General features: G+C 38.2%; 3 protein-coding genes and 2 pseudogenes across 7 annotated transcripts; 3 read left to right on the top strand and 2 right to left on the bottom strand.

Moving 5' to 3' along the window:
* The first annotated feature begins 177,338 nt into the window (after positions 1 to 177,338).
* On the top strand, positions 177,339 to 178,298 carry LOC121437360 (putative MAGE domain-containing protein MAGEA13P). Its single transcript, XM_041637238.1, has one exon. The coding sequence runs from the start codon at positions 177,339 to 177,341 to the stop codon at positions 178,296 to 178,298; it is 960 nt and encodes a 319-aa protein (XP_041493172.1).
* A 128,065-nt stretch (positions 178,299 to 306,363) lies between these two features.
* LOC121437363 (exosome complex component CSL4-like) lies at positions 306,364 to 314,134 on the bottom strand. 4 transcript variants are annotated; one of them, XM_041637242.1, is made up of 3 exons: positions 313,842 to 314,134; positions 306,660 to 306,711; positions 306,364 to 306,537 (listed from the first exon to the last, which is right to left on the bottom strand). In XM_041637242.1, exons 1-3 carry the CDS (start codon positions 314,132 to 314,134, stop codon positions 306,364 to 306,366), a joined length of 519 nt encoding a protein of 172 aa, XP_041493176.1. The 4 variants fall into 4 exon arrangements, with proteins under 4 accessions (XP_041493176.1, XP_041493175.1, XP_041493178.1 ...); XM_041637241.1 differs by having other exon boundaries at positions 306,382 to 306,609; positions 306,644 to 306,711; XM_041637244.1 differs by lacking the exon at positions 306,660 to 306,711 and having other exon boundaries at positions 306,382 to 306,642; positions 313,872 to 313,881; positions 313,979 to 314,134.
* Positions 314,135 to 367,344: 53,210 nt separating this feature from the next.
* Positions 367,345 to 871,710, bottom strand: Fgf13 (fibroblast growth factor 13). Of its 2 annotated transcripts, XM_041637239.1 has the most exons (7): positions 871,593 to 871,710; positions 870,750 to 870,956; positions 588,936 to 589,103; positions 451,439 to 451,549; positions 444,963 to 445,066; positions 372,414 to 372,612; positions 367,345 to 368,766 (listed from the first exon to the last, which is right to left on the bottom strand). In XM_041637239.1, exons 2-7 carry the CDS (start codon positions 870,796 to 870,798, stop codon positions 368,630 to 368,632), a joined length of 768 nt encoding a protein of 255 aa, XP_041493173.1. In that variant the 5' UTR covers positions 870,799 to 870,956; positions 871,593 to 871,710; the 3' UTR covers positions 367,345 to 368,629. The 2 variants fall into 2 exon arrangements, with proteins under 2 accessions (XP_041493173.1, XP_041493174.1); XM_041637240.1 differs by lacking the exons at positions 588,936 to 589,103; positions 870,750 to 870,956; positions 871,593 to 871,710 and adding an exon at positions 453,412 to 454,362.
* Positions 434,607 to 434,696, top strand: LOC121437364 (annotated as a pseudogene).
* Positions 516,450 to 516,543, top strand: LOC121437365 (annotated as a pseudogene).
* Positions 871,711 to 1,153,433: the final 281,723 nt, after the last annotated feature.

Raw genomic sequence — 1,153,433 nt, 5'->3', positions numbered from 1 at the left:
CATCTTCCTCCTAAGCACTGACATTTTATTCCACTGTTCAAGTCCTTTACTCTTCTCCTACACTCACTCACAGGAAAAGATAAGTGCCACTGGGTCTGTCCAGCTAGGCAAGTTGCCTGTCTTATTGACTTTACCTCCTACCACCTTTCTCCTTTCTCCATTCTCATTATGCTCCAGACACACTGTCTGACTTGCTCTTTTTTTTTTAATTATGCCAAGCAAACTTCTACTTTGCATGCATTGTACTTATTTTCCTGTTGCCTGGGGTACCATCTCCCTGACTCATGCAGCGTTCACTTCTACCCTACTTTCAAGTCTCTGCTTAGAAGTCCTACCTTCAGAAAGAATTCCTATGCTTTGTACAATAATAATAATACCACTATCAGTTTTGTTATAATTTTAATTGATTTACTGTCATTGCCAGGCATTCTATCTTAGATCAGTTTGTTTCTATATTCTCCTCACTGGAATATGTGGAAACAAAGATTTTTTTTGGCTTTGTCCATAGCTACATCATCTCCTAGAGGTGTGTCTAGCAAATAATAGAGGCTCAGCATGTGTTTATTATTGGTTAAATGAACGAGTCTATGTTTCCTTCTTGCTAGGCTCTGAGTATACAGGGACAGCCAGAGGGAATTCCTGGGCTATGAAGGTGCATATTCAGCACAAGGCTGAATAGAATTTGTGTATAAAATCCAATCACTGGCTTGCATTAATTAATTGCAAGCCTATTTTTAAAACATTATTTAATCATCATATCCATATGGTTTTTGGGTTAATGTCCGCAGGATGGATCCTAAGACATTTCAAGCCTGTTGATATATTACCTGATAGCTATTGCAAGATGTTATCTAGAATCTTAGAGTGGAAAGATTTCTGAGCTCAGCTCTGAAACCCTAACAGATGGTATGCAAATGTGATATTACTATCAGATATCACATTTGCATAAGTACTGTAGTTTCAAAGCAATTTATTGCTTCACAAAAGGCTGGACTAGAAATGGTACATTATGTGTTTCCCATTAGTTCTTTAATGTGATTGCAGTACAGGTAACATAATGGGTAGCTGTGCTTTGCTCAGCTTTGGGTGGTAAAACGTTGTGAAGCCACTAGGTGGATTCAGGTATATTGTGATGTAGAATGATGCCCCTAGAAACCAGTTTTGTCCTGGTTTTCTTTGCTGGGGAGTGAAACAATTGGCCTTCATTGCTACTTTTCTGCCTTATTTCCATCTTAGCCAGCCTGGCTCTGCTGTATGATTCGCTGTTATTGAAACAATCCCATCGTCAACATTGTTGTGTCTACAGCTGTACATTTGGAAACTTCCTGAATAGAAATTTCTTTGATTTTTTTTCTTTGCCTCTTTGAATTCTAGCCATTCACTAGGGCTAGAATTCATACATAATGACCAGCAAGATGTCTTTAACCACTGGAGATTAAACTAGTGGTACCTATGTTATCAAGTTTGTTAGTAGCTTTCTCTATAAGGAACATATTGAGTTGGGACACAGGCTCTAAAGAGATACCCAACATTCAATCTTGGATCTATATTTTCTGGTTGTCTGACTTTAAGAAGGTGACTTCATTTGTAAGCAGATTTTTCATCACGACTATTGGCTCGCCAATAATGATACAGAGATTTATTATTAATTATGAAAGCTCAGCTGATAGCTTAAGTTTGTTCTTAATTAGCTTATATGACTTAAATTAACTCATTTTAAAATTAATCTATGATTTCCCATGTGGATTTGACCTCTATCTTATTTTATGTGTCTGACTTGTTCCACATCTGTCTGGCTTCTCTGCCCTTCTTCTTTCCAGCATTCTCTCTGTTCCAAAATTCCTACTTAGCTATTGGCCTTTTAGCTTTTTATTAAACCAATCCCAGTGACATATCTTCACACAGTGTAAAGGAATATTCCAAAACATTCATTTCTAAGATAAATCACTTCTTTTTTTTCCAAGACAGGGTTTCTTTGTGTACCTCTGGATATCCTGGAACTGGCTTTGTATTGACCTTGAACTCAGAGATCCACCTGTCTCTGCCTTTGAAGTGCTGGGAATAAAGGAGAGTCCTGTCAAGTCCAACTAGTAAAATATATCAAAATTGAAGTGGTCTTAAAATTAAAAGCTTAAAACTCAAATGCTTCAATTATAAATCATAAGAAGACAAAAATAACTTTGTGAAATTATTATCTTATCAGTAAATTACCCCAAATTGACAATACCTATTATATGAATCTTAAACATTACATCATATGTCATAAACATATAGAATTCTTGCCTATTAATTTAAAGCAAGTAAGCTAAAATAAACATTAGATATGACAAAATGAAAACCAAAAACTATATAGTGTTCATGCTTGAACACAGGTCAAATAATTGATCAGCAAAAGAAATCCTAGTTTAAAGAAGAAAACAATAAAACATAAATGCTCAAAAACTGGAGAAATGATGTTCATTCATAAGTTCAGAAAAATTAATGGGAGTTAATCAAACATTAGACAGAACTTGGAAAACCCAACAGAAGAGGGGCAGGAAGTATTATAGGATCCAGAGGGATTGAGAACACCAGGAGACCATGACCCACATAATCAACTAGGCAGGGATCACAGGGGCCCACAGAGACTGAAGTGACAACCAAGGAGCCTGCATGAGTTTGTGCTAGGTCCTCTCCATATACATTGTGATTCTTTAGCTTGGGGTTTTTTGTTTAACTTTAAACAGTGGGAATTGGGGTGTCTTTGACTCTTTTGCCTGTTTATGGGTCCCTTTCCCTCCTACTAGGTTGCCTTGTCCAGCCTTGATATAAGGGTTTATGCCTAGTCTTATTGCATTTTGTTATGCCATATTCAGTTGATATCAGTGCGAGGCCTGCTCTTTTGAATGGAAACAGAGAAACAGTGGGTCCAGGAGAGAAGAGGCAGGAAGCACTGGGAGGAGGGTATGGAGGAGAAAAAAATAATAAGGAAACCAGGAAAATGTAAGTCATAACTAGATGACAAGTTAGTAGAAAAATCAGACATGGAAATAACAGACAAAATTCTCATGAAATGGTTTTGTAATATATGATAATTATATCAAGGAATTTAAAGAAAAATGTACATAATAAAAGAAATATCATAGATAAAAATATGAATAGAACTTTTAGAGCTGAAAAATACAATATTTGCCATGAAATATTTACTGGATAATCATAGTAGTGTATTAAAATATTCTCCAGAAAAGACTGTTGAATTTATGTACTTGGCAGTAGAAAAAGATACAAATTGATGTACAAAAAGAAAAACAACCAAAAAATAAGCAGAACTTTAATGACCTGTGGAACAATGTCAATAGATGAAGCAATATATGATCATTATCTCAGAAGTGGTCATGAGTTCGGAAAGTTCTTCATTTAAACTGTATATTTATTTTTTTAATTTACATTACATATATACTAAATATACACACAAATTAAAATAACATAAAATATACCAGTTATGCATCAGAAGTAATGCTAAAGTAGGAAAATGTACACACTTACCAATCTTGACATTGTTTTCAAACATAAACTGTCAGAATTTATGACAAATATGCTGAAGAAAGCTAGTACCTGTGAAAATTTGAATCTCCAGCAAAGAAGAAAGAGACCTAAGAATTTTTCTCATTACAAAACAATCAAATTCTTAAAGACTTAAAAGCAAAGCCAAAATTATGGGGTAAATAGCATGTGCAAAAATAAAATGAATGGAAAAAATAACTTAAAATGTGATAATAGTTTGTCTCCTATACTATACATGAAATGCTATTCAAAGTAAACTCTCTTGACTTATATTATATATTGACAATATTATATATTGTTTTTGGGTACAGGTCATGAAACTAGAAAGGACATCAGAAAAGGGGAGAAGATCTTAAAAGGGGAGAGCAAAAAGTAATAACAGAATACATGTGCCCTAACGCAGAGGAACATTACTGGGGGGAGGGGAACTGTTGAAAATAGCTACAGGGGATGGACACTAGCGGAGAGGGGGAAGGGGATCAAGAAGAAAGCATTTATGAACGTCCTGTAAGACAGCAATCTCTAAGAAGCCCATACCCGTGCTTAAGCTAGAGAGCCTCTCCTCTAAGCCTTCTGTATAATGTCTATATTAAATCTCCTTTTAGGCACTCTGATTCTGCTTTATGAAAAAAGAAAATGTTATAATGAAACTCAATACTTTGTATACTAATTTGGAAAAAAACCCAGAGCAACAGTTAAAAAAAGAAATAGAAATAAAATTAATAAGCCAACAAGGGGAAAATGTGTCTTAAAACAAAGCAAAATAATGCTAAACAGTGAACAGAAAATGAAGCTCCCAACTAAATAAGGGAAGATAAAGAAGGAAAAAATGGAAAAATGAACAGATGGAACAAATAGAAGTTATATGGTTAATTTAAATTCAACCACATATACAGATAGTTGCATCAAATGTAAATCATCTAAACACGCCAATTAAATTGCAAAGTCTGAGGAACTAATAAAAAAGGCAGACAACCATATGTTCTCTGTAAGAGATGCATTTAAAATATACCAACAAAGAAGAACAGTAAAAAGATGAGCCAAGCATAGTGGTCCAGCTAATCTAGCTATTTGGCAGGCTGAGGCAGGAAAAGGGAAAATTCAAGGGAGTTCAAGGCCAGACTAAACAGTTTGCGGGAGGTCCTTCCGCTCCAGCCTATAGCTGCTGAGATACCAGCCCATTGGGGCGTGGTCTCTCTCCCTTCAAAAAAGCGGCCACTTCCCTCTCCTCTCTCTCTTCACTTCCTGCTTTGCAGGCAACTAGACTCCCTTCCTGGTTGCGCAGAGGGCTGTTGTCTGGGACGGTGATCTGTAAGTTTTTTCCCCTTTAAATAAATACCACCCTATTAATCATAATTCCAAACTGGTGTGGGATTGTTAGTGACTTACGCCTTCAGCTATCTGAATATGCTAAGTGAAAAGAGGGTCGAGAATGTAATTCAGTGGTAGGGTTTGCGTATAGACCTTTTAGTTGTATGGGGCTTGTTCACAGCCAGCTTAGCAACAGGTGTGGAAAGACCAGAAAGAAACTTTACCTGCAGGGAATAAGGCAGTGGTTCTCAACCAGTGAGCTGCAACCCCCTTGGAGGTCGATTGACCCTTTCACAGGGGTCACATATCCAATATCCTACATATCAGATATCTACATTACAATTCATAATAGTAGCAAAGTTACAGTTATGAAGTAACAATGAAAATAATGTTATGGTTGGGGTCACCACATGAGGAGCTACAGTAAAGTGTTGCAGCAATAGGAAGGTTGAGGACCACTGGGATAAGATGAAGACTTACAGGCAGAAGATTTAATGTGTGCCTCTGGCTTACCCACCCCACCCCACCACACATACAAGTACACAAACAGATATACACATACAAGGACACACACACACAGACACATAGGCCTACACAGAGAGAGAGAGAGATATTCACAAACACACACACACACACAAACTTTTTATTAGTTCTTTTGAGAATTTCATAGAATAACTTTTGCTTATATTTACCCCTCCATTTTTTCCAAGGCCTACTCAAACACACGTTTTTAAAAAGGTACGAGGCCAGTCTTAGCTTCAAGCTGAGTTTGAGACCAGCCTGAAATACATAAGACCATGTCTCAAAATAAAAACAAATGAGAAAAATGCTCATTTTGACTCGTGGTTTGAGGGGGCACAGTCCATAATTGGAAGAAAAGCATGATCTGGGAGCTTGAGACTTCTGGTCTCATTGCACCTATAGTTAGTACATACAGAAAGATGTACTGAGTCTCTTTTTGCTGTTTTTATGTCTTTCACCTATAGTCTAAGGCCTCAGTCCATGAAACGATTTTACTTACATGCAGGGCAGGTCTACTGCACTCAGTTAAACCTCTCTGGGAACACCCTCACAGACACACCCAAAGGTTTGTCTAAATCTAGTCCAAATTGATTATGGAGATTACCCATGCCAGAACCTTGGCCATGCAAGGGGAATGTTTTACAGTGCGGCAGAATCATCTGATCTCGGTTCAGTTGGGAAGTGCACCTTTGTTCACTTGAAATGTTGACTTGGATTTGGTTTCTTAACAAGTTTCTTTTTGCTAAATTCCTGTACATATGAGTAATCCCTTTGTCATAATTTAATCGTGGGTTCACAAATGGAGTTGGAATTACGACTCAGGACACTATGTTCTTAAATATGACATGTAGTAAATTTTAAACTCTCTCATACAATCATGCAAATTATGTTATTAAACTAAAACTTCTTTTCTGTTTGTATCTGCTAATTGCAATAGGGCTATTGTTTCCTTTCTTTGTATAAACTCTAAGAAAATAAGCATTCTCCATTTTTCATAACTTACTAATGGCTGTGACAAAAGCTGGCTCCAAAACTTCTTTAAACTGTAACAACTAATTGTCAGGCTGGTACAGTTAGTTCCACATGTTCTGATGATATAACTGAGCAAATATTTTTCTGTAATGGACTGAGTACGTATTTATGTCATTAGTTATTAAAATATATACACAGAATGTACCTGTGTGTCTATATAAGATTTCAGCTGACCTCTTCATCAAAATGTGATATATCTGAATATTAAAGTGTTCACTACCAAATAGGATAAATGTTAAAATCCTTTAGCCAACTCTAGCAAGCATGTTACATTCTAATATAATTCATTCATTATGTAGTTTCAAGTTGCAATGAAATTGGCCTCACCCCCTAAACAATATCTTCTGTCCCCCTTGTCACCTTCATTCAGAATCTGTTTCTTCATTTTGGTGGACAGACTGCTACAGAAACTAGTTCCTTATGTTCCTTCTGAGTTCAAAAGAAGAGAGTCATTACACAAATGTTCCTACCAGAGCAAGGAAGAAAGAGACTGCCTTTTAGAGAACATGCTCCACAGAAGAACAAATGTTCAAAACTATTATTGATTTGAGAATTAGGTCACTCTAATAAATCTAAGAACCCTGTCCATCTAGATGACGTTAGCATTTTAAGATAATTAGCTAGATGTCTGTTGTTAACAAGAAATAATTGGGTTTCAAGAAATAGTGGTATTTGATCATTTTTAAGCCCCAGGCTAGGGATATAGTTCAGTGGCTGAGCTCTTACCTAGATATTAATGTTTGGAGTTTGAGTTGCAGTGCTACAAAAAAAAAACCATGAATTTTAACTGGCTGTGGCTATTCTTCTGCTCATGAGGCTACCAAAAGAGGATCATGGGCTCCAGACGGTACATCATGACCTATAAAAGACCCATCTCAAAAACAAAATTTAAGAAATTCACTCATCAAGAATGAAATAATTGGATGGAGGGCTTCATCCACTGTCAGGAAATCAGCCTCATGATAGGGAAGGAAGGGGACCTTTGTTATCACCTATTAAGGGCACGTATGGTGAACATATGATGAGCTTTCATTTACCTGTTTCATTTTATCAACATGGGTATGAAGGAACTGTTTAATACTACTGATTTTCTATTTAAAAGTGGCATTATTTTCTGGATACTATTTAGTTCATAATTTTTCTTACTCATTGTTTGGCACGTCTACAGTGAATCAATTTTTAAGCATTTGTTTATTTTTATTTTATGTGGCTTAATGTTTTAACTGCATGTCTGTGCACCATATGCATGTACTGCTCTCAGAGTCCAGAAAGGGCTACTTGTAATATGAGGCTGCTTGTTCATTTCCTGGCTGCCCAGACTCACGAAATAACCACACAGAAGCTGGATTAACTAAATCACTCCTTGGCCTATTAGCTCTAGCTTCTTATTGGCTAGGTCTTACATCCTAAACTAGCCCATCTCCCTTAATCTGTGTATTGCCATGTGACTGTGGCTTACCAGTTAAAGTTCCATCCCCAGCATCTGTCTCCGTCAGGGCTACATAGCATCTTACTGACTCCACCTTCTTTTTCCTAGCATTGAATTTAGTTTTCCCTGCCTACCTCTATTCTGCTCTCCACAGTCCCAAGACAGCTTCTTTATTTATTAACCAATAAAAGCAACACATATACAGGAGGATCCTACATCAGATACTGGATCCCCTGCAACTTATAGTTACAGACAGTTGTGAGCTACCATGTGGGCACTAAGAACCAAACCTGGGTACTTGGAAAGAGGAGCAGAAGCCCGTAACCTTTTAGCAATCTCTCTGACCCCTAGAGTAAATTCTTAATATGTTATATGTTACAAAAAACATCAACTGAAAATGAAACCCAGAGATCATCAATGTTGGGTTAGATAGTTTTTTTTAAAGAGGTTTGTACATCAAAAAGAGCAAATTGCAAACAGAACATGGACATCTTGTCTAGAAGATAAATGGAACTTGCAACAGGACAACCAGGTAATGTACAGAACAGTACATAGAAGCATTATTGTGCTTGATTGTCATCGGCCTCACTCCTAATATTATTTGACCCAACAACACTAATAATGCATTCTGGGTTCATTCCAGGTAATGAACGGCCTGAGGAGCAAATCTGGCTATGAGATGTGAGATGACTCACTCCATGGCAACTGCCTAGTGAGATATTTGTCTTCGGAGTGATGAGCAAGAAAACTTTTATTAGGGAGATGTCCATCAGCCTGGTTGGCCTTTGATATTCTGTATATTTGGTACCTAATAAATTACAATGAATAACTTTAAATTAGCTTCCAAATATTTTACCGGTTACCTTTTCTACTGCTTTTTCCAGTACTCCATGATGATCATCCTCCTGACTTATTCTCTCTGATGTAATTAAGTCCAGAATAGATGAACAGCCCATGTTTAAACTGGCTAATGAAGCTTTCTTTGATTAGGCCTGCCAGGGTCCCAGTAGGACATTACCACGGTTTTGGATATGGTTTGAGTATATATTCACAGGGGCTCATGTCTTGAAATGCGTTTTCCATTGTGAAGTGGCAGTTATTTTCAAAAAATAATGATATAAGGACAGAATTATGAAGATGATGGTAAAAGTCTGCAAAGGCAGCCCTGAGGTCAAAACATCCTTCTGACCACAGGACCAAACCTCTTGCAGGGTAGAAACAGTTTGTGGGTATGGAAATGCCCATGACAGTGTCTAAAGACTCACTGCCAAGAACCACCTCAAGATTCTAGTATCTGTACTACGGCACAGCTATCTTCAGCTGCTTGACTGTGGTGGAAGGGGGCACTATGTCTGAAGTATCACAGACTGGAACTATTAATGATGCCAACATGCTGATGATCCTGCCGGCATGTAGAATGCAACATCCAGAGAAGCCCATCCGCTTCCATTGAGAAACCTGCGAGGTCAGGAAGAAACTTAATTCAGGGAGGCAGCTAATAGTGAGCACCCCTGCTGGAATAAAGGCTATTGAAGCCATGGGACAAGAAACACCACCGATAATGCAGGCATGTGGAATGACTAGTGTCTGCTTAGGAAAATTATAGTCATGAGACTTCCCTCAAGCCTTGGGAGTTGAAGCATGCGCTGAGTAGAGCAAAACTGTTGAGAAGAGGTTCTCGGGTCCTAACGCCTTCTCCAGCATTCACAGGATGACAGCTTGGGAGCATTAAGTTTGAAGATCAGCCTTATCCCTATGGGATTTCAGACAGGCCTTAGGCTTCCTTCTTGCCTATTTCTCTGTCTTGCAATGGAAGTGTATACCCTGTGCTTGTCTCGCCATTATACTTTGAAAGCAGATAACTTATTTTGATGTTATGAGCTCACAGCTGGAAGGAGTTTACCTCAAGTCTCAGATGAGACTTTCAACTTAGAAAATTGAGATAATGCAGAATGAGTTAACATTTTGAGGTTATTGGGGATGGAACAATTGCATTTGGGATTTTGAGAAGGCTTTAGTCCATGGGAAGACTGCTAAGGTTTGGGTATGCTTTGTCTGTTTCTTGAAAGGATCCATTTGATATTGTCATTATCATTTTATTTATAACTTACCTTTTATTTTTGATGATGAGGACATTTTAAAGTATTTATTGGCCATTCATGTATTTTATTTGGTTAAATATCCAATCATGTCTTTTGACCATTTATATTGGATTATTTAATTATATTTTATTGAAGTGTAGGGACTCTATATATTTCAGGTGTAAATCTTTTTTTCTAATATATGCATTACTCATATACTCTCCCCTTCTGAAATTTACGTTTTCTTAATTGTATTGATTTTATTAATGGTGCTTTTGATGGATCAAAATATTGCTAACTCAACATTATGAACTTTTCTAAAAATGTCTGTATTTTAATATACAGACTCATTCACCTGACATAGGCAGCTCCTTTATTCAACTAACAGCCCACTTTCTGTCTATGAAGGCTGACTGACCCTCTTTGGAGTGAGTATTCTCTATTGATCCCATACAAAAAGTCAAGTCAATGCACACTGCTCAAGTCACTCTTTACCCTCCTTTTTACCTTTGGTGGATTACTCCACTGTTGCTAACACTAAGATCTGATGTCACATGTGAACAGATAGATTTTCACATTCATTGTTGTTAACCATCAATAATTAGTTTGATTCTAGATTCTCTACTGTAGCCAGGGAGCCTTGGGAAAGCAGCTATATAGTTTTGAATATATACATACATATATATGTATACATATATGTATGTATATATTCAAAAACCTGTTTCCTGGTCTCTCCTGAGACATGGATGCATCAAGCAATGCCTTTTCCCTGTCATCTGGCTAGCTCCTGTTCAAATTCAATGTGCCCCTGCCCTATAAGCAGCTCTATTTAAAACTCATAATCTAGTTGAACAATTACTTTCTTCCCTTCTGTGTTCTTGCTTATTGCTACAGGGCTTTGTAGTAATTGGAGCAGCGGGGCTGTTGTAGTGGGAGAGGCAGGCTACGTTCCTGGCGCCCGGCTGCCTGCACGGCTAGCTTTATCCGAAATAATTACATGGAAACTGTATTCTTTTAAACACTGCCTGGCCCATTAGTTCCAGCCTCTTATTGGCTAGCTCTTACATATTGATCTAACCCATTTCTAATAATCTGTGTAGCACACGAAGTGGCTTGCCAGGGAAGATCTTAACCTGCATCTGTCTGGAGTGGGAGAATCATGACCACTCATTGACTTGGCTTTCTTTCTCCCAGCATTCTGTTCTGTTTACTCCACCTACCTAAGGGTTTGTCTATCAAATGGGCCAAGGCAGTTTCTTTATTAATTAACCAATGAAAGCAACAGATTAGAAAGAAATCACTCCCACATCAGGGCTTTAGTAGAAAATATTCCTGTTCCCCATTACTTTTCTCAGCTCGCTGGGCAGTGGTGGTTCATACCTTTAATTCCAGCAATTGAGAAGCAGAGGCACACAGATCTGTGAGTTTGTGGCCAGCCTGGTTGTCTACAGAGGGAGTTCCAGGATAAGCTCCAAAAAGTTACACAGAGAAACCTTGTCTCAAAAACAAACAAACAAAAAGAAAAATAAAATTTCTCAGCTCTCTTTAAGAAATGTTCCTGCTGGAAAACAACTAATTTATGCAACACCATAGATTGTATAGAAAATAATTGTAATTGTATTACATTGACATCTGATCTTAATGGCATTTGATAGGCTAGAGCTATGGCAGGCAGCTGTTCTAATACAGTGTTTGCCAATCACTGCATTAGACCTGCATTTATAAGAATTCTTCTTTTGTACCACCAAAATGAGTGCTCAAATGTTCTTTCAAGTTCTGAGTTGAGCTCTTTTATTCTCTCACTGAAAAGAAATAATTGACTAAGTACTGTAATCAGTAGGTCAAGAAAACCTACGCCATGTGTAAAATTCTCCCACTTTCTAGCTGTATGAATTTGAATGTCAATTTCCTTCACTTACGTAACAAAATACCATATGAAGATCAAATTCAAAACCTGTAGAATACTTTGGTGGATTACTTGGTTCATAGTAACTGGTCAATAAAGTACACCATGATCTATAATTATTTTACATTGTATCCTAGCCTAATTCCTAGACCCCATAACTTTGTATATCCTAAAACTGAAAGTTAGTTTCTATACATGAATACTTCTGTCTTAGTTTAAGTTTTATTGTTGTGAAGGGACACCATGCCATGGAAACCTATAAAAGAAAATATTTAATTGGGTGTGGCTTACAATTCATCATGACAAGAAACATGGCATTGTGCAAACAGACATGATGTTGGAGTAGGTGCTTAGAGTTCTACATCTTGGTTTGCAGGTGGTAAAAAGAGACTATATGCTACACTGGGCATAGCTTGAGCATATAAGACCTCAAAACCTACTTCTACAGTGATGAATTTCCTCCAACAAGGCCACACCTCCTAATAGTGCCACTCCCTGCGGACCAAGCATTCAAATACACAAACAAGTCTATAGGTGCTATTCCTATTCAAACCACCACAATGTATATGTATGCATACATGCATAATATTTGGAATTTGGGCATAGAAAGTGGCCTTGGAATCTGAACAGAGTGTGCAAAAGAAGAAACAAACATAGTTAAGAAATATATCAAAAATGTTAATTGTCCCTTGAAATTCTGGAATGCAAATCAAAATGACTTTGAGATTTCATCTTGGCCCAGTCAGAATGCCAAAAATCAACAAAAAAGCAGGCAGGAAGTGCTGTAGGAGTTCTGGGGAAAATTCATTGTTGGTGGGATTGCAAACTGGTGTGGCCATACTTGAAATTAGGTTAAAAAACCCTCAAAAAGCTAAAAATAAGTCTACCCTATGACCCATCTCCTTGACATTGGCCCAAAGAACTCAGCATCCTACTCCACAGATACTTGCTCATCAATGCTCCTTGCTGCTCGATTCACAATAACTATGAAACATAAACAGCCTTAATATCCTTCAACTGACAGATAGATAATGAAAATGTGATGCATTATACACAGTGAAATACCATTCAATTGTAGAGAAATACGAGATCATGAACTTTGCAGGTAAATGAATGGAGCTAGAAAAAGATCATGTTGAGTGACAAAACCCAGACCCAGAAGGACAAATGTCTCATTTTTTCTCTCATCTGAGGCTCCTTTCTACAAATCTTCAGATGTGACTACATAAAATGGAGTAAACTACAGAAACCAAGAAAGTAAAAAGGGCCCATTGAGAGAGTGTGTGCGGGAGCAATAGAAAGGTTGGAATAGCAGGGTACAGGTGATCTAAGGGGAAAAGAGAAAAATGGGGAGGCTTTAATTAGGGAAGAGGATGTGAAATCAATACAAAAGGTGGGAAGTCGATAAAAATAATAATAAAAATACTTGCAAAATCATAAGAAATCATACTATTAACCTTTTATGGAAAAATAATTATAATTTATTTAAGCCTGTGCATGTGCGTGCATACACACACACAATACACAGTTAAATGAAAATTTCAGATTCATATTGATAATCTTTCCCATATAATCCTAAGGAAAAAAAAACCAATACAGGGCATGGCAGGCCTTCTGGTGTGTTGTTTGTTTGGGAAGTCTAAGAGACTCATAAAACATTATAGGCTATTGCTGTCTCCCTTACTTTTATGCCCTCAGAGGTGAAAAGTAAGTTTTCTATTGCTAAAGACCTCATGCAATTCAGAAACCAGACCCAGAGGCCCTGAAGGAGAATTTACCTGAAAGCTTCCTCCTAATGATTACCTTTAATGGTACCAAAAGGCACCATGTAAGCTTCCAAAGGAAATAAGCCATCAATAGACCTATCCAGCTGTGATGCCTATGAACCCCAACAACTATTAGCATGGCATGACAGTCCTACGGTACAGTAGTGGCCTGCATACCTTGCTGGTAACCAATAGGTCTCTAGTTGGAATCAAGACCCTCTTAGAATGAGGGAACTTGTGTCAGGTCCTGGAAGCGAGTCAACAACTCAGGGCTAGTGAAGTCATGGGTCTTGGAGGAGAAGCAAAACCACCACTTTACTAAACCAGCATAATCCCTAAATATGTTCTAAATATCTATCCTTATGCCCACAGGTAAGTGTAGCTCATAAGGAAACTTCTCTTTACAGTAGACAAAGACTACAAGAAAGCACCAATAATCCTAACTGATGCATCTGTAACACAACTTCTGCACTTCAGAAGGCTGAAGGATTGTTACAGAAGAGGGGGCAGAAAGATGAATGAGGCAGAGGAACAGCAAATATGCTATGAGACTGTGTCTTCTAGAAATGTCAGAGAAGCTATACCCATGAAATCTCACTACCTAAATACCAATAAACATGGTAATGTGGAAGGCAAAAAACTTATGAGGCCTCAGCCCTAGAAAAAGAACCAAAGGCAACTAAAGAATGCTGAAAGTGAGGGAAATGGTCTTCCTTAGGGAAGAAGACATCAATTGTCTAACCAACATCAAATGGTCAGCCTCAAGAGCACATACATATGAGTAATGTTATACAGATTGAGCAAGTTAAATTTATATACTTAGTAATATATATATTTATCATATATACATATATACTCATCATATGTGCAAATGTGTATATATGTGATAACAGTTTACTTGAGAACAAGGGAAGGTGCATGGGAAGGGTTGAAGGGAGGAAAAATAAGAAGGAAAAGAGGGAAATGATGTAATTATACTTTAACCTCAAAAACTAACAAATGAACAAAAGACTAGAACAACCACAGATAATTGGTGTGGATAAACACAGGCTGCAAACTGCTTCTTAACCAATGCTCATTTAATTTTTTGTTTTGTTTTGTTTTGTTTTGTGTGTCTGAGACTTGAGAGATGTGCTTAGAGATCAGAAAGCTGCTTCAAATACGTTTGCTCATTAAGTCAGCTGATGGTCTAAGGACACTTTGAGAACTTGTCACCTCTGCCTACAGAAAGAAAACAATGTCAATTTTTAAAATGTACCCTGTCAGAAATCTTGAAGGATCTCTGGACATAAGGCTAGATGACGATAATTAAGCTTGTGAAGGATGTTCCCCCTTGTTAGGAAGAGATTTCGGGGGGATGAGAGTGTCTAGTGGGTCAGATCATGTAATCATCTGGCAAGCACATCAATGTAGGCACTCAGAAGGGCAGCTGACTTTTTAACTGTGGTTTAATTAGGACAACAAAAAAGTCAGATACTCAAGTTCTTTGTGGCGTCTTTTTTAAGAAGCTGCAAACCTTCCCTATCTATCCCCTGGCAGCCTGTTTAGGGTGGATTGCACAATATACCTGACTGTTGGGATTTTATTGGAGTATAAATTAGTGAGCCTTTACTGTGAAGGCAACTACTTGGTAGGAAATCAGCTTAATAGCTAAAGGTTACTCTTAAATATTACATTGCACAATCATTTTATGTCTACCTTGGAAAAGTGCTTATGAGGGAGGGGTGTGCCAGCAAACACTATTGATTGGAGAACCCTTTGCTGCATTTTGGTACATACTCTCATTAGACCGGCACTTGAGATGTGAAGAACTCTCTCTTTCAGCAGCAGGAAATTTGAGAAACTATGATGTCATGATCTCACTTCTGATTCTCCACTGTCAAATACAAAGTCTTTTTGGCATCTTCTTGGGTTTTTACTTGGAATCCTCATTTCACTGTAAAGTGAGGAGATGGTTGTCAGTCTGAATTCTCCCAAGATTCTGAAGTTACAAGGATACTGCTCCATTCATGAAAGACCTTTCCTAGTGACCCAAACCAATCATGTCCCAATTCTTCCTCTTCTTATGGTTCTGGGAAGGTAGGCATACAAATTGTAATCCTGACTTACTAGCTATGAGCCCTTTGACTAGTGACTTCATATCTGAATTGATTTTTCTCTGACTTAAATAATTAGAATACAAAAAGTTCACTCATAGAGTTGACAGAAAAATTAAAAGAAAGAATATGTCCAAAATAAAGGAATGGTCTCTGTTAAAGAAAACATAAATGAACAAGAATGTGTCTTATATTCAGCATAATGCCAAGAATCTAGTGGCCACTTTACAAATACTGAACTATAGTTGTTATTTTTCCATCTGTGAAGCAAAGCAATCTCTATCCCACTCCAGAGTCTCTCAAATCCTTTCTGCCTCCTAACTCACTCAAGGGCAGTAGTAACTGTACAAGCTTTCCTTGTCCTTGCTCAGAAACCTCTTCACAGTGCCCTTTACTCCTATTCATCCCTCCTTATCAGTACCGCCAAGTAGAGAAAGAGAAAGCAAGCCTTGTTTTCATAATCAGTAAGTACCCTTGTCCTGAAGCATCCTTGTTTAATGTCTTTAACACTGAGAAGATTGCTCAGTGGCACTGCTGCTTTTGGTATCTTGGCAACTGTTTTAAGTCTTGAGTTCTCACATTCATAGACACGTGGCTCAAGATGTACTGGGAAAGGGAGGAGAGGCACTGGGACTTAGACACTGAACCAACAAAACCACGAGAAGAACAGGCTATGGCCAAGACCCAGCTGCAAAGTACATAGGACATTGGTTTTGATTTCCCTCACCACACAGATTCATGAGTTTGAGTTTGGTTAAGTGGCTCTGCTAAGGTAGCTTGATTACGACAACCCCATGGGGCCCTCTGAAAGGAAAAGCAGACTTCTGAGCTGCAGTCGCTCAATTTTTCTGCTTCAACTCATAGGCTTCTTATGCACAAGCAGCTAAAATCCTTCCCTTTACAGAGCTCAGAGAGTGCAAAACCCACTTCACTTCACCAAATTCCTTAGTTGCATGTATATAAATTTAAAGTGGTAGAAAGGGGAAAAAAGGCAAAAAAAAAAATACCCAAAAATTCAACAGTCAAACCATCCCCTCTTAAGGCCTACTAGATTGTTTATGCAGGGACTGGAAGAAATTCTTTAGAGGCACATTTGCAAAAACAATAGGTTCATATATCATATAGCTTCATAAAGCAGAAGACTACATTAGAAAACACATGGGTCTTCCCTGTGTGGAGTATGAAACCCAATGCAGTGGTGGGTCCGTAAATCTGAGATCCTTTATTTTTAATTCAGTATTTTAATAGAATGCCCTTCTTGCAATCATTTGTTTTATTTTGCATTACTATGTTTTCTTATCAATCTTAGGAGATAGGAAATAAAGCTGCTTTTACCCGTTTTGTCATCAGTGAGCTATTTTATAATCACATCTCAGGAGAATGGGGCAAATAAGACAGGCACTAGCTTTGTTATGTGCCCTTCCCCCAAGAAGTCTTACTACCGCTTGGGTTCAGTATGCATGCCAGAGAAGCTTTGCAATGGTAGGTGTTAACTGAATGCAGCATGGTCACAGGACTCACACTCAGCTTAAAGCAGATGTGTAGAGATCACAAGAGAAGATACAGCTCTTTACCACTGTGCCTGACCCACAGCAGAAAGGCTATCAATAAATGTGAACTCCCTGTGTCTTTTCTGCTCTTTTCCCTGCATCCACACAGCTCTACCCTCTCCCAGGGAGTCCTGTTCAAAATGCTGTAGCAAATACTTCATTTCAGGCTGTCTTCCCTCAGCACCTCTAGAGACTTCCTCCCACACAGCTGGTGCGCATTCAGATGGCAAGTGACTCAGGGACAGTGTCAATGTGGTGATGGAAATCACCACAGAAGAGAAGGGGAGTCTGAAGGCAGAACTGACTACTGAGTGCCCATTGATCAACAGGAAAAGGTGCAGCTCAAGAGCTGGGAGGCCTCACTGAATCTGAATTTGTTAGACCAATTTAAGGTTTTTTACACATTTAAGTACTTTGGTAAATGAGGGAAAGCTCAACAGAAAGCAAGCCCAGTCATTTATTCACCATAGGTCACAACCTAGGTTGCTGGTACATGCTCTGTGACCTAAGAAAACAAGGGAGATGTTGAACAGTTGTTGTTGACACTGAGACTTGATAGTGCAACTTACGCTATTGAAATGGGGTATCATTTTCGGTCTGATCCTATGGGCCTTCACAGTTTCAGTAACATGCTTCTTCCTCATGTTGCTCTTGCCTCTGTGGACGTCATAGCTCATATTTTTGCCTTCATTGTCCTTGTTTTTCCCCTTAATTTTCCTGCCTGCTGTCTTCCAAGGTGGTTGATTTCTTCCTGTCTACTGCACAGTTTGATGTTAGGCTACTACAGTCATCCAATTGAAAAGGTTTACAGGAAGAAAGGACTTCACTTGAAAATAAATGAAATATTTTAAGATGTATAACTGTATAAAAAGACAATAGGCTCTCTGATAGGTCTTCAGTTTCCAGTCACAGGAGGTATAAAAGCAAAAGTTCAAATTCAATGGGCCTCTGATTAAGATGTTGGAGAGAGTGTTTTCAGTGTTTAGCGGGGGTCCCTGAGGAGTTCTGAGATCCTCTGATCTTAGCAGTATATGGTGCAGGAGAATTGTCTGTATTCTGTCAATCATGTTTTAAATAAATGCTGATTGGCCAGGCAGGAAGAAGAGGCAGGGCGATGCGAACAGGAGAATTCTAGGAAGGAGGAAGGCCATTCCTCCCAGTCCTGCCCGGATCTTGGAAGAAGCAAGATGTGACCTGCCTCACTGAAAAAGGTACCAAGCCATGTGGCTAACAAAGATAAGAATAATGGGTTAATATAAGTTATAAGAGCTAATACAAGGCTGAGCAAATGGGCCAATCATTTTATAACCTAATGTAGACTCTCTGTGTGATTTTCTTTGGGAGCTTACCGGCTGTGGGAACTGGGCAGGACATAAACCCCAACAAGCCGGCCCTCACGTTATACCAACCCTTGAATCTTACCTATGGAAAAACCAAGGCTAGGAATTTGAGGACATAGTACCATGACAGAGTTCCTGATTCCTCGGCCAGGGCTTTCTTCACTATTCATATAGGCTCTCTGAACACACCTTCAAACCCACTGTCTCTGGAAAATTCTCCTTGAATAAGTGGATTTCTGACTGTGACCTGCTTTGCTCCCAATATAACACTGCTCTTCTACAAATCCAAAGTACCACTCATACCCTATAAGGAGGAACATTGCAATTTTTAGGACGAAATGTGTTTCTGCTAGCCTGAATGCAAATGAAACTGACAAAAGTTAGGAGGAACTATCTCAAGGATTTTGCTAACAGCCTCTCCCTTTCATCAGTGCCATTTATGCCCACTTTCTTTTAATTTTAAAAATTATAATATTTGTTTATTTATATAGAGTTTGTATATGTGCACATGTATGCATGCCACACGCACATGGCATGGCATGCTTGTGTAGTTCAGAGAACAATTTGGAAGTGTTCTGATTTTTCCTTCTGGGAATCAAAATCAGGCCATCAGGCTTGGTGACAAGCACTTTTATAGGCTGAGTCATCTCACTGGCCAGATCTACCATTTGTTTTATTACACTTGTTCTTTCATCATTATTACTGGTAAAAGAACACTGCTGAGCAATGTTCTTGTCTGGCTGATAAAAGGCATGTAAGGGTACCAATTGAGATGGTGGATCAGGCAGTGAGGATTAGGGACCAAGAATTCTCAGATGTGTTTTTGTGTGTAAAAGGAGGCAAAAGAGATTCCTATGCCTAAAGGAAGAGCCCCAACATGTTCTATGAGGAATAGCTATAGTAGGAAGCAGAGAAAGCAAAGTATATCAGACTACAGAAACAATAGAGAAAGAAAGTTCAGTTTACTGGGAGGCTATATGAGAATAACATTGAAGAAAGAAGGACCTAGCTGTAGAAGACAACAGATGGTATAAGGGGTTTGTACTTCATCCTACAGCTGCCGGGTGCTACTGAGAATTTCTCAAAAGCAAAGGAGAGGGATAAACTTGATAAGGAGCATTTATTTTTAGCAGTATTCACTTAACATCCATGTGTAAATTTTTGGTAGTAGTGATTGTAGAAGAATGGTTATATGTATGTGTTTATGTATGGAGCCAGTGCCTAGAGATGTGAGAAGAAATGGATAAAACTGGAGCCCTTCTTTGTGACATGGTTATTTAGGGAAAACAATGCACTACATTTTAAAAGCAGAAACCAGAGGGTGTTATTGATGTAAAATCAATTGACCGGTCTTTAGAGATTTGAAGTATTTGGTCAGTTTCACATTTGAAAGGAACTACAAGAACAAGGTGAACATTGATTCCATCTTTTAATTATGCATGAGTATAAAGATCTTATATGCCAGTGACCATCTTTCCTTCTTTCAACATAAATAAAGTAAAATAGTACTAACTGTCGAATGAGCAATTCTGCAAGTTAACAATTCTGAAATGAATTCAGAATCCTGTTTGTGTGAATGTTTGTGTCTCTGTATGAATGTGTGTTTCTTGTGCTTTTTCTTTGGTTCTTTTCCTTCTGTTTGTTTTGCCTTAGCTGTTTTTGTTTTAGCTTATTTTGCTTTGTTATCATTCCTTAGATGCCTATTTATTTTCTAAGGAAAGATAAAAAGGGTGTGGATCTGAATGGGAAGGGAACTGGGGGGAGTTGGGGAAAGGAAAACCATAGTCTAAATGTATTGTATGAGATATCAGACTGGAAGCTTTCACCTAAGAACAACAACAAACAAACAAACAAACAAATAATCACATAAAGCACTGTCCCTAGTTTGTTCCTTTTCACGCCCCCTTCCAGACTGAATTCTTACATAAAATTTGTTGTACACTGCTGCATAGCCATTTGTGCAACTGTCATTAAACTTATGTGTGAAATAAATATGCTTTAGCAGAAAACCAAGGCACATAAAATGAAACAAAGGTGTTGAAATATGCAGTTAAAAATAAAAATATTCCCAAGCTGAGCAGAGTTTGTACCTTCTTACCAGCCGTCTTCCACCCACTCCTTCCTAGGTCATTTTCTACCCAGGCTGAACTTGCTTCCTTTTACAGGAAGTAGATGGAGGCAGGGATCTGAACCCAGAGCCATGAGCTTTCATCTCCCTCTGATGCAAATATGACATGAGGACCCAATGTCCTATTTGTAAATGCTAGATTCTTCTGAAGATTATTTCATTTTGGAAACGTGGAGTGAGGCTAGAGTTTTGATACAGGAGTGTCTAATTCAGATGAATGAACCAGTTTTGCCTACCTGATTCCTCTCCTTCCTAATGAAATGTAGTGCTATACTTTGAGTCTTCAATGGCAACCACAGATCCAAGACTAAGATTTGGCATGAAGTGCTCCTGGGGAAGTGTTCCTGGACCTTTAGAAGGGAGGGGTTAAAGATAGAACGTTAGGCCCCAGGCAAATTTCCCTTGAGAGGGAATATTGCAGCTCTGATCCCATTTTTTTCTTTCGTGACTTCCTGGCTACCTGAAAGTAGTCATGCCATCCGTCCCCCCCCCCCCCCCCCGCCCCATAACATACTATATCACTAAAGTCTTTCTAAAAGAAATAAATAACTATATACAAATAAAAAAATCTTAATTAGTAAAACATGCAGGCTGAGGTTGCTGCTTACTCAGCTGTCCTTGTTAGTGCTTAGTGTCTTAGTCGATTGCTGTGAAGAGACACTGTGATCACGACAACTCTCAGAAAAGAAAACATGTTCCATACTTTCTTCATCCATTCTTCCGTTGAAGGGCATCTAGGTTGTTTCCAGGTTCTGGGATGTTCTATTGGGATCTCACCAAGGCCAGCTGGCCTAGGTCTGAAAAAGCATGGGATAAATCCGGACTAGCTGAACATAGCGGACAATGAGGAATACTGAGAATTCAAGAACAATTGCAGTGGGTTTTTGATCCTACTGCACGTACTGGCTTTGTGGGAGCCTAGGCAGTTTGGATGCTCACCTTACGAGACCTGGATAGAGGTGGGCAGTCCTTGGGCTTCCCACAGGTCAGGGAACCCTGATTGCTCTTCGAGCAGATGGGGGGGGGACTTGATCGGGGGAGGGGGAGGGAAATGGGAAGCGGTTGTGGGGACGAGGCAGAAATCCTTAATAAATAAATAAATAAATAAAAAAGAAAAGAAAACATGTAACTGGGGCTGGATTACAGTTTAAGAGGTTTAGTTCATTGTCGTCATGGAGAGAAACATTGCAGGACATAGGCAGACATGGTGCTTTTGAAATAATTGGGAGTTCTATATCTGGGATGTGCATGCAGCAGGGAGAGAGAGAGAGAGAGAGAGAGAGAGAGAGAGAGAGAGAGAGAGAGAGAGAGCGAGCCCCTGGACCTGGCTTGAGGCTTTAAAACCTCACCCCCCCAAGTGACATACTTCTTTGAACAAGGATATACTTGTCCAGCAAGACCACATCTCCTAATACCTCCCAAGTAGTGTCACTACGTGATAACTAAGCATTCAAACATATGAACTATGGGGGCCACTCTTATTCAAATCACCACACTAGCCATGTCTAAAGCTAACCAGAGCTCCATACAATGAAAAAAATTACTCCCAGCACCCAGAGCAGACAGTGAACATGGTAAATGCAGGGACTCCTTGCTGCTGAAGATACTAAGGCTATATTACAGTTGAATGATTGCTCAGCTCTAGTCAGGACATTTATACCAACCCTTATAAGACTTAGAGAATATTGCAGAAAAGGGAGTGAAAATGATGTAAGAGCCAGGATCTAAGGAGGAAAGATGTGAAATGTTATCCTCAGGGCACGACAAAGCTGCTACAAATTTCACAGCAGCTGCAGTTAGGTGCACTGGGCCTGCCTTGCCAGCAGCTCATCATGGAGTGGGGAGGAGCTCAGAAGAATCCAGCCTTCCCTAGGGAGGGATGGTGTTTGTCTTCAGTTGTATCACAGTGAGCCCACCAGGTTCTAGTGCGTCATCCAAAGCCTTCAAACCAGTGACCACACAGATTGTCCTGGAAAATCTGTAGAACACAGAACAAAACAAGGCACAGATATGGGAAAGGGACCTGATGATATGAGTCATCACCTGATGACTAGGGTGAGAGGGAGGAGTAAACAAAATCACCGAGTCCACCTAGGAATTTATCAAGCAACAAATTTCATCAATAAAAAAGGAAGCTATTGTAACAATTTGCTCTTACTTCTTCAACTTTCCTTAGACATGTCTGAAGTCATGCAAGCATTCTTCATGCCCTCGTGTATTAAAAGCCTGTGATTTGACATCCTGTGAGTATATACTGTTAAGCATGTTAGTAACAATGCACTTATCATAAGTATATAAAATGGGCTTTATAGTCTGTTCCTTAAATGTTGTAATACTTATTTAATCTTTACTAGTAACCACTGTTGCTTTTATTCTGTGATTACTAAATATCAGGTACCATGCTAAGCAATTTACATGCAGTAAGATTTCAATGTAGCATGCAGATGGAATAGGGATGGTCCTCACTTTTCACTTTAGAAATTGTTGGAAAAGATTATTAATTAAGTAATTAAGATCATAAAATTGGGGCTGGAGAAATGACTCCACAGTTAAGGGCACTGGATGCTTTCCCAGAGGATCTGGGTTTTATTCCCAGCATCACATCTTAGAACCACCTGTAACTCCAGTTCTTGGGGAACCACACCCCATTCTGGCCTTTGTGAGCACCAAACATACATCTGGTATATATTCATATATGCGGTAAAACACCAATACATAAAAAGTAAAGTTAAATAAAGCTTTAAATGAAGATCATAAAGTTTCAAACTGTGATCTGGAATTAAGATCAACCTCATTCTTGTGCCTGAACCAATAACCGATGCTCTGCTTGCTATTTTAATATTGCTCCTTTCAACTCCCATATACATTTTGTTTTAGCAGTGGTATTAGAACTTCAGAATTCTTAATGGGAGGAATCAATGGGGGGACAAACAAGCCCATGGTTGACACTAAATGTATGACTCCTAAGGGAATAAGTTCCACTGGGAAACTCCTGTGGCCAAACCTTTGGAAGAGTCTATAAAATAAGAAATTACTTATTCCTCCTCTGATATGCACCGTAGGCTCCCAGTGTGTAGAAAATGCTTGCATAATGCATGTTTCCCCCCTTTTTTTCAGTGTTATAATAGCTTTTGGGGTAGAACATGGAGGTGGGTAATCAGTCACACACAACGCCTGACTTTAGGAGGTATCTATCACGTTCTTAGATGTTCTTCAGTTTCTCTCTTCAAATTCTTATTTTAGAAATTTATTAATTATGCATACAGTATTCTGTCTTCATGTATGCCTTCATGCTAGGAGAGGACACCAGATCTCATTATACATGTTAGTGAGTCACCTTGTGTGGTGCTGGGAATTGAACTCAGGACCTCCATAAGAGTAGCCAATGCTAGCCGGGCGGTGGTGGCGCACGCCTTTAATCCCAGCACTCGGGAGGCAGAGGCAGGCGGATCTCTGTGAGTTCGAGACCAGCCTGGTCTACAAGAGCTAGTGCCAGGACAGGCTCCAAAACCACAGAGAAACCCTGTCTCGAAAAACCAAAAAAAAAAAAAAAAAGAGTAGCCAATGCTCTTAACCTTTGAGCCATCTCTGAAGCCTCTCTTCAAATTTTTAATGATTGTTGAACAATATACCCATATTTTCTTTCTTTTTCTTTTTTTCTTTTTATTTTTTCAAAGTAGGGTTTCTCTGTCTTGAAAATTTCCTGATATATGAGCTGGGATTTAGATCTATTTCTTTCAACTCTAGAATTTACGCCATAAGTAAAAACTTCATATATGTAATTTAATAGATATCTAGATGGATTATATACTGTTTCACAAGTTTAGAGGTAAGAAATTTCTCAAAATCCTGGCTAGGGCTATCTTATCTCCATGATGCCCACTTTGAGGTTAGCAACTTGGCCTAATCCCCACACGGATGATCCCAGCATTGAAGGAATCCCATGCGGTTTGATCATGAATGTGCTTAGAAACAGTGCTCCACCATTGATGGTTGTATTTCATTCACCATGTGCATATGGTTATGGAGCGTAAAATTTAAAGCTAAAAATTTATTTATCAGTTCCTTATACTTCATTTCATTTCATCATATCACAAACGTCTTTCATATCTTCACATTCCTGTGGCTTAACCTCTGCTCTCATCCCAGACCCTGCCTGAGCAGTTTGGCAATTTTTTAAAAGGCAATAGTCCACCTGGATTAATGTCCTCTGAAAGGTTTCACTAGATTTGTCAAACTGCTCTAAGGCTAATTTATCCAGGCACTCTAAGGCTAATAGATGGAAGCATTTTAAAAGGTACGTGTGTGCATAGCCTTCAGTAACATCATATACCTCCTTCACAATATTAGTGACAAATAGGAAATAAATTGGAATTATTCCATTTATTTTCCAACTACTCTATTCTTGACTAGCTATTCCTAATGTACGTGAATGAAGGCTGCTAATGGCAACAAGGTCAGAAGTCTGCAAGGCTCTTGATACAGGAGCATCACAGGGAGGTGGTTCCTTAAGAGCAAGAAAAGCGCAGAGTATATCTGAATGTAAGGATCTACCAATGATGATATGGTGAGAAGGCAAGTTTCTATTTCCCGATCTGCAAAGAAAGATGCTGTGGGATGATCTTTCTGTATGGGATGAATATGTGTTGCTTTCATTGTGCATAAAGAAAACTACTTTGTCCTAAGGCAAAGCAGGATAGACCCAGGCAGTCAATCCCAGCAGAAATACAGGAGAAGAAAGGCAGAGTCTGGGAGATGCCCACCAGCCTCCAAGGAAGCAAGACAGGTAAAAAAATGAGTTAACAACCCACAAACCTTGTAGCAAAGCATAGAGAAGCTATGGTTTAATTTAAATATAAGAGCTAGTTAATAATAAGCATAAGCCATTGGCCAAACACTTATAAGTGATATTAAGCAACTGAGTGGTTATTCTGGAAATGGCAGGTGGGAGAGAAACCTCTGATTACAGAAAAAGAATTGGCTTCCTCATCGAAAAGTAAATAGGCTTTGGAGTGGGGATGACAGACATAGCACTAGAAAGAATAGTGGTAGTGTATAGACTGTATACACAGATATCCTGGGATGACATTCTGACTTATTTTTTTTGGTTGGTTGTCCTTGAAAAAGTTCCTTAAATATTTTGCTTTGATTTTCTCATTTGTGGAAAAGGGCCAGTGTTAGTACCAACATCACAGCATTATAAAAGTAAAATGAACACATACAATACAAATTTTAGTAGTGTGTGTCACTAGACATGCTTAATTCGTTACAGTTACTGTTCATATTGTGGTACATAAGTGAGAAAAAGTCAAGTCCAGCATTTGCAATTAGGGCACTACTCAGTCCTGAGGCTCTGCAGAAAACCCCACGTATTATTAGTCCCTTAACCATTTCACTACTGAGTCACTATCTGCTTTATCTGACTGGACCGCTAATGAACGGACTATTCCCTCCTTGCTCCTCATCTTATACCCCACCCCTTCCTCAGCTCCTATCTTTTTCACAGTATTTTACCTAATCCACAAGATATAGCCACAGCTGCACAGCACTACATAGCAGAGCTATTCATCATTTAAACTGCACCCTCTATCCCCAGCTCCCACAGGTGCACAAGTACTTTTCCTCTTGCTTGTTCCAGGAGCACTGAACATAATAATGGCATTGGCAATATATAGGATTAGAGCAGCTTCTCAGGTCCACTTTGTGTCCAAACAGGCCACCTTTTCCATATTTCTATGTGCCTTTTTTTCCCCACAATAGAATATTGTGCTCTGGCTGGTCTTGCATGTCCCTCTCCTACTAGCTGCCGAACAGTGAGTATGGTTGGCTTTCACTGACTGAGTGAGACATCCATTACCAGCAATTCAAAGCCCTTCTCTTTCTGCTCTGTATGGGTGCCAAATCACAGAAAGAGTCCCTTTCCTACATGACAGCCACTGCAATAATTTCTGCCTCAGAGGTCAGTGTAATATTCCAGTATTGCAACATGAGTGATAGGAATGCATCTGCCTGAGCTGCTCAGTTCATTTGGGTGCCTGTGTAAAAATGTGAGTTATCCTAACAAATGGAAATTTTTCCACATAGTTTGAGTCTGGGTACTGATTCACTGTACAGAGAACGAGACTATATTAAGAGCTCAAATTTATCTGAATATCTTAAATTCACTGTAACGTTGGTGCAGGGCTCTGGGCATTGACTGAAAACAATAGAAAACAGGCCTATTACTCGCTGGAAATTCAGTTGAAGAACATGAGTACCATCTCTTCATTTTCATTTACCAGTTCACATAATGGCTATACTTTGAAGGTCGTTGAGCATCTTTTAATCTTGAATATTCCTTCACATTTTGAAAACTCTTCCTCCTTAGGATCACCCTTGACTTAGCTAAAATCCTATTGTGAATCCTGATGCAAGTCAGCCCTTCTTTCCTGTCTGAACATTAGTTTCTCTTAGAAATGTACAATGATAGACCACTTTTGAATGTCTTCTTCAATAGAGTAGCTGAGATAATCATTTATTATATACTCACTTACTGATAAAACACAAGATGCTATCTTTTAGGTCTAAAAAGACATCCATGACATGGGAAAAATCTCTGTCCCTAAAACGAACAGGATTTCATGGACCAGCGCATTAAGTAGAGGACAAGATGCACTCATGAAATCAGATGTAACCTTCTGCAACTGAAGACAACTGAAGTGAAGTCATGGCTGTGATCCCTAAGATGGCATGGCAAACTATAGAGGACAATGACCTTGCAGTTGGAGAATCTGCTCTCTAGGCCTGCTCTGCTATTGATTGTCTAGATGGCCAAACCATATCTCCTCTCAGGATCTTCCTTTTTACCATGTTTTAAAAGCAAATGTTTGACTAAGTATCTTCCAAGGTCTTCTAGTTTGGGTATTTTGTTGTTGTCCATGGGGACTTCAGATACAATGTAACTCATTAGAGACACACACTGTTTTCTTAGACCAGTGTGTGCTTACTAGAGGGAACAGGTAAATAGAAGGATGTGGCAGTCTTCTCTGCTCTTACCAGTCACTTAGAGATTATTATTGTCAGCAGGGTCGCCTTTGTGTCTAGATGATAGCATAGTTGTAATATTGCTCTATTTGAATAAGAATACCATTGACAATCTTAAAAATCTAAAAAGATGTGGGTTCTTCATGGCTGCATTGTATGCTACCACTCTAAAGGGAGTAGTGTGATCTCATGAGCTCATAGGTATAGAGGGCTAGGTAAAATAGAAGGCACGATAGAAACAAGAACAGTTGTTAAAATAGCAAAACACTTATCAGGCCACAGTCCTAATGAAGCACTGTGCTTGGTTCTTGTGATTTTCTCTTGAAATAGTAATCGATCATAGCAATCATCTAACCATAGGATGATTACCCAGCACATTGTATTTATAATCTCCTTCCTGCCTAAGAGAAAATAATTGGTTATCTAGCCTTTTATTCCAGGAACATTTAATTTGGTTTCATTCTTTTTTAGACTTTCCTTTTTAAAAATGGTATTTTTAAAAACTGTAATCTGGTTACCTAGTGCCTTGCTAAAGTGATTAAAATTGATTAAAATGAAGAAGCAATGCTTTTTAAAGGAAGAGGAAAATTATTGGATTTGTAGGTTTTAGATTATCTTTCAACAAAGAATAAATTCACTTGATCTTGATTGGTTAAAGGAAAGGACACTCTAAACAATTTTAAACTTATTCAAAGTCTAAACTGTGTTTTCTGGGATACCATAGCACGAAGTCATCACTGTCACTTTTGTTTTATAAGCACAGATATTTTGCAACACATAGATAATGTGCTTTATAGAGGCTTTTAAAGTATAAGCACTTACATATTTATTTTCTAGTGTCTTTGATAAACACAAATAAAAAAGGTTTAGTAGATTCTGAAGCACTGGCATTTTCCAATTTGAATACAGAGGTTTATGATCTCAAAGCCTTTTGTTTACATAACCAAGAAGTAGCAGTAATACATTCATTATATGTTCTCCGTGCCATGTATCACACAAGATTAAAAATAAAAAGTGTGTATAAAATAGATGAAATATATTTCTCTTACTTCAAAATGGTGACCACAATGGTAGCCAACCAAAAGAATCCACTGAGTTATGATTCCTCCTTGTAAACAATAGCCACTCCCCCCCCCCAAAAAAAAACCTCGTAAAGCTAAGAGTCATGATTTGTTACAACTACTGAGCTGATTATTGGAATTCACAAATATCTACTTTGGTTATCACTTGCTTTCTGAGAAAATATTCTCAACTTTTCAAAATATATGTGAAAATAAATTCTAAAATTCACCAGATGTCTCTGAGGAAGACACTTTTTCAATGCAAAAAACAAACAAACAGACAGACAAAAAACCCAAAACCAACCAAACAAGCAATCAAAAATAACACACAGCTCTCTTTCCCCTTAAAGGGAATATGAAATTTATTCTGAAACCAAATATGAGTGACCATGGCCTAGGAACACAGATAGAGGTTCCTTCAAATGCTAAGTTCCAATGTAGTAAGAGTTTCATAAAGATTTTTCAAATAGTAATAGAATAAAGAAAGTCATAAATCAAGATATTTTTTAAATGCATTAATGCAATTTCAACAGCAAAGTGGAGAAATCTTTTCTATAAGACCCATGTGCCATTAATGACATTTTAAGCTTTTGGGTTGTTGAAAGCTAGGACTCTTTTTGTGCATTCTAAAACTATTTACCTAATAACCAGGATATTATATCATACACAGAACTGGACAAAAATGGTGATGTAGGGAAGTAAGATAGCACATGATAATTTGGCTTGGAACCTGAAGCATCCCAGCTCTTCACAGTCTTTGAAATTTTAATCAGTCAATTAGCCTTTTAGATGCTTAATATAGCTGTAGCTTTTCTTCTTTTCTCGGAACTTCAGTTAACAATTTTCTTTCTAGATTCTCAGAATTTAGAAAACAGCTAAGAATTTAACATCAGTGATTGTAAGAACTGTTTAAGGCCATTGGGACAATTATTTTAAATCAAGACCATTGTGGTTACCTCCCATCTGGTAGCTATAGCATGTAATCCGTGAGTTGAGATATGGTCCAATTATAGTATACCTAAGCTACCTGAATCTCCTTTGTTTTATTTCTGTTTTTCTGTCTATAACCAGACTTAGATATGAAAATATAGTAGTAGAAGTAAAAAGCCAGCTAAAAATGAAATGTGTTGGATTACCTGTGTCCTATAAAACTACTCTTAGTATAAAATTAATATCATAAGTGCACGTGAGCAGTCAGGGATGTATTCAAATAGAAATGATTTAAAATGCAGTTTAAATAAAAATTGAGTACATGTGACTCTGTATCTTAAATGTTGATCAAAATTTCTTTCTTATTTGGAAAATGCCATGTAATACTAAGCCATGAACTGCACTATACACTTTTCTAAAGAATCACTGTGCCCCAAACTCAGCCACGTGAATGTTTGGAAATAATTTATCGTCATGTAGATGCTGATGCTATTTATAGAATCATTGCACACTATATAAGTGTGTCTTGTATAAGTTTTAAGGTTATCCAAAACATTGTTAAAGCACTTAGATCTTACACAAACCAAATATTTCCATTTATCAATATATATATATATATATATATATGATAAAGGCAAGTTATAGAAGAAAGAGTTTATTTGGGGCTTTCAGTTTCGGAGGGTTAGAGTCTATGAGCATCAAGATGACAGGGAGCATGGCAGTAGGCAGGCAGGCATGGCACTGAAGCAGTACCTGTGAGATATGACTTGATCCACAGGCAGAGATGAGAGAGAGAGAGAGAGAGAGAGAGAGAGAGAGAGAGAGAGAGAGAGAGAGAGAGAGAGAGAGAGAGAGAGAGAGAGAGACTGGACCTGCTGTGGCCTTTTGAAAGCTCTAAGCCCACCCCTAGTGACACACCTCCTCCAATAAGGCCATATCTCCCAATCCTTCCTTAATAGTTCATCAACTAGGGACAAAGCATTCAGAAATATGGTACTATGATGACCATTCTTCTTCAACCCACCACAATGCTTTACTCTCCTATGTACTTTCACAATGATAATTGCTTCATCATGGGCTCCTGAACAACAAAGTTAGCCAACTATGGACTGAAACTTCTCAACTGATGTGTCAAAATAAATCCTGCACCATTTTAAAACTGATTACTTCAGGTATTTTGTTACAGGAATAGAATTCTTTTGACTGAAACAAAGTCTCTTTTTCCTCTAAATCCCTTAAATTTTTTTCATTAAAATAGAATATATAAATGCAAATAAGTTCTAAGGATGACTCAATATGTAAAAGCACACTCAACAAATAATCCTGGGGTTGTCTAAAGGTATAAAATTTAATTTTATCCTTCTGGCTGATATTTCCTTTAAAAATATAATGGTCAAGACTCTCCAGTGTTTCTACTCTATTAAATAAAAAAATAGCTCCGTATTATAAATCATGGCTAATCCAGAAGGAAATACACAAATGCCAATCTTCTGATTTAGAAATTTGTTAACTAACCTCTTTTAATCAGAGAATTAAAGGTTTTGCCTACATAGTTCCCCCTGACACATATAAATGATTCCATGCTCTCACCCACAGTGCCAAGGTATGCCAAATGCACCAATGTCTTTAGGTTTCTGAGACACTTCAAAGAGTGATTTTTGTTCCAGGACTAGAAAATCCTGACTTTGTGTATTTGAAACCAATGGAGAAAGTTGTTAAAGTCTAAGAAGATAAAACAGTCAGAAATAGCAGCAGTCTATAGAGATGGAGAGAGAAGTAAATTATTTGCAGATGTTTTTCATTTCATGAACTCTCCTACTGTCTCCAGGGTGACAGAGCATTATTCTCATAAGAAAAAGGAATGAGCCACTCCTGTAAGGCAGAGCTGTCTATGAAAGATGACAATTAAAACAACCTTCTTTTTACCTTGTACCAAAGATATGATTTATAACCTAGTCCCCAAAGACTGAGAGACCCATGTGCAACTATAAAGACATCTATGCCTTGAGTAATTAATGTTGTCAGTCCCTATTTTTAAAAAGTCAGCTTAGTGTGCTGTGCTGGATATCTGAGCCTTATTTCCATTCGGAGAAGGAAGCAAGGGTGACGACTTCGTTTCACTGCTCCTTTGTTAAGTAATGAGCAATCTGAAGAGATGAGTTGCAGACAATCCATCTGTAAATAGAAACCCCCTTGTTTCTAAGGAGAAAAGTCTGTCATTAGCAGCTCAAGCTTGAGATCAGCATCATGTTTTCTTTGGAAAGCAAAATATTAACTTTCATCTATCAGTAATATGATAGAAATTTATTACAAACTGCTCTACTGGGCTTTGCCTTGTGCTATATAGTGCTGGTGGATATAATAAAATAAACTGGTGCCTCTACCTCAGAGATTTCTGTTCAGATGATGAATGTAAGTATCGGCAGTTTCAGCCAGAGTAAATGAATTTAAAAACTGACTTCAGTTTACAGCTTTGTCTTTGACTTTGGACACATTAATTAACTTTGGCCTCTCCCACTTTCCACTATGTAAAACAGATGCTTATCATTCATCCTGTTTGTATTTATCACATACCTGCTAAATGCTAAGTATCAAAGTAGTCGCATTGCATGAGAAAAAGTCCTTTACTTCATGGAACTTATAGTCTAAATGAAGTGACTGATCACAGTACATATGCAAACAAGTCATAAACTATAATTTGAGAAGCCTATATTGTATGGGCAAAGGGGACAATAGAGACAAATAAAGAGGATGGCCATGTAAAGTTTTGTTAGAAGGTCCTATGAAGACTTTGTTGAGGAGGAAGATTTTAGTTTAAACTCACAAAAAAAAAAAGAGAAGGAATGCCGATATCTAAGGGTTCAGAGGGACAGCATTCTTAGGCAGAAGGGGACAGAAAATACAGAGTCTAAAGCAAATACCCTTCATCTATTGTAGGTAGAGTGAGAATAGAAGTATAAATAGAGAAAATTAAGAGCAATTAGAGGTACAATAAAAAATTAGAAGACATTGTAAACCATGATAAGTTTCAGTTTTATTCTAAATATGATGTGAAAGTGTTCTCATTAGTTTTGTGTCAACTTGACACAAACTAGTCAGGCTTATCTGGAAAGAGAAAACTTCATTTGAGAGAATGTCTCCATCTGATTGGCCTGTAGATAAATCTGCGGAATATTTTATTTATTAATTATTTGTGTGTGAGGGTCCAGTCCACTGTGGATTTTGCCACCTTTGCACAGATGGTTCTGAGTTGTATAAGCAAGTAGGCCAAGCAAGTCTGGAAGAGCAAGCCAGTAAACAGCATTCCTCCATGGAATCTGCTTTAGTCCCTGGTCTGACTTCCCCAACGATGAACTGTGATTGGAATGTGTAAACCAAATAAACTATTTCCTGCCCAAATTGCTTTTGGGGTCTTTATCAAACTTAGAGGGAAGATATTGGTGTTTTAAGTGAGGTGGTGGTAAAGGGCATATATGTGTGTGTGTGTGTGTGTGTGTGCTTTAAATACATTTACATATATATTTAATGTTTAAATATAATTTCAATGTATATTTAAAGCATCTGTTCGTTGTACAGAGAATTGGTAGGAAGGTGGACAACAGTAGAAACACAACAGTTATGAAGCATTTACACTTATTCTGTCATGAAATGATGTTGCCTTAGACCATGGTTGCTATCAGAATGGTGGTGAGATGTGCTCAGATTTGATAAAGAAGTTTGAGGTAAAGCTTAAGTGGTTTCTGGATGAATTGAATACACTGTGCACTTAGGGAGTTGAAAGGGATTTTACAGTTTTTATGAGGAGGCAGCATAAGGTTTGATGTGGCACCGATTGAGTCAGGGTAGTTGTCAAGAATTCTAAATTCGGTTTTGCTTACCTGTTTGTTTTTGATACTTTTTAAAACTAGGGTTATCATTGTAGTCCAGGATACCCTGGAACTAACAAATGTAGCCAAGTTGGCTTCAAATTTGTGGTTTTCCCAGTTTCTGCCTGCAGAGTAATTAAGCTACAGGTGTGCACTTTCCAGACTGGGAGGGTTGTGAGCTCTTCCAGGTATGCAAAGGCTGGCATTCTTGTTAGGTATTTAAGTTAAAATGTTGAAGCAGCAGTTGAAAATATATACTTAGAATTTAAATAGAACACGATAAACTATAAAAAGATAAGTTTGGGGATTTTCTGTGAAGAGATGATTTTTAAGCCATAGAGATGGAAAAGATCCATTTTTATTATTGATTTTTACTGAGCTCTACATTTTTCTCTGCTCTCCTCCCTGTCTCTGCCCTCCTTTTCAACCCTCTCCCAAGGTCCCCATGCTCGCAATTTACTCAGGAGATCTTGTCTTTTTCTACTTCGCATGTAGATTAGATTTATGCATGTCTCTCTTAGGGTACTCATTGTTATCTAGGTTCTCTGGGTTTGTGATTTGTGGGCTGGTTTTCTTTGCTTTATATTTAAAACCCACTTATGAGAGAATACATGTGATAATTATCTTTCTGGGTCTGGGTTACCTCACTCAAAATAATGTTTTCTAGCTCCATCCATTTTCCTGCAAAATTCAAGATGTCATTTTTTTCTGCTGTATAGTACTCCACTGTGTAAATGTATCACATTTTCCTTATCTATTCTTCAGTCAAGGGATATTTAAGTTGTTTCTATGCTCTGGCTATGACAAACAATGCTGCTATGAACATAGCTGAGCACATGTCCTTGTGGCACGACTGAGCATCCTTTGGATATATACCCAAAAGTGGTATTACTGGGTTTTGAGGAAGGTTGTTTTCTAAGATCCATTCTTAAAGGGGGAGGTGTAGATAAAGAGAAGGTCAAAGACTGAACCTGAGTACCTGCAAGACTAAGATGTTAAACAGATTTCAATGATATAAGAAAAAAACAGTTAGTGAGAGAGGAGACAAGAGATATAGCAGAAAATCATGTTTGTGAAGGAAGTGTAAGATGAGGTTAGAGAGGCCATAAGTCACATACAACTTGAGAATTGGTTTACCAAATTAGCTACATAAAAGTTTCTGAGAAAGTAAAAGAGAAAGCCAGTTGAGAAAAGCTGTTTAAGAAGACAACAGAAACCATGGGTGGAGAGACTATGAGGTAGTTCTAGGAGTTTTATTATAAATATGAAATGAGAAATTATGTAATAACAATGCTGATTACTGGAATGCAATGAAAGCATTTTACAAATTATTAAGTTTATAAACAAATAATTAGATTGTTATAAAAATTAATGACTTTCTATTTCTCAAAGTTGATAAACTCACTTTATGCTTTTTCTATATATTCATACTGTCTAAAGTTTATTAATATTCTTTGTTGAGCACTATTCATCTGTGCTTTAAGCCTATTATAATTTTTAGTCCTCAGGGACTTCTTTATACAGAACACAAGGATTTTTCCACAAGCTTTTTGTCATTGCCCACACCATTTTCTCAATCAGCATCAAAGAGATTACACTTCTCTCTCAGCCTATATTCCACGACACATATACAAACCAGAGGGATAATACCTTGACATGAGTCTTTAGTAGAATGCGAAAATATAAAATAGGATGAGTCAAAGTTTTAGAGAGGTAGCTCGAGGTCAGCTTCATGATTAAGAAAAGTGCTGCAGATTAGAAGACAAAACATATTGATTTCTGTTTCTTGTTTTGTGAGATACTCATTGAAGCAGAGGAAAATCAAAATTGCTTTGGAATACAACTCTCAAACAAGCATTGAGAAGTTGACCTGAAGTTGTCAATTTTTTTTCACTATAAGGTGTCTATGGCATATTTTTTGATGAGTTGATCCTATTCATTTGAAGATGAAGGCTGTTAGAGGGGATTCTGCTAACATTGACTTCTAGCATCCACCTGCTATGGAGCTTCTGCCTATCACCAGCTGTCTCTATATTCACATATGGCACTCACAGCAAAAATGAAACTGATTTTGACTTAAAGGAAATTCAATGCTGAATGACATATGAAGTTTACCTGACAGTCTTGATAAAAGTAAAGAATTCTCAGTGTGCCAAAGACAGAAAGATGACCTGTCTCAAGGGAGAGCTCCTGTAATCATCACCCCTAGTTCCTTAGAGCTAAAAATGAAACTCCTAAGTTAGCAAAGAGCAAGCATTTACAATGTGTATTGTAGCGATACATATGTTTATTCATGTCTATACACACATAATACATACATTGTACCACTTAATAACTAAACACTAACTCTGCACAATATTCTTCATGGAGAATAAAGTCAATAGACACATACACTCTGTTGACATATTTATTCCTAGAGCTTATTGTGCTAATTTCCCCAGCTTTTTGCCATGATAAGAGCTTGTGGGGAGAAAAAGAAACATACTTCATGATATTGTATAATTACACAAAATCAAATGATTCTTTTGTGTATTATCAAGATGCAGGACTTATCAGATATCACTGTGTTCTGACAGCTCCAATAAAAGAAAAAAAATAAAGCAAACAAACAGCCTTGGGGAAAAGATATTAACTAATGCAAAATTCATGAATCTGTTGCTCATTCATACCTGCTGTGAATCTAGCAGAGTGCGTGAAACACAATAGTGAGTGATGTTGAACAATTTTGTTTAATCTTCTTAAAAATACTTGGCATCAAGATTATTTAAAATATGGCTTCTTTGTATGGCATATCTTCAGAACAGTTTACCCTTTCACAGAGATTTAAATTTGAGGATATAATTTGGTTCAAACTTCAAATGAGAATCACAGAAGTATTATTACATTCAAATGAACACTCTACTATCAATTGAATCCTTAATTCCCAATAAGAGAGTATTCTGAATTGGTGTCTTGGTTAGGCATGCCTGCCACTCAGCTCACCTGCCTAAGAAAGAAGCTGGATCGGGTCTGCTAGTCATGTGCAAGCGGGAAAGCATGGTGGAGTTTTGCTGCCATACATGGTGACAATTCCAGGCCACATAGCATTCTGTATTGTAGATTTAGCATTTAATCAGACAAAATGTGTTTATGGGCTGCACAGTGCATCCCAGAGTTGAGATTGTGAGCACGGCTCCCAACCAACAGTCCCAGAGCCTTCTGTAAATGTAACTCCACTTCACTGAAAGGCCAAGAGAGTTGGAGCCAGCATCCAGGGATGCTGTCACCACACTGCTTACCATTTTAAAATGTTTTTTTGTCAAAAAAGTATTCCAGATACAGATAGAACAGATTCAGACATAAACCACATCAAACAAGACACAATGTGTTTAAAAATGTACAAAGGCTTTGGAGAGAGAGGAAAAAATATAAACAGTTATAGAACCATAAAAGTAATAAAGAGGAGTATAGATAGTCATAGATTAAAAGAGTAAAGATAATAAATATTAAAATGAAATATCATAAAGATGTAAAATACACAGAGAGTATGGATTATGTATACTATTGTGCTTTCTTTGAATTTTTTGACTGCAGAGAGATATTTAATTTGGGGGGTTGCTAAGCTAAACCAACATATATATTTTAAATGTATCTGGACTTCAAAATTTGGGTCTAAGTATATGTTGCTTTGGAAAAGTGGTTCAGCTTTTGTTTCCACAGAATATGAGAACCTGTAGATTATTTCCAGACTAATGTGGTTTGCTGAAATAATGTCCCCTGAAAGATCTTCCTAAACCCTAAAAATATTTCACCCAACAAACAGCATGAAGCATTTTGGAGAAAACTATGCCCAAATTCTCCAAATGATTGTCTATAAATGTTTGTTTTCATTTAAAAAGGGATATGATATAAAAATGAATACTTTGCATTGATATGAATCTTGGTCTATTGATACAAATTTAAGGTCAATTTTGTTACATTGTATATGTATTTCTGCTCTTTTTAAGAAATTATGTTTATACATCTCATTTAAAATTTAAGGTATAAAAAATGTAAGGTATAATAAAAATACAGATTAATAGATAGTCATCTATAATAATCAAACTTTTAGTCATGTTAGTTAAGTTTTCTAGATGTATAGAGATATATTTCAGATAGATAGGTATTCTTCAAACCTTCCAAATATCTCCAGAATCCTAAACAGTGAGACATGTTCTTTATATGGTACCAAATAATTCAGAGAGGTTGATGAGCATTGAAGAAACTCATTTTGGAACTTGCCTTCAATGTAAAAAGGCTGGTCATTTGGGCAAGAAACTGCTCTTGCCTGGATTGTTTTATGGTTGTAAGAACTGGTCATGCAGGAGCTACAGGAAAGTGATTGCTGAACTTTCCAAAAATAGATGGTTCTTCAGTGTTCCTGTTTCACAGAAGAAACTGCCAAACATTCTGCAGGACTCAGAAGAAAGCAACTGATGAACTTTTCCATTATAAGGCAAAACAGATCCTCAAATTTCCTGCTTCATGGAAGAGTCTGCTGGATAGTATGGGCCTGTAGGCTGAAGATGGATGTCCCAATGTTAAAGAAGAATTTTGGGTGACTGTCCAAGCAGTTTCCCTGTCAATTCTAGAACTTTGGAAGTTGCTTACAATGGACTTCCTATTTACTTAGGTAATACTATGCCTTCTGGAATCTTTGAAGAGTTGAAGACAGATAGTTATAGTTACAGTTTTACTCTATGATAAAAGATAAATTAGATATAAAACTTTAGACTCACAAACATAGGATAGATGATAGAGTGTTCTATTGTTGTCAAGTGTAAGTGGACTAAATATTGTAACTATAATTCTTGCTTGATAACTGTTTTGTATATGTAATTTTACTATGTTAAATTTAAAACCTTCCTTTTTTCATAATATAGAAAAGGGAAGATGATGTGGGGTGTTTTCTGTATATGTGCTGCTTTTATTGGTTGATGAATGAAGCTGTTTTGGCCAATGGCTTTGCAGAATAAAGCCAGGTGGGCAATCTGAACATACATACATACATACATACACACACATATATACATATGTGTATATATATATATATATATATATATATATATATATATAGAGAGAGAGAGAGAGAGAGAGAGAGTAGGAGGAGTAAAAGAGACAACATGTAGCTCCAAAAGGAGAAAGATGCCAGAACAGAACACAGAACATTACCCAGTAAGCCAAAGCCTCATGGCAATACACAGATCAATAAAAATGTTTTAATTTAAAATGTAAGAATTACTTAATAAGAAACCTGAGCTAATAGACCAAGCAGTATTGTAATTAATATAGTTTCTGTGTGATTATTCAGGTCTGGGTGGCTGGGAACAAATGAAAAGTCTCTATCTACAGGTTCATATTGCCAAAAGTAAAAGGAGTCTCCTGGTAATTGACAATGACTGGAATAGAGAATTTAACTACTCCCTGAACAGAACATACTTTCCTAATTGCCAGTCTGCCTCTAAATATCTGTCAAGTTTATTCTTCAAGATTTGATTTTAAAATACTAGGGTGAAGATCTTTATGTTTCACTTTGAATTAGCCTCCTCTCATTTAGATAAACAGATGATCCTTGAATAGTAAGACTCCCTATGCCCTATGTAAAGATTACCTATATCCTGGAGAAGTAATTTCTATTTGTATAGCAGCCACATGTTGTGGCCTGGAGTCAGCGTAAGAGAGGTAGTTACTGCATACCTCTCATTTCCAAACTGAGGGTTTCATATTAGTTCCCCGTAAGTATACATTAGGAACAGGAGAGCTACATTGTAAAAAAAAAGTATGTATATAGACTAGGCAGTTATTCATCTAAGCACTTGGAAGTTACAGGGACAGAAATAGAGACTCCTAGTCTTACCTATAGAAAGCTGGCTCCAACCCATCTGTAAAAACCCTGTAGGAAAGCAGGGGTTGAAAAAAGTGCTTTCAAAATCAAGAAAGTGAGAAAGAGATGTATGCATGTACCTAGTGACACCTTGCTGTATCTTACCCATCAGATAAGTCATGCTTTTCCCTAGGAGAGGGAAAGCAAGAAATAAAGGCAGGACCTTTAAATGTCTTTCTGATGCCACTTTCTCTTGGGGATAAAACAAACGCTCTCTCCTGGAAAAAGAGGACAGAGAAACAGAATGCATTCTCCTGCAAAATTTATTTCTCATATCCAGGATTATAGCATTTTTTCTTTCTTACTCTATGCATTTCAGTTTGTGGCATATTTTCTGCCCCATTTACATCATCTTCCAAATTCAAATATAATGAGTGTATAATATCTCATCATTAAATCACTGATACCTTAGTAGTTAATTTTTCCTTATTAAATATTTAGGTGGCTTAATTTTCTATTCTACACAATATTTAAATGGTCTTTGTATGATTTTAGTTTATTTTCCTATTCTTTTGTATTGTTTCCTGAGAGTGAATTCTTAGAAGCAGGGTTACTATGCCAAAGGCTACCATATACCTAAGTATCAATATTTACTCTGCCATGAGTCAAGGGAAATGTGAAAATGTACTATATTTTTGTTAGCATTGTCTTTAATAAGATTTTGGCTATAATGACTGTGAGAAGCATCACATTCATCTATCACTATTTATCTCGCACTGAGACAGGAGTTCATCATTTTCTGTACATTCTCTGTCCAGCATGCTTTCAGAAGCTGCATGTTTCTGCCCCTCACTTCCACCCCCAGTGCTGGGGCTACAGGCATGTGGAGCCATGTCTGGCTTTTTTTTTTTTTTTGAGATAGGGTTTTGCTGTAGCTTTGGAGCCTCTCCTTTAACTAGCTCTTGTAGACCAGGCTGGCCTTGAACTCACAGAGTCTCTGCCTCCTGAGTTCTGGGATTAAAGGCCTGCACCACCACTGCCCGGCTCTCATGCTGTTTGCAGTTTAGACTCAGGTCCCCATGCTTGCAGACCAAGCAATCTCACCCATCGAGCCATCTACCCCACCAGCATTTTCTTTTGATATATTGTCCAATTCCATTTTTACTTATCTATTGAATATGTTAATATTGTCTCTTAAATGTGGTCTCTTTTCCTCTTCTTTATTATTGGCATATAATCTTTGTACATCTAATGGACTTCATGAACCCATTTTCATACAAATAAACAATGCACTTTGACCATGCTCCTTTTATGGCTACCTTTTCCTTTGCCTCCGCTCCTGATTTTGTCAGTCCCCATTGTGCATCTAGACAATTTCACTTCTACTTTTATGTCATGTATTTGCATGATTTTTTGTAGTTATAAAAATATATAACCCACAAATGAGAGAAAACATGTACTGTTTGTCTTCCTGAATCTAATTTAATTCACTTAATATGATAATCTGTAGTCGTATTTTTGTTGAAGAGGGTATAGTTTCATTCTTCATAGCTGAATAAAATTCATATGTGTATATATATATATACATATGTGTGTTATATATCACACACATGTCACATTTTTCTTTATTTATTTCCATAAAAATCTTTGATACATTTATATTTTTTCATGTGTTATTATTTTGTGTATTTTTGTGCTGATAGGAATTTAGTTTGCTTTATCTTTTTTTCTGTTTTAAATTTTTGAATAGAATCAAAATTAAAAATGCTTTCAAACACTTATTACAATATTATTGGGAAAATAGAGTTATTTTTGAAAATCTTGTCACATGTTCAAAATGGTTTCATGAGAATCAGAGCAGTCTTGAGCTAACCCATAGTTTGTAAGCAGATTAGTTAAGCTCCAATTTGATCTTTCCCTTCCTTATTCATACTGAAAAATTCTCTTTAAGCAAGTAAATATGGATCACAGTGGGAAGTACTAACTTCTAACACTTTCCAAAGAGCACAAACCTTCTGTTATTCCATTCACATAAAATACCAGTTGACAGATGGCACTTGCCAGAAAATAGGGAAGAAAGGCATTCATGTAGAGAATTCTAAAGTGAAATTCTCTCAAGAGAAGTACCTGTATATGTGGTTGGATATTTAAGAGATAAGAAGTCCAACAGTAGTGTAAAAAAACCCAGAAAATCCAACAGGAGAAAGAAATTTCGTTCTTTTCTTTCTTTTTTATTATAACTTAAAAAATACCAATCCAAATTCCCACATCCTCCCCTCCCTCCAGTCCCCTCCCTATCCCTGCACAGACCCTTCCTCCACCCTTCCAACCCTAAGGGAGTGCCATGCACCCTGCCCTGGCTGTGTGGAAATTCCAAGGCCCTCCCTACTACATCTAGGTTGAGCAAGGGTTACATACAAAGAGAATAGGATCCCATGAAGCTGGTATATGCAGTAGAGACACATCCCAGTGTCACTATCAGTGGCCCCTCAGTCTGTCCCTGCTGTCAACCCCCATTAGAGGGGCTTGGCTGTTCCCACACTTTTTCACTCCCAGTCCAGTTGGAATTGGTGAGCTCCCATTAGCTCAATCAAACTCTCTCAGAGGATGAACCCCTCATGGTGTTGAATTCCTTGCTCATACTCTAACTCCTTCCACTCTTCAACTGGATCTTGGGAGCTCAGTCCAGTGCTCTGATGTGGGTCATTGCCTCCATTCCCATCTGTTGTTGGAATTTTGCATGCAAATGTATGGAATTAGAAAACATTTTCATGAGTGAGGTAACCCAGACCTCAAAAAAATGAATATAGTATATACTCACTCATAAGTAGATACTAATCATAAACAAAGGGCAACAAGCCTATAGTTCAGAATCCTAGAGATACTAAGTAATAAGGTGAACCCAAAGAAAAACATATATAGACCCACCTGGAAACTAGAATCAGACAAAAATTGAGAGCAGGAGGACAGGGAGTAGGAAGGAGGGGAGAAGGGGGTGTTGAAGAGAACTTGAGGGAACTGGATAGTCAAGATGGAGCAAGGACAGATATGAGAGCAAGGAAAGAGATATCTTGATTGAGGGAGCCATTATGGAGTTAGCAAGAAACCAGGCTCTAGAAAAATGCCCAAGAACACACAGGGATGAACCCAGCTAAGACTCTAAGCAATAGAGGAGAGGGTGTCTGAACTGACCTTACCCTGTAGTCAGACTGATGATTATCTTAAATATCACCATAGACCTTTCATCCAACAACAGATGGGAACATAGAAATTTTGTTCTTAAACCTGTATCAATTTTTAAGTTAACCATGTTACTTTCATTTCATTGATTATTTGTAACTTTGGGCCTAAATTTCCTTAACATTTTAATAACATAACTGTGTAAGACAGTTTATGAAGTACGCTTTGACACTACTATTCTGATTTTCCATCTGTCCATTCTACTCATTCATTTATTCATTAATTATTTCTTGATATACTAATCCATGGCAGACACACTGTTAGATCTGCAAATGTACTGCTAAATATATACTATTTTATTTATATTTATTAATGAATATGTTTGTAATATGATGCATTATATAATATGTAACACATTGAAATTGTCATATTATGAGTTAGGCACTGGTGACGCATGCCTTTAATCCCAGCACTCGGGAGGCAGAGGCAGACAGATCTCTGTGAGTGTGAGGCCAGCCTGGTCTGCAAGAGCTAGTTCCAGGACAGGCTCCAAAGTTACAGAGAAACGCTGTCGTGAAAAACAAACAAAACAAAAATTTCAGACGATGAATCATATTGTAGTAATTGGGGTGGCGGGGCTGCATTCCCAGCACCCCGGCCACCTGCTCGGCTAGCTTATGCCCCAAAATAATTACACGGACACTGTATTCTTTTAATCACTGCTTGGCCCATTCTCTTCTACGCTAATTCTCACATATTAATTCAGCCCATTTCTAATCATCTGTGTGTAGCACCCCAAGGTGCGCTTACCAGGGAGATTCTAGCCTATGTCCGTCATGGGTCGGAGCTTCATCCCGGGAGCGGGGCATGGCGTCTCTCTCAGGCGTCTGCTCCCCAGAGGAGAGCTGTCGAGTCTCTGAGCTCACTTCCTCTTCCTCCCAGCGTTCTGTTCTGTTTACTCCTCCCACCTATCCTCTAACCAATAAAATGGGCCAGGGCAGTGCCTTTATTAGCCAATGACCTTCCTCCATCATTTCCCCTTTTTCAGTCTAAACAAAAAAAAAGGCTTTAACTTTAACATAGCAAAATTACATATAACAAAACAGTTATCAAGTAAAAGTTACAATAATCTTTATCATAACTAAGGAAAACTATAACTAACTATTCTTAACTCCATCAAAGACTCCAGAAAGATATAATATTACCTAAGTAAACAAGAACTAAGAAACTTCAAACTCTAGAAATGACAAAGACATCTCGCTGCCTGGACAATCACCCAAAGTTCCTCTGTACCGTTGGGGCATCCATCTTCAGCCTTCAGGCCCATGGTATCCAGCAGACATTTCCATAAGGCAGGAAAATTCAAAGTCAGTTCAGTCACTATCTGTTGTGTCCTGCAGAATGTCTCGCAGACTCTTTCAAAATGAATCAGGAACCCCGAAAGATCATCTCACCTTAGGCAAGTTCAGTAGTCCTCTCTCTGCGGGTTCTCTGTGTCCAGTTTATGCAATAGTCCAGGCAAGAGCAGTTTCTTGCCCAAATGGCTATCAAACTCCATAAGGATCCTCTTCGATGCCCATCTTCCTCTTGAAGTAGATTGGTGCTGCCAGGAGCAGAGTGTCTCATTGTCATGAAAAGTCCTCAGTTATTAAAACATTAAATGTCCTATTTTGTAATCTTTGAAAGACATGAAGAATGTCTATCTAAAATGTATATCTAGAAAATATTAACTAACATGACTACAAACTTGACTATTATGATTATCTATCAACAACCTATATTTCCTAATTATACATTACATTTTAATAATGAACTACACAATCACAATACCTTAATAAAAATCAGAAACACTTATATATATAACAAAATTGACCTTAAATCTCTATCAATAAAGCAAAATCTATACTAATGTAAATTATTCATACCTATATCATATCCCCCTTTAAATGTAAAAGAACGTTTATAAACCATATTTGGGAACATGGGCGCAGTTTTTTCTCTCCAAACTGCTTCCTGCTGAATGGGGGCGTCGTTAATTAGGTCTTTCATGGTATAACCTGTGTGCTCAGTTGGCAGTTGAGTGAAGCAATTTTCTGAAGATGTTCACTGCAACCCTTCAGGAGGGCGTGGTCCATCATACCAAATCGGAATAGAAGAAATGAACAGCGTCTCATCCTCTGTGAAAACAAAATAAGAAACTCCTTTCCAAAGCATCATGTCCTTAGATCCAAATTTCAAATTCAAGGCATTTTCAAAATATCTATGTTGGATTAGTTCAGCAGCATTTATAAATAAATATCTTTTAGCATCTGTTGCTCCTTCCTCAGCGTTTAAATAATTTAAAAAGAGCATAATAGCATACAGTATCAAGATTCTCTGTGTATTTTCCATCTTTGTACAGCTTTGTTTTAACCTCTATTTCGTTTATTTTTACTTTTAACTTTTTGCTTTTTGAGACAGGTTCTCTGTATCTTTGACCTGAAGTAACTCTGTAGACCAGGCTGTCTTTGAACTCTCAGAGATCCGCCTGTCTCTGCCTCCCAGGCATTGGGATTAAAGGTGTAAGCTACTACACCTTGAACTCACAGAGATCTGTTTGCCTCTGCCTTCTAGGCACTGGGATTAAAGGCGTGTGCTACCACACACAACAACTCTCTTCCTTTTTTTGTTTTTTACTTTAAGAACTTCAACTTTTAGTCTGCATATATTTTTAACACACTTCAAACCATTTAGAAATTTTCTTTGTCTTTGAATCTCTCTTTACTCTATATCTCTCTTTTTCTGACCACAGGAGTCTTTAATTTACCAAGCAATATCAGTAGGATTAAAGGCATGGCTTTGTCGGCTGAGCCCATTTCTTAGCTTTCCAGCCTCATGGCTGAGGTACTGGCTGTAGCCAGCAAGCGAGCTTCAGCAGCCTGTGCTTACAAACCGCACAAACGGCCTGCGTAAAAGAGTCAGAGTTTGCCCTGGCAGGACAGCCCAGAAAGCTGGTGTTTTTAAAAGGTGGAGCTTTTTTCCTGCTACGGCTGAAAACCAAAAAGCATGCGTTCAGCTTTTCGTCAACACCGTTTAAGTGTTTCGTGGCAGGACCTCTTAATGAGCTGCAGGCTTTGCAGCTAAAGCTGAGTCAGGAAGCTTCTCTTAGAAGAAAGCGCATGCTTGCCTCTAACAAGCAGAGCAGACCCGAGAACACAGCCAGTCTAGTTGCCATCAAACAAATCGTAGCACTTTACTCCAAATGCTCTATTCAAAAGCTCTGTCTCCCGCAGGAGCCAGACAGAGATCACAATGGCGGCACAGCCCCAGGCTTTAAAATGACACAGCGTTTTTTCTGCTACTGTTGCCGAATCAGGAAATCTCTCTACAGCACGCCACCAACAAACAGCAAAAATCTGTGTTAAACTCTCACTCCCTTATTTTTAAGCCTTCTCAGGTTTTTTAAGTGGGTTTAGTTGTCCACACGTCTGGGCGCCAACTGTAGTAATAGGAGCGGTGGGGCTGCATCCCCAGCACCCCGGCCGCCTGACCGGCTAGCTTATGCCCCAAAATAATTACACGGACACTGTATTCTTTTAATCACTGCTTGGCCCATTCTCTTCTAGGCTAATTCTCACATATTAATTCAGCCCATTTCTAATCATCTGTGTGTAGCACCCCAAGGTGCGCTTACCAGGGAGATTCTAGCCTATGTCCATCATGGGTCAGAGCTTCATCCCGGGAGCGGGGCATGGCGTCTCTCTCAGGCGTCTGCTCCCCAGAGGAGAGCTGTCGAGTCTCTGAGCTCACTTCCTCTTCCTCCCAGCGTTCTGTTCTGTTTACTCCTCCCACCTATCCTCTAACCAATAAAATGGGCCAGGGCAGTGCCTTTATTAGCCAATGACCTTCCTCCATCATCATATCAGTAGTGAGAATCAAAAGACAAATGGCAACAAATTGAAGCTTAGCAATAAATAGGATATAGATAAAGGAGAAAGGAAGTAGAAGTCACGCAGAGGACTCAGCAGGAGAAAAGGCTACAACAGGAAGCATATGAAACACCATACTTAATTCATTGGCTTTAGTGTGAAAAAGAATAAAGAAATTTGTATAAAGTAAAGAGATAGGGGCTCAGCTCATTGGGGCCCCCTTGTTTTGGCCTACTGAATCTGGGAATTACCCTTGAAGAAACTATAAACCGCACTAAGATTTTAGATATGACAGTACCATGGCCGCATTTATATTTTGGCAGAATGCAAGAGAAGGTAAGATGAGTTAATGTGCTGAAAATATGCTGTCCTGAACTATTTGCAGTTCCAAAGGCTTAAATCAGCAATGATCATGGATGCATGTGGTCAAGCATTACAAACCTGAAAGGTCTGGAATGAAATTGAAATCCACTCCTTGATTCAACCACTATGTCTATTAGTAAGAGTTGTTATCCTGGAAAGAGACACTGTGTCTTAAGAGGTCACAGGGCTGGTTCTAGTCCTGAAGATATGAATGGACATGCATGGAGAAATAAACAATAATTTGTGTTGAAAAATTATTGGTTTCTAGCAGTCTTGTGTGTATGTTATGGTTGTTAGCTTGGTGTTTCTGTGGGACTCCTAAGAGTGAGAGTGCATGTTTCTCTGACTCCTTTGTCTGCTCTTGGGATTCTTTTCCTGCTATTGACTTGCCTTATCCAGCCTCAATATGAAGGATTTTCCTTTGCGTTATTGTATCTTGTTTTGTCCTATTTGGCTTTTGTCACTTGCAGTCCTCTTATTTTCTGAAGACAAAAGGGAGCGGAATAGATCTGGGAAAGAGTGGAGGTAGGGGCTGGATTTGGGGGAGTGGAGGAAGGGGAATGTGTGGTCAGGATATATTATATAAGAGAAGAATTTATTTTCTCTCTTTTTAAATTTTATTTTATTTTTTAATTTTTATTTTTTTTATTTTTTTAAATTTATTTATTTATTAAGGATTTCTGCCTCGTCCCCGCAACCGCTTCCCATTTCCCTCCCCCTCTCCCGATCAAGTCCCCCTCCCTCATCTGCTCGAAGAGCAATCAGGGTTCCCTGACCTGTGGGAAGCCCAAGGACTGCCCACCTTTATCCAGGTCTCGTAAGGTGAGCATAAAAAGAAATCAGTCTTTTTCATTATACATACCAATCCAAATTCTCATTCCCTCCCCTCATCCCATTCCCTCCACTTACCCCACCCCACCCCCATCCAATCCTCTGAGAGGGTAAGGCACTTTGCTTTGGGGAAGGTCCAAGGTCCTCCTTACTATATCTAGGCTGAGCAAGGCATTAATCCAACGAAAATAGGATCCCAAAAAGCCAGTACAAGCAGTAGGGATAAAACTGGTGCCACTGACAGTGGCCCCTTAGTCTGCCCCAGCCATGCAACTGTCAATCACATTTAGAGAGACTAGTTTGGTCCTATGCTTGTTCCTTCCCAGTCCAGCTGGAGTTGGTGAGCTCCCATTAGCCCAGGTAGACTGTTTCAGTGGGTGAACCCATCATGGTCTTGACCTCTTTGCTCCTTTTCTCACTCCTCCCACTCTTTAAGTGGACTTTGAGAGCTCAGTCCAGTGCTCTGATGTGGGTCTCTGCTTCTGTTACCATCAGTTGCTGGATGAAGGTTCTATGGTGATATTTAAGATATTCATCAGTCTGACTATACAGCAAGGCCAATTTAGGCACCCTCTCCTCTGTTGCTTATTGTCTTAGCTGGGGTCATCCTTGTGGATTCCTGGGAATTTTTCTAGAGCCAGGTCTCTTGTTAGCCCATAATAGCTTCCTCAATCAAGATATCTCTTTCCTTGCTCTCATCTCTGTCCGTCCCTATCTCAACTATCCAGAACCCTCAAGTTTTCTTCACCCCTCCTCTTCTCCACTCCTCTTCCTCTTCCAGCCTCCCTTCTTGCCCCCACCCCTATGTTCCCAGTTTTGTCAGGCAATCTTGTCTATTTCTCCTTCCCAGAGGATCTATATATGTTTTTCTTAGGCTTCACCTTGTTACTTAGCTTCTCCTGGATCATGAACTATGGGCTCCATATCCTTTGTTTATCGTTAGTATTCACTTATGAGTGAGTACATACCATATTCATCTATTTGGGTCTCATTCAGGATGGTGTTTTCTAGTTCCATTCATTTGCATTCATATTTAAAGATGTCATTGCTTTTTACCGCTGAGTAGTACTCTAATATGTAAATGTGCCACATTTTCTTTATCCATTCTTTGTTTGAGGGGCATCTAGGTTGTTTTCAGGTTCTGGCTATTACAAATAATGCTACTATGAACATAGTTGAACAAATGTCTTTGTAGTATGATTTAGCATCTTTTGGATATATTGCCCAAGAGTTACGGTATTGCTGGATCCTGAGGTAGGTTGGAAGAATCTATTTTCAAGAAAAAAATCAAACTATATGGTATTTACAAAATATCTATATTGTGTGGTACTAATTTTTTTATCTCAGCGAATTTTCATATGCATAATTCTGAATTTTATAAAAATTAAGCTTATTTTTAAAAAGAAAAACAATATAGTTAACAGCAATTTCTAATTTGAGCATTTCATACACTGTGTGTGGTATATAACTGCCTTGGTGTGGAGTGAGCTATGAAAGACAGCAAAGAGGTACTAGGGCCTTTATGCTCATGGCCTCTAATACATTCAATTTCTTTGTTTCTTCTCATTTACACGCAAACCTATTCAGAAAGGAAGATGCAATGCCCTGATTCTCTATCTATAAGTAAAGAGAGTACTTGTTAGAAAGCATAAGGGCCTAACATCATTTACAAACATAGACAGAAGGTGAGTCTCCAGATTCCCATCCTTCCAGGCCAATGATCACTTTTTTAAAAAACATCTATTGACTTCTGTGATGAGCTTGCCGAATATGCTCTCATTACCAGGTGAGAGTAGAGATACTGCAAATAAAAATGTCTCTTAATCTTCATTAATTATTTTGCAAATGTTACATTGAATCTTAGAGTTCACTACTAAACCCAGTTGGATTAACCAAAAGAGATTCTGTGAATCCTTTTGGAGCAATGAAGCTATCTGAATTGAGTGGCTTCACTTTCAGTCCCCATGTTAGTGGCCAAAGCTATGTAACTAACTAACTAACTAACTAACTAACTAACTAACTAACTAACTAACCAACCAACCAACTAACTAACCAACCCAAAACCTTAGTGGAAAAGTAGATACAGATTACCCTCACTGAGATTGGCAAAAGTGGAGGAAAAGGAAGCTTGAAAGAAATTATGAGTGTTGTCTTTATGCATATTGAAAGTGAGGTAAAACATACCACCACTCATCTGGTTTTGTGTTATTTTTTTGGCTCATAGCCAAAACTATAAGGGTTTTGTGTTATTTTATATTATGTCCATGCTTATAAAAGTTTTAGGATACCTCCAAGTCTAGTACACTATAGCATGATAGGAATGGGGCTGTGTAGATGTAGCCTAGTTCCACCAAAATCCCCTACCCAAATCCAATGCTATTGGCTTTTTCTAACACTACAATACTGACACTTTCTGACCGCTCTTTCTCATGTTAAAATGCTATGCTTCAATTTATGCCCCTAGCTCCAAGTTTTCTCTTCCAGTTATCAGTTGGAAGAGAAGTTGTGATTTGGCCTTGTGAACTAGAAATCATTATCACTTACATGGGCCCAATCCTACAATGCCTTATTATCTATGTTCCTTTACTTCCAGACCTAAAGTTTTCCCATTATCCGTTGGAAGAGGAGTTGTGATTGGCCTTGTGGACTAGAAATCATTATCAGCGACATGGGCCCAATCCTACAATGCCTTATTTTCTATGTTCCTTTACTTACAGGCCTAACATTTTATCCTCTCACTGTGATGATCATGTTTTTCTTCATTTTCAACTCTTTTATGGAGAGTAAGACAATGACTACTCTTTATAGAGAGGATAAAAATCTGCAGAGTGATGGGTAGTGTCCTGGCTCAGAAGCCATTTCAGGGTGCGCAAAAGGCAGCATCTCAGCTCTCCATCCCGGGAGACTATGTTGTATTTCCTGCGTGCCTCCTTGGAGGTAAATGTTCTATGCTCAACTGCTATAGAATGTGATTCTTTTGTTTATATGATGCTTATGTTACTTGCCAACAGCTCATATAGTTGTCCACGGAAAAGAAAAAGGATCTAAGCAAGGATAGGAGACTGGAGGGTGCAGGCCAAGGGACAAGCGATCAGATCGTAGGACATGTTATTTTCTTTAGGCTTCATGTTTTTATGGTCTCTGTATCCATCGTATCCCCAACGCTGCAATTGCCCCAGAAATGTCAGTCCAGCAAACACACTGAGGAGTGCTTTATCATTTGAAGGCCTTAGGAGCTAAGCTTAATAACTTGGCTATGATACCCAGCAGACTATTCACATTGTAACTAAAGCTTCATCACAAGCTCTTTCTGTTTTAATTTGCCACAAATGTAAAGTATCTTGCTTGCCAGATGATAGCTTCTTCTCCATGAGCAAACACAGGTAGAAAGGAAAACACTCCACAGAGAAATAGGAACTAGATGAGAAAGTCAATATACCTCCCCTGAGGATGAAACTTAGTTTGGAAGAAAAACCACAATCAGTATTACAAATCCAGGAAAAGGATTCCAGCAGACAGAAATTTCAAATCCTGCACACAGTTTGTTGGTTCCACACTGTCTAGTTATTCTGTCTCCCTAGAGTTTCCCCCAAGGGGATCACTGTAACTGAAGTCCTCTCTCGAGTGGTTTCCCTCTCCTAGTTCCCCTGATTGATCTGCTTTGTTTTTCAGACTCCACACATGTCTACCCCCTTTGAAAAGTTCTCCAGGAACAGACAAAGACTGTTTTTATTTTCCACAAGTCTATAACATTTTAGAACTTTAAATTTGACTTTATTGCTAGAAATGTGGAGTTAGGTCTTTGTGTATGCTAAGCCTGTCCTCTTCCATTGGACCACACCCTTGACAACTTTAAATTCCTCATTTAAAAGATTTATTGATCCATTTATTTCTGAGTGTTTGTGCATGTATGTTCACGTGTATGTGTGTGTGCATGCACTTCCATGTGCACCTATGGAGGGGCAAGAAGTCAGCTCTTGTGTTCCTAAGAAAAGATTTCTACGTTGTTTTTGAAAGAGGATCCCTCACAGGGATCCGGCACTTATAGAGGAGGCAAGGTTGGGTGACGGTCATTCTAAGGGATCTTCCTGCCCTCACCTCTCCAGCATGGTCATTACAAGCATGCAGCACCATGCCTGGCTTTCCCATGGATTCTGGGGATTACAAAAGGCACTTATCTACTCAGCGATCTCTGCAGTTCCCACTTAGGCATCTTTAAACATGCACACTACTTTTATCATTTATAGAAGGGTTGCAAGGGCAATAACAGATATCATTTAAGAACAATGCTTCATCAAATGTTATTTTTAAATCGCTGGAAGTTTCTAAAGATGAAGAATGTACCAAAAGTCTGAATCCTAGAACATGAGCACCAGACTTGTTTGGATTTCTCCAGTTTTTTCACTGATATCCTCTTTTGTTCTTGGCCCTAATCCAAGACACTCCATCATCTCATTTGGCTGGCATGTCTCCTCCAATTTGCAGCAGTTTTTGATTTTCCCTTGGCCATTTAACTTTGATGTTTTTGAGGAATATTGGTCAGGTGTTTCTAAGAACGCCGTAATTTTTCTACTGAAAGGTTATTGCTTTTCCTCTTCAATATCGTATTTTAGGAGATACTACATCCAGCCCACACTGAAGAAAAGAATGATGTTCTACTTCTTTCTAAGGTGGAATAAACAAGAATTCCTAGGTGTTTGCTAAGCCACCAGGGGAACTAATAAATGTCTGGGTGAATCTTAGGCTACATTCAATCCCTCCTTCAAATCTTATATGAAACATTTATCATCTTAGTGTTTCAGTAGTGATTTTCTATCTCCCCCATGGATTCCTTATTTATAATGAAGATAATTTGTCTTTTCTCCTCATTTTTTACTTGATTGCTTATATCATTATGGGCCCACATGTTTTTATTTTATACTTCAAATTATATTCCAATACTGTTTCAATTTATTTTCTTACCTTCATTTCCAAATGTTACTCATAAGAAGCTACTCATAAGTTTGGCTACCGTGGCCTTTTGGTTTCACTCATGACATTTTATTAGGTTCTTGGGCATGTGCCTATCTTTTTTTTTTTATTATTAAATTTTCAGTCCTCGGGCTGGGGAGAAGGATCAATGGCTTATGTGCTTGCCATGCAAGAAGTGTGAAGAACAGATTTTGTGTTCCCCAGAACTCATGTAAATTCTGGGTGGCTGTGGTGTCTTGCCTGTAATTCCAGCCCTGGAAATCAGAGAAAGGGGATCCCTGGAACAAGCTGGCCTAGGAAAACTAGACATATCAGTGAGTTCTGGGGTTGACTAGAAACACTGCCTCAATGATTAAAAGCGGAAGAATAATCGAGGGTGACTTCTAACACCATCCTTGAGCCTTGACAAGCATGGGCACACATGTATATGGGCACCTGTAGGCATGCATTCACCCATATACCCACACACACAACACAATGCATACTCACATGAAAATGGGAAAAAAATAATTCTTGAAGAAATGATATATTACATTTGTGTAGCCAGTGTTGAATGCAGTGCCAAAATCAAACACATACTAGGTCCTAGATTAATGTCTGGCGAAGTAATTAGATGAGCAGGAATATGGCCGTGGAAGATTCACATCACTGGTAAACGAAGAGCCTAATAGGTCCAGGTGAGCCTTCGAAAGCCAGAGGAATTTGGATCCAGTGGACTGTTTTCACCATCTTCACTGGGGTACCAGTTAAAACAGTTGCAGCCAAATTTATGAGCAGAACTGCTACAGCTAATGAAGGGTGTTGTTGAATGGACAAGCAGAAACAAAGCATCTAACTAGGTCTCCAGAAGCATGGCCTTGAAGGTGGAAAACAGGCTTCAAGCAGAGCACCAGAAAGCAGCGGCTACACCGTCATGGAACATAAGGGTCGTAGGGTCTCCTCTGAGATGAGAAGTTTGCAATTATACCATAGTCAGCAAGGATCAAAAGAGTAGCAGAAACTAGGGTCAGGCTATTCCTCTAGTGGGAATGCTTCAATAAGCCATTTCATGCTTTAAGGAAGGATTGTCTTTATCTCAGGGTTTCTGACATGTATTTTCATTCTGTTTGGCACCACTTCGAGAGGAGAAGCCAAAGTTTTAGAATATCTCTAATTCTCACTTATTGTTTTTGGTAGGAACCATCAATTTCAGTTTCTGGCTAAAAAGATTAAAGTTTCTAAAGGCGAAGCTGTATGAAACTCCATACTTGTGTGTGAGTGTGTGTGTGTATGTTTGTCTATGCCCAAGTAATAAACAGCTAGAAAAAATGTACACTTAAAATAACTTAGTCTTAGAACATCCAGAATAAAAGAGACTCCTCCATCTGGGGAGCAATGTGAAGGTTCTCTGGACATGTAGCAGAGGAGGCTGTGGAGCTCCTCAGACTTCCATCGGGCTCCTTCCTTTCTACATCACACTTTTTTTGTCAAGAAATAACTTGTATAACCTTGCCTAGCTTTAGTTTGTTCATCCACGAAATGGTGATCAACGTGTTAACCTAACAGGTGGTTTTGATGAAATTATAAACATCGTGCCCCTAATGTGGTACCTGGTCCACTGGGGCTGCTCAAGAATGACACCTGTTCTGACGGTTCCCGACACACACACACACACACACACACACACACACACACACACACACACACACACACACACATACACACACATTCCATATTCAGCTTCCTCCCTCTGTGCGTTCAAGTTCTTGTCTAGTTTGCAGTCAATACCTGCTGCTGCCCTACTCCCTCTGAAATGTGAAAGTAATTCATATCTGATTTCACCCAGCCCCCATGCCCTCTGGCTTGCAACTTTTTCTCCTTTTATTTTTTCAAGTCATGTTTACTGCTCGGCTCCAATTGGATCAAAAAAGTTTGAACATGTGACCATATGTAAAAGGCCAACCAAATCAACTTCTTTCTTGTATTTACTTCGCTCTCTTCAAACCATCCTGTAGCTTTCTTGCCACTACATCCGCCCATGTTCCCACAGCACACTTGAGTGAAGTGGGTGAAGTCCCTTGTATTTGATTCCTGGGGAGCCACACTGCTTTCTGGCACAGGCGACACAAGTTTTCGTGTCTGTTTATTGAATGCAGAGAGAGTAAAACTTTACTACTCATCAGGCAGAATCCCAATAAGGAAAAGTCCCTGCACATGGGAATTGATCATTACCTGAAAGGCCTGACTGAAATGTAATCATTAGTTCTGCCTGTTCCTTGACTTCCGGGGAGCTGCAATCTAAAAGCACAGAGCTTTGGGAGCTGCTTGGCTTTGTCTGCATCCAGCCCTCTGCCTGCTCTGGCTGCTACAAATAAATCAGAACATAAGCCTTCAGGTCAGGCTCTGGCAGAATAGCCTATAAGCTGACATCACATAACAAGAACATATCGTGGCAATCTATAAAAGTGATATGGCCTGACCTCATGCAGTCAAGCTAGAGGTCCTGTAATCAGGACTAATTGAGCATTTCTAGCAAACCAGTCCCCCCCACCACCAGGACTTCGATTTAAACTGTGCAGCTGAGAAGACAGTTGGTAAGTGACCAAGGTATTTGTTTGTGAATATTTGAAGATAAATCAAAAGAGAAAGAGCTAGAAATTATTCATTGCGGTCAGTGGGGCAGGAAAAAAGATTAGAGAGCTTAAATTGTTCTTGTTGGGTCACCAGGAGGGCTACATTGTTAAAGAAAGCAACATGTGACAGAAAAGGTAAAACGGGGTCACTCTCCGGCCTCTTCATTAAAATAATTTCACTACCTTATATTTGTTGGCAAGTTAGTTAGGAATAGAAGGCTACCAGCTTCCTTACAGGGTGTCTCAAAAGGCAGGGGACAAGGAGAGGCAGTGTCATTCTGATTGGGATAAGAATTGAAAATAAAATAGATGGGGTTAGCCATCTGTGGAAATCTTTTCAGAAGCAGCCAGCCCTAAGAGATGACGGAGAAATGTGTTGCTAATGAAATGAAATGAAAGCAAGCCTCTAAAGTTTCCTCAAGAAGATGCCAATCAAAATGCCATGTGTTTAGGATCTGCTGCAGTCTCAGGCTTGGGTATTTTAAGAGATGGAATACCACTTTTGAAATTGGTTGACCTTTATGGGACTTGCATATTTTGTGTGCTGCACAGAAGAGGTTTATACACACCGGATTCAGTGGATGTGTTATCTGAGAACATTCTTTGTGAGGTGTTATGTAAATTATAAAGTCCTTAAAATGATGGTTTGATGATGTTGATATTGATAACAGTGTTGATGATGATGGGGATAGTGAGAAAAAATATGGATGGACATTGGCGATTTTAAAAAATGGAGAATTGCAGTATATTTTCCTCTTAAGTGTGGCTGTTACTGGATCTCTGTTCTTTGTCTAAGGAAAAGTTAGAGTGTTATCTTGTCTACCTGCCACTATACTCCAAAACCAGTGCTATTTCATGTAAAAGCACCAGTCATTTCAGGGTCATTCTCTCCACCTGAACACAATAACTTTCCTTCCCCTGCCAAGCCTCTGCTTTTCTACTCTAAAGCACCACCCACTTCTGCAAGCAGGAGTTTGTCATTGTAGAAGAAATAATTGTGGATCCATGCCTTAATATCTTTCTCTTTTCCCCATCTTTTGTTTAATGTTTTCCTATGTACACCTGCATGTAAACTATATCCTGTCTAAAGTGTGTGTCTTTGGTTGAGTCAGTAACCTCAACCTTTTATCTAAGATTTTTGGGAGCAGGAAGCACATTGGTTGTAGGTCTATTCTCGAGTATCACTGAGCATGCTTAATTCTTTTCAGCCAGTCATGCTACAGTCACCTAAGACAACCAAATCTCTACCCAGTGTAATGTTTTATTATGGGATTTTTGCGATTTATTTCAATATATGCACAGCTTCTCCTCAGGCTTTCAACATTACCAGCTCTTTTGTAAACCCTGCACTAGAATTATTGACTGTTTAAGAATGTGTTTGACATTGACAACATATTGCCAAGATATATTATTCATTTTGATTGCCTTGGAGAGCCCTTGAGACAAGGTTCTGAATTGGAAAGGATATTAAATCAAGGCATCAGGGCATCGGGGGAATTGTGTTTTAAGTTCTCAGATTACCATCAACTAGCTGTGGGACCTTGAAAAAGTTACTTTATGAACTGAACTTTATTTCCCTTATGTATGACATTGAGGTGATCATTGCTTCTCTCTCAACCTTGTTGAGACTTTGTAAAGATTTCACAGTATTCTATACTTGAGACACCCGTAATACTTACTACAGTGTGCTTTTAACGGTTTGATTTCTGGTGTGCCTCTTACACGCGAGCCACAGTTTTGTGATGGTAGGCATGCCAGCATCCTCAGAACCTTCCAGAAATCCAGGCACATGCTAGGTAGTTGAAAGAATGAAGATATGATTTGTGGGGGTAGGGATTGTAAAATTGCTCTGCAACTAACTACAAATGACTATTAAAAGGGATTAGAAAATTTCCCAGTGGGGCAGACACTACATTTGCATACTCAGGCAAGGGAGTAATAGATTCAGCGTAGTACAGCATGTTGTCCTCAGGGACACAACAAGCTAGTGGTGGGGAAAGGGGGTGCTCTTACTATGCACTGACTTCTTGTGTTCTTAATTCCTTATTGTAATAGCCTTCATGGAGTTCTCTTGTCAACATTGCTAATTCTATTTGTAGGAGTTTTAGAATTTCTTACCCTGGAGCATGTGTGATGGTGAACTAATGAGCCTTGTGACCCAAGACTTCTTTTTGCTTGCTTGCTTGCTCGTTGTTGAAGGAATATTATACAGTGTGAAAAGTGGCTGATAGTTTCTAAGTCTCACTACTGAGCCTTTTATCAGCTTGACTCTAACACAGTCTATTAGGGCAGCAAAGTCAGAGCAAAAAGACAAGATTTTGAGCAAGACTCAATTCAGCAAAAAATTGATACAAAAAAATTGAAGTTAAAAATATTTACAGGATTGACTGCAATTTGAGGATAATTAGCCAATTGACCGAAAGGTCCTAAAACATCCAAAACAACTTTCTTCTTGGAAATGAAGTATGTTCCTTCTATTTTCTTAAGGAAATTTTTTTCTAGGATCCTTTATAGCTAGAATGAATGGTAAAAGAGCAGTAATCACCTTTAGGAAGCAAGTATAGGACAGATTTCAAACACCCTGCAATTACAATGCTATGTCTCAACCAATTACTTTGAAATAGCAGCAGCTGCAGAGGTGTTGTCACCATAGAAACACAATAAGCACAGCTTATAGAAGTGGACAACAGGACCTGAGCATCCCACTTACTTCTATGTGAAAATGGTTCACAGGAGATTATGCCAAGTCATGCCACACACAGCTATCCATTTTAATACACAGAGGACCTTCTCTGAAATCTTCCCTGGGGTTGCCTTCTGGGACTGTGCAATGGCAAGCACACTGAGGAATGAAACTTTAATGGGTTCCAAAATCCCTGTATTGGACTAAATTCCAGAATTTACCATTTTACTCCTGCCCCAAGAAGGACCTTGTATTTCTCAACTAGAGTTTTGCAGTAACCACGTTAGGAGTCTCCCTTCCTGTTTATGTGCCTAAACTACCTACACCTTTCTAAAAAGTGGTTTAGTGGAATATCAGCAGTTGGACTATTTCTTAGACCCATGTTCTTTTTAAGGTACAAGTTGTCTATAACATGTTAACCATTTTGTTTGTTTGAGAACACTGGCTTGAACTGTTTTTTTTTATTGATTTTTATTGAGCTCTACATTTTTCTCTGCTTCCCTCTCTACCACTCTCCTCCAACCTTCAGCCCTCCCACAAGGTCCCCATGCTCCCAATTTACTCAGGAGATCTTGTCTTTTTCTACTTTCTATTTTCCATGTACATTAGATCTATGTAAGTCTCTCTTGGTGTCCTCATTGTTGTCTAAGTTCTCTGGGATTGTGGTTTGTAGGCTGGTTTTCTTTGCTTTGTGTTTAAAAACCACCTATGAGTGAGTACATGTGATAATTGTCTTTCTGGGTCTGGGTTACCTCACTCAAAATAATGTTTTCTAGCTCCATCCATTTTCCTGCAAAATTCAAGATGTCATTATTTTTTTCTGCTGTATAGTACTCCATTGTGTAAATGTACATTTTTCTAATCTATTATTCAGTCAAGGGGCATTTAGGTTGTTTCTGGGTTCTGGCTATGACAAACAAAGCTGTTATGAACATAGTTGAGAACTGTTTTTTTGAATTAATTAAAAAAATTTTTTAACAAAGAAAGCTCAAACAACAATGAATGACAAGTATGGAGTTCTCACATAACCTGTTTCCCCAGGATATTACCCATATACCCCCTGCTCTCTACATCCCTCACCAAAATGGTAGGTACATTTATTATAATCAATAAGCCTATGTTGACATATAATTATCACTCTAAGTCCATAGTTTATATTTGGGTCATTTCTTGGGAAAAGCTTAAATCTTTACTGTGAAATAAAGCTCCTTGCCAATTTCTAAGCTCTATTTGTATTATATTTTTAAATTAAATTTAAGGATACCAAATTGTTTTTTTAAGAATTAGCTCTTCAATACTCAGTAAAGTTCTTGCTAATGAACTTTGCCATGCCATAGATTTGTTTATATATCAACTCATTAGGGAATAATAGTTCTCATTAGCAGCATCTCCCACAGAGCTGAAGTCTAATTCTTTCCTACTCTCAAGGGCATGATGCCAACATCTAGTACAGAAAGAGAGGAGATAGGGAAGTCTACATTTTGAAAAGAGAATAGAAAAGAGCCAAATTGAGGAGTAAAGGGATGACATCTGTGAAATATTGTTTCATCTCTTCCCCAATTTATCTGCCTTAGCCCTAATCCCTATATATTCATGTTTAGATATTGAGCAAAGGATTACGTGGAATGAACTCATAAAGATGGAGCTATAATCTAGCAGAACTGGCAACTCTCCAAGAGGAAGAGTAAGGATCAGCATTTTTTCACCTGGAATTAATACACAGGGAGAAAATGTCTATCTACAAAGCCCGAAGCCCAATCATGCTGGTACCCTGATCTTGAACTTTTATTCTCTACAGCTGTTAAAAAATAAGTATCTATTATTAAACCCTCCAGCTTATAACATTTTTGTTTTGGCAGCCTGACCTGAGTAACCTGGCCTCTAAGCAGAGGCAGTAGCCTATATAAAGGTTAAGTGCCATAAACAAAGGTTTGCAGTCCTAGGTGGTAAGAGTAGATTGCAGACGATGTACATGTCATCCTACAGTTCTTTGCACAGTTGGCAGGCAGGATGAGGTCTGGTTTGTGTTCTCTTCAGTGATAATTATTATGTTTTATGAGAAATTTACAAGAGAAGCTAGTTAGAAAACGAGGCTAGAGTCAGTAGGAGTTACGGGGACTGATAAAACTGATATTAGTGAAAAGGATTACCTGATTTGATTTTTCAAGTGTGGCTTCTCAAGTGTTCACATCATCTCTCAACTGAACCTTCCCAAGAGTTTAATTGTTCCGACCGAGACAAGCTGTATTTACTTCTATCTTCCCCAATCCCTTTTTTCCTTCTTCTTTGTGTCAGTCAATCCTAGGTCAATGAGTCTCAACGTTTAGAGGACATTTGAGTTGCCAGGAGCAGTTATCAAATCTCCCAACGTTCTGAATTAGCAAGGCACTTGTACACCTGCCAGCTCTCAGATGATGCTTTTGTTCTTGGGTTCCATTTTGAGGATCGCTGGTTAAAAGGCAAATCTGTTCAGTCTTCTGGTAAAAACATAGTATTCCCTTAGCACCACATGGAGAAACCTTTAATTTGTATGGCATCATTGTACACTTTATAGCTCTTTATCTTCCCTTTTGCATCCTTTATCTCTTCTTGTTGACCTGATTGAAGATACCATTATTCTAGATTTTTAAAAAATACTTTCATGGCAATATAAACTTGTCTGCCTTGACTTCCCAAAAGAGCCCTTTCTGTACTGAATATGGGCAGCATTATTTTATAAACTGGTCTACTAACAGTGCAAGGCAGGAGAAAGCCAGTGAGAACAAGGAACAAGGAACAAGGCAGCCTGGGTGCATTCCTTTCTCTCTGTCACTAACTTTAGATAGGATAGGGCCAGCTATTCCAAATTCCTTGCTTTCCAGTTTCCCTATACTGATGGACTATAACCAGGAAGTTTAAGACTATTGATCCTAAAGGGACCTTCAGAAGAGTTCCTTCTTCACTGTGCTGAGGGGAAAGTATAACAAAGTCTTTTCTCCAGTGGAAGGGTCCTAGCACACTTTTGACATCTGGACATGAAAAGTTATGCTGATTGAAAAACAATGAATCTTTTAGGATTTATCTTATGCCTCTTATCCAGTAACTTTCTGTTACTCATGTGGCCCAATTTATGCGAAGTCATTGATTTAAAGCATCAAACTTGACAATATACTATTCTGCAGGATGTGCAGACCATTTAGGTCTTTTCAGACTGCTTTAAAGCAAAGGATGAGAAATTTGATATAGACACAGAAGCCAGAAAATAACCTGTAAATGTATGTTGTTTATCCTTGAGAACTGTTTTATTTAATTCATTTTCATTATAATAGAAATGAAAGAATTTGCCCAATCATGGCCACATTTCTTGTGATCATATTATTCTCAAATGAGCTTATGCTATTTGGCACTATCAACTGGGCATTAAGGTAAACACCATCTAATTCAATCTCTTCAGGGAACAGATCATTAATTAAATGGAGACAACTTGGTGTCTTAGTTACTTTTCTGTGACTGTGATAAAATACCCTGACAAAACAATTTATGGGAGGAAGGATTTATTTTGGCTTGCAATTTCTGAATAATACAGTCAATCATGGTGCAGAAAACATGGCACCAGGCAGAGATGGCATGGTGACAGGAGCAAGGGCTTGGCTGCTCATCTTGCCTCCTTGCACCATACTCAGGAAACAGAAAGCAAACAGCTACCCTTGCCTCCTGGCTTCTGTAATTAAAGGTGTGTGCCACTATCCTCAGTTCATGGGTCTGATGCTTATACTGGAGGCTAAAGACTTAAAATGTGAAGTATGTTAGCTGAACATCTTGGAGAAGAGAAAGGACTGTAGCGTAGGTTCAGGAATTTCTTAAACCAGAACATATCTTGACTAGGTCTCTATTTGCTCTTTGCCTACACATATTTATCTATCTGAAATGAGTAGTTAGGAGATTTACTTAAATTCCATAACCCAGAACCAGTTCACATAGCAGCATGTAGCTAGAAAAGACTCTAGGAAAATGTTTTAATAGTATGTGCATCTGAACAAAGTCCAACTTTGCAATCTGAATTCTGTAAGGAGACCGTAGAAAGTACAGGATGAATAGATAATTGCTCAGTTTTGCAATAGCAAGCCTGCCAGAACCGTGGTGTTTAATTTTTGTTTGATATGTAACCTTAAAAATACTTTATGTATATGGTTATTTTCCATGTGCACCACATGTGCATAGAGGCCAGATGAGGACATTAGATCCTATATGATGCTCATAATTTAACCTGGGCCCTCTGGATGAGAAGCCAGTGCTCTTAAAAACTGAGCCAGCTCTCCAGCCACATATGCCATATAACCAGTGAGAAAAATCACAGCAACAGTCAACATTATTTCATTTGAAGTAATGTTTGCAAATAGTAAAGTCTCTTGTCCAAATCCTTAAAATCAACACCCATGTGATGCTGAATATTCTGTCTCAAATTCTCTAACATTCCAGAAAAAATCATTTGAATAAATGTGAATGTTTTATGCTGTAACACATGTTGTGTTAGTTAGGGTTTCTGTTGCTGTGAAGAGACACCACGACCACAAAACTCTTAGAAAGGAAAATACTTGATTGGGGTGGCTTACCATTTCAGAAGTTCAGTCCATTATCATCATGATTCACCATGGTGGGAGGCATGGCAGCATGCAGGCAAACATGGTGCTAGAGAAGGAGCTGAGAGTTCTACATCTTGATCTACAGGAAATAGGAAGTGGTCTGTGACACTAGGCATAACTTGAGCTCAAGTGATCTTAAAGCTCTCCCCCACAGTAAGAAACTTCTTCCATCAAGGTAACACCTACTCCAATTAGGCCACATCTCTTAAAAGTTCCATTCCCATTGGGGGCCATTTTCTTTCAGATCATTACACATGCCTGTGATATCAGCATTCAAAAGATAGAAGTAGGAGAATTGTGAGTTGGAGGAAGTGCATTGAAAGTTGCGAGAAGACCTAGAAATAGACTTGCTTGGCTATAGTCATTGAACTTTGTAAAAAAGTTGTGTCAAAAAATGTACATTGGAAAAAAGTACATTCAAAAATGGTGCTAGGAAAACTGGATATCCAGATCTAGAGGAATGATGTTAGATTCATATTTCTCACCCCACATGTAAAATCAAGTCAAAATGGACCAAAGACCTTAATATAAGATCTGAACCTTTGAAGGTGCTGTAGGAGAAACATAGTAAGAAGTTTCCAGGTATAGGCATAGATGAGAACTTTTTAAAAGGGTTCCAACAGCACAGGAAATAACCCAACAGTGACAAATGAGATTCCATGAATTTTAAAAGCTTCTTCAGAGCAAAGGAAAGCATAAATCAAATGAAGAGACAGCCTACAGAATGGAAGGAAACCTTTGTCACTCATCCATCGGGCACAGGGTTAATATCTAAAAAATATATAAAGAACTGAAAAATTAAACACCTCATAGAACAAATTAGCCAATCAATCAATAAAGGGGCTAATGAACTGAAGGAACAGTTCTCAACAGAATAAATACTAATGACCAATACATATGCGAGGAAGTGTTCAACATCTTTAACCTTCTGCAACATAGAAGTCAAAACTCTCTTGAAATTCCATCATCCTAGTTAGAATGACTGTCGTATGAAAATAAATGACAACAAATGCTTGGGAAAGAGAATGCTTATCCACTGCTGGTGAAAGTATAAGCAGGTACAGACACTAGGAAAATCAGTGTGTCTGTTCCTTAATCACTAAAAATAGAATGTTCATAAAATCCAGCTGTACCACTCTTGGTTATATGCCCAAAGGTCTCTGTATTAGTTACCCTTTTATTGCTTACATATACTTAAAGGAGGAAAGGTTTGTATTAGCTCACAGGTTGAAGATACCGTCGGTGGTGGTAGGGAAGTAACAGTCTATTGTGGTAGGAAAAGCATAGTCTGATTGAATCCATAGTCAGGAAGCAAAAAAAAAAAAAGTGAGTGCCAGCTCTCAACTCACGTTCTCCTTTTTATTTGGTCTAAGACATCAACCACAGGAATAATATAGCCCACTTTTAGGAGGTATCACAGGAAGATGGGCTTGGGGGTTCATTGAGTCTCTTTGCCCTTTTTACCAATGTGTCTGCCCTAGATAAATCTCCTCTTCCTGCTTTTTTACCTTTTCTTAAATAAAGATAGTCTCTTACAGATACATCCAGAGTTTTTTTTTCTTCTAGGTGATCTTAGATTCTGTCAAATCTACAGTCAGTTTTAACTATCAGAGAATCTATGGCAGCCGAGAGTATACTGTTCTTGCAGAGGACCTGAGTTCCATTTCTAACCCATATTAGATAGCTCACAACTGTCTGCGACTTCATCTCCAACTGCTGACCTCCGCAGGCAGCGGCATTCACATACACATACCCACAAAGAGACACACGTGTATGCATACATGAAATCATTTGAAAATCACTCTTAAGGCCATTGCTTTGTATAATGTAGGCATACTCTCTTTGTGTATATAGGTTGCCTGTGTCTGTGCACATGTGCACACATGCGTATGTGCAAATGTAAGTCAATATGTGTATAGTATATATGGAGTTCAGAGATTATCATCAGGTACCTTTCCTTTATAAATCTCTACTTGTATTTGTTATTATTTAAATGTGTATGAATTTTTTGCTGTATGTCTCTGCTCCATGTGCGTATGTACCTGATGATCTCAAAGGCCAGAAGAGAGCATTGGATCCTTGAAACTGGAGGCATAGATAGTTGGGAACCTAAATATTTGTCCTGGGTATAGAAACCCTGTCTTCTGGAAGAGCAGACAGCACTCTTAACCACTATCCCGACTTTAGTTCCTCTATCTTGGTTTTTAAGACAGACTTCCTCACTGAGCCTGGAGCTGAAAGATTGGATTGACTGAGCCATCAGTGATCTCCAGGACCCTACCTCATCCGCCTGTCCTGCCTCCCAGTGCAGGTGTGTGCTACCCCTACTATCTGTTTTATTTTTAAAAAAATGACTTTTTTATTTCTTGTTTTTTTATTGAGAAAAGGAAAAAAAAACAAGTTTCTGCCTCCTCCCAGCCTCCCATTTCCCTCCCCCTCCTCCCACCCTTCTCCCCCTCCTCCCACCCTTCCCCCCCTCCCCCCACTCCTCTCCCCCTCCTTCTCCAGTCCAAAGAGCAGTCAGGGTTCCCTGCCCTGTGGTAAGTCCTAGGTCCTCCCCCCTCCGTCCATATCTAGGAAGGTGAACATCCAAACTGGCTAGGCTCCCACAAAGCCAGCACATTAAGTAGGATCAAAACCCCGTGCCATTGTCCTTGGGTTCTCATCAGCCCTCATTGTTCGCCATGTTCAGAGAGTCTGGTTTTATCCCATGCTTTTTCAGTCACAGTCCAGCTGGCCTTGGTGAGCTCCCAATAGATCAGCTCCACTGTCTCAGTGGGTGGGTGCACCCCTCGTGGTCCAGACTTCTTTGCTCACATTCTCCCTCCTTCTGCTCCTCATTGGGACCTTGGGAGCTCAGTCCAGTGCTCCAGTGTGGGTCTCTGTCTCTATCTCCATCCATCATCAGATGAAGGTTCTATGGTGATATGCAAGATATTCGTCAGTCTTGCTATAGGATAGGGTCATTTCAAGTTCCCTATCCTCAGCTGCCCAAGGCACTAACTGGGGACATCACCTTGGGCTCCTGGGAGCCACTCTAGGGTCAAGTCTCTTGCCAACACTAAGGTGGCTCCCTTAACTAAGAATTGTGCTTCCGTGCTCCCCTATCCACCCTTCCTTTATCCCAATCCTCCTTTTTCCCCAAGTTCCCCCCATCCTCCCCTTCTCCCTTTTCTTTCCCCATCTCCCCTTACCCCCATCTCACCCCACCCCCAAGATCCCAATTTTCTCCCCGGCAATTTTGTCTACTTCCCATAGCCAAGAGGATAACTATATGTTTTTCCTTGGGTTCACCTTCTTACTTAGCTTCTTTAGGTTCACCAATTGTAGACTCCGTGACCCCTATTTATGGCTAGAAACCAATTATGAGTGAGTACATCCCATGCCCTTCAATGGAAGAATAGATGAAGAAAGTGTGGAATATATACACATTAGAGTACTACGCTGCGGTAAAAAACAATGACTTCTCGAATTTTGCATGCAAATGGATCGAAATAGAAAATACTATCCTGATTGAGGTAACCCAGACCCAAAGAGATGAACATGGGATGTACTCACTTCTTTTATTTCTTGAGATTATATTTCCTCCTTTCATCTCGTCCATCCATATCCTCCCACACACTCCTCATTGCTGCTCCCTTTCAAATTCATGGGTTCTTTTATTTTTATTGTTACTTCTGCATGTTTGCATGTTCCTAAATACATAAGTACAACCTGTCAGATCTGTGTAATATTACTCGGATGAGTATGTGTTCTGGTCTGTCCATTTTGTGTTGGAAAGGAGTGGTGAGCTCTTCTCTAGGGAAGTCTTCATTTCTCCCGTTCTTAGCATGCTTTGTTGCCTGTAGCTCTTTGTGCAGTGTTAGGCTTTGTGTGCTTTCTGCCATCAACATTGTCATGTCCACTGTTTTTGTCCTTGATCAGCTCACGTATAGGCAGTCATGTAGTTGAGACAATGAGTGTAGATCCTGACATTACTAGGAGACTCAGTCTCAGAGCAAATGACCTGATCCTCTGTCCTAACAATCTGCCTGCCTCCTTTTCTGTGATGTTCCCTGAGCTTTAGGGGTGGAAGTGTTTTGTAAATGTATCCACTGGACTGTGCTCCACAACTCTGCATTATGACTGGTTGTGTTTTTCTGTAATGGTCTCTGTCTAGTACAAAGAGAAATTTAAGTGCTAGAAATAAATCCTGGTCCCACTGCTAGTGGTCACAAAGACTGTCCCAGCCACACATCTGTCACCTACATTCAGAGGGCCTAGTTTAGTCCTATGCAGGTTCCCTCACTGACAGTCAAGAGTCAGTGAGCTCCCACTAGCTCAGTTCAGCTGTTCCTGTGGGCATCCCCATCATGGTCTTGGCCCCTTTGCTCATATGATTGCTCCCACCTCTCTTCTACTGGTGTCCAGGAGCTCAGCCCAGTGCTCAGCTGTGTATCTCTGCATCTACTTCCATCAGTTGCTGGATGAAACTTCTGTGATGACAAATAAGGTATCTTTGGTGCTTGAACTGGCCTTTTAGAGCCAGTTCTTTTTGGAGTGATGCCTTTTCAGCCTAAATATGGGGGGGGGGGGTCTCAGTCCTGCCTCAAACTGATGTGTCAGACTTCATTCCCCCATGGGAAGCCTCACCCTCTCTGAGGAGTGGATGGGGGTTGGGGGATCGCAAGAAGAGGGGTGGAGTGTGAACTGGGATAGGTATGTAAAATGAGAAATATTGTTTTAAAAATAAATTATTTTTTTAAAAAAAATTAAAAAAAAAACAAAGAGAAGTTTCCTTGATGAGGGGTGAGGACTCCACTTATCTGTATGTATAACAGCAAACATTTAGAGTCTAATAAAGGATTACATTTCACACACAACTTTTACTTGAGTGCTGGTTACCCAAACTCAAGTCCTCAAGCTCATGTGGCAGGTAGGTACTTCATGAACTGTGCAATCTTCATGCCCCCAAAGACCTTTTATTAAAAGAAGAAACAACACCAAGCTGTGGCGGCATATGCCTTTATCCTAGGACTTGGGAGATAGAGGCAGGTGAATCTCTGTGGCTTCAAAGCCAGCCTGGTCTACAGAGCTAGGTCCAGGCTGCCAGAAATATGCACAGAGAAACATGTCTCAATAAACCAAGAAGAGAAGGAGGAGGAAGAAGAAGGAAGAAGAAGAATGAAGTAGAAGAAGGAAAACAAAGAGGAAGACAAAGAAGGAAAACAAAGAGAAAGTAGAATAAAGAGGAAGTGGAAGAAGGAAGAGGAAGAGGAGGAAAGAAGAGTAAGTAGAAGGAGGAAGAAGAAGAGGAAAAGGAAGAAGAGAAGTAGGAAGAAGAGGAGAAGCAAGAAGAAAGAGTTACAACAAAACTTTAATTTTTTGTGTTCTCTTTAAGGGAGCAAGAAAGCTGTATACCGTCAGTCTAAGACTATGCCTTTCTTTTTGTGATAAAATAATCTGTTTTATAATATGAAGATAATAGTAATGTAATAGACATTTAGTGTGACAGAAGAGTCTTTCTTAACCCTTGATCTTATTATCTCAGATGATTCTGGTCTTGGAAGTAAGCAGCCTCTTAAGTCACCCCAAGCCAAAGACTTTTGACTTTGTTGCCTCATAATCACACAAATAAAAATAATGACTGAGAACAGTAGATGAGGGCAAGCAAGCAAAGTTTTATCAAGACAGAGTAACAGCTCATTAGAGACCTCAAATTACTCCTAAAAATTTCACTCAGCACTAGTATGGAAAGAAAAGCTTTAGTTCTTTTTCAGAGTGAAAATACAGAACCAAGGAACAGCTTACATATTTTACCTTGGGTGGACTTTTTTTTTTCAGGAACAATGAAAATTTATGTATCCAATTAGTTCTATATCACTGTCTCAAATTGACATTTGAAGTTTGCTAATTATGATGAACTCTAGTCATATGTTAGGCTGTGATGGACATATTCTATGTATTTAAGACATCCTGTGCTCCTTTCAAAGTTATGAAGTTCTGCTGTTATTCATTGCCTCTTTTGATATGTCCTACTCTCTTGTGAAGGGACATGAGCATGACAGTTGTTAAACCTGATCTCCAATGGTCAAATTCTATCTCCATGGCATGTGAAAAAATGTTCTTCTCTGCTATTGTGAGTTAGGTGTTGTCATAAATCTTGTTTGCACCCATAAAAATATGAGCATATGTTTCATTTTTCAGTGAAATATTAGAGCTAGTCTATGCTTGCTATATTACTTTCTCTAAATCAGTGTAACTAGCCAGGTCTAAAGCATAGTGCCAGAGGGAAATGAATACTCAAAATCCAAAGAATATCCAGATTGAATACATACTACAACTGAGAAAGAAATCTGTGTTGTTCGATGTCACTAGCCTTTTTATTTTAAAAATTGACTTCTTTTCTTTTGGCAGATCAATGAGATTAAGGTTATTTATAGGAGCATCTTTGCACTAAGAGTTTGAATCTGCCTATTATAGCCTCATATCTAGCTTACATTGGAGAATATAATGAGGTATAAAAATTGAATCTTAGCAAGACCTCAGAGCAATCAATTCAAACCAATTTGTGAAAAGTTGGTTACAAAGATATCCTACAAAAAAACTAGTCTACCAAATAGACCAATGAAAGAGAATAGAAGACACAGAAGTATACCCATCCAACTGCACATGTCTAATCTTTGACAAAGTTATCAAAAACTACATCAGAAAAATACAACCAGTTCAGCAAATAGTTCTGTGAAATCTATCCATACATAGAAATATTGAAATTGATTTGTATCTCCACACTTTTTACAAAATTCAATTAAAAGTGCATCAAAAGAATTTAATCTAAGATATGAAACACTAAAATGCTAGTAGAATATGGATATACCTCTCCAAGATATAGGCATACGCATGAATTTTCTGATAAAAACTTTATCTAATAGCACAAGCAATAATTCCCAAAATGAACAAATAGACTTACATGAAATTAAAAGACTTGGGCACAGCAAAGGAAGCAATCAGCAGAGTGAGAAGAAAAAGAACAGAACGTGGAAAAATTAACAACTATATGTGTTACTGGGAATTGATAGCTAGAATAAGCAAAAAAAATATTTAGAGTATTAAACATCATATCACCAAAATACCTGTTCAATAAATGAGCAAAATAAGTGAATAGATAATTCTCTAAGGAACAAACAATTATGGCCAAAAATATTTTGAACATTGTAAGGCATTAGAGAAGTGACATTAAACTATCTTGAGATTTCATCCCACCCTAGTGAGAATGACTCTCATCAAGAAAACAAATGACTACAAATGCCATTGTGGGTGTGCTGATAGAAGAACATTCCTGGTGAAAATTATACTGCTGTAACCACTATTAACATCCCTATGGCTTTTCACAACAAACTGAAAATAGAATTGCCATGTGATCTAACTTTACCACTTCTGGCAGTATAGCCAAAGGCATCACAGTCAACATAGGCAGACATAATTACCTATTTGTCTTTATAGTTGACCTATTCAAAATAGCCAACATATGGAACCACTGTGGATGCACAATAGATGTGTGGATAAGGAAAATATGGTAGAAATGCATAGTAGAGTTTTATTCAGCCACAAATAAGAATAAAATTATGCCATTATTGGACTGAAGATAGTTGTGTTAAGAAAAACAACTGAAACTCAGAAAAACAAATATAGTTAATCCAAATTTTTTCTGTCATTGTAAACATAATTGTAACGTTTAGACAAATTAGGTTCACAATTCGAAAGAGAAAAGAAGTATTTAATAAATACTTTAAAATAATAAATTTATTTTGTAAATAAGATAGGACCTAAGGATAGATTCATAGTATTCCCATACTAGCAGTCATATCTAAATTTTAAATTTCCTATGCCTCCCTCTTAAGTTTTATGTGCAAAAAATGCAACTACTTATGTTTCTTCTTTGAAAATAAAACATCACTCACTGGAGCTACTGCTCAGCCAGCACAGCATTTGTACACATGAAATCCGGGACTTGTTCCCCAGCACCCCATCAAGCAGACCATGAAGCATACCTGAAATGCCAGCATTTGGGAGGTCGAGACAAGAGAATCAGTAGTTCAAGGCATCCTTGTCTATAGAATAGAAACATGTTTACACAGAAATCTTGTTTTTAGAAGAGCAAACTTTCGCAAAGTGATCCACAGAAGCCAACTCACTCTACAGGTGCTAATAGTTGCACATGCTGTCCCAATATCTCTACAAACACCATTAATGTTTTTGGAAATGCCTTATGATGTGAATACTTGTTTCCCTCCACCTGGTGATCATTACAAGCATATTTTGGTGCAAACTACTTACAAATCCAGCTTCTTTGATATAACATTTTTCTCTAATGAATTCTACTTAATTAAGGACTTTCCTGTGGTCTACAAGTCAGTAAATCCTTTACTCCTCCTTTGTCCTCTAGTCTATTCATGAGCGGATCGTCTTCTATCTACTCATCAGAAATACATCAGAATTACATTCCTGTAGGCAGAGGCTGCTTGTTTGTTCTTGGCCACCCAGACCAGAAATAATCACACAGAAACTATATTAATTAAAACACTGCTTGACCTATTAGCTCGGGATTCTTACTAACTATCACATCTTAAATTAACCCATTCCTATTATTTTGCATTCATCACAAGGCTCATGGTTTACTGGTAAGTTTCTGGGCTTTTTGTTTCCTTTGGCAGCTACATGGCATCTCCCAGGCTCTTCCTTCTTTTCTACTCTATCTCTGCTTGGAATCCTGCCTTGCTCTATTTTGCCCTGCCATATGCCTAAATAGTTTGCTTATTCATTTTCCAATAAAAGCAACACATATACATAACCACATTCCCACTTTTTCTTTTGTCTAATTATTATTACTGAGGACAATGAAATGAAGACCTTTTGAATTTTTCAGTGTTTTTCTCTTCTGTGACTTGTTTTAATTTTAAATTTTAATTGAAAAATAATAATTGCATATATTTACAGGCTATGGTGTCATGTTTACATTTATGTTTGTGTTTTAGAATGATTAAACTAATTAAACCTGCCATAAGTCAGGCTCAGAGAAAAAAGAAAAAGACGATCATCTTTTATACATACGGAATCTAAAACTGTTAAACTCATTGAAGAATTCTGTCTATCAGAGTCTGGGGAGAATGGGGAAAGGAACATGGTGAAATGGTACAATGTTCAGTTTGACATATTGTTTGCTTTGCATATATGATAGCAACTTTATGTGGGCTTGATATGTATACAGGTACATAATTACAAGATAAACTATGAATATGAACAATTTAAACACAGTTCTGAAGGACACTTTTTCTAGGGAAATGAAAGTAGGGGCAATGGAAGCCGAGTACAATGGGAATTTCTCAAGTACTTGTAGTGGTCACTGTTCATTTTATTAGTAGTCTTCTTTCTTTCTTTCTTTCTTTCTTTCTTTCTTTCTTTCTTTCTTTCTTTCTTTCTTTCTTTCTTTCTTTCTTTCTTCTTAATATATATTAGTTATACACAGTACTGTGATTAATAAGGGAATTTTCATAAAGGTATATATTGTTCTTTGACCACATTCCCACATTCCCTCCCTTTCTTCTTTCTATTCCCAATGTTCTTTGTCAATTTTGTTTTTGATTTTATGTCATGTGCTCACACATGATTTTCTATGTCCTGTACAATCAAGGATACACAAATGAACATAAATGTGGGTAGTTCTCTTTTTGAAGCTGACTTGATTTACATGAGAGGATAATTGGGGTTGGATCCATTTTCCTTCAAATGACAAAATTTTATGGTTCTTTCTTGCTGAATAAAATGCCATTGTGAATTACATTTTCCTTACATATCCATCTGTTTGTAGACAAATAGTTTGATTCCGTAATTCAGATGTTGTGAATAGTGCTTCAATGGATTTCTAAGTATCTTTGTTTCATGTTCACTCAGATGATTCTGGTTAAATACCACAATTAAAACTATATTGAAATTTTATCTCATCCAAATCAGAATGAAAATACTAATGAGGAACAAAGAAAAAAGAACTCATATTTTACTGTTAGTGTAAATTCTATGGGACTATAAATTAATCTGACAACTATGAAATTTAGTATTGAGCCACCTCCAAACACAAAATCAAAGAAGAAAAACAAATTATAAGTTTCTCGACTCATTACTCTTTAGTAAAGTTCTACCTTATTTTTATTTGACCAATTACATATATACACAGACACACACACTTGGGGTAGATTGTGATGTTTAAATACATGTACACCTTCTGAAATGATTAGTAAACTATCATTATATAATCATATATCATAATTTTTATTACTTAAGGAAATATTTAAAAAATGCCTCCTAGGCATTAGTTGCTGGAAATTCAGTAGTTAATACAATAGAAACATTTCCGTTCTTGTGGTGCTTGCAGTATTAGTCAATTATGTCATTATATAAAGAACTTAAAGGAGTAAGGGCTTGTTTAAGGTTATAGTTCCAGGGGTATATCTTGATGGAGAGGACAGGAGAGCAAGCAGACTAGCAGGTGTCTGACTAGTCATGGTGGATACATACCCAGGAAACAAAGAGTAAGCAGAAATGGGGCCAGGTTATAAAACCCTTAGGCCTGCTACCAGTGACACATGTCTTTCCGCAACTTTCTACTTCTTGGAGGTTCTACAATCTTCTTGAATAGAATTTCCAGCTGGAGACCAACTTTTCCAATACCCGAGTCTCTGAGAGTTCACATTCAAACTATGCCTAATATTAGCAAAGCCTTGATTTCAACCCCCAACACTGAATAAATTGGGTGTGTTGCTACACACCTGTGATCTTAGGTCTTAGGAAGCAGAGACAGGAGGATCAGAAGTTCAGAGGCATCCTTGGTTGCAATGTGAATTCAGGTGCAACCTGGGCTACATGAAACCCTGTCTCAAACAATTATTATCAGTTAATGCCATATCATTTAAATAAGATGAGTGGCATAATTGGTCCCCTGGAACATTTCTGCAAGGATGAGAAGTAGAGTGTTAAGTATATCGTGGCACAAATCCTAGAAAATGTCAACTATTGAATATTGATAAGGGAAACAACAAAATATGTAAGAAAAAGACATGCTGGTGAGGGGCTAAAGTCACCTGAACCTGGGTTTGCAACTGTCATGATCAAGTGCTGTGCTCAGGGCCCAGTGAGCAGTGTTGCTGTAAAGCTTCAGAGCATTTCCTGTCTGAACACGTCTCCAGTACTCACGCAGTTTCGCAGGCCCCACTCTCTAGAGCACATTCCTTTCACCTTGAAATCTTTTCCAAAAGGAAATAACTGTCAGGCATCTAGGTAGGTTCTCCTTATTGTCATGTAGAGATCATACTTTCTAAAGTGATGCTATATGACAAAGCACACTGCCAGTCATTATTCAGAGCCCGGGAAAATATTCTATAGCTGAGAGCTAGAAAAAAAAAAAGAATGGCCCCGAAATGTGTGCAGCAAACAAAGATGTCCTTGTAGAGAAGTTTGAAAACTAAGTGGAAAAGTAATGGTATGATTGTCTGCCCCATATTTCCGTCACTATCTTGTCACTTTCACAGGGCCCTGAAAGAAGTGTGTCTACAGGCAGATACTGAGATTTATATGCAGAACTCCTTGTCAACTTTCATTTTCCAAGATATCAATAAGTGAAAGTTTATATGTGAGAAAGTGTTAGATAAAATAAAATGTTAGAATAGTGAGTTCGTAATATGTAACAGATCACATTAGTGAGTGCATACTTGCTGTGCATAATAGCTATACCAGTAGCTCCATTTATTTTCTTTTAGAAGATCTTATAAACTAGATCATTAGCATAGACAACATGGTAAATTAGTATGTTCCATCTATTCTGATTCAGATAAATGATAAGGGACAAAGAGAACATAAGGGAAATGTCAAGTATGTGGAGGGAAATTTAAAGAGTTCTTTTCATTGATTTATTTTCTTCAGAGAGAAATGAGATATCAGACTTGCAAAGCATAAAGAAGGTACTGATATTATTTTGACACTGAGCTATTAGGACAAAACAAATATAAATGAGACATCTATTAATGTCACAGGTATTGTTGATAATATAAAAGACATTTTCAGCAAAGTGGTAGTGTCACAGGACTGTATGTAATCTCCTAACTCTAGACTGTGCAAACAGGATTATGAGTCTGAGGACAACATGGGGTACATAGCACATTCTAGGCTCATCTGAGCTACACACTGAGATCCTGTCCTTACAAGCCTTCACTTAATTAATTAAACACAGCCATAAAAAATAAAGGGTCCTCACCATTGGTTAAGATTTATAGTCAGCGCTCTTGTACAAGCATCTAATTGAGCTTAAAGTACATAAACCAGAATCTGGACTCGGCACCCTTGGTTACACTAACATTTGTATCAGGTATGTGTGTAGGTTGTGGTAAAAGTAAATAGTTCATGTGTGCTGACTATTTTGCACTTTAGATTTTTTCCCAAAACAATAAGTATTAAACACTGTAAGGAAGATAACCCTTCAGTACAAAAATGAATGGCCACAAAATCGGCTACTAAAAGGCCAGTCTTCCTTCATAGGGGAAATTACCTCCAAAAACATGAAGCTATACTTCTACCAGTGATAGAAAAGAGACATTTTATAATGTATGAGCAATGAATACAGTAAGCCCTCAACATTGAGCCCTGCAGAGAGATTACATCAATTGATGCAGAATCTGCCTGGGGAGGTGTCAAAACCAATTTATGTCAAGTAAGTTAGAAAAGATTAACATTACTTACTTGTATTGAAATTGGCTCTTGACTTGAGTATGCTGTTATTTGAAATACATAATATTGTGCTGAGGATTTTTTCATTTATTCTATACCCACACATATATACACATACCTATTTGTAACTATATTGACATACATAGCCTATGTTAATAAATATTGCCCAGTGTAGCCCTAAAGATCTTGCCCCTGGACTCATCAGTATAACATTTTAGTAAGGATATGCAAATATTAAACAAATTAATAAATATATGTATTATTGATTATATACAGACATATTGAGATAAATACTCAGAAAGAAAATATTATGCATGGAGGAAAAGTAGGAACACTTAAAGTTGATTATGTGTTAGGGAAGATTTCCCAGAAAAAGTAACTTGATTTATTGGAAACTCAAAATGATAGATTTGGCCTGTAGCTCAGTGTGTGTAAAGTTCCCCATTTGATCCCTGGCACACACTACAAGTGCACAAGTATGTATAGATGCATATACACACATCTGTATATTTCTATTTGCACAGCTGTAGGTAGAGGTACTTCTTTTACACTTCACAAAGTTTGGAAATTTTCAAGTGACTGCCAGCAGTTAAGTCATGTAGTCATACAAAAAAGTAGACTCCACCCAAGTATGCTTGAATGTTGAGTGTGGTGCTGGACTCTATAATCTAAGCTCCCAGGAGACTAAGGCAGGAAGAATATAGCCATATTTTAATTGTAATTAATAAATAAAGCTTTCCTAAAGATCAGAGTACAAAGCTAGCCACACCTAGTCAGCCATACAGATCAGACAGTGGTGGCACACATCTTTAACCCTAGCAGCCACACTAGGTAGCCATGGAGGCCAGGCAGAAGTGGTACATGCCTTTAATACCAGCACAAGAGAGGAATATAAGGTGGGATGAGACAGGAACTCCCTTTTCGGTCTGAAGTTTTCATAGAGGTAAGAGCTTTCTAGAGGCTCGCCTGTTTTGCTTCTCTCATTTTTCAGCTTGAACCCCAATGTCTGTCTCTGGGTTTTTATAGTTGTGCAACAGAAGAATACTCAGGAGTTTTAGGCCACCCTGAGCTTCATATTTCTTAGTCACCCTGAACTGCAGAATACCCTGTCTGAGAAAGTGATACAAGTCTCCTTGTTAATAGTGCCCTATGATTTTGCCTGCTTCTCTATACTGAATATCAGTGTGAGGAGCAGACATGTATGATATTCTCTGAGCTTCTTGCTAAGGCTTATTTTTGTTGCAGGCAATCTCTATTTCTCTAACAACCAGGAACACTTTGCCACCTGACAGTGATCAGGCAGCACAACGTGGTTCCAAGAAACAAAGAGATAATAAGACTTAGCATGAAGGCTGTAGGAGGTCATTGATTCACAGAACAGTGTGTCTCAACGGCTTTGATTTGGATGAAAAATGTAATCATATTTTGAGTTGAGTTGGAAACTTAAATGATGTAACCATAGCTATAGAACTCTACATTCTTTTCAGAAAAAGGAAAGTGTCAGAGTCGGCAATGTTTAGAGCTAATCTTATTCAGAAGGTACCAACTTGTGTATACAGCAAAATTTTGATGTAAATATTAAGAACAAGAGAACACAATGAAAATAAAAGAAAAAAATTAATAGAAAGGAGAAAAACAAACTAATAAAATAATACACAGATGATAGAAATATTAACAATGGAAAATAATTGTAGAGAGAATCAAGAAGGAACAGAAGGAGAGAGAACATGAGCAAGAAAGTAAGGACCAGGAGGGGTGCACCCACCCACTGAGACGGTGGGGCTGATCTATTGGGAGCTCACCAAGGCCAGCTGGACTGGGACTGAAAAAGCATGGGATAAAACCGGACTCTCTGAACATTGCGGACAATGAGGGCTGATGAGAAGCCAAGGACAATGGCACTGGGTTTTGATCCTACTGCATGTACTGGCTTTGTGGGAGGCTAGCCTGTTTGGATGCTCACCTTCCTATACCTGGGTGGAATGGGGAGGACCTTGGACTTCCCACAGAGCAGGAAACCCTGACTGCTCTTTGGACTGGAGAGGGAGAAGGAGGGGAGTGGGGGGTGCGGAGTGGGGGGAGGGGGAGGGAAAGGGGAGGTGGGGAGGAAGCAGAAATTTTTAATAAAAAGAAAGAAAAACTGGTAACAAGATGAACTGTTAAATCTATGAAATATTTTGTTATACTTCTCATGCTCATTTATAGCATACTGGGCTAGAATCCTGTTGATCACAGAGAGACAACGATGCTACTATTTAACACAATGACATGGCGTTTTAGAATTGAAACAGCATTTCTTCGGCATGCAGTACCTTTCTAATGGAATTTATTTATAGCTAGCTGCATCATTATTTTTTTCTTTTTTTATTGAGAAAAGGAGAAAAAAAAACAAGTTTCCACCTCCTCCCAGCCTCCCATTTCCCTCCCCCTCCTCCCACCCTTCTCTCCCTCCTCCCACTCTTCTCCCCCTCCCCCCACTCCTCTCCCCCTCCCTCTCCAGTCCAAAGAGCAGTCAGGGTTCCCTGCCCTGTGGTAAGTCCTAGGTCCTCCCCCCTCCGTCCATTTCTAAGAAGGTGAACATCCAAACTGGCTAGGCTCCCACAAAGCCAGCACATTATGTAGGAACAAAACCCCGTGCCATTGTCCTTGGCTTCTCATCAGCCCTCATTGTTCGCCATGCTCAGAGAGTCCAGTTTTTTCCCATGCTTTTTCAGTCACAGTCCAGCTTGCCTTGGTGAGCTCCCAATAGATCAGCTCCACTGTCTCAGTGGGTGGGTGCACCCCTCGTGGTCCCGACTTCTTTGCTCATGTTCTCCCTCCTTCTGCTCCTCATTGGGACCTTGGGAGCTCATTCTGGGGAGAGAAAAGGGAGAAGGGGAGGATGGGGGAAACTTGGGGAAAAAGGAGGATTGGGATAAAGGAAGGTTGGATAGGGGAGCATGGAAGCACAATTCTTAGTTAAGGGAGCCACCTTAGGATTGGCAAGAGACTTGAACCTAGAGTGGCTCCCAGGTGCCCAAGCCAAGGTCCCCAGTTAGTTCCTTGGGCAGCTGAGGATAGGGAACCTGAAATGACCCTATCCTATAGCAATACTGACGAATATCTTGCATATCATCATAGAACCTTCATCTGGTGATGGATGGAGATAGAGACAGAGACCCACGCTGCTGCATCATTATTTAAGACTGTGATGTATGGTTAGGAATCTTTTCTGCCATAATAGAATAGTAGGACAAATCCATCAGCTAAGATTCCAAGTCCCTGCCTGCTTCATATCTCATTAGCCCACATTCACTACGACTTCACTTTTTAGACACAAACTCATGAATAAATTTAGACTTCCAACAAAATTTAGGAAACATATCCTGAACCCCAAAGTTTAAGGTCTTGTGTGACTACACTGTCAATTTGGACACACACACATACATAAACACATACACACACTAACACATACACACATTCTTTCTCTGTTTTTCTTTTTCTTTATTTTTTTGTTTTTGTTTGTTTGTTTGATTGTTTTTCTCTGTAGCTTTGGAGCCTGTCCTGGAACTAGCTCTTGTAGACCAGGCTGGCCTTGAACTCACAGAGATCCACCTGCTTCTGCCTCTCCAGTGCTGGGACTAAAGGCGTGTGCCACCACTGCCTGGCTCTCTTGATTTTCAAGACAGGTTTTCTCTGTAGGTTTGGAGCCTGTCATGGAACTAGCTCTTGTAGATCAGGCTGGCCTCAGACTCACAGAAATCCTCCTGCCTCTGCCTCCCAAATGATGGGATTAAAGGCATGCACCAGCACCATCTGGCTGAGAAGTATTTCTCATCTACATTAGCACAGCATGTCTCTTCTGACTTCACTCCTGTGTGAACAATATATTATTTCATTGGTGAAGGGTCAGATAGCCTGCGTAAATCCATTTCCCATCTCTGATATTTGACATGTAGTTAGCATGAGTGACTGGGCTCACAGGAATACAGAATGTATCCTACATTGTGGTGACATTCATTTACATGGTGGCCATCCCAAGGAAAAGAGATGGCTCAAAACAATGTACTTCTGCAAATCTGTTGGGATCATATTCGCTAATGTCATATTGGTAATTTAAGTTGTGTGGTCAACCTAGATTAAAGGCCTAGAAAAAATGCATCTATTTATTTATTTATATTTTTTATTGAGCTATATATTTTTCCACTACCCTCCCTTACTCCTCTCTCCCTTTCTACCCTCTCATGTGTCCTGCATGTTCCCAATTTACTTGGAAGACCTTGTCTTTTTCTCCTTACTATGTAGATCTATTTCTTTGTTTTAAAGAATTGCATCTTAATGGAGAAAAATGTTATCCTTTTTACCATTAATTTTGACGTTACATAGTCTCACTCTACAAGCACACACCACACTCACAGCCAACACACAAAGGGGTGGAACAGTAACACATTTAGTATTGCTCATAGGTGTGTATTTTAGGACTGGCAATTTGGTATTTTGTAGCCAATCTACTTTGTTGAATTTTTAATGAGTACAATTAGGATTTTTGGTTCACCATTGTTATATTGCCTTCTATCTTTCTTTTGTTTCCAATAATATATTTATGAAATTGGTATACCAATTTTCAGTGTATATTTACAATTGCTGTATCATTTAATTTATTTTTTCCTTTATTAATATGCAATGATTTTCTTTGTCTTTTGAAACTAATTTCATCTTGAATTGTGCCTTGCCTGCTACAATTAGAGCTATTTTAGCTTACTTTTGGATACTGTTTGCTTGGAATGTAGTTTCTATCCTCTCTTTTTGTGGTTGAGGGTGTGAATATGTGTGCCTGCGGTATCCTGCCCTGTTACAAGCTGTCTTGTTTCCCTGACACAGTGTCTCTCACTGAACCAAGAGCTAAGCTGATGATTGGCAATCTCCAGATTCCCATTCCACTTGTTAACTTGTCAGAGTTACAGGCATGTTTGATCATGCCCATCCATCTTTTCATGTCTGTTCTGGGGATTTGACTTTGTGTTTTCATGCTGGTGTAGTGGGTTCCCTTGTTTTTAAAGTGACTCAGAGCCGAAAATGTGTTATTAAAAATACATATAAGTTTGTCTTTCTTTTATGGTCTCCCAACTTGATATGACTCTCAAATACTTTAACTTTTATACAAAATCACTGAAGTTATAAAATTAATAGTTTCTGAATTATCCCAGGAATATGCCTATAGTTGGAAAAATGAATTTAAAAAAGTACAATCCAGATTTGGGAAAATTGAAAGAATGAGAACGTGACACTATCTGAGGTCTGCTCTTTGACCCCAGGACACTAGCAAGGTAATTGCATACAGTCTCATCCTAGACACATGGTTTTAGACCCATGTACTGTCATGTCATTTTTACCATTATCCATTTGTCCTATGCAATGGATACTTAAGAATGAAGGATCCTGGTAATGTACATCTTATACACCCAAGGCATGCAAATAACTCCCAAAGATTTAAAAATCTCTGAACTGGAATGTGTGTGGTACTTAGTATTGAAGTGGGCAAGCAAGAGAATCACTTTCACCAAGACACCGGCTAATGTTGAGATATTTTATGGTGCTGAAAGGTTGTGAATGGCTGCTACCATGCCCTACCATGAGGTGTCATTGGTATTTTCACCAGAATTCAGTTCTCCATATTTCAACATGACTCTTGCCTGGTACAGAGCATCAGCACAAGGGGAGAAAAGGACAGCAGGGATGTTGATTGATAAGCGGATTAATGACTAAGAATCTCATCCTGGTAACCTGACAGGATTTAAGACTGCATAGGGGCCAAGACTCACAGACTTCATTGCATGCCACCTGCTCCTTCTGACATTAACAGTGTCACAATTTTGAAGACAAAATGAATGAAACATCTCAAGCTTGAAATGCCAAGCCTTTCCAAGTGTGTGAGCTTTTGCAACTGTACCAATCACATGACTGTGAAACTGGTCCTTATTGTAGCATCTTGGAAGATTGGGGTAAAACATTGGTGCAATTAGGAAGTGGTCCTTATTGCGGGGCTATCGTCATAGTCTAAGCACTTGAGCAATGCTGATGTGGATGAGTAAGAAAGAACCATTGATAGGCTGTTCACAAAAAATTGTTTAGAGACTCAAAGATGAGTCTATACCAATGCCTAGTTGAAGAATAAATCAGAAACAAAAGCTTAGGAAGTCCAAAGACAGCATTCACTTCAACTAGGAACTGGGCTCCCAGACCTTGTTCAGGATACTAATTTGTCAGTGCTCCACAATGTCATTTCAAAACCAAAACTAAAGTAAAATTGACGCTATAAAACAGAAGCAGAGAGAATTTTCTCCAAAGCTATTCATTCCCCACATTTTAACCTTCCTTTCTTTTTACTGGATCATAATGGTTCTTCTATCTGTCTGTCTGTCTCCGATATACATTCATAGTTTGTGGCCCCTTGTTTTCTTCTCACATTTTGGTGCTTAGCTATGGGAGATATATAATCTAGCTACTTGCACTGTGGGCATGACATTCTTGGAGTATTTGTATCCATGTTTGATGATCACTATTTCTCATCTACATTGTGAATTCTTTCAAGGATTTATTTTAAAAGAGAGTCTTTGACCTTTTCTATGTATCACAAGTTCCCGCTTTCTCTGCCATGTCTGTGACATTCACTATAAGGAAAAGTGTAGCCACAATATTTACCATGGTTTCTTTTTCTCCCCTTATTTTCTTTCCTCCTCTGCAATCACCTAACATTATACAGAAACTTTTCTGTTATACTTGTCAATGTATAATTCATTTGGAATCATAAATGTGTGGTTTGTTAAGTCTAGACAAGTGTACTACCACATAGAAGACAAAAGTCTAGTTAGAGCATTTCCCTTACTCCATTTCCCTTATGCACTTTTCTGTCAATTACCGAGCTCAGCCCTATTATTTAAGTACTAGTTTCTTTTCCTTCCTCCTTCCTTCCCTCCCTCCCACCCTCCCTTTCTTCTTCCATTCCTTTTGTTTTTTTCAAGACAGTGTTTCACTATGTAGCCCTTGTTGTCCTGCAACTTTCTCTGTAGATCAGACTGGCTTCAAACTCACAGAGATCAGCCTGCAGAGGGTTCTTCAGTGCTGGGATTAAAGGCATGTGCCACTACTACACGTGACTACTTTCTACCAAAATGTATATTAGGTTTTGAGTTTTAAAGAGTATAAAATTAGGACAAACTACTATATTGCTTATGTTGCTTCTTATCACCAAATAATATTATATCATATATAATAACATTATATCATAAAATTGTGCAACTAGTTCATTCATTCACTCTCTGACAGACATTCAGCTTCCAAGTACAAAACTGTTTTATAAACATTCATATAAAAAATTATTGTGTGGATATACAATTTATTTCCTTCAGATTTATTCATAGGAGCAAACTACTGAAAACATCCAAATTAATATGATTATAACAAACTGTCCCATGTTTTTGCTGTGCAGTGTATATGTATGATACAGTACAATATATGTCATTGTTAATAATTAGCTTCCAATTTGCCAATTTATTGAGTAAGAAGTGGCATCCCAAAGGCATATATTCCTGATTTGCTTCTTCTGGGTGACATATAATGCTTAGAGTATTTTCAACAGCTTATTTGACCTTAATAAAATGTGCGCTCAAATACTTGCCCATTATTAATTGGATTATTTGTTTTCTCAGCTGCAGAACTTGCTTGGGTATTCTGAATAGAAGTTTATAGCCAGATGTATACAATTTGATATTTCTAATATATGGCTTCTCTGCTTATTTTTTCCAGTTGTGTCTTTTGAGAAGCATATTTTTTTTAACTTTTTGAAAACAAGATTATTATTCTTACTTTTGTATGCTTGTTCTAGAAATAGCAAACTGCATCCTTAATTTATGAAAGTTCATTTCTAGTCAACATTGCATCTCTCCATACCTGCCTCTTCATAATACTGCCTCATATTTCCCAGTTAGCGCATGATACACCTCACTCTCCACTCCATAGTACTCTCCAGAGTTCACCTCTTATCATCTGTGTCATTGTGGGAATATTTATATCTCCCACACACATTTAACAGCTTTGTTGTTTTTACTAAATTGTCTGTTAATTTCATGAATATAAAATACAACGTAGTGTCTTATATGCATCCATTTACTTATTCTTTTTGAACTTCTTTTTGTAGATCTTGTTTCCCATATAACAAACATAATTTCCTTCTATTGTCTTGAGAGTGCTTTAGCATTTATTTTATTTCAATTCTGTTAATAACAGTGTCAGTTTCATTTATTTGGAAGATAACTTTTATCATTTGTCTTGAAAAAATATTTTTGTGGGATATATACAGACTGGGAGTCTTTCTTTTCTTTTCATTAAAATATCATAGTTTTCTGTACTATACTCTGCCTGATGAAAAGCCAGCATCCATTCTTAACACCTGTTTCATGAGTATAATTTTGTTTGGTAGTGTAGTTGTCTTCAATATTTTGTCTTTATTTTCAGTCCCACAATGGGATTGTAAACATGACCTAGTTTAACTTACTTTAAGTTTTGGCTTGAGTTTCTATTTTTTAGCAAATTGCAGTCATAATTCAATAATTTCTATCATGTTTGGGAAATTTTCATTATCACTTTCCAATTTTCTTACTCTCCCAACAGCGCCTTCTATTTTTATAGTAGTTCATTTAATCTCTTTATCTGCTACATCCAAAACATGAGTCATCAGTGGATCAATTTTTATTGACTTTTTTTTTAACCTTTGACTAGTTATCACATTTTCTTATTTCTTTGTATGTCTTTACACTTACTTCTGGACTGGATACTGTTTGTGGCACATATTAATCACATTAAATTTGAAACGTGTTTAATTTTAAGTATTCGTCTATTCTCTTGTGGCATCGTATGTTGGTAAGTAACCACTCTCAAAATAGCATAGTATTTCCAAGTTTCTCCAAATTTCTGGGCCTTGAGTTTCAAATTTAATATCCCCCCAAAAGAGTGCAGTTATGTCGTTTGTAGGGAAATGGATGCAACTGGAGACAACCATATTAAACAAACTGGACCTTAACCAAACTATGCATCTAAGCTCATAAAGAAAGCTATGATTTATTTTCTCTCATTTGTGATTCTTAGATTTTATAGACACATAAACTCAAGTATGTATATATGGCATAAAAGTGGCAGTGGGGCTGTCTAATAGAACAAAGAGGACTACCAAGAGAGGGAGGGAAGGGAAGAAGAAGGGAAGGTAGCATGGGAAGCCTATGCTAGACTTCCAGCATATTCACATAAGACAGTATCCTTAAGTAACACAGTACGTTATACAATGAATATGTCCAGTGAAAAATTTTAAATGTGCACCGTGTCTTTTTTCTTCTTTATTGCGGATAGATCTAGAGTCAGCCTCACAGTAGTTCTTACTCTTTGGGGAAAGCCTTTCTCATGTCTCATATACTAAGGATGATACAGAAGAGTTAGGGAGAAATATACTCTGGCTAGATCATGTTTGCTAGCACTGGTTGACCACAGCAGCTGACAAGCTTATCATTGCTTCTGTCTAGAACATATACACTGTATACTCCCCAACCCTCAGTGCCTGCAGACTATTCTTGAAGTCATGCAACAGCCTTCGTCAGATCCCAAAGCTTCCATCTGTTCAGCTCCTTCCTTTTCAGTTTTGTTCTGTTCAGGTCCCAGCCATTTCCGCTTCCTAGAACATTCATTGTAGTTTAACTTGTGCTTGAATTCACTGTGTTTACTTTCCAGATCTCTGTATTGTGTTTAGGGAGTTGCCTTCAAACAGAAACCTCTCTGTTGTCCAAAGTCTGAAAACTATTGCCATAGATGCCTTGTCCCGTAGTACGGCTGCTTCTAATGGGAAGGCAAACCAACTGTCTATTTTGATTAGAAACCTTATTAGCTTTTAAAAATCCTCCCTAATTGTTGTTTGCAATTATCATGCAATTACCAGTATCTAGTGATGGAAGCACACAGGAAACATTATGGACAATATATCTATGTTTTTAAACTACAAGATATGGGGAGTTGATATAGAGGGAAGTATTGCTACCTCTCTCACTGGCCTGTTATAAATTCTGTATTATCTTGATTATTCCTTAATATTTTTCTTTTAATCTATATACTCAAACTTTTGTCTCCTAAAAACATCCTTGATATTTCTTTAACACCCACACAGACAGTCCCTTTAATTCTTGCCACATCATCTACTAAAACAAGCTTTTTCAGAAAGCATGTTGGTCACAAACACAAATTCAGAGAATTTTTGATAGGTTGTTTTGATCACAGCTTATAAACATGTACTGACATTAGTGGGAAAATATAGTTTTTCTGTTTCTTTATCTGTGTAGAGAATAGAATAAAAATACTTCTTCAGTAGGCACCAATTTTCTGATTAATCTGCAGTTAGGTATGCTCTGTCTTCTTTAAATGTCTGGTGCCATAGGGATGGAGGAAAAGTGCATAAACACCCATTCTTCCTTCCATGGCAGGCAAGGGGTCAGAATGTCTCCATTTGATAGGTTAAGTATTGACCTACAAAAGCAGAGAAAATAGGTCACGGCAGAAGAGGTAAGCCTGCTGGAAAGAACTTGACGTGTAATTGCTTTAGAATTATACAACTCCTAGGTTGATCACAGAGAAGAAGGCCAACAGGGTTCTTTCATGTGCTAGAAAAAGAAGCTTCAGAACCTTCTCATAAAAACTATGCAGTGATGTCGCTTAACTGGTGACTGGGTTTCCTGGAGACCGTTCCTGGATTTTTATTTCAGCATCAGGAGCTTTATTGGTTTCGTGAAGAGAAGGCAGAGCTTGTTAAAAAAAACTCTGCCTCGGCTTTTCTCTGTGCTGCTCTCTCACACACCCTTCCAAATCAACCAGTAAATGACAACCCTACATGATAATGTCTTAGCTCATTAATGTGAAAGGAAGTGGGAGGCATGCGGAATAACAAGTAACGGGCTTAAAAATAACTGCACATTGATGAAGTATTAAGCAGTTCAGGTGATGGACCTTTCAGGGTGCTATATTTAGTACCATTGGGATTCATCCATCAAAAACTTTCTTTCAGAGGAAATAGAAAAATTGAGTGTTAGATGAGTAAAATGTGGGATTTTAAAAATGAATAGAAAATGTGTGTAAGATATCCAAATGCTTAAGAAGGTTATAAGACTAAAATCTGAGATACAATACATATTTAGTTTCTCTGAACTTCCAGCTGGAGTTATTTAGACTCCAAATGCATTAAAGAGAAAAAATGTGTTAGATCGGAAGCAAGTATTTACCATCAGTGAAAGAAAAGAATAATTCATGTTTTCTCGGTCTTTGGTGGGAACCAAAAAGCAAGGAATTTAATGTCCTTCATATGATGATTACTAAATTTCAATATAAAAAGACTAATATTGCTAATATATTTATCACAAAGCTATAAACAATTTTAGACATGTTTGAATGACAGTTTAAGCCAATGTTCCAGTGGTTTTGTTTTATGTTTGATTCAATATGAGAAATTGTAATCTGTAGCACTATTATCCTTGGATTCACACCTCTGTTTACTGATTGAATCTCTAGCTGCCTTATTTTACTGAAATTTTAGTTGGATAAATAATATATATTCCTTTTGGTGTTATGAGAATTTAGTAAAATTAAGTATTTAAAATATATATATATATATATATATATATATATATATATATAAGAACATTATACATTAGAAAATGTTCAATAGATGGAAGTAATGTCATTCCCCACATGGAAACTCAATACAATATAATGTGCCCCACTTAAAATTACACATTAAGTACATTTTTAGTGCCAGACACACAATATACATATGATAAATAAATGAACACCAGATACCCCTTTATACAAATTATTCAGATAAAGTCATAAAAAGATAAAAAAAGAGCATTGTTGGAAGATTCTTATAGAAAACAATCCAAGGAGTCAAACAACAAATTCCCAGGTCCGAAAACAGAAATTTAGGCTCTGCTCTTTTGTGACGAAAATAGTCAAATTACTTTACCTTACCACTAGAGGGCAGAAAGACTGTCTTTCTAGCAAGAGGGCTGAGTAAGTGAAGAACATACAGTTTTGATTTGGGTATTCTGGTATTTCTTCTTTTAACTATTCCATCGTATCAGTGATATACAATAACGACCCCAAACAATATGCATTTCTAGGAAGATTCTTCCACAATATCATGATTTAATTAGTATTGTTCAAAACTATTTGGTACAACATGAATGCTGAGGTTATTTTCAGTTCATTCTCATTGGTTCAACTACAAAGAACCAGCAAATGCAGCCATCGAAGTTTATCAAGTTTCATTTTCAAGATGCTTTTATTGGTGTCTTTCATAATACATAATAATCAGTTTCATTGTGACATTTTGTGCATGTTCTTTTTTTTAATATGGTTCATCTTTATTGATAAATCTCTTAATATTTGAAGGAAAATCTTATTACATGGAAAATGGCACTACAAATCATGCTTTAATACATTGCGGTTTACTTATTGTAAGACGGTATCAGGAAATTACTATATTTTTGCTGCTGTTCCTTAGAAGCCATCTCCCTTGGTTTTTGAGGGTTTTCCTGTTCCTGAAGGCTTTCTGATTAGGTTAGGTTGGATGGCCAGCATGCCTCAGCAATCCACCTGTGTACCGGGCCAGCCCTGGGGTTATGGGCATGTGTCCACCGTGCCCAGCTTCTTACATCGTGCTGGGGAAGCTCTTGCTCCCATGTTTGCAATTCCAGTAACCACTTTACCGATTGGGTTACAACATACCCTTTCCGATTTGTGGGTTTTGAGCAACTAGTTTATTCTGAGTTGTGAAATTTCTTACAGTAAGGTTGCTCGTAATACATCCTTGTTATTCTTTAAATGACTGCAAAATCTGTCACAGGCAGTCCTGAGATTAATGGATGGTTGAAATCTTTAAAAAAGGAACCACACAGAAAAGAATTTGAAGCAGAGGGAAGATAAAACAACATTATAGATCATATCTAATTATTGAAATAAAAGCAATAACATCACCTGACGGTCAAGACAATATAGCCAGAAGTTTAGAAAATAAGCCATCTCAGAAATGAATTCAGTGCTTCACTCAAGGTGGCAAAAGAGTGAAGACGGCCAGTGACAAGAGATCAATGGGATTGAGAAATCCATGAAATTGAGACCAAATCGGGAAGGAAATCGGCTGTCACTACAGATTTTGTGCATGTTCTTAATCTATTTTGGTCATATACTCTCTATTTTCCTTAACCCACTTCCTTTGATCTCTTTTCTGCTTTGTTTTACTTTCTAGCCTCTACCTTTGTTGAAATAACTCATCTGTAAGAATACTAATGAGAATAAAAATTCATAATTTATGAGAAGTCAAAGAAACAACAAAATTAAAGGAAAAGGGGGTTCAATGTGAGGTGGCAGTAAATTCCCATTGTGTAAAACTGTAGCTAAAAGCGTCACACCGCCCCCCACCCCCGAGAAGATCAACAACCTTCCAACATATGCACATTAAATTAAAAAGTGAATTTCATCCTTGCAATAGCTCGGAGAGCCAGCCATCCCTGAACATTGATGATTACCTTGGAGATAGCATGTGGATATTTTATTTTTCTGGCATTCTAACTAGAGTTATGAAAGGGGTTCCTTTTCCAGTATGATCATACCCTACAACAATAAAATAGTTATGCTATTATTTTTTACTACCTGTAAATTACTAGTGGCAATTCGTAGTTAGTTTTCATATTATGAAATGAACTCCAGTCTATTAAGAGGATAATATCATAGTGGATAGAAGATGAGTGTTCAAACAAGAAAGATATAGAATTCAAATCCATATTGCTTACATTATACCTGCTGCGCTAGCCATCACCCCTCTGTGTGTGTGTGTGTGTCTTATTTCTTCATCTGGAAATTGGAATAAAATAATGCAACTTTAAGGTGTGGTCTTAAGTGGTAACTCTTCTTTTTATAGTTCAATCTATTAATAACCTAAGAGACAGGCTTCAGATCAAAAGGTATCAGATATTCTTGAGCTTTGGATACATATATTTTTTTATTCATTGCTAGGTGATATAATTAATCACATATCAGTATGTAATTGAGGTGCTTAGAGAATAGTGGAGAATGTCCAGAACACTGTCTCCGTATTTCAGAAAATGATCAACAGTTATACTGCATACAAAAAATTGCCCACACGATGAGATTTTTTTTCCAAGTCCGATATAAGTAATATGCTCAAGTAACTTTCAGTGAGCTAAAGAAGCCAGCTGTGTCACTTGGTTTGAATAATGACTACTGTCTTATTTTACATTAGAATTTGGGTGGCTCCGACTTTGCCCTGTCTTTGAGAGCTGTGCAGTCTTGCATAAAGGAACTGGAATGACTAAGCTCATTTAGATAGGCACACAGATACCTATCAATCAGTAATCCAAGCCTCCTGGCACAGCTAATACAATAGAAGAAGCTGGAAAATATGAAACTATTATGTATAAATGAGTTTAAACTAAATTGAGAAAAAGGCAGAAACTGACAAGGTTTTTTTAATGACTAGAAGATGTACTACTATCCACTTGTAGATGTACAAGTGGTACAAATCATTCAATATTTTAGAAGTACAATTATTTGAAGATATTATATTTTGAATCAGTTTTACTGAGGTATAATATTCATAGCAAATATTTGCCAATGTAAGGTGAGAACTCCAATGACTTTTGTATATTCAGAGTTAGGCAGCCCTCTTCCAATCAACATTTTGACACGACAAGTAAAACCCTATACTTAATGTGTACTTAATTACTCTCTCCTAGGAATGCTGAAGATCATAAACTGCTTTCTGTCTCTATGAATTTGCTCCTTTCGGATATTTCATATAAATGGAATCATATATATGTAGCTTTTATGTGTGTTTTCTTTAGGTTGGCACAATGATTTCAGGGGTCATTCATGCTTAGTCATACATCTGTACACTATTCTTTTCTATTGCGAAATAGTATTGTACAAATATACTGGGATTGAGTTATTCATTTGTATTTTTATGTATAGCTGGTACCTTTTGGAACATAATTATGCAATTTTTGATAAAGTCTGATTTATCTACTCTTTTGTTACTGTGATCTTTGGTGTTATATCTAAGATTGTTACAGAGCCAAGGTCACATGATTTACTCCTCTGTTTTCTAGTAATTATTATACAATTTTCACTCTTATGTTTAGATTAATGATTCATTTTGAGAATACTTATGGTGTAAGATAGGTATATAATTACATTATTTTATACAGATATCTTGACACTATTTGTTCTAAAAGACTGCTGGGGCTAGAGAGATGGCCCAGTGGTTAAGAGGACCTGCTCTTCTTGAACGGGACTAAGGCTCAGGTTGAAGAACACACAGCAGTTTCCAGCTATCAATAGTTCTTCAGTTTCAGAGGAATCCAGTGTCTTCTTATTTTTATGGGCATCAGGCATGCATGCAATGAATACATATATGCAAGCAAAACACTCATGCATATGAAATAAAAATAGCTTCTAAAAAACTTTTTTTCTTATTGAGTGTTTTGGTACCTTTACGAAAACTTATAGCTATAACAGATAAAGTTTGACAGTAGGCTGTCAATTCTGTTGTATCAATGTTTATGCATACCATGAGACCAATACCATACTATGTTTTGAAATTATACATTGTAGTAAGTTGTTCAAATTTACATTCAAGATTACATTTTTTTCTGTATCTTTTGAATTCCCATAATGAATTTATCATAAACTCGTTAATCACTACAAATGCACGGAGACAACTAGCATTGAATCTGAAGAGAATGTGGGAGCTCTTATGATTTACTTCCATTATCAGCTTGACTGGATTTAGAATAACCTAGAAGACGCCCTTCTGGGTATGTCTCTGAAGGTGTTTCCATAGAGAAGTATGTGAGAAGGGAAGACACTCTGAATGTGAGCAGCACCGTTTCATGGGCTGGGGAACCAGGCAAAATGAAAAGGCAAAGGGAGCTGAGCACCAGCATCCATCTCTGTCTGCTTCCTCACTACTGACGCAATGTGACCAGCCATATCATGGACCCACCAGTCTGTATTTCCGCCATGATGGGCTGCTTTGCTTTTAAGCCACAAAACCAAATGAATTCTTCCTCATAACTGCTTCTGTTAGCTAATTTGTCATGGAAACCAGATATGTCATTAACTCAGAGAACTACAATCTATTTTCATGGGTTAAGCATGGATAGTAGTTTTAGGGTCCAGGGTTATTGCCACCTAGTATACCACTGGACTCTGTTACATGGGGGCTTTGTTATCTCCCACCCCGAAGCTTTTCCCATTCCAAGAATTCCAGAAGTCTGGATCTTAGGGTATCATCTACCCATGAAGGTAGAATTAGCTTTGCACTGGTCCCTCTCTCCCAAACTTAGACTGTCATGATTGGGGAAGGACTTACACTTCACTGATCTGTTGCATCCTTTGTTGCTTTACCCACTGCTCTGACATGATACAAAGCACACACAACTTCGAAGATGAAAGCATTGTTTTGACTCATAATTTCTGTGGGATTTCAGTTTAGCCTGATAATGGGGACATACACCGGAAATGGTTCCATTTATGGAAGGATCATACGACAATGTTGCTTTATATGGTAGCCAACCAGGAAACATAGATGGCCGAAGAGAATCAAGAATTAGTATAAGCTTTAGAAGCCATCTTTAATGACTGACTTCTACCAATCAAGTGCCACTTTCCTTCTAAGTTAGTGTTCTATTGCTGTGAAGAGACACCATGCCCATAGCAGCTCTTATAAAGGAACACATTTAACTGGGGCTGGCTTATAGTTTCAGAGATTTGGTCTATTATCAGCAGCATGGCTGAAAGCATGGCAGCATACAGGCAGACTAATCCATAGGGAGAAGAAAGAGAGAGACATTGGTCCTGGATTGAACTTTGCGGACAATGATGAATACTGAGAATTCAAGAACAATCGCAGTGGGCTTTTGATCCTACTGCACGTACTGGCTTTGTGGGAGCCTAGGCAGTTTGGATGCTCACCTTACGAGACCTGGATAGAGGTGGGCAGTCCTTGGGCTTCCCACAGGTCAGGGAACCCTGATTGCTCTTGGAGCAGATGAGGGAGGGGGACTTGATCGGGGGAGGGGGAGGGAAATGGGAAGCGGTTGCGGGGATGAGGCAGAAATCCTTAATAAATAAATAAATTTAAAAAAAAACCCCAAAGCTCACCCCTAATAACACACTTCCTTTAACAAGACCACATGAACTCCAACAATGCAACACCCCCTAATCCCTTTAAGTAGTGCCAATCCCTAATAACCACACTATTAAATATATGAGCCTATGCAGGTCATTTCTAATCAAACCACCATACTTTCTGAAGACTCCAGAGCCCTCAAAATGGCACTCAAAGCTGGATCTCAAGTATTTGAAGCATGAGCCTTTTGGGAAAATTTCAAGTTCAAATCATAATTTCTCCCAGCCACTGAATGCTCATGACTATTTCATCATAAAAAAGGTGCATACAGTACAACTTCAAAAATCATGATCACGTTGAAAGTCTTCATACTGTTGAGAAGTCCAAACTCTGTTCTGAGACTCGTGTCAATTTCTTAGCCCCAGATACTTACAAAATCAAAAAGAAAGTTATGTGTTTCCAATATACAATGGCACAGAGTTAACATTCCCATTACAAAAAGGAGGAAAATTTTAGCGTGGAAAGAATTGATCAAAGGAAGATGAAACCCAGAGGGAAAACATTAGATCCTGTAGCTCTATGCCCAGAATCTGCGGCACATGTTGACAGGATGTGAGTTTCATTGTGTTCGGGTGTCCCTCTCCCTATTGATCTTATTGTATATAGCACATGAGCCTTCTCTCTTGGGCCAGCTGTATTGGTGCTTATAGCTTTTCTAGTGTTCTCTCACATTTCTGGAATATCCAGCATGCTGGACTCTACAGCATGCAAGGACTCTGACCCTGGGACACACTGCCTAGCTTCCGGGTGTTTTCTCTAACCTTGGTGCAAGCACCCCCATCCCTGTAACTCTCTCATTTTGTATAATTGCAAAACCAACACCAGGTAGATACCCGGAGTTCTGCTGCCACCACAAGAAGCCACAGGGCCCTCTTTTACCACAACCATAGAAACTCTGAGCGCTTAGGTGTCTGAACTTGGGAAAATGCTGCTGTACCTGAATCTTCTAGCTGGGGACCCTGGGAGCTCTCCCTGTTCACGCTCTGGCTTCTTAAGTCAAAGTCTCTAAATTAATTTGCATTTTGCACCCTGAAGCCTTCAATGGAAGAGTTGTTTTGCTCAGGAAACCTTTCCCTCTGTTCTAGTGCAAACAAAGGCAGCTTCTTTTTAATGGCATTTCTCTTTAGTAACTTAGCCTCTTTATCCATACTTGGCATCTCAAGCAACATTAAATGCCCTTGTATTCTCAAGATGCATAAGTTTTCAAATGTTTCTGTGTTTTTTGCTTCCTATTTGGACTATAACCCTGCCTAAAAGCAGCAAACAGTAACTATACAACAACCTGGATACTTATGCTGTCTTAAGTTTTCCTATCACCCAAGAAACTATCCCGTTTATTTTCAATTCAGTTCTACTAAGTACAGATCAAATAGAATTCCCTTTTTTTTTTTTGCCAGAATGTAGTGATCACTAGACAAATTCCCAGGAGAATCTTTGTGACCAACTGAAACTACATGAGCACAGTCTTTATGCTTACATTCATATGGAAACTTAGGTCTTCCAAACTCCCTACCCAGTTTGGCCATTAAACGAAGCCCACAGCATTAGCCCCTCTCCCAAATTCTCTCTTAAACGCAGTAAGTGTACAAATCATATGATCAGGTTTAAGCTCAGCAACAAGCCCATGTCTCTGATACTAATTTTGTATTAGTATTTTTTCTCATTGTTGTGCTAAAATACCTCACAGGCATAGCATAAGGGCTCAAAGAACGGTTTGGCCTCCTGTTCCATCAGCGTTTCTATCCACCATGTGAGGGGAGGCATGCCAGTAGAAGGAATTCCGTGTATGGTCTTGGGAAAATGAATCAAGAGCCTTATTTATGTGATGACAGACCACAAGGCAGAGAGTTTAGTACGGAAACAGTGGCCAATATCACATTGTAAGGCCTAGCCAGTCTTTGTGAACTGCTTCATCCAACCAGGCTCCAACTCATGGACTCTACAGCCTTCACAATAGTGCCAAACGCTGGCTACTGAGCCCTCAGAACATAAGCCCTTGAAGGACATTTCATATTCAAATCATAATATTTCTATTGTATGGCAAAATAGAGGTAAATGTAACACTATTGATTTAGCTGCATTAACTTCATTATGAAGAAAAAACCCTCTTCAAACAGTTCTCCAACTTAGATATGCTGACTTGTGCAAAGTTTCTTTTGATTCTTGATATATTCTGCAAGGGAAAAAAAATACTAGTTAAATTCTGAACACCAGAAAAATTAGGACTCAGCATTTCTTTTTATATTATAGGCCCAGAATTTGAATTCCAGTTAACTGAGCCTCCACAAAGTCCTAGACCCTTTGCTGTCTGGTGAGGAATAGCAGCATAGATCGGAAACACTTTTACACAATATGACTTTCCAGTCTAGTGGAAGATAAAGAGATGAAAACCAATAATTCTAATGCAATGTGGTATGATGCCTACACTAATAGCAAAACATAGGATGCACTAGAGAAAGGAAGGCCATCTTAGATGAGAGTCCAGACAGGTTTCTTAGGGTAGGGGTATTTACTCTGAATCTTGAGAAATTCCCAGGAGCCATTCTGATGAGGCAGGTGGGTGGACACCACATGAGAAAGATTAAAAACCCATATGAAATTGCGATGACTCCTATATTAACAAATATGAGGAAAAGCAAAAAAAATTCAAAGAAGCCCACTGACTTTTTCTATTGATTTACAGCTTAATAATATGAGCTCAATGAATATTTAGAGACTGTATGATATAAAAAGAACAATCAGAATAAGCTATTATGTCTTCTTGAATCTCATTTAAAACCTAATTAAGTCTGGTGGGAAGCTGGCAGAGGCCTGTCTGAGTGGAAGGAGACAGATATATCTCTGAAAAGAAACAGTAGAAAGTCAGCTTATTCTTCCCCGAATCTAGCACTTCTACTTCAACTCTATCTTCCAATACTGGAAGAAGACACATATCCATAGAAAGAGACATTCCCATTTATAAAATTTTTTCAGACATGTTTTCATTTGACCCTTAAACAACCTTTTGAGTAGGGACAAACATGGGATGAGTTATTGTCCATCTTGCCCATGTATAAGCTCAGAGAAGTACAGTAACTTGTCCAATGCCACTAAGCACAGTTAGAGTAAAAACAAAGACCCTTTGATACTCAATCCTTAGTTCTTTTTTTTTTAGAAGAAATAATTAAAATGTATTTGTTAATTTTTGGGAATGTCACATAATATATTTTGATAACAGTTATCTCCTACTCTTCCCTGATTCCTCCTGAAGCACTACCACCATCCATTCCCCAATTCTTTGTTCTTAAAAAATGACCTATGAAATCCAATTTGTGATGTTTGCACACTGACTAAAGGGATATTCACTGAAGCGTGGCCATCCAACAGGAGCTGTGCTCTTTTTATTTATTTATTTATTAAGGATTTCTGCCTCGTCCCCACAACCGCTTCCCATTTCCCTCCCACTCCCCCGATCAAGTCCCCCTCCCTCATCTGCTCGAAGAGCAATCAGGGTTCCCTGACCTGTGGGAAGCCCAAGGACTGCCCACCTCTATCCAGGTCTCGTAAGGTGTGCATTCAAACTGCCTAGGCTCCCACAAAGCCAGTACGTGCAGTAGGGTCAAAAACCCACTGCAATTGTTCTTGAATTCTCAGTATTCCTCATTGTCTGCTATGTTCAGCTAGTCCGGATTTATCCCATGCTTTTTCAGACCTAGGCCAGCTGGCCTTGGTGAGATCCCAATAGAACATCCCCATTGTCTTAGTGTGTGGGTGCACCCCTCGTGGTCCTGAGTTCCTTGCTCGTGCTCCGTCTCCTTCTGCTCCTGATTTGGACCTTGATATTTCTGTCCGGTGCTCCCGTGTGGGTCTCTGTCTCTGTCTCCTTTCATCGCCTGATGAAGGTTAATATTCCTGAGGATGCCTATGTGTTTGTCTTTGGATTCACCTTATTTAGCTTCTCTAGGAACATGAATTATAAGCTCAATGTCCTTTATTTATGGCTAGAAACCAAATATGAGTGAGTACATCCCATGTTCCTCTTTTTGGGTCTGGCTTACCTCACTCAGGATAGTGTTTTCTATTTCCATCCATTTGTATGCAAAATTCAAGAAGTCCTTGTTTTTTACTGCTGAGTAATACTCTAATATGTATATATTCCATACTTTCTTCATCCATTCTTCCGTTGAAGGGCATCTAGGTTGTTTCCAGGTTCTGGCTATTACAAACAATGCTGCCATGAACATAGTTGAGCATATACTTTTGTTGTATGATAGGGCCTCTCTTGGGTATATTCCCAAGAGTGGTATTGCTGGATCAAGGGGTAGGTTGATCCCGAATTTCCTGAGAAACCGAAACACTGCTTTCCAGAGTGGTTGCACAAGTTTGCATTCCCACCAGCAATGACACCAGAAAATGGAAAGACCTCCCTTGCTCTTGAATTGGGAGGATCAACATAGTAAAAATGGCAATTCTACCAAAAGCAATCTATAGATTCAATGCAATCCCCATCAAAATCCCATCAAAATTCTTCACAGATCTGGAGAAGACAATAATCAACTTTATATGGAAAAGCAAAAACCCCAGGATAGCCAAAACAATCTTATACAATAAGGGATTGTCTGGAGGCATTACCATCCCTGACTTCAAACTCTATTACAGAGCTACAGTATTGAAAACAGCTTGGTATTGGCATAAAAACAGAGAAGTCGACCAATGGAATCGAATAGAAGACCCTGACATTAACCCACAAACCTATGAACACCTGATCTTCGATAAAGGAGCTAAAAGTATACAATGGAAAAAAGAGAGCATCTTCAACAAATGGTGCTGGCAAAACTGGATGTCAATCTGTAGAAGAATGAAAATAGATCCATATCTATCACCATGCACAAAACTCAAATCCAAATGGATTAAAGACCTCCATATCAGTCCGAACACACTGAACCTGATAGAAGAGAAAGTGGGAAGTACTCTACAGCACATGGGCACAGGAGACCACTTCCTATGTATAACCCCAGCAGCACAGACACTAAGGGCGTCATTGAATAAATGGGACTTCCTGAGGCTGAGAAGCTTCTGTAAAGCAAAGGACACTGTCACTAAGACAAAAAGACAACCCACTGACTGGGAGAAGATCTTCACCAACCCTGCAACTGACAAAGGTTTGATCTCCAAAATATATAAAGAACTCAAGAAACTAGACCGTAAAAGGCTAATCAACCCAATTATAAAATGGGGCACTGAGCTGAACAGAGAATTCTCAACAGAAGAACTTCAAATGGCCAAAAGACACTTAAGGTCATGCTCAACTTCCTTAGCGATCAGGGAAATGCAAATCAAGACAACTTTAAGATACCACCTTACACCTGTCAGAATGGCTAAAATAAAAAACACCAATGATAGCCTTTGCTGGAGAGGTTGTGGAGAAAGGGGTACAATCCTTAGTTCTTTAATAAACTACACATTTTATTTACTAAAGTCTGTAATATATTTACAAAGAAAATTATACCACGAAATTGTGAGTTTTGTTAAGTTGATCAAAGGTAATCTTCATTTCTGTTCAATTGAATTAATTCACTTCTTATTAAACCCAACTAGCAATTCTATCCATTGTGGGACAGAGTTAGGCATGTGGGAAGGTTTTACCCACGGATCTGTACAGCATCAAATATTGTATCCTTCTCCACTTTGCTCTTTATTCCATGTTGCTAATTTGTAGGACCTCACCTGCCTTCAACTTCTTGGTCAGTATGTACCACTGTCAAATGAGAGAAGAAAGGAGAAAGTTAGCTTAGAGTGTATATTCCATGACATCTCTCATATTAACCTTCAGTGACATATCAATATCTCTTTACTTAAAATGGTATCTTATGTCATATGTCTCTTCCCAGCTATCTAGCTTGCCTGGGTTCTAAGAATCATTCCTTTTTTGTTTCAAGCTTTGCAGTAGTAATCCTACACTGCTGTTTTCAGTCATGGGTTTCATCATCATTGCTTACGACTATTCCTAAATTCTGTCCTATGTCTTAAATTCTCCTCAAGTTCAAAGACATCTGTTTTTGGCTCAGATTCTGGTGAAAGCCTTCATACTTCCACTGTTTTTTTATATCCATTTCTAATAATATTCTCGCATAAATACCTGGCTCACTAAAGATTGCCGTATTGAGTTGGGTATACTCATTCATACTCTTTTCCAAATCTTCATGTTCCGTTGCTGGGTTTTGGTCTTAAAAGTTGTCAATGACTTTGTTGCATGAGTATAGTAGTTAAAGATACAACACTGAAGAGCCACAGACCTTATCCTTAAAGTCTAAGTATAGTAAATGAATAAAAATCATATCATAAACACAGGATACACACAAATACCACAGTTTGATTAGATGGGTAGGATTTGTTTGAAATGTTTAGGGTTTGACATGCAGTCAAGAGTGTACCAGTAAATCTGAGACCCAGTCTTCAATTAATAATAATGCAGGCAGTAGAACTTTAGTACAGTGACTTCCTTAACACTATTTTACTATAAATAAAAGAAGTAAATTTTTATGGAAAGAATATTTTCAATGTTCTAGGAGCTATTTCTTTATATGCAAATATTTTAAACACAAATTGATTCATCTATGGCTATATTTTTCCTCTCAAAATAGAGATCTCCTGAAAATGGGTTATTGTGTTGGCAGTTAGGTCCTGCACCTCAGTCTCATCAAGCAGCTCCAATTAGCACAAACATTTGAAGACGAAGGTTTTGCAGTACCACGTTGACACTGAAAATGTTTTTCAAATCCCCACCCTAGCAGCTTTGGGAAAGCCTGAGATACACACACACACACACACACACACACTAATTTGGCATTAGAAGAAAATGTCATCAGGCTAATTTGTTGGATTTGTTGATACTTTAAATGCTACGAACTTTTAGTTGATTCACGTCACTTGTATGTTTTACAGTTATTGGTGACTAATTTGACCAAATTCTTCATTGGTGTGCTTTCCTGCAGAAGAGGTGGATAGATAGAAGAGGTGGAATTCTGACAAACAGTGGATTGCAGACAGAAAAGTAGTGAACTTTATGATGAACATTCACAGTTGTTTACGAGTATAGCATATGTGGTAGAGAATGCAACATTAGTCATAACTCACTATCACCTGGCTCTTGATACAAATGATTTAGTGGGGACTTCCATAATTATATGAGAACCGAGACAACATCTACAGCAGAAACAAGAAGATGTTACTGCTGGGATGATTTTAGTGTCTGTGAGTTTTAAAATAAGTCCCAGTATTATTCCTAATTTGGAACATCTCATTACCATCATCAAAAGAAATATCTGCTTCTGATGTCTTCTATATTTACTATCTATAAAATATAACCAGAGGATTTTAGTCCTTGACATTTACATTTATCTAATTTATTGTCCACGGGCTTTGAATGCTTTGAATTACTTATTTAATTTAAATTAATGGCCCATGTACAAGTCAAAGAAAGCTAAACTAATTAAGGCAGAAAAGTCTAATCTGGCACATTAAATTCTAAGATTTATTGCAGACATTCAAGATTTGATTTTGATTGCATTTATTGAATCAGGCCAGGAAGCTATTTTACATTTATGTTTGGGCTAGGTTAATCTACAATAAAGCCTATCCTAAGAATAGGGAGACGAGTTCAATTCAGTTCAACATTTCAATGCAGTGTGCCATAAAAATAAATTCAAGATCCTGAGATAAACTGGTGACTAGATCTACCTTTAAAGAACCCCCAGTCTTCTAAAGGAAAGAAGACATAATGTGATCATGGCTGCATCTCATTATCTTTTGTCACTGTAAGTTTGGCTATAACTTCCAAAGCTATGCTCTTCAAACTCTTAAGATATATCCATATGTCAAAGGTTTCAAAGGAGTTAGTTATCCTACCGTGGGGCAGCAATGCCTTACTACGCACTGTATGTTAACAGCTGAAAACCCCAGTGCTAGGAAAGGCTTATTTTTTGCAGATATTGGCTAGTGGGAGTCTCATATACCCTCAAAGCATTACAGGATGTTGCTGGTGTTCTTGGCTCTCCTCCAGAAGTTGATGGGAAGACCTGGTTGCTGAAAGCACCACATACTTCAGTCATAGAGGAAACAAATCCAGTTAGTATTTAACTGGAGGCTTCAGCCATACTGGCTAGCTTTCCTAGTTCTGGAAAGTGCTATACAAAGTACTGGAGGATAAAAGCAACCACCAATCTTACCCAGCTGTGAACCCGGCATGCTACAATAACAAGTGGCCTAGCAAGACATGTTCACTGATATAATAGTGGAATGAGTGTTATAGGAATAGCTCACAATTCAGGTTGGATTTAAGGCCTGCTCTATAAAATGAAATCCATACCTGGCACCATTATTTGGGCCAAATACCTATATCTAGATTGCTCATAGGTCCAAAGAGAAAACCTGTTAATGTTAATCTGCTAAATGGGCATACTATTAAAATTACTCCTATTGACTTAGAGCTATATCTAAAGGTTAGAGCATCTCTCAACCCAACTACTTATTGCTGTAAATAGAAATTAACAGATACCTATAAGTGGTCAAAGTAAAGAGAATAAAACCTGGAGGGATTCAGTTCTAAGTGGGAAACCCATTTTACACTTATCTCCCAAAGCATGGATTATCAGGGAAGGAGTAGAAAGACCATAAGAGCCACAGATAGGAGAAAATTGTAACAAGAGTGTTTCCAAATGGAGCAAGCGATCTAATAGCAGTTGTGACAGCATGCACAAGACCTTCACAAACTCAAAGCAGACAAAATTGCAACATGGAGCAGGGTTATTGGCATGAAGTCCCACCCCTAATTTAGAAACTCATTATTGATAGCTCTTGGGAAAGGGAGAGCCCATTTGAAGAGGCAAGCCCCTTGTAGGTTGACACACATCCAAGAGTATGCCCAGCAGTTATTAGACTAGATTAATTCAAATAAGTGGGCCAGTAGGGAAGGGTGATGGAATTGGGGGAGGTTGGGGGATGGTGGTTAATATGATCAAGATACAGTGCATGAAATAATTTTTTACTTTATTATTTTTTAAAAAGAAAACAAACTATATTTTTCATTTTACACATGAATCCTAGCTCCCACTCCCTCCCCTCGACCCATCCCCTCCACCTATCCCTCTTACCCTACCCACATCCACTCCTCAGAGAGGGCAAGGCACATTGCTCTGGGGAAGGTCCAAGGCCCTCCCTACTATGTCCATGCTGAGCAAAGTATCTATCCAAAGAGAATCGGTTCCGAAAAAGCCAGTACAAGCAGTAGGAATAAATCCTGATGCCACTGCCAGTGTCTCTGCAGTCTGCCTCAGCCATGCAACTGTCACCCACATTCAGAGTATCTAGCTTGATCCTATTCTGATTCCTTCCTTGTCTGGCTGGATTTAGTGAGCTCCCATTAGCTCAGGTAGACTGTTTCAGTGGGCATCTCCATGATGGTCTGGACCCCTCTGCTCATATTTTCACTCCTCCTACTCTTCAGCTGGACTCTGAGAGCTCAATCCAATGCTCTGATGCAGATCTCTGCTTCTGCTCCCAACAGTTGCTGGATGAAGGTTCTATGGTGATATTTAAAATATTCATCAGTCTGACTACAGGGCAAGGCAAGTTCAGGCACCCTCTCCTCTGTTGCTTAGGGTCTATTGCTTGTGGATTCCCTGGGAATTTCCCTCATGACAGGTTTCTCGCTAGCCCCACAACGGCTCACTCAATCAAAATATCTCTTTCCTTACTCTCATCTCTGTCCTTCCTCCATCTCAACTATCCCATTTCCTCAAGTTCTCCTTGCGCCTCCCCTTCTCCCCTTCTCTTCCTCTTCTGCCCTCTCTACTCCCCCCACTTGTGTGCTCCCAATGTTGTCAGGTGGTCTTATTTCCCCTTTCCAGGTGGATATATATGTATGTTTTTCTTAGGGTTCATCTTGTTAGTTAGCTTCTCTAGGATCATATACTATAAGATTCAATATCTTTTGATTTACTGCTAGTAAATTTACCTATGAGTGAGTACATACCATGTTCATCTATCTGGGTCTGGGTTACCTCACTGAGGATGACTTTTTTTTTCTATTTCTATCCATTTGCATGCAAATCTCAAGATGTCATTGTTTTTTGCCACTGAGTAGTACTCTAATGTGTAAATGTGCCACATTTTCTTTATCCATTCTTCAGTTGAGGGGCATCTAGGTTGTTTCCAGGTTCTGGCTATTACAAATAATGCTACTATGAACATAGTTGAACAAGTGTCCTTGTAGTATGATTGAGCATTTTTGGGTATATGCCCAAGAGTGGTATTGCTGGGTACTGAAGTAGGTTGATTCCCAATTTTCTGAGAAACCATCATACTGATTTTCAAAGTAGTTGTACAAGTTTTCATTCCCACCAGCAATGGAGGAGTGTTCCCCTTACTATTTTCATCCTTTCTAGCATAAGCTATCATTGATGTTTTTGATCTTAGCCATTCTGACTGATGTAAGATGGTATATTAGAGTTGTTTTGATTTGCATCTGCCTGATGGCTAAGGATGTTGATGATTTACTTAAGTGTCTTGGCCATTTGAGATTCTTCTGTTGAGAATTCTGTTTAGTTCTCTACCACATTTTTTAATTGAGTTATTTGGAATTTTGATGTCTAATTTCTTTAGTTCTTTATATATTTTGGAGAACAGTTCTCTGTCTTATGTGAGGTTGGTGAAGATCTTTTGCCATCCAGTAGGCTGCCTTATTGTCTTATTGACTGTGCCATTTGCTTTACAGATACTTCTCAGTTTCAGGACATCTCATTGATTTATTGTTGTTTTCAGTGTCTGCACTCCTGGGGTTATATATAGGAAGTGGTCTCCTGTGCCCATGCATTGAAGGCTGCTTCCTACTTTCTCTTTTATCAGGTTTAGTGTGATCAGACTTATTTTGAGGTTTTTAATCTATTTGGACTTGAGTTTTGTTCATGGGGATAAATATGGATCTATTTTCACTCTTCTACATGTTGACATCCAGTTATTCCAGCACCATTTGTTGAAGAAGTTTTCCTTTTTTTTCCGTTGTATAATTTTAGCTTCTTTGCCCCAAATCAGGTGTTCATATGGTATAGGAGGCTTTCTGCCTATGTGTTGCTTTTATTGGTTAATGAATAAAGAACTGGCTTGGACTATAGCATGGGAGGAGGAAGGCAGAGTTAGAGAGAAGCCATGGAGCCACCGGAGATAGACATTGTGAACTTTATCTGGTAAGCCACAACCATGTCGTGATATACAGATTAATAGAAATGGGTTAAATTAATATAAGAGTTAGCCAATAAGAAGCTAAGGGGCAAAACAGTGTTTTAATTAATATTGTTTCTGTGTGGTTATTTTGGTTTTGGGTGACTGAGATGAACAAATGGCAACTTTTCCAACATTCATAGGTTGTGGATTAGTAACTGGGTCTTAATATTTGCCAATTCCAAACTTTTTTCATTACTGTAGCTCTATAATAGAGCTTGAAGTCAGGGATAGTGATGCCTCCAGTAGTTCCTTTATTTTACAGGATTATTTTGGTTATCCTGTTCTTTTTGTTTTGATTTTTCCATATGAAGTTGATTATTGTTATTTTAAGGTCTGCAAAGAACTGTGTTGGGATTTTGTTGGGGATTGCATTGAATCTATAGATTGGTTTTTGGTAGGATTGCCATTTTTATTATGCTGATCCTAACTATCCAAGAGCATGGGAGACCTTTCCGTTTTCTGATATCTTCTTCAATTTCTTTCTTTAAAGACTTAAAGTTCTTGTTGAACAGGTCTCTCACTTTGATTAGTGTTATCCTAATATATTTTATGTTATTTGTGACTATTGTGATGGTTGATGTTTCTCTGATATCTTTCTCAACTTCTTTATCATTTGTATATAGGAAGGCTACTGTTTTTTTGAGTTTATTTTGTATCCTGCCATGTTACTAAAGAGATTTATCAGCTTCAGAAATTTCCTTTGTAAAGTTTTTGGGGTCACTTATATTTACTATCACATCATCTGCAAATAGTTTAAGCTTGACTTCTTCTTTTCCAATGTGAATCCCTTTGATCTACTTTTGTTGTCTTAGTGCTATATCCAGAACTTCAAGAACTATGTTGAATACATATGGAGAAACAGACAGCCTTGTTTTATTCCTGATTTTAGTGGAATCTCTTTGAATTTCTCTCCATTTAATTTGATGTTGGCTATTAGCTTGTTTTATATTGTTTTATTATGTTTAGATATGTTTCTTTTTATCCCTTGTCTCTCCAAGACCTTTATTATGAAGGGCTGTTGGATTTTGTTGAATGCATTTTCAACATCTAATGAGATAATCATATGTGTTTTTTTTTCCTTTCAGTTTATTTATATGTTGGATTGCATTGATAGGTTTTCGTAAGATAAACAACCTTGCATTTCCAGGTTGAAGCCAACTTAATTATGGTGAATAATTTTTTTGATGTGTTCTTGGATTTGGTTTGCCAGTATTTTATTGAGTATTTTTACATCTACATTCATGAGGGAGATTGGTCTGTAATTCTCATTCTTGGTTGAGTCTTTGTGTGGTTTCAGTATCAGAGTAACTATAACCTCATAAAAAGAGTTTGATGATGTTCCTTCTGTTTCTAATATGTGGAACACTTTGAGGAGCATAGGTATTAGTTCTTCTTTGAAATTCTGGTAAAACTCTGCACTAAAACTATCTGTCCTTTTTTTTTTTTTTTTTTTTTTTTTTTTTTTTTTTTTTTTTTTTTTTTTTTTTTTTTTTTTTTTGTCCGTAAGCTTCTATTTCCTTGCAGGTTGTAGGTCATTTAAGCTATCCATCTGATTTTGATTTAATTTTGGTATGTGGTACCTATCCAGAAAAATATCCATTTCTTTTACATTTTCCAATTTTGTGGAATACAGGTTTTTGTAATATGGCCTAATGATTCTCTGGACTTACTCAGTGTCTGTTGTTATGCCCCCCTTTTCATTACTGATTTTCATAATTTGGATGTTCTCTCCTTTCCTTTTGATTAGTTTGGATAAGGGTTTGTCTATCTTATTGATTTTCTCAAAGTACCAGATCTTTGTTTCATTGATTCTGTTTATTCTTTGTTTCTGTTTTATTGATTTCAGTTCTCAGTTTGATTATTTCCTGTCTTCTACTCCTCCTGGGTGAGTCTGCTTCTTTTTTTTTTCTAGAGCTTTCAAGTGTGCCGTTAAGTCATTACTGTGAGCTCTCTCTACTTTCTTTATGTAGGCACTTAGTGCTATGAACTTTCCTCTTAGCACTGCTTTCATAGGTTTGGGTACATTGTGTCATTTTCATTGAATTCTAGGAAATTTTAATTCCTTTCTTTATTTTGTCCTTGACCCAGGAGTGGTTCAACAGAGCAATGTTTAATTTCCATGTGCTTGTGGACTTTCTGAAATTAGTCTTGCTGTTGCATTTCAATTTTAAACCATGGTGATCTGATAAGATACAGGGGGCTACACCAATTTTTTTTGTATATGTTGAGCCTTGCTTTGTTCCCGAGTATATGGTCAATCTTAGAGAAGGTTCCATGATGTGCTGAGAAGAAGGTATATTCTTTTGTGTTTGGGTGGAATGTTCTGTAGATGTCTGTTAAGTCCATTTGAGTCATGTTAGTTTTCTTATTTCTCTGTTAAGTTTCTGTCTAGTTGTGTCCATTGGGGAGAGTGGGGTTTGATGTGTGATTTAAACTTTAGTAAAGTTCCTTTTATATATGGGTGATCTTGTATTTGGAGCATAGATATTCAGGATTGAGACTGCATCTTGATGCATTGTTCCTGTTATGAGTATAAAGTGTTCTCTATCTCCTTGGATTGATTTTAGTTTGAAGTCTATTTTGTTAGATATTTGGATAGCTGCACCCACTTTTTTCTTAGGTCCATTTAATTGGAAAATCTTTTCCCAATACTTTACTCTGAGGTAATGTCTGTTTTTGAGGTTGAACTGTTTTTTGTATACAGCAGAACGCTGGATCCTGCTTTCATATCCATTCCCTTAGCCTGTGTCTTTTTATGGGTGAATTAAGTCCATTGATATTAAGAGATATTAGGAGATATTAATGACCAGTGATTGTTATGCTTTGCCTATGTTTTTGTGGGTGTGGTCAGCTTCCTTGGGTTGGAGTTTTTCTTCTAGTACTTTCTGTAGGGCTAGATTTGTGGCTAGGTATTGTTTAAATCTGGTTTTGTCATGGAATATCTTGCTTTTTCCATCAATGGTGAATGAAAGTTTTGTTGTGTATAGTATTCTGGACTTGCATCCATGGTCTCTTAGTGTCTGCAGCACATCTACCCAGGACCTTTTGACTATCATAGTTTTCATTTAGAATTTGGCTGTAATCCTCATGGGTCTACATTTATATGTTACTTGACCTTTTTCCTTTGCAACTCTTATTATTCTTTCTTTATTCTTTGTGTTTTGCGTTTTGACTATTATTTGGTGAGGGTAATTTTTTTTTGATCCAGTCTCTTTGGTGTTCTGTAAGCTTCTTGTACCTTCACAGGGATATCCTTTAGGTTGGAAAAGTTTTTTTTTCCTATGATTTCGTTGAATATATTTTCTGTGCCTTTGAGCTGGAATTCATCTCTTTCTTCTATCTCTATTACCCTTAGTTTTGGAATTTTCATGATTTTCCAGATTTGCTGGATGTTTTGTGTTAAGAATTTGTTGGATTTAATGTTTTCTTTGACCAATGAATCTATTTCATCTATAGCATCTTCAACACGTGAGATTCTGTCTTCCATTTCTTGTTGGTTATCCTTACCTCTATAGTTCCTGTTTGTTTATCCAGATTTTCCATATCCATAATTCTCTCGGTTTGTGATTTCCTTATTGCCTCTATTTCTGTCTTCAGGTCTTGAGCTGTTTACTTCACCTGTTTGATTTTTTTTTTTTTTGGTTTTCTCAACTTTCTTTAAGATATTTATTGATTTCTTCCATATTTTTTTTGTTTGTATTTCCCCCCACTTCTTTAAGGGAATTTTTCATTTCCTCTTTAAAAGTCTCCATCATCCTCATAAAGTTACATCTAAAATCGTTTCTCTTCTGCTTCATCTGGGTTAGGGTGATCAAGTCTGTTGTATGATCACTGGCTTCTGGTGTTACCATGTCTTTTTTTAATAGGTTGCTGGATGAATTTTTGCATTGGTACCTACCCATCTTTTCCTTCAATTAATACAGGCAGTGTCTTTCCATCTTGGTCTAATCCTTGCAGTGGCTGTCTGTGTCTTGGAAACTGTTCTTGGTCTGCTCTGTACTGTCAATGCCTGTGTCTCAGGGAACCACTGATGTCTTTCTTGGCCTTCTTGCACTGCTCACTTGGTCCACTCTCTTTGGTTTGCTCTCTTTCGTTTGCTCTGTTGGCTCACTCTGTGTAGTCACAGCCTGTACTTCAGAGTTCCTCTCTTAGTCCTCTCTCTGTAGTTGCAGCTTGTGTTTCAGTATTCCTCTGAGGTTGTCGTAGGGTGTTGGAGGGTTTAGGGATGAAGTGGGACTTGGAACTTTCCAGGTCCAATGGATGGGATGTGTTTTTTGGAACAGCCTACCTGCAGGAAGCTCACCTACTGTCTGGCTATCGGTGCCCAGACAGGTGGAGGAGCGGCCTAGGGTTGTGCCCCAGTATGGAAGGGCCTAGAGAGCGGGGTGTCCTACCAGGTGGCTAGTCACTCAGCTCTTGATCCTATCTGTGTAGTAGCAGGCTATTTCAGAGTTCTTCTGAGGTTGTGGGGGATAGGCAAGATTGGAGGTAGGGTGAGACTTGTAGCTTGCAGGATACAACTGATGGAATGGGGGTATTAGAGCAGCCTACCTGCAGGGAACTCTCCTGCTGGCTTTAGTGCTTGAAATCCTTAAAGAGGAAAAAAAATTATTTTAAAATAGTTTTAAAGATGAAATTTGAATACTGTTCCCAATGCAGTTTGGCTTCTGTAAATTAAAGTATGTTACCTCAAATGTTTTTCTTGGATTAACTTGTTATCTATATAGCAATTTTTTTATAAAGCAAAAATAACTGATAGAAAGAAGTGTCACATTTGACAAGTTAGACTTTATCTACTTAATCCTAAATGATTTGCATTGTAAGAAAAACAATTTTTTACAAAATAGCTCTGTGACAGTGCATGCATAGAATCCCAACACCTGAGAGGTGGAGTGGAATGATCATCAGATCAGGGCCATCCTTAGCTGCATAATAATTTTGAGGCCAGCTTGGGGAACCTGGACCCTATTTCAAATAAGCCCATACAGATTTTTCTTTCTATAAGTTGAAACAGTAGTCTATAAATATGCTGCCTTAGTTAATTCCTGTATAGTTGGGAGTCGGTGAAGTGGTAACTTTTAACAGTTATGTAGAAGTTGTTTGTATCTAAACAGGAATGTGCTCTTAAATTTCAAAGCTCATATATATTAAAAATATATATATAGATTGTTCCATAAAACTTCTGGTCTATGTTTTGTAATTGTTATTTTCTTGGATTCTGTTTTCACATGCATCACCTGTAATTGACTGTTATGGGTGCTAGTCTTTCTCACATAAGGTTTTATCACTTAGAATTACATAGGGCTGACTGGAGAACAATCATGCCACTTGCAGAGGAAAATGCTTTCCAGTTCACTGGATTCATCTACTGGCTCCATCCAAGTGAATACTGAAAGCTGCCAAGGGTGTGAAAAAGAGGCTTATCATGGCATCATCACACTAAAAGTCACTTGAATATAATTTCAACTTTCAGTATTAAATCCAAGACAGTTTTTCTATATGCAAGATCATACCTTTATTTTTTTAACATATCTAATATCTCTAACCTATGGGGCGTTTCAAGGATCTTAGCTATAACTCCATTTGTCCATCTTATTTATTTTGTTATTTTCATTTAGTTTTATTGTTCTACTTCAGTTTTGTCATATCATATCCAAATATTAAACATGAAAAAAATTGTATGCTTTCTCTCTTATGTGGAATCCACACACATATATGCATGTATACAAACACACATATGTATGCAATCACACACATATACACATATGTATGCACACACGTATGTGCTCACATACACACACACAAACATACATGTATACACATGCACACAAAACACATGCATGCATACGTACATATAAGCACATGTGCACACATATGCGCATATGTACATATATGTATGCACACATGTGCAAACACGCACATATGTGTGGATGCACAATACTATATTTATGTATGCACATATATGCATATGTACACGGTGAATAAAAACATATTTATGTATGTACACATATATGTATGTAAACACACAGAAACACACACACATATATATACATATTTATATATACTTACACTTGTGTATCTATCAATGGATACATACACATGCATGAAAAAAGAAGCAGTCAAAGGAAAAAGGGGTAGGAAAATGGGAGAGTAATTTATTGGAAAAAATAAGCAAATTCAAATAATATGTATCTATAACATACCATTAAAATCCATCCTTTGAAATTGCTAAAAATTTCCTGCCAAACAAAAAACATGTTTTTACGTCAGGAATTAGCCAATTTCTTCTGTAAATATTATCAAAAATTGTAAGACCCCCTTTTAACTAAGCTCTGCTAATGTACTGTGACATGGCCAAAGAGGAATGGCAGTGCCCCAGCCAAACTGTCCTCACGAAGCAGCTGTGCAGTCTCCAGTTGGTGGGGCACACTGTCAGCTTCTGCTTTACACTCTCAGATTTTTATTTAGTGTTTACATCCTCCTGCATTTCAGAGAAACAAAACTACACTCGTGCATCCTGTTTCTTGGATATTCAATTTCCTTTATGTGAAATTCATAATCTTTTTTGACTTTCAGAGAAAAGCATAAATATTCTTTGTGTAGTTATGTCTGAAATGTAAGTGTTCTTTGGTAGCAAAGAATTCTAGAAGTTCTTCAATCTGGAGTTAATAATCAAATTTCTTGGTAAGAATTTCAAGCTTTATATAGGAAATGGAAAGTTCTAGTCGTTTTCTTCAAAAATCCTTACTCTAATATATAATTTAGTCTATCCTACATTTAAAACTGATTAATTATTATATAAATATAGATAAATACTAGAAAAGTGGGGAGGAAATCATTGATTCATTAGCTGGAAAAATTAGAGCTGATTGTATTTTTTTGTTTATGATTGCTCAACAAATAAAACTCTTAAAACTGGTTCATCATTTTCTTTGAGAAAAGAAGTATCTCAAGTTTAAAAAAGATTGGCGTAACAGCACTATTTAAACAAAATGATTCAGTTTGCCTTTTGTATTATTGCAGTTTATCAAAGGATCCTCTAGGATAAGATCTTGACAATTCTCTGTACTTATGTTGTCCTGATGACACAAATATGTTGAACACTGATTCCGTGTTTCTTCCTTAGAGGTCTGTTTGCTCATGTGCTGAAAATCAGTGGTCCCTTGATGTAAGAGCTATTGTGTATGGTGTCAGAACAACTTCCCCTGGTCTCATTGGGGGTGTTACTATGATTTCAGATATGGGCTGATCTTAGCATCCTTGCTATGGTTGTTTGAAGAAAATAGTTACTAAAAATTGTTACTATGAATAAATTGTTACTTTGAAAAAAATGTTACTTTGAAAAAGCTGTTACTTGTTACTGGGCTGAAACTAGACTACCTCAATCTTATATGCTTAACTTTTGACAGACACTGACATACTGTAGTATTCTTTGTTAGTCATCTATGACAGCAGAACAAATAGCCTTCAAATTGAGTGGCTTAAACTTGAAACTGTACCTTTTTTGTTACATTTGCATGGGCTCGTGTGTATGTCTGCATGTGTTTGTGCAGTGTGTGTGTATGCACAGGCATGTGAATATGTGTATATGCTAACAACAGCATATATGTGGAAGTCAGAGGACAGTTTGTTAGAATTTGCTCCCCTCCTTTCACTGTGTGGGTCCTGTTTATTAAACTCATGTTGCTAGGCTACCTACTGAGCTATCTTGCTAGTCCTCAGTTGGTAGTTTTTCCAAACCGGAATAGTCATGCTATTTGAATGATTTCATTTTGGAGAATTTTATCATTGCAAAGTTCTTATGTTCATGAAAATGTCATTAATTTAAGAATTTTCTTTGCTAATCTGGACTTATGTGAAGTATATATAGCGCCACCACCACAGGGGCCTCACTTATTCTCTTCCTTATTTGGAGTCTACCAGTGCTGTAGCCTTCGGTGTTCTTGTGCTCATGAAACTCTATTAGCGTTTATTCACTAAGGGATTCTCATGCAGCTAGAGCTTCAGGTGCAAAATTAGTCTGATGTTGTTAAATTTCCTGTTGTGCAGCAGAGCGGACATTTTAAGCACCCAGCCAGCTCATATTTGAATCGAGGTGGATTTAGTTACTGATCCCTTCTATTTATACTGCCTGCCATTTATTTTAGTGATTGTTTTCCTCCAACCTCCCTTGATCATCAGAAACTATTTTTGTGACTACTCAGATATTGTAGAGGAAAACATGGGTAAAACATAAAACCTTATACAACTGAGAACTAACTATGCTCTCACCCGTCTCCATTAAATGCAGAAAGCATTTCCTTAAGGAAGATAGGCTGACGTTGTAATGCCTTCACCCAAGGGAGGGAAAGAATGGATGTTTGATGTGTTTTAGAAATGGCTTTTTTTCTCTCGTCACCATTCACAGATGCAAGCAGGGTGCAGGCTACTCTTTAACCCTGAGAATATAAGGTGCTATCATTCCATGCTAGATGTTTTTGAAACAACCTTCTGGAAAGCATAAATGAGATTAAACCCTAACAATTAATAGATATAACTTTGTAGATTTTCATCCTGAAGCTCCAAACCCTTCCTGTCCTTTGTACTCATCATGTAGGTAATTTTAATGGAAACACATGCACCCTTTTTTCCTTAGTATCATCTAAGGGAACGTGCTGCCAAAGGACAACACTGTTTAATATTCCTTAAAATCAGCTGGATGATAAATTATTAGGAAAATCTGGTCTGAGAGGTGAAGAAACAATTTGCCTATTAGTTCTATATTATTGTCGTTATCTTATAAAAACGATAATAGCTATGATCCAGAGGCAGTTAATAAAAAGACAAATGAAGGCTGATTGAAAACCAATAAGGTTTGAAAAGTTCTCCAGTGAACAGCTGTGAGCCAAATCAGAATGAATTTTGATTTTATTGTATTTACAACATGTGAACTATATTAAATTAGCAAACATCATTTGGACTTCCTGACCTTACTATTATTATTGCTATTACTCATGGAATGACATTTCAATACAGGGAAATTATTTTGATGAATTTATTAGTGGACTACAAAGAGATTTTTATCTCCTTTCTTTGTCTAAGTTTGCTGCTCCATTTACTTCAGTTGACAATAGAAAAGTCATTCTCTATATCCACTAGGCCATTGCTGTATTATACGTTTTTATCTAATTCTATAAGTAGGCTAAAACCATAAACTTGGTAACAGAGTTCCTTACCTTGTCTAGCTGATTGTCTTTACTGCTGGGTAATACGTCTATGTGATTCTGGGAAATGTATCTCATGAAATAAATCCTAACTATCCAAATAGGGCCAAGTGGAGAGAAAACTGTCTTTTCCACCAAGGAAACAAGCTAAACACTTTCGGTGAGTGATTTATTAGAACTAAAGTAAAAATCTCTAGAACCTCCCATTTTTCCAACTGAGCCTCTCTATGCAATTGAAATATCAAATAAGACACAGGGAGATTAGTATGATTTTATTTATTTATTTATTTATTTATTTATTTATTTATTTATTTATTTATTTAAGATTTCTGTCTCTTCCCCGCCCCCGCCTCCCATATCCCTCCCCCTCCCCCAATAAAGTCCCCCTCCCTCGTCAGCCCAAAGGGCAGTCATGGTTCCCTGCCATGTGGGAAGTCCAAGGACCATCCACCTCCATCCAGGTCTAGTAAGGTGAACATCCAAACTGCCTAGGCTCCCACAAAGCCAGTACGTGCAGTAGGATCAAATCCAAAGACAAACACATAGGAATCCTCAGGAATATTAACCTTCATCAGGCGATGAAAGGAGACAGAGACAGAGACCCACACGGGAGCACCGGACAGAAATCTCAAGGTCCAAATCAGGAGCAGAAGGAGACGGAGCACAAGCAAGGAACTCAGGACCACGAGGGGTGCACCCACACACTAAGACAATGGGGATGTTCTATTGGGATCTCACCAAGGCCAGCTGGCCTAGGTCTGAAAAAGCATGGGATAAATCCGGACTAGCTGAACATAGCAGACAATGAGGAATACTGAGAATTCAAGAACAATTGCAGTGGGTTTTTGACCCTACTGCACGTACTGGCTTTGTGGGAGCCTAGGCAGTTTGCATGCACACCTTAGGAGACCTGGATAGAGGTGGGCAGTCCTTGGGCTTCCCACAGGTCAGGGAACCCTGATTGCTCTTCGAGCATATGAGGGAGGGGGACTTGATCGGGGGAGGGGGAGGGAAATGGGAAGCGGTTGTGGGGACAAGGCAGAAATCCTTAATAAATAATTAAATTAAAAAAAAAGACATTCAGATAACCAGTGACAATACCTATGGAAACCTTGAATTTTTTCCAAATATAATTTTTCTTGACATATTTTCATAAAAAAAAAAAACCCCAGTGCCATTGTTCTTGACTTCTCAGCAGCCTTCACTGTCCGCTATGTTCAGCGAGTCCGGTTTTATCCCATGCTTTTTCAGACCCAGTCCATCTGGCCTTGGTGAGTTCCCGATAGAACATCCCCATTGTCTCAGTGTGTGGGTGCACCCCTCACGGTCCTCAGCAGTAAAAAACAATGACTTCTTGAATTTTGCATGCAAATGGACGAAAATAGAAAACACTATCCTGAGTGAGGTAAGCCAGACCCAAAAAGAGGAACATGGAATGTACTCACTCATAATTGGTTTCTAGCCATACATAAAGGACATTGAGCCTATAATTCATGATCCTAGAGAAGCTAAATAAGGTGAACCCAAAGACAAACATATAGTCATCCTCCTGGATATTAACCTTCATCAGGCGATGAAAGGAGACAGAGGCAGAGTTCCACATTGGAGCACTGGACTACAACCCCAAGGTCCAAATCAGGAACAGAAGGATTAGTATGATTTTTAAATTCTGCAAAATGAGCAAATAAAGGCCTTAAGGGAGTTTGTTTTTTCTCTTCTGGTTTCTAATTCTAATGATGATATCCTATTGCAAGAGAATTAAAATCCAATCATCAGACAATTATATCCATACTATAATTCTTTTTTTCACTGTTTGAAATGGTCTTCCTTTTAGTTCTTCATTTCTTATTAAGTGTGCTTATGATACATGCTAGAAGTCGCTAAGTTTCCACAGATGGTCCTGCCTTGATCACATTTTCCTAAACCAGTCTTTTCATAATGCATAGCTAGAAGCTATCTTTCCATTTGATTTGACTGATAATTCAAAGACTAGAAATGCAAATATTTTTATAGCATAATCTCACCAGATATTATTTTTCCATATCATAATTCCTTTGTGAATCATTATTAATATTGACTTAATATGTATGTATCTCAAACCCTGTGCCATGTGAATGGTGTTTCTGAGATATGTGTGAACTGATTTGGTATTCACAGACTTCTGCAGGTGTTTTATTAACATCATTAGCATAAAGACATATTTATCTATTCAGCTGTCTTGATTTCTCAGATGCATGTTTTAGAATTAACCTTTGAAGCCACTTTCCCTAGCTTTCCACTTTGTTATGTCATTGTAAACATAAATGCCATACTAATAGCCATTTGCCCAGATTTACCGAGAATGGAGATTTTTCAAATGCCAATATTAAAATTGGTAACCAGTTTTTGCCAGGTCATGTGCAAATTTTTTATTTATTTCATGTGCTAGATAGCTAGTAGAGTTTACTCCCAATTATCCGATGACAAAGAGATACCTCCTGACTTAAACTGTGAATTTCTCAGAGATGGCAACTTCATTAACCTTGATTATGGGCCTTCAAGATCCAGCATGGTGCCTGTGGACCATGGTCTTTCTAAATTATAGACTGATTACCTGAAAAACATAGGTTGTGAAGAGGAAGTTAAGTAGCAATTACATTAAGCAATTTCTTTTATAGAATTTATTATTAAGTGTACTAAACAACCAGCATGAGTCACACATTTATTGGAGGTAAACATGAGCACAGACTGTCCAGAAAAATGCTGCAAAGCATTGTGACCATTAAAAACCTTGAATTCCTCGTAATGAGCATATGCCCCTTAATTTTGAAGAATCTAATTATTTTAAAAAAGCACACAGGTAAAAAAAAAAAGCACACAGGTAATTCTGTGCAGTCTTTATCCTTTATTTTTATATTTCTTGCTCATTTTTTAACTATGCTACTACATGAATATATATATATTCATATATATGTATATATATATACATACATATATATGAAGCAAATATTGGTAGAAGCAATGAACTCATCCCATAAAAGACATACTTAGAATTTTCTCATCACTGTGAGCCAAGGCATTTGTACCACTATTGTGCCCATGAGCATATATTGACATGCTGTTTATTACTGTAGGTTGGTAACTTGAATGGTTCGCAGCTTGGTAAGGATGTTGATGACTCTCTCTCCCCAGCAGCTTACATAACCCTAGAGAGGTAGTCTGCAGGAGAATGCTTCCAGGTCAGTACCAACTTGATTCCTCTATGTCCTGTGACCAAAGCATGTGGTGTCTTCAGCGATGTGTGCACACAGGGTTGGAGGTCTTTATGCCTTTCTCTATCCAAATGATAAGCATACTGAAAAGGAAGTAATACCTTTCATTCATAAGTAGCCTCAAAAATGTATCTTGGAATAACTGACCAAGATAGTGAAACAGTGTTTGGTAAAATAGCCATTTTTCACAGTATTAAAACTAGCAATCCATGTACCTGGGAAGTCTCTCCATGTTTTGGTGTCTTCTTTGATTTCTTCCGTTGGTGTTTTTAAGTGTTTGTTTTATAGATTTTTCACTTTGAAAAAGACTTTCTCAAAAAGTCTCAAACAAGAAAATAAATAATCCCACAAATTGACAGATGAGGTTATAAGGAAGTTTAATGTTTCTCTGCTGCAAAAGTATCACCAGAATAAAGACAGCCTATAGAAAGGGAAAGAAATCTCTCCCACCTATACTTTAGAGAGGAGATTCATATATAGAAAAGACAAAGAACTGCAAAATTCAAGTCTTAAAAAAATCCACCAATAATTGATGCAATGTACTAAATAGAGAGTTCTGGAAGGAGAGAATACCGACTATATAGAATATAGAATACTAAATATTTTTAAGAAGATTCACGTCTGTAGATGTTAAGGAATTTCAAAACTGCTCTGACATTCTCTCATGCCAGTCAGAAAGACTGCCATCAAAAATGATGACAAATGCTGGTGAGGATGTGGGGAAAGAGGAGCCCTTATTCAGTGATTGTGGGGTATCAACTGCTCCGTCCATTATGGAAATACATATTGAGGGTCCTTGAGATAGAGATAAGACTACCAACCACATGGCTCTGCTATATTACTCCTGGGTAAGGAACAAATCACAAAGATGTTAGCACTGCACTATTTAAAATAGCCAGGAAATGGAAACAGCAGCGTCAGCAAACATTTCTTTCAGACTTCACATTTATGTATGAATCTATTGCCAGTTGCTTCAGACCATGACAGTCTATGGATTCCAACATTCAAAATATTAAGAAAATCACTAATGAATAAATCAAAAAGACTGTGCCTTCTCTTTCAGATATGGTCCCATGGCAAAATGAGTGCATAAATTTGAAAAAGAAAATGATAGCATGGAACAGCCAACCTCCTTTTGTGTTCCCAGTGTCTCTCAAATGTGGTTAGGTGCGAGCAGTCAAACAGTGTATTATGTTTCCATCATATACAACAGGTGTTCTTTACTATGAAAAATGGTAGCAAACATGATTCCAAAATTACAGCTCTTTCTGCACTAGTTTTCCCCTTAGAATATATTCATAAATCATCCTTTGTGAAAGAACACTGAAGGGAAGACTACTGTTTTGAGTCATTTTTAAACACTTAAACATCTGTAGTCAATTAGAATTCCTCTGTAGTAATAAGAGTGGCGGGGCTGCGTTCTCAGCACCCCCGGCCGCCTGCCCGGCTAGCTTATGCCCAAAATAATTACACAGACACTGTATTCTTTTAAGCACTGCTTGGCCCTTTAGCTCTAGCACTTACAGGCTAATTCTCACATCCCGATCAACCCATCTCTAATAATCTGTGAGCACCGGTCTTACCGGGAAGATTCTAGTCTAGTCCATCCTGGGTCGGAGCTTCATCCCGGGAGCCGGGCATGGCATCTCTCTCTCAGGCGTCTGCTCCCGAGAGAGCTGTGGAGTCTCTGCCTCTCAGGCAGTGGGATTAAAGGTGTTTGCTACTACACCTTGAACTCACAGAGATCTGTTTATCTCTGCCTTTTAGGCACTGGGATTAAAGGCGTGTGCTACCACACACAACTCTCTTCCTTTCTTTTTTGTTTTTTACTTTAAGAACTTCAAATTTTAGTCTGCATATATTTTTAACACACTTCAAACCATTTAGAAATTTTCTTTGTCTTTGAATCTCTCTCTACTGTATATCTCTCTTTTTCTGACCACATGAATCTTTAATTTACCAAGCAATCTCAGTAGGACTAAAGGCGTGGCTTTGCCGGCTAGATCCAGTCCATTCCTTAGCTTTCCAGCCTCATGGCGGATATACAGGCTGTAGCTATGTTTACTGCAACAACTGTATGGCATTTCAAGGTCTCTGCCAGCCAGCAAGCTACAACAGACAACACTCAAGTCCTCTCTTGGTAGCCGGCCCTCCTGCCTCAAACAGTCAGAGTTTGCCCTGGCAGGATGGCCCAGAAAGCCGGCATTTTTAAACGGCGCAGCTTTTTTCCTGCTACGGCTGAAAACCGAAAAGCATGCGTTCAGCTTTTCGTCAACACCGTTTAAGTGTTTCGTGGCAGGACCTCTTAATGAGCTGCAGGCTTTGCAGCTAAAGCTGAGTCAGGAAGCCTCTCTTAGATGAGGTGCTTGCTTGCCTCTAGCAAGCAGAGTAGAACCGAGAAATTGCTGCTACCAAGAAACCAGGCACAATGCTTTCATTTTGTTCTATAATTACTTCCCAAGCTGTCTCAGGCTTTATGTGGAAGCAGTTGTCCACGTGGGTGCCATATGTAGTAATAAGAGTGGCGGGGCTGCGTTCTCAGCACCCCCGGCCGCCTGCCCGGCTAGCTTATGCCCAAAATAATTACACAGACACTGTATTCTTTTAAGCACTGCTTGGCCCTTTAGCTCTAGCACTTACAGGCTAATTCTCACATCCCGATCAACCCATCTCTAATAATCTGTGAGCACCGGTCTTACCGGGAAGATTCTAGTCTAGTCCATCCTGGGTCGGAGCTTCATCCCGGGAGCCGGGCATGGCATCTCTCTCTCAGGCGTCTGCTCCCGAGAGAGCTGTGGAGTCTCTGCCTCTCAGGCAGTGGGATTAAAGGTGTTTGCTACTACACCTTGAACTCACAGAGATCTGTTTATCTCTGCCTTTTAGGCACTGGGATTAAAGGCGTGTGCTACCACACACAACTCAACCAATAGGTTTTTTATAAGTAACAGTGCAACAATCCTCTTTGATGTAACAATCAGAAAACTGTGTTCTCACACCATGCTAACCTATGTCTGTAAACAACAGAACCATGGAATTAAATGTTTTTTAATCACAAATAATACTAAAAACCACTATTAAGATGTCTTAAACCAAATTTCATATAGTTTATTATTCAAGCACTTTCTGTTAAAATTGTTTCATATATTCATGACTGCACTGGTATGGATTTTTAGTTGGAAATGAAAAATGCATCAACATCAAAAAGTATCCTTTGATTACACATATATCATTAATGGTATAGAAACCCAAGGTAAGCACTTCTTCCCAGAAACATTTCTGCCTTATTATCTTTTATCTGACTGGATTGATAATCTCTCTGTTTTGTTTGTTCCTGAGGTAGAGTCTCATCCCATAGTCAATTAGTTTATAACCAGTCTCGGCTGTCCATGTCCTGAGATTACAGTTCATGCATCAGCACATTGGACCCAGATTAGCAACTGCTGGGGATAAAAGGGAGAGCAAAGATAAGAATTATCACATTGATTTATAGTGGATCCAAATAAAAGTGTCTAACCCATGTACAACATTTTGTATTTTATAAATTCTAAGTATGCCCTGGGAAGTTAATTTTTACATTTCTCTAACTTCTTTGGTCTGTATCAGGACCTTATCACTTGGTGGTTCCAGGAGCAGTAGTGATAGCAGTAGGAGGAATTTCTGCAGGCGTGATGATTGAACACCCGCTTAACACATACTGTGTGTTAGGCACAATTTTAAGAATATGAATTAATTTGACTACACCATCATCATAAAGTGTATCTTATTTATTACTGTTCTGAAAGTAATGAATCTTAGGCAGAGGATGATTATGATTGAGCACCTTGCCCAAGACTGGTAATTAGGGGGTCAAAATTCAGATTCTGGCAGTCTGCTTCTTATGGTCTATACTCTTTACCATTTGCCCTAGATTGTCTATTAGTCCGCTTACTTATAATTTACTGTGTACACATCACATGCCAGATATTCCTCCAAGCTTTGCAAATAGAGCAGTGCTTATATTTTCTTCTCTCCTAAAACTTACCTTTTATTCTAGAAGGGAAAAAAACCACAATATGTAGAAAGGGAAACTTTAGTTAGACGTTTTAGAGAAAGAAAATAAAATACATTATATAAAAGGAGGTAAATAGTTTAGAGTAATCTATTTCTAGTTGTATTATAATATAATTGACAGTTGAAAGATGCATATAGTTAACATATAAAAGAGGATGTTGGTGATGATGGTGATGACGATGATGATGATGATAATATGTGTGTGTTTAATGCTGATGATATATTCCAAGTCTTTTACAGGCTAGATAAATATCCTACCACTGAGCTACAGTCCCAGTCCTTGGTGTTCTGCTATGTGTATACATTCTGAGACAAGCATGTAGTCTAAGATATCCCTCGCCTCTCATAGTTACTGATTTCTTCTCCATCTTTTTTGTTGTTGGCGATGGGGAAGCTTTCTGTCTACTTTCTAATTTATTTCAGATACATAACTCAGAGTTAAATATTGTCACATTTTTATTCTTGTTCTAGAACGTCTTCATTAGTCATAATTTAAACTTTGTACCAACTGTCCAAACATTGTGTCAGATTCTCCTCTCATCCTTCCATTATTCCCAATAGTCACAGTATGGGAGCAATATACGTATGGGCACAATATAAGCCTAACAAATAGAATGTGTTGTTTATGAGTAATGGCCTATCACTCTGCCACAAATGGAAATCCTGCCGCTTGTGATAACATGGATCAACCTAAAGAAAATTGTGGTAACTTAAGGAAACCAGACACAGGAAAAATAATCACTGCAACATCGGACATGCATGAGACTAGGCTACTTTGATTTAGGATGTGGTAACAACATTCTGGGGAGAAGATGTTGAAGGTAAGATGCAAAAAAGTGAAATGTTCTCTAGCTTATAGAGAAGCATGTATCATGATGAAGAACAGCTGCTCTGTGATGGAATGACTAAAAAAATGGGGACGAGGTTAACGTGTGCACAGCATAGAGAGTGAAGGGTGAGTAGGGGAATAGCAAGCCGGGAAAGTCAGGGAGATCTGGTATCATGAGATTTGGATTATTTTCAAAGTGATATGGAAAATCTTGGACTTCTTATTTTTTTCATGGTCTACTTTAATTTTAAAATGGATGTTTCTGGCTGGCTTGTTTTTAAGAAAATACAGGCTTAACGCTGAAAGCAGGTAGGCCCATTAGCCCCATTAGCGAGAACTGAATGAACTAGGTACATGAAATGTGGCTGAGAGATAAGGTTCTCTGCTGGGGAAAAACTCGTTTCAACTGTAAACCAAAAGAAATGGATATTTTTAACTGTCAAGTATACGGTGAGAGGAAATGTGCAAGAAGGGTCAAATGGTGACGGAAGGAGAGGAAGAACATTGGTTAGCTCTCTGACCATTCAAGTTCATTGCCACATATGGAAGTCTTGGACATGTCAAAGACCTCTAGATTTGGAGGAGCATATATTTAATGTTTCAGAATACTAAGAGACCAATGAAGCCATCCTGCTTATTACAGTCAAAGGATCGAAAGACTAGGAAGCGTGAAGATGAAAATCCAAGAACCAACTTTTATGATCATAAAGTTCTCTCCCTCTTTTATCCTTCAAAACCTTCTACAAACCTACTCCCCAAACCACTGAATTCTGAATTACCACGTGTACTTTTCCCTTGACTTCTTTAAAAAGCAAGTGGCTCCATTTTCCTTTCAAATAAAGCTGTATATAAGCAGAGCATGCCTATTGTGAGTCCTAGCCAGGCTAGTATGCTCTGAAAACATGATAAATATTCGATCTCTAATGATCTAAGACTTTCCCCTGGATATCATTATGCTTTTCTCAGGGGTGCAAAGACTATAGCATTCTGGGAAGTAAGCAGCAGTAATGGTTTTCTCAATTAGTGTAAGTATTTACTGTGACTAGGTCCAAATGATGAAATTGTTTCTTTTTTAAAAGTTTCAGATGTAAGGAACGGAACATCTGAAACCATTTCTGCAGACTAAGTTATAGCCAATAGTTAATTAAATTCTATTTTAAAAAGCTTCCCTCAAATCATGCCATCTCAATCTTTCACTCAATCTTTCTCTCTTCCTCCTTCTCCCTTTTATCTTTCATCTCCCACCTCCATTTCTCCTTCCCTCCATCCTCTTTCTCTTCTCATCTCTTAGAAAAACCTACTCTAAGGCTTAAATAGGAAAACAAGAATTCCTGACAAAATGGATGAAAGTAGTCATAAAAGTGTCATAAGGACTTTGCACTTGCATTTATGAAAACTGGCAAGTCCAAACAGTGAATGCCAGCAAGATAGAGACCTATAAAGTACTGTGTTGCAAAAGGTTAGGAAAGAGGAAAATTTCAGTTCCCAATGCTTGCATCAAGATGTAACCACACTCTAATTTGAGGAGCATCTGTCTATGTATTTATGTAGTTTTATATTAATTTGACTCAGATGATTCTAAATACATTGTGACATTTTATTTAATTGTTTATATGTCTTTCCCCCTTTGCACAATGAGTGATTCAAGACATTATAAAATATCTGCTGGTGTTAGCCTCCTCTCTTGGAAACTGTGAAGAAAGGGGATGGGTAGGCACAGAACATTCAGAAAATATATTTTGGAGGAACATGCTTTTTCCTCAAAGACAGTTATCATTTTTATAATGAAATTTGTATAAATAGCATATTTTCCATGCCCCTACATGTGCCACTCAGCCATTTGTCTGATGCCTATACCAGTTTATATGTCAGGGTTATTAATAATATGTCGTTATGATAGACTCTATTCTAGTTAAATCTAAGATTTACCAAGGGTTGCTTGGTAAATATCTCAGCACGTGTGTGAGAGTATGAAGGACCTTAGGTTGGCCATTCTAAGCCAGCAGTGTGGAATTCCCAACCAAGCCATAGGGCTTATGTAGTAAAACTTTCACGAATATAAGTTCCCACCACTCCATGTGGTTTCTAACAACAAAGAATAAAATCTCTGCTCTGGCTTCTCCTGAAGATTCTGACTCTTATTCCCAGTCATTTTCCTCTAAAATTTAGTAGGCAAAGACTTCTGACTTGGTGACGTGGACACCATATTCAGAAGCTTAGATGTAAGTTATCTTGGGATGTAGGAAGTATGACTGCAAGATTCTGAGTAAGGGAGGTATGGTAGAGAAGAATTAAAAGGGTATTTTGTGAAGCAGTTCACAGTGCTTGTCATCTTTTCTCTCTAAGATTATTTAGCTAAACATACGTACATAAATACATACATACATACATACATACATACATACATACATACATACATACAATTGTTTGGTTCCAAATTATTTACATATAGGATACCAAGAAAGATATTGTAAAATGCCCTGCAGAAAGGTAGTTTCACCATTTTTTAAAGAATTCCTTTTATCATCTGTCAATCTGCAAAAATTCTTGATACTTGCATTTATCTCCCTATAATAAAACAGCTGCCTCCTGATTTCCCTATTACTTATACAAATATTGCACAATTACTTTGTCACAGCACCTCAGCTGGAACCCATCCAATGGTTTCATTATTAAATGTAAGTATGTCATGTTTTCATAGCACTTATCTGAAGACAGATATATGCACATTTTGTCTCAAGTGCGACAAACTACATCAAATTCATTGGAACAGCCTTGTGATGAAAAGTATAGGCTGCTACTTCAAGTGGAAATCTATTTGCAGACAAGGTGCACCGAGTTCAGTGCTTCTCTTCCAGTGTTAGACTGAATCACATTTGGCAGAAAACTGCATCTGGAAACCTCTAGGGATTCATTAAAACCAGATAACACTGAAGCATAGCAAAATGTTTTCTATTTGGACCACAGCGCTCATTTAATAGATTCATGGAGAACAAAATGATTAAGTGGCTTCTTGTGTGGACAGACATCCAGCCAGACAGTTCCTACAACGAGCTAATATTTATAGTTGACCTAACTTCTTTGACCGTAAGACTTAGACACAAGTGACAAGAGATGGCCTAATGTCATAATATAAATGCACTAGAATAGTGGAGATTAAATTCCATCCCTTTCAATATGAAGTAATAGTGAACAAATATACCTCATTTATTTGACATAAAAAGTAAGAATAGTTACTCTATAGGAGTAACACTTGCTAATGGGGACTTTGGTTTGATTATGTGTATGAAATATGAGAATCTCATCTCTCAAAAGAGAAATAACTGTTAGTCAATAGACTAATCCACCATCATTTTAGAGATTTGGAAAAACACAGAAGTAAAATGAAATTCATCAGGAATCTGATGGGTTGGCTATTACCAATGTTACCATTTGATGAAATTATATATTTTAAAAATGCATATGTTATTAGTAAGCATTTTAGTATGCATAATTTGAAAAAAGTATTTTCTACAGTAAAGATTACTTTACTCCATCACTGGAACTACTTGATGGATATCCACATATCTATTCCTCTTTATAATATTTTTACATGAATACAATGTATTTTGGTATATCTATGCTCTACTTCCCCCTGCACCTCCCCCAAAGCCTCCCCAATATGTACCCTCCCAACTTTGTGTCCTCTTTTATTTCTTTGTAACCCACTAAATTCAATTAGAGTTGCCCATATGCACACACGAGTGAAGGAGCAACCACTGGAGCATGGGCAACGTCATGGTGGCTGACTTCTCCCCTTCAAATGATTATTCTCCCTCCAGCAGTAGCCACCAATTGCCAATAAACTCAACTTGGCCCTCCTTCATCTAAGCTGGAAAGGTGACTGGCAGGTCTTATGCAGGTAGTGCCAGTTACTATGGTATCATATCATATTTAGAAGACGGTTTCACAGAAATTCTCCCTATACTCTTGTTCTTAGGTTCTTTCAGCTTTCTTCTTTTGTGACATTCCCTGAGCTCTGGGAGGAGGAGGCTGATATAGATGCCCCATTTAGAGCCAGTCTTTCACAGTCCCTTATGCTCAGTACATTGGCCAGTTATGAGGCTTGGTGTTAACCACTACCCTCTGCTGTAAGTGTTTCTCTGAGCGACACTGAGAACAACACAGATATGTCAATATAAACACAAATATTTAGATAACAGTCTGACAACATGACCATTTAGCAAAATAGCAATAATAGTAGACTACCACTATGGTCTCTGACATTCTCAACCAAAAGTATTAAAACCCTCAACTTTAATCATTGTTACATTTTTAACCAGTATTATACGAACATATATATAACCGAAATGGGTGTCTGATGCTTATGTAAGCAATTTTGATAGCTGTTCGAAAATGCTTTCAAAAGGCCTAATTGAAGTTATAATGATGCCCATTGAAATGTGGACCACTCTAGTGGATGTTAAAGTGGCCCTTTCCAGGGACAGCTAATGTGTTCCTTTTAGAGAACACTCTGGTAGGAACTATTGGCCATTGTCAAGACTGCTTCTTTAGAAATCACAATACCTAAGTTCTCATTCTGGCCTCCCACTAAGTTGATACTCAACTTTGTTTATTTCACTACATATGGAATTTGAAGGGAGCTTGCAGAGGGTATGTTTTAAGTGCTCTGAAAGCATACCTGGTCTAAACAGAAGATGCAGATGATTGCTCTATGAGCCATAAGATATTGAATGGTTGGACAGCACCTGGAATTCAGAAAAGGTAAGCTGTCAAAACAGTGAGATTACATTAATGAGAGCTGGGAAGACAGCAAAGAGCAAACAGGAAACTGCCTAAAATGATTTTCCCCCAAAATACAATGAAATGTCTCCTTTATATAAGAGTTGAAAACAGCATTATAATAATGCTAAGACATTTACTTGCTGAGTTTGGAATCTGGGCATCCACATCCCTTTTCTTCCTTCATATCATAAAAATTTCTTTGCTGTGTCCATATTTTATTAATTATATTTATTAGAGCATTTGAATGGCATGGATATGAGGTAAACACCAGGCTGAGTAGTTTATTACACTAATGTTTGGAAATAAATTACCAGGAAGAATAATAGACTCTTATTAAAACAGAGTTAATCTTTCCTTAAATTCTTCTGCCTGTACTTCCCCTTCAAATGTACAAGGAAAACAATTGCACACACGTATTTGTAAATTTTACTAATGAGATTTTGTTTTCATTCTCTTGGCTCAGTCCTGCTCAACCTCTTACATGACTCAGTGTAAGAGAATCTTCTTATCTATGTGACATTTGAAGACCTTACAGCTGACAGAGCAGTTAATGAATGAGACAAAGAGCAAAGCTTTGACAGGTGACAAAGTGCCAGGGCCTGAGACAGGCAAAAACTATGAATCTCAAAATCGGTCATGAAGTTGGTATGGTTCTACTAATCATAACCACCCTTCATGAAGCTGGAAAAGAAACCTCACTTTTCAAACCACCTACTATTTTCTGTATAACTTCCATTCTGGCTTTCATTATAGATTATTCATTTTCTATTCATTCAAAGTCAGCAAAATACCGCTAAGGATGGAGGGAGACTGTAAAACTCTGGGAAAGCTTCAATATTTTGCCTTGTCACTGCCTGTTTCCAGACACAGAAAACAGGGAAAGTGGGTATTGAAGAACAAAGGAAAAAAGTGAAGGATAAGAAACATCAAGTAAGCAGGGCGATGGTGGCGCACGCCTTTAATCCCCGCACTTGGGAGGCAGAGGCAGGCGGATCTCTGTGAGTTCGAGACCAGCCTCGTCTACAGAGCTAGTTCCAGGACAGGCTCAAAAGCCACAGAGAAACCCGGTCTTGAAAAAAACAAAAAAAAAAAAAGAAAGAAAGAAAGAAAGAAAGAAAGAAAGAAAGATCAAATATTCCCTTTTCCCTTGCAGTTATCTATGGGGTCTGCTCTCTGAAATATATGGGGAAATATTAAAAAAACAACAAATCGCTATCATATGCAAACTAAAGTGTGAAAGCAACACTACCTCACCCCAAGGAAACAAATTTAATAATGCATAAACTTTCCCCACTGATGCTTGGATCAACTGATTTCCAGCAGCTTAGCCATAATTCCTCGATGAGGACATTATGAAAATTAACATGGGACTGAGAACTTTGCATATGATAAGTGGCCAGATAATAGCATCTGGAAATGAAAGAATAATAAGAAAGAAAGGCATCTAGAGAAGCAGCCAGAAGTCGCAACATTTATGAACCATTATGCAGACAGCTGTGAAGGAGTCCTCAATATAGCTCTTTGTAGATCCTGGGAGACAGAAAAACTCAAATGTCTTCTTAATAGCAGAAAGGAAAGGCTTAACTCTACTGTTAAGTCAACATAACTGATATGCAACTAGTATGCTAATATGCTGTTTGTATACATTATAAGTGGTTAGTGATCAATTAAACTATGCGTTTCCTGACAGGATTCTGGACACGAAATTTAACCTTGAGCTTTCTTGACGTGATCCATAGGGATCTGGGGATTGCACATGAAGCAAAATTTCCAAATTCTTACATTTGACAGTGGGGTTCTATTTAACAGGCCAATGATGTCAATAAACCGGAGAAGACTTGATTAAGGAGTGCATACAAGTTAAAATAACAGAGAGGTAGCTTATAGCTTAGGGACCCCAGGAAGAGCCAATTAGGCAGTCCCTTATCAGCTCTGTTTTCTTCTTTTGCTGCCTGCAGGGGATTCTCTTGACTGCCCCACTTACTCAAGCGGGAACATACAGAATCTATATTTTCTATTCTAAAAGTCATGGAGCTAACAGGACGTGAGCACACTTTGAGACACTGCAGGATCATTCTTCTAGGAGTTCTCCCAAATGGCACCTGAAATATGTAAAAGAGCTGAATCCACAGAAGAACATGGTTTAAATATGGCATGAGATTAACAGATTCCAGAATATGATCCCAAGACTAAGTGGTTCTTGAGATTTGGAAGCCTGAGTGTCTTTGGCCTCATGGCTCTAGTTTCCTGCTGTCTTTTCAGTCTAGCTCTTGGTTATTGAGTGGGGAGGGAAAACAACAGAACAATGCCAACAGCAGGCCTATCTGAGGTGTAGATTTGAGTGAGGCTTTGAATGTGAGAAAAGGAGCATTAGAAACTAATTATTCATATATTTTTATTTTTTGTTTTCAATACATCCATTTTTCCATCCTGACCCTCTCTACCCCATGTCCCCTCTCCCCAGCAAGCAGATTCATTCCTCCTCACCAGTTTCCCTTCAGAAACGAGCAGGGCCCCAGGAATATCCACCAAACATAGCCTAACAAAACTAAGCTCATCTGTTCTCTAAACACAAGAACACTCAAGTTTGTAAAAGAAATAATACTACAGCTTAAATCACACATTGAACCCCACACATTGATAGTGGGAGACTTCAATACCCCACTCTCACCAACAGACTTGGCAGCCAGACAAAAATAAGCAGGAAAATACTAGAGCTAAAAGATGCTATAAAGGAAATGGTCCTAACAGATACCTACAGGGCATTTCACACAAACACAAAAGTACATAACTTCACAGCACCTCATGGAGCCTTCTCCAAAACTAGCCACATACTTGGTCGCTTGGTCGCAAAACAAGTCTCAACAGGTACAAGAAAAATTGGAATAACCCCCTGCATCCTAGTACATCACTATGGATTAAAGCTAGATTTTAATAGCAACAGAAATAATAGAAAGCCTACAAACTCATGGAAACTGAACAACTCTCTAATGAGTGAATCCTGGGTCAAGGTAGACATAAAGAAATGAAAGGCTTTGAAGAATTCAATGAAAATGAATACACATCATACTCAAACTTAGGGACACAAAGAAAGCCATGCCAAGAGGAAAGTCTATAGCACTAAGTGCCTACATAAAGAAATTGGGAAGATCTCATACTAGCAACTTAAGAGCATACCTGACAGCTCCAGAACAATTATTCCTATATAGAAGATTAACACTCCCTCATAAGCAGCACATGGGGGTCTTAGAAATGACTTAAGGTTCAAGATGCCTACTTGTCATTTTGGAGTGTGTGTATAGTCTACCCAAGAGACAGAAGAATTAGCTGAAATGGTAAGTAATCTTTCATAGTTTTATAAAATTCTATCAAACATATTCTTCATCCATGAGAACCCAAAGCAAAATATATAGAGAACCCAGAGAGCTGTTTGCTTTACAAAGTAGGAGTTATCTTGGTCTAAGAAGTAAACAGATTTGCAGGCCAAAGAAACCAGTTTCAATCCCAGATGTTTCATTAAATGTACATTTTGTGCATTCAATCACCTTGATTTAAGTGTTCTAATTTCTCAAATGGACCTACTAATGGCACCAATTTATCAATATTTAATGCAAATTTACTTAATGGTATATAGTATACATTGTATACCATAGGCATATTATACATAATTCTCACTTTTGCCCCATTTTGTCCCTTGTTTCATCCTCATGGATTACAGGAGCTCGAGACCCAGACACAGGTTAGGAAAGCTAAGAAGTGAAAGATGACTAAACACAGTACTTCTCCAGACTAGAGCTAATGACAAACTACTTCTGCCGTCTGGGCTCTGAAAGGCTTCTCTATAGCAATCTGGGGCACGAAGAGAGGCAACTAAAATAAACAGTTCATGAAGTTTTAACATTTAATGGGTATGACAAGAGGCAGGAGGAAAATAGCTGTATTCTAAGGCCTCTTTGGTCTGCTTTGTGCATCTTCGCTCTGAAGATTTTCAGCTGCAAGATGAGCTTGCTAGGGGACAGGCTTGGAAAGGTTCAGCTTGCTCACTTGGAAGACTGGGATTTTCACTGCAAATACCTGATAATGGTCCCCATTCATTAAACCCCACATAGATTCATCAGAGAAGTCTTGAATTTGAAGGGATAAGCTAAAATTCATTAACATTGTGGGCAGCATTTTGTGAGATTGCCGACCAAGAAAACCATCTTTTTTGCTGGAAAGGATATAAACAAGAGCGAGTGCCAAACAAGCTGCCATAGTAACCTCACCTAGGATAAGCCTTCATGGAGTAGTGGCCCAAAGCCCAGAAATACAAAGAGCTAAAAATCATAAAATAGCAGAAAGATGCAAGTAGTTAGGAGTCAAATTATTTCCATTGCTAAACTCTGCAGGTGCTTTAAGAATGGCCGAGAAAAATCAAATGCATTAACAAATCCACCACAAATTGTATACAGAAAATTAGAACTCCGTTTGCTCAATTTGCTTGAAAATTAGCATTAGAAACCATTTTTTAAGTCCAGATTTTCTTTCAATAGGGTCTTTTTTGGCCATAAAGGAAAGAAGTTATGATTCATTATGAAGCAAGCACAAAGGAACACAACTGCCAGCATTTGGGCAACTGCTTTCTCATTGGTTATACTGTGCTGATGACCAATTAGCAGAATCAGCTGAAAACGTCATCAAACAGCAGAAGTTATGTTTGGCTTCTCAATTGTGTATCTGGGGTCAAAACACTGACACCAAGTTCGTGTCTCCATTAGCTATAGCTAAAATCTATTAAGTTCTGATTCTGAGCACCCAGGCAATCCATGTGTGTCTGCTATAGTTCTTTTTCGTGATGAAGGAGATATTGTAATTTAGAAAGGCAAAGAAAGAAATAAAATTAGTTTCCATTAAAATTAAAGGGAAGCATTAGCTGACTTCATTAAGCCAAGTCAGAGCCATTAGGAAATGAAATTACATATCCCAAATAATGAAGCTCACAGATAGAGCAGTAAGTATGGACTCTATTTCTGTTCTAAATTTATCCAGTATTACTTCAAAATCCTGCCAGTAACATAATTCATTCTCTCATTTCCCTTTCCTAGAGTTTTAGAACTTTACATAAGAGGCTAAAATTAACCTATATTGTAAGATACTTACTAGAAGGTTATTCATGTTTTTAGTCCTTGGCAAACCAGTCTGTGTTATCCCGTTAAATTTCAAAGGAAGTAATCACTTACATTTCTTAAACACTGCTGTATCAGAGTCCCAGTAAGACAAAGATGACGTGCCCATGTAGGATACATGACTGTGGGTTAACATACAGACCACTTTGACAAAGACATAGACAGGGCAGGAAAAGCTAACACACAAGAAAAAGAACCAAGCAAAAACCATAAGAAACACATATAGGCAGAGACACATTCACAGACAAAGAAATCCCATAAAAGACACAAAAACGGAAGTCAAATACACAACAAGCTGTAAGTTAACAAAAATGCCCCAACTTAATATTATGAGACATGGAACCTCAAAGATGCTATTAAGTTTGTTTGATGTTGGGCATCTACTGATGGACATGTAGTCTAGCCTCAAGAGTAGCTTGTTTCTCCAATGAGATTACCTTGGAGAAAAGTAATTTTCCATTTGCAAGTGGTCTATCAATTGGAGATAGCTTCTGCCTTAGGGATGGGAGTCTATGTCTGCTTCCTCTCTTGGCTTTAGAATCCTATGTGTCGCAGACCCATGCAGGACTTGTGCATGTTGTCTCGGTCTCCAGGAGTTCATATGTGTGCCAGCCCTTCTGGGTCTAGACGGCCTTGATTCTTTGGTGTCCTTCCCACCCTCTAGCTCTGATACTCCTTTTGCCTCTTCTTCCACAGAGTTCTCTGAGCCCCAAGGGGGAAGACTTGATGGAGATCTCTCTTTAAGCCTGAGTGATCCGAAGTCTTTCACTTTCTGCATATTGTCTAGCTGTGGATCCCTGTATTCCCATATAGTGCAGGAGAAAATGTCTCTGATGATGGCCAAGCAAGGCACAAATATAAGAGTACGCCAGAATGTGGGAGTCATTTTATTGCTAAATTCATTTAGTAGAACTGCACTATTTGCTTTTATTTTATGTCCCTGGTCTGTATAGTCTCAGGTCTTCACCCACTTAAGCTGTGCTGGGTATGCACTACATCTCATAGAATGGGCCTTAACTTAAATAAGATATTGGTGGTTACTCCCGCAAGCTTTATGCCACTATTGCACCCGTGTATCTTGCAGGCAGGACAGCATTGTAAATTAAAGAGTTATACCTGGGTTGGTGTTTGCCATTCTCCTTTGATTTTGTGCAGAGAACCTTCCAATACTATGGATATTTATTTGTTCATAAAAGTTCAAAGGCTATAGGTAGGCACCAGTTTGACTTCTCCATGTTCAATGAGTTGTATAGGTATTTCCTTTGGAAAATAGAGCCTGGCTGTCAGTTTATAGCATAAGTTTATAGAGTCTTGGAAATATCCTGGGTTGTTTGAGGGTTCCCATGGAATCCTTCAGACAAGAACTTGTTTAGATATAACCCATTCCCAGCACTTGTGGCTAGCCTTATTTAGTTAGTAGAGATGTCCAGTTGGAGCTCTGTCTCCATCATTTGCCAATTTCATTTAGATCCACTTCATATATGGTAAATCATGATAAAATAAAACTTCAAGAGTATGTTTGGTGAGGTGGAGATCATCTTCCAGGGTAGAGTATTGTATCTTCTGAAGTAATTCAGTCAATAAATAAACAAATGCTATAGTTTAAATGGACTCTAAAGCTTTGCTGTTAGAAACTTGATCCTTGGTGAAGCCGTGACTAAGTATATCTGGTTTCACCTGCACAGAAGCATCTTGAAACCCTAACTAAAAGCACACAAACCCATTTTACAAAAGTCAGGACTCAAGTAAGAGAAGAGGTAGATTTTGTTGAAATTTGGCCAAGCCTAACTGCTAATCCTAGTATATCAGGGTCAAAAATCACAGTTGAAACCTTTAGTCAAATACTTTTATGAACTAGTTGTGGTTCATCCCTTCTAAAACTTTAACAACATATTTCTCAATATTGACCCTTGGTGGTTCATTAGAAGGTGTTTGAATCTGGTCAGGCTCTAATGTCACAAAGGGATTAATGAAGATATTACAGGACTCAATTGGTTTCAGGAGGTAAGTAAGAAAGCAAAGAAGATGGAATTCGCTTTGGGGGCTTCCTCTCTCACTATGTGATGATACAACATGAAGCCCTCGCCAAAAGATAAACAGATTATCGTACCATGCTTTTATATTTCCAAGTCTCAGAAACTATGGAACCAAAGCTAAACACTGTTAAAAAGAAAACTTTATTAACAATTTACAGCAACACTTGAGACTCAAACCATCACATAAGGCATGTGGGCAGAGGAACTCTTTGTGCGTGTGGGTGGGTGGGGGGTTATAAGTAGCAATGGATACAGGTAATTTAGGGAGTCATATGCATATGCATTGCCAGACATTATGTTTGAAAAAGGGCCGAGATGTTCTTAAGCTGTTACCTTAGACTTAATCCTGTTTTCACCAAAAGCTTAGGTTCGGCTGCAGATCTAATCTGCAAAAGCAAGGAGAGGAGTCTTGTGTTCCTGAAGGTCAAGAAATTCCATGTTAAAATACTGAGCGTAACCTACTTCAAAAGCTAATTCTTATTGTATGTGACAAATAACAGCTAGTTCTTTTTTTTTTCCATTTTTTTATTGAGAAAAGGAGAAAAAAAAAACAAGTTTCCACCTCCTCCCAGCCTCCCATTTCCCTCCCCCTCCTCCCACCCTTCTCCCCCTCCTCCCACCCTTCTCCCCCTCCCCCCACTCCTCTCCCCATCCCTCTCCAGTCCAAAGAGCAGTCAGGGTTCCCTGCCCTGTGGTAAGTCCTAGGTCCTCTCCTCTCCATCCATTTCTAGGAAGGTGAACATCCAAACTGGCTAGGCTCCCACAAAGCCAGCACATTACATAGGTTCAAAACCCTGTGCCATTGTCCTTGGCTTCTCATCAGCCCTCATTGTTCGCCATGCTCAGAGCTAGTTCTTTTTTCTAAATTTTTTATTAATTATTTATTAAAGATTTCTGCCTCCTCCCTGCCACCTCCTCCCATTTCCCTCCCCCTCCCCCGGTCAAGTCCATCTCCCTCGTCCCCCTTATACATGACAAATAACAGTCTTTAAAAGAACAATGTTGTTTAGTTGCTAAGCAAGTGGTTGACTGGGATTTCTCCCCCACCCCCAAGTTTTTAGAGACCAGCATATATTGCAGAAAGGAGGGACTCTTGGAGAGAAGGATAGTACTTGAGGTAGCCTTAAAGGGTTAAGATGCCTTATGTTTAGCAAAGGAGTGGCAAGTAGGGAGAGGAATGGTTTTGGCCATGCTATAGGAAATCCATACTATAGAAAACAGCATCTAACACTCACTTTAAAATACCTCATCCTCTGCAATAGAAGGCACAGACTGTCTTCTAGGAAGGACAAGGAAAAAGTCGCTACTCAATATTTCCTATGAAAGTTCAGGAAAGTTACTTTCTCCATTGGGAAGATTATCATTTTCATTAGGTTGGCAAGAATTGGAACTAATCTTATTAGCTCTTATGAGGGGGATAGAGAGAAATAGTGGGAGTTGAAAGTTAGTAACTATTTAGTGGTGGAAGTAAAAGGAACTTTGTATACAACCTCGTTTTTGCACATGAGAAAAAGAGATCAAGTGATAGAATATGACTTTTCCAACAACAAACTGAGGATCTATACTTTGAACTACTTCTGGCTCTTTTATAAGTATATTGTAGCATTTTTTGGAAGCAGAAAAGCAAGTTAATAGAATATTTAAAATAACTTGTAATTATTTTCTTTTCAATTTTCTCACAAAAGAAATACAGATATTAATTGATGTTGTGAATTGACATGTATACAAATATCCCCTTAAAATATAGTATTTTAGTAAATTGTATCATCTATAATTTATAGTTCTTGAGTTGTTAAAACTTCATTATATGTTCAACTTAATCAACATCTTCCCTCATCTTCAGTATAGTCTCCCTAAAAAATGTTAACAAGAACAGATGCAACAGACAATGTGCCATTTAAATATAACTCAGGATTGAACATATACATTTGTTACAATGGATATCACGGAAATTTTACTTCCATACTTTCAAATAATGTCAAAAATAACTAAATTCTTGTGGTTTATTTTTTAAACTTTTAAAAATTATTAGGGTGTAACTTCAAAGTGACATGTTTTTTGATGACATTTTGGTATGTGTGTATCACATACTTGGCTCCTGTTTATCCGTATTACCTTTCCTTGTCATCTTTTCCCCTTTCACTGGCCTTCTCATTTCTCTTTCAAAATATAGTTAAAAAGTGAATATAGTTCTAATTGTAATAATTATATATAAAATCTACATTTTACATATGAGAGAAAAATATAGTTTGTTTTCCTATGTCTGTATTCCTTTACTCAGATTGATTATGTGCATTACTTTATATTGAAATTTAAAGGTATGTAGAAGTAACTTATCAACAATACTTTAGTTCACTAGAGAATCCAGTATTATGTGTGAGCTTCAACCATGCAATATCATGTAGTATATCTCTGCATGTGTGTTTTTAATAGTCAAAGGTTTACTGGGGAGACTGAATTAACATTGTCAACATACATGCCCCTAAAGAAAATTAAACATAATAGAAACTGATAGACTGATTATAAAACATGACCAGGATTCATCATAAGATGTTCCATAGGACTTATTTTCTTTCTTTCAGGACAATGCTTTGACAAAACTTTTTCTGTCAAAACTCAGTAATTGGAATACCTGCAGAGTATTCACATCATTTATTTTTTGTTTTTAATACTTAGGAATGTGTAAACATTCATACATACGTAATGGTGTACAATACCATTAAGATCTGATGCTCATTACCTGGAAGGATACCTCTGATGGGAACAGCGATTGCTTTCTACTAACACATCCATACTGATTGACACTATATCTATTCTATCAGCCCAAATGGCTTTTTCCAGTTGCTGTAGGGAGTTTTCCCTCATCATCAGTGTGAAATGCCAGCCTTATAATAGCCACCGCCTGGAGTTAGAAGCTAACAATTTATTACACCAAACCCTGAGAATCAATTAAACTGCTTTATTGAATCAATGACTCAAACTTTCATCATGCATCGTCTCCAAGGCCCTAAAGGACAACCATTCCTCCTTTATATATCCATTATCTCAGTATTTTTCCTTCTTTTGAATTCTTTCATCTATCTGTTCATTTTCTATTTTGGCAAAAAAAAATGCGTGCTATACGTAGTAGGCTGAAGAAATTAATGTTACTGTAACACTACCTAATAGCAATTATAATGAAGATGGTAAAAGTATGAAGAAGAATAAATATTAGTTTTTATTATTGCTACAAGCCACAACATTATACAGCAAATACGCAGCCATCTTTTCACAAGCAACTTATCAGAACAAAGGGATCTGGTAAAGGCTAAACCAAAAGGCATGGCTTTGGGTCATTATTGCTTGTGAATGTCCTCTGCTGTAAATTTTTGCTATAGCTAAATCCCTTTCTGTCACATATTTGGGAATTAATTCCCACAGTATAGAACTGTTTCGTGAGGACAGTTTCTCACTGCCAGGCCTCCATTCCTCTCTCCTAAGTAAGCCAAACATCTGCCTTCCTGCAATATCTTTATCAGAAGGCATTTGGTCAATGCTTAGGGTCCAGGCAGAGAGCAGCCCATCTAAGATATTCACAGATCCCCAAGGACATAGAATTACTGCCTGCCCAAAGCTGCTGTTGTGGTTTTACCCCCACTCAAAAGATTCTTAACTCCTTACACTCACTTTCAACCTCAGTTTGTGGATGATTTTAGATCAGGACTCTCCAGGACAGCAGAAGGGATAATTAACTGCAGCCCAGAGAAAGACCAACAACACCCATGATCAGAGCAGCTGATAACAGCATAGCCCAGAACTGATAATTTAGAGGCCTGGGTCTTTCCTTTGTTTAGAGCGGTAAGTCTAACTCCAGACTTAGGCCCATAGAAACTACAGCATCTGGTGTATGTGGGATCTGATGAAGAGCCATCAGCTTTTTCCTGGTTGTTTACATAGGTTGCCTAGTTACCTGAAATCCTCTATGTATACTGGAAGAAAAGAAATGGTGTGCTGATTTAAACAATTCATGCCCTCTTCATAATTTTACTGAAAATAAACCTTTTTAGCTCTTACTAACCACCTAAAAATGTAGCATAGCACACTAACCTTGCCCTCTAGAATTTCCTGGTGATTTAGTCCCTTCTTAACTAACTTTCTCCATTAAGGAGTTGACCAGATGTGTACTAGCTTCTCTCTCTCTCTCTCTCTCTCTCTCTCTCTCTCTCTCTCTCTCTCTCTCTCTCTCTCTCTGTGTGTGTGTGTGTGTGTGTGTGTGTGTGTGTGTGTGTGTGTGTGTGTGAAAACTCTTATTTGATTTTCTATGAAGCACAACAACCTGCTAGGGCTGGGGAATTAGTGGTTTTAAGGGCATACATGACTGGGAACATCTGTAATGAGGAGGACAAGGAAGAACGATGTAGAATTAAGAAACAATGTAGAATTAAGAACAATGTAGAACTAGGAGAACGGAAAACAGGTTGAACAATGAGAAATGATGGATTGGAGAGGGAAAAATAAAGAAACATGGACAGATAATTCCTGTTGTGAGTAGATTTCTTACCCCTCACATCTTTACCCTCACATCTTTAGCCCCCCCCCCCTTAGCTATCCATGGCCTCTTAAATTAAGCCTTGAGAGAGTATTAAAGGAAAAAACTTTTAAGGCTCTCTCTCTTATCATAATAATAACTTTTTAAAGAATTAAAACTATCAAAAATATCTCAAAAGCCCATAGCACACAAATGTTCCTTTTTTCCAAATTACTATATATACTATAGACACACACATGCTTATTTTACAAACTAAAATTTATTATTGAAGTTAAATTAATCTTATATTTAAAAAGAGGAAGAAGTGTATACAATATATTAAGAAAATTTTGTAAAAGAAGAAATAAGGCAGTTCTATAACAAAACAATTTTGAAAGAATAAAAATATTATAATACTAAACTAAATGAAACAGAAAAAAGTCTTTTGATAAACATCACATACAGAGCATATATAAATACATAATTAAAATTCTGTGTTAATTTGATGGGAAAAGAGATATATCACATATGATGAAACCAAATCCAGTTTAACCATATAAAAGAAAAAACTACCATAGAAAAGCTGAACTCAAATGATTTATTTTAGTCATAGTTACCACCTAATATTTTATTATCAATTCAAAATGAGAAACAATTGTCATAAGTTGTCATTTATATGAATTTAAGAAATAAATAAAAGGAGATGATAATAAATACAAAATAAGATAAAATATGGGAAAATTCAGCATCAAAAACAGAGATGACTTTTTACTTATTATACTGGCAAATTCATGTAAAATTCTAAAAGCTGGCATTGGCAATAGAATATAGACTAGGAATGCTGGTGGGTTGCAACTGAGAGAGCAATCTAGTGAATTTCTGATGGCAATCTAGCAACATGAGCCAAAAACTCTGAAAACACTCAGCCGCTGCGAGACAACGTTTCTGCTTCTAGGAATTGATCTGGAGGAAATATCATGGAAATCCGAGTTTGAGATGAAGGAATGCCCCTTTAATATGATACATTATGCTCCAAGTTATTCCTTAATTTCCCCCTACATTTCTACAATATAGAATTTTGTTGTAAGAAAGAAGGTATAAATTGCTTATCATTAAAGTTAAATGAAGAAGCCATCAACTTAGAAGAAAATATATTAGAGATGAGATCTCAAACCTAGGAGTACCCTATAACATAACATACAGAATAGCTTTTTTAAATGGTAATTTTTGGAGACTATGTCATTTCTGGCCTCTAATGCTGTATCATTTTCTCATATTAACAAGCCAAAGACTATGAACATCTCTCTTACCATCATTCCTGGCCCACAGAAGAAAGTTACCACTTAAATTCTTACTGGTTCTCCTTAGCACATTCCTGAGGATCCAAAAGAATGTGATTTCTTTGGATTCCACCATGGAACCTAATTGTCTAATGGGTTTTACAGAATATATCAAATTTTGTATACAGAATATATCCAATTCTGTACATTCACTTCCCTGACACTTTCTTTTGCTTCTTTTACCATTGACTAGAACAATTCTGGTATTTCCATGTCCCACAGCATGAGGTATGTTTCGTGTTCTCTAGGCTTTCAAGACACATGTGTGCAGTGAGTTTTTCCCATCAGAGTCCTTGCCAGAGTATTAAATACTGTGCCCTTACGAAGTGTCCTAAGTCAATGGATTCTTGATAACTCATCATTGAACTCCAGCTACCCTGTAGAGACATGCCTAGAATTTATTCCAATGGGAAACTATGCCATCTATAGAAATACTCCAAAATGATTACAATTGAGCTGGATATGTAGTACAGTTAATACAGTGCTTACCCAACATGCACAAAACCTCGACTTCAGTCCACAGAAACACATAAAAGCAGGCATGGTGGTATACATCTGCAAAGCCAGCACTAGGGAGGTAGAGGCAGGAAGGTTAGGGGTTCAAAGGGTTGCACTCATTTGATGTATAATGTTGATCCTCTCCTCAGAATCATGACCTACAATGTCAGGTCCTACAGGAACTTACTCTTAGCTATTGGTTTAGATACCAGGAAACAGGATACGACATCTCAGCAGATAGAAGGCACCAGTTGTCTCGCACTGGGTAGGCCTCTACAGTTTCTTCCATCATTGAAGAGCCATTGATTTTTAAATCCACAATGGTGTTCAGCTTCTGGACAAAATAACAAAAACAAAAACAAAATCCCTAAATTCCTATAGAGCCTTCATCCTCTTTAGCGCTGCCTGTTCTGTTACTTTGATGTCCCTTGGTACGCTATCAAAATACATTAGAGGGTATCATTGCAACTTAGTCAACAACTGGCAGTTGTAGTTCCTAGACTACATCAAAATTTTAAACATTTGTTTTTCACAAGGTATCTTAGTTAGGTGTCTACTACTGTAAAGAGACACTATGACAATGGCAACTCTTCTAAGGAAAAAATTAATTGAATGGCTTACAGTTTCAGAGGTTTAGTTTATGATCTTCATGTCGGGACATGACAGTGTGTAGACTGACATGGTACTGAAGAAGGAAGCCACGATTTCACCCATAGGCCACAGGAAGTGATCTAAGACACTGGGCATGGCTTAAGCATATGTGATAACTCAAAGCCTGCCTCCACAGTGATACTCTTCTTCCAGCAAGACCATACCTCCTTCAACAAAGCCACTCCTCCCAATATTGCTATTCCTTTTGAGGGTCATTTTTTTTCAAACCATCACAGTCCACTTCTTGACCCCCAAAGGCTTACAGCCATAGAATGCAAAAATACATTCAGTACAACTTCAAAAACACCCATAGTCTACAACAGTCTCAAGCTTATTTAAAAGTTCAAAGTATTTTCTGAGATTCATGTAATCTCTTAACTGCAATCCCCTATGAAAATCAAAATACAAAAGCAGATAATATATATAAGACACACACACACACACACATATATATATATATATATGTAAACACAGGATATACATTATTATTTCAAAATGTAGAAAAGAGAGCATAGTGAGGAAATACTGGACCAAAGAAAGACTGAAAACCAGGTGGGTAAACTCCAAAATCTGCATCTCCATCTCTGACATTAAAAGGATCTTCAGATCCTTTCAGTTTTGTTGAGTGCAATACACTTGTCTCTCTTGGGCTGGTCCCACCCATTAGCACTTTTCCTGGGCAGATGTCCATGGATCTGGCATCTCCAACATCTTGGGGTCTCCAAGGCAGTCCAGGCTTCAACTTCACAGTTTCATGTAATGGGCTTTCTGGGCCTCCATTCAAGAGCACCCCTGACACTTACCTAGCCTCGGTGGTTTTCTTTAGTCATGGAGACAATTTCTGTAGCCCCTTTCTCTATCCTTAAAACCTGAACCATGTGGCCAAAGCTGCCAAGTTCTCCTTACTGGATCTAGAACATAACTGCCTAGTTCAATTACATCTTCATCAACTTTCTGTTTTCCATGGTTTCCTTCATTGCTTGGCTGTCCTGAAACTGGATCTATAGACTGGCTGGCCTCAAGCTCAGAGATCCACCAGTCTCTGCCCTTGGAGTGCTAAGATCAATGGGGTGCACCACTACACCTGGCTCTAACTTTTCTTAATTCTTTTTCACAAGTTGGAAACTTAGCTGGGTAGAATCTTACCCTGAGGTCACCACTCCCTTTATTCCATTTTTTAATCTGTTTACCTCCTTGAATATAGAAATTAGCTCCATCATACTTTCTGGTGCTCCCTTTCTCCTCAAATAGTTTTCCTTGCTCTGCTTGCTCCTTTTCATTATATATCTGCATTAAAGGTAACACTAGTAACCACAAAACAGAGTCTATTCTAGGCTGTTTTGAGATTTTCTATGCCAACGAAATTAATCCAAAACTCTTTAGACTTAGGTGAACTCTTCTGAATGTGGCAAAAAATCAGCCACATTCTTCACCAAAATATCACAAGACAGTATCTAGCCCATATACTAACATTATTCTTCTCTGAAACCTCTTGGTCCAGGCATGCACAGTTAAAATGATACTCAGCACCAACATTTTCCATGTTCTGATAGGATGGCTCATTACATAGCACTTAAAGCATTCAAGTGCTTTTATAATCCATGGTACCAAGGACCATATTCCTTTAAATAAAAGCATGGTCAGGCTTATCACAGCAATACCCAAGTCCCTGGTACCAACTTCTGACTTAGTTATGATTTCTATTGCTGTGAAGAGACAACATTCAACTTTTATAAAGGAAAATATTTAATTAGGGTGGTTTACATTTTCAGAGGTTCAGTCCATTTTCTTCATGGAACAACAGGCTGGTGTGCAGGTAGACATGGTGCTGGAGAAATAGCTGGGAGTCCTACATCGTGACTTGCATGCAGGAGGAAGTAGTCTGAGATCCCGGCCTCTCAGTACTTATGAGACCACAAAGCCTGCCTTTACAGTGACATGTGTTCTCCACTAAGGAGGTCATACCCACTCCAACAAAGTTGCACCTCAATAGTGCTACTCTATTTGGGGGACATTTTCTTTCAAACAACCACACAAGACATTCTAAACAAAAGCCTACAACTGTCACCAAGACCAAACATGTTCAAGGCTAGAGAGCAAATATTAATATGCTTAAAATAAGTTAGATTATACAGATTGTGTTCTGACTACAATAAAATTAAGCTTGGCAAAAAAATGTAGAAATAAATCAAAATAAATTAACAAGGGAAATTTGACAACATTTTGAATATGTAACAAAAACGTAACATATCAGAAATTCTATGAATTACAACTAAAGTAACACTAGGGAAAATTGACATTGAATTCTAGACTATAAAAGAAAGAAATAGCACCCAGTCTCTAATATTTAACAAACAAAACTAGGCAAAGTAAAGAACACCTAACAATGAAGAGAGAAAATGTAAAGATAAGAGCAGTGGGGTTGGAAAGATGGCTTCTCGGTTAAAAGCACATTTTTCTCTGTAAAGGACCTGTGTTTGGTTCCTAGTGCCTACAACGTGGTTCAAAAATATCTTTAATTTAAGTCCCAGAGGTTCTGATGCCTCCTCTGACCTCCATATGCTCCTGCTCACATGTGGTGCGCATGCATGCTTGGGCAAGCACACCACACCCCCCACACACACATATTTATTTAAAAGATAAAAGCTCTGAACTTGAGAAACAAAGAGAAAACAGATTTCTTCCAAAGTCATCAAATTTTCTGGGTGGTGGTGGTGTACGCCTTTAATCCCAGCACTTGGGAGGCAGAGGCAGGCGGAGCTCCAAGTTTAAGACCAGCCTAGTCTACAGAGTGAGTAGCAGGACAACTAGGGCTACAAAGAGAAACCATATCTTGGAAAAAATTGAAAAAAAAAAAAGCATTGTAGAGAAAAGCTTCTTGTTTGTCCAGGCTGCCCAGCTAGGTTAGCATCAAAATTACCACACGGAAACTGTGTTCATTAAATCACTGCTCTAACTTCTTATTGGCTAACTCTTACATCTTGATTTAGTCCATTTCTATTAATCTATGTATTGCCACGTGACAGCAGCTTACCAGAAAAGATTCAGCATGTCTGATTCTGGCAGCTCCATTGTGTCTCCCTCTCTGCTTTTTTTCTCCCAGAATTCAGTTCTTTCTTCCCCGCCTACCTAAGTTCTGCCCCTATCAGGCCAAGGCAGTTTCTTTATTCATTAACCAATACAAACAACACATAGAAAGAAGGACCTCTTACACCAAAAAAGTCTAAAAATTTGAACAGAATGCCACCAGACTAGCCAAGACAAAGGGATCCTCAAGCATAGATCCAAGAGTGAAGAGTTTATCTGTGTATGGTGGTGTGCCCATTTAAATCCCAGCACTAAAGAAATGGAGACCAGAAATTTAGTCAACCTGGTCTGCATGCAGATTCTCAGGCCATATTATACAACTAGAGCCTGTCTCAAAAGAATAAATTGAGAAAGAGGGCAGGGAGACACTATAAGCAATGCTAGTATTAGAATCATAATAACCAACTATTAAAGACAGCACAATGGCAAATTGTATAATTTAAACGAAGCATGTGGATTCCTTAAAAGATTTCAAAGCTCATGGGATGACACTGAATTGTGTTGTGTAACTCTAAGAAATTGAATTTTGAGTTGAAGTATTTCCAACTAGAAAGAATCATTCTGCAGAAAGTTTCACTGATAGATTTTTATCAAGTGCTTAAGGAAGAAATAATGGCAATTCTGCAAAAATTCTTCCACTATACATAATAAAAAGGACTATTTCATAACACAACTTATGAGACCAGCATTATATTCCTAAGGAAATCAGATAAAGACATTCTAACAAAGAAAACCGCACATTAAAGTCCTTCATAAAATTGATTCAAAAATCTCCAATAAAATACTTCCAAATATAAGCTCACAGTGCATAAAAAAGGAGAATGCATTTAGAATAAGTAGGGTTTCATGTCAGTTAGAGTAGGTCAACATAATCATGTGTGAGAGAAGAAAACCATACAATCATTTCAATAGATATGGAAGATGCTTTTCAGAAAATTTAGTATTATGATAAAAGGAAAAAGTTCAAGAAATCTAATAGAAAATAATTTCCTCAATCGATTAAAGGCTATATATCCTAAAAACCCCAGCTTCCTGAGTACCTGAAATTTATACGCCTATGCTACCAGGCTTGGTTTGTTGTTTCTTTAGTAATGGAGGGAAAGTTTGCATTAAAAGTGACTTTTCATAACATTTTAACAACTTAACTATGTTTTTAAAATGTAGGTTAATGGAAAGCATTCTAATATTATTAATGAGAAGGTATCCATCAGCTACCCTTGAGCTTCTTTTTTTTTCAGAATGTAAATCTCACCTCACTTCTCTCTGATCGGCATTCAAAATAAGTTTCAGCACAGGATTGTCATACATACGTATTTTGTTGTCGATGCTGTTCCCACATCCCCTCTCTAATTAATTAACTGCCACCTCGTGCTACTGTCATTGCCCCTGCTGGTCCTGGTGTGTTTCTTTACTGACTTAAACGTGTGACCACATGAGGTGGTGTGGAGAATCACCAAATCTAATCTAATAGCATTTTATTGAGATTTCAAAATTATTCTTGTATGTTGTGGTCAATCTTATCTTGGTTGTCAAACTTGAATGCATCTTGAATCTTAAAACTTAAAACATAAGCTGCTGGGGGCTCTTTTTGGAGATTTCCTTGTCAGACAAAGCAGGAAGATGCAGCCTACATGTGGAAGGAGCCTACTGGTGGTAGCCCAAATAAAATGACATGAAAAAACTTTGCCTTACTGCCTGCTTGTCCACACTTTCACTGGCAAGTCCATCTATGCTGTTGCTGTGGAATCCCTTCAGGGATATTAGAATGAACCTCTTCAGGCTACCAACATAGACCAAAGAGCAACAGTTCTCCAGGACTCCTCCAAGCCTTCGCCACCAGGTTGGGATTGCTGAGACATCTAGCCCTGTGGCCTGACCAACTATTGTATTCTTGACCTCCCCATTGTGAGATGTCCATGGTTAGGCCATTTTATGTAGGCTACTCTAATAAAAACTCCTTAAATGTTTATCAATATCTATATATGTGTTATCAACATATATGGTGATAACTCATTCTATCAGTTCTGTTCCTTTAGAGAACCCTAATACATATTGTGGTACCAGGAGTGGTTCTGAACAAGCAGAATAATAGGAATGAATTTCTCTAGTTAATTTGGCATTACCTGGTGCTGATTTTCCAACTAGACAAACTACAGTTACTAAAGCCTCCTCTGATAGCATGGACAGGACTGAAAACCTGTGGTGACCATTTAAAGAACTTGTCAAAATAAGTGATTTGCCTCTGTGACAGCAAGGAGTGCAGTGATAATATTAACCTGCTCTAGATTAGCATAAACATGGTTTCTAAGTTTTCTCTAGAAGGGAATTTTTTTCTCCTGCAGCTACAGAGAGCAAATTGCCAAAATCAACCTTGAATCTTCATTATACAACTGGCTAACTTACAGTGTAGTTTCAAATCCTAGTCTTGAAGAATATCAGATGTTCAAACAAAGAGACTTATTGAAAAATTGTAGGATCCTAACACTTCAGGGTAAAACTATATAACAGGACCTTAATAAGGCTTAGTATTTGAACCCTAAGATTTTGAAGTTTTTCACCTAAAAATAGTCTACCTATCCTTATCATAGGATACATTATCTCCTTCAGTCTGTGCAGTATTGCCCTATTCACTTTTTTGCTGGGAGACTTGATACTCCATTGTCTGTAGAATCAATCCACAGTTACCTTCCCTGAAAGGTACCAGGCAAGACAATGCTGATGTCCCCCAGGAACCACCCATCATTGCTTCTGAACCTAGAACCAAACTCTACACTAAGCAGGCCCTTAGAGATGATATAGAAAGTGTGTCCCAGAAGAAGGTGTTATGTAACCATGAAAAGCTTAGTGAGTTTGTTAATTTATTCAGTAGAAGTCTGGGGAACATGTGTGGGAGTGGGCTTTAAAGTTGTGGGATAATGGTGGAAAGAAGATAAAACTGGATCAGGCTGAGTTTATTACTATGGACACACTGAGTGGAGATTCTAGGTTTAGTGATAAAGCTCGCATGGTTTAAAAAGATGTCAAGAGTTTATTTGATTGGCTGGCTAAAGTGTTTGTCAAAAAAATGGCCTACTAAGAAGAAGCTGGAGATACCTGGTATCCTCTAGTTTAGGGTTCGTAGAGGGATTTCAGGCTCAGAGAAATGAGAAGACTCAAGTGAATTCACTTTTTAAAATCTAATCCACTACAATGTGAATGGCCGTAAAACATCTGCATCATTAATGCTGTAAGATGAGAAATGGTGAGAGGGCACTCGAACATTTGAAGAACCGCTGCCGGTGCTGGGGTGGGCAGCCTCCAGCAGTGCAGGACTCAAAGGGAATTCCAGAGTCAATGTACTGCAGCGTATTTTCTGTGGGAGTTAGGAAAAAATACTTACACTTTCTTTATAATTTCCTTCTTTAGTTGTCTCCTGTTGAAGTAATAAGGGTGGTGGCGGGGCTGCGTCCCCAACACCCCAGCCGCCTGCCCAGCTAGCTTATGCCCCGAAATAATTACACGGACACTGTATTCTTTTAAACACCGCTTGGCCCATTTCTCTCTAACCTCTTCTAGGCTAATTCTCACATATTAATTTAGCCCATTTCTAATCATCTGTGTTGCGCCCCTAGGTGCGCTTACCGGGAAGATTCTAGCCTATGTCCATCCTGGGTCGGAGCTTCTTAGCGTGCGTCTGCCCAGGAGCCAGGAGCATGGCGTCTCTCTCAGGCGTCTGCTCCCTAGAGGAAAGTGGTCGAGTCTCTGAGCTCACTTCCTCTTCCTCCCAGCATTTTGTTCTGTTTACTCCTCCCACCTATCCTCTAACCAATAAAATGTGCCAGGGCAGTGCCTTTATTAGCCAATGACCTTCCTCCATCATTTCCCCTTTTTCGGTTTAAACAAAAAAAAAAAAAGGCTTTAACTTTAACATAGCAAAATTACATATAACAAAACAGTTATCAAGTAAAAGTTACAATAATCTTTATCATAACTAAGGAAAACTATAACTATAACTAACTATTCTTAACTCCATCAAAGACTCCAGAAAGATACAATACTACCTAAGCAAACAAGAAAAAAAACAACTTTTAAAACTCTAGAAATGACAGAGACATCTCGCTGCCTGGACAGTCACCCAAAGTTCCTCTGTACTGTTGGGGCATCCATCTTCAGCCTTCAGGCCCATGGTATCCAGCAGACATTTCCATAAAGCAGGAAAATTCAAAGTCAGTTCAGTCACTATCTGTTGTGTCCTGCAGAATGTCTCGCAGACTCTTTCATGAATCAGGAACCCCGAAAGATCATCTCACCTTAGGCAAGTTCAGTAGTCCTCTCTCTGCGGGTTCTCTGCGTCCAGTTTATGCAATAGTCCAGGCAAGAGCAGTTTCTTGCCCAAATGGCTATCAATCTCCATAAGGTGTCTCTTCGATGCCCATCTTCCTCTTGAAGTACATTGGTGCTGCCAGGAGCAGAGTGTCTCATTGTCATGAAAAGTCCTCAGTTATTAAAACATTAAATGTCCTATTCTGTAATCCTTGAAAGACATGAAGAATGTCTATCTAAAATATATCTCTATATATCTAGAAAATCTAACTAACATGACTACAAGCTTTACTATTATCGATGATTATACATTAACGACCTATATTTCTTAATTATACAGTACATATTTAAATGAACTACACAATCACAATACCTTAATCAAAATCAGAAACACTTATACATATAACAAAATTGACCTTAAATCTCTATCAATAAAGCAAAATCTATACTAATGCAAATTATTCATATCTATATCATATCCCCCTTTAAATGTAAAAGAACGTTTATAAACCATATTTGGGAACATGGGCGCAGTTATTTCTCTCCAAACTGCTTCCTGCTGAATGGGGGCGTCGTTAATTAGGTCTTTCACGGTATAACCTGTGTGCTAGTTTCATCTCAGTTGGCAGTTGAGCGAAGCAATTTTTTGAAGGCGTGCACAGGAACCATTCAGGAGGACGTGGTCCATCATACCAAATCGGAATAGAAGAAATGAACAGCGTCTCATCCTCTGTGAAAACAAAATAAGAAACTCCTTTCCAAAGCATCATGTCCTTAGATCCCAATTTCAAAGTCAAGGCATCATAATATCTATGTTGGATTAGTTCAGCAGCATTTATAAATAAATATCTTTTAGTAGCTTTTGCTCTTTCCTCAGCATTCAAACAATTCAAAGAGAGCATAATAGCATACAGTATCAAAATTCTCTGTGTATTTTCCATCTTTGTGCAGCTTTGTTTTAACCTCTATTTTGTTTATTTTTACTTTTAACTCTTTGCTTTTTGAGACAGGTTCTCTGTATCTTTGACCTGAAGTAACTCTGTAGACCAGGCTGTCTTTGAACTCTCAGAGATCCGCCTGTCTCTACCTCCCAGGCATTCGGGATTAAAGGTGTACACTAGTACACCTTGAACTCACAGAGATCTGTTTGTCTCTGTCTTCTAGGCACTGGGATTAAAGGCGTGTGCTACCACACACAACAACTCTCTTCCTTTTTTTGTTTTTTACTTTAAGAACTTCAACTTTTAGTCTTCATATATTTTTAACACACAGTAAACCATTTAAAAATTTTCTTTGTCTTTGAATCTCTCTTTACTGTATATCTCTCTTTTTCTGACCACATGAGTCTTTAATTTACCAAGCAATATCAGTAGGAATAAAGGCGTGGCTTTGCCAGCTGGATCCAGCCCATTCCTTAGCTTTCCAGCCTCATGGCTGAGGTACTGGCTGTAGCCAGCAAGCGAGCTTCAGCAGCCTGTGCTTGCAAACCGCACAAACCGCCTGCGTAAAAGAGTCAGAGTTTGTCCTGGCAGGACAGCCCAGAAAGCCGGCATTTTTAAACTGCGCAGCTTTTTTCCTGCTAAGGCTGAAAATCGAAAAGCATACGTTCAGCTTTTTGTCAGCACCATTTAAGTGTTTCGTGGCAGGACCTCTTAATGAGCTGCAGGGTTTTGCAGCTAAAGCTGAGTCAGGAAGCCTCTCTTAGATGAGGCGCTTGCTTGCCTCTAGCAAGCAGAGTAGACCCGAGAACACAGCGAGTCTAGTTGCCATCAAACAAATCATAGCACTTTACTCCAAATGGTCTATTCAAAAGCTCTGTCTCCCGCAGGAGCCAGACAGAGATCGCAATGGCGGCACAGCCCCAGGAAGTCGCGCTTTAAATTGACACAGCCTTTTTTCTGCTACTGTTGCTGAATCAGGAAATCTCTCTACAGCACGCCACCAACAAACAGCAAAAATCTGTGTTAAACTCTCTTTCCCTTATTTTTAAGCCTTCTCAGGTTTTTTAAGTGGGTTTAGTTGTTCACACGTCTGGGCGCCAAATGTAGTAATAGGGGCGGCAGGGCTGAGTTCTCAGCACCCCTGGCCGCCTGCCCGGCTAGCTTATGCCCAAAATAATTACACAGACACTGTATTCTTTTAATCACTGCTTGGCCCATTCTCTTCTAGGCTAATTCTCACATATTAATTTAGCCCATTCCTAATCATCTGTGTGTAGCACCCCAAGGTGCGCTTACCGGGGAGATTCTAGCCTAGTCCATCCTGGGTCCGAGCTTCATCACGTGTGTCTGCCAGGGAGCAGGGCATGGCGTCTCCGCTGAGGCGTCTGCTCCGGAGAGCAGAGCTTTCGAGACCCTGACCTCACTTCCTCTTCCTCCCAGCATTTTGTTCTGTTTACTCCTCCCACCTATCCTCTAACCAATAAAATGGGCCAGGGCAGTGCCTTTATTAGCCAATGACCTTCCTCCATCATCCTGTATTCTTTTCTTGGTTTTCTATTTTCCCCCTACAGCTTATATACCCCAACAAATAAATAACAACCAATTATTTCTTTCTGTATTTGCCTAGGCTTCAGCGTTATTTTGTTTGGTAAATCGTTTACTACCTCTCTCTGCTGTTTATCTTTCAATTTTGTGTTTATTTTCTCTTCTGCTATCATCTCTCTTTTCCTTTGCAGTTTGACTTTAGATGTGTGATATTTCTTTGTGAACCTTTAATGGAATTTAGAATGGTACCACAAGGAAGTATATGTTTTCATGTGACATTTCATAGCTTCCTTGTTGTGTGATGTATATTACATATAATTTATTCAGTCTAATTATACATTTCTATGAATTTTAATATTTTTAGTGTTGTTCATCTGCCTCCACAGTACAGTTTTAGAACATTTATATCATTTCAGAAAGGTTTTATGGACATGTGTTGGCAACACACACACCCAGGCCCAGGGGACCAGTGATATTTTCTGTAATCATAAATTTCTCCATTAAATGTACTTATATAAAGAAAATAAAACAATATACAATATTTTACTTCTTTATTTCTTCCCTTAGCATTATATTTTTGAAATTCATTCCTGTTGAATCTGTTGAATCTATTACTAGTCTTTCTCTTTTAAAAAAATGAGTAATATTCCATTGGATGGATAAGCATATTGCTTATTCTTTCGCCAGTTGATGAACTGCAGATTAACCCCCATTATTTAAAAAAAATATTTTTATTTTATGTATGTGGGTTATGTGTACCACATGTATGTAGTGCCTGTACAGGCCAGAAGAGGGCGTTGGATCCCCTGGGTCTGGAGTTGCAGATAATTGTGAGCCATCATACAGGTGCTGGGAATTGAACCCTGGTTCTCTGCCAAGAACAACAAAGCACTTTACTGAGACATCTCTCCAGCTTCTGTAGCTTTTTTTTTTCACATAAAAAAGTTTTGAGGAACATTACTTCACAAGTCTTTGAGAGAACATCTTCTTCAGCCATTTGGACAGATAACTGTCATGTGGTATGTTTGTGCTTAATTAAAGAAATTGTCAAAAATTTTTATGAAAGTATAAGGAGAATAAATGTGTAATTCAGGAGAGTAATGAGAGGAAGAATGGAATAAAGAGGGAGGGTGCAGGTTAAAGTTAACGGTCTCCAGATTATATGGTATATCATATATTATGGCTTGAGACATTTTGCATTTTCATCATTAATGTACAAGAGTTCTTTTTTTCCATATTCCTTTTTAACACTTGCTATATTCTCTTTCATTGTAGTCATTCTATTGGTTGTATGCTATTATGTGCTTATGTTTTGTCTTTCTCTGTGTGTATGTATGTAATTGTTCATGCATGCACACATACGTACATGTGGAGTCCAGAGGTCTATGTTGGAAATCTTCCTCAGTTGTTGTACACCTTATATTTTGAGTTAGTTTCTCAATGAACCCAGAGATCACCAGCTCAGCTGGTGGAGACAAAAGTCCCAGGGATCCTCTTGTCTCCACAGTCACAGCACTGAGATTACAGGTGTATGCTGCCCGTACTTTGCTTTTCCGTGTGTACTTGAAATATGAACTCTGGTCATTATGTGTGTGCTTACATAGTCCTTTCCCCAGATCTTGTAATTTCCATTTATGTTTTCATAATAACAAATGTTGAACCTTTTTATGTGCTTACTTACTACACCAATGCATTTCTGATGAAGTCTTTATTTGAATCTCATGCCTATTGTTCTTATTGACTTTTAAAGTTAATATACACATAATTATTTGCATATGTATGATATATAGATATAGATATAAAATTCTGTTGATCCTTCTTACCTTGTCACTCGTTCTATTGTTGTTCCCCATATATCCCCCAATACTGCTGCCTAATAATTTCAAGTTAAATGTATCCCATTAGCTTCTCTTCTCTCTTTTAAGATCTTTTTTCTTTTCACGGTTCCATTTTTATGATCTACAAACATGCACTACTTGTATAGGAATACACAGGTTTACATATAAATTCTATATATAACAGAAAACATGTGATATTTTTCCTTCATAGTCTGACTTATTTCACTTATTGTGATGATTTCTATTTCTACCCACTTTCCTTAAAATGCCATGGTTTAATTTTATGACACCTGAATGAAATTCCCTTGTATATATATTGATAGCTACCTAGCCTGGGTGCATCTCCTAATGATGGTAAATACGGAACAATAAATATAGCGTGCAGCTGTCTTTGCAGTAGAACTTAGAGTCTTTTGGGTGTATACTCAAAAGTGTTATGGCTGATCCATATGATAGATCTAATTTTAGCTTTTTTCACACTTAATCTAAGGGGTTTCAATAAAGAATTTTCATACATATTGTGCCATCATATTTTATTCTGATTAGTTCCCTTCTTTGTCTTCCCTAAGCTCCACTGTCTACACCATTGATTGGTTCACTCTTTCTCCAATAGGTCTCCCTCCAGCTTTCATACCCTATAGTTTTTATTACTCTCTCAATTCCCCCTCCATTAGGATCTCTTCCTTTCTACTCATGATCCTCTTTCCAGTTTCATGACCTACATACACACACATATTAAATCTGGATTTCACATATGAGAGAAAACATGCAATTGTCTTTGTGCATACATTTATCTTTGTGCTTCTCGCTTATTTTACTTAACATCAAGATTTATCTTCTACAACTCAAGAACTTTATATTTACTTAAAATTTTATTTGTCAATATCTTCTTTTATCAACCATACCTTTGATATTGCACTTAATAATTTACCTAATCCCAAAGTCAAAGTTTTTGATTCTTAAAGTTTTAAATTTTACCTCTGACATGTGGAGAGGATAAATTTTAATTTTAGAATTAATTTTGATGTTGCTGAGTATGTTCTCAGTAGTGTAAATTCATTGTTTGCATATGCTATTAAAATACCACAGAACCGAAGCTGGGCAGTGGTGCTGTACGCCTTTTAATCCCAGCACTCAGGAGGCAAAGGCAAACAGATCTCTGTGAGTTTGTGACCAGCCTGGTCTACAAAAGCTAGTTCTAGGAGACACTCAAAAACTACAGAGAAACCCTGTCTTGAAAAACCAAAAGTAAAAAATTAAAATTAAAACCACAAAACCATTTGTTAAAAGGAATTATCACTCTACTATACTCATCGTACAACTGTGATAAATTCCAGTTAGTTGATCATAAATATAAGGATGCATTTTGAGGATTTTAGCTCATTTCTACTAAGACATATGCCAATCTGCTTCCTAATATTATACTATCTTTAGTTTTTAATTTTTAGTGTATGTTGAAATTAGAAAATAATTTTTTTGTGAATTCGTTCTCTTTCATTATTGTTTTTTACTATTTTGGATCCTTTTTCTTCCACATAGATATTGGGAAGAACATGTCAATTTGTGCAAAAGTAAATCCACTTTTCAATACAATATCTACTCATATTGCCATGTTTTATCCACAACTATAAAATCTCTCTGTTTATTTAGATTTTTGTCTTCTCAGCTATAATGTGTGATCTTCAAAATAACCCTATAATGGTCACTGTAACTTTTTCATTTAAAATATTAATTACATGATTATATATGAAAACTTTCATAAATGTGATTTCTAAGATGATTTGAAAAAAATCACCCTTTCTAAGAATGCCAAAATTGTCAAAGTTTAAGAATTATTTGTATGCTATTAAAAATAGCTAGGGAAAAAAAAGAAAGATAAAAGAAAAAATAGCTAGGTACCCATAAATGTGATTTAAAGTGTGAACAAATACTGCTTTGTCAATTTAGAGGAAAATACTTATGATAAAACTGCAAACAAACAGTTTATAAAAGCAAATAATATATTAATTAATTAATAATATACTTAATTATATGTTATTAATTATATTAATTGTATATGGTATATTATATAATATATAAAGATATAAAATATATAATATATAAATATATAATACATATAAATAAAATATACAATATTTGAATTAAACCATCACTAATTATAATAATCATATATTTTATATTTATATAATTATATATACAAAATTTAATTATATGATTATTAATTATGATAATATATTAATTATTAATATATAACTATTTATATATTTATTTATTTATCATCTAAGTTGTGTTATTTCTCTGGAAATTGTAAAGGTCCATGAGCACATAGAAACAGAAAAGCCCCTTTGAGATCTAAAGCCAAAACTAGTACACTTTTACTTCTGTATTTCTCTTTGATGTATGGCAAACCACCCAGTCCTATTCAAATGTGAACCTGGGACAACATGGAGGCAGCAATATGGCTCAGAGAGAGAATGAGCAATCTGAAACAAAAGTATGTATCTAAGCCTCAGAATAGCTAAATATTAAAATTCTGAAGACAGAGTGCATTCAGTTATGATTATTCAACCCCACATTTGAGAGTCTCTTCCTTTTTTTAATGACTTTCAATAATGGCTATTTATCTTGGTATGGGAGCACTTTGTAAATAGGAAGATCATAACTGCTAGGCTACATAGTGAGACATTGTCTGGAAAACGAAGCCAATCCATTGTCAGAGTGAGGCAATAATGAAACTGTTTTATATGAGTCTTTCTTCCACAGTCTGGGACTTAAGTACATGAATGCACATCTAAAAAAAGCTTATACTGGGTGTGTGAGCCTACACACTATACCAAAGCTAAAGACAGCTCAACACTGCTCTGAAATATCACAGCTAATGTATTTAATTTGATAAAAAAAAAACAACAGACTTTGTACTAAACACATTAAAAAGCCTCATACCATCCAGATGGTACTGTGTCCTCAGAATTCCCTGAAACTTAAATGAATCATACATTATGGTTATAGGTAAATATATGTCTGAAACAATTCATTGGTTCAGTACAAGCCCTCAGTTACTTGCTATTCCATTGTTCCATTAGGAAACTTGTAATAACTCCTTTGGAATCTATTCATTTTAACAGCTGATTCCTGCATCCTCATTATTTATAAACCCTGAGGCAAATGCTGTATATTTCTAGACATTGTTCAAGAAGATTTCAGTCTAAGAAAGGAGACTGATACTAATGGCCACAAGAAATGTTTCTGAGTGATTTTTCCATGCTAGTCATCATGTTAAGAGTTGGATGGTCATTATGCTATATAATCTCAGAATTCTAGTCTTAAGTATCATCAGTATGCTCATTTGACAAATAAGATAATGAAGTCCTAGAATGGCCAGATAATAGGTGCATGGCTCCATAGCTAGTGAAACTCACAGCCTGATGTAAAGACAGTTCTTTTGGTCTTGGCATTTCATTGTTCAATTAGAGGTAAGTGACCTTAGTAGAAAAGGAGTGCAATAATCTCCATGAGAAGAGATTTATTAGCTCTTAAGGATGTGAATCTGAAATATGTATCTACAGTGAGAAAGAGAGTTTTAGTAAATGGGATTGACAAGCAAAGTGCAAACCCGACAGAATATGTTCAGGTAAGGACAAAGAAGTTGGTGATAGCTGATGCATCTGGCTCACCTCCTGTCTGTCCTGAATTCGCTCCTAATAATCACATGACACTTCACTTGGGCCTCATCACCTTCTCCAAAGCTATCTTAGCATACATTTCTGTGTACATCTTAATTCATTGTGTACTTGGTGTCCTATATCTGCTTCTTGCTTCTCATACTGTTGGTTGTTCTTATACTGCATTGCAGTATCCAGTTTGTTTAAATAATTTTATTGAAAGCCAATTCTTTTCATACAATATATTCTAATCAGTCTCTTTTTTCCCAACTCTTCCTAGATCTTCCCCACCCACCAACTCTACCCCTTCTTTCAATCTATAGAAGCAAACAGACAAAATAACTCAGAGGTCTATGAGTTCAAGGACAGGCTTATTCATATGTGAGCCCTCAGATTTTGCACCATTTATGTGCAAAGGCACATTTGCTGACTCAATGAACCCACATGTAATCGGGTAGCTAATATATTTGCAAAGTGATTTAATTTCTTAAGATTCATGATGTTAATCCTAAATGCTGTAAAATGAGATGAAATAGATTATCCTTACAATCAATGCTTACTTTTAACTTAATGGGTTATTTACTTTCAAAGAGTAACAAATGTTTGAACTAAATAGCTACACAAAACCGAACTAGTTCAACTATCCTTGCTCAAGAATAAATACCACGACCCACAAAAGTACACATGAAATAATTGACTTTAAGACCAATATGAAGTACTGTGTCCTCATCACATCATATTTCAGACACAGTTGACTCTGCTTGTCTTTTCCCTTTTTCTCTTCAGATGGTTCCAATTTTCTTTATTATTAAACTTTGTATATCCTCCGTGTTTATAGTAAGATATAGGATCCATTTCCTAATTTCAAATGATTGACAGAAGTCCTCGGTAAATGTTTGAATTGCTCTTTTCATATTAATATCAAAGTGATGTCATGAAATCAGAAGAGATATCATATAAGTGCAAATGGGTACTTGGCTCCTTTTCTAATATGAACACTTAGGTCTACTGAATTTCAATACTATGAATCCAAATAAATCCCAGTTCTTTCTTTTTCACAATATGAAGGAAGATTCAGTAACTTTTCCTGAATTCATATACAGATGTCTACTGATAAACTTATTTTTCTAGTACCCTTTGGACCTACCTAGTATGCAAAGAATATATCCAATACAGAGTTCTTTTTGTGGCACGTTATTTCTTACCTGCAGCATAAATTACTTATTATAAGTGTAATTTTCTCTCATGGAGGAATCTGAGACTCAAGATTCCCATCCAGCAAATGGGTAATGCCTTCATTTACAGTGCTGAATTGTAGGACATTCTTGGAAGGTATAGACTTTAAGAGGTCTCCCTGCATACACAAAACTATGTATATATGTATGTGTATATATGTAGAGTGTGTGTGTGTGTGTGTGTGTGTGTGTGTGTGTGTTGTATGTGTACACTGGCTGCAGGGGTAGATAACCTGGTAGTTATTTATTCCAAGAAGCCCAGCACCATCATCATTATTGAATTGACAGTCTGGCTTAATATGTTTTATTTTCCAAATGTGTCTATCACACATTTGTACGATTACTTCTCAGGGAAATCAGAATTCAGATAGCCATTCAAACTTTATTACAATCATTATCACTGATTGAGTCAGCCATCACTTAAAACAGTTCAGAATTTTATCCATGTGTATGATTTGGGAGCCCTATTTAATATATTTTCTACTATGAACCTCTCTGCACATTTGACTGCATTCTGCAAGGGTTGAAATTCTCAATAGAACAGCTACAGGCATAGTTATTATTGTTAGACTTATGCCTCTATGTATGTGGGGAAAATTGCAAAAGGAGCTTCCTAATTTTTCAGCATTTTGAACCCCTTTCTCATCTCAATTCAGTAGATTTGAACGGGCTATGAAGGTTTTTTATTTCTCGCTCAAGAACTTACACATTATGTGTAACAGATGAGCATGGCAAACAAGTGAAAACAAGATCAAAGGCTCTTTTTACACATATTAAAACTTTAATGATGAGAAACTGAATTTTCATATATATATATATATATATATATATATATATATATATATATATATATATACAGATTTGAGTTACTTCAAGTCACATTGTAAAAATGTCTTGAATTTGAAATCTCTCCAGGAATACATTATCAACACAGCTTCTTTTCACATTTTATTAGTGTTATCTTAAAATTTAAGCATTTCTTTTAAAAATATCAGCAAGAAAGTACATGATTTAATTACACGGAAAGAAACCAAAAGAAATAGTTTTGGCACAGAAGTTTGCACGCTGTCAGAGTATAGTTTATTTTTGTGCACTTAAGAATATACAGAGAAGAAAGAATATATTTTCATCTCAGAGCTTATTGTTTACTATATTCTCTTTGAGATGACTGGGATAAAATTAAATAGCACAAAAAGCCCATGATTTTTACCCTTTTCAGCCAAAATCGGATGAGCATTCATCTAACTAAACTTTGTTTATTCCAAATCTCCTAATTGTTAGTTATATTACCCAGGAAGTCCTCCTATTGGTTATATTACCCAGAAAGTCCTTCTGAGATGGATTCACGGTGGCATATATTTTCTAATAAGTATCCTTGAGATAGAAAGCAATGGAGAGGAAAAGGAAATAAGCATAAATATCCTGTGAGACAAGTTAATTTGTGAAGCAGTCCAATCGCAGGCACAGGGATCTCTAACTATTGTTGCAATTCAGAGGTGGCCCACTCCACAGAGTGTGGATATGGCCAGTCTTACGTATGCCTCAATCAATTATTTATTGTGTCTAGGCCATTTTGGCATGAGTTATGGTATTTAGTAAGGCATCTCTCTGCAGAGAAAATGATCTCTGTTCTAATTACTGCAGATGGTCCGCTGTCAATATTCCCCATAGCTAGGGCAATGACTGAAGAACATCTGAATACCATATCACGGTGTTCATGCATTGTGCTAAGCCCTAGAAGCACAGAGGTAGAAACAATTTCTGTTCTCGATAACAGTGGTAAAGGCCTGGAAGAACTCCAGGGAAATGCTGATATGTCTATATTGAAAGGCTGAAGGATCAGGAGTTTAATATCCACAGAAGACAGTAACAATAAACACACTTGGTCAGGAAGAACACAGCCTGTGCATACTGACTAGCTTTGTTTTCTTTCATTTTCATTCTACAGATGCTCTCGGCTTACAGGAAGGTGATGTGGCCATTGTCAGAGTAGGTCTTTTTCTTTCAGCTCCTCTCCCATATGTCACTCTTCTCTGGAAATTCTCTCACAGACACATCCAAAACCATGTTCTATGAATCCCCAGCTATCTCTCAGTGTAAAAAAAGTCAACAACCATTTAAGCATCACCATGCATCTTAATGCAAACGTGTAAGTAAACCACGCGGGACTTGTAACTTTGTGTCATCCTTCACAACAAGAGTGGACGTGTGGCATAACTCCGGGAAGGGAGTCTGTCTCTTCGAGGTTCTTTATACTTGCAGCCGAAACTAGATTAATGTCTCATCATTTCATAGCTACATTGTGTCAACAGCCTTCTGGGTGATTTCCTTCCTACTTTTAATCATTCTCTCTCCTCTTCCTGTATTGAGAATCTTCTATATATGGCAGGCAGAATGATGTGTCAGAAATTTAAATGGGATTATGCCAATATCATTGCTAACTCCTTACCGTAGTTCCCAAAGACACACAAGAGAAACTTTATATTTTGCATTGCATATGTAACCTGATAGTTATTTGTCCCCTGGTGATATCCTTTGCCTTGTATCTCATTACTTCTCCACATTCAGAGTCAAAATTTACAAAAGTGATGTTCCCAGGATGCCGAATAATTTGATACCTCTCAAGTCAATGTTCTTTAAATACTTCTTCAGCCAATTTTAATTGTGTGTATAAGAAATGGATTGCCTGATGATACAATATTGTTCCTCTTTATGTCCCAGGTGACGGATTTCTGACATTAATTTATCCTATACAGTTTCTAATTTCTGACAATTTCTTAGGAAACATAGTAAAACATTTAAAATTTAGCCACTAGATTAAATTTCTAATATCAAACAGATAGCTGTTGACTTCACTGCTGAATTTACATGACTGCTCTTTGACTAGCTTTAGATTTGGTTGAGACAACTGTAGCTGGAACATGCAACAAGCCTATATGTTACAAGAACCATTCACGAATGAGACTATGACACCATTAGGAACATATTTTTAAAATCTCTTTATGATATTGAGTACTTCAGAGAAACAACATGTACTTTCTATATTGCCTATTATGTGATGAGTCATAACTAGAAATATGGAAATTAGGATCATTTAATATAAAACAAAAGAATGTACATAAAATTATAGATTGACAAACTATGTAGCTATTGGTAATAGAATTTCCTGAACTGGGTTCTGGCCCAAACTATTTTATCTGGTTAGTATTATATTTGTAAGCTTTCAATATGCTATAGATTATTTTTCTTTTTTGAAGAAAGGCTTTTATTAGGGATGGGTGGAGAAACACACACATAGAGCAAGCACACAGATAAAAAGCAAAGAAGAGTGGGAAAGGCTCAGGAAGCTGAAGCCCCATGCCATAGATTCTTTTTCTCCATTAATTGAAAATAGATTATTTTCTCATACAATATATCCTTGTTATAGTTTTCTCTCCATCTATGCTTCCTAGTTCCTGGCCACCTCCCCTTGCCTCCAGATATGCTCCCTTTCTGTCATTTGAAAAGAGCAGGCTTCTAAGAAATGGCAAAATATAACAAAATAAAATACAAGATAAAACAAACAAAACACCACATTCAAGTTAAACAAGGCAAACAAATTGAAGAAAAACAGCTCCAAGAGAAGACATAAGAATCAGAGACCACTGCTTCACACACTCAGGAATTCTATAAAAACACTAAACTGAAATCCAATATACATACATACACACAGACACACACACACAGACACACACACACAGACACACACACACACAAACACACACATATATATGCAGAAAACCTGGTATAGACCCATTTAGGCCTTGTGCTTGCTATTTCAGTCTCTGTGAGTTCGTATGAGCTTAGCTAGGCTGATGTAGGCAGCCTTGTTCTCCTGGTTTCCTCTATCCCTTCTGACCCTTACACTCTTTCCGTCTCCCCTTCAGTGAGGTTCCCTGAGCTCTCAAGGGAGGGAGTTTATGGAGACACAACACTTAGAGTTTTATATTCCACAGTCTTTCTAATTCTATGTAATGTCTGGCTGTGGATCTCTGTATTGGTTCCCATCTGCTGCAGGAGAAAACACCTCTGATGAGGGCTGAATATGAATAAGGCACTTACATGTGTGTATCAGAATGTCATTAAGAATAATTTCATCACTGCCTTTAAAAAATACCAATAGTACTTGATTTTACCCAAGGTATCTGGGTTATTGAATCTCTTGTTCTTCATCACCCAAGTCCTATCATATTTTGCACACAAGGCAGTATTACAGATCAAAGGTTTTGTGGCTGGGTTTGTATAAATATTCCCTTTTGGTACCCTGCAGATACTTTCTCTTATGAAAGACAGCATGGGGGTGAAAGTTCTACGTAGGCACCATATAGTCCTCTCTATGTTCAGTGAGCTGTATGGGTGTTATTGTTAGCATGGGGGCTTTGCAGTCAGTTTGTGAAGAGCAAGCTATTATTTTGCCAACATCCTGAGTTGTTTGGGTATTTCCATGAGACCCTCTTAGACAACAACTCATTTGGATATAATATAGTCCTAAAGTTCATTTGGTGACAAGAGATGGGTACTTAGAACTCCTCTGTCTTCTCCATCATTTAGAGGCTTTCTTAGGATTGCCTTTATATTTTGGGGGAGTTCCCACTACACTAGGTCTCCAAGCCACCACTCAAATGCCCCCCTCCAGTTTTAGCTCTTTCTCCCTATGTTCCCTCCCCTCGCCACATGATCTTCCCATCCCCTTCTCCCCTCAGTTCACCAATAAAATATATTCTATTTCTTTCTCACAGGAAGAACCCTGTGTCTCCCTCACGGAACCCTCCTAGTTACCTGATTTTTCTGGGTTTGTGGATTCTAGCTTGGTTATCTTCTACATAACAGCTATTACTGACTTACTAATAAGTACATACCATATTTATCTTTGTGGGTCTGAATCACCTCACTCAGGGTAATTTTTTCTAGTTCTATCTATTTGCTTACACATTTCATGAGGTCATTTTTAATAGTCAAGTATAATAATCCACCCTGCAAGTGTACCCCATTCTCTTTGTTTGTTCTTCTGTTAAGGGGCATTTAAGTTGTTTCCAATTCCTGGCTATTGTGAATAGAGCAGCAATGTCCTACATTTTTAAACACATAATGTTTGCCTACCTTGTTTTATCTACCTTATGGATCCTTCCTTTTTGACAAATTATAATTATATGTAATTTGAGGTACTTAGCAATGATTTAAATAGTGTTAATGACTATATATAAAGAAAATTAATGGATTTATCACCTTAATTACTTACCATTTATTACTTCAGTACAACTGAAAGCATTCTACCTTTTGATTTAGCATCATCTCATATTGCCATTCCTAGTCGCTAATAACAACTGTTTTCACTTTCAACTGCTAGGACTTTGACTGTTTGAGATTTCACACACAAATAAGAGTATGTGGTATGTGCTTTTCTGTGCTGACTGATTTCACTTAGCACAATGTCTTTGAGGTCCATCCATATTGTTGGGAATGAAAAAAATTTAAGGTTAAAAACATTCCACAATAGATAAAGACTACATTTCTATATCCACTCATCCATTGATGAGCACTTAGCTTGAATATATATACATATCTTATCTATTATATATAGAAGGAGCATATGTCTTAATAGCATGCTGGTCATAGAAGGTTTTTTCTAGTATTACTTATTCTGTGGAATTTTTTTGTAAAGCTTTCCTCATCACGTTTAAGCCACCAGAAGCAGAGTTAGCAAATTCATCATTTCTATTCGGCTATCTGCGTGACCCCTAGGTCTGACTTCAATAATTGGGCTAGATTTTGGAAACCTTTGTGGTGAAAAGATAGTTCATAAACAAAAAACAAGTTTCCACCTCCTCCCAGCCTCCCAATTCCCTTCCCATCCTCCCACCCTTCTCCCCCTCCTCCCACCCTTCTCCCCCTCCTCCCACCCTTCTCCCCCTCCTCCCACCCTTCTCCCCCTCCCCCCACTACTCTCCCCCTCCCTCTCCAGTCCACAGAGCAGTCCGGGTTCCCTGCCCTGTGTTAAGTCCTAGGTCCTCCCCCCTCCGTCCATATCTAGAAAGGTGAACATCCAAACTGGCTAGGCTCCCACAAAGCCAGCACATTAAGTAGGATCAAAACCCCCTGCCATTGTCCTTGGTGTCTCATCAGCCCTCATTGTTCGCCATGTTCAGAGAGTCCGGTTTTATCCCATGCTTTTTCGGTCACAGTCCAGCTGGCCTTGGTGAGCTCCCCGTAGATCAGCTCCACTGTCTCAGTGGGTGGATGCACGCCTCGTGGTCCCGAATTCTTTGCTCATGTTCTCCCTCCTTCTGCTCCTCCTTGGGACCTTGGGAGCTCAGTCCAGTGCTCCTGTGTGGGTCTCTGTCTCTATCTCTATCCATCACCAGATGAAGATTCTATGATGATATGCAAGATATTCGTCAGTATTGCTCTAGGATAGGGTCATTTCAGGTTCCCAATCCTCAGCTGCCCAAGGAACTAACTGGGAACCTCATCTTGGGCACTAGGGAGCCCCTCTAGGGTCAAGTCTCTTGCCCACCCTAAAGTGGCTCCCTTAACTAAGAATTGTGGTTCCGTGCTCCCCTATCCACCTTTCCTTTATCCCAATTCTCCTGTTTCCCCAGGTCCCCCCTCCTTCCCTTCTACCTTTTCTCTCCCCATCTCCCCTTACCCCCATCCCACCCCACCCCCAAGATCCCATTTTCTCCCCGGAAATTTGGTCTACTTCCCTTAGCCAAGAGGATAACTATATGTTTTTCCTTGGGTTCACCTTCTTACTTCGCTATAAGTAAGGACTCCGTGGTCCTTATTTATGGCTAGAAACCAATTATGAGTGAGTGCATCCCATATTCATCTTTTTGGGTCTGGGACACCTCACTCAGGATAGTGTTTTCTATTTATATCCGTTTGCATGCAAAATTTGAGAAGTCATTGTTTTTTACCGCAGCGTAGTACTCTAGCGTGTATATATTCCATACTTTCTTCATCCATTCTTCCATTGAAGGGCATCTAGGTTGTTTCCATGTTCTGGCTATTACAAATAATACTGCTATGAACATAGTTGAACAAATGCTTTTGTCATTTGATAGAGCATCTCTTGGGTATATTCCCAAGAGTGGTATTGCTGGGTCCAGGGGTAAGTTGATCCCGAATTTCCTGAGAAACCGAAACACTGACTTCCACAGTGTTTGCATAAGATAGCATTCCCACCAGCAATGGATGAGGGTACCCATTCCTCCACAGCCTCTCCAGCAAAGGTTTTCCTTGGTGTTTTTGACTTTAGCCATTCTGACAGGTGTAAGATGATATCTCAAAGTTGTTTTGATTTGCATTTCCCTGATTGCTAAGGAAGTTGAGCACGACCTTAAGAGTCTTTTGGCCATTTGAACTTCTTCTGTTGAGAATTCTCTGTTCAGTTCAGTGCCCCATTTTTTAATTGGGTTAATTAGCATTGTAAAGTCTAGTTTCTTGAGTTCTCTATATATTTTGGAGATCAGACCTTTGTCTGTTGCGGGGTTGGTGAAGATCTTCTCCCAGTCAGTAGGTTGCCTTTGTGTCTTAATGACCATGTCCTTTGCTTTACAGAAACTTCTCAGTTTAAGTAGGTCCCATTTATTCAATGTTGCCCTTAATGTCTGTGCTTCTGGGGTTATACATAGGAAGCGATCTCCTGTGCCCATCTGTTGTAGGGTATTTCCCACTTTCTCTTCTATCAGATTCAGTGTGTTCGGGCTGATATTGAGGTCTTTAATCCATTTGGACTTGAGTTTTGTGCACGGTGAGAGATATGGGTCTATTTTCATTCTTCTACAGGTTGACATCCAGTTGTGCCAGCACCATTTGTTGAAGATGCTTTCTTTCTTCCATTGTATACTTTTAGCTCCTTTATCGAAAATGAGGTGTTCATAGGTTTGTGGGATAAAATCCGGGTCTTCTATACGATTCCATTGGTCGACTTCTCTGATTTTATGCCAGTACCACACTGTTTTCATTACTGTAGCTCTGTAATAGAGTTTGAAGTCAGGGATGGTAATGCCTCCAGAAGATCCTTTATTGTATAGGATTGTTTTGGCTATCCTGGGTTTTTTGTTTTTCCATATAAAGTTGATTATTGTCTTCTCCAGATCTGTGAAGAATTTTGATGGGATCTTGATGGGGATTGCATTGAATCTATAAATTGCCTTTGGTAGAATTGCCATTTTTACTATGTTGATCCTCCCAATCCAAGAGCAAGGGAGGTCCATCCATTTTTTGGTATCCTCTTCAATTTCTTTCTTCAATGCCTTAAAGTTCTTGTCCAATAGATCTTTCACTTCCTTGGTTAGATTTACCCCAAGATATTTTATGCTGTTTGTGGCTATCGTGAATGGTGAAGCTTCTCTGATTTCCCTCTCTGCTTCCATATCCTTTGTGTATAAGAGGGCGACTGATTTTTTGGAGTTGAGCTTGTATCCTGCCACATTACTAAATCTGTTTATCAGCTGTATAAGTTCTTTGGTGGAGTTTTGGGGGTCGCTTATGTACACTATCATATCATCTGCAAATAACGAAAGTTTAACTTCTTCCTTTCCAATTCGAATCCCCTTGAACCCATTATGTTGTCTTATTGCTATTGCTAGAACTTCAAGCACTATATTGAAGAGGTATGGCAAGAGTGGACAGCCTTACCGTGTTCCTGAGTTAAGTGGGATGGCTTTGAGTTTCTCTCCGTTTTAATTTGATGTTAGCTGTCGGCTTGCTGTATATAGCTTTTATTATATTTAGGTATGACCCTTGTATCCCTAATCTCTCCAAGACTTTTAACATAATTGGATGTTGAATTTTGTCAAATGCTTTTTCAGCATCTAATGAAATGATCATATGGTTTTTTCTTTCAGTTTATTTATATGCTGGATTACATTGATAGATTTTCGTATGTTGAACCAGCCCTGCATCTCAGGAATGAAGCCTACTTGATCGTAATGGATGATTTTTCGGATGTGTTCTTGGATTCGATTTGCCAGTATTTTGTTGAGGATTTTTGCGTCAATATTCATGAGTGAGATTGGCCTGTAGTTCTCTTTCCTGGTTGAGTCTTTGAGTGGTTTTGGTATCAGAGTAATTGTGGCTTCATAAAAGGAATTTGGTAATGACCCTTCTGTTTCTATATTGTGGAATACATTAAGGAGTATAGGTATTAGTCTTCTTGGAAGTTCTGGTAGAATTCTGCATTGAAACCATCTGGTCCTGGGCTTTTTTTGGTAGGGAGGTTTTTGATAACAGCTTCTAATTCTTCGCGACTTACAGGTCTGTTTAGATTGTTCACCTGGTCCTGGTTTAGTTTTGGTAAATGGTATTTATCTAAAAAAGCGTCCATTTCTTTTACATTTTCCAGTTTTGTGGCATACAGGCTTTTGTAGTACGATCTAATGACTCTCTGAATTTCCTCTGTGTCTGTGGTTATGTCCCCCTTTTCATTTCTGATCTTATTAATTTGCGTGTTCTCTCTCTGTCGTTTGATTAGTTTGGATAGGGGTTTATCAATCTTGTTGATTTTCTCCAGGAACCAGCTTTTTGTTTCATTGATTCTTTGGATTGTTTTCTGTGTTTCTATTTTTTTGATTTCAGCCCTCAATTTGATTATTTCCAGTCTTCTACTCCTCCTAGGTGAGTCTGCTTCTTTTTTTTTCTAGAGCTTTCAAGTGGGCTGTTAAGTCTCCAATATGTGCTATCTCTGTTTTCTTTAGGTGGGCACTTAGTGCTATGAACTTTCCTCTCAGGACTGCTTTCATAGTGTCCCATAAGTTCGAGTATGTTGTTTCTTTATTTTCATTGAATTCAAGGAAGACTTTAATTTCTTTCTTTATTTCTTCCTTAATCCAGGTATGGTTCAGTAGTTGACTGTTCAGTTTCCATGAGTTTGTAGGCTTTCTGGGGGTAGCATTTTTGTTGAATTCTAACTTTAATCCATGGTGATCTGATAAGACACAGGTGGTTACTAATATTTTTTTGTAACTGTGTAATTTAGCTTTGTTACCAAGTATGTGGTCAATTTTCGAGAAGGTTCCATGAGCTGCAGAGAAGAAGGTATATTCTTTCCTCTTTGGGTGGAATAATCTATAGATGTCTGTTAAGTCCATTTGCTTCATTACCTCCATTAATTCTCTAATTTCTCTGTTAGGTTTCTGTCTGATTGACCTGTCCATTGGTGAGAGAGGAGTGTTGAAGTCTCCTACTATTAGTGTGTGCGGTTTGATGGCTGCCTTGAGTTTTAGTAATGTTTCTTTTACGTACGTGGGTGCTCTTATATTAGGGGCATAGATATTCAGGATTGAGACTTCTTCCTGATGAATTGTTCCTGTTATGAGTATAAAATGTCCCTCTCCATCTCTATTGATTGATTTAAGTTTGAAGTCAACTTTGTTAGAAATTAGTATGGCCACACCTGCTTGTTTCTTAGGTCCATTTGCTTGATAAGCCTTTTCCCAGCCCTTTACTCTGAGTAGGTGCCTGTCTTTGTGGTTGAGGTGTGTTTCTTGTAGACAGCAGAATGTTGGATCCTGTTTTCTTATCCAATCTCTTAGCCTGTGCCTTTTTATAGGTGAGTTGAGCCCATTGATATTAAGTGATATTAATGACCAGTGGTTGTTAACTCCGGTCACTTTTTTAGTAGTAGGGTTTGTGTGTTTTCCTTCTTTGATTTGCGCTGGTGAAGAGTCTCTAGATGTCTGAGTTATTGTGGTCATTGTTGGACTCCTTGGTTAGTGATTTTCCTTCTATTATTTTCTGTAAGGCTGGATTTGTGGCTATGTATTGTTTAAATTTGTTTTTATCCTGGAAAATTTTGTTTTCTCCATTTATAGTGAATGAAAGTTTGGCTGGATATAGTAGTCTGGGCTTGCATCCGTGGTCTCTTAGTTTTTGGAGAACATCTATCCAGGACCTTCTGGCTTTCATGGTTTCCATAGAGAAGTCAGGTGTAAGTCTGATAGGTTTACCTTTATAAGTAACTTGGCCTTTTTCCTTTGCGGCTCTTAATATTCTTTCTTTATGCTGTATATTTTGTGTTTTGATTATTATATGGCGAGGGGATGTTTTCTTTTGATCCAGCCTATTTGGTGTTCTGTATGCTTCTTGAACCTTCATAGGTACATCTGTCTTCAGGTTGGGAAAGTTTTCTTCTATAATTTTATTAAGTATATTTTCTGTACCGTTGAGCTGCACTTCTTCTCCTTCTTCTACTCCAATTATTCTTAGGTTTGGTCTTTTTATTGTGTCCCATATTTCCTGAATGTTTTGTGATGAGAGTTTGTTGGACTTGCTGTTTTCTTTGATCAGAGTGTTTATTTTCTCTATGTTATCCTCAGAATCTGAGATTCTTTCTTCTATCTCTTGTATTCTGCTGGTTATACTTGATTCTGTAGTCTCTATTCGTTTACCTAGATTTTCCATGTCCAGTCGGCCCTCTGTTTGTGTTTTCTTCTTTGCCTCCATTTCAGTTTTCAAGTCATGAACTGTTTCCTTTATCTGCTTGATTGTTTTTCCTTGGTTTCCTAGGGTATCATTCACTGATTTACTCAATTCCTCGAACTTTCTATTATACTTCTCATCCATTTCTATAAGGGCGTTTTTTTATATGCTGTTTAAGGGTGTCAATCACTTTCATGAAGTCAGTTTTTTCTACTTCTTCTTGATTAAGGTGTTCATGTCCTCCTGTTGTGGGGTCACTGGCTTCTGGTGGTTTCGTGTTGTTTTTCAGATTGTTGGGAGAATTCCTGCATTGGCGTCTGCCCATCTCTTCCTCCCAATACCCCCCTTTGGATCTTCTTTTACAGGATCAGGTCTTCTTGCCCACTGATGTACCTTCCCAGTGATGTCACTCCCCAGAGATGTTTCTCCACAATGATGTTTCACTGGGTGCCCAGATCGAAACTCCGTGCTGCTTGGTTAGCTCGCGAACAAAGGGCCCACCTGATCGTTGCGGGCAGGCTATGGGAACAAAGGAGCTACCGGCCACCCCTTTGTCCTCCTGGTTCGGATTTGGTCCCAGCGCCCTAGCAGGCTGGGCAGGGAGGCGCTATGCCCCAAAGGAGGGAGGGAGGGAGGGAGACAGGGGGTGTGGGGATCTGGATGTAAGCTGAACGGGATAGGAAGAGAGAGGCGGTTCGGGCAGTATAGCCCCTGTAGGATGGCCAGGAAGTGTGGGCGGGCTGAGGTATGTTCCCAGCTGCCGCAGCACTCACTCACCACAATGATGTTTCCAAGATAGTTCAATTTTGAATATGTCTAGTTTGGAATTTTTTAGGACATCCAAGTACTGAGACCCAATATTTTGTTATATATATATATATATATATATATATATATATATATATATATATATATATATTTAAATTTTACATAATAAAATTTGGAAATAGTTTCACATCCTTTCTAGTATCTCTGTGTCTTGATAAAAGAATATTCTGTGTAAAAGTTCTAGATTTAGGAGAATTTTAACCAGGAAATAAGGCTTCCCAAAATTAAAGAAAACAGGCCAGAAAAGAAGTCAGTAGAAGATTTAATATAAAGCACCAAAGGCTGGGCTCCATCTTCTAATTTTTCACATTGTTATCTGTGGAGCTCTAAAAACATGACTCAGTGGTTAAGCGCACTTTTGATCTTTTAGAGGATCCGCCTTCAGTTCAATTCCCAGTACCCACTTGGTTGCTCACAACCTCTGTAACTCTAGTTCTACAATAGCCAATGCCTTCTTCTGGCCTTTACAGGCACCAGACATGCACATGATACACAAATATACATGCAGACAAAACACTTGCTCTTACCCATAAAAATAAAAAACAGATACATACTTTAATGAAATAATGAAAAGCAGTTAATGGTCATTACCTAATTACCCTTGCATGTGCCCTTAACCTAATAACCAGCATGACTTCTAAGAATTGTCAAATTTTCAAGTAGAATTAGATTCCCCTTTCCTAAGACATAGTTACACCATTCCTTATTTCCATCTATCACTTATTATACAGTATTATTTGTGGTAATATTTTATTTTTGCTTTAACAAATAAAGCTTGCCTGAAGATCAGAGAAGCAAAGCAGCCAGCCAATAGTTCTTACCTCAATGAAATCCTCAGACTGGATGGGATATCCTTTTTCTACATTTTTTTCAGACTGAATGTATCTACAAAACCTCAGACTGAATCCTGAGCTCCTGTCTCCTCCCACCTTAGATTTCTCCCTCTGCCCAGCCATATCACTTCCCATCTCTACCTCTCTAGTGCTGTGATTAAAGTTATGAGCCAGCATGGTCCTGTTTCTCTTTTAGACTGAGTCAATCTTGTGGAGCCCAAGGTGGCCTTGAACTCACAGAGATCTGTCTGCCTGTCTCCGAAGTGCTGGAATTAAAGGTGTGTGCCACTACTGCCTGGCTTCTATGGCTAACTACTAGCTAGATTCACGCTCTGATCTTCAGCGAAGCTTTGTGTGTTATAGCACAAACAAAATATCACCACAACTATTAGTCTATATGTTGTATTCTTTTTCTTCTAGAGCAAAAAATAAATAAATAAAATACACATAGCATGGTTCTTTGCTTTATATTTCTGTGACTTAGAATTTATTATAAGTGTATTTGATACAAAATGAGAAGTGTCTGAAATTGGTCTCATAATAGGGCAATTGTGAGCAGATTCATACCCAGAGCAGTTTCATGCAGAGGGAAATGTATGACAAAATTGTGGTATAATCTAGAGGAGCAAAGGAGCATTCTTGTATGCCTTGTGATACAATTTTGAAGCATTCGGAGAGGATACACAGAGGTTGATGGAGACAAGACGCTTTAGGTGAGTGAGCAAAAATGGCTACATATAGTGCTGTGCATCTATATGAGGCATTTGTTGTTTATTGTTTCATTTAATGTTAAAGAGTGACTGCAAAATAGATATTATTGTAAGAATAAGAATTAGAGACATGAGTTAATATGATTACATACACAATGATAATAAAAAGGGATAGTGGAATAGTATCTGAAGCCTGCATGTTTTCTAATGCTTTTTCTGATACACCAGAAAACAAGTCTATGCCTAATATATAGTTAGTAAGGGTATGACAGACAATGATGCATTAAATTAGTATGCCACAATAAAATGTTTTATAGTCAAATAAATTGAGAACACTGAAATAAGTTGATCATGTATATGTATCGCAGAATTGTTTAGATCTCTAAATATTCTGTTTTCTCATTAATCAATAGCAAGAAAAGCATAGTATAAGCATTTTTTAAATTAATTTTATTATAGAATCATTTCATTCATAGGTTATCCACTGCTATAGCTCATGAGATTAGCATTAGGTCAGAGCTGAGAAATACTGCCTTCTACCCTGATAGCAAATATTACTTCTCGCAAAGTTTCATTTTGTTTACAAAGGGAGAGTAACCAAAACAAAACTGGAATGATTTCCACCCATTTATTCATTCAGAAGTTATAAGCAAATGAATCATATGGCTCAGATTTCTGCTAATCCAGTTTGATTGTATGTTGATTTTGGAAGTTCCAGCATGAGTCTTCTTGAAGTAAAAAAGGCTTTGTGTGACAAGTTCTGATTATAAACTTTTTAATGAGTCATTATGGTATAAGGCCAGGTAGTTTATTGGTGTTTGATCACTGCTTTACTTTAGGTATTCAGTTGGATTTTAATTGTTTATTTTGTTGAAGAACATGATCCACATTTTCTCTGTGTGATCATAAAAGATAAGAGAAATTACAAAGTAGCTACTGGAATGTCTCTTTATATTTCCATTTAGTTATGAATTCAGGTGGCTTTCACTCCCATTATAACTTCAAAATAACTAATATATACTGTCTGTCATATATGTGTCAGTATGATTTCATTTCATATCATTTATTTATACATATGAGAGAGTGTCTGTGTAGTATGCACATGCATGTATGTGAGTTGCACAGAGGCCAAAGAGGGTAATCAGGTGTCCTGCATCACTCTCCACCTTATTCTTCTAAGGAAGTATCTCTTGCTGGAACTGGAGCTTCTTTTATTTTCCCTAGGATAGCAGCCAGCAAGCTTCAAGAATCTTCTAGCCTCTGACATCCTCAGTGCTTGAGCTATAGCCATTCACAAGAACATACATAGCTTATTTTGTGGGTGCTGAGATCCACACCCCAATCCTCATACATATACGGGAAACAGTCTTAATGGCTTAATAACCTCTCTAGCCATGAGATGTTATTTTAAATATGCATATCATAATAAAATTATATTTAAATTTGACATAGTAGGTAGAAATATAGACTCTGGATACACTCCTTAAGAACTCTGCCCCATACTAATGATGTGAGTGACATGGAACAAGTAACACATTCTATCTGATATTTATTTACCTCTACTATAGTGTAAAATAAAGAGCCAGTGAGATAGCTCAGTGGATAAGAGCAATTACTATCAAGTCTGGAGACATGCTCTTTTCTGATATCTTCATGTGTACTATGATGCATGTGCTAATGGACACTCACAATAAATATAAATAAATAAATAAATGCAATAAAACATTTAGTGCTGAGGCTATAACTTGGTAGCTCAGTGGTATAGTGCTTACTTTGTAACTATGAGGCCCTAAATTCAATTCCCAGTGCCATAAAATATTAAATAATACTAATCTTTATCTAAAGAAATATTGAGTTTAATGAGTTTAATTAATACACACACACACACACACACACAGAGAGAGAGAGAGAGAGAGAGAGAGAGAGAGAGAGAGAGAATGAGAGAGAGCGTGAGAGAGAGAATACCACCTCATGTACACCTCTGAAATAAAGTAGTATTATGTGGTTATTGGCAGATTAACTTCAGGATATATCAAGCCTATATTGTTATGTTTGTGAATCTCTTAGAATCTAGCTAAGAGATGGACTTTCCACCAATACTATTGAGTATTGTACCAGAATTCTTACCTAGTTGTAAAGCAAGAAAAAAGTTTGCTTTAGAAATGAACAGTACTAGTTTGAATGCTCACCTTACGAGACCTCGATAGAGGTGGGCAGTCCTTGGGCTTCCCACAGGTCAGGGAAACCTGATTGCTCTTCGAGCAGATGAGGTGGGGGGGACTTGATCGGGGGAGGGGGAGGGAAATGGGAAGCGGTTGTGGGGACGAGGCAGAAATCCTTAATAAATAAATAAATTTAAAAAAAAAGAAATGAACAGTACTGATATTAATTGCAGAAGTTTATCTCCATAGAAACCAAGGGAATATACAGGCACATTTTTCAAGAGGATAGCAACATTATTGCAAACCATATCTTTAAACAACAATCAACTGTTCTTCTGAATGTCACCAACAAAAATATTGAATAAAGACTCACATTGACATCAGTAACTGGATGCCAGATATATAAGAGTTTTTTTTTTTTTTGTTCTCAGGGAAGTGAGAGTCTGATTACAAAGAATAAGACTCAGTCTGTACAGAGGCACTCTGGCCCATGAACCAAGGTAAGAGAATCCCTTGAGAGGGTCTCACATAGAAACATCACCTTCTTTGTCTGTGAATGTTAGGGCAGGGGTTTCTGGGACAGGTATTTCCATCACCACACTCCATAGTCTTGTGGAAAGTGTTTCAGGGAAATAGAAGACCTTGTGGAAGCAAGGAATACAGACTATAGTAAGAAGAATACAAATGCTTTGAGTCTCCAATCTGAATGATAGAAAAATCCCACCCAAACCTATATAGCTATTCCTGAATCTCCTATAAATTTGTCAAACAAGGGCTGCCCCCTCCAACCCATATTGCTATTGCTATTGTATATTGGTATAGTAAAGATATTAGTTTGAGGGGTTGTGGCCTCTGGAAGAGGAAGAGATAAAAAGGTGCCGGGAATTGTAGACACAGACTAAGAATAAAGCCTATTTTTAAAAAATAGTCACTATGTTTATTAAAAATGACATATTAATGAAGGATTAAAGGCTTGCTCTAAGGAGATAGTTAACAGTTTTGATTTATTTTTTTGCATTTATTTATTTATTAAAGATTTCTGTCTGTTCCCCGCCGCCGCCTCCCATTTCCCTCCCCCTTCCCCAATCAAGTCCCCCTCCCTCGTCAGCCCAAAGAGCTATCAGGGTTCCCTGCCTTGTGGGAAGTCCAAGGACCATCCACCTCCATCCAGGTCTAGTAAGGTGAGCATCCAAACTGCCTAGGCTCCCACAAAGCCAGTACGTGCATTAGGATCAAAAACACATTGCCATTGTTCTTGAGTTCTCAGTAGTCCTCATTGTCCGCTATGTTCAAAATCAGGAGCAGAAGGAGAGAGAGAGCACGAGCAAGGAACTCAGGACCCTGAGGGGTGCACCCACACACTGAGACAATGGGGATGTTCTATCGGGAACTCACCAAGGCCAGCTGGCCTAGGTCTGAAAAAGCCTGGGATAAAACCAGTTTTAGTAGCCTGGCGGTGGTGGCGCACGCCTTTAATCCCAGCACTCGGGAGGCAGAGGCAGGCGGATCTCTGTGAGTTCGAGACCAGCCTGGTCTACAAGAGCTAGTTCCAGGACAGGAACCAAAACCACAGAGAAACCCTGTCTCGAAAAACCAAAAAAAAAAAAAAAAAAGAGTTTTGGTGCCTGTCCTGGAACTAGCTCTTGTAGACCAGGCTGGCCTCGAACTCCCAGAGATCCGCCTGCCTCTGCCAGGGACAGGCACCAAAGCTACAGAGAAACCCTGTCTCGAAAAACCAAAAAAAAAAAAAAAAGTTTTGATTTATAAAAGTGCTATTTCATAAAAAAAATTAAGATACAAAATAATGTGGTTCCTTTAATGCTTTCACATTTTATGTTGAAGGACTTGCTGCACTTTGCCTCTTTGCCACTGGCAGGCTTCCATGCTTTGCTCCCAGTATTTTCCTTTGTATGAACTTATTGCTATCACAAGTTCTAGTTCTGTTTCCTAAAACCTTTCCTGCGCCTTTAGCTTGTTCTATAGCCCATCCTACCCCTAGTGAAAATGGATGTGAGGTAAGAGGTCTTTGTTTTACAGCTTCCGGTAACGAGTGTAGGTGACGTACACTGACTTCCACTTCCCCTTCGGCTATCAGAAGTGGCGAAGACGGGCAGGCGAAGGACGCGCAGCCATTGCTCTTCAGCTGCCGGAGGGATTGCAGGCCCTGTGGTGGTTTTGGAGGTAAGGATATGCGAAAAGTTTTAGGTACATTGGTGTATAAACCTTTCCTCACAAATAGAATGGCCTCTGCTCCTTACCATGCCTCTACTGCCGGCGCTGGTGGGGAAGGCCTGTTACACGGATCTGGTTTATGGTGGTGTCCTCCATTTTGGAATCCTGAGGGGTGATTTCTCTGACAGAGTTTAACTCTAGTCCGTAGAGGGAAGCTTCCAGACAATTCCGGACGGACACCAAGGTACGGGAATATATTGTAGAGTCTTGGGGACCTTTTTCAAACAGAACATAGCTTACGGAAACACGCCCAGCCATGAGCCCACAGAAACTGCTGTGTCATGGCCCTCAAACTGCTAGAGTTACATGGCCGTGTCTCATGGAAGGTGCGTATCAATTCCAATGCCTATACAATTCCAAACCAAACTGGGTCCCACTGTGAGATGGGGAAGTAGGCACGAGCTCCTGTCTCCAACAACAAGTACTTTTTCTAAATTAACAGCTTCTTGCAAATGAAAAATTAGTTTCTCCAAGGGAATTTTCCTGGATATCCAAACCACGCTTACGGGCGGGTCCCATGGCACCACCCTGCAGTAAATAGCCAACACAAAATAAACTCAGAGGTATTGTGGAGGTTTTTCCCTCCTAATGTTTTATTTGGACCCCTTCCTGCCCCTCCCCCATCCTCTGTTCTGCCAACCCATATCCCCTGCCCCCATGCATGCCCCGACTGACTGCCCAGACCCCTCCTCCAACCCATCCCGCTCCTCCCCATTTCCCTTTTCTCCCCACCCCCACCCCCTGTTCCGCCCCTCCCCCCACTAGTCTTTTGTTTCTATATTATTTATGGTTTCCAACTTTGAGGGTTTTCTTTTCAAAGGCAAGGTTTCTCTGTGTAACTTTGGCTGCCCTCAAACTCACTCTGTAGACCAGGCTGGCCTCAAATAAATGCAGAGATCTGCCTGCCTCTGCCTCCTAAGTGCTGAGATTAAAGGCTTATACCACTACTGGCCCAGCCAGATTTTTAAGTTTTTATGGGTTTTGCTTATGTGTGTTTGCTTTTGTACATGCCTGTAAGTGTGCGTGCATACACATGCATACTGCGTATGTGTACATGCTGGGTAAGTGTGTGTGCACACACTTGTGTGTCCATGAATGTGTGTGCACATACACCTGTGTGTCAGTTTATTTCCCATTTTGTTTCTTTTTGCTCTTTGTTCATTTTGTTTTATCCTTGTTTGTCTTATTGCCTGTTTGTTTTCTTAAAAGAGAGAGAAAGAAAGCTTGGGATTAGAAGGTAGGATCTAGGAAGAAATAGGGAGGGGAAACAATGGTCATAATATATTCTATGAAAATAATTTCAATAAAAAATAAAAATAGGAAACTTCTCTTCTAATATTAGCCCAAGAAGGCCCCAGACAAACATGTCTGTATGAGACCCCTCTCATTTCCAGGCAGTCCACCATTTTACAAAGGTGGGGCTGTTTATATGTTGACTATTTTGTTTTAGATATTTTTAACGTGGGTGGAATCTGAGATGGGGAAATTCAGGTTGCCAGAGGGGAGGACTCTGAGGGAAGACTAATGGACCTCCTTTTAAGTACATACTAGATTCTTCTGCCACTGCCAAGGTCTAAAGGATAGTGAGCAGAGGTCACTATCCTTAGTCTTATTGGTCTTAGTTAGGGGAAGGCACTGTTCTAAGTGAGCAGAGTTGGCTCTATCTGCCCAACCAAAGAATGAGACAAGTTCTGTTAGCAAACAGTATGTGGACCCTGAACAAAGATGGAGGGAATGCTTGAGCCCTTAGAGATTTGCTGTTCTTACCCTGAGAGACCCTACTTTCTGGTATATTGATTTGTTGTGCCAGTATCCCCCTGCCCCCGTAGTGTCAAGAGACTAGAATCAGTTTATCAGAGAGAGGTGTCTCAGGCCTTGCCATAGTCAGTTGGAGGGTGGAAAGAAGACACTTTCACTAGGTGAACCTAGTCTCATATACTGCTATTAAGAGGACCCATTCACTCCATAACTGTGTGGACCTGGCAGAGTGTACTTCTATATAGCAGTTAGTCCCAGTCTGTGCTTGTTGTCTGGGACCTGAGCCCCTCTCCTAAATTGCTCATATGGAGGTTCCAGGAACAAAGGACATAGTTACTGTACTGAGTCATAGCCAGAGACCATAGAGTAGAATGGAGTTGGTAGGAGGCAGGCCCATGAGACCCAAGAGAACTACCTAAGATAAATACTGAGAAAACCTTCGTCACTGCTGACAGCTTAGCAAACCCTCACATTTTTTCTCTCACCCTCAGGCCACTCTTCATCAACTTTCTCCTGCCACTTACCTGCAAAACAAATTATAATGTCCCACAGGCATGAGCAAGGCCGTGAGGCCCAAGAAGAGAATGAGGGTCAGGTCAGCGAGGAGGTGCCTGTAGCTAAGGAGGTGGGCACCTCAGAGGGAGAATCTGCTGCTCAGGTTCCCTGTTCCTCCTCTGCTCCTGCCCAAGCCACTCTACCAAATGAAGGTTCTGCTCGTCAAGCAGGGAGACGTCAGAGCGTCTCAAAGGCCTACCTCTTCTCCAGGTTCTTGCTCAACAGTCAGCTACAGTATAAGGTGACCGAATTGGTGAAGTTTCTGAGTTTCAAGTATACAACAAAGCAGCCCGTCACTGAGGCAGAAATTCTGAGTATTGTCAAAGAGTACAAGCACTACTATCAAGTGATCTTCAAGCATGCCTGTGAATGCATGGAAATGGTTTTTGGCATAGAAGTGAAGGAAGTGGATGCTATCAACCACTCCTATGAGCTCCTTAAAGTTCTTGATCTCACCTATGATGGGCGCTCGAGTGGTGATGACGAGGAGGGCATCCCCAAGTTAGGCCTCCTGGTGCTCATCCTTGGTGCCATCTTCATGGAGGGCAACCGTGCTCCTGAGAAGAAGATCTGGGACATGCTGAATACGGTTGGCGTATTTCCTGACCAGCATGATTTCATCTGTGGGAATCCCAGAAAGTTCATCACTGAAGAATTGGTTGCTGAGAAGTACCTGGAATACCAGCTGGTACCCGACAGTGATCCTCCATGCTATGAGTTCCTGTGGGGCCCAAGGGCCCGTGCTGAAACCAGCAAGATGAAAGTCCTGCAGTTTTTCTCCAAGGTTGTCCGGAGCAGCCCCACGGCCTTCACAGCTCTGTATAGGGAAGCCTTGAAGGATGAAGAGGAGAGAGCCCAGGCCGCCCTTGCCTCCGTGGCCTTTCCTGTTGCCCCGGAAGACTCAGGTTCCGCGGACAAGCCCAGCAGCTTCTCCCGCCCTGAGTAAATTGAGGCTGCTTCTTCACACTGATTAAAGACAGCAGTCAGATTTTCGAGTAGAAGAGAGTTTGGGTTCTTTTTCTTTTTGTTCCGTCTTAAAGGGTTTATTAGCTTTAGAGTCTCCATTCATTAACTGTGGCTCCCACGTTTGTTTCAGAAGAAGAAGTTTGCTGCTGTGAAAAGCGTGTTGAGAACATTCTCAGCTTTGAGGTCTAGAGGAAGATCAAATAGCAGTGCAACAGAGCTTTCCTTGGACACGTGAAAGATCTAAAAAAAATGACAGATTCTATTGTTCTTGTAGTCTGTTTTGTGAAGCTAAACATATGCACCTCTTACTTGGTTGACTTAGTGAACAATGCATGTGCAGTTAAAGGTTAATAAAGTGCACTGCCCTGTTTTCCCAGCAAACAGTGTCTGTTCTTTGCAAGACATGTTTATATCAGGGGAAATTCATATGTCAATGAGGAAGATGATGAAATAGTGTGAAAAACAAAGACTTAAGTTAAAGGCCTGAGGAGGTGGGATACCAAATAACAGCTATAAAGTATCAGTGCTTTGAGCTAAGGCATTTGGGGGCTTTGGGAAATCACAAATCCTCTGTTAAGGTAGATGGTGGTAGGGACCAGATTCTCAGGCAATGTGTCTAATACATGAGAGAAAAACTTAGAAGGAAAAAAAGTGCTCAGAGAACTTCTCTTTGAAGTATGCTAAACAAGAAATAAATCTCCACTGGGGACAGGGGCCATTATAGAAGGTGACGTGAACTCTTTCTGAGTGCTATCAAACATACTGTCTTACCTAAGCCTTGTGTACAAAACATTTCTGGGAACTCTGACAATACCGCCTTCACGTGGTGGATAGAATTCTCTAGGTCTTAACCCTGGTTTCAGAGAACCCACTCCTCTGTAAGGTCATTTTTTTTTAATTTTTTAACTTCCTTTTTATATTCTTTGAGTCTTACACATCATACATCTCGATCCCATTCATTTCCCATCCCTTTGTATCCAACCTCTGCCATTACAAAGCCTCCCCAAAATAAAACGAAATTTAAGAGAAGGGAAAAGGAAGCAGTAGCATGACACAGTGAGTCACGCAGTAGACCCTTTTATCCACATTATCTTTACTTGCAAGTGTTCATTGCAGAGAGTCATTGATCTGGTCCAAGGCCTCTGGTTTCTACTACACTATTGGTGCTGGGCCCTCACTGGGACTCCTCTTGGTTATCCTGCAGTTGCCCTGGGTCATGGAGATCCTGCAGCTTTGGGTCTGCAGGGCTGGCCTTCCTGTGCTCCAGCAGATCACAGATGGGGTGGATGTTGGGGTGGGCTAACACATAGCCCTGGTTCTGGGCCTGGGTAGTTGCAGGGCTGGTCAGCCCACCAGCTCTCCCCTGTCTTCACCTCTAGGGCAAGCTCTCCAGCATTGCCCAGCTAGTTTTCCCCTTGCAAGAGGTGGGGCCGATTCTGCTTTCACATTCTCAGAGATGGCTCTCCTGCTCCTACACCTTCAAAGCCAGCTCTACTGTGTTGCCCAGGCGTGTGCAGGGGACACTCTCCTGAATGCTTCAGCTGGTGAGGGGCAGGGACAGCTCTCCCACCTACCACAGGCAGTGAGGGGCAAGGGCCTCTCTCCCCCACCCACACCACCATATGGCAGATGAGGGGTGAGGCCAGATCTCCCATGCTCATGTTCTCAGATGGGCCTGCACCTAGTCAATAGGGTCAGCTCTACTGTGCTGTCCAGGCAAGGTGCAGGGCCCACTTTCCCAAGTGCTGCAGCTGGTTAGGAGGCGAGTCATCACTCTTGTCTGTTGCAGTAGGTGAGGGCTGTGGGGGGACATCTCTCCCCCACCCACACCACTGCATGACAGATAGTAGTGGGGACAGCTGTCCCACATTTTCAGCTTTAGGGCTAGCTGCCCTCCCCCCAGGGTCAGCTCTACTATGCTGCCCAGGAAGGTGCATGGCCTCTCTCCTGAGTGCCGCAGCTGGTGCCAGGCAGGAACAGCTCTCCCGCAGTTAGACTGTGAGATCGTTAATAATTAGGTGAGTCTGACATTTGTTTTGTCAACTTTAAGCGATGGTTAGAAAATTAGTGGCAGTTAAATGAATGAAAAAAATGATTTAGATAAAAGAGAAACTATAAATGACAAACATACTGTGAACTGTATACAGCATGGGGAAATTGCAACCTAAATAGGTTTAAATAATATGTATATTATTAATAAGGAAATTTTAGCGAGTTTTGTTTGAAAACTTGACATATATTAGAAATACAATATACATCACACAAATGTGTCTAGTACTTTGTATATATCCCATAAACACCCCAAATCCTACTTAAATCTTTTACAGCGAAGAACTCTGAGACTAATAGCACCTGGCACTTTGCCTGAAATATATGACTAGAAAATGGCATGTCTGAGAATTAATTCCTCATCTGAGTTCACCAAGGCCTATACTATTCCTGTTCTCATAGTTCATTTCTCAATAATGTTTTTGGCAAAATAAAACAGAACTTTTAAGCAAATCATGGAAAACAGAATTGAATAAGGAAGATGAAATAAAAAAAAAGAACACAATCTGAGATTCATTGCTGACATTTACTGGGGTCCTCTAACCTGGGCTCCAGAATTCAAAAGATCTACCCCATCCACGTGCTACCATTTTGTTTCACCCCAGTACTTTGTCAAATTACAGCACCCTTCTTGCAAGCCCCTGTCCCTCAGGTCTAACTCTGGAAACTGGTCTGCTGAAACTAGCAGAACCTCTTTTGAAGGCTATATCCTGCTCCCAATGGGACAATCCCATATCAGTTCCCTGACAGAGCAGTTCTATTCTCTGCAGAGAAGTTCCGGATGTCCCAGCCCTCGTTGGGAATCCCTCGGATCCAATCATCATTGCTTCAATATGCGATAGACTGTGAAAAATGCTTTGATTCCTGGTCATACCCACTGAACCCCTTTAATATACTCTCAAATTGCTTTGTAAATGAGATGTGACCAAAGTTTAATGTGGAGGAAAGAAGGGGAAAATGAGAGATTTTGAAATTAACAAGCAGCATTAGGGTTTTATTAATATATATTATTTGCCCTCCCCTCAGAGCTCAGGTGAGCCCTGTAGAGGAAGGGGCAACAGTAGTGTAAGATCCAGAGGGGATGAAGAATAGGGCCATCTGAATAAATTAAACAAGGCACAGATGAACTCACAGAGACTAAAGCTGCAAATACAGAGTCTATGTAAGTTTGCAGCAGGTCCTTTGCATGTAATAGAGCTGTTATTTTAGAATTTTTACGGCACTCCTGAGTGTGAGAACAAGCAGATCTCTGACCGTTGTGCCTGCTCTTGCGACTCCTCTTCCTATTGAGTTGCTGTGTCCAACTTGAAAATGATAATTTTTGTTTCATCTTAGTTTTTATTTTGTCATGTATGATTGTTATCTACTAGAAACCTATTCTTTTCTAATAAGAGAAAGGGAGTAAATCTGGAAGGGAAGGGAAGTGGGGAAGGACTGGGAGAAGTTGAGGGAGGGGAAACTATAATCAAGATATATTTTTGAGAAAAGAATCTAAGTTTTATAAAAGGGGGAAGATATATGATTTGAAACAGGCCATTGAACAAATATATAGATGAATGAGCTTACTTGGATGGGTAAAAACTAAAGTCTCCTGCACAAGAGACAGATGAGAAACGCATATAGGAAGCTAAATTCCTAAAACCCTGGAAGATAAATAGTTGTTCCTTAGCGGACATTCTATCTCTAATGGGAAAAGAAAACGAAGTTTAGTAATCTATCCACAGTATCTTGTCTGTTTCTGGAGGTGCAGCTTAGTGATATGCAAGCCCAAGGCTTAAGGGTCAATGTCCCATAAGTACTACAAAAGAAGACGATAGGAAAAATCTTGGCTCCCAGTTTACCCAAAGGTACCGACCTATACAGGTAGGAGTGTAGCATATGTGGATTTCCTGAGTATAAAGACAGACTGCTTAGTGTTTGTTTTATTGGGATAGATTCTGGCATTTGGGACTTATTACTGTTAATATAGATGAACAACAGAGTGGAAAACCCCAAGAACATAAAGAATTAAAAGCTTCCCTTTGGCTCTGTGGGTATTTTTTACATATACCCTATAAATCCCAAAAGAATGCCCTAAGGATAGAAAAACTTCCTTCCATTCCAAAGGAAAAAGATCCATGTTCTTGCAGCATTTATCTGTTTTGAAAATGTTGACAAGGGTCTGATGTTTGTTTATAAACTATGTCTATGGTTTATATTACTTGATTTATTGTTCCTTCATTTCATTTATCTCGGGGACATGTCTGTCTCCTTGTTAAGAAAGTGTTTATTTTTAGTCAAACCAGGATAGGCCAAAAGATCAGCAAAGGGCTCTTGGTCTCTGATGTAGGAGGTCAAGAGAGGGAGGTGAGGGACAGAGAGAACAGGAGAGTGAGAGGGATCAAGAGCAAGAGAGAATGAGACAGAGCTTAGGGTGAATGAGAACATCACAGTAAGCAAGCAGCTGCTATTTGAAGTTTGGTTACAACTGTTCTGGGTTCAGACCCCTCCTTTGATTTGGTTAAATGAGCCATTAATTTCTCCTTTTTTATATGAGGTTAGACTTGCTTTTTTTTTAAAAAAAAAATTACCTATCCTTAAAAGGTCTAAGGAAAACTCTTGTTAATTCATCTACTCATCCATTCCTACAACAGTTACCTTCTTTGATATTCTTCCTTGTGTTCGCTATTAGTTTTGTAACATGCTACTCACTTGCTGAGAAGTTGAACTTATTGTAGGACTAGATCAATATAAATTTAACCTGAACAGATATATGTGACTTACTGTTTTCTTTTCTTTGTTTTTTAACTAAATGTTTCTATTTTACATCCCCACCACAGTTTTCCCTCCCTCCTATCCCCCTATTCCCTCCCCCACTACCCTCCCGTCTTGATGTACACCTCCTCTGTTTCTGTTTAGAAAGGAGCAGGCTGCCCAAGAGTAGGAACGAACTTCTAGTTGTGGTAAGACTAAGCTCCTCCCCGTGCATTGAGGCTGGGCAAGGCAATTCAGTATGAAGAATGGGTTCCCAAAAGCCAGGCAAAATGTTACAGTAAGCCCCTGCTCCCATTGTTAGGAGTCACATGAGTACACCAAGCTATTTAACTGTCACAAACAGGTAGGGGGCCTAAGTCAGTTCCTCGCAGCCTCCCTAGTTGTCAGTTAAGACTCCATGAGCTCCTATGAGCTCAGGTTAGTTGTTTCTGTGGGTTTTGTTATGATGCCCTTGAACTCTCTCACTCCTACAATCCTTTCTCCTTCTCTTCAGCAGGATTCCCCAAACTTGGACTAATGTTGGCTGTGTTTCTTCACATATTTTTATTACTAGACAAAGACTTGCTGATGACAATTAGTGTAGTCACCAGTCTATGAATAAAGCAGAATATTGTCAGTAATGATAACATTGACATTTTTTTCTCCAAACATTTTCAGTTCGACCCTAAGTCTCTGGACCATCTAGTCTCTAGGTCCTGGCACCACAGAAAGTGTAAAGAGTGGGATCACTCCTGTGGCATGGGTCTGAGACTGGACTAGTCATTGGTTGACCACTCCCACAATTTCTGTGCCACCATTACCACCTTTCACAGGCAGGACAGACTGTACGTCACAAAGTGTGACTGAGCTGGCGTCCCATATTCCTCTGCTAGAAGATCTTTATCAACTCCACATATGGCAGAGGACTGAGCTCCAAAATACATAAAAAACACAAGAAACTAGACATCAAAAACCAAATAATCCAACTTAAAAAATGAGGTACAGATCTTAATAGAGAATTCTCAACAGAAGAATTTTAGATGGTAGAGAAACGAAATGCTCAACATCCTTAGCCATCAAGGAAATGCAAATTAAAACAATTCTGAGATTTAATTTTACACCTGAAAGCTAAGCTCAAAAACACAAATAACAGCTTATGCCAGAGAGGATGCATGGCAAGGGGAACACTTCTGGTGGGTGTGCAAAATTGTACAGCCACTTTGGAAATTAATATGGCAGTTTCTCAGAAAATTGGGAATCAATCTACCCCAAGACCCCAGCAATACCACTCTTGGGCATATACCCAAAGGATGTTCAGTCATATCACAAGGACACTGATTGAACTATGGTCATAGCAGCTTTATTCACACTAACCAGAATCTGAAAACAAACCAGGTGTCCTTCTACCAAAGAATGGATAAAGAAAATGAAAATGTGTGCCGGGCGATGGTGGCGCACACCTTTAATCCCAGCACTCGGGAGGCAGAGGTAGGCGGATCTCTGTGAGTTCGAGACCAGCCTGGTCTACAGAGCTAGTTCCAGGACAGGCTCCAAAGCCACAGAGAAACCCTGTCTCGAAAAACCAAAAAAAAAAAAAAAATGAAAATGAGGTACATCTGCACAATAGAGTATTGCTTAGTGCTAAAAGCAGTGAAATCAGGAAATTTGCAGACCAATGAATGGATCTAGAAAAAAATCAATCTGCGTGAACTAACCCAGACCTAGAAAGACAAACATGGTATGTACTAATTTATGAGTGAATATGTGCTGTAAAGTAAAAGGTAACCATGTTATAACCCATAGCACCAGAGAGGCTAGATAACAAGGAGGGCCCAAGGGGGCATATATGGATCTCTCTGGGAAGGGGAAATAGAAGAGGTCTCCTGAGTGGACCAGGGACAGGTGAGGATGGGCACATGAGGATGAGATTTGTATGTGGGTGGAGACGAAGAGTACTGAAAGAGATGTCTTGATATGGGGGGGGGGGACATTTAGGGGTCAGATAGAAACATGGCGCAAGGGAAACTCCCAGAATCTACAAGGATACCATCAGCTAAAACTCCTAACAATAGTGATTAGGTAGCCTGAATTGGCCATCTCCTGTGACCAGGCCAGATTTCCAGTGGGGGGTGTGGCCCTGTTTTTTTAAAAATTTTTTATTACTTTATAAATAATAACAATCAAAATTTCCACTTCCTCCTCTCCTCCCACTTCCCTCCCGCTCCCCCACAATCCTCATCCCCTCTCCCTCCAGTCCTAGGAGAGGGCAAGGTACCCTGCCCTGTGGGAAGTCCAAGGTCCTCCAGCTACATCCAGGCTTAGGAAGGTATGCATCCAAATAGAATAGGATCCCAAAAAGCCATCCGACCACACTGAACCTCATAAAAGAGAAAGTGGGAAGTAGCCTGCAATACATGGGCATGGGAGACCACTTCCTACATATAACCCCAGTAGCACAGACAATAAGAGCAACAATGAATAAATGGGACCTCCTGAAACTGAGATGCTTCTATAAAGCAAAGGACGCAGTCATTAAGACAAAAAGGCAGCCTACTGAATGGGAGAAGATCTTTACCAACCCCACATCAGACAAAATATATAAAGAACTCAAGAAACTAGACATTAAAATTCCAAATAACCCAATTAAAAAATGGGGTAGTGAACTGAACAGAGAATTCTCAACAGGAGAATTTCAAATGGTGGCTCTGCTTTTAAAAGGGCCGAGTGATTGTTTAATGCTTTGTTCTTGCCAAATTGAATTTCCTTCTCTGACTCTGTCTTCTACAGGTTGCGTCTGATGGAGCCATGAAGCATAAAGAGGGGAGATGTGCTAGGCATTGAATGAGGGCTGCAGGTGCTGTGCATGCTGAGTAGATTGTGTGACCATCCAGGGCACATATACTGATGTAGAACATTCTGTGTTGACATGAGTCCCCAGAGGTCTAGAGCACTGAGGGACAGCAAGAGACCCCGGTGTAGTATCAAGGCTAGTACCTGGATCCATATCAGGGGATGTGGTGATGTAGCTGTGGTTTGTAGATGCAGGCTACTGGACTAGAAAACAAAGAAGTTTACATGTCTGTTTGTTCCCAGAGTCTGATGCTGCAGCCTTTTCAAAAATATTAAACTGTGTGTTTAATGTCAGGATAGAATCTGCCTGTATTCAAGGAAAAAAACATTTTAGTAAATTACTGTCTAATAAAAGAAGGGGGGAGACAGGAAGGGAAAGATTAGGAGAGAATGAATATCATAGTAATATGTGATATGTATCTCAAAGTTTTTAGAATATTTCAGACTGTAGAATCTGTGGTTTTGGACTCTGCGACAACACTGCAAAACAAGCATCTCAGGCCTAGAATCAGGAATCGAATTTCTAGATGATCGTATTGCACAGGACACCTGGCTTCTTATATGAAGCCTTGGGAGCGAGTGCTTTAACTTCTCTGCTTGAAATAGACATTATCATCTCTAACAAAATTTCAAAGAAAAACACTCTGTTCAGAGTGGCTTCGTTCACTTAGCAGTATACAATTAAAGATTTTTCCTATCTTTCTGTTGCTTGATAATTCATTTCCTTTTATTGCTGAATAACATTTAAATATACGATTGTGTCTTATTTATCCATTTGCCTGTGGAATAGCATCTTAGTTGTTCCTAGCTCTGAGAAATAATGAAAAATGCTGCTATAACATTCCCGTGAATATTTTTTTGTTTAGAAGCAAACTTTTCAAAACTTTTAATTGTAATTATGTGTATATGTGCATGGATGGATGGGTGTGTGTGTACGTGTGTGCATACTGGTTTGTGCATGAGCCTATAGTGCCTGAAGAGGTCAGAAGAGGGTATCAGATCCTCTTGGAGCTGGGGCTTGACACCTCCAGAAAGGCAGTATCTGTTCTTAGTAGCTAAGCCACCCCTCCAGCCCCTAGACACAGTTTTCAATGCATTTGGATAAATACATGTAGGACAGTTGCCGAACTCTATGGTGAGATGACCACCACATTTCTTTCAGAGTGGCCCTACCATTCGCAGTTTTACCAGCAAGGAATGGAGTTCCTGTTGCTCCAATCTCATGTTAGCTTTTAGTGTTGTCTGTTTCTCGGAGTTTTTTTTTTTTTTAACCATTCTTTATAACCATTCTTTTTAAACCATTGTTTATACAGGGAAAGACCAGAATGAAGAAAGGTCTAGACCAGCATTGGCCAATAGCACATTTTTGCAATAATTAAGTATTCACTACCAGAGGCTATTGGGACATCAAATTATGCTAGTTTAACCAAAGAGGAGAATATTTGCTTTTAATATAAATAGTTGCATGAGGCAAGTGACTAATATAATGGAGAGCAAAGATTTAGAAACTGATTTTTGAAGAAAACCTTAAAAGATTCTGATATTTATTTTGGTTGAGAAAAATTTGAGAATAATGTGGCAGATTATTTGTGAAAGTCACAAATCAAGGGTTGGGGCTTGAGAGATGGTTCAGTGGATAGAGGCACTTGTTATCAAGACTGTTGATCTGAATTTGATCCCTGGGACTCACGTCGTAGAGACAGAGGACCCACTTTAACAGGTTGTGTTCCGGTTTCTGCATGTATGCTTTGTGTGTGTGTGTGTGTGTGTTTGTGTGTGTGTGCATGTGTGTGTATATTACCTTACAAGTAAACCAATAAAGAAGATGTGGGGGCTGGAGAGATATCTTAGCAGTTAAGAGCACCCACTCCCCTACCAGAGGATCTGGAATTGCTCCCTAGTCTGTAAAACGGACCTTTCACAACTGTCCGTATCTCCAGCTTCAGGGGCCTCAAGAGCCTCTTTTGGCCTCTCTGAGTGCCTTTACATCAGTGACATAGATATACATATATACTATTTTTAATATTAAAAATAAAGGATTTACAGACAGTTGTTTGATAAACTCATTGTGGTCCCATGACAGAAATAAAACAGAGTAAATAGCTTCATGGGGAAACATTGTACGTTCTATGAAGAATTTTATAAGATATAGCACGTCTACGGTGGGACAGGTGACAAGACAAGATGAATTTTCAAGCTTTTTCATGTACTGTAGATCTGTGGTTGTATAATCTGGTGTTGGAAATGCTAGACTATCAAGAGAATTTGTTTCCAGCTAGACAGCTGTGCAATACTGAAGTCATGTGGGCATCTAGGCTATGTGGTCATGTCTGTTTCTATTAAGTCCTGAATAGAAATATACCCTATCAGTCTTTGAGATTTAGAGTTCTATTTTCTACTCACATTCTTAAAAATTTTACTACTAAAGTAATTTATGGGAAACAAGAAAACTAAATGTAAGGGTTTTTATTTCCTTCAGGCTATCAACAGTTTTCACTCATATGCTCTTCATCCCACAGCTTTACTGGGTTTGTAAAGTTATTTCCCTATGTACTTCTAGATAAATATAGTGAAAAATGGGATTCCTGGGTCAGATAATAGTTGATGCTAATTATTCCTAGTAAAAATATTATATGACTTGATGGAAGAGGTTGCCATAATTACTTTCTGTGTTTATAACACTGAAATCATTATGTTTTATGTGACCTTTGAATTCAGAAAAATATGGTTAAAATAATTATGTCATTTATTTAACAATTCAAAGGCAACAAGATGTCAAGTGATTTAGCGGCCAAATATTGACAGTGCACACTATGCTGCGAGTACCTTGCAGAAACTGTGGCTATCATGGGAGACACAGCATGGCCTTTGCATCCACAAACCCCATAGTTAAATGGAATAGATGAACAGGTAAATTCTCAGTGACAGCTCAGAGATGAAAAGCATGCTGAGAAGAGAACTCATGAGGTTCATGGAAGCACAGAGAATGGTGCATAAAGCACCTGGGTTGAGAGGGGAAGAAAGTGGATTATTAAACACAGTTATGTATCAACTTAGATAAGAACTTTATACTAAATATATAAACATCTGTATACATTCCTTGGAAATTCTTCTTTGTCCTTAGAGCCATCCCCTTTACACTGCTTCATCTGATAACACATGCAGCTTGAATGTATCAATTTCTAGCCTTGCCAGTATTTTATGGCCATGTTGGTTCAGGGAACAGGAAGATAAACAGAAGACTAAAAACCAGAAGGGTGAAATTAGCAGATTCTATTTTTAGTGTACCAGAATGCATCTATTTAAAGGACTGCATGTTTTCCATGCTCTTAGCCCCCCAATTACTCCTTTCCCTGTCTGTGAAAGGATAGAATTTTGCAGACCCCTGTCCTTCTAGCAAGATGTGACCCTTAACCTCTGTCTTGAAATCAGAGCCATTAGAATGAAGGGGATGAGGTTCTCAAAAGATTGGATCCAGTAGCATTCCATGACAAAGGGGAAGGGGCTCACAAATACTTTATGACATAATTTGTAAGTGATTCAAGAGAGTGTGTAGGGCCGTCTCCTCTTCAAAGATATAGAATTGGGTAGTTGTTGTCTAAGGGCAGATTTTTCTTTAATGTTATAGTGTTCCCTAAGTTGTCCACATTCTTGTAGGTAAACCCTTACCTATGCTCTTATAAATAATATAAGTTGGATACACTGATCATCCAAGAATCCATTGTTTTCAGGTCTAGGAAGAGAAAGTTCAGGAAGTGCCAGGAACAAAGCCAGGGTTATAAACTGAGATTGTTTCTATGCCACACAAAAAGGGAAAATTCCTAGCTATGCTTTTTCCTAACAGGCAATCTTTTAAGGTTTCAAGAAGAGACTTGAATATTGTATATCCTGCCTTTCATGTTGGGGGTCTTAGTGAGGTGACATTTCATATGAGAAGGCTGAGCTTTTGCTGGCAGAAGGGTGACTCTTAGGCATCGTGTAATTAAATAGAAGGAAGAGTAAAGCATCGTCTCACATGAGAAGAAATACCATACCTGAAATACAAGTTCTGGTTGCCAGGCCCTAGAAGTTTCACTGTGTCAGATTTGATTTACTCAGACTTCTAACTGAATATTGTGAGGGATGTGGTTTCAGATCAACAGATAAAAGTCCCCTTAGCCTAGATAAACATCAAGAAGGAACTCATGATTGAGAGACCATACCATTGCAGATAAACCATTCTTTCTGGGCAGTTTTTTTCTTTGAAGCTCCAAACCTGGTACCCCATCTCTGTAATTTGCTAAGCTTTATCTTAGGGAACTAAGACTTTCAGTTCCTGTCATCAAAGAAGCAGTCTCAGTCTTGGAAAACATAAGCAGGAGTTCAACGGAGGCTGATTGGAATCTCTCCCTCTACACACGACCATATGGCTGGTAGTATAGCCACTCCAGTGGGTTCTCCCCAGTAGGTTCCAGGCAGAATCATAGCTCTCACTATTTCCTAAGTTCGTCGTGCAGAGTTTGAGAGAGAGGAGGCTTTTGTGAACCAACTAGAATAAGATAGGTAGGAGATGAGGAGTCTCATCCTTGGAAAATAGCAGGAGAAATTCCAGGTGGAGCAATGGTAACTTTCCTATACAGAAATAGGTACCACAATTCCTCCTGACTCTGCAATAGCAGACGGGAAGTTATAGAGTTTCCCGCTTGTGCCTTGTCTTCTATGTTAAGGGGTGATGTTTGTTTTGAGGTGGATAGCCTTGGATATAGAATGGATGAGTGGCAGACTTGTATCTGCGGAAATAACTCTGAAGGAAGAGCAAAAAGTGTCCTTTCACCCAGAGAAATACAGTGTACTAGCATATTTCCAAGACAGAATTCTTTACACCCCAGGATATATTGCCTATCGTTTGTTTTCCAATTGCCATGTGGAGAGTCCTATGGAACAGAGGCATTTTGTGAAGTGACTGGGATCACTGAAGAGGGAATCACAGCCTGTGTTAGTGTTAGGAGTAAGGAAAAGTCCCGAGAAAGGATTGGGAAAATATTGAGGGAAAGATGAGGGGTTTCTCTATGAAGAGAGTGGTTCTGGTCTGGACACCGGTAGCTGCTGGCACTGGGAGGCACTTGTTGCAAGAAATGTACTGTTTATTTCTCTAGTTTCAATCTCATGAGGCTTTTCCAAAGAAGAGACTTGTCTCAGCATTGAGAAATATGAAACTGAGTTCTATGTATCCATAGACACAGGAAGCTCTCATTCCATCTGCCCTAGTAGTAGTGAACCAAAGATCCAAGACTCTGGGACTTCTGTCATTGCTTGAGTATCATGTCAAGGCTTTTAGTGAGAAGCTGGACTTGCACAAGCAGTGGAGGAGTCTTAGTCTTTACTAAGAAGACTTAGAAGGAGGAATGGGAGGGTCCCGCTCACACATAGAAATAGGGGTAGTCCAGGTTGCCCCAGAAGAGACACAGGTAGACTTCAGACCAAATCTTTACTCCCAATTTTTGTTTCCTTCCATTTTGTATTGTGTCAGAAGAATAAGGGAGGCTTTCTGTTCAAGAGTTACTTTGGTATTGGGGTGGTGTTGGTATACCCAGTCTTGAGGGCAACAATTTGGAAAAGAAGTTGGAAGTTTCCTTACCACACAGTAATATGGGGCCCTATTCCAGCATGTCCATGGAGATGCTGTGCGAGGCCCCAAGTTAGGCCCAACTTTGTACCATTTCCCCTTCTATATGGTGTCTAAAACCCATTGTAATGGAAGCTTTTTGTGAGGGAGGTGGACTGGGTCAGCATGGAGTATTTCTAGTCTAGAGATATATGGAAGCAAGGCCAGTATGCCAGAAAGGAATTGAAGAAAGAGGGAAGATTGAGATGTTTCCATTCCCACACAGTCATCCATAGGAAGCTCCGGATAGCATGAGTGGTATGCTGTTTCAAGGCTTCCTTTGGAGAGGTTGATTGTTGATGGGGTGAGGACACAGGTCAAATAATCCCAGGCTAACAGGCTAACTCCAAAATATTTTAATTATATTTTTGTTATTATTATTCTTGCTCATGAAACAGGAGTAAGAAGTCCAACCTCAGCTTTGTAGTGTGGGAACGAGAGAGAGAGAGAGAGAGAGAGAGAGAGAGAGAGAGAGAGAGAGAGAGAGAGAGAGAGAGAGAGAGCGCCCTGGACAGGTTGGCGGTTTTCTCTGGGTAATGAAAAGGTTATGCCATAACCTGATCCAGCCTCTTAAAGATTATTGGCTGACAGAGGTTCCCCATCAGTTGAGTGAAGTGAAGCTTTTGGGGTAGAGGCTGGACTCGAGTCAGTAGTGGAGGACACATAGTTTGGTAACTGTCAAAGATAGCAGTTCAGGGGAGTACTCCCACCGTTCCCCGGATTGCACTGAAGTGCTCTCTGCTTTGGCAGTTACCCCTGATAGACTTACACTGACTTTTCAGTGTTGTGAGAGCACTGTGTCAGTTACAGTGGTGGAGAAATTTGTGCCTCCTCAACATGTCTGAATTTATTGAACCACAGTTAATACACAAGATAGGTCAGATTTGTTGGCTGCAAATCAGTAAATATTCCTGTTTTGATGTAACAAAAGTGACCACAATTACAGGTTCTTTTATTCCAATCTCAATTACCATATGAACTTCAAAGTCACAGTTTTCACATTACATATCATGCTGTAACGATTCTGTGTGCATGTGTGTAGTAGAATGGCTAAGAAAAGAATTCCTAAGAAAAGGTTAAAGGGGCTGCAGAGTTCAGAGAGGCTGTCATAAAAACAGAGGCAGAAAGTCTCTGTAGGGAACCTGCTCCATTCTGCTAACTTCTGCTCCAGAGTTAGTCAAAGTTCAGAGTTTAAATGCAGGACTTCTTAGCAGGAATTTTTGAGTGTCAGTTTCAAGAGGATTGTGTCCCACAGGTAGGTCCTGCTGTGGACCTGGAGCTTAGCGACAGAGGCAAAGGATGTTGCCTGTGGCAATTTTTCTGAATGCCACTTGGGATGAGGTGATAGTTCCATGAGCCTATAGCATCTCAGTCTTAAGGTTACCCTTCATGTATAGTCCCAGGTGAAAGGGTTCAATCTGGTGTACCAGATGAGCTCATGTGCTTATGAGATTTGTATATTTACAGGTGTTTTATTCATGTTTTATCAATGTGTGCCTCCCAGTGTGCTGACAGATAGTAGCTGTTTACTCGTGTGAGTACAAAGTAGGGTCATTGTGTCTGCAGTTATCTTCTAAAAGGAGCAACTCAGGTCTAACTGTTGCTTTTAAATTAAATAATTCAAAGATAGGCACAGCCTGATACCTGGAGTTTTGTACTACATGGAATAACTCAGAGCAGGCCCAGTCTTTCTCACTCCACCCACTTCAGGATTCCTGAGAGCAGGAAACAGCTCTGTAGCTGTTTTTTTTTAAGGCTCATTATTTGTGTTTGGGCATGTTTGTGTACCTGTATGCCCATGCGACATGTGGGTGTAGCTGTGTGTGTGTACATGTGTACGTGTGCATATGTAGGATTTTCGGGTTCTGTTGAGCCATCTCACTGTTCCTATAGTTCAATATCTTTGCTCAATGCAAATGAGCTTGTATTTAGTATCACAGCTATATTCTTTATGTTTTCAACTGAATGATTTATTTTTAGCATTTGCCTATGTAAATGCATCAAATGCAGCTTTGAGTTCCTCCAAGTTGGTTTCAATAACAGTGTCCATAAGTCACATTTAACCTCAGGATTTCTTAGATTCTAATATACTCATGTCTCCACATCATAGTTTTTTACTTTTGATTTTAATGTTCGGCCCCTTGGAAATTTCGTCCATTTTAGTATTATAGGTGGAAGTAGATCTCTGCAGTAATCAGACACTTCAGATTTCTTTTAACTTGTGTGTTTTGTTTTCTAAGTTTATGCTTCTTGTTGCTGTGTCTAACTGGTCATCATACATAGTTGCCTGAGAATCATCCTTTTTACATGCTGAATATCTGTGTGACCCAGATTCTAGCTTTTTTGGTGAGGCTTCTTATGCTTATTTGCACAATTGGCATATTCACAGGTGTTTGGCACATATTTTATGCTCATTCTGTGGCCATTTGTATGAATATAGGGCTATGTCATTTGTGATTGTCTATGACTAGAAATACAGAACTTGCCTATTAACTGTAGTGCAGATGGTAAGGCACTTTGATAAATACCATGTTTTCCCAGAATCTGAGGGCTGCTACCTTCCATTTCACCTTCCCTAGAGATATGAGGCCTGTTCATCTATAATGCAACCATAAAATGCAGGTTATTTGATCACATCGGACCCCATTTCTAAATGTTGGAATGGTATGTTCTCTTCTCTGAAAAAGTTATGGTTAGTCTGTCTCCACCTTGCATGTCTCCTCTGTAAAGACACCTCGTTGGCCCTTGAAGAGCATTTTATATGCCATTTCCGGGTAACATTGTTTTTCAGTCTTCACATATCTGTTATTAGAAAGCCATGCAACCACCTTCATTTATTGTATTTGAAATCTCTATACAGTTACTTTTGTGAAAACACTGTCTGCATTTTCTAGTATAAAAAATTTAAACAAACCAGATAATTGTTTGTTTGTTTTCTTGTTTCTTGAGACAGGGTTTCCCTGCTGTGGGAAATGATCTTGTACACTGTATAAACATTTGCCATTCCTATTGTTTTAATAAATGCTGACTGGCCAGTAGCCAGGCAAAAAGTATAGACAGGACAACCAGATGAAGAGAATTCTGGGAAGAGGAAAGGCAAAGTCAGTTGTCAACCAGATGCAGGGGAAGTAAGATAAGAATGCTTCACTGAGAAAAAGTACAAAACCACGTGGCTAATAGAGACAAGAATTATGGGTTATTTTAAGTTGTAAGAACTAGTGAATAATAAACCTGAGATAATAGGCCAAACAGTTTATAAATGTGGTAAGGCTCTGTGAGTTTCTTTGGGACTAAATGGCTGAGGAGCCAAGTGGGACATAAACTTCCATGTACAAATGACACCAAAACGTTTGGCAATGATTTTTATGTAAAGACTGAGAGCTTAAAAAAGGGATTCTGGATATATAAGAACAGAATTGAGTGCAGCTTCATGGTAACCTTCTTTACTCCAGTAGGCTCTGTTTGTTGGTGGCAAGCAGAGGCATGGATTCTTCAAGAGCAGCTTCTTGACTCAGTGTTAGCACCAAAAAAAAAAAAAAAACCCTGCATGGCAACACTTTTAAGAGGCCTGCCCCCAAACACATAAATGGTGTTAATAAGCAGCCAGCAGCATGCTTCTTGGTGATGGCATGGACCTTGAAACTACAGAGTTGAGACAATAAATGCGACTCCCACCAATACCTTCACCATTAGAAGCTAGACTCCCAGGAAACAAAGGAGTGGGGAAATTCCAGTCTCCAAAGCAGCAGCTTTAATCCTAGCCATATCAATTAGCAAACTAAAGGCTTATGTAGTCAAAAAAAGATAAAGAGACACAATAAAGATAGATTCAGACAAAAAAAACCCTCTAGATGATTTACAGTGTGTTTAAAAATATACGTAGGCTTGGGAGAGAAAAGAAAAATGATAAAGTCCTTAAAAAGAAATATAGTCAGGTGTGGTGGTACATGCCTTTAATTCCACCTCTTGGGAGGCAGAGACAGGCAGATTTCTATGAGTTCAAGGCCAGTCTGGTCTATAGAGTGAGTTCCTGAATAGCCAAAGAAACACAGAGAAACCCTGTATTAAAAAACCAAAAAATAAAAATAAAAGAACTATAGTTTTAAAAATGCCATGTAAAGATGGAAAATACACAGAGAATCTGGATACTGTATGTTATTGTGTTGTCTCTGCATGGTTGTCCATTGAGGAAGGAGCAATGGCTGCTAAAAGAATTTGATTATAAATGCTGCTAGACTAATCCAATATATTTATTTTGAAAATGCCTTGACTTCAAAATTTAAGTAAAATACATGTTACTTTGGAGAAAAGGTTTTGCTTTTGATTTCATAGGACATGAGAGGATAGGCATTCATTCTGGCTTAAGAAAAATAAGGTTTAATAGCCAGGTCTTCAATTTGATTCCATTGATCAACATCTCTGTTTTTATGCCAATACCAAGCTGTTTTGATTACTGTATCTCTGTAATAGAGCTTGATGTCAGGGATGGTAATGCCTCCTGAAGTTCCTTTATTATATAGGATTATTTTGGCTATTCTGGGTTTTTTCTCAGATAATTGGGAATCAACCTACCTCAGGATCCAGCAATATCACTCTTGGGAATATACCTAAAAGATGCTCAATCATACTACAAAAGCATTTGTTCAACTATGTTCATATCAGCATTATTTATAATAGCCAGAACCTGGAAACAACCTAGATGCCCCTCAACTGAAGAATGGATAAAGAAAGTGTGGCTCATTTACACATTAGAGTACTATGCAGCAGTTTAAAAACAAACAAACAAAACAAAACAACAACAACAAAAAACCCAATGACATCTTGAATTTTGCATGCAAATGGATGGAATTAGAAAACACTATCCTGAGTGAGGTAACCTAAACCCCCCCCAGAATGAATATAGTATGTACTCATTCATATGTGGACACTAGCCATAAACAGAGGGCATTGAGCCTATAGTTCATGATCCTAGTGAAGCTAAGTAATAAGATGAAGGTTGGATAGGGGAGCACGGAAGCACAATTCTTAGTTAAGGGAGCCACCTTAGGGTTGGCAAGAGACTTGAACCTAGAGTGGCTCCCAGAGCCCAAGGCAATGTCCCCAGTTAGTTCCTTGGGCAGCTGAGGATAGGGAACTTGAAATGACCCTATCCTATAGCAAGACTGACGAATAACTTGCATATCACCACAGAACCTTAATCTGGTGATGGATGGAGATAGAAACAGAGACCCACACTGGAGCACTGGACTGAGCTCCCAAGGTCCCAATGAGGAGCAGAAGGAGGGAGAATATGAGCAAAGAAGTCGGGACCACGAGGGGTGCACCCATCCACTGAGAGAGTGGAGCTGATCTATTAGGAGCTCACCAAGGCCAGCTGGACTGTGACTGAAAAAGCATGGGATAAAACCGGAATCTCTGAACATGCCGAACAATGAGGGCTGATGAGAAGCCAAGGACGATGGCACGGGGTTTTGATCCTACTTAATGTTCTGGCTTTGTGGGAGCCTAGCCAGTTTGGATGTTCACCTTCCTAGATATGGACGGAGGAGGGAGGACCTTGGACTTACCACAGGGCAGGGAACCCTGACTGCTTTTTGGACTGGAGAGGGAGGGGGAGAGGAGTAGGGGGAGGGGGGAAGGGTGGGAGGAGGGGGAGAAGGATGGGAGGAGGGGGAGGGAAATGGGAGGCTGGGAGGAAGCGGAAACTTGTTTTTTTCCTTTTCTCAATAAAAATAAAAGAAAGAAAATTCTGTAAAAAGATTAAAAAGGTGAAACATTTCTACTACTTTAATATATAATAATTTAATTTGGACCTAAAAAAAAGATGAACCCAAAGAAAAACATATATAGACCCACCTGGATATTGGAAACAGACAAGATCACCTGACGAAATTGGGAGCATGGGGGCAGGGGATAGAAGGAAGGGGAGAAGGGGAGGGTTGAGGAGAACTTGTGAAAATGGGGTAATCGAGAGGAAGGAAGAACAGATATGAGAACAAGGAAAGAGATATCTTGATTGAGGGAGACATATGAGGTTAGCAAAAAACCAGGCTCTAGAAAAATTCCCAGGATTCCACAAGGATGACCCCAGCTAAGACCCTAACCAACATAGGTGAAGGTGCCTGAACTGGCCTTGCCCTGTAGTCAGACTGATGATTATCTTAAATATCTCCATAGAACCTTTGTCCAACAAAAGATGGAAACAGAGGCAGAAACCCACATGAGAACACTGGACTGAGCTCCCAAGGTTCAGTTAAAGAGTGGAAGGAGTGAGATTATGAGCATAGTGATCAAAACCATGATGGGTTCACTCACTAAGACAGTTTGCCTGAGCTAATGGGAGCTCATTAACTCCAACTGGACTGGGTGTGAACAAGTATGGGATCAAACTAGTTCCTCTGAATGTGGTTGACAGTTGGGGCAGACTGAGGGGCAATTAACAGTGGCACTGGGATTTGTCTCTACTGCAGGTACTGGCTTTTTGTGATCCTATTCTCTTTGGATGTATACCTTGCTCAACCTAGATGTTGTAGGGAGGGCATTGGACTTTCCACAGAGCAGGGTGCCTTGCCCTCTCTTAGGATTGGAGGGGGTAGAGTGGGAGGGTGTGTGGAGGTAGTGGGAGGAGAGGAGGGAGTGGGAATTTAGATTGGTATTTTAAAAAGTAATAATAATAATGATGATGGAAAAATAATGTTTGACACTCTGATAAATCCTTAACGGGAACAGATAGCCCAGATGATCCAACATTTCAGAGCACCTTTGTTGCAGTTTCCTCTGAGTTCTATATCTAGAACAGCTTCAAGACTGCTGACTGAGATGATCCTTTTATATATAGATATTATATTACAAAGAACATATCTGAGGTTTATCTTGTTATATTTCCTCTTACTACATGTTAGTCATATATAATATACGGTATTAGAGTTGGCTAGTGCAATCATTAATCTTATAAATCCCCTCCACACGTCTGATAATGCACTTATCAAGTATATCTGTTTCAAGTTCCTGTAATCTATTAACCTATAACTCATTAGATTATAAAGCTGGCCATGGTCAGGTATTAAAGTCATTAAGCAAGGCAGGTATTTATTATTTTTTTGAATAATTAATAATCTTTCCTATAATTTACTTATGACTGATGGTTAACAGTTAATATTTGGTATGTGCAATGTAGGTAGAATGAACAGTTATTTTTCTGTATCTTTACTAATCTACATCTCATAGTTTGAAAGCTTTGTATCGTTCAGCAGTTTTTATGAATGACAGGTGTCACATCCATGACTTGCTTTCTGACTCATGTGAGTAGTGATTTGCCACCCAGTCCTTCCATTTTATGGAATTGGTGTATTTATTGATTAGTCAGGTGAGTAGTTTGTGTCAGGCATATTGCTCTGTTCCTTATTCCATGTGAATAGGTTTCTGTTGTGTGTGGCATCCTGACTGAGAAGTGCTTTACTTGATCCTGAATGCTATCTAGTATGATCCAAATAAAACATATGACAGTTGAATGCTGAGAGAAAGAAGGTGGAGTCATGAGACACCATGTAGCTGCCAGAGGGGAAAGATGTGAAGTGCAGCTGAAACCTTACCGATAGGCCATGAGCCTCGTGGTAAAATATAAAATAATAGAATGGGTTAATTTAGTATGTAAGAGCTTGCTAGGAATTTTATATAGTGATTGGCCAAGCAGTGATTTAATTAATACAGTTTCTGTGTGGTTATTTCAGGAGTCTTGGTGGCCAGGAAAAGAACAAGCAGCCTCCTACATCATGACAGTTTAAAAGTTGGTCATATAGACTTCCTGGCCATCCTACAGGGGCTATACTGCCCAAACCGCCTCTCTCGTCCTATCCCATTCAGCCCACATCCAGATCCCCACACCCCCTGTCTCCCTCCCTCCCTCCCTCCTTTGGGGCATAGCGCCTCCCTGCCCAGCCTGCTAGGACACTGGGACCGAATCTGAACCAGGAGGACAAAGGGGTGGCCGGTAGCTCCTTTGTTCCCATAGCCTGCCCGCAGTGAGCGGGGTGGGCCCTTTGTTCGCGAGCTAACCAAGCAGCACGGAGTTTCGATCTGGGCACCCAGTGAAACATCATTGTGGAGAAACATCTCTGGGGAGTGACATCACTGGGAAGGTACATCAGTGGGCAAGAAGACCTGATCCTGTAAAAGAAGATCCAAAGGGGAGTATTGGGAGGAAGAGATGGGCAGACGCCAATGCAGGAATTCTCCCAACAATCTGAAAAACAACACGAAACCACCAGAAGCCAGTGACCCCACAACAGGAGGACATGAACACCTTAATCAAGAAGAAGTAGAAAAAACTGACTTCATGAAAGTGATTGACACCCTTAAACAGCATATAAAAAACGCCCTTATAGAAATGGATGAGAAGTATAATAGAAAGTTCGAGGAATTGAGTAAATCAGTGAATGATACCCTAGGAAACCAAGGAAAAACAATCAAGCAGATAAAGGAAACAGTTCATGACTTGAAAACTGAAATGGAGGCAAAGAAGAAAACACAAACAGAGGGCCGACTGGACATGGAAAATCTAGGTAAACGAATAGAGACTACAGAATCAAGTATAACCAGCAGAATACAAGAGATAGAAGAAAGAATCTCAGATTCTGAGGATAACATAGAGAAAATAAACACTCTGATCAAAGAAAACAGCAAGTCCAACAAACTCTCATCACAAAACATTCAGGAAATATGGGACACAATAAAAAGACCAAACCTAAGAATAATTGGAGTAGAAGAAGGAGAAGAAGTGCAGCTCAACGGTACAGAAAATATACTTAATAAAATTATAGAAGAAAACTTTCCCAACCTGAAGACAGATGTACCTATGAAGGTTCAAGAAGCATACAGAACACCAAATAGGCTGGATCAAAAGAAAACATCCCCTCGCCATATAATAATCAAAACACAAAATATACAGAATAAAGAAAGAATATTAAGAGCTGCAAAGGAAAAAGGCCAAGTTACTTATAAAGGTAAACCTAGCAGAATTACACCTGACTTCTCTATGGAAACCATGAAAGCCAGAAGGTCCTGGATAGATGTTCTCCAAAAACTAAGAGACCACGGATGCAAGCCCAGACTACTATATCCAGCCAAACTTTCATTCACTATAAATGGAGAAAACAAAATTTTCCAGGATAAAAACAAATTTAAACAATACGTAGCCACAAATCCAGCCTTACAGAAAATAATAGAAGGAAAATCACTAACCAAGGAGTCCAACAATGACCACAATAACTCAGACATCTAGAGAATCTTCACCAGCGCAAATCAAAGAAGGAAAACACACAAACCCTACTACTAAAAAAGTGACCGGAGTTAACAACCACTGGTCATTAATATCACTTAATATCAATGGGCTCAACTCACCTATAAAAAGGCACAGGCTAAGAGATTGGATAAGAAAACAGGATCCAACATTCTGCTGTCTACAAGAAACACACCTCAACCACAAAGACAGGCACCTACTCAGAGTAAAGGGCTGGGAAAAGGCTTATCAAGCAAATGGACCAAAGAAACAAGCAGGTGTGGCCATACTAATTTCTAACAAAGTTGACTTCAAACTTAAATCAATCAGAAGAGATGGAGAGGGACATTTTATACTCATAACAGGAACAATTCATCAGGAAGAAGTCTCAATCCTGAATATCTATGCCCCTAATATAAAAGCACCCACATACGTAAAAGAAACATTACTAAAACTCAAGGCTGCCATCAAAACGCACACACTAATAGTAGGAGACTTCAACACTCCTCTCTCACCAATGGACAGGTCAATCAGACAGAAACCTAACAGAGAAATTAGAGAATTAATGGAGGTAATGAAGCAAATGGACTTAACAGACATCTATAGATTATTCCACCCAAAGAGGAAAGAATATACCTTCTTCTCCACAGCTCATGGAACCTTCTCGAAAATTGACCACATACTTGGTAACAAAGCTAACTTACACAGTTATAAAAAAATATTAGTAACCACCTGTGTCTTATCAGATCACCATGGATTAAAGTTAGAATTCAACAACAATGCTACCCCCAAAAAGCCGACAAACTCATGGAAACTGAACAGTCAACTACTGAACCATACCTGGATTAAGGAAGAAATAAAGAAAGAAATTAAAGTCTTCCTTGAATTCAATGAAAATAAAGAAACAACATACTCGAACTTATGGGACACTATGAAAGCAGTCCTGAGAGGAAAGTTCATAGCACTAAGTGCCCACCTAAAGAAAACAGAGAAAGCACATATTGGAGACTTAACAGCCCACCTGAAAGCTCTAGAACAAAAAGAAGCAGACTCACCTAGGAGGAGTAGAAGACTGGAAATAAACAAATTGAGGGCTGAAATCAACAAAATAGAAACACAGAAAACAATCCAAAGAATCAATGAAACAAAAAGCTGGTTCCTGGAGAAAATCAACAAGATTGATAAACCCCTATCCAAACTAATCAAACGACAGAGAGAGAACACGCAAATTAATAAGATCAGAAATGAAAAGGGGGACATAACCACAGACACAGAGGAAATTCAGAGAGTCATTAGATCTTACTACAAAAGCCTGTATGCCACAAAACTGGAAAATGTAAAAGAAATGGACGCTTTTTTAGGTAAATACCATGTACCAAAACTAAACCAGGACCAGGTGAACAATCTAAACAGACCTGTAAGTCACGAAGAATTAGAAGCTGTTATCAAAAACCTCCCTACCAAAAAAAGCCCAGGACCAGATGGTTTCAATGCAGAATTCTACCAGAACTTCCAAGAAGACTAATACCTATACTCCTTAATGTATTCCACAATATAGAAACAGAAGGGTCATTACCAAATTCCTTTTATGAAGCCACAATTACTCTGATACCAAAACCACTCAAAGACTCAACCAGGAAAGAGAACTACAGGCCAATCTCACTCATGAATATCGATGCAAAAATCCTCAACAAAATACTGGCAAATCGAATCCAAGAACACATTAGAAAAATTATCCATTATGATCAAGTAGGCTTCATTCCTGAGATGCAGGGCTGGTTCAACATACGAAAATCTATCAATGTAATCCAGCATATAAATAAACTGAAAGAAAAAAACCATATGATCATTTCATTAGATGCTGAAAAAGCATTTGACAAAATTCAAGATCCATTTATGTTAAAAGTCTTGGAGAGATTAGGGATACAAGGGTCATACCTAAATATAATAAAAGCTATATAGAGCAAGCCGACAGCTAACATCAAATTAAAACGGAGAGAAACTCAAAGCCATCCCACTTAACTCAGGAACACGGTAAGGCTGTCCACTCTTGCCATACCTCTTCAATATAGTGCTTGAAGTTCTAGCAATAGCAATAAGACAACATAATGGGATCAAGGGGATTCGAATTGGAAAGGAAGAAGTTAAACTTTCGTTATTTGCAGATGATATGATAGTGTACATAAGCGACCCCCAAAACTCCACCAAAGAACTTATATAGCTGATAAACAGCTTTAGTAATGTGGCAGGATACAAGATCAACTCCAAAAAATCAGTCGCCCTCTTATACACAAAGGATATGGAAGCAGAGAGGGAAATCAGAGAAGCTTCACCATTCACGATAGCCACAAACAGCATAAAATATCTTGGGGTAAATCTAACCAAGGAAGTGAAAGATCTATTGGACAAGAACTTTAAGGCATTGAAGAAAGAAATTGAAGAGGATACCAAAAAATGGATGGACCTCCCTTGCTCTTGGATTGGGAGGATCAACATAGTAAAAATGGCAATTCTACCAAAGGCAATTTATAGATTCAATGCAATCCCCATCAAGATCCCATCAAAATTCTTCACAGATCTTGAGAAGACAATAATCAACTTTATATGGAAAAACAAAAAACCCAGGATAGCCAAAACAATCCTATACAATAAAGGATCTTCTGGAGGCATTACCATCCCTGACTTCAAACTCTATTACAGAGCTACAGTAATGAAAACAGTGTGGTACTGGCATAAAAACAGAGAAGTCGACCAATGGAATCGTATAGAAGACCCGGATTTTATCCCACAAACCTATGAACACCTCATTTTCGATAAAGGAGCTAAAAGTATACAATGGAAGAAAGAAAGCATCTTCAACAAATGGTGCTGGCACAACTGGATGTCAACCTGTAGAAGAATGAAAATAGACCCATATCTCTCACCGTGCCCAAAACTCAAGTCCAAATGGATTAAAGACCTCAATATCAGCCCGAACACACTGAACCTGATAGAAGAGAAAGTGGGAAATACCCTACAACAGATGGGCACAGGAGATCGCTTCCTATGTATAGTCCCAGAAGCACAGACATTAAGGGCAACATTGAATAAATGGGACCTACTTAAACTGAGAAGCTTCTGTAAAGCAAAGGACATGGTCACTAAGACACAAAGGCAACCTACTGACTTGGAGAAGATCTTCACCAACCCCGCAACAGACAAAGGTCTGATCTCCAAAATATATAGAGAACTCAAGAAACTAGACTTTAAAATGCTAATTAACCCAATTAAAAAATGGGGCACTGAACTGAACAGAGAATTCTCAACAGAAGAAGTTCAAATGGCCAAAAGACACTTAAGGTCGTGCTCAACTTCCTTAGCAATCAGGGAAATGCAAATCAAAACAACTTTGAGATATCATCTTACACCTGTCAGAATGGCTAAACTCAAAAACACCAAGGATAACCTTTGCTGGAGAGGCTGTGGAGGAATGGGTACCCTCATCCATTGCTGGTGGGAATGCAATCTTGTGCAACCACTGTGGAAGTCAGTGTTTCGGTTTCTCAGGAAATTCGGGATCAACTTACCCCTGGACCCAGCAATACCACTCTTGGGAATATACCCAAGAGATGCTCTATCAAATGACAAAAGCATTTGTCAAAAGCATTTGTCATTGTTCAACTATGTTCATAGCAGTATTATTTGTAATAGCCAGAACCTGGAAACAATCTAGATGCCCTTCAATGGAAGAATGGATGAAGAAAGTATGGAATATATACACGCTAGAGTACTACGCTGCGGTAAAAAACAATGACTTCTCAAATTTTGCATGCAAATGGATGGAAATAGAAAGCACTATCCTGAGTGAGGTGTCCCAGACCCAAAAAGATGAATATGGGATGTACTCACTCATAATTGGTTTCTAGCCATAAATAAGGACCACGGAGTCTACAATAGGTGAACCTAAAGAAGCTAAGTAAGAAGGTGAACCCAAGGAAAAACATATAGTTATCCTCTTGGCTAAGGGAAATAGACCAAATTTCCGGGGAGAAAATGGGATCTTGGGGGTGGGGTGGGATGGGGGTAAGGGGAGATGGGGAGAGAAAAGGTAGAAGGGAAGGAGGGGGGACCTGGGAAACAGGAGAATTGGGATAAAGGAAAGGTGGATAAGGGAGCACGGAACCACAATTCTTAGTTAAGGGAGCCACTTTAGGGTGGGCAAGAGACTTGACCCTAGAGGGGCTCCCTAGTGCCCAAGATGAGGTTCCCAGTTAGTTCCTTGGGCAGCTGAGGATTGGGAACCTGAAATGACCCTATCCTAGAGCAATACTGACGAATATCTTGCATATCATGATAGAATCTTCATCTGGTGATGGATAGAGATAGAGACAGAGACCCACACAGGAGCACTGGACTGAGCTCCCAAGGTCCCAAGGAGGAGCAGAAGGAGGGAGAACATGAGCAAAGAATTCGGGACCATGAGGCGTGCATCCACCCACTGAGACAGTGGAGCTGATCTACGGGGAGCTCACCAAGGCCAGCTGGACTGTGACCAAAAAAGCATGGGATAAAACCGGACTCTCTGAACATGGCGAACAATGAGGGCTGATGAGACACCAAGGACAATGGCAGGGGGTTTTGATCCTACTTAATGTGCTGGCTTTGTGGGAGCCTAGCCAGTTTGGATGTTCACCTTCCTAGATATGGACGGAGGGGGGAGGACCTAGGACTTAACACAGGGCAGGGAACCTGGACTGCTCTGTGGACTGGAGAGGGAGGGGGAGAGGAGTGGGGGGAGGGGGAGAAGTGTGGGAGGAGGGGGAGAAGGGTGGGAGGAGGGGGAGAAGGGTGGGAGGAGGGGAAGGGAAATGGGAGGCTGGGAGGAGGTGGAAACTTGTTTTTTGTTTATGTTTTTTTTTCTTCTTTTCGCAATAAAAAAATTAAAAAAAAGTTGGTCATATATAATATATGGTATTGGAGTTGGCTAGTGCAATCATTAATAAACCTTTTAAGTATTCTAGTGTATTTCTTAGTAACATTTTCTCTCCTTTTTGGTTTTCCTCTTCCCTAACCTTTTAATTCTTTCCTCTCCTCACAGAGTCCAATTTCTAATTTTCTCTTTCTCTGTATGTCTCTGCCTCCTGAAACATGTGTGTGTGTGTATGTGTGTGTGTGTGTGTGTAAAACAATTAAAGTTGCCATCCCATGTTTGTCTTGTTTTTCTTGATATATCTTTCTCTAATTACATCCATTTTCCATTTTCTTTCAAATAACATAATTTCACTCATCTTTAAGTAGGGTTGAATAAAAGATTATTGTGTATATTCTGAACTTTTCTTTCCCTATCCATTTGTTGCTGAGCATCTAGAGTGGTTTCAGTATTGGCTCTTGTAGATAGTACTGTGATAAAAATTGCTCTGCAAGTATCTTTGTAACATATTGACTTAAATTTCTTGAAATATATACCAAGGAGTTTTTAATAGCTGGGTCATATTACAATACCATTATTTTGAAGAAGGTCCATAGTTCCTTCCATTGTAGTTGGACTAATTTACATTCCCATCAAAAAGTATATATGGTCTCCTTGTTGCTTTCACCAGAATTTATTATTATTTGTTTTTTGATAATTGCCATTCAGAAAAGTGTGGGATGGGACATCACTACAATCTTGCTTTTATTTCTAGATGTCTAAAAGAATAAACATGCTTTTTTTAATTTTGCTATTTGTATTTGTTCAATGGAGATTATATGTTCAAGTAATTTGCCTATTTAGTGATTACATCTTTTACTATTTTGGTGTTTAATTTTCTTATTTCTTTATGTAGTATAGATATTAATTCTTCATCAAATATAAAAAATATGAAAATTCTTTCATATTCTGAAAGCTATTTTTTTATTCTATTAGTTCTTTCCGTCACTGTATATATCTTTTAATACCATGCAATCCCAATTCTTGACTCTTGGTCTTACTACTAACTGTTATCGTAGTCCTTGACAGGATGTTCATGTCTATGCCTATATCTTGGAGTGTTTCGGCTATTTTTCTCCAGTAGTTTCAACCTATTGGGTCTTATATTAAAGTTTTTGATCCATTTGAATGAATCTTTTACAGAGTGAAATCTATGGTTGTATATCATTCTTCTATATATGGGTCTCACAGTTGTCAAAAGTTACAAGTCTGTAGCCTCATGCATTTATTTCTGAGGCCTCTATTACATCCTATTTAAGTATCTATGTGCTTGTGCCATGTTGATTTTGTTATTGTGGCTTTATAATCTCCAATCAGGTACTAAAGTGCTTCCAGCATTACTCATTCTGCTTAGATTTCTTTGGAAATTTAATGTCTTTTAAATCTTTCTGTATGAATTATTGTTTATTCAAAAGTATGATTTAGATGTATGTGTAGTTTCTGTATTGTTTTCTTGCTATCAATCTCCAGTTTCATTACATCATAACCTGGTAAGACACACATACACACGGAGTTTCACTGAATGACTAAGAAAGAGCTACAAGCTCAGAGAGTCCCGTTTTTATCCCATGCTTTTTCAGTCACAGTCCAGCTGGCCTTGGTGAGCTCCCAATAGATCAGCTCCACTGTCTCAGTGGGTGGGTGCACCCCTCGTGGTCCCGACTTCTTTGCTCATGTTCTCCCTCCATCTGCTCCTCATTGGGACCTTGGGAGCTCAGTCCAGTGCTCCAGTATGGGTCTCTGTCTCTATCTCCATCCATCACCAGATGAAGGTTCTATGATGATATGCAAAATATTCATCAGTATTGCTATAGGATAGGGTCATTTCAGGTTCCCTATCCTTAGCTGCCCAAGGAACTAACTGGGGACCGGGGTTTTGAACCTACGTAATGTGCTGGCTTTGTGGGAGCCTAGCCAGTTTGGATGTTCACCTTCCTAGAAATGGATGGAGAGGGGAGGACCTAGGATTTACCACAAGGCAGGGAACCCTGACTGCTCTTTGGACTGGAGAGGGATGGGGAGAGGAGTGGGGGGAGGGGGAGAAGGGTGGGAGGAGGGGGAGAAGGGTGGGAGGAGGGGGAGGGAAATGGGAGGCTGGGAGGAGGTGGAAACTTGTTTTTTTTTTTCCTTTTCTCAATAAAAAAAATGGAAAAAAAAAAAAGAGCTACAAATTCAGAGAGGCAGTCCTGAAGACAAAACTGAAACAGATACAAGAAAAAAAGTTCTCAAAAGGGGACCAGGCAAGGAAGTTTTCCATAGGTGCAAAATTCTCAAAGGCAAACCCAGTTGGCAGACAGTTTCAAAGATCAGTTTGAAGTGATATGAATGTCACAGGCAAGAAACAGTGCCTTTAAGTTGGAGCCTGGTGACAGAGTAAGAGGCCCTTCACTGTGGCAGTTTGCCTGGACAAAACTCAGAATGGGTAACTGGATAACAGTTTGGTATGCATTCTGCATTTTAGTCTCAGGGTGGTCCTTTAATAGTCTCAGAGTCCCAGGTAAAAAGATTCCATCTGTTTACTGAGAAACTCATGTATCATGTTTTTTATATGATTTTTGTATATTCACAGGTATCATTAATTATAAACGCAAGTCAATTATTTATCAATTTATGCTTTCTGGTGTGCTGACAGATGGTGATTGTAAACAAATTCCTGTGTAAACATTGTGTAAAGTCGTCCTTGTCTGGTACTTAAGACTCCAAATTAAATAACTTAGTTGCTCCAAACTGTTGCTTTATAAAATGCAGTCATTCAATGTTAGGCACACCTAAAATCTGTACACACCATAGACCAGTCTGAGGCCCAGGGCAGACCCAGTATTTCCCTCATTATGTCCCTTCTCAGGACTAGAAAGTAAATGACATATTTTCAAAAAGACTAGACTTCAGTCACCAGAGAAGAGTCCTATTCTTGGAATCCATCAAGGCAGAACTGTGTAGGAAGACTTGATGCCTTCTCCTCCCTGTCTACCCTGTAGGTAGAGGGAGTGCCAACCTACCTGCCTTTGAAGTCCTTCTCAGGAAGACTTCAGCCTAGGGCATGGCTTATGCAGTTTCCAAAGTTCCATCTTGGGAATTTGAAGAATATGAGGCCATTTGTGAGAGGGCTACACTCAGACCCAGAGAAGGAAGAGTCATAATAATGAAGGGAGAATGCTGAGGGAGGACTGAAACCCCCACTTGTCAGTTCTAAGAGGCCAGGTCTGTGTTTGTAGGCTTCAGCTTGTGATGTCCCTCAGTTCCTTTTGCACAGAGGTAGTAGAAACAGAGTAAGCACTTTGGTCTCAGTTACATACCCTCAGATCACATAATAGAAGAGGCCCATGAATCAGGAATTATCATCGTATGCATGTCCCGACTGCCAAGTAAACCCCCTTATATAACAGATAATTCCAAGACATCAGTGTTCACACATTCCAGTATGGGCCCTGAATTCTCCTGCTTTGCCAGTTGGCGGTATCATGAAACTCTTTCTCATGTCCTTCTACATGCTTCCCAGAGGACAGGCATTATACTAGACCTGTGAGGCTCTAGGGCTCACCAACATAGACAAAAACAGTTTTGTCCTAGGCATCAGGATTGAATTCTTCAGCTGCAGTCACATACACTGTCTATTCAATCACTGACAGATAGTCCTGCTCACACTTTTTGCTTCTTGCCACCACCAATAAGAGTCACCATGCCTTGCTAGCAAAGGTGTCTGCACCTTAACCTCGAGCAAGACTTATGGAAACTAACTAGACCACAACACTTGGTGACTGTACAGGTCCCCACAGTTAACAAGGAAGAGGAAGAACATGATGGGAAGAGAGAGGAGGAAGAGAGCTATAATGATAAGATCTTGTTGTCATCTGTCTCTTAAAATTTTGTTACAGTGGTCATCTGAATAAGAACGGCCCCCATAGGCTCATATATATGGATGCTTAGTCATCAGGGAGTGGCACTACTTGGAAAGGATTAGGCAGTGTCACCTTGTTGGAGTAGGCGTGGTCTTGTTGGAGGAAGTGTGCATCTAGGGATGGGCCTTGGGGTTTCAAAAGCCCAAAGTAGGCCTGTATCTTTCTTTTCCTGCTGCCTATGGATCCAGGTATAGAACTCTGAACTTCTTCTCCAGTTCCACGTCTACTTCCACACTGCTGTGCTTCTTGCTGTGGTGGTAATACACTAAACTTCTGAAACTATAAGCCAGCCCCTTTTAAATGCTTTCTTTCATAAGATTTTTCAGGGTGTTTCTTCACAGTAGATACCGCCTAAACCTGTTACCTTCTTTCTACCTTCCTCTTCCTCCTCTTTTGTGATTCTGGGTGCTCAGAACTCTTGCTAACTCTCCTGTTCATGGTGTAAGTTAGACAAATAATATCCATGAATCAAAAAGGAGTAAGCACAGGCATCATGGAATCTTCAGTAGATGATGAATCTTTGCTCCTATCCCAAGAATACTAGATGAAAGGATTCCTGAGTTGGTGTTTCTCTTGATTATCACATAGCCTGTGAGGAAGCCCATCATGAGAGCAGAAGTACTCAAAGCTGTCACAGAAGAGTATGAGAATCAATTCTCTGTTATCTTCTTGGGTGCCTCTAAGTGTTTAGAGATGGCTTTTAGTATTGATGAAAAGAAAAAGGTATCAGCAAACAACTCACTGGCCCTTAGTTATGAAGACATACTGAGTGGTGACCAAAGATTGCCTAAAAATGCTTTCCTGAAATGTATGCTGGATTTGATGGCATGCAAGGGACCATGCCTCTGAAAAAGCATCTAAAAATTCCTGTGGATAGTAAAAGCATATGAAGAGGAGAGCACTTCATCTATAGGGAGCCTAGCAAGCTCCTAATCAGATATTTTTAAGCATAATTCTTTATTGGTTCTTTGGGAATTACACATCATGCACCTCAATCCCATTCATTGCTGAGTCCTTCCATATTCACCCTCCACCCTTATAACTCCCCCAAAGAAAATTAAAAAAAAAAACATGTTGTCAAGCTTTCTGGGCAAACACCCTGCTACTCTATCAATCACAGCCTTCTCTCACATCTGTCACAGCTGTCTCCAGTTCTACTGTTTTTGCACCACTTCACTCCTCTGTCTTTCCCACCTCTGAATCACATATTCAGTTGCTGTAGTGGCACTGGGAGCTCCGGTGCATCATGCTGGAGACCCTTTTGTCCAAACACCTTTACTTGCAAAATGTTCATTTCAATGAGTTGTTGGTCAGGGTCAAGGCATCTGACGTCTGCCACACCAATGATACTGGACCCTCACCAAGACTCTTGGATATCCTGCTGTTACCAAAGTCATGGGGATCCTGTGTCTTTGGTTCTGTAGGACCAGCTCCTACAGGTACTCTTGCAGGTCATAGATGGTGTAAATGTTGGGGTGGGCCAACTCAAGGCTCTGGAATTGGGCCTGAGTGGTAGCTGAGTTGGTCAACCTGGGCCAACTTTCCCTCCCTCACGCCACTGGGGCTAACTCTCCCACCATCGCGTGTATCAAGGGATAGGGTCAGCCACCAGAGGTGGGATCATCTTTCCTGTACCCACATAAATGTTGGTGCTGCAGGTCAGCAAGGCATGGGACGAGCTCTCCTCAACAAGGTGGCCAGTGAGGGGAGAGGCCAGCTCTCTCGTGGTCATATAGGGGTGGGCTGGGTCAGCATGGTACTTGAACATCAACATGGCTTCAGGTAGCAGCCCAGATTGCTGCTATCCACGTGGACTTTGATGGTAAATTACCTTTGGTGGTAACATGGGCTTCCAAAATCAACACAGACCCAGGACATCAACACAGATCCCAGTTGCTCCCACTTGCAGTAAGACCATGGACCCAGACATGGGCCCTGAAAATAGCACAAATGTCACCATGGCCTCAGGTGGCAGCACAGAACACTCAAATCACCCTTAGACATCATCATTGCTTTGGGTGGCATCCTATACCACAAAGATCCACCTGACATTTAGTGGTAGCACAGGCCACAGATCCCTGCTGTGGTAGGGTCACGGACCTGGACATGGCTCTTGGTGGCAGTCTGGGCCCAGATAACTCCCTCAGTGGCAAGGCAATCCAGGCCTGGACATCACCATGGCTTCAGGTGGCTGCACAAGCACCTCATACCAGCCTGTTCCTCATCGCTATTGTTACTTCAGTTTCCCCTCTCTCCACAGCTGGAACTTCTCTTCTCTCTCTCTCGGTCTTCTCTCCACTCTACCTTTTCGTGGCACATATTTGTTCATCATAATGGAGTCATGGGGCTGGGGTGAGTGCTTGGGTGTCTCTCGGCAGCCCCGGGCTGCAGGGCCAGGGGGAGAGGGGGCTTTTTCAGAGCTTTTGTTGAGCAGAATTACTTGAAGTTGGGGCGGTGGAAGTGGGTCAGTGGGCGAAGTGCCTGCTGTTGAGGAGTGAGAATCTGAGTGTGGACTGTCAACAGCTGGATAACATCTGGGCTTAGGGAGGCATGCCTGTAACTTCCCCCGAGGAACTGGAGACAGATGAATCCTAAGAACTCATCAATATCCAGTCAGGTTGAAACTGAGTTCTATGTTCAGTGAGAGACCTTATATCAGAAAATTGAGAGAGGAATAGGAAGATGTCGGACATCAACTTCTGACCTTCACACGTGCATACACAGGCCAGCACAGCTGCATACATGTGTATATGCATATATACATATACACCTTTACCTCTGCCCACACACATGCAGGTTACTTAGAGACGTAACGATGCCTAACAGTCATCCTCAGTACTCGGCGTGACTTTGGGGTTCAAGAGCCCAGGCTGAAACTACTGAAATAAACGTTCTAGAATTCTTGGCGAAGGTCAAGGCAATTAGCTCTTCTTTTTTCTTATTCTGGTATGAGGAGGGTTTGAGAAGTGAGAAGAAAGGGCTTGGCATAATGAGTTCCACAGGTAGGAGGGCAGTTGTATTAATTTCAGAGTGTGTATCAGCTGCTTCTGTCAAAAATAAAAACATCTCTGTACTCTGAATCAGGTTTCCAAAACCCATGTAAGAGAGAGTAAGATTAGTCAGGGTAGATAACTATGTAGGACAATTTTCTGGTCCTGTGCTTAATAGTGATTGGTGGTTTGATCTTTGTCTTTTGGGGAGATTTCCATACCCTAGTTCTTGCAATAGAAGGTAGATATATACTAGAGATTTATAAATTGTGGCTGGGGGGCTGGAGAGATGGCTCAGTGGTTAAGAGCATTGCCTGCTCTTCCAAAGGTCCTGAGTTCAATTCCCAGCAACCACATGGTGGCTCACAACCATCTGTAATGAGGTCTGGTGCCCTCTTCTGGCCTGCACATATACACACAGACAGAATATTGTATACATAATAAATAAATATTTAAAAAAAATAAATAAATTGTGGCTGATGTTGGCAATACATTGCTGTTTATAAAGTTTTCAGACTATATGGAGGAAAATATCCCATAGTTAATGTTGGAGTTCTTTAAACCCCTTTTGGCTAGTCTGTTATGTTAAATGCCCATATTTTCCAGGATCATTAAAGAAAACAACAAAATATTAATAAATCTTACTTAATATGCTCACTGATTCACCAAATGTGGGCTGACTATTTTCTCTTTGGAAAACGCTATGACACTGGGGTGGGTACATGGAAAAGGAAGACACGTCCTTGCTGAGACAATGGAAGGGAGTGGTGAGGTGTGTGTCAAGACACAAAGAACAAGTGGAAAGAAGGAACAAATGAGGAGGGGTTCTAGTTATCAGAAGTTGTGTGAGAAACTCCCAGAGCCAATGCATTTTGAGGCCTTAGAAACCCGTAAAACTTTGGGGTTAAATTTTACATTAAGCCATGAAAAGTGTCATGGGGGTGAACTTTCCATTCAGCCATAAAAGGTATCACAGGTCACAATTTTGGTATTAGAGGAAAGAGAAAAGTCATAAATGAAAATTGCTCTTAGAAGTTCCCTTGAGATTCTGGCAAAACCAGGGAGGAATCCCTAGCTCCTTCCTGTGTGGAGTGTGAGCTTGAGCCTTGTCCTGGCCCACCTGGACCCAGTGCGTGCTCTGGATTTTCCACTCAGAAGAGCACAGATCCTTTGGGTTGCTGCCTAAACCTTCCATTGCATCATTCTTTCCCCTGCCCTGTGAGTCAGAGCCTTCTCTCTTACAATTCATTAAAGTAGGTGTTCTTGACTGCCAGCTGTTCAAATCCAAGCAAGGTCAAGAAACTAATGACAGTGAAGTTACTGTACACAGTGTACACAGAGAATGAGCAGAAAGAGAAGCGAAGAGCTAATTTACTCACCACTAGGATAATTTTCAACTTTATCATCTAAGCATAACAGACTTAGCCCCAAAATAATACATCATCTATGAGGGAAAATGTTATAGTTGTTATTTGAAAAGCATAGCTTGTTTTTGTTTCTTTAGTGTGTGTCTCTGTGTGTGCAAGCACACACACGCACACATGTGTGCATATTTTCGGATTCAGTGTTTTATTTCTCATTGAGTTGCATCTTCTGGTATACTCTGGATAAGAGCAACAAAATTAAGAAAAGTGGATGGCAGGATCTGGGTCACATTAATGATATTCAAACTAACTTCCATTCATGTCCAATATCTTTGGGCATGGTACCAGGTGTTTACTATCAATACATTCTCACTCGGCTGCCAGTTTGTCTCCTGCTTCTAAGAGAACAATCAAAGATTTCTAGTCCTTGGGAATTAGTCTAGAATCACATAGCTGAAACATTTCAAGACTGGACAAGTGTTTATCTAGCGTACATATTGTTCCCTTCCTCCCATCTGAAGTCAGGCTTTTGTTTCTGATTTTATTTCTGACTATTAGAAAATATCTCAGCTGACAAAAGGACACTGTCCAATACTCAAAGCAGAAATGCACTTAGGACAATGTGTGATTTGTTTTTACTTACTGCTTGGGTACTCTTGCTCTTATAACGAGGAATTTTCATCCCTGGCTATGTTCTCGTTGTGGCATCTCAGTCCTGTCCCAGCATTTTCCTGCATCATCGTGCCCTCCCCTGCTGTTAGTCCTCATACATTCTCATCCAACTCAATAACCCGCCTTTCTTACAAGCTAATCACTGTAGTTGCCTTCAAAGGCAACTTTCTATATCTCATAAAAAGGCCCAGATTCATCTAACCTTACATAACATAACATAACATGCCTCCTTCTGAATCTCCTGTGTTGGTTTAATGATGGTATCATGTATATAATTCATGGTAAAATGCAAACCTTAACCCTCAGTACAATAAAAGGAAGAGGTATGGTCCCTTGGATTATGGTTCGGTCGTGCAAGTCAAGCACTCATGAATAAGTTTAGCACTCTTATAAAAGGTGTGGAGTTTGCAGAGGGAGATCATTTTTCTTTTATCCCTTCTGCCATGCAATGAAGCATCAAGCCTTCTGACTGGGAGATGCCCCCACAGAATGCCGCCTTAGAAGCAGACAGCAACTTTCATCAGATATCTATATACTTGACACTTAATCTTGAATTTATTGGCCCCAGAGGTGTGTTTTTATTTTTTTTCATTTATTTTACATTTATTTCCCTTCCCCCTCTCCTCCCGCTCCTGCTTCCCACTTAACTTCCTCCAATCCACTCCTCCCCCATCTCTGATCAGGCCTTCCATGGACTTCTCCTAGAGGTGTTTTATCACTTGCACATTCAGAAAAATACTCCTCACCAATAAGTGTTAGATTTAGGCAATGATATCAAGACGAATGGACTTCCTGTGGGTGGGTTTTATAAATCCAATATGCCGACAGAACTCTTCTCCTTTACAAGAAGAGACCTACAGACTTGTTCAAATGGTTATGAGCCAGTGTAGGGCAACATCTCTTCCTTAGCCTCTCATCTAGTAATGGAAGCAGAGGAAAAACTTCTTATGTATGTAACACTGTATGTAAACTCAATCCAGAGACCAGGAATAATTGCTGCTATTCAGCCCTGAATCCAGAGTTCAGTATAGCCTGGAGAAGGGTCTAGGAGGAGAGAAGGTGGGAATCTGCTAATCAATCTGGTTGTAATACAGGATACTGTACATGAATAGACTTGGAAAATGTTTGAATCAGTACCAGTCAGATATTTCAAGGCTATGTAAGGAGGCAGATCTAAGAAATGGTCAAGTGGAGGGCTGAGCTCTCAAAGTCCAGATGAAGCGTGGGAGGAGTAAGAATATGAGCAAAGAGGTCAAGACCATGATGGGGACACCCACTGAAACAGTTTACCTGAGCTAATGGGAGCCCACCACCTCTAGCTGGACAAGGAAGGAACCAGTATGGATTCCGACTAGATCCTCTGAATGTGGGTGACAGTTGCATGGTTGAGGCAGATTGCAGGAACACTGGCAGTGGCACCAAGGTTTATCTCTATTGTTTGAACTGGCTTTTTGGGAACCAAGTCTCTTTGGATGGATACCTTGCTCAGTGGCATTGCAGACACCACTTCCTGTCTCAGTGGATCATTGGTGAAATGCACTGTGGCTGATGTGCAGGAACCAAGAGCTGTCTTGATTCCTACAGGAGGGCATATGTTTCTCCTCCTTCATGTGATTCATCCTTAAAAGCTGGGGCTGTGTAATTGAGTAGCATGAGTGATAGATGCTGCAGATGGGACAGGCAGGAAATCCAATAAGAAGTAAAAGAAGTAAGCTGTCCAAGAAGGGGAACTGAAGTGAAAATTTAGTAACTGAAGAAATGACTCGGTTGAACATGCCTTGAAAATATGTTTCAGATAGTATCTTCAGCTTTTACTTTCTTCCTTGAATTCTGAGACCACAAGACTCTGGAGGATAGCTGTCCTAGGGCTCTTATTATTGGCCTTCACTGCCACCATATATTATTGGGAGTAGAAGAGGGCTCCAAGGTACAGGCATTTTCAAGATAAGTGGGATATGAGTGGGAATGTGTAGTAGGAGGCCACTTGTTTGTTCCCGGCTGCTCAGCAATGAAATAATCACACAGAAACCATATTATTTACAATACTCTTTGGCCGATAGCTTAAGTGTATTTCTGGCTAACTCATATCTTAAATTAACTCAGCTCCATTAATCTGTGTATCACCACGAGGATGTGACTTACCTGTTAAAATTCTGGAGTCTGTCTCTGGTGAGGCTACATGGCTTTTCCTGACTCTGCCTTATTTCTCTCACCATTCAGTTTAGTTTTCCCTGCCTAGCCAAGTTCTGCCTTGCTATAGGCCAAAGCAGCTTCTTTATTCATTAACCAGTAAAAACAACACATAGACAGAATGACCTTCTACACCAGGAATGGACTAGTTAGTCATTGTGTCAGCAGAAATCTACGTGTTTCAAGGCAGAAAGTACGAGAAGGCATCCTGTTGAAAATATCTCCAAGTTTAGAATTGTGGTTTAGGACTGAGGATGACACACCCATATTGACATCCTGTAGTACTTTCCCATAGAAATTCTGAAGTTATTTGACCAATGGTGGCACTTTTGATTCACTCCCTAAAGTTAGAAAACTTGCATGGTGTTGATATGTTCAGTATTTTGGACCTGTAAATGTGACCCTCTGATACTTTGCTTGGTTCATTCATCTGGCAAACATTTATTGAATGCATATTGGTTGAGAAAATTAATTTAACCTACAGATTAGGTTGTTCTGCATCAACAGAGGTCATTTTGATAATAAAGATCTAGGGGAAAAGAAAATACATATGCATATAACAGTCTCTCTTCTGAAAGCATGGCAGTTTTCAAACACAGCCACATGAAGCCTAATAAATCCAGGGAGCAATGGAAAGTGAGAAAATACACAGAGAAATCTTCTTCCTTTCCTCGTTCCTTCCCCATCTCTCTCAATACACATTTACATGTTTGTGCATGTGTATGTGTATTTGTGGATGGACCCTAATGTGTGGATTGTTAACATTCAATAAGTCTCTGTTCCTGTAAATGCTAACACCCAGATATCTAGCAGCCCTGCAATAACTACAGTTCCTTTTAGCAAACAAAATCGTTGCAAATAATATTTTATCCAAGTACCTAGAGGCCAGGATTCCCTCATGTATCCTAGGTAATTGTTGGGCAGTGATTGTCCAAGTTTTGTGTGAGGGACTCATCATTTAAAATGAAGTTTCCCATAGAAATCCAGTGAGGTAAGCCAGACCCAAAAAGAGGAACATGGGATGTACTCACTCATATTTGGTTTCTAGCCTTAAATAAAGGACATTGAGCTTATAATTCATGTTCCTAGAGAAGCTAAATAAGAAGGTGAATACAAAGACAAACACATAGGCATCCTCATGAATATTAACCTTCATCAGGCGATGAAAGGAGACAGAGACAGAGACCCACATGGGAGCACCGGACAGAAATCTCAAGGTCCAAATCAGGAGCAGAAGGAGACGGAGCACGAGCAAGGAACTCAGGACCACGAGGGGTGCACCCACACACTAAGACAATGGGGATGTTCTATTGGGAACTCACCAAGGCCAGCTGGCCTAGGTCTGAAAAAGCATGGGATAAATCCAGACTAGCTGAACATAGCGGACAATGAGGAATACTGAGAATTCAAGAACAATTGCAGTGGGTTTTTGATCCTACTGCACGTACTGGCTTTGTGGGAGCCTAGGAAGTTTGGATGCTCACCTTAAGAGACCTGGATAGAGGTGGGCAGTCCTTGGGCTTCCCACAGGTCAGGGAACCCTGATTGCTCTTCGAGCAGATGAGGGAGGGGGACTTGATCGGGGGAGGGGGAGGGAAATGGGAAGCGGTTGCGGGGACGAGGCAGAAATCCTTAATAAATAAATAAATTTAAAAAAAAAAGAAATCCAGTTAATGAACATGAGAAAGCCAAAGCAACTCTATCATATTATTGTGAGAATAATACAATTAGAGTTCTGCCCACTCTCTAAAGTTTCTTCTTGCTTGGGTCCAGTGGGTTCTGACATTCACTGAAAAACTCCAGGCTTCCTTTAAGTACAACTAAGGAATCAGAAAGAACCTGTGAATCAGAAAGACCCTTTATCAGACCCAGACTTTATCACAATCTTCCATGTGCAGTTCATTTTACCCAATATTTAGAATTCCAATTTTGTTGTCAGAATTTCTGGTACTGTCAGCATCCTGTGGCACATCAATCTCTGTATCTCCAGCACTCTATTTTTTCCAACTCCTTTGCCCTAAAAGCTAGTCGTACATACATACACCCTAACCCCCAGATACTCATCTGTGTCATTCGCAACAACCTCACTGAATTCCTTCTGATGCATCATCTTCCCTTATGATTTTACAGGAACTCTTCTTATCCTCTCCCCACTTTCTATCTGACCTTTCAGTTCTTGTACAGGTCAAAGGTCCCTGCTATTTCTTTTGCCGAGCAATAAAGACATCTCTCTGACTTCCACAGTAAGTTTTCTTATTTTTAACTTACTGTCAGGTCATATTCTACCTCTATTAACAAGAGTAGAAAGCTATAGTAATATTTTATTTATGTTTTGTTGAATAAAGCTTGCCTGAATATTAGAAGGGCAAAGCTAAGCCCCTGGAGGTCAAACAGTGGTGGCACACACCTTTCATCCCAGAATTTGGGAGACAGAGGCAGATGGATCCCTGCGACTTCAAGGCCACGCTGGCTACACAAGATCAGTGCTGGAACAATTCCAGGTGGTGGTAGTTGACACCTCTAATCCAAGCACTAGGAAGTCATGCCTTTCATTCCAGCCCTAGAGGGAATACAGAATGTAAGGAGAAAGAAGCTTGTGCTACTTAGTCTGCGTTCACCAGCCATGGTAGAGGTAAGATTTCTCAAGTAGCTTGGCTGCTTTGCTTTTCTTGTTTTCAAGTTGAACCCCAATATCTGACTCTGGGTTTTTATTATTCATCCTACAGAGAACATAGATCATTTTACTTCAATCTGATAGCCTACCTCTTTCACATGCTTCCTATTCACCTGGATTGATGTTCAAATTGCCTAATCTCAACTCAAATCTCTTAATATATGTGTCTTAACTCCTTTCCAGAACATAAGGCAAATTTATTCTTACAAGCATTCCATATGGGGAGCTGAGAAAACTAATTTGGGTTTTATGGCACATACTCTAATAACCATGTTCTCCAAACTTAAATGATATTTTTATTTAAAATCTATTTCATTTATTCGTTGAGAATTTTGTACATCTATACAATGTGTTTGGATCATATACACCTTTCACTAGCCATTCTTATACCACCAACCCTGCCTCCCAACTTTATGTTCTGTTTTTATTTTTACTCAGGGAGTCCACTTAGTACTACCTGTATATGCACGGGTGTGGCGACGTCCAGTGGAGCATGAGCAGCCTAGTTTTAGATTCCCTAGCATGTATAAGATTATCTGTTCACTGCGGTGAAAAGGCCTTGCTTATAAAAATGTAAACATCTCAACTTACTCATTGGAGCACACTCTAGTCAGAAACAAACAAACAACAAAACTAGACAAGCATACTCCTCTGTGTGTGTGTGTGTGTGTGTGTGTGTGTGTGTGTGTGTGTGTGTGTGTGTGTCTTTCACTCTCTCTCCTCTATGGCCTTTGATATGTGGTCATTAGCTATTTTATGCCCACACATGTTATATTTCCCTCTGTATAGTGGTGATATTTCTATTTTTAACTACAAATTATCTCTTAAAGGCATGTATTTAACAAAGTAAACATATGTTTTATTTATTTCATAGTTGCAGTTTCTCTTGTTCTCTGTCACTTTTGTGAAGTATACATATTTCTACCTGGTACCATATTCCTTTTATCTGAACAATTTCTTGAACACTTATTATATCACAAAGTTGTTTTGGTGAACTCTTTTGTGTATTCTTGTTTGTATTCTATCTGAAACGTATACATGTTTCATTCCTTTTTAATAATGTTTTTTCTTGTGGTTTAGAAACACTGGTTGCCATTTTACCTTTAAATATTTTAAAGATGCTATCCTATTCTCCTTTGTTTTCATTATTTTTGATTTGAAAGCTTTCATTGTATTTATCATTCTCTAGTTTATCCTTTCTATATAGTATCTATTTTTTCTTCTTAAAAGGAAATATTTAGCTTTTATAAAGACGTTCTCTTAGCACAGTTTTATATGATATGCATATACATAGTTTGGTTCATGTTTGTTGTTTCTGAAATTGTTGACTGTCCTTAAAATAATTTTTATACTACCCTCTTCTCCCTCAAATAATAACTCGCACCACACATCCATTTAATTCTTGGAGCATCTCTCCAATTCTCAAATGACATTCTAAAATTCTGGAGAAGCTGTTTATCTCACTGTTCCCAACCTCTGTCATAATCCCCCTCTCCCCCTTCTCCTCCCTCTTTCCCCTTTCTTCTTCTCTCCCATCTCTTCCATTTGGTCATTTCTATTGAGACAGAGTCTTACTCTGTAGCTCATGTTAACCTCAGATTCTTGACTATCCTTCTGCCTTAGTCTCTCCACTGCTGGGATTACAGGTGTGTGAGCCACTTCTCATGGCAAGACCATCCCTTGGTATGATTTTCATGACACATAGTATTGCTGCATTTGGAGGGATTAAATCCTCATCCATTATCCTTAAGTAGGGAGAAGCAACTATAGGGCCTCACATGTAGAAAGTAGAGTTTAGAATCCAAAAAAAGGAATATATGTCCAAATAACTCATGTCCATGAAGGTGTATTGTAGTGATGAGGCGAGCAGGCCTGCTTTTTGTCCTGCCCAGCTCCCGTATGGCTAGCTTAGCCACAGAAATAATAACACACAAACTGTATTTATTTAAACACTGCCTGGCCCATTAGTTCTAGCCCCTTATTGGCTAACTCTCACATCTTGATTAACCCATTTCTAATCATCTGTGTACCACCACGAAGTGGTGGCTTACCAGGAAAGATCCTAACCTGTGTCAGTCTTAGGATGGAGAATTATGGTGTCTGCCTGACTCTGCTTCTTTCTCCCAGCACTCTGTTCTGTCTACTCTACCTATCTAAGCTGCTGTCCTATCAAAGGCCAAGGCAGTCTCTTTATTTGACCAATGAAAGTAACACATACACAGAAAACCCACCTACATCAGTGCATGAAACTTATCTCAAGTGGCAATGAGATTGCTTAATAAAAGCCAGATTACTGTAACTTGGTGTGGGCTATTTATACACTGTGTGAAGATGTATTGCTGTGATTGCTGTAATAGAAAGCTGAATGGCCAATAGCTACAGAGGAGGGATAGGCAAGACTTCCAGGCCAAGCGAGAACTCTGGGAATACAAAAGGCAGAGTTGCTAGCCAGACACAGAGAGGAAACAGGAGGAGCAAGATGGAAGAGAGGTAACCAAGACACGTGGTAGAACACAGACTAATATAAATTTGTTCATTTATGTTTTAAGAGCTAGTTGGGGACAAACCTAAGTTAAGGCTAAACATTCATAGTTAATAATAAGCCTCCTTGTTATTATTTTTATACTGGCAGTACAAAGATAGTCTGACAAGAAGCTTGCTATACTAACTCTGTATTCTAACTGCTAGAAACCAAATCTTTAAGTTTTGGCGAGGAATGGTGGAATAATGTGTTATATGTCACATCAAATTGGTACAATTTTCATTTATCATTTCTTCAAAATAAATTTTCAGTTTCTCCTTGAGTCTTTTTCTTGAGGTCTCCAACTGAATATGATTTGGTTTCAAGTTGCCCCATAGATTATTACAACTCTATCATTTTTAGTTTTTTAATAATTTGACCATTTTTCTTATTTAATTTGAAAAGCACACACTCCTGTATCTTCAAGTTCATTTATGATTTTATTGTGCCTTCCATGTCTGTATTCAACATGTTTGACTTCTTTTTAATTTACATATGAAATAGTTATAGTAACTGTTTCAAAAACTTGGCCTATTAACTCTATTATTTAGGTCAGTTTTAATCAATTGATTTTTCCTCCTCAGTATCAGTCTTAATTTCATGCTTCTTAACATGCCTGATAAGTTTTGAGTGGTTGTCACATATTGAATTGTGAATTTACCTTGTTAGGTTCTAGATATTTGTAATTCTATAAATAAATATCCTTGACCTTTATGTTGGGACATAGTTAAGCTATTTGGAAACAGTATGATTTTTTGGGTATTGCTTTGAATTTTTTGGGGGGAAAGCAGTGCTTAGTGTTGGCTAATATTGCCTCATTACTAAAGCAGAACTCCTCAGAACACTCTACCTTCTGCCTCATAAATCATGAGGATGTTTACTCTGACTCATAGGAAAAAGTATGCCTAGCTTCGTGTGGGCTCTGGAGTTCCTATGGAACTCTTTACTTCTAATATTCCATGCTACAGATTCCAGCTTACATATGCCCGTCTGTACTCCCAAATCTATATACTCAATTCAAGGGGATTGTGCCTAGCCATGCATTATAGCCTGCATTATTTCCCGGGTAATAAGCAGCAGCGATTAAAGGCTTCATGTTATTTGCTTTCTATTTCTGTAAAACCACTGCCTTCCATGTCCTAATGTCCAATAAATTGAAAGTTGTTGTTCAACAGAATTCATACAGATTTTTTCTTATAGTAGAGTAGAAATTCAGTTCCTATTGTTGTGCTGTGACATAGAATAGAAGTTCTATAACCCAAAATATAAGATCAAAGTTGCCTAGGCAAGACAAATGTCCCCAAATTTCAATCTTATTCAAGTTAGAATCAAGACTAAAGGACTGCAGGACATACATTTATGTTTATATAGACTACTTCAGTACACCTGAGAGTACTGAGCAAAATTCCAAAAAATAATTTCTTCTTGTTAGTTAATATATAAGAAATTTCCTTGTTTCTTTCTTTATAGTTTGGAATTTTTCTATCATTTATGAAACACATATGCCTTGCATTGTTTTTATAATTAGAAAATGTTACAAATACTTAAAAATATGCTTTGGAATACCAAAAATAAACACATGTTCTCTAGATTGTTTGTTTACAGTTCTGACCAACCTCTTGCTGGATTCTACCCAGCTTTTGGCAAGCCTCCTGCTTGTTTAACTACTAAGAAAAAGATGCAATCCAATTAGTAAGCCATGATTAGTCATCCATCTTCCCCCACAGCTTCAAATGCAATGCCGCACAGAGAAGAAACTGCCTGGTTTTTAATGCCCTCAATTAAAAATAATTGTCAAGTTCCATTTCAAAATGGATATTATGTTTACTCCTTGACTGTACTCTCAAAGACATGGTTGCATCTTTTTATTTATTTGAAGGACAATATAGAGTCCATACTGAAAAAAGGATTTAAAGGCTCACTTTTGTAATTACATATGTTGCTATACATGTTTTGTAAAATCTCATAACACATAAGTTACATTACAAATATATTTTTATCAGTGAGTGATACCATTAATTCCAAATTGTGCTAAAAATATATTTATTACTCCTTAATTTTCTATAAACAATATAACATTTACATAATGTTACATTGGCATTTTCTTTCATAAACTATCACTCAACCCATATTTTCTTTTTGATAACTTGAATATTTTATTTTAATTTTTCAGTTATCATACAAATTAATATGTCTCAATGTGACATTTTTCATCCATATATATTCTATTACTTTGTTCTTACTCATTCTCTGTTGTCTCTTCTGTAGTAGTATGGGGCGGCAGGGCTGCGTCCCCCACACCCGGCCGCCCACATGGCTAGCTTATGCTCCGAAATAACAACACACAAACTGTATTCTTTTAATCACTGCTTGGCCCATTCTCTTCTAGGCTAATTCTCACATATTAATTTAACCCATTTCTAATCATCTGTGTATGGCACCCCAAGGTGCGCTTACCGGGGAGATTCCAGCCTAGTCCATCCTGGGTTGGAGCTTCATCCCGGGAGCGGGGCATGGCGTCTCTCTCTGAGGCGTCTGCTCCCGAGAGAGCTGTGGAGTCTCTGAGCTCACTTCCTCTTCCTCCCAGCATTTTGTTCTGTTTACTCCTCCCACCTATCCTCTAACCAATAAAATGGGCCAGGGCAGTTCCTTTATTAGCCAATGACCTTCCTCCATCATTTCCCCTTTTTCGGTTTAAACAAAAAAAAAAAAAGGCTTTAACATAGCAAAATTACATATAACAAAACAGTTATCAAGTAAAAGTTACAATAATCTTTATCATAACTAAGGAAAACTATAACTATAACCAACTATTCTTAACTCCATCAAAGACTCCAGAAAGATACAATACTACCTAAGCAAACAAGAAAAAAGCAACTTTTAAAACTCTAGAAATGACAGAGACATCTCGCTGCCTGGACAGTCACACAAAGTTCCTCTGTACCATTGGGGCATCCATCTTCAGCCTTCAGGCCCATGGTATCCAGCAGACATTTCCATAAAGCAGGAAAATTCAAAGTCAGTTCAGTCACTATCTGTTGTGTCCTGCAGAATGTCTCACAGACTCTTTCATGAATCAGGAACCCCGAAAGATCATCTCACCTTAGGCAAGTTCAGTAGTCCTCTCTCTGTGGGTTCTCTGTGTCCAGTTTATGCAATAGTCCAGGCAAGAGCAGTTTCTTGCCCAAATGACTATCAAACTTCATAAGGATCCTCTCCGATGCCCATCTTCCTCTTGAAGTAGATTGGTGCTGCCAGGAGCAGAGTGTCTCATTGTCATGAAAAGTCCTAAGTTATTAAAATATTTTAAATGCCATATTCTGTAGCCTTTGAGAGATATGAAGAATGCCTATCTGAAATATATCTCTATATGTCTAGAAAAATCTAACTAACATGACTACAAACTTTACTATTATCGATGATTATCCATTAACAACCTATATTTCTTAATTATACAGTACATATTTAAATGAACTACACAATCACAATACCTTAATCAAAATCAGAAACACTTATACATATAACAAAATTGACCTTAAATCTCTATCAATAAAGCAAAATCTATACTAATGTAAATTATTCATATCTATATCATATCCCCCTTTAAATGTAAAAGAACGTTTATAAACCATATTTGGGAACATGGGCGCAGTTTTTTCTCTCCAAACTGCTTCCTGCTGAATGGGGGCGTCGTTAATTAGGTCTTTCATGGTATAACCTGTGTGCTAGCTTCATCTCAGTTGGCAGTTGAGCGAAGCAATTTTCTGAAGATGTTCATAACAATCCTTCAGGAGGGCGTGGTCCATCATACCAAATCGGAATAGAAGAAGTGAACAGCATCTCATCCTCTGTGAAAACAAAATAAGAAACTCCTTTCCAAAGTATCATATCCTTAGATCCAAATTTACAATATCTATGTTGGATTAGTTCAGAAGCATTTATAAATAAATATCTTTTAGCAGCTGTTGCTCCTTCCTCAGCATTCAAATAATTCAAAGAGAGCATAATAGCATACAGTATCAAAATTCTCTGTTTATTTTCCATCTTTGTACAGCTTTGTTTTAACCTCTATTTCGTTTATTTTTACTTTTAACTCTTTACTTTTTGAGATAAGTTCTCTGTATCTTTGACCTGAAGTAACTCTGTAGACCAGGCTGTCTTTGAACTCTCAGAGATCCACCTGTCTCTGCCTCCCAGGCATTCGGGATTAAAGGTGTAAACTAGTACACCTTGAACTCACAGAGATCTGTTTGCCTCTGCCTTCTAGGCACTGGGATTAAAGGCGTGTGCTACCACACACAACAACTCTCTTCCTTTTTTTTTATGTTTTTTACTTTAAGAACTTCAACTTTTAGTCTGCATATATTTTTAACACACTGTAAACCATTTAAAAATTTTCTTTGTCTTTGAATCTCTCTTTACTTATATCTCTCTTTTTCTGACCACACGAGTCTTTAATTTACCAAGCAATATCAGTAGGATTAAAGGCGTGGCTTTGTCAGCTAGATCCAGTCCATTCCTTAGCTTTCCAGCCTCATGGCTGAGGTACTGGCTGTAGCCATGTTTACTGGATGGCATTTCAAGGTCCCTGCCAGCAAGTGAGCTACAACAGACAACACTCAAGTCCTCTCTCAGTAGCCGGCCCTCCTGCCTCAAACAGTCAGAGTTTGCCCTGGCAGGACAGCCCAGAAAGCCGGCATTTTTAAACGGCGCAGCTTTTTTCCTGCTACGGCTGAAAACCGAAAAGCATGCGCTCAGCTTTTCGTCAACACCGTTTAAGTGTTTCGTGGCAGGACCTCTTAATGAGCTGCAGGCTTTGCAGCTAAAGCTGAGTCAGGAAGCCTCTCTTAGAAGAAAGCGCATTCTTGCCTCTAGCAAGCAGAGCAGACCCGAGAACACAGCGAGTCTAGTTGCCATCAAACAAATCGTAGCACTTTACTCCAAATGGTCTATTCAAAAGCTCTGTCTCCTGCAGGAGTCAGACAGAGATCGCAATGGTGGCACAGCCCCAGGAAGTCGCGCTTTAAAATGACACAGCGTTTTTTCTGCTACTGTTGCCGAATCAGGAAATCTCTCTACAGCACGCCACCAACAAACAGCAAAAATCTGTGTTAAACTCTCTCTCCCTTATTTTTAAGCCTTCTCAGGTTTTTTAAGTGGGTTTCGGCTGTCCACACGTCTGGGCGCCAACCTGTAGTTGTATGGGGCGGCAGGGCTGCGTCCCCCACACCCGGCCGCCCACATGGCTAGCTTATGCTCCGAAATAACAACACACAAACTGTATTCTTTTAATCACTGCTTGGCCCATTCTCTTCTAGGCTAATTCTCACATATTAATTTAACCCATTTCTAATCATCTGTGTATGGCACCCCAAGGTGCGCTTACCGGGGAGATTCCAGCCTAGTCCATCCTGGGTTGGAGCTTCATCCCGGGAGCGGGGCATGGCGTCTCTCTCTGAGGCGTCTGCTCCCGAGAGAGCTGTGGAGTCTCTGAGCTCACTTCCTCTTCCTCCCAGCATTTTGTTCTGTTTACTCCTCCCACCTATCCTCTAACCAATAAAATGGGCCAGGGCAGTTCCTTTATTAGCCAATGACCTTCCTCCATCACTCTTCTCCACATCTTTGTAGTTCAATTCCTTACATTAAATGAGCATTCTTTCTGCTTTCAGGTTGCTGTATTCCATTGTCCTCTCTAACCTCTTTATATTGTTCTTCACCTCTCATTGCTATCCCTTCCTACTTTGATAACTTCCATACACTCATGCATACATAAATCTAGCTTTATTGCATAAGAGTAAGCATGGTTTCTTAAGTTGATGCATTATTATTGTTCACAAGGAAATATAAAAAGGCTGTGATTCATATGACTTTATTAGTGCTTTTCAGCCGCACATATTTGTGCCACACACTTATTTTCTACACTTAGTGCTGCACAATTTTAATATTTTCATTCAAACATTGTACTGATGAAGCTACAAATGCTCACTTAAATGATTCCCGATGATTTAACATGCTTCCACCACAGCATGATTTATTCCTTTATTCTTCCTTTTAGAAGAAACAGACAATCTATTGATCCAGGTGAACATTTTGTCTTTCTTCTTTGGATAAGGCCTCTTGTGCTGGAACATATCAATACCCACGTTTCAGCAAATTATTTTGACTTCAAGATATTGCTACTGCTTTTCAGATATAAACTAGGTACACATTATTTGCAATAGAATTTCATTAAAATATTTAGATTTTTTTCTTGTGGTTGCTTTTATTTGGGGGTTTTGGTTTTATCAGATGGGACTCACTGTGCAGATGAGACCATCTTGGAAGTCAATACGTAAACAAAGCTGGACTTTAATGGCTCCTACGTGCTGGGATTATGGGCATGTGCCACTCTACTTGGTTTAGATCTTGCTGTTTTGAAATACAAGTTCATTGTTTTTCAAAAAAAAACAATTAAGTGAATTTATAACCACAAATATCTTTCCCAATACAATTTTTGCCACCAATATTTTGCATTTCACAGCAATATTTCCTTGCTGTTATGTGGTGCTCCCTTCTGTATCTTGTTTCATTTTGTATTCATTTCCTGTACATATAACTTTTAGCTACTTTTCCATTTTCTTAAATAATTGCAAACTAAGAATAATCCTAAGGTATTTGATCATTTCTGTGATAACTTTAAATTCTCATCAATTTTTGCCCTTTTTGCATATTTCTGTTGTCTTTTATATATGCACATTTTGTATAGTTTTTAAAATTTTCAACAACTTTAGATTTTTCATATTTGCTTATTTATTTGTATATTTATTAGTGGTATTGTATATTGCTAGGGCCTTGTGTATGACCCAAAGAGGTTTATTGTTTTTTTAAAAAAACATTTTTGTTCAATTGATATTATTTATTCTATTTCTAATTTCAATTACATTAATTCATACTTTTATCTCTGTTATTACTATGTTTCTTCTTTCTTTAAGTTTAATTTACTTATGGGTAAAGTTTCTAACCGGGCGGTGGTGGCACACGCCTTTAATCCCAGCACTCAGGAGGCAGAGGCAGGCGGATCTCTGTGAGTTCGAGGCCAGCCTGGTCAACAAGAGCTAGTTCCAGGACAGGAACCAAAAGCTATGGAAAAACCCTGCCTCGAAAAATCCAAAAAAAAAAAAAGTTTCTTAGGATTAAAGCTGATATCATTAAAATAAGATATTTCTTCCATCTTAATATGCACACTTAGTGACATAAATTTCTTGTTAAATAGTCTTATTTGAGTCCCACTAATTCTGACAGAGTGCCATTCAATACAAAATAGTATATAATTTTCCGCATTGTATTTTAAGTATGAGTTAGTATGACTATATATATAATGTACTTTTCAGATGTCTGAGTGTGGACCTTCTATGATAAAAACTAATACTGATGAGGGAGGCATTCACACCTAATATGTTGAACAATGAAAGTCACTGATAATTCCTGAGAAATATATTGACATGATAACAGCTATTTTGAAGAATGAAGGGGTGAATCTGGAGGGATAGAATAGATTGGAGGCAGGAAATGATGGGACCCTGTTCCTTCTTCTAGCCTATCCTTATAAGGGTAAACTATGAAAGGGGGATCATTTTTCTAAGCATTGGGGTCAGTTCGATTTAAAGTCCAGTGTGAATGTATTAGCAAAGTTACTGGTGATAGTGTCATCTGTAATGCAATTAGCATACAGATTAGCTATATGAATCAAGTAGCTTACCTAGTATGCTTGTCAAGCCACTTAAATCACTCAAATTGAGTAAAACTGCTAGTAGCAGAGATAAATTTATATTTATTATCTGCTTCCAAATAGTAAGTAATTTGTTTCTCAACTGTATATAAGTGAAGTGAAAAGGAAATTATGTAAGGCTTAAAATTCGTCTTACAGGTTTATGAACCATTGATCCCTAATCAAGATATATAAATATATAATAGATGAGTAAGTAGGTAGATAGATAGATAGATAGATAGATAGATAGATAGATAGATAGATAGATAGATAGACAGATAATAGTTAAATGGTTTCATGTTCAATCGAATTAAAAATTTTAACAAATCTCTTAGAGCACATAAATAGTATGGAAGTAACCCAGTTGTTATCAGATGTGTGATTTAAAATGTAAGTAAAATTAACTTGGAGGGTTCACACAATAATTTTATATTCAATTCAGAAATGATTCTGCAATTCTAAAGTGGTTTTCTCTATGTCTGTTTTCCAAAAGAACTAGCACAAAAGTCATGTTACATAATTATGGAGTTAGGACAGTCTCATAATTTGGTATATCAAAACAAAGGAATAATTTCTTGCTGTGGATAGAAGACAGGACAAGCCATAGTTACCCATATAATTAAAGTATGCAATGGAATTTTCACTTTCTATTTCTTGGGGTTTTGCTTTGCTTTGTTTTCTGAATTATGACTTGATATATAACACTGTCATCGGGAAATCACAAGGTAGCTGTCAAGAGACACTTGAGAACTTTTTCAGTGGCACCTCTTAATATTTTTCCTTGTAATCTCTTTTCATAATGTGAAGAAAGGTTCAGAAATGATAATATGTCAAGATAATCCTCCTAATATGTGCACACAACTCATATGTTTGGCTATAACTTCAAAGTGTTAGTAGATTTTTGTCTGTTATAGACTGAACTGTATCCCCATAAAAGTGATTACATCCTAACCCTTAGCACCTGTGATTGTGCTTTTTGAAAATATATGGAAGGCACTAAAGGAAACCCTATTTCAGCATTACTGGCACCTTTATAAAAAGAGGTTAATAAAACTGGGCAATGGTGGCATATACCTTTAATCCCAGTACTCATGGAGATAGAGCCAGGCAGATCTTTGGGAGTTCAAGGCCAGTCTGGTCTATAGAATGAGTTTCAGGAGATCCAGAGATAAACATAGAATCCTGTATAAAAAACAAACAAACAAAAAACAAAAACAAAAAAGAAGTAAACATTTGAAACAGAGACAAAAGAAGATTGCTACATGAAGATGAAGGCAAAGAGTGTAGTATCCATATGGCATATTCCTCCAATGTTTCCCTACTTGGAGGCACAGAATTTATCTTATTCTGTTGTGTATTTGCTTTAGACTAGCAATCTTCTTACTGCCTTCTGATTTCTATGTTGTGAAATAGCCTATGTGTGTCCTAACACTGACAGTGTCTCCTAGGCTTCACAGTTCCATAGATGGACTTTTTGATCATACCAAAAGTCTTACCAGTAACTTACTTAAATATTTTTGATGATGAGATCTGAGGTTTTATTTATAAATTATCTAGTTGATATTTTAATTTAAAGCTGCTGCTAGAATAAGATGAGACTTTTGGAGATATTAGGGCAGAGTTAATATATTTGGGTCATGAAAGAGACCTGGATTTTGGGAAGTCAGAAAGTGAACTATTCGTAGATAAATTGTATCCCTCTAAAAGATATGGTTACATTCTATCTCCTAGTACCTATGAAAGGGAGCCTATTTAGAAATACATTCTTTTCAGATAAATTCAGAATTTTAGGTTAAGCTCTCATTCACTATTGCAGGTGTCCTTAGGAAGACATTGACCGTGTCATGTGCAGATGGCATCAGGTAATGGAATAATGCAGTTACAAAACAAGCAATGGTCACCAAGAAGAAAGGAGGGAATGAGGTAGGGAGGGTGGAAGGGAGAAAAACAGAGAGAGAGAAAGAGAAGTTTATTCTAAGAGAACTCAAATGGAACAAACACTGGAGATATCATGGGTTTGAACTTCTATATAGAACTGCAAAAATAAATTTCTATTTCTATTGTTCTATGTTGCCCATTCTATGGTCCTTTGTTTCATTATCCATTAAAATACCCAATGAATTTGCCTTTAAGATTCCACCTGCATTTTTTATTGATTTTTATTGAGCTCTACATTTTTCTCGGCTCCCCTCCCTGCCCCTCCCTTCCCCCTTCAACTCTCCCCCAAAATCCCCATGCTCCCAATTTGCTCAGGAGATCTTGTCTTTTTCTACTTCCCTTGTAGATTAGATCTATGTAAGTCTCTCTTAGTATCTATGAAATCTAGAATCTTTTCAATGGCTAGACGCAAGGTGCCTTGAATATAATATAAACTGTATTTTGCTCCAACTTGTGCAACTAAAGGTGAGTGATAGTATATCTTTTAGGATCCTCACATAGTTTAGTGAATTACAGAAGAACGTGATTTGAAAATGGGAAAACCTGGGAGCAGACACTTCATTCTGATTTTCCATCTCACTAACCTTTGCTTACTCATTGAAAAATGTGTTTGTGCTTTCCATGAGCATAGGGTTGAATATCAAATTTGCAGCTGACTCACTATATAATGGATAGTTCAATACACCCTTTTCAAAAATGCCAGGTTGAAAAAACTTGGTAACATAAACTGTAGGAAATGATCCGAAATAAATTTTTACCTATGGAACTGCTTGAAGGATGTCCTAGCTTGCTTACTATTGCTGTAATAAACACCATAACCAAAGGCAACTTGGGGACAAAAGGGATCATTTGGCTTACACTTCCAAGTACCAATCCATCACTGAAAGAAGTCAGGACAGTAACTCAAGAGAGAACCTAGCAAAGACACTACAGAGGAACACTGCTTACTGGTTTGCTTCTCTGGCTTATTCAGCTGCTTTTGTTACACAGTCCAGATCCAGCTGGCTAGGGATGGCACTGGCCACTGGGCCCTTCCACACCAAATAGAAATTAAGAAAATGTCTTAGATTCAATTTTTCAGTTGAAGTTCCCTCTTGCCACATGGCCCTAGTTTGTTTCAAGTTGACAAATATGAATTAGAAAGAATAAATATTTTCCGTGTGTGTTAATCAGGATATATACCTGGTCTCCTCTACATGTAAATCTTTTAAATTTGAAAAACACATGAGTTTGAAGATGTATGATTTAATAAGTCCAAATTCAAACATTATAGAGCAGTAAATCAAGTTGTTTTGAGGTCAAAAGAGTTGCTTTAAATTCATTATAGAACAGATTTCACAAAGTTGCCTAAAGGAGGAGGGGGAGGAGGAATAGAGAGCAAATATATAAGAACGCAGCATATGGAAGATTGGGGAATGAAGATAACCAGTTTGAGACCAGTATGACCTACATAGTGAGACTGTCAAAGAAGGAAAGAAAGAAAGAAAGAAAGAAAGAAAGAAAGAAAGAAAGAAAGAAAGAAAGAAAGAAAGAAAGAAAGAAAGAAAGACAGGAAGGAAGGAAGGAAGGAAGGAAGGAAGGAAGGAAGGAAGAAAGAAAGACAGGAAGGAAGGAAGGAAGGAAGGAAGGAAGAAAGAAAGAAAGAAAGAAAGAAAGAAAGAAAGAAAGAAAGAAAGAAAGAAAGAAAGAAAGGTAAAAGAAGCAATCATAGCTTTCCTGCAATCCCAGATCTCAGAGGCTCAGGCAGGAAGGTTGTTATGTGTTCAAAAGCAGCTGTAGCTATATAGTGAGTTGTAAGTCAGCCTGGACTTAATAGTAAGACCTCCATGGCAACTTTTCCTACCTAAAAGATAAATAGTTGCTTCCATTAAATGTGTTTTCCTTTTCATTCTACGTGGAAATATTGTGAGATTGGCGATCTCTTCTAGAAGATTCCCCACCCCTCTTGCTTTTGTGAAACATTCGCTTATATCTTTATCTGGAGCAATGATGAACATGGCCTTTTTATTTTGAAAGAGAAAGAAAAATGAATATGGATATCAGGGAATAATTCACTCATCAAAGTTTTAATGAGGGACTGTAGAGCTGAATCAGCCATTAAAACGGCTTGCTGCTCTGGCAGGTATCTAGAGTTTGGTTCCTGGAGCCAGTGTTGGACAGCAGCTCATAACCCTCCAGGGGATCTCTCTGGCCCTCTTCTGGCCTTCATAGATACACACACAATGACGATGAGAGACAAATTGTGTATGGTTCCAATTCTCAAGGAATTTTGCTGCTATAAGAAGATACACAGCCTAGTCTGTTTCAGGGACCCTGGCATTGGGACAAGGATTTATCCCTAGTGCTCCAGCTGGCTTTTTGAAGCCCATTCCATTTGGTGGGATTCCTTGCTCAGCTTTGAATTGGGGGTGGGGGATGGCTAGGTCCTGCCTCAATTAAAGGTGTCAGGCTTTGTTGACTCCCCATGGGAGATCTTACCCTTTCTGAGGAGTGGATTGGGGGAAGTGGGGGAGGGAGAAGAGAGAAGGTAGGGGGAACTGTGGTTGGTATGTAAAATAAATATAAAAATAAAGTATGAAAAAGAAAAGGCACGAAATGAACATTTTGGTACATAATGACAATAAAAGTTATCTGAATCATTCAGGATGGAGGATTGTTGTCCTATAGGAACAAAGCTCAATCTTTAAAATGGTAATTAAATTCTAAGGACATAATTTGGATGAACTAACTACATATAAGAAGTATATATTATATGTACAGTTAAAAAGTGTTTACTGTTAATCTGAAATTAAAATCTAACTCAATGTCTTATATTTTCTAAACTTGTCAATTTTATATGTGGATAATGGAATGTATTTCTACATTGTGGGAAACATCAAGTGTAAGAAATACTCTGTGTGTGTGTTTTGCTTCTTAATTTGTTGATTTTTTTTCCTGTTTGTTTTCCAAAAAGAAAGAAAGAAAGAATGGGGGAGGTTGTATGAGTGAAGAGGTGGAAAGGATCTGGGAGGTGATGTGAGAGGAGAAAATCACGATTAGAATATATTGTGTCTAAAATAGTTTCAATAAATAATGCAAGAAAAAAGACATACATTGTGAGATAGTACTGGGTATTTATCAGATCATGAAAATGTAGTTTTGCCCAATGAGACTCTTATACTCACTTCTAACATGTTCTTAGTAGAGCAGTAGCTTAAGTAGATTTTTTTTTTAACAACCCAGGGTAAATTCACTAAAATGGGTAAAAGGGAGACAGAGAAAATATTAAAATTGTCTAAGGTTGGATGAATCTAGCAGAGCTAATGGTAGTAGAAAATGACTGGTAGGAATAAAAAAAAAGGGGGTAGAAGAAACTTTTAGAAGCAAAATCTAGAAGTTTTAGTGACTAAATAATTGGTGTAATTAAAAAGAAGAGGTTTAGGATTATCCTAACAAGCTTATTCTTATGACTAGTTGGAGGTGACTGTTGTTTATTTGTTATGGTGTTATATTTGGACATGTTAAATTGCTACTGGTTTTTATTTTGATATTGAAAATTTGTTTCTCTATAAATATGTAATAAATTCTCTTGAGTTTCATTTTTCTCAGTGACAAAATGGAAATGTTTATATACCTAATTCTTGAATTTTCTTTGAAAAAATATATTAAGTAATAAATAAACCGTTTAGTTCTCATGGGCCAGCCATCTGGAAATTGCCAGTTTATGTTGACAATATATTCTGGGACTCATTAGGATAATGTTAAAATTATAAAATCTAGAAAGCCAATAACACTTAAACTGGAGTTGGAAGAATTAAAATCATTCTAAAGGGAAACTGTCCGTCAAGATTCTTCTAATATTGACACATCAATACAGTAAAAACAAGATTTTGTAAGATTAATGTACTGTTCTGGTCAAAGACCCAGTGATAAATTTCTAGCTTACCTTATTTGTTGAATTATTTCATATTTAATACACTTGAATATAATGTAAGGGTTTATAACTAAGAGGCCAAAATGCAGGGAAAAAAACTAAGAAATAGTATCTATTTAAAAATTCACATGCCACTTTCATCACAGAGCATAGTCTATGTAAACACTAAGATGACTGATGTGCACTTGTGTGAGCATCTGTAAAAGGGACTTATTTCATTGTAACTTAAAATTTCTATTCTCTAATATTGATTGTAGCTTTAGATAGAAATGAGTTTTTCTAGATAAATATCAAAGAATGGAATGATGTGGGTGAGAAGTTGGACTTCAGATGAACAAATTAACTTGGAAAGATAGACATTTATATAATAAAACAGAGTCATGACTTATGAAGTCCTCACCTATGTACATTCATAAACCATTGTGGGTGGATGGAACTAAACAATTTGTTACTTAATAAATATCTTCAAAGAAAACTCATGAACAGATATATGGGTTTTTCCATTTCTTTTTCACTGAGAAAATTGAAAATCAGAGAATGTATTTTATATTTACTGAGAAACAGTAATTTCAAAAGCATTCTTAAAGGATAATATGCTATGTATTACAAAATATCACACATACTAAGAATGTAACAATATGTATGAATATGTGCCATCATATATGTAAAGATAGTTATATACAAAATTAGGGATATATGTGCAATTATACATACAAGAAATGCAGATTCTGATACATAGCTTAATTACATTTTATCATTGTCAAAATAACTATTGCTGATTTTATTGCTTAGTTTTTGATTCATATAATTTGTCAGAGGACTAGCAGAGCATAAATCATTCCTTTTCTGAACAACTATGCACTTAAGTACCCAACATTTTGTTTTGCCATATGTCAATTTATCTTCCTAGATTTGAGACGTAGAATGCAGAGTTGAAAACTGTTTCAAGGATAAGCTAACCTTGTCTATGTAAGAATTCCTCCAATAGTCCTGAAATCTACTTTTTGGTGTCTGCCAAAATCTCTGTAGCAAATATCAGGACAAAGAACATTTATTTATTCTGTTGCTGGCGAGATAGAATATGTCTATACTGAACCAAAGTTTGTATAGTATTTTGCTTGTTCCAGTATTTTATTTTAAAAATATTTTTGTTACTTTTATTTTTTAAATATATTCCTGAAATTTTCCTACATATATCTTAATCACAATATAGCTTTATCTTATCCTCCCCTCACTGCCTCCTTTAACTTCCCACTCTGACCCACCACCATCACCTCTCCTTTCATGATTTTTTCATTTGTAATTGTTTCTTTAAAAAAAAAAACCTACTGAACCCAAGTAGTGCTGCTGATATGTTCATGGCATGAAGCCATCCACTGGGATATAGGCAACTTTCCAGTAGTGACATTCATAAAGAAAAGTGCCTCCTTCCTCCAGCAACCATCAATTGCTAATAGGATTGAGGCCTCTGGAAGGTCTCCTCCAATACTAGATCTGTAACTGGCTAGGTCTTATACAGATAACCACTGCTGCTTATCAGTCTGTACATGCAGCAGCTATGCTGTGTGGTGTCCAGAATCTGACTCTTACGTTTTTACCATCTCCATTTTTGAGATATTTCCTAACCCTTTCGGAGGGCGGAATGGGGTGAAGGGCATATTGGTATCCATATTCATTCTGTCTTTGACTGAGCACTGACCGTTACCTGTTCTCAACACTTTGCACAGAAATGTGTCTCTTAATTTATCACTACCCAATGCAATAAGAAGCATCTCTGACCAAGTTGGGAGCGGCACAAATCTGTGGATAGAAACGTAAATATCTAGAACAGTATTTTTCAACCTTTCTAACACTGATCCTTTCATAAAGTTCCTTATGTTATGGTGATACCCAACCATAAAATTATGTTGTTGCTACTTTATAATTAATTTTGCTACTGTTATGAATTGTAATCTAAGTATCTAATATTCAGGATATCTGAAATATGACCCCTGTGAAAAGGTCCTTTCACCCACAAAAGAGTCTTGATCCACACATTGAGAACCACTAACCAAGAAGGCAGTTTGATAATGTGACCATTTAGAAAAACATCAATAGTTCCTTCTCTAGGACCAATGACTTCCCTGGCCATGAATTTTGACCATGTTTACAGTATCAGGCATAAATTTTCTCCTGATTGAAGATAGTAGTTGATTATCTGCATAAACACTCTGGCCTCTATTGGACTAGTAGCCATGTCTTGCCTGGTTGGCTAGTACTGTAACATTCAGGATCCAGTGCTGTGTAAGCCCACTGATGCCTTTTCTCCCTCAGCATCTTGCATAGCACCCTCCAGCACTATGAAAACTAGCTAGCAGGGAAAGAATTTTTCTAGCCAGTTCAAGACTGACATCTTTATGTCCTGTAACCAATGGCTGTGATGTCTTCAGCAATAATGTCTAACCATCAAGTTACAATGAACAAACAAGAGGAATGACAATATCCTCTATTGTTTTAGTTTCCCCGGGACCTCTCTGATCAATAACTCATAGGGTGGCAACTTGTGCTTACCGCTGAGATTTTTATTTGACAGCATGTGTCTTCTGAGAACAGAACCAAACATTTTGCTTTTCAAAGACCATTTTGAGATAATTCCTTTATTTTTACCAAGCATTCCTCTTCATGAAATTCCTTCAGTTTTTTTTTTGCAAGATTTGGGTGGAAGTTTTTAAATATCTTCACATACGTGTTCATTGATATGATTCTTTCAAGATGCAAGATGTAGTGCTCGTTTTCTCCTTTGTGTGTGTGTGTGTGTGTGTGTGTGTGTGTGTGTGTGTGTGGTTGCTCAGGCACACTGTTTATCGCCCCTCTTGTTCTTCTAGTTCTTTTGTTTATTTCTTTATTTTCATTTTTTTTTTATTTTAATAATTTTTTTTATTAAGAAAAGAAGAAAAAAAAACATAAACAAAAAACAAGTTTCCACCTCCTCCCAGCCTCCCATTTCCCTCCCCCTCCTCCCACCCTTCTCCCCCTCCTCCCACCCTTCTACCCCTCCCCCCACTCCTCTCCCCCTCCCTCTCCAGTCCACAGAGCAGTCCAGGTTCCCTGCCCTGTGGTAAGTCCTAGGTCCTCCCCCCTCCGTCCATATCTAGGAAGGTGAACATCCAAACTGGCTAGGCTTCCACAAAGCCAGCACATTAAGTAGGATCAAAACCCCGTGCCATTGTCCTTGGCGTCTCATCAGCCCTCATTGTTCGCCATGTTCAGAGAGTCCGGTTTTATCCCATGCTTTTTCGGTCACAGTCCAGCTGGCCTTGGTGAGCTCCCAGTAGATCAGCTCCACTGTCTCAGTGGGTGGGTGCACGCCTCGTGGTCCCGACTTCTTTGCTCATGTTCTCCCTCCTTCTGCTCCTCATTGGGACCTTGGGAGCTCAGTCCAGTGCTCCAGTGTGGGTCTCTGTCTCTGTCTCCATCCATCACCAGATGAAGGTTCTATGATGATATGCAAGATATTCGTCAGTATTGCTCTCGGATAGGGTCATTTCATTTTATATACCAACTCCAGTCCATGCTCCCTCCCCTTCTCCTGCCCCACCTACCTCCCCTCACATCACCCCACCTCACCCTTCATCTTCTCCTTAGAAGGGACAAGCCCTCCCTTGAGGAGTCAACAAAGTCTTGTATACCAAGTTGAGGCAGGACCAGGCCCCTCCCTGCTGCATCAAAGCTGAGAAAGGTATCCCACCATAGGGAATAGACTCCAAAAAGCCAGTTCATGTTCCTGGTATAAGTCTTGGTCCTACTACCAGGGCCCCTACAAACAGATCAAGCCACACAACTGTCATCCACATTGGAGGGCCTAATTAGGTCCCATGCAGGCTCCCCAGCTCTCAGTCCAGAGTAGTTTGGCTTAACAAATAGTTATGGCAGAAGTGCTCATGTATAACTATGTCACTAAAATCACTAAAATATATTGCTTCTACTTATTCTGAATATTATTTACTCTAGGGAATGGTTGTTGTCATGTTTTAAAGCCATGTAATCAACCCTAAAGATTTACTGCCTAAAGTGAGGCAGTAAAGCTATATGCCACATCCATCAAGGAACTTTCTTATACCAAGAACCATATGAAAAAGTCACCTTGAAAATGGATTTTTGGTGCTCCTGTCAAATGACCTATGGGTTGTGGCATCTTGATTGCAGCCTTAGAAACAATATGGGGTGTGATGCCTCACACCCATCATAGTCACAGAACTTGGGAAGCTGAGGCAAGAGGATTGCCACAAGATTCAGATCAACCTGGGTTACATAGCAAGTTCAACGTCAGCGTGAGTTACACAGTCTCACCAAAAAATGGACACTGAATCAAAACCAATCTGATAAACTTCTCTTAATTTAATGTCCAATGGAAACTCTGAGAAGAAAAATGTATATTATTATGATTTCCTTAAATTTTGAAGTTTACTTTTTCATAACAACTGATATGGTTTCTAGATGTTTTCACATACTGACCTCTTCTGGACACATTATAGTTTATTAATCAGCTTGACATAATACGTAATGCAATCATTAATCAAATTCAAGCTGATTATGGCCACTCTACTCATTGTAAGATACACTGACTAATGGAGTGTGGTGAAATTAACCACTTTTTAAAAAAAAATCTTACCTTAAAAACATGATAGTCTGAATTTATTACGAAACTCTTGGATATTAAAAACACGTGGATCCATGTGGCTTGACCAACTTGGTGAGCTCCATGTCCCCATGAGAAAACTTCTGTAAAAAAAATTCACCATGGAGTTCTCTGGAAGAATTACATATAAGATTGATTTCTGGCCTTCATACACATGTGCACATATACTCCCACATAAATTTGTAGTGGTACACACATAGACACACACACATGTGTCTGTACAATGGCATATCTAAATGAAATCAGGTGCTCATGGAAACAAAAAAGAAGGTACTGGATCCTCTGAAACTGAGTTGAAGGTATTGTAAACCATACAACATGGGTTCTGGGCCTCAAACTCAGATCCTCTGCAAGAGTAGTGCATGCTTCAACACTCGGGTGTATTTCTCAAACTGCACTATTTTAAAAAGTAAAAATATATTCAATTGTGAACTGAATCCTCATTTACATTAAAATTGGTGCCCAACTTCTTCCTCTATGTTTAAGCTTTCAGCAAATATAAATGTTTATATCTATGATGATAGTGAGATACTGAATAGGTAGAAAACATAGAAACTCCTTGCACTGAACTTTTCTAATCATATCAAACCATGCCATCTCTGCTTCTTGGTAATCACTGATCCTTCCGCTGATAAGAACTGACATGTTAACTAACTAAAAGAGGTCATTTCTATGCATAAACATCAACTTTATATTAACTCTAGAATATGAATGTTCACAGAAATCAAATCAACCAAGAAATCAAGGAATAAAGAAAACACTTCAAACTAGTAGGAAAGGTTCAACCTGTCTTTACTTCTCTATCATTGTTATCTTCATCTCCCTCGGTCCACCTTGCTGGCCTCAACGTTGTTTAGAAGATTGCAGCTTACATTATCCGTATGGAGGTCTGCTTTCTCATTCTGAAGGTGCTGCTGGAGCTCCTTCTGCTCCTTTAGCCAACAGCCTCTGAGATACCAGCCCACGGGGGCGTGGTCTCTTTCTCTTTAAAAAGCAGCAGCAGCCCTCTGCTCTCTCTCTTGCTCCAGCGACTAGACTCCTTTCCTGGCTGTCATGTAGGATGGTGTTCTGTAAGTTTTTTCCCCTCAAATAAATAACCCTTAGAATCCAAACTAATGTGGGATTGTTTTGTGCTTTATGAAGGGAATAGGAGAGATCTAATACTCAAAGCATCATTTTTAATTAATTTTGTCTCAATTTTCATTAATTTTAATTATTTTGTTTTGATTTTCACCATGTATATTCATTGTCCCTGGTAATATGTTATATAAAGATGTTTTCAAATAAGGCTGTATTACACTTGGAGCATTTTACTTTCATCCTCATGCTACCCTCAGCTTCTGTCCCTATTTCTCCAATTAGTGTTATTTGTTCCCCCCGACTTTCACTTTCAGGTCACTTAAACATACAGGATTTTATCTAGCTGTAAAAAAATCTAGTAACCATAGTGAGTCAATTCACAACAAAATAAAATTAAGCATGATATCTGCCCTTCTAAGAGTGGTTTATTTTACTTAATATTATTATCTCCATTTATACCATCTTGAATATGATGCAATTTCATTGTTTGTGGCTGAAAAAAAACCTTTATCCATTCCTTAAGTGCTGTTTTTACCTATCGTGACTAGTGCTGGCAATAAGCACTGATGTCAAAACATATATGATATATAACTTTGAGTCCTTTGATTAAATACCAAAATGTAAATACTACAAAAGTGTCACATGGTAGATCAATTTTCAATTTTGAGAATCTCCCATACTGATTTCCATAGTGGCTGGACTAGTCTTTCAAATTTTTAATATATATATATATATATATATATATGTGTGTGTGTGTGTGTGTGTGTTTTGCCTACATGGATGTTCCTTTACCCCATGTGTGTGTAGTGTCCATGGAGACAGACCATACAAGTGTGCCAGATCCCTAATCTTTAAACTGGAGTCACAAATCACTTCAGTGAACTACCATGCGGGTGCTTGGAATCAAACCTAAGTATACAAGTGTTTTTAACCACTATTCATCTCTCCATCCCCTAGGCTACTCTTTGGCAGTTTTAGAAAAGACTGATGCAAAGTCTTTTGTTTTGCCTAGTTCACATTTCTGAAGTCTGGACAAGTGACTATGTGGAGGTCACTCCTTAAATGATGTTGGGTACCTCATAGAAAATGCCAGTAGTTAGAAGGGATGAAGGACACCATGAGAACACTGCCCACAGAATCAAATAACCAGAGCTCATAGAGGATCACAAAGACTGAACTGACAATCAGGAAGCATGTATAGGTTGACTTAGGTCCTCTGCATTTATATTATGGCTGTTAGCTTGGTGTTTTGTGAGACTCCTATCCGTGGGAGCAGGAACTGTCTCTGACTCTGTTGCCTGCTCTTGGGACTCTCTTCTTCCTATTGTGTTACCTTGTCCAGCCTCAATATGAGGGTGGTTGCCTTTTATTAGTACATCTTGTTTTGCCCTGTCTGGCTATCATTTATTGATGCCCTGCTCCTTTCTGAAGAGTAAATGGTGGAGTAGATCTGGGGGAGAGGGGATGTGTGTGAATTGAGAAGGAGCGGAGGAAGGAAAACTGTGCTGGGGATGTATTGTATGAGACAAGAATCTATTTTTTATAAAAGGGAAAAACAGAAATAGAAAAGATGTTCTTTATGGTGAGACTTAGTTACTGCTTTGTGCTATTTGCTGTGGCCCTGATTAATCATTTATATTTTATTAATAGAATTTAAATTAAAACATATCTCTTTATTTACTGTGGGGGGAGGAGTGTAGTTCAAAGAACATGGGTGAGAGATTCTCACAAGGCCCCACCCCTAGATCAACAACCACAGGCAATTAATATCCATTGAGAGGGAAAATCAGTCTTCTTCAGAAGATAAACTCCCTAATCTGTGATCTAATTTCAGCCAGTCAGTCCAAAGCACATACATATGTGAATAACACTAAATGGACTCATAGATGATAATAATAATTAAAGAATAAAGTTCATAAATTTGAGAGGGAGTATGTGAGGCACTGGGAGGAAGAGGAAGGAGGGGACATAATGAGAAAATGATGTAAATACAATAGTCACATAAGAAATTCTCAGGAAAATATTAAATGAATGCCACTCACCTGTCTTGCCATTCTGTCTGCTTTTTCCCTCTTGTATTTAAGGCTGTAGTAAAATTATTTATTAAATTGTTAAATTACTTCTATAATAAATTACCATACATTTAAAAACTTAAAGATCACAGGAATTTATTGTCTTTCAGTTCTGAAACTCATAAATGTAAAACAGGCTTTTTCTCAGATGAAGGTGTCAGCAGGGCTGTGCTCCTCTTAGAGATTCCAAAGAAAAATATTTGTCCTTGACACTGCCAGGTTTTAGTGCCATTAGCTCCCCTTGTCTAGTGGCCCTCCATCTTCCATTACTATCACTACAAGCATCCCTTCCCTCAGGTTAGCGCTCTCTCTGGAAATTATTCTTCTCCTGTCACCTTTTATAAGATTGAATGCATTAAAATCAGGTCGATTTTTCAGAAGAGTATTCCAATTTCAAGGCACATGTTTAAGGCACATCTGAAAATTATCTTTGGCCATGAAAATTAACATGTTTGTAGGTGCTGAGAATTATGATGTGAACATACTTGAGGGGGCATTAGTTAATCTATCATGATGGTTTTACTTTTCACTGAAATCCAGACATTTCCATTTAAAAGCAACTCCTTGATTTAGCAGTTTACTAATCAATTCAATTGTTTTTTAGATTATCAAGGATATCTGTTAATTTAATTTCAGTATATTGAATTAAAGAGGACGAAATAACTGCAGTTAAGTCAATCTGCCAGCTGTACAAAGTCTGAATATGTATAGATTGACTTCTCTAGATGTGTCTTTACAAAGCAATGTGTGGTGAAATTTTGTTTGTGCTGTAACAAATAAAACTTATCTGAAGATCAGAATGATGAGCTAAGTCATTAGTTAGCCATAGAGGCCAGGCAGAGGTGGCACGCACCTTTAATCCCAGCACTCAGAGGCAGAGGCAAACAGACCTCTGTGAGTTCAAGACAAATCTGGGCTACACGAAATTGATCCAGTCTAAAAGAGAAACAGAAATAAGTGGTGGTGGCTCACACCTTTAATCCAAACACTAGGGACGTGGAGACAGGAAGGGATATGGCTGTGTGGAGAGAGAAATATAAAGCGTGAAGACAGGAGCTCAAGGCATTCAGTCTGAAGACTTGTAGGGACAGGATATCCTATTCGTTCTGAGGATTTTTATACAAGTAAGAACTAGTGGCTGACTGCTCTGCCTCTCTGACCTTTCAGCATTTATCCCGATACCTGACTTTGGATTTTTCTTACTTAGACCAGTTGTACCCAGGTACCCTGGAAGAAAAACCAGTGTTCTTAACCGTTGAGTCATTTCTCCAGTCCCATTAATTAAATTTGTGCTAGAGGCATAATTCTTCCTTATGGTCATTCACATTTCCTGCTATTTGGAGCCAATATTGTGATATTTGGCAAGTTTAATATATACAGATTAATTTTTGTATGATTGTTCACAAAATATTGCTTTGGTGCTTATAATACTGATTTTCACTTTTAAATATTAAAAGCACAATGATGATTTGTGTTCTAAATAGAACAAACCCATACTTATGTATTCAATCAACTTCTATTGCTAAATATTCTCAAGAAACAGAAGAAAATAGAAACAATCTAATCTGAAAACAGCCTGTTCTTTTGTAATTATTTGAAAATTTCATGCATATGTAATGAATTTTGGTCATTTTCAGCCCCTATGAGCCTTCTTTCTGATCTCTCCCTCTCTTGATAAAACTCTTCTTCCAAAGAATCTTTCTCCTACTTTGACATTAATTTATCATTTCTCATACATAGCATCCTTACTGCAGTTTCCCTCACTCTTCTCTTTCCAATATTCCATCCTTCTTCTCCCCCAGATCCACTCCTTCACTGTTTTCCTTCAGAAAAGAGCAAGCCTTCCAGGGATATCAACCAAACACAGCATATCAAGTAACAACAAGACTAGGCACAATCTCTCATATCAAGGATGGACAAGGCAAGCCAATAGGAGGAAAACCATCTTAAAACTGAAAAAAATGTAGAGCTCATCATGTAGCTAGTGGGGTCTACAACTGGGTAGGTCTCTTCTTCACCAGCATGTAGGATACAAAAGGCATCAATGTGTATATCTACATGTATATGAAATATACATTCTCACTTAAAATGGGAAAGCACATGGAAATAGGAGGATTTTTCTATTCCTTATCATGCTGGGGCTCAAAACTGGGTTATTGTTGAACTAAAATGGATTTTTAATAAATAAAAAGAAATATAATTTATGAGGAGTTCAATGTCAATATTCCATTGGAATCTGTGGCAATTATTAAATTAATAATATTTAAAAAGTGTGAAAATTCTATTATAACTTCTGGACTAACCAATGACAACAAGAGCTGGAGTATTTATCCCTTCAGTCTGAAACTAGTACACGTGGGCATTATTAGCAGTATCTACTTGGTTTCTGGAATCTTCCCCTTTAACAAACATGTCTTCAAACTATTCATCAAATACATTGGCTGAGTGGTGCTAAGGAAAGAGATTAAAGTAGGAAGGCCCCTCTAGGACATTCTTAGAAGGTAGGCTTTCAATATTTGAACACATCCTAAGACTGCTTTGGGGTTTTCTAAATTGCCTGCAGACATCACTTCTTTTTCTGCCTCTCTTAGTTCATGCACACTGCTTTGATGAGCAGGGACTGCTTTAACATGGCAGAGTTCCTGAGAATCTCCCCTTAAGCTTCCATTATATTCTGTGTCACTAGGTCCAAAGGAGAGAAATCTTTCTTAGAGGCTGCGAACTCGGCTGATGTTTCCGTATCTTTTGTTGCCGCTGGAGTCTGTAGCAGCTGAGGATTTGCCTTACCTCAAACTTCCCCCTATATGCGGCATTGCATTTATTTTTAATCAAGCAGTATGTATTGATATTTCATTGTTCCCGTGTTTTTCTTTGTTTCCGTTTATCACTCTAAGCTGTGAGCAGAGAGGGTTGAGAGCTGACTTTGAAATGTGTCAGCCATGTAGAGCCCAGATACTAAGGAGGTTTCCGTAGCAACGGGAGATGTGTGGGAAAGCCTTGTGCACACTATAGCTTAGGAAACAGGATTTATTTTGTTCAGGCACAAAGCTTCTCCTCAGACCTGGAAATATTTCGTAAGTACAGGGATACTAGGTTTCTGTTAGTTTCAGTTACTGAATGTGCTAAACCTTCTTTTCTATGCAAACTCTGCACTATGCGTAAGTAAATTAAATACTGGCATTTAACACATACTGTTTCAAAACCGGTTGGAAAAATCAACATATGAAGCTATTAAAATAAGGAGTCAAGTTTTATCACTGCAAATATCCAAGGAGTTTCATGCTTTTATCATAAATACAATCACTGAATTAGTGGATGCATTCTGGAATTTTCTGCTCCCATCCTTACCTATAAAATGTCTTCAATATATAGAAAATATTTGCTTCCTACAAGGTTTTGAGAAAGGACTTAATCTTTACTTAGCAATAAGCACACCTAAAATAAACCCCATTGCCTACAATATGGCCACAGTGCTAACCTAGGAACTTCATCTTGGAGACAACCAATCTTTATGCCATCTGTGTACAGTTCAGTTAACTTAATTGTTTTAAATGGAACTCAGTAAACTAAAACTTCTAATCTGCTTTTTTGACTTCTGGAATCTCAGTTAGGTGGATTATGACACAGACATTGGACAGATGTACTTCCACACCTACTGTGATCAATCAACCCCAAGGACATACTCAACCACTATTCCACAGTAACAGAAGTCCACGGAATCTAAAGACAGTTACAATTAGGCTATGAATTTAGTTGTAAAAAAATTTGCAATGCAAAAACTTTCATAAATTACTCAGACAAGCATGGCAATTTGCTAGGTCAAAACTGTACTTCCTTAATGTTGACCTTTGTGATTATACCCTGGCTTATTATATTCCTATTATCATACTGCCACAAGAATTAATAAGCTTTATCCCTGCTACACAATCATTTTGTCAATGTCTAAAGAGACTTCATATTTCAACTAGAACCTACCTCAAATTTGTAATCAGGACACTGAAACTGTAACTCTTATTTTCAAGAATGCATTTTAACTGATGCATTCTATTGTGGCTTCAGGTGTCACTTGTTTCCAGTTTGAAGCCTTGATTTGAGTGTCAGGACTAATAGCTGGTGCTGGATACTGGACGCATCTTTCTAAACTGTGGGCACTTTCCCCAAATGCAATTTTGTCCACAAGTGAACTCCCTTTTCTACAGCTACTATTCACATCACAGTCACTTCACTTCAAAATAACTTTGTTCCTGATAATAACACTTTTATTCTCTTAGGATAGTCATCCGTAAAACTTGGGGTCATGCCTAGAAATCTCTATTTGGGTAGTATCTCTCACTTTAGTTTATCAGAGACTATTTCCTTTTAATAAGACAGATTTCTTTCAAAGTCTTCCTTCTTTCTCTGTCTATTCCCACGTATTTACTTTTTGTCCTTTATTACTGAAGAGGCTCCTTGTCAAGCTCTCAGGTTCCCCATTCCTCCTAACCTAATATAACCTCTTGTGTCTTTCTTTTTCATAGATGACACCAAACACTTGTAAGAAGTAATATTAAACATGAAAGCTCATGGCTTTAGAGGGTATGGTGGAGTAGCTCCCATTAGGGCATTCAGCAAGCAAAGAGATAGGACTCATCTGGGCATATCCTACCATTTTCTCTCTTTAGCCCATTTATTCCATACAAGTTCCTAGCCTGTAGAATGGTAATACACACATTCAAGGGCAGGCTTTCCCTCTTAGTTAATCCTCTGTGGAAAAGTTTTCCTAGATATTCTTAGAAGTATACTTTATAAATCTCTTGGGAATCTCTCATTCTAATCAAGTTGCCAATCAAGATTACCATTGTACTGCCTATACTTTTTCATCTCTGTTGTATACTACAGCATTTATCATTCGTGTCTCTTAAGGGTAAATTGCACAGTTTTGCACTAATCCCTGTTGGTGTGTATACAATCCACAAAGGCCCAGGTAAATAGTAACTTAAACCACTCTAAATTTCTTACATCCATTAAAGAATAATATGCACTAAAAATTAAGGAGCTATGAATAGAATAAAAAGAGGAATGCAATGGGAAACCAAAAAGTAGAAAATAATTAGAAAAAAACAGGTACTTATGTATTCACAGAGGTTTGGAAGCATGAATTTAGCTTTTAGCCTTAATATCAAAATGTGGTTTGCAGTAGAGCTGATGACTTGGCTACAGCATTGAATTTTGAGATGTTTTTGGAGATCATTTCAAGGAAAAATGGAAGCTGCTCCAAAGGGGGAAAATATCTAATCTCTTACAAAGACTGCCACCAAAGGCATTTTAGGCTCCTAGCTCTCTCATTTTCTACTTTTCTGAATTTTACAGAAGGTTAAAAAAAAGCAAGCCTTATGTTTATGCATTGGTCTGAATGTTTGTGTTCTCTTAGATTCATGTGTTGATGTCCAATGCTCAATTGCATAGCTGTACCATCTGCTGCAGATTGAACAACTTTCTCCGAAATTCATGTTCTGAAGTCTCAACCCAAAGTGATGATATTAGGAAATGGGTCGTTAGGGTAGGTGATTATGTGATGAGGGGAAGATCAATAATTAATGGGCCTAGTACCTTTATGCACGTGACCCAAAAGATCTCATTGACCTTTCATGTCGTGTAAGGATGCATAGACGGTTTTATTTGGTAGTCATTTCTTCTCCTCCTTATCACGAAGCAGGATCAGTTAACAACCAAATCTTGTTCAATCTACTTCATCAAACTTCCTTTTAATTCATAGAATTTCTCTCTCTGCTTACACTACACTAATCATGACATTCTCATGTCCTACTGTATTATTTTGATATTTCCATTTCCTGCATTTTTCATATTTTAGAGTTATATATCTAAAATACTTGTAATTGCCATACTAAAGCATCAACAATTTGCCATTAGAGAAAAGAAGTAAATAATTTGTATTTTTAAGGATCTTGAATGGAGATGGAGAACAAAGATTGTGTATAATTAGCTATGTGTTTTAAATATGAACACAGTATCTGATTGTAAGTAACTAAAGCAAAATAAAATTATTGACAAAATATCGGATAGTTTATAAAGCAGTAAGATGTCTAGAAAAATAAGTTCAGAAGATGATAAAATACTAAAGTTAGCTAAGTAACAAGAAATGTATCCCCCTTAATTCTTCAGGGACAGTTAATAATGGTATCACTGACTCTGGCCACATAACTATCAAATCGAGAAATAATCACTATCTATTTTTCCTTACATTACTCCCTCATAACTTAAATACCAAGGTTCTGGGCATGTATTTTAGTGATAGATGGTTTTCTTAGAATGTTTGAAATCCACTTTTCCATTCACAGTATCACAAAATTTAAAATACCTGAGCAGTTCATTTAAGTAGTTATGTCTAGAATGAATCCTTGAGAAAGTGCCTAGATACTTCATGATTTGTAACATAGCCTTAGCATGACTAAAACAGAGTAGAAGAGTTTAGAAGTTAGGTGTCCTCTCAAAAGACAAAATAGTATAAAAATATAGCATGCTTATACTTCTTTAATTTCAAAATGGAAGAACCAGCTTTACTTCTTATTACAGTTTTTTTTTTTTTATATTTGGAAGAGTAATATGTCCAGTTGAAGAGAGAGAAGAGGGATTATATGAGCAATGAGGGTCAAGATCATGATGGGGAAATTCAAAAAGAAAGCTGACCTGAGCTTGTGGGGGCTCACGGACTTTAGACCAGCAACTAGGGAGTCTGTATGGGACCAAGCTAGACCCTCTGCAAGTGGGTGACAGTTGTGTAGCTAGGTCTATTTGTCAGACCTCTGGCAGTGGGAACCAGACTTGTCCCTGGTACATGAGCTGGCCTTTTGGAACCCATTCCCTGCGATTGGATTCCTTGCTTAGACTTTATGTAGGAGGGGAGGGGAGGAGCTTGGTCTTGCCTCAACTTGATATACCAAGCTTTGTTGACTCCCGTGGGAGGCCTTACTTTTACTGGATGGAGATGGAAGAGGACTGGACAGGGGATAAGAAAGAAGGTTGGGAGGTTGGTGGAAGTAGTGGGAGGAGAATAGGGAGAAGAAACTGTGGTTTGTATGTAAAATAAAAAATAATAATAAACCAGCAAAAAAGAGTAATGTTGAGACAAATTGAAATTGATGCATTCATATGTCTGAACTGAAACATGATTGTTAACACTAAATGAAGGATAAATAATAAAATCAGAGTCCCACATCACTTCTTGGTTAATATTTAGTAGCAATAAATGTGGGTCAGGGCAGTTATTTTAAGAAACTGTTAATGTTTTTCTATTTCCATGGCATTGAGATTTTAAGAGTGTAAGAAAGATATGGTCAGTTTATGGATGCTAAGCACAATAAGTGCAAATATTTTTCAGTAATTAACTACAAAATTATTCTGAAGGAATGAAAGGCAACTTAATGAAGAAGGTAAAACTTTGAACCCAGTCTACTTTAAATGATGATGAGGATGTGAATGAACTTGAATGTGAGGATGGACACACCTGCTGGAAGGCACAGCATGAGGACAGTACACTGGATATAGAAACAGGGAAACATCAAGAACAATTGGGATCAACTTTTAGGGTCAGAAAAGGGAAGGAGCATGCTTTGACCTTTAAAGATAGAGCCGGTTTAAGAGGTCAATTTTATTCTGGAGTCTATAGAGATCCATCTTAAAAGATGTGTGTGTGTGTGTGTGTGTGTGTGTGTGTGTGTGTGTGTGTGTGGAGTCAGAAGATTAACACTATGATATGGGAAGATTAATCTTGCCCTATGGTCAGTTTCAAACAATCCATGTACACAAATTCTATGTGATGTCATAGGAGGTGTTTAATTTATACAATGGAAATCCATTCCCTCTTGTCCTTGTCTCAGCAAGAGTAAATTGCTGCTTAAAGCAAACAGGTCAATATCCCTCTAGTTACAGAATATTCCTACTCAATTGTCACTAAGAAGTATTGAAAAATTGTCAGAAGTGTTGTGAGGAACTGGACTATTGGTATAAATAAACCACAAGCATACAATATAGAGCTAAACACTTGAATCAAATGTCAATACCTAAACTCTTTCAGGCTCTGTTTATGACATAATATCAGCATGCAGGGTTGATTAGGATGAGTTAACTACAATTATTCCATGGTGAAGGAAATAAACAGAAGACCACCTCAGATATTTATTGAGCATTCTTCCATGCTACCCATTATCTTAGGCAATTTCTCTGTGTGTTAATACTGAACTTTTTTTAGCTGTGATTTGTAAACAAAATTTTTCCTCTCCCACTTTACCCCAAATCCCACCCTCCGTTTTGGAAGCAATACAAAACATCTATATTTGGAGCTTTTCTCTCCTTTGGAACAGGAATAATTAGTCTTTTTCATTAAAAAGTATCTCTACTATCAACTATTATGGAAAAAGAGTGGATTTTAATAAAAAAAACTATGGTTGTGCAAGTAATTAGCTGCCAAAATCACAAGAGGAATGACCTCAGTATGTTTAGTAATAGTACCTCATTAGTGGCCATTGAGAATGATCTACAAATGTATCTTCATTGTCTCCAGTGTTCCCACTTTTTTTTGGTTGAATATTAATGTCGTCTCAGTATGCTGTTGCCATCAGACCTGTCATGACATATATTAACCGGCCACGGATGGTATTAAACTCTAGAATAATTATGCTTCATGGGTCAGACTATTTCAATTATTTAAAAATTTTATGAATTTGAGTGTCACAGTAAAACTCAGACTAGTGTTTTAAATTTTACACATAATACCAAACAACTCAATAGAATTATATCTGTTTAACTTGAATAAAAGGTTTCCAGTATATGAGCGATTGTCTTAGAAGATTGAGTTAAACAGATCTTATAAAACACTTAATATTTAGTTGGCTACTATAACTTAACAGACATCACGACCCAGTGTTGCAATTCTAAAATGGTTGCCCAATGGCATATGGCATGGAAACTGCAGACATTTAATCTACTCATCTGAAAAAGTCCCATTACAGTACTCATGAAACCTTTTAACCTTAATAAATAAGTCAACCGAACAGCAAGAGCCTCTTTTTTCTTTAATCACATTAGCTGTTTTTTGTTGGTCCTTTTTTGACGCCACTTCGAAACAGGGCAACCTTGTAAGTAATTCAATCCTGGGGATATTTCTTCTCTTTTGATATGGATACCCTAGGTAGCTAAAGATAGATTTAATATCTATATGATATGCCCATGAGTCTAAAAATTATTTTCAAAGCAAAGTTCGTTTTTTTTCTCCAGAAATGCACCTGTTTCACTGTCTACTTGATAGGGTTTTTTTGATTTTTGATTTTAAGAGCATTTCAAACTAAGCTTTTCTGTGTGTAGTCTTACCAGGAGATCTCACACCTTAGTGAATAGTTTTACATTTACTCTAGTTTGTAGCTTGTAATTCTGGACATCACTACAAACTCACGAAGTTTTCTATATCTGTAGCTAACAATATCTGTTTCACAAAGTCCTACTCAAATATCCAGCTAAATATGATTCGCTTCTCTCTGAATTTCTCCCTTTCTTCAACAATCACAACATCCCCCTCAGCGCCACCGTTATTCTACTTTGCCTTGTTTGCACTGTAGGCTTGCAGCATATTGCAAACTGCTCTGAGAAGACAGAAAGGCTCAGCTCAACAGTTCTTGTGCCACTGAAGAGAAGCCACAACAGGTGATTGGGATAGTATGTTAATTTCTAGATTTACAGAAGAATGGATACGAATCAGTAAGCAGAGTAATATGAAAGATACATCTTCGTCTGTGGAGTATTCTAGAATTGTGGGTGGTGAGAAAATATCCACATAGTGTAATAGTATGCAGGAGCTCAGAACTTTGTACTTATTTCACAGGGAGAAGTTAGCTTGTTCATGGTCATGATGATCTTAAACCTGCTACTAAGGATGATACTTAGTATCAATGCAATAAAATGGCACCTGATGTTAGTTTGTTTTCTACCGAGTCTGCATTGGCTCCTGGTTTGATTGACAAGCACAAAACAGGCAACAAAAAGAGGTGTATGAAGACAGACAATAAGGGATAGGAATGCTATTCTTGAAAAAGACATAAATAAATTTGCACTAAACGGTGAAGACATTTTCACCAGATGCTACCACTTATCCTTTTGCCTAAATCACAAAATCAGTCTCAGCAGCATATAGGTCTAATTTCCAGGGAAACTATAGTGTGCTTCATCTTTTACCAACTTCATATCCATTCTACCCTTTTTTCCATCCCATCCCTGTACTGAGCTGGTGTTTTGTTTTTCCCCCACATGCCACTGAGCTGTGCCTCAGTACTACCTTTTACTAGTACTGCAATTTACCAGACTTTAAAAAAAAATACGTACACTTGTCTCTGCCTTATCCCATCTTCTCCCAGATGTTCTCACTGCCTTCTTCCTCACTTTCTCCAGGTCACAACTCACATAATATTTCATCATGTAGGTCCTTCCTTGACTTCCCCTTCTGATTACCAACCACATTATGAACCCCTTAAAATGTTAGCCACACCAGAATAAATTCTTAATCTTTTATTTGTTTTTCTATGACAGCCACATGATTTTGAAAACAATAATAGTCATTTAAAAAATGTTCAATAAATACTGATTTGTGAAAACTCAACACATATTCTGATGAAACCTTCCTATTAAAATTCCAATGAGAATTCTGGAATGCTATACTTAAAAGCAATAAACTTTATGAAACCCAATACTATTTGTGGTGGATATATGCCAATAAAAATAAATAAATTGAAATGGCAATTCTTCCTAATAATTACTAACAAATGCTAACAACAACCATGCTTGCTTAAGCAATATCAATCTGGCATAAGAGAATCCAAGAACTATGACAATTTCTGCCAACACCCACTTAGATTCCCCTTTACCCCATCCATCTGTTAACTGTTTCTAATCATGTATTTGGCTGGCAGCTTTGTTTTCAGTCCCATCTAAACATTTTTCTTGCCCAAAGGAAAATGCATAATCTCAATGTGTAGTACATATTTAGCCTTTTCTTTTTCAAGATTTAGTGCTATGTCTTTGCTTAGGTATTCTGACCCTACAGACTCATCTCCTTAATGGTTACCATACAGCCTAACTACCAACCGTGTTCACCATATTGCTGATGCAAATACAAGTTCAGCTATTTAATGGACTGAGTTAAGCAATTGTTTCATAATTGGAGTATACAGACATGCTGACTAAGTTGTGTGTGGACGGTACAATTGTAGACACTAGTTTTCAAGCTGCTTGAGTAGCTGTGCCCATGACAAAAAGAAGAATAATGTTGTTTGCATGGTCACAAAATTGTAGGGAGGCAAAGCTAAAAACTGAGTTTTTCAGTATTTAAAAATATTAGTATGCCCGATCATATGACAGGGGCATTTGTTCAACTATGTTCATAGCAGCATTATTTGTAATAGCCAGAACCTGGAAACAATCTAGATGTCCTTCAATGGAAGAATGGATGAAGAAAGTGTGGAATATCTACACATTAGAGTACTATGCTGCGGTAAAAAACAATGACTTCTCAAATTTTGCATGCAAATGGATGGAAATAGAAAATACTATCTTGAGTGAGGTAACCCAGACCCAAAAAGATGATGAACATGGGATGTACTCACTCATAATTGGTTTCTAGCCATAAATAAAGGTCCGTGAGTCTATAATTTGATATCCTAAAGAAGCTAAATAAGAAGGTGAACCCAAAGAAAAACATATAGCTATCCACCTGGGTAGGGGAAGTAGACAAGATTGCCAGGCAAAAAAATTGGGATCTTAAGGGTGGGGTGGGAGGGGGGTAAGGGGAGATGGGGAGAGAAAAGTGAGAAGGGTAGGATGGGGAGAACTTGGGGCAACGGGATGATTGGGATAAAGGAAGGTTGGATAGGGGAGCAGGAAAGCACATATCTTAATTAAGGGAGCCATCTTAGGGTTGGGAAGAGACTTGGACCTAGAGGGGCTTCCAGGTGCCCAAGGCAAGGTCCCCAGTTAGTTCCTGGGGCAGCTGAAGATAGGGAACCTGAAATGATCCTATCCTATAGCCATACTGATGAATATTTTGCATATCACCATAGAACCTTCATCTGGTGATGGATGGAGATAGAGACAGAGATCCACACTGGAGCACTGGACTGAGCTCCCAAAGTCCCAATGAGGAACAGAAGGAGGGAGAACATGAGCAAGGAAGTCAGGACCACGAGGGGTGCACCCACCCACGGAGACAGTGGGGCTGATCTATTGGGAGCTCACCAAGGCCAGCTGGACTGTGACTGAAAAAGCATGGGATAAAACCGGACTCTCTGAATATGGCGAACAATGAGGGCTGATGAGAAGCCAAGGACAATGGCACTGGGTCTTGATCCTACTACATGTTCTGACTTTGTGGGAGCCTAGCCAGTTTGGATGTTCACCTTCCTAGACCAGGACGGAGGAGGGAGGACTTTGGACTTTCCACAGGGCAGGGAACCCTGACTGCTCTTCAGACTTGAGAGGGAGGGGGAGAGGAGTGGGGGGAGGGGGAGAAGAGTGGGGGAACGGGGAGAGGAGTGGGGGGAGGGGGGAGGAGTGGGAGGATGGGAGGAGGCGGAAATTTTTTTCTCAATAAAAAAATTAAAAAAAATAAAAAATAATAAAATAGACATCTTTTTCTATGTATCAGCAAAAAATAAAAATATTAGTATATTTTAGTCTTTAAAGAAGAAATGAAATAAAATACTAATTATTCTGCAGTAATTATATGGGCTTTTCTATGAAGGTTTTGTATGGAACATTAAAAAAAATCTAATTATATCAGTTCTGCAAGGAGAATAATAGTAAATGCAAGTATCTCACAGTAGTTAAATGGCTAGGGGAGGTCCATGACACTTAGAATAAAATTGTGTTCAAAACCCCATGCTGTTAGCTTCTTTAGAATTACTTTTTTTCAGCCATATTACATTAACTTAGGAGATAAAAATTAAAATTATTTTCTAGTTTAGCTTATGCTTTGGTTATAGGTGAAATAATTTCATAACTAAGATGGAGCATGACACATTTGTAAGAGAACTAGAATAAGGACCAAGGCTACTTGGTGTTATACAATAAGAATTTTGTTATTTATACCTTACCTGCATGTTCTGGGTCTTAGACTCTTTCTTTCTGTAATGACAAGAATGGATTCCAATGCTTATAACGCTTGACCCTGAGGGAAGATTTTCAAAACATGCTGGTATTTGGCATTTAGCAGGTAGACAAGAATGATACTACTAAAATGGTCTTGCCAGTTCTATAAAAAAAAATTGTCTTCTTTATAAGCCAGTCAAATTTCTTTGACTAAACACTAGCCTGGGTGATTTTTATGATTTCTCCAATCTCTGATGTCTGTTACTTCCCTTGGAGTCACTATATTAATGTATAAACCACTAAAAGTTGGAACCAATAAGAGCATCTTCCTCAAATAATTGCATTTGAATATGATGAGAAATTTCAACTTTTCTTGAAGCCAACAAATATTTTTGGTTCTAAGTGTACACTGAATGTGACAAAGATAACATTAAGGAATGGAATGGAAGTGGACTTATACAGTTCCAAGACTTTTTTCTGTATTTTATAGAAAGTAACAAAATTTTAAACCTAATAAAAATATTTACTTTAAAGAAGCATAATATAACCTCTAGAGTAAATACCAAATACTAAATACATACAAAAATAAGAGCAAAAACCATGTCCCCAAAACAGTCCCAAAAGAAAAATAAAATTTGTAAGAAGAAATATCAATTAACCCAGGGAGAATTAGTAGAATAAATAATATAGAGGCCTGTAGGTAAATTCATGAGAACCAAATCAAATGGGTATTAAGGATTTATTTTAAAACATGCAGAGTAAGGTAGAATAGCTACTGTGGTCTTCAATTCTGTCTGGGGGTGAATGGAAGCAGAAGTCCAATCTCTGACCATCACATGAAAAAGTCCCTTCCTTTAAAGAGGTCATGTAGACAGACAAAAACTATCAGACCAGATAGCCCCATGTCATGGGCAGAGTGAATATCCACTGCACATCCCCTTTTGTCTAAATAATAGGGTTCTATACCAAATACAAAACTATGTAAAATAACAACAATTATCAAGTTCTTCTAGGAGAAAGAAATGGTAATAACATATACAAAATCAGAACTACAACAGACAAAAATAATGTCAAGCAAGAAATAAATACTAAATGTCCAGGCTATAGGTAATTGGTCAAGAACAGAGATTATTCCAATAGCTGTCCCATCCTGAAGAGTCTAAGTTTTCTACCTAAAATGCTTTAGCTAAGATATGAGAGGTTAGTAACTGATATCAAGCCTTCAACCCCATCAAAGACCTACAAAATAAAATAAGAAATGACAGAAACAACTGGCTACTCAGACAGTCACCCAAAGTCCCTCTACAACATTGGGGCAACCAACTTTGGCTGTAGGGCTAGAATATCTGACAGACCATTTTAAGCAGCAGAAAAATTTGAAAGACTGTACTACTCTGTCTTGGCAAGATGCAGCAGTCACTTTCCCTTGCATCTTGGTTGTCCAGATTGGACAGTGTATTGACTGTCAGCAGTCAAGGCAAGGACAGTTTTTTGTTTGACCAGCTATTTTGCCAAGAAGAAAACAAGTTCCATACCGAGTATCTTCAGTGCCCTCATTTTCTCAGGAGTCGATTGTTGCTTCCAGGAGAGAGAGAGAGAGAGAGAGAGAGAGAGAGAGAGAGAGAGAGAGAGAGAGAGAGAGAGAGAGAGAGAGACAGAGACAGAGAGAGAGAGAGAGACAGAGAGAGACAGAGACAGAGAGAGAAACAGAGACAGAGACAGAGACAGAGAGCGACACAGTACTTTATTTTAAGGATTACTGTAAATCTAAAACTGTAGACTTTGTGGTAATTGTCAGAAGAATTGAAAAATAGTTCAGAAAACACTCTTCATACTTAAATGTTTTTCAGGCATTCTTTTGATGAAAGAAATGTATTTTAAACAAACTGCAACCGAAGATTTGGCTATCCATCTTGGAGAATGATGAAGCTCAGTCACTGACATCATAACCAAAGATTAACAATGTGTCATTGGCATGGATATAAAGTACACATTTGTTCAATTAAAAAGAACTTGGTAATATAAAGAACAAACTCTGGATTCATGAGACAATATGGAAAATATGAAACTCATGCCCAATGAAAGAAACCTTACACAAAAGATTACATACTTCTAAATTCATGTACGAACTAAAGTCAGACGGTATGATTCCACCGACATGAAATTCTGTAACAAGCAAAACTAATCTGCTGTAGAAAACAATCAGTGCATTGCCTCTGTGAGGATGTGGGTGGGATGTGACTGAGAATGAGGCATTAAGGAGCTTCAGGAAGTCATGGTAATGTTCCCATATTTTGATAGAGATTTGAGTTACATGCTGTAATCATTAGTCAGCGTTCGCTGAATGTTACACTTGAGATTTCTCATGCCTTGTTATATAAATTTCACCTTGAAGTATTTTCAACAAAATTAAATGGATGTCTACTATTTGTTTTGAAATTCTTTAAAGAAAATGAGATAAATTAGGGAAGAGAAGGATAGATAGATGACAAAGTAGGAATTGTAACAGTTAATTCTAAAATTAAATTAGCATGTGCTCTGCTGCTCACTGGTAACTTTTCTAACTCGAATGCTTTAAGTATTTCATTGTCTGTTTGTTTGCCCTACTCTACTATTGTTATTGTTTTAAGTGCCTCTTTGTAGTCTAAAGGGAGAGAGAGAGAAAAAAAAACATGTGCTGATTTGGGTGGGTGGAGGAATAGGCAGAATCTGGGCGGAGTTGGGAGACAGAAAACTGTAATAAAAATGTATCTTATTAAAAACATGTATTTCCAATAAAATGAGATAAATTCAAATAGCCAAAAGGAATACATTTATATATTTATATGCAGTTTTTCTTAATTAATTTCATAAAATATTTTAGAAAAGCAACACTTTGTTAATGGTGGCTATTTGTTGGGGACTAGGAACACTTGTTTCTCTTTCAGAAGACCCAGATTTGCTTCCCAGAAACACACGCCAATTATCAAGCTTCTGTAACAGGATACACATATATACACATAGGTAAATGCTCATATACATGAAAAACTAAAATAATCAAGTCTTTTATATCAAGGAAAGATGTAGACTTGTAATGCAGTCAGGTCTTGGCTGTGCAAGTAATACAAGTAAACAAGCAATTCCTTTCTGGAAGTACTTTTACCCGTGCTTTCATGTGAACATTAGGCAAGTTTCTTGTTTTCTGAGCCTTTGTTATTCATCTGTAAGGTAAAAATAACAATAAAAGATTGCAACTTTTTATTATATGTATATATGTATATATTCATGTATGTACATATATAAATATATGTATATATACATACATAGATACATACAGATATATATCATATGTAGACATTTGAGTAGAATGAGTTTTCCTTGATGATCTTAATTCCCATGATACTGAACCTAAAAATAGAACAGAAAATAACACTGATTGTAGAACACTTGACTTTCTGGCATTTTATTAAATAACGTACCTTCTTCAAAAGAGTGACTATAGAATTCAAATGTTCAGGAAACCATTGTTAAACTAACAGAATAAATTTGTGTACTTGAAGGACTGTTACATCTTACACATTCTGATAAAGGAAGGGGCTTCAGGCAATCCTGAATGATTCCCTGATGTCTGAATACATGGACATTTTTGCTCAGGAGAACATAAGTCATCTTCTTGTGCTTAATTATTTATAATCCAAAGAAATACAAAATAAATTATGAAAGCAATTCCATCAAATTGTTAACATAGGTTTTCACTTAAGGATTAATCTTTATTGTTGTAACCCTTGTTTATCCTTTTTTCATAACAATTGCAGATTTATAAAGTTTATTCCAGTTTTGGGAGGCTGTGGATACATGGCACACCTGAGTGAGGCTAAAACATGTTTCTGTAGAGGAGCCCTGGCAATCCTTTGGGTCATGTGTGAGCTGAGGCTGGAGTAATCCTATGAATCCAAAGCAGTGGTTCTCAACCTTTCTAACATTTCAACACTTTTATACAGTTTCTCATGTTGTTGAGACTCCCAGCCATAAAATTATTTTATTTATTTATTTAATTAATTAATTTATTTATTATTGAAAAAAAGGAAAAAAAAGTTTCCGCCTCCTCCCAGCCTCCCATTTCCCTCCCCCTCCTCCCACCCTTCTCCCCCTCCCCCACTCCTCTCCCCCTTCTTCTCCAATCCAAAAAGCAGTCAGGGTTCCCTGCCCTGTGGAAAGTCCAAGGTACTCCCCCCTCCGTCCATATCTACGAAGGTGAGCATCCAAACTGGCTAGGCTCCCACAAAGCCAGTATATGAAGTAGGATCAAAACCCCGTGCCATCATCCTTGGCGTCTCATCAGCCCTCATTGTTCGCCATGTTCAGAGAGTCCGGTTTTATCCCATGTTTTTTCAGTCACAGTCCAGCTGGCCTTGGTGAGCTCCCAATAGATCAGCCCCACTGTCTCAGTGGGTGGGTGCACCCCTTGTGGCCCTGACTTCCTTGCTCATGTTCTCCCTCCTTCTGCTCCTCATTGGGACCTTGGAAGCTCAGTCCAGTACTCCAGTGTGGGTCTCTGTCTCTATCTACATCCATCACCAGATGAAGGTTCTATGGTGATATGCAAGATATTCATCAGTATTGTTATAGGATAGGGTCATTTCAGGTTCCCTATCCTCAGCTGCCCAGGGAACTAACTGGGGACATCGTCTTGGGCTCCTAGGAGCCACTCTAGGTTCAAGTCTCTTGCCAACCCTAAGGTGGCTCCCTTTACTAAAAATTGTGCTTCTGTGCTCCCCTATCCAACCTTCCTTTATCCCAATCATCCTTTTTCCCCAAGTTCCCCCTATCCTCCCCTTCTCCCTTTTCTCTCCCCCTCTCCCCTTATCCTCATCCCACCCCACCCCCAAGATCACAATTTTCTCCCTGGCAATTTTGTCTATTTCCCATAGCCAAGAGGATAACTATATGTTTTTCCTTGGGTTCATCTTCTTACTTAGCTTCTTTAGGTTCACCAATTGTAGACTCTGTGACCCTTATTTATGGCTAGAAACCAATTATGAGTGAGTACATCCCATGTTCATCTTTTTGGGTCTGGGTTACCTCACTCAGGATAGTGTTTTCTATTTCCATCCATTTGCATGCAAAATTCGAGAAGTCATTGTTTTTTACCGCAGCGTAGTACTCTAATGTGTATATATTCCACACTTTCTTCATCCATTCTTCCATTGAAGGGCATCTAGGTTGTTTCCAGGTTCTGGTTATTACAAATAATACTGCTAGGAACATAACTACTTCATAACTTTGATTTTACAACTATCATGATGTATAATGTAAATATTGGTGTTTTCCACTGGCATTAGGCAACCCCTGACAAAGGGTTGTTCAACAGCCAAAGAGGTTGTGTCCTACAAGTTGAGAATCACTAAAGGAAAACACAAGTGAAGGAACATGAAGGATGTGAAAAATAAGCAACAGTTCTTAAATATTCATTATTAGTGCAAAAACATGAAATTCAGTTCAAAAGGAATAAGAGATAATTTAGAGATAAATTTGAGTAACTGTAGTCCAAGAACCTCCATTTCACATTTCAGGAATACCATGTTCCAATATGGCAATATTTTCATGAAAGTTTTACAGGAATGATAAAGAAAATCAGGAATAATGCTACTTTTTAAAACATGCTGATGAGAAGTTTCTTGGGTTGCAATAATGCCTGGATCTTCTTTAGATGCTATCAAAATGGCATCCTTAGCTTTGGGGTTGTTGAAAACTAGGGATCTTTCTGTACATTTCATAGGCAAAGAATTTTTACCTGATAGTTACAAAAAATTAGAACTCACACAGAGGTGTGCAATGGGATAAAGATTACCAAGATAGCTTAGTTCTGAACCTGCAGATTTCCAGCTCTCCAAAACCCACACAAGTTCTAATCTGTCAATCAGTCTTACAGAAGCTTTAACATAGATATGTTTTTATTTTTCTAAAAATTTGGATTTACACTATGTAATGAATTAAATTACAATTTCTGGGATCCAACTCCAGCTGTTCTCATTCGGTTGATATGCATTTGAAGACCCACATATGGATTTGAACATGCATCGTGCCCAATCAGACTTAGGTTTCATCTCAGGGAAAGTGAATTTTCAAACAGTGGTGCCAAAGACTAGCTGGGGAAGCCAATCATTCGGTGTAGGACAAGGGCTTTAAGAAATCTCCAAGCTTAGAGGCATGTGTGACAATGGAGTAGGCAGGTCAATTGGAAGTAATGCCAATCAAGGTTGAAGGAGTGCAGGGTGGATATAGAGATCAAATAAGGTAAGGAAGTGTAAGTCACAGGTTTAGTCAGACAACTTCCCAATTAGGAGAAATCAGTGAGTTCTGTAAATGTTGATGGTTTCAAATACAGTCAGCTATCTCTGCTTTTCTTCCTACTCTCTGCTGTGTGCGGGTGGAGCTGAGCTCATAGGTTATGATTGGCAAAAGGATTTCAAAAGCCTGTAGATGTGCTGTGTCTTTACAGAAAGGGAGGTTGTCAATGTTAAGTTTTACCTTATCAATTGCTCCAACCGATCAATAGAAGAACCTACATATTGTTGGCTGAGGAAACAGGTAGCAAAGTGATACAATCCGCTTCTATTTCCAACTCAGATGATGGTAATGAGCTTCACTACATTCTAATTACTGATTTCTGCCTGGAGGAACGTCTTGACTTTTCCAATTAACATTAATTGAATATGTTATTGTTTATTCTTTGTTCTTTTTTTGAGAGCTCATCCAATTACTGCGCACTGATTTCATTTTCTTGGCCCTGAAAATTGCTTCCATTTTTTTCTTTAGGATCTTAGATCTCATCCTATTATAAAGAATTTCCGGTTGTGTTTCTAAATCGTGCCTAAAAGCTTTGTTTTGTGGCACTTATTAAAAGCGCAGTTAAAGCATTGTCTACTATTTGCAAAATAATAGAAGTTGCAAAATAGTGTTTTTAATTTTTTAAACAAATCATTTTTATCTCTTTAAACTATTATCAGTACAGGGTACAACATGCAATTTAAACTAGATTGTATCTTCTTTGCAAACAAATAGCTTTGAAACTAATCTCCTTTGCTGATTAATCAATCCAAGAGCTATTTTGCCCTTCCTGACTTTTATACTATATGACTCAATCTACCTAAGCAACTTGGTGATTTCACCTTGTTTGTGAAATATTTTATAAAGAAACCAATCACAGCTATATTTTCCCAGGATATCACCTTTTATTAAGTAACAAGTAATTGATATTATTGTAATTAGTGTATTTCACATTGCACTTACAATCTATACCCCATAGTTTGCTCTATTGTAAGCTTTTATAGTTCATAATTTGCAACTATTAAGTATAAATAACTTATTTTTCTTTTTCGTTCTCTTCCCTCTCCCTCCTTTCTTTCTTTGCTATCTCTTCCTCCCTATATTCTTTCTCCCCCTCTTTCTCTTCCCCTTCTTTGTCATCTTTGTATCATTATTCCAAAGTTATTGTATGTATCTCAAGCTGTCCTTGAACTCATGATCCTACGGCCTTCTCCTCCAATGTGTTGGCATTATATGACTGAACCACAATACCTTGCTAACCATAAACTAACCGCTTGATGGAAGAAAACTTACACCATTAATTACCTCATAATATGAAACAAAAATCTAGGGTAAGAGTAGTATTCCAGTGTCAAAGGACTAGTATATTCCAGTACCATTCTCTCCTCAATGCACTGGCTACTTTTGTGCTATTTGAACAGCCTTGAGTACAAAATTAATTTAAAAAGGAAACTTAAAATTTAATAGTTAATCTAAAACTTCACAGAAACCATTCTTTTGCTACAATGTGGGCTCTCCAATGGGCTGATGAATTGTCTGATAGTAGGAATGTAGAACAGACATATTTGTAGCCATTTTCCTAGGCTCGCTTAAAAGTTCCATACCCTAATGGTCAAAGTGCAATTATTAAGACCACTTTATTAATAGAACTCATCAGCAGTTTATTACAAGTAATTTTTGTTGCCAGGCACATAACTTTCATCCCAGGATTTGGCAAGCAAGGGGCAGGTGGTTCTCTAATATTCAGGCCAGTCTGGTCTACAAAGAGATGTCCAGTATAGTCGGGGATACATAGAGAAACACTGTCTCAAGAAGCAATTCTTATTAAATTTGTTCTTGATAATACTATACAATATACTTGTATATTCTAATTGTCCTCACTCTCCCATTCCCTCTTATCCCCTTTCTACCCCTGTGAGTGCCCTGCTCCTCCATCCAATTTCCTTTTCCACACCCATGTTCATTTTACAACAGGCTGAGTTTAACCAGGGCATTGAAACCTGATTGTTTCATCAGTATCTACGCAAATGTAGATGAGGACTGCCTCTTCCCTAGAATCAATTGGTAGTCAATAAATAGTTCAGTATTGAAGGGTAGGGACCTGTGAGTCTCTTACTGATCCATGATTGACCATTGAAACATCCGGTCATACACAGGCAGCCACAGCTTCTATGAGATCATGCTTGCAATGAGTGCATCTTCCTCAGAAGATAGAATTTTACAGCCCTCTTCCCAGTCTTCTAGTCTTACACTCTTTCTGCACCCTCCGTAGAGAGGATGGTTTAAATGCTTAAATGTCCATTTTAGGGATGAATGCTCACCTATCATTTATTGTCCTTACTTTTGCCAGCTATGAGTCTCTGCATTTACTGCTGTACATGGAAAAGAGACATTTCTATCTAAGGTGGAGAGTAACATTTGTCTATAGGTATAAATTGAAATATTTAGAATACAGTTTAATTCTATATTAATTTACCTATAAAAGAGTAGTGATCTCCCTACTCCAGGCACAACCCTCCTTAGCCATGTGTTTTTAACTAGGTTTACAGTGTAGACAGAACTTTAAGCTGAGGCCTATCAGGAGTAATGCTCCCCTCTCCCCTGGGAACCAAGGACCTAACAACTATACATGCACGTACTGAAATGTTGGGAACTTTCCATCTCCCTGAGTCCTTGTGAATGTTCTCCAAATAGAACTCAGTTATTGAATAGGGGTAAGATAACCCTTAAGATGTTGACTCAGTTCCTGATGTTTTGACTCAGTCCCTGGGAAAAGAGCAAAGTAACCCTCAGATGTTTCCTCTTACCTCACCTGATCTGGCAACTGCTCTTCAGACAATTATTAGTAATATCCCTTTGAATAAGCCAATCATAATAGTTAAATAACAACCCCGCAGACTCCCCACTTGTTTCTGTGGCTTTTTGCTTTAAAAGTAGCCTGTACCAGCCATTCGGGGTCTTTCTGGCTTCTTGAATGCTGAAAGACCCTGTCGCGACAGAATTAATAAAATCCTCATGCTTTTATATCATCTGTGGTGTGAGAGATAGTCTCCTGGGGCGACTCCTCCTGGTAGTTGGACTTCAGGGTCTAACAACAGAACTAGGCATGAATTCTCTTCTCTGGACAGGGTTTAAAATTCAAACAGAATGCAGTTGATTACCCATCTAACAGATATGCCATTATTGCACTAGTGTGCACATCTTTCCTAGAAGGTTAGTATCATAGTTCGTAAAGTTCATAGGTGAATTAAACGATGAAATGGCTTTTCTCCTTGAGCAGCCTGCAAAGCATCTTCTGGCACTATGAAAGCAAACAGTAAGGAGGAAACTATAATCTCAGTTGCAGCTCAATTTATCTTGCAACAAAAGTATCTGATGTTAGTCAGGCAGTGGTGGCACACAACTTTAATCCCAGCACTCAGGAGGCAGAGGCAGGCAGATCTCTGTGAGTGTGAGGCCAGCGTGGTCTAAAAGAGTTAGTTCCAGGACAGGCACCAAAGCTACAGAGAAATCTTGTCTCAAAAAAAAAACCATCAATAAAAAAAAAAATATCTGATGTGGTAAGCAGTGGAATCTTATCAAGTAGTTCTGGTGGGAACCCAAGAGGAATGGCAAGACCCTCATTGTTTTGAGAGTCTCAGGGTTCTCGCTGATGAACAACTAGTAAAAGGTGTCCTATATCTGGCACTGGAATTTTAATAACCTGTGGACGTTAGGAACAACTTGATTTACACATGAAGGATATCTCTACTGAGACCCATTTTTATCAGCTTTTATTTCATTGATTCATTATTGAATTTCTTGCCTAATGAAATAAATGTAACCTTTGAATGATTTATTTCATAAGAAAAATGCTTTTAATTAGGTGGTATACTTTGTTAGAGGTTATGCATATTGAGATGTCTCAATTTCTAGCCACACACCATTCTGAAGAGATTAAACAGTTTAATCTACTACAGTAAATCATTGCCTTGTACAAATAAGCTATTTGTAATGTTCCTATGAACATTCCTATTTCATTCAAATATTATTTGTAGCTCTTCAGTTAATTTGTGCTTTTGTAAGAATAGTATGAGTGTTGACCTGACTTTAATGTAAAATCATATAATTTTAGGGTAAAAATAATAGAACAAATTGTCCTTTAAAAGGTCTCTTCCCCTTTCCTTTCTTTTATCTTTTTGTTTTACATTTATTTTTATTTATTTATTTGTGTGCATCCATACATGCATGCCTCTCATTTTACCATTCGGATCTTGGAAATCAAACATGAGTCATTCGATTTGGCAAGTGCTTTCCTCATAGAGCCATCTTACTGGGTTTGAAATGAATTCAGAACTTACAATTTGAAGAATTATTTCTTCACGTAGTTATACTGATTATTATCCGGGCGACCTTGACACAATCATTGCACCTATTTCTAAGCCTTTGACTTCCTTCCTATAATGTTGTCTATGCACCTTTCTATCAGGTCTGTGAGGATGTACATGATGTATAAGTGACAGAGCATGACACACAGTTAACGAGTGATGGCCATAAGTTAACCAAGGAAATTCATATCTTGAACAAGATACACATTTATTATTTGAGTGTGAATTCTTCCAGAAAGGAACTGTAGAATCAAAATTATAAAGTTAAAATAGTAATGGATACAACATACTTCCATTACATAAACATGTCCGGATTTCTTTAGAATATATACCAAACCTCTAGGATGTGGCTACTTTGTAACACTCTCCTTACAGGATTACTCCTTGTTCTTCTTAGGTGTTGAAAGTATAGTTCCTTGTTGATATAGCTAGAATATACTGATTTCTTGTTGTTCTTCTGACAGGGTCTTTATCGGTAGCCCCAGCCAGCCTGATACTCACTGTATTGAATAGGCTGGCCAGGAGTTTACAGTGATCTTTCTATCCTTCTCTCCTGAGTGTTACTTTGAATATAAACATAAGACAATACACCTGACCATATTAATTTCTCCTATTCCTCTATCCCAAGAGTATTTCATATATCTCCATTATCATCATGTAAAATAAAATTATTGTCTCATTCTGTTATAGGCTTTTCTGTACATGTGTGCCTTTAAACAATTCCTTCCTAACTTGTTATTGTTAAAATGAGAAGACACAGATGCAGATCTCAGAATTCCTCTTCAGGTTCTCATGCCTATGATCTATTATAATGTACATAGATGTATCACTTTAATTGATGGAACCAATTTTCTTAAATGTCTTCGCCATCCAATATCTATTTACATGTATAAAAACTCTACTTCAAAAGACAAAATAGGAGCAGGAAGAAAGCTTTCTTTTTGTTAGTGTTCGATAATATTATTCACTGGCAAAAATTGTGATGTCTGCGTATTTTCTCAAGTAAGTGAAGAGTAACCATGGCAACATAGGTTGACTTGACTATTGCTCTATAGTAAAGTGTCAAGTCTTTACAAATTTCTTTACTGTAGCAATGATATTGAAGTAAGAAAGCTATGATTGATTTCTCAGTTAAAATAAATACAGTAAGTTAGGTAATTTGAATGGACTAGTCAAAAATTCTGTTACAGATTGTATAAGGGTTGCAGCTGAATGTAACTCTCAGCAAAACCAGATTTCAATTTCTATGTGCCACTTTGTCTACATTACTTAAATTAAATGGTTTGAGATTCTGCAAAATGTGATTGATATTCAAGAATGGATTTGTATTGTAAAAGTTTATTATAACTAAAAGTGAAATCTGGCCAATTTCTCAGGTGATTAAAGTCAAGACATATTTTCTTAAATTCTAACATTAACATTATTAAAAGTTTTGGGTGGAATGATGCACAGTATGTGGGAAAAATGACGAATAGCCAGTATAAAAATAATTTAAATAAACTACTTCTAAGAGGTGAGCAACTGGTCTCCCAGCTGGAAAGCCCTGTGTTCTAGGCCCTAGACATTCAGGCATATCAGGCTCCTCTCCCCCACCCATTGCAGCTCCAGCCACAGGTCAGCAGAGGCCCCACAGTCACAGGCCTACAATGATTGAAGGAATAATCAACACCTGTACCTATAGATATCCCAAACACAGATGGGTAGAAAGCAATGTAAGAGTACATTAAACAACAAAAAGAGCAATATAGCACCACCAGAACCTACGATTCTACAACAGCAAGATCTGAACACGCCAATGTAGATGAAGCAGGGAAAAATGACCTTAAAATAACTTTAAGAAAATGATAGAGACTCTTTAGGAGGAAATATAAAATCCCCTTAAAGAAATGAAGGAAAAGACAAGAAATGGAAAGAGATCATTAACTTCTTTAAGAAAGTCAAGAGAAAAAAAAATCAGACAAGTGAATGAAACACTTCAAGACTTGAAAATTGAAATAGAGGCAATAAAAAACCCCACAAACCCAGAGAATACCAGAAAATTTGAGTAAATGAACATAGATAGAGAAAATAAGATATTCCACAACAAAACAAGGTTTAAAAAATATCTATCCACAAATCCAGCCCTACACAAAGTACTAGAAGGAAAACTCTAACTCAAGGGAAGTTAGTTGCAGCAACAAAAATACAGGCAATTGATAATCTCACACCAGCAAAACCAAAGAAGTAAAACACACACACTTTACCAACACCACCACCAAACCCGAAATGTAACAGGCTATTAATATCACTTAATATCAATTGACTTAATTCACCTATAAAAAGGTACAGGTTAACAGAATGGATACAAAAATAGGATCAGTCCTTCTGCCGTAAAGAGAAATACACTTCAAATTTGAAGAGGGACAGCACTCTAGGATAAAGGGGGAGGAAAAGGTTTTCCAACCAAATGAGCTCAAGAAACAAGCTAGTATAGCTAGCCTATTATCTAACAAAATAGACTTCAAACTAAAATTAATCAAAATAGATGGAGAAGACATTTCATATTCATTACAGGAAAAATCCATCAAGATGAAGTCTCAATTCTTAAAATTTATGCCCCAAATACAAGGGTGGCCAAATTTATAAAAAAAAAATTACTAAAGCTTAAATCACATGTCAAACCACACACGCTAATAGTAGAAGACATCATCACCCCACTCTCCCCAATAGACAGGTCTGCCAGACAGAAATTTAACAGAGACATAAAGGGACTAACAGATGTTAATGACTCAAACAGTTTTAACAAACATCTATAGAACATTTCAATCAAATACAAAAGAATATACTTTCTTTTCAGCACTTCATGGAACCATTCCCTTGCTCAGCCTTGATGCAGGGGGTTGGGACTCTATCCTGACTCAACTTGATATGCCAGGCTTCATTGACTGGGAGGCCTTATTATTTCTGAGGAATGGATAGGAGTAAGGGAAAGTGGAGGGAAGTTGGAGGAGGGTAAGGAGGTGGAACTATGGTTGGGATGTAAGATGAATAATAAATAAAAACATGGAACCACTTATAGAAACTGAATAATGCTCAACAGAATTACCACTGGATCAAGGAAGAAATAGAAAAAGAAATTAAATACTTCCTAGAATTCAATGAAAATGAATATAGATCATACCCAAACTTATGGAACACTATGAAAGCAGTGCTCAGAAGAAAGTTCATAGGACTAAATTTCTACATAAAGAATCGAGAGAAATCTCACACTAACTACTTAATAAGCACAACCACCTGAAAGCTCTAGAAGAAAAAGAAGCAGACTCACCAAGGAGTAGAGGGCAGGATATAACAAACTCAGAGCTAAATTAGATAAAATTCAAACAAAGAGAATAATACAAAGAATGAAACAATGAGTTGGTTCTTTGAGAAATTCAACAAGATAGTCAAACCCTTACTAAATCTAACCAAAAGCCAGAGAAAGAATATCCACATTAACAAAATCAGAATACAGACACTGAGAAAATTCAGAGAATCGTTAGATCATACTGTACTCCACAAAACTGGAAAATTTAAAGAAATGTAAAACTTTCTGGATAGGTAGCACATACCAAAATTAAATCGAGATCAGATAGACAATTTAAATAGACCTATAACCCCTAAGAAATAGAAACAGTCATTACCACAAGGACACTTGCTCGACTATGTGCATAGCAGCATTATTCAGAACCTGGAAACAGCCTAGATGCCACTCAACCAAAGAATGGATAAAGAAAATGTGGTACATCTTTACATTGGAGTATTTAAAAAATAGATTCAGCTTTTTTTTTTTTGGGCGTGGAAGCTCAACTTTGATGTCCTTTGCCTTTTTCCTTTTTTTTTTAAATTTATTTATTTATTAAGGATTTCTGCCTCGTCCCCACAACCGCTTCCCATTTCCCTCCCCCTCCCCCGATCAAGTCCCCCCCCCTCATCTGCTCGAAGAGCAATCAGGGTTCCCTGACCTGTGGGAAGCCCAAGGACTGCCCACCTCTATCCAGGTCTCGTAAGGTGAGCATTCAAACTGCCTAGGCTCCCACAAAGCCAGTACGTGCAGTAGGATCAAAAACCCACTGCAATTGTTCTTGAATTCTCAGTATTCCTCATTGTCCGCTATGTTCAGCTAGTCCGGATTTATCCCATGCTTTTTCAGACCTAGGCCAGCTGGCCTTGGTGAGATCCCAATAGAACATCCCCATTGTCTTAGTGTGTGGGTGCACCCCTCGTGGTCCTGAGTTCCTTGCTCGTGCTCTGTCTCCTTCTGCTCCTGATTTGGACCTTGAGATTTCTGTCCGGTGCTCCCATGTGGGTCTCTGTCTCTGTCTCCTTTCATCGCCTGATGAAGGTTAATATTCCTGAGGATGCCTATGTGTTTGTCTTTGGATTCACCTTATTTAGCTTCTCTAGGAACATGAATTATAGGCTCAATGTCCTTTATTTATGGCTAGAAACCAAATATGAGTGAGTACATCCCATGTTCCTCTTTTTGGGTCTGGCTTACCTCACTCAGGATAGTGTTTTCTATTTCCATCCATTTGTATGCAAAATTCAAGAAGTCCTTGTTTTTTACTGCTGAGTAATACTCTAATATGTATATATTCCATGCTTTCTTCATCCATTCTTCCGTTGAAGGGCATCTAGGTTGTTTCCAGGTTCTGGCTATTACAAACAATGCTGCCATGAACATAGTTGAGCATATACTTTTGTTGTATGATAGGACCTCTCTTGGGTATATTCCCAAGAGTGGTATTGCTGGATCCAGGGGTAGGTTGATCCCGAATTTCCTGAGAAACCGAAACACTGCTTTCCAGAGTGGTTGCACAAGTTTGCATTCCCACCAGCAATGGGTGAGTGTACCCCTTTCTCCACAACCTCTCCAGCAAAGGCTATCATTGGTGTTTTTTATTTTAGCCATTCTGACAGGTGTAAGGTGGTATCTTAAAGTTGTCTTGATTTGCATTTCCCTGATCGCTAAGGAAGTTGAGCATGACCTTAAGTGTCTTTTGGCCATTTGAAGTTCTTCTGTTGAGAATTCTCTGTTCAGATCAGTGCCCCATTTTATAATTGGGTTGATTAGCCTTTTACGGTCTAGTTTCTTGAGTTCTTTATATATTTTGGAGATCAAACCTTTGTCAGTTGCAGGGTTGGTGAAGATCTTCTCCCAGTCAGTGGGTTGTCTTTTTGTCTTAGTGACAGTGTCCTTTGCTTTACAGAAGCTTCTCAGCCTCAGGAAGTCCCATTTATTCAATGATGCCCTTAGTGTCTGTGCTGCTGGGGTTATACATAGGAAGTGGTCTCCTGTGCCCATGTGCTGTAGAGTACTTCCCACTTTCTCTTCTATCAGGTTCAGTGTGTTCGGACTGATATTGAGGTCTTTAATCCATTTGGATTTGAGTTTTGTGCATGGTGATAGATATGGATCTATTTTCATTCTTCTACAGATTGACATCCAGTTTTGCCAGCACCATTTGTTGAAGATGCTCTCTTTTTTCCATTGTATACTTTTAGCTCCTTTATCGAAGATCAGGTGTTCATAGGTTTGTGGGTTAATGTCAGGGTCTTCTATTCGATTCCATTGGTCGACTTCTCTGTTTTTATGCCAATACCAAGCTGTTTTCAATACTGTAGCTCTGTAATAGAGTTTGAAGTCAGGGATGGTAATGCCTCCAGACAAACCTTTATTGTATAAGATTGTTTCGGCTATCCTGGGTTTTTTGCTTTTCCATATAAAGTTGATTATTGTCTTCTCCAGATCTGTGAAGAATTTTGATGGGATTTTGATGGGGATTGCATTGAATCTATAGATTGCTTTTGGTAGAATTGCCATTTTTACTATGTTGGTCCTCCCAATCCAAGAGCAAGGGAGGTCTTTCCATTTTCTGGTGTCTTCTTCAATTTCTTTCTTCAAAGACTTATAGTTCTTGTCAAGTGGATCTTTCACTTCCTTGGTCAGGGTTACCCCAAGGTATTTTATGCTATTTGTGGCTATCGTGAAAGGTGATGCTTCTCTGATTTCCCTCTCTGCTTCCTTATCCTTGGTGTATAGGAAGGCAACTGATTTTTTGGAGTTGATCTTGTATCCTGCCACGTTACTAAAGCTGTTTATCAGCTGTAGGAGTTCTTTGGTAGAATTTTTGGGGTCGCTTATGTACACTATCATATCATCTGCAAATAACGAAAGCTTAACTTCTTCCTTTCCAATACGAATCCCCTTGATCTCCTTATGTTGTCTTATTGCTATTGCTAGAATTTCAAGCACTATATTGAAGAGGTATGGCGAGAGTGGACATCCTTGTCGTGTTCCTGATTTTAGTGGGATGGCTTTGAGTTTTTCTCCGTTTAATTTAATGTTAGCTGTTGGCTTGCTGTAAATAGCTTTTATTATATTTAGGTAGGACCCTTGTATCCCTATTCTCTCCAAGACCTTTATCATAAAGGGGTGTTGAATTTTGTCGAATGCTTTTTCCGCATCTAGTGAAATGATCATATGGTTTTTTTCTTTCAGTTTATTTATATGGTGGATTACATTGATAGATTTGCGTATGTTGAACCAGCCCTGCATCTCTGGGATGAAGCCTACTTGATCATAATGGATAATTTTTCTTATGTGTTCTTGGATTCGGTTTGCCAGTATTTTATTGAAGATTTTTGCGTCGATGTTCATGAGTGAGATCGGTCTGTAATTCTCTTTCTTGGTTGGGTCTTTTTGTGGTTTTGGTATCAGGGTAACTGTAGCTTCATAAAAGGAATTTGGCAATGACTCTTCTGATTCTATATTGTGAAATACCTTAAGGAGTATAGGTATTAATTCTTCTTGGAAGTTCTGGTAGAATTCTGCATTGAAACCATCTGGTCCTGGGCTTTTTTTCGAAGGGAGATTTTTGATAACCATTTCTAATTCTTCGCGAGAAACCGGTCTATTTAGATCATTCACCTGGTCTTGGTTTAGCTTTGGTATATGATACTGATTTAAAAAAATGTCCATTTCTTTTGTATTTTCCAGTTTTGTGGCATACAGGCTTTTGTAGTAAGATCTAATGATTCTCTGAATTTCCTCTGTGTCTGTGGTTATGTCCCCCTTTTCATTTCTGATCTTATTTATTTGCGTGTTCTCTCTCTGTCGTTTAATTAGTTTGGATAGGGGTTTGTCGATCTTGTTGATTTTCTCCAAGAACCAGCTTTTTGTTTCATTGATTCTTTGGACTGTTTTCTGTGTTTCTATTTTGTTGATTTCAGCCCTCAGTTTTATTATTTCCAGTCTTCTACTTCTCCTGGGCGCGTCTGCTTCTTTTTTTTCTAGAGCTTTCAGGTGTGTTTTTAAGTCCCCAATGTATGCATTCTCCGTTTTCTTTAAGTGGGCACTTAGTGCTATGAACTTTCCTCTTAGCACTGCTTTCATTGTGTCCCATAGGTTTGAGTATGTTGTCCCTTTATTTTCATTAAATTCAAGGAAGACTTTAATTTCTTTCTTGATTTCTTCCTTGACCCAGGTGTGGTTCAGTAGTTGACTCTTCAGTTTCCATGAGTTTGTCGGTTTTTTGGGGGCAGCGTGGTTGTTGCCTTCTAACTTTAATCCGTGATGATCTGATAAGACACAGGTGGACACTGATATTTTTTTGTATCTGTGGAGGTTTCCTTTGTTTCCGAGTATGTGGTCAATTTTTGAGAAGGTTCCATGAGCTGCAGAGAAGAAGGTATATTCTTTCCTATTTGGGTGGAATGTTCTATAGATGTCTGTTAAGTCCATTTGCTTCATTACCTCCAATAATTCTCTTAATTCTCTATTAGGTTTCTGTCTGATTGACCTGTCCCTTGGAGAGAGAGGTGTGTTGAAGTCTCCTACTACTAGTGTGTGTGGTTTGATGTCTGCCTTGAGTTCTAGTAATATTTCTTTTACATAAGTAGGTGCTTTTATATTCGGGGCGTATATATTCAGGATTGAGACATCCTCCTGATGAATTGTTCCTGTTATGAGTATAAAGTGACCGTCTCGGTCTCTTCTGATTGATTTTAGTTTGAAGTCAGTTTTGTTAGAAATTAGTATGGCCACACCTTCTTTTTTCTTAGGACCATTTGCTTGAAACACCTTTTCCCAACCCTTTACTCTGAGTAGGTGCCTGTCTTTGTGGTTGAGATGTGTTTCTTGCAAACAGCAGAATGTTGGATCCTGTTTTCGTATCCAATCTTTTAGCCTGTGCCTTTTTATAGGTGAATTGAGCCCATTAATATTAAGTGATATTAATGACCAGTGGTTGTTTACTCCGGTTATTCTAATTGCTTTTGGTAGTAGAGATTGTGTGTCTCCTTTCTTTGAGATGTGCTCGTGAAGGGTCATTAGATGCCTGGGTTATTGTAGGCAGTGTTGGCAGTGTTGGATTCCTTGGGTTGCGATTTTCCTTCTATTACTTTCTGTAGGGCTGGATTTGTGGCTACGTATTGTTTAAATTTGTTCTTATCCTGGAATGTCTTGTTTTCTCCGTTGATAGTGAACGATAGCTTGGCTGGGTATAGTAGTTTGGGTTTGCATCCATGGTCTCTTAGCTTCTGCAGAACCTCTATCCAGGACCTTCTGGCTTTCATAGTTTCCATCGAGAAGTCAGGTGTAAGTCTGATCGGTTTACCTTTATAAGTTACTTGCCCTTTTTCTTTTGCAGCTCTTAATATTCTTTCTTTAACCTGTATATTTTGTGTTTTGATTATTATATGGCGAGGAGATGTTTTTCTTTGATCCAGTCTGTTTGGTGTTCTGTATGCTTCTTGAATATTTAAATGAATATCTTTCTTTAAGTTGGGAAAGTTTTCTTCCATAATTTTGTTGAAAATATTTTCTGAGCCTTTGAGCTGTGACTCTTCTCCTTCTTCTATTCCTATTATTCTTAGGTTTGGTTTTTTTATTGTGTCCCATAGTTCCTGAATGTTTTTGTGTTGAGAATTTGTTGGCTTTGCTGTTTTCTTTGATCTGTTCGTTTATTTTCTCTATGGTGTCCTCAGCATCTGAGAGTCTTTCTTCTAGCTCTTGTATTCTATTGATTATGCTTGTTTCTGTAGACTCTGCTCGTTGGCCTAGATTTTCCATATCCAGCTGGTCCTCAGTTTGTATTTTCTTCTTTGCCTTCATTTCAGTTTTCAATTCTTGAACTGTTTCCATTACCTGTTTGATGGTTTTTTCTTGGTTTCCCAGGGTATCATGTACGTATTTACTCATTTCTTCAAACTTTTTGTTATACTTCTCATCCATTTCTATAAGGGCATTTTTTACATGTTGTTTAAGGGACTCTATTATCTCCATAAAGTCGATTTTTTCCACTTCTTCTGTGTTAGGTTGTTCAAATACTTCTGTTGTAAGATCATTGGGTTCTGATGTTTTCATGTTGTTTTTCGGATTATTGGGTGAGTTCTTGCCTTGGCGCCTGCCCATCTCCTCCTATTGATCCTATCCAATGGATCCTTTAGAAACCGGATCAGGTTTCCCTGCTGGCCAAGGGCTCCGCTTACAAAATGCCCTCACTCTCTTTCGTGGTTCCTGCTGCAGGCCAAGAACCCTCTCACCCCTCCGAAGGATCTTCAGGACAGGACCAGGCTCCCCTTGTGCCAGTGACCTGGCCAACCAAAGGCCTACCTCTTTGATTCAATTGTAGTAGGGCGATCTGCTCTCCTTATTGCACGCCTGTCCCAGCCTCTTGGGTCTGGCCGCCGCTCTGCCGAGTCTGGCGCCGAGTCTGGCGCCACCGCCTCCGCTGTGCCTCTGTGCGTCTGGCGCCGCCGCCGCTGCGCCTCTGTGCGTCTGGCGCCCTAGATTCAGCTTTTAAAAATAATGACATCATGAAATTTGCAGGCAAATGAATGGAATTAGAAAAAAATCCACTCTGAGTGACGTAATCAGACCCAGAAAGACAAACACAATATGCAATCACATGTAAGTGGATATTAGATATAAATAAAGTAAAGGATAATCAGGCTACAATCCACAGCCCCAAAGAAACGACAACAAAGAGAACCTAAGAGTATCATGTATGGATCATCCTAGGAATGGGGAAATAGATAAAGTCTCCTAAGTAAACTGGGGGTTGGGGAGAAAGAGGGGAGGTGATGGGGGATGAGAACAGGAGGGAGTAAGATGGCCGAGCTGGGGGATGGAAAGAGCAGGAGAGCAATGAGATATCTTGATAGAGGGAGCCATTATGGGGTTAGGGAGAAGTGTGGTGCTAGTGAAATTCCAAGGAATCCACAAGAATGACCCCAGATAAGACTCCTAGCAATAGTGGAGACAGCCCCGGAACCAGCCTTCTACTGTAATCAGATTGGTGACTAGCCTAATTGTCATCATGGAACCTTCATCCAGAAACTGATTGAAGTAGATCCACAGCCAAGCACCGGGATGAGCTCTTGAAGTTCGGTTGAGGAGAGGAAGGAGGAATCATATGAGAAACTGGAGTCAAGATCATGATGGAGAAACCCACAAAGGCAGTGGACCCTAGCTGACCACAGTGGGAGATCATGGACACTTTGCTGACAGCTAGGGAGCCTGCATGAGGTCAAACTAGTCCCTCTGAATGTGGGAGACAGTTGTGTGGCTTGGTATGTTTGTGAGGCCCTGAACAGTGGTAACAGGATTTATCCCCAGTGCATGAACTGGCTTTTTGGAGCCCATTTCCTTTACTCAGCTTTGATGCAGGGGGGCACTACTTGGTTCTACCTCAACTTGGCATGCCAGGCTTAGTTGACTTCCCATGGGAGGCCTTACCTAACTCTCTGAGGAATGGATGAGGGGTGAGTGGAGGTGAGGGGAAGTTGGGGGAGAGGGAGATGGTATGTAAAATGATTCTCTGATTTCTTTCTCAGCTTCTTTAATGTTTTTATATAGTAGGACTACTGACATTTTGAGTTGATTGTGTTTTCTGCCATATTACTGAAGGTATTTGTCAGCTGTAGGAGTTCCCTGGTAGTTTTGGGGGTCACTTATGTATACTATCATATCATCTGCAAATAGCAAAAAATTGACTTCTTCCTTGCCAATTTGAATTCCCTTGATCTCCTTTTGTTGTCTTATTGCTCTAGCCAGAATTTCAAGAACTATGTTGCATAGATATGGAGAGAGCCTTGTGTTGTTCCTGGCTTTAGTGGAATCACTTTGAATTTTAAAAAATAGAACCACTTCTAGAAATCACTGTGGTTTTAAAACAGAGTGATTTACATTTGAACTGGTCCATTTTTAAATTTTAACTTATACTTGCATTATAGCAACTTGTATTACACTACAATTTTGTTCTGACAATGTGTGTAAGTGTATTAGATTGCTTCCCAGGCTAAGTTAGTGTTGAACACTTTTGTTTGCTTCCTCAGTATGACAAATTATGAACAATAGAAATAAAAGTCAAGTTACTAACTGTCCTTAGCTACTCTCACTTTCAACTCCACTTTTACCATGAAGACTTAAGATTAAAACCATTTTTTAATGGGTTGTATTACCACAAAGTCCTCCTGTTTTACTTCTGGTCAGTCCCTCATTGTTTTTATTTCTAGGAAAGAATTATTCTCCTATAATATTGAATCTAATTCACCCCAATGTAACTTTGATGAAGAAATTCTCTTCAGTATCTTTCTTTCAAGCATTGTTTAATCCAATTTTATATTTTAATTTAAGCTCCAGATCATGCTTTAACAACTACTGCATGGATATTTAGAGGTAAATGTTTCAGATTCTTTAAACTCAAAGTGTTTTCCAGTGGGAATCATTAAGGAATTTTAAAATTCATATCTAAAATTTAATGTGTCCCAATTCCTGCATTGCATTTGGTAGAACTATTTACTACTTTTAAAAATCAGTTTTCACTAGCTGTTGAACCATTATTGCCAGCACAGTTTGAATCATTCCCCTCCTATATTGATATAATAGTGGTATATGCCCTCTGTTTGTGTTCACATTATTTTAATCCAGGCCTGCATTCTTCCTTTGCTAATATTGGAGCAAAAGCCGCATAACTCATCTCATTTCATTCCATTCTCTTTATCTCCAGTTCATTCTTCATACTACCACTTAGGTGATATTATTAAAAATTATATTTATTTACTTTTGTGTGTCTGCTTGTGCATGTTTCTATGACAACACACATAGAGGTCAGAGTAAAATTCGTGGGAGTCAATTCTATCCTTCCATCAAGTGGAACCCTAAGGGCATTGTCAAACTTGGGTCATCAGACTTGGCAGAAAGAACCCTTAACTGCTGAGAAATCTTGCTAGTCCCAAGGTGATCTCCCTCTGTATTTCTCTGTCTCCTGTGTATGTCTGTGTATTTCTGTTTATCTATCTGTTACCTACTTTTTATGTTTCCATTTTTAGTTATTTGAATAATATGTAAGTCATTCTTTGAAAATTACATGTGTGTATACAATACATCTTTATTATATTTGCTCTGACATTCAGTTACAACACATCATTCTCCCCACTTCATGGCCTTTCTTCAATATCTCACCGAGTCAAATTAGTGCTTCCTGTATGAACATAGCAGTGATGCCATCCACCGGGGCATGGGCCAGTTATCAGTGGCTATATTTAAAGTGATCTCTGAGTTTAGGATTCTAATATCAAGCACCAGCTTCAACACTTTTTCTTAATCCACAGAACAAAACTGTATCTTCTCATCTTTGTAATACTTATCTCAATTAACTACAGTCTTCTTTTCATTTCTATCAAAATTTAATGACCTTATGAGTTTTTAAATTTCAGTTCCTCCATGAATACCTTTAAATCGATTTAGTTGTCAAACAAAACAATAGATTTTATTGTGGCATTTTCAGACTTATATTTTATTATAGGTTGTATTCCTCCTTCTACCCTATTGTTATATTTATTTTTCTGGCAATTTAACATATGAAATACTGTAAGCTAAGTAGAATGATTATTTAAACATTGAGGGTAATTAACAAATAATTCTATGCGAATGTTCAGTGTTTGGTAAGTAATAATTTACTAAAACATTGTGAAGTTTTCTTTTGATAACAGATCTTTTGACAAGTTCACAATTCAGCATCCATTCATTTCTACTTTATATCTTGAAAACAAATAAATGGATTCATGGAGAGCTCGCATTCTAAACTTGTGTTTATGCTCAAACTATGTATCTGAGTGCATGTGAAATGGCTTAAAATCTTTGTTTCTACACAAATTGCCAAAGATGAATTGAGGCCCCAAAGAAGCTCAGTAAGTTTTCTTCAGATCTGCCTTCATCATTCATCTAACTCTTTATATATATTGTAAGTAGAAGTTTCTATCCCACCAACAACTCCCAAATAAACACACTGAGACTTAATATTACTTATAAATGCTCAGTCAACAATGCATACTTGTAGTGATGAGGTGAGCAGGCCTGCTTTTCGTCCTGTCTGGCTCCTTCATGGCTAGTTTTACATCCGAAATAACAACACACAAATTGTATTCATTTAAACACTGCCTGTCCCATTAGCTCTACCCTCTTACTGGCTAACTCTTACATCTTGATTAATCCATTTCTACTAATGTGTATCACCACTTGACTATGGCTTAATGGCATGAGTCTAACCACTGTCTGTCTTGGGTAGGAGAAGCATGGCATCTACCTGACTCTGTTTTCTTCTTCCCAGAATTCTGCTCTGTCTTCCTCACCTACCTATATTCTGACCTATCAGGCCAAGCAGTTTTCTTTATTAATTAACCACTGAAAGCAACAGATAGATAGAAGACCCTCCTACGTCACATACTTATTACTAACTAGCTCTTACATTTGAGTTAACCTATATTCCTTATTTATGCTCTGCCACATGACAGTACCTTTATTAGCACTGCACATTCATTTCCTACTCCCTGATCACCTTCTGGCAACTTCTGACCCCACCCTGATCCTTCCCATCATCCTTAATTTAGTCACCCCACCTATACTTTATGCCTGGCTACTGGCCAGTCAGAGTTTTATTAAACCAATTTGAGTGGCAAATCTTTACAGTGTACAAGAGGATTCTTTTACAGAATTTACCCCTTTATGTCTAATTTAAAGGAAGGTTTTAACTTCAATATAGTAAGTATATATACAACAAAAACAATTACCAATAAGAATTATAGTTACAATATCTAATCTACTTGTATTTGACAAAATTATGAAAAATATTCTATTATCAATTTTATCTTTGCAACTATCAAGTTTTACATCTAATTTACCAGTTTATCATAATTAAGGGAAAATATAATTATAACTATCTAGTCTTCAACTCAATGAAAAACTCCAGAAGGGAGAAATGTTACCTAATGATAGGGGCATCAAGCTTGTGAGAAAGAAGAAAAATGGTTGGGCAACAAAGAGACTCTGAATGGAATTTGTTCTGTTTATAGCAAAAGCTAGCCATCTGGGTAATGAAAATGCCTTTGCCTCAGTTGCTGCTAGTATACTGCCCAAACTTGACCAACAGGACACAAAAAAGGTAACTGCTGAGCTTTGCCAAGAGAAGGTAGAAAATTCTTCCAAAATTCTATGTTTTACTGGAAAATCTGTCAGATAGTCTAGTGAAATGCTGCACCATTACAGAGAAATCTTGGGTGGTTGTCTAGACAGGAAGCTGTTTTTGCCATTTCTCATATCTTTTGGAAACCCGTTGCTTGTACTGACTGCTTACTCAGGTATAATAATACTTCCTTCTTGGGTATTTGATGGAGTTGAAGACTAGATATAATTATAGTTATTTTAGTTTTGATAAAAAGGTAAATTAGATATAAAACTTTAAGCTCACCAAGATAGAATAGGAAATTAAATATTTTCTTTAATTTTGTCAAATACAAATAGACTAGATATTGTAATTGTAATTCCTACTTGATAACTGTTTTCTATTGTCTGTAATTTTACTATGTTTAAGCTAAAACCTTTCTTTTTGATTAGACAGAAAGAGGAAAATGCTTTGGGATAACCCTTCCGTATGCTGTGAATATTTGTTGCTTTCACTGGTTAACAACAAAAGCTGTTTTGGCCTATAGCAAGGCAGAATATCGCTAAGCAGGAAAGTCAAACTGAATACAGGAAGAAAGAAGGGCATAATCAAGACAGACACAAACAACTGCCCAAGAAACAAGATGCTACCAGACAAGTAAAAGCCATGGCCATGTGACAATACATAGATTAATAGAAATGGGTTCATTTAAATGTAAGACTAGTAATTAGTATGCCTGAACATTCTGTAAACAATATTAAGGCCAAACATTCTGTAATCAATATTAGGCCTCTGAGTGATTATTTAGAAGTGGCTGCCTGTATTACTTGATGAGAGAGAGAAACCTCTGCTTACAATCCATCTTGCTCTAGTCTTATATTTCAGATCATGGTTCTACTTTGACAATGGTAAATTCTACCCATCACCCTAACTCCTATACAGAATGCTTAGTTGAATTTGTATATTTATGTTTTCCATCATGTTGTCACTCCCCTGCCCCGGATGGTGTTATTCAGTACCATGAAGAGCAAAGTCCAGATCCATGTATTCTTGGAATTACAGGTCAGGTACAACACCTTCAACTTGATGAAGGACAGAGTTCTAATAGTCAGACTGATTGAATGAATATTTTGTAGCCTCAAAACCAAATTCCAGTGCCAAAATTTTTCAAAAATCAGAAACCAATACAAGAAATTGTAATAATTATATTAATGATGTGTTAAGCAAAAGTTTCACAAAGAGAAGTTTAACAAGATGGGGATGATGACAGTGGGGGAAGTTATATCGCTTATATTTATGATTTTTTGTCAAATTATTAGGGATGTTGTAAGGAGTAAATATAAAGAAATAAAAGCACCTGTCAAGCAAGGAAAATTATCTTCATTGACATCATGAAGGTAAATAATAAGATTTTTTTTAAAAAAAAATAAATCTGACAATTTACAGAATGACTAATTTCTTAATTTCCTGCAGGACTTGGAATGGCTCATCACAGCTCGTTGCCTATGCTGACTGTTGCCATTTTTCACTTACAATCTTGCCTATCACACCATCATTCTGATTTCTTACAAATGCAAAAATAGCTGCCTTTATATTTCATGTCTTCTTTCCAATATCCAGACTAATACAGCATAGTGACATGAATAATAGCCAATCTGGCATAGCATGCACTGCACCTCATAGCATGATTCATTGATACAGTTTTGGGTAGTGCAATGCCTCTTGATTTGAAGTTTGGAGGTCTATGGTTTTCTTCAATATTGACTTTAAACATGCTCTGTCAGTATTCTAATGTACAGTGCCTTTGGACTGAAGAATGATCTTATTCTGAAGAACAAGAACTCGATAATTCAACATAGAGCTTTGGTTTTCCCTCTAATTTAATCCTTCTTTGTGTTCCTGCCCTTATATACATCAGGAATAATGGACATCCTACAATTTACACAGAATTTGTTTTACAAAGTATTCTATTACATTTTCTTCCTTCCTTTTTTTCTTTTCTTTTTTTAAAGAGCTACTGTTTTAAGTAAATTAAAAGACTATCATCAATGGTGTTGCTGAGGGCAATCCTAATCACAGCTTTTCTACTTCTAATTTTAAACTCCCTCCCCGAGAATTTCCTGGGAGAGTCTTTCTTCGGAGCTGAAAGACATACTCTTTGTTCTGCAAAACTAATACTTTTTATATCCTTATACATTAAGTCACAAATCTATGGAAGAATCAGGACTATTTTACCTGTTCTAACAAGTAGTTTTCTCACAATAGAGCAACCTGACCAAACATTGACCTAAACCAGCATGTTAAGACTGATGGCATGCAGACCTGCCACCGCAGTTCAAAATGTTGGAATTTAGGTTATGTGAGATGCCAGGGAGATCTGAGGCTGGTTGAAGGTGGTACCCAGAGCACAACTTTAGGAAAATTGTCTTTATCTCAGTTTCAAATAGATGTTGAATTTATGCTCTGGGACATTGAATCAAGCACGTATAAGTGCTACTGTTGACATTTCAACTGATTGACACATATTTCTCCAGTTTCGCTAGGTGTCTAAGGCTGTGAAAGTGACTAAATTGTTTGATGGAGGTAGAAGGCAAAAACAGAGTTTTAAGGTAGAGATCAAAATTGTGAAGTTAAAACTGTACTGGAGTCTGTGGTTAAAATTTCTGTGGTGATTCTGAAAGGCAACAAGAGTCAGAAAGAGCCCCAGTATATAAGGCCTAGGAAGAAAACCGGCAAAGGAGAACAGACCTCAAATATCATTGTTGCCTCTCTCAGCCTCTGTTTAATTTTGGAAGGACAACCACATGCCTGGATTTTGTTGTTGCTTGTCTTTGTTTTTGTTTTTCTGTTTTTTTTTTAAATGCAGGCAAATTGGTGAATTAATCAAAAGTAACTTTCTCTGTGTACTCTCCTTTTAGATGCTGTGAGAGAAAAAGATGTAAAAATGAGAAATCTCCCCAATTCTTTCCAGTCTGTTTGGGGAGTGGCAAGAGCTGTGCGTATCCATCCTATGCTGTGTGTGCTGGATGCCAAGCCAGAGGGAGAGCTTATAAATGAAAAGTATGAGAATTTGTAGTTAGTTACCTCTGCACCAGTCTCCATCTTCCTTCCCTAACCTCACAAGGTGGAGCACATTCTTTATTTTATGCCTTATAGAACCTCCAGGAACTTCCACTCTTCTTCCTAACTCTTTTGTTTTCCTAATTGGAGACTCGTGATTATTCTATTTCTGGTCACACTTCCCCATATGACCTGTAATCAAAGGAAAAATGAAAGTTAATTTTATTATTGTGATTACAAAACCTCTAGCACAAAGCCTAGGGCCAGTTTCCTTTTTTTTGTACTCAATTTAATGTTTTTCGTAGTAGTTACATTATACTATTTTGATATTATTCATGTAAAATGAAGAAGATCTCAAGATTTAATAGATGTAACAGCCATAACATAAATACCACATACAAAAACTAGGATATTTTCTTTTATTTATTTTTTTAATTAATTAATTTATTTATTAAAGATTTCTGCCTCCTCCCCGCCACCGCCTCCCATTTCCCTCCCCCTCCCCCAATCAAGTCCCCCTCCCTCGTCAGCCCAAAGAGCAATCAGGGTTCCCTGCCCTGTGGGAAGTCCAAGGACGTCCCACCTCCTTCCAGGTCTAGTAAGGTGAGCATCCAAACTGCCTAGGCTCCCACAAAGCCAGTACATGCAGTAGGATGAAAACCCAGTGCCATTGGTCTTGACTTCTCAGCAGTCCTCATTGTCCGCTATGTTCAGCGAGTCCGGTTTGATCCCATGCTTATTCAGGCCCAGTCCATCTGGCCTTGGTGAGTTCCCGATAGAACATCCCCATTGTCTCAGTGTGTGGGTGCACCCCTCGCGGTCCTGAGTTCCTTCCTTGTGCTCTCTCTCCTTCTGCTCCTGATTTGGACATTGGGATTTCGGTCCGGTGCTCCAATGTGGGTCTCACCTTCAGTAGGCTACTCCAGTCCCTCTCCCATCTGTCCTTACCCTGATCCTAGACCAAAAAACTGCTACTACTTTTGTTACTATACTTTAACCTGATTTTTCTAAAATTTAGTATACATGGAATAAAATTATGTATGCTTATGTCTATATTTTTTCACTTGCTGATTTGGAGAATCCTTCATATTATCATATCATATAACCACAATAATTTTTATATATCTCTCAATGAAATTTTCAATTGATTATAATATTTTTCCATATATTATTTAATCATTTTATCATGATAAATGAATAAGTAGTGACAAAGTGTGATCACCTGTAATGTGTTGCTTGGCAATAAACCTCAAGAGAAACCTCAAGCCCTTGATCATTGTGAAATGAACTTGAATAAATTATCCAAATATTATATTACTTAGAAATTATAATTATGGAGTAAATTTTCTTTTTCTTTTACCTTTTGGCTTTTTCGTTGTCAACTCTACTAGACAGTCATTGCTTTTATCTTACAATATCGATGACTAAGAAGAAGACACAGTAGAAGGCAGGAGATGTGTCATAGTCATTTCCTTGTCGTTGATTTGGGGTTCTGTTATTTATATTAGTATCAACAGAGCGTGTCTTTTAATGAACATTTCAAGTCACCCATCAAATATGTAAAAGTTTATTTCAAACTAAGGCTTAAAAATAAAAATAGTTGCCGGGCAGTGATGGCACACACCTTTAATGCCAGCACTCAGGAGGCAGAAGCAGGCAGATTTCCGTGTGTTCGAGGCCAACCTGGTCTACAAGAGCTAGTTCCAGGGCATGCTCCAAAGCTACAGAGAGATCCTGTCTCAAAAAAATCAAAACAATAAAAAATAAAAATAGGTAAATAAAAATAATCAACTTAAATTAACTGGGTTCACAGCCACTCTAAGTAGTGCAGCCAATGGCAAGTGAGTGACTGAACAAGACTACTTCAGTAAATCCCTCCTCAGGATAACTCACATAACTTCTCCTCTATTAGTATATTACAGGCACCAGGTAGAAGTAAAACACATACCAACATATTCACTATTACACGAAGTGGATTTTCTTGACATTTTTTTTTAACCCAAATATATAAATAGAACCTATCCAATTTTGGAAACCTTTGCTAGAGAGTAAAATTGTTGGATGTCATGAGCAGAGAATTGACCCAAATAAAAATGTGTTGTAATTACATTAACCTGGTGATACATACAGATTGCTTTGCAGCAAGGAGAAAACTGGAGGCAGAGAGAGCAGTTAAAGGTTATGTTTGTTTTTATTTCCATATTTTAATTGACATTTAAAGTGCTATGCACTCACTCACAGAAAGCCTTGTAAATAATAATGTGCATAAATTCCTCCTCCCTTCCTCAACTTTCAAATGAATTTCTTACAGCTAACAAATGTTGACAATTTATTGTCCATCCTTCTGAATAGTATTGTATATGTATATATTTTTCTCTAGTCAAATTAAGTCTTTTATTTTTTTATTTTATTAAAATACAATTAAAAACATGTATTTTATTTTTTGAGAAGTTTATATATGAATACCATATTCACATCATTCTATTACTATCTTGTCCCTCCTCATAGTCTTCTTGTTTCCTGCCCAACTCCCACTCAAATTCATTATTATTATCTCTATCTAAATATAGAAAGTATATATGTATATATGTGCTTTATTGGAACAGCAAGATGCCCCAGTCTCTCCGAGGGATGAAGGTTGAACACATTTAGTGAGGTTGATACACACACACACACACACACACACACACACACACCTATATACGTGCAAATATCCCCAAGCCAAAAAGAACATAAAGAACTGCTCCATCTGGCTCCAGTTTTCTCCTCTCTTCAGAGCGATCGGTATGGTAACAGCAGGTTATGTAATATATAATAATATAATCCATATTATATATTACAATATATATTGCATTACTATATATATATATATAATTACCCAACCATATAACTATATAACTATAATGTATGCTAAGTCCACTTAGTGTTGTGTCTAGGGCAGATCACTTGGGATTGGACAACCTATTGGGGACTTGTTGCCAGAGAAGACTGATTCTCCCTCTTTTAGCAGTTCTTAATGTTCCATAGAACTTCATTTAGGAGCTAGGCCTTGTGAGATTCCCTCTGTGCATGTGAGAATGTTAACAGGTGGGGTCATTGTGCAGGTCTTGTTTAGGCAGCCGTATAGTTAAGATTTTACACGTGCAGCTCTCTGGCATATGTAGAAGATACTATCTTACAGCAAAAGTCCTTTTACAATCCTTTTGTCCCTTTTCTAGGATGTTCCCTGAACCTTAGATGTTGTGTTGCAGATGGAGATGAAGCCCCATCATCATTCTCTGTATTGTGACCAGTTCTGGACTCTTTGGTAGTCTCTGTTTACTACAAAAAGAAACTCGTTTGATGAGAGATAAGAATTACTCTTATCTGCGGCTCTAAGAATAGATACTTAGAATGCAGTTGGAAATTATGTTGGCTTGACAAAGTAGCTATAGTTGGTACTTCTCTAGAGTCCAGGGTCTAACCAGATACAGGCAGTTGGCTACATTTCCAATACCAGACATGAACTCCCTCCTACTGAGACATATTTAAGAAAAATTAGATGGTTCTGGGAACACACTCCCAAGATGTTAGCGCTGTTGTTGCATCCTTGTGTGTCTTTTGCCATGCTGGTCATTGTTATAGTTCCTAGACATTGAGGCTGAGTAGAAATTTTAATTGCTTTGCTTCCTTGGCAGCTTACATCACATTTTCAGATGCACAGAGATATTTTGCAGAGAGGATACTGTCAGGTCAGATCCAGCTTGACTCTTTTGAGTCTTGCATCTGAAGTGTGGTGTCTTCATCAATATGCTCTTACCTCCAAGTCCTGGGAGTCAACCAAGAATAATGGCAGTAGCCTATATTCTCTTGGATTCACCTAATGAACAATTTGAAGGAGAGATTATCTTGCCTTGCACTGAGGTTTTTGTTAGAAAGTCTATGGCTCATGGTGGAGCATTAGCATCCCAACTAGCCTAACTTCAATTAAATTACTTATATATGTATACACACATACTTATGAATATTATATATGCATTTTAAGTAAGCACAAATTGTCTCCCTATGGATTTTTCAATCATCTATAATGCATATAATTTTCTATCCTTGTTAGGAATACTGTAATATACAGTGTGTATATACATCCCACAGCATTCATTTAGTTTTCAAAAGCAAAATTTTCTAGGTGAAAGTATATGTCAGATTACAATATTGCAGAATGAACTCCATATAGAACACTCATTTACTTATGCATAATTTGTAGATTGGCAATTTGGACAGGGCTCATGTAGCTTGGCTTATCTCTGTTGCACCAGATGCTGCTTGGAAGTATTTATGCATTTTGCGGTTTTTTTGGATTGGCTGGGGCTGAACTGGTCTCAGATAACCTTTCTCACCACGTGAGGCCTTGGTGTGAATGTTTCCATAAAATGACCTTTTCTTTCTACGTGGTCCTTTTCCTTTGTTTTCTCATTGCCAAAGACGTTAGGTCACATTTGCTCACAAAGCTCTTCAGACCCAAGTGAGTGAAGTCCAGAGGCTGCAAAACCTCTTAAGACATAGATGAGATACAGTGCCAATTCAAGTAAGCCACTCTTTGATGGAAGGTGGCACAAAGTGGCATTGCAAAGATATGCACAGAATGAGAGAATATTACAGAAATTATTATCTTTCAAAACAAATTTTCACCAAATATGTGACCCTCTTTTATTTTGGTAGATTGTTCCTACTGTGAGAATATTGCAACACTCAGAACAATACATGCAAGAATACATAAGAATGTATTTGTATAAAGTACAAATAAGAATGATGGGAGATATGTAAAGGTAGAGCCTAAGGAATGTGTTAAATGACTCACAACAGAGCAATAGACAATACATAAATATTCTTTCAGTGTTCACAATTAGTCCCCATTGCCCGTATTTAGACTTGTGCATAGGAGAAGCTTCTTTGCCTGAAGCCCTCCCGATCCACATGTTCCCTTTATTAACAGGCCTAAGAGGTTTGATCACCACTAATAATATGATTATCTTTTCCCCTATGGTTGTCCATTTCATTTTTGGAGAGGACAGCTACATGGATGTTCCTTAGCAGAGCAACACTTTTTATCCCTAAAACATCACCTCTGCAGGCAGTCATAATTCAATGTGTAGAATGGTCCAAGCCTTTGCGATAAGACACTGAACCATTAAAGTTGATTGCCATGTTCTTCCTTAGCCTTTCTTCAGTAGATGAAACATTCCAGGACCTTCACCATTTTTCCCTTTTCACAACCCTTTCATCGCATCTATCATCTCTATAAAGAACTAGAAATAGAAATGCGCTTGTTGGACAATTTTCCCTTCAAAATATACTATGTGAAAATATAGAATGTAACACAGTACACAACGCTGGTATGATTGGTATATAGCAAAGAGAATCTGTTCTGTTATTGCTTTATCTTAGTCGTTTAGTTTTGAGTAATGCCAACCAAGAGTATATCGGCTTTTTGAGAAACTAGTTTTGTAGTTTATCTATTTCTATTTAACCCCCAATCAAATATTAAACATAATACATTGTCTCAACTTATTTTCTTAGCTTGTTTATTGTGTTTTGAGGCAGTGTGTGATGACTATGTAGTCCTAGTATGCCTGAAACTCTTTATGTAGATTGGGCTGCTCTCAAACTTGTAGCATTCTTCTCCTGCTGCCTCACAATGCTGGAATTAAAGGTATTTGCCACTGCGTCCAAACAATACTTTCATGTGCCTCTCCTAATGCCGTGCTGGTAGTGCTCTAAAAATTCTGACCTTCCAAACCAAGATCTTTATATCACTCTCATTGTGTAATTGTTCATCTGTAAAATTGAGCTTAGTGGACTGTTGTTCATCCTCTTAGAGAGTATTATCATAAATATTGGGCTATTGGATTACTAAATAATAATTTATGCACTGTAATAGAACAGAATAAAATACAAGATGCCCTCCAAAATTGCTGCACCTTGTTTTATATCCTGATACATCTTTGATTACTTCATAATTTTAGGACGAATAGTTTCCCGACTCTATACTAAGAGACCAATGGGCCAGGCAGAAACTGAAGTGTTGCTTGCATCTTAGCTTTTCTAAATGTAGAGGACGCCCAATTTTCAGTGCCCTAAATATGAAAGTAAAACTTGAAATTAGGCATTAAGACTACCATATTAGTATAATAGTATAAGAAGATAATATTTAAGAAATCATATATACTTACAGTGCCAAGAGAAGTAATAAGGGAGTTTGATTCTCCTGAGAAAGTTGTGACTTGCAAATGTTTAAAACATAAGACAAAATTCATATGTATTAAAAAACTATTGTGAGTGAAATGTAATTGCACCTTAATATTGTCTTTAGTGGAAACTATCTTTGTTCAAAGTATTTGCCAGTCTTTTCTATTTTGGAGAGCAGCTACTGTACCAAGTACTGTACTGCTTTATCATTTTTATCATGCCAACAGTGTCAGTATTACTAATCACATTGACACAGGGGAAAATAGAAGCTTGAAATGTTAAATAACTTCCTTTGTGTCAGAGAGCAAAAATTAACAGAGCAATAGATACCGAAGGCAAGTTGTGCAAAATGAAAAAAAAAACCTGTGCTCCATCTAATGCTTACCTCCATCATCATTTCTATCATCATCCAAATGACATCATTTCACTACTTTTATAGTTAATGGCAGAGCTCTTATGAAGTATTTTTCCTTAAAGTGCTAGAATAATATAACACAAAGTTATTTGCTTGAGCAGAAAAAAAAATGTAAGTAGCAAAACTCAGACAAATCCCAGACAAAATTATCCACATGTATGCCCTTTCTGGAAATTTCCTTCAATAGTAATCTATTATGATAAAGATGGCTTGTAGGAAATTTATCTGTTTTTTTTCCATTTTCTTTTATTTCTGAGTATATAATATAATAACATCATTTCCCCTTTCTTTTTGTCTCTCTAAAGCAATGGTTCTCAACCTGTGGGTCACAACTCCTTCCACAAACTTCTGTCTCTAAAAATACTTACATTATGGTTCATAACAGTAGCAAAATTACAGTTATAAACTAGCAACAAAAATAATTTTATGGTTGGAGGTCATGACAATATGAAGAACTGTATTAAAGTGTCACAGCATTAGAAAACTTGAGAACCGATGCTCTAAACACTTCTGTTTTAGGGTCCTATTGTTGTAAAGAGACACCTGACCATGGCAACTCTTATAAAATAAAACATTTAACTGGCTTACAGTTTCAGAGGTTTAATTCATTATTGTTGTGGCAGGACGCGTGGTGTCATGCAGGCAGTCATGGTGCTGGAGAAGGAGCTACTGGATCAGTAGGCTTCAGGAAGAGACTGTAAATTGCTAACTCTGGCTTGAAATTTTGAGACCTCAAAGCCTGCATTCAGTGACACACCTCCTCCAACAAAGCTTCACCTACTTCAACAAGGCCACTCTTCCCGATAGTGTCAGTTCCTATAAGCCTTTGGGGTCATTTTCATTCAATCATTCAAACATTTCATTCATACCACACTTCCCACATATCCTTCCTTCCTCTCTTTCAAATTCATCGTCTCTCTTTTATTAATTGTTGGTATGTATATCCACATATTTCTAAACATAACTTATTTAATCTGTATAATGTCACTCGTATACAACTTTCAGGGTTGACCATTTGATATTGGATAATCAGTTTGTATGCTGTTCCCTGAAAAAGATGATTTTCTACCTCCCAGCATTCCTTATTTGGTAGTAGTTCATTGAGTTGTTTGCTAGGTTCTAGTACCAGGGATGGTTTACTTATATTGAGTCTATTAGAGAGTTTTTGGTTACCACAAAGGTATGATGCCACCAGTGCATCCTTAGGGTTAACATGCCCTGATGGTCATTGTTGTGCTTCATACGCATCATGACTGGGTAGGACTGCTGTTTGCTTCCTTCCATTGGAATCTTGCATGGTACCATGTGATTTACTCCTTAGGGATGAGGCATTTGGCTCAATTCCAATTCAGAGGCTTCTAAGCTCTGTTTCTGGAGTGTAAAGTATCTTTGACAGTAGAGACTTACTTTGTCCTCTGGAATTGCTAAACAATCTTATGAAATAATCAGCTAATCAATTTAGTGCCTGGAAAGAAAGTATGTCCCCTGATCTTTTGCTAACAGCTATTCTAATATAAGCTAAAAATTTCCCAAAAGGCCACTTGCAGATTAGGTCTTATTCAACACAATGATATTACCTATGTCCCTCAATTTTGATAATTTTAGATTCAGAACAAGTGTCTTGCTTAGAGACATTTCTAAGGCTCCTGATTATGCTTATTAATGCATTCATTGTCTCTACTGTTAAATTCTTGTCAGGCGCAAAATTTTTATACATGTTATAAATGTCCTTATCCAAGTTATTAAAAACTTACAGAACAGGGCAGCCCACATGCTACAGTGTGCTGCTAGCCAGTTTGCTCTATAATTGCAGTGAAGAATATTCAGAAACTTTCTAGTTGTAGTGAGTGGGAAAAAAGCTGAATACAGCAAGCTCTACTGGGCTGTCCACCTGTACTTCTCCTCCAAAAGAGTATTTTGAGAAATACTCAGCTCTGTGTTCTCAATTTATCATTTCAAACTCTATACTGGTAAGGTGATTCCTCAGACACGTGTTCATCTCAATTCCACAAGAAAAGGCATTGCTAATGGAGACACATATTTTGGTGTCCATACAATTCTTTAATTTAAAATACAAAATTATTTATGTGACGAAGTGAAACAGTCAATATACACTATTCTTAGCTCAGTCTGTCAGAGCATTTGCATAATATTACAGTGTACTAATTTCAGCTGTTTGCAATAGCAGAACCAGAAGGAGCAAGGCCAGACAACAGTGGAAGGAGCTGAAGATGCTACAATACTGCTTTTCATTAATGAAAAATCTTCAAGAATGGCCTCCAAAAAAGAACACTTGTCACAGCATAAAATGGGTGCCGTCTAAAGAGTATTGATTGATCTCCATTACCCAGGAAATTAGAAAGAGAGCCATAGTACAAAAATGCATCTTTGTCAATAAAAGAAATTTGTGTTTCTATTGGAAACTATCTTTTTTCCTGACTCTTAGGATGTGGTCATTACAAATGGTATAATTTTGTAGTAATTTTTATGTGTTATCTTAGGAAGTTATTCAATTGCAATAATGACATGTGCTTACAATAGTCATTTCAAACCACTTTTAATCACAGTCACTTACAAAAGCAAAGTACCATGGGAGTAAAATATCCCCCAGTGTACTGAGGACTTTCTTTTTGAAACTTAGTATCAGTGAAAATTCAAAGTTTCGTTCAGTTATGCTGCCTGGATAGCAATCTTTTCATTAGAATAGAAGTGTCTTGATAACAACTATGTCCCCAGCAATGACATAAGTCCTACAACAAAGCACATGCTTAATATTCATAATATCAATAAATTAATAGAGAATTAAGATTTAGCCACAAAATTCCTATATGTAAGGATTCATATTCATATAGCCAATTTTTTTTATTCTGAATTTATATTGAGGACCTAGTATACATTAGGTTTTGAACAAGTGGTAATTATACAGAAAATAGACTATGCCTTCTTATAATTTATAGTTCAGTAAGTGGTCAAATGTAAAAGATAGATTCTCTATTCATGATAATTAGTTACTTTAGAATCTAGTTGGGAACAAGGCATGAACACATAAAAATCTAAATGAGGCCTTATTTTATTATATCTTGTTTATTTACTTATTAGTTTGAGACAGGCTCTCATGACAGAACCCTGGATGGCCTCCAGCACACTCTGTAGCCAAGGCTGCTCTCCCTCATTACTTTCCTACCTTCACCTCCCAAGCATTAGGGTTACAGATGTATTTCATCATCACAGCAGAAATTATCCTATAAGATATAAAGTGTACCTTTCCTTCTTGTATGCATAGTTCATATGAGCTATAGAGTCTACTTAAAATTTCATCAAGTTGATTTTTCAGTTTAGTTTTGTGAAAGCTTTGCAGCTGTCCTTAACTGCAACATTTAAGCATTGAATTCCGTTCTCCCTCGGCTATTTTATTATCACTTTTCAGGATTTTCTTTCCTGTATATTATAAATCCAAAAGCAAACAGGAAACAAAACAAAGTGTGATCCATGTTATTTGTTGCGGGAGCTCCTTAAGCCAATAGCCGCTGAGATACCAGCCCATTGGGGCGTGGTCTCTCTTTAAAAAAGCTGCCACTTCCCTCCAGTCTCTCGCTCTGGCTTCCGGCTCCATCTCTCAAGCTAACTTTAAAGCATCCCCAAACTTTTTGACCAAGAGCACCAAAAACAGTGCTACGTACTTCTGAGTCTGTCCACTGTGCCCTCTCAGCACTTTTAATTTAGATGGAGTTACATTTGCATAACAGTTTAGCTGTGAATTTGGCAGGAAATTCCTGAAGCGTTATTTTGTTTCTGCCAAGCGTGGGTTTAATATCTAATAAGCAGATCTCCTGTGCAGGATTGCCTTTTTTTATCTTTAAGGAGGAAAAAAGCTGCTGTGAGCACTCATAGGTTGACAAAAACTTCTCTTACTCCCATCTTTATCAGCAGTAGCATCATTTTACTGGGAGTGGGATATGTCCTTATTTAATGTTCCAAGTTTTCTTTACCACACAATGCTTATCGCAACTATTTAAAGAACTTTGATTAAAAAAGTTATCTTGATACAAGGTTGTAATTTGTTGAAGAGAGCATTAAGCCTTTCTAACATTAGTCAAGCAGAACTTAAACCTTTTGATGGAATTGTTGGAGAACTTACCTAGTCAATCAGCAGTGAAGAACTGCTTTTTGCCAATGACAATATAACATATAAAATGCCATCATCACATAATGCCCCAAATAAGCTTATATAAGACATTAACTTTAATATTCTAGTATCTGTTAGCCTATAGCTGATGAATAATTATAGTCAGACAAGATATGTTTGTTAAATGGGTTCATTTTGGCTAATAGCTACCTCTTATAGTACAGAATATAGCATCATGAATATTTCACTTGTACAGCACAGAAAATCATTAAGGCTAGAATGAAGCCATATTTGGATGGGGAAAAATAATGTAAGGTTAGCATGTGTTTGGGGTCACAAACTCAAGAATTACCCAAAAATTAATGGCCACTTTTAAAGTTTGGAAGGAGAGTGAATCTCCAGCATTTTCAAATATTCCACTTGATATCTGAGATGATATCTAGAAACCAAGACTGAGGAATCCATATTGTCAAGTCCCATTTACAGAAACACCTGGGAGTTGGGGAATGAAGCAGAGCAGGGGTACCATGCTATGATAGAAGTATGATTTAAACTGTGCTTATGGAATTTTTATGACATGTAGGTGCCATGATAATCACTACATTTTCATCTTTTTGAGGGCTTTCCAAAAAGGAGAAATATCAATTTTTATCAAGTTTAATTTTTAGTACATAATATTTTCTGTTATATTACAGATGATATAGAAAGATTTTGTCTTACATGACTGAAATAAATCTACTTGGTTCTCTACTTGTGTTCTCTGTTTTAACATATTAATGAGTACAATTTCATGATTGTTGGAATGATCATTTTAGAGTTGTGTGTTCCAGACATGGCACTCTTTTTGCTCTTCTTTGAATTACCTGCAAAACCATCCTATTGAAGTTGGACAAGGCAAACACACAGAAGGCAACGAGCCCCAAGAGAAAGCAGAAAGTTTTATTTTCAGTTTTCTTCTAGACCATAAAATTATTTTCTCTTTTTTCTAAGTTGGTATAACATGATTTGTTACTGAAATGTTTGTCAGAACTCACCAATGAAATCATCTGAGCTTCAGGTTTTATTTATATAGATATTTCTACTTCTGACTTCAATTATCTTGACAGATACAAGACAGTTAATTTTTTTTCTTTCATCTAGTGTCTATTTTGATAAGTTGTGTTTTTAATTTTTTTCTAATTTGTTGCCATTATATAAGTCATGTAAAATTATAAAATGTGAAGGAACATGTTCATTCATTCTTGAAAGCAAATATTTGTGATTTTTATCCATTATTTTCTTCATCTTTCATGCTTTTATGAATTGTACTATCATCTCTAAAGAGAAACATTTTGTCTACTTTATTTTTACAGTGCATGTATTGTTTATGGATTATATATTCTCTATCACTTTCTTTAATTATGCTGCCCTGGGTTCAATTTTGTTGGTAGAGGTTTCTGTCCTGCCTGGTCCTGCAGCCATTCAGTCACAAAAGAAATACACAGAGGTCTACGTTAATCATAAACTCATTGGCCTATTAGCTCAGGATTCTTATTAACTCTTTCTTACATCTTTTATTAGTCCATTATTCTTGTCTATGTTAGCCACGTGGCTTGGTACCTTTTTCAAGGAGGCATTTTCATCTTGCTTCCTCTGCATCTGGGTGACGACTGCAAACTGACTCTTTCCTCTTTCCAGAAATCTCCTGTTCTAGTTGCCCCACTTATAATTCCTGCCTGGCTACTGGTCAATCAGCATTTTATTAAAAGTAATGACAAGTGACAGGATAAAAAACCATTGTCCCACAGCACAGTTTGTTATAGAGAATAAATTATCCCTAGCTGAGAATCTCTATGAAATTGGTAATTCACTTTCTAAGGAAAGCTTGTTTTCTATAGTGGGATCTCATTGGGTATACTACTCATACTTCATGGTAAGACCAATACCCAGGAATAGTTGTCCAACACAAAATGAATTGAACAGTATTTTTGTACAACTTTTGCCTCATAGTTTTGTTTGTATATATTTTGTCTCATTGGTCTTTTGCTTGCATATTTTGTTTTCTGATTACGTTTTTATAGGGTTTGTGTGGGGAATGGCTCTTGTCTTTTGTATGTATGTGTGTTTTTTCAAGTGTGTTTTTTAAGAGAGAAAAAGGAAGTTCATGGTGTTGACTGGTTAGGGATGTGGGGAGGTTATGGGAGGGGTTGAGAAAGGAAAAAGCATTATCTAGGGTTCATAGATTCACCAGCCCTGGGTGGGTAATTATGTTTAAAGTAGCAGGCATGAGTTCTTTTCTATTGAGTGAGCCTTAAGTCTAATTGGGTGGCCACTTGTTACCATCAAGATATAAATGCTACTATTACACCTTCAGAGATACCTTGTATCTTTATATTTAATGCAAGTATTAATATAGTTACACTTGGAATTACCCATTTATTATTAATTTCCTTATAAAATTGTGTCTTTCCTTTTTGTTTCTTTTTTCAAATTTATTTATTTATTTTTATTTAAACTATTATTTATTTACTTAATTATTACTTGTTTTATTTCTTATCCACAGTTTTCCCTCCTTCCTCTCTTCCCAGTCCCTTCCCCATACCCCACTATGTTCTCACTTCTCAATCCATTCCTCCACTGTTTCTGTTTAGGAAAAGGGAGGTTTCCCATGGTTATAAACAAAACATGGTATATCAAGTTGCAGTAAGACTAAGTAAGCATCTACTCATTTATAAGGTTGGGCAAGGCGAACTAGTATGGGGAGTAGACTCCCAAATGCCAGTAAAAGAGTTGAAGACATTTCCTGTTCCCACTCCTAACAATAGTGGATATGTAGCCTGAACTGGCTATCTTCTATGACCAGATTGGTATATAATCCAAGTGTCATCAGAGAGCTTCACCCAGCAACTGATGGAAGCAGATACAGAGCCAGGGCCTTTTTTAAAATTCTTTTTTATCTTATATGAATAAATAAAATATTTTAATATTTAGCCTATACCTAGTTGATGAAAATTAATATAAAAGTTTTATGAGTGTTAGGATCTTCATGTGTAAATATATAAAAATGATACCCATTATTTTATTTTATATGATAACTTAAAATTAATAGAAAATAAAATTTCTTATATCTCGATATATCTTCCTAAAATGACATATGAGCAAAAGATTCTAAAAGTTTCATTAGGGAGGAATGACAGCTTATCTACAAACAGATAGTAGAGTAGCATCTATCTACGAACAGATAGTAGAGTAGCATCTATCTACGAACAGATAGTAGAGTAACATCTATTTACAAACAGATAGTAGAGTAGCGTCAGGCTTCTTATATAAAAATCTGAATGGTAGAAAACAATGCCAGTGACCCTTCAAAATTCTATTTTTTTTTTTTTTTGATTTTTCGAGACAGGATTTCTCCATAGCTTTTGGTTCCTGTCCTGGAACTAGCTCTTGTAGACCAGGCTGGCCTCGAACTCACAGAGATCCGCCTGCCTCTGCCTCCCGAGTGCTGGGATTAAAGGCGTGCGCCACCACCGCCCAGCCCCTTCAAAATTATAAAGGAAGAAATCTTTTGACTCACAACTCCAAAACAGATTTAAATATATAAAATGTATATAATATTTGCATAAAATCTTTGATAATTTTATTCACACATACAATGTACTTTGATATTAACCCCCACTCTTCTTCCTAAATCCTCTAAAATCTACTCCCAACTCTCCATGCCCTCCAGTCCTTCTTTCTTTTAAAAAAATCATCCATTGAGCCCAATTTATGCTCTCTATATAGTCTTGCATAGAAGCTATCTCCTCCAAGCTGTAAGCCAGAGGTGTCTCAGAGATGGTTAAAATAATATAGGCTATTACTATTGTTATTGCTTGCCCACCAAACTTGATAGTGTAGCCCTATTACTAAAGACAATACAAACACTAAATACAATACATGGAGAAATAAGGTTCATAGTGACTTTTTCCTTCTGGGTAGCATTCATAGGCCCAGAAAGTACTTTGAAGGCTTCTTACAGTTGTGAACCCTGTGAACAACAAATATGACCAGCATGGCAAGAAGTATCAGTAGGTACAAAAGTGGCACAAATGTTATGGAGATAACCTACTATTTTCTGGTTGGATTTAAGGCCTGCTCCATAGGAGGAAACAGATGTTTGCTACTTTGGGGAACTCATCTCTTCTAGAACTAAACCTACTACCATTTTGCTAAGTAGACGTAGTAGAGAACTTTCCTCTAAATTCCTACTTTTATGCCCATAGGAGTGCCACTGTCAGACCAGGTCAGAGAGGTTTCTGTGGGAGTGGAGGGTGGTTAGTGCAGAAACTCGCAGCTGCTCAATGTGCAGAGAGGAAGAGCCTATGGAACGCTCTTCCACAAAGGGCACATCTACAAGACACTGACCCTCAACGCTCAAGGACCACTGCAGAAGAGGAAGCTGAAACGCATTGTTAAAAAGAAAACAGTATTTTCCTGGTTTGTTTTTATTGTTGTTGTTGTTTTGTTTTTTGCTTTTCAATGGGTGCATTGTGGAGGTTAGCTAATAAACACTGCATTTTTATACTTGAAGTCTTTACTTGTTTTATCCCTTTAATTAAATGTGGACCTAGTTACTTCATAAAGTTAAATTAGTTGGGATAAATTTGGTATACTTTTCTCCTTGCTATTTTCTTAAATTGTGTGAGTCACAGCCTAATATATTTATTTCTTCAACTATGATACTGCCCTTTGCTGAGCTCTACCCTATGGCTTATATTACAGAGTGTGGTTTTCGTTTTGTTTCTCAATTCTAGCTGGTGGCAACACAATGGTCTCAGTCCTTTGCGAACTTATCAGCCTGGTGCTTTACAGTGAATATGATTTTTAGGTGATAAATTGGAACATTTCAAGGAAATATCTCACATGTTTCCCTACTCTTTGTGAAAATGGTTTTGTGCTGCCTGTCGTTCAGTCGGAAAACTGCTGATTCATGGGTGCTATCCAACTTACTAGTGGTTTAAACTAAGGAAGTAATAGACTACTATAGGAAGTATATACTCAGGAAACAATAGACCACTCCTTTTCATTTTTCTTCAGCTTTAGTGAGATACAATTGACAAGTAAGAAATATATATGTATTCAGATTATACAGTTGTGGTGTTTTGATGTTTGTGATGTTTTGTGTGAAATCTACATTACTATAGCATAGATGGATGCAGACAGTTGTGAGAAATTTCCCTTTTACTTCTGACATCATAAAGCTTGCCTTTTATTTATTCTGTGTAAACTTAGTTGTTTGTTTAAAAATTGCTCCAAATTCTCTGGCCTCTGTTGGTTGTCATTGTTCTGTTTTTTTTTTTTCATACATTATTACAAATTTATTTGCAACCAATATCTGCAACCAGTATTATAGTAGCTCACAGTAATGCTCCCTGGAGTTTCAGGTGGAGTTCTCTGCTAGAGCCAAGGGCTTTCACCAGGCTGAAGTTTCGTCTGCAATTTCGTATTCTTTCAAGTGCAAACTTTTGCAGGTGTGGCCTGAATGCTCTGCTGCCTAGGTGATCATCAGCTGGGCTGCAAGGGTGGGTGTGCATTCGGGTCCCAGATTTCTGCTTCCTTTACCAATTGACCTCACCCATCTTCAAAGCCATCCACAAAAACCTATGTGTCAAACACTTCTCAGTTAAAAATTTCTCTTAAAAAGAAGCCTAATGTTTTGACTGTTTAATTTTTAAAAACCTTCATTGTACACAGGGCTGTGTTACATGAAGGTATTTCTAATTCCATAAAAGTATATATTGTATTTGGGGTATATTCCCTCCAAGCCCCCCTCATCATGATGCTGGGAACACAATTTCTCCCTTTCCCCTTCTCTTAGTTGCCTTTGTTCCCATGGATAATTTTGCCTTATTATACATACATGATTTCATGTGTTTATGCAACAGCTAGGAACCACATAGTTCTGTTATAGAGGACCCAAGTTCTGTTCCCACTACCCCAGTTGGGTGGCTCACAACCTCCTGTAACTCAAGATTGAGGAGTTCTGATTCTTTTTTCTGGAATTCCCAAGTATTTGCATTCATGTATACACATAACCACAGGCAGAAACACACTACACACATGAAAACAAATCTTTGAAAAACAAAAGAAAATGACCCTCTCTCCCCTGTCAACCATTAATTGGGTTTAAATCCTCAGTGGGAAGTGGGGCCCTGTGAGACTTTCCACATTCTAGGACATGGTGTTGAGAAACCCAATCTTGTGACGAAACTCTGTAGGTAATCTCAGGTATTATACATTCAAGAATCTGGCAGCCATGCCATTCTCAGGAGTTAGTATTACATACACCACACAGATCCACCAGTTTCTCTGTCTTTTACATTCTTCCTGTCTTTCACAGTGTTCCCTGAGCCTTGGAAAGTGTAATACAATGATTCTTGAAGAGCCGACATTTAATAGTCATTTATTCTCAGTTCTTGGATTAGTTATAAGTTTTTCATTACTTAAGCAAACTGACTTAAATGCATCCTGAAAATCCTTTTAAAGCATCCTTGCTTCAGTCACTGTAAAGAGAATTATAGGGCTGCAAGGGATTACATACTACCGTGTTTTAATTGACTTGGGTCTCTGTTGCTCATTTCTTTTTGTGCAAAGTTATAGCTGCCTGTTTCCTTGGTGTTGTATTTGAAATTTTACTAATTGAAATGATATGAGACCTATAATAGGATTTTCCTTCCCCAGAAAGAACCTTCTGTTTATAATAAGTACCTGTGGGTAGACTATTTCAAGAGCAGCTTTAAATGTTGCATTTGTCTAGACACCCAAGACTACTTGTGGCTTGTTTACCCTTGGTGCCATTTATACTGAGGATATAGCCCTTTGGAGTCCATCCTTAGAGTAGGTAGTAATTGATCCAATCTATTCATCCTGTTAAGGCTCTGAGATGTGACCTTTTCCCCTATTACCTCAAGATATTGACAAAAATATAAGCTATTTCAGGAGCTGTTTCTTTCATATTACGAGAGAAAATGTCAATGATGCCTTAGGAAAAAAAAAGACAAGCTAATTTTCATGGAATGTGCACTGAATGACAGAATTAAAGGAAGACATGGAAATAAAAAGGAAACCTCAAGATTTTTGAGGGTGCTTGGGATGATGATAAACAGGGCTGACACATAACGGCTTAGTGAGTTACCTATGATACTAGTGGTATTTTCATTAGCCATTCTCAGAAAGAAACAAAATGAGCATTAAAAAGGAGAACATTTTCAAGAAGAAATTAATGCCTTTGATCTACAGTGCAATCATTTTGACAAGTGTTAGAAGATTTGAAATTTATTTGCTTATAAAATTAAGAACAATATAAACTTTACAGTTGATGACTTAAATGAAATATATTTTATACTTTTTTAAATTAGATTTTGTGAAAATATTATGGGTGTGGATATTTTTCCCTGCATATAATTATGTGGCTGGTGTTCAGGGAGATCAGAAGAGGGCATCAAATCCTTTGGAACTAGAGTTATGGATGGCTGTGAGCTGCTACAATGTAAGTGCTGGGAATTAATCTGTCTAGGAAATTAAAGTCATGAAATTGTCAGGTAAATGGATAGAGCTAGAAACAATATCTTGAGTGGGTTTATCCAGATCCAGACACACATTCCCTGTTTTCGCACAGATGTGAATGTTAGCTGTTAAGCTTTAAATATGTTTATTTCAAACTGAATAAGTACAGAGATTAGATCATGTTGTGTGTGTGTGTGTGTGTGTGTGTATGTGTGTGTGTGTGTGTGTGTGTGTGTGTGTATGTACAGGCAAGCAGGTATGTATGTGTTTGTGTATGTGTGTGTATGTTTTTTGTTTGTTTTTTTCCTCTCTTGGAGTGTTTTATTTGTTTTAATTTGGGTTGTTTTTCTGGAAGAAAGAAAGAACATTAAGTTGGATGGGAAAGACTTGGGAAGAATTGGGAGCAGGAGGGAAGAGCATATGATCAAAATATTGTTTGGAATTTTTAAAGCAAAAAAATTAAAATTAAAAATGAATATAAATAAAAATGCACAGTAATTCAATAGAGCGTTATTAACAACAGAAAGCTGAGAAAGTAATCTGTTTTTAATATTTATTTTTATTTTTGTTTATGTGTATGTATGTATATTTCTGTTAGTGTCCATGAACTTGAACACAGGTAGTTGACAGTGGAAGGCAGAAGAAGGCATTGGTTCTCCTGGAGTTGGCATTACAGATGGCTGTGAGGCTTCCTCCATGTGTGCTGGAAACCCAGCGTGGGTCCTCTCTAAGAACAGCAGCCACTCTTTTTTTTATTGATATTTATTGAGCTTTACATTTTTCTCTACTCCCCTCCCTGTCTCTCCCCTCCCCCTTCAATCCTCCCTCAAGGTTCCCATGCTTCCAATTTACTCACGAGATCTTGTCCTTTTATACTTTCTACTTCCCATGTAGATTATATCTATGTAAGTATCTCTTGGTGTCCACATTGTTGTCTAAATTCTCTGGGATTGTGGTTTGTAGGCTGGCTTTTTTGCTTTATGTTTAAAAACCACCTATGAGTGAGTACATGTGATAATTGTCTTTCCGTGTCTGGGTTACCTCACTCAAAATAATATTTTCTAGTTTCATCCATTTTCCTGCAAAATTTAAGCTGTCATTATTTTTTTCTGTTGTGTAGTACTCTATTGTGTACCACATTTTTCTTATCCATTCTTCAATCGAGGGACATTTAGGTTGTTTCCAGGTTCTGGCAATGACAAACAAAGCTGTTATGAACATAGTTGGACACCAAAAGATCACATAATCCAATAAAAAATGGAGTACAGGCTTAAACAGAGAACTCTCAACAGAGAAATCTAATATGGCTGAAAGACACTTAAGGAAATGTTCAACATCCTTAGTCATCAGAGAAATGCAAATCAAAACAACTCTGAGATTAAATCTTATACCTGTAAGAATGGCCAAGATCAAAAACACTGATGACAATTTATGCTGGAGAGGTTGTGGGGAAAAGGGAACACTTCTGCAATTGCTGGTGGGAATGCAAGCTGGTACAACCCCTTTGGATGTCAGCGTGGCGATTTGTCTGAAAATTAGGAAACAACCTTCCTCAAGACTCAATAATACCATTTTTGTGTATATATCCAAAGGATGTTCAATTGTGCCAGAAGGACATGCACTCTCTTTTTTTTAAAAAAAATATTGATTTTATTAATCTATAAATATTTCTCTTCTCCCCTCCCTTCCTCTCCCCTCGCCTTCTACCCTCTCCCATGGTCCCCATGCTCCAAATTTACTCAGGAGATCTTGTCTTTTTTTATTTCCCATGTAGATTAGATCCATGTATATCTCTCTTAGGGTCTTTTTTGTTGTCTAGGTTCTCTGGGATTGTTAATTGTAGGCTGATTTTTCTCTGATTTATGTCCAAAAACCACTTATGAATGAGTACATGCAATATTTGTCTTTCTGAGTCCGTGTTACCTCATTCAATATGATGTTTTCTAGCTCTATCTATTTGCCTGCAAATTTCATTATTTTTTTCTGCTGTTTAGTATTCCATTGTGCAAATATACCACATTTCCCTTTTCCATTCTTTGGTGAAGGGTCATTTATGTTGTTTCCAGCCTCTAGCTATGACAAACAATTCTGCTATGAACATAGTTGAGCACATGTCCTTGTGGTATACATGAACATCCTTTGGGTATATACCCCAAAGTGGTATTGCTGGGTCTTGAGGAAGGTTGTTTCTTAATTTTCTGAGAAATCGACATACTGATATCCAAAGTTGCTGTACCAGTTTGCACTCCTACCAGCAATGCAGGAGTGTTCCCTTTACCCCAATCCTCTCCTGCATAAGCTGTCATCCGTGTTTTTGATCTTGGCCATTCTTACAGGTGTAAGATGGAATCTCAGAGTTGTTTTGATTTGCACTTCTTTGATGAATAAGGATGTTGAGCATTTCCTTAAGTTTGGATTCCTCTGTTGAGAGTTCTCTGTTTAGGTCTGTACTCCATCTTTTTTATTGGATTATTTGTTCTTTTGATGACCAATTTCTTGAGTTCTTTGTATATTTTGGAGATCAGCCCTCAGTTTGATATAAGGTTGGTGAAGATCTTTTCTCATTCTGTAAGGCAAAGAGCAACCACTCTTAAATATTGCACCATCTCTCTAACCCCAGGAAGCAATCATCTTTTATTTATTTTTTGAAATTCAATTTGTTTTGTATAAAAATTGTGTGCAATCAGTTACATATAAATACACATTCCAGTTTTATAGTCAGGAGCATATAAATTCAAGATGGCCAACTGACATTTTACTGTTAAAAAGAAACACAACAACCCAACATTCATATTCAAGTTTCATTGAATATATATATATATATATATTTAAAATGTGAAAAGCATTTTTTCACCAGTCATAGCAAAATACATATATACATATTTATAAAGAAGGCATAAGCTATTTCCAATATTACATGGTTTTGTTTGCTGAATGCAAACACCAGCCAAGAGAATAAAAATCAGTTTCCCAAGAACAGTGTTTTATATTTTGGTTGAAAGAGTCTTACTATGTAGCCTAGGCCACACTCACGCGTGGGAACTAAAAATCTTCCTGTCTCAGCTGCATAGGCCTTGGGTGCTCATTACAACACAAACTTATTTCTGGCAGATTTTTCAAGAGGTGGTTGCTAGGTAACTGTAGACCCCTTAATAAAGACTGTGGCATCTTGATGTTCTTTTCATACTGGTACTCTTGGAAAAAGGTGGCTCCGTCTTTGAGGGGAAGTGTATTTAGGTTTGTAAGAACTCAGGCTATACCCTGGCCACTTTCCGGAATTCTTTTGTGTGGGTCTTGGGGCACTGCATCTCACACCAGCTGATGGGAACCATCTGGACACCCGATTCACTGTGGGCTACCACTAACCCTAACTCATTTTCAGCAGTGCTCAGCAAGTAATTGGACTGTGTGTCACCTAGGGAGATAACTTTGGCCAAAACTATGTCACCTGGGCAGGAAACTCTTGTAAATTTCAACCTTGTCTTTTTCAGTTGCTCGGATATCTTCCTTGCGGATAGTTCCTCGAAAAACATTTTTTTTATTTTTATTTTTTTATTGAGAAAAGGAAAAAAAAATCCGCCTCCTCCCAACCTCCCATTTCACTCCCCCTCCTACCACCCTTCTCCCACTCTCCCAAAACTCCTCTCCCCCTCCCTCTCCAGTCCAAAGAGCAGTCATGGTTCCCTGCCTGTGGAAAGTCCTAGGTCCGCCCCCCTCCGTCCATGTCTAGGAAGGCGAACATCCAAACTGGCTAGGCTCCCACAAAGCCAGTACATGAAGTAGGATCAAAACCCCGTGCCATTGTCCCTGGTTTCTCATCAGTCCTCATTGTTCGCCATGTTCAGAGAGTCCGGTTTTATCCCATGCTTTTTCAGTCACAGTCCAGCTGGCCTTGGTGAGCTCCCATTAGATCAGCCCCAATGTCTCAGTGGGTGGGTGCACCCCTCGTGGTCCTGACTTCCTTGCTCATCTTCTCCCTCCTTCCGCTCCTCATTGGGACCTTGGGAGCTCAGTCCAGTGCTCCAGTGTGGGTCTCTGTCTCTATCTCCATCCATCACCAGGTGAAGGTTCTATGGTGATATGCAAGATATTCATCAGTATTGCTATAGGATAGGGTCATTTCAAGTTCCCTATCCTCAGCTGCCCAAGGGACTATCTGGGGACATCACCCTGGCCTCCTGGGAGCCACTCTACGGTCAAGACTCTTGCCAACCCAAAGGTGGATCCCTTAACTAAGAATTGTGTTTCTGTGCTCCCCTGTCCAACCTTCCTTTATCCCAATCCTCCTGTTTCCCCAAGTTCCCCCTCCTTCCCTTCTCACTTTTCTCTCCCCATCTCCCCTTACCCTCATCCCAACCCACCCCCAAGATCCCAATTTTCTCCCCTGCTATTTTGTCTACTTCCCACAGACAAGAGGATAACTATATGTTTTTCCTTGGGTTCACCTTCATACTTAGCTTCTTTAGGTTCACCAATTGTAGTCTCCGTGACCCATATTTATGGCTAGGAAGCAATTATGAGTGAGTACATCCCATGTTCAACTTTTTGGGTCTGGGTTACCTCACTCAGGATAGTGTTTTCTATTTCCATCCATTTGCATGAAAATTCGAGAAGTCATTGTTTTTTTACAGCAGCGTAGTACTCTAATGTGTATATATTTCATACTTTCTTCATCCATTCTTCCATTGAAGGACATCTAGGTTGTTTCCATGTTCTTTCTATTACAAATAATACTGCTGCGAACATAGATGAACAAATGCTTTTGTCATATGATCGGGCAACTCTTGGGTATATTCCCAAGAGTGGTATTGCTGGGTCCAGGGGTAGGTTGATCCCGAATTTCCTGAGAAACCGAAACACTGATTTCCACAGTGGTTGCACAAGATTTCATTCCCACCAGCAATGGATGAGGGTACCCCTTCCTCCACAGCCTCTCCAGCAAAGGCTATCGTTGGTGTTTTTGACTTTAGCCATTCTGACAGTTGTATGATGATATCTCAAAGTTGTTTTGATTTGCATTTCCCTGATTGCTAAGGAGGTTGAGCATGACCTTAAGTGTCTTTTGGCCATTTGAACTTCTTCTGTTGAAAATTCTCTGTTCAGTTCAGTGCCCCATTTTTTAATTGGGTTAATTAGCATTTTAATGTCTAGTTTCTTGAGTTCTCTATATATTTTGGAGATCAGACCTTTGTCTGTTGCGGGGTTGGTGAAGATCTTCTCCCAGTCAGTAGGTTGCCTTTTTGTCTTAGTGACAGTGTCCTTTGCTTTACAGAAGCTTCTCAGTTTTAGAAGGTCCTATTTGTTCAATGTTGCCCTTAATGTCTGTGCTGCTGCGGTTATACCTAGGAAGTGATCGCCTGTGCCCATATGTTGTAGGGTATTTCCCACTTTCTCTTCTATCAGGTTCAGAGTGTTCGGGCTGATATTGAGGTCTTTAATCCATTTGGACTTGAGTTTTGTGCATGGTGATAGATATGGGTCTATTTTCATTCTTCTACAGGTTGACATCCAGTTGTGCCAGCACCATTTGTTGAAGATGCTTTCTTTCTTCCATTGTATACTTTTAGCTCCTTTATCGATAATGAGGTGTTCATAGGTTTGTGGGTTAAAATCCGGGTCTTCTATACGATTCCATTGGTCGACTTCTCTGTTTTTATGCCAGTACCACACTGTTTTCATTACTGTAGCTCTGTAATAGAGTTTGAAGTCAGGGATGGTAATGCCTCCAGAAGATCCTTTATTGTATAGGATTGTTTTGGCTATTCTGGGTTTTTTATTTTTCCATATAAAGTTGATTATTGTCCTCTCAAGATCTGTGAAGAATTTTGATGGGATCTTGATGGGGATTGCATTGAATCTATAAACTGCCTTTGGTAGTATTGCCCATTTTTACTATGTTGATCCTCCCAATCCAAGAGCAAGGGAGGTCCATCCATTTTCTGGTATCCTCTTCAATTTCTTTCTTCAATGCCTTATAGTTCTTGTCAAATAGATCTTTCACTTCCTTGGTTAGATTTACCCCAAGATATTGTATGCTGTTTGTGGCTATCGTGAAAGGTGAACCTTCTCTGATTTCCCTCTCTGCTTCCATATCCTTTGTCTATAAGAGGGCGACTGTTTTTTTGGAGTTGATCTTGTATCCTGCCACATTACTAAAGGTGTTTATCAGCTGTAAAAGTTCTTTGGTGGAGTTTTGGGGGTCGCTTATGTACACTATCATATCATCTGCAAATAACGAAATTTTAACTTCTTCCTTTCCAATCCGAATCCCCTTGATCCCATTATGTTGTCTTATTGCTATTGCTAGAACTTCAAGCACTATATTGAAGAGGTATGGCGAGAGTGGACAGCCTTGTCGTGTTCCTGAGTTTAGCGGGATGGCTTTGAGTTTCTCTCCATTTAATTTGATGTTAGCTGTCGGCTTGCTGTATATAGCTTTTATTATATTTATGTATGACCCTTGTATCCCTAATCGCTTCCATCTTTTATCATAAAGGGATGTTGAATTTTGTCAAATGCTTTTTCAGCATCTAATGAAATGATCATATGTTTTTTTTTCTTTCAGTTTATTTATATGCTGGATTACATTGATAGATTTAAGTATGTTGAACCAGCCCTGCATCTCTGGGATGAAGCCTACTTGATCATAATGGATAATTTTTCTAATGTGTTCTTGGATTCGGTTTGCCAGTATTTTGTTGAGGATTTTTGCGTCGATGTTCATGAGTGAGATTGGCCTGTAATTCTCTTTCCTGGTTGAGTCTTTGTGTGGTTTTGGTATCAGAGTAACTGTAGCTTCATAAAAGGTATTTGGTAATGACCCTTCTGTTTCTATATTGTGGAATACATTAAGGAGTATAGGTATTAGGTCTTCTTGGAAGTTCTGGTAGAATTCCACATTGAAACCATCTGGTCCTGGGCTTTTTTTTTGGTAGGGAGGTTTTTGATAACAGCTTCTAATTCTTTGCGACTGACAGGTCTGTTTAGATTGCTCACCTGGTCCTGGTTTAATTTTGGTATATGGTATTTTTCTAAAAAAGTGTCCATTTCTTTAACATTTTCCAGTTTTGTGGCATACAGGCTTTTGTAGTAAGATCTAATGACTCTCTGAATTTCCTCTGTGTCTGTGGTTATGTCCCCCTTTTCATTTCTGATCTTATTAATTTGCGTATTCTCTCTCTGCCGTTTGATTAGTTTTGATAGGGGTTTATCAATCTTGTTGATTTTCTCCAGGAACCAGCTATTTGTTTCATTGATTCTTTGGATTGTTTTCTGTGTTCCTATTTCGTTGATTTCAGCCCTCAGTTTGCTTATTTCCAGTCTTCTACTCCTCCTTGGTGAGTCTTCTTCTTTTTTTTCTAGAGCTTTCAGGTGGGCTGTTAAGTCTCCAATATGTGCTTTCTCTGTTTTCTTTAAGTGGGCACTTAGTGCTATGAACTTTCCTCTCAGGACTGCTTTCATAGTGTCCCATAAGTTCGAGTATGTTGTTTCTTTATTTTCATTGAATTCAAGGAAGACTTTAATTTCTTTCTTTATTTCTTCCTTAATCCAGGTATGGTTCAGTAGTTGACTGTTCAGTTTCCATGAGTTTGTAGGCTTTCTGGGGGTAGCATTGTTGTTGAATTCTAACTTTAATCCATGGTGATCTGATAAGACACAGGTGGTTACTAATATTTTTTTTTGTAACTGTGTAAGTTAGTTTGTTACCGAGTATGTGGTCAATTTTCGAGAAGGTTCCATGAGCTGCAGAGAAGAAGGTATATTCTTTCCACTTTGGGTGGAATAATCTATAGATGTCTGTTAAATCCATTTGCTTCATTACCTCCATTAATTCTCTAATTTCTCTGTTAGGTTTCTGTCTGATTGACCTGTCCATTGGTGAGAGAGGAGTGTTGAAGTCTCCTACTATTAGTGTGTGCGGTTTGATGGCTGCCTTGAGTTTTAGTAATGTTTCTTTTATGTACGTGGGTGTTTTTATATTAGGGGCATAGATATTCAGGATTGACACTTCATCCTGATGAATTGTTCCTGTTATGAGTATAAAATGTCCCTCTCCATCTCTTCTGATTGATTTAAGTTTGAAGTCAACTTTGTTAGAAATTAGTATGGCCACACCTGCTTGTTTCTTAGGTCCATTTGCTTGATAATCCTTTTCCCTGCCCTTTACTCTGAGTAGGTGCCTGTCTTTGTGGTTGAGGTGTGTTTCTTGTAAACAGCAGAATGTTGGATCCTGTTTTCGTATCCAATCTCTTAGCCTGTGCCTTTTTATAGGTGAGTTGAGCCCATTGACATTAAGTGATGTTAATGACCAGTGGTTGTTAACTCAGGTCACTTTTTTAAAAAATTTATTTATTAAGGATTTCTGCCTCCTCCTCACAACCGCTTCCCATTTCCCTCCCCCTCCCCCGACCAAGTCCCCCACCCTCATCTGCTCGAAGTGTAATCAGGGTTCCCTGACCTGTGGGAAGCCCAAGGACTCCCCACCTCTATCCAGGTCTCATAAGGTGAGCATCCAAACTGCCTAGGCTCCCACAAAGCCAGTATGTGCAGTAGGATCAAAAACCCACTGCGATTGTTCTTGAGTTCTCAGTATTCCTCATTGTCCGCTATGTTCAGCTAGTCCGGATTTATCCCACACTTTTTTAGACGTAGGCCAGCTGGCCTTGGTGAGTTCTTGATAGAACATCCCCATTGTCTCAGTGTGTGGGTGCATCCCTCGTGTTCCTGAGTTCCTTGCTCGTGCTCCGTCTCCTTCTGCTCCTGATTTGGACTTTGAGATTTCTGTCAGGTGCTCCCATGTGGGTCTCTGTCTCTGTCTCCTTTCATCGCCTGATGAAGGTTAATACTCATGAGGATGCCTATGTGTTTGTCTTTGGATTCACCTTCTTATTTAGCTTCTCTTTTAGTAGTAGGGTTTGTGTGTTTCCCTTCTTTGAGTTGCGCTGGTGAAGGGTCTCTAGATGTCTGAGTTATTGTGGTCATTGTTGGACTCCTTGGTTAGTGATTTTCCTTCTATTATTTTCTGTAAGGCTGGATTTGTGGCTACATATTGTTTAAATTTGTTTTTATCCTGGAAAATTTTGTTTTCTCCATTTATAGTGAATGAAAGCTTGCCTGGGTATAGTAGTCTGGGCTTGCATCCATGGTCTCTTAGTTTTTGCAGTACATCTATCCAGGACCTTCTGGCTTTCATGGTTTCCATAGAGAAGTCAGGTGTAATTCTGATAGGTTTACCTTTATAAGTAATTTGGCCTTTTTCCTTTGTGGCTCTTAATATTAATTCTTTATTCTGTATGCTTTGTGTTTTGATTATTATATGGCGAGGGGATTTTTTTTTTTTTTTGATCCAGCCTATTCGGTGTTCTGTAAGCTTCTTGAACCTTCATAGGTACATCTTTCTTCAGGTTGGGAAAGTTTTCTTCTATAATTTTATTAAGTATATTTTCTGTACCGTTGAGCTGCACTTCTTCTCCTTCTTCTACTCCAATTATTCTTAGGTTTGGTCTTTTTATTTTGTCCCATATTTCCTGAATGTTTTTTGATGAGAGTTTGTTAGACTTGCTGTTTTCTTTGATCAGTGTGTTTATTTTCTCTATGTTATCTTCAGAATCTGAGATTCTTTCTTCTATCTCTTGTATTCTGCTGGTTATACTTGTTTCTGTAGTCTCTATTCGTTTACCTAGATTTTCCATGTCCAGCCGGCCCTCTGTTTGTGTTTTCTTCTTTGCCTCCATTTCAGTTTTCAGGTCTTGAACAGTTTCCATTATCTGCTTGATTGTTTTTCCTTGGTTTCCTAGGGTATCATTCACTGATTTATTCAATTCCTCGAACTTTCTGTTATACTTCTCATCCATTTCTATAAGGGCATTTTTTACATGCTGTTTAAGGGTGTCAATCACTTTCATGAAGTCAATTTTTTCTACTTCTTCTTGATTAAGGTGTTCATGTCCTCCTGTTGTGATGTCGCTGGCTTCTGGTGGTTTCATGTTGTTTTTCAGATTGTTGGGTGAATTCTAGCATTGGTGTCTGCCCATCTCTTCCTCCCAATACTCCCCTATGGATCTTCTTTTACAGGGTCAGGTCTTCTTGCACACTGATGTACCTTCCCAGTGATGTCACTCCCCAGTGATGGTTCTCCTGGTGTCCTGATCGGATCTCCTTGCTGCTTGGTTAGCTTGCACACAAAGGGCCCACCCTGCTTGCTGCAGGCAGGCTATGGAGACAAAGGAACTACCGCCCTCCCTTTTGCCCTCCTGATTTGGGTTCGGTCCCAGCGCCCTAGCAGGCTGAGCTGGGAGGTGCTATGCCACCAAAGAGGGGAGGGAGGGAGTGAGGGAGAAAGACAGGGGGTAGGGGCTTCTGGATGTAAGCTGGGTCTTATAGGAAGAGAGAGGAGGTATTGGGCAGTATAGCCCCTTCAGGATGAACAGGAAGTTGAGGGGGGATGAGGAACGTCTGAGTTCCCTGATCCCCACTGTCGCCACACTCACTCACCGCAATGATGTCTCTTGCGGTGCCCAGATCGAAACTCCGTGCTGCTTGGGTACCTCGCACACAAAGGGCCCACCCTGCTTGCTGCAGGCAGGCTATGGAGACAAAGGAACTACCACCCTCCCTTTTGCCCTTCCGATTCGGGTTCGGTCCCAGTGCCCTTGAAAAGCATTTTTTAGTGGTGTGGAACCCACATACAAGATGTGTACTTTGGCAAAATGTGAGTTGATGCTAAAGACCTTACAGGTGATAACAGCTCCTACATCTGGAAGTAGCTGGGACTCTGTTTCTCTCATCACAGACACCACAGGAAGCACGCCATTCTCACTGGTCTTTGTCAGGCAGCCCGCCAGTGACGAAAAGATGTAGCCATGCTGGGTGTAGGTGCTGCTCCTGGGGCTGCCTTCCTCCAAGTTACACAGGCGTTCACTAGGGATGCAGTACCTCACAGGTGGTGCCATGCTTGTCCCTGTCCAAAACCCGGATGAAAAACTATATATGGGTTTTTATTTAAGTATTTTAGAGTTTAGAGTTTCACACATGAATATCTTGTATTTACAACATTTACATCCTTCCATCTTCCCTACAACTCCTTCAATATTCCATAAACCCCTTAGAATTCCTGACCATTTCTCTAATAATTGTATTTTTTGAGTGTGTGTGTTTGTGTGTGTGTGTGTGTGTGTGTGAGAGAGAGAGAGAGAGAGAGAGAGAGAGAGAGAGAGAGAGAGAGAGAGAGAGAGAGACATTCTGATTCCATCTAGTGTTTAGTGTTGCTCATATGTTTATGTGTCTTCAACTGAGGACTTGGAAATAGATACCTGGAAATAATGGATTCTCCCTTCTTCAGTAGCCATTGACTTGTGACACTTTCTCCATCCATGCTCGCTTGTTGACTGAATGATGGTTAGGCAGATCTAGTTTAGACCACCATGCTATTTAGATTTTTCGAGTGCACTGTTTGTCATGTCTAGAAGACACTATATCACAGCAAGCATCCAGGTTTTCTGCCTCTTAAACACTCCACTTTCTCTGCAGTGATGTTTTCTGAACCTTTTGTGTAGCTGTTAAATTGTAGATGCACTGGTTGCAGGTAGAGATCTCAACTATCACATATTTTCTGCATTTTGACCAGATCAGATGTAAATCTCTGTAGAAGCCTTTTTCCACTTCAAAAGGAAGCCTCTATGATGAGGGATGAGAGATAATCTTATTTGAGGGTATAAGGAAAAATAACTACATAGAAGACATTAAGACATTTAGAAATCATTCTGGTTTAGAAAAATGGCAATCACCAGTCCTCTAGATTCCATGGTGTCACTACCCAGGTTTGCAGTACCAGGAATGAGAACCTCACTACTGAAAGGGCCGTCTGTCCAAGAAGCATCTGTTGATTACCCTCAAAATCTAAGTGCCACTATTGGAGCCTTGGGAATATTTTGTCAGGCCCCCAGTCATTTTGAGTTGCAGTCTTTACAGCTGGGTAGGACTATTTATTACTCTTCTCTGTTGGGTACTTGCATAACACCTTCAGGTAGCAATCTTAAAGCTGAACAAATTTGTATGACGCATGTGCAAATGGAAGAGTAGAACACATGTATTTGTTTCTATATATGTGAATATTTACACACAAGATACGTTAAATGGCATAGATTATGTCATTATAATATATAGTATAATATATACTCTATACAATATAATATAATAAGATAAAACAAAATTAGCACAATGGATTTGTACAAAGCAAAAAATGGATCATTTAAAATTTAAAACTAAATATAAATTTACATAGGCATATATAACATGTTCTTGTTTTGAAATATTAGAATACTCCATGAAAAAGGATATATGATTTCATGTTAATAGTGAGTATATATGGAAATATTTTGTTGATAAATTTTGTAAAGTTCTACAGTAAACATATATCCATTTTATAAATATGAAAAGTAGATAATTTGCTGAATAAAGATATGTGGTGTTGTGGGATAATGCATAGTTTACTTCAAAGTACAAGGCCCTTGAAATAGAGAAAAGCATTCCTAATTTTCAGGCCTATATTAGTTCTTGGATTTCTGTGTTGTGGGGCAGATACTAAATGAAAGATTCCCTATTTTGTTGTCACTTAATTTCATATTGTGGGTCATTCAAATAGAACCAATCATTCTTCCAGAGTCAATTAATTGGAAATTAGTCCCAGCATCACGTTCTCTGTCAGTCCTTGTCAGCACCGTCATTTTGTTTGCATTTTCTGTACCCTAATTGATGTTTTAGGGGAAGATGTACAATGTTGCATAGCCTGTATTACCCTGAAGTTGTAAAGGAAAAATTATTTTTGTTGATACTTGACTCAGTTGACAACCATTTTTGTGATTGTATTGAGAACAGGAATTTTTATTTTGTATTGTGGCCTAACAGACTAGTTATTTCTCTTGCTCTGTGGGCACTCGAATCATTTGAGCATGGTTCCTGACATATGGGGAAAACTTTGGTTTGCTGGCTTTTGTTTGTTTACTGAAGTTCTCCGAGGCAGAGTATATGTGATTCTCTCTGAGACGAAAAAGGAAAGAATATGTCAGGTTTTGATGGGGCTCTGGGAAGAACAATGGCTTTTGTTTCCAAACATTACTCTGGAGCCAGAGGCTGTTTTGGTTTTTGGTTTTCTGAGTTGTGTTTTTGAGACTTTTGCTAAAGAGAATTTTATTAGGATGCTAAATGGCAGGAATGTAACCAGTTGCCACATCTATACATACATTAAATACTTTGCAGTTGCTAAAACTTATGAAATCACCCCACAACTTTGATGGCACTTACATAATTTTAAAGGCTAACATGAGGAAAATAGCACTCACAGATCCCACTTTTATAACTTTGAGATTTTTGCATGAGGATGTGTATGCATGTTGTAAGTGTATGTGTGTTGAGGCCAGAGTAAAACTTCAGATAAAATCTGCACTTTTTAATTTTTTATTGTTTGAGAATTTCATGCATGAATATAATGTGTTTTGAACAAATCTATTACCCATTCCCTTCTCTCCTCTTTACCAACCACTTCTCCTTTAAAATTTCATGTCCTCCTTAAAAATATGTTTTTTCCGCTACCTATATATATACATGAGTGTAGGACCATCCACTGGAATATGGATGATCTCTCAGTGGCTACATCCCTAAATAAAATTGACTTTCCCTCCCCTAGCAACAATTAATTGCCAGTAGCTTTTCAGCTAGGTGTGAGACTTCATAGGCTCTCCCATATCTGTGCTAGAATTTTGGCTGGTTTGATATTTTTTAGTACTTGTTCATACAATAATAGCTGCTATGACTTCATTTATGCAATATCCTGGTTATGTCCAGCAAACACTGTGTCTTTGCAAATTACCACTACCCCTGATTTTTACACTCTTTCTGCACCTTCTTCCATGATGATACCCAAGACTTGGAGTCAAAGAATTGTGATATACTCTATTCTCTGTATGCTGACCATTTGTGAATCTCTGTATTATTCACCATATACTCAAACAACAATATCAATGATAAAAGTTTCTCTGAGGACCGAGAGGCAATGACCTATCCAGGAATGAATTTCTGGCCCAATTAATTGTTTCAGATGTGAGTTCTATCTGGTGGAGCAGTTTTTAAATACAATTAGAATATAGTTGGTTGGCCGGGCGGTGGTGGCGCATGCCTTTAATCCCAGCACTCAGGAGGCAGAGGCAGGCGGATCTCTGTGAGTTCGAGACCAGCCTGGTCTACAAGAGCTAGTTCCAGGACAGGCTCCAAAACCACAGAGAAACCCTGTCTCGAAAAACCAACAAAAAAAAAAAAAGGAATATAGTTGGTTACTGCTACAACATCCATGGCACTATTGCAAGCAATAGTAAATACATTTAGTTAGACAAAACATTATTATAATTCTAAGGTTTCACAGATGAATAAGACAGTTCATCACATTTCTCCTCTGATACGACGCATAACACATTCCTGTCCTCTGAAAGTTATCCAGGAGGGATGAAGCTTTCAGGTCAATTCCAGCTTGATTTTTTCAAGAGTCTTCAGCAACAGAGCCCTAACATCAATTTTTGTAGAACAACTAAGAAACAAGGATAATAATTGTAATTTTTGAGATGTCTATGGAAACTTACTGTGCAATAACTCTAAAATAGGTAACCCACATCTGCCATGGGATTTTATATGCTGGCTTATGGTATCTGAGAGAGATTTTTGTCTTCTTGTTATAGGATAATTCAGTTTACATTCATTTTAAATATTCATTTGTATATCTTTTAGAAAGCTGATATATTAGTAGGCTTTCATATGGAATGTCAAAGGTATTAAGCATTAGTCATATGTCCCATAATCCCTGCTTTCCCATGCCTAACCCCACTTAACTCTTCCTAATCTAGTATTCCACCTTTCTAATTTACACTGTCTATGTTCTATACCTTTCCCTTAATATCTCCCACAATGGACCCTTACAGTTTCCTGATTTATATGACATATATATTTAAACACATATATCTAAAGATTTAAATATAGCATTTCTTTCACATATTTAAATATATGTGAGAGAGAACACATAGCATTGTTTTTCTGTGCATGGTTTACCTCACTTTTAAAGATTATTTCCAACTCCATCTCTTATCTTCAAATTTTATTTTTGATTACAGTTGAATAATATTCTATTATGTATATGTGCATATATAGAATATAATTTTTATTATCTAGGCAACATGTGTTGGCATGGATGTGGAAAAAGGATAATATTTATTCACTAATGGTGGTAGTGCAAACTGTGCAGTCACTATGAAAATCAGTATGGAGAGTCTTCAAAAGGCTAGAGATAAATCTACTATATGTCCAGGTATACCACTCCTGGGCATATTCCCAAAGGAATATTCTAGTGCAAATGTACTTGCTCATCCACTTTAATTGCTGCTTTATTCACAATAGTTAGAAAATTGAAGTACTTTTTTGAGAAAGAGTCTTTTACTGGGACCTGGGGCTCACCTAAGTCGGCTCAGCTGGCAATCCAGCAATCCCAAAAGATCAGCCTATCTTCACTTCCCTAGTGGAGAGATTCCAAGCATGTTTCAATGTTACTACATTTAGCTATTGAGAGTGAGTTGTAGGAATCAACCCTAGATTCTTGTGCCATTGTTGTAGCCCACTTCTAATATGTGTGCAGGTAAAATGGTTTTCTACACTTTTTTACTAAGGTGGTATTCAACTGAATGAGCAGACACAGAGGGGACTTATTTGAGTTTTTCACTATCTTAAGAAAGTTTTATTAGTAGTAGTATTTGAATTATTCTCAGTAAAATGAATTAATCTGAAAAATCCTGAATGTTAGTATTTACTTTCACCTTGAAGAAAAAAGCAGCTAAACATAAATATTAATTATATATAAAATAAATGATATCATACACCATAAATAAGAATAAAGGTTATATAGCAATTAAAATAAATATATAACCTGGAGTCATATAAGTGAGAATTCAAACCCACATTTGCTGTATTCTGTATGAGTTAGTCACCTATATAATATGTATTCTATAGAAGGCACAAATGCAGATGTCCTACACTAACAAAGTCCTGCAATTATTCCGAGTAATTCCTTCCTTTCAGTTTCAGTCTTCTCTTCAGCTCCTTAAATGCAGGTCAGCCTTTTCTGTGAAAAATCACATTTTATATTTTACTTAAAATCACAGTTACATTCAAGTAACATTTTTATTGAAATTAACTGATGCTACTCAAGGGAAATGGGCTGGACCATGAGTGATGGTATCAGATAATTTAAAGATATGAGGATGAGTTCTAAGAATGAGGTGTTCTTTGGAATCAGCCAGTTTGTAATGAACAGACCTCTTCCACCCCTGAGATGCAGATATAGACCTGTCAATCCATCACAATCCCTAAGGCCTATACTTGCTACAGTTTGACAGTAGCTAGCCAAAACCAAAAATGAATTCAGGATTCTTTCACAAAAACTCTTCCTGGCATTTAGTGTCTTTTCAGGCACCTAAGCTGCAGATAAATTCCAGCTTCATGAAATCTGACTATTTGTCTCTGCCTGTAATGGAGATAAAACTAGGGGAAAAAGTCCATCAATCTCTGACACCGTCATGATACGCTGCAAATTGATGTGAATATATTATTGTCATCCAAGTACAGACCCCTCTAGCGGTTACTTTGTGGTCTTTGCAAGAACAGCTACTAATAGATTTCTTTGGGAATGTGATGGCTGCTTAATCATTCAGTTTACCATATAATCTCTGCTTTGCAGAATGTGGGTTGTGTTAGTGTTCCCTAATTCTTTGAGTATTGCCAGAAGTTATGTTATACCTGGAGGTACTGTGAGTCAAAGGTATTGGATTATTTCCCTTAGGTTACTCATGAAGCATTGGGGATTGGTACCTACACGCCAAGACTCCTCGCTAGACAATTTTTGCCTATACAAAAGAGAGATGGTTTACTGTTTAAGCTGCTATCATGAGCGCTATTTTTAAATTGCTATTCACTTATATTAAATGTAGAAATATGCAAGTTTAATGTAACAATTCCACATGTGCATACACTATACTTTGAGTATAACACTGCACTACTCCTTTCTGCTATCTCTCCCTACCTCTCTTCTGTAGCTTTCTCCTTCCCTAAAAGTGCAATCATTATTTTTAGGCCATTATTTTATTTTAAGTTTTCTCACATGAGAGAAAAATACACTACTTTTATTTCTCTGTCAGCCCAGTTTCTGTAATCTTCCAACTCCATTCTTGTTACTGAAAATAGCATGATTTTCCCGTATAGATACATAAAAGTCTATATTTTAAATTCATTCATCTGTTGATGGACACTCTAGGATGATCCTTGACTACTAAGAATAGTCTTACAATAAAAAGGCCCTGAAACTATTTTTTCATATGCTGACTTCATTTCCTTTGACTATTATAATCGTCAAGGTTCTCTAGAGGAACAGAACTAATAGGATGAATGCATGGTAAAGAGGTGGATATTAAAATAGCTTAAGCAATATGAATTGGGCAGTCTAAAAATGACTGTCTTCCCATTAAAAAGGCTGAAAACCCAGTAGCTGCTCAGTTCATGATTCTGGATACCCAGCACTTAAAACCTGTAAATGAAGGCTTGGAGGATCCCTGGGAGCCACTGGTCTTTGTTCCATATGGGAAGCCTGAAGAAGCTGAGTTCCAATAAGAGTGAAAGAATGTAACAATGGTGAGAACAGCGGCAACAACAGGATAGATGAATTTCCCAGTGACACATGAAAGCAATGAGGCAAAAACCAAAGGTTTCCCTTTGGACCCCCTTCATCTGGCTGCCAGTGGTAAGTGCTACTCACATTTAAGTTATGTCTTTCAACTTCATTAAATCACAGACCTGTCCAGAAACATTTCTGATAGTTGATTCCTGATTCAATCAATTGGACAATCCATCAAAGTATGTATACAAGTGCTCTGGATAGATTCTATGGTCCTACTTCTTTACATAGTGGACGCACTAATTTCCATCCTCTGCATTCTTGACATATTTTCTTATATAGTCATTCTCATTACTAAGTTCAGATGTTGTTCCTAAAATTCTTTAGCAGGGGAGACAAAAAGCAACATCTACCTCTTTTCCCAAGGTCCCAACAACAAATGGAGGCACAATTCCTCCAAGGTTCACTTGGAAACCAATGAGTTTATTTGATTTCCATAGAGAGAATGCATGAAGGGTTACTTATAGGAGTGTGGGCACTCCAAGGTCAACACCCGAAAATATTTACGCACCAGGAATGAAAGTTTCTCTGTAGTTGTATATATGGAGCCCCACTCCAGTCTTCTCAGCGTTCTATATACTCCAGCCTGACCCCTAGGTCATATGAAGAGTTACCCGGTGGTATGGAGCAGCTGAAAAAATCCCATGCCCTACTATGCGTGTGGAGTGGGGAATGGAGGAACATAAACCATCAACAAGCACAGCTGATATTATCTTTTGCAAGTGCACCTGAACTTTCTAAGATGGCAGTTCTTGGCTCCAGGGACAGTCTTTCAAGACAGATATAATCCTAATAGATTCTTGATTCGTATTCCCCTGAAGACTATGGATGTGGAAGACTTTTTGAAATAACACAGCTGCAAAGATATGGTGTTTTAATACCCAGTTCTTTTACTTACCAGGCATGCCCGCTCATTTCCTTGATATTCTTCAGCTAGTCTTTGAGCTACAAGTCTTAAAAAGGAAGTGGCTAGGAGTGGTGGTGCCCACCTTTAACTCCAGTAAACAAGAAGCAAAAGAAGACAGTCTCTGTGACCTCAAGTATAGCCTGATCTCCACAGTGACTTTCAGTACAGTAGGGCTACATGGTGAGACCCCGTCTCAAAAGAGTATGTGTGGTGTGTAAATTACACAGCTTTTCATGTCACCGCTTAGTTACCCTCTACATACAGTTTCCACAGCACTTCTCTCAAAGACTCTGGAGGGACACACAAAGGGACTCAACCCCTGAAACAATGTAACGTTTGTTGAGGGATACCAGAGATAGGAATGCGGGGAGGGTTTTGTTTCCCAAAGCATTAATCTCAGACATGACCTACATCATTTGCTTCCCATTGAAGCACCATGGCTTTATGTTGGGAAGCGGGATTTCACTAGAGGCAGTCCATTTTGCGGATCTTCAAATAGCTGTGCAGATTTCTGTATTAGCTGTATTTGCTAGGTCTTTCCATTTTACTTTGCTATTACTTTGTTCAGTTCTCTTTGTTCAGATAGTCCTCTTCTGTTTTTGTAAGTATGCACGTATGCACATTCTCTGTGTGTGCACGCGTGTGTTCATGTATGTGTTTAAATCTAGAACCTGCAAATGAAAGAAAATGTGACATTTATCTCCTCCCATTCCCTGCCACACACACACACACACACACACACACACACACACACACACACACACACACACACTATTTACCTTCCCTCACTCCCCATAAGAAGCTTTTCTTTTTGACTTTGAACTCCAAGAAAACAAATCTTGTGCACTGCTGCTGGCACTCAGCTTCTATAACCTCTTAGTAATCAGAGAGTCTCTTACTTGTCCAAGTATTATATTATCTTTCAATATAGGGAGTAGTACAATGTCCTTACACATGTCAGATTGCAGTTTGATCTTATTGCATGATCCTTTAGGCCCCTTCTTGATGGTTGAACTTGTAGTCTAGACTGTTGGTTTGAGGAACATATGACACTTAAATAGATACTTAAAATTATATGTATATATAATATATGTGGTAGATAATCATATGCATATAAAAATGATAAATTTGGATTCTGCAATGGTATGAAGAGGTATGGATCCCATAGACTCTTGTGTTTGAGTGTTTGGCCTATAGGGAGTGGGACTATTAGGAGGTATGACCTTGTGTGAATAGGTGTGGTCCATTTGGAGAAAGTGTATCACTGTGGAGGCAGGCGTTAAGGTCTCATATATGCTCTAGATACTCCCAGTATGGCATACAGCTCACTTCCTCCTGTTACTTACAGATCAAGATGTAGAATTCTCAGCTCCTTCTGCAGCACCATGTCTGACTGCATGTTGCTAAGCTTCTCGCCATGATGATAATGGACTAAACCTCTGAAACTGTAAGACAACCCCAATTAAATATTTTTCTTTATAAAAGTTGTTATGGTCATAGTGTCTTTTCACAACAATAGAAGCTCTGAGACTGATTTCTACAGACCTAGTTAGTTATTCTATAACTCAATTATGCAAGTATGTAACCTGTATGTTACATAATGACTGTAATGCAGGCAACCTAAATACTTCTGAGATACTTTTTGCTCGAGTACTGAGTGCCTGGTAACAGAATAAACAGCTAAAAGATATCAACGTTATAGGGATTTATTGTTCATTTATTTATTTATTATGGTTATTTATTTACCTGACTTTGATAAAAATAAACTTTATAGTTAGACATTCCTGGGGCCTATAATGGCAGGACTCTGAGTTGGTGTCTTTATAATAGCCTTTTTTCCCCTTAATGATTTCAAGATATCTGCGATAATTCAGTAAATAAATTGTCAAGGAGAAGAAAGAACTTTATTCTACTCATCCTCTGCCCCTTAACAAAAGGGAATAAATCCTGGAACCTGTGCCATTGACCTCCTATGAATGAATTTATTTCATAACTTTGTAGATGAGAGCTTACTTCATCCTTTCTCATAAATAAAGAGCTTTCAAGACATCCATGACTGGAAAGCTAACCATCTTCACTGAACTCCTTAGTGTTTGGGCCAAAGTAGTACTGTTAACAAGGTAACAAGAGGGTCTGTTCTGCCTGTAGAAGAAGAAGAATCTAGCAGTGATCACCATGGGGCTGCACGAAGATGGCACAGCAATTCTTTTGGTGATGTAAGCCAATATAAAGAAAGACCACCCTTTCACTTGATCTCAAACTTTAAAAGAATACGGATATTGCTAAAGAATACGGATTATGGGAAATTTGTTTTTTTCTTTTGTTTATATAGATGTAAAAAATAATTGTAAGCAGCAGACATCTATTCCTTCTGAAGACTGAAAGTCTAAGGTCAGGGTGAGGGCATAGTGAGTTTTGGTGAAGGCTTCCATCTTTCATTATGAACACTTAGCATCTCATTATTTGCTCACATCACCTCTTCCTCCTATGAATGGAGAAAAAAAATAAAAGAGCTCCCTCTTCAGATTGTCTCCTAAAGACAATAGTCTCATCATCTCAGAATCTCGCCTAATTTGATCTTAATTACCACTGGATAACCACTATTGCTAGCTATAATCATCTTGGGGATTAGGCCTCACATGAGGTCAGGAGCAGAAGGAGACGGAGCACGAGCAAGGAACTCAGGACCACGAGGGGCGCACCCACACACTGAGAGAATGGGGATGTTCTATCAAGAACTCACCAAGGCCAGCTGGCCTAGGTCTGTAAAAGCATGGGATAAATCCGGACTAGCTGAACATAGCGGACAATGAGGAATACTGAGAACTCAAGAACAATCGCAGTGGGTTTTTGATCCTACTGCACGTACTGGCTTTGTGGGAGCCTAGGCAGTTTGGATGCTCACCTTATGAGACCTGGATAGAGGTGGGCAGTCCTTGGGCTTCCCACAGGTCAGGGAACCCTGATTGCTCTTGGAGCAGATGAGGGAGGGGGACTTGATCGGGGAAGGGGAGGGAAGTGGGAAGCGGTTGCGGGGAGGAGGCAGAAATCCTTAATAAATAAATAAATAAATAATAAAAAAAAGAGTGTGAGAACATGAGTCAATCCAAAGCAGATGATGAGAGTTCAGTAAAAGCAGAAGTAAAGGGACTAAAGGGGAATTCTCTAAACTCCGTGGCAGAACAAATAATAAAGTAACAAGAGATCATCTCAGAAAACTAATCTGAACCAAAGTTTCAGACTGCACGTTACCTCAGAAGTGCAATTTTATGTCCAGATCCATTTACATAGGATTGAACTGAAGTTGAGGGCAGTGTTATACAGCTGTTTCCTTGAAATGAACACACTCTGTAAAAGTCTCAGAAATTTCCTGAAACGCACCAAAATCATCTGTTCCTACTTTATCAATCTGGCTCTTTTAATTCACTTATTGAGGACACTGTAACTTAGCTTGGGACATTTGGTATCAATGTGCTCAATAAAGTCATTCAATAGAGGGTAATTGAGACTGTTAATGATTTGAAGTTATTAGAGTTTGGAAAGAATATTAGGAAGTATCTACATTCTCTTTGCAGAATCTTCTATCTATTATTTAGTTTGTAATACAACAGTCATGTAAAAAAACACTACTTCTCCAATACTTCAGTAGCTCAAAGAACAGGGCCCTGCTTCTTTGAGTATCTCTACTAGGAATTTCAACGTCTGCTGACCTCATCTATTTGCATCTGTTAGTGACAGTTTTGGCTCACACAGATGCATAAGTACTTGCTATTTGGGGACTAAAGAGACCACTCCCAAATTATAATTAGGCTCTGGACCTGCAACAGTCTAAACATTCCACAGAATAACTCAACTTCTGATGAGTCAGCCTTGCAAAATGTTCTGTTGTTGCTTCTTTCTGGGCATATTCGTTCACAGGTTGCACAGTGTATAAACCATCATAAAATAGTTGAGTGTCTGGGCTCCCAGCCACACATTTCTGCTCTCTAGGTCCTAGCCTCCAGTGGCACATTCCAAGCCCCTTCCCTACCTCCCTGAAGCCCCAGAAACCTGGCAGCAGCCTCTCCACACCCCTAACCATCCACCCCCACCCCGAGCCACATCAGCAAATACTGGAGCCATGGCTGCACCTGGAGGAGGTGGGTGTCTGGGCTCCCAGCAGGACAGCCCTGCTCTCTAAACCCAAGACTGCCTGGAGCATATCCCATGCACTGAAGCCCCTGAGATCAGGCAGCAACATCAAACAACCCCAACCACCCCCCACCGCATCAGCAAACCCTGGAATATTTATCTCTAGTGCATAAACTGGCTTTTTGGAGCCCATTGCCTATGGAGGGATACCTTGCTCAGCCTAGATACAGAGGAGAGTACCTTGGTCCTGCCTCAGTGTGATGTGACAATGCTTCTACAACTCATACTGAGTTTGTACGTGAGTCCATGTAAGTCTTTTTGTTTTGCATATGCTGACATTGAGCTCTCAGCCAGATTCTAGAAGTACTTTTTCTCTGTGGGATCAGTAGGGAAATGTTCACGTTTGAGAAAAGGATCGTAACTTGATTTTTTTAATTTACAACATTAAATTAAAATGAATATATTATGTTTTAACTAGGGTTTGATTTTTTTAAAGATGAGTATAGAAATTAATGAATTTCACCATGGGATTCTCATGCAGACTTTGTTCTTGTTATCTCTCTTCCAACCACTAGTTCTGCCCCCACCTCAGGACCTGGCTGCCTCTCCTGCTGGTCCCCTTCAGCTTAGCTCCCACCAGCTCCTACTTCCTTTTATATGTCACATGTCTTCTATGCTGGGAAGAGAAAATGACTTCATTGAATATGTTACACCCTTGACTTTTAAGCAATGTACCTGATGAGTTTCTGTAGGGAAGAGGAATTCCAAATTTCTTTACATGAGAACCTCTATAGGTTAACCTTGACCATGATTAGTGTTTTCGAATTCTCCAGCCTATTCTTACAGGTACCCAAGATTGAAGATAAACACTCTGTATCAACAAAAGGCTGGAAGCTCTGGGTATTTTAAATATTCCTGTTACTTTAAAATGACTTTCTGCTATCATAGAAGACAGAAGTTTCTCTCACGTTCAAATGTCTTTTTCAATTTCACATCTATTTTGGATATAAATTTATGTAAAATTAATAAAACTTGTCAATAATTTTATATTTTACATTATTCTACTTATTTGTTCTCTCTTTAAATTGTCTGATTATATTTATTTTGAGTCAAAATTCTTATTCCTAAAAATATGGGGGTTCCCCCCGCCCGGCGGGCTCACGGAGCAGCAGCAAGCTCTGGCGGGTCCCCAGCTGTGCTGGGCGCCGGCTCCAGAGTCCGGCACCAGAGCAGTGGCAAAGTTCCCATCAGCGGGAAGCTATGCAGCAGAATTCCCAATGCGCGGCGGGGGGGTGGGGGGTGGGGGTGGGGGAGGCAAAGCCATGTGTACACCGGGAGAGAACAAAGAAGAGAGTGATGGCGAGCGGAGGTCAGAGGTAAAAAAGGAGTGGGCGTGGCTAGGGCAGGGACCGAAAGAATAACAAAAATATTTCTGTAATTTCTATTTATTATAACTATCATTTTAATTAATGTGTATGGCATTTCAATTAAAGATGTAACATACTTTTTAAAACAATTCCTCTTTCATTAGGAATTTAAGATAGTTTTTTAAAGTAATACTGCATTGAATATTTTCATCTATATTACATTTACTATATTTTGAATAATTTCCCAAGCATAAGTCCCAGAAGTGGAATTAATTAGTGAGACACCATGAATATTTTACTGCATATTTTAGATTACTTTCCAAGAGGTCTGTAAAATTTTCAATAAAATATTCTACATTTGAGGATACTGATCCAGCCAGAATGAAACAATATGGTTATGATTTAACATTTACAACATAATAGGTAAAAATGACTTTATGCTGCCTTCTATCGAAGGTCTTTCCTTGATTATCAGCAAGGTTAAATATGGATCTAATTGTAAATATTTTTGTGGCTACTATTTTACATACATTTAAAGTAAATTGGGGGCGGTGACTGGAGAGATGGTTCAGCAGTTAAGAGCACTGTCTTCTCTTCCAGAGAACTGGAGTTCAATTCCCGATACCCACATGGCAGCTCACAACTGTCTGTCATTCCAGTAACTGATCTGATGTCCTCTTTAGGCCTTTATGGGCACCAGACATGTACACTTGTGGTGTACAGGCATACTTGCAAGCAAAACACCCATATGCATTAAATAATTTAAAAAAATACAAAAATTAAAGTGGATAGGATCTGGGAAAGTAAAAGTAAAAATAATTTCTTTTAAGAGTTCATGAATGATCGAATGATAATGTGATATGATTTAAATATTCTCGTTATATAATCCTCTGCACATAAAACTTTACATCGACATCCACAAAGTAAAATTCATGATCTCTCAATGATTAACATGCGCCAGGAAAAAAAAAAACAGATGAACCGGACAAAAAGCTCTGGTTACCTTGTGAACATGTGAAGAAGGAAGGTAAAAAGAAGATAAATGGAAACTTATTACTTATCTTCTTATTTTAAAATTATAGGCAGTATTAAAGAAAACATGGCATGATCATTTTACATCTGGGTTATACTATACAGAAAAAGAGCTTTTGGAAATAATATAACATACAAGGAACTAAAATGATCTACATTGTGAGGATCACGCCGATCAACTTTAAAGATATTTAACTATCCATAATATTTATTTTGTATTTTATATTGAGAAAAAAATGTAGTATTCTATATTTTTCTCTTTATGTATAAAATAAATGTGGCCGAACTGTATTCTAATAAATTTTGTTTTACTACTATAAAATATTTTATCATTAAATATCCAATATTGTATTTATATAGTTCTCTATTTGCAAATGTTTAGGCTGTTTCTCTTACTTTCTTAATAGTGCTTCTGTGTGTATTTGAGTGGATATGTAATAATTTCACTAGACTTATTACTAAGAAATGGTTTCAGGAAGATGCCTATTTCTATTTATTTTAATACTTTTCAAATGGCTTTGCAAAATGACTCCATTACTTTACATACTCTGTAAATATAAATGAGGATTCCATATTTTGCATATTCTTTATAGCACTATATAACATTCAGGTTTCAAGGTTTGGGTTATTTGATATATATAATGAAACAATTTTGTGCTGTTCCACCAACCAGATTTCTAATTACTAATACAGTTGATCATTTTTGCTTATATATATTATCCATTCAGGTTGTTCCTTTCAGAACTTTTCTTTTAATTTCTTTTATTTTTGAGATTAAAATCTCACTTCCTTCTGTTTTTTAACCTCTAAATTTACTCTTATAGCCTTTTTGTGCCTTTTCAAGTTTATAGCCTCTGTTTCAATGTCATTTCATATATGTGTATATTTTCCTAATTACGTACATACAACCTGTTTAGTCTTATACCGTTATTTGTATATGTATCTTTAGTCTTTTCATGTGTATATAGTTCTTTTTTTATTAAGGACATCCTGTTTTTCTCTTCCTGATTTGAATGAATTTCATGTACATCTAAACTAATTATTCTCAATGAAGTTAGAACTCTTCACAAGGGAAAATTGGGGAGCTTAGTTCTCTGGTTGATTGGAGTATATTAATAGACTTGAGTGGTAAAAGCCAAAAATGTTATATATCCTACATATACAAATATTTTATGACTCCTAACTTCCAGTGCTGGTTCAGATATTTATGAAAACAATGAATGTTTCTGTAAAAATATCATATTTTATGAGTTCACTAGTGCATTTTCAAGAATCTACCCACTTTTATATATGAGTTAACCACAAGAGATATAGAAAAATATATTCATCACTTAATCCAGAGGCTATGATTTTACACAAAAAACCTGAATTTTTCTTTTTCCCATTCTTTGTAGGTGGTGGTGAATACTTTCATACGCTTCTTTTTGTTTCCTTTGTCTTATGATGAGTGCAATCAGCTCTAATATTAGCATTCTGAACACATGCATTATTTTCAGCATTGTACACTAATTCCTTCCCATTTTTCTTGCTATAACAGGGGATTGAAGTTATTACTGTTTATATGTTTTGTTATAGTGTGGTGCATATATATTGTCAGCAGATAAAGTAGGATGATTACATTTTAATAACAAGAGGTAACATTTTGTGTACTACACTCGAGACTTGATGCTCAGTACCTTAACCAATAAGTTCTTTTGTCTATGGTATCTTCCAACAAATAGAACTTTGACTTCTTACATAACTTTACTAATATTGATGACATCCATAGATTTTCTTCTCCTGTGGAAACAAGAGTGAAACCCCTTCCCCAGCATAGCATATCTCCTGGTGTCCATTGTGAGGTCAAAACATCCTTGAAATATACCAGCTGATTTAATTCAGAAGTTATTTTTCTTTATTATCCAATGTTTCTCCACTGCCATTGTTCCATTCTGATTAGCGTTAAGAAAATTCAAGGTTAATAAAGCATAATGCAATCTATATCTGGAGGTAGTTTTCCATCCCTTTTTGTTTATTTAGCACATCCTTATTAGTTTAATTACATTTCTCTATAACTGCCTAACCTGTAGGATTGTTTGATATACCTGTAATATGCTTTAAATTATAATAAGCAAAAAACCAGTTTTATTTTCTTAGACACATATGCTGGACCATTATCTGTCTTTATTTGTGCAGGAATACCCATGATGGCCATAACTTCTAATAAATGTGTGATTACTGAACCAGACTTTTCTGAGCTCAAGGCAGTTGACCTTTGCTATTGACATAGTGGTTCTTAAGAAATTCTGAGGCCTTCAGCACACTTCCAATCAGTAATCAGTCAATTTCTGCATTACCTTGAGCTAGAGGACCTGGCAGACCCTATGGGATCAGATGTGTGATATGTATATAGGACAAAGCCTATTCCTGATTATTTCTTGAACCTGAATGAATAATGAAGTCAATTCTGTATCATCTGGTATAAATTCAGTGTTTTCAAATATGCATTTGGATTCACTCTATTTACATGTGCCTCCTATAATTTCTCTTCAATGACTGTCCATTCTTTTTCTGCTTCAACTGTTAATTCTCTGGTAACAGTACCCATATTCTCAAATATTGTTCATAAATGTTCTTTTACATTTAAAGCTGAATATGATATAGATATGAATAATTTATATTGGTATAAATCTTGTTTTATTTATATAAATTTAATATCAATCTTGTTTTATATACACACACATATTTATATACTCTTGATTAAGGTATTGTGAAGTTCATTTAAAAATGTAATATATAATTAGAAAATATAGGTTGTTAATGGATAATCATTGATAATAGTCAAGCTTGTAGTCATGTTAGTTAGATTTTCTAGATATATAGAGCCATATTTCAGTTAGATAGAAATTCTTCATATCTTTCAAAGAGTACAGAAAATGGCATTTAAAATGTTTTAATAACTTAGGGCTTTTAATGACAATGAGACATGTCTGCTCCTGGCAATATCAATCTACTTCATGAGGAAGATGGGCATTGAAGAGGCTCCTTATGGAATTTGATAGTCATTTGGGGAAGAAACTGCTCTTGCCTGGACTGATGCATAAACTGGACATGCAGGACACACAGAGAGATGACTGTTGAGCTTGCCTAAAGGTGAGATGGTCCTTCGGCATTCCTGCTTCATGAAAGGATCTGTGAGACATTCTACAGGATACAAAAAAGGTGACTAAACTGTCTTTAAAATTTCCTACTTCGTAAAACTGTCTACTGGATACTATGGGTCTGTAGGCTGAAGATGGATACCCCAACGATACAAAATAACTTTGGGTGACTGTCTGGGCAGCCAAATGTCTCTGTCAGTTCTAGAGTTTTTGAAGTTGATTACTTCTTGTTTACTTAGGTAATATTATATTGAAAGTCATTAAGAGTCCACAATCAGTCTTTCTTAATTTGTGCCTTTTGTGTTCTAATTTTCTGTAAACCTATTTTGTAACCTAAGTAATGGACAGAATCTCTTTGTAATTTTTCAAGAGCAATGTGTAATCCCCATTTAGGAAAAACTTTCTTTACCATTTCAAGCATTCTTTCAAAGCCAAAGATGCAATAAGTACACCTCTAGCTTTAGGGTCTCTCACTCCTACTTGTACAGCCTTAGTTAATCTTTGTAAGAAGTAAGTAAAGAGTTCTCTTTTGCCGTGTTTAACACTTGACCCTATCCTATAGCCATACTGACGAATATCTTGCATATCACCATAGAACCTTCATCTGGAGATGGATGGGGATAGAGACAGAGACCCACACTGGAGCACTGGACTGAGCTCCCAAGGTCCAAATGAGGAGCAGAAGGAGGGAGAACATGAGCAAGGAAGTCAGGACCACGAGGGGTGCACCCACCCACTAGGACAGTGGGGCTGATCTATTGGGAGTTCACCAAGGCCAGCTGGACTGGGACTCAATAAGCATGGGATAAAACTGGACTCTCTGAACATGGCGGACAATGAGGGCTGATGAGAAGCCAAGGACAATGGCACTAGGTTTCGATGTTATACATGAACTGGCTTTGTGGGAGCCTAGCCTGTTTGGATGTTTACCTTCCTAGACCTGGATGGAGGGGGGGCTTGGACTTCCCACAGGGCAGGGAATCTGGACTGCTCTTCAGACTCGAGGAAAGTGAATGGAGTGGGGGGAGGGGGAGAGGAGTGTAGAGAGGGGGAGAAGAGTGGGAGGAGGGGGAGGGAAATGGGAGGCAGTGAGGAGGCGGAAATATTTTCAACAACAACAAAAAAGAAAGAATGTATGATTCAAATATATTTCCTATTCCTGAATCCTGTCCCAAGCATTAAAAGCTGACATGCTACATAGGGGCATGATGTGTTCAGCAAAGTGAGCCTGTTCCTGAGCATCCGAGTAATGACCCTTACCAAGAATTTGATCTTGGGAAGTCTCAAATCTTTTTGCTTTTCCCTGTTCTAAAAATTTTCCTTCTTCTCTCTAATAGTACTGCTGAGCAGTCATGTGGGGTTGCGTTATTGCTTGAAGCCCAAGTTTTCACCATTTCCTGACAAAATGAGAATATAGTCCATAAAAAACTCTTGCTTGTTTAATTTCTTTTAGATCACTCATATGTATTGGTTCCCATGTATATTCTTTGACTACCTTAGGTTACTTTATGCCAGATGGTCTTTTCAAGGAAATTACTGGATATGCAGTTAAGACTGTGTAAGTCATCCCAGGCTCTGGCACATAGTGATGAGACTAAATCCTGTCCTTGTACTTTCTGTCCCTGCTCATCAACTTCAATAAATTCCTCAATCTTTGCAATTCTTTTTACTGCTGCCTTTTGTAAAGTCTGAATCTCCTGTCCAGTGTTCTGTTCTAATGCTCACACTGGGATTCCAAGGTATGAAACTTTTCTAGTAAAGATAAAGTCTCATCCTTGGACATAATTTTGATGGTGTTCATATTACCTTCCTGGAGAGATACCTTACCTGTTAATCTATAATAACTTTTCAACAGATTCCAATTGTTAAATTTAACAGCATAAATTCTTTCAGATAATCCTGTCAAATTGATGCTATCCCTTTTCATATTGATCTTCTCAACTAGCTGTCATTATTGTTTATAAAGACTGTATTATTTCTATAAGTGCCTTATTATTGGCCCTGTTATCAAACCATTTTAATGAGTTAATATGAAAACAACTCTAATTCCTAGAATCAAATAAAGTGATGTAAAAGGAAAATCATATAAGCCTTGTAGAATACCATACATAATATAAGCAAAATAATTATCAGACTCCTGGATAGTTATGCTATCAATAATTTCTGTAGTTTTTCAGATCTTACCTGTCATAAGGCAATTACAATGAATTGAAGTAGGTATAATAATCATTATCGGCCAGCAGGTGTTGCTGTTGCGGCCACATTACCAAGACACACTAGCAGCAGTAAACAAAACATTTTGCTTACTTAGGTATTGAAAAATATGCTTTGTTTAACAAATTAAGAGCAGTTATTAAGGCAATGAAACAATTTCAAGAGTTGGGGCCCAAGATAAACAGAAAACCCAAAGTTTTCTGTCAGTGTGAGTTGTGGACGGTGTGTGCCCCAGGGACTACAGTCAGCAGCCTGTGGGCAGTCATGTAACACCGAGCTGAGGAGTGCTGAGCAGCAGTCTGTGGCCTCTGAGTGCTGGGAGAACCGTGGGTGGCAAATTCAGTGTCCAATGTGCCACACTAGTTCAGAATTACATATAATAAAGGGTTATTCATTTAGGGTTAGACTCACAGATCACAGTCCTCTGCACAAATGGGGAAATGAAACTGAATCTAGCAGTCAGAAGAGAGAGAGCTAGCACATGCTTTATAATTGCATTTATAGTATAAGAGGCTATGCCCAAATGGGCTGGTATCTTAAAGGCTATTGGCTGAAGAAGCTCCCATAGCAATTTCTTAGTCATTTTTCTTCTTTTGAGGAATCTCTGTTCATCTCAGAGACATTTTGAATGGGTTATTTTCTTTTATTTTTTGGCTTTTGGATTCTTTAAATATTCTGGATATTAATCCTTTGTCAGATGTACTTTGATGATGATTCTCTCTGATACTGTGGGTTTCCTCTTAATTTGGTTGTTTACTTTTACCTGGGCAGAAATTTTTGTAGTTGATGTTTATTTGTTTTATGAATCCCACATGTTAATTGTTGGCCTCAATTCTTGGGCAAATAAAATCCTATTCGGGACTGCATCATGTATAGTACTACCAGTGTTTTCTTCTAACAGTTTTAGTGTTTCAAGTTTCATATTTAGGTCTTTGATCCATTTGGAGTTCATTTTTGTGCCAGGTGATAAACTTGGATCTAATTTCATTCTTCTAAATGTGGAAATCCTGTTTCTTATCATCATTTGTTGAAGATGCTTTCTTTTCTCCACTATGTTCCTGGCATCTTTGTTACCATATGGCATTTTCTTATATCCTTTATTTTAATATTATAATAATTTTTACTTCATTGTTACCACCTCAAATTGCATAGCAAACCACATAAAAATGTCAAAGGTAAATTAATATTTTCTCAGTATATTTATCATGTTGTAACAAATTGCATTTTCAAAATTAGCATTATGTCAGAACCAAAGTTATGGTAGCAGTCAGTATGTGTATTTAGTTTCTGAGTTTATAAAAATCATGCACATATTTTCTCCATTAAGATGTATTTGCTTTAATTTTTTGTAGATAATCTTTATGAAGTTAAAGAAGTTTCATTCCATTCTCAGTTTCACAAATACCTTTACAACAAAAGTACCCATTTTATGCTTATTTAATTAGAAAATATAGGATATTTTCTTTATTCCTTATGGTACACTGTATTTTATGACGTATTATTTTTTCCTGGGCTTGTCTTAATTTGAATTCAAATAACTAATATTGTGTTGTATATCTAAATGAATATTTTTTGAAATTTTCGGATCTTTTTCTTGGAATATACTTAATTTTGATGTCAAGTCTTTAGAATCACTATAATATAAATATTCTGTCAAAACTTTATGTAAGGAATGGAGAGATACTTCATAAATTAAGAAAACTTAACTATTCAGATTGCAGCATGCCCACTTGCATACAACTGCCTGTAACTCCTGCTTCACGATATAGAAAATATTCTTCTTGCAACTACTGCCCTACCCCCTCATACACAAAGGTAGAATACACATGAGTAAATAATAAGGAAAATTATTTATTAAAAATTATGATTAGCCATGTGATGGTGGTACACAACTTTAATCCCAGCACTTGGAAAACAAAAGCAGGCAGATCTCTGTGAGTTCAAGACCACCCTGGTCTATCAAGTGAGTTCCAAGTGGTCAAGGATAAACAGAGAAGCCGTGTCTCAAAAAGCCAAAAGAAATTTGTATAAAATAGGAGTTAATTATTCTTTCAACTTGATAAAATAAATCACGAAAATTGGGTCTGTTTTTTTCAAGTCCCATGTGTTTTTCTGTCAACCCTCCATCCTTCCAAAAAAAGAAAAAAGAAAAAGAAAAAGAAAAGGTGGGAGGTGATGTGGTGTCAAGGGATGGGACAATGGGAAATAAGAATAATCAATCTACCATGCTTTGTTTGAAAATGTAAAAATGATATCTAACTCATTATATGGTAATGAATAATAAAAATTAAGATAATTTAGTCTAATAAATATTGAAGTGAAGCTGTTTGATTTTTGTTTTTATTTTTTTGCTTTGCTCTTTTGTTTTATATGTTTTTTTTCTTTGTATTCTGCAAACTAAGAAGCAGCAAGTTATTGTGCCAATTTAGACGTTCTATATCTTTTACAGATTGACTCAATTTGTGTAGTTTTAAAATTCGTTAGTGTTTCTTCTATTCTATTATCCAGTGAACAATATTGATTTTTTTCAAGTAATTTTTCCACTGCAGGTTTAAGAATGCCATGCTTTAACTTTTATTGTTCTCAAATAGCTAATGTTTTACACGGGTTCAATAATAGAGTGATAAAGACACATTTTCAGAGTTGCATGCCGCAGTAATAAAAAGATGGAAATGAGCTTCATGCATTTTGAGACTATTACCTTCTTACATAAAAGATTAGGTATTGACAGGATTTTTCAGAGGGATATTTTGTGGGCCTGATCTCTAAATATCATAGCTTTCATATCCTGTTGGCCAAATAATCCTATTCACTTGTTTTTATTATGAGTACACTGGAGCATCAAGCCATTAAGACTTCTTTATGAATGTGTGGCGTCATATCAGAAATGTTTCCTGTAAATACTGGCAAAGTGAGAGAGAACCTTACAGTAAAGTGCTTTAGAATAGTAGCTAGACATCAGGCATCAAGGGATTACACAGTGAAGTTGTCCATGCGGTACACTGTTCACTGAACGACTGTTCAAAGCTTTTTAATCATGCTTTGAGAACTCAATGGATTTGAATTTAAAGCACATTTTATTTGTTCATTTTGAAATGATGGGGCTATTAGAATGTTAATTCCAAGCCTCAGTATAGATCTAGCTTCTTAGATCATTTTCCTTTATTCTTGGCTTTCTAATTCTCTTGTTATTTTAAAGCATTTTCTGCTTAGATAAGATTTCAGTCAATACTATTCTCTGGTTGCCAGCTTTTGACACTTGTGTTAGCTCGTCTTCTCGCTGATGTGACCAAACACCTAGCCAAAGTGATTTAATGAAGAAAGGCTTTATTTCCGCTCACAGTACAAGAACATATACTTTATCCTGGCAGAAAAAGCATAGTGGCAGGAACATGGGGCATCTGGTCACAATTGTATCCATGATGAAAAAGCATGGAGAGAGAAAATCTTGTGCTCAGCTCACTTTCTCGTTTTTATTTAGTCTGTGACTCCAGCCAATGGGATTGCCCAACCCTTTTAGATTATGCCTTCCAACCTCTATTAACCTCTCTTATACCCAAACCTAGAAGTTTGTTTCCGTGGTGAGTTGAAATGTCATCAAGGTGACAATTTTAACCATCACCATGCCTAAGATTCAATAACCCTGAGTGAAAATGATTTGAGCCAGGTTTCAATAGCTTGTGGAATCTCAATCCTACTCTTGGCATTTACTTAGATTATTATGAGCTTTTACAATGGAAGTTCCTATATGCTGTTCTCCATAATACATGGTCTCCTTGACACTATTCACCTGTGAATATGTTTCTTATAGATACTTGCTGCAAAGAAAATTGTCCAGGAATTTTTGTGGATATTCTACTTGACTGGGACAAAGTTTATATTTATCAGATCATTCATAATTTAGGAACAGGGATATTTAAATGCTGAAATGAGTATTTTGTTACATTTGGCACACATCACAGATTTCACTTTCAAAATCTATAAACTGTCTTTAAGTTAATTTTTACTAAAAATACATATTAATGTAACTTGGGAAACAGAGCCTAAGGTTTCCAATATACAGAAATAATCATTTTTAAGGCATTAAAAATGGCCCGAATAGATTATTCTACATTATAATACATCCTGATTATACCATTCCATAATATATGCAAATATCAAGTCACTCTGTATCTTATTTATATGAATAAATATTGTTTTTTCCAAAATTACATATTACTAATGCATTTTCACTGTTTATCCTCATTCTTAGGTCATATTGTCTCTCTTCTTTCACTAAGGAAATGAAAGCAATTAGAGAATTGCAGTATTCTTCTGCCACTGCATTTGCTCAGCAGACTACATTGTGTGCAGAACTATTGAAGCAATAGTATTAATGCCAGATCTTCCTTCCCTACACAAGCATTAAAACTGCCACTATTTTCCACTGAATTCTTATATGCTGATGTGAAATGTGAATGACCTGAAAAGATCCTTCAATTTTAAAAGTAAAATAAATTTGTTTTCAAGTCTGTACTTATTCCTCTCATTTTATAGGCTCGTTTTAATTATTTAATACTGGGTAACAATCCCCCAAAAACTTTCAGCTAAAAGCAGTGTGATTATCTTTCAGTTTCTGTGGATCCAGATGTAGCTGTAGCATAGAAGTTTGAGAAAGCTCAGATTTTCTTTTTTTTTAATTTTTATTGCTTTATAAATAATACCATTCACAATTTCTACTTCCTCCCCTCCTCCCATTTCCCTCCCACTTTCCCACTCACCCTCCCTTCTTCCCCTCCAGTCCTAAGAGATGGCAGGGTACCCTGCCCTGTGGGAAGTCCAAGGCCCTCCCCCCTCCATCCAAGCCTAAGAATGGGTGCATCCGAACAGACAAGGATCCCAAAAAGCCAGTAAATGCAGTAGAAACAAATCCCAGTGGCATTATCATTGGCTTCTCAGTCGGCCCCAGCTGTCAGCCACATGAGGCCATCATCAGGCTAGAAGCCGGCACTCTGATTCTTCGATTAGAACTACATTCCCATCCACAGTCATTCATTTCACTGGCAGGTTTTGGTTATTGGATGGAGGAACTTAGTCTTTTACTTGAGCCTCTACAAAGTTGCTCACTAGATGGCAGCTTTCTTCTCCCATGCCAGTGTATGAAGACAGAAAAGAGAGAGAGAGAGGTTACGAAAGAAGATACACAGTTTTGGGTTTTTGTAAATTCAAATCATAAATGACTCATGCTTCCAGTTTGCCAAATTCTAAGATTAGGAGTGTTACTAAATACATCCATAGAGGAAGAAGAAAAGATTACACAGGTTTGTGACTACTAGGGAATGGAGACTCACTCTACAGTCATTTACCCTGCCAACCATACTCTCCTAGTGAAAATCACAGCCATCAGCCTGTCTTTCTATACAACTCCATACCATTGGGATGGTATCATAAACTGTCTACGCTGACACAACAAAATTTCATAGAATGAGTGCATTATACCTGAAGACCTGTGTTGGATTTTCAAGATCCACATGTTGGAAAGACAGAGCTAACTCCTGCAAGTTGTGTTCAACCTCCACACAAACACTGTGACATGGATATTCCCCAGATAGATAGATAGATGATAGATAGGTAGATAGATAGATAGATAGATAGATAGATAGATAGATAGATAGATAGATAGATGAAAAGTTAAGACCATACTAACTGAAATTTATTTTCACATTTCTGGAGGCTGGGAAATCTAAGATTAGGCACCATCAGGCGTAATGAGATTTAAGGGCTCATTATTGGTTTCTAAGATTTTTATTTGTTGTATGTGGAGGAACTAATGGCATGTGTTCACATAGCAGAATGGTGGAATAACAAAAAGGAACTCTGATCTCATAGGAACTTCGTTTACAGGGCACTAATTCATAACATTCATGTGATCAAAGTCCTCTGGACTGAATCACATTCGCAGCAGCCCACCTCTCAATGCCCTTATGGTGAGGAGTATGCGTCAGCCTGAATTTTGAAGGCGAGGTACAAACACTCGAACACAGGGTCTGGCTATGGTGAGAAACAACACACGAAGTAGGTATTGATAAAGGTGAGGCAGCATAGAACCCTTGTTTGCTCTTGATGCATCAAAACCTGTGAGTTAATAACTGATAGAAATAACTATGAAAATTCTCCAGGCAGTTTCCAGGTAACTGAATTCAGCAGCATATTGTTAGAACTATACAACATAGCTGAGAATAATTTATCTATGAGATGCAAACTTGGTTTAGTGTGTTCTATATTACTGTGAGCTACGTACTTTAAATGTATACTATGTAGACACAAGTTTCTGTCCCACCCAGTTCCACAGTCATCCAGTCCCAAAGAAACACACAAAGGCTTATATTAATTATAAACTGTTTGGCCTACTAGCCCAGGCTTATTATTAACTAGTTCCTACAACTTAAGTTAACCCACAATTCTTGTCTATGTTTAGCCATGTGGTTTGGTACCTATTTTCAGTGCAGAATTTTTATCTTGCTTCCTCTGTGTCTGAGTGGTGGTGACTGCAGATTGAGCCTTACCTCTTCCCAGACTTCTCCCAGTCTGTTTGCCCTGCCTATGCTTCCCGTCTGGCTACTGGTCAATCAGGGTTTTTTTTTTTTTTTATTAAACCAATATGAGTGACAAATCTTTTTGTTTGTTTTTGGTTTTTTTCGAGACATGGTTTCTCTGTGGATTTGGAGCCTGTCCTGGAACTAGCTCTTGTAGACCAGGCTGGTCTCGAACTCACAGAGATCCGCCTGCCTCTGCCTCCCTAGTGCTGGGATTAAAGGCGTGCGCCACCACCGCCTGGCCCCCTGAGTGACAAATCTTTACAGTGCACAAGAACATTATCCCACAGCAATAGTATATACTTATGTCATTTTTTCATCTTACACATTGATAAGTTTCAATTGCTTCTTTGTTTTCCTTTTTTTTAAAGAAAGGGTTTCACATACTCCAGATGAGCTCCTAATCTTAATGCTTTCACTTCTCAAATGCTAGGATTGAAAATGTGTGCCACCATTCCCAGTTTATGTGGTTGTAGGGACTTAACCCAGGACCCCAGGCATGCTGGACAAGCATTCTACCAAGCAACATGCCAAAAATCATTAATGTTTCCTCTCTTTATCTGAGACAATTTCATCTAACCAAATCAAATAATCTATTTTTTAAGAGACATTTGCCTTGAGAAATTCGATCCACCTTAAAGTATTCCCTTTGCCTTGTTTTGATAATTGCCTAGCCACTTGGGGTTTCTGGTATCCAACTGGGTGGTTTTCCACATCTACCTCATGTTTTGCTTTTCCCACCTCTTCTAGAAAATATCTACACATTGGAGTCCATAAGATTTTACTACTTGGTTTTATTTTCTTCCTTTGATTATATTGTATGTATTCACATCACATAATTTTGTAAATATTAAAGTAACCTAAATAAAATCCTTGATTTCAACACACACAATTGATTTCCTATATGCCCAATTACATGCTCAATTGCCTAGACAACTTTCCAGAAAATTCAATATGTTACACTTTCTTCTTTTTTCTATTGTTCATTTTATTCTTATTAATCAAATTTTCCTTTGACAATTTCATATATATATGCACATGTGTGTATAAATGTAATTCACTCTGATTATTTTATTTTTAATACCCATCCTACTTTATCTACCTCTCATCGCTGTCCACCCTTCCTCCTCTCCTATACAAATCACTTTTCCATATCCATGTCTTTTTTTTGTTTTGTTTTGTGACCCCTCATCTAATAGTTGATAAGTAAGTCTCAGTCTTGTGCCCACCCAGTGCAGGCAACCACAGCTGCTGTGATCTTTATGCTTACAAACACTATTTAATAGGCAGAACATGACATTCTGCCACCCTTCTCCCTCTCTCAGAGTTCCTACATTTTTCTTATCCTTTTTTCCATAATGTTCCTTGGGTCTTAGAGGGTGTGGTGGTCTGAATAAGAATGGCCCCATAGGTTCCTATGTTTGAGTAGTTAATACCCAGCTAGTAGAATTATTTGGGAAAAACTAGAAAATGTGACTTTGTTGAAGGAAGTGTGTCAGTGAGGGTGAACTCTGAGGTTTTTGGGTCAGTTTCTCTATCTCTGTCTCTCTCTGTGTTTGTGTGTCTCTGAGTTTTCTGCTTGTGGATCAAGATCTAAGCTAGCAGCTGCTCCAGCACCATGCCTGCCTGCCTGCCTGCCTGCCTGCCTGCCTGCTCTCCAGCTCCCCACCATGATGATCATGAACTCCAACACTCTGAAACAAGAAGCCCCAAATAAACTATTTCTTCAATAAGTTGCCTTGTCACAACAATAGAAAAGCAAGTAAGATGGGGGAATGGCATAAATATCTGATTTCAGGCTGAGCATTCAACTATCACTTATTCATTCTCTACACATTAAGAAGTTGTCATTCAGTACAGAAAGAGACTTCTCTGATTTTGGCTGACAGTAACATTTGTCCATGTCATTACATTACTAACTACTTAAAAATTATTTTATTTATTTATTATAAAATTCCACCTCCTCCCATTTCCCTCCCACTCCCCCCCACTCCCACTCCCCCTTACTCTCCAGTCCTAAGAGAAGTCAGGGTTCCCTGCCTTGTGTGAAGTCCAAGGTCCTCCCCCCTCCATTCAGGTCTAGGAAGGTGAGCATCCAAACAGACTAGTCTCCCACAAGGCCAGTCCATACAGTAGAATCAAAACTCATTGCCATTGTCCTTGGCTTCTCAATCAGCATTCATTGTCAGCCACATTCAGAGATTCCAGTTTGATCACATGCTCCATTAGTCCCAGTCCAGCTGACCTTGGTGAGCTCCCATTAGATCAACACCACTGTCTCAGTGGGTGGACGCACCCCTCGTGGTCCTGACTTTCTTGCTCATGTTCTCTGTCCTTCTGCTCCTCAATTGGACCTGGGGAACTTAGTCCAGTGCTCCAATGTAAGTCTCTGTCTCTATCTCTATCCATTGCCGGATGAAGGTACTGAACTGAACAGAGAATTCTCAACAGAAGTTCAAATGGCCAAAAGACACTTAAAGTCATGCTCAACCTCCTTAGCAATCAGGAAAATGTGAATCAAAACAACTTTGAGATACTATCTTACACCTGTCAGAATGGCTAAATTCAAAAACACCAATGAAAGCCTATGCTGGAGAGGTTGTGGAGTAAGGGGAACACTCATCCATTGTTGATGGGAATGCAAACTTGTGCAACCACTTTGGAAATCAGTGTGGTGGTTTCTCAGGAAACTGGGAGTCAACCTACCTCAGAATCCAAAAATTATTTTATTTATGTATGTATGTCGGTGCTCAGGCATGTGAATACCACAGTGTTCTTAAAACAGTCAGAGGACAACTTTCAGGAGTAGGCTCTCTTTTTCCACCCTGTGTGTTCTGGGAGTAAAATGCAGTTTGTCAGGCTGATGGCATATGCCTTTTCCCACTGAGCTGTCTTAATAGCTCCACTTCATTTTCTTAGCTGTATGCTTTAAACAGCAATACTTGATACAGTAAAATTCACCAATTTCCTCATTTTTCCTTTCTTTTGTCTACATTTTTCCCATTTTGCAGAATGTTCTGAGTAGCACGCTCATATTTCTTGAGGTACTGAGATGGAGAGAGGGTGAGGGGAGAATTCTTTATTTTGACATTAGGACACATTTAGTAGAAGGCAGCAAAGCAGGTGCGAAGGTGCATACCTCTTATGCAGGTGTTGGGAGACAGAGGTAGAACCACAGGGTTCCAGGCCAGTTTAGGTTATAGGACAGATCCTTGCTCAGAAACAAAACAAAAAGACACTGTACGCAATTGGAACGTGAGCTGATAAAATGAAAAGTTATTCAATACAGGACATTTCCAACTCTGTTGATATGTGTTAAAATCAATAAAATCAGACAGGAAGGGGAATTCTGTATTATATAGAAGAAAAATAAGAGCAATTCAATGCTTTGTGTAGTCTGCGACCCAGAAACATTTCAGCTGTCTGGTGCTACCTGAATGTTCTTGAGTGTCTGGAGTCTTAACTCACTTCCATGATGCCCAAGGTCACAGAAAGTTGTTTCTAGGTGCAATCACACTTGGAAGCACTTGGAAGTCTGTGACCTATAAACTTCATATACTGAATTTACATATAAATAAACAGCTATAAAAATTAAAAAGAAATTCTACAAAATATTCAATACAGATTTACAAGTTATGAAAGAGAACGCCAATGCCTAACAATAAGAAAACAGTTAAAATTGTACAGATGAAAAAAATTTTCTTGATTACAAATTCATGTGGGAGGTCTCACTGCCTCCAGATCCCTGCCTTAAATTCCTATGCTAACAACCTTTTAAAAAGACTGTAGGATGTAAGGTGAAGTAAACATCTTCCTCTCCAGATCTGTTTGTCCATGATGCTTTACCACAACACTAAAGACCTAACTAACACAGTAATGATCTTATCAATGTTATATTGCTGTCTCTTAGGTCTGCTTCATTTTCTATTCATTCATCTTAGATAGATTTCCTGTTTCTTTTGGGAGTTAAGATGGTAAAGTACCTGTTTAAACCCATCTTCAGCCAAAGTTTCTGACAGGACTGTAATAGGCCCAGATTGGGACATGTGCTATTTCTGAACCAACTATATTGAGTTAGCAAATGATATGTGTGATCAGTCCAGGCCAGATGGTCACTCAGTTAAGTACTCCAAAGGAGGTTCCTATTAGAAGCGCATCAAACAGGTTCCCAAGGAAACTGAATTTGGAAACAGATAAGATGGAAATGGGAACGATATTAGGCAATCAGCATCTGGGTCAATTGCACACTACAAGTACAGTCACACTGCTTATCCCTTTAGTCCATGGAAATTTAGATCAAACTGATTGCTCTTATATTTTTGTGCATCTTTTCCAAGGATGTCTTACAATTTAAAGTATGTCTTATGACTTATGTAACTTGTTTATTAAGTGAACTGGACACAGAAGGGCACTGGGGACATCTGACTATTTCAGTGCACACCTTCTGCTGCTTAAAGAAAATACTCAGCATGTTGCACAGCTCTCTTAGCCATTCTCAAGTAAGAAACAAATCCCCAGTGACTTTTAGTTAATGAAAAGTTCAGTTCAGTGTAAAATTAAGGCCTCAAACCTTATTCAAATTATCATGTGTTTCCTTAACTACAAGTAACCACAGCCTGGTAAATCTCTTGAGGAGGAAGGAAGGGGATGCTGGTGCTGGTTTCAATTTCTTTCTTTCTCCTAGGTGCTATTGGGTGGAACTATTGTGATAATGACAACGAAGGTAAGAGGTAAAAAAAAGTATAAAATAATTCTACTTGACAAATAACATTTCCTGAAACATATAATGAAGAACCATAGAACAATCTTTTATCCAATTCATCAAAGTTTAAATGCAAAGCCACTTCTCAACATACTGTCAACAGATCAGTTGGCTAGCCATAGCCTTTCACTTTTATAATTTTCAGGAAAGAGAAAAACATCACCCTGTGTCATACAGACCTTAGTGGACACATGTCAAGCTCACCAAATCATTCTCGTGAAGGACCCTCACTTCTGTAAGGTGGAGGGAAATGATTTTTTAATCCATATAGCTCTACTTTCAGATGTTCATTGTAAAGAATCAATGATCTGTATTGAGGTCTCTGGGTTCTACTACACTATTGATGTTGGGCCTTCACTGGCATTCCTCTTGGTTAACCTGCTGTTGAGATTCTGCAGCTTTGAGTCTGAAGAACCAGTCCCTTCACATGCTCCAGAAGATCACAGATGGAATAGATGTTGGAGTGGTCCTGGGTACAATTGGCCAGCTTGCCAATTCTCCCTTGTCCTCACCATCAGGGTGAGCTCTCCTACATTGCCCTGGTGAGATCACCCCCAGCAGCCATGAACAAGGGGCAGAGCCAGTTCTCCTGCTTTCATGTCCTCAGGGTTGGATCTCTAACACCCACACCTTCGGGACAAGCTCTGTTGTGTTGCCCAGCTGTGGTGTAGGGACTACTCTCCCGAATGCTGCAACTGATGAGGGGCTGGGATAGCTCTCCTGCACTTAGGACCACAGTGCACTTAAGACCTTAGTGTCAGCTCTCCTACCTGCCTGAGGCATTGATGAGCAGGGACTGGGGAAGAAGAGGGTAGGAGAAAAGCTCTCCACCATCTCTGCTACTACACGACACATTAATAATGGAAACAGTTCTCCCATGCTCACAAGTTCAGCGCTGCCTCACCCACACCTCCATCAATGGGGTTAGCTCTATTGTACTGCTCATGTGAGGTGCAGGGCTTTCTCTCCCGAGTGTTGCATCTGGTGGCATGCAGAGGCAGATCTCCCGCCCTTATGACCACAGGGCCAAAGGAAAATAATTTAGGCTTGACACTTATCAGTGATTTTGAAGAACAGTATATAAACTGTTTCTAAGTTTCTCAGTCGTCAACCTTTCAAAGTTATACTACTTACAGATGAGTGGTGAGAATCATGATGGCAGTTTCTTTGAAAATCATACACAGGAGTACTTCGCATCTACATTAAAATGACATGTTTTCATAATTTTTATTCTACAGATGCTCATATGCACGAGGAAATAGCTCATTAAATGATAAGCTACATAAAATTCCAGCTTTTTAGAATTAAATCTGTGCTTAACCTATTTCAGAAATCCCCACTGCTGTAAACATGATTTTAATATAACATTTTGGAATTGTTTGTTCTGCTGCATGTTATTTTTGCCTGATATATAGCGTAGCGTATACACAGAGAAACATACATATATATGCAGAGATACATACACACAGCCAAAGCTGCTGACAGAGATATGAATGATTTGCATTGGTATGGATCTTGGTTTATTGATACAAATTTTTTTTTAATTTAAATTTATTTATTTATTAAGGATTTCTGCCTCGTCCCCGCAACCGCTTCCCATTTCCCTCCCCCTCCCCCGATCAAGTCCCCCTCCCTCATCTGCTCGAAGAGCAATCAGGGTTCCCTGACCTGTTGGAAGCCCAAGTACTGCCCACCTCTATCCAGGTCTAGTAAGGTGAGCATCCAAACTGCCTAGGCTCCCACAAAGCCAGTACGTGCAGTAGGATCAAAAACCCACTGCAATTGTTCTTGAATTCTCAGTATTCCTCATTGTCCGCTATGTTCAGCTAGTCCGGATTTATCCCATGCTTTTTCAGACCTAGGCCAGCTGGCCTTGGTAAGATCCCAATAGAATATCCCCATTGTCTTAGTGTGTGGGTGCCACCCCTCGTGGTCCTGAGTTCCTTGCTCGTGCTCCGTCTCCTTCTGCTCCTGATTTGGACCTTGAGATTTCTGTCCGGTGCTCCCGTGTGGGTCTCTGTCTCTGTCTCCTTTCATCACCTGATGAAGGTTAATATTCCTGAGGATGCCTATGTGTTTGTCTTTGGATTCACCTTCTTATTTAGCTTCTCTAGGAACATGAATTATAAGCTATTGATACAAATTTAAAGTCAATTTTGTTGTATGTATATGTATTTCTGATCTTGATTAAGGTATTATGCTTGTGTGGCTCATTTAAAAATGTAATATATAATTAAGAAATATAAGTTAATAGATACTCATCTATAATAATCAAGCTAGTACTCATGTTAGTTAGATTTACTAGATGTATAGAGATATGTTTCAATTAGATATGTGTTCTTCAAATCTTTCAGAGACATTCAGAATATATTTAAAATGTTTTTTAATAACTTAGGACTTTTCATGACAATGAGACACATCTGCTCCTGGCAGCACAAGCTACTTCAAGAAAAAAAAATGGGCATTGAAGAGGCTCCTTATGTAGTTGATTAGCCATCTGGGCAAGAAACTACTCTTGCCTGGGCTGTTTGATAAACTGGACATGCAGGACCCACAGAAAAATGACTGCTAAACTTGCCTAAATGTGAGATGGTCTTTCAGGGTTCCTGCTACATGAAAGAGTCTGCCAGACATTCTGCAGGACACAGAAGAAAGTGACTGACAACCTGCCAATATAGGCGACACTGTCTTTTAAATTTCCTGTCATGAAAAAGTCTGCTGGATACTATAGACCTGTGGGCTAAAGAGGAAATGCTCCAATGGTATAGAAGAACTTTGGGTGACTGTCCAGGCAGGGAGATGTCTCTATTAATTATAGAGTTTTGGAAGTTGCTTATAATGCACCTACTATTTGCTTAGGTAATATATCCTTCTGGAGTCTTTGATGGAGTTAAAGGGTAAATAGTAACAATATAGTTTTCCTTAGTTATAAGAGATAAAGTAGATATAAATATTGTAACTCTAATTTTTGGTTGATATATGTTTTGTTATATGTAATTTTACTATGTTAAAGTTAAAACCTTCCTTTTATTTAAACAGAAAAGGGAAGTGATGTGGGATTTCCGTCTGTGTGCTGAGATTACCATTAATGAATAAAGAAATGCTTTGAGCCTATAGCAGAGCAGGGCAGAGCAGAGCTAGGTGGGGAAGACTGCTCTGAATCCTGGGAAAAAGAAGAGTGGAGTCAGAGAGATGGCATGGAGCAGCCGCCAGAGTCAGACATACTAAAACTTTGCTGGTAAGATACTGTCAAGAGGTGATTCACAGATTAATGGGTTAAATTAATATGTAAATAAGCCAATAAGAAGCTAGAGCTAATAGGCCAAGCAGTGATTTAAATAATACAGTTTCTGTGTGATTATTTTGGGGTTAAGCAGCTGAAAACCAACAAGTGGCCCGCTGCTACAGGCTGCAATATGTTCTTATGCTCATATTTAATCTTTATGATGGCTATCTGAAAGATTTAATCATTAAAAACAGACTATGGAAAAGATCATTTTTATTTTCTTAAAATCATTTTTAAAAGTAAGTTCTTTTTTAAAATAGTTGAAATTATGTATGTTGTTATTTTGCTTATTTTAACATATGGATTTGATACTCTTAAAACCTTCAGAATATTCTTTACCTTTGCTTTCCTTCATTAAGAAACCAGGCTGTCTAAACTACCTTGCTATACATTCTTACAGCTCATGGGGACTATGTTAAACTATCTTGGGTGTACTCACAAATGATCATATGTCAGTCTTTCTACAAATTTTTTTATTAAACATACTAACAATGTATGTAATTTTGTGAGCAAAATAAGTTAGTATGTCTTTTTGACATGGTTTTGCAGTCCTGTGTAAAATGCAAATGCAAACATAAAATTTATGGATAAAATAGGTAATCATGAAATGAAAAGCCATAAAAAATAGGCTAGCAGCAGAAGTGTTTTATAAATTCATCTCTGTTGCCATCTTGAATACTTGCACCAGCTCTGGATTGTCCACCTCTGCTCTGCTCATTAGTCACCTTCTTAGTCTCTGTCAATCAGGTTTTCTCATCCATGCGCAGCAGTGTAAAGACTTTTCCTTGTATACATTCTATACTAAGTGACTGTTGATGTTATCATAGCAGATTGTAAACTAGACAGCAGGTTGATAGCTATTCAAAAGAACCATTAGTGATAATATAGCTCCTCAGCTATTACTGGGTTCTCTGGGGCCCTGCCCTCATTTGTGTTGTGAATTTTTATTGACTTGATCTTGTACAAATCCTTTGTAGGTATCCACAGCTGCTGTGAGTTGATATTTGAATCAACTATGTCATGTCCAGAATACAATATTTCACAGTTTTGCTCTTCTCTGTTTTTCGCATTCTTTCCACCCACCTTTCTGCAATGTTCTCTAAGCCTTGGATGGGGGAGATTGATATGAATGAACCCTCTATGGCTGAAAGTTAACAGTTATTTATTTTTAGCGTTTAGGGCAGTTAACGACCACTAGAGGAATGAAAAATTTTCTCTGACAAATGTTGAGAGCAGCACAAATCTATGAATAGAAGCATTAATAAGGTAGTTTAACAACACAACTATTTGCTGAAATAACATCAGCAAGTTTTCCTTAAGGGTCTATGATGTCCTCCAGCAGTGGGGTTTTGACTAGGTTTAAGGTATCAGACATGGAACCCCTCTTTTTGATCAGGCCTCATATCCAAAGAAAAAGTAGTTGGTTATTCCTCACCAAATAAAACACTATTGCATCAATAAGCACATGTTACCAATACAACGATAAAACCTTCCCAAACCAAGAAAACAAAATAAAAATGCCTCCCAATCCAAACCACGAAACTATAACCAAATAAAAATACACAAAAAATTGTGAGGTTCATTTTGTGCTGATCAACTACTTCTGAACACAAGACCTGCCCTGAAGTGGTTGATATACCCAGTGTTGTTATATCAGAGAAGCAATTTTCCCTCTCTCAATAGATTTAAACTCAGTTCTTAGCCTTTACTGTAGTGACCAGGTATTCATTTACTCATTCATTTTTAAATAAACAAAATAGAATATATCGAGATAAAACAAAACCATCACACTGAAGTTAGACAAGACAAATCAGAAAAGAGTGCAAGAGAAGGCACAAGAATCAGAGACCCCCTGGTTTGTTGAAGTAGGGAGCTGCGGGCTGCGTCCCTGGCACCTGGCTGCCCGCACGGCTAGCTTTTCCCGAAATAATTACACGGAAACTGTATTCTTTTAAACACCGCTTGGCCCATTAGTTCCAGCCTTTTCTCGGCTAACTCTCGCACCTGGACTAGCCCATTTCTAATAATCTGTGTACCCCACGAGCTGACTTACCAGGAGTGATCTTAACCTGTGTCTGCCTGGAGTGGGAGAATCATGGTGACTCCATGACTCAGCTTCTTTCTCCCAGCATTCTGTTCTGTTTACTCCTCCCACCTATGTTTTAACCTATGAGGGCCAAGCAGTTTCTTTATTGCTTAACCAATGAAATCAACAGATTGATATATGACACTCCCACATCGCTGGTTTGCACACTCAGGGGTCCCATAAGAACATTAAACTGGAAGGCATAGTATATACATTGAGGCCATAGTGCAGATCCATGTAGGCCCTGTGCATGCTTCTTTAGTTTCTATGAGTTTATATAAACTTTGCTAATGTTTATTTAGGGGACCTGGTGTTCTAGGTGTGTCTTTTCTTTAATATGCTGACATGAAAAATTTACAAGAAAGACTCCAAAGTACCTAGTGTATGGGTACCTTAATCTGATTTCTAGAAATGAAACATATTCTTTGTTGGTTTTTTACTTGCTTTGCTTGGGCTAAGCATAGTGGCACACTAGAGGCAGGGCAGACAAATCTTTGTGTGTTTCAGGTCAGCCTATTCTACATACTGAGTTCCAGGTAAATCATAATTACTTTGTTTGTTTTTCATATTTGTGAAGAAAAAACTACTTCTATTTAAGTATGGTCTTATACAGATTTCTTGAAGTTTGTGTTAAACATGAAGATGCATGGACATTCAGAAGGAAAATTAAGCATGCCTGTGTGTGATGCAAATGTCTTGCTGCATTGCTGCATGTCATATGTCATTGAATGTAGTATACTTAAGTCCAAATATTATGGTACAGTTTAATGTGACAAGCTCAAAAAATTAATTTCTTCATCTTTTAATATAATATTTATTTTCATTTTATGTGTTTGTTAAGCACAATTAATAAAAACTCAGAGACAGAAACTGGGGTTCAAACTGAATGTCAGAAAAACAAAACAGTCACTGTCTCTTGCCTCTATCTCAGTCTGAAATAATGATTCTGCCTCCACAAATATCAGAAAGAGACTATGTCTGAGAGCTGTCTCATCTCATTTTATAATCATGTCTAGTTCTTGTATTAAGGGTGTGCAACACTACTACCTGGTTTCTATGGCAACGAGTGTGGCTACTGGGATTAAAAATGTGCATCATTGCTGCTTGGTCTGTAAGGCTGGCCAGTGTGGCTGTATTACTTTTCTGATCCTCAGGCAAGCTTTATTATTAAAATACAAATGAAATGCCACTACACGTATGAATGTATAAATGAATGTTTACCTGCATGTCTAAATGCTTGTGTACCTGGTGCCCATGGAGGCCAAAAGAGAGCACCATGATCCTGGAACTGGAGTTATGGGTAATTGTGGACCATCATGTGAACGCTGGGAAAAAAACCTGGGTCCTTGGAAGAGTAGCAAGTACTCTTATTCACTGAGATATCTCTCTAGCCTCTATTTTCACATCTTGAAAAATATTTAGATTATATTTTTCATGCAAAATTGTACTGAAGAATACTTAACTATCTAGTATTTATGATGTGAACATCAGGAATAAATGAAACTAGCAGAGAGTATATGTTTGCATAGCAGGAATGGAATATTAGCCAATGTACTAAGAGTTCTTCTAGCCCTAATAGTATACTATATAATCTGTTTACATGTGGGATAAGACATTTATTGTAAATACCACACTGTCCTATCAAAGGGTCTCACATTGTAATGACTATATGGACAAATGATATGCACATAGATGAGTGAAAGGAAAAGATATACAGATTTATATGCATTTGAACAGGGTAGTTAGGTTTGATCTTATTATTTTACATTTTAAAATCATTGCCTTCCTGCAGTTTATAAATTTCTACAGTCATATATTGTATGCTTAATTCATATAAAAATTATTTTCTTCACCCCATAACGAAATACTCATTTCAGGTAAAGGTTTGCCTAACAAAGATCAATGATTTGCGTAATATACTGATATCACTTTCCAGTTGATATTATGTAATAATAGAAGAGAAATAGTAGTAGCAACAATAGCAAGGAGAAAATATTAAGTGTCTTTTGAGTCTCATTTTTGTCCTTATACCTTTATTTTACACTGTGAAATATAACTCATAGATCTCATTCACCACGATACAGGCCCTACTATAACCTCTTTAATTCAATCTTATGGAACTTAGAAGAAAGCTACTATGTGGCAATATCTTATTTGTACAAATGAAACTTACCTGAAGATCAGAGGGTGGAGCTAGACACTAGCTAACCACAGAGGTCTGGAGGTCTGTACAGACAATCATGAAATGATATGACTGGATGGAGAGAGGAAGTGGTAAAATGGGAGGAGAAAGAATCTCAGTCTCTTTTTGGTTGGAAAGTTGAGTAGGTAAGGTTGCTATGGTTTTACTACTTCATCTCTCTGATCTCTTAGCATTTTCCCCTATGTCTGAATCCAGGCTTTTATTATTAAAACCTATTAGAACCTGTGAAATATACATCTACATAAATCCTGAGAGAACTTGGGAAAGGATTTTAGACACAAAAGAACAGCTTCTTAGTAGTAGCATCTTCTCAGGTGGGCTTTGTTTGCTAGACACAAGCACAGGTGTGGCTCCTTTAAGAGAGGCTTCCTGACCCAGAATAAGCAGCAAAAAGCATGTGGCTCTTTTAAGAGACTCTGCCATCAAAAACTTCAATGTGGTTTATGAGCAGCCAGCAGCATGCTCCTTGATGGCAGCATGAACCTAGAAATTCTGCAGAGTTGTAGAAATAAATGTGACTTCCACCAGTACCTCTGCCATGATGTTAGACTCTCAGAAAGTTAAGAAATGGGGCAGAGTCAACCACCAAAGCCACTTCTTTAATCCTAGTCATTCTGTTTAGCATATTAAAGACTCATGTGGTCAGAGAAAAGATAGATATATATAGTAAAGTGAGATTCAGTCAAATAAACCTCTAAATTGCTTACAGTGTTTTTAAATATATATATGCACGCTTGGAGAAAAAAGGAAAATGTTAGATAAAGTCCTTAAAAAGGAAATAGAGTAATAAAAAAGCCATATAAGAATGGAAAATGTACAGAGTATGGATATTGTATGTTACTATGTTGTCTTTGAATTGTTTTACTTCTGAGGAAAGAGCAACAGCTGCTAAAAGACAGTTGATTATAAATGCTGCTAGATTAATCCAACATATATATTTAAAAATATCTTGACTTCAAAATTTAAGTCAAAAAATATGTTAATTTGTGAAAGAGGTTCTGCTTTTATTTCCACAGAAAATGAGAGGCTTGAATTCATTCTGGGTCAAGAAAAATCAGGTTTGATTGAGGAAGACAACTGAAACTATTCAATAGGAGCATTGGTCCAGATGATCCAATGTCTCAGAGCACCTTTGTTGCAGTTTCCTCTGAGTTCTACATCCAGAACAGCTTCAAAATGACTGGTTGCGTTGATTCAGCCTCACAGGGTATTCCAGTTAGGATTTGACCATAATCCTAAATTTTCTTTTGGTCCCCATAAGATTACCAGTACCCCCAATCATCAAGAAGTAACCTAGAAAACTGTACCCACATTCCCAAAAAAATAGATTATGGATGTCTTTCTTTGTTTACAATGTTGATTACAAGTTTTTATGGATAGTGGTCAGGAAAAAGCTAAACAAAGAGATTAGATTCAGGGTTTCTTTTTGAAAAGAAAAAAGGGGAAATGCTGTGGAATTATGTTTTTGTGTACTGTAAAGATTTGTCATTTGAATTGGTTTAATAAAACACTGATTGGCCAGTAGACAGACAGGAAATATAGGTGAGGCAACCAGACTTGGTGAATTCTGAGAAGAGGAAAGGCAGAGAGGCAGTTGCCATTCAGAAGCAGAGGAAGCAAGATGAGAATGCTTTACTGAGAAAAGGTACTGACTCATGTGGCTAACCATAGATAAGAATTACAGGTTAATTTAAGTTGTAAGAGCTACTCAGTAATAAGACTTGGACAAATTTTCTTAGTGGGATTGGTGGTATTTTTGGCTGGCTTTCCAACTCAATGAAAGCTACAGCTACTAAAGACTTCTCTGGTAGCATGAAGATCACTGAAAGTCCAGGGTATGAACTATTAAAAAAAACTTATCTAGCTAATCAATTGCATTTGATGATGCTGATTCACATTTTGTGAGAAAAAAAGGAATCTTAATTTTACAAAAATTAAGAAAAGAAAAACAATGATGCTGGCTGGTTGTGTGTATCATCTCTGGATAAAATGACAAAGGAAAGGAAAGTGTTCAGTGTTAAAATTAACTGGCCTCAGAAGCACAAGACAATCTAAAGGGTTTTAACTGGGTCCTTGAAGAGAATCTTCTCTCCAGTATTAATAGAGTTCCAGTAGATAAAACTCAAACGTAAACCATCATCATGCAACTGGCTGACGTACAATTAAAATTAATGTCCCATTACTGAAGGGTATCAGTACCATGACTTTGCTATACTCCTAATGATTGTTTGATTTTGGATTTTTGTTGTTGTTACTGTTATTTGTTTCTGAGACAGGGTATTGTTATGAATAATAATATTATGCAGGGTGACCTGTAACTTCCATCTACTTCGTTCATACTCCTAAATGCTGGGATTACAAGTATGTGTAATCATACTAAGCTCATTGTACAAGTTTTAATTTTAGATTTTAATAATGTGTTTATGTGTGAATATGTACATGAGTGTTTGCAGAGGCCAAAAGCGTCAGATCCCTTTTGAGCTGAAGTTACACATATTTGAGAGCCACCTTATGTGAGGACTGGACCTAAACTTGGGTCCTCTGCAACAGTAGAGCACTGAGTTAAGTCTCTAGCCACCTCAAAGTATAAATTTTTAAGAGCCAATGTTTTTTGTTTCTCTTTCCTACATAGGCAATAGTGAAATAACTATATCATAATTTCACATTTAACTTTTTGAGAAACCAAGCCTATTTTTCAAGGGAGGTACAATAGTTTACATTCCCACCAGCAGTGTACAAGGATTTTGTAGTTTTCATATCCTTGGAAATATAAGATTTTTTTTAATCTAGTCATTTCAGGGAATGTGTTCATGAATGTCTGATTGTGATTGTTATTTGCTTTATTCAAATGATTATTGATGCTGGATATCTTTTCTTGAGCTTATTGACTATTCTTCTATAGACCAGGGAGAAGTGTCTATTCAAATAATTTGATTGCATCTATATGGGTCATTGACTTTTTTTGTTGAGTAGTAACTAATAATTATTAATTCTGGATACAAGTTTGGTACCATATACATATGGTTTGCAAACATTTTCTTTTATTGTGTAGGTTTTTTCCATTTCCCTTTTATTAATTTTGGAGCATAAAAGCAATTTTTTTTTCAATTTTGATGCAGTCAACTTTATTCACTTTCATATTTAAGCTCTATTTCAGAAGGCTCAGGATAGAATTTTAAAGATTCTGTGGGAAAACAGGCAATATACTGGACTTGACAGGGCAGTTACATACTTTAATGCACAGTAGTTTTGACAGCAACTCAAGACTTGTTCATGATCCAGTCACAAAATCCCAGCATGGATGGAGAGGGAAAAATAGGCACTATTGGTAAATTATGGCTGCTGCAGGAGGAAAAGTCAGTTTCTTTCTGTGCTATAGATCCAGAGAGGCTGCTCATGGTCCCTTAGTTGTCCTATATCCATGCCACACTTACAATATTAAGTGGACTCAGTAACTTTCTTTTTTCCTTCCCTTCTTCCTTCTCTCCTTCTTTCCTTTCTTTCTTTTTAGGTACAGGAAGTTGGGAGGGAAAGGTGGCAGGGGTTATGGAAAAAGTCAGCGGTGAGGAAATAAGTTTATTGGGTCAAAACAATGTATTATGTTCTCAAATAAATAGATAATACATAGTTTATACCTAGGTTTCTTTCAAGAATTTTAGAGTTTTGGAGTTTGATATTTAAGTGCATGCATAAATAATATGCATTTGAGGTCATTTCTATGTGTGATACAAACAAATTTCCTGGCATTTTGTATTCATTTTGGCAATGCTCATGTATTTTCTTTCCAAATGATTATCAGGATAAACTTTTGCATTTTAATACAAAATCAACAGTTGGATTTTCATAGACATTGCATCAGGTTATGGGCCAATTTGAAGTATGTGATAGCTGGTATTATTCTTATTCAGTCAAGCATGAATATCTCTGTTAGTATTGTACATGGGATTAACATCCACAATTATGTTAAGTAAAAGTTGCCTTTGACAATGTGGGTGGGACTTATGGGATGAGGTGGTGGACCTCTAGAGTAAGGCAAGTTTTCAGGGATTTGGTGTGAATCCCTGGAGTTTGAGTTTCTAGCCTGCTTTCATAGCCAAGGGAGCTGATTACATGTAATAAATAAGGAAATAAAATAGTCTTCCTAACAAAAATTCTATCTTTTTTCCTTCTTCCTCTTATGCTCCCTATTGGTTCTGTAAAATCCCCACTCATAAAGGGGATGTGTTGGAGGAGGGATGCTTGTTGGTTCCTGGCCACCTGGCTAGCTTAGACCTGAATAATAACACAAAAACTGTATTAATTAAATCACTGCTTTGCCAATTAGTTCTGACTTCTTATTGGCTAACTCTTACATATTAATTTAACCCATTTCTATTTATCTCTATATCACCATGTGGCTGTGGCTTACTGGGTAAAATTTTCAACATTTGTCTCTGGCAGGGCTCCTTGATTTCTCTCTGACTCTCCCTTCATCCTCCCAGTATTCTGTTTAGTTTTCCCTACCTAGCTCTGTTCCCTGAACAGGCCCAAGACAGTTTCTTTATTAACTAATGGTAATCACAGCATACAAAGGGAGATCCCACATCACATCCCCTTTTCCGTTCAAATAAAAAAGAATGTTTTTAACTTTAAAATAGTGAAATTACATATAACAATCAGGTATCAAGCAAGAATTACAGTTAAAGTATTTATATCTATGTTATTTCTTATCATAACTAAGGAAAACTATAACCATAAATTCTTCAACACCATCAAAGGCTCCAGAAATATATAATATTACCTAAGTAAACAATGAGTTCATTGTAAGGAACATTCAAAACTCTATAATTGACAAAGACATCTTGCTACCTGGACAGTCAACCAAAGTTCTTCAGTACTGTTGGGGCATCCATCTTCAGCCTATATGCCCATAATACCCAGCAGACTTTTCCAAAAAGCAGAAAAAATTAAAGACAGTTCCACCTATATTGGCAGTTTGTCAGTCACTTTCTTCTGTGTCCTAGAGTATGTCTAGCAGATTCTTTCATGAAGCAGAAACCCCTAAGGATCATCTCAGCTTTAGGCAAGTTCAGCAGTCAAGACAAGAGCAGTTTCTTGCCCAAATGACTAACCAACTCTATAAGAAGCCTCTTCAATCCCCATCTTCCTCTCGAAGTAGATTGGTCCTGCCAGGAGCAAATGTGTCTCATTGTCGTGAAAAAGTCTTAAGCTCTTAAAACATTTTTAAAAGCCATATTCTGAAGGTCTCTGAAAGATTTGAAGAATGCTTATCTATCTGAAATACATCTCTATACATCTAGAAAACCAAACTAACATGACTACAAGCTTTATTATCATAGATAATTATCTATTAACCTATATTTCTTAATTATACATTAATTTTTAAAAGTGCTGCACAAAAACAATACTGTAATCAAGATCAGAAATATATATAGCAGACTTGACTTTAAATTTGTATCAACAAACCAAGCTCCATGCCAATGCAAATCTCTATAGCATATCCCCCTTTAAATGTAAATAAACATTTATAAAAAATGCTTAGAAAAATGGACATAGTTCTCTCCAAACTGTTTCTTGCTGTTTATTGGGTGAAGTATTTTTTTGAGAGTGTTCAAGGCAACCTTTCAGGGGTATTGGTCCCTAAAACCACATAAGTCTGGAATGATTCCATAGGTTCTCATCCTTTGTGGAAACAAAAGAAGAACCTCTTTTCCAAAGCAACATATCCTTAGATCTGTCTTTTGAAATCAAGATACCTTTAAGATATATATGTTGGTTTAGCTTAGCAGCCAATACAATAAAGTGCCTCTCTGTATTTAGCTCCTTCACAATCAAAAAATTCAAAAGAAAATATAATATACATATTCCAGACTCTTTGTCAATTTTCCATCTTTACATGGTTTATTTCTCTTTACTCCTTTTAATCTATGGCTGTCTGTACTCTGTCTCTTTAAAGACTTTACCATTTTTTAATCATTTACTTCTTTTATAACTGTCTATATTCTTTTTCTTCTCTCTCCCAAGCATATGTAAATTTATCTAATACTGTGTCCCATTCATAGATCTTTTTTTTTAAAATCTGGATTTGTCTTTATTATATATCTGTAATCATGTTTTGACCAGAAGCACTTTTTAAAATGCTTAGCACTTAAGAATCTAAGCTGCACTATTGTTCACGAAAATATGGTACTATCTGCTTGCCTTGCACATTCTAACATGGCAGAGCTGCTTGCCACTTCCAAGAGCCATGCATACCACCCCACTTATAGGCACAAAGCCAGTCCATATTGCCATCAAGCAAGCCACAGCATGATGCTCACAAACCCCATCCAAATTCTCCAACTCCCGAAAGAGCCAAAAGGTCACACTGGAAGCATGGTCCGGAAAGTTGGCATTTCAAAATGGTGCAGCTTTTCTGCTACTGCTGAGTCAGGAAAATATCTCTTAATGGAGCCATGCCTCTTTTTGCTTCTAGCAAACAGAGCCCATCCAAGAAAACACCACTAGCAAACCATTCTTAACTCTGTTCTTTTATGTCTAGAATTAATTTTTAAGCATTCTCAGGCGTTTATGTGGATGTAGTTACCCATGTTAGCATGTCAATCTGTTGGAAGAGGATCTCTTGTTGATTCCTGGTTGCCCGGCTATCTTAGACCCAAAATAATCACATGGAAATTGTATTAATAAAATTATTGCTTAGCCCATTAGTTCTAGCTCTTTCTTAGCTAACTCTTATATTAATTTTACCCATTTCTATTAATTTGTATATCACCACTTGGCTGTCACTTACTGGGTAAAGTTCTCCAGCATCTGTTTCCAGTGTCTCCCTGGCTTCTCTCTGACTTTGTCTTCTTCCAGCTTTCTGTTTAGTTTTTCTCACCTAGCTCTGTTCCCTACATAGGCCCATGATAGTTTCTTTATTAACCAATGGTAATCACAGCATACAGAGGGAAATCCCACATCAGGAATGCATGTTAACTTTAAAGAATATGAGGCCTTCTAATAAAGAAGCATGGACTAACTTAATATTTTATTATATTTTTCATTTTTTCAAAAGTGATTTACAGTTTTCAGTCTGTAACTCTTTTACTTCTTTAATTTTAAGACTTTAATTTTTTTTTTTGATCATTGATTCCCAACATTCCTAAAGCTGTGACTTTTAAAACAGTTCTTCATGCTATGGTGACCACAACCCTGAAATTATTATCATTGTTACTTTATAACTGCATTTTTACTACTGTTATATATTGTAATATAAATATCTGATATACAGGATATCTGATATATGATCCCTATTAAAAGGTCATTTGACTTCCAAAGGGGTCGCGACCACAAGTAGAAAACCTGTTTTTGAAGGGACTGTGAGTGAAATCATCTTAAAAGAAACTTGATTAGTGTATGATGATTATGCAAAATAGAATATAAATAGGTTATATCATGGCATTTTCATACATATATGCAGTGTATTATTTTAGCATAGTCACACCAATTATACTCTCCTGTTACCCTTCTGCTCTAAAACTTGTTAGGTAATAAAGAGTGAGTGAGTTAATATATGTAGACTATGAATGGCAAAATTAATTAGATCATATAAATAAGTATAAAAGAAATGAGTGGAATTGTTTTTAATTTTCTTTTGAATTATCCATTAATAGAATGTGAAATAGTGTCCAGTGAATTAGATCAAATAATTTATTGTTATGAATTCAACAAAGCTGCTTTTTACCTGTGAATTTTGTGCCATGGAAAATCCAGTAAATTTTTCAGTTAATAAAATTATGAAGCTTGTGAATTTTATGGGAACAGTGTGAAAATTCAATTCAATATGTAATTACCAAATAAAATAAATTAACATTGTAATATCATTCAATTATTATTTCTTTCTATGGGGAAGCTTCAAACTTATAACTTCTAATTACTTATCAAACATGTAATAAATTGTCTTGAATTCTTTTCACACTATTTCTTTTTCTATAGAAAAAAATTAATTTCTCCTGTTGTATTTTGACATTTTCTTCTCTCTATAACAACCTTTCTTTTCCATGTTTGCCGACATGTGCATGCGTGGAATGTGTATGGAGGTCATAGGACAAACTTGGAGAGTCAGTTTTCCCCACCATATAAGATTTAGGAATCAAACTCAGAATGGCAATCTCAGTGGCAAATATCTTTATTAAAACATGGAACCGTATTATTAATCCTTAAATTTATTTTCTATTTGTTTTAAATTCTATGTTGTTTATCTTCACCTTTTCACTTTCTCTTTTTGGGGATTCTGAACAAGCTATTTTATATTGTTTTACCATAATTTAATTGTAATCTCTTGGTATACAACTTTCCACAAAGGTCGTTGTCTTCAGATTCCCAATGTATGTTAAATTTATAATAGTGCATTTCATATTAATAAATCATAAACATAGTTGCACAGAAAATTGTTTATATTTCCAACTTCCTTTATAATATTCACATACATATGGACTCTCTAATGTGTACTACAGTCACACAGAATTCATCACACTCTTAAATTTGGTAGCTGTATGCCTGTCTATCATTTTAGAAATCTAGAGTTTATAGAAAACTAAACCTCTGCACAGTTTATTCATATGATATGCTATTTACTATGACTTAAAGAACATTGAGTTCTCTCTAGCTAAACCTTCCTGAAAGATTTATTTAGTCTTCTGATCCAACACACACACACACACACACACACACACACACACACACACACAAAACAGTGTCTTGAATGCTAGTATGTTGGTGAATTTAATGGCCATATATTTGGAAAGCCCTTAAATATGTGAAGCTCAACCAGGTGGTGGTGGCGAATGCCTTAATCCCAGCACACAGTAGGCAGAGGCAGGCTGATGTCTGTGAGTTCCAGGCCAGTCTGGTCTACAGAGCTAGTTCCAGGATAGGCTCCAAAGCTACAGAGAAACCCTGTCTCAAAAAACCAAAAACCGAACCAAAACAAAATATTTAAAGCTCAAATATTGGTCAAAGTGTTCTGGTCACTATTTTACATTAAAAGGGAGGACAGAGCTTGCATACTGTTCCTTTGAGGACTAGTCCATTCCTGTTTTCAAATTTTCAAAGAATGAAAGACAGTATTGCCTGTAAATATCAATTCTGTACAAAGGTGACTATGACAGAGTTTTCTATATATGAAGTGCTGGAGTTCTACTTTATTAATTCCAGAAAAGAAAAACATTTCCTTGTCACTAAACTTCAGAAAGTCTTTTTATCTATGACTGATTCTGTTTTCATCCATTTTTCTTTGTGTGGATGATTTATCCAAGCCACAGTAACATGCTGTGCAGCAGTGACAGTTTATAAGTTAATAAATATCCACAGCACAACAAGCTGAGCAATTGACTCAAAGATGCTGGATTTTCATTCACTCATTAGCCAATGTTTTTACTCCAATGGTTAGTCTCATGTAGAAGTAGAAACAAAGCCTTTTAAGAATATACATAATTATTTAGAATCCAAAGTGTATGCAACCATGCTAACACATTGTAGGGAAAACCTGGGTAAATCCTTAGTTTAAGGAAGTTCAGGACTGCTTCTGAAGACAGAAAATCATGGATTTCTAAGTTTGGTTGTTTTAGTCTCCCTATGAGCAATCTCCAACCTAAGGGTTTGTGCTTATGCATTTGTGACATTTATACACAGGGGGAAAATATTTGAAACAAAAAAACACTGAGAAATCAGGCTGATGTAGGGTTAATTTAGAATTCTAAAGCTGAACATCATTAATATTACATGCTCTAGAAAGACTTGTGCAGAATTACAGCAGTTGTAAACCTCTTCAAGAATGTCCACATAAAGCTTTTACCTGGTTGGCTAGTTTTCATAAAACTGGAAAGTACTACGCAGGCTACTGGTGAAAAGTAAATTAGTTTCTTGTGTAACTGTGATTTGTTGTAGGAGGAGACTGCTTGTTTGTTCCAGGCTGCTAAGCCCCTAAATACTCACACAGAAACTGTATTAATTAAATCACTGCTTGGCCCATTAGCTCTAGCTTCTTATTGGCTAGTTCTTACATATTAATTTAACCCATTTCTATTAATATGTGTATCACCACATGGCTGTGGCTTACCGGCTAAAGTTCCAGTATCTGTCTCTGGTAGGGCTACATGGCTTCAACTTGATTCTGCCTTTCTTTCAGCATTCAGTTTAGTTTTCCCCACCTAGCTCTATTCCCTACACAGGCCCAGGACAACTTTATTAACCAATGGTATTCACAACATGCAGAGGGGAATCTCACATCAACTTGTAGTGATATTTTGTTTGTAATCTAACAAATAAAGCTTGCCTGAAGATCAGAGTGCAGAGCTAAGCCAAGAGTGAGCCATAGAGGTCAGGTAGTGGTGGCACACACCTTTAATCCCAGTACTTGGGAAACAGGCAGACAGATGTCTGTAAATTCAAGGCCACCTTGAGATACACGAGATTGAACTGGTCTAAAATAGAAATAGAGCTCATACGAAGTTGATCCCAGCACTTGATATCACATATCTTTAATCCCAGCACTAGGGAGGTAGAGACAGGAGTGATATGGTTGGGCAGAGAGTGGAATATAAGGCAGGAAGAGGCAGGAGCTCAGATGCAGTCTGAAGAATCATAGAGACAGATGCCGTCTGGTAGTTAGTTTGAGGTTTTATAGAGTGGATTCACAGAAACAGGATTGCTCTGTTGGTCTAAGCATTGATAGACCTAAGAACTCTAGTGGCTAGCCACTCTGCTTCTCTGATCTTTAGCATTAACCCCTATATCTGACTCTGGGTTTTTATTATTAAACCAATTAGAATTTGTGCTACAGTGACTATCATGGCAAGATTTACCCATGGATGCAATAGTCGTATGAATGTTTTGGGTATAACCAATCTCTATACGATTGGATTGAAGGTCGACAACATCAGCAGAAGTTCAAAGTACTGTGAATCTGGTCAAAAATCTATGGTGAGGAAGTTCATACATCTCATTAATGAACCTACTCTGATTGTTCAGTTGAATAGACATGGTATCAGACAGATTTATAAATTCATCTTTAGACACATAGTTTAGCACAGCTTTTAGTTTGTTTGTGCATTTGACAGCAATTAATTCTGCAACTCACAACTGGTGAGTGTGCAGAGAATAAAGCGTCAGTGATAACGTGTCAACCGTAAATGGGGCATCTATATCATACATCTTCATCCTAAGGTTCAGGGAGCATTATGGTAGAGTTGATGGAAAGATAGTAAGGTCAGGGAGAATCATACTGAAACAATGCCTTTTGAATATGACAATAGCTCCACACTTATTAAGTCTCAGCAGCTGGGGTTACCTGTGTTATACTTGTACAAGATAAAGCCAGTCAATATTCTAGCATGGTTAGAAAAGTGCTCACATGGCTGGCCCCTCACTTATGAGCTTTTGAGTAGTATAGACTGGACTGCATGGGTTAAAAAATAGACAGAAAATTGAGAAGGATGAGGTTGTATCAGAGAAGAGCTACAGTTAATCTGATGAAAATACAGTGTATGAAAATCGCAATAAAAGCAAAACAACAACAAAAAACAACTGAATGTTTCTATACAGAGGACTGTGGATTCAGCTCGGTAGTAGAGTATTTGCCTAGAATTGAGATCTAATCCTCAGCATAGCAAAATAATGCCCTTGTAGAAAACAAATACCGTGGCATATGCTTTTAGTCATAGCTACTAGGTGGCAAGGGGCTGATGGACCATTTGACCCAGTAGTACTATGTAATCTTTCTCTGTCATCAATATACAGGCAACTCTTTGAGTGCATTACTGTCTATAGGATTCTTAACAATTAAGAAGTGAAGTACACCTGAGGCAATAGAGAAATCTTGAATAGTAACCAGGTAATTTCATGGCAGGATACCTAGACATCATTCATTCCAGAATAGCTAATGTTGCAGGCCATGCCATGGTACAATATTTCATGTATAGAGTCATGACAAATTATACTTATAAATATGATTATGAATTTGGGGTTATAGTGCCCTGTCTTGGCTACAAATCAACAATTCTTTTTGTAACTATAAATCATTTTATCCTATGGCACTACGATGACCCAGTCTAGGTTTTGATACTAGCTAGTGAGATTCTGCTGTAATCAATACTTAAAAGATGGAGCTGACATTGAATAGAGGTTGAAAAAATTTTGAAAATATGATAGACAATGTATTAATTTCTTGATGAGATTGTTGGTAGAAAGCTGGATATTTCTGAAACATCCTAATGAGAGCACCTATCAATTTAACCAACAAATAGTGCACTTCAACTTATGAGGCTTTTAAGGCACTTTAGGATGAAATTTATTCGAAGTGATTATCTGTTCTGAGTCTACCACCACTCATGCACAGAATGATTATAATCAGCCTCCATAGATGGAAAGATGCTCTCATTAAATATTCACCCTCTCCACATATTCACTTGAGAAATGAATGCTTGAAAACATGTACCTGAGCCCTCTTGAGGTACACGGTTGGAAGAGAACTTGTTTTGCTTTCACAGAATTGCATTTATCATGAAGAAACTAAGATTTTCCACATTTGATTCTAGGCTCTACACAGTGTACGGGTTAGCTATACATACTCCCTGTGGTAATGTGAGGTCAGTTGCTATGCCATAGAACATTGTTTTTCCAAACTACAGCCACCACCCACTTCAGGACATTTCTCAGAGCCAGTTTAAAACCAAGCAAGTGTATACTACAGTGGGATTCTAGAACTGACAAAAAGTTTGAGGGCCACTTCTCCACTGTGGTTCTTAAGGTGCTCTGTGAAAATAAGGCTTGATTGTCTGCCTTGAATATTCTAAATTTTTAAAGTTACACAGAACTCCTTATATTGGTGATTCTGCAGCATGCAATGGACACAAACATACCTTTAATTCAAAGAAAAGGAAGAGTGCAGCAGCTTCAGTACAACAAAAGGACTAGATAGAATTTCAAACTCTTGGCCCCACTATAAATTAGGACCACTGGAAGTAAGCCCCAGCAATCTAGTACTTCTGATCCTCCCAGATGAACCTGATTAGTGTGAAAATCCTAGAAGCAACAGTATTTTCAGTCTTTTGTTTCATGATAGAGTCATTTTATGTTTTTACTTTCATAAAGCATGTGGTAGGACCAACATTTTTGCCATAAAGAATATGTACATAAACACACACACACATGCAGTAAAGCATGGACAATCGCAGCTACTTATAGAGGGTTCTGAATTCTTTGAATTCTTTGCTGACTTGTTTTAATAAATGAAAACTGTTCAAAGAATTTCAAGCAGACACAGGTGAATTACAGTGAATTCCTGGCCATCCTGGTCTATGCCAGATATGGCTACGTAGTGAGACTTTGCTCGAACAAAACAAAATAAAATGAAAAGCAAGGTAGCTTAAAGAGAACTCTTCTTTGTTACTGACCATTTTGACTCTTTTTGTACTTGAAGGGCTTCCCTGACACAAAAAAGTGCTGATATGTTCACGACCAGTGACTTACCATTTTCCTGAACAATAGAAAATTAAGATCAGCAACCCAAACAGCCAAAAAACCAAATTAAGTTGCATGGCCAAAGGGAGATCAGCATAGGGAGTAAAGTGAATGTACTGGTGCTTATACAAGAGTCTTTGAATTCAAGACAGACAGGCGCCTTACCCCCTGCAGGTATGCTTCTGAGCTTTGACAGGATGAAGCAAGAGGAGCAGGCCTTAAAATGAAGCCACAAAGTAACTGGGCTATGTGTTGTGGGATAATGCTCTTGTAACTGTAAAGATTTGTCACTAATATTGGTTTAATAAAACACTGATTGACCAGTAGCCAGGCAGGAAGTATAGGCCGGGCAAACAGACTAAGAGAATATTGGGAAGAGAAAAGGCAGAGATGCAGTCACCAGCCAGATGCAGAGGAAGCAAGATGAGAACGCCACTGACAAAATGTACCAAGCCACATGACTAAACATAAATAAGAATTTTGGGTCAAATTAAGTTGTAAGAGCTAGTTAATAATAAGCCTGAGATAATAGGCCAAACAGATTATAATTAATATATGTTTTTGTGTCTTTACTGGGGATTAAATGTCTATGGGACTGGGATGGACAGAAACTTCTGTCTACAGATGAGATTGGTGAGGAGCTTCTGCTGAATCCGGCCCAAACATCTTGGGAATCATCACCTTTATTTCTCTGTAAAAACTCTTGGTGCCATGGTAACTATGTTATATATGCTTTGAAACACACCCCTTTGTTTGTTTTATGCCACCATTCTTTCCATGTTGACAACTCCCAAAGCCTTTATTGTCAGACATCAGCAGCTCTAGAGAGCTAGATAGAAAGGCATCCACAGAAAGGAAGGCTTGTATTTTCCTTCTACTCTCCCAGGTAGAGAAGAAGTTAGCTATCCAGTCTTGTGAAGAAAGGAGTGAGGCAAAGGGACAGTGATGACGCTGTGAATGCAAAAGGGATGGCAAACCATAGATCCTTGTACACTTTGATTTCTGAATGCCCAATCTGAAAGTTTAAGATTAAGAGACACACTGTAAAGAGTGTTCATGTGAAAACAGATGCTTATATTGTAGCTTATCTGAAGCTAGTGGCCTTATCTATGAAATTTAGTTTTTAAATCCAGCTTCTAATATACTTGATAGCATTAAATGGATAATAAACACACACTGATTTTTTTTCTTTGAATGAATATAAAGAGTTTATTCGGTGCGTATTTGGGTATACAACAACAAATATTAAACAACTTTTTAAACTTTTTGTGCACAGGGCAGAAAACTGCCTGTACATGCTATGTCCACTTTTGGAACACAGATTTTAAACAATTATCAATGCACAAATCTTACATATCATGCAACTCTATGCCAAGATTCCAACTTTCTTCCATGCAACAGATATGAAGATCTAAATGGAAACCTAGCTACGTCTTAAACACTTTTCCAGTAGCAAGTATAATATATGTTGTTTAGGGGGAACCAGTCTCAACATTACCTTGTACATAATACAATGGTCACGTGCCAAGTACGAGAACAGAAGGACTTGTACCTGTACAGATGATACAGTTCTTATTTGAACAACACAAGAGACAACACCACTGTTCCACAGTTCCTGTCTTTACACAAGAAGCCACAACGATAGATAAACATGATACACGAATGGAATTAAGAGTAATCTACACTTGAGGATAATCCCGTTTCAATTTATCTATACTGACTGGGATTGACGATACAACTCAATTTCTACGCACAAACTACAGCACAAGAACTTGACCAGAATACTACAGTTCTAATTAACAGCAAAAATAGAGAAAAAGAGAGATAAAGGGAGAAGGGGGTAGGGATAAAGGTGGAGAGGGAGAGAGAAAACAACCCATGATAATACTGCTACCTTGAGCCTGCTATGCCAATTCAGATTTAACCTTGAATTTGGTTGTTTTGGATTAAGTGAAAGAGTGGATAGAACCACAGAATTTCAGAAATCATACAGTTTCACTATATTAAAGAGTACACTTGAATCAAGCATAGATAGAAAACATGAAGCCAAGAAAACAACACAGTTCACAGAATTCGTTTGCTCCTACAAAACATTTAAGCAGTTAATTTTATTTTTTTTTTAAAGAATAGTTGTGGTCTTTCAAATTTTCTTAGTTGGGAAGCAAATTGACCGGCACTGGTGCTGTGAAATATTTTTGCTGTTATCTCCAAAGTATAGGTGAGATCATATTTGGCAGTCCTTCTTCCAGATTTAGTTCATTGATAATGCTTGGCATTCTTTTGCACAAGCTGACTCTAAATTATGGGGCTTTAGTATGGATGATAACAAGGTCTAATGGCAGATAGAATAGGGAACTCTGCCTGTGTGTTTGTTAAACCTCAATGAGAAGATTGAACTTTTGGATGAAGGACTGCTAGATGAATTCAACAGCACCTGGACATAAGGTTCTGTTATGGAGCCCTCGTTTTACCCTCACTGACTACGTTGATTCATTGTGGCTCATGGATTTGCCTCCATTCAGCACACCGGAGACGCTTCTGCTCTTGGTTGGGGTCCCACTTCCAGATCGGGAGAACTCCGTGAGATCGTGCAGAGACGGCTCCTTATACATGGCCACTGAAAAGCACAGAGATGGTGGAAAAGGCCTTTTATGTATTTCACTGTTCCAAATTTCTAAAATAGATCTGTAGTTTACATTTTAAAACTTCTAAGTCCAGGGGCAAAGCTCATGTTCATCATCTCAACTTAGTCATTCTGCAATATATATATTCTGCAATATGTATATGTATATATATATATATATATATATATCAAAAACAATAAACAACTTTGTATTATCAAAAGATTTAATTTTGATCATCGAAAAGGAACAAACTCAAATATTTTATTTTGTTACTAAGTTTCTATGTCTTAACTTAAACATACAAGTACTTAGCAGTGTGGATGAGATTAAATTAAATGAATTCTAATCCGCATATAGTCATACATAAAGGATTTTAATACCTAATTTCTATCACTTACAGTTTTATATGCAGGGAATAATGAAAACACATTTAATAAAGCTCTCAGATATTTAAATATAATCTATAACACACTGAGAAAGTGTAATAGTAAAATTTTACGATTTTAAAACATTGATTTCTATTATACTTTAAATGAAACTCTCTAAGATTAAAAGTATTAGTATAATTCTTAGAAAAATAAATGATAACAATTATTATTGCTGGGCTATACATCACAGTACTAGTGTATACCTGTGAAGTACATGCATCACCTTGTAAGAATACTATGATATAGAAACTCATATTTTTATTAGAGATAGATTCTGATTGTAGCCTAGGATGCTCTGGTATCACTAAGTAGCCCAGTGAATTCTCTTACTTACATTTTACCGATAATCATGAGGCACATGTAGAAAAGGACTATTTCAAAATCATTCAGTTAATATTGGGGCATAGTTACAAATGCTGATATTTTTGCACTTTGGAGGTTTAGGAAGGAAGATCATGAATTTGAGGCCAATTGGGAGGAGAAAGAAAGGCCAGTTATATAGTTGAGACTTCATTTCAAACAAACAAACACAAATACAGTCCCATCTCCCTGATATTGAAAATGAAGCTAGAACCTGAACTTGGATATTCTGGCCCAGCATATGAGTTGTAAAACACAATGTAATACTTATTTCAATAAGTGTGAATATGTGTGGGGGTAAGGGGATCACTACTACTTTAAGCCTCTACTGTAATCTCATGTGGGTAATTTCTTCTATTTTGTTTGTATTTTCTGTCTCGTGTCTATGACTTCCCCTCTGATATTGCTATTACCAATTTTATCTTTATATCTGTTTTGGCTAGGTTTGTCTTATCCTGACACAAGCTAGAGTTATTTGGGAAGAGAGAACCTTAATTAAGAAAATGCCCCCAGGAGACTGAACAATAAGCTTGCTTATGACATTCTTGATTGATGCAAGAGGGCCTATGTGTGGGTGGTTCCACCACTGAGCTGACAATACTGGGTGCTGTAAGGAAGCAGGCTGAACAAGTCACGAAACAGCATTTCTCTATGACCTTCGCTTTAGTCCTTGCCTCTATGTTCCCGCCTTTTATGATGTCCTGTGGTGTGGAGTGGAAGTGAAATAAACCCTTTCTTGCCCAAGTTGCTTTTGGTAATAGTGTTTTATCTCAGCAAATAGTAACCCTAGCTAAAAAAGAAATTGATATCAGATCATGAGGTATTGCTGTGACAGACCCGAGCATGTGTTAGGGAAGACCGTGAACTTTGGGATGTTGGACTGGAAAAGCCATTGATTGTTCAAAATGTAGGGAGCTGTTGTGAAAACAAAGAATATAGAACAGTGCAGATAATGGAAGCCTGGCTTATTAAGTTTCAGAGGGATTTTTGAGTGTACGTTAAAGACTCTATGTACCTACTTGATATGTTAAATGAAGACCCACCAATGTAAAACTTTTGCTTTGTTGGGGCAATTGATACCTGTCAGATGGGTTAACGAATATGAAGTAATTAAGAAGATACCAGCATCTGGGAAGTGTTGGCTTAGGGGCAGCACACAGAGCCACAGTTCAAAGGTGGCCAAGGCTGTACTTTTGCTGGTAGCCAAAATAGATGATGTGTGTTTACCAGGTGTTACTAGTTTTGAAGGGTTAATAGAGAGCAGATAAGATTTTGCACTTTGAGAGGTCAGGAGAGGCCATTGGTAAATTTCAGTTGATGTAGAAGTTCCAGGATTGAAGGGGTAAGTTGAGAAACATTGAGGACTGACCCCATGTGCAGGGTAAGAGTCCCTGATGAGAAGAGCTCAAAAGAACCTATTGGTGAAGGTACAGCCCAGATGGAGTAGAAATGTGAACATTTTGGAGATGCTAGTAACATGGCATAACCATCAAGGAGAGCACCAGCTGTGGAGCAGAGCTGGCTTGAATCTAGAAGAGAAATTGTGTATGCTGTGAATAGCAAAGCTTCAAGAAGGGCTGCTCCCAAGGCAGTTTTTGAACAAAGAGCATCATAAATTGGTCCCAAACATCAAACACTAAACTTTTTACATTGTTGAATATTTGTTTTGCTTTGATTTGATTGTGACTGTCCTATGTTTATTACTTCTTATAGTAAGAAAGTACGTAATTTGTTTTTGATTTTACAGAAGCTCACCGTTAAATGACTTTAGGTATTTTAGAAAGAGTTTGGGAATTTACAGAGACTTTAGATAGTTCAGAAATACTTTGAACTTGAAAGAGATGGTGGATGTTTTGAAGAGACTGAACTTTTAAAATGTTTGAAAATTTAAAGGCCATAGGACTTTAAAAAATACCCTGTAATACTAATATTGACATGCCATCATGGGGACAAATAAACAAGGGAAGGTTCTAGTTTTTGTGTATTTGTGTATCAAATTGATAAGTAGTCAATTGTGCTGGCTAATTTTATGTCAATTTGATACAAGTTAGAACTATTTAGGAAGAAAAGACCTCAGGGAAGAAAATTCTCCCACCAGACTGGACCGGTAAGCCTGTGGGGGCGTTTCATTGATTGACCATTGACAAGGGAGGGTCTAGACCACTTTTGACAGTACCACACTTGGCTGACGGTCTAAGTGGTATAAGAAATCAGGCCGAGCTGGAGGACCTTGGCGTTATAAGAAAGCAGGCTGGGCAAGACATGAGGAGCAAGTCAGTAAACAACATCTTTTCATGTCCTCTGCATCAGGTTCTGCCTCCAGGTCCTGTCCTGTGTGAGTTCCTGTCTTTGTCTTGACTTCCATATGTTTTCCCAAGTTGTCTTAGGTTATATTGTTTTACCATTGCAATAGAAACCCTGAGATCACTCTTTTATTTCTCTTAATCTGAAAAAAAAAACTGTGAAAGAAAATTCTTAAGACTATATTGACCAAGGGCTTTTCCTAGAAAGTTTAAATATGTATACATTTTAAACTCCATGGTTAATCTCTACAAGCCATTTTGGTATAATATAGGGTTCTTAGTTGCCTTTAGTTTGTAATTTAGGTACTTACTTCTAATAAAGGTGTTACTATGGTTAAGGTAAAATGAGAGTAGATGCCACTGTCAATGTCTGAATGTTGGCATGGCTTTTACATTTTGGACTTGATGGTTTTTAGTGCTGTAAAATGCTTGAAAATGTATGTATAGATGTCCTAATATGGAAGAATTATGTGTCACGTACAAAAGGATGAAAAGGAATTATTTAAACTAGTAATATTCATAGCAGAATCCATAGATGATCAAACTTACCTTTCAGTGGCTTGGGCAGAAAATGTGCTGCGGGCTTGTTCTTCTTCACGTGGTTGCCTTTCATGATCTCTCCTTCTTTGTTCAGGCCCAGATACCACCCTCGGCCCGACTGCTGCTGACGGTACATCATCGATGAGTATGTCACATAATAATTTTCAAACACTGATTCTTTGAATTTGCATTCAGGTGTGAAATGTTCCTGCAACAAAAGTAAATAAACAAAAAAGTCAGTATTTATAAGGGTGTGAATTTCAGGTAGAATAGATAGAAAAATACATTTTAGGAATTTAGATAATACTTTGTTAAAACTTGTATGAAGGGTATTCTATTAGAATAGGACAAATTATTACCACTGGAAAACACAAGACAACATGTAGCAATTTATGTTATCTTCTAAGAGAGCACCCAAAGTGAAAATGTGGCTGATCAGTGATTGGCACCCTGTAGTAAGCAATTTGAAGATTTGGACAAGCCACAAAAATGTATGCTGGACTAATTCAAGAGTAAAGGGATTGGAAGACAAGCATAAAGCTGTTATAGGAGTCTTGTTTCCCTTAACAATAAGTAAAAGGAAAATAAGATTTAGCTTGCATTTATTTTTATGTTATTACTCTTGTGTATGTGAGTGGTGTGTGTGATGTGTATGGCTCACATGTGGCGGTCAGAAAACAAATATGTTCATTCCTTTCACTTTCATTTACAATTTGGGGATTGAACTTAGGCTTTGTGTGCCAAGTGTCTTTGCCTGCTGAGCCATCCCACCCGAGTAATGATTTTCATAAATTCTCAGGTTATCATATAGTATGGTTATCAGTTGCCTGAATATTAAAGCAATATTAGGATGCTGGTTGCCTAGTTTTCTAAAATAGTTGTACAAAAAAAGCTTAATTTTCACCATAAGGTAAATAGAATTGATATTTTTTAGTTTATTGGATCTTAATTCAAAATAGAATTTACCTCTAACCTCATTATTTTCATAAATTAACAGTCACAAGCAAATCAATATGGTAGTAAATACTTTACAGAAATTCTGTAAATAAACGCAAGCAAATAACGCAGAGGACTTTAACCCTGGAGTTCTGGTTTTCTGTATTGGACTGTGCCATATTTTCTTTAGAATGGGTTTCTAACCATAGTAGATTGTTTGAAGGACAAAAATCAGCCTTCTTTTTAGATTTGGTGTATATATGCACATATACATGGAATACACACACACACACACACACACATATATATATATATATATATATTTCTAAGCTAAATAAAACAGTATATTTTAACCTATAAGAAAATTTATAGAGTAGCAGAATGGTCATTGGAGTGGAAAATAACAAGGAAAATAAAGTAGATACCAACGATGATGTTATCAGATCTTTCCCCTAATTTGCTGAGATGTTAGCAGGAACAACAGTTGATAATTTTGTCCAGTGTTTACAAAGCCTTGTTGTGCATGCCTTCTAGGATACTGGTCTTTTTAAAGCAATGTCTCTGTGTTTCTTCTTTCCTTCATTTTCACATTTAATATCATGCTCAGTATATACACCAGCTGAGCAACAAGATTTGAAATGTTCTAAAAATTACTTTAGTGAAGGGGAACACATTTCTCAGCATTTTTCTGAAAGGGAAGCTTGCAACCAATTTTCTTTTCTTTTTTATTAAACCCTACCTCATTCAGTACTATGTCTGATGTCCCTATTTGCTCTGCACAATGTACTTGGTCAAGTATATTTGGGGGTTATTTCATTCAGTCTAGGAATACACCATAGATCTTCCAGGATTCACACAAATTCAACCTACTAAAGCAGAAATGTACTTCTGGGGCAACTGTCACATGGGAGAAACTTAAAGGAGTTCTATTTGTGGGTTCTGAAAATTTCTGTTTTGTGGGATTTTTCAACACAGAGAAAGTCGAAGTTTCTCTAGTGATGAGGAAAATATCTGGAGTTCTTGGGAATTAAATCATCACTTGGATAAAATATTCTTCCTTGGAAAGTAGATTTTCCTTTCATAAAATGTCAGAAATAATTTGCTGGTAAATCTGTTGAGTGCTACAGATGATCAAGTTAGTTGACACTCTTCAACCACTGGCCCAGAGGATCCCACTACTCAGAGGAAACTCCAACAGAGGCCCTCTGAAATGCCCACCCAGTCCTGCAGTTATTCAGTCCCAAAGAAACACACAGAAGCCTACATTGATTATAAACTGGTTGACCTATTAGCTCAAGCTTCTTATTAACTAATTCTTACATCTTAAATAATTCTTGTCTGTGTTTGTCACGTGGCTTGGTAGCTTTCATCAGTGAAGCCTTCTCATCTTGCTTCCTCTGTATCTGGGTTACAACTGAAGACTGAACCTTTCCTCTTCCTAGAATTCTATTCTGGTTGCCTCTACTTCCTGCCTGGTCACCCCACCTATACTTCCTGCCTGGCTACTGGACAATAAGTATTTTATTAGAACAATATAAGTGACAGGGTACAAGACCATTGTCCCACAGCAAACCACATGGGAAAATATTCCTGACTACAGAATGAGTAGATGGGACCAAAATGTGTCCTAAGTCTCCCAAACATACCGTGCCGTGCAATTATGTGTGATATCAGTAATTATTCATTAATTTTATATACATTTTCAGATGGTCTATTACATATCTGAATGACACTAAAAAATTCAGTGATAATTAATACATACTCTTCTCCATATCTGAAGAGATCAGGCAAATGACTAGCACACAAGATGTATGTACTGCCAGAAATACAGAAAGAATGTTCAGAAAAAATATATATTGTCTGAGAAGAGAGGAAAAAGTAAGACCTAATTCTGACAGGGACACTAAGGACAGTTTCATAGACAGAAGAGATCATTATATCTGAGTCTTGAAGCATGGGAAAGAATTTAACTCAGAAATAAAGAATAATGGTTGAAGCACAGGTCAACACTTATCCCATCCTCAACTTACCCTTCCACTCTTCTTTTATTATCTGGAATCTACCAAGTTGCAGCTTCTCACACTTAAATCCAGGGAATATGTGCATTCATATGCTTTCTACTTCATGTTCCCATAGCCATCAGCTTGCATACTTATGGCAAGTAGATGACTTTAGGACCTCTTCAACAGGATCTCATAATTGGTCTACCTTATTCTCCTTATGTATTTGTTTACTTAAAGTAAGGTCCCCTTCCTCATAAACTCTGGATGATTTCACCTCGCATATAATAAAAGCAACAAATGACTGGTTGTTTCCTATTCAGTCGCCACCATTCTTGGTCCTCCATGGCTTTCCAAATGCCATTTACTTTTTTAGTAATTCATCCTTCTTTTTCTCTGTCTCCTAGTTTTCTCCTCATCCCTCAAGATCTTCTTTAAATATAATTCCTCTTTGGATCACATGTGATTTCTTCTAATCAGAACTGATTAAATCTATATCGACACACAGAGGCTCTACCTAGATCACTGGCATGGTACCCATGCATGGGAGATAAGCACTTGTATTTCAGAATCTATCCTGCTGTATCCCCCAAGCTCAGGGTAGACCAGTTGATTAGTATGAATGTTGGATTGCAGTGATGGAGACTAAATACTGAAAATTACATGACTTATTAGAGTATCAGCTTCCAAAACGTCTCCAGGGAATTTCCTTTATATCATAGAATAAATTCAGTTATATTTATAAGGACGTTGTCATTGCATGGACAGATCTTGCATGAGTGATTTAACAGCTGTTAAGAATAATGTGGCACCTACAACGCTAAGAGGAAGTCTTGGCAATTGTTACAACTATCGGAAAATGGCAAGGAAGGACTCAATGAACTGAATGCTCTGTCACATCCTGACAATTTCTTAGTCATCCCTACTAAATTTGGACTCAAAAGCTCAGCAGAGAAGAAAATGAGGCCAAAAACGAGAAGGAAAAAAAAAAAAAAAACCACGTTGAAGCAACCAAAGGAGTGTTCTGTTCTCTGTGTGTGACACTGTCATTTTTATCTTGTGTTAGAATGAGTAGGCAGAAGAGGCTTGATTCTATTAAAATGTGGAAACATTTAGCATCCCATTTTATGCAGAAGAGTCCAACAAAGAAGCTATGGGTGCAATTGCATCTCTTCAGTACATATAAGCAATATCAATAATGGAAATTGTATTTGGCCCAAGCCAAGAAAGTCCTATTTTGAAAAGGACATCAAGGAACAAATTTACTTTGATTGGTTGTAGATGCCTCCACACTGGTTCCCTGAAAGAAGGTACCAAAGTGAACACAAAAGAGGCACTGAATGAAGGCAGCAATAGCTGTGCCCTATATTTAAAAGGCAGTAGATAAATAAATATCTCCTATCAGAAGGGGCATATGAGTCACAAATTCCTTGCATAGTTCCTATGAAATTACTTAATAAACTTATAACTTTTTTTTTCAAGACATGGTTTCTCTGTAGTTTTGGGGTCCATCCTGGAACTAGCTCTTAAGACCAAATTGGCCTTGAACTCACGGAGATCTGCCTGCCTCTATCTTCTGAGTGCTGGGATTAAAGGTGTGCACCATGATTGCCCACTAATAACTTTTAATGCATTAATTTCTCTTAAATGTTGTTCACCTCTCATGGCTCATACACATTTTCCAGAAAATAATATTTAGTTCATGAAATAATCTGTCTCAAAGACCTTCTCTGTTGTTGATTTGTATTTTATTCCTTTACAAGTTCAAGATTTGTTTCTTTTTGGTGACTATTAAACTTCTTATCTATATGTAGCTCATACTAGCTAGTTATTATCATATTTTGGCCAACAAATGAGGGATTGAAGTTTAGAGAATACACAGATCCAAGAGTAATATCTAACAGTTCTTTTTCCAAACCCACTTTACTCATATTATTCAGAAGTAAATAATTATTTGGAGGTTAAAATAGCAAATATGAATAAATCATTTTAAAACCCTAATACATCAATAGAACATACTAGAGAATTCTTTCAGCCAAGGATACTAAGGGTCAGTTGCTCCTATCATGGCAGATAAGGTCTCAATATAGACATTTTAAGTCACAATGGGTAATACTGGATTCATATACAAATAAGCACAAGATTTAATGGTGTGCCAGAAACATTGTCCCAAAACACAGAACTTGAGACTAGTATAAATTGTTATTCTCTTTTAGAGTCTACAGATGTAGCTCTGCCCTGTGTTGCTTCAATCACAGTGGTAAAGTGTGGAGACAGCTTAGTCTTTTTGGCTTGCTGGAGCTAAGGCTTGGTTAAAGGAGACTTGGGTTAGAAGAGCAGCTGATCTAGAATGATGCCAGTAGGGCTATGGTTTATTGCTGTGCAACCAGGAACCATGACCTCAAACAACAGAGCTTAAGGTTTCTGTGTATATTTGTCAGTCAGGCTCTATAAGCACATCTCCAGCATTAGAACAGATGCACCAAGATTAAATACCCTCATAATTAAAAACAGTAATTTAGCAAACAGAGGCCATAATAACAGGGCTCTCATCCACCCACCCCACCCCCATTCTCTTGTAGGTTAAGCTATGATGTCACTACAAGGTGACAGTGTTACATTTGTATTTGTATCTAGGCAGGATGAGAAACTTTCAGGACTACCATGTAGACTGTAAATGTCCTTTTTACACATTTAGCCCCCACAACATATTTTTAGGTAGGCAGCATAGATTCTTTTGGATCTAGGGAGAGCAAAATTGTCTACTGAAGTGGTTCCTACAAAAACTGGTAATGTTAAACCTGGGTAGCAAGGACTGTCATCACAGATCCTGGTATAAGCTATTGTTCTCAATAGATTTTGCTTACGGCACCTATGACATTTTTAAAGTAGGAAATAAAAAATAAAAAGCAGAAAATAAAAACAGTTTATAGATTTATATGTGAACAAGAACAAAAGCATCACTAACAGTCCTGAACCATGATTTTTCAGCAAGTTCAATAATCATATTTTAACAGGTTTCCTTTCTCTTCAGTGCTCTCAGTGACCTCTTTTCCCCTTCTATCTTCCAGCACATTTTCAGCAGAGTAATCCTCCAATTAGTTTAGCAATTACTGTCACTAGCAAGGGTCATTCATCTCATCTTGAGCCATGTTCTAATGAGAATTAATTTTATGGATTTAAAATGTGCAGGTTATTTAAGCAGGTCTGATTTGTGTATGTCAATTATTCTCCTGCGTATTGAAAATCGTGACTAGATTAAAATCAGAGTCTCAGCTCTTTTATAAGATAAGTAAATGAAATTTTAAAATATAAATTATACTCATGGGGTGACAAGGTAACTACGTATATTCCCCAGATTGGCTTCTCTTACATCAGTGATCTCAAAATCTAGGACTAATTATTATATTCAGAGCTTTGATATTCTTTCCAAGGGTATATTTGAGGCAAATAAACTTCATTATTCCTGAGTTCAAAGAATGGTAAGGAAGAAGCTGAGGAAAAGGGAATCAACAAATTGTGCTCTGTAGCCAAGCAAATGTGTTAATTCATGATAAGGGGAATATTTTATACAAAAAAAATCCCATTGGACTAAGATAATTAAGGACAGTTCGTGGTCTAAGGCATGGGTTACAGGATTGACCTATACATATATGATGAAAATATCTGTGAAGTGCAATGTCATATGATGAGACCTTTGAAACTGCCTTGTACAAATTCAAATAAAGAGTTAATTCTGGCACTGCATCTACCTAATAAATAGAAGGCTCTTCCAGAGGAGAGACATAAGCGGTCAGCACTTGCCTCCTAGGGGAGAAACGGTAAGTGATAAAATGAGGAAAGGAGCCTAGAGATAACTCCAGTGTATATGTGTGAGTGTGTGTATTATATTGCATGTTCATGTGGGTGTGTGCACATGTGCCTTTGGGTGCATGTGCAGGTGATTCTGGTGGAAGGTAGAAATTGATGTTACGTGTCTTCCATGCTCGTTTTCTATGCAATTATTTTGAAACAGGTTCTCGTATTGTACCTGTAGCTAATCAGGCTGCTGACCACTGAGCTCCAGGGATCTACTTATCTCTGACAATCAAATTCCAGTGCTAGGGTTTTACATGGGGGCCTCATGCTTATATAGCAGGCAGTTTACCAAGTAAGCCATCTCGCTAGCGTGATAAACCCAATCTTCAAGACATGGAAGAGAAGGGGGGGGGGGGGGGAAGAAGACAAAAGAGGGTTTAAAAAAAAAGACAAAATAGTGTAGCTGGGGAGATGGTTCTTCAGTTAAAAGCTCTGGCTGCCTCTGCAGATGGTCCATGCTCAGTTCCCAGCACTCACATGGTAGTTTACAACTATATGTAACTTCAGTTCCACGAGATCCAATACATTCTTCTGACCTTTGTGGGCACCACACATAAATGTGGTATACATACATTAACAAAGGAAAAATACACACACATAAAATTTTAAAAATCTTAAAAAAATCAATTTAAGGAAGACAATTGGGAGCATGGGGGAGGAAGGAGAAGGGAAGGTAAAAGTGGAAGAGGAGAGAAGGGGAGGGGGAGGAGAACTTGAGGGAACAGGATAGTCAAGATGGAGGAAGGACAGAGATGAGAGCAAGGAAAGAGATATTTTGATTGAGGGAGCCATTATGGGGTAAGGGAGAAATCTGGTTCTAAGGAAACTCCTAGGAATCCACAAGGATGACCCCAGCTAAGACCCTAAGCAATAGAGGAGAGGGTGCTCAAACTGGCCTTGCCCTGTAATCAGATTGATAAATATCTTAAATAATACCATAGAACCTTCATCCAGCAACTGATGGAAATAGAGGCAGAGACACACAGCAGAGCTTGGGGGCTGAGCGAGCTCCCAAAGACCAGTTGAAGAATGGAAGGAGTGAGAATATGAGCACAGAGGTCAAGGCCATGATGGGCACACCACTGAAACAGTCTACCTGAGCTAATGAGAGCTTACCAACTCCAGCTGGACTGGGAAGGACCCAGCATAGGAAGGACCAAACTAGACCAGCTGGATGTGGGTGACAGTTGTGTGGCTCGACCAGACTGAGGGGCCTCACTGACAGTGAGACCAGGATTCATCCCTACTATATGTACTGACTTTTTGAGAACCCTTTCTCTTTGGATGGATACCTTGCCCAGCCTAAATGTAGTAGGGAGGGCCTTGACCTTCCTCCAAAACAATATGCCTTACAATCTCTGATTGGATAGGGGGTGGTGGTGGAGTAAGGTGGAGGGGATGTGAGGAAGGGAGGGGTTGCAACTCGGATTGGTATGTAAAATAAAAAAAATATAGTTTGTTTTCTTTTTTGAAAAAAATTAAATAAAATAAAAAATCTGGGAAAAAAGAAATACAAAACAGTTCTTAAGCTGAAGTAAGACTAAAGAGAGATCCTTATAAGAAAGACATAGGCACATAATTATGTCCTGATCTTTGTGTGTCCAAATAACTAAACATTTCAATTGAATCCTTTGGCTTTATTTTTGTAAAATGATGTAATAGTCTACCAGTTCTGTTAACTTAATTATGCTCTTGCTTGAAGATCCAATGAGAAACTGTATATGACTGAAGCTTCACTGAAGGCTTTCTTCTGATAATAAGTAACCAGAAAATCAGGTCAAAATACATTCTTTCATTTTCAGAGTTCTTTTTCATCTGGAATCAATTTCTAAGAATAAGATTAGCCTATGTGTATTTTACTTATATAGAAGAATATAAATTGTACCCCAAATTGTACCTACAGATGAATTTTAATGTTCTCCTCAAAGTTTGGTTATTAGGAAACCTTTTTTTTTCTTCTTTCCTTTTTTATTTCTGTCGGCAGCAGGATGAAATGGCTGCAGTGCTGTAAACCATGGCAGTAAAAATAAAAAAAGAGAGATAGAGGAATATTTAAAATAGATCTTGTAAAATTCCATGACACAAAATTACTTAAAAATACATAGGGCTAGACATGGTGATGCATGCCTTTAATGCCAGCACTTGGGGGGGGCAGAAGCAGGCAGATCTCTGAGTTTTGAGTCCAGCCTGGTCTTACAGTGTGAGTTCGAAGACAACCATGGATACATAGAGAAACCTTGTCTTGAAAAATTAAAAAAATACACATGGTAATTATCAACCATTTGAAAATAAATGCAAATTATGCTTAACTGTGTCTATTTTTTATTGCCTCATATTGTTAAAAATTCTTGATGTCATTTTTATAGTCCAGGATAGTTTATGGCATTTTAATTTACCTTAGGTTAATGTCACAAACATGGCAACATATTGCCCTTTCCCCACAGTTAATCATCAATAAGAATTAGAACAATACTAGGCCTCTCAGTGAGGGACCAGGTACTATGTTTTAGTTCCATAGTTCTCTTACAGCTTTGTACTGGTCATCCTGTATCTTCCAGTACCATGAAGATGTGCCATACAATGGATTATTCACTCTATTCAAATTTACAAACAAAGCTGAGTATTGGAGGTTTGTTGGATGGCTGTTGGCTCTAAAGCATTGGCAATCTATATAATGTAAAATAAAAAATGATAAAAAACTATTGAGAATTTCTAAAAAACAAAAAACGAAACAAAACCCACAGCTGGGCCTGTTGGTGCACACCTTTAATCCCAGCACTCAGGAGGAAGAGGCCTCTGAATTTGAGGCCAGCATGTTCAATATAGTAAGTTCCTGGACAGTCAGGGCTATTTCGAGAGATGTCATCTCAACAAAACAAAACAAAACAAAGAATTAAGGCAAAGTATATTAAAAATAAGCTAGAAATAAAGGAAAACAAACACCCCCCCTTTACAGAGGCTAATGGGTTATTTTTGTCAGTATATAAAAATAACTGATTCAAAGGTCTCATGCCTCACTAACATTGGTCAACAAAGTTTAAAATGAAAGCAAATTGTTAAGATTTGTGACAAAGCAAGATAAATATATATGCATGAATGCATACTAGATCAATAGAATAAGGAGCTAGTTTTCTAAATGAAACAGAAGTGACTAACCTTTCACTAAAATAAGAGGAAAGAAGAAAATCAATGAACTCAGATGAAAAGGGAAATACTGTTATAGACATTCTAGAAATGTAAATATCTTTGAAATGTATTGTGAATAATTATATATTCTAATAGAGTTGAAGAACTAGAAAGGAGGATGAATTCCTGGGGACATGTAAGTTACCAAAACAGAATTGTGAAGAAGAAATAGTAAACCTGCAAACACATGTAAGGAACAAATCTCAACAAACTGAATAAATGTAGCAGTATATTAAACAAGGTCATTGATCATTGACCATGATCAAATGGGACTCTTCACAAAGATACAACCAGGAATCACAACCACCATGGAATGAAAGACAAAACAATACAAAGCATAGGATCATCCCAATGATTGCAGAAAAGACATGTGAGAAAAGTTACCATTCCTCCATAATAACAACACTGACTATTAGGCAAAGGAAGAACAGGTTCAACAACATAAAGACCATATATTATAGGCAAGAGCTAACATTATCTTGAATTGGAAAACTCCTACAGCTTCTAAAAATATAAGGAGACCCATTTTCATTAGCCCCCTTCAATACTAGAAAACAAATAGGCAAGAGACTGGAAAGAGGAAATCAAAAGTTTCACTATCTGTAGATACACTCTTACATAAAAAATCCCCAGAGGCTGTGTCAAAAAATATCTATTAGAAGTGACAATGTGGTAGGTTGAGGCAGGTATTCAAATCCAGTCTATGCTATATAATGAGTTTGAGATCAGCCTCAGCTACATAGTAGAATCTTATCTAAAAAAATGAAGGCAATCCAATTAACCAAAAAGGATGTGATTTCATTTTATTTATTTTTTGTCAACTTGTTATAAGCTATATTCATCTGAGAGGAAGAAACCCCAATTTAAAAAATGCCTCATAAGATCAGGCTATAGGAGGTTTGTAGGGTATTTCTTAATTAGTGACTGATATGGGATGCCCCAGCCAATGTTTGGTAGTGCTATCTCTGGGCTGCTGGTCCTGGCTTCTATAAGAAAGAAGGCTGAGCAAGCCATGGTGAGCAAGTCAGTAATCAGTACCCCTTCATAGTTTCAGCATCAGCTCCTGCCTATGGATTCCTACTCTATTTAAGCTCATGTCCTGACTTATTGATGATAAACGGTGCTGTGGAAATATAAGACAAACTCCTTCCCTCCTTCATTTCTTCCTTCCCAAGTTGTTTTGGTCATGGTGTTTCATCACAGCAATACACTAACCAAGACAATGGTAACTCATCTACAATTAGAAGTAGAAGACATGGATGAAAAAATCAAAGCGATCTATCTATATAAAAATGGAATGGCCTCCTATATTCACAGATTGAAAGAACAAATATTGTTAAATGTCCAATTTGGGGGCTGGAGCAATGGCTCAGTAGTTAAGAACGCTTACTACTCCGGTAGAGGATCTGAGTTTGACTTATAACATGTGCCATAGTGACTGACAGCTGAAATATTGAGCCCTCTTCTAAATGTCATGGGCATCAGACATATACATGGTACAGATACATATGAAAAGATGAAACACACATACATAATTTAAAAAAATATTTTGTAGTACCAAAAATGATCTGTCCTTTGAGTGAAATATCCCTCAAATATCAATAATATTCTTTCCAGAACTAGAAAAAAAGTGGTAGAATTTTGTATTGAACCATACAAACATGCCTGTCCCTCTCCATAATCCAAAGCAAATGAGAAAAAAATAGTTAAAGGTACTATTTTGTCAGACCTTAAAATAAAGCTAAGTATGAAAAGAGACACAAGGTCCATCAAACACAAGAGAAAACCTAGAAGTAAATCTATATACCAAAAGATAATTTCTTTCTACAGAAATTTTATAAACTAACATTGGAGAACAGTGTTTTCAATAAATAGTGCTGAGAAAATTTTGTATGCATATGTAGAAGAAAGAAACCAGACCTCTATCACTCATTACTTTCATAAACAAAAGAAACACAAATAACTAAAACCCGATTAATGACTAAGTATAATATCTGGAATTGTGAAATGACTATAGTCACCCATAGGGGTAATGTTCAGGATACTGGCGTAAACACAGAATTTTAGCTTTATGGATAACAGCCGAAAAGTAGAAGAAACAAAAGCAGAAACAGACAAAGGAGATTCTATTCAGCGAAGAAGCTTCTGTACAATGAATGGGGAAATGAAAATGAGACAACCTGCAGAATAGGATAAAATTTGTAAAAACTATGTATCTGAAAAGGGATTGATGATTTTCATATTACATATATTGCTACCAGCACAAACTCTGGCTATGGAGCATTTGAATGGCATTTGTGAGCCCAGGTGTTTGTGTCCCCACTCAGAGTTCAGAGGAAAGTTGCTGAGACCATCTCAGCACTCCTCCCACCTGGGGAGGCAGCTAGGATCAGGACTGCTAGGCATGCACAAGCAGGAGAGCATGGCAGATTCCTGCCACCATACACAGAGATATTTCGAGGCCAAGCAGTGCGCTGCAAGGCATATTTAGCCATTATTCAGATAAAAAGGGTTTTTATGCTGCACGGTCACTTTCAGAGTTAAAGTGCTGATCATGGCTCTTACCTGGCAGCCCCAGAGCTGGCAGTAATGGTAATTACACCATTTTGAAAGGGGAGACAGGTGGAGCCAGCATCCAGAGCAGTTTCACCCAAGCTGCTTACCATTTTAAAAGCTCTTCAAGACAGTAAAGAATTACAGATAATGTAATAAGGACAGATTCAGACATAGAAACTCTAAATGAGTCACAGTGTTGGGAAAATGTACATAGGCTTGGGAGAGAGAAGAAAAAGAATATAAAGAGTTAAAATAAATAAATTGTTTAAAAAACAAAGTCTTTAAAGAGACAGCACACAGACAGTCATAGATTAAATGGAGTAAAGAAAAATAATTCCACATAGATATGGAAAATTCAAAAATTCTGGATTATGTATTTTATTGTGTTATCTTTGAAATTTTTGACTGTGAAGGAGCTAAGTAAAGAGAGACATTTCATTGCATGGGCTGCTAAGCTAAACCAGCATGTATATTATAAAGGTATCTTGACTTCAGAATTTGGGTCTAAGGATATGTTGCTTTGGAAAAGAGGTTATTCTTTTGTTTCCACAGAAGATGAGAACCTTTGGATTCATTCTAGGCTAATATGATTTGATAGATCATGACCCTCCTGAGAGGTTGCTGTGAACACCCTCAAAAATTACTTTGCCCAATAAACAGCAGGAAGAACTATACCCATATTGTTGTAAATGTTTCTTTACATTTAAAGGGGAGATATGCTATAGGGATAGATACTTTGCGTTGGTATGGATCTTGGTTTATTTATACAAGTTTTAGGTCAATTTTGTTATATGTATTTTTCTTTCATGGCAGTGAGACACATCTGCTCTTGGCATCACAAAGCTACTCTAAGAGGAAGATGGGCATCAATGAGGCTCCTTATGGAGTTGGTTAGCCATTTGGGCAAGAAACTGCTCTTGTATAGGCTGCTTGATGAACTGTATATTCAGTATCCACAGAGAAATCACTGATGAACTTGTCTAAAGGTGAGATGATCCTTCGGGCTTCCTGCTTCATGAAAGAGTCTGCCAGACATTCTGCAGGACACAGAAGAAAGTGACTGACAAACTGCCAACATAGGTGAAATTGCCTTTGAAATTTCCTGCTTCATGGAAAAGTCTCCCGGGTACTATGGGCCTATAGGCTGAAGATAGATGTCCCAACAGTACAGAAGAACTATGGATTACTGTCCAGGCATCAAGATGTCTTTGTAATTTCTAGAGTTTAGAAGTTGCTTACAATGCACTTCCTATTTACTTAGGTAATATTATATCCTTCTGGAGTCTTTGATGGAGTTCAAAAATAGATAGTAATAATACAGTTTTCCTTCATTATGATAAGAGATAAAGTAGATATAAATAGTGTAACTGTAATTCTTGCTTGATACCTGTTTTGTTACATGTAATTTTACTATGTTAAATTTCCTTTTCATTTAAACAGAAAAAGGGAGGTGAGTGGATTCCCCTCTGTATGCTATGAATATCACTGATTAATAAAAGAACTGCTTTGGGCCTATAGCAGAGCTATAGGGGAACAGAGCTAGGCAAGGAAAACTAAATGGAATTTTGAAGAAAGGAGGTGGAGTCAGAGAGATGCCATTGAGCCACCGCCGGAGTCAGATATGTCAAAATTTGCTGATAAATCACTGCCACATGGCAATACACAGATTAATGGAGATGGGTTAAATTAATATGTAAGATTTATCCAATAAGAAGCTAGAACTAATGGGCCAAGCAGTGATTTAATCAATACAGTTTCCGTGTGATTATTTCAGGTCTAAGCTAGCTGGGCAGTCGGGAACCAACAAGCAATGCACACACACACACACACACACACACACACACACACACACACACACACACACACACACAGAGAGAGAGAGAGAGAGAGAGAGAGAGAGAGAGAGAGAGAGAGACAGAGAGAGAGAGACAGAGAGAGAGAGAGAAAGGAAACTATATAATTGCCAATTGCTACACCCAAATACTCAATCTGTAACTAAAGGCATTCCTCAGAAGACAAAGAACTGTTAAATAAGTATATTAAAATGCTTAACATCACTAGTTACAAGGCACATGAAGATTTAAAGCACATTGAGATATCCCTTTTAGTAAGAATGATTATCACAAAGATATAAGATAAGAAGAAACACTGAGGATGTGAAGAATGGAGAACTCCAACACACAATTGGTAAATATAAATCAATACAGTTATTACAGAAAGCACCATGGATGTTCCTCAATTTTTTTAAAGAGGCCATCAAGATGGTTCTCCTAGCAGAAGTTCTGGAAGTGAAAACTTGATGACAAAAATTTCCATTCTTGGGACTTGTGCTGGAAGGCAAGAACTGCCTCCTGAAAGTTGTTCTCTGACCTTCAAATATGCACCTTAGCAACTCCCCCATGTCATAAACACACACATTATACACATAATAATAACTACAACTTTAACATAGAATTATAATTATGGTCTAGCAATTTCACTACCAAATGCTCATCAAAAGGAAATGAAACCTGCAATGTAATTTAAGTAACATCTGCATTACAATGTTTATTGCAACTTAGTTCACAATTGTGAAGACAGAGGTATAACTTTAGTGTTTATCAGCTGAAGACTAGATGAAGAAATTGTGGAAAATACTCACTATGGAATAGTATTCAGTGATCAAAAAGATAAAATTCAGCCCTTTGTGAAACCATGAGTGGAAATGGAGATCATTATGTTAAGTTAAATTAGCCAGGCACAGAAAGAGAGGTATTGCACAGTCTCACAGAAGATGAGGAGAATGGGAAGAGAACTCTGAAGTGCTCCCACATAGCAGGATAGCTGCAGAGAGCAATAATGTACTGTACATTTTGAAAGGTCTGAAGAAAGAGTCACTGTTTTGATTTGTGCTGGATAGGAATTGCATTAAATCAAATAGCATGGATCCTGAATGCTACCATAAACGAATGAAATCTGAGGTGAGAGCTGTTTAACTGAATTTTCACAATGAACAGATTACTGTTCAGAAAGATTTGAGATAAGCAAAGTATAGTTTAATCCTAATAAGGGACATCATTATTGCAGAGAAATCAGCAGAGAGATTGGTTTTTTTTCCTAAGTAAATTGCATTCATCTATTAGAGCCATGGTTCTCAACTTGTAGGTTCTGATTTCTTTGAGGGTCGAGTGACCCTTTCATGGGGGTCACCGAAGTCCATCTGCATATCAGATATTTATGTTCCATAACAGCAGCGAAATTAGAGTTATTTAGAAGCAATAAAAATAGTTTTATGATTGGGGTTAGCACAACATGAGGAGCTATATTAAAGGGTTACAGCATTATGAAGGTTTAGAACCACTGGATTAGAGAAATAAAGCCCTAAATATCTCCTTTCTGTGTATTTTTACTTCATGCACTGGGTTTTTAAAGGCAGTGTTGACTTGCATGATTTTGTGAAAGATATATTTTATTTTAAAGTGTGTGTGTGTGTGTGTTTCTGTGGGTATTTGTTCATAAGTGCAGTACCCTGGGAGTCAAAAGAGGGCATTGGGTTCCCTGGAGCTGAAGTTGGAGGCAGTTTGAGCTGTCTTTCACAGGTGCTGGTAAACAAACTTGGGTCCTCTGAAAGAGCAGTACACCCACTAACAGCTGAGCCATCTGTTCAGTCTCTAACTTACATGTTTGCAAGGTGAATAACAAGTACCAGGGATGCATTGGGTATACTGGAATATGCTTGTAGATTGAACACTTGGAAGACTGAAGAAGGAAGGTTGTCATGGCTTCAAAGCCACCTTGGGCTGCATAGTGAGTATTAAGTCAGCAAAGGCTGAATAGCAAGACACTGTCTTTAAAAAAAAAAAAGACAAAAAACTATCAGATATGCTCTCTAAAAGTACAGTGTTGTCTAAGCACTCCATTACTCTGGTGCTTTCTTATTTGTGGAGTGCTCCTCTTTGTAATAACTTCATAATGTCATCTAAATCCATTTGCAAAATAATGACCTCCGAGGGACCTGTAGTCAGCAGGAGAGCAAGCTTAGTAGGTCGAATCTTTTAAAATAGTTCCTGTAAGCTCCTGGCTAAAAATGAAAGCCTAGGAGTTCTGAAAATTTTCCCAAAGATCCCACAACCCTGCAGGGAAATGAGGAAGGCTCTTTGTTCCAATATGAACTGAAACGGATGAGTAATGACAATAGTCTATTAAATAAAAAGCAAACCGAGGTGGGTCACAGAATGTTTGAATGCTTCAGGAACTTTTGGAGTCACTGTTTTGATTTGTGCTGGATAGGAATTGCATTAAATCAAATAGCATGGAGTCTGTCTCTGCGGAAGAGTATAGCTTAGAATAACCAGGAATCAGCTTCTTCAACGTTTTACCAAGATTTCTTTCAGTCCCACTTGCACATGTACAAAAGTGGTGTTAACTAAGAACACCAGACGGCTGGAATGTAAATTCCTACAATATGTAGACTATTGCAAACACTGAATCTGCTATGGGAGGGCAGAGCACAAAGACCTCTCCTGTAAATGAGGGAGAAAGCACACTTGCAAAGAGATACTGGACTACTGCTACTTTGCATAACATCTCCATTTATTTCTTTTACTTATTTATTGTGTGTGCACAGGTGTGTATACATTGGGAAGTCATAGGACAGCTTGTGCAATTCAGGTCTATCCTTTTATTATGTGTTTCTGGAGATCAAACTCAGGTTATTAGACTGGTGGCAAATTCCTTCACTTGCTGTACTTTGATTTAATCTTAATACCATATAAATTTGATGCTCATTTCTCTAATCTAAGAAAATTTCCCACTTTAAAGGTGTGGAAAAGAACAATAAAAGAAACAGGAACGCAGGCTTTAATGAGCAATTTTCTTTTTTAAATTATTATTATTGTTAGAAGAAAGTATAGATGTCATGGTGCATCTGTGGAGGTCAGAGGACAACTTCTCAGGAGTCCGTTCTTTCTTGCGATTTTAAAGTGGGTTCTAGGGATTGACCCACAGGTCATCAGGCTTGTTTAGTGATCACCTTTATTCACTGAGAGATCTTGTCAGTTCAAATAATTTCTTCGTCAACTTATTTCTAAAAACACTTCATCCAAGTTGTAGTTACTGGCAGCACATACATGTGTACACACACACACGATAAGTAAATAAAATGTAAAAAAAAAGTCAAACAATGATAGTGTTGCATTCAGGGGACAGAGACATGCAGATCTCTGTGAGTTTGAAGCCAACCTGGTTAACAGTGTGAGTTTCAGGACAGCCAAGACTACATAGGGAGACACTGCCTCAGAAAAATTAAACTAAATCAAATCAGATGATTAATATATGAGTTTAACAATTGCTGAAAGTTTACCTTCCTTTCTAAGTGTTTTATGTCCTTTCAACACAGAAAATAAAATCTTACCAAATCACTCATTTTGTTTGAGTAATTAATGTGATTGCCTAGCATCTACAAGATGGGAACTAAACCACGTGTCTCACCATGAGGATGGAAAGGGCATGGCAGTTGGTTAGCACACACACAAAGGCTCAGTGACCACAGAATCCCTTTCCTGCCTTCATTTTTAGCTTGCAGAATAAGTCACAAAAGGCACCATCCAGTCCATCCCACTGTCCACCTTAAATGGCTGAAAAAAGTAATGGCAATCAATAAAGACAAATGCATTAGAGGAGTCATTTTTCCATTCCACTAAGGGGTTAATAACATACAGACAAGACAAGCAGTTTCTCAGTGCTGATTCCATGGCAAAGGTAACAATATGAAAGGCTGTCATTTAGGTCTTAAAAAACCTTAAAATTATAAAACAAGAATTACTATAATGTGAATCAGTAAGCACATATGATACTAAAGGTATTTCTGAAATAATGCAGTACTAATGGGCCAATGACATTTTCATGTGTTGTGCTAATTATGCTCAAAGAAGTACAACATCATCATCTTACTTGTTTTGCTCTAAGCCACCATTTCATTAGTTCTGCTTTCATAAAGTAGCCAGATAATAAAAATAATAAGGAAAAAGTCTAACAATACCTATCTTTAATCGGTGCCTACATTTAAAGTTTCCTACAACTGAACAGTTCCGGCATTTTGGCGACAGGTATGGACAGTTTAATAATGATAATGATAACAAAGGTAATGATTACAATGAATTTTGGGGAGATCTGCAAAAGAAAATTATTCTCTCAAGAGCTCTTTACCTCCCCTCACCCCACAGTGTGTGTTGAAGAAATGAAACGAGAAATGCTCACACATTAGAATGTAGCTTTGGCACTGAAACATTCAGCTGTGCCAGGAATTCAGAGCAAGGAAACAGCTCCTGCTAGAGAAAGCTGGACTCAGTGTAAGGCAGCTGGAGCTGACCAGCGACAGGTCCACATGCTAAGGCAACTTCAGCTGTAAACTTGGACCTGAGTCCCAAAGGAAAGAGCAGTTTTCATACAGATTTGCAAACAAGGAAAATTGCCTTTTAGCCTGCTGCTTCTCTCTCCACAAAAGGAAGCAGCTTTGCATTTTCCTCATGCAAATCTGTCCACTTAACATTCTCCTAACCCAAGCAAGCTACTATTGCTTGGATTCTTCTTTTGAAAAATACTAACCAAGTATTTCAGCTGATTTGGGGTTTTTCTTCTCCAGTGACTTCTCCCATACCCTAGAAATTTTAAAGAGCGACTCCACAGGAGCATTACCAAATAAAACTTGGCTTTTAATTTGTATAGGTTCAGATGTAGATGACAAAGGGAAATTGAATGTAGGCAAATCCATATGGGCATGTCTAAGGAACTCAGCAAGCAAAACAGCACCCAGAAAAAGTTGAATGAAAAAGTCAAGAGTGTATTGATTTGTTTCTCTCAATTCATGATCCCGTGAGACAAAGATTTTAAAGAAAAGGTAGAAAAATAAGTTTTCTCCTCTCTGTTGCCAAAGATGTCTAATTCTTGTACAAAAATTAGGTGTGCTCAGAGATCAGATCTGGTTATCTGCAGATCAACCAGACACAAAAGAAACTCCATTTCTTCTGGGAGATATCCCTATACGTAAGTTCCATCCCTCTCTAAAACGGAACAAAAAAGCCAGGTCATTTAAAGAGTATGTATTTGTGTAAAGTCTTGTGAAATTAAAACAAGGCATGTTGAAATATGAATGTCACTATCACAAAATGAATCATACTTTCACAAGGTCCATATAAATGTGTCACTATGTTGCAGTAAGCAAGATGACAGCTCTCTATTTATGTGCAAACTGCCATCACCACAATGCTCTTGGTTCTTAGAACACCTAATACCATGGTTATGTAGAAACTACTACAGCGAAACCTCAGTTTTCTCTCTGTTTGTAGAGATTAAGTATGCAATATTCATGCTAGAATTCCTAGTTGCTCAGTTTTAAAAATTTTATTTCCTGAAATACTGCAAAATTTTACTTAATATGAATTCTTTAAAATGTGCTTGGTGAATATTATTCTTTCGAGTTCTGTGAAGGACTGTGATGGAATTTTGATGGGAATTGCATTGAATATGTAGATTGATTTTTGGTAGGATTGTAATTTTTATATTATGTTGATCCTACCTATTCAAGAGCTTGGGGAATCTTTCCATTTTATGATATTTTCTTAAATTTCTTTCTTCAGAGAATTAAAGTTCTTGTCATATAGGTTTTTTTTACCTGTTATAATACTCAACTTTATATGGAAAAATAAAAAAACCCAGGATAGCCAAAACAATCCTGTAAAATAAAGGAAACCTCTGCAGGGATCCCTATTCCTGACTTCAAGCTATACTACAGAGCTATAGTAATAAAAAGTTCGGTATTGGTATACAAACATACATGTGGATCAATTGAATTGAATCAAAGACCCTGACATTAATCCACACACCTATAAATACATGATTTTTGACAATGAAGCCAAAATTGTATAATGGAAAAAAGAAAGCATCTCCAATAAATGGTGCTGGCATAACTGGATGCCAACATGTAGAAGAATGAAAATAATCCATATGTATCACCACACACAAAACTCAAGTCTAAGTGCATCAAAAACCTCAACATAAATCCAGTTAAGCTGAACCTGACAGAAGAGAAAGTGAGAAGCAGCCTTGAATATGTTGGCACAGGAAACCACTTCCTAAATATAGCACCAGTAGCACAGACACTAAGACCAACAATTAATATATGGTACCTCTGAAAGTGAGAAGCTTTTGTAAGTCAAAGAACACAGGAAATAAGACAAAATGGAAGCCTATATAATGGGAAAAGAACTTCACTAACCCTACATCTGACAGAGGGCTGACCTCCAAAATATACAACGAACTCAAGAATTGGACACATACATGGATCTAATTAGGAAGGAGAAAAACAAAAGATCTTTTGAGTAAATTGGGAGCATGGGGGTCACTGGAGAGGATAGAAGAAAAAAATATAGCACAATAAAAAACAAAAAATGTGATAAAAAACAAAAGAACTCAAGAAACTAGGCATCAAACTACCAAATAATCCAATTAAAAAATGGGGGTACAGATCTAAATAGAGAATTCTCAACAACAACAAGAACAACAAAATCAAATGGCCGAATTGATATTTAAGGAATTGCTCAACATCCTCACCCCTCAGGGAAATGCAAATCAAAACAACCCTGAAATAACATCTTATACCTGTCAAAATGGCAAAAATCAAAACATCTTGAAATTTGAAGACAAATGAATGAAACTAGAAAAAAAAAACCACACCCAGGAAGACAAACACAGTATGTACTCATTCATAAGTGGATATTAGATGTAAAGAAAAGGATAACCAGGCTACAGTCTGCAACTCCAGAAAAGCTAGGTAATAAGGATAACCTTATGAGAGACATACATAGATCCCTTGGGAAGGGGAAATAGAAAATATCTCCTGAGAAAATTGAGAACCTTCAGGGATAGGGGGGCAGAAGGGGAGGAGGAAGAGCTGAAGGGGTTAGGGAAGAAAACATGACATAACTGGATGGATGATTTTGGGGACAGACAGAGGAGATCAAGGAAAGAGATATCTTGATAGAGGGAGCCATTATAGGGTTAGGGAGAAAAAGTGGAGCTAGAGAAACTCCCAGGAATGCACAAGGATGACCACAGCTAAGAATCTAAGCAATAGTGGAGAGGGTGCCTGAACTGCACATCCCCTGTAATCAGATTGATGACTACCCTAATCATCATAATAGAACCTTCATCCAGTAACTGATGGAAACAGATTCAGAGCTCCACAGCTAAGCAATGGGCGGAGTTCCCAAAGTACAGTAAAAGAGAGGGAAAAGCGTTATTATGAGCAAAGAGGTAAAGGTCATGACGGGGAACCCACAGAAACAGCTGAACTGAGCTAGTGGGAGCTCATTGACTCTATACTGACAACTAGGGAACCTACATAGGACCAAACTAGGCCCTCAGAATGTGGGTGACAATTGTGTGGCTGGGGAAGTCTGTGGTCCCACTGCCAGTGGAACCAAGATTTATCCCTAGCGCACACATGAACTGGCTTTTTGCAGCCCATTCCCTATAATGGAGGGATACCTTTTTCAGCCCTGATGCAGCAGGGAGGGACTTGGTCCTGCCCCAACTGCATAAGCCAGATTTTGTTGACTCAATATGGGAGGCCTGACCCTTTCTGAGGAGTGGATGGGGGGTGGGTAGGAGGAAGTGGGAGAGGTGGGAGAAGGAGGAGGGGGGAAGGAGCAAGGAATACTGTGGTTTATATGTAAAACGAAAAAAAAAACTTTAAATAAAAATGTAAAAAATGTGCTTGGTGACATTAAATTTTCAAAGTAGGCAAATGATGTTCTTTATCAAAACATGCAAGTCAAATTTCAAATATTTGTTAGCTAAGTAAAACTGTAGTTGAATCGAATAAAATAATAGGCACTTTGAGAATATATAAAAATAATTAGTGCTTTACAAGCTTTGGACAATTATTACTTATTTGGAGTAATTTTAGCATTCATTTCCAACAGTATAGGCTGTTAAAGCATTTGCATGTGAATTCAAGATGCATAAATTATCTTTTGCGAGGAGCACTTAAACCTTAAGGCAATTATATAACAGAAATGGTTTCACAAAGCTCCAAATAACAAATAATTTTACAGACACCCTTTAAAATGATTTCCTGGGCCACCAGTATTCTGATCTTCATCATGAAAATGCCTTTTCTTCGTAATTACACCCATGTGATCAGTTCTTACTTTGTTCTTTTACTGTGGAACTCTTACAGCTGGCTCTGAAAAGCTGCATGCTAGAAAGGCTGAACAAGACAGCCAGGGGAGATGAATCTTCCAGTAATATTCATGCTGAGAACAGAACTGCTACACTCCCTTAATATAGCTTATCATTGTACTTTTATACCAAACATGTACCAAATCAAGTTCTATTTTTTTTTTTACATCTCTCTTGCTCAAAATCTTTATGGCTCCCTGCTGCCCACAAGATAAAATCTCAACTCCCTGGCCTGGCATACAGGACCCTGGTCAATATGGTATCTGCTCTCTGACAGCTCTAGCAAGACAAGCCAGAGCAAAAAGTAGCAGAGATATTTTTTTCTTTTTATGAATGGAAAGAAATTCTCCTATTGACCAAGTCTGGGATAGTCACTGTGATTGCAGACTCACTGGGTCACAAGGAACATGTAGTTAATCACTACTAAATTTATTTTTATGATCTGAATTATTATTTTAACTCCCCAAAATGATTTGCAGCTCTTGAACAACTATGCTGTCTTGTGTCATGGTTCTCCATTCTGTGGATTTTTTTTCAGGCAGTGTGCTTGTGCTGAGACTGCCAACAGGCATGTGATTTTTTTGGAGGCCCCTTGCTAATAATTGGCATCTCTTCTTTTCACAGAGCATAGAGAAAAAAAAAAGAGTCAGACGTCAGCATGTCAGAAACTTTCAGGCTCAACTTTGGCTGCGATGCAAAAGCACTTTACAATTGATTATTTCTGAAGACTTTTCACAGCATCAAGGAAGAGGGTAGTGAAACTGTATCTGAACAGAAGGAAGATAAATTATTCATCTAAGGCTAATTTTTACCAGCTGTCTGGTGATGAAAAACCTTTCCCAGCAAGTACACTATACATATATAGTATACCTTAAAGATCATCAGGGAGACTAAAACATTAAGTGCTCACAATACATTTGTATTTAATCTTTTGGCTCTCAAAAAATTGAGACAGGGTTTTACTGTGAAACACTGACTGGCTTTGGTTTCATGAACATTAAAGCCAATATTGGTTATTTCAGGAATGTGACACTATGTCTGGGCTTATTGTTCACACTAATTCCACACCAAGTTTCTTCTAAGTGTCTATGTCTAATATATGAGAGAACATAGCCTCAAGCATGGGTGTGCCACCTCCACTCCTCAATCATACCAGCATTTGGATTGCTTATCTTGTTTTAATTTTGCAGAAACCCTAAATCAGTGAGGTTGTTGGACTATCATCTTTATGACATTTCTCAATATCAGGAGGAGACAGAGAATACTTTTCCCAAAGAATAAGTGAAAGATGTGACCTTTTCAAGAACAGTTTCTTCCCACTTAGTTTCTGGCAGACCTTGCTAAAGTTTGTCTTCCAATGAAAATAAATAGGGTTGATGAGAAGAAAAGTAAACATCATAAAGGAAATAAGCATCATAAAGGAAATCGTTAATGTTGAGCCTGTTCCTTTCCTGACCAAGTTAGAACTGCAGCAGCAGCAGCGGAGCAGAGTGGGATTAGCACCAAGATTTCTCCACCCTGTCCTATCACTCTGCATCTCCTCATCCTCTGAAGTCTACTAGAAGGGAAAAGAAACACAGAGTTTTTCCTCTACACTCGAATGCCAATGGTGTATAAAAGTGTACATGTATGTGCTCATTCCAATCGAAGCAAAGATTTTCAGATGATCTTACCCTTCCCATTTCCATGAACAACAGCTAAAGGTTCTTGACTCCAAAAGGAATTGTTATGAAGAATTGCAGTGTGTAATTTGTGTAGAGGGCCAGGGCTTCTATGAACACCTGTAGTGTATCATGTGTATTGTTTTAGAATGTACGACATCACCAGTCTGTCTTATGGAGTTTGGCAATTATATATACCATTTTATGAGGGAGTTATTTCGTCAAAATAATAAAGCGCCAAATATATGCATTGGCTTTCCTAAACCACATTCTGACAATCATGGCACTTAGTACTTTGAAGATAAGCATGTGGCTTCTCAGCATTAGTTCCATGATGTACAAAACAGACACTATGATAACACTGAAGCTACAATTCTGCAATTGCAAGAATACTTATTAGAAACTGCATATCTGTAAAAAATTAACAAAGCAAAGAAAGAAGTAACAGAGGGACTATAAACCAAGTGAGCTAAATAAGGGCTGAATGAAGACTTCAAGGAAACACTGACAGACCTTCAGACTTCACAGTTTTGTGGGAGATCTACATGTTATGTCCAGTGAAGACTTACTCATTTTGAAAACTGAAAATAGACCCTATAAATCAAACACCTATCAAGCTATTAGAGTTAGGATATTTAGTTCCAAAGAAGCATGTATGACTCAAATGAAAAGACAAAGAGATAGATGTCAAAGGAGCAGCTGCTTGAGGACAGACGTCTACACACATGGGGTATTATCAGGGTTGCATGATATATATATCTTAGTGACATTAACTCCATTTTTTTTTTGTTTTTGGTTTTTTCGAGGCAAGGTTTCTCTGTGGCTTTGGTGCCTGTCCTGGAACTAGCTCTTTTAGACCAGGCTCCAGGCTGGCCTTGAACTCACAGAGACCTGCCTGCCTCTGCCTCCCAAGTGCTGGGATTAAAGGTGTCCACCACCACTGCCCGGCTCATTAACTCCATTTAGAAAAGTGTCAATATTTAGCCACAGTCACTTGTTATGTTTTGAATAAGCAATGATAGGTTCGATTTTCTTCAAGTCTGAGTCATAGCCTAGTAGTAAATTAGATGCTTAGAAGGTGCTCTACTTCCTTCAGGCCACTGTACCATCATTTAAGGCATAAGATGCTTACGGTAGTTTCTGAATATGTTTCTGACTCACTTCAGTGGGAGTTGGTTTTTCTGTACTGCTGAGTTAAATGAATGTATTTGTTTTTTTGTCCTTCTAGCAATATGGATGGGATGGTCTTGCCAATTCCACTGTGACCTATAGAAAAAAAAAGGTCTGTGGTACTTGGTTAAAGATACAAGTACACTCTGCCGCTATGGAACAAGGCAACACCAATGAAGCTACATGGTGGGGGTGGGGGTGTGTGGGGATTTCCAGGCTCTTTGAAAGCACCTGTTTTCACTATCCTAGTTGGGCATTAACATCAGATAAGCTATGACTGAAGTAAAATACCACAGTATAATATACATAGATGATAGCAATTTACTTGATACTGTTCAACAGATTTCGGTCTTACCTAGAGTCAAAGATGAGTTCTTGCCTTCATCGATTTAATAAGATGGGATGTAACCACTAGGACTTCTCTACTCTCAGACACTACTTGCCTTTTTTCATGTTACAGTAATCTTACTGGTTTCCTAGCTTTTCCCCTGAACATGTTAAGTATATGCCCATCTCAGGGTCTTTGAACTTGCTGCCTCTGTTTGGAAGATTCTTTATGGTTTAGATACCCATATGACCTTTTCACCCTGATCTGTCTAATGGCATTTTAACACAGTGACATTCTCAAACTATGCTAGATCTCTCAGTACAAACTACTCACCTAATCCTGCTGATACATTTTTCTATGGTAAATGATACAAGCAGTCATTTGCTCAATATCTGTTTATTCCTTTATAATATGGGTTCCATACACACCTGGGCATTATTTTGTAAATTATTGCTGTTTAGTATGCAGAATAGTGACTGGTACTTTGTATTTCTGTCAATTTTTTTTTTACTGGAGAAAAAGATGGGTGAATACTTATTGGTAGATGCAAAGGTCTGATCATTATAATATTATTAAGATCTCTGGATGTTTTAAAATTATATTTCTCATAAAATATTTATTCCATTTAGGTACTTTTGGGTCCCTTATTTTTAGTGTGCTTTCTGACTGGATTACCATTATAAATAACTAATTCCATCTCCAAATAAACTTAGTAATATTCTTTTGAGCTAAGCATGAAAGAGTTTTCATAAAAATAGCAGAAGATGAAGGCAAATAGCTAAACCCCTTTGAAAAGAGTGTCAGCAAGTAATTAATCACTAAGAGCAGTGAAGGATAACCAACTTCAATTAATTATCTCAGTAATATATGAAAGTAAATCATCCCCAGAAGACACTGGAAATGTCCATTTATTGTGTTGGACAAAAGACTATATATTTCCAATGAAATGCTAGAGTTCTCATGAGCTAATTAAGATTTGTTAAAGATTAAGGCATTAAGCATTTGAGAAGAGGTGAGCTATGGATTTAGCATCAAATTTTGATGGGTGTATCACTGGACTGGGAAGCTAAGAGCATTAGGGCTTAAATAGCTCACAATTGTTCTGTGGACAATTGGGTGAGATATTATAGAAGGACTTACAGCACATTTTCATTTGCCACAAATCACACTTTACCAAAACAAAAATATTAGAAGGAATGATGTCAAATAAGTGATAAATATCCTAACTTACTAATTAAATAGAACAGAATATTAAAGCAATCACTCCATGACCACAATCACCCTCTTCTTCAGAGAGAGTACTAATTTGAGATGAGAATGGAGAACAAAGGAGAAAAGGTATTTTAGCTGGAAGTGTACTGCTACCTATGGTGGAGCATTTAGGTAGAAGTCGTGAGGCCCTAGAGTTCAGCTCACAGCATCAGACTGACTCAGTTTGATTTGGAAATTAAGCCTTATAGAAAAATAAATATTTCAGCAAGCGATGAAAGGAGACAGAGACAGAAACCCACATTGGAGCACAGGACTGAAATCTCAAGGTCCAAATCAGGAGCAGAAGGAGAGAGAGCACGAGCAAGGAACTCAGGACCGCGAGGGGTGCACCCACACACTGAGACAATGGGGATGTTCTACTGGGAACTCACCAAGACCAGCTGGCCTGGGTCTGGAAAAGCCTGGGATAAAACCGGACTCTCTGAACATAGCGGACAATGAGGACTACTGAGAACTCAAGAACAATGGCAATGGGTTTTTGATCCTACTGCACGCACTGACTTTTGTGGGAGCCTAGGCAGTTTGGATGCTCAACTTACTAGACCTGGATGGAGGTGGGGGTTCCTTGGACTTTCCACAGGACAGGGAACCCTGATTGTTTTTCGGGCTGAGGGGGGGGGACTTAATTGGGGGAGGGGGAGGGAATTGGGAGGCGGTGGCGGGGAAGAGACAGAAATCTTTAATAAATAAATAAATTAAAAAAATAGAATGTAAAAAAAAAGAAAAATAAATATTTGTCCCTTTTGTACTGTTTAGGTTCGTTGTTTTCAACTAGACACAAGCTGGAGTCACCGGGGAAGAGAGAACCTCAGTTAAGAAAATGGCCTCACCTGACTGTCCTGTTTGCCAGATTGTGGGGAATTTTCTTGACTGACATTCATGTGGGAGGGCCCCAATCACTATAGGTGGTGTCACTTCTGGGATGGCGGTCCTGGGGTGTATAATAAATGAGCTGAGCAAGCCCTGGAGCAAACCAGTAGGCAGCACCCCTTTGTGGCCTCTGCTTCAGTTTCTTCCATTAAATTCTTGCCTTGAATTCCATCAACGATGGAGTGTAGTTGTGATGTGTAGGACAAATCAACTCTTTCCTCTCCAAGTTGCTTTCATCATGACTTTTATCACAGCAATGGGAAGTCAACTAGGACATGTCCCAAAAATGGGTGACAGGATATGTTATTGCAATCACTGACAGGCATGGTGAGGTCAGTGGATATGAGAACGAAATCCCTGTCTTGTTGATAACTGGACTCAGAAGGAATCAAATGAACCAAATGTTTTCCATGCCTCTGACAAAAGTAGAGATTCATTATGATGGAACGTAATGAAGGTTGGCTGTGTTCCTTATGTGATGTAATGTAATTCTTCTAGGAAAGAAGTGATGGACTGGATACTGGACTTGTAGCAGGGGAAGGCAGAAAGCGTTTTGGGCTCTGTGCTTGTTCTTTCCACAGCCAGGTTATTTTGATGGCAGACCTCTTACGTTCTTTGTCTTTCCTTGTTGATTCTCACATTCTGAGAAAAGGCACACAAGATAATTCCCTTCTAGCATTCCTAATGAAGTAGCGATGGCAAATGCCACCCCAAACTGTTGTACTTTACACTCCTATGTTATTCATTTTATGGTTTGGATTACAGTGTTTGGGAACAGGTTGTAGATTAAATAAGCAGAAAAGCGGCAATAATAATCTAAATCTCCTTGTGTTTGGGCAAGGGCTATATATAGACTGTGCCTCTGTTCCCTATCTTTTAATGGGGAGAAAAGAAAAGTGTTCTCACTATACAGTTGTTGAGGAGATAAAGTAGGTTAAAATTTACAAAAAGTCAGATAGTTCACAATAAGATAGGTTTCTTCTTCTTCTTCTTCCCTAACCCTCTTTTTTTGAGACAAGGTCTCACTATGTAGTTCTAGAACTGCCTTTGTAGACCAGGCTGGCATCAAACTTACACAGATCTGTCTCTTTTTCTCAAATGCCAGCAGTAAAGGGCAGAGTCACACCATGTCCAGCAAATTTGAGTTTCTTAATTAAATGCTTGTATATTAAAAACAGAGGGCAGTATTGTACCATGTTCACTGCCACATAAAATATAATTACTTTACAACTGAATATAATAGCAACATATTCTCATTGCATATAAACCCAGATTATTCAGTCACATGGATTGTATGGTAGACATATTTGCAGTTTAATAAAGAACCTGCATGCTGTTTTCTACAATGGTTGCACTAATATACACTTCTACTAAGACTTAGTGATAACTGGAGGTTGGGAGGGCAGTAGATAATAGAGAACAGGACACACACATGTACAAAAGGACCATTAGTCCCATTAACAAGAACTATATATTGAAATTAAATTGTCAGCACAGTTAATGCTGCTAACAGAATCATTTCATCCCTGTGTATAAACCATGGCAAGAGTGGCCTTTGCATGCTGCATCAAGTCTACTTCAGTACAGATTTAAGCTTCTGGGGTTCCCAGAGTGGGGTGGTAGCAGGCATTAAAATTGTGTGAACCTTTTGAGGAGGGAATAGTATATTTTTCTTTGTGTCCTTAATCAGTCATTCTCAGAGCACAGGGTAAGGTCCTTTGTTTTTAAGAATCAAAACATTTTCATTCCACTGTGAATAGAGTTGAGCGCATGATTGAATATCCTTTGGGTACATGCCCAAGAGTGGTGTAGCTGTGGCTATTAGTTGCTGGAGAAGGAAAGTAAGTTTTAGACGCTGTTGCCATAAGCAGATTTTAGAAATAACGTTGCCGAAATCATAACTATTTCTTTTGATAATGAAAATATTCTTTCTTTTATTTTCATGTGCATCAGTATTTTGTCTGCACGTATGTCTGTGTGCCACGGGCCTGCCTGGTATACATGGAAGCCAGAAGCAAGTATCAGATTCTTAGGGACAGAAGATATAGACACTTATGTGCTACTATGTGAGTGCTGGAAATTGAGTTTGGATCTTTTGGGAGAGTAGCTGAGCCATCTCCCTTCAGCCCCAGTCACTTCTTAACTGAGAATGTATGTTGCTCATCAGGACTTCTCTGTGGGGGTCATTCAGTCACTGTGACAGCAGAATAGTGCATTCATTCACTAAACACTGAGCACATACTGCATGCATAAAATGCTGAGTTGTGTTGAGCAATAGGGATCCAGCAATGGTCCTGCAGTGTCTGGGGAAGATAGTAGGCTGATGTCAGGGCACCATGAAGCATCTTAATAATGAGAGAAGTGAAAAGAGCCAACCGCCAGCTACATCCATTGCTCAGGTAACATCCTCAATTAGAACAAGCAATGAATGCAATAATCTTGTATTTAGTAATCATGTTTTTAATTTCTTGCATTTAATAATCCCACTGGAGCTTTTCAAAAATGACCGCAAGACCTGCATAGCTTACTCCTGCGCACTCTAAATTCAATTCCTACACTATGCTTCTCGAATGAAGCCTAGTTCTTTAAGAATTATGGCCTTTTGAGAGCCTAGTCTGTTTAGATGCTCACCTTCCTAGACCTGGATGGGGGGGGCTTGGACTTCCCACAGGGCAGAGCACCCTGACTTCTCTTAGCACTAGAGAGCAAGGAGGAGGGAAATTGGGGGAAGTGGGAGGGAAATGAGAAGATGGGAGGAGGTGGAAATTTTTAATTATTAAATAAATAAAATAATAAAAAATGAAATGAAACCAGAAAAAAAAAAAAAAAAAAAAAAAAAGAATTATGGGGAATCAATTTTAACAAGAACAAAGCTAATTAGCTGTCATGTACCTACATGTTGCCTGTAGGCACAGTACTATGATACCAGATTCTTAGTAATAGATGAAAACATTTAGTTGGATCCTTTTAAGTTTTATCATCTGAGGTCTCATGCATCATGAATAAACAAAACACAAACTGGGCACAAGTGACTGAATCTACTATTAAAATAACACCCATCATTTCATGTTTAATTATCTCATTAGAATCACCAACATTGACCTCATATAAGCATGAGAAGGTCAAGAGGGATATTTGCCTCTTTGCTCCAAAGAGCAAGTACCTTCTTTTGAATCAGCTTTATAAAGAGGTATTCTGTAGTAACCAACACCTAAATTCAGTTTATTTCTTAGAATTGTGCCTGATAGAAAACAAAACAGCATAATAACAACAAAAGCCCTCATCTGATTACTCTATACATTGCAGAAATCACAACCAGAAACATCACATTAAAGCAGCTCTTTGATAATTCTGCTTTTTTCTCAATTACTAGTATGCATTTCTTTTCTTTCCTTGAGAAACAATCATGAAATGTGGAAATGTATCTAGGCTCCAATTTTCAACAGAAAAACTGTAAGGAAAGCGAAGTCAACGAGCAGAACAGTTAGATTTCAATAGGACAATATCTGTGCTCAGATGAGAGACATATTTTTTAAGGAAGAAGGAAAAATAAGTTTTCTACACTCAAGTAATTTTTCAAGCGATTTTCTGAAGAAGCAAAAATGTGAACTCGTCAAAACAAACAAGGTTCCTTTAAAGGAAGGTGTTAGCAAACACAATGAGCAATTACAGCCAGAAACTGCGTTCACTACAACAGTTATCAGCTAGGCTGCGCAGCACATATAAGAAACTAATCCTTAAAACCTCATTTCCTCTTGTATAGATACTTAAATGAAACTGAGAAGCTAATCTAATTGTTCTAATTAGACTTTTTAAATTAAACCTTTTTTGTTTTACTTAGGCTAGGGCAGATAACTAGAAAATTTTAATTATGACAAATATGAATTCAGTTTATGAACACAGAAGAATAATCGCTCATATGGCAATGCAGGACATAAGGTTTTCAGTTAGTCTGAAACTGAGTATTCATCTGTTTGGAGTCCATTAGATTCAGGAGTTCTAGGAAGAGGCCCTTGGATATATCACTGGTTTAACAAACACCATTGCATCTCACATAATATGTTGAGCATTGGGCTTCCTAGCTTATATAATGGAATAATGACATTGACCTTTCTCATTTACAAGTTGAGTCATGGTGAGCATTATTTTTATAAGGCTACATGATCACAGCTTGACTTATTTTTCAAAATTGTGGTTAAAAGAGAAGTTATTTTTTAACGTGTGCGTAAACCCTCATCTTCTGCATATTCTGACAGATACTTTAAGTTGAACGAAAACCACCCACATCACACCTCAATGATATAAGTCAAAATATAGGATCTTAACTCAAGCTGATGGGGGGAATACCGGTTTGAATTTCCTAGCAACCTTATGTAATTTGGAAAGTTGGTCTTCTTATGGCTCTAATCCTCTGAAAAATGAAGGCCATGAGTAACAACTTGAAATTTTGAATGACATATATTTACTAGCACATTATTTTCCAAAGAAGTGAGCCAAAAACTTTCTGTAAAGAGATTTTAAAAACTTGGTGTAAAATGGCCATTATGAACTTACCCATATTCTCATTTTCATAAGTCATGCATTTTTATTAATTTTATACATGTGTTGAATGTTTATATCTAAATCAAGGTACCAGAAACTGGTCACCAGAACTGACAACTAACTGCATCTCTAACTAGGATTTTTAAGACCGACTCATTATACAGCCCTACTGAGTATGTGGACCAAGCTGGCCTTAGACTCACAGAAGCCCACCTGCCTGTGCCTTCTGAGAACTTGAGTTAAAGGCCAGGCACCACAACAAGTTTGTTTCCAGCAACATTTGTAAAAGGAACTCACTTATTTAAAAGTGAAATTCTATAGCCTTCCTTGACAACCTTACAAACTAATAAGGGTGACACCAATCATTTTACTTCATTTGTTTAAATAATTTGTACCTTGTCTATGCAAGAGAGATCAATAATTTGGCCAGGACTTTCTAGAGGTACTTGGTAATACATTTTATTTGAAATATACTATATGTGGGAGATTGCACAGGTAGTGAATATCCTGTTGTTTCCTGGTCACCTTATAAGAATATAAAGGTATGTTTGTAATCCCAGCACTTGGAGAAGCGTAGGCAAGAGGATCAGGAATTTAAGGTCAACTTCAGCTATATAGGAAATTGGTTGGAGAAAAGCCTGAACTACTTTAGATGGTCTCTTGTAAACCTCAGAAGAACAATCTAAGAAAGTAAGGAGAATCACTTCTTCTCCAAACACCAGTCTTCATTGTTCATATTCTGCAGCAACATTAACTCTGCTGCTTTAATGTTAAATACATGGCCTTATTTTTTCAGAAGTTTGCTGCTGTTGTAAATAATTTACTAGAACAATCTTGTCTAATAATCAGAAATTCGGTGACCTGATAGTGGTTACTGGCCTAATGTTCATGCTGTCCCTTGCCATGCACGATCACAGGTCTCCTTTCATTGAACACTAAATAAGAACTGGGTAAATTTACTAGAAACATGTAACATTCAAATTACATCCTTTCAAACGCTTGAAATTTTTTATCATTGGTATTCACAGATACAGGGTAATGGAATGTTTTCTCTTTTTGAGTCCTTTCTATAGCTGTGAAATGTGTTTCTATTTGTTTATAGAGAAAGCTGTAACTAAGGAAGGACCTCATTTTCCAAGCTGTGACACTGGGTCCGCTCCTGGCTTTTGCAGTTCCAGTGGAAATGGCAATCCTCCATTGTGAACTCTGAAGGTGCTATTGATGTCATATCACTTCATTTCTACTTAACATCGATTTCTCTGTCTTTATTTATTTATGTGGCTTAAAGACACATGCTGGGTATGCATGTGAAAGCCAAAGGCCAACTTGTAGCAATTGGTTCTCGATTTCTACCACGGGAATTTCAGAGATTTCCCTCAGGGTGTCAGGCTTGAAGGCCAGCTTCTTTAACTACTGAGACATCTTGATGGACCTGTGTTAAAAGTTTGGATTATGTGCATACGATATTAGGAAGTCCAACAGGTATCTGCAGCTATTTGGAGCTTTCCTTACTTATAGTCGTTTGTCCTGATGAATAATTTTAGATAGTCATTTAACTTATATTTCTCATATTACTTTGGTTAAAAAATCATAGTGTGAGTTCCTACATCATGCAAAAATGTGAAACTATAGGAGTACTTTCATATCAGCATTTCTTTGTTCCTTTGCCAAGGAAGTTGGTCATTTTCATGTGCTTCATTTTGTTAGAATGTTTCTGTTTTATTTGATTCAATAATTGGATTATAATGAGAAGCAGCATCAAGCTGTGAAAATGCTCATGGAGGAAAATTCCCTGAGACTATTTATTTAAATGTGATGCGAAGTTTACCAGTGGAGTCTAACCTTTATCACCTTAGTCCCTGGGAAGAATAAAGCACAATTCTCAATGAAATTCTCATTTGCATATTTACCAAACTTTGCTTCTCTTTAGAGGAGCTGGCATGAGACTGCAGAAAAACCAATCAAATGTCTTAATATAATAAATAATTAAATTTTCATTTTCATGAAGCCTTATCTAAGTGTAGATGAGAAACAGAATAGGAAAACTCGTTGGAACTCATGAACTCTTAGACAGAGAGCTGTGGAACATGTATGGGACCCAACTAGGTCATCTGCAGGTGGATGAGAGTTTTGTAGCTTGATCTGTTTGAGAGGCCTCTGGCAGTGGGATCAGGATCTATTCCTGGTGCATGAGCTACCTTGTTGAAGCCCATTCCCTGTGGTGGGATGCCTTGCTCAGCCTTAATGCAGGGGTTATGGGCTTGGTCCTGCCTCAATTGAATGTACCAGACTTTGTAGATTCCCCATGGCAGGAAAGCCTTAAGCTTTTGGAGGAGTGGATGGTGGGGGCATGGAAAGGCAAGCGGGGATTGTGAGGAGGGATGGGAAGGGGAATTGTGGCTGGTATATAAAATGAATAAAAAATAAATAAATCTCTCTCCATATTAGGAAAGTTGAAACGAATGAATTCCTAATGGCATTTCCCTGTATTTTATGGGCCTAGCATTGAATGAATCACCCTGATCATTTAGAAAATTAGCTCCATTGGTCCTTTAATTTTTTCTATAAAATGGATCCTTTTCGGACACGAATACGAATAGGTAATGACAGGCAGATTAAAACGTCCGTAGTTAACAATAGATGACTACTGTTTCAGGAGCAGTCAATATAATTCCATATTCTTACTGAGTGAGTGAAAAGATGAGTATGGACCACGCTTCCACCATCATTTTAATACACGTAGTTCAGCATGAGAAAATTAGCTCACTAAACATGCATTTTAAAAAGCATCTTAAATTAAACACAGACATTAACGATACATATATATATATATATATATATATATATATATATATATATATATATATTGAATCATTATCCACAAGAGAGGAATAGCATGAAATTCAGGTGCAATGACACATCTGAATTGGGGAGGGGCATTTTGATTCTGTTCAAAAGATGCATGTACACACTAAAAGCATCAAGAGCCTCTCCATTGTTAACTGTTTCTCATCTGTTCTGCAATAAAAATCTTGGTGTGCTAATGGAGCATCATTAAGAAGTACGGAAAGGCTTTCAGCGAGCTTTCATCCTCTCTAGGTCCAAAGAGGCATCAGCTGTGGTTCGAAGATGGATTTGTACTGGGTAGCTGTTGGGTACTATTCACCAGCAAGCAGAAAACATAAGAGTTGGAATGGGCCTGTGCTCTAGAAGGCTGTGAACTTTGGTATTTCCATTTTTATTATCTAGCCTAAAGCTTTATTCAGAGTTTGTAAATTACCTGTGCTTTGAAAGGAGTAGCAGCTTGGATAAGATGAGTCTCCTTCCATCCCCAAAGTCTAGACTCTGGGCTAACGGAGAGGAAAACAGCAGCATAAGCTGTTCAAGAAAACAAACTACCTCAATTGGATTGCTCTTGGAGTTTTGTGTTGTGCAACATGGTATTTTGGGCAGGAATTAATCTTACAAATTATATTTGGTTTAGGTAAATATTAAGATGATCAAATACTTTCTGATTTCCTCAGCCAGGGAAGAGTAATTTGGAGATGTGGTAAGGCTAAGCCAGGCTGGAATTAAAATTTTCTACAGATACAAATTGCATTTTCCCACCAATTGCCTCTAATCAATCCTGAGCTCAATGGTTCAACAAAATTCATAAAGCAGGTAACATTATCTAGTTTATTTCTGCACATATCATTATAATGTGTATACTAAATTTCAAGGAATGAAAAATCTACAAGACAGCCAAACCATAATAAAGTGCACATTATGTCTTCACCACAAACTTAGAATGACTATTTCTAAATTCAAATTTTGCATACAGATATCCACTCAAGTTTTGAGAATGGAAATATAATAAATACCAAATGAGTCATCTCCAATGACTCTCCCTCACTCTTTCCTACGAAAGCACATAATAAATATATAGACACGTGGGGCAGAGAATCTCACCAGTGGACATTCCAATGAACAGGGAGATATTTCTTTAATTACAATGTAAACAATTACTTTTAGTCACCTATACAAAGTCCAAATCCAATTTTTATAATAAACTGTGGTCAATGCGGTCTGTCCTTTGCAGTCTTCACTTAATGTCATTCCAGAGTCACAGTGGGAAACCCCTCTAGAAAGTCCCACAGCACCTTACTCTTAGGATACTTTTGTCTCATTTGTTCATCTCCTGGTCTAATTAAGGTTTTACTTAGCACAACCCCCAAGACTATAGCATCTTCTCAAATAGCTCTATTGAAATAAATGAAATGGTATGGCTGCTCAGTAGTCCATTTTGGCTCAAGAGTACAATCTTTCAGTTGGTAAATACTCCAGGAACTAGCAATTAGAAAAATCGTGGAATTTATGCACAGAAATACGGAGACTGCTGTGGCATGAAGACCTCTGGAGAGAATGAGACAGAACATTAGTGAGCACGGATCCTTTAAGACAGTAATGCCAAAGCCTGTTTTAACTTTTTTTGTTGCTCAGTGCCCTCAAAAGCTCACTGATATTCCAAATTACTTGTAAGACCAGAAAGGTTATATATTTGACATCTGCACGTCTCCCAAAGCCACATCATTTGCTCCACTGCAATTAAGTTCCTTATGTGATTCTAAGAGAAACTGTTGAGAAAAGAAAACAACAAAGTTCAGCTGAAGAACAGGAAGTTTTTAAGAGAGACCAGTAGGTCATTGATCTTCAAATACTAGTGTTTGTGTGTGTGTGGGGGGGGGGGGGGGAGGAACTGATAAAAAATAACTTGAAATAAAAGTATCCGCAGATGGCAAGTTATAGAATATTTGGCACTAATGCCAGTAGGGTTTCCCACATTGGGCCAAGAAACATTACCTTCTTTTAAAAGAAATAGTGGCAGAAAGTCCAAGACTATGAAGAGAGACAGAGAGAGAAAGAAACAGACATAGAGATAGCCAATAATGTTCTGCTTCTTATGATCCCAAGCTATTCTTGATCTACTATGTAATTAAGCTCGTTACATCCTATGCACTCTCCCTCAACCTTTGTAAATTCCTGCAATCATTCCTCTGTGGTTTGTAGGGATAACCAGAGAGAGGACACCTGCATCTTTTCAACAGAAACGGGGAAAACTAATTAGGAAGACATCATCAACACTTCAAAGCCATGTAGTCTCTTAGTTTGCTATTGCAAATATATAAACACAGAACATACTGTAGTAAATTCCCAAACAGATTCTAAACAGAGGGACTGGTTAAGCTTCCTATTTATGAAGAATCTGCAGCAGACACTTTGCACTGGATTGTGCTTCAGTATTCCCTGAATGTTCAGTAAATGAAGGCAGTTCAGCTGGGTTGGAGTATGAAAACAGAAGGCCTTGTTTATACCCTCATATAAGATAACAGAAAAAAAATATGCCTGGGTACATTCTAAATAGACAACGAGATAAGAGAGGATGGACGTGGCACTCTAAAACTCTTAAGGAACAGCACTCTGCTGTGAAATCAAGAGCTTTCACAATAATACTATGAACTGAATTTGTGCTGGTGCAGGGGCAGAAGTTACATGAGCATCTGTTTCTCAGGAAATTGGGATAAAGGGGTCCACATGCCTAGGTTCTTATTTTTACATGCGTCCCTATTTTTCAGTTGCTGCAATAGAATTTTGGTCCGATGATATGGATGTAATTATTTTCTTTCTTAACTATTCACATTTTGAAATTATGATGTTTTTCATAACTGGTCAACCAAACAGTGGATTCCCTTGTCCATAAGAGAAGCCTGGATTGCTCTATTACCATAGAAGTGTAATTAATAAGGATCCAACATCTAAGAGTGCTTTCCCATAGAATTAGTGGCTGCCACATCTACATTCCTGAAAGGAAAGATGTATTTTTTGTTAAAATCTAGACATATTCAGTTTTCTGTTAATAGAGAAATTATGAAAACCATACATTCTCCCAAAGTATGATTTGAAAAACGTGTAATAAGAAAATATCTGAACAAGGGTTTTAAAAAGGAAACACTGAAATAAAGTGAAGTAGGTAGAATACAGGGAAATATGCCAAAAATACTGCTGGCATCAGAAGATTTGGTTCCAAATTCCAAAATCTAACTTTTCATCCTCCAATCTATTCCTTTTATCCTCTAGGAAACAATGTTGAGAATATGAGTTTACACTCTGGTAAGGACACAGTAATAATCACTTCTCTCTTTAATATCACAAGGTAGTTCCAGCAATCAAATACGGAAATCAATATGGAAATATTATGACTCTTAGCCATATATGTTTCTATTGTACATGGACAAGATACAGAAGCATACATAGCTTGCAAGAAAAGATGATTGTTAACAAATCGGTTTTCTAAAAGTTTACTAGATGATTCAAGTGCTTGATCTAGACAAGGATAGCATTCACATTTTGACATTAACATTTGCTTTTTCACAAAACCAAAATGAAATCAATGAAAACTTACATAAACTCTAACTACTCAGCCATTAAAATGATAACTTAAAACATTTTACAATGTGAGCAATATAATTTGAATACTGTTTTTAAACATGATACGTATAGAGTAATCACAAATCTACATGCAAATATAAAACTATGCATACTATACAATACTGGTGAGGGAGTGTGTATAGGTAGGAGAGAAAGAGCAAACAGGGAGGGAGACTCGTTCAAAATAATTTTTTCAACATCAACAACAAGGACATTTCAAATAACTAGAGAGAATTATCGAGAATGAGTGTCTTCTTCACAGCAAATCACTTGAAGTTCCTGAAGCACTGGATTGCTGGTGTAGATCCCAGCTTTGAAACTTAGTATTCATCAACCTTCTGGCCATGCGATGGTAGCCTGTGCCCTCTGTATGGGAAACCCTGCCCTGCTCTCCCTTCAGTAAGCTTACAGAAAGAGTGCAGACCAGGGTCTCCCAACAGCAGCAGTTTCAACATTCCAATCCAGATTTTCTGTCTTCGGCTGTGATTTTATGTGGGAAAGCGATGACACTTGTGTCCTTTTCCTTTCAAATCATTCTGTCTCAGTGAGGGACTCTGGCAGATGGGAGGACACTGGGGCAATATGGATCACGTTGTGTCTGTAAATAACTTGACTGTGAGACTTTATATAAATCTACCTAATTCAGCCTTGAAACAAACTGGAACTATTTACCAGATGTGTTTCCCATAGTTTTCTCAGATTATACATACATACATATAATTGCTACACAGTGGCCTGAGGTCAACATGCTTTCCTATGGACTGCAAGAGTAAAGAGTAACTTCAAACATTTACTAACTTGATGTGTATAATGTTGCAAAATGCTGTGTTTGTATTAGCTCCTTGGATCCTCTTAACAATCCAATAAGATATGCACTATGATTATATTACATATATAAAGAAAGGAAAGGAAGGTCAACTCCTTGCCAGAAATCATGAAGTTTATAAGCATTTCAGTGAGGTTTCAAACTCATATAATCTAGAAGAATACTCTTACCTACTGCAGGCATTTTGAAAGTAAATAGTATGTATCATTTATTAATGATGCTGGTACCCACTAAACCTCAGAGCATCAAAAGATTATTGCCCTAGGGTAAGCTAAAAGGATACTGTATTCTGTTGCAAACATAAAGACAGTGGCTTCACTGGTGACTATTTTTATTTTGGTAGGCAAATGTGCAGTACCAAGTTGTCTATACATATCTGGCTTTCAGAAAGGAAGTTGCCTGTATGTTTATAGGCAGTAATTTAAGTCACAGGAGTAAGTAGATTTACTAATGGAGATAGGACACAGAAAAGAAAAAAAAACAAATACTGAAACAGGAAACTTGGGGTGGAGAAAACATCAAATGTTTTTAAAATCTATAAAAGAATGACTAGTAAGTAAAGAAAAAAACTGGTAAGGATCTAAAGGAGCTGGATTTTAACTGGCAATCACTGAAGCCCTTAGCAAGAGGAAAGTAAGTTTGTTTATAAGGGCAGAGGATATAATAAAAAAGTAAAGGTAGAAGAATTAAGAAATGGATGAAAACTGAAGGAAGTAAAGGCAACATTGGTTTGTCTGTCAAAGGAAAACAGACAGGTAAACAGTTGGGAGGGAGAAGAGAATCCCAGGTGGGTTGTTTTCGAACAGAGTCCTGAAATGATCCACATACAAGCGGTTAGTGCAAGTGCAGTAAGAAGGGCAATGTAGCTATGTTCACAGAACGCTGAAGAGAACCAGAATCGGTGGAGATACAGAAGGTTTCCCCAGAAAAGATGCAGGCTCTTTTACTTGAAAGAGACGGTTGCCAATAAGGCTTCTCACAGTACTAATATTCATCAATAAAGGATGAAAAAAATTAGGAGCTACTGTAAAAGGCTTCAAAATCAAGTAACGGAGTGCACTGCTGTGGGCTTGAGCTGATTTGATGTACAAAACAAACAAAGGAATGGAATAGAACACTAGTCCGTTACCTACAAATACTAAGCTCTTTGCCTCAAGTAAACTCTATTTCTCTCTGTCTCCTGTCTCTGTTCTCTATTCTCTCTCTCTCTCTCTCTCTCTCTCTCTCTCTCTCTCTCTCTCTCTCTCTCTCTCTCCCTCCCTCCCTCCCTCCCTCCCTCCCTCTCTCTCTCTCTCCCTCTCTTATTCTTTCTGTATATAGGCTGGCCTGGAACTTAATGTGTATCCCAAGCTTGCATCAAACTCCTGGTAACACTCCAGCCATTATAATACTAATCCACTCTATCTGACTATCCTTTTGTTTGCTTGAGGCTGGGTTGCCTGTAGCTCAGGCTGTCCTTGAATTTATAATGTAGACCAAACTGGTCTTGAAACTCTGCCTCCTGTCTCCACGTGACTTCTGAGTGCTGTGATTATAACCATACAGTACTATCACACCATTTTCCTTTTATAAATTTATTTATTTATAGTGTGTGTGTGTGTGTGTGTGTGTGTTTATGTGTGCACCCAGGCCACAATCACAGATGTTCCTTAGGACCCAAGGACCCATCTGCCATGTGTTTTGGGGTCTCTCACTGGCCTGGAACTCATCAGATAGGCTAGACTAGCTATGCAGCAATCGCCAGGGATCCACTTGTCTCTACATTCCCAGTGCTAGGACTTTAAATGCCCACCCCCAACCCCAGTGCCTGGCCTTTTGAAGGTAAGTTCTAGGGATTCAACTTGGTTCTCATGCTTACAAGGCAAGTACTTCACTGACTGAGCTATCGCCCCAGCCCACACATGCTTCTTATTCAACAAACATTTCCTTCCCTCGTTTGCCTGTCCACTTGCAAAGACGAGGAATAAAGCATAAAACCTTTTGCATGAAAATGGCATGCAATTTGCCTGCTAACTTGGTAAGCGCACAGTGGAAACCGGCCTTTTTAGCAATATGAATTTGAGCTTCCTCCCTCACTCCTGTCCTTATTATCTCTAAATTCCCCTCTTTCTTCCTAAAATACTTTAGGATTTCTCCTGTATGTAGAAAAAATAACAGCACCATTTGCATTTCGGCACATTTTCAAGGAGGTTTCCAGGTGCTAGATATAAGCCGAAGAGCTTGTGTTTTTCCTTCAGATCTGAATAGTCTGAATCTCAGTGTTGCTCATGGGAACTGTTTCAAAGGCTGAAGTGTCAGAATCAGAAAGGAAAGAAATGTGTGGGTGGGAAGCTCTACATGCAAAGTTGTCATACCCTTCTTTCATTTTCAGACCTGAATATGCATGGATGCAGAAATTATAGCTTATTCCCAAGTTTTTATTGTCAGCATCAAATCTAACAAAAATGTCAAGAAGATAAGGTTGGTATTTGTAGGTGAAAATGTTCAAGTGATTTTGATAGTTCACTTAAATAGCTCTCTCTGTCTCTCTCTGTCTCTCTTATTTTCTCCCCCTCTCTCTCATCGGTCTACCTGTCTCTCTGTCTCTGTTAATGAGCTATTTTATTATTTCATTGCCTCTGAGCATATTTTTTTTTCTCCTGGGTATAAAGTACAGAGTAAAATCTCATTTATTCAATTTCATTACTTTAAATTTTATAATCATTTAAAAATAGTATAGGGAGAAACTTCTTTAGTGATTCCTTTATATACAGGAGCACAACATAATGATAGTAAGGAAGAAATCTTGAAATGGTTTTCATATCAAATGTAAAAGATACATGCATAAAGATATTGGCTTCAGACTGGTTTATAGTAACAAATACAAAGGCAACCATTCATCAACAGAGGACTGGATTAGCAAATTTCAGTCTAAACAGACTACAGAATACTTTTAAGCTTTAAAAACATTACAACATAACTGTAAACTTGTTGACATATAAAATATATATAAGATGTAGAGGAAAAGAGCAAGTACCTGAACATTACTTTGTACCATGAATGCTTAGGTTCCATTATATATTGTTTTGTCTCTATATGTACATTACTATGATAAATTTTAATTTATAAATCAAGCACAAATTATTAACAATAATGAACAATTAAAATCATAACCCCCAATAACTGTTACTTCAAAACTATGGATTTTTTTTTCAGAAACTCTCTTTTAAATTTAGACTTCAGTTGAATATAAATGAAATTAAAGAAAATAAAAACTTAAGCAAGGGGGCCCTATAGAGAATTATCATAGTAGTGCAGAGGTACATATGTATACAAATCCATATCCATATATGCTCATACGGATAGCAGCAACTAAAATCTCTGGATGGCAGATTTGGAGCAGTGTTTGCCTTCATTCTACTATAAACTAAAAGCCGGGGTGTAAAGGGGAAAAAGTACCTCTGTACACAACTGTAACCTTAGCATGAGGGAATCTGAGACAGCACTAGGGGTTACAGGGCAACCTGTAATTATCACAAGAAAAATAATCAAACAAACCAACACAGAAACAAAAAAGACATATGCAAGCGAACAAAGTACCGGTACACAAAGGTTCCTAGAATCCTCAAATAACCTAACTTTCCTTATTAACACTATAGCCAATTACCTCCAAGACCTGTACAAAGCAAGGACTAACATAGATTGAACTTCTCTGGGAAACAGATGTGATTGCATATTTAAAAATACTTTATACGACAGCCATTTCAACATTCTTATTTTAGTGATAGGTAGGCTGTGTGTGGTACATATACACAAACTGAATCCAAATTTCCAGTTAACTAGTTATGACACATGTAATATCAATAACACCATCAGACAGAGTATTAGACAGGTATACCTGACTTATAATGAATAACTTACTTATAAATGTATACTTTATACTTAGAGGGCTCCCTAGCAGTATATCTGATGAATAGTTGACTGTGCTTTAGATGTTTAAGATAAATTAGATAACAGGTTTAATTCACATAGAGCCTCCAGTTTTTGTTTATATAAAATTATCTTTGAAAAATTATTATCACCACAGGAAAAGATGAAATAAGATCATGAATTTAGAAAACACAAATAATATTAACAATAGACTGTCCTCATCTAAATATTTGGTTATTTATTCATCATTATGATTGAATGTAATTATTACCCTTAGAAGTTGTTTCAATCTTCAAACTAACTAATTAATGAAATACTTCAAAGAACATTTTTAAGCACCCACTATATGCCAGATGCTGTTTCAGGCACTGGGATAGATCCTGAAATAAAAAAAGCCTGCCTTAAAGAAGCTGTCATTCTTTTGGGGGCGGCAATATGTAGATATAAACATATTCATTCAATAAAACCAAAAGTTCACCTACAAAGAATTTATATTCTAGAGTACAGACACAAGCAGCACAGTTGTCTCACGGTATCTGTTTCTTCGTGCCGTCCTTCCATATTGAACTTTACATATGCTCAAGTCTCCTATGCAGAATGACATGGTATTCACATATGAATGATGTACAGCCCCTCCCCACATTTTCTTCTACCACTGTATTTTTATGATAATTGATGCAGTGCCAATGCTGTGTAAACAGTTGTCATACACTATGCAAGGAATATTGAGGACAAAATGTTTCTACAGGTTCAGAACAGGTACAATTTTAGTGTTTTCAATTTATATTTAGTTGAATCCAAGAATGCAGAACCCACACAGATACAGGTTGACTGTATATACATAAACATTTGATTTAACAGATATATTCAACAAATTCAACAAGCCTTGACCCACTTTAATACATAATTTGTGTAAATATAATATAGATACAAAAAAAAAATCAATCTTAAAAAAAGAAAGAAAAATGACAGTGCCAAAGTGCTATTTTGAATTAATCCATCAGGGAAACCTTTCTGATAAATGGATGCGTGACCAGAGACAAGAAGGCAATGAGGAAGTCTATCAACTGTGCGACTACACCCTCCTAACACCTACTATCTTCCACTTCCTCCACACTATGCTCTGGCCATATAGGACATCTTGATGTCTTTCATTACACCCTGATGATCCTGCCCCTGCCTTGGAGCCTTTGTTCTCACTTTGTCTTTGGCCTTGACTCCTCCTACCATGACTTACCTCCCCAAAGGGGGTCGTGAGCCATAGGTTGAGAACCACTGGAGTAGACTAAAATGGCAGGAGATGAGAACTTGTTTGCTTCTGGACTGTATGTATTTTAAAAGAAAATCAAGATATGTTGGTGGTTGGCGTATTAAAAGAGAAAGAAAAATTGATAACATCTAAGATACTGGGAGGGTATTGACTACTTAGGGACAGGCTAAAAACAGTGATCTTTTAGATGTATTAACTGAAGAACACTACTTAAACCTCCAAGTGGAGATGTTAGGGAAGCAGCTAGAAATATAATTGCATATTACACAAAAGGTCTATTAGGCTGGGGTCACCAATATTTGAAAGCATGAGAGTGATAGATTTAGAGTACAGATGTAGCAAGAAGAAAGTTAAAGAACTGGGACTCACCAAAGGCTAAAGCTGAAAGAGATCAGACGAAGAGGAAAAGGGAGACTTGCAAGGAGCAGCCTGTGTGGTGGGAGGAAAAGCAGGAGAATGTGGTGTTCTGGACGCCAAGTGAGAACAGAGATTTTAGGAGAAAGGAGTGGTGGACTGTCAGGTTGTCGATGAGAACAGGACTGAGGGCCAGATACTCAGTTTAGAAAAGTGGAGCTCATATGTGACATTCAAAACAGCACCTGACAAGGGCAGACATAAAACCCTAAATGGAAGAGAGTGGCATGAGATGAGGTGAAGACAAGGGGTATATAAGTCTCTGAAAGGTTTTCCTAGATAAATGGAGGACAGCTGGTGAAGTATGCAATAAAAAGGATGATTTTTCTTTTGTAAACAGGAATGATTAATATTTGTGTTTGCTAATGGGGATGGCATGACAGAATGAGAAATTGGATGAGAGAGACAAAGACAATCTGAACAGTTTCGGAACTGGTAAGACAGAGCTGAATTCTGGGCAGCAATGTATAGGATGCCCTTATGTAGGAAGAAGGACACTGAAGAATAATGCAAACAAGACAGAGAATGAAGAGAGATATAAGTGGGCAAGTAGGTATGGAGATGAGAGTATAAAGAAATTTTGCTGTGGCCTAGGTTACTCTATACCTTATGGTAACCACTCTCTCATGCATAGTTGATTTCACTTTCTGTATCTCCCGCCATTATGACCCAACAGGCAACTTCTCCAGGCCTTCCTTAAATCCACATCTGGGTGAACTCAACATCTATAAGGCTGCCTCCGGAAAACACAATTACCCATAAGAAAAGCAAGGAAATGCTCAGTACTTCAAGAGAAATCAAGCATGAAATAAGCAACAATAATTTACCTAGAGAATTTAGCACAATAATAGCAAAAGGAGCAGGAAAAAGGAGAAATTAGAGTCGAAAAGAAAAGTTTACACTGAATTTACTAGGTGCCAGGCACTGTTCTAAGGTTCTTTCCATACGATACCATGTATAAATCTCTCAAATCTACAGTTTCCTCTATGTCCCCCATAGATGGTCATCAACAGTCATGAATTTGGAGTAAAACAGCACTGCACATTGTCTTACAGCAACAACAGCATAGATTCAGAGTTGACACAAATGTGGAGTAAACAGGCAAAATGGAATCAACGATGTTGGAAAGAGTGATATTCTGAGTTCTGGGCCATCTAAGATATAGAAGAACAGTGAGGATATGGAACTAATAGAGACATGAAAATAAGAATGCCTTATGATCCACCCCTATGAAGATAACTATTATTAATAATTTTGCAGTATGTCTGACTTTTATAGAAAATGAGAGCCTAAAGATGAGTCCTGAGTGCCACCTACAAGAGGTTGTGCCTCACCTTCATTTTTTGTTTTTTTTGTTTTTTTTGTTTTTTCGAGACAGGGTTTCTCTGTGGCTTTTGGAGCCTGTCCTGGAACTAGCTCTGTAGATCAGGCTGGTCTCGAACTCACAGAGATCCGCCTGCCTCTGCCTCCCGAGTGCTGGGATTAAAGGCGTGCGCCACCACTGCCCGGCATTTTTGCAATTCATGTTTCTCCAGGCTCATACAGAAAAGAGATGATATCTGCTAAAAGGCACCAGTACTATTAATTAAGGTGTTTATTCCAGATGAAAAATAACTATTCTGGATTAATAGAAACCTTTTCATTCAGCAGTTAAATGACTGAGTGTAGACGGACAGGGGTTTGACTAAACATTGGACAGCAGACCAAAACATAAAGAAGGAAAGGCTAAACAACACTTTCTTATTTGAACCTTTTTATGATACCTTAAATTCTCACCTACCTAATCCTTCTATTACCAATTCCACACAATCTGTTAGCCTAGAATCCTAAGACTGACGGGATTGGGACTAAGGTATAGGGTAAGTTTATGAGATCATTCAAGGTTCAGAGGTATTTTTTAAAAAAACTGGGTGATATTAGTTTTCTTAGAAAGCCCATTGCGATGTCTAGTGAAGGCCCTTAATTAGGTGTCCAGTCTTCCAATTTATAAAGAAAGGAGGCTACAAAGAGTACGTGACAGCACTTTCTAAATACAAAAATAGATCACCATTGTGGAGAGTGTCATCATTTATTTATAAAGAATTCCCAAGATTGTGAGTTCTCAAAAATAAATCAATCATAAATTTAAATAAGTATTTAAATACTCTGATAGTTTGAACGTAATTGGCCCCTATAATCTCATAGGGAGTAGCACTACTAGAAGGTGAGGCTTTGTTGGAGTAGGTGTGGCCTTGGTGGAGGAAATGTGCCACTGTAGGGGTGGGATTTGAGGTTTCCTATGCTGAGGATACTGCCCAGTGTCTTAGTCAACTTCCTGTGGCTTACAAGATGTAGGACTCTCAGCTACTACTCCAGCACTTCTGCTTGCACACAGCCATGCTCCCTGCCATAATGATAATAGACTGAATCTCTGAAACTGTAAAGAAAGCATTTAATTTTTTTTTTTTTGCCTTGGTCACGGTGTCTCTTCACAGCAATAAAAATCCTAAATAGAATAATGGACTACTGATGAAAATATGCAACAATGTTTAGAATTCCAAATGAATTATCTCTTGATGTGTATAGCAATCTGTTGGTAGGTTTTGTGCATTCTTAATCACCTGCAGATACCTATCAAATACCATTTACAGTGCTCTTAGGTCCATGCAAAAAGAGAAAAAGAAGACTAAAATTCTGGGCATATCATAATGCTCTATTTTATATATTTTCACAGGATTACACTTTTTATTTTTTAATATTTTATTAGTTCTTCGAGAATTTTGCACATGTTTGATAATATCCACCCTAGTTTCCCAGCCTTTCCTGGTGGCTCCTTTCATTCTCAACCTATTGTGTGTGAGTGTGTATGTACGTATATGTTTTCCCACCAGTGCCAATTTGTGCTGCCCAAACATTTTCTGATAAGTGTCCTTCCACTGGAGTATGGCTGACTTATAAGGGGTTATACTCTTAGGAAATCCTGACTATTCCATTCCCAGCAACTAGCAATTGCCAATGGCTCCTTAGCTAGAGGTGGAAGTTCATGTCCAACTCCCCTCTCCGTGCTAAGATTTTGGATCATGTTTTTAATGTTAAGCAGGTGAACCATGGAAATTCTGAGCTCTGAAAGGATCTCAGATTTATACTACAAAACTTGAACTTAAATAAGTACAGTACTTCGATTTTCATAATGGTATTTTCAGCTTATATAAGAAGAGTTTTCAGTCAATAATGAACAGAGAAATACTCTCAACCAAATACAACTAGGGAACAAAGCACCTACAAGAGATGCATCTCATTTTAAAATGTTTCACTTCAAAAGGTCTACAAATAGTACCTTTCCATAAGTCATACTTCTTAGTTAATAGTAAAGTTTATAAATGTATTTAGAACATTTGTTATCTAAAAAATATCCTTAGTTCAATGTTCATTTGAATGATGGGGACGCAGGTATTATTGAACATATACATTTGACAGATAATTCAAAAAAGTAATCTCAGTGAATTTTAGAACTAAATAATGCCATTCTCTTTTTTAAAGATTTTATTTATTATGTATACAATACAGTGGGCTGCCTCCATGTATGACTGCATGCCAGAAGAGGGCACCAGATCTCATTGTAGATGGTTGTGAGCCACCATGTAGTTGCTGGGAATTGAACTCAGGACCTCTGGAAGACAGTCAGTATCCTAAACCTCTGAGCCATCTCTCCAGCCCCCAATAATGTCATTCTTATTGAAGTTCAAAAGTTAAGGTGGTTTGTTCAAGGGCAAAATTGGCATGTCATAGGCTATTGAAGCTTATGAAGCTTGTGTTTGGTTTCAGGTCTGGATGGCTCTATATTTCTATTTTCTGTAAACCTAAATATTTGAAAATCAAGGCTGTAAGTGGCTACCACGGGAATTATTTCCTCTAAGCACCTCTAGATTATGAGATGGAAAATTTCATGCACAGTCAAGCAACCAGTACAAATGGTTGAGAGTACCATTGCTGAATCCCTACACATCATTCTATAATTAAATGGATACAAAATTCTCATAGTTACTGGAAGAATTACACAAATCCCACATCTTCATTTTACAGGATGAACCTGGGAATATTAATCTCAACTTTACTATTTCTCTAAGATACATTTATGCATAAATAGAAATTTCATGAAAGATTTTGTTGTTTAAAAGTGTTCTTTAAGTTCATTGCCTTTAAGAGACTTATAAAATAAATGCATGCATTCTGATATGATTTTTTTTTCTAGCTCATCTGTAAGAGAACAGCATGGAACTATTTGAGTTTAGCTTTGTAAAAATTGCAAAGATCAGCATTTTTGATACCCAATGAAATAAAATGTAAAGAAATAATAAGCAAAACTAAGGCAAATCCAGTGCTTTCACACTTCTTCTCATCTTAGGTGACCAAAGCTTAGTGTTTCAGCTGCTAACAATTCCTCCGAAGAACTCCCAAGCAGACTTTCTTGGCAACAAAAGTAACAGAAATTCTCAGCAATTACAACTTGACAAATTCATAGAAGAGACAAGATTCCCATGAATATACCAGAGGATTCCTGACATTTGGTAGGTGTGTTCCTAAAACCTCCTAACACAGAACTACAGCACGTTTGGGGGTAAATTTATTTTAATCCTATCAATGCCTACATATCACATGTAGTCAATTATACCAAGATTTCTTCTGAGAAGTCTCAACTTCCCTATTTCCGTTGCACTAAGTTTGGCATGAAAACTATAGATTGGATAATTACTAACTGGGAGAGAAAACCCTCTAACTACCACAATCACCCACATTAATTCAAATTGCATGAAAGGAAAAATAACAAATGTTTGGAAGACTGCACTACGGGGGCAACTAAACAAACAGGCTCAAAGAAACAAAAACCTGATATTAACACAGGGGGAAAGCATGCATTTTTCTCTTATGTGGGATAATGATAGCTCAGATTGGAGGTCACTTGGTCTGCTTCCTGGACCATTATTCTGGGTCAAGAATACAGATTTAGTGCTCATTACATGTTGGTAAAAACTTAGGGCCCAGAAAGGGTATTTATAAGCCCACATGAGCAAATATTTTCAGTTTAACAATATCTGGTTATGTATCATATCATTTGCATACAGCGAGTTGCTGTGTTTTGACACCATTCACACACATTCATTTCTTGTATGAGTCATAGAAAACTCAAATGTGACATTTTCCACATTATTCTGTGGGATGAGGAGCAGGACCATTAACTGCAGGCAATTAGAAGGCACAATAATCTTTTATTGGCTTAAAATAATTATGTCTCTAGTAGAACCCTAATGCTACTTTTATATAAATAAACTAGATAATTGCAGGCAGAAAAGTAAAGAATACTATTGTGAAAGATTTCACAGAAATCTACCCCACTGTTCTGATTGAGAGTAGATAAAAATGGAAGTTCATTTCTTCTAGGTTTACCTCATCTATTTTTAAGATGAAAACCTGGCTCCCAGGTATAAAAAGCACATCACATCTCTGCTCTCCTTATCCTCAGTGTGTGGATCTTATTTAAAAATCCATCATGAATGCACAGTTGAGTCATTATGACCTTAAGAAAAACGAGACAAGGAACTACAGGAAACAAACCAACAGCATTGTTTAATATTCAAGGCAAAAGTGATGGCGACAAAGGAAGAAAGCTGCTCGAATTCCTATACACATTCGCACATTGAAAGCTGCATTCCTGGATCTCATTGTACCCACTTTGTAACTGCCAATACAACTGCATTCAGCTAGTGATTCTCGTGTACAAAAAAAAGACTTGCTTAATGAAACAGCATTGTATTCATCAGTATTTTGGAACAGGTGATAAAGTCTTGGTGTACGCAGCACTCATAATGAAAAGGGAGAGAGGCATAAGTACATGAAGGCACGCTGAAACGGATCTCATTTGAACTTCCAAATAGCTCTTTACTAAACAGTCACATCTTCAGTCAACCTTTTCTTACTACATTAGAGAAATCATTCATTTCCTCTCAATTATTGACCTATTACACACTCAAGTTTTGTTCTCTTATTTGTTATACATTTATAGATTGTGTACTGGCCATTTGAAAGTGAAATTGATGCAGAAGAAAATAAAAAAGGAGCCATTCTTACCTTCAAATATCTTAAAGTATAGCTTATGAAATGATAGTTCTACATACAAGAAACATTTGGAAATAAGAGATGTGTGCAAATGGGATATACATAGTACTCCAAGAGCCTCAACAAGATAAGGTGTCACGAGACATTCTGAAGGCTTTTCTGAACACACAGCACAATGGGAGGCTAGTCTGATCATTACCTGGTAGCTTCTTCCAATTTCTAAATTCATAAAGAATTAATTAAATACAAATAAATTAGAAATTTAAGGACACACAATCCAACCTCACTGAATAAACTCGGCAGTCAAGTTCTCCAATTAGCAGTTTAGAAACACACAAAATGAATGCAGAAGCAAACAATTAATAAAGAAAAACCCAAAAGAAGTCCTATCTCATTGGAATTCAGAATGCCATGTTTCTTTGAAGGGAAAATGATTTTAGAGGTATTCATATCGAAGAAAGTGCTGGTTAAAAGCAAGACTTTCAGTTGAGTTAGTATGTATGGAAACCCATTTAGCGTGCACACATATAAAAACTGTCTATAGTTAATCATGAAGGTAAACACCTGCAATTCTAGCAGCTGGGAGGCAGAGGGGGAAGGATCGCCATGCGTTTGGAGCCTGTCATAGAGAAACCCTGTCTTAGAAAACTAATTCAAACCAACCAAACCTGTATAACAGGACCTTTCCCTTGAATTCTGTGAGATGACAAAGAATGTATCTAATTGTCTTGGTGTTCCTGTTCTGAAGACCTATGGAAATTATACAAACTCTTTTAATAGCCTACGGAATGTGTACATGATTGAGAGTTAGCAACAACTAAAGGTAAGCTCATGTATCTTTCAAGAATACTACCTAGAAATGTTTTTCTAGCCAGAAGAGACTAAAACAGTTAAGGCTCTTTACTCACGACATCTCTAACAGCACAATGATGAAAGTGCCAAACAAGAATGCAAAATTAACTTCAAACTATCCTTTTTCTTTGTTCCCACAACATTTAGACATTTTTTGAACTGCGCATTTAACTCAACAATACAATGTTTCATATAAAAATGCAGCAGCATTTTGTGATCACATGACATGCAAATGGGGATACTGCCATGTGATATAGTGTAAGCAAGATTCCTTTCAGTGAATAAACTATTAAGCCAAATATTGCATCTTCATACAGCAACACTGGACTGTGTCTAAAATCCTTTACTAATTCTTAAGGCAGGACAAAGTTAGAAAGGGAGCTGTTTATAGTCATAAAATTTCTGTGTCATACCACAAACTAACTCTGAAATGAGATCTTCCCATATAAGAAAACATTTATATCAAGGGTCTGCAGTGAACTTTTAACCCACCATGAATTCTGCTTATAGCAGTTCTGCATGGGGCTTCTCAAAAGAGCAATTTCCTCAATTATACAGAGTTAGACACTCCTCCCTGATGAGATGGTAATAGGTTAGGTGGCCACAATAACAGCAAATAAAGGTTCCCTAAAATCTCATAAAAATGCAAACTCGGCACTCTATTTGTACTCAGAAAAACTTCCTATAAAAAAGTTATTTTATGTTTTACTGCTACTGTTTAGTAGCAAAGATTAGCTGTAGCATCTAAGAGAGGAAAATGGGTAATGCAAAAGTGACTATAATTGGTTTCAATTTTTTTTCTGAGGTGCCAACAAATGTTTGAGAACACAATGTAGTTATTTGGTTGGACACACTCATATTCTAATTTATAGCATGTGTAATTTAGTCACAGATTCACTGAGAACCTAAATATTAGTAACATTTAAGAAGTGTGATTGTCGTTATAAAATGATAAAGGAACATAATGAACAAATTTGGGAAGTAATTAACTACCATGCCAGAAATGAGCAGATTCTTTGTTGATACTTTCCAGGTCTGTCAGTGGGCTCTATTTTCATTGCCTCTGACATAAAAAACACACTAAGAATTTTGGGGGCTGTCAAAATGAAAGCAGCTATGACATTTTGAAAAATTTATGGTTAACTGTCAATTGGTATGTATTAAAAATATACCAGTACACTGGGCAGTGGTGGTGCATGCCTTTAATCCCAGCACTTGGGAGGCAGAGGCAGGCAGATCTCTGTGAGTTCAAAGCCAGCCCTGATCTACAGGAGCTAGTTCCAGGACAGGCTCCAAAGCTACAGAGAAACCCTGTTTTGAAATACAAATATATAGGGATATACATGCATATATATGTATATTTATACACATATATATCAATGCTTTAAAATTGCATCTTCTCATTACACCTCACATATAGAAAGCATTTAATGTAGTTTTACCATTATACCTATGACTTTGCATATTGGTAGAGTTTTTCAGAATAATGAATTTTGGATTTTAATCAATATATACTATTAGCAAAGAAAATTATATCATGTTAAAGAATGACAATCTGTGTAAACTATAACTATGCTAGAATTAGCTATGCTTAGAAAAAGACTAGAATGTGTTCTAAGTGAGGCTTAAATCATTACTCACTGATGCACAGCAACATTTCAGGGGATATTAATAAAAATAATCACACATGAGCATGGCAAGCAAAGGAGAAATGCAAACTGGCCGTCCACCTTCTCTCTGAGTGCTTTTATGGTCAGTGCTCCTGTCCAATAACCTACAACCTACCACAGCAACGACCAGATCCCATTTCATTTCCAATTTTTTTAAAAAAGGAGTTTATAATAACTCTGACAAAGATCACAAGTGCTTATTTTTCCAAATGGAAAATTGACCCGATAAAAAGACTGTGTACAAATGTTTCTATAGTCTCCATTCAGCAAACATGCCACATAAACAGGACAGTTTGATCTTATGTACGTAACCAAATCATTTAAAACATGTTTTCGCAGGCATGGACATAATTATTATCACAGTTTTGAGAAATACACTGAGCATATTTGAAAATTCCTGCCACCATATTATTTCCTATGCATACTTACTAACTTCCTGTAGTTTGAATTTCAAAAGTGAACAGAAACAACAGTGCAACTGGACCGGAATCTCATAGACTACTGAAAACTTATGGAAGAAACTGTTTCACTTTTATCTTGGCGTCCTGAAACTGTTAGGATTAAAGGGTCCTGATTGTCAATAACATCAACTAGGTCTAAAACTAAACACATCTAGAATTGTCTCAGCACATCTGAGATTCCTCTTATTCTCCATTTGTTTGCTTGCATTTTTCCATGTATTGATTTTATACATATTATAACCAGCAATATACTATATAGGCAGTATGTTGTCAAGTGACTACTTTCTGGATCCATACCCATATGCAAGCTCTGAAAAACAGAATGGTAGCTTCCCTGACAGCAATAATCATGAGTAGCTCATGCAAACACAGGAACATCAGAAGAATGTTTACGAAAGACAGACTAAACAATACATCCCTGAAGCACATGGAAGCTTTACTAACAAAGTTGACAGTTCAGACATTTGGGACTGGAAAGATGGTTAATAACAGTGTTTGCTGATTCTGCAGAAGACCCAGCTTTGGTTCCCATCACCCACATGGTGTAATTCCAGTTCTAGGGAATCTAATAATTTCTTTTGACCTCAGTTGGCACTGCATGTATATGGTGCACATACATACACTCGAGCACATACATATATACATAAAATAAATAAATAGAAAGAAAGAAAGAAAGAAAGAAAGAAAGAAAGAAAGAAAGAAAGAAAGAAAGAAAGAAAGAAAGAAAGAAAGTTCAGAGGTTAAAGACAGGTGTTACTTGGTAGGAATGGTGAATTGAAGTATAAATTATGGAGAGGAAAAATGCCTGGCTTCATATCAAAGTGCTCTGTGTCAACAGAAGTACCACCTAGGACTGTGGCAAAGCAAGAGGCTGAACGAAACCATGCGTCATGGTTCTGCACTTCCATATTCTTACAACTATTCATCTGTTTGAAAAGTTGCATGTCTGTATCAGAAATACTAGCCGTGTTGGCTGAGCCTGTTACATACACTTTAAATCTGTTAGACTGAACCCCTGGTGACATTTAAATGCTTTAATGATAGCCAAATTGGAAGCAGAACTTTTTATGAGTTAATACTTAGATCTGGCAATGGAAAAGTATAAAAGAAACATGAAGTAACTGGTGATTTTCCCTGCTGAGAAGAATTTTAGGACCATAAATGTAATAAATAGCTTTAATAATTATGGTTTGCATCTACCTACTCTAGAACTAGCCACTCATCTACTGAAAGGGCAGTGGCAAATTAGTCTTAGAGCTCTGCAAAAGTCAAATATGCATCAGAATTCTAAAGAAGCAAGAGAAAATGGAACGGGCAAAATTCTGCTGTGTTGTCTAATCACCCATCAGTCAATGGTAACTCTGCTATGACAAAAAAAAATGCACTGTGTTAATGCACCTTGATTATTGTAGCTTCATAAAGTTGTACCTGTGGGTCCACACTGTTCTCTTTGCCTACTTCTGAAGCAAACAATTCACAGAAAAATAGTGGGAATGCTAGCTCAATGTCACTGTCCGAAGGTGAAGTGGACTCTGCTATACCTAATAGATACAGTCACTAGAAACTACTATAATCTACTTGTGTTGTTCAGGTGGGACATGATTTTATTTTTTATAAAGAAAAACATTTAATTGCAACTTGCTTACAGTTCAGAGCTTCAGTCCATTGATACCATAGCAGGAAGTAAGGCAACCTGAAGACGGACGTGGTACTGGAAGGATAGCTGAGAGTTCTACATCCAGATTGGCAGGTAGCAGGAAGAGAGAGGGCCTCTGGGCCTGGCTTGATCTTCTGAAACCCCAAAGCCCACCACCAGTGATATATTTTCTCCAACAGGCCTCACCTCCAAAAGCCACGCACTAAGCATTCAAATATATGAGCCTACGGGGACATTCCTATTCAAGCTACCACACCCACCATCAACAAGAACCTGAAAGCCACTGGTTGGGAGGGGCTTTTGTGGCTGTGGGGTTTTCCAGGACTCAAAGCCCCCAAGAAGTTGCCATTGTTATCGAAGACACCTCAATATCCCTGCATCATCATGACCAGAAATTATATAGCATTTTAGATCAAGGAGTGAAAACCAAGGACAAAACCAACACTTGTGATTTTTCTCGTTGTTATTTGTTGATTATAGATGTAGTGTGTGAATGGTCACATATGAGAGATTCAAGGATACTGAGTCAGAGCATTGGAGGTAAGAAGTTTAATTAGAGCAGTCTGCCATGGACAGGTACATAAAGAAAACAGTCAATGGAGTGTCAGGTCTTCTCTTTTAGTTCTCAAAGGAGTGGGGTTTCCCAGCAAGAGGCTGTAATTTCTTTGATTCCAAACAGGAGTCAGGGAAGCAGGTGTATAGGAATCACAGATTTACAGAGATTTTCAAACTTCAAGCAACGCCATTTCTTGATTTATCTGAAGAACGTGTCTCTGTCATATTCAACCATACTGCCCCATAACATACGGATGTGGAATTAATGTGATCTACTGGAGAGTGTTGTTTGGTGTGACTGGTAAATTTCCATAATCAGACACACTTAGCTATTCCCAAACTCAAGGGTATTCAAACTTTTTCCCTTCAAGGAATCTTTTTTCATTTTTTTACATTGAGTGTTATACTACAAATAGCATTGCCAGTGTTATAAGTCAGGTTGGGAATGAAATACTTCATGTCAATTCTTCCCACAGCAGATTATCTATTAGCAATTAGAGCTCAGAACTTAGCATAAACCTCATTATGTACATTATAAACTCCAGATATTATCGGCATGGACCAATCTCATAGCATTTTGGGGTACTAAATACTTATAGAGTCTTAATTGGTATTTACTAATTGATCATAAAAACTTCTAGGAAGACCAAGTCCCAGCATGGGGAGGGGAATGGGGCATATAACCCCATCCCTTAGCTAAGAAGCATCAGTTTTCTCTAAGAGTATTGCCAGTAGTTGTTAGGCACACATCCAAGAGTATTTGGGCAGTACATACTAGCTTTGATGGGGTAAAACAACACCAAACATGAAGGTGATGAGCTGGAAAGGGAGGGGGACTCTAGGGAGGGTTGGGATGGGAGGGTGAATGTGATTAAAACAATGTCCGAAATCCTTCAAACATTAATGAAATGTTCCATGAAAAATACAAAAAAAAAAAAAATAGCAACAGAAAACTCCTGAACCTTTGTTCCATGCTTTAGGTCCCCTGGGATCTTAGATATGTGACTTGAGTTCTCTGAAAGTAGGGAAATGAAAATCCTTTTTAGGAATCTCTGTTTCAAAGGTTATGACAGAACACAGAAGAGCTAAGCTTCTAGACTCCCCTAGGCTCTATTTTCTTCAGTGCAAATCACCTGAAAAGAGGGTTTTGCATGGAAACTTTCATTACAGCGATCTACACTATTATATGGGCAGGAAAAAGGGAATACTTTATATAGAACTTTAAAAGAAATCTTTTATGAGACTACCTACCAATCGCCTAAGAAGGACTGCTGCACTACTCCTGATTCTATGAGCGGGTTAGACCTTCTTGTACACAGAGTTTTTGCTTGTTTGTTATGGGTTATAGTATTTGCCATAAATAATGTAGTTCTACCTGTTTGAATTTCTTCCTAAGTTATCATTTTCATTGTCTAGTGTTTCATTGCCAATTATAAAAGTTTTGTGGAACAGTTCATAAACTCTGCCAAACGTTTTTAATCCTCTCTACTTTTGCAGTATAAATAGTAATATTTAGAATTGCTATGTGCACTTGACTTTTCCAAATCTTTATGAAAATATTTTCCTGAGTAAAATTGAATGCCATTTCTAATTTTGACTCTTCATGCTATGTGCTATGCCAGAATTCCTATGAATATCTGATGCCCTATGAAAGGAGGCATTATGTATTATTGCTACTGGCTATATGCAAAAATCCATCCAAGAAATCAATTGAGGTTTTCCCTGTAGTTCTACTTCCAGGGTTGTCAAAAGTAGTTAGCATCAGACTAGCTGATGAATAACTTAATCATAATTTTTGCACAGACATGCCATCTCTAGACATACTCAACTCAAGCAAAACATATTTAATGTATTAGTCAGGGGATTGCCAGTTATTAAACTTGGTTACAGCTATTATAATAATCAGAGAAATATTTTCATTTAAAGTTTCTTCAGAACTCAAAATTCCCTTGAAGACTGGTGGTCATTGAAACCCTTCAGTTTTTTTCCTGTGTCTTAGCAGTGTACTGACTTACATAATTCTGAAATGTTAACCCTTAATAGATCAGCAATTGGCAATCATTGAGTCTTTTAACATATTTTAAATATTTGAATAGGACTGACAGAAATCGTGATTGGCCTTTATATTTTATTATGCACATATATTAATTATGCCAATGAATAAATATAAAAATGTACTTTTGCTAGACACTTACATAAGGCTAAGGGTAGAATGGGGGAAATGGGTTATTAATTAATGATCCTGGAATTTAGAAATGAACTATTTCAAAGCACAAGTTTCATAGAAATAAGAACAACATGGAAAAACATATTAGTGAACAACTTTTTCTTCCCAATCTCACTGTGGATTAAAATAAACAAGAAGGTAAGGACTAAAATTAGCACCTTCATTGAATAATGTCTTCATGCTATTCATGGTATACTAACATAAAATAATGCTAAAAGGCCATTGGTTCTCTTCCATATATCTACTAAATTTTACTGAGTATACTGTTAGAGCAATCTTCTGATGGCCAGGGTAGGTTATATATTAGAAGCTTAGCATTATTTTAGGAATTCCAAAATAAACTAGTGTCATCATAGCAACAGAGTATGAGTTTGGTTTCTCCATTTGTCTTTGTGTGTGAGAGAGACAGAGAAGTAGGGGGAAAAGAGAGGAGAAAAAGCAATCTCTTCACATGTTACTTTAACTGTTAAAATTCTTCTTTGTCTGTCTTGACCATTATTTTATATTTTTGTTCAAATATAAATTATGTTTTTCTATAAACATGACTTTAACTCCCAGTTAAAGCATGAGACACTCTGCTAAATATGGACCCCATGACTTCTAATTTAGATTAATTTTCCAACTTGGCCTCGGAAGTCGATCACTGAGTCGGTATCTGTCTTTAGCTACCACCACTATTGTCTTTCTGATTTCTGAGAAAGTAAAATCCTCAGTCATATATATATATATATATATATATATATATATATATATATATATCCTCAGTCATATGATATATCACCCTGAATAACTTACTAGCTTCGGCTAATTTTTAATAGAGACTATGAAAAGAGGATATTTAAATACCAAGCTGTATTGTCTATATTTTCATGAAAATCTTAGTAGTACAGAAAATAGTAAACCGGTGAAACAAATGTGGTCTGGGAAATTATCTTGGTCTTGAAAATGAAGCTTTGCTTCCTCTCAAATCTCAGGTTTTACAATTTCAATTCCAAAAGATATGACTCCGAAATGTGTCTATATAATAACCCTTAGAATGTTATAATCCTTTTGTCTGAACAAAAAGCACCATCACAATGTATGAGTGCATATATAGATTATATGATTATAGTTTTCAAAAAAAACATATGCAATGAAACTGGAAATTTGGACAGTTAGAACTTCTGCAATTTTATACTATATAAAAATGCAACAACTGTTCATTAAAGTATACCAATGAGAAAAAGTTCTAGATTTTTATATTTACTTGTAATTGTGCGAAGAGGAAGGGCCATGAACCGCAGTGCACATACGGAGGTCAGAGAACAACTTGAAGTGGTTTGTTCTCTCTTTTCACCATGTGGGTTCAGGCGGTCAGATTCAGGTCATTAGGCTCGGCAACAAGCACCTTTCCCCACCACACTACCTCAATGACCCACGAAAAACTTACAGACAGAAGTTAATATTTCTTTGCACCCACTCTCTTTGGTTTAGCACTTTAGCTTGATGAAAACTTCTTCTACTTTGGATATGATACTGCTCACGTTAATTTTCAATTTCCTTTCTTTTATGATTGAGATAACACCAGTTCCTCAACGAGTTCTAATGACTAAAACATTGTTCTACATTGCATTTTTATTAAATTTGTAATCCTCTATGATAATAACTCTAGACCTTAAGTTATGTCTAGTTGGTGTTACACAGATTTGACATAACCCAAACATTTTCCATGTTACATAAAACTTCTTGGAGTGCATTAATTGCTCTGAAGTGGTCAATAAATTTGTGCAGATTTTAATACTTCTACATTAGCATTTGCACTAGAGATGTCAATTTCTATAAAAAATTAGGTCAGAGGCTACATGATGACACTCTACCTCAGAAAAAAATCTGCCAATATTGTAAAATAAAAGTACAAGAAATGATCTAGTTCAGAGGATATTACAGGAATATGACTATGTAGCTTCATATACTCTCTTACTCTAGACTTGATCCTATACTGTAGAGAAAATGTTATAACAAACATATCTGTCAACTCACAAAACGAGAAAATGGACAGTAGATGAGCTAAAATTTTTCAATATATTTATGTTAAGTCTACTGAACTTGAAGAACATACTTTGTTGTGGCAATCTAAGAATTGCACCTATTGCTAGTAAATAAAGGATAAGATATGAAGCATTTTTATGTATCTACTCTGTCCGTCTAGTGAAGATATCTGTAAATGGAGTGGGGTCTGCCTGCCCATAAGTATACATGTAGAAGCCAAAGGTTGACTTTGAGCAGTTTTTTTTTCTATCACTCTCCACTTTATTTTTTGAGACAGGCTCTCTCACTGAAGCTGGAGTTTGGCGTTGCAACTCGACTGCCTGGCCAGTGACTAAACAGGAGGCTCCTCCTTGGCCTGCCCTCCATCCCAATCCTGTGCTTGTTTACACTGAGATTTAAGTGGGTGCTGGGTCTCTAAACAAGTCCTCACCACAGCAACTACTTTACTCACCGAGCAATCTCCTCAGCCACCTTATGCTCAAAATTTAATGTATTCTTAAGTGGCTCCCACGCAGAAAACAATGATTGTTTGATACAGATACATGATAGATAGCTACATAAATAGAATGAATGCCAAAGCAATTAGGGTAAGTTGAATCTGAGCAAAAGGCATGTGTTGTTCTTTGCACATGTGCTAATCTCCAATTTTCTTAGAGTCAGTCAATTATGTATTGAGAAGTAAGTCAGATACTTTAATCAAAGCCCTTTATTCTAAGTGATAAGATACCAACCACAAAGGATTATATGGTGTATAATACCATTTATATGAATTACCTAAAATAGGTAAATGCACTGAGAAAAAAATAGGTTAGCAGTTACCAAGAAGTGAGAGGAGGGATGGGGTATGCCTGCTAGTTGGTATAATTTTATCATTCATGGTAATAATAAGTTCTAGAACTTAATAGCAATGATGTTGGCGAAAATGTGTTAATATGTGAAAACTATTGAATTACATACACAATAATGAATAATTTTATGGTCTAGAAGTTGTATCTCAACAACACAGCTTTTTTTTTTTTTCCTTTTTCTCAATACAGGCTCTCTCTATATAGCTTTGGTGCCTGTCCTGGAACTATCTTCTGTAGATCAGGCTGGCTTTGAACTCACAGAGACCTGCCTAATTCTGCCTTCTGAGTGCTGGAATTAAAGGTGTGTGCCACCACTGCCTGGCTATGCTCTCTTTCGCAGCACATATACTAAAACTGGAACTACACAGAGAAGATTAGCATGGCCCCTGAACAAGGATAACAAGGCAGCTTTTTATGAAGAAAAGGGAAGGAAGAAGGCTGAGGATGAGGGCATTGATTAGTTGGTAAATTGTTTGCTGTGAAAGCATGAGAACTTGAGTTCAAATATTCACCACCCATGTCAAAAGACAGGCTCCCAGTAGACATCTGTCACCCCAGCTCTAGGATGCAGGGACAAGTTGGTAGATCCCTGGACCAGTGATCAACCACTCTAGCTGAGTCAGTGCATGTAATGTTCAGTTAGAAACTCTGTCTCCAAAATGACTGACAAAGATACGCAATGTTCACCTTTGATCTCTGTGTGAACATGCATCTTCACACACATGAACACACACATATATACATACAAAAAATAAAGAACAAAAGAGAAAAAGGAGGAAATAATACAGTTAATATAGTCAATGGCTTGAAATATTAAAAAAAAAAATCCAATGGTGTAGCCAAAAGATTAGGAAGGCCAAGGAATAGAGAATACCTATATCTAAAAGGGCCAAAGAGCTCAGAGTCAGAATTGTTCAGTGTATAATCTGCAAGGATTCTAAGTTGTCAAGATTATAAACTACTCTCGCCACCACAGGAATTAGTGTGGAATTTCTTTACAAAGCTAAAAATAAAACTATAGTTATACTATTATATCACTCCTGGGAATGTTGCCAATGACATATATGACATGAATGTAGAAGGGAGACTATTTGGGGAAAGGAAAAAGGGAAGTCGACTAGTGGGAACAGGGGGAACAGGAGAGGGTGATGGGGCTAGAGAATGCAAAGCACATGATATACTGCAACATTCATACCCATGTATACACTTGAGTAAGCAAATGAACATGGAAAGGTAATGTTTGGGGGGAACATACTCCACTTGACATTTATATTTATTTTCTTCATGTTAGTTCTACCAAGTCAGTGTGACAGTTGATGTACATTGATCACATTGTACTAGTTAGCATTTCTATCACCTTAAATATTTTGGGACACTTGCATTGTTTTAAATAGCAAGGTTTAACAATTTCACAATGGCTAAAATCTTGTGAAAGATGATACAAAATCATAAACAACTAATGCATCTGGACTTAAACTAAAGATTCTATTGATCCATATGACATTCTTATAAAAAAAACCCTAAAATTTATCATTTTGCCCTTTCCTTTCTTCCCGCCAACCCTTCCCAGGCATTCCGTCTTGCTCCTCCAAAACCATGGGCATATTTTCTTTAGTTGTTACATATTTGAATGTCATATGCATACATCGCTATATATGCCTAAATACATAAAAACAATCTACTCAATCCATTTATCCCTGAGGAAGACTATTTATCTTTGTCTCATTATTCCTTAGTTTCTTTGCCAAAGGTTGGGGCCTTATGAAATTTCCCCTTTTGATATCAATAAGTTTATTGGTACTGTATTTGTCCAGGTCTTTTCTAAGCAGCCATGTTGGTGAGATTTCATGAGTACAGTTCCCCTATCATTTCTAGTATACATACTTTCATAGCAGATTTCCTGTTCCACTGGTTCTTCAATCTCCAACTATCCTGCACCCTTCTTCCACAATTTTCCCTGAGCCTTACATACAGTAATTAAGAACAATTACTGTATGTAATTACTGCTTAATTAGAAGCAAATCTAGGTTATCAAAAAAGGAAAAATGTTTCTGTGTTATAGCTACTAGAGGACTGTTATGACCTGAATTCTCTGTATTTCTGATAGTGATTCCCCTGAATGGAAAACACATCATAGGATGTTGAGAATAATATATTAGTCTATCTGCATGTGATGTGAGAAAAAAAGTGATAAATTTAAAGTATGTATAAACTATCTATTAGAGAAAGAAAAAAAGAAAACCTATACCCTTAATTTAGAACAACTGAGTGGAGCTCCTGAGTCAGTAACAAAGGCTGCCTTATGGTTAAGGTATGAAACTAGATAATTTGTAGAAACTTGTTTCCTTCATATGGCTTGCTTTGGCAGTTCCAAAACCACAAATCATGTTGGTTATATTATTCTCACAAATTATTGGTGATGTATGCATTGGAAAGCCTTTCTTCTTTCAAAATCTCTATTATCTACACATTTTTGCTAGAACTGACACTGTGTAACCCAGAAATAGTCAACTGCTTTTGACAAAATATAAGAAATTAGATAAACATGGTGCCATGAGTTCTAGAATATTCTAAAAGAAAAAAGAAATACTTTTTGTTTATCTATGCATTGTTATCATCTGTGCCTAGTATATATTACTATTCTATTAAATAAATACTAAAACATTACCAATATTTCCATATTTAAAACTCTTGAGAGTTTATAGCTAATATATATTTGAAGAACACTTAAAAATTTATTACAAAAGCTTCATGTTATAAAATATTTACGCTATGAAGTTTTGAGAACTCTCAAACCCTTATATGGAACTCCTTATTATTAGTTTAAAAAAACTCAAAGGTAAGAAATTTTTTATGCACAGTGAACGGTAATTTCTTGTTGTTCGAGAAAGATAGTTATAGCATGGTTAAAAGTAAACACGTTATGAAATAATGGTTAGTTACGATCATCGGTGCCACACATGGTTTGTCACTGCCACTTGAGCCGACACCAAGTCTGTCCCCTGTGGCAACAAGAGAACTATAAGTCTTTGAAGAAAGAAATTGAAGAAGATACCAGAAAATGGAAAGACCTCCCTTGCTCTTGGATTGGGAGGATCAACATAGTAAAAATGGCAATTCTACCAAAAGCAATCTATAGATTCAATGCAATCCCCATCAAAATCCCATCAAAATTCTTCACAGATCTGGAGAAGACAATAATCAACTTTATATGGAAAAACAAAAAACCCAGGATAGCCAAAACAATCTTATACAATAAAGGATTGTCTGGAGGCATTACCATCCCTGACTTCAAACTCTATTACAGAGCTACAGTATTGAAAACAGCTTGGTATTGGCATAAAAACAGAGAAGTCGACCAATGGAATCGAATAGAAGACCCTGACTTTAACCCACAAACCTATGAACACCTGATTTTCGATAAAGGAGCTAAAAGTATACAATGGAAAAAAGAGTGCATCTTCAACAAATTGTGCTGGCAAAACTGGATGTCAATCTGTAGAAGAATGAAAGTAGATCCATATCTATCACCATGCACAAAACTCAAGTCCAAATGGATTAAAGACCTCAATATCAGTCCGAACACACTGAACCTGATAGAAGAGAAAGTGGGAAGTACTCTACAGCACATGGGCACAGGAGACCACTTCCTACGTATAACCCCAGCAGCACAGACACTAAGGGCATCATTGAATAAATGGGACCTCCTGAGGCTGAGAAGCTTCTGTAAAGCAAAGGACACTGTCACTAAGACAAAAAGGCAACCTACTGACTGGGAGAAGATCTTCACCAACCCCGCAACTGACAAAGGTCTGATCTCCAAAATATATAAAGAACTCAAGAAACTAGACCGCAAAAGGCTAATCAACCCAATTATAAAATGGGGCACTGAGCTGAACAGAGAATTCTCAACAGAAGAAGTTCAAATGGCCAAAAGACACTTAAGGTCATGCTCAACTTCCTTAGCGATCAGGGAAATGCAAATCAAGACAACTTTAAGATACCACCTTACACCTGTCAGAATGGCTAAAATAAAAAACACCAATGATAGCCTTTGCTGAAGAGGTTGTGGAGAAAGGGGTACACTCACCCATTGCTGGTGGGAATGCAAACTTGTGCAACCACTCTGGAAAGCAGTGTTTCGGTTTCTCAGGAAATTCGGGATCAACCTACCCCTGGATCCAGCAATACCACTCTTGGGAATATACCCAAGAGAGGCCCTATCATACAACAAAAGTATATGCTCAACTATGTTCATGGCAGCATTGTTTGTAATAGCCAGAACCTGGAAACAACCTAGATGCCCTTCAATGGAAGAATGGATGAAGAAAGTATGGAATATATACATATTAGAGTATTACTCAGCAGTAAAAAACAAGGACTTCTTGAATTTTGCATACAAATGGATGGAAATAGAAAACACTATCCTGAGTGAGGTAAGCCAGACCCAAAAAGAGGAACATGGGATGTACTCACTCATATTTGGTTTCTAGCCATAAATAAAGGACATTGAGCTTATAATTCATGTTCCTAGAGAAGCTAAATAAGAAGGTGAATCCAAAGACAAACACATAGGCATCCTCAGGAATATTAACCTTCATCAGGCGATGAAAGGAGACAGAGACAGAGACCCACACGGGAGCACCGGACAGAAATCTCAAGGTCCAAATCAGGAGCAGAAGGAGACGGAGCATGAGCAAGGAACTCAGGACCACGAGGGGTGCACCCACAAACTAAGTCAATGGGGATGTTCTATTGGGAACTCACCAAGGCCAGCTGGCCTAGGTCTGAAAAAGCATGGGATAAATCCGGAGTAGCTGAACATAGCGGACAATGAGGAATACTGAGAATTCAAGAACTATCGCAGTGGGTTTTTGATCCTACTGCATGTACTGGCTTTGTGGGAGCCTAGGCAGTTTGGATGCTCACCTTACGAGACCTGGATAGAGGTGGGCAGTCCTTGGGCTTCCACAGGTCAGGGAACCCTGATTGCTCTTCGAGCAGATGAGGGAGGGGGACTTGATCGGGGGAGGGGGAGGGAAATGGGAAGCGGTTGCGGGGACGAGGCAGAAATCCTTAATAAATAAATAAAAAAAATAAATAAATAAATTTAAAAAAAAAAGAAATAAAAATGGGGAAACAGAGTACAGTACAAGTATCCTAAGATTAACCATGAGACATAAATTGTTATCTATGACAATAACAACATGTAGGTGATTTTATTTGATGGATAAAGGTAAGAAAGAAAACTGAACTGAAATGGAATTATCAAGCAGAAATCAAAAGAAGAAAATAGATTATATTAAAAAGGTGTCCCAAGAATCAGCAGTTTTCATTGCCTCAGAACATTCCTTCAGAAATGTAAAGACAACCTGTAGAAATAGAAAACCTGCACCCTGGTATATCAATCATAAAATCTGCCTATTTTCTTTTATTTACATTTGGATAATGGTTTTTCCATCAACTGAAATACCAAAGGTCAAATTCTTGTTTTCATTCATGACCTGTCAAGGCCCTCCTCTGAGCATTATTGCACACATTCGTTAAAATGCACTATATGCAGACACATCATTTCTATCTGTTCAGTGACTATGAATGGTACTTATTACTATGACAAGCATAGAAGAAATATGTAGCATGCAAAGGGGAAGGAGTTTTCCAAATATTATTTGGAAGTGGCTAGCAAAGAAAAAAGAAATTTTAGCGTATCTAATGGCATGGCCAACACTAGAGAGGGAGAGAGTTTTAAGCAGGGTCAAAAACATCAACAGCTTGAAAAAAAACAAGGTAAAGTAAGAACTGTGGTCTTGCTAAAGCCTTCCAGTGGAGTTGAAGCTACACGACAGTGGATAGAAGAGGGATAGGAAAGTTCAGTTCTCTGAATACCCTGAAGACACCAGTGACTATCTGGGGTGGGGGAGGTGAGGTAGAGCTTAATGATGCCTTTCAGGTGGGCCTCTTTGCTTGTTTGTTTGGTCTGGTTTCTTTCCTTTTCCTTTTCCTTTTTTTTTTTTTTTTTTTTTTTTTTTTTTTTTTTTTTTTGGTGAACGTTAACTAAATAACAGGAGCTAGTAGACAGGGAGTAAAGATAAATGAGGGGAAGTCCCAAGGTAAAAGGGCAGGTGATTGAAATGGAAGATAAGGGGTAGGAGAGGAAGAAACCCTCTACAAGGAGGCCAGGATAATGAGATGACAGGGGCAGATGTTAGTGCAGCATGTTTGCATGTGATAGAGTAAAATGGATATTCTGCCAGATTACTTCTTTATCCCATTAACATACAATGAAAGGTCATCAGTGAAAATCCCAAACACAGGGATGGAGGAGGCAAAGAGCAACTATTTGTGGAAAACTGTAGCCATAAGCCAAATGCACATCACTATCTGTTTTAGTGAATAAACTGTTACTGGAATATAGTGATTCATTCATTTATTTTATTGCCTGTGATTGCTTTTGTGCTATAAGAGCAAAGCTGAATGGGTATGACAGACACTTTATGGCCAACTTATAGAGCCTAAATTGATTACCAAGTAAGTTGACTATGAAGTCATTAGGATAGAATTCTATCCTATTAGGGTCCAGAGATAACATTTTAAATGAGATGAAAATAAAATAGGGCTCCAGAGGGAATGGTGATAAATTTGTCATAATGGATACAGACTAATGGAAAGAATTGGAACATTTATCTGGAGAGGACTCAGTTTTCAGTGCTAGAACAAGACAGTTTGAATATTTTACACCTACATTTTGCTTTGGTATATCTGAAATATTTCAATAAGAATGTAATTACTTTCCATAGTTTTCAATTGCTTATTTAAGGTTATTTTCCCTTAATAGGAAATACATATTTGTAGGGTTTTGAATAAGAAAAGCAGTCATTGGCTTATATATTTGAATATTGTTCCCAGTTGGTGGATCTGTTTGGGAAGGATTAAGAGGTATGGCCTTGTGGGAGGAGGTGTGTCACTGGGGGCAGCTTTGAGGTTTCAAAAGATTCACTTTATCCCCAGTGTGGCTCTCTGCACCTTACTTGTGGCTTGAAATATGAGTTCTCAGCGGCTGCTCCAACTGCAATGTCTTCCCTCTACCATCATGGACTGACTTTAACTGTTGGGAACTCTATGTCCAATTCAATGCTTTCTTTCCTAAGTTGCCTTCTTCATGGTGTTTTATCATGGCACTAGAAAAGTAACTAAGAGAAGTTAGTGCTGAAATGGTGCTATGGTTTGACAGAACTGACTGTACTGATTCTTGAAGGAATGTGGCAGAGTTTGGGATTTTGGACAAGAAAAGGGATTGAATGCAGTAAGCAGAAATGAATGGGTCATCTTAGTAGGACACTGGGAGATAGTAATGCTGACAGTTACACAGACAATGGGCACCCGACTCAAAAGATTTCAGAGGAGAACAATATTTGCAACTAGGTTAGAAATCATTTTAGGATGTTTTGGCGAAGGCTATTGTTGATTTCTTCCCTTGTCTTAAGAATTTTCTGAGGCTAAATTTAAAATAAACCAATTTCTTCGGTAGAAGAGATTTCAAGGTAGCCCGATATCGACCTGTCACGGGGTTATCAGTAACCACTATTATGCAGCTCTACAATGATAAAAAAAAAAAAAAAAAAAAAAAACCCAAGTGCGGCAAAAAGAAATAAAAAAATGCCATCTGAAAAGAGAAAAAATTAATATTGGAGTCAAGGCTTGTGCTGAAAGAGCTAAGGAGATTGAGGAGAAGCTTGATCCACAAAAGAATAAAGGAAGATTGCCTTTAGGGCAAGGCCTTACCCATCTAGGTTTCCAACTTGTGAGGAAAATGCCTAAGTAACTTTCTGCTTTTCAAAAGAGAAACCAAGGAAAGCCACAGCAAATGTGATCAATGGGGCCAGGCTGCATTCCAAACAGACAGCCAAACTTAGCAGCACCTTCCATTTGATTCTGGTTCAAGAATCATAGGTAAAATGGTTGTGAAATCTTTCATGGTTAAAGAGAGCCACTGAGGCCAGGCAATGTATGACAGGGCAGCTCCTGAATGAAGGCCCTGAGAAGCAATTGTGTAGAGTGAAATCTGGTTGTGTTGGAAACCCCAAGATGCTGGACATGCTAGAGATAAGGGATATCTGCCAAGGCGAGCTGTGCATGGGCAGTTGAATCATCCTAAGAGCAAGATTTATCTTGAGGGCAGCAAAGTTAGAAGGGTAGAGTCATATGATCCTTCAACAACGGATGTGAAGTGATGGGATTCTCGGTTTTTACCTGCTAGGTTTTGGTTCAATATTCCTTCCCTATGCCTGATTTGTTCCTTTTATAATATATATTCTATGACATTGCATGTTAGAATTTTTTTTAATCTTACAGGGGTTTACAAGTAAGATTAAAGCCTTGAGTCTCAGAAGAAACTTTGGGCTTTTAAAAGTGTTTAGACTGAAAGACTATAGGGAATTTTGATATTGGAATAAGTACATTTCACATTATGATATGGGCATGAGCTCATGGGGACCAGGGAATGAAATGTGGTGTTTAGAATGCAAATGACCTCTGTAGGCTCATGTTTGGATACTTGGTCTCCCAGTAGTAGAATTGTTTGAGAAAGATTAGGAGGTGTAGCCTTGTTGGAGGATATGTGTCACTAGGGTAAGCTTTGAGGTTTCAGAAGATTCATGCCATTCCCAATGTGTCTCAGTTTCCTGCTTGGGGAATGAGATGTAAGCTCTCAGATGCTACTCTGTGCACATGTCGCCTTGCCTTGACTCCACCATCATAGACTCTAAACCTCTGGAACCAAAAGCCTAAATAACCTCTTCCTTTTCTAAGTTGCCTTGGTCATGGTGTCTTATCACAGCAATAGAAACCCTATCTAAAACAATATAGAATTTTCTACATTTATCTTCTTAAGTATATTCATTATTTTATTTCCTTTTCATGTCTGCATATTAGTTCAAGGAGTCATTTTTCAGATTAAACGCTTACTTTTGCATTTGACCCTGCTGATCTAAAAAAAGTTACCTGAAATGAAATTGTGCTATAGTACTAACAAACCTAAAAGTATTCCGTTGCTTTTCCTATAATACTAGCACTGTATTGATAGATAATAGATTTCATAAAGCTTGCAATGAATTCAAAGTTTTAGTTTATCAAACAAGGTAAATCTGTATGTCATGACCAACAAGACAAAATGCTGACAGGTGCTCAGAGTTTGAGGTGCCTAGCTGTGAGTGAGCCTTTGTGGGCTTGTTTGTCTCTCACATCTCTTTCCCTCTTGGTCACTTAAAACCAAGGTGAATGCAGGATTTTTACAGTGTATGTAAAGTCTTTAGATATCTGACTTTGAATGAAATTCAGCTAACAAGAGAGACCAAGAGCAAAAACAGATTAATTTTTTAATTTGCAGTTTGAAGAATGGGTTTTGATAGTCGGTAATCACCTCATTCTTAAGGCTAGTAGGCAGTTTGATAAGCAATGTTTTCCTTTTTTGAAAGCCTAAAGATTGTCTACATCGATTGAATGACGAACGGTTGGAGGATTAAACTAAGACAATCAAAGTTGATAGCAAACGCCTTTTAACACAAAGCAATTTTACCAATCTAATTTCTTCATTTTAAATATCCTGTACCTTTCCTAAAATTCAGGAATTCAAAATAAACAATAAAAATAGCAAGGATCTTTTATAACTGGTAGGTAGATCTATTTATAGAAATAAAATCCTAACTCTAGTACTGTGGCACTTTAAAGTTATATATAAATTTAAAACATTTGCTTAACCAAGTACACTTGGTCCCAAATTACTCAGTAATCTGTAGCCTATATTATTTATCAATAATACACAAACAAACTTATAGATATGACTGTCCTCATTCTTCTTAGACACCAGCAAAATTTGTGTGTAGGAAGAGGTTAAGTTGTACTTGACAAAAATGGCATTAGTAGTATAATAAAATATGATATAACACGTTCATTTTTATATTATAATTCATATAACAATGCAATATGAATGAATAGAGATGACCTTTATTTTTCTACATACAAAATTATGATAAAGAGTGAATCATAATGATCCTGATTGGGAAATATTTTACAACTGTAATAAAATAGCACACTGTGCACCAGAAATATGACTGATAATCAAAAAATTTTGTAAGTGTTTTAAAGGATGGAAATGTTTATTTCCCAGGTTTGGCCATTATAATACTGTATGCAATTATTAAATTATCACACTGTAACCATAAATTTCTGACAAAAAATTAAAAATGGAAACAGATGGCAATTGTACTAACTCAACAAATTGGCAATGACAACTGTGGAGCACTTTACAAACCAGTTTTTGTGTCCTGGACTTGATCTAAGAGAAAGATCTCATTAATTTTTCAGGAATAAATGGGGCAGATATGGTTATGTAGTTAAGTAACAACTTTGCTTCCCACAGCTGCAAAGCCCAATTCCCTATTTAATGGTACATAATAGTCCAATAGCACTATATAGAAAATTTTTAGGAATACTATTAATTTTATATTGACCATGCTGGTTTTCAATTAGGAAGAGCTATCATTTTCACCAGAAAATAATTTGCCCTTACAACTGATATATTCCAATCCAAACCAAAATTTATGACAAAAGAATATACATCATACATTTTTTTTCCTGTCAGATGAAAACAAGATGCATGAACACATGGACACAAAGACTCACCGAGGTGTACAGGTATCCCTCGCTGTTCATTGCCAAGTACAGCTTGGTTTGGACTCCTTGAATAGCCACCACCCGAAGACCCACAGGGATAAGGTTGAACAGAGCTGAAATTTCAAAGAATATAAAAATGTTACAATTCCAATTTGATAGCTCTTCAATGTAATCAACAGGAACACCTGGCTTCCTCAAATCAGTGGAGACTCAGTGAGTCTAGAAATATACAATTGTAGTCTTGTTCTACTTTCTCGTGTATCTGACTACTGATTGTATTTGCTTAATTGGATCTATAACAACATATTCTCAAATACTCCAGGAAGAAGAGAAGACTTTGGTTCAAACATCCTGATTTTTAGAGTACTGGAGGAGGGGAATATTTACTTGGGGGGGGGGCGGCAAAGTATTAGGAATCACTCTGCCCACCATAATATCATCCTTCTCAATCTAAGTTCTTAGCCTGCTCTTCTAGACAGCTTCTGAACTTTTCATAAGCACTGTTAGATGAGACTGTTAGCTGAGGACAAATTCCTGTACTCTCCCCAGACATACTACACCAACATTTTCATCTAAATTATCTGTATTATTTCCAATGCAAAAACCTCTAAAATAAATCTGGGCCTTGCAAAAAAAAAACCCGGTTATTTTGTATTCTTATATTCCATAAAGAAGTGGCATTTCACAGGATGATAGAGTTGAGCAGGCTCTTGGCATTTAGTCTCAAAGACAATAGCTATAGTAATAAAATAAGGCATGGAAGAAAAGCACTATTTGTTATTCTAATGTTTTCTGCAAAATCGTTGCAAGTGGGCTAATGAGGTCTTCATCTTTCCATCTGAAGGTCTTACAGCATCAAACTTACACCCAAGGGCTCCTCACAAGCACACACCACTCACTGGAGACAACCAGTGGGTGTTCTCCCACTGCCAGCTGTCTCCGCCCTCCCACACCACGAACAAAAATAAAACAGTACATTTTTAAAATGTAGAGTTTGCCACACACATCTTTTGAAAATAGCCTGTGCACCTTGCTCCTGAGAGCCACAAACCAATGTTGATGATTTTTGCCCTGTTTCATAAGTTTGTTGGGGATGATAAACTGGCCTGTTACTTCCATGAACAATAATTTGAAGGTGTCACTCCCATATATAAGATTTTTTTTTCTAGAATCACTTATCTTTGAGCACTCTGTTGCACTAGATAGGGTAATATGGGTAAAAATATTAATAAGGAACAAAATATTCCTTGTGAAGCCTACAATACATCTTTCCCTTAAAATTTGGGTGCTATAAAAGAGGAGCTAGGACATATTGTACAGTTCAAAATACAAGTGTTTCTACCACATGCCACTGATGGCACTTCATTCAATACTCACCATATAAAAAGCTGCGCCCTTCTGTTATGTGAAGAAAAGAAAACTAATTGCACAGTTTGAAAGTCAGGATCATGTGCTATAACTGACAATGTAATATACAGAAAATGAGCCTCAGATCTTTGAGCATATCATATATAAGTCATGTTTCTTTTTGTTGAGGATACCCTGCTAACAGCAGGTACTCACAGCACATTTGTAGACTGATACCAAACTGCATCATGAAAACATGACCATGTGTTTGGGGGATATAATAATAGTTGACAATCATGTTATATAAGACTTCATACTTAAAAAAATCTCAAGCCTATGATAAACTAAACAAAAAGCTCCGTATGAGTTTGTTTAAAGTCAATATAAAAACGTGCCTGAAACCTAATTGGGTGATAGTAACATATAAGAGAGAAAAATGTAAATGAAATTGAAAATGATTTCTAGAATCTTTATTTATAAACCAACATTCTGAACATTATTAGTTTTATGACTATAGCTTTTCATGTCAGGGATGAGCATGGAGGGAGGTAGAGAATGAAGAGATTGATAATGGCTTGAGTTTTCTATTGCTTTTCATTGCTCTTATCTTTGTGTTTTAGTGTGAGATGAAATGTTTAAATTTCAAACAGTAGACAGTTAAAGGAGAAAGAGCAGCAAAGAACATCAATCTATATTACCTATTCCTGAATAATGGCATTGCATTTGTAGGAGGCCATTCATTATGTAATCTAAGTATTTATTAAGTTAGAAACAGAGACAGACAGATAGATGTATGCCAAAACTGAAGAGAGTAGAAAAATGTGAAGTAGTTGATCATATATATCACATACCAGTCCAATATTTTCTTTAGATATTCAAGGTGAAGTACACACTGAGTTGTCTTTGAATTTTTCCAAAGAGGCAGTCTTCCCAGATTAAAATGCAAAAAGCTAAACCAGAAGTATGCTTGGATAGAATCACTGTGCTCTTGCTCTCTTTCCTGTTTCTAAGACAGAATCTTGCTTCCTCTAGCAGTTCTGATGCTTGCTATGCAATGCAGACTGATCAGGACCTGTGAGCAATTCTCCTGCCTCAGCCTCCTTAGTATTAGGATTGCAGGCATGCACTACCACTCATAGCTTTGCACTGTCTTCTCTAAACTTGGAGTAATTCTTTATGGACTTAAGATATGGCAAGAAGAATTTAAATTCAGGCTTATTTTAGTCAGAGGCTAGACTTCAGAACGTAAACAATGATAAATGAAACCTAGGGTAACACCAATTTTAGGAGCAATGGATTTTGTCATGAATAATCTCAATAGTAACCCAAAACTTCCTCTACAATACACCTTTGAGTCATGTGCACTGCATTTGTTATGGCTTGCTACTTTTTGCCAGAAAACTATACTCACAGTTAATAGAGCTAGACAACAGTAACAAAAGAAAAAGAATATTTTGATCAAGCTGAAAAATTTCTCAATATTATAAGTAATAGATTTCATTTGTGTTTCTAAAACATATTCAATTAAATACCTAAAATCTTTTATTCTCTTTTAGCTTGATTTTAAGAGATCTGTTTGTTTGTTTTTCTTTGTTTGGTATGGCTTTTTGAGCCAGGGTTTCTCAGTGGAGCCCTGACTGCCCAGGACTTCACTTTGTAGAACAGGCTGGCCTCAAACTCACAGAGATCTGCCTGCCTCTGCTTACCAAGTACTGGAATTAATATGTACACTACCGTTCCTGCCCATTTTATTTACCTACTTACTTACTTTCTTACTTATATATATGCTAGACCTATAGGACAAAGGCAGATGCTCCAACGTTGCAGAGGGTCTTTGGGTGACTGTCCAAGTAGCCAGCTGTTTCTGTCATTTCTCACATATTTTTTAATTCGCTTGCTTGCACTTCCTGTTTACTCAGCTAATGTTATTTCCTTCTCAGGTCTCTGAGGAAGTTGAAGACTAGATAGTTATAGTCTCCCTTATTTATGAGACTCAGAGAAGAAAAGCACTAAAGAAATGTAAAGTATATAAGGCTGAGATATCAAAAGATAGTTTTGGAAGGTAATGAAAGTTATGACTTTGGATTCACCAAGATTGGATAGATAAGGAGTAAATTCTCTGAATTTGTCAAATGCAAATGGACTAGACATTGTCAACATATTTATTGCCTGTATATAGTATATAGTCATTGTACTTATTATACATAGTTTTCCTTATATTAGTTATAGCCTTCTTTTTTATTTTAGACAAAAAGGGGAAATGTAGTGGCATTATTTATTTATATTATTTATTTATTCATTCATTCACTCATTCATTCATTTTGTGCATTTAAAAAAATTCTAATTAATAACCTCCATGCTGCTTCTTATTTGTTTGCTAGTGTTCCTATATAAAAACAAAAACTTATACCTTAAAGGGGTCACTTTCTCAAGGCTATGCTCCCTCCTTGGCATTCACAGTTGAGCTCTCCACCGACCTCTATACTGAAGCCCTGCTTCACAGTGCTCAAGGTAATGTCAATTTCTCTAAGAGACTAATAATTAACAAAGGTATTATTTTAATGTACTTGGAGAACCATGATACACTGAAGTGGCAAAACCATTGTAGGTTTGAAGAAAAGGGGGGAGCTATCTTTTAAAAATCCATTCTTTATACCCAAGGCTGATAATAAAACTGCCTTCATGAAATGTCTATCATCTTTGCTTTTCAAGAAAAAATACATAATTTATAATGTCTTACTTGCCCATAACGAGATTTCATTGGATTGACATTTACCATTATAATAAATTTACATAAGATAACCTTAAATACATAGTATCAAACTCGGTTTTAGAAATAGACATGCATAAAGCATGAAATTATTTGCTTTATCATATGATCTTGTTTACCATATCAAAGCTAAAATAACATAAAATCAATTAAGTTGAACTATATGAAAAACTATGATAAAAAGAAAAATATAAACATAATACTGGGAATACATGCTAAGGAAATACTGTTACAATGAGTCACAGGTAGAAAAAAACTTGTATCGTAGTTCCATTCATTTAAATAATTACTTTAACTTAATATCAAAAAATTGTTTGGTTTTGGGTGAGTATCAAACTTAATGGCCACACTTGCAATTTGATAGACCAGTATAATCCACAGGCATCTGTGTTTTATGATGGCTTATATGGCATAATAGCAACAGGGAAGTGAAGTTAGTTCCCTAGACTTCTGGTTGCTCTTCAACCCAGTGTAGACAAGCTTGCTTTTACTTTTGGGATACTTTCCATTTGCAGGGTGCATATTAGGGTAATACTTTCCTTTGATTGACTTAAGGCTATATGTTTTAATCAGAGTAGACATGGATTCTTGTTATCTGGCTACGTTCTTTAAAGGTCTCCAAATGCCATTAGTATTTAGAAATGGCATGTCAGACAGAGTTTTAAGGCAACCAAAGAAACAATGGAATTGTAGGAATGGAGGAGAATAACCTAATATACAATATAAAGATCCATAATAAGAAATGGATCTCTTTGTGTATGTGTGTGCACGCGCGCATGCATGCATGCACTGTTTATTTCCTAAAATGAATATGTACAGCATTATCTTTATGAGTTTGACATATCACTAAGACACAGCACACTGAATCATCTATTTAAAACAAAACAAAATAAAACTGTTCCTTTTGAGTAACTGCATAAACACTGGAAACAAATATTTCTCCTCGATTTGAACCTGGATATTTAAAGCATGTGAGAGCAATCCTGACTCGGAGCTCATCACAAACTTCCCTTTAACAATGTTTATTTTCTTGAGACACTATAGAATAGAGTAGCATGCAAACCTTAATTCCTTTCCCAAACATCAATCTGTATACATAATTTGGTGGAAATTGTATTACGGATCACTATGTATTAATGTGTGTTACTTGATGGCAGGAAAGTGCTCTGCTTCATTTGGGTAGTTGTTTTAAATAGAATAGTATGCATGAAGGAGTAACTAGGATTTGTTATAAAACTTTAATGTCATCACTGTAACAGAGCATTTGGCACAATACTGAAGAGCCTTTCAGTATACAGGGCCTCATCCTAGGAGCCAAGAGATGTTTCTTCAAGGGTAATTGAAGGTAACTTTCTATTGAGGTAAAATTTCAACCCCCAGTCCAGGAAGCATTCTTTAAAGGTGTGAAATTCTTTAATCCTTAATACTGGGACACTTATCCATGGCTTTACTGTCTTCAGTAATGCAGTTCCAAAAGAACGAACTACAGAGAACTCCTTAGCAGCCAGACCTACTTTTCTCAGCTGTTTTCTCAGCCAACAATGGGAATATTTCTAGGAATTAACAAATCTGAGAGAAACGAATCCAAATTTTAGAAAACAAAGAATGAATTATGAGAACCAGGAACTTTAGGTCTCAGAAACAAATGAGTAAGTCTGCAGACATCGGTAAATTGCAAGAAGACCGCAATTAATATTGAAGGGGGCATTCTTTGTGTCTTTGTTTTAATTACTCGAAATAAATATTTTAGGCAAAGGTTACGTAACAAATCCCTTCAGATCACTGGGTTTTGGTAATTAGAAATAAAACTCCCATTTGATGCCTTTCCTTCTCGATTCAGCATTACAGTCTCCAGGTTAGTCTAAGAGAAATCCCCTTGCAGATCCGTGTAAGTAACTCAGTGTTAAAGTATCAATTAGCCTTAGAGTTACTGGTATATGTGACAAGGGTAGGGCAGGAGCAAAAGCTTGTAACAAGAAAATACCATGGTGTGAAACCACTTCTGCCTCTTGGGATGAGACTCATTTTTAAGAGTGGAGATAGCATGCTATTTCAGGATTGTTGTGTGGGTGAGAAATTTTTCTGGGGGAAAAAGTAATAAAATCCAAAGGACAGCCATAAATCTATCGAGATTACCATGGAGATGACATTTGGATCAACCTTCAGATGGTGTCAACATTATTTGCTCTACTTTTTATTTTAGACGTGTCTGTGTTCAGCTTCCTGTAGGGGAGCCTGTGTAAACAGGGTTATGTCACATGACCAGATTTTGCATTCACCTAAGGATTTAGCAAGGTTTGTTTGGATGAAAAACTAAATAAAAAGAACCTAGTGTCAACAACATGCTCTTTATCGAGCAGTCACTTACTGTAAGTGCTGTCCTCGTCTTTGGTGCCATCGATGGTGCCATCTGCCTGCAGCTGCAAGTGGTAGCCTTGGCGGCTGTATAGTTTGGTAACGATACCCTTAAGCTGAGGTTCTGCAAAGAGAACAATGGTTTAGGTCAATTCATGAGACTCAGGTTCAAAATTCTAAGTTCGTCTACAAGTTTTAGTGGGAAAAAAATCAAACTATATTTTCAAAGAGTCCTCTGGAAGAAAAAAAAAGAAGCAAACAAATAAAAAGTTTCAGAATAAACCTTATAGTATCTGAAGAAACATTTGGTTTCTATTTCAAAACACTGGCCATGCACTAGAGCTTTGGACAAAGCCCATTATTTGCGATAGCTGGTCCTTCGGCTTAGTCCTACCCACCTCATTAGACACTCTGAATGGGTTGGTAAACGGCACCGTCTATCATCTTAATGATGTGTTACTTTCCATAAGGAAGAAAATACATAGAAAAATAATTTAGAGTAACCTACCAACCAGGTGCCAAAACCTACCAGCAAAGATTTCCTTAAAAAATCAGCACAATTTGTATAAATAATCCCCACCACTCTAAGAAGGTTATGTATCTAACCTAGAATCTCATCAAAGGACCAGTATCTATAAAACTGAGGCTTCCAATACAAGACAATGAGAAGGGGGCAGAAGAAACAGCCATTGCCATCCCTATCAGATCGGTTTTTGCTTATGGAAAATGGACGTGAAAAGAACAGTTTCTGTTGATAAGGAGAAAGGAAAATTAAATTATACTTATTTTCAAATTTAATATCAAAAACATGATTACCCGAAACATAGGTTCTTGATTAAAATGATCTTCAATTATGAATCACTGTAGATTAATCAAGCACTTAATTTATTTGTAACAGCCATGATATCCACAATTTGCTTTTATTGAATACAGACACCTGCGCTGAAATAATATTTATTGGAGTCACATAAGCACCCATTTTGACTGCTTACGTCTTTTTAAAACAAGCCTGCTTGACAGCTAATGCATTACAAACTTCGTGCAAACTGAAGACGTATGCCTGCTTTTCCCTTCCAGGGTGTGTAGAGCACACAGAGAAATAACTGATCTATGAGTAGGTCTGCATTGCTGTAATACTTGTCAAGTAAAAGATAAGAAAATGGTGCGAACAATTCCTTTGGTTAAGAATGAGAAATAAGCTGCGTGCTCCCGCTGAAGGTCTACCTTGACGCAACCTGACAGACACCTAAGGCTCTGAATTTCTCCTGCCTTGGGAATGTCTTGCCACTCTTTGCACTGAAATCATTAAAAAGGACCCGCAACCTAGAGATGATTTAAGTCCCTTCTTTCCTCTTGCATTTAATGTCAAGTAATCAGTTTTAGTAGTCTGACCAGATTACTAAGATCTTTGGAGCAAGGTCCTAGAAATATTTCTCCCCTCGTCCCATCCCCCAGCAAACGTTTCAAAGCTCCCCCACAAGTCAAGTTTGTCCCGAAAAGAAATGAAATGCCTAAACAGTGGAAAACTCATGTCCCTTGGGGGTGGTATGAAAAGGGGAAGGGTCTGGGAGGCAGAGGTGAAAGCCAGACAGGGAGGGATTCCCTGCGTTTTCCAGGAGGGGTGGGCAATGCCACTCTCTTGTAATTTCCATACCACAGGACAGCTTGTCTGAGTTATGCCTTCCCTGAGCCCAGGGGCATGCACACTCATGCACGCATGTGACATGTCTGAAGCTGAGGGCGCCCCTCCAGGGCAAGCTATGCTCCTGGGCTCTGTGCCTGTCCCAGGGCAGTTGCAATGCAGCAAGCCTGTTAACTGTTACGGAGGCAAAAAAGCAATCTCCTCCTCACGCACGCACACCAGCTAGGGGGCCTCTTTGCACAAGCTGGGCTCCCAACTCACCTACGCTGCCATGCTACCCCCAACCCCCTCCACAGTCGTAAAGTAAGAGAGGGGAAAAGAGAAAGGCGAAAGCCCCTTCCGACCTGGTCTCCTTCTGCGCCTCTTCTTGGAGCCAAAGAGTTTGACCCGGGAAAAGACATTTAACTTGTTTTTGTCGCAGCTGGTCTTGCCTTTGCTGGGGCTGCTGACACACTTGCAGGCGTTGGATTTCTCGCGCTCACGGGCTTGTCTCTTTTGCCGGATGAGCGAGCTGGCGATAGCCGCCGCCATGGCCACGACGCCCACCACCACCACTTCTTTGGGGGCCCCTCTCTGCCTTTGCCTCCTCTTGCTCCTCCGCTGCTGCGCTGCCGCCGGCTCGCGCCTTCGCCTCCTGGGTCTCCTTAGCCTGCACTTGCTTGGCCCGGGCTTCTAGGCACTCGGGCTTTAGTCGAGGAGGGGGCTCAGCATGCCGTCCGAGCTCCTCTGACGGTGGTCCGGCTCCCGCGCGGGCTCTGGCTGCCTGGGTCCGAACCGACGCCACAGCCCCGGGCCGGGATCGCAGGCGAGACTGGCAGGAGGAGGCAGAGAGCTGCGCTTGTGACTGCGTGCGCTCGGCCACTGAGCCCTGAGGACACTGTGCAAGTCCAAGCGTTCGGGTCGGAGTTTCGCGGCACCCCCCGCCCTATGCCGCGTGGAGGGGGCCGGAGGAGGGAGGCGGGCGGAGGGAGAGCGCGCGGGCGGGAGAGAGGCCGCGCGGGCGCGGGTGGCTGGCGAGAGGAGGGAGGAGGCAGTGCACGGGGGAGCGCGCCCTTGCCCTGGCCCCTCCGGCGCTTCCACTAGTCCTTGCAACTTCTCGGCCCAAGGATTGGCAAAAGTTGGCCCGTGCCAGCTTTCCCGCAGGGATCAAACAGGTAATGGCCTGGCATCGTCGCTGTGGCTGCTGCTCTGGGCGCGGCACAGTCGCAGCACAGGAATTCAGTCGCTGCAGGCACCCTCCAGAAGAGCGCGACAGCCTGGCGGCGGCCCCCTCCCTGCCTCGGCGGCCCCTCCCTCCTGGAACCCAGCTACTGGCTCCTGCCCGCCTGCCTCCCCCAAACGCCCCACCCTCCACCCCCCAGGTGCAGAGTCCCAGTTCCCACTAACACCTGTAGGGGATCTAGACACTGCCCCAGTGCCCAAACCCCTCTTTTCCCTAAAAGAATCTCAGGGAGAAAGAGTGATGGAGGAAGTACTGAAATATGAGATAGTTGACTTGCAGGAGCAGAGCTTTACTGGGTTTTGGGGTTGGGAGAAGAGGGACAGGAGTGTAACTTGAGTGCAGATCTCAGAGTTAGCCTGAGCTTCGGGAAGTTGGCCAAACTTCTGCACCTGGCTCAGGTATAGCCCGCATCCAAACAGAGACCTGCGGAGGTATTTTGCATGGCGACACTTGTAGCCCTTCGGGAGAGGCCAGGGCTCCCAGAGGGGTTCAGCCCCCACCACTGTGGCAGCAGCAGGCACTGCAGAGCTGCTCCCGCACACCACGCTGCCACCCAGTGGTTTTTGCTGACTTTTCATTCCATGCCAATGTGTGCTCTTCAAAACCCGGTTTTCCTCGTTGCCCCCTCATCTGGCCATTTGCGAGACACGCAGCGAGCCTGGACATGTACCATATAGGCAGTACTGGAAAAAGAAAGCTCCGTTTTATCTTCTGTGTCCTGATTTCTTCTCTTAACTGAGCCTCAAAACCAAGAAGGTTCATCTATCCCCCGCCCCCAAATCTGGAATTAACTTTGCCTTTTGCTGGCTGTATTCGTATTCACAAATTCTTTCCTTAATCCTTGGAAATGCAGGAACAAAACTAATAGTCTATCCACCTCTATACCTTCAGACATTGTTATCTTATTATTTTATTTGATCTCTGAGAATAAATAGAAAGCTCCTAATAGGAGGGCTGCTTTGCACTTTTGGCACTAGACTTTCCTATATCTTTTCAGAATTTACTTTACCGCAAAACCAATGCTCAGCTTGTACCCAAGGCTCCAAGAAAGGAAAGGACACATGAGACTAACTCACAGGTGGGAAGAAACCCTGTTTTGCACCATTGTGCCTGAAATGCCTCCACAATTGGTACTTCTCTTGTTCACTATAATCCCATTTCCTGACTCAAACCCCATGAATAGTCTACAGTAAGTAAAACTTCATTGAAAATAATTGATGAGTGCCTGGTTGGTATTGATTCCAAGAGGAAAGAAAGGGGTCTCAGCTCAAAAAGAGGTACTGGCTTAATTTCAGGAACTATGAAGGGGAATAATTTCACCAAATCTAGATCAGAAGAAACCTTGACAAGGTTGAGATAGTTGGGATTTGGGATGGACTCTCTCTAGTACCATATCCAAGGACCCCTGTTTTGCAACTTATATCTCTTTGGGGATCCTTTTTCCAGTGTATAAAAAGGCTAAACAAGGACAAAGTTCTTATTTAGGAAAGTGATAGAATTAGGAAATGTTAAAATGGAAAGAATTGAAGGATATTACAGGGAAATGAGAAAAGCTTTCCTACACTCCTCCCCCCCCCTCATTTCTCCAGGAAAATTATTACCATTTGCTCAAATATCCACAAAATATCTTCAAAGTGCCTGTAGATTTATTGGCCGGTCTATGCTGGATATTGGCAGTAAACAGACCCCATGGTAGACTTCAGCATATATAACCAGGAGGCACAATTATTGTTATAAAGGAGTGAGCACAAACATGCAAACATCATCTGCTTCCTTTCTAGTCCCTATCTACCACCAACTTCATTTTTTGATTGATAGTTGAACTCTAGGACATGCGTACTCGGGTCCACTAGGCCAAAGCTGACAAGTTGAGCCCATAGGTATGTGCAAATGCTTTTTCTGCCCCAATCATTTTCTTCTCAACTATTTCTATAAATTTTATTTAATTATTGATTGGTTGGTTGGTTGGTTGGTTGGTTGGTTGGTTGGTTGGTTGGTTGGTTGGTTTTCTAACACAGGGTTTCTCGGTGTAGCCACAACTGTTTTGGAACTCATTCTGTAGACCAGGCAAGTTTTGAGCTCAGAGATACACCTGCCTCTGCCCCCTGAGTGCTGGGATAAAAGTGTGTACCACCACCACCTAGCTTATAAACTTTATTTTTAACCATTGTATAAAATATAAAAATTAAAACCATTACTGGAGTATCACAATGTTTTAATACATATATGCACTGTGGAATGTTTAAATCAAGTCAAGATATGCAAAATTGTTTCTTCTAGCTTTCTGAAATATATAGCACATTATTGTGTATAGTCGTCCTACTGTGCAGCGGCACAACAGAAATCTTTTCTCCCACCTAACTGCTACTTAATGCATTGAACAACTCCCCCCCCCCGCTTAATCTTGCTAATTCCCACACAAGAGGAGTATGAATGAATAAGACATATTTCTTGTCGGCTCCCAAAAGTTACTTCTACTTCTTTATATCCTCTACCTCATTCTTTCATTTCCACAGGAAAATATCTGATGTGTTGGTGATAAGACTGGAATAGGGTGTCTCTAATTTTCTGTATTCTGTCTTCCTCCTGACCATATGCAATCCCCTCTCTCTTCCACTAAGATGTCTGTGACTGGATGGTCGGTTCAATTTGGAACATAAAGAAAAATATAAATAGCCTTGGAGATGGACAGTTGGCTTAGTGGGTAATAGTATTTACTGTTATTGCATAGGACTCAAGTTTGGTTCCAGGTACTCATGCCAAACTGCTCATGGAGGTCTCACCCAGTCTTCTTTTCTCTATGGGAACCATCACCAACATGTGGTAGACACACAGACAAGCACGCACACACACACACACACACACACACACACACACATGCACACGCACTGTGTGCATGTGCACATGTGCATATACACATAAAAACTGGGTCCACCTAACTCATATTATCCAATTAACTATAAATAAAGCAGGCTTTCTTTATGCTCTCTTAACATGCATTTCTATTTCCCGGGTGCTTAATAACTCAAAGAAGAGCATTAATATCAGCTTCAAATTCTCAAAGAGGAATTTTACAAAAGTCCTATCCATCTCAGAAGGGCAAAATGAAAGACAGAATTGCAGCCCGTCCTAGAAAAGTCCATTTGTCTTTTCTTTGCTCTCCACTGCCATCGTAGATGGCATTTGAGTGGGAGGCAGAACAAGAACTCTCTTTTGACACCTGCCTTCTGAACCACCCTTTCTCCTGACTTGCTTTATCCGCAGCAGCTCTCCTCTGGGATTCTTGGATTCCCTCCAGATTCAAAGTTTGAACTCTTCTAGGCTATGTGGGTCTACTTTCCTTTGTTCCCCAACCAGTCTCCTATTCCCTGTTGCAGCCACCAAGCTCACTCCTTGACCATGTACAGACAAATGTGTTCTTAGCACTTTTCTCCGTTTCCAACCCCACAGAATTCTTTTCTGCACCCTGCTAGTCAGGAGACTATCTGGCCATGTGCCTTTGGTGGCTGTGCTGTTCTTCTCATGGTGAGGAGTATACTCAGCATCAGTCACTTTCAAGTTGTATTCTTCAGCTCCCTCAAAGTACATGATCATAAAATGAGTTCCCTTGACAATGTTTTAAACATAGCACTTCTACTTTTCATCTATTCTGTGCACGGTGGCTCATTGTGTGATTTCTTTTAAAAATAAACATAAAAATTCAGCTACTAAAAACAGAATGTTGGAAAATGCCTGGGTGAGCTGCTCCTTAAAAGGCTTTTTAGGTCTGTGAGTCTGTGTATACCGCTGCTCCTCCAACTGCCTCATCTTTTTTCCCTTCCCTTCTTTACCTTACCAAAATACAAAGTATCATTGGAATTCCAAAGAAAATGTTTTAAGCCCTTTGGTTCCTCTCTCTGTAAGTTTATTTGAGAAGCAGGTTTGTGGTACTGTTTTTCAAAATTTATGGGAGTTATCAGAGCGTAGAACACTGATGGTTCTCTGCCAGTGTTTTTGGCAGGCCTCGGATGAGCGGTAAGAAGCTGCGGGGACCTGCTCTCCAGAGGCTTCTCCAAGAAACAGACAGAAACCCAAACAGATGTGACTGTGATGAACAAAAACGGGAGAGTTGAGACAGCCTAATCAGGAACAGTCTCAGAACCTTTTGAGCAGGAAGGAATTGGCTGTCTTTCTTCAACTCTGAAAATGAGAGATTTCAAACACCCTTCCTTTGTAAAGATAAACACGATGACAGCCACTTGCCAGTTCCCTCTCCGTCTCGTGCTCGCCCTCTTTTCCTCTCTCCCTCCCTTAACAGTTCATCCAAACCACTGCTTAGTCAGCTACAGGTCAAGAACTGCTAATGAGCTCTACAGGAGGGAAGGGGGTCAGATTTAAGTGTATTAGGGTCAAGCAAAACTGGGATCGCCTCATTCATCAAATAAGGTATGGGTGGTAGTTAGAAGACACAACGGCAAGAAACACATTGTATGTTCTCTCTAATTTTGTCAAAAAGCCTCCCCCCAAACCAACTGGATAGAAATACAGGTAAGAAGTGGAGAAGAGCCTTTAGCATAGGTTCTTGCCACTTAACACTAAGCAGGAAAAAAAAAAAACACAATTTAAGAAGATATTATCAATGTCATGCTGGAAATCTAGGTACAAAAAAGTGACAATTATATTCTATAACATGACTTGACAATTTACTAGCTACCAAAGAGTCTCTCCTACTCATATCACTTGGACGACTTCTACTTCAGGCACAAAAGAATCCAGAACGAATTTTTAAAGAAATCAATTGGCTGTCTTTATTTGCATGCAGAATGAAAAGTCATAGGACCCTCTGCCTGCACCACACTGGGAAGTTGGCTTGGTTTTCATTATATCCTTTCTCTGAGAGCGTTCTCTTAATACTTAAGCCATAGAATTTATTCAGGCCACCTCTGATTTATTCTTAAAATCAATTGAGAAAACACTGATTAATTCTGATCCTTAAAAAAGAAAAATCCTATAACCCTCATAAAATTTCATTGTTCAGTCACAATTTATGAACACTAAGACCATAAAAACCCTGATGGTATTAATCATAGCTATGAATCCAGCACCTTGCCATTTAATTAACCATGCAAGCTGAAAAGCTGAAAGTTCAAGGCCTCTAGTTACCTGCTTGGCCATTTAATCAAGAGAATATGAAGATAAATAGCAGATTGCTGAGATGCAGATTCCTCCTTGATCATCCAAAGAGACCATAGGGAATGAGCCTTAGGTGTCAGTATGTATAGATTTACATTTTCTAGGAGGCCAGTATACTTTTCAGCAGTCAGATAGTGTAATTGATGACTGATTTTCCTTCTATGGAGGCTTGTATGACATAATAAACTCTTCTTCCATTGAGGTGGGCATAAAATATTCATAACACTACATTCATTCCTGGCTCAAGGAGCTAGGTTATCCAATGAAAAGTTATAGAAAAATAGTGGGAAGGTTTGAAGAAAAAGAAGACCATCTAATTTATCTTCATCTAAGCTATTTCTGTAACTAAGGTTACTGGTAGAAGAAGACCTAAACCCATGACTTGAGGAAGGCAGGGTAGAAATTGTAAATTGTCAAATGTAAATTAATATTTAGCATATGGGAGAGGGCTCAAAAATCAGTGTAAAGAACATTGGTTTGATTTCCCACATTCTAATGGCACCGTGACCGGTTTCTATCAAGAATATTCTTTTCGCAAGGGAAGGAGCAGAGAAAATGGAAGGATTCTTCAGTGCTTCCTCACTGCTTTATAGCACCAGACTAGTATTCTAGAAGAACCTGCTGAACTCATTAGAACTTAAGGAAAAGATGAAAGATACAGTGATAGCCCAATGAGAGCTGTGTAAATGCCCTAAGTGGGCATGGCACTTTCTGCTTTAAATTATTTTACTGAAGGTCTCAGATATGCTAGAAATTGGTAGATTCAGTGGATATAAATGAACAAAGCAGGTGCACTTTGAAAAAAAACTATATAGTCGATATTATGATTGCCATTTTGCTGGTGAAGAAAGTGAAGTCTAGCGAGACTAAGTGTTGTATCAGTGGTTCCCTGGCAAGTACCCAAGTGGCAGTGCCAGTATTTAAACTAGGAATTCTCAGCCAATAAGATATATGTGTACAAGGCTTTCCTCCTTGGCACTGGGTCTGGAATTTGGGTTGCTGAAGTAGTGCCTGGATATGGCTCTGTCTTGGCTTGGTTAAGTGAAGAAGAATATATCATATTCTCAATTGAATTGTGTTTCTTCCTTTGTTTGAAAAGAGTGAATTTTAAAATAAATAGAAATAAAAATAACACAGGCAGGCTATAACCATAGTTCATAATACTTTTACAATAATTTCTTTGAGTGGTACTTGAAGAAAACATCACTTTTTCATGAAAATTTGGTTATTATAAATCACTGCTTAATGTCATTCTGGGGATTAGCAGTCCAGGAAATAATAAGATATTAGGATGGATCTGTCCCTGGTAATCCAGGGCTTTTGAACACTATAAGACCCAAAGGAAATTTCTCAGTCTTTATCTCCATCACCACTTAGCAGAGACAAGAAGTTAAAGCACTCCCAATTCTCTCAGTGCTTTTCATACAGGGAAAGCTGGCTTTCCACAGTGTAAGCTTTTCTGTGCCATCTGCTTTCAGCTACAGGAAGCTTGGGTTCAGCCAAAAGAGAGAAAAATATTACACACAGACTATTTACTTCCATGGTTGGAAGCCCATGACTATCTTTTTGCAATCAGGGGTTTCTCCAGTATCCATTTTCACTAATTTGCTCTCACTTTTTCCTTCTGACAAACAGCAAAAAGCACAATCAACTGATTGAATTTAATTAGTTAGTTAGTTAGTTAGTTAGTTAGTTAGTTAGTTAGTTATCTTGCAACCACTAAAGACCTCAAACAAGTTTTAAACCAGCTTTAATAACAGAGGATGGATGCTCACAATGGATTCCATTTTTAGAGAAGAGATCAAGGGCAAGATATCGCTTTAAAAAATTTGATCAGGGAACCCTGATTGCTTTTTGGGCTGACGAGGGAGGGGGACTTGGTTGGGGGAGTGGGAGGGAAATGGGAGGCGGTGGCTGGGAAGAGACAGAAATCTGAAAGAAAGAAAGAAAGAAAGAAAGAAAGAAAGAAAGAAAGAAAGAAAGAAAGAAAGAAAGAAAGAAAGAAAGAAAGATTGATCCGAACCATTTGTTCACTCTTTCATTTATTTATCCATTCAATATTTACTTATAATTCTTTGCCAAGTACCTAAGGAATGTTAAGATACTAATATCTATAACCCATTGAGTATTAACTTTACCGTAGTTACTAGTCTAAGTACTTTATTTGCTCATATAATGTATACAATAATATTAAGGGTTTAAACCCATTCTCCAAATGAAGAAATTGAAGCAAAGACAGTAACTACTTTGGTCACTTCGGAAGTGACAAAGCCAGGATTTGAATTCATGCATTTTGACGTCAGGTCCCTCATGCTCTTTGCCTCATCCATGACAGTTCCTGGCATCAAGTGAAGGCCAAATAGAAGTTCAAAAGTAATTAAAATGCAAACATAAGAAGCACGAGCGTCATAGATACTAATAGTTACAAGCAAAACTATACTTAATGACCAGTGTGTTGCGGGAAGAAACTCCTCCCAAAAATGCACAGTGAACACTGGGTAAGAGGGCAGAAAATGTGTTCAGCTTCAGAAAACACAGCTCAGGACAAATGATGTTTTTAGAGAATGAGAAAACTACCTAGCTAAGTAATTTTAATTCTGTTCCCAAACTGTCTGGATTCTGTTTTCCAGGTCATACATATTCCTCTCTGCTGAAGCAACGTAAGAAACTTTGGGTTTTTATGTTCTTATAATTGAAACACATGACAGTAAGCTGAGATTATTGTGTAACCTTCTCCAGTAGTGTACTTCTCTGAAATGTTGATTATGATTATGGCCAGGAAGCAGCCTAAGGATTGTGGGAAATTGATTTGTTATGTGGACATTCTAGTGTCCATTTGTGAATTTTCTTTATCTTTCTTGTAAACCCATTGTTTTTTCTACAGAGCTCAGCTCAGTTCATATTCTCAACAGTTATCCTTTCTGAGGACTGGAGGGGGTTGGGTGGGAGGAAGGTGGGAGGCAGAAGGAGGAGGGGAAGGAGGCGGAACTGTGATTGGTGTGTAAAATGAAAAAACCTTTTAAATAATAATAGAGAATATCAGCAAATAAAAAATATATGCTTGTTATCAATTTGTTACTGTCATCAATATACGGTTTAGTATCAATAATCTCTTTAGAAAGATGCTAATCAAAAATAAAATTACACTGTCTTGTATACCACGGTAACTAAGCCTTCCTTAAGAAACAGTTGACCATGGTGACCGATATTTGCACAGGAGCATCATCAAATATTTTTATTATAATAAAAATTTAACCTAATGATTAAATTGAAATTGTCATAAAATAATTGTCTAAGTCTGGCGATGTCTCTATGAAGATTCACTACTCTTATTGCAGAAAGACAACTTGGATTTGATTGGTATTTAAGCATTGAGGAGCTTGATAAATGGCTCATTAGTCAGGAGGATTGACTGTTTTGCCAGAGGACCTGGGTTTCATTCTTAGCAGCCATATGGCAGCTCATTGTAGCTCTAGTCCCTTGAGACTGAACACCATCTTCTGGCCTCCTTGGAAAAAGGCATGCACATGGTGCATAGACATACATGCAGGGAAGCAGCCAAACACATAAAAATAAGCATAACTTACAAAATAAAAATATTGAAAACATTAAAATCTCCATATTCATTGCATTTCTCTTCTTTACGATATTACCTACTTTCATTTACAGAATACTGTTGTTATTTGATTTGAAAAAGAATCCTTAAAGTAAGCAGTAATGTCCCATTTGATTGAATAAAGAAAATATAGTATTGGGATGTGTGTGTATGTGTCTATGTGTGTTTATCTGTTGCATGTATGCACATTCCCTGCAAGTCTCAGGCAACTGTCAAGCCAACACCTTAGTTCAGATACCCACTATCCTTGAGGCCCTTATTTTGTATTTAGTATTTAGTGTAATTTTATTTTATATGTTGAGCAATTCTTCCTTGAAAATTTAAAAGTTACTAGAGAGAGGACAACTAGGATATAGTTGATATTAGAATATCTTGACAACAGTTTTTATTTTTTTCCTATATGTCTTGGGACATTCAATCATTTCTTTTTTCATTTTTGGAAAGTTACCCATGAATTGTTGCCTTTCTATTTACTTTTTAACCTCATGTTATTCTTCCACAACTTCTATTTTATGTATATTAAACTTCCTCTGTCCTTCATGCTCTCTTACTCCTCTTCCTTCATTACATCTCTTCATCTTTTTATGAATAAAAGAATGCATCACTAATTCTTTTAAGAGAGTTGAGTCTATCAGTCAAGTTTTATTTCAGTAGAATACACACATACATATACTATACTGAATATTATACACTAAAATTGTATATGACTTAAAAGTATATTTGTTTATATTTTACAATTTATAGTTTGTCTTGGCTAATATATCTTAAACACATTTAAGACTACTTTTCCTTCCACATAGCTGTGGTAGTTTGAATGAGAATGGTCTCCGTAGGCTCATATATTTGAATGCTTGGTCCACAGTTGGTGGAACTATTAGGATATGTGACCTTGTTAGAGGAGGTGTGTCAGTGGGGGGGGGGGTTGAGATTTCAAACGTCCATTCTATTCCCAGTTAGCTCTCTGTCTGCTATTTGTGGACTAGCTGTAAGTTCTAAGCTACTGATCCAGCCTGCCTGCTGCCATGCTCCCTGCCTTGATGGTCATGAACCAACTCTCTGAAACTATAAGCAAGCTCCCAATTAAATGTTTTCTTTTATAAGTTGCTTTGGTTATGGTGTATGCAATAGGACAGTTTTAAAACAGTACATCTTGCTTGTGCTTTCAAAGTGGTGGACTTCTAGGCATGCACATCCACATCCAGTTACTTCTCTTTCAATATATTTTGTGTTGCCTTATTTCCAGAATACTACTAACTCACCTAGATAGGCTTTTATTTTTCTTCTTGCTGCATAAATTTGAGCATGGGTTTGGCTGGAGAAAGGTCTTTATCTGCAAGACTCCCAAGTAAACACTGGTTAGCCATTGATCTCTGTAATTTAGAGGTTTTATCTCTCAGTGCTCTGTATACATTTTTAGTATAATTTCTAAACGTGATAATTTAAATTCAAGTGTGGGGTCTAATTTCTTAAACGCTCAGTCCACCTATATTTTGTATCCCTGGACCTCGAATGTTGATTTTTTCATTAACCAGATACTTCTTATTTCATCCTGCTCATATGGTGAAAGCTCAGAGTTCCAAAGTAAGGTGATGGCTTCAGCGGAAATAAACACAGGTTTCATTTATTTATCTGTCTGTCTGTCTACCCATGCTTCTTTTAGTTTCTGCTACTCTTGGCACATCCATTAGTTTCCAATTCCTTCTTTCTGTCACCCACAGCTTCTGATTTTGGCTTTTGAATTCTCTTTGTATTGTTAAAGTCCTAAGATCTAATGTTTCTGTGATGTTTAGAAATAGGTAAGCAAAAGTTGAACTTACTGACTAGATGTCACTATTCATTCTTTACTGCTTCTGTGGCACTAAATATGCTCTAATTATGATCGCATATAACTTTTATGTGATTAAATCTTATAACTGATCTGGAGACATTGCTCAGTCATTAAGAAAACTTGTTGCTCTCGCAGAGGGACCTGCATTCATTTCTAGCACCCATGGGCACCAGACTCTCACATAATAAAATTACGTACATGCAAGCCAACATTCATATCTATAAAACTAAAATAGATCCTTTAATCCTGTGATTGGTTCTCCAATAATTCACAAATTATTATCAACACTTGTTGGTATTAAACAGTTTTTTCTTAAAATAGACAGGTATATCACTTCAATTGTTATCCAATATCAAACGGTCAGTCCTGAAAACATATCCATGAAAGTAACATTATATGGATTTAGCAGGTTGTGTTGTGGTTGTGTGGGTATGCACGTGCATGCATATGTTCATGCACACAGATTTTTTTTTTAAAATAAGAGGTACTGAATTTAAAATAGAGTGAGACAGCATATTTGGAGGACTTTTGAGGTAGGAAAGAACAAGAGGAAGTAATGTAATTATATTATAATTTCAAAACACAAAACAGTTTTAAAAAGTAAAAAACACATGTTATTTTAAAGCATATAATTACATATTCTTGATTATGAGTTCTTTTTCTGGTTTTTCTACCATTGTATAACATTGTTTTCCCTTATAGTTGTATTTAATGACTGCATCTTTTACATAGTCCTTTGCATAATCTATGTCCTTTATGATTATGCCCTAACATTTCTGATTTTCTTGATTTCATGTGTCTATTCATTAAACATCTCCCCTGTGTAAGGCTGAGTTTTTGATATTTAGGAACGATATAGTCAGAAGTGATCCTGTTTATATGGAAATTGAAGTTTAATTATTTTATACAATAAAATACATTGTGTCCTCCTGTAGCTATAAAATGTGATCATTATTGTAAAACAGAAGGATGAAACTATACTCAGGAGTAGTTCAGGGATTGGAGTGTCTAACAGAAGCCTCAAAAAGGAAGGAATATTTTTTCTGACTCAAATTTTGATAATGACACAGATATATAAATAATTCAGGAAAGAACTACAAATACATGGTACAACCAAAATTCTCCAGTTTTTTTCATTAGGTCATTTGGCTCCTCTGAGTGCCATATATGGATATTTCTACTCAGCTCCTAGGGTAGAAAACTAAGTAAATTCAAAACTGAAGTAATGTCTCTACACTGATGCATTTCATTTGTATAGTACTTTCAGGATGCATCTGCTATCTCAACTCAGCAAAAATTAGCCTGAACTCCCATGAGCCTTTCCCTTTCCTTGTAATCAAGGAGTAACCAAGGACTGCAGATTTTTACCTTCTTAATATCTCTTCAAAATTCCAATTTTTAAGACTTTCCTGTCCTTGTATGAAATTTATCATAACCTCATAAAGGCCTCTTATGGCTCTTCTTTTGTCAGTGATCAAAGAGTTTCAAATATTCCCTTCAAATCTGATCAAGCCTTACACTAAAATGTCTTGAGTGGCTCTCCATTGTGTATAGTCATTCATTATCTGGCCCTAGATTTGTTGTTATGCCTGTTTCCTGACCTTTCTCCTCAGAGGAAGTATTCTATACCAGGGTACTTCCTTTCCCTAAAGTATAGCCATCCAATCCTTCAGCAACCCAATTGCAGTCTTCTTGTAAATTATTTTTCCCCCATCCATAAAATATAAAAGTCCACATAATTTTCTTTAGACATTGTGTCCTCTGGGAAACCTTCCGCAACAACACATATGCAAAGTTCCAGCTTCTTCTTGTTTTTCCAAAGTGCCCTGTTTTTACAATACTGGCTATGATACTCATAAAATGCATTAATCTATTTCTTTGGGTGTTCCCACTAAGCAATGATTCGAAAAACAAGCCCTGAAACCTCCTTCCTGTGTCTCCATTTCTAGAGTAGGAACTCAGTAAATAATATTGCCATGTGTAAGTTAATTAGCTAACTGATCCTTTGGAAAGCAGACAGAAGCCACTGGAACAAAAGAATGCAATACAGGTACATTTTAAAGAAGTGGGCTCATGTATAATACAAATAAGACCATATAAGACTTTTTACCATGGTATAATTACAAGTGGATGAAAGTAGTGTTCAGGTATTGAACTATAGAACTAGGACAGCCAGCTCCATGTAAAAGGGAATATGGAACAAGGTTATCACTGGTCCATATTATAGCTCTGTTATGTTGAAAATAATCATTTGGAAGTACACAACTTGTTAAGCTTTGATTAAACCCTTTAACAATCCTGTCCTTGTTTTATAAGCGTGGGAACTGGTGATAAAGCCAGAGTAGATTTGAAGTGGCTTCATTTTAGATACCAGAAAACTCTCAACAACTTGTTTAACATATCATACAGTGCATTTATTTATGAACTGATATAGGGCTCATCTCAATCCAAAGAAGTAAACTGACTTACAAAATGGGAAACAAGAAACTTAATCTGAAATAAAAAGTGATACTGAAGTGAAAGTTAAGAGCTAAGAGTCAATACAGGAATCTGAGCAGTTCCAAACTAAGGTTTGTGACTCCTCCAATCACACCCACTTTCCATCTCCTAAGACTGTCACCAGAACTCAGTGATGCTAAGAATGATAACTGGCAATTTTGTTGGCATTCACAAAAAATAAATAATAAAATAAGCCGCACTAACAAGTTTACTTCAGAAAACCTATTGCCCAGCATCCATTTGAAAAGAAAAATCTCCCATCAGATGTACACACCAAAAACCTAATTCAACCGTGAATTACTGTAATTACACTATTTTGACTACATACCTAACAAGCTCAAAGAGGCAAGGTGAAAGAAGCAGTTATTACAGAGAAAATTGCTCTGGCGGGGGCCTGGTTTTTCTTTGCAGATATATACGTATATATGAGGCAACTCTGTTTTTGAGGTAAACTTATGACCCCATAACATTTTACAGATATTCACATCTTCCTATATTTTGATGAGAAATTAAACAATAATGTGCTTTACTTAGATCCTCTGCCTCTAGAATTACAGTTACCATTTTCTTAAGGGCAGCACTGAAATTGAAAATTATAATACCTATAAAACCTCTCTAGTGCTGACATTTCCAAATCTTTTTTCTATCACAAACAAAATTAGAAATTGGAAAATATAACCTTTCTAGCCCTGTAGCTCTTTCACATGGCCTAAAAAAGAAAAGACAGTATCTGTTTGAGAATCATGACAATAATGCAGCAATGATGATAATGATAATGACTATAATGGTGATGATGATAATGGCAAAAGTGACAGTTATAACGTTAGCAGCTGACGTTGTTCAAGTATTTACATTAAATCAAAGACTGTTTTAGATACACACTAACTTATTCAAGGCTTATACCAACCCTATGAAATAGGAACTATTATTACCTCCATGCCATAGATGAAGAAAATAAGGCCAAGTGAGTTCTAAAACTTTCCATCATCTTTGACAGTTTTGAAATTTGTTCTTCATATGGAAATAGTTAATCTTATTATTGATATGCAATTTAGATCAATATTCTGAACCAGGGTCTACTTTTTACTTTTTTTATTGTAAAAAGAATTTCTTAATCCCTGCCAAACCCTTCCATTGGCTGTCATGACTAATCCCTTCAATAAATCATATGCTAGATTCAGGAAAGTAAGCAAGCAAGAAACCCTCTCAAGTTATGGAATACTTCAGTTCTGCTCAGTAAAAACTTAATTAAAACCTGAAGGAGAAAGGTCAACACAAATATAAAATGTGATCTCAAAAGGAAGTAAATAAAAAGAATAGGAAGATAAAAATCACCCATGACAGACAGAAGAAAGAATAATAAAATGCAACAGAATTGGTAATTGGTGTATTTAACCCTTGGTTTTCATGAGTTGATTATTCTGGAAAACACACACACACACACACACAATATATATATATATATATATATATATATATATGTTATATATATCATCACTTATCAAGCATCTTCTCTATACCTGTTCCCATTACTAGGCTAAGTGCTTCTACTTGTGTTAGCTCATCTATTTTTTGTAATAATCTTATAAATATTTTTTTTACAGAATAAGGAATTTAAGGCCTAAAGACTGAATCATATATTCAAACTGAGATATTTAACAAACAGTCCTAGTGAGGAAATCTAGAACCAATTGAATGTACCTAAAACCCAGTATCTCTGGGAAATCCAATATGTCTGGGTTGGGATTATATTATACTAGATTATACTATATTCTAGTATCTTGATTCTCTACAGGAAATGAATAAGATAAAGAAGACTTGGGAAGTACCAGGTTAATGTTCATTTTAATAAAGCCTTTTATAAACAGTACAAACTATTCAAAAGTAGATGACACAGTCTTATCTTGAGAGGTAATCAGTGCATTTGTGCAGAGAGGCAGGTGGAAGGTGTTACACAAACTTGTGCCAGTGCTTACTAGGTGTCATAGAAGGGATTATTACATTTATTGAATGACCAAATCATGTAATTGTGTCAGCAGAAGCTCAAAAGAGAGGAATTAGCAGGGTACTTACAGGATTTTAGAGACTGAATTTGGTCAAATGATACTTTCAGTACAGCATTTGTAAGTAAGCTCTCACCAATTCTTTGCCAAATTTGTGAATAAGGTTAAGTTGTTGGAAGTCAGTGATACTGTCATTAAGATACTTCACCCATGTGGACTGACTGTTAAAATACTATAAGGTTACAAAAATGAAGTTTAAAATATTTTCAGAGATCAGAGAAAAGAGTACAAAGACAAGATGACTAAATTTATTGTGTTATCCTATATAGACCCCGGGATAGCACCAAAGCAATAGTTGCAAAACTGAGAAGTCTGAACAAAGTATGGCTTAACTTATAGCAATATTAATTTCTTTTTTTGAGACAGGGTTTCTCTGTGTAACAGTCCTGGCTATCCTGTTACTAGCTTTTTAGACCAGGCTGGCCCTGAACTCACAGAGATATATCCATCTATGCCTCCTGAGTGTTGGGATTAAAGGCATGTATCACCATGCCTGGTATATTAATACCACCATGCCTGGTATATTAATATTAATATATTAGTATTGCTATATGTATTGTAGTATACAAGATATTAACTTTGGGAGTAAACTAATGAAGGGTGTGTTTGGAACATGCTGTATGATTTATACAACTTTTAAATATTAAATTATTAAACATACTCAGTTTAATAAAAATCATTTTATTACACCATTGTTCCTGTACTTCATGGCTTGCTTCACATCTATTATGTGATAGATCAATATGCTTTGTGATTTCTTATTTGTTTAATCTCTCTGACGTGTGTATTATAAATGTGTATATTTGCATGTATGTGTATAGCTACATGTGGAGGTCATATGACAATCTCTGGTGCCAGTCTGTGACCTCTACCTTTTTATTCCAATTAATATGTCAGGCTAGCTGGGCCATATGCTTCCCAGAAGTCTCTGGTCTCTACCTCTTCTATTGTTGTAGGGGCACTTAGGTTACAGACAACTGGTACAGCGCCCGGTCTTATGTGGGTCCTGGGAATCAAACTTCCAGGTCCTACGCTTGCCTGCCAGCACTCTACCACTGGATCATCTTCACAGACTGACTTTTTTGTTGTTCTGCCTTTGTTTTGTTTTAATCTTCACATGGAAGCCACCTCACAGGTTACCTAGTATAAAGTGTTTCCACTTAACACTATCTACAAAGAAATAACTAATACTATTTTATGGTATTGCAGCAGATGGCCTAAGATAAGACCATTTTTGGCTACTTTTATGATTTTTCAAGGTGAAGGGACTCCTTTCAGCATACAAATAATATAGTCCCATCATGACTATAGGAAGAAGAAGACTTACCATTTGATCACTTACTTCCTATAGTCCCATCATGATTATAGGGAGAAGACTTACCTGCTTTGGTCACTTACTTCTTAAAGCAGCAAGTCAAGATTGGTATCTGTCTTTTAAGCAGTCATGGCCATTAGCATCTTGAAATCAGAACAGATATGATTACCCTCAAGAAACCTTCACAAGTTTACAGGGCACATTCTAGAGCAAAATATAGAGTCTTCTCAAGGGCATGAAATGAGTTAGCAATTGCTCAGAGTTGGCCTGGGGTGATGGACTTGTTACAGTGGAGGTACAAGTTGTCCATATTTCTGTAAGAAATCCTACTTAACTTCATTTGTTTAACTAAGGTAGATGCAGGTGGAATAGTTTCTTTGGCCACTCATAGATGCCCCTACCTATGAGTTGAATCACCGTTTGCTCACATCTTCTTTCTAGAGGATGGTACACTATACTCATGATACCGTTATGTACTAGGGGCCACAACTATCTGGAGATGACAGTCAGTGCACAAGAAGTCAAACAAAGCTAAGAATAGCTTCTTCATGTCGCCAGGGGAAACATCACTCTTATTTTTTCTAAGCAATGCCATGAGATTTCTCAACATTAAGACTGACAGCACACATTATGAATTTCAAATCAACACATCTTCAGAGGAGCCAGACACAGATGATGTTCACGATTTTAGTAGATAAATTACTTTTTTAGGGCAAACAGTATTGATAGCAGAATGGCTTCTTTCCTAACTGAGAGTAATTGGCATGTCCTTTTGTGCTCAGGAAACTTGACTTTCCTAAACTGCATGCAAAAAATCCATATGATAATGAAAAATAATAATTGAATTGGCACAAAGCTTGTGGACAGGCATGGCCTAAATTGACAAAAGTACACAGATGACTTCCAAAACGTATAGATCTGTAACTTCTTTGAATTGAATAAACCTGCCACTAATCAGTAAGATAGTAGTTGTGGGATGTGATTATATAGTCACAAATTATTTATAAATCATAATAGCTATTCCATCCTATTGGAAAAGATCATGAATTGTGATGTCCCAGGTCAAGGACACAACTTAATGAAGAAGGTGACAGAGGGTTATGAATATAGATATTGGAATGAAGAAACATGAAATGGAATCATTAATAACATATTAGATATATGACCACAGAGTGCTTTTTAATTTATATTTCTCAACTTATTGTATTGTAAAATTGTATTGATAATAATAATAGTGTATACCTCCCAGAGTATTCATAGCAAATAGCTTTTAATATATGTAAAGACCAAAGTATCATTTGGCATGTAGCAAATAACCTTTAATATATGTAAAGATCTAAGTATTATTTTCAACTCAGTGAGGAAATACTCAGATGAGGTCCTCCAGTGGTCTCCTACCTACCCAGCTTGCCCTAGTCTTGGCTTTCTGAAATGGAAAAGTTAAGTAAGAAATACATAAAATACACTTGCTAAATGTGGATGCTGGTTAATTTTTGTCAACTTGACATAAACTAGAGTCATGTGGGAAGAAGAAACTTCTACTAAGGAATGCCCTCCACCAGATTGGCCTGTGTGAACATAGTGAGGGCAAAAATTACTGATGTGGGAAGGCCCAACCCACTGTGGGAGGTTCCATGCCTGGATACCTGGTCCTGCCTTGAATATACGTAGCTGACCTCCTGTGTCAACGCAAACAGAATGGGAAAATATCTTCACTAAGCCCACATTGGACAGAGGATTGATCTCCAAAATATACAAAGAACTCAAGAAACTTAACATCAAAAGATAAAATTATCCAATAATAATGGAGTACAAACCTAAACAGAGAACTCTCAACAGAGGAATCTAAAATGGCTGAAAGACACTCAAGGAAATGCTCAACAGCCTTAGCCAACAGAGAAATGCAATTCAAAACAACTCTGAGATTTCATCTTACACCTATCAGAATTGCCAAGATCAAAAACACTAATGACAGTTTATGCTGGAAAGGATGTGGGATAAGGAAAATATTCCTCCATTGTTGGTGGGAGGGCAATCTTGTACAGCCACGTTGGAAATAAGTATGGCAATTTCTCAGATAGTAAGGAAACAATCTACCTCAAGATCCAGTAGTGCCATTTTTGGGTATATACCCAAAAGATGTTCAATCATACAACAAGTACATATGCTCAACTACGTTCATAGCAGCATTATTCATAATAGCCAGAACCTAGAAACAACCTAGATGCCCCTCAACTGAAGAATGGGTAAAGGAAATGGTACACTTACATAATGGAGTACTACTCAGAGGTAAAAAAATCATGGCATCTTGAAATTTGCAGGAAAATTGATGAATCTAGAAAGACACTATATAGAATGAGGTAACCCAGGCCTTGAAAGACAAGTATAGTATGTATTCACTTATAAGTCACTTTTAAACATAACGCAAAGAAAAACAAGCCTACAGTCAATAACCCCAGAGTTCCTCGAAAACAAAGAGGACCATAAAAGAGACATACATGGATCTACATAGGAAGAAGAAAGAAACAAGATCTGAGTAAATTTGGAGCAAGGGGGTCATGGGAGAGGGTAGAAAGGAAAGAGGGGGGGAAGGAAAGACTGCTGTAGGACAATGGTCTAATGGAGGAAGGTCATTGGTTAAGTAATAAATAAACTGTTTGGCCCTCATAGGTTAAAATATAGGTGGGAGGAGTAAACAGAACAGAATGCTGGGAGGAAGAGGAAGTGAGCTCAGACTCGACAGCTCTGCTCTCTGGAGCAGAGACGCCATGCTCCCCTCTCCCAGGCAGATGCACGCAATGAAACTCCGACCCAGGATGGACGTAGGCTAGAATCTTCCCTGTAAGACCGGTGCTACACAGATGATTAGAAATGGGCTAAATTAATATGTGAGAATTAGCATAGAAGAGGCTAGATAGAAATGGGCCAAGCAGTGATTAAAAGAATACAGTTTGTGTGTTGTTATTTCGGAGCATAAGCTAGCCAGGCGGCCGGGGTGCTGGGGACGCAGCCCCGCCGCTCCTATTACTACAGACATTATGTTAAAATGTGTAACTCAGGCATGGGAAGGCAAGTACTATATGTTCTCACTCATTTGTGAAAGCTGAGAAAATAAATTTCAGAGGAGTAAGCAGAAGAAAATTCACTAGAGCCTAGGGAAGGGAGATAGTAGAAGAGAGAGGACAACAGTTACAAACAGCTATTAGAATATGGGAAAATATTAATAGTTCTGAAGATCTATATTGCAGAAAGATATTGATTACAATGTACAAGATGTAACCATATACCTCAATGTCGTGAGACAAGTTTCCTAACATAAAAATGATAGTTTGAGCAGTGATAAATGCTAATTAGTTCATCTTTTTTATATTGTATAACATTTTTAAATTAAAATATTTCCACATAAATAAGTATAGATATTATACGTTAAATAAAACTAAAAAGAGTAATTAGGGCTGGAGAGATGGCTGAGAGGTAAAGAGCACTTGCTGCTATTGCAGAAGACCTGGGTTCAGTTCCCAGTACCCATTGCTATTCATATTTCCAGTTCCATACCACCTTCTGTGGGTACTAGGCATGCATATGCTACACATACATGTATATGGGTAGAATACCCATAAAGTAAAATGAATAAATATATCTTTTTAAAAAGATTAAGTAGCTTGTTGAACATCAAAGACCTAGGGAGTCTTAGATTCTGTTTCAATAACCCATGTCCTGTCTACTCTATTACATGGTCTCTTAGCAAGAATGAGATCCATTCCTTTTCTTGTGTGTAAGTGTCCATGGGGCTTCTTTGGCCAATGACTTCACTGGACATAACCCATTCCTGGTGCTGGAGGTTTCACTTGGTGGTGAAAGATACCTAATGGGGCATTGTTACTACTACTGAAGATCCATTTATTTGTAAAACTCTTTTTTTTTACCTGTACAATCAAGGCAAATATTATCAGTGTCAAATGTATAAATGGGATAGATAATTACAATGTCAATAGTGTTTCTGAGAAATATGCAATCACCTGTATTAAAGGAGCATAGAAAATGATAGTGGAAACTTCCACAGTCAAGGCTTGTGGCCCTGTGGAAATCCACAGATCTTCAACAGAACTGAGAAAATAACTGAAGCACCTAAAGAAATCTATCACAGGATATTCAAGTTAGTTCAAGCTTCCTGAGAATGTGTCGTAAATGCTCAAAGTAACATTGCCAAAGATCCATGATCACATCACCTTTGAACATGATGAAGTACTATGAGAGAAAACGGGGAAAAAACTGTGGAATGAATACACCCTATTTCTTCTAGAGAATGACTTTCTTAGACCTGCTTTAGAAATGCTTAAGACACCGATGAGATGAATAAATTCTTATGATCTATTTTAAATGTCCAACAAAATGTAGAATTAGGATAATGATTACTCTTTCCTTATCTTCAAATTAGATAGCAAAGTATAGCCCACTAATATAAAAGACTGCTCCAAAATATACTATAATGAACAATAAGGCGCTTAAATACATATGAATACTGGTATTGATTTTAGAAGTTTTTTTCTCATTGGGTATTACTTTCATAAGAGTCCTTATTCAATTTTCTGTAAAAATGTCTTCTAAGTTCAACAAGGTCATAATTCTAAATATGAAAATGAAGACAGATGGGAAAACTTGTGCTTTAACAGTGACTTTTCCTTCCCCAGTATTCTAATATTATATGAGCCTTTTGAAGCTACAGTTAGCAAAAGCTGAAAAATGTGTGAATTCTTTCTTTGCTCGGTATTCTTATAGGAATTAAAATATGAACAAATTTAGATGAAATCAAAGCATTTTATCAAAAATCTATCATAGAATGGATTATTTACTTACATTCCACTCTAGCCTTATACATTCTTCACAGCTTTCCTATGCTGGCTAAATGGGTTATACATAACTCCTGGTTCACTAAAGTTTCAGATTACAGTTTATCTCCAATTAGTATTTAATCATAGACAGACAAAGGCCAAGTTTTCTCTTTATCTTATTTCCAAATACTCTTATCTGATGATGCACAGGCCCTAGAATTATCAGTAGTATTTCATTCAAAATATACTATAACCAAATTTTGACATTTGGACTCGGGTCTGAGATGAATGACCCTGATATGTAGTTATTCCGTAGTCAAACATGCACATAATTGAGGGATATGATTGGTGTATATTATTCTAATATTAAAAAGGTTTTATTTTAATATTAAGAAATTATGAAACAAAATGCTTCTACATTCTAGACTTTGGATGAGTGGGAATTAGTGGTTGTCTAACTTGGAGAACTGGAAAGAGAGCTGGATAAAATTCTAAGTACACAGTATGAGAAGAGCTAAGATAATACCACAGGGAAAATGCACTAGCACACTAAAAAACTGTCCAGTGACCCTTTATTTCCTGGAGGGACAGGTGATACAACAAAGAAAAGCCACTTTTGTCAACATTCTGGTACAAATAGTCTGCAGAAGAAAGAGGTTAAAGGAAGAAGAGAATAGAAAGAAACCTACCAAGCTGCCAGATATAAAAGCCTGGGAAAATCAGGTTTGTTGATATTGCTGGTAAGTGATGCAAAGCCTGTGGTGAATTGAAAATAACTAAAGCAACAACAAAGCTCAACTCCATCTTGCTTTAAGGTAAAGAAAAAATGTATTCACATTTAGAGACACTGACACCATTTACTTGCTAGGGGCTTTTTCCATATGGTACCATCCAGAAAAGATAAATAACAATAACCAGGGGGAAAGTTGCTAAAAGATAAGAAAATACAACACATTTTAAAAGATAGAGTCTATAGAATTGGTATCAGAAGAAATAAAATAGCATAATAACTATTTTAACAGGTTTGGTTGGAAAGAAATAATTCCAGCAATGAGAAGAAAGCTATAAATAGAAAAAAAGTGAAAAAGCAAGAAAAGAAACAAAGACCACCAGAGATATTGAGTGCTTTTAAGGAGTAGTCAGATGACTGAATATGGCAGGAAAAGAAATGTTTTACTTTTTGTGTGCAGTCTAAAAGTATCCAAAAAGCAACAAAATGAAACAAAATATTTAAGTCCATAATACTGTATATCTCTGAGGCAACAGCAAAACATTTAGCAAGGTCAAAATACAGTCCTGGGAAGAGACAAGCAAGAGAATAAAATAGCAGAAAATATCCTACAATGCGTCAAAGATTAAAGAAGGGCAATCCCTTACGTATCTAAGGATCTCAGGGAATACCAAGAAGGATGAAGAAAACAAGCAACAATGTGCAAGAAGTAGGTATTTATAACCAAACTGCTACACTACAAAATTGAAGTCTAGAGACAACACAAAATACCATGTACAGTACAATAGCTATCAGAGAGGTGTATAACTTCCTATACATATAATATATACATTATATATATATATATAATGAATAACAGAAGATAATGGAAAACGTATTGTCTTTAAAATTCTGGAAGAAAGTCAAAATCTGTCAAACATCTATTACATAGCTAGCAAAAAATAATTCTTCAAAAAAGAGATATAAAATACATTTTCAGGACAAAAGAAGCTAAACAAAACACCTCAAAAATGCAAATGGAATGTTTAGTAAGTAAACCATACACTGAAATATGACATAAATATAAACATGTTTCCATGGCTTAAGACAAATAAAATATGTGACTTAACTATAAAAATACTAAGCATAGCGTCTCAATCAGGGATAAAATATAGGCTTCAAAATTGGAAATCAAGCAATCTATATGTAAATAAATCAGGAGTAAAAGAAATATTCAAAGAGTAAGTTGATAAATGCTTTAATTATAATGATATTTAATCTACAATATATTGTAAAAATGAAATAAATTTAAAGCAACCCTTAAAAAGAAATTTGTAGCTATAAATATCTTTTATAAAAACAAAAGCAAAGTAATAGAAGAAGTGACATAGGTTACAACCTCAAAAATTTAGAAAAAGAAGAATAAATTGAACTCTGAATAAGTAAGAGAAAGTAATAAGATTTAGAAAAGAATTCAATGATAAGGGAATGGAATAGAAATGATTACCCATGTAATCATGTGGTTGTTTGAAAATATCAGTAAAATTTTAAACCACTAGTAGAATAAGGCAAGAAAACACTAATAAAATTTTAAATCACTATAAAGAAACCAAAATCTATTAATACAAATTCCCACTGCACCATTATTATGAAAAATAAAAGTGATACCAAAGACATCTAAAAGATAATGAGGAGTGCTGAAGCAATTAAATAACAAAAATAGAAAAAAATCTTAAACAGATAATTCTCTTAAAAGATGTACAATTAGACATGGAAGTCTCAATAGCATTAGTTACTGGAAAGATGCAAATTTAAACCACAATGCAAGACCACAATACACCCACAAGAGAAGAACAATGAAAATAACTGAAAGCCATAAAATGTGTTGATGATTATGTGAGCAACAAGTTCTCTTCTGCACTTCTGGTGGGGGTGAAAAATTGTGCAACCATTTGTAGAAGATGTTGGGCAGCAGCTTAAGTTTAATTTATAGCAACATTCTGAACCGATGATTTCACTGGAGGTGTCTGTCGGTCCAAAACAATGAAAAGATTTGTTCAAAGAAACTTCACTCTAAAGGTATTTGCAGAAGATTTGCTCATTAAAGTCCAGTCTGCAAAATAATCTAGACGGTCCTGACTGCATAAATATGCAAACTGTCATGATCCTGCAATAAATTAGTACTCTGCAATAAAATGTTATGTTACCTTAAAGACATTTTCTACTGCAAGGTGTAGAATGGGAAACCATCATCTCAGTAGCTCATTGTTCATTTACATATGAGGCAATGTGTATTATTTTCAATTAAGTGTATCTTGGAAATGGTAGCTGGTTATATGTCTACATTAGATTACTTAGTTTTTCATATATTTTGCCTTGTATATAAACCTTTTAGGAACCCTTGGATGGATTAGTTGCGTTATACTTTAGTCAGTGTTCCAAGTTAGGTACACTAAATAAATATGTTTGTAATTTTCATTAAAAAATGTTGTGTTACAACTAACATACATAAAAACATGAATGAACTTCAAAAGTATCATGAATAGACAAGTTCAGACAGAAGCAAATAGCATATAGTGTAACGTTTCCATGATGTAGCATGAGTTCTAATTGATCTTAATAATAAAAACCTGAGTCAGATATAATGAGATGAAAGCTGAAAGATCAGATAAGCAGTGGTATAGGAGGTCTTTCTGTTTATATGTTGCTTTCATTGGTTAATCAATGAAGAAACTGCTTGGCCTGATAGGGCAGAACTTAGGTAGGCAGAGAAGACAGAACTGAATTCTGGAAGGAAGAAAGAAGAGTCAGGGAGATGCCATGGATCTGTGGTAGATGTACTGAAACTGTTCTGGCAGGCCATGACCTCGTGGTGATACACAGATTGATAGAAATGGATTAAACTAAGATGTAAGAGTTATCCAATAAGAAATTAGAGCAAATGGGCCAGACAGTGTTTAAATTAATACAGTTTCTGTGTGATTATTTCAGTGTAAGCTAGCTGGGCTGCAGGGACAAACAAAGGGCCACCATCTCCCTTGCAACAAAGCAGAGCAGCCAGCCACTAGTTCTTACCTCTGAAATCTTCATGGAATCCTGTCCCTGCAAGTCCTCATACTGAATGCCCCATGCACATAAATTTCTGTAATAGGGAAAAGTAACCTATCTGATAGAAATAAGTTCAGTAGTTATTTCTGGTTGTAGTGGTTGTTGACTGAAAGAGGTGCTTTACTACAAAAGTAACCTTTCTAGAGTGATAGAAATCTTCTACCTCTTGAAAATGGAAGAGGTTACTTGCGTGCACTTTTTAAACAGATAAAATGCACACTACATCTAAGTAAATCTATTATGCACAAATAGCAAAACAACTTTAAAGAGTATTTCATGCTTCACTTTTGTGGGCCAAGTGAGTTGGTATGGAAGAACGATAAGCACCAATAAGCAAGACATTAGTGGAGAGGACTATTTACAGGAAGATACAAAACTAAATGGATTTGGCCCTTCCTGTGTTAGTGGCCAATGGAGCATTATCAAACATAGATCATTGTGTTCCAAAAATTCAGTTTGAAGTCTCCAGCTTTAACCAGTTTGACAGAAGATGACAATGGTACATACTATAGTTTGGCAACAGATGTGGTGTAGCATTTTCAGGCCAGAATATAGATGTTTGTCCTATAGAAATCCTGTACTTAGACAACATTGAATGTCATCAAATACTATGAACATCCTACAGTGAAATTTTGAATATGCAAAGATCTGTCCATCAGAATTGCAACAATTAATCAATAAATCAACATGTTCCAAATCTACTGTATCTGAAAGACTGATTTTAGGGTTCATTTATAAACAGCTTTGTCCATGTATTAAACCTCTCTGAGTCCCAGCTCTCTATATATGGATTATTCACCTACACTGTAGATGTTCTGGGAGAATTAGTTACATCTGTGGAATATTTAAGGTGGACACAGAGTTGAAGATTAATTAATAGTAGCTGTCATTCTTGGTCATCCAGTCAAACCATTAGGGTACTTATTCATGCTTCTTTTTTTTTTTTTAAAGAAGAAAAGCAAAGAAAATGCTACGGCTAAGAGAAAGTGACTCACATACTAAGAAAAGGAAATGTCGTAGAGAGGAGAAAAATCAGAAAGTGACTTCCTGTTCTTACATCTACTTTTCTTCGTGTTTGTAGCAGGTTATGGTGCAACCTGGAGAATGAGGCCAAAAGCCTTCTTTTGTCACTTCTGGTCTATAAAACCTATATTTTCTTCTGTATTTTATCCCTAGGCATGAACTCTCTGCCTGGAACATAATAAGTTCTTAGTAAATAATTGGTGAGTTTATCAAAGAGGGCAAAAGAATTCTTCACAACTTTTGTGTATTTTGCTAAGCTTGTTAGGCCATCCTGTTAAGTTTTGTATTGTTCTTGTGACTAGTAATAGTAACCGCAACAAGATTTCTCTCCTGATTATGTTAGTAAACCTCTATACATCAGTGTTTACTTCAGAAGGCAAGCAATTATCAGGACCCAATCAATGTTAGCTGACATGTAATATTTCCAGCTATTATCATCATTAGTCTAGTGCTATTTATTAGTGAGATAACAAGAAGCACTGGTCAAGCAAGGTGACTCGGAGAATAAAGGTGCTTGCCATCAAACCTAATGACATGAGTTCAGTCCCCAGAAGTGACATGGCAGAAGGAAAGGGCCAACCCCTAAAAGCTGCCCTCTGATCTCCACAGGCTTGCTATCGCATGTGTGCCCTCACATATGCACTCACAAACATACACAGAAATAAATATATATAATAAAATATTTTAAAGATGTTGACTCTAGGCCCTGATTCCCTAGACCTTATAATCCAGTGGGGAAAGCAAACATACAAATAACACAATACAGGTGAGTTTAGGACTAATGGCATATGAGTGGCTCGATCAGAAAGTATTGTGGAAGTTCTAGGCAGGGAAGAAACCCCACTTAGTTGTGAAGAAGAGACCAGCATCTAAAAGGACATGTACTGAAGTCACAAGTATTTAAGTTCTTTACTCAAATATACTTTTTTTTAACATAGTAACACTCTGTCTCAAAATGAAAATGTAACACATAAATAATTAGTATCTCAGTGAAGCTACCCCAAATCTAGCTAACAAAAGGCATGTGCCTTAATCTTGATTTCTAGTGGGGTTTTTATTGTCATTACAACCCTTCTCAAGGTGTATTTGATGTAAGATAGCCTGGCAACCAGACTGTGGCTTTCTAGAAATTGGGGTTATGGCCCTTTCGTTGTGGTTATCTTCTTTAGTATTTCTGGTATACTACAAGATACTACATGGAGTACACAGTAATGAAATGGAAAGCTTCCTCTGGATTCAATCAACAAGACTAAGCGGCTGAAACAGTAATTCATGAAAAGGAAGAAGGTAACACTAGATTGTGTTGTCACAGTGCTCTGGGATTTGCTTACCAAAAAGGAAGTCAGTTCTCTCTGACTCTAACTTGGCATTCAATATGAAAACAGAAAGGGTTTTTCTATGAGAAAGGGTGTGGGGAACATGACATTTAAAGATCGTATTTGATTTACATTAGGGGGTGATTGGGAATTGTTCTTCCTCATCAATGTACTTGTTGATATGGGATTCCCCTCTGTATGCTATGAATCTGTTTTGTTACCATTGTTTATTAAAGAAGCTGTTTTGGCCAGTGGCTTAGTAGAGTAAAGCCAGGCAGGAAATCCAAACAGAGAAAGTAGGCAAAGTCAGAGAGATGCCATGTAGCTGCTGAAGGAGAAAGGCATCAGCTGCCAGTCAGAAACTTACCGGTAGGGCACAGCCTCATGGTGATTCACAGATAAATAGAAATGGATTAATTTAAGATATAAAAGTTAGCTAGAAATATGCCTAAGCTATTGACCAGTGTTGTAATTAATATAGTTTTTGTGTGATGATTTGCAGCATGGTGGCAGGGAAATGAACAGGCAGTCTCCATCTATAAGTTTGCTTCAATAGAACTAAAAACCTGATTTTAAGTATTTATTTCATTTTTAAATTATATATACATATGTCTGTATATTGATATGAGCATATTAGTTCAGATATTCATGGAGGCCAAAAGAGGACTTCAGATCCACTGGAGCAAGAGTCCAATATGGTTACTGGGAATCAAAATCGGGTTTTCTAGAAGAGCAGTACGCACTCTTTACCACTGAACCATCTCTTCAGATCCCAAATGACAAATGTTTTTAAGTATATTAAATTGTGCTTCTTATAAAGAGTATTACTATATTTAGTTTTTACAATGAAAATGTATGCTCATGACCAAAGAAAGAATCTCAGTATGCTTTCTCAGCTCTGGGTCCTCTAGAGGATTTGTATATGTCTAAGTAACAGTCACTCTCTCATGCAATGAGAAAGTCCTGAATGCTAACTCATGCCCATACTTGCTAAAATGATAAGCAGTTTTAAATATAAATATTTTTAACATCCATTCCACAAAATGAAGCATTATTATGTTAAAATATAGTATTTATGACCTTGACAAGCACTGGTCAATTGTGTCCTTTTGAACAGGATATAGATACCATGTTTTCATTCTAGTATTAAAAACATACTTTTAATGGATATATTAAAGAGTGATCCATCAAATATGTCCATTAAACAAGGTATCTCAACTTTAGACAAATTCATAAAGCAATTTCATATTCTTACTACAAACCCCAGGTTAATTTCAAATGCAACTCAATTTGCACATAACTTTTGGGAAACTATTCTATTATATGCAACACTTGTCAAGCAATAGCACAGCTGGTAGGAAAAAGTATAGCATATTCATCTTTCTTTCCTAAAACCAGAATCCCTGGAGACTTCTCAGCACTTTCCACACAGTAGGCTACCTTTCTTATGAATGACAAATACAGGCTATCACTGTGTGTTCTAAAGATAGGAAGTAAGGGGAGTATTTGGGTTTTTCCTGAATATGATCAACACACATTACTTAATAATTTCAGAGAGAAATATATTGATGTCTTCAGTGCTCTTTGTAGCCATTTTTGTTATATAATAACTCAAAAATAAGCAATAAACAAACACTGACTATCTATTCAAGTTGACTATCTACAAACCAGGCAATAAGAACTGCAATATTACAAGATGGCATTTTCAAGTAGTGCCCAGGCAGCAATGCTTTAATGTTTGGAGTGAGTGAATATCTTACAGTTCACTTTTGCATCCCATGTAAAATATACTAAAGAATTGTTGCCTAAAACATTATAACTTAGGTCAGTAAGAGAGCTTGGCAGGTAAATGTAAAAAGGTTTTTTTTTTTTTTTTGGAAGCTTCTTGTAAAAGTTTGATGACTTGAATTCAACTCCAGAACTCATGTAAAGGTGGAAAAAGAGAATCTACTCTACAAAGTTGTTCTCTGGCCTCTGTGCAAGTTCTGTGGCACATACATGTACATATCATATAAATACACTCACACAATAATAATCAAAGCAACAAACAACTCAATAACGTCATTATTTCACAAGTAACTATAGCAAGACGATTTTTATGTGATGTTTCTTAAAGTTACCCAAGAGAATAAAATCTGTCTTCATCTGCTCTGTAATTTGAAAACTCTAAGTCTATATATTTGAATTAATGGGTAGGTATAAGAATGGTCAGTGAATAGAGTACCAAATAGAGAACAACATGAAGGACCCTTGAGAAACTGAGACCAGATAGAGAAGCAAATGGCAGCAGGGCCAGGAGAACAGCCCCGAGAGTAGAAAATGGCTCTGATGAAATATAGTATGCTAGAAATAAGGGTAAGACTAAGGGCTCTGTGTGGTGGCATGTGCCTGTAATCCCAGAGTCTGGTGGCACATGCCTGTAATCCCAGAGTCTGGTGGCACATGCCTGTAATCTCAGAGTGTGGTGGCACACGCCTGTAATCCCAGTGTGTGGTGGCACACGCCTGTAATCCCAGTGTGTGGTGGCACACGCCTGTAATCCCAGTGTGTGGTGGCACACGCCTGTAATCCCAGTGTGTGGTGGAACATGCCTGTAATCCCAGAGTCTGGTGGCACATGCCTGTAATTGCAGCACTTCGGAGGTAAGGAAAGGGGGATAAGGCATCAAAAGCCAGCAGCTGCCAGTGGCCAGTGTTATAAAAGAGCCTATCTATAAACCATAAACAAACAAACCTCAAGGAGTAAGCTAACAAAACTCGGGTTCCTTATATAAGATCATGCAGGCTTTCAGACTGTGAAAGGTTACTCAAAGAACATCTAAGATCTTTTCTTTAGCATCCATAAGGGCCTACCAACAGGCATCGGAGTGAACTAAAAGGGAGTTCAGGGATTTAAGCTGAATGTTCATGCATTGAGAGCTGTTCAAGTGAGTTCCTTAGAGAGCTTGTAGATCTGCCGGCTGAGCCAGTCTTCCCTGTACATGAGGAGTGAAATGTTTTCCTACCTGAAGGCAACAAAACAAACTGCCTCGCCGGGCGGTGGTGGCGCACGCCTTTAATCCCAGCACTTGGGAGGCAGAGGCAGGCGGATCTTTGTGAGTTCGAGACCAGCCTGGTCTACAAGAGCTAGTTCCAGGACAGGCTCCAAAACCACAGAGAAACCCTGTCTCGAAAAACCAAAAAAAAAAAAAAAACAAACTGCCTCACCTTTCTTGGGATTTGCTATTCTTTCATTGCATAATTCTTTCTCATGCTCCCATTTGCACTGTTCTACCAGGAACTCAGCAACATTTTTTTTTTTTTTGGTCACATCAGGTACTTTTCATATTCGTTTCTAAAAAGAACAACTGAAGCAACTGCCCCATGGCTGATGTGAATGCTGGCTTGTGGTCCTTTCTGCATAGGATCTAGGTTTCCCATGTATATACACCTATTAAAATGAGCACGCCTACTTGTAACATTCTGTCAGTCAATCTCAAAGTCCTTTGTAAGCATAAAATCGGTTTGGGCAACATGGCCATTTCCAATGAATAGATGAACATGTCAGTGCAATAATTGATTAGTAAGGATTACCTGTGTCACAGATCTTACTCAGCAGAGACTATATTTTACAAACAGAGTGATAAACAGAAACTCTTCAGCCACGTATGCTCTGTTCTAAATCAGGGGAAATAGAGTCTGCAGTCCTTTAGGAATCATGGTCTGTCCCTATCCATCAGGTGTAAACTCTCATGCATCTATCAGAGGCATAGACTGTAAAAACATAAACTTTTAAACACTAAACAAATTTCACAAATTATTTGATGATCTATTGTTTTGGCTGATGTAACCTTTCATGTAAGTCCTTTTTCTCTTTTGCATGGGAAGCTCAACTCAAAATAATCAAACAAATGATGCCCACGTAACATGGCAAATCAATCCAAATTTTCATTTGGGGTTGCTATAGAATCACCCCAAGTAATGTAGTCGACCATAAAAGACATTTGAAAAGAAACTATGCCAATCCCAATTACTCACATGAACACAGGATTTCTACCCAGAAGTTTGGGACAGGGACTTATTTTGAAGAAACAAAAATATCACAATGAGCCATCACTCATCTGGAGAAAATGTTCTAGCAAAATAAAACATTTAGAGAGCTTTACACTTGCTGGAATCCTTTCAAGTTTAGTGATAAAGAAAGTGAAAAGGTTTCAATGAAAATCTTTGTTTGATGAGGTTGATTTATTTAAATTATAAGAAGACTGGGAAAAAAGTATTCCGAGAAATGATGTCATGTTTTTCATTTAGTTACGTGTTATAATTTCCCAGCAAAAAGTCGCCACTGGAGCAATTTCAACCCTCTAAAAGCATCACTCTTTTGCTGTTTTCAGAGGCTTGAAAGTGGCCACTGGCTCTGGCGACCTTCTCTCCCGCACTTGTTTTTCCGCAAGCTGGAGGTTCTTGGGCGTTGGTTCCATTGGCTGCCTGCAGCATGTCTCTGGCCGCCATGGAGGAGAACATCCTCTCCCACTTTCCTTGTGGCATTATGGACTGCCTATCATCTGTGATTTCCCTGAAGATACACCTAATAGGATTCACAGAACTAGAGCATGCTCACCTTTCCCTAGCCGTGTGTCACCTTCTCTTAATTTCCTGTCACTAAGACAAGAGAAAAATACCATTAAAGCTAATGATGACTTGTTCTCTTTCTTCCTACATCAAATCAAGTTAACGGTTGTGATATGTGAGTAGAGCTGATGCAAGTTTACAAGTAGGAACTCTTTTGAATCAGCGCAGCAGCTTTTTCTAATTATAAACGGCTCTCAACCGTCAAAGGTACACACTCGTTTTTAATAACAGAAACTTAAATTCTTCCTAGAAAAAACAAAACAGAGGTTTCATTTTTCTCTGAGTCAAGCTAAACAACCAAACAGCATGGAATGCAGAATCCCTATCCCATCCAGAAAAAAAGGAAAAAAAAAAGACCTAGACAGAAAGATTTCCCCCAGCATTAATTTGTTATTTTCTACAAAGACATCAATTCCCAGGATTATCTTTCAAATCTACATTCTTCAAAAACATTGTTTAAATCAATCTTACCTGAATACGACTTCCTTAACAAAGCCATGCTTCTTTATAAGATGGTGCTACCCAGACAATTGCTGTCTACATTTGGATCAGACACGCGCAGGGAAAGAGAGAGAGAGATCAGAGAAAGTTTAAGGCATATCTAAAGTATTCTCCAAGGTACTGGCCAGAAACATCAAGCTCGTACTCGCGGTATAGAGAGATCATTAATGGGCATTAGTGACAGACCATTATGACTCTCACAGATCATTAATGATTCATCGTGTAGCAGTATCATTCTGGCAGTAATCAGACCATTGCTTGGATGCAAATATAAGCTTGGCCCATACTATTTGCTTAAACTTATTATTTCCAAGCATAAAATGTTTTTTTTTTTTTTTTTTTTTTTGCCTTCTAGAATTACGAAAAAATGATCTGTAACAGGATCCTTTAGCATAGCAGAGGAGCTTTTGGAGCTAAGCTGCCTCATTTGGTAGCTGCTTTCTCCTAGGGTCAGAAATATTGTAGTCTGAAAGGCTCCCCAATAGCTTTTGGGACATAGAAATGGGTCTTTTATTTTGAAATTGAATTATTGATGAATAGAAAATGCTGCAAGCAAAACAGACATTTGCAAGAATTACAGTTGCTCAGGCTTTTGAACATTATGTGGAAAAGATTGAAATTCCATTTCAACTTTAAGATTTTTGCCCTCAAAATACATTTTCTATCAAAATCCTTTGTGAAATATTTACAGAAACAATTAGCAGCCAAGAGAAAACTTTCAATGAAGTGCAACAAAAGCAGCGAGCAGACAGCATTGTATCATAGAAAGTACGGAAGCTCGTAATAAAAAAATCAAAATTTTAAGGAAAAGCAAAACCATAAACTAAGTCTCCATCCTTTTTGAAATTTTTGCTTGATGGAAAATCCACTATTTTGGTTAAAAATGCAAATGTGAATGGAAATTGAAGTTATTCTGGGAGCAAATGAGTCTTTTCTACTGAGCAGATTGGATTCTCCTTCTGTGTGGCTCTGGGAAAACTTCCCTTGAGTCAGAAAGAAAGGAAATCTGTCTCAAGTTCTGAATATTGTCACTATCAATGAATATTGAAGAATTACTGACACCCACAGGGAGCTATATTTATGGAACGCCATCACCCATATTCACAGCTTTATGGAAAGATGATGTATATTCAAAAGCATTCCATGAACTTACAGATTTTTCCTTAAGCTTCACTGCTTAATCAAAATTGCCTTGAGCACTCGCTCCCTCCACTCTCCATCCAACACTAAGAGTGCAGCAGCAACAACTGCAAACAGGAGCCCCTCCCAGAGGGAGCCAGCCTGGAGCAGAATTGGGTTAGCTGTATGGATGGGATTTCAGCAGGAGGCAAAGGATGGAGCCAATTCGTTCTGCTCTGACATCAAACATCCTCCCCCACCCCCAGTAACTATCCATAGCATGAGGACCTGAGCATCAGGATCTCTTAGAATCTAAATGGGCAGGAGACCTATTCTTTGGGAGGCAGCATTAATTTCCTGGATGCCTGACCTATGTGGCTACATAGGGCACTGATCTAGAAAGGATCCCACACTTAGTTTCCTCCTTTACTGCCATTGTTTGGAAATCCACTAATAGTTTTTGAACAAGGAACCCTATATTTTTGTTTTACAGCAGATTCTACATGGTTTGCAGGCAACTGTATTCCTTATGAGAAGTGGTTGTTAAATAAGCAGTTGTGCTTGAAAGGATAGAGAGACGATGAGCCTCAGAAGGGGCCATGGGATCTTACCCATTGATTGCTCTTTCTCTGGGCAGCTGAGCTCATGCTCAGACCACCAGGAGCATAGTCCTATGTCCTCGGATCTCTGTTTGCAAAGCAAATGGGCTAATGGAAGAATTTAGTCTTCAGTGAACTCTTTACACAGGAGAGATGCCAACTTCCTTCAAATAAAAATAGAAAATCCTAATATGGAGGCAGCGTCTCTTGGCCAATTTGAGAGCTCTTTTAAAAAGGCACTTCCCATGGGAGAAGATTGAGTCATCTCCAGCTGAGTGGTTGTATCAGGTCTAAACAAGAGGTCCAGTCTTTGAGCTGTACTCCTTTGAGTGGCCCTGGGGGGGCAGTATAGGTCAGTGCAGTAGGAAGGGGTCCTCGGGGATGGGAGCAGATCAGTCATTTGATGTCTAGACAACACTGAAATGAAGAAAATGAGGGCTGACCCAGAGCCAAGTGGCAAGGAAGGGGAAATTGGTTTCTTCATTGCCTGCTATTGTTCCTTCCCCATGAACCAATTCCTAGTCACCAGTGCACTTTTGTCCTCTCTAGACACCTCCAACCCAATGCCAAGGCTCACTCCTGGTTGCTTCACATGTGCTTTTGCCTTTCACTTGCCTTCTGCATCAACATGTTCTTCTAACTGTTTGTATAGCTACTCTCTGTGAGTATTATGGAGGAAAGTAATGAGGTCACAAAGATTTACAAAACTTGTCAATTTTTGCAAAGTTTATTTTGTCACGGACACACCGTTCTTGCTCTCCGATAGGCACACACTCGGGTACCATGAGAAATGGAAGGGATTCTAAACAACAAAGGGCCCACTTAGTATTCTTTATCTTTGTAAGGGTGTCTTTTTTATTCTTCCCACATTTCTTTATTAATTTTATTTTATAAACTTACCCTTTAGAAAGTTCCTGGAAAGCAGGTTGAAGTTGAACTAGCTCCTGGTGCAGGAGACCACCGTCAATGCTACTATACCTGCCTGTTTGCTGCTTTTGTACCTTCTGCCATACATCCACTAGTTCAAGCAAATTTTTCTCTTTTCTGTATATGAATATCTCAGCCTTCTCTAGGAAGACTTTTCTGGGAGCCTCTTTGCACTTTTGATTGTTGATTATGGCCTCTTTACCACAGTGTACCCAACATAAGGTTCAATCCCTCCTCCCTGAAACTTGGTTCCATTCAGCTGCTTTCATGATCCCTCATTTTAGTGGAGGGATCAGTCAGAGGGCAAGGATAATGTACAATAAGATAAGCACCCTGAATACATCAAATCAACAGAGAATAGTGGTATTCTCAATGGTGAGGGTACTGGAATTTGGGAACTGTGTGGCTATTATACCCAAGGGATATACACACTTATAGGCTACCCAGTTGAATGCATATGACAATTTTAATTCCAACAGTCACTGATAGGGTCAGGACTCAATGCTATGTCACTCCTCCTGTTCTAATGGATATTCTCTCCCTCCCTCCATCTTGCCCTCCCTATCTGTTCCCATTCCTCTCCTCAGTTTCTCCTCCCAATCAACCAATAAAACCCCTCCAAATTCACAATCCATCATCAGTCCCTTCAGGCACAGTCCAACTAAACAGAAGCTGGCAAATCTAGTTATCTCTCTGGCAAGTGGCCTTTAATCTAAATCCAAAAGGTTGCAGATCTCCAGGCTTTCATTGGTCTGTGGTCAGGCGGCCTAAGTAAGCTTCCTGCCTTCCTGGAGGCCCCAATCAATACTCTGCCCTCTTCTTCCAGCCCAGACACATCAAAGGCAATATTGCCTGAGATTTAATCATTTGGCATTAAAGTGTAAAGCTGTGTCTCCAGGTCCCCCTGATTGTTTAATTGTTTGGAAATGTCTTCAGAAGCGGGCGTAAATAAATTTGTAGAACAATGTTTACTTGCCTTGCCTCCGCCATTTCTAAGCTGATTAATAAGAACATCTTGCTGCAAACTGAGCATCCTGGTTGCACAGATCCTTCACAGGAGAAAGAGTTAACTGCAGGGGGAGTTTTATGAGTATGCTCAGATGCAGTTTTCAATTAGAAGTGCTGGGTATCAAGAAACTGAAACCTAATATCTACATAACCACACTCACGGATGTTTACACTATTCTTATAATTGCTACCTTTGGTGGTGAACCGGATGTCCTTCAAGAGGTGAACATATAAACAAACTGTGGCCTACCAGAAAATGAAACACTATCCAATGTTAACAAGGAATGAGCTAACAAGAAGAAACAGACACTTTCAACTAGGTAAAGAAGTGCCAGTCTTTCCAGACTGCATGCTGTGTGATTCTAGAAAAGGCAATACTATGAAGAGAATTTGAAGAAGTGAGTGGCTGCCAGAGCTAGGAATGGGCAAGGATGATGAGGTGGAGCACAGAGGACTGTTTGAAGACAGCAGAACCATTCTGTATAATGCTATAAAGGTAGCTACACTCATATGCATCTGTTAAAGCCCTCAGAACACATAGCCAAGAGTGAAAGCCTAACATCATGTGGGACTTTGAATGATAGTGCAGTATCCATGTAGGCTCATTATTATAAGAAAAAGCTGTCACTCAACATGATATACTGTTTGGGGGTGTACGTGCATGACACAGAGTGTCTATGTGACCTCTGTGAACTTTTTGCTGTGTGCCCAAAATCACTTGAGAAAGAAGTCAATTTAAAAATACAAGTGTAGTGGCATTCGGCTGATCTCCTTTCGAATGACCCTGGTCTCTCTGTGTCTTCTTTTCAATCTCCAGGCCCTTGCCCGACTCGCGTTCGGTACAGTGGCGCACTAACTGTACCGAGGGTGTAACACCAAATCGGGTGTTACAATTGGAGGCCCCGCTGGGATGATCACCGGCAACTAGACCCATCTACGAGATCGGGAAGTAGGGATCCCTGAGAGGTCGCCCTCGGGAAGGCTGGCCAGCAGGATGCTGACAATCCAATATGGGTACCTGAGCGGCTGGTGCGTGCTGTGGATTTTCCTGTCTAGAAACCTGAAGACAGGACAGAGCCGAGAGATCAAAGAGATTCTGGCTTGTCAACTGAAGAGTTGCAGGATTCCTGAGGAGCTGGCTGCGGTGGTCCGAGTGCCAAGGATTGTTCCTCGCCTGTCTACCCATCTACCCATCCCATGATATCTGCAGCCACAGCTGTTGCTGCCACAGCAGCTAAAGCTGCTGGATTTTTCATTAGTCAGTCAGTTGCTTCCTGCTAGCTAGCACAAAGGATACCTTCTCAGGGCAGGTTGCAAATGCCGTAGCCATTCAAATTGAGCTAAATTTACAAATGAATATTGCAGTTAATTTTGCTCTTGGTTGTGGTTAAAGACCACTGCTAGATGTTACAGTAATAAGCTTATTGCTGTTATTCACGGACAATTTACAAATTGGCTCTTAAAATTATTCTAGTTAGCTATACCAGGGTTATTTTCACCAGCGCTGAGACCTTACTTATAGGGCTCCAATTTGGGCAGAATTATTAAGGATTGAGCAAGCACAGTCTCCTTAAGGGATGCTTACATGTGCTAGAGCATCATCTTCATGGTTATGATGCCAGAGCCAAAGGCAAGCTCAGGTCAATATTGCCACGTGGCAAGTCCTCTTAGCTATTGCCCCAGAGAATCTTTCAGTACGAATCTGGCTGAACTCGGTGATGGATGACTAGTGAGCCAAAGATGGGAAAGGCTTTTGGGGGGCTGCCTCAACCTAAGACAGGAAATATGTTTTGACCTGGATACTTTCCCATGATGGGTAAGGTGTATTGCCTGACATCCAATGCCACCCAAGACAGGCCTAGTCATAATTTATACAAAAGGGGACCTGTAGGGCCCTGGTCTCCCTTATTCCTGTGGTGCATTCACGGGGACAGTTTATGATCAACTAACTAAGCTTCCTGTGTGTTTCTGTGCTATGCCTGCCCCACCTGGTGGTTAGCTGCAGGGCATTTACTCCATTGTTAATATGGTAATTTCCCACCTGCCTGGGTGGAGATCCTTGTGCTGCAGTCAGGTAGATAAGGACTCCCCCAATGCTGAATAGAGTGGCTTTCTGCTGATCTCCTTTCGAATGACCCTGTCTCTCTGTGTCTTCTTTTCAATCTCCAGGCCCTTGCCCGACTCGCATTTGGTACAGTGGCACGCGAACTGTACCGAGGGTGTAACACCCTCGGTACAGTGGCACGCGAACTGTACCGAGGGTGTAACACCAAATCGGGTGTTACACCTTAGGACAGAGAGAATTAAACTTGGGATCTCAGTCCTGGTGGATAGCCAAAGCCATCCACCCTTTTAAGTTGTTATAATTTGAAAAACAAGGTCCAAATGAGGAGCAGAAGGAGGGAGAACATTAGCAAGGAAGTCAGGTCCACAAGGGGTGCACCCACCCACTGTGACAGTGGAACTGATCTATTGGGAGCTCACCAAGGCCAGCTGGACTGTGACTCAATAAGCATGGGATGAAACCGGACTCTCAGAACATGGCAGACAATGAAGGCTGATGAGAAGCCAAGGACAATAGCACTAGGTTTCGATCCTAATACATGAACTGGCTTTGTGGGAGCCTAGCCTGTTTGGATGCTCACCTTCCTGGACTTGGATAGAAGTTGTAAGACCTTGGACTTCCTGCAGGGCAGGGAATTTGGACTGCTCTTCAGTCTCAGAGGGAGAGGGATTGGAGTGAGGGGAGGGGGAGAAGCATAGGGAGAGGGGAAGGGAAGTAGAGGGAGGGGGCAATGTGTGGGAGGAGGGGGAGGGAAATGGGAAACGGGGAGGAGGAGGAAATTTTTTTCAACAACTAAAAAAAATAAACAAAAAAAATGAAAGAAAAAAAATACAAGGGTAGTTGTGGTGTTTTTTTGTTTTGTTTTGTTATTTATTTATTTATTTTTTGAAACAGAGTTTCTCTGTGGCTTTGGAGCCTGTCCTGGAACTAGCTCTTATAGATTAGGGTGGCCTCAAACTCACAGAGATCCACCTGCTTCTGTCTCCCGAGTGCTGGGATTAAAGGCTTGTGCCCAGCTATAATACAAGTATAGTGTTTTGGTTTTTTTTAAAAGTGCAGCTTATTTTTAAAAAAATACAAAGTCTAGCACATTTCAGGAGTACATGTTTTCTCATTTTGGCCTCATAATAATTAAATAAGATTTCAGTTAAAATTGTTCTTTGCGAGCCGGGCGATGGTGGCGCACACCTTTAATCCCAGCACTCGGGAGGCAGAGGCAGGCGGATCTCTGTGAGTTCTGTGAGACCAGCCTGGTCTCCAAAGCTAGTTCCAGGACAGGCTCCAAAGCCACAGAGAAACCCTGTCTCGAAAAACCAAAAAAAAAAAAAATTGTTTTTTGCTTGCTTGCTTGCCTCCTTTCTTTTCAGGTGAGAAAGATTTAGCTAAGAGCTGACAAATGTGAAGATCATGTCCTGGGCCACAGGCTAGCAAGTGAGTGCAAAGCAGACAAGGGGTTGGAAGCTTGCTTTGTAGTGAAGCTTCTTCCAGGCCAGTGCTTCAATGACTTTTTCTCCTCTTCCATAAAGCATTCCCCAGGGTGTTGAATTTGAAGTCCACCAGGACTGAACAAGACCCTTATTTTCCACATTGCAAAGGTGTCCTGGGGAAAAGAGTCATGAAGTTCAGAACCCCTGCCTGGTCACATCAGACACTCTCTTGCTCCCAGGAGCTGCAACTCCCTCCAATTTTGCTCATGATAGTAAGACAGTAAGCAGGTAGATACCCTCTTCTCGGTGAACACAGGGGCTGGCTTCGACAACATCCCACTGGCTTTTCTGCCCTCCACCCGAGGTCCAGTTAGCACCACTGACATTCAGAGATAAAGAAGCCACAGGTGCTGTCTTGGACATATCTAAGAACAGCATATATTACACACACAGAGTTACATACACGGGGACACACACACACACACAACCCAACAATTTGGTTTAAAGAAAAAGTGGTAAAATTTGTGTAACAATCATATCTTCATTGAACACTTATGCAATTAAGTCAGATATTCATATAAAGTCTTTAGTGCAGTACCTGCACCTTGTGAGCAGTCAATGAAGGGTAGCCCTTGCCCCTACCCTTAGTCAGGCGTTGCACATTCTCTTGTCTCCTGTGCACTGTCGCCACTATCCTTTCTGACATTTTGGCAACATTCTTTTTTTTTTGAAAACAGATCAATAAGCAAGTAATCCACAGATATTAGCAGTCTTTATACTAGGACTTTTTTCATGCTGCAAGAATTATAGATATGGAAAATATATAATCTTACAGAGCCTGTGGTCTCCATATGGAAAGATAGACATGAATATAGTTTTAAAATACCTAGAACCCAAGAAAACAAGGGATTTATGCTGAGGAAAGAAACAGGATCAAAGATGTTGCAGACATGACTGGATTTTATCTAAATCTGTGCTTTCACCAACTTCAGCATCCATAAACACTGGTTTGGTTGACTGCTCCTGCTTCAGCTTTAAGAAACCAGTAGGAGGTAGTGTCTAGAGAACTGGTACCATTGCCTCTATGTGAAAAGAGCTGACTAGTGTCTCACCCCTGGTGCCCCGCACAGTCTTCTCATATTCTCCCAGAGAAAGCAGCAATATAGTGAATGCTTTTATCCCTCTTGATGCTTTTATCCCTCTTGATTCTTCCTGTGACAGAATATAATGCCAAAATTTGTAATAAGATCAATTCAAGACACATCCCAATAATATGCCTTTGTCCCTGATGCCTAGACCTTTTAAAGGTGCTACGTGTGTGTGTGTGTGTGTGTGTGTGTGTGTGTGTGTGTGTGTACTAGCCTTAGCAGTAAGGATTGTTCTGAAATATATGTATTTTGCAAGCAGGATGAAAGAGTTCATTCCTTCCACAGTAGCATGCAATTCAGGAAAGACAGAAGAGTTTACTTGGTTTCTTCAGTTCCTCATTCTTCTGGAAAGAACCAATTCTTTCTGTGTTTATAGCATCCCCTAGTGGACGAAAACTATATTTCAATTGGAGGCTGAATCCCTTCCAACAATGTTTAAGAATTCCACACAAGCAAACTATTGATGACAATTGCCCAGTGAAATAATTGTCTCTATAGTTTAAATTTGTAAACATAAGAAGCATGCCCTGAATACGGCAATATAAAAAAGATTTGTCGTTTGGCCAAGTGCCTCTTTCTGTGTGAGAATGCACTAGGCAGTCTCTGAACCTCTAATCATATATATATAGTCATATATAAACTGACCCTGTAATACTATAGCAGTAAGAGTGAGCACAGAAGATAAGATTATGTTGGTGAACACTGAAGAACTAGATGGTATGGAATTTAGCAAGATAGATCAATGAGTTTGGACTTTCTACTAAAGACAATTGAATTTTACTCTGTAAAAGGATCAACTGTTTCCAGAAAGGTCACTTGGACAGCAGTACAGAGAATATGCTAAGGTAAAGGTAAGAAGGGAGAAAGGAAACTCTATAAGAGATCCAGGGTTATGACTTGGCCCGTCCCAACATCCACCCCATCTCTGAACTGCTGGACCACGTGAAGGACCTGACCCTCAGACACAAAGCTGCAGGAACTCCACAACCCAGGACAACAACAGGATAAGCAAGAAGAGTCGCACTGAGAACTCAGCATCTACTGATGTGTAGCAGAAACCAGAGACCTAGAACCAGACCAATGGCTCTTTGCAACGAACATTTGCAAATGGGTTTACAATGAGACTCACTATGTCCCACTGCAGCTTCCATGATGAGATGTTTAAATTTTCCTTTTTTCTCTCAAATTTTGTTTTATTGCATGGGTGAAGGGGCAGAGAGTGGATGCAAAGGGACAAGGAAATGAATAGGACCAAGATACATGATGTAAAAGACACATAGAACAAATGAAAGGAAAGAGAGAGAGAGATACAGATAGGGCAGGTGTGGTGCACACACCTTTAATTCCAGAACTCTGGAGGCAGAGGCAGGTGATCTTTGTGAGTTCAAGGCTGGTCTGGTTCACATAGTAAGTTTTAGGACAGCTAGAGCTACACAGTAAAACCCTGTCTCTAAAAGAAAGGACCCTACCAAAACCTGGAACACAGCCTAGGTACCTAGTTCTGCTACCTATAAAGAAATTTCCATGCATGTTTGGCTCTGGAGTTAGGGAAAGGGCAAGCAGTAAGTATTTTTTATTGATATATATGGCAGTTTGTGTGGAAACATAATGAAGGTGGGATTCACCATTTAGGTTGACCAAGAAGCAAGAGGCAAAGTAATAAAAAGTGTGGTCTCTGCAACTACACAGAAAAGCTCTGGAGTCTGCTTCTCGTTAGAAGCTGTGCTCTCCATGAACCTATTTCCTCATCTATTTCTACTTCAGTTTCCTCCCCTGTGAAATGAGTATAGAGATCCCATCTCCCAGTGTAGTTGTAAAAGTGTTGTTGCATAACTACTATAGTGTTTTACATATAAGCACTTGACAAGGGCTAGTTCCTTCCATTTTCCTCTTCTTGGCCAGCGTACCCAAGTAAAGCAGTTTTGTGAGATGGCTAGCACACTCCCTCAGGGTCTCCCCCAGACTCCTGTAGCCTGGGCAGAGGCAGCAGCTTCTATCTCAAAGGATCTGGTGGTTTCACCTGTGTGCTTTCCTCTTAATAACAGCAGAGACCATGCCATTGGCAATAAACCAGGTTCTCAAGGCCTAGTCTGGGAAACTGCCAGCACTCACCAGAAAGCAAGGAACCTGGGAACAAGGTGGGCAATAAAAGGACAAGCGAATAGGTGAAGGTGGCCCAGTCAAGATGAAAGGCAAATGCTTTTGGCGTTATGGGAAACCACTGTGCAGGTGGTGCAGGGAGTGGAACTGCGGGGCTAGCGAAGGAGCAAGTTCCTGAGTCAATCTGCAGCTCACAATGGCAGGGATTTGGATACTTGGTATTTAAAAATTGACAAAACTCAAGTCTTTTTCTTCTTTTTCATATTAAGAAAAATTTTAGCCGGGCGATGGTGGCGCACGCCTTTAATCCCAGCACTCGGGAGGCAGAGGCAGGCGGATCTCTGTGAGTTCGAGACCAGCCTGGTCTACAGAGCTAGTTCCAGGACAGGCTCCAAAGCCACAGAGAAACCCTGTCTCGAAAAAAAAATTAACATAATTTTTTCTCATTTTATATAGCTATCCCCATTCCCACCCCTTCCCCTCCTCCTGCTTCTTCTACCTTTCCGCACCCCACCTCCCCATCCACACCTCAAAAAGGGTAAGTCTTCCCATGAGGAGTCAACAAAGTCTGACACTTCACTTCCAGGCAAGACCAAGGCCCTCCCTCCTATAAAGAAGTCTTTTGACCCAGAAATGGAGATTCAGGGCCTTCATTGTAGTTCTGGGCTTTGGGAAATGTGGAAAGAAAAGAAAGGAGAGGAGAAGAGAGGGAAGGAAAGGGGGTGTGAGGGGAGGGGAGGAAAAGAAACCCAAATATACGAAGGAGATCTCTGTTACATGGATGGGCATCTAACTCATTAACTGAGTTGGGAAGCTGGAGTTAGAGAAAGTGTTCCAGAGGCTGAGACATGACAGAAGAGCAGGAGGTAGTCATGGAGGAAAGTAATTGTTCTATAAACATGCAGAATCTAAAGGAATCATAAAGAGCCTCTGCCCCAATGGGCTCTTAGCTCCCAGGAGACAGAGATCAACACACATGCCTGTGTATACAAGGTAGTAAGTGTAGTGACAGAAATGAACCACAAGGCATTAGTTACAGATGAAGGCTATCAAACGTAGCCCCAGGGTGATCAGAGAAGCCATTTTTAGAGCAGGGGTTGGGAGATTAATTTTGAAAGCTTGTTTTCCTTAGACTATAAAATCTTAGAGATTGAAGGTATGGGGACCAAGTTCAAAGACATAAGACAAAGCTGTTAGGGATGGCTGGAACACAGAATGCTAGGGATGACATGTATGATTAAGCTGTGGAAGTTGTTAGTGGTCATCTCTTCTTTGAATTCCTGGTCAACAAAGACACTTGAGAGTACCAAATGCCAGAGTGGAATGAAGCTATGGCTTGGAGCAAGGGATACATCTGATTTGATGAACAGTTTAGAAAGATCTCACTGGCTGCAGCATGAAGTCTGATGTAGTGAGTGGTAACAGATCTTAAAACTAGAGGAAGAAAGACTTTTGAAACTGTCATCTGATCAAAGAACAATGACGAGAACCTTAATGAAGACATACATACAGTGACTAAGAAAATATAAGGGGCAACATATCCAAAGTGGATGTAGAATCTGAAGAAGTTAGTTAAGAACTTGGGATGGAGTCATGAGACAGAAGGAGGTGTCAGAAAGTAGTCTAAGATGCGTGCTGGTGTTATCATCCATTGCAACAGTGAACCGCGGTGTTCATTCCCCCACTTTTTTTTTTCATTAGTACAGGTAAGGAAAATACACTTGCTGAACATTATTTTAAAAGTGAGTAGCAAGTAACCACTATAGGCCAAAGCTTTTTGAATGTTTGGATACAGTCTCACTATGCAGCCCTGGTTGTCTGAAAACTCACTATGTAGATCAGGCCGTCCTCACACTCACACAGATCTGACTGCCTCTGCCTCTCTGACATTAAAGGTGTGTACCACTACACAAAGCTCTGATACTAAAAACTAATTACTTTGGGCCAGGGTGTCTACCAGGCACACACACACCCACACAGATGTATACACACAATTTAGCACCAGATATAAGGCATGGCAGTGCCCAGCATATTACTGATCACCTATGATGGTCTATATTAGATAAGAGATTTGTCCACTCTTCCATGAGCCATGGGACAATTAGATGTAAGGAGAGCATATTGCAAGGTAATGTATATTTAGTTCCATCACTCAATTTAAATATGATGTGTGTGTATACTGACAAATAATTCAAATGTAAGACATTAGATACAGATGTTTGTAATTTGTACATAAGCATGCATGGGCAGGTAGAGGAGTTCAAGTGTGAACAAGCAGTCTGAAGATGGCACACCCAGAACCAATGAAACAAGACCACCCATCTGTGACCTTTTTATCAGTGAGATCATACATAGGGCTGTCTAACCCCCAAACCCCTGCAGCTGAGCTCTTCCACCTAACACTGCATTGAAGTGCACAAATCCTTCGCATTGTTGTGGTCAAAGCATGGACCACGGATTTAATCCCAAGTGTATTTTTGTGAGCAATTTATTTTACAGACATTTATCCTCTGAGGCTATTTCTCACTGTCAGGAAAGTCAAAGGTATCTATGTTTGAATCAGCACCTCCCATAACTCATCCTTATTAATGATTGTTTTATAGCTGCAACATGAAAATAATCTTGAAATGTGGAATATGTACCTAGGTAACTGACTGTATTACAGGATTTTCATTTTCATATTGTGTTTATGTGTTTAATCCTGTTACTCATACATTGGATATTTACTGAGAGCGCAGTGGATCCCAGGCATAGTTCTAGGCACTAAGAAATTGAAATAGTTATTCAATTTTTACATTGTCTTGAAATTTTTTCATTTTCAAAGACTGAATGCTAGAAGGTTTTCTCTTTTTTTTTTTTTTCCCTTACTGTGACTTAGTCCCTATGATGGTTTATCTTGATTACTAACTTGATTGGATTGGAAAAAGCAAGCCTCTGTATGTGTTGCTGAGGGCATTTCTAGCTGTGATTGGGTAAGGGGGCCTCTGAACTGACGGATTAATAATAGGAAGTGAAAGGCAGTGGTTGAAGGCTACTTAAAAGAAGGAGGTAACAGGGAGGTAGCCTGGAAAAAATCCATTGTTGTAGTCCCCTCCCTGCCTCACCATTCCTGCCTTCTGATTAGCATGGGGTGAGCAGTATTGCCCTACCATGCCCTCTCTGCCTCACCTCAGGCTGAGAGGAATAAAAGCAGCCAAGCATGCCCCACAACCTCTGAAATCAGGAGTCTAAATTCCTCCTCCTCTAAGTGTGTTCTTTCAGGCATTTGTCAGACCCATGAAAGCTGCAGCGCCACTTGCAGAGGAGGGGAGGCACTGTCAATGACTTAGTTTCAATTATCAGATAAGAATATAGCTGTAGTAAATACGTGAGGAATTATTTTGTTGTGGAAATGATGGCGCAGTTGTGGGAGCCCTTTTCCATTTTGATACTTTGGATTTGTAGAGTGCAGCCATCAGGACATAGCTGATTTATCAAGACTCTGCCTACTTGGAATGCATGAGTTTTAAGAACTGAATTCGGCTGAAAATAAACAATACCAAACCGTAAGACTCCTGGAGCGTTTGAGTTGAGCATATGAATTCTACAATCATCTCAACCTTTCTATTTCCGTGGCCAAATCTGGGCGATGTTGGAATTTAGGTCTAACATCTGTAAGTACAAATTTTTCCTTCATGAAATGACTCGAATTAAGCTGATGATAGCCAGTCGAGGTGATGTATATGGAGCTAGCCTTGAGATGTGACCTGGCTGCCAACACTACCAAGTTATCAAGACTAGTTTAGTCTATTGAATAACAGCAGCCAGGGCTGGAAAGATGGCTCAGTGCATAAGAGCATGTGCTGTTCTTTGTAGAAGATCAGACTTTTGTTCCTTGCTCCCAATTCAGGGGGCTCACAAGTGCCAGTAGCTCCAGCTCCAAGGGTGGATCTGACTCCTCTGGCCTCCACATGGCACGCACATGCGCACACACATAAAACCAATGAAAATACAACCAAACCTACAGTAGCAGTCTTACACACATAGACTCTCTCGTATTCTACTCATCCCAGATGGTGCTTTAGTGTTGGAATAGGCTGCTTAATCTGTTTTCTGGACTTCTCATGTCTTCCTGCCCTCTAAGGAGCACGAAGGCTGCCACATCCTTCCTTCATCTTCTCCTCGGCTTTTGCATTCTTCTAATGTTGATATTTGGATTGATTATTTGCAGTGTATATAGGAATGCCTCCTGCTATAGCTCTACCATGATAACTGACCTCAGACTGCTGTCATAGAAAAATGTGATGGCACAGATTGCCTTTCACTAGTAAAACCCTTCCTACACTGATTAAAATGAAGTTTCTGCTAGATGGTTTATGTAGAATCTAGTCAATAGTGTATAGAAATATATATATATATATATATATATATATATATATATATATATATGAAATATCTGAACAAGTGTATATGTAGGCACAGTATAACATGAAGAAAAGAGGAGAAGAAAGACTAAGTATATGGGGATAAGAAGTACTCAATGCAGGTAAAGGGAAGGAGTTATGAAAGAGGACATAAAGCTAATTGCTTTTCTAGTTTTAATTCTGTAATAGATATTTTTTTGTGTCTGATAAGTGCACAAAATAAATTTAGTGCTGAAAGTTTACAATTCAATGTAAAGCCGCACAGCTTTGGTTCCAAATGCCTGTTCCAACTGTATATAAGTTCACCGAGTTGTATAGTCATTTATTTTGCTGTGTGATGTTTTTGTTTATTTGCAAGCTTTTTAAATAATAAATTCTGTGAAATTAAAGAAAAATAAATGAAGCATTGTCTCAACATTAAATTGGCTCACTGTATTTCAAGTTTTGCACAATTTCTTTGTGCTAAACACCTATGAGTTTTTCTTCTGGGCAGCTAGACTTTTTGCTATACCAGGTCCACCATATCTATATGATCAACTCTAGTTTCTTCTGGGAACAATGCTGAAACAAATCTCCAGACAAAGAAAGAATAAGAGTATTCAGTTAGCACTATGGAAGTTTGTGCTTAATTGTGCTACCCCTATTTACATGTTGATGAAGCCCTAACAGCTCAGAATGTCATTGTGTTTGAAAACAGGTATTTTTCAGGTGACTGGACTAAAATGGGGTCACTCGGGTGGGCCTAAAGCCAATCTGACTGCAGTTCTAAGAAGAGATCAGCACATGCCAAGACTGGGGATGTATGCACATAAAGGAAAACTCATCAAACTTTACAACTGAGTTCGATAAACCCTGGAACTCCCAGAGGAATCCAACCTGACATTCTGATCTTCAATGTTTAGCCTCTAGAAGTGCTAAAGACATCTAGTATTATATTATGGTAGCACCAGCAAACAATCACAAGGGCCTTTTGGTCCTTTATGTAACTTTTGACTTTTGCTACACATTCCTGGCAGACCAGAGAAAAGAGAAGGCAGCTGAAAGTCGCAGACGTTAGAAGCCCTGGGCAGCTTCTCCTCTCCTCCAGCTGTGCAGTCAAATTTCAAGCTGGATAAGCCAATTGAGCCAGAGCTGCTGTGTGGAAAGCAGAAGCAAGCGTTACTGGGCAGCCTGTTTGAGGCTGGCCTAGTGCAGTCTGCCCGGTATTAACAGGCAGCTTCCTGGAGATGGCAGCATTTGCTAATGATTATTCCTCCAAGCAGTCTAACAGCCATTTTCACTTCTTTCTAAACAATTTGCAGCAAAGAGAATTCGCAGGCTACAAAAACAAAAGAAAAAGAAAAGAAAAAGAAAAAGAAAAGCAGGAAGCCAGGGTCATACGCTTCTAACAAGGACGAGGAAAGCTTTGAAAAAGAATCACTTTCTCTTAGTTAATCGTAATCCTCTTGCTTCTGCGTTTTGGCAAGTGAAGCCTTCCTGCAAGCCAGGCTGCCTGGGGTACAGTTACATCATTGCACTGCTCAGTCTGGCTTGCAAGTTCCTCCTTTCTGCTGCACTGCGGAAGTCCCTCTTGCCCTCTTCCCTATGTGCCTTGTTCCCTTTGTGCCCCCCTGCTCTAATGACCAACCATGCCTATTTCTAGCTCTAGCCTTGTGATCTGGTTGTCTACTCCACATAGCCCTTTGTAATCGCCTCCTTTTCTTTGTCTCATTCATCTTCTTTGCCCACTTCCAGGCTGGACTATGTCCCTTGAAGTCTTTCTTGAGGACTATAATATACAATAAGGTCTTTTCCGGAGTGTATCCCCGAGACATAGTAGAGCTGTAGGCAAACTGCTGCTGCAGAGACACAGAAGGAGGTACAGGCAATGGGTGCAATGCTTTCTGCATGCCTATTGTGACACTGACTGCACAAACCTGGCATCTAACCACATGTTGCTGGAGGACAACATCTGGAGTCTTTGCCTCTTGGGTTGTAGCACATATGTTATTATGTTGGTCACTGCTTTCTCAGCGCTCCTTCTGCCAACTTTATCCCATTTCCATCCCTCCCTCATCACTTGCACTTTCTGTGCAATGTCTGCCACTAAGTTTCCTTGAAAGATGCTTACAAGGCTTTGAATTTAGTAGATATTGAATATACATCCTCCAGGGGAATTAAATCCAGTGTGATACCTCAGTAAATTTACTCTCTCTCCCTCTCTCCCTCTCTCCCCCTCTCTCCCTCTGTCCCCCTCTCTCTCTGTCTCTCTCCCTCCCTTCCTCCTTCCTTTTTTCTACTTCCCTCCTCCTTTTTTTAATGGTTTATTTATGTTATGTATGCATGCTCTGTCTGTATTTGCACCTTTACGCCAGAAGAGGGCATCAGATCCCACTGTAGATAATTGTGAGCCACCAGGTGGTTGCTGGGAATTGAGCTCAGGATCTCAGGAAGAGCAGCCAGCACTCTTAACTGCTGAGCCATCTCTCCATCCCTGTCCTTCTTCATCTTTTAAAGGCAAGTTATTACTCTGTAGTCCAGGTTGACCTGTAATTCACTTTGTACTCAGGCTGACTCAAATTCACAGCAATACTCCTACCTACTGAGTGCTGAATTACAATATAAACCACCATACCTGGTTTACCTTAGTACATTTCTGAGAAAACCTATAAATCAGTATTTTCTCATTTTCAATTATTAGCAAAATGTCATTTGGAGGCTTAAAAGAAAGGCTAGAACTTTTCTGGGAGTTGTACTCACTGTGCCTAGAAATAGGTATAAGGTAGAAGAAGACTTAGCAATGAGTATACCAGACTTGGCTCAAGTGCAGGAAGAAATACAGCAAAATAAAAATGTCTCACACAGGACTTTCAGCATGGAAGCATTTAGATTAATAAGGGGCACGGCAGACTGAAGATTACAGTGAGAAGTGGACAAGGACATGGGGAGTAGGATGAAAACACCAAGTGAGTGGGGCGGGGGAGGATCATTTGCTGAGTTTCTACCATATATACCGTGTGACAAGGGGGACGTCATGGAGTGCCCAATTCAGTTCCTTTCGCACCGTCGAGACAGAAGGACTGTTGCTACACTCATTCCTAAAGGGATTGAAGCAAAGATACTTGACTTGCTCCACGACAAAGAAAACAGAGATCTGAGAACCCAGGTCAGGTGTTCTGCAGAGGTCCGACTGCTGTTAGCAGCTGTGCTAAACTGGCAGGGTCTCATGTGCCCGATCAGCTAGGATCTCATGGTGACTAGACTTTTCCTTAGTAGGAACTAAGTAACAGAGTCAGTGAGCAATTCCTAAACCCCATAGACGTCACCTAGTACCCTTCTGCCATCACACCTCCAGGGCTTAGTGTCCCTCCCTCCATATACCCCACAGAAGAGAAAGGAGCCTGGCATGTATTGCCGTGTTACAAGGCACATCCACTGACTCAAGATACTTCCCCTGTATGTGGAAGTTATACTTTCTCCTAGTGACCATCAACCTTTGTACACAGTCTTTCCAGGCACGGTCTAAATAGGGGAGGATGTAAACACTGAAAACTCAAGTTCGGCCTGACTTGACACGTGATACAAAAACTCTTAGTCTTAGGGACCAGCGTTTATTCACTCACATTTTCTCCTCTCCTGGCCTTGACTGTCTGGCCCCGCCCTGCCCCGCCCCTCCCCCCTCCTTTTCAGTCTACACTCCTCTTTCCTCTTCTCTTTTCCTTTCTCTGCCCCCTCCCAGCCCCCTCAACAGTCTATTCTCCGAGAACAAGCAATGACAGAAAAGAATCTTAAATTCCTCCTCTCATCCAGAAGGTACCAGCCAGGTCATTTGTCTCTTCTTGATGTTCTATTCCTGATACTCTTCCGGAAACATCTTAGTCCCACAGCCCTCTGTTCTTTTTGCTTCTGTCCCCTTTTCTTTTGTTTCTTTATTTTCATTTCTTTTCATTCACTGTTATATTTTTGAAATAGAGGACTATATTCTAGCCTAGACTGGCCTGGAATTCAATGTGTACCCCAGGCTGGTCTTGACCTTCGACAAAGTTTTCTTGCCTCAGGTATCTTAGTGTGAGAGACAGCACAACAGACCCTTAATTCTTGGTTGCTTTTCAGCAAAAAATAATCATTTTTATTATAAGGCTCTCATAAATAAAAATATTCATCTTTGTTAAGAGAATTCAGCCAGAATCAATATATATGTTCTATCTCATATAATGGTCATATCACTTATGCTAATGAAATGATAGATCCACAATCAATGTTTTGTCTATTTGCTAATGGAAAATACGGATATGGGGTTGTGTGAATGAATTCATGCCCATCCATTTCCTTTATTAGTCACTTCAGGAAAGTATGCATATACCTTAATGTAAATGCATCTGACTAGCAGGCAGGCCCAAAGAGCAGGCAGGTTCCTTCATTACACATGTACTCTTCAGGATTGACATGGCAGTAACAGGCAGGCTACAGTGCTTTTGGAATCAGTGCAAGCTGGAAGGGTTAACATTTTATTTGCATACAGCCTGCGCTCAGTTTCAATACAAGTTGGTCTGAGTCACTGGCTCCTTTGTTCATAAATAAAGCAGCAACTTTCTGATTAATTGTACATCCTCTGGTCATGGGCTATAGATGACATCATGAAACCAATAATAAACCCACTTCTGTTTCACGATATCTGCATCCCTAACCTTCTACAGTAGGAGCACTGTGTTCACCAAGAAGCTATTGTATCCTAACATCTCCTTAGGCATCATTTCCAACTGGTTACCTTCCCTATAAAATGCCATTTATGGCAACTGCCTGAGAGAGGGAGATATTTATAGCAAGCAAAGCAGGGTACTGCTCCGGCAGACACCTCCTGTGTGCTTTTCTCATCACCTGTTTCCTTGGACAAGCAAACAAGAGAAGAATGGCGTGTGAATATAGGCTGAGAAGAAAGAAAATATGGAGAATCAGCTCCAAGGGTCCAGCTCACTGTTAAGAGACATGGGGACAGAAAAGAGGGATATCTTTAGCCCTGTCTGGCAGTGCCGCTGCTTGTCTCTCTCCAAGGTCAAGTTCTGGAGACTATATTATTACTATTGCCACCTTCTTTTTAAAAATATATATACTTTGGGGGCCTGGTGAGATGGATCAGTGGGTAAACGAACTTACTACCAAACCTGAGGACCTGAGTTAGATCCCTAAGACCCCCACAGTTGAAAGAGGAAACCAGCTTCTGCAAGTTGTCCACTGACGTCCACATGTGTTCCAGGCCCCACAAAACAAATAAATAAGTACAATGCAAGTTTTGATAATCTAATATGCATAATATGTTTTGATCATATTTACCACCATTACCCTTTCTTGTTTCCTGTTGATCCTCTGGAGCGCTTCTTCCCCAAACACCTTATCCGACTTTCATATTTCCTCTCTCTTTCTCTCTCTCTCTCTAGCTCAATAAGTTGCTTACTTGCATGTGCATAGATACAGGGTTATTTTCTGGATCATGGGCAACTTTCTAATGACTACACCACTGGGGAAAATTTTATCCCTCTCACAACAACTGTTGATTGCTTATAGCTACTGGCTTAGGGGTCAGACATCCTGCTATTTTACTTCCCAATCCCAGTATGAATAAATAGAAAGTACACAAACTTATAAGTCAGACCCATATTAACTCTGCTACTCAGAAGCCTGGTGAATTTGAGGAATTATGTCACTGCTTAGAGTATTAATTCTTCACCTATAATTTAGGGCTGTGTGGTAGGTCTAAGAGTGAAAAAGATCTGAGACATTCAATAATTTTCAATTTTCTTGCTACTTCTGAAGTCCAAAATCTTATCATCCCTTCTGTTCTGAATAATGTCTAACCAGGTGACTGTATAAATGAAAGGTTTTGACAGACTCTTGCTATGTACTGAAAACTCTACAAAGTGTCATGCATGTCAGTGGGTTGTGTGAGGGTGCAGTCAGGGTATATGGGCAGATGACTGCTAAAGCTAAATAAGTTTTCTGGCTCTTGAACTTGTTGCCCTTAGCAACTATTATTAATTTTAGAGATGTTCATATGAGAGTCTCTGAATTAGGCACAGTCAATGCATCCAGATACAAAGTCATTTCACTGAAGATTACTAAGCACATTTATCCTGTCTTCCATCAATCCATTGCATTCCCTATAAATGGAATAAGCAAACATGTGACACCAGGCACTTAGAATGTCTTTGTGTGCCTACGTACTCATATGTACACTACTTCTAAAGGGAAAGATGGGAAATCAAAGCTCTTTGCAAGCGTGTAAAAAGCTGTTTCTCTACATCAAGCCCTTCCTTCCAGTGTTGATCCATGGACAAAGCAGCAGGCAGCTAAGGCAAATCCCTAGGTGTTGACCTCCCATACTGAACTGCAGTTCTGAAACTCAATGTGGTGGCACATGCTTGGAATCTTGGAACTTGGAAGACCGAGACAGAAGAATCTCAGATCTCATGGAAGTCTCTATCTCAAAACCAACCAAAAGGAAAACCAAGCTTCTGGAGCTTTCCCATATGGATGGAGCAGAGTGATAGAGATTAAAGAAAAAAAAAAAACTCCCAGCATTCATCGGAGGCTAGAAGACAGAGAGGGCTAGCGGGTTTGCCCTCACAGCACCTTGAGGCTGAGAGTGCTCAGCTACCTTGTCCAAGACCACAGAGCTAGTAGGATGTCTCAGTGTGGGCTGCCAAGTATCCTTCTAGATCACAGTGCTCCACAGGGACTTTATCCGCAAGTTACTGAGTCAATGGCAGAGTTGAACGAGGATGCCTGTTTAAATTTACACAGACTTTCTAACACTCTATCATAAGAGAAGTACTTAGAAAAGAAAGAAAGAAAGAAAGAAAGAAAGGGGAGGGAGGGAGGGAGGGAGGGCAGAAGAAGCCCCAGAACAATCAAGTGAGGGCCAATCTAAACAAAAATGAAAGCTTCTCCCAACTTCTAAAAACATCTGTCAGTCAGGACTCTCACTTTCCTGTCAACTGCCTGTATTCAGAAACCTTCTCCACACCACTCTGAGCATCAAGTAAGTGATCTTCACTCTCCTTCCTGTCCTCTCTCACAGTTTCTCCAATCTCATGCCCAGCCCTGTAGCTGATCACTTGCAGAGGCTGGCTACTCAGCCTACCTCCATTCCCTGGGGACTTTACCAAATACTTTAGGAACCCCAGTTTTCCTCTCTTCACTAACCCTTGACTCTGACTCCTGAATACACAGATTTAAATATCTCTCTGGCCTGATCTAGCAGAAGCAGCAGGTTAAGTGTGCCTAGGAGGAACCCAGGGAGCAAATTTCAGTCAATTAAAAAGGCGTGCGCCAATACTGCTGACAGCGCTTGAGATTTAGAAGTCTCCACAGTACTGTCTGGTCTCTCACATGTGTGACTCAAAACTTAATGGTTATTCATGAAGGATTTTGACAAAGGTCACAATTTTTAATTTTATGAGACTAGATTTTTCTGTGTAGACTAAGCCAATCTCTTAAACACACAGTTATCTTCTTGCCTTGGCTTGCTACCACACCAAGCTGGGGAATTTTTAAAAGGTCTCATTACCAAACTCAATCACCATCATTCCATCATTGAATAGGTTAGTACTTCCCTTCTAGGGCTCTGAGCACTTTCCCACTTCCGAATTGTTCTGGAAATGGCTAAGACCAAAAGCCTTAAGTAGGACATAGAGTTGCAGGCAAATTAGGAGGCGTGCTCTACACAGCCATCCATAGTATTATAACTATTGGCACAATCAAATTCTCAAAGACCAAATTGAAGGATGTGTCTATGTACCACATCTGCACACAGGCTTTGAGAACACTGGCTGAGCCTTGGGATTAGCCCTATCTAGTGCTGTACCAGGGAGAAATTAGCTCCATCAACAGTGCCCTCCAAGGTGGCACCAAATGACCACTTATTTACCAAAATCAAGAATACATTTTTCAATACTGAACTTCAAGTCTTCTTGGTGGCACTTGACATTGAGATCCACACTTCATTCTTTATCTTTGTCACACTTCTGTCATTGACTTTCCCAACTATATATTCTCCTAGCAATCTTGCTAGCTATCATCATTATCATCTCTGTTATCCCAACATTTTCCATTCTCTCACTTCTTTTGGTAAATGGTATCCAAGGTCTGTCAGTATCTCTCTTTTTGTCCTTTCCATTCTTTTTTCTCCAGGTCAGTAATCAGTGCTGTCCAGTAGAGCTATCTGGGATTCCAGGAATGTTCTACTTTTGCTATATAATATGCTAACTACTTGTTATACGTGGCAATCGAGTAATTAAGCGTGGGTAGTGCAGCTGAAGAACTGCATTTTCAAATTGATTTAATTATACTTAATTTAAATTTCATTAGCCGTATTGAGCAGGTTCCTATCATTTTGGATAGTACAGCCTTTGGATAGATATCTGTAGCATGATTAATAAAGACCCAGAGACATATATTGGGGTTCATCCTGAAGGTCAGAAAAGCCAAACAGCCAGCCACAGGTTCTTAACTCTACCTCAGTCTGAAATGACAATCTTGCCCCCTCCAGGAATCTCAGAATGAGACTGGGACTGGGACCTATCACCTCCTGTTTTACATTCTTTTCCAGGGTTGGGATTAAAGACATGCACCACTACTGCTTGGTTTCTATGGCTACTGGGATTAAAGTTGTGTGTCATTGTTGTCTGCTCTGTAAGGCTGACAAGTGGGACTGTTTTACTCTCTGAACTTCAGGTAAGCTTTATTCATTAACATAAAAATGAAATATCACTACAGATATCTGCATGTGGCAGTCTTACCTCACCCTAGAGATTTGAACATCTCCTCCATCAATATGACTCCTCAGTATCTTTGGTTTGGTACTAAATCCCCAAGGGTTTTTTTTATTAACTGATATTCAATACATGTGGAAGGAGTGTATAATTCCATACTTTATAATATCTCTATTTAGAATCCTAATCTACAGAAGAAAAAGTTGTTAAAATAAATACTCATCAAAAGACAGATGAGTTTTAATTTCATTATTTTTGTGTGTGAGAGAGAGAGAATTTGTTGGATAAGGAAAAAAAATGTCTAAGCAATTGACTAGCAGTTGAGAGTAAAATCTATGCTTTTCTCAACACTGATTCTATCCCATTACTAAACTTAGGATGTAGAGAGATTGGATTCTGGCCTTTGGAAAGGCTACAGAGTGTTTGGGCTTAGATATTTGTATCAGTGGTCAAACACCTTAGATCTCAATCTTAGCTCTACCATTTGATAAGCTATTCAACATGGACATGTGCAGACTCTCCTTATGTCTTGGTTTCCCCCACTATAAAATGAGGATGATGGTACTATTTACCTGACAGGCTTTTGTGCAGATGAAATGAAAGCATGCCTTAAAATGTTCAACATCTGGCATATAATAATAACTACAGCTAAGTTGATCCAAGTTCGATAAATCTGGTTTGGACATGTCACCTGATGTAAAGTCTAGGGACTTTGGGGGTTGAGATTTTAAATGAGGAATTCTTAAAGAAGTCCGCAGCTCCAGAGCCATTAGGTAGCGGAACTCGAGAAAGGACTAGTCCTGAAGCTATGCTTCCAGCATAGGGAGTGGCGGTGAGTGGCGACATGGCACCGACAAGCAAAGGGGAAAGACTGTTAGTGCTACAGCTGAGTTGTTCCAAATGACCTTCTCTTCTCTCCGTATAAAGACCCCTTGTTGACTCTGTCTGGTTTCTGTTGAGCACTTAAGAAACTCTTTCTATCAGTGGAGAGTCCTGGATCAGGGCCCAGGATAACAGAGTAGCAGCCTAGACAACATACTAGCTCTAAGACAGGGTCAATGAACTCTTTGCAGCTCTTCCTGATGAAAACATGTGTAATTAACCCTCAGAAACACTGGCTGAATAAAATCAAGTTCAGTTATTCCACTTGAAAGTAAAGTTGATGATGAGCAAATTTCTAATTACACATGAAACTTTTACAAACAACAGGGCAGTTAACAGGAATGAATCTGCTTCTGGCAGGAGCTGTTAAATTCCAGGGGTTGTACTCTTCAAACCTGGTCCACTGACTTCTGCTGTAGAACAGCCACACGAATTACTTTCATTTATTTATCTATCTGTATGTGTGTGGTATATGCACGTTGTTGTTGTTGCATGTATGGTGTATGTGTGTGGTCTCTGTGTGTGTGGTGGTGGTGTATGTGGTGTGTGTGTGTGTGTGTGTGTGTGCACGTTTCAGTGTGCTTGATCATGTGTACATGTGGAGACTAGAAGTTAACATCAAAATAATCTTCCTCAATAACTTTTCCATCCTATATTTTTGCAATAGAATCTTGCTGAGCTTGGAGCTTGCCATTGCAGCTACATGAGCTGTCCAGTGAGGCGTTGGCATTCATCTGCCCCTACATCCAAACACAGGAGTGAAAAGACATGTGCCGCTGCAATTGGCTTTTGGGTAGGCGCTGACATATTGAACTTAATGCTGACATATTGAACTTAGGTCTTCATGTTCGCACAAGAAGCACTTCACGTACCAAGCCAACTCTTACATTTTTAAATGGCCGAAAACAGCTCAAAGATACCTATTTCATGGCGTATGGAAATCAGATGAACTTCAAACGTCAGAGTACCTAACTACAGTTTTATGATAACACAGACTTATCCCTTTGTTTTTGGATGACTGTTTTCTAAGTACAGTAGTAAACTTGGCAGCTAAAACTAAAATGCAGAGCCAAAAAATGTATTATCTAGATGTTCACTGAAATGATGTATGAATCTCTTTCAATGTTCTTTTATGAAATACAGTTATTAACCAAATCTGTGTGTTTAGAGTTCTATAGAAATTTGAATTAGAATATCTATCTATCTATCTATCTATCTATCTATCTATCTATCTATCTATCTATCTATCTATCATGTATCTCACCTGTACTTCTTAGGGTACTTGAAAGGCAACAAAGATGCACATTTTAGAGCACCCAAGGTCCATTTGAAGAGAAGAAGGAGGGAGAATATGAGCAAGCAAGTCAGGACCGCGAGGGGTTGGTCAACCCACTGAGACAGTGTGCCTGATCTAAGGGGAGCTCACCAAAGCCCGCTGGCCTGGGACTGAGTGAGCATGGGATCAAACTGGAACCTCTGAATGTGGCTGACAATTGGGGCCAGACTGGGAAGCCAATGATAATGGCACTGGGATTTGTCTCTACTGCATGTACTGACTTTTTGGGATCCTATTCCTAAGCCTGAATGGAGGGGGGAGGGCCTTGGACTTCCCACATGGCAGGGTACCCTGTCCTCTCTTTGAACTGGAGAGGAAGTGGGGAGGGTGAGTGGGGGAGTGGAAGGGAAATGGGAGGAAGGGAGAAGGTGGAAATTTTGAACGGTATTATTTATAAAGCAATTAAAAAAACTCCCTTTCCACAATTATTGTAACATGTTGATTGCTTATAAATTAATGTGATCAAAAAATATGCGCATTTTACATTTAGCTGAGAGTCCCAGCTACACAGCTTTGCCATCGTGTAATAGCCTTACCTACCATGATGGACTGTATCAATTCAAACTGAAAACCAAGATAAACTCTTCCATGAGTTTCATCCTGTCACTTCTTTGGACACAGCAACATGAAAGGTAACTACCACACTATTGCAGAGAGCCCAGAGGCTGAGAATTTCAGCGCTGTCACTTCCCTGTTGAGAAAACACCTTGGAGAGCAAGAGGGAACCTTCTGAGGAGCAGTTGCCATTTCCCTGATAACACAGTTCCAATGCAGTTTCCCGTTGCTGTTGCTAATCACACTGCTATTACAAGCCAGATAATGCAGCGCATATTTAGGGTGTTTAAATATCTTTTTGAAATTGCACATAATTTGTAATGTCTACAAAGGCATAGCTGAGATGGCTGATGTTTCCTTACACTCTAGCAAATTAAGGTGTCTATTTTCTTCAGCAGGTGTGTGAATATTGTAAATCCAGTTCATGCTAATGATGCAAGTGTGTACAAAAAAAGCAAAGTGAATGAGGGAGGTTGTTTCTATTATCATCTCCTCACAGGTTCTCATTGCCTCAGTAAGCCTGCAGCAGTGGCTTCTTTTCCTTCTTAAAATGAGCAAAACAATAATTTCACTATTCCTATCTTCCAATATATAACCCTATGTCAGCATTTAATGGTTTTTTTAAGTTTAATGTGAACACAAAGCCCAATGGCTACTTGTTAAATTCAGATTTTCTCTCAGGAATTCTGCGATAAGGCCTGAGATCGTTCATTTAGGGCTATTGGTCCATGGACCACACTTTGAGAAGCAAGGTCCTATGCAATATGTCAGTCTTTCACTAACATGATCAGTAATAATTGATGTGATAATGATCATTTGGGGACCTGAAAATTTCTTCTCAAAAATCTGCAAGAAGCAGAAATCCAAACCACCACAATAAATTTCTGAAAGTCACAGCTTAGGTTTCTCTAAAGAAATAACTCCTTGGGAAGCTTTGCAATATTTCAGGCTTAACTTACAATGATGACAACGGGAGCTGTGGTCAACCAGATGTGGTTTTAGGTTCTGACACAACAATTTACTAACCATAGGAGCTATAATGTGGAATTCACCCATTCTGAAATACCAGTTTTCACTTCTGTAAAAATGAAGTGACTTTAGTTGATTGAAGTCTGTGGCCCAGCACTTTAGAGGCAGAAGAATGAGGAGCAGGAGTATAAGGGCAGCCTCAACTATATAACAAGTTTAAGTCCAGCCTGGTCCACACGAGGCCATGTCTTAACCCAAAAGCAACAACAGCAACATCAAATCCTAAAAAGTCATTAATGATTCCAGTACTCATTTGGTCCTTTGTAAGATACTTTGTCATGACACAACTATTAAGGATTCTTGTCTATCCCTCATCACATTGTGTAGAAGCAAGGGGCTTATCCATTCTTCATTCTCAGAAAAAATGACAGTCGTGTCTTTGCTAATGTGTGCTAATGTTTGTGTGTGTCTAAGCAAATAGCTTAGTGCCTTTATGGAAATTATAAGAGACTATCTGCTATAAGCAGGCACACTGTGGGAGAGAACGAACTGACACGAATAAGGCACATGCATGAAAAGTGTAGACACTGGGAAGTTGGGGTTCCCTTTCCTTGATCCTCGAATGTGAGGCTGCAAAACATGAAGCCAACTGACCTTTCTGCTTGGCAGTTAGCTCTGTGTCTGCAGTTCTGGAAGGAAGCAGGTCCTGGACTGGAGTAGGATATTTTAAGACACAAATTGATCTCAGTTGCTCCTTTTGTCTGAATTAAGTAAGTATAAAATAAGTAAACACAAGCATACTTTATGCAAATCAACAGAGTTAGCAACTTTCCTTTCTGTTACTGAAATTGTTCTATACGTTGGTTACACTCAGCTGATAGCCATTCACCAAATGCCACATCTGCTGCTCCTTTGTCTCAAAGAAAGCGGTGATCAGTAGGCAGGATTCCCATCCTATAGATAAAAATTGGTCTTATTGCTGTCTCTTGTTTATGTAATCTGGACATTATTTATAAATCACATTAAGGGTTGCCAGATAAAATAAAGATGCCCAGTTAAATTTGAATTTTAAATGTACTATGGATCTTAATACTTGTCTGTCCTATTCAATGTTTAGAACAAATCATGCTAATTATTATTTCATGGTGGTTTTTCTGAAATTCAAATTTAAGTGAGAAGCCTTGAATTTTGTTTGCTAAATCTGGAAATCTTACATGTGATGCTTTTGCATATGACCAGTTAAATTAGCATAGATATTGCTGCTACCCTTCCAGATAAAAGGCACGTTTGGGTCAGGAATTAGGGAGTCAATTGAGAATAATCCGTTTCACCTTTGATTGCCAGATGATATAAACAAAAAGGCACATGGAGTGTCATATATCAATCTGTTGATTTCATTGGTTAAGCAATAAAGAAACTGCTTGGCCCTCATAGGTTAAAACATAGGTGGGAGGAGTAAACAGAACGGAAGGCTGGGAGAAAGAAGCTGAGTCAGAGAGTCGCCATGATTCTTCCTCTCCAGGCAGACGCAGGTTAAGATCATTCCTGGCAAGCCAGCTCGTGGGCTACACAGATTATTAGAAATGGGCTAGTCCAGGTGTGAGAGTTAGCCGAGAAAAGGCTGGGATTAATGGGCCGAGCAGTGTTTAAAAGAATACAGTTTCTGTGTAATTATTCCGGGGCATAAGCTAGAGCTGGCCATGTGGGCGGCCGGGTGCTGGGGACACAGTCCCGCCGCTCCTATTACAACATTCTTTCTCTTATTTTTAAAAGATTTACATATTTTTAGTTTGTATGTGTGAGTGTTTGTCTGTGTAAATGAGTGTGTATCACCAGTGAAGCATAGGTGGAAGTCAAAAGAGGGTGTCAGAGTCCCTGGAACTGGAGTTACAGATGGTTACGAACCACTACTTGGGTACTGGGAACAAAGGCTGGGTCTGGTGCATGAGTAATGAGGACTTTTAACTGCTTAACCTTCCCTCCAGTCTCCAGAAAGCAGTCTTTTTGTCCCCAAAGGAGGGGATGAAAATAACTCTGGAAAGGTTTATAATAGAACATCAAGGTTGTGTTGCCTCTGCGGAGGCTGTTGTAACACATGCATTTCATTGTTAATGTGAGAAGTAGACAATGCTTTTGTGTTTGCTGCTGACTGGTTAGGTTTCTCTGTGCAAGCATCCATATAGCAAAGGCATTTTATGCATCCTTTAAAATGAAGTGTTTAAAATACTACCCTGAGGAACATATAACTATCTGTGCATGAGGGTTTTATCAAAGCAAGAATTGGTGCTTGTTTTGGCAGCATGTATACTAAAACTGGAATGATACAGGAAAGATTAGCATGGCCCCTGTGTAAATTCTTTATGCATTCCATATTTTATAAAAGCAAGAATTGATGTAATACCATCAAAAGAATAAATACTGTAGACATGAATATTGATTATATGATCTTGTCTATTGTTATTTTTACATCTGGAGCAATTTACCTAACACAAGTTTCTTTATGTCATGCACAAAAAGGAGAAAGCATCTGCTGTAAAAGAAAATTCAGACATTGAACTTCACCTTCAAGACTGGATTTTTGCTCTCTTCTTTAGACACCCTCAACTCCAGCTAGTCTTTTAGGCAAACAGACTTTCTGCTGTTTCCCTTCCTTCCTTATATTGTATTATCAGCCTCCTAACATTAGGCTCACCCTTATTTTTCTTCTTCATTTTTCTATTTCCTCTCTTTCCCCTTTTATACTCTTCTTCCCCCCTTGTCATACTTGTTCCTTTTTCTCATTTTTCCTTTACCTTCATTTCCTTTCTTTCTGTTTTCTTTTATCTCCTTCTATCTTATGTCTTATCCTGATGTCAAACTTGGAATCCTCCTGAATCAGCTTCCCTAATAAGTATTTTACCAGTTATGTCACCATTAACTATTCTTTAAAAATTAACATTCGGGGCCAGAAGATAATGCAGAGACTCAAATCTAACATCCTGGGCTAAACCCCAAGATTCCATGTAACTTCAAAGAAAGGAAGTCACTCTATAGCTGTCTTTTGGCCTCCCCGTGTCTGCCCTGACACATTGATTGCTGATGCCTAGATATTATGCACGTGCATGCACACACAATAACAGTACAATAGACCAGAAAGAATTCTTTAAAATGACATTGGACAGACTTGGCCAAGTTCAGTTATAAATAAGTTGAGTTATAAATGAGAGCAGAATTTTTCTTTTACTTGCTGTTTAAAAGCAGATCCCAATTACTACATTGTGAGTCAGAAACTTGATGCCTCACACCAATTGACTAACTACAATTTTAGCCAAGCCACGTGTAGTCTCTGTGACCTATTTAATGGATCATTACTTTGAAATACTTTAGAATGCATAAACTACTCCAGCTTCACATATATTTTACGCTAAGCTGGTGTAACCACTCCAATTATTAGTTCCCAAGTGAATCTAGAAACACATTATTCTTTGGGGCTTTGTGGCAAAACTAAATGTAAAAGTATCTTTAGTGGGTCCCAGTCATAGCGGCAGAGAAGAATATTTCCACATCACCACCTCAGATAACTGCTACGCTGTTTTAATTTCAAGCTGATGACTTGTCTATATTTTGGTAAAGAAAAAAACCCAAACAAACAAGTTTCTGAAAAATAATGAAAGAAATCATTTGAGGCACCGACACTGTGACACAGAGCCATGAAATAACTAAGGTCATCATACAGCCTGTTATCCAGTGTATAGTGGGCCTAAAATCTGTCCTGATGCACAGTGGTGCTCTTCCCACTTGGCCACATGCAGGCCTTGCTGAGAAACCCGCTCTCACTTGATCCCTAAAAGCCAAGAAAGCAAGTGTGGTCTTGATCGTGCATGAAATTGCTATGTTTCCTACAGTTCAATCAAGCACATATTCTAAAACATCACCCACCAATAATAAGAGCCCTGTAGCTCCAGACCTCTGAAACACTGAAGTTGGATCTCAAGACTCAGATGGTGAATATTAACCACATTTCATGAAGCTGGGGTAGAGAAGATTGTTAGGAGAGTTGGGCATTGCAGCCAAAATGAATTTTATCTGCACTTCTTTGAGAGCAGTTAACTTTTATGGTCTCAGTTCTTTGCTCTAAACACATTGGAAATGGCAAAGCAATTAAATCTGATTAAGCAATTTATTGGAAAATATATGTCACAGAGGGGTGATATCACAGCTTGAACACACATAGCATTTAGCAATGACCAAATACTTAACACAGCACGCTGAAAGTACTCCATGCCCGCAACTGCACGTTGGTGACCATAGTTCTTTTGGCTTCTGCTTGGTTCCCTCAGCTTTACACAAGCATGCACACTAACAGATTGGGATTATCCAGGCTTTGCCTTACTCTTACACAGAGCTGGCATGCAAGCCCCTTATATCCCAGAGACATCAGTCTCCATATCTTCTAGCGTTTCATTTCCCCATGCCTCTGGTCCTGACTTTCCAGAGGAGAGAATCTAGTGGAAAGAAGTAGATAAGGGTGGTCCTACACATTCCACACAGTAACTGAGAAAAGCAGAAACTTAACTAAGTTGGCCAAAATGTTGAAAAGACAGAATAGAGCATGCGATTTGATTTACACTGCAAAGCCAAGTCAAGTCCTTCCTTTGTAGTGTCAGAGATGATGATGGCAGGTGAGGATGGTCATGCTAATGAAGATGCAGAACTTGTACAGTATTGCTAATGGAGGAGGAGCGCTTCTGACTCTTCTGTACACACTACCTCATTTAATCTTCATGTGGCACCCACAGGATATGATTCCCATGTACAGATGAGGGAAGTGGGGCACAGAATGTCAGAGCTCTGTGCCCAAAGCCATGCAGCTGGCAAGTGACAAAATTCACAGTCAGACAAAACAGTTTGGTGTCAGACTCCTTGCCGCTAGCCATCCAAACAAACTCTTCATGCCTTCCTAAAGCCCCCACAAGTACCTCCACAAAATGTGGCATACTCTAGAAACCCAACAGCATTGAGCAGAACAGAACACATGTTAAGTGTCCACATTTTAAGTTGAAAGGCAAGAAAATGAATACTGAAATCCTGGAAGTCAGGGACTTTCTTAATTGTCTCCTTGGCTACACAAGGAATGAGGAGAATTGGTCTTGGGTGCTGGGGATCAAACGTGGACTGTGAACTTGCTGGCCAAGCACTCTATGACTGAGCCACACTTCATCCCTTCACTTTTTGACACTGCATCTCACTATGTAACTCCACGTAGTCAGGAAGTTTCTGTGGAGCGCAGGTTCATTTGACCTCAGGGCCATTCCACTTTTACTCCCTGAGTGCTAGGGCTAGAAAGCAATTATCGTATTTGGCTCTGGAGTCATAGTTTTAAGTTAAGTGAGATGAAATACACACACATTATTTTAATTTAAAATAAGAAATTTCATTTAATCTAGTTTAATAGAAAATAGACAACTCCCACTAGCTCTGGAGCTGCCAATGTTCTTTATGATCTTTAAATGATTTATTAATTTTTAATAATCTAATAATTGGATAAACTAAAAAATTCCACCTGATATACTCATTACAGCTGACAAGACCCACCCAAACAGGAAGGAACTAGGCAATCTTGAACATTTTCACTATTTTATTCTTTATTTTCCAATTAACAATGGGCAATGAATCAGATGTACTATGAAGGTGACATTTACCTTAACTAAATTTTCTTCTGAAGAGTATCCAACCTTTAATTCATTACTTCTACAGGTGACTATCAGGAATTCCTTTCAGATTGGGTCTTAATGCACAGAAAACTTCCAGTTTCTACTAGAGTTTCATTTTGGTTTTGACTCCTGAGTGGCAATGACAGATCATTCCACAAGATGGCACTCCTAATTCTTTGCATTTGTTTCACCATCGTGATAAAAGCATCTATCTCTACTCTTTATAATAGCTGCCGAAAAACTAGAACCATAATTGGTACTCCTAAATTCATTTCGCTGAGTGATCATATTGACATGTATCAGCCACTTGAAAACATCTGGTTTTCTTTCAGGTTTCCAAGTGTTTTTTTTTTTTTTTTTTAGATACAGGTATGTGTTTGAGCATGGATACATGCCGTGCTGTCAGTGAGTTGGACTACTTCTTTTCTACTGTGAGCCACTATGCTAGAAAAACACTCAAGTTTTAAGTTGCAAAAAGTAAAAATCTGCCCAGAACACTGCAGGCAAGCAGAGTTCCAGTAGCATGTATACTAGGTTGGTGCAGGGTAGGAGGTCTAGACATATCTATCACCTTATTCTTCCCAGGGATATTTTAACTGCGTTTTGAGATCCTCATACCCATATAAGTTATACCCACCTTGCCTACCCACACTGGTTCTGTGTGCCTATGTCAACCTTCACACTAAACCATGCATGTCAAACATAAAGGATCAAGCTGAATTTATCAAGCATCTTGAGGAAGAACAGAATAACCATGAAATTATAGTGACATTTACTGTATGCTATACACCGTGAAGATTGCTAAGCGGTTTGGAAAGTTTATTTTCATTTAACATTTTGAAAGCAGCTAGCCAATACAAGTGGACCCTGTTCTTTTTTGAGTTTTTGTTTTGTGATGATATTTTTTGTCTTATTGTTTTCAGTTTAGATGTTTTCTGTTTGAGAAATAAAAAGACATTGGGAGGGGGTCAAGAGGTTGGAAGTGTCTGGGAGGAATTGGGAGAGGGAAAAGAATAAGATTAAAATATATTGCATGAAAATCACTTTTAAATACAAAATAAATTATAAGAAGACTCTTATGAGATAGTCTATGTATATAACAGGTACTTATTAATCATCTAGGCAATTCTCAAATATTAAATAATTTCACTTAATCACCATGAAGCTATTTTGAAGCTATATGTACACAGAGAAGAGGATTTGTAAAAATTCTCTTTACCGGAAAATAATACAAGTACAGTTCATCATACACATGGATATAGAACTCTAGGGTCTAAAATCCAATACTCCAACTCCATTTAATAAACGCAAAATAAATTAGGGACAGAAGACAAGAACGTTCCCTAAGTTTCTACTACTAAGCCTGGAAATGTTCCTGAGTTGACATCTTTTTTTCCTCCCTGCCTCATGCTTATATTCACTTCTCTGTTTTAGGCTGTTTTCTTTTGGCCACATTTAAAACCTTACTCATCTGTCATCCCACTTTCAGCTTTGTCTTTTGCATTTAAAACATAATTGAGATAGAGACAGGGGAATTTGGAGCTCAGAGACACTCAGCAATTGTACTTCCAACTAATAATTTGAAATAAATCACCAAGCATGTGGCTGGAGAAAGGGATGAGTTTTTTAAAAAGACAATAATGAATAACAATAAGCAGTGGGCAGAAACCACAAGAAATTCTGAAATAGTACATTTTATACTAAAAATTGTGCAGAGAGCAAAATGATGGCAAAATGGGAGAAACCTCTGTCACAATGGAGCTGGAGTAAAAGAGAACAGGAAAGACATATTCTGGGGATAATGAGTAAAGAATAGTCAACCAATATTACTAAATAGAGAATTTATACTTTATAATTAATAGAAGAATAAAGACCCTTCAAGATGAGCACTAACTACAGCATTGTAGAAGACACTAGAAGAAATCTTACACAGATAAGGGAGAGTCACAAACATGAATAGTCAGGATGAATTAACATTTTTAAAAATTATACTTGTGATGTGTGTGTGTGTGGGTCTATTTTGTGGGTCCCCAGAGGTTGAACTCAGGTTGGCAGGTTTGGAGGCAAGTGCTTTTTCACACTGAGGAGCCATCTCACTGGCTCTGGATATTTTAATGGTTGACAAACAATTAATTTGCTAATAAAATTAAATTTCATTTGCAAAAAAGAATATATGAAATAGATTACCAAATAAAAACCTGGAAAGAATCAAGCATGTTCAACTAATAAACTAGGAAGGTTAGAGATGAAAAAGGGGGAAGGAAGATAATGAACAATGCTTGAGACCGTCTGGCAAAAGTCTAAGATTCAGCAGCTTCTTCTTGTCAATAATCTGAAACGTAAACAGTCTCCAATGTCTAATTAAATGCTGCAGACTGGCAAGATGCGCTGAAAACAAGATCCAACCAGTTTTATTTTGTTGATGTTTGAAAGAAACAAGGGTCACAAAGGAATCCATCCCAAATGTAAAAGAATATACCAAGTAATGGAAACTCAAGGTAAGCAGGTGTGGGGGCACTCATCACTGATAAAGTAGACTCCCACACAAAATTAGTCCAGAGAGGGGCTGGAGAGATGGCTCAGCGGTTAAGAGCATTGCCTGCCCTTCCAAAGGTCCTGAGTTCAATTCCCGGCAACCACATGGTGGCTCACAACCATCTGTAATGAGGTCTGGTGCCCTGTTCTGGCCTGCAGGCATACACGCAGACAGAATATTGTATACAAAATTAGTTGAGATAAAGTCGATCACCTGAGGGGCTGGAGAGACCACCCAGAGATTAAGAGCAGGTACTTCTCTTCCAGAGGTCCTGCATTATTCGTTCAGTTCCCAGTACCTAAATCAGGATGCTCACAATCACTTGTAATTCCAGAGGTATCCAATAACTGGCCTCCATGAGTCTCTGAACACACAATCACATATGCGCTCACAGGAACACAACTATATAGCCCAAAATAAAAGAAATCTTTTATTTCAAAAGGTCAGCATGTCTTAATAAAAGAAACCCATAATATTATATAAGGATTAAGGCTGGAAAGATGGCTCCATTGGAAAGTGCTTTTCTGGCAAACATGAGTACTTGGGTTTACTCTCAGAACCCAAACATAAAGCTGGATGTGATGGCTGTGACCACCTGACAAACTAACCTAGTCTGCAATAATGAGTTCCAGCGTAGTGACAGAAGCCATCACACACACACACACACACACACACACACACACACACACACACACACCAGACAGCACCTAAATAGACTAATATAGATGATTGCATCCAACCCCTGCAGAATGTGTTTTCTTCTTAGCAGCCAAAGCAAATGTAAGCTCTACAAAAATAGACCACATTTTAGGCCATAAATTAAGTGTTACTGACTAGAAAAAAACACAAATAACTTTTTGTGTATTATCAAATCATAATAGAATAAAGTTAGACATAAATAGCAAAAAAACCTATACAAACATATGGAGAATGGAAAATCTGCTTTTGAATGATCAGTACACCATTGAAGAAACCAGGAAGAAAATATAAACATCCCTGGAATCAAATGAAAACCAAAACACACCTTATTAGAAACATTGAGGTACAGCAATGACAATTGTAATATCATATTTCATAGCTGGGAGGATTTAGATTAAAAATATCTGACAGAATGCAAATAAATAACTCACAGAGGTATTTCAGTGTCATAAAAGCAAGAATAAGTCAAATCCTAAATCCACAGGAAAAAAGAAATATTCAGGCCAAAAACATTAAAAATCAATTAACAATAATCCTGGCTAGAATTAGGGGAAAAGGAATTCTCAAACTATACCGGTGGGAATATAAATTATTATAGCTTCTATAAAATAGACTAAAACTAGAATCACCATTAAACCCAGTTATATCACTTTGGGGTATATCCAAATTTATCCATGTTAGTATACATTAATGATGCCCACATTCACTGATATAATGCAATAGCTAAGGCACAGAATCAACTTAGTTGTCCGTCAATATATGAAGTATAATTAAAATGAAGTACACCCAACAAATCATTCTGCCATAATAAAGACTGAAATTATATCATGTGCAGGAAAACAGGCAGAACTGGGAATCATCATGATAAACTAAATGAGCCAGACTTAGAAAGTCAAATGATGCAAGTGTCCTCTCAAATACAGAATCAAGATAAAATAAAAATGCATGGAAATACAAATGTGGCTATTTGGGGAGATAATAGGGACTAGAATCAGGAAGAAAGGGACAAGAAGGGGTAGGACAGTGAATAGAACTAATCCATATTGTGTAAATATATGAAAATGTCACAATGAAAACATTGTTTCTGTACAATTAATATATGCCAGGCCTCCATTGCAGATAAGAAAGTACAGATGCATCTCTATTTGCTCCTTTGCACAAGATACCACCATATACCACGGGAATAAGTCAAGCAACAACCTAAAGAGCTGCTCACTGCTGTAGTTATAAAGGAGTCGAGAAGAGGCATGGTATCTTATGACCTCTTGTTACCAACAAATAAGGAATGTAGGCTCAACAGTTCCTGATCCCTTCCTGAACAACTGACAGGCTAATTTGTTGCAGGATATGATAAACCCCTTGACAATATCAGGTGATCATGACACCAATAGCAAAGGAAGGGAGATTGGTTACGAGTCTTGGTCACAATAAGCAGTCTAAGGATACACTCTGTCCATCCTACCAGCACTCCGATCCCTTAGAAACTCCAAGTGCTCTCATAGCACTGGCAAGGACCATCCACTCTAAAACGCAGATCTACAATATTCATCTCCATAGTTCTCATATACTTCTTATTTAAGAGACATCAGAAACCCAGGATAAACCAAACAAGAAGATCCTACCCTCTGCCTAATAAAGATTTGTTCCCACAAAGGGGACAAAGAGACCTGAGGTTGCATTCTTCTTCTTGCCAGGTAATGATAGAGTAAGTGGGAAGAAATGATGAGAAGGACCTCCCCAAGAAAGTTCTTGTTTCCTATTGTTTTCACAAGTTTCTCCTTCTTTCACAGATACTACTAGGAGAGCCTGAAATATCTCATGTTCCAGGCTGATAAAAACAGCTCTAATTCAAAAACTAAGTTTTGATTTTTCAGGTCTTATTTAGGCAGCCATGGGGAACGATTCATCGAGTTCCAGCCATAGACAAAGAACTAAAGGCAACTAATGAGTGAAGAGAAAGGGATAATTAGCCTAGATTAGGGATAAGCCCCTGATTCATTATTCAATACAATGTAATCAACCCTAAAATCTTATATACACAAACATCAAAAATGGACTCGGCAGACTGTTTGCATATATTTGTGCATCTCAATACAGATGTGTAACAAAAAGAATCAAATACAAGATGGTCATTCATTTGAGGAGATGGGAGAGCATGGGAGGGGCTGGAGGGGGGAAAGAAAATGGGGGAAATGATATGGTTATGTTTAGTATATTTTAAAGATGGAAGCAAGGAAGGGCAAATAAGGTGTTATTAACATTGCAATCCACTAACTAGGGCATGGCCATCACACTAAATCTTTGTGTAGTAAATGCCTACTCAAAAAAGAACATAATTAGAACCATACCCTCTGAACACGTTAACAAAAATATAAAGAGCATTTTTTTTTCAAAATGCTCAGGCTCATACAAAGAACTAGAAAAATTTTTAAGATGAGGTAATGGGTATTTAGGTCAAGTTGAAACTGAGTTAATTTAGCGTTATCTATAAGATTTTTAAAGCACCCATTATGAAAACAATTAGCAGCATTTATTTATCCTTTTGACACAATGAAAATAAAGCAAATTTTTAGGGAAGAATTAGAAGCTAAAAGACAGAACCCAAAGGGAAATATAGAAATGCAAAATGCAATATTGTAAATAGAATTTTAATAGTACACAGGAGATTACGTTGGATAGCAGCAATAATCATGAGAAAAGATTAATAAAATGCAAGAACCTGAACAGAAAGTAGGAAAATGAATAAGCAACAATGTAAGCACCGACTTGCACATCATAAGAGTCCTAAGAAGATAAAGAATACAGGGCTGAAAGAATGCGAATGGAAATAAGTGCACACTCTTCAAATTTGGTTAAAATTATATACCTCCTCAGGGTTCTGGAAGCTAACTCTGAATGGGATAAGCCCAAAGAAATCACTGGTGACACATACAATAATTAAAATTCTGAAAAAAATAAACAAGTACTAAATTTTACAAGGAGCTAGAGAGATACCACACATTACTCATAAAGGAGCATCAATTTGAATGACAGTAGATTACTCATCCGAAACCATGGAGACGAGGAGGAAGCAAAAAAATATTTCCCAAATACAGAATTTTAAAAGGTGTTCTTTTGTTTGTTTCTTGTGAAAGACCGTATGCAGAGAATGACTACAGACTTGAAAAAAACTCTTGCAAACCAGGCATCTGTCATTTTTTCCCCAGGAATTTTAAACCCTTTAGAGAAGCTGATTTAATAGTGGGTTTCCATATAAAATGGAAAGAGTTAGAACATTGCTCTTGGTTATACTAGAGAACCGGGCAGTTAGAACACTGCAGGTGATTGCCATTGCTCCTGGTTATACTAGAAAACTGGGCAGTTAGGCCTGATTGCTGAGAACAACACATACTAGAGTCTAGAGCATGGAGAGATCAGGCTGGTGTTCAACTACACTTGACCCCTACTGGTTAGCTTGCATAGTGCTGGCATGTGGTGCCTTGTGAGAGAATTTCCTTCTTGCAGTTGACAGTAATTAACACAGCGAACTACAATGGGCTACATTGCAAGCAGTAAGACACTGCAGAATACTCAGCCTTAAATCGGACATCTTTAGCAACCCCCTCAGTCCTTCTTAAGCTCGGGGATCTTTGTCAAAGAAGTCATGGAAAGATTGTAAGAGCCAGAAACTATAGGTAAATTCAAGGAGACAGTGCTTTCCAGATGCAATGGGGCTGCACACATGAGCTCACAGGGATTGTGACAACATGCAGAGGAAATGCACAGGCTCAAGCCAGACAAAATCTCAGCATGGAGAAGGGGGAGCTGGGCACATATTTACAACCATAGCTGAGGATCTAAGGCCATTAGCTGCTGGAAGGAGGGAAAGTTTTCTTCACTGGTGTGACCCCGGGCGTGTTGACCACATTGCAGGGCAAGTTCTACATACATGGGTATTTGATGAATTCAAACTGCACTGGGTGGATTTAAAAAACAGAAAAGGATGTCATGATTTTGGATGGGTATAGATGTGGGAGGGGATCTGAGAGGAGCTGGGGAGAGTGGATATGACCAAAATACCTTGTACAGAAATTTTGAGGAATTGACAAAGAACATTTAAAAAGAGAACAAGAGCAAATAACTGGTAGAGAATTGTTAAAGCTCAGATACAAAAAATCACATTGTCCAGCTCAAAAAATACACAAAAATATTATGTCTAAGAGGCTATATGGATGGCAAATAAAAATTTGAAAAAAGTTACATTAACTATCATGGGAAGAATAATAACAATAAAAAAGAATCACAATAAGATAGCACCACAAAACTATCAAGACAGCTAACATATGCGATAACCAAGGGTGGCAGGCATATTTATAACAGGGCATCAGAGTAGAGCCCTGAGGCATAGAAGTTGTGCTGCGCCTTATCAATGGGGTAAAACAAGGAGACCCCACTGAAATGAACACATACTCACAGGCAAGTGCAGGTGAGGCTGCAGAACTCCAGGTAGAATTGCTCTTTTCTGTAAGTGTCAATATCCAAACTGTGTCATATAATTGTAGGATGTTCCAACTGAGAAAATCTAGGGATGCTGTTCAGTGGGACTCTGGGTACTCTTTCAGATAATTATTTTAATATCAACTGCAATTTAGAAACATCCTTGTCACTCAACTAAAATAAAGTAAAAGCCCTCCATGTGGAGCCTCGTGTTCCTATATAGCTACCACCATCGCCTTTTAAAAATTCCCAATGCAGCCAAACCACTTAAAAAGTCTTCAAACTTTCCCATCTTGATTTTGTCATGATATAATCATTTCTCCAACTTGCAAACATCAGTAGTGAGCTTATATACTCCATCCAATATTGCATTTACTACCATTATTTTACTTAGGGCAACCTCTCTTTCCTATGTCACTCGACATTCTTTAATTCCATGCTTGGGCCTTTATTGCTCTACTTGTCTACTTTTCCCCCCTTCCTACCACAACATCATTTTAGCTATTGTCCCACGTCATCTGACCATATCTAACCATCCAGAACTTAGGCTTGATAATGCTGGATATTCATTTTCTTCCAAACAAGCTTAACTTATCAGCTTCTTCAACCCTCCATTACATTGGCAGGATCCATTTTGAGGTCATGGCAAGAGTTATTAAAGTTATTAGTGAATATTCATTTTAACCATAATAGCTTTGCTATTATGATACTTTGTACTGTTATTTTTATCCTTTAATATATACATAGTTTATTGCTCTTAATTAATCCATCCATTTTATCTCTTGTTCTTCTTTGTGTTTATCATTCTCCTCTCATATTATCCCCCTTATTCATGTCATAAATCATAAATACATGAACACACATATATATTTCTATCTAGATCCATGTGTGAGTAAACATTATTCTCATTCTGAGTCTATTTTGCTTAACTCAGTTCCATCATTTTTACTGGAAATAGAGTAAATTTACTCTTCTTTATGGCTAAATAAAACCCCACTGTATATCATATTTTTTATGCATTCACCTGTAGATGGGCATCTAGTCTGGTCCCATATCTTGACTATTGTAAGTAGTGCTTCAATAAATATGTAAGCACAAATATCTCTGTGGTATGATGAAGCACACTCCTTCAGGTATATATCCACAAGTGGCAAAGCTGGAAAATACTATGGTTCCCAGCCTTTTTAAAAAAGGAGCTTTCGCTGGCAGTGGTGGTGCATGCCTTTAATCCCAATATTAGGTGGAAGCAAGCAGATCCCTGGGAGTTTGAGGTCAGCCTGGTCTACAAAGTGAGTTCCAGGATAGTCAGGGCTGTTACACAGAGAAGCTCTGTCTTAAACAAACAAACAAACACAAAAAGGGACTTTCATACGGATTTCCATAGTGAGTGCATCAGTTTGTCCCCAACATACTCACCACTACTTCTTTCTTTGATGATAACAATAAATTTTAAGTGATGCTTCTATTATCTCTGCGCTTCCTACTACTATGACTTTTTTATCCACCTTGACACTAAATGTTTTGCATATTTACAAACCTAAAAACCCACCCAACAATCAGCCATTCACTTGCAGATGTTGTCTTTGCTTTAATGGATCAAGTACCAACACTGGTAACATGTCTCTGAATCTGTTTTTACCCTTTCCTTTCCTCCATATGCATTGCATTCCATCCAGCTTTCTCAAGTATCCTTTTGTTCTTGGGTCTTACATCATTTTCTTCTCTGTAGAATCATCCTCACCCACAAATAGGAATGGGCAGTGTATAAACAATCTTGTGCCTCCTCTGTTTTCCAGCTGCTACCCCTGCTTAGCATCCTCTTATATGCCAACATCTCTTATTAGTCAGTAGTCACTATTTTCCATCTCCCTGTTTCTAAGTTGAACTTACTCTGGTTTAGTTTCTGTCTCTATGCTCTAGGGATGCAAACACTGTCAAAATCATTAACAATCCTCATACAGTCAAATAACTACATACTTATTTCTCTAAACTTCATTTCCTTGAGTTCACAGTAGAACATACTATGAAAAATTAGCTCATCTTTGATAAGATACACTCTTCCCTCAGTTTCTGAAAAAGTTTACAGATTTACATCTATTTCTATCTTCTTGACTTTTTTGTTTCAGTGTTTTCCAGGACCTCTTTCTTCATCTTATATAACCTCATTCAAGCCAATAATTTCCAAATTCTATGTTTGTTCTTTCTCAAGTTCAAACTTCCATTTACAGGTTCTGTTGACTACCTGACAGCGCCACATAGATAGCCAATTGACAATTCAAATGCTATACGAAAAGAACAAAATCCATAAATTCCTCACCATTTCTCACTTGCTCTTATAAAAATAAAGCCTTATTTGTAGGGAATGAGAAGGTCACTGAATCTGTGGGTGGTGGTACACAATTCCAGAACTCAGAATATATGGCAAGAGGATGTTGTCAAGTTTGAGGTTAGCTTGGTCTACAAAGAAAGTTCCAGACTAGCATGGAATGTGTAATAATATATTCTATTTCAAAAAGTAAAGAATAAATGAGGCACAGTTGCTCTCTCCAAGAGTTACTCAGCCCGATACTTCCAGGACTCTCCCTCAGAGTTGAATTTCCAGACTTATCTAATCTACAGTACCTGCTTCAACGATGATTGAAAGAAAATGTGCCTCTAAGACTTTGGTAAGATTCTGCTACCTATCCCTGCTGTTGACCTCTTGATGTCTTACACTTACCCAAAGCCAAACGTCACTGTCCACCAAGGCCAGGGAACAGCACTGACCAAACAGAACACATCTGAAATCTTTCAAGGATTTAGTCCAGCTAAATCCAACTAAATCTATCTCTTAGGAACTGTGTGAACTAATGCAAGCCATATAACTCCTCTGTTAAAATGGCCAAAATAGTCTCTATCAACACTAACGTTACACAATCTACTTCTAGTTTTTAACGGTAAAACATGAGTTCTACAGGCACTACATCGAGGACACAAAATATGATAGTTAATTTTCTTTTCTTCCCTTGCAAAGTCTGTCTAGTTAGCCAATGCTTTCATCTGTCTCTTGAGAAGCAGAGAAATCTTAAGCTTCCAAATGAAATTGTCAATATAGGCCCACTTAATAGTTTACACTTGCAACCGTTTTAGATAATTTCTCTACCATGGTTGTTGCTGCCTGGCTTTTCAAAGGAGATTTCTCCTCGTTATTTACACTGTAAAACTGTTTGAAAAGAAATAAATGAGGAACAATTAATTGATATTAGAATTATCCCTTAATCAGTCAGATGGGGCTGTGAAACTTTCATGGAGGCATTGGCTTTTGTGGCCAGATCTTATTGTACAGAGAAAGGATACAGATTCACAAAAGAGACACAGAGCATCTTAGTCTGTTAGGAATTCTACTACAGCTTAGCATAGGTTGGCTGGATAAAGCAATAGAAATTTATTTTTCATAGTCTAGATGCTAGAAGTTCAAGACCACGGTGTCTACATGCTTAAGTTCTTTCAGGTTGCAGAAGGCCAACTTTATTTATATATTTTCACAGGGAAGAAAGAGAACTACTTGAGAGGCTGCCCGTGGACCTTTTCCAATATGTCTGTTTTCTCGGGAGCAAACCCTCAGGGTCACCGCTAACACTGCAACAGAATCCTAGCTGCAGTCTCCCGAAGCATGCCTTCTGTGGATCTCACAGATCAGTTCTCACTGACCTCTCCTTCCCCCAATGCCAGCAACAAATCCCCCACGAATACATCTGCCAAGCAGGCAAGTAAAACAGGAATCACACTGTCAACCCACTCTGAAAATCCAGAGAGGAAACAGAAACCAAGGAACAAAACATCCAACCAACAAAGACAAACCCAGAAATCAGAACCTAGACCTATAATCACTACAAACCCAGATGCCTAGACACCAGCATAAGAATACAATCAGTAACAGTCAGGGAAATATGACTCCACCAGAGCACATCTATCTTTCCACAGCAGATTATGAATATTACAATATAGCTGAAGCACAGAAAAAAGACCTTGAAACCAATTATATAAAGATGATAGAGGTCCTTAAGGAGGAAATGAATAAATTCCTTACAGAAATCAAGGAAAACACAAACAGTTGGAGAAAATGAATAAATCTTTTAAAGAAATTCAAGAAAAACAAACAGTTGAAGAAAAAGAATAACACTGTTCAAGACCTGAAAATGGAAACAGAAGCAATAAAGAAATCACAAACTGAGGACATCTGGGAAATAAAAAATTTTGGAATGTGAATAGGAATAACAGAGGCAAGCTTCACTAAGAGAATATAAGAGATGGAAAACAGAATCTCAGAAACTGAAGATATGGTAGAAGAAATAGATACATCAGCCAAAGAAATGTTAAAATATATAAAATGATAAAATAAAAATATCCTGACACAAAACATTCAGACAATCTGAAAAGGCAAAACTATGAATGAACACTATGAAATGACCAAACCTAAGACTAATAGCAATACAGGGAAAAGAAGAATCCCTACTCAATGGGCAAGAAATAATTTTCAATAAAATCATAGAATAAAATTTTCCTAACATAAAGAAGGAGGTGCCTTTAGAGTTACAAGAAACATACAGAACACCAAATAAATTGGACAAGAAAAAGAAGTTCCCTCACCATTTACTAATCAAAACACTAACCATACAGAAAAAATAAAGAATATTTAAAAGCTTCAAAGGAAAAAGACTAACATATAAAGGCAGACCTAAAACACATGACTTCTCAATGGAGACTCTAAAAGCCAACGTGTTGTAGAATATTATTTTAATAAGTGTTACATTTTTTAAATGTATGGAACATTTGTTTAATGATGCAAAGATGTGTTGCATTCTTTTAGGTTGCATTTGTTTAACTCTGTGAAGCTGTGTTATTTTGCCTGTCTAAAACACCCGATTGGCCTAATAAAGAGCTGAATGGTCAATAGCAGGGCAGGAGAAAGGATAGGCAGGACTGGCAGGAAGAGAGAATACATAGGAGGAAAGATCTGGGAGGGAAAATTGGAGGGGCAAGGAAAAAGGGACTCATATCATTAAATTTGCAGGCAGGTAAATGCAACTATGAAGAGTCATCTTGAGTGAGGTAACCAAGATCCACAAAGACAAACAGGGTATGTATTCATTTGTGAGTGGATATTAGCTGTTAAGTTACAATCTACAGACGCAGAAAGGCTAGGTAAAGAGGAGGACTTACATAGGATTCATGGATCTTCCTGGAAGGGGGAAATAGAATAGATTTTATGGGTGTTTTGGGGGAAGGTGCGGATGAGAGTGGAAGGGATCAGGTATCAGGGGAAGGAAGGATGGAGAGAATGAGGGGAGAGATCGGTGGAATTTGGGACCATTCATATGGGGATTTGGTGTAGAAACCTAGTGCAGTGGCAAGTTTCTCAAATTTATGAGAATGACCTTAGCGGGGAATCCTAGTAATGGAGTCTGTGCAGGTCAGGTCATCTTTTGTAGCCAGGCAATCTGGTGGTGGGATTGAGTTGCATTCAGTTGAGTTGTTGCCCAAGGGTCTCCTGGGGAGATCCTTAAACCACTCAGGTTTATTTTAGGGCAGAGGTCCATTCTCTGAAACCTGTCAATAGGAATCCATTGATTAGGAAAGCATCCAGCTATCTCATGGGACATAGAGAGGTTGAACGAGTGCCTGCATGTTACTTTCACCCCGGCATTCTATTCTCTGTGGCCCAGGAAGGTACTCTGCAGGCTACGGAAAGAGAAACTTGGGACACCAGTCCAGTCACAGAACCCCTAACCTACAATGTTTCCTGCCTGCAAGATGTGCAGAGGCAATGGTGCCAGAGAACCTGTGGGAGTGGCCAACCCATGCCTGGTTTAACTTGAGGTACCTGCCACAGCAGGGAGCCCATGCCCTACACTGCCTGGATGTTCAGGAACAGGACACTAGATAGCTCAGAGACCTAGGGTAGAACAAAACACAACTGGCAAAAAAAAAAAAAGAGTCAATGAAATAATTCCTCTTGCAGCAGATGGGAGCAGGTGCAGAGTCTCACAGCCAGACATTATGCAGAGAGAGAGAGAGAGAGAGAGAGAGAGAGAGAGAGAGAGAGAGAGAGAGAGAGAGAGAGAGAGAGAGAGAGAGAGAGCGCATTGGGTCATTCACCTCAGGGAGCCTAACATAAGAGGAGGAAAGATTTTATGAGTAAAGGGGTTGGATTGGAGCACACTGGAAGAACACAGCCCACTGAATCAACTAAGCAGAGCTCACGTGGGCTCACAGAGACTGAAGTGGCAAGCATGGGGCCTACACGGGTCTATACCAGGTCCTCTGCGTATATGTTATGCAGCTTGGTGTTTTGTGGGACTCTGTCTGACTCTCAGACCTGCTCTTAGGATTCTTTCCCTCTTACTGGATCGTCTTGTCCAGCCTCGATATGAGGTGATTTTGCCTTGTATTATTGCATCTTTTTTTGTTGTGTTTTGTTGTTGTCTCTTGGAGGGCTACTCTTTTCTCAAGGGAAACATGAGGGTGGGGTAGACCTGGAGAAAATAGGAGGTAGGGGACTGGGGAGCTGGGAGGACTGGAGGGAGGGAAACTAGTAATACAACTGCATCGAGACTGGGATTTCAAGATGTGATTTGTAGAGTATGAAAATTTTACATCCAGGGCTCTAGGGGAAACTTGAATTGTTTGATTAGTGACTAACTGAAGAAAAGGCTTCACAACCCTAAGGCCAGAATGCTCTGTTGTTCCACAATGATATCTATGGCCTTAGAGCCAATACCCAAAAAGGTCCAGAACTTAATTATAAAACATTTTTATCCTCAGTTTGTATTTTTGATGTTTGTCTATTTTATGACTTTGTTCTCTGACATTAGTAAAATCTACACGTATATATAACCCCATGATTATTTCTCATCCTTTAAAATGTAACCAAGGGACTGGCAAGATGGCTCAGTGAGTAAAATGAGCTGTGGACTATTATTATAACATTATCAGTTTTTCCTACGAAAGCAGACTCTTCTCCATCTCTTTATCGTGGGACTATGGGGTGCGACTGATGTATTCAAAGTGCAGCTATTCTTCAGAATTTGCAGGGTTTTAGTTCCAAGGCGACTCATAACTGTGAGACTTTTTAGTTCAAATATCATGGATAAGTTGTGGTGTTTGTACATGATCTAAAAACATTTACTCACCTACTTTAAGTCCTTTATAGAGTACTTATAATTTTTAATAAATGGCGAAAGCTATACAAGAAAAAAAAATCTCTATGTTTAACATAGATGTATAAATGGTCAAAATGGTTCATATATATGTAGGGAAAGACGTTCCTAAGCATTTGGTCAGAAATATGAAAAGCAAATAAAAGGCTAATTTGTTAGCCATCTAAGAGCACTTGTTGTCTCCAAGACATATTTAAGACTTGTGAATTTTGGGCTGGGCGGTGGTGGCGCACGCCTTTAATCCCAGCACTCGGGAGGCAGAGGCAGGTGGATCTCTGTGAGTTCGAGGCCAGCCTGGTCTACAAGATCTAGTTCCAGGACAGGAATCAAAAAGCTACGGAGAAACCCTGTCTCGAAAATCAAAAAAAAAAAAAAAAAAAAAGAGTTGTGAATTTTGAAAGAGAAGGCATTAGCTTTGACATGTGGCTGTGATGTTGAAATGTTTACCATGTTTAACATGTTGGTTCTTTAAAATTTAACTCAGCACCAGCTTCTTTATATCTCAAAATTCCTACATCTTATACAGTCTTTTCCCAAACTGCAGATGACTTAACTTTTATCCCATGGAAACAGTTTGAAAGGTGTGTTAAGTGGGCATTATTTGAATGGTGTTATATGTGGCGTTATCGCACCAGTGCTTCTAGTTTCTCAGAATAATATTCTTTCACCTTTAGAGGCCAAACTTAATTATAGGAGAACTAAGGTACATTTCTGCATTGTGCCATCATACATAAAAGTATATCCACCTCAGGTTAAACACTCCATAAATTGTGCCTAGCAACAATAAATTTAATAAGTACTACATTACTACCATATATATATGCATATATATATATATATTAAATTTTAACATGCTTATGAGTTACAGTGTTACAAGCTGTTGTGTATATTCCTCTGCTCACAAAACAGGATTTGAGTTTTTCTCGCCTTGTTGCAAATTATCATGGTTAGCATGTGACAAAACTAGACACTAAACCCATGTCTTTTGGAGGTCTTTCTCCCCATATCCAAAAACCTTCCAATAAAACTGGATTCTCCCTCATTTCAACATGAGATTCAGGTAACTTGCCTATGGTCAAATCGCCAGTACATACAAAAGAAACATTTAACCCAGTTCTGTCACATTCCTGAATCTCTACTCTGCTTAGTACTACACTGCTTCAGTGAGCAAATGGATCTAGGATGGTTTGAGGCTAATTCCATCAAGTAGTAGGAGAGCCTGGGGGCTAAGGAGCATTCTAGAAGAGGGATGCCATTTTAAAATGAGAGAAACCGTGATCCTATCTTCGTATTCCTATTGTCCCAATTTGTCCCTGAACAACTAGATTTCCTGTCAGTCAGAGTAAAGTTGTAGAATGTTGAGCTCCCTGTAATGTGTGAAATGATGAGCTCCACAAATATATATTCCCAGAACAGTCCACAGAACCTTTGAGTATTCTGATGTTTGGAAAATCAGGCTTTGTAGATAATACTAAGGGTTTTAAAATGAGATTATCATAGGTTATCTGAGTGTCATTAAATTTACTGGTAAATGGCCTTTAAAAAGAAAGACAGAGAAACTTTTAAGACAGGATGGAAGAGAATGAAGATGAAAAGATTTGAAGACAGAAAGAGAGACTAGTATATCATACCTAATAGCCAAGGAGCATCCAGAATCTTTTAGCCCTAGGAGAAACAAGGTTTCACCTCCGGATGCTACAGGCAGAGTTTGGACTTGTAGCTCTCAAAGGGATAAGAAAATAAAATGGTGTTGTCCTAAACTATCAAGTATGTGGGAATTTCTTGGAACAACCACAGATAATTAACCTATGCTCCGAGCTTGACTTGAGGTACTTCCATTTCTACTCATACAAGAGGACAGTTCAATCTATGTCCCAATTTAAGTATTTAATTCCGTTCAATCCCCATGTGGGGAACTGTTTATTTCACATACAGAACAAAGGTTCACCTTCATACATTAAAAGTCAATTTATGGTGACAGTCGGGACTCCTTAATGGCCTTGTGACTTCAGCAACCTCCAGGTATAACAAGCATTGCCGAAAGTTTTTGATGCATACAAAAGCTAGGATATTAGCAAGGAGGAATCAATACCACATTAAATGTATTAGTCTCAAACCATGAACAATTCTCTTAGATTTTAGACAGAGCAACTTACCGTAAACTTCACTTAAAATTTCATGACATGTTGAAATGAACCATAGGCTTTGGCTTGAGAACCGGGATTAGAATTCTGGCCCTGTGTAAGGTTACACTTCATGGAGCTGACATGGCAAGAAATTTCCTTTTATGTAAAATAGGATAAATATTGTAACTATTGGCCGGGCGGTGGTGGCACACGCCTGTAATCCCAGCACTTGGGAGGCAGAGGCAGGCGGATCTCTGTGAGTTCGAGACCAGCCTGGTCTACAGAGCTAGTTCCAGGACAGGCTCCAAAACCACAGAGAAACCTTGTCTCGAAAAAAACCCAAAAAAAAAAAGATTAAAAATATTGTAACTATTGCCTTACTCTGCTGATATGAAATATTTCACATAAATATGCAATTGACACAAGTACTTACTAAATTGTAGTTGTAGTCTAACCATCATGAAACCTCAGATGAGGACTGTATCATTTTCTTCTTCTGAATTCACCCAGTAATGAGGTGCAGGGGCCCAATTCTCAAACCTAATGTTGCAACCTATGTGAAAGATGACTTTGCATTCTGCAGGTTTTAAAACAGAGAGGTGGTGAAGTACAGTATGTTATGGATTTTTGAAAAGAGATGATGACTTCTCTCTTTATTGGTAACTGGTTCTAAGGTCATGAGTAAATTAACTTTGCTGTTTTTATAATGATTGCAACCAATCATTTTTTGAAATTAAGATAAAATTTGGTCACATGTGGGAAACTAATGGTTAAAAAAGATAGATTTTTTTTAAGGGTGTAGCTATGGCTCACCAATGAAGAACACTGAATGCTCTTCCAGAGGAGCTGGGTTCAATTCCTGTCACCCAGATGGTGGTCCAAAACCATCTGTAACTCCTACTCCAGGGATGTACAATGTCTTCTGGCCTCTGAGGGCATTGTACTCTTGTGATACACAGACATATATGCAAGTAAGCAAAACACACATACATACACATAAAACTAAATACATGATGTAGGACTTCCCTCTGTATGCTGTGATTACCATTGGTTAATAAAGAAACTGTCTTGGACCTGCATAGGGAAAAGCCATGGCAGAGAGAAGCCATGTAGCCCTGCTGGAGACAGATGCTTGAACCTTGCTGGTAGGCTAGGAACCTTCTGATAAAATATAAAATAATAGAGATGGGTTAATTCTAGATTTAAAAGCTAGCTAGCAATGCGCTTAAGTAATTGGCTAACCAATGTTTTAAATAATACAGTTTCTGTGTGATTATTTCGGGACTAAGCAGCTGGGAACCAACAAGTGACTCTTTCCTCCAACAAATATAAAAAGATCAACAGAGCCAAGTGCGGTTGCACACACCCACTCACCAGTACCTAGGAGTTTAAGAGTATCCTTTACAACATAGCAAGCTCCTGTCTCACAATATGATGAAGCCTACAAAAGTACATAATTCGCAAGGACAGCTATTGGGCTGAGCTCTGGTATGCTACTGGGTGATGGTATGTACTTGAGCTAGGGTGATTGAACGATTCAGGGGACATAGCATTAGGAAAGACTGCTTTCTATGAAGTCACACTTGACTTGCATTTTGACATCAAATGACTCAATTAATTTTCATCTGTTATGCTGGGTTCACAGCTCTTACCTGTGGTCTGGATTGTCAGATCCAGTTAAGGGTGTTACAGGGAAGATCTGTCAACATGAAAACTGGTCTTTTTAATTTTATTGTTCCTTGTCCCTGCGTGTTGGGAATCTGACAACTGAGAAAACTCATGTAACTTCTTATTTAATCACTGGCAACCTCAGAGGAGAAGAAATTGACCTTATGTCCCAAAGGCAATATTTTTATTTTAAATATCTTCTCAGGAAAGAGGAGGTCAGGATGGAGTAAGAGTCTATGTGCTTTTAGCAGTCTCCTTTACTCTCCTCATGTCATTGGTTAACTGTTCTGAATGGAAGTTTAGGAGAAGGAAGGGAGTATGCGGGGAAGGGGAGGGAGGAAAGGAAAAGAAGGAAAAACAAAGAGGGAAAGCAACTGAGCGAGAAGACAGCCCTAAATACGGAAAACGAGGAATAGTGCAGTGTGTGTTTGTCCTTAACTAGAGAGGTATTTTGACATTCTGCACTATGCCTGATATCACAGAGCTTGTCCCTGGAAGTACACAAGTCAAATGCAGACAATATGAAGGAGTTTTTCTGTATTCTATTGGGAGTTCTCCTTACAACTACAAACAGAGTATGTGAAGGGTCAAGTTATTCTCTCAAGAAGCTAAACTATGGGTGGAATAGAGCCAAATTAATTAACTCCTACGTAGGTTTCAGTTATTTATAAACCTGAGAAATAAGCACAGACTGGATTTTCAAATGCCTGAAGCTAAAACACTTAACTCTTTAACAACCTGCTTAAATTGTTTAGGGCTCATTTCTGGACTGAAGAAATTTGGGGTTAGCCACACAATTGTGCTTGTCACATGTATTGTTCATGTGATGTATAGTTCATGGAACCAAAAGGAGTACCCAGACTTCAGAGGGCTATTTGCTTCATGTTTGGTGGGGTCCATTCTGTGCCATACAGCTCGACTTTGGATGGTCATTCTGTATTATCATCATTGAATCTTGATAGTTGAGACAGGACCATTTGAATTTCCACGCCAACATCTTGCCTCAGTGGGACTTAAGTGAGTGTGACCTACAGGAACTATTTTAGAGAACAAGCTATGCATGGCATCTGAGTCCCAGATAAGTAAGACAGTGCCCGAGTTCCTGACGAATGTCACTGTAAAGGATCTCTTGGTTACCAGAGTCATCTATTTATGTGTTCTTCCTTACAGGCTGCTGCTGTTTGGGCCCAGAGATATGGTTGAGCCTTCTTCTCATTCACAAAACTTCAGATTCAGAAATCAGCAAAGGCATAGCTTTTGCAAAAGGAGACCTTTGCAGCTACATTTGCTTCCTATGACACAGAGATGGCTCTTGATACAATGCTTGATGAGACATCATTTGTGGTCTGAGACTGAAAAGAAAATTCAAAGCACTAAGATTGATTAGTGTCTGTCAGAGAATCAGTTCACCTTCAGTCTTACTTTGTATCATGTTTTAAATTTTTAAACAATTTTGCACAATTATAACTTACATAATGAATTGTTTATAACATTCAGTATAACTTCACGATTTATTTTTGAATGTAGATCCTAATACTAGCTTAAGAACAAGGCAATTATTATTTAGTATTTGGCAATATTATGGCTTATTTGATATTTTTAAGAAATCACAATAATTATTTGGTTTTTACCAAGGAAAGTGAAAGAGCCTGCACTTCAACCAGTTGTGAAGTTAATGTGTGATGTTAAATTGACATTATTTTAAGCATGCTACAAAGCAGAAGTGTGTAGATGTATACTTCTTTCATATTTAAGCTTATGAAAAGAATCTGAAATATAGATTTACAGGCCATCAACATGCAATAGATATGAGGCAGATAAATATACAAAGAAATGTCATATGCTTTGTTTTTTTCAGATAAGTTATCTAAGAAAACATCATTGTTTATTGCCCTTAAACCCTTTTTGAATATTTTGTCATATGTTTAGATTTATTTCCAATATTGAAATTAATATCATCATTTTTCAAAAATCTAGAAATAGAATGATCAAGTGTCCCAGCACAGCCATGTTTCTTTTGAATTGTTAATTATAATGGTCAAGTCATGGAATTAGTTTAGGTGTCCATGAATAGATGAATGGATGGAAAGTATATATACACAGAATAGTGTTTAATTAAATCATAAATGCATCAAATTATACTGTTTGCTGGAATCTGGATGTAGCTGGAGATCATTATATTGAGTGAAATAAGACACAGAAAGACAAATCCCATTACCTCTTGCTCTCACAATCTTTCTTCACCTTCTACAATAATCTCTGAGCTTTAGAGAAAGGGGTGTGATACTAATGTTCCATTTATGGCTGAGCATTCCACAGGTTCTTTCTGGAAATAGACTAGTTGTATGATTCTGTGTCAATCATAACCCACTGCAAAAAGTAGACCCTTTGTTGAGGGTTGGAATATAAACTAAATTATGGGTATACAGAAAAGTATTTAGAGGCAGTTTAATACTCTGTACATTAGCAAAATATAGTGGTTTCTCTGCCATTGGACCTTTGACATAACAAATGACTGGTTCTTGACCCAGTTATCAGTACTAGGCACAAATTCCAGCTTGTGGAGGAGGCTTTAAATCAAATAAGAAAGAAGTTGGTTACAGAAAAGTATTTCTGCCACAATTACATCAATGAGCATATCTTTCCAGGCTGGTAATTATTGTATTTCACAGGATTAAAAGTTGCATAAGACTACTAATTAGTTTTCTACCCAAGTTACTCTGAAAGCTAGTCAGTAACGGATCAAGTTTCAAGATCAATGTAAGTTTAACTTTTAAACTTTTTTATCATCCATTCATCCTTTGCTGGATATCTAGAGTTTCCATTTCAATAGTGTAGCAATGAACATGAATAAGTATTATTTTTGTTATGGGACATATAAAGTCATTTGGAGTGCCCAGGAATGATATAGCTGGGCCATACTATAAATGTATTTCTAGTTTTTTGAGGAACTGCCATATTGATTCCCATAATGGTTGCACTAGTTTGCATCCCTAACAATAGTGAATGAATTCTCTTTTCCTTTCCACATGTGTAGTATCATTTGATGTCAATTGACAATGTAGATATATGCCATGTTCCCACAGCTACCTGTTGACAAGACAACAGATATACATATTGGAGAAAAGAGAGCATCTTCAATAAAGGTACTTGTCAAACTGAATAGCTACTCCTTGAGGAATGAAACTAGATTTTTATCTCTCGCCCTGAACAAGACTCAACTACAAATAAATGAAGGGTTTCAACTTAAGACCTGATAACTGAATGTTCTAGAGAAGAAAATAGAAATCAAGCTTCAACTTGCAGACACAGAGAAGAACTTTCTAAATGGCTACTTTGGTGGAGTGGACATTCAAGACCAACAACTGACACATGGGACTCATAAAACCAAAGAGCTTCTTAAGAGAAAAGTATACTCTCAATTAAATGAAGTGTTAGAATAAGGAAAATGATATTCACTAGCTGTTATGGGAATAAGAATAAGAATGGCCTCCAGAGGCACATTGTTTTAGATATTTGGTCCCCAGTTGATGCACTCTTTAGGAAGGGTTAGTAGATAGATGGTGGCTTTTTTGGAGTAGGTATAGCCTTGTTGGAAGAGGTGTACCATTGGGGATGGAATTTGAGGGTTCAAAAGCTCATGCCATGCTCCAAACTTCTTTCTTTCTTTCTCTCTCTCTCTCTCTCTCTCTCTCTCTCTCTCTCTCTCTCTCTCTCTCTCTCTCTCTCTCTCTCTCTCTCTCTCTCTCCTGAGAATCAAGGTATAAAAAACTCTCAGCTACTTCTCCAGCAACATACCTGCCTGCATGCCTCTATGCTCCCAGTCATGATGGTAACTGACTAATCACCTGAAACTATAAACTAGCCCAGAGATTGTTTTCTTTTATAAGTTACTTTGGTCATGGTGTTTCTTCACAGTAACTAAGAATAGAACAGTAACTAAGACACGAACTTTACATAAGATTAATATCTACAATAATATTTTTTAGAAAACTAAAGATCAAGAAAACAAACAGTCCAATGAAAACTGGACTCTGGAAATGAACACAATTATCAAAATAATAAATAGAAATGTCTAAAAGATATGCTTTTTATATATTCACCAAATTTGCCAATAAGAAAAATGCATGTTAAAACTATTCAGCTTTCATTTTATCCAGTCACAATTACTAACATCAAGAAAACAGATGATAAAAAATACTGGCATGTACTCATCTAGCTTAACTAAAAGTTTATGCCTTTTCATTTCAAAATATCCATTACTCCTTCCCGTTTTTAATCTTAGAGAAAGAGAAAAAATAATTGAGCACTTCTAAAAGCCTGTGTTGCCTATTTACTGAAAGACGATTGGCTCCAAATGTTGAGTGAATGTCAGTCCATGGCACCTGGATGAAGTATGATTTTGTTCCACAAATAGATGTTAATAGACAAGAAGATAGAGGAATACTACTTAATTTAGTGATGAATATGGCATACGCAGCTTTAGATATCCAACTTTTTGTAATCATTTTATTGTTAATTTTAAAGGGTTACTTTGTCACAAAATACCATATTTTTTTTACTGTTATATAATGTCCTAAATCAAAATAATAAAAATGTTCTGATATTTTACTGGCAGCCATAAACAGAAAAATTCTGATAGAAATTATTCCAATTTAACAAAAGGTAGAAGGTTAGTAGCATTAGGATTTTGAACCTATTAGGTGTAGTTTTTAGAACAGTGTATTTCAAATACTACACAGCAGGAACTATGCACAAAGTGTAAAACAATCAAATATAGTGTCAGTATGCATAGGGCAGTGGCATTTCACCATGTTTTAAATACCTGTTCCTGACCCTCATACTCTCCCCCGACATCATCTCTCCTGTCAGAACTTTGAAGCCTAGAGATCTAAAGGACTCTCAAAGGTAAAGTGAAAATGGTGGATCTTGAATACATCTTCAGCAAGGATAGATAGATGCCAAGTTCTATCGCATAATCAGGCTCTAAGGACATATGTTTGGAGCTAAACCACACTGTGTAACTTGAAAGACTATATCACAAAGTAAAACAGGCAAAAGAGACAACTAGATTATGGGAATTTCCTAGAATAGCACAGACTGGGCTCTTGGTGGCAGCTGCTTCGCAGACCCACAGAAGTTGCTGATGACAGCCAGGGTACATTGGCAACTGCATCTGTCAACACTTCCAAGTGTGCCATGAACTTTTCTCTCCATGTAGTTTGCCATTGATGTATCTGTATCATTCTCCTACGACGTCTCTCTTTGGGAATCTGAGTAGACGTGACTCTAAGGCCTTGTATCCTGGTTCGGGCACAGCATATCATTCCAGGAGGCAGCGATTATCTCTGGTGCTAGAGACAGGCCACACAGGTCATAAATTCTCAACATTCTTTGAAAGTCATTTTGCCACCCATATCCTTCAACCCTGAGTTTACACAGCAGCGAAACTAGGACATTTCCATTTGAAAGCAAAGTAGAGGGAAGTGCAATTTGCACTTTTGGGAAATGTCGAAGTCGAGATTGGCCCCAATAAAGCGCATTCTCACAGAGAACTTAGTATGGTTATTCCTCAGCTCTAATTACTTAGAACCTTCCTCTTTCCCTGAGCACAGCAATAGCCTTCAAGCCCCAAAAGTGATCTTTACATTGCAGGACTTTAATTTCCAGTGTAGCATAGCACTTTGAAACCACTCAGTTATGTTTCCTGAATTCTTTTTATATTGTTTTATTGCCTGCCAAACAAATGTAAAGACACATGCCATGTAACATATTGGAATGAGGTGCTCAACTCTTGGTCAAATTTCTGAAAATAGCTAAATATGAGAAGGTTGCAAATAATCAACAGCTTCATTAGTGACCTTTTCCTCTATTTCTACATTCAGAAGTCTTTGTTTATATGAAGTACTTCTGTTTCAGTGTTTCACAGACCTTCTAAAATCTCACTAATCAAAGAGTGCTTGATTTTTCATTCTACCTCTACTCTATCCTGGTTTTGTTCTCAAATTCTCCATCTCCATAAATATTATTTAGCAGCCAGATGGCCAATACCTAAACCATAAACCTTTTCATTGTGTCTAGAGTTGTTGTGCTTTAGGCCAAACCACATCTTCCATCTCTTTCTCCATCATTAGCCGGATAAACTTTGTCTTTACTGTTGATCCGGGAGGGGGAAAGGAGTGGGGGGAGGGGGGAGAAGGGTGGGAGAAGGGGGAGAAGGGTGGGAGAAGGGGGAGAAGGGTGGGAGGAGGGGGAGGAAAATGGGAGGCTGGGAGGAGGTGGAAACTTGTTTTTTTTCTTCTCCTTTTCTCAATAAAAAATATTCAAAAAAAAAAAGAATATGTATCACAATGAAGATACCAGTGGAGGGTTATCAATAATGGCAGTGTTTGACTCTGTAATGTGGAAATATGATCAGACTAACAAAAAAAAAATAGTCCTTTAGTTGATTCTTTCTCTATCTTCTCTCCTCCCCATCACTTTGGTCAAATGATGTGATAGCTGTCCTGTTTCTCATTACTTTGTGTTCTAATTCATAAAGTATTGATGAGTTCCAGACACCCACTCAGGAAGACAGATATGTACCCTAAGTTGCCTTTTCTTTACTTTCAACATCCCTAGATCTTTTAACTTTCACTTACAACAGATATTTTCTTGCCCTCTTGACCTATTGCCTCCACATTATTTTCATGATGTCAATGTTTCATTATATCCTGATGCAGAATATTACAGCAGAAGTTATAGTGGTGGTTCTGGCTAGTTTCCATGTTCTTTCTAAACATGTTATGAATGTCTATAAATCATACTTATCAGAACTTGGGTATTGGACCGGAGTAGTAAAAGATGGACCAAAGACAGGTGTTACTCTCTACAGATGTGGAGGAGGACAGGCCATAGGTCCTTGTCTCCTTAAGGAGTTCATATTGACTGATATTCTCAGCATGGTACACATAAAGAGTTTGTATGCATTTGATTTGAAAGTCAAATAGTAACATGAAGATTCGTGATTCTTAATCTTTTTTACAATGCAAAGGTCACCTATGGCTCTTCCCGTCATTCTGAATATATTTTATACATTTTTTTTACTTCTCTGTAGGGAGCGTGTATGCTGTTCTTTTGAAAGAAATGTCAGTGATGTATCCTGGAGACAAAGGACAAGAGGTTAGACTCACATAGGGAAATCTAAAGGCTTCATGATACCAAGAAAAGGGGTAGAAATGCTGCAATGACTTATTCCATTTTGGACACAAAATGTGTAGAGAACAGACATGAAATCAGGAGATTTGTGGCCTCTAAAGTCTCTTTCAACACAAAGATAGCATGATTATATGTCTTAAGTTCTGTAAAAAAAATTTCTGATCCTTTAACAGATATAATTGTATGATGTCTTTGTGGTTTCCCCATTTTTCATGCTTAGGATGCTGAACTGAAATTATAAATATACATGTTTGTCTGTGATGAATGTTTATAACTTGTTACACAGAATCAAACAGAATATATTTTAGCCTTTGTGAGTGGCTTATTGTCCCCCAATACATGCATCTTCTTCCTTCTGTTATTATAGCACATAAGCACCAAAGACAAGATGAAAATGAATGGGTGTGATAATATTTCTGAAAAGTTTTAATTTACTTATTTTCAGGGAGCTGGAAAAGTGGTGCAGCGGTTTAGAGCACTTTTTGTACTTGCAGAGACCAAAATTTAATTTCTAGCACACGCATCATGGCTCACAACTATCCATAACTCCAGTTTAGGATATCTGATGTCTTTGTCTGGCCTACATGGGTACCAGACATAAATATGGTTCACATACCTTCAGGTAAACCATTCATACATATATAATTATAAAATAAATCTAAAAATGTCTTGTTCAAAAGATAAATGATATGTGCTGTTTGGTCTTTGAGTCACAATTTGCATACTTATGACTTATTTTACTCACATTCAAATTAAAAGACTGGCCCAACACATATCTTCACTAGGCAAGCAGAATATGCTGACATCCTGGTTTATTGGGTTTCCTGCATATTTGGTAAAAAGATTTCTTAATTGTGCTTTGGAGTCCAGGTTTTTCTTCCTTTAAGCATAGTATTTTTCTAAAAACTAATTTTAAAATGAGATGGGTATATACTCAGTTATTGTGAACTGGGATGTATTATAAATTTCAGAAGATTGTGATTTGGGAGATGAAAGACTAAATGTCCCACTAACTTAGCTGGTTAACTTACACAAGCATTTTGAGTATTTTGGGATAAATTAGATTTCTTGTCCCTAATCTATACTAGCTAACAGCATAGATTCCTCAGATTCCTCACACTGAGTTCAAATCCCAGATATGGTACTTTCTAGTTATATTCCTCGGAGACACTTTGGTTCATTCATCTCTCTCTCTCTCTCTCTCTCTCTCTCTCTCTCTCTCTCTCTCTCTCTCACACACACACACACACACACACACACACACACATACACGTGCATGCACACATGCACACACACACACACAAATACATTATTAGTTCCTAACTTCCAAAGCTATAACTGCACTATATAAATATATGCAGATACACAGCTATTCTCATTGAACCAATCTGGTATTACCTAGGTGTATGGAGAAGAAGCAAGCTAAAAATTAAAAGTATAGTATTATGGATAGGGTAGCAACTTGAAAATCCTCCTACATATGGTATTCCTTAATGATATTCTACCTTTTTTTTATGCCCTAGACCTTGTCTTTGCCCTTCAAATTCTTCATTCATAGTATTATAGCTCTGTTTTAAACTCTGACTTTAAAATGTAGTGGCAAACATACTTTTAGTGTTGTTATTCAATTTTCATGTATATATTATAAATTTTTAATTCCAAATAGGAAAATTTCAATAATGAGGACTCACTAAAAGCAACATTTAAATTGTATGTACAGTGCTTATTTATCATTCTCTAGGGAAGAAAATGGCTTATTTTAGAAAAAAATCAATATTCTGTTCATAATACATATAAAACAGCATATTGTGTTCACATTCACTTTAAGCAGCAACTTGAGGTGGGGTATTATTCTTTTCATTAACAAGTTAGAGAATCATATAAATCAACTAGCTTAAGTGTTTTAAGCAAAATAATCGATAAGGTCAAAGATAAAATCTAGACTTGAATTCACAAATTCTGCCCATTAAATTTATGGCAGAAGTGCTCAGCATTTCAGGACATAATCAATTTTTGAGAACCAAGTAAAGTAAAATGCAAAAATGTTGTTAAAATGATATGTGGTGCAATAAAATGAATGATGGTAGTAAAATGAAATATTTTTTCTTTCAAGTCCTAAGTTATTCAGTGATAGTAAGGCAAAAATCATAAAGAATTATAAAAAGATATCTGAAAATATTTCTGTCCTCAAAACACTATCCATTCAAAGATCCCATAAATTCAATTCAATTGAAAGTTGATCAATTCCATTTCCTTCACTTTGTCTACCATTCAATTCTCAAAACATTTATTGAGAATTTGTCATGTGTCTGTATTGTATTTAACAATGAGAATGCATAAAATGTAGAAATAATCCCCTAGAACTGATATAGGCTAATTTTTTTCCCATAAAAGGTCAGAAAACAGGGATTTTAGACTTTTAGATCATACCTTCTCTGCTGCAACAGGCAATAGTTACACAATAAGTCTAAATTATTCTGAATGAGAGTTACAGTTGGGAACTTTTCGGGATACTTCAATGGCAGTTGGTAACTCAGTGAAAACAAGACATCAGTGTAATTGTCTGTCCTGTCCCATTAAGAGACAAGCCCTTCCCACTCTCTCCCCATCCACTGCTCAGGCTTGCAGATCTTCCTTTTCCTTCTGTCCTGAGCTTTCCTCTTTTCCATCTCTCTTCCAAGGATGCAGCTTCTTCCTTGCTCCCTTCTCCCCACTTCTCCCCCTTTCCCTCGTATGCTTCTCTCTCTGTTCTCCCTTCTCCCCTTCCATCTTTTCCCTTCCCTTCTGTAACCCATTAAATAAATATTCAACCTCACTCTGCATGGCATGCCTATCTGTCTGTGTCTCACTTGCCGTGACTGCAGCTCCTCATGGGACTGGCTGCCCCACCAAGGTCTCTTTCCCACTATGAGACTCCCTGCCTAGGATCCATTTATCCTCATGACCCACAGGCCATTCAGGGACTCCCTGCCTGTGACTGGCTGCCTTCAGAACTTTCTACTCTCAGTCTCTCACCAGCCACGTGGCTTTCTGCCTGGGACATGCTGCTCCTCATGGCCCACAGGAATGGTGGTGCTTTTTTACTTAAACCATTACAACCAAGAGCTACCTGTGTTCATTGAAAGACAATGAGCATTTCATATGAGAAGGAACATATGAACATATGAACAGAAACAGATGGTAGATTAAAAGGAGTAACTGGAAAGTGATTGCTTAATAAAGCTATAAGGGTACTTGAAGAGATGGTGAAACTCACCTGGATGGGCAAGAACAGAAAGTTGTTATCTCACGTAAATCTCTAACAGCTGCTGCCCAGAAGCACCACTGACAGTATCCTCTAAGCTTGTGCTAAGACTTTCCATTAGCAGCTTTTAACTGAAATAACATGAAACTAGACAACAAGATTTTCAGGGTAATTCACCAATCCCATACATTTTGACCAGAGCAGGGATAAAATATTATAAAAGATGTTTAAAATAAATAACACATAGAAACTAGTACAGAGCTAGAGGGGCAAATAGGGAAGTTTATCTGACATTTTACTTCAGCTCATGTATTTCAGCCTTAAGCCTAAAGTAGAAACTAAATCATAGGTTAAACTGATGCACACAGATCATGAAGAACCCTAAAATGGCAAATCAGCTAACAGGAATAAAAATGTATATACAAGCCTGTATGGTGACACAAACTCAGTAAATTATATGGGAGCAGATGAACAATTGCTTTGTTGCTGTTTGTTGGTGAAAAAACCTTCTCTGTCCATCTTTCAAAATGTGTTTCTCTTTCAGAAGAATTTCTTCCATGTTCTGATACAAAGACTTCAAAGTGGAGAAAGTATTTTTAAATCAGTGATTATAAAATTAAAATGTATTTAGGAGATGTTTAGGCAATGTAGGAGACATTTCTATTTCTGAACCTAAGAGAATGGTAGCAAGCTGCTCCCATGTCAGAGAATGAGAGACTATAGGTAGATAGTACAAAACAGCACACAATGCATAGGATACCCCTCCATAACAGTTCTCTGACTCTAAGTATAAATAATGCCGAGGGAATAAATCTTATTTCAAATGCAAACATTCCAATTGATTTAAAAATGTGAGACAATAAAATGCTAAAATAATAAAATTAAAACCCCCAAAGATTTTGTCTGTAAAAACCAAAAATACAGTGTAGATTTACATTGCAAAATATATTATTCATGATACAAAATATTGTGTAACAACAAAACAATGTAGGGCCTGAAATTATAGTGGCTTTCTTACAATATTCTGATTACTGTATAGCCAGGCCTCAGTCTTCCAAACTACTCATGGAATGAAAAATTTCCAACATCTGATAACAATATATAATATTCTTAATTTTATCTGTTCTCAATTGCCATTTGCTTTCAAATTCTTAAAGGAGAAAATGGCCAACAGGAGGTCCTAGCACATAATAAATCTTCTGAAGCTTCTGGAAATGAATATATACTTTCAAATATTAAAAGTAATTGACCTTATTCTTCATAGTCTCATAATAAGAGTGGTGCAGGTAGATGGGAATAAAATATTAAAGTCATTTAATTAAAGTAAACTTGAACTTTTTTACTGTTTTCTCTTAATGAATATCTATAATGATACTAAATGACAGGTATTGATGTAATAATTTTGCACTTGTAGTGGCTGTGAGAGTTTAGGTGGTTTTCTCATCATCATATATCTGGTCAATGGCAGAATTCAGAATTTTAACTTCTATGCTCAAGATAGAGTTGCAGAAAGTGTTGAAATGGTTCAAGAAAGGTTTAAAAAGGACATTTCGAAACAACTGTAGAAAATTCACATTTAAAAAATAGGCAGGCTCTGTTGTTCTCCTTGTAGGAAAAGCTAATCAAGATCATTAAGGCATCTTCTAAACTGGCTGTCTCCTCCGAACAGATTAGTTCCCAGCCCAATTGCCATTAGAGATGCATCATCCAGCAACTGATGGAGATAGATGCAGAGACTCACAGCCAAACCTTAGGCAGAGCATGGGGAATCCTGCTTAGAAGGAGAAAGGAATATAGGAGCCATTGGGGTCAAGGACACCACAAGAAAACCCACAGAATCAACTAACCTGGACTCATAGGGGCTAACAGACATTGAACTGACAACCAGGGAGCCTATCTGGGACTGACCTAGGCATTATGCATATATGTCACAGTTGTGTAGCTTGGTGTTTTGTGAAACTCCTAACAACAGGAACAAGGGCTGTCTCTAACTCTTTTGTTCCTTTTTGGGACCTTACTCCTCATACTGGATCACCTAGTCTGTAACGGCGTAAATGAATGCAGACAGAGTGTAAAAATATATATATAGCTTTAATGTAGAAATAGACTTACAGAACCACCGTTCCCGCGGAGACCAGGAAAGCAGAAGCGAGAGCTCGGAGCTTGCTCGCCAAATTTATAGGCAGACATTAGCCCGAGGCGAACACGCCCCTTAAGGGGCGGGACTTATCCCTACATCTCCCCTTTTTGTCTAAATAAGACAGAACTAAACCAAATACAACTACATACAATAACAACAAATAATAAATACAACAAACAATATTGAGAACAAAAGCTTTGCTAAACATTCTATCTCAAGAAGTCCAAATAATGTAAAGAGTAACTACAATTATATAATCTTCAACTCAGTCAAAGATCTGAGAAGGGAATAAACACTACTCAACAAACGAGAAATATCCAAAATGTGCAACAATTGACAGAGACAACTGACTACCTGGGCAATCACCCAAAGTCTCGTTTGCAACGTTGAGTCAACCAATTTTGGCTAAGGCCTAACATAACTGACATACCATTATTAAAGGCAAGGAACTTTTCAAAACTATCTTACCCTGTCTTGGCAGGATATGACAGTCCTGTTTTATCCATTGATGCACGCTCTGTATCTGTGTCAGTGGTTGAGGTATGGGCATTTCTTTGCCCAAAGGCCAGTTCTGCCAAATAGAAAGGCTCCAGATGGAGTGTTTTTGGTGCTCAACATTCTCTCGGGAATAGAGCGGTGTTGCCAGGAGCAATTGTGTCTCACTATCACGAAACTCTGAGTTAGATTAAAGGCCATTTTCTACAGCTCTTTGAAGAGGTTGAAGATTATCTATCTATACTGAGTATAATCTCTATATATCTAAAGAACCTGATTAGTCTAATTATAAATGACAAACTTAGATGACAATTAGTCTATATAATTCTCAATATCTATCTAACTTAAAGACTAAGACAATAAACGACTGTGACACAAATGAGGACAATGACCTCCAAATATAAACAATGTACAAATATACATTGCAGTAGGTAAATATATATCAATACACAAATATTATATAAGTATCTTAATCAGAGGTAGAAATGTACACTGCAATATGGTAAATATATACAATATATATATATATCAATACAATATATGTCAATACATAAAAATGTTTTAAACAGAGGTAGAAACATGCATGCGTACAATAGTCAATCTATACCAATATATTTGTCTATTATCCCATCATTCCTCTTCTTTTTTTTTTTCAAAATGATCCCTGAGCTTATAAAATTCCTCCCCCAACCCTCAATCATATACTAATTATAATCAACCCCTAAATGATGTCCCTAAACCCAAGGGCAAACTTTACTGGGAGAGGGGACGTCGTTCTCTAGAATTACTTCCAGCTGTCATAGGGGCGACGTTCTTTCTGGGGGATCCTGTGAAAGTAAAATGATGGTTAAATTTCAAGATAATGTCTTTTAAAATTGCAAATAGTCTCTGAGTATTTTCGTGCAGGTCTGGCCAAAATGTTGTATAAGATGTGCACCATTTCAGCTAACCAAGTTGGAACTGTCTTGTGCAGCTGGTACCCAAAGCAGGTCTTGTAGTAGCGCTATCAGTATCATGACGTCATATCAACCAGGTGGAGTTGTTGTTATGGGGCCCCATCTTCTTCCTGGAAACTTCAAATGTCACTTCAGGAAAAACTCATTGTTCATTATGAAAAACTTAAACATTAATCATATAGACATATATAGACATATATATATATATATATTCAATGAAAGACATGATAGATATATTCAATGAAAAGTATGATAGATATGAAGAAAAGCAAAGATGTTTTCTAAACTCATATTTCTTTCTGTCCCATATCATGGCTCTTGACATGAGACAGAAACTCCAGAAATTCTGGGTTTTTCTCTTACTAACAGGCTTGGAATTGGAGAGGGACTGAGCCAGAGTCCAACTTCAAAACCAGCTTTATAAATTTAGAAATATGGTTTAATATTACTTACACAACCCATTCAGTTGTCTTGATATTTCCTATTGGGCAGGTATTTTTCCATCTGTCAGTATCCAAACATCCAGGGTCCCTTGAATTTCTCAAAGATGAGTGTTTTCCTGTGGAGATAAGAACAGAACCCTGCCCCCATTCTTTATGTTTTTCTTACCACCTGTATGAATATCATCGTTTTGGATGAGTTGTCATTTCTCCTTTCCAAGAGGTTTTTCCTCTTCAAATCGAAACTTTATTAATTTTGATGGTATCCACAATTTTTCTTCTCCTGTGGAAACAAGAGCAAAACCCCTTCCCCAACGTAGCACATCTCCTGGCTTCCACTGAGAGGTCAGGACATCTTTGAAATAAATCGGTTGATTTAGTTCAGCAGACTTTTCCATTATCCAATGTCTTTCTGCTGCTGTCGTTCCTTTCTCATTAGCGTTAAGAAAATTCAAGGTTAATAAAGCATTATGTAATCTATTTCTCGGGGTATTTTCAGTCCCTTTCTGTTTGTTCAGCATATCCTTTATAGTACGATTTGATCTTTCTATAACTGCCTGACCTGTAGGATTATTTGGTATACCTGTAATGTGTTTTATATTATAATAATCAAAAAAGCGTTTCATTTTCTTAGATACATATGCTGGACCATTATCTGTCTTTATTTGCGCAGGTATACCCATGATGGCCATAACTTCCAATAAATGTGTGATTACTGAATCAGCCTTTTCTGAGCTCAGGGCAGTAGCCCATTGAAAACCTGAATACGTGTCTATGGTGTGGTGTACATATTTTAATTTGCCAAATTCTGCAAAGTGGAACACATCCATCTGCCAGATTTCCTTCCTTTGGGTGCCCTTTGGATTAGCCCCTGCAGGCAGTGGCGTTTGGTTATAGAAAGAGCAAGTAGGGCATTTCTTTACAATCTCCTTAGCTTGTTGCCATGTAATTGAAAACTCTTTCTTCAAACCTTTGCTATTAACATGATGTTTTTTATGAAATTCAGAGGCTTGTAGCACACTACCAATCAATAATTGATCAATTTCTGCATTACCTTGTGCTAGAGGACCTGGCAGACCCGTATGGGATCGGATGTGTGTTATGTACATAGGGCAAAGCCTGTTCCTGATCAAATCTTGAACCTGGAGGAACAATGAGGTTAGTTCAGTATCATCAGGTATAAATTCAGCAGTTTCAATATGTAAAATAACTCTTTCTGCGTATTGTGAATCTGTAACTATATTAATAGGTTCTTTAAAATCCCTTAGCACCATAAGAATGGCATATAATTCCGCCTTCTGGACAGAAGTATATGGACTTTGTTCCACCTTATCCAAGTCTTCTGATTTGTAACCTGCCTTCCCTGATTTATTGGCATCAGTATAGAATGTACGGGCTCCAGTTATTGGAGCATCACGGACGATTCGAGGAAGAATCCAAGAAGTTCTCTTTATGAAGTTAAGCCGCTTGCTTTTTGGATAGTTGTTATTAATGTCTCCCAAAAAATTAGCACAAGCTCTTTGCCATGGTTCATTATCTTCCCATAATTTCTTTAGTTCATCAGCAGTGAAAGGCACTATAATTTCTGCTGGGTCTATGCCTGCTAGTTGACGAAGTCTCAGCTTGCCTTTTATAATTAACTCAGAGACTTTTTCCACATAAGTTTTCAGTTTCTTACTTGGTTTATGTGGTAAAAAGATCCATTCCAAAATAATATCATCTCTCTGCATTAAAATTCCTGTAGGAGAAATTTTTGATGGTAGTATGACGAGAATACAATCGAGCTCTGGATTCACCCTGTCCACATGTGCCTGTTGTAATTTTTCCTCAATCATTGTCAGTTCCTTTTCTGCTTCAGCTGTTAATTCTCTGGGACTGTTTAAATCTTTATCACCATCCAAGGTTTTGTTCAAATGAATTATTAGATCAGGTGTTATTCCAATAGCTGGTCGTAGACTGGAAATGTCTCCTAACAGTCTTTGAAAGTCATTAAGAGTCCGTAGGCGATCTCTCCTAATTTGTGCTTTTTGTGTCTTAATTTTTTGCAAACCTATTTTATAACCTAAATAATTAACAGAATCTCCCTTCTGAATCTTTTCAGGAGCTATTTGCAATCCCCATTTAGGTAAAAGTATCTTTATTTCTTCAAACAGTCTGTTCAAGGTATCCATGTTTGAATCGGATAACAAGATGTCGTCCATGTAATGGTATACTATAGATTTGGGAAATTTCTTGCGTATTATTTGCAATGGTTGGTTCACAAAATATTGGCACAGGGAGGGGCTATTTAACATACCCTGGGGGAGAACGGTCCAGTGGTACCTCCTCGAAGGTTGAGAATTGTTGTAAGTAGGCACTGTGAAGGCAAATTTTTCTCTATCTTCTTTTTGCAAAGGTATAGTGAAAAAACAATCCTTTAAATCAATAACTATGAGAGGCCATCCTTTTGGTAATAAAGAGGGCAAAGGAATTCCAGATTGCAGAGGGCCCATAGGTTGAATAACCTTGTTGATGGCCCTGAGATCTGTCACCATTCTCCATTTACCTGATTTTTTCTTAACCACAAATACAGGAGAATTCCAAGGGCTGGTAGATTCTTCTATATGTCCAGCATCTAATTGTTCTTGTACCAGCTGTTCTAAAGCCTGTAACTTTTCCTCAGCTAAAGGCCATTGCTTTGTCCATATTGGTTTCTCAGTCAACCATTTTAGAGGCAAGGCTGTTGGTATCTCTGAAGGGACATCAATTGCTTGTTCTTGTACAGCCCGAATGGCAGGTTTTCTCCATTTGTAATATCTTTTAATATTATTCTCAGAAATATAGGCTCTAGATTTAGCAGGAATGTTAATTTCAGTATTCCATTGTTGTAATAGGTCACGACCCCATAAATTCATTGCGATATTGGCTACATATGGCTTTAATTTTCCTATTTGTCCCTCTGGCCCTATACATTCAACCCATCTCGTGCTCTGCCTTACTCGAGATAGGGTTCCAATTCCCAGGAGCTGAACATTTACATTCTGAAGAGGCCAATACGGATGCCAAGATTCTGGGGTAATGATACTTACATCAGCACCTGTGTCCAGCAGGCCAGTAATAAAAATGCCATTTACACACACTCTCAGTTTAGGTCTTTGATCATTTATAGAAGTTTGCCAAAACACACGTAACTTATCTTTCTGATCATTATTGCTTGTAACAGTAGGCATGGGGCTTCCTAATTGTCCTGATGAGGCACGTTCTCTGCAGAAACTGGATATGACTGAACCATGTTTGCCATGGGGGCCTGTGAGGCCCCCCCTCTCACGTTTCCCGGCTGTATCAGGTTGCCTTGTCTATCTCTTGTAGACCTGCATTCATTCGTCCAATGTCTGCCCTTTCCACATCTTCTACATAAACCTGAAGGCTGAGTCCTCCTATTTCTGTTATTTCTAGAAGATGCATTATTATTATTATTTCTGAAAGATGCATTATTATTATTATTATTTCTGAAAATCCGTTGTTTACAATTCCTTTTAATATGACCCATTTTTCCACAATTAAAACATTTGGTATTCTGGTGTCTCCTTTTACCATTGGAAATTGCTTCTTCTACCCATGCTTCAGTGCCATAATCAAATGTATCAACATTGAGTGTATGCAAGACCCATTCTTCCAACGGTGCTGATCTGAGCTTTAAAGGACCCAAAATCCTTTTGCATTCCACATTTTCATTTTCATAAGCCAAAGACTCAATCATTATATGTCTTGCTTCTGGGTCAGATATTCCTATTTGTACAGCCTTAGTTAATCTTTGTAAAAAGTCACTAAAGGGTTCTCTCTGACCCTGTTTAACTCTGACAAATGATTCCATTCTCTGTCCTGGGTCTTGTACCCTGTCCCAAGCCCTTAAGGCTGCTGTAGTACACATGGAGAGTGTGTTTTCATCCAAATTAGCTTGTTCCTGAGGATCAGAAAAGAGCCCTTCACCTAGAATTTGATCTAGGGAAATGTCAATTCCCTTCGCTTTTTCCTGCTGTTCTAAGAGTCTAGCCTCTTGCCTGAATAAGCATTTCCATTTCAATTGCGGTCCACTCTCCAGTACTGCAGAGCTCAGCTGAAGCCAGTCTGAGGGGCTTGCTCTGCTTGTCGTGGCCCAAGATCTTAGCATCTCTTTAACAAAAGAGGCTTGCATCCCAAAAGTCATGACAGCCTGTTTTATTTCCTTGAGATCATTCATACGCACAGGTTCCCATGTATCCTCCTTGATGACCCTAGGGTTTTTGGAACCAATCACCTTCTCTGTTGTTATTACTGGAAAGGCAGGTAGAGCTGTAGGTAGAGCTTTGTGGAAATTGTCCCGGAGAGACTTACCCACAGATGTAGTTAAAATTTTCCTTTCTACCCTTTGCTCTTCCTCATCAGAATTTAGAAATTCCTCAATCTTTTCAGTTCTATTCACCATTGCTTTCTGCAATGTCTGAATCTCCTGTCCAGAATTATGTTCCAAAGCCTTCATTGAGGATTCTAAAATATGAAGTTTGTCCGTTAGAGATAACATCTCATCTTTGGACATAATTTTTATGGCATAAACCGTGCCTTCTTGTATTGACAATCTTTCCGTCAATCTGTCATAAGCTTTAGACAAAATCCGATTGTCACATTCAGCAGTTTTGATTCTCTCAGTTAATGTTTCATTTCCTACAGAAAGGGACTGAATCTTATGGTCCAGATCAGCTGTTCCCTCTTCCATAGTAATGAATTTCTCCTTAACATCAGCCTGAAGAACTTCAACCTGATTCTTGAGAAGATTGTTATCAGCCTGGAGAACTTCAAACTGATTCTCGAAAAGATTGTTATCAGTCTGGAGAACTTCAACCTGATTCTTGAGAAGATTGTTATCAGCCTGGAGAACTTCAAACTGATTCTTGAGAAGATTGTTATCAGCCTGGAGAACTTCAAACTGATTCTTGAGAAGATTGTTGTCATTCTCAATTGTTTTTAAGCGTTCAATCTCTACCTTAAAAATCCTGGATTTGTCTCGTAAAGACTTTATCATATTTCTATTATCAAACCATTTGGTGCCAATGAAAACTACGAATCCCAGAAGGATCCATATATGTGGGGTGATAGACACCTCTTGTAAAATCTCCCACATGGTACAATTAAAAAAATCATTAAATTCTTGAACAGTAATGTGTTCAGACATTTTATTTATAAAAGAAAATTTTTTTACCTGCAAAGATCGGTTCCTGCCAGTGGTGGTCTCTGTGTTTTTGGAGCCTGTCCTAGAACTAGCTCTTGTAGACCAGGCTGGCCTTGAACTCACAGAGATCCGCCTGTCTCTGCCTCCCAAGTGCTGGGATTGAAGGCGTGCACTACCAAGGCCTGGCAGGCCTCAAACTCACAGAGATCTGCCTGCCTCTGCTTCCCAAGTGCTGGGATTAAAGGCTTGCTCTACCACTGCCTGGCCGGCCTCAAACTTGTGATCCTCCTGCCTCTGCCTCCTTCAGCAAATCCTACCGGCGTGGGCCACCACAACCGGCCAAGTCACTTTGTAACAGACCAAATCTGACGCTGTGGCAGCTTTTGTTGCAAAACCGCAAGTACTTGAGCTTCTGCTAATTCAGGCAGTGGGGTTCCGCTGCAAAACTTAGCCAAGGCAGGCAGAATGGGCCTGTGTAGCAGAGTGTGTCTTGGACTCGGCACTGGGGCCGGAGTCACGAACTGAAAAACAGCACCGGGGAGGGTGCTGTGTTAGCTAGCGGGCTACCCGCTTGAGTCGGGGGCAAAATAGCCCGACGTTGGACGCCAAAATGTAGCGGCGTAAATGAATGCAGACAGAGTGTAAAAATATATATATAGCTTTAATGTAGAAATAGACTTACAGAACCACCGTTCCCGCGGAGACCAGGAAAGCAGAAGCGAGAGCTCGGAGCTTGCTCGCCAAATTTATAGGCAGACATTAGCCCGAGGCGAACACGCCCCTTAAGGGGCGGGACTTATCCCTACACTAGTCCAGCCTTAATATAGGGGAAGTGCTTAATCTTCCTGCAACTTTATATATCATGTTTTGTTGATACTCATGGGTGAGTCACATTTTTCTGGGTGGAGATGGAAGAGAGGGGATTGGGGAGCTAGGAAGGGGTGGGGAAGGGACTTTGGAGGGGAGGATGGAGGGGAGGCAATTCTGTGACCAGAATATAAAATAAACAGACGAATTAAAAAAGATCATTAAGTTATCTCTACCTAATGACTAAAAGAAAACTTACCCTTTAGCTGTCACAAGGTTGCTAAGCTCAAAAGCAAGCAATATCCTCTTTCTCCTATCCAGAATAACCCTACATTTTGATTACTCTTCAATCCATTTCTTCTCTACCAGCTAGGTATTCCAGACCTTGCCAACCAACTGCATTCTCTTCTTTGAAAACTTTTGTTAAATGCTGAAGCTGAACTTTGCATCTCGAATGAGTCGATGATAACTGATAACCCCAGATATGTTACGTGGTTTTAAACACATTGAACAAGGAATATAAGAGATCTGTCATTCAATTTGCTAGGAAATCACTTAGAAGCATCAGAGATAGAGTGTAGCTCCTGCTGTGGTGTCCTGGTAGCATCAAGAGCAGCAGCTTCTAGACAGTATATTAACTTATATTAAGAAGTACCTCTGAGAAAGAGTACCTGTGTCCCAGCCAGCATCCAGTGCCATCCTCTGTATGAGATACCTTGCTGCATCAGCAAGCACCAGAGCCACAGACCTGCCTGCACCAAGAGGCGCTAACATCAGAACTGTTACTCCATCGGCATCTTTGACCATCTGAGCCTTGGGTAGACTTGAACCTGGAGGAGTGGACACCTGAGGCTCTCTGACCTGCCTGCTTCTGGAGGAGAGATCAACAGAGTCACAGCCACCAATGTCATCAATTGGAGGAAGAGGGACTCCTTGAAGCACAGGCTCTGACTGCACTAGTTGGAGAAAGAGATGGGTAGACAACATGCAATAATACACTCAACATCATAACGAGCAACATGACACCACCAGAAACTAGTGGTTCTATAACAGCAAGACCTGAACATCCCAATGCAGATATAGCAGAAGAAAACAGCCTTAAAAGTAACTTTATAATGATAATTGAGGTCTTTAAAGGGGAAATGAAAAATTCTCTAAAAAAATGTAGGAAAAGACAAACAAAAAATGGGAAGAAATCAACAAATTTCTTAAAGAAAACCAAGAAAAAGCAATTAAACAGGTGAAGGGAAGGTTAAAGACCTCAAAACTTAAATAGAAGCAATAAAGAAAATAAAAACTAAGGGAATTCTGGAAATTGAAAAGCCGAGAAAACCAGTAGGAACTACAGGTGTGAGCATAAAGAATAGAATACAAGAGATGGAAGAGAGAATCTTAGGCATTGAAGATATGACAGAGGAAATAGATTCATCAGTCAGAGAAAATATTAAATCCAACAAATTTTTAGCACAAAATATCTAAAAAATCATGAACACCATGAAAAGACCAAACTTATGAATAACAGGGATCGAAGAAGGAGAAGTCCAGATCAAAGGCACAGTAAATAAATTCCACAAAGTTAGGAATCAACCTACCTCAATCTCCAGTGATACCACTCTTGGGTATGTACCCAAAAGGATGCTCAATCATACCGCAAGGACACTTGCTCAACAATATTCATAGCAGCATTATTTGTAATAGCTAGTACTTGGAAACAACCTTGATGTTCCTCAAATGAAGAAGAATGGATAAAGAAAATGTGGTACATTTACACAATAGAATATTACTCAGCTACAAAAAATAATGACATAAAGTTTGCAGGCAAATGAATGGAACTAGACAAAAATTATCCTAAGTGAGGTAACCCAGACTCATAAAGCAAAACAAAGGATAATCAGACTACAGCTCCAGAGAATTGAGAGCATGGGGGGTGAAGGGTAAGTAGGAAGGGGAGAAGGGAGGAAGTAAGGGGAGTGAGAAAAATATATAGCTCAAAAATTCAAAAGAATGCAGAGAACAATGTTAATGAGGATGTACCTTAGAATAGCCATGGGGAAGACACTGTACTAATTCCCAAAAGAATCAAATACAGCTATAGTACTACATTATTCAGAAATATTACTTCTGTGTAGATAAACAAAGAAATGGTGCCATCATACTGATGGAATCTTTGAATTTCCATGTTCACAGCAACAGCATTATAATCACAAGAATTAAGATATTAATATAACACATGTGAATCAGTGGTAAAAAACATAACTTGCACATCATTGAAAGGTAAATGAAGCCAATTATTTTTAAAATGCTTCTGCCCTTTGTAGTCAAAAAGCTAAACAAATCCATTTCTGACCATCAGTTAGAACAGAAAGAAACTAAAGATGGTGTTTTTTCTCCCAAATATAGAACATCCAATAAATGATGATTTTATTTTCATTGTCTAAAATTTGAAAAAAAAAATGAAGAAAGTGTATGTCATCAGAATTTTATTATAGCCATGTAGATCCTTCTACTCGGAGAGCTATTTTATGAAGTCACAGTTGTTTTCCATTGTCATAATAATCATGATTTGAGTACAGATTCAGTCATACATTCAAATGAACTCAAGGTTAGTCCTTCAGGATTTAGAGAGAGCAATACAATGAAATATGTACAAAATTGCAGTGTGGAGGACACAGAGGCTGTGGCAAAACAAATGTACCAGAGTAGGGTGGGAATTTGAGCACTATTGTAGAAGCACATGTGCGAGGGAAAGTCTTATGGGGAAAAAGTGAAAGGCAAGGGGACAGATAGGCATGAACAGATAGGCATGAAATTCCATGACTGGGGACAGGAAATGGCATAATGTGATCGAGAAAGGGGGAATATTGAGGAGAAGAAACAACATGAGGAGAAAAATGAGATTATTTTATTTTGTTATTTTGTTATATTATAAAATATAAAAGACTATAACAAAGGATTGAGGAAGAGACCTAGTCAGTCATCCTCATCCACTTAGAGCATGAAACCCAGTATGGACAAGCTAGAAATGTAACGTAAGGAAGAGTGTTCTAGTTCAAAGTCACTGAAGGAGTCAGAAAGGATGCAAGCTTCAGTGCATATGGATAGAATGAGTGATTGAACATGTGGAAATTATGTGCAATTCTCTTGGTGTGAGATATGGGGTAAAAGATATTGGTAAGTTTGAAGGGACAGATGAGGAAAGATGAAGAACATGGCCCTCACTTTTTTTTTCTGTAAGGTTATAAGATCAACTTGCTGCTAGTTCCCAGACAGAACAGAGGGTGATAACCGTGACAATGATTTGACTGATCTTCTGACTTCAGTATTCAGGGTGGGTCTTCCCTTCTCAGTTAAATTTCTATGGAAACATCCTCAAGGACACAGCTGTGGGTGCATTGGTAATGAATATTAGCTATCATAACAGTTAAGAGTATATCTTAGGTGGAGCTGTGTCAGTGACCTCAGCTACAAACAAAGGGTAAGTTCTACTGAAAGTTGTCTTATATTCTTTGAAGCAGTTTCTCAGAAACCATGTTATATTCACATGTATTCTTCGAAAGAGAAAGGATACTGTGTGGTTAAATATTTCTATGTTAAAAAGTATCTAATGTACATCCTTCCCTTCACTTAGATTTATGATCCCCTAGGACTGGGAGCAATGTCACTGCTTCAGTAAGCAGACTGTTGCTTTTTGCTGTAGGGCCATTATATGCCCTACTCCATTTGTGCTTAAGAATGATACTCTTGCTCAGTCATTTTTTCCTGTGGGCATTTTCTTATTAGGTGGTTCACAATTCATTTTTATGCATATAGAATCACTGGTCCAGAGACCTGAAGAAAACTTTTCTCCAAATAGCATGCTTCTAGGCTCACTGAATAAGACCACAAGAAAGCTGGATCATCATTTCATTCATCTTCTCTTACCTTGCCATTAACTGTAATGCCTTTATTTTGAGTAAAGCAGAAGCAGATTGTGACTGTCTAAAGGTTCGTTAAGTTGCATATAATGGTAATACATATATAATAGCCATAAAGCAAATATAGAAATATGGAGGACATGAGAAGGCAAGAAATGAAAAAGAGAGGATGAATATAATCAAAGTTTATTATATTTAGGCATAAAATGTCATCATTTGACTCCTTATTGCATATAATTAAGAATATACTGGTCCAGTTAACATAAAAAATAGTTATGCGAACAACAACATAGACTTTGAAGGCTGGAAACTATGGATTTAAATGTAGAAACCTTAACATTAAACTGGATCAGTGATAATCACCAAACACTTTCTCTTGCTTTTGCTTCAGTGGGAAAAATAACATCCTGGTCCCTTACCTTTCAAAATCCCTGTGGTAAGTGTTCCCTCTCTAAATAGACTATGTGGTTAAAGAACATGGCCTCTGGAATCTCTGACAAGATTTGAGTTCTTCTTCTATTTCTTCTAAACTGTTTGATCTGAGGGAAGCTATCTATGATTCCTTTTTCTCATCTTTACAATATGAAATAAATTATATGCATACACACATATACACATGATATTCTAGCATAAGTGCACTGCTAACTTACAAAAGTCAGCTGAGATTTTCTAGAGGCAGACTTATGGAAACAATGACATCTAGGATTCTTACTATAATGACATCTAGTTTTCTTACTATTGTACAATGACTTTTTCCATACTGCTTTCAAAGTGGTAGCCAAATTCACATCAGGATGGTTTAATGTTTGATTTCTTAAACTAGCATTTCCCAATTCCTTTGGCAATGAAGAAATTGTGTGGTTAGACGGGGTCAAATGATGAAGACAACACCATGCCCAATTATGGCTGTCACAATAATCGCATGGGGATTTGTGGGAAATGCAATTAATAAAAAGCCTTTGATATGAAGAAGTCCCCTAAGGAAATGTCATCAAGAACACACCTCTAGATGCACTGGTAATAAAAGTTAGCTATGATAGCTAATCTTTTTCTTCTTAGATTCTTTCTCATTCTAATTGTTAATCTTCTCTGTGTCGTGTAAGGAGGGGTATGTTATAGATGGTCCATTCCATATACATTTATTCGCTGTACTTTTATAGTCATGAGTCCTTGTGTTAACATGTTGTTCATTGCTAAAAGAAACTTCTCTGATGAGGGCTGAGAACTGCACTAAACAAAACAGTGACTTGTGAACATGGCAATACCATTGCTCTCATGAACTTACAGCAGCAGTGACTACCTACACAAACCTTCTTCAATACCTAGGCTGTCGACATTCCAAGAGAGATGGTGGGGGATCTCATAATTCCCTACTACTACATGAGGAGCTATTGACAGTTGATGGTTGCTGGGAGAGGGAGAGTCAGTTTTCTTCATGGGTCTGACCCCTAATATTTTGCCCATACTCCAGTGCAGGACCCTACAACTAAGTCCAGCACTAACTGAACTTAGTAAGGCATATAAAAGGACATGGTGTTGGAATGAAGTTGGTGGGACTTGTTGGAGGATTTGGAAGAGGGAATGTGTAGTGGACATGATTAGCAGATATTGTATATATGCATAAAGTTTTCAAATAATGAATAAATATGTTATATTTTAATAAAAAGCTATTGGTTAAAAATGATCCATATTTTAACTTTCCACTTTTAAAAAGTTATCAATAATTCTAGCTTGGCTTTATTATCATAAAGATCCATTCTAGAAAAAACATTGAACATTCTTTCTCAAATGTTTCACTGTGTTATTTCCCAAGGGAACTTAGTGTTATAACTTTTCAGTTTCACAATGCTTTGTTCAATGCCTTAAGTACCCTTGAGAAAGAGTTTATTTCTGGAAATCTTTTAACTCTTTTTAGGCTAAATAAATAACATTAGATAACACGTGTCTACAATGTACTAATAGCACCCATGTGGCCCAAGAGTTGGCACACCCCTTAAATGCCTAAGTCATTTCCAGCAAGTCATTTATATTGTTCAAAGAAAATCAATACAGAACAAAACAAAACAATGATGTTTTTCTTGGGAATAAGAAACAAAGAAATGCAGATCTAATATACATTTCTCAAAAAGACTTAGTTGCTGTTTCTCAAAAATATTCCATTCATAAAATTTCCTTCAGAATCTGCCCACTAGGCAGAAACAAAAACATCAGATTAAAAGACTGTTTCTAAGGGATAAAATCAAGGCACTAGCCTGAGGCAGCTACCCCTTACTTTATTTAATAAAATGGTTTGATCTTAGAAAGTTGCACATAAATCAATGCTTATTTAAATACACTTTGGAATGCCTTTACAAAGCAATCTTGCAGTAGATCCATTAGTAAATGAATAATTACTCCCATTTACCTCTTCTCTTAAGTCAAATGTTCAAAGAGTAATGCTTAAAATCTGATTTACTTATGGTCCAAGCAATCCTTCCTGATTGCTATATAATTTAAGCAAGTTTTATTGTAAGATGGACCTTATAACATTATACTGGTACACTGGTATATTGATGCATGGTATTGAAAAGAGAAGTCAAAGTCTATCTGTCACATGGGGAATCATGTGGAGGTGCATATTTGGCACACAGCCTCTATATATGATATTAGACTTCCCATTACATTAACCACATTTAAAAGTTCAGCTCGTATTAAAAAATATGCTAGCTACTAAAGCATGCTGAAATACTGGAATAATCTCTAGACAAAGAGGATAATGTTGGTGTAAACTTTTACTAAACACAGAATTCAGCCCACATGAGACATTTATATCAACTCCTCCAAGGCTTACAATAGCTTCAGATAATACGGGATTTAAAAAATGTGAGAACCAGAAGATTGTGACAAATGCTCAGAAACAATATTTTCTGGATAGGACATAGCCCCTGCACCCAGAAATTCTGAATATGGCATAGCCCCGCACCCCAGAGTTCATTGCAGTTTTGGCTATCTACATGAGATTGGGCCCGCCATCATTGTGTCATGTATTAGGAGGGGGTTCATGAGGCCCCACACTCCACTGAGGGAGTATAGGTAGATAAATTTTGCTAGAGTTAGGAGTATCAATTTGTCCAAGTGTACCCACTGAGAAGCAGTCCATGTTCCAGAAAATAAGCCCCCACATACACTCATGCAAACAACTATAATTAAACTAAATGGGAACTTGTTGAAGAAACAGAAATTCAGTAAGAGTGTGAGGGGCATAGGAGAGGGTAATGGGGAAATTAAAATGAGAAAAAAACTATATACATGTATAAAGTTCTCAAAAATTTTAAAAGATTCATTTAGACACAAGTAAAAATAGTTCTTTTTTAAATTTTTTCTACACTGTTTAACTTTACCTCTGTCCCTAGTCTTTCTTTTTAAAAAATATTTATTTATTATGTATAATATTCTGTCTGTGTGTATGCCTGAAGGCCAGAAGAGGGTGCCAGACCTCTTTACAGATGGTTGTGAACCACCATGCGGTTGCTGGGAACTGAACTCAGGACCTCTGGAAGAGCAGGCAATGCTCTTAACCACTGAGCCATCTCTCCAGCCCCAGTAATAATAGTTCTTAACAATAAAAATTATCCTTTATCATTTTTTTTTGTTTTCTATCAACACTTAAAATTACCACATGAAATAGATCCCATGGCATTGTCGACTTTACCCTTTTTGCTCCTAATTGCAAAGTTATCAAGTGGAAGAAGTAGTTACGTATTGTAACCAATTTTGTGTTCTTCCCATTCAGCTTGAGCTGGCTGTCATGAACACACACCATTGAAAATAAATTCTGAAGCACTTTCATGGTATCATGGACAAGAGAAGATCCTAGCAGCAAATGGTATGTTTGAGTGGATTTTTATAGCTCATAATAAAAGAATGCAGAATATCACTTATCAGAAGGGTTATTTTTTTCTAATCCAAGGTAGTAACCTTCAAGAAAATCCCATATGGAGGTTAATTGCCTTGGGAAAGTAATAAATCTTTTGTTCACTCTGCGTTTTAAATTTTCATTAAGGAGTAACAGCACTCAAGAGACAGATCTTATTGTGTGACAAGTCTATGAACGTCATTTGGTGGTAAGACAAACATATCCTAAAACCAATGTAAACGCTCAGTGTTTTCAAATATAAAAAGGAAAAAAAACTATTATTGTAGCCATTAATAGGTAAACAGAGTCGTTCCATCCTCCACTTTCTAAAGTGGAACCATACGGTCTTAATTGTATTGGTCATATATAATGTCAGGATAACATAGGGCATCCTCTATAGGAAAACAAGACCATTCAGTTTCAGGCAGGTAGTAATAAGAATCAATGTACTAAAGTTCCATAAAGTGCTATGAAGTAGAGACCAAGGGGTTGATTCCCAGGGTATCAGGATGTGAGAGATAAGACTAGATCTGGGAAAGAAGATGATGAGGTTGAATTTGAGCAATGTTCGTATTTGACCAAGGTTTGATGCATTGTTTTATCTACAATAAAAGAGAACAAGAAAAAGAAATTGTAAAAAAGAAAAAGTACATTAATATATAGATTATATAGATACTAAATATACCAGGTTTCCTATTAATAGATAAAATTTGAAGCCTATATATTTAGATACTATTTTTATAGTTAACAGGAGATTCACAAATGTGTTGTTTTATATGTTTAGTATAGTGATTACTCTATAATATTTTGTGAATAAAATATGAATTTAATCAATTCTTAGAACCTGTCAGTATTACCAACAAAGGTAACACTGCAGTTAGAATAGCTATCTAGTTTAGAGTACCTAAAGTCTCAACTTCTAACCACATTGTTCTTCTAATCTATTTACACCCTCCTTTTGTCTAACCTAAAATCTTAATTAAGCCTCAGGTCAAGGGTCAAGGGATACGAAGTAGCTATATGCATGAAAGCACTATTTCATGAAAGATTCCCACAAACTGAAACATCTCTCAGATATCCTAACTACTCATTTTTAACTCCTCCATACCAGGCATGTCCAATGTTTATAACAGAGATCATATTAGATATGAATGTAACCAACACATCTGTAGATCACAGGCTCAGTAAGTGGGACACCTTGAAAACAATACAGATTTGGACTAGTTATAGGAATATTAGAAGTTTAAGTAGCAGCTGAGATGTTCATAGAATAATGGTACAAAATTTATTGTGAGAAGACAGACTATTACCTAACAGATAATTATCTGAGTAACCTGGAAAACTACCTCAAATTTGTATCTAATTCTCATCTAACAGTTTCTACACAGAAAGAATGTTGGCTATCATTAACTTTCCAATAGAGACAGGAAAACTAGGGAGTAGGTGGATGGCTAAATTTGATATTCACAAGTCCTTCTGCCATCGTGTACTTTCCAACAATAAAAGCAGCACATCTCTGATGTGGGATTCCCCTCTGTATGCTGTGATTACCATTAATGAATAAAGAAACTGCTTTGGAACTATAGCAGGCAGAACTTAGCTAGGCAGGGAAAACTAAACTGAATGCTGGGAGGGAGAAAGCAGAGTCAGGGAGGAGCATGGAGCTGCTGCTGGAGACAGATGTGCTGAAATTTTGCTCGTAGGCCACAACCTCGTGGTGATGCACAGATTAATGGAGATGGGAAAATTAAAATGTAAGAGTTAGCAAATAAGAGGCTAGAACTAATGGGCCAAGCACTGATTTAAATAATATAGTTTCTCTGTGATTATTTCAGGTCTGAGCTGCTGGGCAGCTGCGAAACAAGCAACCTCTTACTACACATCTCTAATGAATATGGTAAATAAGAGTGAATTTCTAATTTCTTTTAAATAGAGCCTCTCCTCCCATTGCCATTCCAATCTACCTGTGTATCTGGCAGGAAAAGAAGGGGCTACAGGTGAGCATGAGGGGAAATATCCTAGGAAAGACAGATTGTGGGGATTGGCTAATGAAGAATGACATAAAATATGGTTTCTATTGGTCTCTCCTCACTCAGAAATAAATATGAGGTATACTGGCTGAGGTGTTGTTGGTCTACTAAACAATCAGAGTTTATAACTCTGAGCTGCTGACTTTCTGCCCATGGTGAAAGTATTTGCCTTTCTTTATAATATTTTTTTTCTGTAAAAGACCACAAAAGAGGCATTAATCCCATCAGGATCACAAGACAATATGGAGGTTCATGGTGTAAAGGCCAGAGGTACTTCAAAATAAAATAGTCAAAGGGTCAAAATGGTAAAGCATGCTTAGTTACTATTCCTCTCAAGTAGAGTCCTGAGAGTCTCCCTTCTGGAGAAAGCTGAGAATAGCTTAGGAAATGCAGTTTTTTATCTCAATCTTTCCACTTTATAATCCTGTGGTATTAAGCAATTTTCTTGTCCAATTTAACCACATTAAAGAGCAAAATGCTCCAAAAGTATTATTGTGGTTATTTTTCTTTACCGTGTGTGGCCTTAATTTTCTCAAAGATATCCAACAATCAAAATCATGAGGGTTATGGAATGGTTCTGATAACTTGACACAAGCCTAGACAAATCTGGGTAAAGGGAATGTTAACTGAGAAACGCCTCCATGAAATCGGCCTGTGGACAAGTCTGTGGAATACAGTCTTGATGAATAATTGCTGTAGGAGGGCTCAGTGCTCTCTGTGCGGTGCCATTCCTGGTTTGGTGGACCTGAGTTATGTAAAACAGCAGAATGAGTCTGGGGATCAAGTTTCTGCTTTTGTTCCTTTTCCAGGTTCCTGCCTTGTGTTTCTACCTTGACTTAACTCAGTGATTGAGTGTAATCTGAGAGATTAAATAAACCCCTTTTTTCCCCAAAATTGCTTTTGGTTTGGTGTTTTATCCCAGTAAAAGAGTCCCAACTAAGAATATGGGTTCTGACAAAAGCCAGTAACTGTTACTCCATAGCCACAATCCCTCTCCCTGATTTACTACAGGACCAAAAAAAAAAATTAAATGTTTATGAGATCAGGCTTAAACAGTTCCTCTTAGTCTAATTATTTCCATACTGGCTGACCATAACATTGTTAGGAAAAAGAACAACACCTTGAGTATTTGGTTGTACCATTCAAATTACACAAAACATCAAGAAGGGATTTTAGTATTCACTCAGTCTGTTTGCACCTTGTTTGCCTGTTTGTTTTCAGTTTACAGGTAAGGATTTAGAGACCCGAGGAAGAAATATCTTACTCATTGTAACCCACATCACTGAGAACGCTTCACTCAGAGGAATAAAAGCAAAGCTAAAAAACAAGAACACGCTAGATTACAATTGCTTTTGAAAAGAAAATCAAGCAAAACATATGAAATTATCAAAGAGCCAAATTGAATTTTGTTCTTTGATAATACTTTGGAGTATTAATTTCTCTGAACCTTGATGTGTTCAATTCCTGCATATCCCACAAAAAATATTTGACATATCACAGAATTCTTTTCGCTCCTGATATCATGGTTAATGGCAGAGTAAACGAGCTAGCAGATACAGGAGAAAAATCAAGACTCTTTTAATTTTTTTGGATTGTCTCAGGCTCTGGACTCAACAAGTGAAACAGCAAGTCTGGTACTGAACACAGTTATAGTTAAGCCATGTTCATTGGATCTGAATGGCTAAGTTGAATATTCTAAGTTTTAGAATATTGACTTATATTATGAAAACATGAAAAAATAACCAAAAGATACAGTTTATCTACTTTTAATCAACCCTGGAAAGAAATAATAGGCTACACAGAAACTTTCCAAAGGGCCTACAGCACTCTGCTGAATGAGGTTTCGTTCGAGTCAAGGGTATAGCATAGAGTTACTTCAACCCACTTCCATAGGCAAGAGCCTCCACTCTTAGCTCTGAGAAGAGACTCTGTTCCACTTCTCCTTTTCTTTTATTGTAGGCATATGGGGACCAATCTGATACTCATCAAATGACTGTGGAATGATTAATTTAGTGCCCTGTCTCACTTTTCTTACACGGAACCATTACCTTAGCTCAACAGGACAGTCTTCAAGGAGTCAAGGGAGGATTGGGAGGACAAGCACAAAATTTGAATTAAGTCAAAACTATTATTTCATAGTACCAAAAAGAAGTTTTGGTTAAGAGTAAATAGAAATGTTTTGATTGGCTCTAAACAATCTTCTAAACATATCTCCTGAGTTTACAAGACTTATCTTAAAACGTTTTTCTCTTTTGTGACATCTGGCAGACTCTACATACATTTTTGTTTTGATATTGAGATGTCATTACCTACAGGGAAGAGTCAAGGGATGTTTCTCAAGCATCTGTGATTGACAAGACAGTCACTGTATCTGTCTCCCAATATCAATATCAATAGGGTTATATCCTACTCACATCTACCAGGGACCCTGGGATAAATGATTGAAGAGAAGATAAATCTATCAACTGCTTTTACAAGAAAGAAGCAGTAGCAAACATTTCCACTGAACTTTGCATCTCACATATACCATATTAAATTATTATTGCTTTTATCCAATCTTAACTGCTTTTAATTATTAAAATGCATTAGTTGATGTATCCAAATACATATGGAAATTTTAGGTATGTTGTAAAAAGAGGAAAAATACCAAAGTCCTACAGAATTATGGAGACAATTCCAGCTTCTAGTCTTCTGTGTCTACTCATTGAACCTCCTCCCAGCAGAAGAGAAGATAAAGTTAAGTTATAGTTAAAAACTAACTTTCTCTCTTCTACCATTGATATCTTTTTCCTATTCAAAGCCTTGTTCAAAGTTAAGGTATGGAGGAGGAAAAAAAAACTAGATATCAGAGGGTTTCACATGTAACAGGAATATATATTTTCAAAAGTAAAATTCCATGGTCCACTACTGAGACCTAATCTATATTTATAGTACTATGACATTTTCATTTTCTTGAGAAAAAGGTCATTCACCAAAAAGTATCTAGGGACTCCACCACCTGCTATTAGTGTAGCAAGTAACTATAGCTGAGCATAATTCAATAATAATGAATAGTTCAACTATAAGATTTCTATCATAAAGAAATAATCAACCTTGAATAATGAAAAAAGAATTAGCTGAATTTCTTAAGTTTCTCATCCAGATGACACAAGCATTTTCTCCCTCATGAGGCCACTTAGAAAGAATTATTTCACTTTGTTCAAAAGCATGGTCTACTCAGAAAACTTATATCCAATTTTTCATGGTGAGTAACCATTTTCTTGGGATCTACATTCTCAAATCTGAGATGAACACTCAGCTCATAACATATTGTTAACTCAACATTTCTTCACCATCAAACTTGTTTTTTTGCAAACACTTTGATTCAGCAAGATATCTTCACCACTAGATAAGGAATCAATTTTCACAGAGGACTGAGTGCATGTCATTGTCAAGTTGGCAGAAAACTTTAAAGCCCCCAAACCATCCTTGATTACAGTGTATTAATACAGCTTGAAGGTATGTCAGGTTTAAGTTCTTTTATTTAAAAAATGTTCATTTTACATACCAACAATAGTTCCCCCTCCCTCCCCTCCTCCTACTAGCTCCCCACCTTCTTACTGACCCAACCCCCTTTCCACTCCTCAGAAAGGGTTAAGGCCTCCTATGAGGAGTCAACAAAGTCTGGTATAACAAGTAGAGGCAGGACAAAGCACCGCCTGCCCCCCACCGCTATATCAAGGCTAAGCAAGGTATCCCACCATAGGGAATGGGTTCCAAAATGCCAGTTCATGCACCCAGGATAAGTCCTGGTCCCGCTGCCAGGAGCTCCTCCAACAGATCAAGACACATAGCTGTTACACATATTCAGAGTGCCAAGTTCGGTCCCATGCAGCTTCCCCAGCTAACCGCTAGGGCTGCAAAGATGGTTGCTTGGTAAAAAGCAATGGCTACTTTTCCAGGGGACATGTTTTCAAATCCCAGCATCAACTTGGCAACTCAAAACTGTTTGTAACTCCAATTCTAGGTAGTTCTGTGTCTTCTTCTGGTCTCCTTGGGAAACAGGCATGTATGTGGTGTACATACTTACATAATGTACATACTTACATACTAGCATAATAAATGAAAAAAAAACAGTTCTGGCAAGGGATCACCATTGGATATGACAGGATTATGACTGTATATGATTCCTCATGTTCATCTACAAAGAGTCATTTAACCAAACCACTTCGATGACTCTTACAATTAGTCCCCAAAGTGTAATATGTAGAGAGAGAATTCAGTGACACACTGAAGGGAATTGAACTACACTGCCCAGATGTTAAAAGAAATACACAAGAGGCATACATTAACTAACACTTCCCTCTATTTTTACACTTCCTTGCTAGAACCCAAGTCTCCACTTAGCTTTGTTAGCACCTCATTCTCCTACTTTACTTATTTCACTCCTGAGGACTTCACTGCCAACCCAGTCTCTTTAGCTGCGTCCACTGCTGTCATGATTTATTCTTGGATTATATTATTATATACATATAAATAAAAGTTTTACATATTTATGAGGTATGAAATGACATGACAGCTTTTAATATGGTGTGGAAGTCAAAATCCACAAAGCCATCCTTCAGATCAAAAACTGGATTTCCTCACTGATAAGAACATTTTGAGATCCACTCTCCCAGGAACACTCAACATTAGCTCTACTCATGGAATAGTAAAAAAGGAAAATAAAGAAAGAAGAGGAAGAAAGTAAGGAAAGAGGGAAGGAAAGAAGGAAAAGGAGAATCAAATTGGTTTTTTCTATAGAATAGAGAAGAATTCATATCCTTTGATTAGCTTTTGTCCATACCCCTATTTCAGTTTGTATAAGCTACTAGTCCACTCTGTATTTCTATTAATTCAATTGTTTTGACTCCACATGAAGAGAAGAAATATGTAGTATCTATGTTTCTATGTTTAGCTTATTTTATTCAGCACCATGTTGTTTAATTACATTCAAGTTATTGTAAATGTATTAATTTCTTCTTTCATATATGTATGTATGTATGCAAGCATATGTTTAACAAGAAACATTTTCATTATTCTACTCTCTGGAGATAGTCCTTTAGTTTTGATTCCTTAGCTTGGCTACAGTGAATAACGCTGCACTATAAATATCACTTTGTCATACTGTCTTCAAATCTTTCGGGAAAACATGAAGAAAGGTAGGCAAAAATATACAGACAGGGTTATGCTGCTGGAGCACTTACCACTCCTTCAGCCAATAGCCAAAGAAATAGCAGCCCACTGGGTGTGGTCTATTGCTCTTTAAAAAAGAGCAGCAGCCCTCTGCTCCTTCACTTGCTTCAGGCTCTTGCTCCAGCAATTAGACTCCTTTCCTGGCTGTCAGTGTTCTGTAAGTTTTTCCCCTAAAATAAATACCCCCTTTGAATCCAAACTGGCATGAGATTGTTTCACGCATTAGGGTTAAATAAAAATGAAGACTCTCCCAAACAAAAAATAAGTAAGAGGTTAAAAAGACAACTTACAGACTAGTAGAATATTTTTAATCTATACACCTTATAAAGGATAGATAATAAAAACTATGAGGAACTCAAAGAACTCTTCAGGGAGAAAATGAATAATCTTATTAATAAATGGGTATAGTATCTAAATAAACCCTTCTCAAAAGAAGGCAGATAAAATGGCTAATGGATACATTAAAAACATCTCAGTATCACTGATCAGTATGAAGATGTAAATTAAATGAGATATAATGAGATAAACTCATACATACGCTAGAAAAACTATTTTTAACAATAAAAAGACAGCAAGTATTGATCAAGATGTAGATTAGAAGAAACCTTGTCAAAAGGTGGAACAGACTTAGGACAGGAGTCCCTGGAAACAACAACGCAGAAATGTTCTTGGTTTTCTGATCAGAAATGCCAGAAGACTTCCAGCTCTTTATCTTCCTAAAAGGCTACTTGTGAGGTTGGGACTGAGTCCCTAGGTCAGATAATAATCCCTTATGATGAATGGCTGTAGAATTATTCGTTCGGGAGATATTCAGGGTAAAAATGGATTCTACCCATTCTCCGATTTCAGCCCATCTCTTAGATGAATTGAGCGTTACCTCTTCAGAGGAAGGAATGATGGAGTAACAAGCATTAAAGACACACCAATTGAAGCTATTTTTTTCGGGTCAAGAGAATGAAATCTCTGGCCTGAGTGGATCTAACATTCCAGATTACGAAACACTTAAGAGTAAATCCTGTTGGACAAATCAAAGACATGGCTAAGGGATTACCTTCAGGAAGGGTGATTCCCAGAATGCCTTATTAAAGAGAAGGGAGACATATTCTTTCTTTTAATGAGACAACACACATTTCCTTCCCAGAATCCCAAGCTCTGTGCAGTCATTATAGAGTCATCATGAAGTTCTGTTCGGTCTGCCCATGGCTCAGAAAGATATATCCTTTCCTTTTTCTTATCTCAGTTTTTCTAAAAGATGTTAGCCAGAGCATAAGTTTGTTTTTGATGGTACTATGGGTTTTTTTTCCACTCTTTTTCTGCATGCCTCTTGCCTATCACGTGGTTCACCTCCATTCCTGTGTCACTCAAAGAGCATGGCTTTTTATCTTCTTCATTTTCCTTTTCCTTGCAGTTGCCAAGCTCTACAGCTTACTCACACTGGGATCTTTATTTTAAACTCAAATAAAAATCATTTTTCAAATTTAAATAAGTGAAAAATAAAATATAAATTAGTGCAATCATCATGGGAAACTGTTAAGCGTCTCCTGAATACAAACTAATAGCATTATTATATGATTCAGCAATCTACTTACTGGTATTTACCTGAAAGAATCACAATCATATATCATCAAAGAGATGCTTTCTTTTTAGTTTTGAATATTAGGCACTGGTAGGTGAGTATCAACATCCTAGAACTCATTCCTGAGAAATTTGAGGATCACATCATATGGTATCTGACACAAAGAAAGGCATCTCAAAGAGTGTTGCATGAACCCATGAATTAAGGCAGGAATGAATGAAAGATACAGAAATAACTCATAGGGTATGAATGCGAAAAGCATGGAGGACCAAACACATCACAGTATTGCTACCCTGGCTTCTCTACTGAGCACAAACATAAGTATATGGCATTGTTTTAGCTGCCATGTTCTAGAATGATTAAAAATGAAATAGGATATAACTAACAGACTAGCCCCAATTCGTGTCTTCCTGTCATTCCTTAGTTCCTTAGGGCAGATTTAGTATCTCTCTTGTCATGCTGTGCCTACTACACAGCATAATGTCTCACTTTGCAAAACACTCAATAAATATCTATTGACAAATACATCCATTCTGTTAATGGTGATTAGAAACACTCAGTCACTTGTTGCCTGGAATTAGGGCAAATGGCCCATTGAACTCAAAATTTCCAAATTTGTTAGATGAATAAGCTGTTTGTGATGATAAATATTTATTGAGTGCTTCTTTTTGCCAGACATTATGCTATGCTTGTGGTATCTCTTCAGTACAGCTCTACTGACAGGAAGGAAATAAAGGCTGCATGGTTTAATGTAGTCCTCATAGAGGAGGAGGCTAGCTAACATATCCATCGCTTTTCCCAAAGCAAAAACGCCACTGTAGGAAAAGGTTCTCAAACTATTCTCCTTCACTCTGGGAACGTTTTTTTCCTTCCTCAGCAAATATGCCGGGTATATTTAACCAATTACCCCCTAAGTGAACAGCTAGCCATGCATGCCAATTAAAGATTTACTGAATCAATTCATGCATCTTCTAACATGGATCCAAAATGCTACCTTCTTAGCGGAAAATCAAATGAGTACAGAGGAAATAATAGCCGAAGAAGAAAGAAGAAAGCAAAGTTTTTGGCTGCCAGCTTCTATAATCCCCACTTTTTGAAATACCCTTTGTTCCACTCTTGTTACATGAAAAGAGCCAGAGTTTATTCCCAGCCTGAGGCAGTCTGCTAGACAAATGTCCTCCCTGTATGAATGGCTTTTTTGAACCCACATTATCCCGTTGAGGGCTATGATTATTTTGAGCTTTGCTGTGCTGGATGTATCCCAGAAAAGGCTCCAGTAGAACAACCCTGTGAGCTCCACTGCTCTGCTGTGTTTTCCTCTAATGAACAATTTTAAATAGTGATTATATCCACATGTGTAATGGTCTATGCGTACATCCAAATTCACCTTGAATTGTATCCAATGACCACAAAGTGAACAACTTCCTAGTTTCTGTGTGTATGTGCATGTGTGTATATATATATGTAGGTATGTGTGTTTTAATCAATTGTGTCACCACAGAAACAATGACAAGTCTCTAGTAGACTTTGCCTAAGACATTTCCTGCCTGTGGAAGTCTGCAGTGAGTGGTCTGTACCTAGGCCAGAGAATGATGCTTGTGTTTATAGAGGATAGAAATTAGGGAGAAAGGGAAAGATGAAGAAAGATAAAGAGAGGAAAATAAACAGAACAACTCTAATATGCACATGTTGATCACCCCAATATCCCTGTGCCAATATATAGAGTAAACAAAAAGGATAGTGCTCCCCTTAGTGCACAGAATTTCTTTGATGCAAAATATGTATAAGAGCCTAGACTTTTACAGAAATAATTAAACATGTGAATTTTCCCACTAGAAGTGTCCAAGTGTAGAAAGACAGTTTTCTGTGGGTGCCACCCGAGAAGCACAACTGTTGCATGGTGATGTGGCCTACGGAATAATGAGCAAAGCCTATGTAAAGGCCCAGTGTTTTCATGAGATAAACTATGAGTTTGGAGTATTCCTCCACTTAAACAAGTATTGTAGGACAAATGATGTGTAGCCAACAGGTGTTCAAACACGGAACAATGGAGAAAAAAAACGTGTAACACAATATCAGAAGGGTGGGTTTGCATAATCCCTGCCTTCTTTGTATGATAATATTCAGTGTTGAGAATACCTAAAGAATGTACTCCATTGAACTAAGTCAGTAATCTACTCAGAGATTCTAGATAGTTCTATAGCTTTCTTGTGAATACTAACTCTCCAGCAGTAGATAAGATGCTGCTTAGCTCTTTCTCTTGTCCTGGGATTAAAAAGAGGAGTAAAGGTATCAGAGGAGCTGAGACTGCACAGTGCAGAAGAAAGACTAGATGTGGACATCATGCATGCTTTACTCCACATCCCCCTTAGGACGCTGATTAGCTGTGTGACAATGTAAAGAAGTTGTTATACATATCTACAATTCAGCTTCCACATCCTGCCCTCCAAGACTAATGAAGCCTATCTTTTGGGTGATTGAGAAGACTAGCAGAATTCAACCTGAAGTTATTGGCACAGAAATGATAGGTGACCATCTATCCCTAACTGAATTACAATATAGAACATCCTGTCAAGAACACATCAAAGAAATATTTGGTCCCTCTTTTCTCATGTTTCATAAAATGGACTATTTTGTATAATTTCAGTCATTTTGAAAATCACAAAGACCTCTAGGTGGACTGTGATAGAAGCAGTTTGGCAGGGCTTAAGTCTCTCCTCACTGTTTCATCACACCAGGTCTTAGGTCACCAGATGATTTTGTACGAAACAGGATTTTGAGGTAGAATGTCCACTGACTTAAGGTAATCACTAAGTGGTAAGTACCTGAGCAGTTTATCCCAGCACAGTCACTAAACAATAACTCTGAACACAGTAGAATAAAAAACACATTGACCAAGTTAAACTTGGAACTGTTCGGAGAATATATATCTTAAAATAGCAGGTCGCATAAACAGATATCTGCTAACACCTGGGTGGAAGTGAACATGTGACTTTCATGTGTTGAAGTGAGTGTGGATTTTGGCTGTGAGGCAAGACAAGGGTAAGTGCTGATAAAATACAGAATGTAAGGTCTCTTGTTCAACACATTCTCCTAGGCATTATTTAAGCTGCTTATTCTTAAGAACACTAAGAAATGCTGTGACATATAACAAATGAATTCCAGAATTCATACCATTTAGAATACTCAGAATGACTTGTAAACAAGGATGCAATTAAAGCCTCCCAATCCCATCAGAATCAGTTTTCAAATACATGCTGCTGTGATAATTTTAGGCCACAGTGGCTGATTATGTCTTGTGTTAAGAAGGCAATGGCTCAATGATGACAGCCTCTGGAATAGCTCAGGGACTGACACCTGGGGTTACAAGTAGCTTGAGTTGAGCTTAATTTACCATTTTGTTCCAGAGTTATAGTAAAGAACTAGAAGTAATTTTACTGCATCTCCAAACATCCTTTGTCACTTCTCCATCTTATACTCTAAGTACATTCACACATGGGTCAGGAAAAAACTCTTCTGCCCACATCTAGGAGCTCCATTAACTACACTTTGAAAAAAAGAATGTGCTACAATTGCTTGTAAGAAAGAATGATGGTCACAAGGTGGCAGATTTCTACACTCCTATGGAAAAGCCTGGTTAGTTTTATAAAAACACACGGATAATAGAGGAAAAACACAAGAAAACATTTAAACTTTGAAAGTGTGTGTGTGTGTTAGAAACTATGGATTTCTTCCATGTCTTCATCTTCTAAAGATCAACATAAAAGCTGCCTGTCCAACTGTGACCTCTAATCACAGGGCACTTCCTGAATAGGCTCATGTAAATGACATTGATGTGGGATTCCTCTCTGTATACTGTGAATACCATTGGTTAATAAAGAAACTGCCTTGGTCTGTTGATAGAGCAAAACTTAGCTAGATGAGGAAAACTAAACAGCATGCTGAGAGAAAAGAGGCAGAGTCAGGAGAAACCATGGAGCCGCCGGCAGAGGCAGACATACCAGAACCTTGCCGGTAGGCCATGAGCCTTGTGGTAAAATATAAAATAATGGAGATAGGTTAAATTAATATGTAATAGAAGCTAGAGCTAATGGGCCAAGCAATGATTTAATTAATGCAGTTTCTGTGTGGTTATGTCAGGGCCGAGCAGCCAGGAACCAACAAGTGGCCTCCTCCAACAAATTGGTGCCAATATGGTTGAATAAAATTCACTTAAAACCTGAGAATGCTTACAAAGGAATCCTAGACACAAAAGAACAGAGTTAAGCATGATCTGGTAGCAGCATTTCCTTCGGTGGGCTCTGTTTGCTAGAAGGAAGAAGTGACATGGCTCCTGTAAGGGAGGTTTTCCTGACTCAGTGTTACCAGAAAAAAAAGCTGCGCCATTTTTGAAATGCCAGCTTTCTGGGCTGTAGCTGCCAGTGCAACCCCTGGCTCTTTCAGAAGGCCTAGCATTTATATGGAGTTTGTGAGCAACGTGCTGCAACTTGCATCATGGCAACTTAGACCTGCCATGTATCTAAAAATGGGGCAATGTACATGACTATCAGAGGCAGCAAACAGCTCCACCATGTTGGACTTGGTAAGGCAAGCAGCACGTTCCACATATACTCTAGCAATGCCACAGCTTAGAGTCTTAAGTGCTTAGCATTTTAAGAAGCACTTCTGGTCAGAAAATAATTGCAGATACACATAAAGACAAATTCTGATGGAAAAGATCACTAAATGGGTAACAGTGTTGGTTAAAGGTACTTAGGCTTTGGATAGAGAAGAACAGGAGTATAGAGAGTCGGAAAAGAAGAAAATGGTTATATATATACATATATATATATATCTCAAAGTCTTTAAAAAGACAGAATACAGATAGTCATAGATTAAAGGAGTAAAGATAATAAATATTAAAAAGTAATAGAGTAAAAATAAGTCATGTAAAGGTGGACAATTCACAGAGAGTCTGGATTATGTATATCATTATGTTTTCTTTGAAGTTTTTGACTGTGAAGGAGCTAAGTAACTAACATATATATTAAACGGTATTTTGTCATCAAAATGTGTCTTCAATATGTTGCTTTGGAAAAAAAGGTTTTTCTTTTGTTTCCACAGAATATGAGGACCTGTGTGGATTAATGTGGCTTGATGAACAAAGGCTCCCCAAAGGTCACCTTGAATACCCCCCAAAATTACTTTGCCCAACAAATAGCAGGAAGCAGTCTAGAGAGAACTACACATATATTCCCAAATATTGTCTATAAATGTTTGTTTACATTTAAAGCAGAATATGCTATAGATATTTGCATTGGTATGGATCTTTGTTAACTGATAAAAATTTAAGGTCAAATTTGTTATATATTTCTGCTCTTGATTAAGGTATTGTATTTGTAAGAAATATAGGTTAATAGATAATCATCTATAATAGTCAAGTGTGTAGTCATGTTAATTAGGTTTTCCAGATATATATATATATATATATATATATATATATATATATGTGTGTGTGTGTGTGTGTGTGTGTGTGTGTGTGTGTGTGTGTGTGTCTTTCAGTTAAATAGGTATTCTTCAAATTTTCCAGAGACCTTCAAAATATGGCATTTAAAATGTTTTAAGAACTTAGGACTTATCAAGACAATGAGACACATCTGATCTGGCAGTACCAATTTACTTCAAGAGAAAGATGTGCATCAAAGAGGCTCCTTATGGAGTTCGTTAGCCATTTGGGTAAGAAATTGCTCTTGCCTGGACTTCTTGATGAACTGGACATGCAGGACCTGCAGAGAAATGACTGCTGAAATTGTCTAAAGGTGAGATGATCCTTTTGGGTTCCTGCTGTGTGAAAGAGTCTGCCAGACATTCTGCAGGGCACAGAAGATAGTGACTGACAAACTGTTAATATAGGTGAAACTGTCTTTGAAATTTCCTGCTTCATGGAAAAATCTGCCAGATACTATGGGCTAGTAGGATGAAGATGGATTTCCCAATGGTACAAAGGAACTTTGGGTGACTGTCCAGGTAGAGTGATGTCTCTGTCATTTCTAGAGTTTTAGAAGTTTCTTACAATGCACTTCCTGTTTACTTAGGCAATATTATATGCTTCTGGATTCTTTTATGGAGTTGAAGAATTTATAGTTATAGTTTTTCTTAGTTATACTAAAATATATAGTAGATATAAATATTGTAACTGTAATTCTTGCTTGATACCTGTTTTGTTATATGTAATTTTACTATGTTAATGTTAAAACCTTCCTTCTTATTTAAACAGAAAAGGGGAGGTGATGTGGGATTCACCCTCTGTATGCTGTGAATACCATTGGTTAATAAAGAAACTGCTTTGGCATGTTGATAGAGCAGAACTTAGATAGGCAGGAAAAACTAAATGGCATGCTGGGAGAAAAGAGGCAGAATCAGGAGAAGCCATGGAGCCCCACCAGAGTCAACTTTACCTGGTAAGCCACTGTCATGTTACAATACACAACACAATTAATGGAGATGGGTTAAATTAATATGTAAGAGTTAGCCAATAAGAAGCTATGGTTAATGGGACAAGCAGTGTTTTAAATAATATAATTTCTATGTGATTATTTTTGGGCTGATCAGCTGGGAACAAACAAGTGGCCTCTCCTACAACATGACATGATAAAATTTCTGCATTGGTGGCTGCTGCTAAACACCAGGTTTTCTGACAAGGTGATTTTTTTTTCCTATTTTTTCTAGTACACTGATTCCAACTCTGTTAGAACATTGCAGTCACCTTGGGAGCCATCCTCTTAAGCAGGTCCACCACAAGAATTCCTGCATCATTGTTGCTGGTAGGTTGGTTTGAGTCTGATGCTAAAACCAAGCATCAATATTACCTAAAAGGTCCTCAGATGACTCCACTGTGAAGATAACATGGAGATCTGCTATGCTAATGCGGTCAGTATGCCAAGACATTCCTCAGCTCTAAGGATGGCCTGTGAACTATGACACCAAACACATTTTTATCTCATTCAGTTGATAGCCTTTTGCATAGGAAGACAGAAATACTTTCTTGACTAAGGGATTATTTCTTGTCTTATACAATCTCCTTATCTAGTCCTGCACAGAAACAAGCAGTTACATTCAAGGACTGATCCATAGACAGCACTTGGAGTTGTGTCTGGTAGGTGGGAGCCTAAGAGGAAAGGGTCAGCAACAATTATTTTTCAAATGGGCTTCTTATCAAAGTCTTGGTCTGATGGGAAAGCACTGCTTAGTGGAACAAGTGGAACTTTTCTCAGGGTGAGTTTTGTGGGATGTTAATAGAGATAAGGAATAAGACAGTTGCAGTAGCTACAAGATGACTTTCAATATATAATTGAATTAAGTAAGATTCATAATCAGCAACACTTGTCCAAACCTTGAATGGAGCTAGTATAATCATCACTCTCTAGTAGTGGTAGGTAATTTATCAAACATATTTTGCTATAGAATTCATCTTTATATGATAGTATCTGACACAATCAATGGCTTAAGAAACATAATTGGAAAGCATTGATCTGATTAACAAAATAAGCATGTGGTCATCTAAAACAAAATAATGAGTGCTTGGATGATGCTTCATTGTTAGGATGATCTGCCTATTATGCACATGGCCCAGGATGCCATGCCCTAGCATTGCAAGTAATAAAATACAGGGTAAGCATCAGATCAGAGGCATCAGATCAGAGGCAGCAGCACATTTTAGTAATATTTCTTCAATAAAGGAAAACTTCTGCACATTATAGTTTACTTTAATTGGGGACATCAGCAAAATGTCATTCAGGCTTTTATGGGCATGGGACATGATTGAGCTGGGCCCTAACAAGCTGGGTCAGAAGGACATATTTTCTTAAGTGGCTTATCAACTGACTATGAAGAAAAAGAGTTGCTGAGATACCATAGCCAAGAGAATATTGGCATCACAATCCCTGATATGATGGTTTTGAATGGGATAGTATCAATATGATTGAATGGTTTACTTTTTTTTCATATATGATAATTTGATTTTGACTTTGGCCATTTTATTTTAGTCAAAATCACTACCATACACCATCATTCACTCAATAAAACTTCAGTGCACTTTCCCATAACAGCCATATTAAACATAAATATATTAAATGAATCATCAGAGTTAGATTTATCTAGCAGAAATCTCTAATCCTAATATTAACTAAGAAAACCTCAACAAGAGAAAAAATTGCCACTACAATGGAAACACATAAAACTAAATGTGTTAGGAGGTCTTGTGCTTTAAGAAGAGTATCATATTTTCAAAGAAAATAATGTTTATTGGTTTATACTGTACAAGTTAGCCTGGAGATGGAACTGGGATGTATATGTTCAATAAGAGAATAATAATAAATTCCCATTGTGTGCTGAAATTGAATTATTAGTTGCTAAGTATACTTCCTTGATTAGATCATGAGTTTTTTCAAAGAGAAAAGTGATGCCCAAATTCTGACTTAATTTCATATAGGGTGAAGAAATAGGCAGGAATGGAGACTATGTTTCAAGTCCATAGATTGTTTCCTACTGTTATTAGGAAACAAGCTCTCTTCTAGGAAATACTTGACATGCAACCAAAAGAAACACACCTGGATACATGGTGGGGAAATGTTATGGTTAATCATTGCTGATCAGCATGGTCTTCTTATTTCTGAATTTTATGCTAACCAATATCTTTATCATTTCTGACAGACAACAATTAAGCTGCCATTTGCGTCAATGAGTGTAGAAGATTTTCTGGTGTCCTCTACTTATTCTTGAGATCATAAAGCAAAGGCAGGAAGACCTAAGTCATATTTGCTCTGCAATAAAAAGATTAAGCATGAACTCATTATATTCATATCATCTAAACATACCCTTCTAGTTTTTTTTTAATAGAAAAGGAATTTCTTCTCAATTGTCATCCTCAAGGGAACACACAGATATATCTATCATTCCTAAAAGACCTTTATGACCTTTTCAGGTATCCAGTATCAGAGGTGGTTACTCAAGTAATTTAGCAACAAAGAGGTTTAATAACAGTGGCTTAGTTTTATCAAATTGTGTAGTAATTCAAATCAACACTGAACTTGTTTCCCAAAAGTTAAATTGGTATTAAAATGAAAAAGTCACAAGAGCAAATAATAAAATTGCTTTTTAAAAAATGAGAAAAAGAAAACCCTACATTTTCCTAGCCATACTGCTTTATAGTCTCCTATCTTTTCCTCTCTCATATTAGCTAAGTAAGACTGATGCTCATGGTCCCATGTGCTTGCTATGAGGTGAAGACAGCAAGGATTGAAGTCAGAATAACACCATTGTTGTGGTTATAAACACAATCTCCTAAGCACTTAGCAGAAAACTTTGTTTGAACTTTGCTGGTGCAAGGTATTGTATATTATCACCCAGTTCTAGGACATATTTTATTCCTCAAATGATACTTGCAGGAATAAAAGCATTAGAGATGTGCCCAGGGATAAAAATGTGTGTGTATACATACCCACATTCACCATTAATACAAAACAGTATACAGGCCAGAATTCAAGTTTCAGATTACAAGATGTTCATAGATCACTGAGGTTGATGCTATTTTTATATCACATTAACTTCAAAAATTACTATTATAATAAAAATTTTCACTTGTAAAACCAAACACTAGAAATTTACTAGCTATCTCTCTGGATCTTAAAGACTACCTACCTACTTTCAAGCTTGGATATCTTGGCTGTGACTCTCTTTTTAGCAATCTTTAAACATTAAGAAAAGCCCAATGAGTAGCATTTAGGAAATAGAAGCTATGCTGAAAATAGATTGGCTTCCAGAAGTTGTACTAAATCAGTGGTTTCATTTTGGCACCCATGGTATAGGAAAAGAAAGTGAATAAAGGAACAAAGCTCTGAAGATTATGCTTTCTCTTGCCAAAGGCTCCTGGAACCACAAGAAAAATATGTTGGTAATGATCTCCACTCTCCATGCAACAGCTTTCTTCTAACAAAGAACATTGCTGGTATTGAGCCAAATCAGACTCTCAGATATTCATATGGTCTTCTTCAGCCAAATTCCAGTTTATGTATAAGTGCTCAATTATATCATAAGTGGATGATATAGAAATGATCACATCATATAAATTCAGAAGAATTTGGATGAGATTTAAAATTTTGTTTTGAAATTGGCTGTTCATTAATATAAACTTACTTTTAGCAAACTATAATTGGCTTTAGTGTGTCAAAAAAAGCAACAAAATAGTGAGATATTTCTAAGAACTTTTTGCATTGATTCTGAAGGTCTTGAACATAATCCAAAAATGTCTTTGAAAGATAGATGACTGTGAACAATATTAACTATGCTATTTTAATCATCTCAAGTGGTCATAAACAATGGAAATAGCCTGGCTCTTCATAACCATTGACAGCCAAAAGAAGCACCAAAACTTTATAAAAGAAAAAACACAAAAATATAAACAAGTTGACTTTGTCAATTAATTAAAAGAAAAGCAGCTTTTACATAATATACACAGATGTTTTGCTATTATTCAAACTTTTGTTTTTTCAAGTCTTAGTGATTTTTTTTCATTTTTCAATTGATGGTTTCCAATATTATATGAATATCCAAACAATGGAAAGATTGATTATTATTTGTTCCTACTTTGAAATTATAGGAATCCACATCTAATATCAGTTATAGTCTGATACTACAATACAGTGACTATGAAAGGGAACACATCATTACGATGAATCATATGACAGTAAAATATTTCCATGTAGCCATATAACTTATCACCAATATCCGTTTAAAATATGGAAGCAGCATTTTATTTCTAGTAAATATTGCAAAATGTTACAGCTTTGAGACAGAACTAGAAACGATACCATTGAAAAATCAGTCTTGCAAAAATCTTCCAGGTTGCCAAACTGGCCACTGAACCCTTCCAAATCAATAGACATTTCACCTCCTGGAAATGACAAACTCCCATTTCCTACATGAAAATAAGCATGTTATTCCAAGGTCTGTACACAACACATTTGGTATGCCGCCATCTAAGATACTTGGCCTGCTATGGATCTGTATAGGGACAAAAGGTTTTAATTAATTTGTCTATGTTCACCAATAGCACAGGAATCCTTCCTTGTTTGAATGGATAAAGTATGACTGAAAATAGTGTTACAATATCTCCAAAGAAAGCTTCTGATGAATCTAATGCTATTTCTAAATGATTATTAGGAATAAGAAAGGAAGTTTTAGTTCTGGTATGTCAAAGTATCTGCCAGGAGGACAACCAATCATCTGAAAGAAGACGACATCTCTCTTCAAAACATTACAGGCATGAAGATAACAGTAATATTCAACATATTGCCAACCGTTGAATTTATGGATTTGAAATGAAAGATTGAAAACTGTGCATCCATTGTAGAGAGTCTGATGGCTACTCATTTTTAATAATTTATATCTAAAAACATTTATGACAGTATTCACAATGCACTCCAGACAGTGCTTGAAAATGAACAAATTCTGCCAAAGTTATGCAATAATGGCCTTACATTTACTAGACTGTTTACTTAATCTAAAATCTAAACTTGTCAAGAAAAATTTAAAGTTTCTAACCAAAGGCTTTACTGAACTTAACCAGTAATTTTTAAACAACATTTTTATTATGCAAACCAAAATATTCAGTTTGCTTACCAGCATAATATATATATATGTATATTTATGTGTGTGTACATATATATATATATACATAGATACATAAAGAGTATGAGAGAAAAGAAAGCAGAACATACTGGATTGTACTGTATATAATAAAATAATTATCATTGATGAAAATTCTTGTTTCGGCAACATTAAAAATCAAGCTAAATTTTTCTCAACTAAAGCACGCTGAGATGGATCTTACCCATTGTAAAAGGTCACCATTAATACTTGTAGGAGATTACTTATCGACATTAGGTCTCAGCCACAGTCGATGGTTTAGATTAGCAAAACTATTGGTAGGAAATAAGTGCAAGTGTTTTATTCCACTACCAAAATAGACCTGAGCCTAGATAGAGACTTCTAATTTTCTGCCTATGAGCACTTAAAATCCTGTTTGGAAGAAAGAGAAAGGGACATTTTGAGGTGACACATTTCACTTTGAAAACTACGAACTGGAGCTCACTGTATGTCATCCTCTTACATACCAAACTTTAAACGAAACCAGGTGTCCTTGTTTTCCACATGAGAAACATGGGTGTAACGAGGTTTCTTATGAAGCTGCAAAAGAGTAACTTGATATAGGAACAAAGTCACTTACAGGATATATGAAGACATTATGCAAAAAGTATACTCCAACTGCCATTGAGATGACTGCTGTCACATCCAATGTTGTACACTAGAAAGCTCCATCAATCATGAATGACCAGAAGATAATTTCTTACTGTAAAAGAGCCCCTCACATGAATATGCAATATGCGAAGGTCATTTTAAAAGTGGAAATTCACATTTGACAACAATAAAATCACCTCATTGCATTTGTATTGTGTAAAATCGTCCTGTTTGATACATGCAAAAATGTTGGAAAGTGGATAAATATGCATTCTAGCCAGAATAGTTACGTTAGAGATAGATTTGTGACATGGAGTGGAAAGAACACCATATCAATCTGAGTTTAAGTAAGTAACAAGTTGAGTTCTCCAAACCTGTATTGAGCTGGAAAAAAAAAAAGGATAAAAACACCTCATTGTTTCCGCGAGACATGCATCTTACTGTGGCAAAGCGCAAGTGGACGTGCATTAATTAGGGAGTCTGGTACTGCTTTAGCAAACTAAGTTGATCATGAACATTCTTCCAAAGCAATGCAGAAGCTTTATGGGGTGGAGAAGAGAAAGAAAATTTTGAAACAGTCTTCTCATTATTTCCTTTTAGAAGTGTCATTCCTCAGCTGGCTGCTGCTTCAGGAATGCAAGGCAATGGGAACAGATTTGGGCAGGTGTTGGTTACAGGAGCAAGCAACTTTGGCAGCCAAAATGATATAGTGTCATGACATCAACGGAAAATGTTTTAGCTGCAAGAAGCAGGATGCTGCACGCTGTGCGGAGATGACTGTGTTTTACAGTGTCCCAACTGACACTGCATAACACAGTCACCAGTGAGCCAGGGTCTCCTACAGCTGTCATAGGGACTGAACAACACACAGCACACCACACGGCAATGCACAATCCAAAACGAGGAGAGAGAGAGAGAGAGAGAGAGAGAGAGAGAGAGAGAGAGAGAGAGAGAGAGAGAGAGAGGATAAAACAAGTAAAACATGTGTCTGTCTTGCACAAACCTTCGGGTTCTGTGTTTTCTTTGTGGTGCACTTGCTTCAGCGGGCAGCAGAAGATTTCGTGACACTTAGCACGAAAGGGGGACTCTTTTTTCTTTAATTCCGCGGATTGGATGGAATCTTGCCGTAACATTATGTATTCCTGTGTGCCAGGGGGGGCGTCATCCAGAACTGTGGTCACCACATAACAAAATGAACTCAAGTTAGAGTTTCATGAAAGCAGCGAACATCTTCAATCAAACCTCCTCCCAGGGAAGACTAACAAAGCAACATTTTTATACAAAGTTTTAACAACTTGGCAATTTTATTTTAAGGAGTCTGAAAAAATCCTGAGAAAAGCTAACTACTAGATAATCTATACCTGCTTTGTGAATACAATAAAATTTAATAGCATCAAATTGTACCCATAGTATAATATTTTTATGTTGACAAGAATGTTGTATTTAAAGAAACACCACAGAGACCCCACATTTCAACTTAAGAGGCTATATAACCATTTAAAGATGAAATGTCACAAGGTCCACCAACAATCAGTTATGTTTCGCTTCTCAATCTGAACCTAACAAGAGTTTGACTTCCAAGTTGCTCTCTATGCTTTGACTTCCAAAAAGGACCCAAGTCCTTGTAAATGTCCTTCAGAAGTTCAAAGCCATTTACTGAAGATGAGAGCTTTCTACTGAGTGCCCCCAAATTAACAGTGGATCAAAGACCTACCTGACTGAATTGTACAAGAATAGGGCCAGGTTTACAAATTTGGGGCTTAGATGCTCACTAGGCTCTTGTGAGCTCTGTTTTTCTTCTTAGGCTCACTGTGTGTTTAAGCAGGGTTCTGTCTCCTTACTGTATTTTCCTGGAAAAGCTGGATGTGTGCCTTTATAAGGTCCACAGCTACTTTCTTTAGTTTGAAAACCACCCACTGAAGTGGGTGCAAATTTGATTTGCATTTGCAGAAACAGGGAACTGACCCAAGAATGGAGTTTTTCTTTCACACCCTTCCCCAATGAGGCCATTACATTTCTCTGGGAGTGAGTCAGTGCCTCCGAAGCTGTGATTAATGGCATGCTGACTCATTTTACTCCCCCAAATGCAGATACTTAACATGCATTTAGAAGGACTGATGGCTACCACCAGCCCATTTCTTACAGAGAAAAATGCCTGTGGTGTGCAAAATAAACAACTTATGGCTGAATTTAGATGATATCCAAAGGTTGTTTTTGGCAAAGAATTCAAAATTCATTGGCTGGGGTCTCAGTGGCCTTAAAGAACTTTCTTTCTTGTAGGAGGCAAATGGTATGGAAAACAACACAAGAAAAAAATTCCCATTTAGGATTTAGAAAAAGTTCTTGATAGATAGCACACCCGAACCTGTATATAGAAATATTATTAAATTATGTAAGAAGCTAGTGAATATTTTAGTCCAATTTTCCTCTAGCATTCAGCAGCAGTAATCAAAAACATTGTATAGACACGCCATCTCAGCTTTTCCTGGCAGGGAGTTCCCATCATCTACTAGCAGTGTTACTATGACTTCTAAGAATCTTGTTGGTGAGTTCACATGCTTGCTAGCAACAGCTACTATTCAACACATTTGCAACCATTTCCTGCCATGAGGAGATAGTCATGATAATAGATACACATCTCAAATTCCAGTATCACAGCTGAAGAAACATTCTGGTTTTACCCTGCAAAATATTAAAATAAAATTCTCCAAATCTGAACTCTTAAAAATACACTGCCATTGTGTAGAAACCAAGAAACCCATTTTTAGGATCTGCTATATAGAAAACATTTTTTTTAAGATTAAGGGGTAATTGGGGCTAAAAAAGGAAAGCTATAACTTTCAGATAATGCATAAGGAGAGTGTGTTACTAGGGACTGCACACTGAATATCAGTAAATTGTCTTCCATTTTCATTGTTCGATACCAACAATGATGTCACAAGTGGGCATTTCTGGAGATTAATGGTGGACTGAAGCTAACAGTGTTTGGCTGACTCTCCAGCCATCAGTTTTTCCCAGCTGCTCATTAATTCCCAGAAAATGTCATACACTGCCATCATTATTGTTTAATTAGATAAAACTGATTATCTATAACATGTCACACAATTCTAGCAGAATCAACCTGCTGACTGATCCAAGAGCGAACCAGCCCTTCATCATGGTGCGGAAAGCAAGAAGGTCACCAAAGTGCAGGCTAATTGCTTTCCACAAAATTCCCCCTCTCTCCAGTTCTTTCCTCAAATTGGATTTAGCAAGTGCAAAAGGTGCCAAGATGAGAGCATTTAAGGAGCCATCTGAGTAATAACCAAAGGCACAGAACATTTCCTTGGAAATCCTGAACATCTGGGACTTAATGGCTTTGTTCTGGGTCTCAGGCTGTCTTTACTCAGCGCCTCAAACATCACTCAACTTAGGCAAAATAGAAAAAAAAAGATAGTTACTCTAACAGTATCTTGGTGCTCTGTTGACCAGGAGTTAGAAATAATCTGGATTTTTCTTATCAGATATCATTGGAAAAGCAATACTTCAGTTGAGTCTATAAAACCCTGGAACTTGGAGATATTTTCAATAAAAAAATAGAATTGTAATACAGATTTCATTTGTTTACTTCCTCAAATGGGAGAGTGGCTGTGCCGTTGACAGGAGCAGAAGATTAAGACTTCCCACAGGACTAAGAACTAACTGTTGCATATCCAACAATAGATCCATCCAAACATGGAGTTATATTACAATTTGATTTAGACAAAGTTTTCCATCATTTCAAAGGTTTAGCTTGATCTCTGTTTTCTTTCTTTTTCTTTCTTTCTTTCTTTTTCTTTTTTTTTTTTTTTTGGAACGGTTACCAAAGAATAAGTTCCTGTGCAAAAATGCAAACGATATAGCTGGTGCCCCAGCCTTGATAAAAAAAACCCTCCATGCAAGAGTTCACATTCCCTCAGGAGCAGTCCAGAGTTGGAGAAGAGAAGTGCACACACACAAATCCACACATTCCCAGACAGACACTGACTGGTGGCATACTCGGACACGGAGGTAAGAAGAGTGAAAGAAGAATAAGTGATTGTAGTAATGAAAATGATTGGTTGTTATGAGCACACTATAGAAGAGTTAGTTACCCTTGCAAGACATAAAGCGATTGACAACTCTTGAGTGGGCCAGACTAGACCTAGCTTTGTTTTCTCAGTAGCAGCAGTGGGCTAAATAACACTATAAAATCCCTACTCTTCTCTAGCCATCTCAGCTATTACCAAGATCAAGGACAGGCACAAAGGGCAAGGAGCAGTCAGTCACAGTAAGAGAAAAACTACTTATAGAGACTAAGTCAAGATAACCTTTCAGAAATACTCTCATTTCAAACTAGAGCTAAAGTACCAATCTTTAATAAAATGTAATCATATCTGGTAAAACTTCCAATGGATTTAACCTTTAAATGTATTTTAATAAAAGAAGTTAATAATGTATCTTCCACATGGATAGGGAAGTCAATTTCTTAGCTTATGAAAATGGCACCGATTGCTACAGCATTGACCTCAAAGAACAGCTGCCCAAGTATCAGCAAGACGACAAACACTACAATAAAATCCACACGATCAAGGACTGGAAAAAAATCTAGCTTAGAAGCCAGGATCCACAAGTGTCAGCCTCCAGGCCCAAACAGTAAGTCCTTCATAAAATCATCCTTATCCAACACTGAGGACCATCATGCTTCTTACTTCCAAAGAATCCGACTGGCTCCATGAAATTTTCTGTCTTTATTAAATACATAAAAAAAAACAGAAAGAGCCTAAGAGACTAGACAATACCATACAAGGGACTTGCCCCCTTACCAGACCCCTATAATTCTCAGTATTTTCTGCCATCAAAAAGAATCAGTCAATAATCCCTTGATTATTTAGTGATGTGATTTTTCTGCTTTTGAATGTACACAAGCATGAGTCTTCTCTGCTTTTGAATCTTCCCAAACACGACTCAACACAATTAACGATACACAATGTTAAAGCCTAGCAAATTGGAAATCACTGGGGCAAGGGGAATGAACCCACCAAAGGGACTTCCAATCAAAGTTAGCGGATATTTATTAGTGAATCCAAGAAGCAAAGGATTTCAAGCCCTTATGAAACTCAAAAATAAGGCAAAATCCAGAGAGTACCAAATATTCTCACATAATCAGAAAGACAGGGAGGAGAAAATGGACTAATTACCACAATTAGTCTTCCATGTCTCTGAACACCTGTCATGTTGAAAAGCACAAATAGCCACACGATGCTTTAGCTCGACACCTCCAGTTTGCCTCCCAGCTAACTATCTATCTGGACATGATGCTTAGCTTTATTGCCGCAGCAGATACTGTCAAGGTGGTAGATTCAAATGTTTAGGAGATGAGAAGATTTAGTGAGTGAAAGGGCTTAGTGCTAACACTTATTTTATTTGATGAAGGTAGAAACAACCTTTTTGTTATTTTGAAATTTTCAGTAATAGTTCCCTTTCTGATTTTCTCCATTTCCCAGCCAAAAACTAGTGTGTTTCGCTCTCTCCCATCTTCAGGTTATTTTGCTTTCTTCGTGATGAAATGAAATGCAAACCCACTACTACCATACTTGGTCCCTATCTTCTCATTTACAACACATGCCTACCTGTGTACTAACAGGACATTCCACTAGTCCCTGGACTATACTGGGTTTTGCTGCCTTAGGCCCTATTCTTTCTGTTCTTTCTGATTGCCTTTCTGTGTACCCCAGGGACCTACCAAAATGCAATACCTCAGAAATCTTTCTTTCTTTCTTTCTTTCTTTCTTTCTTTCTTTCTTTCTTTCATTCATTCATTTTTTAGCAACCTTAGGTAAGTCTGAAAAGAACTGTAATTATTTTATCTATATATTGATTGATTTTTTTTCTGGGTTTTACTCACAGAACACAAGCTCCATGGATAAAAGACATTGTGTCTCATGAGGATTCCAGAACGTGGCTCTAGTCACAACATACTTAAACATTTCTTATTAATCAAATGAAGGATTCTTTTTCCTTTAGCCATCCATCAATACTAAGGCAAATGGTCAAGTCACTCTTCCAACTTCTAATTTCCATGTGACTTTGGAGAAATCTTGTGATATTTTGAGGACAGCTTTTGTCGTATCATAGGACTTTGCTGAAATGTGAGCTGGATACTTACATAAAGATATCTGCCTTTACTTTATAACTTAATAGAAGCTCTCAGCGGGGGACAATAATTGCGTCTTCGTCTCTTTTGGGGTTGTCTTTGTTATATTTCTATTGCCATGACAAAAGAGCATGACCAAAGAAACTTATAAATGAAACAAGTTAATTTGAAGGTTCAGTTAGTTCCAGAGGGTTAGAGTCTATGACCATCATGGTTGGTAACACAGAAGCCTGCAGCCAGGCATGGCATGGGAGCAGTAACTGAGAGTTTACATCTGAGCCACAACTATGATGCTGAAAGAGAACTAACTGATGATGGCATGGGTTTTTTTTTTCTTCAAAGCCCACTGTTACCAACACATACCTATCCAAAAAGAACACAATGTTCTAATACTTCCCAAACAGCTACAAAAAAAAAAAAAGAACTGAAACACATAAGTCTACTGGGGCCATTCTCAGTCAAACCCCACAGGGATCATCTTTATATTACTTATGGACTATACCACTTTACACAGTTTTCTACATACAAAGACTATGCCTAGGGATAGTCATGCCTACCTTTCCACACCTTAGACAGTATAGAAAATGGCCGAGAGTACAGCACATAAACCTGGTATCCACAAGACACAGAGTCAATGGGAGTTGCATGAGAGGAAGTGTTATCTGCAGTAGAAAGAACTGCAGAATAATATAGTTGGTGGTTTGAGAACCAGGGACAATACAACTTTCTGTGTGACATCTAAACTGCCACTTAATTTCTCTCTCTGTGTTTTCTCATTTAAAGCTGGAGAGATGTCTCTACTCTTTTTTGTAAACACTTGAGGCCCAATGATTTGCTGTTGAATGGAGCTGTTCTGTGCACTGAAGGATTCTGGGTAGTAGCTCTGATCATTACCTACCAAATGCTGTGAGCACTCTCCACAGTGTAACAACCAAAAATATCTCCAAATATTGCCAAGTCAACAACATGCCCTCACCTAATGAAGCCAAAATTACCTTACTCGAGAATCACTGTAATTGGGGATGCATAAAAGCTTTCTGGCCTACAAGTTCCTTCATGAGGAACTATAATGAATCCCTGAAACCCATTTGTGACCATGGGACATCATCTGCATCCTGGAGGTGCTCATATAAAGAGGATGCATTGGTGACCATGCCTGTCAACCAGGGGACAGAAAGCTTCTACTGAACTGGTACAGTTGAAACACCCAATGTTACACATCAGTGGGGGCTTTTCTCAGTCTAGGGCAAAAGCTTTCTCCACAGACTGACACTACTTAACACTTGCTGATAACTTCTAGGGGTCTCTGATAAATAGAAGACAAGTCCCAGTCAATCAAAATACTGATTTGCGTATAGGGAAGAAATAAAAAATGGAGGCTGTGGAAACTCATTTTGACTCTATGCTTTTGGTTTTCTTGTTTTCGAGACATGGCCTCATTTTGGCCTTGAACTTTCTATTTGGCTGAGGATAACCTGGAACCCGATCCACTGGTTACCACCTCATTGGTTCTGGGTTAGAGGGCTCTGCCACCACATCTGGGGATCAAACTTGGGCTACACGCCTGCTCAGCAAGCATTCTAGCCACAGAGATATATGCATAGCTTCTTGTCTAGCTTCATGTAAGCATCTTTCTCAAAGCTGAACCTGCCATTTTATGCAAGGGCCCAAATGTCCAGGGAGCATGCATCTACCTGCTGACAGACAGAAAGGGATGCATTATGACAGTATGATTTCACTTAACAGGCAGTGCAGTTCTAATGGTCCTCTGTACTGTATGAATGGCATATACTTTATTCTTGACACTGTTTTAATAACGCCTTTAAGAAAATATGGCAAGATAAGCAAAGTAGATTCCCTTTTAGAACATTGAGCATTGTACCATCACAGGGATGGACACCACACTACTCTACCTTCATATTTTCTGCTCATATCTGCTTGCATTCCCCTCCTACAAACACCTATGAAGCCTAAGGCCATAGCAAGTGTCCCTACACACTCACATAGTGAAGGCCTTTATGCTGGAGCCTTATCCATTGTTTCAAACAATGAAGGTTTAGAATGAAGCCCACAACTGGCATTTTTCCCCCAAGGTCTTGAGTAGATGGTGCTGATGCTGGTCAATTTTCCAACTCAAAGAGACACTATCCCGAAGGTTTGGGTTTTTCTCTCTCGGAATCTCTTTCTACATGTAGTCTATACTTGTAGTATAGTACAAACACTATAAACTAGGGGTTCTTTAGGTGCAACTGAGCATTTGAACCATCTAGGGGGTTAAAACTAAAATACCCATGGTTGTATGCCAGACTAATTAAAATACTCTTCTGGTTGAACTCTGAGCATTCCTGGCTTTCAAAGTTCCTCAGGTGACTTGAGTGTATTGCCAGTGTGGAGAATTAGCATTCTAAGTAAACCTCTGTCTCCCCTTGTACAATGAAAATCCTGCTATTCCTTTCCTTGGGCAGCTTCAGCTCTCTGTCTGTCTTTCCATTCTTCCCACACCTCAGGGCAGAGATGCCATGTATCCTTGTGCAGTGGCACTCTCCTTTGCACTGGACCACATTAAGCCAAGGCACACATCTCTATGAAGGAATTCTGCTCCAGCCTGAACAACCATAGTGGATTTCTCAGTGTTCACTACAGCTAATTTCAACCCTTGCCTGTATTATAGATTTTAAAATGATTGTCTCTTTACTAGTCAGTTTTCTTTAACTGAACAGATCTAAACTCTGTCCTTATTAATGCCCTTGAGGAAATTGGGTTACGGAACGCTTGCTAAAGCCATTCCACAAAGCTGCATCTCCTCACTCTGGTCTCTACTCTATATGATCCAATTATGGATGCCATTGTAAGGTCAGGGCAGTCCAAGATCATGAGAACAAAATGATTCTAAAATCTCACAGGCAACCTTGTTAGGTACTAGATTTTCTCTTTTAACATCATAAGAAAGGAGATTGTGAGTACATTCTGCATAAACTGTTGCTTCAAGTCTTCTAATTCAGTATTCTAACACTGCACCTTGGGAGCTTTTAACAAAGTGTCCCTGCCTAGGATGCATGTCTAGAGATTTGGATTTAATTGGCTTATAAGTGTAGTTTGCGCCTTGATAGTCGAAGCAGTTTTCATGCAGGTTCCAGAGTGCAGTGGGGGCTGACAAGGAGTCTAACTGAAGGGGAAAAAGAAAATAAAACAGAAATATAAGCACAATGAACTGCAAAAAACAATGTTTTCCTGAATAAGAAAAGAATTTGAAAAGAAGCAAGGTTTTAAAGTGCCAGGATCATTGGTCATGTGTGAACTATGAATGTCTTACGCACAGGAAAATTTTGAAAAGCCCTCAGTAGTAGAGTAGGGTCACTGACCAACATCTTCCAATGAATCTGTGCTTTTCAGTTATAGCTCCTGTATCATGTACCATCAATGTGACCCTTGGAATGGCAGAGATCACTTTGAAGTTTAGTTTCTTCAGCCCTAAAATAAAATGCCAGTTCTTTTATTCCTCCCCAAATTTAAGACTTATTAATTTTACTTTATTTGTATGACTGTTTTCCTACATCTATGTATGTGTCCAGAGAGGTCAGAAGACTGTGTCAGATTCCCTGGAGCTGGGGTTTTGAAAGTTTGTGAACCACCAAGTAGGTTTTGAGAAGTGATGCTGGGCGGTTTACAAGAGCAACAAGTACCCTTACCAGCTGAGCCATGTCTCTAGCCCCATATAGTGGCGACTTTTATGTGTATGTTCTAGTCCAGTTGCATAGCTTCTCCAAGGACAAAGACAGACGTGAAGATTGTCAATCCTGTCATGACCACATAACCAGAATGAGAGCTGACATTTCCTCAAGATTCAAAGCTGACTGCTATACACATTAAGATTTGAGGTAAACCTCCTACATTAGTTGGCACACTGTCAATATAGTTGGTATTGGATATGGTTTTATCCCCTTCTCTTTTGAGACTGAACATTTATTTTGGAAGATATTAAAATATAGTCATGGAAGCACAACTGGTGAGTGAAGGAAGTCACCTACAGTGTTACCCCATGAAAAAATTTCTACCTTTTATAGATAACCAAATAAATCCCAAGACAATTTGTTTTAATGATTAGAAAAAAAGTGGTATTGGTGGAAATACGCCTATGATTGATATCCATCTCATACATATTAAGTACATCTGAAATATGTTAAACTGATGCTAAATTTGAGGGTACAGTGAAGGTGTCCTTCCTGGGGGGAGCAGGAACCAACTTCTACCACTTAGACTACCGGTGGTGGTGTAGCAAGGCTGTTCCATGATCGTCAGTGCAATGTTGTAGTAGAAGACGGAGGAAAGGCCCAAGGGATGTGTCTATAGCACTCATGGGTTATCAAATTGACCCATAGGCCATATCTTTCAAGATGTCATCTGAAATTGCTTGAAAATATTCCACTGTTACTGACTACCTTGAAAAGTTTTGTTTGAACTTACTTGTTTGTCAGACAATGCAAGCTGTTTCTGGTTGCATTGTTCTAGGGAAAGAAACATGTGACTCATTTTAAAATCACTTACAGATTGGCCCCTGTTATTCTACTTACACACATTTTCCCATCATACTCTATGTACAAGGATGTCCTTCAATATAAAGATTCCCAGACTCATTGGCCCATGTATGCTCTTGCATCCAGCTATGTAGAGTGTGGCAGTGGTCGTGTGGATACTAGACACATGTCTTTCTTTTTAACAACTATTAGTACAGAATTCCCAGTTAGGCTCACAGAGTGGTGTCATATCTATTCACAGAAATAGTTTTGCCTGAAGTCTTCAAAGCCTTTGATCTTCAGACCTATCTCATGCAATATCACAGACTAACTTGCTAAGGAAAGCCTATTTTATCCCCCATGTCTTACCCATTTTGAAAATACTGCATCTCATAGGAAGGAGTGTAATTTCTGTGCCAATAACACTCTGGAATAAACTTGCAAGTCCTCCAACCCCACCTTCCAAGAAGTCATGTCTCCATGCCATTCTTCCCCAGAGTGCAGGCTACAAGGACCTTGTACTACTTCTCCCCAGTACTGCCTTCAACATTGCATTCAAGGGTTTGAAAGCTCACCCAGCTCTCAAGAGCCTAGAGAGATGTTTGGTCCTGGTAGTTGTTCCAATTTTCCTGACCTGCCTCGGTAGCTAAGAAAACCCCATGCCATGGATTCTGCCAACTGCTATGTGTTGGTGGTTGGAAAATCAGAATGAAATATTGATCTAAAACATTTATGACTGGAAGAAAGACAGATGCCATCAACCTTACTTCCAATTCTTCATAGCCTCCCAATTTATATAATTAGCACACTCATTTACCTTTGTATTAATCAAGCAATACTTTCATTTTCAAGCAAGCAATTTTCTTTTCATTCTGATTCTACCCACTATTCTGTTCTCGTGTGTGTTTCTTTGAGCCATTCTTGCCTTTTTCCACCCCCGGTGACATTATTAAAAACACTCCTAGTACATTAGTGACCCCTCTTAACTGATCTTTGACAGAAACCATGAAGCATGCACCAATATATAGGTTGTTCTTCTAACAATTATCTTTCAGAAACTTGAAATACACAGCTGTCAGCATGGTTTTGTATGCCCTGACTTGCCATGGTCTTTGGCTATGCTGATTAGAGTAGTAATAAAAGGATCAAGAATGCCGTGATCTACTCAAGAAGGTGTATTCCGTTGATCAAGACAATGCACCCAGTCCTCTTGTTTCATTTAAAATATGCACTCATTAAATCCTTCCCTCTTTAGTTAGTAATGAACTGTACTCAAGCTCATCAGAAGGCAGTTAGTATAATTTGGCTTCAGCATCATATTCATCAACTTGTGTGCTCAAACGGTCTCCTATACCTCCAGGAAATAAAGGTTTTTCTTTTCTTAACTTATGTGCCGTGGAAGGATTCATCCTCCTTATATAGTTAAATGTGGCACAGTTTTAGCTAATGGAACATAACTCTCAATTAAAATAATTGAAATCCACAAAATAATTGTAATAAAGAAGCATTCCAATTAAATGGGTGCTTTCCTTTGTACCCTTGCCTGCCACAGTTTCTTTCTCCCTATTCAGTAAATAGAGTTAGCTATTCTTCTTAAGAAGGCCGTCACTGCAGGGGAGTCGGATGGAAGAATAGATTGTGCCAGGTTAGAATCCATTCCAAATTTGTTTGGGAAGGATTTTAAAGCAAATGGTATTTGAGTTTGCTTACTCTTGCCAGCATTTCTGTTTAAGAAAAAGGCTTATGGTTATTTTAAAAGCTCAAAGCCATCAAATATCCTTAAATAGCATTTAATGATTTAAGTATAAATGAATCATAAACACTTAGATTTTAGTTGTTGTTTTGTTTTTTCCTTTTATTGAAAGTAGTTATTTTGTCTCATATAATGTAACCTTATTATGATTTCTCCTCAGTCTACTCCTGTTAGCTCTTCCCCACTTCCCATTCCATCCAGATCCACCCCTTTCTGTTTTTCATTAGAACATAGACTTCTAAGAGAGGGTAATAAAAATATGATAAAAAAAAGACAAAAATGACACATCAGAATTAGAGCCAGAACATTGTGTGCACCATTATCGCCAGGCACAGGAGTTTAGACTATGTAAGTACAAAGAAGAAGCTGAGCACACGTATGAGCTGATGGATTTCTCTTTCCTTTTGACTTTGGATGTGATGTCACTAACTGATTGACATTTACACCTAGACTTCCTTTCAAGAAAGAACTATAACCTGTCATTGTAAGTAGAAAAAGTCATGTGGGATTCCCCTTTGTATAATGTGAATATGTTTTATTACCATTGGTTAATGAAGAAACTGCTTTGGTGTATGGCAGAGCAGAATAAAGCCAGGTGGGAAATATGAACATATATATATATATATATATATATATATATATATATATATAGAGAGAGAGAGAGAGAGAGAGAGAGAGAGAGTAGGTAGAATCAAAGAGATGCCATGCAGCAGCCGAAGGAGAAAAAAATGCTGGAACCTTACAGGTAGACTACAGCCTTGTGGTGATACATAGATGAATAGAAATAGATTAATTTAAGAAGTAAGAGCTATTGAGAAATATGCTTGAGCCATCAGCCAAACAGTGTTGTAACTAATATAGTTTCTGTGTGATCATTTGGGTCTGTATGGTCTGGAAATGAAAAAGCTATCTTCACTTACAAAAATTGCCCTTTCCCTCATAGGTTAATTTTTGTCACGATATGTTATCGCAGCAACAGAAATAAAACTAGAAAACCACTTGTAAGAAAAAACATGGGTTACTTTTTGTTTTGAGTCTGACTTTTGGTCTTACTGTGATAATTTCTAGTTCCATCTATTTTCCTACAAATGAGACAGAATCATAAAATCAGATGAGGGAGATAGAAGAGTGGATCTAAAAGATGCAATCAAGACATGCAGGAAAGACTAACAATAAGAGGGGGTTTGCTCTGATATTACTGCCTCTGAAGATAGAAGAAGAGATTAATAAGCCAAAGAATCTGGATTCTAAGAATGATCATATTTTGGCAGCCAACTGGGAAACAGAGATAGCTGATCTCTAAGGAACTTAATTATGCTAATGAGGACAATTAGCATGAGAACAGACCTACATCCTCCATAAAGAAATGTAGCTGGGAAAATATATGGGAAATGTAGTATGGGAAAATATATGCATGATTTATGACCTACAGAAATGTAAGATTGTTGGTGGAGTTTGATCTATTAAATTTATGGTATTTGTTATAGTAGCAATAGAATACAAATGTCCTTAAAACCCAGGTGGCTTTGAAAGGTTTCTAAAGTAATTTTAATATCAGTTGTCAAATCCTGTGTGTAAAATTATCATATTCATTAAGTTCTTTTTAAGAATGTATTTTTTTATGTGTATGAGTGACTGGTCTGCATCTATGTATGTGTGCCACATGTGTAGCTAGTGTTCATGGAGGCTGGAAGACAGAGACAGATTCCCTGGAACAGGAGTTACGTACTGTTGTGAGGTGCCATGTGGGTGCTGTGAACCAAGCTGTGGTAAGATGAGAATGCCAAGAGTCTCTAGGTCACTGTTTAGAAGAGAGCTTCATTGGACTGTCCCCTTGATCCATGTAGGCAAGACACAATCTTTATGACTTAAACTCCAGATAGAGCTTTTGCTGCAGTATAATCTTCTATAATGGAGAAATAATGGAAAGACTCCCTAAGAAGGAGATAGCTGAGTAGAAGCCTGGAGGTGTGAACGAGTTACCAGAGAGCTACGAAGGGGAAAAGAGCTTCAAGCAGGTGAACAGGGAGAAGGAAAAACGGAGTTCTGTTGTGACTGAAATGGTGAGTTGTGCCTTGCTCCTTCACAGATGTGAATAAGCAGGCAACATATTAATTTAAAATCCTGCTTTGGGAAATCACCGGTTATTGTCTGATATTCATGTAGTGCCAGAGGAGTCTCGGGCTGACAAAAACACAAGTAAGGGCCAGGAAAACATAATGCAGTAATGTAGGACATATATCTGCATGGATTCACAAAAACAAGGAACAAATGTTAACTTGAAGTTATTCCTCTTGGACTGCACTGGAGCCAAGTGTCTACAACAGGTTGCAGAGAAGAATGAATGTCCTGAATGTTGTGTCTATCTCTTTTTCTGATGGCCTTTCCAGTTGAAACCCACTGATATGCATGAAATTTTATAATAATAAAATGCATACTGAAGTACAGAAAGTGTCATCTAGAAATTGGAGTATGCTGTCTTTTTTTTTTCTTGGAAACAGGGTTTCTCTGTAGCTTTGGAACCTATCCTGGAACTAACTCTTGTAGACCAGCCTGGCCTCAAACTCACAGAGATCCGCCTGCCTGTCTCCCAAGTGCTGGGATTAAAGGCATGCGCCACCACCACCTGGCTGGAATATGCTAGTCTTTACAATGCTCAAAAGTGTTATTTGAAGGAGTAAAAGCATTCCCCAGTTCTGATACAGTAGAATACCCTCTGCTTTCTTCTTAAGGATAGGTAACTGAAGTTCAAGATTTTTGGCAGGAAAGCCATGGAAATTGGACTCTACAAATTCTGTCCTAGACAATGAAATATTTATTTTGTGGGTAGTTGAAGAGATATTTTTTAAGTTGCTATAAATGACAGAAGAAACACAATACTTTCAGAATTGTCTAGAGAGGATTCATTCTGTTCTTTTTTCTCCTGTGGCTTTGTGTAACACCTGTTTAACTGACAGGCACTCAGAGAAGAGCATAATATACATGAGATATTCTCAGCTCCTCAAGACATCACTTGACTCAAATTCTTATCTGTCAGAGACATCTCTAGGTGAAGCTATGGCAACCAAGAAAAAACATTTGGTCTGAAAGCAAGATGGGTCACACTCATATCTAGGAAGTAATAAAAAACGTGGATCCATCCACAGGCAACATTATATTCTCAATATTTTTTTCAGGAAAGCCATTGCATGTAATTGCTTCCTATTCTTTAAGAAACTATAGAAGTCCCTTAATACATTTGTGGGAAGCATAAAATGAATGTGAATCTCATTTTAGATATACATATTTATAATAACTACAGTGAAGAGAAGAAACAGAAAAAAATAGACATGCAGGAAAGCCTGCAAGGTAGACTTCAGGAAGCAGAAGACTCTTGATTGCTTCATCTTTGCTTATCACTTTTGTTTGGACTGGGGTTTGCTTATCTCTACTTAGCGGCTCACTGGTAGCTCAAATTCTAAATCACAACGACCCACTGTAAAGTGTTGTTGGCCAACTGATGCCATATCTTGAGAAAAGCATCTTACCCATGATTTAGGTTCACATACATACTGAGAATGGTAGGGATTTAAAGAAACCTGGTATGATTATGGGACAAGTCCAGTTCCTTGGAGTAGAGTCATAAAATTAGTGAAGAGTGGGTTGCTAGTTAATTATGTGTGAATATGCCTATGAGATGGGATAATAAGATACATGTTTAAATATTACTTGAGGGTTTGTCTACCATGTGTGTGGGGGTGGTTTCCAAATCACTGAACTAAGTAAACCAAAGTGTCATTCCCAATAGGAATGACATTCATCCAATCATCAGTTGAATGTCTAAATAACAACTGAAGGCTGACCAAATCTGAGAAAGAAAAAATTAGCCAGGCAATGGTGATGCATGCCTTTAATCCCAGTACACAGGAGGCAGAGACGGGCAGATCTCTGTGAGTTTGAAGTCAGCCTGGTCTACAGAGTGAGTTCTAGGACAGCTAGGTTTGTTTCACAGAGAAACCCTGTCTCAATATATAATGTATATTTGGAATTACATCATTAGCTTTTGTTTGGCCTAAGAACTTGAACTAATATATCAATTCTCCTCGTTCTCTAGTTTCCTAGTAGATAAAACTTGCATCTTAAAACATTCCTATCTCTATAATCCTGAGAGATGCAGTTAATTATAGTCTGTCTACACATACATACACACAAACACACCACCATTACCACCACCACTACCACCATCACCACACTATCAAGCATGCAGCTCTGTAGAACCCCAACTACAGCAAACATCTAAGATGTATGTTTAAGGATATGGAGGAAGAATTTTCCCATTTCTTCAATCAAAGTTTGACTTAACTACACTGATTTTTATTGTAAAACACATCCTTTTCCTTCCCACTTCAACCTGGTGGTGGTGATTCATGATTCAGTATTGTGGTAGACATATCCTTTAAGCTTCCCAAAGGGTTATAATGTTAAGTAGTCTCTTCCATTACAATGTGACGAGCGGGCCTGGGGATGATGTGGGAGTCCCCTTTGTGTGCTGTGATTACCATTAATGAATAAAGAAACTGTCTTGGCCTGTTGATAGGGCAGAATTTAGGTAGGCAGGGAAAACTCAATGGAATTCTGGGAGAAAGAAGGGCCCAGAGTGGGAGAGACGCCATGGAGCCGCCAGAGATAAACGTGCTGAAACTTTGTTGGTAAACCACGACTTCATGGTGATACACAGAGTAATAGAAATGGGTTAAATTAATGTAAGAGCTACCCAATAAGAAGCTAGAGCTAATGGGCCATGCAGTGATTTAATTAATACAGTTTCTGTGTGATTATTTCAGTTCTGGGTGGCCAGGACAAACAAGTGGCTCCCTCCTACATGGGAAGGTGGGTCAGTTGATAAACACTTGCTATGTAAACATGAGGACCAGAGTTTGGATTACCAGACTCCACATAAAAGCTTTGCAGTTCTAGTACACACACACACACACACACACACACACACACACACACACACACACACACACCCAACCACCATCACATACATTCACAATATCAAGCAAAATCTCAAATAAACTTTTGGCCAATAAAATGAAGCAAAAGTAAAAGATTTTAAAAGCCCAGTTTATATTCCTTATCAGTTGATTTTAAATTCCTCAAAGGGAACATTAAATTGACGGGTAGATGGCTCATCCATTATTAGTACTTGCTATTCTGGTAGAGAACCTGGGTTCAGTTCCCAGCACCCATATTGTTGTTCATAACCATCATTTACTCCTGTTATAAGGATTTGAGTCCCCCTTCTGACCTCCACAGGCACTGTACACATGAGGTAAATATATATATATATATATATATATATAATAAGTATAGGTACATGCAGGTAAAGTACTCATATACAATAAATAAAGGAACATTAATTTTGATGAGCTTGGCAAAATTGTTTGAAGGCACTAAAACAGAAAAGTCACCCACAGACCTTGAAAAGTGAGGTGTCATGTGGTAAGGGTGGCAAAGTGTTGGGTCCAAGAGAATCTGGGCAGTCAAGGATCTGAGAATGACCCATGGGATGACATTCATTAATCAACAGGGATGCTGATCTTATAGGCACTAAATTCTGTCAACAATCAAAGGAACTGACAAGCCTGTGTTTCATAAAGTAATACAGTATAGTCCATACCTATAGCAGATCTTGTGTGGTCCCGAGTAGAGCAATATGTCATGCATTTTGCCATGTCAACCAGTATCTAGTCGCATAGATTTTGCTAGCTATAAATGCTCTTGTGGTATGGGAAGTACTTTTGCATATGTGTTGCTTTTACTGGTTAATGAATAAATCTGTTTTGGCCAGTGGCTTAGCAGAACAGAGCTAGGAGGGGAAAATTAAACTGAATTCTGGGAGAAAGAAGGTGGAGTTGGGAGAAGCCATGTAGCCGCTGACAGGGACAGACGTGCTGGAACCTTGACGGTAAGCCATAGCCACATGGTAATACACATATTAATAGAAATGAGTTAACCAAAGATATAGGAACTATCTAAGAACATGCTTAAGTTATTGGCCATGCAGTGATTTAAATAGTACAGTTTCTGTGCGATTATTTCAAGTTAGAATGGTCGGAATGAACAAACAGCCTCTGCCAACACTCTTGGTTTTGAAGTCTTGATTGTGAATACTTAAGAAATAGACTGGGTTATACTTTTGCTCTATTTTAATATTTCTGGTACTTCCATACTGATTTCCAAGGTGTCTATCCTAATTTCAATTCCAAATAACAATGTAAAAAGGTTTCTCTTTCCACTCCCATATACTTGCTAGCGTACGATGCTTTTAGTTTTCTTGAAACTATCATTCTGACTGAGGTGAAATGGAAAATCAGTGCAGTTTGAATTTACACTTACATTATGGCTAAAGATGTTGAACATTTTTCCTTATAAAGCCAAAGAATCCAGACAAAGAAACATCATATATGCTCCCATACACAAAACAAGAAATGAGAGCAAGGAGGAAGTAGAGGGAGACTGACAAGAAAAGGCAGAAAGGGCAGAGTAAGGACTGGTGGTTTCCAAGTGGGTATGTAGAATCAAAGCACAATATATACATGGAAAAACATCATAAAGAAATCCACTAATCTGCAATTAATGCTTATTAATAATTATGATTTGAAAAGAAACAAGCTGTCTTGTTATCAAAAAGTTTTTTAAATGGTTGTGTTCTCTAAAGATTACCATGATATTTAGGCATGGTAGTGCATGCCTATAATCTCAGCACTCAATAGCTGAACCCTTTGTTTAAGCAAATCTTGCACAGAAACATAATATGCTAATCTGGTTTATGGTTTATGTGGTACAGAAGGATCCTAGCTGTGCTACTCCACCTCCCATCTCCTAAACCTTCCTCCTGCTGACATGTTTGAAAAGTATTGCCCTATTAAACAGGATTTAAGACTAGAAAAAAAAAGGATGGAGACCTGGTTCCAAACACACTGCCATTTCCTCTACCTCCAGGTCAGTGGCAGCCAGCACCTGCTTCTGAACTGCCAAATAAGGCACAAATGGAGAGACAAGCCATAGACTTGGGTAAATGGACAGCATTTTTATTTTGATAACCAGTTTTTCAAGATTTTCACGAGCTCAAACAAAGAGGTATTCTACTGCAGTGTCAGCACCCATCGCAAACCACTACTCTAGGTCCCAAGTAAACAAAGACAGCTGCTGCAACTGCTTCCATTTCAATATAAAATTTATAGTGATAGTAAAAGTAATCTCATCTGGTCTGTAGGTTGAAACCCAATTGCATCTTCATGAGCCAGAATTTGTATGACTCCAACAGTAGTTGGTAGGGACAGAGGAATCCAGACCAGGATGTGTCAACTGTTGTCATAAATGACAGCTCATCTCTAAAACAGAAAACCAGGGCCCACAGTTATCAAAGCATGCATGGCTGAAAGGAAATAATAATCAGTCTTTTTAACTGGGTAGAGGGCATGTGACCAGGCTTCTGGAGTATGCAGCTATAGCCACCAAAAGTATAATAAACAAGGCAATGAAATCAGTTATTTCGGCCATATCATTTTCAAAATAAAAAAAAATGTATTGAATTTGTTGTTGTTGTATAGGAAGACAAAGACTCAGTATAGAAATGCCCATGTCTTTCAGAAGAATTAGTGGAAAAGACAGGATCACCCGACAGTGAATCATCACCCTTCATGATGCAGAATGCCCATTCCTCCGGTACTAATGAAAGAGAGAAAGGATAGTCAATGACAAAGAAGTCTCAGGGATAGTGAGTCCTAGGTTCTGCTACTGTTTCTGTCACTCATTTCTGTGGGACCTATGGCAATTTGGGACCCTATTGGGATCCTGTTATCATTTTCTTTGTCTGGAAAGATGCTGTTGGAAGACATCAAGGCTATATTTGCTTAAAACAGACAAGATAGTCTGGAGGGCTGACACTAATCTGGCTGACACAACACCTAAGGACAAACTGTGAAATCCAACCTCTCTTATATTGTGATGAAGATTATGATTATACTAATAACATCAATGATGATAGCAGCTAGTGCTTATTGTTTGCTTATAAGTTCTATTCCAATTGCTATTTTTCAAAATATTCTCAAGTAACTCTTAAAGTGCTAAGATAAGAAAAATGCATAGATATTTTACCAATTGGAAAGTAACAGAAAGATCAGTCAAAGGTTACAGGATATGAGTCTCCCATCTTGACCTCCCAGTCACTCTTATCATTTCATGTATTACTTTTTCCAGATTTGAAACTCATGTAGTTCAATAACAACAACAACAACAACAACAATAACAATAATAATAATAATAACAATCTCATAACTGTGAGTCTCAATATTTCTTTTTTATCACTGTGTATGAATCCCAATTTCCTGGGAAGTATACGATATAAGCAGATTTTCCACAGATTCCTTTGGTGTTGTGGCACAGTTAACATTTAGTTATAGCAAAGGTATTTTATATTATGTCCTGTAAAAGTTAAAATCAACATACTATGTTCTCCTACATGTAAGGTTGTTATTTTCAATGGAATTAGTCAGTAAATAACATAACTGAAAACTTAAAACAGATACTATCAAAACGTTCTGATAAAGTGAATGAAAAATATAGAAGATGCAAAAATATTGTGGTCTCACCACTGGACTACTAACCAATTGGGATACTTAGCATTCCAAGTGAAAAATCCTTTCCCAATTTACTTTATTTTGGTCTTCTTAGCAACTAAAATAAAGGACAGTGATTGTAACATTGAGGGAAGCTGAGGCTGAGAGAGTTATTTGCCTTAAGTTTCCTTACCAAAATGTATAGAACAAAGAGAAATGCACTTTGTCATTGCTCCTGGTGAGATGAAAAAAATTAATTATCATATGGACTGGGTAAGCAACTATTACATACCAGATGCTGTTCTATACTCTGTCTTGAGCATACAGGACTGGGCAAAACAATGAATGTTACATCAGTCTTGACTTCTTCAAGTGTTGCTTTACATATCAGTTCAGAGAGGGAAGGTATATGCATGACAGGTACATTGACATGAGCACATAGCCTTTTCTTTCTCCAGGGCACCAGGCTAGACACTAAGAACAAATGTGTACACACCCTGACCACCTTCTGAGCAAGGCGATTGGGAGCCTGCTGGCTAACTGAGAAGCAACCCTGAGAAGCAAAACCTGATTAGACAAGGATTATTCAATTAAGGTCTGTCAACATTGTTCCCTCTTGAGAGCAAATTGCTCCTGACTATTTTATTTTGTTTTTGTTTTTTAACTTAAGTTGAGTAACAGCAACAACAACAACAAGAATCGAAAAGTACTCCCAAAACAGGCTAAGAAACTGTTTTCAGAGTGGAACACAAATATTTAATCAGTATCCCCACATAGTGAGCTGCTGGCGTAGATGCTAATGCATTTTCCCCATTGAATTAAAGGTAAACAACCTCTAATTTTCCCATGTTTTGGCAAGAAAATTATAAGTAGCTGTGCCCCCTGGGTTTGGCATGAATCTAAATATAGGCAGGTATATAAAGTCCAATTTGTGAATGCTGCCAGTTAGATGCATGTTCACGCTCAACACTTAAGAGATGGAAAAATGGAAGTACCATCTTTGCCAAATGCCTCATAGTAACTTCCCAATGCCAGGCAGTGATGTTTCATAGCATCTTATGCCTGATCAGACTTATTCCTTCCTGCAAAATAGGGTAAAGTGCCAGCCTAGCATGTGTCCTGGCATCCATACAGAGGAGTGGTGGGCTTTCCTCATTCCCCTAGTTTTACCATGAAGTGAATTCATTTGGGCATTCTTTATATAATAAATGAATTTCTGATGGCAGATTCAGGCTTGTGCCCTATGCCTGACCAATCATGAGGATTCAGGTTTTGGGCACAGGAGAATGAGTAAGTTATGAGTCAACCTAAAATTAAAGTTCATAAGCATCAGTGAAAGTGTTGCAATTATCCATACCATCAAATTTCAGAAAGCTTAAGTATGATAGACTACAACAATAACTCATCAGACTCTTATAGATAAAGAAACTTTCCCACAATAGACAGAGCAGGAGTTCAGACAATATTTTTGAGTTGCAACTCTTTGATCTCATTCCACAGCAAGATTTACAATAACCTTGTTAGCAAGTCTACTACCAAAACATAATAGTAGGCAAGGGGAGCTCCTACCATCCTCACAGCACAAAGTCATTGGGAGAACCCTACTTTAGTTAATAAAAGAAAACTAACATACATATCCACCAGCTTCTCTACAGGGTGCAAGGTATTTATTCACCCATCCCCTGGCCACTTCGTCACCTGCCATCTGCTCTCCAAAGCCTTGATCATCCAATAGAACTGGAAGCAAGCCAGCCTCAACAATCTGAGGTAGACTGGTATGTTTGTTTGCTTTTTTTCATTGCATGTTTGCTATCAGCAAATGTCACAGGAGGAAAAAGAACTTCAGGACACAGGTTCTGACAGTACTAAGACCAATTCAGCATGGCATATCATCATTTCCCTAATAACCAACCAGAAGTCCAGAAACCAAAAAACAAAAGAGGTTCTCATATGCTATAAGGATATAAAGACAGACAAGGAAATACATGGCTGTGCAACAAATGAGAGAAAAAATACAAAATTATGCCAAATAATAATACATCCCAAGTCCATCATCACATGTCTCAGAGCACCATGCTACAGGACCCACAGCCAGCCATCAGGAAGCCTTATTGAGAGGAGTGCTGCTACCTCAGCAAATCACTCAAACAAAATGAGGGTTTGGCTGGAACAAATGGAATCTATCTCCACAGCAAGTGGAAATGGACCAACTGCATTATGAAAAATGGTACATAAACTAATAATAAATCATTGCCCTCCCTTACCACTGATCTCAGGGATAGCATAGTAGTCATAATACCTGGAAATATTTCTATCTCTGCAACTTACTAGCTTAACGATCTTGGGTGAATCGCTTGTATTTTGGAATAGGCATTTCTACATCTGCAAGTGAGGACAACTCCACTTCCCTGTGTACTTCAGAGAGCAATATCATTTAAAGTGGGAGGTAGGGTAATGTCCAATATTAGGACTGCTCTGCAGAAGTATGTTAGGGGAAGAATGCAGGACAATGAGGAACTCATGTGAGTTGCTCTGACTTTACATCTTAGTAGCAAGCACTAGGAAGGGGGATCAAATGTCCCAAGGACCATATTCAAATCTGATGTCACCAGTGGGTAGTCTGGGCAGGGGGATACTTTAGGATCCTGGATTTGCTCATTATATGACATAAGAGATTTTCAGTAGGAACTTCCTTACACTTTGCTGAAGTCTTTATTTATAAGCAGATATTTATTACCTGAGAGATTTGCTCTCTAAACATTTCCCTGTTAATAACATCGATTTTCCTACATTCATGAGGAGTAGGAGAAAGGTAAATTTATTATTTCATGTTATGAAGATAAGTTGAGATTTTTCTAGTCCCAACTTACTTTCTCTTGCTAAAGTAGAGAATCGGGAATAAAAACCTGTAGTTTGACAAGAGGTCTGTAAATTGTTGTTGGTTTTCAGAAGCCAGACATGATATTCATTTACACACAGCTGTGAGGTAGAAGGTCGATATGTATTGACTAAGATCCCAAATAACAAAAATGAAGTGTCAAAGTGCCCCATCCCCATGCATTCACCTACCAGTGGAAAACTGAATCAATCGTTGTAACCCAGTGCTGTCAAGACCCTCCTTAAAATGCTCTCCTCTATTGAGCAGCAAATTAGAAAGACATTCACAGGTGTCCACAATGATCTTCAGTGATCTCTAGCTTCAAAGTGACCTTTCCTAGCTCCTTTAGACAATGGAAGTGGTGGACACGGGCATGAGCAATCTGTCTCAGTTTGGGGCAACTGGCAAAATAAAATGTAACTCAAATTTGGTACAGGAAGAGAAAAACAGAGCGCATTAGCTTTCAAAAATGATTTTGCTAACAGTTCTCTTGGGCCAGGGTCTCTAGAATCAGATGCTGACTCAGAGAATTGTTGCAGAAAACTGCAGTCAGCAGGAGAGATGGGTGCAGAGTCAACAAAGCAAGGCTGTGGTCCCTGACATATGGCTTTAACTTGATCCTGTGGAGTGCTCTACGGCTTGAACTGTGCCAGGCGATTATTCTTATCTACAGTCAAAGGGCTTGAGCATCTTGCTTGTACTGCCTGAGGTCTAGATAGACAAAAGTCTCCTGGGTTAGAGAGTTCCTGATAACAAAAAGGAGATGTAAGCCTTTGTGATTAATCATGCTCATTGCTATTGTATAGGTCCATGCCCTCCAGAAAAGGAATTTAGACAGAGGATGAACACCACACATTTATCTAATTGAACATTGTTGGATTCTGTATAAGTCAAACTTCTTACTAGAGGCTTACCAATGATGTTTCTCCCTCTCACATCACATTTTTGGCTCACCCTCTTGCAGTCATACTGGAGTACACCATCATCAGAAATTCTCTGTAGCTGCTGCTCCGTTTCCCTGGAGCTTTCTTCATGTAAGTGTCTGCCTCATTTGCTCTCTTCTCCTTCAGGTTTTTACTGGGATGTCTTCTTCTCGAGGTTGCCTTCTTTAAAGACTGTAAATACTGGTCCCCAACCAGCCTTGCTTGACTCTTCCCCACCACTACTAATCACCATCTAGCAAAATGGGTTTCCTTTGTGTCTATTATTCTTTTTCCTTTCCACATGTCAGTTCTAAGAGGGAAGGTCACTTCTTAGAAATTCACTAATGTAGCCCCAATGCCTATAACTATGCCAGAGTCATTAGCTATTGGTTGAATAAATAAGCAAATCACCCAACTTTCCTCTATGCCTGAGCTGATTGGAATGTTTTCCAATGTTCACACTTTCTCCCTCAATTTCATCTACACTATTTCCAGTGCATTAGGTTCATTTTAAAAATCACTTACAGTAATGGTCTTGTTTATGCCTACTTTGTATTTTCAAATGTTCAGCAAATCAACTACAGTCACTGCATCCACATGGGTTATGACTCATGTTTGTTTGGAAATAGAAAATGCTCAAAGCTACCAATTTTGCCAGTCACGAGGGACAAAAGATTCTAAGAACGAATCCATTGTCATTTACCAAGTACACAAATAAAATGAAAAGGGAATGGATGTATGTTGTATATACTAGAAGGGAAATAACTCCCCCACTTCAAGCCCTAAAAGCTAGATGGGAAGAGAAATTCATGCAGCACACATCCACCGAAAATATTCGTCATATATTTCTTCTTTTAAGAATCATAAATGCATGGTACTTTTATATTCATGTTATGAGGTACAATCCAGTATTTAGGAAGACAATCAATACAATGTGGGATCTGAAAGGATAAAGGTGCCATTGTGCTTCTTCATATATAGTATTTCAAAACCGAGTAGTTCACTTGCTGGTCCATCTCAGGGCAGGCACAAAAACAATTGCAAACTCTGGAATAATGCATTTTATTCTTTCTCAAATATACTTTGTATGTATTTGTGTTGTGCAGGTATGTACATGTGCATACATGTTGAGGCTAGAAGTCAATGTGTGTGTCTTTCTCAATCATTTTGTTTGCTTTATTTTTTTAAATTTTATTTATAATTATCTGGGGATTAGGGGCATGCCCACAGAATCCATAAGAGGGTGTTAAGTTTCCTTCTGCTGAAGTTAGAAGCAGTTATGAGCAATTGGAGGTAAGTACTGGGAACCTAATTCTCATAACCTAAAAAGCAGTAAGCACTCATAACTGATAAGACATCTATCTATCACATGCCCATGTTTGCTTTCACCCATGGTCAATAGGAAAAGATTCTAGCAGATTTCAATGCCGGTAGTTTCAGAACATACTACTTTCAGCCTTGAAGTTTTTCAAGGAGAAAGTGGGAATAAGTATTAATGGCATCTTTGCGAGGATCCCATGAGATATTGGAAGCAAAGAAGTCTGTAAAACATGAGACACACAGAAGGTGTGAGAAAACTGGGCTGCTTATCACCCTCTTACCACAGCTTGGATAAGAGTTATTCTTTCTAATTTTCATCACTTGGGGGGATGATAGTAGAGGAATTAGAAAGACTTTGTGAATTCTCTCTCCAAGTGTTTTGAACATGATGGTAGGAATGTAGAATTCAGCAGCTACTTTTACATCAGAAATTAGCAGATGTGGTCAGTCTGCTCATCTTAGTCTAATCTTGCGTTTCTGTACCTGTTAAATAACTCGTGCTGGGAGCCCTGCCAGAAAGAGCAATCTTTGGCCCATGTCCCAGACTACTCCTTTGTCTCCGGTCTAGTACTACTGACTTCATCTGCGCCTTGTATGTATAATTCAGTGGAACACGGTGATTGGGAGCACAGCCTACAGTTGGAGTGCATGTTTTGCATACTACAGTGCTGAATCAGAAATTAAGCAGACTCCAACACACTCCCTGAGCCTAGACGTCCTCATTTGGAAAGCAAATCAATGAGTACGAAAATGAATATTGACCTCACATGGGAGGCTATTGTGAGACTTGTTGAATATATTTAGTGTGTAAAATGCCTAGCCCACAATAACGCGGAAATAGCCAGTTATGATTGTCGTACCGACATGCTGCTCCCCAATTCCGTTGTTGTATCGGCCTCACCTTTTTTAATCTCAGGTTCCCACTGTGCTCAATGAACAAGAAGAAAGCTCTGAACAACTGTTAGAACAAAAGTACAACTGTCTCAATTTGCAAAGGTGTTGTGAATGTGACTAACTGGACCTCGTTCTTGTTGAACCACAATGTGACACCATGTTAAGACCTCTGGACATCAAGTCAAACGATACACACTAATTCTCTCAACTTTGCCACTAGCCTATTATAATATTCCGATGAGGAGTGGCCAGTAATTTCAACCTAGATTTACTCAAAAACAGATTCATTTCATGAATTAAAAACATGAACATATCTGGGTCTTGATTTTTTTTAGGCACCAAAGGGTGCCTGTCTATCTGTCTAAGTTCTTTGGAGACTGAACAAGGACTCAAACAGGCATCTCTCTTTTCATCCAGCATTTATGTAATTATATTTTTATGTTTGATTTCTGCATTGAGTAAAACGTCTCAAACTTTTTCTCCTCCTTGCAGAGATTTCGACTTCAGTTCTTCTTTATACATCAATCATTAGTTTAAAAAGGCTTTGCTCAGGATCACATACTTGTGTAATATAAATGTGGGAATAGCACTGTAATTGTTACTTTTGCTTTCTAGGATAGCTATGATAAACATTGCCCAACTAATATTTTTTTTGAACAGAAACTATAGGCCCAGCACTGCTATGTCCTAGCAGTGAAACATCTTGTGGAAACAGATGTGGAATTTCAGGAATGGGAGTGGAGAGAAAAAATACAGAGGTCAATAGACATTACAGTCCAGTAAGTACATGAATGGAGCAGGGTACTGCAGAAGTACAGAAATTATCTGAATAATCCAAATGCTAGGAAAAGCAGAGAGAAAACACTTTCTATGCTACAGTACTGATAATGCTGTCCGAATCTCAACAGGCTAAAACCAAACATTTCTGGTATTCCTTCTAGATGTTCATTTAGTCAACGGATGCTTATTGTATGCCTACTCCGTGCCAAGTACAGAGGTACACACTTGGCAATGTAAAGAGAAACAAGGAAAGTAGAGTCTCCGCCAATAGCTGGATCTTTGAACCAGATGCACTCAAGGAGCCCTCAATGAGAAATTTTTATTGGTTTTCTTTCTTTCTTCCCTGTAGTATAAAAGTCCTCTGGTTTTATGCTCCCTTGATAATCCCCAGGCGACAACAGGCACTCTGTTCAAGATTAGGATATCTCCTTAGAATCAAAAAAACAAAAAGGAAACCCATCTAATTTCTCTAGTGTCAAAGAGAAGACAATATGGGTGATTTTCCTAGAACATCGCTTAGCCTGGCTCTCTTGAACAAGCCCCTAAAGGAAATAACAAATTATCCAAAGCAGCAGGCATAGGGGAGTGATCAAAGAAAAATCCTTCATATTCATATGACAGAGAGGAGTTGTTACTGGGGCACCATTTCTGAGAACTGTGAACCAAGTGACAAACAAAGAAAGGTCTATTCTCTAAACAGGAGCTTGTATAGTGAGAAAGAAACTGCCCTCCAGGGTTGTCAGAATGGCTGGATGTAAATGTGCAGTGAAAATCCATTCATTCGAAAGTGATAAGATGTTATCCAAACTGTACCTTTTCAACTTTCTCTATGTAAGTACAATGGGCCCATGGGGATTTGATATTACTTATCAAGTTGCTCATAATACAAACATAGTTGCAGTACTTGCTTAACTGTATGGAAGACTGAAAGGTTTCAGATGAGGCAGTGAGAGGGCTTGTTTCCCTAAAAGATATGGATAGTGGGCGTCACCATCTGTAACATCTCTGCTTTGTCTCAAGTTGTAGAAACTAACAGCAATGCTGGTAGTAATGACAAAAAGAGCAAAAATATGAGGAAGGTTTATTATGATTCCCATTTTAGTGGCAAGTACAGAAAGACACATAAATATAAAGGAACTTGACTGAGTTGTGACATTCTTTTTCTTACTCAATTGAGTGTTGATCATCTTGAAAATCTTTTAAATATATCTCTCATGTTTTAAACTGAGATATGTTGTGCTACCCTTTGCCAATGTTTAGTTGCCTCTCAATTATTAAGTAATCAAATAACCTACAAATATGGACCTTCAGAGAAGTCCTAGGGCTTATTCCAATGTGCTAGAAGATATTGCTACAACACAATACCTAAGATTGCATTAAAAAGCAGAATTTACCCCTAAGAGTTAAAGAAGATAAAAATGCAATGTCTGATGCTAAGGACCTGGCTTCTGGGGACTGTTCTTTGCCCTTATGCACATGACTGCTTCCCTATAACCTCACATAGTGGACAAAGGAAAGTCTTGGTTGTCTTCATATTTTTAATATATTTTCAATTGAAATAGAAGTACATCACTTTTTCCTCCCTTTTCCTCCTCCAGCCCCTCCTTACTAACCTCCCTCCAACTTCTTCTATGCCCTTATTCTCAAGTTGACAACCTCTTTTAGTTTTTGACTATTATTGCTTCACATGTGTGTTTACCTGTTTGTGTATAAACACACACACACACACACACACACACACACACATATATATATATATATATATATATATATATATATATATATATATATATATATACATTCATCTGAGTTCATTTTGCTGTTTGTGTGGTTCAGGACTGTACACTCTCCATTCGAGCACTAGTAAGGGCCTTATCCCTGGGAGACACTATTCTCCTTCTCCTAGTACCCATTAGTTGCCTTTATTTCATTAATTAGGGGTCAAATCCTGTGCCATTTTAGTCACTGAATGTTAACATATCCAATGATGAAGCCATTGTTTCGGTCTTGTTTATGCAGTCATTTTTATGAGTGACTCACGACAAAATTTCAAGCATTCTGACTCTTACAATCTTTCTGCCCCCTGAAGCTCGATTAATAAAAACTTAGGGTCAGAAATTGGGGTTCAACCTGAAGATTTGAAAAGCAAAACAGGCAGCCACTGACTCTTACCTCCAGCTCAGATCGACATGGCAATCCCGCCTCTAGGAATCTCAGAATGAGACTGTCCTAGAAAACTGTCTTTCCCCCATCTAGTATTCCTCTCAAGGGCTGTGATTAAAGGCATGCACCACCACCTTTAAAGGTATGCACCGCCCAGTTTCTATGCCAACTAGTTTGGCTACTGTGATTAAAGGTGTGTGGTCTGTAAGGCTAAGCAGAGGGACTATTTTACTCCCAGATCTTCAGGCAGTCTTCATTCATTAAAATACAGTTGAACTGTCACTACAGTCCCCTCTTCTTCAATGTTACCTAAGATATAGAGGCAGTAGCTATATAGAGATATAAGATGCATCCATTTTCTTTTCTTTTTTTTTTATTGAGCTCTACATTTTGCATCCATTTTCTTATTTAAGGACTTTATTCAGCCCACTACCTCATCTAAATATAATTTACCTACTAAAGGTCTCAAATTCTAACATTCTAATGCTATTACTTTGGAAGTTAGGGCTTCAGGATCTAAATTTGAGGAGGGATGGGCATTCATTTAATAACCAGAAAATATTAAAGGCTTCTTTTGCAGATTTAGCGTGAGCCATTTTTTAAGGCACAGATAGTATTGTATCATGTAGTAGAACGATTGGTTAGTAATTAGTAACAACTGGTTAGTAGAGCAATTGGTTAGCAGATTCTGAAAATATATACAAACTGGGTTTAAATCACTATTTTATACCTACAAGAAATGTGACCACGGGCAAGTTATTTGATTATTCTGAATGTGGTGAAATGAGCAAAGTGAAAGTACTAAATCACTAGAATTATGTAAAATCACGACATTGTAAGTATTGCACCTGACTAAGCAAAAATGTGCAACACATATACAACAGAAGAATAAATTAAGATACCAATGGTTCTGGGAATAAGTGCTTCAGAGGGGCAGCAAGGGTTGGATCTGAATAAACTGCAGGTCAGAGAGACAGCTATGTGGAGAAGATAGAGATGAGGGATACTTATGAACAAGTGGAGTAGAGAAAGAATATTTTAGAGGGAGGGAACACCTGGAGCTATTGTGCTATAGGGCTGGAAATAAGCAGAAGTCTGCATTGGCTGACCAGAAGACTGGACTTCCAAGAATAGCTTGTGCTTTCTGGAAGCCTCTAGTTATAAGCTTGATTGTTTTTGCTGAGCCCTTGAATGCCAGAAAGGGGAAGCAGAGCTCAGATATCAGGTGGTTCAAGAGACCTGGGCTTAGAATTTAGGCAGACATATGGGCAGTAAATACACCAAGCCCTGAGTCTGTGCATCTCACTTAAGAATCACAGTGCCCAAAGACTCACTCATTCAAAAGGTTTTCCCTTGGGATCCAAGGATTTATAGATGAATGTGAGAATGAAGCAAAGGAAAAAATAAGGGTGAGTGAGATAAAAGGAAGGAAATGAGATTGGGGCAGATATCTGAAAGAGGACACAGACTTAACATGACTATGGCAGCTGAATAAAGGCATGCAAGGCTTGAAACCCCAGTGAAAGGTGGGAAAAGGAGAAACTAGGTGACTCAACAAAGGATGAGGAACCTCAGCAACAACAGGAAGGACCTGTCCAGTCAGGTAGCCTGGGTAACTACCTACTGAATTTTCTACTCCAAACCGTGAGTCGCACTTACTATTGAGGTAAACTTCTCATTTCAGGACAGAGGACTGTCAGCAATTGATACACAAGACATTCCGCCCCTCCACTTCCACCCCTCCATGAACATTACAAAGTGCTCTCACACTGATTTCGTAGCTGGCACAGTACCATAAGCCTATTGGTTAGGTGGTTTGGAAAGCAATTATCGCACCATTTTACAGATTACAAAGCTGCCTCCTCTAGAGTTGAAATGACTCTCACATTAGGCAGCCAATAAATGACAGATCAGGTATGCCTATCCCTATCCTCTCTTCACCCAACTGTATAGACATACTTGGAGTGAGATGAGATTCCCAATAAGGGTGATTTAAAGTTATTGGTCACCATGGAGTGGGAACAAAAAAAGTAGACTTTAGAGTAAAGCTTTACCTGAGAGCTCTCTCGTTTGATGCCTTGCAAGGTGAGTAACTTTAAGTATGTGTGAGTAAGTTATCTAACCTACATTTAGGCACTTGGCATAAGAACCAACTTTGGTGTCCAGATGCTCCCACAAAAATAGCAGTGATGATAATAGACCTGCCTCTAGCCTGTCCACAGAATGTACCTCAACACTCTACTCCAATAAAGTCATAGTCCAGTGAGTCGAGCAAAGGGCATAACAGGACATTTATTCTCCCCTTTCACTTCTATTTACAATTATTAAGATAAAGGGTCCACTACACTTTACTACCATCAGAAATTTCAAACTTCAGAAATCAACTGTAAGATATATATTTTGTGGTATTATACTATTTGAATTGAACTTGTTTGGCTGCAAATTTTGACATGAACTGCCATTTGAACTCTTACTACAAATGTAATATACCATACTACTATACCAAAACTCTTTCATATTCTATAGCATGCTGAGTCCCGGGGAACATGGAACTGAGACTAAAGAACTTCCAACTCCTTTCCTGCTGATGAGATTCAGTGGTTCAGAGCAGAAATTTTAAATCAGTGTGACTATCATAGGAGACCACAGGATAGAAAGGCTTGGTGTCAGTCAAAACGATTGAGTTGGGTATGGTACCACATGTTTTTAATCCCAGCATTTTGGAGGCAGAGGCAGGCTATCTATGAATTTGATGCCAACCTTGGTCAACATAACAAGTTCCAGACCAACCAAGTCTATATTAAGTCCTTGTCTCAAAAACAAATCAAATTGGTTATCCCACATTTTCCTAATTGGAGTTAGAAGGATAAACTTGTGTTGTTATAAACAACAATTTAATTGACTGCAATGATTTGAGGATCACTGAAAAACAAAAGATCAGAGTTTCATCTTCCCAGAAAGATGATATACCAAGGATTCAATGAAAGTGATCCAGTAGATTTACCTGAACTCTGGTTTTATTTCTCCATAAAAGAATTCCAGTGACTTTTACCAATTCTGTACTAGAGCCAGGGGATGGATGTGTGTTGAAGGTTGTCTCCCATGTGACCCTTGGCCTGGAAATTTGATTTCCTGTAGAATAGATGTTTCTTTTTATTTTTATAGATGTTGAATTTTTTTATTTATTTTTTTATTGAAAAAAAATTTCCGCCTCCTCCCAGCCTCACATTTCCCCCCTCCTCCCAACTCTCTCCCACTCCTCCCACTCCTCTCCCCCTCCCTCTCCAGTCCGAAGAACAGTTAGGGTTCCCTGCCCTGTGGTAAGTCCAAGATCCTCCCCCCTCCATCCAGGTCGAGGAAGGTGAACATCCAAACTGGCTAAGCTCCCACAAAGCCAGAACATGAAGTAGGATCAAAACCCAGTGCCATTGTCCTTGGCATCTCATCAGCCCTCATTGTCCGCCATGTTCAGAGAGTCCGGTTTTATCCCATGCTTTTTCAGTCACAGTCCAGCTGTCCTTGGTGAGCTCCCAATAGATCAGATCCACTGTCTCAGTGGGTGGGTGCACCCCTCGTGGTCCTGACTTCTTTGCTCATGTTCTCCCTCCTTCTGCTCCTCATTGGGACCTTGGGAGCTCAGTCTGGTGCTCCAGTGTGGGTCTCTGTCTCTATCTCTATCCATCACCAGATAAAGGTTCTATGGTGATATGCAAGATATTCATCAGTATGGCTATAGTATAGGGTCATTTCAGGTTCCCTATCCTCAGCTGCCCAAGAAACTAACTGGGGACATCGCCCTGGGCATCTGGGAGCCACTCTAGGTTCAAGTCTCTTGTCAGACTTAAGGTGGCTCCCTTAATTAAGATATGTGCTTCTCAAAGTTGTTTTGATTTGCATTTCCCTGATTGCTAAGGAAGTTGAGCATGACCTTAAGTGTCTTTTGGCCATTTGAACTTCTTCTGTTGAGAATTCTCTGTTCAGATCAGTGCCCCATTTTTTAATTGGGTTAATTAGCATTTTAAAGTCTAGTTTCTTGAGTTCTCTATATATTTTGGAGATCAGACCTTTGTCTGTTGCGGGGTTGGTGAAGATCTTCTCCCAGTCAGTAGGTTGCCTTTGTGTCTTAGTGACAGTGTCCTTTGCTTTGCAGAAGCTTCTCAGTTTTAGTAGGTCCCATTTATTCAATGTTGCCCTTAATGTCTGTGCTTCTGGGGTTATACATAGGAAGCGATCTCCTGTGCCTATCTGTTGTAGGGTATTGCCCACTTTCTCTTCTATCAGGTTCAGTGTGTTCGGGCTGATATTGAGGTCTTTAATCCATTTGGACTTGAGTTTTGTGCACGGTGAAAGATGTGGGTCTATTTTCATTCTTCTACAGGTTGACATCCAGTTGTGCCAGCACCATTTGTTGAAGATGCTTTCTTTCTTCCATTGTATACTTTTAGCTCCTTTATCAAAAATGAGGTGTTCATAGGTTTGTGGGTTAAAATCCGGGTCTTCTATACGATTCCATTGGTCGACTTCTCTGTTTTTATGCCAGTACCACACTGTTTTCATTACTGTAGCTCTGTAATAGAGTTTGAAGTCAGGGATGGTAATGACTCCAGAAGATCCTTTATTGTATAGGATTGTTTTGGCTATCCTGGGTTTTTTGTTTTTCCATATAAAGTTGATTATTGTCCTCTCCAGATCTGTGAAGAATTTTGATGGGATCTTGATGGGGATTGCATTGAATCTATAAATTGCCTTAGGTAGAATTGCCATTTTTACTATGTTGATCTTCCCAATCCAAGAGCAGGGTAGATCCATCCATTTTTTTGGTATCCTCTTCCATTTCTTTCTTCAATGCCTTAAAGTTCTTGTCAAATAGATCTTTCACTTCCTTGGTTAGATTTACCCCAAGATATTTTATGCTGTTTGTGGCTATCGTGAATGGTGAAGCTTCTCTGATTTCCCTCTCTGCTTCCCTATCCTTTGTGTATAAAAGGGCGACTGATTTTTTGGAGTTGATCTTGTATCCTGCCACATTACTAAAGCTGTTTATCAGCTGTAAAAGTTCTTTGGTGGAGTTTTGGGGGTCATCTTACACCTGTCAGAATGGCTAAAGTCAAAAACACCAACGATAACCTTTGCTGGAGAGGCTGTGGAGGAAGGGGTACCCTCATCCATTGCTGGTGGGAATGCAATCTTGTGCAACCACTATGGAAGTCAGTGTTTCGGTTTCTCAGGAAATTCGGGATCAACCTACCCCTGGACCGAGCAATACCACTCTTGGGAATATACCCAAGAGATGCCCTATCATATGACAAAAGCATTTGTTCAACTATGTTCATAGCAGTATTATTTGTAATAGCCAGAACCTGGAAACAACCTAGATGCCCTTCAATGGAAGAATGGATGAAGAAAGTATGGAATATCTACACATTAGAGTACTACGCTGCGGTAAAAAACAATGACTTCTCGATTTTGCATGCAAATGGATGGAAATAGAAAACACTATCCTGAATGAGGTATCCCAGACCCAAAAAGATGAACATGGGATGTACTCACTCATAATTGGTTTCTAGCCATAAACAAGGGTCACGGAGTCTACAATTGGTGATCCCAAAGAAGCTAAGTAAGAAGGGGAACCCAAGGAAAAACATATAGTTATCCTCTTGGCTAAGGGAAGTAGACAAAATTGCCAGGGAGAAAATTGGGATCTTGGGGGTGGGGTGGGATGGGGGTAAGGGGAGATGGGGAGAGAAAAGTTAGAAGGGAAGGAGGTCGGGCCTTGGGAAAACAGGAGGATTGAGATAAAGGAAGGTTGGACAGGGGAGCACGGAACCACAATTCTTAGTTAAGGGAGCCACTTTAGGGTTGGCAAGAGACCTGACCCTAGAGGGGCTCCCAGGTGCCCAAGCTGAGGTCCCCAGTTAGTTCCTTGGGCAGTTGAGAATAGGGAACCTGAAATGACCCTATCCTAGAGCAATACTGACGAATACCTTGCATATCATCATAGAACCTTCATCTGGTGATGGATGGAGATAGAGACAGAGACCCACACTGGAGCACTGGATTGAGCTTCCAAGGTCCCAATGAGGAGCAGAAGGAGGGAGAACATGAGCAAAGAAGTCGGGACCACGAGGGATGCACCCACCCACTGAGACAGTGGAGCTGATCTATTGAGAGCTCACCAAGACCAGCTGGACTGTGACAGAAAAAGCATGGGATAAAACTGGACTCTCTGAACATGGCAAACAATGAGGGCTGATGAGACGCAAAGGACAATGGCACGGGGGTTTGATCCTACGTAATGTGATGGCTTTGTGGGAGCCTAGCCAGTTTGGATGTTCACCTTCCTAGATATGGACGGATGTGGGAGGTCCTAGGTCTTACCACAGGGCAGAAAACCCTGACTGCTCTTTGGACTGGAGAGGGAGGGGTAAAGGAGTGGGGGGAGGGGGAGAAGGGTGGGAGGAGGGGGCGTAGGGTGGGAGGAGGGGGAGGGAAATGGGAGGCTGGGAGGAGGTGGAAACTTGTTTTTTTTTTCTCCTTTTCTCAATAAAAAAAAAAACACACACACACACACACACAAAAAATAAAAGACCTCTTTGGGACCTGCTATGCTGAAACACATTTTTAATAAACGTATCTAAGCCCCCCCCCAAAAAAAAGATATGTGCTTCTCTGCTCCCCTATCCAACCTTCCTTTATCCCAATCATCCCGTTTCCCCAAGTTCCTCCCATCCTCCCCTTTTCACTTTTCTCTCCCCATCTCCCCTTACCCGCATCCCACCCCGCCCCCAAGATCCCAATTTTTTGCCCGGCAATCTTGTCTACTTCCCATAGCCAGGAGGATAACTATATGATTTTCTTTGGGTTCACCTTCTTATTTAGCTTCTTTCGGATCACAAATTATAGACTCGGTGTCCTTTATTTATGGCTAGAAACCAATTATGAGTGAGTACATCCCATGTTCATCTTTTTGGGTCTGGGTTACCTCACTCAGGATAGTGTTTTCTATTTCCATCCATTTGCATGCAAAATTCGAGAAGTCATTGTTTTTTACCGCAGAGTAGTACTCTAATGTGTATGTATTCCACACTTTCTTCATCCATTCTTCCATTGAAGGGCATCTAGGTTGTTTCCAGGTTCTGGCTATTACAAATAATGCTGCTATGAACATAGTTGAACAAATGCTTTTGTCATATGATATTAGATGTTTCTTATTTTCCCATATTTGATTTAGAAGAAACTTCTTCCGGGCCTTCTAACTAATCCTCTGAGTCAATCTTTCTTACTGTCTTTTCTTTCTCTCTTTCTTTCTCTTTTTCTTTCTTTCTTCCTTCCTTCCTTACAAAGAAAGGAAACCAGCATTGGAGGTACCTAATTCTACTTATCAGCTCTGTGACACTACGGAGTCAAAGAGGTATCTGATTATGATGAGCATTTTATTGTTTGCAAGAATGTAATCACACCTGCACAAATAACTAAAACCAAACTCCTCTTATCTGAATAACTGAGCCAAGTGTGACATATGACATATTATCATCAGCCTAAATCTCTGATAAACAAAATCCCTTAGCTTATAGCAACTCTTCCTAATTTTCTTAGTAATCTGCAAAGTTGTACTGCATATAGTCATAATCAATATGTTTGCATACACTCTATAATGATGGCTTACATTCCCAGGCTCAATCTCCAAATACAATTAGGATGGCCTTGAGTGGCTTTGAATTTAACAATAGTTTAGCTGTTTCTTATTCACGGGGGAAAACGAGTTATCCTGTCAAAAATGACCCCATGAGGATATTACTGTATGTGCACTGTATTCATAATACAACCTCTGAGATTCAATTTAGTATCTATGAAGACAACAAATAATAAGTAACTCAAGGGAGTGCAGTGGAATGCAGATGGAACATTCAGGGGGAATTGAAACAAAAAATCATTTATTTCTAAAAGTTTTTGATGTGTTATTGAAACTATATGACACATCCTGTTTATTTGATATTTATGAAATGTAAATTAAAATGAAAAACCTCAATCTGTTGCTGTCACCCAAACAGCTACTCAGTTCTAGCCACCTTCCCATTGCTAGCTATACATCAGAATAATATGAGACGTGTACTACAGTGTATCAAATTGCAGAGGACAAATTTCTCTTATTAATAATGCTATGTTTAAAAGACAAAGGAGACAAAGGCGTGATCAAGACTTAAATGGAATCTATGATTCTCCACACTGCCTCCAATTACTGAAATTTAGCTGAAAAATGTTTAGTATCTTTCCCACCTCTCTTCTCTTCTGTAGATGTTTCAATGAACTTATTTCTGCTTTTTGTGGTTGAGTAAGTTCTTGCAGGAAAGCTTTGAAACTCCAATCATGCTAACAAGTAAACATAGACCCACCAAATATATCTAATACTCTACTAATATCTTGGCAATAATTTCATTATTAAACCTCTCCCAAGATAATGTGGATTTTTTTCCTCCCACACACTTGGAGTTAAACTTTTTTTTTTCTCTGATCTTCTACCTAATGCCATTTAACAGGCTTTCCACATTATCTTTGTTAATAAAACATGTGTTCAACTGAAATTGTAAGCAGCCACACAATATGTTAATATTAAACATCAGTACTCAAAGCAGAAATGTACATCTATAACAGATTTTCAGGCAAAAGAATGACAAAGAAAATATCAGTTTGTGTTCTAGGTGTATAATTACAAGTATGCACCACACTTAAGGACTTATGATGTATCTGTCTGTATGATCTTTACATTATTTGAATTAACCCTTTAAACAGTAGTGTGCTTCAATGTCAGAATAAATTTTATGCTCATTAACAATAGTTGCTACTAAAACACAAATACATATAAGAAAATAACTTCTATCAGCCCTATAGCTCTATGCATTCTGGCAACAATAATTGTACCTAATAATAAATTTGTGTATGTGAGTGTGTGTGTGTGTGTGTGTGAGAGAGAGAGAGAGAGAGAGAGAGAGAGAGAGAGAGAGAGAGAAGAGAGAGAGAGAGAGAGAGAGAGAGAGAGAGAGAGAGAGAGAGGGGGGGGGGGGGAGTTTGCAAAGGGCTAAACATGATAAAATCCACTATATTCATGTATGAAATTCTCAAAAAATAAATCATTTAAAACAAATATTTTATTAATTTGGATTTCTTTGATTTACTACAGAAAGAAACTGAACTCCTCATAAGTTTATTGGCGATGCAGAGATTATATTTTACATACTAACTCATCTGAGACTGAGACCATATTTTTAATTTATTTTAAAGATTTACTTATTTATTTTGTATACAACATTCCTTCCATGTATGCTTGCATGCCAGAAGAGGGCAGCAGATCTCAGGAGAGATGGCTGTGAGCCACCATGTGATTGCTGGGACTTGAACTCAATAGCTCTGGAAGAGCAGTCAGTGCTCTTAACCTCTGAGCCATCTCTCCAGCACCATATTTTTAATTTTTTAATCTTTTCAAAAATATGTCTCATTGTATTCCTCTTGCTATTTAAAATATGTATTTTAAAATGTATCTTTTAAGTGTCCAGTGATAACTCCAATGACTCTTATTTTTAGTGCACATAATAAACATTCAGCATACTTCAAAACGTAAGTTCTTTTATCCACGAGAGAGTATGTATGGAGGAAAACATAAATTTTAATAAACAACCCAATAATTTTTATGTTGGTGATACAACCACCAGTTTGTAAAGCTGAAACACTTTAACTGTTTCTTATAGCCTTTGATAATCCTTGAAATTTCATAGAGAGTTTCCTTTCCAGTGTTTCTGTATAGTGACACATTGGTATTTGATTCAGATAATTCCTTGCTAAGGGAAGAATTACACTCAATGCAGAGAATTTTACAACTCTGATATCATCCCATAACATGCTAATAATTTCTTGCAATCAGTATAATAATGCTAAGCACTCCTAGAATTTTGACAAATGCCCCTAAAGATAGCAGGAGTTCCTTTGGCTTACAGAGTTAGGGAACACCTGTCTAGTACCAAGACTCTTGAGACATACACATTTGGTGTGCAACATGCTCGTGATTCAGTGTCTCATTTATGTTGAAGCCATCACATTTGCTGCTGGATGACCCCAACATATATGTTGCCCCTCATTGAAGATGAAGACACATAACACACACAACAACTGGTAGAAGTGGAGCAGACAGGGAAAGGAATGAACAGCTCATGTCTGTCTCTTTTGGCCTCATCTAATATGTATATTACTTAAACACACTTGAAGAAGACTATCAGAAACTACACCCATGATGTCTCAGCAATGTGACTGCCCAAATGTGACCTGAACAAGGATGTCACAATTGACATGCCATCATGGATTGGGAAAACCCCATAAAGCCTTAACACTACACAAAGAACTATAGGCAACTGAGAAAAGCCAGGAGCAGGAGAGGTGGTCTTCCCTAGGAGAGAGCATACCAATTGATTGTCCAGTGTGAACCAATCAGTTCTATAAATTTACATAAAAGTAACATTATACAGACTGAAAAGATTATATTTAGAAATATAGAGTATACACTATATGCACACAATAACAATTAGTGAAAAATGAGGCCATGAATTTGAAGATCAGGGAGCAATATATGGGAGGGTTTTGAGGGAATGAAAGGAAGGGGAAATGTTATAAATATAATCTCAAAAAGAAATTTAAAAAATGAGTTTCCACATATAGTGATGATAGTTGATATGTTTATCAGTTAACAAAACCTTGCTATATTGTTTATCAAAACTATAATCTTAGTAAGGAGTGGTGGTGCATGAATATAATCTCATTTGGAGGTTGCTGTACAAGGGCTTCTATGGTGTCCTCACCAAGCTAATATGGTGAATAGCAGACTAGTCAGTGTTAAATAGCAACACTCTGTGTCATGAAAGAAAACAAAGGAACATCCTTATGTCAAGGCTGACTGTGATTTTAAGTAGTTAGTTTATGATATTTAGGCTAACATATACGGAGTATGCATTCATTGAATCCTCTAGTATGCAGGCAAAGATGGGTAGAACAAGATAAGCTGATATACATTGGGTAGATATGGGCAGCCAATGGACTCTTTGTGTAAAAACACATTGAATTTCAATGTTCTCTGAGCTATCTTTCTTTTCCATCCTGGCAGTGAAAGGGCAAGGAGAATGGCTTCTTTGAAAAAAACTGCATTAATAATTAATCATCAAAGATTACGATAAAAAAGTTTCTACCTCTGTGTATGGAATGGAATATGACAGACAGCATGACTGTTAACCTCTCACATTCAATTCATTTCTTATCTTAAGAGGATTGTATGAGCTAAGAAATGATCCCACTGGGAGTATTGCATGATTTCAGTTTGGAATATCTCCCAGGGGCACATCTGTTAAAGGCTTGGTTGCCTGATTGGAACTATTAGGAAGTTGTGGACGCTTTAAGAGATTTAACCTAGTGGAAAGATTAGGTTCTTAGGACCATAACCTCAAAAAGAATTGTGGGATCCTGGCCTCTTCTCGTCAATTCTTTCTTATGAGTTAAGCGGGGCTTCTTCCCTACATACACTCAATGGCATGCTATAAGCAAAGATCAAATAGGTTCAAGAGATCACGAAATGAAAACTCTATAACTATATGCTAAAATAAGACATTTCTTCCTATAAGCTAACTATCCTAGGTGTTATTTTCAGTAATATAAAGCTAACTAAAAGTTTCTTGATAATACCTGTACTAACTAGTTTTATGTCAAGCTGACACAATTTAGAGTCACTAGAGAGAAGGAAGTCTCAATTAACAAAATTCCTTTATAAGATCAAGCTGTAGGCAAGCCTGTAGGCTATTTTCTTAATTAGTGATTGATGGGGGTGGGCCCAGTCCATTGTGTGTGGGGCCATTTCTGGGCAAGTGGTCCTAGGGTCTATAAGAAAGCAAGTTGAGTAAGCTATGGGGTGCAAGCCAGTAAGCAGCACCCCTCCATGGCCTCTGCATCAGCTCCTGACTCCAGGTTCCTGTCCTGTTTGAGTGGCTGCCCTGACTTCCTTCAATGATGGACTATAATACAGACATGGAAGCCAAATAAACCCTTTTGGAAATGGTGTTTCATCTCAGCAATAGTAACCCTAAGACAATAACTAACCAGTAACTATATCGCATTGACATCTGAGGGCTGTGGTGCTCAAAAAACAAGACACTAAACAAAGAAAACAAAACTCTCTTGTGAAAGCGAGCATGCTAAACCAAATCATTCAGCAGGTAGGGTAAAGCAGGCATCACTACTGCTCCCATTACTTAGACAACTGCTCTGTCATAGCTATCCTCTGATAGGTAGCCTAAGTCAAACAGCACAGCCTCTAGGAGATGGCAAGATAATTTTGAGAGTTCCAGAGACTAGACCACAGAGCAATAAGAACTCAATAAAATTCTCTGGGCAACAGCAACATCACCAGAACATTCATCCATGTTTGCTGCTGGCAAGAACAATTAATAAGTCCCTGTCTCCAGGGCTTTTACATGTACCCTTTACTGCCACCTGACCCCTTGTAAGCAAGAAGAAGAAAGTAATAACCCTTTGTTCTTTCTTCCATGTCTCTACACCCTGAATTCCCAAGGCTGTAGTTTGTGTCTTGGCCTTGAAATGGCCCCAATATATCCGTGTTTGCACTCTTGCACTAGGAAAACACAGGTAATTTGTACATATATTTGATACTTCTCTTGGACCTCTCTTACTTTGAAACTTATTTTTTATAACTCTATTAAAGTATAATTGGCAAATAAAATTGAACATATGCAAGAAACAGTTTGATGACTTAATATATGTTATATAGTGATTTCTACAATCAAATTTACATATCAGTCATTGTTAAGTAGTTAACATCTATGAATATGGAGTGAGGATACTCATATATAATGAGAAATCAATGTATAAAACATACAAGGATCTTGATTTGCCCTGTAGTCAGACTGATGATTGTCTTTAATATCACCATTGAACCTTCATACAGCATCAGATGGAAACAAAGGCAGAGACCCACATCGGAGCACTGGACTGAGTTCCCAAGGTCCAGTTGAAGAGTGGAAGGAATGATAGAACAGGTCAAGACTGGGATGGGTTCATCCACTGAAACAGTTTACTTGAGCTAATGGGAGCTTATCAACTCCAGCCGGACTGGAAAGGAATAAGCATAAGACCAAATCCCTCTGAATGTGGGTGACAGTTGTATGGCTGGGGCAGTCTGAGGGTTCACTGGCAGTGGCATCAGGATTTATCTCTACTGCATATACTGGCTTTTGGGGAACCCATTGTCTTTGGATGTATACCTAGCTCAGCCTAGATATAGTAGGAGGGCCTTGGACCTTCCACAAAGCAAAGTGCCTTACCCTCTCAGGATTAGATGGGGGTGGGGTGGGAGAGTGTGTGGAGGGAATGGGAGGAGGGGAAAGAGTAGGGATTTGGATTGGTATTTTTAAAAAAAAATCTAATAAATTAAGAAAAAAACACAAGGAACTCATAGAACTCAAGCCAATAATAATATGAAATAAAATAGATAAATTAATGAACATATTTTTCTGAAGAAAATATACAAGTGAACAACATGCATACCAAAAGTTGGCAAGTGTCAGTGTACTGCTTAGTTTTTCTCAACTTGAGCTAGACTAGAAACACCTAGGAAGTGTGTAACTCAACTGAAAAATTGTCTCCATCAAACTGACCTGTGGTCATGTATGCTTGTCATTTTCTTAATTTATATCAGAGACCCTAACCCACTGTGGGCGATGTTATCCCTTGGGCAGGTGAGCATAGACTGCATAACAAAAGTAGTTGAACTGATGAAAAAGAAAGTGGGAAGTAGCCTTGAATGCACTGGCACAGAAAACTACTTCCTGAATATAACACCAGTAGTACAAACACTGGGATTGGCAATTAATAAATGGGAACTCCTGACACGGATGAGCTTCTGTATGGCAAAGGACATTGTCAATAAGACCAAATGACGGAAAGACAAACACAGTATGAACTCATTCATATGTGGATATTAGATGTAAAGCAAAGGATAATCAGGCAGCAATCTTCAGCTGCAGAGAAGCTAGGCAACAAGGAAGACCCTAAGAGGGATGCATGGATGCCTCTGGGAAGAGGAAATTGATGAGATGTCCAGGGTAAACTGGGGGCAGGGGAGGGTAAAAGGGAGGGGGGCAGAGGATGAGAACATGAGAGATCAGGATGGTCGAGTTGTGGGCTGGATGGAGTGGGAGAGTAATGGGGGAGAGGACCACTGTGGGGTTATGGAGAAACCTGGTGCCAGGGAAGCCCCCAGGAACCCACAAGGATGACCCCAGCTAAGACTCCTAGCAATAGTGGGGTTGGTGCCTGAACTGGCCTTCCCTTGTAATCAGATTGGTAACTACCCCAGTTGTCATCATAGAACCTTCATTCTGTACCTGATGAAAGCAGATGCAGAGTCCCGCATCCAAACACTGGGTCAAACTCGAGTATCTAGTTGAAGAGAGGGTGGAGGAATTGTATGAACAAAGTGGGGGAGGGGGTCAAGATCATGATGAAGAATCCTGCAGAGACAGCTGACCTGGGAGCTCACAGATTCTGGATGACAGCTAGAGAACCTGCATGGGACCGACCTAGGCTCTTTGCATCTGGGTGACAATATTGTAGCTTGTTCTTTTGTGCATCCTCTAGTAGTGGCAGGACCCATTCTCTATGGTGGGATGTTCGGCCTTGAGGCATGGGAGAAGAGCTTGGTCCTGCCTCAGCTTGATGTACCATGCTTTGTTGATTCCCATAGGAGGCCTTACCCCATCTAAGTAGAGTTGAAGGAGTGGATTTGGGGATAGGGGGATGAGGGGGCATGAAGCTGGAGGACACGGGGATTTGGAAACTGTGGTTGGTGTGTAAAATAAATTTTAAAAAGATGAAAAATGAAACATTTCATTAAAATAAAAAAAAAAAGAAAAGTAAGAAAGTCAGGAGGAGCAAGCCAATAGGCAACATGACTCCATGGTGTCTGCATCAGTCCTTGACTTGGCTCCTCAAGACCATGGAATGCGACCTGCACTCTAAGTAGACTCCCCTTATTTGTTTTATTTTCAACAGAGTAAATTAAGACAATCGAGCCACACCAAAGACAAGCAAATCAAAGCCAAAATGAGGTATCACTGGACACTTGTTGTCATGGAAATTACCAAAAATAGAAGAGCATAGTGATGGCATACGTGTGGAGAAAATGGAAATCTTTATTGTATACAAGAATATGAACTAGTAGAGCTATTGTAGGAAACACTATGGAGACTCATTATAAAATTGAATGGGAAACTATATATAATCTAGCAATGCCATGACAGGTATATATACAAAGCAAACAAAATTGATACATTGATATTCATACTCATGTGTTTACTGCAGTGTGACTTACAACAGTGAAGACATTGAATCAACCTATTTTCTCAACCTATATTTTATTAACAGATGAATAAATAAGCTGTGGCACATATAAAAAACTAGAATATGATTCAGTCTTTTAAAAAATAAGGAAATCTTATCATTTGTGACCTCCACACAGATTAGCTTGGAGAATATTCTGCCATTCAAAGTAAGTGAACTATAGGAAGATAAATACTAAATGATCTCACTTGCAGAGAGAACCTAAAATCGTCAAATATAGAAGTAAGGAGAAATCACAGTGTTTCCAGAAGTAGGGCAGAAGAGAAGACAATGGTAGTGTATAAAGTTTCAGGTGGACCAGAGGAGAGTGTTCTACTGTATAATGTTGTGGCTATGGTCAATGATGTAGCTTATATTTAAAATAACTAAGAAAATAATCTTCAAATATTCTCATCTTGAAAATAATTATGTGAAATGAGAGCCTTGTTAATCAGCTTGATTATTAATCATTCTGCAATGTATACATACATCAAAGCACCACTTTAGAGCATATAAATGTATAAATATTATGTCAGCTTAAAAAGCATATGTGATAAATATTATGGTAGGAGAATTAAATATCAATGTCTAAGCACACAACAGTGAGTTCTAAATTATTCTTTCAGAGTACACCCCAAGTATTCTCTATTTCTAGTCTCTCACTATGTTAGTCAACTTGCACATAGTCCCCAAAGCAATCTTCCTAAAATACTGCTTTCACCAAATACGTTTCCTCCATATATTTTAAATGGTTTCCTGATTCTTAATAAGACGTTCCTAGTTTTGCCTTCATCAGGTTAAATTTGGGCAAAAACAGAGACTTTGGAGTTACACAGATAAGTGGATTGACCTGGCTACTCACCAGCTACTGGAATGTAACAAGGATACCCTAATTTTGCTAAATCAACTGCCATTCTTTGGGACTTTTACGTTTGATTTGCCCTGCCTGGCATGCCTTCCCAGATCTTCCTCTGATATCACTTTCTGGATGGTGCTCCATATACCCTTACATTCTAGGATGCCACCTGCTGTAGCAGCATCTGTGAATATTAGACTAAGGTGATAATACATTCGGCAATGAGAATTTATACTACCCATCATCCAGTGTAAAGTTGCAGGAAGGTGTTCCAGTCTGCCTGGGTTGACTAATGCACATAGATCTCAAGGCTTAGACTTGTTCATACTCTAAAGATCAGTAACTATAGTGAATGATGTGAGAGAAGACCCTCCAGCCACGTAACATTGGGCAGTTGTTGGGAATGTACAAAAGAAAGTCACCGGTGAAACAGCTGAGCAGCAGGGAGTTACAACAGATGTTTTACAGCTGCTACATCTTTGCTGTTCCAGAACTATATATGATGTCCAAAGCTCAGGAGACTGTGAGGGGTCCACCTGAGGCTGGAAACACCTGCTCATTAAGCAGACTTGGACCCAAAGAGTTCTCTCTCATTTATACCAAGCTGCTAGAGAAGGATAGCAACTTTCACACCGTGTCATAAGATCAGCCATGGCAATTTATCGCAAAAGGCATTTCAGTATCAGGGCACTGGCCTAGGTTTAGGATTATAGGAATACTTTCTCTATGACAAATGACCCATAGTCCCTGTCTTTCTTTGGCCTAGATGAGGACCTTTCCAAACTCACGGGGCAGGTTAGGTAACCCAAGTCAGGGTTTCCGAAATGCTGCCAAAAAATCACGAACTGACTCTGAAATCAAACTGCACGTGCCTGAAGAAATATCAGGGGAACAGCAGGTCTCTCTCATTCAGCAAGTGTTTAAATACCCTCCTTCCATTAACAATAACAACCCAAGTGGCATATTTGCTCTTGTGTTTACAAACCCTCCCTCCATTAACAATAACAACCAAAGTGGCATATTTGCTCTTGGGGTTAAATACCCTCCCTCCATTAACAATAACAACCCAAGTGGCATATTTGCTCTTGTGTTTAGATACCCTACCTCCATTAACAATAACAACCAAAGTGGCATATTTGCTCTTGGGGTTAAATACCCTCCCTCCATTAACAATAACACCCCAAGTGGCATATTTGCTCTTGTGTTTAGATACCCTCCTTCCATTAACAATAACCACCCATGTGGCATATTTGCTCTTGTGGTTAAATACCCTCTCTCCATTAACAATAACAATCCAAGTGGCATATTTGCTCTTGTGGTTAAATACCCTCCCTCCATTAACAATAACAACCCAAAGAGAGATCCCTAGGAGAGGTGGAAATTAGCAAAAGGAAAGCAGAGGAGTATAGATTCCATGCACACCTACTAGGTAACTGTCTAAAAGCTGTAAGTTGTCTGAGAACAAGTACCTCTTATATGACTCACTTATTTGTTACCAAAAACTAGCACGAGGTCAAAGAGAGGAGAAAAACTTTGGCAAAAATCTACTAGGGACCAAGGCAGGAACGCGCTACTGAGTACACCGTAGGTGGAGGTGGTTTACTTCTTCTCAGGCACTGAAGAACTGTGACAGGCTGAGCACCCACTTCATGTCTTTGAGGGAGAAACAGAGGGAATATTTTCCTTTTAGTCAGTACTTCTAAAAACCTGTTTGCTGGTGTCTTTCCTCATCATGCTGAAGCATGCCGAGCTTCTCTTTTTGTAGATGATTCAGAAAGAACTACGATATGATTAAACCCCTCACATCTTCTGAAGAAGGGGGAATTTGTAAGAAGCAAAGAATGAAATCATTTCTCTTAACATCTTCATAAGATAGCAGAGCAATTTTGTAGATGCCGATTATCTCTTTGCTACTCTGTGTGAGGGAAGAGAATCAGGCGAGCAGTTATTGTCTCCAACCTTCTCACCTATTCTCTCTCTCTCGGGCTTCTCACAAGTGTTCAGAAAGATATGCTTGCATTAAAACTGTTGCAGATATTCCTCTCCTTGAGGAAGTTTATTTTAGCATTTATTTCTCTGCTGGTGTAACTAGCCTTCCCTCTGCTCTAATTCCACTTGTCATGTTGGCAGATGTGAAACTTAGGGTCAACACGCTGTCTTTTTTTCTTGGGTTCTTTAACCATTATTTAGTTCTCTATTCAATCCTAAGTTGGGTGTTTCTGGATCTTGAATATTAGAAGGATATAGAAGAGGTGAAATAAAAGCAGAAACTTATGAGGGTGGGGTGGGTGTTATCAGACTCTGAAAAAACTGAGCATTTACTGACTATAGACTACAGGTGATATATGTGAGTAGGAGAAACATGAGGTTATAGAACCCCATGTTTAAATATAATTTCCAAATGTCGCGATTCTTAAGCAGATTATAATGCCACTGCTGTTTTCATTAGAGTACCTTTCTCAAGCTCTCCCCTATGCACACATCCCATGGAACATCCTTCCAAGGCTGGGGAAGGTCATATTATCATCTTTTTCTTCAGTAGACAAGCCGGGGACATCGTGCAGATTCTCTCAGTTGGGTGGAAGTGGTTGTCAAGGGTGGCAAACTAGAAAAACCTGGGGCGATTTCAAGAAAAATTGACACTGCATGTCCCAAGTGGTGTATACTCAGAAAAGCCTTCTGAATCTTAAGCTATAAAGCAGCCACAACGAGAAAGAAATTTCTAAATGGCAAACATGTCAAGCTAGGACAAAAACGAATTGGCTTGCTAATACTTGGATATCACCAAAGAAACTTCCATGCAATCCATGTATCCAAAAGTAACTGGTACATTCTTCTCTCAGAATACTGTCTGTAACTCCGAAGTATGAACCAGGAAGGTGGGAAAGATCCCTAAAAGACTTTCTGACTTGATTGCACATATGAATGTGTCAGTATCCACATGTGGGTGATCATCTTTCCATACACTCTGGGTTTATGACCAGAGAATGATCTACGTTTTAGTTAGAGAAAATGGGAGCTTGGAACAAGTACACAAATTTAAATGGAAAAGACCTGGGATGTCATGATGTTCTTTTAATTCATTGAGAATACATTTGAATTAGCACCACAATGCCTAGAATCTATCTAATTGAGGTGGACTGCCAGTGGAAGCTGAACAGCATTTTTAATGCCACAAGCAGATCACACTATATACTAGTGTCCAAATCTCCACCAACTGTATGGTTTGCATACAGGACTGTATTCAAACTTCTTAACAAACAGTCCTTACACAATATTCCCTATGTATGGCCTCTATCAGTTAGTAGGTGTGGTTGTTTGAATGAGAATGTCACCAACAGGCTCAGATACTTAAATATTTGGTCTCCATTTGGTGGCATTGTTTAGGTAGGCTTAGGAAGTGTGAACTTGCTGGAGTAACTATGTGCCATTCCCAGTTCATTCTCTGCTTCCCCTTTGTGGATTAAAATGTGAGCTCTCAGTATGCCTGTTGCTTGCTCCTGTGATTCTCTGCCATGACAGACTTTTACATTTCTGGAATTTTAAGCTCAAATAAACTCTTTTTTTTTTCTATGAGTTGCCTTGTCCTGGTATCTTATCATATTGTAGGCAGAGACTGCTCATTCGTTTCCTCGCCGCCCTTACCCAAATAATGACACAAAATTGTATTAATTATAACATTGCTTGACCAATGACTCAGGCATATTTCTAAGTAACTCTTATATCTTAAATTTACCTATTTCCATTAATCTGTGTATTGCCACGAGACTATGACCTACTGGGTAAGACTCTGTCCTGTGTCTGTCTCCTTTGGCAGCTACATGGCATCTCTCTTACTCGACCTACTTTCTCTCTTTATCTCTGTTTGGATTTCCCACCTGGCTTTATTCTGCCCTTCCATTGGCCCCAAACAGCTTCTATGTTAACCAATGGTAATAAAATATATTCACATGCCACATCATCACATCAATGGAAAAGTTAACAATACTGTATGTGGAAACTACAAGCATTTTCTTAAATTTTATTTTATTAAAACAAACTCTTTTATTTTACATACCAATCCCAGTTTCCTCTCCCTGCCCTCCTCCTGCTCTATCAGCCTTCTCCCCAGGCCACTCCACATCTACTCTTCAAAGAGGGTGAGTCAGCAAAGACTGGCATATCTCTTGAGGCAGGAATAAGGCCCTCCCTCCAGTATCTAGGCTGAATAAGGTATCCCTCCATAGGAAATGGGCTCCAAAAAGTCAGTTTATGCACTAGTGATAAATACCGGGTCCTTTTCCAGTGACCCCACAAACTGCCCCAGCCACACAACTGTCCCCCACATTCAGAGGGCCTAGATTGGTCCTATGCAGGTTCCCCAACTGTCAGTCCAGAGACAGTGAGCTCCCACTAGCTCTGGCGAGCTGTTTCTGTGGGTATCATCATCATGGTCTGGATCCATTTGCTTATATTATCTCTCCTCCCTCTCTACAACTGAGCTCCGGGAGCTTGACCCACTCTTTAGCTGTGGATCTCTGCATCTGCTTCCATCAGTTGCTGGATGAAGGTTCTATGATGACAATTAAGGTACACATCAATCTGCCTGCAGGGGATGGGTAGTTAAGGAATTGTCTCCACTATTGGTTAGATTCTTAGCTGGGTCATCCTTGTGGATTCCTAGGAATTTTTCTAGTGCCAGATTTCTTGCTAACCCTATAATGGCTTCCTCAATCAAGGTATCTATTTCCTTGTTCTCCTTCTCTGACTTTCCCACAACTCCATTTTCCCATTCCTTCATATTCTCCTCCCCTATCATTTTCTCTCCACTCCACTCTCCTTCCACACTCCCATGCTCGTAAATTGCTCAGGAGATTTTGTTTATTTCCCCTTCCAAAAAAGATCCATGTATGTCTCTCTTAGGGTCCTCCCCGTTTCCTGCCTTATCTGGGATTGTGAACTGCTGGCTGCTTTTCCTTTGTTTTATATCTAATGTCCACTTATGAATAAGTACATACCGGGTTTGTCTTACTAGGTCTGGGTTACTTCACTCAGGATGGTTATTTTGTAGTTCCATCCATTTGCCTGCAAATTTGAAAACGTTTTTTTTTTTTGTTTTGTTTTGTTTTATCACTGAGTGGTACTCCATTGTATAAATTACCACATTTTTTTTATTCGTTCTTCAGTTAAGGGGCATCTAGGTTGTTTCCAGGTTCTAGCTATTACAAATAATGCTTCTGGGAGCATAGTTGAGCAAATGTCTTTGTGGGATGATTGAGCATCCTTTGGGTATATTCCCAAGAGTTCTATTGCTGGGTCTTGAGGTAGATTGATTCCCAATTTTCTGAGAAACTGCTATACTGATTTCCACGATGTCTGTACAAGAAACTACAACTCTTGCTCCTCGTTTCTTCACATCTGTTCCTTCTGTTTCTTTCCCCATCCTAAAGAAAAGAACACCTAGGAATGCAGCTGGTTGTTTTCTTTTCTCCATATGCTGAACTACTAGACTCCATCTGCAGTTTCTATGTGCTTCCAAATTTAGTTCCAAATCCTACTACTTTGAATAATAATCTATGTTCACCACCTTTACCTGCCCAAACTACTACACTTACTCTGCTGGACTCCTCTAGTTTGGCTTTAGCCTTGGATTTTTTTCTCTTCATTTTTTCCACTTAGCACAATCATTAGAGTAGCCATTTAGAACTAAACTCTACTGGATTACCTATGCTCAAATCTGTGCAGTTTCCTAGATCACTAAGGATAAAATCCAAATGTCTGACAACACAGCCTCCCAGATATCAGCACATACAAAGTCTGTCTTGGACACTGTGATTTACACAGCATGTTTCCTATAAAAAAAATCAGTAAATAAGTGGAAAGAGGTATGTTAGACCAGTTTGTGTTTCTGTTAAAATGATGACTCCTCCTCCCTCCCCATTTTTAGTATTTAACACTGGACTGACACTCCTTGATTTAATTACAATACTGAGGGGAGGACTGTTTGCAGTGACCTTCATGCTATACTATAACTCTTCATATCCTGTCACCAGAAAACCTGCACAGAAGAGGGGAGATCTCACTGTGACAAGAGCACAACTGACCTGCCTTTGCATAGCGCTAGAGTGTGCAGACAAGGCAGTTGTGACTTTCTGAGCTTGTGGAAACACAGTGTGTCCCTTCCATCTTCTATACCTCAGCCCCCCCCCACCAGAAACTTCCAATGATCTTTTCGTACATGGCATCCTCTTGTGCACTGTATTTTCAGTAAGTACCATACAAACTCATGTTCCATAAAGGAAAAGATCAGGTTTATTTTTAAAAATATAAATTTTATGTACATTTCTTCACTTGACACAGGTCTGTTATCCAGGGGAATGGGCTCATTCTTTCAATATTTATTAGGCACTTAGTATCAGGAAAAATATCAAAGGCTCTTTCTATTACACACAATGGTGACATAATAAGTGAACTCAAAGTGAATTTCCAGTTAGTCTGAAGATGTTAAGATTCATGGAAATTGAATTATTAAAGCTTCTTGCTATTTTGAATCCATGCAGATCTGAAGAGGCAATAAACTGGAAGATTTCTGAGAATAAATAAACAGACTGCAGTACAGACAGGTAAACATATGGGAATTATAAAAATAATGTTCATATACATGAAAATTCAAATGACAGCGTAACAAGATTTTTTTGAACAGAGATTTAAAAATTGAATGGATGCATTAAAACCTTCAAAGATATAATAAGAATATTTTTTCAAGAATGAAGGAAAAGGCACAAATCTTGAGATTTTATAAACATATTAAATTCCTGGAAAGATTAACAGTACCATGCATGCCTCGAGTCATTATAATGAAACTGTAGGAGTCTAAAGAGTAAAAGTATTTCAAGGAAATGAAAAAAACAAGATTGTTTATGGAGACAGATTTTAATGTAACAGACTTCTTATCTGAACTAAAGGGGGTGGTTTCCTTAAAGCACTGATACTGTTGGTAGAAACCGAGACAGCTTTGCCATGTTAACATGCCATTAAAAGAGGAAAAGGAAAATCTCAATTACCATTTTCAAAGGAGAACTGAAAGAAGTAACTGTGTTAAGAACTTTAACCAAAGTTATATACTACAGTTTGAGCAGAAGACAACTAAATTCAGATACAAAGAGCAGTGTGTATGAGAGCTTGGCAAGTAAGAAAGGGGACAGTCAACCTAAATAACAACTTAACTGGAGACAATAAAGGAAAGGAATAGTTAATGCAGAGTGTGTGACAACAGGATGGACGTGAACACATCGATAGAAGGATTCTGTGTGTGTTGATTGGGGGAATCAGATTTAATACACTCAATATTCCCCACAATTCTCAGGGAGAGAGTAGAAAAACTGAATAATTTTAGATTCGCGAAGCAATATTTTAAGGGAAACCAGCAAAAACACATCAAGAAGGGTTTTGTTCTTGGTTGTGAGTGTTCCATGGGGGAATGTTAAAATCTGTTGTCTGAACTCACAGGCTTCTGAGTTGCAGAGTTGATGATATTAAATACCTGTTACCATGGTTAAGGAACACACATAATAGAAGTGGTTATTTGGATGGTCATACCATAACAGGATAAACATGGCACTCGTTTTGTGGCATAAACAAAGTCTTTATTTTGAGACAGGATTTGCAAATGACCCACCTCCATCACTTGCCTTAGGCTCCCATGTGCTAGAAATATAGGAGTGAGCTACCTCACCTGGATTATAAAGATTCTTTGGAAAAAATCTTTGAAATTATACTTATTACACTTATTTATTTACTTCTGTGTGTGTATGCATGCATGAGTGTGTATGTATGTATGTTTACATATATGTAGGTATCACAAAGAGAAACATCATATTAGTTAAAACCTTGCTTATGAAATAGCTATTGAGAAACACTTAAATAAGAAAATTATGCTTCCTGAGTGAAAGTTTTAAATATATGAAGAAATTCTGAATATATTTGCTAATATACTTTATATTGAAAAACTAGAATTATATACAACATAAGCTAAATATCAAAATAACACAATCAGATCACTTCTAAGTCACTATAATTGGTCCATTGCCACATTCAACTAAAGAATTTTACTTTCTGAGATAGACTTAATAAAATATCAAAAACTAATCAACTGACAAGAATGTTATGAGTTTTATATGAGAAAGGACAGCTTCTGATTATTAATATTAAATTCATAGATAAGTGGGGTCAAGTTTTCATTATCTGCTATATTTAAAAACATTTAAACAAAGATCAATTTCAGAGAAACCTAGACTTGCTCTGGTTTCTGGATATAGTAAAGAGTGATAAGTAGGAAGGGAAAGACCTGTTTTTCTGAAAAGCATCTAGTCCCTAGTCCCTAGCAATTTAACATTTTAAAGCTGCTTGACAAAACAAAAACATTGATTAGCAGATACTGTCATTCATCAAGAGACACACTTAATGACTGCCCCTTACATATTACTTCTAGGAGAACAATAAAAATCAGCTCTTCAAATTCCCATTACAAAATACACAAGCAGTCCAATTTGAAGGTTGATACACTGCTGGAAAATGTTACTGCAGAAAAGAAGACAGGAATCTGACAAGTCTATAAAAATTTAAAACAGCAAAACAAGTAGGGATCAATAAAACTATATCTCATCGGCTACAAAGCAATCAGTCTGGTCCAGGGAAATGATTCCTCCCAGTGTAGTCAAGTCGACAGTTGTTTACCAGGGTGCTATGCAGAACTCTGAACTATCCAAAATGTTGCTTAGAGGCTTCTATTGTATCTCAATCTCTTTGCAGCTTAGGCTGAGATTGAGGGGGGTGTTTTTTTTTCATTGAGTATTTAAAATACCTTAGTTACAGTTTGGGTTCACGTCATAAGACAGAATGGTTCCTGCCAAGTGGGGCCCAGGCTGAGTCACAATCATGACTCTTTTCAAATAAGAATCTGTCAAACTCCAACCTAGTAGATCAAAAATACATTAGCTTGTTTTGGTATGCTTAAATATGAGTACACAGAAGAAACTCAAAGATTTCCAAAGGGTCCTTTGTAATTTCCAAAAAGATATTACTTAATGTTTTGGTCCCTGGAGTTGGAAGTTCTGAATGAAACACAATTGAAATTGCATTGGTATTTCTGGCAAGGACAGATAGTAATTAATGAAAATGAAAATTTTGGAGCATCTCTAACTCTTTGATCATATGTGGAGGACCTACAAGAATTCAGCCCTTTTACTGGGCACTAGAGAAGGAAAAAAAAAGCAACATTCAAATTCTTTCTTGATTAGAAATTCTTAATCGGTATCGATCATAAACAATACAACTGTGGACCTAGGGCACAGTGGAGGTTAAACAATTCTGTGGTCTCTGATCTTGGGTACACATTAACTTCTACCACTTTGATTTGCAAGGCCTACAGCTGCTCCTGAGCATTGGTCATTTCCACACACCCTCTCAAGTGCTTACTGTTGCTTTAGTCATGCTAGAGGCTCACCTAGTAACTTTTGTGTGCTAGGCAAGCATTTTACCATTGAGTACAGGCCCAGCACTTTTCTAAAGACAAGAGCTTTCTAAGTGTCCAAGCTGCCTGCAAACTCAAAAGCCTCTGCTTCTTGCTCTTAAATGAAATTACGCAAATAGTGTGAGAAGCCCTGAAGTATTTGGTCAAAGAAATATGGGAATGAATCACTCGGGGTACTTTTCTTGCTGGACAATTTATAACTGAAATTGATAGAATATATTCAGTAGTAGGGCTCAGTAAACTGATAAAATATATTTGGAGTTAAGATATGGTAAAAGAAAAATAAGTGCTTTTTCCTAACATGAGAGAAATTGAAGTGACAGGATCCTATATGTCCTTCGGTGATTTATTCATTAGATGTGCTTCAGTACAGATTATTGAAGAGAACTTCAAAATCTCAGTGAATTTGTAAAAGATGTAAGTATAATCTTGACCCATCTAAACAGAAACAGAGAAGAATGACTCAGGGAGACTGCTAGGCACTTCAACACTAAGAGGGGACCCAGTTAGTTCCACCTTCATTGTGTAGAATAGAAACATTTTACAGTCTGAGGTTCTTGGAGAAAGGAGACGTTGAAAGAAGTAGAAGGTGCCAGAGCCTGTCGATTTTTTTCTTTATATTTATTTATTTTGTTTTGTTTTGTTTTTCAAGACAGAATTTCTCTGTACTTTTTCAAGCCTGTCCTGGAACTGGAACTATTCTGGAACTGAAACTGTCCCGGAACTCAACTCGAACTCATAGAGATCTGCCTGCCTCTGCCTCCCAAGTGCTGGGATTAAAGGTATGCACCATTACTGCTCAGCCTGTCAATTTTTGAAAGATGAGAGTGACCTCCTGAGCCTGTCACAGATACGTGGTCTCCCGCTCAAATGTAGGTCTCCTCTAAAAGGAGCATCACAACTTTTATTGGTTAATTATAATACAAAATCACAATGGAAACTTGAATTTTTATAAACAGAAGATAATGATGTGGATGCTCTGACAATGAATTGAATCAGGTGCTAGGAATCGGGATGAAAATGCAACTTAATCAATTTTTCCAGCCAGCTTGTTGGTAGTGCCTGGGAGTTCCCATGAAGAAGTCATCCGTTGAAGGAACACTGCTAACTTTAGACTGCATATAAAACACACAAAATGTGTACTATCTTTGAGGACCTTTGTAGGCATCTTTGAGTCTGTGTAGTTTTGTGTCCTGATTGATTTTTGTTGCCTTTTATTTGGGGGACTAGCTTTACACAACAATTGAAATGTCAAAAATGGAAGCAACTCAAACAATGAGTAAGAAGTCATCACATTCTCTGGCATTAAAAAACACTCACCTCCAACAAGTCTAGATCCATGTAATTCCTTACAATGGCCTTCAATATTCCCTCCTACACATAGAAAGAAGGGAATTTTTATCCACCATCTGATGTAGCCTCTGCGTGAACTGACAGTGGAACCCAAGGAATATACAAGACTCTTTCAATCATCAAACAATGGGACGTGTTCTGCTTTGCTATTCTGAGCTTATGATAATGAGCTATGACATGATATGATAATGTGGTCTACAGTTTAAGTGATGAAAAAGGAATATTCGCCTCATGTGGCCATTTTAATGACATAGTTTTGCATGGGTAGAAAAATGGAAAAGCACTCAAAAGCACAACTTAATTCAAAGTATTACCAAGTGACTCCTTTAGACTGGTATATCTAAATCATTGTTTCCTGGCTTGGAATCAAACATTGACTCTGTCATTGTTTCTAAGATGTGATCCCATGACCACAGAATTAATTCACTAAACCAAGTCCAATTTCCCTTAAGTGCAAAATAAAAGGATAAAGACAGCTCATGTAGATCTGCTGTGGGGATTAAAGGGCGAAAGTGCAGTATTCAGCAACTATTAACTGCTAATATAATTTCCATTGTCTTCATTATATCAGATCTCTTCATTTATACATTCATTCACTGGTTTGAAACATTTCTCGAGTCTCTGATCCTATAGGATATTGCAGCACAGAAGTGAATAGAGCTTTATGTTCTAGTAAGAATGGCAATGGAAAGAACTGATAAACAGATTTTTTAAACCAGGTTATTACATGTTCAGGAAAACCCAAAAATAGTAGCTAAAGGGGTAGAGTGTAATAAAATCTTGCTTGCTTATTCATTTATTCATTCATTCATTTTTAAGGATATAGTACCACATACACTAAAAGCAAACAAGCATGTGGTCAGATAACTGGGAAGCCTAGGTGTCTGGAAAAGTATATAGCAATGGTTTTTGAACACGCAAAAGAAAATGAAAAGGAAAACTTGAAACCGAAAAGAAAACTTGAAACTAACACTCGGGAGGCTCAGAAAGAAAAGAAGGGGCTCGGGAATTTTACAATTCAAAAAATACAGAAAAGACCAAGTGGCAGGAAGTAACAGTGTTCACGGCCACCCAAAGAGCTTCAATAGCTTCAGGACACATCCACTGAGGTGAGAGATGACCCAGGAATAGGAGAGCTGGACGTGCAGCACAATGAAGCCAGAGAAGTGGTAATCACCAACACCTTCAACCATCTTCATCAGAGGCAGTGAAAGGATACAGCCACTGTACACAGGTCAAGCCTTGTGTGGTTCTGCCAAGAGCAGGGGAAAGGCATCCCCAAAGCCAGTGGCCAAATAGGAGAGGCACAAGCCCTTCAGCATCACCAATGCAAGAACACTATGTCAGTCAAAAGTTTCATGAAATGGCATGCCAAAGCGGAGCTAGCTCACTGAAGATGATATTTGAGCTGAGACCTGAGGATTCAATATGTCTGGCTATTAGGCCAGTTATTTTCCTCCTAATTCAATCATCTAGGCAATTGGTGTACCATGATCCCATAACTCTCAATTCTAAGGCACAGGTCATACGTCTTTTTTTTCCTGATGTTCATGTGCTCATTGCCCAGGGATGTGCAATTACGCTGACAGCATTGCACCAAGGCAGGCAAAAGTCTCATTTGCAGCCTAGCTAAAAAATCTTGAATGTTAACGTTTGGCAGATCGTTATTCTACCTGCCCATCCCTGAAGAATAAACCCTTGCCTTTTCCCTGCCCCTTCTTCTCTAAACATAGACACCTGCTTCACAGAGGTGCTATCTAACAAGGGCTGCTTGGCTCCTCATTTCATTTATTTATCAGTCAAGTTGGATAAGACAATAGAGTTAGTTCCTGCTTCCCCTAAGGAATGCCAGCCAGTCAGTAAGCACAGGATGAGCCCTGGGAAAACAACTTAGCTCATCTTAGTTAAGGGATTGGGGATAACAAGGAGTTTCCTCAACTCCCTCCACTTCCCAAGATGGTACAGCACATCCTCTATTAAGATAGACTCTAATAGAAGGACATTATGACCTACCTCGGGCACTTTTCTGCAAACACCCCCTCCCTTGTCACTAATAAACAAAGGCGACATAAGCTGTTAATAAGACTGTGGGCTGGAAAGAGAACAGGGAGTTTGAAATGCAGGCTGCAGCTGGAGTTGAAATAATTCAGGGAGAACAGAAGTTGATTCCAAATACCTAGTGCCTAGGCTCTGCATTTCTGACACCAAAAGGACTGAGTGTACGAAGAACATGTGGTCTTCTCATTTGCTGCCCCATTCCTGTGCTTGAATGAGCATGAACCTGAACGCTATTTTTGGATAGAGGGCATACCCCTGAGCATGCTTCTAGAGAGTAAGGATGGAGTTGTGCTTCATTCTCTGATTTAGGCCATTCCACTGAACTATGTTTTTTGTGATTTCATTATGGAATTCATCTTATTAATGAATCATGTGTGGTTAGAAGCTTATTGGAATCTTTCCCTTGTAGAATTTAAAACCTAAACGTTTATCAAATGTCAAATGTCAAACGTTGATAGAAAGTCATCCTGGTATTCTAGCCAAAACACTAAATGTCTTGTCAGAGTCTTGGGATTCAAATAAAGTGCATATAGAAGATACAGAAAAAAAAAACATTGGGCAAAATGGCAATAACAGCAATCCTGTCGAATGGTAGTATGGATTTCCTGATCTTCATATTGACAGATAGATAGATAGATAGATAGATAGATAGATAGATAGATAGATAGATAGATAGATAGATAGACAGATAGACAAATAGACACATATATGTCATCCAATGAGCATTTCAAATAAGGAAGGTGCTTTCCACATAAAAGATCTTAGTTGCAATCTCATTTTTTATCATTTGTTATTTGTATCACTTTGAAGGCAGTGTAGGCCTTTTCTGTGGACGCTTAAGCTTTTCTTTCCATAACAGGTAAAGGGAGACCTGCAATTTGAAAACCTGGGCGTTATTACTACTTCAAGTCACCATGACCAGAGTCACTGTGTGCTGCAGGAGCTAATTCTATCAGCAGAGTTCTGACTTCTCCAACTCAAACCGCACAGGTATTATTTTGCTTTGCTGGTGAGTCACATTTGGCCTGGTGCTGGATCTTGAAGTGCTATTGCTGCTGAAGTGTAGTAACAAAGTGTTCATAACATCTGCCCTTGGTGGAAGCAATTGTTTTATTTCAAATTCTGTGATGGAGTGTTCATTGTAAAAAAAAATATGTAACATGCTACATGCTACATCAGTTATTTCATTTAATCTTTACAACCATACTAAGAATCAGGACCAAGTATTATAATCCGTTAATTATCCCCATTTTATAAAGGATGAAATACATAGAAGGCACTGGAATTTGAGCATGTATCATCTAAGCCATGCTGAATGCTATTCCAGGAATATTACTGCAGGAAAAAATGAATAGGTTGGTTTGATGGAGTTTCTGAGTTTCTAATTGTCTTAAATTGGATTTCTTCTGTAACTTAAAGATGCAATATCCTTGAATAAGAAGAATTTTGCTGTCTTGATTTCCTGATCCCTGGAGCCTAGAGATAACAATAGTACTGCCAGAGCTTCTACCACAGCGCTCAGCCAGAGCAGGAGGCTTGTGAGTAGGTGTGGAAGAGAAAGAAACAGGCCCAGAGTGAAGCAAGTACTAATTACCTTAGGGTCTGTGCCCCTCCTATTTGAGAACTATTCCAAATCCAGGGAGAGGAGAATATGGCAGCTGAACCACAGCAATCTCCTGGCCATGAGACCGAAAGACAAATCAATGGACACTTCCTCGCATCCCTGAATTGATTCAGTATCACTCCACCCAAAAGTCAAATTTATTCATGCTGTAAGACTCAGGGAGTTAAACACAGGTTCTGATTATCAGAGACGTCAAATAGAAAGACATTGTTTTGGAACTTTGTACTAATGTGGCAGAGCCAATGACAAGTCTTGTGCCTACAGGGCTAGCAAGTTATGAGAACAGCAAATTATTGGTGTGGTAGTTAGTATAACTTGCTAGCAAGGAGGTGTTAGATAGGTACTAGAAGTGTTTTGAACTCTATTCTTTGCATCAATAAAACAAAGAAAACTTAGTATTTTCATACTATGTCCCTGAGAGTTAAATTAGCACTTGCTAAAGTGAAAGAAAATATTATTTGAACATATTAATGGGTATTTGGTAAACGAGTATGTGAATTAGCATCCAGGAAGACTGGGTTTTAAAATTCAGTTTACCACATACAAAACTCTTATGCCATTAGCTTTCTGTCTTACCATGAACTCTCAAAGATGTTTAAGATGCCCTATAGACAGCTCAGGGCAGGTTAAGGTCGCCAGGTTGCCCAAAGGAGTTATTCTAGACTAGTAGCTCATTCATTCTCAGTGCATAGAGACAAGATCCATCTACAAACCACACATCTGGCTGAAGTTGCCTAAGGGTGTGTCATGAATCTTCTTTAAGGTTTAGGAGTCAGAGTCAAGGTCAGAATGGCCCCAAGCAAACTACTGCCCATGGCTCTCAGTCATGATCAGGTAGGTGATTTATTTTACTACCAGCAGTACCCTGCAAAACTGTCTGACAAGACCTGCCGCTAAAAATAAAATCGTACATTTAAGAAGGTATGAAGGAAACCAAATTCTCAGAATATGTAACAAGACCCCCTACTACATGAATAAAACAAATCAGGGTGCTGGGAGGTGAATCCATGGGAGGAGCATTTGCTATAAAAGCACAAGAACCTGGACTTGAGTCCCCAGTACCCATACAAAAATTCAGGCACTGCTATGCATTCCTGGAGCTCCAACACTGGAGAAAGAGGCAGTAGGTTCAAGAAACCTCCTGGAAAGACCAGAATAACCTAAATGGCAAGACTCCAGTTCAGTAAATCTTTCCAGGGGCAATGAGATGGCTAGCAATCATGGAAGACACCTGTTGTTCTATCTGCTCTCCAAGTGCATGTGCACAGAAGTGCATACCCACATACTCATGTTCTTGTACCAAACAATATATATTTCACATATAATGAGTGAATGAATGAATGAGTAAATAAAACACAGATGCATCACAGCCAGGTGCACTAATGCATGCACACTGGCAATCTAGGGGATAACTCAGGTGGGTGGTAGATTCTAGTCAAACCTGAATCTAGGCTACATTTCAAGATCCTAACTCAAAACAAACAAACAACAAACAACAAACTAAACAATGGGATCTGCAGTTTAAAAGAACCCCAAAATGACTGTCCCTTCTACAGAAGAAGTCACTGTAAATTCTGAGTTTATCTTTCTTTGGTCCAGAAAACTATGAAATTTCTTAATCTCAGCTAACGTCAAGTTGAAGACAACACATCATGCTGTAATAAATACAGCTAGAGAAATAGACTTTCGCTCCATGGAATTACAAGTGAATATCTACTCTCATTTTTTTTAAGCTTAGCCTCTACACACATGACCTAGATTTATCTGAAAGTCTTTCAAGAGATTTTGAAAACAATTTCAAATATCACTTCAAAATAAGAAACAAATATCACTTCACAGTATACACTGTCAGGCCCTTGTTCCAGAAATACTGTATAACAGGTGTGCCTGTGTCAAACCAAATCCCCGGTGTTTCTAATTCTTTCTCATTCTTTCAACATGTGGGGACATTTTTTGTTGAGTCTCCATAGAATATATTTTCTCTTGCATCACAAAAAAAAACCTAACCACTGACCTGTATGCTTCATCCAGTAATCGTTACTGTAAACTTGTCAGTCCAAGAATTGCATTTTCCTAAGATCTATCTGCTCCGACATCCAGAATAAAACCTTGTCCCAGGAGCTACTTGGAAACGATTGTTATATTTTAATGGATACATAAATGTCCCAAGCACAGCCTGACAGAACATCTTCTTCCATCTTCCAGGGAGAAAAAGGAAGAAAGACTGATGGCATCCTAGATTCTTGAGCAAATAGCTTCCGACTCTTGGAGACTAGTCTTTTCATATATCCCAGGAGAAGGAGCATTTCGTAAAAATGTTTGCAGCTTACATAAAAAAAATACTAGCCCAGACAACTTGTGACCACAAACCTATAATTCTTTTTAAACCATTCTATTTATGATGACAAACAGAGATTGATTAATTCAAGGTTGATGAATGGGTAGTTTTATCTCACTAATCTGTCTTCTTCGTCCTCTGCTGAGGATACATAATTTACCGATGCCATAATGTTTCCATGGCAATTTACATTTTGAACTTTTCACGATCATTTTCCTTTTGAATTTAGCATGCTAAACAAGAGCTGGATTCACATGGGAGACAGAAAAAGAATGAACCATGGAGATGTTAAAGGTCACTCTTCAAATGAGAGGCTGATTTGAGAACAGAACACTGACTTTAGAGACTTGGCCTCTGAAGACGTATTAATCAGCAAGCCAGCTACCCATACCAAAGAAATAAAATTGTGTGCAAAGTAAAGTAAGAAGCTTCTCGGAACATGTATTCTTCACTTACTGTACTTTAAGATATTCTTTTAGGCAGGCAAGTTTAATGTCACATATTTGTCTAACAACAGAGAACTCATATTTGAAGTCTCACTTTTAGGTTGTCTCGAGCTTTCCACTGAAGTCCCCATGGGCTGTGTGTATACAGCTCTTCAACAGCTTCCAGAACAACAACTCCAACAAGAGCTCTGCACATGAATCCGAAAGAGGACAGTCTCATTCTCCCTCTGGCTGCACCCAGTACCCGTCCTTGACATTTCATCAAAGTCAGCTTCTTGCTCTTGTGTTGTTCTTGTACAAAGAGAAAACAAGTCCCTAACGAAGGCAGCTCATTCGAACCCATAGCAATAAACAGAAAACACAGCTCCATTACGTCTCAGAGACATCTGCAACCAGACAGCATCATTCCTCTCTTAGGAACAGGCCCTTTTTGATGATTTTCTTCTCTTGCACCTCGTAAGAAAAAGGCTTCTCCTATTTAGACACCCCAATTATAGTTGGGATACTGTTAGACCTGTGAAAATCTGATGAATTAAGTTACCTAGCATTACAACAAATGAGGCAAAAAGAGAAAAGAAAAAAATTATACATTGAACAGGAAACATTTAAAAATCAGCACTAACAAATGACAATATTTGACCAATTTTGCCATCTCTTAATGATTGGGAGAATTCAGCAGCTTGTTTTTGGTCTAGTGCAAAGATAAGAATCCAGGAAGAAATAACTTAATGGAAACAACATGTCTTCACTGCAGGACTAAATCCAGACCAAGCCCAAGGAAGAGCTCTCACTGCTAGGCTGTTAGTTTTATTTGTACTGTGCGTCAGCCAGGTGAGCTAATGCCTCGTTAATGAGAGCAGGGCCACCACTGAGATAATTTCTCTTTTTCTAAGTCTCAAAAATAAAGAAAATACAAAACGCCACAGAAAAATCCTCTATTCCTTCACTAATTAGAAGTCAATCACAGCTCCCTTTAGAAAAGGTACCTTCCCGACTCCCACTGGGAGAGCTCTCCACCTTCCTCTCCTACTGCTCCTTTGTACACCAATCAGTCAAGCACTAAGATCTAGAAAAAAGGGACACTGCCCAGATGTTTCTATCTACTTCTGCCTCGGAGCAGCCATCGTTTCTCATATATGCCTTTCAGCTCCATCCTATTCGATGAATATTCCAGTCACCATCATTTTACAGCTACCCCAGCGTGTACACTTAGCTCCCTGGATCTATCCTACTCGCTCCATGGCTAAAAGCTGGAGGCAGCAAGACTGGAGCATCCATGGGGCATGATACCCTTCTATCTATGAGTGGCAGGCAAACACAGTGAGCGCTCTCAAGGCCAGGATTGAATTCCAAAGGTTTGCAGAAGCCAGGAACTTACTACTGGTTCTCATTTCCTCTTGGATCCTCACTTTCCCCTTATCAACAGAAAAACTAAAGCAAAGAACATTATCTTTTCTATTTAATTTATTTTGATTTTTCAAGGCAGGGTTTCTCTATGTAACATTTCCTGCTGTTCTGGAACTTCCTCTATTTTTGAAGAGACACCGTGACCAAAGCAATTTATTTAAAAAAGCATTTAATTGGGGACTTGCTTACAGTTTCAATGGGTGACTCCATGACATTCATGTTAAGGATCATGGTAGCAAGCAAACAAGAAAGATGTTAGAATAGTATCTGAGAGATTACATCTCATCTACAAGTTGGAAGACAGAGAGGAGTAAGGGGGAGAGAAAGGGAGAGAGAGAGACTGAGACACTGTTCATGCCCTGGGCTTTTGAAACCTCAGAGCCCCCCCCCCCCCCCCACCAGTGACACAGTGTCACACCAACTCCATCAAGGCCATGCCTCCTGATCCTTCCCCCAAATAGTCTGATAAGCTAGGGACCAAGTGTTCAAAGATATGAACATATATCTATGATTTTCATTCAAATTTCTAGAATGGTCCTTCTGAAGCAATCTTACCAATAAACCACTTGGACTCAAATCTTGACTTCAAGTCTACTTCAAGGAGAAGCCAAATTAAAGTCTTATCACTCTTTCTGCCATCATCATTATCAGACAAAATATATTTAGTAGAAACTGGTTATGTTCATCTCAGCTCTTTTTCCACGCTTGAAATTTTTCCTTGAAATAAATATATTTGAATATATTAGGTACAGAGCTCAGCTGTATGCTCCACATTACAGTATCAGAAGCCAGAAATACAGTGATATTTTCCTTTCCATGTATCTCAATGGTATCTATCATTTTTTTTCATGACTAACAGGGGGAGCAAAGTGGTGGTACTTACTGACGCATTAAAGCCTCATTACCAGTTCTTCTGATTGCCATCCATTGTTAGAAGTACTCTACGAGTGAGGAACCCCAAATACTCAAGACTTTAAGCTAACTAGTCCATAAACTTCTGTCTGTTATGTTTAACAATTCCCATAGACATATTAAGGCACTGCTGTTCTGACACAGTTCTGGATGATGATGTAAAGGAAACGTCTCCATTCTGATAGAATACCATCAGAAGTGCACAACAACAAGTGAGAAAAAGTCTACTATCTAGTGAATCATATTGATAAATTCCTTTTTCTGATCTTGACAAATATACCACTAAGAGAAACATAAAAACAAAAGAGGCAGAAAAAAATCATTTTTCCAATAAATTGAATGTGTTTTTAAAAAAGAGCTACACCAATTTATTTTATAGACAGGAACACTTATTTACATGAAAATAAAAGAATATGCACAAGTTCACATAGTAGATTAGTAGCCAAGACTGGAGCACAGGTAAAATCCTAACTTCTTTTTTTTTTTAAAAAAAAAAATCCTAACTTCTATACTGAAGTTCCTTCTAATATATGAGAATATTTTTAAATTCAGAGGTAGGAAATACTGTTTTATTAGAAAGTTAACTTCATATAATGACTTGTCAATAACACTGTTAATTATAAAAAGCAATTGTGAGAGCAGTATTATCTTGAAAACTAAATAAACTGCTATGCGAACACAGGTATGTCTTGACACTACCTGTTGTTGTTACAGACTGAATATCCATGTCCCTAAAAAGAGCCATTATGTTGTATTGTATTATCCCCCTGACAGTGTAATGGTATTAGGAGGTGGTACCTTTGAGAGGTGATTAGGATTAGATAATTTCAAGGGACTGGGGATCCCAGGAAACGATGGGTGTCTTCACAAGGAGAGAAGAGACACTGGATTTCTTTTCTCTAGTTTGTGAAGGTGGATAAGCAAGGAAATACACATCTGTGATGAGGAAAAGAGTCATTGCTGTTTCTAGAACATGCTCTCATGCAATTCTTGGGTTGTTATCCTCCAAAAATATGACAAATAAAAACATGTTCATTACTTAAGCCATGTCATATATGGCATTTTTATACTGTCCCAAACCTACTAAACACTCAGATTTTACACTGAGAATATGAAATATCAGCCAATAGAACTTACGCTTTTATTACTTACAGTAAATCCAAGAAAGTGGTTCATTTCTGAACAGTTGCTTCCAGTATATTAATTATGTTTCGTGCTTTTCTGGAATTTGATTTTTAGTTTCCTTTTTCAAGTTGCTTTGATCTGAGCGTATTTGGGTTCAGGCAGCATGAAAGTGTGTGTGTCAGATCCACAGGTCCCCATGACATAGGAGCAGGTTTTCAGCTCTTTAATTAAAAATAGACTTCTTATTTTGTGATGGCAATCAAAGTCTGGGAGCAGCAGGGACTGACTAGAAAGGGAGCCCCCTGTCCTCTCATTCAGTGTGTGAACCATTTTTCTGAGTTATGATGAGACTGTAAGTAATAAAGATGATTGCTTCATCTTCATCTGGAAAAAGACACTGTAGGTAATTTTATAAACCCTCACCCTGGATTGAACACGTGTCTGTGTGGTAAGAGAGCAGAATCATAATACCAACACATTTGAGATCAAAACCGTAAAAAAAAATATCGACACACTTCACTTCTTCCCTCTCCATATCTGCACATTCTTTCTATTATTTTCATAGAGCTATTGAATCTCGACAATCTATAACGGTAAATCTAACACAATTAAATTGAAAATATGTAAAAAATAAAATTATGTCCATTAGAAAGACATGAAGAGGTGACTTTAATAAGCACATATTAGTTTAGCAAACAAATAAGTACTAACAGTAAATACATAGCTCTAAGGAATCAGTATTCAAAATAGTTTCCTAAGTTTGGGAAACTGAACAAATCAAATGAGAAACAGTTTTCAGGAAATTAGGGCCTTCACACATATAATCTTAATAATCTTAAAAATAGAAGAGGTACAACCAAACAGGAAGATAGCTTTTGTAGGACCTTCTAACAATAAAGGTATATTTTCTATACAACCCCCAAACTGGACTCTTGGAGATTTACCCCAGAAAAATGAACTGTTGGTTTTTAATTTTAATTTTTATTGATTCTATGTGGATTTCATATCATATACTTCAATCTTACTCATTTCCCACCCCTGCAACCTCCCCCTAGTAAAATAAAATTAAAGAAAAATGTCATCTTGGAAGCTATAGTGTGTCACAGTGAGTCACACAGTATATAAATCTTTACTTACAAATGTTCCTTGCAATGAGTTTGGTTTGGTTCAAGGGCTCTAGCTTATGTTACATTATGAATACTGGATCCTCGCTGGAACTCCTCTTCAATATGCTGTTGCTGCCCTGTGTTCTGGAGGTCCTGTATTTTTGAATCTGCAGGTCTGACCCCTTCATATGCTCCAGAAGCTCATAGATGGTATGGGTGCTGGGGTGGACCAACTCATAGCCCTGAATCTGGACCTTGGTGGTAGGTGAGCTGGTCAGCCCGCCAGCTCTCCTACATCCTCACCACTGGTGTGTGTTTTCCACTACTGCCCCTGCTAACTCACCTAATGACACAGGCAAAAGAGACAGGACCTGTACTCCTGCTCCCACGTCCTCACCCTCAGAGCCAGCTCCCTAGCAAGAGCAGGGGTGTGCAGCCTGCAAACAAGGTCAGCTCTATCGTGCTCTCCAGATGAGTGTAGGACATGTTCTAGGAAGGGATGACGGGGAAGGGTATCTCTCAGTCACCCACACCAGGTATATTCTCTCCTGTTTGGGAGAAATATTCTATAGATGTCTGTTAAGTCCATTTCATTCATTACATCTGTTAGTTCTCTTATTTCTCTGTTAAATTTTTGTCCGGTTGACCTGTCCATTGTCTAGAGAGGAGTGCTGAAATCCCTTACTATTAGTTTGTAGGGTTTGATATGCGATTTGAGTTCTAGTAATGTTTCTTTTACATATGTGAGTGCTCTTGTATTAGGGGCATAGATGTTAAGGATTGAGACTTCATCTTGATAGACTGATCTTGTTATTAGTATAACATCTCTTCTGATTTATTTTAGTTTGAAATCTAATGTTAGATATTAGAACAGCCACACCTGCTTGTTTCTTAGATCCTTTTCCCAACCCTTTATTCTGAAGTAGTGTCTGTCTTTGAGGTTGAGGTGTGTTTCTTGTATATAACAGAAGGCTGCATCTTGTTTTCCTATCCATTCTCTTAGCCTGTGTCTTTTTATAGGAGGATTGAGTCCATTGATATTAAGAGATATTAATGACCAGTGGTTGATAATTTCTGTTATTTTTCAGTGGGAGTGGTTGTGTGTTTCCCTTCCTTGTTTTTTGCTGATGTGAGATTATCTGTTGCTTGAGATTTTGTGGGTGAAGTTAGCTTTCTTTGGTTGGGGTTTTCCTTCTAGTACTCTTACAACTTAGAATAATCCATAATTCTTATCTATGATTAGCTATGTGGCTTGGTAACTATTCATTTTTAAAATTGTTTTTCTTGAGCTATATACTTTCTCCACTCCCCTTCTACCCTCTCCCATGATCCTCATGCTCCAAATTTACTCAGTAGATCTTATCTTTTTCTACTTTCCATATATATTAGTTCTGTGTGTGTCTCTCTTACGGTCCTCTTTGTTGTCTAGGCTCTCTGGGATTGTGAATTGTAAGCTGGTTTTTCTTTGCTTTATGTATAAAAGCCATTTATGAGTACATATTATGCAAAAATCAACTCTGAGATTCCATCATACACCTGAAAGAATGGCCAAGATCAAAAACACCAATGAGAACTTATGCTGGAGAGGATGTGGGATAAAGGGAACACTCCTCCATTGCTGGTGGGGGGGGACTTGTACAACCCCTCTGGAAATCAGTATGGCAGTTTCTCAGATAATTGAGAGTCAGCCTACCTCAGGATCCAGCAATGCCACTCTTGGGCATATACCCAAAGCATGCTCAATGATACTACAAGGACATGTATCCAACCTATGTTCATAGCAGCATTATTTGTCATAGCCAGAACCTGGAAACAGCCCAAATGCCCCTTGATCGTAGAATGGATAAAGAAAATGTGGTGCATTTACACAATGGAGTACTACACAGAAGAAAAAAATGACATCTTGAAATTTGTGGGCAAATGGATGGATCATCATATTGAGGGAGGTAACCCAGACCCAGAATCTGCTTCTTGATGATCCCAATCATGGTCCTTTGGGGCTCTAGTCTTGCTGTTTTGCTCCTGCTCACAGCCTCTTCTCTTAGGAGATATCCTCACTTGGTCCCTTCTCTCCAGGCCAGAGGGTAACAGTGTGGCCCTAGCTAAGGATAAAGCCACTACAGCCACCAACATGAGCCCAGAGGATGGTGCTCAGGCCCGCTGTGGCTACCAGTGCCATTTTGATTCTTGATGACTTAATTTTAAAGCCATAATTAATACTAAATGTCACTCTATTAGAGAATACAGAATCTGAATTGGCCTAATAGAAATTATTTGGAGGGAAATAATCATAAGAAGTTTCATTTTATATGGTTTCTTTTATCTAATATTTACAAAATAATGTTATTGAGATAGAGAACACACAACATTCTAGGAATTAAAGAAGAAAGGAGGGGTGATAATATAGTAACAATGGAGAATCTTGCATATAATGAAATACCTATACAAAACCACATGCATATAAACAGATGAATGGATGCATAACTGGAAATTTTCAATGCTTTTGATATTGCACTCTTGTTATAAAAGCTGTTAATATTGGAAGAAGCTGCACAAAAGGGCACAGGAATTCCCTGTATTGTTCTTTGAAACTATCTGTGAATTTGTAACTATTGGTTAAAAAGGGAAGAGAAGATTGGATGGAAATCAGGCAAAATGTTCACTTTTGTTTTGATCTTATTGGTAGACATGTAAATTGCTGACTTAAATTGTTTTTTGATTATAATAACTAATAAAAGTAATTTAAAACACAGTTTTACCTAGTTAATCTCACAGATCTGGTTTTAGTTCTATGCTAACTGTGTGACTGTGTTCTGGGCATCACAAGTATTGTTGTGCAGAAATCAAATCATCTGAGATTGACCACACAAGACCTTCAGAAGATTTGATCCATTAATATTCCCTCATATTCAGGGAGGATTAGAAGGCCTATAAGGTGATGCAGAAAGCTTCAATGAGACAACAAGGAAGGAGCTTAAAGAGGCTCCACCACTACATGATGGTATATAAGCAACCACCAACTATTTAAAGTAGTAAAGGATTATTCCTCAATAAATTATCCATTATTCTTATATGTAACCCCAGAAACTCATGGGTTTCCTAAGCTACATGCTTTACACTCAGCACTTAGACAAATTACCAAATGCCTCCATAACTCATTTTAGAAGGTTAAACATTAAATGAAATTATCTATATACAATTCTCAGTATGATGTCAGGTAAACACTTTAAATCATATTCGCATTCCAAACCATAAAGTTTTGCTTACATCAGAAGTAATCGCTACTGATCATGACATTTTACCCCAAAGTGCTCTGAAGGGAATTGGAAGTTATAAAAAAAATGAAATGAGTAAGAATATTTATCTATTCATTGGCACTACTATGTAAAAACTGCAATATAGACTCAAGTATGGAAAGGTTTCCTGTTATAACATATTTATTATGCCCTTTTACATTCTTAGTTTTAAGTGACATTTTTATTGGGTCATGTAGTATAGGAGATGCTACTTTGTAGTTCTTTAGAACAAACCATCCACGGATACTTTCACATCCCCTTTATTGTAAATCTCTTTGGTATTTCTGAATTTCAGAAGTAAAGAGCCCTTGAAGTTGTAGTTTCTCCACGTGTCTTTTTGGCTTCAGATGAAGGACTGTATCTTGTGATTTATAAGAGATTTTATATTTATAGGTCAGCTTGATTGCAATCTTGTACAGAGACATGTAAATAAACTTGATAGTATTTCAAGTATCATTCTATCAAGTCTCATAATTCTACTCATGATGCACTTTTCCCACAGCAGATATTTGGCTACATTCTATCCTAGTTCTGCACTGTGCTAGGCACCAGAGGGGGATTTTTTTAAATTACTAAATAGAAGGATGAACACTTCAAGAGATCTGAGAATTCACTAGAGATGATAAAACCCTAAAAAACAGGCCAAGAATAACCTCATGGACCTCAAAAAATGATAAAAAACAATTTATTATTTTTTTCATCTTAAGTTTATATTCAAGGGAATCAGTAGCTAATTTTGCTATTCTTGCACTCCAAATAAAACTTTCCAAAAATATCACCTTCTATTTCTGAAAACATTCCAGTGATTTTGTCATAACTAATAAATCTAAATTAGAAATTACTGGGTATGCAGAATGAAAACAAGATTAACTCTCAATATATCAGATTTATTTCCAAGACAACAAGTAGACTTTTAGCGTTGTCAGTTTCAATCTTTCATACACTAAATTTTACATCTCGAATTATGATAGTACCAGAGGTTCTGATCACTGTGAAGGCAATATAACCTACTTCACAACGGCCTTTAGAGGGCTATGAAGCCTTATTGAGAAGGAGGCTATTCTCCATGTATCTCATTCCCTCATGTCAATAAATGAGCATAGAAAAGCAATTTCTATGTCTTCAATATTTATACTCAGAGGCATGGTCTTCAAAACATCTTAATCTTCACATCTGGATTTTGATGCTTATCTCTAAAAGCAGCTTCCATATATTCACTTGCTATAATCTCCTAGACTTCCATCTGGACCCTCACCTCTAACAAGAGTACTATCTTTTATCTAGTTATATACTGTTGACTTCAACATCCATATCCTATCTCTCCCTATTTATATAATCAACATGTAAATTTTCCTCAAGCCCTGATAATTTAGGTCCCAAATATGTACAAGTATCTTGTTTCCTGTTCTTTCTATTGCTGTCATAAAGGCAACAATCATGGACTATCTTTCAGCTCAGAGTCCATCATGAAGGGGACACATAACAGGAACTCAAGTAGGTCAGAAGGCGAAGCAGAAAAATAAAGAGTAATATTACTTACTGACTTGTTCAGCCTGCTTTCTTACACAACACAGATCTATCTGTCCAGGAGTGCTACTGCCTTCAATGGGATGGTCCATAATCATTAATTCAAATATGACCGCACAGATTTGACTTATAGGTCAATTGACCCCTCTTCCCAGCCTAGCTTGTGTTAATAAATTGACAAAACACTAATCATCACATATCCAGTGCTCACACACAGATTTTTATAATGTGTGATAGTATTTCCCTTAACTTTATTACTAGAATGGTGCTTAGATGATATGTGGTCAAGTGTTCTGTACCCACCAACTCATGCTCAATACAAGGAGCACTGATGTGGGAGTGATTTCTTATTAATAAAGAAACTGCCTAGACCCATTTGATAGGCCAACCCTTAGGTAGGCAGAGTAAACAGAATGGAATGCTGGGAGAAAGAAGCTGAATCAGGGAGTCGCCATGATTCTCCCACTCCAGACAGACGCAGGTTAAGATCATTCCTGGTAAGCCAGCTCGTGGGCTACACAGATTAATAGAAATGGGTTAGATCAATATGTAAAAGCTAGCCAATAAGAAACTGAAACTAATGGGTCAGGCAGTGTTTAAAAGAATACAGTTTCCGTGTAATTATTTCGGGTAAAGCTAGCCGGGTGGCGGGACACAGCCCGCCGCTCCGTATTGCAACAGAGTGGCACCCAACATGCTAATGAACTCCACGTAAAACCTGAGAGGGCTTAAAAAGGAGAGAGAGACAATTTAAGACAGCTTTTTGCTGTTTGTGGGGTGCGTGCCGCAAAGAAATTGTCCTGACTCAGCAGCAGGAAAAAACTGGCTGTTTTAAAATGCCGGCTTTCTGGGCTGTGCCGCCACTGCGATCTCTGTCTGGCTCCTGAGGGAGACAGAGCTTTTGAATGGAGCATTTGGAGTAAAGCTCTACGGCTTGCTTGATGGCAATGTGGACTGCTGTGTGCCTGGAACTGTGTGTGGCTCAGGGGCACCAAATGGCTCTGAGGCAGGAGCGGCTTGGCTCAGCTCTGCCATGCTAAACTGTGCTGGTCTCAGACAGGAACTACCGTAATTACCATAAAAACAGCGCAGTTAAGGTTTCAACTGGGCAGGACACAGACGGTACCGTATTACCTGTACATGACACAACTTAAGTTTTTAAGAACTGCTTAACATTTTAAGAAATGCTCCTGTATAGTAAAAAAAAATGTTACAGATTCACAATAGGACAGATTCAGACCACTAAATGAGTCACACTGTTGGATGAATGTATGTAGGCTTCAGAGAGAAAAAAAAAATAGAGAATAAAGTTAATGTTTTAAAAAAAAAAAGGTAAAGTCTTTAAAGAGACAGAATACAGATAGTTAAGAGATTAAAAGAAATAAAGAAAAATAAGCCATGTAAAAATGGAAAATTCACAGAGAGTCTGGATTATGTACATTGTGTTTTCTTTAAAATTTTTGACTATGAAGGAGCTAAGTACAAAGAGACATTTCATTCTATGGGCTGGCAACTGGAACCAAAACGGATATCATGAGGGTATGACTTCAGAATTTGGGTCTAAGGATATGATGCTTTGGAAAGGGTCTTCTTTTGTTTTCACAGAGGACCAGACCCTATGGATTGCATCTATCCCGATATGGTATGATAGACCACGACCTCCCGAAAAGTTCCTGTGAACACCCTCAAAAAATTACTTCACTCAACTGCCAACTGAGATAAACCTGGCACACAGGTTACACCCTAAATGATCTGATTAACAGCGCCCCCATTCAGCAGGAAGCAGTTTGGAGAGAAAAAACTGCGCCCATGTTCCCAAAATATTGTTTATAAATGTTCTTTTACATTTAAAGGGGGAAATGATATAGGTATGAGTAATTTGCATTGGTGTGGATTTTACAGGCAATTTTGTTATATGTATATGTATTTTTGATCTTGATTAAGGTATTGTGACTGTGTAGTTCATTTAAAAATGTAATGTATAATTAAGAAATATAGGTTATGGATAATCATCAGTAATAGTCAAGCTTGTAGTCATGTTAGTTAGATTTTCTAGATATATAGAGATACATTTCAGTTAGATAGACATTCTTCATATCTTTCAAAGACTGCAGAATATGGCATTTAATGTTTTAATAACTTAGGACTTTTCATGACAATGAGACATATCTGCTCCTGGCAGCACCAATCTACTTCAAGAGGAAGATGGGCATTGAAGAGGCTCCTTATGGAGTTTGATAGCCATTTGGGCAAGAAACTGTTCTTGCCTGGACTGTTGCATAAACTGGACAAAGAGAACCCGCAGAGAGAGGACTGCTGAACTTGCCTAAAGGTGAGACGGTCTTTTGGGGTTCATGACTCATGAAAGAGTCTGCGAGACATTCTGCAGGACACAGCAGATAGTGACTGAACTGTCTTTGAAATTTCCTGCTTCATGGAAATGTCTGCTGGATACTATGGGCCTGAAGGCTGAAGATGGATGCCCCAACCATACAAAAGAACTTTGGGCGACTGTCCAGGCAGCAAGATGTCTCTGTCATTTCTAGAGTTTTCTTATTTCTTGTTTACTTAGGTAGTATTATATCCTTCTGGAGTCTTTGATGGAGTTGAAGAATGAATAGATAGTTATAGTTTTCCTTAGTAATGATAAAAGATAAAATAGATATAAATATTGTAACTGTAATTCTTGCTTGATAACTGTTTTGCTATATATAATTTTACTATGTTAAAGTTAAAGCCTTTCTTTTTTGTTTAAACAGAAAAAGGGGAAATGATGTGGGAGTGATTTCTTATTAATAAAGAAACTGCCTAGACCCATTTGATAGGCCAACCCTTAGGTAGGCAGAGTAAACAGAATGGAATGCTGGGAGAAAGAAGCTGAATCAGGGAGTCGCCATGATTCTCCCACTCCAGACAGACGCAGGTTAAGATCATTCCTGGTAAGCCAGCTCGTGGGCTACACAGATTAATAGAAATGGGTTAGATCAATATGTAAAAGCTAGCCAATAAGAAACTGAAACTAATGGGTCAGGCAGTGTTTAAAAGAATACAGTTTCCGTGTAATTATTTCGGGTAAAGCTAGCCGGGTGGCGGGACACAGCCCGCCGCTCCGTATTGCAACAGAGCACAGTCTCTAGACTATAGAAGCATATATGTGTATACATATATATGCATACATACATGTGTGTATATGTTTATATGTGAGAAATGGAACTCAAAATATCACACTTGGAGGCAGGCACATTTACCATCTTTGTTTTCAACATTATTATAGTACTATAAACCCTTAGGATCAATTTACAATTATTTCATATTTAGTACTCCACTCTTTGTACCCATGATGAGAGAGGGCATACCTTTAGTCCATCTAGGACAAGAAGGAAACAATCAATAAATTAAGCCCCAGTAGAATGGGAGAGGTTCATTTATTTCCAAAACCAAATCCATTTATTTTCAGTACTGCTAACTTACTAAAGGATCAAACAGAATATATTTTACTATATGATCAAAACAGAAGGATGATTCACTGACTTTTCCAGGTTATACTACATCAGTTGATGAGCTGGTACAATCCTGTGGACACCATCTTGCACAGCTACACTGGGTGACATGCTGGCAGCAGACAAGTTTACCCCCTGAGTGCACTGCAATAGTGTTGGACTATTCTCTACTGTCTTTGTTGTTGCCCATTTTTACTCCTGGATTGTGTCAAATGGAGCTAGCTTTTCAGACTGTTCATTATTCACCAATTCCTATTTCTTTTGAAAAAAGCAGACGACTCTTGACTACCTTTTCTTCTTTCATCTCAGCAAGGGCTCTAGCTCCATGGGTCTTCAGCACAGTTCTCAACACAATGCTGAGCTCTTTTCTGTCTCTGGATTTTTGTACTTGCTGTGTTCTCTACATGAAATGTTTTGAATTAGATAAGTGCATATCTAGTTACTTCTTATCATTCAGATGTCAGCTTAGATGTCACGTCTTTTATTTAAAGGAACAGTCCTTTCTAACACTTTGGGTGCTCTTTTGCCCATTACCAGGACATTCTGTCTCTAGTGGCATCATTATCTCTGCATTCCTAAATTGATCACAGCAGGGAAAGATAACCACGTGGAAACTTTGATATTAGAATTTCTAACCCTTTGCTGATGAAAAGTTCCCTTTGATTTTCCCGGAGTTCTAGAATGTAGTGAAGAGAGAATGTATTAGTCAGTTCCCTTTTGGTTGCAAATGGCAAAAATCCCACTAAAATTCTCTTTAGCAACAATGGAACTTTATTAGTTCATTAATGGAATGTCCAAGAGGGTATGTTGGCCTTAAACATGACAAGATAAGAGGTTTCGAACAATATCTGAAATAGTCTGCCTCTTCTCTGTAACCTGGCTTTGCTTTTCTCTTTGTTAGCTTTTTGATGTTATTGTTGTCTTTGGCTTTGCTTTTGTGAAGCCATCCCCCATGACAGGAAACAGAATCACTAAGCTCAATACTAGAAACAGAACAATGAACAAAAATATATGCTGTCTGTTCTCTGGGAGGTGGCATGGTGAATGATGAGCTGCCTAGGCATTTATCCTTGTCTAACACAATACAAGAATACAGTTGACAACAAATCAAGCAATAGTGAGATAGACATGTACAAACACCGAAATAGAAAAGGCTAATTTCAGGTTGTAACAAGTACTACTTAATATACCCTTAGGACACATTGGTCAAAACTTTCCACATATTTATTTTTATTCTATCCCATCTTTCCAGAGCAGCTACCTGTGTCAAAGGGCTGGGGTAGAGAGTTAAATAACCAACTCACTGCCCTTGAAGGACATGTTATGCTCTAGTACATAAGTTTACTAAACATCCAGTTTAAGCAGAATAAAATGAAAAATGTAGAAGGCATTCTAAACAAAGCTATGTTCCATTCTAACCAGGGAACTTCCAATGGGTGAAAGAAATGGGAAGAATCTGGTAAAAAATTCTATATCTAAAGGAGTAGTGCATGGATATAGAGCTCTGAGAATGGTAACTGAGAGGAAGAGATGAGCACTCAGTGAGTCTAGCTGAAAGGTGGCACTGAGAGACCTGAAAGGAAATCCAAGAAGCAGCAGTTGGCCATGAAATCAGACAAGAAATGATGATATTGTGCTGAGACATGCTAATTTGGAGGACTGATGAAAAGTACTGAGCATTATCATTCTTGTCTCCATTGGTTGAGAACCTACCTATTTGGATAAAAAAGGTAAGTATATATACAGTATAAGTACTTTAATTGTATACCAAGTAGCTCTTTGCAAAATAGACATTATTAGTCCCATATTTTACTTATGGGAAACATGAAATTCAGGAAAGTAATGGAACTCACATATGATCACACAGCACACAGGTTAATGGAACAATCAATCCTCTGACTTTCTACTATGATCTGACCCTTACCACAATACTAGCCTGGTTTATAACAATATAGCTTTATAACTGACAACCACAATGATCCTGTTGGCCTATGTTCCCATTAAAATAATTTCCAGTTGAAGAAGGAAGCAAGGAGGATGACTAAATCCCAACAGGAAGGTTGATTTATTTTAGAAGACTTTTCACAAGGCTCTTTAAGAGGCACTCTGACAGTGCTAATTTTAACCAAGTCATTGTGAAGCAACCTTGGATTCCTCCATGCAAGGCAAAGTACAAATACAAGTATATGACTCAGCACAAACCAGCTGTGGCTCTCATTGCACCCTATTACCCACACCTCAAAAGGGATGAGTAACATCTTCCAAGTTCACAAAGGTTTTGAAAACTTGCTAAGAAAACACTACATAGCTCTCTGTCCAACCAGTTTCCAGTTTTGTACCAGGATCCCAGGAGTCTTTCCTGCTAGTTCTTCTTCACATAACCATCTATTGTACTGGTATAAATGAACTGGGTGTAACTGAACTGGGCTTTGGGGTATGGCCTACGATAGTGAGACTAAACACCTCTTTACTTAGAAAAAACCTCAGATTTTAGGAGTATAAATATTTACAGAAACCGGGTCTCAATTTTTAGATGAGTACCTTTCTTTAGGAGCTGAAAATGTTAGTCCGTTAAATTGTCACTATGATAGAAATTCTCAAGACACTAGGTAAACTCGAATTCTCCCCTTGATTTTGCCCTGCCTTCTCTACTGATGTCGCCCTCAAATGTGTGGAATAGATGGAAGTGGTTCGTGGTTCATTAGTTTTGTTTGGGGAATCCATAGTCAATAATGCAAAGGTTCTTCTAAAGTTAGAAATATTATGTACAATGTCTCTTGATGTTCTTATGATCAGTTATCCATTCCACACAAAATAAGGGTCTGGGGCTGTAAGAGAGACTGTTTTAGACTCTAGTAACACAGCATGAACTAAACAAAAATAACAAAAATTCTTCTCTTAAAAAATAAAGGGTCAGACAATAATTGATAAGCAATTTAAATATAAGTGAATAAATATCACATTATAATAAAAATTAAAGTAAATTTTTATGAAAAAAGAATGATAGCAGAATGAAGAACAAGAATTCTAGAATTGGTGTTGGTGGGTATATTATAGTGTTAAACAGGTTGCTAAATGGGAATCTCAATGACATAACAATTAAAGATCAAATTCTTGAACAAGATGATACATTAGATCCAATGGATATCTGAGAAAGACATGTTCCAGGCTAAAGAATAGGTGTCACAAAGACAATATGCCTAATATATTAGAAGACGTCTATATATCTAGAGAAGCATGAATATTTGTTTGTCAAACTCTTAGACAACAATGCAAATGCATTTAGGGAGAGAGTAAAACCTTTTCTCTAGCATTAGTACCTAAGTCCTGTGAACAAACTACCCAAAATGGAAGTCCATTTCATTATTACTTATGGTGTCACAATAACAAGAGTGTGTCCCTAGGGGATAAAATCTTTTGCTGTGAGTCTTAGTTAGGATTATAGCAATATGATAAAACACCATGGATAAAGGTAACATAGAGAGAAAGGGAATTATTTTAGCTTACAGTTCTGCATCAGAGTCTATTACTGAGGAAAATTAGGTCAAAGTTCCACATCATTGATGGAGGAGGGTCATCTGTTTATTTGTTACTTTCATTGGTTAATAAATAAACACCCTTGGCTTTTGGTAGGGCAGAAAATTAGGTGGGTGTAGTAGTTCTGTCTACTGGGAGAAAGAAGGCAGTAAGAGAGCTGCCATGGAGCCAGCCGCCAGGTCAGACATGCTGAATCTTTCCCGGTAAGCCACCACCTTGTGGTTCTACACAGATTACTAAATATGGGTTAAAGCAAGATGTGAGAATTAGCCAATAAGAGGCTGAAACTAATGGGCCAGGCAGTGTTTAAAAGAATACAATTTGTGTGTTGTTATTTTGAGTGTAAAGCTAGCTGTGCGGGATGAAAAGCAGGCCCGGCACTCTTCACTACACATCAGAGTCCATCATTGAGGGAAGTCTGGACAGGAGCTCAGAATCAAGGAACCTGGAGGCAGGAGCTAAAGCAGAGGCCATGGAGGAGTGTGTTTTCTGGCTTTTTTTCACATGTTTTGCTCATCCTGCTTTATTATATACAGGACACAGCACTACCTGTGGCTCAGAGGTGGCACTGCCCAAAATGGGCATGCCATTTTACACCAATCATTAATAAAGAAAAGGCCCCTACAGACTTGCCTATGGACCAATTTGATAAAAACACTTTCTCAATTGTGCTTCCCTCTTTCCAGGTAAGTCTAGCCTCTGTTAACGAGAAGAAAAAAAAAATTATTCAGAACACTGCTCAAGCCTGATACCCAAGTTCTGATACTCACAACTCTTGTAAAATATGGGCTTTGTAGCACAGCTCTCTCATTGCTTCACACCCATGGAAATGGTGATTGGAGACAGAAGAAGCTCTTGAAATTTTGTCCAAGCTAACCTGGTTTACAGAGTGATAATAATATACTGTCTCATAAAGGTGGAAATGTTAGGAGCAACATTCAAAGCTTGTCCTCTCACCCCCATGTTGTAGAGTCATGAATATGAACACAATCCTGACTTAGAAATGTATGCTATATGGATAAATGAATGAATGAACAAATAAAGGTAAAATTCTGGCTTTTATTATCCCAGTCTGATCTCTTGCAACCAGGACTTTTATATAGGAACAATCTAGCTGGTTTAGTCTCTTCTGTTATGATAATACAGTACATTAGGAAAAGCAACTTAAGGAAGAAAGAGTTTCTTTGACTCACCATTCCAGGTTGCAGTCCATCATTGCAAGAAGTCAAGGCTGAAGCATCTTGAAGCAGCTAGTCATTTTCCATCCAGACCCAAGCAAGAGCAAAGAGCAATGCAGTAATGCATGCATACTAATCCTGAGACTGACCTTTTGTTATAGTGTGTGATACTCACCCAAAGGAATGGTCCTACCCACAATTAATATGGGTCTTCTCACATCAATTAACATAGTCAAGACAATATCTCGCAGCGATTCTCAAAGGTTAAGCTCAATTTAGACAAGCCCTCACAAGTGGACTGAAAGACTTGCCTTCTACACATCAAGTTGACAGTGTTCACCACCACACTGATCTATTCTTCAGATACCTGTGTTGTATTCTGTGGATGAGGACATGCTACAAGTTTGTCTACTCAGTTTATTTGCTTATATTGAGTTCCAATACATTTAACAGCACTGCTTACTAGTCTTTCACTTTTCAATTCCACCTCTCTACTAATTCCTCCTATATATGCTGAAGTTAATTTCCTCTTGAATTCATCACAGCTAAGAACAAATTACTTGCCATCTCCATGGAGATTACTAACTTCCCTATTGACAATGGTCTATTCAAGAAGCATAAAAAGTAAGCCTAACAGGTAACAAGATAAGTAAAAAAAAATGCCATGGTCCCACCCATTAATTGGCTGCATGTGAACCCACCACACACATGTACATATATTTGCACACAAAGGTATTTATTTGAATCATGCCAGAAGAGGAAGCATGACAGTTAAATACATACAAATATGTAGTTAATGTTCTTCTGTATAAGTTATATATCTATCAAGAATATTTAATGACATGGGAAAATGTTCACTCTATATCATATCACTAAGAATGGATACAAAGGTATATTATTGTTGCAACTTTATATTGCATATATGAATAAGATATTGGAAAGTTACAACTGATTCAATAATACCAACTTAATCTTCTCTACATGTTTATGATTTTAGGCACTATTATAAAGAAATGCCTATAAAAATATATATATTTATAAAATTATATGTACATAGTTTTATATATAGGGAAATTGAATTTAAAATTTTATATCTCTCTCTCTCTCTATATATATATATATATATGTATATATATATTCTCCTTGAGTAAGGCATGTGTGTGTGATATGTGTATTTATTGCACCTACAGAACAAAAGGTCAGATGTTTTGTTTTGTTGAGACTGAATCTCATGCAACCAGAACTTGCTGTGTAAATTAGGTTGTTCTTGAACTTAGGATTCTACGGCATCAGTTTTCCTGGTGTCATGACTATAAGCATTTGCTATAATATCCAGCATTTGAAAGCAGAGACTTGTAGGTTTGTTTCATTTTTGTCTGTGGAAAATGGTTCTCTTGTAGGAAAATATTTGCGCAGTATTGTCAGTCAGTTGAAGTACAGATTCAAAGGAAAGCGTGATCATGTTCCAGGAAGCCCTTATTACAGAGAAGGTGGTTCATTCCCCTTGGGAAGAGAGAAAACGCAGAAGTTTCTTTGAGAGGGATATGTGGGCACCCCAAATCAAGGATGATATAGGCTGATAAACAGTCTTAGTAAGCCTTCTAGTTCCGCAATTACCCAGTAATTTTATGTTGTTGTTGTTTTTTCTGGCTCTTTTGTGGGGTAGAACATGATTCTAAGCTAAAGACAAATGAAGACTGCTTCCTTTCATACCCCAAATAATCTCCTAAAATCTGCACCCATTCTACTACTCATCCCATTCTGAATTTTCTCCACCCCTTGCCACATAGAGCCCTTTTTACACCAACCCTAGTCTCCTTGCTTACCAAATAGGCATGTCTTGTCAGATATTAAGGTGCTGCTGCTTGGGTCTCTGCTCTTTCCTTCAGTAATGGTTGTCTGTACTTAAATTGATAATCACTTCTCTCGATAAGTGCAAGAGGAAGTCATACAGTTTTGAGAGAAGTTTTAATGGTTGATTGAGTCAGAATGGAAAATGGTCACTCTGACATCAGGAAATGGGAAATCTGGTCAATCTCTGTTAGTTCTCAAACTTGAAAATAGATTTAGAGTTAAGATTGATGCTGCCACAGGAGTGCCAAAGCAGAAAAATAAGTCCTCTGGAATACATAGATGGCAATGTCTGTGTAGTTTTAGGATGGGGAAATTGAGCGGTAAATTTAAAGCAGACATAGAAGGAGTAATTAATGTCTATAAAGCAGAAGATGGTAGGAAAACATTCTTGGGCTCTTAATCTTCAGATTTCTAAATTCTTCCACAGAATCCAGGAGCAGGTGATAACCAGTTAACTCCAATATTCCCATCCCTTTTACTTAAATTTTTACATTAATTATCAATAAATTACAGTATCTTACACATGTTTAATGAATTAAGCAGTTAAAAACAATACAACGCTTGACTCCACACTAATGAATACACACCATGAGAGTCTGGATCATGCCTGACACATTTTTTTTCAATGTGCTTCTGCCATCTGGCTAGTGAGAGGCTCTCAAAAATTATTTGTGTTCAGGTAGACATTGCCATGAATCCTTCTCCTGTCCTCTTCCATTGCCATGAATCCTTCTCCTGTCCTCTTCAGAGTCTTTTCCTTGGCCCTATGAGAACCTATTAATAAGCTCCTCTCCCTAGAACAACTGTGCTACACCATTTACCCAAGATCACTGTCAAAAAATGCCTGAGCTTTCTATTTGAGCATGTGTGCATGTATGTGAGTGTGTGTGCATGTATGTGAGTGAGTGTGTGTGTGTGTGTGTGTGTGTGTGTGTGTGTGTGTGCTTGATCTTCTCAAAAGACTAACGAAACCAAAATCCCAATTCTCACTGTGTAATAATTCCAGTACCAAGTAATATTTTGGGCCAGAATAGGTACTCAATAAATACATCACTAGTGCTAGGACTATGTCTCAGTGACAGAGAAGATAAGGCAAAGCTCCTCTATTCTATCTCCAGCAATACAATAATTAAAAAAACAAATAAATAAATAACTACTTGTATAAAAAATGCATCCTGAGTTTTAATTTGTCACTTCTATTTCCCAAGTCTCGCTCTGGCAGAAACATGACAATTTTCAAAAGTACGGATTCCAGGCAGTAGAGTATTAGGTAGCTAGCAGTAAGGATTCTGAAAGGGTTAACGAGCTTCACAAATCCAGGCAAATGCTGCTTGTTTACATTGAGGCCAATATGTTTGTCAGATTCCCAGTGGAACATGTGCTGCAGCAGGGTGCCTGTTTTTTTTTCCCTGCTGTGTTTATACCATAATGAAGCACTGTTTCCATCTGAAAGCGGCTTCAGTTCAGCGAGTAACTACTAAGTTCACTCATTTTGCCTTAGCTAAAGCAGAATTTAGATGGGAGGGTTTTGTTTACTTTAATGTTCACAAACACGAGGTACATGAATATTGAGCTGCAGATAGAGGGGCAAAATGTGATCTACTGTTTTCTGGTTGGGGCAGAGTTCTCCCTCAAAAGATGGCTTTTCAGAATCCAGAAAATAAGGCAAAAATAAGGGGTGAGGATGAGGAGATGGCTCCTCGAAAAAGCACGAGGGCCTGAGTTCAGATGCTTGCAATCATACAAAAGTTTAATGTGACTTTGTGCATACACATGCACACATGCATGTATGTGCACGCATGCACACACACACACACACACACACACACACCTACACACACAAATGAGGATACACAATAAGCAAGCTCATTTGGTAGGGGAGTCTGTTGTCAAGACTTATAACACGAGTTTGATCATGATCACACAAATTATAGAAGAAGTGAACTCCTGCAAGTTATCCTCTGAGTTCTGCAGAAGTTTCATGGCGTACACATGTAACCCTTCCTCATTTATGCGCACTTAAACATGCACATAATGAATAATTGTAAAATAAAAGGAATGAGAACAAAATATTTTTGCAGCTACGTAAAGAAGACAAATCTGGCATCTTTTACTCTTTTTTTCTTTAAAGTCAAACCAAGGGTCATTTCCAACACTGACCTAAGAACAAGAGCCTGCACGCTAAAACTAGACCAGTTTCTCCTTGCTGCATCATCTTCCCCACGCACTTCTCCACACAGCTTAGTGGATATAATCACAAAGGAGTCCTAGCTACTTTTGTACCACACATGTTTTCCAGAAGCCTGACATCGTGAGCCCACACAGCTCAAACCACAACTTTACCAAATGGATTTTAATCGAAGTCAAAAAGTCAAGGGCTATAGAAACACCCCAAACCTCTTCTGGATGCTCTTGTCTGAAGGACTTGATGTATCTTTTGTAACTTGGGTCACCAAGGTACACATCCCCTAAATATAATAACTTGGGATGTGAAGGGAATGAAAAATGAAAAGAAGGTACAGAACTGAGGGAGAAACCTGCAAAATTAACCCTCTTCTGAAGTAAATTCCTTATACATTGTAAACTGAAAAGAGTTTTTGACCATAGCCTGTATTCTGGTCATTTTCAAATCCTACTTCCATCTTCGAGGGCATTTACTCCTGAGTTACCCAAAGTCATTGGCAGTAGTGAGCAATGATGAGGGAACTACCAGCATGCTTAAGCACTGGATGCATTGCATTTACTACAGCACATCTGGGTCTTTACCAAACAAATATGACAGAAAAGAATCCTGTGTTTTGTAACTGTGGACTTCTCCCTAGCCAGCAATGAGATTGACAGGGACACCTCTGGTTACAGATGCTGTGGGAAACCTTCAAGGGAACACTGTCTAGGAAAATATGAATCCCCTTTACTTTAGCACAGATTTTTTAAAACTCCAACCCACCCGGGAGCTGAGTATCTAAGCAGAATGCTTTTGTCAGGAATCAAAATGATGAACCAACTGCTCTAAGTTGAAAGAGAAATATAAACTCATTAAAAATGTAGCATGCCACGTTATCTAGTTTGGGGACTGAGTTTTCATTCCTAAAATCAACTATGTGGCCAAATTATCCCCAGCCTCCAACACACCTGATATAGCTGTAAGTGAATAAACTTCCATAGTTAATCTGTGGTGGTCTGTGCATCTCTGATTTTATACAAGGAGAGAGGGAAGCGGCCAATGTTGCTGTTTGAGAAATCTCAGAGGCATACTAAACAGATAAATAAATTCATATTTAATGTATGAATATAGTAAGAAAAGCCTAACAAGAAGTCCCTGGTAATGTTCAAATACTGTTTATGAATGTAAAATAAGTTGGGAACAGGGCCATAGTTCAGTGGCAGAGTCTCTGCTGAGCATATGTGAGTCCCTGGTTTAATTCCAAGTACTGTGTGTGTGTGCATGCACGTATGTATGTGCCATGGATGCATGCATATACATTGTTCTAAGAAACAGGCTTTGATTCTGTAGGTAATAGGAATGTGTGGCCTATTCTTATCATACAACCACCAATTATATGTACAACTAATGATCTCATTGTGATATCAAAAGTGAAAGATAATTTGGAATACATCAAGTAGGAATTACAACTAAATGTGTTATTCAACAATAAAAAACCATCTAAATACTGATCTCCCCACCCCAAATACTCAGATTTAGGGCTCAGCTTGATGTACTTTCAAGAAACTTTCCAGCTATACATTGAGTCTTAAACCTAGAGACTTAGGTACATTTCTTATATATATATAAATGTGCTATTTTCTCTCTAGCAATATTAGAGTGGGGAGCAAAGCTATGGGTAGACCGACTCTGATGAGAGGCTTGTTCACTGTATATTTGGTAGAATATCTCTGTGTTTCGGTAATTGTCTTTAAAAACAATCATCATTGTATTTTGCTTCCAAATGCTTGGGGAACAGAGGATGGTGTTTAAACTTATTCTCCAAAACAACAGCAGTCAAACGTTGGAAATTGGATTTTTCTAGAGATGTTCATGCTTGATTTAAACTGCCAGGATATGAAGCAACTGGGCTTCCTCTAATCACATAATGACAGTACCAAAACTGCTAGACAGAATCTATGTGTGGAAACTAAGCCGTAAATCAACTGGCCACGAAAGACCCAAATCAAGTGTTATCTCTCCTTACTCATACACTAAAGGCAAAAAGAAAGAGATGCAACCCTCATCATATATAGAAATTCCCTAACCTTCTCTGATGGTATTTACATGGGACTCTATACTCCTGAAATTCAAGGTGAAATTGGGATGTATCTATGGTCTACTTGTGTTCTCAAAAAAATGAATCTTTCAGTAGTCTATATAAATCCGATGGCTCCTCTCTACTCTTATTGTCTTAACATAACCAGTCATTAACCCAGAGTTCCTCAAAACCAATGCCACAGTTTGTAAAAATAACAGACAAAAACTTTAACATGTAACCTGACAATGCATGTATCACTTTTTCTTAATGGGTACTCACTGATCCCAAATAGGAAACACTCCCATTAGCATCATGTTCAAAGAGGTAGAGTCAACAAAATCAACAGCAGTCTCTCCTTGAACAATTATATTGATGATCTGTGTGTCCTGGAAAGAAGTGTTTTTTGGGTGAGTTAGAGAATCAGAAGTTGATACTATTCTTCTCTCCATCTCTTCATCAAGAAGACTGAAACTGAAAGAGGGTGAATCATCTGCCCTGGGTAAATGAGGAACAAATGAAAGAGCTGAGATTCCAGAACCCATGTTCCTATTCCTACACACTGTCTCCTCTAGAGCAAAGTATCTCTCTGAGTCAACAAGCACAGAATGTTATCTCCATTAGGAAGTAAGGTGTTCCCAAAAGAGCTAGGGTAGGTGTTTTGACCCCGTACAGAACTGCACTGCAATTGAGCAAAGAAACAAGCATATTGGTGGCTACCCACAGACTACCTTTTAGTTCAGCTTTGAATCAGCTACAGACTTGATCATTTAAATGATAAGAAAATTTCCTCTTTGTTTTCCTCCTCCCCCAGCTTCCCTGTAAAAGCCATTAAGGAATAGAAATGTGCCCTTTTGTTTGCTGGCTACAAAGCACATTTTCCTGTACATATAAAAGAAACTTTCTCAAGATTTTATCTCAAACAGCAAATCTCTAGATGGTTCATTAAGAATCCAGTTTTATCTAGACTCAGAGGTGTCTTTTAGCTCTTAGTACACAAGGGGAGAACCCCTCAATATTTCCTGAAGAATGTAACTGAAGAAATTCTCACTCTATTGACAATTTTTTTGACTGAGTTCTTCGAGGATTTTGTGTGCTTTGCTATTCAACATAGAAGCTTTATCTTAGGGATTCTTCTAGGCCATTTACAAGATTTTATTTTTTAATTTGAGACTGACATCATCTCTGCAAGCATTACACCATTCTACCTTCTCCTTTGTTCATGAAATTTATAACGACTCCACTGTAATGCTCACTGTAATGGGGAGCCAGATCTTCCTATTCTTTTCTATCAATGTTAAACCTCCCATAAGAACTACACTACAGATATAATTTTTTGTCCCATGGGTAACACAGACAAGGATTGTGCAGTAATAGTTTGGGTATCAAAGAAACAAAAGACTTTGATTAGGACTATCTCTGGCTGATGACTTTCAGAGAATCCTACCAGGGCCAGTTTGAAATGTGGGGTAGGGCCTCATCACCTAGTCTTTCAGGCTGTTCAGAAGTCACTCAGAGCAAGAGAAGAGGTAAACTATATATCCAGCAGCAGTATATGGTCACCTGGAATGTATCTCATCTGCATCCACACTGTGCAGAGAAAAGACGAAGAACTTAGAGGAACTGTCATAAGCAAACTGAGATAAGATGCATGATATACAGGCATCCCTGAAATTAAGTGTGCAAATGAATACATTCACATAGTAGATGATCTGACCAGCAATAAACAGAGAGATCAAACTAAAAAGGAAGGGAAATTCAGAAATCAAACAAGCCTTCACAGCCGGGAAGTGGTGGCACATGCCTTTAATCCCAGCACTTGGGAGGCAGAGGCAGGCAGATCTCTGTGAGTTCAAGCCCAGTCTGGTTTACAAGAGGACAGGCTCCAAATCTACAGAAAAAATCCTGTCTTGAAAAAAAAAGCCTTCACTATCACTTCATATAGTAAGTCTAGAAACAATGCATCACTTTAGCAGGTATTCATAACTGCCGAGAATAAACTAGTCCCCCTTTCTCCTCTCAGGGACAAAGTAAAACATGGATACCACTTAACTGCCCAAGTGAGCTTTCACAAGAGCAATGACCACAAAGATAGTGTATTAGGTGAGGTTTGAAATCAAGCACAGAAAGAAGAAGGAGTTAGCTATAAGTACATGACAAAATTAGCCGTTATCATTATTTTGCAGTTGATCTATTACTACATTATGGATTTTTTTATTCCCTATATAACCACATGAGGCAATTATTTTTTCCCTTCTACTGTCTCACCAAACACCTGTGAATGCCCTTCGTATGTGAGACAAAAGAGTGCAGTGTGTAAAGTAAGTAATTCAGACTTACTCTGCTTCTAGAGTAGCATGGCAGATACTGAACCCATGTGTATCTAACTACTAAACCCGTGTCTCTTCCACAGGACTAGAAGCTCTTCTCAGCTTTCATGATGCCTTTCTGTCATCTAACTGCCATCTTCAAAGATCCTCAGATATGAGTTTTATTCCTTCCAGATTCCTCATTGGGAAGCTCTTGATATGAAAGAATAAAGCCTAGTGTTAAACTTTTAGAATAAGACATAGGACAATTGTGGTTGTGGAAAAATATGATTGAGACTTAGGAAATGTGATTCCTAGTACCCCTTTGTCATTACAATGTTCTTTTATCTATGAACAATCACTTTTCCCTTTTAACTCTTAGTTTTTTTAGCCTTGTTTGATGGGAACAGACAACAAATGGAAATTCATAAATAGCTGAAGTAGGCCATGATGGTGGTCCATGTGTTAGATAAATATAGATACATAGATACATAGATGTATAGATATTTGTTACTAAGGGAGACAAACTGTAAGACCTCAGAATATCAAACCAGCCCCAGGCTAAGTTAACAATCAAATGCTGTTGCCTTGAGAAGGTATTCTGTAGAGTATGAAGGCTGCAATCGTAATTTCCTGCTAAATATATGTTAAAATGGATAGTCATTAATGACTTTGAGCAACAAACAGTAAGAGCAGAAATTATAAGATAAGAAAAATAATTTTATAATAATTTAAAAATAATTTCATACTTCAAAATATGGAATGCAGCTGAAAGCAAAGGTACACCGGATTATGGGAAATAAACTGTCATTTCCAGCTCAAAATCTCCCAACACACTTGTAGATGGAAGTTTTTTTCCTGCCTGGTCCCACAGCTTTTCTCAGTGCAGCATTCATTCGCACTTGCTTCCTCTGATTTGGCTAGTGACTCACTCTGTTCTTTCATCTTCCCAGAATTCTCCTAGTCTGGTTACCTCTCCTATACTTCCTGCCTGACTACTGGCCAATTAGTGTTTTATTAAACCAATATGAGTGACAAATCTTTGCAGGGTACAAAAGCATTATCCCATAGCACACACTTTTTCTATGAAGACCATGTACTACATCTTCAAACTGGGAAATCTAATTTTAGTCTGAAATCTTTTAAAGTAGTTCCTGTATTATGACACCTTAAATATCTATGCCTAGACAGTAAAGTTTTAGTGGTAGTGACAATTTTATCATAAGTGTTTTTCTATTCAAAAAGTGGGTAATATATATTTTTAAATTTTATTGATTTTTATTGAGCTCAATATTTTTCTCTGCTACCCTTTCCTGTGATGTAGGAGGGTCTTCTATCTATGTGTTGCTTTCATTGGTTAATTAATAAAGAAACTGCTTGGCCTGATAGGTCAGAACATAGGTGGGTGGAGTAGCAGAACAGAATGCTTGGAAGAAGGGAAGTGAGTCAGACACCATGCTTCTCCTACCCAAGATGGACGGTGGTTAGAATCTTCCAGGTAAGCCACCACTTCGTGGTGGTACACAGATTATTAGAAATGGGTTAATCAAGATGTGAGAGTTAGCCAACAAGAGGCTACAGATAACAGGCCTGGCAGTGTTTAAAAGAATACAGTTTCTGTGTTATTATTTCTGGGGCTAAGCTAGCCATGCAGGAGCTGGGCGGGATGAAAAGCAGGCCTGCTCACCTCATCACTACAGATTCCTGCCTTCTCCCCTCCATTTCAACCCTTTCCCAAGGTCCCCATACTCCCAATTTACTCAGGAGATCTTGTCTTTTCCCACTTTCCATGTAGATTATGTCCATGTATGTCTCTCTTTGGGTCCTCATTATTGTCTAGGTTCTCTGAGATTGTGATTTGTAGGCTTTTCTTTGCTTTATGTCTAAAAACCACATATAAGTGAGTACATGTGATAATCGTCTCTCTGGGTCTGGTAATATAATTCTATGAGTAGCCTCTGCACGTGTGTGCAGCTGTAGGTGGAGATATAAGCTAAAGGAAGAGGCCAACATTTTCAGGTGCCTTCCTCTTATACCCTCTATCTTGTTTTCTGAAACAGTATCTGTCATTGAACCTAGAAGTAGTGGATTTATAAGAGTAGCCACTCCATATGCCTCAGGGATTATCTTAATTCTGACACCCTTTGATCAGAATTAGAGATGTACCCTACCATGTGGTCACTGGAGACCTTATGTACTTTATCCTGTAAGCAATTTCTCCAGCTCCAGGTGGTCTAAATTTGGAAAAATAAATATTGCCAGTCATTCATGAATATATTTTTAACTAATTGATTGTATGATTATACATGAACTCTAACACCATAAAGTTATTTTAATATTAAAACAATGAATTCCTCCTTGCCTCTGAACCTATGTCTGCTAGCTATGTTATGCACTGGGTTTTTTCCCCACTTTAATTTCCCATTAAAGTCATTTGTAGCCATGGTTTTAAGGACCCTTGCTGGTCTTCTTGGAGGTACATGGGCAGAAGGGACATGTTCAGCTTACCAAAAACAGACTACACTTTGAAGAAGTCAGAGTACAACAACAGGTGGCAGTCTACTCAATAGGGTGGACCTTTAATATGATGAAGATCAGTTTTGTATGGATTACTTGTCCAGCCCAGATGTGGACCTCTGTGATACTTCGTGATGAAAGTAGATTGCAGGTAGCAGCAGAAGAGGGAGTTAGGTGTTTCCAGATCATACACGTTGTGAATGTGAAGTAAATCAGCTTAGTTTGACAACTCTGCCTGCTCAAATTAAACAGTAAAGATCATCCTAGTAGAATAAATCCTCCTTTCCAATGGATGTACATTATGTGGTAATTAATACTAATTACACCCAGAATCGAGACAGCAATCAGGCACTGACATCTATAATGGCATGTTTTTCATTAAGTGATTTTATGTGAACTAAAAGTGATAGCTACAAGGGAAGGGGGATTTGGTTAGTTAGAAAGATAACAACCCAAAGAAATATTTGATGCAGAAATGAGCAGAAAAGCTCTCTCTGTGTACTACTCATAGGGTCTACTACTCAGAGAAATTTCTAACAGAATCTCCCATAACTTCACAACTTTATATAAGCTATCTAATCAATAAGAAGACTGTTATCTTATTGAATTATGTAGATTATTTTATTCCATAGTATTTTAAGATGAAAAACTTTTATCAATTTCTTTTCTAAGAAATTACTTTCTCTGAAATATAACTTCTAAATAATTCATATTTTTAAAAAATCAGTTCACTGAATTTAAAGACTTGTAATTATCTGAGTGCAGTCTAAGAGTTGAAGCTCTGACTGTATTGTGTGATTTTGAAAAAGATCATTACTTAATAGCTCCAAGCCTTCTTTTCCTTATCTGTAAGGAAGAGAGGACAATACCTCCCTTAGAGAAATATTACAAACTTTAGAAAGATTGTAAAGGCAGCAGCTCCCACAAGAATGATGTTCGATACATGGTGAATATTTGGTATGAATTAACATCAAGAATAAAATACTAGAAAGGAAAATTGAGATGTGGATTGACTCCATTAAGTGTTCTGCTTCATTGAGTCCGGGGATAATACAGAAAATTGCCTGGACATTCAAAACTAGTAAGGAACTATCAATTAACACAATTCTACATAGAAAATTTTGCAAAAGAAAAAAGGTTACCCCAAAGTTGAAAGTGAATGACTACAGGATGTCAAATTTAGAATGAATAATTTAGAAAGAAAGTTGAGGGTGATCAAAAGACTTGGATGTTTGTTCTGCCTGCATTTAACTTCTTTGAATGCCAGTTTCTAAGTCTTAGAAGTATATACAACAATCTTTGACTGATCAGTTAAGTATGTTTTGTGAAAATCAGATGATGTATAGAAGGCTATGTAATCTCTAATGAATTCAACAGTAGGACACATTGTTATTTTCACAACCTTCATTAGTTATAAATAGTCCTCCAGTACACTGAAATGTATCTGTCACTAAAACCCCTAATACCCCATTTCTCTTCACAGAATCAATACTCAGGAACGAAACCATTCACAAAGACTAAGCAGCCCCAAATCTATCACACGCATAGAAAATGTTTAGAGAGCCAGAATTTTTCTAGTTTATCCTGTGGATATGGAAGGAAAATTTCCTAAGAAATGATTCAAACAAATCATTTGGCTACTATAGAGTGATGTGTGGATCTTGATTGCAGAGGCCATAGGACAAATCTGAATCACTTCATTACATCAGTGCGGCTGAAAAAGCATTCTGCACTCTCACCCCCAAGTTTTTTTTAAATTTATAATTAAACATTTTCTATGATCCTTTCCTGATTTTTCATTTGTTTGAGTCTGTATGACAAGTTCAAAAAAAAAAAAAACAGAGACAGCACATGTAGGAAGACAATCAACTCATATTAAACATGGGCGTATGGTAAAAGGACATATGAATAAACTATCACTGTGAACATGTAGAAACTCTTACATAGAATTTGTTTCACTTAACAAAATGGATTGAAATGAGAAAAGAAAGTTTATCATCTCAAATCCAGACAATCAACTCATATTAAACATGGGCGTATGGTAAAAGGACATATGAATAAACTATCACTGTGAACATGTAGAAACTCTTACATAGAATCTGTTTCACTTAACAAAATGGATTGAAATGAGAAAAGAAAGTTTATCATCTCAAATCCAGATAAAAGGATTGTATCGGTGTAAATGAATGCAGACAGATTGTAAAAATATATACAGCTTTAATGGGGAAATAGACTTATAGAACCACAGGTTCCCACGGAGAACAGGAAAACAGAAGGGGTGGTTGGGAGCACGCTTGCAATCTTTATAAGTAAAAAATATCCTCGGGGGACCCCGCCACCTGCTAGCAAGGTGATCTCTCCTACAAAGGATGCATGTGACAAGACTGTGAGTTTAAAATCAGATTTTTTATTTGGATCTCAAGTCCAGTACTAAGTAGTTTTACACCTTTGAACAAATCATGTTGGCATGTCAAAATGTTATTTTTCTCATTTGCGAAATGAGAAGCAAATATTTATCTTGACAAGTGATGTCAATGTTTAAACTTTGAAATCCTATCCCAAAGCCTGACTAGAAGCTATTTATGCTTCACATACAAACTTCCTTGATTTATTAGCATCTTCTGAGATGAAGGTGACTGTGAATCGTATTGGAGTAACACCTATGCCTATATAAAGAGTCTAGACTCACTTACCTTAGAGGATATGTTATGCAGATAGTCAAGCCTAATAGTAAATCTGTCACAAAGTGTAAATCCTTTTAATCATAATCAAAAATTCACTTTAGGGCAGTTGTGGTCTGCCAAATTCACGTTGTAGTACTAATGTCCAGTACTTTAGAAGGTGACTATATTTGAAGGAAAGAGTCAATAAAAAGATAATTAAAGCTGAGTGGGGTCATATATGTGGGTCTCTAATATAATCTTATGGGTATCCTTATAAAATATTAAATTAGGAAACAGATGTGGGCAGAGGAAACATCATCTGAAGACAAAGGGAGGACTCAATCGCTTACATAACAGAGGACTGCACAGTGACCAATCTCCTAATCTCAGACTGCCTCCAGAACTAGGAAAAAAACAAAGTCCGTTTTTTTTATAACCATTTACTGTGTTTTCTTCTTATCATATTAGTCCCATAGGTTAATTTACCCAGATAGATGGAATGGGTATATTATGTTTATTTACTTCCTTGTGTTAACTGAGTACTCTCTACTATGATATGAGATGATTCACTATAAATTAATTTTCATGATATGCCTAGAAAAGTAAACAACTAAAACTTAGAGATAATGCAACCATTGACTTTTCACAACAACATTCATTAAGGGTTGGGTCTGAGTGTATTAAAAAAAAACCTAAAGACAAGGAGTATATAGTGATCCCCAACTTGTAGAATCCTCTAAGTGTAAAAAAAAATAAATAGAAAAAAATCCTCCAGATCCTAGACCTTTAGGAGTTCATCCCAGAAGAAGAGCAAGTAGAATATTAAGGGGTACATTCTTTGGCTTTGTAAGAATAAGCAGCTATGTCTAAGGATATTATATTACCTCATAAGGAGCGTTTAATCAGTAGAAAACACTTGACATTACCCAAAATTATAATTCACATGAAACCATTCAAACAAAATCCACATGACATATTAAAACTCTAGAGTCAAAAGATTCGAAAGTATTTATCATTTGTATTTTATAACTTAGGTTATGGGGCCAAAATTCCAAGTGAAGAAAACTTTCCTTCTGATAATTTCAGTTCACATCCATCTTGACTTAGTAGTGTCAGGGACCATGCTCTATTTCACAGATTAAAAATGTCACCATATACTGTGTTCCATCTAGCCCCTAAACTAGTTAAAATAGAACCATTGCTCTTATTCCAAAATGATGGTTGAATGAAAGAGAATTAGCAAATAAACTGAAAGAAGTAGCAAGTCTCAAATGTGCTGATACTTCAAATTTATGAGGTAAGCATTAGTATTTCTAGTTTACAAGTGATGGAACCAAGTCTGTGATCTTCCCACTACAGTAGAATAGTACAATCATATCTAGCCAAAGGCTCTGGGAAAATGTCACACTTGAGCAAATAGATACAGAAAGGTTTTACAAGATACATATTATGAATAAAGATGTAGAACAAGTTAAAGGTGAAGATTATTGGGAAAACAATAAATGGTTTGCCGTGTCAAGAAAGAGGTAAATTTCCACAAGTAGACTGAGACCAGAGCATGAGGACAAATACACACAGATCTGAAAGGCTTTGATTAAAGTGTTCGATGCCTTCAAAAAGCAAAAGAAATACCTTTACACTCTTTGCTCCCTATATTCATCTTGAAAATAACAACAAAAGCAGTAGCAAGGAACAATTCATATGCATTACCTAGTGTCCTCCCTCTGCCTATTAACCACAACAGGAAGATATCCAAAGAGGAAGTGTTTGGAGTGAAAGACCCATTCTTCTCGATTACAAAGATTCTTTCCAATGTGTGTTTCTATCATCCAGACATGATAAATAGCCAGGGAGCCTCCTCTATGATCTTAAAATGCATTGAATCAATGAGTGACCTGAAAAAAATCACCTCACATATCATATATATAATTTTACAACATCACAGGGAAACCCATGTAAAAAATTAAACTAGCCTCCATTCCATTGCTCTCCAGATAGAACTCATTTGAAATTCAATATCTCGCCTTAGCTTGTTCTTATGTTTAGAAGTAATAGCACAAGTCACTCTAAACATAAAGATAACCAGTAATTCTCATTCTTGGGTTCTTACTATGCTCCAGATTACATATCCACAGTCCATAAAACACTAAAAATATTTCTTTTTTTTTTTTTATTTTTTTATTTTTTTTTACTAAAAATATTTCTAATTCACATTAAAACTTCATTCTGGAGTGGATAGAAACTGGGATTACAGTAATTAAGTAATGTATCCATGTATTAGTGTTCCATATTTATTTCATATCAAACTTTATGCCTTTCTTGCTGCACAACAGTATTTAAAACTAACCAGCAGGCATGATGATATTTCTGTAATTGTAGCAGCAGGGAGGTAGAAGCAGGAGTTTAGGCCAATCTAAGCGAGAGCTTATTTCCAAAGAAATGATACCAACCAAATATTACAACAAACAAATCTTTACTTGCATAAAACTATAATATCACATTCTGGAACACTAGTTCATGATTCTGTCCATATAATTACAGTTTTTTTTAACAAAATTGTCCTTACCTCTAGGAGTTGTATAACCATGTCTGCCATATCTGTGCCAAGATATCTTCCTTAGTATTCATGAAAGTATAAAATAGAATTTTAAACTTCTATGTAAAGAATTATGTCGGTAAATACAGACTATTTTTGATGGATCAACTCTGCTCTATGGTTCTGTTTACAAGCTGGTATAAGGAGTTGTTTGTATTAATCTGTGGCATTAAAAGTTCTTGGTAAGCCTGGAATACTATGAATGAAAATTATTATAAATGCAGCAGATAGAACTTGTGAACTCTGATTTAGTTTCCTTCTCTCACTTTAGCCTCTTGTTTCTTGGAATATTAGAGTTCTGGGATAAACCACTATCTTTATATTCATTCTGAGCCACGTCTCTTATGCTCTCTTCATCTATTGGGAATACAAATGACTGGAAGTGAATACAGAAAGCAGAAGACAAAGCCTGGGCCTAGGGAGATGATGGCTCACTGGGTAAAGGGCTGATCAGACAAGCATTAGGATCTGAGTTCAGACCCCCAAGAACCACTCAAAAAATTTCAGTTCAGAGAAACATGCCCGAAATCCTGGTACTGGGAAGCAGTGACAGGAGGATTCTTGGGGCTTATTAGCTGACTAAACTAGCCAAACTGATGAGCTACAATTTCAGTGTGATATACTGTATTTAAAAAGAAAGTTGGGAGTAACTTAACAAGGCAGCTAATCCTACTTCTGGTTTCCACAGGCATGCATATCAGTGCACATGATTGTATATGTACAGATGGTGTAGGAGGGTCTTCTGTCTATGTGTTACTTTCATTGGTTAAATAAAGAGACTTCCTTGGCCTTTTGATAGGGTAGAAAATTAGGTGGGCAGAGTAGACAGAACAGAATTCTGGGAGGTAGAAGGCAGGCAGAGAGAGCCACCCACCATGAAGCTGCCAGGTCAGACATGCTGAATCTTTTCCGGTAAGCCACGGCCTCATGGTAACATACAGATTATTAGAAATGGGTTGAATCAAGACGTGGAAGTTAGCCAATAAGAGGCTAGAGCTAATGGGCCAGGCAGTGCTTAAATGAATACAAATTCTGTGTGGTTATTTCAGGGGTTAAGCTAGCCAGGCAGCGGGATGGAGCCCGCCGCAACTTTTTACTACATACAGGCACATAAAAAAAAAAAAAAGAAAGAAAGAATCTAAAGTCAGATGTGAGATTTCAAGGAAGATAAGTAAAGGGAACAATCATCTGCTCCTGTCTGTCTCTGAATCCTCAAAGTAGTCTACTATGGGGGCACCACATTCTCAATTTGAACAGATGAAGTCTTGGAGGCTTAAAACAAGCAAGTTAACCTTGCCAAGATCATACAAGACATGGCCAAGCCAGGGTTCACCTTCATATTTGACTCAATCCAAACCCCTAACAAAAGATGCTACTCTCCAAGTTTAGAACTCCATCCTGTTAATCTTTCATTTATTTTTTTGGTCTCTTGGATCAGATTAAGCTATATTTAAGTAGATCTCTGGTGTGGCAGATGAACTAACTTTGTTTCTAACATAGTGAAGGGAAAGAACACACCCAAAGTTACATGGGTTTTCAAAACAGGAAGTCTAAGGGCCACCTTGTCTCTAAGGATTCTGTGAATTTCCTTTTGGCCATCTTGATTTTATTTCTCTCTTGGCTCTGGTACGCTAAGGAAGTTTCCTCATCTTGGATCTTTGGGCAGAAATGAAGATCACATAAGTCGGTCCACAAGTCAACACTGCAGAAGAATCTCAGGCAAGTTTCTTGACAATGACAAAGTAGGCTGAAAGATATGGGTGGAAAGCAACAAAAGAATAGCCTGGGTTGTCTAGTCAGTGGCTTAAAGTCCAGCAGGAACCATACCAGGGCCATGGCCACTTCTTTAAGAGTTACAGAATTAGAGTTGCATTTATGTAAAATCAGCATGATGTGTACTGTTGAGAACAAAGGCATTGGTTTGGACTATGGTGTGTACTCTAATGAAGGACATATCATGATCTAATGTAGGACACCAAAACAAGAGAAGTGGCAGAAATAAGGGGGAAAGAAAGAAAACTTTGACGTAGCCACAACACAGGAATAAGTTGCATTCCCAATTTAATTGCTCAAATGATGGTATTTTTATAAATAAGGGCTTTAAAATACATTGTGCCAAGATTCATTGGGAGGCAAATTTGGAAGTCCAAGTTCTGCCAATGAAGGGGTCCATGACCGTATGATAGTCACTGGGTTTTATGTGACTTACCTTTCTCATATGAAAGAGTGAAGAGACTGGGCTATATCACTAGCTTGCCTGCTGTTTTCCTCAGAATACATATTGTAGAGGAGTAGGAATAAGTACCATTCAACCACTTCCTCCCTCCTATCCTCTCCAACCACAGAGTTCCATGATTAAAATAATTTTGGGAGGCAGTGGCCTTGATTATCTAAAGGCTCATTGAAATTCAGCGTTCCTTCTATACTGTGCCCAAGTCTCCCTGTGTTGGCTAAATTGAATTATATGTACATATGGAACAGTGTATTTCTCTGGGGGAAGGTTGTATACAGCATTCATTAGATCTGCAAAGGAGTGAAGAATTCCTGCTAAGAGAGATATGGATTGACAGACTTCATTAAGCCATTCCACTCTTAAATAAAGAGCAGATATAAATTAGGATATTAGTATACATCTATAAAAAGACGAAAAGCAAAAGAAAGGCGAACAAGAGAAAGATCAGTTCCCATCTAATCTTGCTTGTCAGAATTAGAGAAATCATCACCAGCCACAAAGTCTCTTTAAACATGAGACAGAGGGTATTGTTCAAGCTAATTAGAAAGCATTGTTTTGAAGAAAAACAATTAATGCAACCCTAACAGAGTATCAGATGTGTAAATGATTTCCATGGTATTCAGAAAGGCTATGCACAGCTGCTGGGTGCTATTTAGAAGGTGGAGGAAGAATGAACAAGTACCAGAATAGATTTACTTTGCTCCTTCAGATCAGATTTATGTTTAAGACAATGAAAGCAGATGGGAGTTAAAAGTTCAGCTGCCTGAAATAGAATCCCCATTCTACTTTCTTGGCACACAGTAGGCACTCAATAAATGCTTGCTGATGGTCTATGAGATTGCCCCTAATCATTCACTGCTAGGAAAATTGAACTCTCTTAAATGCCCTTGACCTTTTTCATGGGCCACATATGCCTCTTTTAAATTTCTTGACAAATGCCAGAACCCATCTCACTAAATACTTTTCCGACCACTCTCATTGTCAGACAGTGTCACTGTGTGGCAGTTTAGGAAACCAAATGCCTGGAAAAGTATTCCTTCATAGCTGTCACAGAGATTTTTGGTCACTTCCCTTCCCATTGACAATGACCAGGTGCATAATCCCTGGACTGCCACATTCTAGATGACTTAGTTAACTTGTCTTGGCACATGCCTCTATTCTCTCTGCCCTCACTTCAAGATAGTCGGTGCCCCATTTAAAACTTCTTGAGTCTCACTGGGAGATACTAAAATGGAAATACCTTTCTAGTTAACCACATTACCCTCAAGCATTCAAAGAGGATACTCAGAAATGAGGGATTGAAGGTAAGTGATAAGGAACCAGGCAAAACAGTAGCTTGCTTTTATTTACCCATGTTCTCAGGGTATGTGTAATGTACTGTGGTCAGACTCAACGAACCACTTTTTGAGCTGTAACTCTCTATCAAGCACTGAAGAAGGAGCTTAATTTGGGTGCTTTGTTCATTTGTTTGTTTGTTTTAACCTAAAAATTAAATGATGGATACAGTTCTCCTTTTACTTTCTCTCGAGAAGCCAACTGTGAGGGAACTCACACTGTGATTCTAGCCATTACTAAAGCTATAAAAGTGTCTGAAGATATCCTGGGTTCATCACTCTTGAGTCCAGTTTTTGAGGTCAATGGATGCTCTCACAAGCACATCAAGAAATCAAGCAAATGTTCATTTGGAAATTTAACAAAAAACTTCATTTCTGTTTCTGCTTTTTGAGTACTGACTTGGGTGGGAGGCTGGGAATCAATCCTAGGGTTTTATGCATGCTTTGGCATTTGATGAATGGATGATTTCAATTTTATGTTTGTTTTTAAATTTCATGCATCAAATGTATCAATCATTTTATTTGATGTTTCTGTCTTTACATTTCCAAAACAAAATGATCTAGTCCCCAAGAAATATGTAACTTTATTATAACCTTTCTTTCACTTCCTCTTATAGTTTATACCTTAACATATCAAAAATTCCCTTGTCTATGTTAAGACAGGGTAAGAATTAGATTTGATACTGTCCTTTAATATTCTAAAAGCTACCCAACACGTTCTGAATATCACTTGAATATTCCAGTTCATTTTTCTTCGATTTCTTTGTCAGTAGCAAGTCCAGGTCAATCAACACAGCTTAGAGGGGAATTTTATGATTCTCTATGAGGAAGTACCATTAAGGGGAAAGAAACTTGTGTGATACCAGACTTTCAGTGGCAGGCCTTCATCATCATAGAATTCCTTGGGATGTGAAATAGAGATGGGCAAGGGTCTCAGAACAAAGATAGGCCGACATTTATGGAAGATGGCAAGTCTTAAGGTGTGGTGGGCTATAACATCTAGACAATATCAAGGGCATCTGAGTGGAGAGACAATGATGGGATTTATTTATATCCAAAGAAAAACACAAAGCTGTTCATTTGGAGAAAATGGAATGAAAATGAAGGCCGTGTGTAACTAATCACCACAAAATTAGTATGTTCTCAGAACTGGCAAAGGAGAACAGCGAAAGAACAATTGTCCCGTATCCTTCCTTCGCCAGCTGAGGAAACCAAAGCCCCTCACTGAGAACTTGCTCTTCCTAATTCATTTATCTACTAAGGGGGGACTGCACTGAATCTGTACCTCATATGCCCCAACACTGTAATATTTCATCTTGATGCTACTTAGAACAATGACATAAGTAAAAGAAAAATTATTGCATAGCAAGAAGGTGTGAAGGTGAAGATTAATTCAAGTGTGTGAGGGTGATTTCATTTAATTTCTTAATTTAATAAGTTATGGGAACAATGGTGCACAGTCCAAATTACAGGAGGAAATAGCTTTTCCTTTCATTTTTTTAAAAAAATTAATTATTAAATTTTCTGGCATTTTCTTGATTTGAATTTCTACTGATCTATTATCAAAAAATCAAAAATCAGTTATAAGTCTTTCAAGCTAAGAAGTGGTAGAACTAAATGTTTTTTTTCCACCTTTTACTTTGAGCCTTTCTTCTCCCTATAGTACATTGTATTTCCCCTTTTGCCTTCTCTTCCATTTTTCTATTCTGATCTTCTTCCTCCCCTTTTTCATTTCTCCTCATTCTTTCATGGTCTCTATCACATTTTCAGGTTCCTGCCTAAGTGCCAGCACAGGGATGAGTAATAAGAAGGCAAAGCTGAAAAAGATATTGTCCTGTTAGAGGGAGAATGTCATGAGGACCAAGTCTGACAGGCAACTAATGAGAAACAGCAACCTGAAACCATAGAAATTTAGAGAGCAAGCAGAAATACTCCTTAGACGAAATTCTCACAAATGCATGCCTGAAAGAGGAATAGGCAATTTCTAGAAAAATAGTGCATAAGGAAATTACTTCAGGCAGAGGAACCGGCATAAAGGCAGTAATAATGAAAGAGTATATGTATTTCTTATTTGTTTTTCCAATTGGGATGAAAATTCCATGATAGAAAGGATTTTGTCTCTATTTGTCGCTAAGATATACTCAGTGTCTAGACAAGTACTTGGCACACAGATGTGCAGAGAATGAATAAATGCTGTATTGCAAAGCCATGTGTGTTTTAGATGGTTAGAAAAAAAGCAGGGATAACAAAAGTTGAAATAAAATACAGAGCAGAAAAGAGAAGGCAAAACTTTGTACATCATACCAACAGCTTAGCCTGTTATTCTGTGCAGACAAAGAGGAATCACTAAAAAGGACTGTACAGGACAGTGAAAAGGTCAACAGTATATCAGAATACTGACATTGGAGTAACAATTATAGAAAATGGGAAGCAGAATGAATTGGAGGTAAGGATCCTGTTTGGTTACTGTCAGAAACTGTGACTGAGACAATAAGAATATAAAATAAGGTAATTACAGTGGGGCAAGGCTATGTTTAAGGGGGAACTCAAGAGAACTTTGTGATGAGACAGATCTGGGGAAAGGAGTATCAGGATAAAACATTTAGGTTTACTGCACATTTCTGACTCTTCCGGTAGTATCATGCATGAAACACACAGGGGAGAGTCCCTTGTATAAGAGGATTCAATAGAACATACATGCAAATATGGTTTACATAACATCCTCAAAATAAAATCCCATGACTTGTGGGATGTCATGTATATGAAACAAGCCCCAAGACAACATGGTGGAATGTTTTTTACTAGTCTTATATTCTCATGAGAGCTCTTGGCTTTGAACTCAAAACACAATGTTTCGGGAATTCATTTTAATTTGGACATCACTGCAACAAAAAGCGAGACTTCATTCCTTGTCATATCCTTCCACAGAGAACCAGGAACAGGAAACTAAATGCGATATCATAAAGCCAATGGAATCCTCGAAAGGCACCTGGCTCAAGGACTATAGCCATTCATCCATTCTGCTTTGCTGGCAGGTAAGTCCCTTAAAACAAATAAGTGAAGCCTGTGACGAGGGCTGAACAGGGAAATGCCTTAGTATAAAATAAATCAAAGTCACAGAGATCTGAGAGTATGTGTGTCCATGGACATGTGTGTACACACAGGAAAACATGCGCACACATGCACACACACAACAAATACTCACACTTGAGGCTACATTTCATATATATGCCATGCATACCATACCTAACACTATGGATTCAAAATTGAGAGATGAAAAAGAAATCCACATTTTGTGAGCAATAAATATGTTTTGGACACTACTCTTATTAAATCCTCACAGCATGCTCATTTTAAATTTCATGGGGGCAGGAACAGTGCTTGTTGAGTTTGCCATTGTTTTCGGGGTGCTTAACAGAGTGCCTGGCATATTGGAGCGGTCAATAAGCATTTTTTTTTCAATAATTCACTGGAGAGAGGGATGGCAGGCAGTTGTCAAGCCCCATTTTCTAGTGAGTCACGCAGCAAGTATAGGACACAGTGGGGATTTAGATGCCATTTCCACAGTCTTTGCTGTGTTTGCTCTGCTGGATTGTTCTCCACAATGACATTGGAAGGGGAGAAGAAGAACAATGCTTTGTTCTCTTCAGGGGTAGGTGGGCTACAAAAATAGTGCCAATTCTGATGCTCCTAAAAGCAATCTTCTCTAAAATTCTTTGGTCTAGAACTTTCCATGACATCTCTAGTTTCCAGTTATGTTATGCCTAAGAGCCGTTAGAAGAAATTCTGTTCCTGCAAAGCACTATGGGTGATCAGGAAATTGACTAGTGACGAAGAAAAGTACACTTGGGAGTCAATAGATCACTTCCAAACGGGCCTTTGTCTACTGGACTTTCCGTCAAGATTTTCAGAGTCTGTCCCCTAAATCCTCACCTATTAGCCATGTTTTTCTTGGTAATCAAATTTTATTTTTACATATAATGAGGAATACTATGCTTTCATGTAGTAGTATCGAGAAATTACAGACAAGCCTTACATTTAGACACTTAAATAAGTCAACTGAGAACACAATGGTACTTTCATGTCATAGGACACTCACTGGCAATTTGAGTCAACTTCAAAAAACCATACTTAGTCTCAGCAGTTAGCAAAAATAAATGGAGTTCTAGAAATGTTTTCTGCATTAGAAGAAAGACTATAAGCAAGTTAGTGCAGCACTGACCTCACAGTCTCCATTTTGGATATTTTCTATGTAGACATAAAAGAGTATCACCAAGGACTGCCATAAAAATAAAGTGATGTGAATTTCTGGTTACTTTTGGGCATATTACTTATACTCTAAAGATGCTACTCTGTCCAAATTGCCACAAGAAATAAAGGTATTAGTTCTAGGGGTTGCCTAAACCTATAATAAGTCACAAGAAAGGAATGGAATTTGAGAAAGTGTGAGAAAGAGACACAGAGGCAGGACAATTCAAATGAGATTGAGCCTTAGGAAAAAATAAAGGCTTAGCCTCAAAGTTCTTTGTCAGTAGCAAGCCCAGGTCAACATGTAATTTTAATGGTAGATGGAAAATGGGGGTCAGAAAGGTAAGTGAGGTAAACTAAGAATAGGAGAAGAGGAGAGTGTATAAAATTGGAAATAATTTAAAAAGCTGAAAACTTATGAGGTTATCAGAACCGAAGTGTTTGTAGCTTGTGGTTACTGGGTATTGGCTCCATGAGATCACTGATGAAAAGGATATGAATGCAGGATTTACAGAGTATCTGTCTGGCTGGAGGTATTCTATTAATCGTATAAAGCCAGTTGGGATACTATAGTTTCAGGAACAAGAGGTCAGGCAAGCCTGATAGCCTACATAGTCTGATAACTTGCAACCCTGGGTCCTCAAACCTATCACTCCACATTTCCACTGAGTCATTATTCCTCTCTGATTCTGAATTTTCTACTCTTGGAGGCTTATTAATCTAAGAAATTTCAGCCCTGATAAAGACACTAACACATTGTAAATTCAACAGTATTCATGCGACTGTGTTTTAGAGGCTAACAGCTATGGCTTCACTTCCATATATGATGTGATATTTCTGTACAGTTTTCACAACTCTGGAAATAGACTATTCAATGGACCAGTACTAGCATGTTGATAATCAGGCACCATGAAATCAAGTGCTATACTTACAGGTACCCTAGGTTTTACTGTTCGTATTGTTTGGTTATTGTTTTGAGACAGATTCTCAAGTAGCCTTAACTGAGCTCAAATTCACTGTGTAAATCGAGATGATCTTGCAAATCGAGATGATCTATATCCCAAATGCTAGAATTGCAGCAATGTACCAAAATTCCTCACCCGGATGACTCACTGGATGAGGTGATGTTTGAACTGCAACAAGATTGGGAAATCCAGGCATGATGTCAGATGCCTGCAATTTCACCACTTTGAGGCTGGGCAAAAAAAAAAAAAAATGTTCTCCATCTGAGATTAGTCTGGCTACCCAATGAGTACCAGAAAGAGGATAAGAAGGAGGAGAAGGACCCAAGAGTTCTTTTGTCAGAAAACCCAGAGGAGTGTGGCATAAACAGAGACTGCAGAGGAGCATGGGGATACCAACAAAGCTAAGAGCAGTTTGGAAGCTGCAGGAAAATACAAGAGTGGGGAAGAGAGGTTGGCAATGATAAAAAAGCAATAATCAAAAAAAATGCTTAAATATATAGGCTGGGAAAGCATGCATCTGCAAGGTTTACTATGGCATGTTTCAGAAGGGCGAGGCTCACAGCAACAGGGTTTGATGGAGTTGTATGGGACCTACTCATCAGGTTTTGAACCTCTGTTCTCGGGATATATATTTGTTCTCTTAGCCAAAAATATGTTTTGCAGTGGTGGGGATTGGACCCAGAGCCCAAAAATTCTAAGCAAATGCTCTACCTTGAACTATATAACCAACCCTATAGAATAAATTGGAAAGTTAAAAGCATGGACTGTCCTCTGAGTCATGTGCTAACTACTGTTATCTTCAGGTTGGTATTCTGACATGGTATTGTCTACATTATGCATAGGACAAAGAGAGACTACAAATAAATTTTTCTTTCTTTCTTACTTCTTTCTTTCCATTCCTTTTTCCTTCCTTCTTTTTTTTGCTCCTTTCTTTCTTTCTTTTTTTCTTTCTTTCTTTCTTCCTGTTGTTTTGGCTTTTGAAACAGGGTTTCTTTATGTAACAAGCCTAGCTACCCTGGAACTTCTCTGAAGACCAGTATGACTTCAAACTAACAGAGATACACCTGCCTCTGCCTCACAAGTGCTGGGATTAAAGGTGTGCACTGCCACACCCAGCTTGAATCCATAAAACTATTTTTTCTGAAGACATGTCTGAGAGTTTTCAACAATTCTATTTTATATTAGACAAAAGTAAAATCATATGTGAGAATTTACTAGAAAAAACAGTATGCTGAAAATGGGTTTAGGTGGGTTATTAACTGACAGATGGAATGGCATTTTGTTTAAAGAACACAGGCACAGTAACACATTTGCGATTTGATTGCTGAAATTATAGTTCTTTTATCTATGGCCAAATGGAATAAAAGGTCAGAGTCACCATTTTCTCTACAGAAGGTTTCTAAAGTTATCATTTGAATATGGATAGATTCCACAAATTAAAAGTTTTACAGTGCTCTATAAAACAGCTTCTTTTTAAACAGGAAATGTTCAAGTCATTTAAGGTACAAACTATGACTCAGTGTATGTTTAAAATGTCCAAAATACCGACAATGGACTGTTTTAAGTGCTTGACTTATAGATGAGAAAGGACTTGTTTTAGGAAGTCTGTAACTTTGTTCAGACTACAAACAATAGCCACAAAAGTAGTCTTAGCAACAAAATGAGTGTTTCTCAGTTCCCATGGTCCAGCACCCACCTCTTCTCCTTCTAAGTAGTTAGTGAAGTTCAGTCTCAAACCCTTCACTGTATGAAATACCATTGTGTTAAGTCGTGAAAAGTAGTGGCAGCTTTTGCCAAGAGCCCCCAAATTCTGCAATGATCTTGTACATTGTCTACTAGTTAAAAGATGAATGGAGTCGACACTAGATCGAGGGAATCACTCTTTGTACGAATATAGTACTGGAAGAAGGCTAGTTTCAGCCAGTGCTTGTAACTTCCTCAAATCACCTTTCATTCCTAAGGAATTAATGTATACATCAAATGTGTCTTAATATTCATATTCAAGGATATTTTACTGTCTTTAATTGATATGAACATACTTTAAGTACATACATATGAGAACAGATTTGGCTCAGGATTCTGATTATTAGAAATAAAGAGGAATGAAAAAGGAGGAAAGAGATAAAAGGCAAGAAAGGTGAGTGGAAAAAGGAGACATAAAGAGGGAAGTAAAAATGACAGAGTTGAAAGAGGGACATATGAATTCCCACTTAGAAGAGGCCTCCTAATTCTCTGGCACCAATACTAGCCACACAGCTTTTCTGTCTTTGAGTGTTTTGTTTTTGGTTTTGGTTTTTTTTGTAATGTGGTTGTGCTACGTTTATGTTGGCTTACAAGTGTTGTTATTTGAATGTAACTGTATGTTTGTTCAAATTGAATGTAATAATAACTTCATTTTATTATTTGGGGAGCCAGGGTATAAGTCCATAGGTGCTCATGTGACTATAAATACCATTTGAAAGACTATAAACAAAAAAAAATGTCTGTCCTTGAAAAGGAGTAGATCAGGAGGGGAGGGAACTTGGGGAGTGACTGGAAGGATTAGAAGTAAGGGAAACTATAATTAATAGATATTATATGAGAAATGAATCTATTTTCAGTAAATGAAAAAAATAATTTAAAAGAGAATTTCTGTCCTCATAGAAAGGTCCAGTTGACAGAGTATTGTGCTAAGCCATTATTTCTAATGTGGTTTGGAGAAACTCTAAAGACACTGCCCACCCATCCACTCTCTCCCACACTCAAACTTTGCCTCTATGTAAACCCATTGTTCAGCCAGTTGGTGACGGAACATGCCTTTAAACCATCACTTGGGAGGCAGGTGGATCTCTGTGAGTTCAGGGCCAGCCTAGTCCAAAACAGCCAGTGAATTCCAAAACAGCCAGGGCTGTTACACAAAGAAACCTTGTCTTGAAAAACCAAAAAGCAGCCAGTAGTAGAACTCCCTGTGCTTTCTGACCTACTCAGTCTCCACAATTAATACCTCCAGTTGCTCCTAAGATTAGATGACTCAGTCAGTGGTTCAGTCAACAATTGCAGTACCAATGCTTAGAATTTATAAAGGGCTTGTGAGTAGGCCAGGTATGTTTAAGTACTTGACTCATAGAATATTCACAACCTGTTTTACTTAGGGGATAACTGAGGCATTGTGATATTGATTTGGTGTCCAAAGACAAACTAGCAATGGGAAGCAAACCAGTATTTGACTTGTGATAGTTTATCCTGAGAGTCATTGGGTAGCCATTTAGTAATAAGATATTTGGGTACTTTAGAGGATATGGTAATAAATAAGTAACAGATGACACAGTTAATGTATTTTGAGAACTTACAAAGAAATCTTCGAAACTAAGGCCACAAGATAAACATTGATGATGTTTAAAATATTTTGACGCTGTAATAAAGTACTTTTATACAGCACTAGGGAGTCAATATGAGAAAAGCATTCTCAATTACAGGTTTTAAATAAAGGTTTATTAAGTATTCAGCCTACCTGCTTACCCTGAAAGCAATGTCAGACAAGGCAGAAATTCTACCATCCTGCAGTTCTTTGAAGCAACACACCTACCTGTGAATAAACCTCAGGGTCAGACTTCATTTTCCATGAAAACAACCTGTGTGACTGTGTAGGGAGATTACAGTCACTTAAATATTGGACATATTGGACAGATTTTTGAGACATCATGGGGCAGAGGTATACAAAATGTGAAAACAAAATATCTGAATACTATCAAGTTGCAGTGGGTTACACGCATTGTCCTCTTAGGTAACGCCAATTTTTCTATGGACACAGAGGTCTTAAAGTCAGTCAAATTTGTGATAACTGCTTAATATTTTATCAGTCCATTAGTAACCAAGAAGGGGAATTTTTGACTTTGGAGTATGTTACTTGTCAAAGGGTGAGTATCCTTGGATAGCTAGCCATCATTTATAGATTTTCTCCTTCTTCTACCATGTTCACACGTTCATTTTCCCAATGAATGAGTGAGGTAAAACTTCTAAGCAGTCTGCATTTTAGTGTAGAACATTATCTGCATCCTCCCAGGAGGATAGTCTCTCTAGAGTACCAAACAACAAAGGACTGGAACAGGATATAGAGAAGAGTGTACTTATGAAAGAAGTATTGATGACTTAGTGTCTTATTTCATTCAGATTACAAACCATGACAATGCTTTTGGCCTTATTCTGAAGAAGTCAGTGGTGGCGTGCTAGTCACAGGGAATTATGAAAATGCACTCTTTTTATAAAAAAGCCAATCTGAATTAGCATAGTAATTTGACAATAAAAATTGCTTCATTGTTGAGGTTACATTGTACACATAATCCAGAAACTGAATGGACTAACTGAGCAATGTCAAAATAAAGCAGAAATATATTAAAGTATGTAATATATTTATGCTGAAATCTATGCTCTCAAGTACCATTTATCCTTCTGTATATGTGTTGCTTTTGTTGGTTGTCAGATAAAGCCATTTTGGCTAATGGCTTAGCAGCATAAAGCCAAGTAGGAAATATGAATAGAGATAGAGAAAGAGAACGAGTAGGCAGAGTTAAGGAGACACCATGTAGCTGCTGAAAGAGAAAGATACCAGAAGATGACCAGTAAGTCACAGCCTTGTAGTGATGCATAGATTAATGCATAGATAATAGCAATGAGTTAATTTAAGACATAAGACCTAATTAGGAATGCACCTAAGCAATTGGCCAAACAGTATGGTAATTAATATAGTTTCTGTTTGATTATTCGGGTCTGGGCAGCCGGGAAATGAAAGCTCAGTCTCCATTTACACTCACACATACACAAAAACATCTTAAAGACAAGAACAATTACAGAGCGTCCGAAAACACCTATAGCCATTTATTTGAGATACAAGAGAAAACAACAACAACAACAACAAAACCAAGAGCATTAAGTATTTCCATCTCTATCAATCTGGACTTCTCAAATAATCTGAAGCATTTTTTTTTTTACCTATTCCTTTTTAATTCTTGAGAAAAACCTCATTTGATTTTATACCTTTAAAATTAGTCTCACTGGATTCCTTCCAGTTTGTAATATCACACTACCCAAATTCTTAACTGGAAGTCGGAAAAAATCATGTCCTTCATTTGTGTATTGGCTTGTGACCACTGATGACCAATAGTTTCTTTCGTGCTGCCTTTGCCATGCGGACTTCATTAGGGACAGAATGATTTTTTTTAGAAACCAGATTTTGTATCAGTTCCCACTTTGTTCCTGCAATTAACTATAAAATGGGAAACAACTGCTAATGTGCCTCTCATGTAACTGCTGACTGATAACTGTCAAAAATCTTTCGAGACCTGGAATGAATGTCAGCGCTATGCGTGCTTCCCAATGTACTTTGTACCATTAAAAGCAGAAAGCCATAGGAAAATATCATAGTACAAAAATTCAGATTGTTTCCTGAACAACTAAAAAACAGGGTTTACCAAGCAATTATCGCAAATTTAATTGACTTTAAGACCTTTGGGTCCATAGAAAAATTGCCATACATGGTCAAATAGGGTAGACCAGAGAAGTTGAGGTAGAATTACCAACTATATATATCCAGTAAATAAACAATAAAAGTATATATCAGGCCTTAGGTTGAAACATGAGAAATAGACAAAAATCAGTAAGATACACCTTCTGTTTTCCACAAGTTTGTGAGGTGAGCATCATGAATAAACATTATGTACATATGTAAATTGTCAAAAAATAAATTTAATTAATGAAAATGTATGAAAAATATTATGTAAAAGGAATGAAATTGTTTGGGATTTTAAAATATGGAAATCCTGTTCTAGACTCCAATATGACTAAATTTGATGATATAAAGCTACATGAAAAAGACTAGTCATAAAAAGTATGATAGTTTTAATTGTCAACTTGATACAACCTAAAACCACATAAAACAGAGTCTCAGTGAGGGATTGTCTACATTGGGTTAGCCCCTGGATATATCTATGGGGATGGTCTTAATAAAGATAGTTGATATGGGAAGACCGGGTCTACTGCAGGCAATAATATTCCCTAGGCAGGGGCTTCTGAACAAAGTAGAGAATTCAAACCGAGCTTAAGCAAGCAAGTGATTTCATATACATTACTTTATTGCTGCTCATATGCTGGTACACTCCTTTAATCCCAGCCCTAGAGAGGATTATAAATGGGAGGAAATAGTTATCAGGCACTTAATATCCTTCTGAGATTCCAGGAGGCAAAATCACCATTTTCAGACTGAGTTTGAGATAAGAGCCAGTGGCTGGCTGTTTTGTTTTTGGATCTTCAGGTTGAACCCAATTTCTGACCCTGAGTTTTTATTAATCATGCATCATTCTCTTCGCAAAGATTTCCAATAGGGACATGCCAATGTTGAGAACCTACCTCCTAAAGACAACTTATACAGGAAGGGCAGATGTCATCAATATCCTCCACTGGGGCCGGTCTATGTGGAAGAGGAAGTTTAGGTTGTTTGTAAGTCAGAACAAGTATGTTGTGGGAAAGGAACTCAGTGCTTCACAGATTAACAGGTAGGAACTAGTATCCCATGGTTTTTGTTTATTCATTTGGTCTTCAGATAGCCAAATTACTAAGATTCACAGACTCTCAAGAATTTAGGGAGACACCAAGAGAAAGGATGATAGAGAAGAGTGCCAGGAAAGAAAGCAAAGGGAACTGAGGGTTGATGTCTCAGTGAGTGGTTTTCCATAATGCCTCTGCCCAAGCAATATTTTGGTAAATAGCATGGACTTTCAGCATGTGATAAAACACGCTGACTACAAGCACCACTGTGTTAGAAGGAGTTTATTTAACTTATATATCTTGAACACAGTCCATCATGAAAGAACACCAAGGCAGGGAGGGACCTAGAGCAAGAAGCAAAGAAAGGGCCAGGAAGGAACACAGGTTACTGGCTTGCCCCTCTGGATTTGCTCTGTTTGCTTTCTTATTATACAACCAAAGACCACCTGCCCAGGAATGGCATCTCCCACAGAGAGCTGGGTCTTCCCCAACCAAATATGAATCAAGGAAATACCTGTAAACTTACCTACATGTCAATCTAATAGAGGGATTTTCTCAATTGATGCTCCTTTTTTTCAGATGACCCTATCTTGTTGGAAGTTGATTCAAAAAAACTAAAGAGCCAAGCATTTCCACACTTTTGTCAATTACATAGAAAATAGGAAAGTGCTCTTTATGCAACTTTCCCATAAGACCTTTGTCCTTACAACCTAAGGAATGAGAAATGTTGTAAACAAAAAGACAAGAAGTGAAAAGAATTTCCAGCACCTGCCTTAGGTTACTGTAGACAAGTAGGGACTAGAGCAGAACATACGTGGAGCAATTGAATTCTAAGACTATTTGCTTTTTCCAGCTTATCTTCAAGGGAAGAACAAACCTATCCTCTGGCCAGTGGCAATTGAAAAGGACATATCCTATCCCCAAACTTCAGGATGATGGTTATCTATAAATGAAGGGCTACCGAATGTGGTTTACAACTTATCTATATCTGAAAGAAGTTGTTTATTCAACATTTTATCTGTAAAATGATTACTATTTATTTATTTTTATGTGTCTGTGTGTTTTATCTACATGCACATAAGTGCACCATATGTACTCCTGATACCCAAGGAGTACAGAAGAGGCATCCAGCCAGTTGTGAGCTCCCATGTGTGTGCTGGGAATAGAACCCTAGCCCTCTGAAAGAACAGTACACATTCTCACCTAATAAACTATTTCTCCAGTCCTTTAAAATAATCTTTGTATGGGCGTTTATCATCACCTGAAACAGAAACCATGTGGTTATAAAGCTTAAAATATTCTTTTCTAACTGGATATCTTGAGAGATTTGACAAAGTGCTAAAGCAGAGCATGCCTGTTATCCATTATCAAAGAAAGAGTACTACTCAGCAGTAAAAAACAAGGACTTCTTGAATTTTGCATGCAAATGCATGAAAATAGAAAACACTATCCTGAGTAAGGTAAGCCAGACCCAAAAAGAGGAACATGGGATGTCCTCACTCATATTTGGTTTCTAGCCATAAACAAAGGACATTGAGCCTATAATTAGTGATCTAGAGAAGCTAAATAAGGAGAACCCAAAGAAAAACATATAGGCATCCTCCTGAATATTAACCTTCATCAGGCGATGAAAGGAGACAGAGACAGAGACCCACATTGGAGCACCAGACAGAAATCTCAAGGTCCAAATCAGGAGCAGAAGGAGAGAGAGCATGAGCAAGGAACTCAGAACCGCGAGGGGTGCACCCACACACTGAGACAATGGGGATGTTCTATTGGGAACTCACCAAGGCCAGCTGGCCTGGATCTGAAAAAGCCTGGGATAAAACCGGACTCTCTGAACATAGCGGACAATGAGGACTACCGAGAACTCAAGAACAATGGCAATGGGTTTTTGACCCTAATGCATGTACTGGCTTTGTGGGAGCCTAGGCAGTTTAGATGCTCACCTTACTAGACCTGGATGAAGGTGGGTGGTCCTTGGACTTCCCACAGGGCAGGGAACCCTGATTGCTCTTTGGGTTGAGGAGGGAGGGGGACTTGATTGGGGGAGGGGGAGGGAAATGGGAGGCAGAGGCGGGGAAGAGACAGAAAAGTTCCTTGGGCAGCTGAGGATTGGGAACCTGAAATGACCCTATCCTAGAGCAATACTGACGAATATCTTGCATATCATCATAGAACCTTCATCTGGTGATGGATAGAGATAGAGACAGAGACCCACACAGGAGCACTGGACTGAGCTCCCAAGGTCCCAATGAGGAGCAGAAGGAGGGAGAACATGAGCAAAGAAGTCGGGACCACGAGGCGTGCACCCACCCATTGAGACAGTGGAGCTGATCTACTGGGAGCTTACCAAGGCCAGCTGGACTGTGACCGAAAAAGCATGGGATAAAACCGGACTCTCTGAACATGGCGAACAATGAGGGCTGATGAGACGCCAAGGACAATGGCACGGGGTTTTGATCCTACTTAATGTGCTGGCTTTGTGGGAGCTTAGCCAGTTTGGTTGTTCACCTTCCTAGATATGGACGGAGTGGGGAGGACCTAGGACTTACCACAGGGCAGGGAACCGGGACTGCTCTGTGGACTGGAGGGGGAGGGGGAGAGGAATGGGGGGAGGGGGAGAAGGGTGGGAGGAGGGGGAGGGAAATGGGAGGCTGGGAGGAGGTGGAAACTTGTTTTTTGTTTATGTTTTTTTTAAAAAAATAATTTAAAAAAATGAAAAAAAAAGATAAAAAAAAGAAAAAAAAGAAGAGGACAGACTGAGACAAACAGAACTTCAAATTTATATACTTTGGTTATTAAAACCTGTACCCTGTTTACAATCAACTATTGTGTCTATCACTCTACATCAACTCATTGACTACTTTCCCTGGTTGTCTAAACACTATTACTAAGCTTATTTGACAAATGAGAAAACTGAGGCACAGGAAAGCCAAAGTACTCACCTAATGCTACACTGCTTGTGCATGACAAAGATAAAATTCAAATCCAAGTCAGCTAGCTGCAGAGCCATAACCACTGCCTTTCTGCCTATATGCACAGATGCTTTATGATTTTGTTCAATGTTGGCAATGAAGCCTAAGTCCATTACTAATCATGAGAATTATAGCCAAAGTAGCACTTTGTGGCCATCTATACAATTTGTCTCCTTTCACTCAGGAGGAAACTGATGCATAAACCTGATTCAAATTCAAATAACGAGTGAATGAAAATAAAACCATGGGCAGACCCACTCTATGATACACAAGCCTGATTCACTCATGAAGAATCTGAAAAAAAAAAGCCTTACTCAAGATCAAACAATGAATGAATGGAAATGAAACCATAGACCCAGTCTCCTCTGCCAATATCATGCACTTGAAACTGAATTTGCTCCCGAGTAAGCTAGCAATACTATTAAACATTTTAGCATCAGGAACATGTACAGCTTCCCAAAGAAGAGATATGGGCACATTATCTACCCAACAGAAGGATTATGTGAAGATTGACACATCAACAAACTTAGCTGGAGAGTTTAAGAAGCAATGTAGTCTCTAGTTGAAATTATTTTAGAAATAGAAATGTGCTAGATTCAATTTCCTTACCACATGAACTTGTGAGCAACATATTGAAAGAAGGAATTAGAGAAAGAAAACATGAAAAATTAACATAAAGAAAATGGACACAAAAATGTTATTCATAATCTTGCCAATACTTCAGGGCAAATTTCAAATACTGCTTTACAATTGGTTGAGCAGCAAATATTTGAAATGAATAAAATCACAAAAAAACTTGGGAGAGAGCAATGGAACATATTGAGAATATGAAGCTGTATCTGAAGTAAACGCCTCATTAACTTAACAGTCCAAGAGATGTGAATCCCGTTAGCATGTAGTTAAGGAACTGGATATATGGAGAAAAAGCAGCAAGGGTCTCATTAAGAATCGTCTGAGATACACCAGGAATGTGTGTCTCATCTGCAAAAACAACAGCATATGTAGAAGGAGGTAAATCATTATCTTCTTTTCTAAATATGTAATGATTTAAGTATTTGCCTTATCTTGGATCACCATCCTTTTCTGTCCCCTACAGTGTTAGGCCCTAAACTCTGGTCCTAACCCAGTAATGATCATCGGGCTTATTCTAAATACCCTGCCCAGATACTGGAACTTGAAATAAGTATTAAAACCAAAATGGAAAGTATAAGTCTAGCAAGTAGGTCCATATATGCAGTTCCAGAGCTTAAATGTAAAAACCTACATACCAAACTGGAGAACATTCAGGAAAAGTGAAGATGTAGCTGGTGTTCATTAAATTGAATAATTTTGTCACTGGCAAAAATGACTTCTTCTTGGCTTGAAGAATGAATAAAATTTTCTGCTCTAAATGATGTCTAAAAATCTTAATAGTACTAAATTAACTGATGGCACTAGCAGTGACATGCATCAAAGAATATTAATGAATTCCTAAAATCTTATAAGAACTTCCCTGTGATTTCAGTATCGTGAACATTTACCCAAAGAACAATTATTCAGTGTTAGGCGATAAAATATATGTTAAGTAATTTGGTGATAAACCAAATATCCTGATAATTAATTTTTAAATATTGACCAGTGAATAAAAATACACGCTGCATTATTTCATTCGTAACCTATTATACTTTAGAAAAGATGAAAGATGTTTCATTATAGCAATTTAAATAGCCACATATCAAAACAATAGCTTGAGTATAAAGTGCAATAACAGCTCTCTCTGCTTCTACTTCCTAGTGAGCAACAATTAGCAGAATCTCTTTCCACCTAACTCACAGTCCTTTGTCTTGGAGTTTCTTTGGAGAGCTCTTTTACATAACTATCATTAGTGGAAATCTGGGCTTTCCAAAGACTGCATCATTAACCCCTTTTTCTTCTACAGTTTTCCTCTCTCCTGCTATGAATATCATCTACCCTCTGGTTCAACTATCCATATGCTAATGAGCCTCAAATGGCCTTATTTTCTGTAGTACACTTCCTTGGCAATTAAAGCAGTAAACCAGATTTCCAGTTCCTCATTACAGGAGAGAAGAAACATAAAAAGTGCCTTCTAACTATTTTCAGAATGGATGAGTAAGTAAATGGATCTACGCTGTATAATGATAAGTTATTATTTATTGCAGATGCCTTAGCTATATGACACACAGCAGGAATGTACATTAAAAGGTTAGGAAGCACACGGGTATAAAAATAAGAAAATTAGTTACTATTTGTTAGAAATGATCCAGATTCTGAATGTTAATGTTGTCGTTCAAAATGGCTCTGCGCTTTCAGAAGTATCCAGAAGAAACAGACTTGAAGAAGTGATGCCGTATTAAGAACACATTTGCTGGGATCTTTCCTATTGGAGATTTGGAATGTCTACATTTCCTTCTCAGGCTGTTCATCAGTTTATACAAATATTCCAGTGATCACTAAGAGGAATGGAAGTTAATGATGATCTGTACAAATGTTAGAAGTTAAAGTCTGGGGTGCATACATTCTCTCTTTAATATGCCTCACTGACTATCTACTATCACCATACACACAGGAATCCAATCTGTGTTCAGCCTGCAAGGAATGTTGGAAAACACATAACATTTTAAATTTAAAAAAAGGATTTAATTTATTTTTTTATTTGTGTGTGTGTGTGTTTGTGTCTGTCTGTCTGTGTGTGTTATGTGAGTGTGGGTGCTTGCAGAAGCCAGGAAAAAGTTTCTGATCTCATGGAGTTGTGGTCATATGGATTTGGAGCAAATTCAGTCCTGTGCATGAGCAGCAAGTGATTTTAACTACTGAACAGTCTCTCCAGATCGAATGCCATGTTTTAAACATCCCTACCAATGAAAAGAAATAGTACTTGCACTCTTACAATAAAGGATTTATTATTTACTAAACAAAGTGAAAGCTGGCTACTCTGGAAGAGAATTGATCAATACAGACTTTCCTTAAGCCACTTGTTTGATGCCCTTGGACTTTATTTTACTACAAATAAATCCTGTTCAGAACAACAAGAGGAAACATTGATCATGTCCAATCTTTTCACAATTACCTTTTTGGACTGGATCACAGAGTCGACAGCTCATGATACGCACCTTAAAATTTTCCAACCCTAAAGTACTTCCATAGAAAACTTTAGGTAAATTGAGATGCCAGACAAATAGGAACTATTGTAATTTATTTTCATATTTAGTCCTTTTTGAGCTGCAACAAGTTTTCTGATATTGTCACAAACACCAAAAGTAGGCAGATCCCATCTGAAAATAGTCTGCATAATTAGAGGTCTAACCGAGACAGAGCTACAAGGAAAAACGTCATAGCTATGGGAAACAGCACAGACATCTAACCATAATAGGCGACTGATTAAATTTGACAGTTGAGTCACACAGTGAACTCTGTGTAGACATAAAAAATGATGTAAAAGTATAATGACATGGGAAAATATTCATGATCTACTGCTCAGTGGGAAAAAACCCATCTGAGAAAGGTTAAATGACCTATCTAATAATAGAATTAACATATGAAACATGCATAAAAGAGTCAAAATTATCCAATATCAAATCATGTTAAAAATCCTGTCACATTAAAACTATCTCTATTAAAAGCTAGAGACTCCAAATAAGTCAAAACAACCACCAGTCTTAAATTATTAAAACATTTTTCATGAATTCCTATCAAAAGGCTTTTAAAACCTATAAAACCAATAAAGTTCTGAGCACAAAGGTTTTAGCTAACATTTGAAAAATTTCAGCCTTTTTCTTTTTTGTAAAAACTGTTATGTGTATTACCTGTAAAGTGAGCTTTTTATATTTATTTATTTATTTAATAGATGAATACAATGTGTTTAGATCATATTCATCTCAAGCTTCCCCAAATACAACCAGACTTCTCTGCTATATCTCCCTCCCAACTTTATGTGTTCTTTTTATCTAACTCATAGCAACTGTGGTGGCTGGCATGGGACCTGCAAAATATCAAGACAGTCAATACTCCAGCATAGACATGGAGGAGATTCACAAGACGCCACCCCTACCTGAGGAGCTATTGGCCCCTGATGGCCACTGGGAGAAAAAAAAAACCTCAATATTTTTCAGTGGTGTGGCTTATGCTAGATACGTGGCCATGTTACTGTGCATGGCACCCTTTAGCTATGCATGCATTAGCAGTACAAATTGAACTAATCGGGTTATAAAATATTAAATATAAATGTATGTATTATAAAATGATTAGTGGCCATATGAAAAATAATTAGGCAACTTGATCCAAAATTGTGGTCTATAAAGGATAAGATTATGCTTAGATATTTTCTAAAGCATCCAGGTTTCTTAGTTTAAAAGAATGGAAAATACAAATTGGGTTTTGTTTTAATAAAGACAAATAACAAAAGCTTTAGATTTAGAAAGACTTGGGTTTGATTTACAATAGGACCTACCCTATCTTGCAACCTGCAAGGAACTTTAGGTAAGGAGAAAGGATGTTCCCCCAAAGGAAACAGTATCTTGTATTTATAAGTAAATTGAACCTTTGGCAAAAGTTTTCCTTCTTTAGGAACACATAGACTGGATTCTAGTCCCTAACATCTCATCAACTGTGTGTCTTTGGGCATTTTATAAATCCCAAACTTCCACTGAAATCAAGACTCCAAGTCTAGGGCAGGCCCAATTGTACGTAGCGCTAAACCACCAGGAAAAAAGGATAGTCTGACCACACCACACTAACATGAGAAAGTTGTAAACGCTAATGAATTGCTGTCACCTAAGGATCCTAGAAGAAATATTACTAGTGGTAATAAAAATAGAGTATTATTGATTATTACTGGCCATGACAAGGTTAGTAATGGATGGCAGAGAGGCCATAAGGCCCTCCCCCTCCCTTCAGGACTATTGGCTACAGAGATTCTGAAGAGGAAAATTGGTTGTCTTCAGTTTTGTTCCAGTGAACAGATCCTAATCTGTGATCACATAGACAACCCTGATTATAGTCAGTGGATCACCAAACAAAACAAATGTGTAAAGAGAATTTGTAGGGAAGGCTGAAGTGCTGGAGTCCATAGAGGTGGGGATAAGAGAAGATGGGAGAAGGGTAATCAGAATGAATCATACAAAAGCGTGTAACTTGTCAAAATAAATTTAATTAATACAAAGCAGAGTTCATGGTTTCCCTCAGCTTTGGTACTTAGAAGAGAAATTACATTCAAACAACCAAACTGGAAGATCTTATAACTATAGAAATGGCTCAGTAGTTAAGAGCATGTATTACCCTTGCAGAGGAACCAGCACACACATTTGGCAGCTCATAGCTTCCTGTAACTCCAACTCCAAAGGAATCTAATGCTTTTACACTCCACTGACACCTAAATCAGATGCACATACCAATACTCAAAAATACAGAGAGATACACAATTAAAAACAACACAATTAATCTAAAATGAAAACTCTCTCAATCTTTTAAAGAAGTAGCTTTTGTCACATTCACAGATATAGTGCATGTTTCTTGTGATACACCCACCTTGCAAGATACTTAGACAATTCTAGTCAATACTCTTGTCTGCAAATCTAGACCAACTCTATGACCTGCACATAATCCTGGCCATCTTTGTAGCAAATTTATCCCCCTAAATCATTCGTAAATGGTCTTCTCTGAAGGGCTTTTCTGTTCTTATCTTTATAAGCATACTCTAGTTATTTTTTTTTACTCTTAGGGGGCACATCACCCAACTTCCAAATAAATAAACAGAGACTTATTCTTACTTATGAATTCCCAACCTTAACTTGGCTAGTCTCCAATCAACTTTCCTAACTTAAATTATCCCCTTTCTCTTTAACTACATTTTGCCTCTGGGTTTTTTACCTTTATTTATTCTATACATCTTTTTTTTCCTACTTGCTCCATGTCTATGTGGCTGTGGAAATGGCCCCTGGCATCCTCCTCTCCTCTTTTTCTTGCCCCTCTCTTCCTTCCCTAGATTTCTCCTCCTATTTATTCTCACTTCCTTCCAGCCCCACCTATTCTTTCTCCTGCCTAGCTGTTGGTCATTAAGCTCTTTATTAGATCAATCAAGTGTTCAAGGCAGGCACAATAACACAGCTTTAGAGAGTTAAAAAAATGCAATGTAAAAGAATGAAACACATTTTTCCATCATTAAACAAATATTCCACCGCATAAATAAATATAACACTTCTTAAAATAATATTCCACAACAGTATATAGTTCCATTTTCTTTTTCCAAAGAAAGTAATAAAGAAAGAGAGGGGGCAGGGAAGGAGAAAGAAAGAAAATAGAGAGAAAGAAAGAAAAAGAAAGAAAGAAAAGGAAAGAAAGAAAGAAAGAAAGAAAGAAAGAAAGAAAGAAAGAAAGAAGAAAGAAAGAAAAGGAGGGAAAGAGGAAGGAGGAAAAATTTGGGGACATATTTCAAGTACCTATTTTAAAGTAATATAAATGTGTTCTCAGTAACCCTCAGGAAAACCATAAAGTGAACTTTTTCCCAAATGTCCCCAGAAAAGAGAAATATTTATATTTCAATTGCTGTATAATCTCTGAATAGGTTCTGGAAAAAGCATTTGTTATTCATGCTTTATGATGTGTGCTTATAGTTTCAGATACGTGAAGAATAAGACAAGAGAATCACAAGATCAACACAAGTTTGGGAAACATAGACAACACAGCCAGACTTTTTCTTGAAAAATTTACTTTTTTTCATCTTTAAACAATAATGAGAATACCTATTTGTACACATAATATATCAACAGACTTTAAATTCTTAACAGTTTAATAAGAAATCAATGGCATCTTAGCATATTAATTTATACTCTAATCATGATTGAGTTTAAACTTTTCACAAATCATTTTCCCAGTTTTTGTCATGTTTTTAATCATTAAATTATTAAATAAATCATTGAATTTTACAGGGAGTTGTGTACCAGGGATATTAACCTTTTTTGCTATATTACAAATATTTTTCCAGTCCATTGGTTGTTCTTAAGGTGATTTTAGAGCACAGTAGTCTTTGGTTTCATGTAGTCAAATTTATTACTCTTGTATATATTTAATTATTAGGCATCTAGAATTTAAATGATAAGTAGAGAACTTTGCCTTGCAATAAATTTTCTTGTAGTTTTTTTTGTCTTATTTTGCACATATTTAACTACAGGAAACAAGAACTTCATTTGGAGCTGTAACAGACCTTGTTTTAGTTAGATTTTACTTTCTACAGTAAAATGCTTCAAGTAACAGCATAAAAATAAAAGATAAATGCTGGAGAGATTCTCAGTGATTAAGAACACTTGTTGTTCTTGAAGAAAATGGGAATTCAGCTCCCAGCACCAGCAGGATAATTCAGAACCATCTGTAATTCCTGCTCCAGGAGATGTGATGCCCTTTTCTGAGCTCTTCAGGTACCACAGCATACACGTGGTACACAGACATAAATGCAAGGGAAAGACTGACTCATAATTTAGAAAGCAAGCATACTAGTAAAGAAACTTGTTATTAACATGAGATCAGCTTATTTCTTGCCCTGGCTAGCTGTGCTGTCAACTAAACATGACATGGTGCCTTCTGAGGGGAGAAGCCTCAACCAAGGAATTGCACCTATTGGTGAATCCTGTGGGCATGTCTGAGACAGATTGTCTTGAATATTAATTGATACAAGAGGATCTATCCACTGTGGACAGTGCCAATCCCTTGGAAGGTAATTCCAACATGTTCAAAACTAACCCATGAAATGATCCACAGACCAAGCTAGTCCAAAAGTCATATCCTTCCATGATTCTTGCCTCCAAGTTTCTGCCCCTAGCTCCCTCAATTAGTGATTATGAATTGGAATGGTAAGCCAAATAAACCCATTCCTCTCCATATTAGTTTTGGTCAGAATGTTTTAGCATACTAATAGAAAACTAGGAGAGATAGTACGAATAGAAAGAGAAAACCATCAGCTCTTAACATAGTAAACTGCTAACATCATATAACGTCATCAAAATTAATATCACCACTTATGAAACATTGCAAAATCAGGAGCATATGTAAAATCAGAACATATCACTTCTGTCATTTTAACTTAACCATTACAAAATTTTGTAAAGGTCTGAGAGTCTGGCTAATAGATAGGCACTTGCTTAATGTGCACTAAGGTAGAGAGAGAAAGAAGAGAGAGAGGGGGAGGGAGGGAGGAAAGAAGGAATGGTGGAAGGTAAGGGAGGAAAAGAGAGAGAGATACTAGCTCACATGGAAAAACATTCTGAAACATACCTAAGCAATAATAATTTAAGATTAAAGATAAAGAAGAAAAGATTGGGAACTACAACAGACAAGACTAACTTTGTTAGCTTCCCATAGCCTAAAATTATTTCATAATCAAACATGAGAACACCTTAGAAAATATTCCCTCATTATACCTTGTAAAAATGGTGATAAAAGAAGGCATTTAATATCATAAAGCTATGTCATGCTCCAAAGTGAGAATTTGCTTTGTTTAGTTCCTAAGCCATAACATATAATAAAGATTGAATGAAGCCAAGCTTTGTGAAATATACTTGCATCCCCAGCTACTCCTGAAGCTGAGGAAGGAGGAGTGTGAGTTCCAGGTCACTACAGGCAATTTAGAAAGACTGTCTCAAACAAAATTTAGGAAGAATTAGGAATGTAACTCTATTGAAAAGCATTTGACTAGCATGCTGGAGGCTCTGGGTTTGATATCCAGTAACAGAAAGGAAAGGACAAAAATGAAATGATACCAAGTGTTACCCTAAGGATGAAGTGAGTTGAGATAAAAAGTATCTCTCACAGTACCAGGGACCTAATAGAGAGAATGAGTAACAAATCGTTACAACTAAGCCAATCTTTCCTCTTGGAACCAACACATAAATTTACATTTATTGAACTAGTTCTGGTAGTTAGAGATGTCATGATTCAACTCCTCAAGGGACTATTGCAACCCTACAGTAGAAAGCAGTCTGCTCACTTTTGTTGTCATTATTATTCTGTGTCTGCCATCAGAATGCTATAATAGGGTGTCTTAGACAAAATCTCATTGCGGATGGCTGCCTTCTGGTAGAGTCTTCACCTGGCAGAAGAAAGAAGTTTTGCTGTCTCCCTTTCTTCTTGTAAGGGCACAGATTCAATGACTGGGTTCTGTCTCCATGAGCTCATCTAAACATAATCACTGCTCATAGTCCAATTCCTAATAGCCTGAAACTAAAGTGATATAGGTCCAACACATGAATTTGGGGGAAAACAAAAATAAAATGCATATCATTTTTATTATGTCTTTAAAGTCAATCTTGCTAGAAAGCTTGACTTATTGATAAGCAACATATAATGTTTTTTAAACTTAGTATTTGCATCAAAGTTGTAATAGAATTAATTAAGAAGTACTGGGAATTTGTGGGTTTTCTTTTTAACACTGCTTGATATTTCATTAGAGCATATATTAGATGACAAACTCATTCTTTTTGTTTTGTTTACTCAATGATATTGTTATTGTATTGTTATTGATACAGTATGCTAAAAGAAACATAAACAAGAATGTCCACTACTGGGAACATTTCCCTACATTAATGAACTTTCTGTAAATATGCTTTTTAATTCCTATTACTAGAGAGAATTTTCTAATATTTTACAAGAAGAAAGAAACTCACAACGAATGTCCCTTGTTTTAAGAAATGGCTTGATGCACATCTTTGATTCTTTATTTCAAATAAATTACTTCCAGGGAAATTGCTAGATCAAAGGCTTCACAATTTTCAAGGTTTACCAAGTTGACCTCAGAGAAACAGCATCGTTTCATCACTAAACATAAGTACCTGTACTCCTTACACACTGTCCTTTTCGTAATCTTTGATCTTATAATGTGTAAAATTTTTTACTTGTATCGTTTTGTTCCTCCTTGAGCTGGCACAAGCATTCTAGTTCCACTTATATGAGAATTATGCGAATGGATGAAGCCAGGTATATTATTTTCCTGATATTAAGTGTATTTGGATAATAATATGAGGGGAAAAAAGAAAAAAATATCACCTCTATTCTTCTTTTTTGCAACTAAAAAACATTGCTACTCAGAAAGTTGAAGCTGTCTTCCCAAGGTCGGGGGAAAATGAAAGCTATCGACAGTCTTGTTTTTCTCCCAAACTGAAGCTACTATGTCTATGTCGATGCAGAGCGGGAAGGCATTCTCTGCTTTTCGCAGTGAAAACAAAGTTAACATGTAGAGTTTAGTGATAGAATCGACCCAGTCTTTGACTCTTCTCTAGTCTTTCTATTTTAGCTCTACCTTGACGAAATAAAGGAAAGGGGGTAGAGGACGGCAGCTGGCTCTGGGAGGTCTCCCATGCATAACTAGAACATATTTTATTAGCTTCAGCATTTGGCTCTACAACAGTACTTGAGATGACAGTCTGTGAGGTGCCTCAGGGCCAATCACGTGGCCTCCCTGCTGATGTCCTATCTAGGTTGTACTTCCACCCCTCCCCCAGTTCCTTTCCCAGCCCATCCCCAATGAGCTTAATGCATGGAACTTCATGAAGAAATGGGCCACTCAAGGTGCTATTGCTTTCTACCACACAAACATGCTCTTTCGTAATTTGAGCTTCTGTGTTTTGAAAGATGCAAATGCAGAAATTCCTTTCAGAGCCATATTTGTTTTTATATCTTTCCAAAAATACTCATGTCCTTCAAACCAGAAATGGACTCTTGTGCTAAAGAGTCTTGCTATTCTTTTCAAATAATTCAATATATTATTTATATTATATATATAATCATTTATATAATATAATAATAATATAATCTTAAATATTCATCAACATTATAAAAATTATATAGCCAGACACCCCCCCCCCCCACACACACACACATATATATATATATATATATATATATATATATATATATATATCAGACACATTTATGCACATACCGATGCTAATGCTCCATTGGTTGAATGAATAAAGGATTAGGTATGAGCAGAGTCCAGAGAAAAGGAAGCAAAATTCATTAAGAAACCATGGAGTACCAGGTCTTATACCATCTTATTTAACACACAAACTAAGCCTTCAAATGAGACAAGTGACGTTGAGATGTCCTCCAAGTTATATCACATATATTCACATTTCACGTTCCCTGAGCATACAGAAGGTGTCAAGTAAATATAAATCAGGTAACTGTACTTCAGGTACCATTATTTCAGAATGGATCATATTAGAAACAAATGGATGTGGCTTCTTGAAAAAGTGTGTCACCATGGCTTCTATGTTCCATTTGATATTAAACAACTTCCATAACATTGAGCATCAGCAATATATGCTATTAATGCTTTCCAGATTGCATCAAATATCTTGTGCAAATCAATACTACTACAAGTAAATATGTTCCTAAAGAGATGCCTAGGTCTAAATCCTTAAGAGATGCATCACATCTGTTCAGCATCCTAGATGACATGGCTCAAGAGAGTGTAACAGGCGAGAATGGCCAGCTGTGAAGATAGATAGGATGACCTCCTGCAAAATAGAGGCCCAAGTCATGTCTCTAACTCTTAGACTTTCTAGACTCTATCAAATATGTCTCTATTACCTAAGTTAGCAGTTTCTCAATCTGTGAGTTGTGGCACAGGTGTGGGGAGGTCACACAAACATTTCACAGGGGTCACCTAAGACCATTGGAAAGCACAGATGTTCACATCCAATTTATAACAGTAGCAAAATTACAGTTATGAAGTAGCAACAAAACTAATTTTATGGTTGGGGTTCACTACAACAAGCAGAACTGCGGTAAAGGGTATTAGGAAGGATGAAAACCACTGATATAAATCCCTACGCTTAAGTGACTGAAGTCCTTTGAAACATCTAACCGTGTCTCAACCCTTCATCTATGGATGTTAAATGGCCGCCTGGTCCACCTTCTATAGAACACAAGATAGTAAATTATTCTTACATTGAATTTCCTTTTGGCATTTGCCCAACATAACTCTCCAAATCTCTAATGAGTTAGAATCCTACTACAAGAGAACTGCAATGTAGTTGGGGAGACATTGTTCAGGCTTAAAACTATGTGAAAGAAAAAAAGAAAGTATATTTGTATTGGAGGGGAAGTGATCATATTGAGAGGAGTTCTGGGGGGGAAACCATAATCAGAACACACTGTATGAAAAAAATCTACTTTCACTTTAATAAAAAAAATTAAAACTATGTCATTATGGATTTTCAAAGGTCAAATTGTTATAAGCCAACCTCTAGCAGCTAGAAAGGCTTCATTATCAATATAACTCCATTCTTGATCATTTCAGGAATTTCATATGCTATGTTTTTCATAACTATTAAACAACTTTGAGATATAATTAATATACCTTACAATTTATTTTACAAATTCAAAATTAAAGTAATTTTATCATATTCACCAAATATTCAAACAACACTACAACCAACTGTAGAATGTTTTCATCATTGCAAAGAAAAACTCAATGTTATTTAGTAAATCAAATTACTACTTCCTCATCCAATCATCCTATGTCTAGCAAGCAGAGATCTATTTGTGTCACCGTAGATTCTCATAATCAATACATTTTAGGTAAATGGAATTAAAATTATTTTTAACTTATAAAATGTAACTGTGTTCAGTTCTTATAAAAGGAAAATACATATCCAGGGAAGATTTTGAAAAATATAACCTCTTTCTCCAAGAGCACACAGGTAGAAAATGAGGGCAGGCATAAGGTAAACTATTATAAGCTAAACTGGAGAACACTTGGATCTAAAGCCAATATTACTTTGGACCTAGGCTCCAACACTACATTAGTCTCTCTTTTGGTTCATAAAGAGGCATAATCCAACACATTCTTTAGACACTCAATGAGAAATACTTACTGAGAACTCCTCTGCATGGAATCAGACATTGAGAGCCTCTTCTTTGTAATAATAAGATAAGAAGGCTCAATTTTTTGAAATAGTAGAAAAAGCAAGAAAAAGGTCGGTCTACAGAGACACATCAAACAAAGAACTAAAAAGAACACTACAGAAAATACTACTCCAAATTCTAAATTCTAAAGATCTTAAGAACTTGTAGATTAAATGAAAGGAATATAAAGGGAAGAGATGACTTGGGCATCATATACATTAGTAGGGAGAGGGACAATTATAAGACAAGGATTAAAAGCCAAAACATCAAATCTTTGTGCTGAAAAAATGCTTAATCACATTGATGAAAGGGTATCCCAAAAGTCAAACAAAAATCATGGAAGAGATTTGTATCTAAGCAAATATGGTGTATATATATTTGTATGCATGGGAAACAAAAAAATTTCAGTAATTGTTGCCTTCATTTGAAACTACCACATTGAACCCTGGAGATACAGTCCAGACGAAAGAAAAACAGTCAAATGAAGCACATGAAAATCTGACTAATAGTATGGGCACATGAAATCACTCTATCTTTTGGAGATTTTGTTCCTTCCAATTTAATAACAAGTCAATTATATTTTCTCATAAGTTTATAGGAAGTATAAAGTACATTATAAAAGTCAGATATCATGATGTGTTTGGATATAGAGACTAGTGGATCTTTGGAGCTTGCAGAACTGCAAGCCTCACCTACTTGGCAAGCTCCAGGCCAGAGAGAAATTCTGTTGAACTTGGGTCATAGTACTGCCAAGATATATGTATTCTACGTTAATGTGATTATATACTGTTTGTTTTGCTGTAGTGCAAGAGGTGGAGAAAGAGAAGGGAAATTTTTGAGAAATTGGTGAATACCAAGTTAAATATAGCCAGAATAAATTCTGGCATCCAATCACATGGTAACTATAGCTAATGAATATATATTTCATCATACCCAGAATAGGATTTTAATACTATTACCATAGAAATCATAAATGCTTGAGGTGATGAATATGATAGTTACTCAGATTTAAATATTATACAATGTGTGAGTGAAGGCAACACAGTGTATTCACTGTGATACTTTAAATTGTATAGGTCAATGATTCTCAACCTATGGGTTTCAACCCCTATGGAATCAAATTTCACAGGGGTCACCTAAAACCATCAGAAAACACAGGTATTTACATTATGGTTCAGAACAGTAGCAAAATTACAGTTATAAAGCAGTAACAAAAATAATTTTATGCTTGGGGTCACCATAACATGAAGAACTGTATTAAAGCATCCCAGCAGTAGGAAGGTTGAGAACCACTGGACTAGATGAAGAAAATCAATCGTCATTCAATTTTTTCTGGCTGGGCAGTGGTGGCACATGCCTTTAACCCCAGTGCTAGGGAGGCAGAAAGAGGTGGATCTCTGTGAGTTTAAGGCCAGCCTGGTCTACATGAGTTAGTTCCAGGACAGGCCCCAAAGCTAGAGAGAAATACTTTCTCAAAAAACCATTTTATATATATATATATATATATATATATATATATATATATATATATATTCACTTCTTTATCTCTTAAGTATTATGTATCTAAGAGGATTTCTAAGTTTTATTTTTATTAATTTACTGGTAATAATAGGACTTGTATAATAATAAGTATAATATACAAATAAAGTATATGTAGCCTTAAAATAAATGACAAAAATTTTACACATTTAAGTGAAAAAACATAAATTTACAGTTGCAATAGGAGTTTTAGCACACATCACTCAGAAAATGACAGCTCAATCAGCCAAAAAATGAATAGTAATAGGTGATTTGAAATACATAATTAACAAGCTTGATGTAATTGAACCATATAAAACTCTGCACTCAATAATTAAAAAGTACACATTCTGTCCAAGTACACATAGGACATTAGACAATCTAGTCACATACTAAGCATGAAGAGATGTCTGCAAATTCACAATAATTGCTTTGGTAAACAGTACAAGCTCTTTCAACATTCCTACACCCATTAACAAATACGAACAATGGAAAGAGAAGAAAAAAAAAACGATGGAAAGAGTTCTAGCCACTGGTGTATTCAGAAAATAAAAAGGTAGTGTAACTAGTTCATGGTTCAAAGAAAACATTTCAGACAGCATAAGCATGACACATGATAAAAATGGCAAATACTTCAGTCATCGTGTCAACTTGATGTTCTTTCACCTTGGATATTGGGAAATAACACAAATGCCTGGCTTCATGTGCTCACATTAAATGCTCTGTTTTGTGTTCTTCCAAATATCAGAGAACCCTGATAAATTTTTCTGGAGAAATCTTTAAAAGGGAATGTCAAAAGTGTGGGGAATATGGAAAGGATAGTCAATGAAGCATGGCAAGGCACTTTCTGGGTAAGGATATGTGGTAGGAGGTTTTTCTGTATCCCACCCAGTCCCACAGCTACTTATAAAATAATCATTCAGAGACTTAATATTAATTATAATTATTTGGCCAAAGGCTCAGGCTTATTACTAACTAGCTCTTATGTATAAATTAACCCATATATATTAATTTGTGTATTGCCACATAGCCCATGGCTCTGGCATCTTAGTCCTCCAGTGACTGCTTGCACATCTCTCGACCCTACCTTCTTTCTCTCTGTATCTATGATTGGATTTTCCACCTAGTTATATTCTGTCCTCTCATAGGCTAAAACAACTTTACTTATCAACCAATAAGAACAGCACATATTTGCAGAACAAAGAAGGACAACCCACATAAAGTGTGGGACACAAGAAATGAAGTAAAGGAAAGTCTTTTATAGAAAAGAAAGGACTAGATTCTTATAAACCCAGTAAGGGGGGTGGGGAAGGTAGTAAAGGGAAGTACCAAAGGAACCAAGCAAGTTACATAAAACAATACAAACCCCAAAGTTTGATCATGGCAACAATTGGATTCCCAAAACATTTATATTTATATACTAAATGCATACAATGAACAACATATTTGAAAACTATTTATCTACTTAAATTTAAATATTTATCTCATTTTTATGTCTTCTTTTTTAAGAAAAACTGTTGTTCTTTATATCAAATGCCTTTTTTCCTCATATACTGTTTATCTAAATCAGTTCTCATCATTTTTGTACTGAAATTTCTTACATGAACATTTGTAACTTAAATAATGCCAAAGTGACTGTGTAGAGGAAGGGAACATAATAAACCACAGTCAACCACTGGATGTACTAGAAAATGTCCCCATTAAGGTCAGAAATTCAAACGGAGACCAATTTTTACTTTTATGGGCTTTTTCAAAAGAAACATGCTTGTTTTTCAAATTTGAAATGAACAGTGAGTGCATCCTTTCATTGGAATACTAGGTAAAGAGCTTGAAGTTTTCTATGATGCTGATTATTAGTTCCTAGGCAAGTAGAATCCAAGTACCTTAAATCACTCACAGCTTATGTATACCGTTGTCCCTGTTAGCAACATTATTTTATAGAATAAAGATTACCACTGCTGCTCAGATTCACAATTCAAATAGAACACTATAAGCTAATTATTTTTAAATCAAGTAGAATGGATGATGACATTATCTATAATAACTCCCTAAACCCCTATGGTTTAAATAAGAACACATCAATACATTCTTACAAAATTCCTGAAAGGAACTCAGGTATTGTGGACCATGTGGTCTCCAAGGGAACTAATCCATTTTGCTCCACCAGTGGCAGAGCAGTTCCTGATGTTGTATAAACAAGAGGCTTTGGCTACACTACAAGCACTATTAATGGATTGCAAAAATTAAATTTCATATCATTTTCATTATTACAGGGGATCATTATTTAAAAAATCTAAAATATTCTTTCACTACTTAATAGTTCAAATGAATTCTTAGCTGTTAGGTGATACAAAACTAGTAGGTAAGCTGTCCTGTGAATTTATTGACCTACACATGGTCGGTCTTATATCAGAAACATCCACAGCATAGTAATTGCAATTATAAACATGTTATCTATTATATTTCATAAAACATCAGCAAACAGAGTGCCTTTTTAGGAAGGCAGAAATAGAAAAAAACGAAAACAAAGAAAGAGTGGAAGTAAGATAAACTATCTTGAACTGTTCATCACATTTATAAGAACTTAAACAATTAATATCTTAATTAATTTCTTCCTTAGGGTCTTCATAGTAGCCTGAATCATAGCTCAAAAAAGGAAAATAACACAGATAAATAGAATGATGAAATAAGTTCAATGGGCATGGTTATTCAGTGGAACACTACACTGAATATCATGATGTGATCATACTCATGATGCAATGAGGAAAAGTTGACAATGTGTGGCTATGGTCTCACTTTTGCTAAAACATATATGAACATAGATATGTAATCATCGAATAATATATGTAAAATAAGACTATGACTATGTACAAATAGGGAAATTAAAAGTGATTTTTCTACACTGCATATGGTATCATGTGGCTGTCATCCCAATACCGAAACTAAGGCAAGAGAATTTCCAGTTCCAACACCTTGTACATAACCCATAATAAAAAGTCAAATTTAATCCTGCCCACATACTAGTTAAGCATCATGATAAAACTTATAAAACTTTTCTAACTACATTTCTTGATTTAAAGCATGTCTGGATTTGGTCTACAGGAACAAAATTTTAATTTTCCCCCAAGGGACTGGCTGTGTTGATGAAGAACACAAAGAAGACAGTCAAGATAGATAAGGCCAAGCTACCAAGCAACAGGAAAGCAAGAATTAGTGAAATCTACACATTGTTCTCCAAATATAATTTGGGACATTAAATTTCCATGGAGTACATTTAAAATTACTGTAAAAAAGTTTATTATTTGATATTTCTATTCAAGAAAATGGTCAAACGGGCAAGCACTACTTGCCAAAAGATGGGGTTCTTCTTTATTGAACCTCACACATTTGTTACTACTTTCTTGCAAGTAACTTGGTTTCAAATCATTCACAGTAGTGAAAGGGAGCTCCATAAAGCTTCCTCTCTGCCAGGAAATCTCAATATTCTTCCTTCCCACACCTGTCATTCTATCTTGAACTCTTCTGCTCAACTGTATCTGCTCAAACTACAAGTCCCTTTCTTATCTGAAGTCTCACCTTTATTCCTTTTCTGCTTCAAACTCTCAATGCCGTTTTTGTCCATACAGATTTTGTATGCTATGTTTGGGATCTTTAATGATTCTTGTGCTTTTCGAATTTTGAAAGAATGATTTTCTGACTCTTTACCTTTCATGCAACTTATCTCTCCTTCGATGACACTGTCTGTCTTCCATGTAGGATCTCAGATAAAAGCAGTTAATTTTCCGTTCATGCCTCATATTTCAATGTTAAAATACTGGTTATCTGGCTCTCATTATCATAATTGTAGAATCTTTATGTCAAAACTTCTGGTCTCCTAAACTGTGTTCCTGATGTATACTTCTAAAAACAACCTAATAACTTCAACAGTCATGTCCTATCCAGGATGACTTTGGCTCATCATTTACTGTGTTATCCAGTCACCTTCACAGTATCCTTAGAGAATACAACAATCCACTAATGTCTTCATTTCCTCCCAGACTACCATACACTCTCTATCTTCACTTTCTTCCCTACCTGCATGTATACAATGACTACCAACGCAAACTGCTTTCCCTTCACTCAGCTCCCCCAGTATCCTTTATCAATGTCCTACCCCAAACCACAAATCCTGATTTAATCCTGTAGTTCATCCTTTCAAAGGCACACAGCAAGGGAAAGTCACACCAGTTAGGAAGTCTAGCATCATTAAATACCCATTATCTCTGGGACCATACTAAGCCCCTCTGAATGTGGGTGACAGTAATGTGGCTTGATCTGTTGTGGGGGGAGGGGGGCTGGCAGTGGGACCAGGACATCCAGGGTGCATGAATTAGACTTTTGGAGCCCATTCCGGGAGCCAATTCCCTATAGTGGAATGCCTTGCTCAGCCTTGGATGCAGGGTGAAGGGACTTGGTCCTGCCTTGACTTGGTATACCAGACTTTGTTTACTCCCCAAAGGACACCTTGCCCACTCTGAGCAGTAGATGATGGTGGGATGGTGGGAGGTGGGGATAGGGAGGAATTGGGGATAGTATGCAAAATGAAAAAATTAAGTAAAATATGACCACGATCTCACACTGAACTCTACGGTCTTCTGGCTTTTACAATGTTTCTGGCCCCTTTTCTGCCATACTCCTTAAGCCTTAGGTGTGAGAGTCCATCTGTAGATGTATCCATTTGGCTAGGCTCCACAACTCTGCATTTTGATTGGCTATGGTTTTCTGTAATGGTCTTCATCTGTTGCAAAGGGAAGTTTGCTTGATGAGGGGTACAGACTACATTTATCTGTGGGTATAAGAACAAATATATGGAATGTAGTGGGGATTTTTTGGTTTAGTAAAGTGCTAGTTATAGGTTCTCATCCCAGATCCGTGACATCTCTAGGCCAGAACACACCCAATATCCATTGGTTAGCCTTAAAACATATATACAAATATCATTATACAGACCGAGAAGGCTATATTTAGAAATATATATGTACCTACATTAACACATATGCATGCAACAACAATTAATGAAAAAGCCTTTATTTTGGAAGAAAGCCATGGGTATACGATATAGTTTGGAGGGAGAAATGGAAGGGGTAAATGATGTAAGTATATTATAATCTCCAAAATAAAAGAAATAACTGAAAAAATCTATGATCTGTACACTTTTCTGAAGTTTCTGTAACACTCCTTTATACTTTTCATCAGGTCAATCTCTATTATCAATGACTTTGTTAAGAAAGATTTGTGCATTGCCTGAAGCCCCTGCTCAACAACTACCCATTCCAATTTTAATATTTGGCTAGCATGCCTAATTCACCAAAACAACTAAGACTTTCAGCCTTTATCCCTTTAGTAATTCTCCATCTAATTATAAATACTTATAAATAGTTATTCATGTTGTATGTGGCCCCTGGTTCTCAAATGCCATCCTACAGCTCAAGTCATTCTCTGTTTTCCTCTCAAATGACAAATATACTTAATTGTTTTTTAATGTATAGCAGGTATTCATTCGCCGAGAATGTCTTCTCTGTATAAACCAAACTCTTACTTCTCCCTAGCAAAACCTTTGAAAGGACAGACTATTTGTTTAGTCTTCTCTCCTTCTGCACCTCCTTTTCATATTAAATTTGATATATTGACTTCTGGTTCTTTTAGTTTTACATGAGGGCATAATGACAAGATAATGACATTGATCTCCCAACTACCAACTCCTATGGCTAGTTCTAGGCTTAACCATTCTAGAACTTTCTTACATGTGTGACAGTGTTAGCCACTTTTACATCTTGAACTGTTCTATTTCCACATGACAACTGCAACAATGCACATACCAAGTTCTAGTTACATCTCTGTAATTCAGGGCACTCTTGTAATGCCTGCTAAAACATTCTGGATTAATCTTGGCATGTATATGCTTAATTCTGCTAATTAAATTCAAATTCTCATTGTTCCAAATGCCTTGTTCTTATGCCATTTCATCAGTGAAACAGTCTTATTATAATTTTCAATGCCCAATTAAGATTTCAACAATGATACATGCCTTTTAAAAGACAATCCCCTAATTCTTTATGTCATATTATACAATAAAATGCTATTTGTAAAAACGTTAATGATTTCTCCATAAACTTAAGCTATCCACAGTATAGGATATTAGAAAGGATTTTGATTTCATAATTTTAACGTGGAAATATATCAATAGTGCCCAATTTTTTCAGAATTAAATTAGATAAAAATTTCAGAGTGACCAGAGCATTGCCTGACACAAAGCGAGTCATACAGAAAACGTTTGTTGAACTCAACTCTAAAGTTGCTAAGCGTCCTTCTCAAACAGTTGGCCAACTGAAGAAAACACAATGTAGAGGGAGCAAAGAAAGCTCAGCAGGCCTACTGGCTGTCTAAAGTACTCAGTGGGAGGCCAGAGATTAACAGCTCTGGTGTATTTACCCAGAATGTAAATGACTGCTCCCTAGTCCTTTGCTTTGGGGGGAGAGGCCTAGTGTCTGCCTCCATGTGCCTCCTTAGCATTCCTGCCAGCAATGGGGAGCCCTGAATAAAGTGAGAGAGCTGGAGCCTGTGCTCAAACAGCTGATAGGAGCAGCAGGCATGGGGGCCATTGGCTGTGTCACTCTCCAACATACACTCAGCCTTCTCCCTGAGCCATAACTTAGTATACCTTGGCATAGCCTGTTACAAAGTTACCAAACACCAGTGTAGTGAAAACCAGTGGCAGATGGACTAGGTCTTGATTTTTGCAAGCAGTCATTTTGGCATTATGCAGCCAGTCTTTGAGTGTTTCTCCTCCCAAGATTAATGAGGTCACCATGGGAGTTTGTGAATAGACACAGGAGGTGAAACTGCCACATTTCTTTAGCTCCTCTTTTTTGGCTGTCAAGTGAAATTACCCAGTGTGGCTTTTGTAGTGCCCAAGGCAATCACAAATTTAGCACACATTACACATATCCACTGCATCTCCTCTATGGTGCCCCTTATTCAAAGTGGCATCTGATTGTTTGGGAAAATATTTGTTCTTATGTAAGCTCCTGTAGACCTTATAAAACATACTGTCACTTGCAATCTAAGTGACACAGAGCTGTTTACATAATGAAACACTGATCTTGAATTTCAGGGTACCATAAATGTACAAGACTTTCCAGTAATGGGATAAAGCTCCTTTTCTCTACATTTCTGAAAAATATAAATGTTTAGAATTTGACTACATGGTTAATAAATTCTGTAGTATACTTTTAGTTCAAAGAAATATATGTTATATATTATCTTTCCTGACTCTAAAAGACTCAATTCTAAGTCTTTAAATGTCTCAAACCATTTTATCCCTAAAAATAATCTCATTATAGTTTTCACTGACTTCATGGATTTAATTTGTAACTTGATATACATGCTGACAATGGCATTTTCAACATCAATTAACACCAGTGCTTTGTTTATTGAAAACACAGATAGTTTTCCTTGAAGTCAGTTTTTTCATTCAATATTGGTGAGTATAAATACATCTGTAAACATGCTAAATAAAAGGCCAAGGGCCTTTATTTTTACCTGTTTCTTTAATGTCACTATTTAAAAAGAGGTACAAGAAAGCAGGTGGTAGACAAAGAATGAATGATAGATAGATAGATAGATAGATAGATAGATAGATAGATAGATAAAGCCAAGAATCTTAGTAAGGAAATTTGCGTGCTAATATACACATGTTCCTCTAGCCCAACATTTTCCTGTTTCTCAAATATGTGAAACACCATGAAGTTGCACAATATAGTTCATACTAATATTCCTCATAAACTAGTGGCTTCTACACATGTGCTGTAAATGATACTGAAACACCCAAGTCAAGTAGCATCAAGTAAAAACTCTCTATTCAGTCATAACCACCAATACTTAAGGGCAGATTGCTCTATTTTATTTGCCTATAGGGAAAATGAGCTAATATGAACATCTCAATACAAAGTACCAAACACAATGACTATGTAGTCCATTTAATCAGCGTCACATAATTGTATTGCTAATATACTTAACATTAAAAATGTAGCTTGAGTATTTTTATATGTAATTCATTTTATATTTATTTATTCTATGTATATTATCATTTTGTCTGAATGTATGTATGTATGTGTAACATAGGTGTGCCTGCAGAGGCAAGAAAATGATTTGGAGTCGATGGAATTGGAGATACAGGTTGTGAAACACCATGTGGGTGCTTGGAACTGAACCCCATTTTTCTGCAAAAGCAACAAGAGCTCTTAACCCCTGGAAAATTGTTCTAATTCTATAATTCATTTTTCAGTAAAATTACATTATATTAGCAAAAATAACATATAAAAACATCACACAACTAGTCAAACAGGTAATCATGGGTCTGAAAAGAAAATGTGTAATTTGGGGATAATGAAAACATTCACATTTTATACTAATAGATAAACTTTGACTTTTCAGTGCCGAAGAGAAATCAGGCACCCATATTATGAGAAAATACAAATGATGGTTGGTTCAAATATACATTACTAAAATAAAACCTTAGAAGGTCCATTCTATGTTTAGTTCAAGGTTGTCAAGAGGAGAAAGAGAAAAGGAAAATAAGCTTGATAGAAAGGTGCTATTACTACAGGTCCACTCTGATTAAAAAAAATAACCACTGTGCTTTAATTAGTTTTATTCATATTAGAAACCTCAGTTATGTCTTTACATAAAATAGTCTGCTAAAGAACAGACACACACATAGAAGCACACAGACACACACACAGAGAAGCACACACACACACACACACTTATATACCTTTGATAAAAAAAAACACAAGTTTGAGGAGCATTGATGGAAGAAAAAAGAAACAAGCACTTGAAAACTATAGATTGTATTCACATCCTAGCTCAGTCATATCAGATACCTTAAAAACATCATTTTTCTCTAAAAAAATCTCACATTTCCTTCTAGAAATTAGAAACAGAAATATTTCAAAAGATTATTTAATACACTACTGTATAGTGTAAAAGAAAGCACATATCTTGGTAGTTGGTTCACAATAGGCCCTTAAATGAGCTAAATAATTCTGAGTCTGTCTATTTGGTGATCTCCAGGAAATATGAAATTAAAACTTTATCAAGAAGTTCTTATATTTGGTTTAAGCATAGCATCATATAAATTTTAATATTATCAATGAATTAGGTACATGATTGGGTCAGGTTGGGGAAACATTTTCAATGAATGTCAGAAGGAAATTTTTTGGCTCTGTCTATCGTACAAACTTTGTTACAACTATACACCTCTGTTCTTATAATATACAAGCCTCAATAGGCCATAAATTAGTTACTTTTTGTTTTTGTGATAAAACAGTGTGACTCAAAGCAATTTCTGGAAGAATTTCTTTTTGCTTATGGATTCAGAAGCAGAGTCATTCCAGCAGGGAAGCATGGAAACAAGCAGCCAGCATAGGAAGCTGGAGATTACATCTCATTTACACATAACAGGCAAAGAAAGCAAAGTAGGAGACAAAGCTGTGAGCATGGCTAGCAACCAGTGATGTCTTTTCTGCAATAGGACTGCAGAAGCCTCTTGAAATAGCTCCATAAGTTGAGGACCAATTATTCGAACACCTGAGCGTATGGGGGAATTTCTTATTCAAACTGCTACAGGCCTTCATATGAACAAATTAGCTTATTTTTAAGAAAACTTTATTTATAAAAGCAAGTGGCCAACAGCAGCTCTAGTTTTGACCTTTGCGTGGAATCAATCTGCTGCGTAGTCTGGATAGACTCCTCCACAGAATTAAGAATAACACAATCAGATGTGGTGGTTCATCCCTGTTATTCCAGCACTAACTAAGCTTAGACAAGAAGATTGCCTATGAGTTTGAGGCCAGTTGGGACTGTACAGTGAGTTTCATGCCAATCTAGACTACTAGATTACAGAATGACACCTTGTCTCAAATAAAACAAAAATTACATGAAAAAATAAGAAAGAAACTATGAATTTGGAAGCCAAGGAGTCCAGTGGGAGTGTAATCTGTATTCTTATTTCGGTTAACTTCACTGAATAATAAATAATATTATTGACCTAGGAGATATGTCTTGGTAATTTGAGTCACTGGCAATCCAAGTGAGTCCCATTAGAAGGGATTCCCATGGTCCCTAGCAGTCCTACTATAAGCCTTGCCTGTAAAGAGCTATCCTCATTATATCAGCACTTGTATGTGCTTGTGTTCTTGTAAAATTGAGACATGTTTTACTTATCCATTGTTGTGTAAAATCATGCCCTCAAAACAGTAACTCCAAACAATGTGCTCTAGTTTTTGTGGGTTAAGCGGGCTAAGCAACAATGTTTATATTGTGATTATATAATCAGATGGAATGTAGAAGCCTATAATGGGTCACTCCAATTGGATGTCTAAGATATTTTTAATTAGCACTAAATGTTGCTGCTCATACACGCAGTGAATGTGGTTCCTCGTGGGGCAACATTAGGAACGGTTAGGAGCAGGCGTAGTTTTAGCCACATGTCCTTTAGTAATTGTTTCCTCTGCACAATGTAGTTACCCTTCCTATGCGAATTTCACCTCCTACTAAAATATTCATTCCCAGAAACTCAAACTGTGGTTGCAAGTTTTTCTACAATCTAGTATGGAAAGACACACAGTTTCAATCCTATCAGTTCATAGGCTTAAAGTCAACCCAGATTCAAAGGGACATCCTGAGTATAGGGAAGAAGGACTCTCAATAAACATAGTAAAAGATACAGATTTCAAAGATTCACTTTCTGAACAGTACTTGATGGGCTTATGTAAAAAGCCTTAAATCGAATCATACCACAAACTAAAGTCATCTGGTCATAATTCAATACGTATTTCTCAAGGCTATGTGACTACAGATTACATCTTGTCAGAAATTTTGGACAAAGGCTGGTCACCTTCCTAAGGGACATGCAGAGCCACTTTGTAGTGAAGATGTAAAACTCTTCAAAGAATCCAAATATATTTTTAAAAAGTTTTAAAGGTGACCTTTGGGGAAGAAACACAGTCATTGCCCAAGATTTTACCCATGAAATTCATTTGAAGTGAAAAACTAAGAAAGATTACAACAGTTTCTGTTTAATTCTACTAAACATAGAAGACAGACTAAAGCACCAGGGAATCAATCCCCAAATTGTAAAGAGCCCAAGAAAGTATTCAATTTTCTACGGATGTCAGGCCTTCTATATGCCACACATTTTAGAAAATTGACATCTTCACCAAGGCTTTTATCTCCTCTATATTGCTAAATGATTTGCATAATATTCCACTAATTCCTCACAATAACTCAGTGAGGTCTTGGTAAAGTATACGATAACAGAATTCTTGTTTTAAAGATACAAAGTGAGATGCAAAGAAATAAAATGATTGCCCAAGGATCTGTGGACATGGTGGAAGCAGTGATATCAAAAGGTAATTGTGGCTGATGGCAGTTGAAACCAATGGGCTTTTTTCCCTACTGTCATTTCTTGCCCCTCATGACAACCAATATATGTCTGTATAAAATATTCAGGTATTGCTTCAATTATAAAAATTTCAACTATAATATTGACAGTCCCAAGTATTAGGGAAAAATACATGATTCCTTTAGTGATTCATCTCCAATAATACACGTTACATCAGAAAATAGATCCAGTTAGAGAAACTTGTCTTAAGAAGCCATAGCTGGGTCTTAGTGACATCAGAAGTCCTTGAAAGAATGTATAAGCTATTCTGCTTACAGATACATTTCAAGGTATTTGGGTCTACAACTTTGGTCATACCCTCAAAAAATTGAACTTCAAAAAGTTAAGGAGTAATAAATTTATGAAAAATGCAGTTATGCCCAGGGGCAACTAGCCAGATATCTCTTCATAAACACGAGATGTAGTGATCTTTATGAGGTTGCATTCTACTTTGGCAGTGAGAAAATCTATCTATGAATGACAACAGGTATGAAACAGTATAAATAAAACAGATTAGGCTTCTACCCTCCAAGCGTATGCAACATAGCTAAGCAGATGCTTACCCCAATAATTGTTTTGGCCATAGACTCCTTTTCTCTAAATAAAATATTCTGCTGATGCCAAATTGGAAATGCACACTAAAATGGAACTTCTTATTCTATATTGTGAAATACATTCTTTCATGGGTGCCAAAGAATTCATCTCTAATTTCCTACTTATGTAGCCCTTGAGACTCTTCCAGATTATACCTCCAGGACTCCTTGAAGTACAGTTTGAAATCTAGCATTGGAACTCTATGGAAGCCTCTCAGAACATGTATATTGTACTTAAGCCCCAAATGAGTATAAAATATGTTTTTACCCAAGGTGGTAGTTTGAGACTGGTAGTTAATGAGGATATGGCATTCCATAAAAATGACAGAATCCTTAGTACTGTGGACCAAAGACGACTTTGCTTAGACACTGGGATGAATCAGTTGGAATACAGGAACAAGCCAAGTCACTTAACACTTAATAGCCTAAGGATCTCTGTGATGCCAGTACAGGCCAGAGGGAGCTCATGTATGTATTCGGTGCCCACTGCTTTCTACTCTGCTAGGCCTCAGTGACAGAGCATCCAGGATAACTCATAAGGATGGATGCTTCTTTATTCAGTTCTCTTCCACCTTTCTGTTGCAAGTTTATAACCCTGCACATTCTGAGCCAAAACATCAGCAACATTTCAACGGTACCAAGCAGGACTTCAGTTGGTGTTTAGTTCTTTAAGTTTTGTGGTAGCAGGAAGACGGGCTTATTCGCCAGCTCTTCTTTCCTGATGTGATAAAATAATTAGAGGACCAGAGTCTGCTGATACTCTAAAAGCTATGTGGAGCATATTCAGCAGCTAATTTATGTTTGTAGATCTTCTTTTTCTCCTCAGCAGTATGGGGGAAAAACTCTCCATTTGCATTTGGATTATATCAAAGCAAAATTGGGTTCCTGTTAGCTCTTGCTTTATTAAATACATAAATTTTATTTGGAAATGTAAAGTACTTTTGACACTTTTCCTTCTATGTCTTATTTATATAAGGATACTGTATAAATAAGTAGTGTTAAAGGAGGAAATTTGGTCACAAATTTTGAGAAGAAAGAGCTAGAAATTCACACTTACTCATCACGTCAAGGCCAAGCCTTCCCTGACATTTGAATTGAACGAACCTGGATAAATCAGGTATTTAGGTGAGAAAAATTCCATCGAGTGGCCATGAAGCTGTCTATTCTAAAGGTGAGAAAGGTCAAAATGATAATCTGACTTGCCCCCAGGTGACCTATTGGGACATAGAACGATGAGAAAATTTTGGATCCAGGATCAAAACTATTCCTAGTTTTTCATGGATTGTTTCTTAAAGGAAAAAGAGTTAAGATGTCCTTGGGGGAAATATGCAATGTGAATGCATGTGCTCTTTCATGACCTCCACCTCTGTGCTTCCGCACCTGTCATACTTAAGTAACTCCTCTGCTTTCCAAACAACCCCTGCACAGGTCAGAGCTCCAGAAACTGTTACAAATTGCTAAAGGCAGTAATGGTTTTGCAAACATTCAGACTACCAACTAATAATGGACATTTTCAAGCAAAGAGAAAATGTCAAAACTGAAAATTAATTTGAAATGAACTGATTTTTCTCCATTAGCCCGTGTCTTACTGTAATCTATAATACATCTGCAGAGAAAATAAAAAACAGAGAAAAGTGACGTTCATGTACAAAGTGTGTGCCTGAACCCTCCTTCTACACTCACTAAACAACCAAGTTTGTCCTTCTCCAAAAATAACTTCTGCCAGCATTCTAGATATTTTCCAATTGCCTTTCAAATGCTGAAAGAGCACACATTATATTCATTGCAGCAAAAATGCATTTACCAAAACTGACTCTGTGCCAGGCACTGTAGCAGTTGCTAGAAATATAGGGATAAAACTAATCCCATGTCCTAAAGATAATAGTCTAGCAAGAAGAATGTTCCCCCAACTAATCAATAGCCAGTAAAATAAGTTGCCCACCAAGAAAAGAATTCAGAAAAAGACAGAGTAATTTCAGCAGGAAGTGGCATCTAGACCAACATAAGGAATGAATGGGGATGGCTAGGTATGGGGAAAGGAAGGAAAGCCTGTAATACTGACAGAGAAAGCATCCGTGTGCATGGCATGTGAGTATGTGTGTGTGTGTGTGTGTGTGTGTGTGTGTGTGTGTGTATCATATCACATGCATGCGGAAGCGTGAAGAGACCAGAAGAAAGTATGAGATCCCCTGGAACTGGAATTACAAACTGTTATGAGTCATCATGTGGGTAATTTGAACTGAACCTGGGTCTTTTGCAAGAACAGAAAATGTGCTTAAAGACTGAGCCATCTCTGTAGCCACTCCCATGGGCTTTTATAACGTGTATAGAAAAACTGGGAAATGCAATACAATCCAATACTATCCCTATCATAAATGTGATTCCCCAATGAGGAATCATAGAGAATACTTTATTAGTAGTTCATGGCCTAATGCCAAAGAACAGTTCAGAGATGGTAGAAGTAGGAGGATAGCAGGGAATTTCCAGGACACGGGTCTTTAATGTGCTCACTTCACACCAAAAGAACATTTTCTAAAGAAACAAACAGAAAAACAGTGATTCCTTTCTCAACCATTCCCAAGAGGATTCTGTGGAAACCCAAGCATATTTCTTAGCATCCCAGCAAAGAAACAGCTCAATGTGCCATAATTCCTGATGATATATTTAAGACAGTACCAACGTGAAGTATCCTTAGTTGGCCAAGGGACCAGGAAGTAAACTTAAATAGTCATTTTTACATCAAAAATACTTAAGAATCGCAGAGAAGTGATTAGTGATCTATGAAATCATAGCACACTTGGAATTGGGCAGGATTTAAGAAGTCTATTGATTTTAACCTTTGCCAGTGAGACGAAAACACAGTGTTATCATAAATGTGTTGGAGCTCCTGGGTGACAGAGTTCCTATTTTTCCACATTGTGTTAGAAATTAAATCAACCCAGATACTTTCAAGCCCATGGCAGTCTGTTGCTTCTCACAGCCACCCTCTGCTTGGAAGTGTAAAGGCTAGACTGCTGGGAGTCTCCAAAATGTCAGTTCTGTCCACATCTCTTTTCCCTGAGACACATAAGGTTTGATTGACCATCATTGCTGGGGTAGTACTTACTGGAGGAGGTTTACCATTATTTTCAATCACCTTTATAGCCTCATAATCCTTTAGTGTGTTTTTCAAAGAAAGTATCATGTACGAGTCAAATGTTCCATATATATGTTACATGATCAATCAGTTTTATGGTTTAAGGAACTAATCATTTCACCTCTATTCTCCAAAGCCTCAAGGCTCCACGGCACCCCGAACACTGCCTGGTAGTGAGCAAGTTTTAGGTGAGAATCTCTGTCCTGAAACTGAGGGTAGCCTCAAAGTCAACATTATAATGTATTAAGCTCCAAAGATAAAGTGCTGCCACCATTTATGTCACTTTTCACATCACTACCCACTTATCCTGTTACTGTTAGACTGGTCTGCAGTAGGAAACATAGTATTAACAGAAACTACATGAAGAGCCAAGGAAGCTGGGGTCCTCTTTTGAATCTTCCAGCTACGACCAGGGCTTTTAAATCTCTGCCTCTCATTTCCCCTATACATACACAAAGGAAATAATTTCTGCCTCACTGGGGTGAGTTTGACCATTAAATAGACAATGTTCATTAGCCTGCTCTCTATAACTGAAAACAGTATAGAAATAGGAAGATATCACATTCTTTTTCTATTGTTTTTTATAGAAAAATCACAGTTTGTGTTACAAACAACCAGCACACACACACACACACACACACACACACACACACACACACACGCTTGTGTGCGCGTGCATATAGTTCCAGAAGTCAAAAGTCAAAATTATGTCTTTCTGAGTAGAATCAAAGTATCAATATGGATGTATTTTTTCTTGAATCTTGAGTAGAGTCCATTCATTTGTCCTGTTCAGTTTTGTTGGGAGCAGCGAGACCCCAGATCCTAAATTTCTTGCAATCCCCTGATCTGAGTGCCTACAGCTGCTCTGAGCACGAGACCTTCAGGAGTTCCTGATGGCAGGAGAGTGGTTTCAGGTGGGTTTGGCTGGGGCGTGGCTATCTCTGTATAATCTGCCCCTGAACACAATAAAGGGGGCATTCTTGGGGAATTCAAGGATGACCCGTTTCGCTGTCTCTCTGTCTGTGTGTGTCTGTGTATTTTAACCTCCAGCCCCTTGCCCGAAGCTCGGTAACTGGGTGCCAGCGCACAGAGCGCAGACATGGGGGCGCGGTGCACGGCACAGTTTCTTGAAACCTGTGGTTTATCCTGGCTCAAGTCATGCCATCACTCTCATTTCTCCTTCTATAATCACATCAGCTTCTCTACTTTCACCGTGAAAAGATTCTTCTAATTGTAGTGCATAAACCTGTATGACACAAAATGATCTACCAATCACAATATCCTTATCCAAAACTACAAAATTCTATTTCACACTGTAAGAAAGCATGCATGCTTCAGGGATTAGGACATGATGTGCTTTGGGAAGGCATGAGTCTAGGGCAGTTATATGGTAGCACTGTGCTGAATGAATCCTTGATTCATCCCTCGATTACAATCTAGCTTCTCCACATGTACTTGCCCCCAGAAGACTGATTTGATTCTGTCTTCAAGTCGGGTTTGGCCAATAAGTAGAGTGTTGTCAAGGGGAAGGAGGAACAGAAGAAAAGAGGGAAGGAGGATGAAAACGTTCTCACTACTCATTTCCTAGGTGCTGGGGCTAAGCTGCAGTCCTCTGTTATAGACCATTGCTGTGAGCAGGATTGATCCATACAGCTGCTATCCAATCCGTAAGTGCTCCCTGACACCCTCTCATAAGTCCAAGGGGTGGGAAGGACTCCTTGTTGCTCCCCTTAGAATATGTTCTAGTTCTTTGTCTATTGTTGTAACAAAGGCCTCAACCAAAAACCACTTTGAAGTAGAAAAGGTTTATTTCACATTAGAATTTACAGTTCCTCACAGAAAATAAGTCATGGCAGGCACTTGGAGATGGAATGCTTCCAAAGCAGACCATAGAGGAATGCAGCATACTGGCTTGCTCCTCATGGTTGTTCAGCCCACTTCCTTATACCATCCAGAACCATATGTTCAAGCATGGCACTACCCACTGTGGAATGGGTTCTACCGTATCAATCATTAATCAAGAAAATTCCCTACCAATATGGCTGCATGGCAATTTTCTGGAGACATTTTCTCACTGAAGATTTACTCTTCTTAGAAATGTCCAGGTTTAGCTAGGCAGTGGTGGCTCATGCCTTTAATCCCCACACTCGAAGGGCAGACGTAGGTGGTTCTCTGTGAGTCTGAGGCCAGCCTGGTCTACAAGAGACAGTTCCAGGACAGGCTCCAAAGCTCATGTCTCAAAAAAAAAACAAACAAACAAACAAAAAAACAGAAATGTCCAAGTTGACAAAACCATCCAGCACAGTGTGCATTTTCCTACCTTGTTGCACTATCTTCTCTTAACTCTAAACTCTTACATGAGCTTTATAAGTAGACCCTTTTATGTTATTCTCTAATCACTCATTTTCATGTGCCACTCATTTCCTGCTGAGACTCCATACGACTGAGAAAAATAATGAGAATAATTTTGAAAAGTCACCATGCACCTTTTCTGGTCTTACACCATTGAACTGTCTAGTTGAGAATTCCACAGCTTGGTTTCTACTTCTTAAAAAGAAAGACTACATAGATTCATGCAAAATAATTAGACTGTCAGATTTCCTCAACTTCAAGACTTTTCTAAACCAGGACAGGGGGGAGCTATAATCCCAGCTACCTGGGAAGCTGAGGAAGAAGGATTTCAAGTTGGAGGACAGACTAGATGTGGTGGTTTGAATGAGAAAAAAGAGAAAAAAAACCCTTAGCCTCAGGTATCTGAACACTTGGTTTCCAGTTAGTAAAGCTTTCAGAGGATGGTCACAGCCTTGATGGAGGAAATATGTCACTGGAGGCAAGCTTTTGGGGAACATAATCTCACCCACTTCCAGTTCGATGTCTCTGCTTTGTGTTTGGGGATCAAGATGTGATCTCTCAGCAAACTTCCTGCTCCAGCCACCATACCTGCTGCTTGTCTCCAAGAGTCTTGCCACACCACTCTGAACTCCTTTCTGCCCAAGGACTATAAACCAAAATATACTCTCTCTTACGTTGCTTTTGGTCATCGAGTTAACTAATAGATAAGTTCAAGGCCAGTCTGAGAAATTTTGAAATACCTTGTCTCAAAAATAAATAGATAAGGTTCTGGAGAGATTGTTCAGTGGTTAAGAGTAATTCCTGTTCCTCCAAAGGACCTGTGTTTTGTTCCCAGTATCCACATCAGCTCATATCCATATATATCTCCAGCTTCAAAAGATCTAAGACTTCTAGCCTCCTTGGGTACCTATGCTCATGTATATGTACCCACATGAAGACAACACTTGTACACATAATTAAAAATACTAAAAACTAATCTTAAAATAAGTGATGGAGGAAGGTCATTGGTTAAATAAAAAGAAACTGCTAGGCCCTCATTGGTTAGAAGATAGGTGGGAGGAGTAAACAGAACAGAACGCTGGGAGGAAGAGGAAGTGAGCTCAGACTCCACAGCTCTCCTCTCGGGAGCAGATGCCTCAGAGAGATGCCATGCTCCCGGCTCCTGGGCAGACACACGCGATGAAGCTCTGACCCAGGATGGACGTAGGCTAGAATCTTCCCGGTAAGCGCACCTAGCTGTGCTATATAGAATATTAGAAATGGGCTAGTCCATGTGCGAGAGTTAGCCTAGAAGAGGCTAGATAGAAATGGGCCAAGCAGTGCTTAAATGAATACAATTTGTGTGTTGTTATTTCGGGGCATAAGCTAGCCAGGCAGCCAGGGTGCTGGGGATGCAGCCCCGCCGCTCATATTACTACAGATTGGCGCCCAGACATGTGGGCAACTGAATCCACTGAAAGCCTGAGAAAGCTTGGGAAAGAGAAGAGCATGTTTTCTTGGTAGCTGCAATTTAATAGAGGCTTCCTGACTCAGCTTTAGCTGCAAAATCCTGCAGCTCATTAAGAGGTCCTGCCATGAAACACTTAAATGGTGTTGACGAAAAGCTGAACGCATGCTTTTCGGTTTTCAGCCGTAGCAGGAAAAAAGCTGCGCTGTTTAAAAATGCCGGCTTTCTGAGCTGTCCTGCCAGGGCAAACTCTGACTCTTTTACGCAGGCCATTCATGCAGTTTGCAAGCACAGGCTGCTGAAGCTCGCTTGCTGGCAGGGACCTTGAAATGCCATAGAGTTGTGGCAGTAAACATGGCTACAGCCAGTACCTCAGCCATGAAGCTGGAAAGCTAAGGAATGGACTGGATCTAGCTGGCAAAGCCACGGCTTTAGTCCTACTGAGATTGCTTGGTAAATTAAAAAGACTCATGTGGTCAGAAAAAGAGAGATTCAAAGACAAAGAAAATTTCTAAATGGTTTACAGTGTGTTAAAAATATATGCAAGCTAAAAGTTAAAAGTTCTTAAAAGTAAAAATTGGAAGGCAGAGGGAGATTGACCTCTGTGACTTCAAGGTGTGTTAGCACACGCCTTTAATCCCAGTGCCTAGAAGGCAGAGACAAACAGATCTCTGTGAGTTCAAGGTGTAGTAGTGTACACCTTTAATCCCGAATGCCTGGGAGGCAGAGATAGGCGGATCTTTGGAGTTCAAAGACAGCCTGGTCTACAGAGTTACTTCAGGTCAAAGATACAGAGAACCTGTCTCAAAAAGCAAAGAGTTAAAAGTAAAAATAAACAAAATAGAGGTTAAAACAAAGCTGCACAAAGATGGAAAATACACAGAGAATTTTGATACTGTATGCTATTATGCTCTCTTTGAATTATTTGAATGCTGAGGAAGGAGCAACAGCTGCTAAACGATATTTATTTATAAATGCTGCTGAACTAATCCAACATAGATATTTTGAATTTGGATCTAAGGATATGATACTTTGGAAAGGAGTTTCTTATTTTGTTTTCACAGAGGGTGAGAGTCTGTGGATTGCTTCCATCCCAATGTGGTATGATAGACCACGTCCTCCTGAATGGTTCCTGTGCACGCCTTCAAAAAATTGCTTCGCTCAACTGCCAACTGAGATGAAACTAGCACACAGGTTATACCATGAAAGACCTAATTAACGACGCCCCCATTCAGCAGGAAGCAGTTTGGAGAGAAAAAACTACGCCCATGTTCCCAAATATGGTTTATAAACGTCCTTTTACATTTAAAGGGGGATATGATATAGGTATGAATAATTTGCATTGATATGGATTTTGCTTTAGTTATATAAATTTAAGGTCAATTTTGTTATATGTATATGTGTTTCTGATCTTGATTAAGGATTTGTGATTGTGTAGTTCACTTAAAATGTAATGCATATATGTTGTTAATGGATAATCATTAATAATAGTCAAGTTTATAGTTATGTTAGTTAGATTTTCTAGATATATATTTCGGTTAGATAGGCATTCTTCATATCTTTCAAGGACTACGAAATATGCTATTTAATGTTTTAATAACTTAGGACTTTTCATGACAATGCGACACTCTGCTCCTGGCAGCACCAATCTACTTCAAGAAGAAGATGGGCATCGAAGAGGATCCTTATGGAGTTTGATAGCCATTTGGGCAAGAAACTGTTCTTGCCTGGACTATTGCATAAACTGGACACAGAGAACCCACAGAGAGAGGACTGCTAAACTTGCCTAAAGGTGAGATGGTCTTTCGGGGTTCCTGATTCATGAAAGAGTCTATAAGACATTCTTCAGGACAAGCAGATAGTGACTGCCTTTGAAATTTCCTGCTTTGTAGAAATGTCTGCTGGATACCATGGGCCTGAAGGCTGAAGATGGATGCCCCAAAGGTACAGAGGAACTTTGGGTGACTGTCCAGGCAGCGAGATGTCTCTGTCATTTCAAGAGTTTTAAAAGTTGCTTTTTTCTTGTTTGCTTAGGTAGTATTGTATCTTTCTGGAGTCTTTGATGGAGTTAAGAATAGTTAGTTATAGTTATAGTTTTCCTTAGTTATGATAAAGATTATTGTAACTTTTACTTGATAACCATTTCGTTATATGTAATTTTGCTATGTTAAAGTTAAAGCCCTTTTTTTTTTTGTTTAAACCAAAAAAGGGGAAATGATGGAGGAAGGTCATTGGTTAAATAAAAAGAAACTGCTTAGCCCTCATTGGTTAGAAGATAGGTGGGAGGAGTAAACAGAACAGAACGCTGGGAGGAAGAGGAAGTGAGCTCAGACTCCACAGCTCTCCTCTCGGGAGCAGACGCCTCAGAGAGATGCCATGCCCCGCTCTCCCAGGCAGACGCACGCGATGAAGCAAGCCGCCATGCTGAACCTTTCCCGGTAAGACCGGTGCTCACAGATTATTAGAGATGGGTTGATCGGGATGTGAGAATTAGCCTGTAAGGGCTAGAGCTAAAGGGCCAAGCAGTGTTTAAATGAATACAGTTTGTGTGTTGTTATTTCTGGTGTAAAGCTAGCTGTGCGGGAGCCCGGCGGGACGAAAAGCAGGCCAGCCGCCTGTATTACTACAAATAAGTAAGTAAAAAAGAAGACTGGGGATTCATCACAGAGTAGAGTGTTTACCTAGCATCTAAAAAGACCTGGATTCAATATTTAGCACTGCAAAATAAGACAGACAGACAGACTAGCAGGAAGGAAGGTGGGAGGGAAGAAGGAGAAAGAGAGAAGGAAAGGGAGACAGAAAGGGAAGGAAAGCTTCTTTATATGTGATCCCCTGGATCTAAATATTTGTTTCCACTGCTCTTTAGCATCGTGACTGCAGTGGACATCTCTAAACAGAAGTCTTCAGGGATCCTCTGATTTAAATTATACAACTAGAATTCTATGTAATAGTACTGGTTGTTCCCCTCTAGTAATTTTTTTCTTCACTTGTAATCATTTAACTTGTTTGCTTTTCTGCTTCCACAAGGGCAAAGGATCAACATACCTCATACTTCACTATGGTTCCCCCAAACCTGAGGCTGATCATATGGGCTTAAATGTGTTTAGTAGTGAACAGCAGATGAAACAGTGGAAAAACTGTGCTCTGCAGTATCATTAAATATTTAATCTCATTTAATCCTTATGAAAATTATGTGGATGAATAGATATTAAATTTCTTTTTTTTTACCTCTTAAATTTATTTATTTATTAAGGATTTCTGCCTCGTCCCCACAACCGCTTCCCATTTCCCTCCCCCTCCCCCGATTAAGTCCCCCCCCCCTCATCTGCTCGAAGAGCAATCAGGGTTCCCTGACCTGTGGGAAGCCCAAGGACTGCCCACCTCTATCCAGGTCTCGTAAGGTGAGCATTCAAACTGCCTAGGCTCCCACAAAGCCAGTACGTGCAGTAGGATCAAAAACCCACTGCAATTGTTCTTGAATTCTCAGTATTCCTCATTGTCCGCTATGTTCAGCTAGTCCGGATTTATCCCATGCTTTTTCAGACCTAGGCCAGCTGGCCTTGGTGAGATCCCAATAGAACATCCCCATTGTCTTAGTGTGTGGGTGCACCCCTCGTGGTCCTGAGTTCCTTGCTCGTGCTCCGTCTCCTTCTGCTCCTGATTTGGACCTTGAGATTTCTGTCCGGTGCTCCCGTGTGGGTCTCTGTCTCTGTCTCCTTTCATCACAATAAGGAGCAGATCGCCCTACTACAATTAAATTTCTTCTTACAAAACAGGAAGCCAATACTCAGTGAAGGTAAGTAACTCTCTGCAAGTTAATCAGTTAGAAGCATGGAAGGGATATTTGAATCCAGGCATCCATTGCTGTGTGACTCATACCAATAACAGCTTATATTTATAGAGCACTTATTTGTGCTGGGCTTGAGCAAAGTACTTTATTGACCTTCTTTGATTGAAGGCCCATGACAACCTTGCAGATTGGAAACCACAATCCCTACTTTAAGTGAAGTACAAAAGGATGATGAGCTGATTATAGTCTTCCAGGGAATACACACTTAGTAAATGGCAAAGTTTCAGTGCGAGTTCAGTTGTTTATGCCAAATCTCCTTCCTTTTTTCAAGTAGTGCTAGAGCCACGGTGTAAGAGACAGCAATGTTCAGAATAAGGTAGGACTTTCTAAAAACAATGTGCTCCTGATCCTCTTGAAAAGATGAAATATGAAGTCATGTTTGTTAATGGGAAGATCAGCACACTAGAAGCAACTGGAAAGGAGAAGTTAAAGTCCAAGGCCTGCTTTGCTTCTATGTTTTCCATCAAAGGAAATAAGTTGAGTGAGAAAGGCAGCTGGATGCAGAAGCACATGCTGCTAATCCAAGCCCAGGAACTGAGACACTTGAAGCAGTATGATATCAGTTTGAAGACATGTAGCCAGAATTGTGGGGGAATGGGAGAGTGTCGTCAGAAACGAGGTAGTTTGTGAAAGAATTATAGAAGGGTAGGGAGCTAGCAAAGAAAGCTGAAAACATTCCTGGCTGCCCTAGGAATTTCTACTTATGGAACGGGGGTTCAGTGATGGCAAGGATGTTGATCCGTTTATCATAGGTCTCTAGGACAATGATCACCACACAACAAAAACACTCTGAGGATGTCGTGAGTGAATTAAGTACCCTGGCACCTGTAGAGAGCATCCAGACAAAAAGTGTACCCAGACAAAAAGAGTGCTTTCTCTCCAGACCCTTAAATGTATTTGAATGAACAAAAAGAGGTCAACGAGGTAGCATCTGAGAGAAGTTTGCAGTGGCTGTGTGAAATATTTCAAGTTCCCTATTCTCTTTCATCACCACATAGCTTTGTAAGGTGAGTGATGCCATATATTCACTTTTTACAGATGAGTGAGGTGAGGGAATTTGAGCAAGTTGCTTTCTTCTGACTCTTAGAGCCTGCCCACCTCATTGCCTGATTGCATGAGTGTAGCAGCAATATGTCAGAGAAGTAGGAGATCATCTGTAGTTTTACGAGTCAATGAAGAGAATCGCAAAAAGAGGAATTTGGTTGCATAAGGAATGAGTTTATGAGAGTGGGCAGGGAAAATCCAATATAACTTGAAATAGCATCTATAGGAGATTGAAAGCATCAAAAGACACGTAAGAACCAATGTCCTTGGATTGGTGGAGGGGAATTTAGAACTACCTAAGCAAACATATGTGCAGACAACCTTTAGTTGATCAAGAAAATGTGCATGCTAACACCGCAAAAGGTTCTTTTTAATTTCCTATTATGTATAATAGAAATGTCACATCCATTTTCTATGACAGCGCATTTAATGAATAGGACAGCACTCTTGAGAGGATTAGCTAGGATTATAACACATATAAAGAGGCACTGATGCTTATAGAGTCGTGGCACTCAATCTCTAGGAATTTCATCAGTGTGCAAACATCATAGAGAGTGTACTTAGACTATGAAAGCTCGGATGAAGCTGGAAGATATGATCTTATGTGAACATCATTGTAAATGCTGCCTTTTGTTGTCCAAAGATATGATTATGCAGTGCATTCCTGTGTGGCTAACCATGCTATAATTAGAATTTCTCCCAGAACTCTTACCCACAGGATAGACTCTTTCTATTGGCTCCTAAAAATAGATCTAAAAGAGTTCTTTTTCTTTACTACAGACAATCAGGCACTTAACTAGTATTCATTGAGCATATCATGTATACTCAGCACTCTCCCTGCTCTAGCGTTAACCTGCCAGTTCCACAAACACCTACATAGTTTCATAAAGTTTATCTCACTACTTGGGTAAAGCAGATTCTGATCTAATTATAAATATGATTCTAACTATCTTCAAGTAATCACAATAGCTATTTTTAAATTACATTAACCACACCAAATTGAATTTTGATGTAATGAAAATGCAGGCATTTGAATATATTACAGGCATTGGGGACTCTGGGTAGAACAATTTGGAAAACCCACTAATAGAATTTGTTCTCCAAACCATACACTTTGTTGAAAGAACATGGTACCTCATCTCTTATGGAAAATTCAGGAACTAGAGAGATGGTTCAGCAGTTAAGATTCTTGCTCATCTAAACAAAGGGACTGGAATTGGCTACTGGTACTCATGTGGCAAATGACAACCATCTGTAACTCCAGTTCCATGGGATTTGAAGTCCTCTTCTGACTTCTGCAGACACCAGGCATACATGACACAGAGATATACGTGTAGCCAAAGCACTAATACACATAGAATAAAAACAAATACCTTTTTATCGGAAAGGAGAGATGGATCAGTGGTTCAGAGCATGTTCTGTTCTCAGAGAGGACCTAGCTTCAGATACTAGCACCCACAAGGAACCTCCTCAATGTCTTTATCACTGTGTTCAGGGGATCAGATGCCTTCTTCTGACCACCATGCGTACTTGCACACACATTCATCACTTTTATACAAGCAGACAACAACTCCCAAGCACAAAAATAGATAATAAGTCTCTTAAGAAGTCCGAAGTTGGGGACAGGAAGATTGCTTAGTCAATGAAATTCTTTCCTCGAAAGCACAGGGACCTGAGTTCATTCCCTAGAGTCCACATTTAAAAGGCCAGTCATTGAGATCAACACTTGCAATTCCAGTCCAGGGAAAAAAAGGCAGGCAGATCTTTGAACCTTACTGGCCACCCAGCCTACCCTGCTTGGTGAGTTCTAGGCCAATAACAGACCTTGTTGTAAAAATAAATAAATACTGTAACTCTGTACTAGAGTTTGAAGTCAAAGATTGTGATGCCTACAGAAGTTCTTTTATTGTACAGGATTGTTTTGGCTACCCTGGGATTTTTTTACTTTTCCGTATGAAGTTGAGTACTGTTCCTTCAAGGTCTATGAAGAATTTTGCTGGTATTTTGATAGGCATTGCATTGAATCTGTAGATTGCTTTTGGTAAGATTGCCATTTTTACTATGTTAATTCTACCTACCCAAGAGCATGGGAGATCTTTCCACTTTCTGGTGTCTTCTTTAAATTCTTTCTTCGAAGATTTAAAGTTCTTATCATACAAGTATTCCCCTTGTTTGGTTAGATTTACTCCGAGATATTTTATACTATTTGTGGCTATTTTGAAGGGTGATGTTTCTCTGATTTCTTTTTCAGCCCATTTATCATCTGTGTAAAAGAGGGTTACTGATCTTTTTGAGTTAATCTTTTATCCTGCTACATTACTGAAAGTGTTTATGAATTGTAGAAGTTATTTGGTAGAATTTTTGGGGTCACTTATAGAAACTACCATATCATCAGCAAAAAACAAAAAAACAAAAAAAAAACAGACAGGAGGAGCAATGGAACAAAATTGAAGACCTGGATATTAATCCACACACCTTCGATCACGTGATTTTTGACAAAGAAGCAAAAAATTATCAAATGGAAAAAAGAAAGCATATTTAACAAATGGTGCTGGCATAAGTGGATATCAACATGTAGAAGAATGAAAATAGATCCATATCTATTGTCATGCACAAAACTCAATTCCAAATGGATCAAAGACCTCAACATAAATCCAGCCACACTGAACCTCATAGAAGAGATACTGGGAAGTACACTTGAACACATTGGACACAAGAGACTACTTCCTAAATCCTAAATATAACCCCAGTAGCACAGACACTGAGAGAAACAATTAATAAACTGGACCTCAGAAAACTGAAAAGCTTCTGTAAAGCAAAGGACATGGTCAACAAGACAAAATGACAACCTACAGAATGGTAAAAGATCTTCACCAACCCCACATCAGATAGAGGTCTGATCTCCAGAATATACAAATAACTCAAGAAATTAGTCATCAAAAAAAAAACCCAAATAATCCAATAAAAACTGGAGTATAGACCTAACAGAGAACTTTCAACAGAGGAATCTAAAATGGCTAAAAGACATTTGAGAAAATGTTCAACATCCTAGGTCATCAGAGAAATGCAAATCAAAACAACTCTGAGATTTCATCTTACAACTGTAAGAATAGCCAAGATCAAAACCATTCATGACAACTTATGCTGAAGAGGTTGTGAAGTAAAGGGAACACTCCTGTATTGCTGGTGGGAATGTAGGCTGGTACAGCTGTTGGATATCAGTATGGCAATTTCTCAGAAAATTAGGAAACAACCTTCCTCAAGACCCAGAAAAACCACTTTTTGGTGTATATCCAGAGGACACTCAATTATGCCACAAGGAACTGTGCTCAACTATGTTCACAGAAGCATTGTTTGTCATAGCCAAAAGCTGAAAACAACCTAAATGCCTCTTGACAGAAGAATGGATAAGGAAAATGTGGTACATTTACACAATGGAGTACTACATAGCAGAAAAAAATAATGACATATTGAAATTTACAGGCAAATGGATAGAGCTGGAAAATATCATTTTGAGTGAGGTAACTGAGACCCAGAAAGACAAATATCATATGTATTAACTCATAAGTGGTTTTTAAACATAAAGCAAAGAAAAACAGCCTATAACTCACAATCGCAGAGAACTTAGACAACAATGAGGACCCTAAGAGAGACATACATGGATTTAATCTACATGGGAAGTAGAAAAAGACATGATCTCCTGAGTAAATTGGAAGCATGGGGACCTTGAGAAGGGTTGAATGAGAGGGAAGAGACAGGGAGGGGAGCAGAGAAAAATGTAGAGCTCAATAAAAACCAATAAAGAAAAATAAACAAATAAATAAACAAAGCATACAAATTCTATGGCACAATACCCAGTTGGGCTCTGGCATCTACATTTACATGAATCTACATAAACATGAACAACACACACATCATTCTCTTTTTGTTGCTTAACTGACTATAAGGACAGGAGCGCATGAGTGAAACTGCTAATCTGTCTATCAGAATATCATATTTTAATATTAACAATACTGGGCATTTTGTCTATTAATGAAAAGATTATACCTAACTTACCTAATTGAAATAAAACCCACAGAGCAATAAAAGAGGTATCATTATTTGTATCTATTATTTACTTCAAATTCTAAATTATGCCAGCCATAAAACAGTGTTTTTTTATTTTTAGCAATGGATGGGTGTTCTTTTTGGCTCACACTAACAGGGTACATAGTCATGCCAAACATGGGTTTGGAGGACATGATGGCAAACCCATGAGAAATACATGGTTTCATCTAGGAATTACACCAAAAATATGTGCACTATGCTAGTCTCATACTGTCTTTGAGTAGAGTACATAGAAATAGAAGCACGTCATTGGTAGTGGCCACACGCAGATTCAAGAAGACATTTCCCCATTATATATGATGATAGTACATTCTCACAGCTGTAATGAAATGGATAAATACCGTGTGATAATTACCACAGTGAACATTACCTATCTATTAACATTCATTTATGGAATATTTGATTTTAATACTAAAGTACACATAATAATCCTGTTTCTTCTGTTAATTTAAGTATTATTTTAAAAGACAGACGAAACATTGTAATTTATCCTCTTCTGGGCAGTGTTCATCTCAGCTGAATTGTGTGAAATCTTCGGAACATGGCCTTTTAAATATTTTAGGAACTGATACAATATGAAAGTGAAGTCATTCATCATTTAAGACATCACTGTATAATATTATATTTCTACTTCACAGAGTTGGGTGCGTTTTCAATTAATCCTGGATTTTGATTAGTGCATTATAATTTTACTAAATTATTGTACGATCTACTTGTTGCATAGTATTGTGGGCATACTTTAAAGACTTTAAATAGATTAAACAACAATATTTTTGCTAGTTGCATATTAATACAAATTGGATAATCATCATTTTATTAAGCTATTCTCTTGTGGATGGTCATTGTATTTCCTCCCAATTTCATATTCTAAATAAATGTTTTGAGAGATTTTTTTCTATGGATATATCTATTTGGAATGGTATTTTTTTTCTATTCAATGTTTTCTGGAAGTGAGATTACTGAAACAATGTATGTAATGAGAATATTAAAAATACTGCAACAATAATTTCCCAAAATATTTAGTTATTTGTACTCCCACTAACAGTACAAGTCAGTACCTTTACTCTATAGTCTTGACAAATATAAATACTCTTATTCTACTTTTATTGGGGACAATGTGATGTTGTCTTACTTGATTTGTAGTTACTCCATAATGATTCAAACTTAGAAACTTGGCATCATTGTGTTTTTTTTATGGATGGTTATTTAAGTTCCTTCTAGTTCTTTAATAATAAAAATGCTTTTACAGATTTCTCTCTTCACATGTACATAGCTATGCAGCACAAAATGGACCTATTGGTTTATTAAAATACAAAGAAGCAAAATGAAGTTGAAATGGGGATATCTTGAAGGATGACAAAGTGAATCTGAAGGGGAAATGTTTGTAATTCTCAAAGAATAAAAACAGATAATTTAAAACAATAAACAAGTTTTCTCTTCATATTCTGTGTTCATTCATCTCTTAGAGAATTCTGCTTATCTATTGGTAGAAATATTTTATATAATAGCTACATCAACTTTTTAAACAGTGAAATACATGCAAAAGTATTCTCTCCATTGGTTTCATGAATTTACAGAGGCTTTTTTCTTTAAATATATGAATCTATGCCATGCTTAAGGAATAATAATCAGTCATACAAATATCCTTTTGTGTTATTTCCTAATACTTAGATAGCTTCCCTCTTACGTTGTGGCTTTAGTGTATACAGAATTTACTTTATGTTGCAAATAAGCAGGCCTATTTTTATTTCCTTTTAACACCATATCCTGAAAAAGCCACACTTTACCTACTGACTTCAGCAACACCTTTTTTCCATACAGCAGGTGTCCATATATACTTAGATCTGTATTCTTCGTTTGCTGCCATTGATTTTCTTGCCCATGTTTGTATTGATTTCCTTGCCCGTGTTTGTATTCATTTGCTTATATTTAATTTATATCTAACATGGGAGTATTTTCCTCATTCTTTTTTTCTACCTTAATTTCAAGCAATTCTAGCATACTGGTTCTTCCGCATGAATTATATAAATATTATTTAGAGTTTTAAAAATTAAAAAGAGTGTGTCAAGTAACAGTTCCTGCCATGCAGGAATATGGAGATGTCTCTCATTTAATCAAAATCTTATTTTATGCTATGAAATCAACCAAAACTTTTCAAAGATATTATATATTTCAATTAATTCTATTCTGTTGCACTTTTCTTAAGCTATCACCTTATTTGCTAATGTTGCTTCATCCTGTTTCTAAGCAATTTATGTGGGCATACACAAAACCAATTGATTTTCCATTTCTTTTGTATTGAACTATCCTACTGGATTCTTTTTTATTATGATTTTGACTTTATAAATATGTCATATGATTGTAAGTTTTGTCGTATTTCCTATTTATAAAACTCATTTATTGTCATAGACATATAGTATTAATTAGTGTCTACAAAACAATGCTAATGCATGTTCATAATGTGGAGAACCCTTGTCTTATTTGTGATTTATGAGTAGTGTCATTTGTACTTCCCAATTTACTTTGATGTTTACTTTTGATTTATGTCAAATATGTTTCACCATGTCAAAAATGAGTTTCTATTTCCATTGTACTTAACATTAAGCATTCCTTTCAGGTGTTTACACTCCATATTTTCTTTTGGCTGTATTATTGATCATATGGCTTTCTTATTTCAACTCAAAAATATTAAGTGTGTTTTCATACTTATAAATTACCTATTGTTGAATCAAACTGCCCCTTGCTAAAATAAACGTAACATCGATGTTGTATTTTTCTGCTGTTCTCTTCCAAGTTATCTCTGAAAAACCATAGACTTAGTTCTACTGACATTAATTGGCAATGTTCAAATCTTGATTTATATACTGTTCAACCATTTCTGGTCTACTCTGAATAGGGCAGAGTAGTTCCTGCAGTTCTTGGCAGTTTTCAGCAAGCAATATCCAAGAGTTACAAAGGCAGATGGACTACAGAGGAAAGTCGTCTGAGTCTGCTAAGTGGTCTGCCTGTGCAGATGTTATTTCTATCTTGCTGACTGGATGACTTCAGCCACATCTGGCACAGATGACAATGCATTTTAGAATCCCTAGCCATTTCTTCTGACTTCTAGGATCTGTCCATTTACATGATATGCAGTCAGGAAAAGAACCTAGACTCCCTTTTGGATAAAATTGTCCTCATTTGGGAGAAACAGGAAACATTACTTGCCCCATCAATTAAAACTCTATGCTTATATGTCAACAAAGGTCTAGAACAACTCTCATAATTTTCTCCTTTTTTAAACCATTTCCTTCAAAGTTATAAGTCTGCTTCACTTCAGTTATTCAAAGAATATATGCCTAGACAAATTCAAAATTGTGACTGGCACTGAGCAAGCCACCTGAACTAACATGATGGTGTAAATGCACTACATCTAACAGGGAAGAGATATGTGTTAACAAATCAATGTGATACAGAGAAAGATGGCACAATCAAAGAAATAAGGATAAGATTTACACTTTGCAAGTCCTTCCACCTAGCAACCATCTCTAATACAGCAATTGATTTTCTTTCTCAGATTTTAACTAAGGGTCTTTCAGAAGCAGTAATCTTTCAAGACTTTTATTTTATTTTTTTTTTATTGAGAAAAGAAAAAAAAAGTATCCGCCTCCTCCCAACCTCCCATTTCCCTCCCCCTCCTCCCACCCTTCTCCCCCTCCCCCCAAACTCCTCTCCCCCTCCCTCTCCAGTCCAAAGAGCAGTCAGGGTTCCCTGCCTGTAGAAAGTCCTAGGTCCGCCCCCTCCGTCCATGTCTAGGAAGGTACCAAGAAGTGTAGCTCACCACATGTCTCAATCACCAACAGTAAATAATGGAGTCTTCCTATGAATTAGCACAGGGCTCAAAAGTATCAGAGGTTACAGAAATAAATACTAAGGCAGAAATGGGTGAATAAATAGGTAAATAGGTAAAAAAAATCTGAAAAAATTGAGAAATGTACGAAATGTACAAAAGCAATATGAGTGAATTAGTGGCAACAGTCTCAAAGGAAGTTCATGGTACTTTAAATGGAATGTATACTATTCCTTCAGTTTGTTTTTTGGGAGGTGATGGATGGTGTATCTTGACCAAATTCTAGAGCCCCAATTCATATCATGTGTAGAAATGTACAGATGTCAAATAGCACTAAGTCACTTTGACCTTTTGTCAATAATTCAAAAACTCTGAAATTAGTAAGTCATGTATAAGATGTAACTAAGTAGCATGTAAGTCACTAACCACTTTAAATTTCTAGTACTGTCATGAGTTCAGTCCTAAGATTGGCTTCCAAGCTACAAGCAGATATTATACTAAGTGTCTCACATACTTGGTTTGTTGATTCAGATATCAGAAAATTATGAGATCTAAAGAACTCCAAGGATCAGTTTGTTTGGTGTATTTCCATCTAACTTAGGCTTTAGAACACTTTCCAATGTAGTTAATACTGTTTTGGTATAAAGAACTTAGTACTGGTAATAATGATTATTTACAAAAAATATTCCCTTAAGTTAAAAATAATAAAATCCGTATATAAAGATGAGAAATCAATTAATTTAAATTTCTTTTTAATAATGAATAAATGAAGAGTATTGGACTTTGAAAAACTAGTAGAGTACACTATTTTTATCCCTGGTCCACAATCTTATCTTTAAGTGAGTCTCAGAATTAGAACCAAATAAGGATGGTCTAGCACAAACTGCTTTCTGCAAATGATTTTTCTATAAAAAAATGTGTGATCATATTTCACAAGCTAGACACAAAAGATCAAAACCATCACCAAAGAACTAAGGTGGAGTACGTTAGTAGAAAACCACAAAGTGAAACTTTGCTACCTGAACAGCAACTGGAGTGTTAACAAATCCATGTGAGACTCAAAAACAAGATTGTTTCAAGGCAGCTGTCACGTGATGAAGATTAGCAAGTTCGTGTTTATAGCATTTCTCTTAATCGTCTTTGAAAAAAACAAATTCCATGAAATTACAGAGCATTGTTGTTATTACAAGAGATTTTGAAAACTGCTAAATGTACTTTCAACATGGAAGATCGTTCTGGGAATCATTTTAATTCAGATTCTCATTTGGTATGAAAGCAATAAACATCTTTTTAAAAGATTTCTTTCTCTATTCTAAGTGGTTATGAGTAATAATGTGGGTGTAAATTTTCTTAATTCTTTACAAGCTATTTGAAATTCTTAATCATGATCAGAGTATAGGACAGAACAAGATATTATATGTATGTCATTAAAAACGATCTGCTGAAAAGTCATTTTATGTTTTCTTTCTTTGGCTTAAATTATCATAGCCCTTAGTGAGGAAGCAAAATTTCAATGGCAGGAGACTGGCTTTTTGTCTTTAAATTTAAGATCTACACACAGTTTTACCCCCTTTTAAAGTTTCATTTGAATCTCTGAAAATTAATAAGGCAAGGAAGAAAAGATGAGTGAAGGAAGTGCCTAGAAGGGACTCTTAAACATGAGAACTTGAAGTCAGGTATGCTCACTAGGTCCAACTTGACCTGTGTTGAAGGGCCTTAAAAGAAACAGGCCACCAGGGCAAAGCCACACATGTAAACATGCTAAACAAGGATGGCTCAGTTAGGGAGGCTTTACTGTAGCAGTCACCTCTGAGCTCACTTTTGATGGCCCACAGGAATTTTTGGAAAAGATAGGGATATATTTGTTCCAATTAAACTGTTCATTTAAATAATCTAAGATTAGTTAATTTACAGAAGTTAGTCTTGAAGTTGTTTGTCAGTATTATATGTATAGGATGTACAGACATAAGAATGTATATATGCATGTGTGTAAGTATGTATGTATACATGAATGCATACATGAATGTATGAGTAGCTAAAATGAAAGAAAAGCATTAAAAAGGATGCAAAACAACTGAAACTTCTACACTCTACTGGTATGAGTATATCGTATTATAGACACATCCAAAAACAATTTCACATATGCCCTAACAATTATACCAAGTATATTGCTAATCAAGTGCATTCAAATCATTCAACTTCATAAAACCTATGCAGCAAAATCATTCATAAAAGCTGTGACAAAGAAACAATTCAAATAGTCATAAACTGATGAGTTGATAAACAAATATTAGTGTATTTATATCATGTACTATTATTTGACAAGAAGAATGATGGAGTACCAATGCTCACTACTACATGAAATGACTTTGAAATAGACAAAAGATACATACTACATTATTTCATGTCTATGATATATCATCAATAAATTCTTCAGTGTTCCAGGTTATAGTAGTCACTGTGTGAAGAGAAAATCATACCTAACAAGGGGAAGGATAAAGTGTTTAGGAGCTTCATCTTTTAGATTTGGGTGTTAATTCTGATTTGCTCTATTGCACACAATGAAGTACATAGCTATGGTTGGTGGACGTTCCTCTAAGAGTGACATTCTACTAAAAATGTAACTTAAGATGTCAAAATAGGGTATTTATAATTCCAATATTGCTGTATTCTGGGTGAATATTAATGCTATACAATCAAAAATACACATGTCATCTTGAAAGCTTTGAACAAAACTCTAGTAAAGAGTGGTATATCTTTGATGCGAATTTATTCCTCTACTTCCTAGCAGGACTTAGTATCTGTGACCTACAGTCTGAGTAGTTGATGTGAAGCAATTCTCAAGTAAAATGAATAAGCATCTTCATAATAGCTTTCATTCAGGCAGATTGTTCTCTTCCATTCATCTTTCCTCTCCTACCACTCATTGACCCATATATCTAACAAATACTGACTTTAAGCCTCCACAGTTACATAGATGAGGAATTTTTCCCTTATTTTCGAGAGTTGACTGGGTCCAATCTCCTATCCAGATGTTTAGTTTACCAATTAGTTAATGATATTAAAAATTTCCCTACACAGATGTGAGAAGTACATCAAAATAAGATGGGGGAAAGCAAGCTATCAAAAATTACATCTCTTCTAGTTTGATTCTAACAGTATCCCAAGAAGACTCATGTATTAAAGTCCTGGTGTTTATCTTACAGGCTTTTAAGAAATGATTGAATCATAAAACTTTCAACAGTATTAATAAACAAATCCATTCTAGAATTTATAGATGAATTAGGCAGGGGCAGATGGTGCCGGGGATGGTACTAGAAGGGATGGCTCAGTGGTAAACCGACCTTACTGTTCTGAGGACATGAATTCAGATCCCAACACCTATATCACATAGCAAACAATCACCTGCAATTCCAGGTCCAAGGAGCCCAAAGCCTACTTCTGGCCTCAGTGAGCTCTTGCACACATGACATGAATGAGCACATGTATGTATGTATGCATACACGCGTGCATGCACATACAGATAAATAAGTAAAAATATTATTAAAGGAAGTGGAGCTGGTGGAACTTAATAACTGTTGCCTCTCTCTGAAGAGAATTATCACTTCTCTGGCCTTTGCCCCTCCCTCCATCTCTTCCTTTCTCTCCCTTTCCACTTCCCTTTTCTCTCTCTTTCTCTGCCTCCTAACTGCTATTGTTCTCTCCACTATGGCGATTTTCCCACGCTAGACTCCTAAATTCAATTGAGCCAGCCCATTCTGAATTACAGACTCTGAAATCAGAAGACACAATAAAGACTTACCTTTTGAAAGTTGCTCTTTCGTAGATACTTTGTTGCAATAACAAAAGGGAATCACTGCAATATCAGAACTTCTTACAAGCTCACAGCAACATCAACCATTACATAGAACATTTACAAGCTTCCAGAATGAACTGAAGACAACTTCCAAAAGAATATATAATTCATGCATGCTCTTTTGTATGTGCAGAGAGAATTTCAGATCAAATACCAGGACCCACAGACCCACCATCTAAACTGTGGTGATAGAAGCATGGGTGGCTGCTTAGGATAATCTCTATTGGCCTTTATTTTCTTCTCTTTAGAAAGTTATAGGAGTTCAAGGGGATTAATCAAGCAAAAAGCTACTCCTCAGAACCAACTTCATCTTTCATGTTTGAAAGTAAGGGAGAATGGAGAAAGAAAAGACCTTTGGATATCATTTTTATTAGTAGTGTGGTAAAAGGCTTGAATTCTCTGCTGAACTTTGAGAAATTTCTCTGCTGAACTTTGAGCAATCCTTTTCGATTCTTTAACAAAAAGCAACTCAAAGGTAAATGATTTTAAAAAGTAACCACCAGGCTATTTTCTTTCAAAATCTCTTCAGTGATGAATAAAAAAGATTTTTTTTGGAAAAAAATTACACAATTTAAGCTATTATTCTTCAGCTTGCAATTTGAAGCTTTTAATCTAGAATCCTGAGTCATCTTGACCCCTCGCTCTGCTCAGCAGAAAGCCATCATATAGTGTACCTGAGTCACCACCGCAATTATAGGGAGCACTTTGCTGGTCTTTCCTTCAAAGGTAGAAAAGACTATTCTCAGTTTAACACAGTCTGGAAAGGTCCAGAAGGGTCTTTCTACTTCATTATTTCTTCCTTGTCAGTCATAGGACTGGATTTTGCCAAGTGTCTCCTCACATGGCTCAGTATACAAAGTTCCAAGGGCTCCTATAGGCATGGGCAATTTTCCCTTACACAAATGGACTATACATCCCCTTACCTAGATTGCTTTGTTTTACTTCTGTTCTTCTTCCATCTTTGTGGACATATAGCTCATTCAATTAAATGGCCAAATAATTTTTCATTCTCTACCCATTTCCATGCCACTGTACATTCATTTTTATATGCAATAAATGTTTATTTGTGTGTCCCTATATTCAAATGCAAGGTTGTTCTAATGGTAAATAGATAAAAGAGGGATCTTATATATTTATTATAAAAAAAAAATTTCTGGCGACATTCTTTGCATGTGTTTTAATGAACTGTTTGCCTTTTCCGTAATGGCTATTCAAGTACTTTATAGCTTCTACATATCAATTTTTCATTATTTATAGAAGCTAAAAATTACATTCTATCAGCCCAAGGGTCATTATTTTCTACTTTTTTGTGATTTATTATAACAAATAACAGCTTTGATTTTTATTTTTAATGAATTGAAATTTGTCAAGTTATTTTCACAGTCTACTCTTGGAGTTTTAAACAATCTTCATCCTCCATTCACTAAAATATTTAAAACACTGGGAAGCAATATTTTTTAATTTTTCATGTCTAGTTTTTAAATCCTTATCAAATTTGTGTGTGGAGTGGGTTGAAATATTTTGTTTTTTTTTTCTATTTGTACATCTAATTGTCTGTGGACATTCTTTTTTAATTAATTTGCAATATTCTCAATGTTATCCACCAAGAACTTCTACTTTTGGAGACAAAACATCTTTCCATAGCCCAAACTGACCTGGAATTTACTCTGTAGCCTAAGCTAGGTATTTACAAACTCAAGGTAATTCTCCTTTTCCAGCCCCTTGAATTGTAGGTTGAAAGTCTTGTGTCACTACAGGTAGCTTACCATGTCCTTTTGCCCCTGGAAGCTTGTTTCAAGCAGTCCCTTTGGTGCATTGGTACTTTTGGTTACATTGGCATATATGTTTCTCCAAATACTGAAATCATAACTTCTGTTAATATGGATAAATTATAATTCATAACTTTGACAAAAAATTTTATTTTAATCTCACTTGTTTTCTTCTAAATAACCTTAGCTAACATTCCTCCTTTCTCTTCTTAAGTAAATTTTAGAAGAATTTCAAATTGTTCTATGAAGAATTTAACCTTGTTAAAATATTTAGTCTTCTAAACAGTTAAAATGTCTTATCTCTTCTTTGTCTATACCCATGATCTTCAATAGCATTTCCCATTTACTTCAAATATTTTCATGTTGTATATCTCAATTAATTCCTGTAAGTACACATATACATATATATCGGGACATTTCTACAATAAGGAACATTTCTTCCCATTTTACCGATAATGTGAGTAGGATTTTCCCCCTTTCCAATGCAGTAATTACCTTGCAACTCTCTAATTCTAGTGTAGATCCACAATAAAATAAATACCTAAGGAAACTGAATTATGATATTATACATGACACCCTGAGCACAACAATTTTCTATCAATTTTGTTGCATCGGTAAACAAACTAGGGCAATGGCTGTTTTGAAAGAAGTGTGTCTCTTAGTTGGTATAAACTTGTTTTCTCAAACTGTACTTCGGAAACATTTTTTAATATGCTTTTTTTAAAAGTTAATTTTCCTCTTCTGGTTCTTCTAAATGCAAAGGACGTTCTTTCTTAAACGCTTTAGGATGTGTCAGTGGTTTTCATTTAATGTATATTTATTTTTGGAAAAAAAGGTTTTTTCTTTAGAATTCTCTACATTTAGAGAATGTATTACTTATACATACATAAAGCAATTATCTTGGTTTTTGCTGTTTTCTTCCTGTTAAAGTGGTTCTTCCTAATACTATTTGTCCCATTTGTTAGGAATATGTCTTTTCTATTTGTTCTTCATTTCTAGTTACTTTGTTCTTATTTTTTCATTAAATTTTTCGTCTTTGAATAGCTCTTCTTACGGACACAGCATCTTCTTTACCATAGTCCCTATTTTAGATGTAGGTTTCTATCAGGAATTCAGTACTTAGAAAAATTTTCCAACTTGCTAACATATGCATCTGCATATTTGAGATTTATGTACTGTGAAATGAAGTTCCTAACTTAAAAAATGGTTTCATAACCATTTTCAAATAATATCTACAATCATACAAGTTCTTTTTCCAAATAGACAAAAACATTCACAAGTAGTAATTCCTTGAGTTGATGACATAATTTGTTGTTCCAAAACCGATTTTTAGTCCTAGAAAAAGACTGATCAGAGGTTGAATTTTTTACAGTAGTGAACTGGTACAGTCTATAAATCATATTATAGAAATTTAGGAAGTTTATCCTTAAACTAGGAGCTTGCCACATTGCTCAGTTTTGTCTAAAACTGTGCTAAAACAATTATCCTGCCTCAGTATCCTGAGTAGCTGTAACTAAAATCAAGAGATTTAGGCAGGTTATGGCAATTTTGAGGCTAGTATGCTCCATATCTGCCTACACTATACAGTGTAAACCTGTCTCAAAAAGAAAAAAAAAAAAAAAGGGAGCTCGAGAGATTGTTTGGCAGTTAAAAGTACTGGCTGCTCTTCTATAAGACCTGGGTTTGATTCCCAGTACCCACATATCAGCTCACAACTACCTGTGGTTCTGAAAATCTGATGGCTTCTTCTGGCTGTTGCAGGCACCAGTCATGTACATGGTGCACAGATATCAAATTAAAAATTTAAGAGAGAGAGAGAACATTAAAAGGAAATTTGACATTTGTGTTAACATATGTATTTCAAATGTGTTTTACAAATGAATGTAGTTTAAACAGTCATTTTTAATTTTACAGAACAGTTAAAATCAGTATTGCTGCCACTTTAAAGATACATTTGAATTTTTTATACAGGTGGATTTTGCATGTTCTCCTTCATTTAGTTTTCCTGATAACTCTTGTTCTTTGGGGGTGATATAAATAAAAAACAATTAAAATCACTGACCAGATTAAGGTCATGAAAGTTTCATCTGTGTATTTCCCCATAGCACTTTTTTATAATTTTTCTTCTTACATACAGTTTTTGAAATAACCTTGAGTTGATTTGTATAGCTTTAATTTCATTCTTCTAACTGTATATCAACACCACTATCAAGCTCCTATACAATGCAAGGGTATAGAAGATTTTAAATCTTATTCCCTCTCACCATCCTCCATGCTTTCTCAGGTAGAATTTCAACCCCATCTTCTTTTAACACTCTGAAAGTAATACTATTGTTTTATGTAGCCAATGGTAACCTCTATTTATAATTGTTTGTCAGTAACTTTAGTCCTATTGTTTGCTGCAACTCATGAATTCTTTGTTGCAATCAACATATTCTATTTTATAAACCAAATAAATCTACCCAATGTTTTCATCTTAAAAGCATTAATTTTACTCTTTCAACAATACTCTTGTTAACCCATCTTTATCAACTCAAAATCAGTAGGCTTAAAACTTGTTATTGTTTTTGCTTTGTTTGTTCTAGTTTGGGGATTGTTTTAACCTCTTTTGTTTGTCTTGCATTACTCCCTCTCTTTCATCAGGAGGTTTGGAACTTGAGTTCTTTCTCTGTTTTTCATAAAACAAAACTCAAGAATATATAGTTGATCCTGCCCAGCACCAGACGAGGCTACATGTTTTAGAGTCAAATAGCTAACAACACAATTTTGGACAAGTTGCTTGAGTTTTCTCTGACTCACTTGTGTAATGAGAATGATAAACTCATAATCCCTGTTATGAAGCATGAATGAGAATATTAGCTTAAGATAGATAACATACTGAAAGATTCAAATTTTTAAGTGTGTACACGCTTGTGTGTGTGTGTGTCTGTGTGTGTGTGTCTGTGTCTGTGGGGGTGGGGTAAGTCTAAGAAGACACCTAAGTACTCGAGTCAGTTCTCTCCTTTTATGATGTAGGTCCTGGAAATTGAATTCAGGTCATCAGGCTTGGCAGCAAGCATCTTTACTCGCTGAGCCATCTTGCAAACATGAAGATTATAATAAATAATAAATGTTAGTCCAACCACCTTTATTCTGCTCACTCTAGTCCCATGTGTTAAGGTTAGAAAGTAGTTATCTCTTTCTTGTATTCTAGAATCTTGTGTACTAATTTCAGGCTCCTTATTAGGAAAACCAAAATAAAAAAACAACTGATTTTTCTTTAGGGAGAATCACTCTTCATTGAGGGTTTGGTCCCTGGTAGTTTTCCTAGTGGATGGCCCCACACACATGAACATATAGGCAGCACTAATTGTACTGAGTGGATCATTCAAAATATTAAAAAAAGGCGTATAGTTGAAAATAAGTGTTGGAATGGATATGGGGTCAGTTGGGAGGTAAGTGGGGTATATGCAATCATATTTCCCTGTTTGTTTGGATTTACCAAAGAATGAAAAATATAAATAAATTTTACAATCTAAAGAAATAAGGAAAAAGAGGGAAGATAAGTCTAGGTGCCATCAAGATGGCTCAGCATGTAAATGCACTTGCATTCCTGAGGACCTAAGACAGGTTCCCCGGACCTACATGTCTTCTGATCACCATATTCATACTCATACTGTGGAATGCGTAGGCAAGGACAAGCATATGTATATGTGTGTATATATATGCAAAACTTATTTTAAAACATAGGGGGAAAGGGTCCTTACTTAACCAAAGAGAAAGAGGAAGGCTTCCCACGTTTTCCATGAAGACATCAAACCCAAAATTTTGCCTGAAGAACTTATTCTTCAAATAATAGAAATCAAACAAAACTGAGCATTTGGAGAAAAGTCAGTGTCTAGCGGCAGTGCTATTCTCCTATTAACTGGGAATGCTGTCTGGGCACACTGAATTCACATCTTCACTCACCCAGCTATTTCTTCCCTATTCCACTTGGACATTGTGTGAAATTATTACAGGCTTTAGTGTGATGAGAGGCAAGAAATTCTTGCCAAGTTTCAAAGATTTAGAGGAAGATGCTCAAACTCTGAAAGGCACTTTATTTTTAATTATGCTTGGAAGTGTTCATAACTCAGAACAAAATGTAGTCCTTGGACTGTCTTTTCTGGTAGCTGGCACGAAATTTCTTGTTACTGTTATCAGTTTCCTAAATAAGTGTATTTGTGTGTAATTACTGTTGACTGCTGGGAAGTCTTCTTTTGGTCATTTTGGTTAGTATTCTAGGATGAGAGGAATGTAGTGTCATGTCAGTATTTTTCCACTCAATTCAAAGCCAGTTTTTAATCATAAATGAGGAACTCACATAGACTACCAAACACAACACATTGCACTAAATACAGTTTTCAAGAATTTGAATGATTCCAAGGTAGATTTATCTTCTTTGCATCAAGCAAATGTGGACAAAATATGTTTGTTAAAAAGTTGCAACATAAAGTTAGGATAGACGTAGCAGCAAAAATGAGCACATTTGCTGTCAATGTTGATTCATAAAATATGCTCAGCCAAATGTGGAAAGTAATAAAGCTGATTAGGCCCTGGGTCAAAAAAAAAGTTGATCTCTTTCCCTGCTCCTTACTGCCATTCTGCCCTAGATCAAGTCACCACCGTGTATATTCTAGATTACTGCCAACAGCCACCCAGTCTCTGGGCCTCCAGAGTTCCATCTATTCTCCAGCTTATAATTAACAGTGTCGTTTACTGAAAATGACGCCTTCAGCAAACCTGGCAATGGCTTCCCATTGGCCTTACATTCTGATCAGGTCCTTCATCAAGGCAAAGTAGGTTTGAAAGGCTCAACTACTTTCTTTTTGCCTCACTCCCAGCTTTTGATGTGTTCTCTCTTGTGCTGGTTGCTGAGTAGTCCATTAAAAAATGGGTTGTATTCTCTTCTCATGCCTTAGGAGTTTTTAGCTAGTTATTATTTCATTATTGCTCCTCTTGCACACTGCTAGCTAAAAAGTTCCTCTTTTATATTTCAACTTCATTTATCAACTCATGTTTCACTTCCTAGGAACATGAAATTCTACCAGTAATGTCCCAGTTTGAGTCAGGTCTCTAATAACAAGTAGTTTTTTTTTTCTTTACAGGACTTACCATGTGGTGACATAGTGAAATTCAGCAGCTTTCTGCCAAATACATAGATCTCTTTACTACCAATCCTTCTTGACAGCATTGAACCATGCAAAGATCATGACTAAGTAAATAATCCATTCAGGATTTGGACCTAAGAATTCAGCATCTCCCTAGCCCATCCTGTTTCAGACTAGCTCTCTTTTCATCCCTCTGTTCTACTTTGCTCCAATTTTCTGACTCACATTTATTAGTGATAATATTGAAAAATAATAATACTGACTTCATCAGGGTTATTTCTACTTCTGTCTAAATACACATTGGCTACTGCTTTCTGCCCTGGTAGGAACTTCCTTATGGGTAGAAGACACAGTAAAAACCCCTAAAACACTATGATCAGGGCATGGTTACTTCAGTAAATGTGACTGTTCCCATGAAGTCCTCTTTCAAACTGTCCAAAAGCCTATTATAAGAAAGGAATACTAGCTTTATCCACACCTCAAAGTTTTGAAAACCACTTTTCCCCTTCTGGGTCATATGGGATGAATGCTTCACATAATCAGAGAAGGAAAGGAAATCTAAAGAAGTAATGGAGAAATCAAAGGCTTTCAATTTGTCCACAGACTACATATGCCTCCCTTCCTGCCTGTTTTTCGGTTTGCCATGAGTTTTGAGTCTGTAATTTATTTTCAAACCTAAATGCACTTGTATATGAGATTATCAATATCACATCAGTGGCAAATTGTTTATATGTGTGTGTACTTATCCAAATATTTTCTTTTATATGGCTTGAATCTAAGAAGCAACCTACATTACTGATTATTTTCCTAGTGCCCTCTGCTCGCCATTTAGAGCTCCATCCATGCAGATGGGCTTCCCTATATTTAAGTTAGCCATTAGCAAAAACATCACATAAATGGTTTCTCTGGTCACCTCTCGCCAAAGCACTCTGTGGGCCATTAGTAAATTCTGAATTCAAAAACTCAAAAAGTACAAAATGGAAATTTCTGACCTGAATGTGGCCTAATTATCACATGGACAAATACAGTCATTGCAATCATTGGAATAAATACACTGGAATGGAAATACAAAATGCACTCATCTGGGCTCTTAACTATTTGCTTTCCCTGTATATAGCTTTTATATTCACCAGATCTAAAAACCAAGATTCAAAAGAGGGAAGGACCACACAGTACCTTTAGCATGTACAAAGATTAATTGACTTTAATGTACTCAACATTAATGTATTCTCTTATATTTTAATGACCTAATGTTTTCTCCTCTGTCATATCATCATCTGGTAAAATATCAACATTAAATAAAGTTATAACTAAGATACTGCTCTCAGCAATCAGAATCTTTCTTTCTTTATTTATTTATTAAAAATTTCCACCTCCTCCCGTTTCCCTCTCACTCCCCCTCTCCCTTCCCTCCCCCTCCCTCTCCAGTCCAAAGAGCAGTCAGGGTTCTCTGCCTTGTGGGAAGTCCAAGGCCCTCCCCCCTCCTTCCAGGTCTATGCAGAACTGAACACTGTAAAGACAAAAAGAGAATCATTTAAGGGACTGTCACCTGGAAATCGAGGAAGGGGGAAAAGTTCTATTTCTTTTCTCAATCATCTTCTGATCTTTCTGGAATTTTATTAAATAACTCACTTCTTTGAAGGTTAAGAGTCTGCTGGCATTTTCGACAAATTGTTCTCAGGGGTTTGCCCATTAGTGTCACATGTATTTCAGCTAGCCTGCCACTATAGTACACAGAAAAAGCAGTATTTAGCACAGACGTTACAGGCAAGAAGAAAGTATGTCATGAGATGTTCAGATTTGAAGAGGTAAGCCTAGCTGGACAACAGGTCGCTTTTTCTTATATCAGTACATCTGAACTGCATTTGGTATCAATTTTTTGTAATACAAAAAAGACAGAATGAGTGACATTTGGAGCAAAGCTTTCGTTAAAATGCATTAATTCCAAGTGCTTTCTTGCTGGTTTCACTTAACATACTTACCAAACCCATCAGAAATAGAGAATAAATGCTGGTTGAAGCTTAACAAAACATATCTCCATTTGAAAACAACCTCTGGAATATTACTAATGATTATGAAATGCATGCTTATTACTGATTCATTTACAGAAAAATCTCTTTGGAAAGGTTTGTGTGTGTGTGATGAAAACTCCCAAGAATCTACAAAGGGTGAACCTAGTGAAAATTCCTAGTAGTGGGGTATATTGAATCTGAATAGGCCATCTTCTGTAACCAGGCAAGGCTTCCAGTGAAATGATGGGGACACCAACCAAGCCACAAAACCTACAATCTATAATTTTTCCTGACTTCAAGATTAGCTGAGGTAAAGATGGTCCAGAACTTGTGGGAGTGGCCAAACAATGACTGCTCCAACTTGAGACTCACATCACCATATGAGGGACCCCAGACCTGACACTGTCTGGAGGGCCAGGAACCAGAGGCTCGATAGCCTAGAGACCTAGGATAGAATCAAACATGACTGGCATGGGAAAATAAATCCAACGAAATGATTCCTAATGATATTCTGCTATAACCAGAGCCTAGCATAGCTGTTATTAGAGATGTTTAATCCAGCTACTGATGGATACAGATGCAAAGATCCACAGAAGCAAGATGAGAATACCTTGCTAATGAAGTGCACCCAACCACATGGCTAATATAGACAAGAATTATATGCTAATATAAGTTATAAAAGTTATAAAAAGCCTGAGCTAATAGGCCAACTAGTTTATAATTAATGTGGACCTCTGTGTATTTCTTTCGGACTGCACAACTGTGGGGCTGGGTGGGACAGAAGCTGGCCTAAAGGTAAATTAATAATTACTAACTGTTTGTAAGGGAGGGGGTGAAGGAGATGAAGGAAAATTGGACAAGACATTAAAAAAAACAGAAAGAGGTATATGTGTCCTCATGTTCCACAGCACAGTGGGGTGCTAAAGGTCAAAACTACATTTTATGTATTTTATTAAGATTTGGAGGAGCTCAAAATCTCCCAACAAATAAATGATGCAGAGAGGGAAACTTTAATTTTCCTGTTATAATCAGAACCTATCATGCTCACGTGTTGCACTTGACATATTAACATATGTTCTAACTAAAATAGGAGGAGAAACTTTTGAGAGTAGTTTGTGGATGTGCCTCTAAATAATGCATCAGTTTCTTTCAAATAAAAGGCATGATTGGCACTTCAGATTTACTATTAGGAAGCATTCATATACTAAAAGTATTTGTCACCAATATACTGGCCACTGTGCACTGTCTCCTTGACACTTGTCCAATGACCCTGGGAAGGCAGGCATTTCCTATTTGAAATGGAGAAATTAAGGGTGCTTTGGAAGAAAGTGGATAGTATGTCCAAGGGCACATGTTTAACAAGTGAGGCGATCTAAATTCAGACCAAAGCCTTTCTCACCAAAGTCCATCTTATTCCCTCCTTTTCCACTGTCTCCTTGATCAGTTTCTTTAGTGCATCATAACCATGACACTCAGTTTTGTTGATTCGTTTGCAGTTTATGTATTTAGTTTCCATAGTGATTATAATGGGTGGTTAAATAAGAGTAAATTAAGGAGGGAGAGGTGGGAGAAGAAGGAGGAGGAGGAGAAGGAGAAGGAAAATGAAAAGGAGAAGGAAAGGAGGAGGTGGAAGAGGAGAAGGAGGAAGGGAAAGAGGATTATCTATTTCCACGCTGGAACTTCACAAAACTGTGGGATCATTTGTTTCTGTCTACCATCCTCATCATGTACCATTTTCAGAGACAGGGCTACTACACATGACTCTCAATAAATAAGGGTAGAGAGACAATGACACTATCTATATAATATACTAATTTAATACCAAAGAATGACTATTATCTCTTCATACTTAACATGTTCAGTTCTTTTCCCCAATGATTTTATAAAGACTTTGGGAAATGGTCTAAAACAAAATGTTATTGTAGAATCAAGAAACAGCTACTGTCCCAGTTCCATAATGAATATAGATCAAATACATTGGAATTAGAAAGGAAAATTTAATTTGCAGTTTTATATCTACATGTTATGCTTCTATTTTCTTTGATGAGATTATTGAACAAAGTTCAAAGAATTTGTTTTTCAGTTCAAATGGTTTTCCAAAATGGCAAATCAATCTTCTCAGGCAATTAGAACCCTAAACTACTACTAATAAGGAGCTATCATTGGAAGATGATCAGATTTACCCATAAATATACTGGCTATGATTTCAAGGAAACTTCATACTAGAGCAAATTTGGCTAAAGGATCATTCTTGGCCTTTAAAGCAGTAACTAACTACAATAAAATCAGCAGAAATATGCACAAATTGTGCCTATTCTAATCAATCATATGAATTTCTTCTGCACTGGTACAAAATACATTAAATAGAAGAGTGGACAAAACTCACAGCAAGCAAAATGTAGTAGCTGAATTCAAGCACAGCTAATTTCCTGCTTAGGATGGATACAATCTACAGAATTCTCCAATTTTGATCATCTCTGAAAGGAAGAACCTTTTTCCACCATGCACTGCATTTATGGGTTTAATGACAATGAAATAAGATACTTGGTTATGAATGGTTATGGGAGAGGTAGGTAAAATATGGGCGTAAACTATGGTACTTTTAAGTATGTCATGCCCATTCTGGTAAAGTAGAAGCCAGGAACAGATTTCACACTAAGTAGAAGGAAACAGGGACAGGGTAGGTTGAACTAAATAGTGAAGTACACATGGAACCAGAAAAAAAGAAACAGAAGATATAACTAGATATGGAGATGGATGAGGCAGAAACAAAGTTCTATGAGTTTAGTCATCAGATTAGGCACCACTGGCTGAGAAGAAATGTCTCTGGAAACCCTTGTAAAGAAAGAGCAGTTTCCCTACAGCCACTTTTAGATTTTACTCCACTTTTGCATGCATGTAAATACAAACACGTGAGAGGAAATGCATGCTGTGCAGGTCAGACTCCAACCCCATGTGCCATTCCTCAGGTGTCATCCATCTATTTTTCTCTTGGGAATTTTCCAGTTAAGCTAGAGTGATCGCATAGCAAGATTCATAAATCCATCTGTCTATGCGTACCCAGTGGTAGAAGTATAAACAGGTGACGCCAACTTGATATGCCAGACTTTGTTGACTCCCTATGTGAGGCCTTACCTTCTCTGATGAGTGGATGGGGAATAGGAGTGGGAATTTGGGGGAAATGGGAGGATGAGAAGAAGGAGGGAACTCTCTGGTTGATATGTAAAATAAATAAAAATGTAAAATGGAGGGGGAGGACCTTGGACTTACCACAGGGCAGGGAACCCTGACTGCTCCTTGGACTGGAGAGGGAGGAGGAGAGGAGTGGGGGAGGGGGAGGGAAATGGGAGGCGGGGAGGAGTCGGAAATTTTTTCAATGAAAAAATTATAATAGTAAAACTTAAAAAAATAAAACAGATTCTAGGGATCCAACTCAGATTGTCATGCTTATACAGAAAACACTTGGTTGGCTGAGCTATCTCCCCTGCTCTTCCACTACCTACCCTGTTTAGAATTTCTATACATACAAGGTATAGGGGACAGAATTCCATTCAGACTTTCACCTAAATCAACAAATTTAACATACTGACTGAGCACAAAGAAGATATAAGGGAAGCTGCAATTAGCAAAGAAAGATGTGTGAGCATACTAATTTTAAAGTGTAAAGTGGTAGGAACTGAAAGATTGTGCAAAAATGCTTAAGAATGTTGAGATGGCTCGGTGGTTAAGAGCACATACTGCTCTTCCAGAGGACCCTAGCTTAGTTCTCAGAATCCATATCAGATGTTTCTCAACACATTTAATTTCATCTCCAGGGTTTCAACACCTCTGATATCTATAGGTATTTACATTCACATGTGCATGCATGTGCGCGCAAACATACACACACATATACACACAAATACTCCCACAATACACTAATTAAAGATAAAAAAAATATTAAAATACTGTTGTATATGAATCATAAAATCTTTAGTTAAAACCTAGCTAAGAAGATGTTTATCTTTGTTAAACTTAATAAACTTCATATAAAATTCAGAGTAATTGTATTGAATTCCCATTAATATCATTTGGATTACTTGAATATTTTGGTCATTTGATGATGATGATGATGATAATGATAATGACGATGGAAGAGGGGGGAGATAAAAGAAGATAATGATATATAGCCTCCACTACTACTTAGAGAGTCTTTACTCCTCATCATTACCATCATTAAGTGACCAAAAGTATTTTACGGTGACAACATTAGTGGCAATGGAAGGAAATAAAATATTAAAGGAAGAATACACAGAGAGTATGGATACTGTATTTTATTATGTTGTCTTTAAATTGCTTGACAGCTGAGGAAGGAGCAACAGCTACTAAAATACATTTGAATATAAATACTGCCAGATTAATTAAACAAATATTTTATGACTGCCTTGACTTCAAAATTGAAGTCAAAAGATATGTTACTTTGGAGAAGAGGTTTTGTTTTTGTTTCCACAGGAAATGAAAGGCTGTGGATTCATTGTGCGTTAAGAAAAATCAGATTTGACCAAGGAAGACCTCCTGAGAAATTTCTGTTAGGAGTGGATGGCCCGGATGTCTGAGTTTTATATCCAAAACAGTTTCAATACTGCTGGCTAAAGTGATCAAGCCTCACAGAATATTCCATTCAGGACTTAACCATAATTCAAAATTTTCTTTAGGTTCCTGTAAGATTATCAGTGCCTCCCCAATCAGTAGGAAGTAGCCTAGAAAACTATGCTTGCATTCCCAAAAAATGGGTTATGAATGCTTTTCTTTTTTTAGAGTGTTGGTTGCAAGTCGTATGTATAATGGTCAGAAAGAAAGCTAACCAAGGGAGATTCGATTCAGAGTTCTTAGTTTGAAAAAAAGGGGGAAGTACTGTGGGACAATGGTTTTACCCTGTAACGATTTGTTTCTTGTACCTGTTTAATAAAATGCTGATTGGCCAGTAGCCAGGCGGGAAGTATAGGCAGGGCAACCAGGCAGGAAGTAAAGGTGTGGCAATGAGAACAGGAGAATTCTGAGAAGAGGAAAAACTCAGTCTGCAGTCATCACCCAGATGCAAAGGGCACAAGATGTGACTGCTTCACCAAAACAAGTACCAAGCCATGTGGCTATCATAGACAAGAATAATGAGTTAATGTAAGATGTAAGAATTAATAAGAAGCCTGAGCTACTAGGCCAATCAGTTTATAATTAATGTAGACCTCTGTGTATTTCTTTGAGACTGAATGACTACAGGACCAGGCAGGACAGTAACCCCTATCAACAGACCATGATGGGAATACCCACAGAAACAGCTGACACGAGCTCGTGGGAGCTCACTGACTCTGGACTGACAGCTGGGGAACTGAATACTGAACTAGGCCCTCTGAATGTAGGTGACAGTTGTGTGACATGTCCAGTTTGTGGGGCCACTGGCAGTAGAGCCAGTATTTATCCCTTATGTATGAACTACCTCTTTGGAGCCCATTCCCTATGAAGGGATATCTTGCTCAGCCTAGATACCTGGGAACGGGGGAAGACTTGGTCCTGCCTCAAATGATGTGATAGACTTTGCTGAATTCCCATAGGAGGCCTCAACTTCTCTGAGGAGTGGATGGGGGTGGGGTAGGGAGAAGGTGGGAGGAGTAGGAAGACCAGCCTGAGAGGGAACTGGGATTTGTATGTAAAATAAGATTGTCTTGAAAATAAAAAAAATATAGCACAAGTTGTCACTTGTTTCTCAGTGCAAACAAAATGAAGTTCAGCAAATTTGTTCTCTAATACTTTTAGTGTCTTTAAATGATTAATTTATTTGGACACTTGGCCCCACAATCTAATTTGTACTAATTCTTAATGTACATGAGAATTCTACCAAACTCAAGACATGAGTAAACAAGTGTCTTGCTTTGTACTTTATAAAATTCTCTTGGATTCTTTTCTTTCTTTATTTCATTGAAAAACTTTCTTACTATATAGTCCAGGCTTGCCTTTAATTTAGCCTTCTCTTGTTTCAACTTCCAAAGTGTTACCAAACTAGTTGCTTTGCTAATTTAACCACACACGGTTTATAATGATGTACCACATAACCCTGTTTTGGTAAATATATTCCATGTGTGTTAAAATGCATAGGAAAATGATCAGAGGTCTGACACCAAATGATCATTCACCCTAGACTTGGAATTTAAATGGATTTTATTTTTTCTTTGACTGTAGGAAAACTTTCTCTAATGTTTTTAAGTAATCTTTCTTTTGAAACAGGGTTTGAACTCATAGAGATCTGCATATATATATATATATATATATATATATATATATATATATATATCCCGAGTTATGGGATTAAAGGCATGCACCATCACACCTGGATTTTAATTATTTCTTTTAAGCAATGACCTTGTACTTGTTTGAAGTAACAACAACATCTAGCACTAAGTAGCTCAAAGGAGCCAAAATAATTTTGGGAGGCTGATATGCTTGTTTTAGAGGTCCCAGAACCCCCCAGGAAGCACAAATAGGCACGTTTCTATTGCTGTCAAATCCAGTCTCTTAGACAGAAAAATGAAGGATATATAATTTGGATAAGGGAAGGAGTGGAGAAAGACTGTGCAAATGAGTATGGGCTTCCTTCCCTGTTGAAAATAGATATGAAATAACTAAATTAGAGTTGATGGATAAATAACATAGTGTATGGGCTATATGCTATGCTTAAGTGAGTTCTATATTATATAAATTTCACCTCAATTGAAAAACAAATTTAAGTCACAGGCATTGCACAACAGTAACTTCATTAAAGGTGTAAAATCTCCTCTTTTGGTTTTATCTGTCCAATGTGCAGACACTGCACACATAGATAAAATTTTTAAAGGAAGCCTTGTCCTTTTAAATAAATGTATCACTTAAAAAACACAGTCTTTAATCATACTTCAATCATCATCACAAGATGTCAGGATTAAAAGTTCAAATATTTCATTTTACAGAATAGAGAACACAAAAGCTATGAACAGATTTAGAAGTCAAGTGCCCCTGTCGAATGTTCTCTTTGCAATAACTGGTTGTTGGTTTTGTATTAATCTAACTTGCTGGATTACTTTAAAGAAAATTATTTTAAATAAATGTTTAGCTAGGTCAAATGATGAGCCTTCATGATATTTTCTTCAATTGGTACTGTGCACCCAAATTCTTTTGCTATACTATCCATTAGAAGCATGCTTTGATAGTTGTCTTGGGCAATCTCATCCTTGTATGATGGAGTTACTTCAGTTGTGAAAACAGGCACTGGGTTATGGATTAACTCAGTAATGCTTGACTCTAACACTCTATCCCAGGGAAGCTCAAGGTTTCATCTGGGTTTCCAAAACACTGTCATTAACACAGCAGTGTGTGTGTGCTTGCACAGCTCAAACTGTCCCAATGCCATAAACCAGCTAGATTGTTTATATGAAGGACAAAAGTGTGTTGCTATCCACAGCCAAGGAAATTATACCATGCTTGTTCTTTATATCAATCGATTTAAGAAGAGACATGATCAAATGACTCTTGAATGTGTCCCTCCTTGAGTTGGAATGTATAATGGTCTGTGATCTGCTCTTTCAAATCAAAGGAACATGAGGAATTGTCTGTGATCTGCTCTTTAAAATCAAGGAAATGTGAGGGGGCAGCAAGAAGTCTTTGGAATATTTTGTTTAGTCACATGTCACCAATTTGCAGGATTGCCTCATCTCCACATAATCATTTAGATTCTGAACTGAAGTATGCTTTTCTTCCAAAATGGCAGTTTTTCAAAATGAACTGGGTAACCCTGGCTTTCTGAGAAGTCTGAATACCCTTGGAAGGTCTGTTCTGACTTAAGTCTTGGTGGCAGTCTCCGAAGATTTATACTACTGCAACTCATGACAAAGAAGGTCTCCCTACTGATTTGAGCTCATTTCTAGACTTCAGAATGAAAAAAGATAAAGAAGAATCTCAGTTTGTGTATTTCTTATCAAATATCCAGCATGAGTGATGCCATTCTAAGTGGTCAGCTGAGTGAAAAGGGGAGAACATAGGGAATGCTTTCTCACAATGTTTCTTTATCTGTGCACATCATTTGGAATGAAGGTAAATTTTATAGTGAAGGCTTTTAATGCAAAGAGAAAGCCTGCACAGGCCTAAGCAGCTTCACCACAGTCTGCTACAATCATTCAGAAACTTCACCCCCAAAAAACACACCCAATTTTTCCTAAAATGAAATACATGCGTAGATGTAGACCAAACACCAAAATTCCTAAAAATCTCACCACTTTTAGAGTTTCCAATCTTGGGATAAAAGTAGAAGACTAAAGAGCTGGCATGATTTTTCACAACTACAGTTTTCTACAGTGAAAAAAAAAAGTTTGTGAAACATATTTCTAAGGGGGGTTAACAGGTAGGTGTGAATGTTTGTACTCCTCAAAATTCATGTACTGAAATCCTAACTCCCAAAAATGTTTGCAGGTAGGGCTTTTGGGAAGCTAGTGGTTCACAATGACCTTTGATTATTAGGAATAATGTCCTTCTAAAAGAGCCCACAGAGTACTCCTTCACAGTTTATGTGACAATAAGTGGGAAGGCACAATTTATGTATCAGGAAGTAGACATTCAATAGATACCAAGTATGCCAAAATCCTGATCTTGAACTTCCTAGCTGAAAACTTATCATCAACAAATATCTGCAGCTTGCAAGCTGTTCACAAAGTTCATGGTATTTGCTATAGTAGCCTGAAAAACCCGCAATATGATAAAAAAAAATCCCTCAAAGAAGTCTGTGTGTGTGTGTGTGTGTGTGTGTGTGTGTGTGTGTGTGTGTGTGTTTAAGAAAGGGGGGAGCCAGAGGAAGCAGCTGAGGACAGGTGGCAGAAGCTCTCAGGGGAGTCTTGGCATATAGGACAGCAGGTGGCTCATGAACTCTGGCAGCACAATTTAATTTCTTTCAAAAAGTAGATCAAAGTTGAAAGTCTCTGAACTATATAAACAGTAAGATCATTTGAGCTCATCCAAATAACTTAATTGAATCAAATATAGCATTACGGTTAGAAGACTTTTAAAGATCCAGATGCCTTTGTGCACACATGCAGATAAAGCATAGTAGAACTCTTAAGAAGGTGTGGAAACAAGGTTTTAAATGTCCCGTTCATGTCTTTCTAGACCTTCCTACCATTAAGCTTCTGTTTTTATTGAGATCTTGTGTAACTAACAGATTTTAGAAGCAAACTACCGGGCTTAACTTTGCCTCTGACACTGCATTCTTTGTTACTCAATTCTTTTGAACTTGTATCCTCAGAAACCATTCCACAATTTCCTCAATGTTGTATCCTTGTTTTCTTTATAAACCAAAAGGAGTAAGCATATGCATATTCTAGGTATTTTAAAAGAGTTACTGAAATGATACTTGTAGAGTTTTTCAAGTTGCCTAAGGCAGGGGAAGTCTCAATAAGGGCTAATGACATATATTCCAAATATTTTTCTTTGTTATTTTAATTACGATGTTTTTATCCCTCAGGTATAGTAGGTGGTTAAAACTGGCCATTGAATGAGATTATTCACTTCCAGTATTATAACAAGGCATTTAGTACTGCTATCATTAACAAGAGTAACTACAGTGTTGAACCATGGGTCATGAACAATAAGAGTAACTATCATGCTGAACCAGTGTCACCCTGATCATAGTAGTTATCTTAACATGAAGTAATTTGTGTAGTATTAATAATGCAATTACAATGGACATGCTCAGTAAAGACCATTATAGATGAAGAAATAGACATCACAAAGACACTAGTAGTGTCACAACTAGAATTTTAACTGATATATTATTTATTTGAAAGTTATTATCAATAAATATAGCAAAAGTAGAACAGCAAAGGCTGAGGTATAAGTCAATAGCAGAATACTTACCTAGCAGGTACCAGAGACTGGTATAAACATTAAAAGCAAATATTCATTAAGTTCTTATTACAACCTTGGCCTAGTAACTAAGGTAAGCTGTTTCCAACACAGTCCTCATGGCCATAGAATCCTAGGCCACAATCAGAAAGATGCTGAAAATATAAGTCCATGATGCAGGGAAACAATTTGAGCTTAAAGCAGTAATTCCAGATACACAAACCTTTCTTGGCAACTCGCGACATTGAATCCTGGAGCTAGCTAGAACACTGGACAGCAAACATTGCAAACACCCTCTCTTAGCAGGAGGCCAGAGTCCTAATGTCTGAAGCAAAGCAACAATGCCTCACCATCGCCTTCCCTAAAATCTCGACGCTTGTGCAAGCTTTCTTCAGACAGTCAGAGAGGAACTGCTCCACTATCTACTCATGGTTATATCAGGGTCCTGAGGCAGACGATGAATTTGGCACTGTACCTGACCTTCAAGGTACCCACTGTCTACTGGAGGAGGTAGGAAGTCATGCACTTTTTACTTTGAGTAAAAAGCCTCATGGACATCATCATGTTAGTCATCATGGTATGTGAGTTCAGAGGTAAACACTCTGCCTAACTTGGATTAGGGCATCAAGGAAAGTTGGATAAAACAGAAGAGATAACAAGGAATGACAGGAAAAAAGTCACAATATGCAGAATCTGGTTAAGACCAAAAAGCTCAGTTTATTTTCAGTCAGTTTGGTTGGGGAATGATCTCAAGAAAGACAGGGACATAATCAACTACAGAGCTATTGGAACAGCTGCCCTTTGACAAGCTGTTGAGCAAGGGATAGTCTGATGGATTCTGAGTATAAGACTAAGCTGATGGAATTGGGGCTTAGAAATACATATTTTGCACTGCTTTATGGTAAAAAGCAGGAAAAGAAAAAAACCAGAAAATGGAGGTGTGGGAAACTAGAGAACATTTGGAAATCTGTTTGTTGCAATACATAGACAAAAGGTGTTGAGAGCTTTCCTGAAATAGGAGAATGGCCCAGGAAGTGGTGAGGTACATAGACCAGACTTACTTTTTCTTCTCTTCCATGGTCTGGGAAACATCAGGAAATGAAACCCACATGATTCATTACGTATATAGCCCCACATTCTGCCTCCCTCCCTACCCAGTGATCTTTGATCCCTGAAAGAATTTGATTACTCAGTACTTCAATACTGAGATGCCTTTAGTCAAAATTTGACATAAGGGGCCCCGTTTTCCAATCTTAAATTGTATGAACTCATCTATACTATTCTACTGTTGTTCTTTTTTTTTTAGGAAGCAGCTTGGGCATCAGATGGAAGGTAGAATCCAGGAAGTACAAATTACTATCCTTACTGTGTGGGCATCAATTCTGACATCCGTTTTTTTTTTTTTTTTCTATGACTAATGAAGATCTTGATCCGGAGCTAGGGATTTTCACTGCATTGAACTTCAAACAACACGGACATCTGAATCACTGGACAGAAGGTAACAGGAAATGGTACCATAACATGATACATATGCACCCAAAATCTAGTGTTTGTTCACTGAAACTGCAATCATAATTGTTAGCCATGGAGAAGAGGAAGTTCCTTGATTAGTTTCCCATCCTGTTCTCAGACACCCAAGAGGCCCAGAAAAGGAAACAATCTTTGGGGTTGCATGTTTACATTTAGCTTACTTAGAGCTATGTGCACATTTTTCTAATACTCAATGACAATATCTGCTGGAAAATAATAAGGTCCTTTTGGTTTCCTCATCTAAGGTGAGTTACTCATCTTACAATACATTTTACTGGTACACTTTGTCAAGTTGTAGGGATAGCCCAACCCCCTTAGGGGGCATGTTCGCCTCGGGCTAATGTTTACATATAAATCTGGTGGTAGATAGAATAATCTTCAGCCTCTTCAAAGAGCTGTAAAAAATGGCCTTTAATCTAACCTAAAATCTTCTTAATCTAACCTAAAACTCTGTGCCAACGAGACACAATCACTCCTGGTGACACCACTCTACTCCCGAGAGAACGTTGAACACCAAAGACACTCCACTGGGAGCTTGTCTTCTTGGCAGAATTGGCCTTTGGGTTAAGAAAAACACATACCTCAACTACTGACAAAGATACAGAATATCCATAAGTGGAAAAAATAGGATTGTCTTATCATGCCAAGACAGGGTAGGATAGTTCTAAGAAAGTTCCTTGCCTTTAATAATGGTATATCAGTTATATTAGGCCTTAGCCAAAGTTGGTTGACTCAACATTACAAACAAGACTTTGGGTGATTGCCCAGGTAATCAGTTGTCTCTGTCATTTGTTAGACATTTTGGTTATCTCTCGTTTATTAAGTAATATTTATTACCTTCTCAGATCTTTGACGGAATTAAAGATTATATAATTGTAGTTACTCTCTACATTATTTAGATTCCTTGAGATAGAATGTTTAGCAAAACTTTTGTTCTCAATATTGTTTATTATATTTATTAACTGTTATTATTGTATATAGTTGTATTTGGTTTAGTTCTGTCTTATTTAGACAAAGGGGGAGATGTAGGGATAGCCCAACCCCCTTAGGGGGCGTGTTCACCTCGGGCTAATGTTTACATATAAATCTAGCTAGTGTGAGCCCGCTGCCCCTTCTGCTTTCCTGTTCTCCTCGGAAACCTGTGGTTCTGTAAGTCTATTTCCCAATTAAAGCTGTATATATTATTACAATCTGTCTACATTCATTTTCGCTGCTGTCAAGTATACATCAAATCTTCCCACATAGAAAGTTCCCACAAAAACAAAGAGGGGATCAACCACAAATATGGGACAACAAACAGAAGCGAGGCTTATAAAAGGGAAGCAGCCCTCTTCCCAGAATAAGCACTGTGCCTTGCCATAAATACCTGTGGAACACTGCTGGCCCAATCCAATGGTAAGGAATCTCATCCGCATGGAAAAAGAGATATAAAATTAAGCCAGTCAACCTTCCACACCAGGTATAAGGCCTGCTTCAAAGTAGACTTTAGGCACAGTCACACCCTACCTTTCACAGCTATATGATGTATTGCCATCAAATCTGGTTCTTGGTAATTTCACATTACTACCCTGATTGGAAGCTGCCCACTTGGGCTTTTAAACATCTGCTGTTATTAGGGGAGCCAGCAGACAGTGAAGAAGCAACTGGAAGCTGGAACTGACTCGAAAAAAAGGAAAATAATTCCTAACCTTTCACCAGAAATCCCAAAAATACTCTAAACTTATGGGCTTGCGGTTATTGAAGATATTAATAGAAGGTATAGCATAAAACACTCCTTGGAAAAATTATCTACTATTTAAAAACTACTCTCCTAGGGCAGAATAGCTAATCCTGTTGAATGGTGGGGACATGATTGACTCTGGCCTATTAGCTTTCCATGAAATCCAGATGTGCATTTTAGGTAGTTCTCAGAACACTGGGCCTAGAGAAGAGACAAAAGAGCATAAGTTGGTAACAGCTCCTACACCTGGACTTATTATTTCATAGTTCTTCAATCACAAACTGCCTACACCATAACCAAGTGCGTTGGTAGACATTAACACCCTAGATTCTCGTAACAAACCAGAGTGGAGCTTTTTAATCTATATCAGCAGATGAAAATATGGAGTCTAAGAAAGATGAAATTACTTGAATGAGGCCATTGTATTTAATGCTAGGGGTAGAACTTCAGTCTAAAATTAGGATGTGAATGATGGAAAGATTAGTATGCCTGATAAACAATTTAGATAACATTTATTCTTCATACAGTCCCTCTCTGGTGCCTTTTGGCTTGCATCCAATAGAAAATTTCTCTCAAGAGAAGCTTCCTTTCTTCACATTGGGGCAAGATACAGAGATTCCAAACACAACAAACAAGATGTCTCTTTTGACCATTAGGATATCTTAAAACTTGATCATAGGGTAGTGCAGCAACAGGCACAGACTACTTAAATAACAATTCAATAAACAGCTGAGATTTTGAGAGGAGGCAGTGAAAAAAGAGGTAGCTTAGCTGAGAGATGAACATAATTCTTTGAACCTTTGAATCTCAACTATGATATTAGTTATTTGAATAACTGTAGGTAAATTTCTTAAGCTCTCCTTTTCCATACCAACTCTGACACTCAGTATGTTCTTTATTTATGGTCTATCAGTATAAATTATTTGCTAGAGTAGGAAAAACTGTGGGATTAGGTTAATCCCCCAAATGACACCTCCTCCATTTACCCAGGAAACTTAGCACATTTAGTAAAGATCAAAACAGTTACAGCACATGAATGAAGGGCAAATAGTGAAGTTCAAACTTTATCCAGTTGGTTGATGAGGAGGTAAGACATCATCACAATGTTAAAAAAATCATAGCTGTTAATTAAGTATACTGAGTTTAATTCAGCACCACTGAAAGTACCAGGTCATAAATAAAGTCTTTCTTGGTGTTTACAGTACAGGAACAGATAGTATAGAGTCTTCCGTCCACAGACTAATAGCCAGCCAGAGTTTACAAACATATAAGCAAGCCATTAAACAGTCTTAAAAGCCACTTCCTGTGGAGAAGTTTGGGAGAATAAGGAATAGAAGCAAAAATCTTTTATTGTGCCTGGTGAGAAATGAAATTCATAGATGTGGAAGAATTTGAAAGAAACATTAAAAATAATATTGCAAAAATTTCCTCAAGAAAAGTACTCCTCCATTTGAATACCTTGTGCACCAGCTGGTGGTGCCGTGTTGAGAGGTTGTAGAACTTTTGGAATATGGAGACTAATTAACAGATTTAGCTCACTGAGGAAGGGCCTTTGATTATTGTTCCCATTTCTGGTTCAGGACTTCTCTCCTAGTGTAAGCCACATGAACAAGTTGTCAACACATGTTCCCACAACTAGGCCAGATATGCTCTGGCCACCACGCCTTCCCTGCCAGGATTAATTGCACTCCTCAGCATCATGAGACCAAACAAACCATTCATCCCTTACATAGTTTCTGCTTTGTGCCTTGTCATAGTGGTATAATCAGCAGCAGCAGCGGTGCTGGCGGCGTTGGCAGTGGCGGCAACAGCAGTGCAGCATCACAATCGTGAAAATGGTAGAAATAACATAAACAAAACAATAAATTATGAAATAGATGGATGGATGGTTAGGTGGGTAGATGGATAGATAGATAGATAGATAGATAGATAGATAGATAGATAGATAGATAGATAGATGGACAGACAGGCAGACAGACAGGTAGATTAATCGATTGATCAGGGGAAGTAATCAGTCCATTATAAGTAGAGCTCAAAGTAATAAGTAGGAATACAGTTTTGAAAAACAGAAAGCTAGGCTACAGAAAAATCACAAAAGGTATCGAAAATATTGCAATCACCTATAAGTGTAAAAAGTAATTATATTATTAGTTCCATGTTTTCATCATGCTATTTTAGTGATTATGCAGAGTCTGAAATAAAATAGGAGTTTAATACTAGAAACAGGGACACTAGTAATAATACTGATAATTGGAAGGATCATATCTCTAGATGCAGCAGGGAATAATGTTTGACAATGTTATACACAACATGGTATAAAGAAATTTGCAAGAAATATTAAGATTACCAGAAACTATATTTCAAAATTGACTCAATTATGGTCTAATAAGTATTACTTTAAAAAAATTTTCTCATTAAACAAATGCCAAATAAATTATTCTGCTTATTAAAGACACGGATAATTTAGTTCTATGTAAAGTATTTGAGAAGAAGTCAAGAAAAACATTTTCAGCTCAGTTTATGAGACTACTCTCACCCTAGCACCAAAAAATATGAAAATGACAAATGAAAACTTCATGCTAATATGACTGGTGTGCATAAATGCAAAATGCTAAGCAAAATATTAGCAAAGGAAATCTAGCCATGTATAAAAAGAATAAAATCATGACTAAGTTGACTTTGTTCCAGGAATTTATTTGCTTAAGTGCTCAAAATCTGTGAGTCTAAAATACTACATTATTTTGAAGGATTCAAAGATAAAGAGACAGAAAAGAATTATGCTAAATGATAATATCAAAACAGAAAATGAATTTGGTAAAAGCGAACATTCATTCATACTTAAACTAAGTGATGACTTCTCCAACCGGATAAAAGCTATCATTTTAAAAATATTTGTAAAATATCATAAGTCTACAATAAGATATCCTAAGATATTTCAGTTGAAAATCAAGAAAACTATCTTCTGGAACAATTGTAATTCAACACTACCCTGCCAGTTGTCATTATTAGAATTTTATTAAAAGAGTTCAATGGGGTTGCCAATAATAGACTCTAAATTCAGATCGTACTCTGTCAAATTATAAGGGAGATTCATTTTTGTTTTGTTTTAATTGTTTCTTATCTTTCCATGCATGTGTTAAATATGCTCATTATATATACGCTTAATCAAAAATTAAAGCATTTAACACTTTTTGAGGCAGCTGGTGCTGTGCTGCCGTGCTATTCCATGGGGAAGACGGTTGGGTTTATCCTAAGGCAGCAACAAGAGCATTAAGGTTATTATGGAAGGTTATTAAAGGAAACCCAGCATCTCCACATCTCTGAAGATGTGGAGAAAGCAAGAGAGTCTGAGGAGATCAGCACCGGGAAGCCTCTAATCTCCATCTGTGAGGATCCTTCCCCAGAGTACCCTGAAAAACAGTAACCCCTGCACCCCAGTCTTTAGGGAGTATCTTTCATGACTATACCTGGCTAACTCATCTCAGCCTCCCGATTTCTTTGCTCTGACCACTGCCTGCCTGTGAGCACAGACCATCTCTGCCTTGGCCTTGGAATGCGATGACCAACTGGATTAAGCACAAAGGTATTCACTAGGTCTAGCTGACCTAGCTTTGCTTTTTAGAATACAAGTGAGAAGGAACAAGGAGATTTCAAGATAAGAACATGTGTTACTTAAATCTTTATTAACGACAACAATCCTTGACAAGCCGCTACCTGCAGCAGCAGGTTCTACCTGGGGTGCTGGACTGCAGGGATAATATTATTCAGTTTCGGAAACAAGTAGTCTACATCCTAAAGCTGTGCTACTGACACTAATAGAGAAGCAAGACTTGTCCTTTGGTTCTTTCAACATCAGTCACTGGCTATCAGCCAAAGGCACTTCGCTTTTCTGTCCTCAAGCCATTTCTGCCAGCTCTGTGCCCAGTTGAGGATGTGGAACAATAAGAGGACCTCTGGATTCTCCACTTATACTTCAAGCACAGCAGTGCCAATCGACCTGTCGGAAATACTAGATTGATCACGAGATTTCTTAGAGAAGTTTGCAAATTCCTACTTAGAAGAAAGCAAAGCAAAACAAAACAAACTGAAGAGGTAGTAAACTGGCTACTACAAAGCCTTTGGTCACAAAAAGAACTAGGTCCAAGATCATTAAGTTCTAAAGCCTAGAAAGATCATTTGAAATACTGATAGCAATTGAGAGACATGGGTAAACGTGGCTGGGCCCCACTCACACAATGCATTTCAATGGCCCTATCTATTCTGCTCTTCAATAAAAAAAGTGTGCATAGTCTACACACACACACACACACACACACACACACACACACACACACACCACATATTTTCAACAAGAATACATAATTTCTTTGATGGCAAAGTTATTTCACATCACAACATGGCATAACAAAGATTGGGAGTGACCTACAGTTCACAGAACACTGATTCCCCATGTGCAATGGATTATGTACCACGGACATTAGTAGGATAGCAAAGAAGTGCAGAGAATAGACCAGTTAGGTAGTTCAATATGGTCAATTGCAGCTGCTTTGCTTGAAGTATAAGCAGAGAACACAATGTTCCTTTTGGGCTCCACAGCCTTGGCTGGGTCAAAACTAAACATAAGAAGGGATAGTGGTCAGGGAAGGAAACAGGGGCAGATACATGGAAAAAGAGGAAGGTCAAGAGACAGAAAACAGCGAACAAAGGAAGAACAAGAATACGAACTAGAAGCACAAGGTACTTTATGAGAAGACCCAAACATGGTCAGCATAGAAGAAAGCACACCATTACCCCAATCCTGGGTTCTTACTGGGAAAAACTGAGGCTTCTTAAGAAGAACTACAACACAGGGAAGAGGAACATAAGGTCATTGCCTTTTGCAAAATACAAATACCCAGAAGAACAGGATTCCATGACTGCGGTGAAGAGGTCCATAAGAGGTTCATTGCAAGTATCACTGTGTAGAAATAGACAAGCATTGCCCTGAAGAAATCATCACAGCATTCCTAAAGCCTGGCTTAGGGCGTGGGATTTCTTGTGTGCTGAAAACAAAAGGAGGGCCCGCAACTTTCACATGAGCCATTTTGCTTGGCTCCAGTGTGAAGCCACCACTCCTCCTTGGCTCTTCTTCCACATACCATGAGTGAGGAAGGTTGGTTGCTATGGATTACCACTAGACAAGAAACAGAAGAGTCAAGTCAAATGAGGAGCTCGTTTCTCTGTATTCATTCAGGACGCAAATGTATTCATGTCTACTGACACCTGCACAGTCCCACCAAGCCTGGGAATAATTCGCTGCTCAGTATCGCATGCACTGTACACAGGGCACAATGCTGACCTGCTGACCAACTGCTTTTTGTATCAAAACCTGTACTCTCCACAGAGCCGGAGTGACAGGAAGTCAATACTGTGTCATTGCTACAGAGATTATTAATACTGTGATTTGGTTGGAAATCAACAAATGTATTTTTGCAATCATCCTTGAAGCCCAAGCTATTGAATACACAGCTACAGATATCTAAAATCCCATGTGATTTCTTTTCCTGCTACTTCAACTGCAGTCCTTGTTTAGAACGCATGCTATTAGGTCTGCTTATAATCAAATGAGGTATCACATTTTTATATGAGAAAGGGCTTGCAATTCTGAATAAGAACATTTGAAGGGCTTGGTATTACTTTCTTTTAAGAAAATTGAAAACTTGGGGACTGTAAATGAGAATGTATGGAAGTATAAACTTTTCAGAACAAATATAATGTCTGCCACAGATGAAATCAATTAATGCCCCAGCCTTGTGGTATAAGAAGGGAAATACAGATTGGAAATCAAGTTTACTGCTTCAGCAGACCACGCACCTGCTACAGCACTGTTCAACTGACAAGAGCAGGATTTTGCTTAGACTGCCCTCTCAAGAAGAGTTGACTTGTTACCTACCGTCATAAGAACCGTGCCTGTGCATGAGTCACGCACTGATACACAGAGGGTTGTTTTTGTGAACCCTCTCGCAAATTATATCTGTTAAAAATGGTGTTGACATACTTGCTAATACAAATGTATTTAAGATAGAGCTTCCAAATTGAGGTAATTTTGATGGTCATTATCATTACATAATTTCCTTCCCTGTGCCTTTGAGAAACATAAGCATAGTACAAAGCCTCAAGCCATCTTCCATATTATGCAACTATCTGCTTTTCTTGAACAGTTGTCCCAGTAGTGGTGAAAAGATCACTAAGGCTCTCTGAGAACTTGGGTCAGTGCAGGAGAATGACTGTTCAGGATGACTGGAGCCTCTCCTTAGCACCTGGCTTTGTCTGCCTCCTCTCTCCTACATTATCTCCTCCTTAAACAGAGAGATGAAGCAGTCGTGAGTTTTCTCAAAATATCTATGACATTTATAATACATTGTAGTATTACAGCTACTTGGGTTGTTTATGCATGCACATCTCTTCCTCCCCCGCTGTTTTATAACATGATAATTATCATCACCAAACAGCAAGTTGAGGTCCCAACATACACTAACGCCACACCACAGAAGAGGAAAATAAAAATATGTGTAGAGACGGAAGTTCCGATTTCAAAGTCCCTGTTTCTGTACTTATAAAGTACATGATTCTGGAAAGTCGACTTGTTTGTTTGCATTTTAATATTTTTTTCTATAATATGGAAAATAGGGGGAACCCTAACATCCATTCAACCTATGTTCTGTCATACCCTTACTGAGACACTTAACAGAAGTGACAGCAACCCTAGAAAACGGTTTTTTCTTCTATGAAATCGAACAGCTGCTCTTGATAACTACTCCTTGTGTTACCTAATGAAATGGCCAGGCTGAGAAGATAGCTCAGCCAGCAATGTACCTGGCACACAAACATGGGATCTGATGTGCACATCCCAAGAATCAACATCAAAAAAAGCTAAGCATACCCTCTGTGTACCAGTGCGTGACTCATAACTGTTGCCCCACCACTATGAGAGGTGGGAGCAGAGAAAGAAGGATCCTTGGGGCTCGTGATCTAGCAAGTTTCACATGATCAGAGAGCTCTAGGTTCAAATAGAGGCTTTGTCTCAAAAATCACAGTAGAGGGCCAGAGAAAAGGCTTATCAGGTATATGAGCCTGCCACCAGGACTGATAGCATGAGTTCAATCCCTGAGACCCACAGAGTGGAAGGAGAAAACCAGTTCCCACAAATTGTCCTCTGACTTCTATAAGCAGTATGACATGTCTCTCCCTCTCCCTTCCCCCTCTCTTTCTCTCTCACACACATACAGAGCACTATATGAATAAATAAATATAATAAGATTAAGGTACTTGGAAAATTGTTCAGCAGTTACATTAGCACTTGCTCTTACAGAGGACCCAGGTTCGATTCACAGCACTTACATGTCATTTCACAGTTGCATTTTAGTCCACTCCTAGGAGATTCAATACCTTCTAACCTCTAAATACATCAGACATACACATGGTATACATAGATACATGGATGCAATCACTAATACATATAAGATCAAAATAAATAAATCTCTTCCCAAAAGTTGAACAGAGTCAAAGGAAAATACCCAAGGTTGAGTTTTGGCTTCCACATCTACACACCAGCATTTGCATGCACACTGGTCCTCACACACATATACACGTATAAATAAGTAAGTACATGATAAAACAGATAAAAAAGACTGAGGTCAGGGCCGTACATGACAATGCCAAAAACAAATTATTGAGATTATTATTGTGCTCCTGCTCATGAGTCACATTTGATCATTGAGTTTGAGGGATTACCATTTCAGTAAAGGAAATAATTCAGTGAGGCAATAGAAAAGTTGACAGTTAACCTGGCCATACAGACAGTGCAGTCAGAGCTGAAGACAAAGCGGAGAGAGAGAGCTCCCTGAAGCTGCAGTGTGCTGGCTAGTAGATTTCAACTCGACACAAAGTCATCTGAGAGTAGGGGACCTCAATTAAGAAAATGCCTACATAAGATGGGACTGTAGGGAAACCTGTAGGACACTGCCTTATTAAATGATTGATGTGGGAGGATACAGTCCATTGTGGATGGTGCCACCCCTGAGTGGGTGGTCTATGTTCTTTAAAAAAAAAAAAAGCAGGCTGAGCAAACCAGGAGAAGCAAGTCAATAAGCATCCATGGTCTCTGCATCAGCTTCTGCCTCCAGGATTCCTTCAGTGATGAACAGTCCTCCCTGAGTTGCTTTGGTCAAGGTAGTGACTGGAGTCTCATTTAGACAGCTAAAGAGCAAGGAGGAATTTCAGGCAGGAGGAACACACTAAAAGTAAAATAATAATGAAGTAATTGGAAAAATAATACCTGGAGCCATAAATGACAGTGGGGAAGATAAGGCAGTGTAGGGCTCAAGCCTCTAGAAGCATACTTTCATTCCCACGTGTCCCCCAATGGAAATATTCACTCCATGTCTTGTATGTTCTCACATCACAATCTATACAGGACTTTAAATATCATCCTAAATGCAATGAGAAATGAGTGATAACTTTTCTCATATTTCCTCCCTGTGTTCTCTCTGGAGTTCTTCCTCTCTCCCTCTCACAGGTCTCCCTCCTATCCCAAACAGGTAAAGAAGGAGACATTTAGGCATTAGTTAGGATTACAAATGTAGTGATGAAAATATGCCTAAGATAGTATACATATAGTTCAGCTGGGATTTGACCATTCTCTATAGATGAGTTTTCAACTCTGTTCTGACAAATAGACTGTACTGAATTATGCAAGAAACATCACTAAAACTAAGGAGGAAACCAAGATAACTCCAAGGAGTGAGAGGGAGGAAAGCATGAGGGACAGTCCCAGCGCAGCATCTGTGTGGCCACTACTACTCTTGAAGAACAAATGAACAAGCAACTAAAAAAGGCCAGGTTTCAGCAGCTTCTAATTATCCTTTGCACAGAGACAATGCTATGTTTTCTGCTGATATTCTGCCTTTAGTGTGAATGAATCCCTGAGGATATAAAAGCGATTAAGACATAGTCCCTCCCTGAAGGTACTCAGTAAAATGGACAGGTGGGCTGTGGAAAAGTAAATTGACATGATTAAAAAAAATTATGATAGAGGCACATGCTAGGTACCATAATAAATGACTTGCAGCCCTTGGTAATATCTACAGAGTAAGTTAACATGGAAAGCCATAAAATGAGGGGAGAAGCATATTGTAACTTGTTTCTGTACAATGAGGTTCCCCAAAACTAGAGCAATTAGCTATTTATTGCAAACAAAAAAAATCTATTAAAAATACTCTTTAAAAGACAAGGGAAAATACCTAGGCCTTACATATGGAAAGTAATAAAAAGGCCTTAGGTCACTAATAAAATATGCTGACCCTGAAATATTTCTCCTTTGCTGCTGAAAAAAGGATTGGGTTATGAAAGCTGCCCTCTCAGGCCATCTGCCAAGGCTAAGCCTGAATCTCCGGTGTATCTTTGGAAGGAGAGCTTAAAATAAATATTTATAGATGTAACTAAAGAACAGGAGGAAGATGGAAGGAGTAAGAAATGTAGGGGAGAAATTAGAAGGGGATGGCTGTGTGCTTTTGGTAGCAATGGCTCACCTTCTGAAGAGTCCAGTGAACATGGATCATGAAGACTTACTCATAAATAGATAAGGAATCCATTTGAATATAAAAACATTAACTGACATTGAATATTTTTATATTGAATATTGAAGAAAAGATAATGATAGCAAAACTTATATAAGGAGGAGGAAGATAATGAGAAGCAGAAGTAGCAATAGTGATCATATCAATGGGCACCTTGTAATACCTCCCTTAATTGCTGAATACTCAGTGGAGAAGTGGCAGACGCCGAAGAATCTGGATTCAGGTCTTGGCTCTGTTACTTCCTTCCTACCCACATAAGACTTGGGCTTTGCCATCTTCGAAATGAATTTATAACCTCTATTCTACCTGTCAGGGCTGAAGACCAAAAGAAATAATGGAAGTGAACAACCTGTAAGAACGTTAGTTCTCATTTTACCACAAATTCTTTTCTTATGATGGAACACTGATTTTGCCATAAAATAGTGTATTTTAAGGCAGATATAGTGACCCACATCCGTAATCCCAGCAATTAGGAGGCAGCAGCAGATGGATCTCAACTCCAAAGGCCGCTTAGACTCCATAAGAAGACTCAAAAGAAAACCACAAAGAATCCCCGTTCCTACATCCCTGAAGATTTGTAGACCTGAGGAAGGCCTGGTTTTGCTGATGTTTTCACTTCATATGTGCATTGTATGCCTAGGAATTCATGCACAAAAATAAATCCTGTGGTTCAAAGATCCCAGGTCTATAGCCCCCTGATTACCTGCCGTTGTCAGCTACGGGCAGTTGGGCAAATGTTCTAAGTAAAGGTCTGTTAAAGCAGTAATACCTGTGCAGCTCCCATAGAAGAACGCTGCATCTGCTTGCCTCAAAGGCAGGAACACAAAGAAAGGCATATTATAGATGTGATGTTTCACATTATGCCAAATCAGATCATGAGCAGAATTTTCTTTTATTATATTTCTTTTCTTAACAAAACTCGTACCAACTTATCCTAGAAATAATCAAAATATACGTGCAAATAAATCATATCAACTAAAAAGTGTTATGAATCTAACAACTACAGACAACCAGGGTTAATGCATTTCAGTGTATATTTTAAGATTTCATTCTGTGCATCTGCAAATGGACTTCACTAACAATGATATATAATGATCTTTTTTAAAAGAGAGGACTTTGGCAGGCTTCAGTGGTGGTTTGGTTGAATGAGCATAAAGCCATGAGTTTAGATCCACAAATCCTGTATAAACTGAGGTGGAAATCCAGAAACAAAGGCCCTCTTAGGCATCCTGGTCAACCAGTCTACTCAAATTTGTCACCAACTCTAGGCTCAGTGATAGATTCTCTCTCACATATTAGAATGGGCAGATAGTAAGGAAGACACTAGATTTATCCCTTTGGCCTAAACAGGAACACTCACCTCCACATACATACATACAAATATATGCAAGTAAAAAAAAGCAAATAGTTGCAATCATACACACAAAAAGCAAGCAGTTTTAAATAAGATAAGTGAGTTTTCTAAAAGAAAGACATATGATGAATGCAAGGAAGAAATGAGATGAAACGGTATCAGAACCACCATAAACTTTGTAATTTCCATTCTCTTCATACTTAGACCCTTGTCCAGAGGAATGGGAGAGGAAAAGGAGGAGAGGGGAGGTGAAGAGAGGAGGTTAGATAGCAGAAGAGGGAATTAGAGGAAGGGAGGCAAGGGGAGGGGAGGAGAGAGGAGGGGAGGAAAGAGTAGAGGGAATAAAAGCAAAGCTAGGGGAGGGGAGAGGGCGAATGCACCCCATCTGGTGGAGACATTCTGAGCAAAGCAGCACAACAGGAGAGAGCTGCACCACACATTCTGGTCACCTTGAGGAGAAAGGGGACAATTGCAGAATATCTGGCAAATGTTTGCTATGGGGACTAGAAGGTAGATCATGATTGAGTAATTAGATAAGAGCAAAGACTGCTCATCTCTGCCCAGCGCCCCAATGATACAAGGTTTGGATATCCTTGGTGCCTTCCAACCCTCAGGAATTTTCTGAGGGAAGGACCATCTGAGGCTGTAAATACATGTCTTCAGACTCCAAATATCAAGGATGTTTTCAGCAGCAATGAGAAGGATAGAACTGGGGCTGCGTAACCCTGAATGGCTTTATTACTTCTACAACAAAATTTTTGATTAAAGTATATCAATATTAACTCTATTTTATAGGATCCCAGCATTTCTGCCAAGAAAATTCTGTTGCACCACCACAGAAAATGTCCCCAATGAAACTGTTTCAGTTTATGAATGCTATCTATTTCTAGAGGGAAAAAAGCACACTGCTGCTTGTCATAAATGGGAGAAGTTTACATAAGAGAAACAAAACAGAACACCCAAAATGAACAGTACATTTAAAACAAAACACTTCAGCATTGCCAAAATGAACACAACAAATGGCTCATACATTCCCCATTCTAAACTCCTTACACACGAAGCATTCCTCAATCTAGAGGTTTTACATGACATATTAAAATTTAATCATCAAATTAATGTGTGAAGAACACCTTCCTTCTCAGATGATACTTAGAAAAAAAAGGTAAGCAGGTTGCAATGTGTCAGAGACATTGAAAAGTTTTATTCTAAAACCATTTAGGAGGAGACACAAAAATAAATTCTAAGATCAACAAAAACTGAGGTCCTGTGTTTTTTGTTTTTGCTTGTTTTTTTCTGTTTGTTTTATTTTTTTTTACACGAAAGAGAAAATGGCTTATTTCCTTGTTGTAGGAAGACAGAAAACCCACAGGCCTTAGAGTCAAATAGACATTGGAATTGAGTCTTGGCTCTCATTATCCAAATTTCTTCACTTCTTGGAGCCTTCAATGTCTCAACTGTAAATTGTGGCCTGTGTTCTGCTTTAATTCACATGGCTGCTGTAACATTAAATAAGCTAGTTATTTACAAAACTCAAGACCATTCCACATGTACTAAGCTCTCTATTGGTATTAAGCATTTAGTTACCCTGCCTTATAATCACAGCTCAAGATACAGTTCTCATACTACACAATTCACTATAACGAGTGCAATTCAATGATTATTTGTTTTAAAAACCCACATGTGTAGCCCTTAGCAATTCTCATCTTAAAATCTTGCCACACCAAGCATGAGGAATGGAGTTTGAATCCTCAGAACACACATAAAGGCAGGGCAGGCTTGGTGGCCTCCTATAATTCCAATACACAGAAGGCAGAGACAGAGGATCCTGCTGGCAAGCTGCCTAGATAGACCAGCAGGAATTGGCAAGCTCAAGATTCACCAAGAGACCCTGTCTCAATAAATAAAGAGCAATCAAGGAAGATATCCAATATCAACTTTGATAGACTTCCATGGGTGTACAGGAGCATCGTGCACATAAGTACACATGTATATACCTCTCTCTCTCTCTCTCTCTCTCTCTCTCTCTCTCTCTCTCTCTCTCTCTCTCTCTCTCTCTCTCTCTCTCCTGCAGCTAGTCAAAACTGAATTTAAATCTGAGATCTACAATATAGTAGCTGTGTGACCCTCAGTTTGTAGCTTCCTATTACTCAGCCTCAGTTTCTCCACGGTAAAGGGAAGCAACAAAAGTACCAGTTCAATAAGTCAACTGCACCAATGCAGTGAGGAAATGGAAATATAGTACCTACTCACTGCTAACCCATACTGAGTGCCAGGAAAGGGGTAGTTGTCAGTATTGCAGCCTGTTCCCTCCAATGAACTCTGCTTAGTCCCCCTCACCTGTCTTTGTATCAGTCATGTAGAAGGAATCCCCAAACTCGAAAGCAACACCTCAAGTGTGATAAATACAACATGAACGTCATGTATTAATCACTTGTGTTTCTCTTTTTATTTAGGTTTGGTACAGAAAATAAAATTAAAATAAAAGTGTTTATAATAGTAACAATACTGAATAAAAAATCATAGAGACATTGATATCTAATGCTGAGTGCAGATAATTTTATCTAAGAACTGTGTCTATCAACACTGCTGCCCAAATATCAAAATTAGTGACTGGGGGTCACTTATAGAAACTCAGTGAAATTCAGCCATATTCTATAGCTCCAAAATAAGCCACTATGTCCCCCTCTACCAGGCTTCTCTCTTCCCTCCAGTATATGAATCCATACCAGTCAGGATCTCTGACAGCTCTGAGAAATTTTAATTAAAGATTCACAAAGTGAGTAGACTGTAAAGTCACAACTTAGAAACAGGTCATCTCACACCCTGGACCACTGCACTCCTTTGGCTATATTATACTCCAACCTTGGTAAAGTCATTGGTATTCTTTTCAAGAACTCAAAAGGCTACGCCATTCAATAGTAAACATTACTCTTTTAACCCTGGTGGTGGTTGAATATATTTGGTCTATTATTCAGAATGCAAGCTTAAATTTTAATGAATCATTTCCTTCCTCTTTAGTAAAGACCCATTCACAATTCTTCACACTTGGCAATAATGTGTTTCACATAGTGTGTATGTGACAGCATGACAGACTAGAAAGAGCAGTGGAGTGGGAGGCAGATACAAGGCCACTAACTGCTTGACTTGGCCAACTGCCTTTGCTCATCTGAATCTCCATTTCCTCTTCCAGAAAATTAGGGAGACTGAACTACAGATGACTAAGAGTTCTTCCGGCTGTACTACTCTAAGATTATTTGGTGTCTCTAGGCAACACAAAACTGACGCTGGAGTTTCTCAACACCCGCTTAATTTAAATAATTAATGTCCTTGCAACTCTGATGACAAGCCATCAAGTGCCTTAATCATGAGTGACTGAGAGAAGGGTAGAGAACTGAGATCTCTTTCCAAAGCCCCAAGTCCTGGTGAACTAGAAACTAGCTTATTGAAGGAAATGAGAAAAAATTCGCATTCATCGGAAAAATGCCTTCTGTAGAAAATAGTTTCCCATAGCAGGTCAGAATTATTTTTTTGGAGTAAACAAACTAAGCAAAAAAGAAAAATAGTTCTTCTTTGGAAAACATGATGATCTAAAATCTAGATATACAAAATAGATGAATCAGGGACAACTGGTCACATAACAAAAGGAGATAGGTAGATATAGGAACTCTAATCCTGACCCTGACAATTAAATTCTATGAAAAGAAAGAAGTAAGGGCATTTCTGATGACCAAATGGTCATTTACTGATGAAATTCCCAATTCAGAGTCAGAAGATAGGAACTCAGACCCAATAAAAATCTCCTGCAAACAAGGATGTGTGGTATAATGGGTAGAATAGACATTTACATAGAAAGGTTTCTAGAGTTTGAATTCACATACCCAGCTCCTCTCAACCTTTATCATATCTTTATCATAGAGATAAAGATATTTTGGTTTTTTCTCTACCTTCATATATGTGCATTATTTAGAATAGTACTTTATACTCATTAGATAGTTCTAGAAAGGGCCAGGGAAGAAGGGAGGATGGGGAGAAGAAAGGAAGGAAAGAAGGCATCTTTCTTATTTCTAGGAATATATAAAATTAATCTGAGTTAACAGAATGTGTATTACACATTACATGTTCGCATTAGCTCTCCTAGCTACTCCTTCTGTGGACATGGAAACTCAAGTAGTCATACATCTTCCTGCAAATTCCACAGGAAGTCTACCAACCGTCTGAAAGGCAGTGTATCCCAAAGTAAACCTTTGATGTCCACCAAACCTCTTTCTCACAGCCTTCCACCCCTCAAGAAATTTTCATTCATTCATCCTCCTCAAATCCCTTCAGTCTAATTCAGATTTGCCCAATAGCCTTCACTTTTCTTAGCAGCAAAGATGCCATGTTATTCAATGTGACTATGAGGCTAGATAAAAGACCTGTTCAAGCCCTCTTTGTATGCAAGGAGTAAGTGAAAGTCACCGGGTGAGGTTCTAAACATTGTTTTCCAATGGAAATGTTATAACTATAAGAAAGACACTTTGTCCTCTTCCACCTCCTCCCTGATTAGAAAGCCACCATACAAGTTAGACCAAGAATCAAATTTAAGGTCTCAAAGCAAGCTTAATTCTGGGGGAGCTCAAGTGTTGTGGGTGGCCACTCAGGAAACTGTATTAATTAAATCACTGCTTGGCCAATTACTTAAGCATATTGCTAGCTAGCTCTTACATCTAGAATTAACCCATTTCCATTATTTTATATTTCACCATGAGGCTTGTGGCCTACTGGCAAGGTTCCGGCTGGCAGCTTGCATCTTTCCTTTCTCTTTTGGCAGCTTCATGGCATCTCCTTGACTCCATCTACAATCTCTTCTCTCTCTCTCTCTCTCTCTCTCTCTATATATATATATATATATATATATATATATATATATATATATATATACACATATATGTGTGTGTGTGTCTGTGTGTCTGTGTGTGTGTATCTTCCAGGCTGTTAAGCCATTGGCTGAAAGCAGCTTCTTTATTCATTAACCAGTAAAAACAACACATATACAAAAGGGCTTCCCCACCACTCAAAGAGAGTGTTTGTGTCCTGGTAACATTGTATATAGTATATAGCACACTCTCTACTCTGAACCACTCACCTCTAGATTTCTTACACAGTCAGCCTATTATTTTGAAAGCTTTCTGTCATTTTGAATTGAATAGCTTTTCTGATAAGAATTCTCCTCTCAAATGTTTGTTTTCTTTATAGTGCTCCCTACCGGTTTTCTACAAGTATTTATTTCTTTGTTTTGACATTTTGCTGTTTGTTTCCTCAAGTAGGAATAGCAACTCTTTGACTTTCCACAGTGCTTAGTTTGCAATCATACAGCCCATGACTGACACATAACAGGAGTTTAATTAGCACTTTTAGATGAATATTCAAGCTTGAGTATGGTGTGATATGTCATGGACACATTATATTTCTCTCATTTTTAAACAAAACCACAAGAGTTACATTCATTCAATAATAGATGACCAAATACACTTTATCAGTTGTGCTAATATAACTCCACAAAACTTTATTATTGAATATCAACTAGTTGCAGATTAACAAAACCAACCAGACTGATTGTGGACCACTTTGAAATCTTGATATTGAATATAGAATGAGTGATCATTACTAATTTTTCTTTAAAATACACAATTTCCAAGACAGTGAAAAACTCATATTATGGTATTATGATTAATATCCTAATTTACTTTTCTCACTTTTAAAATATTGCTTTCCCATCAATGTTTTTCCTCCATAAAAATGAACAAACCAATATTTGTAATTTGTCCCAAAAGACCAACTTGTTTGAGGTAATTAATATACAACAGAGTACAACAATCCAATTGTAGCAGTGTCCACTCTGGTAGTTGAATTCTCTCTATAAACACTCTTGCCATCTTCATAAATTTTGCAAGAAGCTATAAATATTAATATAAATGTGTCTCTTCCCATTGCTAGCCTAGACACTGACTTTCATGAAAGCAATATTACAAGTTGTTCTGGAAGTTGAACCTTGTTGCTCCTAGTTGGTGAAAAAAAAAAAGAAAAGGGAAGAAGGAAAAATTACATTTTGTATTCTGGCTCATTAACCAAGAAGAGAGAAAAGGCCATAGGAGGGAATGCTAGTGAGGCAAAATAGCTAAACCAAAGAACATACAGCAGGTGGGAAGACAGTTCACAGTGAACATGTTCCTGTCTCTTCCATGGCAACCACCTTATTGCTAATGGATAGACGTCCCTCAGGAACACAAATGAAAAAGGAAATAAGCAAATCGGAGAAATTTTCTACCAGCTTAGATATTAAGAATAATAGTCACCATGTGAGCTGTGAAATTGCTAAACTGTAGGAATTTCTGAAGGGAATTGTAACGACAATAACAACTACCACTAAAAGAAAACTGAAGATGTTCTCTACTGGAGGTGATTTTGCACCTGATTCTAGTAGGACTTAGTAATATCTGGAGACACATTTGATTGTCACAAATGGGAAATAGATACTACTAGTATCTAATTAGTAGAGGTCAGGGATATGTTAAACATCTTTTTTTATTGATTTTATTGAGCTATACATTTTTCTGCTCCCTCCTCTTTCTCTTCCCTCCCCTTCTCACCTCTCCCATGATCCCCATGCTTCCAATTTACTCTGGAGATCTTGTCTTTTTCTATTTCCCATGTGATCCATGTATGTCTCTCTTAGGGTCCCTAATTATTGTCTAGGTTCTCTGGGATTGTGAATTGTAGGCTGGTTTTCTTTGCTTCATGTCTAAAAGCCACATATGATGTTTGTCTTAAAATGCATAGGGTAATCCAATGCTGGAAGAAAATTAAGAAGTCTACAGTAATAGTGGTCGAGAAATACCATTTAAACCCTTTTTTCTATGGTATGAAAGAAGAGATTATGGTTTAGAAGGAGTATGCATTCATCATGTCTCTCATATGATCTGTTATATTCCCGTCTGTCCATCTATCCATTCATGCATCCATTCTTTTATCTATTGTTTTTAGCTTAAATTTTTACTTGAATATGGGATGCTGTTATGAGAAATACTTCACAACCTACAGGGATGTGGATGATTTGAAATGCAGGTGCTTCTTCCCTTTCTCAAAAAGCCTGCTGCTATCCAGAAAGGTATATAATCCTGTGAGCTAAATCCAACACACACAGAGCTAAAACCAACACACACACACACACACACACACACACACACCATAAATACCTCCTTACTGCTTAGGACCCAGACAATGAGTTTTCTATTCTTGTTCCCCATTCATTTGCCTAATAAAGCATTCCTGCTTTCTCATTGGTCTATGCAGTTTGGATCAACTCCTTGGTACAAGAAAGTAATTTTGACTGGAGTAGGAGATAAGATGCTCTAATGAATGAGACAGTTCCCTTCAACTAGGGACTCCCCAAGATAATGGAAGAACGGAGATTTAGCATGAACAATATAAATAATAGTCTCTGGAGGTTACACAGTTTTCTGCAAGTACCAAAATGGGGAAATGGGGAACAAATGGCAACAGGGCTCCCTGCATGAAGTAACAATAACATGGATCCTGAATGATCAGAGATAAGCAATAGACTATACATTTATAGAAATGTATATACCTTTGGGGGGGGCAAAAACACAAAGAAGGATCAGCAAATCATCTCTGCTTTAACAGTTTTGGACATTGAGTCAAACCGACATAATATTTCTGGAATCATTTTACCTGCCCTACTCAATGACTGGCGCTATAATGACTATCAACATATTCTTATCTTGGTATCTAGCACTCTTCACTTCATACATTCAGCCTAATCTCCTGTTTTATGAATCCGTCCAAGGATCCCAACCTGCCTGCACTTCACCAGCAGAAATGCCTGAAAATTTCTCCCCTTTCTGCTTTTGCCAGTGTCTACACCTCTCTTTAGATCATTCAAACTTTTGGCTGTATTTCATACTCACTGGTAACTTGCACTCCCCCAAAGACTATTACACTTACTCATTGTATTCATGACAACTAGATGAGTAAGTAGCAAGGGATAAAGAACATTTCACTCACTGATTACAAATCCCAGCTCTTTTTCGTTTTATGTTTTGGTGTTACTGTTGAAGCAAAAGCTTTGGTGTTGAAGACTTGTTGTCCCTAGAGCATTGGTGAAATAATTGAGAGAAGACTGGACCATGAGGACTCTGACTTGATGAACTGATCAATTTAGATTTTTATATAAACTGATCATTATAGATTTATAACTTTATATTTAAAGAGATGCTAAAACTACAAGATGGGACCTCAGTGAAGGAAGTATATCAGTAAGTGTTGCATTCCTGGAGACTTAATTTCAGGTTTCTTCTTCTTTGCTTTCTGGCCAACATGAGGTGAAGAGATCTCTCTGTTCCACCCGTCTGCTAGGGCATGCTACCTTATTTCATCACAGAAGCAATGGACTCAGCAAACCATGCAGTGACGTCTCTGAAACTGTGAGGCTAAATGCACATCCTAAAGATACACTTTCAACTCCATATTGCCATTGTAGAAAAAAAAAGGCAGAGAAAAGTGATATGCGATGCTGAAGATCGTTCCCTTTACAGGGATCTGAACAGGGATTCAAACTCAGTTCCTGGAGGCCCACAGATGACTACTTTACACTGTGCTACATGGCACACTAAAGGGATACACACTTTTTGATGCCTTCCAGAAACCCCATCTCTAACAGCTAACTTGTTCTGATGAATTCTGAAGCACATGGTCTTTATAACTATTACTCTCCATATTACCTTTGCTTACTGCTATAAATAATCAGTAGCAATAAGTGAAGGCATGTAAACAAACTCTCCAACAAATAAGTCAATAAATAGTTTTTCCATATAACATGTGTCCTTTCAGTTGGCTGACATTGGTCCATTAATTTACTCTAGACAACGATCCTATTATCTTAATTCCTACCTAGTAGATGAGGCACAAAATGTTAAAGGCACTTACTTGCCAAGGGCCTCTCAACTAGCAAACCATGAAACCAGGTTTAAATTTAGGCAGTTTCGTCTCTCATCTTCCATATCACTACCTCATGCATTCAAACTCATTTTATCTATACATTAGCTCTAGCAAGTAGATATAAGTGCTCCTATATTTACAAATGAGGAACCAGAATTTCAAAGATTTTAAATAAGCTGACCAAGATCCAAAAACCAATAAAAAGGAAGATTTGGGATTGAAATCTAGTCTGGTTCCAGAGTTCATATTTACTAAGTACTCACAATATTATAATTTTTATTTTTAAGAACTTTAATGTATACAGATAATTTGCCTGCAGGTATGTATATGCACCATGTTTGTGCCTGATGCACAAGGAAGTCAGAATAGTGCTTCAGGCCCTTGTAACTAGAATTATGGATGATTGTGAGCTACCATGTAGGGGTTGGAATAGAACATGGGCCCTCTGCCAGAGCAATAAAGCCCTTCATGACTGAACCACCTCTTCAGTCCATACACTATATTATTCTAAAGATACAGTTTTGTCTCTGCATCAGACTACTGGAGTATTGAAACAATGAACTGAAAAAAACGAAAGGAATTTCTTCAGGAATATCATTCTGGGAAAAGAAAACGATGCCATCCAGAGCAGGACTCTGTTTCCATTTCAGACCACCTTACAGGATGCAACTGAAACCCAAATAATGGGGGGTCAATGGTGGCAGCACATCTAGACCAGGACTGCTTAGATGTGTATGTCTTTGGCCCTTTACTTAAACTTTGATCTCGCTTCAGAACCCAGAGACTAACTGGCATAGCGGTGTTGCTGAATCTCACTGCCTCTCTTCCTGATGTAGTCACATTGAATAAAACTCTTTTTTTCCTGCTTTCTATTTTTAATTTGCCTCTTTTAATTGGTCTTTTGAGGATGGATAGCTGGACCTGCCTTGGGGAACAGGTTGTGATCCCAAGTTCAATAACACTATAGTCCCTGAAAACCTATTATTCCTCTTGAGTTCCCAAGATACATCCTTTCTTAGTCACCAACCAGAAATATCAGGTACCAAGCAAAGAAAAGAATTTAAAACCCCCACTGATCTCCTTTAACTTGGGATATGCCATGGGAAGCTGCATGTTCCTGTATATTATAGGTCATTGCAAAGACCTAAACCCCTGCTTTCCTAGCCTCAGCCTGAAGTCAGTTCTGAACTGACAGTCAGATTCACAACTGAAACCCGGATGACTAATGAAGGCAGAGGAGGCAGGGGAAATGACAAGTGTATTACTCATTTTAAATCCACAAACGTACAATTATAACCTTACTCACTAATAATTTCAGGTGGCACTCTCCTGACAAGGAAGGATGACTCTCTGCCTGTGATAGGAGCATTTTTTATAGGAAAGAATGGTGTTGGGAGCAGCACATAATCATTTATTGTTGTTTTTATGTCCCCTAAGGGTTTCCAATGCAACGATTCTGACATCACTGTAATTGATTACATTTTCATCTCTTCCTCATCAATATATAGAGCCTGTCAGAGAATGTGTTACCAATTCTCATCTTCCATGAAATAATCAAAATAGATGTACATGTTTGGGGCATTTTGAGACTAACATCTCCACACGCAGTGGAAAATAAGTAGGAAAGGTTGAGAAAGGGAAAGAAGTGGGGACAGAGATGGAGAGAAAGAGGGAGAAGAAAGGAGAGGAGAGGGAAGGAAAGAGAAGGAAGGAGAGGAAAAGCACGGGTCTATGTTGGGAAATTTGGATTCAGGAAGTGGCCCCACTTTTGTGATCATGAAGAAGGGAGTCAGCATGTTAGATCCCACTTAACAGCAAGAAAACATAGACATGGAAGTGAGAATCAAGATAGAAAGGGTTTGTATACTAACAATCCCCTAACATCAGGGTGTTCTCCATACCATATAGTTCTAGGTGAAGAAGAACCTGGACTAGTCAGGAGGTAAATGGCAGGAGGCAAATGTAGTCATGGGTCTTGACTGGGGTCTCCATGAACCAGATGAGGTAAGGTAAGCAGGGGGAGGGCTGTGTGGTTTTAATCAGTTCAGACACTTGGTTCCAAGGGCTGTCACCCTAAGTTAACCCTGGGGTGACTGAGGTGGGAGAACGTAGGTGAGACTCTATGAGCTCGATAAAGGATGTGGTTGGGCTAGAAGTAAAATAAGGCACTTTGTTTTTAATCTCTAGAAAATTACTAACACTGGAAGGGGATATCTTTTCAGGGCCATCAAGTCCCTATGACATCCAAGTGTCAAAAAACAAGATAGGGGTTATGAAAAACCTCAATTCCATTAGCTCAAGCAGGAGATAGCAATCATGGCAGTGGATTATTTTGGAAGCAAATATCATTAGCTCTAACTGCAAGTCTCTCAATGATCTTTTAGACCCACAAAGAAATGAAGCCGCTGGTTAAAAATTCACCGGAAGGCAGAACTTTATCCAAGCAGATTTTCACCAATACCACTTCATTGGGGTTGTGTGTGCAAAGTTCACCATTCACTTCCCCATTGCTGCTTCTCTAAAAGCAATTTTCAGTTCTCATCTCGCCCAGCTTTCCTGTGGAATCTGATACTGAAACCCTTTCTGAACAGGACTGTGACCAGTAATGACTCTCCCTCTCCCTCCCTGGCTACTGCTCAGCTTCTCTAAAGAATCTTTAGCCACATAGCAGGCTTCTCGAATTTGTCCTATTCAAAGCTAAACTGATTACTTCCATCCAAACCTTCTCCCCTCAGGCTTCCTGTTGTTAGCAAAGGGAAATGTCATTTACTCAGTGCCTCAGACAAAAATCAGTGACATCATCCTTGCTTCCTTTCTCCTTCTCACATCAGTATTCAACCCATTAGCAAATTTTGAAATCTTTTTAGAAATATCTTCAAGAATTTAAAGAATTTACTCTAATGTTGTGTTTAACTCTATTAATATTTTAAGGCAGGTAACTGTTTGGTATGTAAGTCTATTGTGTGCACTGTGACGTTTAGCCCCATGCGTGTGTCTAACCTGTGAGAGGCAAGCAGTATCCTCATGTTTTAGAAATCAAAAGTTTCCAAACATTACCAGCTGTCCCTGGAGGAGGAGTTAACCCTGGCTGAGAACTGCTTCCCTAAATCAACCACTTCTCACTCCCTTTATCCAAGCACTAGGAGGTTGGGTAACATCTCTGTGTTTTTCTAACGCTTGTTCTCAGACAAGATAAGCATTCAGTCTTTTAATAAAGCAAAATTCACATTATCTTTATCTCCCTCTTCAAAAATCTTTTAAAATATTTCATTGTTTTTTTTTTTCAAATCCCAGAGTTCTTATCACTGAGTAGGCCCTGCATGACCAATCCAGAACTGCTCCTGAATTCACAGGGTCCCACACAATACTGAGATCACAACTTAAGCATATTCACCTGCAAGTGACCTTCCCTAGCTATAAGACAAACCTCTTCTTTTGTCTTTTTAGGGGGGCAGATCACAACCTGATCCTGAATATTTCATGGTGTGTTTTCCCTATTAGAATGGCAGCCTCTCACTCACTTTATCTCCAACAGTGAGACAAATTCTCAACATGCAGTTTGTGTTGACTAAATGTGATCTACTGTCTAAATCATGGCCTACCATTTTGTGCTGTTTTGACAGGTAGAAAAATCAGAAGGGTCTCAAATGTCCTGATCACATAGTCCCTGTCCCTTTACTCCAGAACATAGGATCTCTAGCCTCCTTGTTGAGATGACCAGGAATGCTTTTTACTTATATATTTACAATATGTTTCTATTCCATGCCACCTTGAAGAGTTACTCAAACTAATCAATCACATACTCCCAAGGAACCACAATATCTCATCCTGTGGATACTATAGAATCTTCCCACAGCCCTGTTGGCTCACTGTGTTCACATGTGAAATCCATATATCTTTAAATTATATCTGATACCTTCACTGGCAAATCATGATTATATGTGTCTAAGAATTTTCTATCAGTCTCTCTGTGTATTAGGAATTGTCATGTTTAGAGCTATCTTCATCATCCCATGGCATAAATGCAGGGCCTGCATGGGTCTGCACCTGGTCCTTTGAATATATATTGTGGCTTTCATGTGCAAATGAGTGGGTTTCTGCTTCTTGTGCCTTCTCTTGGTCCCTTTTCTTTCTGTTTGTTTGTTTTGCCCAATTCTTGTGTATTTGTTTTTGTTTTACCTTATTATATTATATTTTTACAACTTGCTTTATTTGTCTTTTTATTTTTTTTATTTTTATCCCTTAGGGGCCTGTTTGTTTAATAATGAGAGACATAAAAAGAGTGGATCTGGATGGTAGCAGAAATAGGGGAAGGAGTAGAGTGGGGAAAAAACCATATCAGGATATATTATGTGAGGGAAAATATCCATTTTCAATAAAAGGGAAAAGTAAGAGCAGAAGCTCTTATTCCAGTGAACCGAGGTTCAACTCTGAGCACCTACATGGTGGCTTTCAATTATTTGTAACTCCAATTACAAAGGATATATCCTATCCTCTTCTGGGCTCCATGGGCACTGTATGCAGATGGTGCAAAGACACATAAAGCAAAACATTCATACGTATAAAATAATTTCTAAAAGCAAAATCACAAAGGCTCTAGTGTTAAGCATTCTGAATCCAATCAAAGCCCTGTAGTTCCTGCTGTGAGTCATCCGGACAGGACCTTTTATCTTGGAGTCTTGCTTTCTTCATCAGGAAAATGAAACAAGGGAACGTTCTCTGTTGGTTTTTCTAAGGATAATTAGGAAGTCTATTTGTCTTAGGACCTTTTCTATTGTCCTTTGAAAAAACCACTAAGACCAAGGCAACTTATGAAAGACAACATTTAATTTGGGGGCTCGTGGTTCCAGAAAGTTAGAGCCATAGCCATCATTGTGCGGGGAGTATGGCAGCAGGCAGATAGATACTGCACTAGAGAAGTGGCTGGGAACTTACATCTGACCCACAAGTAGAAGTTAATGAGTGTTAAATGGGAATGGGTGGACTTTTGAAACCTCAAAGCCCATGCTCAGTGACACACTTCCTCTCGCAAAGGCACACCTAATCCTTCTCAAACAGCTCCACCAATGGGGAACAAAGCATTCAAACATATGAGCCTATGGGGAGGTGCTCATTCAGAGCACCACAGATGCCCTGTCTACAGTTGGTACTCAATAAAGGCTATTAGTACCATAATCAAGCCAGAAAAAGTCACATAGGATACAGGAATAAGCATAGATGGAAAGAGAAGAGCAGAGAGAGTATGGGCCACAGTTGAGCATAAACTGCCCAAGCAACCAAATGGGAGCTCTTTGACATACTTCCTCTGGGAATAGATGCTGTTGTTAACCCCATCCAAGCTGAATAGACAGCAAACATTCATTTTATCAGACTCCAAAACAGGAATCCAATTACCCGAAGCACATGGTCCAGGCTTTGTGCTGCTGTCTACAAGGCAAAAATAAGATGTTTTGTCCATTATAAGAACAAAATAGTCATGACATGGAAAAAGGGCCCATCAGTTAAATCCATACTGGAATGAAGGGGAGGTGTCATCAAAAATAAAAATTGCTACATATCTTACTTCAGGAATATTTTTAAGTCTGCTTAGAAACAGCCTCCCTGTGGGGATATTCATATTTAGTACTGATTATTTCACAAATGTCTTCAATCTGATTCAGAAAAAAAAGAAGCAATTGTCTTCAGTACCAGCATTTTTTGGCAATAAAATGATGCTCTGTGATTTCTTTCCACTTGTAAAATTATGGATTTTGTAGCATTCCACTTGCCATTCATTTAAAAAATAATTAGTGAAGAATGAAACAATTTTTTTTTTGCGTTTGAGGAAATGCCAATTTATATATTCTGGAAGAGTTCCTACATTTACTACATCATTCCTTGGCCCTTAACTGAATGCTAGGTAAACTGATTAAGCAAATGTAGGCTGGGTTCAGGCTCTGTGCTAGGCCAGACCTTAGGAGAGGTTATATGATTGAAGATGCATGGCTGCCAGGCACACAGGTTACCATAGAGCCAATAACTTGGAATTGGGTAGTGTGTTAGGAATGAATAGCAGGTGATAAGTGCAGGGTGCTAGGATAAGTCCTGGTTCTCCTGGCACAATCCATGCATACTTATTCCAAATTACCTACATGTCAGATGGCGTGCATACCCCTAGGTACCTGCTACAAATGATTGTATCAACTGATGATTCCTCACCTGTTCCCATGAGGTGATTTGACAACTGGTTGGCCTCAAGCAAATTACTTCACTCCTATGAGTCTCTGTTTCCTCATAGTTGAGTGGGAAAGGCAAGCATACATTTATCTTCAACAACAGGGTATACTTCTTATATGTAAGCAATCAGTCATGATAGGGACAAAATGAAGTCTATTTCTACAGAGCCCGTGGTGTGCCTGTGGTGAGATAGATTTAAGCCATTGGAAAAGAGACTATAAACACACAAAATGCACAATGTTTACCATCTGTGTCTGTCTCATAAAAATTTAAGAACCTCTGTCTTGGAATGTCCTCCTGTTTTTCTACTTGGATAAATATCTTCAGCTAAGAATCTCTCCTCTGGGAAACTTTCCAAGAACTTTTGCCCTTCCAAAGGAGTAAGCCAAGAGATTTTGTATCTGTATGTAAACCCCCACTTTGTACTCAATTTATACCCCTATCAAAATATTAATCATACTGGATTAGTATTATTTAAATGAAACCCAAGACAACAACTTTTCTGGACCCAGGCTCATTCATCTATGGATTCTATTACCATAGACACAGGGTGTGGTCTTAAAAAAGTACTAAATACATTTTTATGCCATATAAAAATATACCAGTAGACCCTCAACAGTTATACCCGGATACTTATTTTAAGTCACAGGCAGTCATTCATTGACCACTTGAGGGAGCTTTCCTCTATTAGATAGGTGAAGTTCAAGGACAGTCAGCAGGAAAGGCCAACTTACCCTACTACTTACTAGGAAATGTCTTTTACTAGTCCCTGAGCCCTAAAGGCTATTCCCAAATCATCCTCCACTCTATTACCAGCTCTTAAGCACAACTTAACCAGGGTCTTCTGGCTGAGCCATAACCCAGACTGTTGGGTTCCTACCTCCTTCATTCCAGTTTTCCATAATCAGCTCCAGCCAAATATAAGCCCACCATACCACATGCCCACCATACCTCATGCCCACCATACCACATGCCCACCATACCACATGCCCACCATACCTCATGCCCACCATACCACATGCCCACCATACCACATGCCCACCATACCACATGCCCACCATGTTTTGAGTACTGCCTCCCTCCCTATATATCAGCATGTTCATGTGTTGACTATCAACCTGACTATTTCTTTGGTATTAATCTCAATAGCAGATGGGATGCAGTGCCACAAAAATAGCACTGGACTTGGAGTCAGAAGACCCAGGTATTACTACTGGCACCTGCACTCTTTGACTGTGAGGACCTGGGATGACACAAACCCTCAGCTTCTTTTTGTATAATTTGTAAATGACATTGACATCTGACCTATTCTTTCCTAACTACAAGTAGTAATTCTCAAGATATAGGAGAATTTCTACTTCCCTAAGTTGAAATTTCAAAGTCACCTGAGCATGATATGCTACCCTGGAAAGATCTGGAGTCCACCCTTCCTGTCCTAAAAATCCAAACTATGTTAGATGCTGGAAAGATAGCTCAGTGGTTCTTCCAGAGGATGATGGTTCAATTGCCATCATACACGTGAGGGTGGATCACAACTCTTAACAAACACAGTCCCCTCTTCTAGCCTCTGTAGCACCAGGCAAGCATATGGTACATAGATATACATGCAGGCAAAATACCCATACAAACAAAATAAAAGATCTTAAAGAAGTATGCTAAATACCTGTGTCCATGATAGTAGCTCTTGTCTTTCAAAGGTCTGGGATAGGAAAAAAATTGAAACCCCAAATGCCTGTGCTGTACAAATGGAAGAAAACATTGTAAGGTGCAGGTGAGCAGGTCCAACAGAAATGGGGTTCAAATGGTATCTCTCAACTTTTCACTTATTTTTGATGCTTAGCACAGAATGCTGGTCTCAAATGGTATGCTGTGAACGAAGAACCAGTTGTGGAAAACTCAGTATCAGTACTCCTGGAAGCCATGAAGACTGAGGGAACAAGATGCCAAGCACATCTGCTTAGCTAAGGGTTACTATTGCTGTGAAACACCACAACCAAAAGCAAATTGATGAGGAAAGGGTTTATTTGGATTACACTTCCAAATTATTGCTTCCCATTGGAGAAAGTCAGGACAGGAACTCAAATAGAGCAGGAACTTGGAGGCAGGAGCTGATGTAGAGGCCATGGAGGGGTGCTGCTTACTAACTTGTTCCTCATGGCTTGCTCAAACTGCTTTCTTAGAGAACCCAGGACCACCAGTCCAGGGATGGTGCCATCCATGGTGGGCTGAACCTTCCCACATCAATCGTCAGGTAAGAAAATATCCTACAAGTTTGCCTACAGCCTGACCTTATGGAGGCAGTTTCTTAATTGAGGTTCCCTCTTCTCAGATGACTTTAGCTTGTGTCAAGTTGATAGAAATCTAGCCAGCACACTACCTTAACTCATTTTTAGTATATCATTGGGAAGCTGTGTTCAAGAGGACTTTCAAATTTCAGATACTTCCTTTCAGAAGTAAAGGAGACACCTATAGCTACTTGTGCCAATAAAGTGGGAGCCTGGAACATACATACATATATGATTATATATATATATTAATCATGACCCCATCAAGCCCTGGAACATCAGGAGTCAAAATGGCTTTAAAAGTATTGCATATGTATTCTGATTGTAGCCAGATTTATACAATATAGTGTTTCAACATGAAATTTGGTGGAAATATAACAGGGGAATGTTTGTCCATCTTGGAATCAAGTTTTACTTTGGTACAGGGATTGATGCTTCTTTTAGGTCTCATTATGCTTTAGAGATAATTGTGAACTGTGTATCCTGAACCTACTTCAGCATCTATGTCTGAAGTTCCTTAACCTAGACTTCCAGCTCCAGTTCTATCCATTTCTAAGAGTCCCAGAATCAAGTCTAGAAATGTCCTACAGAACCAACTACCCTGAGCTCATAGGGGTTCATAGAGTTCGAACAACAACCAGAGAGGCATCGTGGGACTGACCTAGGTCCTCTGCACATCTGTGACAGTTGTGTAGCATAGTACTTATAGGACTCCTAACAGTGGAAGCAGGGGCTGTCTATGTTTGTTTTTTTCCCTGGATTTTGGATTTTGGGACCCTATTCCTCATATTGGGTTTCTTTGTCAAGCCTTAATGCAAGGGGAGAGACTTAGACTCACTGTAACTTGATACACCAGGTTTTGTTGATATCCATGGGAGGCCTGCCCTTTTCTGAACAGAAATAGAGGAGGAATGGGGAGTGGATATGCTGACAGAGGGGAGGTGGGAGAGGGAATGGTGCAGAGGAGGAAAGAGAAACTGCGATTAGGTTATATATTTAAAAAAAAGACTAGAACTTTTTGGGTCCTGGGAACCAGTTCTCATAAGCCAGCATTATTCACCATCTTCAGAGTGAGACACGCCAAACACCATAAAAGGCATTTATTTTTCTGTATCCAAGAGTAAGTGTGTTACCCAAGTCTTCCAAGTATATACTACTGTATTAATTTTTTCTGATATCAGAAGGCTTGTGAATTGTAGTCTTTGCCCTAAATATAACCCAAATCTCTACTCAATTCTCTGTTGCCAATCCCACCTGACTCTCCAAATCACCTACTATAAATATTCTCTAAAGTCTTGATGTAAACCTCAGCTTGAGCTAACCTGTCTGGAGTATGTACTATTCCGCACCAATGTCCTTCCTCACCTGATCCATGCCTTCTTTAAGTTGTAGAAAGGTCCTTTCTAGTGGATGTACTAACTGTTAGAAGCTTGGGTTTTGGCACAGTCAAGCCATGCAGTAAAATTTCCACTTTGTTGTTCATTAGCTGTATGACCTTGAATAATTTAACTAAAGTTTCTCACTTATGAAATGCTGATAAGAAGGGTTCCTGTCTTGTCTGCTGAGTATGGTGGTCCACACTATAATCCCATCACTTAGGAGATTGAGGCAGGAGGATGACACATACAAAACAAGTGTGGGCTATGTATTAAGAGCCTGTTTCAAACAAAATGAGAGAGACATAAGGAAGAAGAAGAGTAGGATGATAAGAAGAAAGGAAGATAAGGATGAAGAAGAGAAAATAGTGTTATTATAAGAATTAAAATATTGCATTTATATATTAATGGCTAGTTTTTTTCCTTTGTGAGGTGTTCTATTAGTCAGTCACCAGGGAATAGAAAAGTGTTCAGTGCAGCTAACAAACATGGAGATTAATAAATGTTTTATTTTTTGTTTTTTTTTTGTTTTTTTTTTTTTGATTTTTTGAGACAGGGTTTCTCCGTAGCTTTTGGTTCCTGTCCTGGAACTAGCTCTTGTAGACCAGGCTGGCCTCGAACTCACAGAGATCCACCTGCCTCTGCCTCCCGAGTGCTGGGATTAAAGGCGTGTGCCACTACCGCCCGGCTAATAAATGTTTTATAACAGCTACTTATAACAATAATAACAATGGCCAGAGAACATTTCATTTCAAGTGTTTACCAGACACTCAACAATCCATCCTGGCACCTACCTTAGCTGTTTGGGCAAGGCAACATTATAATTAGCCAAAACATTGCACTTAATTTAATTGAGAATTTAGCCCGCTGTTAGAACATTCATCTCGGAAGTAGAAGGCCCTGTGTTCAGTCCCTCATGCTAGAAAAGATTAAGTAAATGTCTTTGGTTACTTCTGATATATTTTTAAAGATCTATTTTATTCATGTATGTGTGTGTGCATGTGTCATTTAAATCCTCCACCAACTCCAAATACCACCATAAAATTATGAATCCAGCAATGAAGTCAGACCTCCATAATCCAATCCCTTCCCTAACACTGAGAACCAATGCTTTATAAGGGCCTTTGGGGCCTTCAGTGCAAGAGCTCTTGGGGTACACTTTACATTCCACCCATAACAATTACGAACAATTTATGTTCATGAGAAAAAGAAGTCTACTACTTTAATATAAAATGTAGTCTTCTTATAACTGTGAATGAATGCTGGCTGATGCTATGAAATAAACCTGTGAAAGGTCAACTGGCTCTCCAGCACCTTGCTCTTGCTTTCTTTGCTTTTGGCCACCATGAACTGAACATCTTCCCTCTGCTGTCACCTTCAGTAATGACGCCCTACCTTACCACAGACCCTGAAACCCCAAGTCAACAACAGACCTTTCCATTTCTAGAACATTTTTCTCAGACATTTGTCATTGCAGTGGAAAATCATGAATACAATAGACATTTCCTGGTAATGCTTGAGTATATAATAAAATACTAATAAATACAATAAGCCACTACATAATTATTAAACTGTATATTATTGCATAGTTGTTAGTATACTTCAGAAACACTAATTTTTGCCATTATAATGGTTTAATATAAGTAAATAGATATTAATCAGAATGATTTAATTTAAAATAATATTTTAAAAATAATTATCATTATTTTTATTTGTCAAATTTTAATGGAATTTCTTTCATGTTGTCCAAAAAAGTCATTTTCTCATAAGATATTCCGTCAGCCATTACAAAATATCATATTGTTAAATTTTCAGAAAATTAAAGTCAACTGTTTAAAGTAAAAAAAAAAATAAGAAAAAAAAAAGATTAAGTAAAAAGGAGCTCCTTTGGGAAGGCACTCTGTCTAATGTGATGTAGTCATTCTTCCCAATCTTGATTCTCTGGCAAAATAAAATGTGCATGTGATATAGACAATGTGTAAATTTCTATTATAATCATATATACTATACATATATATATATATGTGTTTGTGTAATTAACTGAATCCATCTTTTCTACTCTCCCCTATATACATTTGTAAGTTATAAGATGTATATTTAAAGTAGTATAACAAAACATGTAAGATTTGTAATACCATGAAATATGTTTATCATTAATTATACATCTAGATTTATTGGGTCTAAATGGCTGTAAGTAAGCCACATAGACTAAGTAAACTATTGCATAAGCGAATAGTAATGAAAGGCAATTCTGATATCAGAATCTAAGAAAGATTTCATCCCAGAGATGATTCCAAAAGATGAAAGAATTCGTTATTCTGAAAAGTGAGAGGGACCATACCCAAAGCTGTGGTAGAAAATAAGGAGATCACAGGCTACTATACTCACTTAAGCTTCTCATACTTCTTTAATAAGATAGTGATTGAGGGATGCCACTATCATGGTACGGTGGCACTCTCCAAATCGTCCCCACACTGGGACATCCAGGTTGAATATTCTTCTCCTTAAAAGATGTCATATATAGGTAGACGTCTTGATCAAGATCACCTTTCTCTTCAAACTATGATCATGCCTGCCTTACTTAAAAATGAGAATCAGTCTCTGAACTTCTATTTCATAAATTATTTAAGACTTTTCAGAAAACTACTAGTTTGTTCCTAGAGCATTTTTAAAACCCTGCAATGAGGATCCCTTGCAACCAAATATTTGTGGAGTACTTTTTTATTATGTGAGTACAGTGCTTGCAACAGGGTGGATACAGAAACGCAAGTACTCAAGGGGAAACAATTGTATGACAGTAGGACTTCCAGTAATCACTTGGAAAACTAGCAATTTTTGCCTGCCTATTTTTCTTTTTTTCATATTGCCTCTATTTATTATTATTATTATTATTATTATTGTGCTATATATTCTTCTCTGTTCTCCTCCCTGCCTATTTTTGATGTATTTTATAGCAATGTGTTACATTTTATTGTACTGGGTCTTTAGTTGCCACGTACTGAATCTATACATTAACTCAGCAAATATTATAATTGTTCCCATGTTTTGTCTTTGCAGTTGAAGCAAGGTATTTCTCCATTTATTTATTGTCTTTTACTCCTCCCATAAGGACTGTATAATTTTATTCAAATAAATCTCACTTACCCAATTAAATTAATATCCAAGTATTTAATGTATTCTCTCTTCAGTGCAAATAAATTTTCCTCCTCATTATATTTATCAGTTGTTTGTAATTTAAAACATGCATAATTTCTCTTGGATTTTATGATGTTGCTGAGCTCATTTATTCATACCATCTTACGGTGAGTGTGTATGCCTTAGATACACACAGTCTTTCTAAGGTGTAGAGTCAGTACCTTTCACAGTGCCTTATATACAATATTTACTAGATCTACTGAAGATTGTTTTGACTTTGTTTGCAGATGGCGTTCATCTAATTTCTTTTTCCTTACTAATGCCAATGGCTCATGTTCCTAAAATTACTTTTGCAATGATAGTATCTTAGTCCTGTCTTCATCACTTTAATGTTTCTTATTTTTAGGAGAATGCACTCTTTTCCATGAAATAAAGTATTGGATTTTATATTTAAAAAAATAGAGTTCATATTATCTTACAGGTTTTCAGAAAATTCTTTAAAAATAGTTGATACCCCAAAAACTATTTCAATAACCATTGAGACAAGTGAGTATGCGTGCTCACATGGGAGGTACATACACACATATGTATAGAAGTCAGGGTTGATGTTGAGTGCCTTACTCAATCACTTTCTTGATAGAAAGATAGATAGATAGATAGATAGATAGATAGATAGATAGATAGATAGATAGATAGATGCAGCGTAAGTTCACTGATTCAGTTAGACTAGCTGCCATGCAAATCCCAGATATTCTCCTGTCTTGATCTGTTCCGCAATGGGATTATAGGTATAACATTTTTGTGGATCTTGCTTATTGGAGTCAGGTCTTCAGAGTTCGTAGCTCTTTCCACTGCCCCAAAATATTGTTTGATTATCTTTTCATATATTATTAGAATATTTATTGTCAATTTAGCATCCTATCTTATACTCCTGAGTTCAATTCTTTTCTGATGGGACCTCCCCAAGCTAGAATGGACCTCACTATATAGATCAGACAAGCCCTCAAATCATGATCTTTTCTCTTCCAGTTCTCAAGCCCTTAGATTAAAAGACATGTAACACCATGAATAATATAGATAAAAAATTTAAGTGGTATTATTTCTCATTCATAATTTTTCCACAAATAATGAACATCCAAAAGTAAGGTTAGCCTATAAGTTTCGTCCTTTATCCTTTTTCCAGTTTAATTACTGACATAAGTCTCCTCAAAGTGTAAATCTGAAATTAGATAAACTAGTATCAGATAAACAACTAAAAATAATTTATGAGAGTTTTTATTATTATAGAAAATAGAGAATATGAAAAGACTGAACTGTGTACATAGCTCTTGACTCAATTCCTAGCTCCTTCATTTATCTGCTGTGTAATTCAAGTTACTTTCTTAAGTCTATGTATCAGTTGTTATGTTATTTTACTAATAGGCATATATAATGTGTAAATGGATTAGAACATATATACACACGGTTGTGCATGAGTGTGTGGAAGAGAACAGAAAAGGAGAACAATGGAGAGCAGCTAGAAGATGAGGGAAAGGATGGAGAGGAGGCCATGGCGGCAGTAGGCACAGCCAACTAGTCAACAATAGTACAAAGGAGAAAATGATTCTTAACACTGCTCTGACCTTCATTTGTCTATGTTAATCTACTGGAGCTAAAGATCCATGGGTTGTGTTGGTTACCTGGTAATAATTCGATGACTGTTTATATTTTTTCTCTGGTTTTGATTTATTCATGTTTCCTACTTAATCTCGCACAAGTTTTCATATTTTGTAATTTTGCAGGAAAACCATTTTTATTCTGATTTATCTGATTATTAGCATACAGTGGAAAGTACTGTTTCTCATCAAATTTCTGAATCTTTTATATTAGTTGTCAGACTTTCCATCTCATCCCTAATTTAATGATTCTGTTTCCTCCTCCTTTTTAAGTTAGGCACAGAGTTGCAAATTTTATTTTTAAAAGTCATCTATAGACTTTATCAGCCTATTCTCCAGAGTTTCATTTTAGATTTTTGGCTAATTACTCATCCACCCACTATTTCTGCGTTCTGGCATTGCTCCTACTTGAAGATAGGAAATACAAATACAATTCATTGTGTATTACATATTACCCTTTTTTCGTTAGAAACATAAACATTTAATGAAACTCATCTTCCTCTAAGCACCATGTAAGCAACTCCCCACATTATATCACTCTGTTTAATTCATAAAAGTTTAAAAACACTATTTGCCTTACTAAATGTATGAGTGGTTGGTTCCATGCCTCTTTCAAAATCAAAGTGTTAGCTGTTTTTGTTTCGTTTTTTTTTTTTGGAGGGGGGGGAGTATGCTGTTAATCTGCTATTTACTTCTTAAGATGGCTTCATCAAATGCTTTCTTAGTACTTTTCTCTTTTCATATTTACAAAAGAAGCAGTTAAATATACATATATCACTAATTCTTATGAATGAACTGTACATATTTGTGAACAAATTTTATCATCATATTCTGAGTAAATAACATGATTAGTTTGAAATTTATGCTGTCCTTTTTTAATTAAAATGAAAGCAAGAGGACTCTAGAAATGTATGTTTTCCTTTTCAGATCCTAATCTTAATTATGGGAATTTTTCCAAAGGAAAATGAAATGTTGTTATTTAATTCCCTCATGTTGCTACTTAACATATGAATGACAGTCAGTTTAAGCAAAATATTTCAATGTGTTAATTTTAATCAAATACAGGAATTCATGATATTTGATGTGACTAACACAGTAAGATCTCCTATTAGCAGAGTAAAAATTCAACAATTGTGAGATGCACAAATTTCTAAATAAACGGCAATTGCTCATTAGAGAAGAAGCCATACACTTTTGGCAAAAAGAAATAAGCCTGCAGACAAAAACATATTCATAATGCTAGATCACACAAAGGCGTTCTCTCGGGAAATGTCCTTAGCTTTCTTAGAGACTTATGGAGATTACAAACCTTTAAGAGAGCTGTCACCCAGTGTTTGGCCATGTAACCCTTTGTTGTTCAACATGCTGCAGAACTTGCATCTTCTATGAGTTACGCTTTGGGAAAAACTGCTGGTCAATAGCCAGAGCCGATTTCCAGAGGCAGGGCTCTATGGCCCGTGTATGCAGTTTTCCGGACTTGTACAAGTCTGCTCTAGCAGAAGACTTTTCAAGTTGCAGGTAGTTTTTAAAAGACTATGAACAAAACCCAAATATTAATGTGGAGCAAAGAAATTACAGCGACTGAAGGGGCTCCTTGTGAAAGGACTGATCCAGCGGCTACTGTATACATTTTGAAGGATCAAAGACAGACTTTCCATCTCAGGTCGTACTAAAAGTTAGTTCACTCTATCTCCTTGCTGGTCCCTAAGGCCTCGTGGACACTATCTTACATACACTAGTGGCTTTGGCACCTGGGTACTATGAATGAAGATTCCTGGAAGTAAGATGTTTCTGAAAATCTGGATTGACTAACTAGAACCTCAGTGGTTTGGAGAGGATGGAATGATGTAGTTCCGAAGACAGGTTACAATTGAACATGGGCAATCTTTAGTCTACTAAGTAATCATTCCTTCCCCCTCTCTGTAGGACCTAACATCCTGACAGATAGGTATAAAGCTTTTGGAATCTATTAGCTTAACAAAATTCCAGTTTGCAACCAGCCAAAGGAATAAGAATGTCAGATGGTGTTCAATGACTACAGCAAAGATCTTCCTGTGTGCTCTACCCACTTAGCTTATGTACCTACCGATGACTTGCAAAATCAAGTGGCATATGTGTTGTGGGAGCGGCAGGGTTGCGTCCCCGGCATCTGGCTGCCCGCATGGCTTATGCCCCAAAATAATTACATGGAAACTGTATTCTTTTAAACACTGCCTGGCCCATTAGTTCCAGCCTCTTATTGGCTAGCTCTTACATATTGATCTAACCCATTTCTAATATTCTGTGTAGCACCAGGAGCTGGCTTACCAGGAAAGATTATAACCTGCGTCTGTCTGGAGTGGGAGAATCATGGCAACTCTCTGACTCAGCTTCTTTCTCCCAGCATTCTGTTCTGCCTACTCCACCCACCTAAGGGATCACCTATCAAAATGGGCCAAAGCAGTTTCTTTATTAGCCAATGACCTTCCTCCATCACATATGCACACTCTCCCTTGGAGTTTACACTCATCCAGAACAGTCCAATTCTTAAAACATATCTCTATTACTAGTTTTATTAGCCTTTTGTTCCTACTTGTGTAATATTTGTATAGAACATAGAGTGGAGCTCTGAAGTCTCTACGGTGTGTATCCGAGCCCTCTTACCTTCCATCTTATACATTTATGTATGAGTGTATAAGTATTTTTTGTCTGTATACTTAACCTTTTTTGTGCAATTTTCCTTCTAATTTGTCCACCCAGAGAAGTAATAATCTTGGGTAGCATGACAGAACACATGCCGACAAACCATCCTGACGGGTGCCACTACATGTTCCATCTCTCTGCCTCATGTGGTTGTTCAAATCCTGCTGAGAAACCATCCTACTTCTCAAGACAACTTTTCTCCTATTTCTCAATACAGCTCACCTCATCCATTTATCTTTCTTCAATCTTGCATTTACTACCTATTGAAACTTACTTCCTTCTTACATCCCCTTCACCTGCAACTCTTTCACTGCACTGACTCGCTTCATTGTCACAGGCTATATCACAGTTTCTCTTGGCATTGTTGCTTTGCATATGCTACTACGTCTTAGTGGTTTTCCTGTCTTAGTTGAAAGCACTGCCAATACAACTGCTTTACCTGACATTGCACAAAGTCAAAGCTTCCTCACATACTCACGGTTATCAAGCAGTATGATGATTTGCACATAAGTCAATTTATTAACAGCAAAGGCTGTCTTAAAAAGAGGTATTTTGTGTTTCACTATCAAGACTATATATACAACAATTGAGTATAAAGTCCTTAAACAACTTCTGATTGGTTGTGATTAAATGGAAATGACCAACCCTTCACAAAGCTCTTCCTGTCTCTCCCCACTAGAGCTGGGGTAAATGTTCCTACACTGTGCTACCAGAGGTCACTAAACTTTACTCACTATATTGTAACTGCAGGCTTATATGGTAGGATTTCTAACTAAAGTGTGAACTTCAGGAAGGAACAGGCAATGTTTACATTTACATTTATATCCACATGTCAGAAAGCTCAAGAGCACTCCCAGTTTGGGGAATTCGCTAGGATTCCTAGGATTCAGGAAATTGTCACAATCACATCTACAATTTAGCCCAATGAAAACAGACAAAAGAAAATCACCACAGGGGAAAGCACACATAAAGCAAATTATAGAAGAAACCGGTTGAAGCTTACAAGGGTCCTCTCTCATTGAAGCCATGAAAAACACCCTTAATCCTTACAGCAAACTGAAATGTGAAATTTCATCTACCAGAAACGCTCATTAAACACAGTGCTCAAGGATTTGGCAGTCAGAAGTTGGTCATGTGAATACTTTCTGTCAAACATACCAAAGCTCTAGACACCCCAAATGAGAGAATGAGCCACATTGTCCAATTTAGACACTTTGTCATTTAGAAAACAGTTGAGAATCTTCTGACAAACAAATTCTCAGGTGCAGCCAATGAACAATCATGAAAGCTAGCCTTTCAAAGGAGAGCCAGCAGGCCTTCTATGTCAACTCTTGTCTTCACAATCTATAATTCCCAGGACTGATCCTGATACAGAATATGCATTCATTCATCAATGCACGAAGAATGAATGAGTGGCAGAAAATGAGACAGACCAATCACTTATGTTATCCCATGACTGTTCACAATACTCCAGTAACCAAAACATCCTTATTATGATAGTGACCAGACAGCAACTGTCTCCAGGAGGTTAGACAGCATATTCAGAGTCCCAGCAACAAGGCTAGAATTTGATTTCCTGGATGCTTATTAGTACAGAAACCGTGCCAGTCTTTCCATAGCACTACAAGTGGCTATTTGAGAAGAGTGGAACAGCAGCAAACAAGTAGACCAGAGGAGCAGACATGATATAGAGAGAAGAGAACCCCAAAATGCTTTTAGACACAGGCCAAAGAAGTTTCCACAAGTTCTCAAAAGACATTCAAGGCTTGGTACCGGAATTCTGATTTACAGTTGCAGGGTAGTAAGAACACAACTTGCCAACTTGAGACATGCTAGAATCATAGGGGAGGAGGGAGCCTCAATTGAGAAAAGGCTTCCATAAGATCAGACTGAAGGCATTTTCTCAATTAGTAATCAATGGAGGAGGGCCCAGACCATGGTGGGTGATGCCATCCCTGGGCTGGTGGTCCTGGGTTCTTTAAGAAAGCAGGCTGAGCAAGCCATAGCGAGAAGCCAGTAAGCAGCATCATCCTTCATGGCCTCTTTATCAGCTCCTGCCTCCAGGTTCGAGCCCTGATTGAGTTCCTATCTTGACTTCCTTTGATGTTGAGCTGTTACATAGATGTATGCAAGAGCCAAACCCTTTGCTCCCTAAGTTGCTTGACAAAGACAAGAAGCTCACCTGCAGCACTAGCTGCTAAGTAGACTGTGAGCCAACTGTAGAATTTTTCCGTGAGGACCAGGGAGTCAAAGATAACTCTTGGTTGTCTGAATGGAGTAGCATGGTGTTGTGATTTACCAGGATAGTTTGTCTTTCTAAACCAGTCCTACCTCAAATCAATGTCTTTATTAGAAAGATATGAAGAGCTTGAAATGGTACAAAAAAAGATTATTACTAAAGTCTGGAACTTCTATGTGTAACACAGACTGCAGATGGAAGTTTAGACCTTACTCTTTTAGTTACATCTGTCTACTTTAGAAAGTGAGGCCTAACTAAAGATGGGCACATCTTGACCTGGACTCCATTCCTTCCTCCCTCTTTTTCTCTCTTGCTCCCTCCTATTTATTCTTGTCTCCCTCTATCATCCTAGCCCAGCTTCCTGGTTAGTCATAAAGTAACCAGCTCTCTTCAGTCACCTGCTACCATGTTCTGCCCGAGTGCATGGCCCAGATTTCACAGACAGGACCTTCTGAAAACATGAGCCGAAATAAGTCTTCCCTCCATTAGTTTTTCTCTCTCAGGTATTTTTGTCACTTTTACACAAAGGTAACTTTAAAAGGGCCTCATATAACAACCAACTAACGGGTTTCCTTGCTTCTACCCTCTCCCTGCTTCAAATGTGTTCTGCCTTGAGCCATTTTGATCTTATATACAGTACACACTAATTCCCTGGTTCTTTTCATCTCTGTTTCTACATTTGTCTTCCAGTCTACTTCAGCCGCATAACCTGGCAGCATGTATATGCCTGAGTATATGCACAGTGTATGAAAAAAAAGTAGCGATGAGAAAACTTTAATTAAAATTCATGCATACTACCTCATCTCTAGTGACTTCTCATCCAACTCAGCATGAAAACTAAAAGTTCTGCATTGACTTCCAGGGCTTTTCAGAGTCTGATTCCTACGATGTCAGGGATTTCAGCTCCCATCACTCTGATACTCACAGTACCCCAGACACTTAACTTTTTCAGTGAGCCTTAAATATGCCAATTACCTCCTTCCTTGGGGTCTTTGAACCTGCTCATGTCTCTGTCTAAAAGAATCTGTTCCTGCGTGGCTCCCTCTTCCACTACCATTAGGCCTCTGTTAAAATACCATCTCCTGTAAGTCTTCACTCCCTATAAATTAGTGCCCTTTACCTATACATCACCCTGGACCTCTGCTGCCTGTCACAGCATTCCTTACGGCTCATGCACGCCATAGTCACACCCTTCCTACTTTACTGTCTCTGTGCTTCCTTGAATGCAAATTCCACAAGGACAAGACTTTTCTTGTCAATTAGTCCCTGGCTTACTCTCAGAGCCTAGGACACTATCTAGAGTGTAGTAAATGTTCAATCGTTATTCATGCAATGAATTGTAACTACATTGACCTTCACAAAATACGAATGTAAATTGGATCATGTAATACCAGGCTTAAAACCTTTAATGACTTTTTTTTTTCCTCTTAGAAAAGGATGAAAATCCAGCATGATTTTGTGACAGCACCTTTGTTCCTTCTGCTTCAGGCTTCCTGGAGTCTGTTCTACTAACACAAGGATTTTATGTCTGCTACGTATAGGCCCTCAAGCATGTTGGCCCTACTCCTCACACTGATTGTCTCTCTTCTTGCCATAGATGAACCTCTCCACACCCTTCCATCTCAGCAGAAAGGTCACATTTCTTTTGGAAGCCTTGGAAACTCTAGACTAAGGCCAGTGCCCAGTGGCATGTGCATCTTTGTTATTGTCTTTCACCCTTCTGTTGGTAACTTATTCATCTCTAACTCTTCATTTCTCTTTATCCGTATTAAACAATCTTACATGTTACTTTTGTGTTGCTGTGACCAACTAGGTGACAGAAAAGACTTAAGAAAAGAAGGATTTATTTGGACTCATGGATTCAGAGGGCTCAGTCCAAATATTTGTCCCCATGCTGATAACTACAGAGCCGATGTGAAGCAGAGAAAGGGAGTACAGAATGAGGCCAAGGCAAGGTACAGCCTCAAAGGTCATGTCCTTGGTGAATGACTTCCTTCAGCTAGGCTCCATCTGCTCTTATTACTGTGTGCCAATCATCCTGTCATGTTATGACTCCAACGATAAATTACTCCATTGATAGGGGATTTAATGATTTATTGTCTGGATTTATTACCCGCAAAGACATATCCAGAGATGGATTTTAATAACTCCCTAGGTCTTTCTCAATCTACTTTAGTGTACCATAAAGACTAACCATCACAACTATAAAGATGGATATTCAATCCTACACAGTTTTCTGGTTCCTAGAAGCCAAATAGTAGCTATAGTAATCATATTAAAGCAAGTGTCTGATAATGCAACACAGTCAACATGATAGCCTGTAGACAAAAAGCCATGGCTTTAATGCACATACCAATTAGTCTCAAGACTGGGGTTCAAGGCTAACCAGAGACATTTCAAGATTAAAAGTAAATGCTCTACAGAGGAGCCCTGAGGCAAAGCGAGCCAACCCTGTGTCCTCTGTGAGACCTAAACCACTGCTGGAAACACTGGTTCTTTTGAAGCGCATCTGCTTCCAAAACCCAGTTACAATAAACGTGTTTCGTCACATTTGTTCGGAGCTGCAAGCAGTGACTGAAATGTTTATTGTCAATATTTTAGTTGTCAAGTGAAAAATAGCACAGATAATCAGTTACAGGTTCTGTGGACACAAGTGACAAGTGAAAGGGAAAAAATGATAAAAATATCACCATATGAAAACAGAAATGGTATCACAGACAATCCAATAGACAAAGTGTAAAATTTCAGAGACTATCAAAATGCTTTCCAAGAATACCTCAATTAAGCACACAGCTCTTAAAAACTTGCTACTAAAAAGCATATTTTTATTTCTTAATAGTTTAAGGGAATAAATAGCTTTAGGCTTTCAGGTGCAGAATGGTTAAGAACAAGGACTGCCTATACACTTTCAATCGTGTGACTGGTGTTATATTTTTGAGCCTTGGTCTCCTCCCCACCTTTGAAACAGCAGAGATAATGCCAGTCTCAACGGTTTCTATAAAGGATAAAGGCATTCGGTATAGAAAAAGAGCATAACGAACACTCGCCAAATATGATTTCCTTCCATGGTAGTGGTGGTGTCATTATCCACACATAACACGAACTGTAGGTGAAAGTTTTGGTAGAGCTTTAAATCAAAAGAAAAATGGATACTTACAGAATCATCTAAGGCCATCCACAAATGTAACAGCACACTAAGACAGGGCTTAGCAGTGTACTTTTTGTTGTCCCCCCCCCCCCCCAGTACTGGTAATTGAACCCAGTGTCTTGCATAGGCTAAGCAAGCACTCTAACACTGAGCTTTGCACTCAGCCCTAGGGCTTAACAATGTAAATACTGTCTTCGAACTTGATAAACCCATGGGATTGCAGTGCCTATGGGAAATGGCTTACCCGGAGCCATGCTAACACATTGGAGTCTAGATATTTATTTGGTAATCTGGGTTATTGTTTCCACATGACTCTTGTCTCTATTAATAGACCCAGTAGTTTGGAAAATCCCCAATGCTTCCATGGCCATCTGCAGTACCTAACACACTTCCAAGTGTGCCATGCTTTGTGAAAATGAACAGGTTTCCACACATCAGCCATAACATGTTCCTGGCTGAAAGTGAAGTGCTTACAAAATAATAACAGTTGTAAAATTAGGCATTACACCCGTGCTCCCTTTGGAATATGCACTAATTTTGGAATCGAAACATTCAAATGAATGGAACTTTAACACAGGGCAAAAGGATATATACTTCGTTATTGTTGGCTTCCTGAGATGAGAGGAGACTTTTCCACAAGATAAGTCCTCTGCAGAAGTGAAGGCTCAGCTAAAGAAAGAGAATCCCTTTCTCTCCGATTTGCACATGCTTAAACCAACTGTTTCCTACGCTTGAAAGCAAGCTAACCTAATGAGTGTCGAGGTTTTGAATGTTGTTTCCATCCGAAGTGGATGTAAACCGCTAACTCATTCATGCAAGGTCTTCAGGCAGTGGGCTCTGATAAGCATGACATGCTGTATCTGGTTCCATGTCAAACATGACTGTACATGCTTAGCGTTCCAGCTCTCAGAAGGCTAAGGCAGTAGAATTGTTGTGAGTTAGAGGTTAGCCTAGGCAATATAGTGAGACCTTGTCTCAACACACACATACAAAAACACTATTTCAAAGAAACTTCCAAGTATAGTATCTCTTAAGATTGGCTGACTGTATGAATCTACCCAACCTTCTCGTGCATATCAGGTTCAAAGTCCAAACTTGCTTTGATTCCCAGTTACATAACTGCAAGCTCCAAATCTATTAGTTCCCATTTAATTCCATACTTTCCAATGATCAGCTCTAGAAACCATCCACTACCAAATTGAAAACTATTCGGCCCAAAGGATAGATAGGTGGGTCATGCAGAATGCAGTGCTCCCTCTCAAACTTCCCTTTCTGTTCTCAGTAGGTACCACTAATCTCACCACCACAGTCAAACTATTTCTACTGGAAGCCTATGAGCTAAGAAAGTCTGGATCAACACTACTGTATCAAAGGGACTGATTGCAGTCCAGTCCTGATCTGGACAGTCTTGACTTTTATCTTGATGAAATTCTACCGCAGCCCAGCCAGGTATGGAGGAAATGAGAACTTATTTTATGGAAGGGCAGCTCAGATTGGTACTACATACAATATCTGGTTCCAATCCAACCATGATGGCACATGCCTGGAACTCCAGCTCTCAGAAGGCTAAGGCCTTGTTTGTTGAATTTGAGTATTGAGTTTGTTGAGTATTCTTGAGTTTGGGGGCAGTCAGGGCTACATAAAGAGCTTCCTTCTCAAACCCTGAAAAATCTTGACATTTTCTTGCTTACTGAGAAGAACCTCAATAAGGGCCAACAAGTTAAGGGGAGAATTCCACCAATGCTAGAATGGCGTTAAAGCTTCCACAGAATTGACACTCAATAGTTTGATCTCAGGGTCTGGTCTTAAAAATAAGCTAGAAGTGGTAGAACAAAAAGCAAATTTCTAAGGAAATACCTCCGAATACTATGGCAAGCTTTGATTGCTGTGGATTATATTTGTCAGTATTTATTGTATTACAATAAAACCTGAGTCAAGCATTTTACTGTTCTTTTGCTTATATCGTATAGTTTCTGATTTTGTCTTTTTATGGTTTGTTAGTGTGGTGTATGTTTTTTGTGCTTTTTCTTCTTCTCTCACCCCACATCAACATGGCCAGTCCCATTTAGAATACCACCTATTTATTTACAATAGAAATTCAAATGCTACCCAGAAATTGGTTTTCTTATATTTCTGCACTATAATTCATGCTGAAATTTCTCATTAATAATGATAATATTTCCTTGGTAAGAGAGTATGTTTATGTGTTGACTATTTAGTAAATCACAAAGTCTAGTTTTTCAAATGAGGAAAATGAAAGAACAACTCTGAAACCCATTACCCTAAAGATACTTTCCAAAGTTGTAGAGCCAGAAGGCTGCAGTATAAGTGGGCTCGCTAATGTTAATGGCCACTACCTTATAAATACATAAAATATTATAATAAATCTCCAAAAGGCTTTGTTAAAAACATGAATATGTAAACATTGCGTGTCTGTCAAAGGTCAGGAAAGTTTAACAACACACATTCAGAAATCTGCATTTGAGCAGATTTCACTTTAAAGAAGAGGCTCCAAACATGAGACATGCATGCATAATAGGTCCTGTACTCCCAGAAGTCTGGGTATCTGGCTTATGAGGATAATCATGGGAAGGCTGTATTAGGATCCTGAGCTCCCTGCCCATAACGAAGTAATTTGTCAGACAGGCAGGTAGGCGACACAGAGTCTTGCATTGATTCATTTTTGTCACCAGTATCAAACCTTAAGTACAATTTTGAGGTACTCAAAACAGCATCACTTTTCAAATGCAACTTGGACTTGGTCCCCCGTGAAGTTAAAATGGCCTTGACCTTTTTGGCTGTCAGTTTGGATGATTTGGTAATGTATTTACAAAGCCCTATTATTCCCCTTCAGGAACTTTTTTCTCTGCCTTTTTTCAACTTTTCCTCTCCCTCTATCTTTCAGAATGCTTGCACCACCTTTTTGGAAATTGTAATACTTAACACATCACTCATTGCACCGTTTTAAAGACTTTCCATTTCTAGACCTGTCTACACAATAGAAAGTACTCTGAGTACATGAGATTAAGCCTGTAAAATTACAATAGAAATAAGGAATTGAGAGCAAAAGGGCGCATACACCCCATATTACAGTAAGAAAAGTTTGTGTAACAGACACAGGGACTTAATCTTCACAGATGCTGAGGATTGAAAGTTCTCCCATTTGTAACGGATTCCCACTCAATGTATCTGTCTAGGGTGTGTGATGAAAGAAAACTGTGTTTAAGTTTAGAGTGTGCTAAGAATAACAGCCAAGTATCTGGGTCAAAATTCCCATTCAAGTAATTACATTTTCCCAACCAAATGCTAATTAACACTAACTCCTTAAAAACACTGAGGGTTAGATTATTGGACCAAATGCATGTCCACAATGCTGAAAGCAGTGCAGGTGCCTTCACAGGTTACTTTTTATATGACTTGAAAATCTATTCTCCTTTATTCAAAGGTGTATCCCCACTAAGGGCACATTAACAGCTCATCAGGAGAAGTAACTTCATGTGTATAGTTTTATAAAGTCTTTACAGCTAATACGAATCAGTCACTGACTTACCCAGCAAAAGTCCCCTCTAAGTACTTCATCCATCCACAAACCAGGTGATAATAGGAAGAGGAACAAAACAAGTCTCCAGGAGGTGCATGCCTGTGCTTCTCACAAGCACACACGCATATACACAAAGGTACACAATTTGTATTCACAAGAAAGAATTCCAGATCTTTACTGGTAACTTCCTTTATCTTACTTTACACAAGTCCCAGAATTGGCTAGTGATATGTGTCGAGATTTATTTCATTTTATTTTATGTGTATCGGTGTTTTACTTGTAAGACATGCAAGCAATGCCAACGGAAGCTAGAAGAGGGTATCAGATTCCCTGAAACAGGTGGTTGGTAGCTGCCATGTGAGTGCTAGGTACTGAATCTCTGTCCACTGCAAGAGAAGCCAGATATCTTAACCATTAAGGCATCTCCTCAGAGAGCAGATCTATTTGAACATCCTATAACTATAACTATAATCTGACATAGTACCAGTAGGTCCCTAAATATAGCCCAAAATGATAGTTACTAAACCTGTTAAAAGAAAAGGTCAGAAAGACTCTGAAAGGTCAGCTCAGGAATTGGAAAGATTGGTCTCACACCATTTGGCGCATGGTGAAGCGATCCTCAAACCTACGAACAAATTGGAATTAGGAAGATTTTTGAGTCTTCCTCAAACAGATGAGCTGTATTCCACAATAGCATTTGCTTCCAAAAAGCAAAGTGGTAACTAGTACATTTTAGAGGAAAAGCCCCTCCAATTTTTCAAATATTCTGTTGTTTAGTCAGTGATCACCTTTAACTATCCATACTGACTTCCAGAGGTTTGGGTAAAAGAGGCTTTCTTTGGACATGGTGGCTCCGAATAATACATTTTTTCTTTCCTTTTTGAGTTCCTCACTCATCTAGCCTGTGCAGTAGGCCAATTTCTCCATTAATGTTCATTTATCTAGAGGATCTATAACAAAGTAGTGACTGCTTATCTCCTGACAGTCAGTGGTTATTAAGTGTTGTTGACATTTGATACTTGGTTTAATTTTTAATTATAAAACTATTATTCAATGCAGCATTAATTTTATCAAATGGAAAGAGAAATTCTTGTAAAATTTACCTAACAGTTGTTAAATTTGAAGTCATTCAGAACAAGTTAAAAATGGTTGAGTAACCGCATTTGAAAGAAGATAATATTTATTTTTCATAAAAATAGAAGTTTTAAATTACATTTTGAAATTTGATCATGGGGCTAAAGCGATTATTTGGTGGTTTAGAGCGCTTGCTGCTCCTGCAGAGGATCTAAGTTTGCTTCCCAGCACTCACATGACGGTGAATAACTGCCTGTCTCTCAACTTCTAGCCTTCTAACCCAGTCTTCTGACTTCTGAGGGGTTGTCTATTCACATGGTGCACACACACACTCTCAGGAACACACACACACACTCTAGATAGTTTCTTTTTTTTTTTTTTTAGTTTACAAAGAACAGAATTATTTATTTATATTTCTGAAAACTGGCAGTCCAGAATTTGCTGACAGTCTGATAGGACCCAGTTTCTATTTCTGGTGGCACCTTGTTGCTCTGGAGTTAGTGATTGAAGGGAAGGAAAAGGAGCCCCTAAAGCCTTCCCTGCTCCTAAAACCCCATCTAGATAGTTTCTAAAGCAAAACTTTGATCACAGTGTTAAACCTGCACATAGTAGAGTTGAGTCGGGGAAAATCAGGAGTTGGAAGCCAGCTTGAACTAATTGAGAGTCATTGACCAGACTTAAGCATAGAAAAAAAATGGATAGTGTTGTCTTCAAAATGGCATATGTTTATAAGTTGGTAATCTATATAATTATTTTATAGTTTATGAGTAAATTAGTTACTCCATAAATGAAAAGATCATTAACAAGTGTTAACTTTTTAATTAAATTGTAATTTTGTTTTTCACTTAAAAATGTAGAAGTTTCGTATTTCTATTTTTTATAAAGCATAGCTATATACATGATAAAAAAATATCCAATATGTCTTTGTTATTAAAACTTTATGGGTGGCCATTGGGCATGAACATTAAAAACACATTTTTGGAGACTAATAGTGAAAAATTTTAAAAATCTGGAGAAAAGTAGAGATAAAGTCCTCCATTGGCCAGACAAGAGCAAATTGCACTGTGGGTAGAGTTGGAGTTAACTAGCACATTTGTGTACTAGGATCACTTCAGCAAGAGGAAATCATTACTTAAATCATAGGCATCAAGGTCAAAACAGACCCAGAGAATGAGTAAGTTCAGAATGAACAAGTACAAAAGATGGAGGAAGCCCTGGAGCAATTGCAGGGTGATTAAATTAAAAAAACAAGGTCAGTGTGTACTGAGCTGAAGAGTTCCTGTGGGGATCAGCACACAGGCCACACACACAGAAGTCCTTAACCATACTCTAAAACCTGAAAACTGATGAACCAATGGGAACAATCCACCTCTAGGGCATGGGCGACATGCTGGGGCTAATTGTGAAGCAATGTCCTGGGTGGGAAGGCATCTCTGGAATAATGGCTTGACGCAGAATGGACATTTTGTAAACTAGGTTCTGCTTCTTCTGTTTTGGAAACTGGGGGTCCCTAGCCTGAATGATTGATCATTCCTGGCTTAGACAAGCTGAACTGACTTCCCACTGCCGTGGGAGGAAGAATTAAATCTCTGAAAGATCGTTTTAATAGTTTTGATTTCTCGTATAAAAAAATTGAATTTATCTCCATCCTTCTGTTACTCGCTCACCAGCAGGTTCTCACATATGAGCCTCATATTGTTGAGAAATGGATGTGGACTCCCATCCTCTTGTACTCCGTTTTGCTGTATGGCTCCTTCTTCCTTCTCATTTAAGTCTCAGTCCTTCAACTTCCCCCATGTTCACTCTGAACTGAAGTTGAACTCGGTCTCCCTACTGTTCCTTCTATCTCAGACCTCTGGTAAACTAATCCAGGAGTATTGAAGAGCTCACTGGACTGTGAGCTCAGTAGAGGCAGGGTTAGGTCTTACCCTTTTAATCTGTGAGTCCCCAGCACCTATACCAGGTAAACAACTCATTCAAATATTGATCAGATTCAACTGAAATGAATGGAAGAGAGATTTGGCACCTGGCAAGGGTTTGGACTGTTAATTTACTCTCTATAGACAGCGAAGAATGTCAATTATGGGCAGTTCCAACATGGATTCAATTTTTCCATCTATTTTTGTTTTTATCAGAATTTTTTTAGTGTCTGTTGCTACAAGAGACTCTTCAGTCACAACTTCTAACATGCTTATGAAGACATTTTAAAGGTCCTCAACTTAGAGTTAAGAAATCTGAGCATCAACTCGCTCTGTCTCTTATCAAATGTTTGACTCTCCAAGCATCTTGCCTCAGTGAATGAAATTAAGATGAATAGGACACAATTTCCTCTCTTCTTTCTTCCATTTCTTTTGTTATATGGTACTTAAGACATATGAATCAAATTATTCCTATTCTACCACATAAAATGGAGAGACTTCATTTTCCTCAGTATCAGAAGTAGGATAAATATATAGGAAAAGAGCTACTATGTACTAAATTGTGACTTCAAGAGAGAAAGTTTCAAAGCTCTTCCCTATGAACCAAGGAATGGGACTTTCTTTGAAAACAGCATTTCCCGGTGAGTCATCAAGTTGAGATGAGGTGATACTAGATCAGACAGGGTTAGAGTTTAAAGACTTAAATGTCTTCAACTTAAATGTGGAAACCTAGAAGGGGAGATACATGCTCACAGATAGAAGGCACTGGTGGGACAGAGAAAACAGAATGCAACACCAAGGACTGCTCCCCACTACCAGAAGCTAAACGCGCCAAGGAAATACTCTAGGGTCTTGCGAAACAACCTAACTCTACTAGTATCTTAAGCTCAGACTTCCAGTCTTCAGAAGTACAGAGAACACACTTCTGTTGTTCCAAGGAACAAAATGTATGAGCATTTGATACTACAGTTCTAGGAAACTATCACAGATGCCATATTGAGAAAATGACAAACAGAAAGAGATCTTCTCATTCCATATTCTAACATATTCTAACATACCTAGCCTTTTCCTTATAAGCAACTTCCCATTTTTGGTAGTGGAACTTCTTAGATAGTCTAGAAAGATGGGGCTCTGGTGACACAGAAAACAAGCACATGTGTAAGAACCAGAAAGGAGAACAAAAAAAAATAGCCCTGTTTAGAGACACTATGAGGGTGTTCTACTAAGAACATTTTGTGCTGAACACAAAGCAGACCATAACTCATCATTTGAAGATCACCAATGAAATGATGCATTTATCAAGCTGAAATGAGCAATGTAGTTGTACCCTAGACAACATATCTGTTATCTCAAAGGGATAGACAGGGATATAACATGATTCTCAAACCAAACAATTATGAACAAGAGCTCTTCTGGGAATATCAATTGGGAGGAGTGAGCCTAAACAACCACTATGTTTTAATTTAAGATGTTCCCAATACTAAAATGACAATGGGCACTGAACACTGGAAATAACAAAAAGCTCAATTGCCTTTCACAAACCAAAGGCTTCGAGACAAAATGTACAGTCGATGAAAACAAAAAGGATAAGAAAAGTATAGCCAGGAAGCCAGGCCTCGGTCAGATCTGCAGTCTTGTAAGGAAAAATAAAAGCAATGCCATTTGATGTAGAAAACATTGAACCACAAAGAATCACAATATACTTTTCTTTTCATTTGTCTGAGAGCAACAGCATTAATCCACTGTGCCAATTACTCATGAAAGCCTTCTTATTATGAAATATCGAATGTAAGCCAGCAACACTGTGAGGTAAATATCCTTATGGCATTTATATTCTAGATTAGGACAGAGAAGCAAAGCATCATCACACATTTTGTAGCTTATATGCTAGAGTTTATACCTACTAAATGTTCATTATGTAGAGCATCAAGAGTATCCCAGCACCACATGCTTAGGTTTTAACATAGGACCCAAGGCAGAAGATATGATATAGTCTAGTCCAGCTATCTTCCTATAAGAGCTCTCCTGTGCCCACAATGGTAAGTAAGTTACTACCAGAAGGAAAATCCCTCAAGCTCCCACAGACAAAGAAATCTTCTGATACTCAGGTAGGAAATGACCAAGCAATCTAAATTTTAATTTTATCATTTGAGACAGGGTCTCAGTATGTCGTCCAGCTTAGCCCTGCACTTGAGATCCTCATGCTGAGGACTTGCTTAACTTTTTGACTTCTAAGGAGGGACCTATGATTTGCCATCAGCAGTCTGAAGCTGTGGACTCGCTGATTCACTTTAGTAGAATAGGAACTTGTAATATCCTATGGACAAAAAGGAAGTTCAAAATGTTTTTGTCTTGTGGTGGCTTAATAATAGGATATGTGTGCCCCTGGTGAACATCCAGTGGCTAGAGAAGAACATAGCAAGTGCTTGCCCTGAAGGTACAACATGTCCTATTTGCTAAGCGTGAACTCCAGATGAACACCAGGCCAGACAAAAAAAAAAAAAACTGTGTTCTGAAATTTATTCTCTCCACTCTTCCAAATGTACTTAAAACACTGTCTTAGCGATTCCTCTACCATTATTACGACTGTTGTTAAACCATCTTTTCAAAGCAACGGCCAGGCCATGGATAGGCAAGCCACAGCCTTGTTATTGACTAGGGTAAATCTTAGACAACAGACAATTCACCAATGAAAGCAAAGAAATCACTGGAAATTGGGTCCAGGGGCTGTTCTTCTTGGAATCATTCCCCGTGACTATAAGAGGTTTCTTGAGTACTGGAACTGATTGACTATCCATTGAGCTCCTCATCCAGAAGCTATCAACAAAGATCTATCAAGAAAGATCAACATTTGCTAAGTTTTGAACAAATACAAACTATCTGTGAATCCCCTTTTAGGGACAGAATTCAAGGCTGTGAATATAAAATTAGACATAGAGCTTTAGAGAGAATGTTGCCAAGAAGTGAGCCTATTCACAAAATCATTAGGTTAACTATTGATAAATATATCTTCACACACAATGTCTTAAAAATCATATGTAAAAATGATCTCACCATTTCATATTTACCCCTACATTCTATAATTGAGCAATTCTAAACTGGCACCAAACAACCCTTTCCCAGCATTAGCACCTCTGTGCAATTCTCTGCCATTGAGTATGTCTTGATTCTGACCAACAGCACATTGGAAAGGTAACAAGATGTGTGTGAAAATATATGCATAACTATGATTTATCAGAATGTTCCATTTAACTCTTTCCGATTAGCTTATAAAACACTATGACCAAGGCAACTTAAAAGAGTTTACTTAGGGATTACAGTTTTAAAGGGTGGGCTGATGGTTGTCATTTCAGGGAGCAGGGCAGCAGGCAGGTGTGGGAATGGGGCAGTAGCTGAGAGATTCCTTCTGACCCACAACGTGAGGCAGAAAAAGAGCTGGGAATGAAGTGGGCTTTTGAAATTTGAAAACCAGAGATGCACACCTCCTCCAACAAAATAATACCTCCTAATTCTTCTCAAACGGTTCCACCAACTGAGGACCAAGTATAAAAATTATGAACCTCAAAAAAAATAAAATAAAATTATGAACCTCTGGTGGCCATTCTTATTCAAAGATAGATCTTCTTATTTTGTAAATTTTATTAAGCATGAAGCTAACCTGGGGAGCTTATTACAAATCAGGATTCACTCCTAGGGACTGCATCAAACCTTTGGCAAAGGCGGGTGGAAGGAACTATCGTTTATCCAAATGGTGCTTCTCCTGCTAAACTTGGTCTAACAGTGCATCGTGGCAACCATTCACTTTTCTGTCTCTGAGTGTTGCCCTTACGAGCCCTTTCTCTTGAGTTCTCATCTTTTCTCACCTGTACTAGCTGAATATTCTCATTTTCCTTATCTTAAATATTTTGTCTTTTTCATCAACTTTTTTTTCCAAAATGACATAAGTATAATCTTTCTAAAACTATATGAGAAGGTCACACCTCTTCCTCAAAAACCTTCGTCCCAGACCCAAAAAGATGAACATGGGATGTACTCGCTCATAATTGGTTTCTAGCCATAAATTAGGGCCACGGAGTCTACAATAGGTGAACCTAAAGAAGCTAAGTAAGAAGGTGAACCCAAGGAAAAACATATAGTTATCCTCTTGGCTAAGGGAAGTAGACCCAATTGCCGGGGAGAAAATTAGGATCTTGGGGGTGGGGTGGGATGGGGGTAAGGGGAGATGGGGAGAGAAAAGGTAGAAGGGAAGGAGGGGGGACTTGGGGAATCAGGAGAATTGGGATAAAGGAAAGGTGGATAGGGGAGCACGGAACCACAATTCTTAGTTAAGGGAACCACTTTAGGGTGAGCAAGAGATTTGACCCTAGAGGGGCTCCCAAGAGCCCAACATGAGGTTCCCAGTTAGTTCCTTGGGTAGCTGAGGATTGGGAACCTGAAATGACCCTATCCGAGAGCAATACTGACGAATATCTTGCATATCATCATAGAACCTTCATCTGGTGATGGATGGAGACAGAAACAGAGACCCACACTGGAGCACTGGACTGAGCTCCCAAGGTCCCAATGAGGAGCAGAAGGAGGGAGAACATGAGCAAAGAAGTCGGGACCACGAGGCGTGCACCCACCCACTGAGACAGTGGAGCTGATCTACTGGGAGCTCACCAAGGCCAGCTGGACTGTGACCGAAAAAGCATGGGATAAAACCGGACTCTCTGAACATGGCGAACAATGAGGGCTGATGAGACGCCAAGGACAATGGCACGGGGTTTTGATCCTACTTAATGTGCTGGCTTTGTGGAAGCCTAGCCAGTTTGGATGTTCACCTTCCTAGATATGGACGGAGGGGGGAGGACCTAGGACTTACCACAGGGCAGGGAACCTGGACTGCTCTGTGGACTGGAGAGGGAGGGGGAGAGGAGTGGGGGGAGGGGTAGAAGGGTGGGAGGAGGGGGAGAAGGGTGGGAGGAGGGGGAGGGAAATGGGAGGCTGGGAGGAGGTGGAAACTTGTTTTTTGTTTATGTTTTTTTTCTTCTTTTCTTAATAAAAAAAATTATTAAAAAAAAATCAAAAAAAAAACCTTCAGTGACAATTCAAATGTTTTAACAGGTTTATGTATATAAAAATAAATTTATAAAGAAATCAACTATATAAGGACAATTAGACAAAACATATTCATGATAGAACATTATGTATTCATTGTTAATGCTGCTTTAAGGGCCATTAAGTCACATCAAACTACATTCACAAAGATATGGAAGAAAAGAAGAATGCATGATTCTCCACTGAAGAAACACTAAAAAGAAATTCACCCAAAATGTGATTGTTTTATCCCTCTTTGGTGAATTATGCTACCCTTTTTTGTATATCTTTATTTTCCAAGTTTCATATAATGAACATGTAATAAAGAACATATTATAACATATAAATATAAATAACATATAAGCATATAAATAACAGTATCATGTTATATAAACAATGCATAGCTCTTCTCTAGTCAAGTTCACTCTACTAAACCTGGAGTCCAGAAAGAACAGGATTCTTGTTACTTGGCTCAGCATCGTCACCAAATACACCTACCCTCTGGCCACAGTGAAAAACTTGTTTTCCCTCACCTATGCACCATATGCCTTATCACAGTGCAGTCAGTCTGGAAAGATGCCCTTTTTTAAATCATTACCAGAACCATTAGATTTCTTGTTGATCTTTCAAGGTTCATGCCGAAAGCCACCTCCTCCTAAATTGTTTCTCTGATCCCTTAGTGAAGAAAGTATCCCTTTATGCTCCCCTACCAAAGGCTATTTGCTGTTTTAATTGTTCATGTTTATTGCTCATAGAACTGCATATCCACTTACATGGTAACTGACAAGCCTTTCTGCCTTGTCGCAAAGCAAGCACTGGGGAGGCAGAGACTGTGGCTGAACAGTTCGAAGTGCCTTGCTTGGCCCAAGTGTTAGCAGTCACTTGTAAGAAAGTGAATGTTAAGATAAAACAAAACCTACAGCACAGACATAAAAAATAAATTAGTGACTTTTGGAAAGTCACTATCATTTGATCCAATGGGATATTAACTGCTAAATGAATTCAGCATTCTGAAGGATAAATGGAGTCATCAAAAATTTTCCAAGCTGAGGATATTACCATATCCCATCATAGGTCAAACAAAGAACACTAGAATTTACAGGTAAACACCTTTGAGTTTTATAGCATACAATAAATTAGAGTGAGAAAAAAGTTCTAGGATCTTATGTTATGGCTTTTGTCACACAGACATGAGTTTAAAGCTAAAAGAACTAGTAAAGACAAAGTCACTTGAAAGTATAGGCAGAAGCCACTAGGAAAATCCAAGAGCAAAGTACATAATTCCAGGTACAATCTGAAGGACAGGATTGTCAATATGAGAAAAGTGGGAAGGAATATGACATTTGCTGACACCCTATGCACACATAGTGGGCTTGGGGTTACTATTATGATTATTTGGTCCCCACAGTAGCCCACTGTCATTCCCATCTCATGGGTAACAAACTGCAACTCAGAGAAATTATATCATTGTCAAGATCAAATAGCTACTACATAGTAGAACTAGGACTTAATCCACACCCTTTTAGCTTCCTGATTCAGTCCCAGGAATATTTTGGCTTTAGACAAGGTGTCCAGTTGTAGATATGAACTCTCCGTTCTTGACTCAGTCTTCGAGCATTCGATTAAATGGGAAATTGACAATAGGGTCTTAGGCCTCAGCCACAATGCTTTGCTTCAACAGGTTCATTGGACTACACCAGATCATAAGAGGACCCAACGCTCTGCTTTCAGCTCACTATTTTAGAGAGGAGAATCCTTCATAAAACCCATGAGGCTGATTTTCAACTCCTCCTACGCAAATTTCTGAACCTATTTCCCATTACCAAAGAAATAATGGCCAAGATTCTTGCCATGAGATCTGCAGCCCTTCCGGATCTGACCCAGTGTTATGGTTTTGAACGTGAAATGTCCCACAAAGGCTAATTGAATGTGCTATTCAGCTGGTGGTGTTATTCGGGAATCCTTTGGAAACCTTAGTAGGTAGAGCTCAGTTGTCACAAGTGGGTAAATAGGGTAAGTCTTTCATGCCTTAGTCTGTGCTTCTGGCTCCACTGTGACATAAAGGGCCTCCATTCCCCGTGTTCCTGTCCCTGCAGACCTAGCCGCTGTGCTCTGCCTTCCCTGCCATAATGTTAGACTGAAGCCCTCTGAAGCAGTGGTCCAAAGGAAACTTTTCCTTCCTGAATTTTTCTTGGGTGATCTGGACACAGTGACAGAAAAGTAATCAGTACACCCAGATTCCGTTAATATTCCCGGCCTCCCTCTTACCCCTACACATGTTCACCATTCTCTTTCTGCTCCCGAACATTTACAAATGATATTCTTTTACATTTCAATGTGGAAAATTTGGATTCACGAACCAAGACTCAAGTCCTCTGAACTGTCTCCCTTGAGCAACTATCCTATATAAAATAATACTTGTTTTCTTAACATTCCTTTAATACACAATATAGAAAGTCACTGAAGTACTTCATAACTGTTGTCTCCCTTACTAGAGTGTGGATTCTTTTAAGATGACATAACTTCTACATACATTGCATTAGCCAGTTAGTAGCTAGCATATAATAACATTTGATAAATGTTTATGAGAAGGTAAGAGGCAAACATCAATTCAAACATATCTTACTTACAGAGATAAAAGTATGCAAGCCAATGTATAAATCACATGTCTACACACACACACACACACACACACACACACACACATACACACACATGCCAAACTAACATGTCACCATTGCATTAGCAACCTTCAGTTCAGTTGATGTCAATTTTCTAACTTCTCCCTGAGTAACTTTCTATTATCAGCGTCTGAGGAACACATGATGTCAACATCTGCAAATTAAGTCATCTCACACAGAACTATGGTAATAATAACATGCCAGATGAATTATACCCAACAACAACAATATAACAAATACCTGGTCAGGTGTCCAAACCTCAACTGACCTCAATCCCTCACACATGATATGTAATGCTACTGTGAATGATTCTGACCACCAATGTCTCTGCAATGCAAGCGGAACATCTAAGAACAAGAATCTGAGCTGTTAAGCCACACACTGGTTCTAAAAAAGAAGCATAAGACTATCAAAAATTCCATATAGCTGTCATATCCCACATCTGGGCAACAACATCAGCCAGGTCCCACCAGGCTTATTCATCTGTATTTGGAGAGAAGCATGAGGATGAAGAAATGGCAGGTAGAAAAAACAGAGATACAAAAGAAAAGCCAGAGACACAGGGTAGAGTTGGGAGGACATCCATTAAGTACTGAAATTCGCCCTGTGATTCTTTCTCATAGGCTTTATATATCCCAATCCAAAGAGGAGGGAGAAGACAAAAGACTTCTTTACCACAATACAAGGAACCTCAATACCCAAAGCATCAAGTAGCTATAGCCTAGGTCAAAATATCCTGTTAGTAGCCACAGCCTCGGTGAAACCTCCTGTCATAATCCTGAAGGAGCAAGAATAGGCCTGAACTCTCTGACCTTTGGTCGAGGTGAACCGAATTCACATCCTTGGGCTTCCACAAGAAGCATGCCAATGACATAGCTACATTGAGTAGAGGAGCTTGCTGACAAGCTTGACTCGATTACTTCAGTTCAATTCCAGGAACTGATATAATGGAAAGAACCAATTCCTATAAGTTGTCCTCTACACACACACACAGCACACAGAATCAACTACACAAGGCTCATAAGGACTCATGGAGACTGAGGCGGGAATCACAGAGCCTGCACGGGTCTCCATTAGGTCTGCATATATGTTGTGGTTGTTTAGCTTGGTGTTTCTGTGGGGCTCCTAACAATGGGAGAAGATGTATTTCTGATTCTTTTGCCTGTAGAATCCCTTTCCTCCTACTGAGTTGCCTCATACAGCCATAATATGAGGGTTTGCACCCAGTCTTATTGCATCTCGTTATCCTGTGTTTGGTTGGTAACGCTTGGAGGATGCTCCTTTCTGCAGGGAAATGGAGGAGCAATGGATCTGAGGAATGGGAAGAGTGGAGGGAAGAGAAACTGTGCATTTGAATTTTAAAAGTATAAAATAAATACAAAAGAGGAAGAAATGTCATACTGCACAAATATAAGACAGGATTTGAGAGTGAAAAATTAGAATATAATTAAACACTTAAATTCATACACATAAGAGCAGAGTTCACAGATGCTTCATCTGATACCTTCTGTGAAATGAACTACATTTAATGACAATTTCATGCTTGATGGGCAAGATGCCAAGTTTCTTAATCCAAACAGCTGTTACTTATACTGAATTTTGAAAATTCTAACACAAAAATCACCCAACAAAGGTCTAGTAAGTAAGTTGCAGGTTTAGTACACAATATTTTTATTTTCATTTTCTAATATGTTTTGAATTGAATTGAAATAGAATTACATCACTTTCCCCCATCCTTTTCTTCCCTTAGCCCCTCCCAGTTTCCTTTCCTCAAACCCCTACGCCTCCTATTTCCCCCACTTTCAAGTTGATATGCGGTTCTTCTTTGATTATTATTGCAACATATATATGCATATATATGAAATATGCTTAGTTTGTCTTTGTTTTGTGTATATATGGTTTTAGGACTGACCATTCATCATTGGATAACTAGTAAGGGGATGCATCCCAAGACTAGGTTAATTCGTCTCTCCGCAGTTATTAGTTCTTTGTCTAGGAGAGGGGTATTATGAAAATTTCCCATATCAATACTAACATTCCTGTTGATATTGCCATTAGTCTGGTCTTGCTTATGCACCCATTTCTAAAAAAGGCTGTTTCATTATAGACTTCCAGATATTCTGGCTCTTAACCATCCTCAAACATTTCTTGACAAATTCCTTGGCCTCTGATGCCCCGAGTGGTGATATAGAGGCATCTGTTGGGACAGGGATCCCTACAACCTGTTGATCTCTACACCAGAAAATGTCGTGCGAGCCATCGACGGGGGTGGGGAGGGGTAGAGACACAAACAGTCCTGCTTAGTTGCAGCACATATAAACCATGACAAGATATGCAGTCAACAGCTGTCTAATTGGACGTAAGGTCCACTCAACAGGAGGGAAATCATGCCTGATACTAGAAATTTAGCCAGCTTCCCAGGTCTAGTGATGTCAAGTTCCTTAGAAAAGTATCTACTGTTACTATGTTTTTAGATCAGGATAATTCCTCATCGAAGATGACTTTCTTTATATCAAATGGAGACCATCACAGAAAAGGTACAGAATATTTTTGATGAATCTTTAATTATAAGTAAAAACTTCAAAATCATTTTGTTACCAAAATTCAGTTTTAAATCTGCTATCTGAAATATAATCCATTTTGCTTTTACAATAAGAAAGGAACTGTGTTCTTGATAATAAAGAGCAAATTTTCCTTCCATACTATGTAAGTCTAAATTAGCATCTATATTAGATAATGCTTAAGGGGGAAGCAGCTGCAGAAGAGTTAATGCAATCAGAGGTCTTTTACATGAAGCTGAAATAATATAAAATAAATGATACGCCATCAGTTCTTCATAGCCAAAACTTCTACATCTACAGATTCAACCAACCACAAATGAAAAATCTTTAAAAATATAAACATGGGATTTATATTAAATACAAACAACTTTTTCCCTTGTCATTTTTCCATAAGCAATGGGTTTTAACAACTTCTTGGATGAGTAAACCAATTCAGACATCATTTAAAGTACAAGCTAGGATGTGCATAGGTTATAGGAAAATAGCCAATTTTCTCTACATGGCTTGGGCGTCCTTGGACATTCCATCCAGGAGGGAATCCCTTCCAGAAATCCAGGGAGGATTATGTTCTTTCTGGATAGCTTCAAATGTAACAGCAATAATGAAGCATGGTTGTGACTTGCACCAAATTCATAATCCTATTTAACCCCCAGGCACGAAGGCAGTAAACCATAAATAAGTGACTGCATCCGTAAATGTTAGATTATACTAAGTGGTAAGGTAGTCCATGAGTTCATTGTTTATTATTTTTAATAAAGTTTTCCTTCCCTCCCTTTCTCGCACTCCTCCCCACCATCCCCCCAACTCACCCCCATCCACTCCTCAGAAAGGGTAAGGCTTGCAGGGGGAGTCAACAAAGTCTGGCACATCAAGCTGAAACAGGACCAAGCTCCTGCATCAAGGCTGGGCAAGGCATCCCACCATAGGGAGTGGGCTCCAAAAAGCCAGCTAATTCAGCAGGGATAGAACCTGGCTCCACTGCCAGGGGTCCTACAAACAAACTAAGATACACAATTGTCTCCCACATGCAGAGAGCCTAGTTCAGTGCAGTGCAGGCTCTCCAGCTGTCTGTCTAGATTCCGTGAGCTCTACGAGCTCAGGGATCCATGAGTTCTTACTTGATAACTGTTTATGCTGTTTGCATAGCTGAAATATTTCGCAGCAACTTTAAAAGTCCATGTTGTGATTAATTCCTTCAATTCCTTTCAGAAGATGTATCTAACAGTAAAAGGACACTCGCTTTGTTAACTTGGAGGTGCTCTTAGTAAAGAAAAATTTATCAAAATATGAAGTTTAAAGCCAATGTTGTAATTAAGCAGACAAGTAGGCAGTATTCTGATTACAAATAAAGAATATTAATAGGCAAAATGTATCAAGCACTTACCATATGACAGGCACTGCGTTGAGCACTTTATATAAATTATCTTCTTTAATCTTCACATAAGCCCACTGAAGAAGGTACAAGTTTGATTTATGTTTGAAAGATAATAAAGCAGGCACTTAAGGGAGGGGAAAGAAATAAAGTTCCCACAGGAAATCATTGGATTATCATCGCCAAAGTGTGACTATGACATTGCTTTGACACGTAGCTGCCGCAAACTTTCCACAGGTGAAAACTGTGCTTTGTTCCAGAAGATTCTTTCATAAACTTTCAACTCACTCCAATGCAAAAGTTTGCCTCTTCCTTTCTGAAAAAGATTCCAAATCCAAGCTTTTCTTGAATGTTTTCCCCTAGTGGGTCCTCAATAAATGTCACTGTTTTAGAGTACCTTCCTCAATATATGACTCAAACATTAAAACTCAAATATGTCTGTGTTTCTGTTTCATTTATATTAAATTCTCTGCCATCCGATGACAGTCGCTCATGGTTTTACAGACACTTGGAAAAGTATGAAATGACTCTTGGCTCATTAATATTAGTGAAATTCAAGTTGAGCAAAAATGCCTGAGATGAACCTGATAGCTCTCAGGCTAATGCTGCAGCAGTATAGGAGGCTTGCCTAATGGAGGGACCCTTTAACTCTTTCTGGACAGTATGTCATCTGGGGAGATGACCATCAGTCAAGCCAACACCAGGCTTATTTCCTGGTTCAAGCATCAGGCTTGTGTCCAGACTCCTTCTCACATTGCTTACACTTCTGTTTCTTCCTTCCTCTCACCCTCTCTCCATTTTCGACCCTTAGGCAATCTGACTTCCGCTTCCCTGGCTCTCAGCACACACTTGGTATTTGATCCATCCTTAGTTTGTAAGGGTCTGCTTTCAGCAGTGCACTGTTACCCAAGGAAAGACTATACAAAGTTCTAAAGACAAAAATCTTCAAAGGAAAACGAAGGCCAAGTTTTTTGTGATTGGCAGGCACCACAAATCTCTGGAGACAATTTAGATATCATTCCACAAACCCTATGCCAGAACTGTGAAACCTCACATTAATCTTTATGTTTGTGTTCCACCAGTTAGAATCTGCTGGCAGGCACAGAAATTTTTCAAATCAAGCTACAAATTTTACATAACACCTGATTACACTAGAAGACCTGAAATTTTTATTACCGAAAATATTTTTTAACTTGGAGTCAAGAACCAAAACAGACTTTAACTTCCAAATGTATATCAAAAATATTCTATCACTTAGATGACTTCCAAACCAGATTATCAACAAACATTCATCAAGCATATATTTCAAGCTAAGTATGCAGGTAGATTCCAAAACAAGATCAATTGTGGCTGGCCCAAATCCTTAGACCGATTATGACATAGAAGAACAAAATAGCTACAGATTTTATAACTTCATCACCAAAAGGCAGTGTCAGTGAATGTTGATGACAAAAATGATACAGGAGGTAGATTTGTGAGACTCAACATAGCAGAGCCCTACCTTCTGTCCCACTCCCATAGAAATGGATGATGCCTGACGGTGAGTATTTGAACAAAGGCCCAGTCACTGACCTGCTTAACCTTCACTTTGAGTCTATTTGGTCCATTTTCCTTTCTTTTGAGTTCTCCGTAGTCTGCCTCTCCTACAGCCACCTTAGATATAAGTATCAACAGGTATAATCAATGAAAATCTTAGGTCAATGGGCCAAAATGATATCCTAAGCAAGAAAGCCCCTCATTGCATTTGCATAGCTCTGCATGACAGATCCTGAGATAATGGTGTGAGGTAATGCCCCACCAGACTATAGACAGACCAAATAACCTTGTCTGCTACCATGGAAACCCCCAATCCTTACCTTTGTTTATCTTCCCTTTAAAACATACAGTGAGTGCTGTGAGCTCTTCAAAGACACATTTTTCAGATCATTAAGCCTTTGTATCTCCCAGGGTGGTCATGTTAATAATCAATTCCCATTCACTCCCTTACCACTCAATGACTCTTGTCTTTCCAGGATCAGTGACCAAGCCTTGTTCATTGGGATTCCCTGGGGCCAGAATAGTATGATGTCCTACCAAAATTCCAGAGACCTGGCTTGTACTCACAGATATGCCACTATTTTTGTGTGCCCTGAACCAGTAGTTTCATTTCCTTGGTTCTCAACTGTATCTTCTATACAGGGAAACAAAAACAACTTGCCCCAGCTATTCATCAGGGTGTTTTAAAGAGCATGAAACATGTTGGATAAAAAGCAATTTCCAGAATCTAGATTTTGATATCCTCAAACCTTTGAGCAAGTCCTTTCCCCTCTCCAGGCTTCAGTTCTGTTCCCAGAATTAAAGATTCAGATTGCCTGCTGTTTGAAGGCCAACTTGGGAAGAGGAGAATTCATATAAAGTAATCAGAGGCAGTTGAGGGTCTGAAGTCTTGATAAGACAGGAAAACCTGCTGCCTTTTGGAGACACTTTGGGGCACAAAGAGATTTTACAAAGGACAGGGAGATAATGGGCAGGAAAATAACGGGCTCTTTCTCATTTAGTAGGCATGCCTGATTTTTCTTCTTTTTTTTCTTGTTCAGAAAACTAAAATCTAAGGAGGGACATTGGAAATAACATCAGAAGATCCAGGATCTGGAGTTGTAAAGAGAGATTATTTAATACTTAATATCTTCAAGGACTAGTTAGAAATAAGAGCTTGGCAAACTCTACCCAGGACAATTCTTATAAAAAGCTTCCTCATTATAGCCTCTTCAACTGTAGATACAATGGTGGCTTCTTCTCCAAGATAACTTGAGTGTAAGATGATAGAAGTGGAAGTAGAGGATATGAAATCTATTACTTCCTATATGATATCAGAAGAGTATTATTTTCCTGCCCATTATCTCCCAACTGTTGCTGTTTATAGTACCATAAACAATGCTGGCAAGTCTATGGGTTTTATCATATTAACTTAGTTTTCCCAATCATAAACTTAGAGCCCACTCTGTAAACCACCATATAAGATAAAGAACTTTTACATCATTGTGAAGTTTGAAAGTTTCCATGAAAAATTTAGGGGAATGAAAGGGGTACCTCCAGAAGGTAACTACCAGAGATAGAATACCCCCAAACGACAGCCGTACAGTTAAGGGTTTTAAAAACAACATGATAAGAATTGTGCCTGTAAAAACCATGACAGTGTGTTTCGTGCAGATCTCCAGCTATAGGATACGTCATCGTGGCTATATAATCATAATTTGGGTGTGAAGTCTATAATCATAGTCAATTTCCTTAATTCTTTGTCACGGCTTCATTCTTATTAACCACCTACCTCATCCTCTGATTTCATGGAAGAATAAGGGATTGGGCTATATCCATCTATGTTCTAGATTATTTGTATATCATGTTCCACAAATACTTTGACTCAATGAAAGGAAATCAACTATCCAAACTAGCTAACAAAATCTTTCTTTTTAAAAATTAATGTATAAATTGCAACTCGATGATTTTATACTGCTTTACCTTTGTGTTTCCTCCATTACCTAGTTGGATTTCTATGTTGCACTAATCTTATTTTTTCCCTTGAGGCCAAGACACCAGGAGGCCACAAAGCCCCTCCCTCTTCAGATAGACTATCCAAAACTGGTTGTATATATGGCAGCTGTCAGAGTAACAATCCAACAACAGACATCTAACTTTATGACAATTTCATATGCATGCTAAGTGGTACCTATTACAGACTCATGACAGTTGATAATGTCATAATGATTAGAAAGAGACGTTAAGGAACAAAAATGGACAGAGCATTAATTTCTAGAAAAATCTCTACTAATTCTCCCAAAACATATGAAAATGTTTACTTTGTATCAGCCTATCTCTTCTCTTCACTTCTTAGGCATATAATGCCCAAACCTCTACCATGTCCGTAAGTGGATTTGTTCACTTGTCTAACGCTTAAATTATTATTTGTAATTTTTTGGTTGACCTGTTGGCTTTGTATTTGCTCCATAATTCTAAAAGTAAAAGAACTGTGTGAGATCAAAAGTTAGTAACAAGATAAAGAATTGACACATACATATGGATCATATATACAAGTGACTTTTTAACAATAATTTTACTGTATAAAACATTTAACTCTGTGATAATTATTCTATGATACATTATTCCAAAGTATGAGGCAAAAAGAAAAGAAAGCATCAGAAAGCACTGATCTCAACACTGATAAAATTGCAATCTATACTGACAGGGATCCCAGAATCATCATGCCGTTTTGTACATGGGAAAGTACTCTCTACTTTCTGGAACCTTAGTAGTGCAGCAACAGGAAGCTGTTCTGGGTCTGTGGCTACAGAACTTATTCCCATACTATATCCAGGAGCTCCCAGTCCAGTGCTGGTCCAGAAATCTGGAAAATACTTGGAGTCAGAGACTCTGAGAATTTCAGGAAATAAGTAACCATTCAGAATCACAGAGAAGAGTAGCAGAGTACTCTCTGTTCAGGGGTGCAGATTAGAGAAACTATCAGACCTCTGTGTGGGTACATCCTTTAATTCCTTATGTAAAGGAAATAAGATACAAAATTCTGGAGACCCAAATGGTGGAGCAAATGAGATGAAAAACAGCCAGATTGCTGCCTGAGAGTTCCCCATCCACAGTCAGACATTTAAAGGCACAGGTGACTAGGACCACCCTGCAGAAATCTTGTTGATTCTACCACATTCATTAAAATAAGTGGGGCATCCCGGAGTAATCACAGCAAGCTGGGGCCAGGAGCCATATTTTCTGGTTGCTAGGCAAACACAGGGGAAAAAGGAAGTCAAACAGCATTCAGACTCTGTTCTCCCTAGGTGGTGTCAAGCCTAAGTGGGCATAGAGTGGAGAACCAGGCCTAATTTTGCACTGCTATGCACATGACTGACTTTAGATGACTAGAAACCTGTGTTCTTATTTTCTAAAACTCTATTTTATTAGTTTCTCCTTTTTGTTATCTTTGTTTTTTTTTATTTTCTAGTATGGTATTTTTGCAATTTTTCTTAAATTTCTGTATGATATTTTTACTCAAATTAGCAGCTTTAAGTATGTACATATGCATGTTACTCCTTTGTACGCAGCATTTTCCGTCTCTCATCGTTCCTTCACCTCTTCTTTACGTCTACTATCTAGTGTCTTTAACTGCATTTGTCTTGTACTATTTCTTCTTCAAAATGGCCGCTTGTCATAGAAACCAGGCTGGCCTCAGGCTTGCGGCTGTTCAGGCATCAGCTGCCAGCTCCAGATTTTAATATTTGAATTTTTGCCCTCTTTTATACATTATCCTTCTATTTTTAAACTATCGTTGTGTTCAACGAAATCTGCTTTATGTTTCTTCTTTCATATAACTGTTCTTCAAATAATTTTTATTTTAAATGTTGTTAGTGTAGTGTTTACTGGTTAATTTATATTTTTCCTTTTGATCATTTTCTTATCTAGATTTCTCTGTCTCATCTCTTCTCATTCTTCCCTTCTATTTATTTTTTCTTTTATTTTTTCTATTTTTCCTAGTATTGTGTTTCTTATTTTTCCATTCATATCCTTATTAAATATTATCTTCTGAATTCAAGCAGTAACCTCTTTAATCATTTTTCCTCTAATGTTATTGTAGGAGCAATTGTTTTAATTGATTATTATTGCATTTCCCTAACTTTTGTTTATAGACTGGTATTCATCTCTGAGAGGTTCTGAGGATCAAGTCTGGTGGTGAGAACATGCTGATATGTGTTTACCTACTGAACCATATCTGCGAGAAACTACACCTCTGTCAAAACCTTATCCAACCTGAATAGCACTGACAACTTTAACTGAAAAAAATACAAAAAGTAAAAACTTCTAGATGATGAATTCAAAAAATACAAATAAGCAGCTGAATAAAACAGGAAGACAACGAAGGATATGAAAAAAAGTATTCAATAACAAACCAAAGATTCAAAAAGAATCAAATTGAAGCTTTAGAAATACAAAGCCCCAAAGTCAAATAAAATAACAATTGAAAGCCTCACTGAATAAAATGGAAGGTAGAACAGTGAAGGATCAGGGTGGGGAGGCAGGGTAATGAATTGAACACTCATGTGATGAAGAAAAATAAGGTATTAACAATAGAATAGCAAGAAGGGAAGAGGAGAGGAAGGGAGGGCAGTGGAGAAAAATATAGCTCAATAAAACAATTTAAAACCAATGCGATAACAAGACCTTTAAGATACCACGAAAAAGCCAAGGTTATAAGCCATGAGCATAGAAGACAAGGTAAAAACAAATGGCCTAAGAAAATGCTTAATGAAATAATGCCAAAATTTTTCTTAAATCTTGAGAAAGAGGCACAGGAGACTTGTAGAGTGCTAGCTAGCAGATTTGAACAGAAAAGAACTACTCCATATAGCATGATAGTTTAAAAATACATAAAATCAACAATAAAATGGGGAAAGATGAAAGAGAGAAGTTCCAGGTCACACAGAAAAACTAACCTATCAGAATAACAGCAACTTTCACAGATACATGCAAACACATGTGTGTGCATGCACACACACACACACACACGCGCGCGCACACACACACACACACACACACACACACACATACACACACACACACACACACACACCTCTAAAAGACAGGGGAGTTCTAACAAAAAGAAAGAGCTGATACCCTAAATTACTGTATCCAGTGAAGTTATCCTTCAAAATCAAAGGGAGATTAAAGAGCACCCATGGTAAATATGAACTAGAGGGGTTCATGGTCATTAACTGAGTACTGCACAAGATATTTAATGAACTCTACAAACAAAAAAAACCACATAGGGTTATAAAGAGAATATGGGAAAGATAGACTGTCACTGGAATGGTGACAATGATGCAAATGATGATTCTAAAAGACTCAAGTATCACAGACAAACAAAATGACAAGAATTAATACAGTCTACATAGCAATAATTCTGAATGATAAGGGTCTCAATTTTCCACCTAAAAAATACAGAACAGCAGTTTAAATTTTAAAAACAGCCAACTGTTTGCTGGATGAAAGAAATGCACTCACTGTCAAAAACAAATACAGTCTGATAGTAAAAGAATGGAAAAAGATATCCAAGCAAACAGGCTTTAAAAAAAAAAGAAAGAAAGAAAAGCAAATAGTACAACCACATCAAAGATACTTCAAACCAAAGTTCATCAGTGGATATTAGTAAAGGAATAGTCTTTCAAAAGGGAAAAACATGTGTGTGTGTGTGTGTGTGTGTGTGTGTGTGTGTGTACCAAATATCAGCATTCCTAATCTCATGAAGAAACAATAGCACCAGAAGGCAGATCCCCAACAATAATGGGTAACTTGACTTCAATGCACCATGTCATCAGTGTCTATGTCATGTGCACACACACACACACACACACACACATACACACACACACATACACACATACACACACACATACACACACACACATACACACACACATACACACACACACACACACACATACACACACACACACATACACAGAGAGAGAGAATTAAAGTAGGGCATAAAGCAAGTAAAAATGAATATAAGAAAGTTGCAATTATATCTTATATTTTATCAGTTTATAGTGACTAAAGTGAGAAATAAACAGCAAGAAAAATACAGAAATCTTTTAAAATCAAGATTAAAATGTACATTTGAACAATCAGTGTGTCATCCAAGAAATCAGGATGAATTACAAAATAAAACCTAGAAGTAAATGAAAATACACTTTTCCAGAACATATAGCATACAGTGAAAGCAGCTCTAAGCAGAATATATATTTATATATATAATATATAATTTATATATACTAAATTACAGCTATACTCTTAAATGCTGTTAATGGAATGTAAATATGGTCACTATAAAAAACTGTATGGAAGCAACTTGAAAAAGGTGTGGGAATATTAATAGATGAAGGGATAAGGTAAGAATGGTATATATGCACAATGGAGCACTACTCGCCTATTAAGAATGATAGAATGGCACAGGAGAAGTGACTCAATAGTTAAGAGTTCTTCTGCTCTTGAGGAGAACTCAGGCTCATTTTCCAGCATCCACATGCCATCTCCCAACTATCTATAACCAGTCCCAGGGGATCTGATGCCTTCTAGCTTCTGTAGGTACCAGACACACACATGGCACACATACATACATTTAGGTGAAACACATACATGCAAACAAAAATAAACAATAAAAGGAATAAAACAATGTAAAGCAGGACACTGTGATGCACCCTTGCAATCCTGGCATTTGAGTGAGAGATATAAGTAAGAGAAGGATCAGAAGTTCAAAGTCATCCTTGGCTAGCTATATGATAAATTTAAGAGCAGCTTGGATTGCATGAGAAACTATCAAAAACAAACATTCAAAAGAAGAAAAAATTGCATTATTAGGAAAGTATATGGATCTAGATATAACCTTAAGATAAATCTGACTCAGAAAGACAATTATCACCGGTCTTGGAGTGGTGGCTAAGCAGTTAAGAGCACTCAGTGTCTGTTCTTTCAGAGGACCTAGTTTCAGTTTCCAGCACCCACATGAAGGCTCACAACTCCTGTTCCAAAGGATCTGGCAACCTCTTCCAACCTCCAAGGACATTGCATGCACATGGTGCATGTAGACACACAAACAAAGCACCCATACATGTAAAATTTTTTCAGATAATTTTTAAAGAAACAATTGTCATGAGTGCCTCTCTTATGTGGAAAGTATTTTTTTTTTTTTGCTTTTCTGTTGATCCCATCTCCTTCATGACCACCATTTCCTTATAATCTCCATAATGAGTGTAATAAAAATACCAATAATAATAGCAAACATTTCTACAGTGCTTACTATTGTAAATATCGCATATGTTAAATAATTTAATCTATACAGCAACAATGATGAGTTATTACTACTATTATTCCCATTTTGATTAGCAAAGCTGAGGTACATACTATATGTATTTATCCAATGCACCACCTCAAAATACTTCTTCAATATAAGGTTTGGAATGTTCTCACTGGAAAAGGACTACAGTGAGTTGTCTAAGGATTGTTTTGATTTAAATTTCAAAAGGGTTAAAAAAAGTTCAAGTAATAGGGCTGCTGGGAATTTTCTAAATAATTTAAAATTTTATTCCAAAAAAACCCTCCATCATTTAAAATTCAGCAGGATTGTTGATCTTTTTTGTTAAGTAAACTGAAGCATCATGAGGGTGCTTCTTCTAAAATTAGAATTTCCTCTAGTTCATATAGAACTACAGAGCTATACAATATTCATCATTTAATGACAGCGAGGCAGCAGAAATGAAGGGACTCCTGCTGACTTGAAACTGCCACTATCACCATAAATTATCTTTTATTTGTCAATATTAAATGGTTCACATGTTCTTTAGGGTGTGAGAAAAATGACAACTTATCTGGAACAGAGGACCTGGGTTAGACTCACAACCATCTGCAATTCCAGCTCCAGGAGATCCAAGACCCTTTGAGGGCACCAGGCACTTATATGGTGCAATCAAACATATCAAACATGTCTAGTGCTAATTTGGGAGTATGTCATGATAAAAATAAAAATTTTAAAAACAATTTTCGTTGGATGACTGAACAGCCTTTGACCAATAAAGGTCTTCCAAAATATTAAATATATTCATTTAAACAAAGTATGGTGATCCCATATATATTCTTTAATCTTAATAAGTACTTAGTATTATTACTCTGATTATAAAGATCCATAAAACAGAAGTGTGCCAACGTGCCAAGTTCTTGCTCTCTTTTCATAAGAACACTTCTACCTCAGACTCTTCCTACCCAGATCCTGTAACAGACAAATACTTTACTGAATATCAAGGAAAGGAATCAAACTTGTGGCCCCTTCCCACATATAACAGTTATTTGTCTATGCCCTTGCTCTTTATAGATAGACACAAAGATTTAAATATAACATGTCCAGACCTTTTCCAAAGCAGCTTGGAGCAATCACGTTTCACTATGGGCTTGGGATATTCCCACTACCAGATCAACTGTACTCCTCCCAAGCAGTGGGCATTAGCCCACTTGCCTATTTGGAAGAGACGGGAGTTGAGCAGAACATTGTTAAAGGAGAAGGGGAGTATCTAATATTCCTTACTCTTAACTCTCAACAAATACTGAGCAGGAGTCACTCCTCTCCATCACTCTGACTCATCCCGTACACAAGGCAAGTGGAACAACTGTTATCACCTGTACATTGCAGGCACTCAGGAGAGAGTGATCGTTCTAGCTGATAATCCCTCCTATTTTCAAGAGTCAAATGTTTCAGAACAGTTCAAGCTAAAGCATGCACCAGAGAGAGGCTATTCTTCAGAAGTCAGAGTATTTCATGCTTTCTTTCCTAGAAATGAAAATCCAGCAAGCTTACACTTGTAAATCAGCAAGTAGTTTCTGTGCGAATGCAGGTATAGCCATAGATACATAGCAATTTAGTACTTGTAAATGTTATCTCTGTGCATATACAGAAATTTCCAAGACGACAATGCAAAAAAAAAGCTGTTAGTACACTTTTAAGAGTGTTAATGTGGTAACTAAATGTAGTGGAGACTACATTTGAAACTCTGCCTTGCAGAAATTCTACAGAAATGTATTTAAAAGAAGGGATTTCACTCCTCTTAATAAAAAAGATTCTAAACACCTGGCTTCTGGGTGATGCTTTTTTTTTTCCTTTTCTGTAGGCAACATGAAAAATATGGCAACCCATTCTTCACACATAACATCATAGCTACTTCTTAGGGGTTTACTCATATGTTGTCTACTCAGTGAATCCATCCCTGATTACCAAAATCAAAAGTGTAAGAATTTACAGTGTGCATCTTGGGGAACGGAAGCACATACACACTCAAATTAAAGTATTTGTACCTACTACTATATTGTTACATCTAGAACAATAACTGCCATATAAAAGGCATGTGTGCTGCCTAGCTCATGTCAATGTGACATACACTAGAGCCATTTGAGAATAAGGAAAATCAATTAAGAAAAGTGACCTACAAGATTTGCTTGTGGGCAAGCCTATGGTACATTTTCTTAATTAGTGGCTATGGTGGGAGGGCCCAGCCAAATGTAGGCAATCTCACCCATGGGCTGGTGGTACTGGATGTAAGAAACCAAACTAAGCAAGAGAACAAGCCAGTGAGCAGCACACTTCTCATGTCCAGTACAACAAAGAGTTCCTGCCTGCAGCTTATTGCCATGAGTTCCTGCCCTGACTTCACCAGATGATGGACTATAGAGCGATAAGATGAAATGTCCTCCCTCAAGATAAATTGATCATAGTGTTTTACCACAGCAACAGAAACCTAAACCAAGACAGTAGACAACGAGCAGCTGGTGACGGAAAGTTGAGTGAGAAAGCCTAGTTTTCAAAGTCAAAATAAAATATCCCATATAATTTCTAGGTGTTATTTCAGAGTGAACAACCTTTTCCATTTCTTCACTTGCTAACACATTCCTGATATATGACGGTGTTCTTCAGAGAGAAGAATTAATGCATGCGCTAGGACTCTTTATTAGGAAAACACTCATTCTGATCACCTCAAATGAAAACCATTTGGTTCTATCACATGCACAGTTGAAACCAGCCCTAGGCAATACCTGTATTAGCTTTGTCTTGTACTGGAAAAAAACTCATTAAAGCAGAGCCAATAATAAGGAATTCATAAATACCACAGGGTCACAACCTTTAACTACTTATAGGGAAAGGGTATGCTGAGTATTTCATAACACTTTTGAAGGTTACTGATGCAAAAATTACCTCCAAGAGCCACCAGGATTTCTCTAGTGTCAGATTTCTTCCTAGCTCTATAATGACCAAGACCATGATGAGTTCATCCACTGAAACAGTCTACCTGAGCTCATGGTCACCAAGGCCATCATGGTCACCAAGACCATGATGAGTTCACCCACTGAAACAGTCTACCTGAGCTCATGGGAGCTTACCAACTCCAGCCGGACATGGAAGAAACCAACATAGGACCAAAGTAGGCCCTCTGAATGTGGGTGACAGTTATATGGCTGGGGCAGACTGCGGGGCCACTGGCAGTGGCACCAGGATTTTTTTCCTACTGCTTGTACTGGCCTTTTGGGAACCCATTCTCTTTGTATGGATAACTTGCTCAGCCTAGATACAGTAAGGAGGGCCTTGGACCTTCCACGAAGCAATGTGCCTTACCCTCTGTGAGGAGTGGATGGGGAGTGGGATGAGGGGAAGGTGGAAGAATGGGAAGAGCAGAAGGAGTGGAAACTTGGATTGGTGTGTAAAATGGAAAAAGATTGATATTTTTTTAAAAAAATAAAATAAAAACGAAAAAACAACCAGAAAAAAAGACGCATTTCTTCACTATGATAAATGATTAAATTGATAAATTTACTTAAATGGAAGTCTTGGTTCTTTTTTGTACTTGTACATAATAAAAGTAGCTATCCCCTTTTAAGCCATAACATAATGCCAGTGTTCCAGACTACTGTTCAGACATCTATTCTCTGATGGAGGCTTCCAAATGACTATGCCTTTCTTTCCAGAACTGGTTTGTAAATTCACTTTCACTGAGGGCAATACCAATCCATGTCCATCTCTCCTTTAACTAGAAATGGTTACCCCCCTCTCCCTCTTGTTTGTCTATTTTTTTTTTGAGACGGGGTTTCTTTGTGTAACAGCCTTAGCAGTCCTGGAACTAGCTCTGCAGACAAGGACAACCTCAAACTCACAGAGGTCTGCCTGCCTCTGCCTCCCAAGTTCTGGGATTAAAGGTGTGCGCCACCACCACCCTGCATGGTTTCTTCTCAATAGGTGTTTTTCACTTTGGAATTTGATGCTTGAAAACAAAAGAACGAAATATACACAAACCTGTGCACAGGGGGTTCTTTCTGTGAGCCAAGGTAGCCTCCGACCACTGGTAGCCTATTGGGGCATGCCTATCCTCCATTCCCAACAGAGTACAAATAAAGATACTGATTTTCTCCAAAGCTCTTAATGGGTTTGTCTCTGCCATACCAGACCTTCTCCTCAACAGTTGCCTGTGAATTCTTGAGGGAAAGGTCTAAATGGTTAAAAGTTGTCTTTCCCCTAATAATATCACCCTTATTTCAGGGTCTGAGACACATGCACACACACATGCACATACACACACACACACACACACACACACAGAGAGAGAGAGAGAGAGAGAGAGAGAGAGAGAGAGAGAGAGAGAGAGAGAGAGAGGGAGGGAGGGAGGGACGGAGAGAGAGAGAGAGAGAGAGAGAGAGAGAGAGAGAGAGAGAGAGAGAGAGAGAGAGAGAGAGAGAGAGAGAGAGCTCAGTGGGTAAAGGTGCTTTCTGCCATACCTGATGACCTGAGTTAAATCTCTCAAATGCAACTCCTCACCCTCATAGACAAGGTCTCAGACCTTTGTGTACCTACTCTTCCTAGAAAGCCTCATATCTCGCCATCTAGAAAGCATGACACATGGCTATATATGTTTGTATTCTATTTGCAGTCTCTCTTCATCTTCTTTCCGCTGGCCCATTCTTCATCTTCTTAGTCTTTTGATGTGCGCTGTCTTCTGCTTGCAAATCTCTTTGCCTCCTCTTTGTCAGACCAGTTCCTAACACACTTTTCAGATCCTAGTAGATTCCTTCCTTGGAGAATTTTCCCTGACTTATCAAGACTGAATCAAGTGCTAGTCTCTGAGCTTGCAGCACTCCCAAGAAGTCTACTATGACATCATTGGCCACACCTTATCCTGACTACTCCGTGTCTCCCATTTTACTACAGTGGGAACCTCGAGAGGGCAGGCGTCATACATAGTGCCGTCACTTTGTGCCAAGAGTCAAGCCTTGCACACATCCGACACCCAGTACATAATCATACATAAATGGCACGAGGGTCGTGGAGAGATGGTCCAAAGGTGAGGGCCAAATGCTCTTGTAGAGGACTCAGGACCAGTTCCCAGCACCCATATCCTCAAGCTCAGATTCATGGGAGTTTGTGCTCTCTTCTGACCTTTGTGGGCACCAAAACATGCATGTGGTATACATATATAGATGCAGGCAAAACATTCACACATTTATAATACCTAAATAAATAAATAAACAGATTATTTCTAAAGGATAAATTACATGAACTGAACTATCTGGAAATTTTCTTGTGGAAATATTTGGGGAAATATCTTGATAGAGGGCTTGCCTCTCGTGTAGATACTGAAGCCAAGACTCAGAGGCAATATTAACTTGAAGTCAGAAATGAGTTGTGTTCTGCCTACTGACTACCTATCTACAAAGTGTCAAGAATAATACTGTATGCTAAATAACGATGGTCTTGTTGACCTAATAAAAATTTATGACCTACTAGTAGCAGCCATCTAACTACACTTTGTGTGAATAATGTGGATCAGGATGCCGTCTGGTCTCTAGCACCTTACATGTTGCGAAGTAGTTCATTTTCCAAGTTAAGGAACTTTAATTCTGATTCCAATAAAGAAAAGAGCACAGCTGCAATACATCTATGGCCTTCTGATCACGGAGCATACAACTGACAAAACCTTGAAGCCTCCAAACTTGCTCCAGCAAAAATAAAATAAAATAAAATAAAATAAATTGAGGCTTCTACTTGATATCTAATGAAGTTTGTTTGTTTGTTTATTGTTTTGTTTGTTTTCTTTTTTTGACATTTTGTTATTTTGAGATACGCTCTCTAATGCAACCTTGGTTAGCATGGAACTTGTTATATAGATCAGGCTGACCTAAAACCCACAGGAATCTGCCTCTGTGCTGAGTGCCAGGATTAAATGTGTACATCAACACTTCTGGTTGGTATCTAATGAGTTTTGTTCATTTTTTAAAAAAGATAGCCTGAGGTTTTGTTTGAAATCAGCATTTAAAAAGGTGTATTAACATTGGGTCTATTCGTGTCTTCATATACTTTTTTCCTTTCAAAAAACCTCCCTGTGAATGCATGGAAAATGGCATTTTATACATCCTCTTTGAAAATTGTGTCATCAATGTCACTGTTCCTTGAAGTTGTAATGCTATAATTCAATATTTGCAGGGGTTGTCCATGTAGGTAGCATCAGTCTCTCCTCTAGTAATAAAGGACTTTATTCCATTTTCTAAGTCAGCCATGTTCTTGCTCATCCTTCGGCCTTTATGAGTAATGTTCCCACTTTTCAAAACATGCTTCTTCCTCCACATTAATTGAAAAACCTTTGACAGATTTTGGGTCCTACTACTACCTCACCAATGACATTAAGCTTCCTTTGCTATCAGTTCTGGAGCATCTACAGCATTGTGCTCTGGCTCTCAGCTGGAGCTGAGCTTCCTTGCCATTTACCCTACTGTCAGTTCCCAAGGAAGATGAGCTAGAACTCTCCTCCACATTCCTGCTTTCTTAGCGCATGGCGCCGAACTTTCCATGTCATCAAGGCTCTTTGAGCAAGTGGAGTCAAGGTTCACAGGCATGTGTCTTTAAATGGCTGTCTTTCACCGGAAAATAAATGTATCTGTGTGTTCCAAGCAGAACCTTTATCAGAAACCAGAATCTACTTTGGGAGATTTCTATTTCTAAAAAGTTATAAAGATGCTAGAGTAGGTTCAGAAGTTGACGGGGCGGGGGGGGGGGGGATGAAAAACAGGGTTAGGAGCCTAATACAAACATGGCACTCACAGTTCTAGCTGCACTCCCCAAAATCACATGTAATACCTTTGCACATATCCTCAGTGGTAGCTGGAAGGAAAGAAAATTCCTGAGGACACCGTGGGAGGAGTTTTCCCAAATCAAAACTAAACCACTGGTTTGAGTCATTCCTCCATTGATGCCAAGCATTCAACAAATGTTGCTACTCTCACAAAGATTTAAGGAAAATTTTTGCCCCATACTTGAATCTAATTCGTGCTCCTGGACATAAGCCTTGTTTTACACAAGGAAGAAACAGATAATAAACAAATTAAAATGTAGTTATTCCAAAACTAGGGTGGAAGCTTTTCCTAAATGACAGAAGAAATCAAATTTCTATTCATGCAATCATTTAATTTACTTTCTTTATAGGGAAGTTTCTGTCACAGGTATTGGGAATCAAGAGAATAGTAACAAAGGTTCTGTGTCTAACAATTTTGTACTATAGTCCAAAAGACATGGGAAAGCATGGCCAGCCCAAATGCAGACATGAAGGGTAACAGAAGTAACCATACAGGAAGTACACGTTTTAAACAAACACATTGACTTCTTAAGGGGATTGAGAATTGTACCAGTCTCTGCTCTCAAATTCTCAAAGCTGAAAGTCACTGGGATTGACCTTTGGGGATCTTGTTTCATTTTCCTCACCACATGCGGTGATCTTTATTATCAACCTGACTAGATTCAGGATTACCTAGAGGACACAAGTCTAGTCATGAAAACAAAGAGTGTTTCCAGAGAAACTTAACTGAGGAAAAAATCTACCATGCATGAACTCAACACCACTACATAGCCTGAGATCCCAGGATGATTAAAAAGCAGAAAGTAGGCTGACTGCCAACACTTAGCCTTCTGTTTTCTGACTTGGATACACATGACCAGTCACCTCACAGTCCTACTGTTATGGTTTTTCCTTCACAATGAACTGTCTCTCTAAAAACATAAGCCAAAGTAACATTTTCATTCCTTAGTTCCCATCCATGGATGGGAACATAAGCAAAATGTGGTCAATGAATTTTTGCTAAGCCTTCAAAGGGGTAGAGAGTATGACGCATGCTACAACAGCAATAACCCTCAAGGATATTAGGGTAAGTAAAATCAAAGAGTCACTAAACAGCAAACACTATGTGGTTCTATCTACACGAGGTATCTAATGAAATTAAACTCATAAAAGTGTAAATTAGAGCGACTATTGTCAGAGAATGGGAAAGGAGCAATGGGAAGTTATTTAATGGACTTAGAGTTTCAAATTCACGTAAGAAAGCTATAGATGTGGGTTATACATTCGATGCTACCAATCTTCACACACTTGAGGTGGTAAATTTTAAAGTATATTTTATCTCAATTAAAAATAAAATAAAATTTTAAAGAGATATTCTCTTATAATGTCACTTTGTAGAACTGTTGTAAAACTCTTGTCTAAGAAAATATGGTTGCGGGACACAAAGTCCCAAATGTGTAAGTTTTGTTGAAATAGCATGTGCTCACCTAACACGGAGATAAAAAAACAAAACAAAACAAAAAAAAACAAAAAAAAATGTTTTGGTTCTTTAGTCACCAATAAATATAACGGTATGAAAAGAGATAAACATACTTTTAGAAACTGTTCTTGTTTTTATGCAGGAAAACAATGCAAGCCTTCCTATTTAGGTCACAGAAGTTACTGTAAACACTCCAAGGAAAGCTTTTTAATAACAGCCACCCTCAAAGGACCTGGTTTCAACCATGGCATGTCACAGAGTCAATGGAAGGAAGGTCAAGAGAGAAATCTTTTGGATCATAGAAATAAGGATATAAACAACCTCATTTAAATCTGGAAATAGCAAAATGAGACAAAGGAATCTGGATTTGACGATATCGGAAAGGACTTCTGGCTCTACATCACAATTTTTCATTTGATAAAATAATCAGAAAAAAGACGCAAATATTTATTCCATACCTAGATTTTGCTATCATCAGTAAAGGGGACCACAGATTTTCAAACTCTACGTGTGTTAATGTGGAAATGGTCGGACTGGGCTTTGGCCACTACCTTGTTTCCTAACCTCGGATATGTCACTGCTTCTCTGAAGCCTGAGTTTTCTCAAGAATGAGAAGGTTGGACTGAATGAATGACATACAGTGTTCCTTCTAGCCATTGAATCTATGACTCAGAATCTGGGCAGTCAGACATGCTAGTAGATGCTTGTAATCTCAGCATTGGCTGAAGTAAGAGGATAATGATTGAGCTCAAGCTTGGCTATACACTAAGACTCAGTCATACACACACAGAGGGAGAGAAAGGGAATAGTGGAAGAGGGAGAAAGAGAAATTAAAATCATAAGTAATAAAAAATTTAAAGACCTCAGAAGCAAGCTAGCAGAAAAATAGGCACTTTGAGTAACAGTAATTTTTTTTTTAGCTATTTGAGTAATAGCTAGAATTGCTAAAGACTTCAATAAGAGATCACTAAGTTTGGCTTTTGTTTCTTTATTTTTAATCAAGCTGCTCTTGATCCCTCAAGAAACATCTTGGTATACTAGAGATCACGCTATTAAAAGAAAAACTTCATCAAACTCTTCCAATATTACAACTGCCTGCCCATTCACCATTGATATCCAGTCCCTGGTAGAGTTTCTGTAAACTAAGTTTTGTGGTTATATAATTTGCTTCAGAAAAAATGTATCCTAGACAAAGTCTTACTCTCAGGAGAGAAGCCATACTCATCTCTTCCATCCAGGTAAACTAAGCAAGTCACCTATGACTCACTAGGTTTTTCACATCCTAAATCTGCACTAAAATCAATACAAGATTGTTCAACGTATTACTTTGTCGCATGTCTGGAGACAATGGCCTCAGAAGAGGAGGTGGACTGCCTCACTTCCTTTTTCTCCTTTTTGTGCATTGTGCCCTTTCAAAGTATGCTCTTTGTGTCATAAATTCAAAAGTTGCTTTTATGTCCAGTGAAGTAGAAGGAGGAAGCTGGGTGTTTTATGAAATGATGAAATCTGTCAAAGTCCCAAAGACTCTCATGTGATATAAACCAAGTCATCCTATGCAGTCTGAATTTCTGATTCAGAGAAATAGACACCATTTATAACTCAAAGTAACTAGCTGTAATAGGTCAATGCAATTGATTGCTCATGAACCAATTGCAGCACACACTGCTTGATAACCATACATTGAGAAGAGTAGAGGTGAACCTAGGCCGAGCCTGCTCCTCACACTTGCAGTCCAGCCTCCTTAGAGCTACCAACTATGAACAGGACAGCAATACTTAAGAAGAGCCATTCCCTCGTTCATCCCACCTCTTCCTGTTCTAGACTGGCAGAGGAATATCTCTCGCCCCTTATCAAGTTAACAGAACGGTCTAGACATGGACATTGGCATTTTCCATCCTAACCTTGTCCAGGGATTTGCCAGCTCTTAACATCCTCTTCAAAACTTTATCCCAGTCCTTTGGAAGAAACCAGGTTTTCTAATTTTTTCTATCACCACGTTTTATTAAAGAACAGGCCAATAATAGAAAAATGGGCTGAGAAAGGGGAGGAACAGGAAAAACAGCGAAAGAGAAAAAAAACATCTAAACATTCTATTCTACCTGTGAGCATGGGAGCGAACTGAGGACCTGAAGCACTCACAACTGACAATAACACTGTGCCTAGATCACAGGGCACTACTTCACCAAACAGTTGGTAATTACTGGAGTGTCAAACCTCCAAAAATCTGTACAAGACTAAGGACTCTGTTCACCAGAAAAGTGCACATTTTCATGCAGTTTATGGGAGCCCTGTGATTGTTTCTGGGACAACTTTTTCCAAACTTACCTGAAATTAAGACTCACCCAGATAGCTAGACAGTGGTAGGTGGCACACGCCTTTAATTCCAGCACTAGAGAGGCAGAGACAGGTGGATCTCTGTGAGTTTGAGGCCAGTTCCAGGGCACCAGGACAAGCTACGGAGAAACCCTGTCTCAAAAAACTAAAAAAAAGCAACCAGATACCCAGATACATACATATCATGTACATAAACATCCACAAACATACAACCATACATGCACACACACACACACACACACACACACAGACAGAGAGAGAGAGAGAGAGAGAGAGAGAGAGAGAGAGAGAGAGAGAGAGATTGAGATTTACATGTATATGTGTATATAGCTTCCACTCAGGTCTGCTGAATCAGATTCTCATGGAAGAGCATACATGTGATAAGAGATAATGCTCATGTCCATGTAGGTTGCAGAACCACAGCTTTAGTGGTTCCTGAACTGCAGATCAACACTCTGTGTCTTGCATACATATCATCTGACATCTTTAATAGTTTACCCTAGCCAGAGCCCCAGTAAGTATAAGCACTGAGTGGCAGAGTCCGTCAGACCTCTGTGAGTTCTATGGAGAGAGTTCCAGATCAGGCAGTGTTACAGAGTGAGACATTGTCTCAAAAATCAACAATAATGAAATCTGCTTGACAGGTACAATCGAAAGGGAACAAAAGGCCTCCTACATAGACAGCCTGTATCCCAAACTTAAGCTTGTAAATTATGAACTCTGTGAAAGCAAGGAACCATTATATGTTGTGTTTACTGTTGTCTTCTGAGTGTCTAAAGAAGCACCTGGCACACTGAAGGCTCTATAAATATTATTAAGTAAATCAATCAATTAATAAATTAAAACATAAACTAGTGAATTAGAAATCCTTTAGATTGGTAGTTGACTGTCAGGTACACATACAAATTTACATTTTTTTCTATTGTCCACAAGCCCTTTAATAAAAATCCTCTGACTTGAGTAATAAATATGAAAGTCACTATTATTTTAGTAACATTACCAATATTACTAATGACGAAATTCTATAAACTATTTTTCTCTTTGGTCCTTTCCATGTGTTAGCTCACTCAATGTGTAGCAGGGATTCCATGAAATTCCATGTCTCTACTCTACACTGAGAGTAGAGACAGCCTTGACATACTAGAAACCCTGACTCAAGAATTCAAAAGAGTGTAATAAGAACTACAAACACCAGAATTGCAATTTGTTTAACTCATCCCCCAGTTAAACCTCCTGCGTCTCAGAGTTAAATATATTTATGCACAATACCTGGCTTTGTTAATAGATAGGGAAGTAAGAGACATATGGAATGGTTCTCACCCTAGTTTGGGCCCAAAATGTATGTAAATCTCTGGTGATTGTTCCATATTTTATAAATTTTATGTTATTTTATTTTTATTCTGGTGAATAGTTGAACATAAATCTAGGCCTTATAGCAAGGGTCCCTTGATAACATATTCTTAAAATAATCATGTAAGATAATTATAAGTATTTATAGCTCATAGTAATTGGAGTTTAGAAAACAAATAATAGAGAAATTTAAATACGAGCTGAAGTCTCTAAAATCCATGTTTTCAATGAGACATCCATTTTTATACAGAAGATGTAAAGTAGCAGTTGTCACAAAAAGTGTTAGTGATATTTAACCCGGGTGATTGCTGCCTTTCTCATGGCTTTGGGTGGATAGTGGCTTTTATTTGTCATATGTAACTTATTTTTGTATAGGTTCACTGGTGTTCTGCCTGCATGTATGTCTGTGTCAGGGTGTCAGAAGTTCTGGAACTGGAGTTCCAGACATGTGTGAATCGTTATGTGGGTGCTGGGAATTGAACCTGAATCCTCTAGAAGAACAGCCTTCTCTTAATGGATGAATCATCTTTCCAAACCTGAGTGTGTAGTTTTAATGCCATTTACAGAAATCTAGGGAGGGTGTTGAACATTGTTACTAGGTGACACATTTATTGAACACTTGTTTTGTGAGGAGATCTCAAGTTAATAGGGTCAAAAAGATAGAAGCATGAGCTAGATATCTGGAGTCATTCACACATACTGTCAAATGGTAATCTACAGACTAGTTCAGGGAGCAAGCAGCTCCTGTTCCATGAGAAAAGACTCTCTGGAGAATGAAAGACTTCCTGAAGAAGAAAAGTTAAGCTTGCATTTGAAGGGCCATACAATATAGAAAGAATACGGATAATACAGGGCAAGGAACTGGAGCAGAAATGCCAGTTTGAAGTTAATCAATAGCAATATTTTATTCATGTTACGTTACAACATTAATTATATATTTATATATGTATCCATTGAAAATTGAGAATATGAGTAGAAACTATGAATATCTAAATGAACTACCTAAAGCAGTGGTTCTCAATCTTCTTAAAGCTCTAACTTTTAATACAGTTCCTTATATTGTGGTGACCCCCAACCATAAAATTATTTTCTTTGCTACTTCATAATTGTAATTTTGCTTATGTTATGAATCATAATGTAAATATATATGTTTCCAATTGTCTTAGGCAACCCCTGCTAAAGGGTAGTTCAAACCTACAAAGGGGTTGCAACTCACAGGCTGAGAAACATTGACCTAAAGGTTCCTTTGGGAGAGGGGCCAGATGGGGATGGGATCCAGAACATGGTACACACTAGAGAAACACTCAACCAATGAGCTATATTTCCATTCCTTTGTGTATATTCCTAAAGGATTATTCTAGGATTATATCTGTTGTGTATTTAGGCATATGACTAGGTGTCCATGTGTCTTTAATTTTGAACTTGTAGTTTTATGTGTGCATTTATGTACTATCATTTATGCAGTATATAACTTATAAGGAGTCCAATGAGGAGGATCTCAAGGAGGTGTAGGAAAAAAACCTTTGATTCACAGTCACAAAATTATCATCTGTCTCTTTTATCATAATCAAGTCCTCACCCAATACACACTACAAATGATGACAGATTCAAGACAAAATATCATCCTAATGTATGGGGCCTGGCAGAAATGAAGATATCCTAAAGAGATATATGTGCCTCCCAATCTGACTGTTATACTATTAAAACAATAGACCCCAAAGAAACGAACACTGCCCCAAGAAACTCATGCTGGCAGAAGGAAAAGACACCAGCCACAGTCCTAATAACCTGTCAGACAGACCACCTTATAAGAGGAGACTGAAGCCCAGATACAAATGGGTCCTTGGTAGTCAGGGCTACACCTTGACCAGGCCTCTTAGATGTGAAAGTCCTTGGCCTTCTGTTTAAACTCAAGGCAGATTTGAAGAGCCTAAATCTTTCTGCCCTTTTCACTATGTGGCCATATTAAATAATCAATCTCCTTGTTCCACTTTCTACTATTGAGTCTTTTAATTGGCTTATTAAGGTTGAGGGCACAGGCTGTTTAATGACACAAACATATAATGGAAGAAAAATTAGGAGGTTAATGGTTAATAGTGTGTGATTCTACACACAGTTAAAATTATCAATGTCTATGAGTGTGTTCAACATGCACAAAAAAGACTGGAAAGAAAATATTTTTAAAAGTCAATCTGCAAATGAAACCTTGATTGATATTTTCTTTGTGTATTTATGATAGTCCAAATTGTCCTCAGCGAACATGCGTTATTTTGTAATCTCAAAAAAGCAACGCAATGAAACATAAGCAACATAAAATCACAAATAAATTCAAAAGAGCTGGGAGCATTTTGCTCAAGATGCATGTTCAGTTTTGGAACAGCTAGCATTAAGCAGAATACAGAATGCAAAAGCTATAGCATTGGCCAAGCCATAACTTCCAGGCTCTCTCTGCTGTTTTGGCCTTTTGTCTCTGGTCTTTGAGGTGCCCAGCAAGTGTGTCAGAGAGCTAAGTACCGGGGTGGAGACAGGGAGAAAGGCAACTCCTCCATTCCACCCCAGGGCTGGGGCTGCAAATGTTAACGCCTGTCCCAGGTCTCCCGTCAGCTGGAGCGCACTGGAATCCAGAGTATTCGCTGCTACAGGCAGAGATTTCTAAGTTCAAAACAAAGGCTTCCTGGCCTGAACCTGCAGCAACTGCTCTTTGTGACCCTTCCACTCCAGCGGGTCACGGGTCACATCATAGGCATGAAGAGGCAAGGGGGCAAAACCCTCTGCTGCCCCTGCTGTCTGCTGCTGCCTGGAAGGAGCTTTGTCATGCCGGGCACCATGCAGCTCCTCTCCAAGTTTCACCTTTGGTGACACAACTTTTCCGTGTTTCTTTTTTAGGCACCTGCCACATCACGAGGTTAATGAGCACGCTGAGGTTTGTAATAAAACTGCCTGCCAGATACATGGCGACTGCGGGACATTGCTTGACCAGACCTTACAGCAGGGCTGCCTGACCGCCCAGTTCCCAGCAACTTGGAAAACAAGTGCTCCCTGGAAAGAGAGCATGGAAGGTGTGCCTTGCCCTGTTTCCAAGAGAATGGCTGGCATTGTTCTGTGAGCTCTGAAAACCAGTGCAGATCCTAGAGCTCTTGGAAGACTTAACATTTGATAAACCCCCCAAGGGGAGAGGCAAGCATACACACAGAGAATCAAAGGCGAAATAAGCAGGTCAATTCTCAATGCTTTCAAAGTCTGGTTTGAAAAAAAAAAAACGATTCTGAAAATATCTATGGGCATATTCAAGAACTGCATTCAGCCTGCCTTCTTTGGGTTGTTTACTTCTACTTTTATCAGCAAGATAAATATTTTAAGAACTTGAGCTGTTTACTAATCCTCAGTTTCAGAGCAGTTGAAATTCTACCTACACTATCTGGAGGGATTTCAGAAGAGCTGGGTCTCGTGTTTGTTATTAAACTTACCTATAACCACTCAATAGACCTGTCACTGTTAATTATGGCTGTTAAACATAGGTTGCTGCAGCGCAGAGGAAAACATTACATGATTCCCAACTTTGAGGACTATAATTAATATGCTTGTTCAAAGCGGGTGTCTCTGTTAACAAGGTATATTTTTGGAAATATTATCTAACTGAATGCAGCACAAATAGTATGAAAACTAAAGCTCACATTTTAATTCTTCCATTTAAAATTAGTTATATAATAAGTAGTGAAAAGTTTATTCACTACAACTCCATTTCAAGGAAGTGGGGGCGATTTCACTCACTGCCGTTAATATAGCTATCAAGTAAGAAAAGCCAGAAATGAGACTCTTTCAATTAGCCTAGTGCACACAAAGGAAGCACATTCAGTTAATATATCCAGTGACATCTGTTGACAAGAGCAGGAAGGAGAGAAAATAGAGAGGGAGGGAGAATTGAAGAAGACCTACTAGGGAAATGAAACATATGATTCTGATGATCAGCAGACTGAAATCATATACCGTGTAATGAAAAATAAAATAAAACAAGTGGAGTTTTATTCAACACTGAATTAAGAAGTGTGTGCTCCAAGTACATGGGTAAAAATTTCCCAGATACAGCGCTGGAAAATTGTGCTATTGTATTCAAACTAACAACTGCTTAACTGTTGATAGCCATAGTCAAAAGGCCAATTCTCTACCACAAGGGCTCAGGGAAATGGGCAAGTGATGTGAAACATACTTTGCAAAGTGAGAACTTAGAATATCCAAGGGCGGTAGGGAAAGAAAGCACAGCTTTTATCGTAGCAACTGGTTTCTTCAACTGCTGCAGTCCAAGGCCCACCACAGTACACTACATAGCAGCAGCAACAACAACAAAGATCAGATGTGCTCCATTGTAGACACCACAATAGTATAACAACCATGCATGTCTGAACACATTCCCCCTAATTACATCTATGTTGATGGATATGCCTAAACTTACATTTGTGGAGATCAGGACTTGAAAGGATGTAGATGTGCTGTCTAGGGATACAGCATATAACATAGTGCTGAGCAAGTAAATGCGTCCTCAGACAAACCTGGCTCAAATCCTCATTCCGTTATCTTTTTTATTTTAAAAGCATACACATAAAACCTTTTATAAAGTGGAAGTTGAACTTATTTCATAGTAATGAACCAGTTCCAAGTACATTTAAATTAATGTGTGTGGACATCATAAAAGTCAGAATGGTTTTCCTGAGAGACCTGCGTTCTGGCTCAGACCTTGTCAGTAGAACCACAGAGTCAGTACAGGCTGACAATGACATCAGACTAGACTGGCAACAGCATGGTCATTTTCATAGGTAAGCATTATAGAACATGAAAGGTATAGAGTAAGAACCCCTTTAGTAACCGTTCCCAGTCTTTGGACAATCATTCTGACATCTTGATGAGTGACATCACACAAGATTGCTTCTACCTCAGTTTTTCCATCTTTCAAAAGTGAGGAAACTATGTATATTCTATCTTGCATAAATTATTATAAAGATTTTGTCAAGTATTTCATGTGAAAACCCTGGCATCTGGTTTTAGGATGCTCAATGAAAATTGTACCTTCTACGTATAGAGGCATTAAAAACTAACCGACCACTGATAAGTGTTTCATTTAAGTTAAAGCTTTGACTCTGGTGGTCCTGAGTTACAATATAAATATGTTCAGGTGTGTATCAGATTAAACCACCAACAGGCAACGACAGAGTCTTTCTCCAGTGTACTGCCTTCTGACAAGACAACAAAGCAAGAATTTGACATAGCATAACATAATATAAAATAACAGAACATCGTATAATCGTGCTTTTGTTTTACCATTTGGTTTACTTGAAACATGACTTCACTGTATAACCTCAATTGGCATTAAATTCCAGAACCTCTGTGTGAGCATTACATCCCAGATAGAAAGGTGTGACTCGAGGGCCTTACACTCTGACTTTATGTTCCGAGTGCTAGGATTACAAGGATGTAGCACTATACATGGAAGAACCAATGACCTTTGGTGGACTTATACGGCACATCATTCAACAGTCATATAGTGCATACCAATCACTATTTATTTGGCTACCATAAAAGCTAAAAATGAACTGGATAGATGACTTAGAGCAATGGTTCTCAACCTTCCTAATTCTGTAACCCTTTAGTACAGCTCCTCATGTTGTGCTGACTCCCAACCATAAAATTATTTTTGTTGCTATTTCATAACTATAATTTTGCTACTGTTATAACTGTAATGTAAATATCTAATATTCAAACCCTGTGAAATGGTCATTTGACCTCCAAGGGGGTTCCGACCCACATGTTGCGAACCACTAGCTTAGAGGCTGAGTGCTTCCTACTGTTCCAGAAGACTAGTGTTTGATTCCAAGTATTTACATTGGGCAGCTCACAATTGCCTATAATTCTAGTTTCAAGGCATCTGACATCCTCTTCTGGCCATGTGGGCAAATGTACTCACATGCATATATACACACTCAACACACACATATATAACATACATATAAATAAAAATAATTTTAAATGTATAGTTCAATCAATCAACAGATAGGTAGTTAGATGATAGATAGATAGATAGATAGATAGATAGATAGATAGATAGATAGATAGATAGATAATCAGTGCCACAATGTATAAAAAGACTTAATGAGATAAATAAAAATAAAATATGCCTAATAAGTAGCAAGTACTCAATAATGTAGGTGCTACAATAATAATGATTGTGATGTTTAGTGTTTTTCAGTAGTTGAACTAGAACATGCTGCCTGAAGGATTTCTCTGCCTTGTCTAGGTAATCCAATAACTACTTTTTATTGTCTTACCAAATATAAAACTATTAAGTGCCCTAGGGTGAGGCAGAGTAAGGTCTTCAAAGAAACAAGAAACAAGAGAACAAGACAAGGAGTAGTATCAACAAGGAGGAAGTACGCTGAAAGGTGAGGTGGTGGCTTGTCATATACCAAACACTACAACGTACTTTGGTATCTGACAAATGTGTACTGATAGTAAGAGAAGTCAACACAGCAGTTATTCTTTGACTTGAAAGAGTCATGAAAGAATAGGGTAGGTTGACAACATTCCAGATATCACACTAGTGCTGTGATGGAGGAAGGTCATTGGCTAATAAAGGCACTGCCCTGGCCCATTTTATTGGTTAGAGGATAGGTGGGAGGAGTAGGCAGAACAGGACGCTGAGAGGAGCCCCGCCGCCGCCCTTATTACTTCAGTGCTGATTATATGGATGCGAATATTTCTCAAAATTCATCAACATGCATCCTTCAGAGATGTGCATGTTACTACAGTAAACCTGAAGAACCAAAAAGGATGTTGGGTTCATACTATATTTTCATTGACTATTTCATAATTTGGCTTCTAATCAGCTCTAACTTTCATCAGTTTCTTCCTTTCTTCCTTTTTTCCTTCCTTCTTTCCTTCCTTCCTTCCTTTCTTTCTTCCTTCCTTCCTTCATTACCTCTCTCTCCCTCTCTCTCTCTCTCTCTCTCTCTCTCTCTCTCTCTCTCTCTTCCTTTCTTCCTTTTTTCTTTCTTTCTTTCCTCCCAGGTTCTGCTGACAGGATACATAAAGAACAGACATTCATAATTAGAAATCCCTTTAAACCAAATCTGATGTCTCGGCAGACAGGCCAAGCAAGTACCCCAACTCAGACCAGACCTATTGCACTCTCTACAATGTCAATAAAACTATACTTCAGCAAAAAGTCAATGGTACTGCCAGATTTAAGAGAACCAACAAGGAAAACATTAGCCTCTAGCCTTAGCCTTTGCCAAAGGTCATTCGTCAGGGACACTAATACCATTTCCATTTGAAGTTGAAAGCTTAAATGAATGTAACAGAGACAGAGTCAAGGGAAGGCATGAGACCTCCCCTTACAGTAATCTCAACATTCAGTAATTATAATTTATGCTTAATGTTTATTGAAACTAAGATTTCTTAACAAAATAGTTCCTTATTTTTGACCATACCTCAAGATCAGGAATATATCTCTTTAGAAAAAAAAATAACCCCCTCATTTTCAAGGTAAATAATGTAGAAAACATTTCTCTGGGAAAAATAAATGGCCATCCACTCAAAAGAAATTAAAGGTAAGTACTGGAATAATACTATAAGGGACTACTATAATTTAAAAAAATGTGAATTTGCCTACATATAAACTTGAATGCACCCTAAAATTGTTTCATCGAGATATGACATCCAGTCAGGCATGGTAGCATACACATTTAGTCACAACACTTAGAAAGTAGAGGCAGAAGCATCATCAATTCTAGGCCAGCCTGGATTTCACAGAATATTCAAGATTAATTTTCAAACTTATCTCATAAAGAACAAAAGAGAAGGGAAAAATGACAAATATAAGATATAACCAAATTTCCTTGCCTTGTATACCATAAATAAATAACCTATTTTTCAAGTTAAACATGAATGACGCTACACAGAACAATGTAACCTACTGAAACCTACTCCTCAGCCTGCACTGATAAGCTGTAGTGACAACTGTGTCTTCTGAATAGAACAGTGTGCAACAATGACTATACAAAATGAGTTACCTAGATATCTGTGTTCTGTACTAATTGTTAAGATTATATTATGTGCCTTATCATCACACCTAAAAGGTAATGTTTAGCTGGGCACAGTAGCAGACATGTAGGTTCTGCTTTACCCATCAGTCTTTAATCCATGTGTTTCTTCTGCTTTGAATTGTTTAATCTTGGCAATTATTGTCCATTCCTTTCAAATTTCTCAACTCCAAAAATATAAGCCATAATGGAGACACTAAAAAGCCTTTTTATTGGCTATATTTGAGGAGCTGCAACACATTCTGGTTGTTCTATGTTGATTGTAATTCCCAGAATGAGGAGTTGATTTGGACATAAAACAGCACAGCTGCAGAGAAACCTGAAATCTTAACAGTTTCAGCTTCCTACTCACGGCTTCAAAATGAGCCTTCTGACTTACCATCCAAACTCAGATTCCAATGTCCTCTCCCCTTAACCTATCTTCACAACTACTACAAATCTATATCCCTGACATAAGCACGGTCCTCAGCGACTTCTTTCTTGTCACAGCCCATACCCTGCTTCACTTATGACTTAACCCAATATCTATTTCCACTCCAGATTCACCCTTATCACTAGCCCTAGGATGCAGCCTGGCCCCTCTTAATGACTTGGCTGCTATTCTAAAGGGACTTCATGAAAACGGTAGTAAGACAGGGAGAAGTTACAGCATCTTTATCCTCTGCTTTAACTTGCTTCCCCTTCTAGCTTCTGTGTATGTAAATAAAGAAGCTGTACATATCCAGAAATAAGAAAGAAGAAAATCTGGCAACTGTGTCTGCTCATGTCTACCCTGTACCCCCAAAGCAGTCAAACACTTTTGATTAGAGACCAATCCTGGCATACCATCTTCCTGAAGCTGCAATCACCACATTCACCACAGAAGAGACTAAGGGGCTCATGGTAACTGTCTACAAACCTTGGGTCTATGATAGAATGATGGAAAAAACAATTAAACTAATCTCTACATGAGCAATAGATTATGATCACTGTTTTTTAAATAAGAGGTCATCTAAGTCAGGACTTCTTGCCAGTGAGCACCTGCTCTAAACACCTGCTTTGCTTGGCCCAAGAGTAAGGCTGACAGTAGGTGTCAGTGGCCAAGATGACCTTTGGTGATGGAATTCAGAATTCAAGCCATGTTATGCTGATTGACTAACCACAAAGTCCTCTGCTTCTTTGGGTAGGGTAGAAAGACTACTAGAACTGTCCAGCAAGGAAAGGAAAATGAGATGGGGCCATACGTCTCACAATCTAGTGTATAACAACAGCTATGCAAGTGGATAGCATGGAATTGGCCTCTGTCACTTAGTGGCCACCATGAACTCAAGTGATGCAAATGCTCTCACCAGAGAACCCACAGTCTGTGTGACTTTCAAACTTGCCTGCAGCTGTAGGACTAAGCACAAAGAAAAGTGTGGTTAAATCAACACATCTAAGTCCAAATATGTTGCAATGACTCAAATGAGCGATTTGGAATAAAGTATCACCTAGTACTTTTACGTGATTCTTGAAGTCATTTGGTATCAATTGTCTGCTACAAGTTGTTCAGTGCCACAGAACAGCTGCCATAAATTGGACACAGCTATGAGTACTTTTCTAATACCAGAGTATTGATAGAGCTGATGTGATATGACAGAAAAGGGTGATCAAAAACCATGCAAATATCTGTTTGGATAAATAAATGTTAGACATTTTATTTCCTTGTGAAGGAAATACATCATCTTGTTCAAGAACTACATGACCTAAACGATACACCTAGATAAACTTTAAAGTATATGAAAAGCATACATTAGTACAAAAGGTTACTAGCTATTCAAGAGGTCCTTTTAATAAATTTCAAATAGAATCAAGTACTCTACCCTGCCCTCTCCCAGAAAGAAAAGTCTAGCCTATCTGGTTACAATTTTTAAAAGTATTACCAAAATTCACAAGCCTTGGCCCCAAAGAGTTGAAGGACATTACAAAAAAAAAAAAAAAAGACATTCGAAAATTTATATGCTCTAAATACTATGCTTCTTTTTCTTTGCTTGGGGTGAGGCTTTGTCTTTCATGAAGGGGAGTGCTTTTTGTTTTTAATTTTTAAGTTTTTTGTTTGTTTTTTAGACATAGTTTCAATTTGTAAGACAGACTGGCGTTAAACCTGCCTCGATCTCTGGAATAGTGAGCTTACAAGTGACAATCACTACACCCAGCCCAAACCCCATTTCATTCAGTCGTACAAAATAAGCTACGGATCACTCACTATGTGTGATTGAGAAAGTCTAGAAATGTGGTGCTCTATAATAATCTTCAATGTAGTGATGATAGGCTGTGGGCATGAGCCCCAAATGATAGGGTGGGAGGATGAATTTAAATGAGCAGTAGGCTGCAAAACATATTACCAAGTTCATTCAAGCTGCTACTAAATTATTTGACTTGATTCAATCATTTGTCGCAGCATCATTCAAAATTAAATGTATTTTTAAAATATCTATTAAATGTTTGATCCCATATCTTACTATGTTACAAAGATTATGCTAATGAACACCTGAGATTTGAAAATGACAAATGTGACTTATATATAGGACATTTGAAAATAACCAAATCTCTTCACTGTGTAAATAAATTTTATTGGTTAAAACAATGAGTAGATCTGATACTATTCATCTCCAAAAGTATCTTTGTCATATAAAATACTTGAAAGGAGGGGGAGGGAACTAACAAATACTTGACATCCACTATTTAAAACACTCTCTGAAGTCAACAACTAACAGCATGGCTGAAATGGCAATCTTGATTTTAACCAGAAGAAAATCCCCACTTCCGCAGGAAAGTAAATTCCCTTCTATCAATTTTCCCAATTAAATTAATTTTTCTAATTCCAACCACAATTCTAATGGCTAATTATAGGATCCCTACAGAGAGGCCTGTGTTTTCAAATGTGATGAGGCAACATAAGGAAATGTCATGACATACGCCTGGCAAGAAGATTTCATTACTGAGTTACAGAGACCTGTGCTCCTCTTTCGAGACGTGCTTATCCATTCTGAACAACTGCAAATTATATACCTAAAACAGCAAGTCGTTTTCTGTGAATGAATTTGGCTCAGGATCCTTCAAATGTAGCGGGAAACAAACCCTGCTAGAAATAAGGAAACGAAGTTCCAACAAAAAAGTTGAAGTAGTCTCAGTTTCAGACGGGAGTGAGGAGGTACCTGGAGCAATCAGACTGCAAAAGCCTTGAGGTTGCCTTTCCCTCTCTCAGCTCTAGGTGGAAAATGACACCTGAGGGGAAGGTATTGGGCTGTTGCTCAACCATAAAGTGCTATCCTCACCTTAAGACCCTCATATATAATCTCCAGCATGTCAAAAATAAATGTCCAGGACCCTTCAGTCGCTTTTCCTTATCATGAAGGTATCTTTGCGAACTCTCACGATTAAGAGAGCCCCGGAAACGTGGAAACTGCACTTCTAGTCTCAGAACTTAGTGTTACAGTTAGTATGTGTGTCCTAAACGACCACCATGTCGTTTGAGTGGGTCCCCATACCTTAAGTTGACACCTCTGACCCTTCTGACAACAGATTTAACCGACCACAAACTTCCGGAGCCTTTAGTCAACTGCTTTGCCTAGTGGGAATAGAAGCAGCTCCACTTAGAAATAAGGATAAAGGCCCTGAACTGAAGAAGACTTTGACGAATTTCCCAAGGGGTGGGCTGGCGCTACCCTAGAATCTCCTGAAAAAGTAAGCTCTGAGAGAACCTGAAGAGAAGAGAAAAGGGGATGGGGAAAGCCTGGGAGGCAAAGAACCCTAGGGTTCAGGGAAGAATTAAACTCCCCCCTCCCGCCCTCCCATCAACAAGAGCTGGAGTTCTCCCCACTCCCAGGTGCTGAAAATCCACCTCAACAGCAGTGAGTCTTTGCCTTTGAGGGTGCATGTGGTCCTTAGGACCTAGCCCACCCCAGCGCCTACTGTGACTCTCCAGACACTTGCATCTGAGCTTAGGGCTCGCCCACACCTCCTCCCTGTGCCTGTTTCTGTGCCCTAGTCCTCAAGGCTGCTTCCTCCAGTTTGCTGGGTCCTCAGCAAGGAGACCATTACTAGGAGCTGGTATAGCGGAGGACACCCCTTCCTTTTCTTGAGTTCGTCCCAGCCTTAGCCTACTCTGCTGCACGTCCCCATCCTGCCTGCGGGAGGCCCCAGGCCGAAAAGTACACTCTAGGGGACATGGGACCAGAGGCGGCTTGGGCCAAGTAGTTGTATCCCTAGCAGCTGAGAAAAGGGACTGTGCCTTCCTGCAGAGGCCCACTACCACCAGGCACTAGTGGCAAGGGGACAAGAGCCTTTGTTCTCCCGGGGCTTGGCAAGGCTGCGCTACTGAGGCGCAACGCGGGCGGCGCCAGGGTATCCAGATTGCTCACTTTTGCACGCGGCATGTCAAAAGGTGCACATTCCTTTTCTGCTTTCTCCTTTGAATGGGATGGGTAGGAAGTTGGGGAGTAAGGGGTGTGAGGTGAAAAGAAGCATGGGGGAGGGGTTCTGCATATGGGCCAGGCTCTTTGTTTGCATTGGGGGAAGGGAGAGGGGGGTTGAACATGGGTCTGAGCTTGGACCTTGAGAGTGGGACAAATTCCTGAGTATGTCACCATGTTGCACCCGCGCAGCACACATATGCACACACACTCTCTGGAGCGTCTACACACACACACACACACACACACACACACACACACACACACACACTTAGACACACACACTCAGATATACACACACGCACAGACAGACATACACAGACACACCGACACACACACACACACACACACACGCACGCACGCACACACACACGCACACATACAGGCAGGCATTCAGTATGTAGCAGGCAGCACGGTTCCTGGCGCTCCAGGCTGCAGCAGCTTCGTCTACCCGCAGCGCCGCCACCATGCGTTCAGAGGGGCAGTGGAGGAGATTTGATGCACTCGAGGGGCCACAATTCCGCTAAGAAGGAGGGAAAGTGTTGCAAACCCATACTCTCTCAGAGGCCCTGACCTCCTGGGTTTTTGTCCCGGGTCGCAGAGGTCATGGGCAGCTTAGGGTCTGGCAGGGAGACTAGGAGCCACCGGGCGGCGCGCACACAAGGGGGGCGAGGGCAACCGAGCAAAGGAAAGGAGGACTGGCCAGTGGGCTTACCCTTAGAAGCATCTTTCTCCTCTTTGGGCTTGGTCACCTTTCCACTCATAGATCCCAGCTTGCTTGACAAGGTTCGTCCAGAAGAAGGAAGTCCTCGCCGAGCGGGCTGGACTTGGGAGAGCGCTTAGGGCGGCAAGTCGCGACCGCGAGCTCTCACTGTGGCTCCGGGCGGAATCCGCTCTTCCCCACTGCTGTCGCTGCTGCCGCCTGCGAGAGAGTGGGGAGGAAAAGAGAGGGGTGAAGGAGGAGCCGCCGCCCGAGCCCGAGCGACTGGCCGCGGGAGGAGCCGCTCGCCGCGCTCCAGAAGTGCAGAGACAAAGCGGTGCGGCCGCTGCTTCAGCGCCCCACCGCTCCTGCCAGTCCGCGGACAGCTGCGCTCTGCTAGCTTGGGGCACCCGGGAGGCGCGCCCGGGACTCCCCGGCTTTGCCGCTGGCCTGCGCGGGCTCCGTGCGGGTCGCTCGCTCCGCGGGCACCGGCCACGCAGGGAGTTGCCTGGGTGGGCTGCCCAAGCTCTGACGGGCTGCTTTTCCCCGCCTCTCCCAATCTGCTGCGGGCCGCCAACTAAATCAAAATAAAACCCCCGAGGAAGGTTTAAAAAAAAATCAAAACAAAGACGAAAATATTCACTTAAAAATAACGAGTCTACCCGAAAGGGAAATGTTTGAACATGTGATGAGCAACGTGTGAGCCTGTTACACCGCAGAGCCGCTCAGCTTCTCACCGGCGGGGATTCGGAAAGGGAGGATCGCCTCTCTCTAATCCATTTTCAGGTTCCTGTCTTTTGGCTAAAAGAGGGGCTCCAGTTGCTGGCTGGCAGATAAGCGGGAACCGACGACCCTTACCTGTTCTCTCTCTACACCCACACCCCCTAGGAGCTCGCCTGCTCCCTCGCTGCCGCTCTCCCGGCAAAGAACTCTCAGATCCCAGAGAGCCACAAATCAGCACTGGGGTGCGTTCTATATAAACGACAAGGTGTGGGCACGCGGGGGGAGGGAGGGGGCGGCGAGGGCGGGGCCCCACAAAGCCGCCTGCCTGCTGTAGTAAAAGCAGAGCTCGGCAGGGGCGCGCCGACGTCAGCTGCCGCCTAGCAAAAGCCTGGCAGCCCAAAGGAGTCCGGCGAGCGAGCGCGCGTTTTAGCGGTGTGTCCCCTTTCCGTTTGGACAGGCAGGGCTCTCCTGTACTGCCACAGGGGGTTCTCCCAAGCCAGGAGTCCCCAGCCTCCACTCTTGTTACACCCTAGACTTCTAGTGTCTGCCTTCCTGGTTGCGCTGGTCACTACCTACACTTTGTGGACTCCGCTGTTGGCAACTGCGCTGAAATCTCAAGTCTTGGAGTCTGTGGTTCTTCACCTCTGGCCAGCTGTCCAAGTTGAGACAGACCGATTCTCCTAGAAAGGAGAGAAGGGCGCTGTGATCTGGGTATCTATAGGGCAGAGAGTGAAACTGACCTGGTGATTGCTTCCCACTCCCACCCCCCACACGCTAGCCCCTCCTCCTAGGGCTGTCTGCCCTTGTTGGCAAACTGGCCGCACAGTCCCCACTGCTCAGGTTATCCAACCTCATGTGGAGTGAGGTGAGACTAGCCTCTAGAGCTGCAGAAGTATAACTAGGTCCAGCTTGTCTCCCGATTATGCTTGTGACAACCCATGGAAGATCCCTGAGAGTTAGAACCGCAAGAAAACCTGCTCAAAAACCAGAAATCGTTGTACATGGGCCATAAGGGAAAGGAGTCGGTGAATAGGAAAGCAGAAATATGGACGTCAGCAATCAGTTCCTGACCATTAGGAAACCTTTCCCCCTACTCTCCTTTCTGTTAGTGGGGACAAATGTGTGCCGTTAGGGAGTGGGATGACTGTTAATAGCATGACTTAGTCCACAGAGCCGTCAGCCCGTTCATCCAGCCATAAACTTCATCCTGGCCATGGAGATGTGCTAGAGAGTCCTAAGCAGAAAAGCCATTCACCTCATCCCACTCCACTCCCACCCTCTCCTTAATTTGGTTTTGTTTAATGATATTAAACCAGGCGAAGAAATCATATAGATGGATTAGTCCTACTGAATCCCAGGCAGTAACTCAATTATAAGAGCCTGCTGTGGCTTTCAAGACCGGGAGTGTGGGCTGCCCCTGCTGCCAGCCAGGGTCTAAAGGTCAGTAATCCTCTAAACTCAATTTGCAGCCTCCATGTTCAGTCTGGAAGGAACTGTAGGCCTGGTTTTCTTGCAAATAATATCTAATAATCTAGAGCTTGATGACACAACGTAATTATCCAATCCAAGGTTAGACCATTAATTATTATCAGTATTCTGATAAACAAGGAATTTCTCTATAGAAGACAGAAATTTAAAAGAGTTGGAACTTTATGTGTTTTTAGAGGGGAAAAAAAAACAAGTTCCTATATGACCTATGCCAAATAATTTTTATCATGCATTTAGAGCCTAACCTGTGCCAAGTCGTAGTGCTAAATCATTAAATCAATATCTTATCATCCCAACATCCCTAGTAAGTATTGGTATTATTATTTCCATTTTACAAATGAGGAAACAAGGCCTTGGAGTGATTAAGTACAGTGTTTTAAAAAATCAGGTCTCACTATGGAGCTCAGGTTGGCCTTGAACTCCCTGATGCTAAGGTTACTGACATATACAACCAAGTCCAACTAGCTCACACTAAGCCATTTTCAAAAAGGTCACACAAATGGTTATTGGTAGAACCTGGGTAGGAATCCAAATTGTTTATCTCTAACACCAGGATTATTCTTTATCACGCCATCTTACAGCACATCCCTTAAAAGGGGAGAAGCACTTTAACTGGACATATCTTTAAATCACAAACTTCTAAGTTTTTCTCAACATCCCTAAATATACATACCTACACACACACACACACACACACACACACACACACACACACACACACACACACACATATATAAACACACAAGCACACATGCACACACACACAGACCTCCTGTGTACCTATACCATTTGCTTCGTCTATATCCCCCTGGTAAACTCCACATGATGATTTTAGAGGGTTCTCTGTCTTTGCAGATAAGCTCTGCCCCCAGCATTATAATCAGCAAGAATAACATCCAGTTGGAAGCCAGATATCACTCTATTCCTTAAGGGACAATAAAACAGTAAACACGGGGTGAAACCTAGCTTAGCTGATATCCCTGAGCTGAGGAAGAGCAGTGTCTGCTTGGGAGAATGAATGAAAGGTGCCTGTCCACGGACACAAGTAAGTAAAAATGTGTTCCCTCCCTGTAAGTCATCCTGCAAAGGAAAGAATCAGAACACAAAGATAATAGACAACCCATGCAAAAACACGAGTTATGTGTACCCATGTTGAAACAAATCAATGATCATCATAAGAACTTTAGTGCCAGATACTAGGAATTATGACTCTTCGAGTGCACAGACAAGCAATGTTATCTAAATAAACTTCCTGAAGACTCTGCCAGGGAGGTTATACCCAGGCTCTTTTGTAGGAATTGGGTCTGCCCCTTCTTTTAAGCCCTCTGACATGTTTAATATGAGAATGTTGTTTGCACTGGTTCTGATGAAGGCATACTCCAGCCTCCAGTGTCCAACTCCTAAGATACTTGGTATGCAAAATGACCCGCTGAAAGAGGCTCTCGTATGTGTGCTAGGATGAGCAGAAAGTGGTCCCCACCACCACCAAGAGATTTAATCTGTCTTATTTTGTTTTGAGAGAAGGTATCATTGTGAGTCACAGGCTGGCCCCAAATTCACAATCCTGTTATGACTCCATCCTAAGTACTGAGAACCCTCATAGGGTTTCTAATGCATTGAACCTACAGCATATGCTGAAGTGATGGTTTGTTACTTTTAGACTAAATTGGAAATTATCAGACAGAGCTGCCTGGCCCACCTGGTGGCCTATTTCACATGCATTCTGGGGAAAGCCCACCATTGTGTAGGAAGCATTCCCACCCTGACAAAAGCATCCTGATGGTTTTACCACCAGGTTCTCTGGCCAATGGTTTATGTTAATCTCCCTGACAACAGCCCACATTGCTGTCAAATCAAGCAAGAACTGCATCTTAGATAACCAGTCCAAATTATCAGATGACATCAGCCTCCTCTGACATCTGGCTGCATTCTCGTGAGAGTCCCCTTTCAATGGAGAAATAGCCAATGGGATCCTGTTCAAATTCCTGGCCCAAAGAACTGTGTTCAAAATTAAGTAGTTAAGTAGTTTTATTGTCATTATTTTCACCACTTCAGTGCTTTAGGTGTAGTCTGAGTATCCCCCAAGTGTCAATTATAACTAAATCCTTGGTCTTTAGGGTGATATCGTTAAATGGTGAAGAGCCATTGAGAAGGAGGATATTGTAGATACATGTGTGACCCACTATGAAAGGGGTTGTGAGACAGCAATGTCTGCTTATCTGACTTTCTATTCACCCAGGAAGGGCTTCTATATGTGCAATACAGCATACACCTCTCGTTTCCCCTAAAGCACGCATGATGTAACTGCTTGTCTTGATACACACTCCTTCCACTGTCATTCCCTCTCAGCCATGGAACACCTTTCCAGAGGTTCTGCATCTTGCTGCTTTAAACTTGCAATTTTCCAAAACTGAGCTCAATAATCCTTTTGGCTTTATAAAGTTAGATGCCTCAGGCATTTCATTGTAGTAATGCATATCTGATTAATATAAATGCTAAGTTTTAGGGTAATACTCCATGTGGTATTAGTAATTGTAATAGAAACACACAAGTTCTTGCACACCTGTGAGTTCATGTCATTTCACAATACACAGGTAATGTCTGTTGACTCCAAGATATCCTGTGCTTTTAGCAATAGAATGTGATAGAAGTTATGCTGTGTCAGTTCCTGGTAAAGCTTTTAGAACATCTGGAAGAATTTTCTTTTGGGGAAAATCCAGACAGCATGTAAGACATTGGACATCCTGAATCCATGATGTGAAGCCCAATGTCACAATTACTTTTTATCAACATGACACAAATGTAGACAATACCTAAGAATCTCTACTCAGGAACTGCATTGATCAGATTGGCTTGTGTTCATGTCTGTGGAATATTTTATTGGTTGCCAATTAATGTAGAAGGGCCTATTGTGTTTGGTGTCCTCTCTAGGCAGAGGGGATAAACCTTTCTCAAGACCCAGGAAGACCAATTTTGGGTATATATCCAAAGGATGCTCAATCCTACCACAAGGACACATTCTAGGCTATGTTCATAGCAGCAATGTTTGTCATATCTAGAACCTGGAAACCACCTAAATGCCCCTCGACTGAAGAATGGATAAAGAAAATGTGGTACATTTACAAAATGGAATACTACACAGCAGAAAAAAATAACGACATCTTGAATTTTGCAGGCCAGTGGATGGAGCTATAAAACATCATTTTGAGTGAGGTAAACAGAAAGACAATTATCACATGTACTCATAGTTGGTTTTTAAACATAAAGCAAAGAAAACCAGCCTGCAAATCACAATCCAAGAGAACTTAGACAACAATAAAGACACTAAGAGACTTACATAGATCTAATCTACATGGGAAGTAGAAAAAGATAAAATCTCCTGAGTAAATTGGGAGCAGGAGGACTTTGAGGGAGGGTTGAAGGGGGAGGGGAGAGGCAGGGAGGAGAGCAGAGAAAAATGTAGAGCTCAATAAAAAAATCAATAAAAAAAAAGAAAGGTAGCTGAAGCACTAGAGAGGCAGAGGCAAGCAGACCTCTGTGAGTTGAAGACCAGTATGAACTACATAGAAAACTCCAGTACAGCCAAGCACCAATCTTATTACACAGAGAAAGCTTGTCTTGGAAAAGAAAGTAAGAAAGAGAGAGGGGGGAAGGAAAGAGAAAGAAAGAAAGAAAGAAAGAAAGAAAGAAAGAAAGAAAGAAAGAAAGAGAAAAGGAGAGAGAAGGAGGGAGAAAAGAAGGGAGGAAGGGAGGGAGGGAGGGAGGGAGGGAGGTTTAGACAGAGACTGCTCTTTCTAGAAATATGCCTAAGTCATTGGCAGAACAGTGTTGTACTTAATACAGTTTCTGTGTGATTATTCGGATCAGGGAGGCCAGGCAAGGAAAGAGCAGGAAGGGAAAGGAAAGCAAGCAAGAAGGAAGGAAGGAAGGAAGGAAGGAAGGAAGGAAGGAAGGAAGGAAGGAAGGAAGGAAGGAAGGAAGGAAGGAAGGAAGGAAGGAAGGAAGGAAGGAAGGAAGGAAGGAAGGAAGGAAGGAAGGAAGGAAGGAAGGAAGGAAGGAAGGAGAAAGACAAGGAAATCAAATCAGTAAGCAGCATTTCTTTCAAGTATCTGCTTCAGGTCATGTCTCCAGAATCATGCCTTGATTTCCTGCCTCGTAAGCCAAATAAACCCTCTCCCAAGTTGGTTTTGGTAAGTGTTTTATCACATCAACAGAGAGCAAACCAGGATACCAGAAGCTAGTCATTAGAAGATGTCGTGTGATCGAGCATAAGGAACACAGGTGATAGCAATTACCAAAATTCTAGCTATATGACCCAAGTCAGACAATCTCAGCTGCTGCCAAAGTTAGAATCTACAAAATTTCATGAGGCAAAAAGAGCCATCTCTTTCTGCACTCTATCCAGATTCTTTTTTTTTCAGGAATAATTAAGAAAAGAGGCTTTATTTTAGAAAGACTGTGGGTTGTTGTCAGAGGGACAGCATGTCTTTTCTTTTTTTTTGTTTGTTTGTTTTTTGTTAATTCTCAAGCATAAGTTTTGTTGTAATTTGAGAAGTTTTAAGCATTTTCTACATATATGTATATGGTACATATTTATTTATTTATTTATTTATTTATTTATTTTTTCCACCGTGAAGGCTGCCATTTTTTGAATTGAAGGACCTCTATTGCATCTGAGAGGACCACTTTCTTTTCTTTTCTTTTTTTTTAATCCACATGATTGTGATCCAAATGGTTATTGTTTTAAGACATTCAGTTCTGGGGTGCTCTGTTACACAAACACTTGATAAAGAAAATGAAAATCCTAGATTTATATTGGACCCGTGATTTTCTGTTTCTTGTTTGACTATCTCCTACAGAACAAAATGGATTTTAGAAGTGAATGACAGTTGTAAGACAGAGAGATGTCAATAATTTATCCATTAGCTGCTTGACATTGAGACTTTCACAACCCACAGCAAGCAGATAGGTGATTTTCTTTCTTCTATAAAACTGAGCATTTGGACCACTACAATGTGATACCAGAATGCTTGTGAGAAATTGACATCTTTAAATGTTTTGTCACTTGGTTGTCCAGGGAAGGGGAAAATATTGAATAGGACTTACTGAAGAATTCGATCACAATTCCGAACAATGCATATTACTGGGCAGCATGGTCTGCCCATCACTCCTTATTTCAAGACAATAGATACCACTGGGAAGTCTAGGCTGTCTATCAAGACTGCCTATCGTTCCACAGTTCTCAGAATTGCCTATGGCAAGGAGGAGTTAATCATCAATATTGGCCTTTCTCTCACAACATGATCTACATTCTAAAGTCTGTCTCAATCAACTTTCTCAGTATTCAGGGGAGCCTGGAGCAAAAGCTTAGAGGTTAAGAACATCAGCGATTCTTTCAGGGGACCTGGGTTTGATCCCCAGAACTCACATGGCAGATCACAACCATCCTATCCCCAATAATAGGGTATCATACATTCCCCTTTGACCTCTATGGGCACCACATACAGGTAAAACTGTCATACACAAAAAATTAAAGCAATCTTCAAAAAGATACAGTCAAACAACAGACTTCGCCATCATTGCTCAGCACACAACATACAAAATGCTTTGGCCCAGGTCAGTTTTCCAAAGTTTATCGGATTGACTTTACTCTAGCAATCATTCTGACAATTGTGAAATATTTTCCTTTTCTTGAGAAATTCTTTGGTGTAATATTTAGTTGTTAGCAGATTTGCGTTTGACTGTGTCTTCACTTCTTTAACAAAGATGCCCACAGATGATAAGTACTCTATGTAACTATTCACAACAGATGACCAGATTCCATTCCAACCAAGTCTTAACAAAACACCTATCACATAAAAAACATAACAAATATACCAACTTCATAATGTCACTTACAGAATCACTAAGTTTTTTGCCTATCCTAAATATTTATATTATGCCATCTTACTCTCACAGTAATATTGTGGTACTATTATCAGCTCCATTTTCCAGTTTAGGAAACAAATTCTGAAAGGTGAAGCAACTTACACAAATATAATTAGTAGGAAGCCAGGACAAGGGCTCAAGTTTGTCTTTTCACTTCCAAAATTCATTACTCCTTCTTCTCCAGAACTTGACAGATTTTTGCAGTTTATGGAATATCAGTAACTCTGAAAGTTACACAAAGGGAAATTCAGGAACTAGAATAGGACTTACTAGCTATTTCATTCTCTGTCTATGCCAGACTTCACCCTCTATGGTTGACACAGAGCTGTTTCTTCCCACATTCCACTTCCAGAAAAGGAGTGCTGAACAGGCATGTGGATTGTGGTCAGGGGGCATCCTCCAGCTGTCACTTCCATCAGGGTTGCCTCAGTTGCAAAACTGCTTCATCAGATGCCATGGCCTTCCTGCAACACCTCACATTGCATAAATGAGACCTGGCCTGAGATCACTCGTACATACTCCATTGCTTCATGCTGGCTTTAGCTAAGACTGTGGTTGTCCTCTTTCAAAGGTCAACTCATTCTGCTCAGTCATGCCTTCTGCCCTTTCCTTCCCCAGTTCTTGATTCTTAAGGAAAACTTCCCACTACAAGCTTCATGGTGGCTTGTCACATACTTCCATGGAATTCAGCCTCTGACATTTCTCCCTGTTTCTCTCAAGCCCTGTCTTATATAGCCCAAACCTTTGCTAGAAATCTTCCCTTTTTTCTTACAGCTTATTAGAGGTGTCAAACCTTTCAACATTGTGATATGGCATTGTCATCTACAAATTTGTTGGGCCATAGCTATCAGGGAATATATGTGTCCTTTGGGCCATACATTGGACATACCTGGTTTAAGTGATCAGTTGGATTAAGATCCCTTGCTCATCTTAGATAGTACCTTGAAGCATTTTCTACAGTATGAAGGTTAGGCACCTGATTATATGCCTATCCTAAAGATCTGTTTTTATTCAAATGGTGCTAAATGTAGCTACAAAATTTTAGGGAAAGAAGAACTATGAACCAATATTGAAATATGAACAAAAATGAAAAAAAATGACATCCTGACTCCTTAATGATAAGGTACTTATGCCCGTGCTCCCCTCACTTGAAACGGTCACCTTGCTGTTCTGTGCGGCAGCCAGTGTGCCACTACTGCAAGAACCTACACAAAGCAATCAACTTTTAGATAGAAAAACTTTGTTTAAACTAAGAATTCTTGTGTACTGGTTAGTTAGTTCTTTGCTTTTAGACCTGTGGAATATAAAGTACAGGCCAGGTTGACCTGTATAGGAAGTTCCAGGCAAGTCAGGGCTATATAAAATGATGAGAGAGAGAGAGAGAGAGAGAGAGAGAAGGGAGAAGGGAGAAGGGAGAAGGGAGAAGGAAGAAGACTGGACAAGATATCTGCTCATGTTATTATCAATATTGAATAGCAACATCAGGACTTAACCTCAGAATTTTTTGTTTCAAAAACCTATGCTGAAAAAAAAAATAAAAAAAAAACCTATGCTGACATTTTCAAGAAGGCTCTGATTGACATGGGTTAAAAGATCCTGGAAGATTCTGTCCATAATGAGTGGTGTTCAAAATTTATTGTTACTGGAAATGATATTCCTACATCCCACATTAAAGTTTGCCAGTTATGACATGGTTTTGAAGGACAGAGAGTCCCTTCCAGTGGCTTCTTTAAACACCCATGCAACTCTATTCTCTCTTCTTTGTTTTCCTTTCTGGGATACTGTACTGGTAGAGTGGATGTATGCCTAGTAGTACACAGTCTGAGTGACTATCAATTACACATAACTGTGAACTTACCTATCAACTGGGGGAGATTGCTTGTTTGTTTCCTGGCTGCCCAGACTCCCAAAATAATCACACAGAAGCTATATTATTTACAATACTGTTAGGCCAATCATTTAAGTGTATTTATAGCTATATCTTATATCCTAAAGAAACATGTCTCCATTAATCTGTACATTGCCACAAGGTCGTGGACTACAGTCACAGTTTGGCAGGCTCTGGAGGAGGTGTCTGTCTCCTGTGGTGGCTACATGGCTTCTTTCTGACTCCACATACTCTTTGTACATCTCTGTTTGGATTTCCCGCATGACTTTATTAAGCCATTGGGTGAAAGCAGCTTTATGCATTAACCAATAAAAGCAACACATATACAGAAGGACTTCCCACACCATTTCACCTTTTCTGTTCAAATAAAAAGGAAGGTTTTAATTTTAACATAGTAAAATTACATATAATAAAACAGTTGCCAAGAAAGAATTATAGTTACAATATTAGATCTAATTTATCTTTTATCATAACTAAGGGAAACTATAACTATCCTTCAACTCTATCAAAGACTCCAGAGTAAAACAGACTCACTATTCTTACGATGATATGATGGTCAGACAGTACAAATGGATAGCAATATCTGAGTTAGTTTCTGCTTCCTATTATCCTTATGGAGCAACAATTGGAAACTTTACAGAATTCTAGCAACTGTTTATTTTCTTGCCTGCTGCAGGGATTCAAGTTGCAGTGATTAGAGATATTTGTCTGATCTCTTCGTAGCATGAATTGTCTGTATTTTCACTCTCCGCATGTCTCCAGTTCTAAAGTTATATTAAAACATATTAAATTCAAAATAAATAATATTCTTTAACATTGTAATATATTTTAATTTTATCATACATTCAGTGTATATTTGTATGCATTTGTGTGAGTGTGTGTACCCATGTATGTGGGTGCACATGTTCACACATGTGCACAGTCACAGATATGCATGCCACAGCATTCATGTAGAGGTCAGAAGACAACTTGTGGGAATTTGTTCTCTCCTACTATATTGGTTTTGGATCAAAATTAGGTCATAATGGTAGACACCAAGTGAATTTAATTGTTAGGACCAACTTGGTGGCTCAACATCATCATATTTTAGTGATTATCTTTACAACAGCGCCAAAACTACTACAATTATCTATGCTAAACCTCACCACCAGCCTTGTCTTATTATAATGCAACTCCTTGTGAAGTAGGATAACTAGAGTCCAGTCATGAAAACTTAAGTTTGCAGTGTTTTTTACGGCACAGTCCAAACTATTTATTGAAGATTATAGAACACCACTAAATAGGAGTTGTGTCCTGCATGTTGTGAAAGTCTTAACAAAAGGAACTGTTGTCTTTCTTACTCTGTTAAGTGCAAAGTAAATCACTATTCCAGAACTATAAAGACCTTGCAAAATGGAAGAGATTGGTGACTGTGAAAATATCAGAACCATGTTCCTGCTGCCCTAAGACTTCAAGAGGATATGAAGAAATGAAACAAAAGAGCAGGTGGAGACACTATAAACCTAGAAATAAGTCTCCTTTCCCGTGGCTGCTCCCTTTACCATAAGCTATCTTCAGTAAGCTATCAAAAATAATTTTTAACTATTTTTTTGTAAAAGGAGGAATAAGTAATAACTTGTAAACTACAACCATTGCCAATAATGAAGGAAAAAAAAAGAGGAATGCTGAGAGAGGTTGAATGGCCACATTAAATAGACTTTGTGGTACTTCAAGATTTGATTTACTAAATCAACAGTTTAGTAGATGAACTGTAGAAGAGGAGAGTGTAGCTGAGAGTCAAAACAGTGGCCAGGAAGATAACTCACAGCAGGAAAAAACAAGCACAAAGTTAAAATACTAAAATGGAAATTCTGAGGGGGAACTCAGAATATGAGACTTCAAAGACAAATCCGAAAGGATACTATGAAAGGGATGAAAAAAGAGGATACAGTAAAACAAAAAAGGAAAATTAGCTCTTTGAGCACAACAGCTATATAACATAAATAATTTAAATGATGCAAAAGTAAGCATATAATACTTAAGAAATATACTTAGAATACCAGTGAATTCAAAGAGAAATTTCAAACAATCTGAAAAGTAATGAAAATCAATCATTTTATTCAAAAATACACATGGCACAGTGATAACATTACTAAGGGAAAAAACTATGTATACTTAGAGCATTGACAAACAAATAAGAGAATAGAGATTAGCTTAATACTTGTCTTATCCCAAATATAATGAGAAGGAAGTAGGAAAGGAAACAACAAAAGTTCTAGAATTAATAATATAGTTAAAGGTTGTTCTTTGAGAAAAAGTGATTAACAGAAAACCCTCTTTGAAGTCTGATTAAGGAAAAAAAAGAAAGAAAACAAATCTTTCCAAGTCTTGAAATGTGAAAGGGGACATAATCAGAAGTAAAATCAGATGTAAAGAATTCTACAATAAATTCTTCAGCAGCACAGCCAGAATTCTGAAATGAAATGCTTTCTTAATAAACTAAATCAACTCATTAGGAAGCAGAATTTTTCAATTCATCATTTATCAAATAAGAGAATTAAATATTGAATAAATATTTATCATTGAGCAAGTCATGACAGGAAGGGAATTCATGGGTTTTTAAATAACTATAAATATTTTGGGGAAACAATGTTTCAATATCATTTAAATTCTCTAAAGCCGCAAAAAAAAATTAGGCAAGTCCTTTAATTAATTTAATGTCATGGCTGAGTAGCTTAGTTTTCTTGTGGGATTCCTAACAGTGTGAGTGGGGACGGTTGCTGACTCTTTTGCCTAATTATGAGATCCTTTTTCTCCTACTAGATTGCCTCTTCCAGCCAAGATGTGATGGTATGTGCCTGGTATTATTGTGGCATATTATGCCATACTTGGCTGATGTCTCTTGGAGGCCTGTCCTTTTCTGAGGGGAGACAGAGGAGGCATGGATCTGAAGGAGAGTGGAGATAAGGAATAGAGACTGGGGGACGGGACAGATGGGTAGCTGTGGTTGGGATATAATTGATGATGATGATGATGATGATGATGATGATAAAATTTTAAAAGGAAAAAAGCAGTCAATTCCTTTAATTCTTTTTTAAGTTATACTAGTGTAAATTTAATCTCTAAACACACAAAAGGCTATAAACAGATAAATCTATAGGTACTCTTATTTTGGGATATATATGTTGACATTTTTAATGAAACACTAAAAAATACAACCCAGGAGTCTTTCAATAAAAAATATGACCAATTTAGGATATATTTCACCCTTCCCTTCATTCAGGAAACATTTTCAAGGTATTCATTTCCTGTACCTTACTTTTGGGGTTAGCTAAGCGGTTTGACATGAGTAATAAAAGGAGGTGGAAATGTGACTCTTCCCAATGGGAGGCCCCAAGAGGACTTGTCCACTTTTCTCTTTCTTCTTGCATCCCTACAGTCACCCTGAGACTAGCTACATGAGTCTTTTTGATTTGATTGGTAGAAGATGAGAGTTCTCTTAGGAAAAAGTGGTACTAACTACCATGACCTGAAGCAACAGAGCCAGACAGACCTACAATTAGAGTCACTTACCTAGGATCACAATAGAACAAGAAAACCCTGACTAACTAGAAGATAAATAGTAAATAAATTATATGTATGTGTGAATTTATATGGCTATGTATTACATTATATATATACAATTGTATATATACATACACACACACACACACACACACACACACACACACACACACATATATATATATATATATATATATATATATATATATATATTACACACACACAATTAAAACACCATGGACCACTGAGGATCTAGCAGGTAATGCTTCACAGAAATCACTATTCTATGTATACTACTAAATATGGAAATGTGAATTATGTTCATTATCAGTATCAGCAAATCCCTCAGGATAATCTATGCCATCAATAAATTAAAGAGGAAAATTATATAAATGATGTTAGTAATATTGTGTGAAAACTCACTTGATAATATTTAGCTGCACTCCTAAAAAATACATTTAAAATTAAATACGATTAGAAGGAAGTATCTTGAAACAGTACAGTTTACCAAAAATGGATGCCAAAAATAATCACAAATGGCAAAGCACTGACTCAATCAAATAAAACTCAGAACCTGGCAATAATGCCTCATATCCCTGTTATTATTCATCATTGACTTGGAGTTTCTAGCTAATAAAAAACACCAAAGGGAACTAATGTAAACATTACAAACTATCCTGATATCTTTAACTGTTAATGTTACATTTGTAGAGCTAGAGAAAGAAAATACTTCAACAGAACCTATGCAACTTATTCAGAGACTTTTGTTGCTCTGAATATCAAGTTGGTTCACACACACACACACATACACACTTACACAATAGTGTTTTTCTATTCAAGTAATAAACACTGAAATAAAATTATATTCACAGTAATAAAAATACCACACATAATACTGAGATAAATTTAATAAGAAAAACATCAAGCCAGTATGAAGAAAACTGCAACACTAGTGTGAACGATATGAAACAAATCCTGACAAAATGAGTGAATGAATCATAATAGTTGATCAAAAACTTCAATTTTCTCAATGTCAATATTATATCTTCAAATTACAACTTAAATCCCCAATGTGATCTTTCAGTAGAAAAACAGGATATTCATATAATAAATTTTTAATGCTTATATGTAAGAATAAATGCCCTAGAATAAGTATGAAAAAATAAAAGAGAGAGAAGAAGGGAGGGGAAAAAAGGAATATTATATATATATATAGATATATACATACATACATATGTATATATAGTATATATACACATACACACTAAAGTCACTGTAATCAAATTAATAGCATGATTAAGAATAAAATCAATAATGCAGAATTATACAAATATAATAATTCAAGAAATTTAAAGCATGATAAAATTTCATTTCAGTTGGCCAAAGATAGATTGGAATTGCAGTACGGGTGCAATTAGCTATTAATTTGAAACAAATCAGACCTCTATTTGCCTAAAATATATTCCAGTAAAGACAAATTTGAAGAATAGAAAAAGTTCTCTAAGATAGTCTAGGAAATGATATACATAATCGTGCAGTGTAAAGATCTTCTTAACCAATTCGTGGAAAGAGCCTCTTAACCAATTCCTTAAATTTTGAAATAATAGCTAGGCACTGGTGACACATTCCTTTAATCCCTGCCAAAGGCAGGAGGATCTCTGTGAGGTCAAGCCAGCCTGGTCTATAAGAGCTAGTTCCAGGACAGGTCCTAAAGTCATGAAACAAAAAATAAAAATAAAACAAAAATAAAAGTTTTGAAGTTATATAAAAGTCATTTTACAACATACAGTTCTCAGAATTTAGGCGAAACTCAGCATAATTCAAACAAATTAACAAGACATTGGAAACACAGCTATACCTGGGGAATATACGAAGAGTTTATAGTGATAAAGTCAAGTCTAAGCTCACAGCCAAAAATACAAGAAACAGAAACTGAAAGGAGGAGAAGGAGGGTGTTGTGGTAAAGGTGGATCAGAGGAAAAGGGATAGAAGAACCACTTCCCAGAGCTGTGGAATTTAAATGGGCAACATTTTTCTCCCCTAAAGAATTCACACTGATTTGAAGCCAGTGAAACCAGGAACAGTAAATCATCTTACCCATAGAACTAGTAAAGGGGGTGGAGAGAAAGCTCAGTAGTTAAAAGTGCTTCCTGCTTTTTCAGAATGTAGAGGGCCCAGGTTCAGTTGCCAGCACCCACATAGTAACTCATGACTGTCTATGCCTCTGGTTTCAGGGAATAGTCCCTTTTATGAGTTTGGGAATCTATACACACACATGGTGCATACACATACACTAAGGCATGAACACATAAAAAAAATAATAAAATACAAAAGAACCTGCTGAAAGATCACCACGGTGATATTGCAGAATGAAGTGTACTCCCATTGCTAGTGTAACTGTGAATATATTGCATACTTTTTAGAAAGGAATGAGGTACCCCTGAATGAAACTAAAAGCAATGTTATTTTATTCTTGGGAATCTATTACAAAGCAAGAAAAATGGCAGTATGCAAATGTATATAGTCAAGGTTTATTTGTTTGCTTTTTAGTAGTAAAAGATTTTTTTGGATAACTTATTTCCATTTATATTGCAATAAAGAATCAAATTAAACAATTGTAGTTGATTTGTGGGTTTTGTTAAATGGGAATAATGGCAGAATAACAACAAATACTGATTTATGTAAATACTGAGAACTTCAGGTAGCCTAGCCTAGTCTAGAACTATATCTGTCCTTGAAATTACAGTCCTCTTGCATCAGCTGTCCAAGTTCTGAGATTACAAGTGCCTGCCTGGCTTTGCTTCACATTTCCGTTACCCTATGAGGTAGGTACTATTGTCACTCTCATTTTCTGGATTAACAAAACAAAGCCCTAGAGAATGTAAAGTCGCATTATTAATAAAAGGCTACACAAGTATAATACAGAAAAGTGTGACTGATAATGTAATTTCTGTATGAATTACAATTTAAAGGGAAGGCATAGGCATTTGTCCACATATGTAAACTATATATGTTTAATACAATTCTATGAGAATAGAAATATAGATGCATACATATTAGTCTAGTAATATAGTTATGTATTTTATAATTGTATCTTAATACGTTTGTGTGTGTGTGTGTGTGTGTGTGTGAGAGAGAGAGAGAGAGAGAGAGAGAGAGAGAGAGAGAGAGAGAGAGAGAGAAAGAGAGAGAGAATTGGAAATTAAATAATAGCCACATTTCAACAATGGACAATTTTATAGCAGATTTAGTTACTTTTCTGTATTCAAGAAAAGGAAGCCTATTCCAAGTCCATTCACAACTCCACTGCCTAACTCCTCTTGTTCCTCCTTTGTACCCTCTGGCATTGTGTTCATTCCTCCCTTATGGCAGAAGAACTGTATTTAGAAATGCCAGGTGTTTCCCATCCTACTGAAGCCAAGAGACTCCCTGGAATCCATTTATTGCTATCTTAAATTGTGTAACCTAAGAAGGTTTCTAAGTCCCACCCCTACATAAATCTCAGATTTGAGAAATAAAGGATCTGACTCATAGTCTTACATCCTAGAAAAAATAAAACTTCATTGTATGATCTTTTATTCTTGCGTTCATCTATAACAGAAAGATCTAATACTTAATTTTTATTTATCATTACTTTCTCTTTATGACATATGAATGCATGTGCGCATGTGAATGCAGGTGAATGCTTCAACACATGGAGGCCAGGTATCTTTTTATTTTGTTCTTTACCTTACTTTTTTGAGAAACGTCTCTCATTAAGTGTGGGGCTAACAAATTGACTGGATTTGCTAACCAGTGAGCCCCTGGGATCCACTTGCCTTACCTCCTAGAACTGGAATTATAGGCATGGACCACCACACCCAGAATATGACATGTATAGGTTCTGGGAATGGAAACCCAGATCTTCTTCATGCTTTCACAACAAATACTTCACCCTCTAGGTCATATCCTGTGCCCTGAATAGAGACTTAAGTGTTATCTTGCCCGTGATGGGCACACATGCTTAAGGTGTTTCCAGAGGAAAATAGGCTCCAGTATCTCTTTCTATGGAGATTTGGATCTTGAAAGAGCCCCCTTTTTCATTTATTTGAGTTTTTTTGTTTTGTGTTTTTGTTTGTTTGTTTCATGTCTGATTTAAAACTTGTATTTTTCACATTGAATTTCTATTATTTTTAGTTTATTCATATTACATAGTGATAAATTTCATAAAGATATTTTCATTGAAATATATCTAATATTGCGACTGCATTCATTTCCCACCCTCTCATTTTCCCTCTCCTTTTCTCATGGTTCTTTTTTGTTCCCTCATAAGCTTTCCTTCTATTTCCATATCATATATGTTATGTTATATAGCTGAATTAATTTAGGAACCAAAACTAAGAAGAATGTGCAATATTTGTCTTTCTGATTTGGTAAAAGGGTAGTATTTGAGTTAGAGTCAGTGTTTTTGAACATGGGTTCCATATCAGGTTCCCTGAGGTATTTAAAAACCCCGCATTTACTGAATTAGAACTCCAATAATTGAGAGCCAAGAGTTTGCATGTTGAAAAAGCCCTCTACATCATTCTTACACACAGAATTGCTGTGTAGACCTTAGGAAAGTACATAGACTTGAGTATGCAGAGAGGTGAGGAAAGTCCTGCTTCTGGAGCACTAACCCCTTCTAAATCAGAATTTCCAGTAATATAGCCCAAATTTAAGTTTTAAAGAATCTTTCAGAGTGATTTCTGGGCAGCCAGTCTCGCAGTGGCTCATGACTGGGTTTGGAAACCACTTCTTTACTGATGAATACATTCCTGGAAGGTTGTTTTTGTACATAGAGTTTGGATTATGGCAATCACTTGTTCAAAGTACTAGGTAAGTGCACTATTTAGAAGCAACCTCCAGTAAATCTCTTTGTTCAGCAAAAGAAAAAGAAATTATGTTCTCCATATCATTTTCCTAAAATGCATACCTAGGTTAAATCAAAACCCTTGACAATTTTCAGTAAAATGCTACATGTTTGAGCACCTAGTGTTCGTGAAGCCATATGGCTGCACTAAATGTACCATGGAAAAACTACTGTGGATGTTCAAAGTTTCACCTAGTCTCATAACACAATGAATGAGCCTCAAGAAGATGCTGAATGAAAGGAAAAAGTGTTAGTAGGATGTGATACTGAGAAGAACTTTAAGTGCGAGTTGTCATTTTGAGGTAGCAGGGAAAGATAAAGCAATAATGTAGGTAGACCAAATAGTAATATGCTGCAACCCATGATTTAATGAGGATTGGACTGCATAATTTTAAAGGTGATTTTTATAACTCCAAATTTTCATGTTTTTATTTGGATACATGTATCTTAAGCATAGAAGACAAAAAGAATAGAAGTGGAGAGGAATATATAATGTTCAAGTATTGGTCTAATTCATTTTTGAAAAGTATACAAAGATGATTCTGCATCAGGAGGCTTGTTTCCACAAGCATTGTGATATTTTAAGAGTGCCATTTTCATTTAAAGAAAGTGTATCTCTTAGAAGGCATCTTCATTTCTATGAAAACACCATTATTGACAAGTGGGGATGCTGGCCTAGGAGTTTGCTTAGCACAGTGTTTGAAAGCCAACTCTGAGTTTTCCAAAAGCTAAGCTGCTTCTTTTCCTCTTAGTGGCTCCTAACTTCTCAACCAAACCTTCCCAGTTCTGGTTTGAAAAGTCCTTCTGTATATGTGTTGCTTTTATTGGTTAATGAATAAAGAAATTGCTTTGCACCTATAACATGGCAGAATAGAGCTAGGCGGGGAGAACTAAACTGAATACTGGGAGAAATAAGGCAGAGTCAGGGAGAAACCACGGAGCCCCGTCAGAGACAGGCACCAGATGAAACCTTGCCAGTAAGTCACAGTCACGTGGCAATACAGAGATTAATAGAAATGGGTTAAATTAAGATGTAAGAGCTAGCCAATAAGAAGCTAGAACTAATATGCCAAGCAGTGATTTAATTAATACAGCTTCTGTGTGGTTATTTCGGGGCTGAGCAGCCAGAAACAAACAAGCAGCCTTCCTACAACACAGCTCCCCTTCAGTTCTCATTCCATCTTCATGGCTCATGGCTAGGAGCTGGTTAAAACCCAGAAATCAGTCATAACAGAAATATTTTAGAAGGGAAATAGAATACCATCAAATCTTTTGTCAATCTGAGTTGGAATCCCACTTTCCTAGAGATTGCCTGAAGTACAGGGATTTCTAGTCAACTCTAGATTGTTCTTTCCTGCTACATAGCAGAAAAGGCAAATAGGGATAAGTGATGCCCTGAGATAAATTCAAAACCACACATTAGTGGGAAAAGCAATAAGAAGGTACCTTGTCAAAATAAAGTAAACCTTGGTAAAGAAATTGAGATAGATTTTAACTGAACAGTCTAAGTGTTTTCTTGCTGACTAATCATTTGGCTTTGTAGTGGAAAGGTGAAAGGAAACTAATTAATTCCCACATACTATCATGGCTTTATTGGTGTTTTAGTAGCACAGACTTTTGATTTGTAGGCTATATCCTGCCCTGACATTTTTCACCCTGCCCCAGGCAGAGGAAACTTGGGCCTGTGTTATCCAACAGGATCCCAAATCCCAAAGCATTTCCCCCAGTGAGTTCGGGTTCACCTACCTTAGAAGTGGAGATGAAATGGACCTGGTAGTGAGAAGCAAGCCAGATCCCACCATGAACCAAACGCTTAAAGGGCCTGGTTTTTATTAGTGCCAAGAGTCATGCACTCCTGAGGCCAGAAAGATTCTTGGTCATATCATCACCATTCGTTTCTGAGGTTTTCAAGAGTCTGCATCAGGGCCAAAGGACCATCAACTCTTAAATTTCCCTTTGACTTTAAGAGCTTCAGGCAGGAAAAACAAGCAGAGAAGAATTTCAGGGGCCAGTGGACCCTGTTCGGTTCACATCCGACTGTTCTGAGGAGTGGTAAGTCACAGGGTCTATATTGCAGCTATTTTTAGTGAAACTAAATTCCTTCCCCAAGTTCTTCTGCTTCCAATTTGTTCTAAGTGTAGGAGACCAGCTGTGGGCAGATCATCTTACTGGACCAAGTCTCTGTCAAGGCGAAGGCACCAAAGTGGGGAGGTGGAGCAAAGCTCGCAGTTTTTGGTGCTTTGACCCTGTCTCACTATCTCACTATCTCCAGAGGAGGAGGAGGATCATTTGGAAAGGAAAGTGTTACCACCCCGGGTAGTGGGAATTCCCCTCCGTTATGGCTGAAACATGATACATAGATGACATGAGAGGAAAAAAATGGAAAACTGGCAGGCCTTTCACTTTCTTTTCTGGCTCCTATAAACAACATACTACACACACACACACACACACACACAGAGAGAGAGAGAGAGAGAGAGAGAGAGAGAGAGAGAGAGAGAGAGAGAGAGAGAGAGAGAGAGAGAGAGAGCAGGTTCTGAAGATTATAACCACATTTTGACCAGATTTAAGACTGGCATCATCCCTGTGCCAAGCCAGGGATGAAGTATGAGGAGAATTTGGGTCTAGTCACTTTGCAGCTGCCATACGTTGTTCTAGGGGTCATTTTAGTGGGGAAGGAGATTCAGAGAAGATTTTCTTTTGGCTTCAGACTTTGGCCACAGGTGTTAATTCAGAAGCAGACAGCTCTCTGGGCTCCCGAGAGTGCTAATTGCCTTCTCAGATTCATCTAGGTAAGTGGTTTACAAAGTGTGGGCTGTGACCCATTAGACAGTAATACAATCTATTTAGTAGGCTGCCATCCACACTTAAAAAATGAAAATAAATAAAATGACTGGAACAGATTTCAATGAAACTGAATCAAGAATAGATAAGAGTGCAGTGTTTGCAATAAGGGTGACTTCTGTAAAACTTCCGTTTCTCTCCACGTGTGCACCACAGAAAATGGCATTCTTACTGTTTACCACAGCATCATTTCACTTTTAAAAAAGTTGATCTGGAACATTTTGTAGAAAAGAATATAAATCTTCAGGCCATCTTCAGTTTTCTAAGTTTTACTACAACTACAATCCCTAGTTTGGGGCATTCATTATGCATTAAACACTGCTCTGCTCCTTTTTCCTCGACATTTTCACAATGGTAGGTTCATTTCCATTTTACAGGAGAAAGAGCTGGGGTTTAGCTGAAACTTCACACCAGGCTCAAGCACTTATTAATAGAAGAGAGCTAGTGCATTAATCTATGTCTGTCTCCAAAGTATGTGCTCTTAATAACTTGAGACCCCTTCTCTCTTTAATTGATCATTTACAAAAGTAAAAGCATTAGCTATGCAATTATAAAAATATTCACTGTACTGATAGTTTTATACAAAAAATAAGGGCTGCAGAGATGGCTTGGCATTTAACAGCATAGCATGTTCTTCTCTTGCAGAGGACTCAACTTCTCCTCTCAGCCTCCCTGTGAGGTGCTTTGCTAACCACCTGTATCTTCAGCTCCAGGGATATCCAATTCCTCAGGCCTTAAAGGGCTTCAAATGGCATACACACACACACGCACACACACACACACACACACACACTTAAAAATCAATCTTTTTTTAAAAGAGTAGACAACTTGTAATAAAAGAGCATAGAAATGTTTAGAAACTAACGTCAAATTCATAGATGTTTGCAGTAATCTCTTCATAAACCGAGTGTATCATTTTGAATGTGTTGCCTAGTTGACTGACAACCCCATGGCCCAAATCCTACCTCAAGGCTCTGAAGAGCTAAAGGATCAGTCAAAAGATGTGATCTCAAGGTTTGTTTTCACGATCCTGCCCCTCAAGTTGCTTCCATTCAGTTCCACTGGGAAATCTTGTCCCAGGGCACATTTGGTCTTAATCTTTTTATAGTTTGAGCTAAATCAGTTCAACCACTTTGGAGTTGATGAGGGAAAAAAATCATATTTATTCCATTTCCAAAATAAACTCCTCTTTTGGGTACACAGAAAGCTCAGAGAAGGCTGAAACTTTCAAACTTCCCACTTCACATATGGGAATGTCTAGGTTCTCGTTACTTTTAATTTTTTTTTTAAATTCCTAGTGATTTGCTCATTTTGCAAACTCCTGGTTTCTGTTGTTTTTGTAGTTTGCACGGCACACACCCTGCGTGTGTGCCCAGTGTATTCTAGAAGAGAAGCACTTGCCTCAGCTAGTGCTACCATTTGAAAAGGAGGGATGTGTGGAGGTGGTGGCGGTGTTAATAAAGGGACAAACACTGAATACAGTATCCTGTGGAGCCCTTTTTCTGAATAGGCAAAAGAGGTCCCACAGGCAGTTTCCCTCTGTGTTTCCTGGTTTCTTGCACAACCCGGAGCAACAGGGAAAGGCTGTGATGTTCATGATGAAATTCTCTCCAAACCTGAGAAGGTTGAAATTTGACCTGTTAGCTCCTCTGTAGCAGTTCCTGGCCACTTGTTAGAACTTTTCTGATCTATATGGAGCAAAAATTAACTGAATCACAAGCATGTATAACTTCTCCAGCAGAATGGTCTCCATTTTTACCGGAGTCTTCACCAGGCACTAGGACTACGGGCACCCTGTGGAGTACAGTCCAAATCTCAGTTTCCTACCATGGAACCTACAGTTTCCTGTCTTCACTTCACTCTGCGGGACAGGCAGTCAACCCCACCTGCAGCCACATCCTTCCGAGGCTTTCAAAACAGGAACAGTTGTCTCAGTCCTCGCGTTCTCCTGGATATTCTATTTTTGCCTGGCTGGAATAGGATATATTACAGGCCTGCTCCAGCCAGAGCTGGGCTGATTTGTTTAAAGGGATCCCAGGTCCCAGGGCTTCCCAGGCCAGGGCATGCTCCTGGCCCTAACTGCTCCCATTGCCACCTTCGTGGAAGCAATATGGCAAGAACAAAGCAAAACGGTTCTACTTCTCAACCTTCCCATTCTGTCTGAAGTTTCTAGGAACAAAGGACATTTAATAATAGAATCCCTCCTATGTTATTTATAGCATCAATTGCCGAAAGCTGTTTTAGTCTTTATTTTTTCCAAATCCCAGCCTTTGTCACAACCTCCCTGGAGAACTAGAGCAGAAGGCAGCTACTCACAGTTCCACTTTGCAGACCAGGAGACTGAGGGATCAGTGCAAAGGGACTCTTTCAGAGATGAACAATGAGCAAGAAGAGCTGGGAAGCAGATCCCATTAGCACTGTACTAGGATGATGAGGCTGTGTTCCTTTGCTCAGTCATTCATTCCCATTCGCCCCATAGAAATCTCACAATTCTCTCCAGCTTCCATGATGAATGAGTTAAAGAGCCCAGTGTCTTTAACAAATAAATGTTAAGGAAGCAGAACAGGAAGGGAGAAATCCTTAATTGCAAAAGACTTGAGAGATACATCAGACACAGTGTGTGGGCCCTGTTTGGATCATGGATCAACCACACTGAATGTAAGAACATAGATTTGAAACAATTTGGCTAATACTGTTTATTTAATAGTGAAAGGACTATTCATTTTTAGATATACTATAACTACTGGGTTAAAATTATTTCACCATTTAAAACACATACCTGGTGGTAAAAAAAGCAAAAATGTATAATTATTGAGACTGATGGGAATGGGTAAAATGTACAGATGAAAACAGAAATGACCCTTGAGTTGATGATTGCTGCATCTAAGTAATAAACACAAGGTATTTTGCATTTACTTTTTAATTTTGCATGTACTAGAATTTTTCTGTAATAGATTTTTATGCTTATTTATTTTAAAAGACTTTTAAATTTTTTTTGTTTTTTGTTTTTTTTGTTTTGTTTTGTTTTTTGAGACAGGGTTTCTCTGTGGTTTTGGAGCCTGTCCTGGAACTAGCTCTTGTAGACCAGGCTGGTCTCGAACTCACAGAGATCCGCCTGCCTCTGCCTCCCGAGTGCTGGGATTAAAGGCGTGCGCCACCACTGCCTGGCTTAAAAGACTTTTAAATTTTTATTCATGTTTTTTATTTTATGTATGTGGGTGTTTTGCCTACTTGTATGTCTCTCTACCATGTGTGTGCCTGGTACCTACAGAGGCTAGAAGAGGGTATCAGATACTCCAAAACTAGAATCACAGACAGTTGGGAGCTGTTCTTTGGGTTCTAGGAATTGAGCTCAGGTCCTGTGGAAGAACAACCAGTGCTCTTAACCACTGTAGTATCTCTCCAGTATCAAGATTCTTTTCTATTTTTCATGTACGTGCATGCATGTGTGAGAGAGCATGGGTTTGTATATATGCATGCACTGCCCTCAGATGCCAGAAGAGAGCATCGGATCCCCCAGAGCTAGAGTTACAGGCAGTTATGAGCCCACTGACATGGATTATAGGAACCAAACCAGAATCTCTGCAGTACCTGCTCTTAACCACTGAGCCTTATTGTTGCTTTTAAGAAGAGAAATCATATTGCATTTACCCTCAAACAATCCCCAGAGTCTGCATTCCCTGGATCACTTTATGGACAGTCATTGGTTATGAGCTGCAACAGTCAAGAAACCTAAGATCTCAGTACATTGGTGTGGGTGCAGACAAATGTTAGCTGGCACACTAAAAAAAAAAAAAAAAAAAAAAAAAAAAAAAAAAAAAAAAAAAAAAAAAAAAAAGAAAGAAAAAAAAAACACGATAGGAGCAGCCCTGACAGATGTGGGACCCTGTGTCGTTTCTCTCACTATCATTGGCTCACCAAGTGATTAATGTCTGATCGACTTAAACCCTAAGTTAGGGAAACTGAGTCTGAGAGGATGCGAGTGACCTCCCATAGCAAACAACTGGCAATATCAGCAGTCAAAAATAGGAAGCCATTGAGTTCCTACACATGTTGTTTGCTATGGAAGCCCTGGGAAACCAATGCAGCTAAAGGAGCCTTGTTAGAGAAGGAATATATTCTACAGATATTCACTGTGCCACTTGGAAGCAGCAAGCACCTTTCGGGGCACCATAGAGCTATAACGATAGCCTTTTGTAAACACTACCCTGACACAAGCTGGCTGCGAAGATAGCATGTTTACCATAGCCACAATATGGAACTGAAAGCACTGAGAAAATTAAAAAAGTACTGATAAAGCGCCAGTGGAGTTGAAAACAGAAGCAAGGAACAGTAGAGAAGAGGAAATTCAGAGGTTATCAGTTAATGTATGTCTTTAAAAACGAGTACAAATGGAAGGCAATATCAGAAAGGGGCATTCGGGGTGGAGCAAACAGCAAAAGCAGAAGTATGCTTGTGGCATGAAAGAGCTGACTCCAATGAGAACAGTGCGCCGGGCAAAAGGCAGCTGTAGGACAGAGAGGGTAAGGGCCTGAACTAGGATAGAGGCTGAAGCCCTGAGGCAAAGAATGTATTCTTTGGATTCAGTGGATTCCATGGCACTCTCCCTCGGCTTCAGAGTTACAGAAGCAAAGGGAATAGAACTCATATGATTTAGTCACATAATAAGACTTAACTCAGTGCTCCCCAGCTCTGTGTCAAGTCCCTACTAGGCCACAGTCAAGATCCCAAAAATCAGACAAGGGAAAAATTAACTGTCTTGTGACAGTTGAGATGGGAGGGTTGTGGGTAGGAAGCATCAGCTAAATGAACATTCATTTGATTCCACTTTTTAAATCCTTAAAAGGGCTCAAAGGGGGCTGCAGAGAAGGTATGAGAGAGAGAAGCCTCCCCACTCTGGTCATTCCTACAAGGCAGGTTTCCAAAAGGAGATGATTGGAAAGGAAATCAAGACTAGAAGTTACAGAAATGTGATAGCAGAGGAATGAAGGGTGGGAGAAAAGGTTTTCAAGTTAAAAAGAAGGCTCCGAATTGGGGAAAGATATTAAGAAAAAATCAACATGATCATAATGCATAGAGCTAAGAACACAGCCTGACATAATGTTATGAGGACAGAAAGGGAACAGACTATACACAGCCGTATGGGTCACATTATATAATGAGGGCATTATCCCCTGAAGCAATTGCAAGTCGTTTAACTGTTCTAAGCTAGAGGTTTGAATGTTAAGATTTGCATTTTTGAAACATACTGCTGACAATAATATGGAACTTGACTGGTAAATGTAGGAACAGAAGAAAGGGTTTAACGGGTCAGTTATTACAGCGAATCACAGAAAAGTCAGCATGGGGTGGGAGGCTGGAGTGAAGGTTTCTCCATTCAGAGTGATTCTTACTCTTCAAGAAGACTGGAGTTTGCTTCCCAGTTCCCACATTGGGCAGCTCACAGCGACCTGTGTCTCTAGCTCCAGGGAATCTAATACTTTCTTCTTTCTGGTTTTCATGGGCACTTGCACATGCATGCACACACACACACACACACAAAGAAATCAGTAGAAAAGTCAACAGTGGTCTGCAAAGGCTTATTTATTGATTACTTTTGTCATCTCTGTGAACAAATACTCCTTAGCAACAACTTATGAGAAGAAAGGTTTATATTGGCTCCCAGTTTCAGATGGTTTAGTTTAGTCTATGGCTGCTTACCCATATTCAGCTGCGCAGAACACCCTGATATCAGGAGCATGTGGCAGAGGAGAGCTTCTCACTTCAAAGCAGGAGACAGAAATAGGGAAACAGATTAAGATAGCCTTAAATACCTGTCACCTAGTGCCCTAGTTACTCATGAAGTTTCGGGAGCCTCCTGAAATAGCATCAATAACTCACTAACATAAGCCAGGAGGACGAGGATTTCATATTCAAACTATAACAGGTGTTAGGATGAATACGAAAAATGGAAACGGCAGCACTCATTCGTACGGTTCTGGCCACAACAGCTTAACCACAGAGATGCAAATTAGGACAAAATAACTTAGAAAGCAGATAAAGAAAATGAGATTAGTTTACCCTCTGGTAGATTCTCGGTGCTTTCTGAACAGAACTACAATTTCTAGGCCAAGCAATCTAGGGTGACATGGTCCTCCATTCTTCACTGCTGTTCCTGTTGCCTTTGTCTTGTATCTGGGTTTCCTGTGAGCTTTCTTGAGGAGTTTCTTATCACTGCCCTTTGAGAAATGAGTTTATACCCCTAGAAGAGTGACAAAGGCAGAGTCAAAGACAAGAAGATGGGATCAATCTGAGAGTCCCAAGAAAGACCACAGGGTCACTACCATTTCCTCCTTTCCCCTGGAGAGACGTGAGTTTTACTTTCCAAGCATGAATTCATTTGTTCTTTACAATGACATGATGAAGATAGGAAATGAAATAAGAAGGCTAAGGCCAGAGAAATGACATAATAAGTCATTCAGCAAATAATTTCACTTGTGTGTATCTGGGACCTGTAGCGAGCTGCGTGGAATCACAACTGATGGAGATGTATAATCAACTCCTGAGATGGCTAAGGTGTGTGACCAGCGTTCAATATGACTCATGCAACTAATCTAAAGATTTGTCTAGCTATCTTTTAGGTAATTGGTCTGGTGAATTCGAACAACAACTGGAAAAGCTGCGAGTGACGATTGTGACTGCAGATTCCACACGCATGGATACCAGCCTGGCAGAAGGACTATCTTCCTGGATCACTCCATGGGTCATCTGAAGGAGTAGGGGGGCAGAATAAGAGCCCTGGCGAGCTTAATGGTGCTTGCCTCCCTGGTATGCCTATGGTGCATTTGCCACATAAGGGTTTCACAGCATCGCAATGCAGTTATGATCATTCAGGCCTTCACGGCCATTGAAGCAGGACAGTCTCCCCAAGTTTGGCTAGAGATGTAAGAGCAAGTCTGATTGCATGTGGGTTGGTGTCTAACTCCCACCTCTGTAAAAAGGCACCGGACAGGTCTAGTGTTCTCTGAGTGGATGACACCTGGACAAACACTTGTACATGTTTTCATTTTTAACAGAGATCAGACCTCTACTCTTACCTGTGGCTTTGCAAAACAAAAGGGGGAACTGTAGCGAGCTGCGAGGAATCACAACTGATGGAGATGTATAATCAACTCCTGAGATGGCTAAGGCCTGACCTATGCCTGATCACGCAATGATCATCAGCTGCTTGCATATGCATGGGCCTATGGGCAGTGCCCACTTGGCAGTTCGGGGTTGGCAGCCCATGCCTACTTAAGGGCTGGGAGAGGTTTGCCAGGAGAGAGAGGTTTGCCCGAGGAGAGAGGTCAAAGAGAGAGGGGAAGAGAGAGAGAAGTGTAAAAAGTCCTGGAATAAACTGCAGTGAGAAGAGCTCCGGTGGTCGCGTCATTCCTTGCGGGACGAGAGTGGCCATGACAGGGACTGACTTATTTGTTCCTCTTTCTCTCTTTTCCCTTTTCAGTGACTAGAGAACCTAGTACATGGATTGACACAGAGAAAGGACATACAAAGAACATAAAGAAAAATACAATAATGTTTATCATAACTAAACATAGGAAATAGGTATTTTTACAGTTATTTAAACACTAATGTTCCTATACAAAGCTATCTAGATAACTTTTTCTCATTTGCTTCATATATATATATATATATATATATATATATATATATATATATATATATATATATATTCAAAAGTGCCCAGTACAGTAAATCATGGACTCTAGCCTTTTATAAGTCATATTATATTTAGTCCAAAATAATTTAATCAAGGGAAGTGCCCTGAATAGGCAAAGAGTTTGTCATCTGGGAAAATGAAATTTGCAAGGGAAGCAATGCACCTTCATTCCAGAAGCCTGGGTCAACAACAGAATTGGCAATACTAGAGATAAGGGCATCAGGTTAAGGGGATCCAGAAAAGAGGAAAGTGGTGGTTTTGTTGAACAAATACAATGAAGAATAAAGAGAACAAGGAGGAAGAGGAGGAGGAGGAGAGAAAGCAAGCCAGTGTTGGAGCATTTGAAGTCCTCTAGGCCAGAACCTGACTATGCTTAGGGTATCTTCTTAAAGAGACCAACAGATTGTTGAGAATTAATGGTTGATGGACAAGAAGTAAGGACTTTGGATCGTAAAATGTATTTGTAGGTCTTGTGGTTGTAAATGAGAAAACCAACACTTTAACAGAATTCCATACAACAGATTCCTCTACTAGGCTCGCCTTGGCCCTGATAATTTAATTATTATATCTAGTGGGAAGAGACCTCTCTCCCAATCATTCCAATAAAAATTCCAGAATTACTACAGCAACAGTGGGTGGGAGAGTGACTGACAAGGTTCATGCCCATAGCTGAAGAACTACTGGTTACTGGTGGCTGCTAAGGAACGGAGAGACAAGCATCTGTGGATATGGCCCATGACGATGCCCACCTTCCAGTGGATGGCCCCAAGAACACATACACCTTGTCAGCACTAAGTGGACTGAGTGGGTTTTAAAAGAAACAGAAGTAAATGGATGTGCCACAAAGATGGCTCAGCTCTTGCACTTGTTGCTCACGCACATGACCCAGACACAGTTCCAACACCAACATGGTAGCTAACAACGAGTTGTAACTCCAGTATCGAAGGATCTAACACCCTCTTCTAGTCTCTGCAGGCACTGCATGCATGTAGCCCACAGGCATACATGCAGGCAAATCAGTCATACACATAAAATAAAAATATATCCATTCTGTGATTGAGGGAGCCATTAAAGGGCTAGCAAGAAACATGTCACTACGGAAATTCCCAGGAATCCACAAGGATGACCCCAGCTAAGACTAAGCAAAATTGGAGAAGATGTCTGAACTGGCCTTCCCCTGTAATCAGATTGATGACTACTTTAATTTTCATCATAGAACCTTCAACCAGCAACTGATGGAAGTAGAAACAGAGATCTACAGTGAAACACTGGTCTGAGCTACCAGAGGCCAGTCCAAGAGAAGGAGGAGCAATAATATGAACAAAGGGGTCAAGACCATGATGGTGATACCCACAGAAACAGCTGACCTGAGCTAGTGAGAAGTCACTGACTCTTGACTGATAGCGGAGAAGCCTGCATAGGACCAAACTAGGCCCACTGAATGTGGGGAACAGTTGTGAGTCTCAGGCAGTCTGCAGGGCCACTGGCAATGGGAGCAGAATTTATCTTTAGCACTTGAACTGGCATCTAGGAGCACATTCTTTTTGGAGGAATATCTTACTCAGCCTAGGTATAGGGGAGAGGGCCTTGGTCTTGCCTCAATGTGAAATGTCAGACTTTGTTGACTTTCATGGGAAACCTTACCTTTTCTGAGGAGTAGATGGGGGCTTGAGGTGTGGGGAAGGCTGAGGTGGGAGGGGGGGAGGGAGTGGGAATGGGGATAGTTATGAAAATTGAGAAAAAAAAATATATATATATCACTCACCAATTATGGAGGACAGAAGAAAAATCACAATAATATTTGATAAAGCCTCAATGAATTAGTTATATTACTTTATATTTACCTGAAATTTTACATAACATACACACAACAAAATTAAAGTTATAACATGGGTTGACAATGTCCCCCATAAGAGTCATGGAATATGTAACAAAACTTCAATTATCAAGCATGAATAACCTCCATTTGAGTGCATCATAAAGGTAATTCAAGTGACTACTAAACCGATATTGGCTATTGCTGTTGCCCTTGGTTGCCGCTCTGAGGTAGAAAGCAAGTCCTTATCACTGAAGACACTACACATTTAGGACACAGGACTCAGATGATTTGTGCTAGAAATAACCTGAAAGCCTTCTTCCTCCAAACCAGCTTTCATAGTACCAGAAAATACAGTAAGTTGCGAAGGAAAGGAAGCAATCGTTAGTCCTACCCAGCTGTGATGGCCAGTATGGCAAAATATCCCTAAAGGCCCAATAGTGGCACGCATACCTTTGTGGTAACCAATAGGTATCTAGTTGGACTTAAGAACTACTTGATAGGAAGGAAATCAATATGGTACTCGAATTGTAGCCAACTACCTGGAAAAGTGATTGGCATGGATCTAAAAGAGAACCTACTACCAACTAGCATTTTATTAGATCACTGTAATTCCTAACTGCATTCTAAAGCATATCCTTACACCCAGAAGTAAGTGTAGCTCTCCCTTCTTGTCAAAGAAGCGTCTCTTTATACACAATGAAGACTATTAGAGAAAACTACAACTGGTAATAATACAGAGATCTGGAATATGGAGGGCCTAGCCTCGATAGATGCATCTCCGACACAACTTCCACACCTAAGACTCAAAGAACGTCACAGAAGATAGGGCAGAGTAATTAGAAGAGTCAGAAGATCAGGAAGGCTGTTGTAAGAATGTATCTCCACGAAATGACAAGAAAGCTGCACTCATGATGCCACAACAATGTGGCTGACTAAAGGGGACCTGAACAATGATAATGTCAATAGACATGCAATGTGGAAGAGAGAAATCTCTCAGGGTCCCACTCCTTGACAAAAAAATCACAGGCAGCCAATGGCTTCTGAGAGAGGGAGAATTAGACTCTCTGAGAAATGAGCCCCTAATCAGTGATCCAGTAAGTGGTCATCCTTAAAATCATAAACAGTCGTTGCATATGAAATGAACTTGATGGATTATACCTATATATTTACACATATGTGTGTGTCAGTGTATATGTGTTTTGCGTGTGTGTGTGTGTGTGTGTGTGTGTGTGTAACAATCAAAGAAAGAGGCCATAAATTTAAGAGGGACTGGAAGATATGGGAGGGATTGGATAGTAGGGATATTGGGAGGGTTTGGATGGAAGAAAATGGAATGGGGAAAGTGATGCAATTATATTAATAAATCAATATATAATAAAAGACATTTATATAAAATAATATGGAAAGATATAATATAAGACAGTCTTTAAAGAGCTTTAAAAGAAACTAAGAGGGCTGGAGAGATGGGTCAGAGGTTAAGAGCATTGTCTGCTCTTCCAAAGGTCCTGAGTTCAATTCCCAGCAACCACATGGTGGTTTACAACCATCTGTAATGAGGTCTGGTGCCCTCTTCTGGCCTGCAGGCATCCACACAGACAGAAGATTGTATATATAATAAATAAATAAATATTAAAAAAAAAGAAACTAAGAGCTCCCACACATACCATATTCAACCTCTACACAGACTTCTCCAGATTCTACTCTGGTGAAGCTCCCTGAACCCTTTATACATGCGTTCTTCCTAACCTATCATGCCTAGCCTGGATCCCAGATCCAATGTCCTGGCTCTTGTTGATCACTCCTGCCTGATCAGCAATCAACCTCTAGACTTCCGTCAGGATTCACGATGCCTATATCCCAACCTACCACTCCTGCAGAAATGTTTGCCAGTGAGAGTTACCTACACGAGTAGCCAACGATGACATTAAACTCCTGATCCTCCTAGCTCTTTCAGAGTGCTGAAATCACAGATGTATATTAATATTCCCCCTCCTTGTAGTTCACTTTGATTAGAAGAATCCAGCATTAGATTAATTCCATCTTTATACAATCATGTAATTTCTCAAGGTCTCACCACCTCAAAATAAACATATACAGTGCAACCTGAAAACAATATCTACCTAGTCTGTATATGAGAGATTGTAGTAGTTCACCATGAAATGGAAAAACCACTAGGCTGTTACAAGGTTACCACTTTTTCTAGCCACACATCTTGGAGACTTGTAAGCCTTTTGTTTGCTTTTGTCCTGGTGTTGTTTTGTTACCACACTAATAATGACAGTATTTAATGGGTTTAATCTATACACCTAAATTGTTAGAGAAGCACCCACCACTCTCTAAATCCAAGTGCTTCTACAAGGACACTGTTCCAAGGCATAATCTCTAAAGAAAGAAAACATTAAATTCTGATTTTCAGTATTGGCTTGTTGGCTAACTTGCTATTATACTTTCAATATGGAAACAGAGAAAGTTTTTAATTGTTTTCTCAACATTTTCTTTAGTAATTGATCTTAAAAGAGTCATTATCTCCAGCACTCACAGCTAATATAGTTAGTATATTGGCTCCAGAAAATAATTAGCCAGGATTTTACCTTTCTAAGATAATTTAAATGTAAAAGACAGACAGCAAATAATGTCATGTTGAGTACAATCTAGATGTTGAAAAAAAAATCAGCTAAGGAATTCCCTGTGTTAGTTGCAGAGACCAGTCATTGCTGATTTGTTCTGTATAGTTTATATAAACTTTCCATCATGGAACCAGGCCTTGTCTCTGTAGCAGCCTTTATTTTTCTGTTCCAAATACAATTTAGAAGTTTCTTTAAAAATTACCTACATGAACCACTACATAGAATTTAAAAGCGCAATCACAAACTCATTACAGAATTCAAGGAATTTAAAGAAGACTCAAAGAAATAGCTGAATGAAAGTTAAGGGAGAGAACTTAAGGAAAATAAACCCCTGAATAAAACATAAGCATACGGCGGAAGGAAGTGATGAAGATAATCTAGGACGTGACAATTCAATAAGGAAATAGAAAAGCAGAAGGGAAAAAAAAAGAAAAGCAGAAGGGGACTCAAGCAGAAATGAAGGTGGAGCTATCTGTCCATCTACTGGGGACAACGATTTTGAGCTTTGGTTTTCTTACTTGAAGAATGATAACAATAATAATATGTTTGAAAATATACAGCATTCCCACCATGTCCATGATAAAGCATCGAAAGTGAGAGTAAACTCCAAAGTGATAACAGAAAGCCATGGCCTTTTCTAAAAGGAATCTATGCCCTGCTATAACACAAGTAGAAAGCACTCAGAGAACTAAGACACTCTTTCCCTGTCTCCTTTCACTCCTTGATGTTACTTGAAATTGTCTGATAGCCTGCTTCCCTGACTTTGTCATGGAAGACAAAGAGAGGATGTCCATGTCCCATGTGGCCCAGGAATCTCAGGATATTACTAGTTTCCTCATTCTGAAGATCCTTCCCAATCAGTGCCTGGGAGGTTCCAAAACTTGTGAGGCTTAAATGGGGGGAGGGTGTTCACCTCATCTAATTTTTCTTTCATATTTTATAGAAGACTGAATTCTAAAAAGAGAAGAGTTGGCTTGTGACCAAATACTATTTCAGGGACAAAGGTAAGAGACTGAAAGCCCAGTGCTCTTTCTATCGATGCTAGCTCCTTGTAAGCTTACACCTCATCATCTAAACCAGCTTGTCTCAATATATCATTACAGTAACATCTTTCAAGAAAAAGGGCAAGAAACTTAAATGAGCAACACTCTGCAAAGAAAACACTCATTCTTATATTCATCCAACTGGAGATAATTTTGTGCTGTGGAGGTTGTGAGGGAAGTCATTTCCTGAGTCTGAAGCACATAGTTGTAGAAATCTTTAAAATTAAATTGTAGGACCAAAAATGATTCTGTGAGTAGGGACACGTACCACCAAGACTGATGACCTGTGTTCAATTCCTAGAACCCACATGCGAGGGAAATAGAACTTATTCCTTCCAGCTATTTTCTGTCTTCCACACATGCACCATGGTATGCATACACACACACACACACACACACACACACACACAACTAAATTATAGGCATAATCTTTAAATGACTATACAATGATATCCAACCTAGAACACTTGTTATGTACCAGGCTCTATTCTGAGCCTTTATTAATAATAATCCATTAGATCCCAGTAAATTAAACTTATGTTGCACTGTGCATGCTCATTAAATTTGTATGATAATGTTTTGAACAGATCAAGTGTTTCAACTCTGTTTTTGCAATACGGTTTTTCTTAATATAGCACAAGCTTCAACTGATGGAAAAATACTGGTATATTAAACTTGGAAAGACCCTGTCAGCATCTATTGTCCCTTGCATACTCCCGTATCTATTCACCTATTCATCCCTCCCTCCCCTCATTCCTCTGTCTATTGCTGTGGGAAGTCTTTTTGTATATGTATTGCTTTTATTGGTTAATGAATAAAGAAACCACTTTGAACCTATAGCAGGACAGAACAGAGCTAGATGGGGAAAACTAAACTGAATGCTGGGAGAAAGAAGGCAGAGTCAGAGAGAGGCCATGTAGGCACCGGGAACAGACATGTTGGAACCTTGCCAGTAAGCCACTGCCACATGGCAATACACAGATTAATAGAAATGGGTTAATTCAAGATATATGAGTTATCTAGAAATATGCATAAGCTAATAGGCTAAGCAGTTTTGTAATTAATATAATTTCTGAGTGGTTATTTCTGGGCTGAGCATCTAGGAACAAACAAGCAACCTCATACTACAGTGTATTACCAACTTGTTCCCTAGTGATATGAACACAGAAAGGACACACAACACCACTGTTTGATTATTCACAGTTTAGTAAAGGAGTATTAAATAGGAATAAGCAGTCACAAAGCAGAAGCCTTGCATCAGGCACATGCATATAATTCCAGTACTCAGGAACAGAGGCAAGTAGATCTCCATGAGTTCAAGGTCAGTCTGATTTACATAGTTAGTTTCAGGCAATCCAGAACTACATAAGGGAGCTTTTGGCTTTTAAAAAGATTGTTAAGAAGGATGACATTTAGAGAAGTCCAGCAAGAGTTCTTCAGTTTCTAAAGTCATAGTGTATGTCTTAGGGTTTCTAGAGCTGTGATAAAATACTATGGCCAAAATCTTTGGGAGTAAAGGCTTACACTTAAACATCACTTTTCATCAAAAAAGTCAGAACATGAACTCAAGCAGAGTAAGAGCCTGGAGGCAGGAGCTGATACAAAGGTCATGGAGGGGTGCTGCTTACTGGCTTGCTCCCAATGGCTTTCTCAGCTTGCTTTCTTATAGGACCCATGACCACCAGCCCAGAGAAGGCATTACCCATCATGGACTGGGCTCTCCACCATCAATCACTAATTGAGAAAATGCCCTACAGACTTACCTACAGATAGATCTTATGGAGGCATTTTCTTAATTGTGGTTCCCTCCTCTTAAATGAGTTTAGTTTGAGTCAATTTGGCATAAAACTATGCAGTACAATTGAGCTCCTCTCAACTTAACACACAAACACATCCCTCTCAAGCCACATCCTTTCCTTTCCTGCTCATCCCCAAGATGACACATTAATATAATTATCACAAAATAAAACATTTTACAAACTTAAAATGTCCCACAGTCTTTACAAATTCAAATACTTCTTTTTTAAAAATTCAAAGCCTCTTCTGAAACCCAACATCTCTTTTAAAATTCAGTCTTTTGTCTGTGGGCTCATATACAATAAAAAGTAAATTTAGTATATCCTTACTTCAAAAGGGAAGTACCAGGGCACAGTCACAATCAAAGCAAAGCAAAACCTAACTCCAACACTATATAACCCAATGTCCAAGATTTGAGGTTCATTCACAATCTTCTGGGCTCATCCTAGGAACTTGGGTCACTTCTCTGGCTCCACCCTCTGCAACACAGATAGTTTGTCTTCTAGACTCCAGGGGCCTGCATTCCACTGCTGCTTCTGTTCTTGGTGGTCAACCCATGGCACTGGCATCTCCAAAAGTACTTAGGTGGGGAGGGTTTGCTGCAAATGGGCTGCAGTTTCAGCAATCAATTTTTCTGGTCCTCAGGGACTCCATCCTGGCACACAATGCCAAATCTCAGCTGCTCTCCATGACTCCTTCATGCCTTCCAAATCAGTACCACCTAGGTGACTCATACACTAACAAGTTCAGTTGCCAAGCACAACCCTGGCCACTTCTGGAATACAGCTTTTGCATGCTGACCCTGAGGAAACACTTCCCAGAATATTTCACCTCGATGCTGGTTTCTTCTTAATAATTGCTAATTTATTAGTGCCAGCTAACTAACCAGCATCAATCACCCCAGTAACATGAATATTTCACTTCAGTGGTGTTGTATCCTGTTAATCACTGCTGACTCTTCAGCCCCAGCTAACCACAACAAAAGAATCTTACTTTAAAATAGCAAATGAATCTGATAGGGTCTTTAAACCTCCCTCTGAAACTTTACAAATCTGGCCTTCATCCTCTGCATTGCTTTCAACATTCTTATCTTCCAAACTCCTGTAGAATATCCCACTGAGCTCTCAACACTCAGGGGCTTTTCTAGACTAAAGTTTCAAAATTCCTCTGCAATCTTCTGGAAAACATGATCAGGTCTGTCATAGTAAAACCCCACTCATGGCACCAACTTGTCTTAGGATTTCTATTGCTGTGATGAAACCCCATGACCAAAAAGCAGGATGGAGAGGAAAGAATTTGTCTTTCACTTCAACATAACTGTTCAGCAAAGAAGGAAGTCAGGACAGGAACTCAAAGAGGTCAGGGACATTAAGGCAGGAGCTAATGTAGAGGGATGATATTTACTGGCTTGCTCCCATGGCTTCCTCACCCTGTTTTCTTATAAAACCCAGGAGCACCAGCCCAGAGTTAACATCACTAACATTAGGCTGTGCGCTTTCACACCAATCAATCCCTGATTAAGAAAATGTCCTACATTCTTGCATTCAGTCCAATCTTATGGAGGCATTTTCTTGATTGAGGTTCCCTCCTCTCAGATGACTTTAGCTTCTATCAAGTTGATATAAAACTGTCCAGCACAGTGCCCTTCGAATTTGGACAAAAGTCCTATTTCTCAAGATAAATAATAAGTGTACTTGTGTATGCATTTCGCCTTTTTCAGAGATGAGCTTAAAATCTAACTTCATCACTGGCTGGCTGTGAGGCTTTGTTACCTAATTAGTAAAATGAGAGTAACAATAGCTCTTGTCTTCCTCTTAGGGTGGTTATGATGGAAAATGCAAAATTGTGTGTTAAGCACCTGCAGAGTCTTGGCAATCAATAAGTCAGAGTTCTGTTTTCTTTTCCTAAGTGGAAATAAATTTTCAAAAGTATTGGAATGGCAAAATAGCCAAGAGGGTGAAATGATCTTTTCTCTTTTCAGATGGAGTCTGTTTCTTCCCAGTTTCTCTAAGACAGAGGTTAGATTGTCTGGCCCCATTTTCCCAAGTGGGTTCTTAGAGCCAACCCCATAGATTATTCAAAGTCCCTTAGGGTACTTAGAGGTCAGATCACTGCTCAAAGCGGGAGGTAGCTCCTACTCTGCTTTGGGAAAAGCTTTTCTACCTGAAATGACTTCAGTGCCTTTTTCTTTCCAGACTTTTAGAAATCCATAGTTGTATACCAGTCTCCAATTTTAAGAGAAATGCGGTGGGCTGGAGTTGCTGTGTCAAGCCTCAAGGGGAACTCCCAAACTACAAATTTAGCTTCTCTGCTAAGACCTGCTCTACGAGGGACTGTATCCACTTCCATGAACTGTTATAACAGAGATCACACATTAGTACCATTTCTATTACCTCCCCCTCAGCTTATTGTGTGTGTGTGTGTGTGTGTGTGTGTGTGTGATTGCTAACAACCCTTGTGTATGTCACCTATAAATGTACTATTCCCATGTATGCAGCCATTTTCGCTTTTCTCTGTGGTTCTCTATGTCAGCTCCCTCATCTCTCTCACCTTTCCCGTTTCCTTTTTCTTTTCCTTTCTGTTTCCTCTCCTCCCTTCCCCTTCACACCCCCATCCTGCAGTTTAAGGAACATCCAGATGATAACCCACAATGATCTGCTCTCAAGATCATTAACTTTATTACATCTACAAGTATCCATTTCCTAAACAATATCACATTCATAACAATTGGGATGTGAACAAATCTTCTTTTGCAGAGGAATTCCACTGTTCAACACACTATAGGTATTATTTCTTAAGCAGAAGTCTAACTTTTCAGAACTAGAGAGATGGCTCAGCAGTTAGGAGCACTTGCCATTCTTGTAGAAGACCCTGACTTAGTTCATAGCACCCATAAGGCAACTCAAAGCTGTCAGTAAGTCCAGGTCCAGGGGATCTGACACTCCCTTCTGGCTTCTCTGAGTAGCAAGTGCATATGTGGTACAGCTACAATTTTCAGGCAAAACCAATCATGCATATAAAGGACAAATAAACACATATTTTTAAAAGTCCGTCTTTTCAAGTGTGACACTCAGGCTTTTCCAAAATTACTACTACATTTAAATAAAAGGAGAAAATAAAATCAAAATAAAATCACTTACAAACTGATGGCACACAAAGGGCTAGAAGCTTCATGTATGACCTCATTTTATCTTCCCGTCCTTTGTAGGAGCTGCTGCCGTAGCCACCTCCATGAGGCTGAAAATGTTTCTGTGATTTCTCCAAGCTTATGAGAGTTAATACATGGTAAAGCTGTTATTCAAGCTCATCTGTGCCTGATTCATCAAACTTAGCTGGCCAAGCACAATCCCTGGGCAAAGCACTCTTCCGTGTCCTTCACAAACCAAGACATAGCCAATGTCACAAACCAGCCAGTTAAGTACCCCGTTAATAGTCCCTCCTTTCCCACAGAAAAGGAATCTGAGGCACAGAGAGGGTTAGTAACTTGTCCAAGGTAATAGAGCTGAAAGAAAATCATAAGACTATGTTTATTGAACATCTACAAGATGGCAGGCATTTTGGTGTCTTTTTTTTTCTGGTTGAGTCTGTCCTGGAAATTTGTGGAATTGTTATGGTTCTTTCTGTTTTACAGACGGATTACCTCAGAGCAGTACAATGACTTGCTCATGCATGATAGCAGTGGGACATAAACCTGTGTCTTTGCATTTGGCCAACACTGTCCTTCTTAGTGGTCCTCAAGGCCTCTCATAGTCATTATAAGGATCTAGGGAGACACAATATATGAATGATGGAGACAGCAAAAAGGATAAGTTGAGTGAGAAATGATGTTTTCATAGTGTCATTAACATGCTTCCAAATGTTATCACCATGATATTATTACTGTGCTTGCTCAACCTGAAAAGTTATCCAAAATACAGTCTAACTATGCCTACGTGAGCTCAAGAACAACACAGCCCCAACTAGGCAGCTATGTTCCACAACATATCAGGTATCCTACTGTGGGTTGTTTTTCCTTTGCTCCAGGATTTTGAACATGGAGCCCAGAGACTTTCACATAGCAAACAAGAACTATATCATTAGCTACACCCTTACACGTTCTTAATTAACTACAACTAATTAATTAAGACAGTTGTATTATGTAAACCTGCCTCAGAATCCCCAGTGTCTGGAATTGTAGGTATGTTCCATCACAGCCAGCCAAGTATTTGCTCTGGTTGGAAACATGATATGAGATAAACCTTCAGCTCACTTTAGCACCTTCTTCACATTCATCTGTTGTGGGTCTCACATTTTAATGATGGCTATGATCCCACAAGTCTCCTCCAGTGTTATGCATTTGGTCCCCACCTAATTTTTGAGACCTGGTCCTCTTTGGCATGATAATATGACTCTAGAGACATGCAGTTCAAACACCCAAGCTGTTATCTTTGCTGCTGCTATGATAGGGTAAGCTCAAGTACATAGTATGTCTAATCTATAAGCCCAGTTAGTTCACATCCTTGTGTGGGATTGTTTTTACATTAGAAGTAAGCTAGGGGCAGAGGCTGCACTGTTCCTCAATAGCTGAAAAATATCAGCCTCCCCTGGGAAAGATGGAAGCTAACAAAGGAAAAGTAGAGGCAAGAGAGGGAAGAGATGCCTGATTGCATTCTTTTCTAACACCATTGGTCCTCATGCTCGCTGCACTCTTCTTTCTCCTAGCTCTATCACGGCAACAAACATAATCTGCTTTTTTAAAAATTGACCTTAAAGTGAGATGCATGTTTAGTCACTTTCAATCAGTAGTATTTGTACCCCAAAATACTAACAGGATTTATAGCAATTTCATGTGATAGTGGGCAAGCCAGATATTTGAGCCCTCCTCAGCCCTTACTACTGAATATTACTGGTTTCATCTCTGCAACATGCACTATACCCCTACTTTCCTTTCTGCCCCTCCTTCCTACCTAGATCAGGACTTCCTTACCTCTTTACTGGAATAATAGAATAGGATCCCAAGTAGTATCCATGTCCTTCCGTATTTGCAAGCCATTGTTTTACCAAACACTATGTCTAAAACATACTCGATGTGCATGCAAGATTCTGGTTAAACCACTTTTGAGGATTGCCTATTGTCTGCTCAACAAACTCATTAGCACAGCTTGTAGAATATGCTAATATTTGAGCCTACTCAATCTTTGTTTCTCTTCCTTTCTCTGTTAAGCCCATATTCCAGCAATGTCAGACAAGCATCTCCACCCCCATACCTTATTCAAACTCTTCTACCCAAACCTCCTCTGCATACTGTTCTCTAGGACACAACCTAGGGATGGTTACTTTTATAAAACCAAACGGGAGTTCACTAATTGTCATGTCTCTTTCTTCTGAAATTCTCACAGAACATTTCTTCTCTTCTGTGTAAGCACGTTTTTTACAGTGTCTTGAGTACCACAGTTATCATAAGAGTTTTGCTGGAGTTTTTACCAAACCAAGAGTGTCTAGAAGACAGAATGGCTATAATTGTATGCAAGGGGTATGGTTAAAAAACCATGAAAATGGCTGCCCTGTGACTAAGGAGGAAGGTTTTTATTGTGGATAAGAGAGAAGATATCAGAGGCATCCGAAAGAGTTTAGAGCAGAGAGTAAAAGAAGCAGACTGACCATTGCCAGGGCTGTGCATGAGAAGGGAAGATAGTGCTAGGGTGGAAGTCAGGGGAGAATGACATGACCTTGCCCTTCTAAAGAGAGAAGTAATATGTAATAGCCTGGAAGTGAGGAGGTGGAAAAGGCTTTTATCTAACAACCAGAAATCCTTCTCTATAGTCCAGCTTGAATTGAGTCTAGATTCAATTTTGGACCAAGTCAGAGAGCCTGCACTTTTTGGAGGAAATAGGGTACCCTTTGGCTCTGGCAATAATTCCACTCAATGATCACTTTCATTACTTTCTTCATGCCTAGCCCTATCCTATGCTCTGTGCTTTCTGCAGGTTCTGAGAGGCTGATAATATTTCCCACCTATCCATGGGGAATACCTTCTAATACCCCCAGTGGATGCTTAAAATCACAAGCAGTACTGAACTCTGCTCAGGACTATATTTGTTCCTGTATAAACGTGCTTATAATAAAATTCAATTCATTAGTTAGGCACAGTATGATAAACAGCACTAATACTAAATAGAACAATTACAGCACTATGTTGCAGTGGAAACTTCAAAACTTTTTTCTGTAATTTTTCACTTAATGTCTTCAGACTTGTTGTCCATGAGTAAGTAACTGAAACATACAGAATGCAAGAACATTTAAAGTGGGGGCGGCTATATATCATATTAAACAAGGGGGGTCAAGTGTGGTTTTTGATCACTGCACTTGACAATATAAGTTTACCATAAAATTGCTATATACGACTACCATAAAAGGACATAATTATCATTGTAGCTCCTCCCATATTTTCATAAAAACTCCACAGAATTTGTGTCACCTCCACGAGAGTATCTCTCCTTTGTCAATATCTGAAGAGGTTCTTGTGGAAGACATCCTATACCTGCTTTTCCAAGACTTACAAAGGGTCTCTCCGATCTGGTAGTGACTGACTAGGTAGGATTCTGCTTAGACAAAGACTTTGATATTATATCCAGGTAATTAGAAGTAGAGTCAACAAATAAATAGCCATATTTTCCATAGGCTAAATATTCTGAATTGAGAACACATATAATATCATGGCTATATTGACATCAGAATCTCCAGGTGGATGGGCTAGTTAAAACAGAATGCTGGGCCTCAATTCTTGAGTTTGGGGTTTGGTATGGTGAAGTCTAAACCTTTACATGACTTACAACTTCTCAGGTGATACTGATGCTGATACAACTCAAACTTTCATTCCTATAATAAAACAGATACTAATTTAGTAAATTTGGGAGAACCCCATGAGTCTATTATTAACACTCAAGCAGTTCCTATATTGTACCATGGGCCACACACAGCCTGAATAGAAAGCAATATATACACATACATAGAAATCAATAAACTAAATATTTTTTAAATTTATACTGTATAGTAAGAGAGAAAGGGAGGATTTGTGATGAGTCTGTGAGGAATTGTGTACGAGCACAGAGGACATTCCATCTGTGCACTATGTGTAGTGTGTACAGTGCTTCTAAAGTCTAGCAGTCACATAGCAGTACATCTACAGGCAGGGCTACTTGGTAAGGGTTATTACTGAGTCTTTGGCAAAGGATAATTATCTATTATTCCCTCTAAGCTGAATTACCAGGACATGGTTGAGTATAAGGAAACAGTAGAGTGACCAGTCACTCTGATCTGCTCAAGTACGTGTCTGGTAGAGATACAGGAACTGGGTACAAAAACAGTGACTGGGCTGGGCGATGGTGGCGCACGCCTTTAATCCCAGCACTCGGGAGGCAGAGGCAGGCCGATCTCTGGGAGTTCGAGACCAGCGTGGTCTACAGAGCTAGTTCCAGGATAGGTTCCAAAGCCACAGAGAAACCACGTCTCGAAAAAGAAAAACAAAAACAAAACAACAACAAAAAAAAAAACAGTGACTGTCAGAGGCAAATAGGGATGGCTAGTCATTCTAGTATCCACTCTGTTTACCTTACTTTTGTCACATCTTACTCTCTAGAAAGTTCTTAGTGTTCCTCTAGTTCAATGCCACTGTTTATGCAGTGTGAGCTATTATAATTTATCTTATTTCTACTTCTATTTTTATGTGCATGGGAGTTTTGCCTGCATGTCTATCTGTGCACCTCATACATCCCTGTTGTCTGCCGAGGCTAAAGGAAGACATAGGATTCCCCTGGAACTGGAGTTACAAGTCGTTGTGAGCTGCCATGTGAGCACTGTAAACTGAACCCAGATCCTCTGGAAAAGCAGCCAATCTCTTAAATGCTGAGTCATCTGCCCCCCTACCATCCTCCTCAGACATACTCTGTTAGCCATCATTAATCCAAATGCTGGTAATATCAGTTCTACCATCTTTGTTAGTCTTCCAAAAGGGAGAGAAGATAAGGAGAAAGAAGAAAGATGATGGGGAAGGGAAGAGGAAGCAGAAGTCTGACATGGGTAGGAGGCATACAAGCGAGCAGAGAGTTGTGTCTTTACAGTGGAATGGGAGGTACCTCTTTCTTCCTGTGAGCTGCTCTCTAGATAATTGTGTAGGCTTTTCTCTGTTCCCTCTGTTTTTCTCTCTTTTGTTATAACTAGTTTATAAAGTGGCCCAATTCAGTTGAAGCACAAGAAAACAACTTCAGAAACAACTTTATGAGCCAATCGGTGGTGGTGCAGGCCTTTCGTTCCCGCACTCTCGAGGCAGAGACAGGCAGATCTCTGAGTTCAAGGCCAGCCTGGTCTATCTACGTAGTTAGTTCCAGGAGAGACATCAAAACTACAGAGAACCTGTTTCAGAAAACCAAAAAGGGAAAGAAAGAACTATCTTTAAAGAGGAAACAAAAAATTCTCTTGAAATTGAGGAAAAGACAACAAAAAATTAGAGGAAATCAACAAATTTCTTAAAGAACGCCAAGAAAGCCAAGAAAGCCAAGAAAAAAAAAACAGACAAACAGGTGAAGGAAACTGTCATGACATTAAAATTGAAATGGAAACAATAAAGAAAACCCAAACTGAGGGAATTCAAGAGATGGAATATTGGGAAGCCTTGCCGGCGGGTCAAAGGTTCCAGTCTATCATGGCCTGGCAGCTTTTTCCAAAGACACAGGCCTCCCTCCCTCTCCAGCAAAACCTGTCTATCTGCCTTTTATCTGGAGAAGGTCTCTGGGCCCAGAGGATTGACCTTACCTGAGATCTGTCTCTAAGGCAGATACCTGATTTATCTTAAGCTGATCTCTTGGCATAGATCACTGCTAGAAGCCTCCCCTGTTGCACATATGATTTGACCTGTGCTAAGAGCTTTGCCCTACCTCCACATAAGAAACTTTATGATAAAACCACCACAGTTAATGCAAATTAGGGTTTGTCATCAGGTTTCTCAATCCTACATACTCCTTATTCTCTTGAAAAAAATTGAGGTGATTCGCCAAAGTCTGGATCCAGAAGGTCTGCCTCCATGATGTTCACGGACTATACAAACATCTCTGTTTTCACTTCTGCTTCTTTGTGTAGGTGGATTTTTCTGTCCCACTTATCAGCTCACAAATAACCACATGGTGGCTTCTTATTAATTATAAAATCTCCGCTAATAGCATAGGCTTGTTACTAACTAGCTCTTAGAACTTAAATTAACCCATTTTTATCAATCTGCTTTCTGTCTTGTGGCTTTGTTACCTTTACTCTGAACTCCTTACACGCTGCTCGCATGTACTCTGTATGTGCTGCTTCCTTTCCGTTTGGTTGGCAACTCTCCATGTCTCTGCCCTTCTTCCCAGTGTTTTGTCTGCCACGAAAATCCTGCCTAGCTATTGGCTGTTCAGCTTTTTATTAACCAAATTCTAGTGATAAATTCTCACTGTGTGCAAAAAGACTATTCCACATTTCACCCTTTTTGCCTAAATAAAAAGAAAAGGTTTTAACTCTAACATAATAAAACTATAAACAATAAGAACAGTTACCAGGAAAAAAATACTGTTATAATGTTTAGCCAATTTGTATTTGACAGTTTTAGAGAAAATATTCTATTATTTATCTTATCTTGGTGAGTTCTAAGTCCTGTACCTAATTTATCTTCTATCATAGCGAAGGAAAACTGTAACTATAACTATCTAGTCATTAAAAATCTCTCACCCCAATAAAAGGGCAGAGCCAGATGGTTTCAGTGCAGAATTCTATCAGACATTCAAAAGAGAGCTAATACCAATACTTCTCAAATTATCCCACTGCGTTGGTTTGGAAGAAAACAGCCCCCAAAGGAAATGGCAATATTACGAAGTGTGGTCTTATTGGAGGAAATGTGTAACTGTGGGGCAGGCGTTGAGATCTCTTTTTCTCAAGCTTTACCCATTGTGATAATTAGTCCACTTCCTGTTTCCTGCAAGATCAATACTCTTGCAGGTGCTCTCAGCTCCAGCACAATGTCAGCCTGCATGTTGCCATGCTCCCCTTCATTATCATAATGGACTGAACTTCTGACACTGTAAGCAAGAAACACTCAATTAGATATTTTTATTTCTAAGAGCTGCTGTGTTCATGTGGCTCTTTATGGCAATAGTAAACCCTAACTAAGGCAGAACTTGGTACTAGGGATTGGGTATTGCTATGATAGGCCTGACCATACTTTTGTTTGGAGTAATGTGCATGATGGAGGAAGGTCATTGGCTAATAAAGGCACTGCCCTGGCCCATTTTATTGGTTAGAGGATAGGTGGGAGGAGAAAACAGGACAGGACACTGGGAGGAAGAGGAAGTGAGGTCAGAGTCTCGACAGCTTTCCTCTCAGGAGCAGACACCTGAGAGAGACGCCATGCCCCGCTCCCGGCATGAAGCTCCGACCCAGGATGGACTAGGCTAGAATCTTCCCGGTAAGACCGGTTCTCACAGATTATTAGAGATGGGTTGATCGGGATGTGAGAATTAGCCAGTAAGGGCTAGGGCTAAAGGGCCAAGCAGTGATTAAATGAATACAGTTTGTGTGTTGTTATTTCGGGGCATAAGCTAGCTGAGCAGGCGGCCAGGGTGCTGGGGACGCAGCCCCACCGCTCTTATTACTTCATGTGCACTTTGGTACTTGGTCTTAGAAAAGTAGTGGAATGTTTTAAGCACTGCTTAATGGGGTATATTAGTAGGAGCATGGAGGACGGTTATATGATTTGCTAACTATTTGAAATGTTAGGAGCTGGTTTAAAAGTTTTCAGAGGAGAATTTTAGCATGCTGCCTAGAGATCATTCTTGTGATATTTTGGTGAAGGAAGTGGTTGCCTTTTGTTCTTGTCCAAAGAGTCTGCCTGAGGCTAAAGTGAAGAGTTTTGGATTAATTTCATCGGCAGAAGAAATCTCAAAACAGTCTAGTATAGACTCTGTGATGTGGATATTAGTGTTAACTCCAATGAAGATACATAATAAAAAGGTATAAGCTTATTGGGGTACATTGCAAAAAGGAAATTTTGAAGAGAAAAAGAGCACCAGGAAGTGGAGTGGAGCTAAATTTTTTATTCAAGAAGATAAACAGATTAATAAATAGAATAATGGGAGTGGTAACCTCAGGGCATGATTCTACCAAGCTAAAGTTTAAAGCTTGTGGAAAGGAATTGAAGAAAAGTTTAGAGGCAGGTGTAGTGGTATATGCCTTTAATTCCAAACACAGGGAAGGCAGAGACTCTCTGAGTTTGAGGCCAGCCAGAACTAAAAGTTCAAGGGCAGCTAAGCTTAGGCAGCAAAAGAAAAGAAAAAGCTGATAAAGATGTAATTAAACACAGAAACCCTGTTCCAGCATTTGTAAGTACCAGAAGATGGTAACTTTGTCCATGTGATCTTGGCTACAGAGTTAAGGATAGAAGAAAGGGGTTATAGAATTTGCCTCCACATCAAGGAAAGCCACTGAGGCCAGGCATGTGTCAGGGCTATCCCTGCATGGAGCCCTAGTCGAGAGACCATTACAGGAAGCTGTGAAATTGAAGCCTGGATTGCCTGGGATACCCCCAAGATATTAGAGTTGCCAGAGTTATGGGATTCCTGCCAAAGAGAGCTGCTAACAGGGAGTGGAACCAGCCCAAGAGAAAGCAGTGTGCTGCAGTCAACGAAGCTGAATGGAATTGGAGATGTAGAGGGCAGTTTGAAATCAGACATGGAGATGGAGATGGTTTTCAGTCTAGCTTTGCTCCAGCATTTCCTCAATATGCTCCCTTCCTTGCATTTTGAAATGGTGATTTATGTCCCGTGCCATTATATGTTGAAAGCATGTGATTTGCTTTTTGACTTGATTTTTACAGGTTATTACACTTAAGAGATTGTCATGACTCCCAGAAGAGATTTTGGTCTTTGTATAAAATTTGGGACTGTTACAGACTATGGGGAATTTTGGAGTTAGACTGAAAGCATTTTTGCATTATGATATGGCTACAAGCCTTTGGGGCCAGAGAGTAGAATGTGGTGGTGTGAAAGAAAATGGCCTCTAAAGGGAGTGATACTATTAGGAGGTGAATCCTTGTTGGAAGAATTGTGTCACAGTGAGGGGCAGACTTTGAGGTCTCCGTTTTTCTCAAGCTTCACACAGTATGACAGTCAGTAGACTTCCTGTTGCCTGCAAGATGTTGGACTCTTGTGAGCTCTCTCAGATTCAGCATGACATCTGCCCGCATGCTGCCATGTGCCGCTTCATTATAATAATGGACTGAACTTCTGAAACTCTAAGCAAGAAACACCTAATTAAATGATTTATTTCTAAGAGTTGCTGTGCTCATGGTGTCTCTTCACACCTAACTAAACTCACAAAATAGAAATAGAAGGAACATCTCCAACTTCATTTTATGAGGTCACAGTCACCCTGATACCCAAACCACACAAACTAAAAAAGGAAAGAGAATTACAGACCAATTACTCTTATGAACATAGATGCAAAAAGTACTCAATAAAATATTCATAAAATAAATCCAAGAACACATCAAAAAGACCATCCACCATGATCAAGTGCACTATATCCTAGAAATGGAGGGATGGTTGAACATATGAAAATATGTCAATATAATCTACCACATAAACAAATTAAAGTAAAAAAGAACACATGATCATCTCATTAGATGCTGGAAAAGTCTTTGACAAAATCCAACATCCATCCATGATGAAGGTCTTACAGAAATTAGGGATACAAAGAACATATTTAAACATAATAAATACAATATACAGCAAGATGACAGCCAACATCAAACTAAATGGAGAGAAACTCGAGATAATCATCAGTGTGATAGTGGGGCAAGGACAGTTCAGGCACCCTCTACTCTGCTGCCCAAGGACCTAGCTGGGGACATCCCCGTAAACACCTGGGATCCCCCCCCCCTAGAGCCAAGTCTCTTGCCAACCCTAAAATTGATCCCTTAATATAGGTATCTTCTTCCCTGCTCCTATATCCGCCCTTCCTCCATCTCCACCCTCCTACTCCCCCAAGCTCTCACCAGTCTTTCCCTTCTCCTTTCCCTCTCCCCCTCTCCCCTTCCACCAACCTCACTTTCACCCCTACCCCAACCCCCATGCTCCCAACTTTTGCCCAACAATCTTGTTTGCTTCCAATTTCCAGGAAGATCTATATATGTTTTTCTTTGGGTTCACGTTGTTATTTGGCTTCTCTAGGCTTGTGAACTATAGGCTTAATGTCTTGGTTTATGGCTAGAGTCCACTAATGAGTGAGTACATACCATATTCATCTTTTTGGGTTTGGGTTAGCTCACTCAGGGTTGTGTTTTCTATTACCATCCATTTGCATGCAAAATTCAAGATGTCATTGTTTTTTTTACCACTGAGTAGTACTCTAATGTGTATATATTCCACACTTTCGTTATCCATTCTTCCATTGAGGGGCATCTAGGTTGTTTCCAGGTTCTGGATATTATAAATAATGCTGCTGTGAACATAATTGAACAGCAATTCCACTAAAATCAGGAACAAGACAAGGCTATCCACTCTCTCCATTTCTATTCAATATAGTACTCAAAGTTCTAGGAAAACAATAAGGGAACTTAAGGAGATCAAGGGGATGTAATTTGGAAAGGAAGAAGTCAAAGTATCTCTATTTACCAATGACATGATAATATATATCAGTGAACCAAAAACTTCTACCAGGGAACTCCTACAGCTGATAAACACCTTCAGTAATGTGACAGGATATCAGATTAACTAAAAAAAATAGCCCTTCTATAAACAAACAATAAACAGGCTGAGAAAGAAATAAAAGAAACAAGATCATTCACCAGAGTCACAAATAATATAAATAATAAAAATTATCCTGGTGTAACACTAACCAAGCAAGTGAAAGACCTGCACAACAAAACTTTAAGTCTTTGAAAAAGAAATTGAAAAGATATCAGAATATGGAAAGATCTCCCATGCTTTTGGATCAGCAGAATTAATATGGTAAAAATGGCCATATTGCCAAAAGAAATCTACATATTCATTGTAATCTCCATCAAAATTCCATCACAATTCTTTTCAGACTTTGAGAGAACAATATTCAACTTCATATAAAAAAAAGCCAGAATAGCTAAACAATCCTGTAACATAAAAGAACCTCCAGAGGTATCATCATCTCTGATTTCAAGTTCTATCTCAGAACTATAGTAATAAAAACCACATGGTATTAGCATAAAAACACACAGGTTAATCAATGGAATCAAATCAAATACCCAGACATAAATCCATACACCTATGGACACCTGATTTTTGACAAAGAAGCCAAAATTATACAATGTAAATAAGCATTTTCAACAAATGGTGCTGGTCTAACTGGATGTTGGCATGTAAAAGAACATAAAAAGATCCACATCTATCACCCTGCATAAAACTCAAGTCCAAATGGATAAAAGATTTCAACATAAATCCAGTTACACTGAACCTGATAGAAAAGAAAATGGGAAGTAGCCTTGAACACATGGGAACAGGAAACAACTTCTTGACAATTAACAAATGGGACCTGATGAAACTGAAAAAAAATATGTAAGGCAAAGGATACTGTCAAAAAGACAAAATGACAGCCCACAGACTGGGAAAATATCTTCACCTAACCCACATCTGACAGAGGATTAATATCCCCAAAATATAAAGAACTCAAGAAACTAGGTATCAACAAATCAAATAATCCAATTAAAAATGGAGTACAGATATAAGCAGAGAATTCTCAACAGAGAAATCTCAAACGGATGAGAATCACTTACAGAAATGTTCCTCATCTTTAGCCACCAGGGAAATGCAAATAAAAGCTACTCTGAGATTTCATCTTAAACCTGTCACAATGGCTACGATCAAAAACACTACCGACAGCTCATGCTGAAAAGGATGTGGAACAAGGGGAATACGCCTCTACTGCAGGTGGGAGTGCAAATTTGTACAGCCACTTTGGAAATCAGTATGGCAGTTTCTCAGAAAATTGAGAATCAATCTACTTCAAGACCCAGCTAAACTTCTCTCGGGCATATACCCAAAGGACAATCCACCACTTCCACAGCTATGTTTAGAGCAGCTTTACTTGTAAATAGCCAGAACCTGGAAACAACCTATGTGTCCCTCAACCAAAAATGGTTAAAGAAAATATGGTACGCTTACACAATGGAGTATTACTCACCATTATAAACAATGACATCAGGAAATTTGCAGACAAATGGATAGAACTTGAAGAGATTATCTTAAGTGAAGTAACCCAAACCAATAAAGAAAACATGGTATATACTCACTCATAAGTTAATGTTAGCTGTAAAGTAAAGTAAAACCATGCTACAATCCATTCACCCAAAAAAGCTAAGCAACATGGAGGGTTCACGAGGGGATGCATGAATCTCACTGTGAAGGGGACATAGAATGGACATCTCAGTGGAGTGGGGAAAGGCCTTGAAGGGGAAATGGTGATGGGAAGAGGGGGGATCAGGTTGAGGGAAGATGGAGGAAGAGAGAGCTGGGAGAGACAATGGGAATCCGGGGCATCTCCGAGATGAGCTAGAAACCTAGAGCAATGGACACTCCCAGTAATATCTGAGGGTAACTCCTAGTAATATAGAATGTGGAGCCTGAAACAGCCATTCCTGTATCTAGGCAAGATTTCCAGGGGAGGGCCTGGGACATGAACCCCACCACAAAAACATTGACCTACAGTTTGTCCTGCCTACAAGATATACTGCAGTAAAGGTGGCAGAGAAACTGTGGCTGTCAGCACCCAATGACTGGTACAGATATAGACCCATACCCTGAGACAAAATTCACCTCTGAGGCCCAGGACCCAGAGGTGGGACACTCAGAGACCTATAATCAAGCACAAATGGTAAAAAAAAAAGTCAGTGACATGATTTCTATTGATAATCTGCTGTGCTCACAGACTGATGCCTAGCCTAACTCATCAGAGAGACTTCACACAGCAATTGATGGAAACAGATGCAGAGACCCATAATGAACCATTAGGCAGAGCTCCAGGAATCATATGGAAGAGGAGGATGAAGGATTGTCAGAGCTGGAGGGATCAAGGGCATCACAAGGAGTCCCACAGAACCAGCTAACCTGGGCTCATAGAGGTTCACAGAGACTGAACCAACAATCAGAGAGGCTGCATTGACTGACTTAGGTCTCTGCATATGTTACAAATGTGTAACTTGGTCTTCCTGTGATAGTCCTAATTGAGAGCAGGGGCTCTCTGTGATTGTGCTCCATATTTTGGGGACCCATTACTTCTACAGGATTGCCTCATCCAGCCTTAACAGACAAGGAGCTGCCTAGTCTCACTGCAATTTGATATGCCATGGCAGGCTGCTATTCATGGGAAGCCTGACTCTATCTGAAGAGAAATAGTGGAGGAGGGATGGATGGGGTATCCATGGAAGGGGTAGGAACCGGGAAGAGGGGAGAGAGGTGAAACTTTGATTGGGGTGTAAAAAATTAAATAAACAAACAAAGAAGGAATTGATTAGAGGTTTTTGATAATGGTGTAAAAGGAAGTAATAAAATGTCAGTTCTACTCTAACAAAGAGAAAGGGGTATGCCATTTATAAAACATTTCTTAAACCTATCAGAGATCTGATGACATAAAACAACCTAGTTAAATTGATTCCAGAATAGGCAAACCCTCAAAGGAGACAGATCTATTTCATGTTTGTTAAGGCAGAGGAGGAAATGAAAGTGTCACATGTGTAGTTAAAAAGAAATTGTCGGTAGCTGAAGAACTGGATCAGTAGTTCAGAGCATTGGCTGCTCATTCAGGGTGCTCAGGCTTGATCCTCAGCATCCACATGGGGTCTCAGAAAAGTCTGAAATTCCACTTACAAAGAATCTAATGCCCCTCTGTCCTCCATGAACACCAGGCACACATATGGTGCACAGATATGCATGCAGGCAAAATACCCATAGACATAAAATAAAAATAAATACACCTTTTAAAAAACATCATCAGCATTATTTCAATTAATTCTTAATGATCTTGTGTGGATTAGAACTGATGATCACAAAACTCACTAGAAAGAGTAAAGGAAAAGCAAAGGATTGTAGAGAACTTCCTTGTGTGACAGAGGCATGGACAGGAATGTAGTAATACGGGCGGCGGGGCTGCGTCCCCAGCACCCCAGCCGCCCGCACGGCTAGCTTTACCTGAAATAACATCACACAAACTGTATTCTTTTAGACACTGCTTGGCCCTTTAGCTCTAGCCCTTACTGGCTAATTCTGATATCCCGATCAACCCATCTCTAATAATCTGTGAGCACCGGTCTTACCGGGAAGATTCTAGCCTACGTCCATCCTGGGTCGGAGCTTCATCGCGTGTGTCTGCCCAGGAGAGGAGAGGATGGCGTCTCTCTGAGGCGTCTGCTCCCGAGAGGAGAGCTGTGGAGTCTGAGCTCACTTCCTCTTCCTCCCAGCATTCTGTTCTGTTTACTCCACCCACCTATGTTCTAAGCTATGAGCCCAAGCAGTTTGTTTATTACTTAGCCAATGAAATCAAAAGATTGATATATGATACTCCCACATCACAGGAAAGGGTAAAAGTCATCCTCCAGACTTACCAGAACCAAAACCCACTAATTTGCCCAGTTCTTGAAAGTTCCTGGAAGGGTATAGGAGCAAAGGCTTTTGTTCCTGTAAAATAAGATGAAATGCATTGTCTCAGGTAGCAAAACCTTTGTGTTCCTGAAAGATATGTGGGATTCATATCAGCCTCAGGATCCTCCAAGTTCCCCATCACCTAGGAGAGGGGAAAGGAATTCTCATACTAGATCAGTTACAAGCACAAGATAAGTGTTCCACAGGGAAGAATGATACCTGTGAACTCAGAGAGAGGAAGGAAAGGGTAGGGAGAGCTGTGCATGTGTTTGTGCTGTTTTGTGTATCCATTGAAGACCAGAAGTCAATGCCAGGTGCCTTCTTTAGTAACTTCCACATCATTGTTTTGAGGCAATAGTTCTCACTAAACCTAAAGCTTGCCTATTGATGTATAAATGAACTCCAGGCATTCTTTAGTCTCTACTCATCCAGCATTGGGATTACAGGTGCATGCCACCATGCCTGGGATTTCACAGGGATGCTGTAAATCTGAATACAGTGTGTGGATGCTTCCATGGTAAGCACTTTAATGACTCAACATTTCTCTAGCCCCCTGGATGCCATTTTGAGTTAGACTTGGCTTTTAGTATGTACTGTGCAAAGAAGATGGTAATCTACCTTGACTGGTGAGCAGTTTTCTTATTACCTATTACATATTTCTTGTGGCATGTGGCCTTATACACAGAACATATTTACAGCATTCTGCATGTCTTGGATCTTTATATGCTCTTCTGGAGTAGACAGTATATATACTATAATACAAACTCCCATACCTTTCTCTTGTAGCTCCATGAAGTGCTATATAAGTGTAACCATTTAACACACTGATTTTGAGGTTGTTCTTGGGTTTTGACACAAAGATGTTTCTTCGACTTCACTGTATTGCCATGTGTTTGAAAAGCTTGCCATTTTAATGCAGCTTTTAGTTGTATTTGGAGTTTTTGGTTTCAATTTTATTTTGGTTTATCTTTTTAAAGAAGATTGATTTATTTTTGTGTGTATAAGTGTTTTGCCTGCATATATGTCTGTGTACCATGTGCATATAGTAACCACAGAGACGAGAAGAGGGCACGGAATCCTGAGTTGCATTTATACATTGTTGTGAGTGGCCATGTGGGGTAGGGAATTAAACCTGGGCCCTCTAGAGAAGCAGCCAGAGCTCTTAACCATTGAGCTACCTCTCCAGTCCCAATATCAGTATATTTTGAACAGAAGAACCTTTGGCATGACAGTTGTAGGAACTAAAATACTGGTAATCACATTAATGACATAACTGAATTTATGTAAATGACTTAATATGCCTTTTCTGCTTCGCCTGAAATTACTATTAGTCATACGAAGTTATATTTTTGATTAATTTGCTCTGGAGAACTTTCCATTGAAAAAATGAAGATTAAAAAAAAATAAAGTTTCTTGCAGCTTCTTCAGAAACAAATAAGGCGTGACTGTTACAGCAGTCAGAAAGTGGTGATGCTTCCCACAATCTGTCCTATTTTTGATAACATGTCTCTCATAACATTTTCAAATTCTGAATTTTCATTTATAAAGTTTTCAAAAATATCTAATCATTTTGTCCAAATTAAAAAATCTGAAGTTGGTTTGGTATTGGAGCCATGGAACCTAAATATTCTCTTGGGTTACAAAAAGAAATCAAGATGTTTTAGCTGTGAATTTAGAGACTTTTACCTGAAGTATCCAATACTATCCCAGTCTTGTTATTTTGTGAAGCTCCTTGCTGTCTTACAGAAACATTTTTCTTGAGATACCATTTTTCCATCCCTCCAAAGAGGAGGGCCAACTACAAAGTTTATCTTTGGTTTAGCCAGACTCACATTCTTATGTAGTATACTTCTCAACAGTGTTTGTCAGATTAGTGTACCATATTTTCTCTAAATTATTAACCACCAGAAAAACACAATAGGATAAATAAAAACTCACAAAATACCAGAACTGTAGTCCACAGCACCATTATCACCTCATCTGTCACTTCAAGCCTTATATTTTTGCTGACATGTGTTTCTTGGGCGGGTACACTCTTGTTGCTACATAATTACCAATTTAGACAATTGATATTCTCCCAGGACTCACTGTTTCTTAGAGTACCAAGAGAACCATAGCATAGACTGTGATCATACTCATTTTAGAGATGTTCATCTTTTTTATTTTATTTATTATTTATTTATTTATTAAAGATTTCTGTCTCTTCCCCGCCACTGCCTCCCATTTCCCTCCCCCTCCCCCAATCAAGTCCCCCCTCCCTCGTAAGCACAAAGAGCAATCAGGGTTCCCTGCCCTGTGGGAAGTCCAAGGACTACCCACCTCCATCCAGGTCTAGTAAGGTGAGCATCCAAACTGCCTAGGCTCCCACAAAGCATCCCCTTGCCATATAATAATCATCTTTATTGAGACAAAGAGAAGAGAGTTAGCCAGGCATTGACATACTTTCTCTCAGCACTGAGGAGTCAGGGGCCAGTGGATCTCTTTTAGTTGGAGTTCAGTCTGGCCTATATAGCAAGTTTTGGACATTCCGGGACTATATACTGCAACTCTATCTCAACCTGCCTGCAAAACAGGAAGGAAGGAAGGAAGGAAGGAAGGAAGGAAGGAAGGAAGGAAGGAAGGAAGGAAGGAAGGAAGGAAGGGAGGGAGGGAGGGAGGGAGGGAGGGAGGGAGGGAGGGAGGGAGGGAGGGAGGGAGGGAGGGAGGGAGGGAGGAAGAGAAGCTATTCATTTTTAAATTCCTCTTCTTTCATATTAAAACATGGAATTCTGCTGTGTGTGATGGCTTATACCTTTAATCCCAGCTCTTGGTAAGCAGAGGCAGACAAATCTCTGTGAGCTTGAGGCCAGTATGGTCTATATACTTTGTTCCAGGATAGGTAGGGCTATAAAGAAAGACCCTGTCTCAAAAATAAGCAAACCAAAACATGAAATTCTGACTCAACAAGACTTCCTAACCATTGTGTTATGTTGTAAATGAATTGGAGATTCTAATACTTATTCCATAAGATTATTGGACAACTGAATCAAACTCATAATGCAATGTGTTATTACTTAACATGGATACACAGTATCTATGCAAGTAAACAAACATTGGTACTTTCCAAGTCACATTACTGTCATTAGATTTATTAAGGCATCTTTTTAGTTGCATTTATTTTACATGAACAAGTGTTTTGTCTACAAATATATAATATATATATATATATTTATTATATATATACACAATGTATATATATATATATATTGTATACCATTTGTATGCTTTGTGCTGGAGGAGATCTAAAGAAGACATTGATTCCCCTGGAACTGAAGTTATACATGGTTGTGAGCTACCATGTAGGTGCTAGGAACTGAACCTGGATCCTTTGCAAGCGCAACAAGTGTTGTCCAGTCCAATTATTACAATACCTAATCAAGTGTTGAGTCTATTCTATCTAGACATTTAATTACCAAATTTCCAGTTTGTCAGCTAATACTAATACTTATTGAATTCTTACTATATGCTGGCAAAGTGCTTTACATGTAGCCTCTGAATCTGCATATCAATCCTCTGACAAAGGTTCTGGCATTAGTCCCACTTTTCTAGAGGGGGAAATGGAGACCAAGAGACATTAAACAACTTTTCCAAGGTTTTCTCACCCTTATGGAATTACAGTAACTTGAACTCAGAGTTGCTGCTGTGTCAGAATTAACTCACTTGTCAGTTCTTGTTTTTCCACTCAAATCTGTTCTCAAATGTTTGCGGTCTGGTTCTGTTTTCTCTTTCAAAGCCAGTGACTGACCAGTGGGTAGTGCTGTCCATAATCATTAAAAAGAGAGAAGAGTGGGTGACTTTAAAAAATGTATTAGTTGGCATATCTGATTTCTGTTCAGGAACATTTTAACATAATAGTAATTTCAAGATGTAAATTAGTGATTTTCCCAAAGCAGACAATACAAGTAAAACATAAATTATGTTTCCTAGCAGTATCTGAATAATGCATATGCATGATATGAATTCTTAGTGATATTTCAAAATTCAAATGGAAATGCCATCACTTATATTATTGTTTGATTAAAACTGTTGAAATTAGTGATGTATCATCTCACACCAAAAATGCAAAGAAAAAGCAAAAGTTCCAAAAGGCAAATTAGACATGGATGTGTGGTGATTTGAATGAGAAATTCCCCCATTAGTGCATGTGTTTGAGCATTCAGTTCATAGTTGGTAGCATTCTGGAGAAGATTGTATATAAAACCTTTAGAGGTGGAGTTTTGCTGGAGGGAGTAGGTCAAAGAGGGTGGGCTTTGAAGTTTTATAATCTGGTCTCACCTCCCATTTGGCCACTGTGCTTCTTGCATGGCTGAAACTATGACCAGCCCACTTCTTTGTCCTACTTCCATGTGCACCACCAAGAGGCCAGTAAGACCAGTATAGGACATGAATGGCCAGTTACTTATAACTTGCTTCCAAATGCTTATAGTTTATTGTATACTTTTAATGGTGTGATTCATATATACACATGCCTTCATGAGCTACTTTATATATTTACTATCTTGGAGATATATATATATATATATATATATATATATATATATATATATATATATATATGGAACACACACACACACACAGAATGGTTCCCAAATGTGCATTGGTAGAGGTTGTAAGATACAAATGAACAATACTATACTGTGTGCTCAAAAAACCTAAAGTGATGAAACAAATGTAAAAGTATTTTTTAAGAAAGCAAATTATGTAGGAACATCAATAAAATTGCCAATTGTCCTATAGGATTTCACATGCAAAGTAAGGATCTGGAATCCTGACAGTAGCTCCTTTTAAAGATTAGATGACATTAAAATTTATAAGAAAACAAAAATTACATGAGGAGAAAATTGGGATTTCCCCAACTAGATATAGTTTAATATTTAAATTTTATTTATGCCTCTTTGAATGATTTTTTAAAATAAAATAACAGCTCATTTCAATTGAATTATGTTTTTAAAGATTTGTTTGCTTTTATGTGCTTTGGTGTTTTGCCTACATGTATGTCTATGTAAGGGTGCCAGGTCTCCTAAAACTGGAGTGATAAACAGTGTAAGCTGCCATTTAGGTGCTGGGAGTTGAACCCAGGTCCTCTAGAAGTGCAGTAAGTACTCTCAACCACTGAGTCATCTTTCCAGAACCTTGCTTCTTTTCTTAATGTTCTTATCTTTTAGTTACTTGTATATTCATGACACTAACTCTTTGTCATATGAACAACAGCCAATTATATGATTTTCCTTCATTCTGTGATCTTACTGCTCATTTGCTTCACAGCTCCTTTAGCTGTACGGGAAATTTTTAGTTTCTTGAGATTACATTTGTTGATTGATTTTCTTATTTCCTGTGCTATCAGTCTGACCCCCAACACCTATTTTCTATTTTGGCATCTTTGTGAAAAATCAGGTATATGTAGCTGCAAGGTCTTATGTCTGGGTTATGGGTTCTATTCTGTTGATCTACATATTTGCTTCTCTGGCAGTGCCATGCTGTTTTTCTTACTATAGCTCTGCAGTACAGCTTGAAATCAGGGATGATGACTCCCCCCACAGCATTCTTTTTGTCCGGGGTTATTTAGGCAATCCTTGGTCTTCTGTGCCTACATATTAATTTTAATTGTTTCCTTTGTTTGTTAAGAACAGACAAAGGTCTGATCTCCAAAATATATAAAGAACTCAAGGAACAAGACTTTAAAATGCTAATTAACCCAATTAAAAACTGGGGTACTGAACTGAACAGAGAATTCTCAACAGAAGAAGTTCAAATGGCCAAAAGACACTTAAGGTCATGCTCAACTTCCTTAGCGATCAGGGAAATGCAAATCAAAACAACTTTGAGATACCATCTTACACCTGTCAGAATGGCTAAAATCAAAAACACCAATGATAGCCTTTGCTGGAGAGGATGTGGAGTAAGGGGTACATTCATCCATTGCTGTGGGAATGCAAACTTGTGCAACCACTTTGGAAATCAGTGTGGTGGTTTCTCAGGAAATTTGGGATCAACCTACCCAAGAATCCAGCAATACCACGCCTGGGAATATACCCAAGAGATTCCCTATTATATTACAAAAGCAGTTGTTCAACTATGTTCATAGTAGCATTATTTATAATAGCCAGAACCTGGAAACAACCTAGATGCCCTTCAATGGAAGAATGGATAAAGAAAGTGTGGAATATATACACATTAGAGTACTACGCGGCGGTAAAAAACAATGACATCTTGAATTTTGCATGCAAATGGATGGAAATAGAAAACACTATCCTGAGTGAGGTAACCCAGACCCAAAAAGATGAATATGGTATGTACTCACTCAGTAGTGGATTCTAGCCATAAATAAAGGACATTGAGCCTATAATTCGTGATCCTAGAGAAGTTAAATAGGAAGGTGAACCCAAAGTAAAACATATAGTTATCCTCCTGGATATTGGAAGTAGACAAGATTGCCAGGCAAAAATTGAGAGCTTGGGGGTGGGGGTAGGGTGGGGGTAAGGGAAGAGGGGGAGAGAGAAGTGAGAAGGGGAGGATGGGGAGACCTTGGGAGGAATGGGACGGTTTGGATGGAGGAAGAGTGGATATGGGAGCAGGGAAGTATATATCTTAATTAAGGGAGCCATTTTAGGGTTGACAAGAGACTGGATGGTAGAGGGGTTCCCAGGTGTCCAAGGAGATGTCCCCAGCTTGTTCCTAGAGCAGCTGAGGAGAGGGCGCCTGAACTGGCCCTATCCTATAGCCACACTGATGAATATCTTGCATATCACCATAGAACCTTCATCTGGTGATGAATGGAGATAGAAACAGAGACCCACATTGGAGCACTGGACTGAGCTCCCAAGGTCCAAATGGGAAGCAGAAGGAGAGAGAACATGAGCAAGAAAGTCAGGACTGCTAGGGGTGCGCCCACCCACTGTGACGGTGGGGCTGATCTAATGGGAACTCGCCAAGGCAAGCTGGACTGGGACTATGTAGCATGTGATCAAACCAGACTCTCTAAACATGGCTGACAAGGAGGGCTGACTGTGAAGCCAAGGACAATTGCACTGGGTTTTGATTCTACTGCATGTACTGGCTTTGTGGGAACCTAGTCTGTTTGGATGCTCACCTTCCTAGACCTGGATGGAGTGGGGAGGACCTTGGACTTCCCACAGGGCAGGGAACCCTGACTGCTCTTCGGACTGGAGAGGGAGGAGGAGAAAAATGGGGGGAGGGGGAGAGGGGCCAGAGAAGAGGGAGGGAAATGGGAGGATGGGAGGAGGTGGAATTTTTTTCTTTTCAATAAAAAAATAAATAAAGAAAGAAAGCTATGGAACTGAAATGAAAGAGTAAATTCTAAAAGGAAGAAAGGCATGAGAAGCATATGCACACAGACAGTGGCACACAGAGGTAACAAAAACATAAAATTTGAAAAAATAATATACAAACAAAGTAATAGTAAGGTTTAAAATGCCCAGGCAAATCATATGAAACAAACACACTAAAAATACTATTGTGTTTTTTTTCTTTTTCCACTGTTAACTTTGTTATTCTATTCTGTTTTGTTTTTTTTAATTTCATTTATATTATAGCCATAGTTCTCCTTCCCACCCCTCCTCTGTACCTCTTGCCTTTCCCCCACCACACCACTTATCCATTCTTCCCATAGGATAAGGGCTTCCACCAAGAGTCAACAAAGCCTACCACATTAAGTTGAGGTAGGAGCAAGCCCCTCCCACCTACATCAAGGTTGAGCAAGGCATCCCACCATACAGAATGGGCTCCAAATAGCTAGCCCATGCACCATGGATATTTCCTTGTGGCCCTGTCAGGGGCCTTTCAAACTTAAAATTCTTGTGATATATCTCTTTTACTTACTTGGTTAGCATTATCCAAGATATTTTATATTTGTGAGTGTTGTGAAGTGTGATGACTCTCTGATTTCTTTCTCTGCCCATTTATCATTTGTGGATAGGAAGGCTACTTTTTCTTTTTTTTTTTTAACTTTTTTTTTATTGAGAATAGGAAAAAAAAACAAATTTCCTCCTCCTCCCAGCCTCCCATTTCCCTCCACCTCCTCCCACCCTTCTCCCCCTCCTCCCACCCTTCTCCCCCTCCCCCCACTCCTCTCCCCCTCTCTCTCCGGCCCAAAGAGCAGTCAGGGTTCCCTGCCCTGTGGTAAGTCCTAGGTCCTCCCCCTTCTGTCCATTTCTAGGAAGGTGAACATCCAAACTGGCTAGGCTCCCACAAAGCCAGCACATTACGTAGGTTCAAAACCCCGTGCCATTGTCCTTGGGTTCTCATCAGCCCTCATTGTTCGCCATGCTCAGAGAGTCCAGTTTTATCCAATGCTTTTTCAGTCACAGCCCAGCTGGCCTTGGTGAGCTCCCAATAGATCAGCTCCACTGTCTCAGTGGGTGGGTGCTCCCCTCGTGGTCCTGACATCTTTGCTCATGTTCTCCCTCCTTCTGCTCCTCATTGGGACCTTGGGAGCTCAGTCCAGTGCTCCAGTGTGGGTCTCTGTCTCTGTCTCCATCCATCACCAGATGAAGGTTCTATGATGATATGCAAGATATTCATCAGTATTGCTATAGGATAGGGTCATTTCAGGTTCCCTATCCTCAGCTGCCCAAGGAACTAACTGGGGACCTCGGCTTGGGCATCTGGGAGCCACTCTAGGTTCAAGTCTCTTGCCAAGCCTAAGGTGGCTCCCTTAACTAAGAATTGTGCTTCCGTGCTCCCCTATCCAACCTTCCTTTATCCCAATCCTCCTTTTACCCCAAGTTCCCCCCATTCTCCCCTTCTCCCTTTTCTCTCCCCATCTCCCCTTACCCCCATCCCACCCCACCCCCAAGATCTCAATTTTCTCCCTGGCAGTTTTGTCTACTTCCCATAGCCAAGAGGACAACTATATGCTTTTCCTTTGGTTCACATTCTTACTTAGCATCTTTGGGATCACCAATTGTAGACTCCGTGACCCTTGTTTATGGCTAGAAACCAATTATGAGTGAGTACATCCCATATTCATCTTTTTGGGTCTGGGATACCTCACTCAGGATAGTGTTTTCTATTTCCATCCATTTGCATGCAAAATTTGAGAAGTCATTGTTTTTTACCGCAGCATAGTACTCTAATGTGTAGATATTCCACACTTTCTTCATCCATTCTTCCATTGAAGGGCATCCAGGTTGTTTCCAGGTTCTGGCTATTACAAATAATACTGCTATGAACATAGTTGAACAAATGCTCTTGTTATGTGATAGGGCATCTCTTGGGTATATTCCCAGGAGTGGTATTGCTGGGTCCAGGGGTAAGTTGATCCCGAATTTCCTGAGAAACCGAAACACCGATTTCCAAAGAGGTTGCACAAGATTGCATTCCCACCAGCAATGGATGAGGGTTCCCCGTCCTCCACAGCCTCTCCAGTAAAGGCTATCATTGGAGTTTTTTATTTTAGCCATTCTGACAGGTGTAAGATGATATCTCAAAGTTGTTTTGATTTGCATTTCCCTGATCGCTAAGGAAGTTGAGCATGACCTTAAGTGTCTTTTGGCCATTTGAACTTCCTCTGCTGAGAATTCTCTGTTCAGTTCAGTGCCCCATTTTTTAATTGGGTTAATTAACATTTTAAAGTCTAGTTTCCTGAGTTCTCTATATATTTTGGAGATCAGAACTTTGTCTGTTGCGGGGTTGGTGAAGATCTTCTCCCAGTCAGTAGGTTGCCTTTTTGTCTTGGTGACAGTGTCCTTTGCTTTACAGAAGCTTCTCAGTTTTAGTAGGTCCCATTTATTCAATGTTGCCCTTAAGGTCTGTGCTGTTGGGGTTACACATAGGAAGCAATCTCCTGTGCCCATCTCCTGTAGGGTACTTCCCACTTTCTCTTCTATCAGGTTCAATGTGTTCTGACTGATAGTGAGGTCTTTAATCCATTTGGACTTGAGTTTTGTGCATGGTGATAGATATGGGTCTATTTTCATTCTTCTACGGGTTGACATCCAGTTATGCCAGCACCATTTGTTAAAGATGCTTTCTTTCTTCCATTGTATACTTTTGGCTCCTTTATCAAAAATGAGGTGTTCAAAGGTTTGTGGGTTAAAATTCGGGTCTTCTATACGATTCCATTGGTCGACTTCTCTGTTTTTATGCCAGTACCACACTGTTTTAATCACTGTAGCTCTGTAATAGAGTTTGAAGTAAGGGATGGTAATGCCTCCAGACAATCCTTTATTGTATAGGATTGTTTTGGCTATCCTGGGTTTTTTGTTTTTCCATATGAAGTTGATTATTGACTTCTCAAGATCTGTGAAGAATTTTGATGGGAACCTGATGGGGATTGCATTGAATCTATAAATTGCCTTTGGTAGAATTGCCATTTTTACTATGTTGATCCTCCCAATCCAAGAGCAAGGGAGGTCCTTCCATTTTCTGGTATGCTCCTCAGTTTCTTTCTTCAATGCCTTAAAGTTCTTGTCGAATAGATCTTTCACTTCCTTGGTTAGAGTTACCCCAAGATATTTTATGCTGTTTGTGGCTATCGTGAAAGGTGAAGCTTCTCTGATTTCCCTCTCTGCTTCCATATCCTTTGTGTATAAGAGGGTAACTGATTTTTTGGAGTTGATCTTGTATCCTGCCACATTACTAAAGGTGTTTATCAGCTGTAAAAGTTCTTTGGTGGAGTTTTGGGGGTCGCTTATGTACACTATCATATCATCTGCAAATAACGAAAGTTTAACTTCTTCCTTTCCAATTCGAATCCCTTTGATCCCCTTATGTTGTCTTATTGCTATTGCTAGAACTTCAAGTACTATATTGAAGAGGTATGGCGAGAGTGGACAGCCTTGCCGTGTTCCTGAGTTTAGTGGGATGGCTTTGAGTTTTTCTCCATTTAATTTAATGTTAGCTGTCGGCTTGCTGTATATCACTTTTATTATATTTAGGTATGACCCTTGTATCCCTAATCTCTCCAATACTTTTATCATAAAGGGGTGTTGAATTTTGTCAAATGCTTTTTCAGCATCTAGTGAAATGATCATATGGTTTTTTTCTTTCAGTTTATTTATATGCTGGATTACATTGATAGATTTTCGTATGTTGAACCAGCCCTGCATCCCTGGGATGAAGCCTACATGATCATAATGGATAATTTTCCTAATGTGTTCTTGGATTCGGTTTGCCATTATTTTGTTGAGGATTTTTGCATCGATGTTCATGAGTGAGATTGGTCTATAATTTTCTTTCTTGGTTGAGTCTTTGTACGGTTTTGGTATCAGAGTAACTGTAGCTTCATAAAAGGAATTTGGCAATGCCTCTTCTGTTTCTATATTGTGAAATACATTAAGGAGTATAGGTATTAGGTCTTCTTGGAAGTTCCGCAGAATTCTGCATTGAAACCATCTGGTCCTGGGCTTTTTTTGGTAGGGAGGTTTTTGATAACCTCTTCTAATTCTTCGCGACTAACAGGTCTGTTTAGATTGTTCACCTGGTCCTGGTTTAACTTTGGTATATGGTATTTACCTAAAAAAGTGTCCATTTCCTTTACATTTTCCAGTTTTGTGGCATATAGGCTTTTGTAGTAAGATCTAATGATTCTCTGAATTTCCTCTGTGTCTGTGCTTATGTCCCCCTTTTCATTTCTGATCTTATTAATTTGCAAATTCTCTCTCTGCCGTTTGATTAGTTTGGATAGGGGTTTGTCAATCTTGTTGATTTTCTCCAGGAACCAGCTTTTTGTTTCATTGATTCTTTGGATTGTTTTCTGTGTTTCTATTTTGTTGATTTCAGCCCTCAGTTTGATTATTTCCAGTCTTCTACTCTTCCTAAGTGAGTCTGCTTCTTTTTTTTCTAGAGCTTTCAGGTGGGCTGTTAAGTCTCCAATGTGAGCTTTCTCTGTTTTCTTTAAGTGGGCACTTAGTGCTACGAACTTTCCTCTTAGGACTGCTTTCATAGTGTCCCATAAGTTTAAGTATGTTGTTTCTTTATTTTCATTGAATTCCAGGAAGACTTTAATTTCTTTCTTAATTTCTTCCTTAATCCAGGTATGGTTCAGTAGTTGACTATTCAGTTTCCATGAATTAGTAGGCTTTCTGAGGGTAGCATTGTTGTGGAATTCTAACTTTAGTCCTTGGTGATCTGATAAGACACAGGTGGTTACTAATATTTTTTTGTAACTGTGGATGTTTGCTTTGTTACCGACTATGTGGTCGATTTTTGAGAAGGTTCCATGAGCTGCAGAGAAGAAGGTATATTCTTTCCTATTTGGGTGGAATGTTCTATAGATGTCTGTTAAGTCCATTTGATTCATTACCTCCATTAATTCTCTTATTTCTCTGTTAGGTTTCTGTCTGATTGACCTGTCCATTGGTGAGAGAGGAGTGTTGAAGTCTCCTACTATTAGTGTGTGTGGTTTGATGGCTGCCTTGAGTTTTAGCAATGTTTCTTTTATGTACGTGGGTGCTTTTATATTAGGGGCATAGATGTTCAGGATTGAGACTTCATCCTGCTGAACTGTTCCTGTTATGAGTATAAAATGTCCCTCTCCATCTCTTCTGATTGATTTAAGTTTGAAGTCAACTTTGTTAGAGATTAGTATGGCCACACCTGCTTGTTTCTTAGGTCCATTTGCTTGATAAGCCTTTCCCAGCCCTTTACTCTGAGTAGGTGCCTGTCTTTGTGGTTGAGGTTTGTTTCTTGTAAACTGCAGAATGTTGGATCCTGTTTTCGTATCCAATCTCTTAGCCTGTGCCTTTTAATAGATGAGTTGAGTCCATTGACATTAAGTGATATTAATGACCAGTGGTTGTTAACTCCGGTCATTTTTTTAGTCGTAGAGTTTGTATGTTTCCCTTCTTTGATTTGTGTTATTGAAGGGTCTCTAGATGTATGAGTTATTGTGGTCATTGTTGGACTCCTTGGTTAGTGATTTTCCTTCTATTACTTTCTGTAAGGCTGGATTTGTGGCTGTGTATTGTTTAAATTTGTTTTTATCCTGGAAAATTTTATTTTCTCCATTTTTAGTGAACAAAAGCTTGGCTGGGTATAGTAATCTGGGCTTGTATCCATGGTCTCTTAGTTTCTGAAGTACATCTATCCAGGACCTTCTGGCTTTCATGGTTTCCATGGAGAAGTCAGGTGTAAGTCTGATAGGTTTACCTTTATATGTAATTTGGCCTTTTCCTTTGCAGCTCTTAATATTCTTTCCTTATTCTGTATGCTTTGTGTTTTGATAATTATATGGCGAGGGGATGTTCTTTTTTTTTATCCAGCCCATTCGGTGTTCTGTATGCTTCTTGAACCTTCATAGGTATATCTTTCTTTAGGTTGGGAAAGTTTTCTTCAATAATTTTATTAAATATATTTTCTGGACCATTGAGCTGCACTTCTTCTCCTTCTTCTACTCCTATTATTCTTAGGTTTGGTCTTTTTATTGTGTCCCATATTTCCTGAATATTTTGTGATGAGAGTTTGTTGGACTTGCTGTTTTCTTTGATCAGAGTATTTATTTTCTCTATGGTATCTTCAGAATCTGAGATTCTTTCTTCTAACTCTTGTATTCTGTTGGTTATGCTTGTTTCTGTAGACTCTGTTTGTTTACTTAAATTTTCCATGTCCAGCTGGCCCTCTGTTTGTGTTTTCTTCTTTGCCTCCATTTCAGTTTTCAAGACTTGCACCGTTTCCATTATCTGTTTGATTGTTTTTCCTTGGTTTTCTAGGGTATCATTCACTGATTTATTCAATTCTTCAAACTTTCTGTTATATTTCTCATCCATTTCTATAAGGGCGTTTTTTACATGCTGTTTAAGGGCATCAATCACTTTCATGAAGTCAATCTTTTCTACTTCTTCTTGATTAAGGTGTTCATGTCCTCCCGTTGTGAGGTCGCTGGTTTCTGGTGGCTTCATGTTGCTTCTCAGCTTGTTGGGCGAATTCTTGCCTTGGCGTCTACCCATCTCTTCTTCCAAATGCTCCCTTATGGATCTTCTTTACCGGATCAGGTCTCCTTGCCTACCCAATGCTGGCTCTCCCCAACGTTGTCTCTCCCCAATGCTGGGTCTCCCCAACGCTGGGTCTCCTGGCGCCGAGAGATCAGGCCTCCGTGCTGGTGAGCAGGTCGCAAACAAAGCGCCTACCCTGCTTGGTGCAGGCAGGCCATAGAAACAAAGAGACTCCCGCCCGCTTGGGTGCCCCGAGGATTCGGACCCAGTGCCCAGACAGGCTGGGCTGGGTGATGTTATGTGCAGAAAGAGGGCTGTGGGGCAAAGTGGGGAGGGTTCTGGATGGAAGCTGGGTGGGCTAGGAAGAAAGAGGAGGTATGCAGGGAGTGGAGGCCCTGCGGAGAGCTCAAGAAGGATAGGGGGCCAAGGAACCTCTGAACTCCCCTTCCCAGGCTGGCGCTGCGGGGCCAGAAACTCACCCCAACGCTGGGTCTCCTGGCGCCGAGAGCAAGGCTACTTTTTCTTGAGTTAATCTTGTGTCCTACCATATTACTGAAGGTGTTTATCAGTTGTAGGAGTTCCCTGGTAGAATTTTTGGGATCAATTATGTATACTGATTTATCATCTACATATAGCAAAAGTTTGACTTCTTCCTTTTCTATTTGTATACCCTTGTTCTCCTTTTGCTGTCTTATTGCTCTAGCTATAACTTTGATTATTATATTGAATAGATATTAAGAGAGTGGACAGCCTTGTCTTGTTCCTGATTTTAGTGGAATCTCTTTGAGTTTCTCGTCATTTAATTTAATGTTGGCTGATGGTTTGCTCTAAATTGCTTTTATTATGTTTAGATATTGTCCTTGTATCCTTGATCTCTCCAAGATCTTTATCATGAAGGGGTGTTGAATTTTATCAGAGGCTTTTTCAGTACCTAATGAGATGATCATGTGGTCTTTTTTTCTTTCAATATGTTTATATGGTGGAATACATTGACAGATTTTTGTATGTTGACCCAACCCTGCATCTCTGGGATGAAGCCTACTTGATCATGGTGGATAAATTTTTGATGTATTCTTGGATTTGGTTTGCCAGTATTTTATTGAGTATTTTTCCATCAATGTTCATGAGGGAGATCAGTGTGAAGTTGAAGGGGAATGTGTCAGGTGAATGGGAAATCACCAGATGAAGGGGAAAGCAAAAGATGAAGTAATCCTAGTGTGGGAGGTTCCTCTGTCTATTTGTTGCTTTTATTGGTTAATGAATAAAGAACTGCTTTGAGCCTAGGGAAAGGGCAGAACAGAACTAGGTTGGAAAAGATAGGCTGTATGCTGGGAAAAAGAAGGGCAAAGTCAGGGAGAAACCATGGATCCTCCGCCTGAAACAGATGCTGGGAAAATTACCGGGTAAGCCACTGCCATGTGGCAATACACAGATTAATAGAGATGGGTTAGCTTAGAATATGAATTAGCCAGAAATACACTTAAGCTATTGGCCAAACAGTATTGCAAATAATACAGTTTCTGTGTGATTATTTCAGGTCTAAGCTAGCCAGGCAGCTGAGATCAACAAGCAGCTGTCTCCCTCCTACATAATCCCACACTAGCTCTGAATAGGGTATAATAAAGGGTTCTTTATTTAAAGGGACACTCACAGATCACAAGGGGGAACAGGAATGGAATCCAGGTGTGAGAGCAGGGAGCGAGAGAGAGAGTGGGAAGCAAGAGAGAGTGCACAGGAGGGCAGCAGGGAGTTTCTGTTGCTCATGCTCTATGTGCTCAGCCAGCTTCCTAGGACAGATTATAAAAATAATCTGTTTCCTGCCCTTCAGGGCAGTCAGCAGCTGCTCATGGTACTTGGTGCACTCCCTGACCCAGTAGTTACAATTATAGATATAAACTGTAGAGACATTGTCAAAAGCAAAGCTAGAAAAAAACTACAAACCACTTAGAGAGAAAGTCTGTTTTAAAGCAATTGCTAGGTCCAGTATGGACAGGCTGGATAATCATTTCCTGTGGACAGATGAATTTCTGCCCTCCCCTTTTCGAATTAAAGATAAAAAATTATGAAACAACAACAAAAATAATATCCCCTAGGCCACTATAGCCTTTACAGATGCCGATAAAAGTAAAATTGGGGTTAATAATAATGGGAGCTAATAGTAAGGAAAGGGCCTATACCTAACCAAATCCTGGATCAGGACAACTAGGGGAGTTATTGGTAGTCTTAAGGTATTGGAAATGACCCAATCAGAACCCATGCATGTAGTAAGGAGCTTCGGGTCGCTTCCGGCCTCCCAGCTCCCGGCTGCCTGGTAAGCTTATGCCCCAAAATAACAACACACAAACTGTATTCATATAAATACTGCTTGGCCCATTTCTATTAATGTGTGTAACACCACTAGGTGGTGACTTATCTTGCCTAACCCATATTTAGTAATCTGTGTAGCACCAGTCTTACTGGGAAAGATTCAGCTTGTCTGACCTGGCAGTTTGCTTCATCGCGTCTGCCCTGGAGAGGAGCAGCATGGCGTCTGTCTGAGGCATCTTACCTCACTGTCTCTTCCTCCCAGCATTCTGTTCTCTTTACTCCACCCACCTATGTTCTAACCTATCAGGCCAAGCAGTTTATTTATTAATTAACCAATGAAAGCAATGGATATATGACACTCCCACATCACATGCAACTTTGTCTACCACATTCTTAGGCCAAGTATAGGATCACATAAAATCCCTGCTAGACCCCTCTAATCTTGTTGCATGGTGTCTTATGGGAGGGTGGTTGTGGTTCGAATATTTCTCCTTAAGTGTTTCTTACACTGAGATCCTGACAACAGCGAGTGAACAAGGCAACACTCCAGGTATTAATGGCTATGGTGTGCACTAGACCAAAACCTCAATGCTTGCCTATTGTAAATTCAGGAGGCAATTTAAAGCCCTTGCTCTCATAAAAGTCCCCCCTTGCTTCTGACTTTTTGGAACCTTCTGGGGACCCAACCCATTAAGAACTGGTAGTTAAAGACAGGTATCAACCAACCTAAGATAGGTACAGCCCAAAATGTTGGGGGTCCCTGAGGTCATAAAAATCTATAACTCCCACTAGGTCACCCAATAAAAATAAAATAGAAATGGTAAGATGAGGCAGGGTGTTGTAGGAGACTGTTTGTTTGCTTCTGGCTGCTCAACCCAAATATAATCACACAGAAACTGTATTAATTAAATTACTGCTTGGCCTATTAGCTCTAGCTTCTTATTGGCTAGCTCTTATATCTTAATTTAATTCATTTCTATTAATCTGTATATCACCACGTGGCTGTGGGTTACCAACAAGTTTCCAGTTCATCTGTGCTCAGTGGTGGCTACTTGGCATCTCCTCACTTCACTTTCTCCCAGCATTTGGTTTAGTTTTCCCCACCTAGCTCCACTCTGCCAAGCCATTGGTCAAAAGCAGCTTCTTTATTCATTAACCAATAAAAGCAACACATATACAGAAGGACTTCCCACACCAGCAAGGCACAAGCACAAGCAATAACACAAGCACAAGCAAGTGCATGCAAACTCACAATGAGTAAGCAAAATTGGCCAAGGCAACCTGTCAGCATACAAAAAACACAGTAACTAATGACACACATTCCTAGTAATCACAACACACCAGCAGTGACCATCAGTTTCAAAAGGACAAACCAGAAACATTCTAGTGGCAGCTTAATTTTCCTAACCTCATAAAAAACCCCAAACGTTTTTACAATAAGGAGATTCTGTATTAGAATCTCTCAGAGTCTAAATCATTGCCTCTGCATCTTCTCTTCTTCCCCCACCCCCAGGAAACAGGGATCACACAACAGGCAGTAGCAACAAGTCCACAAAAACTACAGTAGTTGAGGTGTATGCAGAAGGATGGATCCTGTTTTCATGTCCATTCTGTTAGCCTGTTTCTTTTTATAGGAGAATTGAGTCCATTAATATTAAGGGATATTTGTGACAAGTGATTATGAATTCATGTTATTTTTTGGTGGTAGCATGTGTGTTTCCCTTCTTTAGGATTTACTGGTGCAGAATTATCTATCTTGTGTTTTCATGGGTGCAGACAACTTTTTTTGGTTGGAGTTTTCCTTCTAGGGCTTTTTGTAGGGCTGAATTTTAGAATAGATATTGTTTAAGTATGTCTTTATTGTGGAGTGTCTTATTTTTTTCCTTCTATGGTGACTGAAAATTTTGCTGGGCATAATAGTCTGGGTTGGTATCCATGGTCTCTTGGTGCCTACATAATCTCTATCTAGGGCTTTCTAACTTTCAATGTCTTCATTAAGAAATTGGGTGTTTTTCTGATCAGTCTGCCATTATATGTTACTTGACCTTTTCCATTTGCAGCACTTAATATTCTTTCTTTATTCTATATATTTAGTATTTTGATTATTATATGACTAGGCAAATTTTTTCTTTTTCTTTTCTTTTTTTTGGTCCAGTCTATTTGGTGTTCTGTAAGCTTCTTGTACTATCATAGGCATTTCCTTCTATAGGTTGGAAAAACTTTTTTCTCTATGATTGTTGAATATATTTTCTGTGCCTTTGTGTAGTATTTGGAGCGGTGGGGCTGCGTCCCTGGCACCCAGCCGCCCGCATGGCTAGCTTATGCCTCGAAATAATTACATGGAAACTGTATTCTTTTAAACACTGCCTGGCCCATTAGTTCCAGCCTCTTATTGGCTAGCTCTTACGTATTGATCTAACCCATTTCTAATAATCTGTGTAGCCCACGAGGAGGCTTACCAGGGAAGATCTTAACCTGCGGCTGTCTGGAGTGGGAGAATCATGGCGACTCCTTGACTCAGTTTCTTTCTCCCAGCCTTCTGTTCTGTCTACTCCGCCTACCAATTTTATGTCCTATCAGAAGCCAAGCAGGTTCTTTATTACTTAACCAATGAAACAACAGATAGAAAGATGACCCTCCTCCATCACCTTTGGGCTGGAATTATTCTCCTTCTTCTATCCATATTATTCTTAGATTTTGTGTTTCATGCTGTTTCAGATTTTCTGGAGATCTTGTGTTATGATTTTGTTGACTTTAACGTTTTCTTTGACCAATGAATCTATTTCCTCTATCATCTTCAGTGCCTGAGATTCTGTCGTCTCTCTCTTGCATTCTGTTGGTTATGCTTGCATCTGTAGTTCATGTTTATTTACCCATATTTTCTGTTTCCAGATTTCTTTTAGCTTGTGTATTCTTTATGACTCTTTCAATTTTCAAGACTTGAATTGTTTCTTTCACTTGTTTGATTGCTTTTTCTTTGGGGGGAGGGATTTCTTTAGTAGATTGATTGATTTCCTCCAATTTTTTCTTAGTCGTTTCCTCAGTTTCTTAGAGAACTTTTTATTTCTTTTTTAAAGTTATTTATCATCTTCATGAAATTATTTTTAAGCTCATTTTCTTCTGCATTAGGGTTTTCAGGTATTGTTCTTGTAGAACCATTAGGTTCTGGTAGTGTTATATTGCTCTTTAGGTTGTTAAATGTATTCTTGCATTGGTGCCTACCCATTTTGTTCCCTAGTCAGTACAGGCAGTATCTGTGAAAATGAATAGGAAACATGTTCAAAATGGCTCAACATCCTTAGCCATCAGAAGAGTGCAAATTAAAACTGCTTTTAAACCTCAGTCAGAATAGCCATCATTGGGAATATAAAGGATAATAAATATTGGCATGAATACAGCAATAGAGAACTCAAACACTGTTGGTAGGAGTGCAAACTATTGCAGCTGCTTTGGAAGTCAGCCCAGGGGTTTCTCAAAACATGAAAAAGAGAGACATCATATAACCAAGCTATACTATTCCTAAATATATATTGAAAAACCCAAGTATCCTACTACAGATAATGTTGCTGGATGTGCTGTTATATCATTTAATCCCAGAATTTAGGAAGCTGGGTGAGGAAGATTTCCAATTTCATGCCAGTGTGATTTAGATTGTGTGATCCTATCTTAAGGAAACAAAAACAAAAAGAACTCAGAAATTGAGAAATGTGATGATTTAAATAAATTAATATCAGTTTACTAACACATATTAAATATAGATGAATAAATCTGAATAAACTAGAAGGAAAGTCTGAGAATATCACAGCAAATGCAGCACAAAGAGATAGAAAATATAAACAAGAAGTCCAGAAACATGTAGAGGATAGATGACAATCAGTGGTTTTAGAAATGTATAACAGATTATTTTTTGTGAGAATTTAAAAGTAGTGCAATTTCCTGACCCTTTAGTAGCCACAAACAAAACAAAATCATGTTGGTTGTTGATAGTATATCACCAAAAAGTGGTAGCAGAAAACAGTGAAATAATGTATTCATAGTTTAAAGGGAAAAATAACAATCAAGCAAGCTGTATACCACTAAACTATCATCCTACAGGGAGCATAAAAGAAAGAACTTTATAGACATATAAATCCTGAGTCTATTACTCACAGACTAACATAATTACTAAGTGATTTGTCAGCTTAAGAAGAATGTAGGGGCTAGAAACTATTAGATACAAAAAGCACTGTAAGCAAATAGCCTCCTAAATACTTCAATAAATCTAAATATATTTCCACTAGTGGTATATTAGACTTATAAAGAATTTACCACCATCCAGACACTCTCATAAGACTTTAACCCAATCCCTGAGACTGTTACTGATATAAATTGACTTTATAGATGAGAGAACTAAGACGTGAAAAAGTAAGGCAACTCCCCTGTAGATTCATAGCTAGTTAGTACAGAGGCTGACTAAAGAACCTTTGCTCATAACCACTTTACTCCATCAAATCTCCAATAAGCACCAATTATAAAATGATAGTAAAAGTCCTAAATATAAGTTGAACCTAAATGTTTAAATAACAGTAACATGTAAGAGGAAAAGCAACATACATGGTTGAGGAGGATAGAATTTCATATTAATCTGAGTTTATGAGAAGTAGAAAGAGTAACACCTTAAGCTATCCATGAAAAGAAGAGAAACAAAATACATAGCAAACTGAGTTTAGAAAAGAGTGGAATGAAGAATCTTAGGTGTCAGTAATGAAAATAATACTGAACGCATAATTGTGGTGGTTCGAATGACACATGTCACTCATGCACTGGGCATTTGAACATTTGGTTCCCAGTTGTTGTCTCTATTTGGTTAGGTTAGGCTGGTGTAGAGTTGCTGAAGGAAATACATCACTGGTGTGGTCTGTGAGATTAAAGCCTTGTGCCACTCCAAGTTCCCTCTCTTTGCTTCATGCATGTGCTTTAACGTGTGAGCTCTCAGGTTTTGGCTTCTGCCACCATGTCTGCCACTTGCTACCATGCTTCATTAACATGATAAACTCTTACCTACCTGGAACCAAAAGCTCCCCCTCATCCCCAGGAACCTCTTCCTTCTATAAGTTGCATTTACTTATAGCATTTTATCACAATAATAAAAGGTAACACAATAATGAAGGAAAATGAAAATTAAAACAAAGAACTAAGTCAAACACTTAAATGATGAATAAAATAGACTATATCTACTAAATGAGTGAGTCTAAAGTATGAGGCTCAAATATTAAAAATTATCCAGTTACAGACTTTTGAAAAAGTACACTTAAAAGCAGTGACATAGGAAAAAAAGGTATGGAGAAAATTATACCAGTTAAATATTAATCAAAATGAAGTTAAATTTATAATATTAATATTAGACAAAATAGAACATACTATTAGGAAAGAGACACACTGACTAATAATCGAAGGAAAACTTCAGATGGGTATGATGACACATATCTGCAATTGCAGCACTCTGGAGTTAGATACACAAGGATCATGAGTTTGAAGTCATACTGGGCTACTATATAGTGAGACTCTGTCTTAGAATAGGAAAAGAGAGAACACCGGAGAGATAGCTTAGCAGTTAGCAACATGTATTGCTCTTGCAGAAGACGCAGGTTTGTTTCTTAGCACTCACATGGCAGCTCACCACCATCTGTAACTCTGTTTTCAGGGGATTCAAAGTGTTCTCTTAACCCCAGTAGGAGAATGTGGTACATTTACATATAGGCAGGTAAAATGCTCACACACATAAAGTAAAAATAATAAAATCTTTCAAAATAAAAGAAAGGAAAAAATAAATCCCAAATAAACACAGTTATTATCTTATAATATATGTTAATATATAGTAAAGATATTGGCACTATTATAAAATTTGATAAAGTGATAGAGTAGATTTAACTTTGCTAAGAAATGGATGGTTCAGCTGGGCAGTGGCAGCACAGGCCTTTAATCCCAACACTCAGGAAGCAGAAACAGGAGGATCTTTGTGAGTTCAAGGCCAGCCTGGTCTGCAGAGTGAGTTCCAGGACAGCCAGGGCTACACAGAGAAACCCTATCATGAAAAACAAAACAAAACAAAAAAACTATGAGTACAACAGAATATTTTTAGGCATTATTATATTGATATTTTTTATTCAATGGTATTTGCTTCTACCCTAGGTCTCAGGACCATCCAGCCTCTAGGCAGTGTCAGCAGTGGGCTCACTCTCACGGCATGGGTCTCAGGCTGGACCAATCATTGCTTAGTCACTCCTACAATCTCTGTGCCACTCCTATCCCAGCACATTCCATAGACAGGACAGATTGTAAATTGAAGTTTATGTGCCTGGGTTAATGGAATCCTTCCACTGGAAGCCTTGCCTAATCACAGGAAATGGTCTGTTCAGGTTACATATACCCTATTGCTTGGAGACTTAGTTGGGGTCATCCTTGTATATTCCTGGAAGTTTCCTATGTATCATGTTTCTACATGACCCTCAAATGCCCCCCCATTTGCAATTTGTTCAGTTCCCTCCCCCCATACCCCCACTTGACCCCATATTCTATATTATGCATAGATTGGTGCCTAGCCCAATAATCACCAGGGAGGCTTCATCCAGTAACTAATGGAAACAGAGATTCACAGTCAAACATTAGGTGGAGCACAGACAAATATTAGGTGGAGCTTGGGGGAATCCTGCTATAGAAAGGGAGGAAGGATTACAGGTACAAGAAGGACTAAGAATATCACAAGAAAAGCCACAGAAACAACTAACCTGGGCTCATAGGAGCTTTCAGGGTTCCTGAATAGAGACTGAATTGATGACCAGGGACCCTATATGGGTCCTAAGCATTCTGTATATATGTTACAATTGTGTAGCTTGGTGTTCTTGTGGGACTCTTAACAGTGGGAGCAGGGGCTATCTTCGACACTTTTGCTGGCTTTTGGGACCCTACTTCTCAAGTGGATAGCCTTGTGTGGCCTTAATACAAGGGAAGGTGCTTTGTCTTACTACAACTTGGCATCCTTTCGAGACCTGCCCTTTTTTGGAAAGAAATGGAGGAGAAGTAGCTGCAAGGATGGAGGCAGAGGGGAGGTGTGGAAAAGGACTGGAAGGGGAGGAGAGATGGGAAACTGGTCTGGGCAGAATGTAAAAGAAAGAAAGGAAGCAAGGAAGGAGGGGGGAGAAAAGAAGCAAGGAAGGAAGGCAGAAATCAATGGTTCACAAAAACAAAAGAGCAAATCTACAAAAGATTGAATAATACATGTTTTCTAACTGGCTATGACAGAATTTACTTTCTTTTCATGTGCACATGTCATATGCTACAAAGGACAATTTACTAAGTTCCAGCCTTGTCACCCCAAAATATATAGTTGTTTTTCCTTAAGCACATTTATTGCCATCAGTGGTTTTTTAAACATAAAGCAAAGAAAACCAGCACACAAATAACAATCCCAGAGAACCTAGACAACAATGAGGACCCTAAGAAAGACATACTTAGATCTAATCTACATGGGAAGTAGAAGAAGATAAGATCTCCTGAGTAAATTGGGAACATAGGGATCTTGGGAGAGGGTTGAAGGGGAGGGGAGAGACAGGGAGGGAAGCAGAAAAAATGTAAAGTTCAATAAAAATCAATAAAAAAGAAATATATTTTAAAAAATAAAGTAAAAGTTAGATTTCCCAAATAATTTATAAATGAAGACTAATTTAAAGATGTGAATAGATCATCAATGATTCAATTAAATAATTTCAAGAGCCAGCAAGATGGCTTAGTTGCTGTAGGAAATCCTTCAGCCAGTAGCCTTTAAAATATCAGCCCACTTGGGCATGGCCTCTAATACTATAAATACCAATATAAAGCATGTGCTAGCTCTCTCTTTTGGCTTCTGGACACAGTTCCTCTTCCCTGTTCATGCAGAGGACTGTGACCTATGAGTCTACTCCTAAATAAATAACCCTTTATTATACTTAATTCTGAGCTAGTGTGGGATTATTTTGTAACTTCCATCATTATCAGGCACCCAATGTGAATCCCAACTCGACACCTACTGGGTGGACTGGCTTAAACGGCCCAAAAGATTTGTGGCCCAGAAGGTCTCCCACTCCTGCCTTCCTGACATGATTTTACTTGCAAAGCATTTTTTTTTTCAAAAAACTCCACCACAGCAGAGATAAGCATGGTGACTTGAAAATTTCCCAGGCTCACACACACTTCCCTCCACCCCTGCCAATTTCCTTGCCACACAGTAACTTGTGCGGTGCATGCACAGCTTCAAGTTTGTTTTCCCTGATCACAAGCTCTGGGATACTTGATCCAAAAAAAAAAAAAAATCTCTGTGTACAGAATTGATTTAATTGCTCTTAAGAAAAGAATAAAGCCTATTTGTCAGTATTTAACTAGGCACCAATGTGAGGAACCAAAACAGTGCAGGACTGTGTGGGACGTTGTTAATCACATCTCACCACCACATGGTTGCAACCATGACACCTGCTGGTCGATAAAGATTATTACATTTACAACCAAAATCCCATAACCAAGGTTTGATTAATCAATAAATCAATAAACTTGAAAATTATGTAATTGCAGACAATATTACCATACAACAATTTAATAACCTTTGTGCTTATACTATAGATGGTATTCTGCAAGGCTTTTATGGTTTTTCTAATACTTTCATTTATTGGGACTCAGTTTTCTTCTGCATATTATTATATCCTTAAAAATGCTATGATAACAGAGCCAAGAATGAGGCACTTTTAGAAATGACACAGTCTTTACAGACTAGTAATAAACAGCTAGCTGGCAGGATTAATATTATCAAAAATCAAAAGTTAGTTGAAAAATTAAAACTATTGAAAAAGATAACATCAATTTGATGGACAAAATTCAATTTATGTCACAGGGTACTGAAAAATTATCTGAAAGAATTTATACTGTTGAATTTGACAATCAAAATCTGTTAAAACATTATAATAGGTTAGCAGATAGAGTATCTCTCCAGGAAGGCAATCTGCATGCTATCCAAATAATGTTCAAGGATAAGACGCTATCTTTAAAGAAAAAATTTCATACTTTGGAATCACCTGTGCAGAATGAGGACCAGAGACTATGTATCTCAATTAAATCACTAGAATTATATACAGGCCAAGGAATTCAGGTTTTACAAAAGAGAGTAGTGAAAATATTTGAAACGACTGAGGAAATTATCAGAGCTGACGAACAGGGAGAGAAGGTAAAAGAACAGGGTTTAACATTGCCAGTATGTGTCAGAGTCAGAGATGGCTTGCCCAGAGTTTTATCTTTTTATCCTGTATCTCCTCTGTAAAAAGCATCAAGTTCTAAATGCCCAAAAGGATCCAAAGAATGTAAATAAATACTTATAGGTATTAACTATCTAAAAGAAATTAAGTAAGCAGCAGTATCTTATGGCTTGCATTTACCATTTGTTAGGGAGATAGTAAAGAGATGGGTTTCCAGCAATAAGGCAACCCTACATGATTGGCTTCAATTACTTTCAGCGGTACTGGAAGATGGGCTGCAAATATGGTGGAAATGCTATTGGCAAGAACAGGCAAAAATTTTAGAACAGCAGGGAAGAGCAAAAGGATTTTTAGACTTCCCAAGATCAAATTCTTGGTGAGGCCACTTGTGCTGAGCCACAGAATCAAACCCTTCATGATGAACACATAGTGTTCCTGTGCCACACAACAGCCTTAAATGCTTGAAGAAGGATTCAAGATCTAAGAAAACAAATTGAATCATATATTAGGGTTAAAAAGGACCAAAGAGAAAACTTTATTGACTTTTTACAAATATTAGCTAAGGCTGTACAAATAGGAGTAACAGACCCAGAAGCTAGATGAGTACTTATTGAATCTCTGGCTTTTGAAAATGCCAACTTAGAATGCAAAAAAATACTTGGGCCTTTAAAGGTTTATATCAGCACCAATGGATGAATGGATGCTTCATACAATGAATGTTTATTACATTATAGATATTTGACTATAATGCTAAGGCTTTTGTAGGAGAAGGAATTTCCAAATGTATAAGGAGACATCAAATGCCAAATGTTTAAATTGTGGTATAATAGGATATCTGAGAAGGGATTGTAGATAAGGAATTCCTACAAATAATGTCTCCTCTGGTAATGGCAATAACAGGAGGTCTCAATCTTCTGGAATACTTAGGAGGTATGGCAGGTTTCAAATCAGAAGTTTTAAGTAAGGCGGAACAAAACCCTATAATTCTGTCCAAAAGGCAGAATTATGTGCTAGTCTTATGGTATTGATGGGTTTTAAAGAATTTCCCATATACTTATAATTCACAATATGCAGAAAGAATTGTCTTACATATTGAAACGCTGAATTCATAACCGATGATGCAGAATTGACTTCATCATTCATTCAGGTTCAAATGTAATCAGGAATAGACTTTGTCCCGCATACATAACACACATCTGCTCCCATAGGGGTCTGCCAGGTCCTCTGTCACAAGGTAATGCAGAAATTGACTGATTGATTGGAAGTGTGCTAAAGGCCTCAGAATTTCGTAAGAAACATCATGTCAATAGCAAAGGTTTAAAGAAACAGTTTTCTATTACACAGCAAAAAGCTAAGGAGATTATGAAGAGATTTCCTATTTGCTCTTTTTATAACCAAACACTACTACCTGCAGGAAGTAACCTGAAGGGTACTCAAAGGAATGAAATCTGGCAGATGGAAGTGTTTCAAGTTGCAGATTTTGGAAAATTAAAATATGTATACATCACCATTGGCACTTACTCAGGTTTTCAGTGGGAAACTGCTTTGAACTCAGAGAAGGCTGATTCAATAATCTTGCATTTATTAGAAGTTATTGCCATCATGGGGATCTTCACAAAGAAAGGCAGATAATGGTCCAGTATATGTCTCTAAGAAAATGAAACAGTTTTTTGCTTATTGCAATATAAAGCATATTACAGGTATACCAAACAATCCTACAGGTCAAGCAGTTATAGAAAGATCAAATCGAACTATAAAGGATATGTTAAACAAAAAGAAAGGGATGGAAAATCCCCCAGAAATAGATTACATAATGCTTTATTAACCCTGAATTTTCGTAATGCTAATGAGAAAGTAACAACAACAGCAGAGAGACATTAGATAATAAAAAAATCTTCTGAACTAACTTAGCTGGTGTATTTCAATGATTGTTGACCTCACAATAGAAACAAGGAGATGTGCTGTGTTGAGGACAGGGTTTCACTCTTGTTTCTGCAAGAGAAGAAAAGCTATGGCTACTGTCAAAATTAATAAAGGTCTGGTTTGAAAAAGAGAAGCAAGCCTCTTGAGAAAGTAAAATGGTGGCTCATACACCAAGGTGACAACCATGCAGGTAGTAAGGAAACCTCATAAGGGTTGTGGGAGGGTTCTGTTCTTGTCTTTGCAGGAAAATCTCATAAAATTCAAGAGACCCTGGACATCTAGATGCCTAAAGAGGAAAAGATAACTATCCAGATAGGATCACCAAGCAAAAAGAATTATGACTTATGAGGACAGGTCATTTGAGAGCAAAAATCACTGAACATAAATACACACACACACACACACACACACACACTCACTCACATGCCCAGTAGAATAATAGTCATGACTCACTTAAAAATCAAAGCTGGCTTTGGAGTTGGACAATGGCTCTATCATTCTCTAAATCCAAGCATGTTGTTAAAAGAAAAATTCAGAGTTTCTGTCCCATGTCAGGAACCCTCTGATGGGACAGAAAGAAATTAATAAAAATTTTACTTTTCTCCATACCTATTTTTGTCTCTATTGTACCTTTCGTTGAATATGTGTCTATCTATATAAATAATGTTTCAGTTTTCCACATTAAACAATGAATTTTCCTGCAATAATATTTGAAGTTTCCAGGAGGAAGATGGGGCCCCCACGACAATGACTCCACTTGATTGTTAAGACGTCATCATTCTGATATCACTACTGTAAGACCAGTTTTAGGTACCAGCTGGTCAAGAGGTTCAAACTTGGTTAGCTGAAATGGTGTACCTTTTTACAACATTTTGGCCAGAACTACAAATAGGAACCTCTGAAAAACTCTACCAAATACTCAGAGACTATTAGCAATTATACCAGATAGTAATCTTGAAACTTAACCATCATTTTACTTTTACAGGATCCCATAGAAAGACCATCACCCCCATGAGAGCTGAAAGTAATTCTAGAAGACGACCTCCCCTCTACCAACAAAGTTTGTCCTCAGAGTTAAGGACATCAATTCGTGGTTGATTATAAATGGTATAGGGTTGGGGTGGAACTTTCAAGTATTATACATTTTCAATAAGCAACTATGAAAGAGCTATATGTTAAAAATTGTACAATACAGTAAAAGGGGAATGTAGCACAAATAATAAAAATTCAGAGCCAGAAATTGGGGTTCAACCCGAAAACCAGAAAAGCAAAGCAGCCAAGCCACTAGAGAAGAATGACTGGGTGACTGCAAACTAACCAGACTAAGTACATCTCTCCTCTCATTTGATAGTCTTTCTAGTGCTGTGATTAAAGGTGTATGATTCTCTAGGACTGGAATTAAAGGAGTGACACACCACCACCTAGATTTGTTTCTGTATTGATCTTGTGTGTCCCAGGGTAGCCTTGAACTCACAGAGATCCTGTCTCCAAAATCCTGGGATTAAAAGTGTGTATCACCATTACCTGACCTCTAGTGGCTATAGCTTTGCTACTGGTCTTCAGGCAAGATTTATTTATTAAAATGCAAATAATATACTACTATCAGGGAATATTTAGAGGAAATTTTTTTATCATTTTAAGCACATATGTTAGCCAAAAAGTTTGAAATTTAAAAATAAATATAAGACTTGAGATAAGAAAAATAACTGGAAAAAGCCAATCAACATAAAAGAATGCTATGATCACAATATGAAAATAAAATTTTCACAAAAAATCAAAGAGAATGGCTCACTGATAAAAATAAGTAGGTGCTAGAATGAAGAAGAATATTACTACCAATACCATAGACATGCAAACATAATAAAATATTACAAACTTTACAGACTGATAATCTGAAATGCAGACAAAATGAATAATTTCTTTAAAAGTTACTTGACTTGATAAAGATGCATATACAGACACAAAAGCAATGTGAAATTTAATTAGTATTCAAAAATAAGCAGAGCATCAATTTTTTGAAAATTTCTCAGAGCAAAAAAGTAGAGTACAACTAAAAAAAATAAAAAGAAGGAGCAAAGTTATCATTTTCTTTATGATCTTAGAAAACCTCAATCTTGAAATAAAGAAACAAAAAGTCATGGTTAAAAAAAGCAAAATTATAGGAAAATTAAACTTGGGGACATAAATTCAAAAGTTCCAAATGAGATATTTATAAGCTACATCAATTTAGGGGATTTGAAAAATGTCTCAGGACTTAACTGGATTCATTCCAGAAATTAATGAAGAAACAAGAAAATGATTCTACTCCTTAAGTGCAAAGAAGTCACTCAATTAAACTCTCCATAAATGTGTGGTCTGAATGTTCTTATCAAAATAGACTTTCTTTAACCTAGTAAGAGTTATTTATAAAAATGCAACAAAAAGTATGCTTTAGAATTAAATGTTAGAAAGTGAAGTAAAAGTTATAAAGATGGCTAATAATTTTTTGCATTTATTCCCTATTAATTAGCACTCTCTGCTGATGAAGATAAAAAATCAGAACAGAAGGATTAACAGATAAGATTGCAAACTAGAAGCTGTCTCTGTGTGACCCAGTGGAAGACATAGTCAAAATTAATAAAAGGTAAAGAAAAGAAAAATAAAAACCTATAACTGAGAGAAAAAAAAAACAGGAAGAAAAAAAAAACATGTCCTAATGTTATCCTCTCTGCAAATAAAGAGCCAAGAGCAACTGCCAGTCAGCAGAAATGAATAGTTCGGGTCCAAGGAAGGTCAGTGGTTGTATCTAGGGATGTAAACACTGGAAAAACAGCAAAATGTAGATATGCAACTAGGTCTTCACACATCATGTAGAGACAGGTCCCTAGTGCAGGTAGTGTAGGCTGTTGTGATGGATAGAGAAGGTAATGCAGAAGAATCTGAGATTCTCCATCAATGACCTGGAGTGAATGCCCTGAGAAAGAACCATCCCTACCACTGCTTGGGTAAGCAGTGGCCCAGAAACACTCAAAGTGGGCTAAGGAACTTGCTCTAGCATCACTAATGGACATAAATAAGAAGAGATCACATAGTAACCAAGGTAAACGTGAATGGACTGAATGTCTCGATACCCCGTATTCCCTCAGTCACAGAGAATTACATGTGGCAAGACAGCAGGGTCCATGTTGTAACTGGCAAGCTAAGGCTCTCAGAACTGAGAATTGTGATGGCAAGTGGAACCTGATGCAGAAACCCTTCTGACCAGAGAGACATGCTTGCTTTTACCTTCTTGGAATTAGTGACATAAGCAGGAACCACCTACAACTCCCTGCAAAGACTTCTACAAGAGATTGTAAAGGGGAAGGGAGAAACCACATTTATTTCAACCTAGAAGAAATACTGACTGTGGTTAGAATATGTTCTAGTCCATTAATTTCTTACTTTTTGTGCTTACTTATTTCTACTTTATGACTGTTCTTTTCTCCATTGATTCTGTATTTCTTCCTGCTGGTTGTCTTACATAATACATAGCTTACATATGCAGGCTGTTGGAAGAGGTCAATGATCACGCCTAGCATTAAACCCTTCATAGCATTACACTGACCTCTAAAAAGATGTACTTACTAGTATAATAATGGCAAGACAGTTATGGAGACAACCAACCACTTTCTGATTGGATATGAGGTCAGTCCCATAAGTCTATGGATACAGAGGCCACAGACCTGCAGGGGGAAAACTTATCATTGTTATTTGTTAAATGCTCATGATGTAAAACCTCATTCTAAATATTTATGTCCATACGCACACATTGGTGCTGCTCTCAACTTTGATCAGAGAAGTTTCATATTACAGTGGCTAGTGGTTTAGGCAAAGGCTTATAATTTATCAAAATGGTGAATATAAGTAATTCTGAGTGCTCAGCTGTGGACAAATCTTCCACATTAACCTATCTCCATCCAAAGTTCAGGAATGTTCACAAAAGGGGAGGCAGAAAGATCATAAGTATTAGAGGTTGGAGAGGAGAGCAGCAAAATGCTAACTTCTGGACATGATAAAGCTTCTGTATGTAGGTACTCATAGTAGCTGTTAATACTTGTAAAAGATGACATAAGTCAAAAATTCCAGCATATTTAAGGGAGAGGCTCCTAAGATCCCACACTTACCAGAGGAGCTAATAGAAGTTGATGGCTTCTGAGGGAGGGAAAGTCACACTTTTGGGGGCATGTGACCTCTAGTAAATTATTGTGTCCCAGTGGTTATGCACACCCCCACATGCATATGGGCAGCACTAATTGGACTCAGGGAGTTATTAACAAAAATAAGAACATGGAGCTGAGGTGGTGTGATAGAATGGGAGTTATTAAAGTGAGTTTGTTGCAAGATATATGATAAGATTGTGAACCACAAGTTTGCATTTGCATTAATCAAATAAAATCAACCGTAAGTCAGGAGGCAGAGCTAGCAACTAGTTGACAGAAATTAATCGTAGAAAGTTAGAGGGCATCTGGAAGATGTATAGAGAGACTCATGGGAAGTGGCAGGGAGGGACTTTGAGTGTAGCAGTCCTTTATGGTTTTGTAGAGCAGAAGGAAGCTCTCTTTTGGAGATGCTGGCAAAGAAGGAAGGTCAGCTAGTTGCATCTCATCTCTCTGAGCTAGCAGGTTTTCAGCTCCCCAAGGGGGATATGGAAATGAGAGCATAAAAGGGTCAATTACTGAATCTACTTTTAAACTAAAAAGCAACTACTATTCTCAAATATTTTACCTTGATAGAGATCTTTGTATATTGATACAAATTTAAATTTATTTTTGTTATACTACATGTATGCTTCTACTTTTCTAAAGGTATAGTAAAAGAAGCAGTCTTTTAAATCAATCACTATAGTAGACCATCATTTAGGTAATAAAGAAGGCAATGGAATTCCAGGTTGTAAAGATCCCAATGGCTGAATCACCTTATTGATATCTCTCAGATCTGTTACCATTCTCCGCTTTCCAGATTTCTTTTTAATAACAAAAGTAGGAGAATTCCAAGGACTGGTCAATTCTTTACTATGTTGAGAATTTAGTTGCTCCTGTACCAGCTGTTCTAATGCCTGAATTTTTTCTGATGTCAAAGGTCATTGTTCCACCCACGCAGGTTTGTTAGTTAACCGTTTTAAAGGTAGGTCTGTTGGTACCTTTGATAAACCAACAGCTGTTGTGCCCTGCTTTATGTATATCTCAGCAGTCTGTGACTGTTCTTGATAACACCTTCCAATATTATTCTTAGAAGTATTCTTTATTTCATGGTTTGCTTCTGAGACTGGAGGAATGTTAATCTGTGTTTTTCATTGCTACAACAAATCTTGTCTCCATAAATTAATTGCTATGTTAGTCACATGTGGCTCCAATTTGCTTCTCGGTCTTTCTGCCTCTATACACTCAACCAATCCTGCATTTTTTTTATGTGAGATAAAGTTTCAATCCCTAAAAGCTGAACACTTACCTCCTGAAGAGGCTAATCTGGATGCCAGGAGTTTGGTGAAATTATTGTTTCATGAGTTATCTTACACATGATTTAGTTACACAACACCAAGAGAAGCTATAGACAGTAGAAGTTTTTTGGTGGCATAGCCTCCACTCAAGCAAATAACCTTCAACCCATGTTCACACATGCAACCCTAAGTAAATTCAATGAATCCCTCTAAAAGGTATGAAAGTTAGAGGGAAACTTGGGAGGAAGGGATTCAGTGTGATATAAGAGAGAATAATGGAAGAAGCTTTGATAAACAACATATATATACATGCACAAAATTGTAGAAGAATGAATATTTTAGAATTTAAAAATCAAATGGCTCATATCTTCTCTCATGGAGATACTACATTTTATTTTTTAATATGTGTATGGGAAGAGACTATAAATTATGAAATGAGGAAGGAGACCATGAGAAAGAAGGAATAGAGCTTAAGGAAGGGAGAAAGGGGAAGAAGAATAACAAGTGTTGGGAAGACAGCTCAATGGGAAAAGGACTTGTCAGATTCCCAGTAAGCACTGAAAAGTTGTTTTCTGTGGCCTATGCCTATAATCACAACACTAGAGGGGTAAGGACACAAAATCATTGAGGCTTGTTACTCAGCCAGTTTAGCCAAATTGATGAGTTCCAGGCTAAGTGAGACTGTCTCAAAACATACAGTGGGTGGGTGGGAGACATCTGACATCACCTTCCTCTAGCCTCCAAATGGCCATGCACAAACATGAACACATAGATGTGCATGCATGCACTAGAAAATTAGAAGGAAAACTAAATGTTGATAACATGAAAGCAGAAGAGGGCTCTTAGGAGAACGGATGAAGACTGAAGAACAAGGCCACAAGGAATGAGGAGGAAAGTAGGGTAGAAGGATGAATAAGAACAAAATATATGCAAAAATGTTATAATGAAATTTATGCTAACTTAAACTAACCAAAATCAAAAAAGGGGCAGGTATGACCTTTGTGCCTTTAATCTGAGGTCTTGGAAGGCAGATACAGGAGGATTTCTGTGAGTTTAAGTCTATTCTGATGTACAGAGTGAATTTCAGGTCTGCCCAAACTATATGTTGAAACTTTGTCCTAAAAAAGAAAAGAGTGGGCCGGGCGGTGGTGGCACATGCCTTTAATCCCAGCACTCGGGAGGCAGAGGCAGGCGGATCTCTGTGAGTTCAAGACCAGCCTGGTCTACAAGAGCTAGTTCCGGGACAGGTACCAAAGCTACAGAGAAACCCTGTCTCGAAAAACCAAAAAAAAAAAAAAAAAAGTGGAAACACATTTAAATTCATTGCTTTATTAATAATGGGTTACTAATAATGATTATCTGGCCAAAAACATCTGAATATGAATTGCCAAAAGGAACATCATTGTCCAATAAGATTTGAGAATTTGTGTATTTCCACACACAAAAAAAATAGGTGTATCCACGAGTCCGTTAAAAAACAAGGAATATACTAGTGAATAAATTATACACAAAAAACCATTCCTAGGTCTGGGGCTATAGCTAAGGCCTTGGATTCAATACACAAAAAACCATGCCTAGGTCTGGGGCTATAGCTAAGGCCTTGGATTCAGTGTCCAGCACTGATTTTAAAAAAAGTATTATAAAAAAAGTATTGTAAAATGTTGTGGAAAAACTTGAAAGACAATCTAAACAAAATGATATGCTTGTAAATAGAAATACAGAAACCAAAAACAAAAAAAATCAGAAAAAAACAAAAACATAGCATTTGTGTTCCACAAGATAATGTATAAATCTAGTATGAACCAAGAAACACTCTTGCAGAGTTCTCATGGGATTTGATGAATTTATATAACAATTCAGAGCACTTTTTAAAATTTTTCAAGTAGCAATGATTTCATGTTATTATCTGATTTCTGTTGTGGTTTCCTTTGATCAGACATGTGGAATGAGCTTTCCTGCCAGCTTTATTTCCCATCTACTGCCAAGATGTCCTGCTTGGTGTTTTCCCGTACCTACACGCACACCTGTAGGAACTGCAATTGGCAGCACTTCTTCATATATTTTCATTCTAGGTAGCAGATGTCTTCCTGTTTGATGGAAAGTATATTTAATCCTGGTTTCTTTTGCCACTGGTTGACTTGAAATAATTTCTAAGAAGAGAGAGGCTGTCATCTCTTCACTTCGGTCATCTTCAAGTACTGTCATTCTCATTCCCTAAAAGAAATTTTAAAGAAAATGTGCTACTTTGCACATTTTCAAGTTGACATTTTGTCATCTGTTTACATGGATAGAAAAATTTCCCACATATTGTAAAAGTGGCAAAACATTTCTTAAGTATTCTCATTTACTCCAAACATATAGTTCCTTGCATTTTGTTAACTTCCTACCACCATCTTAGTTGCTCCTCAAATTTTTCTATATTGAAGCATATTATAGAATATTTACCTATACCCAAATATAGATGTAAAATATAATTACATTTTTGTATGAATGCAAGTGTCTGTGTTATGGCCTTTTTTCTAGATTAAATTATTTATTATTCACCACTATAAAACTGAAATCAATATAAATGAGTAAAAAAGTATACAGGACCGTGAGGGGTGCACCCACACACTGAGACAATGGGGATGTTCTACTGGGAACTCACCAAGACCAGCTGGCCTGGGTCTGGAAAAGCCTGGGATAAAACCGAACTCTCTGAACATAGCGGACAATGAGGACTACTGAGAACTCAAGAACAATGGCAATGGGTTTCTGATCCTACTGCACGCACTGGCTTTGTGGGAGCCTAGGCAGTTTGGATGCTCAACTTACTAGACCTGGATGGAGGTGGGGGTTCCTTGGACTTTCCACAGGACAGGGAACCCTGATTGCTTTTCGGGCTGAGGGGGGGGACTTAATTGGGGGAGGGGGAGGGAATTGGGAGGCGGTCGTGGGGAAGAGACAGAAATCTTTAATAAATAAATAAATTTAAAAAAAGTTTACATAAAAGTTTTAAGACCTGGGCAGGACAGGTGTTTCAATGGTTAAGAACAGATATTGCTCTTGTAGAAGACCTGACATTGGTTCCCAGTAGGCATGTCATAAAGCTCAGAATTATTTGTAACTCTAACTACAGGGGATCTCCTGAACTCCAAGGAAACCTGCACTCAGGTGCGCATACCCCATCCCCGACTGAAAACACTAAAACCTAACTTTAAACAAACCTTTTAAAAACTTATGAGACCTGAAAGTAAAATGTTGCAAATTAATTTCTTCCTTTCTCTTAATTCGTTTACTCATTCAATAGGGGTGCATTGACATTGGCAAGACCCCTTCAAGGTGTGGTCGCAAGGTGCTGGTCGGGGTTACAGTGGCTGAGACCTGAAAGTGGAATGCATATCTATGCTGGGTAAGAATGATGCAGGGTTACCATTAGTTGCTGGCAGACACACAACCAAGAGAAGTGCCAGATATTACACAACAAATTAATTTCTTAATGTATTGGTGAGGGTAGGTTTCCATTTCCTATATTGTAAAGAAGAGGATTCCTAGAAAGAAGTTGCCTACAAAGGCTGATGGGCTGATAAAAACTTCAATGACTATAGAGAGCTTGGAATATTGGAAAGTTGCTGATAGCCTGACTATAGTTTCATCTGGGTTATCTTTTAGACATTAATAAACCATTCCTAGACCACCTCTGTAATAGATACAACATCCTGATGAACAGATAAAAATTCTTAGACCATCTTAACAAAACCCTCAGATCCACCAGTGGAAGGCCTAAGGATGCGATCAGATAGTGTCCGAGGTCTATAGTTGAGATTTCTCTGCCTGTTATAACTGCCCAATTAGTTTCCACCAAAGTACTTTTTAAATGCCTTTATTTATAACTCTCTTTGTTCTGGTACTGTGAAAATTCCATTGAACTGCTTCCATGTTGGAACATGGAACCTAAAGTAGTCCATGTTCCTGGGTGATGGTCACTCAAATCTGGGTCCAGAGTAAAATATTTCTTACTCTCTTTGAGGTAAGAGCTGTGGTTTTTTTGCACTGACAATATGTCAGGGTGAACAGTACTTTCAACAGAATAAACACTATTTTTGACAGGATGAGATACAGTATACTGCTACATTTTCTTAGACAAATAAGAGCTGAGAAAATTTGGTCACATAAACAAGTACTAGAAAGAATCTGCATGTAATGATTCTAGTCCTCTTTTGAACTCCCTATTTACAAGCCACAACATATTAAAACATAACAGAAAGTAGGGGTTTGTGTACTGTTCAATTGGTATGTATACTATAGAAAACCATGTGGATGTTCCTCAAAAATAATTAAAATTAAACCAGCATATAATCTAGCAATCCTATTACTGGGCATATATTTAAAATCAAATATCCATATGTTGAAGAACTCAACATTTCTTTACAGAGTTATTAACAAAACTCAAACTATGAAACCAAGAGTGCCTATCATCAGACAAAATGGATAAAGAAAAATGTGATATATAGTCACAATGGAATATTGTTCAACTTTTAAAAAGAAGGAAACCTTGCTCTTTTTAACAGCATAGATGAACCTGATGGGCATTATCAGTGAAAGGAAAGGAGGGCAAATACTAAGAGACCTCTCTGATGTTTGGAGTCTAAAATAAAGTTGTCATAGAAGCTGAATGTAAAATGCTGTTTGCCAGGAGTTCCTGTTCAACTAAATGGATAAAATGCCACTCTCCGCCAATTTTTAGGTGGAGACCAGTATACAAAATTCCAGCTAGACAGAAGGATGATTTTAGGTCATTTTAGACAGAAGGATAATTTTAGGTCATTTTGGACATTATACTGACTAAAATCAATATATTGTTTATCTGAAAATTGCTGACAGAACAGGTTTGAAGTCTTAATTATTGCAAGAACTTGAAAATTAGGTGAAGTTAATTCAAAATAGCCAATGGATGCATATTTGCCATGTTATGTTTACATGACACAATTTTGATTTGTTAAGCTAAATTAAATTAAATTAGTGTTTAATAAACTGTCAGTGGCACATGCCTGCAGCCATAGTAAAATCTTCTCAAGGAGATGAGTTTTCACAGTGAATACACAAGATGATATGAACCAATGTTCATATAGGGTCTATTTCCAGAGGTATAATCATTCCAATTCTCAAGACAAATTTTACTATACTATCATAAAGCTAAAAGTATCTGAAACATAATTAATGAAAAATTGGAAGCAAACTATTACTATTTATTATTTTGGAGTATCCAGATAGAGAGGTCTATGTTAGCAGTCTCTATACATTGTGTATATATGATATCTCATTTAACTCAGTTCACCCTCAACTTGGCAGTGATTTATGGAACCTAATAAGGACAGCTTGCTCAAGTCTGGCAGAGTAAATGCCACACTTGTTTATTACATTTGTTTTTTTTTCCTGGCATTCAATTGTGTTGACATCTCAGATTTCACTATGAAATTTAAAATGTACTATTTGGCCCAACCATTAAAAACCCATAGATCAGTGCATCTCTCAGCCTTTATCAGAAAAGCCTCTTCTTGAAGTAGGTAGAAATGATCATGGAGACACTCAACTGGTCAGCATGCAGAAAACTGAGAGACCATGGATTGATCAGCACTGATGGGATAGATTTACCATACCCCTCCACCTGGGTCTCAAGGAACTTCAAAGAAAGGGAGGCAGAAAGATAGTAGGACCATGGTATGAAATTCTCAAAGGATGAATAAAAATACTTTTTAAAGTTCAAGGTCAGGTGTTGTAGAATATACTTTTAATCCTAGTCCTAGGGAACTACATGGATCTCTGTGAGTTCCAAGCATGCTTAGTCTACACAGTGATATATATATATATATATATATATATATATATATATATATATATATATATATATATGAGAGAGAGAGAGATCCAATGAAGAGAATATATATAATATGGAGGTTTGTTAAATTTGAAAGCCTCAGATATAAATAATGTGCATATGTGTTTTCCAGCCTCCACAACTATCCACCCACCAAACACTCACACAAATGCATTCTAAATACTCTGTGAAAAGGACACTTTAGAACAAGGTCATAGCCATAGATCAGTAACTATGATATTGGAATTGATAATTGAAGGGGTTAGGGCAGGAAACTATGGAGCTTTCAGGCAGTAGCATAACCACAAAAATGCTAACATACATCCCACTGATTATATATATGAAGTAAATCTGAAGAATGTGATAGATTACAAAGAACCAGTTAGGAGGCAGTGATAATTCCAGAACTGAGCAGCTATAATACCCAGAATGTATGAATAGCATCACAATAATAGACAGATGAGAAAATGTACAGGTCCAGAATTAGGCTGACCTGCGATCAAATCCTGGCTCTCCTTCCCTGTTTCAGTTGAGTGATCAAAAGACACCATTCAACACAATAAGAACTCATTTTTTTGCTTGTAAGATAGGAGTTATTATGCCTATCTGAGAAGATTGTTGTGATAGTAAAAGTGATTTAAATGATTTAATGAAATAGGTCTTAATCAAGCCTAGCAGAGTAATAGTAAACATTTATTAAAAACCAGTTCTTTAATTAAAAAATTAACATGTATTCTTTTTAAAGGCACTTTCTATCATTGTAGATATGGTAGTGAAAGGTAAGTATAAAAGTGAATGATACTTAGAGCTTAGCATTAGGGAATTTATGATGGTTGGGTTGATGGACTAGGATGCTAGCTAGACAGCTCTGTCATTTTCTAGATCTAGGGACAAATTACGTTGCCTTTGTCTTCAGTTCTTCAGTTGTAGATAGTACCTTGCATAGGACTGCTTTAAAGAAGAAAATGGTGCTCTGCTTGCTTGAAACACTGACAAGCACTGATAGAAACACATGTAAATTTGATATAATTTTTAACTTACAGGAAAGTTGGAAGAACTGTAGAAGAAATTTCCACATTTTATTTTTCTGTATTCACCAACCTATATAGGTTCAAGTCAGACATGGTTCCAGCAATGAGAGTGAGAAGTGGACACAGAATCACACACCTAACCAAGAAGATATCTGCAATTTGTGCCTGCTAGCAAAAGGAAAATCAGTTTTCTCAAATGCAGTATCACCACACTCCAGGGAAGACCCCAGGCTGTGGAGTAGGTGGCTAATATAAAATGAACTTGGTTATATTTTTTTTTTGAACTTTTTATTTTGTTTTGTTTTTATTTGGCATTTTTCTCATTTTGTTTGTTTGTTTGATTTTAATTTTGTGAGAAATTATATATATATATATATATATATATATATATATATTCCCATTACACTCTAGTGTCCCACATCTTTTTTCCATAACCTCTTCCTTCTTTATACCAATTTTTCAAGTGGCTACACCATTAGAGAAAATGATACTTCCTCCTCCAGCAAACATTAGATAATCTTCAACACTTCAAAGATCTATAGAATATAACATTTGAAATGGATTAAGAACTTATATTTTTTTCAACAGTGAGACATATTTGCTTTCCGGCAGCACAAAAGGATGATGGGCATTGAAGAGGCTTCTTATGGAGTTTGCTAGCTTTTGGGGCAAGAAAAAGCTCTTGTTTGCACTACTTGGTGGTATATTGTATGAACTGAACATGCAGAACCCACAGAAAAGAGACTGCTAAACTTGCCAAAAGGTGAAATGGTTCTTCAGGGTTCCTGCTCTACCACAAAAACACCAGACATTCTGAAGAATGCAGAAGAAAGCAACTGATGAACTCTCAGTTTAAGGCAGAACAGATCTTCAATTTCCTGCTTTTTGGAAAAGTCTGCCAGATACTATGGGTGTGTAGGATGGAGATGAATGCCCCAACATTACAAAACAGTGTTGGGTGACTCTTCAGGCAACCAGGTGTCTCTGTCAATTCTAGAGTTTTGGAGGTTGCTTACAATGCACTTCCTGTTTACTTAGGTAATATCATATCCTTCTGTGGAATTTGATGGAATTGAAGACTAGATAGTTATAATTATAGCTTTCCTTAGTTATGATAAACAATAAATTAGATATGAAATTTTAGACTCACAAAGATATGGTAGATGATAGAATATTTTCTTTAATTTTGCCAGAAAAAAAATGGACCAAATATTGTAACTGTAATTCTTGATTGGTACCTGTTTTGTTACATGTAATTTCACTACGTTAAAATGAAAACCTTCCTTTTTACTTAGACAGGAAATGTGAGATGATGTGGGATGTCCTTCTGTATATATAGTTGCTTTTATTTATAGATGAGTAAAGCTATTTTGGCCAATGACTTAGCAGAGTAAAGCCAGGTGAGAAATCCAGAGATAGAGAGAGAAAGAGTAGGCAGAGTCAAAGAGATGCAATGCAGCTGCCACAGGAGTAACATGCTGCACCAGTAAGCCACAGCCTCATGGCAATAGACAGATTAATAGAAATGGCTTAATTTAGTTATACCTAGCCAGTAAGAAGCCTAAGACATTAGCCAAACAGTTATGTAAGTAATATAGTTTCTGTATGATTATTTGAGTCTGGGGACTGGGAAAAGAAAATGGACACCCTTTGTGTTTATGACAGAAACTTGGAAAGTCCATTCCTGTGCCGGTACACATGGATGATGTGTGTTCATTGTTGCAATATCAATTGTATATCGGGATAGTAGCACTTATTGACGTACTTGCCCAACCTCTAGCTCTTAAATTCTTTTTTATCTCTCCTCTTTAGTTTCCAGGGCCTTGGGAGGCGATATATGAATGCTAAGTCCTCATCAGTCACTATTTTCCAGTGTATAAAACAGTTTCTTTGCCCAAAACAGAGAGCAACATTAGTTCTTTAGTATAAACATACATAGAGTTCCCATCAGCCTCCAAGCAGGTGAGAGACCTGCTTCCAGGATATTCTCCCACTCCCAGCTACCGACTGGACTCTATCCCTCCAAGACATACTCTGTGGCTCAACCCCACACACCTGAACATCCATCCTCCCAATGGCAAGCCCTCCCCTGAAACTCTAGCAGATACAAACCACAGGCACAAAGCCCAGGTACAAACCATACCAGTTGGAAAAATAGGAAAAGGTACAAACCACAGCAATTGGAAGAATAGGCACAGGCACAGCACACCAACTGGAATAAAAGATGAGCAAATGCCGGTGTAAGAATTCATGCAACTGCAAATGGATGGAACTAGAAAAAAATACCCTGAGTGAGGTAACCAAAACCCAGAAAGATGAGCATGGTATGTACCCACTCCATAGGTAAATACTAGTTGTAAAACAAAGGATGAGGAGCCTATAATCCATGACCCCAGAAAAGCTAAGTAACAAGGAGAACCCTAAGAGAAACATAGATAGATCCCCCTTGGAAGGGGAAATAGAGAGGATATCCTGAGAAAATTGGGAGAATGGGAGTGTGGTGACAAGGTAAAGGACAGATGTTTGACAGACACGAAGGGACCTCGGATGCCAGTCTGGATTACTGTTGCCAGAAAAACTTTCAATCAACATAGAGGGAGAAAACGAGCTTATCCAGCACTACAGAAAGTACTCGAAGGAAAACTCCAACCCAAGGAACTCAGTTACATCCATAAAAACAAAGGCAAAAGATAATCTCACAACAGCAAAAACCAGAGAAGGGAAACACATACACTACCACCATCATCAAAACAAACAAAAAATAACAGGAATTAACAATCACTGGTCAATAACATCTCTTAATATCAGTGGACTCAATTCACCAATAAAAAGACAAAGACTCACAGAATAAATATGAAAACAGGATCTATTTTTTGTTGCACATAAGAAATAACCTCAACTTCAAAGACATACATTACCCCAGAGTAAAGGGTTGGGAAAATATTTTCCAATCAAGTGGACATAAGAAGCAAGCTGCTGTAGCTGTCCGAATATCTAACAAAATGGCTTCAAGCTAAAGCAAAAGAAATGGAGAAGGACATTACATATTCGTCAAAGGAAAAATCCATCAATATAAAATTTCAATTCTGAACAATTATGCTCCAAATACAAGGGCACCCACATTTGTAAAAAAAAAAATGTTTCTAATGCTTAAATCACACATCAAACCCCACACATTAATATTGGGTTGTTTCAACACCCCACTCTCACCAATGAATAGGTCTGCCAGACAGAAACTTAAGCTACAAACAATGGAATCAGCAGGTGTTATGACTCAAATGGACTCAATAGACATATATAGAACATTCCATCAAAACAAAAAAAATATCTTCTTCTCAGCACCTCATGGGACCTTCTCTAAAACTGACCACATACTCACTCATAAAGCAAATCTCAACAGATACAGAAAATTGGAATAACTCCTTGTATCTTATCAGACCACCATGAGTTAAAGTAAGAGTTCAGCAACACAAGCTACAGAAATCCTACAAACTCACGGAAACTGAACAACTCTCAACTGAACCATCACTCAGTCAAGGAAGAAATAAAGAAATTAAAGACTTCCTAGAATTCCACGGAAATGAATGTACAACACACCCAAAATTATGGGTCATAATGAAAGCAGTGCTTAGAGGAAAGTTCATAGCACTGAGTCCCAACATAAAGAATTTGGAGAAAACTCACACAGTGACTTTACAGCGCACCTGAAAGTTCTAGAACAAAAAGAAACACAGTCAGGCAAGAGTAGATGGTAGGAAATAACGAAACGCAGGGCTGAAATCAATAAATTTGAAACAAAGAGAACGGCAAAAATAATCAATGAAAAAAAGAGTTGGTCCTTTGAGAAATTCAACAAGATACACAAACCCTTATCTAATCTAGCCAAAAGTCAGATAAAGACTATCTATATTAACAAAATCAGAAATGAAAATGAAGATATTAACAACACACAATGATAAAATCCAGACAAGAAATAAATCATACTTCAAAATTCTGTACTCCACAAAATTGAAAAATCTAGAAGAAATGAACAGCTTTTTGATAAGCACAACATACCAAAATTAAATCAAGACCAGATAAAAACCATATAAATTATTTAAATAGACTTATAACCCTTAAAGAAATAGAAACAGTCATTACAAGCCTCCCAACCAAGAATAAAAGCCTAGAGCCAGATAGTTTCAGTGCAGAATTCTACCATAATTTTAAAGAAGAGCTAATACTAATCCTCCTCAAATTGTTCCATACAATAGAAACAGAAAGAATATTGCCAAATTCTTTTTATAAGGCCACAGCTACCCTGGTACTTAAACCAAACAAAGATACAACCAAGAAAGAGAATTGCAGATCAGTCTTCCTTATGAACATTGATGCAAAAATACTCAATAAAATATGGACAAACCAAAACACATCAAAAATATCTACCACCATGATCAAGTAGGCTTCATCCCAGAGATGCAGGGATGGTTCAACATACAAAAATCTGTCATGTAATCCACCATATAAATAAATTGAAAGAAAAAAACACATGATCATCTCCTTAGATGCTGAAAAAGCCTTCGACAAAATCCAACATCCCTTCATGATAAAGGTCATGGAGAGATCAGGGATACTAGGAACTTATCTAAGCTTAATAAAAGCAATATACAGCAAGCCAACAACTGACATCAAATTAAATGGAGAGAAACTGAAAGCTATTTCACTAAAATCAGGAACAAGACAAGGCTGCCCACTCTATCCATATCTACTCAACATAGTGCTTGAAGTTCTACCTACAGCAATAAGACAACAAAAGAAAATCAAGAGGATTCAAATTGGAAAGGAAGAAGTCACACTTTTGTTATTTGAAGACGTTATGATAGTATATATAAGTGACTGCAAAAACTCTACCAGGGAACTCCTACAGTTGATAAATACCTTCAGTGAAGTGACAGGATACAAGATCAACTCAAAAAAAATCAATAGCCCTCCTATATACAAATGATAAAGGGTCTGAGAAAGAAATCAATCAGAGAAATATCACTTTTCACAATAGCCACAAATTATATAAAATACCTTGGGGTAACTCTAACTAAAGAAGTGAAAGACCTATATGACAAGAATTTTAAAACTTTGAAGAAAGTAATTTGGTAAAAAATCAGAAAATGGAAAAATCTCCCATGCTCATGGATTAACATGGTAAAAATGGCAATTTTACAAACAGCAATCTACAGATTCAATGCAGTCCCTATCAAACTCCCAACACAATTCTTCACAGACCTCAAAAGAACAATACTCAACTTCATACAGAAAAATAAAAAGCCCAGGATAGCTAAAACAATCATGTCAAATAAAGGAACTTCTGGAGGTATCACCAACCTTGACTTTAAGTTCTACTATAGAGTTATGGCAATGAAAACAGTTTGGCATTGGAATAAAAACAGACATGTGGATCAATGGAATCTAATGAAAAATCGGGACATAAATTCACATACCTATGAACACCTGATTTTTGACAAAGAAGCCAAAAATATACAATAGAAGGAAGAAAACATCTTCAACAAATAGTGCTGGCATACATAAAGGGTAACATGTAAAATAAGGTAAATAGATCCATAGATATTGTCCTGCACAAAACTCAAGTCTGAGTGGATCAAAGACCTCAACATAAACCCATTTACACTGAAACTGATAGAAGAGAAATTAGGAAGGAAGTAGCCTTGAATGCATTGACACAGGAGAACACTTCCTGAATATAACACCAGTAGTACAGATACTGAGATTGACAATTTATAAATGGGAACTGCTGAAACTGAAAAGCTTCTGTATAACAAAAGACACTATCAATAGGTTCAAATGGCAGCCTACAGAACAGGAGAAGATCTTCACCAACCCCATACCTGACAAAGGTATCAGTTAAGAGATGGATTAGGTATCATAGTAGCAAGGTTAGAGGGTCAAGATCATGGTGAGGAAACCTGCAGAGACAGCTGATCCAAGCCTGGAGCTCACGGAATCTGGACTGACAGCTGAGGAGCCTGCGTTGGACCAAACTAGACCCTCTGAATGTGGGTGACAGTTAATGGTTTGATCTGTTTGTGGGGCCCTTGAAGTGGGACCAGGACGTATCCTGGGTACATGAGTTGGCTTTTTGAAACCCATTCCCTATGGTGGGATACCTTGCTCAGCCGTGATGCAGGGGGGAATGAGCTTGGGCTTGCATCAACTTACTATGCTGGAATTCGTTGATGCCCAATGTGAGGCCTTACCCCATCTAAGGTTTGGATGGAGGGCAGGATAGGGAACAAATGGGGAGCAGGAAAATAGGAGGGAGGGAAAACTGTGGTTGGCATGTAAAATAATTTTTTAATAAAAAGATAAATAAATAAACAAATCAAAATAAATTAGATCTTCTCAGTCTTTGCCAATATTTCCCTTGCTTTATGGAGATATATTTTTTTAATTTATTTATTTATTAAAGATTTCTACCTTCTCCCCGCCACCGCCTCCCATTTCCTTCCCCCTCAACCTATCAAGTTCCACTCCCTCGTCAGCCCAAAGAGCAATCAGGGTACCCTGCCCTGTGGGAAGTCCAAAGACCACCCATCTCCGTCCAGGTCTAGTAAGGTGAGCATCCAAACTGCCTAGGCTCCCACAAAGCAGGTACGTGCAGTAGGATCAAAAACCCATTGCCATTGTTCTTGAGTTCTCTGCTTCCTGTATGTGGATGAAATGGGATCAACCAGCTTCCTGCTTGGCTTCCATGCCTTTCCTACCACTATGGATTCTATCCTCCTGGAACTATAAGCCAAAATAAACACTTTCTTAAGTTGATTCTGTCATTTTATTTAAAAAGAGCAGCAAAAAGTAACTAATATAATGAAATTCCCTTTATTAAGTTAATGAACTTCCCAAATAATCATGACTTTTAGTAAAAGGCATTTTTTATAAATAATGGATAATATTAATACTTAAAACAAAATATTTTTGAGTTTGTATATTTTATTGTAATCTGAAATAGAAAGAATTATACTGATATGCTTTCCAGAGTACCACCGTTTTGGTGTTTATAGAAAAAAATCAGGGAACGTGTTTTTAGTATCTTAACCACTTGAGATATTGCAGACAGCAATCGAACAAATAGCAAACAAAGCAAATTACCAAAATGATGACCTGAGAGCAACATGTCCAATTCCTTACCTATACCAAGTTTTCTCCAGTTCTTAATAAGGTATTAGTACTCAACCAGTCAATATAAATAGCCCTTTCAAGTCTACAGATGCTACTAGAGATTCTGAGTAAAGATGTAGAACCCTGCTGTAACTTTTGTTGCCTAGAAACCTAGGCATCAGTGGCGGAGAGGTCTGTTTCTACAATACTACCTAGTTGTATTTGTGATCATTGTTTTATATGAAATTTAACTGCTAAGCTCAGTGTACAAACTCTGAGTTTGGGTGACATGTTTTTTAGCACCTTAAGTGTTCACAGATAGCAATACTTTGGATCACCAGTGTAATGAGGGCTAACGGTTTTCAAACTGCTACTAAATAACAGATCAAATATGCTTAATTGTATTGTGAGGGAAAATCAAGCTTCTCTGCTGCTATTATAAAACCCTAAGCAAACACAGCTTTTGGAGGGAAGGATTTATTTCATTTTATGGCTTACTGTCCATCATGAAAAGAAGTCAGGGCAGGAGCTCAAGGCAGGAGCCAGGGGCAGGAACTGAAGCAGAGGCTATGGCAAAGTGCTGCTTACAGGTATGTTCCCTGTGGCTTACTCAGCTTGCTTCCTTAGACAGTCTAGGACCAACTCCCCATACTGAGCTGAGCGCTCCCACAGTCCATCACTAAACAAGAAAATGGTCCATGGACTTGCCTACAGGCCAGTTTGGTGGAAGTTCTGTTTCCTCGGCTGATGTTAGGTTTTGCCAACTTGACAAAACCTAACTAGCACAGAGATCTACTCAGAACATTGTTGCCTACATTTAGAACTTTAAGTGTTTTTGTTTTATTTTCTTATAGTGGTTTTAATATTTCAGATCTTTGATTAATCTTGAACTGATTTTTGTTTAAGGTGAGACACGGGGATTTAGTTCACTCTTCTACATGTGGGTATTCAATTTTCCCAGCACCATGTTTCATAAACTGTCTTTTCTCTAATACTTTTGTTTTGTTTTTAACTAGTTCTTTTATAATTGATTTTTTTTGGGGCAACACATTTTCTCTGCTCCTCTCCCTTTTTCTTCCCTCCCCTTCAACCCTCTCCCATGGTCCCCATTCTCCCAGTTTACTCAGGAGATCTTGTCTTTTTCTACTTCCTATGTAGATTAGATCCATGTATCTCTCTCTCTTAGGGTCCTCATTGTTGTATAGATTCTCTGGGATTGTGAATTGTAGACTGGTTTTCTTTGCTTTATGTCTAAAATCCACTTATGAGGCAATGCATATAATATTTGTCTTTCTGTGTTTAGGTTACCTCACTCGGTATGCTGTTTTTTAGATCCATCCATTTGCCAGCAAATTTCAAGATGTCATTATTTTTTTCTGCTGTATAGTACTCCACTGTGTAAATATACCATATTTTCCTTATTCATTCTTCAATCAAGGAACATTTAGGTTGTTTACAGATTCTGAATATGACAAACAATGCTGCTATGAACATAGTTGGGCATGTGTCCTTGTGATACGATTGAGCATCCTTTGGGTATATACCAAAAGTATTAATGCTGGGTCTTGAGGAATGTTGTTTCCTAATTTTCTGAGAAATTGCCATACTGATATCCAAAAGGGCCATACCAACTTCCACTACCGACAGCAATGCAGAAGTGTTCCCTTTTCCCACAACTTCTCCAGCATAAATTGTCGTCAGTGTGTTTGATCTTGGCCATTCTTACAGGTGTAAGATGGAATCTTAGAGTTGCTTTAGTTTACATTCTCTAATGACCATAACCCCAGTAGCACAGACACTGAGAGAAGCAATTAATAAATGGCACCTCCTGAAACTGAAAAGATTCTGTAAAGCAAAGGACACAGTCAACAAGACAAAACAACAGCCTACAGAATGGAAAAAGAGCTTCACCAACCCCACATTGAACAGAGGGCTCATCTTCAAAATATACAAAGAACTTAAGAAATTGGTCATCAAAAGAACAAATCACCCATTAAAAAATGGAGTGTAGACCTAAACTGAGAACTCTCAACAGAGGAATCTAAAACGACTGAAAGTCCTAAACTGAGAACTCTCTACAGAGGAATCTAAAATGACTGAAAGATGCTTAAGGAAATTCTCTACCACTATTTAAAATTAATTTTTTCAAAAATGAGATAGCCATTTCAGTGGGTATCCCCATCATGGTCTTGACCCATTTGCTAATAGTATTGCTTCTCTTTCTCTTTGACTGGACTTTGGAGTTCAGTCCAGTGCTTCACTGTCATCTCTGCCTCTGCCTCCAACAGTTGCTGGATGAAAATTCTATGGTGACATTTACTCATGAATCTGACTACAGGGGAAGTCGAGTTCAGATACCATGTCTGAGGAGTGAATGGGGGATGAGCTGAAGAGGAAGGTAGAGGGAATGGGAGGACGGAGGGAGTGGGAACTGAGATGGCATGTAACATGAGAAAATATTTTTAAAAAGTAATTAATTAAAAAAGAAACTGGACTAAAAATCAGATAGCCATATGTATAGATTCATTTCTGGGTCCTTGATTTTATTTCTTTTTTTTCAAAAAAAGAACTTGCTTATTTATTCTTTGTGTTATTCACATCATGCATCTTGATCCCATTCATGCGTCATCCTTTCATATCTGCCCTCTGCCCTTGTAACATCCCTCCCAAATAAAATAAAATGTAAGAAAAAAAAAGAAAAAGAAAAATCTCGTCATGGAAGCTATAATGTATGACGCAGTGAGTCACACAGCGACTTTTCGCTATAACGTTACTTGCAAGTGTTCACTGCAAAGAATAGTTTGAGGCCTCTGGTTTCTGATACACTTTTGATGCTGGGCTCTCACTGGGACTCCTCTTGGATATCCTGCTGTAGCCCTGTGTCATGGAGATCCTGCAGCTTTGTGTCTGTAGGACATGCCCCTTCCAGTGCTCTAGCAGATCATAGATGGGGTGGATTTTGGGGTAGGTAAACTCATTGCCCTGGTTCTGGGCCTGGGTAGTTGTAGGGTTGGCCAGCCTGTCAGTTCTCCCTAGATTTCTGGCACTGCCCTAGCTAGCTCACCCTATGCAGCGATGCAAAAGGTGCGGAGCTGGTTCTCCTGCTTTCATGTCCTCAGGGTCTCCCACACCTATACCATCAGGGCCAGGTCTACTGTATTGCCCAGGCTAGGTACAGGCAGGGGCCACTCTCCCTTGTGCTGCAGCTGGTCAGGCTCAGGACCAGCTCTTCTGCTCTTATGACTTCAGGGCTAGTTCCCCACCCACTATAGGTGGTCAAGAGTGAGATGGGAGAGGGTGCCTGTCCACCTGTCCATACCACAATACAGCAGATGAAGGACGGGCCACATCACCCATGCTCACTTTCTTAGCCCACGGGTGCCAGTCAGCAGTATCAATTCCACTGTGCTGCGCAGAGGAGGTGCAGGGCCCACATCCCTGAGTGCTGCAGCTGGTAAAATGGAGGGCCAGCTCCCTCACTATTATGATTGTATCCTATTGGTAGCATGTCTGTTTTATACATATCCCATGATATTTTTGTTACTGCGACTTCATGAAATACTTTGAGATCTAATATTTTGATGCCTCCAACAAATGTTTCTGCCTAAGATTCCTTTTGCCACATGTAGCCATTTCTCTTTCCTTATACTCTCTCATGTTCATTATTTGTAAATAGAGCTTTTCCTGATTTTTATAGGGTAATTTTGGGAATGGCTTCTTTGCTGAATGTGTTTGTCATATCATATCTACAATTTTTCTGCTGGAATTTTAAAGGGTTTTTATTTAGAAAATTTTATTTTTTATAAAGAAATATAGTTGGACTTCTTTCTTCCCTGTTTGTATTACACCTGTTTCCTTCACTTGCCTTAAAGCTCTGGATAAGATTTAAAGTACTACATAAGATAATTGAGGAGGATGTGAACATGGTTGTGTCATTCATGGTTTCAAGATAACGTGGGCTATAGTCTTTCTTATGCGAGGTATGTTTCTTCTATTATAAGTTTCTGAAGACATTTTATCATACAGGGATGTTGAATTCTGGAGGTGGTGTATTTTGTACACATGTATATACGTGTATAGGGATGATGTACTTGTGTATAGTATATGTGCATGTATGTGTATGTGGTGGGTACAAGTAGAGGCCAGATGTGTATGCTAAACTTCCTGGAGCATCACTCTTGGTTTATTCCCTTGAGATAGGTTTCTTATTGAACATGGATCTAGGCTGCTAGCTAGCATCCCTAATCTTCCTGTTTCCACAATCCACAGTGCAGGAGTGATAATCACATGTATAGCCAGACCTAGATTTTTATGTGGGTGGTAAAATCTGAACTCTGGTCCTCATGCTTGTACAGCTAGTGTTTATATATACTGAACCATCTCTCTAGCCTAGGATGTTGAACATTGTCAAAATCCTTTTATGAATCACGGAGATGAATCATGTAGTTATGTTTATTAATTTATCTATGTTGAATCATTCTTGAATCCCTGGAATTCTCTGTATAGCTTGTTTGGACCCTATCCTGGAACTCATTCTATAGACCAGGCTGGCCTTGAACTCACAGGGATCAGTCTGCCTCTGCCTCCCAAGTGCTGTGATTAAAGGTATGTGTCACTACTGCCTGGAGAGGTTTATTTTTTGTTAATTTGGCTATTAAACTTGATTGCAAAAATTTTATTAATTTTGGTTAAGTTATATATAGTATCAGGGTAATTCTAGATAGCTTTGTGCAATTAGTTTTGAATTATTCCTTTTGCTTCTATTTTATGGAGCAATTTGAAAAGCTTTGGTGCTCTTAAAACGCTTGGTGGAATTCCATTAATATATCTCTTCTTAGGCTTATATTTGTTAAGAGAAAATTATTTCTTCAATCTCATTATTAGTCTGTTAATAAACATAGCTTAATTTTTGTAGATCATACAAATCTAGAAATTTATTTCTTTTTTGCTTTTTACAGTATTCATATATGTTTCTAAAATATTCCCCAATTTTCCTCTGTATTTCAGTGGTATCGGTTATAATATTCTTTTATTGTTTTCTAATTTTAATTTGAATGTTCCCTGTCTTTATTATGCTTAGTTTGACTAGGAATTTATTGTTCCTGTTTATTGTTTTAAAAAAGCAATTCTTTGTTTTGTTGTTCTTTTGTATATTATGCTAATTTTGAGTTTGGCTTATTCTAGTTCTGTTAAGAATTTGAAGTATAAAATTGAAATACTTGAGATATCTTTGTTTTTAAATGTAAGTACTTGTAACTATAAAATTACTTCTTAAACTTGGTACGGTGGTGCACACCTTTAATCCCAATTCTCAGGAAGGCAGAGACAGGCAGATCTCTGAGTTTGAGATCAACTTGGTCTACACAGTGAGTTTCAGGACAGCTAAAGCTACATAAAGTATCCCTTTCTCTTTCTATTTCCAAACATTTGTATGCAAAATTCAAGAAGTCATTGTTTTTTACTGCTGAATAGTACTCTACTATGTAAATATTCCATACTTTCTTCATCCATTCTTCCATTGAAGGGCATTTAGGTTGTTTCCAGGTTCTGGCTATTACAAACAATGCTGCTATGAACATAGTTGAGCATATACTTTTGTTGTATGATAGGGCATCTCTTGGGTATATTCCCAAGAGTGGTATTGCTGGGTCCAGGGGTAGGTTGATCCCGAATTTCCTGAGAAACCGCCACACTGCTTTCCAAAGTGTTTGCACAAGTTTGCATTCCCACCAGCAATGGATGAGTGTACCCCTTTCTCCAAAACCTCTCCAGCAAAAGCTATCATTGGTGTTTTTTATTTTAGCCATTCTGATAGGTGTAAGATGGTATCTTAAAGTTGTCTTGATTTGCATTTCCCTGATCGCTAAGGAAGTTGAGCATGATCTTAAGTGTCTTTTGACCATTTGAAATTCTTCTGTTGAGAATTCTCTGTTTAGCTCAGGGCCCATTTTATAATTGGGTTGATTAGTCTTTTATGGTCTAGTTTCTTGAGTTATTTATGTATTTTGGAGATCAGACCTTTGTCAGTTGAGGGGTTGGTGAAGATCTTCTCCCAGTCAATGGGTTGCCTTTTTGTCTTAGTGACAGTGTCCTTTGCTTTACAGAAGCTTCTCAGTCTCAGGAGGTCCCATTTATTCAATGATGCCCTTAGTGTCTGTGCTGCTGGGGTTATACGTAGGAAGTGGTCTCCTGTGTCCATGTGCTGTAGAGTACTTCCCACTTTCTCTTCGATCAGGTTCACTGTGTTTGGACTGATATTGAGGTCTTCTATCCATTTGGACTTGAGTTTTGTGCATGGTGATATATATGGATCTATTTTTATTCTTCTACAGATTGACATCCAGTTTTGCCAGCACAATTTGTTGAAGATGCTCTCTTTTTTCCATTGTATACTTTTAGCTCCTTTATCGAAAATCAGGTGTTCATAGGTTTGTGGGTGAAAGTCAGGGTCTTCTATTTGATTCCATTGGTCGACTTCTCTGTTTTTATGCCAATACCAAGCTCTTTTCAATACTGTAACTCTGTAATAGAGTTTGATGTCAGGGATGGTAATGCCTCCAGACGATCCTTCATTGTATAAGATTGTTTTGGCTATCTTGGGTTTTTTGTTTTTCCATATAAAGTTGATTATTGTCTTCTCCAGATCTGTGAAGAATTTCGATGGGATTTTGATGGGGATTGCATTGAATCTATAGATTGCTTTTGGTAGAATTGCCATTTTTACTATGTTGATCCTCCCAATCCAAGAGCAAGGGGGATCCTTCCATTTTCTGGTGTCCTCTTCAATTTCTTTCTTCAAAGACTTAAAGTTCTTGTAAAATAGATCTTTCCCTTCCTTGGTAAAAGTTACCCCAAGATATTTTATGCTATTTGTGGCTATCGTGAAAGGTGATGCTTCTCTTATTTCCCTCTCTGCTTCCTTATCCTTAGTGTATAGGAAGGCAACTGATTTTTGGGAGTTGATCTTGTATCCTGCCACATTGCCAAAGGTGTTTATCAGTTGTAGGAGTTCTTTGGTGGAGTTTTTGGAGTCGCTTATGTATACTATCATATCATCTGCAAATAACGAAAGTTTAACTTCTTCCTTTCCAATACGAATCCCCTGATCCCCATATGTTGTCTTATTGCTATTGCTAGAACTTCAAGCACTATGTTGAAGAGGTATGGAGAGAATGGACAGCCTTGTCGAGTTCCAGATTTTAGTGGGATGGCTTTGAGTTTTTCTCCATTTAATTTAATGTTAGCTGTCGGCTTGCTGTAAATAGCTTTTATTATATTTAGGTATGACCCTTGTATCCCTAATCTCTCCAAGACCTTTATCATAAAACGATGTTGAATTTTGTCGAATGCTTTTTCAGCATCTAATGAAATGATCATATGGTTTTTTCTTTCAGTTTATTTATATGGTGGATTACATTGATAGATTTGCATATATTGAACCAGCCCTGCATCTCTGGGATGAAACCTACTTGATCATAATGGATAATTTTTCTAATGTGTTCTTGGATTCGGTTTGCCAGTATTTTATTGAGAAATTTTGCGTCGATGTTCATGAGTGATATAGGCCTGTAATTCTCTTTCTTGGTTGGGTCTTTGTGTGGTTTTGGTATCAGGGTAACTGTAGCTTCATTAAAGGAATTTGGCAATGACTCTTCTGTCTCTATATTGTGAAATGCATTAAGGAGCATAGGTATTAGCTCTTCTTGGAAGTTCTGGTAGAATTCTGCATTGAAACCATCTGGTCCTGGGCTTTTTTTGGAAGGGAGATTTTTGATAACAGTTTCTAAATCGTCATGACTAACAGGTCTATTTAGATCATTCGCCTGGTCTTGGTTTAGCTTTGGTATATGGTACTTATCTAAAAAATGTCCATTTCTTTTGCATTTTCCAGTTTTGTGGCATACAGGCTTTTGTAGTAAGATCTAATGATTCTCTGAATTTCCTCTGTGTCTGTAGTTATGTCCCCCTTTTCATTTCTGATCTTATTTATTTGCATGTTCTCTCTCTGTCGTTTAATTAGTTTGGATAGGGGTTTGTCTATCTTGTTGATTTTCTCCAAAAACCAACTTTTTGTTTCATTGATTCTTTGGACTGTTTTCTGTGTTTCTATTTTGTTGATTCCTGCCCTCAGTTTGATTATTTCCAGTCTTCTACTCCTCTTGGGCGTGTCTGCTTCTCTTTTGTCTAGAGCTCTCAGGTGTGCTGTTAAGTCCCCAGTGTATGCTTTCTCCGTTTTCTTTAAGTGGGCACTTAGTGCTATGAACTTTCCTCTTAGCACTGCTTTCATCATGTCCCATAGGTTTGAGTATGTTGTCTCTTTATTTTCATTAAATTCAAGGAAGATTTTAATTTCTTTCTTAATTTCTTCCTTGACCCAGGTGTGGTTCAGTAGTTGACTGTTCAGTTTCCATGAGTTTGCCGGCTTTCTGGGGGTAGCATTGTTGTTGCCTCCTAACTTTAATCCATGGTGATCTGATAAGACACAGGTGGACACTGATATTTTTTGTATCTGTGGAGGTTTCCTTTGTTTCCGAGTATGTGGTCAATTTTCGAGAAGGTTCCATGAGCTGCAGAGAAGAAGGTATATTCTTTCCTATTTGGGTGGAGTGTTCTTTAGATGTCTGTTAAGTCCATTTGTTTCATTACCTCCAACAATTCTCTTAATTCTCTCTTAGGTTTCTGTCTGATTGAACTGTCCATTGGTGATAGAGGAGTGTTGAAGTCTCCTACTATTAGTGTGTGTGGTTTGCTGTCTGCCTTGAGTTTTAGTAATATTTCTTTTACATACGTGGGTGCTTTTATATTAGGGGCATAGATATTCAGGATTGAGACTTCATCCTGATGAATTGTTCCTGTTATGAGTATAAAGTGTCCATCTCGATCTCTTCTGATTGATTTTAGTTTGAATTCTGTTTTGTTAGAACTTAGTATGGCCACACATGCTTGTTTCTTAGGACCATTTGCTTGAAAAACCTTTTCCCAACCCTTTACTCTGAGTAGATGCCTGTCTTTGTGGTTGAGATGTGTTTCTTGCAAACAGCAGAATGTTGCATGCTGTTTTCCTATCCAATCTCTTTTTATACGTGCCTTTTCATAGGTGAATTGAGACCATTAATATTAAGTGATATTAATGACCAGTGGTTGTTTACTAATGGAGATATATTTTTGGATGATTTTATGCTGTTGCTTATTCTGCAAGCCCATCCCCTTTTCTAAAGCTTTTTTTTCATTTTTTCTTTTCCTTTTTTTTGATTCTAAATGCATGTTGTCTCGATTTGGGGAAATTCAGCTTACTTTTCTGGCTCTTTTCCTTATAGGGGTATCTACAATTATAACATCTAGATTATCTTAAGGTTGTTTTTTTCTTAGTGAAATACTGTATTCAAATTTAAAACTTTCATGACAAAATGCATGAACACTGTTAATTCCAAGGTAGGTATTTATGAGTTTTACCATCACTGATTTTGGAATGCACGATAAAATTTATATTAAAACAGCACTGCATCATAGTTTAATTTTCACTGTTAAAATGTTTCTAAGTGGCATATACTATAAGATAGCAGTTTACGTAATTAACATAGTCTATGAGGTACATTAAGACAGTCCTATTCAGAAGGCTTTCAGGACAATTAAGTCACTGCAAGCTGACTCAAGCTTTTTTTATAGGGGACAGATAATATTTATTCTGTAGGTCTCTGACAACCCTAGGTATAATTAGCCTACCCAAATCACTACCATCCCAATAAAACCCATTGCATGAAAATAATATGTAGAAATTAATTGCAAATTCCAATGCTTTAATTTGGAACTTTAGATGAAATCATAGAGGTCGCTTTCTAACTGCCTTTCTGTGTACACTGAGGTCCAACTGTGCAGAACAGCTCAAAGTCATTTACAGGTAGTAGAAGAGTAGAATTAGAACCATGGTCTATTGCTCCTATTGCTCTTTTCTATTAGACCAGTCTGTCTCTTACATCCTTTCTCTCTTAGCTTCACACTTATCTGTGTGTCGTCTTATAAACTATTCTAAAGGCATTTTCTCTACCTAATGGGCAGTGAGACTGGAGACAGCTACATTTTTTAGTCATTAAATTATATTTGTATTTCAAATAATGTGATTTCCACTTGGAAATAAATTAAAATGCCAAGATAAGCCAGGGCTCCATTGCAGACCAGATTCTCCTTCCAGACACCATCCAGATCACTGCTGGCAGGAAAGTAAAGGCTGGCACAATCTAGTTAACCCTTAGTGGCGACTCAAATGTTTCAGAGGCACTAGGTCAAGAAATACAGGTTTTAGTCACAGCCCTGAAAATGGTTAGCATCTGTATGACCTGAAGTCATGACAAGTCTAGCACTACCTGCAGTTTATGTAGTTAAAAATGAAGCAGTCTAAGAGCAAGTATTATGTGGAAAAAACAGATAAAATGCCACATATATAGGGATTAAGAACAATTATAAAGTATATATCTTTTTGGTGTAAAGTAAGTTTTAGAAGATTATTCCTTGGGGATAGTAAGAGAAAATCGTAAATAAATAAATAATAGATGATAGATAGATAGATAGATAGATAGATAGATAGATAGATAGAAATATTGAAACAATTATTGCAGTGAAAAACTAGAAGTTTGTACATTGCTCACATTTTCCTCATTACATTACCCTTCCTCCTTTCACATTGACCGACCTCTTCCTCTCAAATAGCTTACTTTCTGCTTTCATATGACATACATACACTGAAAAATCTAGGCTCTATTTACAATAGAAAACGTTCGATAAATTACGTCCCCCGTTACTCATCTACAAAGAATATGCAGTGCTTCCTAATTAAAAGTTTAATGTTAACAGTGGGAAAAAAAACAAACTGATTGATTCAAAGGAGGCTAAGTAACAATGAAGAACGAAACTACAAAGTTGAAAAAGGATCCTGATCAAAGTAAATGGTGCCAACCAGGGGAAGATGGAATGGCATGCTCTGGCAAATACTGGTGAAAGGCTCTATGCAGGAATGCAGAGCTAGGTCCTTGGAGCTCCAGAATCAGTTGCAAAAGCAAAACTACTCTGACCAAAGATTCCCCCAAGCAAAATCTAGCATGGTGGCCCTAATAAGTGTTCTATAAATGTTTAATGACTGAATAATGATAAACAGATACACAGCTATTAGTCAGTCATTAAGGAACAAATTTTGTACTTAACACAGCAGAGGAAAAATTGGCATGATTTCAGACAAACCTTCAAATTAATACTTCAAAAAGAAACACTTCATTTACAACATTTTGATATCTTCAAATAAATATATACACAAAGAGATTACTCACTTGGCTGTATTTCCATGGTTTCTTGCATTTGGGGAAAAATGTCTCTAAGTGCGGTACAGAAAATGATGTATTGCATTAAAATAACTTTTTGTCTTTACGAGGTGATAAAAACCCAAGTTTGCTTTCAAAGGGTTGTGAGCAGTTGGCTGTGGTACAGTTCTCTCTCTGGATCTAATGTGCTGTGGAATGCTGAGTAGGTCTATCCACCTTGCCTGTTGAGCTCAGTGTCACTTGATCCAAATATTAAAAAAAAAAAAACTGTGCATTCCTGTCCCATCTTGATTGGGTTTTCTTGTATAAATTACAAATATTCCCTTTCTCCCAATGGTTAGTTCTGCTTAAATTAACCCTTGTGGGTCATAGTGGATGCTGACATTTAAAAGGAAAGGTTCATCCCAAGATAGACACAAGAGGTGGGTTGCATAAGGATGACTATTCTCCTTCCTTCTGTAGAGGTAATGACATATTAGAATGTATTTAAAACATATCTCTGAGATGTTCCAGCAGTTGGAGTGACACTGCTGTTCATCAGTACATATGCATATGCATAGGATGCAATCGCCATTGGCATATGCAACTTTTATCAGCTGTCCACAGAACGAAAAAGATCACACCTAGTAACTTTCTGTTGCTTACTTTCCAGGTAGAAGAGGAAAGGGATAAACGGAAACATATCAGAAGATCAAGTTTTTCTTTCCATCACATATCTCATTTTTCTCATTGTTGATTCTGATTTTATTTTCTTCTTCAACCCCCTCTCTTGACTTTATGGGCTTTCAGAAACTATTTTCTTCTATATTAATTAAATAAAACTATGCTCTATGACTCAAGTATCATCTGTTCCACAGAACTTTAAAACTTTAAAATTATGGTAACTTCTACACTTTCCTCCCTCCAAATCCTCTGATTCCTCCTACTTCCTTTTAAATAAATTTACTATTGTTACATATATAAATGCATAAATATATAAATACAACCCTCTATTTTCATTGTTTTATGTACATGATTTCAGGGATGATCCTTTGTATTGCACAACTAATTAGGAGTTCATCCCTGGGGAAGACTAATTCTCTCTCTCTCTCTCTCTCTCTCTCTCTCTCTCTCCCTCCAGTTATTAGATGTCTTGTGGTCTAGGGGAGGAACCACCCACTGTTTCTCCCTTCCTCATTAGCATTTCTATTGTCATTATCATAGCTTGGATCTCATCTAGGTAGACGTATTATTGCAACATCATGTTGCAGCATCCATGCAGTTTCTAGATGACACATTCTCAAAGCAGAATTCTTGGTCCTCTGACTTTTAGAATCCCCTTCTTTTGCAATGTACTCTGAATCTTAGGTGCAGGAATTAATTAAATAAAACTATGTTCTATGATCCAAATATCACCTGATTCACAGAAAAAGGCTTTTACAAAACTTTTAATGGGACTTATTAATTGTACAAAAACTTCAACCATTATAGCTTACTTTCATAACAATATTCTTTGGTTATCATATCCTGTATCCCCTCCCACTGTTCACCTTCAACTACCTCTAGGCCCTCTTTCTATGTTCATTTATCATCTGTTATTTTCTATTTCTTTAATTGTTATTGTTATACATTTACATACATAGAAATGTGTAAAAACAACATTATGAATCTAATTAGTGTTTCTTACAGTGTTTCTAACTTATAACACATTCCAGTGCAAGCTTTCATGGTTGAGTGCCTCTCACACTGTGATCTAGGACCAAGATTTCACTATGTTTCCAGCATTTTCTCCATTGCTTTCATATAAAGAACCATGAAGAGAGAATCAACTGAGAATACAATGGTCTAAATATGTTCAGTGCACATAAATTTTTATGTCTATTTTGTGGCATGGCTGCATAGCTATAATCTTAACATGCAGGAATCTTGTAACTATAGTTGAGGTTTGTGTCTTAGAAGAATAAAACATGAATGTTGGTATGAATGTGATAAGAGTGTCTTCCATACCCTTCAACCCAAGGGTCCCCATTCTTTGACATTTACGTAGGAAGAAAAATCACCTAGTTAGAATTCTCAACAAGTGGGATCCTGAAACTGACCACAGCATGACTAATACATCCTCCAAATAACCTAGGATGGAGATTCAATCTACCAAATTAGAGTTTATCTGAATAAAGACAGAACTTTAACTGACAGAAAGAGCAGCTTTGTCACAGTAAAGTATTCAGTAGCTGAGTCACATAATTGGAGGTGAATGACAGGTGATCCATGCCATGCACACTGCCTCCCAACCCATAACAATGACTCTGTTACTTAAAAGTTGAACAGATTAAGATGAATAAAACATTACATCAGTTCCCATGTGCCTTCAAACAGATTTCTGTTCTTTGTAGGATTGGATTTAAAAGAAAGAAAACAGATCTGGTGATAAACAGTTTGGTGTTGCCAGTTACCAGGCTCAAGACCTTGAAAAAAACAACTCAGTTTTTTTCAATCCTGGGTTTTCTCATCAATAGTGACACCTTTATCACAGAATTACTAGACATGTAAATTGCATAAAAGTAACTGGTGCAAAGCTTGTCATGTTGGTTTTAATTTTCAACTTGCCACAATCTAAAGTCTCCTGGGAAGAGTTTCCAAATAAAGGATTATCTAGAGCAAATTGGCCTATAGACATGTCTGTGGGGATAGTCTTGCCTTCCTTAATTGATGTGGGAAGACCCAGCCTAGTGTGGGTGATACCATTTCCTGGATTTTGGTCCTGGACTATATAAGAGCAGAGAAGTGACCTGAGCATACTTCATAATTGACTGTGCCCTTAAAGTATAAGCCAAACAATCCCTTTCTTCCTCTAAGTTGCTTTTAGCCATGGTGTGCATCACAGCAACAGAAGCCAAACTTGAACAAGATTTTTGGCGAGTAACATTAGAGTCTGTTTCCTCAATGTTATTTGAATATTAGATGAAGTAATACATGCCGACCCTTAGCCAAGATTTGGTGCCTCACAATCATCACTGTAATGATATGTGTTATTCCTCTTCTGAAAAGGTGAAAGTGAGATGGTCATGGTGAGGAGGAAGAAATTATGGTGTGTCTCTCCCTGGCCTCAGACTTGTCAGTCTTGTAGAGGGTGATAATGGGATCTAATGGAGGGTTTCATGTGAGTCACAAAGATCTGGAGATACCACTATAGTGACACTGGCTCCTTCAGTCCAGCCTCATAGGGGGATGTATAGAGACAGGATGAGATCATGCCTCAATAATTCTTGGTGTTCCAGAGAAGAAAAATGTCTTACAAATTTAAGTCACTATGATTTTGAAAGCCAGATGCCAAGCTTTGAAATACAGCTTGCCTGTCTTCAATATCTTGTTATGTTTCCACAGCACAGGGGAAAACAGCCAACTGTTTATACACAGTAGTATTTCTGGTAACTGAACTTATTAGTTTAAAAGACAATATTTACAGAGCTTACAAAATAGCATGCTTTCAGTCCATAGAGACTGGTTTTAATTAAAGCTCTACCTTTAAAATTCATTAAAGTAATCAGTTCTAAGCGATTAGAGTTTGCATATTAGATTTCAACATGTGAGTGCTACAAAATCTCTTCCACAGGTGCAAGAGGCAGAGATTTAAACAATCGTAAAGATATCTTCTTTCATTTAATTTCTTTTCAGTTTTATTTAAAAGCATTGACTGGTTAGGTGTAAGAATTTCACTTTTATATTATGTATATCATCATCTAATCAATTATTGTCACCTGGGGAGAGCTTTGACACATGCTGGCACTGTTTCTCCTGGAGAAGAAAGAATAGAATGTATGTAGCGACTATAAGGAGACAAAATGTCACAATGCTCCCCTGCTAGAAGAGACCTTTTCTTTTCTCTTTTGAATCTCTGGTTGCAAGAGCTCAATTGAGCAGCTTAGTGTGGTAAGAATATAGCATCAATACCAACCACATCTACTACAACCATTACTACAGTGCATGGAACATTCACAATATATTAGCTATGCATATTATGCCTTGGGAGTCTCATAGCAACACTATGAACTGGCACTTTTGTCATTTTCCTTTCTTAGATTAGCCTTAGAGAGACTTGTTATTTGTCAAGTCCAACATAAATATTAAGGGGGATGAAGTTAGTACAGGAGGAAAAGAATCAGTGTTGGAATTCCCTTATGATCACTTTCTAAGGGAAAATCTTTGGTATTTTGTTTTTCAGATATAAAATGAACATAAATAGATCCATCGATATAGGGTTGCAGGAAGGACCAAATTAGGTCACACAAATAAACCATTTATATTATAAAGGCTATGCCCAATACAGGACAGCAATTCACCATGAAACTAGGCAGTCATCTTTTAGAAACCAGCACCTTTGTGCCCCAACCACTTTCCTTCCATCCCTAAGAAGGAGGCATAAATGTCCCCCAAAGACAAATATGGGAACTTATATCAGCTTGTTGCAGAGATAAAGGCAAGTGCTTAGTATGAGGGGCTGTAGCAGCAGGAAACAGGCCTCTTGTCATAGAGAAAATGGGGCAGAGGAGTCCTGGAGGACACTGAAGCTGGTATCCTGATGTGGTGGTTTGAAAAAAATGCCCTCCAAAGGGAGTGGCACAATTAGGAGGTGTGTCCTTGATGGAGTAGGTGTGGTCTTGTTGGAGAAAGTGTGGGGGCGTGTTTGAGGTCTCATATGTGCTCATGCAATGCTCAGAGAGACTTACCTTTTCCTGCTAATTGCATAGCAAGCTCTTTTTCCAGCACCATGTCTACCTGTACACCACAATGTCCCACCATGATGATAATGGACTAAACCTCTGAAACTATAAGCCACCCAATTAAATGTTTTCCTTTATAAGAGTTGCCATGGTCATAGTGTTTCTTCACAGCAATTAGATACCCTAGTTAAGACAGAAGTTGGTACTAGGTACTATTGCTGTGATAGGCCTGACCATGTTTTTGTTAGAAGAATTTGGACTTTGGTATTTTGGGAGAGGAAAGCGGTAGAATGCTTTAAGCACCGCTTCATGGGTCATATTAGTAGGTGCATGGAAGATAATGCTGCTGAGAATAATTTGAACTCTTGGGAGTATGCTCAAGAGATTTTGGAGGAGAATAATTTTAGTATGTTCGCTAGAGATTTGTCTTGTGATATTTTGTTTAACAAAGTGGCTGCTTTTTGCCTTTGTCCAAAGGGTCTGCCTGAGGCCAGAGTGAAGAAACTGGGATTAATTCCTTTGACGGAAGAAATCTCAAAACAGCCTAGTATCGAATCTTTTGAGTGGTTATTATTCATAATTATGAAGATTTATAGTGAAAAGGAGCAAGCTGAGAAGAAGCACCAGGAAGTAGAATGGGGCTAAATCCTGTGTTCAAGGAGACAAATGGATTAAAAATGGGAACAAAGGGAGTGGAGATCCCAAAACGTTGGAGAGGCCAGAGCCATGGGATACCTGCTGAGGAGAGCTGCTAACAGGGAGTGGAGCCAGCCCAAGAGAGAGAAGAGTGTTGCTGTCAGCAAAGCTGAAAGGAGCTGGAGATCTGAAGAGCGCTTTGACATCAGACATGGAGATGCAGAGTTCGGAGTTTGCCCAGATGATTTCCAGTCTTGTTTTAGTCCAGTATTTCTTCACTGTGCTCCCTTCTTTATGTTACATATGGTAATGAATATTTTGTGTTATTATATGATGCAAGTATATCATCTGCTTTGTGATTTTGATTTTAAAGGAGATTACAGTTAAGAGATTGCGTAAGTTTCAGAAGGTTTTGAACTTTATACTTTTAAATAACTTTGAGACTGTTATAGACTATGGAGACTTTTGAAGTTGGACTAAATGCATTTTTTTTGTATTAGGATATGTCTACAAGCCTTTGGGGGGTGTGGAGTGGAATATGGTGGTTTGAAAGAAAATGGCCCCTAAAGGGAGTGGCACTGTTAGGAGGAGTGGTCTTGTTGGAGGAAGTGTGTCACTGTAAAGGTGGACTTTGAGGTCTTGTACACGTTCAAGTCCTGCCCAGTGAGACAGATCACTTCCTCTTGCCTCTGAGTCAAGACACAAAATTCTGAACTACTTTTCAGCACCATGTCTGTCTGCATGCCACCATGTGTTGCCATGATGATAATGGATTAAACCTCTAAAACTGTAAGCTACCCCATTAAACTGTTTTCCTTTATAAGAGTTGTCATGGTCATGCCTTCTGCTCACACAGAGGAAACCCTAAGACATCTGGTGAAGGCTGGCAGTACAGAGGCAACAGCCAAGCTCTAAAACAGGCCTCAGCTGTGTCTCCGGAAAAAAAAAAAAGTTGTCAGTGACAGATGAAAAACTAAAAAGCGGGCGCCAGGAGACCCAGCATTGGGGTGAGTTTCTGGCCCACGGCGCCAGCCTGGGACGGGGAGCTCGGGGGTTTCTTGGCCCCCTGTCCTGCTTGGGCTCTCTGCAGGGCCTCTACTCCCCGGGTGCTGCCTCTTTCTTCCTGGCCCACCCAGCTTCCGTCCAGAGCCCTCCCCACTTCGCCCCCACTGCCCTCTTTTGGCGCGTGGCATCGCCCAGCCCAGCCTATCTGGGCGCTGAGTCCGAGTACCCGGGGCTCCCGGGGGGCAGCAGTTCCTTTGTTTCTGTGGCCTGCCTGCACCAAGCGGGGTAGGCGCTTTGTCTGCGAGCTGCCCAACCAGCACGGAGGCCTGATCTTTCGGCGCCAGGAGACCCAGCATTGGGGTGAGTTTCTGGCCCACGGCGCCAGCCTGGGACGGGGAGCTCGGGGGTTTCTTGGCCCCCTGTCCTGCTTGGGCTCTCTGCAGGGCTTCTACTCCCCGGGTGCTGCCTCTTTCTTCCTGGCCCACCCAGCTTCCGTCCAGAGCCCTCCCCACTTCGCCCCCACTGCCCTCTTTTGGCGCGTGGCATCGCCCAGCCCAGCCTATCTGGGCGCAGGGTCTGAGTATCCGGGGCTCCCGGGCGGGCAGCAGTTCCTTTGTTTCTGTGGCCTGCCTGCACCAAGCGGGGTAGGCGCTTTGTCTGCTAGCTGCCCAACCAGCACGGAGGCCTGATCTTTCGGCGCCAGGAGACCCAGCATTGGGAGAGCCAACATTGGGGAGAGACAGCTTTGGTAGGCAAGGAGACCTAATCCGGTAAAAGAAGATCCATAGGGAGCATTTGGAAGAAGAGATGGGCCGACGTCAAGGCAAGAATTCGCCCAACAAGCTGAAAAGCAACATGAAGCTACCAGAAACAAGCGACCTCACAACGGGAGGACAAGAACCCCTTAATCAAGAGGAAGGAGAAAAGATTGACTTCATGAAAGTGATTGACACCCTTAAACAGCATGTAAAAAACGCCCTTATAGAAATGGATGAGAAATATAACAGAAAGTTTGAAGAATTGAATAAATCAGTGAATGATACCCTAGAAAACCAAGGAAAAACAATCAAACAGATAATGGAAACAGTTCAAGACCTGAAAACTGAAATGGAGGCAAAGAAGAAAACACAAACAGAGGGCCGTCTGGACATGGAAAATCTAGGTAAACGAATAGAGACTACAGAAATAAGCATAACCAGCAGAATACAAGAGATAGAAGAAAGACTCTCGGATTCTGAAGATACCATAGAGAAAATAAACACACTGATCAAAGAAAACAGCAAGTCCAACAAACTCTCATCACAAAACATTCAGGAAATATGGGACACAATAAAAAGACCAAACCTAAGAATAATAGGAGTAGAAGAAGGAGAAGAAGGGCAGCTCAATGGTCCAGAAAATCTATTTAATAAAATTATAGAAGAAAACTTTCCCAACCTAAGGAAAGATTTTCCTATGAAGGTGCAAGAAGCATACAGAACACCGAATAGGCTGGATCAAAAAAAAACATCCCCTCGCCATATAATTATCAAAACACAAAGCATACAGAATAAGGAAAGAATATTAAGAGCTGCAAAGGAAAAAGGCCAAATTACTTATAAAGGTAAACCTATCAGACTTACACCTGACTTCTCCATGGAAACCATGAAAGCCAGAAGGTCCTGGATAGATGTACTGCAGAAACTGAGAGACCATGGGTGCAAGCCCAGATTACTATACCCAGCCAAGCTTTCATTCACTATAAATGGAGAAAATAAAATTTTCCAGGATAAAAACAAATTTAAACAATACGCAGCCACAAATCCAGCCTTACAGAAAGTAATTGAAGGAAAATCACTAACCAAGGAGTCCAACAATGACCACAATAACTCAGACATCTAGAGACCCTTCACCAACACAAAAGAAAGAAGGGAAACACACAAACTCTACGACTAAAAAAAAATGACCGGAGTTAACAACCACTGGTCATTAATATCACTTAATGTCAATGGACTCAACTCACCTATAAAAAGGCACAGGCTAAGAGATTGGATAAGAAAACAGGATCCAACATTCTGCTGTTTACAAGAAACACACCTCAACCACAAAGACAGGCACCTACTCAGAGTAAAGGGCTGGGAAAAGGCCTATCAAGCAAATGGACCTAAGAAACAGGCAGGTGTGGCCATACTAATCTCTAACAAAGTTGACTTTAAACTTAAATCAATCAGAAGAGATGGAGAGGGGCATTTTATACTCATAACAGAAACAGTTCATCAGGATGAAGTCTCAATCCTGAACATCTATGCCCCTAATATAAAAGCACCCACGTACATAAAAGAAACATTGCTAAAATTCAAGGCAGCCATCAAACCGCACACACTAATAGTAGGAGACTTCAACACTCCTCTCTCACCAATGGACAGGTCAATCAGACAGGAACCTAACAGAGAAATAAGAGAATTAGTGGAGGTAATGAATCAAATGGACTTAACAGACATCTATAGAACATTCCATCCAAATAGGAAAGAATATACCTTCTTCTCTGCAGCTCATGGAACCTTCTCGAAAATCGACCACATAGTCGGTAACAAAGCAAACATCCACAGTTACAAAAAAATATTAGTAACCACCTGTGTCTTATCAGATCACCATGGATTAAAGTTAGAATTCAACAATAATGCTACCCCCAGAAAGCATACAAAGTCATGGAAACTGAACAGTCAACTATTGAACCATAGCTGGATTAAGGAAGAAATAAAGAAAGAAATTAAAGTCTTCCTGGAATTCAATGAAAATAAAGAAACAACATACTCAAACTTATGGGACACTATGAAAGCAGTCCTAAGAGGAAAGTTCATAGCACTAAGTGCCCACCTAAAGAAAACAGAGAAAGCTCACATTGGAGACTTAACAGCCCACCTGAAAGCTCTAGAAAAAAAAGAAGCAGACTCACCTAGGAGGAGTAGAAGACTGGAAATAATCAAAATGAGGGCTGAAATCAACAAAATAGAAACACAGAAAACAATACAAAAAATCAATGAAACAAAAAGCTGGTTCCTGGAGAAAATCAACAAGATTGACAAACCACTATCCAAGCTAATCAAACGGCAGAGAGAGAATTTGCAAATTAATAAGATCAGAAATGAAAAGGGGGACATAACCACAGACACAGAGGAAATTCAGAGAATCATTAGATCTTACTACAAAAGCCTATATGCCACAAAATTGGAAAATGTAAAGGAAATGGATACTTTTTTAGATAAATATCATATACCAAAGTTAAATCAGGACCTGGTGAACAATCTAAATAGACCTGTTATTCGCGAAGAATTAGAAGAGGTTATCAAAAACCTCCCTACCAAAAAAAGCCCAGGACCAGATGGTTTCAATGCGGAATTCTACCAGATCTTCCAAGAAGATCTAATACCTATACTCCTTAATGTATTCCACAAGATAGAAACAGAAGGGTCATTACCAAACTCCTTTTATGAAGCCACAATTACTCTGATACCAAAACCACTCAAAGACTCAACCAGGAAAGAGAACTACAGGCCAATCTCACTCATGAATATCGACGCAAAAATCCTCAACAAAATACTGGCAAATCGAATCCAAGAACACATCCGAAAAATTATCCATTATGATCAAGTAGGCTTCATTCCTGAGATGCAGGGCTGGTTCAACATACGAAAATCTATCAATGTAATCCAGCATATAAATAAACTGAAAGAAAAAAACCATATGATCATTTCATTAGATGCTGAAAAAGCATTTGACAAAATTCAACATCCATTTATGTTAAAAGTCTTGGAGAGATTAGGGATACAAGGGTCATACCTAAATATAATAAAAGCTATATACAGCAAGCCGACAGCTAACATCAAATTAAACGGAGAGAAACTCAAAGCCATCCCACTTAACTCAGGAACACGACAAGGCTGTCCACTCTCCCCATACCTCTTCAATATAGTGCTTGAAGTTCTAGCAATAGCAATAAGACAACATAATGGAATCAAGGGGATTCGAATTGGAAAGGAAGAAGTTAAACTTTCGTTATTTGCAGATGATATGATAGTGTACATAAGCGACCCCAAAAACTCCACCAAAGAACTCCTACAGCTGATAAACAGCTTTAGTAATGTGGCAGGATACAAGATCAACTCCAAAAAATCAGTCGCCCTCTTATACACAAAGGATATGGAAGCAGAGAGGGAAATCAGAGAAGCTTCACCATTCACAATAGCCAAAAACAGCATAAAATATCTTGGGGTAAATCTAACCAAGGAAGTGAAAGATCTATTTGACAAGAACTTTAAGGCATTGAAGAAAGAAATTGAAGAGGATACCAAAAAATGGATGGACCTCCCTTGCTCTTGGATTGGGAGGATCAACATAGTAAAAATGGCAATTCTACCAAAGGCTATTTATAGATTCAATGCAATCCCCATCAAGATCCCATCAAAATTCTTCACAGATCTGGAGAGGACAATAATCAACTTTATATGGAAAAACAAAAAACCCAGGATAGCCAAAACAATCCTATACAATAAAGGATCTTCTGGAGGCATTACCATCCCTGACTTCAAACTCTATTACAGAGCTACAGTAATGAAAACAGTGTGGTACTGGCATAAAAACAGAGAAGTCGACCAATGGAATCGTATAGAAGACCCGGATTTTATCCCACAAACCAATGAACACCTGATTTTCGATAAAGGAGCTAAAAGTATAAAATGGAAGAAAGAAAGCATCTTCAACAAATGGTGCTGGCACAACTGGATGTCATCTTGTAGAAGAATGAAAATAGACCCTTATCTATCACCGTGCACAAAACTCAAGTCCAAATGGATTAAAGACCTCAATATCAGCCCGAACACACTGAACCTGATAGAAGAGAAAGTGGGAAGTACCCTACAGGAGCTGGGCACAGGAGATCGCTTCCTATGTATAACCCCAGAAGCACAGACATTAAGGGCAACATTGAATAAATGGGACCTACTTAAACTGAGAAGCTTCTGTAAAGCAAAGGACATAGTCAATAAGACACAAAGGCAACCTACTGATTGGGAGAAGATCTTCACCAACCCCACAACAGACAAAGGTCTGATCTCCAAAATATATAAAGAACTCAAGAAACTAGACTTTAAAATGCTAATTAACCCAATTAAAAAATGGGGCACTGAACTGAACAGAGAATTCTCAGCAGAGGAAGTTCAAATGGCCAAAAGACACTTAAAGTCGTGCTCAACTTCCTTAGCAATCAGGGAAATGCAAATCAAAACAACTTTGAGATATCATCTTACACCTGTCAGAATGGCTAAAGTCAAAAACACCAAGGATAACCTTTGCAGGAGAGGCTGTGGAAGAACGGGTACCCTCATCCATTGCTGGTGGGAATGCAATCTTGTGCAACCACTGTGGAAGTCAGTGTTTCGGTTTCTCAGGAAATTCGGGATCAACTTACCCCTGGACCCAGCAATACCACTCCTGGGAATATACCCAAGAGATGCTCTATCATATGACAAAAGCATTTGTTCAACTATGTTCATAGCAGTATTATTTGTAATAGCCAGAACCTGGAAACAACCTAGATGCCCTTCAATGGAAGAATGGATGAAGAAAGTATGGAATATATACACGCTAGAGTACTACGCTGCGGTAAAAAACAATGACTTCTCGAATTTTGCAGGCAAATGGATGGAAATAGAAAACACTATCCTGAGTGAGGTGTCCCAGACCCAAAAAGATGAACATGGGATGTACTCGCTCATAATTGGTTTCTAGCCATAAATTAGGGCCACGGAGTCTACAATAGGTGAACCTAAAGAAGCTAAGTAAGAAGGTGAACCCAAGGAAAAACATATAGTTATCCTCTTGGCTAAGGGAAGTAGACCCAATTGCCGGGGAGAAAATTAGGATCTTGGGGGTGGGGTGGGATGGGGGTAAGGGGAGATGGGGAGAGAAAAGGTAGAAGGGAAGGAGGGGGGACTTGGGGAATCAGGAGAATTGGGATAAAGGAAAGGTGGATAGGGGAGCACGGAACCACAATTCTTAGTTAAGGGAACCACTTTAGGGTGAGCAAGAGATTTGACCCTAGAGGGGCTCCCAAGTGCCCAACATGAGGTTCCCAGTTAGTTCCTTGGGTAGCTGAGGATTGGGAACCTGAAATGACCCTATCCGAGAGCAATACTGACGAATATCTTGCATATCATCATAGAACCTTCATCTGGTGATGGATGGAGACAGAGACAGAAACCCACACTGGAGCACTGGACTGAGCTCCCAAGGTCCCAATGAGGAGCAGAAGGAGGGAGAACATGAGCAAAGAAGTCGGGACCACGAGGCGTGCACCCACCCACTGAGACAGTGGAGCTGATCTACTGGGAGCTCACCAAGGCCAGCTGGACTGTGACCGAAAAAGCATGGGATAAAACCGGACTCTCTGAACATGGCGAACAATGAGGGCTGATGAGACGCCAAGGACAATGGCACGGGGTTTTGATCCTACTTAATGTGCTGGCTTTGTGGAAGCCTAGCCAGTTTGGATGTTCACCTTCCTAGATATGGACGGAGGGGGGAGGACTTAGGACTTACCACAGGGCAGGGAACCTGGACTGCTCTGTGGACTGGAGAGGGAGGGGGAGAGGAGTGGGGGGAGGGGTAGAAGGGTGGGAGGAGGGGGAGAAGGGTGGGAGGAGGGGGAGGGAAATGGGAGGCTGGGAGGAGGTGGAAACTTGTTTTTTGTTTATGTTTTTTTTCTTCTTTTCTTAATAAAAAAAATTATTAAAAAAAAAAAAGAAAAACTAAAAAGCATCCTTAATGGAAATTTTATACATACTCCTTAATTTCCACATGAAGATACCAAGGCTTCTTAGTTGTATGTCTCATAACAGCCAGGGAGTGAATTTTTCTATTGTAGCTCAAGATAATTCTACCACTTTAATACATGCATGGTCCTGGGAAAAATTATCCAATTCTTATGAGAAAAAGTTCTTTGTTTGTTTGTTTTTATTAAAGGTAGTTAACCCAGAAAGAATTCATGTTTCCTGAATTTTTCCCCTTTGCTCTGATTAGCCAAACTCCAACAATGGGATGTGGGACAGTTACCACCTACGTTAGAGATAAAAAAGAAAAAAAAAAAAAAACAGAAGCCATACTGTCCCAGTATGCTTGCTAGACTGGTTTGGGTCATGGAGCACACTTTTTATTATAAGAACTGCTTTGTTGAGGTACTTTCGCTTTGTTCTTGTGTTCCTTTCTGCAACGCTGAGATTATTCTTTGTTTTTAGTCTTCCTTTATACACCCACTCTATTATAACTTTAAAAGGAATTAAAAGGGGAATGGTGATAAGAAAAAAGCTTTCCCGAATTCTCTAGAACCTTATCCCCTGTCAGTCATGTTTTCTTCTTCCCCCACTTCTTCTGCTCCTAAACACCATCTTGCATGGTTTCCCTTGTTTTCTCCCCCTGCCGCTGCAGTCATATTTCTAACTACAATTTTTCACATGCCATATTTTGATCATATTCTTTCTCCTTTAGAAACTCCCCCCATATGCTCCTCACCTCCCTATTCAACCCACCTTCATGGCGCCTCCTTAAAAAACCCAAAAATTGAAAATCAAAGCAAACAAAAACTAATGAGACAAAAGAAACATCAAAACAAAACAAAAAGAACACATCCAGAGTCTGCTTTGTGTAGGCAACCACTCCTGGACCTGGGGCCTGTATCACTACCGATACCATCTATTCTGAAGGCACTGGTAGGGGAAGGTCCTGACTCAGTGCTTCTGATCTGGGTTCTCTGAGAAAAAAAAAAAAAAAGCTTTAGAGGATTGCCTCAGGGATCTCTTCAGAACAGACCCACCTTGCAAACTGTGACTTCTCCAGATAAGTATACTCTTATCAGTTTGGTTTTCAGTAACAGTAACAGGCTCAGACAAACTTTCTCCTGTCTCTCATGAGAAGCTAGTGCCTGTTTCTGGACCAGACTCACTATGCACTGAGCTAAATATAAGATATAATGGTGAGCAAGAAGGATACGGACTTAGTCCTCAAAAATCTGGAATAACTTTCAATTTAAAACAACAAATAACAAAACAAGGTGATTCATTCATTTATTTACTTAACTGGCGTGGACTGAGTTTATATTTTTGTGCCAAGCCATATGCTGCATTTTAGAACTGCACTGATGAATAAAAAGCCACTCATGGTTAATGCTGATTTTACTGGACAGATTTGAAGGGGTTGTTAACCATTGAGAAAGAACCCCTGACTCAAATGCAATTTTGTCCACCACCTCCTATTTTCCCAGGAACATTAGAAAGAGAAACATCACAGCTGCCTGTCTTTGGGGTTTTAAATAGCACATGAATGGATGGAGCTATCAGGCCCTTTAACGGAAAGTTACTTCCTTCTGGTCAAAAGAATGGATTCTTAATTTTACCTTTAGCCCTGGGTGCAGACATTGCATTCTGATCTGCATCAAAGAATAGAATATTCTTCTCTCCCCCCCCCCCCCCTTAAGAGTTAATCTAATTCCTGGCCTGTCAATCACCTGGTCAGGAGATTGCCCTACAGGAAATCTGATTCAACTGAAGACATATTAAGGAGATGGGAAGAATAATTATCTCCTTAATGAGATAATGTACTTACACTTCTCAGAAGCCCTTCCTCTGATGCAGCTGGTTATAGAGCTGCTGGCATGCAACATGTCTAAGCCTGCCCACTCCAGTGAGTTCCTACACGGAGAGCAGAACTTTCCATTTTTCTCTATTTATCTATTTTACAGATAATGGCCAATAGCTTTAGCATACTTTCTGACACACTGTGATTTCCTGCTTTTTCTCTGAACGTTCTCTACCTTTTTGGCATAGAGCTGCCTGTCAAGCTCTATTACTGAATATGCCGCCTCACAGTAACATCTCAGTGGACCCTGAATTTGGGACCCATTCCTGTTACACAGATGCTCTTCTTTTCTTTTTCTTTCTTCCTTTCTGCCTTCTTTCCAGCCTCTTTTTTTTCCTTAAGGTCCAATCTATAGCTCTAGAAGACTCCTTTCTAAACTCATGCTCTTGTTGTCCAAAATTTTAATTCATTGAGTTATCAAGCAGGACCCAGAATCCACCTGCCTGGAGTTGCTTTGAGAGTCACTGGTTTGTTTAAAACACTGAATTATGCTTGTGTGACGTAAGAGACAAAAAGCCCATCACCATGAGGACCTCATTTTCTGCATAAGAATGGGATCTAGAGTTGCCAAGAAGATAAACTTCTGGGAGCATCTGGGGGAGTTTGTAGAGCAGATTAATTGAAGTGAGAGGACCCACCTTATATGTGGATGGTACCACTCTATGAGCTGTGGTACAGAACATAAAAGGAAGTTGAAAGTAAGCAAAGAATCAGCATTTGTTTCTCTTTGCTTCCTGATTACAGATACAAAGTGGCCACCCACCTTACATTTCTGCTCCTGGTCTTCTTCCTCATGTTGCACTGGTTTCTCAAAGTAGCAGTCAAAATAAGCCCTTTATCCTTTAAGTTGCTTTTTTCTATTTCTTTATTTATTTTTTAACAAATATCTGATCATAGCAATGAAATAAAGTAACTAACCCATTGAATCAGGCCACATGTTACGTACAATCTAGCAAAGAGGAATGAATAATATATCCACATACTTACTGTAACTGCTTGCTTTCTTGATCTCTAGGCAATGGTGCAGGTGTGTAGTTTCCTAAGAGAGAAAATAATAGGGAGTTTGGTTCAAGCTGAAGGATCATAGAGGTTTCCAAGGATATCACATTTGGCCTAAGCTCTGAAGGATGCGAAGTTACCTGGGCATCTTAATTCTGTGTGTCTATATATCAAACACTTGAGACTAAGTGCTTTATAAATAAATGGCAATTATTTGGCTCATGATTCTGAAGGCTGTAAAGTTCAAGTTGCATGGTTTGACAAAGGCTTTCAGCTACATCACTTTATGACAGAGAAGTAGACAAGGAAACAGTCATGTAGGTTAAGGGACAGAAGAGTGAACAAAGAAACAAGAGACGAGGGAAGGGAAAGCTCTACTCTTTTCTAACATTCTTCTCTCACAGAGAAAAATGTGGGTCTGAGATAACGAAATTTATCTCTTCCAAGGGTTGTGCTCTGAAATCTGATAATCTACAGAAGGCCATACTATCTCCATAGTATTTTGTTGGTGACCAAAATTCAGGTACAAAAACCTCTGGGGAAAGAAACCACATACAAACCAGAGCATGAGACAAGTTGTTGAGTGAGAAAAACAAGCTGAAAGATGAGGGAAGTCTACAAGAAAGAAAAGCTTGAGACAAGTTTAAAGAATTGGGAAAAAAGCTGAGGGTAATAAGCAAAAGGAAGAATGGTCTAAAAAGAAATAATAACCTTAGTGGCCTGGACCTAATGTCCAGTTTGTACATTTTTATGGATAGTAGTAGAAAGAAGTATTAGTAGATTTTAAGCAATAGAGTGACTCAATTTGACTATTTTTATTTTTAAGGTTTTTTAATCTGCCCACAAAGAATTAGACTCCATTCTATAATTTTTACTCTTTTGTTTTGGGAAGGTCTTACTATATAGCTTTGGATGTTCTGGAACTTACTATGTAGACCTGGGTGGTCTTGAACTTACAGAGATTTGCCTGCCTCCATCCCTAGTGCTAGGATTAAAGGTGTGCACCATTGCACACAGCTTCACTATAGTGTCAAATTATGTGGGAGGTCCTTCTGTCTATGTGTTGCTTTTATTGGTTAATGAATAAAGAAATTGCCTTGGCCTGTTGATAGGGCAGAACAGAACTAGGTGGGAAAAGCTAGGCTGTATGCTGGGAGAAAGAAGGAAGGAGTCAGAGAGACGCCATGTAGCCCCACTGGAGACAGATGCTGGAACATTAGCTGATAAACCACAGCCATGTGACGATACACAAATTAATAGAAATGGGTTAAATTAATATGTAAGAGTTAGCCAATAAGAAGCAGAGCCAATGGGGTAAGCAGTGATTTAATTAATACAGTTTTGTGTGATTATTTCGGGGCTAAGCGGCCGGGAACAAACTAGCGGCCTCCTTACTACAATCAAAAAAAACTATGTTTTTACTTAATTCTCCTTTCAGTCATCTTTCCTACCCTCCTGCTACACCTATTACCCTTGTAACCTCTCCCTACTTCATCTCTTTTCCTTTTTCATGTCACACGTCCTTTTGCCCACTCTCATTCTTCCTAATCACCTATTTTTTTTTATCTTCTCTTGATCTTCTTTCTAGGTTTCTTAAATTTTACCCACAATTGCACCCATTTATACATATACATGTATATATTACAGGCTAGGAACCACATATACAAGAGAACATCCAGGGTTTTCTTTCTATGTTTGAGTTATCTCACTTAATATCATACTTTCCAAATCCACCCAATTTCCTGAAAACATTATAATTACATTTTCATGAGAGAGATCTGGCTATTATATACAAAATGGGATCTAGGAAGGCAGAATAGGTGGGATTATCCATCAAGATGCCTGGACTAGGGGATAGTAAGAGAGAATGAGAAAAGTGAGTTGAAATTAGTATCATCATCGTAACTAGAATGACATAGTGATCATGGAATGTGGAGGTGCCATGGATAGATAGTAAGATGGCAAATGCGAGAAAGATCACATTTGCAATGTGGTCAAAGTATGTTGAGTTTAGTTTGAGTCATTGAACTAAAATGAATTTGAGACATGAAAGTAGGCAGTTTGATAAATAGATCTGTAACTCAAGGAAGGAAAGAGAACGCCTAGAAATAGATATCTGCCTGTTGTCAGTTCAGCACACTGGTGAAAACTGAAGCCAGAGAGCAAAAGAATTCACCAAGACAGAATGGATCATGAACACAAAAGAAGAACCAAGATAGGCCTCTAGTCAACTCCAATAGTTAAAATCAGGTAAGAGAGAGTAAACTCAGGAGAGTGAGGAGACTCATTCAGGAATGGGCATCCTAGCATAAAGAGTGCTTCATGAGGATGTGGCTTCTGGCACAGATGGCACATGAGAGACAAAGACTGAAAATGTCCATTAAACTTAGCAACACACATGTAATCAACCAGGCAGGGTGGAGAACCCACCTAGCTATCCCTGTCTTCTTCTTTATCTGAGAGGCGTTATTCTGGTGAGGGGCATTAATTTTGGGGTATGGCCCCACTTCTAGCTCCTCATGGGGCCTTTTAAGCTTTTCCAAACCCATGTGTGATTTAAGAAAGATGTTAGCGTGCTGAACCACCTCCAGTACAGTTTATCTGGTCTTTCAGGTCTCTGGGTTATTCTCAACTGATTGGTGTTCCAGGCATCATGTTTATAACTACCACTTATCACTAATTTGGTCCTCATTCTGGCTTCATGTCATTTTTTCCTTTTAAGGGCTAATAGTTGTGCATTAGCTACAATTTATTCCTACAATTACTTTTCAAGGGCTCAGCAATGATAGTAGTTTTCACTCCCATAGTATAAAATGTGTTTTTAAGGCTATTATCATAAGATAATTATATAAATAAGTGAGTGAACAAATCAGACTTCATGCACACCATCTTATTGCTTAGTATTACAGGTACCTCCCAGTAACCTTCCTCAGCTCTGGGTTGGTGTGTAGAAATTAGAGCACAGAATAGATTACTGAAGCATCAGATTTTTTAAAAAGTTCATCTTAAAAAAATGATTATGCAGATGTCACTAAGAAGTGGATAGTTATTTAAAACTACAAAAATACATAATTAATTAAATCAAATGCAGGATCACAGTTCAATTTCTGTTTCAAAACCAGTTGTTACTTTCTTATACAAGAAGACTCTGAATATAGAGAACTAGATTTACCTCTCTGTAGAAGTCTGTCCATTAGCATCTCCTTTGAGGTTTCTTATTAAGGTTGGTTACAGAGACATTAGTGACCACTTAACACTTGGGTAAAATGATTCCCTCTTACTCTCTGGCTGTGTTTGGATCTACTAGGAATAAATAAGCGGTATCTACCCAGGTTAGCATGAAAGTGCTGTACAGTTGTGAGTACAGAAAACCAAATGTGATGTGTGCTAATCTCTTAATTCAGATAGAAATTCCTTCTGAAAGTTTACATTCTTCCCAACTGGCCTCCTTAGCACTCTTGAGCTTTGCTGCCCTGTGTCCTGTTTACACCCAGTGAACTCCATGAAGGCCTTCTTATTTGAGAAAGAAGCCAGTTTCACAGGCATCACCACCCCTAAATCTAGTAATATATCCTCCATAATAGAAATACCCTGCTAAAGAGGCCTTCTTGCCCTTGTATCACTTGTGACCAATATATTATAGCTCTTGATTCTGCTAGAATGACAACTGCTTTGGTTCAAGCCTACTGTGTTCCCAATACTATTTAAACCTTGGTTTATTCTTTTAGAGGAATGTGAATTCTCAACAGGCTTCTCTAGATCTTGTATTTATCTCATTTTCCACAGAAATATATCACATAAATTATCTAAGATGAAAACAGACCACAAGTAAAACCTTCAGAAGTCTGGTTTTTAAGTTTTTCTTGCATATTTGTTTATTCTACTTTATTATTTGTGTGTATATATGTGTGTGGAGAGAGAGAGAGAAAGACAGAGATTACGGAAAGACTACAGAGGCACATATGCTACAATGTGTGTTGACATCAGAGAGCTGGTCTTGTAGGAGTCAGTTCTCTCTCACTATATATTCCAGGAATTCAGGTCATCAGGTTTGTTTGGTAAGTGCCTTCATCTACTGAATCATCTATCAAGGCCTATTTGTTTGGTTTTGCTGTACTTTTTAATTAGTGAGTATTCATTGTACTATGTTTCAAGTTTAAGTATTTTTTAAGATTTATTTCTCTGTTTTCTCTCTCTCTCTCTCTCTCTCTCTCTCTCTCTCTCTCTCTCTCTCTCTCTCTGTGTGTGTGTGTGTGTGAGTGTGTATGAGTGTGTGTGTGTGTGTGTGAGAGTGTGTGTGAGTGTGTGTGTGTGTGTGTGTGTGTGTGTGTGTGTGTGTGTGTGTGTGTGTGTGTGTGCGCTTGCTACAAGTATGTGGGGGCCTATGGAGGCCAAAGAGGATGTTAGATCTCCTAGAGCTGGTGTTAGAGGCAGTGCTAGAGAGTCCTAAGTAAACAGTGTTTGGAGATACTTTAATTTGGTAGAAAAATCTGACCAAGGAGACAGTTTGCTTGAGCTAATGGGAGTTCACCAACTCCAACTGGACTGGGAGTGAACGAGCATGGGAACAACCAAGCCCCTCTGAAGGGGATTGACAGCTGGGGCAGACTGAGGGGCCACTGATAGTGACACCGGGATGTGTCTCTACTGCATATACCGGCGTCATGGGATCCTATTCTCTTTGGATGCAAACCTTGCTCAACCAAGATGTAGTAGGGAGGGCCTTGGGAGCATGGCACTCCCTTAGGGTTGGAGGGGTGGGGGGTCTATGGAGAGAGAGGGAGGGGAGTGGAAGGAAGGGAGGGAGTGGGACTTGGATTGATATTTTTTAAGAAAGAAAGAAAAAGAAAGAGAAAAATCTGATCAAATCTTACGTTATCTGAATCTTGAGGACTCACACCACTTCTAGCCTCTGATTGGTTAGTTTCTTGTTAACCAAAACTTGGGGAGTCTACCGATCAGGACTTCTAGACACATATGGATGTGACTTGACTTTAATATTTACTCAGGATGAAGCAACTTTTATACCCATTGAATATTATATTAGCTAATGAGGCATTGGAGAGATGGCTCAGAGCTAAAAGCAGAGTGCTCTTACAGAGTACCCCAATTTAGTTCTAAGTACCCATATTGGGGATCTGCAGCAATAGGCTCTTGCCATCTTGTTCTAGTGGGCAACCAGAAGCAGTAGCAATGGCCTATATTCTTTTGGGGATCTCTGTTGCCTCCCTAGTCCATAATAAATATGGATGTGTCTCACACCTAGTACTGAGATTTTCATTTAATAACTCATGTCTTCTGGAGGTATTGTTCACCAATACAGAGTACCTCCATCCACATTACTTCCTATATAAACAAATAAATAAATAGCAACTGTACTTTTTTAACTACAGTTTTTCACAATCCTTAATTTTGCTTTGCTCAGCCCTATATTCTCTCCCTCATTTCTCCGCTTCCACTCTCACGTCTTTAACACTCAGTCCTCTGCTTTCAACTTTTACATTACATGTATTCTACTAATTCCTCTGTCCTTACGGGAATCCTCCGTTCCTAGATATCATGGGCCCTTTCTAGTCTCCTGGCTCTACCGGCACCCCTAATAAAGCACACCAGTTAAGAGTCAAACCTAGAATCACCATATGAGAGAGCATGTAGCGATTGTCTTTCTGGGCCTAACTCACTCGGTATGGTATTTTCCAGTTACATTCAGGCTCCTGTAAATTTTTAGTTTCATTTTTCTTCAAATCTGAGTAATATTCCATTGTGTCTATGTACCACGTTTCATTATCCATTCATCAGCTGATGGGCATCTAGGCTGATACATTTTTTAGCTATTGGCAGTGGAGTGTTAATAAATGTGGATTTGCAAATATTTCAGTAATAGGCTATGGAGTCCATTAGGTATAGGCCGAGAAGTGCTTTGCTGGATTATACGGAAGTTCAATTTTTAACATTTTTAGAAACCACTGCAATTACTGGCATGGTAGCTACAACAATTCATCCTCTTACCAACGATGGATAAATTTTCCCCTTTCTCCACGTCCTGGCTAGCTTACATCATCTGGATTTTTGATGATAGTCATTCTGTCTGCCATGAGATCAAATCTCAAAGTAGGATCTGCATTTCCTGATGGCTAATGATGTTGAATACTCTTTTGAAAATCCCCTGCTCAGTTCCACAGCCCATTTTTAACTTTAAAAAATATTAATTGTATTTTATGTGTATGAGAGTTTTGCCTGTGAATATGTATGTATATGCACCACGTTCATGCCTGGCATTAATGGAGGTCAGAATTGGAGGACAGATCTCCAGGAACTGAAGTTAAAGATGGCTGTAAGCTACCATGTAGATACTGAAAGCTTAACATAGATCCTCTGAAAAAACAATAAGTGTTCCTAACAACTGAGCCATTGCTCCAGCCCAGAGGCCAATTTTAATTTGATTGATGTTTTCTTGTTATTTAGTTTCTTGAGTTTTGTTTATGTTCTGTATTCCAATTCTCCCTCAGACATGTAGCTATAAAAGATTTTCTTCCACTCTGAATGCTGCAGCTTCATTTGAATGACAGTTTCCATCGCTGTTCAAAGGTCTTTGTTTTGATGAGATCCCATTTTCCAATTACGGGCCTTACTTCATAAACTATTGGAAGCCTATTCATTAAATCCTTAACTGTGTCTAGATCTTGAAATACATTCCCTGCTTTTCCCTTCAGCAATTTTTCAGCTTAAGGCATTGTGCTTTGGTCATTGATTAATCTGGGATTGATGTTTGTTAAGGCTGAGAACAGAGTTTCAACCTTAATTTTTCTGCACGCATCTATCAAATTTACTCAGAACTATTTGATGAAGATACTGTCTCTTTTCCAATGTGTATTTTTGTCATCTTTGTCAATAATCAGGTGACTATAGTTGTATGACATTATATCTATGTCTGTTTTCATCCCAGAGCCATGCTATTTTCATTACTATGGCTCTGTGGTATAACTTGAAATTAAGTATGGTGATATCTACCCCAAAACATATTCTTTTGCTCAAGATTCTTCATTGTTGTCATCATCGTTGTCATCTTATTTTCTTTAAGAAAACTGAGTCAGGCCTGGTCATTCTTTTCCAGACACTCTAAATTATGTCACTCACTTTTTTTTGATGCTACCTCTCCCATCTTTCTGCCACGTGACTATCTGTCTGCCGCTTGGTTGCTCAGAAGTGCCCTGTCATTTTCTCTTCCTCTCCTCTATTTTGCTTCTGATAAAAGTGTCCTTCAGCTTCCCAATGACTTCATTTTTATTTATTTAACAAGACAAAAGGGAGTCCTAACTTCCCCAGTAACAGCACGTCCCTTGAAGTTGCTGCTGCTGCTATCGGAGTACAACTTAATTATGCTGTGTTGTTGTACTGATTCTAGGGGCCTTGCAGCTGGGTTCCAGGATTAGAAGCTGGGCTCTGATTCTCAGCTCTCCCACTAGCTTTCCTGCAGCAATCTCCCCTGGCTTAATAAGACCATTTACAGAATTTGTCTCTTAGAGAATAACAAGTATTCTCAACTGTTTTCTTTTACAGTTTTAGTGATGAGGTTTCATTTTTAATTTTTTAAAAAATTTCATTTTACATTCCAACCCCAGTTCTTCCTTCCACCCTTCCTCCCATCTCTGCTCACCTCCCAGTCCACCCCCATTCACTCCTCCCAAAGTGTAAGACGTTCCATGGGGAGTTAACAAAGCCTGGCCTTCTTGGAGCCCATTCCCTATGGTGGGATGTCATGCTCAACCTTAATGCAGAGGGGAAGGGGCCTGGTCCCGCCTCAACTTAATGGTGAGATTTCTAATCTACCATCCTATTAAAAAGTTATAAAGTAGTGTTTTAACTACCATCCACCCTGATTTTACATGTTTTTCGAGTTGTTCAGAACCTGGATAACAAAACATTTCTTGGGCATTTGGAAGACTCCCACAAGCATCATGTGCCTGCCAGTCACGTATTCTACATTAAAGTAATATAATGGTAAGCTCCACAAACAGAAGCTACGTCTTTGTGCAGCTTATATTTCCATTTTCTCCAGGATCTATTTCTGGTACAAATTGCATTTCTGTCACTATCACTTATGCAGTATATAAGCTCCAGGGAGTAGACCATCAAGGTAGTCTCCCAGCTGTGTGGCATCAGTGGCTGACTTGGGATGCAGCACAGCTTTTGTGCTCATGCCTTTGCTAAGATGACTTTGCTTAGAGTTGTGCTCCCAAGAGATGAGACTGCTGTTGAAATAGAGATAGAGTCCTTCCTATTACATCTAATGTTGAAATCTGTCACTTTTCCTTTTCAAATCTGTTCTCTGCCCATGCCCCAGAGAATGACTCCATGCCCATACACACATAGGCAGCACTAATGGGACTCAGTGAGTTATTAAAACAGAAAAGACATGAAGCTACGTTGGAGATGTGTTGGGGGACCTAGGGGAGCTTTCGGGGTATGGGGTAGATATGATTAAGATATTGTGTATAATGTATGAAAATTTCAAAGAATCAAAAACCAAAAATATTTAGAAAGAGATGATTTTTATTTACATAAATCACATCAATACTCTGTGGCAGAATCAATGTTTTTGAAAGTTCAGTATTTAACATTACTTCTAATCCCTGAAAAAAAAGGTCTTGAAATGATGTGGGAGTGTCATATATCAATCTGTTGATTTCATTGCTTAATTAATAAAGAAACTGCTTGGCCTGATAGGTTAGAACATAGGTCGGTGAAGTAAACAGAACAGAATGCTGGGAAGAAGGGAAGTTAGGAAGACGCTATGCCCCTCCTCTCCAGGGCAGATGCAATGAAGCTAGCTGCCAGGTCAGACATGCTGAATCTTTCCTGGTAAGACTGGTGATACACAGATTACTAAATATGGGTTAGGCAAGATATGAGAGTTAGCCAAGAAGAGGCAAGAGCTAATGGACCAAGCAGTGTTTAAAAGAATACAATTTGTATGGTGTTATTTTGGGTGTAAAGCTAACCAAGCGGGAGCCGGGCGCTACGAAAAGCAGGCCTACCTGCTGCTCTTACTACATTGAAAAAATTGTAGACACAAATTTCCTGGTTTGCCACAAAATATTCTAACTTGTTGACTATGGTATTTGCTTTCTTAAAATGGTCTGGAACTTACCCTGAAATATCTTCAAGATACACCTGCATAATTTTACTGTACATATTGGCATTACCTCTAATCCATAGGCTCAAGCAACAGACTTTGACCAACTGATAATATGCTTAGAAATGTGGTAACTCTAATCTCTGTTTGTATGCAAAGCTCATATACACAGTGTAGGATACCTAAAACTCCATTTCCTCAGAGGTAGGCTTCATCTCATGCTTGCTGCCAGAAACTTGCTCTCTGGAGTACCTTAGCCTAGGGATACTTGCTCTGCTAATCGAAATGCACCCTTCCCTTCAAATCTCATTGTGTGTATCCAGTCACAATGGTTAGCATGCCAGTTCTTTGCTTCTGTTGGAACTCTGCTCTGCTTCCCCAATTCACGCTGAGCTCATGCCCAAAATTTGAGATAACTAGCTTTGCAATCATCTTTTCCATATGTTATATGATTGTATTGTGAAACTCCAAGTCACTAAGACAAATTTTGCCTAGAGTGAGAATTAAGGACTCCAATGCAGTTGGTGTTGAAAATGCCAGGTAAGTGCAAGTCAATTAAGATTTATTCAGAAGAAAATGAAATAGTGTCTGTTTCTGCTTCATCATCTCCGAATTCTCACCCACTGTCCTAATTATGAGCTTATTATGGTGATTATTTTCTGAGCTATAAGTATTTAATAAACATATTCTATAAAACAAATTTTTATGCTTCAGTGTGAAATATACACAGAAATACAGCTTGTTTCCTCAAACAGCAGTTTGGTTGTAGAGTTTGATTGCATAATACAATGACAAAAATTTGAAATGGCTGCCACTTTCAAATATAAAGCACAAATTATTGAAGTTGGTTAACTGAATACACTAGAAAGTGGTAGGGTGCAGATATAGTTCAATAGTGGAACACTTCTCTGGGCTGTGAGATCTTAAGTTCAGTCCCAAGTACTACAAAACCAAGGTAAAAGAAAGGAGTGGGTATACCAGCTAAATGGAACATACCTGCTCTGCTTAGAAACTTACCAGTATAGGGCTTGTGTAGGCAACCGCAGATGCTTTGAATTTATATGTGCAACAGCTAAGTCATGTCCAGAAGACAGTATCATATAGCACCCCCTCCCCCATTTTATCTGTGCCAGTTTCCACACTATTCCCTGAGCCTTGGGATCTGGGGAAGGTTGGTATGGATGTCCCATCTATGGTTAAACATTCAGAGTCACCTATTTTCTCAGCATTTTGAATGGCACTATGACTCAATGCCTACATACTACAGTAAGAAGCTCCTCTGACTATTACAAAGAGGCTGCTTGTTCATCCCAGCCGCCCAGAACCAAAATAATCAAACAGAAACCATATTATTTAAATCACTGCTTGGCCCATTAGATCTAGCTTCTTATTGGCTAACTCTTACATATTAATTTAACCCATTTCTATTAATCTGTGCATCGCCACATGGCTGTGGCTTACTGGCAAAAGTTCTGGTAACTATCTCTGGTGGGGCTACATGGCTTCTCTCTGACTCCACCTCCTTTCTCACAGCATTCTGTTTAGTTTTTGCCACCTAGTTCTGTTCTCCAATAGATCTGCTATTGGCCCAAAGCATTTTCTTATTTATCAATGGTAATCACAGCATACAGAGCGAAATCGCACATCATCTGACCAAGATGAGAGCATCACAACTCTACAAATATAAGCATAAATATTTAGAAGGGACTTTGACAATATGACCAGTTAGTCAAACAATACCTGTATATAGTGATATTTTGTTTATGATCTAACAGATAAAGCTTGCCTGAAGTATATAGAGCAAAGCTAGCCACACTAGTGAGCCATAGAGGTCAGATGGTAGTAGTGCATACCTTTAATCCCAGCCCTAGAGAAGAATATAAGGAAGGATGAGAGAGGAACTTGTTCTCTTTTCAGTCTGAAGATTTTGTAGAGGTAAGAATTCTCTAGTGTTTGGCTGCTTTGCTTTTCTGATCTTTAGCCTAAACTCCAATAACTATCTCTGGGTTCTTATTTTTCATGCTACACCTCCAAATTTCAACTCTAGGATCTCTGCCCTTCCTATCCATGGAGTTTGACCATATTTACAGTAGCAAGCATAAAAGCATCAAACAATTTTAAATCTTTGAAGAAAGAAATTGAAGAAGACACCAGAAAGTAGGAAGATCTCCTATGCTCTTATGTAGGCAGAATTAGCCTAGTAAAAGTGGCAATCTTACTGAAAGCAATTTACAGATTCAACGCAATGCCCATCAAAATTCGAACACAATTTTTCACAGACCTTGAAAGAACGGTACTCAACGTCATATGGAAAAGCAAAAAACCCAGGATAGCCAAAACAATCCTGTACAATAAAAGAATATCTGGAGGCATCACAATCCCTGACTTCAAGCTCTACTACAGAGCTACAGTACTGAAAACAGCCTGGTATTGGCATAAAAACAGACAGGAGGACCAATGGAACTGAATAAAAGATATTAATCAAACACCGGATTTTTGACAAAGAAGCAAAAAATATCAAATGGAAAAAAGAAAGTATATTTAACAAATGGTGCTGGCATAACTGGATATCAACATATAGAGGAATGAAAATAGACCCATATCTATCACCATGCATAAAACTCAAGTCCAAATGGATCAAAGACCTCAACATAAAGCCAGAAACACTGAACCTTATAGAAGTGAAACTGGGAAGTACACTTGAACGCATTGGCACAGGAGACCACTTCCTAAATATAACCCCAGCAGCACAGACACTGAGAGAAATAATTAATAAATGGGACCTCCTAAAACTGAAAAGCTTCTATAAAGCAAAGGACATGGTCAACAAGACAAAATGACAGCCTACAGAATGGGAAAAGATCTTTACTAACCCCACATCAGACAGAGTACTGATCTCTAAAATAACAAAGAACTATAGAAATTGGTCATTAAAGAACAAATAATCCAATAAAAAAAATGGAGTACAGACCTAAACAGAGAACTCTCAACAGAGGACTCTGAAATGGCTGAAAGACACTTAAGGAAATGTTCAACATCCTTAGTCATCAGAGAAATGCAAATCAAAACAATGCTGAGATTCCATCTTACATCTGTCAGAATGGCCAAGATCAAAAACACTGGTGACAACTTATGCTGGACAGGTTGTGGGGAAAAGAGAACACTTCTGCATTGCTGGTGGAAATGCAAGCTGGTACAGTCCCTTTGGATGTCAGTGTGGTGATTTCTCGAAAAATGAGGAAACAACCTTCCTCAAGACCCAGTAATACCATTTTTGGGTATATATCCAAAGGATGCTCAATCATATCACAAGGACATGTGCTCAACAATGTTCATAGCAGCTTTGTTTGTCATAGCCAGAACTTGGAAACAATCTAAATGTCCCACGACCGAAGAATGGATAAGGAAAATGTTGTACATTTACACAATGGAGTACTACACAGCAGAAAAAAATAACATCTTGAATTTTGCAGGAAAATGGATGGGGCTAGAAAACATTATTTTGAGTGAGGTAACCCAGACACAGAAAGACAATTATCACATGTACTCACTCATAGGTGGTTTTTAAACATAAAGCAAAGAAAGCCAGTCTACAAACCACAATCCCAGAGAACTTAGACAACAATGAGGACCCTAAGAGAGAATTACATAGATCTAATCTACATGGGAATTAGAAAATTACAAGATCTCCTGAGTAAATTGGAAGCATGAAGTCCTTGGGAGAGGGTTGAGGGGGAGAGGGGAGAGACAGGGAGGGGAGCAGAGAAAAATGTAGAGCTCAATAAAAATCAATTAAAAATGAAAATAATACTATATTCTTTGTATAGTATACTTTGTATAGTATATAGTAATACTATATTCTATTTTGAATAAAAAGATATTATTTTATAATATCTTTTTATTCAAAATAGACTTAGGTAGCATTTCATATCTTCTAATATTATACTCTATAATATTACATAAGTCCCTATTCTTTTTTTTGTAATGCATTTAATAGTTTGCTATTTCCTTATTAAAATGCATTATTAATTTCTTGAGAATTTCATACTATGTATTTTGATCATATTCACCTCTTCCCCAACTCCATCTCAATACACCCACCTTTCTTAACCATCCCTTATTATGTTCTCTTTCTCTAAAATCACAAACCATCAAGTCCAATTTGTCTACCCATAGTGTGGCACAAATGTTATTAGAGTAACAATCACTTTCTAATTGTATTAATGACACACTCCACAAGATGAAACTCATGTCTGGCACAATTATCAGGGCCAAGAAATTGCAACAAGCTAGTTCACAGGCCCAAAAGAGAATATATCACTATTATTCTGCTAAATGTAGACAGTACTAATCCGATTCTTAATGATTTATCATTATGAGTGTATCTCTCAACACTCATCAGAGAAACTTTTATCTGTAGTAGATGGCAGTTACTACAGAGACCCACAACTGGTCAAGGTATAGAGAATAAGAGATTGTAGAATTCTCAGCTCTAAATGAAACATCTATATCACATCCCCTCCTCCTGAGAATTAGTAATCGTTGCACAAGATGAAACAGAAAAGTTGTAAATTAATTTAAATATTGTGCGTTTGATGTTTACAGTGTGGTGTGTTAATATGATTCACAGAGTGAATTAATTTCAATAATTAAGCTAATTAACATATCCATCTCCATATAACTACCATAGTTAGCATATGGTAAGAATCTTTAAGATCAGTTCTCTTGGCAAATGTCAAGTATACAATGCAGTATTATTACCTACAATTCTTGACTGTAAATTACATCTCTAGAAGGACTTCATTTCCTTATTTCTTAAAATTTTTAACTAAATTGCCTTTAGGCACTAAAGATCCTTCATTTCTAACACATTTTGTCTGATTTCTAATCTTTCCTTAAAGAATGAGGCTGCTTTCTTTCTTCCATTGTATACTTTTAGCTCCTTTGTCAAAAATCAGGTGTTCATAGGTTTGTGGATTAATATCTGGGTCTTCTATTTGATTTCATTGGTCACCAAGGCCAGATGGACTGGGACTGATGGAGCATGTAATCAAACCGGACTCTCTGAAGGTGACTGACAATGAGGGCTGACTGAGAAGTTTTGATTCTACTGCATGGATTGGCTTTGTGGGAGCCTGGTTTGTTTGGATGCTCATCTTCCTAGACCTGGATGGAGGGGGGAGGACCTTGGACTTCCCATGGGGCAGGGAACCCTGACTGTTCTTAGGACTGGAGATGGAGGGGGAGGGGAAGAGGTGTGTGGGAGGGATATGGGAGGTGGGGAGGAGGTGGAAATTTTAAATAAATAAATAAATAAATAAATAAATAAATAAATAAATAAATAAATAGAATGGGGCTGTTTACAAGATGTCCGCAAGGCACTATGAAAGAATACGTTCTACTGAGACTTGGTGCATGTACATACATATAGATGATTTGGGATTGGATCTAGTGGCAGCATTCCCACATGGCCTTTTTCCAGGAATGCTGATATAAGGTCTGACTCATAAATAATTGTGAGGAAGACAATTTAAAAGAGATGCTGCCTAAGCAGTTTTTTCTCATAATTCATTGATTAGTTATTCCTCACTCAAACAATTTGAGGACTTTAGCCTCTAGGAATATTGGGGTAAGTGAGCAAGCCCTTGTCTGATGGAATTGATTAACACAAAAAGAAAAAACAGTAAGCCTCAGAGGATGGGGTAAGAGCTGTGGAATGGTGTTCTCAGGGCCTGACAGAACTGTTGCACGCATGACCTCACAGCAGCTGTGCTTGCCTGCACAAGGCTTATACAGGATCAAGCTAGTAAAAATCCAACAGGTATGGAGGATGGGCTCCTAAAATCCTACTCTAGCTGAGGAGCTTTTGAAAGCTGATGCTACTCGGGAGGGAGAGTCAGCTTTCTTTGGTGTTACAGTCATTGCTAGGCTGTCCCACTTTGGGTTATCCTTGGAACTACAGTGGGACGGAAAGAGTGGAGTAGAAGGGTGAATTTCAGAGCATCTCCGTCTGGATGGAATTGCCATGCTCGCATTCCTTCTATGATTTCACTTCCAAAGAGTTTTATCAGTTATGATAAGATGGAAAACAATCCCACCCTACTCACAGATGTACACACTCCTGAAGTTTGTGCATATATTATTATCTTATAAAGCAAATGGGGCTTAGCAGGCAGATTTCAATTAAGCATTTTAATAGGAACAGTTAATCCTAGATTATACAAAACAGCCAACATAATCAAAGAACTCAAATATGAGAGAGGCAGGAGAACAGGGTCAGAAAAACAAACACAGCATGTACTCACTCATAAGTGGTTATTAGACACAAAGATAACCAGGCTACAATCCACAATCCCAGAGAACCTAGGTAAAAAGGAGAACCCTAAGAGGGACATATATGGCAGTCTCCAGGAAAAGGAAATAGTTAAGATCTCCTGGATAAACTGAGAGACGGGTAGAAGTGAGGGGATGGGAACATTGGGGCTCCAGAAAGTCAAGTTGTGGGGGTTGGGGTGGGCAGAGAGTGAGAGCAATGAAGGAGACATCTTGATAGGAGGAACTGTTATAGGGTTAGGGAGAAACCAGGTGCTAGGGAAATTCCCAGGAATCCACAAGGATGACCCCAGCTAAGACTCCTAGCAATAGTGGAGAGGGTGTCTGAACTGGCCTGCCCTGTACTCAGATTGATGACTACCTTAGTTGTCATCATAGAACCTTCATCCAGTAACTGAAGGAGGCAGATATAGAGATCCACAGCCAAGCTTTGGGGTGAGTTTCTGGAGTTCAGATGAAGAGAGGGAGAAGGAATCATATGAGCAAGTGGGGTCAAGACCGTGATGGGGAAACCCACAGAAACTGTTGACCTGATCTAGTGGGAGCTCACGGACTCTGGACTGATAGCTGGGGAGCCTGCATGAGACTGAACTAGGCTAAATGTGGGTGACAGTGGCTTGATCTCTTTGTGGGGCCTTTGACAGTGGAACCAGGACTTATGCTGGGAGCATGAACTGGCTTTTTGGAACCCATTCCCTATTGTGGGATACCTTGTCCAGCCTTGATACAATAGGGAGGGGCTCGGTCTTGCCTCAACTTGGTATGCTGGACAGTTGTCTCCCTATGAGAGGCCCTATAGAGTGGATGGGGGCTGAGATGGTTGAGTTGGAGAAGGGGAGGTAGGGGCACCTGGGCCAGGATGTAAAATGAAATATATATCAGTAAAAAAAGAAAAAAACCTTAATGACCATTGAATAGTGGAGAAGTAACATGAAGTAGCCCTGCTAGAAATTTCTGATTTAGTTTTTCGAATCTGTAATAAATACCGGGAAGGAAGGGTTTTTTGTCTTTGGCTTATGTGTAACATGTGACTTTTGTTTTGCTTAAAAACTATAACATTCTTGCTTTCAGAGGAGAGGATAACTGTCCACTCATTCAGGCTGTAGGCAACTTTACTTTAAAATTATCTCTGTGGCACATACATTACATTGAGCAATCGACTAATAACTCACTTTAAGAAAAGACTAGAAGTTGGCATGTTAAGCCTTTAGAGTTATTTGGGTGTATATTGAATATTAAAATCAAAAGCCCATTAAATGCTTTGAATTCCTAAGCTTATTCTATCCAGGGCTTGATTTATGTATCAAACAGCTTACATAAATTTGTGGTTTGAAAAGAAATGTAGCTTTAGCTACCCAGACAAGTGACTAATTACCCTGGACAGCAATTACATGAATAGACATCACCCTCTAATTAAATTTTAGATGTAATATCTAAAACACTAATGTCAGTTTAGAAAATACAATGGAAATCTAAATCTTTCAGCATCATTACATAAAGGGTTGTAAATATGAAACACAATGTTTCATTTTAGCACTCATTTCATAATTCTCTAAATGTCTTCCTTTATCTCAAAAATTTTCATTTTGATAATAATGGAATAGAATGGCTTTGAAAACATGAAATCAACACACTGAATGCTGAAAGGATAATAGATATGGTTGCTCTAAAACAAGAGCTAGTGTCTTTGAAGACAACCAAGGGGCTTAGGATTAATACTCAGTGTGTGATATATGCATTTCCTTTTATAAATAAAACTTGCATTTAATGACAAATAGTCCGGCTAAGAGTTTTTGCCTTAAAAACCCCATTCATCCTCCTCCCCTTGCCAGAAAAGGTGGAGGGTATGCCTTTATTGCTGAAGACACCATACACTTCAGACACAAGGTCTAGAGGACCCTAGTTGGACCTAAAAGCTTCCTCCTGGAAGACTAGCATTCATGATACCAGAAGTGCTATACAAGCTTCCAAAGGAGATAAGTAACCAACAATTCTACCCAGCTCTGACAATAAATGATGGAACTATACTATAATTTTTAAAAATAATTTAAATGTTATGTTCAACACTCAACAAATGTACCTAAATATTGTGTCTCAATAAAAGAATTTAAAATCAAATAAAATAATACTTAAAATGCAACAAAATTCTACCAAAGGAAAAATAAATTCACAATAAAAAGGCAGAGGTTGTGAAATTAAGCTACTTCAATTCAATAATCATCTTTTCCTCCTTGCTGTCTAACCTTGAGAAAAATACCTTCTTTAATCTTAGTTTCCTTGTCTATAAAGTGCTTTTGATAACAGTCATGCATGGATAACAGTCCTTTTCCCATATGACTGTTTTGAGCTTAGAAGTTACTAAATAATTGTAGGCTCTCGATTTTTTTTCACGAAATTCATGCTCAGTGATGTACTAATTTTATTAATTCTATGTCATAACTGATATATTTATAACAAGAATGAAGACTCAATGCCCTACATATTTTGCGGCTAGCCATGAGCATGTTAATATAGAATATGTGGTGATCAAGGATGAGACAGTAACATGAGCCTTCTTTTGTCACTATGCCTTTTTGAAGAAAATTGTTTGCCATTCTTTCTAGTTTCCCAGTAAGCACTTCATATATGGCAGCGATCATCAGATCACTTAGTATAGAACTATCTTATACACCAGAGATGTAAATGGTCCTAACTTCCCCAGGGTATATATAACTTTTATACTGGAGGACTGATAGACTTGTCCCATGGGCTGCATATGACCACAAATTTCTAAGCTCACCTAAAATATTATGAGACTGTGTTACAATTTTAATTACAACTTGATTATGTAATTCTTGAGCTCACATGACAATGATGTCATGTGGCAGGGTCAAAAGGCTGTACATACCTGGAAAGCTGTGCATTTACTTGTTCATAAAAGAACCAAGTTAGATTCTGCATACCATATTTTTACTGGTAAGGAGAATACTGTTCCAGGAAGCTATTAATTTCATCCAGACAAAATGACCTATCATTTCCAAACATGGGCCCAATAATGCTCCTTAGAAAATTATATTTCTGTTACTAAAGCACTGCTTCATCCAGAAGGGAAATTGCCCATTCATACAGTCAGGCGAGGATGAATAAAACATGCAGGATGTGAAATACACAAGGTATGATGTCCCATTTAATTCCCTTCCACTATGTCAGCACATTCTGCAAGATAACTTTCCTAGACTGCTGGGGGGAGGGGTTGCTATGAAACACTTGAAAGAGTGGAGAGTTTGTTGCTCCACAGCATGTTGACTTAGACATATCCAAGAACAGGATTTTTGTGAAAGTAGAAGTTCCCCTGTTTCTCAAAAATTTGTAAGATTGATTCAGTTGAAGACAGTGACTCCAATTAAAACTGTTGGGGTTTGAGCACATTCAGAGAGTCTCCGAATTGAGCCAACTCCTCTCAGCATATCAGCTATTTCATGAGAGGCCAGCACTGATCAGTTTGTTGTCATTGTTGTTGTCCTTGTTCTTGTTTTGCCAACTCGGTATCATCTGGAAAGAAGGAATGTTAACTGAAGGATTGTCTCCATTACATTGACTGTAGGTAAATCTATGGGACATTTTCTTGTTTAACAATTGATGTTTTGGCATCCATCCCACTATGGGCACTGCCATTCTGGGAATGTGGTCCTGAGAGGCATAAGAAAGTAAGGTGAACCAAGCAGCGCAGAGTTTCGATCTGGGCACCGAGTGAAACATCATTGTGGTGAGTGAGTGCTGCGGCAGCTGGGATCATACCTCAGCCCGCCCACACTTCCTGGCCATCCTACAGGGGCTATACTGCCCAAACCCCCTCTCTCTTCCTATCCCACTCAGCTTACATCCAGATCCCCACACCCCCTGTCTCCCTCCCTCCTTTGGGGCATAGCGCCTCCCTGCCCAGCCTGCTAGGGCGCTGGGACCGAATCTGAACCGGGAGGACATAGGGGTGGCCGGTAGCTTCTTTGTTCCCATAGCCTGCCCGCAGCGAGCGGGGTGGGCCCTTTCTTCGCGAGCTAACCAAGCAGCGTGGAGTTTCGTTCTGGGCACCGAGTGAAACATCATTGTGGAGAAACATCTCTGGGGAGTGACATCACTGGGAAGGTACATCAGTGGGCAAGAAGACCTGATCCTATAAAAGAAGATCCAAAGGGGTGTATTGGGGGGAAGAGATGGGCAGACGCCAATGCAGGAATTCTCCCAACAATCTGAAAAACAACACGAAACCACCAGAAGCCAGTGACCCCACAACAGGAGGACATGAACACCTTAATCAAGAAGAAGTAGAAAAAACTGACTTCATGAAAGTGATTGACACCCTTAAACAGCATATAAAAAACGCCCTTATAGAAATGGATGAGAAGTATAATAGAAAGTTCGAGGAATTGAGTAAATCAGTGAATGATACCCTAGGAAACCAAGGAAAAACAATCAAGCAGATAAAGGAAACAGTTCATGACTTGAAAACTGAAATGGAGGCAAAGAAGAAAACACAAACAGAGGGCCGACTGGACATGGAAAATCTAGGTAAACGAATAGAGACTACAGAATCAAGTATAACCAGCAGAATACAAGAGATAGAAGAAAGAATCTCAGATTCTGAGGATAACATAGAGAAAATAAACACTCTGATCAAAGAAAACAGCAAGTCCAACAAACTCTCATCACAAAACATTCAGGAAATATGGGACACAATAAAAAGACCAAACCTAAGAATAATTGGAGTAGAAGAAGGAGAAGTGCAGCTCAACGGTACAGAAAATATACTTAATAAAATTATAGAAGAAAACTTTCCCAACCTGAAGACAGATGTACCTATGAAGGTTCAAGAAGCATACAGAACACCAAATAGGCTGGATCAAAAGAAAACATCCCCTCGCCATATAATAATCAAAACACAAAATATACAGCATAAAGAAAGAATATTAAGAGCCGCAAAGGAAAAAGGCCAAGTTACTTATAAAGGTAAACCTATCAGACTTACACCTGACTTCTCTATGGAAACCATGAAAGCCAGAAGGTCCTGGATAGATGTTCTCCAAAAACTAAGAGACCACGGATGCAAGCCCAGACTACTATATCCAGCCAAACTTTCATTCACTATAAATGGAGAAAACAAAATTTTCCAGGATAAAAACAAATTTAAACAATACATAGCCACAAATCCAGCCTTACAGAAAATAATAGAAGGAAAATCACTAACCAAGGAGTCCAACAATGACCACAATAACTCAGACATCTAGAGACTCTTCACCAGCGCAAATCAAAGAAGGAAAACACACAAACCCTACTACTAAAAAAGTGACCGGAGTTAACAACCACTGGTCATTAATATCACTTAATATCAATGGGCTCAACTCACCTATAAAAAGGCACAGGCTAAGAGATTGGATAAGAAAACAGGATCCAACATTCTGCTGTCTACAAGAAACACACCTCAACCACAAAGACAGGCACCTACTCAGAGTAAAGGGCTGGGAAAAGGCTTATCAAGCAAATGGACCTAAGAAACAAGCAGGTGTGGCCATACTAATTTCTAACAAAGTTGACTTCAAACTTAAATCAATCAATAGAGATGGAGAGGGACATTTTATACTCATAACAGGAACAATTCATCAGGAAGAAGTCTCAATCCTGAATATCTATGCCCCTAATATAAAAGCACCCACGTACGTAAAAGAAACATTACTAAAACTCAAGGCAGCCATCAAACCGCACACACTAATAGTAGGAGACTTCAACACTCCTCTCTCACCAATGGACAGGTCAATCAGACAGAAACCTAACAGAGAAATTAGAGAATTAATGGAGGTAATGAAGCAAATGGACTTAACAGACATCTATAGATTATTCCACCCAAAGAGGAAAGAATATACCTTCTTCTCTGCAGCTCATGGAACCTTCTCGAAAATTGACCACATTCTTGGTAACAAAGCGAACTTACACCGTTACAAAAAAATATTAGTAACCACCTGTGTCTTATCAGATCACCATGGATTAAAGTTAGAATTCAACAACAATGCTACCCCCAGAAAGCCTACAAACTCATGGAAACTGAACAGTCAACTACTGAACCATACCTGGATTAAGGAAGAAATAAAGAAAGAAATTAAAGTCTTCCTTGAATTCAATGAAAATAAAGAAACAACATACTCGAACTTATGGGACACTATGAAAGCAGTCCTGAGAGGAAAGTTCATAGCACTAAGTGCCCACCTAAAGAAAACAGAGAAAGCACATATTGGAGACTTAACAGCCCACTTGAAAGCTCTAGAAAAAAAAGAAGCAGACTCACCTAGGAGGAGTAGAAGACTGGAAATAATCAAATTGAGGGCTGAAATCAACAAAATAGAAACACAGAAAACAATCCAAAGAATCAATGAAACAAAAAGCTGGTTCCTGGAGAAAATCAACAAGATAGATAAACCCCTATCCAAACTAATCAAACGAAAGAGAGAGAACACGCAAATTAATAAGATCAGAAATGAAAAGGGGGACATAACCACAGACACAGAGGAAATTCAGAGTCATTAGATCTTACTACAAAAGCCTATATGCCACAAAACTGGAAAATGTAAAAGAAATGGATGCTTTTTTAGATAAATACCATTTACCAAAACTAAACCAGGACCAGGTGAACAATCTAAACAGACCTGTAAGTCGCGAAGAATTAGAAGCTGTTATCAAAAACCTCCCTACCAAAAAAAGCCCAGGACCAGATGGTTTCAATGCAGAATTCTACCAGAACTTCCAAGAAGACCTAATACCTATACTCCTTAATGTATTACACAATATAGAATCAGAAGGGTCATTACCAAATTCCTTTTATGAAGCCACAATTACTCTGATACCAAAACCACTCAAAGACCCAACCAGGAAAGAGAACTACAGGCCAATCTCACTCATGAATATCGACGCAAAAATCCTCAACAAAATACTGGCAAATCGAATCCAAGAACACATCCGAAAAATTATCCATTATGATCAAGTAGGCTTCATTCCTCAGATGCAGGGCTGGTTCAACATACGAAAATCTATCAATGTAATCCAGCATATAAATAAACTGAAAGAAAAAAACCATATGATCATTTCATTAGATGCTGAAAAAGCATTTGACAAAATTCAACATCCATTTATGTTAAAAGTCTTGGAGAGATTAGGGATACAAGGCTCATACCTAAATATAATAAAAGCTATATACAGCAAGCCGACAGCTAACATCAAATTAAACGGAGAGAAACTCAAAGCCATCCCGCTTAACTCAGGAACACGGCAAGGCTGTCCACTCTCACCATACCTCTTCAATATAGTGCTTGAAGTTCTAGCAATAGCAATAAGACAACATAATGGGATCAAGGGGATTCGAATTGGAAAGGAACAAGTTAAACTTTCATTATTTGCAGATGATATGATAGTGTACATAAGCGACCCCCAAAACTCCACCAAAGAACTTATACAGCTGATAAACAGCTTTAGTAATGTGGCAGGATACAAGATCAACTCCAAAAAATCAGTCGCCCTCTTATACACAAAGGATAGGGAAGCAGAGAGGGAAATCAGAGAAGCTTCACCATTCACGATAGCCACAAACAGCATAAAATATCTTGGGGTAAATCTAACCAAGGAAGTGAAAGATCTATTTGACAAGAACTTTAAGGCATTGAAGAAAGAAATTGAAGAGGATACCAAAAAATGGATGGACCTCCCTTGCTCTTGGATTGGGAGGATCAACATAGTAAAAATGGCAATTCTACCAAAGGCAATTTATAGATTCAATGCAATCCCCATCAAGATCCCATCAAAATTCTTCACAGATCTGGAGAAGACAATAATCAACTTTATATGGAAAAACAAAAACCCCAGGATAGCCAAAACAATCCTATACAATAAAGGATCTTCTGGAGGCATTACCATCCCTGACTTCAAACTCTATTACAGAGCTACAGTAATGAAAACAGTGTGGTACTGGCATAAAAACAGAGAAGTCGACCAATGGAATCGTATAGAAGACCCGGATTTTATCCCACAAACCTATGAACACCTCATTTTCGATAAAGGAGCTAAAAGTATGCAATGGAAGAAAGAAAGCATCTTCAACAAATGGTGCTGGCACAACTGGATGTCAACCTGTAGAAGAATGAATATAGACCCATATCTCTCACCGTGCACAAAACTCAAGTCCAAATGGATTAAAGACCTCAATATCAGTCCGAACACACTGAACCTGATAGAAGAGAAAGTGGGAAATACCCTACAACAGATGGGCACAGGAGATCGCTTCCTATGTATAACCCCAGAAGCACAGACATTAAGGGCAACATTGAATAAATGGGACCTACTTCAACTGAGAAGCTTCTGTAAAGCAAAGGACACTGTCACTAAGACACAAAGGCAACCTACTGACTGGGAGAAGATCTTCACCAACCCCGCAACAGACAAAGGTCTGATCTCCAAAATATATAGAGAACTCAATAAACTAGACTTTAAAATGCTAATTAACCCAATTAAAAAATGGGGCACTGAATTGAACAGAGAATTCTCAACAGAAGAAGTTCAAATGGCCAAAAGACACTTAAGGTCATGCTCAACTTCCTTAGCAATCAGGGAAATGCAAATCAAAACAACTTTGAGATATCATCTTACACCTGTCAGAATGGCTAAAGTCAAAAACACCAAGGATAACCTTTGCAGGAGAGGCTGTGGAAGAACGGGTACCCTCATCCATTGCTGGTGGGAATGCAATCTTGTGCAACCACTGTGGAAGTCAGTGTTTCGGTTTCTCAGGAAATTCGGGATCAACTTACCCCTGGACCCAGCAATACCACTCTTGGGAATATACCCAAGAGATGCTCTATCAAATGACAAAAGCATTTGTTCAACTATGTTCATAGAAGTATTATTTGTAATAGCCAGAACCTGGAAACAACCTAGATGCCCTTCAATGGAAGAATGGATGAAGAAAGTATGGAATATATACACGCTAGAGTACTACGCTGCGGTAAAAAACAATGACTTCTCGAATTTTGCATGCAAATGGATGGAAATAGAAAACACTATCCTGAGTGAGGTGTCCCAGACCCAAAAAGATGAATATGGGATGTACTCACTCATAATTGGTTTCTAGCCATAAATAAGGACCACGGAGTCTACAATAGGTGAACCTAAAGAAGCTAAGGAAGAAGGTGAACCGAAGGAAAAACATATAGTTGTCCTCTTCGCTAAGGGAAGTAGACCAAATTTCCGGGGAGAAAATGGGATCTTGGGGGGGTTGGGATGGGGGTAAGGGGAGATGGGGAGAGAAAAGGTAGAAGGGAAGGAGGGGGGACCTGGGAAACGGGAGAATTGGGATGAAGGAAAGGTGGATAGGGGAGCACGGAACCACAATTCTTAGTTAAGGGAGCCACTTTAGGGTGGGCAAGCGACTTGACCCTAGAGGGGCTCCCTAGTGCCCAAGATGAGGTTCCCAGTTAATTCCTTGGGCAGCTGAGGATGGGGAACCTGAAATGACCCTATCCTAGAGCAATACTGACGAATGTCTTGCATATCATCATAGAATCTTCATCTGGCGATGGATAGAGATAGAGACAGAGACCCACACAGGAGCACTGGACTGAGCTCCCAAGGTCCCAAGGAGGAGCAGAAGGAGGGAGAACATGAGCAAAGAAGTCGGGACCACGAGGCGTGCATCCACCCACTGAGACAGTGGAGCTGATCTATGGGGAGCTCACCAAGGCCAGCTGGACTGTGACCGAAAAAGCATGGGATAAAACCGGACTCTCTGAACATGGCAAACAATGAGGGCTGATGAGACACCAAGGACAATGGCAGGGGGTTTTGATCCTACTTAATGTGCTGGCTTTGTGGGAGCCTAGCCAGTTTGGATGTTCACCTTCCTAGATATGGACGGAGAGGACCTAGGACTTAACACAGGGCAGGGAACCCGGACTGCTCTGTGGACTGGAGAAGGAGGGGGAGAGGAGTGGGGGGAGGGGGAGAAGGGTGGGAGGAGGGGGAGAAGGGTGGGAGGAGGGGGAGAAGGGTGGGAGGAGGGGAAGGGAAATGGGAGGCTGGGAGGAGGTGGAAACTTGTCTTTTGTTTATGTTTTTTTTTCTTCTTTTCGCAATAAAAAAAATGAAAAAAAAATTAAAATATAAAAAAAAAGAAAGTAAGGTGAGCAAATCAGGGGAGAAATGAAATAAGGAGTATTACTCAGTTTCTCTTTCCAGGTTCCTACTCAGAATTCCCTTCATGGTGAAATGTAAGCTCTAAGATGAAATAAACCCTTTCATCTCCAAGTTCATTCATTTTTTTTCATGGAATTTGTCGTATAGAAAGCAAATTAGGACTGGGTCATTCTTCATGTAAATTATAATCTATATTTACAAATCTTCTATGTAGTATCAATAAGACAATGCATGACTCCTCTAATTCCCTTTATTTGAAAAGCTAAGGACTAACTAATAAAGCAGAAAAATCCATTGCCCTATGATAACAAAATGATATCATCATTGCTAAGTTTTGTGATTATTTACTGAATACTTATTTTGTAACATTGCATGCAAGCCAGAGAGAGGGTACTGTGACCTCAATACATTCCCAGATATACCATCTTGGACAAGTCACATTATTCTTCAGTTCCTCTATGGATTCATTGCTAAAAGTATGTCTGTGGCAACTATTTGACCTCACCTCACAGGTTCAAACACACACATACACACACACACACACACACACACACACACACACACAAAGAGAGAAAGAGAAAGAGAAATGTGGGGACGTCAAGAGTGAAGCCAATTATTTGCCACTATGTGTTTCTGGATGAACCTGGACTGTCTTTGAGAGACTCCTAACAGTATTTAGTACTTCACATGAGGACTAAAATTGCCAACTACTTCCTAATTGGTACAGTGCACCCTTAGAAGAAGAAAACTTACTGAGCACCGAGACATGGTTTCCTGCTTGGTTGCTTTAAACAAGAGCATTATTCATTCCAAGCACTCTGGATTCTTTTTTTTAACATATATTGAAGTAGCTGAAATAATTTTATTATTTGAATGTAATGAAATAATGAAATAAATCATATCATAATTCAAAATGACATATGTAATTGCTTTATGTATATACAGCATTATCAACTACAAATATTTGCACTGATGCTGCATTCAAACAAGTCCACAGGACCTATTCCACCATCTATTCCTCAAAGAATATTGATTCATAAGAATATTGCTCATAGGAGACTGGACATTTTTAAAATGTTAGCTTAGGCACTTCACACTAATTGCAAACCATTAATAAATTTAGAAAACAACATAATGGCAGTGTAAGTGTTTTTCTTGTTATCAGAAGTTTGAGCCATGGAAATTCAAAAGATTCTTATAACTTGGTTTGATTCTCACTTCTACCAGTTGCTAAATTTGTGAGTTTAAATAAGCTGTTTAAAATTGTCGTGCTTCCTTGTCTTTATCCATGATATGTAGCACCTGTTTAACAGCACATTCTTTCAAGGATTAAGGCAAATGGCGTGCAAAGAGCTTAGCACAATGGCTGTCCCACAGTATAGATTTAGCAATTTTCCACTATTGCTATTGTTATTTTCTGTTAAATATGGATAAAAGTACTTAATTTTGTTGTGAGAATGTCATGTGGGGAAAATTTAATGATACTTCCAAATGCATAGCATTTTAAATGCAATGTCTAAGTCAGAAGAGACTCTAAAAGCCCACTTATCTGTACCTTTCTTAGTCAGTGTCAATCCCAAACGTTGCATCTTTGTAAAATCCTTAAAGTAGACAGAATTCCCGGAGCATATAACCTGTGAGTTCTCCCTTCTGGTAGACATATACTGTTATAAATGCTATCCAGCCACACATCACATAACCCTGAGGTCAAGAAGCTCTTTTTATTTTGATAAGGTTGATGTTCAATCCCCTTTTAAGATTTAGGATAAGTAAGAAGATAACAACTTAAAAATAATCTGCATCTCTTTTATATCCAGTATACATAAAAGAAGATGTCTGTAGTATTGAGTAGAATCAATTATAAGGTATATCAAAGTCCATTGTGACTAAGTAAAAATACATATTTATCAAGAATGCTATGCTTGACAAGGACCTTAAAATGTGTATCTATTTAAATTTGTGGTCATTTTTTTTTGTATTTACTTTTTCTAATAGCAAAAGCTAAAAGCAATAAAATGTTTAGTGCTGAGGAACTGGAGATTGATTAAATGATGTATAATACAGTTGAATGATATGTAAATATGATATGTTTTCAGCAAAATTAAATCACTTAGAAATATTCGCAGCCAGGCGGTGGTGGCACACGCCTTTAACCCCAGCACCCAGGAGGCAAAGGCAGATGGATCTCTGTGAGTTTGAGGCCAGCCTGGTCTACAAAAGCTAGTTCCAGGACAGGCTCCAAAGCTACAGAGAAACCCTGTCTCAAAAAAGAAAAAGAAAAAGGAAAAGAAAAAGAAAAGAAAAAAATTCTCACACTAGGACACCAAATATTGGGCCTTCAGGATGACTCAGCAGTTTATAAAGGTACTTGCCTCCAAGCCTGATGACTTGAGTTCAATTTCTAGAACCCATAAATAAGTGGGTTGTCTTCTGACAGCTACAAGTGTGTCATGGCACATTCAAGCATACATACACACAAATTGATGAATGAATAAAGTTGTTAAAAGGTTAAATGCTAAAACCAGTGAACAATGAATAAAACATGCTATTAGAAAAATCTGCCTATTCATCAAGGGTTAAGACTTGGAGAAGATAAATCAACCACAATGGAAACATATAAGTAAAGCGATTCTGTATCCATTTTATCCTTGTTTTCATTATTACTCCTTTTTCTTTTCAACTTTCCTCTGATGACAGCACATGAAGACAAAAGCTAGTAGTGGGAAAGTGTACAGAAAATCCAGGTTCAAATTCATGTGTTGCCACTTCCTGTCTGGGACCACGTTTAGAACAAGAAATTATTTAGACTTTCATTTTTATATGAAATGGAAAATAATAGTCACCTCTAAAAATTTTACAGACTATTCAATGAAGGCATAAGAATAAGCCACGTACTGGAACTTTAACTGGACTTAAAAAGTTTGTGATTATTATGCAATACTAATTCTGATTATTTTCATAATCAGAAAGATAATGTTATTTTAGAGACCGCTATTGGCCAGAGACTCCAGGTACTTTGTTTGCCTGGAAGCTTGCTGGATAGTAAACTATGAACAATGGAAAGAAAATAATTAACTAAAAATCATATTTAAAACACAGGATATAAAACTTGTCCTAGATGTAAAAAGAGTTGCACTCTAATATTCAGATAGGGAAAACAAAAGCAGACAAATACGTTCCATCTGGGCATATAGTTGGCAAAATTAGAGACTTGTCTAGCACCATGGTAAATGGACTCTGCCTCTTACCAGTGGTCCTTTCCAAATAAGATGTATCAGATCATACTGTACAGGCCTATCAGCTTCCATATGCAAACTTGAGGTATTAAAGAACACTGGGCAAGAGACAGATTGAACCATATAGCAAATGGTTCATTAATCATACTCCAACACCCCAGACAGTTACAATTATTCAAACATTTTCCAAGATGAAATCAGTTCAGATAAGAAAGCTCAGAGTCCTTTTGAAACCCCAATATCATAACCCAGTGTCAAGACAAGAACCCAGAGATAGATGGAGTTTTAAACATATGAAAAAATTCAAACAATTGATCAAACTGTTATATGTAGAGCAAACAACATTCATTCAATGCAGACCAAGGGCATACTAAGATAAATGACAGAAGGAAACTATCTAGAGTAGGATAACAGTGTGAAACGAGAGTCTGCTGATTTGCCAAAATATTGGCAATGACTCAATGTGAGTAAAAGCTACACTGTGCACAGTTACCAAAAAAATTTATGTAGGAATCATGGGTAGGGAAGTCACATTCCTCCTTGTTTCATTATTCATGGACAATCTGAATATTCTCAACAACTTCAAAAATGTCCTTGTGGTATAGTGTGGTGGTACACACCTGGAAGAAGAAACAAGGGAATCTTTGTGAGTTTGAGAGCAATCTGGTGATATGGGATGTCCTCTATATGTGTTGCCTTATTGGTTGATGAATAAAGCTGTTTGGGCCAATGGTTTAGCAGAGTGAGGCCAGGTGGAAATCCTAACAGAGATAAAAAGAGAGAGTGGGTAGAGTAAAAGAGACACCATGTAGCTGCCAAAGGAGAAGGGCATGCTGGAACATTAGGAATCATACTGGTAGGCGCAGACTCATAGCAATACACAAATTGATAGAAATTGGTTAATTTGGGATGTAAGAGTTAGCTAGGAATACAGTAGAGTTATTACTCAAACAGTGTTATAATTAATATAGTTTCTTTGTGATTATTTGCATCTGGATAGCCAAGAAATGAGCAGTCTCTACCTACTTCCTGGTATACATAGTAAATTTCAGGACAGTTAGGGATACATACTCTGTCTCATTTTTAAAAGTTCATGAGAAGATAACAATTGCTCCCTGTCCATCCCGCTAGGTACAGAGGTAGAGCACATTTTCTAGGTACCATTGCAGCTTGACGCTATCACGTAACTGATCACTAGCTAATGGAAAGAGAGAACTCACTATAACCTTCCAGGATAGTCCTTCCAAACCTATAGCAGTCAACAGCACCCATCATCCCTTAACATAAGTTACATTGTAATGGGGAAGTAATTCTTTTCTGTGTTCAGCAAATAAGTATTTTGAAAGTTGCACATTACAGCAGTTAGCCTACTCTGATTATGTAATTTATCATATATTATTTCTTTAATCCTTTTATGAGCACCACTATTACATTCCAAAGGTACATCTTCTTTTTAAGAAAATATTTTCTTTATTGTTTATGAGTATTCTGCCTGCATTTATGTATATGTGCACCACAGGCAGTCCTAGTATGCACAGAAGCCGAAAAATGCTGCCAGAGGACCTGGAGTTAAAGCTGGTTGTGAGGTACCTTGTGGGTGCTGGGAACCAAAGCGAGGTCTTCTACAAGAAAAACAAGTGCTCTTATAATTGAGCCATCTCTCCACCCCCTAAAGTTAATCCCCTAAATATGCTATCAACTCTCTTCAAAAGACATTTCTTCTTGGCATACTATTAGTGAATATACAGTGCAAGAAATAATGACAAGGTAACTAAATAATACAAGGAACACACTAAAGATCATTCACTATCATCATCTACCATTGCAGGAAAACCAAGGTTGATATTTTGGTACAAACCCTACAAATAACTTTTAGGGGGTGCTTGCATAGCCATGTATTTAAAAACTGAAGAGCAACAAATGCTCTTATCACCAAACCCTCTCTCCGCAATATATATATTGCAGTGAATACGGGCAAGCATTCACCTCCGACGGTAATGCAGAGTGCTCTCCTTTACATTAGTGTCTTTGCATCACTTTCTAGGGCAGGTATTTGAGTTTCGTGTCTATCTTCTCAAGGATTTTTAAAACTGAAAACAAATATATATATACACATATATGTATGTATGTGTATGTTTTAGCATGCAAATTCCATGACAGACATGAAGGTGTCAGAGGAGTTAGTTACTTATTATCTTCTATCATGTGGGTCCTGGAAATTGAACTCTGTATTCAGGCTTGGCAGCAAGCACCTTTACTCATTGAACTATCTCACCAGGCCCAAATACATTTTAAAAATTGATTCCTTGTAAAGCAATTATGTCAAGTCAATAGGGATAATTGAATTACACAATAAATTTTTTAGGCGAACTGACTAGTCTTTGAGGGAAAATGTGATCACCTACCTATCTCATTAACTGTATCAAAATAAATTCTAGATGGAAAAATGATGTTATTTCTTTAGTAATACAAAACCACCAAAAAAAATAACAGGAAAGACTTACTTTCCACATTCTCAGAAATAAGCCTGAGGCATTGCCACAGAGTCATTAAAAGGAAACAATGATGAGTACCTAGGGTGAATGTTAAATTTCTTAATGTACCAATGTCCTATGCATCACATGAACAAAGATAGCTAAAATAATCAAAATACATGGCAAAGAATCTAAATTCTCAACATACAAAGAATTTTTTCACAGAAGTAAATAATTTGAATTATCTGTAAGATACATGGACAATGAATACATAAGAGTATATATTTATATGCATATACATATAAAACATGAATTACTTTTAAATATTGATGGAGGAAGGTCATTGGCTAATAAAGGAACTGCCTTGGCCCATTTTATTGGTTAGAAGATAGGTGGGAGGTGTAAACAGAACAGAACACTGGGAGGAAGAAGAAGTGAGGTCAGACTTGACAGCTCTCCTCTCGGGAGCAGATGCCTGAGAGAGACGCCATGCCCCGCTCCCGGGATAAAGCTCCGACCCAGGATGGACTAGGCTAGAATCTCCCCGGTAAGCGCACCTTGGGGTGCTACACACAGATGATTAGAAATGGGCTAAATTAATATGTGAGAATTAGCCTAGAAGAGAATGGGCCAAGCAGTGTTTAAATGAATACAGTTTGTGTGTTGTTATTTCGGGCATAAGCTAGCCGTGCGGGCGGCTGGGGTGCTGGGGACGCAGCCCCGCCGCCCTTATTACTACAAAATATTGGGCAAGATAATCAATTGATTCATGGGGGGAAAGGTACAATAATAAATCAAAATGAATTAACATTTCCCAATTGATAAAACCACAAGGTGTTAGTCCAGGATGTGATGAGCTATCCTTGTTCATTGTTGTTAAGTAAATCAATACAATCTCTTTGAAGAACAAAAGAACAATTTTATCATATTTACCAAACTTGAAAATGTTTAAATGTGATATGATAATTCTAGTAATAGTCATTTATTCTGTGATTGTTTGCATAAATTAAGGGCTATCCATATGTTTCAATATACCAAAGTCATTAAAAATAACAAGTAGTGCCTGGTATGGTGGCACATGTCTATAGTCCTAACACTTGAAAGTCAGAGGCAGACAGACCATGAATTTGAGACCAGCCTGGGCTATTTAGTAAAATCCTCTTTCAAAACTAACAAACAAAAATAATGAGAGGAAAAAAAAACTATTCATAGGGAAAATGGCCATGATACACTATTAAATGAGTTTAAAAAAAAACAATGTACTCCATGGAAAATAGCAGGATAATGAACATTATGCAGACATGCTTGGATAGAATATTTCTTGAAAGCTGGGCTGTGGTAGCACACACCTTTAATCTCAGCACTCGGGAGGCAGAGGCAAATGGATCTCTGTGAGTGCAAAGTCAGCCTGTTCTACAGAGCAAGTTCCAGGATGGCCAGAGCTGCTACATAGAGAAACCCTGTCTTGAAAAAAACAAAAAAGAAAAAATTGCCATGGTTACTTCTAAAATAATGAGTTGAGAGTTAGGGTGGTAGAAAACAGCAACTTGCTCTTTAGTGTAATAACCTTTGGAAGCTCTCCTTTTTTTTTTCCCTTTGGGCACATACTTTTCAAACAGAAAGTAAGAAACGATTCAATTTTTTGAAATCTCTGGGATGCACTAATTCTTTCAGGGGCTAGAATTTCCACGTAAGCAGCCAGAGAACAGAATGCATGGGTTTTTCAGAGGAAAAACTCGAGTACAAGATTGCTCCATCTCAGTGTGCCAATTTATCCAAATTCTTATGTAGCACGGATTGCACATTATTAAATTTCAGCAATGATTACTGCAATGCTGAAACTGAAAGCAGCCAACTTTCTAAATTATGACTACAGGTAAGGGAAAGACAGTTAATAGATGCTGGATTATATACGTGGCATGCACTTTCTCATTTAATCTTCATGGCAAATGTGTGACACAGAAGTTATCTCCTGCACAAATGAGGAAACGGACTCATAGGGAAGAATGAATTTGCTCAGGGTGACAAGGCTGATGCCTCTGAGAGAGCATAGCGATAACTGTCTGTGTTATTTCTCAAAGGTCCGTGCCTTTCTTGCCAGGTCAAGCAATATCTAATGAAGTCGAGTAATATACAGCCCCTGTGCTCTCCAACTCTATTCTGAAGCACAGCATTCTTCTCTGTCTCAAATGACATTAAGCTCACAATTAAAAGATGGATTCTAATTTTTATTCATGTCAGATTGCTTATCCATAAAATGAGACCCATGAATGAGCCCGCCTGTTACCAAGATTCAGAATTATATCTAAATTGTCTGGCTCATCATGGATACTCAACAAATTTTGGCTACAAACACTATTAATCAGCTAAAATTAAGCTTCCATGGGCAACAGTGGGATTCTGTTCTAGGTGATGGAAATTTCTGGAAGTAGGATAGTGGAGGATGCAAGAATATAAATTTGTGAGCTAGATTGTCCTCTGTCAGAATTCTGACACCATGTTGTTCTGACTATATGACCCGTTATATATCATCTAACCTTGGCTTTCATTTCCTCCTGTCCTGGTTTGTCATACACACTATGACCCAAACCAGGCTGAGGATGGAGAAAAAGGCTTGTCTGGTTTACAGTCCATCCTTGAGAGAAGCCAAGGCAAGAACTCAAGGCAGAAACTTGGATTTGGCAATTGAAACTGGAAACATTAAAAACCACTGTTTTTTGGCTTGTTTCCAGGGTCATATTCAGCCACCTTCATTATACAACTATCTGGCTACCAATGGCACCCACCTCTAGTGGGATGAGCACTCCTGCATCAATTACCAATCAAAAAATAACCCCATAGACGTGCCCATAAACCAGTCTGATGAAGATAATCACTCAACTGAGGTTAGCTTTCTTCAAGTATGTCAAGTTGATAACTTAAGATAACTGTGACATTTCCCATGTATAAAGAATATGTTTTGAAGATTTATCTATCATCATATCTTAAAGACTTATAAGGATGCAATGAAATAATTCACATGGTATTTTTAGCACACACATGGCATGTATTAATTATTCAATAAATATTATCTTCCATTTTTATTCATACACTCTTCCTGCATTTAAATGTATCCAAACTCAAAGACTCTGGTTTGGGATATTCAAGTACAGACAGACTCATAATAAAGAAAGAGTAAAAGCTTTTCAATAAGCATCCCTTTTTCCTCTCAAAAATCCTCTTTGGTATGAATTAATTTCTACTTCTCTTATTATCCTTTTCCTGTATCCATTATGTCTCAGTGTGGTGGTTTGAGAGAAAATGGCCACCAAAGGGAGTGGCACTATTAGGAGGTGTGGCCTTGTTGGAAGAAGTAGTAGCTGGAGGCAGGCTTTGAGGTCTCCTTTGCTCTAGGTTCCCTCAGTGTGACTGTCAGTTGACTTCCTGTTGCCTGCAAGATGTAGCGCTCTCAGCTCCAACACAATGTCTGCCTGCTGACTGCCATGTTCCCCTTCATGATGATAATGGATTGAACCTCTGAAACTGTAAGCAAGCCTCCCTAAACTAAATGTTTTATTTATAAGAGTTGATATGGCCATGATGTCTTTTCACAGCAATAAAAATCCTAAGTAAGATACTTAGTTACTCGGTATAACCAAGGTTGATTATATATTAAAAAAGCATCTAACTGGGGAGCTTCCTTACAGTTTCAGAGGGTCAGTCCAAGGTCATCATGGTATAAAGCATGTCAGCAGGAAGGTAGGCATGGTGTTGGTGCAATAGTTCACATTTTATCCACAATCATAAAGCATGAAGAGAATTAGACTGGACCTGGTTTGGGATTTTTAAATATAAAAGTCTATTCCAATATGAGCTTATGAGGGCTATTCCCATTAAAACCACAACATGCTCCAAGAAAGAACAAATTGGTTTTGACCTAGGATTTTTACAACATCCTCTTTTTTATAATCCTGCTACATCATATGTGAGAACTCAAATCCCTTAGTTAGGCTAGATGTATGAATTACTTTATAAACTGATGCATTTTGAGATTGAGAGGGAAAATATTAATGAGTTCACTGAAACAACAAGAATAAACCAAGACTCTCCAAGAGAAACTAAGAGCTCTATGTAACTCCATGCCTGATACAATGAAAAAGAGCATTGGTTCAGAGAAAGCCTGGATCTACCTGGCATTAGTTCTATGACCAGAGACAATGTCTGCAGAAAGTAGGCAATTAGCAAATGACTATTATTTATGCACCTTTACTACCTAATAAGTTCTGAGCTTCTTGAAGCAGGCAGACCAGATTTAAATTACTTTTATAATTCCCCAGTTCTTTGCTTACGTGATACTTGAAAACTTTTAAGTTCTTGGGGAACTGCTGAGGAAGTGACACTTGTTACCATCTCCAAGGAAAGTGTCCTGCTGCAGAGCAGATAGAGAGCACAGAGCATGGAAATGCCTGCATCTGTGCAGCCATCAACTCACTCTAGGATCTCAGCACACTCTGAGCTTTGGAGTCTCCAAGGAAGGGATGATTTACACAGGCAGTAGATGGTGAAATCCATAACTCCAAAAGAAGAGATAGAACACAATCATGCTTCACTGGGGCTCAGCACCTATGCCTCTCATGCTTCAAACAAAGGACCCTATACCCTTCCTGCCTGCCACAGATAGAAACAGCACCATTGCTCAGGTGCCATATGCTGTAGCACACATATATACTAAAACAAGGAAAAATATCCCCACATAAAAAGATGCCAGAAAGCACTTTAATGTGTCACTATGGTAGTAAAATTTGGCCATCATTTCTTGAGTGTTTACATGGACACAGGCTGTGCAGAGTCCATGACCAAAACAGAAAATGATACAGTCCCATTCCTTTACAGTGGGGGTTATAAAACTGCACACCCGAGACTGACTTTCCAAAGAGTGTTTACTGAATAGAAATGGTGAGAATTGATCTATCTTTTTTTTTGTTTGTGTAACATCTATATAGCTAACTGGATATAAAGACCTATGAGAGAAAGGAGCCATTGCCACCAAGTACACATAGAAAATAAAGTTCAGCTCAAAGGAACTCATGATAATCTATTTATTGATACATTAATTTCAATGTTTGACTATTTGTTAAATGCTGAGTACAAGGCATCAGATACAATGGTACATAATGGCCTAACCATTGTCCTCAAGAAGTCCAGTGACTCTTTTAAATGACATTTATTTTAGTGTGTGCTTTATATATATATGTCTGTGTTTGTGTGTGTGTGTCTGTGTGTGTGTGTGTGTGTGTGTGTGTGTGTGTGTGTGTGTGCATGTGCTCATGCACACACAGGCACATGTGCAGATTGGATGACAACGTAGAGGAAACAGTTTGCTACTTCCGCTCAGTTAATCAGGCTTGGCATCAGTTGCTTTTACCTACCGAGCCAGCGCAACAGTGTTTATGGAAAGTGTAGGCAAGAAAACTCTTTATCACAGCAGATTGTAAAAAGTGTTCTGATAGAAGTAGACTCAAAAGTAGTACTCATACCCAGACCTAAAGAACAAGATCTCATTCTACAATGTTAGAATTTTAAAGCTAGAAAAGATCCCAGAGAGCGCTTTAATATGTCACCATGGTAATAAAATTTGGTCATAATTTCTTTTTTAATATTAAAGAAAAATGCAAACACAATTTAACCATACTTTATTTGACTGAATATTATTCACACAGCTTGCACATTTCAAATCCCATGAAATCTCTCTCCAAAAGGTCAATAGGAGCAACACCCCAGTCATTAAACAGCAGTCCAATATTCTTGAGATACACGTGATATTTCATAGATACTCAACTCATATGTGACATAACTATAACTTACGATTATGTTTTTACAAACCTGAAAGTCCTAGGATATTATAGCACTCATCCTAGTGATGTAGAGATGTGCTGAAAAGTAACCTCGACATCACTAGGAGGATTTGAAATTTTTAAATGAGTTCTCTTGGTGTACTGAGCAGCCAAGGTGTTTATTAGTTACACTGTATTTTGGCTAATCAGTGTAATGTTAACAAATTTTAGCTAATTGCTTTGAGTTGGCCATCATTTCTTGAGTGTTTACTATGCACCAGGCCGGAGGTTGAGATTTCCTTGGCCTTTACTTCACAACAATCCTTTGAAACAAGTATAATGTTTGCCATTGCTTTACAGATAAGGAAAATGAAAACCAAAGGATTAGGTGACATTCTTTTAAAATTTTTTTCTGAATGGTATCAGAATTTTTTTAAAGAAATACCAGTTCACTGTATTATTAATATCCCCTAGGATGTATTGAAATAAGCCAGTTTTGCATAATTTTGCCTTAGATAAAATTAATAGTTTTCTTGGAATATAAACCTAATTCTATCTTCTGTTGAGCTTCCAAATTAAGTAAAAACATTGCAATGTACTTACTATTTTTATAGAAAAATAATTTTATATAATATACTCTGCTCATACTTATGCCTCCCCAACTCTAACCTCATACAACTCACCTTCCCACTCACCAACATATGCATTTTTTCTCCCTCTAATTGGAAAACAAATAGGCAAATAAAAAAGAAACAAACAGAACAAAGGGGGAAATAACACAAACACACACACATAAAAGAAAAACCCACAAAATAGGAAACCAAAACATACAAGCAAAAGACAGTAATAAAAATGTTCAAACAAAGCAATATGAGACAAAAAAAATCTTTTAAAAGTGGCATTTGTCTATCTAGGGCATGAATCCTACTCTTAAGCGTGGTTAATATACCCAGTAAGAGCCCACTGGAGAAAACTAATTTTTTCTTTGCAAGCTGGGATCAGTTGCAGACAGTAAGATCCTATGTGTCTAAACTTGAGTTCTATCTTATGAAATAGGCCTTAAAGATAATCAGAGAATGGTTTGTGACTCCCTCAATGTTTGTACCACTATTGTACTAATTTTTTTGCAGGAAGATTACAAGTGTAGATTACAGGGTTTGTAGCTGGGTTGATGGTTACCTTTCTCCTTTGGTAGTGTGAAGAGTTCCTTCCAATACCATTAACACTTCAGTAGGGATGAAGGTTCTAGTGAGGCATCAGCTCAACTTCTCTATGTTCAATAGGATATCTAAGTGTTGCCTTCAGCAATGGAGCCTTTCCATCAGTTGGCTGAAGGCAATCAATAGCCTTGCCAAAAGCCTGAGTTGTCTGGGGATTTCGATGTGGTCCCTTTGGCCAACAACTCAATTAGCTGTAGAACATTCCTAGCACTGGGTGTTTTGCTTGATGGCAAAAGATGTCTAGTAGGGCATTGTCTCCCCCATTATTAGGTGATTTTATTTACATTTATTTTATATAGATGCATATTTTATGAAACTTCTGCACTAGTAGGTTTTCATATTGCTCCTCAAATACTCATTAATTTTAGTTGACCCTTCCCATATTCCCTCCCTTATTTTTTCTCTTGCATCTTCCTCCCCATTCAATCCTCACATTCCAGTCTGCCTTCTGTCTCTCCATAACTATATATTCTATTTCCCCTTTATTGAGAAATCCTCTCATGCCCCAGTCCCTTACTCTTGGCTAATATCTGTGGTTATATGCCCTGTAGCACAGTTATCAGAGGCTCAGAGGCTTAAAAGCTAACATCTGAATAGAAGAGAAAAACATACACTATTTGTTTTTTGTGAATCTGAGTTTTCTCAGCCAGCATATTTTTTTCTAGCTCCATCAATTTACCTAAAAATCTCATAATTTCTTTTCTTTTAACCACTGAAAAAAATCTACTGTATTAATGTACCATATTTTCATTATGTATTCCTCAGTTGAAGGACATGTGGGCTGTTTCCACTTTCTGGCTGCTATGAAGAGGGGAGCAATGAGCGTGGTTCAGCAAATATCTCTGTGGTAGGATGAAGGATCCTTTGGGTATATACCCAAGAGTTGTATAGCTAGAATTTTTAGATAAATCAATTCTCATCTTCCTGAGGAACTGCTACACCGATTTCCATAGTGACTACAAGTTTGCACTCCCACCAGCAATGAATTTCTCCATATCCTTGCCAGCATGAGCTGACATTTATTTTATTGATCTTGGTCATCGTGACTGGTGTAAGATGAAATCTGAAAATTGTTTTTATTTGCATTTCCCTGGTGACTAAATGTTTTGAGCATTTTTATACACAAAGAAATGAAGAGAAGGCTAAGAGGGTCTACAGGAAAGAACTGAGCTAAGCTCCCAGATAATGCTTCATTAATCAAGGAGGACCCTGAAAATTGGACCAGCCTTTCCTCTCATCCTCAGGAATCACCTAGGCTTTGAGTTCCACAGGCTCCTCCAGATCCGCAGTATCTGCTTCTTGTGCACGTAAGGAAAGGGCTTTGTATCCTATATTTCACTCAATAGTTTCTCAGGACAGGTCTTCACTGAGGCCCTGAGAACAAGATTTACTTTTATTGTCTTCTCTTTTATCCTGGGAGTAGGAAATCATATATATTTCCCGATTACATGGAGGCCAGAAGAAGAGAGAAAGGACCCACCCCAAGGGACACCAGGGCCATGCTTTCATCTCCAAAGGCTTCCCTTACCCTTACAGATGGAAGTTGGCACTCTTACAGCAGAGACCTGGGGATGTTTCTTCAGGTGGGAATGGATATAAAAACAACTCAGGGATGGCATACATGGTGATCGGAGAAATTGGTGGGCTCTCCAAATCAATTTTCACAGAGAAAATTAAACATGATTTCTAAGAAAACAGTTTTTGAGACAAAGGCCTTAGAAGAGCCAGACTACACGACTCTGGTACTCCACTTGTTACCTTTGTCTCTACGTGGTTTGGCTAAGTTCACGTACCTTACTGCTTTTGCCTCTGTGATAGACAAAAAAAAGTACCTGGAGTGACAGAGAAGAATTATAATAGAATCTGCTCTGTCACCCACATGTAATATGATAGCACTTCATTCTCTGGACCTTAGTTTCTCTTTTCGTTCAACAAAAGCACACTGTGTGGAGTACATGAAATAATATGTAGAAAAATTCACTGTAAATGAAAACATGGAGTAGAGGTGTTATCTAGCACCAGGCATGCTGTATATGTATAAGAAATGAGTGGCTGTAATAGCATATGACCTAGGGAAGTCTCCAGACATGAAAAACTGAAATGGACATGAACACTACAAGGGTAAGGCAGAATCTTCTCAAACACAGCTTGTGGTTTTCTCCTCACATATCACAGCATGTTATGAGGCTTTCTATCTTGGACAGTTGAGGTCATAGTTAAAGGTGGCAATTCTTCAACAATCATTTCAAACATTAATCTTCACCTTGCCTAATATAATGTTTTATTATTAAGTATATATTAGTCTGAAATAGAATTTCTCAAATGTAGCACAGTAAACACAGCTTTGCAAATTACCCATGTCATCTCTTCCAGATGGTGGACAGAAATGTTATCCAATGCAAGTATTTATTTATTGGGTGCATTTATTTAGGTGCAAATTTGGGTTTGACATTCTGCCCCCCATTACTTACTTGTATGCAAATAAAAAGTTTATTTTGAGAAATTGAAAGAAATTTTTTTAAACACTGATTGGTATACAAACAATTAGTAGTGAAGTTTTTCTTAATGAGCTACAGTTTTGCTGGCATTTAGTATATAAGATGAGGTAGATGGATTCCCTGTGTAATGAGCACAAACATCAATGTTTCCTGCACTGAGATCATGTACCGTTCATTGAAGCGGTTCTCTCTGGAGCTGAAAACGCACACATACTTTCATTGATGTGTGAAAACAATTTTGCATCCATGATAATGTCTTAGGCTTTGCCATACTCTAAGCCGAAAAAAAAAAACCAAACTTGGTGTGAAACATAGGGCAACACTAGCTTATTGTAAGAATAAATCAAGAAAAAACACAAGTCTAGAAGGTTGGCACAGTTTTCTGAAAACCAAAAAGCATCAAAGTCTACTTTCTGCATCACAAACGTGGAACAAGGACTCAGCATTAGCCACCAGGAGGGAACTCTAAGATCAATCCAGCCTGATCTGAGAAAGGTAAAGCTGCAGACCCCTCAGTAAATAAATGCACCATTTCTGCTTCTAAGTATACTCTCTACATGATCAATAAATAGATAGTATATATACACTGATCAGTATGAATTGACTAAACATTGGCATGATCTAAAGAGCCAGCTCACAAAGCAGTCTTCCTCAGTGTTCTGAAGATTTGGTCATTATAAATCCAAAAGAACTAATAAGCATAAATCTAGCAATTATTTTGAAGGTGAATATATTAATAATATTTAGTTTTTATTAATCAGTTTGTGTTTATGTGTGTGTATGCACATGTGTGCATGAAGATCAGAGGTTGACATTAGTTTCCTCAATCACTACTTACCTTATTTTGCTGGATTTTTTTATATGAAAAAGTGTTTTTACCTGCATATATGTCTGTGCACCACATGCATACCTGGTGCTCATAGAGGGATGCCCACAGAAGTCAGAAGAGGGCATGGATTCCCTGGAACTAGAGTTACAGGTTGTTGTGAGGAATCCTGTAGGTGCTGGGAACCAAACCCAGGCCATTTGCAAGAGCAATAATGTGTTCTTAATCACTGAACCATCTCTGCAACCTCTCTATTTTTTATAGATTGTTTCTCACTAAACTAGGAGCTCTTGGCCGGAAAGCCCAGAAATATTTCTGTTTCTGCATTTCCTAAACTGGCATTAGAGGTACATACCATTGTGTTAGACTTATACATGGATACTGAGAATCAAATTCAGGTCTTAGTACCTTTCTAAATACTTTATCAAATGAGCCATCTCCCCATCCTTCTTAAGTTTAAGTTCAAAGATCATATACGTGTATTATGATTTTGCTAATGTGTGTTATATTTCAAAGCTACTTTAAAGAGAACCATTTAAGTTTGCCAAGTGTTCTTCTTTTGCCACAATAAAGATGTTAGTGTTATTTTATATTAAACCACTTTGATAAGTTCACTTAGCAGTTTTAAATATTGCCTTAAATTGGGTTCATTAGAATTCTCTCCATAAAGAATATGTGTGTGAATAAAAATAATTTATTCATTTTCTTTTCCAACATATCTTGAATTTATTTATCTTGACTTATTGTACTCTATCTCTAGAAAAAAATCTAGAAATGGTAGTAATTGGCATCTTTGCCTAATTCTGAACTTCAGAGCAAATGTTTTTACTTCATTGCTAAATATCAAAAGAGATGGCAATTATCAGACAAGGAGACTCTTTCTAGACTGTTTTATGGTGTTTTCCAAAATCGCAAAAAGGTATTTCTGTAGTGGTGAAGAAATTTGCCTGCTGTGTAGAGAACACGAAATCATTTATAAACCATAAAAATGCCACTAAGTTATGATGTACTATTGTTTTATATCCATTTGAGGTTTTTTGTTTGTTTGTTTTGGGGGAGTGTTTGGTTTGATTTGGGTTTATTGTTTGTTTGTTTGTTTGTTTGTTTGTTTGTTTGGTTGGTTGGTTGGTTGGTTGGTTGGTTGGTTGGTTTTTTTGAGACAGGATTACTCTGTGTAGCCCTGATTGTCATGGAACTCTGCATACCCAGCTGGCCTAGAATTCACAGAGATTCACCTGCCTCTGCCTCTCAAGTACTGGAATTGAATGTGTGTGCCTCCCCTGCCCATCTAAAACTTCTGGGTTTTAAGAATATATTTTAAGGACTTTTGCATCTATTTGAAAAAGGTACATTACATTGGTTTCTACTAATTTTCTGTAATAGTTTAGAAGAGTTTGATATCAAAGTTTTGTAGTTTCATGGAAAAACAGGACTAGCCCACCTACTTTCATTTTTTAAACTAAAGTGGATTGTATCTGATTAGAACTACCTCTGATTTAAATATTTGACTAATTTTATTAACAGAAAACATGGGTCCTTAGCTTTCATTGTATAAAACTGACAAAAATAAAAATATAATTTATCAAAATCTTTGAGATGCCACAAAGACAGTTTTAAGAGGCAATTTTTCTCTGCCTTGTTTACTGTTGGTTTTTTGAAAAAGGGATTCTTTTTTAATTTTTATTTATTTATTTATTTATTTATTTATTTATTTATTTATTTATTTATTTATTTAAAATTTCTGCCTCCTCCCCACCACCGCCTCCCATTTCCCTCCCCATCCCCTGATTAAATCCCCCTCCCTCATCAGCCTGAAGAACAATCAGGGTTCCCTGCCCTGTGGGAAGTCCAAGGACCACCCACCTCCATGCAGGTCCAGTAAGGTGAGCATCCAAACTGCCTAGGCTCACACAAAGCCAGTACGTGCAGTAGGATCAAAAACCCATTGCCATTGTTCTTGAGTTCTCAGTAGTCCTCATTGACCGCTATGTTCATTGAGTCCGGTTTTATCCCAGGCTTTTTCAGACCCTGGCCAGCTGGCCTTGGTGAGTTCCCAATAGAACATCCCCATTGTCTCAGTGTGTGGGTGCACGCCATGCAGTCCTGAGTTCCTTGCTCATGCTCTCTCTCCTTCTGCTCCTGATTTGGACCTTGAGATTGCAGTCCAGTGCTTCAATGTGGGTCTCTGTCTCTGTCTCCTTTCATCGCCTGATGAAGGTTAATATTCAGGAGGATGCCTACATGTTTTTCTTTGGGTTCACCTTCTTATTTAGCTTCTCTAGGATCACGACTTATAGACTCAATGTCCTTTATTTATGCCTAAAAACCAAATATGAGTGAGTACATTCCATGTTCCTCTTTTTGGGTCTGGCTTACGTCACTCAGGATAGTGTTTCCTATTTCCGTCCATTTGTATGTCTGATCTCCAAAATATATAAAGAACTCAAGAAACTAGACCGTAAAAGGCTATTCAACCCAATAATAAAATGGGGCACTGAGCTGAACAGAGAATTCTCAACAGAAGTTCAAATGGCCAAAAGACACTTAAGATCATGATCAACTTCCTTAGCGATCAGGGAAATGCAAATCAAGACAACTTTGAGATACCATGGTACATCTGTCAGAATGGCTAAAATAAAAAAAACACCAATGATAGCCTTAGCTGGAGAGGTTGTGGAGAAAGGGGTACACTCATCCATTGCTGGTGGGAATGCAAACTTGTGCAAACACTTTGGAAAGCAGTGTGGCGGTTTCTCAGGAAATTCGGGATCAACCTACCCTGGGACCCAGCCATACCACTCTTGGGAATATACCCAAGACATGCCCTATCATACAACAAAAGTATATGCTCAACTATGTTCATAGCAGCATTGTTTGTAATAGCCAGAACCTGGAAACAACCTAAATGCCTTTCAATGGAAGAATGGATGAAGAGAGTATGGAATATATACATATTAGAGTACTACTCAGCAGTAAAAAACAATGACTTCTTGAAGTTTGCATACAAATGGATGGAAATAGAAAGAGAAAGGGATTCTTTATGTAGCCTTAGCTGTCCTGAACTCACTGTGTAGACCAAGTTGATCTCAAACTCAGAGATCTGCCTGTCTCTGCCTTCCTGAGAATTGGGATTAAAGGTGTGCACCACCGTGCCAAGTTTAAGAAGTAATTTTATAGTTACAAGTACTTACATTTAAAAACAAAGATATCTCAATTAAGTTTTTCAATTTTATACTTCAAAGTCTTAACAGAACTAGAATAAGCCAAACTCAAAATTAGCATAATATACAAAAGAACAACAAAACAAAGAATTGCTTTTTTAAAACAATAAACAGGAACAACAAATTCCTAGTCAAACTAAGCATAATAAAGACAGGGAACATTCAAATTAAAATTAGAAAATAATAAAAGGATATTACAACCGATACCACTGAAATACAGAGGAAAATTGGGGAATATTTAAGAAACATATATGAATACTTTAAAAAGCAAAAAAGAAATAAATTTCTAGATTTGTATGATCTACAAAAATTAAGCTATGTTTATTAACAGACTAATAATGAGATTGAAGAAATAATTTTCTCTTAACAAATATAAGCCTAAGAAGAGATATATTAATGGAATTCCACCAAGCGTTTTAAGAGCACCAAAGCTTTTCAAATTGCTCCATAAAATAGAAGCAAAAGGAATAATTCAAAACTAATTGCACAAAGCTATCTAGAATTACCCTGATACTATATATAACTTAACCAAAATTAATAAAATTTTTGCAATCAAGTTTAATAGCCAAATTAACAAAAAATAAACCTCTCCAGGCAGTAGTGACACATACCTTTAATCACAGCACTTGGGAGGCAGAGGCAGACTGATCCCTGTGAGTACAAGGCCAGCCTGGTCTATAGAATGAGTTCCAGGATAGGGTCCAAACAAGCTATACAGAGAATTCCAGGGATTCAAGAATGATTCAACATAGATAAATTAATAAACATAACTACATGATTCATCTCCGTGATTCATAAAAGGGTTTTGACAATGTTCAACATCCTAGGCTAGAGAGATGGTTCAGTATATATAAACACTAGCTGTACAAGCATGAGGACCAGAGTTCAGATTTTACCACCCACATAAATATCTAGGTCTGGCTATACATGTGATTATCACTCCTGCACTGTGGATTGTGGAAACAGGAAGATTAGGGATGCTAGCTAGCAGCCTAGATCCATGTTCAATAAGAGACCTATCTCAAGGGAATAAACCAAGAGTGATGCTCCAGGAAGTTTAGCATGCACATCTGGCCTCTACTTGTACCCACCACATACACATACATGCACATATACTATACACAAGTACATCATCCCTATACACATATATACATGTGTACAAAATACACCACCTCCAGAATTCAACATCCCTGTATGATAAAATGTCTTCAGAAACTTATAATAGAAGAAACATATCTCAACATAAGAAAGACTATAGCCCACGTTATCTTGAAACCATGAATGACACAACCATGTTCACATCCTCCTCAATTATCTTATGTAGTACTTTAAATCTTATCCAGAGCTTTAAGGCAAGTGAAGGAAACAGGTGTAATACAAACAGGGAAGAAAGAAATCCAATTATCTTTCTTTGTAATAAATAAAATTTTCTAAATAAAAACCCTTTAAAATTCCAGCAGAAAAATTGTAGATATGATATGACAAACACATTCAGCAAAGAAGCCATTCCCAAAATTACCCTATAAAAATCAGGAAAAGCTCTATTTACAAATAATGAACATGCTAAGAGAGTATAAGGAAAGAGAAATGGCCACAAGTGGCAAAAGGAATCTTAGGCAGAAACATTTGTTGGAGGCATCAAAATATTAGATCTCAAAGTATTTCATGAAGTCGCAGTAACAAAAATATCATGGGATATGTATAAAACAGACATGCTACCAATAGGATACAATCATAATAGTGAGGGAGCTGGCCCTCCATTTTACCAGCTGCAGCACTCAGGGATGTGGGCCCTGCACATCCTCTGCGCAGCACAGTGGAATTGATACTGCTGACTGGCACCCGTGGGCTAAGAAAGTGAGCATGGGTGATGTGGCCCGTCCCTCATCTGCTGTATTGTGGCATGGGCAGGTGGACAGGCACCCTCTCCCATCTCACTCTTGACCACCTATAGTGGGTGGGGAACTAGCCCTGAAGTCATAAGAGCGAAAGGTCCTGAGCCTGACCAGCTGCAGCACAAGGGAGAGTGGCCCCTGCCTGTACCTAGCCTGGGCAATACAGTAGAGCTGGTCCTGATGGTATAGGTGTGGGAGACCCTGAGGACATGAAAGCAGGAGAACCAGCCCCGCACCTTTTGCATCGCTGCGTAGGGTGAGCTAGCAAGGGCAGTGCCAGAAATCTAGAGAGGGCTGACAGGCTGGCCAACCCTACAACTACCCAGGCCCAGAACCAGGGCAATGAGATGACCTACCCCAAAATCCACCCCATCTATGATCTGCTAGAGCACTGGAAGGGGCATGTCCTACAGACACAAAGCTGCAGGATCTCCATGACACAGGGCTACAGCAGGATATCCAAGAGGAGTCCCAGTGAGAGCCCAGCATCAAAAGTGTATCAGAAACCAGAGGCCTCAAACTATTCTTTGCAGTGAACACTTGCAAGTAACGTTATAGGGAAAAGTCGCTGTGACTCACTGCGTCATGTACTATAGTTTCCATGATGAGATTTTTCTTTTTCTTTTTTTTCTTACATTTTAGTTTATTTGGGAGGGATGTTGCAAGGGCAGAGGGCAGATATGAAAGGATAAGGCATGAATGGGATCAAGATACATGATGTGAAAAACACAAAGAATAAATAAATAAGCAAGTTCTTTAAAAAAAAAGAAATAAAATCAAGGACCCAGAAATGAATCTATACATATGGCTATCTGATTTTTAGTCCAGTTTCTTTTTTAATTAATTAATTTTTAAAAATATTTTCTCATGTTACATGCCATCTCAGTTCCCACTCCCTCCGTCCTCCCATTCCCTCTACCTTCCTCTTCAGCTCATCCCCCATTCACTCCTCAGACATGGTATCTGAACTGGCCTTCCCCTGTAGTCAGATTCATGAGTAACTGTCACCATAGAATTTTCATCCAGCAACTGTTGGAGGCAGAGGCAGAGATGACAGTGAAGCACTGGACTGAACTCCCAAAGTCCAGTCAAAGAGAAAGAGGAGCAATACTATTAGCAAATGGGTCAAGACCATGATGGGGATACCCACTGAAATGGCTATCTCATTTTTGAAAAAAATAATTTTAAATAGTGGTAGAGAATTTCCTTAAGCATCTTTCAGTCATTTTAGATTCCTCTGTAGAGAGTTCTCAGTTTAGGCCTTTCAGTCATTTTAGATTCCTCTGTTGAGAGTTCTCAGTTTAGGTCTACACTCCATTTTTAATGGGTCATTTGTTCTTTTGATGACCAATTTCTGAAGTTCTTTGTATATTTTGAAGATCAGCCCTCTGTTCGATGTGGGGTTGGTGAAGCTCTTTTCCCATTCTGTAGGCTGTTGTTTTGTCTTATTGACTGTGTCCTTTACATTCCAGAAGCTTTTCAGTTTCAGGAGGTGCCATTTATTAATTGCTTCTCTCAGTGTCTGTGCTACTGGGGTTATGGTCATCAGAGAATGTAAACTAAAACAACTCTAAGATTCCATCTTACACCTGTAAGAATGGCCAAGATCAAACACACTGACGACAATTTATGCTGGAGAAGTTGTGGGGAAAGGGAACACTTCTGCATTGCTGTCGGTAGTGGAAGTTGGTACGGCCCTTTTGGATATCAGTATGGCAATTTCTCAGAAAATTAGGAAACAACTCCTCAAGACCCAGCAATAATACTTTTGGTATATACCCAAAGGATGCTCAATCGTATCACAAGGACACATGCCCAACTATGTTCATAGCAGCATTGTTTGTCATTTTCAGAATCTGTAAACAACCTAAATGTCCCTTGACTGAAGAATGAATAAGGAAAATATGGTATATTTACACAATGGAGTACTAAACAGCAGAAAAAAACAATGACATCTTGAAATTTGCTGGCAAATGGATGGATCTAAAAAACAGCATACCGAGTGAGGTAACCTAAACACAGAAAGACAAATATTATATGCATTGCCTCATAAGTTAATTTTAGACATAAAGCAAAGAAAACCAGTCTACAATTCACAATCCCAGAGAATCTATACAACAATGAGGCCCCTAAGAGAGAGATATACATGGATCTAATCTACATGGGAAGTAGAAAAAGACAAGATCTCCTGAGTAAACTGGGAGAATGGGGATCATGGGAGAGGGTTGAAGGGGAGGGAAGAAAAAGGGAGAGGAGCAGAGAAAATGTGTTGCCCAAAAAAATCAATTATAAAAGAACTAGTTAAAAACAAAACAAAAGTATTAGAGAAAAGACAGTTTATGAAACATGGTGCTGGGAAAATTGAATACCCACATGTAGAAGAGTGAACTAAATCCCTGTGTCTCACCTTAAACAAAAATCAGTTCAAGATTAATCAAAGATCTGAAATATTAAAACCACAATAAGAAAATAAAACAAAAACACTTAAAGTTCTAAATGTAGGCAACAATGTTCTGAGTAGATCTCTGTGCTAGTTAGGTTTTGTCAAGTTGGCAAAACCTAACAGCCGAGGAAACAGAACTTCCACCAAACTGGCCTGTAGGCAAGTCCATGGACCATTTTCTTGTTTAGTGATGGACTGTGGGAGCGCTCAGCTCAGTATGGGGAGTTGGTCCTAGACTGTCTAAGGAAGCAAGCTGAGTAAGCCACAGGGAACATACCTGTAAGCAGCACTTTGCCATAGCCTCTGCTTCAGTTCCTGCCCCTGGCTCCTGCCTTGAGCTCCTGCCCTGACTTCTTTTCATGATGGACAGTAAGCCATAAAATGAAATAAATCCTTCCCTCCAAAAGCTGTGTTTGCTTAGGGTTTTATAATAGCAGCAGAGAAGCTTGATTTTCCCTCACAATACAATTAAGCATATTTGATCTGTTATTTAGTAGCAGTTTGAAAACCGTTAGCCCTCATTACACTGGTGATCCAAAGTATTGCTATCTGTGAACACTTAAGGTGCTAAAAAACATGTCACCCAAACTCAGAGTTTGTACACTGAGCTTAGCAGTTAAATTTCATATAAAACAATGATCACAAATACAACTAGGTAGTATTGTAGAAACAGACCTCTCCGCCACTGATGCCTAGGTTTCTAGGCAACAAAAGTTACAGCAGGGTTCTACATCTTTACTCAGAATCTCTAGTAGCATCTGTAGACTTGAAAGGGCTATTTATATTGACTGGTTGAGTACTAATACCTTATTAAGAACTGGAGAAAACTTGGTATAGGTAAGGAATTGGACATGTTGCTCTCAGGTCATCATTTTGGTAATTTGCTTTGTTTGCTATTTGTTCGATTGCTGTCTGCAATATCTCAAGTGGTTAAGATACTAAAAACACGTTCCCTGATTTTTTTCTATAAACACCAAAACGGTGGTAACTCTGGAAAGCATATCAGTATAATTCTTTCTACTTCAGATTACAATAAAATATACAAACTCAAAAATATTTTGTTGGAAATATTGATATTATTCATTATTTATAAAAAATGCCTTTTACTAAAAGTCATGATTATATGGGAAGTTCATTAACTTAATAAAGGGAATTTCATTATATTAGTTACTTTTTGCTGCTCTTTTTAAATAAAATGACAGAATCAACTTAAGAAAGTGTTTATTTTGGCTTATAGTTCCAGGAGGATAGAATCCATAGTGGTGGGAAAGGCATGGAAGCCAAGCAGGAAGCTGGTTGATCCCATTTCATCCACATACAGGAAGCAGAAACAGAAGAGGAAGCCAAGGCAGGTTACCAACTTCACCTCTAGTGAAGCACTTCCTCCAGTCATGCTCTACCTCCGAAATGCTCCATAGCCCCCACAAACAATACTACCAATGGGGTTCAAGTGTTCAAATACAGAAGCCTATATGGAACAGTTCTCATTTAAAACATGATACTCATAAAATCCTGTATTTCACTAATTTATAACAAATAAAAATCTCTTACCAAACATAAATTAAAAGTTGTATAAGCACCTTTTAAACTGTCTGTTTTCTAGACATCATAAAGTTAAGAAAGCAAACTGACCTCAGAATCAATAGTGGCACTGTCTTCTAAAGGTGTTTGTCGATGAAGATTTAGTATTGAGGAGCCGATTATGACCAGAACCTGGAAGCTAATAGAGGTGATAAGGAGCACTTTAGACTTTAGTGTGTTGTTAAGGAAATGCCAAATCTTAAAAAGAGAGAAGGCCTTAGTAAACACCCAGTGCTTTTTTATGCCCATACAGGATGTAATTTGCATTCAAGAGAATAAATGTGTAATAGACTTTGATAAACTAAATTCTCATGTCTTCCTGCCTGGCTGACTGGACAATAACGAGCTCAGTCCATTCTACCTCTTTGCCCAAAGCTGAAATTTTAATCAAGATGTCTCCTATTTCTATATGCAGAATCCTATACCAAATAAAATTCACCGAATTTAGTAAGAGCTAATATACCAAGGAATGTAGGGGACCCTATCCTACTTATAGGTAAACCAGCATTTGGATTATTTTATTTACTTATTTTATAAATGTGAAATTATAAGTTTAAGAAAACTATAAATAAGACAAAGTGCACTGAAAGAAATGCTAGGAGAAGTTCTTTAATCAAAATGAAGATTAGGAAGATTGAGACGGAGATTAGGAAGAAAGAAAATTAATTTCATCATAAACACCATTAGAAAATCGAATAGGGAAGCTAGGATTCCCATTATGCCATTCTCAAAGGCTTAGAGTAAAGCACACAAAATATTGCTGGTAAATGCCAAGGCCATTAGCAAACATGAGCGTGTGTCTAAAGAGTGAGTATACCTGGCCTAATAGGTTAAGCTTAGCTAACGTTAAGGACTTTAGATTTCAGCCAAAAATCTGGGGAGCCTTTGTAGTATTTAGAATAGAGCAGCTCCATACTCTAGTCTTTATTTCGAAAGTTCTAAGAAAAACGCAGAAAACTTCAAAAATGGGACATGTGTGAATGATGCAGATAAGATACTGTGTGTTAAACTATGGTCACACTAATGGTCATATAAGAATTGGAAACGAGCCAAACCGAAAGCAAGCCTGTCAGATAGAATGGATAAGATATGCAAAGTAAGGGAGGGGAGAGGAAGAAGTGGGGTATAACCCTCCACTTTCTGCTTTTATTGACAAGGTTAATAGTATCAGGATCAAATATGCTATTGGGGTACCGTGGGACAAGAAAAGATTTGCTGCTGATATATGTCAAAATATCCCGTGATGCCTGGAGGACTCACATAGTTTTGATTGGCTAACAAAATGAGCCAAGGGAGAAAATATACTCTTTTTAGTCTTGTATGAAGAACAGGTCACAGAGCCTGACTAGATAATTTATTTCTGGTTACTCAAATAGGAATTAGTAGTAGCCCAGGGAAAAGAGCTTCTTTGGAACCTTGAGAAGTAATAGCATTCAAAGTCTTGACAACATTTCTTTCTACTATAGAAGCTATATCTTTAAAGTTATACCAAATGTGAAGAAATGTAAGTATTTCTGTTTTCAGAGATAATGGTCAGAGAAAAACTAGCATTTTGCTAAAATTGTGATGCCAAAATGAAGGATACATGATATGGTCCATCAGAGGACCTCATGGTCAGCTTGACCTATTTACACGTCTCTCCTGCTGAGTAGAAGTTTAGTGTCTCCGAGAGAACTAAATGTAGAATAATATTGGAATATAACATTGCAGAAATCTTCCGGAAAAATGTAAAAAAACAGTCAAGATATAGAAAAATAGGAGATAAACTATTTTCCAAAGAAAGCTGAATTCTGGACATAACAGCACCTCTGGAGCCCTGAACGCATAGCAGCTGTGGTTGGCGGTACAAGACTACACAGAATCAAGCCGGCCAATGTTCCAGCAGAGAACTGCAATTCTCATCATCCTTCTTCCATTTTTGTTCCCATTTTTATTCTTAGATTACAAAATTGTACACAGATTCTGGGATGATTGTTTTCTTATTCCCTTGCATGTGGCATCTCTCAAATTTGACACATTCTCTTGCAAAGATGTATTTATTCTTATTTACATGTTTGAATGTTTTGCCTGAATGTATGTATGTGAAGTATGTGTGTGCCTGGTGCCCACAGAAACGGGAAGAACTGGAGTTACAGTCAGTTCTGAGTTGTTATGTGGGTACTGGGAACAAAAATAAAAAACTCTGGACCTGCTCAAGAGTATCAAGTACTTTTTCTTAACCTCTGAGCCAAGTAAGCATCCCCACCTCATCATACTTTACACCTTGGCTTTGATGTTACTTCTGCAGTGAAAGTGCCCCTGGTTCCTAGGAGTATTCAAGTACAACTTCTCTACTTCTTGTATTTGCTCAAGGCCACTTAAAATTAACTCCCAAGAGATTAAGTTCCTTGAGGATATGCAACTTACCTTTTTGACTTCCTCTCAATAGTTACTATATTCATAAGTACAAGTAAAAGTTTGTCCATGACATTGGGAGAAATGAAAAGACTGGCAAATAAGACATGAAAAAGAAGTCTGCTGTGGGAAGGAGAGGATGGGGAGGAGATGGCTCAGATTGGTAGGAGGTTATGCTGTAGAAGGCTTTGTGCGCTACACAGTGCTAGTTATTTTTCTGTTGCTATAGTGCACTTCCAAAGGGGCTACAGTCCATAAATGTGGGGGAAGACATGTCAGGAGGAGTATAAAGCCAGCCTGCTAATCAGGAAGCAGAGCAAGAGCGAGCCATTTAAGCTAAGATCATGTCTTTGTCACTGAGTAATGCCACAGTGCACATGCTGATGTAGATGTTTTATCAATATACTGATTTCATTTCTTTTGACTATACAACTAGTAGTGGGACTGCAGTATCAGATGGTAACTCTGTAATTATTACCTTCACACTGTTTTTCATGTAACCATATTAATTTACATCCATGCCAATGGTGTGCAAGTATTACCTTTTCCACATGCTCATCAGCACTTCTTGTTTTGTTTGTTTCTTTTCTGTGGAGTAATCTTGTATACTGGAAAGAGTTGTCATTCAAATTGGTTTAATAAAACATTGATTGGCCAGTAGCTAGGCAGAAAGTATAGGCAGTACAACTGAACTAAGGATGATGGGAAAGACAAGTGGGGGATAGAGGAGATGGCAGTCAGCTACCAAGGAAATGGGACATTTAAAAATGAGGTAACAAGTCGTGAGCCACATTGCAAAGCATAAATAAAAATACAGGTTAATTTATGTATAAGGGTTAGCTAGTAAGAAGCCTAAGCTATCAGTTGAGCATTCTTATAAGTAATATTAAGCCTCTGAGTCAATTATTTGGGAAGTGACTTTCAGGTATTTGGGAACAAACAGGCAGGAAAGAAACGTCTGTTCACATTTGTTTGTTTCCTTTTTCAAGACAGGCTTTTGCCCTGGCTGTCCTGGAACATGCCCTGCAGACTAGGCTGGTCTTATACTCAGTGATCTACCTGCCTCTGCCTCCCAAATGCTGGGATTAAAGGCATGTGCCACCACTGCCTGATGTCATCCACACTTTTTTTTATTTAATTTTTATTTTTTTAAAGTCTTAACTTTCTTTTATTTAAAAATTTTAAAATTTTCCCTCCTTCATTTCTCCTGCCTGTACCTCCCCCAGTTCACCCCCCCATTCACTTCTCAGAGGATTATCAGCACTTCAAAAACATTGATTTTTTTATGCAAGCCAACGAAGAGGTGAGAGTTAATATCTCATGTGGTTTTGACTTGCTGTTTCTTGATGATTAATGATATTGAATTATTTTTACTGCATACCTATTGTACATATGTGTACACATTCTTTTGATAAATGTCTATTCAGATTAGGTCATTTTAAGTCAGTTTAATTGTTTTTTTTTTTGTAATTTTGTTGTTAAGAGACTGTTTGAGAAAGAGTACTGTTTGTCCTTCCTAGAATACAAAGTCAAATATAAGAGTAAAATTAAAGGAATAAATAAATTTAGGTGTTCTAATGAAAATGTTACTGAGAATGCTAACATGTCAGATAGCAATCATTAATATGAAAAAGCCAAACACTTCCAAAATTATATTGCCCTTAGGTAACCTAAATGTTACCTACCACACTTGCTGTTTGCCCGGACTCTTTGATTTGTGCAGTCTTGCTTCTAAAGCGGCTGAGGTTTACATTTAGCTCAAAAAATCGTAGAGAATTTATCAGTTAATTGGCCTGAAGACTTGTTCCCTAGCTTTTCTCAATTACTCAGAATAGATCAAATCTTTTCAGGAGTTCTGATGTGCATCAAATCATGCCTGGCTGATTTCTAGAGTCTAAACATTGGTTCCTTTCTTCCCTACTGATAGGCTCTAGGAAATGTTACCAACTGCTGTCGATTTTATTGATATTTAAAATCAAGCATGAAGGGGTTCGAAATTTTTAAATTATACGTGCCATTTTCTTGAACAGACTTAAAATGTGATGAGTAAGGCAGCATAAACGACAAAATACAAACACAAAGAATCCATATCTTCTTAGCATCAAAGTACAAGTCCTTGGGAGGCCAGAAGAACTGGAGTTACAGCTACTTGTGAGTTGTCATGTGGGTGCTGGGAATGGAAAAATCTGGCCCTGTGCAGAAGCAGCAAGTGCTCTTAACCTCTGAGCCATCAGTCCTCCATCCTCAACTCATCACCTGTTAAGTCTCAGCTTCCATAGGAAAAGAATTCTTGATTGCTTGGTATAGTTAAGTGCAACACACACACACACACACACACACACACACACCTTTGGTTATGATCTCAAGGCTAGAATAACAAGGATATTAAAACAATGGATATCTTTTTTCTTTTCTTTTTCTTATTAAAATACTAACTTTGTGGAGGAAGGGGAACACTCCTCCACTACTGGTGGGAGGGCAAACTTGTGTAGTCACTTTGGAAATCAGTATGGAAGTTTTTCAGAAAATTGGGAATCAATCTACTTCAGGACCCAGAAATACCCCTCTTGAACATACACTCAAAGGACGCTCAGTCATACTACAAGGACGTTTCTTCAACTATGTTCATAGCAGCATTATTTGTAATAGCCAGAACCTGGAAACAACCTACATGCCCCTCAACTGAAGAATGGATAAAGAAAATATGATACATTTACATGGAGTACTACTCAGTGGTGAAAAAACAATGGCATCTTGAAATTTACATGCAAATGGACGGAACTAGAAAAAAATATCCTAAGTAAGGTAACCCAGACCCATAAAGACAAACACAGTATATATTCATTCATAAGTAGATAATAGATGTAAAGCAAAAGATAACGAGGCCACAATCCATAGCCCCAAAGAAGCTAGGTAACAAGAAGGACCCAAAGATGGGCATGCATGGATTACCCTGAGAAGGGTAAATAAATGAGATCTCCAGGGTAAATTGGGTGTTGGGGTGGTAGATGTGAGGGGATGAGGGATGAGAACACGAGGGAACAGGATAGTCCAGTTACAGGAGGGGTGGAGTGGGAGAGCAATGAAAGAGATACCTTGATAGAGGGAGCCATTATGGGGTTAGGGAGCAACCTGTTGCTAGGAAAATTCTCAGGAATGCACAAGGATGAGCCCAGCTAAGACTCCTAGAAGCAACAGTGGGTGCTGTAACTGACCTTCGCCTGTAATCAGATTGCTGACTACCCTAGTTGTCATCATCGAGCCTTTATCTAGAAACTGATGGAAGCAGATGTAGCACGAGGCAGAGCTCTGGGAGTCCAGTTGAAGAGAGGGAGGAGAGAACAGTGGGGGACAAGATCATGATGGGGAACCACAGAGACAGCTGACCCAAGCTAGTGGGAGCTCATGCAGCTGAAGAGCCTCCAAGGGACCAAACTAGGCCCTCTGTGTATGGGTGACAGTTGTGTGGCCTGGTCTGTTTGTGGGTCCTTTGAAAGTGGTACCAGGATAGATCCCTGGTGCATGAGTTGGCCTTTTGGAACCCATTCCCTATGGTGGGAAGCCTCGTTCAGCCTTGATGAATGGGGGAAGGGCTTGGTCCTGCTTCAACTGAATGTGCCAGGCTTTCTTAATTCCCCATGGGAGACCTTACCATTTCTGAAAAGTGGATGGGGATAAGGAGTGGATGGGGTGGGAGGGGGGATTGTGTTGGTATGTAAAATTAGTAAAAAGATTAAATACTAACTTTGTTTGTCATGTGTTAACTCCCCCCCACAATCTCCATATCTGGCCACTACTAACACTCTGTCTTGTCACAGCATATTATTCCATATTCCCTTCGCAAAATGGAATTTTATCTTTTAAAGCTAAGCAGACATTTTATACAACACAACCTTGGAAAGAGAACCTGACCAATGTTTATCAAATACAGTAGAAAACGTTCTCATTTTGATTATGAAAGGGCAGCCTGATATCAATTGTTACAGAAATGAAATAAGAGAAATTTTCCACATACCATTTAAACTATTTTCCTAAACATATTTAAACAGTCACAGATCCTACATAGCCTCCTCCTGGCCAGTCACCGTGAAGCAATTCACCTACCAGATCAACTTGGCTTCTGCTTTGGGAAGACCACCTTTTTCTGTACTTGCTGCCATCTTACTTGTGTTCTGAATAATTAGATCCTAGATGGCTGCTTAGGGAGTGGATCTTGACTTGATCCTGCTGGTTATGAGTTTTCTATGCTGACTTGACTTCTGTGCAGTTTGGGGTAGAGTACCTCGTGTAGATTCCTTGGCTGTAACTTTTGATTCTGTTTCCTCCTTGTCATTGTTCCCATCTCCAGCACTGCCTGCATCATCTCTGCTAGCCTGAAGTCTCCCTGTTTGGTTCTGTTGTACTATCATACCATTTCAGGGTGCAATAACTTTCCAAACATGCTTAAGAGCTATACAACCTCCTTTTCTTCATCTTCTGAGTCTCCTCACTGCACAGGTAAGTGTTGCTAATTAATCTCCACAGGCCATGATCACACACACTTAAGGCCATAATATCAAGCCCCCAAGGGAACCATTGACTCTACAAACTTTTTCAAAACTGCCACTGTTGCTTTCACTAGATGACCTTCCAAATTCATTGCATCTGCCTCAGTGCTGTGTGAATCATCTTGTTGCTCTAGCCCTGGAGCTGACCATTCTTAGTGGCAGATGGTGCTCATTTTCATCATTATCCACCTTAAAATGATCATCATCGTCAGCCTTTGGTTTGCAACCCAAAAACCAGTTCTGAGTTCCCAGGGAGCTCGCGTTTATGCCCATCTAATCTTTTAATGGTATGCTGGCACACAACTAGGTGAGAAAAGACAGATGGAGATGATTGACAACTCCTCCTGAGAACAGGCATACAGGACAGAATCTCCAGGGCATGAATCATTTTTCAATGAAAATTTTCTCCTCCAAGGAAACTAGCAAAATTGGGTAAACTCTGTGAAGTGTGTCCATATGGAAGCTTTGAGTCCTTGTGGTACTTACAATGGCATTAAGCACAAAGTTCTGTGTTTCAAAGTCTAGATATTGCCTCAGATACTTGTATGAGGTTTTTAATACAAGTAATACATACGTGTGATTTTTAAGAAGTGTTACAAAAGAGCATTTTGTGTTTGTATGTATCATGTACTATATTTAATAATCTGTTCATCAGCTAAATGTGCTTTAGGACTGTATACATAGTTGACAATAGATTTTGAGGTGAGGCCAGAGAAAAATTCAGGATACTGGATGCCACTGGAGGAAAGAATGGGAGGAATATAATTTGAGAGAGGATATGTGGCTTTTAAGCTACTTGGTAATATGTTCTGTTTCTTAAGTTAGGTGATAAGTGAAAGCTATTTCTCTTTATTCATTGAGTTAAGAAGCATATTTTAAAAGTACCTTCTCTAACCTTGACAACCTTGACTATCAAAACGTCATTACTTCCACATTTCCTTATATCTCCCCCCAGCAAATTCTCATGCCAAGATGCAGCTCTGTATGATATGTGATTTTCCTATGTATGTTGTAGCTTTTTAGTTTCATGTAATTTTATTATGTATTTTATTACCATTAAGGAATAAAGAAATTGCTTTGGACCTATGACAGGGCAGAATTTAGCGAGGCAGCTAAAACTAAACTGAATGCTGGGAGAAAGAAGGGTGGAGTCAGAGAGAAGCCATAAAGCTGCCCAAGACAGTCACTGGAAACTTTAGCTGGTAAGCCATTGTCACATGGCAATACACAGATTAATAAAAATGGGTTAAATTAATATGTAAGATTTAGCCAATAAAAATCTATAGCTAATGGGTCAAGCAGATTTAATTAATACTGTTTCTGTGTGATTATTTTTGGTCTAAGCTAGCCAGGTGGCCAGGAACCAACAAACAGCTCTCTCCCTTCTACATCTGTACACATGTAAACTTTCCCACCATAACCAGGACCACATTACACAACTGTTCCATTAGCTTTTTCCCACTGGACAGGAAAGCCTTTCATTACTATAAAGTCCAGTTTCCTCATTTTTTTCTACAGACATCTAGAATAGATTCTAAAATGTTACCAACTGGTTTAATGGTCTACAAATCTCTACTTCTCTCAATGAAGATTTCAAGGAGACAATCTTTTTTCACAATGCTGTCTGCCATTTTCTTGTCTCTGTCCATTAAAAAAAATCAAAATATTTATTTTCTACTATAAATCATACAGATTCTTGTTTTGTTCATTTGTTTTGTAAATTTGGGGTACTCACCCCTTATCTGATATGTGGTTTGCAAATATCTCTCCTGTGTGTAGGTTGCATTTCCATTTTGAATGTTTCCTTTTCTATGGAGAAGCTTTTTTAGTTTCACATAATTTTATTATGTTATTGTAAATTTCATACACGCGTATGATGGCTTTGTGTTTAAATCAAATCCACTCCCTTTCTTTCCACTCCAACTCCTCCCATGCCCTCCACCACTTTCCCCTCCCAACTTAGTGTACTCACTTTTCTTTATGGTTTTGGTTTATAAACTGAACTTGTAGTGTACTGTCGGAATTTCAACTGCCAGTTTTACTCTCCTATATACTAAAATTCAATTTTCTGAAGGCAATATCCTTAGGCCATTGTGTCCTTTTGGTAAAATTGTTGAAAATTAGTTGACTAAACAATCTTTGGGTATATTTTAGAGTCCATTGAACTTTGTTTTCCTTTTTTTCATGACAGGACCATACTATTTTAAATTATGGAATCTTTGTAATATAATTTTAAATTAGAAAATATGATTCCTATTATCAACTTTCTATCATATTAAATGAGGAAATCACATGCATTTAAATATCTTGACCTTCCTAACTTGTAAACAGAATTATCGTGAGTATATCTGCTTTATAAAATTCATGAGAAAATGACCAGTCTCTAGGTGTGTTCCTATATATTCCTCTTCCTTGTGTCATTCCGTCTTTCATTCCAATTCTCCAAAGTTCATTCACTCTTTCATCCTTTTATTTAAAGAACTCTGAATCAGCATATGATACTAATTATACTAGTGGTAAATTCTTTTAATTTTCCTGTGTCAAAAGAAGCTTTGGGGATTATAAAGATTGTTCGGTAGTTAAAATCACCAATTTCTGTTCCAGATGACCCAGGTTCAGTTTCCAGCATGCACATACTGGCTCACAACCTTTTATACCTCCAGTTCCAGGAGATCTGATGCTCCCCTCTGGTCTCTGAGGGCAGTGCTTGCGCATGGTGCATTTACACATAAGCAGGCAAAGCATTTATATACATAAAATAAAAATAAATAAGTCTTTTTAAAAAGAAGACTATGTTTTTCTTTTTTTTGTTTTGTTTTTGTTTTGTTTTGTTTTGTTTTTCGAGACAGGGTTTCTCTGTGGCTTTGGAGCCTGTCCTGGAACTAGCTCTGTAGACCAGGCTGGTCTCGAACTCACAGAGATCCGCCTGCCTCTGCCTCCCGAGTGCTGGGATTAAAGGCGTGCGCCACCATCACCCGGCTTGACTATGTTTTTCTTAATTTTAATAGATATACAAATTTTAGCTGACAGTTTTGTTTTAATTATAGACAATCTGATACTTCTTTATGATGTACACTTTCCCCTTTGTTTAATAAAAATTTCAAATTCATTTTATTAATAGGTGATTATGTCATATTTTTCTGGCTGCTTTCAAGATTTTTTTCTTTGTCTTAATTTTTTAAAGAACTATCATATATTTTATGATGTTGTTTGTCTTGAATTTTTATGGATCACTCAGATTCTTTGACCTTGGGATTTATGCTTTCTGTGACAAATAAAAATTTTCAGGCTTGCCGGGCGATGGTGGCGCACGCCTTTAATCCCAGCACTCGGGAGGCAGAGGCAGGCGGATCTCTGTGAGTTCGAGACCAGCCTGGTCTACAGAGCTAGTTCCAGGACAGGCTCCAAAGCCACAGAGAAACCCTGTCTCGAAAAACAAAAAAAAAAAAAAAAAAAAAAAAATTTCAGGCTTTATACCCTCAAGTGTTGCTTCAGTCTCCTAAATTCAAACTCATATCCTTTCTGACACTAGTTATATAAATGTTGGAATATTTTCTAATTAATCTTTAGGTCACTTATGCTTTATTTCTTTTCAGCTTATTTTCTGCCTGTTGTTCAAACTGGATAAGCTTTATTAGTCTGTCCTTAAACTTATGTCCTCTGCCATCTCCACTTTCCTATTAAGCCCATTCAGCAAGCCATTTACTTCAGTTGTTGTATTTTTCAGTTCTATAATTTTCATTTGGTTCCTTTTGACTTGTTTTTGCTGTATTCTGTTTTCTTCAATTATTTCAAGAGAATATATAATTGATTGCAAAAGCTTCTTTATGATAAATGCTTTGAAATCCTTGTCAGATAATTTCAACATCAGATATATTTTAGTCTCAGCATCAATTAATTTTTTTTCTTCATTCAAGTTGTGATTTTCTTTTTATGATGGTTTTTAAATTTATCTTGGACATTGCGTTCATATTTTAGGACACTCTGAAGGCTATAATTTTTTTCCAACAAGCTATCACCCTGTTTTAGTCTAGCACACAGGTCTTGACCTATTTTTTTTAATAAATATAAATTTTTCTTTAAGGATTTTATTCAATATGTTTTTATCTTATTTAACCTCCTCTCCCAAATTTGTCAAATTTTCCTCCACCTCCCCACCCAACCAACTCCATGTTCTATATCTCTCTTTAAAACTGAACAGAATGTTCCATGGAGTCTGGTTTGTGTTGGCCAATTACCCCTGGAGAGTGGTTGATGAAAAATGTGTCACATCAATGAAGAAAACAGACTTTCCCTCAACAGTAGCAATCAATGTTAATAGCTCCTTGGCTAATTATGGTACTTAGTGCCCACTTTTCTTTATCCACATTAGGATTTTGTCTGGCTTGAGCTTGCATGCTGTCCCAGTCACTATGAGCTATTTTGTTCATCTACATTGTTGTTGTTTTTTTTTTTTATTGAGAAAAGGAAAAAAAAAGTTTCCCCCTCCTCCCAGCCTCCCATTTCCCTCCCCCTCCTCCCACCCTTCTCCCCCTCTCCCCATTCCTCTCCCCCTCCCTCTCCAGTCCAAACAACAGTCAGGGTTCCCTGCCCTGTGGAAAGTCCAAAGTCCTCCCCCCTCCAACCATGTCTAGGAAGGTGAACATCCAAACTGGCTAGGCTACCACAAGGCCAGAACATAAAGTAGGATCAAAACCCCGTGCCATTGTTCTTGGCTTCTCATCATCTCTCATTGTTCGCCATGTTCAGAGAGTCCGGTTTTATCCCATGCTTTTTCAGTAATAGTCGCGCTGGCCTTGGTGAGCTCCCAATAGATCAGCCCCACTGTCTCAGTGGGTGGGTGCTCCCCTCGTGGTCCCGAATTCTTTGCTCATGTTCTCCCTCCTTCTGCTCCTCATTGGGACCTTGGGAGCTCAGTCCAGTGCTCCAGTGTGGGTCTCTGTCTCTATCTCCGTCCATCACCAGATGAAGGTTCTATGGTGATATGCAAGATATTCATCAGTATGGCTATAGGATAGGGTCGTTTCAGGTTCCCTATCCTCAGCTGCCCAAGGAACTAACTGGGGACATCGCCTTGGGCTCCTGGGAGCCACTCTAGGTTCAAGTCTCTTGCCAGCCCTAAGGTGGCTCCCTTAACTAAGAATTGTGCTTCCGTGCTCCCCTATCCAGCCTTCCTTTATCCCAATCATCCTGTTTCCCCAAGTTCCCCCATCCTCCCCTTCTCACTTTTCTCTCCCCATCTCCCCTTACCCCCATCCCACCCCACCCCCAAGATCCCACTTTTCTCCCCGGCAATTTTGTCTACTTCCCCTAGGCAAGAGGATAACTATATGTTTTTCCTTGGGTTCACCTTCTTATTTAGCTTCTTTAGGTTCACCAATTGTAGACTCTATGACCCTTATTTATGGCTAGAAACCAATAATGAGTGAGTACATCCCATATTCATCTTTTTGGGTCTGGGACACCTCACTCAGGATAGTGTTTTCTATTTCCATCCATTTGCATGCAAAATTCGAGAAGTCATTGTTTTTTACCGCAGCGTAGTACTCTAGCGTGTATATATTCCACACTTTCTTCATCCATTCTTCCATTGAAGGGCATCTAGGTTGTTTCCAGGATCTGGCTATTACAAATAATACTGCTATGAACATAGTTGAACAAATGCTTTTGTCATTTGATAGAGCATCTCTTGGGTATATTCCCAAGAGTGGTATTGCTGGGTCCAGGGGTAGGTTGATGCCGAATTTCCTGAGAAACCGCCACACTGATTTCCAAAGTGATTGCACAAGATTGCATTCCCACCAGCAATGGATGAGTGTACCCCTTCCTCCACAGCCTCTCCAGCAAAGGCTATCTTTGGTGTTTTTTATTTTAGCCATTCTGACAGGTGTAAGATGATATCTCAAAGTTGTTTTGATTTGCATTTCCCTGATTGCTAAGGAGGTTGAGCATGACCTTAAGTGTCTTTTGGCCATTTGAACTTCTTCTGTTGAGAATTCTCTGTTCAGTTCAGTGCCCCATTTTTTAATTGGGTTAATTAGCATTTTAAAGTCTAGTTTCTTGAGTTCTCCATATATTTTGGAGATCAGAACTTTGTCTGTTGCGGGATTGATAAAGATCTTCTCCCAGTCAGTAGATTGCCTTTTTGTCATATAATAAAAGCAATATACAGCAAGCCGCCAGCTAACATCAAATTAAATGGAGAGAAACTCAAAGCCATCCCACTAAACTCAGGAACACAACAAGGCTGTCCACTCTCGCCATACCTCTTCAATATAGTGCTTGAAGTTCTAGCAATAGCAATAAGACAACATAAGGGGATCAAGGGGATTCGAATTGGAAAGGAACAAGTTAAACTTTCGTTATTCGCAGATGATATGATAGTCTACATAAGCGACCCCCAAAACTCCACCAAAGAACTTTTACAGCTGATAACAGCTTTAGTAATGTGGCAGGATACAAGATCAACTCCAAAAAAATCAGTCGCCCTCTTATACACAAAGGATATGGAAGCAGAGAGGGAAATCAGAGAAGCTTCACCTTTCACGATAGCCACAAACAGCATAAAATATCTTGGGGTAACTCTAACCAAGGAAGTAAAATATCTATTTGACAAGAACTTTAAGGCATTGAAGAAAGAAATTGAAGAGGATACCAGAAAATGGAAGGACCTCCCCTGCTCTTGGATTGGGAGGATCAACATAGTAAAAATGGCAATTCTACCAAAGGCAATTTATAGATTCAATGCAATCCCCATCAAGATCCCATCAAAATTCTTCACAGATCTTGAGAGGACAATAATCAACTTTATATGGAAAAACAAAAAACCCAGGATAGCCAAAACAATCCTATACAATAAAGGATCTTCTGGAGGCATTACCATCCCTGACTTCAAACTCTATTACAGAGCTACAGTAATGAAAACAGTGTGGTACTGGCATAAAAACAGAGAAGTCGACCAATGGAATCATTTAGAAGACCCGGATTTTAATCCACAAACCTATGAACACCTCATTTTCGATAAAGGAGCTAAAAGTATACAGTGGAAGAAAGAAAGCTTCTTTAACAAATGGTGCTGACACAACTGGATGTCAACCTGTAGAAGAATGAAAATAGACCCATATCTATCACCGTGCACAAAACTCAAGTCCAAATGGATTAAAGACCTAAATATCAGGCTGAACACACTGAACCTAATAGAAGAGAAAGTGGGAAGTACCCTACAACAGATGGGCACAGGAGATCGCTTCCTGGTATAACCCCAGCAGCACAGACACTAAGGGTAACTTTGAATAAATGGGACCTACTAAAACTGAGAAGCTTCTGTACATTGTTGTTATTGGAAAACTGTTTCCTTCAAGTTATCTTCTCTCCCTGGCCCTTAAAATATTTCTGTCCCTTATCCAAACAGAATCCTGAGCCTTTGGAGGAGAGACATTATACAGACACCCCATATTTGGACTATAGTTGCAATGGCAGACTTAATGGTGTTACTTTGGTCAGCTTCATTAAGATGGTGCCATTGGTGCACCCTCCATTTCTTTCTAGCACTGAGGGGACTTGGAAATGTCATTGTTACGATACAAGGTGTCCTAGTAATGGGGAAGCTATGTAGAGATCCCTTTACAGATTTCTCAAATTGCGCTGGTACTTCTTAGTAGGAGTAAAGAACTAGGAGTTGCAGAAATGTCTAATACCTAATCACTGATTGCTGTACAGATTATTTTATTCAGTTCTTCTTGCCCTCCTGATGTGACTCCTAAGGGAGCATAGTGTGGTGTTCGTGTGAATAAAGATCCCTCAAAGACAGGACCTTTGGTCATCCATAAAAATCTTTATTTTGATACCTTTATTGATGTGCAATAGAAATAGTGAAAAATTTACCCATGTTAGCATTAGAAAATTATTTCAGTGAAGATTTGAAATTATGTAAACATAACAAAAGTCTAGTTTTAGAATATTTTCATACACTTGGTTTCTTGATATCCTTTTGAATTAAACCATGCCTCCATCTCCAGACTGATTTGCTTCAGGTCTCTGTGAACTTATCTTTTATGGCTAGCTCTAGCTCATACAATGAGAATCAGACAAAATGTAGAGCTTGGGAAATAATTTTTATTTTAGTTATCACACTGCTTTTTTAAAACTCTAGTTGTGTTGTTCCATATATGAGTATTTTATCCTTTTTATTGCAGAGATCAGTCTATTTTATATCCATACTACATTTCCTTCATCATTACCAGACATGGGAACCCAAAATTGTGAGCCTATTCCACTTTGTCTAAAGGTCAGAGAGTTTGAGTTTATATTGCTTCTTCAAAGTTGTTGACAACAGGTGTGGCTACAAAACAAGATATCCTGACCTAGGGTGTGATTACTTGGTGTTTTGGACATTAAGATGGTCTATAGAGGTAGATCTGTTCCATCCTGACCAAAGGTCAGAGAATTCAAGCATAATTCTGCTCCTTCTTTTGAAATAGGAGGTTTGACTTAGGGAGTAGCTGCCTTCAGGATATTTGTCTAGTTTGTGTTCACTGTCCCAGACATCAGGTGCTTTTCCCAAGAATTAATGACTTGATGTCTCAAGTATTCGAGCAAGTAACTGCTCTGGTTGTCCTTTTTCTATTATATTAAATCAGTCTTTTGTTTTCTTCCCCCTTTGTATTGGGGTATAAAAATGTATGGAAAGTAAATGCAGGCAAAACTTCAGTATTCAGGATTCAATGAGTTGCCTTCCTGTTACTATCCTGTGTCTTTGTGTTTCTTTCTTATCTCTGTTCCCCTTACCTAACCTTTATAATCCTCATGTCCCTACCCTGGAACATAAGAAGCCACCGTGACTGAATGACAGCAAAAGTCACCCCCAAAAGTGGCTCACAACAACCAGATTTATGTCCATTTGAATTATTATACTTTGTTTGGGAACATTAAGAATAATGTCTCTACAAATATTTAAATGTATATGTTGGTATAGACATATGTTTCCATTTCTCTTAAGTTTATGTATAGTAAAAATAGTTGTATATTATGAGATCAAGCCAATCTACATTGTAAATTATGTTAATTTATTGTGGAAAATTTGTCTTGATTGTGGACAAGACAGGGGATCTTTGCAGGAGATTCTGAACTATATCAAATCATGAAAGCTGTTGTGGAAAAAGCCCTTTGTACACTGTGAAGATTTGTTGCTGTGATTGGTTTAATAAAGAAGTTGACAGACCAGTAGCTGAACAGGATAAAGTTAGGCAGGAAAGCCAAATGGAGAATGTTTCCAAGGAGAAGTGCAGAGTCAAATGACACCAGCCAGATGCAGAGAGAGGAGGAGATGAGGAGGAGATGAATGTACCATGCTCATAAAGTTACTGCCATGTGGTAGAGCATAAATAAAGAACATGCGTTAACTTAAAATGTAAGAGCTAGTTAGTAATAAGCCTGAGTTATTAACTGAGCATTTATAATTCATATAAGTCTCCGAGTCAAATATTTTGGAAGCAGCTGTCAGGTATTTGGGGACATGTGGGTGGGAGAGAAACATCCAATTACAGAAAGTAACCAAGCACTAACATGAATTCATTACTCTCCGTTCCTAAGTCCCCACCATGATGAACTGTACCTTGAATTATATATGAGGATAAATCTTTCACTTTTAAGTTATTTTGTTGGGGTAATTTATCACAGTAACAGAAGATAAACTAAGACAAACTGACAGACACAGATTACAGATGACAGATTTATTTTAGCTCACTATTTCAAAGGGTTTAGTCTCTATGAATTTGGTTCTGTGTACTTGAGTTCCATGACAGTGCTAGAAGCTTTTCTTTATTTACTGGTAGACAGGAAGCAGAGAGAAGAGTCAATAAAGAAAGGAGAAAAGATGAGATATGCCCCAACAACACAGTCACACAGACTGTTTTCTTCCAACTAGACCCTAGCTCCTAATTTTCAACACCCCTCAATAATGCCTTCATATCATGAATCTATCAAGTAATTTATCTGTTCATTAGATCAGTTAGACATTAGATCTGTTCATTAGATCACTGGCAAAAAAAATTACATCCACACCCAGAGTTGAGCATCTTTAATTTATTGGAATTTATTAATCTAAGGAAGTTGAATTCGACTTAGCTATTGCAAAGTCTATCTTCTTAAAGACACTGATAAGTTTATCACTATGAGAAGCCAACATTTATTTGTATGATGTACTCAAATACTGCAAGGTTTTTCACCCTATGTCTGAATGGAAAATTGAATTCAACATTCAAGCAGTTTGTAGGTATGTTTCAGATTTTCTTTCTACTGGGCCTCTTCATGTTTCTCATGTCATGTGCAAGGGTTTTGCAGGTTGATAATACCTTCTTTGGCCTCTCCTTTGCATACCTGCTGCACATGCACAACCTTGACTTCCAAAGATATGTGGATATTTATCAAGGCCTACCATAGTCTGTCTCACTGTTCAGACTTTGCCGTTTAACTTTAGACCAGTCTGCAAGAATATTGCTTACCAACAAATATCTCAAAATCAAACTGTGATGTTTTCCTTCCTCCACTCATTTGTCACCAAGACCACCCCTGTTTTCTATTCTCGGGAGTGTAGAGGTTTCTCTGATGCACTCCTAATCAAATCAGCTACCTCTAAAGCAAAGCTGTCAGTTTTACAGCTTCCTTTACCTTACTAGAACTGTTGTGCTGATGGAGATTGTGAGAATATGAGCAGCCAAGATGAAAAGAGATCTGATGGTCCTATCTGAGATGCAGTGGTTGCTTTTTTCTTTTAAGCGACACATTAAAAACAGAATGTAATAGGGTACCCTGTGATGTTTTGACCTATGTGTAAATTGTGTGATATTTTCATAAAAGTGTGTATTTCCTCAATCTTTTATCATTTATTCATGGTTTAAGAAAACAATTAAAAATCCATTCTTACAACATTTTTTGAAATATACAATACATGATCAAGTCTTAATGTGTTAAATACATGATCAATTCTTAATGTGTTATATACTTTTGCTTGACTTCCCAAGTCCAAAGTTTTGGGAGGGTAGATTTTAGTCATTCTTATAGCGACACTGTATGCAAAAAAAGTTGTTTTTCTCTGTTGACATAATTCATAAGAGTATATTACTGCTTCCAATGCCATTCTTGATGTGCTACATTTCCTTCCTCAAGAAGTGGCCAGATCATATTCATGCTGTATTTAAAACATACTACTGGATTTTTGTAAAGTATAAAATCCCAATTCCTCAATGTATCCTGGGAAACTCTTCATGACCTGACACCTGCTACTCTCATAAAGTACACCTCTTATCACTCTTCTCATTGTTACTTCCAATTAATCCACTCTGGAGGCACCACACTGCCATTCTTCTCACATCTGCAACAAGCACAACAGTGTTGACTAGTTTTGTTTTTATTATTTTTTTGTCAACTTGACCCAAGCTGGGACCATTTTGGAAGAGGGAACCTCAACTGAAACACTGCTCCCATCAGATTGGACTGTATGTAAGTCTGTGGGGAATTTCTTGATAAATGATTGTCGTGGAAGGGTCCAGCCCATTGTGGGAAGTGCTACCTCTGGGCAAGTGGTGTTGGGTTACATAAAAAATAAAAGCAAACTGAGCAAGCCAGTAAGCAACATTCCTTCATGGCCTCTGCTTCAAATCCTGCCTCCATGTTTATGCCCTGCTTGAGTCTTGGCTTCCCTTCACAGTAGAGTGTGAAATAAACCCTTCTCTTCCCAAAGTGTTTCTGGCACAGTGTTTTATCACAGGAATGGAAAAGCAAACTAGGACAATACCCTTCCGTAGCTGTTATCTTGTATTTGCTTTTCCCTTTGCCAGAAAAATAGAATAGGATTTCCTTCTAATTGCTTATATGTAACTACCTAAGACATATCTTCTCTGACCACTGAAAACATCACCTTTGATCCTATTACTCCATTCAATATTAACATTAATGAAAGCAATCAAGTTACAGCATTTCTGTTAGTTCACTGTTTGCACTAAGACCTTCTGATATAAGCCCCACTGGGGCAGCTGGTATTTTGTGTGATGTCAAGCCATGGTTTATGTAGCAGCTAATGATCAGTCGATATTTTTGCATATATATAAACAAAAATGCATGTTGATATCTTGCCATACTTTTATAATTATTTGTCATGGGTATTTTCCCTTGTGTATACTGTACTATCATCCATGCTTTTGAACATTTTCTTAGTATACAAACTTAATATCACTGAGGATGCACTATGTTACTTGATTGTAGTTCTCTAACCCTCTCCTTGAACACAACCTTCAGCCAAAATAGCCTCTTGTGACACTACTTTATTCCTCCAGGTGGCTCTTCTCTTATTACTCCATTCCCCTATTTTCTCTATTGACTCACTATTAAACACTAGAAATGCCCTGAGTCCTTTTCTTTTCTTTTACATTTTCTTTCCACTCATACCAACAATAACCATTGTATTATTACACATAGTACCATCATTACCCCTTTACTTCCCGCTGACACTGGAGGGCAGATCTTTATTTTATTTGACAATTTATTGCTGTACTTTAATCGTGGTCCTAACCTTTCATAGCGATAGTTCTTGAATAATGGAGAATAAAAACTGGTGTACAGGTCACCAAACTAGCAAAGGGACAGAACACTTCACTCTACAACAGTAGAGTCCCTCTTGAACATTGCTAAAACTCTATCTAAAAGAATTGCAGTGATCTAAAAATATTTAAACATACTAAATTCAACCAAGAACCTAGCTTCAGATGTACAAATGTCACTTTTAAAAATATATGTAACCCAGACCCAGAAAGACAAATATCATATGTACTCACTCATAAGTGACTTTTAGACATAAAGCAAAGAAAAGCAGCCTACAATTCACAATCCCAGAAAACCTAGACAACAATGAGGACCCTGAGAGAGACATACATGGATCTAATCTACATGGGAAGTAGAAAAAGACAAGATCTCCTGAGTAAATTGGGAGCATGGGGTCCATTGGAGAGGGTTGAAGGGGAGGGGAGAGGAGCAGTGAAAAATGTATAGCTCAATAAAATCAATAAAAAAGGTGAAAAAACATGTAACATGAAAAGGGAGTATAAATGCTTCAATAATTGTTAATTTCTCTTCTTTCTCCCAAGATCAGCACCTGAAAGATTTCATTTCAGCTATGGTTCCAGAAGATCAGCTTGTGAAACATCCCCGGAGGCTGTATCACAAGTTCAGCCTAAGAGGCTCCAACTCTGCTCATCACCTATTGAATTCAGTGCAGAAGTCTGTGACCCTGACAACAACCCTGTGAGATCACCACACAAGAAGCTCCAGCCTGGTTCCCACCACACAATATCAGTGCTATTAATGCTATGAGGCCAGTGCACGAGAGGTTCCAACATAGCTATAGTCCGATGAGATCACTTCTGGGAGACTCCAATCCTACTCCTCACCACAGTATCACCAAGAAATGTAAGAGATAAAATGTTGTTGTTTTAAAAATTACCCAGCCTATCATATTTTTTCTGTTCATATATTTTCTTTTATAAATTATTATTTTATTTTATTACTTTAAAAAATACCAATCCAAATTCCCTTTCCTTCATCTCCCCCCACTCCCCTCCCAGTCTTTCTGCACACCCTCCCACCCTTGCCCCCTCCAATCCTAAGAGAGAGCAATGCATCCTGCCCTGTAGAAAGTCCAAGGCCCTCCCTACTACATATAGGTTGAGCAAGGTATACATTCAAAGAGAATAGGATCCCAAAAAGCCAGTACATGCAGTAGAGCAAATCCCAATGTCACTATCAGTGGCCCCTCAGTCTGCCCCAACTGTCAACCACATTCAGAGGGACTAGTTTGATCCCATGCTTGTTCAGCTAAGGCACATTGTCTCAGTGGATGAACCCCTCATGGTCTTGTCTTTCTTGCCCATACTCTCACTCCTTCTACTCTTCAACTGGATCTTGGGAGCATTTGTTCAACTAAGTTCATAGCAACATTATTTGTAATAGGCAGGACTTGGAAACAACCTAGATGCCCCTCAACTGAGAACGGATAAAGAAAGTGTGGCACATCTACACATTAGAGTACTACTTAGTGGTACAAAACAATGACATCATGAATTCTGCATGCAAATGGATGGAAATAGAAAACATTACCCTGAGTGAGGTAACCCAGACTCAAAAAAAAAAAACGAATATGGTATATACTCACTCATAAGTGGATACTAGTCATAAACAAAGGACATTGAGCCTATAGTTCATGATCCTAGAGAAGCTAAGTAATAACGTGAACCCAAAGAAAAACATCTATAGACCCACTTAGAAATTGGAAACAGACCAGATTGCCTTACAAAATTAGGGAGCATGGGGGCAGGGGGTAGAAGGAAGGGGAGAAGGGGAAGAGGAGGGGAGATGATGTGGGAGTGTCATATCAATCTGTTGATTTCATTGGTTAAGTAATAAACAAACTGCTTGGGCTCATAGCTTAGAACATAGGTAGGAGGAGTAAACAGAACAGAATGCTGGGAGGAAGAGGAAGTGAGGTAAGACTCCTCAGACAGAGACGCCATGCTCCGCTCTCCCAGACAGACGCGATTCAGCTCCGACCCAGGATGGACGTAGGCTAGAATCTTCCCGGTAAGCTCACCTTGGGGTGCAACACAGATGATTAGAAATGGGCTAAATTAATATGTGAGAATTAGCCTAGAAGAGGCTAGATAGAAATGGGCCAAGCAGTGTTTAAATGAATACACTTTGTGTGTTGTTATTTCGGGCATAAGCTAGCAGGCGGCCAGGGTGCTGGGGATGCATCCCCGCCGCTCATATCATTACAGGGATAAGAGGAGGGTTGAGGAGAGATTGAGGGAATGGGATAGTTGAGGTGGAGGAAGGACAGATATGAGAGCAAGGAAAGAGATATCCTGATTGTGGGAGCAATTATGGGGCTAGCAAGAAACCTGGCTCTAGAAAAATGCCCAGGAATCCACAAGGATGCCCCCAGCTAAGATTCTAAGCAATAGAAGAGAGGGTGTCTGAACTGGCCTTGCCCTGTAGTCAGACTGATGATGATCTTAAATATCACCAGAGAACCTTTGTCCAACAACAGATGGGAACAGAGGCACTGACCCACATCGGAGAACTGGACTGAGCCTATCATATTTTGATATTGAAGATTAAACAGGCTTAGTTCAGAAAAGGCAAACCAGAGGAGTAGGGAGACAACTTAGTCAGTAAAGTGCTTGCCATGCAATCATGAGACCTGAGTTCGATCCCTAGAACCCACATAAGGAAGCAGCATGGTAGTGTGTGCCTATAAACCCCAGTGTCTGGAAGTAGGCAGAGATATTAAAATCCCTGTATCCAGCCAGTCTAGCCAAATCAGAGATCTCTAGGTTCAATGAGAGACTGTCACTTAAAAAAGAAGATAGAGGGGAGAAAAGATGAGACTATGTGATAAAAAAAATACTAAAATTCATTGTATAAATATATGAAACTGTAAATATATATGAAAAATAAGGTGAAGAGTGATTCACTCAACAGCAATATCTGGCCTCAGCACACACGTGCATGCAAACAAAAACAAAGAAAAAGAAAAGAAACAAAACAAACAAGAAACGTAAGATACATAAGTAACACATATCACTTCCACTCTGGTTCTCTAAACTCAAAATAGTGTTATGGTTTAAAAAACTTCCAATAAAAGGCCAGGAAATCAAGAGCAGGTAAGGGCTATCTACAGGCACATAAAACCTCTGCAAAGACTACCAAATGGAAAGCAGATCATTTCTCACTTTTAAACACTGTTATTAAGTTAAATGAAGTTTTATATGAGACACAAAAAATGAACATAAAATAAAAAGAGCTTCAAGTTGACATACTTAAGGCATGGTCTCCTCCTAATTGCACAGACCTCTCTGACTCCTGAGACCATTTGAAGGATTTACACTGGGCTAATTAAAAGGCACTGGGGAAAAACAGCTGGATAAATCCTAAAGGTGGCAAGAAAGAGCAAAACCAACAAGATCTGGCAGCATCACTTAGATCTGAGGAATATCCAGGAGATAGAAATGATGTGGGATATCCCTCTGTATGTTATTAATATGTTGTATTATCATTTGTTAATAAAGAAGCTGCATTGGCCTATGCAGGGCAGAATAATGCTAGACAGGGAAAACTAAACTGAATGCAGGGAGAATGAAGGCAGAGTCAGAGAGATGCCATATAGCTGAGGAAGGAGAAAGACACCAGAACTTTACCAGTAGGCCACAGACTCATGGTGATATATAGATTGATAAAGGTGGCTTAATTTAAGATATAAGAGATGACTAGAAATATGCCTGGACCATTGGCCAAACAGTGTTGTAATTAATATAGTTTCTGTGTGATTATTCAGGTCTAGGTGGCCGGGAACAAAAGCAGTCCCATCTATATAGAAAGACATCTGAGATATGAAATGATGGAGGTGTAGGAGTATCTGCAGCAGGTGAGGAGTTTCTGAAGAAATGGCATGAAGAAGGAAGTTTTACAATAATTTTATGCGTATTTGGCCAACCTTGAGATTGACACCCCCTTTAGTGCATCTTAGACTGTACCTATTGTGTTCATTGCAACCATTTTCATAAGGTTCACAACACGGTTTCTTTGCTGATGATCCCATGCCAAGACTGAGACCTCAAGTAGATTAGGACATTAGAAATTAGATAAAAGTTCTTGGAAAAAGTGCTAACAAATTGTTACATCAAGTGTTTTTTTGTTTCAAAGGACTAAAACTGAGTTGATATTCTACATGCAGACTTTTCTTAGAATGGATCCTAGTGAATAAAGGGTAGTTTGACTACCATTAAGGTTCCTTGAATACAACTTCAAACTCCACCATGGATTTTATTCAATTTATACATTTCAAGTGGGACTGTGCAAGACCTGGAAAGATGGAGCAGCAGTTAAGAGCACTTACTGCTTTTGCAGAGGACACAGGCTTGATTCCTAGCACCAATATCAGCTAACTCACAAATACCTGCAATTCCAGTTTCAGGGGATCCAAAGTCTCTAGTCTCTAAGAAGCATCCACACTCACATGCACACACCTCCCACAGATATACATAAAAAATTAAATATATTTTTTAAATGGAACCTTACTATCAAAATAAATTTGGTCCTGACCCTCCTACTGAGAAATGCATATAGAAGTAACTTGCTGGGTGAACATGAGCAGAAACTCTGCCATTATGTGCTCTTGTTATTCTATGTGAGTTCATTAGTTTTACTATTATTTTACCTTAGACCAATTACCCAAGAATTTTGAGTCCAAGTTTCTTCTTCTATAAAACAATAGAAATGGCATTGCCTCGCATATTACAATGAAGAGTTAGCAATCACAAATAGAAAGGATGTATGGTTTTCTTGGTGATTAACAGTTCCTTTACACACATTAAAAGCCTTTCACTTTCATGTTAGAGCAACCAAAGCTCCAAGAATATTAGAAAATATATTGTGTGAGAGATGTATGACGGGAACTTGGTACATTCATGGGCACAAGTGCAATGAAAAACCTGAAAGAGTTGGGTGATTTAGACAATTGTTGAAAACAGTAGAGATTTTAGGGGGAAAGTGGGTCCTGAGAAACACATGGATGAATGAAATAAGGATATAACCATTCCTTTATATGGTTTAGGAGAAGGATTTTTATTGTAGATATGAAGGACAGAATAGCCAGAGGCATCTGGAAGAGTTCATAGCATGGAGAGAAAGTAGTCGACTACACACGGCTGATAGACTGAAGTAGGTTATAAGAGGAGAAGTGGGAAGATGACAGTGACAGGAAGAGATGAGAATGTGGGCAAAGGAGAACAAGAGAAAGGGGGCATGAGACAAACAGATGACCAAGAGAGCTCCCCCAAGGGAGAGGACAAGTGGACCAAAAAATCATCTAGACGAAATGGCACGGTTATATAGGAATGAGAAGCTGGGGGAAGGAAAGCCCATGAGCAGGAGAAGTTTAGGGTAGGGGATGGGGTGAGAAGAGTGAACCTGGAGGCTAATAGGCACCACAGGTAGCCATTTGTGCTGAGTTTCCTTTAGTCCTGACAGAGGGCTTGACACCAGACTTCGGGTGTTCCCTGAATTACTCCAATGACCTGCCTGGCTTTGTCTGTATAATAACGTTCTTTACTTCTTATTGCTAAACACTACGACCCTTCTTTGGGTTTTTGGATATTGTACATTTCTCCAACACTTCCTTCCCACAGGGCCTGTTCTAGTTTTCTGGTACTGTTATGAATACCATGACCTAAAACAATTTGGGGAATGTGCTAGCTAGTTTCGTGTCAACTTGACACAGGTTAGAGTCTTCTGAGGAACCTCAGTTGAGAAACTGCCTCAATAAAATGTGGCTGCAGGCAAGCATGTAGGAAATTTTCTTACTTAGACATTGATGTGGGAGGACCCAGTCCATTGTGGGTGGTATTACCCCTGGGCTGGTGGCCCTGGGTTCTATAAGCAAGCAGATTGGGCAAGCCAAGGAGACTACGGCAATAACATGCACTCCATGGCTCCTTGTTGTGGAGTATTAGTTGAAGATGTGTTACATTAATTTATGCTGTGGAATAGTTGTTTAATGTTGCAAAGATGTGTGGTATTCTTTTATTTTGCATTTGTTTAACTCTGTAAAACTGTTTAATTTGTCTATCTAAATCACCTGATTGGTCTAATAAAGAACTGAACAGCTAATAGCTAGGCCAGAGAGAGGGACAGGTGGGACTGCCAGACAGAAAGAATAAATAAGAGGAGAAAACTTGGCTCAAAAGGAAGAGTGTAAAGAGTGAGAAAAGAAGAGAGGAGGAAGCCAGGGGCCAGCCACAAATCCAGCCAGCCATGGAGTGAGAAGGAAAGCAGGATATATAGAATAAAAAGAGGTAAAAAGCTCAGAGGCAAAATGTAGTTAAACAAAAAAAAAGGATAATATAAGTTAGAAAAGCTGGCTTTTCTACAAATCAAACTAAGGTCAGGTATTCATAAGTAAGAATAAGTCTGTGTATTTATTTGGAACATAGATTGCAGCAGGCCTTTAATGAGTTTTTTTTAAAAAAAAAAAAAACTAACTACACCTTCATCAACTCCTGCCTCCAGGTTCCTGTTTGAGGACCTGCCATGACTGTCTTCAATGATGAACTGTGTGATATGGAAATCAATAAGTGAAATAAACCCTTTCCTCCCCAAGTTGATTTTGGTCATGGTATTTCATCACGGCAATAGAAACCCTAAGTAGGACAAGGGAAAATCTTTATTTGGCTTGCACATCCCAGTCACCACTTGTTCATAAAGTCACATTCAGCTATAATATATATCCTATGTCTACCAATCTAGGGATGGTAACACCCGGAGTGGGCTGCTCCTCCCGCTCATCATTGGTCAGGAAAATGGCTCATAGGCCAGTCTGATGGAGGCAATGCTTCAACTGAGGCTCTTCCCAGGTGTACAAGAGCCTCGGTGCATGCTGCTTCCTCTGTTCAGAATGCTTATCCCAACAATATGTAATTTTCATTTGTATCATGATTTGGAATTTATGTTACTTTGTGTAGTTGTTAAATTTTACATCCCTCAGTTAACATAATTTGTTTAGCTCATTGTTCTCCTAACACCTAACATAAAGAAGATACTCAATCACTAAATTTTCAGCCTACAGGCATTTTAATATTATTTGTAGGCTATGGGTTGATAGATACCTGCTTTGTGGTCCTGTTTTTATCCCCTAGGTATGTTATGCATGAAACAGTCTTCAAAATCTGGTTGGCAATTCAAAACCCTTCCAGAAATGCTATACTCCAAGTCCTTTAAATAAAAAATAATTATATCGTCTGAGGGATACAAGGGTCATACCTAAATATAATAAAAGCTATATACAGCAAGCCGACAGCTAACATCAAATTAAACGGAGAGAAACTCAAAGCCATCCCACTTAACTCAGGAACACGACAAGGCTGTCCACTCTCCCCATACCTCTTCAATATAGTGCTTGAAGTTCTAGCAATAGCAATAAGACAACATAATGGAATCAAGGGGATTCGAATTGGAAAGGAAGAAGTTAAACTTTCGTTATTTGCAGATGATATGATAGTGTACATAAGCGACCCCAAAAACTCCACCAAAGAACTCCTACAGCTGATAAACAGCTTTAGTAATGTGGCAGGATACAAGATCAACTCCAAAAAATCAGTCGCCCTCTTATACACAAAGGATATGGAAGCAGAGAGGGAAATCAGAGAAGCTTCACCATTCACAATAGCCAAAAACAGCATAAAATATCTTGGGGTAAATCTAACCAAGGAAGTGAAAGATCTATTTGACAAGAACTTTAAGGCATTGAAGAAAGAAATTGAAGAGGATACCAAAAAATGGATGGACCTCCCTTGCTCTTGGATTGGGAGGATCAACATAGTAAAAATGGCAATTCTACCAAAGGCTATTTATAGATTCAATGCAATCCCCATCAAGATCCCATCAAAATTCTTCACAGATCTGGAGAGGACAATAATCAACTTTATATGGAAAAACAAAAAACCCAGGATAGCCAAAACAATCCTATACAATAAAGGATCTTCTGGAGGCATTACCATCCCTGACTTCAAACTCTATTACAGAGCTACAGTAATGAAAACAGTGTGGTACTGGCATAAAAACAGAGAAGTCGACCAATGGAATCGTATAAAAGACCCGGATTTTATCCCACAAACCTATGAACACCTGATTTTCGATAAAGGAGCTAAAAGTATAAAATGGAAGAAAGAAAGCATCTTCAACAAATGGTGCTGGCACAACTGGATGTCATCTTGTAGAAGAATGAAAATAGACCCTTATCTATCACCGTGCACAAAACTCAAGTCCAAATGGATTAAAGACCTCAATATCAGCCCGAACACACTGAACCTGATAGAAGAGAAAGTGGGAAATACCCTACAACAGATGGGCACAGGAGATCGCTTCCTATGTATAACCCCAGAAGCACAGACATTAAGGGCAACATTGAATAAATGGGACCTACTTAAACTGAGAAGCTTCTGTAAAGCAAAGGACATAGTCAATAAGACACAAAGGCAACCTACTGATTGGGAGAAGATCTTCACCAACCCCACAACAGACAAAGGTCTGATCTCCAAAATATATAAAGAACTCAAGAAACTAGACTTTAAAATGCTAATTAACCCAATTAAAAAATGGGGCACTGAACTGAACAGAGAATTCTCAGCAGAGGAAGTTCAAATGGCCAAAAGACACTTAAAGTCGTGCTCAACTTCCTTAGCAATCAGGGAAATGCAAATCAAAACAACTTTGAGATATCATCTTACACCTGTCAGAATGGCTAAAGTCAAAAACACCAAGGATAACCTTTGCTGGAGAGGCTGTGGAGGAACGGGTACCCTCATCCATTGCTGGTGGGAATGCCATCTTGTGCAACCACTGTGGAAGTCAGTGTTTCGGTTTCTCAGGAAATTCGGGATCAACTTACCCCTGGACCCAGCAATACCACTCCTGGGAATATACCCAAGAGATGCTCTATCATATGACAAAAGCATTTGTTCAACTATGTTCATAGCAGTATTATTTGTAATAGCCAGAACCTGGAAACAACCTAGATGCCCTTCAATGGAAGAATGGATGAAGAAAGTATGGAATATATACACGCTAGAGTACTACGCTGCGGTAAAAAACAATGACTTCTCGAATTTTGCAGGCAAATGGATGGAAATAGAAAACACTATCCTGAGTGAGGTGTCCCAGACCCAAAAAGATGAACATGGGATGTACTCGCTCATAATTGGTTTCTAGCCATAAATTAGGGCCACGGAGTCTACAATAGGTGAACCTAAAGAAGCTAAGTAAGAAGGTGAACCCAAGGAAAAACATATAGTTATCCTCTTGGCTAAGGGAAGTAGACCCAATTGCCGGGGAGAAAATTAGGATCTTGGGGGTGGGGTGGGATGGGGGTAAGGGGAGATGGGGAGAGAAAAGGTAGAAGGGAAGGAGGGGGGACTTGGGGAATCAGGAGAATTGGGATAAAGGAAAGGTGGATAGGGGAGCACGGAACCACAATTCTTAGTTAAGGGAACCACTTTAGGGTGAGCAAGAGATTTGACCCTAGAGGGGCTCCCAAGTGCCCAACATGAGGTTCCCAGTTAGTTCCTTGGGTAGCTGAGGATTGGGAACCTGAAATGACCCTATCCGAGAGCAATACTGACGAATATCTTGCATATCATCATAGAACCTTCATCTGGTGATGGATGGAGACAGAGACAGAGACCCACACTGGAGCACTGGACTGAGCTCCCAAGGTCCCAATGAGGAGCAGAAGGAGGGAGAACATGAGCAAAGAAGTCGGGACCACGAGGCGTGCACCCACCCACTGAGACAGTGGAGCTGATCTACTGGGAGCTCACCAAGGCCAGCTGGACTGTGACCGAAAAAGCATGGGATAAAACCGGACTCTCTGAACATGGCGAACAATGAGGGCTGATGAGACGCCAAGGACAATGGCACGGGGTTTTGATCCTACTTAATGTGCTGGCTTTGTGGAAGCCTAGCCAGTTTGGATGTTCACCTTCCTAGATATGGACGGAGGGGGGAGGACCTAGGACTTACCACAGGGCAGGGAACCTGGACTGCTCTGTGGACTGGAGAGGGAGGGGGAGAGGAGTGGGGGGAGGGGTAGAAGGGTGGGAGGAGGGGGAGAAGGGTGGGAGGAGGGGGAGGGAAATGGGAGGCTGGGAGGAGGTGGAAACTTGTTTTTTGTTTATGTTTTTTTTCTTCTTTTCTTAATAAAAAAAAAAATTGTTGCTTCCAGGATCTCTAAGCAAGGATTCTCTCTGCTCACAAGACTAATAAGAGTCAGCATGCAGAGATAAAACTATAAGCTCTTATTTTATCCCAGATGCTATTTTATTTTATAAACAAGAGTTTGAGTTTCTCAGTCGTGTGTGTGTGTGTGTGTGTGTGTGTGTGTGTGTGTGTGTTGTCCATATGTTCACAGAAATGCAGGTACCTAAAGAGACCAGATAAATTGAATGCCTCTGGAACTGGAGTTACATGCTTCTATAAACCACCAAGAATGGGTGCTAGGAACTAGGAATTGAACTTGGGTCCTCTGCAAGAGCAGAACATGATCTTAACCATTGAGCCATTTCTCTAGCCCCCAGTTGCTATTTTCACCTTAAGAGTTTACGTATTCTGTGCTTCCCACAAGGAAAGGCTTGGACCACAGTATAGATTAGTGGTTAATTCTAGTTCATATATGCAAAACTTAATAGAACTATTCCAGAATAAATGGTGATGCTATGAGACGATGAGTTTCCTGTTTCTGGAAGTATTCAAAAGAAGACTTGATAGACCACTGAAAAAGTAACAGTGGAACAGATTCTGATGAAAATAGAAGAATCCTGGGGTTTCTTCCAAATGTTTCATTAGGAGATTCTATGATGAATATTCTTGAGCTGTCTTTCCAGTCATAAAGCTTGATGTATTTACACTGAGTCAGCTCCATTCTCTCTTGTGGATTTTGACCTTAATAATCTTCTTGCTGGGTTTAGGGTACAATCTTTAGCCACAGAATATAACTGAGTTAATGGGCATACAGAGACTGAACCCATGACCTTGTCATCATTAGCTCTGTCCTCTAATCCCCCAAGTTTACAGGGAAACTTCTGATAGACAAGACTTTCCTTAAGTCTAAGGAAAGAGTTTCACACCATATAGAGTGATATAATCTGGTGATATGCCATTTCAGCAGAATAACATTGTGATCTATTGAAAAATGAAATTTTTAGGGTGATAAAAATTAAAATGGTAGTTTTGAACTATTTGGGAGAGGAATTTTCTATAAAAGTGAGAGGAAATGTTATGCAAAAGGATTTGCAGTTTCAACCCTGCAGAGACATAAATATATCATATTAATAGATTTGACCTAGTTGCAATCATAGACAGCTCATTCTCATCTTGTCTCACTCACATGTTTGTTCTCTATTTGGGTAACTGCTCTGAAAGCTCATTGGCTATCTCAATAAGTTAGAATAATAAGTGAATGGGTAGTGCAATAATAAAACTGGCAATAGAGCAGTCTTAAATAAATATTTTTAGCATTTCTAATCTGACACCAAATTATTCAGGTTTGTTGATTACTGGTCTTTATTACCTTTGTCGTGCTTATTTAAAACACACACTAGATAGCGCCTCCCTGCCCAGCCTGCTAGGGCGCTGGGACCGAATCCGAACCGGGAGGACAAAGGGGTGGCCTGTAGCTCCTTTGTTCCCATAGACTGCCCGCAGTGAGTGGGGTGGGCCCTTTCTTCGCGAGCTAACCAAGCAGCGTGGAGTTTCGATCTGGGCACCGAGTGAAACATCATTGTAGAGAAACATCTCTGGGGAGTGACATCACTGGGAAGGTACATCAGTGGGCAAGAAGACCTGATCCTGTAAAAGAAGATCCAAAGGGGAGTATTGGGAGGAAGAGATGGGCAGACGCCAATGCAGGAATTCTCCCAACAAACTGAAAAACAACACGAAACCACCAGAAGCCAGTGACCCCACAACAGGAGGACATGAACACCTTAATCAAGAAGAAGTAGAAAAAACTGACTTAATGAAAGTGATTGACACCCTGAAACAGCATATAAAAAACGCCCTTATAGAAATGGATGAGAAGTATAATAGAAAGTTCGAGGAATTGAGTAAATCAGTGAATGATACCCTAGGAAACCAAGGAAAAACATTCAAGCAGATAAAGGAAACAGTTCATGACTTGAAAACTGAAATGGAGGCAAAGAAGAAAACACAAACAGAGGGCCGGCTGGACATGGAAAATCTAGGTAAACGAATAGAGACTACAGAATCAAGTATAACCAGCAGAATACAAGAGATAGAAGAAAGAATCTCAGATTCTGAGAATAACATAGAGAAAATAAACACCCTGATCAAAGAAAACAGCAAGTCCAACAAACTCTCATCACAAAACATTCAGGAAATATGGGACACAATAAAAAGACCAAACCTAAGAATAATTGGAGTAGAAGAAGGAGAAGAAGTGCAGCTCAACGGTACAGAAAATATACTTAATAAAATTATAGAAGAAAACTTTCCCAACCTGAAGACAGATGTACCTATGAAGGTTCAAGAAGCACACAGAACACCAAATAGGCTGGATCAAAAGAAAACATCCCCTCGCCATATAATAATCAAAACACAAAATATACAGAATAAAGAAAGAATATTAAGAGCCACAAAGGAAAAAGGCCAAGTTACTTATAAAGGTAAACCTATCAGACTTACACCTGACTTCTCTATGGAAACCATGAAAGCCAGAAGGTCCTGGATAGATGTTCTCCAAAAACAAAGAGACCACGGATGCAAGCCCAGACTACTATATCCAGCCAAACTTTCATTCACTATAAATGGAGAAAACAAAATTTTCCAGGATAAAAACAAATTTAAACAATACGTAGCCACAAATCCAGCCTTACAGAAAATAATAGAAGGAAAATCACTAACCAAGGAGTCCAACAATGACCACAATAACTCAGATATCTAGAGACTCTTCACCAGCGCAAATCAAAGAAGGAAAACACACAAACCCTACTACTAAAAAAGTGACCGGAGTTAACAACCACTGGTCATTAATATCACTTAATATCAATGGGCTCAACTCACCTATAAAAAGGCACAGGCTAAGAGATTGGATAAGAAAACGGGATCCAACATTCTGCTGTCTACAAGAAACACACCTCAACCACAAAGACAGGCACCTACTCAGAGTAAAGGGCTGGGAAAAGGCTTATCAAGCAAACGGACCTAAGAAACAAGCAGGTGTGGCCATACTAATTTCTAACAAAGTTGACTTCACACTTAAATCAATCAATAGAGATGGAGAGGGACATTTTATACTCATAACAGGAACAATTCATCAGGAAGAAGTCTCAATCCTGAATATCTATGCCTCTAATATAAAAGCACCCACGTACGTAAAAGAAACATTACTAAAACTCAAGGCAGCCATCAAACCGCACACACTAATAGTAGGAGACTTCAACACTCCTCTCTCACCAATGGACAGGTCAATCAGACAGAAACCTAACAGAGAAATTAGAGAATTAATGGAGGTAATGAAGCAAATGGACTTAACAGACATCTATAGATTATTCCACCCAAAGAGGAAAGAATATACCTTCTTCTCTGCAGCTCATGGAACCTTCTCGAAAATTGACCACATACTTGGTAACAAAGCAAACTTACACAGTTACAAAAAAATATTAGTAACCACCTGTGTCTTATCAGATCACCATGGATTAAACTTAGAATTCAACAACAATGCTACCCCCAGAAAGCCTACAAACTCATGGAAACTGTACAGTCAACTACTGAACCATACCTGGATTAAGGAAGAAATAAAGAAAGAAATTAAAGTCTTCCTTGAATTCAATGAAAATAAAGAAACAACATACTCGAACTTATTGGACACTATGAAAGCAGTCCTGAGAGGAAAGTTCATAGCACTAAGTGCCCACCTAAAGAAAACAGAGAAAGCACATATTGGAGACTTAACAGCCCACTTGAAAGCTCTAGAAAAAAAAGAAGCAGACTCACCTAGGAGGACTGAAAATAATCAAATTGAGGGCTGAAATCAACAAAATAGAAACACAGAAAACAATCCAAAGAATCAATGAAACAAAAAGCTGGTTCCCGGAGAAAATCAACAAGATTGATAAACCCCTATCCAAACTAATCAAACGACAGAGAGAGAACACGCAAATTAATAAGATCAGAAATGAAAAGGGGGACATAACCACAGACACAGAGGAAATTCAGAGAGTCATTAGATCTTACTACAAAAGCCTGTATGCCACAAAACTGGAAAATGTAAAAGAAATGGACGCTTTTTTAGATAAATACCATTTACCAAAACTAAACCAGGACCAGGTGAACAATCTAAACAGACCTGTAAGTCGCGAAGAATTAGAAGCTGTTATCAAAAACCTCCCTACCAAAAAAAATCCCAGGACCAGATGGTTTCAATGCAGAATTCTACCAGAACTTCCAAGAAGACCTAATACCTATACTCCTTAATGTATTCCACAATATAGAAACAGAAGTGTCATTACCAAATTCCTTTTATGAAGCCACAATTACTCTGATACCAAAACCACTCAAAGACCCAACCAGGAAAGAGAACTACAGGCCAATCTCACTCATGAATATCGACGCAAAAATCCTCAACAAAATACTGGCAAATCGAATCCAAGAACACATCCGAAAAATTATCCATTATGATCAAGTAGGCTTCATTCCTCAGATGCAGGGCTGGTTCAACATACGAAAATCTATCAATGTAATCCAGCATATAAATAAACTGAAAGAAAAAAACCATATGATCATTTCATTAGATGCTGAAAAAGCATTTGACAAAATTCAACATCCATTTATGTTAAAAGTCTTGGAGAGATTAGGGATACAAGGCTCATACCTAAATATAATAAAAGCTATATACAGCAAGCCGACAGCTAACATCAAATTAAACGGAGAGAAACTCAAAGCCATCCCACTTAACTCAGGAACACGACAAGGCTGTCCACTCTCGCCATACCTCTTCAATATAGTGCTTGAAGTTCTAGCAATAGCAATAAGACAACATAATGGGATCAAGGGGATTCGAATTGGAAAGGAACAAGTTAAACTTTCGTTATTTGCAGATGATATGATAGTGTACATAAGCGACCCCCAAAACTCCACCAAAGAACTTATACAGCTGATAAACAGCTTTAGTAATGTGGCAGGATACAAGATCAACTCCAAAAAATCAGTCGCCCTCTTATACACAAAGGATATGGAAGCAGAGAGGGAAATCAGAGAAGCTTCACCATTCACGATAGCCACAAACAGCATAAAATATCTTGGGGTAAATCTAACCAAGGAAGTGAAAGATCTATTTGACAAGAACTTTAAGGCATTGAAGAAAGAAATTGAAGAGGATACCAAAAAATGGATGGACCTCCCTTGCTCTTGGATTGGGAGGATCAACATAGTAAAAATGGCAATTCTACCAAAGGCAATTTATAGATTCAATGCAATCCCCATCAAGATCCCATCAAAATTCTTCACAGATCTGGAGAAGACAATAATCAACTTTATATGGAAAAACAAAAAAACCCAGGATAGCCAAAACAATCCTATACAATAAAGGATCTTCTGGAGGCATTACCATCCCTGACTTCAAACTCTATTACAGAGCTACAGTAATGAAAACAGTGTGGTACTGGCATAAAAACAGAGAAGTCGACCAATGGAATCATATAGAAGATCCGGATTTTATCCCACAAACCTATGAACACCTCATTTTCGATAAAGGAGCTAAAAGTATACAATGGAAGAAAGAAAGCGTCTTCAACAAATGGTGCTGGCACAACTGGATGTCAACCTGTAGAAGAATGAAAATAGACCCATATCTCTCACCGTGCACAAAACTCAAGTCCAAATGGATTAAAGACCTCAATATCAGCCCGAACACTCTGAACCTGATAGAAGAGAAAGTGGGAAATACCCTACAACAGATGGGCACAGGAGATCGCTTCCTATGTATAACCCCAGAAGCACAGACATTAAGAGCAACATTGAATAAATGGGACCTACTAAAACTGAGAAGCTTCTGTAAAGCAAAGGACATGGTCACTAAGACACAAAGGCAACCTACTGACTGGGAGAAGATCTTCACCAACCCCGCAACAGACAAAGGTCTGATCTCCAAAATATATAGAGAACTCAAGAAACTAGACTTTAAAATGCTAATTAACCCAATTAAAAAAATGGGGCACTGAACTGAACAGAGAATTCTCAACAGAAGAAGTTCAAATGGCCAAAAGACACTTAAGGTCGTGCTCAACTTCCTTAGCAATCAGGGAAATGCAAATCAAAACAACTTTGAGATATCATCTTACACCTGTCAGAATGGCTAAAATAAAAAACTCCAATGATAGCCTTTGCTGGAGAGGCTGTGGAGGAACGGGTACACTCATCCATTGCTGGTGGGAATGCAATCTTGTGCAACCACTGTGGAAGTCAGTGTTTCGGTTTCTCAGGAAATTCGGGATCAACTTACCCCTGGACCCAGCAATACCACTCTTGGGAATATACCCAAGAGATGCTCTATCAAATGACAAAAGCATTTGTTCAACTATGTTCATAGCAGTATTATTTGTAATAGCCAGAACCTGGAAACAACCTAGATGCCCTTCAATGGAAGAATGGATGAAGAAAGTATGGAATATATACACGCTAGAGTACTACGCTGCGGTAAAAAACAATGACTTCTCGAATTTTGCATGCAAATGGATGGAAATAGAAAACACTATCCTGAGTGAGGTGTCCCAGACCCAAAAAGATGAATATGGGATGTACTCACTCATAATTGGTTTCTAGCCATAAATAAGGACCACGGAGTCTACAATAGGTGAACCTAAAGAAGCTAAGTAAGAAGGTGAACCCAAGGAAAAACATATAGTTATCCTCTTGGCTAAGGGAAGTAGACCAAATTTCCGGGGAGAAAATGGGATCTTGGAGGTGGGGTGGGATGGGGGTAAGGGGAGATGGGGAGAGAAAAGGTAGAAGGGAAGGAGGGGGGACCTGGGGCAACAGGAGAATTGGGATAAAGGAAAGGTGGTTAGGGGAGCACGGAACCACAATTCTTAGTTAAGGGAGCCACTTTAGGGTGGGCAAGAGACTTGACCCTAGATGGGCTCCCTAGTGCCCAAGATGAGGTTCCCAGTTAGTTCCTTGGGCAGCTGAGGATTGGGAACCTGAAATGACCCTATCCTAGAGCAATACTGACGAATATCTTGCATATCATCATAGAATCTTCATCTGGTGATGGATAGAGATAGAGACAGAGACCCACACAGGAGCACTGGACTGAGCTCCCAAGGTCCCAAGGAGGAGCAGAAGGAGGGAGAACATGAGCAAAGAATTCGGGACCACGAGGCGTGCATCCACCCACTGAGACAGTGGAGCTGATCTATGGGGAGCTCACCAAGGCCAGCTGGACTGTGACCGAAAAAGCATGGGATAAAACTGGACTCTCTGAACATGGCGAACAATGAGGGCTGATGAGACACCAAGGACAATGGCAGGGGGTTTTGATCCTACTTAATGTGCTGGCTTTGTGGGAGCCTAGCCAGTTTGGATGTTCACCTTCCTAGATATGGACGGAGGGGGGAGGACCTAGGACTTAACACAGGGCAGGGAACCCTGACTGCTCTGTGGACTGGAGAAGGAGGGGGAGAGGAGTGGGGGGAGGGGGAGAAGGATGGGAGGAGGGGGAGAAGGGTGGGAGGAGGGGGAGAAGGATGGAAGGAGGGGAAGGGAAATGGGAGGCTGGGAGGAGGTGGACACTTGTTTTTTGTTTATGTTTTTTTTCTTCTTTTCGCAATAAAAAAAAGAACAAAAAAAATAAAAAAATAAAACACACACTAACTTATTTCCCCCCTTAACCAGATTTTCAATTACACTTAGCAGTGGCAAACAAAATACAGCCATTGCTAGGATACCTGTTGAGTTCTTTATTACCCTCATGTCAAACAAGAAAAAGCTATAATAAAATTATAAACTTTAGAGTTACATGGGAACTTCAAATACACCTACTTCATAAAATTTTCAATTTTAGCGGCTATATGAACATCTGAGACTCACATAAAAACAATATACTTTGTCTTCAGAACAAATCACATTTATATTTATACACACAATTTTACATAGTTTCCTAGTTATTACATATTCCACCTTCTTAAAGACTGCACTAGTAGTTTTATGTCAACTTGATACAAGAAAATGCTCCCACCAGATTGGCCTGTGGGCAAGTCTATACTGCAGTTTCTTGATTGATGATTAATGTAGGCAGGCCCAGTTTACCATAGTGATGCCACCCCTGGTCTTGTGGTCCTCGGTGTTGTAAGACAGAAAACCGGGCAAACCATGAGGATCAAGCTGGTAAGCAGCACTCTTCAATGGATTCTGTGTCAGTTCCTACCTCCTCGTTCCTGCCTTGAGTTCTTTTCTTGTCTTCTTTCCAGAGAATTGTAATCTGAAATAAATGCATACCTCCGCAAGTTGCTTTTGGTCAAAACTGTGTTTATCACAGCAATAGAGACACTAAGACAAGCCCATCCACAGACCTCAGATTAAGATGCTGTATTCTTATGCAAACTTTTCCATTTAAAGACATGGAAGCTGAGCCAAGGTAGCACTGGTGGTGTGTACTCATTCTCCCAGAATGACCATTCTGAGTTAAAGGTCTACATGCTGAGCTTGAGATCAACCAGGGCTAAAAAGCAAACAAACAAAACACACAAAAGAAGAAGGCTGAGCAAAAGACCATTCTAAGATTATCTCCCGAGGGATCTCCACTTCCAATCTGATTAAAACATAGAAAACTTGTTTTGGGTGTGGAGAGGTAGTAGGGTACTGCATGTGTGTGCATGGGGGTGCACATGTGTGTATAGAGATCAGAGGTCAGTGTTAGATATTTTCCTTGATTACCTTTCAACATATTGTTTGAGACAGGTCCTTGTACTGAATCTAGTAATCACTAAATTAGCTAGCAACTCACTAATGAAATCCAATGATCACTTCTCTTCAAAACACACACATACATACACACACATACATACACACACATTATAGATGCATATGGCCCAGTCTGAATTGTTAAAATATGAGTTCAGGATACCAAAACTCACATCATCATGTTTGCATGTCAGGAAATTTACTGACTGAACCGTCTTTCCAGACCCTAAATCACAGAAAACATAAAGCAAGAGTTGAAGATATAGTTTAAGAAAAGATACCCCCTTATTTAAGTCATAAAAGTTTCTATAAATAAAATTTGAGAATCTGGAGGAATTTACTAAAATGTAAGGCTTGAATACACAAATGGAACATGTTTAACAGAGCGTCTGTGTGCCCCACCCTTCAGAACGACCTCTCATGCTCTTCCCACTTACACCAATTGCCCTCTTTTCTCAACTAGTCCACCTCCTACCCTCACATCTCTCCTGCCTTTTTCTTTTAAGTCCTGTGCAAGCAATCATAACTACTATATGTTCATGATGAACATAACTACGTCTTGTCCAGAAGACAACACCCCACTGTACTCCTCACCCCCTTTGGTTCTTACATTCTTTCTGCCCATGTGTGTGTGTCTGTGTGTGTGTGTGTGTGTGTGTGTGTGTGTGTGTGTGTGTGTGTTTAGTGCTGAGTATTCAATAGTCACTTATTCTCAGAAATTTGACCAGTGATGAGCCTCTGCATTAGCTGTTGCCCACTACCAAAAGAAGCTTCTCATAAAGTCTAAGAGCAATACTACTCTACGGATATAAACATGATTTTTTATTGGCAATTTACATGTTCATTTGACAAAATGTCAGTAATAGAATACAGGGCCTGTGTGTTTGGTTACCTCAGACATCAATGCCGCCATTGTACCATTGAATCTATTTTGTCAGGCAGTTCAGTAATGCAGAATGAAATATCTACAGCGCAGTGTGATTGTTGATGACTCTTCTCCCCAGCAGCCTGCATAGTACCTTCTGACTCTATGACCACTAGCCAGCAAGGAGGAAGGCTGCAGCTCAGTTTCAGCTTGGTTCTTCTGTGTCCTGTATTCTGAGTGCCTGGTTTCATAAATAATGGGGTCTTACTGTCTAGTTCTGACTAGTACCCTGTTAATTTCTGTGAAGAAATGTTCAAAGCCCATTGAATTACATTTTATATGAAGTCTAAGGAAGGCCTACAAGTGTATAGTTTGCTTGTTTGTCTATCTGTGGTGGGAATTTAGAATGGACATACTTGCACCTGAAAGTACTTATGAGTCTTCTAGAAACTTCTGGAAGTGGAAAATTGAGGATTTCTGAATTGTGCAAACTCTGTTTCCAAACTGTCTGCCTTGAAATGGTTTCCCCAGGTGACGGTTTTGAGGGTCAGCCTATTAATGCTACCTGCAGTGACTGCTTTAGAATGATGTAAATAGAGACAACTATCTGAGCCAAGTCGCAGTTACCCAGAGAGCCATGGGTGAGCTATGGCTAGACACTGAATCCAGAAATCACATCAGCACCACTGGTGGGCTCCCACACATCCTCGCTACTCTTGAGCATGAGAAACGCATTGAGTTCTGATATGCCCTAGAAACCTTAAAGCAAATGTTGCCATCCTAAAGATGAGCACAGCTCCTGGCTACAACGTTGGTGCTAACAGATTGAATGCCATGGAAACCAAGACATACCTAATTTAGGCAGAAACCACTGCAATTTATTTATTTAATTTACTTTGATCAGCCTTCTAAACTAAGTATGAATAAGAAGAGTTTGGGTGCTTCTAAAAATAACAGATGTGGAATACTAAAACCACTTGTGGGCTTTTTTTCCTATAATGTAGGGAAACGAAAAAATTTCCCCAGCACCTGCTTTTTCCTTTACAGTAAAATTGTCACTTGAGGACTATGAAATTTGTGAGGTTGTGTTTTAAATAATTTTATCAGTTGGTATGAGTGGACAGAATCCTGCTACACATTACCATGCCCTTGAAACTGTTTCAGAAAGCGTTAGACTATACCACTAGCAAATAAAGCTAGCCACACTCTTTCAGGAATATGGCGTGTCGAGTGTTGGATTTGCTTCCTTTCATTCGAACAAACGGGTTATCTGGTCTACACCAGAATCACCAAGAGAAGAAACATTTGACTAGAAAAAATGATCAAACTGAAATTTTTCAAGAGAAGAGGCACAAGCCAAAAATTATTTCTTTTCTACGTGTCAATCATTCTTGTTCTTGATAGCTCTGGGATGGAGTTCCCGTTGAGGTCACTAAGTGCAAGAAGAGCAGACAAGCACACAACCCCACATAAAGCATAAAGTTCCTATATCGCACTCCAGGCTTTAAAAACAACCTTTCAGGCATGGGAGCCAAGTTAAAGCACAGGTGGTCTGTCCTGAGGCAATTGCACGGGATCACACTCTAACCACCTGGCATCTTGGGATCACACCATGACCACCTGGCATCTCTCTGAGATCAGATATGGTCTGGTGGGTTATGTGCTCCCATGAGACTACTCAGATTCCCACTGCTCAATTTGCAACTTCCTGACTGTGATCGGAGGAAGTTGCATTACCTGTCGTGGTCTCAGTCTCTAAATGCTTAAGATGGGGATGATGATAATGAAAATAGGCCTACAGCTCTCAAGATTGGTGTAATAATTAAGGAAAATAATGATCAGACCAAGCACTTACAACAGCTCCAAACACTCAGTGGAAAACAGCTATCATTACTGGACTGTGCCAGTTACTGAAGAACTAAGACACGTGTACTGAGGGAATAAACACTTTTCTCCCTTCTTTGACATGGTTAAAAGAGGAAAGGAGGTGGATCCTAGATGGTATGAATAGGAATCGTACTTCACACCAACGAGTTTTAATCTCAGCTCTACATTCCTTCCCCTGGTCCCTCGAAGGCCCCATGAATGCTACAGGTTTCACCATAAATGAGTCAGCCATCTGTCTGAGATTTGCCTTCTCTCACTGGGGAATTCAATGAAAATGCAAATCAACTGCTTGCTCTTCTGAATTGCAACAGCTCCTCAGAAACCAAATGCATAAAATTTCTAGTACCTTTGTGTGAAGGCATTACAATACAGACCATTTGGAAGGCAGTGTCATCAAACTCCCTCCTAACTGATGACCTGAGGGGGAAAATGAGTTACTACAGAACAATGGGCTTCAGAACACAGGCTGCAGCTGATGTAAGAACCAAACACCTCCTACGGCTTCGCTGACTCTAGAGCAAATTCTGGTTGCCAGCCAAAGCATGGCTCTTGGTTGCTTCTGACTGAGTCTCCCATGGAAATTGGGCAAACAGCAATCAGAATGCTGACAAATCAAGTCCAGGTAAACTTCTGAGATCCTCTGAGAGTCTCGTATTATGACCAAGTAGCCTGAACAAAACACAGGTCAGTGTTTGACAAATGAACTGTGTGGTCAAACAAAACTAGGAAACATAAGGTGGTTCTATAAGTACTTGCTAGGTGACCCCAGGCAAGTCACGTAATACCTTCTCTAAAGGTACATATCAGATGGAAGGAATAACTATATTCAGAGGGGGATTATTAGATTGGTTTATGGGGTGTGCTCCAGGTAATCCAACAATGGCTATCCCACACTAGAAAGGCCAAGAATCCACTAATCATTCAGTCCACGAGGCTGAATTTCCCAGCAGTTCCAACCTAGCACTAAAGACCTGGAGGATGCTTGAGGAGCTTCTGGTCTTCAGTCAACGCTGAAATCCTGAAGATGTTAATTCTACCTGGGAAGGAACGCCACAGCAACAGGACAGGTAGATTTGCCGGCAAGGGTAAGAGCAAGCAGACGACAAACCTTGCACTGGCAGATCACAGTGAAACTAAATTGAAATAATGTGGCTATATCAAGCAACCCTCACTTTCCACAGATCTGGAGCTTATAAGAACACAACACAATGGAAAAGATAGAACAGGGACAGGGTTGTGTATTGTTTTCCTGCCAGTCTAGAACACTCATATGTTGCATTGACCTTTGAACATAATTCTTCCAACTGCCTAAGTGTCTACTATACACACACACACATCAGCATTCAGCCCATTGGTATCATAAAACTGAATTGGACACAGGCCAAATCTCAACGGTAGTTTTATTAACTTACACTTTCAAGCTTGCATCTCTCATGCAATCACCCTCCCCTATACCTCTCAGACCTCTTGTATATGAGGAAAGATAGATCATGTTACAAATCCAGAAGCTCTGATATCCTAGAGCCCTGTGAGTTTACATTTGTATAAGTATACAGAGACATCATATTCTTGGGGTTTTCATGAAGTAATAAAAAGATGGGGGGAAGGAATGCCTCAACAATGGAGTTAATTTATGTAGACAGTGATGAGTTTGACCTTTAGGACTAAAATGGGGGAAGGGAGAGGTGTAGAAGTTCCAGAGAAACTTACAATCAGGGAATAAGGAAGTGGTTACAGAGTTAACCACCCAATGAAGACAGGAAGAGATCAATGATGGTGATATATTTATCTCTCCCATTGCCTCACCCACAGACACAGTGTGCCCCCTGAAAACCCACAGAGTATGGCCACTTCTGCCCACAGAGTTTACAGACTGGGAGGGACTATGGACTAACAAGAACTGGTCATAGCCAAGGGTTTGTCATACAAGAAATGGTGTTCTATGCACCAAGGCCAATTTGAATGCAAGTTTACCCACTTAGCTCTTGGCATGAAGAGAGAAACAGATTTGTTTGAACAGAGCAGTCTTTCTATTTGCAATCATACCACTGTGTGCTGTGATCCTATTAATTCTCACAAGAAAAGCAGCTCTGCGGGGCTTGCTGCCTCCATCCACACACACGCACACACACGCGCACGCACACACACACACACACACACACACACAAATGAACCTCAAATTGGCATCATGGAGGAAGTAGGTTCCAGTCCTTGACTTCCTAACTCACAAGAGTTCAGGAGTGGGAAGCTGTATCCTTCTGGAAGCAAAAGAACGGTCCTGAGTACTTTGTTAGCAGCAGGAATTCTTTCTCTCTTTTGAGGTTGATGGACATGAACAAATGTGTTCCTCACAAAGTGTACAGGAGAAACCCCATTCTATTCATTAAGGACAGGGAATCTGCTGTAGATAAAAGCGTGGAGTCTTAGATTGCCTGGGCTTGTCTCTGTACCTTCACAGTTTTTCTCTTAGACCTTGGGCACTAAGTTTTCTGTGCCTCAGTTTCCTCATATGTAAAGTGGAGAGAATAATAGAGTCTCGCTCCTAGAAGTGTAGAGAAAACTGAATGATTTAATGCTTATAAATCAATTATAACAATGCCTAGTAGAGTAAGTGCTATATAGCTATTAAGAAAAATAAATCATCTTTATATGCTTGGCACTGCCTACATTATCTCAAGGTCAAGAGTAATTCTGCTGCTTTCTGCTTTGTTAAAAACCTGTAGCCTGCCTGCAGAGTGCAAACACTAATGGTGTTAATCAGCAGAAAACTTTGAAATGACTTTATATCACTTTAAATTAATGATCAAACAGAGACAAATTATGAATCCAGAAAGATACATCTCACATTGGGTGTTTCTATTAATTAGGGGAAGGTCGCTTCTAGAACAAGCAGAACAAGCATCTACATATTTTCTTCCCACACACTTAAAATCTCACATGGATATTCCTGTTAGGCGGCAGCTCTCTCTCTCTTCCCAATAAAGCTTAGACACAGCTTCTCATTTACATTGTAGCTCCACCATCTTCAATAAATGCCTTCCCAGGCCACTTTGTTTCTCTGCATTAGATTAGTACAAAGGAAAACAAGGTGTAAAAAATTCACATTTTCTCCAGAAGTTATACTTTCCCCTTTCACTCTTAGGTCCCTGGAAGGAACTAGGCACATAACTCCTTCAAATGCTAACAAAAACCTGGAAACATCGCCCTTGACCACAAAGCCACTTTCTCAGCAATTATGCCACAAAATGAAAGGGAAATCTGAACTTGTCCAGTTCGCCATCTGTATCACAGCTTCTAGGGTATCAAGTCCAGAACTGAGAGAGTAAAGATGAGAGCCCGAGACTGTTAAAGAACAAGGACTATCTTGTATTGGAGTCTTCAGAACCCTGCTCATTTCTGTGTGGAGGACAAAAAAAACAAACAAATAAGCAATGTACCAGTAGAGTCTCAAAGTCTTCATTCTTGTAAACAGTTATTTACTTCTTTGAATATTTGCATCTATGTATACATATAGATCTATACAAACATATGTATACTACATATATGTCTGTGCATTTGTGAATGCATCTCATATTTGCATATTCCAATGTATGCCTAGATGTGTAATTTTGTGTTTTGTATCAAAATATGCATATGTATATACACATTAATTTCTGTATATGTGAACATTGTATATGTCAGCTGATTGTACATTAATTTGCACATATGCATATGTCTCTATGTATATACATGAATACATGTGTCTCTTTGTATACACGTTAATGTGTGTTTATAGTTTGCATATCTAGGAATAGATGTATATGTTGTGAGCATATACATTTTTATAACTTTTGCATGTATCAGATGCACATATTTACATCCATAAAACTAGATATTTTCATGTACAATGTTTATGTACACATATGGGTTATGTGTATGCATGTACAGGAGATATATGAGCATATTTATACATATATAGAAATACATGAGACCAATTTAATGAAATAATATTTATACTTACAATATTTAGTGTACACATATTTTTATTACTTATTATCTTAACAAAATATTTATGTCATAAATGGCTTTTGCTATCTGTTAATTAATTTTGCTGCCTACCTATTAATCACATATATCTAGTATCTGCACCAGGGGCCATAGCTGCCAGCTGCCCTATCATTGGCTACAATTACTCAAGGGAACCTGGCACTGTTTACTGAGTTGATGGGCACAGATGTAGCTGTATCATATGCAGCCGTGAGATGTAGTCATTATTCTCTAAGAAGTTTCATTATTATATTTTTTCCAGTAATAATGTTCCCAAGTCTTGGCCTTCAGTCAGTCCCAGGACTTGAGAGATAAGCCCAGGAAATCAAAGTGACTGAATCTTTCTGGTATGTCTGATTGCATTATGGACAGAAATCCATGGCCTTCAAAATCTTTATGTGTCTTTTGTTTCAATATCTCCTTTTTGGATATAATAATAACTGCAAACATTATTAAGACCTCTGCAAGCCTGTTTTGGTTTTCATGCATGACAACTGGACTTTTCTCTGTGTCTTTTTGTAGTTGTCTTTATCTCTTTGCACCTGGTCTCTGCTTTCCATCCTCCTTGTTTAGATCACAAGTAGCTCAAGGCCCAAATGGTCTATTTCCCTTCCTGGGTGTTCCCAGCTACTTAGGGGAAGCACTTTGTATACAAGTGCTCTAGCACAACTATCTCTCACTTGCCAGTGGACTGAGCTCGTGTGCCTGGTACTCACTGATGCTGTAAACTGCGGATACAGAGCCAGAAAACAACACCCCGGTATGAAAGAGCTCTGTGCAACCAGCACACTAGGATATATCAGCTCAGTTTCATTTGGCTTGATGGTGAGGCAAACACTCCTTTGCTCCCCTTGAGAAGAAAAAAAAATTGTCTGCCATTCTACATAATGATACCCCAATAATGCAAATGCTTACCCTTAAAACTATCCTCCTTTCCTCAAAAATATCTCATTCTTTTTTAAGCAACAAGACCTAGACAATGACCACATTAATTGACTTGCAAATGTAATATAGGAAACTTCACAAGGCCCTTCCCCTAGATTAAGACTTACAGGCAATTAATGGCTGCTCAAAGTGGGTGGATTGATCTCTAGACAAGCCTCCTGATAGGTTCTCCGTTTCCAAGCAGTCAGCTCTAAACACATGTACATAAGAAAACACTGATGGACTCTGCAAATTGTGCGTGTTTCTGTTTGTGTGTGTGTCTCTCCATGTGTGTCTCTCTGTGTTTCTCTGTATGTGGGTGCCTTGTGTGGGGTGTCTCTGTGGGTGTCTATGTGTATGTGTGGAAAGAGAGTGAGAGAAGGAAAAGGTCATGTTCTAAGAAGGAGTGGGATAAACATGGGGAAAATTGGAGGGTGATAGAGAGAGAGGTGGGAATTATGTGAATCTAGTACTCATATGAAATCTTACAATCCCATTCTTTCAGAGATTCTCTAGACTAGATAGGACAGTGGGAGTGAGGGTCTAGAGAAGTAGTACAATCACCTCTTGACACGCATACAGAAGGGAATCTGGAAGCTCTTTGACTAAACCCATCATACTAATATATTTTCGAATGCAGCTTTGAAGGGTGTGAGTTCTGGAATTAGATCTCCTACATTCAACTCTTGGTCCCTGCATTCACTGTTTGTATGACTACAGAAAGGTACTTTATCATCTTCATACTTTGATTGATGCTACAGCCCCTATGGCATCATGTTTAAATAACACAAACAATGGTAAAGCATTTAGAAAACTGCTTGCTACTAGACAACAAATTATTATTAGTTATTCCTGATTAGTAATACTCCATTGCCCCGAGTTTTGATTCTCAGCCAAAGTTCCAACACGCAAGTCATAAAAATCGCTTGCCACAGTTCAGCTAGTGTTCAGCTAGTACTGCATAAGAAAGGAAAGGAGCTTTAAAGGTAAGCTTTAAAACTCACGAGGGCCCAGATCAAGTACAGCCTCTTGAGCATGACAAGAAGTACAGGTTTTATTCCGTATGTAGTCAGAAATACTTGGAGCAAGAGAGCACCATGGCTTCCTTTCATTTTTAAAGGATAACTCTCGTAAATATACTGCTTTGGCCAATGACTTGGGCTTCTTACTGGCTAACTCTCTGCTATATAAATTAACCAGTTTCTATTGATCTGTGTATCTCCACAGGGCTGTGACATTACCTCTGTTCTGGTATCTTTCTCCTTAGGCTGCTGTTGGCATCTCTCTTTTTGGGTGGCTACATGGTATCTCCCTGACTCTGCCTTCCCTCTCCCTGTATCGTTTGGACATTCTGCCTGGCTATATTTTGTCTTTGTTCCATTGGCTGAAGCAGCTTTATTCATCAACCAATAAAAGGAACACATATACAGAAGAACATCCCACATCACATATGCATAATCATTTTCAAGATTTACCTTCAAGATAGAGGCACTTAGATTTCATAGTGAGTGTTATATAAACACACACATATATTTTGTGAAAGTCAAATTGAAGAAAGTGGTTATACACTATATCTAAGGAGCGTATTAGCAATTAATTCTAATGGGTGATGGCAGTTAACTATCCGAGTAAATAATTTGGAAGTAGTTTAGATGAGGGAACCTATAGAAAACAAACTTGGGGAATACACAAATAGAAGTATGATCACACGTGAGAGTGATATATAGATTACAATGCTGGAGTTGACAGTGATGTGCCAATAATGGACTTAGCTTATAACTGTTATGGTGATCGTGATGATTAATGTTACGTGGACAGATAAGCCGCTAGGCATGCCTATAGGAGAATTATCCTGATTGTATTAATTGAGGTAGGAAGATTTGCCCACTGTGGGTAGCCCTGTTCACTGACTGGCTCCTGGACTGTATATAAGGGAGAATGGAAACTGCAAACAGTGTTTGTTATTCCCAGTTTCCTTATTGTGGATGCCATATAACCGGCTGCTTTAGGCTTCTGTTGCCGGGATTTTCCATCATGATGAACTGTACCCTCAAACTGTGGCCCATAATTAACTCCCTTTTCCCCTACTTTGCTTTTTATCACAATAACACAAAAATAAACAAGGGCAGGCAGATAACTCATATGAAGAACATGGTGAGTGAGTGAGTGAGTGATGGCAGTTAACTCTCAGAGTGAACACTCAAACAGAGAACATGGTGAGCATTCCCAACAGCACCCATGGTTTGATTACCCATTCCATTAGGGTCAACTTTGTTCTCATTTCTTAAGTATTGTGCTACATCACAGACAGGGCTCCTTTTGATGCCAGAAAACTGAAACGAATATAAAATACCTAGTTTTAAAGTTTTAATGTCCCCCCCACACCTTCCTACTACATGTGCTACCAGGCTGCTACTTATTCAGGAAGCCTGATAGTTATTTTAGCCTTTAAATTTGAAAGGTTCATTTATCAGTTAAGGTTTAAACACTCAAGATTCGGATCATGCAGATATGAGATGATGATCTGAGCCTGGCTGTGCCTGCAAGAGCCCAAGGCGAGGCTAATTATGGCCTAGCTTCACCTTGCCTGGAAGCAAAACATTCTGGAAGGTTTACCCTTAAAAGGACACTAAGGCAGTGGAAAACAAAGAGCACCAGTCTGGGTATCTTGAAATGTATGTTTTATTCAAAGGCATTTAATGAACTTGAGCCTCATGAGTGGAGTGTACTGATGGGCTCAAGACAAGACAATTTCCTTTGAAAGAGTCAGTCTCAAGTTCATCAGCATGTTGCATTCAAGATGCCAGTAAATGTTAGTAGAAGATGATGGCAAAAATGTGTTTGGGGGTGGGGGTGGGGGGTTGCAGCAGCAGAGGGAAATGTCCTTTTAAAAGTGTGTAAAGCATGTTTTATGATATTAATTTTACCATTGTCTTACAGCTGGTATCAAATCTTCATAAGTGAATTAGTCTTCTTTCGCAGCCTTCTGATGCTTATTCCATTGCCAAAAGTCTCTGAGGATTCTGAGGTCCTTTTAAAAAAGATGGAAGAGTGAATTTATTCTTAGAAGCAAAACATCTATTCTTTTATAGAGTCTAAATAAATACCAAATTGTCAACATCCTCAGCTACAGAAAATAAGAACGCCTTATTCTGAAGAGGTTGACCTGGCAGAAAATCCACCGCCTTGTGGATTCACAGTGTGATGCTACAGACAGCAGGAAAAGCAAGTGTCTCCCAGGAGACAGAACACATGTTGTCAAGATATGAAACTCGGGGCTCTCATTCCAGCTCATGTGATTATTGGCAATCTTATCCTCCCAGTTTTTCATCTGAAAGTAGAAAAACCACAATAGTCATAAGGTTGCTTCAAAGCTTACATAAGTTAATACATGAAAGCTATTCAATACATTTTGATAATAAAAAAGAGCTAGAATTTATGGAATAACACATTTATTGATTCATTCATGCATCCATTTATTTTAATATCTGAGTGTTATCCGTGGGCCAGATGTTCTTCGTGTTTGCTATGAAGCAATGACCACGTTTTCATAATTATCTTATTTGATTTCATTCTCAGGTAAAGCATATGTGGTAAATATTTATGATTCTCATTTCATACATAAGGAAGAGACTTCATAACAGCCTTTCTTATTTGCATAATATGGGTTCACATTGAGGATGTAGACCATGTGCTGAATCCTTCTCAAAGAGGATGATAGTCCCAGGGTACTGTGCACAAATTAAAGAGCCACTGAGTCAATACTGAGTTGTGCTCAGGACCCTTTGACTATTAGATGTTTGCAAACTTTAACCATTATCCACAAAGCTTTCCAGAATGTAGTCAGGGAGTGTTGTTGGCACACATCCTCTGGCTGTCACCCTCTTTAGGATTCCTTACCTGAAAAGAGCCACTTGATCCCAGATCACCACTATAGGGAACAACTCCAAAAGAATGCTGTTCCCAAGTCTGCCATCAAGTGGTGATTGAGCAAACTCGGTGAGAGGGTAAAAGATCTTGGCCATTTCAGCTCAGCTGGGGCAACTATAAAAGGAAACCCTTGCTCCTGAGCTCTCCACAATGTTGGCCAAGGCTCTAAAACCTATGTTGTTCCTTTGGAGTTAGGTTTTTGAAGGGCAATCAGTATGAATCTATAAGGCCTTGTCTTAGGTTTATTTAGATGACACTTCCACATTGCTGTTCATCACTGAAAGAAGTCAGAATAGGAATTAAGCAGGGAAGGAACCTGGAGGTAGGAGCTGATGCAGAGGCCACCAAGGGGTGTGGCTTACTGATTTGCTTCCCCTGGCTTATTCAGCCTGCCATCTTACAGAACCCAGGACCACCAGCTCAGGGACGGCCACACCCACAACGGGCTGATGCCCTCCCCATCAATAGCTAATTAATAAAATGCCTCACAGCTGGATCTCATGGAGGCATTTCCCCAACTGAGGCTTGCTCTTCTCTGGTGACCCTAGCTTGTGTTAAACTTGACACTGAAACAGCCTGTACAGATTGGATACACTGAATTTGATAGAAGAGAATGTAGGGAAAGGTCTTGAACTTATTGGCACAGGAAAAGACTTTCTGAACAGATGCAGGCACTAAGATAAACAATAAATAAATGGGACGTCATGAAACTGAAAAGGACACTGTCATCTGGAAAAAATAGCAGACTACATAATGGGGAAGATTATTACCAACTACACATCTGATAGAGAGCTAATATCCAAAATATATAAAGAACTCAAAAAACAAGATATAGAGAAAACAAATAACCCAATTTAAAAATGGAGTGCTGGGTTGTCTCATGCTCTCTTGATATGAGGGTTTGTGCCTGTTTTTATAATATGCTATGCCATGTTCAGTTGCTATCCCTGGGAGACCTGCTCTTTTCTGAAGAGAAATAGATCTGGGGTAGAGGGTAGCCACAGGAGGGGGGGGGGGCTGGGAGGAGTAAAGGGAGGGGAAACTGCAGACAGAATCATATTACCTGAGAGAATAAATTATACATGCATATATGTATGTATATATACTGCATTATTTTAGTATATATATATATATATATTAAAGACGGAGTACAGATCTAAAGAGAATTCTCATTCTTTAAAGAGGAAGAGCCAATTGATGAGAAACACTTAAAGAAATGTTCATCATCTTTAGCCATCAGGGAAATGAAAAATCAAAACTACTTTGAGATTTCATGTTATACTAGTCAGAATGGCCAAAATCAATAAAACAAATGACAGCTCTTGCTGGCCAGGATGTGGAGTAAGAAGAACACTTATTCATTGTTGGTGGAAGTGCAGATTTATACAACCACCGTGGAAATCGGCATGGTAGTTTCCCAGGAAGATGGGAATCAATCCACTTCAAGATACCTCAAGATACCACTCTGGAGCATCTGACCTAAGGACACTTCATTATACCACAGAGACACTTGCTCAGCCATGCTCATAACTGCTCTATTCATAACATCTAGAAATTTAAAACAAACTAAATATCCATCAACAGATGATTGGATAAGGAAAACGTTCATTTACACAATGGAATTCTACGCAGTTGTTAAAAATGTCATGAAATTCACAAGCAATGGATGAAACTAGAAAAAAAATTAACCTGACTGAGCTAACTGAGACCCAGAAAAACAAATATGGTATATATATATATATATATATACATATATATATATATATATATATAAAGTCGATGATAACCAAGCTAACCACAGAGATTGGGTGTAGAGTGAGGGACTGGATCTCCCTAGCAACAGGAAATAGAATAGAAGAGGGGGGACAAGAATAAGAGAATCAAACTAGGAGGGGGAGGGAAAAGGGGAGTGAGGGATCAGATAATTGACAAATAATGGGAGAGGTAGAGGCCCATCTATCATCACCAAATAGAGTTTCCAGTACTGGTAATGGGTTACATCTAATCAAGTTGTTGGCCAAAGGCATCCCATGTGCATCCCCAAACAACCCAGGCTGTTGCCAAGGCTATTGCTTGCTCTCCACAAACTAACAGTAAGGCCATATTTTTCATGGTTCTGGAAGTTATTCTGCATGCTACCAAAAGAGAAAGGGAAACACCAATTAGGTACGAAACCTTAGATCCTACAATGGTGACCTACCTGCAAGATACACCGGTACAGAAGTGGCACAGAACTTGGAGTAGGCAACCAAGACCTGATTTGACTTAAGGCCTACTCCATGAGATATAAACCATGTCTAATGCTTCTTATGGTCCAAGAACCTGAGATAGGCCTGAGATCTATTGTAGAATCAAATACTACTGTTGTCCTAAAAGGATGCAACAGTTAAATGACTCTGAATGACATTCTGCTATACTCTAAGATCAGTGCCTTATTCAACCATCATTGGAGAAGCTTCCTTCTGCAGCACATTAGAACAAATTCAGAGACCCACAGGCAGACTATATGTAGAGAATGGGTGACCTTGGAGGAAAACTGAGCCTTAAATGGGCTGTTTCCATCTGATCCTTCCTGCAAGGCCTCAGGAAACCGTGTGGAAGAAGAGGCAGAAAGAGTGTAAGAACCAGAGGGAATAGAAGACACCAAGGAAATGAAGCCTTTTAAAGAGAATGACTGATGCTCATATGAACTCACAGAGTCTGTGATAGCATGCAGAAAGCCTACACAAGTCTGCACCAGATGAGAGCCTAGAGACCCCATCCCTATCCCAGAAGCTATCTCCAGTTGATAACCTCATGCAAACGAAATACTAGTTTCCTCCAAGGGAGTCTCAAGATACACTGCAAGATACATATGCAAGGGTAGGCCATACGCAGCAGTAGATGGCAAGTTGGAGGTTCTTAGACTCATAATTGAGACAGGGAATTCTTTTTAACTTACAGGTCCTTTGCCTTTGCGTATATATCATGGCTTCTGTTTCTGTGTTGTTAAGAGATCCCTGTGTATGCAAATCTATGTCTCTGCATCTATATGTTTCTTTGTGCGTTTCCTTTGGCTTTTTTCTTCTGTTTTTCTTGTCATGTTATTGTTTGTTTTGTTTTATCTTATTTTATTATTATCCCTTACATACCATTTTGTCTCCTAATGAGAGGCATAGATAGTGTGAATCTAGATGGTAAGGGAGGTGGAGAGGAACTGAGAAGAATATGGGGTGGATAAACCATGATCAGATATATGGCACAGAAAAAAATCTCTTTTAAAAAAGAGAAAAAGCTATATTGCATATTGAATATGTCCTATGTGCAATCATGCTTTCACAGGAGTTGATCCCTAAAATATACTCTGCATTTGAAATACCATCTTACTATCAGAGGCTCTTCACGCAGAAGTCAGTTCTGGGAATGGTACACAGGAGCAGAAAAGAAGACAGACCTTTGGAATTGGGTAATTCATTATTTTTATTACAATGAGGAGTCCTCATTGGTTACTAGATGAGATAGGCATTGTATTAGTTACTTTTCTGTAATTTGTGACCAAGGTTACTTATGTAAGGAAGAATTTATTGGCTTATGGTTCCAGGGGGATAAGAGTCCATTATGGTGAGTAGACATGGCAGCAGGAAGCTAAACATGTACACAAGTATGATGTATATAGAGTGAGAACTGGAAGTAGAACAAGGATAATATAATCTCAAAGCCTGCCCCCCAGTGACATACTTCTTGCAGCAAAGATGCTCCTCCTAAGCCTCCAGAGAAAGTACTAGTAAGTGGGGATAAAGTGTCAAAATACATGAGAATACATGAGCCAATGAGGGATGTTTCTCTCTCAAACCATCACATGCATCTTCTGGCATAAATTAATGATCAACTCATTTTAAAATTACTCCAGAATTGAGAGGGTGATCTCATTTATGAAAAGAAAGAAGCCAAAGAGCACAAGATCATCAAGCCTTTATGGTGAAACTCAAAACAACCTTCCTCAAGACCCAGCAATACCACTTTTGGGTGTACACCCAAAGGATGCTCAATTGTACCACAAGGACATGTGCTCAACTATGTTGATAGCAGCATTGTTTGTCATAGCCAGAACCTGGAAATAACCTAAATGCCCCTTGACCGAAGAATGGATAAGGAAAATGTAGTACATTTACACAGTGGAGTACTACACCGCAGAAAAAATAATGACATCTTGAAATTTGCAGACAAATGGATGGATCTAGGAAACATCATATTGAGTGAAGCAACTCAGACTCAGAAAGGCAAATATCATATGTACTCACTCATAAGTGGCTTTTAGATATAAAGCAAAGAAAAATAGCTTACGATTCACAATCCCAGAGAACTTAGACAACAATGAGGATCCTAAGAGAGACATACATAAATCTAATCTACATGGGAAGTAGAAAAAGACTGAGTAAATTGGGAGCATGGGTACCATGGGACAGGGTAGAAGTGTAGGAAAGGGGAGGAGAGGGGAGAAGAAAAAAATGTATAGCTCAAAAAAATCAATTAAAAATTAAAAAACAGAAAAGGGCAAGGAAAACTGAATGTGGAAAAATCTATTGACTTATCAGTGTTATCCAAAGATGGAGGAATTTACACCCTGGTCAGGATTCCAGAAGATGGTATAGAACTCCAAATAACATAGAAAAGATGATGGTTCATACTGAGTGAAGTGGAAATGTGAAGGTAGATGGTGAAAGAAATATTTAAAGGCTCAGAGAAACAGTCATGGTATGTTAGATCTATTTCATAGGGCAGGGAAAAAACTCATCAAGTGAGTATGATCCACAGAATGGACCTGGAGGCACATTATGTGTCAAAACTAAAGGGAGGGTTCTGATGGCAGAAGAAGCAACAATCTTAAGAGGTATGTACACTATTGTATCTAGGGTTGGTGTAAGAGAAATAGTCACCAAACTTAGATGAGTGATATCAAGGTATAGGAAAAGATGCCAGAACTGTAGAGACCAAACTGGAGTTTAATGACTAGCAAGATCAGCATGGTAGCCAATGAGCTCTGCTATTGCTCCACGATAGTGTTAGGTAGATCGTTATTAGAATGTAAAATTGTTGATAAAATCTTCATAGGAAAAACAGACTGGCAGTGACCAATGCTGCTACTTGGTTTTGAATAAATGAGAAACAATAACTTTGATGTACTGTGACCCTATGGAAAGTTCCACAATAAAAATATTTATAATTCCTGGACCAATTCATAAACCTAAGTTTGTTTTCTGATCTAAATCCATTGAATAAAATATACTGAGCCATTGAAGAAGGTCTGCAAAAGAAGGTCATCTGTATATCACAGCGATTTCCCTAAATCCTTTCTCAAAGATGCTTATAGTCATTCATAAATAATGGTACAACACTAAAAGGAAAAATCCAGACATTTGAAAACTCCAGGATCATGGTGTTGAACTGATATTATCATCCAAAATCTGAACCATTGTCATCCTATCCATAAGAGAAAGAACAAAAGCTTACAAGGACTACGTGATGCATGAGTCTTGGCCCAGGATCTAGCTTACAGAGGATCAATCATATTTGTGGATACAATTGATCATCTTACCCACATTATCAAATGTATAATTGACATATTTGGCAGTTAAAGCCATGACCAAAATGAGTTCTTGCAGCTAAAACACTTGCTTAGAAATCACATTTGGTGAGGATGGAGAAACTTTCTTCAGAATGACATACGTTATCTTCTCAAAAAGGGAGGAAATTTGTGCACAGACACGTACACACCAGGAAGATAATATAAGACATAGGTAAACACACACACACATTCATGGAATGAACATAGAAATGGGACTATTTGGAAAAGGTAAGGGATAGTGGAAGTTTGGAGGGAGGGGCATGAGAGGTTGGTAAGGAGAGAATATAAACAAACAACGTAATATCATTGATCAAAATGTCATTATGAAGCCCGCTGCTTTTTAAATTTATATGCTTTAAGCAATTTTTTAAAAATTACTAGACATAAAGATAGAAAGAATCTGAAAACCATAAAGAGAGACTTGAAACAGTTCTTTTTCTCACAGATCAACCATACTAAGACCTAAATCTCAAACTTCTAGCACGTAGTGCTATTAAAAAGTTAATTCCTGTTGTTCCAGCTATACTTCTCTGACACTCAGTTACAAATCCCTAGTAAACTAGCAGGCCACTTCTCATCACTTGTTTCTCGTGTTGTCTATTGTGCTAAAACACCATGCCTGAGAGAACCATGACTGAAAGAAACTTAAGGAGGAAAGGGTCTATTTCTGCTTCCAACTCTCAGGGCACACTCCATCACTGAGGGAAACTAGGGAAGGACCTCAAGGCAGGAACCTGGATTCAGAAACTAAAGCAGAGGCCCTGAAGGATTGCTGCTTACTGGATCACTCAGTCTTCATTTTAGACACCCAGGATCACCTGCTGAGGAGTGGTACCACCCACAATGGGCTGGGCACTTCTACATCAATAACCAATTAAGAAAACACCCTACGGGTTTGCCTACATGCTAACTTTGTGGAGGCATTTTCTCAATTGAGGTTTCATCCTTTCAAATGACTCTAGCTTGTGTCAAGCTGACATAAAACTGGCCAATACAACCCACAAGCCCTATTGAAGCACTTTGCCCCTCCTATCCCTCAAATCTGATCTCTGTTAATGTAGAGGACATGATTGTCCATATGGGAAAACCTACATAGACTAAACAGACATTGACTTATACACAATACCTACAATTTAGGTACTTGAAGCTTCTTATTTCCCATGGCAAGCAAAAAAGGTGTCATATACTTGAGGAAAAAATATAATTACCATTAAGTAATGGTTTGAAAGCTAGGTAATCTGTTGGAACATCTCTTTGCATCCCTTTACCCAAGTATGAGTATAAATAAACAAGTAAGGCAATGGTTGCCTGGAGAGATGTCAAAACTTCAGGGATGATAATCACGGAGGAAGTAACTGAGGTTGAGATTGTATAACTGATAGGGAAAAGGGGACAAGGTATCGATTGAGATTCTGAAACCAAATGTTGTAAAAGAATTAAAATTCATCCAATCAAAATCTTTGACCTGCTTTTTCTAAGTTCCTAAGGAACAGAGAGATAGTGATTCTTAGAAGAATATGTGTTAAATGTGTGTGAAAACACAAGGCACAGGCGTGCATGAAACCACAGGGCACAGGGAACAGTAGACAAAATGTTACAAAAGGATGTGTTAGCTAAGGCCTGTCTCCAGGGTAGTACTTCTTGTCTAGATGAAGGTAGTCAACAGACAGACTCAGCCGTAGATTTCTGCCTCGTCCAATGTGATATCTTTCTCCGAATCTGATGATTGACAGAAGTTGGGTACGGTGGATTGCCCTTTCAGTCTACCAATGGGAAGTGTTCACAGACAATACTCTCTTTAGAGGTAATTATCTCAGTTTGTCAAACTTGAATAACAATTCAAATTCTTTCTTTTCCAACCCTTACTTTCCATCCCCATTCCTCTTACAGGCACTGATAAATAATAAATATCCTTCCCCTTAAAGTTCATTTCAACATCAACTTCTATAGAACAGAATCTGACAATATGAAGAAGTTATTCCATATGAAGAATACTGACACATTTGGGGAGTCTCTGAAAAGAGCTAATTTCAAAGTGGCATGAGATCTCTTTTTAAATATATCAAGATTTGTCACAAGGTTTCAGAAACAGTAGCATATAATAAGCTTACTCTGGGTGACTCCAAGAGGCAAACTCAGGTAGGCCCAGCTGGAGGGTATCATAAGCAGACAGATTTGGGCTTACAAAGAAAGTGTAGAGTATTTTGAATTGTATGAAAAAGAAAACAGTCCGGGAATGAAATCTGGTCCTGAAAACTTGGGTGATAGAACATGGAAAAGCCCTCATAGTGTGATGGTAGCATTGTTATCCTTAGAGTCATGAGAAATGGGCTAGATGGCCTCTGATATTTTTGCCTACTTGGATATTCACTGGGACCATACAATGGCAACAGACTTCCTTCCTTTATCATTTGTGCCCTCTGGTACTTACAAAAATTACAAAAGTAAGATATTATTAATAAATTTTAAAACATCATCAGATTATTAACTGAGATGTTGGAGGGAGGTTTGCTTGTTCCTCCCAGTCACCCAGCTAGCTTGGACCTGAAATAATCACACAGAAACTATATTATTTAAAACACTGCTTGGCCCATTAGCTCTAACTTCTTATCGGCTAACTCTTACATATGAATTTAACCCATTTCTATTAATCTGTGTATCACCACATCATTACCAGCTAATGTTCCCAGTGTCTATCTCCAGCTGCTGCATGACTTCTCTCTGACTCTGCCCTTCTTTCTCTCAGCATTCAGTTTAGTCTTCTCTGCCTACCTAAGTTCTACCCTATCAGGCCAATGCAGTTTCTTTATTCATTAACCAGTCAAAGCAAAACACAGACAGAAGTACCTCCCACACCACTGAAACATGAAAGTCTTCTATCTCCTCCAACATTCCAAATTTCACTTTCAAGAAGCAATGAGGAGATTTCACATGCAACCTTCAGACATCCATCTGGTTGCCCACTATGTTTCAAACACCGTGCTATTCTTCAGTGTGTTTAATGGGTTTTTTCTACTCTCACCAATCCTTGTGTCTTAACATGATCATTTAGTAGATGGTGAAATGAAGGTTTGAAGAATGAATGTCACATGTCTGGGACAACTGATATTAATAAAGCCAGAAGTCAGGGTCGTAGTATTTGGATTTAATGCCTTTCTAATTTTCTTCTTCTACTATCCTCGAGAGCTCTGGACACTCATCATACCATTATTTTCCTACTATAAATATATTGAATAAAACCACAGATAGGCTGGACACCAAGTCTTCTTTATGAGTGCAGTGCATTTGCAACATGGCAAGCACAAGAAGAGTTTCTAGCATCTGTCAAAAGCTAAATGGGTCATTTGAGATTCCAACCATGACCTTGGAATCATTGGAGCTGGTTCCTAGACAACCAAGAGCTGATTAGCCTAGCATGGGTTTGCTATAAATAATACCCTTAAGGCACTTCTATATTAGAGGTAAGAAAATCTTCTGGAAAATTGATGGTACCAAGACTATTGGCATCTATGCTGCAAATAATAATAAGGAACAGTCATAACTTTAGAGCTACTTTTCTTCTACGGAATGATGTTTTGTAGAAACTGTTTTATATTCACAGCAATAATTTGAATCTTAAATGTTTCCCACAGGACTATGTGTTTAAAAAATTAGTTCCTAAGGAGGTACTATGGGACAAAGGTTAACTTTTTAAGAGCTAGAGTCCAGTGAGACATATTTAGATAATAAGCTATGACATCCAGACCCTAGTTTCTTACTCTTTCAATGTTTTGCTTTCTGCTCATAAGTTTTATTTGGCCATGTACTGCTAAGCATTACCTTCCAGAACTATCAGTATCATCATAGAATGAATGTAACTACTTGATCATGATCTAGAACCTATAAAACTGCACCAAAATAAACTCAATTTTTAAGTTTCTTGTCTCAGGTATTCAGTAAAGTAACAGAAAACTAATACAAATTGGTACTGAGAAGATGAATATTTGGCATTACTATATATAGTGCAAGATAGAAGTGTCTTTACAACTGCATTATGGGGGGAATTTGAAAGTTTGTGTAAGCAAGCTACAAAAAGCCTAGAATGCTATAAGTAGAGTTCAATGAGTTGTTCCAGTACAACCTAATAAAACCTGACTATGACAAAATATGTAAAGACTATGCTAATGAGTGTTAAGATAGAAATGAAGATTATATTGGGAAGTGGACTGATAGATGGATATACTGTGTCAAAGTATATGCAAGCAGCACTCAACGCTTTGTGGGAGGTTGAGGTTAAAGTAATTGACTGATTTACTTGAAAGAGGAAATTTTAAGGTAGCAAAGCATTCAGGAAAACAAAATGCATATCACTAACTGCTTTTAAACAAAGTTACTGTGAGGATCAGCTACAAAAGAGCAGAATAAAAATATATGAAAAAATCATAGTGTGGCCACAAAAAAGCCATGTAATAGTGTGAACAAAGAAGAAAATAATGTTACTGGCCTATTAAAACAACTCAAGCCCTTTACACAAGGATAGTAGAAATGAGGCCTTGATGGAATCTAAATAATATGCAATGACTGTTGTAGAGTCAGAAATGAAGAAGTCAACAGGGCATTGGAGTTTCAGAAGAAAGCCATGGTGACCCTGAGCACCCAAAGTTGCCTAGGAATTCATTTCCTTGTGATCATCTTACAAGACAATCAGAATCCATAGCATCCATGGTTCAAGTGAACCAAGAAACAGTTTATGTTAGCAACAGACTTTGGTATAGTGATATTTTATTTGTATTTTAGTAAATAAAGCTTGCCTGAAGTTTAAAGCATAAAAAAGCCACAGGTATCAGCCTTTCAGACCAAGCAGTGGTGATAAACACCTTTAATTCCAGAAGCCACACTAGCTTGTCATAGAAACTGGGCAGTAGTGGTGCATGCCTTTAATCCCAGCACTAGAGAGGAATATAAATAAAATGGAGGAGACAGTTCTCACACATAGTCTTATTCTGAGACTCCTGGAGGCAGGATCACCATTGTAGACTGAGGTAAAGGTAAGAGCCAATGGCTGGCTGTTTTGCTTTTCTGACCTTCAGGTTGAACCTTGATTTCTATCTCTGGATTTTTAATTAATTGTGCTACCTTTGGTGCCCGAAGTGGGGCTCAAATCCATGACCTAGAGATTAAGAGTCTCATGCTCTATCAACTGGGTTTATAATTAATATAAGCCTCTGTGTGTTCATTTGAGACTAAGTAGCTGAGGTACTGGACAGGACAGAAATTTCTATCTACAACTTTCAAACATTTGGCAAGAAATTCCACATAAAGTCTAAGAAAGCTTTATATAAAAGGATTCTAGACAGACAAGGACAGAGTCAAGTACAGTTTCTTAGTAACATCTTTTCTCCAGTAGGCTCTGTTTGCTGGAGGCAAACAGGGGCATGGCTCCTTTAAGAGAGGCTTTCTGACTCAGCATTAGTGGCAAAAACCTAGCAGCTCTTTTAAGAAGTTCTGCCACAAAACACTTAAGTGGTGTTTATGAGCAGTTGATATCATACTTCTTGGTGGAATCATGGACCTAGAAACTCCACAGACTTGTGGTAATAAATCTGGCATGCACCAGTACCTCTGCTATGAAGCTAGACTCTCAAAAGGCTAAAGAATGGGTTGAAGCCAGCCACCAAAGCCACAGCCATATTGCTTAGGAGATTAAGAAATTCTAATGACCATTCATGTGGTCAGAAAAAGATAAAGATATACAGTAAAAACAGATCCAGACCCCAAAAAAATCTCTAAATGGTTTACAATGTGTTTAAAATATATGTAGGCTTGGGAGAGATAAGAAAAAGGATAGAGAAAGTCCTTTAAAAGGGGAAATAGAGTAGTTGGATGTGGTGGCACAAGCCTTTAATCCCAGAATTTAGGAGGCATAGGCAGGAAGATCTCTATGAATCTGAAGCCAGCCTGGTCTACACAGTAAGTTTCAAGACAGCCAAAGATACACAAAGAAACCCTGTCTCAAAACACCAAAAAGTAAAATAAAATAAATAGATTTTTTAAAAAGCCAGGTAAAGATGGAAAATACACAGAAAATCTGGATACTATATGTTATTGTGTTGTCTTTGAATTTTTTGACTGCTGAGGAAGGAGCAACAGCTGCTAAAAGACTTTTATTTGATTATAAATACTGCTAAATTAATCCAACATATACATTTTGAAAACATCTTGACTTAAAAATTTAAGTCAAAAGATATGTTACTTTGGAGAAGAGGCTTTGCTTTTATAAAAACATTTGATTATAAATACTACTGAATTAATCCAACATATATATTTTGAAAATTCTTTGACTTCAAAATTTAAGACAAAACATATTTTATTTTGGAGAAGAGACTTTGCTTTTGTTTCCACAGGAAATGAGAGGCTATGGATTCATTCTAGGTCAATAAAAATAAGGTTAGCTTGAGGAAGACCCCCTGAAAAACCTCTGATAGGAGCAGATGTCCCAGATGATACAATTTTTTAGAGCACCTCTGTTGCAGTTTTTTCTGAGTTCTACTACATCCAGAACAACTTCAAGACTGCTGGCTGAGAAAATCCAGTCTCACAGAATACTCCAGTAAGGACTTGACCCTAATCCTAAGTTTTCTTTAGGTCCCCATATGATTATCAGTGCCCCCTATCAGCAGAAAGTAGCCTAGAAAACTATGCCCATATTACTAAAAAATGGATTACATATATTTGTCTTTGTTTAGTGTATTGGTTACAAACTGTTATAGATAGTGATCAGGATAAAACCTAAACAAGGGAGATGAGACTCAGGGTCTTGTTTTGAAAAGAAAATAAACATAAATGTTATGGGATAATGCTCTTATACACTTTAAACATTTGTAACTGGCATTGTTTTAATAAAACACTGATTGGCTAGTAGCTAGGCAGGAAGCATATGTGGAGCAACCAGACTAAGAGAATTCTGAGAAGAGGAAAGGCAGAGAGTCAGTTGCCACCCAGATGTAAAGGAAACAAGATGAGAGTGCCTTACTGATAAAAGGTACCAAGCTACACAGCTAAACATAGACAAGAATTATGGAATAGTTTACATTGTAAGAGCTAGTTAATAATAAGCCTAAGTTAGCAGACCAAATAGTTTATAATTAATATAAGCCTTTGTGTGTTTATTTGGGACTGAATGCTGCAGGACCTGGCAGAACAGAAACTTTCACCTATAACTTGGCATTAATATGATGTTGATTTTGTACACCTGCAGAATGCAGGAGTTATGAGTCATAGAGGTTTCATTTATATTTCAAAAGAAACCCTGGGTGGCTAATCAATGTACTACAGGATCCAAGGCCATGCAAGGATTCCCCCACAGGGTAATATATGGAGCTGAGAGAAGGAAGCCAAAAGTTCAGTAGAGATACTAAGAAGGTATAGGCACCAATAATGAGCAATGCCTGCTGACAGACTTTTTGCCAGTAATCAAAGCCAGCCATAGGGTGCAACTAGAATGGCCATACATACAGGCTTTTTCAGCCCTTTAGGAGTAAACATCCTATGGCTGTGTATTAGATGTTGTATATGGAGATGTAGTATTCTTTTATTAACTTTTATTTATTCTTTGTATATATCACATCATGCATTCTGATCCTACTTATCTCCCTGTCCCCTTATATCTGGCTCTGCCCTTGCAACCTCCCCCAATCAAAACTAAATCTAAGAGGAAAAACCAAAAACCAAAGAAACAAGACAGAAGAAGGAGGAAAAGAAGAAGAGAAGAAATCAAAATCTTGTATCTTATTGTGCAAGCTGTAGTGTGGCCCACACTTGCAAGTGTTCATTGACAAGAGTCATTGGTCTGGCTTAAGACCTCTGGTTTCCGTTACACCAACAATAATGGGCTCTCAATGAGACTCCTTTTGAGTATCCTGTTGTTGTCCTGTAGTAGGGGATCCTGCTACTTTGAATCTGAGGTTCTTCATTTTCATATGCTCCAACAGTTCATAGATTCAATCTATGTTGGTATGGGTCAACTCATAGCTCTGGTTCTGGGCCTGGGCCATAGCTGGATTGGTCAGCCCATTAGCTTTTTCTCATCATCAACACTGGAGTGAGCTGTACATAACTGCCTTGGTTAACTCACCCAATGTGGCCTACAGCTAGGAGCAGGGCCAGTTCTGCTATTAGTCCCTTACGTCCAGGTCACCCATACTCATATCGCCAGGGCCAGCTCTACTGTTTTGCCCAGGCAAGGTACAGGGCCCTCTCTACTGATTGCTGTAGGGGGAATACTCTCAGGGGCAGGGGCAGCTCTCCAGTTCTCATGCCCTTAGGGCTGGTACACTTGCATCTCCGACAACAGGGTCAGCTCTAGTGTGCTGCCCCGGCAGAGTTCAGGGTCGGCTTTCTTGTGTGCTGCAGCTGGTGTGGGGCAGCGCTAGTTCTCTCACACTAGCGACGCCAGGACTAGATCTCTCACCTGCCACACTTGGCAATGACTGAAGGGGGGAGGGCATCTTTCTCTCATCCACACCACCATATGGCAGACGAAGGTGAGTGAGGTCAACTCTCCTGTTCTCATGCCTTCAGGGTCAGCTTACCCTAGTCCCCTGACCACAGTTTCAGCTCTAGTGTGTTGCCCAGGAGAGGTGCACACCTGTGGCGAGGGGTGGAATGAGCTCTCCCCTGATGAATAGTGTCAGGAGACTTAGGATTTAATGCTTCCTTGCCGGGTGTTAGCCTTGCATTGCACTAACGTGCTATTTTTTTCCCTATTCCTTTCTTTTGAAATACCGTTGTTACTCTGTGTCCATGTCACTCCTATAACTTTCTGCTTTTATAGCATCTTACAATTGATGAACCTTATATCTCAGAGAAGAATTTGGACTTGGACTTTTGAGCAGTGCTTGACTTAAGACTATGAGTCTTCTTGGGTACAAATTGGACGTCCTTTGCATTTAAGATGAATGTCCTGGAACTAGTTCTTGAAGACCAGGCTGGCCTTGAATTCACAGAGATCTGCCTGCCTTTGCCTCCTGAGTGCTGGGATTAAAGGTGTGTGCCATCACTGCCCGGCTCATTCTTATCGCTATTCATTATCCAATGAGACATAATTGTCATATTTTCCTTTAGTTTTTTGTTTTAATGTTTAGTGACACTAATTATACATAAAATGGATTTCATTGTAATGTTTTCATACATATACATAACATATTTCAATACTATTTGCCTCTTGTCACACTCTCTTATATCCTCCAGTTCTCATTAATCCCATCCATTTCCTATTGGCCCCCATGTGTATGAGTGTCTGTGTATACACACATGCATGTGTGCGCACGTGTGCACATGCCTGTATTTTCAAATAGGTGTCCAATAAGAAAGGACAGGATGTATGCAAAGGGACATGAATCATGGAAAAGGATATAAAGCTATTTTTTTTCTAATTTCAACTCTGCCATAGTTTTTTTTTCTTCTTTTTTCCTAGTGGATATGAGAATTCAACTTTCCAGGTATTGGAATAACAAGAACCATTTTGCATTCCAAAAGAACCAACAGTGTGTTATTCCTTTGAGACAGTGAATGTGAGAGTCAGGTTTGCTTTTTAATTCCCTTGGCCGTGAGTTCAAGAGAACTCAAACATACCTGGTCAGTGAATGCATTTGCTGCACTGGCACACTTAAAAACAAAAGGGTTTTGTTTTGTTTTGTTTTGTTAATTTGTTTGGGGGAGAGAAGATTTTTTAGCCTGAAATTCCTCCCTCTCATTCTTCTTTGTAAAGCTACATCAAATCATTTTACCACAGGGCTATTTCATATGTAAACAGTATGAATACACATAAAATAAAGTACAGTTTTACATTTCAAAAAGAAAGATGAATGTAAACTCTTGGGTCCCTGAAGTCAAATGCTATAGAATGGATCATTGGCATCACTCCCCGACCCATATTTTGGAAACTTTAGTCCCCAGGGAGTAAGGGGGTTAAAACTTTTAGATTTAATAAGAAGTCTTTAGGTCACTGAAGGGTATATCATGAAGGAGATTATGGGACCCTGACCTGGTCTTCATTATCTCCTCTTTTTCCTGCCCCATAGCTGTGGAGTTTTGCTTTGTGATACACTCTTGCCATGATGTGTTTCCTCCCCACAGGCCCAAAGAAATGAGAGCAATCAATCATGGACCAGAACTTGCAAAACTGTGAACCAAAATAACCCCTAAGCTTTTAGAAGTTAGTTATGTCAAGTATTTATTAAAGTAATGGAAAGTTTACTAACAGGCAGTATTCAAGGCCAACATCATCAAGCTGAGTATAATCATTAAAAGCCTCAGGACCCCAGAGGGTCTATTTCCTGCTCACTTAATCTCTGGCTGTTTAATAAAAAGAACATCTTACAACCATCAATGTAATGATTTGCAACTTGAAAGCATTTTAGTTTTCCAATTTCAGGGAACAAAAGCTATTTCAGGAAGGAGTGATTTTTAAATATTCTTACACTTTGGTTAACTAAAAATAACCAATGAAAATAAATACAAAATTGAAAGTCAAAACATAATTTACCCTCTGTTGTTACACAACTAAGCCTAGAATTCAGGCACTCACCTCCCTTCAGCTGTGTTGAAGCAGGCACTTGTCTCTGAAGACTCATTCAGCCAGCAAGGAAAATGGAAAATATCTGCTTGTTTGATGGCCATAATCTCTCGGAAGGACCATGTATGCCATCTTTCACTTAGTGCCCCTAGTTTACCTTGTCTGAATATCTTTAGAGACCCATAAAGCTTTTCCGCCTATTAGAACTGTCTAAGGAATAAACATAAGAACCCCTGAAATGCATCAAAGGACAAACCCTTAATGTTAAACACTGGGACGGTAAATGCGGGACACAAAAGATCCGCTGGTGCTGCCTTACAGTGGTGAGACACTGAGGAGGAGCAGACTAAACACATGGTCGTTCGCTTGATCAGACTGGATAAAATACTTCACTCTTAGCGGTGTTTACCATTTTCATGACAAGCCTCTGTCTTTAAATTGCCTCAGAGTCCAAATTTGTAGGCTCAGCAATGACAGCTCTAAAGTTTTGGCCTTGTGCCTATCCTATGGCTTCTCAAGTCAAATTAAACAACAACAACAACACTGTGTTTGCTTTATGCCTATCTCAGATGACCCCTCTCTTCTGGGTTGGGTTGTTATGTTACAACTCTGTGCCTGTATATATTATGTCAAATTCTGGCCTGATTTCCAAGAAGGAAATTCACATCTAGAAAGGCCTAAAAAAGAGCAGCAGGATTTTTGCTCACAATATCAGGATCTATTTCCTCGTGCTTGAAATTCAAAGCTTTTCCTCCTTCTTTGGCAAAAATAGTAACTGGGTCAAATATAGAAACTCACCCTTTCTCCCTTTTATTTACTTCTCCATCTGTGTACGGGCTTCATCAATGATGACAGCAGGAAATGGCTTGGCTTTGGAGCTCTGGGTTGTTAGCTATTTGCTGTGAGGAAGCAGCTGGGAGAGCATCTACACATGCCATTCCCGGGCCATACTCCAGAGGGGCCTGCCATCGGGCCTCTCTCCGTTTGCCAAGGCAGTGCTTGCTGTGGATGCTGATTACAGAAGCCTTAGGAAAGATGCCTTCCCTATTTCGCATTTTTCAGAAAAATCATACCTGAGGGCATGTTTAATCATATTTACTATATCATTCTCTAAATACGAAAGTTATAAATCCTCACTAAACCACTTGGGAAACAGAAAACAATTAAGAATACTAATACTACTACACATAAATCAACCATTATTATTTATGTCCGTTTCTATGCATAACTCTAAAAGCAAAATAAACATCTAGTTATATGCGGTCCTCCCATCTTTGTTAATGTTTTCTGAGTGGATACTGAGATGACATCACTAGACCACCCTCATATCTCCTGTACCTCCAAAAGCAAAGATAAAGAGGTAAGCAGACCTAGTGTATACTCAAGCTACGTTGTCCAATTTGGTGGTCACAAGACAGATGTAGATAATTTGACTTATACTGCCAAGAAATAAATATAATTTTAAAAATCAATTTCATTAGTATGAAAGCTGGCCAGCAAGAAAAGAGATTTCAGTATGAGACTCATTTCTCTATGTCCTCAGTGTCTTCAGCAATAGGGTCGAACCACCTAGTTCTGATAGGCAATGAAGAGCAATAACAGCAGCTTATACTGTTTGAAGGGCCTCGGCATCCTCCCTAATCAATAACTTATTGGGAGGTACCACATTCCTGGCAGTGTTTAATAATCCATATCTTCTGGGAGCAACATTGACATTAGCTTACTAACCAGTGAGCTTCCACAGGGCTTTATCATATGTCCTTAATTCTAATTAGCCTTCCCCTTCCCCCTCCTGTCCTTCATCCTCTGACCCCATCCTTTATTAAACATCTAAGCCTCAGTGTTTCCTGTGCTCTTTTATTTCATATGTGTTCTCCTACCCCCTCTGATTTTATTTTTTACTTGGATCGTAAGATCATTGGTTTCCATATATCTTTTTTCTGTCCCCTTCATTTTGGTTGACTCTTCAGCCACACTCTCAGTTCCCATCCTCCAGCCCACTACATGCTTGAACTGCAGTAGTCTCTTACTCCCATTTTTACTTATCTTTTATTATCCCTCCTCTCATAATGAATCTCCTCTGATGGCCTATTTCCAGAGTATCCTGGCTTCTATATATACTCCAAGTTAAATGCACAAAACAAAAGATTCAAAACTAGGCTGCTTTATAGGAAAATACATGGCATGTGTCTTTCCAGGCCCAAGTGACCTCACTCTATATGTTTTCCAGTTCCATCCATTTACTTGCAAATTTTCTGATGTCAGTTTTCTTTGCAGTTGAACAAAATTCCGTTATGTGCACGCACCACTTTTTCCTTATCTAATCACAGTTGACATACATTTAAGTTTGTTCTATTTCCTAGCTACTATCAATAGAGTATTAATGAACATAGATGTACAAGTACATTTGGTAGTGAGATATATTGCCCTTTGAGTATATGCCTAAGAATGATATAGCTTGGTCGTTTAAAAATTCTATATCTAGTTTTTAAAGAAATCTCCCAACTGATTTTCAAAATGACTACTTTACACTCCCACCAGTGGTGCAAAATGTTCCCTTTTTCACTCCAGCTATTAATTCTTAGAACATGTGAAGGGGCCAGTCCTGCAGATGCAAAGCTGCAGGGCCTCCACAACACAGGGCATTAACAGAATACCTAAGAGCAGCCCCAGTGAGAATCCAGTATTAATAGTGTAGCAGATGCTAGTGATCTTGAACCAGACCAATAACTTATTGCAATGAACATTTTTAGGTAAAGATGTATGAACTAAAGGGTATACTGTGTGAATGCTGTGACACACTACAGCTTCCATGACAGGAGTTTTTTTATTTGATTTTATTTGTTGGGGAAGGTAGCAAGGGCTGAAGATGCGTATGAAGTGATGTGGAGATGAATGGAATTGGGTGTATGATGTGAAATCCACAAAGAATCAATAAAAAGCTTTTAAAAAGTTCCCTTTTCCTCACAGCCATAAATAAAAGACGTTAATGTTTGAATGTTATAATACTGACCTGTCATTCAAGATAAGCCCACTACTGCAATAATGGTATGATGGCATGTCTGTTAAGGGGTAACCAGCCACATTTTAAAAATTTGATTTAACTACGATTGAGCATTCTTTGGGTATGTGCCCAGGAATCGGATCCTGAGGTAGGGTGATTCTCAATTTTCTGAGAAACCACCATACTGATTTCTAAAGTGGTTTCACAAGTTTGCATTCCCACCAGTAATGGATGAGTGTTCCCTTTACTTCACATCCTCTCCAGCAAAAGTTATCATTAGTGTTTTTTTATCTTAGCCATTCTGACAGGTGTAAGACGGTATCTCAGAGTTGTTTTGATTTGCATTTCCCTGATAGCTAAGGATGATGAACATTTCCTTAAGTATCTTTTGCCCATTTGAGATTCTTCCTTTGAGAATTCTCTGTTTAGTTCCATGCCCCATTTTTTAATTGGGTTATTTAGAATTTTAACGTCTCATTTCTTGAGTTCTTTATATATTTTGGCAATCAGTCCTTTGTCTGATGTGGGGTTGGTGAAGATCTTTTCCCATTTAGTAGGCTGCCTTTTCCCACTTATTAGGCTGTGTCTTTTGCCTTACAGAAGCTTCTCAGTTTCAGGAGGTCCCATTTATTTATTGTTGCTGTTTGTGCTACTGAAGTTATATTTAGGAAGTGATCTCCTGTGCCCATGCATTGAAGGTTACTTCCCACTTTCTCTTCTATTAGGTTCAGTGTGGTCAGATTTATATTGAGGTCTTTAAACCATTTGGACTTGAGTTTTGTGCATGGCGATAGATATAGATCTGTTTTCATTCTTCTACATGTTGACATCCCATTATGCCAGCACCATTTGTTGAAGATATTTCCTCTTTTCCATTGTATAATTTTAGCTTCTTTGTGAAAAATCATGTGTTCATACGTGTGTGAATTAACATGCTGGTCTTTGCTTTGATTCCATTGGTCAACCTCTGTTTTTATGCCAGTACTAATCTGTTTCCATTACTGTACCTCTGTAATAGAGCTTGATGTCAGGTATAGTGATGCCTCCTGAAGTTCCTTTATTGTACAGGACTGTTTTGGCTACCCTGGGTTTTCCATATGAAGTTGATGTTGTTCTTTGGGCATATACCCAAAAGATGCTCAATCATATTACAAAAGCATTTGTTTAAATATGTTCATAGTAGCATTATTTGTAATAGCCAGAACCTGGAAACATCCTAAATGCCCTTAAACTAAAGAATGGATAAAGAAAACGTGGCACATTTACACATTAGAGTACTACTCAGTGGTTTAAAAAAATGACATCTTGAATTTTGCATGCATATGGGTGGAATTAGAAAACAGTATCCTGAGTGAATTAACCCAAACCCAAAAAGATGAATATGGTATATACTCACTCATAAGTGAATACTAGCTATAAACAAAGGACATTGAGCCTATAGTTCATGATCTTAGAGAAGCTAAGTAATAAGGTGAACCCAAAGAAAAATATGTATAGATCCACATGGAAATTGGAAACAGACAAGATTGCCTGATAAAATTGGGAGTATAGGGATGGGGGATAAAAGAGGGTAGAAGGGAAAGAGGAGGGAAGAAGGGGAGGGTTGAGTAGAACTGTAGTGAATGGGATAATCGAGATAGAGGAAGAACAGAAATGAGAGCAAAGAAAGAGATATGTTGATTGAGGGAGGCATTATAGAGTTAGCAGAAACCTGGCTCTAGAGAAATTCCCAGGAATTCACAAGGATGACCTCAGCTAAGACCCTAAGCAAAAGAGGAGAGGGGGTCCAATCTTGACTTGTTCTGTAGTCAGAATGATGATTATCTTAAATATCACTGTAGAACCTTCATCCAGCAACTGGTGGAGACAGAGGAAGAGACCCACATCGGGACATTGGACTGAGTTCCCAAAGTTCAGTTGAAGAGTGGAGGGAGTGAGAATGTGAGCAAAGAGGTCAAGACCATGATGGGATCACCCATTAAAACAGTCTACCTGAGATAATAGGAGCTTATCAACTCCAGCTGGTCTGGGAAGTAACAAGCAGAAGACCAAACTAGTCCCTCTGGGTGTAGTTGACAGTTGCATGCCTGGGGCAGACTTAGGGGCCACTGGCAGTGGCACCAGGATTTATCCCTACTGCGTGTACTGGCTTTTGGGGATCCTATTCTCTTTAGATGGATACCTTGCTCAGCCTAGATATAGTAGGGAGGGCTTTGGACCTTCCACAAAGCAACATGCCTTACCTTCTCTGAGTATTGTATGGAGGTTGAGAGGGGGAACGGTGGAGGGAATGGGAGGAGGGGAGGAAGTGGGAGCTTGGAGTGGTATTTTTTAAAAATCTAATATTTTTTTTTTAAAAATTGATTTAAGACTTGCTCCACAGAAAGGAATTCATGCCTGATCAAAAACACAGGGCTGTGGAGGTCATAGGTCCTATGGGGTAGTCTACTGCTGTTGTTTCAATAAATGTACATGTTGGTAAGCACCTTCTTGATGTTTAGATTTATACCCGTGGATTTCTGCTGCTTACATCTTTCATAAGACAAGGATTTTTTTTTCAGTAAGTAGTGAGATACATTGCTAGTCAGAGTGCTGAGAATACATGATTCTGACTACTCGGGTTTAGAAGGGTCATCTACATTCCCGAAGGATCAGTAAACATTGCAGAAGAACCAGTGGGAGGGCTATTAAAGCCTGAGGATGGTGAGAAATGCTGTGAAGTGCTTTTGTGTGAGTGCGTGTTTGCTTTTGTGTGTATGTGTGTGTGTGTTTGTGAAGTGGAACAATGGTAATTATAAGAGAAAAGGCTATGAATTTGAGGTACGCACATGAGAGGAGTTGGAGGGAAGAGGAAGGGATGAAATAACATAAATGCAGTACTTATGTATGAAATTCTCAAAACAACAACATATAAACATTTCACTTCTATATTCTAAAAATAAACATCATTAAACCATGAAACTAAATGCAATCAAAATTATACTTTCTCAGTTGAACCAGCTACACTCTAATCAATAACCACATATGGCTAGTGACTGCTAGTATAGATAGAGAAGTTTACCAAGTATTTTAAACATTGTTGAAAATTCTATTGGATACACTAAAGAATATAAAAAGGTTTTATGATGGTATTGGTAAAAAAGAGAAGAAGGACAGATTGTATCAAGAGAAAGTGGTTAAGTCATTAAAAGAGTTTCAGAGAAAGGGGGTACAGCAGGAAACCATCAAGCTGGTGAAAAAAGAGAAAGAAGTGTTTGAAAATGTTTCGATGCTTGCTGTCTACTATATGAAAAAAAATTACTTGATTCTTATTCTACTCTTTATCACCTTTCTAAGCAAACTCAAGTCATTCATATGGCTTTTAGACTTTGATTTGTGAGCATGTTCTGCCATGCATTTTTGTTTGTCGCAATGCTGGGGATGAAATACAGAGCCATTTACACTCTAAGCATGAGCTCTACCACTGAGTTAACATCCCTACTATGACATGTATATTGTTTTTCTTATTTATTTAAAATATTTTTCATTTTACATACCAGTCCCAGTAACACCCCCTTCCTCTTCTCCTGCCACCACACCTCCCCAAATACCACCCTGCTATGTACTCTTCAGAGTAGGTAAGGCCTTCCTTGAGGAGTCAACAAAATCTGGCATACCAAGATGAGGCAATACCAAGGCCCTCCCCTGACTTGAACAAGGTATCCCTCCATAGGGAGTAGACTCCAAAATGCCAATTTATGTACCCAGGACAAGTCCTGGTCTCACTGTCAGTGGGCCCACAGACTGTCAAGCCACCACATAACTGTCACCCACATTCAGAGGGTTTAATTTGGTCCCATGTAGGCTTTCCATCTGATCGTACTGAAAATAGTTGCATACTTATAAATTTACTCTCCACAAGGTCAGGATTCTATTTCTTTCCCCTGTGAAGCACATCTGGGGGGGGGGGGGGAGGCGGTAAGCACAATGTTTCATATACAAAGAGACTTAAATACATATATTCTGAATCAATCAATTGCTGTACTTCATTGAAATCTCAAGTTCACAGTGGTGAGCCATAGTGTTAGTGCTGACAGCCAGATCACAATCCTGGCAGTGCTTTAGACACCCTTGCTCTCAGCCTTCCCCTTCACATTTATAAAATGAGTGAGTTGGCCCAATTCATGTTTCTACTCTGTTACAGATCTAAAACAGTTGCATTCTCAGATCCAGAATATGTGTAAGTATTGGATAAGATGGACAAGAGAACTATATTTTCATGTGACCAGGTGTGTGCAAGTGTGTGCAGTGAGGGCAGAGTGGTTGGTTCTTTACCTGTCTGCAAGGATCCTTAGAGGTAAAGGGGGAAAAGAGAGCAACAGATTTGAACACCAACTAGATAAGAATGAAAGACATATAAGCCAGCATAACTAACTATTTGGAACTGTGTGCTTTAGGCCTTTGAGGACAGAGTTCTTAGCATTTTTACTTTCAACTTTTCACTTGTCTTTTTCCTCAATTTCTTTAAGAGATTTGTTTATAACCTTTTAAGGACCTCTATTATCTTTATAAATGAATTTCTACAGTGGTTTTTGAAGTCAAAGCTCCTATTAAAGTAGCAAAGCTTGCATTGTTCATTCTGTGCTGAATAGACAGTCTGTATTGCCTACATCTTGATTAAAAACCGCAAGAGTATCCCTAACATTAGTTAGTAGCCGCTTGAGGCTGACACTGAATAGTTGCAATACTTAGGCGCCTCTATTCTAATTACCTCTTTGAACAAGTTTTATGCCATGAACAGTACACTTCATTGATGCAATGTCTCAATGCCATGGCCTCTTGAATAAATGAATGTCTGGCTTGTCACTGAGATGTTGTGCAGTAATAAGGGTTTTCAGGAGGCCATGTTTTTTTCTTAATAAAGGGATAACTTTAATCAAATATAGGACCATAAAATTTCCAGATGCTTTTTTAGAGGTATAAATATTACTCAAGGTCTATGTATTATCAGTCTGAAGAAGTATAATCCTCTCGCTAATGTTTTTACTCAAATATGAGGTCAACTGAATGAGAGAAACTTCAGTCGATACATTACAATGAACCACATTTATTGCTAAAAGATGCTAGAACTGAAAGCACAACAACATAAAAAATCATTTTTTTACTGAATTAACTAAGGTCCTAGAAACAGAAAGGATTTCCCAAGGCCTCAGCAATATTAAAGTGAGAGATCAGAACTCAACACCCACCCATAAAAACCCTTAGACTCACTTCAGGAGTGAGTATGGAGTGAACCATTCCTATCCCTCTTTCAGTTACACAATCAATGTTGTTACTTACCTACAGTGTGCCTACGTATAGGGGAAAACACACATGAGCAAGGCAAATCTGGTGTTTGGATACTTTCCATCGGGGCTACTTACTGACTGATGAAAACCCACTTGCCTAAAATTGAAATCTGCATTTGAAGATTATTTTCCCCAGGGCCCAAACTATCGCTCTCAAGAGGACCAAGATCAATCTTCCTTTTGATAATTGAAAGACTTCTGAGTGCCCCTTTGTTACATCTTCTCAACAACTTGTAAAAGAGAGGAGATATTCACATTCTCTTTTATTTTCTGAGAAAATTTCAGATAAGTATAATCTCCTTAATATCAAATACATTTTGGAGACACTCAATAGAAGTTACATTCAAGGCAAACAGGGCTTGCCATGAATGTTACCAAACCCACACTTGCCTTTGATGCTAGGTTTCTTTTTAGTTGAAAAATACTATATATTTCCAGGATAAAGGAAGGAAGGCAAATATTTCATCAAGTCAGGCAGCTCCAAGTGACGAAGCTAGGACCGGAATTTCAGGCATATTATTAGAATCCTCAGAATTTACATGACAAACAGTTTTGGTACAATTTGAACACTAACTGTGAGAAGATAGACAGCTCAGGACAGTATCATCAGGACTAATGGGTCTCTGTTAACACAGTGGCTGTATGTCCCACCTTTATGTACTTAGCTGTTTATTTACAGACTGCCTCTGAGCATCCCAAGTTACTTCCATAGTACTCTAAACTGTGACTTTCTCTTGTTTTATATATGTGTTCCAGAACTTCCCAAATGAAAAACTTCCAAGTGTTTGTTCCCTTTTCAACAAACACCCAGCATTTCTGTTTCTTCCCACAGATCCTGACACACACCCATCCTCATTTTATCTGCTGTCTGGTATAACACTACTTATATTAAAATAGATACTTTCAGTTCCTTGAAGTCGAGGATCATGTCTCACCCATCAATTACTCCCCTCTTTATTACCCTCTGTATTACTTTGCACTCACTAAGTGAACAATAAATACTTTAAACACAAAAATACCCCAATATTGTTAAGGAAATAGCAGAATGGCCACAAACCATCTACTTTCATTTGGGAAGGTCCCATTCTTCTAGGTAGGTCATATCAAAAATGTAACTCTTCATTTTCTTAAACCAACCATCTTCCTTATCTATGTCTTCAGCATCAGTGGTCACCCAAAGGATCTTGCAGGCTCCTGAATTACCTTGGGAGTTCATCTGAGGAAAATAATTGGTCTATGACAATGCCGCAATGCTGGACTGCCCAACAGAATTTGGAAACTGTCACAGAGACATAGAGCTAGGTTTAAGAGAGGCAGAAGGTCCCATTCTTTCTCAGACTGAAGACAAAAATGAAACAATATATACTAAAGCAGAGATAAGTTGAAGCAAGAAGACAATAAAGAAACAAGCCAGCCTCAGAAAGTCATAAAAAGGCATATGCTAAGTCTGGGATGAGTAAAGAATTCAGCCAAGAACTAAAAGAGATGTTGTCATAGGCTAGCAAGATGACTCCATAGGTAACAGCAGCACTTACTGCTAAGCTGGATGACCTGAGTCTGAGCCCCAGCACTCAAATGGTGAAATGAAAGAACAAACTATTACATGTTGTCCTTTGACCTCATATATGTACCATGGCATTAGTGTGCCCTGTCCCCTACACACACGCGCACACACACACACACACACACACACACACACACACACACGAATGGGATTTTAAAATAGTTTTTAAAGATATGATGTTAGGAACGTCCTTGAGTTTTAAAATGATAGAAATCCTGCATCAATGATCCTAAATCAACATACCATCCTCAAATAAAGGTTCTATTGTTTATGGTTTTTGAAAAATGACTATAGACACTGACTCAAATAAATATTTTAGACAATTATTCAATGACTACAAGATAGATGCCCTGGTGTACAGTGGCCCATTTAAACAATTCCATTGATCTGTCATAGTCTAGATACAATGCAAGATGATTTTTCCTTAAGGATTATTCCATTAAGGCTTGGAAAACCTGCTCCAAATCATTGACCTTTCTCAGCATTATTATTAATGTTACTTGAGGTAATGTGTTTATGGACTCTACGTTTGCTATTTTCCAACCATTTTCATTATTTGCATCATTTTAAAACTTACTTTTTGGAAACATAAAAACGGACAGTCACACAAAATACGGAGCTTAGTAAATTCTTATGCAAATAGTAATCTTATATTGCCTACTAAATTAAAATGATTGCTCAGTCACCCCCATATGCTTCCATATGTCTAATTCCAAATATAACTCTCTCTCTCTCTCTCTCTCTCTCTCTCTCTCTCTCTCTCTCTCTCTCTCTCTCTCTCTCTCTCTCTCTCTCCATATCCAGAATTCCACAGTAATCATTTTTCACCATTCCTATGATGTTAATATCTAAGAGTGAATTGTTAGACAATATAATATGCTCTCACTTGTTCTTATTAAAGACTCACTATGGGACTAGACTCACAATGTTCAATTTCGGGTTTTCACTTTTATATTTTCACTCATGTTAAAAAACTTGCTATTTTTCCAGGGGATATGGATTCTGTTCTTAAAACCTTTACAGCAACTCACAACCACCTGTAACTCCAGTTTCAGGGAATCTGTTGCCTTCTTCTGGCCTCCACAAGTAGCAGGCATGTATATGGTGCACATACAAACATGTAGGTAAACATAAAATAAGAATGAATAAATATGCTTAAAGAAAAAGACTTTAAATTACTTCATTAATTTTAATAATTATTTAATTTAATATTAATAAATATATTAATCTATAGGTGTTCTCACCCTGTTTTTTCAATATAGATGCTAAAGTGTCTATGATGCTTTTCCTGTAGAACTTCTCCACAGTCTGCATGCTGTTAATTACATAGTTATTGGTACAATTCAGCATATGGCTCACTGTTTCCTGGTGAACAATGTTCAGTTTCAGGTTTTCACTTTTATATTCCCACACCTATTAATTATCAATTATAAATTACCATGTTCTATCATTTTATTTTCACTTGGTTGAAATTTCATTTTGTTAAGAAATAGTTTGTATGTCACATAATCAATAATTATGTGTGATTCTGTGATTTTTGGTGCATTTACTAAGTTTCATGACCATCAATATTCTTTGCTATTTTTCTCTGTTTCTTCTGATAATGCTGCATTTTTGTTGTATGTGTTTATCACTGAAGTTTCCTCTGGGGTCACATTAGTAGTCAATTGATTATTAGATAGAAATTTCATTAAAGTCTGGGACTAAGTCTTCAGTCTTTATCAAGTGTGTGTATGTGTGTTAGTGGGTGCATGTTGGAGAATTCTTTCAACACTCATCAGTGTTAACTATGCCTAGCCTTCACTCCCTTCTTGCAGAGAATGACTTTAAGCCAGCAGTAAAAAGCACAGTGCATTTTCATGTTGACATTGAGTAGAGCCAAAATATGTACATACTTTATTATCAGGATTTTGGAAATTTCTAATAGACATCTCATATCATATCTTTCACCTTAATATTTCTGGGTAGCCAACTGATTACTCCATTTATTGCCTACTGTCCCAAAAAAACTTCAACAACACTGTCCAAGGAAAATCATTGTATACCAGATCATCTATGTGCTAAGTGTAATCAAGCCAATCTTTGAAACCAAGATGCTTCCAGGAAACCATCAGGCATATCATATATCCACGATTCTCTAAAAATAAGGCTTCAAAAGGTCTTCAGTACCATCCGGCCCCCACCTAGTGGTTGCCAAGATGGCTGTGATGCTTTGCTGGGTGATGGAGCTGTTTGTTTTCAAGGCTGCCATGGAGATAAAGAGACAGGGTGGAAATGATAGAAAAATGCCACAAAGCTTACAATTCTTGTTGGGATAAAGTCATTTTCCTAACTTAAAACTTCCTAAGATTCTACTAGCCTGATGTCAATTCCAAGGTTCTTAAAACATTTTTAAATCTTTCTCTCAATTTTCTTAGTCCTTTTGTAGATGAAGGAATTATCAGAGATATAATAAAGGAAAATAATTTTTTCTAAAATACTTTCATATTACACAGTAAGAATAGAAAACTTCTGGAGTATTTTGTTCTATTTTTTATACCCTACCATCTTTGGAAAGTCATCAGTTATTATTTTAAAACAATAATTTTAATATGCTTTAATTGAAACAAAATTATGTCAGTTTCTCCTCTCCCTTTTGTCCCCTAAGATCCTTCCTGCTACTGTCTCTCAAACTCCTCCATGCCTCCCGCTCAAGTTTACAGCATCTTTTTCTTTGAATATTGTTACATAAATACACACATAGCCTGCTGACTCTGTTTTTGTTATTGTGTTTATGGTTTCACAACTGACCCATGTGCACTGGACAATAAATAAAGGGGCCTTATCCCTGGGAAAGGCTAACTCTCCTCATGGCAGTAGTTGCCTATAGTTCCTTGTCTAGGGACTAAACCCTCTGAAATGTTTTCCTTTTCATGTTAACATGTTTATTGATACATGTATTGTTCTGGTCTTGTTTATAAAGCTATTCCTAGGAGAAATTATTTAATAGCAGACTACCTGGTATTCTAGTTTTTACAATCTTTCCATTCTCTCTACTGCAATGTTCCCTAAGGAACAGATGCATGAGCTATGCTGTAGGTATATCCATTGAGACTGGGTTTCCTACAACCTGCTGATCTTTGCATTATGTCCAGTTATCACTTTCTGTGCTGTTATGCATTGGCTATAAAGAGAGGTTTCTATGATGTTGGGTGGTAGCTACTATTATTCAGGAAAGGCACCTCACACAGAAAAAGTGTTCGTTAGTATTGGTTATTAAACTAGGCTTGTAGTTTTGTAGATAGAGTAGGATTGGGGAATTTAGTTCTTATTTGTAAAAGATTAAAAACTCACTAATTGAATTATATATAAAACATTTGAACCTATTGAATTTTTTAACTATCACACTTCAATTTATACCTTCTGCCAATGGGTGTTTCTTTAAGTTGACTCCTGAGTCTGTTAGGCAGTTTCCCATCTAAGATATTAAGATATTTCAGATACATCTTGTTCATTTTTTGCCTCCAACCACGAATCAACCATTTTTGCAAGAGCCTTGGTTTCTTTTTATGAAATATTCCAAAGCTAAAATCAGAGCACTAAGGCTGTTCACTGCTAATATATTCACCATTGCCTCTGGGCCATCTCAGTAGACCAACAAAGAGAAATACATGTAAAGATAAAATGACTCTTGTTTTCATACTGACATCTTTATTTCAAATTCAGGACTATACTGCTTAATCTCTTCTATATCCCATTTGTGAATCGTTTCTTCAACACTAAGAATTTTGTCTTTTTCACTGATACAGACATACTCATGTTCTTCAAGAATCTTGTTTTGTCCTTTTGTAGGTGATAGGCCCATGGACACTACCTGAAAAATTACTCACTTGCTTTTTCTTAATATAAGACAGGTCAAAGTCAGGCAAGGTGGTGCATGATTTTAATACCAGAATTTGGAAGGCAGAGAAAGATAAATCTCTGAAAATTCAGTACCAACCTGTACAACAGCAAAACCCTGTCTTCAAAAAGAAAAACAATCCTCCCAGGCCCTACCACTAAATGAAAAGCTACAGGTAATTGATAGCTGCTAAGAGAAAGATCACTCTGCTCTGGGGATGAGCCCCCTGATAGGTCGTCCAAACCCAAGTGGTCAGCCCTAAGCACACATGAAGATGAGCAACACTAAATGGACTCAGAGGGTTTTCTTCATATATACATACATATGTAAGTCACAATAACAATTCTTTAATTGTTATCCTTTGAAAAGAAATCATGAATTGAGGAGAGAGTGGAAGGGACCCAAAAGGAGTCTGAGGTTGGAGAGTATACTATGAAACTTACATTAATACATCTCTCATGTATACAATTCTCAAAAAAATAGAAAATAAGACACAATTATACTTACAGAGTAGTACTTCTCTGACCTGTATGATTGTTGAAAACTGTTTAGACACTCCACGCATCTACCATCTGATTTGGTTGTACTATGCAAAAGATACCAAGTTGTTGTTCCATGCTGCATCCTTTTTCTTTTCACTCTCACTTTGGCATTCATGTTAAGAGTAACTACATATTTGATGTTGACTAGCCATCTTCATGTTAATATCCACCCAGAAGTGTTTAACAAATTTTTGATTGTGTATATAATTAACTTTTCTTTACTCATGTTGCTGAAGTTATGCAAATAATAGTCTTGTTAATAGCTTTATAAACAAGACCAGAACAATACATGTATCAATAAACATGTTAACATGAAAAGGAAAACATTTCAGAGGGTTTAGTCCCTAGACAAGGAACTATAGGCAACTACTGCCATGAGGAGAGTTAGCCTTTCCCAGGGATAAGGCCCCTTTATTTATTGTCCAGTGCACATGGGTCAGTTGTGAAACCATAAACACAATAACAAAAACAGAGTCAGCAGGCTATGTGTGTATTTATGTAACAATATTCAAAGAAAAAGATGCTGTAAACTTGAGCGGGAGGCATGGAGGAGTTTGAGAGACAGTAGCAGGAAGGATCTTAGGGGACAAAAGGGAGAGGAGAAACTGACATAATTTTGTTTCAATTAAAGCATATTAAAATTATTGTTTTAAAATAATAACTGATGACTTTCCAAAGATGGTAGGGCATAAAAAATAGAACAAAATACTCCAGAAGTTTTCTATTCTTACTGTGTAATATGAAAGTATTTTAGAAAAAATTATTTTCCTTTATTATATCTCTGATAATTCCTTCATCTACAAAAGGACTAAGAAAATTGAGAGAAAGATTTAAAAATGTTTTAAGAACCTTGGAATTGACATCAGGCTAGTAGAATCTTAGGAAGTTTTAAGTTAGGAAAATGACTTTATCCCAACAAGAATTGTAAGCTTTGTGGCATTTTTCTATCATTTCCACCCTGTCTCTTTATCTCCATGGCAGCCTTGAAAACAAACAGCTCCATCACCCAGCAAAGCATCACAGCCATCTTGGCAACCACTAGGTGGGGGCCGGATGGTACTGAAGACCTTTTGAAGCCTTATTTTTAGAGAATCGTGGATATATGATATGCCTGATGGTTTCCTGGAAGCATCTTGGTTTCAAAGATTGGCTTGATTACACTTAGCACATAGATGATCTGGTATACAATGATTTTCCTTGGACAGTGTTGTTGAAGTTTTTTTGGGACAGTAGGCAATAAATGGAGTAATCAGTTGGCTACCCAGAAATATTAAGGTGAAAGATATGATATGAGATGTCTATTAGAAATTTCCAAAATCCTGATAATAAAGTATGTACATATTTTGGCTCTACTCAATGTCAACATGAAAATGCACTGTGCTTTTTACTGCTGGCTTAAAGTCATTCTCTGCAAGAAGGGAGTGAAGGCTAGGCATAGTTAACACTGATGAGTGTTGAAAGAATTCTCCAACATGCACCCACTAACACACATACACACACTTGATAAAGACTGAAGACTTAGTCCCAGACTTTAATGAAATTTCTATCTAATAATCAATTGACTACTAATGTGACCCCAGAGGAAACTTCAGTGATAAACACATACAACAAAACATTCTATCACTTAACTACATCTGCGGCTTTACTTTATATCTTAACATAAACTCAGATAATTTGCTATTTCAGTTTCAACCTTTGAATTTGGTATTTTGAATATACTTTTCCATATATCACATTATTCTTTATATTAATCATTTTCATTGGTTTCATGTAATTCTGTTAATTTAAAATGTCATCAGTTTATGGCATCTTTATTAATGTCTATTGGAGTTATAGCCAGATTTTAGTGATAATAAATAACATATATTACTTTTCTTCTCCTGAGTTATAGCCTTAAAACAAGTGTCCAAGTGTGAGATTATTTAGTAAAAAGGTAGGAACATTTTTACGGCTTTTGCTAAAAACTGCCAGATTGTTCATCAAATTGACTGAAATCATTTATTATGCCAGTAGAAATGTACAAATGTTTCAATTTCCCCCTAGACTCATCATTGTTTTAAAATTGTTCCCTTATTGTTGTTCACTTTAGGGGTATAAAGTGACATGCCATCATTGTTTTAATTTGCACTTCATTTATTGTTGGCAAGAACGCACCATTCCAATGTTAATGTGCTAATGCTGTTTCAGCGTATGTGATCATTCTTCATATTCTTCAATCACCACCCAAGAAACCTAATATAACCTTCTACAAACTCTCGATATGTCCTGAAATGTATCTAGAATCATACTATGAGATGCATCCTCTATTTTGTCAATTAACTTCTCTCCAAATTTTTATGTATTTCAGTTGTATTAATTTATTATACAACATTGTCTATTTTTCCGTTTTAAGTTTTCTCCTTTAATATTACCTCCAACGATTGAATAAATGTTCTAATTTCTGCTGCCTTTTAATATTTTTAGTATTAATTTCTATTTATGAATGTGTACATGTGTGTTGAGTGTATTGGCACATGTGTACAGGTGTCTATGGAAACTAGAAGAGAGTGTTGGGCCCTCTGGAGTGTAGCACTAATTCTAATTGGTATTAAGAATAAAAACCCAGGGTAAGACATTAGTGGGTGACAGCTTAAAGATCAGAGAAGTAAAGTGAGATTTTTTTTTAACTTTTTTTTTTATTGAGAAAAGAAAAAAAATTCCTCCTCCTCCCAGCCTCCCATTTCCCTCCCCCTCCTCCCACCCTTCTCCCCCTCCCCCCACTCCTCTTCCCCTCCCTCTCCAGCCCAAAGAGCAGTCAGATTTCCCTGCCCTGTGGTAAGTCCTAGGTCCTCCCCCCTCCGTGCATTTCTAGGAAGGTGAACATCCAAACTGGCTAGGCTCCCACAAAGCCAGCACATTACGTAGGTTCAAAACCCCGTGCCATTGTCCTTGGGTTCTCATCAGCCCTCATTGTTCGCCATGCTCAGAGAGTCCAGTTTTATCCCATGCTTTTTCAGTCACAGTTCAGCTGGCCTTGGTGAGCTCCCAACAGATCAGCTCCACTGTCTCAGTGGGTGGGTGCTCCCCTCGTGGTCCCGACTTCTTTGCTCATGTTCTCCCTCCTTCTGCTCCTCATCGGGACCTTGGGAGCTCAGTCCAGTGCTCCAGTGTGGGTCTCTGTCTCTGTCTCCATCCATCACCAGATGAAGGTTCTATGATGATATGCAAGATATTCGTCAGTATTGCTCTAGGATAGGGTCATTTCAGGTTCCCCATCCTCAGCTGCCCAAGGAACTAACTGGGGACCTCGGCTTGGGTATCTGGGAGTCACTCTAGGTTCAAGTCTCTTGCCAACCCTAAGGTGGCTCCCTTAACTAAGAACCGTGCTTCCGTGCTCCCCCATCCAACCTTCCTTCATCCCAATCCTCCCCCTTCCCCAAGCTCCCCCCATTCTCCCCCTCTCCCCCCTCTCTCCCCATCTCCCCTTACCTCCATCCCACCCCACCCCCAAGATCTCAATTTTCTCCCCGGCAATTTTGTCTACTTCCCATAGCCAAGAGGACAACTATATGCTTTTCCTTTGGTTCACCTTCTTACTTAGCTTCTTTGGGATCACCAAGTGTAGACTCCGTGACCCTTGTTTATGGCTAGAAACCAATTATGAGTGAGTACATCCCATGTTCATCTTTTTGGGTCTGGGATACCTCACTCAGGATAGTGTTTTCTATTTCCATCCATTTGCATGCAAAATTTGAGAATACCTCACTCAGGATAGTGTTTTCTATTTCCATCCATTTGCATGCAAAATTTGAGAAGTCATTGTTTTTTAACGCAGCATAGTACTCTAATGTGTAGATACTCCACACTTTCTTCATCCATTCTTCCATTAACCCAATAAAAAAATGGGGCACTGAACTGAACAGAGAATTCTCAGCAGAGGAAGTTCAAATGGCCAAAAGACACTTAAGGTCATGCTCAACCTCCTTAGCAATCAGGGAAATGCAAATCAAAACAACTTTGATATATCATCTTACACCTGTCAGAATGGCTAAAATAAAAAACTCCAATGATAGCCTTTGCTGGAGAGGCTGTGGAGGAACGGGTACACTCATCCATTGCTGGTGGGAATGCAATCTTGTGCAACCACTTTGGAAATCGGTGTTTCGGTTTCTCAGGAAATTCGGGATCAACTTACCCCTGGACCCAGCAATACCACTCCTGGGAATATACCCAAGAGATGCCCTATCACATGACAAGAGCATTTGTTCAACTATGTTCATAGCAGTATTATTTGTAAAGTGAGATTTTTTACCTCTACCGAATTCTCAGACTAAATGGGCAATCCTGTCTCTATGAACCCTCAGACTGCCTCTCAGACTGAATCCTCTGGTTGCATATGTCTCCACCAAACCTCAGACTGAATCCTGAGCTCCTGTCTCCTCCCACCTTATATTCTTCTGTCTGCCCGGCCATATATACCTTCCTGTCTCCACCTCCCCACTGCTGGGATCAAAAACATGTGACCTCTAAGTACTAGAATTAAAGATGTGAACCATCACTGCCTGGCTCTGTTTCTCTTTTAGACTGGATGGATCAATTTCAGAGAGCCTAGGGTGGCCTTGAACTCATGGAGATCCATCAGTCTCTGTCACCTGAGTGCTGGGATTAAAGGTATGTGCCATCACTGTCTGGCCTCTACGGCTAATTAGTGTGGCTAGCTCGGCACTCCGATATTCAAGCAAGCTTTATTTGTTAGATTATGAACAAAATTAAGCTAGACTGGAGCTACAGTTATAGGCCACCAATGTAACTGCTGGTCCTCTGAAAGAACAGCAAACATTCTTCACTCCCCAGCCCATCTCTCCAGCCTCAAGACCCAATTTTTCATACTTTATATGTTAACTTTCTTACAATTTATTTTACTTCTTAATTAATTGTATGTATTGTATATGTCGAGGTGGGTATACGCACATGCATGGGAGCACCCATGTAGGTCAGAGGCAGCAGAGTCCCTAAACATGGAGTGACAGAAGATTGTGTGTAAGCAGATGTGGATGCTAGAAATAAAAGTCAGGTCTTCTAGAAGAACAGCATGGTTTCTTAACCTCTGAGTCATTTCTACAGCCACATTTTACAATTAATTTATTTTTCTTTCTTTATTTTTCTTTTTTTTTTGTTTTGTTTTTCGAGACAGGGTTTTTGTGTGTAGCTTTGGAGCCCGTCCTGGCACTCATTCTGTAGACCAGGTTGGCCCAGAACTCACAGAGATTCGTTTGTCTCTGTCTCCTAAGTGCTGAAATTAAAGGCGAGCACCACCACCACCTGGCTTACAGTTTAATTTTTACTATTGAAATGACATAGTGCATGGTTGTAAACTTACATTAACTTCTATGCACAATAATATTAAATTATCCCAATATCATTTATGAAAATAAACTCATTTTATGCTACCTTGTTTAATTTATCTGGAAATCCAGTGGGCTGTCACACACACATTGAGTAGAGCCTAAGTTTTTGTTTTTCTAAGGTAACTTAAGGTTCAAGCAGGCTATATGATTAGGTTGCTCTTTGAGAAGCAAATACAAAGTTGCTGCTATTTTATCCAGTGCCCAGACAATAGCTATCTCTCTCTAATGTCCAGCCAGTAGCTGTCTCTAGTGTCCAGCCAGTAGCTATCTCCTGAGAAGTACTCAAGCAGCCTTTCATTACCCACCCCAACACACACACACACACACACACACACACACACACACACACACACACACACACGAAGACTGAGCACCAAAAGCCACCACCAGGCCTGCTGCCCCGTGCTACTAGTCTTGGATCTATCTCCAGCCTACTGTTGCTTTTTTCTATAAACATGGCTTCATCCAGCCTTTGGATTTATTTTTACAGAGGCAACAAGGTAACAAAAGCCACTGGTCCTTTTGTGCTTTGTGGATAGAAAATTGTTGGGGGAGACGGAGCCAATATGCATATCCACAGGGTTTTTATTAGAAATCTCCTTTGTTCATACCTTCCTTGTTCTCTGTGACCTAGCTCTTCTCTCACAAAAGCAAGTACATGGCATTGAGCAGACATTAGAACACTTTGGAGAGTTTGGAATAGCAATCCCAGTCCCATACATTCTTTACATTAGGCAGGATTTGTGTTTCTGAATGTGAGTTGCTGTAAAGGGAGTTGTGTCTCCCCAGTGGGCAGAGCTCTAACAATTATTTTCCCAGTGATATCACTGATAAGTAACTCTATAAGTCAAAGTTTAATCAAGTAAATATATCAGGAATTTTTCAGAATCACTTATGGGTTTAAAAAAATTTAACTATCCATGTTCTATATGTCTTAGTAGCTATTTGAGAAGTAAGTAAAAGAGAAAAGGATAAATGTGGGAATGTTTGAGGTTTTACAAAGCCCCCAAAGACAATAATTCCCCAAGTTGAGGTACACAATTCTCTGAGTATGCTTTATAAATTAAGAGGTTTCTTTCTTTTATTAGGTTTCTTTAAAGTAAAGCCCATCTGTAGAGTTCACAGCTTTCCAGACCTTGTGGTATGCCAAAGAATGTAGACGGATCTAAAATGGGCCATCAATAATTTTTCAATTAAATTAAGTCTTCATAGCATATATATCCACAAGAAGTTTTGTGTGTTTGCCAGTCTCTGCTCTGTAGTTTAACAAAGCTGGCACACTTCTCAGTTTAGGTAGCAATAAAATGAATGATTCAAAAACTGCTTAAGAGGCAAATTTCAAGCTTTAACTATCCAGGCTTGGACTCTGGAGACAAACTTTCCTACTAGTCATTGGACCTGCAATTAAAGCAAGGAGCTTTACTGTGTGTGGACACAGTAGCATACCTTAAGGATCTAGTATCCGAAGAAATTTTCAACAGGAGAAACCATGTTCCCTAAGCTCTTACTGTGAGTGAGACACTGTTTGAGAGACTTTAAAACATCCATCTAACGTTCACAAAACCTTGCGGTGATGTGAATATGTTGACAGCTTAGGTGACAGAGGCTCAAAAAGGGTTAGGAACTCTCCAGGTTCATATAAACAGGTGATACAGCTAGAACTGGGACCTGGGTCTGACTTAAACCATATGCTTCTAACCAACTAAATCTCAATGGACCACAAGCAATTTAGCAACAGTAGGCTGGAGATAGAGCCAAAACTGCTAGCACGGGGCACCAGTGGTAGAGACGGTGGTTCTCAGTCTGCTTGTTACCCATGTAGTGTGGGAAGTCCCGTGTGAATACCAGGAGCAGTGATGCAGTGGGATGGGGGTAGGCCAAAAGAGAGGCAGCAAAAAGGAGAGCAATTATTAGCTTTGCCTATAGTCCTCTTCATGACCCGAGAAGCAAGAATCCCACTATCTCATGGTGGTGAGTTCCCTTAAGGGGAACTAGATTAGTATAAAAGAAAAATTGAGCACACGTTTCTTCTAGGAAACACCTGTTATTTGTCCTAGAAACCAAGCCCCGTGTTGCAGTCTCCCACTGCCCCTGTGAGGGAGACATTTTTGTCATACTCTCCCCTACACCTCAGCTCTAACCTCCTCACAGTCCTTTCTTAACTCCTTGACAGCACACAACATGGTTTGCTACTTTCATCGGGAACCACCAGAAAGCTTATTTCATGGCCGCATTTAAATGTTTTTCAATGTTTTTATGTTTTTAAATTATGTGTATGCATGTGTTAGGGGGTGGATATGTGCCCATAAGTGCAGTTGCCATGGAGACCAGAAGAGAACTTTGGAGCCCTTGAAGCTTACAGGCAGCTGTGAGTCACCATTCCTGAGGACTGGTAACCCAACCTGGGTCCTCTGTAAGAGCAGTAAGCTCTCTTAAGCTCTGGGCATCTCCAGACCCAGATACTTTTAGTTTTGATTGTGGTTCGATAATACATAACAAAATGGTCTGTTCTAACCATTGAAATGTATATTAATGTTATGCATTTCATATTGTTGTGGATCAGATCTTTACAGACCTTTCATTTGTTGAAAACAAAGTTCTAGATCCACAAAACAAATTTTCTTGTCCTTATCCTTCCATCCCAAGTCCTCCCAAGCTACTGTCCCTGCCTCTGCTCTAGATACCTTATCCAAATGAACTCAGACATTGTTGGTCTTTTTGTTATTGGTATATTCCTTCTAACACACTGTCCTCTGGGCTCACTCATATTACAGCATAAGTCACAGTGTCCTTGCTTTTAATGTCAGACTACTATTTCATTGTATGTATGAAAAATACAGTATTTTTCAGTTCATCTGCCTTTGAATACATGATTGTTGGCTGTCTTGAAATTTTCTATAAACATTGGCATATAATCCTATCTCCCTGCTTTGAATTCTTCTGGATATAATGACTACATTACGTGATAGTTTTCTTTTGACTTTTTAAGAAATTACTATATTGTTTTCCATACTGTACCACATTGCATTCCAGCAACAGTGCATAAGAGTTCCAACTTCTCCATCTCCCTGCGAACACTTAAAAGTTTTCACATTTTTTTTCTTTGTATAGAAGCCATACCAGCATGTGGTAGCTCAGTGTGCTTGTTGCTTACATGTTCCTAATGACTGACAGTGTTTAGCTTCATATCATGTGCTTCTTGGCTAGTTGTATATCCTTTGAAGAGAAGCTTACTTAATTTCTTCTGTCTACCTTTTATAGAGTATTTTGTTGTTTTATGTCCTTTACACTAGGTATTGACTCTGCCTCAGAAAAATGATTAGCAAATATTTTCTCCTACCTGTAGGTTGCCTTTTCACTCTGTTCTATTTTTTTGTCACATGGGTTTAATTTTCACTATTCTTTATCTCTGAGATTATAATTGTATCATTTCCCCTGTGCTTTGCTCTGTCTAAACTCTCATATATATATATATATATATATATATATATATATATATATATATATATATCTTTGCTTATTTCCTTTCAAAAATGTTTTTTTAGCAAAGTCTCCCTATGCCCTATGTATCTCAGATTTTCCAACTTGTGATTCCCCTTCAGTTCCCAAAGTACTGGGGTTCCAAGTGTTTCCTATCACCCGGGTTCAGGTGATAAAATACTTGATATAATACAATATATCTACTTTTATCTTTGTTGTTGTTTTGGTTTTTAATGTTAAATCCAAGAAACCATTGCCAAATAACTGTGCTTTCTTTTACAAGATTTGTGTTTAAACCATAGATTTATGTCTATTTTGAGTTAATATTTTCATATGATATCAGGTTCAACTTTATTTTTTTCACAGAAGCATTGTTTTTCCCAACACCGTCTGTTGAACACAGCAATATTTTTATAGCTGTTCTTCAACTTGTGTACCAGAATCAAGAATGGTTGGTTTGACTTATACAATACTGGTGGGAACGTAAACTAGTCCAGCCACTATAGAAACCAATATGAAGGTACTCCACAAGACTAAAGACAGATCTACTATGTGACCCAGATCTAACCCTCACTTTTGAGTACTTACTTTAAAAAACTTCAAGTAAACATATCACAGAGATACATGCACAACAATGCTCATTGCAATGCTATTCACTTAGCTAAGTTATGGAAACAAGTATCCATCAACAGAAGAATGGATGCCAAAATTATATATATATATATATATATACATATATATGTATATATATGTATATATATATACACACACACAATAGAATATTTTAGCCATAAAAATGAAGTAATTTCACTTTCAAGAAAATAGATGCAAATGGAGACAATTAATTGAATTATGTTAGTCTCAGAGAATCAAAGATCATGTGTTTTCCCTCATTAGTTGGTCTTTTGTAGATACATAAAATTACGTATGTAGTTAGAAGTAGAAGTGAAACTAGGGTAACAACAGTACTAATGGGAGAGAAGAAAGAGGGAATGCAATGTAGCAGATTTGGGAGAGATACACAATGCAAATTATGTACTTGCATGAAAACAGTCTCATGTAATCCAATATACTAAAAGAATTAAAAAGAATATTGCCTTCATTTTTTGGAGCTTCTTTATAGACCTGCGTTCCTTTCTAAAGTCTTTTCTTTTCAGATGGGGTCTCACTGTGTTGTCCTTCTTGGAACTTGCCATATTGACCAGGCTAGTCTCAAACTCAGAAAGATCTACCCACCTTTGCCTATACCAACACAGGGCCTGATTTCTAATGTCTTTAGTCATGGAGTGATACTTGACTCGTTCATTGACTTTCTATAAACAATCTGTGGCAGTGTTTCAAACGCAGTTCCTCCATCTGTCTTTGTTTTAGTTAATGTGGTAGTTGATCTTATCTTTCACAGTTACTTTTCTTAATTTTAGTGAACTGTATCTAAGCTGAGGATCACCAAATCTATGATTCACATACATTTTCTGTTGAGACCATACTATTGATTAGGACATTAGAGGCAAACGCTCATTGTGCTGCTTCACTAGAATTCTTGTTCAAAATCTGAATCACCTACCCTGATTAGAGGAGCTATGTTTTACAAACTCCTCTTCTTTTATATAGGAAAGACCATACAACATCAGGCTTGGTATCATTTTTCTGGACAACATTTCTAGTTCATTAAACTCTGCTTTCTGACTCTGTCTTCCAGGTGTAATATGGGGGCAATGGGGATTCCTGAAAATCAGAGCCCCTTTATTCAACCCCATCTCAGTCTTAATTCTTAATTCTAAAGTAGGCAGAGTAGGAGGAGAAATTCAAGCATGTGTAGGGAAGGAATTACATAACATAGGTTCTTACAGAAACGGGGATGGTTAAACTTAGATTACTAACTAGAAAGCACGAAGGAAAAGAGATTCCAAATGAACATGCTACCCTGAAGAAAAGACTCTATCTTTTCTTATCTGTTACTGAAAATCAGGATGTAAATTCTGAAACCAAATTCTCACAAGATATTTTTCAATAGTTACCTACTTTAGAAGTATAAGTCTGTGCCTTGTGCCTATCCTTAAACTCATAACATCCTCTGTGGAAAAGTTGAATTTGCCTGCAAGGTGAATCAAGAAACATGTGAATGCTACAGGAGGAATGAGAAAGTGTGTTGTTATCAATGCAAATGAACGGTGTTGTCACTGTTCTGTCTTTCTTTCCTTCTACTTTTATTAAAAACAATCATCCAGGAGCAAGCAACCTCCACCAGAGCAGGACTGAGCCAACAACCTCCACAGGAGCAGTCCCAGGCCAATGACCTCTGCAGGTGCAGGCCTGAGTCAGCGAAATATGCAGGGGCAGGCCCAAGCCAGCTACTTCTACCAGTGCAGATCTGAGCAAGTGACCTTTGATGGACAAAGACCAGGCCAGTGACCTCTGCCAGAGCAGGTCCAAGACAGCAACCTCCGCCACAGCAGGCCCAAGATAGCAACCTCCTCAGGACCAGGCCAAAGTGAGCAAACTCCACAGGACCAGGACTGAGCCAGTGACCTCTGCCAGAGCAGGCCCAAGACAGCAACCTCCATAGGAGCAGGTGTGAGGGAGTAAACTCTAAGAGAGAGTACCTGAGCCAATGGCCTCTGTGGGACCAGGCCCAAGCCAGCGACCTCCGTGGGAACACGTCCAAGCAAGTGATCACCATGGGACCAGGCCTGAGCAAGCAAACTCCATGGGACTGAAGAATGACCTCTGGGATTGCAATTTCCAACCCAAGAAAGTTAGTTATACCCACAAAACCACAAACAATAGATGATCTCACAGCAGCAAATCCCAAGAAAGGGGAAAACACACATAATAACATCACCAAGAATGAAAACTAAAATGACAGGAACTAGCAATCACTGTTCATTAATATCTCTTAATATAAATGGACTCAACTCACCTATAAAAGACACAGGCTAACAGATTGTATACAAAAACATAATCCATCTTTCTGCTGCATATAAAAAACACACCTCAACCTCAAAGGCAGACATCGCCTCAGAGTAAAGGGTTGTGAAAATTATTTCCAATCAAATAGATCTAAGAAACAAGCTGGTACAGCTATCCTAATATCTAACAAAAAAAACATCAAGCAAAAATCAGTCAAAGAGTCAAATAAGGACATTCATATTTGTCACAGGAAAAATCCACCAAGAGGAAATCTCAATATTGAACATCTATGCCCCAAATTCAAGAGCACTCTCTTATGTAAAAGAAACACTATTAAAGCTCAAATCACACATTAAACACCACACATTAATAGTGGGAGACTTCAACACCACACTCTCACCAATGGAGAGGCCTGCCAGACAGAAACTTAACAGACAAATAAGGGAACTAACAGATGTTATTATTCAAATGGACTTAGGAGACATCTGTAGAACATTCCATCAAAAGGTAAAAGAATATACCTTCTTCTCAGCGCCTCATGGAACCTTCTCAAAAACTGATCCCATACTAGGTAACAAAGAAAACCTCAACAGATCCAAAAAATGGAATAACTTCCAGTATCTTATTGGATCACCATGGCTTAAAATTAAAATTCAACAAAAACACTAATTTCAGAAAGCCCATAAACACATGGAAATTAAACAATGCTCACATGAATCACCAATGGGTGAAGGAAAAAATTTAAGACTTACTAAAATTCAACAAAAATGACCACACAACATACCCAAACTTCTGGGACACAATTAAAGCAGTGTTAAGAAGAAAGTTCATAACACTAAATGCCTACGTGAAGAAGCTGTAAAAATCTCACACTAGTGAGTTAATAGAACACCTGAAAACTCTAGAAAAAAAGAAGCAAATTCACCCAGGAGGACTCTGCAAATTAATAAAATCGGGAACCAGTAGGGAACATAAAAACAGACAAACAGAAAAATCCAGAAAATGAACAGGTCATTCTTCAAAAATCTGCACTCCACTAAATTGGAAAATATAAAAGAAATGGACAATTTCTTGGATAGGTAGCAAACACCAAAATTAAATCAAGACCAGATAAGCAAATTAAACAGACCTATAACTGCTAAAATAAAATAGGAACAGTCATCAAAAGTCTCCCAACCAAAAAACGCCGAGGAACAGATGGTTTCAGTGCAGAATTCTACAAGATTTTCAAAGAAGAACTACAGCCAATACTCCTCAAATTGTTCCACACAATAGAAACAGAAAGAACATTGCTAAACTCTTTTTATGAGGTTACAATTACCATGATGCCCAAACCACACAAGGATATTACTAAGAACGAGAATTACAGACCAATCTCACTCATGAACATTGATGCAAAAATACTCAGTAAAATACTGGCAAACCAAATCCAAGAACACATAAGAAAAATAATCCAATATGACCAAGTAGGCTTCATCCCAGAGATGCAGGATGGTTCATCATACGAAAATCTGTCAAATGTAATACATCATGTAAACAAACTGAAGAAAAAACCCACATGATCATCTCATTAGATGCTGAAAAGGCCTTTAACAAATACAACATCATTTCCGGATAAAGGTCTTAGAGAGATCAGGGATAATAGGAACATACCTAAAAAATGATAAAGACAATATACAGCAAGACAAAAGCCAGTATTCAACTAAATGGAGAAAAACTCAAAGCAATCCCACTGAAATCAATAACAAGACAAGGTTGTCCACTCTCTCCATATCTATTCAATATAGTACTTGAGGTTCTAGCTAGAGCAATAAGAAAACAAAAGGAGATCAAGGGGATACAAATCAGTAAAGAAAAAGTTAAACTCTATTTGCTGATGATATTACAGTTTACATAAGTGACCCCCAAAATTCTACCAAGGAACTTCTACAACTCATAAATACCTTCAGTAATGTAGTAGGATACAAGATTAACTCAAAAAATCAGTAGCCTTCATTTATACAGATGATAAATGAGTTGAGAAAGAAATCAGAGTAACATCACCCTTCACAATAGCCACAAATAAAATAAAATATCTTGGGGTAACACTAACCAAACAAGTGGAAGATCTGTATGACAAGAACTTAAAATCTTTGATGAAAGACATTGAAGGACATACCAGAAAATGAGATCTCCCATGCTTTTGGGTAGGTAGAATTAACATTGTAAAAATGGCAATCTTACCAAAAGCAATCTACAGATTCTATGCAATGCCCAACAAAATTCTTCACAGACCTTGAAGGAAAAATTCTAACTATATATGGAAAAAAAAACAGGATAGCCAAACTAATCCTGTACAATAAAGGAACTTCTGGAGGCATCACAGCCCCTGATTTCAAACTCTATTACAGAGCTACAATACAGAAAACAGCCTGGTGTAGGCATAAGAACAGACAGGGGGAACAATGAAAGCAAAGTGAAGACCCAGATATCAATCCACACACCTACAAACACTTGATTTTTGACAAAGAAGCAAAAAATATAAAATGAAAAAAAAACAAAACAATTCAACAAATGGTGCTAACATAATTGGATTTCAAAATGTAGATGAATGAAAATAGATCCATATCTATCACCATGCTCAAAACTCAAGTCTAAATGGATAAACGACTTCAACATAAAACCAACCACACTGAACCTCATAGAAGAGAAAATGGGAAGTACACTTGAACGCATTGGCACAAGAGACCACCCTTAAATATAATCCCAGTAGCACAGACACTGAGAGAAACAATAAATTGGACCTCCTGAAAATGAGAAGCTTTTGTAAAGCAAAGGACATGGTCAACAAGACAAAATGGCAGTCTACAGAATGAGGAAAGATCTTCACTAACCCCACATCAGAGAGAGGGTTGATCTTTAAATACACAAAGAACTCAAGAAATTGGTCATCAAAAGAACAAATAATCCAATAAAAATGGGGTACAGACCTAAACAAGGAACTTTCAACAGATGGATTTAAAATAACTGAAAGACACTAATTGAAATGCTCAACATCCTTAGCTATCAGAGAAATGCAAATGAAAGCAACTCTGAAATTCCATCTTACACCTGTCACAATGGCTAAGATAAAAGAAAACTGATTACAGCTTATGCTAGAGAGGATGTGGGGTAAAGGGAACACTCTTCCATTGCTTTTGGGAGTGCAAAGTGTTATAGCCTCTTTGGAAATCAGTACGGCAATTTCTCAGACAATTAGGAAACAATCTACCTCCAAATCCAGCAATACCACTTTTGGGTATATACCCAAAGGATGTTCAATCATACCATAAGGGCATGTGCTCAGTTATGTTTATATCAGCATTATTTGTCATAGCCAGAACCTGGATACACCCTAATTGCCCCTTGACTGAAAAATGGATAAATATGTGCTACATTTACACAATGGAATACTACACAGCAGAAAAAATAATGACATCTTGAGATTTGCAGGCAAATGGATGGATCTAGAAAATATCATACCGAGTGGTTTAACCCAGACCCAGAAAGACAAATATCATATGTACTCACTCATAAGTGACTTTTAAACATAAAGCAAAGAAAAACCAGCCTATAATTCACAATCCTAGAGAACCTAGACAAGAAAGAGGATTCTAAGAGAGACATACATGAATCTAATCTACATGGGAAGTAAAAAAGACAAGATCTCCTGAGTAAATTGGGAGTGTGGAGATCCTAGGAGAGGGTTGGAGGGATAGGAGGGAGAGGAAAAAATATATAGCTCAATAAAAACATTGAAGAAAAGAAATAAAAGAGAACAAAAAGAAAATAAAAAGACAAAACAAAGCACCAAAAACAAAGCACCAAAAATCCTGTCAGTGTCTGAACTTAAGTTATCATACATCTGCAAAGATAAGTTTCAGATAATGTGGGGTATCAACACCAGAAATGAGAAATACCTTCAGGCATGATGTTATGAACTCAAAATGTACATTTTCATGAGAAAATTACTGCATTGCCTGACAGTGGTGGTGCATACCTTTAATACCAGCACTAGGGAGGCAGAGGCAGACAGTTCGAGGCCAGTTGTTTGAGTTTGAGGCCAGCCTGGTCTACAAGAGCAAGTTTTAGGATAGGCACCAAAGCTACAGATAAGCCCTGTCTCAAAAAACTTTAAAAAAAAGAATAAAAGAAAATTACTGTATTGGTTGATCTGTTTGTGTACAACATAGATATCCTCCTTGCTGATTGTTGCTGATTTAAAAAGTTATTGGTTAAAAAAAAACAATCACCTTAAACAGAAACCTGTCCAAGAAGCTGTCAGTATTCTTCCAGCAACCTTGTCACACACCTCACTTCATTGCCCAGTTTTCCATTAGCTCTGTGGGTTTGAATCAGTGGGTGTAATATCTTGAAACACTTAATTCCTTTCAGATGAGGTTTTACATAAAGTATATATACTTGTTACAGCATTGTAGCCATAAAGGCCGTTCCACATGAGTCAGCATATCTGAAGGAATGACTAGAAGTTAATGTATGAAATACTTAAGCTCACTTTAGTCATGATCTCATCTATATATATTGGAAACTAATTCCTGCAGCCAGAAAAATTGCCCTCAGACTTTTACCTTGGAAATATCTGGGCACCTTCTTCCATTTCTGTTTTTCTTTGCCAGGTTTTTAAATCTTTTAAAAGGCATAATTCTTTTTCAGTGAGGGCTTAAGGAGAATCTCAAAAGATGAATAGATAAAATTATAGCTGCTCTGCTTTAGCAGGTGCAAGGGAACTGACCATTTTTCTCCCACTTCTCTCCCATCTGTGTTAGTCTCAGAGGTCTGTCTTCAAAGTCATAAAGCTCCATATGACACAGTTTGCTTCATCCTGTTTTCCAAAGTATAACCAAAGCTATCCATGGTGTTTTCCTTACATTTTTCAGGTTTAGCTTCAAACCTTCTTTATCTAATCAATGGGGTTGAATGTTTACAAAATCTTCACTTAAGCATCCATATGGCTTGCCAGATGTAAATATCCCTACAGGGTAAAAAGCGTGATTTATCAGGTCACAACAACTGGTTGGAAATACACTTTAGGATTTTCTCAATCTATTTACTATGACTGGTTTATTCATGCATGTTTTCTGCTCTGGAAAAATTTCCTAAGCAAAACATAATCTCTTATATTTTCCCCACTAACCAAGAATTTCTTTCTTCACTCATCAAGGCTGGCTCAGGCCTAGCTAGGAACTGTGTCCATACATCTTTTTACTGAGTTGGATCCAGGACTGACCTTTTCCTATGCCTCCACTCCTCTACTCTCACCCCTTCCCTCTACGCACAGACCCAGAAGGAGTCACATCTGTGTTCTCTCTTCCCTAGCCTGACACAAGATCCTCACTCTATTGAGCCCATATAGGCTGCACTTAAAGTCCCAGTCCTGAGCCACATATTTAAGCTCTCTTGGCCCAGACCCAGCAGACATCCATACCTGCATGCACCCTTGTTGAATCTGAACCAGTGTCCTGGATCTATGTTGCCCTCCAGGCCCAGGTCCAGCTGGGAGCCATATTCACATGCCTTTTCAAAATATCTGCCTGGTCCTATACTACACACTGCCTTTCTGATATGGGATTCCCTTCTGTATGCTATGAATACCATTGGTTAATAAAGAAATTGTCTTGGGCCTGCACAGGGAATAGAGGTAGGAGGGAAAAACTAAAGTGAATGCTGGGAGAAAGGAAGCAGAGTCAGAGGGAAGCCATGTAGCCCTGCTGGAGCAGGACAGAACTTTACCCAGTAAGCCAAAGCCACATGGTAATACATAGATTAATGGGATGGGTTAAATTAAGATATAAGAGTTAGAAAATAAGAACCTAGAGCTAATTAATGGGCCAAGCAATGATTTAAACAATATAGTTTCTGTGTGATAATTTTGGTTCTGGGTAGCACATACAAACAAGCAGCTTCCTTATAACAACCCCTTTCCATTCCCAAGCTCAGCTGGTAGGTGCACCAGAAGACTTTCTTGGATTTCACCCAAGCAATGTCTCTTGAGATTTTTTTAAGAACCCAGTACCATAACAGTTATCCCTAAATTGATATCATTCCACTTTCTTCAATCAATAATCAATGCTTGGTATCTGAAGAACTCTGCCGACCTAATATGAAATCAATCAAGTTCTAGCAACAGAAAAAAACATAAATAAATTTTTACTACTCAACATAGGCAGTCTAGAATTTCATACCATAGATACAAAGAATGAAATAAATCTACGCATCTTAGTCCAATTGAAAAACCATGACAATATGTATCACCTTCCCCCAAAGATGACAGGTTTTATAGAAATGTTCTCCAATAGGAATGATCTAGATAAAACTCAGGATACTGAATTTAAAAGAAAAATTTATAAACATGATCAAGAAATAAGGAATTAAAATGTAAACAAGCACCCAACTTAATGAACTCACAAAGGAAATAACTTTTAAAAATTTATTTTGTATTTTTATTGATTCTTTGGCAACTTCTCATCATGTACGCCAATCACACTCATTTCCCAATCCTTCTATGTATGCATGCCCCTCCACTCTTGTGACCTTCCCCCACTCCCACAAAAAATACAAAAATTAAAATTAAAAAAGTCTAATTTGCGTTACTCACTGGATTGTGACCAAACTCTCAGCGCCCTGCCACTCACACAGAAACAAGCTGTTCCCATCCTGCACGCCTTCCAGAAACCATCAACTCAATTCTGTGAAAGAGGCAGGCCACTGAGAGTTTGACCATGATCCAGCAAGTAACACAGAACTAATTTCATCCTTATCACACCTTTTGAGAGTTCTTCTCAATGACTTCCTTCCTCAGCCACTACTTTTCTTTTAGGGGGATTGGGGTAGGGATTGTCATGGAAGCCTTTCATGTCCCTCTCTCGCCTGTGCTTCTGCAATCATGGATAGCACTGCAAAAGCAGCTTCCCTGCTCTTCACAGTCAGTGCATGATGTGAGATTAACTTAATGTGTATGGGAAGATAGAGCTAATGATTTATTTTAAGCATGTTAGAAGATATAAATAGATACTGAAATATTAGAATATGATCTAAAATGACCTGTTAATATACGTCTAAAGATTAGAAATTTTTGACCTAAGGAAAATATGAAACAATAAAGAACTCGGTTAACAGAGACCACAGCTGCAGCAGGAGGACCACAGACCTAGACATGCTCCTTAGCAGTAGCTCTGCCTCCACAGCACCATAGCCTCAGGAGGTAGTGCAAGCCACTCAGGCCAGCATGGCCTCTGATAGCAGCATGGCCCACAGACCTCAACACAGCTTTAGGTGGTAGCCCAGATCATAAACATCTGCATGACCTTGGCTGCAGTAGGACCTCAACCTCAGACATAGCACCAAGCAGTGGCACAGACCTGAATATTACCAAGAACTCAAATGGGATTGTAGGATGCGCACAACAGCCTGGCCCTTACCACTGTGGTGTCTCCCGTTCTGCCTCTCTCCGCATTTTACTTACAACTCCACTTTTCTATCTCTCTCTTTGCACTACCACATACTTGCTCGCCCATGCTGCGAGGCCATGGGCATGTGCTGGGTATCTTTTGCCTATACCCGAAAGAGATAAACTTCCAATATAAGTCTAAGAAAACACAAAGATATATATTAAAATATAAAGCAAGATAAGAATTGAGAACTGGACTCAATAAAAAGATATTTAAAGTGAAGAAAAAAAACTTAAAAATCCAAAGACCCAATTAGATGACTCTGGGAAAACCCTTTCTAATAGAATGCATCACAAAAGGAAAGACAATCTCAGGGCTTGAAGATAAAATAGAGGAATTGAAACTTTAAATTTTTTTTAAATGTGCTTTATAGAAGATTTTTTTTTTTTTTGATTTTCGAGACAGGGTTTCTCTGTAGCTTTTTGGTTCCTGTCCTAGAACTAGCTCTTGTAGACCAGGCTGGCCTCAAACTCCCAGAGATCCGCCTGCCTCTGCCTCCCGAGTGCTGGGATTAAAGGCGTGCACCACCACCGCCCGGCTAAATGTACTTTTTAGAAAAGGAATATACAGGAAATTTGGGACACCATGAAAAGACCAAATCTATGCATTACAGGCATAGAGGAAAACTCCTAGGTCAATGGTGTAGACCAATCTTAACAGGATCAGAGAAGAAAATATCCCCAAACTGAGGAAAGATATACACATACAGAAACAACAAACACAGAATATCAAATGGACAGGCCAAGAAAAGAAAATCCTTAAAGCATATTATTCTTAAAAGACTAAACACACAGAATTAAAGGCAATAACATCTTCAAGAGAAAGGTCACACATCACATATAAAGACAAACTCCTCAGAATAACAGCTGACATCTCAATGGGAATTTTAAATGCTAAAAAAGATGTACTCTAAATCCTTAAAGATATCAGAAGCCAGCCCAGTCTACTTTACCCAGAGAAACTATCCACCATAGTTGAAAGAGAAAAGCTTTTCATGATCTATACAGGTTGAAAGAATTCGTGTCAATCAAATCAGATTTACAGAATAGTGGAAGCAACACTTGGACAAAAGGGATACATAAGCATGATCAAGAAGTTATAGAAAGAAAACAAATGAATCTATGATTACTGAAACATAAAATAGGACTAAGAAAACAAACGAAAAATACATCAAAATGAGAGCAATCAAAACACAGCTATCAATATTCAAATGTTAATGGCATCAACTCTATAATCAAAAGAGATAGGTTTGTTGAATGGGTTGAAAACTAAAAATCCATCTTAGAATGAGAGGATGGGAGAAAAGCTATTTATAGGAGCAGGGAAGAAGATATCTACATTAAGGGAGTCATCTTAGGGTTGGCAAGAGACTTGGCTCTTGAGGGGATCCCAGGTGTTCACGGGGATGTCACCCACTAGGTCTTTGGTCAGCAGAGTAGAGGGTGCCTGAACTGACCTTGCCCCACGACCACACTGATGATTATCTTGGATGTCACCATAGAATCTTCATCTGGCGACAGATGGAGATAGAGACAGAGACCCTCATCAGAGCAATGGACTGAGCCCCCAAGGTCCAGTTGAAGAGCAGAAGGAGGGAGAAGATGAGCAAGGAAGTCTGGACTGCGAGGGGTTGCTCCACCCACTGAGATAGTGTGTGTGCCTGTTCTAATGGGAGCTCACCAAATCCAGCTGGACTGGGACTGAATGAGCACGCGATCAAACAGGACTCTGAATGTGGCTGAAAATGGGGGCTGACTGAGAGGCCATTGATAAAGACACTGGGACTTGTTTCTACTGCATGTACTGGCTTTTTGGGACCCTAGTCTATTTGGATGCATAGCTTCCTAGGCCTGGATATAGTGGGGAGGGCCTTGGACTGCCCACAGGGCAGGGTTCCCTGCCCTCTCTTAAGGAGGGAGGAGGTGGAGTGGGGGAGCGGGAGGGGAATGGGAGGAGGAGGAGGAAGTGTAAATTTTTGAATGGAAAAATAAAAAACAAGAAATGGAAATAATCACATAATAAAAAGAAAATGGGACAAAAAAGGGCAGGCAATGCTATCCTATTATTCAACAAAACAGAATTCAAAGCAAAATTTATCAGAAGAGATAATGAAGGAAACAATTAACAAAGAAAATACTACAGTCCTAAACATAAACACAGCAAACTCTGACACAATGCATCTCATAAAAAGCAACTACAGACTTCAAGACACAAATGAACCCCCAGCTCAATAATAACAGCTGATTTCAATACAACACTTTCTCAATAGGCAGATCATCTAGACTAAAATAGAAAAATGTTGGATTAAATGATATTATGTATCAAATGGCCCTAACAGAAACCTGCACAATATTCCATCCAAATACCAAAAACATACAGCAGCCCATGGAAGTGTCTCTGAGATAGACCATATACTGGGACATAAAATGAGTCTTAAATAAAAACATAAAACTTTAGATAACTTTCTGTAGCATATCTTACCACAGCAAAAGAATCCCTATAGATTATATGAACTCATGGAGATTAAAAAACATACTATTGCTTTTCAACATAGTACTTGAAGTACTAACTAGAGCAATAAGAGACAGAAATTGTGTTAAATGGATACAAATAGGAAAGAAATCAAACCATCTTTCTGCAGATGAAATGATATCATACATAAGAGATACAAAAATAACACCACAAAACTTTTAGAAATGATTAACACTTTCAGCAAAGTGGCAGGGCACAAAATCAACTTAAAAATACCAGTAGCCTTTGTATATACCAATAACAAGTATGTAGAGATATAGATCATGGGAATTCTCCCATACACAGTAACCAACAAAATTAATAAAGTATCTAGGACTAAACATAACCAAGGAGATGAGAAACCCCTTCAATAAAGATATTAAATCTCCAAAGAAAGAGATGAAAGAAGTTACTAGGAAATTAAAAAAACCTCCCATGTCTACAGGTAGAATTAAAATTGTGAAAATGAACATTCTACCAAAAGTTTCAATGCAAAGAATCCCTGTGAGATTCTTGATACAAATAAGGAAGACTTCTAAAATTCATATGGAAGCGCAAAAGACCCTGGAAAACCAAAGAAATCCTTAGGATAATGAAACATGTTGAAGATATCACCATATCTTGTGTTAAATTACACTAATATAGGAGTGGGTTGGGAGCAAGGAGAAGGTTAGGGAGAGACTGGAAAGAGAGGATGGGGGAGTGCGGTTGGGATGAAGGCAATAAAGAAAACACAAAGCAGGGGAATTGTGGAAATGGAAAACCTGGGTAAACACACAGAAGCTACACATGCAACCATAAACAACAGAATGCAAGGAAAAGAAGAAAGAATCTCAGGCATTGACGATACGATAGAGGAAATAGATTCATAGGTCAAAGAAAATGAAATCCAACAAATCCTTAACACACAACATCCAGGAAATGTGGGATGCCATGAAAAGACCAACCCTATGCATAATAGGAATAGAAGGGAAGAATTCCAGCTCAAAGGCGCAAAAAATCAAAAAAAAAATTTCCCTTCTTAAAAAAGGATATGCCTATGAAGGTACAAGAAGCTTATAGAACACCAAATAAAATGGACCCAAAAAAGTCCCCTCACCATATAATAATCAAAACACTAAACATACAGAATAAAAAATGAATATTAAGAGCTGCAAAGGAAAAAGGTCAAGTAGCATATAAAGGCAGACCTGTCAAAATTACACGCATCTTCACAATGGAAACTCTGAAAGCCAGAACGTT

Source organism: Microtus oregoni, unplaced genomic scaffold, assembly GCF_018167655.1.
Source record: "Microtus oregoni isolate MIOR12 unplaced genomic scaffold, Mior012 000052F_001, whole genome shotgun sequence".
In the NCBI taxonomy this organism is placed as follows: Eukaryota; Metazoa; Chordata; class Mammalia; order Rodentia; family Cricetidae; genus Microtus; species Microtus oregoni.
The sequence above is the reverse complement of the archived record's forward strand: the minus strand, read 5'-3'. Positions and strand labels throughout refer to the sequence as shown.

What these genes read in the sequence shown, in the direction of transcription:
- LOC121437363 (XM_041637241.1), bottom strand. Translation starts at nt 314,134, where the DNA reads ATGGCACCACCTGTGAGGTACTGCATCCCTAGTGAACGCCTGTGTAAC. An exon ending in TCCACACCACTAAAAAATGC is followed by an intron (nt 306,712 to 313,841) that starts TTTTCAAGGGCA and finishes TAAAAAAAATGT; the next exon opens with TTTTCGAGGAACTATCCGCA. An exon ending in CAAGGTTGAAATTTACAAGA is followed by an intron (nt 306,610 to 306,643) that starts GTTTCCTGCCCA and finishes TTTTGGCCAAAG; the next exon opens with TTATCTCCCTAGGTGACACA.
- Fgf13 (XM_041637239.1), bottom strand. Translation starts at nt 870,798, where the DNA reads ATGAGTGGAAAGGTGACCAAGCCCAAAGAGGAGAAAGATGCTTCTAAG. An exon ending in AGAAAACACAGAACCCGAAG is followed by an intron (nt 451,550 to 588,935) that starts GTTTGTGCAAGA and finishes TTCTCTTTGCAG; the next exon opens with AACCTCAGCTTAAGGGTATC. An exon ending in AGGGATACCTGTACACCTCG is followed by an intron (nt 372,613 to 444,962) that starts GTGAGTCTTTGT and finishes CTTTTGTTGCAG; the next exon opens with GAACATTTCACACCTGAATG.
- LOC121437360 (XM_041637238.1), top strand. Translation starts at nt 177,339, where the DNA reads ATGTCCCACAGGCATGAGCAAGGCCGTGAGGCCCAAGAAGAGAATGAG.